At 41.9% G+C, this 1,153,433-nt stretch overlaps 2 protein-coding genes and 2 non-coding genes across 5 annotated transcripts; 2 read left to right on the top strand and 2 right to left on the bottom strand.

Annotated features, from left to right (window-relative positions):
• Positions 1 to 240,518: 240,518 nt before the first annotated feature.
• Positions 240,519 to 276,741, top strand: LOC126203291 (putative GATA zinc finger domain-containing protein 25). 2 transcript variants are annotated; one of them, XM_049937550.1, is made up of 3 exons: positions 240,519 to 240,707; positions 250,553 to 250,713; positions 276,107 to 276,741. In XM_049937550.1, the coding sequence occupies exons 1-3, from the start codon at positions 240,612 to 240,614 to the stop codon at positions 276,399 to 276,401; spliced, it is 552 nt and encodes a 183-aa protein (XP_049793507.1). In that variant the 5' UTR covers positions 240,519 to 240,611; the 3' UTR covers positions 276,402 to 276,741. The 2 variants fall into 2 exon arrangements, with proteins under 2 accessions (XP_049793507.1, XP_049793508.1); XM_049937551.1 differs by having other exon boundaries at positions 240,525 to 240,645.
• Positions 276,742 to 565,133: 288,392 nt separating this feature from the next.
• Positions 565,134 to 1,042,331, bottom strand: LOC126203838 (uncharacterized). The gene is made up of 4 exons (XM_049938213.1): positions 1,042,250 to 1,042,331; positions 585,354 to 585,503; positions 581,559 to 581,686; positions 565,134 to 566,783 (listed from the first exon to the last, which is right to left on the bottom strand). Exons 2-4 carry the CDS (start codon positions 585,501 to 585,503, stop codon positions 566,750 to 566,752), a joined length of 312 nt encoding a protein of 103 aa, XP_049794170.1. The 5' UTR covers positions 1,042,250 to 1,042,331; the 3' UTR covers positions 565,134 to 566,749.
• Trnav-cac (transfer RNA valine (anticodon CAC)) lies at positions 858,434 to 858,506 on the bottom strand. The gene has a single exon. It is a non-coding gene; the product is annotated as a tRNA-Val (tRNA).
• Positions 1,042,332 to 1,051,014: 8,683 nt separating the features above from the next.
• On the top strand, positions 1,051,015 to 1,051,089 carry Trnas-cga (transfer RNA serine (anticodon CGA)). Its single transcript has one exon. It is a non-coding gene; the product is annotated as a tRNA-Ser (tRNA).
• The last annotated feature ends 102,344 nt before the right edge of the window (positions 1,051,090 to 1,153,433 follow it).

Here is a 1,153,433-nt window from a genome sequence, read left to right as displayed (position 1 = left end):
AGCCCATATTTCATTTTCCAAACACACAAAAAATTCGTAAAAACGTCTGAAAAATGGCAGGTCCACGAATGACATACAAGCTGCGGACATCTGTACAATCTTTTTTATACTTATTAAAAACAAAATAATGATGAATTCTGTTTTTCATTCTTTCTAAACAAGAAAACATATACTGACTCATACCAGTTTCTGCTGAGAAAGTCATCTCGAACTTCACGAAACTTCGAAGTTCTTCCGGAGAAGTTTGTAACTGGTGCACTTCCAGGACTAAACAATTATTTTATATTTTCCCACATATATTCAGCCATCAGACCTCGGCCTTTCCCTCGGACTGAGTGTATTATTGCGGCATCAGTAACATTGAGATCTTTTCAAAAATTCTTAAGCATGAAATAGTTTTATATTTCCGATTGTATACGTCGCTCAGTCCAGCCCAGAAAACGGTTGTTGATTTATATTCCTCTGTCAGTGTTCGAATTTTTATCACGTGTGTGTAAATTAAGATAGACGCAAAATTTTTTTTCGAATAAGAGTCCGTCGACTCTTCGTATATCGGTTTTATAAGTCTTTATTTCCAAAACAGAGACAGTCAACGGAGCACCCATATGTATACCGGGTGATCAAAAAGTCAGTATAAATTTGAAAACTGAATAAATCACGGAATAATGTAGATAGAGAGGTACAAATTGACACACATGCTTGGAATGACATTGGGTTTTATTAGAACCACAAAAATACAAAAGTTCAAAAAAGTCCGACAGATGGCACTTCATCTGATCAGAATAGCAATAATTAGCGTAACAAAGTAAGACAAAGCAAAGATGATGTTCTTTACAGGAAATACTCAATATGTCCACCATCATTCTTCAACAATATTTGTAGTCGAGGAATAATGTTGTGAACAGCACTGTAAAGCACGTCCGGAGTTATGGTGAGGCATTGGCGTCGGATGTTGTCTTTCAGCATCCCTAGAGATGTCGGTCGATCATGATACACTTGCGACTTCAGGTAACCCCAAAGCCAATAATCGCACGGACTGAGGTCTGGGGACCTGGGAGGTCAAGCATGACGAAAGTGGTGGCTGAGCACAAGATCATCACCAAACGACGCGCGTCTAGCAATATGGGGTGGAGCGCCATCCTGCATTTTGGTTCTAATAAAACGCCATGTCATTCCAAGCATGTGTCTCAATTTTTACCTCTCTATCTACATTATTCCGTGGTTTATTATGTTTTCAAATTTATACTGACTTTTTGATCACCCGGTATATGGGGGTATGGGTACAGATATTGTGACAATTAGTACGGTAATGGTTACCTGACATACTCAGTCAGTGCTGGAGGCGATCTATAATTTTGTATTGTAATTTTCTTTTGAAAAGCAATTCATTTGCCAAGATCGCTATCTAAACACAATATTTGATTACTAGTTTCGGCAATATGTATTGCTGTCCTCAGATTCATAAAAATGAAATATTTCGAGTTTACAAGCTTACAGTCAAAAAATAAATGCAGTAGAGCATTCATAACAGCTCAAAGATAAAAATTACATACCCATAAAACTGGGCACTGGTAATTTCATCACACAATGCTGACGTCGGTCTGTCACATGAGGACTATACAACATGCTGTAAAATAACAATTCTCATAACATTCTGCTCCTATGGACGGATACATCCAAAGTCAACCTCTAATTAGTGAAAATGTTCAAATAAAAACATCCACAAAAGAGTAGATGCATTGCAATGACATGCTAGGTATTGTATCATAAAGTATGTACAATTGGAATATTTTTGGTTTACATTAGTATGGGGTATCTATCCCCCTTCTTTAAGCCTCAAGGTGAGGGGGGTATTTTATTTCCACCTCCCAAAAATGTTTAAATATAGTCCCTTACTTCACATTTTAAAATGTAGAAAAATATTTATTGTTTTTAATTAATTCCTCTGTCATGTTCTGTAAATGTTTCAAAATGTTCGCTTAAACTTGACGCAAAAATTTAAGTCTTAGGAGTAGATGTCACTTTTCCAGTGAACGTTGTATTCACTATTTTCAGGTCAAGGACCTTACTTACGCATCAGTATCTATTTAAATAGTATGTTGTGAGCAAAAGTTGACAACAGTTAACGAAATTTGCGTTTCTAACTTTTTTGCAGTGGGTATAAACTACCCCTTTTTGGAAGGGCACGTTACTGAAGATGCGTTAATATTGCTAAGAGTGTGGTAAAAGATGTTTTCAGAGTCTGGACCGTACTTACACGTGAGGGTGTCTTTCAAAAGTACCGGGTGATCAAAAAGTCAGTATAAATTTGAAAACTGAATAAATCACAGAATAATGTAGATAGAGAGGTACAAATTGACACACATGCTTGGAATGACATTAGGTTTTATTAGAACCAACAAAATACAAACGTTCAAAAAATGTCCGACAGATGGCGCTTCATCTGATCAGAATAGCATTAATTAACATAACAAAGTAAGACAAAGGAAAGATTATGTTCTTTACAGGAAATGCTCAATCTGTCCACCATCATTCCTCAACAATAGCTGTAGTCGAGGAATAATGTTGTGAACAGCACGGTAAAGCATGTCCGGAGTTACGGTGAGGCATTGGCGTCGGATGTTGTCTTTCAGCATCCCTAGAGATGTCGGTCGATCACGATACACTTGTGACTTCAGGTAACCCCAAAGCCAATAATCGCACGGACTGAGGTCTAGGGACCTGGGAGGCCAAGCATGACGAAAATGGCGGCTGAGCACACGATCATCACCAAACGACGCGCGCAAGAGATCTTTGACGCGTCTAGCAATATGGGGTGGAGCGCCATCCTGCATAAACATCGTACGTTCCAGCAGGTGTTTATCAGCCACGCTGGGGATGATGCGATTCCGTAACATATCGACGTACCTCTAACCCGTCACGGTAGCAGTTTTTCCGTCGGACATTTTGTGAACTTTGTCTTTTTTTTTGTTCTAATAAAACCGCATGTCATTCCAAGCATGTGTGTCAATTTTTACCTCTCTATCTACATTATTCTGTGGTTTATTAAGTTTTCAAATTTATACTGACTTCTTGATCATCCCGTATGTTGCTTATGTAAGTCAAGAACAAATAACAAATTTTGCTTTCATTGAAAATTTTTTTGAAGGTGGCCATAAAGCACCCCCCGCCCCTCCCCCCTGGTCATGCATATTATAGGATATGCGTTGTTAAAGGTAGGATTAAAAATGTTGCTTTTCACAATATATTTTACGCAGAGAAAAAAATATTATTAGGCAGCTTCTGAGATAGCCTGAAACAAGGATACGAAAATATACAAACGAGTTTACGCGTTACAAGTTTGCTTTTGGCGAAGCGATAAACGCTGGCCTTCCTTATTTATATCTCCCGCAGACGAACTCCAGGCTATACTGGGAGATGGGCACATTTGCTTAAGCACGCCTCGTTACCGCGTAATTAATAGCGCACGCTTTTGTTAACTGACGCCGGATGTGACAGACATCGGCCGGACTCGCGGCTCTCGGGCGCCTCTTTTTGTTGATTTTCGGCGCGTCTTCCTCCGGTGGGTGCAGCTGCCGGGCCGCATGTGGCGATGATGGCGGCAGATAGTGGCCTGCGGTTCCTTTTAACCGGCTCACTTTTTGCGGCTTAGCGGGGAGGGCGAGAGCGTGCGCGAAATTCTTCTAAAGTCGAATTTGTGGGCTGCTCCAGTATGCGGCCGCTTTTATTTTCTTCGTCCCGGCGGCGGCGCTCTTAAGATAGAACCCAAACGAACGAACAGCCTCGCAAAAAAAAAAAAAAAAAAAAAAAAAAAAAGAAAAAGAGGAATGAAGCTGTAAGAGAGCAGCAGAACAAAGGGATATCTTCGACATCGGACATGGCGAAACTTAAAACAGTAGTAGGGAAAAAACCTGGCTGGCGCCAGAGAGCGTTGCACCCTTATTTCATGTCAGAGGTACCAGTAGCGGAACTCGGTTCAAAATGGTTCAAATGGCTCTGAGCACTATGGGACTTAACATCTGTGGTCATCAGTCCCCTAGAACTTAGAACTACTTAAACCTAACTAACCTAAGGACATCACACACATCCATGCCCGAGGCAGGATTCGAACCCGCGACCGTAGCAGTCACGCGGATCCAGACTGAAGTGCCTAGAACCGCACGGCCACACCGGCCGGCAGCGGAACTCGGTTGCCGCTCTATTTCGAATGATGAACTGCCTTATGTTCGACGCACTGCTTCGCGGAATTATCATACGGTGGTGGTTTACTCGCACACTTCAGATAGGAAATGATAAACAGCTCGTTTGATGCATAACCAACACAAACCTGCTAAAAAGGATGTATACAACTTGACTGGAATTAAATCCATTTTAAAATATATTAAAGTCTGCCAGACGTTGCCGTACTGCCGAAACAAATTGTAGAACAACAAAAATTTTAGCAGGTTATATCAAAATGTGTTTTGTAGAAGGTTGTTGTGGTCTTCAGTCCCAAGACTGGTTTGACGCAGCTCACCACGCTACTCTATCATGTACAAGCCAGTTCATCTCCGAATAAGCACTGCAACCCACATCGATTTGAGCCTTTTTACTCAACTCGTCTCTTGGTTCAAATGGTTCAAATGGCTCTGAGCACTATGGGACTTAACATCTATGGTCATCAGTCCCCTAGAACTTAGAACTACTTAAACCTATCTAACCTAAGGACAGCACACAACACCCAGTCATCACGAGGCAGAGAAAATCCCTGACCCCGCCGGGAATCGAACCCGGGAACCCGGGCGTGGGAAGCGAGAACGCTACCGCACAACCACGAGCTGCGGACTCGTCTCTTGGTCAGCAATTTTTACCTCCCCCTTTTCACGCACACATTTCCATCTACTACTAAACTGACGATTCCTTGACGTCTCAAAACGTGTCCCATCAACAAATCCCTTCTTTTATTCAAGTTATACCACAAATTTCTTTGCTCCCCAATTTTACTCAACACCTCCTCATTAGTTAAGTGTATTACCCATCTAAACTTCAGCATTCTCCTTCAACATTCTTCTGCAGCACCACATTTCAAAAGCTTCTATTCTCTTATTGTCTGAATTGCTTATCTTCCATGTTTCACTTCCGTATTAGGCTACACACCAGATGAATGCTTTCATAAAAGTCATCCTGACACTTAAATCTCTACTCGATGTTAACAAATTTCTCATTTTCGGAAACGCTTTTCTTACCATTGGTAGTCTACATTTTATATCCTCTGTACTTCGGCCATCAACAGTTATTTTACTGACCAAGCAGCAAAACTCATCTACAACTTCTAGTGTCTTATATCTTAGTCTTTAATTCGACTACATTCCATTAGCCGTGTTTTTTCTTTGTTAATGTTCATCCTATATTTTCCTCTCAAAGTACTGTCCAGTCCTTTCAAATGCACTTCCAAGTCATTTGCTGTGTCTGTATATGAATTTCTGTAGCTAAAAATTAGCTTCTGAATCACTAGCAGGTTGTGAGGAATGAGATTGTTCGAACCTGGCTGTCAGACTTCCAAGAAGTTGGGAATTCCTTGTAGTGGCGTCATGTAAGTAGAGATAATTTAGAAATGCTGGGCATTTTTAAAAGGGCAATATGTTTGTCAACGAACTAGATGTATTAGCTATGTTCATGCAAAATTGCAGTTCAACCGTTTCAGTAGTTCACTCGTGTTTGATTCACACACACACACACACACACACACACACACACAAAAGTATGCATAAAAAACATACTTTTATATACTAGTGTAGATGTAAGTGCCCCTTACTGCTACTTTTGACAATTAGTTGCAAATGATTGTCACTGAAGGAAATTTCAGTAACTGATGCAGAGCATTCTACGTCTTTCATTACCATTTGAGAAATTTGGAATACATAAATTCAAAAACTATTGGCTTCATTTTGGTTTCCACAGAAACGTCGCACAAACATTGCAAAAATAATCGAGGTAATTTTGAAGTCATTGTAATGAAGACATTGTCCAAATTTGATGCTGGAAATCGCGCTGTTGAACTCTTTCTCTTAAAACAAAAACTGGACTCCATGATTGTGACTCCTACCGCCATAGCCCCTTTTGACAGCAGTATGGGAGGCCATATCTTTGCCGATCGTTAATGTTGTTCTTGGAAAGTGGAACAAACAGGAGTCACAGGAGTCGATCAGCGCCTAATGCCAGCTTTCCTATTAACTACTGTGTGTGAATGGTTGTCTATGGCGTAGGCGCGTGAAATGTCAGCAATGCCGCGTCGCACAAGTGGGATTAGACGAGACCGACTTACGATCAGTATGAAACACAGGTTCTAAGGCTACGAATTTGTCAGATAATGCCAGAGACGAGAACTCGTCTACAGGGCCGCAATGAAAAGCGTTCGTCTCTGGTATTAGTGTCTATCAGCTCGATGGCGAAGTGAGTATGCGTCACACGAATCTAATGGTGTTGGTCTATACCCAGTTTGTCGTAGGATTTTTTCTGTCATTTGTAGATTGTGTCACCTCTGGCAATGATTATTTTTGGCGTGGGAAATGCCTATTTGCCCCGTGGTTCTGAGTCTAAGTTACATTGTAGGTCCTCCTTTAACTGACTGTGAAAATCAGTTAAAAAGTAGGAGGAAGACGAGGACGTATTATCTCCAAGGAGACCAGTCCCAGTAAAGCAGTGTAGTAGTTAAACCAACCTTCGAGTTGAGGGCAGCTTTATTTTCATACTCAGCTGAGTCATAAGACATCACAAGCCACTGTTTTGGTCATGCGTTCAATTTATACGCGGATACAGATCTTTTAAAGAAATGCCCAGGTGATACCCTCACACCAATCTTTATCGTTCAGGTTTTCCACGAAGCAGCCATGTCCACACAGTATTTCAGATAAATTGCTTCCCTATTACAGACGACTCGAAAATAACAGTGAAATTTAGTCCGTTGACGTATATCTGCATTATTTGGTTATGAACAACACCTATGTGAATAAGGGTAACGAATAAATAACACAAATAATAAAAATAAAATATAATCACTCGTTGTAGCGCTCTTCTAACGATTTACCCTCCTGACATATTTAAGTCGCTGACTGCATGTTCTGGAACATACTTCTTTGGTCTTCTTGAGCATGGTTCTACAAGATAATCGTAGGTCAGCACCGCATGTTACTATTACCGAATGTTGCGCCGCATGTTATTATTACCGAATGTTTATGTGAAATTTAACGACATACTACTCCAGAATATAATCCCTTTGCAGATTATTGAGTGAAAATCAGCAAAGAGCGTTTACTGTTACTTTTCTCTAGGAGACTGCTGTTTATGATCCAACTTGTTTGAAAAGTACTATAACGTTTTCATCAGTTTAAAATATTATCTATATTTACATCCAAAATCTATGAAAATTAACCTCGATTATTAATATGCTCTAAACATACTAAATTTATCACAGTTGTTGCACGACTTAAGCAGCAGAACTGAAATAGCTGTGTTCCGTTTCTACTTGCAAAAATCGAGTCAGTAATTATTTTTAATGCGATTATTTAGACTTTCTTCTGTTGCTCAACGTCTGCTTATTTTGGGCTAATTCTAAATGCGTCGTCTGTAAAAAGAACCAAGTCCGTTTACCATATATTTACTACACGAGACACAGTGGTAGACCTTCGATTAGATTTTGTGAAACTCCAGTAATAATTTCTTCTCAGTCTGCAAAAGCTATCCTATCTACAGTCCTTTCGTAGTGGGGAAGAAGATCTGAAGTATCGTCCAAAGAACCGCGTAAATTCTGGATGATGTGAGAGTAGTAGTGATGAAAGAAAACGCAATGCTCGGTATTTTTCATTGCGTTACTTCTGTACCCTGTGACACAAAATTCAGATCAGGGTCGACGATATTTCTCTGTTAGACCCGAGCTGTTCTAGGCAGCAATATAGTCTGTGAGAGACGGCACGAGGTAGCACAGTCAGTCTGCTTGCAACAGCGGGAGCCGTTAATTCTTTTGTTTAGCCTCGGCTCTCACAGTAAACACTGCGATGTGGTGCAACCAAATGGATAGGGGACGAATTTCCGGTGGCGCTGCTGAATACTGGAATTCGGGCAAGCTCTGCAGTTTGTACAAAAGTGGAATATTACTCAGCAAATGAAAGTCAATGTTACAATTTATAGCTCTGAATGTACAAGTAAAACGGTGTTTACTTGATATATCATCCGATGGATGAGGAATTAGCTTTGTGACAGAGGAAAGAATTGACTAACGTTGTGCCAAGGAGTCTACTATTTGTTCTACTTTTTATTCCAACCATTACGTTCTAATTCACAAAATAACCGACATGAGGGTTTTTTATGTTGTTACTAAAAGATTATTTACCCAACGAGGCTAATAATAGATGGAAGTGAGCTACAACATCACAAATGAAACACAACAATTGACAGTCAACTAATGCCGAATGAAAGACATGTCGAATGGATTTATGTCAGGTCTCTCCGAACCAGGTCAACAGCTCTTCATAAGAGGCCACTCTGAACTTTTAATAGGTTCGGTACTAACTCGCATGAGAAGTGTTTGTTCGCTAAACATAGTACATTCACTTTCATTTTCAGATCTGAGTTTTGGTAGTTACCACGAATATCAATGAAGTAGTTTTTTGCTGTTGAAGCCGACATGGAGACAGATTAGTCTATTGACAACTTTGGCAAGTCCATACAATTCGAACAGAGTTTGTGTCGATTATGCCTAAGCCCAAATTGCTCTCCTCTCGGAACTAACAGCAGCTCTCATGATGTACGTACCACGTTAAAAAAAGAAAGGGCATAAGTAATCAGAATTGCATACCTCTGTGTTCTTTTCATCTCACCTTATTTGTTCTTTATTTGGCCTCACCAGGGCCAGGCTTTCAAAGCGCCTCTTATAAAGGGCCAGGTTTTTACGCATACTTCTTGCATCGCACGTTACTTAAAAAATAGTAACAATAGTAACAGTTGTTAAGAAGATTGATGCAACCTTGCTTCGGACATGCACGCAATTAAAATGTCTTCACCCGTACGGGAATTACATAATATACGTAAGGGTACAGGCTGTGACGTAGAAACGAAGACTTGTGGAAGTTTAGGTCTGGACGTGAGTCGTGCGAGGATACCCAAGAGGAGGCCGCTCGCGTAAAGCGAGAAATCCGGGTTCGAGTCCCAGTCCGGCACAAATTTTCGTTGTCATCATTTCATTATACAGCCGATGGTTCTTCGTATTCGCAAGTGTGAATGCGTTTCATGAATAATAACAGGAGTGAAAATATTATATGAAATAAGACTTGCATATCTTAAAGGACATAATATTCGACGTTGACTACAGATATTATTTATTTCACAATTGCGGTTTCGGCTTTTCGGCCCGTTTCAAGAGGTAGTGCAAAACATTTTGCCACAGCGCACGTCATATTTTAAAATCCTTTGACATGTTTACATGTACAGGATTTTAAAGTCTGACATGTGCTGAAACAAAATCTTTTGCAGCACCACTTGAAAATGGCCCAAAGGCCAAAACTACAATTGTGAAGTAAATAATTTCTACACTCCACGGTGAATACGACGTCCTTTAAGAAATGCTACATAACTGTGAACCTCGACCGTGAGAAGCTAAAGATATGCGTACGGCTCTGGTCGTTTGCAATAACGGTATTGATTGAGAACCAGTAGCATGAACTATATTAATAATACGTTGTGAATATTGTAGTAATTAGGCGATTTTCACTTAACAAATTGTTAAATAAATATTTATAAGGTCGTATGCTTCCATTTGATAATATGCCTACTCTTCAAAAACATTTGCATTTTTTATTACTCTTATTATTATTATTATTATTATTATTATTATTATTACTAGTAGTAGTAGTAGTAGTAGAAGAAGAAGAAGAAGAAGAAGAAGAAGAAGACAGAGTTTGGAATGTTGCTGTAGTTTTCAATCCGAAGACTGGTTTGATGCAATTTTTCACGTTAGCCTATACTTTCTGAGCCTCTTCAACTTAGAATAACTACTGCAACCTACATCTATTTGAACCTGCTTGCCGCATTCACAGCCTGGTTTCCCTCTACGGTTTTTACTTCAAATGGTTCAAATGGCTCTGAGCACTATGCGACTTAACTTCTGAGGTCATCAGTCGCCTAGAACTTAGAACTAATTAAACCTAACTAACCTAAGGACATCACACACATCCATGCCCGAGGCAGGATTCGAACCTGCGACCGTAGCGGTTGCTCGGTTCCAGACTGTAGCGCCTAGAGCCGCACGGCCACTCCGGCCGGCGGTTTTTACTTCTATTACCAAATTGAAGATTGCTTGACGCCTCTGAATGTGTCTTATCAATCGTTCGCTTCTTTTAGTCAAATTCTGCCATAAATTTCTTTTTCCTCAATGCAACTTTGAAATGTAATCTGTATGTGGCTAGGGCCTCCCGTCGGGTAGACCTGTCGCTTGGTGCAAGTCTTTTTAGTTGACACCACTTCGGCGACTACCGTGTCGAAGAGGATGAAATGAAGATGAAGACAAAACAACGCCCTGCCCCCGAGCAGAGAAAAACCTCCGACTCGGCCAGGAGTTGAACCCGTGCTCCTCGCGTGGCAGTCTGCTGCACTCACCACTCACTTCGGGAGTCGGACATTCGATTGAGTAACTTCTCATTAGTTACTCGATCCACCATAATAATCTTCAGCATTCTTCTATTGCACAATATTAAAAAAAAGTTTTTGTGTGATGTAACACTGCTCAGCAATGTGACGATATGTTGCATATATCACCGACATCTTTTATACCTTTTCATGGTGTTCAGATTGCATATAACTTGACGTTACATATCATGAAAAACTGTTTGTGGATTAATTATCACATCTGGAGATGGCAACAATTTGCCAGACCGGTAATATGAATATTGTGATAATTAAGCGATTTTGACCTAACAAATTCTCATATAAGTTCAAATGTATTCACGCGTTTACAAAAGTGTTATATGGTGATATAGCGAGTTCTGACAAGAAAGCGTCAACAGCTTGACCTCACGTTTTAAGGTGTGAGCCTCAGAAAACGATCTCACGAAAAACTTTGGGTCATAATTCTGATAGTATGCTGTTACGACCTTCTGGATGTAAGAGGTTTCTGAAATACTGTTTTGACATTCGTAACATGCTTTGTTTACTGCGTCAAAGTCCACGGCTTGTAGCTGGTGTCAGAGATCTCTTTACTTTTAACATTTAGTTGTTGCGGTTCTCAATAGCAGTTTAAATGAACGAAATGAATGAGTGTTTTATTAAGTAAGTAGCGAAGCGCTATTTCATTATTAACATCGCTGTTGTAGGTTATTTACTTTGGGCACTGTTAAAGTGAAATAGACCTACGTATGCAGAAGATGCGCTATTCTTCAGCGTCTTGCGTCGTTAAATCTAAAATCGATAATGTGCATAATAATTCTACAGTTGCTTATGTTTGTTCATTTTGATTTTGAGGAGTATAATAGTTAGAATATCAGTGCGAGAATATTGTTAAAATAATATTGAATGTATATGTGTGCGAGCCAACGCCCTTGCCGCAGTGGTAACACGGGTTCTCATCAGAGCACCGAAGTTAAGCGCTGTCGGGCTTGTTAGCATTTGCATGGATGACCACACGGGACTGCTAAACGCTGTTTTGCAAGCGGGATGCACTCAGCCCTTGTGAGGTCAACTAAGGAGCTACTAGACTGAGAAGTAGCGGCTCCGGTCACGAAAACTGGAGACCGGTGTGCTGACAAGATGCTGCTCCTTATTCGCATCCAGTGACGCCTATCGGCTGACAAGGGAAACTCCCCATCGCCCCCCCCCCCTCCCTCCTCACATTTAGTGGTAAGAGGTCCCAGTGGACAGCACGTCAAAAACTGAACACACATCAGGAGTGAAAGTAGGAAGAAGGTGTGCTGAAATTTGAAAAGAAAAACAAAATAGCCACAGCGAACTGCCCAAGAACAAAAAGTTCAACATAGAGGTGCATGAAAGAGCAACGGTGTTATAGTTACGCGGTCATTGTGTTGGCCTGCAAGCGGGCGAACCGTGTTTTAACCTCCATCACGCCATTTTCTTTTTTTTTTCGCTTTTCGCTGTATTCCAATTTGTGTCCGTGTCGTGGTGTAACGTCCGCTTGCAACAGCGCGGAGTAAGGTAGGGACCTAGAGTGACAGCTAATTCTGCGCAACTACTCTGTTGGCAGCCGAGAGGAAGTGGCTTTCGAATGGGAATCGCAAACGTTTGATGCCAAGGCGACAAGTCAACCCAATCCTCCACCGGAAAACACGTCTGGTGTGTCATGCACGGCATTCGTGACATTAAGTGTTTCATATGATAGGACTCTCCTACCGACGCACCAAATTTGTCCTGGTAAGTGAGTGAGATATGCCTCCTTGCCCGATTTAGGTGTTCCTATGAATGTGAATGTGATCACTCCCAAGGAAATGATGAAAACATAATAGTTTATCACATAAGCTGCAGCAAATGAACGCCGGAGTTTCACAAGCACACAGTTTCTCTGTGCTGTGTCAAAACATATGTTTTTAAAGTTTCCGTTTTGGAAAGCACGCTTGAATTCCTTTACTGTAACATAGTTCACATACGTTTATTGTTTTCATTTCTGTGAGATGTCTATGTGGCATTTCGCCTGCTCTCACTATTCATCAGATTGCTTGCGACAGTAACGTATTCTTACCACATGACTCGTATTCTACAACCAACGTACAGTATGACAACTGCCAAGGCTACAAAAAGAGAACAAAAATTTCAATGACCGGACGGACAGTGAATAATATTGTGTGAAAAAAAAGTGGCACGAGAGAGTTTTGAACAGTGCTCGTCCGGTTCAGAATCCATCACGTTGACCGCTTAACCACGACGTTACGGCTTGTCAGTTGCTCTCGATGTGGCACTTGTTACCCTTGGACCATTCCCTGTTTTTATTTTGCTTTTTTTTACTGTTTAGTACACTTTTTTCATGTTTTCATGCTTGATCTGTGTTCAGTTTTTCACAGGCTATCCACTGGGCCATCTTACCACTAAATCTGAGGGGAGTGCGATGGGGAGTTTCCCTTGTGAGGATGACACGGCGGTCGGTCAGTGCCGTTGGGCCTTCCGGACGTAGGTCTGTTCGAACGGAGTTTTTATATGCGCATGAGGCTGACATACGACGTAATTTTGCTTACCCCCACCTCCGCCTCTCTCTTCCCTCATCTTTAACATTCCACGAATTGGATGCCTCTGTTTGTCACTCCGCTGTACAGTTCTTCGCGCTCGAGCGTTAGACGGCTGCAGTGGGACGGAGCGAGTGATAACCAGCCGGTACGAGCGAAGTTTAAAAGCTGTACATTCAGAAGGTTATATACTATCAGAATTATGGCCCGAATTTTCGCGTAAGATTTATTGCTGGGGCCGATTTCTTGAAGGGCGGTTTTGTTCTCCTTAAAAAAAAAAAAAAAAGGTTCAAATGGCTCTGAGCACTATGGGACTTAACATCTGAGGTCATCAGTCCCCTAGAACTTAGAACTACTTAAACCTAACTAACCTAAGAACATCACACACATCCATACCCGAGGCAGGATTCGAACCTGCGACCGTAGCAGTCTTGCGGTTCCGGACTGAAGCGCCTAGAACCGCACGGGCACCGCGGCCGGCTCTCCTTAAAACATGAGATCGCTTTGGTGATTTTTCCTACTAAGAGAGAGAAATTAAGACGGGCCTTAAGCTAAGGACTTACGGTCATGAGAGAAGTCAGCGGGGTGGGGGTGGGGGTTAGGAGGGAGGGGGGAGAGGCGAGATAGGGTATTTAGTTGTACTCGTGTAGAGGGAGCATTCGCAAATAAGAACGGACATTATTGTTGTTTTAGTAGAAGAGTCATTAGCTGTCATGAGCCTAACGTAATTGTCCAACAGAACGCTAAGGCAGTGGAGTTCAGCCCAGCTCGCTGCCTCACACTTCTCATGAGATCCAGAGGAAGCACGGTGTCGCGTCCCTCTGTCTCTAGTTGAAGAGGAGACACAAAGAGCCCCCGTGCCGCCTGACTGGCTAGTGTTTACGCCTGGGAGCAGAGCGGCAACCCGAGATCACACACGCAGAAGCTGCCGGCGCAGCTAGCCGCCCACTGCTGACTACAGCGTTTCTGTCCCGTGGCTCTTTTGGCCTATCTGCGAAGAAGTGTAAACAAACACAATCACAGATCCGCTGTGTGTTAGTCAACCACAATATTATTGCACCTGGGAATGAGGCCGCCCCGATCGGCTTATCGTGAGTCAGCACGTGATCAGGGTTGCAGAGGGAACCAAGGACAGACTACAATTAATCAATGAAGGTTGCACTAACACTGGTGATTACAGTTATGAAGCGGATGTCCATCACACGAAGACTGGCCCCCTAGTTCTTCATCTTCCAAACCTGTTTCACTGGAATCCGTTCCAGTTTCATGGGCCGTTTCAGTTTCCATATCGCTGACGTCGTCATGCGCTGTATGCAAGTCGTCAATATCCAGACCAAGATTGATTATTATATTCTCTACTGCTTCTGCGCGAATATCCGTTTCCAGTCCTCTCTCTGTCTCTCTCTCTGCTGGATGTATTCCAATCTCCGTCTTCCTCTGCTCTTTTACCTTCTACAAAAAATGTTCAAATGTGTGTGAAATCTTATGGAACTTAACTGCTAAGGTCATCAGTCCCTAAGCTTACACACTACTGAACCTAAATGATCCTAAGGACAAACACACACACCCCGCCCTAGACCGCTCGGCTAATCCCGCGCGGCTTACCTTCTACAGCTCCATCTAGTACCATGGAAGTTATCATATGATGTCTTAACAGATGTCCTACCGTCTTGTCCCTTCTTCTTGTCAGTGGCCGGCCGCGGTTGCCCGGCGGTTCTAGGCAAGTTCAAATCCTGCCTCGGGCATGGATGTGTATGATGGCCTTAGGTTAGTTAGGTGTAGTTCCAAGTTCTAGGGGACTGATGACCTCAGAAGTTAAGTCCCATAGTGCTCAGAGCCATTTGAACCATTTCTTGTCAGTGTACTCCATATACACTCCTGGAAATGGAAAAAAGAACACATTGACACCGGTGTGTCAGACCCACCATACTTGCTCCGGACACTGCGAGAGGGCTGTACAAGCAATGATCACACGCACGGCACAGCGGACACACCAGGAACCGCGGTGTTGGCCGTCGAATGGCGCTAGCTGCGCAGCATTTGTGCACCGCCGCCGTCAGTGTCAGCCAGTTTGCCGTGGCATACGGAGCTCCATCGCAGTCTTTAACACTGGTAGCATGCCGCGACAGCGTGGACGTGAACCGTATGTGCAGTTGACGGACTTTGAGCGAGGGCGTATAGTGGGCATGCGGGAGGCCGGGTGGACGTACCGCCGAATTGCTCAACACGTGGGGCGTGAGGTCTCCACAGTACATCGATGTTGTCGCCAGTGGTCGGCGGAAGGTGCACGTGCCCGTCGACCTGGGACCGGACCGCAGCGACGCACGGATGCACGCCAAGACCGTAGGATCCTACGCAGTGCCGTAGGGGACCGCACCGCCACTTCCCAGCAAATTAGGGACACTGTTGCTCCTGGGGTATCGGCGAGGGCCATTCGCAACCGTCTCCATGAAGCTGGGCTACGGTCCCGCACACCGTTAGGCCGTCTTCCGCTCACGCCCCAACATCGTGCAGCCCGCCTCCAGTGGTGTCGCGACAGGCGTGAATGGAGGGACGAATGGAGACGTGTCGTCTTCAGCGATGAGAGTCGCTTCTGCCTCGGTGCCAATGATGGTCGTATGCGTGTTTGGCGCCGTGCAGGTGAGCGCCACAATCAGGACTGCATACGACCGAGGCACACAGGGCCAACACCCGGCATCATGGTGTGGGGAGCGATCTCCTACACTGGCCGTACACCACTGGTGATCGTCGAGGGGACACTGAATAGTGCACGGTACATCCAAACCGTCATCGAACCCATCGTTCTACCATTCCTAGACCGGCAAGGGAACTTGCTGTTCCAACAGGACAATGCACGTCCGCATGGATCCCGTGCCACCCAAAGTGCTCTAGAAGGTGTAAGTCAACTACCCTGGCCAGCAAGATCTCCGGATCTGTCCCCCATTGAGCATGTTTGGGACTGGATGAAGCGTCGTCTCACGCGGTCTGCACGTCCAGCACGAACGCTGGTCCAACTGAGGCGCCAGGTGGAAATGGCATGGCAAGCCGTTCCACAGGACTACATCCAGCATCTCTACGATCGTCTCCATGGGAGAATAGCAGCCTGCATTGCTGCGAAAGATGGATATACACTGTACTAGTGCCGACATTGTGCATGCTCTGTTGCCTGTGTCTATGTGCCTGTGGTTCTGTCAGTGTGATCATGTGATGTATCTGACCCCAGGAATGTGTCAATAAAGTTTCCCCTTCCTGGGACAATGAATTCACGGTGTTCTTATTTCAATTTCCAGGAGTGTATTCCTTCCCTTACCGATTCTGCGGAGAACCTCCTCACTGCATACTCTGACAGTCTACCTGATTTTCAACACTCTTCTGTAGCATCACGCCTCAAACCATTCCATACTTCTCCGTTCCAGTTTCCCCACAGTCCACGTTTCACAATGCCATGCTCCGAACTTACATTCACAGAAATTTCTTCCTCAAATTAAGGGCTATGTCTGATATTAGCAGACTTCTCTTGGCCAAGAATGCCTTTTTACCAGTGCCGGTCTGCTATTTATGTCCTTTCACATGTCACGAAATTTTAACCAGTCACGTTGGGTAATTTTAGATAAAAATTCTTTAATTCACAATGTCTTCCTCCTTAGCCGAGTGGTTCGGGTTCGATTCCCGGCCGGGTTGGAGATTGTCTCCCTTCAAGAGTTGGATGTTGTGGTGCCCTCATCATCATTCGATCATCATCGACACGCAAGTGGCCCAAGGTGGCATTAACTCGGCAGCCGAATGCCCCAGGTGGGGAGTCCTGGCCATCAACGCCATGCGATCATTACCGATATTTTTGTAGGGTAGCTAGATTAATGGACAAAACATTTTTATCTGCTATGTTTTGTTCATTGTTTTTCAGGTAATCTCCACAGGATTAAAATCGCAGCGGTATGGTGCGAACCTCAGAACAGTATTTTACGTACGCTTTAAAACTGCAGCCGGCCGCGGTGGTCTCGCGGTTCTAGTCGCTCAGTCCGGAACCGCGCGACTGCTACGGTCGCAGGTTCGAATCCTGTCTCGGGCATGGATGTATGTGATGTCCTTAGGTTAGTTAGGTTTAAGTAGTTCTAGTCCCATAGTGCTCAGAGCCATTTTTTTAAAAACTGCATCTGCTTCAAAAACAGGCTTTGGCTTAATATATATAGCGCATAACTTGCAAAAACGCATTTCTTGGTGAGCTCGGTTCAAAACTAATTTTGTTCAGCGCGAGGCTTTCATCTTCAGATCTGAAACTTTTTGTTGTAAAACATGTTCGTTTTACGCTGAACCTCACGCACAAGACGTCTTGTGCGTGGCGTTCAGCGTAAAATGAACATGTTTTACAACAAAAAGTTTCAGACCTGAAGATGACAGCGAAGTCTGTTGAAACCTGTTGTCTTTACTGAAGACAACCTTGCCTGTTGAATGGTTTTCAGCAATTAAAATAGATCGCCCTTCAGTACTCTCAAAACGAGAAAATTCTGATAACAATTCAGAGTAACTTTTCTTGGTAATCTTTATTAGTGTGTGACAACTGAAACACGGGCAGGTGGACTCTTGTGGCAGTACTGTAGTATACTGCATCTCCAGGCGCTACAGTGCAGACATGCTGGAGTTGAATGGCATGCTTGTGATGGCAGGCAACGAGCGCTGTGTATTCGTGGTTCCAGCCTGTTTTGTGGTCCAGACAGCAGCACTGACAAACTGACTCTCATCGCTTATACACTTGACCAAAATCTTGAGCGACATTCCATCAAAAGTAAAAATACCTCACATCAGGACTATCATCGAAATGTTCCACTATAGGAGTGTTCCGTATTTTGTTGCATCGTAAATCTTACAAGGCCATTACACTCGCTCATCCGTTGTGCATTACTGTTGTGGACCTGCTTGCCAACAAGTCTTGGGTCAGGTCCATCTGACAAGCAGCCACTTTGCCCTGTGGAATCTTGGCTACAGGTCGCTGTCTAGAGATAAGCTTTCCCCTGCCTTTAAGCCTGATTGCGTGTCCACGCACTACACTGCACCACAGGGAGCACAATTCATACTAAAAGCAACCAGTAATCTGTATCTGACGTATTCATTCTCCACAACTATTCTCGAGGGGGCGCTAGTAGAGCAGTATATGACAGAATTGTGCTTGGAAACGGTGCTACTGGAACACGTTAGTTTTTGGCCCTGCTGTGGGACAGAGTTCAGATAGCTTATTGATAAGATAACTGCTGCGAATTCCAAGGATATCGAAATACGGAGCACCTCTTTTTCGGCGTTTTTTCGTCGTCCGATGATAAGATTGAAGTAATGTGACACGAGGATCTCTAATAAGCCCTGTTATCTAATGTTCTCAAGCAAAGATCGTGTTTTACTGGCAGAACACTTCGTAGATGCAACAAGTCGCTAAAGAAATTCCCTATGCTGTTCGTTCTCTGCTAGAGTATTGCTGTGCGGAATGGGATCCTTACCATTTACTACTGACGGAAGACATCGAAAAAGTTCGAAGAAGGGTAATTCGTTTTCTACCATCGAGAAAAAGGAAAAGTGTCATGGATATGATACTCGAATTGGAGTGGCAATCATTAACACAAAGGCGTTTATCGTTGCGGCGGAATCTTTTCACAAAATTTCGATCTCCAGCATTCTCCTCCGAATGCGAAAATATTTTGTTGACATCGAACTAAATAGGGAGAAATGATCAACGAAATGAAATAAGAGAAATGAGAGCTCGGACTGAGAAACTGAAGAGTTCATTTCTTCCGCGCGCTGTTCTAGAGTGGAACTGTAGAAAAATTGCGTGAAAGTGGTTCGATGGACCATTCGCGAGCAGTAAAGTGTGAATTGCGGAGTAGTGATGTAGATCTGGCAGTAGATGGGCTATTCTTAAATCACGTAAACGAACAAAATTTTAACAGCAAGTGGACTGTTGTTTTTAGCGACCAAAAAGCGATGAAAAAATACGTGCCCTGTATTTATATAACGGTCGCAACTTAAACCCAAGAATAGTGTTTCGGGTGCTGCACAGCGCAAGTTTTGTTTGTTAGCCAGACTAATTACTGCTTAAAGATTTAATCTGCGTAGATCGTTTATTCTGAAACAGTTGACACACACACAAAGGATTAAAAAACATACCAATTATATTACTAATTACCACAGGGTCACTTTCGGAGGTTGTAGTTATTACTCTGAGACAATCTGAATTAGAAATGACGCTGTCATTAGAATCTCTCTGTGAGACTCGAAAGTGGCCCACTAAGGCGTGGCACTGAGTGATTCCACTACAGATACGAAAAGAGTCTGGTGCACTGGGTGACAAAGTCATAGGATAACGATATGCACATGTACAGACGGCAGCAGTGTCGCGTACACAAGATATGACAAACGGCAGTGCATTGGCGGAGCTGTCATTGTACTCAGGTGATTCGTGTAAAAGGTTTCCTACGTGATTATGGCCGCACGACGGTGAACGGGGAATGGTCGTTGGAGCTAGACGCATTTCGGAAGGAATTCAATATTCCAAGATCCATAGTGTCACCAAATGTCAGGCATTACCTCTCACCGCGGGCAACGCCTTCACCTAACGACCGACATCAACGCCGATTGCGTAGAGTTGTCAGTGCTAACAAACAAGGAACACTGCTTGAAATAATTGCAGAAATCAGTGTGGGACGTACGAAGAACTTATCTGTTAGGTCAGAGCGGCGAAATTTGGCGTTAATGGACTATGGCAGCAAACGACGGACGCGACTGCATTTGCTGACAGCACGACATCGCCTGTAGCGCGTCTCCTGGTCTCATGACCATATCGATTGGGCCCTGGATGGGTAGAAAACCGTACCCTGTCAGATGAGTCCAGAAGAGCTGATGGTCGGATGCGAGTGTGGCGGAGACTCCACGAAACCGTGGACATACATTATCAACAAGGGACAGTGCAAGCTACTGGTGGCTCCGTAATGATATGGGCTGTGTTTACATGGAATGTACTGGGTCCTCTGGTCCAGCTGAACCGATCATTGCCTGGAAATGGTTATGTTTGGCTACCTGGAGACCATTTGCACCCACTCGTGGACCTCGTTTACCAAACGACGATGGAGTCTTTACGGATGAAATGCGCCATGTCACAGGGCCACAACTGTCCGCTATTGGTTTGAAGAATACTCACGTAAATAATATGACCACCCAGATCGCCCGACATGAATCCCATCGAACATTTATGGGACATTATCGAGACGTCCGTTCGAACACAAACTCCTGCACCGGCAATACTTTCACAGTTATGGACGACTATAGAGGCAGTATAGCTCAATATTTCTGCAGGGGACTTCCGACATCTTGTTGAGTCCATGCCACGACGAGTTGCTGCACTAAGCCGAGCAAAAGCATGTCCGAGACGGTAGTAGGAGGTATCGCACGTGTTTTGTCACCTCAGTATATATTGAGACAACAGCTACAGAGTAATTATTGGTGTACACGTCAGTGTCCAAAGAGAAGAATACCTACGGAATTCACCAAAAAAGCCAGATAACCCTCCTTATCCAAAGAAGCACGCCGCCCTTAGCACGTATCACATCGTTGCACCGCACACGCGTTCCGTGCTCCCCAGAAGGGTGCTTACTTCCTGGAGAAATTGGGCGCCACGCAGCATTCTCGGGCGAGGAAGGAAAGCGGCCGATCAGGCAGGCGGGCAGACTTTCAGCTGGTGAAAGCAGGCCGGTCCGGGCGAGACCGCCGAGTTCTGCAAAATCGCACAGAGCGCCCCCTGTGAACTTGGTCCCATTCCAAGCTGCGCCGCGCCGCGAGCAGCCCGTATTTCACTGCACGGTGCCGACAGTTGGTAAACAAGCTTTCACTTGCGCAACTGCGCAGTTTTAAGAACTGTAAGTTCACTGCTCTGCACAGTGTCTCGCGGTCTCGCGAGTGGCGCGACGCACGAACAGTGTTTCACTCCCAATTGCAAAAGTCACCCTTTCAGAGTTCCTTACCTCTATCGGTAAAAACGGAACCCTTATTGGATCAATTTGTAGTACGTCCGTCTGTCTGTCTGTCCGACTACTTAACAAACCATTTTCTCACGAACGGCTGGACGCATCACGTTGAAATTTATATCATATACTAAGGTCTACGGTCCCTTGGCGATGTAATAAACGTAAACTTCTAAATCAACGCAATTAAAAATACGGCTATTTATATCACACATTCTGATAGTCGCAAACTCACGCATCAAAAAATTTGGCAAGAAGCAAGGTTTCACAGTGCGAGTAAAAGAAAACAAATCCGAAAATTGTTCATTGGTGATTATCCCACACGAAAAAAACAAAAAGAATTGTCATTTGTTATCCGACTGCCTCTCTGTCAAAAAAATGGCTCTGAACACTATGGGACTTAACTTCTGAGGTCATCAGTCCCCTATAACTTAGAACTACTTAAACCTAACTAACCTAAGGGCATCACACACATCCATGCCCGACGCAGGATTCGAATCTGCGACCGTAGCGGTCGTGCGGTTCCAGACTGTAGCACCTAGAAACGCTCGGGCACCCCGGCCGGCTGTCTCTCTGTCCGTCCACCTATTAGGACCCCTTTCTCTCAAGGATGGACAAACTATCGATTTGAAATTTTTATCACGTAGTAATGTCAATAGTCCCTTAGCGGTGTAAAAAACTTAAGTTTCTAATTCAATCGAGTCAAAAGATACCCCCATTTATATCACATATTTTAATATTGGGAACTCCCTTACCAAAACTATAAGGTACTTCGCTTTGACCTAGAATCATTAAATTTGGTAAGAATCTAAAAATCTAAAACTCTTGATTTGTAATTACGTCATAAGAAAAAGAATTGTTATTGTCATTTGTTATCCGACTGTGACCCTGTCCGTCCATCTGGTACGTCGTCTTTTATCACGAACTGGTTCGCGTGTCTGGTTGAAATTTATGTCACACACAAAGATCTATGGTCCCTTGGTTGAGTAAAAAACTTAATCTTCTAAGTCAATGCAGTGAAAAGATACGGTCTGTTATGTCACCTGTACTGACACTCGCAAACTCACTCATTAAAACCCTGTAGGGTACTTCCCACTGACCTACAATCATGAAATTTGGAAGAAGCAAGGTTTCACAGTGCAAGAAAAGGAAAAAATCGGAAAACCATTAATCTGTAATTACATCACCAGAAAAAATTTCTTTGTCATTTGTTATCCCACTTCAAACATAAAACTCAAAAAATTCTTGAATGGCATGTAACTCCCGGGAATGATATCTCGCCAGTATCAATGTCGATAACAGGTAAAAATCGTCCACATTCTCGATTCCCGTGACGGATGAACTGTCTATATACGGTATTAGGTTTGTACGAAGCCCTCAAGAGCGCGAGCCTACTCACATCTGGCCAATCTTTTCTGTTCTGAAATCACATTGCTGAGCTCAACCTTATTAGAGCATTAACAAGTAACAAGTAAAAGCATAAAATTCACTTGCGTAAGCAAATACATACACATACACATACCCACACACACACACTCACACACACACAGACAAACACATACACGAGAGGGAGGGAGGGGAGCATTCGTCCTAGGGTGTACTCTTTTACAGTTCTGGTACTAATCTTCTGATGCATATCGTTACTGTCAATAGCGTCCATCGAGCGAAGTGACACGGTGGGTAGCCCACAGGACTCTCACGCGGGAGGACACTGGCTGAAATCCTCGTCCACTCCCAAAAGTGATAATTCTTTAAAAAAATGTTTGAATCACCACCCGTTAAACCGTTTTTAGATATTTCTTAAATACGTTTTTAATTTCTCATTCCGTAGGCTCGCATTCGGGAGGAGCGGATTCAAATACCCGTCCAGCTTTTCGGATTTAGATTCTTCGTGGTCCCTTGCACCATGTCACGCAAAAACCAGCTCGTTTTCTTTGAATAGATTACTAAGGCTTTTCTTAGTAATTTACTGTAAACAGCTGCATATCTTATGCTTTCTGACATCTACTATGCATGAGACGAAGATCCCGATGGTCATAAAATCTTACATCTTTCACTAACTTTCCGTTCTACCTGCGTGAATATGTGTCTAAGAATACAACAGGCCCTCATCTCGTGGTCGTGCGGTAGCGTTCTCGCTTCCCACGCCCGGGTTCCCGGGTTCGATTCCCGGCGGGGTCAGGGATTTTCTCTGCCTCGTGATGGCTGGGTGTTGTGTGGTGTCCTTAGGTTAGTTAGGTTTAAGTAGTTCTAAGTTCTAGGGGACTGATGACCATAGATGTTAAGTCCCATAGTGCTCAGAGCCAATACAACACGGCCTAACACAATATCGTTTCCTATTCCCGTAACAGCCCGTAACACGCTTTTGTATTCCCTGTTGTACACTGCAGATGAAAGCTGAAGTCTTTCAGCTTTCGCATGGCGCTGAAGCGACCTCTATTTCCTGGGGCCTTCTCAGTAAGCAGTTACGACAAACATTGTGGACGAGTTTTCCTCTGCGTTACTATATATATTTCTGTCTACTAGACGCAGTCGCTTTGACCCCTAACATAGTATTGCTTTTCCAGGCCTAAAATCAAACACAACCTAAACTACAATCAACTAAATCATTGGTACCAGTACAAAATACGAAATTATGAGTAAACGCTGTGGACTCTTACATCACGGAATGTAAGCAACAGGTAGCTTTGTGGAATGCCAGTAGTAGAACTCCCTGTGTCACTAGCAACGAAGTACTGTGAATCAGTAATTGCCTTGTTCGGCAAAACTGCAAATAAATATTCATATTACGCAGACTCAGTCTATCATTACATCGCGAAAGACCTCCACATATTCATCCTTTTAAGCGTTATTGTTTTAAAATTGTTCGAATTACGAGTATATCCTCGAGTCTACTGGCGGGAAAGACAATCCTCTTAAGGAGCACTGGAAGAGTCGCTGGAAAGAACACATGGTGGGCCGTGCGGGGACGGGTCTGTTGGGCAGAGCAAGGCGAGCTGAGAACCATCTGTGCTGCAGCGAGCCCCGCAGTACGTCACCACACAGCCCCTGTCGCCTCGCATTAGGTGGAACATCGATTGTGCTCGGGGAATGGGGGAGGCGCAGACTTATGCAAGAGCCGGTGGAGTGATTGCATCTTGGCGGAGAACCCTTCCTCTCTTCCCTGCCCTCTGTGTGTGTGTGTGTGTATGTGTGTGTGTGTGTGTGTGTGTGTAAGGACCCGCGTTCGGCGCGCATGCGCCAATGCGTCGAGCCGGGGTCCATGACCGCTGCACAAAAGACTCAACAGGCGGGAAAGCGCATTCGTGGCGTGCTCCACACCCGGTATATGTGGATTAAAAAAGGCCGAGGGGTGCAACAGAGAGAGAGGGGGGAGACCGAAGCCTGTGACAGCAGTGCCAGGCAAATTTCTCGTGACGAGTTCTCGTATTGCACTGCGGGCTGCAAAAAAAAAAAAAAAAAAAAAATCTGGCGCTTTTGCAATACAAACAAAAGAGACAGCCATCGTCAAAGGCCCGACGTGGCTGTCTGCAGCAAATGAGACCTAAACGAGAACCAGAACCGGTCTTCTCTAGTATAATTATCCCTGCTATGAATATGAAAATATGGCAGGCTCTTTGGGGCTGCAGCTGATTTTAATGCTTTTCGTTAGAGGTAGTTTCTTTGGAGAATAGGGGGAGGGGGGGGCGGGAATGTCACGGAAAGTTAAAATTTCGTTAACAGCTGTGTTATTAGGGACCCAAAGATTGCTCTGTTAAGCATACGAGAACAAAACAGCTGCTACTTACGTCGTTCCTTGTGCGAACGACATTTTTACTTTGCGCCGGAAGATGCGTTGATTTGAAACTTCCTGGCGGATTAAAACTGTGTTCCGCATCAACGGTTTTTTTTCCAAGGACTCAGATTGAGAAGTGCTTCCTTCTGAACCAACTTTCTTAAAAACAGCTGAGAGCTTCTCATGCTCTTCAGGATCTCCATCATCTTTAACATCTCCTTCTTCCTTAGCATTCTGATAGGGATTTTCTCTAAACCTGGAAATGTTATCATCTCTGAATTCCTTGTTGTCTTTCCGCAATTTTTGGCGAAAAGATGTTAAACCTTCCACTTCAACAAGACAACGAGTAAAAGGTCGTAGCTTCTCGCCATTTTCTTCCTTATTTGTAACAAGAATAGCTTTTGTGAAGGCTTGCTGGAGATTTTCATAACTGACAGCAGCAAGCTGCTCATATCCTTCATTTCCTTGTAGTTCAAATGGTTCAAATGGCTCTGAGCACTATGGCACTCAACTTCTGAGGTCATCAGTACCCTAGAACTTAAAACTACTTAAACCTAACTAACCTAAGGACATCACACACATCCATGCCCGAGGCAGGATTCGAACCTGCGACCGTAGCGGTCTCGCGGTTCCAGACTGTAGCGCCTAGAACCGCACGGCCACTCCGGCCGGCCCTTGTAGTTCGTTATTTGCTTTATTATGTTGGTAAACTCTTCATATCTTTTTTCCTTTTCAGATCTGACAAAAGGCTTTGTATCTTCTTCTTTATCACTAAACGTAAACTCTGTGGTAGTTGGGAGCTGAATCTGCTCATAATCATATACAGTCTCCGTTTCATAATCGGAACCTCCGAACGCGAAAAACCGCCTCATTTTCAGCAAGTTTTCGAGACTTTACACCAAATTTATATCAACAAACTCAACACGTGCTAAATATCATGAAGACTTGAGTCCTGCCACCCTCCTGCTGCAACATGAACAGCTATCCAAGCGCGGCTCAAGACCTCTCCTCACAGATGTACTTCCGCTAGCACCTTATCTCGTACCTTTCAAAGTTCTGCGAAACTAGAGCTAGCACTGTTGGAAGATATGATACTGCCTAGACAAGGCTTACTTTGTTGTTTCGGAGCCGAAGGGCTTGCCAAAAGTGTTCAACTGCTCGCGCTTACTGTGATATCCCTTCCTCACACTCAAAGCAAATGTACATCGGTCAAAGCTATGTAATACGAACAGCGATTTCAGAAGAACATGGTACTGATTTATTCAACTGCAGGTAGGTAATACACTACAGTTTCCTCATTCTCGTCGCAAGCAGAAGGAGAATCTCTAAAAAGTTAAAACCAGGCTACAAGGCTACCAACAAAACGAGAAACCTGTTCAACTTAACACCCTGCACGCTTTGAGGGAATGTCTACAGCTATCATAAAGGACGAAAACACTACACGAGAAACTCAAAATTGTTCATTACTTTTCATTGCGGTTAGTTTTAACTTACTTAAACTATAAGTCTGAAAACTTATAATTTCATCAGATTTTGTAAGCGGGACCTATAAATATAATTTAAGTCTGTCGGACGAGAACCGGTATATTTTTTTTTTTTTTTGCCTTACACGTTCTTTAGAAAATTAGAGCTATTCCGCGATAGGGAACCAAAAACTTTGTTGTTTTTGCGTTAAAAAGGAGGGCCAAAAAGGCAGAAACGGGAAACAATAAGCAACATAAAACATCGCTACGTAAACTGCCTCCTACCCGCTGTAAAATTCCTCAGCGGGAAATCCGAATTGGATTGAGCAGTAGCACGGGACGAAAAACTGGAGCACGTCGCGGTACTGAAGAAAAGAAAGGAAAACACAAAAAATCACCGCCACAAAAAGTAAAACTGAAATATTAGGCAATAAGCTCGCCACGCTTCAAAAAAAACGAAAGTACCTGGCATATCATGCCGCAGAAAAATAGTTAAACACATTAGCAGGCGCCACTCCTCGTAATTTCTTCTAGATAACTACTCCTATTTCTATGACGAATTTGTATTTAAAATATGGTGGGCCATACAAAAAGTGTAGTTGAGAAATATTTTCATTAATGTTGAAATTAACGATATGAAAGCTGATCGTGTATTGTCCATATACAGGGTGTTACAAAAAGATACGGCCAAACTTTCAGGAAACATTCCTCACAGACAAATAAAGAAAAGATGTTATGTGGACATGTGTCCGGAAACGCTTAATTTCCATGTTAGAGCTCATTTTAGTTTCGTCAGTAAGTACTGTACTTCCTCGATTCACCGCCAGTTGGCCCAATTGAAGGAAGGTAATGTTGACTTCGGTGCTTGTGTTGCCATCGACTCATTGTTCTACAGTACTAGCATCAAGCACATCAGTACGTAGCATCAACAGGTTAGTGTTCATCACGAACGTGGTTTTGCAGTCAGTGCAATGTTTACAAATGCAAAGTCGGCAGATGCCCATTTGATGTATGGATTAGCACGGGGCAATAGCCGTGGCGCGGTACGTTTGTATCGAGACAGATTTACAGAACGAAGGTGTCCCGACAGGAAGACGTTCGAAGCAATTGATCGGCGTCTTAGGGAGCACGGAACATTCCAGCCTATGACTCGCGACTGGGGAAGACCTAGAACGACGAGGACACCTGCAATGGACTAGGCAATTCTTCGTGCAGTTGACGATAACCCTAATGTCAGCGTCAGAGAAGTTGCTGCTGTACAAGATAACGTTGACCACGTCACTGTATGGAGAGTGCTACGGGAGAACCAGTTGTTTCCGTACCATGTACAGCGTGTGCAGTCACTATCAGCAGCTGATTGGCCTCCACGGGTACACTTCTGCGAATGGTTCATCCAACAATGTGTCAATCCTCATATCAGTGCAAATGTTCTCTTTACGGATGATGCTTCATTCCAACGTGATCAAATCATAAATTTTCACAATCCACATGTGTGGGCTGACGAGAAACCGCACGCAATTGTGCAATCACGACATCAACACAGATTTTCTGTGAACGTTTGGGCAGGCATTGTTGGTGATGTCTTGATTGGGCCCCATGTTCTTCCACCTACGCTCAATGGAGCACGTTATCATGATTTCATACGGGATACTCTACCTGTGCTGCTAGAACATGCGCCTTTACAAGTACGACACAACATGTGGTTCATGCTCGATGGAGCTCCTGCACATTTCAGTTTAAGTGTTCGTATGCTTCTCAACAACAGATTCGATGACCGATGGATTGGTAGAGGCGGACCAATTCCATGGCCTCCACGCTCTCCTGACCTCAACCCTCTTGACTTTCATTTATGGGGGCATTTGAAAGCTCTTTTCTACGCAACCCTGGTACCAAATGTAGAGACTCTTCGTGCTCGTATTGTGGACGGCTGTGCTACAATACGCCATTCTCCAGGGCTGCATCAGCGCATCAGGGATTCCATGCGACGGGGGGTGGATGCATGTATCCTCGCTAACGGAGAACATTTTGAACATTTCCCGTAACAAAGTGTTTGAAGTCACGCTGGTACATTCTATTGCTGTGTGTTTCCATTCCATGATTAATGTGATTTGAAGAGAAGTAATAAAATGAGCTCTAACATGGAAAGTAAGCGTTTCCGGACACATGTCCACATAACATATTTTCTTTCTTTGTGTGTGAGGAATGTTTCATGAAAGTTTGGCCGTACCTTTTTGTAACACCCTGTATACTGTAAAGTGAATCGTTGCACATCATTTCGAAGCAAAATGGTTCAAATGATGTACGGAACACGTAACTAATGGACTATGTAGTAGGTAGGAGCCCCAGCAGGCATTCATTAGTCCCTCGGAGCCCAGAGCCGGCGGCCGGATAGCGTACGCCACTTAGTGGCGGCGGGTGTAATGGCCGGCTGTGATTGCGTGCCGGGCGCAGAGGTCGCGAGGCAACGCGGAAGCAGGTGGAGCGCTTGTGCTGGAAACGCGGGCGCGCGGGGGCGTCGCCGGGGCGCGCATGCACCTGCCCCAGCATTTGCATGCTAATGGCCGGCGCGGCGCCGCCTCCCGGGCGGCGTGACTCGACCACGCTCCCAGCAGCGCCCGAAAGGTCAGCCTCCCTGACTCTCCCTCTCTCCAGGCCACAGACTCGATCAGTGCAGTGTCTTCTAATCTAGTACTTTCCTGTGTAGAGTCCCTTAAGGGGGGTAGGACGTCAAACGGGCCGACTTGGAGCAGGAGAGGCACCACAGGACATTTTAATTTCCACTGTCTATAATTTTACAAGTAAATTCATAAAACTTTGTCAGCATGACCAGGAAGGATTCAGGATTCACACTTGTAGCAGCGGAAGTTCAAAAACATAACAAAATATTTATTTTTTTACACGTGAAATTTCACCATTTTTTCACTTACTATTGCCTGCATTTGTTAGTATAGGTACACTTTTCTTCATAAGTAAGAGAGACTATTCGATGAATTTTGCACAGCATACAAACCGTACTTACAGGTGTCTGAAACTCTAGAATCTATTTAATTTATGAAAAAATGAATGAGCTGTTACGTTTTAAACTTTATGTTTAGAAAAAAATCAAATTTTGTAGTTAATTATCTCAATTTTTACCACAGTTTTTAATAGATTTGGAAAATTCTAGAGTTTTATACACCTGTAAGTATGGTTTGTATGCTGTGCAAAATTCATCAAAGAATCTCTCTTACTTGTGAAGAAAAATGTACCTATAGCAACAAATGCAGCCAATAGTAAGCGAAAAAATGATGAAATTTCACATGTAAAAAAATTATTTTGTTACGTTTTTGAACTTCCACTGCTATGAGTGTGAATCACGAATCTTTCCTGGTCATGCTGACAAAGTTTTATGAATTTATTTGTAAAAGTATAGACAGTAGAAAATAAAATGTCCTGTGGTGCCTCTCCTGCTCCAAGTCGGCCCGTTTGACGTCCACCCCCCTTCCCCCCCCCCCCCCCCCCCCTTAAAATTGCAACCAGTCGTCTAGAGTACGGAGACATCTACACGGCATTTCACAAATTATTTCATTTATTTTATTTTATTTCATTTCATTTATTCATCAGGTTCCATGCGAGCCAAAGTTGCTTAGCAACGAAATGAGTCAGCACTTAATTTACGTAAGGCTGATTCGAAAATTGTCCGCCTCGGTAGCTGAATGATGCCGGCACGGTAGCTCAGCGTGTTCGGTAAGAAAAAACCTGAGTGAAAGTATCAACGAAGAACCTAAACGGGTATCATCGGAATTCCGCCCCGAACAAATTCAACGAACAATATAGAACAAAAAGAGTTCAGCCAAAAAAAAAGAAAAAAAATGTGGTCAGATCGGCAAAATGCTATGCAAAGGGGCCCGGGTTTCATTCCCGCCTGGGTCGGAGATTTTCTTCGCTCAGGGACTGGGCGTCGTGTTGTCTTCATCATCATATCATCCCCAGCGACCCGCAAGTCGCCGCAGTGGCGTCAACTAAATAGACTTACCCCAGGCGACCGGTCTACCCGACGGGAGGCCCTAGCCACACGACATTTCATTTTAATTCGAAAATTTATTATCAAGTTCACTGAAGCATTAGTGAAACACGCAGGAATTGTGAGCGAATTTACGAATAAATAATACATTACAGAGGTTTATTCCTAACTGTTACTACATCTGTACAGAAAACGAGGAAGGAAACCTTTCATCTTGCAGTTGAATACTGTGGGTTTATTACCCAATTTTTTTTTTTAGTTCTCCTGGAAGTATACTGAAAATGAAACCAGCTGAATAGCGCACACCTTGCTGTACGATACTTAAGGAATGTGTTGCTCGAGTGTACATCGTTTTGTCGTCTAGTATTCACTCAATGAATGTAGCAGTTGATGCCGAACGAATCAATATTATAGACAACAAATTCCATGAGGGAATATATGTTAGAATTCCGACACACGAAGTTCGCGAATTGACACCACAGATCAGTGTGATCACTGTCTTCTGGGCTACGAACATTCTTGGGGAGTGCACAAAGCTGTACCAAATACAACACACCACAGTTTCACCAAGTGCGACCATACCAAACATTTCTTTACTTTGATGAACTAGTTTCCGAACCTTTTCAGGTACCTGTCCAAATGGGCAAAGCAGGAGTTTACATATTCACACACCCCTAAATCGAAGATGAGCCTGGGAGGACTCGATAACTGCTTTACGAAAATAAACAAATATTTTGTAATCAGCTCGTCACAACCAACTATAGTCATATTTCATATTACATACAGTCGCGGGGTCCTAAGGCAATCACAATGGATAAGTACCAATATTAGTTCTACATCTATTCTCAGCAAGCTACATTAGAGTATATGGTAGAGTCTGTATTCTCTACCCGTTCCATTCCAACAAAAGGTGTGCGGCCATAACGACTAGAAAAATTCGGGCTTATGGAGGGGTTCTGGGATGAGCCAGGGGGAATATAAAATACATCCTATATAATACGTACGATTTTTCAGCCTTTCTGTAACGGTGCTACATGAAGCAATGAACCCTCAAAGCGCTTCTTTTTGTGTATACGTTGCACGTCCCTCGTATATCTCATACGATATAATTCCAGTCGCTGAGCGACGAAATGCAACGCAGTACCTCCGAGCCATCACAATTGGTGGGATCTTCCTGGATTGATTTCTCTTTTTTCATTTCATTATTATGAGCTACCGAGGTATTTGCACTTGGGCCACACGAGAAGAATCTCATTTGCGGCCGCGGAGAACAGCAAGCAGGGGTCCTGCCGAGGTGAGTCACGTGCGGAGACAAAAGAACAATGGTTGCAATGCAGTTTCGGCGAAATGCTGGCTCAGCCGCAGAAGCTTAATGGGAGCCCGGCAATTAAGGCTAGCGTGTCCTGTCAGCGTGATACGACTGTCTGAGTGTGCGTGTCAACGACTTCACCGTTTATAGAGCTATTTTCTGCACGTCACAACTCCGTTGATGCTTACTGCGTATTTTGAAATATTCCAGTATAAATATCTTAGAGGGGGGAACCAGGGAAGCAATACCAGCTCTAAAATCAAGTTATGGAGACTACTGGAATGGAATCTAACTGCATACAAAGGTTTCGCAGACATAGAAAAAGCCTTTTGTAATGTCAAATGCCGATCGGAGTGGCCGAGCGGTTCTAGGCGCTACAGTCTGGACCGCGCGATCGCTACGGTCGCAGGTTCGAATCCTGTCTCGGGCATGGATGTGTGCGATGTCCTTAGGTTAGTTAGGTTTAAGTTGTTCTAAGTTCTAGGGGACTGATGACCTCAGAAGTTAAGTCCCATAGTGCTCAGAACCATTTGAACCATTTAATGTCAAATGGGACGAAATGTCTGATGTGTTGAAGAAAAGCAGGAAAAGACAAAGATCGAAGAATGATACGGAAGGTTTTTGATTCCGGATCAGAGTAAGTCGGCTAAAAGAGTAACCTGCCAGTCTGCATAAGTAATGCGCATGCTACATCTCGGAACAATGCGTACAGATAATAATGTTAATAACCCGAATACTACCACACTAACGTTTTGTCGTACGATGTAGAATACATACTAATTGTAAACTTATACGGATACTCTTTTAGCCGACGTAGTCAGACCAATAAATAGTTCGGTGGATCCGAAAACGGCCACAACATTAGAATTATACGCAATACGCGGACGGCAAAATTTATGTAAAATTAATATAATTTGTTAATGAAGAGGTCCAAGAACCAACGCAAAAACTCTACGTGTAGAGATACACAAATCACGTGAGGAACTAGCGATAAGATAGCTTCAGTCGAAGGTTGCAGAGTGTTGCCCTGCGCTATAAATCAGGCATTTAATTCCGAAGTGCAAGTACTTGGATAAACCACACTGCTAACCCGATAATCAGTACGCAGCTGAAATATGCCAACACGGTAAATTCAAAGTTTTCTCTTGGCGCTTGCAATTGACGCACGACTACTTTTCAATAATCACTCTACCCGTTTTCAATTTAATTTTTCTATGGTTTCGTGCTGTACCGACGACTGCGTACATAAAAGTTTTTTTGTGGTCGCGTTGTCCGATAATGCCACTTGTTGCATTACGAAGGACAACACCGCTTACAAACCAGAGAGACGGCAAGTCTTCCGAAAAAGCACGTCGTGTAGCGTGCGGCTTTATAAAACAATACTAAAGACTAACAGGACAATCGTTCCCACAGGGACACGTCTGTCCGTCATAGCAGTTTCACTGTTACATTTAATTCTCTGCGGGAGCCGCAAAAATGCAAAATGATCTTCAACTGTTATATAAGGATCATCACTGCTATGCCAGTCCGCCAGAAACGCTTGTCCGTGGGAGCGCGTTCTTCATTGCATTTGGGAGAATATGATGGAATAGACACAAAACTGCAGAGTAATATACACTTTGTGATCAAAAGTATCCGGACACCTCCAAAAATATACGTTTTTCACATTAGATGCATTGTGCTGCCACATACTGCCAGGTACTTCATATAGCGACCTCAGTAGTCATTAGCAATGTGAGAGAGCAGAATGGGGCGCTCGGCGGAACTCACGGACTTCGAACGTGGTCAGGCGATTGGGTGTCACTTGTGTCATATGTCTCTCCACTAGATTTCTACACTCCTAAACATCCCTAGGTCCACTGTCTCCTATGTGATACTGTAGTGGAAACATGAAGGGTGACGTACGGCACAAAAGCGTACAGGCCGACCTCGTCTGTTGACTGACAGAGAGCCGGCCGGGGTGGCCGAGCGGTTCTAGGTGCTACAGTCTGGAACCACGCGACCGCTACGGTCGCAGGTTCGAATCCTGCCTCGAGCATGGATGTGTGTGATGTCCTTAGGTTAGTTAGGTTTAAGTAGTTCTAAGTTCTAGGGGACTGATGACCTTAGAAGTTAAGTCCCATAGTGCTCAGAGCCATTTTTTGACCGACAAAGACTGCCGACAGTTGAAGAGGGTCGTAAAGTGTAATAGGCAGACATCTATCCAGACCATCACACAGGAATTCCAAACTGCATCAGGATCCACTGCAAGTACTGTGACAGTTAGGCGGAAGGTGAGAAAACATGCCTTTCATGTTCGAGTGAATGCTCATAAGCTACACATCACGCCGGGAAATGCCAAACGAAGCCTCGCTTGGTGTAAGGAGCACAGACATTGGACGATTGAACAGTGGAAAAACGTTGCATGGAGTGATGAATCACGGTACACAATGTGGCGATCCGATGGCGGGGAGCGGGTATGGCGAATGCCCGGTAAACGTCATCTGCCAGCGTGTGTAGTGCCAACAGTAAAATTCGGAGGCAGTGGTGTTTTGGTGTGGTCGTGTTTTTCATGGACGGGGCTTGCACCTCTTGTTGTTTTGCGTGGCACTACCACAGCACAGGCCTACATTGATGTTTTAAGCACCTTCTTGCTTCCCACTGTTGAAGAGCGATTCGGGGATGGCGATTGCATCTTTAAACACGATCGAGAACGTTTTCATAATACACGGCCTGTGGCGGAGTGGTTACACGACAGTAACATCCCTGTAATGCAATGGCCTGCACAGAGTCCTGACCTGAATCCTATAGAAACCTTTGGGATGTTTTGGAACGCCGACTTCGTGCCAGGCCACACCGACCGACATCGATACCGCTCCTCAGTGCAGCACTCCGTGAAGAATAGGCTGCCATTCCCCAAGAAACCTTCCACAACCTCATTGAACGTATGTCTGCAAGAGTTGAAGCTGTCATCAAGGCTAAGGGTGGGCCAACATCGTACTGAATTCCAGCATTACCGATGGAGGGCGCCACGAACTTGTAAGTCATTTTCGGCCAGGTGTCCGGATACTTTTGATCACATAGTGTATGTGGGTTTACGTTCAGACTTGTGGTATATCTGCGTATTTTGTTGATTTATGCTTTGTATGCATTCCTATTTCCACATGTTGTTTACACAGTTATATGAACAAACACTGCTTTAAAAGATTATGCTAGTTTCAAAGAGCGCTACAAATTTCGAGACTGTTTCATTATATAAAGGTAATAAGTAAGTTATGTTATTCAACGCAAAATAATCTTTTAATAAACGCCACACGGAGTGGCCGCGCGGTTAAAGGCGGCATGTCACGGATTCCGCGGCCGCTTCCGCCGGAGGTTCGAGTCCTCCCTCGGGCATGGGTGTATGTGTTGCACTTAGCGTAAGTTAGTTTAAGTAGCGTATAAGTCTAGGGACCGTTGAACTCAGCAGTTTTATCCCTTAGGAATTCACACACACATTTTGTCCAAACAAATATTTTCAGTTACATATTCTACAGAACAAATACTGTCTATTATTATCAATATTTGAAATTACTACAGCTCTTCACGCTTACCTTCTATCAGGTACTCTTATTAAACAGTGTAGTCTTATAGATGGTTTTAGTGTTTACACGATATGCTTTCCTGTCAGAAAGGTCACAGTTCGTAGTAATAGAAGGAAAGTCATCGAGTAAAAGAGAAGTAATAACCGGCGTTCCCCAAGGAAGTGTTATAGGCCCTCTATTGTTCCTGGCCTATATTAACGACATAGGAGATATCTGAGTAGCCCTATTAGATTGTTTGCAGATGACGCTGTCGTTTACCGTCTTGTAAAGTCATCAGATGATTAAAACGAATTGCAAAATGATTTAGATAAGATATCTGTATGGTGCGAAAAGTGCCAACTGACCCTGAAAAAAGAAAAGTGTGAAGTTATTCACATGAGTACTGAAAGAAATCCGCTAAATTTGGATTACACGATAAGTAACACAAATCTTAAGGCTATAAATTCAACTAAATACTTAGGGATTACAATTGACGTAGGAAGAGTTATTGCTTAGAAAATTGCAGCGAAATGCAGAAAGATCTGCTGCGGATAGGCACTTGGTGCAGGGAGTGGCAACTGTCCCTTAACATAGACAAATGTAATGTATTGCGAATACATAGAAAGAAGGATCCTTTATTGTATGATTATATGATAGCGGAACAAACACTGGTAGCAGTTACTTCTGTAAAATATCTGGGAGTAGGCGTACGGAACGATTTGAAGTGGAGTGATCATATAAAATTAATTGTTGGTAAGGCGGGTGCCAGGTTGAGATTCATTGGGAGAGTCCTTAGAAAATGTAGTCCGTCAACAAACGAGGTGGCTTACAAAACACTCGTTCGACCTATACTTCAGTATTGCTCATCAGTGTGGGATCCGTACCAGGTCGGGTTGACGGAGGAGATAGAGAAGATACAAAGAAGAGCGGCGTGTTTCGTCACATGGTTATTTGGTAAGCGTGATAGCGCTACGGAGATGTTTAACAAACTCAAGTGGCAGACTCTGCAAGAGAGGCGCTCTACATCGCGGTGTAGCTTGCTGTCCAGGAGGTATCGAATATATTGCTTCCTCCTACTTATACCTCCCGAGGAGATCACGAACGTAAAATTAGAGAGATTCGAGCGCGCACGGAGGCTTTCCGGCAGTCGTTCTCCCCGCGAACGATACGCGACTGGAACAGAAAAGGGAGGTAATGACAGTGGCACGTAAAGTGGCCTCCGCCACACACCGTTGGGTGGCTTGCGGAGTATAAATGTAGATGTAGTGTATTTTGTCTTTAACGTGACGAAATGGCTCCTCAACGCGAAACAGCAGGAAGTGACATCACACAAATCCTAGCGGGCCACACGTCAGCGTTAGCTGACTCGTCCCGTGTGCCGATAGCCTTAGCAACGGAAGGGAAAGTGCTCCGGCAGCGGCCGCGGGGTGGTTGGGCGCGCTCCCCCTTAAGCCGGAGCTGGAGTAATTGGCGGGTGGCCGCGGGGGCAACGCACGCAGCCCGGCAGCGGGCCCGCAGCGCAGCTCCGCGCTACGCACGTGCGTGCGCCGCTTTGTGCTCCGGTCATGGACCTCGGCCGACACCAGCCGGCGACCGCCGACCCGAACCTTCTGCAGACGCGCCGCGCCGCGCCTCTCCACCCCCGCGCCACGCTGCAAGCAAATACGCATGCGCAGACGGGCGCGCCCGTACTTGCCGCGTAGCCAAACACACGCATACTACCTCCTATGTGCGAGACCACACACACACGAACTCTCTCTCTTCGAATTACGCTTCCTGTGTCCCAGTTCCCGGGGCTCCGAGTATCGGGTTCTGCGTAAAACTTGAGAAGTTTCAGCGAGCATCCTGCCCTCTGGCACACGCACGGCTTTCACGCAAGGGGAGAGAGTGTCGGCTTTACCTGAAACAGGACCGTCGTAGGAGAAGCAAAGTAAATGCAGCCATTTACTAACTTAAACCACTTTTACACGAGCTGCTTTCTTGCCTCAACCGACTACTAGTGGAAAGTGAGCCTACTGCGACACACCCGTGGCATACTAATGATGATCTGAATCTCCCCTTTAACGAGTGGTCGTTTTTGTCTACACGTCGGCGCCAAAATTGCATGTGTCTTGAGAGCTGTTTACTGTGCAGCTTTGCTTATGAACGGTGAGGAATGAAGGACTTTTTTTTTTTCATTAAACCAGGTGGGTGACCAGCCGCCTGTGGTTATATGGTTGGTCCTTTTTTTACCACAAAAAATACTTTTGTCATATACCCAACAAGGTTTTCTGGTCTCTTAGCCATCGTGAGTGGCCGCAAGTTTGTTAGCTTCCGGCCACCCTCCCTCGATGTTGCCCGTCCCTGCCACGTGGAGGCGGACCAGTTTCTGCGTTGTTCACCTTTATCTTTTATTGTTGAGTGATATCACATTTCTATGCACAAGCTTTAATAGTTTAGATACAATTTGGAATTCAATCTCGATATGTTTTACGAAAAATGTTTTAAAATAAAGGAAACAAATGAAGGATCATTCTTCTTATAAAAATTCGATAAATAGTACAAGAATTAAGGAACTAAACTCTAAACTAAACTAAACTAAACTCCCTCAGAAGATGCCTCAGAAGGCCCAATGGTGCCGACCGACCGCCGTGTCATCCTCAGTCGAAGGCGTCACTACATGCGGATACGGAGTGGGGTGTGGTGAGCAACCCGCTCTCGCAGTCGTTGTCAGCTTTCGTGATCGGAGCCGCTACGTCTCAGTCAAGTAGCTCTTCAACTGGCTCCACAAGGACTGAGTGCACCACACCCCCATTGTCAGCAGGGCTCGGCAGACCTGAACGGTCACCCATCCAAGTGCTAACCAAGCCCGACAGTGCTTAACTTCGATGATCTGACGGGACCCGGTGTTACCACTGCGGCAAGGCCGTAGGCTTAAGGATCTGCCAAGTTAATTTGACCAAAGCAAAATTTATAGTAGATCTACATATATACTCTGGAAACCACTGTGAAGTGCATGGCAGGGAGTACGTCTCATCGTACCAGTTGCTAGGGTTTCTTCCCATTCCATATACGTATGGAGCGCGGAAAGAATCATTATCTAAATGTCTCCGTGTCTGCTGTGATTAATCGAATCTTGTTCTCGCGTTTCCAATGGGACTTTGCAGACATGGTAGGCCTACGGTAGATTCTTCACACTGCTGGAAACTGAAAGAAAGGGAAGAGTGTCGCTGAAATATTTCTAAACGCCGACATTTATTTGCTCGAGAAATACATAGCCTTTTACTTTACCTTTGCGTCTTTTATTTTATTGCGTCAAAATAACATGACAAATTATTTTCACTTTGATAGATATGTCGAAACAATTTTCATTAAAAACGTTTGTCTATTCAAATTCTTATTTATGTACAGTGTATGCATTTCTTCGTCCACGTGCTGTAAAATCTACCCACTTCCTTCGGGTGTATTCGTCACCATATGCGTGTAGTATTTTGCTATGAGCTTAATTTGTTGCTGTAACGTGTAACTTGTTGATGGCTCTTGCCTTTTAGTCTTTTGTGTTAAAAGCAAAGTCGTATCCGTAGGAAATTTTATCTAATCCGATGCCTTATTTTCACTGCTATCGCTACTTCGGAAAGACGATTGGCACCGCGCTCTTCTCCAACACCACATTAAAAGTCAGTGTCTCCTCATCTTCCATTCCGCATATGAGCTTTCGGGAATGTGCACAGTTTGTTATTATACTGAGCTCCGTAGTGGCTACGAATTTTGTTGCCGGCCGAGGGTGGTCGAGCGGTTCTAGGCGCTGCAGTCTGGAACCGCGCGACCGCTACGGTCGCAGGTTCGAATCCCGCCTCGGGCATGGATGTGTGTGATGTCCTTAGGTTAGTTAGGTTTAAGTAGTTCTAATTTCTAGGGGACTGATGACCTCAGAAGTTAAGTCCCATAGTGCTCAGAGCTATTTGAACCATTTGAGCTTCTTTGTGTTGGAACATCATTGCCTTGAAGCATAGTTCATCACTTCACTGAGGCAGATTCTGAACTGCGAGTTGTGTCTCACTTCCGCAAGTTCTGCTTTGTTTTAATATAATAAAGTAAGTAAATTCGTATGGAATGACTAGAAGTCCATCAAGAGCAATGTTCAGTCGCCTTTTTGAGAGTTCTTCCATTTGGACCTCACTTCCGGGACCCGCGCACTCTAAACCAACTGGGGAAAGACGACTTACAGTTTAACGTGGAATCCGTAACACGTGTCATTCCTGGAATATCTTCACACCATTGAGAGGCGAAGGCTAGACAGAGCAAAGGCAGACTGAAAAAATCCCACGACCTTACTGTCTCCAGGAGCGCACTTTACCATTAAATCATCAAGCCCGACGCTAGTTTTACTCACACCAAACACGAGTTGTGTCTGAGAAGGACACCATCTGATAATTTTTGTAAGTTTTTATACCTACGGTACATTAAGTACAGGACTCAAGTATCAGTCACCCTAATCAAGTTCTCGAGAAAATCATTTCTGAAGTTTTCCGAGGAACTTGCATTCAACAAAATTGAGGAGTGATTCGCACGGTAGCGTTGGAGAATGGTAATCGTGTAATCAACAGAACGCTGGTTCGGATCTCGCTACCGTCTTTTTTCTCGTTTTATTTTTTCGTTCAGTTCGAATTCATACATCATTTAAATATAAAATTATTATAATATATTTAATGCATATTTAATCCATTTTATGACGTATGCACATCTTGCTTCTAATTATTATACGTATTGCATGCAAAACTCTAGATTGCGTTGCAGATATAAATTCTTAACTGTCGATATTTTTAAAACGATGGTTAGTCAATATGTAACTAATTTAAATTTAAACAATTATTATTAACAATCTGTTATAAAATGTCGATAATTAAGAATTTATATTTGCAACGCGTGTGATAATTAAAAACAAAAGACTTGCATTTTTCATAACAAAAGATAAAATATGGGTTAATTAGCAGATATCTGATGAATTTTATATTTACATGATGTATGTGTTTGAAACGAAAGAAAAAAATAAAACAAAAAAAAGACCATAGCAAGATTCGAATCAGCGATCCACTGACTACCAACGTTTTTGCTTTTCTGTCTTTCTTTCTTCGTAATTTTTTAACCGTTTTCTTTATCGTCCTTTGTCACTCTTTATTCGGGGAGAGCAGTTCTTTGGGGACGTCGCATGAAGATTCTAAGGGCGTATTACTGAAAACTTCACTCAGTTCTTTTTATCGCAGAAGGTTGTCAGCCCCCTAGCCGCACACGCTGAGCTACAGTGGCAGCGGTTGAGTCACCCAGCCCGCACTGAAAATGACCTTATTTTAGTAATCTTCAATGGCGATTTTATCCAGAATTTTTGAGAGTTGCATCTATCGGCTATGGTACATTGATGTTTCGGTTCTAAACCTCACGTATCACTACATAAAAAAATTACAAAAATCAGATCGACTCAGCTTTCCCCTTCCTCACGTGATATACTACGGACTATGGATGAATGGCAACAGGCAGATTCCATACTTCTTGATTTCCGAAAATCATTTGACACGGTGATGCAGTGCAGACTGTTAACGAAAGTACCAGTGTATGCAACAGGATCAGAGATATGTGGGAGGCTCGAAGATTTCGTCAGTGTCGCACCAGGGGAGTGTGATAGGACCGCTATTATTTTCTGTGTACATAAATAGTCTGGCGGTTAGGGTAGACAGCAATCTGAGGTTGTTTGCTGATGATATTGTGGTGGACGGGAAGGTGTTGAACTTTGAAGACTGTAGGGGGATACAAGATGAATTACAAAAAATTTCTGTTTGGTGTGATGAATGGCAATTGGCTCTAAATTTAGTAAAATATAAGTTAATGCGGATGACTTGGAGAAACAAATCCGTAATGTTCGCATACAGCGTTAGTGGTGTCCTGCTTGACGAAGTCATGTCATTAAATTTTTTTGTCGCAACGTTGCAAAGCGATATGAAATGGAACAGGCATGTGAGGATTGTGGCAGGGAAGGCGAGCGGTCGACTTCGGTTTATTTGGAGAATTTTCAGAAAGTGTGGATCATCTGTAAAGGAGATCGCATATAGGACGCTGGTACGACCCATTCTTGAGTACGGCTCGAGTGTTTGGGACCCGTACCAGGTCGGATTAAAGGAAGACGTCGAAGCAATTCGAAAGCGGAGTGCTAGATTTGTTACACGTAGGTTCGAACAACACGTAAGTGCTACGGAGATGCTTCGGGAACTCAAATGGGGATCCCTGGAGGGAAGGCGACGTTCCTTTCGAGGAACTGGCATTTGAAGCCGACTGCAGAACGATCCTACTGCTGCGAATGTACATTTCGCATAAGGACCACGAAGATAAGGCACAAGAAATTGGGGCTCATATGGAGGCATATATACAGTAGTTCTTCCACGACTCTATTTGCGAGTGGAGCAGGAAAGGAAATAACTGTTAGTGGTATATGGTACGCTACGCGAAGCATCGCACGATGGCTTGTGGAGTATGTAGATGTAGCCGGTCACCTTATCAGCTGGAGAAGGAGATGAGTCGCCGCTGACGTTGCGGCTCACTCGATGCTCCAGGCCAGCGGTTCCCAACAAACTTTTCTCGAGGACTCCCTCATCGAGCATGATTGGTACCTTGTCATATCACAGCATCAAGTACCTAAAAAAGCCAAATTAAGACTCTTTGTTATACGTTTTCTATTTTTGGTACTTAGAAAAAACATTGACATATTCATTATTGAGCCGTCCGTGGTGGCCGAGTGGTTCTGGGCGCTTCAGTCCAGAACCGCGCGACCGCTACGGGCGTAGGTTCGAATCCTGCTTCGGGCATGGATGTGTGTGATGTCCTTAGGTGAGTTAGGTTTAAGTAGTTCTAAGTTCTAGGGGACTGATGACCTCCGATGTTAAGACCCATAGTGCTTTGAGCCATTTGAACCATTTAAATTTTCATTATTGAAAAAATATTGAGCATATAACTTTTTCAATTTAGCCATCATTGTTATTGTTAAATTTTTTATTTTTGCTCAAAATCTTTGTCTTCAGATCTGGGTGTTTAGTATAACAAACTCCTTAAAAAAATAAAAATTGAGTATTTTTCAGTTCTTAATGAGATGAGTTCAGTCTAACCATTGAGTCCATTATTTCTGAAATATTGGGTTCCAAACTTGAAACTTTCACTCTGAAATGCGACCGCATTTCGAGTCGATTCCTACATTTGTTTTTCATGTAACACACGGAAGAAAATGCTTGCTCACATCGATGTGCCTTATCCCCAAGTTTCTTGTAGTCCTTGCGTGCTGATGCGCTGCTACGGTCGCAGGTTCGAATCCTGCCTCGGGCATGGATGTGTGTGATGTCCTTAGGTTAGTTAGGTTTAAGTAGTTCTAAGTTCTAGGGGACTGATGACCACAGAAGTTAAGTCCCATAGTGCTCAGAGCCATTTGAACCATTTTGCTGATGCGCTAGAGTGTGCTAGTGTCAGTTGGCTCTAGGAAGACGATAGACGCAGAAGTTAGCGTTCGCTAAAGCTCTGCTCATGCAGGAAGCGGCCAAAACTAAAAATTAATATAATACATAATATGTTTAATATATTTTTTATTCTAATAGCATCTTGCGGACCCCTCTGGCATATCTCGCGGACCCCTGGGGGTCCGCGCACCACCTGTTGGCGCAGTCCGGAACCGCGGGACTGCTACGGTCGCAAGTTCGAATCCTGCCTCGGGCATGGTTGTGTGTGATGTCCTTAGGTTAGTTAGGTTTAAGTAGTTCTACGTTCTAGGGGACTGATGACCACAGAAGTTAAGTCCCATAGTGCTCAGAGCCATTTGAACCATTTGAACCACTTGTTGGGAACCACTACTCCAGGCCCACATGTTTCCTAGCACGAAACTGAGCCGCGGCTCAAATACAGGGTGTTACAAAAAGGTACGGCCAAACTTTCAGGAAACATCCCTCACACACAAAGAAAGAAAATACACTCCTGGAAACTGAAATAAGAACACCGTGAATTCATTGTCCCAGGAAGGGGAAACTTTATTGACACATTCCTGGGGTCAGATACATCACATGATCACACTGACAGAACAACAGGCACATAGACACAGGCAACAGAGCATGCACAATGTCGGCACTAGTACGGTGTATATCCACATTTCGCAGCAATGCAGGCTGCTATTCTCCCACGGAGACGATCGTAGAGATGCTGGATGTAGTCCTGTGGAACGGCTTGCCATGCCATTTCCACCTGGCGCCTCAGTTGGACCAGCGTTCGTGCTGGACGTGCAGACCGCGTGAGACGACGCTTCATCCAGTCCCAAACATGCCCAATGGGGGACAGATCCGGAGATCTTGCTGGCCAGGGTAGTTGACTTACACCTTCTAGAGCACGTTGGGTGGTACGGGATACATGCGGACGTGCATTGTCCTGTTGGAACAGCAAGTTCCCTTGCCGGTCTAGGAATGGTAGAACGATGGGTTCGATGACGGTTTGGATGTACCGTGCACTATTCAGTGTCCCCTCGACGATCACCAGTGGTGTACGGCCAGTGTAGGAGATCGCTCCCCACACCATGATGCTGGGTGTTGGCCCTGTGTGCCTCGGTCGTATGCAATCCTGATTGTGGCGCTCACCTGCACGGCGCCAAACACGCATACGACCATCATTGGCACCAAGGCAGAAGCGACTCTCATCGCTGAAGACGACACGTCTCCATTCGTCCCTCCATTCACGCCTGTCGCGACACCACTGGAGGCGGGCTGCACGATGTTGGGGCGTGAGCGGAAGACGTCCTAACGGTGTGCGGGACCGTAGCCCAGCTTCATGGAGACGGTTGCGAATGGTCCTCGCCGATACCCCAGGAGCAACAGTGTCCCTAATTTGCTGGGAAGTGGCGGTGCGGTCCCCTACGGCACTGCGTAGGATCCTACGGTCTTGGCGTGCATCCGTGCGTCGCTGCGGTCCGGTCCCAGGTCGACGGGCACGTGCACCTTCCGCCGACCACTGGCGACAACATCGATGTACTGTGGAGACCTCACGCCCCACGTGTTGAGCAATTCGGCGGTACGTCCACCCGGCCTCCCGCATGCCCACTATACGCCCTCGCTCAAAGTCCGTCAACTGCACATACGGTTCACGTCCACGCAGTCGCGGCATGCTACCAGTGTTAAAGACTGCGATGGAGCTCCGTATGCCACGGCAAACTGGCTGACACTGACGGCGGCGGTGCACAAATGCTGCGCAGCTAGCGCCATTCGACGGCCAACACCGCGGTTCCTGGTGTGTCCACTGTGCCGTGCGTGTGATCATTGCTTGTACAGCCCTCTCGCAGTGTCCGGAGCAAGTATGGTGGGTCTGACACACCGGTGTCAATGTGTTCTTTTTTCCATTTCCAGGAGTGTATGTTATGTGGACATGTGTCCGGAAACGCTTACTTTCCATGTTAGAGCTCATTTTATTACTTCTCTTCAAATTACATTAATCCTGGAATGGAAACACACAGCAACAGAACGTACCAGCGTGACTTCAAGCACTTTGTTACAGGAAATGTTCAAAATGTCCTCCGTTGGCGAGGATACATGCATCCACCCTCCGTCGCATCGAATCCCTGATGCGCTGATGCAGCCCTGGAGAATGGCGTATTGTAGCACAGCCGTCCACAATACGAGCACGAAGAGTCTCTACATTTGGTACCGGGGTTGCGTAGACAAGAGCTTTCAAATGCCCCCATAAATGAAAGTCAAGAGGGTTGTGGTCAGGAGAGCGTGGAGGCCATGGAATTGGTCCGCCTCTACCAATCCATCGGTCACCGAATCTGTTGTTGAGAAGCGTACGAACACTTCGACTGAAATGTGCAGGAGCTTCATCGTGCATGAACCACATGTTGTGTCGTACTTGTAAAGGCACATGCTCTAGCAGCACAGGTAGAGTATCCCGTATGAAATCATGATAACGTGCTCCATTGAGCGTAGGTGGAAGAACATGGGGCCCAATCAAGACATCACCAACAATGCCTGCCCAAACGTTCACGCACTGAAATGAGGATTGACACATGGTTGAACCATTCGCAGAAGTGTACCCGTGGAGGCCAATCAGCTGCGAATAGTGCCTGCACACGCTGTACATGGTACGGAAACAATTGGTTCTCCCGTAGCACTCTCCATACAGTGACGTTACCTTCTGCAGCAGCAACTTCTCTGACGCTGACATTAGGGTTATCGTCAACTGCACGAAGAATTGCCTCGTCCATTGCAGGTGTCCTCGTCGTTCTAGGTCTTCCCCAGTTGCGAGTCATAGGCTGGAATGTTCCGTGCTCCCTAAGACGCCGTCGGGACACCTTCGTTCTGGAAATCTGTCTCGATACAAACGTACCGCACCACGGCTATTGCCCTGTGCTAATCCATACAGCAAATGGGCATCTGCCAACTCCGCATTTGTAAACATTGCACTGCCTGCAAAACCACGTTCGTGATGAACACTAACCTGTTGATGCTACGTACTGATGTGCTTGATGCTAGTACTGTAGAGCAATGAGTCGCATGTCAAGACAAGCACCGAAGCATTACCTTCCTTCAATTGGGCCAACTGGCGGTGAATCGAGGTAGTACAGTACATCCTGACGAAACTAAAATGAGCTCTAACATGGAAATTAAGCGTTTCCGGACACATGTCCACATAACACCTTTTCTTTATTTGTCTGTGAGGAATGTTTCCTGATATTTTGGCCGTACCTTTTTGTAACACCCTGTATATGCGAGTCCTAATACTGTGGATCACATTGATCGGTATTACGCGACGCCCGTGTTCCCTCTGACAGGGACACTGCTGGTAAGATCGGGCGGCAGCAGAGCGGGCGAGGGGCAGCGACCGTTAGGACTGGCGGCGGCCTTACGGTGCATTGAACTGAGTGAACTGCCAGCCTCATCAGCTGGGAGCGACCACCATCTCCATGTAGCGGCGGTCGCGCTGCCGCTTGCCGCTACCCGACCGACCGGCTGCGTCACGTGACCCGCGATCCACCACCCACAATTAACCTGCCTCGGCACACCCGCACGTTTGTGCAGTGGCCCCCGACTCGAATCCCGACCGGGGTACAAGATTTCGTCACTGCTGCTTGGCCCACAATGGCAGCAGGTATGTTAGGGTCTTGCTCACGATGACCACACATATGTATCTGCATTCCAGAAGCCAGCCACCTGGCGGTGTGTGGCGGAGGGTATTGCTGGTACCACTATCAGATCCTCCCTTCCCTGTTCCAATCGCGAATGACACGTGGGAAGAATGATTTTCGGCAAAATCTCGGGACGAGCTCTAATTTCTCGAATTTCCTCGTTGTAGTCATGTGAACGGAATGGACAGTGTCTTGAAAGGAGGGTATAAGATGAACATCAACAAAAGCTAAACGAGGATAATGGAATGTAGTCGAATTCAGTCGGGTGATGCTGAGGGAATTAGATTACAAAATGAGACACTTAAAGTAGTAAAGGAGTTTTGCTATTTGGGGAGCAAAATAACTGATGATGGTGGAAGTAGAGAGGATATAAAATGTAGACTGGCAACGGCAAGGAAAGCGTTTCTGAAGAAGAATAATTTGTTAACATTGAGTATAGATTTAAGTGTCAGGAAGTCGTTTTTGAAAGTGTTTGTATGGAGTGTAGCCATGCATGGAAGTGAAATGTGGACGATAAATAGTTTAGACAAGAAGAGAATAGAAGCTTTCGAAATGTGGTGCTACAGAAGAATGCTGAAGATTAGATGGGTAGATCACATAACTAATGAGGAGGTATTGAATAGGATTGGGGAGAAGAGGAGTTTGTGGCACAACTTTTGACTAGAAGAAGAGATCGGTTGGTAGGACATGTTCTGAGGCATCAAGGGATCACCAATGTAGTATTGGAGGGCAGCGTGGAGGGTAAAAATCGTAGAGGGAGACCAAGAGATGAATACACTAAGCACATTCAGAAGGATGTAGGTTGCAGTAGGTACTGGGAGATGAAGAAGCTTGCACAGGATAGGGTAGCATGGAGAGCTGCATCAAACCAGTCTCAGGACTGAAGACCACAACAACAGTCATTTTGCGAGACTTATGTGGGAGGAATGCACACTCTAGGAATTTCAGTAGTAAACCTGTCGGTGATGCACAGCGCCTCTCCTGCAGAGCGTGCCGCTGGAGTTTAATGAGCATCTTTGCATCGCTTCGCGCCGACTAAACGATACGGTAACGAAACGCGTCTCTCTTCTTTGGATTTTGTCTATCTCTTCTATTAATCCAACCTGAATAGCGTCCCAGACTGAAGAGCAACACTCAAAGATCGGTCGAACAAGTGTTCTGCAAGCCATCTCTTTCGTGGATTAATAATATTTGCTTAAGATTCTTCCTATGAATCTCGGTCTGGCATCTGCTTTTCTTATTATTTGTTTTATGTGGTTATTTCACGTAACGTAGCTCCGGATGATGACTCATATTTTATAGTAGTTACTCTTTCCCGCAATTTCTCAGTAATAGTGTAACAGTAGTGTACTCCTTCTCCTATGTAGGCGCAGTATGTACATTTATTGGCAATCCGACCCAACTGACAGTTGCTACTCCAGTCATCACCCGTCTTCCTGCAATTCACTACTGCTGCCGTTGCTGCTCTGTTACAGACAACCGCATCAACTGCGGACGGTCTTAAAGAGCATCCGACGCTTTCTATCATTCATATACATTGCAAATAATAACCGTCCTATCACAGTTCCTTCAAGAACTCCGGAAATTACCTTTACCTCTGTCATTTTTGTTCCCTTAAGAGCGACGTGTTGCGTTTTGTCTGTAAGGAAGTCTTGAATCCCGTCACAAACCTGTAGCCATACAGTCCGATAACGGGCTGAATTAAATGTCCGAACGTACTGGAAGTATATATTGGAGTGAAGACATTTCTACATCTACAGGTGAACCTAGTGAACCTAGCAAACCACCGTACGGTTTATGGCGGCAGGTACGTAGTGTAGCAGAATAATCTGTCGCTATTTCATTGACACTCGAGGAGTAGCAGATATGAGAACGGCGAGAAACTAAACATCAGAATTGGTTATCACGAAGTAGAAGAAGTAAAGGAATTCCGTTACCTAGGCAGCAAAATAACCAATGGCGGACGGAGCAAAGGTGAGATGACATGCAGACGAGCACTAGAAGAAAGGGTATTCCTGACCAAGAGAAGTCTAGTAGTACCAAACGTAGGCCTTAAACTTTGGAAGACATTTCTGAGAATACATGTTTGGAGCACAGCATTTGATGGAAGCGAAACATGGACTGGGCGAAACCCGGAACAGAAGATAATCGAAGCTTTTGAGATGTGGTGCTACGCACGAATGCTGAAAATTAAATGGACTGATAATGTAAGGAATGGGGAGGTTCTCCACAGGATAGGCGAGGAAAGCGATGTATGGAAAACACTGACAAGAAGACGGGAGGTGATGATAGGACATCTTTTAAGATAGTAGGGGATGAGTTCCACGGTACTACAGGGAGCTGTAGAGGGTAAAAAGCATAGAGGAAGACAGAGATTGGAGTACATTCAGCAAATAATTGAGCTTTTTGAGATGAAAAGGTTAGTGCAGGAGAGGAATTCCGTGGCGGGCCGCATCGAATCAGTCAGAAGACTGATTAGTCAAGGAACTCGAGAAGAAATACTCTCAATATACCACAGCATAGCCTCAAATTTCTCCTTTATTACCATCCTGGTCATTATGTAATATGTATGTTGGTGGAAGTAAGGTGTTTTGTGACTCATTTTTTAGAGTTGCCTTCTGTAAGTTTGTAAGACCTTCCACGACACACGATACCCTTTTCTTGTCGCGTCCCCTCGTGCAAAATTTCTTGAGAATTTCTAATGTCACACTCAGTTAGGTACCAAATGATTTCTTTTTAACTCTATGGCCCGTCCAATGATATTTGTTAAGTATAGCTCGGATCACAACGGCGGTTCAAATGTCCGGCCAGCTATCCTGATGTAGGTTTTCCGTTCCCTAAACCGCTAAAGGCGAATTCCGGGATGGTTCCCTTGAAAACGAGCGTCAATTTCTTTCCCCATCCTTCCCCAATCCACGCCTGCTCTCTGCGCTCTCGTCTCCGTGTCTTAAGACCTCGTTGTCGACAAGACGTTAAAACCTAATCTTCCTGCGCTCTTTCTTCTTCACGCAGCCGTCACGCTGCTGGATGGAACAGTGTGGTTTATCTTCACTGGGACTGATACTAAGGCTACTCCTCACCAGCAGTTGGCCGGCCGTGTGGCCGAGCGGTTCTAGGCGCTACAGTCTGGAACCGCGCGACCGCTACGGTCGCAGGTTCGGATCCTGCCTCGGGCATGGATGTGTGTGATGTCCTAGGTTAGTTAGGTTTAAGTAGTTCTAAGTTCTAGGGGACTGATGACCTCAGATGTTAAGTCCCATAGTACTCAGAGCCATTTCACCAGCAGTTGCCGTTGAATACGTGAATGATAGTGAACAAAAAGTCATAAAGATAATATTGAAAGCTACCTGCAAAAATCAAGGGCCCGACTTCAAGTTCCGATCAAACAAACAGTTTTAGGTTGCTAGAGTGGTGTGTACGTAAGCAGGCGAATAGTAGTGGACCGATGTGCTGTAGCAAGGGTTATTATACTGTACAACGAGACGTATCACAAAACGTCTTCATTCCCTCCGTAGCGTGCATTACCTTTACATATGTCGACTTTGTTCCGTTGAGAGTGAACTTTTGCCCTCAGAATATTTAGAGTTGGTTTCCGTGTTTGTGTAGCCACGGTAATGCTATTTAGCCATTTTGGTGTTTATTGCAGGTAATATTAATTAAATATGACATGTATTCGATTACAAGCGAGTGTATAAATTCACAAACAGCAAAGGACTTCGAAGACCCAGTGTAACGAAATGGGATAGAGTCTTGAAACGAGGCTGTAAGATGAACACCAACAAAACTAAAACAAGTGTAATAGAGCGTAGTCGAATTAAATAACGTGATGGTGAGAGAATTAGATTAGGAAGTGACACACTGGAAGCGGTAGACAAATTATGATGGTTGGGGAACAAAATAACTGACGAAAGCAGTAGTAAATGAATATGAAATGAAGACTTGCAGTAAAAAAGAAAGTTCAATAAAAGAGTGATGTAATAGCACCGAAAATAAATGTAAGTATTAATAAGGCTTTTACGAAAGTATTTGTCTGCATTGCACCATTGAACGGAAGCGAAACGTGAACGATAAAGAGTACAGACAATATGATTAAAGTATTGTTACAGAAGAATGCCGAAAATCAAATAGGTGAATCAGATAACAAATGAAGAGATGTCTGATTGAGGAGAAAAGAGTTTAATGAAACAATTTGACTAAAAGAAGTAGGTTGATAGTGAAACGTCCCCTTAGAAAAATTAATGACTTACTGTGCTGATAAACCTCTTACATTATTTGATTTTCAAACAGATGAGCAGAACTGAACGTACTCAGACATTTCGCTCTTTACCTATTCTGATCAACACTAAACTGACAGCCAATATTTTTCGCGCAACGCAATCTGACTTTCAATAATCCCTACAAGAGAATGGCCCTGACTAACATTAACCTATACGTTTCACAAATCACTTACCACACAAAAATCTTAGTTACTCAAACTACTGCAATACAGTGAGCGCCACTACTGCCAGCTAAATAAAAGATTCTAACTACTGATAGGCATAGTTAGCAAATGAAAGATTTTGATAAAGAACAAACAATGTATTTACCTTAATAGTGTTCAAAAGTCATTATATATATATATATATATATATATATATATATATATATATATATATATATCAGTCCATGATATCCAATATTACAAATTTACTGTTTCTGATGGACACACGTCCAGAGCGTCCGCTCTCAAAACTCCGCCATCTCTCTCCCCACATCCATCACTGCTGGCGGCTCACCTCCAATTGCGCAACGCTACGCGCTGTTAACAGCCAACTGCCCAACACTACAATAGCATATACTCCAACAATGCAAACCAACCACAGCCTTCACACACCACAGTCAGTGATTTTCATATAGAGCGCTACGTGGCGTTACCAACATAAAAACCTAAACATCGTACTTACAATAGGACAGATCCTGAGGCATCAAAGAAGAGCCAATATTCTTATGGAGGGAAGTGCCGGGAAAGGGGGGAGGGGGAAGCAAGGGAGCATTAGACCACGGTTTGATTACGACAAGAAGGCTGAAGTGGATGTAGATTGTAGTCTTTGTGCAGAGATAACGAGGCTTGAGTGGAATAGGCTACGGCGGAGATCTTCATCAAACCATTATTTTGACTGAAGAGGAGCAGAAGCAAGTGTTCTCATCATCTGGAACACACTTCAGCGTTGGCAGTTGCCAGCAAAGAACAGCTGGAGCGTCTGATGTGGAACAGAGACAGAGAGATAACTGGTGTCGAGGTCAAGTATCCCGTCTTTCTCCGCGTAGAAGGCATCGCGCACCCACCTCCTTACTTGCACACCACTCTAGGAAGGTTCAAACCAGCGCACTGTCCGCTGCGTAGCGGAAGATCCATTCTAGAGCACTGAGGATGATCAGCACTTTGGAAGTCTGTGACTCGTACATTCCGCGAGTTCGGTCCGCACAAAAAAGGTCGCCAGCATCCCTGCACCTGCTCGTTTGGCCGCGCGAGGAGTCATTTCCAGTGGCGGAGGGTATAATCAGAGAGGAGAAAGCTGGGGCGCACCCGCGCACCGCAGCGGACGTTCGCAGAAGCGGCTGCGTTCGCGGAATTCCTCCGGTCGCTGTGACCTCGCGCCGGCCCTGAACCCCGGCCGCGGAGCGTGGGCACTGCCCGGCCCGTATTACACCGAGTTCAGGGCACTTCGAGGTTAACCGGTCTCGGCCCGGTCCCTCTCCACTAACTTGGGCCGCGAGCGCCGTTTGTCTCTTCGCCAAACGGGCGGATGTGAGTCAGCCGGTGTCGCGCGAGGGGGCATCCACTGCTTGTCCAGTCTCCGCAGATGCGCCGTTCGGATTACGAAGCTCGCCCGTCGCCGTTCGGCGCTCGGAGCCACATTTAATGCAGAAAAGATGATAGTGCCACATAACAGAACATGCCGTTCATTCCCTGGACGTTGTCGAGGGTGAGGTCACCGTTGATCTCCCTTTTTCTAAACCAGTTTCACCTCGCCCGGAATGCCCGCTATTTCTTCCAGAATGGTTTCACTTTTCCTTTCTGTCGCCTGCTTCTTTTCTTTTCTTTTTTTACTCTTTTCTTTCGTCGCTTGGACGACAGCGAATTACTTATGACACGAAAAGGGTATTTACAGTTACTGCGCACGTCATGAATGTGAGATTAATTAACCCTTTCACTGCGATTTCTTTTTGGAGTTTAAGACATCGCTGTACAGTTATTTTAATTAATGTTATAGTCAGAAGTAACAACATGAAGAAACCTGGAATGAGATTTTCACTCTGCAGCGGAGTGTGCGCTGATATGAAACTTCCTAGCAGATTAAAACTGTGTGCCCGACCGAGACTCGAACTCGGGACCTTTGCCTTTCGCGGGCAAGTGCTCTACCATCTGAGCTACCGAAGCACGACTCACGTCCGCTCCTCACAGCTTTACTTCTGCCAGTACCTCGTCTCCTACATTCCAAACTTTGCAGAAGCTCTCCTGCGAACCTTGCAGAATTAGCACTCCTGAAAGAAAGGTTACTGCGGAGACATGGCTTAGCCACAGCCTGGGGGATGTTTCCAGAATGAGATTTTCACTCTGCAGCGGAGTGTGCACTGATATGAAAGGTTCGCAGGAGAGCTTCTGTAAAGTTTGGAAGGTAGGAGACGGGATACTGGCAGAAGTAAAGCTGTGAGGATCGGGCGTGAGTCGTGCTTCGGTAGCTCAGATGGTAGAGCACTTGCCCGCGAAAGGCAAAGGTCCCGAGTTCGAGTCTCGGTCGGGCACACAGTTTTAATCTGCCAGGAAGTTTCGTGAAAAAACCTGTTTGCCACTGTTTCATTTTCCAGTTACGGAGGGGTAGCATATACAGACAAAAAAAGTGTTTAATAAGCATAGCCTCTAAAACACACGCCTTAAGAGCTATGAGCATTTGTTCATCTCCGCTAGTGTGAAACACGTCTCTTCTACTGAAAAATCTCTTAAGCTCTGCATTTTACAGCCGATATTTGCTAAACATTTTTTTTCTTGTTTTGGTGTAAGCTTGTCGATGTTTCTTGGAGCACCCTGTATATTGTTATCCCAAGTAGCTCAGGGGCTTCAAAAGACGACTGTGCAGAAACAAGACACACAGGAAACAGAGAGACGTCAATGGAAAGAGCTTCTCTCCAAGCTCTTAACTTACACTACAGCTGCTCAGTATGAGCATGATTTGAGACGCGGCGAACGTCAAATATGTGCGAGCAGACCACCGACACGAATTGTCCGAGCAGGCGCCAAGCAGCCCGCGTTGCAAACCTGTCCATTCGGTTGCTTATCTGCAGGCGCGGACTAATTCGATGCGACAGAACAGATCAGAGGGTTAACAACGAAACTTGAAGACAGCGCAACGTCAGGCGAAAGTTGTAATTATAAGAATTCTGCAAACCGTTACTGGATTTTCCTTTCCCAGGGGCTTCAAAAATGGTTCAAATGGCTCTGAGCACTATGGGACTTACCATCTGTGGTCATCAGTCCCCTAGAACGTACAACTACTTAAACCTAACTAACCTAAGGACATCACACACATCCATGCCCGAGGCAGGATTAGAACCTGCGACCAGAGCAGTCACGCGGTTCCAGACTGAAGCGCCTAGAACCGCACGGCCACACCGGCCGTCTTTCCCAGGGGCGGGGGGGGGGCTCTGATAACGTAAAAACAACATGTAGAATATTCCCACTGGTTCTCGTGGGACGCGTGCATCCCAATGGTGATGAAAGGGTTAATTGGAACCAGGTTACGCCCTACTGCTTTCTAAAATTATGAAGTCCACATACCGTTTAACAATTTATGTATATTCATAACATTCCGTCCGCGAAGACTATGAAACTCCGGTCCCTCTTAACGTTACTAAATTTAAACGAAATTGCAATTAATCGATTCCACAGCATTCTACATTTAGCTTTATCTCTATAAAAGGGCCTTATAATTCAGTACACACAACGCGCCTTCAGAAACCAAGGGGTTCAAATGCTAACGCACGAATGCCCAGCGCGACTATGACTTTTCGTGTCAACGCGCTATCGCATATTAACTGCAATTTTGGTCGCCACTAACATTATTACAACAGCACCAAAGACAGGCCCAGTTTTAAACGTTATTCAGTCGAAATTATTCTAAACTACGCCTTAATGAAACCGTATAACGGCGATTCTTGAGTTACTGGAACCTCACAACCTCCCTTTCTAGCTCTTTTCCTGCCACGAGATGTTCAAATGGTTCAAATGACTCTGAGCACTATGGGACTTAACTTCTAAGGTCATCTGTCCCCTAGAACTTAGAACTACTTAAACCTAACTAACCTAAGGACATCACACACATCCATGCCCGAGGCAGGATTCGAGCCTGCGACCGTAGCGGTCGCGCGGTTCCAGACTGTAGCGCCTAGAACCGCTCGGCCACCACGGCCGGCCCACGAGATGCCACCGTCCTTGCCTCCACCATCAGTGCTCACTGCTACCGAACCAAGTGACACCGCCCATAGTCACTAGACACTTGTTCATTAGGAATGTGGTGTCGCCGCAATAACCTTTCTGTCTAGAGTACGTTTGGGGCATTATGGGCGGGGACAGCTCTCATTGGATTGATTACATTACACCATCAACAATAGACGCGATAAGTCTAGAATCCTCGTTGCCACTGTAGTATCTTGTACTGTAGGAAACAAGGGAGAGGATGTTATTATAGGTGACCGGTATCCTCTTTCTACAACACAAATTCATACGTGGATTAACACGGTTCTTTACTTACATGAACTGTAAGTTTTACTTAATTAGAATAGAGTCCATGTTCTGTGGTACAAGCTTATCAGTAATCGTCCTCCAGCAGACAATATCGGTAATCTGGCTAATTTCATAATTCTGGTCGCTATGCACTATCACAGTCGGGGATGTGAACTGACAGACGCCAACTGGAATATGAGTCCAGTCAAGGGCGGTGGCCCGAATACTTGCGGTCGAGAGGACGTTGGCGGCATGTTGCTTGCGAGTCTGTCTCTGGCCTCTCTCGTAATATGCGCGCTCGATCCATCGGCTGCTATCGATCTTCACGCTACATCTTTGCCGATCGGTGTGCTGGCGACAGTTTAACGAACTTCCAGCATGCTGGAGTAGCTTGGGTCAGCAACTTCTGTTAATCAATTGAACGAAAAACCAGTCCAAGTTGCAAATACTCAATTTTTCATTCGGCAACTAGTTCCGGGCCGAGACTCATTTTCAGATCAACATAACACAGTCGAAAATGGCATTTCCGAAAATGTCAAAAAATGTGTACTGTAGACTTTTTGATATGTTCTGAAATGCCGTTTTCCACTTTGTAGGAACTGTAAATGTACACTACACGTTTTTGTCATCTTCGGAAATGACATTTTCGACTTTGTTATGTTTATTTGAAAATGAGTCTCGGCCCGAAATAGTCGCGGAATGAAAAATAAAACATTTGCAACGTGGACTGGTTTTTCGTTCTATTGAGTTCGTTCATTGCTATAAGATGAATTCATTAATAACGACCAACCAACCGACCTGACGTTTCACCCACTGCGCTCCTTCTCTGCGATCGCGGAAGTGAAGGGCTGATAGGGCAGTGGGCGGCAGAAGCAGCGCGCTTTTTCGACAGTTTGGGTCCACCTGCCGCTGGCGCACCTCAGGCTGCGACATCACTCACGCCGACGGCTCGTTCCGCTTGGGGAAGGTCCGTCCGCGGACACAATGGGAAACTAGCCAGGCCCGCGGCGCGCAAGCTGGAGCACAAAACGCCGCCAGCCAATTTCCGGCAGGCTATGTGGGCGGCGCCGGCCACGCCGCTCTTCAGGGCCCTTCCATCAACGTCAGCAGCGCCACGCCAACACTCCCTGTGTGGGAGGTCCGCCGACGCCCTCGTACCTTGTTGCCACTTCGTAGCCCGGTGTCTGTCAGAGGGCTTTTTTTACCCACTGCTGAGTGCGGACTAGCAGTGGCCAAACTGCCACTCTTCAGACACAGTATTATAACATTTTATAATCAAATATATAAAAATTAATATTTCTCTGTTCGTCTTCTATGCGTTCCTGTATCATTCATCCGATCAGGATGAATTTTTGTGACTTATTGACCGCACGCCCTTGAAGATTTGTGTGGTCATAAGAACCGCCTACAACCACAGGGATCGCGCTGAAAAGGGAGTGACGTAGAAGATTAACTCAGGAACGTCTGGAGCAATTTCAACCAAATTTCGTATACAGGGTGTTACAAAAAGGTACGGCCAAACTTTCAGGAAACATTCCTCACACACAAAGAAAGAAAATATGTTATGTGGACATGTGTCCGGAAGCGCTTACTTTCCATGTTAGAGCTCATTTTATTACTTCTCTGCAAACCACATTAATCATGGAATGGAAACACACAGCAACAGAACGTACCAGCGTGACTTCAAACACTTTGTTACAGGAAATGTTCAAAATGTCCTCCGTTAGCGAGGATACATGCATCCACCCTCCGTCGCATGGAATTCCTGATGCGCTGATGCAGCCTTGGAGAATGGCGTATTGTATCACAGCCGTCCACAATACGAGCACGAAGAGTCTCTACATTTGGTACCGGGATTGCGTAGACACGAGCTTTCAAATACCCCCATAAATGAAAGTCAAGAGGGTTGAGGTCAGGTGAGCGTGGAGGTCATGGAATTGGTCCGCCTCTACCAATCCATCGGTCACCGAATCTGTTGTTGAGAAGCGTACGAACACTTCGACTGAAATGTGCAGGAGCTCCATCGTGCATGAACCACATGTTGTGTCGTACTTGTAAAGGCACATGTTCTAGCAGCACAGGTAGAGTATCCCGTATGAAATCATGATAACGTGCTCCATTGAGCGTAGGTGGAAGAACATGGGGCCCAATCAAGACATCACCAACAATGCCTGCCCAAACGTTCACAGAAAATCTGTGTTGATGACGTGATTGCACAATTGCGTGAGGATTCTCGTCAGCCCACACATGTTGATTGTGAAAATTTACAATTTGATCACGTTGGAGTACATACTGACGAAACTAAAATGAGCTCTAACATGGAAATTAAGCGTTTCCGGACACATGTCCACATAACATATTTCCTTTATTTGTGTGTGAGGAATGTTTCCTGAAAGTGTGGCCGTACCTTTTTGTAACACCCTGTATACATGACTCAATATTCGTATAAAAATACTGTAGGCGCAATACGGCTCAACTACCGCTAGGAGTGGATGTGCCAGTGAGGAGTGCTAACGTGCAGAAGCGTCCGAAAAGACCTTTTGGTATTTGCTTTCTGTAATTAGTTAACTTTTAGTACTTTAGAAGTATGAAGCGCAATTTGCCTCTTGTTCGCCTTGTTCAGTGTATAAACTACATCGCGAGAATGAGGACTGCAGCGAGCCAATAATTTCGCCCGCATGTTTCGGGACAAATATCGCAGATATTACACTTAGCGTACACTCCTGGGTCGCGTGGTGTGAAACAGCGGAGAACCAGACAGTTGGCAGCAGCTGTCCTTTTTCTCGAAACGACGATCACTTACTGGCCCATTTAAAAGTTTCCTCAAAATAATTCAAATGAAACTACATGGCGAAATTCACTAGAGACACGGATGAAATGTGTGTGAAATATGTTAAATGTACGTGAAACAACTGTGTAACATAATTATAATCTAATGTGTGTGTGTGCGTGTGTGTGAGTGCGCGCGCGTTTATTCCGTTTTATGCAACCCCAAATGACACAATAATGTGGTGCCAGTTCACTCTGGAGATGCGAAGCACATTGTCAGAATATCACACAATAACTGCTAAAGAATACGAAGATATCTTAGCCCTGTTGTACGGAATTTGTTTATCAAACTACTTTAGCACATTACATGACACTCCATATGTTAAGCAAAAGCTGGATTATACACTGAAGCGCCAAAAAAACTGGTATAGGTATGCGTATTCAAATACAGAGATATGTAAACAGCCAGAATACGGCGCTGCGGTCGTCAACACGTGTCTGGCGCAGTTGTTAGATCGGTTTCTGCTGCTACAGTGGCAGGTTATCAAGATTTAAGTGAGTTTCAACGTGGTGTTATAGTCGGCGCACGAGCGATGCGACACAGCATCTCCGAGGAAGCGAAGAAGTGCGGATTTTCCCGTACGACCATTTCACGAGTGCACCCGGAATATCAGGAATCCGGTAAAACATCGAATCTCCGACATCGCTGCGGTTGGGAACAGATCCTGCAAGAAAAGGACCAACGACGACTGAAGAGAATCGTTCAACTTGACAGAAATGCACCCCTTCCGCAAATTGCTGCAGATTTCAATGCCGGGCCATCAACAAGTGTCAGCGTACGACCCATTCAACGAAACTTCATCGATATAGGCTTTCGGAGACGAAGGCCCACTCGTGTACCCTTGATGACTGCACGACACAAAGCTTTACGCCTCGCCTGGGCCCGCCAACAGCGACATTGGACTGTTGACGATTGGAAATTTGTTGCTTTCTCGGACGAGTCTCGTTTAAAATTGTATCGAGCGGATGGACGTGTACGAGTATGGAGACAACGTCATGTCGATGGACCCTAGCATTCCAGAAAGGGACTGTTCAAACTGGTGGAGGCTCTGTAATAGTGTGCGGCGTGTGCAGTTGGAGTGATATGGGACCCCTAATACGTCTAGATTCGACTTTGACAGGTGAAACGTACGTAAGGACGCTGTCTGATCACCTGCGTCTATTCATGTCCATTGTGCATTCCGATGGACTTGGGCAATTCCAGCAGGACCCCACACATCCAGCATTGCTACAGACTGGCTCCAGGAACACCCTTCCGAGTTTACTTTCGCTGGCCACCAAACTTCCCAGACATGAACATTATTGAGCATATCTGGAATGCCTTGCAACTTGCTGCGCAGAAGAGATCTCCACCCCATCATACTCTTCCGGATTTATGGACAGCCCTGCAGGATTCATGGTCTCAATTCCCTCCAGCACTACTTCAGAAATTAGATCATATTAAGCAGGTGTATCACTTTCTTTGGCTTTTCTGTATATAACAGGGAGTTGTTACTTCCACGCTTCCAATTTTCTTATCTTCCGTTGACTTCGTTGTTTCCGATGGTGAAGCACACTATAGAAGGCAACGTTTACAAAAGATTAAGTGCTATAGCCGGTACAAACTTACCGTTGTATCCGTTGTTGAATCATAGTGTATAAGGCAACGTTTCTGAACCATTTAAAAAAGATTAAGTACTATAAACGGAATAAACTCAAAGACATCCAAAACCTGTATAACTGAACCGCTAATTTTACGAAGAAAGAGTGAAGACACTTGGATAAGAATGGCAGAATTAAGGTACATCTTAGTCCAAAAATACCGTGTAACTCATGGACAATCCTCACGTGTATTTGTTACAGTATGATTCCGTTTGCTAGCAGTCACCCAAAGCTCTGAGAGGGAATATATATCGATTATTCGACTATCGCCAGTCTGGATACCGTTCCTGATACAGAAGTACTGTGGGCGGCACAAAACGACAGCGGTACGTGCAGCTGATTGATTGGTTGGTTTGAGATTAAAGGGACTAAGCTACAAGGTTAACTGTCCCTTACGGGCAGCTGAATCACCCTGTATAAGAAAGTTTTGAAGGTAAAATAGGTGACGATGGTTTCGATAAGATGATGAAGATATCATTCACTTTATTACGTGTATGACATGATCGGATCGAGCTCCTTGTAAGTGTCGACAAGATTCGGTATGAATGAAGTACTGAGGAGGATATTAAATGGACAAGGATGTGAATAGTTTTGGTGGGAAGGCACTGGTAAGGTGGAACAGAAGAAGAGAGGGATTGCAGATGGGCTAGTGTGTGCTGGAACCATCATTTGGCGCGGTAAGAAAGGTTGTAGTAGGAAGCATAGATTTCAGAGATCAATTAATGGTCTTGGAGGGGAAGGCGATTGAAATTACGTTGGGAAAGGACATATTAGACGAAGGGAAGGCGTGATGTATTGACACATGCTCAACAGTTGGGTTCTGAAAGCCATGGGAGCCTATAGGGTGCTGGGACTGACGTTTACGGGTGATGACGGAAAGGTGAAGGTTTTCCAGGCGTTTGAGGGGTTGTGGGAACTTTATGAGCTGCTACAAGGTACGTGTGGGAGAAGGTAGTTGGGTATGGGAGGCGACGCGAAATGTATGCCGTTGCAGGGTTCGGAGGACGGCTGGTTAATAATCTATAGTGGGCTTTCTTTTGGGTAGTTTGTTGGTGAGGGTTTCGGGTTACTTTTTGATCAATTGTTAGTCTAAGAATTTTCTTGTGTAGGCTGCTTTTATTTTGAAATGATCATTTTATTTCATGATTTAGGTATTAGCTAACTTTGTCCCTTCAGGCATTTTCAAGCTACGTACAAAAAATTGTGATCATATAGCATCTTACACTCCACACATCTGTATGGAGGAAGCAACGTCTGGTGGCGCCCTTAATAACGTTTTCTTACAGCCATGGAAGTTACGGATACAACTAAGACGTGAAGTCTGTACGCAAAAAGAGAAAAATTTGGAAAAAAACCGAATTGCGTTGTTCAGACGGGTCCACTTCTGTGACATAAAGCAAGCGTCTCCAAATTTTTTAGTCCGCGGGCCACATTGACTCCTCCACGAAGTCATAAGGGCCAAGATCTGCCTAGTGGGATTAAAGCACTCCATGATCACCGTAATGTAAGGCTAAAGGAAAGATGAAATCGCAAAAATCTAAGGTTGTGGGAATAGCTAGCACTGAAACGAACTACGATTTTTATTTAATTATATAATTTTGATTGGTGGACGTACCTGACCGAAATTCTGGCGTATTTTATTCTGGCGAATTTCACCGACAAAAAAGTATGTCACTGCACATTCTTCACGAAAGCGTCCTGCAAATTAACGAAATCTCAAAATCATTGTTAGCAACACTATTATTGCATGACGTAACAGAGGTAGAGTATGTCGACGCATTGTTATTTCTTGTAGCGAGTAGCAGAGCCAGAGCATATATTTGATAGCTCTGTTGCGTGATTGTGTCTATGTTGCGAGTGTCTCACGAGTTTTTTAGTGTTTTATGCGCTGTACTAGTAGGTGAGACGACGAAGTGTGGGCCAATTCAAAGTTCGAATTCGAAGAGACAAGGAAAATCTGAAAATCGGAGAATGGTCTGTCTGTTTATTGTGGATAGCCACAAGTTTAACGATGACCTTCCGCTTAGTAAAGATAGAGCTCCGACAATGTAGCGGTGTATTGGCCGCGATAGGCCTCGAAACTCAATTGTTGGCAGTATAGGTACCACCTCGAATATTTGGCGGGCTGGATACCGGGGATGTCCGGCCAGCTAACGCGGGCCGGTTTGCCGGCTCTCGCGGGCCGGTTTCGGCCCGCGGGCCGTAGTTCGGAGACCCCTGACATAAAGTTTCAGGCTATTACGCGAATTCGCAATATCTTGCTCGTGCATCAGCTTCGGCAGTTTTGAGGCACCGTGCTAGCTAGGTGACTGAAGTGACTAGAGGCCTCCATCGTGCCCTCGCTAGCCGCGTCAGAGACTTAAAGCGCCCCCCTCCCCTCCCACACCTCTAGGCGGTGCGGAAGCACTTTGCGTGTGGCGACCCGCCACTCGGCGCCAGCCAGAGGCGGTTTGTTTACAGCTCGCAGTGCCCCCCAGCGCGGACCGCCGGCGCACGTGTTGCTGCCCACGTGGCCCGCATCGGTGTTGCCTCTGCACCACTTCCGACCTCCCACGCAGCCGCCGCCCTCCCCCTCTTTGTAGTTCACCGGCTCTGTGGGCGGTAGCCCGGAGGGTTAAAGGTTGACGCCCTCGCTGCCCAGGTACGCCTCAAGCGTTTTCATATCGGGTGTCACAACCGCAAATTTATTTAAAGAGATTTCTACTTTCCACCTTGGCTTTTCTACAGTCACTGTCGTTTATACCACGCGTTCAGCTGATTTCGGCTATGTCCCTTTTACAAGTGCTACTCCTATCGCTCCAATTTCACAGCGTCACCCTGTGTGAGTGTATACATCTTTGCGTCTGCCGCTGAACCCTTTCACTAACATTGCGACGTGTGTCCCACGATAGGTATCACAGAAGTGATGGGAGTTTGTTACGGGTTATTGCTATATATCAATGCTCCGCTGGTAAAAGGAAGCGTGCTTATGATTTGCAGAACTCCTATAACTACACGTTACACCTGTACGTGGATTTAAATCTTCCTCTTTCTTCTTCTGTATTACTTAAGGCCACTTTTGATTTCATTCTTAGCACCTTAAGTATCTGCTAAGGAGAATAGTCGTTGGCTTCAAAAACTCTCTTTAAGTGTAGCTCGTCCTGCAGACTGTTCTCGTCAGCAACGATGTGTGCGCTGTGAACCGAAGTTCTGAGAAGGATGATGGCAGCTCTTTGCACGTAAATATAAATGTTTGCATCGGTTTCCGATATGCTGTGTGTCCCACGGTGCCATCATCTTTGCACCGAACCAAAACATCCAAAAATGAAAGGCACCCCTCCTTTTCAACTTCGATTGTAAACTGGATTTGTGTATGGATCGAATTAGGATAGTTTAAAAATTCTTGTAATTTATCTTCACCGATACGCGCTACGAATGAAACCAAAGGTGGTCATAGCCAATAAAGAAGAAGCAACGGAAAGATTTAAATCCATAGCTTCCCTGTTAAATGTGTGAACCCTATCGGGACGCATCCTCAGCAAGCATAAAGTAAACGTGATTTTTTTTTGTCCTCCAATGAAAACAGCAGCACTCTTGGGTTCCGTCAAAGATGATTTGATGCTCCGTAAGGCTGGGATTTACAAGCTCTGCTATCAATGTGGCTTCTCATACATTGGGTTCGTACCGTCCATGAAAGACTAACGAACACCGCAGGTACATCCGCCTCTTACAGCAAAGTATATCAGCTGTAGCAGAACACTATTGATAATGGTCAATCTATGTTGTACGAAAACGTCGAAATTTTCTGGGGCGCGGTTGCGGAAGAGGTAATTGAAGTTTGGAAGGTAGGAAACGAGGTACTCGCGGAATTAAAGCTGTGAGGACGGGGCGTAAGTCGTGCTTGAGTAGCTCAGTCGGTAGAGCACTTGTCCGCGAACGGCAAAGGTCCCGAGTTCGAGTCTCGGACCGGCACACAGCTTTAATCTGCCAGGAAGTTTCATATCAGCGCACAGTCGCTGTAGAGTGAAAATTTCATTCTAGAAACAACCCCCAGGCTGTGGCTAGGCCATGTCTCCGCAATATCCTTTCTTTCAGGAGTGCTAGTTCTGCAAGGTTCGCAGGAGAGCTTCTGTAAAGTTTGGAAGGTAGGAGACGAGGTACTGGCGAACTGGTGGGAAAAGAGCTTTATGCCAAAACTTGTGTGAAAGAAGAAATAAGTTGATACATAAATTGGTTGGCACCAAGGAATAGTTTACTTGGTAACGGAGAGAATGTGGAGGTAGAAATTACAGGGGAAAAGCGAGCTTTGACTACGGTAAGCAGGTCAAATGAACGTATGTCGCTGTGGTTACGCGGAGGTGCAGAGACTTGCACGGGGTACAGCTTAGAGAGCTGTATCAAATCAGTCTCCAGACTGAAGGCCACAACAGCATCAGCAACAACAATGATACCTTGAAAGAGCAATGCGTGCGGCACGTCCTCTGTTAACTCTTTGTTTCACAGCGCTACCTCGAAAATCAGTACCTAAGCGACTGCGAGGCGCACACGATGGCGTTTATTACTACTTATACACATGACTCGTTAGAGCGTTCCTAGTTACGGGAACTTCCAGACAGGCATTTAACGTATGGTGGTGCAGCAGCAAATTGCAGTCGGAAATGCCTTAGGATGTACAGAGAAAAGTTTGGTTACATGTGTCATCCTAACGGAAGGAGATTAATCGCCGATGGGTAGACACCTACATACATTGGCACTAGAAGTCGTTACTATGAACTGATATGTGCTCAATTTATTCCTGTAGGCTGCAAGTTATTTATGTCAATGAGAACTAAATATTCATTTCTGACGATTATTTCCTTACTTCGAAGTACTACGACAAAATCCTCTGCCAGCTGTATGATTGGCACACTAAAGATGTGGGGAAGGCCCTGTGTATCACTCGCCAATTCATTACCCTCAACTGCGCACTGTAGACCATACGATTACGACGTAATAGTAAGGCTGTGATTCGAAAATGTAGGCTGTAAAGTAAGCCAAGTATAAGAAGCTGTGAGGAACGTCATCGAGACGCATTACAGCATAATCGCAGAATACCGAGACACAGACATATATTTCGCTTGCAGCAGAAATATAAAGAAAAAACAGTTATGGAAGGACTTAAACAAGTCTATGCACAATTGTTCATAGCAAGTATCAGGACTGAGTTCTGCGTAACGGACATGAAAATAAGAAAGAGGCAGGAAGGATGCAGAGAGTGGCACAGTGAATGCAGAACGAACGTCTTGTTTATGATGGTTCACCAGGTTTCCTGCCTTGGGCGGCGATTAATGACGAGGTGTTTCTTGTACTATCCTGCGACCTTCTGCTGTGCAAGTCATCTTAATGTGAATTGCTGGGGACAAGTATGCATGTCTTTTGTGCTTAACCCTCGCAATATCAAGGGGGAGGGGGGTACTTTGTGCCCACCTTTTGAAAACATTATAATCTAGTCAGTTACATTATATTTTAAAATTTTGAAAAAGTATTTATTGTTTTTAATGAATTCTTATACTAGGTTCCAAATACGTTTTAAGTTTTTCAGTTAAACTGAGCCCAAAATGTTAAGTCTCAGTAGTAGATGTCACTGTACCAATGAATGTCGTATTTGATATTTCGAGGTTCAGGGCCGTATTTACACATCAACGTCTCTTCAAAAAGTAGTTGAGAGTAAAAGTGAACAACGACGAATGAAATATACATTTTTTAAACTTTTTTGTGGTGGTCGTGGAGTCGGTAGCACACACACTATTGAAAGTGCGTTGATATTGCTAATACTGTGCTAAAAACGTATTTTCAGGTTTTGGACCCTACTCACATAACAGTATTTCTTTAAAAAGTATGTTGTTAGTATATTTCAACAACAATTAACGAATTTTGCTTCTTTTTTCCGGATGGGCATAAAGCAACCCCCCCTCGCCAATCCCCCTTGACAATGCGCGTTATGGAAAATGCCTTGGTATTGCATTAGTGTTAATATAGTACAAAAAAAATAAATTGGTGGTTATAATCGAGGGAAAAAAGTTCGTTAACTATGTAGTTAATCAGATCTTACAAATCAAATTACTTACGCCCTCTCACCATCAAAGTTAGTAATCTCAGCCAACTGTCAAAAGCAAATAGCAAAGTCCCTAATTCAATACATAAATATTGTTCACAGGGAGATTGCCTGTTTTTGTTCGATTTCATGACACTCTAACGTCTTACAAAATATATTCGCATTTCCAGCGCACCTTCTCACGTGGTATCAGTTTCTTCAGAGTTTCACCGCCGTTTCCTTGAGACCGAAAAACGAAACGAAAAGAATTCACGTTCCCTAGTTATTTATCTGCTCCCTTACCATGGCCATTAATTTCCTGCAGAAATTCTGGAACTAGCGACTCCAAGAAAGAAAACAAATAACGATCGCACAGCCAGATTGTGTCTGAATTGTTGAACGATCCGACTGTGGACAGAATGGTCAATGTAGCTGTCCGTTACACGCATGTTAGTAACGCGATGTATGTGGGCAGATATACACACGCATCCGGCGTTTATAGCCACACCGGTAGCATGGTAGGGCCATTACTCCTTCTGATTTACATAAACGATCTGGGAGATAATCGTGCCACCACCGAGACCCTCTTTCGGCGTAGCAGAGAAAAAATGAAATACAAGCAAGGGTTGATACTGGCGCGAGGATACAAGAACATCTCAGCTTCCTGTCTAATGCTGACATGTGATATACAAAACTACTTGCAAATAAATCTGCGGGGCCGGCCTCTGTGGTCGAGCGGTTCTAGGCGCTTCAGTCCGGAACCGCGCTGCTGCTACGGTCGCAAGTTCGACTCCTGCATCGATATCTGTGATGTCCTTAGGTTAGTTAGGTTTAGGTAGTTCTTAGTCTACGGGACTGATGACCTCAGACGTTAAGTCCCATAGTGCTTAGAGCCATTTTGTGAAATCTGCGGGAAAACATGTCGCCTAACTTGCCTCGCACGCCGAAAGTTGTCGAGCAGAATGACCTCAACCGACTCAACCAGCATATCAGAATACAAATCCTATATCTAGTTGAAGGTGGTGTTACGTGAACGAAGCCTGGCACTTGAATGTGATTTGCAGAGTATCCATGTAGATGTAGAAGCAGACTTGGCGTTGTTTAGTTGTAGATTAATAAATTCCATTCGTTCCCAAAGAAATATGAGTGTGGTGTTTTTGTGAGACTTTTTTTCTACTGGCTTTAAACTGTATTCTTGTTTTGTTTTTGAGATTATCGATGATACTGCCGCGAGCAAGATGGAGGCGGTGCATGAACTGCTAGCAATGTGCGTTGTTCCAGGCCAGAAGTCGGATGTCGGAATCTTTATGCAAGCAATCTGGTAGCTATAGAACATTCATTATTGATTTTGTAGTAAGTTCCCTTTTTCCGAGTGAATCTTCGTAGCGACATGTCACGTAATTTGCTTTGAACACCACAAGTGAGACCTTACTCGATGCCACGGAAGCTGCGAGAACGGGATAAAAGGGACGTGTGAAAAGTCTCACAGCTTCCGATACCGACCAACTAATGCCACGTGGAATCTGCGAACTACCAGACTTATCTTCGATTGCACCTCTCGCAGGTAGGATTCCGTTTCGGAGCCAGCTGTATTTCGTGAATGAGACATTTTCCAGATTTCACAACGGATGGCGATGAGTAGATGACTGTGTGTCGTTCCAGAACTAATAAGAAGATCTTGCCGAATGGTGCTCTTGTAGGATTTGAAAGTCAATGCCTAAACAACAACTTCATACAGCAGTATGGCGCAAATCTCGATAAAATCTAAAAATCGTCTTTTAGGGCTAGAATATTTCCGATCGCTGTTAAGTACAAAATATTGTTGGCTTATCAATACATTCGCCGGTAGCTAAATACATAGCGGGAAAGGAATTTAATAGCGAAGTCACTGGTTCCCATCTCGTTTGTAAAATATCTTATTTTTTTCATTTTTTCTTAAATTCCACATTTTTTAATAAATAGTAATGTTAATTAACAAATACTGATTCATAATTTTAATACAAATAACACATTTTTATATTTAATTACTGGTCATACGAAAATAGAACTAAAATTTCATACAGACATGCGAAACACTTTTTTGTTAAGCTGAAAAAAATATATACATCAATAATACTGTTCAGCCTCTAGAAATAAAAAAAAATATTTGATTTTCTATTCGGTATTTTGCATTCTTGTAGCAAATGTGTTCAAATGTGTGTGAAATCTTATGGGACTTAACTTCTAAGGTCATCAGTCCCTAAGCTTACACACTACTTAACCTAAATTATCCTAAGGACAAACACACACACCCATGCCCGAGGGAGGACTCGAACCTCCGCCGGGACCAGCTGCACAGCCCATGACCTTACACCGCTCGACTAATCCCGCGCCGCTCTTGTAGCAAGTTTTATTTATTGTAATGCTAGCGTTTTCATACCAGTAGTATTTAACAAAATATGTTATTTTTATTAGAAAAATATGATTAAATATTTGGTAAGTAACATTTTCATTTTTAATAAATATGGAACGTAATTAAAAGTAAAAGAAATATATCCTACTAGCGACATTCGAACCAACTACTTTACGACTAAAATCCTATTAAGCTGTGCATTTACCTACCGACGTGTGTATTAATGTGTCAGTAACGTTTCATGCTTAACAGCGCTCGGAAATATTCTCATCTTCAAATGCGATTCTTTTTAGTTTTATTGAAAACTGCGTTGTTTCGCTTTAGAAACTCGTTATCTGGGCACTAACCTTAAAATCTCATAAAGACGAAGAAAATAAACGAGGGTCAGTGCACACATTCAGATCTGCATCTACACTCCGGCAATCATATCACAGTGTGAGGCGGAGGGTACTTGATACACCACCGTCATTTTCCCCTTTTCCTATTCCAGTTGCGAACCATTGGCGTGAAGAACTATTGTCAGTAAGTCTCCAAGTGAGATCAAATCCATCCAATTTTAGCTTCATGGCCTTTCCGCGAAATTTACATCTAGGACGAAGCAATACATTGGTTGACTATTCTAGGCACTTGCACTCTCGGAACATTAACTGTAAGACGAAACCGTGATGCACAACGCCTGTCTCGCAGCGATTTCACTGCATCTCTGTGACACTTACTGAACGAACCTGTAACGAAAGGAGCATAAGGTCCCCACGTACGTCTTCCGACTTCTAACGAGTACCCGATCACTACTCGTTGCGTCCCTTCACCGTGCCCGCACTGTACGATTAAACATTGCTGGCAACAGAGAAATCCAGCAATCGTCTGCCACTTATCTCGTTAGTCTACTGCGCGGCATCTGCAGACGCTGCGCATATTAAGCAGTTGGCGGCAGCCTCCAGTAACGTTGCGTCCTCTCGTTCCAGCAGCAGCGGCGTGGACGTGGAGGCGTGCGGCAGTCTCCAGCTGTTGCAACTGGAGCTGGAACTGCGCTGCACCAGAGCCGGGGGCTGTTCCCGGGTGCCTCACCACACGCTGCATCACGGCACCAGCACAGGTACGACGCGTCACCATCCCTTCTTGCACCCTCGCACCTAGATCAACCATCGCACAGTACCAAACGTCCATTATTCTTCCCCTTCACGAGGTCTGAAACCGTATGCTACTGTCGTGTACATTATCTGATCAAAAGCATCCGGACACCATTACACACTGTGGACTCGAACTACTAGATATCACGGGAGGCGGGTTCCGCTAGTGTAAAAGGAGGCGGGAAGTATTGATTTGTCACTACAGAAGTGTACCAGCATTACAGTTCCAGTCACAAGCGCTGCAGAAGGCAGCACAGTCTACAGATACAACACCAACAGATGGCGTAAGAGTCTCTCATTCCCCAACATCCTTCCCGTACCCTGGTCTACCTCGAGGGGATGGGCAACTGCACTGGTCGAAATATCTTCGAGCCATCCGGCTGCCAGAGAGTGGTGCATCTTATTTTATCGTCTCGGCCGTGCCGCACCTCTTCTACCACTGCTTTCGTCCACAAGCGCCGTGGTTTGATGTCCTCCTTCAGTAGAACGACTTCAACTCTTGGCCTTCTTGAGGTGTATCCGTTCACGTCGTGGTAGCTTTTTAGCAGCTGGAGATACACTCCTGGAAATGGAAAAAAGAACACAATGACACCGGTGTGTCAGACCCACCATACTTGCTCCGGACACTGCGAGAGGGCTGTACAAGCAATGATCACACGCACGGCACAGCGGACACACCAGCAACCGCGGTGTTGGCCGTCGAATGGCGCTAGCTGCGCAGCATTTGTGCACCGCCGCCGTCAGTGTCAGCCAGTTTGCCGTGGCATACGGAGCTCCATCACAGTCTTTAACACTGGTAGCATGCCGCGACTGCGTGGACGTGAACCGTATGTGCAGTTGACGGACTTTGAGCGAGGGCGTATGGTGGGCATGCGGGAGGCCGGGTGGACGTACCGCCGAATTGCTCAACACGTGGGGCGTGAGGTCTCCACAGTACATCGATGTTGTCGCCAGTGGTCGGCGGAAGGTGCACGTGCCCGTCGACCTGGGACCGGACCGCAGCGACGCACGGATGCACGCCAAGACCGTAGGATCCTACGCAGTGCCGTAGGGGACCGCACCGCCACTTCCCAGCAAATTAGGGACACTGTTGCTCCTGGGGTATCGGCGAGGACCATTCGCAACCGTCTCCATGAAGCTGGGCTACGGTCCCGCACACCGTTAGGCCGTCTTCCGCTCACGCCCCAACATCGTGCAGCCCGCCTCCAGTGGTGTCGCGACAGGCGTGAATGGAGGGACGAATGGAGACGTGTCGTCTTCAGCGATGAGAGTCGCTTCTGCCTTGGTGCCAATGATGGTCGTATGCGTGTTTGGCGCCGTGCAGGTGAGCGCCACAATCAGGACTGCATACGACCGAGGCACACAGGGCCAACACCTGGCATCATGGTGTGGGGAGCGATCTCCTACACTGGCCGTACACCACTGGTGATCGTCGAGGGGACACTGAATAGTGCACGGTACATCCAAACCGTCATCGAACCCATCGTTCTACCATTCCTAGACCGGCAAGGGAACTTGCTGTTTCAACAGGACAATGCACGTCCGCATGTATCCCGTGCCACCCAACGTGCTCTAGAAGGTGTAAGTCAACTACCCTGGCCAGCAAGATCTCCGGATCTGTCCCCTATTGAGCATGTTTGGGACTGGATGAAGCGTCGTCTCACGCGGTCTGCACGTCTAGCACGAACGCTGGTCCAACTGAGGCGCCAGGTGGAAATGGCATGGCAAGCCGTTCCACAGGACTACATCCAGCATCTCTACGATCGTCTCCATGGGAGAATAGCAGCCTGCATTGCTGCGAAAGGTGGATATACACCGTACTAGTGCCGACATTGTGCATGCTCTGTTGCCCGTGTCTATGTGCCTGTGGTTCTGTCAGTGTGATCATGTGATGTATCTGACCCCAGGAATGTGTCAATAAAGTTTCCCCTTCCTGGGACAATGAATTCACGGTGTTCTTATTTCAATTTCCAGGAGTGTATTCATTTTTCCACCTACGCCTTCCTTTATCTTAACGGAACTCCTTGGCAAGATCCCTTCTAGTTGCCGGTTCTGTCCTACATGGAACAGTTACTATTTTGCCACCAGTTACGAAGTGAGCCGGCGTCAGTGCCATATCTCACCTTGAATGACGGCTCTTGAGTTGATTGCACCTTCTATTCCTGTCGCAATGATTTTTAGGCTCTCATCACCCAACTGAAATGTACATGCTGCAGGGGGTAGTTCAGTCTACAGTTTTGTATGCAACACCAATAGATGGCGTTTTTTTTTGGAGTGGGGGGAGGGGGGGAGTCGTCAGTCTTCTAACTGGATTGACGCGGCTCGCCACTAATTTCTCTCCTGTTCCAACCTCTTCATCTCAGAGTAGCACTTGCAACCTATGCCCTCAATTATTTGCTGGATGTATTCCAATATCTGTCTTCGTCTGCAGTTTTTGCCCTCTGCAGCTCCCTCAAATACCATGAAAGTTATTCGCTGATGTCTTCACAGATGTGTATCATCCTGTCCCTTTTCCACATCAGTGTTTTCCACATACTCCTTTCCTCTCCGACTCTGTGCAGAACCTCCTCATTCCTTACCCTATCAGTCCACCTAATTTTAAACGTTCGCCTGTAGCACCACATCTCAAATACTTTGATTCTCTTCTGTTCCGCCGGCCAGGGTGGCCGATCGGTTATAGGCGCTACAGTCTGGAACCGCCCGACCGCTACGGTCGCAGGTTCGAATCCTGCCTCGGGCATGGATGTGTGTGATGTGCTTAGGTTAGTTGGTTTAAGTAGTTCTAAGTTCTAGGGGACTGATGACCTTAGAAGTTAAGTCCCATAGTGCTCAGAGCCATCTGAACCATCTTCTGTTCCGGTTTTCCCACAGCCCATGTTCCACTACCACACAATGCTGCGCTCCAAACGTACATTCTCAGAAATTTTTTACTCAAGCACTATGTTTGATAATAGTAGACTTGTCTTGGCCATGAATGACCTTTTTGCCATTGCTAGTCTGCTTTTGGTGTCCTCCTTGCTCCGTCCGTCATTGGGTATTTTGCTGCCTAGGTACCAGAATTCCTTAACTTCATCTACTTCGTGGCCATCAAGCCTGATATTAAGTTTCTCGCTGTTCCCGTTTATGCTACTTCTCATTACCTTCGTCTTTCTTCGATTTTCTCTCAATCCATATTCTGTACTCATTATATTGTTCATTCCATTCAGCATATAATGCAATTCTTCTTCATTTCTTCACGTAAGAGTCTCTTATTCCCTAACACCCTTCAAGCCATCAGTCCACCTGTAGAAATGGCTCTCTCTGTACTGAAAACAAGCTAGCCTTGAAATTTCAATCGACATAACCCACAGGCATGTAACACTGGAATTCCAATTTGGTCCGTCTAAGTGTTTAAGGTGTATCACATTTATATCAGGGTAGAAGGCGGGCTGCATCTTTTAGATTGTGAGAAACACCTTCAATAAGTGCCAAACGAAGCTCCAAGAGTGGAATGTGGTGATAGTGGGAATACTAGACAAACTTCGCACGACGCCACGGGGACGCTGGTACCGGAGGGAAGGAAGGGCCGCTCCCGAAACTCGTGCACTCCGATGACCCGCGGCGTGTCCCCCCTGCCCCTCCCCCTCCTCCCACCTACCAGTGAGGCTGCGTGGCCACGCGCTGTATTTTTAAACAGCAGCCGGTCCAATCTCGGCCGGGTATTCGGGGAGATTAGTGAGGTGGCGACGGAAGATCTGGGAAGTCACCAGCAGGACGTTGAACTCGTGGCGCCGACCGCGGCGACTCCTTCCGTCGCCCTCCGCTTCCGGATCTAGCCGAGGCGACACTTGCATCACAGTCTGTGCAGCACTTCCCTGTACAGCACTTCCCCGAAGTACGAGCGCGCGCCCGCGTCACCGAGTGCGAGACGCAACTGACTACGCACTTCCGCTTCTCGTCGTTAGCTGCACAGAAAGAGAGAGAGAGAACGAAGTAAAATAATATCCTACAGTCTCCCATCTTCATGACGGGCGTCGTCTTGACGGTAGCCGTTCGGCAACGTCCCTACATCCTCCACTGGTAACAAAATCTCTATCTCACAGAATTTCTTTCAAGTACAGAATGGCCCAAACTTCATACTCCAAAATTTTACAGACTTCTTAGGGTCCAAATCTGAGTATCTTGAGATAATGAAGCAATAGTAGGGAATTAATTTTTCATGCGTTAGCAGGTCTTCAATGACTAACGCGTGCGATGCACGTGCTCCTTGGTATAAATGCCTTGAGGAAAAATACACAGGATGTTTCAAAAATACTTACTTACATGTCTGAAAGAACAGACGCTGTTTGACGATCCACAGCTGTGCGAAATACATTGATGAGCCAAAACATAATGACCACCTGCTTAATAGCTTGTCGGTCCGTCTTTGGAACGAAATACATCGCTGTTTCTGCGTATCACCGATCCGACAGTTTATTGGTAGATTTGTGAACGTATCTGACATTAGATGTCTACACACAGGTCATGTAATTCGCGTAAATAACGGGCCACTGATTTTCGTACGAGGTGATGGCGCCCGATAGCGACCCAGATGGGATCCACAGGTTTACATCACGCGAATCTGGTCGCCGAGTCATCAACTTGAGTTCACTATAATGCTCCTCAAACCATTGTAGCACAGTTCTGGCTCCGAGACACGAACAACTGTAATGCTGAAAGATGACATGGCCGTCGAGGAAGATCTCAAACATGAAGTGATGCAGATGGTTTGCAGCTGCCAACGTGTCTTCGAGTACTACCACAGGTCCATGCAAGCGCAGGAGAATGTCTCCCATAGCGTAATACTGTTCCCACCATCCTGCGTCCGTGACGCACTGCACGTTTCGAGCCGCCGTCCGTCTCGATGACGGTGTTTGTGGCGACCATCGACCAAGTGTAGCAAAAATGTGATTCACCCGAAGAGCTGACACGTTTCCTTTGATCGGCGGTCGAATCGCGATGGTCCCGTGCCCACTGCAGTAATAATTGACGATTTCGCAGGATCAACGTGTGAACGCATAGGGGTGGTCTGCAGCTGAGCTCCATGTTCAACAATGTACGACGAACGATGTGCTCTGAAACACTTGAGCGTGCACCAGCATTATGCTCTTTCGGCAGAGATGCCAAAGATAACCACACAAACCTCCGAAGCCCACATTCTGTGAAGAGTCGTGGACGTCCAACCACTTAGCGTCTAGCAGTAGTTTCGCTGTTCTCCTACCTCTTTCCGTAGATGCTCGAGACAGTAGCACGTGAACATTCGACCAGCTTCGCCGTTTGCCATACTTGTTCACACAGTATGCGTGTTAATAAACTGCCCTTTTTAAAAGTCTCTTTTCTCAGTGGATTCCTCATTTGCAGCCCGGGTCTTCACTAGGGTGATCCCCCAGTCGTATCTGCTCCTCTCACATACTGTTGTTACCGCGCAGGTGCCCGCAACACCACCAGCCGCCAACCAGCGTCGCTGTGGGCAGTGATCATAATGCTTTGGCTCGTCCGTGTATTTTCTAAATTAATTCTCTGACAGCGAATTCCTTGACGTCAGCTGTTTTAGCTATAGATCTACTACCCAATACATCATACGAAAATTTTTGACGGACCGTAGCAGATATATACTAAATACGGCCGATGTCAAGGAATTCGTCGTCTGTAGATTAATTTCGAAAATGTTTCGCACAGCACTGGATCGTCAAACAGTGCCTGCTCTTTCAGACATGCAAGTAAGTATTACAAGCCTAGGCGGTCACACAATGATAACAACACTGGTCTCATTCCCTCGTTGTCTCGTTCTCCCTACTGCGGTAATCCAAGTAATGCTGCCAGCATTAGGTGATAAATTTAGTGGGCTAAGATATAAGGATGTGGGCAGTGTAACATACAGAAGTTTCGGTCGGTCCGGGAAGCGTGCACGGATAGCCAAAATTGTTAAGGCTACCGCTCCCGATAAACACGAAATGCGGATTCGAGTCCCGGCGCGGCGCAAATGAGGTACTAGATACAGACCTAATGTCAAGGAATTCGCTGTCAGCGAATTAATTTCGAAGTGTTTCAAAAATATTCATCCGATTTCATGAAACTAAATCCTCTTCTTGCTTGAAGATAGAAATTTTGGATAAATTTTAACTTAAACAAAGGGCCACAATGTTTACTTTTAATTTTCAAAAGGTATACCTTTTACACGCATGGACGCACAACCTCGGTGTAGGTTTAGCAATTATGTTTTGGATCAAAGTTTTCACAAACCTTCAAACTTCCCTCCACCGGACGCACAAAAAACATCCAGGCGATAATTACATTCGTCACATATTTTTGCGAGCATATCTGGAATTACGACATTCACTGTGCTTGCCAATCGGCGTTGGAGTTCACCCGAAGCTACTGGAAGGGAGCGACATAGACGAAACCTTTCACAAAACCCCGCAAAAAAATCAGACACCGTGAGAATAGGCGACCTTAGTCCTCTGTGCTGTCATGTTGCAGTTCTGCAGCATACCATTCAAATCTATGCTGCGAGTATTCGTCATTGTTTTCCAAGGATGCATGTATCTGAAGTCAGCAGGTTTGGAAACGCGAAAAATCGGAAAGAAGTGTTATATATAACTGAACTCGCACTGTATTAAAGAGGTATACGTCCATTTTATACATTATCAAGACGGATGTACAAGGCTAAAGAGTGCGTACAGGGACAATGGCTCTGACCACTATGGGACTTAACAGCTGAGGTCATCAGTCCCCTAGAACTTAGCACTACTTAAACCTAACTAACCTAAGGACATCACACACATCCATGCCCGAGGCAGGATTCGAACCTGCGACGGTAGTGGTCGCGCGGTTCCAGGCGCTACAGCGGCCGGCACAGGGACAATGGTTATCCTTATTGTTGTTTTAGTAGATGTGTCATTACCTGTCTTCGAAAGCTGGAGATGTTATTTAGTTCATTAAAATAATGCGGGGGTTATTTCGCAGTCGGATTCCTCCTACTAAGAAGGACTTCGAGAAAGTGTCTGAACGATGGAGTGGGATAGTGCTATGATGGGAGCGGTTGTTGTTCAGACAAAAGCGTTAAAGTCGAGTCAGTAACCAGTACACTCCCGATTCTTTAAAGAATCAAACTCCCATGTATAAAACAGCTTCCAACTTATATTTTGCAAATGAGTTAATGTGGTAAAACATTTGACGGCAAGCACTTAAGTCAGAAAAAGTTTGAACTTATATGTCAACTTCGAGGAAGTTGCTGAGCGCTCTCGTTATTAAACAATGGATGAGTATAGTTCAAACACTTCCGCTGGCCAGTAAACTCCCCAGACATGAACATTATTGAGCATATCTGGGATGCCTTGCAACGTGCTGCTCAGAAGAGATCTCCAACCCCTCCTACTCTTACGGATTTATGGATAACCCTGCAGGATTCGTGGTATCAGTTCCCTCCAGCATTACTTCAGGCATTAGTTGAATCCATGTGGCTCTTCTGCGTACTCGCGGAGTCCCTACACGATATTTGGCAGGTGTACCAGTTTCCTTGGCTCTTCAGTGTACGTTACGTTAATATAGCTGTTTGTTTGTAATGTAATTGTAGCGATAAAAGTCCGATGTTTCTACCGTGAGGGGGCAGTGTGTGCAGTCTGTGGTAACCGTGTTGCAGTACTTGTGCTGTGTGTCATTACAAGAATTGTATTGCTTCCGTATGGTTCGGACAACATTAACGTACGATGAGAGGCTTCGTGGTGTCACTCTAATGGAGCAGGGAATGAGACAGATGGACGTCGCAGCGAATGTCGCTGTGAGTCAAAGTGACAGCGACAGCATCAGTTGAGAATCGTCACAGAAGTGGTCGAGGAAGAAAAACAGTAGGTGTGTGAGAATGATATCTGCGTATAACAGCAAGCAGAAACTCCCAACACAGTGCTACACGTCAACGGCGGCCGTTCCAAACAGCTACAGGAGCGCAATTGTCGACACAAATAGGCTCCATGAGTAGGGATTACGTGCCAAAAGACAAGGGTTCGTGTCGTACGGCCTCGACATCACTCTTTGTGGGCTACCAAGCAGTGCAACACAACCTTCTTTTCCGACGAGACGCATATCAGCCTAGACCCTGACAATACTAATATTTGTGAGCGGAGGCAAAAGGATAATGTTTACGCCCTAACTGTGTCGTAGACCACCATCCTTATCAAGGCGGTTCAGTCATGCTTTGGGGTGGAATCATGTATGGCCGCAGGGAGGATGACTAGTTTGAAGTATCGTGACGACATACTTGCACGAATGGGTCAAATGGCTCTGAGCACTATGGGACTTAACTGCTATGGTCATCAGTCCCCTAGAACTTAGAACTACTTAAACCTAACTAACCTAAGGACATCACACACATCCATGCCCGAGGCAGGATTCGAACCTGCGACCGTAGCGGTCGCGCGGTTCCAGACTGTAGCGCCTAGAACCGCTCGGCCAGACCGGTCGGCTACTTGCACGGATTGTGGTTCCAATTGGTGAACATACTGGAGTGGGATGCACGCTGTCGGATGAAAATGCACGGCCCCATCGTCACCTTCGTAGTGGGGCAGTTAGTCAGTCGGAAGGAATGGTCTACATATTTTCCAGGTCTCAACCGCATTGAGAACGCGTGGGCCTTGATAAAACGAGCAGTTTGCAATCGCCCAGTCCAACCAGATACCTTACAGGGCCACATAGAGGCCGCTGGGAAAGAGTGGGACAATATCCCACAGACTTACCTGGATAATTTGTTAAGGAATATGCCTAACCATATTCAAAAGTGTCACCATTTACGATGAAACCAAGCTGGTTCATAAACAATGTGTTTTGCAAGGTGACAGTGGGAAGAAACTGTAGCATTTACGGTGGAATCTTTTGTAAGGTTTTGTTTTTGTGTTTATGCACATTAGAAAAGATAAATATTCCCCTCTTGCAACTGAAAGGAGAAACTTTATAAGATAAAAAAAATTATTTGATAAAACAAGCATCTCTCTTTTGCCTCTTCTTCTGTCCCCAACCCCCTCCCCCAACGAGTACAATCGCAAGATATTTCATTAACATTCAGTGCTCCTCACCCCATAGTCAATCAAGATACCTAAAGAAGAGCACCAATATGTTCACAGTTTCTTGTAAAAGCAACTCAGTACAAACGTAACTTCCTCAGATTTACAAATAAGGTAAAGAAGCACGAATTCTGATGCTGCTGGACAATGAAGTTGTTTTTGTATGTCAATCCTTAAAACAGGTGGAAATTTAAGTTCAGGAGTACACCTTGCATGGGGGCTTAATTATAATAAAATGCAAATAATTTTAATTTTTTGTTTTAGTAGCTGTCTGTTCGATTACGAAGTCTCGTAAACGGTTGCCCCTGACTAGTATTATTACGCAATCTGACTGCATAGAACAACAACAAAGAATGAAATGGAAATTTTCATTAACACAATTAATTAATTAAGTCCCCAGCAACTATAAAACCTACGAAACCAAAGCACAAGTATAACTGTTCTGTGTGTGGAAGTATGACTCAACGTACGCATCTGGCACGGTTCTTCTTCAATAACACAAGAAATTTTAAATATCATTTATACTGAATTAATTAAAGAAAATAGAAATACCATAATTACGCAAGAAAACCAGAATTACACTCTAATCCAAGAACACAAGCCAGATGCTTTGTTGACTGAACCTGTAATGACGCATTATTTAAAACATGGAAATAATGAAAAAAAACTCGCAATATTTTACCTTCATATATATTGACGAAAAGCACTCTGATCATTACAGTATTTCCATTCGAACCATCTGCTGTCTTTCCCATCAAACAACTGCATAAAACATGGAACAAGCACTCCTTATTACAACATCTCGACAAGCACTGCCCTCTAGCACATCTCAACACGAACTGACTACTACGAGTCCTCGACAAGCACTGCCCACTACGACATCTCAATAATCACTGCCAGTGGAGGCGGCGGAACAATACTCTCTAGCGCGATCTCTGGCGCTGTGGCTCAGTGTAGCCACCTTTCATATGCCCTTCCTCCACGGGCTAGAATTTGATGGTATTTTTGCCAGCATTGGTGGTGAAAATACCACCAAATTCGTCAAAAAAATACAGACAAAAATAAAAGATAATATTAATACGTAAATATCATATAACTAGATAAAATTTTGGCTTTGCACTGACCTTTCAATAACCTAATATATAAAATACAGTAAGCAATACAAATTCTTTCATACATGTGACTTTACATAATAGTTTACACAAGTATTATGTGGTTAAACAGTTCAATCAATAGCGTCAGCAATGACGAATATGTGCAGGTAAGAGTCTCATAACTTTTCACAAACAGTAATACACAAAAAATCAGTTTATACAAATATTCACATAAACGCTTTCCATAGCCCAAGAAACAAGTAGTTGACAGTTCCAGCAGTAGCACCCAGCAATGGTCAACAGGTGCAAAAACCAACAAGTGACATTTTTTCAGTAGAAACAGTCCATCAGTGGCACCCAGTAATGTTGAATAGGTGCAGACACCAACAAGTAACATCATTTCGGTAGAAGCAGTCCATCAGTGGCACCCAGCAATGTTGAGCAGGTACACACGGCAACAAGTGACACCATTTCAGTATAAGCAGTCCATCAGTGGCACCCAGTAATGTTGAATAGGTGCAGACACCAACAAGTAACACCATTTCAGTATAAGCAGTTCCATTAGTGGCACCAGCAATGTTGAACGGGTGCAGATATCAACAGGTGACATCTTTTCAGTAGAAGCAGTCCATCAGTGGCACCCAGCAATGTTGAGCAGGTGCAGACATCAACAGGTGACATCTTTTCAGTAGAAGCAGTCCATCAGTGGCACCCAGCAATGTTGAGCAGGTGCAGACACCAACAAGTAACACCATTTCAGTATAAGCAGTTCCATTAGTGGCACCAGCAATGTTGCGCAGGTGCACACAGCAATAGGTGACATCTTTTCAGTAGAAGCAGTCCATCAGTGGCACCCAGCAATGTTGAGCAGGTGCCGACACCAACAAGTGACATCATTTCGGTAGAAGCAGTCCATCAGTGGCACCCAGCAATGTTGAGCAGGTGCTGACCGCAGTCCATAATATTCACTTTCACTAATCACACTGTTCATCAGCAGAAATTAAACATGTTCTAGTGGCACCAATCATGTAGAAAAAGTGCAAATAACAGTCTATAATATTCCCTATCACTAATCACACAGTTCATCAGCAGAAATTAAACATGTCCAGGTGGCATCCACCATGTTGAATAAGTGCAGGTAACAGTCCATAATATTCACTTTCCCTAATTAGACAGTTCATCATACAAATAATAATAAACACACAAATGATATCAGATAATTGTCATATTAAATATTACAATACACAAATAGCAGTAAACCTATAATATTTATGGGTGTCAGTGCAAGCCACAACAAACAAGTAAAATAAAATTTAGGAGATAGGTTGGGATCACTTCTCTGGGATTATAAAAGGAAAACACACAAAACACACTCACTCATCTTTCATCCACATTTAGTGCTACTGTGTAGTTGAATAGTGTCAACTGTGTAAATGCAATTCTGTCAAAATTTTATGTTCATCATGTGTATCAAGTAGTAGTGGCAGCAATGTATAACAGTCAATAATAGTTAGTCAACGTCATAGTCATCATGTCAAGACCAATGTTTGCCAAGCCAGATCAAAATGTACTGTTGCTGAACAACTGTCAGTGAGCCAAGATATGCAATTACTTCCTCTCTCCAAAAAAAAGTATATACTGCTTAGTGATTTAACAAAGTGTGTGTATAGACTATCTTCCTTCTACTTTAGTGTTCTAGTCTGCTATCTTCATCCTCCTTGTTCCATATAGACCAACAAAAAAAAATATGCTCCTCACTTACTTTACCTCTTATCCACCAAAACTCCAATAATCATCAGCATCACATAATCTCAATACTTCAATAATACATCTTCAATACGTCGATACATATAAACCTTATCATCAATATCATTTACCTTACCTCTTGTCCACGAAAACTCCAATAATCATCAACTTCACATAATCTCAATACCTCTATAGTACCTCTTCAATACGTTGATACGTCAGTACCTCAGCACCAATATCATTTCACTTCCATAACAACTCTTCCCTCTAGTCAGTCTCCTCGAACAAGTACAGACAAAATCCTAGTGCAAACTTCAATTCGGCATCCCATACAATCTGAAGACACAGTGTCCACACACAACCTCTGTATAATCCATCTGACTCAAATCTTCTACTCATTATAAATTATAAGATACATTTTGGTTCCTTGTCCATCATTAAATAAAAGAAATGCATACATGACCTCTAACAGACTTAGTTCGAATAACTTTCAGTAAGTAAGTACGATTACAAAGTGTTAATGATCATAATATTTCACAGTGTGTACACCACTTCAAGAATCATGGCAGAAACAAACATGTGGAGTATTTTTTGTGTCAAGTGTCACTTCCTATTTCAATTGCTCATGAAGAATGCAGTGTAATAATTGTTAATGGTCTAACCCTAGTGTTGGTATGTCATGTCGTTAGCTTCCTTCCTATTAGCATAAACTTATACAGCTTCCATAAAACCTCCAGCTCATGTGACTTCTACGACGTTTCTTGTACTCATGTCGTTCGTAGAATTATAGCAGTTCATTTTCTTATCTTAAAAATATAAGGCACTGAGCGTAAGCAAAACATCCAATGGCGAGTAAATATACCAGTAGAGAACAGAATGTCAACAAGTGAATGCAGCACAGTCCTTACAACGAGGCTCTGCCAAGCGAACAATCTATAATTAATACCATAGTGTGACCTAAACTCTATGTTCGTACACAGTATATCAGCATTTCTATACACCAAATTAAAGAGTAGTTATGACAACAAAAACAGAAATGTGTAAATATGCAATCCATACGCAAAGCAGCAAATACGTATCTTACATAATAAACAGGTCATTATCATCATATCAGCATAAGCAAATAAATGTTCATACGTAATCTTAATAAGTAAACATGAAGGCGCAAGCAGATAAATCACAAAGTATAGCCTACATACATAACCACAGTCAGCACAATTAATCAGGTGACAATTATAACTTAAATAAATAAGCACAACAGGCACATAATAAAAAAATATGACATCAGTGAAAAAGCATAGCAGCCAAGCGATGCATAATATACATAAGTAATAACACTGTTCATTAATCAATAATTGTCAAAATCAGCAAATGTACACAAGCACGTCGCTTCACAAGTAAATTCATAGAACATGAAATTAGCACAAAGTATGACTCACGTAATCGCGAGCAGCAAATTACGTCTAAAGTACGTACCTAAGTGGAAATATGTTACCTGAAAAATAAACTCAATTAATAGTTACCTTTTTTAGTTTATTACTTTTTTCTTTGAAATTACATTCTTCCTGAAATTTTCTCCATAGCAAGTCGTCTTAACGTCGGACACGCACAGAATTTACCTGAAGGTCTTAAATATTTCATACAACCATATCCTGAAAAATACTGAACGTTAATAACATAATTTATAAAGTCACCATAGCTTTATACAGAATTTAGTCGGAGAAATTAGACTGTGTATTTGTTTACGTCTGTCAGTGCATTCGAACTGAGGGCTCGATCAGCTGTAGACGCGTGACGTAGAAAGTGATTGTTTGCGGTCAACGACTGCCTTGTGCGGCGCGCAAACTGACTGTTGCTTTGAGTATGTGCCGCCGCCAAAACAGAGCGCGGTATCCTTGCATTCTTTGCATGTTTACATGTAGCTGTTGGTTTCTCAAAAGTATGTCATTCCACAAAAATTTTAACGTTTGATATATGATGTATTCCTTTAGAGCGTCGTGATTTAAGAGTTTCTACTTCAACAGTGTTATCATGAATGATTTTGCGAACTCTATATGGACCGTTATAAAGCAGAAAAAATTTGCGACACAAGCCTTTTCCTTTATGAGACAAACGATGAGACTTAATTAACACCTTTTGACCAACTGACAAAATTTTTAAACGACCAGGACGTTTAGCTGATTTCTCTCTTCTTGCAGCCGCAGACGCAATATTTCGTAGAGCCAGGTTGACAACTTCAGAATGCCGCAGTTTCCGTGAAGGCGGCAAAGGAACGATTTCAGAAATGCGATTTGTTGGTACTTTATTTTTTAATATCAATAGAGGCGGTAAAGAAGTTGAGTCATTAGGAAGTTCATTCAGAGTGTTTTGAAAAATATGAAGATACTGATCCCAAGTTCTGTGATTCTGATGACAATAAAGTCGACACAATTTATTGATTTCCTTCACCCATCTCTCTGAAGCATTAGATTGAGGGTGAAAAAGTGAAATAAAAATTGGTTTAATCTTACGACGCCGTAGAGTACGAAGCCAAATTTTAGAGCGAAACTGTGATCCATTATCTGATATAACCTTATCAACATGACCAACTTCTTTAAGAAAATGTTTGATGAAAGCGTTGGATACTGAACGAGCTGTTGCTTTGCGTAAAGGTGTAAAACACAGATATTTTGATGTCAATTCCACTGCTACGAAAATGTACGCAAAACCATTAGTAGAACGAACCACTGGACCGAACAAAGCGACTGCAGCCATCTCCTTTAATTTCGCTGGAATGATAGGAAACAACGGTGCTCTGTGAGAAATATTGGCGGCTTAGACTTTTAACATAATTTGCATTTGGCAAGAACAGATCGAATACGTTTTTCCATATTACTGAAGTAGCAATTTTCTCGTAATTTATGAAAGCATTTTCCGGGACCAAAGTGTGCATAAATGAAATGTGTAAACGAGGTGTGGCCAAATCATCCAATCTAACAAACGTCTAAGAAAATTACAGACACCAAGGAAACTACGAACATCACGTTTTGTGGTAGGAACAGCATAATTACGAATAGCGTCTAGTTTTTCTGGATCAGGAAGAATACCTTCTGTAGAAATAATGTGACCGAGAAATTTCACCTGTGAACGACCAAATTCAGATTTTTCCAAGTTCTCTGTAATGCCAACTCTTGCAAAAATACGTAATAATGAATCCAAACTTTTGTTGTGCTCACTCCAAGAACGTTTAGCAATAAGAATATCGTCAACATATGAAGTAATATTGTCACGAAGATAAACAGGTAAAATTTGATTTAAACTACGAATGAATGCTGCAGAAAATATAGTAAGTCCATACGGTAATTTCCAAAGTCACTTTTGGGTAAAACAGTCAAATCCGGTTATTCTTTCCCTACTGTCTAGATAGATGGATAGTAGAAGAATTGTTTTTTATAGATACAAAGAATAGTGAAAGAGTAGGCAGCGGTGCAGAAAACTAAAAGGGAAATAGCACCACTACAGCTCGGGGCCCTGTGATCGCTACGGCACATATTCACTTAGTGTAGTGAATCCCCTGAGGACATTAATAGCTGCACATAAATTTCAGTTTGTGACTCAGTGGCAAATCTGGCGGAAGTGCGCACGTAAATCGATCCAACCATGAACATGGACGTATGTCATTCTTAGAATTGCGGAAGATCTTAAATTTCCGAACAGTCAAAAAGTGTTTATAGTCAAAGTTTTCGCCTCGTGGCGACAAAGACCTACCGCGTCTGTCCCAGTCCCAATGTCGATTATTGTCAAGTTCACGCGCCTGGCGCTCTCTTGTTGCATCCCGTAAATGAAACAAATTACTTTCTTCAAACCCTTCTGCTATCTGTGATTCTAAATTTCTTCTACTGTATTTTCCTATAATTTCGCCTTCGATTTGTTTGACTTGCTTTCGTAATGCCTCAACTTCCCTTTTAACACGTTCATTAAATTTTCCCTGATTTTCAACATGTTTATTTATGTTCTGGTACTCTTCGGTTTCTGCATATGGTAATGGAGCTGTGTCATCTGAATCTCTATCCCCATTTAAACTAAGACTTATCAATTTATCTGAAATCTCCTCAACTCTTTCCGATAAGTCACCTATTTTTTCTTTCTGTTTATTTACGTCTTCCGTAAGTGTCGCGACTCGGGTTTCAGTATTGACACATTTGGTAGTTAACTGTTCATATTGTTGTGTTAGATTATTTCTTCTGTCATTTGGTACGGATTCCTCGATTCTCTCAAATAATTCTTCCTTATCGTGTGCACGTTGTAAATTTAACTCTGAAAATTTTTGTACTATCACGCGATCTCTTTCTTCCTGTTCTCTGTCCTGTTCCTCTTGTCTGATTTCTGTTGAAATTAAGCTATTATTGTGAGCCTTCAAAATCGGTTGTACTTCTTCTCTAATTTCTTTATTTGATTCGTCTTTCATGTATCTGAAACATGTCCCTGTTCGTGAGCCTAACTGTGTTTCCATTGTTCCCATATCAGTTTCTAATTCAGATCGTAACTGTGATCCCACTGTTTTTAATTCGGTTTTAATTGTTCTTCGTAGTGATTCTAACCCTCTTATCGCTGCTCTTAATTTAGATTCTCGTGAGTCTAACAGTGTTGCCAAAGTTCCCATCTCTGTTTTAAATTCAGATCTAAAATGTAATATTGCACTCATCAACTGCTGCATATCTTCTGTCGTTAAGCTCGTATTCTGTGAATTTTCTGATTGAGAAAAATTTTGAAATGGTTCCGGACTACTTTCCCGACTTCTTAAATTGTTTTCAACTTCATTATCCATCATACTGTTGTCCTGTGTTGGCGAGTTCGCCATGTCAACAATTTCGTCATTCTGACTGTCCATCATTTTTGCCTTTTTCATTGACCGCGTAATCATTTACAAAACATACAAAACTCGTCGCTATATGAAAATTACACACAATGACACTTTATCTCCAACAATACCATTCACACGAATGTTTCCCTCAAACACGATTAATCGAACAATTGAAATAATTGCACTAATTGTCAAACCCGTAGACAAGACAACAGAAATGAAATTTTGCAAAAAAAATACCATTAGAAGAATGACAATTACTAAATCTACACATGCAATATAGACTACAATTACTAAACTACAAATTACTACAACAATCCTACTGTCTACTATTTCTACAATCAGAAGAATTCCAAGGGACGATCCGAAGCAGCGGTCGCCACGTGCATGGGGGCTTAATTATAATAAAATGCAAATAATTTTAATTTTTTGTTTTAGTAGCTGTCTGTTCGATTACGAAGTCTCGTAAACGGTTGCCCCTGACTAGTATTATTACGCAATCTGACTGCATAGAACAACAACAAAGAATGAAATGGAAATTTTCATTAACACAATTAATTAATTAAGTCCCCAGCAACTATAAAACCTACGAAACCAAAGCACAAGTATAACTGTTCTGTGTGTGGAAGTATGACTCAACGTACGCATCTGGCACGGTTCTTCTTCAATAACACAAGAAATTTTAAATATCATTTATACTGAATTAATTAAAGAAAATAGAAATACCATAATTACGCAAGAAAACCAGAATTACACTCTAATCCAAGAACACAAGCCAGATGCTTTGTTGACTGAACCTGTAATGACGCATTATTTAAAACATGGAAATAATGAAAAAAAACTCGCAATATTTTACCTTCATATATATTGACGAAAAGCACTCTGATCATTACAGTATTTCCATTCGAACCATCTGCTGTCTTTCCCATCAAACAACTGCATAAAACATGGAACAAGCACTCCTTATTACAACATCTCGACAAGCACTGCCCTCTAGCACATCTCAACACGAACTGACTACTACGAGTCCTCGACAAGCACTGCCCACTACGACATCTCAATAATCAAATGGCTCTGAGCACTATGGGACTCAACTGCTGAGGTCATTAGTCCCCTAGAACTTAGAACTAGTTAAACCTAACTAACCTAAGGACATCACAAACATCCATGCCCGAGGCAGGATTCGAACCTGCGACCGTAGCGGCCTTGCGGTTCCAGACTGCAGCGCCTTTAACCGCACGGCCACTTCGGCCGGCTCTCAATAATCACTGCCAGTGGAGGCGGCGGAACAATACTCTCTAGCGCGATCTCTGGCGCTGTGGCTCAGTGTAGCCACCTTTCAACCTTTTGTTAAGAAGTGTAATGAATTGCACAATTAACTGATAGCAGAAATCTCTCAGAACAATGTGTGTTGGTCAACTACCGCCAATAGTTTCACATTTTCCTCTGTCAGAGAGGGAGACACCACCATTATGAGTATGCCTGCAACAGACCTGGCGTTCGCCGTGCCTAGCTGACGTGACGTCACGAACAAGCGCCGAGGCCTTCCTTTGAGTCGGTGTTGGTCTGACACGGCGGGCCGAGGTGAAGACCCCCTGCGGCCGGACCCCGGGAAGACGCCCCAGTTGGCCCACCTGTCTATTCTGGGTGTCGCGCGAGCGTCGACTCGGGAAGCGCCAGCTAGAGCCGCCGCTGCGCTGTGTGGTTCCCGTTGTCGGTGAAGGGAGTCCTCGTCCGCCACCGACCTCTTCTTTTTTCGCCGAAATACGTGGCTCGCTGCCACCAGCCGGCCCGCTGTTCCCGCGTCGTTTAACGTCTGGGTAAGGTCCAGAAAACTGCCGCCGAGCCGCCATTTCACGCGTCTTTGGGAGGTATGGACTGCGGAAGATTACTCACGTTGTTCTAGCAACTCGGCCCTCTGCGTAGCCCGGTAGTCACTGTGAAAATGTGTGCTTGACGGCGATTCTTTCTGCAGTCACATTGCCGTCTATCAAAATGGCTCTGAGGACTATGACACTTAACATCTGAGGTCATCAGTACCCTAGAACTTAGAACTACTTAAACCTAACTAACCTAAGGACATCACACACATCCATGCCCGAGGCAGGATTCGAACCTGCGACCGTAGCGGTCGTGCGGTTCCAGACTGAAGCGCCTAGAACCGCTCGGCCACACCGGCTGGCACCGTCTATCTCCCTTAGCCATTATATTTTGATAGAAACATGAAAGTCGCATCAACTCACTGTAACTGTGAAGAGATTAATTTGTTACCGTATCAGAAGCTAAGAGAAAAAGTCTATGGCATCAGTTCAAAAATATCGAGTAAAAATGTACCGATATCGAGATGAAAATACTCGATACCAAGAAGGGCCGGCCGTGTGGCCGTGCGGTTCTAGGCGCTTCAGTCACCGCGTGATCGCTACGGTCGCAGGTTCGAATCCTGCCTCGGGCATGGATGTGTGTGCTGTCCTTAGGTTAGTTAGGTTTAAGTAGTTCTAAGTTCTAGGGGACTGATGACCTCAGCTGTTAAGTCCCATAGTGCTCAGAGCCATTTGAACCATTTGATACCAAGAAGTATCGATTTTTTCCGTGCCCCTAGACGTCATGTCTGCACGCATTTTATCCTCTTCCCGACTATTGCTGCATACAGAAAATAAAAGACCGAGGTCACATCTGGTAAACAAATAAATACAGGGTGTGGCAGAAAATCGAGCCGATTTGGAGCTAGCGAAACAGGCCGAGGATTATACTGCAAACCAATAACGAAGCCCTTTCGTATTGCCATTTCACGCACTGCTCGTGTTTTGAAAATGATGTCTTGCAGATCACCACTGTTGCGTTGTGACTCAGACAATCTGTGATGTAAAATGTTCACGGCACGTTCAAGCATCTGCATAGGAATGATTCTGATTTCTGCACGAATGGTGTCTTTCAGTTCCGGAAGCGTCGCTTAGATCCGGACAAATTTCAATTTGAATTTCCCGCCATATCGTAGATCCGCCAAAGGTCGTGATTGGCGTTCTTGAAAGCCAAGGCATCTAGGAAACAGTCAGAACCTCAAAATGGTCGAGATGTTACGGACGTGTGCAGAGTACAACCGAAGAGCCGCGATTATGAAAGTGGCGTTCGCCCACTGAAATAGTTCGATTCTTCGGGTACTGGAGATCAACTTTTTATAGATATTGTGGCTAAGTGTAAAGCTTCGGAGAAGTCTAGGGAAGTTTCTGCTAACCCGGCGAGGAAACCTCATTCGAGGAAACGCGTATCACGAACTGCAGCAGTAATCGAAAAGGCTCAGGCGCTGATTTCCGAGGACCCGGCGCTATCGCTGAGGAAACTGGCGTCAGTATTGTGTGTCAGCGAGCGAACAATGCGTCGGATGGCATAGGGGGACGTCATTTGAGCCTTTTAGTGCAAAACCGGCTTTCAGATAACGTTGACATATTCCGGTCAAAGGAATTCTGGTCCCCCAGTAGCCCGGATTTGAACCCCGTCGACTACTATGCTTCGAGCGTCATTGAAAGCGTTACCAATTAGACGAGGTGCCCTAATGCCGCATCTCTGCGCACCGCTATCGTAGCAGCATTCGCGAATACGGACGGCGCTGTTTTAAAGTGTGCTTGCGAGCGCTTCAGGACAAGATTGGAGGAGGTCATTGCGGCTGACGGGGTCACCTCGAGTAATGTTACTCTTGAAAGATACCAGTACTTATTTGTAAAAGGATTTTCTTTTGTATTTTGTTTTAATAAATTTGGTTTAAAAACAAAGTTTCATCTGTCCGAATTTAAGCGCCGCACCCTCCTCAGGTCTCCCCAAAGAAAGTAATCACAATTAGATAAGACGGGAGATCTTGGAGGCCATAAAATGCCCCATTCCTTGAAATGATGTGAATACCAAGCACTCAGCGCACTGCTGCCATTGAAATTTGAGCCAATGAGCCGTAGCGCCATCTTGCTGAAATCAAAACCGGTCATCATTCGCAGGAAACTATTCAAGTTCAGGTGCGAAGAATGCGTCAACAATGGCAGCATACCGCTGAGACGTGATTGCGGTTGCTCTTCTACGTACATCCTCAAAAAAGAAAGGTCGATTATGCCCACTGAAGAGACAGCGCAACAAACTGTGGCTTTCTGATTATGTAAGGGGCGTTGATGGAGTTCGTGAGGATTATCGTCGCACCAAAAAAAAAAATGGTTCAAATGGCTCTGAGCACTATGGGACTCAACTGCTGTGGTCATTAGTCCCCTAGAACTTAGAACTACTTAAACCTAACTAACCTAAGGACAGCACACACATCCATGCCCGAGGCAGGATTCGAACCTGCGACCGTAGCAGTCGCACGGTTCCGGACTGCGCGCCTAGAACCGCGAGACCACCGCGGCCGGCTCGTCGCACCAGTAACAGCAGTTTTGTATGTTGGCATAACCACTGAGAAGTAAATGTGCCTCGTCTCTCCATAGCAAATTCAAGAAGCCTTCATTGTCTCTAATTTTAGTCAAGAGTTCAACAGAGAGAGGCATTGGTTTTTCATAATAACCTTCATTTCCACAACCTGTATCTTGTACGGTTGCAACTCAAAATCATCCAGTAAATTTTTGTGCACAGTACGGCTGAACGTACCCACTTCTGTTGTAATGTGTCTTACAGAACGCTGCGGGCTGTTGGTTACAACATTTTATATCTCGTTTATTCGTTCCTGTAAGCGACAACTCCTGGACCTTTCTAGAGATTTCAGCCTAAATGCACTTCCTGTTGCTTCATAGTTTCTCACCCATAACCTGACCGCACATGCCGATGGTACAGGATCACTCTGTCTAAGATTGAAATTCCCCATCTAGCAACAGCAACATAGTCACCGCTTTCGTAAAAGGCCTTCATAGCCACTTCTCGTTCAGGCCTGCTCCACTGCTCCATCTCAGCAAACGGAAAACCTATCTGAAACGTAAAAGACTTTCAGTGTTGCCACAAACACCATTCCGCTTTCAGAGACTAATCAAAACAGCCCATTTTTCTACCACGCCCTGTACAATCCTAACAATGAAATCTACTGGTAACGGAATTTTTTGACGGTCAATGGTAATCGAAGGAAACAAGAGGGAGGACTGCTTCGCCCCTCTTTTCAGAAGCCTACTGTATGTAACACCAATTTCCATAAAACGTTATTTCAGTATCTTGAACTGTTTTGCTGGCACACGCTGTACACGTTAAACAGCTGAGCTGCTCAAGTTTTTCCAACTGGTTCGTCAGATGTGGAACCAGTTACAAATGCGTCGACTGGGTACTAATCGGCCTTCCCGGTTCTTCGAACTCGTGCTTCCGCGACGACGACAGCTCCCGGCCTATCGGCGTTCCCACAAGCTCAGCTGTTGCTAGTCCTTCGCCGCGCGGCGTGGAGCCGAAGGGGAAGGAGGGCTGGTAGTGGGAGGGCATCGTCCTTCCACGGCGCCTGCGCGGTGTCCCTCCCCCCTCCATCGCACGTTTTTGTGTTACGCAAGCGCTGCGCAGTGTGGACGCGCTCGCCCATTACGTAAAGTGGGAAACCTATGCTCGCGTCGGGCACCCACTGCGTACTGTACGCTGCGTTAAACCGGAGAGTGCGGGTCAGCCTGTGACGGGAACCGCGGTCATCGACACGCGGCGCATCACGGAAAAAGCGACGCACTCCGTTCGGCCCTGCCCACACCGTTACGGTCCGGGTGGAATGCATCGCCGCGTGAAACAGAACAGGGCTGCTTCTGTCCGAATTCCTGAGCTCTTGTCAATGACTTGATTGACTGGCTGTTATTGCTAGGATTAAAGCTCCCTTTTATATTACACTAGCTCAATACCTGGCGCTGTCCGGGTATGTAGAGTATTTATTCCAGTCTTTTATTAGTTCATTCCTCCTTTCCCCTGTCTCTGCCCATCTCCTCCTCCCCCTTATCTTTGTCCATATCTTCCTTCCCTCTGTTTGTCCCTCCCCCCCCCCCCCCCTTCTCTCCATATTATCACCCTCATCGCAACAGGAGGTTGGTGTTTCTTACCTCCACAGCATTTCTTTTCAGACAGTAACTAATACACTATGTTATCGTAAGTATCCAGACACCTGGTTGAAAATGACTTACAAGTTCGTGGCGCCCTCCATCGGTAATGCTGGAATTCAGTACGATGTTGGCCCATTCTTAGCCTTGATGACAGCTTTCACTCACGCAGACATACGTTCAATCAGGTGCTGGAAGGTTTCTTGGGGAATGGCGGTTCATTCTTCACGGAGTGCTGCACTGACGAGAGGTATCGATGTCGGTCGGTGAGGCCTGGCACGAAGTCGGCGTTCCAAAACATCCCAGAGGTGTTCTGTAGGATTCAGGTCAGGACTGTGTGCAGCCAGTCCATTACAGGGATGTTATTGTCGTGTAACCACTCCGCCACAGGCCGTGCGTTATGAACAGGTGCTCGATCGTGTTGAAAGATGCAATCGCCATCGCCGAATTGCTCTTCAACAGTGGGAAGCAAGGTGCTTAAAACATCAATGTAGGCCTGTACTGTGATTAGTGCCACGCAAAATAACAAGGGGTGCAAGCCCCCTCCATGAAAAACACGACCACACCGTAACATCACCGCCTCCGAATTTTACTGTTTGCACTACACACGCTGGCAGATGACGTTCACCGTGTACTCGCCAAACCCACACCCCGCCATCGGATCGCCACATCGTGTACCGTGATTCGTCACCCCACACAACGTTTTTCCACTGTTCAATCTTCCAATGTTTGCGCTACTTACTCCAAGCGAGGCGTCGTTTGGCATTTGCCGGTGTGATGAGAGCTTATGAGCAGCCGCTCGACCATGATATCCAAGTTTTATCACCTCCTGTCTAACTGTCATGGTACTTGCAGTGGATCCTGATGCAGTTTGGAATTCCTGTGTGATGGTGTGGATAGATGTCTGCCTATTACACATTACGACCTCTTCAACTGTCGTCGGTCTCTGTCAGTCAACAGACGAGGTCGGCCTGTGCGCGTTTTTGCTGTACGTGTCCCTTCACGTTTCCACTTCATTATCACATCGTAAACAGTGGACCTAGGGGTATTTAGGAGTGTCGAAATCTCGCGTGCAGACGTATGACACAAGTGACACCCAATCACCTGACCACGTTCGAAGTCCGTGTGTTTCGCGGAGCGCCCCATTCTGCTCTCTCGCGATGCTAATGACTACTGAGGTCGCTGATATGGATTACCTGGCAATAGATGGTAGCACAATGCACCTAAAATGAAAAATGTATGTTTTTGGGGGTGTCCGGATACTTTTGATCAGATAGCACATGTGTACCAAATTTGATTGAAATCGTTTCATGGGTTTGGAATGAGCTTTTTACCCGTGGCTCTCCCACATATGCATTTGCGAAACATATTTCAGACGTTTAATATATTTCAAACGTATTTGTACACTTATTTGCCCCGTAGCTCTAGCGAATTTCACCCTGCAATTACAGCTTCACACAGCTCGATATTTATGACTTTGTATCTCCTGAAATATGTGTCATACAATAATATAATTTTGCAGTTATATTCTGTGGTATAAGAGTCTACTGTCTGCAAAATGTGTTGTAAATAGAGTCAGCAGTAAAGAAATCAGACGCCGCGCGGTGTGGCCGTGCGGTTAGAGGCGCCATGTCACGGACTGCGCGGCCCCTCCCGCCAGAGGTTCGAGCCCTCCCTCGGGCATGGGTGTTGTTCTTAGCATAAGTTAGTTTACGTAGTGTGTAAGTCTAGGGACCGATGACCTCAGCAGTTTGGTCCCTCAGGAATTCACGCACATCTGAACATTTTGAAAGAAATCGGAAAATAAAATGTCAAGTACGATGCCGCAGTTTTTCATGTATCTTAGTATCTGGCATCATATATCCTGAACTATGTGTCATACAGGGTGATTCAAAAAGAATACCACAACTTTAAAAATGTGTATTTAATGAAAGAAACATAACATAACCTTCTGTTATACATCATTACAAAGAGTATTTAAAAAGGTTTTTTTTTCACTCAAAAACAAGTTCAGAGATGTTCAATATGGCCCCCTCCAGACACACGAGCAATATCAACCCGATACTCCAACTCGTTCCACACTCTCTGTAGCATATCAGGCGTAACAGTTTGGATAGCTGCTGTTATTTCTCGTTTCAAATCATCAATGGTGGCTGGGAGAGGTGGCCAAAACACCATATCCTTAACATACCCCCATAAGAAAAAATCGCAGGGGGTAAGATCAGGGCTTCTTGGAGGCCAGTGATGAAGTGCTCTGTCACGGGCTGCCTGGCGGCCGATCCATCGCCTCGGGTAGTTGACGATAAGGTTTCATAACTAACCTTTTTCGTAGGACTCTCCATACAGTTGATTGTGGAATTTGCAGCTCTCTGCTAGCTCTGCGAGTCGATTTTCCTGGGCTGCGAACAAATGCTTGCTGGATGCGTGCTACATTTTCATCACTCGTTCTCGGCCGTCCAGAACTTTTCCCTTTGCACAAACACCCATTCTCTGTAAACTGTTTATACCAACGTGTAATACACCACCTATCAGGAGGTTTAACACCATACTTCTTTCGAAATGCACGCTGAACAACTGTCGTCGATTCACTTCTGCCGTACTCAATAACACAAAAAGCTTTCTGTTGAGCGGTCGCCATCTTAGCATCAACTGACGCTGACGCCTAGTCAACAGCGCCTCAAGCGAACAAATGTACAACTAAATGAAACTTTATAGCTCCCTTAATTCGCCGACAGATAGTGCTTAGCTCTGCCTTTTGTCGTTGCAGAGTTTTAAATTCCTAAAGTTGTGGTATTCTTTTTGAATCACCCTGTATAATGATGAATTTTTGTAGGTACATTCAGCAACATTTGTGGATATTGCTTGGTAAACGTGCTGTGAATAAAGCTAGAAGAAACAAAGTAATAAATTAGAACATCATGCATGATGCGACAGTTTTTCAAGCATCTAAGCATTTGATGTCATATTTCTTGCACTATGCGTCGCATTATGATAAATTTTTGTAGGCGCATTCAGCGGCGTATGTGGATACTGTGTGAGAAATGTGTTGCGAATAGAGTTAGTAGCAAAGAAGTAATAAATTCGAACGTCATGTATGAAGCGGCAGTTTTCCATGCGCGTCAGCGTTTATGACGGCTGTGGACCCCACTCTTTAACTTAAATCATGACACTCAGTTCTAAATAAAGGGAGGTGTTTCAGAGCAGCAGCAATGCGCCTACTTCCTATTCGAAAATTCCCTGTCTTAAATCCATTCCCCGTTGATAACTCTGAATGTCAATGTTTTACGTTAATTAGTTAAGTGAAGAAGAAGACAAACGCATAACTGTTCACTATTTCTTTGCACTTTCCAACGGTACGAACTACGATATTTTCTTCATTAGTTTTTCGAGTAATTCCAATATTTCATAAACATTTTTTTGTCTAAAGTACGGTATACAAAGAGGACAGTGTGGAGTTTTCTAAACTCGAGATCAATAAACGGTTAAATTCTGAGCCAACATACTACTACGTCACAAATCCATTTCTTATGGGTTTCATCTAAAAACAGTGAGGAATTACACAGGCTGCAATATTTCCCAGGTGTTTGATCCCAAGGTTTACTTGTATTGGCACTGTGTTCCATGTACCAAGAAACCAGTCAAAACATGTCTCTATATTATTACATTTACTACGTAATCACAGTTCACAAATACTGACACAAAATCAAGAGGAATCGGTCATGTTTTCCCAGTGATGCCAACCTAACTATGAAAGACAATTACAAAAAAACAGGTACTGTCCGTCAAAACGACATTAACAGAATTACCTGTGGTGTCTCTTAAAAATCTATATATAGACATGCTTCTCCCCACCAGTTTAAGGGATGTGAGATCGCAAAACCGAAGTATAAATATGTACTTCATAGCGGTGTTAAGCTGTCTGATGGCGAGCACTATTTTAATTTATATTACTTTTTACATAACAGAGTTTGTCCTTCGTATATTAAATTAATCGTAATGTATATTAATGCAGTAACAATAATATATGAGTCCACTATTCCCTTCACACTTTATTCTACCATCGTAGCAAAATAAAATAAAAATAACTTTTTACTAAATTTAAAACGACTGTAAAATGATGCGTAAGATGGCTCGCCTTAAAAGAATTTTTGTGGTATTTCCAAAACTGGTCTTAGATTTTTCGAATACGTAACATTTCCGTAGTTATGGATATATTAATGTTGTGGTTAATATTTGATTAATATTAATTCGCCTGATGCGTTTAGGTTACACTTGCATATGTGAAACATAATCTTTTGTTGTCTAGCATCTGTCTACTGAATGTCAATAGTCGAAGGCATTTCAGCCGTGACTCATGCGCATTTACAAAACTACATCATTTACTTATTATATTTTATATATTAAATAACCAATGACAGAAAACGGAACAATTATTAGCTGAAACGGGCAAATCGAAATTGGTAGCTAAATATACTTGTATAAAGAGACCGTTCAATACAAATGAAACATAGCTAGCTTTATTAAATGAAGAAGGCATTAACATTCACTAACACCTCTGCTGTCACTTACGGGTGCGCAGTTCTTCTGACCGGGCACTTCAATCTTGGGCGGGCTTGAGGTGGACTTCTGAGTCACTTCCGACGTTTTGATGGGCCAAGTTCCTCGATGTCACAGAAATGCCTTGATAGTAGAATAAGGGTAAGTGGACTGAGGGGGTCGCAGACCGACCTGTTCTTCCAACAGTGAGCCAGTTGACTCCACTACAGTTCTTGCAAATGAAAGAATATTTCAAACTGGGTTTTCTGCATACGCTCCGCCACAGCTCAACATATATGAGCACAAAACAACGTGAAGAACAAACTCAGGTGTTGGATCTTGGCTCATTACAACAGGTCTCGGACCGTGGCTACTGGGAGTCCAATCCTATTTCTCAGGACGTTTCCAGCTTCATTGGACTTGCTGGTAACTCCGTAATAAATGATGTCGTGAGGGCAACCTTACATAATTCAGTTTTCTTTGTGGTAGAGTTGGCAAATGATTGGTACAGCAGATTGTCTAGAGTCTGCGAACTACTGACACCTCTACTATACAATGCGATAATAAACTATTCTACAGCTGTTATTATTTCTTCACGGGATGTGTCTGGTTCCTTGAGTGCGCCAAGTGCAGAGTTTAGGTTTTCATGTTTCTTACTAATGATACAAAACCTCATTTTTCCTTGACCGGAAAAAGCAGATATTTTAGTACATCCACTAATGGCATGAGTGAATAGAGTATGTTCAATGACGAATTTGTAGGATGCAGTACAAAACCACTTGTCTTCTGCAATTCCTGGCTTTAGAAAGAATAAATTTTCGATGTCTTGGCCTAAATGAGTCACGAGCAAGGAGGTCGGCATCTTCTCAAACTATGACCGTACTTAAAAAGCTAGGTTAGGGTGACCAAACGTCCCGGAAAACCGGGACTGTACCGGTTTTCATCCCAGTGTTCCGGTGTCCCGAAAATTTGTTTCGGGCCGCTCAAAAGTCCCGGAATTCAGTTTTTAAATACATTTCGTGAAACTTTCTCAAATTTTTGGGATTTCGCTATATTAAAGGAAATACAACACAAGAAATTAATATATTTTAGCTTATTTGTCTAAAACCTCCATTGTCCCATACTAGTATTCACAGTACTCAGGCAATAATTTACTTTGAGTGGTACTTTGGCCAACAAGTAGTAAGTTGTATTAATGTAACAGAGCTATGAAACCGTCCGATTGTCGCGCCACTTACTCACACACTCATTGTCAGAACAGTGTAGTAGTTGATGTTTTGTCAGACAAACTGCAATAGCTTTTTCTCATATTAGTGGTATTATTGCTGCAGTACTGTGAAACGCAATGCCGAAACGTGCCTGCAAGTTCAGTGACTGTTATTCCAAGGATTGGAATTTCATTAAGAAAGGTCGTTTTGATTACGAAGCAGAGTGTTCCGTATGTAACTGTTTTATTAGTATAAGTCATGGTGGACGTTCCGACACAATTGATCACATCAGGTCAAAGAAACACATTAACAGATACAGTGCACTAAGCTGCAGTAAAACTCTACAAAATTATTTTGTGAAACATCAGTCAAGTGAAGAGACGAAAGTTCGAGCAGCCGAGCTTACACTAGCCTACCACACGGTAAAACATCACCAAACTTATAGATCTAGTGATTGTACTAATAAGCTTAACAGCATTATGTTTGATGATTCTTCCATTGCAAAAAGGTTTAGTTCAGCAAGAACTAAAGTGTCAGCCTTAGTGAAAGGAGTTATTGCTCCCCAGAGTGTAAAGGAAAGCCTTGAATACATCAAAAAGTCTTCTTTCTACGGGATATCCACTGATGCCAGCAATCATAAGGCCACTAAAATATTCCGTTTGTTGCTCAGTTTTTCGATATTAATCAGGGAATTCAGACCCAACTTTTGAAGGTGAGTTCCCTACCTAATGAAACATCTGACGAAATTTCAAGATTTTGTATGAATACTATCGAAATGTTTGATCTTGAGAAAAATAAATGTGTGGCATTTTGTGGAGACAACACCAACACAAACTTTGATGGTTTAAAAAGACAAGGCAAATGCAACGTATTTACCAAATTAAAGGCAACATTGCATGAAAACATTGAAGGCATATGGTGCCCTGCACATATTTACACAATAGCGTGCATACATCTGCTGACAGTTTAAGCTATGATGTTGAAACTATCGTCATGAAGGTGTACTCACACTTTTACATATATACTGTTAGAACAGAGAAGCTTAAGGAGTTGTGTGATTATGTGGGAACTGAATATATAAATGTATTGTGTCACTCGAAAACTCGCTGGTTATCACTGTTTCCAGCAGTTGAAAGAGTAATCCGCCTGTTTGAACCGTTAAAAGATTTTTCCTAAATGAAGACAAAGCCCCCAAAATATTGGTTCAGTTTTTCAGTAACCCTTTACGTGAAGCCTACTTATGGTTCATTCACAGTCAGCTTAGCACTTTGCACCATGGGATAAAGGAAATTGAGGGAATCACGAAAAGTGTAATAGAGGTAAATGATGTTTTGAAAAATACTCTGGAAACTGTTACTAAGAGGAGAGAACAGCAGTTCATTTCTTTTAATGTTAAATCTGTCCTTAAAAGAGCAGAAGTATCAGATGCAGCGGAAAGGAGTTTTAGAAAAGAATTTAATAAGTCTTATGACACTTGTGAGAATATCTCAGCAAGTGGAGCGCCTCATATTTACCCTCATCGCCGGTGTTTGATTGGATGTTACTGAAGAGAGTGCCAAAATGGGAAAGTGTTGAAGAGACAGTTTCTTATTTGAAGAGTAAAGAGATTGAAATCGATGATTCCATTCTCTTTGGCATACTGACAAATTTTGTCGTAGAAAGTCTTCACAAGTGGAATGATGAAAAAAAAAAAAAAAAACACCACTGGAATGTCATGAGAAGTTGGTGAGTTTTTTTAAAAGCTGTGACTGTCTTCAGCATTACTCTGAGTTGATAATAATTGCAAGGTATTTATTTGCAATCCCAGCCCATAATGCCAATGTGGAAAGAATATTTTCGTTCATGAATATCCAGTGGACTGATGAAAGAAACAGAATGGAGGTGGACTCTCTTGAAGCAATCCTGCAGATCCTGTACAACTACAAAATGGATTGTGCCGAATTTTTTCACTATGTCTCAAAGAACAAAGACATGATTAAGAAGGCTGGAGGCAGTGAAAAATACCCTTTTCTCCAAGGCCAGTCAATTCCATCTACAAGTGCTCAGTAATATTAAAGCTCATGTTAATGTTAATTGATTAAAAGTTGAATGGCTTTAAAATTTTGTAAAATCGTAATACATTTCTTTATTACTGTATACGTTTATTAAATGTCATTAATTATACAGATAATCTAGATTATATCAATCTTTTGTATCATCTTATTAGTTATAATAATCGGGTTAACAAAATGTATCACAAAACATTAATATTTAAAATTAAGAAACCTGGGTACATGTGGAATGAGGTGTCCATTGGCACCCGGGTGAATGTGTCCCGGTTTTCACCGAAAATAATTTGGTCACCCTAACCTAGGTGTTTTGCCATTTTGCACAAAGTTTGAAAAACTTGGGTGCAAAACAAGTTGTAGTAGCCAAATTTGTGGATAATTCTGTGCACTTTTAAAAAGGAAATAGACGCCAAAGCGATTGGAGCACAAGAAATTGAGATTTTTTGAAAAAAAAAAACAGAGAAGGTCCCAGATTTTCAAAGTTTTTTGGCTACAGACAGTTTAACCTACATAAATTTGTTGGCAAAACTTAGTTTTCGAACCTTCCCAATCATATGAACGCGTTAACTTCTACCCCGCCTTTTGCAAGGTATTGGCTTTTTCCTGACAGTCTGACTGGACTAAACGGCTTTGCTGGTATTATAATGGCCCGCAAGGACGCAATCCGCGCGCCGCTGCAGTGCATTCGCCTCGCGCGCTGGCAGCGCCGATGCCCCCGTTACAGCGACGTCAAGGTCAGACGTAACGGTGCTCCCCCGTCTTCTCGGCCAAACAGTTTACGCAGCGGGCGGGTACTCCGTTTGCGATCGCAGCGGAGAAACAAACACTGCAGTGTGGAGCCGCTCTTGTAAGCAAAGCCTCCGGTTACGTACCTGAGGCCGCATGGGCTAAACACGCGGGATTACATTACACAAGGTCAGCAGGCAACTGCTGCACTGGACTCATTCGATAAATTAACGAGAAGCTATATACGTAGTAAAGGAGTTTTGCTATTTGGGGAGCAAAATAACTGATGATGGTCGAAGTAGAGAGGATATAAAATGTAGACTGGCAATGGCAAGGAAAGCGTTTCTGAAGAAGAGAAATTTGTTAACATCGAGTATAGATTTAAGTGTCAGGAAGTCGTTTCTGAAAATATTTGTATGGAGTGTAGCCATGTACGGAAGTGAAACATCGACGATAAATAGTTTGGACAAGAAGAGAATAGAAGCTTTCGAAATGTGGTGCTACAGAAGAATGCTGAAGATTAGATGGGTAGATCACATAACTAATGAGGAGGTATTGAATAGAATCGGGGAGAAGAGGAGTTTGTGGCACAACTTGACAAGAAGAAGGGACCAGTTGGTAGGACATGTTCTGAGGCATCAGGGGATCACAAATTTAGCATTGGAGGGCAGTGTGGAGGGTAAAAATCGTAGAGGGAGACCAAGAGATGAATACACTAAGCAGATTCAGAAGGATGTAGGTTGCAGTAAGTACTGGGAGATGAAGAAGCTTGCACAGGATAGAGTAGCATGGAGAGCTGCATCAAACCAGTCTCAGGACTGAAGACCACAACAACACCAAATAACATATACGAGGGCTGTTAAAAATGTATCCGACTTTATTTTTCATTGTTGAAATCAACAATGGTACCAAGGTGCGCGCGCCCTTCTGTTTGTAGACACGTAGAGCACATGCCTGATTTTTTCACTACTGCGGAAACAACCAGTCGCTGGCTAGCCGTCGACTAGTAAAGACGTGTAAGTGGTAGTCGTCGGATTTTGTGTTATGGGAAAAACGACAAAAAATGCGGAACAACGTTAAATTTTTGTTTTAAGCTTCGCAAAGCTCAAGTTTAAACAATCCGCAAGATTTGAAAAGTGTTTGGAGACAAAGCAATGGGTACGACACAAATAAAAGAGTGGTACAACCACTTCAAAGACAGCCACTAATCAGCGAATAATGAAGCACGTTCATATAGGCCCTCAGCATTCCGCATATGAGGTTGCTGTTGATTACTTAAGGACCCTGGTGATACGGGATAGACGAATCACGATCGGAGAAGTTGCAGCAGAGGTTAAAATTAGTATTGGATCTATTCGTTACATTTTAACGGAACATTTGGACCTCTGAAGGATCTCAACAAAATTTCTGTCAAAGTTACTAACAACCGAGCAGAAGTAACTTCGTTCGGAGATCGCACAGGGCATTCTGTATACTGTGAACAGTAATTCCAACTTTCTTAACACAGTGCCCGCCGTTGTGGCCGAGCGGTTCTAGGCGCTTGAGTCCGGAACCGCGCTGCTGCTTCGGTCGCAGGTTCGAATCCTGCCTCGAGCATGGTTGTGTGTGATGTCCTTAGGTTAGTTAGGTTTAAGTAGTTCTAAGTTCTAGGGGACTGATGACCTCAGTTGTTAAGTCCCATAGTGCTTAGAGCCATTTGAACCATTTTTTTCTTAACGCAGTGATCAGTGGGGATGAGTCCTGCGTTTATGAGCACGGCCCAGAAATAAAGTTCCAGTCATCGCATTGGAAGCATCCCGATATCCAAAAAAGCGAGACAGATCCGCAGTAATGAGAAAGGCATGCTGACCGTCTTTTTGGGCTCCAGTGGAGTGTTCCACGACGAATACATCCCAGAAGGTACTAATGATAATAAGGAGTACAACCAAGATGTTCTGTGTCGCCTTCGTGAAGCAGTGAAACGCAAACGGCAGAACTTAGGGCAGCTGGCAGTTTGCACCTTTACCACGGAACAAACCTGCTCATCGTCGTCAATTAATTCAGAGATTTCTGGAAGAACACAACACGGCTGTGGTTTGGCAGCCTCCCTATTCCCCTGACGTAGCACCGAGTAACTTATGGCTTTTGCCTAAACTGAAAAAAGACTCTGAAAGTGACCAGATTTCAGGACAGGGAAGACATTATGCAGAATTAGGAGCAGCTGCACACCATATTAAAAGACGTTTCCAAGCGATGTTTCCAGAAGTGGCAGCAGAGTTGAGAGAGGTGTATAGAAGCTGAAGGACACTACTTTGGAGGCGAATAGTGTCAAACAGTTGCATCTGAGTATAGACTGATTTGATAAATAAAAGTCGGATACTTTTTGAACAGCCCTCGTAGAAAGGCAAAGGTCCCGAGTTCGAGTCTCGGTCGGTCACACAGTTTTAATCTGCCAGGAAGTTTCAGCCCTCGTAGAACTTCACACCAGAAACAGATTTATGTGTATGTAACACATAATTTTCTGACCACTCATATGTGTCAGCTTTGTTCGCTATTGCAGTCGTCTCGGTTTCCTCCCTCGTAAATGGGTGATGGTCGGAGCCAAAATGGCTGATTTTAACGACACGTCGTTTCCTTATGACAGACGGGGCTTTCCAACACCCGTGGCAGAGACTTTCCTAAAAGTACTGCCAGAATACAAAACCTTACAAAAACTCCATTAGCGGGGGAAGGAAATCGTCAATCAAAATGCCTACATTCTGCTCCTGATTCTGAGTGATAAGAAGGCCTAAATTTATATCTATAAAGAGCAGTCAAACGAAGACGAGACAGATGGAAAAAAAGCTAAGGAAACAGATAATTATTTCAAAAGTAATCGCCTAACTGTTAATACATGTGTCCTACTGTGAGACAAGATGTTCAGTGCCCTCATGGAACATATTCTTTTTTTAATAATTTATTACCTTTCGGAACGTCCCCGTACAGCCATCTCAACACAGGAAATGTTATATTACAGTTTGTCTTGACGATTCATGCTAGACATTAATTTAAATCGTACCCTGCTACAAAGTTACATAGGCTTAACAAAGGATTGTTTCGAAATGTTTGCCGTTGCCTGCGGAACCATGGTTGCACCTATTTGTCAGAAGCAAATCGACGGTCACGAAGGTAATTCTTCAGGGCTCCTAAAATATGGAAATCGTCTAGGGAGAGATTGGGACTGTATGGAGGATGTGTAAGGACTTTCCGGCGAACCTTCGGCAGCATGGTCGATACAGCCTTTGCAATATGTGGACGGGCATTATCCTGCAACACAATGATGCTATTTCGATTATGCTTCCACCGTACAGTCTCAATCTCTCCCCATGCGATTTCCAAATTTTGGAGCCTTGAAGAAAGACATACATGGCCGTAGATTTGGTTCGGACGAAGAGGTGCACGTCTGGATACAATCATGCATCCCTAGGCAACCACAAACACTTTTCCATGAAGGCATTGACCGTCTTGTCTCCAAGTGGGATATATGTATTAACTGTTATGGCGATTACTTTTGTAATAATAAATAGTTTACTTACTTTTCTTTCATCTGTCTCGCTTTCATTTGACTGCCCCTTACACGATATATTAGGAACATAAAGGATCCAAGACAGCGTGTTACGTCATACCAAGTTCAAATTTAGAACAACAGAATAACTACAATAAACATGAAAGAACCACTTAAACCATATTACGTTGAAATATTCGCGAAACCAGCTATTAAATACAGACAAAGAGCTTGATATGATGTCATGTGTAGACAAACCTGCGACAGCTGATTTATAATTCCAATATTTTTTATTAGGGTCTTTATACTGATCTTCATAAAACAAATGCGACAATACGCTGTGATAAAAATTACTAGAATTACAAATAGAGAGGCTGAATGGGTATGGGCACGTATGCCATAAGAGAGGCCAATAGATAGCGAAGGACGTAATTGCCTAAACTGTGACGAATTGCGAAATTTGAGCTATCAAAAAAGTATGTATTTGCGCCGAACTTCCAGATGCCAAAGTCTCAGCTTACACTAAATCGTAAAACATCGAGTCATCGACCGTAGAAATGTATCTTTATCGTCAGACTCGGAAGTTGATTGTTTATACTAGACATATGATGGCAGAACGTCAGCAAACGTCCGCTGCTACAAAACATTTTTTTAAGAAAGCTTCAATAGCTTTCGGCATTTTCATCACCTTCTGACTGTCTGCCCTTATATTATGTAGATCATTGTTCGTATTTTGAGATCTTCCTCTAGCTGTAAATGCAGCAGCTGGTCTGGTCAGAGGTTAATATTGCTCAACTTTCTCTGTTTCAGCAGATGATGACCAGGACCAAGATGCAGTGCTTCGGGAATGTGCTGCAGCCATCACTATCGAGGACTTCTTCAGGAAGCCAGACCACGACGACCTGTCCGCCATCAAAGCACAGGTACGTACACCAGCAGAGCTGCAAAGGGTTCTCTCTCCCAGAGCAACGGCATTCCCGGGTAAGCAAATAACATAAAAATAATTCTTTGTCGATACTCTTTGTCTGTGAACTTGCATGGTCAGAACCGCAGAACTGTCTGCCACAAGAAACAGGAAGCTGACCGTCGGTTAGAGTACTGCCACAGTCTAGTATAACAGTCGCGACACTTCGCCTCGATTTTGTTGCCTTCAGCGCCAGCAGCGCTCCAAGCGGCCGGTAGGTTGAACTGTGAGTTCGGCACGATCGCGAAAGCAAATAGTGATTGTTTATTTTGATTTATACAATGGTTTTTACCATCGGGAGCGTTTGTAGCGCAATATATTGCAGCAGCAATAGGAAGAAGACACCACACCTGTCTTTTTTAGGTTTCCTAAGGATCCTGAGAGGCATATACCATCATGTTATTAAACTGTATCGTCAGGATTCATTTGCAAATGTATGTGTATAAATCATGAATGTTTCGTTTTAGGAGCAAAAAAATCGCTAGTTAATAGCAGACGAGAAGATCTTATGAACAAAGACCCGGTTTACCTGTATAATAGTATTGGGTTTTGTTCGCTACATTTCGAACAAAACCAGTTCATGAACGCAGACAATAACAAACTCGTGTGGAATGCAGTACCCACACTGTTTGACATTCCAAATAAGCCACCTCAACTGACGATGAAGAAGAAACTGCCACAAAGATACGACAGTCAATCTAAAGCTGTAAAACAGTCCTATGACACAGAAGCAGCCAGTTCAACTCTCTATGTATTAGTGCCAGATTCGTGAGAATCATTAACACAAGACCTGCTTTGACGATGAAGTGGTTAGATTAAGTGCAGCTGTTCGTGTCTTACAAAAGCATGTGAAGTGTCAGAATTGCAGATCGCTAGACTTCGAGCGAAACTATTATGGGACAAGGAAAGTGAATACAGACAGATTGTTTGAAAATTATTCAAATATTTGGTTTTTCGTGAAATGTAATGTAATCAGTTCATTATAATGTTTTCAGCATATTTCTCCCACTGTTTGTCAGTTGCTTGTCCCACTTAGAATAATATAAAGATGAAGGTCATGGCAACAAGTGACAATGACAAACACAGCACGCCTACAGAACGATAAACGAACTGTCCATCGCTTTTGCATGTAGAGGTACATGTCTGTGCTTCTTACATGTGAATCTGTATGTTTATATTCTTTTGATATCAACGTGGTAAGCTGCAATTCTGTCCAATGTCACAAGTGTTTCTTCACGAATGTGTTGTAGTTTGCCACTCTATTCATGGTTTTTGTCCATACTTGCGCTTATTTTAGAATCATTTTTAGAAACATTTATGCCTTCTGATACTACAGAAACTCTTGGAGGCAAGAAATTAACTCGAATAATTCGGAAATTACGTACGAAATGGATGCAAACAAACATTATGCTTACGACGCGTCTGACGTTCACCCTACCTGCCGCTCTGAGCGCTAGTGTCGCTCCATCTGTCAAACGGCAACAACTTTTACAGCAGTGAGTGTCGCGACTGTTATGTTAGACTGTGGGACTGCTGTCTGTTTCTCTAACAGCTAAAGACATCGAATCACAGCAGTTACAAATAAGACACTCTCTTTGGAGAAACAGACTTTGTTGGAGAGCTGAACTGTCGTTACCAGCTTTGCTCTGAAACAGTCATCATATTTCTAAAAAATGGTTCAAATGGCTCTGAGCACTATGGGACTCAACTGCTGTGGTCATAAGTCCCCTAGAACTTAGAACTACTTAAACCTAACTAACCTAAGGACATCACACACATCCATGCCCGAGGCAGGATTCGAACCTGCGACCGTAGCAGTCGCACGGTTCCGGACTGCGCGCCTAGAACCGCGAGACCACCGCGGCCGGCATCGTATTTCTACAAACGATATTAGCGTTAAGTATATTATGTGTGGCCCAAAAATACTCGTTGTCTTCCAGGGTGCCCAGGTAAGCTAAAAGGCTGGTTACCTCTGCATTAAATGTTCTGACTTTCTCCAAACCGATATTGAACTTATAGCCTACGTCTGGAAGACTGAGTACGCCCTTGACAGCAGCAGTGGAAGTATTTTACCAAAAAAAGTATCCGATAGCTGAGCAGTATTTGTATCTTACGGATACGCGTGTTAACAATGTAAAAGTGATCAAAATTGTTATAGTTCATAAACAGCGAAATGTTTTTTTCTGTGTGAAGCACACTTTTTACTTACTAGTCTTGAAGATAAGCATACTGTCAACAATGTTGCTGGTTCTAACCACGACGCGTTTCACGAATACCATCTCCTCTTATTCAAATGGACAGCTGTACATGAATCACTAACAAAGACAACTGCGCGAATACATCTAACTCCGCAACGATAATCTTTCACACGCATCTGTTTACGTCATGAGCAAAGATCCAAAAGTTTTGCTAGCGGTTTTAATCGCAAGTCTTTCTACGAGAACATGCATATATTACAGTGTCTAATCACGTATAGCTATTAATTTGTTGTAGATGTGTAGGAATATATACACATACAGCAATAGTAATAGCAAACAGTAATTGTCGATTATTTTATTCGCAAAACCAGTTTCGGGCATGACTTCCACATTCACTAGCTTAAAATGTTCCTCCTACAATTTTAGGTATTTAAGAAATTCTAGAAACTCTCTGTAGCGGAATGTTTGCATGGTGATACCTTCAAAACAAATTTAAAAAGTTACTATATTGCTGCTATGAAACGTAATGTTAGGCAGTACTTACGCGAATACTGCCTGGTGGCTCATGCTTGAACTGCATTTTGCTTGCAACGCGCGCCACATATACCAGTAGCTACGCTGTAGCACGTTAACAAAATTCATCATTTACGTTTGAAGGGCAAAGATGATATGCATAAAAGCAAAGGTATAAAATGCGTAAACCTCGGCATTCAGTGTAGGCCGATACACTATTTCAGATTAAATGCGCTTTTGTGGTACAGATTTTGTACATAAAATACATTTTAATTTCATACATAAAAATATAAATAATCTTATCACTGCGATACGCTGCTTAACGTTTAATATATTTATTTATCATTGTCAGTCTACAGGAACTATGCATGGGTTAAAAAGCTTGGTCTTTCATTGATCTTTGATAGTCTGGAGTCATTAGATTTTCAACTGTCGCATGGATCACTTATTTAACAGTAGCTTTTTACTAGAATGAAGGTAATCGTATATTATACAGCGCTTAACCGTAAGTATTTCTAAAATTATGTTTCGTTGTGTTGTACTGAATCGAAGAGTATGGATAAAATGAGGGCAGAGGCTAAACTTCAGGCTGGTGTTATCCCGGAAGAAATGAAAGGTTGCAACGATAAACAAGGGCTGTGGTAGCGCCTCTTCCGGATAAGCTACGACCTACATACACTATGTGATGAAAAGTATCCGGACACCTGGCTGACAATGACTTACAAGTTCATGGAGCCCTCCATCGGTAATGCTGGACTTCAATATGGTGTTGGCCCACCTTTAGCCTTTATGACAGCTTCCACTTTCGCAGGCATACGTTCAATCAGCTGCTGGAAGGTTTCTTGGGGAATTGCAGCCCATTCTTCACGGAGTGCTGCACTGAGGAGACATATCGATGTCGGTCGGTGAGGCCTAGAATGACGTCGCCGTTCCAAAACATCCCAGAGGTGTTCTATAGGACTCTGTGCAGCCAGTCCCTTACAGGGATGTTATTGTCATGTAAGCACTCCGCCAAAGGCCGTGTATTATGAACAGGTACTCGATCGTGTTGAAAGATGCAATCGCCATCCCCCAATTGCTCTTCAACAGTGTGAAGGAAGAAGGTGCTTAAAACGTCAATGTAGGTCTGTGCTTTAATAGTGCCACGCAAAACAATAAGGGGTGCAGGACCTCTCCATGAAAAGCACGACCACACCAAAACACCACCGCCTCTGAATTTTACTGCTGACACTACAAACGCTGGCAGATGACGTTCACCGGGCATTTGCCATACCCACACCCTGCCATCGGACCGCTACATTGTGTACCGTGATTCGTCACTTCACACAACGTTTTTCCACTGTTCAATCGTCCAATGTTTACGCTCCTTCCACCATGCGAGGCGTCGTTTAGCATTTACCGGCGTGATGGGGACTTATGAGCAGCCGCTCGACCATGAAATCCATGTTTTCTCACCTCCTGCCTAACTGACACAGTACTTGCAGTGGATCCTGATGCAGTTTGGAATTTCTGTATGATGGTCTGGATAGATTCCTGCCTATTACACATATTACGACCTCTGTCAGTCAACAGTCGAGGTCGGCCTGTACGCTTTTGTGCTTCCTTCACGTTTCCACTTCACTATCGCATCGAAAACAGACCTAGGACGTTTAGGAGTGTGGAAATCTCTCGTACAGACATACGACACAATTGACACCCAACCACCTAAACACGTTCGAAGTCCGTGAATTCCGTGGAGCGCCCCATTCTGCTCTCTCACGATGTATAATGACTACTGAGGTCGCTGATATGGAGTACCTGGCAGTTGGTGGCAGCACAATGCACCTAATATGAAAAACTTATTTTGTGGGGGTGTTCGAATAGTTTTGATCACACAGTGTAGTTTCAGATGGCCTAAAATTTTGCGTATTTTATATGTATAAATTAAATGAGATTTGTTGTGCTATTACTGCGATAAAAATGCAATAATTCTGATTTACAGTGAGACGTTATGACATGGTGCATGGCATATGATTTTTTTTCGAAAGCTGTAGCGTTTTCCAAGATGGGCGTTAGGTTGGGACCTAAGAACACGGCTTAAACTTCTGTGAGTGAAACCAGCGGCAATGAATTGTCCAATCGTCACTTTCCCTCGCGCAAGGCCGGTTCTAAGAGACTGGGAGGAGGGAGGGATCGTGCCACAACCCAGGGCGGCATGTTTTTGAAGAAATAAATTAACCCAATCAAAGTTTTGCATAAATGAAGAATTGTGAAAATAAGTTGGAAATACGAAGAATTCATAAAAATCAAGTGCCTTACTGGAAATTATTTACGGTATTGTGAAACAGATGACAAATGAAGCGCTGCAGTTGCCACTTTGGACGCGTCTTTAAAAGTAGCAAAGCTTGCTAGTGGCTGTGTTGCCAACTTAGTTTCTACCATGCGCCTACACAACATTGAAAGTTACCTACACCAGCCTGAAAGGACCTACAGAAGTGGAAAACCTTACTGAAAAGAAATTAAGATAAATGTCAGCTTATGGTGGCCTCACAGTTCCTATACAGCAACCTTGACCACTATAGCAGCATATCTGAGAAAAATAGTTTATAGTTTATATAGCCACATTTCATAATCTTTTTAATCCAGACATTGTGATTAAGCTGCGTTTGGACTTGGGAAGATGCATGGAATCCTTCCCACACCACCCCCTTTCTTTTGGATCTGCCATTAATACCATTTATATTGCTCTTCGTCTTGCCACGCTTCTGCAAATTAGTTTTGTCTGCTTTGCCTGTAGCTTATTTTAAGTTTTTACTCATTAGTTTTTCTTTCTCGGTGCTCAATCCATAGTCGGTAGAAATTAATAGTAAGATCATACGGAAAAATACATTAAACCTTATTTAGGATCTGCAGCAACTAAACAGCTCTGAAGAACTGTTTACCCAGTTTCGTCGTATTTCACACTGTTTGCGTTCCAACAACTTCATTTAGAATTTAACTGTTACTTTTCCCTACATTAAAGAAAAGCTGCTTTCAAAAGTGCTTGTTTTGAGCCATAAGACGAGGTTGTGGCATACTGGAAAGGACGCCTTCTCGATGTCCAACCATGACCGTTTTTCGTTATATGCTACGGACATAATGAATAGGTACTGGCGATTTACACTCTTTTTTCAACAAATAAAACATTCATACGTAAATTTCTCGCTCTCCTATTACCTTCCACTATGTAGAGTAGAAGTGCAGGGTGACAATTATTGAGCTATGTGAAAAAAAATAAATTTATATTAGTTGCAAACTACGGCGTGCACACACTTTCTTCAACTTGTAAACGTCACTACAGATATTCGGATTTAGGTTATGACATGTTCGATATGGCTGCCGTCATTGGCGATGATGTGACGCAGACGAGTAGCGAAATTCTGCATGACCCGCTGAAGTGTCGCATCATCGATGCTGTCGATGACCTCCTGAGTAACTGTCTTCAGTTCAGCAACGGTGTTGGTGCTATTGCTGTCTTTGAAACAGCCCCACAAAAAGGAATCGCACGTGTTCAGATCCGGAGAATATGGCGGCCAATCGAGGCCCATGCCAGTGGCCCCTGGGTACCGCAGAGGCAGAATGCGGTCCCCGAAATGCTCCTCCAGGACATCAAACACTCTCCTGCTACAATGGTGTCGATCTCCGTCTTGCATGAACCACGTCTTGTCGAAATCAGGATCACTTTGGATGACGGGGATGAAATTATCTTCCAAAATCTTCACGTCCCATTCGGTAGTCACCGTGCCATCAAGGAATATCGCACCCGATTATTCCGAAATGCGGTTTCTCAGACCCCCAAATGCGCCAATTGTGCTTAATGACGAACCCATCCAAATGAAAGTGGACTTCGTTGCTAAACCAAACCATGATGCACATACCATTCCCGTCATGCCCCGCGGCCAAACGTGCAGTCTGAACGTCCCAACTCAAACAGTTCAGAAATGATGACAGTTTCATGTCATATCGTTCAATAATTGTCACTCTGAACCACCGATACCGCAGGCAACGCAGTACTCAGCTGTGCTGGTTGCTAGAGGCCTCGCGCCGCACACTCCGCTCCGCTCAGGGAACGACAATAACTGTTTACTTGTATAATCTGCGAGTGACATAATTTAATTTTAGTTGGCGTAATGAATTTTGGAGCTGTAGCTCAAAATGTACGACACTGAAAAATGTTTCATTGCTGCACTGACTGACGCCCATACCTGGCTCTGATTTTAAGGACGTATTCACGTCAAAAAGACGCACGAGTAAGTGTGATGTGTCTGAAATTGAGAGGATCGGGGGAGGGGGGGCGGGGTAGCAAAATTCCTGGAGCCGGCCCTGCGCCTCAGGTTTGACGTTTCTTTAATAGTAAGTCACGCTTTTCAGGTGTTGTTTAGATTGGATCTTAAGAACACAGTCAACATTTATTTTCACACGCCACTATCATGTAATATACACTCGTGTCTTTAAATCTGTTCCGGGCGTCTGCTTAAGTTGTATCGACGTTTTGTTAAAGTAAGGCAATCTCCTATTCTCCAAAATTTAGATTTTTAGCTAAAAACTGAAGAAAATATTTGTTTGTTTCAGAAGGGCGTGTCACTTCTGGGCAGAGCAGGAATTCAGGATGCCTACGATCGTCTCTATGACGCCCTTGTCGCAGGTACGTTTGCAACAATAACGTCTGTATAATACTTATTGGCTCCTATCACTGAATATTTGTCGTATGTTTCTGAGTGGTGTGCTGCTGTTCCTTTGTATACGACGTCAGAACGTAGTTTCTTCTTCATACTATTTCGCTTTCACACACAGTATGCGTGCAGTACTGCTTTCAATACAGTGATTAGAATAACAATTCTACAAGTTCCAAAGTCTTTTTTTGCGCACAGCCATCAATATTGTTCAAAAATTACGGAACAACTTTTTTATTAGAAGTACAACTTTTGAAGTGTTCCTACCATTACATTCAAAAGACCTGTGTCGCAAACGTAATTATAGCATCAACTGACTGATCCAGAAAGATACAGAAATGTTACTCTTCGCAGAAACATAGATTTATTATTGAACAACACATCGCTTAAAGAGGATTTCATCGCCACCGTCAGTTATTTGAAATTCATTGCTGAAGAAAGGTCTCTAGAATCTTCCAGATACACGTATCCATGTCGCTCCAGCGCGTTTTCTGTCGGTCTGGAATCTTATTGACTGTGAAGGGATTGTTTTCAGTGATGAGCCCCGCTTCGAACTCTGCCCCGATGACTAGCAATGAAATGTCTGGAGACATCTTGGTCAATGGTGGGATACCAACCGGTCTGTGGCAAGCCATACGGCCCGACAACCAAGGGTGATGGTCTTGGGTGTCTTTTCTTTCCATAGCAGCACCCCTTTGGCTGTTATTTGCGGCACCCTTACAGCACAGCGATACGTCGACGATATTCTACACCCCGTTTTCTTGCCTTTCATGGCAAGCGATCCTGAGCTTACATTTCAGCAAGTTAATGACCGCCCGCACACGGTAAAAGTTTCTACTGTTTGTGTTCGTGTTAGCCAAACACTAGTTTGGCCAGCAAGGTCGCCAGATTTCTCCCCAATTGGGAACGCTTGAAGCAGTATGGGCAGGGCCCTCCAACTATGTAACGCGCCAATTGGGCACAATACACCTCAGGGGGAATCCAACAACTGTCACAATCAGTGCCAAGCCGAATAACTTTTTTCATAAGGACCAGAGGTGGCGCACCGCGTTAGTGACTTTCTCAGTTCGTTTTTCTTTCCTTTTTTATAGATTGTGTTACAGCCCGTTTGAACCATGTTTTATGTCTTAACCATACTGAGGCCGTGGACGCCACCAGAACAAAATTCTATTTATTGAGAGTATGCCTCGTTATCATTTTCACTGTCTAACGCACGGCAAACTAGTGACTTGTCGCCCCGTACAGACGTACTCTTTGCCAACTTAACAATGTGTTGGCCGATCGGCTCCGCGCACCTGGGTCGGTAGAACTCGGAAAACTTCAGCTGGTAGACATTTGTTTTTGATTGCAGCCAACGCTACCTACAGCTTGTTCAAAACGTCCTTCCCTAGTTCTGGACCGGCTATAGCTGCTACAAGTCGGTCGACTTCAGGCTACAAGTGTTTTGTGTATGGCCGCTGCCAACAATGGCGATCTAACAATACGGTACCCATGTGTACCGGAGCCCTTACGAAGTGATCCTCGTGTTGAACCATAAGCACATGTGTAGTACCAAAACTATATGAGGGAAGCGAACTTTTTTCGCACCGCATCGCCACTCACCATCGGACTGTCCGTGTGTTGGGCTTCGGTGAGGGAGGGGGAGGGGGGGGGGGGCAGGTGAAGGGTTCTGTAGACGGAGCTTGCTGCCGTCACCCTCCGCAACCTGGTAAACTCGCATTAGGACGTAGTGAACAAACTACAACTGACTGTAGAGACGGGCAAAGAAGTTCTTCCACGGAACTATGCTTTTTGAGATAGTTCTAACTGAACTACTTCAAACGAAGCACGTAGCTTTTTCTTAAATGTTAAAAGTACCGTAGATAATCCCTTAAAGTAATAAATTAGAGAGCAAAATTTTATAATTTTATTGCCTACAAAAATGGAATGACCTTTAAGAACAAGTCAATGTTCTTATTTCTATGGTTTTTTTGCTTACAATCTTTTTGTCAGAACAGGCTGAGAGCTTTCAGTTTTATCCCAGGTCTTTTACTCGGGAACAGGGATAGTGGGAAGCACTTCTCATTGTCACCAAGAGCCTTTATCTGCTTCCTAATTCTTTTTCTTATCTGATAAGGCCAGAAAAAAAACTCGTTCTTGTTCCTAATAGTTCGCAGAAATTAATTCTTAAAATGGGAAAGCAGTACTTAGGTAGATACTGCGGACTGAACTTGCAGTTATTAACGATTCACACATGACAGTATTTTGCCTTACAAGAAAGTTCGATCGACGAGCAAATAGACGTTTACATGGCAAAAGAAAACAAAACAGAAAGGAAGTTGCCTTCTAAATATTGTCTGAGGTGTCTGTAAGTGCTGTATACGTTTTCTCGAGTAAATAAATGTAAATTTTCTTTCAGTTCACAGGAGTGAGGAAAATTTAACGTAGACCTCTATGAAGAACGTCCTCTAATAATGTTGCTGCAGGCGTTGATGAAATTCATTGTCTTTGTCCCTACGTTCTGTTACCACATTGCGGTTGTTCCGTAAAAGGATGGTCCCTCATAACTTTACTTTCACCGTTCAGATGCGAAACTGCACAGCAGGCAGCCGTTTCAACAAACGAAATTTTGGTGCTGACGTGTAAATGAAAGCGATCACTCGTGACAGACAAGACTAAATTGGAGCACCAGGAACGCTGCAGCAGAATCCGTTGGCACGAACAGTCGATTAAGACAAGCGCTTCGTCACTCATCAAGACCAACACAACACAGCACAACAGCCACTTCGCAATGGCTGCAGACACAAGGTTCTGTATTACTTAGCTGATTGGGGTTGGGATATCGGCCAGCGATATACTGAAATATCAGAGTCAGTTACGCGACGTTTTTCATCGATGTTGCTGCAGCCGATGTATTGCTAGCATCGATATAACCGAATATTATTATTATTATCATCATCATCCAACTTATAATAGACTCAACACTACTTTCTTTTTAATTTTGAAATATTTGCAACATAACATTACTTACAGTTTTATAGATTCTTCTGTTACTTTTGGTAGTACAGTTCCATATTTAAGATTGAGTAACAAGTACACTGTTTTTATTCTATTGATTTTTGTTTACTTCAAACTAGTTTCGGCTTTTGTACTCACATGGGCCCGCTGCGTTGCATATGTCATATAAGGACATTATATGCTATTCTATGAGACCAAGACGCTGCTATTCCATATCACTGTCTTAGTCGCTGTCGCTACTGTGTAAGATGTTGGTGGAGCAATAGTAGGGGCTAAACTTTAGCTAGAGCGATTATTTGTGAAGTTCTCGAATTATCAGCGTTTATTTCACAATGACATTACTTGACAGCTGTTATAACATCGCTAACTCAACTGTCAATACAGCTGCCAAATAACGTCATTATGAAAGAAACTCTCATAATTCGACAACTTCAGAAATAACTGGTCCAGCTAAAGTTTAACACCTACTATAGCCCCACTAACATCAAAGGAACAAACTAATACATTAGTGACAGCAACCAAGACAGCGATATTATATGGATATTAAAACCACCGGATATAACCTGAAGCTAGCAATCACGCCGAAATAGGCCGCATGTAATAAAAATATAATCGAACACAGCACGGTCTTGGTCCCACAGCATAATATAGGTTTCAGCTTATTGGGCCAATAAGCCGAAAACTAGTTTGAAATAAACAAAAATCAGTACAGACAAAACAGTGCACTTATTATTCAACACTCAACTCTAGCTTTCTAATTCGACATTTTAGAAAAATTTTGTCAAGTGTTTATTTTCGTAATCTCATCTCACTCAAAGGAAAGGTCGGTAAAAAATTTAAATCAATGTGGAAGCAAAAAAATAAAAAAATAAGTAAAAAATAAAAGCCCTCTCTACCACTAGGTATGGGCACCCTTGCGAGCAACTAGCGCTTAAGCGCACACTTATTTGTCAAATTGGCCGTCAATCAAAATTTCTCCCAAACATGTCAAAGACACTACATGTTTGACAAATAATAATAATAAGATTTTATTGTCGTTAAGCTTACAGAATCAATAGACAACGTCAAATTACAAAATATAAACAGAATTATATGCAGGAGTAGTTTTATAAATAGTCAATAGACAGGAGATACAATATATAAAGTGAGGTAGTACAACCAAATCAGTCGGAATGTACCAGTACAAAATACAGGAAACAGTCAGAATACAGAATACCAAGACAGGAAAACATATTATATACAAAGAAATATTACATCAGATTATAATACCTGCCCTTTGCAACTGTGCAGAGAAAAACAGATTAATGCTTATTACTAGCTACTAACAAACAGGTAACTAGAACTGCTAATGAAATAATTAATATAGTATATCGGGAGCAGCCAAAGTTTATATTATTTGTTTTTGACTGCAATCAAGAAATTCATCAAGGGAATAAAAAGGATGCTCGACCAGCCACTCATACAGTTTTGGCTTGATCTTTTCAATAGGACAATCGAAGTTACAAAGATAAAATTTATTGCAACATTTGGAACCTATTACATGATAGCTTTTTAAAGACTTAGTTAAACGTTGAAAAGGTACATCAATGTGTTTCCTGTTTCTCGTATTATACGAATGTATATTTTCTCTTAATTGCTGGTTTGGTAAATTGTTCATGGTATGTAGAACAACAGTATATATATAGAGATTAACAACAGTCATAACTTTAAGTTTCACAAACGATGGCTTGCAGCAACCTAGTCTACCAGAATCAGTGATAATTCTTACAACTTTTTTTTGCAGTAGAAGAATATCATGTACATGGCTCCAGTTTCCCCATAATAGTAAACCATAAGAAATAATGCTCTGAAAGAAGGCAAAATATGCTGATCTTATATACTGATCTGATACACAACCTTTTAACCTTCTCAGCAAATAGATTACTCTAGAAAGCCTAGCAGATATATAGTTAATATGGTAATTCCAGTTAAGTTCACTATATAAATATATACCAAGAAATTTAACATTATTTGAAACATTCAGAAATAAGGTATCTCTTAAGCTGAAAAAACATGAACTGTGTTTTATTTTCATTTAATAAAAAAACCGTTTGCTCTGAACCATTCTGATGCTTCACTGATGGTATTTTCTGTTATATTTTTTAACAGTTCAATGTCAGGGTCATTGTTGATAAAGGTTGTATCGTCAGCATATAAGATTGAATGGGAACTTACATTAGATGGTAAATCATTAATCGTAATCAGAAATAGCAGTGGGCCAAGCACCGAGCCCTGAGGCACACCACACAGGACATCGGCAACATTGGATCTGTCTTCATTAATACAAACAATCTGTTTACAGTGCTCCAAAAAAGACCTAAGAATACCCAAGCCATTGTTTTGAAAACCTAAAATCTCTAATTTATGCAGAAGTAACTTGTGGTTCACACAATCAAATGCTTTACTCAGATCACAAAAGGTGACCAGAGCAAACTCCTTATCTTCGAATACCTGGAGAACCTTTTTAACGAGCGAATCAGTAGCATGAGTGGTCGATCTAATTTTCCTAAAACCAAATTGCTTATTGGAAATAATAGAATTATTATCTAGAAAGTTACACATTTGGTTATACATAACAGTTTCTAATACTTTAGAAAAAACAGGAGTGAGGCATATGGGGCGGTAACTAGATGGACATTTTCCATCTCCATATAAATGATGACTAACTGCAACCTTTTTTTTTTTCCCCCTGTCTCCATTTTGTTCGTTGTTGAGCGTTGTGTTTCTTCGTTGCGGACGTCACATGACATCCGGTTAAGTTCGTTTGTTGATCGTTTCACTCAGTTTTTTTATTACAGAGGCCAACCAGCTCTCTGACCGAACACGCTGAGCTACCGTGCCGGCCGCAGCTGTCGACAGGTGTTGATATACCTCGATGTGGACAGCTGAAAATGTGTGGCCCGACCGGGACTTGAACCCGGGATCTCCTGCTTACATGGCAGACGCTCTATCCATCTGAGCCACCGAGGACACAGATGAATAGCGCGACTGTAGGGACTTATCCCTTGCACGCTTCCCGTGAGACTCACATTCCCAACTGTCCACAATTCTACATATGTACATATGTATACGCCATATGTATGTGTATATGCCAAAGCGTGCGCGAGTAATGAGTGAATGGGCAAATGTCAATAACGTACATTACATATGTAGAATTGTGGACAGTTGGGAATGTGAGTCTCATGGGAAGCGTGCAAGGGATAAGTCCCTGCAGTCGCGCTATTCATCTGTGTCCTCGGTGGCTGAGATGGATAGAGCGTCTGCCATGTAAGCAGGAGGTCCCGGGTTCGAGTCCCGGTCGGGGCACACATTTTCAGCTGTCCACATCGAGGTATATCAACAACACCTGTCGGCAGCTGAGGGTTGCAGTTAGTCATCATTTATTCCAGGGAAAAGCTGCACGGTCAACAACAGTAATCTGTTCTTTCGAGAAATGTTACTGTCTTCATATATATTCCATCTCCATTCTTATACACAGGAACAACTCTACATAACTTCAGTACGTTGGGGAAAATACGTTAAACACAGCAGCAAGTAGCCAAATAATTTGACAAACACGCAAAGTCTGTCAAATTGTCTGCAGAGGTCGTAACAAGTGAGCAGCAGAGGCAGGGCATTACAGGAGCTGTTCTGTGTTTTGCAGGGGAATCGTGCGCAGGCCAGCTGGCGCTGCAGCTGGCGGCGGTGGTGGGCGCCGGCGCCGGCGCCGGGGGCGGGTGCGGGGGCGGCGGGGGCGCGGCGCCGGCGGCGTGCGTGCCGCTGCTGGCGGCGGCGTGCCGGAGGCTGCTGCGGGACGCCGCGTTCCCGCTGGCGGCGGCCGTGGCGCGCGTCGCCGCCGCCGCCGTGTGCCGGCGCCCCTCTGAGGCGGCGCTGCTGCTGGCCGCCAGCGTCGCGCACCTCGACGACGCGGCCGACCTGACGCGCGAGCTGCTGCACGCCGGGGCGCCCGTCTGGGGTCAGTACACCTGCCGTGTCGCTCCGGCTAAACGGCCAGCTGACGGCCCGTTATGCCACGAGAAATAACGAGCCCCACAACGGACTCGTGACGTCGCACTAGACGCTTTGTCCGCCATACTTCGTGATCGTTCAGCTCACTGCAGGGCTCACAGGAAATCAGTATGTCAATGAAAAGCTCCCACTAAAGGTCTTAACTTTGTCGTGTGCTGTCGACAACTCGCACGCATTTCAATGTACAGTTAAGAATTATTAAACTCTTCTGCAACAGTTAGTCTCCCTGCCAGAGATTGCTGTGTGTTCTCGGAAGACCTGCAGTGTCACGTGCTGTGGTGTACAGCTCGTATTTACCGTGATCTTCACACGAGACCGTGTGACGACAAGTTGTGTGGGATCAGCTAACGCCTTCAAAACTGCCATTCCTGTCAATTTAAAGCAAGAGCAGTCAGGGAGAGGAAAAACATCTGTTATTGACACAACCATCTTGAGAAGTAAATTACTGAAAGCCCAAAATATACATTACTGGTAAATACAATGTTTGTGCTTATGCATTCGTGTTTGAAGGACATTGTAACGTGACGACACAGAAACAACATAAACCGTTCGTGCCTTGATGGGCTCAAATGTTGATAAAATATTTGTTTCTCCCTCTGCAAGAATCGCAAAATGTACGAGCGTAGTAGTTTTGGACTCCGTGACGTATGGAAGTTTGGTGGTCCTGGAGGCTCACGAGGGAACCTCCCCATCGCACCCCCTCAGATTTAGTTATAAGTTGGCGCAGTGGATAGGCCTTGAAAAACTGAACATAGATCAGTGGAGAAAACAGGAAGAAGTTGTATGGAACTATGAAAAAAATAAGCAAAATATACAACCTGAGTAGTCTACACTCAAGATAGGCAACATCAAGGATACTGTGAACTCAGGAGCGCTGTGGTCCCGTGGTTAGCGAGAGCAGCTGCGGAACGAGATGTCCTTGATTAAAGTCTACCCTCGAGTGAAAATTTTACTTTCTTTATTTTCGCAAAGTTATGATCTGTCTGTTCGTTCATAGACATCTCTGTTCACTGTAATAAGTTTAGTGTCTATGTTTTGCGACCGAACCACAAAACCGTGCGATTTGAAGATGAAAGGACGTGCCTCTCCAATGGGAACCGAAAACATTTGATTGCAAGGTCATTGGTCAACTGATTCCTCCACAGGAAAACACGTCTGATATATTCTATACAACACTGGCGACGGCATGTGCGTCACGACAGGAATCTGTTGTCAACCTACCTAACTTGTACACTTGGCAAATCGGTAAAAAGATTCTTCTACCTTCCCCGATATAGGTTTTCTTGTGGATGTGATAATCACTCCCAAAAAAGTGATGAAAACATAAGAGTTTGTCACATAAACTGCAACAAATGAATGCAACAGTTTTACAGTCGCACAGTTTTTCCTGTGCTCTGTCAAAAAATATGTTTTTAACGTTTTCAAATTTTTCCATGTGTAGACCGTCAAATCCTGCATATGTCCAAGCAAATCTGAATATGTCCTGGAATTTTGGAGAGTGAAGTTGATTATGTGTGAGTCCTGAACTTTGATAATTGTCTGAAAATAAACAATTAACCCAAGGACCTCTCATTCCGCAGCTACTCACGCTAACCACAGGACCACGGCGCTCCTGATCTGGCATTATCCTTGATGTTACCTATCTTGCGCATGGACTACTCAGTTTGTATATTTTGCTTATTTTTTCATAGTTCCACACAACGTCTTTCTGTTTTCTCGATTGATCTGTGTTCAGTTTTTCAAGGCCTATCCACGGTGCCAATTTATAACTAAATCTGAGGGGGGTGCAATGGGGAGGTTCCCTTGTCAGATAACTGAAGTGGTTAAAGTGACCACAAACAGTAAGTGGAAATTCGGGTTCGAGTCCAGGTACGGCACGGATTTTCATTTGTTGCAAACAGCAGATGTCAATACAGATTTGCAAAATGCAAATCCATTTCGTAATATGAAGAGCATTCAGTAAGCAATCCAACACATTTTTTGTCTCTGCCAATATCTGTTGAAAAAATTTGTTGTGGGACATTGTGGAGTATTCCCATTTCTGCCCCTATAGTTTAACAAAGTTCCAATAAGTAGCAGCAATTATACGTAGCCTTCAAAATGGCATCTCTAATGGGGGTACATTCTAAACTGAGAGCTTTCATTGAGTTTCTTTTGGCAGAAAACCAGAGCACCACAGATAGGCACTTGCAGAATGTCTTCGGGGGCCTGCAGTGAATAAAAGCACGGTGAGTCATCGGGCGAGGTATCCGTCACCTACCCGACAAGGTTGCACAAATGTATCCGATCTCCCATGTGTCAGCCAGCCACACACACGCACAGCTGTGGTTCCTACAATGTTGGAACATGTGGACAGTCTCATTAGAAGTGAGTTCTGTTGTCATAAAAATGCAAACCAACTTCTCATTCTCTGTGACAACACAAGGCCTCACACAAGTCTGTGCAACTCAGAGGAGCTCACAAAACTTCATTCGACTGTTCTTCTTCATCTGTGCTACAGCCCCATCTGTTTGGCCCAATGAAGGGCACACTCTGTGTGAAGGAGTACCTGGATGACAGGGAGGTTATTGATGCAGCAAGATATTGGTTCTGAGTTGACCATTGGAGTGGTACTATGTGGGCACACAGCCCCCCCCCCCCCCCTCCCCAGTAAGGTGCCTTAAGGCCATCACATTGAATGGAGATTACATTGAAAAATATGGTTTTGTAGCCAAAAGAGACTGGAGTAATATGATGTATTGGAACACCAAGTAAAACCAACCAGGTTTCAGAAAAAAATGTTGCATTACTTATTGAATGCCCATTGTAATTACCACAGCTGTAATCAAAAGAACAGCATCCATTTCTCCAGACATGCATGCATGTGTTTTTGGAGCCTGTGTGGATGTACTTTTTACATTTACATTTCATTTAATGTGAAGATGTCATACTGCTGCTGTGACAAACCAACTGTTATTGTACAGTTTGTTTACTCCAAGATGATGATGTTCTGCCCGTTGTCTATTTTGTTCAATTTGTGATCTGTTGTCCCTAATCCAGACTGTGACAGTCATTTAGGTAAATTTATGGTTTTATACTTTTTTATGCCTGTCAACTGAAATGCCTATGGTACCAGAAAACATTAGTAAACACAAAGATACCCAGGATGTGGCAAACATGGTGAATAATTTTCATAGTCTGCAATTTGGTGAACTGGTCACACATGAAGGAATTGCAATGCAGAGAAAATCCAACAAATGAAGGAATACTGGTTTCTAGTTTCCTCTGCATTACAATTCATTGATGCGTGACCAGTTCAGCAAATTGCAGACTATACAAATCAATAAAGTTGGCCACAGGTACTGGTAATCTTGGCACAGCAGTACTGTAACGTGTATAGAGCATAGTTCCTCCCTGTTGCTACTGCCCTCTAACCTGTCCAGTCAGCGTTTCAGCTGTGGTGCATAAACTGTGGAGCACTACAGAAATGCTCATTGTGTGGTGGTGGTGGTGGCACAGTATAGTGTCATCATTTTGTCAGGCAAGTTGAGCGTCTGCTGTATCGAGACAACTGGAACGTTGTCTGCCGATGATGTCATGGCAACTATTGATGGTGCCTCCAATGTAGCCTATATTTTATTGGACACTTTTGAAACTTGTTTGTTGTTTGATCTTCATGCAGTGCCAATGTTACTTGCACTTGCAACAGTAAACGCTGTTTCCAAATAAGCAACAATAAATTGTTCAAAACCACAATTGTGTCTACTACACTGTGTATAGTCCACCAAAATTCTGAAGGGTTTTCTCACCCCTTTTTTTGTCATTACAGCATTTTTGCTTAGTCTGGCAATTTGGTGTAGCAAGTAATTAATTCAGCTTTTATAATAAGATGACCTTGATGATGTGGCAGGTGCTCAGTAATATCCAACACAAATGGTGTTGCCAGCTGGTCTAAATTGCTGATTGCTAATGTAAATTGTTCATGATCATCAGTAATTTGTTGGTGCATGAAAATATTTTCCCTAACTGTGAACCAACTTTGTGGTTGGTTGGGCATACACAGCTAACAGGGTGTGATAAAACAGTTTGAACCAGCTGACAGGCGCTTCATTGCTCCTGAATGCAGTTGTGATGTAGATGAATACACCTGATTTCACCATTTCAAATCTGGCTTAACATTGCCTCAAAGCATGGCAGAAAGTTCATATACATGGCAGTATGTAGTTGTAATTTTTGTTTGTGTTCATTGTACTGAACAGGTATCAGGCACTGTTTTAGTATTTGGTTCTTTGCACACTTCTTTGCACACTTCTGTTGATCCCCATCATAATGTACTGAAATCAAACCTGAATAACAACAAGAATGGATACACTAAAAACCCAGAGTGCGTAAGTGAGATTTTTCATACATGTAATAGGATGCACAAAATAAGATTAGAAACAAAATCAAAATACAAAAACTAGAAGACTACTGGATCAATGTCTCTAAACAAAAAACTAGAAGATTACAGAAGAAATGGAAAGAGTAGTGTAGAATGTAACAGATTACCAAAAATACTTGACAAAAAGAGTAGAGAATATCAAACAGTGGAAACTCCAGACAGGAACATCAACAGTGTAGGAAAAGGCAGATTGCTTCTTACCGTAAAGAAGACACATCAAGTTGCAGACAGACATAATTTAAAGACACTCACATAAAGTTTTCAGCCACAGCCTCCATCAGTAAAAAAGACACACACACACACACACACACACACACACACACACAACCAAGTACGCCTCACACACACACAACGTCCAAGTCCAGCAACTCGGGCTGGAGAATAGGACAGACTTACATTACACTTCCACCTTTTGAATGCTTTTTGAAAATGTATAGTATGAAATCCACCTGTTAACTTGTGTTCGTAATTTATTCACTGAAGAGCAAAGAAACTGGTACACCTGCCTAATATCATGTAGGGTCACTGCACGCAAGCAGAAGTGTTGCATCACAATGTGGCATGGACTCGAATGATGTCTGAAGTAATGCTGGAGGAAATTGACACCATGAATCCTGCAGGGCTGTCCTTAAATTCATGAGTTCGAGGAGCTGGAGATCTCGCCTGAACAGCAAGTTGCAAGGCTTTCCAGCTGTGCTCAATAATGTTCATTTCAGGGGAGTTTGGTGGTCAGCAGAAGTGTGTAAACTGAGACGAGTGTTCCTGGAGCTACACTGTAGCAATTCTGGACATATGGGGTGTCACATTGAATTGCCCAGGTCTGTCGGAATGCACAAAGGACATGAGTGGATGCAGATAATCACATGGGATGCTTACACATGTGTCACCTGTCAGAGTTGTATCTAGACATATCAGGGGTCCCATATCACTCCAACAGCACATGCCCCACACCATTACAGAGCCTCCACCAGCTTGAACAGTCCGCTCCTGACATGCAGGATCCACAGATATAAGAGGTTGTCTCCATACCCGTAAACATCCGTCTGCTCGATGCAATTTGAAACAAGACTCGTCCAATCAGGCAACATATTTCCAGTCGTGAACAGTCCAATGTCAGTGTTGACAGGTGCAGGTGAGGTGTAAAGCATTGTGTCGTTCAGTCATCAAGAGTACACGAGTGGTCTTTGGCTCCAAAAGCCCATATCGATGATGTTTCATTGAATGGTTTGCGTACCAATACTTGTTGACTGTCACATTGAACGATTCTCTTCAGTTCTCATTGGTCTGTTCTTGTGGGTTCTTTTGCCGACCACAGCAATGTCAGAGATTTAATGTGTTACCAGATTCCTGATATTCACAGTACACTCGTGAAATGGTTGTACGTGAAAATCCCCCCTTCATCGCTACCTCAAGGATGCTGTGTCCCATCGCTCCTGCGCTAACTGTTACACCATGTCCAAACTCACTTAAATCTTGATAACCTGCCATTGTAGCAGCAGCAACTGATCTAACAACTGTTGCAGGCGCTTGTTGTCTTATATAGGTGTTGCCGACCGCAGCGCCATTTTCTGCCTGTTTACAAATCTCTGTATTTGAATAGGTATCCCTATACCAGTTTCTTTGGCGTTTCAGTGTATGATTGAGATTCTTAATTCCTTGTTGATCTTACATAAAAATTTTTTCACTCGGCAGGATATATCATTGTATTCAATCTCAAACTTCATTTTAAATTCTTGAGTAGATGTTAAAGATATTGTTACATAATCTTGTGAATCTATTGTTATAAATATCTCATATGCATGAATAACCTCACTGACTAACCATTGCCTAAGAATATAGCTATATATTTTTAAGTCATATTTTCTTGCCAACAGGTGGAGGTGGTCCAACAGAAGAGGATTCAGAGGATTCGACATTTGCAGCCTTTCTGCGTGCTGTGATGCGCCGCCGCCGTCTTGACAGTCGAGCACAGAATACACTGCACTTGCTCAGTGAGGCCATGGGGGAGCAGCCAGCGCGCATGCACCGCACTGTCATGCGTACGATGTTTCGGCATGCCAGATGTGTCAAGGTAACCTTACTACCTGTCCTCAGCAATCAGTTTATACTGAGGTTGCATCGCAACACACCAAGCTATGTGAAACTGAATGAGACGTAGGATTAATAAGGGGATAGGGATGATGTATGAGGCAGGCGAAATACCCTCAGACTTCAAGAAGAATATAATAATTTCAATCCCAAAGAAAGCAGGTGTTGACAGATGTGAAAATTACCAAACTATCAGTTTAATAAGTCACGGCTGCAAAATACTAAAGCAAATTCTTTACAGACGAATGGAAAAACTAGTAGAAGCTGACCTAGGGGAAGATCAGTTTGGATTCCGTAGAAATGTTGGAACATGTGAGGCAATACTGACCTTACGACTTATCTTAGAAGAAAGATTAAGGAAAGGCAAACCTACGTTTCTAGCATTTGTAGACTTAGAGAAAGCTTTTGACAATGTTGACTGGAATACTCTCTTTCAAATTCTGAAGGTGGCAGGGGTAAAATTCAGGGAGCGGAAGTCTATTTACAATTTGTATAGAAACCAAATGGCAGTTATAAGAGTTGAGGGGCATGAAAGGGAAGCAGTGGTTGGGAAGGGAGTGAGACAGGGTTGTAGCCTCTCCCCAATGTTATTCAATCTGTATATTGAGCAAGCAGTGAAGGAAACAAAAGAAAAATTCGGAGTAGGTATTAAAATCCATGGAGAAGAAATAAAAACTTTAAGATTCACTGATGACATTGTAATTCTGTCAGAGACAGCAAAGGACTTGGAAGAGCAGTTGAACGGAATGGATAGTGTCTTGAAAGGAGGATATAAGATGGACATCAACAAAAGCAAAACGAGGATAATGGAATGTAGTCGAATTAAGTCGGGTGATGCTGAGGGTATTAGATTAGGAAATGAGACTTAAAGTAGTAAAGGAGTTTTGCTATTTAGGGAGCAAAATAACTGATGATGGTCGAAGTAGGGAGGATATAAAATGTAGACTGGCAATGGCAAGGAAAGCGTTTCTGAAGAAGAGAAATTTGTTAACATCGAATATAGATTTAAGTGTCAGGAAGTCGTTTCTGAAAGTATTTGTATGGAGTGTAGCCATGTATGGAAGTGAAACATGGACGATAAATAGTTTAGACAAGAAGAGAATAGAAGCTTTCGAAATGTGGTGCTACAGAAGAATGCTGAAGATTAGATGGGTAGATCACATAACTAATGAGGAGGTATTGAATAGGATTGGGGAGAAGAGAAGTTTGTGGCACAACTTGACTAGAAGAAGGGATCGGTTGGTAGGACATGTTCTGAGGCATCAAGGGATCACCAATTCAGTATTGGAGGGCAGCGTAGAGGGTAAAAATCATAGTGGGAGACCAAGAGATGAATACACCAAGCAGATTCAGAAGGATGTAGGTTGCAGTAAGTACTGGGAGATGAAGAAGCTTGCACAGGATAGAGTAGCATGGAGAGCTGCATCAAACCAGTCTCAGGACTGAAGACCACAACAACAACAGGGATGAGATTCTTGTTTAATCGCAGGTCCATTTAGTAAGTGCACATATATCAAAGAGATAGTTATCAAATTCCAGTAGGAGATGCTACAAGAAATATCTTGTGCATCAGAGAGAAGTTTACTATTAAGATTCTGGCAGTGTGCATTCCAAGAATAATCAATCTCATAAAATGACCATGATAGGAAAAACAGAGAAATCAGAGGCTTATTTACACTCATTCTGCCCACAGACCTTTTGTGATTAGGGCAGCAGAGGGTGTTAATCACAGTACTTCCAGCAGTACCCTCAAGCTCAAACTAAAAGATGGCTTGTGAAGTATAGAGTAATTGTAGATAGCTGATCATGCATCAAGGCCACAGTCTAGTAAAAAGAGTGTGTTTACTATATATTGTACGTAACACACTCCAACACCCTAGATTATTAGTTATAGCATGACTGCAGTAATGGAAATGAAGTGAGATGAGGGAATGGAGTGAGGCACAGTACATGTACTGACACTTAGCAAGAACGCACACAATCAGTTAGCAGCATCTGTAAATGACAGTCTGATGACCATTGTCTTATGGTGTATAGGATGTCTGTAGCTAAGTCATTGTCTGAGTTACTGCATTAAACTTATGATAATGGTATCAGGTGGAATGCCAGGGGTGCTGGAAGTTATCATGGAAAGGAGGTGTATCTGCCAGGTTCACAGCTGAACACATCATCTACCAAGACTCAAGTGCAAATTGCACACCATACATGAGAGATTCCCATGCATCCAGACAAATGAAATCATAGTATTTATACAATATTTTGGTGATGTACTGTAGTGTCATCATTTGTTAACCTGGTGTTTGCAAAGATAATATGTTGTTGAGTACCCTACATCACATAACCCAGTTTGGCAATATGAAATCATTCACCAGGTTACCAAGTTACCAATAACAACACTAGTAATGCTCCCACACTAGCTGTCATCTGTCTCATCATCTATGGATGTGTCTTTTGGAATGACATTTGCCTTTTGGGCAGGAAAAAGGTGCATTTCAGTACATTATTCAACTAGTATTTAGTGATTCTGGTCATTAAATCTTACACAGTATGCCTTTTCATATATTCTTCTTACACCAGTCACTCCAGTGCACACACACAGAAGAATCATAAAAATTCTACAGATGGCATAGCAATCAAACCATGTGCTCATCAATGCACATTCTGCCTTTACATGAGTGTAAGGCATGAAGGATCAGTGAGACATTTATGTTTCGAGCGGACATTGACGTAAACATGGATAAATGTAAGAATGTGATTTGGCCACCGACTGTTTAGTTTATCTACAAGGAATAATGTAACACAGATGGCCACAAAATGTGATGTCAGAAATGTGGCTGGAAAAAGATCCTGTGTGAGAGGGGCATGAGATGCATTTCTTGGCTTGAGGATTAACATTGTTTCCCAACCCAACAAGAATTGCTGCAGGCAGTGAATGAAGATCTGTCCCCACCTGTTAGTGAGAGACAACTGCTATGGGAACTGCATACAATTAACATTTGGAGATGGTCACGCTCACAAGAGGCCATTGCTCACACGGGCACATATGGATAATGACAGCAAAGTTCATCAGGCTGGAAGGATATCTGACTGGTTTTATGAACACTTCCCCTCCCAATTACATCTCAACTGGCCTGCAAAATCACCCGATTTGGATCCCATAGAAAATCTGTGGGTCATGTCAGAACAGTGGTAAAATGCTGATATCAGCGTCCTCCCAGTTTGGTGGAACTGCACGTTCTATTCCGCAGCAAGTGGCTTAACCTGGATGCAACATACCTGCACAACCTTGTGGTTCAAAATGGCTCCAAGCACTATGAGACTTAACATCTGAGATCATTAGTCCCCTAGACTTAGAACTACTTAAACCTAACTAACCTAAGGACATCACACATATCCATGCCCGAGGCAGGATTCGAACCTGCGAATGTAGCAGCAGCGCGGTTCCGGACTGAAGCACCTAGAACTGCTCAGCCACAGTGGCTAGCCACCCTTGTGGTCTCACTTCCTAACTGAATCCACTGGTTATCAAGTCCAGAGGTGGAATTACACAGTATTAAATGATGCTTGTCACAGTTTCTCTAGGCTTGACTACTTTTTTGGCTGGTGTTCTTGTTTATATGAGTTCATTGATTCTGTTTGTGATTAACTGATATTGTAGTTATAGGATACTATATTTCTATGTTTCTTGAAGAGGAAAATTGTAGATTTCTGAGCATGAGTCCCAATGCACTTCCATAGGAAATGCCTGATACTTCCACATCTGTCAGACCATCCATCCAAAATAACATACTGCATCATTCTTAACAAGAATTCCTCAGTCCAGTCACCAATTTCACTTGATACCCCATGTAACAGTACATTCATTAATACATGTTTGTGGGGTGCTTTTGGAAAATCAGGAGATAATGCATGTACCTCATTGTCTTGATTCAGAGCTTTCAGGATGTCATGTAAAAAAATGCAACATGGGTTTCATGTGACCATAGTTTTCAGAATCCATGCTGGTTGCCATGAAGATGGTCATTTTATTGGAGATACTTCATTATGTTTCAGCTCAGAATACACTCCACTGTAATATGATAGGTGGATGTCAGTGATATTGGATTTTGTGGGTTACTTCTGCCACCATTCTTATAGATGTGTATGACCTGTGCTTTATTCCAACTATAGGGCAGAGTCTTTTGTCAGAAACATCTCTGGTACATTATGAATAAAAAAGGGGCTAACTTAGTCACAATTTCTGTATAGAATCTGACACGGATTCCACCAGACCTTGGAGCCTTGTGCATGATTTCGGCTTTTTCTCTGCACTGCTGACACTAGTATCTATATCACTAAAATTTGGTGTGGTATGAGAATTAAACTGGGGCAGCACTCCTTCATAAGGAAAGTTTTGAAGACAGTTCAGCACTTCTGCTTTTGCTTTCCTTTCTTCAGTTTCATTTCTTGTGTCATTCACAAGTGCCTGGACATTAACTTCTGAAAACTTTTACATACAACCAGAATTTCTTTAGGTTTTATAAGAAGTCTTTCTGTGAGATAATGATATGGTAGTCATTGCCCTTCTGACAGCCAGAGACATCTCTCTATGTACAGCCTTGCACTTTGTTTTACATCTATTGTGCAGGAGTCATTGCTTCCTTTAAGTTTCTCTACAAAGAATGGAAACCAGGAAGAATTCCTGCCATCTTGACCTATTTTACAAGGTAAATATCTAGCCAGCACTTGATCAATCACTTTTGTAAATTGAGCTACAGTACCTCTACATACTCAGGCCCAGAGCTAAAGGTTTCGAGCTCTTCCTTGAGAAATGGCAGTAGTACGTCCTTATATCCTTTACTGATCTTATATTTTGTCTGGTTGTTTTGTTTGGGCTTTACATTTTGGTAACCATTATTGCTGACTTATGATCACTGATGCTGTTCCTATGAACTTGTTCATAAGAAGGTCAGATATATGTGTTATCATTGTTCACCTCCATAGCTGTGCGATCAGCACAAAGGACCTGTGTTTGATTCCCAGTACTGGGAGGACTGATGGGAGCATTGGTACAAGGTGCACTGAGCTTTGTAAGGCTATGAGGCCAAGTGAGTAGGTACTTGACCAATTAGTAGTGGTTCCAAGGTCAAGAAACCTGAGAACAACCAGCAGAGTGGTGTGCTTACAACATGCCCCTCCATGTTACTTCCAGTGATGCCTTTGACAGAGGATGACATGGCAGTCAGTTTGACCTGATTGGCCCATCTATGGCCAGAATGTAAATTTTATTGTCCTGTATGTGTTGTATTTACATCTAACAAAGGAAACTCCAGGTTGGAATATCAACAATATAAAGAGAGGGAGAGATTGCTACTCACCATAAATATGAAATGTTGAGTCACAAACAGGAATAAGGAAAAGACTATTACACATTTAGCTCTTGGCCAAAGCCTTCTTCAGAAGAGGGAACACACATACATCCATTCACACAAGCAAGAACACCTCATGCACAAAGGGCCCTGTCTCCGGCAGTTCGGACAAGTCCAAGCTGCCAGAGATGGAGGCCATGCATGCATGAGGTGTGCTTGCTTGTGTGAATGAATGTGTGTGTATTTCCTTTTCTGAAAATGGCTTTGGCCAAAAGCTAAATGTATTATCGTCTTTTTGTTCTGCCTGTCTGGAACTTCGTGTGTCATCTTTATGGTAAGTGGTAATCTATCTTACATTTTTAACATTTAAATCTAACACATTTCTATTATGAGTGGGCTTCTAAATGCATCATCAAACTCTCCATCATTCCATCTTATCTGATGGGTCAGCGAACAAGGCTTCTCCACCAATTATGGTCCTTAAACTTCTCTCCCTCTTCGATGCCATCCCAGGTATGTCCTCTCTGCTTGAAGTCAGATTTTACTGTGTCCTTGTACCTGACAATTGTCTTTCTCTTGATCTTATGTTTCTGAATATCAAATCATACATTAGTCTTAGTAGCCTGTTTGCGTCCATGTGTTGTATGTGCCCACAGCACTCAGATACTGTCGGTTTATTTGTGTTGGAATCTTACAAACTGAGCCTGTTTCTGCATTTCTTCGTTCTGAATTCCACCCCTCCATGTCTTTCTGACCACATTACAAACAAACCTCATCTCCGGCAGATTAAAACTCTGTGCTGGACTGGGACTCAAACCTGGCCCCTCTGCCTTTAGCAAGCAGATGCTCTGCCAGATGCACTGAGCTATCCAAGCTCAACTCATGAGCCACCCTCTCAACTTTACTTCCATTAGTACCTCATCTCCTACATCTTCTACCTTCCAAATCTCATGTGGAGACACTGCTTAGCCACAATCTGGGCGATTGTTTCCAGAATGAATTTTCACTTTGCAGTAGAGTGTGCACCAATTTGAAACTTCCTGGTCGATTAAAAGTGTGGAAAGTAGGGGATGAGGTACTGGCAGAAGTAAAACTGTGAGAGTGGGTCATGAAAGCTCAGTCATGATAGGTCATGGATAGCTCAGACAGTTCAGCACTTGCTTGTGACAGGCAGAGGTCCCAGGTTTGAGTCCCTCTCTGGCACACAGTTTTAATCACCCATAAAGTTTCAAATCAGTGCACAGTACTCTGCAGAGTGGAAATTTATTCTAGAAACCTCATCTCAGCTTGCTGAATTCTGCTGATCTCTACTTATGATAGCCCATGTTTCATAACTATACGTCAGTATGGGCATGTAATAGGTTTCACAGATGACTCATTTATATTTTAGTGGTATTTTCTTGTTCCACATTAGGTCTATAACTGTTTGACCGAAGTTATTACCTGATTAAATTCTTAAGTGCTTTCTTTATCTATCGAACTATCACAGACAATACTGCCAAGATATTCAAAATTATGGTAATTACTAGTTGTTTCCCCCCATTTCAACATGTCCCATTAGTTGCCTATATCTTTTCATAACAATCATTTTACTTTTCTTCTGTCTGAAGATGAGACCATTTACTTCAGCAGCTTCTGCCCATGAGTTTATTTGGTGTCGAAGGTCTTGTTTAGAGTCCCCCACAGACAAGCATCATCAGCAAGCAAAATAGCTTTCATTTCTTCACCTCTAATGGATTGGTGTTCTTTTCTCTTCTAACTATCTATTTTAATAAGTTCTGATAAGTTTGTGCCAAATAAAACAATTTTCTGTCTTTAGAATCCATTACATTCCATACAGACTTTGTCTAGGACTCATTGTGGTGCAAAAGTATTGATTAAGCTCACATCAAACAAACCAAGAAATTGGGAACCCCAATCATTTCAAAAGAAAATTAATAACATATTTCATTAGGTACTATTCCTACAAATTAAATAAATTTCTAGATTCAAGGATTGAAAAGTTGTGTTAGCTACATGGAAAGCAGTGGTATTTGTTGCAAACCATCAGGACAAGTAGTAATGTATTGTAAACAGTGCTCTGTATTTACAGATGTAAAATACTAACATAATTAAGTAAATATTATGCTATCAATATTATACATAGTAGTTATTTAGCATAACTGAAGAAGCAGCAGCTTTCTAAGTGTACCAGCATTCTTTCTGACTTACTTGATTAAATTTAGCTTTGTTGTTGTTGTTGTGGTCTTCAGTCCAGAGACTGCAGCTCTCCATGCTACTCTATCCTGTGAAAGCTTCTTCATCTCCCAGTACCTACATCTTTCTGAATCTGCTTAGTGTATTCATCTCTTGGTCTCCCTCTACGATTTATGCCCTCCACGCTGCCTTCCAATACTAAATTGGTGATCGCTTGATGCCTCAGAACATGTCCTACCAACTGAACCCTTCTTCTAGTCAAAAAATTCAAAAAATTTAGCTGTCATAAGTGTTAATAGCTTTAAGCAGTATAGTGTTAATTTTACTGTTAATGCAGTATATAAATTCAGTTTCCGTGACTTGCTTGTCTTTTGTTAACATATACCTTGACTCATTCCACATCCCAGGAAATTCTCCCTTTTGATGAAATAATGAATGTGTTCTCTGTACTCTATAACAGGTGCTAGGCCCAGTCTTCCTACAGCTGAAGTCGCAAATGAAGCGTTACTGGACACAGCCCCTGGAATTGCGTTTCCTTTGCCGCAAAGCCATCAGAGGTGCAGTCGGACCTCAGCGTCTAGCACAAGGTGGTGCAGCCCAGCTGGGGCTACCACCACCCCTTCAGAAATATGTTTGTTTTGAGTTGCAATAGACCACGTGATCAGTGGAGCAGGAAATAATTCTTGGTACAACTCTTTGAAACTCCAACAGCTTGTGTTTATTATTTTGATGTGCACTTATTCATCTTGTGCTTCCAGCACTGATCATTCTAGAAAAGTGCACACAAATACTCCGAAGCAGAACTCATGAATTTGAATTTCATAGTTGAATGGCACATTTGCGACCATGCATTCAGTTATCCGTGTGACTATTGTAACACCCTTCTCTTGATCGTAGATGGAAATGTGCCAAAGGCTACAAATGCTGATGAATGTTAAGTGTCAGTATTATTAATGTATTGACTGAGCATAAATGTATAACAAACAAGTTAGCAAGTGAGTTTGTAACAGGTGTCTTATTCTTAGCATTGCACTCTTTTCATGTAGTGAAAACTAAATTGTGGAAAAGAAGAATATTTATGTCCATGTTACCTGTAACTGGTCACAATGTTTAAACAAATTGCTCAGGAACTTTCTAAACTTACACAGGTTTCTTTTTTTCATAATTAAAAGGTGGTATGATCACCTAACTCCACTGTTATTTGAATCAGTAGTTAATGTCAGTACAACAATCAGCACATATATTGGTTTGTAAGAATGCTTTGATGCCTGTTTTATTAACATTACAATTTGCTAAATGTTTGTAAAGATGACCTTCCTTTAAAGATGTTGTTTCATTTATATCAGTTACAAAATTGATATAATTTTATATCATTCTTGGTAGATAAAACCTTTACCAACACAGTAACCATATTAAGTGAAGGTAACAATTCATTTCCTGTTTAACCAAATTAATTATTTAAGCTTCACTGCAAAACACAATTTTACAGTCAGTTGTCTTTGCTCCCACAAATACAGTGTTCTAGTACAACAAAGGATTTAACAATGTCCCCATTGTATATACATCAGATGCTGCTGAAAAGTAACTATCCAGCAGCCTTCAGAAGTTATTATTCTAATACATTTAATATCCAGAGACTGCTACATTACTCTTTGAAAAAAAAAATTTCCTTCTGCTTCGTTATTCACTGTAGTAGTAAATGTATATATTTTCATATCTATCAACTCATTCATCACATATTGCTATGACATGATTTTAACTTCCTTTGATCAGGTAATGCACTGCTGCCTGTGCCTTGTAAGTTAAACACCATTAAGAATATCTGAACACCAATGTGTGAAAGCAATAACTTTTTTAATGTGAGTGCATCAGTTATTACAGCATTTTCACTTGTAAATGCATTTGTAAAAATTTTTGTAGGTATTGCCTTTAGATGACACAAGTGCCCTTCAATATTCAGAGACCACCAAAAAACATTACTTTAATACACTAACTTCTCACATTTTTAACTACACTTGTTCTTACAGAGCTACAGGAAGTTTGCATTTCAAACCTCTTGTTGTCTTTCATTAATAAAAAGCAAAGAAAACTGGATCTGCTAATATATTTTGAATTGCAGTAGTGCATTGTACTCCTACTTCCACATGATAACACACATATACATTAACATCAATTTTAAAATTGCTCTCCATATAAATTATAATCAGTGTGGCAAATACTGCTCATATCATTTTCAGTGGATTTTTATATGCACAGCTGTTCTAACAAATGTCATGGATAATTTAACAATGACAAGCCTTAATATCTTTATGCAGTCAGTTTACTGTTACAAGAATACAGTCCTTCAAGATTTAAGTGCCATTCTTATTCCTCTAATCACTTTGTTACATTTATATCTCAGGACATATAGTGATAATAACTAGTGACAATTGAACAAAAATACTCTCACCTGGATGTTATATGATGCCTCTGTTTACTCCATTCATTATAGAAGAATTTTTCCATATACATATTTTAAACAGAAAAATCACTCTAATGGTAAATCTTAAACAGGACCATTAAGCATCACTTTCTTTTACTGGTATCAGTTTAGTTCATTATTCTGCTACACAGATACCTCGCATTATATCATGCAGTATTTTGCAACAAATGGGTTTGTTGAAAAATACAGTGGTAACCATTTTCCTTAGAGATTATATATATTAAAGAAAAGGATGCTGGATTCTTCTTGTCATCCATAAACTTTTCATTTAAAATTTATTTTTATTATAATGAGCCCCATTCACATCTACTGAGATATTTCCTTAATACACATAAAAGCCATTGTCCATATAGCATAGCCTAGGACCTATTACTTTACAGCTGAATGTATGTGCAGTATTTGTGTGCACTTTTCTCCAGCACTGTCACACATATCAATTAATGATGTCTGCAACAATGCATTTGAACCAGTAAATTATTGGACAGACACTATTCATTTGTGTAACTGCACTACAGTTAAACACGTTTTTCAGCATGAAAATTGGTAATAAAATATACCAAAATTCTGTGATCTGTAGCCTGAGCTGTGGAGAGCTACGAGGATAATTTTTTATCCATGTAGAAACAATGCCTTCATACAGAACTGTGAAACAAAAGTGTAAACTAGAGATGTCTTGATAAACTGTGATGTTTATGTGTTTAGTACGTTATTCTAGTTGTATAGTTTGTAATATAAGCTAGAACAGTGTTTGATAAAGTGTGAACTGACTCTGAACAATTTTACAACTAGGACATTAATCACAGCTTATGTGATGTAGAAGAACAGTCGTTTTGTACCATAACCCCAAGATATATGAGTAAAAGTAGTGACAATTGTAAATATTAGAGTCTGATCACATGTGAAGAGGCTTTCATAAGTGTTAGTTTGCATCTATGCACAGTGTGTGTGTGTGTGTGTGTGTGTGTGTGTGTGTGTGTGTGTGTGTGTGAAGGGTATTTGAATGAGCCCAAGAGCAAATTACACGTCAAGTGTACTAGCTCTTGCAAGTGAGTATGTAGAGTCATGGGCACATGAATGACTCATAAATGGTTTTACTCTTGAAGTAGATATGGTTACACTGAGATAAGGAATACCATACACAGCTGATTTTTCAGTACAGTAAAACTACAATAATCCAAAATAACTGGGACCAAAGCCTCACCAGATGGCACAGTTTCCATCTCATTAACGTTTTGAGTTGGAAGTATTAGTGTATCTTTCAGTACCATATCTGTCAAGAAAGTACCAATATTTATCATTAATAATATGTTATTTCTTACTTTGTGTTCATCATTCACTTAAAATTAGTAATTACATTTTTCCATGGATTTAGATATTTTCTTTCATTCGGACAAGACATCTCAAATTTTGGATTAGTGATGTAATACTGTATTTACACTAAAACTATTTTCTTGTTTTGCTTAAGTGTATGAAACATATTTTATCAGTACTCACTGCCACAGTATTAGTTTTACAGAGAAATGTCTTATATATTTTTCCTGACAAGATTTCAGGGATATTGCTTTGTTTCTACCTGGCTATGTTACACTGCCAGCTTCCTGAAGATGTCACCACAGGTGTGTGAACAATTGGGAAGTGTTGAATTTTCTGCTTTAATACATAGATTGTAGAATACCGCATGTACAGATCTTATAACTGCGAACAATAAGTGTTCCTCATTGTTTAATACACCACAACATTTGACATGTATGGTGTATTAAAATATTAGCTGAGAAGTAAAACTGGATTCCTGTTTGATGCATATGATGCAAAACAGGACAGCACATTTGCCTTTAAATATTTCAATTTGTCTTATTTGTAAATTTTATACTAGCTGAATAATGAACTCAGATGAAAATAAGTATTGTGTTATTCATCATTTTGGCACAGTTATTACTTTTCAGTTTAAGTGCAGCACCATTATATGACACTGGCACATTATTTAAAATAACTACCTACTTATTTGGTCACTGAGTTACATGTGGCAGCACAGTCAACTGGTCTGAATACATATTCTGAATATATAGATAAAAAGTGACAGCCACATTACCTAAATACAGACCAAAATTTTACACGTGGTTTTATAGAAAAGAAGTCACTTCTTATGATTATTTTCTTGTCATAGATGAATAATATACAGAGCTTCCAGGTGAGGTTATTGCATGTTTTCCTAATAGAATATGCAACTGGTAGGAAGTAGAAAATTATTAATCAAAATTCTGACCTTAAAAGAAAGGCTGAAATAAGACAGTTGTGTAATCCTAATTAGTGTTGCTTCACTCATGTCTCTTTCTGAAGCTGCATTTTCTGAGTTTGTGGTGTTCAGATATTTGTATTAATAGTCAGTGTTTGTTGTAGGAGTATATTCTGTAAGCTCCAGATGCAAAGGCTGTGAAGTCAATTTTAAAATTAAAATGTGTTCATGAACTTCACTTATCTGCATTATTTCTTTAGACAACAATACATATAGTTGCTTGTTATACTGTTTTCTATGTTTTGAAAAAAGATGTATTAGCACTACAAAAAGAGCAAACAAATAAAAAGTTTGACCTGCCAGAATACTGTAATGAGACAAAGTTTTAGTGTAAATTTCCACTTGTAGTTTACAGATGTCTCATTTCTCCAAACAACAAATATACCTAAATACTCAGAAATTAATAGTATATTTGTATTCTAAGTTTACCAGGGTACTACTTTTAATAAGAGAATTGAACAATCATAAGAAGTAGTCATTATAACAGCTGTATTACTCCACAGTATGTAGGCTACAGCCATTGCCTTTTCATAATATTATACATTCCCTACTAGTGGCCTAAGAAATTGCAATCAGCATTATTCTATTTAGAAGATGCTCCCACTGCCAAGATGCCTAATCCTTAACTAGGATGTTGAAAGCAATTAAAAACTAGCTGAAAATATAGGAATTAATTTTGATGAAGTATTTTGTATCAATAATGTGACTGTGTTTATAGATGTACTCAATTAATTGTGTACTTCAGTGATATGTTCTATAATACCATTTTGCCTTTAAATATATTGTTGTAAAATACTCTTTCAGTCAACAATAATGTTTGTAGTGTAAAATATAATTGAGCTTCTGCTGATTTCCAAATTCAATTATAATTTTTTCAGAAGATTATTTCAAGCTAAAATAAGGCAATTGATTTATGTTTAACTATTTTGTACATTAGTGTAAAACAAAGTTAGTTTGACTGGGTGATAAGTGGTTTTCAGATTGTTTTTGATAAACACTGCCCCATATCCAGTCATTAGGCTCATGAAATGAGTGATAGATGATACAAATCACATATACACCCAACATGTTTTAATAACTTTCATAATGTTCCTAATACAGTGATACACTGCCACTTATTTTGGTTATGTCAGTAGCATGCTAGTTATTATTTCTTCCATTTATCTGTGTTACTTCTACAATTAATTTGTCTTAGAAATATAGCTGTCAGCATTTTACACGATTTAAAGGAATAAATCAGTACAAGTGCAAAAGTTAAGAATTTTTAACTAGTTTACTGTTTATATATAAATATAGTCATGACTTTTTCTGAGCCTTTTAAATGGCTACTAGATAAGCTACATTTTTCTTGCCAAATATTTGTAGAAAGAATTTGCTCTGATGAAAAAAATAAATGTAATTTACTAAAAATAATTTGTCACAGTTGGCATCTGTGTTCCCTCCTAATTCCCTATGCAATATTATTAATTTCTTTACTGCTGTGATTATGTAACCAGCTTTCTGATCTATGTCACAAGTACTGGTAGAACAAAATTTACTTTCATGAAAACACAAAAAAAGAATCTCCAGTGCAACAGCAACATTACCTGTGCACCATTGGCTGTTATGAGTCAACACTTTTGAGTACCATAATCACATTTCAGTTATGACATGATAATACTTTTTCCAGACAACTGTAAGGGTTACGATGTTCAATTTATTCCACACCTAATGTTGGAATGCAACTTGAAAATATATGCTGAAATTGATTGTGATGTAAGTTGGTAATCATTTTCTTTACAGTGACCTGGTAAAAATATTGTCATTTTATACTTATTGTTGTACGACAAAAGAAACAGTGTGGGTTATTATAAAAATGTTCTCCAGCTCATCCTTGGACATACAATGGACTGGTGGTAAGTCTCGGTTGTGCCGACATCCTGAAGCCACACATTTTGCTATGTATAGCAGCACTCATTTGCCAGGAAATGTTTGTTGGGGGACACAAATCAATGACTGACACTGCTACATAGGAAAACAACCTTAATAACAGTCATTAGCTTCACCTTGACCCATGAATCACTAATTCAGTGCCAATGACAAATAGCCTGTAGAAATCTTAACTAAATTCGGAAAGACTCCAAAATTTAAACGCAGAACTGGAAAATATGCATCACTAACAGTTTATGGTCACATCCAAGTGGTTTGCTGCAACTTCCTCACACATCTTTATTCACTATTGACGTTAATACAATGAAATAGGCTTCATTTCTCATATATAATACTGAGATATTTAATTACATACACAATTATGGATATTTAGCCACATATTTTAAATTTTAACATATGTTCACAATCAATAAATCAAAAAATTCTTTTATATTAGAAAATGGATTTTAAACCCACCAGCTATATGGTTTTCTTTGAAATAATTTACAAGACATGAGTTGTGCTGAGGGTGGTAATTTATTAAATAATTTTAGAGTGCTACCCATTGGGTTGTTGTTTTTGTGGTCTTCAGTCCTGAGACTGGTTTGATGCAGCTCTCCATGCTACCCTATCATGTGCAAGTTTCTTCATCCCCCAGTACCTACTGCAACCTACATCCTTCTGAATCTGCCTAGTGTATTCATCTCTTGGTCTCCCCCCACGATTTTTACCCTCCACGCTGCCCTCCAATACTAAATTGGTGATCCCTTGATGCCTCAGGACATGTCCTACCAACTGATCCCTTCTTCTAGTCAAGTTGTGCCACAAACTTCTCTTCTCCCCAATCCTATTCAATACCTCCTCATTAGTTACGTGATCTACCCACCTAATCTTCAACATTCTTCTGTAGCACCACATTTCGAAAGCTTCTATTCTCTTCTTGTCCAAACTATTTATTGTCCATGTTTCACTTCCATACATGGCTACACTCCATACAAATACTTTCAGAAACGACTTCCTGACACTTAAATCTATACTCGATGTTAACAAATTTCTCTTCTTCAGAAACGCTTTCCTTGCCATTGCCAGTCTACATTTTATATCCTCTCTACTTCAACCATCATCAATTATTTTGCTCCCCAAATAGCAAAACTCCTTTACTACTTTAAGTCTCATTTCCTAACCTAATTCCCTCAGCATCACCCGACTTAATGCGACTACATTCCATTATCCTCGTTTTGCTTTTGTTGATGTTCATCATATATCCTCCTTTAAAGACACTATCCATTCTGTTCAACTGCTCTTCCAAGTCCTTTGCTGTCTCTGACAGAACCTCAAAGTTTTTATTTCTTCTCCATGGATTTTAATATCTACTCCGAATTTTTCTTTTGTTTCCTTTACTGCTTGCTCAATACACAGATTGAATAACATCGGGGAGAGGCTACAACCCTGTCTCACTCCCTTCCGAACCACTGCTTCCCTTTCATGCCCCTCAACTCTTATAACTGCCATCTGGTTTCTGTACAAATTGTAAATAGCCTTTCGCTCCCTGTATTTTACCCCTGCCACCTTTAGAATTTGGAAGAGAGTATTCCAGTCAACATTGTCAAAAGCTTTCTCTAAGTCTACAAATGCTAGAAATGTAGGTTTGCCTTTCCTTAATCTTTCTTCTAAGATAAATCATAAGGTCAGTATTGCCTCACGTGCTCCAATATTTCTACGGAATCCAAACTGATCTTCCCCAATGTCGGCTTCTACCAGTTTTTCCATTCGTCTGTAAAGAATTAGCGCTAGTATTTTGCAGCTGTGACTTATTAAATTGATAGTTTGGTAATTTTCACATCTGTCAATACCTGCTTTCTTTGGGATTGAAATTATTATATTCTTCTTGAAGTCTGAGGGTACTTCACCTGTCTCATACATCTTCCTCACCAGATGGTAGAGTTTTGTCAGGACTGGCTCTCCCAAGGCCGTCAGTAGTTCTAATGGAATGTTGTCTACTCCCGGGGCCTTGTTTCGGCTCAGGTCTTTCAGTGCTCTGTCAAACTCTTCTCGCAGTATCGTATCTCCCATTTCATCCTCATCTACATTCTCTTCCATTTCTATAATATTGTCCTCAAGTACATCGCCCTTGTGTAGACCCTCTATATACTCCTTCCATCTTTCTGCTTTCCCTTCTTTGGTTAGAACTGGGTTTCCATCTGAGCTCTTGATATTCATACAAGTGGTTCTCTTTCCTCCAAAGGTCTCTTTAATTTTCCTGTAGGCAGTATCTATCTTACCCCTAGTGAGATAAGCCTCTACATCCTTACATTTGTCCTCTAGCCATCCCTGCTTAGCCATTTTGCACTTCCTGTCGATCTCATTTTTGAGAGGTTTGTATTCCTTTTTGCCTGCTTCAATTACTGAATTTTTATATTTTCTCCTTTCATCAATTAAATTCAATATTTCTTCTGTTACCCAAGGATTTCTACTAGCCCTCATCTTTTTACCTATTTGATCCTCTGCTGCCTTCACTATTTCATCCCTCAAAGCTACCCATTCTTCTTCTACTGTGTTTCTTTCCCCCATTCCTGTCAATTGTTCCCTTATGCTCTCCCTGAAACTCTGTACAACCTCTGGTTCTTTCAGTTTATCCAGGTCCCATCTCCTTAAATTCCCACCTTTTTGCAGTTTCTTCAATTTTAATCTGCAGTTCATAACCAGTAGATTGTGCTCAGAGTCCACATCTGCCCCTGGAAATGTCTTACAATTTAAAACCTGGTTCCTAAATCTCTGTCTTACCATTATATAATCTATCTGATACCTTTTAGTATCTCCGGGATTCTTCCATGTATACAACCTTCTTTTATGATTCTTGAACCAAGTGTTAGCTATGATTAAGTTATGCTCTGTGCAAAATTCTACCAGACGGCTTCCTCTTTCATTTCCTAGCCCCAATCCATATTCACCTACTATGTTTCCTTCTCTCCCTTTTCCTACTCTCGAATTCCAGTCACCCATGACTATTAAATTTTTGTCTCCCTTCACTATCTGAATAATTTCTTTTATCTTATCATACATTTCATCAATTTCTTCATCATCTGCAGAGCTAGTTGCCATATAAACTTGTACTACTGTAGCAGGCGTGGGCTTCGTGTCTATCTTGGCCACAATAATGTGTGCACTATGCTGTTTGTAGTAGCTTACCCGTAAGCCTATTTTTTTATTCATTATTAAGCCTACTCCTGCATTACCTCTATTTGATTTTGTATTTATAACCCTGTATTCACCTGACCAAAAGTCTTGTTCCTCCTGCCATCGAACTTCACTAATTCCCACTATATCTAACTTTAACCTATCCATTTCCCTTTTTAAATTTTCTAACCTACCTGCTCGATTAAGGGATCTGATATTCCACGCCAGTTTTCTTTCTCCTGATAACAACGTCCTCTTGAGTAGTCCCTGCCCGGAGATCCGAATGGGGGACTATTTTACCTCCAGAATATTTTACCCTAGAGGACGCCATCATCCTTTAACCATACAGTAAAGCTGCATGCCCTCGGGAAAAATTACGGCTGTAGTTTTCCCTTGCTTTCAGCCGTTCGCAGTACCAGCACAGCAAGGCCGTTTTGGGTATTGTTACAAGGCCAGATCAGTCAATCATCCAGACTGTTGCCCCTGCAACTACTGAAAAGGCTGCTGCCCCTCTTCAGGAACCACACTTTTGTCTGGCCTCTCAACAGATACCCCTCCGTTGTGGTTGTACCTACGGTACGTCCATCTGTATTGCTGAGGCACACAAGCCTCCCCACCAATGGCAAGGTCCATGGTTCATGGGGAGGTGGGTGGTGGGCCGCATTTACCAGTACATGTATTGGAATTTCCATTTCAATTTTTCCCATAGTACTGTGCTACCATATATCTCCTCTTATTTGAAATTCTTTTACAAAAAAATGGTTCAAATGGCTCTGAGCACTATGGGACTCAACTGCTGAGGTCATAAGTCCCCTAGAACTTAGAACTACTTAAACCTAACTAACCTAAGGACATCACACACATCCATGCCCGAGGCAGGATTCGAACCTGCGACCGTAGCGGTCGCGCGGTTCCAGACTGTAGCGCCAGAACCGCTCGGCCACCAGCGGCCGGCAAATTCTTTTACATTCAGTTTAATGTATAGTGATAAGACATATATGTACAGATTGACAATAGTAAGTGTATTACTTTCTACATCAATCAGTTCAGGCTAAAACTTCAAGCTTTCAACAATTGCCTCCATCATCTTCATCAGGTGTAACTGACTGTCTAAACCAAAGAAATAAGAAAATAAAGGAGATGCTATGACCTGTTAAGGAGAGTCTTGGCCTCAAGATCCCTGGGATTCAATCATCCCTTGTGAGAGCAGAAGCAATTTCGTTGATAAGTCCATTTGTATCATTTCTGACTGCAGTGCAGAACATTAGTGGCATACTAAAAATCAAGAACTGGAGACATCTGCAATTGCTGAGCACAGCCGCACAAACAAATATAAAATACTGTTTGATGAAATGAAGGTTTTGTCCCAGGCTATTCCATATTGGGATTGTGAAATTAAAGAACCTGTAGAAACAAAGATGTGTGAGAAGAACTTAAACTGTGACAGTGGATATATTCTCAGCAGAGCATGGAAGCAAGCTCTCAATGCAGAGCAGAGGCTAAGATATTTATTGCAGTTTTTATGCTACTATGGGACTGATGATGCCTCTAGCACAGATGCTGACACCATCTGTGACAGCACTGAGTAACTACCAACCAATCAGAAGCTATCTGTGGGCTACATAAGGCCACCATGGCAACAGTTCAGAAAGTCACTCGCTCCTGATGAAGTTAATGGAGGTAATCCTCAAAAGCTCAAGATAAGAAGTTCAAGAATGTTTCATGCAACAGTTCTATTGTGAAAGACTTCATTCTCAATAAGCAGATTATGTTTTTTCATCAGAGGCCAGCAGTATCTCTTGGTCTAGCCCTATACATTTCCTTATGACTTTCTTTGTATCTTCAATATATCATTTATATGTGTAGAGTGCCCCCATACCAGCAGTCCATAATATATGTGAGACTGGAACAGTCCAAAACAGGTCAATCTTAAATATTCTGAAGTAACTAAAACTCTCAGTTTCCACATAAAGTATGTTACCCTTATTATTTTGCATATATAACTGATGTGTTCTCCACAGGACAACTTGGAATACTAAAAGTTTAACCATGTTATTTTCTATATTGTAAGATAATCCTAACAGAAGATGATGAATCTTGTCAGGGTTGCAAAGAAGTTGTTAGAGGAGAACAATTTCAATGTAGTGTCTCAAGATTCCCGTGACATTTGTTGTAATACTGATGTGTCTTGATGAGTTGGAATTATCCTTGTGTCATCAGTGTATTGGCTCATGAATTGGGGAACATGATGTGGCAAATTGTTGATTGCAATTATGAAAGTAAGGTCCAAGAACTGATGCCTATGGTACCCATTTCAACAATTTTCATCAGAGAATGGGTGTTGTTCTCACTGAGACATACTGATTCCTGTTACTTAAGTTGGTTGGCTTGTTGGTTGATTTGGAGGAGTGGGCCAAACAGCAAGGCCATCAGCCCCTTCAGATCATGGAAGGATGGGGAAGGAAGTCAGTCGTACCCTTTCAAAGGAACCATCGTGGCATTTGCCTGAAGCGATTTAGGCAAATCATTGAAAACCTAAATCAAGATAGCCGGACATGGGTTTGAGCTGTCATTCTCCTGAATGTGAGTCCAGTATGCTAACCACTGTGCCACCTCACTCTTTAGTATGAAGCTATTAAAGTTATTAGTATATTATATATAATATGTACAAAGAAAAAACAAGGAATCAGTTTGATGCTGCATAGGTCAAAAGTCATATCAAAATGAGAACACTTCACATCGTCATGTGAAACGTAGCATGTTTAATTCTACTACTTAAAATGCTACAACCACTCACCATTATCTTGTTATCATAACTATAGAATCACTATTTTACCATAAGTGTACATGTGATTATCAACTGTTCCATTTTTAAAGGGTTCTATTTTCTTCTCAGTATAGAAGTAATTTCTCTAGCCCTGGACATTGTGGGACAATTGCTTTCATTTAAAGCTAATTAGATATCATTATTTGAAGATGCCATTAAGTCATTACTATTCAAAAATACATGCAACAATATTGAAGCTTAAGAGTCAAAAACCTAGTCAGTTTTGTAGACTGATCGTTCCTGATTCAGAGAAAGTAATTAAAATATCTTAAATTTCTGTCGTTAAAATATTATTTATTAACTAAAATATTATTTCAAATCACCACCCACATTTTATATCCTTTTGTGTTTCTAAAATATTTGTTGATAATATGGACTCAGAAAATTTTCTGAGCACATTGATGTTCTTAGATTTCCCATATTTTAGATTTTAAAGGAAATATTTTTATTAATTAATTACAAATGGTGGAATATTCGAACCCAGGAAATTGTTGCTAATGAAGCTAAATATCAAAAACGTAGTCTCTTGTGTTTTTGTAAAACACAAGGATGCAAGTCATTTGGTTCATGAAGTAACTGGTCTTAAAATCCCAGTTTTGTTACCTTTATAGCTTTCTGTATTTTGTATTGTTAATTCATGTGCCATTTTCTAATAACTGACAAAAAAACTGCGAAGTTACAATTTGCAGCAAAGTGTGAGACTACAAACAGTCAGGATTGGGAAAGTACAAAGCAGTCGGACAGTGTATTCAGGAGAGTATGGACTACATCAGTCTTAAGGGTGAAATTCTATGTAAACATTTAAAGTATATCATTTAAGGATACCATGAAAGTTATTGAGAACTGTGTTAATGTAAATACAATGATGGGTGAGCCATTATTTACTGAACCATCAGCAACGTATTTGTGTGTTACTGAGAAATATCATAATAATACAATTGTGAATGCCTCAGTGGCATGGTGCAAGTCTTTCAATTGGTGAAGAGTTGTATACGTATTCCAAGACTCTAGTTGTGAATCATATCTGACATCACCAATATTAGATGTTGTTCGAATAAACTGTCCATAAATAGCAATGTCATCTATATAAATGACCTGTGTGACAATTTGAGCAGTTCTCTTAGGTTGTTCGCAGATGATGCTGTAATTTACCGTCTAGTAAGGTCATCCGAAGACCAGTATCAGTTGCAAAGTGATTTAGAAAAGATTGCTGTATGGTGTGGCAGGTGGCAGTTGACGCTAAATAATGAAAAGTGTGAGGTGATCCACATGAGTTCCAAAAGAAATCTGTTGGAATTCGATTACTCGATAAATAGTATAATTCTCAAGGCTGTCAATTTAACTAAGTACCTGGCTGTTAAAATTACGAACAACTTCAGTTGGAAAGACCACATAGATAATATTGTGGGGAAGGTGAGCCAAAGGTTGCATTTCATTGGCAGGACACTTAGAAGATACAACAAGTCCACTAATGAGACAGCTTACACTACACTCGTTCGTCCTCTGTTAGAATATTGCTGCGCGGCGTGGGATCCTTACCAGGTGGGATTGACGGAGGACATCGAAAGGGTGCAAAAAAGGGCAGCTCGTTTTGTATTATCACGTAATAGGGGGGAGAGTGTGGCAGATATGATACGTGAGTTGGGATGGAAGTCATTAAAGCAAAGATGTTTTTCATCATGGCGAGATCTATTTACGAAATTTCAGTCACCAACTTTCTCTTCCGAATGCGAAAATATTTTGTTGAGCCCAACCTACATAGGTAGGAATGATCATCAAAATAAAATAAGAGAAATCAGAGCTCGAACAGAAAGGTTTAGGTGTTTGTTTTTCCTGCGCGCCGTTCAGGAGTGAAATGGTAGAGAGATAGTATGATTGTGGTTCAATGAACCCTCTGCCAAGCACTTAAATGTGAATTGCAGAGTAATCATGTAGATGTAGATGTAGATGTATCAGTGTTTTGAATTAACACACACACAGTTACATTTTCCAATGCACCAACACTGCTCAGATTTTAAATTCACAGTGATAAATGGATGGAGCAGCTTGACATTGTAAGAACTGAAATATTTCATATGGAAACAATTGTGGTTTATTAGCTTTAATTAAGCCTTGCATAGTATTTCTATTCTATCAAACACCACTGTCAGCTGGCTAATTTCTAACTGTTTCATATGCATCAGTTCCAACATGTGCAAGCGTAAAGCCACTACACAGGAAGGCATCTACAAATTCTTTTAGGCTTTTGCTACTGGCAGAAAAACACATGAAGACGTAATACAGAGAATTTCCAGAGACATTAAGAGGATGTGCCGAAGTCTTTATATTGGTTCAACCCAGTTCCTAACCAAAGAGAGAGAGAGAGAGAGTAAAATTAAATTAAAACAGCTGTTCCAATCACAGATTTGGGTTGCTTATGCAGTTATGAGTTCGGTGGTAGTAGGCACTGGGCTGCATACACTTTTATTAAAAAGTTGATCGATTTAATTTGCTTGGTCATGCATTAAAAGTAATTTTCTCAAGTACTCAATAACCACAGACAGCTTGCCTGAGCAAAACACCATCAAATGGCAGGAAAGAGAAATGTCTGGAATCACCTATTAGTTAATTCATAAATTCCACAAACTGGTGTAAAACTGCAGGAGATCCAGTGGCCATTGGTTGCAAAAAATCCAAGCTAAGGCAATGTTTGCACAAAGGGACCCTGGTCTCCCTGATTACCAGATGCCTGGTGCCACTCTGGTAACCCCAAGCTGTGCTAAGTGATTGTCAGCATTCCTGACCCTGCTCGATCGTGTGCCCTCAGAAGCATACAGTGTGTGAGGACCCAAAGTTACAAAACTACTGAGACACACCATCTCAATGGCAATAGAGAGTATTTTAAACCTCATTAAGGAACAAGAATGGCAGGAGGTTTATAGTGCCGATAACATAGATGAAAGGTATAATACTTTCCTTAGCACATTTCTCACGCTCTTTGAAAGTTGCTTTCCATTAGAACTTCCTAAACAGGGTACTAGCAGTAAAAGGAAGCCTAGGTGGCTGACTATTGGGATAAGGTATCATGTAGAGCAAAGTGGGAATTATATGAAAATGTTAGAAGTAGTCACAAACGAGCAACAGTAGCCCATGATAAACAGAACTGTAAGGTGCTTAAAAATGTTATTAGGAAGGCAAAGGGTATGTGGTACGCAAACAGGATAAAATTAAAACCATATGGTCAGTTGTTAAGGAAGTGTGTGGTTAGCTGCATGAGGTCAACAACTTAAAGTGAGTTCGTAGTAAAAATATTTCTGTAGTTATAAGTCAGAGATATGTACAATGTACAGGGTGATCAAAAAGTCAGTATAAATTTGAAAACTGAATAAAGCACGGAATAATGTAGATAGAGAGGTACAAATTGACACACATGCTTGGAATGACATGGGGTTTTATTAGAACCAAAAAAATACAAAGTTCAAAAAATGTCTGACAGATGGCACTTCATCTGATCAGAACAGCAATAATTAACATAACAAAATAAGACAAAGCAAAGATGATGTTCTTTACAGGAAATGCTCAATATCTCCACCATCATTCCTGAACAATAACTTTAGTCGAGGAATAATGTTGTGAACAGCACTGTAAAGAATGTCCAGTGTTATGGTGACAATTGGCATCAGATGTTGTCTTTCAGCATCCCTAGAGATGTAAGTCGATCACGATACATTTGCAACTTCAGGTAACCCCAAAGCCAATAATCGCACGGACTGAGGTCTGGGGACCTGGGAGACCAAACATGACGAAAGTGGCGGCTGAACACACGATCATCACCAAACGACACGCGTAAGAGATCTTTCATGCGTCTAGCAATACTTTGTTTTTTTTTTTTGGTTCTAATAAAACGCCATGTCATTCCAAGCATGTGTGTCAATTTTTACCTGTCTATCTACATTATTCCATGGTTTATTAAGTTTTCAAATTTATACTGACTTTTTGATCACACAATTACTTTCTGAACATAGCTGGTGAATTTAAAAAAAAGGCTTACTTTCTACAGGGAATCATATAACTCTCTTGGAAAATGCCTTTCTGAGACTGACGTCTGAAGTACTCCTCTGTGATTCTGACAAGAAGTTGGACCATTATGGAATATGGGGAGTAGCTCACAATTGGTTCACCTCTTACGTTAACAACAGACAGAAAAGGTCACTATCCACATTGTTGAGAATTGTTATGCTGTGGTGTGTGACTGGGGCACAGTCAAATGGGGTGTGCCTCAGGGATCTGTGCTCAGCACACTTCTGTTCCTTCTTTACATAAATGATAACCCTCTAGTATTACAGGTGATTCTAAAATATTTCTGTTTGCTGATGACTCTAGCTTGATAGAAAAGAATGTTGTGTGCAACATTGGCAGTGTTTCAAATACTGCAGTTCATGACATAAGTTCATGGCTTGTAGAAAATAAGCTGACACTAAACCACAGTAAAACTCAGTTTTTATAATTTCTGACACAAAATTCAACAAAACCTGACATTTTAATTTCACAGAATGGGCATATGATTAATGAAACTGAACAGTTCAAATTTCTAGGTGTTCAGACAGATAGTAATTGTGGAAAACCCACATTCATGATCTCGTTTGAAGATTTATTGCTGCCATTTTTACTATTCAAACAATATCTGAAGTAAGTGATAGTTCAACATGAAAAGTAGTCTACTTAGCTTATTTTCATATGCTTGTGATGTATGGTATTATATTTTGGGGTAACTCTTCCCACTCTCAAAGGATATTTTTGCCTCAGAAACAGGTGGTTCGGGGAATAAGTGGTGTAAGTTCACAAACCTCTTGTTGACCCCTGTTCACTATTCTGGCTATTCTGACGTTGGCCTTGAAATATGTATGTTCTTTCATGTTGTTTCTTGTTAACAATATTATTCCTAAGAATTAGCAGCTTTCATTCAGTTAATACTAGGCAGAAATCCAATCTGTATTTGGATCACACTTTCTTGACTCTTATGAAGAAAGGTGTGCAGTATACTGCTGCATCCATTTTCAATAAGCTACCACAAGAATTCAGAAATATTAGCAGTAATGCAGGCACTTTCAAATTGAAACTGTTTCCTCATGGGTCACGTCTTCTACTCTGTCAACAAGTCCCTTGAAAAATTAAGCTGTCCTATGTTATATTGTTGACTGTGTTTACGTTAACTTATGGCTTGTCTTTCCTGGCTTCATAAACATTTTAACTTTATCTTTTATTACTTTTATGTTGTAATTTCATGTACTGATGCATTCCATGACCTTGAAGATTTGCTCCTCAATTTGATTCTGTGGAACTAGATGTGTAACATAAAAAAAATAAACCTCAGTAATTGGTAGCCTTTAGTTCATGACCAGCAGTCACCTGGTACTAAGCACTGATTTACTATTCATGTGTTCATTTCCACCAACTTAAAAGCAACCATACACAGTTACTCGTAAGTTTTTATTGAGGCATTCACAGTAGAACACTCTTAGCAAAGTCAACTCTGTTTAAGATATGGATATTTGGTTTGCACAACAAGAAATCAGCTTCATGGTTATATAAATGTCAAATCAGTAGTCTTGGTTGTGCTGCACCACTCTGTGTACTCAGAAAGGGTTTCTACACATGCCTCTTTACCTTATTTTGTGATTGGGATCCTGGAGTTCATCTTAATTACGCTGTATCAAAGCTCTCTCTAGGGACTGGAATAATTATAATTATTTATTTTCATAGTTCATGCCTTTTCATGTGGCTTGGAACACATCAAGCCTGCAGATCACTTGTGTAGTCTAAAATTATAGACTGGCTACTTACCAGTTCTTTCTATTGAGACTGCCTCTCATGTCAGTGTGTTTACTTGAATGTATCCGCTTATCCTTTAACTGTCTGTTACTGGTCTGTAGGTTCTTCTAACGTGATGTTAGTAAGATGGTGACAGGCAGAATTCATTTAGCTCTTTCATTTCAGTCCCTCTGAAGCGAAAACAAGCAAGCTACAAAGACACACAACCAAACTATCTGGGCAATGTTTCTGTAAATTTCTTAAATACAGAAAGGTATAATTTTTGGTGCATTTTTTCACACTTCAGTGATCCACTGCTTTATTTTTCATTTGACTAATGGTTAAATATCATCTCATAGGGACTTTTGCTGAATATATTAGCTAATATCCGCAGCTCATGGTGTACTGCTTGGCACCATTGTCTCCAAATAGTGGGCAGGCTACTGGATTCGATACTTGGCTGGGATGGAGATTTTCTTCCTCAGGGCCTGGATATTTGTGTTGTCCTAAATATTTTATTTCATCTTCATTGTAAAGACAAGCAACTCACTGAAGTTGTGTCAAATAAAAAGATTTACTGCAGGCAGCTTAACAACCCCTACTGGGTCACCCAGCCAATAATGCTACATGATCATAACCATTTAAATTTCAACACAAAAAGGATAGCAAGTATTGAAAGTTTACTTATTGCACACATGCAGTATAGGAGGAAAAACACATGATTAAATTTGGAGATGTTTAAAGGCAGTACAAGGTGCACAATTTAGTAAAAGGAATTGATAGCTCTCGCAAAAACAATGGTTCTCACCTGGCTGGACATGAAGTTGAACAGAGCTTGAATGACAGACTGGATATGTCACTCCATGTTGATTCAACACTGTAACACTGTACAAGAGTCCGTCATTCACAGTGGCTGGCAAGTAGTGGCATACCAGCCTCTCAGTAACCTATGACCAGATCTTTCCAATGAGTCAGAGATCTGGAGAACCTGGCCAGCACAACAGTCGAACATCCTTGTAACCTAGCCATCTGTATTAATATTGCATTGATTTATCAAGTTATGTGAAAAGAAAAACACATGTCTCTACACAAAAGAACTCTCCACATCAGCAGTAGTTTGAGCTTCAGGTGACTGCAATCATGCTTTAATGTCAAACCATCAGCATGTTTCTGCAAGTCCACACATCTGCGATGCTAGAGCCTGAAAAACTCTCCTGCCACTCATTCACTGCACAAGTTCCCACATTGTGCCCTGCTGGTAGCATGTGTATGCAGTTTGAATTGAATTATAAGACAGGGAAGAGGTTAGCTGTGTTTGGTAAAAATCTATATTGTTTGGGCCCTGTGTTCTCCAGCATACATAAGTATCGTATTCAAAATCAAAGATATATACGTGTCACACCATAATTCAAGGAGCCTTCACAGGAGCTCCTAATACTGTGTAGTTATCTCCCCACTGTACACCCTACAAACTAGTGTCATTAGTGGAGGATAACTCAACAGCTGAGCATTAGAACCACACATTCAGTGATACCTGTACAAAATATGCTGCCACATGGGAATTTGTGTATAAAGCCATTTGCATTAAGTTACTCCATGACTATTAATATTCCCCACTCAATCGTGACCATAAGGCCATCTGCAATTATCTACCACAATACTGAGAATATACACAGCCCTACATACCAGTACAGCGGAGGGACATGACACAGTGAAACGACATAAGCTCTGTTCATGTGTGCTAACCATGTCTAACTTTGTAGTTATTGTAACCATTCAAAATAAAACTTTTGTGCACCAATCAGAGTCACTTCCTATATGACTGTATATGGTTTTACTTTGCAACATCAGATAAACTACCAATTCAGCTTAGTGCACCAGTGAGGCTGGACTGCCTTCACTCCCATCACAATCTTCCTCAAACAAGAGAACATTACTCATACTTTCTGTCTGTGATGGCAGATATGTCACTTTTCATAACATCCACATTAAAATACTTTTATTAGTACCATCGGCAACTAGCAACTCTTGTGAGAATTTTTATCTTATCTAAATAATATGTTTATTGATGGACTATTTTGCATCAATCCCTTGCTCCCTTTTAGGAGCAGGGAAAAGTGCATTCTGCTGTTGCCAAGAGTCTCTCTCCTTAAACTGCATACTGAAGTATTCCTATGCCAATTTTCTAGACCATTCAAGATGCCCCTTTTGCCTCTCTCTGGCACTTGGCTTCTGCCCACTTTTAGTGACCTAATTTCTCCTGCTGCCATACATTGTCTCCTCTCATAGCAATGGTCAAACATGACTGTCTCCCTCCTCCCTGAATTCTGTTGCTCTGCTTGATTAAAAATTCCATAATACTCAGACCAAATGTACAACTCAGATGCAGACTGTGTCAATAAATTGCAAAATTCCCATCATATATTCTATGACTTATTATACAATAAGTTATGTCTTCCCTCAACTTAATGGATTGCATAATATTCTGTCTAGAAATGGACATGGGAAGGCAAATGACAGGTCACTCCCACATCTCACCCTTTATATCAGGGTACGTTAGGACATACACTCTTGGGGTATATTGTTCAAAGGTAATCTCACAGAAACCTCAGTATATCAGACATGTAAAGCCAGCTATTCAGTTACCAGCTATACAAACCAGAATGACGGTGTTGTATAGCCACTGGCTATCCATATTATCACAACAGATGCTGGACCCATATCATCTTGATAACTGTAGTCTTAAAAATATTTATTCTTCACAGAACCTCCACATATACAGAGGGACCATCCTTTTTGTTGATGAATTCCATTTCCTGATGCAGTCATTCTACTTTGGAGTGGTCTGCACTATTATTCCTTGGTATTACAGGGCTACAGCTGTTCCCACCAATAGCGCAATTAAAGAGTAATGGAGCTTTTCACTTATTTATGTGAAATAATTACATTTACCTGCATCCAGTTCCTTGTACCAATCATCCATTCTCTTCAATTTGCTACAGCCTTTTGGCATTGCTATCTTCTAATAGACAACTGCAGCATCTGCAGCCAGCCTCAAAGAGCTCCCACATTTGGTGCTCTACCTCCAGTCCTCTATAGATAGAATGTAACCATCCTTTTTAAGCAAATCCAAATGTGAACAGATATTTATAAAAATTTATTCGTGTATTCTTTAATCATTTGACTACCAATTTTATTTCAAAAACATTAATTTATGATAATGTAACAGATGTCTCAGACAGAAGTAACAATATAAGGACTATTCATAAGTACTTCACAGGTTTCAGACGACAACTGCAGAAAAAATTCAAGACATTCTGAAAACAGACACACATCAGTGGACAGAGGATCTCTCCATGTTTGTAACTCACACTAAAGGTGCTCAATAGGGGCTTTATTTCAGGTGTCAATATGTGGGTGCAGGTCACTGACACAATGTGTTTGTGGAGGTGGAAAGGCAGCCCGCTTTGAAAATCTGCTACCCGCAGGTGTGAACTAATGCAATGTGACAGTACGGAGACAAGGGTCAACTATGAAACTTGAGGACATAAGAATTCTGCTAACCATTAGCAGACTTCCCCTTGACAGTGGAAAACTGATAAATAGTAATAACATGAAGTAAGTTCCAACTGGTTCTCTGAAAACCTATCATGGGACACATACATCCTGACATTAGTCACACTGTTAATATAGTAAATATCCATGAATCCACTGATTTATGTGAGTAATCCAATGTGTAGTCACATTCCACTGGTACTGTAAGTAATTGCCAGTACCTAGCATTGTCCATTCATCTCCAGATTTTTCCATACATTGTGTTTAAAGTAATAAGTGAGATTTGGTTGCACATCTGCAATAGCATGCTCTTTTCCCAGTAGCAGGTTATAGTTTTACATTATCACAGTTGTTTTCACCATTTACTCCAATTTCATTTTTAGACTTTTTTCTCTGTTGAAGTCCATTTGACACAATGCTCCTTTTTCCTAAGACCTGTGGAGTAATATTCTTTGTGGAAATGAATAATCTATATTTGATGGTATTGTAGACAATAATATCCTAAAGCTATACATACTGCAAACCTGCAGTCTATTTGTGACATTTGTGATGATTCCAATAGATGACCAGAGATCTGTGATCATGTGTGTGTATTACAACAATCAACCTGTGTCTATTTTGTTTGCAGTGCTACTCTACACCTCTAAAACACTTACTTAGTGAAGAAATTTAGCAGCAGATATTTATTAAAGTGTCAGCCTCAATGAATTTTTAATTTGAGATGTCATAAACAAAGATCATGTCTCACCCAGGCAACTGCCAATGTCATGAGCACCCCGCCCTGTGAAACACATGCTGTGAACGTGAATGGGGGACAATGTGCTGGGGGTAAGCTCTGATGTGCCCTCCCCTCCCCTCTGCTGTGCTCTCTTCTGCACTTAAGAGGTTAGTTAGCCACCTGATTCAGATTCAGATTCAGCTTCCCAGTTTGCTCAATTTGATGCATGTTATATAGTGTCAACCTACAATTGATAAGTGTGATTGGTGATTTAATTGCTTGGATCTTATGGGAGCTGGCATGCTGTGTGGAGATTTGGGGTCATAGATCAATGGTCTATTAGCACACATTTAAAATGTGTTCTGTAGTAATGTCTTTTCCACAGTAGATATAAGAAATGATGTAAACCATTTCTTATTTTATTATTTACAGAGGATTGCCACTCTGTCACTATTTCATTTGCTAATGAAAAGTAATAACTTCAGTTTTTAAAGAAAGATGTTGATACTAATTTATTTTTTTAAATCATGCATTTATCACTGCTTTGTACTCTTCATACAACATTCAGTGACACAATTATAATTTGCATTTGGTGTAATATACTACGACATATCCTTTAGCTTTTCAAACCTAGATTTTATTATCAGCAGAGTAACTTTCCACAATTTTGTTCCTTTGTGGAGACTTGTGGTATAAACGGTCAGAATTCTGTAACTGGGATTACTGTTAGAAATCTGTTATACATATCAATTTTGTCTCAAAAGTCCTTGATTTTAGTACAAAATTACTGATTTCAAGTCTGACTCATAAGAAATATTTTTGTTCTACACATTTTTCTGACATTTTAATAGTTGGCTGGCTGTCTTACCCTGTTATAGAATATAGAGGAAATTTTTTAATCTCATATGTTTATTACAGTTATGAATATGAGCTAGGTACACCGTAAAAAATACCACTTTTTACTATGAAAAAATCTAGCACAACAGTAGAGTTATAAATAGAAGTTCAATAACATATTCTTTAGTCCAGAAGATGTATATGACAGCATTTCTTAACATCAGTAAGACATGGAACATACATAAGTCTTTTGTACTCACAGTGCTACTCTACACCACAAAACACCAACTTAGGGATGAATTTTAATGACTTATACCTATTAAAGTATCATCCTGGGTGTCTTTTTAACACAAGATGTCACTCCTAAGCAAACATGATGTCTCACTCAGGCATCATTTTGAAGAAGTGAAGTGGAAAGCAAAGGAATGCCAGTCAGCTATAACATAAGTTATCCTAGCATGGCGATCACTACAAAATATGGATGGTATTCATATAGGTTTTAACTTAACTAAGGTGAGTTTTTTGATAAACTAATATGGACAGATTAGATGTGGAAATAATATTGAATACTCTGGTACAAACATCAAATGAATTTTTCATTTGTGATAAGAAATCTGTAAAATCTTACTTATGTCTTACCATGAGGAACCTGCTATGCCTAGCACCACCATATAATTATAAACTATGGCTTAAAGCCACACTCTTTAATCAGGAAGATATATAATATATATATATATCATGGAATTATGTAAGATGATCACCTAATTGTAACTCTCTATGTATGTCTCTTATCATATAAACTAATGTATATTGCCTGTACATCACAGTAGTACCATTGCATGTATACAGGCTGCTGTTGCCCCAGTAATGGCAATATGTGAGCACTGTGTATTTTTCTAATGCTACTGAACAGTTCAGTTACATATGTGTTTACACTTGATCTTAAATATGGAATGGTTTACATGCCTTTGACAGATTGGTTCTTTTTCTTAAGACCTGTAGAACAATATTGTTTGTATGAGCTGATCCTAATTTGGTAATATCTATATTTGATGTTGTTGAAGTGAACAGTGTGTTCGGAATTGTGGAAAATTTATTTGTCCTGCATTACTATAACATTTCTGTGTAATACTTATATCATCTTTATTGGATTCTGAAATAACAATCTGCATGTACCTTACAGCCAGTTAATTGAAACTATAGAGAGTAAGAAAATAGTTTATAATATCTTATTGTTGATTGTCTGGAATGTCTTACTTCCAATTTTTTCCAATATGCCTTTGGGAAATAGAGTAGTGGCAGTGTGATTGCAGAATAGTGACACAGCATGGAGGTATGATTTACACACTTTTTGTTGGTAAGCACAATATACATAACTCGTGTAGTCATTGTGAGCATACAAGCGTACTAATCCCCACTGCCTCAGGGGGAAGCAATCCTCCTTTCTCCCAGAGATGTTATGCTGCCACATGTCTCTTGTTCCCATACAGAAGAAATGGTAGTTTCAATCTTACATTGGGGTTATGAAAAAAAATTATGTACAATTATGTATGCCCAAAGCATGTACCTGTTTTTATTAAAGTTAGACACCACACATCAACATTCTATATAAAGACAGATAATTTTTAGACAGGCCAATTCTTGATGTAATAGCTGCAACTACACTGTGATCTTAACATATCCCCCCCCCCCCCAAAAAAAAAGTCAGCATTATGGAACCATGATGTTAGAGCCAAAATCTAGAACTGACAAACAAGACCACCATTTGTCAACACAGACCGTCTTCTAGAGGGTTAAAAAAACAACATTTTATTCGTTGCAGAGTGCAGAGTGCTATTTTAGAGACATTCAGGTCTCTATTACACAGATCTGTATCATATGTTAACAAGTGCATTGTGATGTGGAAACAGTACTCCATAAGCATCTTGTACACTTCTCTGGCCTAGTAATGACTTGAGGGTGGAAAGAATGTATACCATGGGGAATATCAGAATCTGCTAGGTAACAGTTATAACTCATATGTTAGAGTCCTTTATAATCCCCATTTCAGTGGTATTACCAATTTAATATATATGTTTAGGGAAAAACATTATTCGGTGGAAAAAATAATAAGAAATTGTGGCAGAAGCTGTGAGCACTAGATATAAGAGAGAGTTGACACCACATAGATATGTAATTTAATACGGAATAGATGATACATTCTAAAGACGTGATGCTAAGACAAAACTACACTTCTCCTGCATGGTGGCAAAAGGCATATTGGATAACAATTGGAAAGGATACACTGGAATCATTTTGAGAAAATATAATACCCTTTTGGTTATACCACATGAAATTGAATTGGTCGACATTAAAATTGATGTTATAATGCACCAGCTGCCTGGACTATTGCAATAGCTCCATATAGAAGACTATTTATGGTTGTGAAAATAAGATTTTGCTAGGTTTTTGAACAAAATAAAGAAGTGTGATTACCTAACATCAAACCACAACTACTGCATTCGAAAAGAAGACACCAGGAAATCAATAATGTTATTGTAAACAACGATAAGACCAATTAATGTGGAGCACCTGCAATCAAGGAGTAAAGATATATAACAAGTTTACATGTCAAATCACATGCCCTGGAGTAAATGAAGCTACCGGAAACCATTTTATCAATTTTATAAATTTGGTTATATGTATCTAGTAGAAATTTTTATAACTTTCCTGGCTACAAAACACTGTATTATACGACTACAAGCTACAATTTATAACCTTGGAATATACTGTGCAAGTTTTACAACTCAAAGGGCTGTCAATATGTATTAAATGCTAACAAACAATACTTTTTAAATATGTGCTTCGATATCCTCAGTGCCAATCACTTTCATGTGGTGTAAATTATCTGATAGTCCACAAAAGAGCAGCTGGGCTGTATTTAGCTAGATTAGATTAGTTTACGTTCCATAGATCCGTGCTGAGGAGATCCTCGTGGATGTGGAACATGTCAAAGTTTAATTTTTTTTTTTTTTAAAAAAAAGCTGAAATAACAATACTAATAGTATGAATATATACAATACATCACTTGTTTCTATTAAAAACTTCGTCAATGGAGTAGAAGGAGTTGGCCACTAGTAAGTCTTTCAGGATCCTTTTAAAATGATCTTTATTTGTAACTAAATTTTTTATGTTTACTGGCAAACTATTGAAGATGAGTGTTCCTGAGTAGTGGACCCCTTTTTGAACTAAAGTAAGTGCTTTTAAGTCCTTGTGCAGATCATTTTTGTTCCTGGTATTGTATGTATGAACTGAGCTGTTTGTTGGAAAAAGAGAAATATTATTTAGGACAAATTTCATTAATGAGTAAATATACTGAGAGGCAGTAGTTAGTATACCCAGTTCTTTGAAGAGGTTTCTACAGGACGTCCGTGAATTTACTCCACAAATAATAAGTATTACACGCTTTTGGACTCTGAAAACTTTTGTTTGACTTGAAGAGTTACCCCAAAATATTATACCATATGACATTATGGAATGAAAGTAGGCAAAGTATGCAAGCTTTTTCATTTTTATGTTGCCTATGGCTGCTAACACTCGAATTGCAAATACAGATTTGTTAAGGCGTTCCTCCAGTTCTGTGGTGTGCTCTTCCCAACTGAATTTATTATCAAGTTGTAATCCCAGGAATTTAAGACTGTCAACCTCTTCTATCTGCTCTTCTTCATATTTTATGCATATGCTGGGTGGAAACCTCTTACAGGTTCTAAATTGCATATAGTGAGTCTTTTCGAAGTTTAATGTCAGTGAGTTGGCTTTAAACCATTTATTAATATCCATGAAAATATCATTAGCAGATCTTTCTAGAACTACGCTTGACATACTATTTATTGCAATACTTGTGTCATCTGCAAACAAAACGAACTCTGCTTCTGGCAGTGTAACTGATGAGAGATCACAAGAAAAAGCAATGGCCCTAAGATGGATCCTTGTGGGACACCACATGTAATTTCTTCCCATTCTGATGATGACTGATGACTTAATTCACTAGTCCCTTCCACTGACATCCTTTGTTTCCTGTTAGTGAGGTATGACTTGAACCATTTTGCAGCACTGCCCGTGACACCATAGAATTCTAATTTACTTAAAAGGATGCTGTGGTTCATACAATCAAATGCCTTTGACAAATCACAGAAAATACCTGCTGCTTGTAATTTGTTACTTAATGAATTAAGTACATTTTCACTGTAGGTGTAAATAGCCTTCTCGATATCAGAACCCTTCAGAAATCCAAACTGTGTTCTTGATAATATGTTATTTGTGGTCAGATGGTTGAGCAGCTGCCTGTACATTACATTTTCTAAAATTTTTGAGAATGCTGGCAAAAGTGAAATCGGTCTGTAGTTTGATGGTATCTCTTTATCCCCTTTCTTGAATAGAGGCTTAACATCTGCATATTTTAGCCAGTCAGGAAATATCCCAGTTATAATTGACTGGTTACACAAGTAACTTAGAATTGTACTAAACTCACAAGAACATGCCTTAATTAACTTTGTTGATATTTCATCGTACCTACTAGAATGCTTTGTTTTTAAGGATTTTATTATGGACGTTATTTCTTTTGGTGAAGTGAGTGATATATTCATGTACTTGAAGCTATTTGTGAAGGCTAGTTTCAGATATTCAAGGGCATTATTTACTGATCCTGAAAGTCCCATTCTATCAGTAATGAATATAAAGTACTTGTTAAATAGATTTGCCACACTATGCCCATCAGTTACTAATGTGTCATCTACCCTTAGTGCTATTTGCTCCTGTTCCTTTCTGGTTCTACCAGTCTGCTCTTTCACTATATCCCATATTGTTTTTATTTTGTTCCCTGACATTGCTATCTTCTTCTTGTAGTGCATTTGTTTAGACATCTGAATTACTTTTTTTAATGTTTTACAGTATTCCTTGTATTTAGCTAAATCATCAGCATTGGAGCTATTCTTGGACGACAGATACATTTTCCTTTTTGTCTTACAGGAAATCTTTATTCTTTGTGTAATCCATGGTTTTATTATAGACTTCTGTTTAATTTGAGTAACTTTTAAAGGAAAACAGTTTTCAAACATGGTACTGACATTGTTCATGAATGTGTTATATTTTTCATTCATGTCATGAGCACTATAAACATCTTTCCAGTTCATATCTTTGAGCAGTTTTCTAAAACACTCAATTTTTGGTTGATTGACTACTCTCCTGTACTCAGATTTAGCAGTCTTGATAATCTGCTTAGAATTTACATCTAAAACAAGGAGCTGCGTGTCATGATCTGATAGTCCATTTATAACAGGTTTTATGATATGATTTTGTTCCTTTGATTTGTCTATAAAAATGTTATCAATAGCTGTCCTTGAGGATTTAGTGATCCTAGTTGGAAAGTTTACAGTGTGAGTTAGATGAAAGACAACATTACTAACTGCAGTGAATGTTTACTGGAAGATTGCATTAGAAAATCTGTATTAAAGTCACCAGCAATCAAAATTTCTTTCCAGAATGAGATTTTCACTCTGCAGCGGAGTGTGCGCTGATATGAAACTTCCTGGCAGATTAAAACTGTGTGCCCGACCTAGACTCGAACTCGGGACCTTTGCCTTTCGCGGGCAAGTGCTCTACCATCTGAGCTACCGAAGCACAACTCAAGACCGGTCCTCACAGCTTTACTTCTGCCAGTACCTCATCTCCTACCTTCCAAACTTTACAGAAGCTCTCCTGCGAACCATGCAGAACTAGCACTCCTGAAAGAAAGGATACTGCGGAGACACGGCTTAGCCACAGCCTGGGGGATGTTTCCAGAATGAGATTTTCACTCTGCAGCGGAGTGTGCGCTGATATGAAACTTCCTGGCAGATTAAAATCTGCCAGGAAGTTTCATATCAGCGCACATCAGATTAAAATCTGAGAGGAGAGGAGAGGAGAGGAGAGGAGAGGAGAGGGGAGGAGAGGGGAGGGGAGGGGAGGGGAGGGGAGGGGAGGGGTGGGGAGGGGAGGGGAGGGGAGGGGAGGGGAGGGGAGGGGAGGGGAGGGGAGGGGAGGGGAGGGGAGGGGTGGGGAGGGGAGGGGAGGGGAGGGGAGGGGAGGGGAGGGGAGGGGAGGGGAGGGGAGGGGAGGGGAGGGGAGGGGAGGGGAGGGGAGGGGAGGGGAGGGGAGGGGAGGGGAGGGGAGGGGAGGGGAGGGGAGGGGAGGGGAGGGGAGGGGAGGGGAGGGGAGGGGAGGGGAGGGGAGGGGAGGGGAGGGGAGGGGAGGGGAGGAGAGGAGAGGAGAGGAGAGGAGAGGAGAGGAGAGGAGAGGAGAGGAGAGGAGAGGAGAGGAGAGGAGAGGAGAGGAGAGGAGAGGAGAGGAGAGGAGAGGAGAGGAGAGGAGAGGAGAGGAGAGGAGAGGAGAGGAGAGGAGAGGAGAGGAGAGGAGAGGAGAGGAGAGGAGAGGAGAGGAGAGGAGAGGAGAGGAGAGGAGAGGAGAGGAGAGGAGAGGAGAGGAGAGGAGAGGAGAGGAGAGGAGAGGGGAGGAGAGGGGAGGGGAGGGGAGGGGAGGGGAGGGGAGGGAAGGGGAGGGGAGGGGAGGGGAGGGGAGGGGAGGGGAGTTACATCTCAAATTAAAAAGACACTGAGGCTGACACTTTAATAAATATATGCTGTTAAATTTTTTCACTAGGAAGGTGTTTTATAGGTGTAGAGTAGCACTGCAAACAAAATAGACACAGGTTGATTGTTGTAATACCCACACACGATCACAGATCTTCGGTCATCTATTGGAATCATCACAAATGTCATAAATAGAATGCAGGTTTGCAGTATGTTTAACTTTGGGGTATTATTGTCTACAATACCATCAAATACAGATTATTCATTTCCACAAAGAACATTACTCCACAGGTCTTAGGACAAAGGAGCACTGTGTCAAATGTACAAGTGTACCCTATTGAAAAAATTCTTCCTGTAAGTACAGTTAATGTGTTGTACCCATGCATAGGAAAACTGGAAATGGAACAGAGAACGAAGTCTAAAAATGAAAACTGAAGTATATGGTGAACACAGCTGCCATAACGTCAGACTATAAACTGCTACTGGAAAAGAGCATGCCATTGCAGATGTGCAACAAAGTCTCACTTATTACAAAAATCTGGAGATAACTGGGCAATACTAGGAATTGGCATTTACTGACAATACCGGTGGAATGTGGCTGTACATTGGATTACTCACAGAAATCAGTGGATTCATGGACGTGTACTATATTAACAGTTTGATCACCATCAGAATGTGTGTGTCCCATGATAGAGAACCAGTTGGAATTTGCTGCATGTTATTACTATTTATCAATTTTCCACAGGTAAAGGGAAACCTCCTAATGGATAAGAGGGTTCTTATAGCCTCTAGTTTCATGGTTAACCCTTGTCTCCATGTTGTCACATTGCATTAGTTCACACCTGCAGACAGGCAACCCAGTTAGCAGATTTTCAAAGCGGGCTGCCTTCGCACCTCCCCCGAACCCATTGTGTCAGTGACTTGCACCCACAAATTGATGCTTGAAATGAAACCCATAATGAGCACCCATAGTATGAGTTACAAACTTGGAGAAATGCTCTGTCCATTGATGTCTGTTTTCACAATGTCTTGCAGTTTTTATGCAGTCATCTTCTGAAACTCTTGAAGTACTTATGAATAATCCTGCATATTGGCACTTCCGACTAAGACATTAATTAAAATATCCACAAACTAATGTTTTTGAAATAAAATTGGTAGTCAAAGGACTAAAGAAAACATGAAAAGCATTTATTAACATTCATCAGACATTTTGATTTGCTTAATCCTCAAGCAGAATCATCATTTTTCATAACAGGAGCAGGCATATGGCGTTCTTTGTATGCATGTAAAGAACAGCTGTCTTTATGTTACCAAGGCAAACACATATTAGCAAAATCACAGTTTAATGTTAGATTAATTTAACAATGATAAAATACTCTTACATGATATGAGCAAAGCACTGTTTAATCAAACAATAGTACAATTAACTTTCATTTACCACATACAAGAGCTATGCCACAGAAAGGATCCCTTCAAAGTATTAAGCAGTTAAGTGCTTAATTATCTCATAGACAACTGCCTCATAATGGGATTGCACTGTTAGTTGGTAATCTGGATAATTTTCTTGCTTGGATCATAAATTTTTTCCTCACGTGGCTCACCGTTTATTTTATATTACTGCTGCTCTCTTTGATGTATGGCAACACAATTTCTCACTGTGTTGGCTGAAGCAATACTGGAGGAATAGGTATGGGATCACAATTGTAAAACAACAGTGGAACAGTAAAAGACAATGCTATTTGTGGTTGGTACAGTTTATACATAGGTGTGTCCACTTTGGGGTTTAAAAGGGATGGTTACATTATATCTAAAAGTTGTGAACTGGAGGTAGAGCACCTAAATGTGGGACCTCCTTGAGGCTGGTTGCAGGTGATGCAGTTATCTATTCGAAATAGAATGGCAGAAGGCTATAGCAAATTGCAGAGGACGGATGATTGATTTAGGGAAATGGATGCAGGTAAACTGATTTAGGGACCTGGATGCAGGTAAATGTAACTATTCCACATAAATAAGACAAAAGTTATATTACTGTTTAGTTATGCTATTAGTGGAAAAAGCAGTAACCATGTAATACCTAGGAGTAATACTCCAAACCAATCCAAGTAGAGCATCAGGAAACGTTATTCATCGACAAAAGATGAAGTGGCTTGCAAAACACTGCAACCACTGATTTATGATTGTTGATTGTCAGTCTGAAATCTGTGGCGCCGATGAGATCGACACTAGTATCGATCTGGGCATCATCTTTGAACTGAGCAAAACATTATCTTTGTGTAGTTCCGCCATCCAGTTCTGTGTAAGCCTTTCTTGTGTGAAGATGTGAATAAATGAACTCCTGATTATAAGGTGTTGTTCGGTGTATCTCACCCGAGCATCCACATCACTGGTGATGCCAAGTTGTAACGTCTTCTGTTTTCGCCGTTTTAATGTGTCCACGGCCTCTGCGTCAGTTATTTTCGCGTGTATTACATCAACACAACATTCGAACAATGGCTTCGGCCCAACGCCTAATGCTGGATTTTGTGATCGACATGCATTGTGTTGCGGGTGATGTACACCCGCCAGGACTGCAACACGACACCTCTCACTCGTCGATTACGCCGATTTCGCCGGACGTTTTCGTGCCTGCAACAATAAGTGAGGTTAGGAGTGTGTATGACTCCGGCTATCAAACGTCTTTGTTCCCGTCACATGTGCCCTCCCTCGTCGACGGTGCAGTTACTTCTTACACATCTCCGTCCATGCAGTACCACGCGGAATCCTGCCACGCTGCCAGAACTGCTTTGTTCACAGGTCAACCTCCTCAGCATCCGACCACGCCTGCGCCTGCCTCGGTTCAGCATCAGCACATGCCTTCCTGCTTCAATACCTCGGCCTGCAACAGGAACAATGGCTTGTTATCTGTGCTTGACCTCCATCTCCGTCCTACTGCTACGCCTCAACGTTTTGTGCCACAACATTCACCTCATCCGCACACTGTTTTGAGTGAGGTGTCTATGAACAGTGAACATTCACACATTCCGCCCAACGTTCGACATCATTTCTCTCACTGTGCTTTTGGACAGCCCGCACAACTGCAGCCTCCCTGCAACACAGTTGGCTCTGACTCTGATCGCACGGCGAGTTTTCTGCGGACTAGCACACGTTTTCGAACTTTGAACGTTTTCTCACCTGTCGCCCCCAAGCCGGCTCCAGTCGAGCTTCGGCTCCCATTCTCAGCACATCTCGGTGCCTCATCCACGTCAGTCTTATGTGACACGTCAATCCGGACACATCCGCAAAATGTCGAACTTCCGCAACCGCAATTGACACATTACAGTGTCTCACCCGTGTCGTGACGGATCGCGCTCAACCACAAAGCATTACCTTAACGCTGCCACCCGACCAGCTGTCATTGCCACATACCCTGGAGACACACTCTCCTGGAATACTGCAGCAACAGCAGCTCGCTTCAGGCAGTGCCCCGATGTATTCAACACACCCTGTTCTTCCGAACGTTCTACAATGCTTACCAACGCTGCCGCCGTTCAATCCCGACAGGGCAACAACCTGGTTCAAAATTGTGGACGAAGTGTTCGACCATTTCAAACTCGACGAATCAACCAGATTTCTGTGCCTTATCACCCACCTGCACGACCAGGAGGACTTGATTGCTGACCTGGTCGACGTCCTGGACTCAGCTACCTGGTACACTCTAGACAAAAAGACAGTTCTACTTCGGCTTGCGCGCTCAACAGCAATACAGTAAGTGCTCCATGTCGAGCAACTAGGCAACGACAAACCTTCACAACTTTGGAGATGGCTACGGGCCATGGTCAGTGACAATCTACTCCCTGACACAGCTCTCCTCGCTATCTGGACAGATAAACTACCTCCCCACATTCGCTTTGCTCCGGCTCAGAGGTCTCCCAAACCTGTCGAGCAACGAATGACAATTTCTGACAAACTACATGATGCATCACTGCTCTATTTCGCCAGCCACTGCCTACCTGGCAAGTCTCAGTTTCAGACTCCTCGTCCCGCGGCCGAACGCGGCCGGGGCCGCACTGTAGCGACTGTTCTGCTCGCTCCAGGACGCAGTAAACAAGCAGCTGGGACATCAACGGCTCCACCCTCGGTCACGCCCCCTCCTGCAACCGAACCGACTGAGGCCACTGAACCTCAGCCACCACCTCTGGCAACGAACTTTCCACAGGAAATGCAGCCACACTACCCATACTGCTACTTCCACACACGGTTTGGTGAGGCGGCACGGAACTGCAGACCACCCTGCTGCTTCCCAAACACAAATCGCAGGTAGGTCTGGGTGCCACCTCCTGTGCACAACATGACAGGCAGCTCCCAGTGCTCCATTCTGTCCGGGAACAATCGGATAATTACAGATGCTTTATATTAAAGACATTTCGTCGGGATACTTTTTCCTAGTGGACACAGGCGCTGATGTTTCCCTGCTGCCTACATCCTTAGTGTCGTCGAACATCTGCCCTCGTCATACTTCACTGCAAGCTGTGAATTCTACTAAACTACAATGTTCGGGTTCAACCTCCCACGTCGTCTCCCTCTCTGCAAACTGGAGTGGACTTTTTTAGTGTGCAATATTGAGAAACCTATACTAGGCATTGACTTCTTGCGACACCACAAACTTTCACCGGACCTAGTGCGAAACACCGTGTTTCATCACCCATCCAAAACTCACTTCCCCTGTGCTCCATTGAGCAAACCCCTCATGACACATCGGTCCGGGCTCACCCCAGCCGTACATGCTCGGCTCTGTCGACGATGTTACAAGAAACAATGCACAAGTGCCTTGTCGAGCTTGAAAACGTCGCTCGCCTAAGCAAGGAAAACTTAGAGTTCTCCCTCCGACTCCACGAAACTCAGCTCCAGCTATCCGACGCTGCACCAAGGACAGAGCAAGGTCAGTAAGTGTGGCGAATCTGCTTGTAGTCCCAGCAATCGGGCCTCCGTGTGCTGACCTCCCACTACCCCTCGCAACTGTGCTATCAAGACTACGATAACGTGTACTGACAGTTCCACAGGACTACACCCCCCAAACACGGCAGCATTTGACACTCTGCTGGACACGAGTGCGCATGCGCGACGAGCGTCACGTGTTCCTGTACTGACAGCTCCTACCCCTCCCCTCGCGGACAGCACCTCAAACTATGCAACTTCGTGCGACCGCCACTGACAACACAAACAGTGCACTCGCTCCTAGCGCTTCGCCAGCGACCGTGCTGCCACAGGCCGCGCCACAGACAATGGACTCACTAATGCTTCATGAGCTCTACCGAGCTCACCCAAACACGGTGCCACTTCGGACCGGCGGCCATCTTGTCACGTTGACTTCTGGGACACTTCGCCACCTCGGCTCCCATCGGATCCACCGAGTGGCTCCGAACACCATGAGTTCGCCTCGCCTGCCCTGCCCGCCTCACATTGTAAACAAACCGCTTCCCCTGCCGCCGGCAGCATTTCCATCGTCAACCAATGGCACGGTTCACAAGCATCGCCTCACGCCAGGCCCCCCGATCTCCAGTAAACCACGTCGACTTTGTCCCACGCACCTCTCCAACCTTAAAAATCAGATTTCTGAACTTCTAAGCTCCGGCATCATTGAACTCTCTGCCAGCAGCTGGTCTATGCCCATTCATATGACACCCAATAAAGATAGGTCCTGGCGCATGTGCAGAGACTACCGTCGACTAAACGCACGAACAATTATGGACACCTACCCCATACCCAACATTGCCGACTTTACCAGTTCCCTCGCAGGTGCGACCACGTTCTCTGTCATTGATTGCAAATGGGCCTACCACCAGATCCCCATGGCTCCTGAAGACATCGAGAAGACAGCAATCACCATCCCAATCGGGTTATTTCAATTTCGATTCATGCCCTTCGGTCTGAAAAACGCAACCCAGACCTGGCAACGCTTCATCAACGAAGTGCTATTTGGACTAAAATTCTGCTTTGCATATCTTGATGACATTCTTGTGTTCAGCTCCTCTGTCGAGGACAACATTCGACATGTGCAAACTGTTATGGACACTCTCTCAGCAGCAGGCATCAAGACCAACCAAGACAAATTGCAGCTACATCAACCCGCTGTCACTTTTCTTGGTTTTCGGATTTCTGCCGATGGCATTTCAGCGCCCCCTGGCAAAGTACAAACAATACTAAACCTACCCGGACATACGTCATTCAAAGAGCTCTGGCGCTTTCTGGGGACGGTTAATTATTATCGCCATCATCTATCTCGGGCTGCAGAGATTCAGGCTCCACTGACGGACGCCTTGGCTCCACTGACGGACGCCTTGGCAGGCACCAAGATTTCTGGATCTCGGCCTGTTCCATGGACCCCTACTATGACTGACTCTTTCACTGCCCTCAAAAATCTTCTTGGCAAGGCCTGCACCATCACGCATCGTCATCCCAATGTGCAGCTTTTCATCACCACAGTCATGAGCGATACTACCATCGGCGCTGTCCTCAGCCAGACAGTCGACGGCCAAACTTCGCCTCTGCAGTTCTTCTCGCACAAGCTCACCAATGCACAACGGGAATATTCCGCGTTTGACAGGGAGTTGCTCATGGTATACGAAGTGATCAAGCATTTTAAGACCGACATTGAGGGACGCCCTTTCTATGTTTTAACAGACCGCAAACCCCTGGCTGCGGCCATTTCAAACCCACCAGCTGACCCGCCTCATCGCCGTTTCAGATACATGGACTTCATATCTCAGTTCACCACCATCGTCAGACACATAAAGGGTACTGACAATATAGTTGCTGATATCCTTTCACGAGTCGACGCTGTTCATTTGCTGTTAGACCTCTCTGAACTGCCTAGCCTCCAACCCGCTGACAAGGACACACGAAACCTGAATTCAGACTCTACCCCTTCACTACACTTCGTCTGCACCACCTTCCCTGGCATTTCTGGTGAGATCTGGTGCGACGACAGTACAGGCACGTTACGCCCCCTCATCCCAACCACGCTCTGTCGAGCTGTCTTCAACGCACTGCATAATTTAGCCCACCCCGGTGTTCGTGCGTCCGCCTGCCTTGTAGCGGAGAGCTTTGTGTGGAGAAATAACAACAAGGACTTCCGGCAATGGGCACTCTCGTCTATTGACCGAACACCTCGCTGGGTCAAGGCTGTCCCCCTCCCCAATATCACAGCAGAAACTGTTGCTCGAGCTTTCGTCGAGTCATGGGTATAGCGTTTCGGATGTCCTGCTATCATCACAACTGACCAGGGCAGACAATTTGAGTTGGCCCTGTTCAACGAGATTTGTAACATTTGTGGCATCCGGCGCATCCATACCACAGCATATCACCCGCAAAGTAATGGGCTAGTTGAGTGCTGGCACCGCACTTTCAAGGCAGCTCTTCGATCCCACGACACTCTATGGACGGAGGCCCTTCCCCTTGTGCTACTTGGCATTTGTGCGACCTATAAGGAAGACCTGAAAGGCACAATAGCTGAGTTCGTATACAGCCAGAACATTGTTCTCTCTGGCGAACTTGTGAGCTCTTCCACTTCTCTCCCTCAGTCTGACTTACATTCCTTCGTGGACCGCGTCAAATTCCACTTCATCAACCTCCACATCCCTCCGCCCGCCAGCCATTCCCGCCCTAAGGTTCACGTCCCAAAATCTCTGAACAATTGCGAGTACGTCATGCTCCACGATGACACTGTCTGTGATCCCCTCCAACCCCCATATACCGGCCCATACTGAGTCCTCCGGCGCTCAGCCAACACCTATGACATCCAGATAAAAGATTCAGCTGTTACAGTCTCTCTCAACAGACTTAAACCTGCTCATGTCAAGCCTGTTTCTACCCCCCTTCAGGCCATGACAACGCCACTCACTGTCGTGGCTCACGATGCTCCGACCACTCCCTCCACATCAGACTTACTCACTCAGTCGAGTGACTTCCAGCTCCAATCGTCGATCTCTTCTCCAACCACGCCCTCTACTCCGGTCTCACACACTCTGTCGAGTGATCACATGCTCCCCATGTCGAGCTTACGTACGATCACGCCCTAGCCGCCGGGCCCTTCTCCGGTCCCTTCAACCTCTCCCCCTTCGCCCGCCTCACCCTGTCGAGGTTTCTCACGCCCTCCTATCTTGAACGTGCCCTCGCTCGAGGTGTTTGTGCCTGTCCCCCCCCGGACATAATCCACGACATCTCTATAATTCTACACGATGACACACTGTTCATCGTGTGTTTCCCCTCATCCGGTGCTCATGACACGACCTCCACCATTCCCTGCCACCTGGTGAAGTGTGTTCCCCTCTCGCCCGACGTTTACCTGGACATGCTCCGTGTATTCACCACTCCCACCGGAGACATCATCATCGTTGCTCCGTTCCTCCCGCAAACCGCCGCCTACCTGTCGCCGCACGACCAGCACGCCCAGTACAAGGCCCGGTGCGTTTCAACGACTTCCAGGTTTGGTGGCCGGACCTTCCTTCACGACATCTACCCACACAGCTCCCTGACAACGCTGCCGACGCCATAGTCACCCCCCCTCCCAACTCCATACTGTGGGGGGGGGGGGCTATGTGGCGCCGACGAGATCGACACCAGTATCGATCTGAGCATCATCTTTGAACTGAGCAAAACATTATCTTTGTGTAGTTCCGCCATCCAGTTCTGTGTAAGCCTTTCTTGTGTGAAGATGTGAATAAATGAACTCCTGATTATAAAGTGTTGTTTGGTGTATCTCACCCGAGCATCCACCTCAAATCCACACCAGATTTGATTAATAGAAAATCCAATGAAGGGCAGCATGTGTGTTATCGTTTAGTTGGTGTACTTCCTTTGGTAGAAGTTACGTACAAGAAAAGCACTGTGCATCACAGAGAGGTTTTACTGTTGCATATCTGAAAGAGGATGTTCTTGGCAACATATTACTTCCTCCCACATGTGCCTTGCAAAATGAGCACAGCAAGAAATTATACAACTCATCATGAAGTGGTACACAGGTATTACACGTCTTATTTTTCGTATAGGAACTAGAATCATTTCAGAAAGCTGTTATCTTTCTTCCATGAAATACCATTCAAGTTCACATGTAGGTTTTCTAGTGTGATTATATATCCCTGATCATTATGATAGTGTTAGCATTTTGGAACTTAAATGAGGGAGAGGCTAGTGCCCTATCACAGGTCACTAGCCTTATTGAAGGTACTGGAGCTAGTGTTGAGTGTGAAGAACTTTTGTAATATATGGCGCTTCTTCGCAGTCATGCAGCAGTCATTAGAACACACGAATTTTGTATTTGTGGGGGGAGTTTACCAGTACAGAAAAATAACTATGGATTAATACACCACTGGAAATTTTTCAAATTATAACATGACAATTACAGAAAGAAAAACACTGGCCTGGCATGGCGTGCAACCGACCGTGATCCGTAAATCATGAAAGTGGTTACTGTACAAGTCTATCTATGGAAAATTTGCAAGAGAAATGGAATCTAAGTTGACAGACGTTCGCAGACCTGCAGGTGGTGCAAAATCTTTACTGATCGGTTTAGTCTCGCGGCCACACACACCGGGCAACATGCCCAAATTGCAGTCGGTACGCCTGACCTGTGTCACCGCTACAAAAATGTCCGCCGCACTCAACGAACAATCCAACATTTAAGAAAACAAAAACAATGTGATAACCTAAATGTGAGGAGAGGCAGTATTCTAAGATACCCCCCTTTTTCCCTCCCTTCTCAACCACCATGCCTTCACGCTATAACTACATCGCTACGCGTTGTTACTCTGGTAACGAACGTGAAACATGTACAATATTGATTTTTCTCAGGAGTCCATTGACGAACGTAAATGTAATTATATTCCCACACCTCTCAGTAAGACTGTTATCGGAAAGGGGGAGGGGGAACTGTGGTGCACCTGAAAGTATTTGCAAAAGAATGTCAGTTATTTTGGATACAGTGGAAAGGCTTTGAGTTAAAAGGGGGCACCAAATCTCGATGAAAAAGCGACGAAACAGTGCCTGTATCTACACTGGAATACTCAGAACTCTCTTGAATATGCGTAAACAGGTCAGCCCCAAGGATTCAGGCAGGAAAAAGTGAAGAAATGTTCCAGAAATAATTAACAACAATCGGTGAATAAGCATTCCCTACCACTACAACAAAACAAGTAGAAGTTCAATCAGAGAAAGGGGTCGATAATCAATATGTAACAATGGAAGTTAAACTCGTACAGAAAGGGGCAAACTACGTAATCAAAAGTATCTGGATACCCCCTCAAAACACACGTTTTTCATATTAGGTGCATTGTGCTGCCGCCTACTTCCAGGTACTCCATATTAGCGATCTAAGTAGTCATTAGACATCGTGAGAGAGCAGAACGGGGCGCTCCGGGGATCTCACGAACTTCGAACGTGGTCAGGTGATTGGGTGTCGCTTGTGTCATACGTCTGTAAGCGAGATTTACACACTCCTAAAAATCCCTAATTCCACTGTTTCCAATGCGATAGTGAAGTGGAAACATGAAGGGACACATACAGCACAAAAGCATACAGGCCGACCTCATCTGTTGACTGACAGAGACCGCCAACAGTTCAATAGGATCGTAATGTGTAATAGGCAGACATCTATCCAGACCATCACACAGGCATTCCAAACTGCATCAGGATCCACTGCAAGTACTATCACAGTTAGGCGGGAGGTGAGAAAACTTGGATTTCATGGTCGAGCAGCTGCTCATAAGCCACACGTCACGCTGGTAGATGCCAAACGACGCCTTGCTTGGTGTAAAGAGCGTAAACATTGGAAGATTGAACAGTGGAAAAACTTTGAGTGGAGAGACAAAATCACGGTACACAATGTGTCGATCTGATGGCAGAGTGTGGGTATGGCAAATGCCCGGTGAATGTCATGTGGTAGCGTGTATAGCGCCAACAATACAATTCGGAGGCGGTGGTGCTATGGTGTGGTCGCATTTTTCGTGGAGGGGGCTTGCAGCCCTTGTAGTTTTGCGTGGCATTATCACAGCACAGCCTTCCATTGATGTTTTAAGCACCTTCTTGCTTCCCACTGTTGAAGTGTAATTCAGGGATGGCGATTGTATCTTTCTACACGATCGAGTCCCTGTTCATAATGCACGTCTTGTGGCGGAGTGCTTACACGGCAACAACATCCCTGTAATGTACTGGCCTGCACAGAGTCCTGACCTGAATCCTGAACACCTTTGGGACGTTTTGGAACACCGACTTCGTGTTAGGCCTCACCGACCGACATCGATACCTCTCCGCAGAGCAGTACTCCGTGAAGAATGGGCTGTCATTCCCCAAGAAACCTTCCAGCACCTGATTGAACTTATACCTGCGAGAGTGGAAGTTGTCATCAAGGCTAAGGGTGGGCCAACACCACATTAAATTCCAGCATCACCGATGGACTGCGTCACGGACTTGTAAGTCATTTTCAGCCAGGTGTCTTTATACTTTTGATCACACAGTGTACATATAACATTGTATCGAGAACTAAGATGGGATAATTCTTGTAAGTCGCAAGAAAAAAAGTGTTTGGACATATGCATTAGAGCTTGGTGTAGTATTGCAAGAAAATCTCTCCATAACCCACTGAAGCCAGTCCAGAAATTAGGCGTCATGACAGTGTACTCATATCATTCTTTTATTGGACAGCAAGACAAAGTCCACTGCTGTTACTTGTTCAGAAAAGTGAGACTATTTTTCGAAACATTATTATATAGCAAGTTGTTATGAAGTTCATAGTTTATGACACGCACTACATTCACATTTCAGTAGGAAAATTTTAATTAATTAAACTACGAGGGCAGTTCAATAAGTAATGCAACACATTTTTTTCTGAAACAGGGGTTGTTTTATTCAGCATTGAAATACACCAGGTTATTCCCCAATCTTTTAGCTACACAACACTATTTTTCAACGTAATCTCCATTCAATGCTACGGCCTTACGCCACCTTGAAATAAGGGCCTGTATGCCTGCACGGTACCATTCCACTGGTCGATGTCGGAGCCAACGTCGTACTGCATCAATAACTTCTTCATGATCCGCGTAGTGCCTCCCACGGATTGCGTCCTTCATTGGGCCAAACATATGGAAATCCGACGGTGCGAGATCGGGGCTGTAGGGTGCATGAGGAAGAACAGTCCACTGAAGTTTTGTGAGCTCCTCTCGGGTGCGAAGACTTGTGTGAGGTCTTGCGTTGTCATGAAGAAGGAGAAGTTCGTTCAGATTTTTGTGCCTACGAACATGCTGAAGTCGTTTCTTCAATTTCTGAAGAGTAGCACAATACACTTCAGAGTTGATCGTTTGACCATGGGGAAGGACATCGAACAGAATAACCCCTTCAGCGTCCCAGAAGACTGTAACCATGACTTTACCGGCTGAGGGTATGCCTTTAAACTTTTTCTTGGTAGGGGAGTGGGTGTGGCGCCACTCCATTGATTGCCGTTTTGTTTCAGGTTCGAAGTGATGAACCCATGTTTCATCGTCTGTAACAATCTTTGACAAGAAATTGTCACCCTCAGCCACATGACGAGCAAGCAATTCCGCACAGATGGTTCTCCTTTGCTCTTTATGGTGTTCGGTTAGACAACGAGGGACCCAGCGGGAACAAACCTTTGAATATCCCAACTGGTGAACAATTGTGACAGCACTACCAACAGAGATGTCAAGTTGAGCACTGAGTTGTTTGATGGTGATCTGTCGATCATCTCGAACGAGTGTGTTCGCACACTCCGCCATTGCAGGAGTCACAGCTGTTCACGGCCAGCCCGCACGCGGGAGATCAGACAGTCTTGCTTGACCTTGTGGCGATGATGACACACGCTTTGCCCAACGACTCACCGTGCTTTTGTCCACTGCCAGATCACCGTAGACATTCTGCAAGCGCCTATGAATATCTGAGATGCCCTGGTTTACCGCCAAAAGAAACTCGATCACTGCCCGTTGTTTGCAACGCGCATCCATTACAGACGCCATTTTAACAACTCCGTACAGCGCTGCCACCTGTCGGAAGTCAATGAAACTATATGAGACGAAGCGGGAATGTTTCAAAATATTCCACAAGAAATTTCCGGTTTTTTCAACCAAAATTGGCCGAGAAAAAAATGTGTTGCATTACTTATTGAACTGCCCTCGTAGTTAAAAATATCCCTCTTTTATGGTTCTTAGGAATACATAATACATTCATAATATGAAACATTCTTCTTTGTATAGGGACCACATTTCTCACAGTCAACCCTGCGATTGTAGTTAAACAATGCACTCAATCAGCCATGCCAGTTATTGCTTAGATAACGTATATCTTGCTAGAAATAGCCCTTAGTGTACTAAGTCTTGAAGTCTAGTACGCACTGATATATTATCCAGACTCATTATCGCTGTTCGTTATCCCTGACTCATTCGCGGTATTATTGTTGCGGAATGTTTGCGGAAAACTCTTTCTCACCCTGCAACACAAAAGAACGAAAGTGACAATCGAATTTTCAATCTCATGGATCATTATTTTATATAAATGAGGCCAAGCTACATCCTTTGCTGAAATTAATAGTTTTACTATTTGTGCACAAAAATTTAAAAAAATGCTGTTTTGGATTTGCGTGGGGTTTTCCTTTTCGCTATGCAACGTTTCTCATGTCAGTTCACAAAAAATTGATATATTATAGGCGGACATTCGTGCTTGGCATGGAGGTGGCTACCTTTTCGTTGTTAGTCATAGTTTTTACGATACTTATAAATTAAGTACCATAGTCCATTGAACGTAATTTGAAGAATTCGCAGTGAAGAATGACCTCACTGGCTATTTCACGTTGTGTGCACTTGTGGTCATGTATTGCAGCGTACCCAGTGAAGGTAACCTGCTGAATTAATTTTTTTGTCGTGATATGAAAGCTGTATCCTTTCAGTGACGAGTAAATGGATTGTACGTGTCGGTGCTACTCCGCACACCATGTAGAGTGCAGCGTGACAAGTCACTACTCATAAACAGTTCAAGATATTGAAACAAGATCTTCAGCAAATAATAATAAGTAAAATATAAGCAGTTCTCTGTACAATAAGTACTGATATGTTTTTATCAATCATTACGTGGAAGTGTATTAATGCCATTCGTTAGCTTATGAACGGAACAGACAGCGCTATAACGCAAGTCAATGTTTACAATAAAACTTATCGCAAAAAGGCACCAATTAAAAATATACAGTCGTTTCTGGCAAGAAGTTTTAATATACTGCGAGTGTGGCTTCATTCTTGCCCGTTATACTGCCAATGAGATAGGCATTTGTAGCCAGGAAATGAGATTTGAGTTCTCTGTATTTCATACCACTTTCATCACAAATGTTACATGTAACGGTACATAAACTGATTTAATAACGGAGGATTGAATGTCAAATAAACACAAAAACATTGTGCTTTACACGGCAGTTCATCACTGAACAAATATGGTAGTACACGTTATCTTTACAGCTGAAAATATTCTTTTTACCATGTGGGTTTCCTTCTAATAAATCATCAGTCGTAATCGATTTGACATGAACTGTACAAGTTTGTTTGTTATGTCTGATGTTAATGTTCTTAATGTACACTGCAGTATTTCTTTAATGTGTAATTTGCACATTCTTTGGTAATTCAGTATATTTATGTTCAATAATGTTTACAGTGATTGCACTTACTTGCGGCACATGCAGTTAGTGAGTTACAGTGTCATTTTTAAATTTCAGTGTCTAACTTTTCGTTCCCTTTTTATGTGTACATCGATCCATGGGGTCGTGGCTGAAACATAAGACTATTATTATTTTGTTGGTTTAGGTGCCGTACTGCATAATGTCAAAAAACTCTCGAAGGAATTTTTTGGAGGTGGTAGCAGCACTAAAAAATCTTAGATCGTTTGTATTAGCGTTACCCATGGCAGTGGCCAGTCTCAGTCTGACAATAGAAATGCTAGTCGAAGATACTTTCTTGTATACTGGTAAGCTAAGCATTTTATGGTCAAGTTTGAGTGTTTCTTCCTGTGCTTGTGCTATTATACTGTGTACTCACCATTAACATAATATGCTTGTTGAAAATTATTTTTATGTTAGTGTGATGTGTGCGAGGTACGTCATATTAAACGTTTTTATCTTTAACGATTTCAGGTAGAGACGATGGAGATTAAAGTTGTGATATAGGACTGTCAAAGCATGCAGACACCCCATTGTCACAAGAAAACACAATGGGCTCTCCTTCCACCCAGGAACGGAAGATTTTGTAAATTGGAGTGGTGTGTGACTTATATATGGCTACATTATGAAGATAAGAGTGACAGTATTATCTGCTATGACTGCATTCGGTCCATCCTCTTAGTGAACAACAGAAGACCACAGAAAGAGATGCCTTTCTTAAAGAAGGTTTCTGTAACTGGAAAAAAAGCTATGGAAAAGTTCAGGATACGCAAGAAGAATCTTTTTCATTGAAAGTTTCTGCAATTATTCAGCAATGTGAAAATACCACACCTTTCCCCAAGTCGCGCGACGTCTGCTGACTGATCAGGAGAAAGCTAGAACCTTTTTACTAGTAATTATCAGTTCACTCAGGTTTCTGGGTCAAACAGGAAACGCACTGGGAGATCGTGAAGCGGTCTCTGGGAACCTCATGACACTTTTCAATGAGAGGAAGTATGATACGCCAGAAATCAAGATGTGACTGAAACACCTTGACACCCCATTGGCGCCAGCGATACAAAACGAAGTACTGGAAATTATGGCTCACATGACCCAGTGAGAAAATGTGCAGCTAATACAAAAGTCCCCATTTTACGTAATTATGGCAGATTCAACGATGGATGTGGCTGGCCAGGAGCAGTTCTCTCTTTGTGTACATTGTGTTGACCCTGAAAGGCTGGAAATAAAAGAACTTTTCATGGGTTTATAATATAGTCCGCTGGACTCCAAGGTGCAAACGCTGGCAACTAGCATTAAAGACATCCAAGACTGCCATTAGAAATTGGGTTTCTATGCCCCCACTGTTTCGATGGTGCAGCTAATATGTCTGGACAGAACAAAGGCCTGAAGGAAATCCTTCTTCAAGACCAGCCAGAGTTGTTACATCCACTGCAGCAATCACTGATTGGACCTAGCACTACAGGAAGTTCCAAGAAGCTGTGATCCATTGCTTGATGTACTGGTAACTGGACGTCTCAGGTATAGTTCTAGACTCTGCAAAAAGGAAACAAGTGTATGCAGATGTTGTGCTACCATCTGGTGTCGATTAGATGAATCCAAACCTATAAGCTCAACGACTAATTCCAATATGTCAATCCCTATGAGCTGTAAGAGTAAAATCTTTGACACGTTTTAGGGTAAACTATGAGCGGGTCCAGAAAACAGTGACCGAAATATTGACTATACTGAACTCAGTTACGGATGAAAGGAGGTCAGTCCTGTGGGGCTATGCATAGCGGCAGGAAAAATTTGAAATTGATTTTTCTACAATAACAACTGAAATGTTTGGACTGTGTGAGAAACTGGCCAGATCCCTCAAAGAATTCAAATTTTAAAGCAGACAAAGTGAAACATTCTGTAAAGGTTCTAAATGTAGCTCTTGTAAATCTTAGGACTACGGAAGCATTTGATATGCTGTTAGAAAAATCCAAAGATTATTATAAAAACCCAAATATGAAAGAACTAAATATCTCAATGCCAAGAAAAATACCAGTGAAACTGCGACACACAGAAATGCCATCTGTTCCCAAATAATTGCCTCAAGAACGAAAATTTAGTAAATATTTGTTTGAAATTCTTGATCTCCTTCTGAATGAGATTGATCAGAGGTTCAACCAAGAGAATCTAAAGTAACCATCCCATCTTGAAGAGATACTTGTTGCGTACTCCCAAACACATCCTCCATCTACCTGATATTTCTTGGAGTACGTACAACAGATTTTAACCTGGAAAGGCTTCATGCATGGCCCAGAATGCTGCAAACCATTACGACTGATATACAGCCATGTAATGTATCCTCTATTGGCAGAAAACTTATTGCTGAACATGGTAGGGTAAAACAATTCTTTCAGGTAGTTATTCGCCTCATCATTATGATTCTGACAGTTCCTGAATCGTAATCATCCTCTGATAAGTCAATCAGCGCCTTGAGACGACATAAAACCTGTCTGAGATGAAAAATGACTTAGTCGAGACTCAGCCATCTACTCCCCATGATCATCAAGACAATGCTACAGAAATTACTCTTATTGATGTCAGAGAAGTATTTGTTTCCTGAACTATCGGCAGGAAAGCAGGAAATTGCACAAAAAATTTTTAGTCTAAATAAAAATAAAATAAATGTCTTCTTCCTTTTCAAGCAAATTATGTTTTTCTTTTTCTTCATTATGATGTGATGCACAGTGTTTGTAAAATACTAATAATAACAAAAGGTTTCTCTCTGGCTGATTGATATTCCAGTCTACAGTAAATATGAACTTCTTTTCGTAAATGGTCTCAAAAGAAACTAGGGCCAATGTCTTGCCAGAAAAATGATGTCTTCTTGAAAATTAAAGCAACAAAATTGTTTTCAAGAACGCAACCTATAAAACTGGTTCCATATTAGAATCAATGAGTTGTTTCTCTCTGTAGAATAACATAGTGCTGATTACCTAACACACCTTTCCCCACTATCGGTATGCATGTATTATTAACGGTTTTATGAAAGACGAAATCAGCAAACGCGTTTGCTTACCCCCCTCTAAAGAAATAGTTGGTATGCCACTGAGCACACCTCATGCACCCGTTGCCGACAACTCCAGTAGCACGGTGAATGTTGTGTCCTTCCCTGTTCCCCCCAAATGGTGTGGCTGACAGCTTATGTGTAAGTATCTTTTAACTGTGCTTGTCTGCAACTTAATGTATCATCTTTATGGTAAGTAGCAATCTATTTTTTCCTTCATTGTTGATATTCCTACCTGGAATTTCCACTGGGGCTTTGGTTTTGTTATTTTAGGCATGATGCTGCTAGCATAGTGTGCGAGTGACTGCTGGCCGATGCTGCATCTCCTCCCATCATTTTGAACTCTACACACTGAGTGCAGTGCAGTAGTGGCACTCATGGCAGTGACTGTCAACGTGATGGCTCCTATCATGAGACGTGTGCATGACTCAGGAGATGTTGACAAGCATAGCTTTTTCTGTAATATTTTTGTTTTAAGCAAAGATGTTGTACCTGTACTATCCTAACAGTATTGGTGTTAGCTGTGCAAATGTGGGAAATTGTTTAGATGTGGGATATTAGTGAAATTTAGCAATGTATTGTGTGTTATTTTTAACACAAATACATGCCTGTACCCCCCCCCCCCCCCCTCCCAAGAACCATGGACCTTGCCGTTTGTGGGGAGGCTTGCGTGCCTCAACAATACAGATAGCCGAACTGTAGGTACAACCACAATGGAGGGGTATCTGTTGAGAGGCCAGACAAACGTGTGGTTCCTGAAGAGGGGCAGCAGTCTTTTCAATAGATGCAGGGGCAACAGTCTGGATGATTGACTGATCTGGCCTTGTAACATTAACCAAAACGGCCTTGCTGTGCTGGTATTGCGAACGGCTGAAAGCAAGGGGAAACTACAGCCGTAATTTTTCACGAGGGCATGCAGCTTTACTGTAGCGTGGAGAGCTGCATCGAACCAGTCTCAGGATTGAAGACCACAAAAATAACAACAACAACTGTTCCTTTGGTACACTCCCGAAGATGCTTTGAGATTTGAGGCGGCAAAATGTGGTCTAGTGGCTAGCATTGCTGCCTCTGGATCACGAGGGTATGCAGCTTTACTGTATGGGTAAATGATGATGGCGTCCTCTTGGGTAAAATATTACGGAGGTAAAATAGTCCCCCATTCGGATCTCAGGGAGGGGACTACTCACGAGGACATCGTTATCAGGAGAAAGAAAACTGGCGTTCAATGGATCAGAGTGTGGAATGTCAGATCCCTTAATCGGGCAGGTAGGTTAGAAAATTTAAAAAGGGAAATGGATAGGATAAAGTTAGATATAGTGGGAATTAGTGAAGTTCGGTGGCAGGAGGAACAAGACTTTTGGTCAGGTGAATACAGGGTTATAAATACAAAATCAAATAGGGGTAATGCAGGAGTAGTTTTAATAACGAATAAAAAAATAGGAGTGTGGGTAAGCTACTACAAACAGCATAGTGAACGCATTATTGTGGCCAAGATAGACACAAAACCCACGGCTACTACAGTAGTACAAGTTTATATGCCAACTAGCTCTGCAGATGATGAAGAAATTGATGAAATCTATGATGAGATAAAAGAAATTATTCAGGTAGTGAAGGGAGACGAAAATTTAATAGTCATGGGTGAAAGGAATTCTACAGTAGGAAAAGGAAGAGAAGGAAATGTAGTAGATGAATATGGATTGAGGCTAAGAAATGCAAGAGGAAGTCGCCTGGTAAAATTTTGCACAGAGCATAACTTAATCATAGCTAACACTTGGTTCAAGAATCATAAAAGAAGGTTGTATACATGGAAGAACCCTGGAGATACTAGGAGGTTTCAGATATATTATATAATGGTAAGACAGAGATTTAGGAACCAGATGTTAAATTGTAAGACATTTCCAGGGGCAGATGTGGACTCTGACCACAATCTATTGGTAATGAACTGTAGATTAAAACTGAAGAAACTGAAAAAGGTGGGAATTTAATGAGATGGGGCCTGGATAAACTGAAAGAACCAGAGGTTGTACAGAGTTTCAGGGAGAGCATAAGGGGACAATTGACAGGAATGGGGGAAAGAAATATAGTAGAAGAAGAATGGGTAGCTTTGTGGAATGAAATAGTGAAGGCAGCAGAGGATCAAGTAGGTAAAAAGACGAGGGCTCGTAGAAATCCTTGGGTAACGGAAGAGATACTGAATTTAATTGATGAAAGGAGAAAATACAAAAATTCAGTAAGTGAAGCAGAGAAAAAAGAATACAAACGTCTCAAAAATGAGATCGACAGGAAGTGCAAACTGGCTAAGGATGTAGAGGCTTATCTCACAAGGGGTAAGACAGATACTGCCTACAGGAAAATTAAAGAGACCTTTGGAGACAACAGAACCACTTGCATGAATATCAAGAGCTCAGATGGAAACCCAGTTCTAAGCAAAGAAGGGAAAGCAAAAAGGTGTAAGGAGTATATAGAGGGTCTATACAGGGGCGATGTTCTTGAGGACAATTTTATGGAAATGGAAGAGGAGGCAGATGAAGATGAAATGGGAGATATGATACAGCGTGAAGAGTTTGACAGAGCACTGAAAGACCTAAGTCGAAACAAGGCCCCAGGAGTAGAGAACATTCCTTTAGAACTACTGACAGCCTTGGGAGAGCGAGTCCTGACACAACTCTACCATCTGGTGAGCAAGATGTATGAGAAGGGCGAAATTCCCTCAGATTTCAAGAAGAGTATAATAATCCCAATCCCAAAGAAAGCAAGTGTTGACAGATTTGAAAATTACCGAACTATCAGTTTAATAAGTCACAGCTGCAAAATACAACACGATTTTCTTTACAGACGAATGGAAAAACTGGTAGAAGCCGACCTCAGGGAAGATCAGTTTGAATTCCATAGAAATGTTGGAACACGTGAAGCAATACTGACCCTACGACTTATCTCAGAAGAAAGATTAAGGAAAGGCAAACCTACGTTTCTAGCATTTGTATACTTAGAGAAAGCTTTTGACAATGTTGACTGGAATACTCTCTTTCAAGTTCTGAAGGTGGTAGGGGTAAAATACAGGGAGCGAAAGGCTATTTAAAATTTATACAGAAACCAGATGGCAGTTATAAGAGTCGAGGGACATGAAAGGGAAGCAGTGGTTGGGAAGGGAGTGAGACAGGGTTGTAGCCTCTCCCCGATGCTATTCAATCTGTATATTGAGCAAGCAGTAAAGGAAACAAAAGAAAAGTTCGGAGTAGGTATTAAAATCCATGGAGAAGAAATAAAAACTTTGAGGTTCGCCGATGATATTGTAATTCTGTCAGAGACAGCAAAGGACTTGGAAGAGCAGTTGAACAGAATGGACAGTGTCTTGAAAGGAGGATATATGACGAACATCGACAAAAGCAAAACAAGGATAATGGAATGTAGTCGAATTAAGTTGGGTGATGCTGAGGGAATTAGATTAGGAAATGAGACACTTAAAGTAGTAAAGCAGTTTGCTATTTGGGGAGCAAAATAACTCATGGTGGTCGAAATAGAGAGGATATAAAACGTAGACTGGCAATGGCAAGGAAAGCGTTTCTGAAAAAGAGAAATTTGTTAACATCAAGTATAGATTTAAGTGTCAGGAAGTCGTTTCTGAAAGTATTTGCATGGAGTGTAGCCATGTATGGAAGTGAAACATAGACGATAAATAGTTTAGACAAGAAGAGAATAGAAGCTTTCGAAATGTGGTGCTACAGAAGAATGCTGAAGATTAGATGGGTAGATCACATAACTAATGAGGAGGAATTGAACAGAATTGGGGAGAAGAGGATTTTGTGGCACAACTTGAGCAGAAGAAGGGATCGGTTGGTAGGACATGTTCTGGGGCATAAAGGGATCACCAATTTAGTACTGGAGGGCAGTATGGAGGGTAAAAATCGTAGAGGAAGACCAAGAGATGAATACACTAAGCAGATTGAGAAGCAAGTAGGCTGCAGTAGGTACTGGGAGATGAAGAAGCTTGCACAGGATAGAGTAGCATGGAGAGCTACATCAAACCAGTCTCAGGACTGAAGACCACAACAACAACATGCCTGTTGAAGTATATACACTTGGATGTTTTAAATTTATCACCATTTTTTACTAGTCTTTAGTAGTGCCATATTGTCAGGCTCTCCTTAGGCTGCCATGTTTTGATAGTGTGCTCATAGCGCATTATTAATCTTATTAAAATTAAGATAAGGGTATATTGGAGCTGCAGCCTAGTGTAAACATGTCACTAAAATTCATCACACACCAACAATAATTAAATAGATTTCCATACAGTGCTGCAGTGTGTCTATGGAATTGTTTCTATGTATGTCTTAGAGAGAGGAGAAAACTAATGGCAGCCCTGACATTATATAGTCGGTCATAAATAATGGCATTTAAGATAAAGTGCGCTATAGTTTATTGTAATTAAGACAACTGGCTGCGCCATCCAAGTGGATGATGCTGTTTGAATTTCCTGACTTTTTCAAATATCCATTGTAATCTGCAAAGTGTTTGGGCTGGTCTAACGTCATTTTTTAGTCATCAGTTATAATAATTAAGACAGTCAGCCCAACTGGCAAATTATACATCACCCAAATGAACCAGAGAAGGAAAGAAGGGTGACTGGAAGGTGGATACTTTGGCTCACAAATTATAGTTATTGGATTGACATTTATAAGCATAACATAAGAGCAAAAGTCCACGGTTTGTTAGCATAAGGTCCCTATGCCTGTGGCTTATTTCATTACATAAGCAGAACAATGGGTCCATTAAGCTTATGTGCACTCAGGCCCCATATCTTATTACACTCTGACGAGTACTGAAAGTGTCCAGTCCCATCAAAGCTTTACAGGTCTTCATTTTCCTTGAACGAGAAGCTGCCAGTATCGATCTGTACCTCAGGACTGTAGTATGGCTTCGTATGAATGAGGCACAAGGTCTCTGTGTGCTTGTTTTCTTGATAAAGGACTCTGTATGTGAACATGGCAGACAGTGTAAATAGCGAGTATGTTAGCTCTGCAAATATAAACGTAAAGTGAGTGGAAAATGTATGACATACATAAAAATCGGCTGTTATTGTAAACTTAAATGCATCATGTGTAATATTATGACTCAAGTGTTGGGAAAGATGGTCTAGAAATTATGATCTACCAGTACATATGCGAACCCAAATGAAATGGCTCCTGACTATGATGTACACAATGTTCCACCAAATGGAAATACAGTCATTAAAAGTGAAAATATTCTATGTAGTGAATCAATTGATATTGAACATTTAACAGAATGCATCATAAATACGTAACCAGCGATTCATACTTTAAAGTGTGCTCCAACTAAATTTCGAAATGAAAATACTGAACTTTCAGGTTATCTGAAATCGAGTGTATCACTCACAACAAAAACTCAACAATGAGAAAGAGATGCAGAATGAAGGGATCAGAAGCAAAAATACTAAAGTGATAGACTCTAGTGTTCGCATTATTAAGTACCTTGATAAAAGCTACAGTGTTAATGCAAATACAAACTGTAGAAAAGCTATCGACCTGTACCCCAAAAAATGATACAGTGTGAAAACAAGACTTAGAACATATTAGTTCTTTCAAATAGTCATGAACGTCACTGTGGTAAAATTATTATCAATTTTCAAACCCCAAAACACTATGTCTCTTCTGTTATAAAACCTAACGTTCAGTTAAACTATGTTGATTGTAACATAGCTGGAATACGAAAGAATATACGAAAAAAGACAGTGTCAGCATTTGATGTGGGGCCAACGACATCACAAAGAAATTTGAGGATTTCAAATGCACCCTAACTGATTCTCTACAAAAGAAAGTCAACACAAAAGTAATCTTGTGCACAATACCATTCAGATACGATGTGTAAACAAGTTCTCAATGAGCACAGCGAAAAATTTCAAGCACATAATGCGATTATACAAATTTTGGACTTCACTTATGAATGAAAGGAAAAGATAAATTATGTAGACATTTAGAGCTAGCAGTAGAGACCAACCTGCAAATACTAGTTCTAATAAACACACTATGTGAAGGCCTCTCAGCAAATTTGGAATTGAAAGCACAAGAAAAATCCGCAGCAAAAACGGACTTATCCAACACGACAATGATGAAAGAAAAACGAGGATCCAGAAGAAAGAAACATACAACACCTTCATCACTCAAAGCAGACGCAAAAAACAAAACTATCAAAAACCAAACCAGGATGTGGAATCAGCGGCAGCATCTAGCCAAAAATTGCAAATCAGGCAAGTTCCACATCCAAAGATGTTCAAGATCCAACAATAAGAAATGTGCAACTACACTCTGGATCAGCATAACTGAAAGCTGTGACAAGATCTTTCACATGACAATGCAGACATTCAGCCTACAACCAAAATTTTCTGTGGCTAGGAACAGTAACAGCTCCCAGCTAGCAGCCCACCAAAATAAAAGTGCAGAAAGTAAACTCTGTAAATCTACATTAGAAGAGAACTTGGTGAGTGGTGCCCAAAACTTTTTGTACAATCTAAAGCACATTAAAAAACCATTAATCCCAATGGAAAGCAGACACTAGTACCTCTTAAAATATTACGCCATAAAATGCAGTCAATGCTTACTAAATTCTAAGAAATAGATCTATTCCTGAAAATTAATTTACAGTCATATGTTCTCTGTTTCATTGATCATTGCCTAACAAAAGATAAAACTGAAAAAAAAACAGTTGGAGAATGTAATCTAGCTAGTTCTTCTTGTCAAAATGAAATGTCTGTGTTAAAAAGAATGTAAACTAGAAAAGACTTTCTTTAATTGTCTTGAAAAACTCTAACATACCGATAACGAACATATATAGATCTCCCACGGGAAACATCTAGGCTTCAATCAGTACCTTGAAGCATTGCTAAATAAACCTTAAGCACTCAATAACATTTTGCTAATGTATGAGGGTTTTAATATCGACTTCTTTAAACCTGGAAAAAGCGAAGATGAATTGCTAAATATTACTAATTGATTCCATTTATCCCTCACTATTGAAATCCCAACTGGGATCACGGAAATTCAAAATCTGCTCTCGACCAGATCTTTATAAATATAGATAGACAAAACCACTCACTGAAACCATTAACACGGGTTACAGTGATCATGAAGCCCAGATGCTAAAAGTAAATTTAAACTGCAAAAAACAGTGTCCTATAAAAACTACAGTGCAAAGCCAGCTTAATGATGAGGCTTTTTAATTGTCTTCTGCAGATGGAGAACTGGTTAGAGATGTACAAAGAAAATGATGTGATTCTTGAGTTTCTCCCGGCGCATTTGATAATCAAAATATCCACGGGTGTGCTGCCGGTCTATAGTGTCCAATGGGCACAATATTTCGGCGATCATACATGTCGCCATCATCAGGTGAACTGACAGACTGAGCTCCTGTGAACGTGCCGGCACGGAGATCCGTACGCCATGGCTGCTCAGAGGGAATTGGGTTCGGTCGCGGCGGCGGCCGATTTAAATACCCTCCGCCCGCGGCGCGCTCCCTCCGCCGTCCGCGCCCCGCACCACGGTCGCGCGGTGGAACAGATTGCGACGGCGTCTGAGATGACGTCGGTGTGATGGCTCCGTCCGCCGTGGTCGTCACAACTATACATTTGCTCGATTTACTCTTGATTAACCCAATCGCTGGTTCCCAAGCCTTGCTAAGATTATAGCCACAGTCACGGTTTATGAGGTCGTCATTGGTGCGAATTTCGATGGCCTCTCTAACAACGCTGTCCCAGTATCTCGACGTCTGTACCAGAATCCTCGTGCGGTCATACTCCATGGCGTGATTTTCCGACAAACAATGTTCAGCGACCGCCGACTTGCTCGGATACATCAGTCGAGTGTGCCTCTGGTGTTCACGGCATCGATCCTCGACGGTACGCATCGTCTGACCAATATACGACTTGCCACATTGACAAGGAATATGGTACACGCCGGCCTTCCTCAAACCGAGGTCATCTATGGCGCTACCCACCAGTGCACGAGTTTTATTTGGAGGACAAAACACAGTTCCGACCCGGTGTTTCTTCAGAATGCGGGCGATTTTCCCCGAGAGTGCGCCTGTGTATGGAATAAATGCAGTGCCTACCTCCTCCCTCGTGACTTCATCCATCTCAACAGGTTGTGCTGCAGTGGTTGGGCGGAGAGCACGTTGAATCCGCCACTCTGAGTACCCATTTTTTCGAAATACAGTTCTCAGATGTTCCAATTCCTTGGGTAGACTCTCTGCGTCAGAAATAGTGCGCGCCCTATGTACTAGAGTTTTAAGTACCCCATTCCTCTGTGAAGGGTGGTGGCAGCTGTCTGCGTGCAAATACTGATCTGTATTTTGTCCTCCAAATAAAACTCGTGCACTGGTGGGGAGCGCCAAAGATGACCTCGGTTTGAGGAAGGCCGGCGTGTACCAGATTCCGTGTCAATGTGGCAAGTCGTATATTGGTCAGACGATGCGTACCGTTGAGGATCGATGCCGTGAACACCAGAGGCACACTCGACTGATGTATCCGAGCAAGTCGGCGGTCGCTGAACATTGTTTGTCGGAAAATCACGCCATGGAGTATGACCGCACGAGGATTCTGGTACAGACGTCGAGATACTGGGACAGTGTTGTTAGAGAGGCCATCGAAATTCGCACCAATGACGACCTCATAAACCGTGACTGTGGCTATAATCTTGGCAAGGCTTGGGAACCAGCGATCGGGTTAATCAAGAGTAAATCGAGCAAACGTAGTAGTTGTGACGACCACGGAGGACAGAGCCATCACACCGACGTCATCTCAGACGCCGTCGCAATCTGTTCCACCGCGCGACCGTGGCGCAAGGCGCGGACGGCGGAGGGAGCGCGCCGCGGGCGGAGAGTATTTAAATCGGCCGCCGCCGCGACCGAACCCAGTTCCCTCTGAGCAGCCATAGCGTACGGATCTCCGTGCCGGCACGTTCACAGGAGCTCAGTCCGTCAGTTCACCTGATGATGGCGACATGTATGATCGCCGAAATATTGTGCCCGTTGGACACTATAGACCGGCAGCACACCCGTGGATATTTTGATTAAAGAAAATGATGGTAATGGCATGTTTAATTCCTTTCATAAAACATTTCCTTACTATTTCAATGCTGGATTTCCATTAACGTCCAGGAGAATTGAAAACAAATGCACAAATTCTGGGATAACAAAATGACAAAAATCTGTTCCCAAGGCATCTGGAAAGTTGCAAAAAATGAAACTAACAACAAGCACCATGCTATAAATAAAACTTTTGAAAGTGAATAGTAATACATTCATGAGAGTTGTGGCACAAAGCATTTTTGAGTAAAAATTCCATGTTGCAAAACAAGAATTTTATTTCGCAATTCTTCCCAACCAAAAAATCTCATTTTCCTATATCGAAAAAGCCAACTTCTCATTTTCACATTAAAATTTTTTTTAAATCTAACAGATTTCATTATTTATAAATAACAACCAAAATATCTCAATTGCCTGTAGTGAAAAAACAAAATTATCGTTTTTCATTTAACAATTTACAAACCTAATAAATTTTATCCATTATAAACAAGAACCAAAAAATCTCATTTGCCTATATCGAAAAAATCAAATTCTCATTTTCTCATCAAAAAATTTTCAAATCTAATAATTTTTTTATAACTAAGAACCATCAAACCTATAATCTCGAAGGTACATTTTAGCCATAAACGATTTAATAAAATAAAAAATCGAATTTCATTCTATATAAATACAATGAAAACAAAAATGATCAACAAACCTGAACTATTCAAGAAGTAAGAAAACTATAGTAACTCAACGTAAGATTTGAGTTACAAAGATTTAAAAAATTTTGTTAAGAAAATGGTTCAAATATAACTAGAGAAAGTCTGTTGCAATTAATTGATAATTTTAGCAGGAGAGAACTGAATGAAGAAATAAAGAAGATAGAACTAAAAAATAAAACTTTAAGAGCAATTTGATCAACTGTTAAAACAGAAGATTTGAAGAATTATTCCAAACTTAATAAGGAAAAGTAATAAATCTTATTGTAAATCCTGTTATAGTTTTAATAACAATGATAATGATAATGAATTGAATAAAAAAATCTTTACAAGAACTGCATTGTACCTATAAAAGGAAAAAAGGAAAAAATATATCTAGAAAGCTTCAATTAATTGATGTTACCAATAAATCTGTATGCAAAGTCAATAACGATAACTAATTGAGTAAAAAATCTTTAAGTGAAAACCAAATTAATAATAATGATAATGAAAAATATTAATAATACCAATAAGGAGAAATATTTTCAAAAACGTTTAGTAGATAAATATCAAGAAATTAAAAAAAAATTATCAGAAAAGTATACCAGGATTCAATGTTCTATATGATGAATATTTTTCCAAATCAACTAAACAAATTCATAGAAAAGTTTTTGTTTTCAAATCAAGAATAATAAGTTATGGAAGTAATAACAATGTTAATGTTGTTGAACCACAATAATTATTTTAATCAAATTAAAGAAGAAATAATCACCAAATTACAGAACATTTTACTTCAATGGAGAGCAATGAAAATTAATAAGAAATTTTATTGTAAGTTTAAAAGACAGAAAAAAACACGAACTTAATTTTAAAACAAGTAGTCAAGTTTTACTAAGAACAACTGATTTAGAAGAATAACTGATATGGCAGAAATAAAAGCAAAAATCTACTTGATCTTAATTTTATATCAATAGTTTGGAATTTAATACTAATAAACACGAGCCAATTTTGGGTTCTTCTTATTCTAATTAACCAAAAGTAATTAAAGATATATCATATATACACAGATATATATTATAGACACAGATAAAAATTGCTTTCTGTCAGCTATAAAATCAGTATTATATTCTGTAAAATACAATGCAGAAAGAGTAAATATAAAAATATTGGATTAGAATTCGATAGAGTTTCTGAAAAAGTAAAAATTAATTTTCCTATTCACTTAACAGATATTCCATAATTTGAAAAGAATTCAAAATTTTCAATTAATGTTTATGCACATGAAAGCAATGATGAAGAAGAAAAAAATATTGTGTGTCCTCTTTACCATACCCAAAGTAAACAACAAAATCATGTCAACATTCTTTTGATTCGAAATGAGAATATTGATTGTTAAAAAATCATTCTAGAGTAATTAGTTCACAAACAAGCAAAGACAATGGAAAAATATATTTGTGTGATGGATGTGTAAAATATTTAGAACCACAAGAAAAATTAGACATTCATAAAAACGATTGTAAAGACTATAAAGAAGTAAAAATAGATATGCTTGTAAACGTTCAAAAAATTGGATTTAAAAACTATAAACATTCATTAAGGGTTCCTTTTGTAATACTCGAACTTGTCCACCAAATCATGAAAAATCTTATATTAACTAATACCAAAGACATTTGCCACTTTCATTCAGTTAATATGTTAAATATTCTACAGGAAATTATACAAATCCAGTTATTTATAAAGGTAATGATGCACCAAAAATATTGTTTCAATTTATGGCTTCAAGCATTGATAAATTAGCTTCTGATCTTACAAAAGAATAGTTTAGAGAAACAGGAGAATATTTTGAAGCTGAACAGTTACATTTAATAATTAAAAAAAACATTTGCCATTACGAATATATGGATTGTGAAGAAAAATTGCAAGAATCAAAATTATCAAAAAGGGTATTTTTCTTGAAACTTTATATGAAGATATTTCTGATGAAGATTGTAAATGAGCAAAAACAATTAAGAGAAAATTCAATATAAAAAATTAGATAAATGTACGAAATTATATAGAAAGTCTGATGTTTTAATTTTAGCAGATAGAGATACATATATTAATTCTTATAAACTTGGTCCTTCTGGGTATTTTACGATTCTAGGATCATCTTAGAATTATATGTTAAAAAATGACAGAAATTTAATTAGATTTATTATATGATTATGATATGATTTTATTTCTTGAAAAAGAATTCCAGTTGGAAGTTCTCAATATATTAAAACATGTGCTAAATCAGATAATAAATGTATGAAAATTTTGATCTAAAATAAGAAAATATATTGCTTATTGGGTTACAAAAAATTGCTATGGTTGGGAAATGTCTTAATCTTCCATTTAAAAAGTGCAGTTGTATTGCACTACAATGTTTTAATTCTGAAAAAATACATGCATTTCAGATGATTATAAATATGGTTTTATGTTAGAAGTTACTTTAGAATTTCCAAGGAAATTACCTGATTTACATAATGATTTACCTTTAGCACTTGAAGGAGGAAACAAATTACTAACAAATTTAAGTAACAGAGAGAAATATGTTTTACATTGTATAAATCCTAAATTTTGTTTAAATCTTCGATTAAAATTAAAGAAAATTTATACAAACTTATTATCTGAAAAATCTGAATAATTGAAGGAATATATTGATTTTAACACAGAAATATTTCTACAAGTTAATGATTAACTCAGTGTGTGGAGAAACAATGCAAAATATTAGAAATCATCAAAGTATGAAAATAATAATAGATCCAAGGAAATATACGAATTAAGTTCCAAAACCACATCGTGAACATATTACAGTATTCCAGAAAACTTTGTTGCAGTTCATATCAAGAAAATTTATATAATGTTGAATAAACCAATTTATAAACGAATAACTTCCAGACGTTTCGAAAATAAAAATGTATGATTTTGCACCACAATGTTAGGAAAACAAAATATGTTGGGAACATAGATTTTTCTTACATTATTACTGATTCTTTCACTTACAATATAAGAACTTAAGATTTTGATAAAGATATGAAAACAATGACAAACTATTTTGATAGAAATTATTATCTATAAGATAATTTTTCTAAAACTCGCAAGTTAATAAGAAATATTCAGGAAAAATGAAAGACAAAAATTGTGGAAAAATTATGTTAGAACATGTCAGTTTAAGATATATGCTTTAACCTTGGGAGGATGAAGAGGAAAATTCTAAAGAAGATTAGAAATAATATGTGAAAAATGTATATACTTTCGTTGATCATTAAAATGTGGAACTGACAAAATAAAACAATATAGAAAAATGAATTTGATTAGATCATTTAAACATGAATTATGTACAGTGGAAATTGTTTTAAGTTCTCATGGTGATAAACGTGTTGTATTACAAAGTGGAATTAATACATTACCATATGGACACTATAAATTAAATCCGAACAAAATAAAATGTGACAAAATGATTTTTGCGAGAGTTAAACAGCTACACAGAAGATTAAATAAGAAAATTAATCAATTGTTTAACAAACAAATTTATTGATAATCACATCTTCTTAACTTTTTGATATTTTAAGCTAATTTTTCACCTTTTGAATCACACAGTTATGAATATATTTAAAAGAACTTTTTAATTTCCTTTCCACTTTTTCACAAGTATTTGTTTTAATATGCCAATTATGAAGAAGCCCTTTTTGTTTCATTCATTTCCAATCTTTGCAACCTGATTTTAAAAGTATATTATGTCTTGTCATTTTAATTTCTTTACAAATTTGTTTTTCTTGATTGCACACTGGACAAATTATTTTATTTTCGCTTTCATTTATTTGGAAAAAAATTTAATGGAATAGAAAAATGAAAAATATATTAAATTTTTTATACAAATGTAGTCGCTTGTGGATTTAAACTATAGTAAACTTAACTGGAATAACGAACAAATTTTAATAATCATTGATTCAAAACATAAACCTAGCTAAAAATATTTCGTAAGTTTTGGGACATACGAATTGTAGAAAAGCTTTACATAATAAAGATAGAAGTAAATATATAAAAAGTACAAATTACTGAAGTGTACCAACAATTACACTTACATTCAGATACTAATTTTATTAATGAACCTGGTTTCTATTCTTTAGCTAGGAAAATGAAAATGTCTTATGGAGAAAATTTTCAAGATTGGATTTTTGCAGAAATTTTATCATCCATTAGAAAACATAGTGGATTTTAAAGAAAGAGTGAATAACTCTCTTGGAAAATTCCAATAAAATCAAAAATAAAAGTACTGAAGGTTTCAAAGAAATAATTCATTATGCAGTTGGAATTAAAAATGAAGGAAATGAAGACATAAATACATTATTGCAACATATTGATCCTAAATTAAGTGATCAAAAATTAAGACAAATTTTGGTATTTTAAGATTCCATGTTTTCAATTATGAATATTATAGTATTTGAACACAGTTAAAAATGTACATAATCAAATTGATATTATCAGAAATAGACATCTAAACTGTGAAGAATTTTTTAGCTTTAACTACGTACCAAATTCAGTAAATTACCACTTTGAATGAAAGAGACTTTAGGAATTATTTGCTACTGAAACTATTTCAGTGCTTTGGATGAATACTCACCAGATGAATTGTGTAAACATAGAAATAAACTAACAAAAGCTTTTTAGAATACATAACTAATTTTCCATGTACTTTTTTTATAATCAAATTTTAGAAACATTCATAAAATTTTTATATGCATCTATTACACAAAATTTTTTGAAACTATGTGATTCAGTCAACTCAAATTAAAAATCCACAAATGATTTTGACATTCGTCATTTCTGTTAACCTTTATTTGAATATCAATTTAAACTCTATCTTTTTTATAATCAATAAGAGTAATGAATATTATGTTCAACATCAAACTCGTTTAAAGATTCAAAACTAACTTCATTTATATAGAAAATTTTTATTAATAAAAAAATAAACCCTCCAATAAGGTGTTAATCAAAAATCATTATTATTTGGTATTGGAAAGCTTTAAAACTACATTCTTTTTATTTACCCAACTATTTTATGAACTATCAGAACATAACCATTGAACATAAACTTTATTACCTTGCTTATTTAATTTTTTTTCAGCCAGGTAAATATGAGGAAAATTCGTTTTCAGTGGTTCTTGTTCATTCAAATTTCCTTTTATTTGTTTATCATTTAAATCTTTCTATTTACATGTGATTGGATTCGAATAAATACACACAGCTTTACTGTATGATTAAATGATGATGGCGTCCTCTTGGGTAAAATATTCCGGAGGTAAAATAGTCCCCCATTCGGATCTCCGGGCGGGGACTACTCAAGAGGACGTCGTTATCAGGAGAAAGAAAACTGACATTCTACGGATCGGAGCGTGGAATGTCAGATCCCTTAATCGGGCAGGTAGGTTAGAAAATTTAAAAAGGGAAATGGATAGGTTAAAGTTAGATATAGTGGGAATTAGTGAAGTTCGGTGGCAGGAGGAACAAGACTTTTGGTCAGGTGATTACAGGGTTATAAATACAAAATCAAATAGGGGTAATGCAGGAGTAGGTTTAATAATGAATAAAAAAATAGGAGTGCGGGTTAGCTACTACAAACAGCATAGTGAACGCATTATTGTGGCCAAGATAGACACAAAGCCCATGCCTACTACAGTAGTACAAGTTTATATGCCAACTAGCTCTGCAGATGATGAAGAAATTGATGAAATGTATGACGAGATAAAAGAAATTATTCAGGTAGTGAAGGGAGACGAAAATTTAATAGTCATGGGTGACTGGAATTCGTCAGTAGGAAAAGGGAGAGAAGGAAACATAGTAGGTGAATATGGATTGGGGGGAAGAAATGAAAGAGGAAGCCGCCTTGTAGAATTTTGCACAGAGCATAACTTAATCATAGCTAACACTTGGTTCAAGAATCATAAAAGAAGGTTGTATACCTGGAAGAATCCTGGAGATACTAATAGGTATCAGATAGATTATATAATGGTAAGACAGAGATTTAGGAACCAGGTTTTAAATTTTAAGACATTTCCAGGGGCAGATGTGGATTCTGACCACAATCTACTGGTTATGAACTACAGATTGAAACTGAAGAAACTGCAAAAAGGTGGGAATTTAAGGAGATGGGACCTGGATAAACTGAAAGAACCAGAGGTTGTAGAGAGTTTCAGGGAGAGCATAAGGGAACAATTGACAGGAATGGGGGAAAGAAATACAGTAGAAGAAGAATGGGTAGCTCTGAGGGATGAAGTAGTGAAGGCAGCAGAGGATCAAGTAGGTAAAAAGACGACGGCTAATAGAAATCCTTGGGTAACAGAAGAAATATTGAATTTAATTGATGAAAGGAGAAAATATAAAAATGCAGTAAATGAAGCAGGCAAAAAGGAATACAAACGTCTCAAAAATGAGATCGACAGAAAGTGCAAAATGGCTAAGCAGGGATGGCTAGAGGACAAATGTAAGGATGTAGAGGCTTGTCTCACTAGGGGTAAGATAGATACTGCCTACAGGAAAATTAAAGAGACCTTTGGAGAGAAGAGAACCACTTGTATGAATATCAAGAGCTCAGATGGCAACCCAGTTCTAAGCAAAGAAGGGAAGGCAGAAAGGTGGAAGGAGTATATAGAGGGTTTATACAAGGGCGATATACTTGAGGACAATATTATGGAAATGGAAGAGGATGTAGATGAAGATGAAATGGGAGATAAGATACTGCGTGAAGAGTTTGACAAAGCACTGAAAGACCTGAGTCGAAACAAGGCCCCGGGAATAGACAACATTCCATTAGAACTACTGATGGCCTTGGGAGAGCCAGTCATGACAAAACTCTACCATCTGGTGAGCAAGATGTATGAGACAGGGGAAATACCCACAGACTTCAAGAAGAATATAATAATTCCAATACCAAAGAAAGCAGGTGTTGACAGATGTGAAAATTACCGAACTATCAGTTTAATAAGTCACAGCTGCAAAATACTAACGCGAATTCTTTACAGACGAATTGAAAAACTGGTAGAAGCGGACCTCGGGGAAGATCAGTTTGGATTCCGTAGAAATGTTGGAACACGTGAGGCAATACTAACCTTACGACTTATCTTAGAAGAAAGATTAAGAAAAGGCAAACCTACGTTTCTAGCATTTGTAGACTTAGAGAAAGCTTTTGACAACGTTAACTGGAATACTCTCTTTCAAATTCTGAAGGTGGCAGGGGTAAAATACAGGGAGCGAAAGGCTATTTACAATTTGTACAGAAACCAGATGGCAGTTATAAGAGTCGAGGGGCATGAAAGGGAAGCTGTGGTTGGGAAAGGAGTGAGACAGGGTTGTAGCCTCTCCCCGATGTTATTCAATCTGTATATTGAGCAAGCAGTAAAGGAAACAAAAGAAAAATTCGGAGTAGCTATTAAAATTCATGGAGAAGAAGTAAAAACTTTGAGGTTCGCCGATGACATTGTAATTCTGTCAGAGACAGCAAAGGACTTGGAAGAGTAGTTGAACGGAATGGACAGTGTCTTGAAAGGAGGATATAAGATGAACATCAACAAAAGCAAAACGAGGATAATGGAATGTAGTCTAATTAAATCGGGTGACGCTGAGGGGATTAGATTAGGAAGTGAGACACTTAAAGTAGTAAAGGAGTTTTGCTATTTAGGGAGTAAAATAACTGATGATGGTCGAAGTAGAGAGGATATAAAATGTAGACTGGCAATGGCAAGGAAATCGTTTCTGAAGAAGAGAAATTTGTTAACATCGAGTATAGATTTAAGTGTCAGGAAGTTGTTTCTGAAAGTATTTGTATGGAGTGTAGCCACGTATGGAAGTGAAACATGGACGATAACCAGTTTGGACAAGAAGAGAATAGAAGCTTTCGAAATGTGGTGCTACAGAAGAATGCTGAAGATAAGGTGGGTAGATCACGTAACTAATGAGGAGGTATTGAATAGGATTGGGGAGAATAGAAGTTTGTGGCACAACTTGACTAGAAGAAGGGATCGGTTGGTAGGACATGTTTTGAGGCATCAAGGGATCACAAATTTAGCATTGGAGGGCAGCGTGGAGGGTAAAAATCGTAGAGGGAGACCAAGAGATCAACACACTAAGCAGATTCAGAAGGATGTAGGTTGCAGTAGGTACTGGGAGATGAAGAAGCTTGCACAGGATAGAGTAGCATGGAGAGCTGCATCAAACCAGTCTCAGGACTGAAGACTACAACAACAACAACAAATACACACATCAAAGAAGTTTTGCATCGCCCTGAATCCCAGAACTCTTGAAGATAGAGACTGACTGTGGATATTGTATCAGAAACACAGTCCCTTTGACTGTTCAGAGATGTCACTAAACCCACCCAAAGATGTAAACAATCATGCATGAGCAGCGCCTATTAGATGGAGTTGGTCTGAGAACCAATCAGTTCCAGTCATTCCACCAGGCAGGAGGTACACGGCTTGTGTAGTCTGTAGTTCAACTGTGCCTAGAAAGTCAATACAACGGTTCGATTGTGACCACAGTGTTACTTTGTACCAGGAAGGACTCTCAACAAGGAAGTGTCCAGACATCTCAAAGTGAACCAAAGCGACTTTGTTCAGACATGGAGGAGATACAGCGAGACAGGAACTGTCAGGCCGCCCAAGGGCTACTGCTGAAGTTGATGACCACTGCCTATGGATTATGTCTTGGAGGAATCCTGACAGCAACGCCACCATGTTGAATAATGCTTTTTGTGCAGCCACAGGACGTTACGTTACGACTCAAACTGTGCAATAGGCTGCATGATCAGCAATTTCAATTCTGATGTGAATAGCGAGGTCCATCTTTCTGACCATGACACCATGCAGCACGGAACAGATAGGCCCAAAACCATACCGAATGGACTGCTAAGGACTGGCAACACCTTCTCTTCACCGATGAGTGTCGCATATCCCTTCAACCAGTCAGTCATCGGAGACGTGTTTTTGTGTTTGGAGACAAACCGGACAGGCTGAATGCCTTAGACACACTGTGCAGCGGGTTCAGCTGGTGGTTATGCAAGGTACCATAATGGCTTTACAATATATGAATGCCATCAGCCAACCAATGGTGTAATCATATCGGCAACATATTGGTGAGGCATTCGTCCTCATGGATAACTCTTCCCTTCTCCACCATGCACGTCTTGTGAATGACTTCCTATGGGATAATGACATGACTCGACTAGAGTGGCCAGCATGTTCTCCAGGCGTGAAACCTATCGAACATGCCTGCGATAGATTGAAAAGAACTCTTTATGAACAACCAACCACTTTGAGGGATCTAGTCCAAAATGCCGCTTAGGAGTGGGACAATCTGGACCAACACTGATTTGATGAATTTGTGGCTAGTACTCCATGTCGAACACAGGCATGCGTCAATGAAAGATGATGATGATGATGATAATATTTGGTGTGTGGGGTGCTCAATTGCGCGGTTATCAGCACCTGTACAAATTCCCAACCTTTGCTCATTCCAATCTAGCCACTCTCATGAATGATGATGAAATGATGAGGACAACACAAACACCCAGTCTTCTCAACTTCAATGCAAGAGTAGATTCTGGGTATTAGAGGTGTTGACTACCGCCTCTGAACGTCTCGCTGTATGGTTGTACAACATGGAATATGTGCTTTACGTGAGCACCAAAAAGGGCAGAAATGGTGTTTACATTGATCTCTATTCCAATTTTCTGTTCAGATTCTGAAACTCTCGGAACTGAGGTAATGCAAAACTTTTCTTGGTGTGTGTAATATCTACAATAGCAAAAATTTCTGTTGGCCAAACTGCCATATATAATTTTCGAAAAATTCCTTTAAGTTTACTTATTCTTTATACCCAATTTTATATTTAAGTTTACTATCTAGCAAATTTGTTACGTAATTATTTTCCAATAGGAGTTTTTCAAATTTCAATCTATGGGTCACGGTTTTATTGTTGAATGTTTTCTGTCTTGTATTCATCCTTTTAATTTTATAACTATGTCAAACTTTTTCATAATTTCCTTGAAGAGCCAATTTCTTTCTAATTTTTTTTCAGTACTCTACTAAATTGTCCAACAAAAGTTGTTTTTAAGTCACCAAAACTTTCAATTCCTTTTTAAAATATTCTTTACCATTATCACATACTTCATAATTAATTTATTTAAATGATTTAAATTGGAGCTAAATCTGATTTTGAGAAATAATCTGATATGATTTTAACAATGTCTTTCTTGGAATAATAATTTTGAAACATAGTTAACATATTTACATATTGTTGTTTAAGTTCTAAAAGTCTTGTTTCCAAATATCTGTTACTAACAGCATCCAAATCATTAAGCGATCGTTAAAAGTAACCATTCTTTTTAATTTTAAATTCAATATAATATTTAGATTTTATAAAAATTTTATTTAATTTTTTTTAAATTTTTTTCATTACATTAAAAATTTTTGAGCATACTGATGAATGAATGTGTTTGAGTTTGGAAATTTATTCATTGCATGTTTATGGTTTAAAATTGTTAAGTACTTTATTACAAAAATTGTCCATTTATTAAATTTAAAATCTTATTACACTTTTAATTCGTGCATAATAGTTTTAAAAGAAATAAACACAAGTGTCCTTGAGTTAATTTATTAATATTTTGTATGATTTCGATATTATAGTACAAATTAATTTCTCCCAAATCGTTAACTAGTTGTTTTAAAAAAGTTCCCCCATATGAATCAAATAGAATCTCATCAACCATAAAAAAGCCAGAAAGATCATTAATTTTTAGTTCTTTAACTAATTCTTTGTTGTCAGAGTTAGATAAGGGATTACTAAAAATTTTAATATTGCTTTGAAATTTTTTTTACACCTTTACATTTCTTTTCCATTTCAGGATTGGTCTTTTCTGTCCTTTTATTGTTTTTCAGCTTTTTTCTGCAGTTTCATCAGGAAGGGAACCAATTGTTCCTAGATAATCTAATGCAGATAATTATAATGGTAAAAACCACCTTCATGTTTTTTTCTTTATTGTTCATTAAATTTTCCACAAACTTTGTCACAACAGAAAGTTAGCGAAACAATTAAATTTCTACCATTTAATGTTTACTTTCAATGTTTGGGTTCACCATTTAAAAATACTTATCCTTACCTCTAAATTTACCTTCATTTATTTTTCTTTTCACATCTATCATAATAAACTCCAATTTATCTTTTTCCAGCATTTACTACAAATTTATGATAAATATGTTTAAATTTTTATAATCTTGTTTAAAAATATACATAAAATTAAAATATATGTAAATAACAGTTTCAATATAATTGAATATGTTTGTCTGAATTCAAAGTCTATTCCTCTTTATCTTCCTCTAGTAAAATATTATTTAACTATATTTCTATTTTAGAGTGAAATCATTAAAAACCATCATTGTTTTATCTTCACACACATCTTATGGAATAATTACATAATTTTTTTCTATAAAAATAACATTTTTTCATAAATTTCATCTTCAGTTTTTGCATGTTTTGATAAATTCTTGATATTTTCCTTGATCTAAACTTTTTGAATAAACATAAAATCATTAATTTTTTTTCAGTTTTACCTTCAATACTCTAAAATATTATTATCAATCATTTATGTTGTTTTTCCACATTCGCTTGGTCCTATCATTCCACATGGAACTGACTTCAGTGAAAATTTGCATGTTTGTTTTTTAATTTCTTCCCTAGAATTCTTATTTTCTGGTCAGTAATTGACATAATTTTTCTTAATGTTAAGTAGTACTGAATGGAAATTCTTGTATTCTGAAAAACTATCAATTATTCCACTAAGAGGACATAATAAAAATGTTTCATTAGTTGGTCTTTATTCAACTTTTTAACTCCAAACATTACATCAAATATAATAAACTATACTGTGATGGAGAAACAATAGAAATTCTTGTTGGTCAATAAAGTTTGAAAAATTTATAAATATTTAATCATCTGAAAAATCCAAATATTCACATTAAAGCAGATTAATTTTTAAATAGAATTGTTATCGAAAGTAATAGAGAATTACACATGGATACAAAAGAAAATATTTCAGGTGTGTCAGAATTTTAAAAAATCAAATTATTGGACCTAATAAAATACTGTTGCTAAAGATGTTCCTAAAATCATTGCAGTTGATTTAATTAATGGAAGTTTAAATGTAGCTGATGGATTGTTTGTTAAACACAATTATCGTTTTTGTAGAGAACTCTAGTATTATTTGTTGTTTCAAAGGTAATTCTGAATTTGGTGGTTCATAAAATTAACAACCAAATCATCCTATAAAAATTCCAGTGTTGGTAGTATTCAAAATTTAGAACTAACTATAACTGATGAAATGAATTATTTGACTGACTTCATTGGTTCTTATGTAACAGTTGCTTCAGAGATAAATTAATAAACTTTTTCCTTAATAAATCGTCAACCAGATTGAAAGTTAACAATTCTATTCATTTCCCATTAATGAGAATACAAAAAATAATTTAAATCTTCCTGAAAGGTAACAGAAATTAATATTAATATTCGTGATGGTTGGATTCACCATAATTTTTCTTAAGTTTATACGACTTTTAATGATAGTTATCCAGATGGAACTGTTTCTTCTGCATATGATGTTAAATCAAGTATTAAAGCTATTGCTAATTATGTTTAAAAAATGATTGATATTATTACAATTGAACATCATTTTATTTCTTCTTCTACTCTTATGCAGTTAACTTCTACCATTTTGAATTAATGAAAATCGAAGGAGATATTCTTCAATTGGAAAAACTAAAACTAAAAAATAACGTTCTTCATCCTTATGAATTATTTGGTGGACTTTAAAAAATTTAAAGATATTTTGTTTCGCCATGACATTACTCTAAATTTTACTTGGAGTTTGAGAAGAGATCAAGAATAATCAATTCTTAATTGGCCACACAGAATGATAATTCTACACTTCCAAAAGAAGGTAAAATCATTGCAAAAGTATGGATATTCTTTTTCCTGTTCTCAAATATGAACCAGAATATTCGCTTGAATTAGCACAAGAAAGATTGAAAAATCCAAAAATTCCAGATTCTTTCTCTGAACCACAAACAACTGATTTTGCTAGTTTGCAGGGAAATAGAAAATTTGAACTACATATTACTAATTATTATAATTCTGCCTTACTTTAGTTATGTTGTTCCCCAAATTAATCGAAAAAGTGATCAATTACCTAATTCTTCTTTATTGGATCATGTTAAATTAAAAAATACTGATGTTAAAAATATTAGAAATGAAATATTTCCTCAAGAATTATGGAATATTGAACCACCAAATAATTTCTTAAAAGGTTATGGGTCTTTTGGGGTTTTCTAATGAATAACTCCATTAAATACTGATGTAAATGTAAGACTGTTTAATATTATTCAAAATTATCCTATTAAATGATTATTATGTGTAGATGAATGGATGTTTTAACTTCTCAAAAAACAACAACGAAATTATGTGCACTCTTTAATAAATATTCCGAAGGACACAGTTGCTTATGTTGTTATCTATTGTCAAAATATTTATTACTGATGACTTACAATGCAGAATTCTTACAGAAAATTTTCTGAAATAAATAAATGAATGAAAAAATATTAAGGAACTTTAAATTTCAAGTTTTAACTTCCTTCTGATATATTTTCAGAAACCCAGAGAAATTAAAAAACTGAAACAGTTGGAAAACATTTAAATTTTACATTCCTTAATTTTTTTCTATAGAAATAAAAAGGAACATGCCTGGTAGCACTGAAAATCTATTAACTGAACTTATCAATTATAGAAAAGGTTGTTCAGAAGTGTTCAATAAATTTTCAGAACTTAAAAATCATAAGTCTTATGGTATTCCAAAAGCTGAAATTTTACCAACTAAAATTGATGATCAAATCTTACTACTTTTAGATGATAAATATAAAATTACTCTTCCAGATCGTTATACTTAAATCTTTAGAAATGATGATGATAGATTAGATGAAATTGTATGACTTTAATTTTTTTCTTGTGGTAAAAAATTAATAAATATCGTCCCATTCGTGTCATTGAGTTTGAATGATGAGTTGACATCAGAACCAGAACAAATCGTAAATAATTTTGATAACTATTTCAGTACAACAGCTGAAAACCTGATAAGAAAAAACTGCCACACCTAAAAATGTGGAATTCATAAAGATTTCAATGTTTCTCCACAGAGCCTCAAACACTGGAGTGCTCACAGTTATATAAAGACTAAAAATAAATGCTCCAGCGGCAGTGACAACATACTGGATTTTACTGTAAAGAATTCTTGGGAATGACTTGTAGATTGATTTACTCTTATAAATAATGCATCCTTTGGTAATGGACTTCTCACTAACCTTAACGTTGTTAAAGTTATCCCACTCCACAAGGAGAAAAAGCAAATGGTGTAGCTAAATATAGGCCAGTAGCACAACTCAGAATGTTTTCAAAAACATTTGAGAAATTGTGTTTCACTACATTAGAAACTTCTAGTAACAGATTCTCTTTAATATGTGACCACCAGCCTGGATTTAGAAAAACTAAAACAACAACCACAGCAGTTTATGAATATCTTAACATGTCTAAAGTTTTTGACATTATTTCCCACACCACTCTCCTTAGAAAGTTAGCTAATACAGGCTGAGAGGAACTGCAAACCACTGGAGAGAATTGTATCTGTCAAATAAAGTGCAAAAAGTTGAAATGGAATTTGAAAAAGAATACTAATGTTTATCAGTGTACAGTGCACTCTGCACTCCCATGAGAAAAGAGCTGTTAGATATGATGTGCCACATGGCTCAATCCTATGACCCATACTATTTCTGCTATATATTGGTAACATAAACACAAACCTTACTTCAAAGTATACTAAACTATTTGAAGATGACTCCAGTATTTTGGCAACAGGCATAGACAAAGCTGACCATTATCAAAAGATTAAACTACCTATGTCATCACTGAGCGAATTGTTCAATGAGAACAATCTTATCATAAATGTGTAAAAAAATATACATATGTTTCTGCCTCTCATGTCAAAAACGAGAAATCAGAGACTTGTTCCTAAACAACCAAGAGCTCTCCAGTGCAAGATCCATTATGTTTCTTAGTATATGGCTTGCAGAAAATCTTAAATGGAACACACATGTTAGTTACATCTGAAATAGGCTGTCAACTGTGTGTTACATTTTAAGGATACTCAGCAAAGCAGTCACCAAATTAGTCCTTACACAAGTATATTAGTCTTACTTTCACTCAATACCACAATATGGGATTATATTCTTGTGGAACTCACCATTCAGCAGAGAGGTCTTCAGAATGCGAAAAGAGGCAACATGTATAATATGTAATCTGAGATATAACAAGTTATGCAGGCAACATTTCAAGAAACTTGGCTATATGGCACTGCCATTTGTTTACATTTATAGTAATATGTCTTCTGTTAAAATCTACCTATTAAGCAAAGACAGCCCATTAATATTAAATGAACACATTCATAGCCATGATACAAGACAGCAGTGTGGCCTATATATGATTCAGTTCAGAACAACTTATTACCAAAAGAGTGTCCTACATGTTGGGCTATGGCCATATAATAACTTAGCAGCTGAAATTAAAAAAAAAACAGAAATACTGAGAGTTTTCACATATAAATTTAAAGAACTTCTTTTGGAGCAAAACTTTTACGCAATAAATGATTTTTTTGAAAAATGAAATAAAAGTTAACTATTTTCTTAACAATTGATCACTCAGGCTGATAGTGCATCTTTCCTTTGTGTATGAACAATGTGATGTCTATTACCTTCCTGTAGAATTGAACAAACTTTCATGAAGCAATTAAAATTCTTACTTGTAAAATGTATGGTGATTTCAAAAATGGTTCAAATGGCTCTGAGCACTATGGGACTCAACTGCTGAGGTCATTAGTCCCCTAGAACTTAGAACTAGTTAAACCTAACTAACCTAAGGACATCACAAACATCCATGCCCGAGGCAGGATTCGAACCTGCGACCGTAGCGGTCTTGCGGTTCCAGACTGCAGCGCCTTTAACCGCACGGCCACTTCGGCCGGCTGTATGGTGATTTGTCCAATATCAAACTGTACAATATTGTGATTACCTAGGTCAATAAAATAAAATACAAAGCAGCATAATACAATACAATAACCCTCGACTTCAACTGACAAATGGTACTATACTGCACATTGTAGCACTTAACTATCTTTTCTGATAGTCCACTTCCTACATTGACATAAAAATCCATACCAAGTTTCTCTCGCTGTATCTCACTGGTCAGTGCTTGGCGTTAGAGCAATTTGTCTTCTTCCTCCTGGGAGTCCAGGGTCTGTAATCTGTAAGAGAAGCTAACTGTCTTGCTTCTTAGGTCATGGTGATGAAGTGTTTCACATAGTCATCCTACGTATCACGTATCATTCAGCTTAAACAGAAATAGTGTACCCATTGTCATTTCTGTCTTGTGATCATGGAGCAGAAAGAATAGCATGAAGTCTGTAGTGTTTGTCTTCACTGTGCTGCATGCAAATTTCATAACGACCAGTATCCCATTCTCTTTGTTTGACATCAATGTACATCGAGAACAAATCTACCAATGTCTTATCAAAGCATTCTGGGAGACCATTTGTCTGTATGTGGCAAGCAGTTATTATCCTGTGGATGATGTCACAATTTGAAATTACCTCTGATACTATTGTCAACTTGAAAACATTTCCACAAACAGAGATCATCACAAGGTGTGCTTCAAAATGATGTCTTCTGCAAGAGACCTTGCAATTTCCAAAACTGTGGTAACAATGTAGCAGCAAGATACTGCAGAATACTATCCGTCAGTTCTCGTTTGTGCACTTATTGATCCACCCCAGGAGTTTATTCCAGTTTAGTGGAATGTTGTTGTTACTGATGCTATTGATTCAAGACGCCCTGGAGGTAACTGCAGCACATTGTTCCATCACTGGCGTTCATTACAGTGACTCACATAGTGTCTAGTGCATTGATGGAGATGTGGCTAGTGATACCTGTGTCTGATACTGTGTAGAGTCTCTGTGAGTCATAGAAGATCTTCAGGATAACCAGCCACAGATGAGCTTGGATGACAAGGAGCCATTTCCACCCCACTGGATTGTAGTTCTTCTTACAATGTTCCATTTATTAACAGGAATTTCCATTTGGTTGATTCCTCATTCTTCAAGGCTTCTATGGTTTTCATCAATGCTGGATGTTCCTTCTGTTCACTTTGCCAATGTAATGTCATGCAGCAAAGACTGCGATTTCTACCATCCTGCTGTGCTTCATCACATGTGTCCTTGAAAAGTAGTCAGTGTCCTTGTGTTTGTGTCCACTTTTGTGTACTACTATGGTACTGTATTCCTGAAACTCAGTGCCCATATCACCAGTCAACCCAACAATTCCTTCAGGCTAGTCAGCCAGCATAGAGAATTGTGGTTCACGACAAAGGTGAATGGTTTTCCATGGCCCAGCTGCAAGGAACTTTTTCTCAGTTCTCTTGGAGTTGAAGTGTACTCTGTAAGCATAAGCTATAAACTTTTCAATACCTTCCTGAATTTATACTAGAACTGCACCTACCCCTTTACCTGCTAGTATCGATGTGAAGTTCTATTTATGCATTCTTGTCATATAATACTAGGACTGGAGAAGATGTTAACACCTCCTTAAAAGCAAAAAGGGATCTTTCTTTCACCTTTTTCCAGGAAAATTTGGCATCTTGCTGCAGTAGTTCTTGCAAGGGAAGTGCCTTTATGAGTTGCTGACAGCATGAGCACATACTGAGAGAACGTCTCACATCATGAATGTGGTGGAGTCAGAAAATGTGTGACTGGATCGCCATTCACCAAATGCACAAAGACTTTAATTTATTGGATGATGAAGAGACACTTATTTGAATACAGAGGGAGGCATGTAGTCTGAATATATTTCAACATGGTTGTTAAGCAATTCAGCTTTTAACTCATAGAGGCCATCAAAAGTTATGGAAGTACTATTTTCCTGGTCAGCTCATCAACCTTGAGTTGCCAATAGTCTGCCTCCATGTCCATAGCTAAGAAATACTTCGTTCTTTTCAAGAAGACAAGTGTGTCAACAATGGACGGCAATGGATAAACATTGTTATTCATGATATTGCTCCATTGTCAGTAGCCGATGCAGAAACGCCATGTGTCATCCATCTACTACAAAACAACCACAAGAGAGGACCAAGAAGTCTCAGAAGGTTCAATGATGCCATCTTGCAGCTTCTTCTCCAGGTCTTCCAATATTATCTATTGTTTAGCCACTGACAATTCATACGAATGCTGGCTAATTTGTGGTTATCCACAGTGTTGATATGGTGTTTTACTGTGGGCTGCTTGGTCTTTTCTCCAATCCTGGTCTGAAAGCATCCGAAAACTGGCACTAAATGGCTAACAATCTCCAACGTTTTTCCTCAGTCAGGCTTGCATCTTCTGTAGTGGTAGAAGTGTACAATTCTTCACTATGGCATTAACCTCATTCAGCAGTCCCTAAACACATACCTTAAGGAATGAGTTATGGCTGCTCACAGGAAGTAGTGATCCAAGGTCCTCGTCAATCACCTGTGATATAACTTAAGTGGTTGACTGGAAATGGTCTTGTTGATGACAGCAGGATAGCAACATCTCCAACAGTGAATAACCAGCCAGAGAAATATTTATTATGTGTACCTGTTGACATAACTTTGTCAATTCGGAGCTCTGCTCTACCACAGTCTATGACTGCTTGTGATGACTGCAAGAACTCCCCCATCTGGGAATAACATTATGACCACATTCTAATAAATCAACAAATTCGAAGGGCTGTGTTCTCTCAGTAATATTTGTTCTTGCAATACGGTTTCCTATCAGGTGGAATTATTTCCCCATTTGTGACATTCAGCTCAGTCGGAATGTAGTCTTCTTTAGTTAGGTGCAATAAGCATCCAACATCACAGAAAGAGAAGTCACTGAGTTGACTAGTTCCTGGACATGTTGGCCATTGATGATGATCTCAGTCAGATTTCCTGACAACTTGGTGACTGCTGTCTTTGAAGAATTTTTTTCTTTGACTGCCTCACTTTCATAGATAGTCACCTCACATTGTTTTCCTGAATTCACTTGCTGGGTGAGAGGCTGGTACCTCCGTATGTCGCAGGAAATGGCTATTACAGCACGTTCGGAAGTGACCTCATCCAGGTACTTAGATGGGCTTCACTGCACAGGTCGCTATAAATTGTCTGAAATTGACTGGCGTGAATAGATTGGATGCGATCGTTGAGTCTGGCAATGTAGTAGTCTTCAGAAACTCTCATCTTCTTTCTCTGCAGCAGCGTACAGCATGTCCATGGTGTCCACTGTTGAAACATATTGGCGTTGTGGTTGTACATTTAGTGGTCAGGTGCTGGGCTCTCATTTGATGGCTGCAGCATTAGTTCGAGATGGCCAAGTCCTTTCTTCCAGGCAAATTCCACTGGTGGCAGAGATTGATGCTTGAGATCAATACACCTCTTCTTTAACATTCTCTATCACCTCAAAACATATGGGGACTTCATTTATGGCTGCTATCTCTTGCACACTCCATCTGACGATTTTGGTCACCATAAAATGCTGCATCTCTTCTCTTACTGTTTGGTGTATGAGAGAGGTGAGCACTTGGTGATCTTGTGCAACTACCATAGCTATCACAGTTGGGTATGTCGTAACTCTTTCGTATAACACTTTTATGTTGCATTTCCCTAATGTGTTGGCACCAATTTATGAGTTTTCCTATTGATGCGACATCCTTTATGAGAAGAGCTCGAGACATGTTTGCTGCAACTCCTTTCATCAAGCGTGAGACTTTGTCAGCTTTTTTCATGTTCAAATTCATCATGTGCCATAAGGCCAAAACATTCCATGTGTAGGACTGTGCCATTTCCTCATGACATTGGAGCCTGTTCAAATCAAATGTCTCTGAGCACTATGGGACTTAACATCTATGGTCATCAGTCCCCTAGAACTTAGAACTACTTAAACCTAACTAACCTAAGGACATCACACAACACCCAGTCATCACAAGGCAGAGAAAATGCCTGACCCCGGTGGGAATCGAACCTGGGAACCCGGGCGCGGGAAGCGAGAATTGGAGTCTGTCCTTTGGTCTTTCTTCTAAGTGAACTTGCTGCTGATTGCTGAAAAAAATTTTCTTCAGTTCAGCCTGGAATTTATCCCAGCTATGGAGCTTCTCTTCATCATTCTCGAACCACTGCTGGACTGTGCCATACAGGTAAAACTACACATTCGCCAAACACATCATGTCATCCTGCCTGTTGCATTTCCCAATTCATTAAATCCTTTCAGGGCCCAGTGTCTCTGGAAAACATTGTTGCGTGGCTGATGTACAATTGACTTACTGCTGTTTTAGAACCCTTTCGTCTCCACAGTAATGTAAATATTTTGAAGTACCCGCTTGTCTGCCAAGAAATCTCACATGGTAATCAGAATCAAGTCCAAATCTGTAAGCAGCGTCGCCAATGAAGTACAACATTAATACTGAAATACATTTATTATAAATGCCAACGTCCTGCCTTGATGAAGACTCCAGCTATATATACGAGGTGCATTCAGGTTCTAAGGCCTCCGATTTTTTTTCTAATTAACTACTCACCCGAAATCGATGAAACTGGCGTTACTTCTCGACGTACCGCCCTGCAGACGTACACTTTTTTCACAACGCTGACGCCATGATTCCATGGCAGCGGCGAAGGCTTCTTTAGGAGTCTGTTTTGATCACTGGAAAATCGCTGAGGCAATAGCAGCACGGCTGGTGAATGTGCGGCCACGGAGTGTCTTTCATTGTTGGAAAAAGCCAAAAGTCACTAGGAGCCAGGTCAGGTGAGTAGGGAGCATGAGGAATCACTTTAAAGTTGTTATCACGAAGAAACTGTTGCGTAACGTTAGCTCGATGTGCAGGTGCGTTGTCTTGGTGAAACAGCACACGCGCAGCCCTTCCTGGACGTTTTTGTTGCAGTGAAGGAAGGAATTTGTTCTTCAAAACATTTTCGTAGGATGCACCTGTTACCGTAGTGCCCTTTGGAACGCAATGGGTAAGGATTACGCCCTCGCTGTCCCAGAACATGGACACCATCATTTTTTCAGCACTGGCGGTTACCCGAAATTTTTTTGGTGGCGGTGAATCTGTGTGCTTCCATTGAGCTGACTGGCGCTTTGTTTCTGGATTGAAAAATGGCATCCACGTCTCATCCATTGTCACAACCGACGAAAAGAAAGTCCCATTCTTGCTGTCATTGCGCGTCAACATTGCTTGGCAACATGCCACACGGGCAGCCGTGTGGTCGTCCGTCGGCATTCGTGGCACCCACCTGGATGACACTTTTCGCATTTTCAGGTCGTCATGCAGGATTCTGTGCACAGAACCCACAGAAATGCCAACTCTGGAGGCAATCTGTTCAACAGTCATTCGGCGATCCCCCAAAACAACTTTCTCCACTTTCTCGATCATGTCGTCAGACCGGCTTGTGCAAGCCCTAGGTTGTTTCGGTTTGTTGTCACATGATGTTCTGCCTTCATTAAACTGTCGCCCCCAAGAACGCACTTTCGACACATCCATAACTCCATCACCACATGTCTCCTTCAACGGTCGATGAATTTCAATTGGTTTCACACCACACAAATTCAGAAAACGAATGATTGCACGCTGTTCAAGTAAGGAAAACGTCGCCATTTTAAGTATTTAAAACAGTTCTCATTCTCGCCGCTGGCGGTAAAATTCCATCTGCCGTACAGTGCTGCCGTCTCTGGGACGTATTGACAATGAATGTGGCCTCATTTTAAAACAATGCACATGTTTCTATCTCTTTCCTGTCCGGAGAAAAAAATCGGAGGCCTTAGAACTTGAATGCACCTCGTACACTTATCAGTCAGAACATGATGACCATTGACCTACTATGGGTATAAAATTGTACTGATAATAGCTGTGTCACCTGGCAAGAAATGATTGCAGTGCATGTAGCATCAGTGAGCATGCTGTTCAGGTGTAGAATGGGGAAGGCACACGACCTATGTGAGTTTAACCAAGGGTAGATTATGATGGCCTGGAGACATAGCACGAGCATTTCGGAAGTACGGCTTGTCAGGTGTTTTAGGAGTGTTGTGGTGAGTGTCTTCAACATGAGGCGAAACTGAGGTAAAATCATGTCCAGATGTCATTAGGTAGGGCAGCCACCCCGCATTACAGATATCAGGATGGACAGACTAGTAGAACAGGACAGGTGGAAAACTATGGTGGAACTGACATCAAACTTTAATTCTGGGCAGATTACAAGTGTGTCTGAACATACACAGTGCACCAAACACTCCTAAAGATGGCTCTCCAAGTCGACGATCCATGCATGTGCCAATGTTAGCGCCACGACATCTGCAACTACGACTGAAATGGGCATGTGCCCATCAGCAGTGGACCTTGGGGCAGTGGCAGAGCATTGCTTGGTGTGATGAATCATAATACCTTCAATGGGAGGGTAGGAATCTGCCATCTTCTAGGGGAGCAACTCCTTGACACCTGTACTATGGGATAGAAACAAGCTGGTGGCAGTCCATTACACTCTGGGAAATATTCACTTGGACACTATGAGTCCAGTGGAGTTTGTGCAAGACACCAAGACAACCAGCGAGTATCGTATACTGATTGCAGTCCACATACACCCGTTCATGACAATCATATTTCCCAACGACAGTGGCATTTTTCAACAAGATAATGAGCCATGTCTCAAGGCTATGAGTGTGATGGAGTGATTTGAGAAACGGAATGGTGAGTTCCAGCTGATGTGTAGGCCCCCTAACTCGCCACATCTGAAGCCGATCGAACACATCTGGATATGACTGAAGGTGACGTCAGAGCTCATCACCCTCCTCCCCAGAATTTATGGGAATTGGATGACTTGTATGTGTAGTTGTGGTGTCAACCTCTTCCTGCGACCTACCAAGGCCTCATTGCTTCCATGCTATGATGCGTCACCACTGTTATCAGTGCAAAAGGTGGATATACCAGCTGTTAGGAGGGTGGTCATAATGTTCTGCAGATCAGTATACAAACATAATATATTTCAAAATATAGAAACTTTACAAACGTAAGAACTTCCAAGAACCTTCTACACATGGTAAATCCTAAATAATCAAGGATTTTTGGTGGTTGGGTTTGAGATGAAAATGCACTGTACACCAACCAGCAATGCTAGCCAATGAAATACTCTGCATGTGGAACAGTTAATGCTAAAAAATAGAGAAGATTAAAATGCTATTGGCAAATGAAGAGAAGATGATGCCTAAGAAGATTCACAACATAAAGGTGTAAGATGGGAGAGGTTTACGTTCCAAACAGATCTTGCTAGTGGTAGGACACTAAAGAAGATAATGATAATAATGTTGTTGTTGATGATAGTGATGATAATTTCGAATAGCGACAAGGAGATGGTGAACCAAAGACTAATGCATTTTTGTACAACTTCGATATCTGCTGAGATAAAAACATCAAATATCTTTTGTTTTTAATGGAACATAAGATGTTTCCCCATCAAAACAGCAGATCTGAATGAGACAAATTCAGTGGTACACCTATTTTGCAAGTTAGGTAAGAAATTACAAAATAAAAATAAACTGAACAGTCTTACTTTGTATCTGTTTCAATGGTGCACTCCTGGTAAGTTTAGATTACTCTAAACAGAATCTAATACTGCCAAGGCAAATGATATGTGACATAAATGCAATACTTGATAGAGAGTGGTCCATAAAAAAAAAAGTTGATTCCTGTACCTTGGTGACTGGTGAAACAATAAAAGTGCAAGAATATATTAAAAAACATATTTAGAATAAAAAGAGATTAATGTTCCTTCCTCATATCCTCGTAAATGGAATGGTCCTTATGGATGTGGACTGAGTCAGAAAAGTATGTGACATAGTTGCCTTTAGAGAAGCTACTGAAACTTGTCATGAACATGAAGATGTACATACAATTGCGGCGACTATCGACCACAAACATTAACTCTGCTGTTTGACTACCATTCCCCTGGCTGATGTTTTTTGCTTTACTTCAATTCACGGGCTTTCACATATTTGTTCAGTGTGTTATTGTCTCTAGTAAATGCAAGTGTTTTATGAATAAACAAGCATTCGCGGATTCTGATACCCTCATCACACTTAAAGAATTATTTAACTATTGAGTCATGCAATCTCAAACAGAAACCCATTTTGCAACACTTAATTATACTGGTTACACTACTGCACTGAAATGTGCGTAAACAACATTTTACATAACACTCTCGTTATTTGGTGTTATTAGGATAACATACATCTACAACTACATCTACACAGATACTCTGCAATCCAGTGCATAGAGTGTGGCGGAAGATATCCTGTACCATTACTAGTCATTTCTTTTCCTGTTCCACTCACAGATAGAGTGATGGAAAAACGACTGTCTATATGCCTCCATATGAATCCTCATGTCTTGTATCTTATCTTCGTGGTCCTTATGTGCAACGTATGTTAGAGGCAGCTTCAAATGTCAGCTTCAAATGTGGGTTCTCTAAATTTTGTCAATAGTGTTCCTCGAAAAGAATGTCCCTTTCCCTTCAGGGATTCCCGTTTGAGTTACCAAAGCATCTCTGTAACACGCATTTTGCTCGAACCTACCAGTAACAAATCTAGCAGCCTCCCTCTGAATTGATTCAATATTTTCCTTCAATTCGAGCTGGTATGGATCCCAAACACTCGATCAGTATTTGAGAATAGGACGCACTAGCATCCTATACGTGGCCACCTGTAGATATGAACCACACTTTCCAAGAATTCTCCCAATAAACCAAAGTCAGCCATTCACCTTCCCTACCACAATCCTCACATACTTATTCCATTTCATATCGATTTGCAACGATATTCCCAGACATGTACACGATGTGGCTGTCAAGCAGGACGTTATTAATACTGTATCTGAATATTATGAGTTTGTTTTTCCTACTCATCCACATTATCTACATTTACAGCTAGCTGCCATTCATCATTCCAGCTAGAAATTTTGTCTAAGTAGTCTTATATCCTCTTATAGTCACTCAACTTAGAAATCTTACCGTTCACCACAGTGTCATCAGCAAACAACTGCAGATTTCTGCCCTCCCTGTCTGCCAAATAGTTTATGTATATAGTGAATAATAGTGGTTCTATCACACTTTCCTGGGGCACTCCTGACGATACGCTTGTGTCTAATGGACACTCACCATGGCATCATTTGGTTCTACAACCAAATTCATCGATGGAGTAGTGGAACTCGACCACAAACAAATTCTTTTAGCTCCTCATAAACTGAATATTATTAGTAACTCAATTTTGTATGGCTGCAGTGAAGTTATTGAAAATATGTGTTTGTGAATAAATTACAACTATCTGAAACAAAGTAATTGACTTTTAATTATTACAGACCCCATGAGCTGATATAATGGACTGAAAAAAGAGATATTTTATTGATGACAGATTTCATTAAGAAATAGTCTCAATGAGAAGCAGTAGTTAGTGTACCAATTTCACTGAACCCCCTTCTGCTGGACATTCCTGAGTACACACAACCTATAATTCATATTAGATGTTTTTGTACTCAGAAAAATTTTCCTTGGTTTGATGATCTCTTATGACATTATGGAACAAAAGAAAGTAATGTCTGCTAGCTTTTTTTTAAATTTTTGTCACCTGTATCTAACAACATCCTCAATGTAAGTAAAAAGTTGTTCTCTTCAGCACCTCTGGAACATGTACCTTTATACTGAATGTATTTTTAAGATGTTATCCCAAGAATTTAAAAACGTTGACCTCTTCTGTGTGCTTGTCATAACATTTTAGGCATGTGCTGAGAGGAAACCTCCTACAAGTTACGAACTATACAGCATGCCTCAGAAGCAACGATCAGTAGCCAGGGTTTGATAGGAACGCTAATTTGAAGCAGAAAACTTCATATGGACATATATTCCAAATGGTTTTCTAGATAGAACGCGTTTCACGTACATTCTTATTTATTATCAGTATATTTCAATACATTGTCACGTTTACATATGAGAAGCTGTTAGTAACATTACAAAAATTGAAATATAAGTATTTTAAGTATCGTATATGTCACATTACAGTTGTTGTACAGTTCAGCATATATGTTTGCACATCCCTATGTCAACTTCAATGCATCTGTGCCCTCTTGGAGATCAATTTGTGTTGTTTGTCTGAGTGCCTCTGTACATCCTCTGATGAGGACAGTAGCGTCAGTGATCCGACTAAGCAGTTCATCTCGGCTAGTCCCCTCTCGTTTCTACACCTCAGACTTCCACCAAGCTCAAAAACAAAAATCTAGTATCATAAAGTCTGACAATCTTCGTGGCCAGTTGATTGTACTACCAAGAAGAATCCAGTGATTAGGATAAATTAAGATGTTCACTCATATGTCTGGTAAAATATGGAGTGGCTCTGTCATTCTGGAACTACAGTGCAAAGTTTATGGCCAAAGGAACGTCAGCAAAGTCTTCAACAAACGAATGTTCCAAAAAATGTTAGTTATTCTGTCCTGTAATTCGCTCTTCTAAAATCACTGCCCCCAAAACAAATGTACATTAAATGTGTCCTGTCCCAGAAACCATCCAGAACGTGACATACACTCCTGGAAATGGAAAAAAGAACACATTGACACCGGTGTGTCAGACCCACCATACTTGCTCCGGACACTGCGAGAGGGCTGTACAAGCAATGATCACACGCACGGCACAGCGGACACACCAGGAACCGCGGTGTTGGCCGTCGAATGGCGCTAGCTGCGCAGCATTTGAACAACCAACGCCGTCAGTGTCAGCCAGTTTGCCGTGGCATACGGAGCTCCATCGCAGTCTTTAACACTGGTAGCATGCCGCGACAGCGTGGACGTGAACCGTATGTGCAGTTGACGGACTTTGAGCGAGGGCGTATAGTGGGCATGCGGGAGGCCGGGTGGACGTACCACCGAATTGCTCAACACGTGGGGCGTGAGGTCTCCACAGTACATCGATGTTGTCGCCAGTGGTCGGCGGAAGGTGCACGTTCCCGTCGACCTGGGACCGGACCGCAGCGACGCACGGATGCACGCCAAGACCGTAGGATCCTACGCAGTGCCGTAGGGGACCGCACCGCCACTTCCCAGCAAATTAGGGACACTGTTGCTCCTGGGGTATCGGCGAGGACCATTCGCAACCGTCTCCATGAAGCTGGGCTACGGTCCCGCACACCGTTAGGCCGTCACCCGCTCACGCCCCAACATCGTGCAGCCCGCCTCCAGTGGTGTCGCGACAGGCGTGAATGGAGGGACGAATGGAGACGTGTCGTCTTCAGCGATGAGAGTCGCTTCTGCCTTGGTGCCAATGATGGTCGTATGCGTGTTTGGCGCCGTGCAGGTGAGCGCCACAATCAGGACTGCATACGACCGAGGCACACAGGGCCAACACCCGGCATCATGGTGTGGGGAGCGATCTCCTACACTGGCCGTACACCACTGGTGATCGTCGAGGGGACACTGAATAGTGCACGGTACATCCAAACCGTCATCGAACCCATCGTTCTACCATTCCTAGACCGGCAAGGGAACTTGCTGTTCCAACAGGACAATGCACGTCCGCATGTATCCCGTGCCACCCAACGTGCTCTAGAAGGTGTAAGTCAACTACCCTGGCCAGCAAGATCTCCGGATCTGTCCCCCATTGAGCATGTTTGGGACTGGATGAAGCGTCGTCTCACGCGGTCTGCACGTCCAGCACGAACGCTGGTCCAACTGAGGCGCCAGGTGGAAATGGCATGGCAAGCCGTTCCACAGGACTACATCCAGCATCTCTACGATCGTCTCCATGGGAGAATAGCAGCCTGCATTGCTGCGAAAGGTGGATATACACTGTACTAGTGCCGACATTGTGCATGCTCTGTTGCCTGTGTCTATGTGCCTGTGGTTCTGTCAGTGTGATCATGTGATGTATCTGACCCCAGGAATGTGTCAATAAAGTTTCCCCTTCCTGGGACAATGAATTCACGGTGTTCTTATTTCAATTTCCAGGAGTGTATGTCCATATGAAGTTTTTTTTTGTTTCAAAAAGACATTTCTGTTATTTCTCTGAATATTGACCATTCCTCCTGAGACATCATGTATATAGTGCGACGTTTCTTCCATCAGTCTAACTGGCCTGTTGCAACCCTCTTCAACTCTGAGTACCGTTTGCAACCTATGTCCTCATCAATTTTTGGGTGTATTTCAATCTCTATTTTAACCTATTTGCCTCGCTCTGTTACCATGGAATTTATTCCCTGGCGTATTATTCTGCCCAGTCTTCATGTCAGTCTTTTCCATATGTCTCTTTCCTAACTGATTCTGTGGAGCATTTCACGATTCTTTACCAGTCCATCTAATTTTCAGCATCACTCTATAGCACCATGTCTCAAAAAATTTAATTCTCTTCTTTTCTAGCGTGCCCATAGTCCATAGTTCTCTATGTAATGTAACAAACAGAGAAAAGTCTATCAAACTAAGCAATACATTTGACCATTAAGCATGTTGACAAACAAAAATTTCGTGACAAATAAACACTTTGTGATCAAAAGTATCCGGACATTTGGCTAAAACTGAGTCACAAGTTCGTGACACCCTCCATCGGTAATGCTGGAATTCAATACGGTGTTGGCCCACCCTTAGCCATGATGACAGCTTCAACTATCGCAGGCATACATTCAATCAGGTACTGGAAGGTTTCTTGGGAAATAGCACCCCATTCTTCAAGGAGTGCTACACAGAGGAGAGATATTGGTGTCGGTTGGTGAGTCCTGGCACGACGTCGGCGTTCCAAAGCATCCCATAGGTGTTCTATGGGATTCAGGTCAGGACTCTGTGCAGCCAGTCCTTTACAGGGATGTAATTGTCGTGTAAGCACTCCGCAAAAAGGCCGTGCATTATGAACAGGTGCTTGATCGTGTTGAATTGCTCTTCAACAGTGGAATGCAAGACGGTGCTTAAAACATCAGTGTAGGCCTATGCTGAGTTCCACGCAAAACATCAACGGGTAGCAAGCCCTCTCCATAAAAAACACAACCACACCATAACACCACCACCTCCGAATTTTACTGTTGGCACTAGACACACTGGCAGATGATGTTCACCGGGCATTCGCCAAAGCCACACTCTGCCATCGGACCGCCACACTGTGTATCGTGATTCGTCACTTCACACAACGTTTTTCCACTTTTCAGTCGTCCAATGTTTACGCTCGTTACACCCAGCGAGGCGTAATTTGGCATTTACCGGCGTCATGTGTGGCTTATGAGCAGCTGCTCGACCATGAAATCCGTTTTCTCACCTCCCGCCTAACTATCATATACTTGCAGTGCATCCTAATGCAGTTTGGAATTTCTGTGTGATGCCTGGCTAGCTGTCTGCCTATTACACATTACGACCCTCTTCAACTGTCGGCAATCTTTGTCAGTCAACAGACGAGGTCGGCCTCTACGCTTTTGTGCTGTACATGTCTTCACGTTTCCACTTCAGTATCACATCGGAAACAGTGGACCTAGGATGTTTAGGAGTGTGGAAATCTCTCGTACAGACGTATGACACAAGTGACACCCAATCCCCTGAACATGTTCGAAGTCCATGAATTCCGTGGAGCGCCCCATTCTGCTCTCTCACGATGTCTAATGACTACTGAGTTCGCTGATATGGAATACTTGGCAGTGGACGCCAGCACAATGCACATAATATGAAAAACCTATGTTTTCAGGAGTGTCCAGATACTTTTGATTACATAGTGTATACGTTAGGTCATTTGCTTATCTTACAGTGATTATTACACAATGGCATGAAGAGTAATAACCAAACCTCAAAAGAAAGTAATTTGATACAATTTTTTTATTTTGTAAATGAGCCACTTAGGACTATGTAAAGTCCTTAGAGATGGGCATTTGTCTTCTTTTGTATTCATACTTGTTTCATCCTCTTCTTGTGGGCTCTCTAGCATAAAATCATGTTGTTCCAGTCTTCTTCTTTGGTTTTTCCTCTTGGTCAACTTGTTGTTTGTGAATTTTGTACCTGAAGATTTCACAGTTTTGGACATCTTCTGGAATAATTCTTGCCAAATTCAGATCAGTTGTTATCTCGCCAACCCGTTTCATCATGTCTCTTTTAGCTTTGCTCCTACTGTCAAAAAATCGACTATTTATTTTGTAAGTCTGTTTGCATTCATTCTTTTAACATTCCCATAGAATCTTAACCTGTGTATTCTAATGTCACTATGGATAGTTTAGTCATACAGTTTTATTACACAACTGTTTGTTTATAATGTAAACAATGTTCAGCTTAGTAGTCTACAGCATAGTTTGAACATTTTTTTGGTATAAAATGGTAATGCTTTAGCGTTAGAGACGCCACTGTTACAGGCAATTAAAATCAATTTATTTTTTATTAAAACTTACATATTTTAATATTAATTGTTAAAGGGATATGCTTTGCAAAATTTTACATGCCTTACATGCATGCAAAAAAATTTTACATGCATTAAAACAGTTAACTGAAATTATGTTTGCATTTTCTGCTACCATCTCACATGTGAAATTATGTGATTAATCTTCCTTTATTGTAGTTTATATAAAACATTAATTGCAGTAAATGTGAAAACACGAAATATTGTCACACACTTCTTGCAAAGTAGTGATAGTTGTAAGACAGTTTTGATAGAACTGTTGGGGCCAGACACAATTTTTTTGTAAATAAATGCAGAAAAATAAACGATCTTGTGTGTGAGATTTTCATTTCAAAAAGTAGGGAAAAATGTGAGACTTGGTAAAGAATGTAGCGAAATTAAAAGGTGGCAAAGTTAAGTCTTCTGCAGAAAAATATAGACAACACCAACAACCATCATTACATAAAATTAATAAAAAACAGTCTCAATCACACAGTCAATTATAAAAAATATGATTACTTTCAGCCTATAGTAGTAGGCTATCTGCAGATAATGCACTATCCGACTTATGATGATGTCACTTGGAAAGGTGTCAGAAGTGGTAAATCTGGGTTCAAGCCCTGGACCAGTACAAATTTTCTACTTTCGCCAAATGCCTTATGTGGATTTAAGTCACTAGCTTCTCACTCATCCTTTCTCTTCCCTTCTCATTCCTCTATTTCATACACCTTATCAAATATCACTTCAATACTCTGTCAAGATTATATAAAATGTGTTCGTATTATTCATAAATAACTTTCACATTTATCAATAATAATAGGCAGTTCTTGCCTTTGACCATATTGAAGAACATGCATAAGTGCAAAATACCAACAATAATTACAAATATTCTGTTATATTTGTATATGTGAACTGTACTTGCATCAAAAGTAATTGTTTTGGTTAGATAAACGTGTAGAAGTTAAATGATAAACTAACTTTTATTATTTATTTATTACAACATCCCTTTTGCAGGGTACAGTAAATCAAATCTGGTTTCGCTTCATTGTGTTTATTTCCATTGCTCCCTGACTTCCATATCATTCAAGAGTGTCATTCCTTTTTTTGATGGGTCCACTTTCTTCCTTTTGCAGCCTCTTTCTTTCCTGAAATCCTGCCTTTAGTGTTTCTTCTCTAGAAAGTATTCTGTTATCTATTATGGCCATTCTAATTCCTGTTTTTCATTTCTTTATCAATTTCAGTGAACTGTGTGGATTTGGATTTGTAGATCTTTAAGAAGTTGAAGATCTGATTGGTTAGTCTGTTATTATCCATTCGATATGTGTAGTCATAAAACTAGTCTATTTATTATCTACTTATAAAATGCAATTTTTTAAGGATATGAACACTCAGAGGCCTAATACTGAATGATATCCAGTTATAATTATGTGCAAAAGAAACAAAAAATTCAAAGATAAATAGTCGGATCTCAGTTTCTCTCTCACACATTCATTTATGTACCTTTCCCTACCAATGCTATCTATACTGCCACTAATCCTAATCCTACCATTTACTACATCATTTCTGTACTGTACTGAAACTTCCAAATCATACTTTTGATAGTGTGCAGCTCTAGTCTTACACAACACAGAGACCCTGGCGACTGACAGCTCTGTCCAACATTCTGGGACAGAAATGGTGCATTAAGGCTGACTTCTCAATCACAGAGATGGATCTCTCCACAGCATACAGTTTGTACTTTAATTTAGGGGAATAAGTTGGGCAGCAACACTGAGATGTGCCTGGAAGGCCATGTCTCTCCTTGTGATTGTTTAAATAAAGACACAAGTGAAGAGATCCAAATTTAGAGTGTGGTGAAGCAGTGGCCATACACCTCCAAATGAATAGTAGCTTGGGGGGGGGGCTGTCAAGTAGGTCAGCAGACAGGCCTGGACCTTATAACGAGTTACCCTCCTCTAACATTGCCTTCTTTTTAATAAAAATAACCGATACCATGTATACTATCGATTCTTGCATAGGGTAAAATTATGTCGGTTGTTTCACTAAAAGAATTCATATGAGTTTGTATACAATGCATTACATTTCAAGCTAAAATGCATAAAAATTAATGTCTTACAATCCGTATGTACTAACAGTTAAAATTACTTTTCTTTTAAGAATAAATGAAATTACAAAATTTCTGGCATACTTTAAATTCATATTATTAATTGTGCAATCTAACACTATTTATTAAATTTGTTCCTGGATTTATTTATGAAATAATGACATAATTTGGTAAAGATTCTTCTTCTGTCGAGAAAATTTGTAAACTATTTTGCTTTGTAAACTCTTTCAAAATTTTGAGTACCGCAGAATGTAAGTAGTGGTGGGCATGCCTCTCATGGAAGCAGACGTTTTTCTAAACTTGTCAACAATAAAGTAATTTTTGATGTGATAAAAGTGAAAATTTTAAAGTTGGTGTGATTTAGAAGAATGGGATAAAAATAAAAGAATATCATAGCAACAGGCAAACCTTCCTCTGATATTTCGTCTGCAGGAACCTGTTAAATCAAAATTTTCAGCAGCAAGAATGTATTCCTAGACACAACAAGATTTGGAGCCAGCAGCAGCGACAACAAGGGGACTATCAAGATAAGTAAAAAAAGTTCTTCTTTTATAATCTTTCTCCACTCAAAGTTTTCAAAATTTGTGCAAAGAATGAGAACTATAATGGTGATGCATGGGAGGGTAAGATTACAACCTGCACAAACATCCTTTTTCTGTGACATCATAGTGTCAGCATTCCAGAACTTGGCTTCTGAAGTCATAGATACAGTTCCAGTATGCTCAGAGCTACACTTGGATACTTGAATTCTACACTGTTGTAAATAGCCAAATGGGACTCAGTTGAATTGTGACATTATAGTAAGACTGACCTTGTATTCCAGCTCTGAAGCAGTACACTAGAATTCTACACTGCTCTAAACAGCCCAACAAATCTGAGCTGTAACTTTTGAAATTTCCCCAGCTTATTTCTTCTTCTAATAATTTTCGGCTGTGCAGCCGGATCCCATTGAATTCTGATATGATATTTCTGTCCAGAGCCGTCCAGCCAGCTTCAGGTGAGTAGACAACTGCTAAAGAGCCCATGTCGATTCACTGTATTTATGGCGAATCTCGCACATGCAAAATGTGCTGGCGTCTTTCGGCGCATGTGTCAGGTGGTGACGTGTGGGAGAGCCAAGTTATGTTTGCTGCCCTCAGTGGTGGAAGTGAGAGATGATCTGATCATTGAGTGTCGAATGATCCCATCGATTCCACTGTGACTCGATAATTTTAATTACAGGATTCCAATTTTTATCGCCAATTTTTGTTCTATTGTATTTCATCGAGTGTCCCGTGGAAATACAGTGTGTGCTACTCCTGATTTTAAGTGTTCTGAAGATGGGTGTATCTTTCGTGTTCTGTACAACACTCCTGGACAGTTTGTGTCGTGTGGTCTATATATGCAGCACCACACTCAAAGGGAATTTTGTAAAAGTCCACTTTTTTCAGTTGTTAAGTGGTCATTAATGGATCCAACCAGGACTAAGCCCACTAGCACAATGAATCTCCAGAATCTTGAGATAGGTAATGGCAAAGAAAGTTAAGCAAATAATCTCTGGCATGGCAACAGAATGCTGTGTTGCTTTTCCTCAGCACAACAGTTCACAAGAAAATAAATGATTTAGAAAGCACTGAGTTTGCAGTTACTTATTATGAAATACTAAATTTTTGAAAGTAAAATTAAATAACGTTACTGGTTAAATGAATGATTGGGTTAACTTACACTCCGTTATGCAAAAAATTCCTTTCAGTAACCTCAGTGTAATGCAATGTAACATTTAGAGAGTGGCAAACAATTTAAATTTGATTATTGAAAGACTGAACTGAATTTACTTTAAGAAAATGAGCAATTTATTTTACTTTTAAAATAACAACAATAAAATACATACCAAGCCAGCAGAAAAATAACAACAATAAAATACATACCAAGCCAGCAGAAGTCACTCGCTAAGTTAAACATAGAATAAATGAAATTGTGCACTCTTAATTTTTGCTGTAGCTTTAGTAATTAGTTTTGCCAGTGAAATTTTACTTTAAGTACTCTCTGATATGCAATACAAGAATGAGCAGTTACTTAGGCAGAAAGTTTAGACTGAAACTGGTCATTAGAAAAGACGTAAAACTGGCAGTAAATAGTTAACCAATTGTCATATTCTTATGACACTCGGTGATTGCATGGAAAGGAAAGGAACCCTACTTTGTAGTAATGTCTGAGGACATTGACAACACAGGTGCCCTACAAGATTTAACTATTGCAAGTTATTATTAAAGTTATTCATACTTTGTGAAAGAAATGTTGCTGAGCAATACCAACGTAAGTATATAATTTTTCACTTAACAGTCTTACAATGTTGTAGCTATGCAGATGATGAAAAATGTAGCTGATGACAATGCTGAGCTGCCAATACTGTTGCTGCTGCTGTCCGATGAGAACCACAAGTCGTCTCCAGAGCGACGTGTAATTATGGGGCAGGCAATAGCTGGAATTGCAGCTTCCTCTGTCTGTCCACTCCTACTGTGCACTCAATAATCACGGGTTAACAAATGAGGTGCATGTACATTGGCGTGAGCATAGCTGGACACTGCAGCTGCGGGAGCGCCCAACAAACACTTCCGCACTCTTTTATGACTCAAGCTGCTCTGCCTCCCCTCTGCTCGCAACATGACAGAGACTCTCCATAAGCAAAGATAAACAACAGCCAGCCACTACCATTTTGTCATTGCTCTTCGATATGTTTCGAAAAAGTTTCCTTGGCTATTACCGAGCAGTTCATAATATTTTCATTATAATTACAATGAATTATATACAGTCAAAAATAAATACACTATTACATCGATTACATATTAAATGCAGTTTCTGTAATACAGCTTACAGCTTCAGAATCAAAAGTACAGTGCAAGTTATCAACAGACATTAAATGCCAAAAATTTTGCATAATGCAGAAGATATTTTATCTGCATCTTTGGTGTTACATTGGTCTCACATTCCATGAGTTCCTTCGTGAAGGGAAACAAAATAAGAGAATGTCCGAAGATATACAAATGGTAATGCAGGTGTGCATTTGGTTTTGTGTACATAAATTTTGTTAATCACTCATTAAGCTTCTCATTAATTATGTGTGCCCATGTAATAGCATGACAACACTGACATAGCAACTCAAACCATCATAGTGTACCATAACATATTTTAAACAACAAAATTACATCTTGAAATGAAAATTTCATGTCAGTGCTGTAGAAGAAAACGTAAGTTACAAAACCAGAGGTATACAAAAAATGAGTAAAACGGTATGAAGCGAGATAAGAATTCACTAGTTACGATGTTTACTCTAGATATTTTTTGTCCTGATAATACTTGATATTCACAACAAAGCTTTATACTGCTTGTGCTGAAAAGATAAACGCCACATTCCACACGCTTATTTACAAAGGACGCCGCAGTGTCCTGATCCCACAATGGCTCAGTCTCGATATGGCATTGTTGTGCGTGCCATAGTGGCAAGCTTGTTCTCTCCATTTGTGCAGTGGAATTCCGTAACGTGCACCTGCCTTACATGCTTTGAAAACTCACTCCCAAGAAATCTTAAGGAGCCCTTAACTTTCTATCACAGTGGATAACTCAACACTGTCCATATTCACATGCATAGACGTTATTTACAAAACATTATTTACAAAATTACAAAGGATACCTATACCACAGTGACATTTATACTCATTAGTCATGGCTTGGATTTTCCTTTCATTTCAGTTGCTTTCAGAACATCTACTCTGTAAGCTAAATTTCTCGTTATACTTTCTGCAAATTCGTTGACGTCAGTCTGGTTAATAAAATACATTTGGAATAAATTTTGAAATTTATACCAGTAATTAAGTCTTCACTAGAAATTCCTTCTCAGATTAATCAGTTCTTGATTGATAAAACTTCAAGTCAACAATGTTACGAAAACCCAACAGCTTGCCAGAATTAGGAAACGCTAAACAGTAAGCGTTAGTGTGAGGTATACTGACATTATTAAATGGTCCATTATAAATGAATTATCAATTTCGTTTGATTGCAAATTTAGCAAACCGCGTTTTGGCGTCATGACGCCATATTCACGCCTCGGCTTTCTTTTTCATTACCTCTCGTAAACGTTCTGTCTTCACCTCAGTATCAATACTAATTCGCAGAGGGAAATCAGTTATCTCTTCCACCAAACTCTTAGACTTACGGTCTAAGAGTGAATACTGTAGACTCGTGCGTCAAAGCATTTATAATCTTTTCAAAAACGTTTATTTATTTGCCACATGCTCTGTGATTGTGGTGACAATACATTCAGCAAAGTCGCCACAGCTCGCACATGTACCGTTCTGCTGAATTTCCGGCTGGGCAATAGGCTGAGATGTGTATCACTTCAACCCCATTTCTTTCCATACCTTCATTCCATAACTTGGATTTAAAATGTGCTCCATTATCGGACAAAACCGTTTTTGGTTTGCCAGTGCGCAAAAAGTAATCATTTGCAAGTTTGTTATAAACTGCTTTAGCTGTAGATTTTCTTATCAGATATAGCTTAATGAACTTCGAAAATGCTTCCACCACTACTATTATGTAGGTGAAATTACCTAAGGTTTTTGTCAGACGGTCATACAGGTCCGTACACACTAACTCTAGTACATTGTCAGGTCTTATGCTCTGCATATGGTCATGATTTGTGCAGTTGGTCACTTTCACCCTGAGACACTTATCACAAGTCTTTATCCTATCTGTTATTCCCTTTAACACATTGTTAAAATTAACATCATCAGCCATTTTCTCTGTACATTTCTTTGGTCCGCAATGACCATAGGCTATGTGATAATAGTCTACTATTTCGATAATTTACTTGGAGGGCCAACACAACTACCATGTGTCGCTATTTTCATTCTTGTGTACAGGATATTGTTGTTCATTTTGTAATACTTTCTCAAATTTTCTCCATCTTTTTTCTTTTCATCATATTTGGTCTTCACAATTTTCAAGCATTTGTCCTTGCTTAGATGATGATGCATATTTTTATAAATACTCTCTATCTTCTTTCATCCTTCCATGTCTTGAAAGTAGCACATTTTCAGTACGTCTTCGGATTCGTTATCCTGTAACAGTCCTCATTCACATCAAGGACATTCCAGAAAATTTCATCTGGCTCTGACACCAAAAATGGTTCACCTGGTGCTTTTTTCATTTTCTGTTTTTCGACTTTCTTAATTTCCATCCGCCTGTTCTGTGGCTGTTGAAGCTGTTTTGATCCCAACACTGAAACCCTTTTATCAATTTTTTCGATTAACGAATCTTGTGAATAATTCGCTAACTGTCAAGTCTGGTAAATTGTCTTTGGAAAGATGGATGTCGTATTCCAAATTGCTTGGCGAAATGTGCTCTGTTTCTGCTTCTAATTCTTTTCCCGAGCTCAAGCAATGCATTCCATTCTAGTCTGATTGTATGACGCCAGCCTTAACCTCATAGATGTTGTAATCTACATGGCCATCAATTAGCCATACTCATTCATCTCATTGGCAAACTCGTCTTGCCCCTCTTCAGAACTTTCGGCTTGGTTTTCTTTAGGACCAGCGACATTGGGGTTCAACACTTCAGTTACTACAACATTTGGACAAGCCTGCCTCTTCGGTACAGAGCTTTCTATTTCTTCATAAACGCTAATTTAAAGCAGGTTGAGAAGCGTCAAATAACGCCCGTTCTCCCATTAGCACACATCCCATATGGTACTCTGTAATTCTTCAGTTCGTTGTATTTTCCGACCGAACTGACCTAGTCTTGCCCTGCGCGATATCTGAAGTTTTATCCAATATCAGCTTCTTTAATTCTGCAGGCGAATCGCAGTGAACTGGAGCCTGTGCCACCATTCTTATCTTAATACCAGTCGCCTCTTCCTCATTAACCGGTACTCTATTTTCATCGTTATTACAGACAGTGATCGCTTTGTCGACTGCTGTTTCACCCCCCCCCCCCCAGCTATTGTTACTGCAGGTGCGTTACTCACTCTGTCTTCTTGCACTTTCCCCCAAAGCCGATTTATCCATCCAAATATATCATAGCGACGTTACCTAGGCTTTTTTCTGGGCCGCAAAGGTCTTTGAATGCCCAGTGGGCCCCAAACCGGCTCGGTTAATGGTTTCCCTGATTAACTACTACAGGCCTGTTTCCACTCGGCTGTCGCAATTGCTGATTTTGTTTCTGCCTACAATCATTTTGCTGAAAACCACGTACCACATGCACATGATACTGGCGTCTGTCATTTCTACCATTGTTGTTCCCACTATGTTATTGTTATATTGATGTGAGTTATCATTATCATGGTGGTGGTTATCATTATTGCCATGGCTGACTATTGTTACTATAGTTGTTGCTGTTGTGGTAATTGTTGATATTATCGCGACTTAAAATTTTCGCCATTATTCCGCCAATTGTCCTCATCTTCGACCTTTTATAAGAGTACAGTAGTTGTTCTGTAACTACTGCCTATGTACCTCTCAGAATTGTCTGGAAGCTTCTTCCACAACTCCCAGAAAATCTTCAATTGAATTCATCGATCAAGAAAATATTCTAATTTGCGGGTCCAAATTTCACAAAATTCTTTCATTGAGCAGCGAGAGTTCGCGTCGTAGGGTTTTGACACTACGAAATCGCGCCATTCACCTTCCTGTTTATGCTCTGACCAATATTCTTTCAAAAACGCATTCTTAAACTCTTGAAAGCTCATGTTCACAATATGGAAGTTTAAGCTCCATCGCTTAGCCTCGTCCCCTAGCACGAAGATTACAGTGTTAATTTTTCTCTTACCAGTCAATGATTTTGGCAATATCCTTTCATAATTTTTAATAAAGTCGGTGGTGTGCAATCCATCCTGCTTTTTGACAGGATCGAAACGCTCCACCTTTGGTATGATTTCAGTGTTATGCACATGGCACGCACATAGTGCTGTTTTTCGTCTAACCTCTTTTCTAGTTCGGTTACTTTTGTAACTACTTGGCGAGTGGTCGTCGCTAACGTTCCCACTTCCCTTTTTTTTTCATCACAAGTATTCAGCCGGTTTTTCATTCTAGTATCCATGTCGATACTAAACTTAGCAAATTCATAACATTTTTCCTATCACCTTTTCGCACTAATTCTACCTTTTCAGTTACTTTATTTTAAAAAACGAAATCAACAGTTTGTTGCAGTTTCTGTTGAATCCTCTCTTCTTCCGTCTCAAAACAACTATTTATTTGGCTGTACCGCTGTAAGGACCTACTTAAGATTACCGATTTCCATAGTAATTACAATTATTTCTTTCATGATTTCATCTACGTCAGTGTTAACGACTCCAATATTATTGTTCACAATCTTAATTGATTCTGACTGATAAATTGATTCACACTGACTGTTAATTTTAGTTCTTAGTACCTTAATGCATTAGACGATGAAAACCTCCATGCAGAATTAGAACACATGGAGAACGTTTTTAAAGAGTGTGGTCACATTTCACACCAAAAAAGGAAGGCCATACACAGCTATAATACAAGAAGCAACACACTGAGGACACTGACGACGACTATACTAGTAAATCACCTGTTTTCTTCCATATGTGTCTTCTAAATTAGGTAGATTGCTAAGAAAAAATAAAATCAATGTTATGTTCCATCTTCAGATCTGCAATATACAAAGTATACAACTAGTGAGCAGTTTAACTTTCAAAAGAATACTGTATTTCATATCACGATATACTCTCATACAAGCTGGGAAATGTACAGATAAAATAAGGTAAAGCGTACCTGTTCTACACCATGTCCCAATGTGATAAAGCCATAATGGCATCTTCAAAACATAAATATGGTGTATAATAGGCCACATCGTCCACACCGGTGATAGTGTACAAAACATTCTGAAGTGCAGTAGCGACCAGAAATATGTTTGCCTATATGTTTCATGGATGTGGCGATAAGTGGATGGATAATCTTCTTTATTTTTTTATTTTTATTACTATTCTTTGTATTGAGTTAGATTTTTCAGTTCATGATGTTTGACCTTAAAAAAATAAAAATAAAAGAAGTTATTTCGTAACTACTTTGTTGAGTCTTTTTAGTGGACACAGATAAGCTGTAGTTGACTAAATATTCTTTGACTTGTCCTACATTGCAGTACAACCACTGTACACAATATAATTTAACAGGACCAAATAAAAATTCAATCAAATAAAATCACTAACAAATGCTTGCACAAGTCTCCCTAATCTTCATACACAGGCTCAAGCGGGAATATGCTTGGACAAGCATGCACAATAGAAATTAGATCAAGCATCAGGTAGCTTTTACAGTCCCAATGCTTCTACAAATGTATCCTAGAAATGCTCTTGCATGCTTGTCTAAGCATCCTTGGGTATGTGTTCTTGTCAAGCATGCAGTTACTTGTGTGGTCGCCTTAACGATAAGTGAAAACGGTACCACTTGAATTTTGACAGGAGCATGTGGAGGAAACAGCCCACAGCGCCACCCAGATAGCACAGTAAGCCGGTTTCAAACTTGTTTCCAGATGTAAAGTTCAAGTATATAAGCTTGATCAAAGCTGGAATATTCAGGCCTGTTAGTTGGATTCAAGCTTGAAACAAACATCAAAGTTGGCAGAGTTCAAGCTATATTTCAAGCTTGACTTATCAAGTTTGGCTCCAGCTGTATCTACACACGTGGAATACAGCCTGGTATTTACAGCCTGTTTTAAGCTACATAATTATTAATCTGAATTTATTGAATCTAATAAATTAAATAAATATCACAATGGAAATGGTGTGAAAAAAATTATCAAGACATGTATGTTTCATTTTTTTTATTTTCAAAGTGTTTAAAATTGTTTTATTTTAAAATTTAATTATTCTGAAGCCCCTCCGGCCCCAGCACACAGACCAGAGCAGGATCAAATATCGTTGACTTCTGCCGGTTTAATGATCCTGTAACAGGTAAAAGAAAATGTTAGCCATACCTAAACATAAAAAATGTAAACAGTTGAAACTGATCAACCTAAATATAATTTATGCCCCAGATTAGCAAAATAACTTCAAACTCACTGATGTAGTAAGAATCATTAACTAGTATAAACATCACTGAGTAAGCAGCTGCTTCTGGTGACTTCATTCCAAAAAGTTTTTAAAGTAATTTGAAATAACTTTTTGTTTGAAATTTTTAAAGTAAAGATGACATTTGCATAATTTTGCGATGACTTCGTGAAGAAGCCACACATCACTATTTCTAACAGTTTCAGGGCCATTTAATCTGAATTATTACTGTAAGCTTGTAAGGAAACTACCCTTTAGAAAAATGTAGACGTTTTATTCTATCCACAATTATTTTTTGGCGAGTAAAACTGAATCAAAATGAAATAAAAGATGAAATCGAAATGAATTTAAGAAATTACCAGTTCAGTGGAACTGAAATGTAAAAGAACAAAAAATGTTCTCCTTGTCATGTTTTAATATTGCCTTTTATTAGATTTCAGCCACATTACAAATAACAATAAAAGTAAGACATACCAGCAGGCCTTGCAGTATTATTTCACCTAGGGAACAACAAAATTAAGAGCAATTGAAGACCAGTAAAAGCTACGCAAATAAAAAAGACTGACACCTATGTAGTGACTGGTTCTTGATGCACTTTTTCCCGTTCACCATGTCATTACTATTTGTATTCGCAAAGAAACTTTTCACACTTCACGATTATTCATTCATGGTGAGACACACGCGAGTATTTACAAGTAAACAAATGTCATAGGGCGATATATATATATATATATATATATATATATATATATATATATATATATATATATATATATATAGAGAGAGAGAGAGAGAGAGAGAGAGAGAGCTAGCTTAAAATGACCTCTTTTTGCTGAACAACTTGTAATATGTTTTCTTAGCTGGTAATCCATTTCACTTTCTTTACGTTACGTAATAATATTTAACATTTGTAATATTAACGTACCACTAGAGAAAAATGCACCAGCGTACCTGTAATACACTATATATCTTCTTCAGAGACGGTGTAGCAGTAAGGCAGGGGACGCCACACACTTTCCGAACTATTTTCCTGTATAAATCAAATTTCACAACAGTCAACAATCATTAATGCACGTCACAAAAATAAAATGGCCGTAAACCTTGCAGAGTCAGTGCAAGGCTTATAAACGCTTGTGGCGCTTCCCGTGGACGTCTATGGAAGCTATGCTGCGCGCATCTGCTGTACAGCCTTCCAGGGAAATTACAGTTTATTTCAAGCTTGAGAAAATTATTTTAATTCAAGCTAAATTTTTACAGCTTGATGTAAACTGTGTAACAGGTTCATTTTTCAATCTTGAATTTTCAACTCAACCTAAACTCAATATCCACCTTGAAAAAAGCTGTGTAACAGGTTGATTTTTCAATCTTGAATTTTCAACTGAACCTAAACTCAATATCCACCTTGAAATAAGCTTGAGTGCTAGCTGGGCACTGTCATATTAAGTGACACTGTGTTAAATCATCGTTCTCTTGTCGTTCTCTGTTTACGCAAAGACGGTTCCTAAAATTCGGTTTCTGTCTTTCGAAAGACGTGTCACACACAGTCTAACATATACAGTCGCGACACGCGCTGGTGGGAAGATTGTTACTGTCTTAAAGTTGGTGCGACTCTAATGCTCAAAATGGCGAGGAAGCAGCTGTAAAATTTAAGTTTGTTTTTCATCATTTTTCTAGTTAATTAGCGAAATAGTTATTACAGTTTTTCGTTCAAAGCATTAATAAACTATCAAGAGACATAAATGATCACGAAATACATGCAAAAACAGCTGAATCTTCCTGATTCAGTAGCATAAGCTACAACTTCATGGTGAAGAAATACTTTCGAATATGTGTATAATTGCAGATTACTCCTCTGAAAGTAAGACAACGTAAACATATATTTATGTATGAGAAGACTATATTCCTTTTGTTGTCTGTTCTTATTATGACAGGGACTTTCATTGACACACAACTACTTTTTAGGGAGCCTAATGGTTCAAATGGCTCCGAGCACTATGGGACTTAACTCCTGAGGTCATCAGTCTCCTAGAACTTCGAACTACTTTAACCTAATTAACCTAAGGACAGCACACACACCCATGCCTGAGGCAGGATTCGAATCAGCGACTGTAGCGGTCGCGCGGTTCCAGACTGTAGCGCCTAAAACTGCTCGGCCACTAGGCTGGCCATGAAGCCTAATGTTTCACATAGTTTTAAACTTCACGCGACTTTCTAATACATAAATATTTTTGTAAATGTAATTACTTGTGTTTCGAAAGAGAATCTGTTGAAGTTCCTAGCCGTTTGTGGCTCAGATGCAGCAACAATTGAGGAACTGGTTTCTTCTGTCTTGGGAAAGTTTTATTGGTGGTAAGTTCCTGCAGGACCAAACTGCTGAAGTCATCGGTCCCTAGGCTTACACATTACTTAATCTAACTTAAACTAGCTTACGCTAAGGACAACATACACACCCATTCTCGAGGGACTTTGTGTGGTTTTTCCTTCTTCTACAGCTATTGTACTTGATTTGCTACGTTAAATAATGTAGGTACTGCGTTCCATACGTGTCTCCTACGTTTCACATTTTTCACATTCACTGATTTGACTGGAAGTGTAATGAAGAAAACTTCCCGTTTTTCATTAGATACACGACGCCTTTCTGCAAAAGTTCAGGTCCTCTTCAGTTTACTAGCATTTTTTTCTTTTTAGAGAACACCACATCTTTTAGTAAATATCTGTAGGGTACAAGAAAATCGTAAATAAACTGTTCTCTAATGCAACGATTCACACTTCCTAGGGTCGTTTCGAAACCTAAAAAAAGACGAAGGTGGTGTCTTGTTCTTGTTGTAGCTGCAGTTCATAGCGCTATATGCGCTCTCGTGTGTAAAAACATTCTGTATACCAATATAAACAATTACGATTCGCTTTCGCTTTCACAAGTTCTCGCCCAACTCAACAGTCAATTTGACGCCCGTTATTGATTTTCCTACTCGGGTGGTAAAGGATAGCAGCTCACTGATAGATAACTTCTTTATAGACCAAGATAAGTTTAACCAGATAAATGCTCAGCCTGTTGAGAATGGTCTTTCTGATCATGGTGCACAGCTAGTTACAATATATGACATAGCTCCATTCAGCAATACTAAACAGTCCTCCAAAGTAGTACGTCCAGTCAACGATTTAACAATTGTAAATTTCAGGGAAAGCCTACAGCAGTTAGACTGGGATGAGGTGTACCGTGAACATGATGCCAATTTAAAATATAATTTATTTCATGACATTTTTGTAAATGCATTTGAAAACTGCTTCCCCAAGAAAATAGTTAAATATACTCGTAAGAAACCCTGTAACAAACCATGGCTTACTAAGGGTATAAAAATATCTTGCAACCGGAAAAGGGAAATGTATCTGACAGCAAGAAAGAGTAGTGACCCAGAAACTATCAAAAATTATAAAAACTACTGTGTTATATTAAGAAAAGATATTAAAAAATCCAGGAGTATGTGTATCATGTCTGAAATCAGCAACTCTGATAATAAAATTAAAACAATTTGGAATATTATTAAAAGAGAAACAGGTCAACCAAGAGCAGAGGAAGACAGTATTACCAACAAATTGAATGAAAACTTTACGAACAAAAAGTCAGAAGTTGAAAATATTTTTAATAATCATTTTCTAAATGTTGTGGATATAGTACGATCCAGGTGTTCATTAGAAGATGCTAGGCTGTTAATGGAAGAGGCCATACCTATGCAATTTGATACAATTGAAATCTCACCCACTTCTCCCTCTGAAATTAGGAAAATAATAAACTTGCTTAAAAGCAAAAACTCACATGGAATTGATGGCATTTACAGCAAAATACTAAAAGCTTGTTCTCAACAGATAAGTAAGATTCTCAGCCACCTGTGTAATAGCTCTCTGGAACAGGGCATTTTCCCTGATAGACTGAAATATGCTATTGTTATACCTTTGCATAAAAAGGGGGATAGATCTGATGTCAACAATTACCGTCCAATCTCCCTTCTAACAGCTGTATCCAAAATTTTTGAGAAAGTAATGTATTCAAGAGTAGCTTCACATATCTGTAAAAATGAAGTACTAACAAAATGTCAGTTTGGTTTCCAGAAAGGTTTTTCAACAGCAAATGCCATATATGCTTTCACCAGTCAAATTTTGAATGATGTGAATAACTGACCACCACCCATTCGGATTTTTTGTGATCTCTCAAAGGCTTTTAATTGTGTAAATCATGAAATTCTGCTAGACAAGCTCAAGTATTGTGGCATGAGTGGGACAGTGCACAAATGGTTTAATTCGTACCTAACTGGAAGAGTGCAGAAAGTTGAAATAAGTAGTTCTCGTAACATGCAAAGATCAGCACATTCCTCAAACTGGGGAACTATCAAGAATGGGGTTCCACAAGGGTCAGTCTTGGGTCCTTTTTTGTTCTTATTATACACTCCTGGAAATGGAAAAAAGAACACATTGACACCGGTGTGTCAGACCCACCATACTTGCTCCGGACACTGCGAGAGGGCTGTACAAGCAATGATCACACGCGCGGCACAGCGGACACACCAGGAACCGCGGTGTTGGCTGTCGAATGGCGCTAGCTGCGCAGCATTTGTGCACCGCCGCCGTCAGTGTCAGCCAGTTTGCCGTGGCATACGGAGCTCCATCGCAGTCTTTAACACTGGTAGCACGCCGCGACAGCGTGGACGTGAACCGTATGTGCAGTTGACGGACTTTGAGCGAGGGCGTATAGTGGGCATGCGGGAGGCCGGGTGGACGTACCGCCGAATTGCTCAACACGTGGGGCGTGAGGTCTCCACAGTACATCGATGTTGTCGCCAGTGGTCGGCGGAAGGTGCACGTGCCCGTCGACCTGGGACCGGACCGCAGCGACGCACGGATGCACGCCAAGACCGTAGGATCCTACACAGTGCCGTAGGGGACCGCACCGCCACTTCCCAGCAAATTAGGGACACTGTTGCTCCTGGGGTATCGGCGAGGACCATTCGCAACCGTCTCCATGAAGCTGGGCTACGGTCCCGCACACCGTTAGGCCGTCACCCGCTCACGCCCCAACATCGTGCAGCCCGCCTCCAGTGGTGTCGCGACAGGCGTGAATGGAGGGACGAATGGAGACGTGTCGTCTTCAGCGATGAGAGTCGCTTCTGCCTTGGTGCCAATGATGGTCGTATGCGTGTTTGGCGCCGTGCAGGTGAGCGCCACAATCAGGACTGCATACGACCGAGGCACACAGGGCCAACACCCGGCATCATGGTGTGGGGAGCGATCTCCTACACTGGCCGTACACCACTGGTGATCGTCGAGGGGACACTGAATAGTGCACGGTACATCCAAACCGTCATCGAACCCATCGTTCTACCATTCCTAGACCGGCAAGGGAACTTGCTGTTCCAACAGGACAATGCACATCCGCATGTATCCCGTGCCAGCCAACGTGCTCTAGAAGGTGTAAGTCAACTACCCTGGCCAGCAAGATCTCCGGATCTGTCCCCCATTGAGCATGTTTGGGACTGGATGAAGCGTCGTCTCACGCGGTCTGCACGTCCAGCACGAACGCTGGTCCAACTGAGGCGCCAGGTGGAAATGGCATGGCAAGCCGTTCCACAGGACTACATCCAGCATCTCTACGATCGTCTCCATGGGAGAATAGCAGCCTGCATTGCTGCGAAAGGTGGATATACACTGTACTAGTGCCGACATTGTGCATGCTCTGTTGCCTGTGTCTATGTGCCTGTGGTTCTGTCAGTGTGATCATGTGATGTATCTGACCCCAGGAGTGTGTCAATAAAGTTTCCCCTTCCTGGGACAATGAATTCATGGTGTTCTTATTTCAATTTCCAGGAGTGTATATTAATGACTTGCCATTCTATATTCATGAAGAGGCAAAGTTAGTTCTCTTTGCTGATGATACAAGTATAGTAATCACACCTGTCAAACAAGAATTAACTGATGAAATAGTCAATATTGTCTTTCAGAAAATTACTAAGTGGTTCCTTGTAAACGGACTCTCACTGAATTTTGATAAGACACAGTACATACAGTTCTGTACAGTGAATGGTATGACGCCATTAATAAATATAGACCTTATTTAGAAGCATATAGCTAAGGTAGAATATTGCAAGTTTTTAGGTGTGTCCATTGATGAGAGATTAAATTGGAAGAAACACGTTGATGATCTGCTGAAACGTTTGAGTTCAGCTACTTATGCAATAAGGGTCATTGCAAATTTTGGTGATAAACATCTTAGTAAATTAGCTTACTACGCCTATTTTCACTCATTGCTTTCATGTGGCATCATATTTTGGGGTAATTCATCACTGAGGAATAAAGTATTTATTGCACAAAAGCGTGTAATCAGAATAATAGCTGGAGTCCACCCAAGATCATCCTGCAGACATTTATTTAAGGATCTAGGGATATTCACAGTAGCTTCTCAGTATATATACTCTCTTATGAAATTTGTTATTAACAACCAAACCCAATTCAAAAGTAATAGCAGTGTGCATAACTACAATACTAGGAGAAAGGATGATCTTCACTATTCAAGATTAAATCTAACTTTGGCACAGAAAGGGGTGAATTATACTGGCACTAAAGTCTTTGGTCACTTACCAAATAGTATCAAAAGTCTGACAGATAACCAACAAGTATTTAAGAAGAAATTAAAAGAATTTCTGAATGACAACTCCTTCTACTCCATAGAGGAATTTTTAGATATAAATTAAAAAAATATATATTAAAAAAATAAAAAAAATAAAAAAATAAAGAAAAACACAATAAAATAAAGTTGTTATATTAACTTAAGTATGTTGTTAAATTAACCTAATTATGTCATGTATTGGAAAATTCGACTCGTTCCACATCATTACGAAATTTCGTATTCATGATCCATGGAACTAGTATTAATCTAATCTAATCTAATCTAATCTAGTCGCTTCCTGGTCGCTTGGTTCGCTGCAATCGCAGTGCTGATCTACAGCATGAAGGCAAAATTACAATTCTAGCAACATTCGGATTTATCTTTGGAACCATATTACTTTCTCAGCTTAACGTTTCTGCCCAGAAGAATTATGTACAATCCATTGGCTTTTATAAAAATACGAAACACTTTAATTTCTCTCTGTTTCACGTTTCTATCCACATCATCTATGCATAATTAATCAGATTTTTTTTAAAATGACTAGACGCTATTTTTGATTTTCGTAATTGTTATGATTCCTTGGTTCAGACAGAAACACACAATAACATCGAAAATATTTGAGATTACAGCTTAATAAGAAATTCCGCTGGGATGAGCATACCACTCAGCTGCTGTCACTGCGTTTGTACACGTCTGTTTACATTTAGCTTTCACGTTACCCTGCAACCTCTGTACAACCACAGTATGTTAGACTGTGGTACAACTGCAAAGATCGGTAAAAGTACTCATGAAGTCGATTTAAGTTTAATCACGTCACGATCACGTACATTACGTCACTATGACGTAGGGCTCTCCTTACCTAGCTTGAACGTATTGTGCTAGCCCTAGTGTGTTCTTTGCCCGTAATATCTTTGATATGATTGTCTTTGATCGAAAGTGAAGTGCGTGCCCGCGAAATGTTTGTTGATATACAAGAGATACGAAATAATCATCGTAATGTCTGGGGAACAGAATGTCACTCAAAATGAAGGTAATGAAGACGATTGGTGTGTTGATTGTTCTGACGACGAAAAGTATGGAGTTAAACCTAACGTAAGTTATGTCAAATTTATAAATACATAATTCGTTGTTTCGGCAAGTACTATGTTCATATCGCTTTGATGTTGAGAACATTACACGACTGTAGCTCATTAATTTTTGACGTGAGATGCAGAATTTAGTTGTCCAGATTATGCATCGTTTAATGAAAGCTGTGTAACTGGTTGAAAGCATTCGTATTGATTGTTTACTTTGTTTACGATTTCGTGTGAAGTTTACTTGACTTTATAGAAGCAACAAGTGTATTTGTTTTTAATTTTTTGTGGAATTTATTTTACAGTCAACCAGACTCCAACTCCTCTGTAGGTCTAGGCTTCTCTGTCACTGTCGAAATATAGTGACTAGTCTTCTACACAATGAAATGAAGCGTACATGTTAGCACCAATTATTAAGTAAGCTGCATACTTTGCAAATCACTGAATTATGTGCAAGAGAGTGCTTAGCATTGTATTATATGTTAAGGGTTTTTCACTAGCCAATTGCGTATGCAGCGCGGGATGACTGACTACTTAAACGCGTCTGTGTGCCCTTTAATTGGTCTAATCTTGTCCCTCATCCTCGACGGGACCTCGACATATATTTCTTTATGTAGACTTTCGGGGAATGATATTCGTCTACCTTAAAGCGACTGCGAATTCACGTTTTTGAACATGTCACCTATAGCCGTACGTGCTGCCTTTCTTTGTTCGCGTTCAGTAGATCTAGTTAGGCCTAGCCCTGTTTGGTACGAGTGTCACACACTAGAGTGATATTTTAGGATTGGTCGCACGAACTTTTCATAAGTAATTTTTAAACTAATCGCATTTTCGTAATACCCAGTTAATGAATCGAAGACTAGGCTGTCTGCTTTCCGTACGAACGAGGCAAGTTGATCATTCCATTATCCTGAGCAGCTTTAGTGCTAACGTGAAAGCTTTGTAAAAGAACGTTTTAGTGATTGAAAACTCAGTACATGCATTTCAGTGACTACTCATATAGGAACACACAACAACTGGAGATATAACAGTAAAGACAAAGGAGTAAACAAAAAGCTATAAATCAATTTACATACTCAAAAGGCCCCCATTAATTGACATTGACATGCAGTGTGAAGTTCGAATGAACAGCTGTTCCCTGATTTACTTCACAGGGCCACAGTTTCTTGAAAGTGTTTTCGGTCTTGCTTTACATAAGGGTTTTGTGAAAGTATTTGTTCAGAAAGATGTTCAGTATTAATAACGTGTGATTCATTGTGCCTTCTTATAAAATATTTTATATTTGTTTGTGGTTCTAGAATTTGTCACTATATTTTTGACTAACTGAATGGCTCCTCTATCATCACAATGTATTTAAAGTGACTTTGTGCTACCAGCTGGATCTGACTGAGTCATAAGTTGACTTAACCCCAGTAAATCGTGAACAGTTGATTCCAAAGCCATTTATTCAGCTTCACCAGCAACTCTTGCAGTTTTTTTTCCTTTATTTTTTAAATATTAGACCACAAAATTGAATAATTTTGCAGTTTTATACATGATCCAGTTACAGAGGCCTGGTCATTTGATTTTCTTTCCCCAATCTACATGAGATCAGGCCTTTATTTTTCTGTTGCCAACTCCAGGAAATTCCAGTTAATAGCCCATGGTTCCCTTGAAACATCTAAAGACTCTGTTTACTGAAGACCAGTGGACACTTTTAAAACAGTGATTATATTTGCTAAGGAAAATCGCGTATCTCAGATCTGAATATTTGGTTGGGGTAGATATAGAACACTTCCTATTGCTTCCTGATAAGGTACATGTTGACATCAGCTGATTCGACTGACTGAGTTCAAGTGGTATTGATAATGGCTTAGCTTCACTCATTCCATATTTCTGCAGAACTATTCTTGCATTGTATTCTTGGGAGATCTAAATTTTTCCTTTTTCATAATTTTGTGTTATTTCCATTCATAGGCATTGGCGTATTGGTCCTAAGTCTTTTATCTCAAAAAATATCGCCAAAGAATTTTTTATGTGATTCAAAACCTGTCTGTCATTAGAGAATAATAGCATATCATCATCAAGCAACAATGACTAGTTTGGTGCCATCTCTATAAAAACAGATAGATGGATCAGTGTTTTGTCTGCCTCCACATTTTTCCAGGAGCTGCAAAATTTTCTGGTGGAATGATCTAAATTTCTTTTGAGCTGCCGTAGATACGAGACGTATAATGGACACTTGCTTGACCACCGGTGCAAAGGTTTCCTTAAAATTAACACATTCATCTTCAGTGCATCCTTTTACCATTATTCTTGTCTTAAATATTTCTGTTGTACTATCAGTTCTAGGCTTTATCAGTAATAGCCACTTAGTCTAGAGAAGTTTGTCTCTCCCAAATACCTCTGCCTCAAATGTCTCATTACAAACTGGAGATACGAATTCTTTGTTCATTGTTTTTTTTCCATTCTTCTTTATGTATTCCGTGCAAGATCTCTTTGGGCACCAGTGTCTTCATTTGGCAGTCCTTCTTGCAAGTTGTAAATAAAATGGTTAGGCCATTTTTTGGGGTTTGGTTCTTTACTTTATAGATGTAATCTTGTTCAACTCCAGGGTCCATTTTTTATAACTCTCATGTTGCACGTCTTCACTTTGTTTCCATTGGTTTAGTGTCAAATCTATAATAAAGATTTATCACTGCCTATCAATTTAATTTCTTCAGTACATGAAGTATTGATGCCATGAAGAACTGCTCCTTGTTCTATACCTAAGACTTTGGTGGTCCCAAGTTCCTGTACCTTTGAACATGGAAAATTCTCATCCTCCAGGAAATTTGCATCTCTGTTGACAGTTATCTGACAAGTCTATAAACTGATTAATCAATAGCCTCTGGTTGTCCGGCAGTAGCCTACAAATGTCAGCTTCTGTGAATTTTTTTCCCATTCCTTGCAATTGGATTTCTGAATGTGAATCATTGCACTGCAGCCAGAATTCCTCAAGTGTTTATCTTAAGGCTTTCTCTTGTATCAAAACTTGTATGACATATTATCTTCAAGTGTGGTAGATGAAGAATGAATAGATAGGTATAGAGCTGTAGACACAGCATCTTGCCCTATACTGCTTTGGTAAGTTGGCATCAGACATCATGGTACCTTTGAACTCTGAAATCTTTTTAGTTGATTGTTGGCATATTCCTTTCCATTGCAGCTTCTAGATATTTCTGCTTGTACACTTTTCTGCTATGACTTTGAAGTTTTTGAATGTCTGTGTGACCTCAGTTTGTTCAAAAACAGACTAAACTTGTTTCTTGAAAAATCATCAGTAAATGTGAGAGAATGAAGATATCCGCCAATAGACATTATGTCCATTAGTCTGTACAAATCAGAATTTACTAAATTCCAAATGTTTTTAGAATACATTTTACTGGTTTTGAATGGAAGACATGACTATTTTCCCATTGTGCACAACTCACAAACCACGTTATCCCCATATAAATATATACGCTGAAGAGTCAAAGGAACTGCTACACCTGCCTAATATCGTGTAAGGCCCCCGTGAGCAAGCAGAAGTGCCACAACATGAAGTGACATGTCCTCGACTAATGTCTGAGGTAGTGCTGAATCTAATTTACACCATGAATCATGCAAGGCTGTCCATAAATCTGTAAGAGTATGAGAGGGTGGGAATTTCTTCTCAACAGCACATTGCAAGGCATCCCAGGTATGCTCAATAATGTTCATGTCTAGGGAGTTCGGTGGCCAGCTGAAGTGTTTAAACTCAGAAGCTGTCGCATTGCCCTGCTGGTATTGCCCAAATGTGTTGTAATGCACAGTGGTCATGAATGGATGCAGGTGATCATACAGAATGCTATGTATGTGTCACCTGTCAGAGTCGTATCTAGACGTATCAGGGCTCCCATATCATTCCAACTGCACATTCCCCACGCCATTACAGAGCCTTCACCAGCTTGAACAGTCCCTGCTGACATGCAGGGTCCTTGGGTTCATGAGGTTGTCTCAATACCCATACACGTCCATCTGCTCGATACAATTTGAAATGAAACTCGTCGGACTGGGCAACATGTTTCCAATCATCAACAGTCCAATGTCTGTGTTGACAGGCCCAGGAGAGGCATAAAGCTTTGTGTCTTGCAGTCGTCAAGGGTACACAAGTGGTCCTTTGGCTCCAAAAGCCCATACAATGATGTTTCATTGAATGTTTCACACGCAGACACTTGTTGATGGGCCATTATTGAAACCTACAGCAATTTGCCGAAGGGTTGCACATTTGTTATGTTGAATGATTTTCTTCAGTCGTCGATGGTCCTGTTCTTGCAGGATCTTTTTCCAGTCACAGCGATGTTGGAGATTTGATGTTTTACTGGATTCCTGATATTCACAGTACACTTGTGAAATTGTGATATGGGAAAATCCCCTCTTCATTGCTATCTTGGAGATGCTGTGTCTCATCGCTCATGCGGCGACTATAACACGACGTTCAAACTCACTTAAATCTCGATAACCTGTCATTGTAGCAGCAGTAACCAATGTAACAACTGCACCAGATACTAGTCGTCTTACATAGGCGTTGCCAACCCCAATGCTGTATTCTGCCTGTTCACATATCACTGTATTTGAATACACATGCACAAACAGATGCCAGGTGCTTTCATTTTTGAACTCTTTACTGAGCAATTTAAGTAAATAGATGTCATCCTGTGTTGGATATCCCTTCTCAGCAGGAAAACAGTCAACCTAATGAATGGCAATGCCACAACATTTCGTTATTCAAAGTCTCACTCTTGTTGGTAAGTATTGGTGTGGTTTTCAGGCACTACTGGGTTGGAGAAATGTATCCTCCTCAGTTCTGTACTGTGGAGAAGTATACCATTGAAATTCTGAAATAGTACATTCCAGAAAGAAGCAGACAACATATTACTTTCTCCCACACATCACACAAAATGATGGCAGTGAGAAAATATGAGGGATTAGAGCTAATATGGAGATTTACTGACCATCATTCTTCCCTCGTGCCATTTGCACGGATCAGGGAAGGGGGATCATGTAGTGGAACTAGAAGAACCCTCTGCTTCTCACAATCAAATGGCTTATGGACTATACATGCTTCACACAAACAGGAAGAATACCGTAATGCCATCTACATTTGAAAGCTAATGTGAAGATAAATTTCGACATTTGTATATCAGTTTGCAGATGTAACCATTGGTCATCCCATTTAGACATATGTGTTGGACATTTCCTCAAACAAAAAAGTCGAGAAATATGTAAAATCTGGCATCTGTGCATTTTGTGTCATGTATTTCATTGCTGTGATGTGAAATTGCTCTCCAGTTCCCCTCCCCCTGCCATGATGTACCATTTTCTGCTTCTGCTATCCCAGAAACCTTCCTGAAAGTAACACTTAAAATTTTATAGCCACATTTTGAGTGAGCCCCCAAGTCATTCTTATGACAATCAGTATTAAGCAGAGAATTGTGACAGTGATGTACATGACAGACTGTTACCAGTTCCATAGACATAGTGTAATTAGAACAATGTCAGCACACAGCTTAGTACATCCTTCTAAATAACAATGATAAGTGGGTGTCATTCAGAAACATAGTAACACACTATACGGAGTGTGAAATAAAAGATTATTGTTTCAAGGGGTGGGGTGGGGTTGGGGGGGAGTCACCTACTACAGTTATCGTGATGTCTGTGTTTGATAGTGTGCCACAGAGGTCTTTCAATGCATAGGCTTGTGATGAACGTGAAGCCTGGAACACTTCTTCAGAAGCAGAAATGCATTGTGCTAAATGATTTATTTTGTGTCTCTGGAAGGCGCTGGGAATATTATCTTGAGTTCAACATCACATATGGATGATTTCTTTGTGAATTAAGTTTATTTGCTTCTATTGCTTGCTTTGGTAAAACAGCTCCACATATAAGGAGTGTGGGCTTCTGCTTATGTTCATTTCAACTCCACATAAAATTTCACTGGAAATACTGTACAGTTCAAATTGAAGAATGTTGTTTGAACCAAATATGATCTTTGATTGTTACAGTATGACCATTGAAAGATTGGACTCATTCATGTGTGACTTTACCAATTAGGCCACTCGAGTACACATCCCATACCAACTTACATTCTAATTTTCACATTTATTTGCATCCAATTTCTGTGATGGAATGCTTAGAAGTTCTCCGGTACCTAAGAATTAGCACACCCGAGGGAATGGTCGATTGGGTAAAGCTTAATGCTGCCACAGTTAACTGTACAGTTGAATTGAGGAAAGCAGTTCCTTAATGCTGAAGGAACCAGAAAATGTGAGGCACACACATGGCATTGAGTGGGTATGATATGGTGCACAGTTGGCCTAACTGGTGAAACCAATTGTTTGCGAAAATAGGAGGATCCCTTTCAAAATCCATGTCTAAAAATATTTTAAATTCTCAGATTGCAGTTTTGTTGCAAGTATTCAGTACCGTATTTGTAATGTACAGCATGTTCTTACAAATGATGATTAGATAAAAAAAAATCATTTGCTGTACTGTTGCAAAATGTCTGGGAAGATTATTCACCTTTTACAAATAATTAGGTTCTCCATTATAAAATATTTAGACCACTACCTATTGAGGTAGAGTATATACTGAAACTGGTGATGTTACCTAGATGATCTTACTCTTGTTTTCACTAAGTTCGAAGAGTAAGGCAACTACTGTTCCACGTTTTGCCCGCCGTTTCAGGGGCTGACTTCTACAGGTTGTCTCAAATTTCATTTCACACTGAAAAAGTGAAATGTGTCATTGTAAAAATATTAGAGAGAATAGAATATTTTGATACACTACATACGACCGTACTACACTGGTTGGGAAAGTACGATCTACTTTGTGCCTAGCCATGAAAGCTGAAAAACCTCACACAGTGACATTAGGAGAATGAGGATGCTGGCATTTCTCAACGGCTTAAAAATGAAAGCTTCATAACTTCACAGAAATATCTTGAAATGTGACTGATAAACATACTGTAAACTCCCACTGTGGCTGAATTTAAAATTATTGAAAGGAAAGTAAACGTGATTTTTTCACTTTGTTGCCTATGTCATTTGATGCAATAGTACACTCTTAACACAAAAGGTGCACCACGAAGGATGTATGCAAATTTATCATAAATTGATTTTCGTACAGGTATTGATGGAAAATGCAAAATTGTAAACTTTGTTGGCCGATGGATGAAGGTGTGACATTGCAGTGCAATTTCATCGCACAGCTGGCAAGAGTAGTAAACAGGGGACATGTCAGTACCAGGAAGTAAAGTCTTTGTGAATTTAATTCCGTGTGCTCAGTAACACAGTAACCATGCCTCACTGACACGTGCATGAACAGATGTCAGCGTTTGTTGTTGGGCTCAAAGAACATGTGCAACTGGTGCTTCATTGAGCACAAGGACCATTGATAGGTGGCTCACGGAAAGGGGCTGAGCTCATGGCACCCCTCGTGCCAGCTACCATTGGCCTCTATACATCGACAAGCCCGTTAGCAGTGGTGTGGGGCACATTCAACCTGGAATCTCATTGACTGGAGTAGAATTGTCATCAGTGATGAATCCCACTCTGAACTGAGCCTTGATGAGCAGCAAATTTTTGTCTGGAGACGCCCCAGACAGCAGTGGGATAGCAACCTGACTGTTGCCCTCCATATGACCTGACAATTGGAAGTGATGGTCTGGAGTGTCATTTCATTTTATAGCAGGACCCCTTTGATTGTTATCTGTGGTGCCCTTACAGCACAGCTGTACTTTGATGATGTTCTATGCCCCGTTTTGTTGCCTTTCGTGGCAAGTCACCCTGTGCTTACATTCCAGCAAGATAATGCCCACCCAGACATGGTGAGTTTTTCTGCTGCTTGTCTTCATGCCTGCCAGATGCTACCTCAGCCAACAAGGTCACTGGATCTCTCCCCCAATTGAGAACATTAGGAGCATTGTGGGCAGTGCCTTCCAAGCAGCTCAGCATTTTGATTCTCTACCATGCCAGTTGGATAGAATTTGGCACAATATCACTCAGGAGGACATCCAACAATTCTGTCAATCAATGCCAACCCGAAAACTGTTTGTGTAAGGGTCAGAAGTGGACCAGTGCATTATTGAATTGCTCTACTTGTGAAGCTCCTTCTCTTGAGTAAATTGTCCGGTTTTTCTGAAATTGGAATCATTTGTTTGTTCATGTGCACCACATGTACTAATATCCGTCCCATTCGGATAATTCCTTAGTGGTGCATCTTTTTTCCTCAAAGAGTATATGTTGGCAAACTATTTTAAGGGGACCTATGTTAACAGTGGAAAGTAAACATCACTAGTCTACTGTATTGTGGCACAAACTTGTAATAATGTACCACAGAGGAACAGAACGTGTAAATTAAACTGTTGCACCAATTTGTAATGTCTAACATGATGTTTAATGAAGTAGAATTGTGACAGTTGTATTCTTCAAACATTTGATAATACATCCAAGTTCATGTATTGCCTGTAGTGCTTTAAAAATACTGCACAATAATGTGTGGTTAACTTCTCCCATAAAACTGGTCAATATGTCGACACAAAGCAGTGAGGCACACAGCCTTTGCTCTGTAGGTCTATTCAATAAAATATTGCAAAATATCATAGGAAAAGCATTGGGTTTCTCATTTTAAAGTGGATAAAGCACACTTGATGATTTGTAAGTTGTGTACCAAATTGTAGACAAGATTAATGAATTTGAATTTCAATTTGACTGGAATTAATTGATTTTTAGGACATGTTTGACTCAGTTTAAACAAAATCACTACATAAAGCTTTTGAAAAAATTAAGTGTTGATTCAATATATGTTAGTTCGCTGAAGAATGTGATCTTCAGTGGTACAGCTTCTATTAGAATTCATCAGGATAGTGAACAATTTAGAATTGAAAGAAAAGTCAGGTAAGGTGATCCCATTTCACCAACTATATTCTCTGAAGATCTGGAGGGAGTTTCAGATCCTTAAAATGGGATAAAGATGAAGGCATATGTGCTCCTAAAAATACTTTTGAGCTGCTTTCAGTTGTGTGATGACATTGTTCTGTGTGTCTCTACTAGTACATGTAAATTTCAACAACTAATGGAATTAATAAAGCAATTTTGAAAGCTTATGTCTGTTTCCCCTTCCCAAGAAAATTGAAAAGTTGAGTTTATTTTTTAGGAAACTGTTTCTTATGTGAGGAAAATGCCAAAAACTTTCGAAACTGTTTCTTTTGGTATACCAAATTCTTGACTTGCTTGCTGCATCAGTTTTCATGCTTTGTGGTGTGATATTTCAATAACCTTGTTTTACACAACCTCGCCACTCTCAAAAAGTAGTATCAGTAGGAACTGAAGTGCTAAGAATTGATTCAAATTGTACTATACAGTGGTAACAGATTTATGTTTTTGATTCTGATTTCCTTTGTTGGCATGCCATCTTGGATTACACTGAATTGTTGTAGTCCTGCATACATTAAGAACATCTCCTACCTGTTCACTGCTGTAAGCTGTAGGCAAGAGTATTCAATTTTAGAATGTATAGTACTTTGAAATTGGATCGAGCTTTTAGGAACAACATGTATTTTAGTTTATGTAATTTGAAATATTTAACTGTAATCCAAACCAAGGACCTGTTCCTAATATTGGTGCTGCTAAAAGGTGAGAAAAGAAAATATTTATGTTTAGTATAACCTACACAGCCTTGCTTAATGGCAGCAATTAGTGGTGAAAAAGAAGCAACAGCTGCTGCCGTCTCTTAGTAAACTGTTCCACACTTTCTATAGGCTAAAAGTTTTTTTAGGCACATCATTGGATAAATGAACATGTTTTTCATTTGTAATTGTTTCAGGGTGACTGGTTTATACCACGAGAAGATGTAATACAAATGTTTGAAACACTGGATAAAGAAAAAATCCTGAAACTACAATGGGAGTGTCCAGGAAAGCGTGCATTGTCTCCTTCAGGAGACGAAATATACAAGGAAGGCGAAGAAGAAATGTTGGAATCCAAGTACGTTGTATGTTAATAATTTGAGTTGTCATGACCAGATACCTCTATTTTCTGATCTTTTTCTTGCCAGTCATTCCTATATCCTCCTAAGTGACTCATATCACTGTATCTCACTGCCCCTATTCATACAAGTTGTCCTATGCATAACTGCATGCCAGACATATTTTGTCAGGGAAAGGACAATATGTTATGGCATGTATGTGATCTTATCAGCTGATCTTGTAGGTTCAAATGGCTCTGAGCACTATGTGACTTAACTTCTGAGGTCATCAGTCCCCTAGAACTTAGAACTACTTAAACCTAAGTAACCTACGGACATCACACACATCCACGCCTGAGGCCGGATCCGAATCTGCGACTGTAGCGGTCGCACGGTTCCAGACTGTAGCGTCTAGAACCGCTCGGCCACTCCGGCTGGCGATCTTGTAGGTTCCATTCAGTATTGCACATTAGAGTGGTCACATCATGCTGTCTGTGAAAATGATAGATAATTGTCTTCACTGGCAACTTCACTAGCAAGTATCCTGTCGGTGAACATGAATGTTTTGCTTTAATTGGGTCCTCTCCCAGCATATGTACTTCTGAACACTTGAAAAGGAAACCAGTTCTGTAACACCTGGTGGGCACTCTGCCTGGTCTTGAGTGAAACTATTCTCATTGTTAATGGTTATTTGATCACAAACTAATTAAAATTTAAAGGTCATTAAATATGGCAAGATGGAATCGTTATTTACGAAAGTGCCACTCAGTGACGCTCTGGAGCACATCGGTTCCATTTTCCCGCTAGACATCAGAAAGCTCTTCCATGCATGTCTCACCACGAGCTATTTCACGTGGAATGGCGACTTCTACGAACAGCTGGAAGGCGTCGCCATGGGTAGTCCTCTCAGTCCAGTGGTGGCCAACTTCTTCATGGAACAATTCGAAGCACAGGCACTGGACTCGGCCACTTGCAAACCTAAGGTGTGGTACAGATACGTCGATGATACTTTCGTGGTGTGGAGCCATGGTGAAGAACAGCTCGGTGACTTCCTAAGACACTTGAACAGCCTCCATGCCAACATAACATTTACCATGGAAGTAGAAAAGGACAAGAAACTGCCATTTCTAGATGTGCTGGTCACAAGGGACGGCGAAAACCTGGGACACAGCGTGTATCGAAAACCGACTCACATGGACCGATACCTGCACAAACTGTCAAACCACCACCCGAGCCAGAAAAGGGGCATGATTAGTACGCTCGTAACGAGAGCAGGACGAATATGTGAGCCGCAACACCTCAAACGAGAAATGCAACACCTGGAAACAGTCCTGAGGAGCAATGGGTACTCCACAAATTATATTAGAAGTGTAACTGAGCCAAACACTCGGCGAAGTAAGGAACCAGAAAAAGAAATGTCGGGTACGGCCTTTCTGCCATACATTCCCAGAGTGACGGACAGAATTGGCCGTATATTGCGCAAACATGGCGTAAAGACGATCTTCAAACCGACAAGGAAGATCAAAGAGTGTCTTAGATCGGCGAAGGAGAAAAGAGACCCACTTTCAATGTCGGGAATATACCGCATACCATGCACATGCGGAAAAGTTTATGTCGGGATGACTGGACGATCCATTAACACCAGGATCAAGGAGCATAAGCGACATTGCAGGTTGGGGCAGGTGGAGAAATCGGCCGTGGCAGAACACGCACTGAATGAGACCGACCACGTAATAAAATTCGCCGACACGGAAGTTCTGGCTGTAGAGAACCACTATCACACGCGCTTGTTCAGAGAAGCTGTAGAAATACAAAAACACGCGAACAGTTTGAACAAGAAAGAGGAAAGCCTTAAGGTCAACGGATCCTGGCTTCCCGTACTGCAGCGAACGACCGTCGCAGGTAGCAAGAGGAGAACCGCACCGGAAATGACCGCGGAGAAGCCCTCGGACGTTGGTGCGCCAGGTACATATAGTCTGCGCCTGCGAGCTCGGCTCCAGTTCACCACCAGCAATGGAGGGTGAAGCTTTGACAATGCCAGCCACTCGTGCTGGCGAAACGTCAGAAAAATCATTAGATGAACGTCGGCCGAAGAACCCGAGACAGAAGCCAATAGGCAGTTTGTCAAGATGGAATCGTCAAGTTCCTGGGCATCCATATTTTCTACAGGTTAGCCTGCTCACGCCACATGCTTGACAGTTCAGTTCAGCACCCCTTGGCTTTCTTTGTAATAGCATCAACAGGTTATAAAGAACTGCCAAAGCAGCATGAGGCTAGACTGCCAGTCTGGCCCAGGTGGCCATTGACAGTGGTCTTGTGTGTGTGTGTGTGTGTGTGTGTGTGTGTGTGTGTGTGTGTGTGTATTTCAGAAGAAAGCCTTTTGGCCAAAAGCTTACTTGTTTAGCAGTCATTTTGGTGTGCCTGTCCGTGATTCTACATCTCCACTATATGGTGAGTAGCAGTTTATCCTTTTACTATATGATGAGTTGCAGTCTATCTTTCATACTACATCATTATTACAACCTGGATTTTCCATTGTTGGAAACTACAGTTGCTACACAAACTTTGGTCAAACACATTGGTACTTCTGAGAGAAGAATAATGTCCATGCCACAAATACTGACACATACCATATTGGTTTGTTGAGCATCTTGCAGAATTCCACTTGATACTGTGGCATTCAAATTTACCAGATACAAACTTTAGTGGACTCGAATGGGTTGTCACTAGATATTAGCTCGGAGATAACAAATGACCGTATTATGTGCTACAGAAATCATCACCTGTGTAACATCTGGTGACATGTTCTGTCAACAAACAAAGGACTGGCAAAACATGGCATTGATTTTGATTGTCAAAGATGAACCAGTGTGTTATTAAATGGTGATCATGATGCCAAACACAGAAATGTATGTGAGAGTTGACTCATGTTGTTATTTAGGAAAAGGAATATGACTTTCAATGAATTTAATATTCTTGTCTTGCCCTATGCCAGACAAGACACCTACATCTGTTACCGAGTGCTGTGCCTCACTTCTGTGGTGGTGCAGTGGTCATAATTGTCAGTGGTCGTAATTGCTGGTTAGTGACATGTCTATCAGTGATTAAGTTCATATCTCTTGCAATTACTTGTTGTTTAAGGCTAGTAAACAATATAAATCTCAGTCAATTCTTATTACCTAAGTACCAGCGAATACAAAAATGTCTGAGTCAGATGCACACGAGGCATCCAGCAACGTACTTGGGGAAGCTGGTCAGGATGCAATTAAATGGTCAAGGGATTTGACCATCTCATGATGTGTCTTGCCAATTTCTACCTTTACGTGAACCGTACAGCCCAGCAGTGGTTTGAGAATAGTGATGAAAGGAATTTCATGGAAAAAATGTCAGGTGAAAATTAGAAAGACATTTACTGACAACCAGCAACAGATCTGCTTAGCCAAAGAGCAACTGAAGAATGGAGCCCAAAATCAGGAGGCTGTTTCACAGAGTGGTGAAACTGCACAAGTGTGCAAGGAGTGCTTTGGGTCACCAATTACCACAAACAGCTCCAACTGATTGCTATAACCCGTGTCACACAGCAACTTCGCAAAAAATTTGCTAAACGCCATGCAATACTGTTGGCTAGCAAGCTGCAGGAAACTGTAAGCTTGCTTGCTTAAGCAGCCAGTTGTTTGTTGGCAAAATGTCCTTTAAACTGCAAATGTTAAAAACAAATGAACATTGTCAGTTATTTTTAGTGCTTAGTGAGGTAGAAGTGGATGCTAGTGAGCAAAGGGAAAGGACAAAAATGTGGTCTAAAACTTGGATGAAGAGGACAAGACAGTGGAAACAGTATACCCACTTTGTATCATGTAAAATTGAGGTTAATATTCAAATGAAACTTTTTAATTTGATTTGAAGTGTTAAGAAGTATCATCATTTCATTCCAAATTGGCATTGTAAGTATCTTAACAAAGCTTTTCTACATAAGATATTGTTTTAATATGCCTCATCCTTATCCAGTGTTATACGAATGGATGAATCTGTATTTGAAAATTTACTTCATATGGTTTTGCCTCCAATTCAGAAAGGGAAAAAAAAGAAATTGGTAACGTGTCGGACAATTTTACCTCGGGAAATCTCGGAGCAATATTTCTAAAAGTTATGCTTCTAATATACCCACCTATCTACAGACAAATATATAGCTGCAAAGTGCCACTAATTCAGAATGATTTTTAGTGGTACATAATTTTAAGACTAGGAATATACAGAACCTTGATATGTATATAGCTGGTGAAGTTGGCACATTGCCATATGTTTGTGAGAGATCCAAGTTGTTATTAGAAGTATGGAAATAAACATCATTCTCCATGTCACGAAAAATTGTATTCTCTCATTATCAGTTACAGCATGTAGGTTTCACAAAATTAAGCTGGTCGAAGTGTGAGACTGTTATAATGTCAACACATATGTTTCAAAGACGACACAATACATGTAAGTCACAGAGCAAGTAGACAAAGTGAGACATGTGTACATGGTAACAGTCAAATCAGCACTGAGTCCAAGTCTAGCGGCCACTGGCTGGCTGGCCGCTTATGTGGCGCGGCTACTGCATGGCTGGCAGACAGCGCCGCATGTAGAGCGCGCGCATAACTGTGCGCCGGCACTTTGAAAGATCGGCGAGTCACAACACTTTTCCCCCCTTTGAATTTTTTTTGCACTGGTCTTGATGGAGGTGGCCCGTACATTGCTAACGTCCATCGGTGTTGTTTGACTGGCCGTAAAGGGTCGAGGAGGAGGCTTCCCGTATGGACGGAAGTGTCCCCGATGATAACAGGTCGAGATGACAGGAGACGTAGGGGTCGAATCTGCTGGGGCCCCGTGCACCAATCTGCCTGTTGTGGCAAGTCCGGTTGTTATAACAGGAGACATGGGCGATGTGTCGGCGTCCGTAGGAGAAGGAGGCGAGTAGAGTTGCTCCAACAGATAATGGTCATCCGGTTCCTGCATGGGCACGTCTCCTGGTGGCGTCTGTTCTTGTGCTGGCACCGAGATGATGATGAGAGGGTTGCATTGTGAGTAATGAGAGATGCCAAGATCCCGAGTGTCAGGTAGGGCCGAAGGTGGTGTAGCGGCATTCGGAACAGGCGTTGCCGGCACACGAGGCCGAAGCTGTTCTGAATGACGCACTGCAACACCTGTGTCCGTCTGGATTTCATACAGGCGTCGGCCACGGTGTCGTAAGATGTGGCCAGGACTCTATTTTGGCCACCTGCCATATCCCCGTACCCATACAAGGTCACCGGCGGTGAACCGACCAAGCGAAGGCACCCGTGGCCATGAGGTGGAAGGCCGCAGAAGATGAAGTAGCGTGCGGGGCTGTCGGCCATGTAAGAGCTCAGCCGGGCTGTGGTCGCCCATGGGGGTGAAATGGTAAGAAGCCAGAAATTGGAGAAGCGCATCATCAGCAGCAGAACAAGTCAGGAGTTTCTTCACCTGAGCCTTAAATGTGTGGACCAGTCGTTCAGCCTCACCGTTTGATTGTGGATGGAACGGAGGGGCCGTGACATGCATGACGCCATGACGAGCACAAAAATCCGCAAATTCGGAAGAGGCAAATTGCGGACCATTATCAGTAACAAGAGTAGAGGGAAGGCCTTCCAAAGAGAAAATGCGAGTGAGAGCACTTGTGGTTACTGCGGTGGTAGGTGACGTGCATCGGACAAAAGGAAAGTTAGAGTAGGCGTCAATCGCGAGTAGCCAATAAGTATGTAAAAAAGGTCCTGCGAAGTCAGCATGAATACACTCCCAGGGCTTCTCAGGCGAAGGCCACGGTGACAAAGATGACTTCGGGGCGGCGGCCTGTGACACACAAGGGCCGCAGGCAGTGACCATGTGTGCGATTTCAGAGTCGATGCCAGGCCAGTACACATGACGGCGCACCAGAGATTTTGTGCGAGAGGCACCCTAGTGCCCTTGATGAAGGAGGCGCAAGACCGAAGCACGCAAAGACGCAGGTACCACAACACGCGGCGAAGCATTGTCGGTGGAAAGGAGGATAACACCATCGCTAGCTGTGAGGCGGTAATGCAAAGCGTAGTAGTTCCGCAACGGATCAGAAGTCTTAACGGACGGACGATCTGGCCAACCCTTTTGAATACAGCGTAAAACCTGGGAGAGGGTAGGATCAGAACCTGTAGCAGCCATCAGCCGGTCCCCGGTGATAGGGAACCCATCCACAACCCGCTGCTCGGCAACATCCAGGTGGAAACACAAAAGTTCGTCCCTATCGAATGCCAGATCAGGACCCATGGGAAAGTGCGACAGCGCATCAGCATTCGCATGTTGAGCCGTCGGCCGGAAATGAATCTCATAATTGAAACGAGACAAGTAAAGAGCCCAACGCTGGAGGCGGTGTGCAGCCTTGTCGGGAAGTGACGTTGATGGATGAAACAAGGAAACAAGTGGTTTGTGGTCCGCAACAAGATGAAATTTGGATCCATAAAGAAAAACACCAAACTTATGAAGAGCATAGATAATGGCCAAAGCTTCTTTTTCAGTTTGAGAATATTTGTGTTGGGCATCCGTGAGCGTTTTGGAGGCATAAGCAATGGGTTGTTCAGAAGCATCAGAAAAACGGTGGGCAAGGACTGCACCGACTCCATGTTGAGAGGCGTCCGTGGCAAGAACGAGATGTTGGCCAGGTCGATAAGTAGCCAGGCACAGGGACTGTTTCAGCATAGTCTTCAATTTCTGGAAAGCCGCATCGCATGACGCGGACCAGTGAAAAGGCACGTTTTGATGCAACGGCTGAGCCACCGAAGCAGCAGACGATAAAAACTTCTGATAGTATGCTATTTTCCCCAAGAAAGCCTGCAGTTCCTTAACAGATGTAGGGCGAGGAAGGGCAGCAATCGCAGGACAGTTTGCTGAAGCGGACGAATACCATCCCGAGAGAGTTGGAACCCCAAGTACATGATAGATGCATGAAAAAATTGTGATTTCTGAAGATTACACTTAAGACCGGCAGTCTGTAAGACATGAAAAAGTGTGCGGAGATTCTGAAGATGTTCTTCAGTGGTGGAGCCAGTGACATCAATGTCGTCCATGTAATTGATACACCCAGGGACAGGGAGCAATAATTGTTCCAAGAATCGCTGAAAGAGAGCAGGGGCGCTGGCAACTCCGAATGGCAACCGTTGGTATTGATAGAGGCCGAAAGGCGTGTTAAGGACCAGAAACTGCCGGGAAGCAGCGTCGAGAGGAAGTTGATGATAAGCTTCTGACAGGTCAATTTTAGAAAAATACTGGCCTCCAGCAAGTTTAGTGAACAATTCTTCAGGTCGGGGCATAGGGTAAGTGTTGATGAGGCATTGAGCATTTACAGTGGCTTTAAAATCGCCGCAGAGACGAATATCACCATTGGGCTTAGCAACGACAATGACAGGAGAGGACCACTCACTGGAAGTGACAGGAAGCAAGACCCCGGAAGTAGTGAGACGATCCAGCTCCCATTTTACCTGATCACGAAGGGCCACAGGAATGGGCTGAGCCCGAAAAAACTTAGGCCGAGCAGTGGGTTTGAGCATGATATGAGCTTCAAAGTCATTTGCACGGCCTAACCCAGGAGAAAACAGGGACAAAAATGTCGTCGACAAGGAATCCAATTGAGCATAAGGAATAGCATGAGAGACGATATTGACAGAGTCATCTATGGAGAACCCAAAAACGTGAAAGGCATCAAAACCAAAAAGATTCTCTGCGTTACTCTGGTCGACCACAAATATGGGAACAGTGGGAGCTATGGATTTGTAAGATACCTCAGCATTAAATTGTCCCAAGACAGAAATCTTCTGTTTATTGTACATCCGTAATTGCCGAGTGACAGGTGATAGGATTGGAGAACCCAACTGAAGGTACGTCTGAGAATTAATGATAGTGGCAGCAGAACCAGTATCCACCTGCATGCGAACATCCTGACCAAGGATTTGGACAGTGAGGAATAACTTCCCTGAAAGGGAAGAAGTATCATTGACAGACAACACAGAAGCAGAATCAGCGTCACATTCATGAACGTCAGGTATGCGGTCAGATTTGCAAACGGATGGCACATGACCCTTCTTTTTGCATTTGTAACACACGGCCCAACATTGTGGACAATCTTCTCGTGAATGTTGCATAAAACACCACGGACACGAAGGAAGTTGCCATGGGTTTTGCTGCAGTTTCTTAGAGGTTTGTTTACGGTTAGGCCGAGGCTGCGCTTGGTAGCGTACTGCGGCCACGTCGGCCAGCGGGGACACACCGCATGCGTCGTCAACAGCGCACAGAGGTTGTACTTCCCCGATGTCACCCCACGCCTCTATTTGCGCCCCAGCGGCACGAGAAATTTCAAAAGACTGAGCGATGGATAGGACTTCATCGAGAGTCGGATTTGCCAACTGAAGGGCACGTTGCCTAACTTCTTTGTCGGGTGCCGACCGGATAATAGCATCCCGTACCATAGAATCGGCGTAGGATTCTATGTGAACTTCAGTAACAAATTGACACTTTCTACTGAGGCCATGAAGTTCAGCAGCCCAAGCGCGATAGGACTGATGCGGTTGTTTTTCACAACGATAAAAGGCAACATGAGAGGCTACCACATGCGTTTGCTTTTGAAAATATATGGACAGAAGTGAGCACATTTTAGCAAAGGACAAAGATGCAGGACCTTTCAAAGGAGCCAATTGTGACAACAACAGATACATTTGAGGTGAAATCCATGAAAGGAACAGAGACTTACATGTTTGTTCATCCGTGATGTGAAATGCCAAGAAGTGCTGTCGAAGACGTTTTGTGTAATCAGACCAATCTTCCGCCGTCTCATCGTAAGGAGGAAAAGGAGGTATAGACGACGACGAGAGACGCCCCGCATTTGATGCCGCGAGGAAATCGCAAACCGCCAATGTGAGAAGCGTTTACTGTTCAGTGAGACCTTGCAATGGTTGTTCTAAAGTAGCCATGGAAACCTGTGGGTCAACGATGAAGAGAAAAAAATCTACTACCTCGTCGCCAATTGTTATAACGTCAAGTTGAACACACATATTTCAAAGACGACACAATACATGTAAGTCACAGAGCAAGTAGACAAAGTAAGACATGTGTACACGATAACAGTCAAATCAGCTCTGAGGCCAAGTCTAGCGGCCGCTGGCTGGCTGGCCGCTTAGGTGGCGCGGCTGCTGCATGGCTGGCAGACAGCGCCGCATGTAGAGGACGCGCGTAACAGCGCGGCGGCACTTTGAATGATCGGCGAGTCACAACAGAGACGTTATTGCTACTGACTGATGACTTCACAATGACCAATCAACAATCAAATCAGCTGCTGACTGTCTTGGTCTTGCACTGACCCTTATACAAACAAGTAACAACTAGAAATAAATTCTTCATTATTATAATTTTTACTTGTTTTTATTTACAACAAAGAACTAAAAAGTCATAAAGTTTTAAGTATGACAACATATTTTCCATATACAAATGACTCTTTTCAAATAATGATTTTTGCTAAACAGAAATTAGATTTAAACAGTTGTCTTCAAAATATGCTAATTCCGGCTATTATATTTAACTATTTTATTTACCAGCATTTATAGATATTTCAGTGCTACAGTTTTTGATTCATACGAAGAAATGTCTTCAAATCTGTGTTAAAGCTTGTTCATGTTCAAAATGTTTGCATTTTGGGTGTTTGACTATGATATTTTAAAATGTTTTTCAGAAACTTCTATTTAAAATTCTGTGTATCTTATTAACAGCGTGTATTATAAAAATTAATTTCTGTCTTCCTGAATTTGAAACAATCGAATTGAACAGAAGTGTGTATACATGAAGCTTCAGTTTGTACAGAATCATAACTTTGAATAAGAAATGATATGGTGAAGTTTTATCTGTTATAGGTCATTACAACACTTCAACTTCTGTAGCATTCATTGACTCAATATCAGCCTGTAACACCATATGGATAGATGGTCTGATTCTCAAACTGAAGAAAACTACTACGAGTTTCAAAATGACGCGTTTTCTGGAGAATATGCTGAAAAACTGCCACTTTAAATTAACGGTCAAAGGCACCAATATCCTTCACCATCAAAAACAGATTATCACAGGGATCAGTACTAGCCCCACTCCTTTGCAATCTGTATCCCAGTAATGTCACAGATGCAAACTGCAAAGAATTCTGTTATGCTGATGACATGGTGATAGCCACACTAAATTATTACGAGCAAGTTGAGTGAATACTCATTAAGGATCTAAATACCATAATTAAGTATCACAAAGAGTGGATGTTATGCCTGAACCCTCATAAATTGAAGTATGCTGTTTTCATGTGAGCAACCCCACATTAAGGACAAAACTAAACATATTCTTTTGTGGTAGAAATGTAAAACACAGTCAGTTCCCAAAATACCTTGGAGTATACCTAACTTACTCCATCACCTTTAAAAAGCACCATGAAACATCAGAACGAAAATAGAAAACCAGACGTAACTTGACCAGAAAATTTGCTGGAACAAGTTGGGGAGCACACACAGAGAGACTATGCATAGTGACACAAGTACTGATCTCTTCTGTTGATGATTATTGCACTCCTGTATGGAGTAGAGACAGTCATGTTAAAAAGATATGTGTACATCTTAATGATAAGTGTGGCTAATAATCTGGAACACTCAAATCCACATCTCTTCCATTCCGTAGCTACCTGTTGTGTCTTGAATATTTTCCTTCCTCACCTAGGTGACAACAACAAATGATTTGAGAGTGGGAAAACATCAGCCATATCTCACTCTCCAAAGATCTGCCAGTAAATAATATCATGAGCCTCTTATCCTAAGTAGGTTTAAATCTATATAACCTCTCTGGGGAACTACATTCCACCCACCAATGACTTGGAACAACAGTGGAGGTCAGAATGGGCATCCTTTCAGAACCACAGCTACATGGTCTACACAGATCTAACCAAATCACTCCCAGGAATGCATTTGCCTTGGAAATCAGGGGGTTGCCTGAACAGAATCAAGACACCACATGTCAGAATGCAAGCTATATTCTTTTAATACTAACACAAATTCCTTACAGACGAATGGAAAAAGTGGTAGAAGCCAACCTCGGGGAAGGTCAGTTTGGATTTCGTAGAAATATTGGAACATGTGAGGCAATACTGACCCTACGACTTATCTTAGAAGCTAGATTAAGAAAAGGCAAACCTACATTTCTAGCATCTGTAGACTTAGAAAAAGCTTTTGACAATGTTGACTGGAATACTCTCTTTCACATTCTAAAGGTGGCAGGGGTAAAATACAGGGAGCGAAAGGCTATTTACAATTTGTACAGAAACCAGATGGCAGTTATAAGAGTCGAGGGGCACGAAAGGGTAGCAGTGGTTGGGAAGGGAGTGAGACAGGGATGTAGCCTCTCCCCAATATTATTCAATCTGTATATTGAGCAAGCAGTAAAGGAAACAAAAGAAAAATTCGGAGTAGGTATTAAAATCCATGGAGAAGAAATAAAAACTTTGAGGTTCGCAGATGACATTGTAATTCTGTCAGAGACAGCAAAAGACTTGGAGGAGCAGTTGAACGGAATGGACAGTGTCTTGAAAGGAGGGTATAAGATGAACATCAACAAAAGCAAAACGAGGATAATGGAATGTAGTCGAGTTAACTCGGGTGATGCTGAGGGAATTAGATTAGGAAATGAGACGTTAAAGTAGTAAAGGAATTTTGCTATTTGGGGAGCAAAATAACTGATGATGGTCAAAGTAGAGAGGATATAAAATGTAGACTGGCAATGGCAAGGAAAACGTTTCTGAAGAAGAGAAATTTGTTAACATTGAGTACAGATTTAAGTGACAGTAAGTCGTTTCTGAAAGTATTTGTATGAAGTGTGGCCATGTATGGAAGTGAAACATGGACGATAAATAGTTTGGACAAGAAGAGAATAGAAGCTTTCGAAATGTGGTGCTACAGAAGAATGCTGAAGATTAGATGGGTCGATCACATAACTAATGAGGAGGTATTAAATTGGGGAGAAGAGGAGTTTGTGGCACAACTTGACTAGAAGAATGGATCAGTTGGTAGGACATATTATGAGGCATCAAGGGATCACCAATTTAGAATTGGAGGGTAAACATCGTAGAGGGAGACCAAGCGATGAATACACTAAGCAGATTCAGAAGGATGTAGGCTGCAGTAGGTACTGGGAGATGAAGAAGCTTGCACAGGATAGAGTAGCTTGGAGAGCTGCATTAAACCAGTCTCAGGACTGAAGACTACAACAACAACAGTCTTTTAAGTGGAAAAGGCTGAAAATCCTCGAAGTGACTGGTGCTCCAAACAAACAGTACAGTACATAGTAATGGAGTGTCCACACAGGAAATTCAAAGGGACTAGGGATGATGTGCTAACAGCAACAACAGGAGCAGTTGAATGGTGAACTCACTACACATTGCAATGTAGCAGACACACACAGAAAAATGAAGTTGTATATAAAAACTAAATCTTAATTAATATCTAAGTAAGTTAATCACTATTAAACATTTAGCATCTTGAAATTTCATTTATAATGTACACCTTCTTTGACAAAGCTTTATAATTCTTACTAAATGAAACTCCTGCCGAGAAGGTCATGAAGACCCAACAGTACAGACCAGCTGCCGTGTCAACCCTCAGCCCATTGGCATCACTGGATGTGGATATGCGTGTGGTCAGCACACTGCTCTCCCGGTCATATGTCAGTTTCTGAGACCGGAGCCGCTACTTCTCAATCAAGTAGCTCCCGGTGATACCACTGTGGCAAGGCCGTTGGCCGTATAATTCTTAGACCTATATAAATGTTTTTGTGTTTGTAAATACTTTAGGATTAAAGGAGACCACAAAAAAAAGTAAAAAACAGAAGCATTGATTCATTTATAGGCACTAACCAAAAAAGAAGGAAAACATGCTAGCTTTCAGACTGATCCATTGGATGAGCTAGAGTATACACTCACACACACACACACACACACACACACACACACACACACACTTGATTGTATGAAATTGATTACTGCTCTAGATGCCATATGATGCCTTTCGCGGGCAAGTGCTCTACCGACTGAGCTACCCAAGCACAACTCACAACCCATTCTCACAGCTTCAATTCTGCCAGAACCTTATCTCCTACCTTCCAGACTTCACAATTATTACTTAATTTGCAATTCATTTTAGTTTTACAAACCTTTGTATTCCCTTGAATAATTTGAGGCATATTTGATCTGTATCTATGGGCTTACTATCCCATCGCAGTTTCTAGCAATGGGAACTAGCTACTAACATTAAGCAAATTCCACATGGATAGCTCATAACATGCTTTGAATTACGATACCTGTGACTTTGACGGCTATAGCAAGTATGTTAAAAGCAAATGTCATTCAGTTAACAGTCCAATATGAATGAAGATAAGTTTTTTGCTTTGAGTTTTTTCCTGTGTGGTATGAGTGTGAAATGAAATCTGCTGTGCAGTGTGTGATGTTCACTTGATTTACTTCTTCGTTGATTGTCCTTCATGTCAATGTACTGCATTACTACACTGGCTCAAAAATAGGGGGTTGAAGTTCAACCCTGACTACTTTAAATGATGTAACCGACAGCTGCACATTTGCGTTCCACAGTGATTTACTTTCACTGTTCACAACCCCCCAATAATACACAGTTATATATCCAGTGCACTATTGTTTAACTTTTGATAAGTCTCATTAATAGGTTGAAGGCAAACATCAACATACTGCTACAATAGTTTACTGTTGAACATCTACGAGCAGTAAAAATCCAGCCACACAGTTCTTGCCGCATAATACAGTATGTATTGAACAGACACTGTCACTGTTTTAACACATGCCCTATTACACTTATTTCACACCTTGTCTGAAACTCGGCCATGGACTGTGACTATCTTGGGACCAAAAATCGGGCCCTTAAATATGAGGGTTGTCCACAAAGTAAGTTCTGTTTCTCTTTCTATCCGCGTCAGCACTGCGATTGCAGTTCTGAGCATGCACGGCAGTTACTATGACTCAAGAAGAAGATATGACACCATTTTCAGATCGCTGATGTTGACATGTGCTTTGTAGTGATTCTTTATAATCTCAGCCATAATTGAAAATGCCACTGGGTGTGATTCGTTTTCTAAATGCAAAGAAAGTTAAACCAAAGGAAATTCATCGGCAAATCTGCAAGGTTTACAGACAAAATGCTATGAGTGATTCAGTGGTTAGAAGATGGGTCAGACTGTTCAGTGAAGGACTTGGTCAAGTGGCCAATGGATGTGACCAAACAACTCCAATGGGAATTTCACTGGGACACGTTTGATCATCCTCCGTACGGCCTAGACCTCTCTCCTAGCGACTTTCATATCTTCTTACACCTAAAATCTGTCCTTGGTTGTCAACACTTCAATGATGATGACAAACTGAAAGAACATGTTACCACATGCTTGAATACACAGGCGGCAACCTACTATGAAGAAGGCATACAAAAACTTGTGCCATGCTATGATGAGTGCTTACAAAATTTTGGAAGCGATGTAGAAAAGTAATTCAACAGTTGTAGATTTTTGTACAATAAATATTTTTTCTGTATCTGTACACATTTGTTTTATATAACCAAATGGAACTTTCTTTGTGGACACACCTTGTATCATCACAATAATAGGCGCAGAAACTACACATTGTTTGATGTTAAATTTACAGAAATTACAATTGAAACTTAACTCATTCAATTAACTGCTCTTATTAAAAAAGTGGCTCTTTTTAACAGTTTCTTCTACCATGAGAATTAGTCCGAATTATTTGTTTAAACGATAAAATTAACATATACAGTTGTACAATCAATACTTTTGACAAAACTGGTAATTACTTTGGAATTAATTAAGGACTGGCTTTGCTAACATGTTCTCGAATAGAGCCAAATAGATCCTTTAAGAATACTATTAGTTGTTCCTCCAAATGTTTATAATTAGTACAGAATTTATGTTTGTTTATAAGTTAACAATAGAATTTAAGTTATGGAACAATTACAGATTTCACTCTATAATGAAAGTATTAACTAAGAATAGTTCAAATAAATTAGAAAAACAATTACGCACATAAAACTAAGCACAAAATTAGATCTGGTGCTATATTCTTTAAAACTGAGGGCCAACCTTTCTCTTTAATGAAAATGCAGATTATACTCAAGTTTGTTAATGTAATTCGTCAGACATGAAAAAATTAATTTTAAGGAGGCAGATGGCAAAACAAGAGGGGAAGTAAAAATATCCCAGCTTGCTTTGTCACATCACCCTCTCATCCTATTGACCAGATAGATATTGCAAATAGCTAACTGGACAGTTCAGTGACCACAAGTGACCCCAGACAGTGGGTTAAAAATCTACACACAAAAAAATATTACATAAGAAATCTTATCAGAACTGCAGTACATGACTTGGCCATATGAAAATCCCGATACAAAATATTTACATACAGTGTATTGTACAATGGCACAAAATATGCAGAAGTTATATTTTTAATAGAAATTAGGCATCTTCATCCTAAGTGATGTCCTTTTTGGGTAAAAGAAGATCACATTTTAATATACATATCACGTTGTACAAGTCCTGTCTTGCTTAAAAAAATAAATCCTCATGTGTTACAAAAAGTTAAATTATGCTGTGCATTGCAGCTCATTTTTTAGACAGAAATGCTCAATGTTTAGTGTTTTTCACAAGCACTTTCACACTTTTAGTGAGCTTTTACACATTTTCTCACCAAAGTGGTCCAAGTGGAGTAAGGAAATGCACTGCTATCAGTTCCCTTGGAAGTGGTTCTCCTCTGCCACAGTACATGAAAAAATTAGACAAAATACCCTTCTTTAATATACTTACTTTAACTTCTAACTTAAATGTAAGTAAAAAAAGTTTCACACTAAAATGGTAGCTTTACTTCATAAATAGATAGATTACACAGTTCTCATAACATCACAGTAATTAGCACTAAAATTGACTATAGTACAAAATGTGTGGACCAGAATTTTTTAAAAATAAAGTGGACATTACACTACAAAACATTACCCTAAGTCATAACTGTCTGAAACTGGTTAAATTTGAAAGACTTTTGTTTCTGTCACATTTGTAAAACAGCAAAACTCAAGATGTGCAGTAGCATAGATTTACTAATCGTTATATTATTAAAAAAATTGTCACCATCACATAACTATTCAAATCAAAATTAAGGCGATGGAAGCTGTACCATATCATTGCCCCACTTCTCTGCTCAACTGTGAACACTGCTCTCTTTCAACCAGAGAATTAAATCCTCACACCACAAAAAGTTACCAAATAATTGACCTGTCAGAATATTCACATCAGTCCAGCACCACAATTATCAGTTAATCAGCAAAATTACTTTTCTTCATTCCAAATGTTAACTGTGATAGGTATACCCCTCTTGGCCCTGTTTTAAATTAACAGAACAACATTGTAAGGAAAGTTACCATTCAGAAGCTAATGTAGATTACTATACCACTCTCTTGTTTTTGTAAGTCCGTGTAGATTTCTTTATAATGAATAAGCAGATGTATTCAGTTGACATTGTGTTACACGCATTTGTCACGTACAGCCAGTCCTTGATACCTTATGCAGCACTTTGATCAACTGTATTACTAACTTTATCTGAATAAAGATATACACACACATGGATTTGTTAGAAAACAACTTTGATGCTTGTGCTGATTTCTAGGCTGAGGACTCGAAAGAAATATTAGTTTTGGTGGCTAGTTTGAGTACAGACTTCATTCCGTGTTACATACTCATCTTGGAGAATGGTCACCAACAGTCAGTTGTCTCAACCAACACTTCAGAAAATCTAATACAGTTTCTTACAATCGAAACTATTTTCAGTCAGCAACATTACAGTACTAGAAGAACAATTCCAAGTTAATTAGTGCTAGTTATTTGTAGAGATGTTACATGATTTGTCTGCTAAAACGGGGTTCATGAAATCCGTTTCGTATATTTATATGGCTGATTCACTTAATGCTGTTAAATGAAATTGGTCGAAGTATTGTGGACGTTTCTCTTGAAGGCAAAAATGCTTTAAGTATATCTTTATTTATTGTAAATTTGCTACATTGTTTGAGTATTTTCATTGATGTATAACAAAGTGACTGATATGTAGCTCAACAGATTATATTTGCAATGTAGCATCATTATACAGTTGTAGTTGAGGATGGTGCCTTGTCAAATGGCGTAATTTTGACACGAAGTCTGACAGTGCCAGAATTTGTTATAACTTCAAAATGCAAATTGAACATTTTCAGAATATGATGTAAAATGCGCTTCTCACTGATATAAATTAGTCTTGAACTCCTCTTTTCCAATTATTTAATACTTCAGTTGTATTTTGATGAATTTTGTGCTATAGGTACCACTTATTATTTGTAATGTACAACTGATTTGTGACCATCTTTTCTTACTATCAACTATCACTGAAAACGGGAAAATACTTTTCCTTTCCGAATCAAGTCCACGTATACCGTACCATTACAGTGCTTTTCCTAGCCCCTTTTCTGCGGGAGAAGTGTGTTACAGTTATATATAGAAATATGTACATCAAAGAAATAAAGATGAGAACATGTGAAATATTCACAGCTTCTATTCTACCAGAGTGAACATGGGGTGAGGTACTGTCGTCTTGAACTTCTGATTCCAAAAGGACCATGTATGTTTCCTTGCTACTTGGCTATTTTTGAAAGTGAAATTGTTCCTTTTTGCAATTTGATGCTAATGTTCTACTTGAGAGGGTTTAGTGGTAATTACAGGGTAAGGAAAACAGTTAATACATCATCCAGTTCATTTGTGTATAGTTTTCCACAAACCAGTGAACACTGCATGGTGGTAACCAATCATTTGTGTTGCACTGTCATTGGCAGTGAATTCAGCATAAAATATCATGTCTTGTAAAGAGAGACTAATATTCAATTCAAATAGAAGAGTACAAAGAGCATTTATACTAGTTTTTAGAACGTACACTGGGAGGTCAGAAATATGGAAATATGAAAAACACAACATGTTACTGTGCCTAATAGGGTGTAGAAATTGTCAAGGGAATCTTTTACCATACTCCTAGCAAAATAGTGGCGAGTTCAGATAATGATGATGGATGTGGATGCTTATCACACACCTTTCTCCCCAAAGTAGATAGCAGAGGCTCAATAATAATGTGATCTGGTGATGGTGGTTGCCAGGGAAGATGCGACACTTCATCCTCGTACTTACAAAACGAGTCCTGGATGATGCGAGCCATGTGAACAAGTGCCCTGTTGTCTTGGAACTCAGCATCACTGCTAGAGAACAAACATTATACTATGGGATGGACCTGATCAGCGAGATTGGTCACATAATCTTTGCTAGTAATGCCACTTTGCAGAGTAACCATGGTGCCCGTGGAATACCACAGTATGGCTGCACATATAATCACCAGATCCCTATGAAGTTTCACTCATGGGATGTAAACTCAGCCTTCATCTCTCTATTAAACTCAAAGTGAACAACATGTCACAAATGTGACAAATTCCACATGTGACTCTATTTTACAACACTTACACAACTTTCATAAATTTCAAACATGCAAAATCCAGTATATAACTGCAAGATAAGTACCAGAACTTCAAACAAGAAACTGACAGTTGATAAATAAATTTACAGCACCATGCCACGGTCATGTGGTCAGACGGCACTTGATGTCTGGTGGCTGCAGTAGGATGAGGAAACTCCTGAGTGTGTACTGTTCTGATCTTGCTGTAGCTAAGAGCTGGAGGTTTTTGCTGTTACTGATGGGTTTGAAAGTGAAGTGAATTATCTTTGAGGCTCCATCAGACTGATAACTTTAGAAGACAGCCAAAATGCGGCTTAAAAAATAAGGAAGTATATGGACTCAAACTCGGAACTTTGTCTACATTATGCAATGTTTACCACTAGACCACTATCACATACATTGTGATAATAGCTTAAGGGGACAACACTTCCTCTAGCCACATCCGAATTCTACCTTATTGCCAAATTGTGCACATGGCAGGCCTCAGAATTCTGAGTGGGTGTCCGGTTTCGTTGGCAGTCTTAAGTGAACAATTCAGACTTAATTGATGTGGCAGCTGGCCAGCAGCCAGAAGACTGTACTTCCAACTAGCTTTTCACACATATTAAAAATTAGACTCGACACTACTTAGTGCTGTTTGTAGAACTTCCTAGTCATTAATTTTAGAAATCTATATAATAAAAGTTAACCATCACCTTTCCACATTAGAAATTGTTTTAAAAGTGTGGAATGTGTGTATATGAAATTCCAAACTATTGTAATTTTGCAAACGAAGTAGCACAACTAACTTGTCATTTACAGGATGTATAATTATTCCAAATACTGTTAGCTAAAGATTAATTACTGTGAAATTCACAATCACAAATGGAGATATAAGGCTGTACAATAAAAGACTAAATATGTTGTTCTGTGATGATTAATAATGAGATGTATCTATACTATAAGTGAGTGTGGGTCCGTTACGTTATAACATGAAGATATACTGAGGTTTTTTTCATGATGTTCCGATATCAGGATACATTTATTTGCAAAGACCTTTGATAACATCAGAAACAAGTATCATTTGTCAGGCCTCTATCTATCTGTCAGATACATAATCCAACGTAGAGAATGACAACAATGGAAACACATGCCGGAGTTACCTGCAGGACATCTGCTACCAATTCCACTTGTAGCTGCTCCATTTAACCAAATTGTAGTTGACCTCTTGGAAGACTTCCGAAGCCGATGAATAGGAATAAGTGATTAATGGTCTGCACTAATTACTTTACCCACTACACTGTTAGAAAGGTTGTATCAAGTGCCGAAGCTATCGAAAATGCCAGGTTTCTTGTAGAATGCATAATTTTGAAGCAGGAGGCACCACCTGTAATTAATGCCGGTTGCAGAAAAGTGTTTGCCAAGACTGGTATCGGAAATAATTACACAATGCAACACTGCTCAAAGGATGACATCTGCCTAACACTTCCAGACAAGTGGCATCACAGAACATTTTAATAAGACTTTGGTCATTGTGCTCTTTGCATAGGTTGATGCTGAACAGAGAGACTGGAATACAGTACTGTCTGTCATGATCTCTGCGTACGAGATTGCAAAGAAAGCACTACAGGTTTCATGGCATTTTTCCTAATCCAAGGTCGAGAGACTAAAATAATAATGGATACTTTGTTTCTGTTGTTCCCCGTGATGCTACGAATGACGATTTCAAACACTTTGTCACCAAAATTGAAAAGAAAAACCCCTGGAACCCATATGGTCCTTGGATTCCCAGCATAAGGAGCAGGAACCTTATAACGACAAATACTGGTCTGTAAGTCACAGTTTATGTTCAGTGTATTAATGTTCCTTTCATAATGCAGGATTTGCCATTGCAGTGCTCCTTTTTGGATTTATTTGAGTTACTGGAGATTAAATACTATTCTGCTTTTCTTTTTCTTTAGTTGACCATAGTCTTATGTGCAGCAACCTAGGACACTCTCTCTCTCTCTCTCTCTCTCTCTCTCTCTCTCTCTCTCTCTCTCTGTTTCTCCCCATCCCCCCTCCCTCCCTCCCCTCAGCCCCCTGCCCCCACTTGCATGCTTTGTGTGAGAAGGAAATGTTACAATTCTTAATTTCTTTGGTAATATATGTATATCAAAAACATTTACAGCGTCCATCAGATAACAAAAGAGTTTAGTGATCACATCTAACACAGAAACACTACATAAAAGTTCAGAATTATAGATCAGTTCATTTGTTTCAATGTTAATACAGCCATTGTCATGTTTTCCTTCACTTATTCTGGGGATGACATGCTTTTCGGCAGCCAGCAATTCACAGAGCCTCTACATCATGCCCGTGCAGGTACTTCCTCTTTCGAAATTACTGCGATTGCCACCCCATCTTGAAGGCACATATTGTCCTGTGCCCTGGTTCTTCACATGCACGTAAGCAAATAAATCCACACAATAGTTGTGTGATCTCCTGTACACTAATTTGATTTATTGTTCTTTCATTCGTGAGCATCATTTGCTAGTAAAGAAGGCGTAGGGATACGCATCAATCTTCTGGATTGATATTCAACACCACACCATTCTTTCTTCATTTTTATTAATGTTTATTATTTTATTTTTTTAATAAATATAACGTAAATACATTTATATTTATGTTTCTTTCTTTCTTTCTTTATTCCCTCTTGATGCATTATTCCATAGTATTAAATGTTGTCACTTTAAAGTTCCAACGAATTCACAGTTCTCATCTTGAGCCATTTCTTACATTATCTATGAATGTATCTTGTTAAAAAGACTCAGAGAAAAATCTTATGATCTATGCATCTTTTGTTATCCTCTCCCACTGCATATTGTTAATCATGTATGTGATTCTTATGCAGACGACTCTGTGATGGATTATGTAGTTCTTGAAAATTTCTTCACCTCTTCTACTACCCCAGCTTGGTAAGGAGCCCTGAGCAATGAATAATACACTTGCTGACGAAGTTGATTCTTTAGCATAACATTGTAATGCTCGGTTTTTTAGGTAGCAAGTTTGAATCCTGATGAAAGAAAATTTTATTAGCTTATTTTGACTATGGAGGGGGTGACAGAGGGCACACTACAGTTCATGATAATTGTGTTTGAAGTAGTTTCAATTATCTGTGCTGTGTTTTAGTAAGAGAAAATGTTCAGTCCATTGATAATAATTTAATTATTGTCAGATGTAGTCAGATGGATTCACATCTGACAGCACTAAGTGTCAAATTCCCACTGGGACAAAAATTTCAGGCAGTGTGTGTAGGTATTCCAGGAGAATGGGGGAGGGTGCGTGGGAGGCATTCACATGGTTCAGAATTAAAATATGTTTAAAAGATTACTGTAATACTCAAAGCTGACACTTTATGTTGCACAAAAATTTTTTCTTGACGATAATGTTGATCAGTCATTTGCTTCTTAAAATGTGCTTCGCTATAAAAACTGACACTCTGAAGTAGACAATTTGAGGACCTACCGTGTAAAAACTCATTAGATTTTGAATGTGGTAAAAGGCATGCTAGAATAAATGTATTTTAAGTGGTTCAGCATCAAAGAGTAAAAATTGTCTGGAGTGCTGTTGTTAAACTAAACAGGGTTTTCAGAATTAAACTTTCAATATGCCTAGAAAGGAAAGTTTTTACATTTATTGTGTATTATCTCGTTTGACATACAGCAATGAGACATGAACTTTTAATGCAGAAACCATTCAAAGACTAAGGACTGGTCTGAGAGCGATGGAGGAAAACACATTGGGAATTCCAAGAACAGACGGTAAAATAAGCAAATAGATTAGGCTGGAGCGAGAGTCATAATTATGACCACCATGTTTAAAGTTGTAGAAAAGTTCTTGTAGAATTTAAATACTTTTGGGTTAAATGAGACCACTCAAGGAAAAGTAGAAATGTTGAGTCGTACATAGGCACACACAAAAAGAAAGAAAACTTGCTAACTTTTGGAATAATCCATTTTTGAATGAGAGCAAAACACACACACACACACACACACACACACACACACACACACACACTTGCATGTGCACCTATGCCCCAACATGGTGCTGGCTGGGTAGACATTGCCAGTGCTGCATTTTGGCAGGTAGATTTGTTGTGGTGGGTGAGGTGGATAGAAGGAGAGAGGCAGAGGGGAGAGTTTGGGGCTGAGTGGTGAGCCGCTCGGAGGGAGCAGTTGGTTTGCTGGCTAGGACTGCAGGTCGGAGGGATGGCAGGTATGCGGGCTAGGCATGTAAGTTGAGGTTGTCAGAGCCAGTGGGGAGCGACACATGCTGAAGGTGATATGAGAATGTGAATTGGGAGTGGGTAACAAGATTGGGGAAGGTGAAAACTGTTGAGTGGAGGGTGAGGGGTAGTGAGTTACTGGAGATCGAGGCCAGGATGATTATGTGAGTGGAGGATGTGTTTTAAGGATAAATCCCATCTACATAGTTTACAGAAGCTGGTGGTTTAGGGAAAGATCCAGATGGCTTTGGTTTTGAAGCAGCTGTTGATATTGAGCATAGTGTGCTTAGCTGCATGTTGTGCTTCCAAGTGGTCAATTTTTGTTCTTGGCAACAGTTTGGCAGTGGTGGTTCATCCCGGTGGACATTTGGTTGGTAGTCATACCAACACAAGAAAGAAAAAAAACTGTGCAGTGTTTGCAACAGAGTTGGTGTATGACACAGCTGCTTTCACAGGTGGCCCGGCCTGTGATGGGATATGATAAGCCTGTGACTGGATTGGAGTAGGAAGTGCTGGGAGGGTGGATCTGGCATGTCTACAGGGATATGGTCCGTGTGGCAATGGGTTATGACTGTTAGTGAGTGGCATAGGGATGGACTAGGATGTTGCGTGGGTGACAGAACACTAGGGGGGGGGGGGGGCGGGCATTGCAAAGGATTTTGGGTAGGATGTCTCTCATTTCAGGGCATGATGAGAGATATCAAAGCCCTGATGAAGGAGACGGTTCAGAACTGATCTGTCCCACTCCCACTCCTATCCCTTTGCCACTGGGATTATATTCCAGTGGTTGACCAAGGTGAAAGAGATGCCCAATCCACCCACCCACCTCCCAGCACAACATGCAGCTGAGCACAACATACTCAGTTTCAATGGCTGCTCCACAACGCATGTCATGTGAATACTTCCCTCCACCACAAGCTTCTTTAAACTACACAGATGGGAGTTATCCTTACTTCCCATCCTTCACTCCTGTAATTGTCCTGGCCTCTATCTCCACAATTGTCGTGGCCTCCTCTACCAGTAACCTATTGTCCCCACACCCTCCACCCAACAGTTTCACCTTCCTCTGTCCTGTCACCCCCTCCCAATTCACGTCCCCACATCACCATCGGTGTGTGCCGCTCCCTACTGACTCCTACAGCTGTGCATCACGTGCCTAGGCCATATATCTGTCACCCCTCTCTCCCACATTCCTTGCTGGCAAACAGCTGCCTGCCTCCCTCCAAGGCACTAGCAACCTGACCACAATCCTTCTTCTGCCTCCTGCCTCTCTCCCTCTTTACCCACCCCACATGCCCCCCCCCCCCCCCCCACCATAACCCATTGAACTGCTGAAAACCAGCACTGGCATTGTTTGTCCAACCAGGACACTCTCTCTCTCTCTCTCTCTCTCTCTCTCTCTCTCTCTCTCTCTCTCTCTGTGTGTGTGTGTGTGTGTGTGTGTGTGTGTGTGTGTGTGTGTGTGTGTGTGTGTGTGTGTGTGTCTTTTACTGTAGCTCGGGAGTCATGTGTCACCTGGCATACATGTATTTTTACTGTTTGGACAAGTTATCCAATGTGACGATGTATGCATATTTTATGTTTTACGATTGACTTCAAGTACAGTGTACATGGCAAATCTCTACTTGCAGTTACTGACTGTGTCGTAAATAATTACATGGATGCTTCAGTTTATTGATAAAAAGTATGACACCGTACAGGTTTTTTGTTTCAGTTGGTGTCATAGATAACCTGGCTGTACCTAACACATTTTACCTGGAAATTTAAAATGAGAGTGTTATGGACGATACAGATTTTGTACACTGCAACTGCAACTACATGTGAACTTAAGATGGGAGTTAAACTACAGGAAATGATCATCACTTTGTAAATAATTTTTAATGTTAAACAGAACAGAGACAATATATAGAAAAAAATTGAAAATCTTAAAAAAAATTATAGAAAGTTTTGAAATTTTTTATAATTTTACAATTGAAAATTGACATTAAAAAAATTGTCCAAATATAATATTCAGCAGCCATTTCAGTTATATTCCTTTCTATAAATACTTTCCCACTGCTGTTACACAATTCACAGATAAATGCAAATGCCATATACTACGCGTTATTTTACAGTGTAGTAAAAATTTGAACCTTGAATATATTATTAAAAGCAAACAATCGGACATACTTCTATAAATAGCACTTGTTTTGCTGTCCATTTGTCTATCTGACTATACAAGTTCATTCTAAATTTAATTTGGATCCAATATTTATTGTGATTTTTGTCAGTTTCCTGCTCAACTGTGCATGTACCAAATGCAAAGCAATTAGGTTTCTGACATCATGTCTATTTCTCACATGCTCTTCTTGTTTCCTGTCATTGTTTAGTTTACTTATAATGAATGTCAAGAATGTCCTTGCTCTGTGAACACAAACAAAGAAGAGGTTTCTGTCAAATTTGTGGATTGAAATTGTAGGTTTCTCTTTAGCCACTACTTTTTAGTGACACAATAATTACAAGCAGTCTTTTGAGTATGAATTACTGTATTTTACAGGCCTGAAGAGAAATCTGACTTTGACTTCAGTGATGAAATGCCGACGGTTAACCCAGGCCCACTACCAACTCGTGGTGCACAACCAATTGGTAGTGCCAAAAAGAAAACTACGAGTCTGGATGGTATACTATCAAATATGCGCAGGCACCGACAGATAGCAGAAATGGAGAAACAAACAAGAACTCCTACCAATCCCTCCCTGACAGATCAGCAACAAAACCAGCAGCAGCAACAGCAACAGCAGCAGCAGCAGCAACAACAACAACAACAACAGCTACAACAACAACAGCCGTAGCAATGTCAGTGACATTTGTAATTTTTTGGGCATTCAAGTAAGCAGAATTAAGCAATTAGATGATTGTGACTAGAGTAAATATGGTATTGTCAGGTGCAAGCCATGTTGGTTCACTTTTGAAGAACAGTGCTCTCAGCAAATCTTCAGTTTGTGGTTTTATGTTAGATTACTTGTTTAATTTATAGGATGTTTCATAAAATTAAAATATATGGTCATCGGACATTAAATTTTAGTAATATAACTTTTGGAATTAGTTACTACATGTATAAAATTTAAGGTGCATCATGTGTCCAGTTTTGCTGTCTCAGAATTACATTCTGAATCATTCAAAACAATTGAATTATTCTGATGATATTCATTCAGTTAATAAGCCATCTTCTTGGCTACCCTATATGGTATCCATATCTTCTTAGAACGCTTTGCAACTCTTCAGACACTGAAAGTACATTAGTCAGGAGCATTCTGTATATGCTCAATGTGAGTAATGAGTTGTACGCTTTAACTTTGAAGTTGTTAAATGTATGGACTGAACAGAAGATGGAAGTTGATTTCGGGGGAGGAAGGGAGTAGCTGTTTATCACTTTGGCAGTCTACATTTTTGTTTTGTCATTTTTTACTTTGTGTGTGGTTTTGTGTTGGTAGATATTAGCTCTGCTGTTTCTTTTAATATGCATTTAGAAATTAATGACCAAGAGAAGAAAATAGTTTTTCTTGGAAAATATCCAGGGTTGCAGCAAGAATGTCTCCATAGCAGCAGGCCACAAAAAGATATGGAAGTGGAAGAACACTATGCAGTTTTATTTCCCTGCTGGTTTAGTTTGTAATTTACTTTCAGTTTAGTTGTGTGTCAATATTTATTCTTAAAAGCTGTATCAATTTACTTTTTTGTCTTTGTTTACTTCTAGCAGAAGGTGTATTTAAAAGAGGATTACAGAGAATTTTATTTGATGTGGGCTAGTTTTTTAGCACAGTAAATTTTTACATTTCGAAGTGCATCTCTGTAGGGTCATGGTGTGCAGTAAGTAGAGTCTTATAATCCCCGTAGCAGATAATTGAGGTGCTACATAACTGAACAAATCATTTAGTGCAGCTATGTCAAAAAATGGTCTAAGAATGCCTTCCACAGCTTCCTTCACAGCAGTGTGTTTTTAACCGAGAAGAACTGCCTCCTATTACTTAGTAATGAATCAGTTGTAGCTAAGGGTGAGGTATTTTTACCACAAAATTTAAGTTTTGCAACCATTTGTCAAAGGTAACACAATTTAGAGTTTCTCTTAAACCATGCAACTCCATGGATTCTCATTTTCAAATACAGGCACTGCTTAGCCAGCAGTTAAAAGGCAGCAGAGGAAGTACTTTTTTGTGTCCAAACAGACTGACTACCGGAGAAATGATCTTGCTTTTCAAAATAATTGTGTAGTGTATTGTACCTCAGGAATTCAAATATTTTTAGACACTTTTTTTTTGACAACTGAAAAAGATCAGTAGTGTTGTGGCACGTGAGTGGCCAGTTTTTAAAAAACATTAGATGCCACCGGCAGTTTAATGTCCACTTTTGGTGCAGGAACTGCAGACTATTAGCTTGGATTGCTTCAGTGTTGTAGAGTTCGGTTGTGCACCAGCACTCTGAAACACATGCGTTTACTTAAGAACTTACCCTTAGACCATTAAAATTTAGTAGGGCGTTTACCAAAAAATTCATGAATAAATAAATTACATGGATAAATCTCTCTGGATTTATATTGTTGTCAAAACATAATAATTGCTGTTTAAATTCAGTAAATGCTTATTACAAATTATTCATACATTTGTGAGTGGTGGCCTTACACAAATGAAAACAAAAATAATAATTATTAATGAAGTGAGACAGAGCAACAGAATTGGAACTTGTGGTTGCAAAGTTTGTTTCCCAATCCATTAATCACAAAATTCAAAAGCACTCTCTCAAAGTCTGAAAGCACACTTTCTCACTCTTAATTGTGACATCAAACTGCCCTAAATAATCACTGTGAAAACATGCAAACAAGTCCGTCACACCAAAGTCTCAGTATTGAGTGCAGCTACATAGATGAAGTTCTCAGCCGCCTCAAGTCCCAAAAATAAATTCAGAAGTTCATGTCGACTCTCAAACTCAATCACTGAAACCAAAGTCAAATGTACTAAGTCCAGTGAAAAGTTAACCAGAGTTCTGCAAAATTATTCTAAATGCAACTATTGGCATCCAAACAAAATGAAAAGTTTTTACCTAGTGGAGCCGCTTCTCTACACAATCTCTCAACTGCCATCGTCAATACAACCTCCAGTGATGAAAACCCAAAATACCAAACACGAAACACCGTGTGTGCATGCCATTAAATATATCTGTGATGTCACCCGCCACTGAATTGAAACAATTACCACCATTCAAAACTTAATATTATTTGCACATGCACATACATAGTATTAAAATAATCTCATCATTATTACAGTCATTTTGTGACCTCTCATTATGAAAACAGTGCAGTATTACACAAGTTATTAGCAAAATTCATAAACATGCTTACATCTGATGCTACAGTAAGGAAGAGTTACATTTACAAAGCCCATATAGTAAAGAGCCTCCTTCTGTCCTCTAGATACATATCCTTACTTTTTATTATTCTCACTTCCTTAGCATTTTAATATAACTGTTATTGATGGTCTGCATAAATAATCACTTAAGGTAAATGTTATAGTTAACTGTAGGTAATCATTGTCTGGGATGATTAGGTGAGAAACTAGGCAATTCATGCATGCTGCCTTCCTACTGTGTGTAACTCTTCACGATTTATGGCTGTGGCAGATTTGCATATCTGTCTCTTATGAAACCGTTGGCATTTGAAATGTAACCTGTTGTTGTATTTGCTGATGATGTCAGCTCTTGTTTGATACTTAATGCGATATGATTGCTCCAGTGGCTTAATTATTATTAATCAATACTGTCTAGCATAGCATTCATAATTGAAAATTCAGTGGCGGGTGACATCACAGAAAGTATTTAATGGCATGCACTCATGGTGTTTCGTATTTGGTATTTTGGGTTTTCATCAATGTAGGTTGTATTGAGCTCATCTCAAAGCTGCGATTTTTATCATGTTTTTGATTTTATTTTGCCATGTTTGTAAAATAGTTCACATGAAAATGCAGTATCCATATTATGTTTCATTCATCATAGTGAGTGTTGTCTTCTCCGACCACCTCAAACATGTCTGCATGGATCAGCTAGGGAAATACTGAATCCAGTGCCACTGCTTGCTTGGGCCAGCACTGCTCAGCCTCCACACTGACAATTAACATCCCCTTCTACCAGCAAAACACAAAATACAGAAAAATACATAGAAATTATAGTAATAGTATCTAGTAATAGGTTTTTCAGAAGGAGAAGAGTAGACCAGACTCATGGTTGTATGTCCAAGTCCCTCAGCCAGCCAGAAGCATCTCCCTCCAGGAGGTGCAGCTCCTGCATTGTGCCAGGGAATCTCCTCGTAGGGCAGTCCATTGTGATATGATGTAGAGTTTGTGGATTCCCACAGTCGCAGTTGGGTGAGTCAGTCTGTCCCCATTTGTGCTTCCAGTAATTACATCTACCATAGCCTGTTCGGATACGATTTAAAGTTGTCCAAGATTTTCTGGGAAGACCGAAGCCCTCGGGCCGTACGGTTGGGTCCGAGACTAAGTTAAGGTGATCAGGGTTAGACATATCCCATTCCCGACGCCAAGCTTCGTCGATATCATAATTGTCCTCGATCAGCTGTTGCCCTAATCTCCATGATGGCTTACGGGACTTGAGCCTGTGGCTGGGATTCTTGCAGTCTTCGTGTAAGGGTAGGTCACGGTTGTTAGCGCACTTTTGCCATTCCCTTTTCAGTGCAGATCTTCGCCTTAGATGAGGTGGGGCTATGTTAGCCAGTACCGGGAGCCATTGATGGGGCGTCGGTTTAATAGTGCCTGAGATGAGCCTCATGGTGTCATTTAGCTGGGTGTCCACCGTTGCTGTATGAGTGCTGTTTAGCCAGACCGGAGTGCAGTATTCAGCCACCGAATATACTAGTGCAAGAGCAGATGTTCTGAGAACTGTGGCACTTGCTCCCCAGCTACTTCCAGTGAGTTTGTGTAGGACATTATTTCTGGTTTTGATTTTTGCTGCGCATTTGTATAAGTGCTCCTTGTACGTCAGAGATCGGTCCAATGTAATTCCCAGATACTTTGGGAGGGGATTGTAGTTAAGCAGCTGGCCTCTGAACTCTACGTGGGGTGCATAGTTTGCCTGTCCGTTGTTGAGGTGGAAACAGGAGACTTGGGTTTTAGAAGTATTAGGTCTGAGCCTCCATGTTTTGAAATATTCATCCATTTTGATAAGGTCTTCCTCAATGATTCTTTCGGAATTGTGGAAGTCTTGATGTTGATATGTGAGAGCAATATAGTCTGCATAGATAAACTTCTTAGAATATGTCTCTGGTAGGTGTGATGTATATATATTAAAAAGTAATGGAGCTAGCACGGATCCTTGGGGCAGGCCATCATTTAACCTATATTTCTTGCTTATCTCTCCATCTAGGTGTACTTCAAAAAATCTATTTGAAAGCATATTGTTGATTAAGGTAGCCGTTTTCTTGCGAGGAATAATGCGTTGGAGTTTAAGAATCATTGCCTCCCTCCACACTGTGTCATATGCTGACGATAGATCTATGAACACGGCGACTGTCTTTTTCTTCCTTTGAAATCCACTCTCAGTATGTGTGGTAAGAGATAATACTTGATCACAGCAGCTCCGACTGGGTCTAAATCCGGCTTGTTCAATAGGAATGAAATTCTCAGCAATGGGTTTTATTCTGTTGAGAATAAGTCTCTCCAATAGTTTGTAGCATACACTTAGAAGAGCTATAGGTCTATAGTCCTCTGGGAGCTTTCCATCTTTGCCAGGCTTAAGAATGGTGACGATCTTGGTTTGTTTAAATAGTGGTGGTAGTGTTTCCGATCGTTGCATGTCATTGTAAAACTGAGTTAGCCACAGTAGAGCTCGAGGTCCTAGGTGCCGTAAGAACTCGGGGTAGACCTCATCTAAACCAGCCGCTTTACCCATTTTCATTTCTTTCAGTGCTTCTGTGATCTCTAGGATGGTAAAGGTTTTTGAGAAATTGTTGTCGGGTGTGGATTGTCGGAGCTTGGTTCTCAGTTCTTTCTTTACTTTCATAGTCTTATCCTTGTTGCTGCGTGGTGTTTTTCTCGTAAGGTTAACTATTCTGTTTGCTACCTCTTTGGGGTGTATGTTGCCACCCATACAAGTTTTAATGGAGCTTTCACCTAGGTTTTTAAGAAGGCACCAGGCTTTCTTGCTGGAGTGCTTGAAGTCCATATTTTTCATGAGAGTGTGCCACTTTTCTCGTCTTGCTGAGTCCAGGCATTGGAGAAGCTCGTCCGCAATTTCAGGATCGTTGTTTTGCGAATATGCATTATATAGGTCTATGCATTCTTGGCTCCAGCCAGGAATATAAGTTTTCCTGTAGCCTCTGGGAATGTGTTTTTTGGCAATGGCTAGGAGTAATCCCACAAAGCGGTTGTAGTTCTTCGATGCGGGTGGGATCCATTGGATGTTGTGGTCCATTTCGGCGGTAAAGGCTTCCCAGTTGGCTTTGCCAAAATTCCATCGAGATTTAGGTGTAGATCTCACTATTGGAATCTGTATACCGACATGTAGCAGGATGGGCCTGTGCTGGCTACGAGGAAAATCAGGCAAGATCTGTTTATTGCAGCGTAATGGTAGCTTTTTGGCGTCTCTGGAAACAAAGCACAGATCGGGGTTGTAGTCTCTTTTCCATCTAGCCGAGTGGAAAGTCCCTTTATCCTTTAGATCATGGATCAAGAAGACGTCTTCTATGTCCGCCCATTTCATTACTCCCTCCCCATCCTCATTGGTGTTGTTATATCCCCACTGGGTACTGTGGCTGTTGAAATCACCCATTATCACTGTAGGATGTTGTATGTTGGAGATAGCAGAGTCATTCCATGACTGAGTTGGGGGTTTGTAGAGGTTGATGACTTCAATATCAGCAATTTTTGTTCTTATGACGTAGGCGCTTGGGTCAGTGTGTGTTTTTATATCGTGGACCTGGTCAGTGTTGTTTTTAAAGTAGGTGGCAGTGCCATAGTTAAAAAGCGTGGTAAGTTGCTGCAGCAAGGGAATAGCCTGGAAGTTTGCATCTATTTTTCAACTGCTTTTCGTCGGCGCAATCTGTTTCCTGGAGCAAGACAGCATCCGCTGAATTGTTGTCCAGGACTTTAATTAGGTAGTCAGATTTAGCTCTACTCATTCCTTCTACGTTGAGTTGTAGGATTTTAAGGACATCTCCAATGTCCTTGGTCAACGGGTTCTGAGAGGAACCGTTGTTTCGGGTATTCGCATTCATGTCTGTGCTGATTCTGTAAAGCTGGGAAATCCTCACAGGTCCAGCAGCCAGATTTGTAGACTATTTAGCCGTGATAAAAAATCACGTTGCCCAGGGTGCACCACGGGGAGGCTAGTCTACATTGCACCCCAGCTCTCTCCCAATTGGGAGCTCTCTCCCAATGAAGTGATTACTCAAAATGTCACAAAACTTTTAAAAGTTTTCAGTATCTTTAGGATGTTTGTGTATTGTTAACACACATGGCGTGTTGCAGTGCCTGGTTTGCAAATTATTTTCTAAAATAGTGTGGTGAAGTAGCAAGTAACAGTCCATACTTTTGAGTTTGACATTTTAAAAACAACTTTTACAACACCTATGGTGGTGATGACATCCCATAAGCTTTTTTCCCCTTTCCTTCCTTTTCTGAGGGGAGATGGTGGATGTACGGAGAATTTAGTACTCTTTGATGCCTTCAGTCAACTTACTTCATGTATGTCATATATGGGATTGTGTTTATTCTTAATTCCGACATGTTTCATCTTCAGTTTCCTGTTCGTTATTTCTCTTAGTTGCTGTCTTCGATAGCAGAGTTAGTAAATGAATCTGTATTTCTTGCTTTCTTAGTGGGATGTGTCTCGACTGTAGCATTTACACTAGTATTCAAGGAAACCTCTGTAAAACCCCACCAAAAATTGCCTTAATCAACCTCATTAGAAATCTTAATAAATAAGGCACGGAAAGTTCTGGCAGAATGTAAATAATTTAGGAGTAAGGGTAACATTTCAACAGATAGTGGAGGCTTGACTTATATGGAGGCACACAAACAAGACTGTATAGTTCACTAGCTTTCGGACAAATCCTTTTTCGAGCAAGCAGGACCGCGCGCGCACACACACACACACACACACACACACACACACACACACACACACACACACACACACACACACACACATATATATGTACATATATATGTACATATATATGTACAGCATTATGGTGGCTGAAACTGCAATACTGGGACTCCACTTTGGTCAGTAGAGTGGTGTGAGGGGTGGTGGTGGGTGGAGTTGATGAGAGGTGAAAGGAGGTGGGGAGAGGGTAAGAAGCTTGGGGAAGGGTGTCTGATGGTTTGGAAGGAGACAGCAGGTGTACGAGACAAGAATATGGGTGGGAGAGGCAGCAGGTTGATGGGGTAGGAAGGCAATGCATTGGCACTTTGACGTAGAGGAGTGGATTGAGGGGAGGTTACGGAAAAGAGTGCGTGGTTGCAGGGGGTTAGTGGTGATTGGGCCAGAAACAATGATGTGTTGCAAGGATAACACTCATCTACATATTTCAGAAAATTTGATGTTTGGGGGAAGGATCTAGGTGGCATGGATTGTGAAGCAGCTATCAAAACTGAGCAGGTTGTGCTCAGCAGTCTCTCTGACTTCAGCTACTATTCTCAGAGCTTTCTTCTGTAACACATAGACTCTGTTCATGTGTATAAATTGTTCCTCCTCATAATGTAGTACTAAATAATGCTAAAAAGGTACACAAGTCCAAAATATGTGAGATTTATAACTTTCCCGGCATACAGTTTGATCCATAAAATTTTGGGGGAACTGCTGGATGGATGTCTGCAACGTGCTGCCATGGTATTTTGGCGCAGTCTTGTGGCGGTCTGTAGGTGAATACTGACAGGAAAGGCACTGAGCTCACGTATTTAAGATGCCACATACCGCATGCATGGTGTGTCCAGTTGGCATTGCACATGTGTTGTTTGTCTGCAAGTCTATCTCCAAGTTCGTTCCACAAGTCCTGGATGCAATGGCAGAGGTTTTAAAACCAGATGTACAGGCAAATTTATTTATTTTCAAAAAGTCTGTCAGGAACAATATCCAAATACAATTGCTCTTTTTTTTCGAAATTACATTTTTACAGCAAGCAAGAGGAATGCAAAAAAAAGAAGGGGAAAAAAAACTGAAATTAAGGTTTGTGATAACTGGGCTGAAGGTGTCATTGAAAATAGTCGACATTTGGCGTATGTGCTCGAGTTGCATCATTTGAGGGAGAGGATAGAATGTACACAGGAATATTCTCACTGCATTCTTTTTCTTTTAACTCGAAAAGTTTGGCATCCATAATTGATTTCTGGATTTCAAACTGGAGTTTAATTGCGAAATGCTGCAAAAGTTGCCTCAATTCCACTGCTACACATTTTCCAAACTGGTCAAATGTGTCTTCGTTTTAACCCTTGTCAACAATATTACTGAACTTCTGTAATGATTCATCAAATGATAGTGATTTTATTTTCAGTGTTTGGTATTGCTGGAGCTTCATTTTTTCTGGTGATCTCTTACTTGAGGTAGTTGCTGCTTCAAGAGACGTTTCCCATTGCGAATCATTACTACAACGTTCATATTCATCGTATTCCAGGGAATCCCATGTCAATTGATTCATTTCCTGAAACAAATTATTATTATTATTATTTATTATTATTATTATTATTATCATGATTGTTGTTGTTATTATTTCTGGGTTCCAAGCAAAACAGATGAATGGATTCAAATTTCAAATAGTTTCCAGCATTGGTGGAACTTCCCATGATGCTGTGGAACAAGTGGTGGGAAACAAGTCCAAATAACGTGTCCACTGTGTAGTTGTTCTATATCTTTCAGCTATAAGGGAACATTTTTTGTTATTTTATTTGCATTGGTAATGGAGATTACTGTTTCCAATATTTAGATGTGGGTGGAAATGGGCATGCTAGTGACAATGCCATTTTCCATGACTGCACTCAGTATAGCCATGCCAAATAGTCTGCTTGAAATACCAGAAAAATCTGTGATTCTAGGTGATGACCCCTTTCCTTTGCGGCGATGATGATGCCTTTCCCTTGCGAAAAATTCTTACAGCAGAACTGGGTTATCAAGTGCAGAAAAAGTATTTCATTACAGACCATAAAGAGCTAGATGTGTAGTGGAGAATGCTTTTAGCATACTTTTATGATGGTTTAAAATATTTCTTAGGCCAATTGGACTTGAACTTTCTACAATTGATAGAGCGATGGGGCTGTGACTACATAGGTTTTCCCAGCGTATTAACAGATCAAATTCTTGTCACATCTTTAGCCGGATCAAACTGTCATCTTCACACAATATTTCTGCGGTCCACCTGGCCACCATCATCAGGTGAGAAAAGCTTACCTGTTCTTGCTGATAACTGATATGAAACATTGCTGCTGTTCCAAATGAGCCTACCCTGGCTCGTGTTGGTGCAAGTTAAATGTGGAATGCTATTCCTGCCATTCCTATGTTGTTGGTATGGTGCCCTAATGTTTGGAATCAGTCTGATGGGATGCTGTTGGTGGCAATCTGACTCTGTTACTGGTTGTTAGTTCCACAACAGGTCATGCCAGTGTGTGGTTGGCCTGTGGTGGATTTGATGGCCCAGATCCCTGATGAGCTGGTTGTGGGATCGTTCGGTCCTCGCGTAGGACAGCCAGGCAGACTATTGAAATCTATCCCATAGTAACGGAATGCTGGACTGCTCATGAAGGCAAGTGTAGAGTATAGCCACAACATGTGCAGACCAAGCTTCAGTGCCCAGTTCTGCACCCTCTGCAACACACTGACATGGGTGTCAGCCCCAGACCACAGTTGTATACTCCAGCACTGGGTGGACCAGTGCCAAGTAAAGGGCAATGCCGTGGCGGGGAGGCAATGCTGACAACGAGTTGAGCAGAGGGTACAGGGCACATAGGTTCCCTATCACTCTTCTCCTGACATCCTGGACATGCGGCCACCAAATGAGCCTTTCATCGAGGGTGATTTCGAGATATCTGCCAGTTTTACTCCAGGGAATGGGGCCTCCCATTTTGGTGACTGGCGGCAGATCAGGTGGCAGTAGTCTCCATGTGAAGACTATTGCCTGGCTTTTTGCAGCATTTTGTTTGAGCCGCTACTTGGTTGGCCATGTGCTCAGGGCCTCACAGCCACACTGGAGAAGTCATCTCATCTCCACCACTTTCATGCTTCACACAAAGAGCGCAGTGTCATCTGCATAGAGAGCCAGTTTCACCGCCCTTGGTGAAGAGGGAGTACAGCAGAGGGCCAAGGCACTCCAGCATGTATCAGACAGTGTGTCGATGAGCTATCATCCAGCCAGACATGGAATGTCCTGTCTGTCAGGTAGAAGCGGAGGAGGACTCTGTGCGAAATCAGGACCCCATGCACAAAGAGTTTGTAAATGAGGCTGTCATGTCACAAGGAGTCAGGGGCACTGGAGACGTCTAGGAACAATGCCTAGAGGAATTACGAAGTCTCCAGAGCACACATGCCCTCTTCCACCAGCCACATGTGGTGGTGGAAGGTGGAATGACCACCCCTAAATCTGAACTGCTCATCCGGGATGGTGCCCTCAACCTTCACATGACATAGCAGCTGCTTGGCATACAGATGCTCAAACACCTTGGAGAGTGAAGGGAGTAACTGGCAGCATGGCATGGGTTCATGTACATCTTTGGAATATCCACCACCTCCACAAGTTTCCACTGGGAGGGGTAGACCCCAGTGTGAAGGACGTAGTTGAAGATGACAGCCAGGAGTGGGTGTGCCCCTGTCGGCAGGTTCTTCAGTAGATGGTTGGTGATGCCCTCAGTGCCTCCAGCCCTCTTGGTGTCAAGTGCCTGCAACTGCGCAGCCACCTCATCTTCGGAGAGGGGATCAATCTCAACCCCATCAGCCCTGGCAGCCAGGAACACATTCTTCGCAATCCTCATGAGCGTGAATTAATTCCTCTTCAGTTACTGTTTTTTCACCCAAAAGCTCCAGTGTATTATTATAAAGTTCTCCGGCCAATAACATAGCATTGCGGGAGATTTCTTCCGAGGATGTCGATGCAATTAATTTATTTTCCGACAACAGCTTTTCATAATACACCACTGCATCCTTCAGTCGTAATTTTGATAGATCACTATGAATGGATTCTTCAGGAATTTCTTCTCCTATTCCAGATGAGCCAGCAACTTCTTCAGTCGACATGTATAACCTTGGATCGGAATAACACGTTGAAATTTGAAACAGGCACGTCTGTTCACGACGAAATCGAAAAACAAACTGCCGTTTACTTCTCACGGCTCGCGCACATTCCTATGTGCAGATGACCGTTATAATCCCAAGGGGACCCTTACAAAGCCCCTTTAAACCTTGAAACCCCATAAAAAGAAATAGAACAATGAACACGAATATTTTTCAGTGAATGAAAAACTTTACATTATTGAGCTAAAATAATGTTTTAAAAATAATGTAGGTTTTGAATAATTGGTGGAATAACAAAAGAAAATGAAACAGAAGGAAAAAAAGTGCCGGAGGAGGAATCGAACCTGAGACCTCTGGCGTAGAGTCCGAGCCCTAACCATCTAGGCCAGATGGCGGCTAGGCACTGGACTAACATAAGGCACCTAAGAAACTTTGGATTGATTTTTCTCGGGATTTTTCGAGTAGTGTGTCCTAATATTTTAACCACGTCAGGTGTCAGGGGTCCTCATCTCATCACCACACAAAATTTCAGACAAATCCCCGACCTCATGTCTCCTTGTTAGATACAACTGAAGGTCATCAGCATACATGTGATAATTGCAATAGGTCAGAACCAATGACACATCATTGACATATGGAGAGAAGAGTATAGGACATAATTCTGAGCCTTGGGGAATGCCTAACACTACCTGCCGCTATTGTGATTTTATATTCCCAGACAAGACACGTTGCTGACAAGACGTCATATATGAGCGAAACCATTGCACTGCACTTGGTGAGAAATTTAGACCGCTAAGTTTGGCAAGTAAGATGTCGAAGTCGACAGTATCAAATACTTGCTGAAATCTAAGAAGGAAATGATAGTCACTTCTTTTCTGTCCATGGCAAGTTTTAGGTCATCTGTCACCTTTATCAATGCAGATGTTGTGCTTCGATGTTTAAGGAAACTTGATTGGTATTCGTCTAGTAGGTTGTTAGTAGTTAGGTAGTTGGTGAGCTGGTCATGGACTACATATTCTACGGCTTTTGATAGTGCAGGAAGAATGCTGATGGGACGACAGTCAGAGGGTGCTGTGGCAATCTCCTTTTTAGGCAGTGGCTTAATTTGTCCCAGTTTCCAGGCCCCAGGGAAAACACTTGTGATTAAGGAATCATTGAAAATGTCTGTTAAGAGGACAGTAGTGGATCAATAATAAGTTTTACCATCTGGATAGTGATGCCATCATGTCCAGTAGATGCTGATCTGATCCATATGATGGCTTTCTTGACAGTATTGTAAGTGACATGCTGTAGATAGAATTTTTTTTTGCTACAGTCGTTTATCCCAATGATGTAATCAGAGATTCCCTCTTTTTTTTTTTTCTTTCACCCACAGGATAGTCAGTCTACATCTATTGTCAGTTAATGTACAGGCATGCCTGAGCTTAGTGTTTCTCACCGCTTGACTGACTATGTTCCGTTTCTGCTTGTATACAGTATAATTTTCAGGTGTAGGGTGTATCTCGTATGCTCGATGTGTCTCTGAGATTCATAAGCTGTTTTAGTTCATCAGCCAGCCAAGGTGCAGGTTTCCTTTCTTACTTTTCTGCTGTTTAATGGAGCATATTTGTCATATAGTTGAGTAATTTTGTTAGTGAATCCCAAGTTCTTGTTGCTATGTTTTCCCTTTCCTTAGGTTTTACTTTCTTGTGCAGCATTTTCCTCCTTTTCCTGCTTTCTTTGAGTGAGTGCTTCAGTTTTATTAGGTCTGTCCACATTCGTTCCTTTTAATGTGTGTCAGGGCGCTGATGACCTCGATGTTGAGCGCACATAAGCCCCAACACACCGTCCCTCAATTTTTTTGTTTATGTCCATGAGGGGAGTAGAGTTCATCCTCCAAACTAATTCTTGTGCCTCAGTTTTGAGTTCAGGCAAATTTATGCGTTTGAAGTCTCGTTATGTAGACAGTTATTGTTTTTTCCTAGGACATTGTAGTGAATATTTCATGAAAATAATGTCATGGGCAGATATTTGAAAGGTGTGGATTATTCTGTTTGGAGATTTATTTGCGAATATATCTATGAAAGTGTGATGTAGTCGTGTGATGAGTAGGTGCCAGCTGAAGTTGCGTCATATTTGAGGAAGAAAGCATCCTCTTAAATTTCCCACTGGAAGGACTATTGCTCAGAAAATTAATGTTAGTGTCATCTGCTATAATTACATGTTCATATGATGATTCGAGACTTGAGAGGGCACCTTTGAAGCTTGTGAACCCACCTACTTTAAGCGGTTTTTAAAGGACACACATTAAGCACTTTCTGTTAAGGGATTTGATCTCTATGAGCATGTATTCCTCTTGTTTATCTACATTATTGTCGGATGTATGTAGCGCAGTAGGTGATAAATCAGAGCATATGTACACCCCTACTCCACCCCCTCATCTGTTACATCTGTCATGCCTGAGAAAGATATAGCCATCTAGGTTACGGAAGTTGTGGGAATACTTGGTTTGAGCCAAGTCTCTGACGAAAGTATTATGTGTATATCAGTAGTTTGAAATATATATTTGAACTCGTCGAAGTGAGCTGGCAGAGACTGGACATTTGCATGTGCAATATGCAGCTTGGTGCGTTCGGGTGTTGATTGCCCAAGGAGGCTGCTGATGGATGGTTGCGGGTCATGGTTAGTGCTGGCAAGGGTGTCTGGCATGAGGAATGCGGAAGGCGTGAGGAGGAGGGGGGGGGGGTGGAGATTTCTCCCAGTTCTCTGCAGGAATAGCAGCCGGGAATGCGGGGGGGGGGGGCGCTAGGTCCCCGGGAAGGCGATGGGACCTGTGGCCACGGTGAGCGAGGTTTGCAATGGTCCTGAAAGTAGCCATGTGCTGGCAAGGGAAAGAATCACGCTAAACACAACAGGCATAATCTGCATGTAACGGTTTTCAAGACAAGGACAGAGTGTGATATTAATGGCACTTGTGAGGATAACAGCTAAAATATGATAGTGGGTTGCTAATAAAAGTGAAAGAAAGACTATATTACATAATAATTAACAAGATTACATGAGAAAGCAATTAGAGATAAAAACAGTTATGTAGAGAAACGAAAGTTGATAATACAAATAATAACAAAATTACATGAGAAAACAATTAGAGATAAAAATAGTTATGTAGGGAAACGAAAAAGTTGATACTACATTAGTTAAGTTATGGTTGACAATGGAAACAGTGTAAACACACAGATTAGTGGCAGCAAGATTTGGCATGATTTAGCTTCTAAAGCACAGGCTTTCGAGTTCAATAACACTGCAAATTGTTCTCTTTCCATTTTGGTGTTAACAATTATCCTGCAATTATTTGTCCATAGGTTCTGTAGCCCAGATTTCGAAATCTCGCTGTTCAAAATGTTTAGTCTTTCAGAGGTTAGATCATCACATACTGTTAGACCCGACTTCACGAGATTCTTATTTGCTCTGAAGATTTCAAATATTTTCGTATAGGACACAAATTTCACTATAATAGGTCTTGGTTTTGTAGAAACTGGCAACCTACGAGCCACTCTATGACTTCTGTTAATGTCACTGAGAGTCACCTGCATGCCTAGCTTTTCTTGGGCAAGGTTTATCACTTGTTCATCTGTGTTCTCTCTGCTGCTCTCTGGAATGTTGAACAGTCTGAGATTATTGCATCTCTGATATTGTTCGAGCTCGTCCGACTTCTCAATCAAGATTTATATTAGGATCTCCACATAGCAGGATGTTACTTTTAATGTTTGATGCCTGATCTAGACTCTGTATTAGTTTTGTGCAGAATTTGTCAAAATCACCACTAGGAGGACAATATACACATAATATGATAAGTATTTTGGAAACATTTTGAGATGATAGCTCTATTGCTGACACGTCAAAGTGTTTTTCCTCACCAAGAGAGATAATGTTACTTCTTACCTTATATTGGAGTTCATTCTTAATATAAATACATGACCCTCACCCTTTAATTTAAACTCTACAATAAAAAGATGCTGGTGTATATGAGGATAAAGTTACATAGGCAATTTCACTTTGCTTGCACCAGTGCTCAGCGATGCATATAACAGAGCTATTTATGGTTTGCAAATCGACTTCAAGCTGCTGCACTTTGTTTTTGATACACTGAATGCTTTGGTGGAACACTGTTAAACACTTAATTGAGTCGGTTATTATGAAAAGGTCGTAAGTCCATAAAACATGATTTTGAGATATTCAAAGAAAACTGTTTTATGCTTCAATGGTAGAAGATATGAAGGTTTTGGATTTTTATACTCTGGTGTACCTGGAAACCATTAAATCTAAATCTTCAAATCATCAATTTTTATTTTCATATTATTGAAATTATTTTTTTATCTTTGACTCATGACCTTTTCAAACCAAATTAAAATAAATAATAGTACAACTACAGAATTTTGAAGAAATTTGTTGATAAAGACAAATTACAAATAGTATTTTAATGTAATCATCAATACAGATAAGCATTGTTGCAACATTTTCTGTAGGTTTCATGATTTTTCATCTTCTTCAGCTGTTGTAGGCCAAGTGAATAAATCAATATAAAAGTTTTTGTGCTCCTCTGGGATGTACTGTTCCAATTTTTTTATATCGTTTATCTTAACTTTGTTTATAGTACATTTCTCTCCATGTGCTAAGGTTCTTGGGAGTCTGTTATTGCTAGGGGTTTTAAAAGTCTGAAAGAGTTTTGAGTCAGTCCATCAATGAATGATCGGGGTACTAATACCCCCGGGTTGTGGTTGTCATACTCACACATATTGTACTGTGAAACACTGAAGCTGGCTTTCATTGAACTGTCTTTTCCCATTGCTCATGCAACAGAATATTTACTGCACATTTGGTCAACTGTGTCAACCCCTCCTTTTGTCATGTTGTAGTCTGTGATAATGTGTGGTTTACTAGTATTCTCATCAACTGTGCCTTCAAAATGCATGGTGCTAAGCAAAACAATGCATTTGTTTCTTTTGGGCACATATGACACCAGTGTGATATCTTTCTGGTATCCAAACAGTGAAGACCCAATGTTCCTGGAGGTAGAATTCCAGAGGGATTTTCGTTTTATTTTTCCTCAGAGTTCCAATGCATGTGATGTTTCTCTGGTAAAGTGAGACTGCCAATGGATAACTACTGTACTAATTATCAAAAGTAATATTCCGATTTGATCCCAGCAAAGGTTCTGCCAGATGATGCACAATATCGTATGGTTTATTTGACAGGGCCATCTGGTTGTGTTCCACAGCACAGCTCAACAGAGGCTGTAAAGAATGTTCTGGCATCGCAGATAGTAAAGAATTTCAAGTCGTACTTTGCTCGTTTATTCGGTATGTACTGAAGAAATGAACATTTCCCTCTAAAAGGTGTCAGCATCTCATCTATGGTTACAAACTCTCCCAAACTATAGCATTCCTTACAATTGGTGACAAATTTATCTAAATATGACCTGATTGCTGTTAATTTGTCTCTCTTGTGTCATTGTGTTCTTTTCAATTTGTTGTCAAATCTCACGCTTCTGAGGAGAAATAAGAACCGCCTGTATGACATGCAAGCTCTAAGGATCTTCATACCAGTGCCATCTTTACCCCAAAGTTCTTCAACAGTTGTTTTACTTCCACCCTTCAAGCCAATCAATGTAAGGATCCCAGTGAGAACATATATCTCTTCACTAGAAGTTTCTTCATATCTCTCTCTCTAGAATAGATGTAATTTTGTAATATATTTGCGCGAAACATGTAATTACATGCATAGCAATTGGTAGTACAATACAACAGTATACAATCTAAATTTAATTTATAATAGGAACTTAAGAATGTAGTCCAAATTATTTGACATAATAATACTTTAGATTTTAGTTTCTACAGTAGGCTATAGAAGCACTGCTCATAGAGCCACGGTTTTAGATGTTTTTTGAATGTCTCTCCAGTTATTACCTTCAGTTCATTTGGCAGTGCATTGAAATATTTTGCTCCGTTAATATATGGACTGTTTGCTGTTTTTTTTTCCGTCTTCTGTTTATCATATGGAAATTTTGTACTTGTCTAGTATTGTGATCATGAATTTCTGCATTATGGCATGTTTATTTCTTATCTTCTGTAGTTAATACTATTGTTTCAAACATGTACATAGAATAGATAGTCAGAATTTTAAAATCTATAAACAATCCCTTACATGATGTTCTAGCATCTTTTTTGCCTAATATTCTCAAGGCTCTTTTCTGGAGTTTAAATACTTGATCTACGTGAGTTTTGGAAGCCCCACCCCACAGTGTAAGGCCATATGCTAGAAATGGATGTATTAAACCAAAATACATCATCCTCATTGTTTGGGTATTGATGTATGGAGCTATTCTTCTTAAAACATACAGGCTAGATCAGGGATAGGCAACCACAAAGCCTTCACAGTGTACTATTCCATGCCAACATATCAAACTGATCTAATTTTAAAAATTCAATTGCTACATTTTTAATTTTTGGATACCGTTACTGTAAAACAACTATTTAAAATAAAAGTTTTAAATCTTCACTATTTACTGGATACATAATAATTTTATTTCGTAATATTCTCAAGTATATTCTTACATTAATAACACAGGAATTATTTTACATTTAATGTGAAATCTGAGTAGCTGTTTTGTCAACAATGTCCTTCATATTTGGTGTATAACTTGTTACACTTAGTTGAATACACAAGTACAGATGTTCATCAGTCAACCTTGTTCTGTGTTTATTTTTAATAAGGTTCATATTTGAAAATGGTGATTCACACAGGTAGGTAGAAGCAAACAAGGCCTTTATTCTAAGAGCAACATTATATAAGATAGAGTATTTCTCCTGAGGAATTAAGAGGCCAACAGGTTTTGGGTTCTGCAACACTTTTTGAGAAACAAATCATTTTTAATGATATTATTTCAAGTTCAAGAGCAGCCCTAGCTATGTCAAAAACTTTTGCAATGGAAGAAGATATATTCAATAGTTTAATGTTAGCCCAAGGGAAAGATACAAACTGGGTTACCACTTAAATATTATTGAAGTCTGAAAACCGATCACTGAAATCATTCTTCAAATTGGAGATCATTATTGCATGACATTCACTATTGTAAGGTATCTCACTTTCTTGTATTTGTGTCTTCAGAGTTGGAAACTGTCTTAATTCACCCCTCTTAAAGGCAGCACTCCCACAAAAATAATTTTTCAGTAAAAGAATTTACTTAAGGTATATCAGCAATATCTTTGTCATTGCCTTGAAATTTCAAATTCAGCTCATCAATCTTTTCTGTTAGGTCAATTAAGAACGCAAAATTCATAAGCCAGAGATGATCTTCAATACAAGCTGACAGACTATTCTCATCTTGTTCTTGCCAGAACAGTTTGATTGCTGGTAAAAGCTTGTGGAAACATTGCAGCACTTTTCCCTTGCTGAGCCAACGCAGTTCAGTGTGAAGCTATAAATCTCCATACTGTAGTTCTAGTTGACTTGCCAAATCTTTGAAAAGTCTTCTTCTTTGAAGAGAGTGAGACCTAATTTTGTTGACTATCTTTTCTCAACAGTATTCATAGTTTCATTCAAATTTAAAAACTTTCCACACAGAGACTGCTGATGTAAAATACTGTGATAAGTTAAAAACGGTGTAAAACTTTCATCTCTTTGGCACAGAGCAATAAGACCACTTTTAGAACCTCTCAAGGCTGGGGCTCCATCTGTGGTAATGCTTACAAGCTTGTGGATAGGTATTTTCTCCGATAGAATGAGTTGCTTCATGGCAAAAATATATCTTCTCCTTTTGTATGGCCTTTCAAAGAAATTACTTTCGAAAGCTCTTCCTTGACAGTAAAGTTATTAAAAACCATCCTTACAAAAACTGGCAACTGAGCAGTACCTGCTGCATCAGTGGACTCATCTACTTGCATTGAAAAATAACAACACTCATCCAAATCTGTTTTCAGTCTAGAGAAAAATCGTTAGACATATTTACAACTCTCCTTGTGACCGATCTTGATGAAAGTTGAAGGGATTCGATGGAAGCAACTATTTCAGACTTGTTCTTGAAATTATGAAACAACTCGGCTGCAGCTTATCGAACTGCTTCTTTTATGAATTCACCATCTTTGAAGGATTTCTTCCTTTTCGCCAATACTTCAAAACACCATAAGAAGCAAAAGTGGCAGGTACCACTTTTGTCTACTGGTTCCATAAACATGTTTTGTTGAACACTTAATTGATTTTTAAGTTTCTTGATTTTCTCTTTTCTCAGTTCGGAGTTTACAGGAAACTCGGTGTTAACAGGTGAGTGCACAGTTTTGAAATGTCTCTCGACATTTGTCTTTTTCACAAATGCAGTCTTAGTGTTGCACAATAAACAAATGCATGTGCCATTTCTTTCTGTTACGAAAAACAAATGCAATCTTAACGTCACACAGTAAACAAATGCACGTGCCATTTCTTTCTGTTACGAAAAATTCATGTTCCCATTTGGAATGAAAATTATAAATTTTACGTTTTTTGATACTCAACTCATTATGTGTGAAGTCGCTGCACTACTCGTACGTTACCGAAAAGTGTCTACAAGGTATGCAACTACACATGCTCAGTGCTGAGTACTGACAGTACAAAAAAGTTCTACCTATGTCGTTTCCACACTCTATTGTATCGCAGAAGTTGGTAGTACATGGCACAAAACTCACCGCCTTCTCCTGACACGTATCGAACACATTTCACAAAGATGAGTGAAACAGTGCAGCAACGAGTGGCGCGCAGGTGGCAGCTGATTTAACTAATGTGGCAAAAAGTTTTAGAGGTTCAAGGTAAATGTTGGTACCAGTTCTACGCTGTTATTAACAAACAAAACAACTTGTGTCGAACGAGCACGCATTTTTACTGCTGCGGAAAACAACTGACAATTTTATTCAACAATTTTTCTTTTGCGCTCTCAGTACTCACGCGATCTACCAAATAAGCACTCGCGATCTACCAGTAGATCGCGATTGGCATGCTGCCGACCCCTTAGCTAGATGATAGCCTTGCACATACATTGTCAATTTGTTGTGTCCATAGTAGTTTGCTATCTATGCATATACCTAGGAATTTACACTCACTGCAGATTTTTCCCTAAAGTATTACTATCTTGAGAATCAATACAAGTTTGCAAATCACCAACATTGAAGGGGATTACTTTTTTTTAAGTTGACTTTTAGATTGTCATTTTCAAAGTTTTCCTTTGCAGTATCCATAATTTTTTTTACCTCTATGCTGAGATTAAGAATATCGTTTCCCCAACAAAGGCCTGAAGTGTCATCTGCATACATTGTAATGAAGGTATTTTTTACTATCTTTGGGAACTCATTAACGTAACATATAAAAAGGAAGGAACTAGTTATCGATCCCTGAGGTGCACCAAATTTAATATTCCTGACCCTTGATGTATAACTTTTTAATGTTTCTCCATTATTGTGTGAGATTGAGGTACACTGTCTTCTGTTTCTTAAATCCCCGAGGTGCACCAAATTTAATATTCCTGACCCTTGATGTATAATTTTTTAATGCTTCTCCATTATTGTGTGAGATTGAGGTACACTGTCTTCTGTTTTTAAATATGATGTGATGAGGCGCAATAGGTTTCCACTTATGCCATGTCTGGTCAGTTTTGATGGAAGTACCTTATGATCAACCCTATTGAAAGCCTCTGATAAGTCTAGGAAAACTCCAGCTACTTGCATGCCTTTATCAGTTTGTCAAGAGCTTTCAGCATAAACTGAGGTGTTGCAGTCAAGGTGCTACGACCACTTCTGAAGCCATGCTAAAAATCTCCCAGGCTGTTGTGCTTATTATAATGCTGTAACATTACTTACTTTACTTTACTTTACTTTACACGTGGCTAAGGCCTTATCGACCATACACCTGCTCTACGAGCCTCTTCCAATTATTTCTATCCAGGGAAATTGTTGTCCAATCAGAGTTGATGCCCATCCTAGCTGCATCTTCCCGGATATTCTCCATCCACCTAATTCGAGGTCTTCCTCTTCTTCTCTTTCCTTCTAATTTCTTAGTGGATGCTATTTTGGGTAGTCTGTTCTCCGGCATCCTTGCTACATGACCAGCCCAGTTCAGTCTTCTTTTCTTTAACATATCCACAATGGTACTATGTTTGTACAGCTCCCGTAGTTCTTCATTTTTCCTTATCCTCCACTCCATGACATTTTCATCGAAGATTGGTCCAAATATTTTTCTTAGTATTTTTCTTTCAAATATCAACAGTTTTTCTTCATCTTTTTTCCTGAATGTAATAGCTTCACATCCATATAATGCTACTGGTACAATAGTTGACTGATAAAAACGGATTTTGAATTCAGTACTAAGTGATCTCATCCTTAAAATTTTGATACAGCTGTAAAAAGTTCTATTAGCTGCTGCTAGACGGGCGTCTATTTCTATTTCTGCTCTATTGTCTCTGCTAAAAAGACTCCCTAAGTACTTGAAGTGGTCAACTGCCTTGAAAGTGAGACCATTTACGGTCAGTGGTGTATTCTTTTGGAGTTTTTTACTTATGACTAGATATTCTGTCTTTTCTTCATTCACATGAAGTCCAGCTTTCTCAGCTATTTTGTAATAATTTTGCATCATCCTGATTAATTCAGCTTTTGAAGTGCTTATTAAGGCTACATCATCTGCATAAGCAAGTCTAGTAATGTTCTGTCCCTGCAGTTGGATCCCTTGTGGATTAGTTTTGGTGAATTCTCTATCAATCTTTTCTAAGATAATATTAAATAGAATAGGTGAGATGGCATCCCCTTGTCTCAGTCCAGTGTACACCTTAAAATTTTCAGTCTCTCCTGCAGGTGTCTTAACTTTGCATATGGTTTCTTCCAAACACATTTTAACTAATTTGATTAATTTTAATGGTATTTCAAATTCTTTCATGGTGTTTAAGAGTGTCTGTCGGTGTATGCTATCATAGGCCTTCTTGAAGTCTATAAATAGAATATGGATATCTACATTAAATTCCCATGCCTTCTCATTTATTTGTCTCAATGTGAATAAGTGATCCAAAGTGGATCTGTTAGCTGTAACATATATTTCAGAATTATTTTTTCAATTAACTTGCTGCAAACGGAAGTTTAAGTGAGTGGTCTGTAATTTTCTACTAGTTGTTTATCATCTTTTTTTTTGTAGAGAGGTTTAACAATGGCTAATTTTAGTATGTCAGGGAACACTCCTTCTTTTAAGACACTATTTATTAGATGCACCAAAGGATATGCTAGATTATTTTAGCAAAATGTAAGTAAAAATAGAGAAATTTCATCCTGCCCAGTGGATTTTTTGTTTTTACATTCTCTGATGAGGTGCAAAATATCCTTGATTTCAAGTTCATGGGGTTGATTAGGTTCAGAATTGTCCTCAGCAAGACTTCTAACAGGTACTTTATCTGTAGATTATTCTGCTGATTACAAGCCATGAAGACCTGTATAAGTTTCTTGCTGATAAGATTATGTTTCTAGTTTCACTGACAATTTCTTCCTCGGTGGTGCTGTGTAGTGAATTTGTTCCTACATGAATGTAAACACCTTTGCAGATTCTTGTGGCTTTGCCTGAAGATCCCTGATTTGAATTTCAAATATTGATTAAGTGATTATTTAATTGATGGATCCTGATACTAGGACGAACGTCAAGTCTCGAATTTGGCACATCAACATTTTTTAGTAGTGAGTCACATATAATGAGAAAGTCTTCTTGATTTTCCTTTTCAGTACTGTGTCGAATATTTCGTTTTTTTCTGTATGTGACGTTGTTCCAGTGATACAGTGAAACCTCTATATAATGTTTTTCAAGGGACCACAAATTCTGAACACTGTATAGAGGAAAAAACTGTAAAGAGGAAGGCTTCCAAATAATAATTGCAGGGCATTACTGAAGATCGCGATACAACTAATCAGCTTTGACAAATGGTGCCATAGATGACATTTTAAATTTTCACAACACTGTAATATGATATTCATTGCAAATGATCTATATATCAAATGATTAGTTTTTTGTAATTAAAACATGGTGCCCGGTAGGTGGATGGGTGAAAGTAAATGGATCAGTTGGTACTGTAAAAAGTTATGACAGATTCTTAAGATATGACATCATTGTCCAAAGCTGGCAGGAGGTATCCCGTTCTTCAGTTGACCCAATTATAGAATATGAACCAAATTTTGATTATGATATACTGAACATATTACATAGAAACACAGTAAATGGTACAGATTAAAAAAGAATTAGTTACAAAAAAATTCCTTTAATAATTAAATTATGAAACGGAAGTTACATTTGCACAATACTCTAGGAATCTATGCAATCTGAAAAGCACATACCGTCATTTGAGGTTACTTTGCTCCTCTTTTTACACATTTTTTAAGAAAATAGTTTAAAAACAGGGGTTCCTTAATGTTTTTGTTTGTCAAAATGATTTGATTAGTTACAACAGTCTTTTACAAAGTAATCTATATTTATATCTCTTAAAATAACCTTTTATTTCTATTTTTTATTGTTTTTTAAAAAAGGGGTGCAAAGTTTCCTTGCCCTGGGGTACCTCGCACTGGATGTCTAAATTTTGTTAAAAATGATGATTACAGAGGTCTGGAGTTATGTTTGACCATAGGAATGAAAAGGAATAAAGCAATTACTAACAAAATAAGGACTACAGAGTACTGGAGCAATGATTGACTACCAGAATTAAGAAAAAATAACAATCTCTTTAGCAGAAACAAATTTTATTACCAAAATAGTTTAACAAATTAAAGATTTAACACAAAATGTAGCCTATATTGTGAGTTAATAAGTCCAATATCCTTCAAGCTGTGGTATGCAGAATAAGCCATGTTTGCTTATCTGTTGTGAAGGCTGAATGATGCAAATTATTTCATCAAAGTCATACTTCATTTCATCTTTCGGCATTGGCCACTTCCATGATTTCTTAGACTTTTGCATTGAACTTATTGTAGCTCCGTCAGCGCTTACATCAGTAATTAATCCAGGAAAATATTCCCCCTCATATTTGAAGCTCACATACTGGCCCACAGTGTGCACAACTTCATCAAATTCTGGACTTTTCTTCTTCGGCTGGGTTAGTAACTGGGTTTCATCCACTTCAAACTCTACAGGTGATGGTGACCTGACTTGAGATCTCAGATAATCCTCATCTTCAGAAGAATCTCTGAGAGAGATGGCATCAGAATCTTCTCCTGAACTACTATCTTGATTTTTGTGACTTCTTCTGTATTTCTTCAAAACCTTTTTCTGCATTACTGTCACACTTTTACCAGGTGTGACTGAAAGCTCCTTTCTTCCTCTGTTACTGGCAACACCAGTAGTCCATTCACAAGGGCTTCAATGAAAGAGTCTTGTACCGCATCTTTGTCACAAGTTCATGATGGAAGACGGCAAAGAATTTCATCAACATTGATTGGATAAATGCTGCACTTTTGGAAACATGCCATTAGGTTCTTTGCTGAGTTCTTGCCATCTATATCCATTAATCTCTTTAACAGAAATGGGAAATGCTGCTTCTGCAAGACAGTGTCTTTGAAACCTTTTCCACTCAGTAAGGTCCTGTCTCCAGGCCACTTTCATGGGCCCAAAGAAAGAAGCGTCCAAAGGCTGTGTAATGTGAGTACTGTTTGCTGGTAGACAGATGAACGAAATGTTATTCTCACCACAGAGCTGTAGAACATAAGTTGTCAAATGTGAGGACAAATTGTCACAGATTACCAATTTCTTTCCTTCAAGCTTTTTCAGTCTTGGTAGCATCAACTTGGTGAACCACTCGCTACATGTATTACTGTCAAACCATCCACTAGGACTATGTGAGTAAAGGCAGCCAGTGGGTCCATTTTCTGTCCATGTAGACCATAGATGTGCTGATTTGTAAGCAACAAATGGAAGCAAAACTTCTCCCTCAGCATTGCCAGCAAACATTACAGATATGCTGCTCTTGGAGGAATTACAGATGTTTTCTGAATATTTTGAACCTCTTTTTGTGAGTACTTTCTTTTTCCCTGGATTGTCGGTTAGGTTGGTTTCATCAAAATTCCATATATTACTAGCTGGCACATCTTTCAGTTCAACTTGTAAATGTTCAACATATTCTCTGAGAACACGCTCATCAACTGCAGCTCTACTCCTTTTAATGTTGGTTGCAAAACGTACAGAAAGGTCAGGGTGGTGTTTGATGAAGCCCAAGAGCCATTCATACCCTGGACAATTGTCTTTGAATCTAGGAACTTTACGTCCCTGTCTGGCAAGGTATGACTTCACAATCATTCGGAGTTCCACTGAAGTAACAGGGTACCCATATTTAGGACTACTCAACTGCAAAACACATTTTACAAACTCTGATTCTTCTTCATTAGTAAAAATCTGTGGGAATCTTGGACGTGAATTACTTCCTTCCTTTGACTTCAGTTTATTAATTATGGTTCTTCTTCGGATATTAAAAAGTTTTTCAGCTTTCCTTTGTGATATCTCCTTCCTCCTAATGGCTTGTAGGCATTTCTCCAGAGTTTCTGGGCTGTAATCACAGTATCACCTATTTCCGATCTTTCTCTTATACTTCCGTGGCATTTTCACCAGTCTGAAAGAGATTACAAACATTGTTCACTGCCAGCAGCACACTACGGAGGTAAAATAAGTCAGAAATGTTCGTAGATGTGGACAAAATGCACCCAGGGGATACTTTGCACCACTTTTGTTGTGGTGCAATGTTTCCCCAAAGTAAGAAATTTCGTAACCTACAACACTAAATTGACAATGACACAAACAATAGTCCATCAAACAAAAACCTACGGTACTTTTCAGCAGCTAGACATTCTGAGTAATTAAAATAATGGTGACCAGTTGACCCTGTGAAAAACACTGATTTTTCCACCTTAATTTTATACACACTTATGAGTGTCTTTACTAAGATGCTTGTGAAAAATTCAAAATGACTCACAACTGAACATGGAAGCAAGGGTGCCAACCTGTAAGTGCTACCTTTCATAGAAACAGTGTGCATAGATATAAAGCAAGTAGTGTAGCATCTATGAACCAAAGAAACTTTTTTTTCAAATGGAGAAAAGTTTGACCCTATCATGGAGGTATAAGGAGGGGAGATGGCACTATGACCGTCTGCTGTACATCTGTTTGAAGGTGGTGGGCATGGTCAGCCGCCCTGTTTGATTGGTCAAAACAGTGACAGGGCTCTTGTGAGAATTGCGTTATGTCTGCGAAATAATTTCAGATGATGTTGAGTGTTACAATGTTTACATGCTTAACACAACGTCAGAATAGCATTTTCAGGCATTTTCGTTTTGTTTTTAATGCATTTTTGCCCCAGCAGTACAACTGATTTGGTCTCGTTAACTTAAGTGTTTCATGTGGATACGAACTTCGAATGATGAGAAAGAATAGTGTACAAAGCTCTTTTCAAACTCAAATCACCTTTTACTGTATTTGTGTCGATGTAAGCTGAAAGCAGAACCCAAAAGCTATGATTGTTTACATACCGGATGATATTTCTTACTCGTTTACACACTTATACAAAATTTCATTTGTGAATACAAACATTGTTTGTGCTTTGTCAAGAAAAATAAGCATATGATAGTGCTTTTGTGAATGTCAACACAGCAAACTTGTGCAAGTACACACAATGGGATTTTCAGTACCATTGTAGTTTAAACATCTGAACACTATGAAATCACAACTGTTGCTCTGTGTGTGATTATTAATAGCACAATAGGCCTACATGTCAGATGATAATTAGGAAACCGCCCTTTAGTGTATAAGTCAATACCTGTCATTAAAGTGGTTTTGATACTAATCATGAACTGTTAAACAAATCTCAATTACACAAATTTGTGTAAAGGACAACACTGGTATTAAAATCACCAATAGTTAAATTAGGATGCCCTGCAAACATGCATGCTCAAATTTCAACCTGCAAGTCAAACTAAACACTTGCTTATGATAGGTTCTTATGTGCAATGGTCTGAAATTTCACTGGAATGGGAAAGAGTGAGGCACCTTGACTGATTTAACCTACCTCTTTTTTTATTTGCTTCAATGTTGGATAAAGCAAAATATCTTAAACCAGTGCTACACTTGGAATCATTTCTTGCACATAGCATTTAAATTAGCATTACATTTACACAATATTGTTTAAATCACTCACCTTTTTCAATTACTGTAACATACTGCAAACTTCCATGGGGTAAAGTTGCAAAAGTAAAGGATAAAATAGGGGAGAAACAGTAAATGGCATACTATGATGTTTTGTACATTTCAACTGACTACAACACATTTTAAAGTACAAATTATCAAGCTGTGTTCTTGCATTATCAAATTGTCAGTGTTTCAATCTCATTATAGCTTATCCACTAACATTCCATATAATCTTACATGTGAAATGTGGGACTAACAAAATTTTTGGGAAAGTTATAAATAATGTAGTTTTGAGAAACTACATTTTCAGAACACATACAAATGTCCACAACATCGTCAGATGGTGAAATCAAACCACCTCTACTCTTTCTGTGTATAAGAGAATAGGCAGTATGACTCCCTTCCCCTCGCAACATCGACAAGCATGTTTCACACTGTAAAGTTCTCTCTAAGTGACAAACCACAAATCCTGAAATATAAACAACAATATGGGTTGCCACTTCAGAGAGAATCATTTCAGCTTCAACGTAATCATGATCATGGCTCACCTAATGGGTTTCCATGTCTAATAATTGCCTATGTTCAGTGGTGAAATTGATTTGTTGTTCTATAGTCTGACCACTGTATGTCAAAATAGGGATCTCTTTCACGGCTATACAATTGCCTTTGTCTGATTCACGAATTTCATTGTGAATCAGGAGTCTCTTATAGGCAGATATGAGCTGTTGGATTGTTATTTCACCCATCACGACTACGAATTGCTCTAAAAACATCTCCAAAAGATCTTGGGAGCACTTATAAATGGGGAGGAACTTCAACAAAGGTGCAGAGGATTGTGGCCCAAGCTTTGCACAGAGGTGCAAGACACTAGAAATACACACTAGGAAGCCAATGAAACCTGTTTTCCTGTTACTGTCCACAACTCTTTGTCCCTGACACACAGTAAGTGTTTTGATGTATGTCTGAGCTTCCATTAAAAATTCTTTAACAACCTTGAAATTATGAACATTCAAAGGCTGTTTCCACTTATTCTCCAGAAGGCTTCTGGAATTTAATATATCAAACAGGCAGTTGAATATCCTTATAAATTATTGTAGCAGAAGCATCTTCAAAGCCTGGTATCTTCATATTGCAGCAGTACTGCATTGCGTCTGTCACGGAAGTGCTGAGCAGCTGGGCTGCTAACCTAACTTTCATTTTGTTATTCACAAAATTGATGTGGCTACTCGTAATGCTGTTGCCTAAGTGGAGACCTTCTTTCACTTGTAACTTATGCAGTAATTCAAATAGGTACCATGAAATTACATTACCTTGCCCATCCCAAAAATGTTTTCTCTCCCCTAATGCATTTCTTACAAGTTTTAGCATATGGGGTGGATCTAACAGAAATGCAACTTCAAAATTGTTACCCTGAACAAAAAAGGTGATCTTTAATCCATCAATGTCAGTATTGCACCCCAAGCATTTGGCCATAGACATATTGGAGGCACAACCATCACGCGAGAGACACACTACTTGAATGCCACTGGCACTGGCAAGGCTAATGCATTGTTTAATCAAATGAGCTTTCTGCTCCCCAGTCAATTCACATGTCAAAAAATACCCTACTGGTAGCTTCCATGACCCATTAATTGCAACTAACATTAATACAAAGGCCTCTTTAGCTACAGGTAACTATCCATAGCAACAGAGGACCCCATATCTATGTATCCATAATACTGTGTTCCATCAAATTCTATGTGTTGCCTGATTGCAATTTCATCCAGTAACAAACTGCATAGAATTTTATTAGTCTGTCCCTGATGAGAAGCTTTTGCTTTAATAATGGCAAATGCCTCCATGGTAAATCCAGGAGCACCATCCACACACTGGTACCACCTTGCTAATGTTCTCGGATGTGGCAGACACGTGTCGTAGCAGCATCTAAAATATTTATATGCTTGTGGGGACTAAAAGTTAAATGTAAGAGCAAACGAACGTAGCTCAAGCCTGTAAGTTCTAGGTACAGTGTTACAGTTTGCCTTTGCTGCCTGTCGTTGCAACAGCTGCTTGTGCATTCCAGGTATGCTTGCAATAACACTGTCTTCGTCCACAAAATGTTTTCTTCTCAGTTCTTCCATCACTGTACTCAAACATGCCACTTATTTTATTAAACGGCACTTGGATTGCTGAAGAACTTTGACTTTCTTCCTATAATTTTCATTTTTTGTCAGCAGCACAGACACATCCCTCTTAAGGTTCCTCACTGTTGGTGTTTCTTCAGGATTTACATTCAATGGTGTGGTGGGATTAGCAGGATGAGAAGCTTGAGCCTGAAAGCCACTGGTAGTGGCTTCATCTTGAGTTCTGCATGTAGCAGTTAAATTAACTGTACATTTTGATGTCTGCTGCCTTTGTGTTGGTGGTCGTCTTTGCTTCTGTTCCTACAGAAAACAAAGATTGAAAACAAATAAAAACTGTTCCATTACACCTTACAGCCTACTTATAATTATTTGCATTCCATAATGCATGTACAATATTTGTAGATTCTGATTGGACTTGTTATTATTTGCACTACAATGACAGTACAGAAACACCTGTGGATGTGAGGGGGTAAGAAACCTGCCTTTATGAAAAGCTGCATTGGGGGGGGGGGGGGTCGATGTACTCTCAGTGCAGTAAGAAATTGCCAATTGGGTGGTTTTGGATCCACTGTATGTTTTGAAATAGTAGCAATATACACTTGAACATATGATACATTAGACAAACTATCTTACACAATTAAGCATTTTTTTCCAATATGATAATTTGTCGCTGCTCATAACAAGAGTAAATGGAATGCTGTTACTGGGGCATTTAACTAGTGTTCTTTCACTACAGACATCAATGCTTACAGGTGTGCAGCTATTATCAAAGAATACTGATTCAACTTGTTGAATTTTCCAAAATGTATGATTAAGTAATTAAAGACAGAAAGAAGTGAAATAAAATATGATAAAGAGGAAGAGCAGATTATGACAGTTATAACTTGACTTAATGCCTGAAGTCTTATTACACGGAAATAACATTACACAAAACACACAAACTCTCATGAAAAAATAGAAATTTATGCCCGAAAATGTGATAAAACTATGAAACTATTGTTACATGGATTAACTCCACTGTAATCCGCACGTTATTGGTTATAGATAAAAACACAACTGAAATTAGAGGCCTAATTAAAACATTCATACTTTCTGGCATTGTACATTTATTTCCTAGTTTTACAGGGATTCAGAATCAATATGCTGATTTCGCGTAGACTACCTTTTGTAAGTGAGGTGGAAAGGCAGGAAAAATTGATGTTACTGCATTTTTCCTGATTCGAACACTCGAAACTGAAGTTTGGTCAATATCTTCTTCTCGAAAATGCTGGGAACATATTTTGCTCCATTTGTTAGGTATCCAGTCTTTCCTTCTTACCATATGACCCCACAGAGCTCTACGAGCTTCATTGATCGGAAATCGGAAATAAAATAAGAAGAAAACAGTTTCACGAAACGTAAACAAGGCCGCACATCTCACGACAATATTTTACGAACGGGGCCACTTATGCATGGAACGTGATTCCTTTTAACTTGGTAGCACTATTCCAACGGTTAGTACAACCGTAAACAATGCAAACTGGCATTATAAAATGAAAAAAACTTCCGCAGCTCTACACAGTAGCACAAATCGGAAATGAGTCTTCTGACCAAACTGCAATGGCGATGCTCGGTTTCTGTCGGCTTCAAGTTTGTAACGTCATGGCATCTCCCCTCCTTATACCTCCATTGACCATATGGAGCAAAGTAACCTCAAATGACGGTACCTATGATTTTTTAAAATATTCAAGCAAGCATGTTTGTTTTCTATTTCTTGCTCCAAATGAGTAAGTTGAACTACTGTTCTTTCCTCAAGTCTATGGGTGATCATATATCTCGTGAATGTTTCAAAGTCTTCAGTTGCCTTAGTATATGAGGGCACCAGGTCATCTTCCTTGTCACTGTCACTTTCACTACCACTATTATTCTCCAAGCTTCTCTCTGCAGTCAGCTCCTCAATACTTTGTACTCCTGTGGTTTCCACATTGTCACCACAGCCACAAAGTCCTCATAAGTGGCAGAATCACTGGCTATTAATTCCCGAAACTCTTGCAAATCACTTGCAACATCTTCCACAGGAGCTGCCATCTCATTCTCACAGAATCCCGCTTTTGTGAAACAGTTTTTAATAGTTTCAGCACTGACTTCCCTCCATGAGTATATAATTAAATTCATCGCCTGTAAAATATTCAGCTCCAGTTGTGAGCTCTGCTGGCTTCCCGGGTTTCTTTGGTCCATCAAATTCAAGGCCTTTTTTACAAGGGCTGTCCTATATTTAACCTTAAGGGCGTGTGTTATTCCCAAGTCCAAAGGTTGCAGATGGCTGGTGCAGTTGGGTGGCAGGAAAATTACTTTCACATTTCTCAGAAAGGACACATGTGGTGGATGTGCCACACATCTATCCACAAACAGCAGCACTTTTCTTGCAACACTCACCATTTTGGCATCAAATTCTCTGAGAAAATGTAAAAATATATCACTCGTCATCCGTGCCTTGGCTTTGTTTGTATATCTGCACGGAAACGTGGAAATGTTTTTGATGCACCTCGGATTTTTTGGCTTCCTGATAACCAAAGGTTTCAGTTTTTCACTGCCATCGGCATTTGTATACAACAAAACAGCAAGACGTTCCTTGCTCTTCTTACCGCCATGGCAATTTTCCCCACGAAAAGCAAATTGAAGCGGGAACGTGTGGTATCTCTGCTTACAGTCACTCACGTGCAGTGAACTGGCTTTATCGCCGCGCCCACGCACCATGCTCAAGGGAGAGGCTTGGTGACAAAAAACGGCTAAAGCAGTTTCTGGTCAGGACACATTTATTCTTCCTAGCGTTACAATAAATGACAAATACCATTCGTCGCTAATGTCAGTCCGTATAAGTGCGTTGCACTGGCGGCACGGCTCGATCACCGATCCTGGAGGGTATACACTCCAGTGACGAGCCGTGGTGCGACCGTGTGGACCGAGCGAGGCAAAAGGCCGCGTCACTGAATGTTCTGCTCCTGGCGTGACCGCAGGCGCATTTACGTCCGCGAAGGAGTGAAAGACACTTTAACAGTACGGTGCACACTGCGGAACGGCGACTGCGTTTACGACCGCGCGTATGCATTTACGGCGGAGTCACATTGACTCGACGCACGTGGTCCGCGGCGGGAGAACTGAGAGACGTGTGTCGCGTCGCGTCGCGTCGACTAGCTCGCACTGTCCACCTGCTTTGTTCCCGTGCGGTCCGGTGTGCGACGTACCGTTGCCGAAATTCGGCGTAACGGTACAGCTGCCCCTACTTGTGTCTGCAGTGCCGTAGTTCAGCCCTTCGTGTGTTTGATGGTGCTGCCGCCACACATATCCCCCCTTGGAGAGCGGAGCTCCGTAGCTGCGAAAACGCGGCGATCGTTCGGTGGCGCGTGTGTGTTTAAAGTTCGCGCGCTGCGTGATGGTAGTGCGATAGCGTTGATGGGGGTGGGTCGGCATTGGAAGGGCAGCGGCCCGTAACGTCAGCGCGCCGGACCGGCGAGCGTGCGGTGGGCGTGTCCTCGCACTGTCGGCTAGTGACAGCAGCAGCAGGCACTGGCTGCAACTGTCCGTAGCAATGCGTGTGAAGGCGTGCGTTGCAGGTCATTGGTGGTGACGTCTCGAAGGCACTTGCGCGAGTGCGGTACCGTTGGGACTTGAACGCGGGTCCGGGAGCTACTACGGACAAGCCGGGCGGTGTGGAGCGCGATGTCCGGAACTCGACGGCGAAGCAAATGCGGTAAACTGGCGCGGATGCCGATCCGGCCTCAATGCCCGACACGGTGGAGGCAAAGCGACGCGAATGCAGGTCCAGGAGCTGTGACGAACGCAGGAGATGGTGTCCGGGGCTCGACTGGAGTTACCGGCCGAAGGCACTTGCAGCTGGAGGCAGAGTCTCTACAGCGGACGGCAGCTTGTGGGTGCTGGATTCTGACGGCGTTCGGCGGCTTGGCCGCGTGACTTCCGGTTTGGGTGTAGTGGCGCACTGGCGATGCAGCACGGCCGTTTGAATTGGACGTGGCGGCCGGCACGCGTGACGTAGTCCGTTGGCAGCTGTGGTGGGGGCGACCGGTGCGCCTGTGGTGGACTCGGTCCGTGCGGCCGTGCCAGATGACTGGGCGTGGTGGTGGGAGGCGCACATGGCAGCGCGATGACAGAGGGCTGCAGCTGTGCATCACCGGCGGGTACGGGTGCAGATTCCGTCTGACCGCTGGCAGAGGGAGTGTCATCTGTGATCAGATCTTCTGCCGGGTTGAAGAAATGCGTGGCTGATGGAGCGGGCAAGACGTAGGCTGGTTTGACGCGGTCCACTGACACTGTCGACGGCTTCCCGTTGCACTCGATGACTAGTGTTTTGTCTCCTTGGGCGATTACGCGGTGCGGTCCACTGTAGGGTGGTCAGAGAAGTGGCTGTACTGCGCCAGTACGCAACATGACGTGCGTGCAGCGCTTCAGGTTGGCGTGGACGAATATCTTCCCGGTGCCGTGCCGCGTCGGTGCGTGCGCTCGGAGGCCGGCCATGTGAGTGCGCAGACGTTCTGCCAGAGTGGGCGGCACGACATCGCGTGGGAGTCTTACATCTTTGACAAAATTGCCCGGGATTGTCAGAGATTGCCCATAAACGAGGTCGGCAGGTGACGCGCCGATCTCCTCCTTCGGCGTTACTGGCAGGCCGAGCAGCACCAGTGGGAGTGCCTCTGGCCATGAGGTGTCGTGGCAGGTTAGAGTGGCTTTCAGAGTCCTGTGGAACCGTTCGACTGTGCCATTTGACGCTGGATGATAGCTGGTTGTCCTGTGTAACCGGGTGCCACACAGTCTGGCGGCGTACGTAAACAACACGCAGACAAACTGGCGGCCGCAGTCAGTTGTCACGTGACTGGGACATCCGAAGCGTTCCACCCAGGTGTCGACGAATGCAGTGGTAACGGTCTCGGCTGTGATGTCCGCGACGGGCGTTGCTTCCGGCCAGCGAGTGAAGCGGTCCACCATAGTTAGGAGGTACCGCTTGCCTTGTGAGAGAGGGAGCAGGCCGACGAGGTCCACGTGAACGTGCGCAAATTGGCGTGTTGCGTCCGGGAAGGTGCCCACGGGTGAGTGGGTGTGCCTCCCGACTTTGGCGTGCTGACATGCGGTGCAAGTGCACGCCCATTCGTGACAGTCCTTCCGAAGCCCAGGCCAGACGAAATGCGCAGCCACGAACGTCGCAGTGGTGTTGGTGCCGGGGTGTGACAGTCCATGGGCACGGTCGAAGGCACTGCACCGGAATTTCTCCGGGAGGAACGGTCGGTGCGTGCCGGTTGAGATGTCACACCAAATCTTCCGTGCGGAGCCGAGGACAGGCAGCAGCTCCAGTTGCAGGCCGCTGGAAGTGTCGTGACGGAAGCGGTGCAGTTCTTCATCACTCTCCTGTACTTGGACCACATCCTCGAAAGTTCACAGGGGGTGAAATAATAGCACACGCTAGGGACAAACAATCGGCGACGATATTGTCTATCCCTGAAATGTGTCGGATGTCTGTCGTGAATTGCGACACATACTCTAACTGCTGGAGTTGGCGCGGTGAACACTTAGTGCGGTTGTTCCGAACGCGTCTGTAATGGGTTTGTGGTCGGTGAAAATGACGAATTGTCGGGCTTCTATGGACGGTCGAAAGTATTTCACCCCCGCATGCACCGCAAGCAACTCTCGGTCATAAGCGCTCCAAGCACGTTGCGATTCGAAAAGCTTTTTAGAGAAAAAACGTAGAGGCTGCCAACTCCCACTGACGCGCTGTTGTAACGCCGCACCGATGGCGGCCTGGCTGGCGTCCACGACTACAGCTAAGTCCGCGTCATGCACCGGGTGCGCGAGCATCGTTGCTTCCGCGAGTTTCCTTTTTGAGCCCGTGAAGCTCTGCTCCATTGCTTCTGTCCAATTCACGGGGGTCTTTCCTTTTGAGGTAGGACCTTGCAACGCCTTAGTCAGCGGCTCTTCAACGGCTGTGGCGTTGGGCAGGTGTCGACGATAAAAGTTCAACATGCCGAGGTAATGTGTAAGTCTTTGTGCGTCTGCGGTCGCAGCATGTTCAGTATTGCTTTCACTTTCTCCGGTGGGCGTAATTAAATGGCCGAGGAACTCGATTTCCGTCACACCGAACTCGCATTTAGTGGGATTAATAACGATGTCGGCTTCACTCAGGCGCTGAAAGACGGTCTTTAAGTGGCGGCGGTGGAGTTCGAGCGACTTGGAATACACCAGGATGTCGTCGAGGTACGCGAAACAAAATGGCAAGCCTAGCGAGACGCCGTCCAGGAACCGCTGCCAAGTCTGGGCAGCATTCCGAAGACCGAAAGTCATAAACAGGCTTTCGAAAAGCCCAAAGGGCATTACGATGGCTGTTTTTTCAATGTCTTCGGGTGCCACTGGAATTTGGGTGTACACCTTTGCGCAATCTATCTTGCTGAACACCGCACAGCCCGCCAAGGCATAATTGAAGTCTTGAAGGTGTGGGACTGGGTATTGGTCCGGCACTGTTTGCGAATTAAGGGCACGATAGTCCCCACACGGGCGCCACAAATTGTCTTTTTTGGGCACTAAATGGAACGCTGATGACCATGGGCTGCTTCATGGTTGCACAATGCCTTGCCGCAGCATGGCCTCGAACTCTGCCTTTGCTGCTATAAGTCTGTCAGGCGCGAGTCGACGTGGGCGACACGATGTGGGGGGTCCGGGTGTAGTTAATATGTGGTGCAACGTCGAATGTTTGATGTCTCTCGGTGCACCGGCTGGGCGGGTGATGTCGGGGAATTGTTCAAGGATGTCAGCGTACGGTCGGGGGCACTCCACGGGTTTAACACTGTAGTATGCAGCCTGCCGGCGCTGTCCCGCTATCTTTAAATTCGTTGTCGCGTCAATGAGCTGGCTGTTTGTGATGTCGGCTAGCAGCCCATGTTGTTGTTGTTGTTGTGGTCTTCAGTCCTGAGACTTGTTTGATGCAGCTCTCCATACTACTCTATCCTGTACGAGCTTCTTCATCTCCACGTACCTACTGCAACCTACATCCTTCTCAATCTGCTTGGTGTATTCATCTCTTGGTCTCCCTCTACGATTTTTACCCTCCACGCTGCCCTCCAATACTAAATTGGTGATCCCTTGATGCATCAGAACATGTCCTACCAACCGATCCCTTCTTCTAGACAAGTTGTGCCACAAACTTCTCTTCTCCCCAATCCTATTCAACACCTCCTCATTAGTTATGTGATCTACCCATCTAATCTTCAGCATTCTTCTGTAGCACCACATTTCGAAAGCTTCTATTCTCTTCTTGTCTAAACTATTTATCGTCCATGTTTCACTTCCATACATGGCTACACTCCATACAAATACTTTCAGAAACGACTTCCTGACACTTAAATCTATACTCGATGTTAACAAATTTCTCTTCTTCAGAAACGCTTTCCTTGCCATTGCCAGTCTACATTTTATATCCTCTCTACTTCGACCATCATCAGTTATTTTGCTCCCCAAATAGCAAAACTCCTTTACTACTTTAAGTGTCTCATTTCCTAATCTAATTCCCTCAGCATCACCCGACTTAATTCGACTACATTCCATTATCCTCGTTTTGCTTTTGTTGATGTTCATCTTATATCCTACCTTCAAGACTGTGCATTCCGTTCAACTGCTTTTCCAAGTCCTTTGCTGTCTCTGACATAATTACAATGTCATCGTCGAACCTCAAAGTTTTTATGCATTTTAATACCTACTCCGAATTTTTCTTTTGTTTCCTTCACTGCTTGCTCAATATACAGATTGAATAACATCGGGGAGAGGCTACACACTCCCTTCCCAACCAGTGCTTCCCTTTCATGCCCCTCAACTCTTATAACTGCCACTTGGTTTCTATACAAATTGTAAATAGCCTTTTGCTCCCTATATTTTACCCCTGCCACCTTCAGAATTTGTAAGAAAGTATTCCAGTTAACATTGTCAAAAGCTTTCTCTAAGTCTACAAATGCTAGAATCGTAAGTTTGCCTTTCCTTAATCTAGCTTCTAAGATAAGTCGTAGGCTCAGTATTGCTTCACGTGTTCCAATATTTCTACGGAATCCAAACTGATCTTCCCCAAGGTTGGCTTCTACTAGTTTTTCCATCATCTGTAAAGAATTCGCGTTAGTATTTTGCAGCTGTGGCTTATTAAACTGATTGTTCGGTAATTTTCACATCTGTCAACACCTGCTTTCTTTGGGATTGGAATTATTATATTCTTCTTGAAGTCTGAAGGTATTTCGCCTGTCTCGTACATCTTGCTCACCTGATGGTAGAGTTTTGTCAGGACTGGCTCTCCCAAGGCTGTCAGTAGTTCTAATGGAATGTTGTCTACTCCTGGGCCCTTGTTTCGACTCAGGTCTTTCAGTGCTCTGTCAAACTCTTCACGCAGTATTGTATCTCCCATGTCGGCTTCATCTACATTCTCTTCCATTTCCAGAATATTGTCCTCAAGTACGTCGCCCTTGTATAGACCCTCTATATACTCCTTCCACATTTCTGCTTTCCCTTCTTTGCTTAGAACTGGGTTTCCATATGAGCTCTTGATATTCATACAAGTGGTTCTCTTTTCTCCAAAGGTCTCTTTAATTTTCCTGTAGGCAGTATCTATCTTACCCCTAGTGAGATAAGCCTCTACATCCTTACATTTGTCCTCTAGCCATGCCTGCTTAGCCATTTTGCACTTCCTGTCGATCTCATTTTTGGGACGTTTGTATTCCTTTTTGCCTGCTTCATTTACTGCATTTTTATATTTTCTCCTTTCATCAATTAAATTCAATATTTCTTCTGTTACCCAAGGATTTCTACTAGCCCTCATCTTTTTACCTACTTGATCCTCTGCTGCCTTCACTACTTCATCCCTCAAAGCTACCCATTCTTCTTCTACTGTATTTCTTTCCCCCATTCCTGCCATTTTTTCCCTTACACTCAATTTTTCCCCTATACTCTCCCTGGAACTCTCTACAATCTCTGGTTCTTTCGGTTTATCCAGGTCCCATCTCCTTAAATTTCCACCTTTTTGCAGTTTCTTCAGTTTTAATCTACAGTTCATAACCAATAGATTGTGGTCAGAGTCCACATCTGCCCCTGGAAATGTCTTACAATTTAAAATCTGGTTCCTAAATCTCTGTCTTACCATTATATAATCTATCTGATACCTTCTAGTATCTTCAGGATTCTTCCATGTATACAACCTTCTTTTACGATTCTTGAACCAAGTGTTAGCTATGATTAAGTGGTGCTCTGTGCAAAATTCTCCCAGGCGGCTTCCTCTTTCATTTCTTAGCCTCAATGCATATTCGCCTACTATGTTTCCTTCTCTCCCTTTTCCTACTACCGAATTCCAGTCACCCATGACTATTAAATTTTCGTCTCCCTTCACTACCTGAATAATTTCTTTTATTTCATCATACATTTCTTCAATTTCTTCGTCATCTGCAGAGCTAGTTGGCATATAAACTTGTACTACTGTAGTAGGCGTGGGCCTCGTGTCTATCTTGGCCACAATAATGCGTTCACTATGCTGTTTGTAGTAGCTTACCAAACAGTAGCTTACCCTAATTCCTATTTTTTTATTCATGATTAAACTTACTCCTGCATTACCCCTATTAGCCTTTGTATTTATAACCCTGTATTCGCCTGACCAAAAGTCTTGTTCCTCCTGCCACCGAACTTCACTAATTCCCACTATATCTAACTTTAACCTATCCATTACCCTTTTTAAATTTTCTAACCTACCTGCCCGATTAAGGGATCTGACATTCCACGCTCCAATCCGTAGAACGCCAGTTTTCTTTCTCCTGATAACGACGTCCTCAGCCATAGTGACCGAGAAAGTCTGCACCCAGGATCGGCTCATTGACGTCGGCCACAGTAAAAGTCCACGAGAACATGCGACGTAGACCTAGATCTATATTGCGGCTATGTGTGCCGTAAGTTTTAATAGCGGAATTGTTCGCCGCAGTAAGGTAGAGTGATTCGGCCCGCATGCGGTCTCGTAACATAGAACGGGGCAATATCGAGAGTTCCGAACCCATGTCGACGAGGTACCTCACGCCCGCCCCTGTTCTGCAACAAATAGACGCTTTGATATCGCACTGGCGTTTGGGTGCGAGCAAGGAGCGCGGCACCTGGTTGCTTCGTTGCTGAAGCGGTCATGGTACCAGCAGTAGCCGCTTTGTGTGTGCTCTGATGTTGCGGGGTACCGTTGGAGCGGCTGTTGCTGCGTTGCCGGCTGCGCGAGCCACGCTGCCTGTCGCCCGGTCTGCTGCCGCTGCGGCGCGTGCTGCCCACTTGCTGCAAGCGCGCCAACCGGTCGACTTGCGTGGAGAGAGCTGCCACCTGTGCGGTAATGTTTTGCACCAGCTGGTGCAGGTCGGCATCGAATCCGGGTGCGGGAGGTGCGTGCCGCCACGGAGGTGGGGGGACGGAGTCGTAAGCTGCCACAGCCGTGGTGCTAGGCGCCGTTGTCAGCGCGTCGTGCGCCCTGTCGGCAAAGTTAGCGACGGCGTCCAGCTGCATCTCCGTCTGTGTGGCTATCACTGCCTGCACCTGAGCTGGGAGGCTGCGCACCCAGATAGTGCGTAACAGCGAATCTGGCACCATATCGGACTGTGCGAGGCTCCGCAAATGGCGCAGGAACTGCGAGGGCCTCCGGTCGCCGCATTCCTCTTGCCGCAGCAGTTGGTGCACTCTTTGTTCCTCGGACGACTAAATCCGCCGGATCAACTCTTCCTTGAGCCGTTTGTAACTTGACTGCGTCGGCAGGGCGGTGATTATATCCCGCACATCGGCCGTGTAGTTCTGGTCCAGTTGGCTCACTACATGCCCAAATTTCGCCAGGTCGCAGGTCACGTGGTTGCTCATAAATACGCTGAACCACATTACAGGGTCGCGCTGCCAAAAGGGAAGCAGTCTGATCAATACCCGTCCAGCGCTTGTCGGCGTTCTGGCGGTCATAGGAGGCGTCGGTGTGGCGGGGATTTGCGCGCCAACATTGTCCTGCGCTGTCTGTGGCTGCGCGGCGTCCGCGCGTGTAGTCCGTACTTGTCGCTCACTCTCTAGCCTCGTGTTGCGTGCCAGCAGTTCTTCAACGGTCTTTTGCAACTCCTCTAATGTCACCATCTTAGTTCGGAGTCGAATCCTCGCACAAGAGGAAAGTACACAGTGAAAATAACACGACAAGGGAAACACACGAAAAAATAATAACACTAAGCAGTTCGCGATTGAAACATACGTGCACAAAAACAATACAAAAAAAGAATTAGTTCAAAAAAAATTTTTTCACTACGGAGCACTGTTCGGCGCGGGTGTGTACGCGCAAGCCTACTCGCGGTTCCACGTCTCTCATACCGACAAACGTTTGTCACCACGTGTTTTTTTTTAGCCTCAGATCACGTCGGGGTCACCAGTGAAGCGGGAACGTGTGGTATCTCCGCTTACAGTCACTCACGTGCAGTGAATTGGCTTTATCGCCGCGTCCACGCACTATGCTCAAGGAGGGGGGTTGGTGGCAAAAAACGACTAAAGCAGTTTCGGGTCAGGACACATTTATTCTTCCTAGCGTTACAATAAATGACAAATACCATTCGTCGCTAATGTCCATCCATATAAGTGCGTTGCACTGGCGGCATGGCTCGATCACCAATCCCGGAGGGTGTACACTCCAGTGACGAGCCGTGGCGCGACCGCGTGGACCGAGCGAGGCAAAAGGCCGCGTCACTGAATGTTCTGCTCCTGGCGCCGTAACGTCCGCGAAGGAGCGAAAGACACTTTAACAGTATGGTGCACACTGCGGAATGGCGACTGCGTTTACGACCGCGCGTACGCATTTACGGCGGAGTCACGTTGACTCGACGCACATGGTCCGCGGTGGGAGAACTGAGAGACGTGTGTCGCATCGCATCGACTAGCTCGCACTGTCCACCTGCTTTGGTCCCGTGCGGTCCGGTGTGCAACGCACCGTTGCCGAAATTCGGTGTAACGGTACAGCTGCCCCTACTTGTGTCGGCAGTGCCGTAGTTCAGCCCTTCGTGTGTTGGACGGTGCTGCCACCACAAAATGTCTTATCTGTCATTAAATTGAAAAACATGCCGGTTTCATCAGCGTTATAAATGTCACGCAGTTTGTAGCCATGTATCAGATTAGGGAGAGTCTGCATCACTGAGCTACAGTTGGTTCGTCCACACTTTTACTTTCTCCACATTCCGCTTTGTATACAACACCATGATGCTGTCAAAATTTATCAATCCATCCATTGGACGCCTTAAAATTTTCCATTCCTAACTGCAGTGATATTTGAAGCGCCTTCTCCTTCAAAATAGTCCTGTTTATAGGAATGTTTGCAGCACGTGCTTGCTGAAACCAAGTTAATAAAACTTCCTCCATTTCATGGTAAGTCGATGGTTTCAAACACATACGTTTCAAATTTCCACAATTATCAAACCCTTCCATTATCGACGATCTGTTTTTCATAATAGTGTTGAGTGTTGAGGGAGCCAGTTCAAATTGCTTTGCTAGCTTCATGCGACTCACACCAGGAGATGCCTCTACTTTTTTAATAGCGGAAACATTCTCTTCCAGAAAAATGTTCTCCGCTTTTCACTCTAATGTCCACTGAAGGAATCTTAAAAAAAAGTTTATCTCGAAGACACACTCTCACTAGACACACAAACTGTTTGTTGCTCAGCTCACACAACACGCTACAAATACAAAAGCATTGACTGAAATGGTGCCAAATAGATCGCAAGCAGATTGTGCGTCACATGTCATGTGACCGGGTTCTGCCGCTGACATATGAAATACGCTGAGCGCGGGCTTTCTGAGCCGGTGCAAACTGTGAATCCACAGAATGATTGATTGATTGATTGATTTTTATTGCCCAAAAACAAAACATTTACAGGGATGTAAAGCTTGTATAAGCAACGTCAATAAATGTGCAAACAACAATGACACTCAATACACAAATATTTAATCTATGTTAGAAATTATGCTCACAGAAAGAAATCTTCCATTGTATAATTGAATTAATAAAGTTCTTACAAATATGTTAAATTTTTTTCAGCTCCATACTCTTAACAGACTCTGGTAGTTTATTAAATAGCTTTACAGATGTGTGTTTGAAGCTGTTTAGAGTTTTGGTATATGAGCATTAGTCTTTTCTTACATCATTACAGTCTCGTTTGTTATAACTGTGTGCATCAGAATTCAGATCAAAAGTAGACAAGTTCTTTTTAATGTGCAAGAGACATTTAAATATGTATATGCATGGCAAGGTCATAATACTAAGTTTAATAAATAATTCTCTACAGTGAGTTCTAGGTGGTACTTTACATATCAGTCTGACAGCTTTTTTCTGGGCTGTAAATAAGCATTTTGAGTAGCAATTATTTCCCCACAAGATTGTCCCATACATCAAATGAGAGTGAATATAACTATAATAGACAGAAAGCAAAATTTTCTCATCTACTGTCACTTGTAATTTTCTGAGCATAAATATTCCTTTAGAAATTTTTGGAGTTACGTAATTCTCATGTGCCTGCCAGCCTAAATTATTTTGCAAAACAATGCCAAGAAACTTTACAGGAACTGTCTCTAAGGTGATTCTATTGTTATAAGAAATGTTTAATTCCTGCATTTTATTTATGTTCATAGACAGGCTATTGACATTGCACCAGTCAGAAAGTATATCTACCTTGAGCGAGGTAGAGGTACTTATGTTATTGTTCGTAGGCACTGTAACACTTAAACTGATATCATCTGCATACAAGTAACAGTTTGTAGTATCATCTATCACATTGCTAGGTAGGTCATTCATATATAATATGAACAAGAGAGGGCCCAAGATTGACCCTTGAGGAACACCATGGTTAGTGGGTAAGAAACTAGAATATTGGTTATTGAAGTAAACAGTTTGAGATCTATTAGATAAGTATGACTGAATAATTTTAACAGCAGAGACTGAGAAACCCACAGTTTTTAATTTCAGCAGCAGAGTGTTGTGGTACACAGTGTCAAACACTTTTGATAAATAAAAAAACTTTGTACTTACAATAAATTTTTCTTCTTTTGCTTCAAGACAGTTGCATATGTACCTCATAACAGCATCACATGTTGATAGACTGTTCCTAAACCCAAACTGGCTATTGGAAAGTAATTGATAAGAATCTAGAAAATTGATTATTGAATACTCATTAGTTTCTCAATGACCTTGGATAAAAGTGGTACAAGAGAAACTGGCCTATAATTTCTAGGCAAATTATTGTCACCTTTTTTGTGGACTTGGGTTACTTTAGCTGCTTTTAATTTTTCAGGGAAACAACTATCATCAAAGCACTAGTTTATAATGTTACAGAGAACCCCTGCTATATTATGACTACTAAGTTTCAATATTTTAGAGCTGATATTATAAATATCCAGTGAATCACTTTTGCTAAGAGAAAGAATGACAGAGTGTACATCTTCTACACAAATGTGTTCGAAATAAAACACATTTTCCATAGCATTTTGGTTTTTATAGGCAACATCCAAATAGTAGCTAGGTTCATGTTTACTATCAGGTATCTTAGTAAGTACACTATCTACACTGTTTACAAAATACTTATTAAAACTATAAGCACTAATTTTGGATCTAGATACAAATTCTTTACTACCTGATGCTAGATTCTCATTAATGATTTTCCACATTTCTTTTGGTTTATTAATAGCGTGTGCAACCAATTTGCAATTATGTTGTAGTTTAGCTTTGGTTTATTAATAGCTTGTGCAACCAATTTGCAATTCTATTTTAATTTAGCTTTATCAATACCTATTCTGTACTGATATTTGCATTCTTTATATCTTACTTTGGCATGCAGACAAGATGAATTCTTTGCTAGGTAGTAGAAATTGTTGCATTGATCTTTAAGTTTTCATAGTTCCTGTGTGTACCACTTATTTTTATTGATCGTCAATACCCTGCTCATTTTAACACATTTGTTCTTTAGTGGCAGGCCAATGTTAACTGCCCACATGAATAATTCAAGAAAGTTGTTGAACTGGTTTTCTGCTCCAGTGTTACCATACACACACAACCAATTAATTTCTCTGAGACGTTTTAGAAAAACAGATATATTACAGTCACTAATTGTACGTTGTGTCTTATAAATCACAGAAGGCTTGGTGACATTAAAAATCATTGCATCCATGTTTACATGAATAATAATTCCGTGATGATCAGAAAGAAGAGTGTCAATCACATTTGTATCATATTTTGAAGAATGAAAAGTTGTAACAATATTGTTTATACAAGTACCCATGTTAACACTACCAGGTCTGGTGATTACATTCTTCAGCATGATATTCATCCCATAGCTTTTAACTAAGCTATTTATTTCCAAGTTGTCAGAAGTACTGGAGTTGAAATTAATATTAAAATCAGCTATTAGAATTACATTAACTTTCATTAAAAACAATGTGTTTAATAAGATGTCCAACCTTTCAAAAAATTCTCTCTTATTTTCCAATACTGGGTTTCTGTAAATACAGATAAAGGCTGTTCCATAAGTCACAATGTAACAGGCAGATATTTCAAAAGTTTCCTCCACAGATAAATTTGTTACACTAGGTAGTGGCTCAAAAACAAGGTGGTTCTTAATTAAAATGGCAGAGCCACCTCGTTTCTTATCTTTACGGCAAAAGTAAGAGGCTGCTTTAAAATCTGGAATGCCTGTTAAGTTGATGCCATCAGGGTTCATCCAGTGTTCAACTAAACCAAAGACTTCTATTTGCTTTTCCTCAATCAGAACATGCAATGCATCTGTTTTATCTAATAAGCCCTGTATGTTAAGAAACATAATCTTAGCAGTATAGTTAGGTATAATGTTATTAGATTTGGAGATACTGCCTTCTGAACTATTTATTTGCTGTTTTTTTTAGTGTGGGTTAGGCCCTGGTCAACAGGAAGTGACCAAGCGAGGTCTGGACTTGGCTTGGTCAGTGACTCACGTTTCCCTAGTTCCTTAAACCTGCTTTCATTTTACTATATTGGATTGATGTAGAACTACTCTCACTTAATTTAGTGCCAAAGTCTAATACTACTTTTTTTGGAAAACAATGTGTCTACATCCAGTCACTTAAATGTTACAAAGAGGTAAATAATTGACCAGGGTTCCAAAAATATGAGTGTTACATGGAGGAAATTGTAATGTAGAGGAAACGCAGTAAAGAGGAAAATTTAACATTGTTTATATGGGCTCTTAGTCCGGACTGAAAAAAAACGGACATAACATAAAGGAAAACATTATACGGAGGAACATTATAAAGAGGTTTCACTGTATTTGTTTCTTGAGTATGTGTTTTCACTTTGCACTTCTTCACAAACAGTGGATATTACAGGTTCAGAAAAATGGGTATTGTCACTTTGCAAGTTTTCACTGTTGCGATTGCTTACAATGCCTTTCCTGCTTTTAATAGAAGAGTTTTCAGTTTCAATATGACCATCACAAACCGTGGAACTTAATGATTCAGTAAACTGGATTTCATCACTTTGCAAGTTTTCACCGTTAAGTTTGCGTACCACACTATTTCTGCATTGGAAGGAGGTTTTTTTTTTAGTTTCACTTTCATCTTCTACACATATATCCCAGTTAGAAGATTCCGTAAACTGGGTGTAGTCTATTTGTGAGTTCTCACTGTTAAATTTGTTTACAAATCTGTTACAGCTTTTGAGATGGTGTTTTTCATTTTCACAATTACTTTTTTCATGTCTCATCAGCTCACTATTTACTTGTTCCAGTAGTGCTGTTTCCGATTTTATATTGCCTGTTTCAGTTTTCAGAGATTTAATAACTCGTTCTTTTCTGTTCGCTGGTGGTGAAGTGTATTCATGTACAGAAGAAGGCATTATTGTTTCATAAGTAGATACATCATTAACTGTTTTTTGAAGCCGGACATGTTTTTAAGTTCTCTAATATAATGAGGGAGGTTATTCCAGAGTCAGGTTCCTGCTTCTGTAAAGGACTTCGAGAAGGTAACTGAGCAATGTTGTGGAACAGAGAGGATTTTATTATGATGGGCATGTGTGTTTCTGTCATGTTGTTCATACATGAGCATTAAGGACGAGGAGAGATATGAGGCACAGTGTACATTTATAAGACAGTAGATGAGACAGAGTGTATGGAAATCTGCGTTTGTCTGCATGCAGCAGGACAGTTGAGCGAATGCTGGTGAAATGTGAAATGTGAGTCGAACATCACAGATATATCGGATGCAGGCATTTATGACCAGTTCCAGTCATCGAATTTTCCTGAGAGAGACCTTGTAGGATAATATCACTGTAGTCAATGATTGGGAGTATAAGCGTTTGGGCTAATTTCTTTTTCAGATTGAAAGGGTAGAGTTTTTTATATTTTTGTAGGGCATGAAGGGATGCTAATGCTTTTTTGCACATTGCAGTTACGTGCTCTGTCCAATTTATATTTTCATCTATTATTACTCCCAAACTCTTTGCTGAGGGAGAGAAGTTGATATTTGTTCCATTTAGGATTAGAGATGGTACGTATTCCCGATGTTTGGGCTAATGAGCTTAGAGTGACCAAAAAGTACCGCTTCGATTTTAGATGGGTTGAGTTTTAGTCCTATGTTCTGTGCCCATTTTGATAGTGCATTGAGATCATTGTTGAAATTTTCAGTAGCTTTCTTAAGATTGATTGGTTTTGCACTTAGATACAACTGAAGGTCATCAGCATACATGTGATATTTGCAATAGGTCAGAACCGATGACATATCATTGACATACAGAGAGAAGAGTATAGGACCTAATACTGAGCCTTGGGGAATGCCTGACACTACCTGCCGCCATTATGATTTTATATTCCCAGACATGCTAAGTTTGGCAAGTAAAATGTTGAAGTCGACAGTATCAGATACTTTGCTGAAATCTAAGAAGCAAATGATGGTCGCTTCTTGTCTATCCATGGCAAGTCCTAGGTCATCTGTAACCTTCATCAGTGCGGATGTTGTGCTTCGATGTTTATGGAAACCTGTTTGGTACTCGTCTAGTAGGTTGTTAGTAGTTACGTATTTGGTGAGCTGGTCATGGACTATATATTCTATGGCTTTTGATAGTATGGGAAGAATGCAGATGGGTCAGTAATCAGAGGGTGCTGTTTCTTATTTTGACCCAGTTTACATGACTCGGGGGAAACACTTGTGATCGAGGAATTGTTGCAAATGTCTGTTATAGAGGACAGTAGTGGATCAATACTAAGTTTCACCATCTGGATAGTGATGCCATCATGTCCAGTAGATGCTGATCTAATCTGCATGATGACTTTCTTGACAATATTGCAAGTGAAGTGCTGTATATAGAATTGCCTTAATCCTACTCCCAACATCACCACTGCTGAAGCCCAGGCTATCCGTGATCTGAAGGCTGACCGATCCATTGTCATTCTTCCGGCGGACAAGGGTTCCACAATCGTGGTACTTGATCGTCGGGAGTATGTGGCTGAGGGGCTGCGTCAGCTTTCAGACAACACCACATACAAAGTTTGCCAAGGTAATCCCATTCCTGATGTCCAGGCGGAGCTTCAAGGAATCCTCAGAACCTTAGGCCCCCTACAAAACCTTTCACCTGACTCCATCAACCTCCTGACCCCCACCGACACCCCGTGCCCCTACCTTCTACCTTCTCCCTAAAATTCACAAACACAATCATCCTGGCCGCCCCATTGTAGCTGGTTACCAAGCCCCCACAGAACGTATCTCTGCCTACGTAGATCAACACCTTCAACCCATTACATGCAGTCTCCCATCCTTCATCAAAGACACCAACCACTTTCTCGAACGCCTGGAATCCTTACCCAATCTGTTACCCCCGGAAACCATCCTTGTAACCATTGATGCCACTTCCTTATACACAAATATCCCGCACGTCCAGGGCCTCGCTGCGATGGAGCACTTCCTTTCACGCCGATCACCTGCCACCCTACCTAAAACCTCTTTCCTCATTACCTTAGCCAGCTTCATCCTGACCCACAACTTCTTCACTTTTGAAGGCCAGACATACCAACAATTAAAGGGAACAGCCCTCGTACGCCAATCTATTCATGGGTCGCTTAGAGGAAGCCTTCTTGATTACCCAGGCCTGCCAACCCAAAGTTTGGTACAGATTTATTGATGACATCTTCATGATCTGGACTCACAGTAAAGAAGAACTCCAGAATTTCCTCTCCAACCTCAACTCCTTTGGTTCCATCAGATTCACCTGGTCCTACTCCAAATCCCATGCCACTTTCCTTGACGTTGACCTCCACCTGTCCAATGGCCAGCTTCACACATCCGTCCGCATCAAACCCACCAACAAGCAACAGTACCTCCATTATGACAGCTGCCACCGATTCCACATCAAACGGTCCCTTCCCTACAGCCTAGGTCTTCGTGGCAAACGAATCTGCTCCAGTCCGGAATCCCTGAACCATTACACCAACAACCTGACAACAGCTTTCGCATCCCGCAACTACCCTCCTGACCTGGTACAGAAGCAAATAACCAGAGCCACTTCCTCATCCTCTCAAACCCAGAGACTCCCACAGAAGAACCACAAAAGTGCCCCACTTGTGACAGGATACTTTCCGGGACTGGATCAGACTCTGAATGTGGCTCTCCAGCAGGGATACGACTTCCTCAAATCCTGCCCTGAAATGAGATCCATCCTTCATGAAATCCTCCCCACTCCACCAAGAGTGTCTTTCCGCCGTCCACCTAACCTTCGTAACCTCTTAGTTCATCCCTATGAAATCCCCAAACCTTCTTCCCTACCCTCTGGCTCCTACCCTTGTAACCGCCCCCAGTGTGAAACCTGTCCCATGCACCCTCCCACCACCACCTACTCCAGTCCTGTTACATGGAAGGTGTACACGATCAAATGCAGAGCCACGTGTGAAAGCACCCACGTGATTTACCAACTGACCTGCCTACACTGTGATGCATTCAATGTGGGAATGACCAGCAACAAACTGTCCATTCGCATGAATGGACACAGGCAGACAGTGTTTGTTGGCAATGAGGATCACCCTGTGGCTAAACATGCCTTGGTGCACGGCCAGCACATCTTGGCACAGTGTTACACCGTTCGGGTTATCTGGATACTTCCCACTAACACCAACCTATCCGAACTCCGGAGATGGGAACTTGCTCTTCAATATATCCTCTCTTCCCGTTATCCTCCAGGCCTCAATCTCCGCTAATTTCAAGTTGCCGCCACTCATACCTCACCTGTCATTCAACATCATCTTTGCCTCTTCACTTCCGCTTCGACTGACATCTCTGCCCAAACTCTTTGTCTTTAAATATGTCTGTTTGTGTCTGTATATGTGTGGATGGATATGTGTGTGTGCGAGTGTATACCTGTCCTTTTTTTCCCCGTAAGGTAAGTCTTCCCACTCCCGGGATTGGAATGACTCCTTACCCTCTCCTTTAAAACCCACATCCTTTCGTCTTTCCCTCTCCTTCACTCTTTCCTGACGAAGCAACCGTTGGTTGCGAAAGCTAGAATATTGTGTGTGTATTTGTATTTGTTTGTGTGTCTATCGACGTGCCAGCACTTTCGTTTGGTAAGTCACATCATCTTTGTTTTTAGATGTATATAGAATTCTGTAGATAGAAATTTTCTTTGCTACAGTCGATCATCCCCATGAAGTAATCAATAATTCACTGTTTCTTTTTTTCCAATTCAATTGTGGTTGTAGGTAATGTAAAGAATCGGTTTAGTTCTTCAGCTAGGACCAAGGGATTTTCTTCAACTTTTATTTTGCCTAAACCGAGATAGCTGGTCTACATCTATTGTCAGTTAATGTACAGGCATGCCTGAGATTGGCGTTTCTCACTGCTTGACTGACTATGTTTCGTATCTACTTGTATACAGTATAATTTTGAGGTGCAGGGTGTATCTCATATGCTCGATGTGCAGCATCTCTGAGATTCATGAGCTGTTTTAGTTCATCAGTCAGCCGAGGTGCAGGTTTCCTTTTCATTTTTCTGGCCTTTATTGGAGCATATTTATCGTATAGTTGAGAAATGTTCTTAATGAATACTGATGCTTTTCATTTGTGTCCATGAGAGGAGTAGAGTTCAACCCCCAAACTAGTTCTTGTGCCTCAGTTTTTAGTTGAGGCAATTTATGCGTTTGAAGTCTCGCTATGTAGACAGTTTTTGTTTCTTTCTAGGACATTCTAGTGAATACGTCATGAAAATAATGTCATGGGCAGATATGCCAGGCACGGATATTTGAGAAGTGCAGATTATTCTGTTTGGAGATTTCATTGTGAATGTATCTATGAAAGTGTGACGTAGTTGTGTGATGAGTAGGTGCCAGCTGAAGTTGCGTCATATTTGAGGAAAAAAGCATCCTCTTAAATTTCCCACTGGAAGGACTATTGCACAGAAAATTAATGTTAGTGTCACCTGCTATAATTACATGTTCATATGATGATTCGAGACTTGAGAGGGCAGTTTCAAAGCAGGCGAACCCACCTACTTTAGGAGGTTTTTAAAGGACACATATTAAGCACTTTCTGTTAAGGGATTTGATCTCTATGAACATATAGTCCTCTTGTTTTTCTACATTATTGTCGGGTGTGTGTAGCACAATAGGTGTTAAATCTATGTACGCCCTTACTCCACCCCCTTGTGTGTTGCATCTGTCGTGCCTGAGAAAGATATAGCCACCTAGGTTTACAGAAGTTGTGGGAATACTTGATTTGAGCCAAGTCTCTGATAAAAGTATTATGTGTATATCAGTAGTTTGAAATATATATTTGAACTCATTGAAGTGAGCTGGCAGGGATTGGACATTTGCATGTGCAATATGCAGCTTGGTGCGTTCAGGTGTTGATTGTCATAGGAGGCTGCCGATGGATGGTTGCGGGTCATGGTTAGTGCTGGCAAGGGGGTCTGGCATGAGGAATGCGGAAGGCGTGAGGAGGAGTGAGTGTTCTCTCGGTTCTCTGCAGGGAAAGCGGTCGGGAGGGGTTTGTAGGTCCACGGGAAGGCAATGGGACCTGTGGCCATGGTGAGCGAGGTTTGCAACGGTCCTGAAAGTAGCTGTGTGCTGGCAAGGGGAAGAATCTCTCTAAACACAACGGGCGTAATCTGCATGTAACGGTTTTCAAGACAAGGACAGAGTGTGATATTAATGGCAATTTTGAGGATAACAACTAAAATATGATAGTGGGTTGCTAATTAAAGTGGAAGTAAGACTGTATTATGTAATAAATAACAAAATTACATGAGAAAACAATTAGAGATAAAAATAGTTATGTAGAGAAATGAAAAAGTTGATAATACATTAGTTAAGTTATGGTTGGCAATGGAAACAGTGTAAACATACAGGTTAGCGGCAGCAAGATGTGGCATGATTTAGCTTCTAAAGCACAGGCTTTCGAGTTCAATAACACTGCAAATTGTTCTCTTTCCATTTTGGTCTTAACCATTATCGTACCATTATTTGTCCATAGGTTCTGTAGCCCAGATTTCGAAATCGCGCTGTTCAAAATGTTAAGTCTTTCAGAGATCAGATCATTGCGTACTGTCAGACCCAAGTTCGCGAGATACTTATTTGCTCTAAAGATTTCAAATATTTTCGTATAGGACACAAATTTCACTATAATAGGTCTTGGTCTTGTAGAAACTGGCAACCTACGAACCACTCTATGACTTCTGTTAATGTCACTCAGTCACCTGCACGCCTAGCTTTTCTTGGGCAAAGTTTATCACAAGTTCATCTGTGTTCTCTCTGCTGCTCTCTGGAATGCCGAACAGTCTGAGATTATTGCATCTCTGATATTGTTCAAGCCTGTCTGACTTCTCGATAAATTTCTGTTAGAGCATTCGTGCTCTCTCCTCACTTGCTTTTACAATGTGTCCAGTGCATGGATCTTGCTCACATTCGCCTCTCGAGTTTTCTGTAATTTGTCCATCACTGCTGCAGTGACAGCTTCAGTGATGGTTTGAGCAGTGAGCCCGAGCGTCTCCTTAGCCTGCAGCGGGGCACTCACCTCAGTCTTCACAAGTGTGGCGATGTCAGCAATGCCGAGCAGTGCAGCCGCAACTCCCGGTGTAGACTCCATCCCTTCGCTGTCGCCAGCCTGGCCGTTGGCTGCACTGCCCGTTGTTCGGTGATTTTCCATTTTAATTGCGATTCCGTGCAATTGGTAATCAGTATGTGATGCAAAATACGGCACTTGGCACTAGATATATGACTTTATTATATGTAGACTAGCCTAACTGCTTAAAAACACCTCCAGATATCATGTAAACTTCCAAGCCAAGCTAACGCGTGGCACTCATTTGCCGCCATATTGAATATAGGGTTCAGTATTAAAATAAATCTTCTAGAGCTTTAAACAACAGTGTACTTACCAAGAGAATTCATTAACAGAGCAGAAGGGCTTTATTTGACAATGTTAATATACCACTGATACCCAATTACAAACCCACTACATTTCAAACAAACTTAAGTTCCTTCCCTTGCACACAGATTAGATGGCAGTCAAAATGTAAGAAATTACAACAATTCTCACACTGTCATCTTTCACAAAGATAATAAAAACTATTTAAAAAACAGGCTTATGAATCACTTACAGCAGACTTCTCGGTAAAGAACTATTTGACTTCAGAATTATAAAATGTACAACATATGTGGTGGCACCATTTACAGTAGCAGTTCTTTAACGTGTTAGATGAAGAAAACATATAACAGGCATCTTTCTAGACCCAACTAACACCTTTGACCCCATGGACCAAGGAATTTTGTTAAAGAAACTTGACATGCTTAAAATTTTGAGGATAGTGAGGAAATGGTTTCTACTGTACCTAGAAAACAGAATGGAATTGATTACTGAAACAATTAACTAGATTAGTAAGCATCTCTCGGCACGAGAGTATGTAAACACAGAGGTTACTATGCATTGGGTATAATACTATTCCAAGTTTACATTAATGATTACACATAATGTACCACACTGGCAGAAAAAATACTTTTCACAGATGACAGCAACTTTTTATCTACTGCTCAGTCATCAGAAATACTGAAGTAATAATTGTACCTATGGTAGCACAAACATAGGCAATAAATAATAGAGCTACATAGATAAACTGAAAACAATGGACTTCAGCATAACAAAAAAAAACTAACCTTGTAAATCTGAACATAAATTATCTGAGTCCCAAACATTAAATTCTTTGCTGTGTATGTTGATGAGCAACTCATATAGGGTGAGCACATCAAATACCTTGAAAATATAATGTATGTGTTACAGTGAAGCACCGAAATCTGGAGAATGTCGACTTTCACCGGTGAATGTCAACATTCACATAGTCGCTTAGTGTATGTCCAAAATGTTTGCTAAATTCCCTTATTTCTGACTTACACCAGTAAATGTTGACATTCATCATGCACTAATGGTGAATGTTGAACATGTTGGAGATTTATATTTTCTTCGCCATAATTCAGTCACTATAAAACGTCACAAGGGTGACGTAACTTTTTCGCCTCTCTTTCTGAAAGGACTGACCAAGAATTTAAAATGCACAGTACATTCTACATGAGAAAAGAAAATAGTAGACGACTGGCCATTAAAATTGCTACACCAAGAAGAAATGCAGATGACAAATGGGTAGTCATTGGACAAATATATTATACTAGAACTGACATGTGATTACATTTTCACGCAGTTTGGGTGCATAGATCCTGAGAAATCAGTACCCAGAAAAACCACCTCTGGCCGTAATAACGGCCTTGATACGCCTGAACATTGAGTCAAACAGAGCTTGTATGGCGTGTACGGGTACAGCTGCCCATGCAGCTTCAACACGATACCACAGTTCATCAAAGGTAGTGACTGGCGTATTGTGATGAGCCGTTGCTTGGCTACCATTGACCAGACGTTTTCAGTTGGTGAGAGATCTGGAGAATGTGCTGGCCAGGGCAGCAGTCGAACATTTTCTGTATCCAGAAAGGCCCCTACAGGACCTGCAGTCATGCCTTATCCTGCTGAAATGTAGGGTTTTGCAGGGATCAAATGAAGGGTAGAGCCACGAGTTGTAACACATCTGAAATGTAACGTCCACTGTTCAAAGTGCCGTCAATGCGAACAAGAGGTGACCAAGACGTGTAACCAATGGTACCCAATACCATCACGCCGGGTGATATGCCAATATGGCGATTTTGAATACACGCTTCCAATGTGCATTCACCGCGATGTCGCCAAACACGGATGCGACCATCATGATGCTGTAAACAGAACCTGGATTCATCCGAAAAAATGACGTTTTGCCATTCGTGCACCCAGATTTGTCGTTGAGTACACTATCGCAGGCGCTCCTGTCTGTGATGCAGCGTCAATGGTAACTGCAGCCATCGTCTCCGAGCTGATAGTCCATGCTGCTGCAAACGTCGTCGAACCTTTCGTGGAGATGGTTGTTGTCTTGCAAACGTCCCCATCTGTTGACTCAGGGATCGAGACGTGGCTGCACGATCTGTTACAGCCATGCGGATAAGATGCCTGTCGTCTCGACTTCTAGTGATACGAGGCCGTTGGGATCCAGCAAGGGTTCCGTATTACCCTCCTGAACCCAACGATTCCATATTCTGCTAACAGTCATTGGTTCTCGACCAACGCGAGCAGCAATGTCGCGATACGATAATCCGCAATCGCGGTAGGCTACAATCCGACCTTTATCAAAGTTGGAAACATGATGGTACACATTTCTCCTCCTTACACGAGGCATCACAACAACGTTTCACCAGGCAACGCTGGTCAACTGCTGTTTGTGTATGAGAAATCGGATGGAAACTTTCTTCATGTCAGCACGTTGTATGTGTCACCACCGGCGCCAACCTTGTGTGAATGCTCTGAAAAGCTAATCATTTGCATATCACAGCATCTTCTTCCTGTTGGTTAAATTTTGCGTCTGTAGCGTGTCATCTTTGTGGTGTAGCAATTTTAAAGGCCAGCAGTGTAGTTATAAAAAAATTATTTACTTACGTGATTCAAATCTTATTTATTGCAACAACTTAAACTATTATGACACTTTGAATTGTACAAGAGTCCTTTGCTTTTACAATTGCATTTATTTGTGGAACACTTCCTTCACTTCCTTTTGCAATGACAGCTTGTATAGCCTTGTCCCCCGCTTCTCGAATTAGCTGTAGCTGCTTCTCTCAGCGACATTTCTTGAAAAGAAATCTCATCTATGGAAAGTAACTTTTCTTTACAAATTACGTACTGATTACATGTATAAAGTTGCTTGAGGGTACCATTTTTATTTGCCAGTTTATAGAAGTCGGAGTCTTCTATTCCAACAACAACAACCGCTAACACATTTCGGCTATCTGTATGACCACAGTCGACATCAGGGACTTGTATTTGTACATTATCACCAATTTGAGCAGGAGAAAATTATTTTTGTGAGGTTCTCAACATCTTTGTTGCTTACAGTAGAAGATTTTCTTTCGCGGCCGCTCTTTTTGTAGAAATCGACTCATGTTTTTCAGACAGAATTTGATTTGAAGATGTTGTAGGTTGTAGGTCCTCTTCAATATTTTTCTTTGGAATATAGTTTTCAGTATGACCACCGCTCAAATTTTTTTTTATAAGCATTAACAGTTTCTTCAAGCTGTTCTTCGGTTTCGGAAGTATTGGCAATTTCTTCAAGTTATTCTACAGTTTCAATATTTGCGATTTGTTCGCCAGGCAAAAAAGATGATGGTATGCCTCTCTTTGCTGTAACGCCAAACATGGCTTCATAAGGACTTTGACGTATTCCTTTGTGGTATGTAGTGTTCTTGGCAAATTGAACAAAGGATAAACCATCTGACCATTTATTTGTATTGGTATCGTTCATCCATGCAGTTAGCATATTCTGTATATCCTGATTGGCCCTTTCAACTGAGCCTTGTGTTTGACTGTGACAAGGCTTTCCATGAACTATTTTAACATCTTTCCACATAGCGCATATTTTGGATATGACTTGATTACTAAATTCTCTACCATTATCTGATTGCAATATTGCTGGTGCACCAAATGTTAGAAATATTGAAAGAACGTGATGTGCTACTTCTTCATCTGTTTTAGTTCTCAAAGGTCGTAGCTGGACAAACTTAGTTAAAAGATCTTGATACACCATTATGAACTTATATTCGCCATCTCTGTTTGACTGCAGATCTATCAGATCAACTTGACATCTTGAGTTTAATTCAGAACTAACCATTGGCTTCACAACAATACCTTTCTTAGGTGCACTGTGTTTCATTTGACACTGTTTGCATAAATTTAAATACAACATTACAACTTCATATGTAATATTTTTGTATTTAACTTGCAACTCTTTAAGCATACGTGTTCTTCCTCCATGGCCTATTCTGATGTGTGTTTCATGTAGTATACTGTACAATTCTTCATTGGTAACATAACCCTGTCTGTTCATTTCCCCTGGTTTTAATGGTACAATTAACTTCTCTTCATCATTAATTTTTAAAACATCAAAACATTTTAATCGTCTGTAATCCAGAGGTGTGTTGCATTTAATTTTAACAGAAACCACTTCAGAAAGTGTTTTGGAATACTTTTCTTGAGAAAAATAAAAACAATTGACTTCTCGTTTACCCGCAATTAATGCATTTAACATTTCACGAAAAAGATCACGATTTACTGCATTATCCATTTAGTATAAATTAGGGTATCGGAAAAAAAATTAAGAAAATGTTGCTCGCGTTATCAAAGCCTGCATAAGACTGACAAAGCTGATTGACTCTGAGCAGAACAAAGGATTTGCCGGGAGAGAGCCAGTCACTTGTTTTTTGACTCTTCTGTTTCGGACCTCCACCAGAGCATATCCACGATTGTTGACACACGCCGGAGAGGGTCCGAATGTACAACAATGTAATGAAATATTCGATCTTTCACCGACGTATTTGGTATCTGTTGACATTCACCGGTGAAAGTCAACATTCTGCAATTTCGGTCATTCACAGTAACATATGCACTCCAAATACTGAAACATCTATCTAACTCTTCATGGTTAAATACATTTTACTTGTTAGGCGGAAACAGTGTTATCATTCTGAGATCTGATGGGACATGAAACTTGCACTGTTGATTAAATACAACTGAAACACAGTCCTTCAGACCAGAAAAGTTTCAGAGCTGAAGCACAAAAAATAATTTCTTATAACTGCCACATAATACAGGTCAGATTCACTACAAATACCTAACATTTTGAGCCAGTGCATACATAGCAGAGGTTTTGCTGGCCATAGCATGGCCAAATTTCAAGCACATAGTCTTCTTCATTTTCAGACAGAATATCTTCAGGCAAAATCTGACAAATTGTTTCACCAATTTCAGCTTAATATTGTGGCAATCGGGAAACTGAACTCCTTGGATTTGATCATCACTATGAAATTTATCAATGACAAACTGAAAACTGTTCAAGTTCTGTGAGTTTTCAAGTGTAGAAGCAAAATTCCTAAAAATCACTTCCATTAAAAAAAAAGGAAAAAAAATTCCTCTGAGGCATAGATAAGGCTGTCTTTTTCCTGTCTGAACTATTTCAAATTCACAAAAGTGCAATAATCTTTGGTTTGTCAGGTATATGAAGCTACTACATTCAGGCACTTCTGACATAGCTTGTCAAATTTCATTGCCCTCCGTATAACTTACCCTGTAATATGAAATAACGCATTTCTTTCAGCGTTACTTAAGTCATCCTCAAAACTGATTTCATGCTCTTTCCAACCTTTTGGAAGCTTAAATTCAGGCTGACTTACAGATGACATGGGGCGTGTAATGGAATGTTGGTCAAGAAAATTTGGAAGGTAGGCAGAATCACTCTTGTCATGTGATTCTTTCCCTACATCTGTGAAATACTGAGCAACACAAATGGTTTTCAAATTGTTTTTGAACTGCAGTGATGTGGCACCTTCTGAATACTTCTAACACAGGAGAACAAATTTTATAGGCAATCTTGTGTTAATCTAGCTGTCAGGAAAAATTTGTAATTATTCTTGTGCAAAAAGATTTCCTGCAGAACAAGTACACTTTTTGTGGACAGTCTCACACCAATAACTGGTTTCCAGTGACCAAATTTTCCAATTTCAATCTGCTCAAATATCATCATAACCTCATTCAGCAACTTGGTAGCCTCCTTGTATCTTTCTTGATTGAAGGTGCTGAGGGCTGTAATTGAATGACTAGAAGTCATTGTTGAAAACCACATGTCAACTATCTCAACAAACCATGCAGTCATTCTATATTCAGCGGTACCAGTTTCAGAGGACATAAATTTCAGACCACAATTGGTTTTGTGACTGAGAAAAGTATGTGCCCCAAAAACTTTTATTTTGCTGATTTTATTTGGTTCTATTAAATCTGTTGTTAGCATGGGAACAAGTTTCAAATCATTATCATGATCACAATAATGTAGTTCCTTAACATGATTACAGTCAGCATCTGTGGATGGCAACTTTTACTTGTCCCTTATCCTCTCAGGAATGTTTATAACAGTGTTGGACTGTAAAAATTGTCTAATGTTTTTTAAAAGGTGTGGCACATCTATAATAAAGTATATTCTTGTGCTGGATCTTCAGGATTTAAGATGTAATTCTGAATGACAGGGTTTTTTTCCAGAAACAATTCCAAAATGTCTTCACATACTTTGATTTCCAGTGCCCATATCTGATATCACAAACAGTACATGTAGTCCTATATGTTCACTGCATTTAATTATTTGTAAAACAATGTCACATAAAACTTTGCCACTTACTCTACTTCCAGTAAAATGATATGCCATTACTTGTTTTCATCTGGAAGAGACACTGCCCAAAAGAAAAAGACAAGCATGTGTGGCAACACCTGCATGGCTTGGAAGGGTAACAGGGCCAGTAAACTCACCTGTTCCCACATCAGATTCCCTGCTTTGAGTAACTGACATTTCATCAAGCAGTAGAATGCAGTCACATTCTTTTTCACTCATACTTTCAACCTTTTCATTGAGAAGTGTGAAGACGGTCTAGAATACCAGAACTGAAGTTCAAATCTTGAAGTCTCCTCCTTAGTGTACGCTGTGATGGCAGTGGGAAACGTGAACTAATTAAAAAATCAAACCTTTGCTACCATATGCAAATTTCAACTGAAGAGCTTTTTTTCACACTACTCGCTGTCCATTTCACTTGTTTCTAATTTAAACTCTCCAGTTGATTGTCATTAAACAGTTTTTTTAGTTTATGTGGAACTGAGTGACACATACTGTGAAGTTTCTTTTTTAGTCATGTATTCCTCAAAGTAAGACAACTGATCTCCTTCTTGAGTGCTGAATTCTGTCTCTTTTGAACATGAATGTAACCTTCTAGTTTATGTAATTTTTTCTGTGAGTTCACATTCTACTGGTTCACTTATATCACTGCCTTGCACACTACACATGGGATCTTCATCACACTGCTGCTGGATTTCTACAACAGTCTCTGATGTTGGACTACTGCTTTCATTTTCTTGAGTTGGATGCTGATGGTGTAGTTTGATTTTCCTTCTTTTAACTTTTGGTACTACGTGAGAAAAAACTGTTGGTATGGCGTTGGATTTGAGATACCTCTTGCCATCGACCCTCACTTTCTCCCACTGGTCATCAGTGAGATGTTTCTATAGTAAAGAAGCAAAAAAAGGAGCTGTGGTAAATTGATATCTGAAAAACTCATGTTTACACAGATATAAAAGAGAGAAAAAAAGAGAGACAACCTCTGAAAAAAAGCCTGTGAAGCTTCCTGCCCAAACATAAGTACTGGTAAATCAATAAACAAATAGTCTAGTCATCTGGAATGACAAAAATCTGTTGACATTTGCTACATAACTACATTTTAATTCTTTGCTTATAAGAATTATGTGTACTAGAAAAAATTGCACACAGTCAATACCCTGGCCAAATGTCACATCTCACAATAACATCTAGCTTTCAATTTTATTTTATTTTCTTTAAGATACATATTCCATAGATCCAATATGGCATGATTATGTATAGATGTGGAATGAGTCAAAGCAGATACAGTATAGATATACAATACAATACATACTGGTATATTACATATGATAGATGAAGAATTCAAAACTGGTACAATACAATAATATAATAGAGAAAATAAACAATACAATACAAAAATAAAGTAGTGATAAAAAACAATACAGATACAATGACAAAGGAAATAATCTGAATTACTACTCAAAGTATTTATCTTTGCTGAAGAATTCATCTAAAGAGTAGAAACATTTTTCCAGTAGGAATTCGTTTCCGTTTTCTTTGAATAGCATTTTCTTTTCTTTTAGACACTTTTATATTTCTTGTGTTCAAGATTTTTGTACTTGTGTACTTTGCCCCTTTTTGTACCAGAGACAGATTTTTACGTTCACAGTGCATATCACCTTTCTGTATGCCTCATTTGTTTCATATTCAGAGGAATTGAGAAGTGTGAAAGCCATGAATGAGAGGGGATATTGTGAGGTAGTGGTTAATATATTTAACTGTTTAAAAAGATTGCGACATGAGGTTCTTGGAGGAACACTACATATAATTCGGACTACTTTTTTCTGGCTTACAAAAAATTCTTTTGAAAGTGGTGAGTTGCCCCAAAAGATTATTCCATAGCACATCACTGAATGAATGTAGTCAAAAGATGCAAACTTTGATATGTTGATGTCTCCAATTTTGGAGATTATTCGGGTGGCAAATGTTGCTGAGCTAAGCTTTTTTAGTGTTTGCTGTATGTGGAATTCCCAGTTGTGCCGGTTATCTATGTGAACGCCTAGGAACTTTGTGCACTGAACGCTCTGTAGCTGTTTACTCTCGTGTGCAATGTTAATCTCTTCTGGGCTTATGTAACTGGATTGAAACTGCATGTAATTTGTTTTACTGAGGTTTATTGCTAGAGAATTTGCTGTGAACCAGTTCAGAACATTTGAAAGTGCTTGGTTGGCATTTAACACTATGTCAGTGGAGGTTTTGCAGGCTGTCACTATACTTGTGTCATCTGCAAACATTGTGATATTGCTAGCACTGTTTGAGGACAGGGGTAGGTCATTAATATATATAATAAATAGGAGGGGACCAAGGACTGACCCTTGTGGAACTCCATAATGTACTGTTCCCCAGTCAGACTCTACCTCTCCTACTTGTAGATTGTTAACACCTAATACTATTTTTTGTTGTCTGTCTTCTAGATATGATCTTAGCCAGTTACTCATTTGTCCACAGATTCCATATTGGGCTGCTTTTCCTAAAAGTATTCTGTGATCGACACAGTCGAAAGCCTTAGTCAGATCACAGACTTTGCCAACGGGTAATTTTTTCTTGTCGGGGCATTCTAAAACGTTATTTGTAAGTGTGTAAATTACTTCGGCTGTAGATATACCTGATCTTAAACAAAATGTTGTTTAGTAATTAGTGCAAATTTTTCAAGGTGATTGACAATCCTGATGTAAATTAAGTTTTCAAAGACTTTAGAAAATGCTGTTACAAGAGAGGTAGGACGATAGCTGGAAACATCTGTGGGATCATCTATTTTGTAGAGGGGCTTCACAGTAACTTACTTCATTCTGTCAGGGAAGATACCTTGAATTAGAGGGGCATTGAATGTATGAGCTAGAACTTTAGAGAGTTGATTACAGCTGGCTTTTAGCAGTTTGCTGGAAATATTCTCTACACCCAATGAATTTTTACTTTTTAGAGAAACTATGGTTTTTCTTACTTCTTGCACAGCTATCATGTCTATAGAGTTAAGGAAAAGTTCTTTCAGAGTTTTTATTGCCTTTTCTGAAGAGCCTTTACTTGCTGTTTTCTCAGCAACAGTTAAAAAGTGCTCAGATTTTAGCTACAATATCTTGATTTTGAACTAGCTTACCTTCATTGTTAAGAGCAATATTTTGGATCTTGTTGGGGTAATTTGCACCAGTCTCATTTCATGTCACTTTCCATATAGTTTTGATTTTATTAGTGGAGTTATTAATTTTTGAGCACAGATACATACTTTTTGATTTCTGAATGACTTTGTTCAATATTTTACAGTATTTTTATAATTATTTGAAAGGTTAGGGTCATCTGATTTTTTTGAGGCAATGTACAACTCCCTCTTTCTTTTGCACGAAATGCTAATTCCAGTGGTAATCCAAGGCTTGTTGGTGGATTTTTTAGCATGGGTTTTATATATTCTTTTTGGGAAGGTATTTTCAAATATTAGAGCCACTTCATTACTGAAAAGGTTGTATTTGGAATTGGCTTTTTCTACATTATATACTGGAGCCCAGTCTACATTTTGGAGACGTGATTTAAAGATCTCAGTAGTTTCTTCAGTAGATTTCCTAGTAATTTTCCAGTTGGGACCACTATTAATCTCACAAATACTTGAATTGTTAATGGTGAGTCTTTGTCCATCATGGTCAGAGAGACCATTCAGGACTTACCTGACAGCTATATCATCAATCTTGGTTATGTCAATAAATACATTATCAATTAATCATTTTGTCCGTGAAGTTATTCTGGTGGGGAAATTTAAAGCAGAAGCAAGATTATATGAGGACATCAAGTTCTCAAGGTCTATTCTGTCTCTAGAGTTCATTGGGAAATTTGCATTGAAGTCTCCATCTATGACATCTCTACCAAGTTTAAGTATGTGTATTAAGAGAGCGTCTAACTATTTCAAAAAAAATGCTGAAGTTACCTGAAGGTGCCCTGTATAAAGTTACTACTGCTATATAAGAATTATTTAAAGCCATCTCTGTGGCACACACTTCAAACTGTTGATCTATACAAAAATTCTGCACATTAATTGCACTACATGTGATGCTGTTTCTGACATAGGTCACTACTCCACCTTTTTCTATGAATTTTCTACAGTAAGATGTTGCTTAGCAGTAATTATCTATAGCAAGTTTTTCGATATCTGACATAACATGGTGCTCACTAAAGCACAGAACATGTGGCTCCTGGATATGAATCAAGAGTTCATTAATCTTGTTGCTCAGGCTACATATGTTTTGATGGCAAATAGTCTTGATTTCCAGAACCACTTACACATTTATCCCTAAAAAAGAAATATCAGTTGACAGAGTGGGTTTGGTATTTTTCACTATACATTTATTCAAGTTGGTCTGTTTCCATGTACTGGGAGACTGGGAAGAATCAGCTTTACCTGTTGTTTTCAGCTGCCATTTTTCCAATGTTGTCTGTCTATACCCATTCCTGCAGTATCCTTGTGTTGTGGAGCACTCATTCTTCGAATGTGTGTGTTTTGGGTATAAGTTGTTCCTAGAATTTACGACGACTTTTTCCGTGCCGATTAAGGTGAAGGCCATGTGTGGTGTAAAGTTCTCTACTAAAATTTTGCACGTTAACCATTTGTACATTTGCAATAGTTGCAAATTTTTGCATATTGACTGTTTGTATATGCTACTGCCCTGTTAACACACAAGAATTGAGGCAAGTCATACCTGTGTGGAATATCGAGAACAATGATGTTTGGGTCATTTAGGTGGCTTAGAGCAGATATTAAGGCATTAACAGCGTGCAAACCATCGTTGTGTTTTAACTGCAACAGCCCACTGCTTTCTTCTTTCCCCATTCCACAGAAATACAAGCATACGAAATCCACCTTCGCCTCTGTTGATACATCCAAAAGCAGCACAACTTGGCATTGTTTCTGAATGTCTGTAGAATGAATTAAAGGTGGTCAACTACATATGGAACCACTGCTATCATGCTTACTTCAAAGCAGTACTGATTTCATTACAAAATCCTTTCTTATTTGATCTCATATTTAAGCTTGCATGTGTAAATTTTGTGCAAAAAGCTGTCCAAGTAAAGTGTAAACACGTACAGAGTGCATAACAAATCTGTAAATAACTCAAATTACTTTCTAATTGTTTACCAAAGTCTTCAAAACAGTAATCTAACTCTGAAAAGCACTGCGAACATAGTACTCAAGAGAGACCTGTGGAATAAACATGGTGTCACAGCGGCTCAGTCAATCATGTGCGGTTTCACCTATCGCCACTCTCTCCCTGTATATAGGCTCTCAAGGGCAGGGGAGAGGGGGTGACTTGTGAAGAGCGAGGCACTTGCGCACATTTTCTTGCAGTACACCACACCTAAAGAACACTTTAACCCTTAACTTGCAAGGTGACTTTTCTGTAATGTATACCATGATGTGGGGTCTCTGGGACCCCTACACGTAAACTGAGATTTAAGCAAAAATTGCCGGCCGGGGTGGCCGAGCGGTTCTAAGCGCTACAGTCTGGAACCGCGCGACCACTACGGTCGCAGGTTCAAATCCTGCCTCGGGCATGGATGTGTGTGATGTCCTTAGGTTAGTTAGGTTTAAGTAGTTCTAAGTTGATGGCTCCATTGCATACCGTCTTTCCCAAAATACAAGTCAAATTTTTCGATAGAATCACTTTCGTCCAGCGACTGTTCACTATCTGAATAGTGATCACTTTCGAATATTGACTCCAGATCACTACATTCTTCATTACCAAGCTCTTCGTCCAATCACTGCAAAACCTGATCGTCATCCACCATTCTTCTGAAAAAAAGGTGTGAAACTTATTTCACTAATCAGTGTTGGTCAATGAAAAGGCTCATAATTGTATGACAGTTTGGATAATAAATAAATAAAAAAAGTTTCTAAACATAACTGTCTATGTTTTGTAATATTATAAAGGAAGAAACCTCCTTACCTGCAATACATCATAAAAGAACTGATGTTAGAACTGCGCCACACGAATGCACACACGCGGACTGACACTCCGCACCTCACAAGACTGCTGCTTCTGGCAATAATGACTAACTTCAATTGTTGCCAATAATTCGTTACGGAAGGAGGGGAAGGTAGAAAGAGCCGCTAATGGAAATCTTGAATTTATAAGTGATTGTTGATGAAAAGATAAAACTGCGGTCGATTCACCGCGGATATCCGCATCTGCGCAGACCTCTAACTATTGTTACTTTTAGCTAATCTATTTTTTAGATTCTCCAGTTCTTAGGTGTACCACAATTTACCCTTTCTTGTTTTATGATATTTCTTTTGAACAAGATGGGCTTTTAAAGTACCTATTAAGTAATTGTGGAATGTTTCATAAACTGTGTGGGCACTGGAATCACAGTTTTGAAATAATTTGTCCCAGTTAGTTATGCTCAGCTGGTGTGTTAGTTTTCTGAGAGTGTGTTTTGTTAATATTAAGGTATTAGATTTTGTTAACTTTCGTGCAGCCTTGCTCTCATCCCCTTTTATAAAATGTCTTAACTCCTGTTAACATGGAGTGGTCTGAGAGAGCAAAGTCCTTTACCTTGGTGGAGTAAATATCATGAGCACAGTTGACAAAAGCATTATCCAAGCATGCTTTTAGTCTTGTTGCTTTTGAATTTACATGATGGAAGTTGTGCTGCCTTAGCATATTCAGTAACTTATTTACACTGGGTTTGTTACATGTTACATCAAAGCTTGAATTAAAGTCTCCCCCAATTACAGTTACATATTGTTTCCATTTATGTAGCAGAGTACACTGTCTAAATCATCTAAAAAAGTTAATGGTAGATACATACTATGATAAGTTTTATTATATCACATATGATCCCGGTAATTTCAAAGTGTTTCTCTACACATGCCCAACTAAGATCTAGTGCTCTACACTCTATTGAATTTGAAACATAGATAACAGTACCATCATTACGGTACTGAGATCTGAAAAACTGTTTCCATGATTATAATCTTCTGGTACAAAAATGGTTCAAATGGCTCTGAGCACTATGGGACTTAACATCTGCGGTCATCAGTCCCCTAGAACTTAGAACTACTTAAACCTAACTAACCTAAGGACATCACACACAACCATGCCCGAGGCAGGATTCGAACCTGCGACCGTAGCAGTCGCATGGTTTTAGACTGAAGCACCTAGAACCGCTCGGCCACCACGGCCGGCCTTCTGGTACATAGTATTGTATTTGTTCTGGTTTAACCTAATGTTCAGATAGACATTTTGTTACTATTAAGCTTTTTCCAAGTACATTTAGATAAGAACCGTGTGTTGTGTGAAATCTTTCCCCTAAATTGAAAATATTTTGTATCTCTTTATTTGCAGTTTCAATTTCTTTATTTACGCAGGACCATTCTATCAAGTCGTAACAGTGTGGCATTGAAAAAGCAATAACATTTGTTCCTCTCAGCTCATACAGTGTTCTTTTTAGCGAGATTAAGAGATCGTTTTTTTCATTCCTAGCGACATCATTTGATCCCGCCAGGAAGATGGAAAAGTCATTTTTGCTCGGTGGAAGATTTTTTGTGAGTACTTTCGCATATGATCTGTTACTTAACTGCTGCTGAAATATTCCATGTTTTACCTCATTCACAAAGTCGTTTGGTTTTCCACATGGTACACTCGAACTGTTAACAACACTGTCACAATCAGTAGTTGAAAGAGCTTGAAATTAATTTTCGTTCACTACATTTAGGGGAGAGTTGGGCAAAATGTGATACTTAATATAAATTTTCATATGTTATTGTTACGTAAAAGTCCATATTTTATGTGCAGCTTAAATTGAGACTTAACAATAGTTCCCATGAAAATAATTTGCAGAAAGTGATGCTTTATTGAACCTGACAACAATTTTCCGTAAAAAGTGGTTAAGTGTCCTGTTTCGTCAGACTAGTAGGGTAAAACAGGATACCTGTCAAATTTTTGTGATTTGTCTTTCAAAGTAATTTATTTCATCAGGAATAACAGAAATTCAACTCATTATTAGATAGACATATTACACAGCATGTTGTTGTTGTTGTTGTTGTTGTTGTGGTCTTCAGTCCTGAGACTGGTTTGATGCAGCTCTCCATGCTACTCTATCCTGTGCAAGCTTCTTCATCTCCCAGTACCTACTGCAACCTACATCCTTCTGAATCTGCTTAGTGTATTGATCTCTTGGTCTCCCTCTACGATTTTTACTCTCCACGCTGCCCTCCAATGCTAAATTTGTGATCCCTTGATGCCTCAAAACATGTCCTACCAACCGATCCCTTCTTCTAGTCAAGTTGTGCCACAAACTTCTCTTCTCCCCAATCCTATTCAATACCTCCTCATTAGTTACGTGATCTACCCATCTAATCTTCAGCATTCTTCTGTAGCACCACATTTCGAAAGCTTCTATTCTCTTCTTGTCCAAACTGGTTATCGTCCATGTTTCACTTCCATACATGGCTACACTCCATACAAATACTTTCAGAAACGACTTCCTGACACTTAAATCTATACTTGATGTTAACAAATTTCTCTTCTTCAGAAATGATTTCCTTGCCATTGCCAGTCTACATTTTATATCCTCTCTACTTCGACCATCATCAGTTATTTTACTCCCTAAATAGCAAAACTCCTTTTCTACTTTAAGTGTCTCATTTCCTAATCTAATTCCCTCAGCATCACCCGATTTAATTTGACCACATTCCATTATCCTCGTTTTGCTTTTGTTGATGTTCATCTTATATCCTCCTTTCAAGACACTGTCAATTCCGTTCAACTGCTCTTCCAAGTCCTTTGCTGCCTCTGACAGAATTACAATGTCATCGGCGAACCTCAAAGTTTTTAATTCTTCTCCATGAATTTTAATACCTACTCCGAATTTTTCTTTTGTTTCCTTTACTGCTTGCTCAATATACAGATTGAATAACATCGGGGAGAGGCTACAACCCTGTCTCACTCCTTTCCCAATCACTGCTTCCCTTTCATGCCCCTCGACTCTTATAACTGCCATCTGGTTTCTGTACAAATTGTAAATAGCCTTTTGCTCCCTGTATTTTACCCCTGCCACCTTCAGAATTTGAAAGAGAGTATTCCAGTTAACGTTGTCAAAAGCTTTCTCTAAGTCTACAAATGCTAGAAAAGTAGGTTTGCCTTTTCTTAATCTTTCTTCTAAGATAAGTCGTAAGGTTAGTATTGCCTCACGTGTTCCAACATTTCTACGGAATCCAAACTGATCTTCCCGGAGGTCCGCTTCTACCAGTTTTTCCATTCGTCTGTAAAGAATTCGCGTTAGTATTTTGCAGCTGTGACTTATTAAACTGATAGTTCGGTAATTTTCACATCTGTCAACACCTGCCTTCTTTGGTATTGGAATTATTATATTCTTCTTGAAGTCTGTGGGTATTTCGCCTGTCTCATACATCTTGCTCACCAGATGGTAGAGTTTTGTCATGACCGGCTCTCCCAAGGCCATCAGTAGTTCTAATGAAATGTTGTCTACTCCCGGGGCCTTGTTTCGACTCAGGTCTTTAAGTGCTCTGTCAAACTCTTCACGCAGTATCTTATCTCCCATTTCATCTTCATCTACATCCTCTTCCATTTCCATAATACTGTCCTCAAGTACATCGTCCTTGTATAAACCCTCTATATACTCCTTCCACCTTTCTGCCTTCCCTTCTTTGCTTAGAACTGGGTTTCCATCTGAGCTCTTGATATTCATACAAGTGGTTCTCTTCTCTCCAAAGGTCTCTTTAATTTTCCTGTAGGCAGTATCTATCTTACCCCTAGTGAGACAAGCCTCTACATCCTTACATTTGTCCTCTAGCCATGCCTGCTTAGCCATTTTGCACTTTCTGTCGATCTCATTTTTGAGACGTTTGTATTCCCTTTTGCCTGCTTCATTTACTGCATTTTTATATTTTCTCCTTTCATCAATTAAATTCAATATTTCTTCTGTTACCCAAGGATTTCTATTAGCCCTCGTCTTTTTACCTACTTGATCCTCTGCTGCCTTCACTACTTCATCCCTCAGAGCTACCCATTCTTCTTCTACTGTATTTCTTTCCCCCATTCCTGTCAATTGTTCCCTTATTCTCTCCCTGAAACTCTCTACAACCTCTGGTTCTTTCAGTTTATCCAGGTCCCATCTCCTTAAATTCCCACCTTTTTGCAGTTTCTTCAGTTTCAATCTGCAGTTCATAACCAATAGATTGTGGTCAGAATCCACATCTGCCCCTGGAAATGTCTTACAATTTAAAACCTGGTTCCTAAATCTCTGTCTTACCATTATATAATCTATCTGATACCTATTAGTATCTCCAGGATTCTTCCAGGTATACAACCTTCTTTTATGATTCTTGAACCAAGTGTTAGCTATGATTAAGTTATGCTCTGTGCAAAATTCTCCCAGGCGGCTTCCTCTTTCATTTCTTCCCCCCAATCCATATTCACCTACTATGTTTCTTTCTCTCCCTTTTCCTACTGACGAATTCCAGTCACCCATGACTATTAAATTTTCGTCTCCCTTCACTACCTGAATAATTTCTTTTATCTCGTCATACATTTCATCAATTTCTTCATCATCTGCAGAGCTAGTTGGCATATAAACTTGTACTACTGTAGTAGGCATGGGCTTTGTGTCTATCTTGGCCACAATAATGCGTTCACTATGATGTTTGTAGTGGCTAACCCGCACTCCTATTTTTTTATTCATTATTAAACCTACTCCTGCATTACCCCTATTTGATTTTGTATTTATAACCCTGTAATCACCTGACCAAAAGTCTTGTTCCTCCTGCCACCGAACTTCACTAATTCCCACTATATCTAACTTTAACCTATCCATTTCCCTTTTTAAATTTTCTAACCTACCTGCCCGATTAAGGGATCTGACATTTCACGCTCCGATCCGTAGAATGCCAGTTTTCTTTCTCCTGATAACGACGTCCTCTTGAGTAGTCCCCGCCCGGAGATCCGAATGGGGGAGAGTTGGGCAAAATGTGATACTTAACATAAATTTTCATATGTTATTGTTACGTAAAAGTCCATATTTTATGTGCAGCTTAAATTGATACTTAACAATAGTTCCCATAAAAATAATTTGCAGAAAGTGATGCTTTATTGAACCTGACAACAATTTTCCGTAAAAAGTGGTTAAGTGTCCTGTTTCGTCAGACTAGTAGGGTAAAACAGGATACCTGTCAAATTTTTGTGATTTGTCTTTCAAAGTAATTTATTTCATCAGGAATAACAGAAATTCAACTCATTATTAGATAGACATATTACACAGCATAGAAATATGATACATGAAACAATACACAAATGAATAATTAATAGTTATTTACAAAAATCACACTCAAATTTTTCACAGTCATCTGGTTCAACAGCACTGCAAGCTTCATGAGCTCAGCCTTCACACTTCGAGCACTTGATCCACCCTTCCAGAGACCTTGAATTTGAGAACAAATCATTGCAGTAGATACACGATGTATCTCGATTATTCTCCTCCTCCTCTGAACTGCTGTCAACTTGAGCAGAATGTTTTGATTTGTGTGTCTTTGCCTTTTTCTCACTTTTGTCCAGTGACTTTTTTGTGTTTCCTAGTTTTGGAGACTTTCTGAAGTTTTTTTATCTAGCTGTTACTGCATCAGTCAGTTGTTGCTTATATGGAGAAGAGGTCAGTATTGCTGATGTGCCCCGTCTTTTGTCATTTTGGTTACGCCTACATTTCCTCCCAGCTCGGGGAATCTTCTGAATGTCTTTTGGAGACACACTGAAAGTTGACGTTGAGGCGCTTGGCCTAAGCATTTCAGCAGAATCTATTGAAACATGTGTGGCTACAGTCATAGTGTTTGAGTCTGTCAGTAGAGAATTGGTGTCATCAGGTATGGCAACAGGTAGCACTATTTCTGCTGTTTGCTGTTCTGGTACGTCTTGAGTAACATCCTCTTCTGGTCTGTTTGTAGTATCAGCTGGAGCAAACATCCAGTCAGGAAAGATATCTGGGTTGAAAGGGAAAATTCCTGTGGTACGGAACCCATTTATGGCTGTTGAAGAGTGGCAGACTTAATGAATGCTCCACCATACAATTTCCCTACTTGACTAATTGTGACAGTCCGGCCTGGATGATTAAGAAGCCAATTTTTGACCTCAATAGAATAGTATGAGCTTAAAGGCACCATGAAACTGACATCCAATGGTTGTAAGCGATGTGTTGTGTGTGGCAGAAAGCACAGAAGAATGACATTGTTCTTCCGAGCCAAATCAATTACTAATAGACTCTTTTTATGAGTGGCGTGACCGTCCAGTAAGAGAAGAATAGGTTTCTCTTTTGATGGTTGGGCAAAATCAATGAATAACTGGAATCATCTAACAAAAATGTCCTGTTACATCCTCCCAGATGAATGGTATGCAGCAGTACTTCCAGGTGGTGCGTCATCCAAGAGTTCTGGCTTTGCTCTTTCTCTAGAGAAAACAAACATTGGTGGCATGAAAGCTCCAGCAGCTCTCATGCAAGTGTCTGCAGTGACCAGAACCCCTCTTTCAACTGAGGAAATACATCCAACTTGCCTCTTTCCTCTAAGTGCCAAGCATTTGGATGTTTTCTTAGGCATCTTTCATCTGCATTGTAGATCCTGTCTGGAGTTAGGTCATTCTCATCATAAATTTGCCATAACAGTGAAAAAAACTTCAGCACAGCTGGCTAATTGAAACTCATGGCACGAGCGATAGACGTGGGTTCCGGAGCACGCAAGCTCAGATGTGGATGGCGTTTCAGAAAAGCATAAAGCCATGCTTTGCCAGCCATTTGTTTGTGTTTGCTGAAAGAGTGAGCAAGGCCATTTCTCTCAGCTAATTCATAGGATAGTCTGTGGAGTTCATTAAGAGTTAGGCCAAACAATCTACTTTCCATTGTAATCACATGTTCAACTAGTTCTTCCTCTTGCTGAAGAGAGAATGTTGGCTTAAATCACCCCAAACCTTTATCTGCACATCTTTGCACAGATAGCAGCCCCTTGTTCACTTTTGACACTCTTGCTTGTAGTGTACTACGTGGAACTATATATTCTTTGGATGCCTTCAGGTAGCCCATCTTCCCTTCTAAAACGTCCCTTATGGCACGATTCATACTTTCTGCACTCCATGACTGACGGTCAGTGGTTCTCGTATATTTTCCCATCGTAACAATCAACCTGAATGAAAAAATAAATAAAAAGCATTAGGCCTATTTTCGTTGTGTATGACTAATCTGAATTAAGATAAATTATTAGTTGGTTAGGTGGGTCAAAACCTACATTTTCTTATTCTTTTCCATATCAATGTGAATAGCAAATATGATAACATAACATTCGTGGCCTGAGAGTTAATAATAAAATGCACTTTCATATTTTTCCCTTGAATTTAATTTTTTTAAGCAAAAGAAGCTGATTTTAAATTAATTTAAATAATTATAAACTTCATTCCTTAGTAAAACAAAAGAAAATAAGAATACCTTCCAATCAAATTAAAAATTAATAAAATCATAACTCTCCTTTGTATAAATAATAATTATATGTTTTACCATTTTCATACCCCAAATGGAACAAAAGAAATAATAAAATACTTTACTTGTAAGTCGAGCAAATTATGGAGTTAAGTTGGCTAAAACAGGACACTATCCGGTTTTGCCCAACTACCTATTATCCTGTTTTGGCACACTCTGCATTGAAAAGTAAATATTCCCACCAATGCTGACTATTCCAAGATTATGAAACTTTTACTTCATATTACAAAAGGCTGACAGTAGTGTATTAATAACATCAACTTACTTTTTCCTGTTCTTTGTTGTAAGTAGGTGAAAACGGCACTTAAACTGGAGGAAAATATGTTAGCAAAACTCACTATTCATTAATTTCGAAGCACAGATGTCATTACATGAAGCACAACGAAGTTCTGCACACTCGAAGTTGCCGTTGTCTAAGGGACGAAGCAGTACCATGCAAAAACCAGCAGATGGCAGCACCTACTGGGGACTTATGCAGGGTATCCTGTTTTATCAGACTAGCCTGTTTTAGCGAACTCTCCGCTATGTTTCTTTCACTGTTTTCTGTATCTTGTATTATCTGTTTGCGTCTTTTGTACTTCAGTTCCATCCAGTTCTCCAACGTATTCGTACTTTCGTGGCACGATTTTGTCATGTTCCGTTCACTTTTTTCTTCTTTAAGTTTCTTGATATCCATCTTCAAGGAACTGATGATAAATTGTAAACTAGACATATATGTTCACTGAGCTTTGTAATTTCATCCTTACAACTGTCACAATTTTTCTTTTTCACAGCAAAATTCACACTTTTTCTCGGAGATACACATCGAATTTTTACACTAGCCACCATCTTAGCAACAAGGAATCCTTGGTTGACAGTTTCATTCGAAGATTGGGTGATTGCAACTCGGTCATTAATTTGGTATGTTAGCTTTTTGCACTGCTTCCGGTTTGTCAAGTAGTTGGTTAGCAGTAGTATTGCTGAATCTTTTAACCCATATGCCTGAAGTTTCTGTATTAATAGGTCATGTTTAACTGAATCAAATGCCTTGGTAAGATCAAGGAATATGGCTGTTGCCAAATTTCCTTCATCTAGTGCACTATGTACATTATGTACAAATTCAGAGATTGCTGTGATGGTGCTGTGGTTTTTTCTGAAACCATGTTGTGTTTCAGTGAGTAGGTTATTTGTTGTGAAGTAGTCACCGAGTTGTGAAAGCAAAACATATTCAAAGATTTTGCTTAATATGGGGATTAATGATATTGGCCTAAAGTTTTCAACCTGTTTTTTTTTATAGCCTTTCTTACGTACTGGTTTTATTACACTCATTTTTAATGATTATGGGTAACTGTTTTCCCTAATACAGCAGTTAATGAGATGGTTAATAGGTTTAACTAGGGCACTAGATATCTCATCCCATCCAGCTGAGTGCTTGTTCTTTAATGTGCAGATTATTTGACTTATTTCATGTTCAGTCACAGTTCTGAATTCAAAGTTTGTACATTGGGGGGAGCAAATATTTATCTTGCTGTTTTGGTCAACAAATTGAGTTGGAATGCTACATGGAGTGATGAAATATTTATGAAAAATGTCACAGATTGTTCTCGGATCTTCTATTAATTTTCTCTCATGCAATATGCGTATTTCTTTCGTATTCACATTTGATGGTGCTTTCCTGTATTGATTGATGAGCTTCCAAGATGCTTTACTCACATTGTCAGATTTAATGACTGTATCACTGTGCACCTTTTTTTCCTGAAATTAAAAAGCTCTGCCTTAAACATTTTCTTTGCTTTACAATACTTTTCCTTAAGGATGATATCCTCTTTTGATTTATAAAGAAAGAAGAGGTCATGAACATTCTGCTTGAGTTTAATCAAACTACTTGGTAGTTTCAGCTTTGGTTTCTTTCTATGTATCAGAGTCCTTTTCACATCTTTAACTGGGCTACAATGATTAAAATGTCTCAAAATTGTTTCATAGAATTGATCCCATTTCTTGTTGAGCCTTTTACTTTATAAACACAGTTCCATTCCTCCTGGGCTAGTTTATGTTTAAGGCGATTTGTATTGTGATTGTTCAAGATTCATTTCTGTTCAGTAACATTTTTTGCTTCTGCTGTGTTTACACCCATGTACTCAACAGACTGACAGTAGTGGTCAGAGTAGTGAAATTCTATAGTTCTGTGACTAACACTGTTAGTAGCAAGTTTACTGATTATCACATAATCTATCCTGCTGGAGGTGTAGTTTGTCTCTTACATCAGTGTCTATTATGTTTAAAAGGTTATATGAATTCAGTATGTCTGTCAGCCTCAAACTAGGCATGTTATGTGAGTTTGCATTAATATTCAAATCCCCGAGTATAGTAAGATTACTAGGGCCACTTAAACTAATTACTGATTTGAAACTATTAAAAAAGTGAGACACATCTGCATTTGGTGGGTGATAAATTCCTATTACTTTGTGCTTTGTATAATCACTACCCTCTCCCTTCAATTTAAGAGTAATTCCAGTAATTTATAGATTTCTTTCACTACTATGTTTATCCAGGAATGACATTTTAGTAGTACCACAGAATGGGGTGAGATTGACCTTGGTGGGTGAGATAGATCACTTTTCAACTCTCTATTTGAAAATAAATTTCAAGGCAACAAGTACAGCTATTTTACTTTCTCAGTTTGGCAGTATTTGTATTGTATTGTATATTTATTGGTCCTGTGACTCATACACTGTACAGGGGTGCATAATGATATAGGACAAGTCAAATAATTTGCAATAAAGTTTATCAGAAAAACTGTTGTATAGTTTTCAGTATATAGCAATATAACTCTAACATATGGGAATAACATTTCACAAATACACAAATAAATTTTACATGCACACATTTCATACATTCGGCCTTGTTTATACAGACACACACATATATGTAATAGACCACATATAATACACAGATAAATCTACATGTACACATTTCTTATTTTGGCCTTAATTGTATAAGCTATTTAAATTTTTCACATATTTACATTGTAGATAAAAATTAATCAACACTATAGTAGCAATTCTGTAAAAATTTGTCACCCACTGCAGTTTTGAATTTTTTTAGGTAGTTTGTTATATAGTTTTTTTCCTGCTTGCAAGGGTCCTTTTTGTTTTAGTGTTGTATGTGAAAACTGCGTATGTAAATCTTGATTATTCCTTGTGTGGTATGAATGGATATTTTGGTTTTTTGGAGCAATCTCGCTATTTTCATCTATGATTTTCCTTACAAACATTATTGTTTCTAGGATATACAGGCATGGTAATGGAAGAATATGAAGCTTTTTAAATGAGAGTTTGCATGAAGATCAAGGTGCTGAGCCTTCCATGGCTCTTATAATTCTTTTTTGTGCAATAAAACAGCTTTTGCTGGGTGGTGAATTTCCACGGCAAATTAAACCATATCTTAGTAGTGATTCTGCTTGGGCATAGTACACATTTTTTATGGCTTGCATTGATGTGCATCCAGCAAGAATTTTTATACTATAACAAATGGTATTTAATTTACTACATAGGTGTTGTGTGTGTTTCTGCCATCTTAGGTCATCTTGGATCCAAACTCCCAAAAATTTGGTGCTATTTACAATTTCCAGTCTTTCGCCTAACAGTTCTGTGGTTGCAGTTAAAGGCTGTTTATTCTTCACTGTGTGTAGATGCATAGTGTTTGTTTTATGTGTGTTTATTATTAGCCCTCCGCTACACGCACAATTTTTTTACCTCCGCTAAACGCGTGTGGACTGAAAGTCCGCATTGCATTTTATACCATTTTAATGAACAATTCTGACAGTACAGTTGGCAAATATAATATATTCGAGTCTGGATAACATAAATAAAACAATGAATTCATAAACATAATGTATTTCAGCATCAGTAGTGAACATAAAATATTTTAACTCATAATTTACGCGTAAACCAATAAGAACATTTATTGTACTCGCTGAAATTTACATTCATTCTGTTTTTTTCACTGTTTTTCCAAATGAATATTAACCAACACTTATCTTAGGTAAATTAGTTCAGAAACTTTTTCAGAAAACTATAGTTTACAGCCTCACTGTCAATTCGAGTAAATCACTCGTGGTGGTTGCCAGTTTCACTGCACTCACTGCACAGATATGCACTGACGTGTTCCAGGCATACAAATTTATTGCTCACATTGCAGGAAAATCTCGTCGGTCTGTTTTTTTTTTTTTCCTATCACAGAAGTTGCATCTTCCTCGAGCTGTTGTTTGTGAAGGTCTAGGAAGAGCTTCAGCTGTTGGTAATCCCAAAATTTCCTTGATACGTTTCTTGATGTTCACCAGTGTACTTAGATGATTGACCTTCATTGTCATATAATCATGCAACAATTCTTTGGCAAGAACTTTTAGATAGTCTTTTCTGGGAATTGTTGAATCTGAATGGCTCTTGTAAATGATGTATCCATTGATTCCAGCAATATTTAGAAGAGAGGAAAAAATTATAAATGGCAATCTTCTGGTAATTCTTGTCACAGAGTATGTACATTACATCTCATCAACTTTATCCACACCAGATTTAGTCTCGTTGTAAAATGTCCTTATTTCCGGCTTGAATCACTGTCATCATCATGTAAAGTAGACAGTTCCAGAACAACCTTGTCTTTCTTAGGTTTATATGAAACCAGTGTCATATTCTTCCTAAATGCAAAAATGCTGGATTCCACGGGACGATCTTTTGCTACTGTCATAAATGGAGGAATTTTACGTTTATTTTTTCGAATTGTTCCAACCATTGTCAGTTTGTCATTTTCCAACAAGTCAGCTGCAAGTGGAATTGATGTGAACCAATTATCACATGTTACATTTCTGCCAGATTTGGATATGCATTTCACCATTATTTTGACAATAGCATGAGGTGTGTTATCACAGAGATAAGGCCCATCCACTTGCTTTCCACAGTATATTTCTAAGTGGCTGGTATAGAACATCCTTGCATCTGTAAGTGCAAACATTTTTATACCATATTTTGCCAGTTTTGATGGAATGTATTGTATAAATCCACATCTGCCCCTGAATGCATCCAGCATTTCATCTACTGTAACTAGTTCTGATAAACTATGATGTTTCTTGCAGTTTTCATTGGACTGAGCTATCAAGAATCGGACAGCAGCTAATTTGTCTGTTTCCTTCTGATGAGCTCTGTTTCTGACTTCATCAAATCTCAGACATGTCAGCAAGAAACGAAAACGGTTTATGCCCATTGAAAGTCTGAAGTACTCCTCTCCAGTACCATCTGCAGCCCAGAGATAGGCCGGCCACGGTGGTCTCGCGGTTCTAGGCGCTCAGTCCGGAACTGCGCGACTGCTACGGTCGCAGGTTCGAATCCTGCCTCGGGCATGGATGTGTGTGATGTCGTTAGATTAGTTAGGTTTAAGTAGTTCTAAGTTCTAGGGGACTGATGACCATAGCTGTTAAGTCCCATAGTGCTCAGAACCATTTGAACCATTTTTGAGCCCAGAGATATAGTAAATTTTTGTGTGATGTTCGTAGCACACCTGCCAAGAAAGGGAGTCCTAAACAAGCTTTGATTTCTGTAATGTTAGTGTCTGCACCATCTCTTTCTCTGGAATATTTAGAATGGCTGGTAGCAATGTAAATATTAGTGCAGCGAACAATTTCTTCTAAAATGTCATCTGTGAAGAAAAGTTGTAAACAATCAATTGGACGCTTGGCATTTTTTGCTTCGCCTATGACACCCGATAAATGCTTGACAATATTATGTTGAGGTCTTCTTACTCTTCTGTTTTGGATTAGAGGTCGATGGCTCCATTGCATACTGTCTTTCCCAAAATGCAAGTCAAATTTTTCGATAGAATCACTTTCGTCCAGCGACTGTTCACTATCTGAATAGTGATCACTTTCGAATATTGACTCCAGATCACTACATTCTTCAGGTTGAGATTCATAGGAAGAATTCTAAGAAAATGTGACTCATCGACGAAAGAAGTAGCTTACAAAACGCTTGTTCGTCCGATTCTTGAGTATTGCTCATCAGTATGGGACGCTTACCAGGTTGGATTAATAGAAGAGATAGACATGATCCAGCGAAAAGCAGCGCGATTCGTCATGGGGACATTTAGTCAGCGCGAGAGCGTTACGGAGATGCTGAACAAGCTCCAGTGGCGGACACTTCAAGAAAGGCGTTACGCAATACGGAGAGGTTTATTATCGAAATTACGAGAGAGCACATTCCGGGAAGAGATGGGCAACATATTACTACCGCCCACATATATCTCGCGTAATGATCACAACGAAAAGATCCGAGAAATTAGAGCAAATACGGAGACTTACAAGCAGTCGTTCTTCCCACGCACAATTCGTGAATGGAACAGGGAAGGGGGGATCAGATAGTGGTACAATAAGTACCCTCCGCCACACACCGTAAGGTGGCTCGCGGAGTATAGATGTAGATGTAGATGTAGATTACCAAGCTCTTCGTCCAATCACTGCAAAACCTGATCGTCATCCACCATTCTTCTGAAAAAAAGGTGTAAAACTTATTTCACTAATCGGTGTTGGTCAATGAAAAGGCTCATAATTGTATGACAGTTTGGATAATAAATAAATAAAAAAAGTTTCTAAACATAACTGTCTATGTTTTGTAATATTATAAAGGAAGAAACCTCCTTACCTGCAATACATCATAAAAGAACTGATGTTAGAACTGCGCCACACGAATGCACACACGCGGACTGACACTCCGCACCTCACAAGACTGCTGCTTCTGGCAATAATGACTAACTTCAATTGTTGCCAATAATTCGCTACGGAAGGAGGGGAAGGTAGAAAAAGCCGCTAACGGAAATCTTGAATTTATAAGTGATTGTTGATGGAAAGATAAAACTGCAGACTCACAGTCCGCGGTGCGTGTAACGGATGGTTAAGTTTTTCATTGCGAACCATTGTGATACATGTGAAGTGCTAATTTTTATTTCATTTTGGAGCTCTTCTGGCGTCTTTCCTTTGATAAGTAAATTCGTATCATCGGCATATTTAATGTACTTATAGTTAGGGCTGGATGGTTCCAGGTCATTTACAAACAGCAAGAACAAGATTGGTCCCAGTACGGAACCCTGCGGCACACCATATTTAACACACTGTTTTTCTGATTGATAGGAAGTTAAATTTTTTCCTCCTTTGTACAAGACTTCAACTATTTGGTGTCTGTTTTGTAGATATGACTTCACTCACTCATTGGCTGGGTCTCTGACACCAGCATTTTCTAGCTTTCTAATCAATAGACCATAGTTAATGATGTCAAATGCTTTTGAAATATGTAGGAATATTGCTGCTATGTGTTCTTTTTTATCTAATGCAATTAAAACTTCGTTTAAGAAATTGATAATAGCTGTCTCTGTGGATTTACTTTTTCGGAAACCATGCTGTGTAGCCGAGAAAAGTTTATTTTTTTCAATGAAATCTATGAGTCTTTTATAAAAGAGTTTTTCAATTGTTTTAGAAAAAACAGATAGTAGAGGAGTGTCCTATAATTTGTTATATCTGTTTTTTCCCTCTTTTTGTACAATGGCTTCACTTTAGCTATTTTTAACCTTTCTGGGAAGATTCCCCGAGAAAGTGAACTATTGCATATGTCTACCATGGGCCTAACTACTAAGGGTGCACATTTTTTAATGATATGGTCTGGTATGTTGTCAGTACCAGAGGAAAATTTTGATTTTAGCTCCCCTATTGTTTTTAGCATTTCCTGTTCATCTGTTGGGTATAGGAAGAGAGGACTTATTACTAGGGATAGTTTTCATCTGATTTGCAGTGACAGCACATTGAAAGTTTTGCTTCACCAGAATCTCAGCTGCCTCAGAGAAATATGAGTTAAAATTATTTGCTATCTGCTGGGGATCAGATATTACAGAAGTGTTTTCGTTCAGTTTGATATTATGGTATTTTCTCCATTTTACTCATGTTTCATGCCTTACAATGTCCCATTATGGCTTTCATTTTATTTTGTGCATTTGCTATGAAGGAACTGTTTGCCATTCTTTTTGCTTCTTTTATGACTTTAGTTAAAATCTTTTTGTAATTCTTAAAATAAGAATCAAATTCTGGGGATGTGGTGTGCTGTCTAGATATTTCGTGAAGTAATCTCTTTTTCTTCACAGATATTTGTATCCTTGTTGTGACCCATTTTATTTTCAGGTCCTTTTTTGTGATTGTCTTTTTATGGAGTGGAAAGCAAAGTTCAAAATAATTTATGAATTTGTTGAACTTATCATTTGTACTTTTACATTCATAGATGTCTTCCCAAGTTTCTTTACACAGGTATTTAAGGAAATGTTGTATATTCTGGTCATTATACTTCCTAGATGTAGTAGTTAGACATTCAGTTGAACTAAACGGTTTTCCTAATCTTATACTAATTTCTTGGGCTGTGTGGTCCCCAAAGCCTGTATTGTGGGTTTGTGTTGTATGTTTCAAGGGCACATTTGTAAATATTTGCTCAAGGATTGTGGGTGAGGTTTTTGTGATGTGTGTTGGCATTTCTATAGTAGGCTTTAAATTGAAAGTTGCTAAGAGGTTCAGTAAAGAAGTTTTTTTGATTGGACTCACTTGCAAAGTCAATGTTGAAATCCCCACATATAATTAGTTTTCTATTTTTTTGTGTAGTCTTGTGTAAGATATTTTCAAGGTTCTTTAACATGATGTTAATATTGCCGGTTGGCACCCTGTATAGACAAATTATAGCAATTTTTTTTGTCCATGATTTCAATTCCATTTACCTCAATATCTTTCTCTATTGGTAATTTTTCTACATACGGCATACATTTAAAATTTATGGGATTTTTTTTAACATAAATGCAACTACCACAATGTTTATACAATTTCTGACAAAAATAACTACCCAATACAAAATTTGGAATGCATAGCATATGAAGTTTCTCTTTGTCAAGCCAGTGTTCAGTAAAACATAATACAGAGGTGTTTTTCATGTCATTTTCTAACAAAATTTGAAATTCGTTTACTTTGTTGGATAGCGATTGTACATTTTGATAAAATACTGTCAGGTTTGGAGTTAAACACGAGTTCTGAAACTTACTATCCTCAGTACTTATTTTTATATTGGAATTTCTGCCTGGAAGATAGTTTTTATTTTCAATTTTCACTTTTGAATTTTTACCCCCTCCACACGGTATCAGTTTCCCTTGTTCTTAATGATTTTACAGATGTCTGTAACCATTTTACTTAAATTCATTGAGCCTAGTCTGTTTAAATGCACACCATCTTTTCCCAAACATTTGTCATTTAAAAATTTGTTGGGGTCAACGAATATTCTGCCGAGTTCGTCGCACTGTTCCCTGATAGCACTGTTTATGTTGCTTATATAAGAACTGCTTACTGACCTTCTGTGCAGAATTCCACTTATAACCAGTCTTGAGTTTGTGTACAATGCTTTGGCTGAAAGAATGATGTTTCTAGTCTCACTTATAATTTCTTCCTGACTGCTGCTTCGTATTGAATTCGTCCCAGAATGAATAAAAACACCTTCGTAATTGCTCTTTGGATTGTTTCCATTTTTAGTTGTAGACTGTTTTGCACTTAAGAGAGTTTTAAAGTGTTTGTTGAGCTGGTGAGGTCGGATACCAGTGCGAATATCGATTTCACAGTTTGGTGAAACTACATTTTTTTAGTATAGAATCGCCAATAACAAAGAATTCATTTTCGTTACTCTGCTTTTGTGAAGTAATTTCACGTTTCACCCTTTTATTATATGTCACTGTGTTCCAGCAGTATTTACTTACAGATTTTCCACAGTTTAAAAACCATGCGTCTTTTTCAATTGTATTTTGCCCATGATAATTTTCACTGTTCCTTTCCACACTAGGCACATGATTCGTAGATTTCACACTAGAATTTTCACAGTTTTTTTCCGTGTTTGGTAGTGGATTCCCACAAATACCGGGTGCCAAATCACTTTGTAACTTCACATTTGCTTCCTTAAGAGACACAATTTCACTTCTAAGCGATTTAATATCACTTTGCAGCAGTCTGATTATTTCGTCCTTTGATTTGATCGTATTTTCTAGGTAGTTTGTTGCACTTTGTAAACATCCTGGGCACATCCACGGAGAATCGTCGTTTATGAGTTTTAGACTTACTTTTGCGCACTTTTCGTGCAGCCAGAAATTGCACTCTACGCATAACACACCTTTCATTACTCGCTTGTTGCACTGTTTACACAAAGCACTGATAGTTTTTTCCTTTTTGTAACAGAGCGATGTGTCGTTACACTTTGTACCGGGTGCCATGTTCTAAACATCTTTGAAAGTGGTGGCCATCTTAGATATCAAGTGAAGCTTACAGTTTGGAGGGAAGCACATGTTGAAGTTCAGTGATTTTTTTGTGTTTTTCCATTGACCTATTTACGAATGCATGTAAGTTAAATTTGATTTAGGTGTACTGCTCTTTAAATACAGTCAGAGGTAACTTTGAACCATTTTTTTCCATTTTTTGAAACTACTGTATAAAAAAATAAATTACACATCAGAACAGATATTGTAACATTTTGCATATATAGTCATTGAGCGCTTGGGAAAATAGAAATATATAATAATTATGTCCTATTACAGAGAAATTTCAATTTTAATACTGGTACAAAGTTACACTGTCATTCAGGTTAACTATAGACCAGTCTTTAAAAAAAATCAATCTTTTCCTATATCTAATGCTCTTTGTAACTTTAGACCATGCCTTAAGGAAAACAGGTGTTAATAAGACATAAGAACAAGCAGTGTTAATTCACTATAGAGTGTTTATTTTGAAATATCAATATATTTGTATCCACCTGGCATTTACAGTTCTCAAATTAAGTGAAAATAAATGTAGAAAAAACATATTTGTCACAGTGAATGGTTGTAATACATATTACAAATAATAGTGTACACATGTGTATCTTGAAGTTTTCCCGGTGTGTTGGTTGGTCCATCATATTTCGGGCTTGCAGCCGGATCACGTTGACATCTTGGCATGATATTTCGGCTAACAAACATGCAGCCATCTTCAGGTGAGTACGAGACTGAAGATTACTGGTGCGCGTCGTTCTATATATACCGAAAATTGGCGCGGCGGCGCCTGCGCAGTGGAGAAGGCTAATACCGTGCCCCCTGTCTAATTTGGCGCACTCTGCAGCAGAAGTGGGCCGTGCATGTGTAGTGGTGTACCTACATTTGCACTATCTGTCGTAAAGCGCCTTCGCGCAGCTGATGCGCGGAAGTCGAAAGTATAAAATCAATTTTCGTCAGCCGTCGCACTAGATGCAGACCAATGTCTCTGTGAAGCGATTAAAGAAATTACAGGATCCCATGCTTTATCCATCTGAAAGCCGCCGTCTCGATTAATAAGATCTTCTGCCAATCATATCTCCATAGACTCCTTGATAATGGACTCCCAAAAAGATCTAGTTGTTGCTAAAATTTTTGTTCCACAATAATCCATGGAGTGTCCTGTCGAAATACAGTGTTCTGCTATGGCTGATTTGTTGGGCTGTAGTAGACGTGTGTGGCGCTCATGCTCCACACATCTTTTCCATACTGTGCGAGTAGTTTGGCCAATGTAGGATTTGCCACATTGACAAGGGATCTTATAAATACCCGCCTTCCTCAGACCCAGATCGTCCTTCACAGAGCCAAGCAAAGCCGATATTTTCGTAGGTGGTCGGAAGATCACTTTAACACAATGCTTCTTTAAAATCCTTCCTATCTTAGAGGAGAGGTTACCCACATACGGAAGGAGCGCCCTGGACCTGACCATCTCTTTGTCTTCTTCTTCTTCTTGTTTCTCTTTACATTTCTTCTTTGTTACAGCTGTGCGGATTTGGCGTGTGGAATATCCATTCTCCCTGAAGACGGATTGCAAATGTTCTAATTCTTTAGGAAGGCTGTCCTTATCAGATACCACATGTGCCCGGTGCACCAGAGTACGCAGCAAACCCATGGTTTGTGCAGGGTGGTGGCAGCTTGTCGCCTGCAAATACAGATCTGTGTGTGTGGGCTTCCGGTAGACGGAGTGCCCCAAAGATCCATCGATTCTACGATTGACAAGGACATCCAGAAACGGCAGACATCTATCTTTTTCGACCTCCATGGTAAACTGAATATTCTTGTGAATGGAATTCAGATGTTTTAAGAATCCTGCCAGTTTTTCTTCTCCATGGGGCCAAACTACAAATGTATCATCCACGTAATGCCAGAAGACTTTCGGTTTAAATTCAGTGGTTAATTTCACGGATAGAGTTTTGGACAATGCGACGCTGTCTCCCTATATTTGTGATTGTCTCCTCCTTCCATTGTTTCTACTTTGCTCCCTATTCTCATAAAATGCCCTAACATCTTCTGTAGACACACTCTTCCCTGGTTCTATGGGCAACTTGTACTTTTTGACACACTTCACATTGAGATCTGATTGTCTTATTGTCTCCAAATATTTTTTAAATTCAGCTCCCACACTTCCCATCACAGAAGACTCATTTCTTGCATAATCAGGGAGACATTGTAAGACTCTATCATAGTTTACAGGACACAGTCCACATTTCTCAAATCCTTTCACTAAATTTGAAGATGCTATCTGTTCACCTAACTGCAAAGTCTTCACCAGTAGGCCAATAATAATAATAATAATAATAATAATAATAATTGAAAAATACACCCAACTGGCTGAGGAAGTCAAGGACATGTGGCATCAGGATAAAGTTAACATTATACCAATTATACTATCAACTACAGTAGTCATACCACACAATATCCACCAGTACATCAACGCAATACAGCTACATCTAAAGTTATATATACAACTACAGAAATCTGTAATTATTGACACATGTTCAATTACCCGAAAGTTCCTAAATGCAATGTAACATATACCGTACAGTTAAAAGGAAGTCACACTTGATCGAGGTCCGCGTCACTTTCCATTTTCAACCAGACATAATAATAATAATAATAATAATAATAATAATAATAAGACTTCCAGTCTGCCTCAGAACGTATATCAGCGCTCTCCGTCAAATCGGCCAACAAAGCATATACCTTGATCAACGCACACGCACCCACAAATAACTATAACAAGAAGAACCGCCAGAAAGTGGATGACTTCTGGAATGACCTTGAAGAGATGACAAACAAAATTGCCAAACACCATGTAATAATCTTGTTAGGTGACTTTAACGCACAATTAGGCAAAGAGAAAAAATACCGGAAAATCACCGGAATCCATACAGCTCACAAGAGAACTAACAAGAATGGGGAAAGATTGATAAGCTTTTGCGAAAATTTCGGCCTCGTAATTATGTCAACACAATTCAAAAAACCCAACAAGAAACTGTATACTTGGAAGTCGCCCAACAAAATGTTGGGTGAATTCCAGATAGACCATGTGGCCATCTCCAAGAGTAACACAGCAGAAATTCTGAATGTGAAAACGAGAAGAGGATTTTTTGACTCAGACCACCATATTCTACAGATGACCAGATTACAACCCAATAGAAAAAAGCCAAAACTAAACAAAGTGCTGAGACCAGACCCTGAATACGTAAAACTCAACAAGGAAAACATCTTACAGGAAATTAGCCAGACAAACACCACAAACTGGACAGAACTTGTGGACGTCCTCAAATCCACGATGAAATTGGGTCAACCCTCGAGAAGGAGAAAACACAGGTGGTGGAATATAATATGTAACCAAGCAATAGAAGAAAGGACCAATGCCTGGAAAAACTTCAATAGTCACAAAACATCAGAAAAATGGCAACAATTTCTAGTAATCCGAAAACAAACATCGGAAACTATTCGGAGGGAAAAAAGAAATTATGACAAACGGCGACTAGATGAGATAGAACAAGACTTTAAGAAGAACAACACCAGGAATTTCTATAAGACGTTTAAAGAACATATTGCAGGATACCAGCCACCCAATCTTTGCTTCAAGAAACCGGATGGTTCACTAGAAACTAACACGAAGAATAACTGCCAAATCCTCGCAGACTATTTCAACAAACTTCTCAACTGCGAAAGACCTACAGAGGATATTCACTACGAGACGTCTACACCAAATCCTGACGCTAAACCGCCAACCATCAATGAAATAGTAGAAATTATCAAGACATTGAAAAACAATAGAGCCCCAGGAGAAGATGGAATTATTGCAGAACTATGGAAACTAAATGATGAAAGATTAACAGGAAAAATTCACAAAATCATATTAAACATTTGGGAAACAGAACAGATCCCTTCTGAATGGAAATGCGCACTCATCCATCCACTCCACAAGAAAGGGGACAAAACTGAACCAAAAAATTACAGGGGTACCTCACTCGTACTGGTCACATATAAAATCCTATCAAAAGTTCTCATGAATAGATTAGAAGAACAAGCTGACCCACAAGTAGGAGAATACCAGGCTGGTTTTCGCAAGGGACGATCATGCATAGAGCAGATCTGGAATCTGAAAATGATTCTCCAGATGAGAAACACCCGAAACAGAGTGGTCACTTTTGTAGATTTTAAAAAGGCCTACGACTTAATAGACAGAGTAGCGCTCTGCAAGACGCTGGAAGAATTCACCATTGACAGAAAGACAAGAGCAATCATTCGAGAAACATTAACTGACACAGTCTCCAAGGTTAAATTTATGTGGGATATCTCGGAACCATTTGAAATCCAAACTGGAGTGCGACAGGGTGACGGACTTTCACCATTACTCTTTAATATCATTCTTGAAAAAATTATCAGGACATGGGAAAAATAAGTCAAAGGAATCCAAATTGGCATCTGAAACAACACAAATAGGTGGGCAAACTAAAATCAAAGAAATAGAGAAACAAGAAAGGAACTGCATTCTTCTTTTCCATATTGTATCCGTAATCTTGTCTGTGTATTTATATAATTCTGATGTTGGTCTCTTCTTCCAGATTCCTTGCTCTTGTATTCCTTTAAATATTTACTGTAAATTTGTGAGAAAGTTCAGAACTATGCCTCTCTAAAAAGGCCTTTCCCCATTCCCACCCAGGCATATTATCTGCAAAGCAGCTTACTTTTCTGTTACAGATGTTAAGATAAGAATTAACTATGCATCTCAAGTCAAAGATTGATATTGGAACACCCGTGTCACTGACAGTGATAAAACTGAGCGAGGTGGCGCAGTGGTTAGACACTGGACTCGCATTCGGGAGGACGACGGTTCAATCCCGTGTCCGGCCATCCTGATTTAGGTTTTCCGTGATTTCCCTAAATCGCTCCAGGCAAATGCCGGGATGGTTCCTTTCAAAGGGTACGGCCGACTTCCTTCCCCATCCTCCCCTAATCCGATGAGACCGATGACCTCGTTGTCTGGTCTCCTTCCCCAAACCAACCAACCAACCAACCAACTGACAGTGATACAATGTTGTACAAAAGATCTTTCTTCAATCTCGGTAAACACAGCGGGTCTTCCAACTTTACAGCTGTGCTTGTTTTTTAATTTGTTCACAATGGTTTGTCTTGGAATGTTATATTTCCTTGCAGCTTCCCTCTGGCCAATTCTTCCAGTAGTAGTTTCTTCTAATATTTTCTGCAGGGTGTCATTCGAGTAACGGGTTTTTGTGCCGTATTTCCTAGTACCTGGTTTTAAAGGTTTCTGCCGTCCCATGGTGTGTAGAAGAAAAATATAGTACGCTTATTTAACTTCATGACTGAGTGGATTCTTAGGATGAATATTTTAGTTTATTATTGAGCCTACAGTATTTTTTTAATATTTTGCAAACGAGTGACATAAGAACTTGTTTAATAGTCTACCACAAGTTTCTTTAATTATTGTGATGCGAATTTCTGATTTTTTTATTCACATAAATGCTAGTATTGGTATGTTCAAGCATCAAAGTCACGTAATTTGTGATATACCAAGTAATTTTCTGAGTTTTAATGTTATAATATCTAGATTTATTAGTCTGCTTTCAATTTGGTAAACATTATACCACAATCCTGGTAACTGTGTACTGGTACAATGTTACCCTAAACTGGGCTAGAATATGCAACTAGCTATATAACAGTTATTATCTCTATAAAGTGGAGAATAATTTCAATTCAAATTGCATCATTGTAAACTCAAAGAATTATTTAAATATTTGCAAATGAAACATTACAGCGAAGCACATTATTTGTACTTACAATCACAAATTGAAAACACCGTTGTCAGAAGTTCTCTTCGCAGCCAACCCATTCAAAGAATAACAAGAAGCCAAAGAGCTTATAGGAAAGTGGAAAGACAGTTGAAATATGAACTAGAAATCTCAGAGGTAAAAACAGTGCTAATTTTGGTGTATAAGAACGCCAGTAGATGGCACACCAAGCATTTGAAACAAAAGTAGGAAGTGGTACAAAGATACCCTGACTGGTAAAAAGTTACCCTGATTGACTGTATTACCTTTAGAATTGTTATTCCTTGGTCATTTAGCACTGTTTATTAATATTTTTGTGATAAGTCAGTTTTCTGACCATAACCTCTAAATCTGCGTGGGATGAGATTGATCATGGCACTACGAAAATTCTCTTCTGGATAAATATATATAATATTGGGAACCTTTAAATATCTGGCAAATACAGAATGTTTACACTTCCTTGCTAGTTTTTTTTTCAGTGATTTAAAATGGGAAGAACATATAAATGTTCCCTGGATTGTAGAGTGTATGGTAATTAGTCAGAATCCCAAGTTGAAGCAACTTTAAAAGAAGTGATTGACAACAATATGTCACTGAGGAAAGCAGCTACAAAGCACAAATTAGCATATGGTACTTTATATAACAAATACCATGGACTTAGAATTTAAAAAAAAAAACTGGTGCTCAGGTAGTGTTTACCCATGATGAAGAAATAGTATTTCTGACAGCTCTTGGTAATTGTGCCTCCTGGGGATTCCCATTGACTTCGTTAGATTTAAGAATGTTTGTTAAATCTTTCCTGGATGAACAAGGCAGAGTGTGCACTAAATTCAGATAATCTTCCAGGTAAAGATTGGGTTCGTGGTGTCTTACAGCGACATAAACATTTTGCAGGGCTGCGTCTAGCAACTAATATTACAGTGTCCCGTGCCAGTGTCTCACCTGAAATTGTCATTGCATATTTTGGCAATCTGAAAGAGACTATTGTGAACGTGCCTCCAGCTAACATATTCAATTATGATGAAACCAATGTCAGTGATGACCCTGGGAAGTCTTTAGTGATCTACAGATGTGGAACCAAGCACCCTGAAAAAGTCTGCAGTCACTCCAAATCATCAACAACCATTATGATGTGTGGCTCAGCAGCTGGTGATTTGCTCCCTCCTTATATCATCTACAGAAGCCAGCATCTCCAGAAGTTGCGGTTAGAGAATGGCCCTAGAGGCCATCCTTGCTGCACCAGTCCATGCTGTGCTTCTGGGGCTTGCTGCAATCGAACATCACATGGATGGATTGACATGGTGACATTTACCAACTGGTTTGAAATCATCATTTTTGCCACATGCCAGGCGTTTGGATGGTGTTAAAGATCTTCTTGGGGACAACTTGGCATCCCACTTCAGAGTTTCAGAAGAAAAGGCATTATTGTGATGAAATGTCTGGTTCCGTGTCCTGGCGTCGCAGAAAAAAATTGATGGTTGAGCCTGGTAAGGGTGTCACTGTAGAGAACAGTGATGAAGAACCTGAAGTATCTGTTACTGAGGTGATGATCAGATGGCAGATGATGATCAGATGGCAGCTGAAAGTGAAGAAGAACAAGTACTGGAACAGGACTGTGAGTTACCAGATGGAAATTCCAGTACTGGTAATGTGAAGGGGGGTTCATTTGTGTCAGTGAAATTCTTAGGGGGCAGTAAGAAAAAAAAAAACAGAGTTTAGATTTGTTTGTACTTTTCAGGAAGTGTTGGATGAAGGGGAAGTAAAAGTGCTGGGAATGAGAAAAACTCGTGATTCCCGGGTGTTCTGAGTGGAAGAAGATGACACATCTGTAGTGGCGATGAAGGACATTTTACTGGTTCTACCAGTTCCTTCTACTGCAGGTGGTGATCGTCTCAAATATGCCTTTACAACCAACATTAATGTTAAAGAATGTTGGAAGGAACTTAATTTGTGTAGGCTAAATTCGTTTCAGTTAATATAACCCTCTAATTTATAAAAATTTTAATTCCTCAGCTTTAAGACCATGTTCAGTAATCACAATGACTTGGGGGGCATGTTCTGTCACAAAAACTTGTAAAACGTCTAGTTAATTTCTGAGGTACTGAATATTTATGTGCGCTAGTTTCAGGGCTTGTTTTGTATCTGCTGCAGTACTGTATTGTTCTGACCAGCTTGGCTCTCGCGAAAAACCTTGTCTTCAGTAGCAAGCCCATTATTCCTTTCGTTCCATACTAGTTCTTTGGCTGGGGTGTGAGAGTGAGCACTAATTTGTTAATTTACTAGGTGTGCTAATTTGGACCTTCCCTTGTTGTTCATGTGCAGACCATGGGTTGTAAAACATGACCTATCAAACATGCTTACATCAACTAATTTAACATTTGAGAACTTTGTACAAAATCTTGTAAACTTATTATTAATTTTATCAATCTCTTTGTTCACACATGACCACTTAGGTAAATGGTGTCTCTTGCTATAACTAATTACAATAACGTTTGTGCTGACTAGAAGAAGTAATAGTCTTAGATAATTCTTTAACATTGTGACTGCATTATTACAGTATATGCCATTAGATCCAGCACAAGTCACAACTGAATCATTTCTAACGTGTTTCTTACTTACGACAGGTCCAGTAATGTCCTTGAAATTTGCACCAGGATTTACAATGCCCATTACGTTGTGTGTCGGATTTATTTTCAGTAATTCTTGGGCTAGCCCCTTACTGTGGCTATCATCAAAGATTTCTGTTTTACCTTCTGTTCACTTTATTTAACTTACAATCACTAATTACACTAGGCACTTCACTTACATTTCTGAAATGAGAATGTGCATTTGGCTTGGGAGCAATTTGGTTATTTGCATAGTGAGTTTGTTTGCCATTTTGGACTTTGTTATTATATAGGTTGGCAAATTTGTTTTGTGCACTGGTATTGAGGAGGAAGCACCAGTTTTCACATCTTTGCACATTGTCTTACCTCGCCATTTCTGCGCAGACTATTGAGGATTACCGGTATTGTTAGAGACGACTAAATTTGCAGCTTGCACAATACGAGAATAATGGGTGTCTGACTTACACGGATGTATTTCATATTTCACGTGCAGTTTTTTCACTTCATCCAGCAAGAGTTCAATAATTGTAATATACAAAATGTTTTTCTTTTTGATACCGTCGATTGTCCTTGCTGCCTCACAAGTACACGTTTCTTGACCATTAACAGACACTGCTTTTTGTTTACAGTTGTTACGGGACTAGTTGTATTTACTCAATTGCAACATAAAAACACACTGTAACGTATACGACTCCTTTACTAGAAAATTAAATAACAGAACAGCATAAAAACAAATGAGGAAACATAAGTCAGAGACTGTGCCAGAGATAATAATTAAAAATGACAATCACTCGCACACAGCATTACACTGCACGTAATGCTGCACTTCACCACTCCCACCTTAGTGTCAATGGTACTTTCTGTTGAAACGGACATGTCGTACGGACCGGGTTACAATGGGTCGTGCACAGGCTGCTGATGGTGCATTAGAGATAGCCTCAGACGTCCTTTGAGGCTGACCTGTGATGTGCAGTGGAGTGGCTGGAGCTTCAGTTATGTCCGTAGTGTGTGTAGATGCGTCTGTACCAGTGTAGGGAGTGTGGAAAGCTGATTTGAGCCTGTCGACAGAGACGGTGGTTGGTGTGCCCATCACATTGACATTGACTGTCTTGTCCTCCCTACTGATGACACGATAAGGTCCATTGTAGGGTGGCTGCAGCAGCTTGCGTATTGCATCATGCCGTAAGAAGACAGATTGGCATTCCTGTAACTCGTCAAACACAGATGGGCGACGGGTCTGCTGATTCCTTGGAGCAACAGGGCGTAGTTGCCGGATTTGCGTATGCAACTTTTGTACAAAATCTGAAGTGTCAGTACCGTTGTCTGTCACATTAGCAAAGAACTCAATAGGAAGTCGTATCAGCTGGCCACAAACAAGTTGTGCAGTTGTGGCGTTCAGGTCTTCTTTCAGCTACACATGGAGACCCAGGAGGACAATGGGCAACGTATCTGTCCACCGCTGTGAGTCGTAACATTGAAGCGACACTTTCAGTTGGCGGTGCATGCGTTCAATTAAACCATTTGTTGACTGGTGGTAAGCTGTTGTTCTAATGCGCCTTGTACCCAGTAGGATAGAGAGTGCTTTGAACAAATACGACTCAAACTGTCTTCCTTGGTCTGTTGTGATTCGTAATGGCACTTCGAAACGGGTGATCCATCCCCTGAAGAATGCAGTTGCGACAGTTTCAGTGGTGAAGTCGGCGATAGGGAACACCTTGGGCCAGCGTGTAAAATGATTGATGGCTGTAAGGCAGTAGGTGTACCCTTCCGATGGTGGGAGAGGTCCTACTAGGTCTAGGTGGACATGATCAAATCTCTGATTTGGAGGAAGAAATGTGCCAAGAGGTGACCTAACGTGCTGGCTAAGTTTATTCCATTGCCGGGCCAGACATTGTCGCACATATTGCTTGCAATCTTTGTCCATGTGTGGCCAGACAAAAGCTTGCTTCACCATGTTGGTAGTGGCTCGTATTCCAGGGTGCGACAAGTTATGTAAAGAGGCAATTGCCTATTGGCGAAAGTCAATAGTCACAAAAGGTCTCGGTTTGTTGGTGGTGACATCACAATATAGCAGCACAGTTAACAGTGGCAGTGTAATATGGTAGAGTTGTAGGTCCGATGGTTGCGCCAACAAATCTCGGAGCTCACTATTAGAATGTAGTGCTATGGCGAGAGCTTCAAAATCAACTGCTTCAGTGATTGCTTCAATCCTGGAGAGTGCATCAGCTGGCACATTTAGTTCTCCTTCGACATGGACAATATTGGTGGTGAACTGTCTGATAAAGTCAAGGTGTCGCAGCTGATGTGGCGATGCCTTCTCAGGCTGCTGGAGGAAAGCATATGTTAGTGGCTTATGGTCTGTGATGAGAGTGAGCTGCTGTCCTTCCAACATGTGATGAAATTTCTTGTTAGCAGCATATGCAGCATACAGTTCATGATCATATGTGGACCAATCCTGTTGAGATGGCGATGGCTTTTTACTGAAAAAGGCTAAGGGCTGCCAGTGCCCGTCTATTTGCAGTTGCAGTGCAGCACCGATTGCAGTTGCAGATGCGTTGACAATCAGGGCGAGAGGCGCCTGTGGAACTGGGTGCACTAACAATGTAGCTTCTGCGATGGCAGTCTTCAGCTTGTTAAATGCCAACTCAGCCTCACTGTCCCTTTGGAGTTTGTCTTTCGACTTTGGTGAACCGTGCAAGAACTTATTCAGTGGCGTAGGTAGGAAGGCATGATTGCGAGCTAATCTATGGTAAAATTAGTTATGCCAAGAAATCTATGTAAGTCTTTAACCGTTGTCGGCTGGGGAAAATTCAGTAAAGTGTCTACTTTCTCCTGTGGTGGCTGTATTCCTTGAGCATTGATAGTGTAGCCTAGGAACTGTACTTCAGCTACTCCAAAAATGCATTTCAATGGGTTGATGAGCAGGCCATGTGCACGTAAATGAGTGAAGATCTGTCATAAGTGTGATAGGTGTTCTGCCTCTGAATCTGATGTGACGAAAACGTTGCCAATACACACATACCAGAAGTCTGTCACGTGTCACTTCATCCATGAACCGTTGAAACATTTGGGCAGCATTACAAAGTCCAAAAGGCATTCGGGTAAATACAAAGAGTCCGAATGGCATACAGCCGGCAGTCTTAGCAACGTCATCAGGTGCCACAGGATCTGGTAAAATGCATGAACTAAGTCCAATGTAGAAAAGATTCACTTACCGTGGGCACTGAAAGTAAAATCTTCGATATGCGGGACTGGATAATGATCTGGAATGGTTCTGGCATTGAGCTGTCTGTAGTTGCTGCATGGATGCCATTTGTTATTCTTCTTTGGTACCATGTGCAGAGGAGATGGCCAACTACTGCTCCATCTGCGGCAGATTCCTTGTGCTAGCCTGTACGAGAATTCCTGCTTAACTATCTTCAGTTTCTGCGGTGTCAAGCGGCGTGGTCGAGCATGTAGTGGTGGCCCAGGTGTAGTCAAAATATAGTGCACTGTCGAGTGCTGCACAGGTGCTAGTGTGGGAGTATGGCATGTGATCTCTGGGAACTGTCGGAGGAGCTCTATAAATGGAGAATTGCCATTAACCACTCGTACAGCTGTGTCTTCCACACAACGCACTCGACCTTGGCTTGCTAGGTTGGTAGTAGTGTCAAGAAGGCGTCGGTGATGGAGGTCAGGCAGGAGTCCATAAAATGATAAAAAATATGCTCCATGTATGAGGTGCGTCACATTTGCTACGAAAATTGCCATTCAAATTTGCGCCACAGGCCCAAGTTCAAAACTAATGTGACACGACCATACATTGTTATTGTGGAACCATTGGCCGCAAAAAGGTGGTAGTCATTACATTTGTGACCTGGCAGACAGGCAGATGGATAGACTTACATGTCAGCATTCATGTCTACCAAATACTGTAACTTTGTGCTATGTTGCGTTACAAGCAGTCTACGGCTGCCGTCTGGAGAGCCATTGGCTATCATCACTGACTTTCTGCTGAATTTCCCTGTTCACACAGCAGTTTACACTTGTGTGCCTCGGAACCGTACCGTCGGTGATACCAACAGATTCTTGTTGATGAAGGTGAGCGGCTGCGCTTACCTGGTGAGTGGTGGCGATGAGATCGGCGGCTGGTAGTCTGGGTCCTTAATGCAGCTACTTGCGCGGTGAGCTCGGCAATCTGTGCTTGTAGTGCGGCGAGAGTGTTATCTGCCTGAGGCTGTGAGCAAACTGTTGCAGTGCATGCGGATGGATATATCTCCGTTATGCGATCCGCGGTTTGCGTGAGTGCATCCAGATCGGTGGCACACACTGTGAATATTTTCTGCGAGTCGGGTTGCAGGCGCGATAGCCAAATATTCTGCAAAATGTCATCACTGACCACGTTGCCCGGTAATGTACGAAGTCGGCGTAGTAGCTGCAATGGCGTGCGATCACCTTGCTCCTCTGTGTGGAGTATGAAATATGCTCACTATTTTTATATACTTGAATTTAGCATATTTCGTGACAGTACTCATTTTTCCGTGGATGTTTATAAGATGATATTTGACTTTTTTGTGTTGCCTTCAGTTGTCTAGTGAAAGTATGATTCCATAATGCTGTTTCGTCGGCTGCGGAAATGTCCTGGTTCAATGCGTTTGCCTCATTTTTGGTGGTTCAAATACCATTTTTCCGAATGTGCTTCCTTCTTATTTTCCAAGCAGTTTTGCATTTATTAGTGGAATTATGTATGCTGTTGGCATTGTAGGTTTTTTTTGGCTTGCAGGATGGCTTTTTTGTATTCGTTCCTGCATTACACATAGGCTGATTTGGCATTGTCAGACTTCATACTATTGTATATGTTGTACAGTAACAAAACCTTTTTTTTTTTAAGGATATCTGTCAGCTGTTTAGTGTACCACATACTTTGTCTATTTTGAAATCTGGATTTGTGGCTGCTGTCCATTATTTTGGTTTTCTTTATGGGAATACTATGGTTAAATAGGGTCAGAATGCGTTAAAAAATCTATCAAATATTATTTTGGCTGGCAGGTCATTACTTGATGTGTAATGTCCATCGACACTACAATGGCCAAACCAGTCTCTGTCAGCAAGGGAATTATGAAATGTGTTAATTTTATCCTCAGTTGCGGATCTGGTAACCACAACTGTTGGGACAGGTCTGTTTGTATTGCTCTGTTTGTATTGCTCCTATTGAGGGGAATTTTACTTGCATAATTTAGAGATACAGAGTCATTGTCTGAGAATGGGAACACTACAACTTTGCATGTTTTTTCAGTGGTCTTGAAGTTTACAAAGATATTACCTAAAAATGCTTTGTTTTACGGGGTATAAGTAGGTACTATAATACCAAATAATACATCCATTACTAAAAACACTGATTTATTGTACTTGATGGCACAATGTGTACAGCACAAAGACAAAGAAAAGGGCGCCATGATGTGGGTGTCTGCTTGACGCTCCGAAGAACATGGCAAAGAGAAATGAAACCTTCATAGCTGGTGACGGTCAATGTTTAACTACTTCTGTGAACATCGCCACATAGCCCCCCACTTGCAGTATGGAGTACTCGTCGGTGGGCGGGGGCAGCGGGCCAACAAGCAGATGCGTGATGGGTAACTCCTCGGCGTCGTCAGGGATCGGCAGCGATGGCTGTGCTCGCAGCTCAAGGGGGGGCACTGGACGGTGTAGTCACCGAATCTCTGAGGGTGGCGAAGGCATCGGCCGGCCCTGGAGTGTCGGTGTGCTGAGGAGATCTGTGACGCACACGGTACATGCAGGAACATGAACCCGTTAGGGCACACAAATGTTCTGATAGCATCGACGGGTGTGGAGGGCAGTAGTTGGAATTGTCGCGCTGCTGACGCGGCTGGTGTGGAAGTAGGGGGCGACGCACTCGGTTTTACCAACAGTATGTAAGCAGAATCACCTCGCATGGTGATAGAGAGGTTCATGATGTCCTCCCTGGAAATGTCCACCCGCAGTTCAATCATGTGGGTCTCTGGTGGAAGGACCTGGTCAGTTCTGGGTAGGGGTGCTGAGAAACCTCGGATTGGGGAGCCGGGAGGGGTCAGGGGTTTGTGCTGACCAGGCGAGGGGAGTACGGGAGTGTGGGGATAATATGTGCTTTGTTAGGAGTACCTTGATGTTCCTGGCGTGGGGGGAGAGGTCTGAGAGGGGAGGGGGGGGGTAAAGAGCTTGACGGAGAGCTGTTGGTGTCACTGGACTAGGCTTGGGACGAATTGGACAGAGAAGGTTGGGGTGAGAAACCTCGGAAGGGTGAACTGGGAGTGCTGCAAGTTGCAGGGGGCCTAGAAGTGGGAGTGGCTGGGGGCGAAATAAGGGAGCTCAATTGTGAGCTGTGAAATTGATTAGAGGAATTTGCATCCTTGACAGGAGGGGGCGGGGACGTCGGCTCCACGTACGCTGGTTTTACCCGGTCAAGTGATACAGTGACTGGGTTGCCTTTGACCTCGATGTGTAAGGTCTGGTCTGTGCGTTTAATAATTTTATGTGGGCCAGTATAGGGAGGCTTTAGGGGAGTCCGCAGTGTGCGGTCGTGGAGCATTATGTGTGTGCAGGTTTCCAATGTTCGCGGGGTGTAAGTGTGCGAGGGAGTGTGGCTGGGTGGAGTGCGGGGTGGTAGGAGTTTAGAGCAATGCATTTTGACGGGTTTGAGTAAGGTGGGTAGCTAAGAGAGGATGGGTTCAGGTGAGGGATTGACCAGTTAACCAGGTAAGATGAGTGTCTGTCCGTACACGAACTCAGCAGTTGTGCCCTTCAAGTCTTCCTTGTAGGTGGGGTGGAGGCCAAGCAGTACGAATGGCAGTGCCTCTGTCCATAGCTTTCCATGGCATCGAATCGCAGTCTTTAGCGTCCTGTGCCATTGCTTAACTAATCCATTGGATTGGGGTTGGTAGGCTGTGGTGTGAACACGGGCAATGCTGCAAAGAGCGCAGAGTGAGTTGAAGAATGTGGACTCGAACTGGCGACCTTGGTCGGTGGTGACGGTGGCAAGGGAACCAAAACAAGCGATCCACACGGAGAAGAATTCTCGTGCTACAGTCTCTGCGGTAATGTATGGCGGAGGCGCTGCTTACACCCACCGTGTCAATTACTGAAAGGATGTACCTGTAGCCCTCGGAGGGGGGGAAGGAGCCCACTAAGTCTATGTGGACATGTTGAAACCGGCTTGTGGGTGTAGGGAAACTATGCATTGGGGGTATGGTGTGGCGTGATATTTTGTTCTGTTGGCATGGTGTACAGTTGCAAGCCCACTCTTGGCAGTTACGCTTCATGTTGTGCCAAACAAAATGTTCCGTCACGAGTCTTGTGGATGCGTGGATGCCAGGGTGCTCTAAATTGTGGAGCTTGAGAAACACTTCACGCTGTAAGGTGTGTGGGATGAACGGTCGTAGGGTCTCGGTGGATTCGTCACACCAAATCTCGCCAACTACGCCCGAGTAAGTAGTGCGTATTGGTTTGAGTGTCGAGTTTTGGTCGGAAATCAGTGTCAAGAGTTCCTCATCCACTGCTTGCAAGGTAGCGAGGTTTGGTATACTGAGAATTGCCGTCACCATGTCCACTCGCGGTAGGAAGTCTGTGATGACGTTGTCGGCACGCCTGCTATACCGCACATCAGTGGTAAACTGTGATATGAAGTCGAAATATCGAAAATGGTGTGGGGGCAGCCCTTTCGGGGGGTTCTGTATGGCAGCAGCTAACGGTTTGTAGTCCGTGAGTACATAGAGTCCTCGGCCCTTGATCTCTGGACAAAAATGTTTGATGGTCTCGTAGACCACTAATAGTTCACGATCGAAGGCGGAGTACATCTTCTGCGCTTTGTTCAATTTCTTCGAGAAGAAACTCAGTGGGTAGGTAGAATCGCCGACCGTTTGGCTCAGGACGGCACCTTCTGCGTTTTCGCTAGCGTCTGTAGTTATGAATAGTTCTCCCTCCGGGTGAGGGTGTGCTATGGTAACTGCTGAGGCTAAAAGTTTTTTTAATTTCTCGAAAGCGGAGTTCATTTCTTTTGTCCAAGGGACAGGTTGTGTGCCTGAAGTCAACTGTCCTGCAAGAACATGGACTTCTGCCGCAGCAGGTAGGTGCTTCCTGTAATAGTTTATTGTTCCTAAGAAATGGCGCAATTCCTTGTAAGTAGTCGGGCGTTGCATCTCTAACACTGGCTGCACTTCAGTTGGCGGGGGTGGGGGTGGGGGGGGAGGTGGGGGTAATGCACTAGGAAGTCGACGGAGGTCCGGTGTAACTGCAGCTTCTTATTGTTTGTTTGGGTACTTGCTGCCTGCAAGGTATCGAGTACAGTTTGTACGTGGGTCTTGTTGTCTGTAATGATGGGCTGAACACGAGGATGTCATCTAAATAGGCGAAATATAAATCGAGGTGAAAGAGAACCTCATTTATGAATCGCTGCCAAATCTGGGCTGCGTTATGAAGATCGAAAGGCATGTAACGGTATGCAAAAGGTGTGGAAGTGGCCATCTTTTCAACGTCTTCGGGTGCCATAGGTGTCTGATGATATGCATGTTTGCAGTCGATGGCCAAAAAATAACTACAGCCGGACAGTGCATGTGTAAAATCGGCTATGTTGGGTACAGGGTATTTGTCAAGAATAGTGCGGGCATTGAGTAGTCTGTAGTCTCCGCACATTCTCTTGCTACCGTCTTTCTTATCTACGAAATATACCGGCATAGACCACGCACTGGAGGGGGGCTCCAGGACTTTGGCTTGCAAAAGCTCAGTAATTTGCTCCTTCGCGGTCTGCACGAGTTCAGGTTTTAAGCGTCTAGTTGTACAAGAGATTGGAGGTCTGTCGGTTAGGCACAGTTTATGGACAGTGCCATTTGTAATGACCGAGGCTGTTGGGTTGATGCGTGCGGCCGCGTACTTGTGAGCACTCGTGTGTTGTGCAGCAGCCTGTTGGAGTGTCGCAAGGTCAACGCGCCCGGTGTGGTTTGGCAGGTCCGAAGTATTCCGAGGATGCTGTTCGGTTGTCTTCTGGTCAGCTGTTTGTGTCCTTGCTGACGTAGTGTGCTGTGTGGCCGTAATCTGAGTTGGTGGTGCGACGGGCGTTTCTAGGGAAGATGTCTGCCGCGCAGGGGAGAAAAACGCTTCCGGAGTCGGTGAAAAAAGTGCGTTACGCTTGTGTCTAATGGCGGCCTTGTCTTTAGTTAGCGGGTCCGGCACAGGAGGCGTCGCTGGCAGTGAATACGAGCCTCAACCGCGGTGTTAGAAACTGGCGCTAGTGGCGGCGTGACGTCACTGTTTGTGCTCGCAGTTGTCATGGTAATGGCTGAATGTTTACAAATACCCGTATCTATGGGTTGCAGTTGTGCGGAGTCTGCTGAGGGAAGATTAGCATTGTGTGTGAATGGAGAAACACTGTTCGCACACTGAATCGAGGCACTGGTGCTCTGTGATGCTGTAGCGTCTCGATGTGGTGTCTGGCGGCCGTAAGCTCGAGCGAAACATTTTGCGTGCAACGTTTGACCTCGTGCTGTTCCTGTTGTAAACGTGTCCTCTCGTCTATCTCGGCGAACAGTTTGTCACTAGTTTGTTGTAAAGTGGTTGAGAGTGAGTCACACAAACTTATTAGATGGGAGTACGCACACTCAGTGGCGCACTGGAAATGTTCACTTGAGGGTTCGTGAAAAACAGTATCGCGCCCTATGTTAGGTGAAAGTACATGGTGTTTAAGAAAGTCAATGCCTAGAATTGGTTCCGGAATGTCTGCCGCTAGAAAAGTCCACTTAAGCATGCACTTGGGGGAAAGGTGTACGGAAAATGACGTCGAGCCTACGCACTTTAGATGAGTAGCGTTGACCGCTCGTAATTGTGTACGGTGTGGTCGGATGTTTGCTGGCTTCATCTACAGTGGTAGCAAAGACACGTTTGCACCTGTGTCGATGAGGAAACGAATGCCTGTTACACAGTCTTTGATGTACATGCGGGTGCACTTAGGGAGTGGCTCCTCTACTGAGTGGAGGGACGGTTGGCGCCTGGCTTTTTCGGTGCAGGTGGCAGCGCCTAGACTGACCTGCGCGGTACGTTTGGGTGGTAGCAAGGAGGGCTGCATCTTGTAGCGCTCGATCCGAACTTGGTATGCTAGTAGCAGAATGGGTAGTGTTATGGGTGTTATTGGGGCTCTGGATCATCGGAAGTGTTGAGGCTAGGGGGAAGGGGCGGAGGTGGTGTAGTCGCTGCTGTTTGTGCGGCTTGTAGCTGGTTCGGCTGGCCCGGTGAGTTGTGCCCGGCATCTAAGTTGTGGTGTCGTCTGCGGTGTGCCGCTGGGGGGGGGGGGGAGGTTGCAGCGCGGGGGGGGGGGGGGGGGGGCGTGGGCTTGCTCTGCGTGGAGTTCGTGCTGGAGAGCGGAGTGCGCTCGGTCAGCGGCGCGGGTGCGTTCGTCAGTTGATTTATCTTCATAGCTGACGATGGCAGTTTGGACATAGAGAGGCAGTTTCCCAATCCATATTGACATGAGTGTGTCATTGGGCAGGGCCCGTTTGTTCACGAGGAGTCGTAAGCATCGCCACAGCTGTGACGGAGTTTTGTCACCAAGGTGCTCCTTGTAGATGAGGTTCTGAACCTTTTCTGTTGACGTCTGGGTGACGCGTTCCAATATTATCTCCTTGGCAGTTGTGTATTTGTCTACCTGTGGGGGTACGCTTACTAAATCATGGATCAGGTCTACACGGTCGTGGAGGTTGGTCAGCAGACAGATGAATCTTGAGTCATCATTGAGCGAATAGTATTGAAAAGTTTGTTCTGCGAGAGCGAACCAGAATTTGGGGTGCTCTAGTGTGAACGCTGGTAGTTTCGGTAGCCTCTCGGGTGGTGGCAGTTTGGAAGCGGCCGATAGGTTAGGTGTGCGTGCAGATGTCAGGTCCCATGCTGGAGGGTTGCTGTGACTTCAAGTCTCTGCGGCTCAGCCGGCGTGCTCGGTGGCAAGGTAAAAACGGGCGGTTCGGTGGTAGGGTAGCTCGGCGCAACGAAGCAGTGAACCGATGCGGCTGGCACAACACGTGTTGTGGTACATGGCTGAGCATTAGGCCAGTGTTCACAATTGACATTACTTGGTCCCCTGGTGGAATAGTTCACTGTGCTCTACTGGAGCAGTGCGACCTACGTGACCACGGTTCGTTGTTTACAATGTTCACATGGCGCATATAAAAAGAGGTTCCATGAACTGGCACGAAAAATTCCTCAGGTACGTTCACTGGCGAAGGTATGGTAGCACTCGCATTATTAGAGTAACTGCCTGACCAGTTGACAGGGGCGTTCGTGAACTGTGCAACTTGTTGCTGTGCCACGTTCGCGGAAGGATACTGTTGAAGTCTATACGGGACAGAAACAGGAATTAACGCTGTCTGCTTGCACACTGTAATTAATGTTTCATTGGACTGCTGTAGATGTAGGAGATGCGAAGGGGCTGTTCTGCTGGTGGGATTCATATTTCGGCGTAACGTGGGGGAAGCATGATGTCACAAAACCAGAGTCACTCGGATTGTTCTCTAGGTTATGTACTCGAAGTGGCGTGGAAGGAGGTTCCGGCGATGTAGCATGAGCTGATTTCACCGTAGCAGGGTGTTGGAAATCCAGTGGGTTAAACACGCTTTCTTCATTGTGCTGGTCGACACTGAACTCCGGGTGTGTGTTGGTCGACACTGAACTCCGGGTGTGTGTTGCCCATGGTCATGGTCTCCATGATGTGGTTGAGTTGATGGATGTAAGTAGCGTTTTCCACGACACGGTAGTCCTGAACACTTAACTCGTGCGAAACAATGGAATGACAAACTCGAGGTCAACAATATGGGGTATAAGTAGGTACTATAATACCGAATAATTCACCCATTACTAAAAACACTGATTTATTGTACTTGATGGCACAATGTATACAGCACAAAGACAAAGAAAAGGGCGCCAAGACGTGGGTCTCTGCTTGACGCTCCAAAGAACATGGCAAAGAGAAATCAAACCTTCGTAGCTGGTGACGGTCGATGTTTAACTACTTCTGTGAACATCGCCACAGTTTCTTGTGGGGCTGTTGTTGACATGATGTAAATTGTATTGTCTTAGTAAGTTTTCCATTTCTGCAACACTACCCTTACATTTAGTAACATCAAAATCAGCATTCAAATCACCTCCTATTGCAATATCATATTGTAGCCATTTAATATTACTTAATTCACTCAGTAGCTTGTCCATTTTTTCTAAAAATATGGTAATGCTTCCCTTTCGTGATCTGCACATGGATACTACTATTTATTTATTTCATGTTCCGTAGATCCAGTTAGTGAGTCAATCGAAAGGATATGGAACGTGTCAAATTGTACAGGTTTCTATTTAATCTTACAATAAATACAAGGGTAATTCAATGCCAAATTGTACATAGTTTAAGTAAGACATACTATAAATACAGTACTAGATACAATGTCAGCTAGATAACATAACAACCATTTAACAGAAAAAGGAGTTTCAAATAAAGGTTATAAATAATAGTACAAAGTTAAATCAGATATTAGACCTACAAGAGTAAATACAGGTACAGCCAATCTGTTGTTACAAAAAGTGTGATAATGCTCAAATGCTCAATAAAATCAATTGAACTAGTTCTAGACACAATAAGTTTAGTGATGGTATACATTTTCTTTCAAATATTTATCCACAGTATAAAAAGATTTCTCTGTCAGGTAATCTTTAAGAACTTGTTTAAATTTTGGCAGTTCTGTATGAACACATTTGATATGCAGTGGGAGAGCACTGACCAGCTTAATGCTGGAGTAGTAAACTCCATTTTGTACCAGAGTGAGACATTTCATTTCAACATGTATATTGTTTTTGTTTCTGGTATAAAGCCATGGAATTTACTATTGTCTTGGCAGATAGAATAATTTTTGCACACAAAGGTCAGCAAGGAAAAAATTTACTGTGAGGCAGTTGTTAGGATACCCATCTTTCGAAACAAGTGCCTGCAAGAGTTTCTTTGATGGACCCCACACATTATTCTGATTGCTTTTTTTTTTACGGTGAAAACTTTTTTTGCAAGTGGTTGGTTCCCCTAGAATATGATAGCATATGACATTAATGAGTGGAAGTAGCCAAAGCAGGCAACCTTAATGGCGTCAACTTCAACCACTGAAGAAATTACCCATAATGCAAATGTTTCCGAGCTAAGCTTTTTTACATAGATGAAGAATGTGAACTGACCAATTACATTTGCTGTCTATATAAGCACCCAGGAATTTTGTATCTTCAACTTTCTGTATTGGTTGTTCTCTACATTTTATATTAATTTCATCGAGATTACTTTGTGATGTATGGAACCTCATATAATGAGTTTTATTTGAATTGAGTGAGAGACCATTTGAGGAGAACCAATTTAAGATGTCATTAAAAACAGTATTTGTAGTTTGTTCAAGATTGTGATCTATCAAATCATCAATTAGAATTGTGGTATCATCAGCGAACAGGGTAAATTTGCTGTTTGTCTCAGAACAAAGAGGAAGATCATTAATGAAGATGAGGAATAGTAGTGGGCCTAAAACGGAGCCTTGAGGCACACCACATGGTATCGTGTCCCACTCAGACGAGGCAGGTTCTCCAGAAGAACCATTTAACATTACAGTTTGCTTACGATCCTTTAGATGTGATTGTAGCCACAAGCCAACAGTCCCACCTAAACCACAGTATTCTGCCTTTTTCAAAAGAATTTGGTGGTTTACACAGGCAAAAGCTTTTGTAAGATCACAAAAAATACCCACTGGAGACATTTTTTTGTTAATGGCTTCCAAAACTTGGTTGCTAAAAGAGAATACTGCCTGTTCAGTACAAAGACCAGCACGAAAACCAAACTGATTTTTGCTTAAGATACTGTGGAAGTTGAGATGATCTACAATCCTCCTGTGCATGAGTTTTTCAAGAATTTTCGAGAATGTAGTTAATAGGGATATTGGGCGATAGTTAAATTTATAACAGTGTTTCAGTATTTTACTAGAAATATTGTCCACACCAGCAGAAGTTTTATTTTTTAATGGTCTAATTACTCTTATGACTTCACTTAACAATAACTGGAGGTAAAGATAACTGTGGGATTCTGTTGCTAATAGTTTTCTGTAGGAGGGACAGTGATTCTTCCATAGAACCATTACAGCCTGTCTTCTCTGCTGCTCTCAAAAAGTGGTTATTAAATATTTCTGCAACCAACTCAGGCTTCTTTACGATACTGTCCCCTGTTTTAATCTCTACCTGAGACATGTTCCCTGTTTTCCTGCCAGTTCTCTCTTTATTACATTCCATATAGTTTTAATTTTATTTTCTAAGCTTTCAATTTCTGATTTTATGCACATACTTTCAGATTTATTTATATCCTTCTTGAGAGTGCTACAGTAAAGTTTGGAGTGTTGTCATTTCTTTGGATAATTACAAGTCCTGAGGGAATTGTATAACATCGTCCTTGTTCTACAAGATGTTATTATCCCTGTAGTGATCCAAGACTTCTTGGCATTGCCTATATGACTATTTGTAACTACTGTTTTGGGAAAAATGGATTCAAATAAAGACATGAATTCATTTAAAAATAAATTGTACTTTTTGTTTACATCTGTTTCCCTATAAACTGGGCTCCAATCTATCGCTTTTAGGCTGTCATTGAATTTTTTAAGGCCCTCTTCATTTATTATCCTAAAAGATTTCCAAGAATGCTCAGGACTGTTGCATACACTGATGTAATTGAGCCTAAGCAATTGACCACCATGATGAGAAAGGCCAAGGATTGGATGTACAGTGATCTCATTGCATTTAGACTTATCTATAAATATATTATCTATCAAACTTTTACTGTTATCAGTAACCCTAGTTGGGAAATCTACTATTGCCATCAGATTATAATACTCCATTAAATGTACTAAATCAGCTTTACTATTGCTCTCATTTAGGAAATCAACATTAAAGTCACCAGTAATTATCAAGTTCTTGGGCTTTGAGTACAGTTTGGATAATAAAGAAACTAAGTGCTTAAGAAATACATTCAAATTCCCTGAGGGAGATCTATACAGTGCTAACACTAGAACCGTGAAGTCATTTACAGTAATATCAACGCCACATACTTCAATTTGTTGTTCTATACAGTGGCTCTTTAAATCTAATGCATTGTAAGATATGTTGATCTTTACATAAATTACCACTCCACCTTTTTCCATGATGGTTTTAGAGTAATGCGCTGCCTGACAGTAACCACTTAGCTGCAACCTTTCAATAACTTTCACATGATGTTCACTAAAACATAATATATCAGTATCTTTTATTCCTTGTGGTTCCCCTAACAGAACAGTAATGTCATTACTTTATTACCAAGTCCTCCCATATTTTGGTGTAAAATTGTCATTGCTTTGGAATTAGATGAAGATGTAAACTTTTGCCTAAAAAATTATCTGAAGCTACAGAAGCATTATGTTCATTACTAACAATTTCCTGAAATATTTGAGTTTGAAATTGAGTCTGACTTGATGGCTGGAGCCATTTAATTGCGATTGGTTCCAACTTTGGGGTACATTTGTGGACTTCTTCCAATATTTTTGTTTTTAAAAGGTACCTAATGCTTTTTTTCCTGATCTGTTCAGATGCATACCATGTCTTGTAAATAATACTCGTCCAAAACTGCTTATATCTACAACACAAGTATTGTTAAAATGCTTACACAACCTTGCTAACTTAGGGTTCATTTGTGAGATTGCCCCATTTACACAGGACTGTGGGATTAAGTCATGTCTCTTTGGAATGTTCGCAACAAATACCTTAGACTGATGAAGTGCCGATATTTTCTTCCTGAGCGACTGTATGACATCATTCCCTTTGTTGCAGGCAACATTGTTTGAGACACCTATTAATATCACACACTCGTTTTTTACTTTTTCAGGATCACACCCCGTTACAACTTCTTGAAGTTTAGCACCTGGTTTCACGATTCCACAAACATCAGCACCATTAAAACTGCTTTTCACTATATCAGCCATGCCTCTACCATGACTAGGAACGAAAACCTGAAGACGATTTGTTGATGTTTCACTCACAACAGACTGGACCATGCCACTGCCTCTTTCACTGCTATTAACTGAACATTGTGGCTTTGGAAGATCAAACCTAACTTTTTTCCGATAGTTTACCGGTACACTCTTCTTACGGCTGTTGATATACTTTCCGGGATGTGAGGTCGTGGTCCAAGAATTTTTCTGCTCCTTACGTTTCGTTCAGGACTGCGCTGGACTTTCTCAGAGGCGCTGTTCTGCTGAGTCTTGCCAACTGACTGGTCGGGTGTCTGAGAGCGACTTATATATTGTGAGAAAGGGGGGGGGCGTGGTTCAGGTGACACGTGATGAGCAATGATAATCCATAGCAAAGATAAGGTTGACTATCGATTACCACCTTGTCAAAGATAAAAATTGTTAGCAATTTTGTAGAGCCACTGTCCATATATCGCTAAGTTTCATAGCCTCCTCTTTCCTATTAAAATTATCGTGATGTTTATAAATTTCAATAGCTTCTCTATATAGCCGTGGATTGTAATTTAACGTTGTAGATAAAACTTCGGTATCCGAAAACTTCACTTGGTGGTTGCCTGGTTGAAGAGCATGTTCCGCTACAGCTGATTTTTCTATTTTTCCAAGTCGACAAAGACTTTTATGCTCTTTCAGTCGCGTGTTTACGCTTCTTTTGGTAGTACCAATATAAACTTTACCACAGGTACATGGAATTTTATACACACCACATGTCAACAGGGGAGGGCGTTTATCCTTCACAGATCGTAGTACTTGACTTATTTTCTTTGTTGGTTTAAAGACCGGTTTTATGTCATGTTTCCGTAAAATCTTACCGATCCGATCTGTTACTTTTTTAATAAAAGGGAGAACTACTGTATTTTTCTGTCGTTGTGGTTCATTCTTATCTTTTGGTCTTTTGTTCCTTGGATGCAAAATTCTATTTATCTCTTTTCTTGAGTAGCCGTTTTTTTCTAAAGCCTGCTTCAGATGTTTCACTTCAGCATCCAAATGTTCAGGTGTACATATCCGTTCTGCTCGATCGACAAGACTTTTTATGACACCCCTTTTTTTTTGTGGATGATGATTAGAATTTTTATGTAAATATCTGTCCGTATGTGTTGCCTTCCAAGAAACTTTATATTCCAAGCTTCTATCGGACCGTCTCATAACTAAGACATCCAAGAAAGATATTCTGTTACCCTTTTCTATTTCCATGGTAAACTGTATTTTTGGGTGAATTTCATTTAGATAATCAAAGAAATCGTCCAAGGCCTTTCTGCCATGGGACCAAACCACAAATGTGTCATCTACATATCGATACCAACGAGATGGTTTGTTATTAGCTTTGTCTAGGGCTGATTGTTCAAATTTCTCCATGTAAAGATTGGCAATCGCAGGGCCTAATGGATTACCCATTGCTACTCCATCAAGTTGCTCATAATATTCATTATCCCACTGGAAATGACTTGATGTAAGACAATGTCTGAAAAGAACAGTCAAATCTTCTGGAAAAATATCCGCTATGAAAATCATAACTTCGTTAACAGGAATCATTGTGAATAAGGACACAATGTCAAAACTTACAAGAATATCTTCAGGGGCCAAAGTTAGTCCCTCTAGTTTTTCAATAAAATGACGCGAGTCTTTTATATATGAGTCAGTTTCTCCAATGAATGGTTGTAAACAAGTTGTTAAATATCTTGCTATTTCATAAGTGGGAGAATTGATGGCACTGACTATGGGTCTTAAAGGAAAATCTATTTTATGAATTTTAGGTACACCATACAATCGAGGATACATAGCTTCACTTTTCAACAAAGTTCTTTTATCTTCATTTCGGACAGAGGTAGATGACTTAATCAAATTATTTGTTTTCCTAAGTACACTGGCTGTAGGATCCCTCGCAAGTTTTTTATACTGTCCTGACGTTAAAAGGTTCAAAATTTTCCTTCGGTAATCTTCTGTATTCATAACAACAGTAGTGTTCCCTTTATCTGCAGGAAGAACCACTATTTCTTCATGTGCATTCAAATCCATAAGAGCCTTCCTCTCACCTTTTGTTAAATTACTTTCTAGAGGTCTGCTGTGGCTTAAAACTCTAGTAGTTTCAATTCGAATTGCATTCGCGGTTGCCTTAGGGATATTTCGTATACCTGCTTCTATATTCGCGATAATATCTTCAAGTGGTACTTTCACAGGTGTTATAGCGTAATTTCCTCCTTTTGCAAGGACAGAAATCTCGTCTTGAGATAACACTTTCTTTGACTTGTTTATAACAGTATCAGTCATCATCGTATTACTTGTAGTTGTTACATTAGCTTGTAACTTTCCGAACTTTTTCTTATGTCTACTAGTAGTCATTTCTATCATAGCTTCCATAGTTGTAAACGTAAGATAATCAATTTTATTCCACAGGTCTATCTGTATCTTACAGGCTAAGAATAAATGAAGCTTCAGTAACTCACAGTCAACAGAATCCATTTCTCATCTTGTGTAACGTATCCTTTCTCGAAGTAATGCTCTTTCTGTATAATCATTAATCCGATGTACACGAGCTGTCCGGAACATCATCTTCAGCTTTAAAAAGTTCGGTATAGAAGACGAGTCTCTACAACGTAACAAAAAAGTTAAAGTACAAATTAAATGTGCTCTCTTCTTACGTAAAAATTCCATGCGTCTAACTGATTTTGAGAAATCCTCCCCGTAGAGTCTTCTGATTGTAGAATGAACACCTGTGAAAGTACCACTTGAAGATATTATTGCGAATATAGAAGGAGGTATACGAAATATCCCTAAGGCAACTGTGAATGCAATTCGAATTGAAACCACTAGAGTTTTAAGCCACAGCAGACCTCTAGAAAGTAATTTAACAAAAGGTGAGAGGAAGGCTCTTATGGATTTGAATGCACATGAAGAAATAGTGGTTCTTCCTGCAGATAAAGGGAACACTACTGTTGTTATGAATACAGAAGATTACCGAAGGAAAATTTTGAACCTTTTAACGTCAGGACAGTATAAAAAACTTGCGAGGGATCCTACAGCCAGTGTACTTAGGAAAACAAATAATTTGATTAAGTCATCTACCTCTGTCCGAAATGAAGATAAAAGAACTTTGTTGAAAAGTGAAGCTATGTATCCTCGATTGTATGGTGTACCTAAAATTCATAAAATAGATTTTCCTTTAAGACCCATAGTCAGTGCCATCAATTCTCCCACTTATGAAATAGCAAGATATTTAACAACTTGTTTACAACCATTCATTGGAGAAACTGACTCATATATAAAAGACTCGCGTCATTTTATTGAAAAACTAGAGGGACTAACTCTGGCCCCTGAAGATATTCTTGTAAGTTTTGACATTGTGTCCTTATTCACAATGATTCCTGTTAACGAAGTTATGATTTTCATAGCGGATATTTTTCCAGAAGATTTGACTGTTCTTTTCAGACATTGTCTTACATCAAGTCATTTCCAGTGGGATAATGAATATTATGAGCAACTTGATGGAGTAGCAATGGGTAATCCATTAGGCCCTGCGATTGCCAATCTTTACATGGAGAAATTTGAACAATCAGCCCTAGACAAAGCTAATAACAAACCATCTCGTTGGTATCGATATGTAGATGACACATTTGTGGTTTGGTCCCATGGCAGAAAGGCCTTGGACGATTTCTTTGATTATCTAAATGAAATTCACCCAAAAATACAGTTTACCATGGAAATAGAAAAGGGTAACAGAATATCTTTCTTGGATGTCTTAGTTATGAGACGGTTCGATAGAAGCTTGGAATATAAAGTTTTTCGGAAGGCAACACATACGGACAGATATTTACATAAAAATTCTAATCATCATCCACAAAAAAAAAGGGGTGTCATAAAAAGTCTTGTCGATCGAGCGGAAGGGATATGTACACCTGAACATTTGGATGCTGAAGTGAAACATCTGAAGCAGGCTTTAGAAAAAAACGGCTACTCAAGAAAAGAGATAAATAGAATTTTACATCCAAGGAACAAAAGACCAAAAGATAAGAATGAACCACAATGACAGAAAAATACAGTAGTTCTCCCTTTTATTAAAAAAGTAACAGATCGGATCGGTAAGATTTTACGGAAACATGACATAAAACCGGTCTTTAAACCAACAAAGAAAATAAGTCAAGTACTACGATCTGTGAAGGATAAACGCCCTCCCCTGTCGACATGTGGTGTGTATAAAATTCCATGTACCTGTGGTAAAGTTTATATTGGTACTACCAAAAGAAGCGTAAACACGCGACTGAAAGAGCATAAAAGTCTTTGTCGACTTGGAAAAATAGAAAAATCAGCTGTAGCGGAACATGCTCTTCAACCAGGCAACCACCAAGTGAAGTTTTCGGATACCGAAGTTTTATCTACAACGTTAAATTACAATCCACGGCTATATAGAGAAGCTATTGAAATTTGTAAACATCATGATAATTTTAATAGGAAAGAGGAGGCTATGAAACTTAGCGATATATGGACAGTGGCTCTACAAAATTGCTAACAATTTTTATCTTTGACAAGGTGGTAATCGATAGTCAACCTTATCTTTGCTATGGATTATCATTGCTCATCACGTGTCATCTGAACTACGCCCCCCTTTCTCACAATATACAAGTCGCTCTCAGACACCCGACCAGTCAGTCGGCAAGACTCAGCGGAGCAGCGCCTCTGAGGAAGTCCAGCGCAGTCCTGAATGAAATGTAAGGAGCAGAAAAGTTCTTGGACCACGACCTCACATCCCCGAAAGTATATCAACAGCCATGTCACCCGGTCGTGAAAGCCTTCATTCTACACTCTTCTTACGATTGTTTTCACTTTCTGTGAGACTATGACTAGAACTAAGTAGGGGAGAGTGGGGCACATTGAACCATGAAAAATATTTCTCCGTGTTACTCATCCAATAATTTTATTACAGAGTTGTGATTTACAGGTGTTACAGTTTAATCACACAAGTATCAAATGGCATTATATGATTGCATTGTCATTAATTGCCTTTTAGCTGCACGCCTTTGAAGAAAATTTGGTAAATGGTTCATTGTGTCCCACATGTGGGGTACAATGAACTACTTCAGACAGGTTCATTGAAAAAACCTATTTAGCGTACAAAGTAAGTGTAAATGTGCTTTAAACATAATGTTTACATATATTCGACGTGTGAATCATATAATTAAATCCATAGGCACACAATCGTGTAACTTATTTTGGAATTACCAAACATCAATGGACTCGAAGATGATTCCAAATTTGAAATATGATTTTTGTCTCTTTGTCACACCATCAGTAGTAGGTCGTGGGAGCACGTAAAGTATGTTGCAAGCTGGAACAAAAGCTTCAGCCTTTACCTGAGGAAAATGAAACTTCCCTCCCATTTTTTCACTTTTTCTCAAAAATGATAACTGATAGTCTCCTGCGTCATCCTTCTGTTTCAAAATCTTCCTCACATAGTGAACTGGTGTTTTGGTCAAAACGAAATCATCTGTTTCTGGTAATTTGTCCAGGTCTTCACAGTTGTACTCAAACACATCCACATTGGCATTGCTCTCTTCATAATGCACCTCACCAATGTCATCATCTGATTCCTGCTCATAAAGCGTCTGGTTGACCTTTTTATTGGGATGTTTTGTGGTTTGCAACAAATCTTTCTCCAGTGTATCACTTCCAATTAAACTTCGCCCTCTCTTACGTTTATTGCTCTTCTTTCTGTTCTTTCTGTTCTCGTCGAATTATTTCAGGAGAAACTCCATTAGGAAAAGCTGTTTGGGTGTTCAGCACTGAAAATGGTCCTGCTTGCTGCAGATCTTGTGACTGGCTGACATCAACTGAGGCTTGTCCTGCAGATTGTGCGTCCTTGATATGATGGAGAGAATTAACGTCTGAAGTTGTTCTGTTTGCCTCCATGACCCTGTCTGTTACTTCGCTGACCATAAAGTCTTCATCAGTGAAGATGTCTTCATCAAATGGAAATATTCCACATTTCTCGAAAGCCGAACATATGTTAGTGGGTGTCATTGATCTGTCATGAGCAATTTTGATACATGCAGCTACGTCATAAATAGTGAGAGGAATGCCTTTCCTGTGTAGGAGTTTTGAATTTAATGCTGAGTAATAATTTCCCTTGAATGAAGCGAACACTCTCACAACTAGAGGCTGTAGTTTGTTTTGAGGTATGTGGAGTTATAGTTAGCATAACCACCCCATTGGCTTTTGCTACATCTATTATCTCAACCGACAGATTGCATCAGCATCGAAGCATACTAGTGTTGAGTTTGTATCTGTTCTTGGGCGCCATGACCGACCTCATTTGAACTCTTCTGTCAAGAGAGTTAATTTGGAGCTGGAACGGCTGCTCATGTCGGGTGCGGGGTCACACATTGGTGTGGTTCCTGTTGATTCTCTCAGTAGGTGGGATTATACTAGGCATGGCCTTCACCTCAACAGGAAGGGGAAGGGTAAATTGGCTGGGGAAATAGCAGGAAAGTTAAAGGGGGGAGGCACTGTCATGAGTGGTAAAATACCAGTGGTTATAGGATTCAGAAAAGACCCTTTTTTAGGGTAGAGAGGACAGAAAGAAAGCAAATTTTAAGAGAGATTAGATCTGAGACAAATCTTCAGTTTGAGAAAGAAATCAAAAAACATAATTCCAGCTTATTACATCAGCATAAACAGCCATTGGTTAAGAATTTTCAACTGTCAGCAGATATTTTAACTCCACCCAATTTTAACTCAGTCAATGAGAAATGTCAGCTATCTTTATTGCATCAAAATATTCGAGGACTGAGAAATAAAGTTAATGAATTAACTATCTGCATAGATGAATTAGAGTCTTCAAACCCAGCTGACATAATCTGCCTCTCTGAACATCATGTGACCACTGGTATAGAACTTTTAAGTGTTACAGGGTTTAGGTTAGCATCTCACTTTTGTAGATCAGAAATGGAGAAAGGAGGAGTTGCCACATTCATCAGGAACTGTCATAAATTTAAGAACATAGACATTCATAAATTTTGCCTAGAATAGCATATGGAAGCATGTGCAATAGAATTAGAATTTCACAAAAAATCCTTCATAATATTAAGTGTATATCGAGCACCTGCAGGTAACTTTAATCTGTTTGTCAACCACCTTGAAGCTGTACTGGCCCATTTAACAACCAAAAACAAAGAAATAGTGGTTGCTGGTGATTTCAATGTAGATTTCCTTAAAGACTCTCCCAATAAGAACTTGTTTGAGTTAGTAACACTATCATTCAACTTAATTCCCACAGTAAAGTTCCCCACTAGGATAGCCACTTGCTCACAAACAGCCATTGATAATATCTTTATAGAAAAGTCCAATGAACAAAATTATATTACAAAACCAATAGTCAATGGCCTCTCAGACCATGACATGCAGTTCCTTCTGTTAAATGTTAATACTGAACAGGATATAAAATCTGTTAAATCTGAGCTCAAAAGGGTAATCAGTAAGCCAAAAATTGATTATTTTAGGACACTCCTCAGAGACATTCACTGGACTGATGTTTACAGCGTTCATGGCATGAATGAAAAATATAACATTTTTGCTAATAAAGTGCTTACCTTATTCGAACACTGCTTTCCCCCAAAACTTACCAAGGTTAGAGCAAAGTCTACAAAGAAGCCATGGATTACTCGAGGAATAGGGGTATCTTGTAAAACAAAAAGAAAACTGTATCTGTCACTCCGAAACATTTCCAATGTTGATGCTATAGCACATTATAAGAAATACTGCAAAATATTAAAGACTGTAATACGGATGTCAAAGCAAATATATTACAAGGAAAAGATAGTCATATCAGATAACAAAATAAAGACAATATGGGATATAGTGAAGGAGGAGACCGGTAGAACCAGACATGAAGAGGAACAAATAGCATTAAGAGTAAATGATACATTGGTGACAGATGTGTATAGTGTTGCAGAACTTTTTAACAAACATTTTATAACTGTTACTGAAAAGATGGGGTTGTCAGGTTCGGTAAATGCTGCTATGGATTACCTTAGACCAGACATTTCAAGTAACTTCCTTAATATGAATTTGACCCTCACTACCCCAACAGAAATAATGTCCATCATAAAATCTTTAAAATCAAAAACATCTAGTGGGTATGATGAAATATCAACAAAGTTAATTAAAGAATCTGATTCTGAGCTAAGTAACATATTAAGCTATCTGTGTAACCAGTCGTTTATTAGTGGAATATTTCCTGAATGGCTGAAATATGCTGAAGTTAAGCCACTGTTTAAGAAGGGAGATAAAGAAATAGCATCAAATTTCCGTCCAATTTCACTGTTGCCAGCATTCTCAAAAATTTTCGAAAAAGTAATGTACAGTCGTCTTTATAACCATCTTATCTCAAATAACATACTGTCAAAGTCACAGTTTGGATTTCTAAAAGGTTCTGATATTGAGAAGGCTATCTACACTTACAGTGAAAATGTGCTTAATTCATTAGACAAAAAATTGCAGGCAACTGGTATATTTTGTGATCTGTCAAAGGCATTTGACTGTGTAAATCACAATATCCTTTTAAGTAAACTAGAATATTATAGTATAACAGGAAATGCTGCAAAATGATTCAAATCTTATATCTCTGGCAGGAAACAAAGGGTGTTATTAGGAAAGAGACATGTATCAAGCTATCAGGCCTCATCCAACTGGGAACTAATTACATGTGGGGTCCCACAAGGTTCCATTTTGGGGCCCTTACTTTTTCTTGTGTATATCAATGACCTTTCATCAGTAACATTACCAGATGCCAAGTTTGTTTTGTTTGCCGATGATACAAACATTGCAATAAATAGCAAGTCAAATGTAGTGTTAGAAAGATCAGCCAATAAAATATTTGTGGACATTAATCACTGGTTCCTAGCCAATTCTTTGTCACTAAACTTTGAAAAAACACACTACATGCAGTTCAGAACTTGTAAGGGGTGTCCCAAGAGTATATGTCTAACATACGATGACAGGAAGATAGAAGAAGTGGACAGTGTTAAATTCTTGGGATTACAGCTTGATAATAAATTCAACTGGGAGGAGCACACCACAGAACTTCTGAAGCGTCTTAACAAATCTCTGTTTGCAATGCGAATTTTGTCAGACATAGGGGATATAAAAATGAAAAAGCTGGCATACTATGCTTACTTTCATTCCATAATGTCATATGGGATTATTTTTTGGGGTAATTCATCAAGCCAAGCTAAAGTTTTCCGGGCACAAAAACGTGCAGTGAGAGTTATATGTGGTGTGAACTCAAGAACATCCTGCAGAAGCCTGTTTAGGGAACTAGGGATACTAACTACTGCTTCCCAATATATTTATTCCTTAATGAAATTTGTCATTAAAAATATATCACTTTTTCAAACCAACAGCTCAATTCATGGAATCAATACTAGAAATAAGAATAATCTTCACAAGGATTTAAAGTCACTTAGTCTTGTACAAAAAGGTGTGCATTATTCAGGAACACACATTTTCAATAACTTGCCAGCAGCCATAAAAAGCTTAACAATCAATGAAATTCAGTTTAAGAGAAGCCTAAAGGATTTATTGGTGGCCAACTCCTTCTACTCCATTGATGAATTTCTTAGTAAAACCAACTGATTTGTATATAAGTACAACATAACTTCTGCACAATTTCAGTGCAGTAATGTGTTCATTGAAAATTTGTGTGTGTGTGTGTTAGTATAATCTAACTTCTGCACCATTTCAGTGCAGTAATGTGTTCATTGTAAATAAGTATTACAGTAGTTGTATTACCTTATAAATAAATAAAAAACTTTTTTATTTTAAATTCAGTGCATTAGTATTTGTAAAATGACTCTTAGTGTTCATTAAAAAATGACGATCATTCCACTTGGGACCTGTGGAATGGTACATTAGCTTATTTGTTTTAGTTGTAAATATTTGTCATGTATTGTTGTTTTTCTGACATGTTCCACATCCTGGAGGACCTCCTCACTACGGATCAATTGGAATGAAAGTAAATCTAATCTAATCTAATCTTTCATGATTGTCTAAAATCAGAAGCGCAGAATTGTCTTTGCTACTAATGGATTTGTGGATGAAATGTTTCACGACATCCACAAAATTTCGCTATTCATCCAGCCAGTATTTGTTGCTAACCCCAGGGTGCCTGTTGTTGCATTACTTATCATATGTTGTTTAAAATGTACTCAAGGAAATTGCTGGGGGCAGGAAAGTACCACCTGCACTGCTTATGCAACAGGCGGTCACTAAGACACCACGTTCTCCACTACTAGCTTGAGAAATCTGTTTACTTCCCTTTTGCGCCACTACCTTTGGAAGCCTATCTGGTACAGCTGAGGTACTGGTTTCATCCAGATTGAAAACCCTTGTACCATCAGCGAAAGTAGGGTATCTCCGGTAAAGGTCTTTCAAGTTTTTGAAGGAATTCGAAACAGTATACCGACTAAAGGACGTTGCTCTGGATAAGCTGCAGCCCTCTGGGGTTCGGATACTTAAACTGGGATATCGTTTCATGAACCCATAGAACCAGTCTACACCAGTCATTCCCTCCATCCAGTTCTCAGGACATTTCGGACCATTTTTCAAAGCCAGCTCACTTGCTAAGTGCCTGCATGTTTTAGTGTCAACACCAAAGCATATTCTAGAAGAATGCAACAAATACTCCACTAATTCTTTCTCCTGCTCCACAGAAAATACCTTACGATTGTCATAGTTTAGTGTCAATCTTTCACTGGAACCACATTTAATGTTTTGAACATATTGTCGAAGAGTAGGGTAAGGTATTGAATGAGATTTAACTGCTTGGCGAACTGCCATGCCCTTATTAAGAACATCCTGTGCAGCTTCTTACATAACATCATGGTCAGTTTTACCTCTGTCCGTCTTCCTGCGGTATGAATGAACGATCTTCAAATCTGATAATATAAAACAGGACTGCTGAATGTCTGTAATTTAAAAGCCTTAAATACCTACACATATGTTTTTACCCATGCTGAGGAAACAAAGTACAGAGTGCTTGTATTGGACAATTGAAAGATTCGTGGGGCACAATGGACTACCCTGGGATACAATGAACCATGGCTCATTGTGCCCCAGGAGAGCTTGGTTCAATGTGCCCCAACAGTACATGTTTCAAACAAAGCTCATGTGAGGTTATGTATGAACATTGTTAATATTTGAAGATCTGTATCATTAAAATACAGTATTGTATTGTTACAATGACTTACTTTCTCTAAAATTTCGTGACAAAGGATTGAACAAAATTCAATCTATCTATGTCTCCAAAAATTACTTCACTGTCGCGAAACTAACATATCACCAATATAACACTAATGGCGGGAAGTAGATCCTGCAGAAAACAAATGGCAGTCAGTGGAGCAGTACTGACAACATATGCACAGAGGAAAAAATAATTTACCACTTTATACTGAAATTATGGTACCTGATTCATTGTGCCCCATGGTTCAGAGTGCCCCACTCTCCCCTACATAAAAATTGTTTACATTATCGAACCTCAAAACATTTGTTGTAGACGACGTTTTAGCACTGAATGTTTGACGCTTGTTGTGTACTACCTTCCATTTTGATGATTTATCAGCGTCATTTTGTGGCAATGTATCCATGTTCTGGTGAGAGTTTTTGTTCTTCTGTCTGTCTTGAGCAATGGCTCCATGTTTTGCTTCGACTTCAGCTCCATATTTTCGGACTTCAGGCTGTCGATTTCTACTCTTAGACTGCTGATTACACATTGTAAACTAGCAATACGTTCACTATACTTTAAGAATTCACTTTTGAACTGTACACAGTGAATTTTTAATGGCTTCACCATAACTTATTTTTAGAGTAAAATAGCGGATATCTACACACACTGCTATCTTGAGCCATTATGAACTACTATTAGCTTATGACTGTTAATGATATACCTGGAACTTCAAAGTGCTGTTCATCACTCAATGAATTTAGGTCAAGTTTGGTTATTGTGCAATTGAGTGACTGGTTGGTATAAATTGCTACACCACCCCTAATGTGCTCTTTCCTACAGTAGCTATTTACTATACTAAAGTTGTGAAAGTTGGTAACTGCAAGTTCATTGTCATTAGCCCAGTGTTCACTCAGACAAAAAAAAAAATATCAAATTGGTTATCAAGACCAAACTCATTTATGATAAGTTCATTATCTTTCAGTCCTTGAACGTTAAGGTAACATATTTTAAGATCTACACTCTTTGCTTACACACTGAACACTGTGGTGATTTGTTTTCAAACCTTTTACAAGGCTTGTCTTTTGGATTTCTGCCTCTTGTTACCTTTTACTAAAAAATTGTTCACTTGGAGTGGTAGCACATCTTCTGTTGTGTGCCTACTCTTCCCTCCTTGTGATGATATTGTAGGTGAGGCTGCTATTACAGGAATTGATGGAACTGCTGTTATGGTGTGTGGAGGCACTGTTGTGGCATCTGGTGACAGTGGAGATGTGGATGTTGCTTCATCTTCTGCTGCTGTTGAATCCTGTAGATGAAGTGTGGTAGGTACTGCTGCTGCAGCATTTGTTACGTGTGTATGTACAATTGCTACTTCCACCTCTACTGCTGCTTTAGAAGTAACCATTTCTTCAGGCTCTGCTTGCATCAAGGAAGGAACCGGAAGAACAGCAATTACTTCTTAATTGTCAGATGCTTTCAGTATCATGCTGATATTTTGGCACAGAATCTTCTTGCCTCTGTTATTAAGGTGTGTTGGAACTACTTATTTCTGAGATAACAAATAATATATCGAATGTGATGAACTTGGATATTTATTTCATGCACAGTTACACAGACAACATACTGGGAACAATGGATATGTACAATAACAATACAAAGATACTGGACTGCAAAGAAAATACACACAGAAAAAAGTTGTGAGAACCAAATAAAATAAATCACTGAGATTCTAACATAAATATAACAAATAAATTTGTCCTTCTTTCACGCATTTTCACCGCCCCCACTTAAAGAGGACTCAAATTCATTATTAAGTGTTTTAAGAGTTTCTCATGAATATCCTGAATGCTTCGGATCTTCAGCATCTTCATCTTCATCTGCATCTGAAGTGTCACCTTTGGTAATGGCTTGGTTTGTAAATCAGCCTGCTGGTTCTTGGATGGAATATGCTCTAGCACAAACTCATTCTCCTTGTACTTATTGTGCACAAAGTGATAACGTACATCAATATGCATACTTCTTTGATGAAACTCTGGGTTTTCAGTAAGTTTCACTGCACTTAAACTGTCAATGTTCAAAGTTGTTTTTATTTTGCTGAACAAAGCCAAGTCATTGAGCAAACTTTTCACCCAAACAATTTCTCTCACTGTCTGACTGGCTGCAATGTATTCAGCCTCAGTTGTAGAAAGTGCTACCACTTTCTGCTTTGTTGAGGCCCAAGTAATAGTGGATTCACTGAGCTTTAACAACTTACCAGTTGTGGATCTCCTAGTTTCTGCATCACCAGCATAGTCTGTATCACTGTAGGCATGAAGGTAATTCTCCTGCTTTGAAAGAAAATAAAGCCCATAGTCCATAGTGCCTTTAACATATTTCAGGATCCTTTTCACAGCACTACAATGTATTTTCATTGGTTTCTCGAGATGCTGACTGGCACTGTTGACTGCGAAAGTGATGTCTGGGCATGTTCCTATTGACAAATACATCGGACTACCCACAGCTTTCCTATATGGAACATTGGACATGCTCTTCTGTCCCACTTTATGCAGGTCAGCACACATCTGATGATGATGGTTTGCAGGTGCTGTTGCAGGGTTAGCATCCTCCATCCTGAAGCAGGGTAAAACCTTTATGGCATAAGCCTCTTGATGCAGAAAAATAGAGCCATCTGCTAAGCGTTCTACCTGCAGGCCCAAGTATGTATCCAATATTCTGAATGTAATGTCAAATTCTCTTTGTAGATCACCAAGCAAAAGGTTAATGGTAGAAAGATCTTCAGCAGCTATCAGACCATCATCCACATGTACTGCCTAGATTAATGGATTATTTATGTCCTGATTGGTGAACACACATGGATCTACATTTGTTGGCTGAGGTCCAAACTTGCATAAAACTGTTGTGAAATGTTGGTTCCAGCACCTGGAAGCTTGTTTCATACCATACAAGCTTCGATTTAGTTCACAGACACAGTCATTCCCATCTTAGAAACCTTTTGGTTGATTCATATAAATGTTCTCTGCTCAATTTCCATAAAGAAAAGCATTTCGGACATCAAATTGTTCAAGACACATGTTTCTGTATGCTGCAATGGATAATACTATATGAATTGAGTCAAATCTAGTCACTGGACTATACCTGCAACTTGCTTGAAACCTCTAGCCACAAATCTAGCCTTGAAATGTGGAGCATCATCACTGTTAGAATACTTGATTTTGTACACCCAACGGTTATCAATGACTTGGTGATGTGCAGGTAGATCCACTAATGTCCAGGTTTGGTTAGCTTCCAAGGAATTAATTCCATCATTCATAGCATTTTTCCACTTTTCTGCCTCATCACACGTAACTGCTTTGTCATATGTTTCTGGTTCACCAATATCTAAAACAGGTACGTGATTCTCGTATCTTGCTGGCAATCTTAATGATCTGCGATCTCTTAATCGATATTTCCTATCAGACTGAACAGCTTCATCAGCTACTGCTTCCCGTTCACTGATATCATCAGAATGCGCATCATTGTCTCTTTCTTCACATGCTTCTGTAGAATCCCGCACCACAGGAATAGTTTCAAGGTTGGCTTCTACAGATGATAAACTGTTTTCAGGTAAGAAAAAGTTCACTGTTCTTGGTGTTGATGTTTCATGTTTGCTGCAGTTGTCCTTAAACAGTTTCCCTGTAAAAGTAACATCTCTGTGGACTTTTACTTGTCGCAGGTATGGAAACAACACACACGATAACCTTTCATGTTTTGGTCATAGCCAACAAAATACCCCTTTTTAGCCTTTTCATCCCGACATAAATTTCTTCACCAAAAGTTCTGAGGATTTTTAAGCTTGGTTTCTTCCCTAGTCACAGCTCACATGGCACAACTCCCCTTTCTTTACTTGTTCCAATCCAGTTGAGTGTGAATACTGCATAATTCACAGCTTCTGCCCACATTTCAGTTGGCAGTCCACCTGCATGCATACAAGTCCTGGCTAACTCACCAACAGTTCTGTTTTCCCTTTCAATGATTCCATTCTGTTGTGGACTGTACGACACTGCTTTCTGATGCAAGATGCCATGCTGTTTAATCAAATTGGCAACCACTTCATTACAAAATTCTAATCAATAATCTGTTCTTAATGTCTTTATGCCTCTGCACAATTGTTTTTCACTCACTTTGGAAAATTTCTTTAAACATTCAGCCGTGTCCAATTTATTCGTGATATAGTACACGATTCTCCAGTGATCATAGTCATTTTTCAACATCAAGAAATATTTTGCACCACCCAGAGAGTCTTCTTGCATTTTACCACGCAAATCTGCATGTACAAGCTTATCTATTTGTTTTGATTTTGTATTACTGGATGGAAATGGCAGTTTGCACATTTTACCAATCATGCAGTCTTCACACTGAAACTTCTAATCTTGGAAATTTATGTTACCACTTGACAAAACTTGCTTAACTTGCACGATATTCTGAGGTGCCATCCTCTTGTGCCACAGAAAAAGAGATTCACATGCAGCAACATTTGCACAATACTCACAATTTGTTACAACCTTAAATTTCATTTTAAACAGCTTGTCATGTCTCTCTCCCACAGCAACAACACTTTTGTTCTTTAAAAATTTACAGATTCTATTGTCAGATTGATGTGTCATACCTTTATCAAGGGCAGCACCCAAAGAGAATAGATTGTAGGTCAACTCTCGAACATACAAAACCTTGCTAATGTGCTTCTCCTTCCATTGCTTACCAGTGTAGGCCAGAATATTAATGTTTCCAGATCCAAGAGCAGGTCTATATTTTCCATCACCAATTCGAACAGGTCTTGCCTCTGGAAATTCTTCATAGTTGGTGAACCAAGAACATTGATTGGACGTGTGGTCAGTTGCTGCTGAATCCATATACCATGCTTCTCCAGTTGTATCTGAATCACTTGCACTAAATATTGCTTTTCCAATGGGAGCTTCTCCATTGGGTGAGGACTGGTTTGAAATTGTGGCTTTTCTCTTTTTGCAGTCACGGATCCAGTGCCCTGGCTTATGACAGTAGTGACAAGTGCCTGATTTTCCAAAATGGTGGTGTTTTTTTACCACCTTTTTTTATGAGAGCTGTTGTTTGCTGCCTATGCTGCGCTTTCACTGTGATCACTTACATTTATTCTATTTTCCTCAATGGCAAGTCTGGAGATCAGATTACTAAGTGTTCATTCACTTGCCTACACAGATTCCCATGCACTCATAAAATATTTGTATGCTGCTAGTAGAGTCATCAAAATTTTTGTAACAACCATTTGCTCTGGTATTTGCTCACCAACAATCTGCAAACAATGTGCAAGATCTTCAGTTCTAGCAATATGAGTCACTATATCATCTGTTGGTTTCTTTTGCAAGCTATACCACTGTTGCAGTAGCATGTACACACTGGTTCCAGATTTTTTTTCGTAAACAGACACTAGGTTGTCCCACATTTCTTTTGATGTGTTGCAGTTCATAATATGCAACATTGTTTCTTCTCCAACTGACGTGGCAATAATTCGTTGAGCTGTTTTCTCACACTTCGTCCAGGCTGAAACCAACTTGTTGTATGCAGCATTATTGAATGTTTCTTGAGGCAAATTATACGAACCATCGACAACAGTCAAAGCATTGTGTGATTTCAACACTATGCACACTTGAAACTTCCAGGCAGTCCAATTTTTGATACCTCTGAGCTTGTTTATGCAGATGATATCACATACCATCTTGAGGTTAAGTTATTTTTCTCTCTGCTCATGGCCGGAAAACTAACCTCACGTGGCACGATCATATTTAAATTATTATTTCGTGTCCGATACCAACTTTTTACAAAATATTATCTGTCTTGCATTCCTGGGCCCATAAACTGCTGGAACTACTTATTTCTGAGATAAAAAATAATATATCGAATGTGACTGAACTTGGATGTTTATTTGATGCACAGTTATACAGACTGGGAAGAATGGATACGTACAATAACAATACAAAGATACTGGACTGCAAAGAAAATGCACACAGCAAAACGTTGTGAGAACCAAAGAAAATAAATCACTGAGATTCTAACATAAATATAACAAATGAATTTGTCCTTCTTTCACGCATTTTCAACAAGGTGCATGCCATGTCTTGTGTAACAGTCTCTTTGCAAGGAGTCCAAACTTATAAAATATGCATTTTGGTAGGCCCTGCAAATCTTTGAGTATTTCCTGTTTGCTTTTAGGATTTCCACGTTCACATATGACCATTCCAAAAGGTGATGCATATGTGGAATTCTGACTACAAAAACTGATTTCTCTTCTGTTGAATTTAGTATTGCCTTAAGGTTTCATGTTGCACTGTGGAGATTGTTTTTATAGACATTATTGGCTCCATCTATGATGACAATATGACGATAATTTTCAGTTGCTATGTTTATAATGAATTCTTGAATGGGTGCACCTGGTTTGACAATACTAGTTGCTTGTATACAATATTACACGCCTTTTTCAGTTCGGCATTTTCCTTTTCTAAATGTGCAGTGTCCCACCTTAGTACATCTACAATTAATCGCAGACATGATACATGTTCATTTAGCTTCACTATGTCACTATTATAATTTATGCATGTTCCATTTTTCACTGCACAAATATGCGATAAGCATGAGATCTGAACTCGCACAATCCTTCAGTTTCCTTAAGAGGTATAAAACTCTTGCCAGTGTATAACAGTGCGTGTTGGTGTGGGTGTTCCAGCATAATTGACCATAAAGTTAGATGTCTTAACAACTGTACCAAGTGATTTTATCCATTATTAGTATTTCTAAAGAAAACAGGATATGCTCACTTTTACTATTATTTAATGTTAGACCATTTTCCTGGAACCACTAACCTGCCTTTTCCAACAATGAGTTGTTCATTCGTTTGACAGCATCCACATCATTATGTGATGTGGGAAAAGTTGTCATCAGCAGACATCAAAGATTTATAGGGTGGTAAGTTAGGAATGTCATTCAGATAGACTATAAATAAGAAAGTTTCCAGCATCAATCCTTGCAGGATACCATCTTTTACTTTCAGAAAGTCAGATGTATTATTTGAATTTACAACAACCATTTGGTTTCTATTTGCCAAATATTATTTCAGTAATGCTAGTTCTGTTTTAGTTATTCCATATGTTTCAAGTTTCTTAATCAAAATGCTACGTGAGACAGTGTCAAATGCCTTGATGAGATAGACTAGAGTGGCATAGGTATGCTGCCTATTTTCAAATCCATGTATTACGGGTAATACAACTTCATGTGCTGCCTTAATTGTTGATGGCCCACTTCGGAACCCATATTGGGCCTTGTTGAGTAGGTTGTTATCCTCAAAGCATCATTTAATTGGTCTTTCATTAATATTTCAGTAATGTTCAAAATTATTGGCACTGTTGCACAGGATTTGTAATTCTGAGATGAATTTCTGTCACCTTAATGTTATCTTGAAATTCTTCCATTGGTCCGTGTTTGCATACAAAAACAACAATATGGTGTTGTGGGTCTGCCTTGATGCAAACACTTTAGTTATTTATTTATTCCCAAACTAGTTACAATGACAAAGATCGTTATCATCAGTGGGCTCTTTGATTCTAAAAGATGCAGAAAGGGCATACTTATAAAACATTGTAAAAGATTATTACATATGCACTGCTTGGCTCCAAATATTGTTTTTGTGAGTAATTTAATAATATCATATTTACTATATGTCACAGCAAGGTTTTATGATTCTTGTTGTTGTTTCCAGCACATTTTCTGTGTTTTCTGTTGCCATTTTTCTCGGCGTACACCATGTCATCTGCAACTGTTTGAGTGGCTGTTAGTAAACAAATACAAAACGTAAACTTATCTATGTCAGCGTTATACAATATGAATTGTGGTAGTGTTGTGGATACAGCTTGAAGCAACAGAATGGTATTCATTAAATATACTTGTAACGATGTGCAAGAAATAATCAAAAGTGTTGTGTTCAGTGAGTCAGTCTTCATCAGTTGTTAAAAATCTTTGAGTGGGATTTAAAACATTTGGTGGTTTTAACTGTTTCACAGGTCTAGGTTGTATTTGTTCAACATGTTTTTCTGTGGATCCCATTACTTTTAGGAATATTCCATCATGTTCAGACAACATAAGTTTAACAACATTAAAAGTACATCATCTCTGCAAATGTTTGATGTAACATTATCTATGCAAGCATTCTGCCTTGTAGGCTTATATTTATTTATTTATTTTATTTATTTATTTATTACTTGTCATTAGCCAACATTTGTTGAAATAGACAGTTTTGACATTACATTTGATAGTGAATATGAAATTGGGAAACTGTGCATTCAGATTACATTACATGAGGATAAAGAGTTATTCTCTACATTATAATTCCTTAACATTATAGTTACTCTGTACTACATTCCAATTCCTTTACATCATAGTTACTCTCACTCTCTACTACATTCCAATTCCTTTACATCATAGATACACTTATCAGCTAACAATTTGTGCAGCTGCTTCTTGAAGGCACCACCTTGTAGGTCTTTCAGTGATAGTGGTAACTTGTTATATAATTTTAATCCTGTGTTGCTTGAGACTTTCCCGACGGACATGTTGTATATATGGTTCTCGGGCGAGACGTCGGATGTCATAGTGAAAACTCCACAATATTTCGTCATCGCAACTGGCCGACATCTTCAGGTGTGACGAACACACTACTAAGGCAGGACCAGGGCCCCCTATTTATGCCAGTCTTAGGCAGGAAGTGCGCATGCGTGGAGTCGCCAAATTCAATGGCCAATAGCGACGATATCAACCGATAGCTGGAAGGACAGTAACGCCACCTACAGGATGAATAACCAAAGACTTCGGCGCATGCGCGGAGGCTGCTGCCGCTGCTCTGCGCTGCCATCGGCCGCCCCAGCGACCTCTGTCGGAAGCCGCAAGTGCGGAGGCTGCCGCTGTTACTCTGCGCTGTCATCGCCCGCCCCAGCGACCTCTGTCGGAAGCCGCAAGCAAAAATGCGCGTCCACGTAGGCGCCTTGATTATCCTCCCGTTGTCAACAGAATATTTATGTTGGTGGCGAATCATCGTCCGTCTTATGACCAATAGTACTCCTCTCTGCTCGAAGTGACTTCAATATGGCCAGTGCTGGATCCCAAGCTGTACTAAGCTGAAAGCCCGTGTCTCTGTTTACAAGACTCGTCGAGCTACGTATTTCCACTGCTTCCTTAATAACACTGTCCCAGTACGAACTCGTCGATGCGAGAATTTTTGTATGTTGATAATTCATAGAATGGCCTGTACTGAGACAATGCTCGGCCACTGCAGACTTTTCTGGTTGCTCCAGACGAGTGTAGCATCGGTGTTCAGTGCATCTCTCTTCTACAGTGCACTTCCTACCTAAGACTGGTATAAATAGCGGGCCCTGGTCGTGCCTTAGCAGTGTGTTCGTCTCACTTGAAGATGTCGGCCAGTTGCCCTGACGAAATATTGTGAAGTTTTCACTATGACATCCGACCATATATACCATTTTAATCCTGTCTGTTTAAAGCTGCTTTGGACCTTAGACAGCCTAGTAAAGTCTACATCAAGATTGCTTTTATATCTGGTATCATGTGAGTGAACGTCTGTTCTGGAAGGTAAGGTATGTATTTGTTTTTTTATGGAAAGAAGACACGTTTTTATATACAGAGAAGGTAATGTTAAGATGTTAAGTTCCTTAAAGTGCTTTCGACATGATTCTTGGCTTTTAATACCTGTAATTGCTTTCTTCTGCCACATGAACACTGTCTGAGCACCAGATGAGTTACCCCATAATTTTATTCCATACTGTAAGTGAGATTCAAAGAAGGCATGATAAGAAGATAAAAGTTGTTTTCTGCTAACTAATGTTTTTAGTTTCCTTAACAAAAAGACTACTTTAGATAGTCTGGTACATAACAGTTCCGTGTGGGTGTTCCATGGGTCCAGGTGGATTACTAGAAGTCTTACAGAGTCAGACTCATTTAATTTTTCCTTTTAGATTGTGCAAGAAGAAATACATAGTTTCAGTCTTGCTACTGTTGAGTATCAGCTTGTTACTGTGGAGCCATATGGCAGACTTTTCAAGCATTACTTTTGTTTGTTTCTACACTTCCTCCAATTTGTTATCTGAGGTAATCAGGGTTGTGTCGTCAGCATATATTATATTGACTTGTGAAGCATGAAAGTAGGCAAGTCATTCATGTATGCCAAGAAGAGAAAAGGTCCAAGCACCGAGCCTTGTGGCACGCCTCTTACAACTGGTAGGGCATTTGATTGCTGGCTATTTACTATAACTACCTGAGTTCTGTTTGTCAGGTATGATCTGATTAGTGCCAGTTCATTATTTTTGACACCATAGCACTTTAGTTTATTTATTAGTAATTCATGGGATACAGTATCAAATGCTTTACTCAGATCTAGTAGTACAGCACAAGTGATGGAATTGGTTCTCGAAGCCATCAAGTATGTCTGTCACAAGAGTTTCTACTGCATTTATTGTAGACAATCCTGGCATAAAACCAAAGAGCGAGGGGGAAAAAAAGTTTTGTTCAGCAAAGTAGTTGCAAAGTTGTGTTTTAATGCAGCATTCTGTTATCTTGGATAATATAGGTATGAGGGATATTGGACGGTAACTTTCAGGCTTGTTTTTTTTTTCCTCCTTTTTTTATAGATTGGGATAACAATAGTAGCCTTCAAGACCTCAGGAAATTTTCCAGCTGTAAAAGTACTATTGATCAGAAAGATAAGAGGGGCAACAACAATGTCAATTATTTGTTTCAAGATGGTGTTGGAGATGCCATAGAGATCTTCACTGTATGAGCCATGTAGGTTTGTGACGACTTTGTATACAGTTTGGCAGGTCACCTATTTCCATTTAAAGGATAAGTTATCTTTAGGTCAGGAATGTTGTAGGTAAAACTTTCAGAAGTTGCATCATCTGTTGCAGAGGTAGCAGTAGCTTCGAACTTAGTACTGTTAACAAAAAATTCATTTAATTTTTTCTGGCACTATTGGAATTTCTTGTCTGTTTTTATGCTTCCCTGCTATTTTGTTTATTACCTGCCAGGCTGCTTTGCATTTGTTGCAGGAGTTTTCAATGAAAGCATCATTGGCTCTCTGCTTTGCTGTCTGTATTTCAGTTCTATAATTCTTCCTGGCTTCTTTATACCTCTGCTTCGATTCTTGGTTGCCAGTTTTAGCCATTTTATGTAGGGCAATAAGTGTGTTTCTCAGGTCATGCAGTTCAGGAGTGAACCAGTTGTGCTTTTTTCTATTTGATGCACCATCTATTTTCATCTTTTTGATTATTTGTGGGCAACAGTTTTGAACTAAGCTCGTTAGCATGTTCATGAATAAGTTAAAAGCATTATCATTGTTATTACAATTATATACTCTGTCCCACTCAAGTTCTGATAATTTTTGCCTTAACTTTGTAATGTTGTCAGGATATAATAATCTGATCCTCTTAACGTGTTCAGGTTGCTGAGTAGGATAGTTTTCACAGTTGACCATTAGCCATAGGCTGTCATGGTCGGATAATACTGGATTTATCACTCCATACTGACACTCCCTCCCCCCATGAACCATGGACCTTGCCGTTGGTGGGGAGGCTTGCGTGCCTCAGCGATACAGATGGCCATACCGTAGGTGCAACCACAACGGAGGGGCATCTGTTGAGAGGCCAGACAAACATGTGGTTCCTGAAGAGGGGCAGCAGCCTTTTCAGTAGTTGCAGGGGCAACAGTCTGGATGATTGACTGATCTGGCCTTGTAACATTAACCAAAACGGCCTTGCTGTGCTGGTACTGCGAACGGCTGAAAGCAAGGGGAAACTACAGCCGTAATTTTTCCCGAGGACATGCAGCTCTACTGTATGATTAAATGATGATGGCGTCCTCTTGGGTAAAATATTCCGGAGGTAAAATAGTCCCCCATTCGGATCTCCGGGTGGGGACTACTCAAGAGGACGTTGTTATCAGGAGAAAGAAAACTGGCGTTCTACGGATCGGAGCGTGGAATGTCAGATCACTTAATCGGGCAGGTAGGTTAGAAAATTTAAAAAGGGAAATGGATAGGTTAAAGTTAGATATAGTGGGAATTAGTGAAGTTCGGTGGCAGGAGGAACAAGACTTTTGGTCAGGTGATTACAGGGTTATAAATACAAAATCAAATAGGGGTAATGCAGGAGTAGGTTTAATAATGAATAAAAAAATAGGAGTGCGGGTTAGCTACTACAAACAGCATAGTGAACGCATTATTGTGGCCAAGATAGACACGAAGCCCATGCCTACTACGGTAGTACAAGTTTATATGCCAACTAGCTCTGCAGATGATGAAGAAATAGATGAAATGTATGACGAGATAAAAGAAATTATTCAGGTAGTGAAGGGAGACGAAAATTTAATAGTCATGGGCGACTGGAATTCGTCAGTAGGAAAAGGGAGAGAAGGAAACATAGTAGGTGAATATGGATTGGGGGGAAGGAATGAAAGAGGAAGCCGCCTTGTAGAATTTTGCACAGAGCATAACTTAATCATAGCTAACACTTGGTTCAAGAATCATGAAAGGAGGCTGTATACATGGAAGAAGCCTGGAGATACTGACAGGTTTCAGATAGATTATATAATGGTAAGACAGAGATTTAGGAACCAGGTTTTAAATTGTAAGACATTTCCAGGGGCAGATGTGGATTCTGACCACAATCTATTGGTTATGAACTGCAGATTGAAACTGAAGAAACTGCAAAAAGGTGGGAATTTAAGGAGATGGGATCTGGATAAACTGAAAGAACCAGAGGTTGTAGAGAGTTTCAGGGAGAGCATAAGGGGACAATTGACAGGAATGGGGGAAAGAAATACAGTAGAAGAAGAATGGGTAGCTCTGAGGGATGAAGTGGTGAAGGCAGCAGACGATCAAGTAGGTAAAAAGACGAGGGCTAATAGAAATCCTTGGGTAACAGAAGAAATATTGAATTTAATTGATGAAAGGAGAAAACATAAAAATGCAGTAAATGAAGCAGGCAAAAAGGAATACAAACGTCTCAAAAATGAAATCGACAGGAAGTGCAAAATGGCTAAGCAGGGATGGCTAGAGGACAAATGTAAGGATGTAGAGGCTTGTCTCACTAGGGGTAAGATAGATACTGCCTACAGGAAAATTAAAGAGACCTTTGGAGAGAAGAGAACCACTTGTATGAATATCAAGAGCTCAGATGGAAACCCAGTTCTAAGCAAAGAAGGGAAGGCAGAAAGGTGGAAGGAGTATATAGAGGGTTTATACAAGGGAGATGTACTTGAGGAAAATATTATGGAAATGGAAGAGGATGTAAATGAAGATGAAATGGGAGATAAGATACTGCGTGAAGAGTTTGACAGAGCACTGAAAGACCTGAGTCGAAACAAGGCCCCGGGAGTAGACAACATTCCATTAGAACTACTGATGGCCTCGGGAGAGCCAGTCCTGACAAAACTCTACCATCTGGTGAGCAAGATGTATGAGACAGGCGAAATACCCTCAGACTTCAAGAAGAATATAATAATTCCAATCCCAAAGAAAGCAGGTGTTGACAGATGTGAAAATTACCGAACTATCAGTTTAATAAGTCACAGCTGCAAAATACTAACGCGAATTCTTTACAGACGAATGGAAAAACTGGTAGAAGCCGACCTCGGGGATGATCAGTTTGGATTCCGTAGAAATGTTGGAACACGCGAGGCAATACTGACCTTACGACTTATCTTGGAAGAAAGATTAAGAAAAGGCAAACCTACGTTTCTGGCATTTGTAGACTTAGAGAAAGCTTTCGACAATGTTGACTGGAATACTCTCTTTCAAATTCTGAAGGTGGCAGGGGTAAAATACAGGGAACGAAAGGCTATTTACAATTTGTACAGAAACCAGATGGCAGTTATTAGAGTCGAGGGGCATGAAAGGGAAGCAGTGGTTGGGAAGGGAGTGAGACAGGGTTGTAGCCTCTCCCCGATGTTATTCAATCTGTATATTGAGCAAGCAGTAAAGGAAACAAAAGAAAAATTCGGAGTAGGTATTAAAATTCATGGAGAAGAAGTAAAAACTTTGAGGTTCGCCGATGACATTGTAATTCTGTCAGAGACAGCAAAGGACTTGGAAGATCAGTTGAACGGAATGGACAGTGTCTTGAAAGGAGGATATAAGATGAACATCAACAAAAGCAAAACGAGGATAATGGAATGTAGTCAAATTAAGTCGGGTGATGCTGAGGGAATTAGATTAGGAAACGAGACACTTAAAGTAGTAAAGGAGTTTTGCTATTTAGGGAGTAAAATAACCGATGATGGTCGAAGTAGAGAGGATATAAAATGTAGACTGGCAATGGCAAGGAAAGCGTTTCTGAAGAAGAGAAATTTGTTAACATCGAGTATAGATTTAGGTGTCAGGAAGTCGTTTCTGAAAGTATTTGTATGGAGTGTAGCCATGTATGGAAGTGAAACATGGACGATAACCAGTTTGGACAAGAATCGAATAGAAGCTTTCGAAATGTGGTGCTACAGAAGAATGCTGAAGATAAGGTGGGTAGATCACGTAACTAATGAGGAGGTATTGAATAGGATTGGGGAGAAGAGAAGTTTGTGGCACAACTTGACTAGAAGAAGGGATCGGTTGGTAGGACATGTTTTGAGGCATCAAGGGATCACAAATTTAGCATTGGAGGGCAGCGTGGAGGGTAAAAATCGTAGAGGGAGACCAAGAGATCAATACACTAAGCAGATTCAGAAGGATGTAGGTTGCAGTAGGTACTGGGAGATGAAGAAGCTTGCACAGGATAGAGTAGCATGGAGAGCTGCATCAAACCAGTCTCAGGACTGAAGACCACAACAACAACAACAACAACACTGACACTCAGCTTTTGTCAAATTGGAGATTATTTTATCTAGGCAGGCATCTAATCTGGTTGGCTTGTTATTCATACAGTACAAGTTGTTAGACCTTAACATGTTTTGAAAGTGGGTGACAGTTGGTGTTTTTAATCGTATGTCTATATTAATGTCACCAATGTATGCTATCTTGTCGTGTCTGTATTTTACCAGCAGGTACTTATTTAAAGTCTCCATTTGGTCAATAAACTGATTAATATCAGAACTAGGAGTGCGATAAATAGAGATGATCGCTAATTTAAGTTTGGGAAGCAATAATGCAGCAGTTTCAAAAAGTTGCTCTTTGCAAAAATGATCGACTTTTTGTGCTACATATTCAATGTTTGAGTTTCTCTTTATAAAAATAGCGACTCCTCCAGGACTACTTTTGGTTCTACAATATGAGCTTGCTAATTCAAATCCTTTTGTGGTATACAGAGCAATTTCAGCTGGTGTGAGCCAGTGTTCATTTACACAGAAAACATGGCATGGGTTTGAACTTAGAAATACATCAACTTCATCTATTTTGTTTTTGATTGATTGTACATTTAGGTGCATAATTAAAGTTCTGTTTTCGAGAAGGATAGGCAAAGAATTAGATGCTTCTATCTTTACAGTTTTTGTGGCACTGGCTGGGGGATGGTAGTCCATAAAAAATCTTCACTGCAGCTACTCACATTCTAACTGCTGATAGATAAGCAAGTGGCAGCTCTATCGTTCCTCGTGGCTGTTGATGTGGCTGTATTCGCAGTTCTAGCTGGCGCACTACTGTTGTCCTCTGTTGAAGGGGCTGCTTTTGATGTTCTTACTCAAGGTTCATACTACCCTAGTTCTCTGACTGTCTTTCGGGACTTACTTTTAATTAGTTCACTTGTCAGTTTTCCTAGTTTGCACTTTCCTTTATGATTCAAGTGAAGTCCATGTCTCATGAAGCATGTTCTGTCAAGTGAGCTGGCATCTATTAGTTCCACATTACTGAACATCTTAAACGTGCTCTTGAGTTTATCATTTATTCTACGAATTTCTTTGTTTATGGGTGAGTATTCAGGCAGGTCGTGTCTGTGGCTGAAGTTCACGAGTATGATATTTGTGTTTGTTAGGAGTAATAGAAGTCTCACAAGCTGTTTAAACATGTACATAGCTTTTTTTTGTATATGCCATTAGCTCCAGCACAGATAATTACACTGTCTTGTACAGTATAGTTATTTTTCACGATGTTTTTCGTCACTTCCTTGAAATTGGCGCCTGGATTGATCATACCTGTTACTGCCAATGACTTACTAATGCTTTTAAGTTCTTGAGAGAGTCCCTTGGCGTGGCTGTCCCCATATACATCGATTTTTGATTCGCACTTTTTCACAGTGCGTTCTTCATTTTTGTTTACACTTGAAGGAGTAGGATATAGTTGTAGGTAAACAACTAGAATTCTCTCAGATACAGATTTATTAGCACTTCGCTTCTACACAGATACAAGTCCGGAGGCTAACTGCCGTTAGCGGCCAACATCCTCCCAAAGCCCCCTCCTCAAAGATAGCACACTTATACACTGAACAAATATCGATATTTATGGCGCTCTACGCCACATAGCCCCCCCCACCCCCCGTGCAGTATGGAGTACGTCCCTGTGAATGGAGGGGGGGGGGGGGTGAGAAGCTAGGAAGGTAACGTACAATTCTTCCGCGTCAGGTGGAAGCAGTCGACTGGTGGGAGACCGGGGGGGTGAAACCTGGTACGTCACCGGCGAAGTCAGCAAGCGACGCAGGCGGCTGAAGACAACGTCCCGTCCTGGAGTGGAGGTGTAGCACATCGTCAGCAGGCAGGCAAAGAATCACCTTGCCAGAAGGCCTAACAAAGTCACATAAATTGCCACATGCAGCACTTGTGCTCAATTTAAAGCGGCACACCACACGAGTTTCTGCACTTCCTCCCTCGACATTGTCACACGTGAGTACCACACACACCGTATCGCCATCTACGACAACAGATAATTTATGTATGTCTTCAGGGTGTACATGCAGAGGGGGCTGGCAGGTGCACTGGACTGCGCATGCGACAACCTCGGGCAATCAGCTGACAGACGAGGGAGTGTGACCGAAGGCAACGAGGAGCCAGCGTGGATTGAACGGCGTGACAAAGAGCTATCACAAGAAAATGGTAACACAATGGTAGAGTCCGAGTCGTTGGCAGTTCGACTGCGAGGGCTGTGAGGAGTGAAACCTCAAAAAGATTGGCCACTTGAATTAGATGAACGCGGAGAAGAAGCAGTGCTCGGCAGAGAAGCACGCTGTGGAGAATCAATACCCGAATGTATTGTATGAGAAGATGGATGGCCGCTCGAAGCAGGAGTGGGAGAAATAGGGGCAGAATCAGGGAGGTTCACTTGAGGCTCAATGAAAGCTGGTTTCACTCGGTTGAGTGAGACTGTGGTTACAGAGTCTTTTATGAGGAGATCCATGTTATTCTCAGAGCGTTTGACGACCTTGTAAGGACCTGTGTAGGGCGACTGAAGCGGGGCTTTGATTGAGTCGTCTCTGAGAAACACGTACTCACAAGAGTCTAGCGTGCGTGGTATGTACACGCGCGGAGGTGTATGAGAAGCCGGAGGTGGCGGCTGAATGTTGCTGCAGTGCAAGCACACTCGCTCGAGAAGTGAAGGGAGTTCAGCGGACTGTGGAAGTGGGGTGGGAGTGACTAATTCTCCAGGCAAAACCAGAGGTTGGCCATACACAAACTCGGCTATGGAACCCTTGAGGTCTTCATTGAAAGTCGCACGAAGGCCAAGAAGCACGAAGGGCAGTGCTTCTGTCCATAGTGAGTCTTGGCAATGCAAGGCAGACTTTAAGGTGCGATGCCATCACTCGACAAGCCCATTGCTTTGGGGGTGGTATGCGGAAGTATGAATTTTGACAATTCCACACATTTACATAAGTCAGAGAAAACTGAAGACTCGAATTGTCGTCCCTGGTCAGTGGTGAGGTAAACAGGTGAGCCAAATCTAGAGATCCACGAATCTAAGAATGCTCGACTTACTGTCTCAGAGGTAACGTTCGGAATAGGCACAGCCTCAGCCCACCGAGTCATCCTGTCAATAGCTGTAAACAAGTAATGGAAACCCTCGGAGGGGGGCAACGGGCCTACGAGGTCCACATGAACATGGTGAAACTGGCCTGGCGGTTGGGCAAAACTGCCGAGGGATGGGGAAGTGTGCCTGGAAACTTGGTTCTGTTGACACAACACGCATGCCCTGGCCCAAGTCTGACAGTCGCGGCGCATGTCTCTCCAGACAAACCGTTCAGCTACCAGACGGGTGGAAGCTTTGACACCGGGGTGTGCTAATGTGTGTAATTTGTCAAAGACCTGGTGTTGAAGGGGCTTAGGAATGAATGGCCGCAACGTACCAGTCGATTCATCACACCACACTAAGTTAGATATGCCAGGGAAAGTAGAGTGTACCGGTTGGAGAGAGGAGCTGTGGTCCGAAATTAACTGCAGGGTATCGGGGTCTGCCGATTGCAACAGAGGTAGGTCCGTTAAGTTAATTAAGGTTGTGACAGCACCAACGCGTGAGAGAAAATCGGCAACCACATTGTCTGCTCCTCGGATGTAGCGAATGTCATTTGTAAATTGCAAGGTGTAATCGATGTGATGAAAGCGTCGTGGGGGTGGCTCAGCCACAGGACTTTTTATGGCAGGAACCAATGGCTTGTGATCAGTGAGCACATAGAAATATCGTCCCTCAACATCAGTTCTGAAGTGTCTTATGGCCTCGTAAACTGCAAGTAATTCTCTGTCGAATGCTGAGTATTTCTTCTGCGCGTTGTTTAGCTTTTTTGAGAAAAAGTGCAGGGGGGTCATAACATCATTGTATGTCTGACACAGTACTGCGCCGACAGCATTGTCACTAGCGTCTATAGTGATAAACATTGTGGTGCCTGCACGTGGGTGAGCGATAGTGGCAGCGGAGGCTAACAGCTGTTTGAGTTCGTTAAATGCCTTGTCCATGTCTGGTGTCCATGGGACCTGGCAGGTGCCAGAAGTTTGTGGGCCTGCGAGAGCATCTGTGAGAGGAGCCTGCACCACAGAAGTGGCTGGCAAATGTTTAGGGTAATAATTAACTGTTCCGATGAACATGCATAATTCCTTATAGGTCTGGGGACGAGGCATCTCGAGAACAGGCTTGATCTTGTCCTGTGGTGGTGTCAGACCGTCTGACGACACATCATAACTTAGGAATGTGATGGATGACTGGTGCAATTGAGTCTTTTTATTGCTCAGTTCAATACCAGTGGCTGCTAAAATATCTGTCACGACTTGAACACGCTCCTCACTCTGGTCCAAAGTAGAAGCAAAAACCAATATGTTGTCCATGTATATGAAACAAAAGTCTAGATGGGATAAAGTTTGACTGATGAAACGCTGCCACGTTTGGGGGGCATTTCTCAACCCAAACGGCATAAATTTGTATTGAAACAGCATGAAGGGAGTGGTTATGGCACTCTTTTCAATATTCTCTAGAGCCATAGGAATCCGATGAAATGTGTGCTTACAGTCCAAAACAAAGAAGTACTTTGCACCTGCGAGCGCATGATTGAAGTCCGCAATGTGTGGAACCGGGTATGTATCAATGATGGTGCGGGCATTTAAACGCCTATAGTCTCTGACCATACGCCAAGTACCGTCTTTCTTTTGGTCAAACAGGATAGGACTAGCCCAGCAACCGGAAGAAGGTTCAATTATTCCCTTTTGTAATAGATCATCTAATTGTTCTTTTGCAATTTTCATAAATTCCGGCTTGAGGCGGCCTGGGCGTTGCGATATGGGCGGCCCATCGGTTAGACGTAACCGATGAACTGTGCCATTAGTGACTACTGCAATACGTGGCACGGCACGACAGTCAGATGTCCGTGAAGCGGAGCAGGCAGTGGCGGACGGGCAAAGCTGTGGCGCTGAGGGCACGGAAGTACAGGTGTGCCAACCGCTCGTAGGCTGCGTAAAGGCCGCACGCGTGTTAACATGGGCAAGGTTGGTACACTGGTTCTTGGTAGCAGGCCGTGCCGCTATGAGCGCTGTAGGCATGAGTGGGTGTGGCTGAACAGCAGATGGCCGTAGTTCATTGCGATGAGCTTGGGAAGTTAATTGTCCATTCGGAACACAAGGAACGTGAGCAGTCGGGCATACACTGTCATTACAAGAGGTGGTGCTGACACAGTTTACAGAGTTCACAACATTGTCGTTAATGTGCGCGGGCACGGGAACACCAGATTGGCATGGACTGACCTCGTCTGTAGCCGACGAGTTGTCTGCTTGTAGTGTCGCGAGGCGTTGTTGTGTGGAGGCCAACTCGTGGTTTATGTTGCAGAGATGCAGCAGCATTTCCATACATTCCATCCGCAACTTCGAAGACTTGGCGCACTCCACTTGTTTGTCCAAGATTGCAGCTCCAAGGATAGGTTTAAACACTTCTTAGCACAGCACACGTTTCGTGTTAGCCGAACTGTCACTCGATGGAGTGAAAGGAATATGTTTGTTTAGTGGGGGGTAAAACACAATATTTTGCACAAAATCTAGTAACAACTGATAGTGCTTGCGGAAATCAATTCCGAGAATAGGTTCTTAAATTGTTGACACTAAAAACGTCCACTCCAGCTTGCACTGGTGCGAAAGTTTCACTGTATAGAGAGTAGAACCCAAACACTGTAGGGTAGACAAGTTCACTGCACGAAGTACTGTTTTGTGTGGTTGCACTTTATTGGTTGCTAGGCGAATCGGTTGCAAAGAGACGTCTGCGCCAGTGTCTATCAGAAAACATACACCTGATTGTAAATCGCGAACATAGACTCGACCACACTCACTGTTGTTGTCCGAAACGGAGTGCAACATTGGATGGTGCCCGTTGTTTACATCGCAGGAGGTGGCACCACAGCCTGCCTGCGATGGAGTTAGGGTAAGAACACGGTGACTGGCATTTGCGAGCTTGCTCCCCGAATATTGCGTGGAAGAAGGAAGAAACAGTAAGGTTGGGCGGGCCTGTGCTCCTGTGGGTAGTTGCTAGGTGACGGAGTATGTGACCCAGAGTCTTCGACAGAGGCCGATGCACTGTCATTGCGGAGAGTTGAAGGTGCAGGCAGGGCGGCTAGTTTAACAAACTTGTTATTAGCAGCACCAGACAAGGGCGTGGCGTCAGAAAGCGTCTTAGTGCGGTCACGTCCGGAACACAGTGCATGGAGCTCACATTGCCTGGCGGGGTATGCTCTGTCGGCGGTACGTAAACGTTCATTTACTGGCCTATCTTCATACACAGAGATTGCAGTCTGGACAGGCAAAGGCAGCTTTTCTGTCCAGATTTCTGTGAGTGTGTCATCAGGCATAACTTGCTCATCGACGAGAAGACGGATGCAGCGCCACAGCTGGGACGGAGACCTGTCGCCGAGACGCTCTTCGTAGATGAGCTGTCGCACATTTTCTCTCCTGGTTTTCGAGACGCGCTCTAGTATCGTCTGTTTTGCCACAGCATACTTCCCTGCTAGGGGGGGTGCTTTGACCAGATCATAAACTAAATGGACGCGGTCGTGAAGATGGTTCATAAGGCTGGCGAAGCGTGCGTCGGCGCCGAAAGCACAGACATTGAATGTTTGCTCGACCAGGTTAAACCAGAACTGTGGGTGAGCGGGTTTGAAGTCTGGTAGTTTTGGCAGATTCGGCACTGCAATCACTGCGGAGGTGCGCCTATTTCTTCGGACGGAAGTAGAGCATGCAGAAGATAGCGAGTCCGAATTAATGGCGTCCCGTAATGCGGGTATCACGAAATTCACTTGACGCCGGGGGGGCCGGCTGAGAAGTGATGGACGCTTGAACGGTGTGAGGATCGTAGTCAAAATGTGCATTTTCATTGACGTGGTAGCTCAGAGAGAAGCCACAAGTATTTAAGTACGCCGGTGAATGTCCGTTATGCACACTGTATTCACTCGACTGTGAGTGGTGGGGCTGGTTGTAGATGTCCGGGTAATTACTGTCCAGCACAGAATTGTTGACTTGATTAGAAGCAACACAAGGATCCCACAGATGTCCACTAGGATGCACACTAGGTGTGATATTTGCTGTTTGGCGAGCATTGAGCACCTGTTGACTAGCCGGTGTGGAAGGATACAGTAGTGGCGGGAACTGTTTCGAGTTTGAATTTACTACTGGATTTTCCAAAGTAGCAAAACTTCGCTCGACGCCATGAACTGTATTGAATAGTGCGTTCGACACAGGAGTAGGAATTTTCCGAACAACACTCTGTGGAGAACATGTGGAAAGGTCTAGGCTAACAAAGCCAGAGTCCGCGACCGTTGGCGGTTGGAAGAAACTGGCGGCACTCGATGAATTCCACTGCATGTTCGGGCTGAAGGATTTCGAAGAGTCTTGCGGCATGTCCACTGTGACGGCAGGAGTGCTGGAGAGATGTTGCTGAAATCCTAGCGGCGGTGAGTGCTGAAAGGCCATTGTCTGAAGCTGAACAACGGCCCTCACGATCACGAAGAAACCCGACGAGGTAGGCGCATAAATAACCTTTGGGCGGTAACTCGGACGCGTATTACACAAAAAACGGGGTTGCCCCTGAGGGAATAGGATATAGTTGTGGGTAAACAACTAGAACTCTCTCAGATACAGATTTATTAGCACTTCGCTTCTACACAGATACAAGTCTGGAGGCTAACTGCCGTTAGCGGCCAACATCCTCCCAAAGCCCCCTCCTCAAAGATAGCACACTTATACACTGAAAAAATATCGATATTTATGGCGCTCTATGCCACACACTTTTTAAGGGTCTTTTTGGGTCATCATATAGTGAAGACAAGAGAAATTGTATGGATTGAGGGTGTCCAGCAGAAGGTTACGTTTAGAATTTTTAATCAATAAATCAGTATCGGTGTCACAAAAAAATATAAAAATTTATAGCTCTTGTATTTAAGTAGGTACAATAGTAGATTATCTGTATGTTGGCAAAAATTTTTGTACTATTTTTTGGGGCACAGTATACAGATAGTACCACAGTTTTGCTGTCAGGTGAGTGAATGGCTGCAATTTCAATTTCTCCTTCACATACTAAATGCGTGAGATCCATTAACCTAATTGTATAGTTAAGGTCACTTTTCAGTAGTACTGATACCCCACCTTTTTATATATTTGATCTAAAGCAGCCAGTTCAGAATTTATAGACAGCTGGAATATCCTTTTTTTATTTGTGTTCCTTCAGCCAGTGCTTATTTAGTCACAATACATAGTACAAGTTCTGGAACTTTATTTCTCATTGATTGTTAAGTTTAAATGGAAGAAAGACAGAGACCCACAGAGTCTTTACCTGTTAATCATTGCATGTATTTATTATTACATGACTGTGTAGTTAATGATGACTGTAATTTCACTGACCGAGACTTGTGTGGACATGGCTTGGTTATCACTGCAAGTTTCCCTGGGGCAGACAGTCATGTTCAATACTGTGGGTGGTGTACATAGATTTTAAGTTGTCACTTAAAGCTTTTTCAGTTACTTCGCATGAGGCTAGTTTCCCATTCTAGTTTAAGTGTAATGGACTCTCTTAGAAGAGCATGTGTCAATTGGTGACACATTATTGAAATGGTCACAGACTTCTTTGTTCCCACAAGAGGTTTGCATCGAGTCATGTCGATGTGGCATGTTCGCTAGTATGGTATCTGTGTGTGTGAAGCTCGCTTGGTATTTACTGAAATCATTTGATTCTTCCACTGTTACGATAAAATCTTTAATTGCTCATTCACAGAAATCATTTTTGCCCACAAGAGTAATCAGACAGGCTCCATGTTTCATCAACCCATCTACTTCATACTTGGCTGAGCCATTCAGCACTGAACTCAATATATCAGACATACTGCAACCATAGCCATCTGAAGGGATCCTTATTTCATGTTTCCTTACACATTTTGCCACACAGCTTTTCAGTTTGTTGTGAATGTTCTTTACCTTGGAACAAAGTCCCAACACCTAACATCATTGCACTGTTGAACAACTGTTTGAGATCTGTTGTTACAAGTACCAGTACATTTGTTAGACATGATATTGTAGTCAGCTGCACTAGGCTGTTTCTTCAGTTTCTCATTCTCAAACTGAGACACATCCATTCAGTATTTTCGTCTGTTAGATTATTTTCTGACACCTGAGGGCAGCAAAAATGACTCGATTTATCGCAGGAGTCAGACAGAATCCCGTTATGAACTATTTTGTTGCGCTTAACACATTGTATATCGAGTAAAATACGATTTTGTCCTCTACTTCTGCTACTTCACTACCTGGTGCATCTTGATACATGTTAAATAAATTTAACACAACATCAGCAGAACTATGCTTATGAGAAAGCAGGCACATAAACAATATCAAAACAGTATTTAACTTAGTAGTAGACAGATGGGTCAACTACTAAAAATAAAGAGCTTGTTGGCTGCAGTATTTGACACCTAATTCCTGCCCATAGTGTAACCTAATCATACTAACATTTCACAAATTTACTTAGTTTGTTTAATATTGGATCCATCTCAAACAATATACATAAAGAATAGCAAAAATCTTCCCTCATTATGGATTTCAAGAACAAAAATAGAGAAATGCAAACACATTGTCACAAACTCAAGTGTCCAATTCAAAATCAATGCTGAAAAAAATGTGGTAGTTGCCAAATTACACTGTAGATGGCACCACCATACAAAATCAGTCAAAACTTTTAACACCCAATAGTAGTAGTAGTAGTAGTAGTAGTAGTCATTTATTCATCCAGTGACAATGTACATTGTATGGATTTCGTCAAAGAACATAGTATAACAAAAATAAGATAAGGGTGTACAGTTTCCTTCATAATGCAGTGGTTCATTGTACCCATCACAATATTTTTAGGCAATACAACTTTGATTACTGTAATAATATAAAAGTATAAGAAGGATCTTTTACATGAAATACATTACAAGTAAATAATTGATTTAACACTTTTGTTCGGGGCCTTTTACATGAAATACAATACAAGTAAATAAATGATTTAAACTTTTGTTCAGAAAAATTAACATTGAGGCTGTGGCAAGCATTTGATTTATGGCACTATTAACATATAGTAAACGAATGTAGTTACTTGCTACAAGGTTACTGCAGATATTCATTTATACTATAATAGCAGTTGGTGTCATTAAGAATTTAGATATTGCTTCCTTGAATGTAGACAATGTTTTTATCTCTTTTAGCTGAGTTGGAAGTTTGTTGTACAAAATAGTACCCTGAATGTTGGTTTGTTTTTGTGTTAAAGCCTTGTTTACTCTTTTTACATGGATGTCATTGCACATTCTTGTAGTGCAGGAATGAAGATCTGAGTTGGTTTTAAAAATATCAATGTGCATTTTTATATTAACAACACTCTTTTACATAGAAGCATGGTAAGGGTAGAATATTTAGGTGTTGAAATAGCTGTTTGGAAGGTGTTATCCTTGCACTGTTTGAAATTATTGTAACAGCTTGTTTTTGTAAGGTGAAGTTGGTTTTCACGTTTGCCTTATTATGACCCCAGAGGGTTAGGCCATAGGTGATACCAGAATAGATATAAGTGAAGGAGACAGTTCTGCTTCACTCTCTACCACGCACAGTCCTAATTATGCGTAATGCAAAGCAAGCAGAGTTTAACTTGTTAGTGAGGTAGAGAATGTGGGCCTTCCAGTCTAAATTTTCATTAATTTGCACACCTAAGAATTTTGTGGCAGCTACCCTTTCAATTTGTCTATTTTAAATTTTGAGGTTCACATCATGATGAGACTTTGTTTTCCTGTAATGTATATAATAAATAATTAATGGAAAATCTGACATAAAGATGTGAAACAAATACTAACAAAGAAATAGAGGGGCTGGCCAGTACTTACCTCAGCTCATTACAGCTGATAGAGACACAAAACAGAACAGAAAAATTACGTTCCTAGCTTTCGGAAGTTTGTTCCTTCATCAGGGGGGAGAGAGAGGAAAGAAAGGGAAGAAGGGAAAGTGAATTCAGTTACTCACAACGCAGGTTATGAAGCAACAGGGAAAGGTAAACAGGGAGGGTAGCAAGGATGAAGGCATGGTTGTCAGAGGGAAGCCAAAGATATTCTACTGAAAGTACTGTGCCAGCTTCAAACTAAAGAGGATGCATACAGAAGTAAAGAGGTATATAGTATAAAGGTAAACAAAACTATGTATGATGGTTAAAGAGGAAAGGGAAAGAGGAGAAGACTGAAGAGTAAATGGGAGTGAGGTTGGTTAACGTAGGTTCAGTCCAGGGGGATGGCAGGATGAAAGGATGTGTTGGAGTGCAAGTTCCCATCTTCGCAGTTCCGAGGGACTGGTATTGGGTGGGAGAAGCCAAATGGCACGTACGGTGTAGCAGGTTCCTAGGTCCCTAGAATTATGCTGGAAGGCATGCGCCGCTACTAGGTATTGGACATCTCCTAGACAGACAGTTTGTGTCCGTTCATGCGCTCAGCCAGTTTAGTTGTTGTCATACTGATGTAAAAGGCTGTGCAGTGCAGGCATGTCAGCTGATAAATGACGTGTTGTTTCACATGTGGCCCTGCCTTGAATTGTGTATGTTGTACCAGTAGCAGGGCTGGAGTAGGTGGTTGTGGGGGGATGCATGGGGCAGGTTTTGCAGCGGGGTCGGTTACAGGGGTAGGAACCGCTGGGTAGAGAAGGTGGTCTGGGAATATTGTAGGGTTTGACAAGGATGTTATGGAGGTTAGGGGGGTGACGAAAGGCATCTCTGGGTGGTGTGGGGAGAATTTTGTCTCATTTCAGGGCTTGACTTGAGAAAGTCATATCCCTGGCAGAGTAATTTGTTGATGTATTCGAGGCCAGGATAATACTGGGTGACAAGGGGGATGCTTCTGTGTGGTCTGGGGGTAGGAACATTGTTGTTGGACGGGGAGGAATGTATTGCTCGGGAGATCTGTTTGTGGACATGGTCTGCAGGGTAGTTGCGGGAGAGGAAAGCACTGGTCAGGTTATTGGTGTAATTGTTGAGGGATTCGTCACTGGAGCAGATACTCTCTCTTCCTTTTCTTTGTTTGGTGCCATAAAAAATCATCAGTAAGTGAAGCAGTTGTACCTAGCCTTTGGCTCCTCCTCAGACCGTGTTGATCAGCTGCTACTGTTGTTGGAAGTTCAGTGGCTGCTGCTGTTGGTGCTGTCGATGACATGGTTTATCGTGCAGTGACTGTGTTTGCTTTTTTTTACTGGCAATGTTAAGACCAGAGGTGGGGCTGCTACTGTAACTGATGTTGGTTTTTTCTCAGCTACTGATGCTTCTTCTGCTGTTGATGTAGGTTTAGTTATTATTGCTGTTTCTGCTGGAGGTGGGGCTGCTGCTGTAAATGTTGTTGGTTCGTCCTCAGCTACTGATGGTTCTTCTGCTGTTGATGTAGGTTTAGTTGTTATTGCTTTCGTCGTCGTCGTCATTGTTTTTGTTGTTGTTGTAGTTGGTGGTGGTCATGGGGATGGTACTGCTGCTGCTGTTATTTATGTTGTACTTTCTACAACTGGCTTTGGTGATTTTACTGATACTGCTGTTTGTGTTGCAGATATTAGCAGGTGCCTCTTGATGTTTTTCCAATAATTTGTGGGTCACGATTTCATTCCCTAGACTGTTCAAGTGAAGGCCATGTGATGTGTGAAACCTGCGCCCAATGTTGCTAATATCAATGACATCAGTGTTTTTGAATTGCTTGCATATATCAGAAAGAAGGTCGTTGGCAGCTCCGATCTCCTTGTTTACACAAGACCAATGTGGTAAATCGTAGCGGTGGGGAGTGGTCACAAAGAGAATGTTTGTGTGCGACATATGAACCAGTTGTTTCCTTAATTCTGAGCAAGTTGTGGGTGTTTCATTTCTGTATATATCGTTTGAGCCGCCAAACAGAGCTATAAAGTTGCCTCAAGATAACTCCATCATTTCTTTATAATGGATAGTATTCATTATTTGAGAGGTGCGCTCCTGGCTTGACAGAGCTCGTGGTTTTCGCAACAGCTGTCTCATTAACTCGTAAGGCAATTCTGTGTCCATGTTTATCAGATAGAATGTAAAGTTTCATCAAGCGATCACGAATTTTTTGCTGCGACATAGGTACATGTTGTCGTAGTTTGCGAGTCTTCAGGGGTGCAGAAATGGCTGGTTTAGGTATCTGAATGTTTGCAGTACCATTTTATGATACAGAGTCATCACTTACTGTACTTTGGACGGCATATCAGTTTTTTAGAGGAATTGGTGAATTAGGTAACTCTCTGCTGTTACCGGTATCACATTTCCACTCCGATATTGTGTTTTTGGCTGTTTTTGTGACGTACTGAGTTTTTTGTACCATAAATTGAGCTCTCTTTTGCATACAATGCATATGACTCCACTTTTTCCACCCTCTTGTAGTTTTTACACACACTATAACTTGTTTTAGTGTTGATACAAGTTCTTGTATCAGAGTGAAATTTATCAGACGATTTACTTACATTCTGTTGCGTGCCTTTGTTACAGTCATGTTTTAAAACCTTTATCTCCTCCAATAACACTGAGATAATTTTGTTTGAACAGTGAACTAAGTCATCTTTGGGACAATATGAGCAGAACCATATCTTACGTTTTGGATCTGTATTTACACATTTATAATGGAACACAGTTTTACATTCTGTGCACATTACATCTTTTGCTGCACGTTTCTCACAGATGCAGGTGTCCGAACGTATTATTTCACTTGATTTGTCGTATGACGATGTGGACGCTCCATGTGTGAAGTTTTCTTCATACCTTCTTCTGGCTTAATTGTTATTTTCCGTTACTTTTCTGATGATGTAGCATGAAAAACACAAATACTCACAATGTACATCGATACTAGTACACTTTGTACACTTTTCCTTGTTCTTTTTGTACTTTTATTTGGACCTAGCATTCTGCCAATCTACATTCGGCGCCATGTTACAATGAAATGATTTTCTTATTTTCAGGTGTTTTATTTGAAAATGTCAGCTATCAATGTTTTGTCAACAAGTGTTGCCTCTACCCTACCTGTATGCTTTCACTTATGTATTTTTCGGAAGCATTCTTCTGCTTACACAATGCCATTGTAGGTGTAATTACACCACATGAAAGATGCTTGCATGGATTTTATACTGGGGAAAATCACTTTTATTATACCGCATGAACACAGTACAAACATACGTTAACGTGGGAAATGGAACACTGTCGTTTTCCCCAAAGAACCTTATTCGCAAAGAGAGTGTTTCAGTGTCCTGTCGACTTGTCACTCCCACACAGACCTCCCCCCTTAAGTGCGGAGCACCAGGTATGGTGGGGTACTTAAACCTCACCTCTCGGCCTGCCCAAGTGCAGATAGTGCAGGTGTGGGTGCTGCTCGATGATTCCGCTGATGAATTAGGTCCCATGGCGTGGAGCTCCAGTTTGTCACAGCTGCCTGGCTCTGTGAAGGGTGTAGGTTTGTTGCGAGGTGTGTCTGACATTGTCTGTGAAATTTTGCAGCCAGTGCTGTCATTGTCCAAGTGGGTTTTACCCACACAATGGAAACCTTGGTCGGCTTTCCCTGGAAGAGGATATCCATTGTGTGTGTGCCCTGTCCTAGCACTTGGAATGGTCCAGTGTACGGTGGCTATAAAGCATGACGTACCAGGTCTGTGCGCAGCATGATGTGAGAACAAGTATCGAGGGACTTGTGTATGAACACTGGGTGCATGCCATGCTGAGACGTCGGGGCTGCACATAGCATCTCTGCCTGTTTCCTCATTTGTTGCAAGAGGTGGGGTAGTTGTGTCTCATCTGGGAGAGGAACTGGTGCAAGGAATTCCACTGGAACATGTAGTGGTTCTGCACATACCAACTCTGCTGAGGAACAACTGATGTCTGTTTTTAATGCGGTCCATAATCCCAGCAAAACCAATGGCAATGCTTGAGTCCACGAGTCCTTGTGGCACATCAGGGCAGCCTTTAAAGTTCGGTGCCACTGTTGCTGGCCAGGTGGTAGCTAGTTGTCTGGTTTCGTTGGCAGCCGCAGAGCTTCAACTTTTGTTGGAACAGTGTCGACTCAAATTGGTGTCCTTGGTCTGTGGTAACGAAAAATGGACACCCGAAGTGAGCTACCCAAGTTTCCAAGAATGCCTGTGCAGTAGTCTCTACAGAAATGTCCCTGATTGGTGTAGCCTCTGCCCACCGTGTGCAACGATCCACTGCTGTAAACAAGTACCTGTAGCCTTCTGAAGGAGGAAGAGGTCTGACCAAGTCAGTGTGTACATGCCCAAAATGTGCTGTTGGAGTTGGGAATTGTTCTACTGGAGTGTGAACATGCCATCCCACTTTGCTACATTGACACTGATAGCAGCTGCCGGCCCACTCTTGTGTATCTTTCTTGATTGAAGGCCACACAAAACGGTCCATCACTAACTTCACTGAGGCATTGGTTCCTGGGTGTGCCAGGATGTGAATGCCGTTGAATACCTTTCAGCAGAACTGGGGAGTGATGTATGGGCGTGGTCTAATCATAGAGGTGTCGCACTATACCTTAACTGGGCTGCTGGGGGCGTCCACAAGTTGTAAACATAGGCCAGTGGATGAGTCCAGCAACAAGGACTTCAGCTGTGCTTCTGAAGCCTGTGCCCTTGCCAATTCAGAATAATCTAACATTGAACTTATCCCGTGTTAATGCGCGAGAAGTAGTCTGTCACAATGTTGTCGGCCCCATGGATGTGACGCCTGTCTGTCGAAAATTGGCATATAAACTCGATATGGCGGGCCTGGCAGGAGGAAGATGAACCGCTGATTTTGTAGAAAGGTGCCACGAGAGGTTTATGGTCAGTGAATATGGTGAACGGCCTGCCCTCAATGAAAGGGCGGAAGTGCCTGACACTTTCATACATTGCAAGGCGTTCCCAGTCGTATGCACTCCAACAAGTTTGATCCATCTGTAGTTTTTGTGAGAAAAAACTTAGTTGCTGCTAATGACCTTTCACTCTCCTGTGCAGTGTTGCAACGATTGCAACTTGGCTTGCGTCGACTACTAGGGCTAACTGAGCTCCTGGTGCAGGGTGTGCAAGCCCCACTTCGTTGTGAAGGCCATTTTTGCAGTGCCTTGAAAGCAGAGTCCATCTGGGTGTCCATGGGAGTGGGCGCTTGCCAATTTTGTTGTGTCTGGTCAAGGCATTGTTCAGTGGCGTCTGGATAGCTGCTGTTCCAGGGAGGTGGCAACGATAAAAATTTATCATTCCTAGGAACTGCCAGAGATTGTGGTAGTTTTGAGGCCGTGGTAGGGTACACAACAACTCCAGCTTCTCTGGCAGTGGGAAATTCCCTGAGCTGACACTTTATAACCCAGGAAGGTCACCACGGGTTCCCCAAACACGCACTTGTCCTTGTTATGTGTTATCCCATAAGCACTAAGCCTGCTTGACACCTTATTTACGTGTTTCTGATGGTGAGAAATGTTCTCAGAAAACACCAGAATATTGTCTAGATAAGCAAAACAATATGGTAGTCCTCTTAGCATGCTGTCCAGAAACCATTGCCATGTTTGCAGCCCAAATGGCATCACCAAAAACTCAAACAGCCCGAGTGGGGTTGTCAATGCAGTATTTGGTATGTCCTGCTCTGCCATTGGGATCTGATTATAAGCCTTACGGTAATCTTAAACACTGAATATGGTTGCCCCAGCCAGTGAATGGGTGAAATCCTGTTTATGTGGCACAGGGCATCTGTCCGGAACAGTTCGGGCATTTAAAGCTCGATAAGCACCGCACGGGCGCCATGACCCATTCTTTTTACGGGCAAGGTGCAGAGGGGAGGACGATGGACTGTCAGATGGCCATATAGTTCCTTCTTGTAGCATCTAATTGAAAATGGTCTCAGTTTCCCGCAAGCGATCAGGTACAAGCCTGCGAACGCGTGAGGAGACCGGTGGGCCTGAAGTTGTACGGATGTGGTGCACTCTCTCATGCTTCACCCTGTTCTTTCTTGTTCCATGTTGTGGCTTGGGTGTTGCCTTTGCGGTTGAAACAGCGGGAGCCTGTTGTTGGGCTGTCAACTGTTTTGATGTCATTTGGGCCTTCTGCAGGTCAGACTCCTTGGTCGCTATGGTGTCCTCCAGGTGGGTGTGCTGAGGTTGTCTACTCTTGGACATGCATGAGAGGTCAGACGTCTTTGTATTCCCTGGATAACCCATCCATTGGCAGAATGGACGAGGTGTGACTTGTGTAAATCCACAGACAATGCATGTGTTGCCATGAAATCATCACTTAGTATAGGTTGGTCAATATCAACCACAAAGAAGGTCCAGTTGCATTTTTGTGGTAGCCCAGTGTCCACTGCCAGTGTTTTCTGTCCATATGTGGTCTGTTCAGCACGCTTGTCTGAAGGAAAGAAACTTAAAGGCAGAGTGCTGACATGTGAGCCGGCATAAACCAAAAACATCCATCCCTTAGAGTGATCAGGAACAAAAAGTTTTTGTGAAGCTGCGTACCGGAAAGCTGTGGGAGAAGTCAATCCGCATAATGTAGGCTCGCGCTGAAATGGGAGTGTCCTCCTCTCATGCGTCTGTGAGTTTAGACACAGTTGCTTGTTGTCACAGTTGGCTGCATCTAAGGCAGGCTGTGGGATGCTATTTGGCTGCTGCGAGCATGATGCCTTACACTTCGTAGCTTGCTTGCCGAAACGCTGGTGGAACCAGCAATAACCGGAGCCGTTGTTTACGTGATGCGGCGGGCGCGTCGGCTGGCAAGGACACATGTGAGTGTCATCCGCCACAATGTCACGTTGCTCTAACCACTGAAACTTGGCAGTCAGTTGATCGATGCCAGCATGGAGAGAACGTAAATCTTTGGTCGCGACCGGCACTCGTCGTGTGGTCGTGGCAGCACAAGCTGGAGGCGCCGCGTCAGTCGGCTCCTGCTGTGCTCGGCTGGTGTCGTTGGCCGAGGTGGTTGCGGCGGCAGCCACTGTGGCGTGCGGGTCGAGCAGGGAGTGCGCTCTATCGGCGACTTGCAGCAACTCGCTTAATGGCCAGCCCTCGTAAGCAATTAAGGTTAAGCGCACCTGCGGAGGTAACTGTTGCTGCCAGATGTGCACAAGTAATGTGTCTGAGAACACGGAAGGGTCCACCATAGCACGTAAATGCCATTAAAAGTCTGAAGGCGACCTGTCACCGCATTTCTCGTGGTACAGGAGCTGTGTTATCCGCTGGTCCACAGGTTTTGTGCAATGCAAAATTAACACCGTCTTGAGGGTTGCGTAGGCTTGTTGTGGTGGGGGATGCATAATTATATCTGATACCACTGATGATGCACCTTGGTCCAGGTTGCATATCACTAGTGTGACCTGTTCAAAATCATCGACTATTTGTTGCTGCACGAAAATGTTCTCCATAATAGTGAACCAAATTTCTGGACGTTCGGGAACGAAAGGTAGGGGCTGAATTTGTAACCACGACACGGGTGGGCCACGAGAGCCTGCGAACGGATAGTTTGAAACTCGTGGGTGTGGCACCGACGCGGGTGATGAAAACGCGAGCTCATTTGGTCTGATATCGGCGTGTCCCGCGGGCTAGTTGTGTGGTACACGCGGCGCGGTTGGAAACGTAACGTCGTGGACGAAGTCGGTCTGAGATGTAGGAATCCGTGGCACTGTGAACTGAGGGGTTTGCTGCATCCTGTTGAGCTCCTTCTTGATATTCTGGATGACACCATCGATGTTGCGGAAGAGGTTCTGTGCAGACGACATGTCAATACAAGACGGTGCGGAAAATATCTAAAGAAACTTTTCTACTGTCACAACACTTATTTGCGGGTTCACCACTTATGTAGGGGTAATTTCACTACATAAAAGAAAACGCTTGCGTGGATTTTATACTGGAATAATCACTTTTATTGTACCGCACAAACACAATACATACATAAGTAAACATGGGAAACTAACACTGCTGTTTCCTCCGAAGAACCTCACTCGCAAAGAGAATGTTTCAGTGTCCTGTCGACTATCGACTTGTCACTCCCACAAACGTTTTCAATACTGCAAAACTGTTCTAATTGTAATACTTTGTTCCTAATGCAACGAATGTTCGTTTGCATCACAGTAACAGATTTATGTTTATTGTCTGTGAACACTCTCAAATTCGAATGTTGCTTTTAGCACCTAGTTCAAGTACAGGAGGTTTATTACCCGCCGATCCACTGACTTTTATACTAAAAAATGACGTACATTCCAGGTGTTACTCAAACTGCTACTTTTGTAGATTTGTTTTATTCCATGTGAGTCTTTCTTTAATTATTTTGTTGGCATGTTCGCACACAAACTTTTTCCCTTCATAGTTTAGGTGGTGCCCATGCCTGGTGTGAAGGTTACGCTGCAGTTTACTTATATCGACCACAGCACAATTTGCGTATTCAGAGCACAGTTTCTTTATTTTAATATTTGTTCTTCAAATTTCTTTATTAACGCACAAACTATAGATTAGATCGTACCTATGAGGCACTGTAGCAATAACTGTATTCCTTGATTTATTTTTTTCTAGAAAGTTCTGAAGCACTTTTATGCAGACATCTGCTTCATTTTTCGCAACATCATTTGATCCCGTTTTGCATACGACAAAGTCATTTTCTTGCGTGAATTTTGTTTGTGTCGGGCTCAGCTAAACTGGTGGCTGCCTGACCTTTGCTTAACGTGATTCTGAAGAATAAAGACCTACAGTTCAGCAACTATAACTTTATTGCGAATGCGTATTTGATGATGCCTGGCATGCATGGACTGATTGGAGTTACAAAATTTGCTTCCGGCCTCTACAGAAGGATCCTTAATCCTGGGAAAACTTCCGTAGTTATTGGAGAGCAAACAGTACTTGTCCATACAAGCCAGGAGGCACAGAACTACCAATTAACTCAAAAAACAAGGAATAATAATGTTAACAGAACGTATATAAAAGCTAGAAAACACAGTGCCTCTAGAGGTTGGGCGTGGAACTACACAGACGTCGTGTACAGTAATTACGACTGCACAGCACTGCACTGAAACACACACACACACACACACACACACACACACACACACACACACACACACACACACACACACACCGGCGAGCTTGAATTAGCGCCCGGCAGCGTCGCTACATCAGGCCCCCAAGTGGAAGCGGAGCATCGGCGTTGAGATGCCGTGTCAGAAAGTGCACCCGACGTCCAGAACGGGTCGTCCGTGTCGGAGGAGGAGGAACAGTGTCAGGAGGCTGATGTTGTGCTGTATTGGACGGCGGATGTTGAAGATTCGGCGCCGGAGATGTGGCATCAGTGTCTGGAACAGCGGTAGGTGGATGCCTACTACGAGGTGCCACTAGTGGGGTGTTAGGAAAAACATACACAGGTTTAACCCAATTCAACACAACAGTCGTGGTTTTGTCGTTCACTAAGATATCCATCGTGTGGGCACTGCGCCGTAGCACTTCATATGGACCAGAATAAGGAGCTTGTAGAGGCAGTTTAACGCCCTCAGTGCGGAGCATGACGTGACGACATTGTTCCAGGTCCTGGTGCCCGAAAGTGGGCGGCTTGCCATGACGTGTGGCTTTCGGAGAGCGAATCTTTGATATATGGTCCCTCAAGCATTGCAAGAAATCCTGCTGGCCAGTAGCAACTGTCTCTATGGCACCAGCGTCTACAAAGTCACCAGGAAGGCACAGTGTTTCTCCATAATCCAGCTCTGCCTCTGACGACCCCAGGTCTGGTTTGAAAGTTGTCCGTAAGCCTAACAAGACCACTGGTAATGCGGTTGTCCAGGTTTCTTTGTGGCATATCAGCGCGGCCTTCAAGCAACGGTGCCAGCGTTCGATCATTCCGTTGCTTGCTGGGTGATAACTTGTGGTCTTATGGTGGGTATAACCACAGAACTTGGCCAACTGTGAGAACAGGTCTGATTCAAATTGCCGTCCGCGGTCAGTGGTAATATGTAGTGGGCACCCAAATCTTGCCAACCAAGTCATTGCAAAAGCGGAAGCTAATGTGTCTGCTGTGATATTATCCACCGGCACTGCCTCCGGCCAACGTGTAAAACGGTCGATCACTGTAAACAGATATCTTTGTCCGTTTGAAGGCGGAAGTGGTCCGACTACATCCAAATGAATGTGGGCAAAGCGGGCGGTGGTATCAGGAAAATTGCCGATCGGTGAGTGTACATGGCGGTTAATCTTGCAGCGTTGGCACTGAAGACAAGATCGGACCCACTCGTGTCAGTCTTTTTGTATGCCCAGCCACACGAAACGTTGCGATACTAGGAGGAATGTCGGGCGTACCCCTGGATGGCACAATCCATGTACTGTATCAAAGGCTGGTCTTCTAAAAGCCGGTATCAGAAAGGGACGAGGTCGGCCGCGAGAAATGTTGCAGTATAGCTGTGTATCTGCCCCCGGAACATCAACGAGTTTCAGTTGCAATGCGGAAGCCGTGTCTTTAACATAGGCAAGGAGTTCTTCGTCGTCTCTCTGTGCCTGTGCCAGTGCAGGAAAGTCTATGGTACTGGAAACACTGCTGATCCATGATAGGCAATCCGCAACAATGTTGTCGATCACAGAAATATGTCTAATGTCGGTAGTAAACTGGGCCATGAACTCAAGGTGATGAAATTGACGGGGGGAGCAGTTGACCCTATTCTGACGGAAGGTGAACGTGAGTGGCTTGTGGTCTGTATGTATATCATGAAAGTTCGCGCTTCCACTTGGGGGCGGAAATATTTCACTGCTTGGTATACCGCCAGGAGCTCACGGTCATATGTGCTCCATTTTCTCTGTGCAGGTGAAAACTTAACCGAGTCTATAAACGCCAGTGGCTGCCGTGTGTTGTCCGACCATTGTTGTAACGCAGCTCCAATCGCCGTCTGGCTCGTGTCTACGACAATTGCTAATGGCGCGTCGAGCCGTGTGTGTGTGTGCGAGAAGCGCCGCGTCGGCCATGCTCTTCTTTGTTGCCTCGAATGCAGAACACATGTCCTCTGTATCAGAGACTTGCTATTTACTTTAGGGCCTGATAATGCCGCCGTCAAAGGTTCCTGCAGCTCCGCAGTGTGGGGAAGGTGTCGTCGATAAAAATTGAGCATCCCCAAAAAACGACATAATTCTTTGATCGTAGTTGGTCTGGGTAGCTGCAAGATAGCATCCACCTTCTCGGACAGAGGAAGAGAGCTTTCAGCAGAAAGCTTATGGCCAAGATCACCTCTGACTGCCCAAAAACACACTTGTCCACGTTCAAGACGACACCATAACGCTCCAATCGCTCGAAAATCTCTTGCAGATGTTGTCGGTGTTGTTCGTGGTCAGCAGAGAACACTAACACATCGTCCAGGTAGGCGAAACAAAACGGCAGCCCCTGGAGGACCAAGTCTATAAACCTTTGCTAGGTCTGAGTGGCATTGTGTAAACTGAAAGTCATAAATTTGCTTTCAAATAAACTGAAAGGCGTTATTATTGCAGTCTTTGGAATGTCGTCATTGTCCACCGGAATCTATGTATACGCTTTAGCGCAGTCCATAACTGTGAACACCGTGGCACCATGTAAAGCGTGATTATAATCCCTCAGTAACGGAATGGGATATCTGTCCGGCACTGTTCGCGCGTTAAGCGCACGGTAGTCACCGCATGGGCGCCAAGCTCCACCCTTCTTCGGAACAAGATGTAATGCGGAGGACCACGGGCTCTTAGATGGCCGCATTATACCCTCGCGAATCATGGCATCAAATTGTGCCTTCGCTATCGACAATCGGTCCGGAGCGAGACGCCTAGGTCGGCATGCTACTGGGGGACCATCAGTCGTTTGAATGTGATGCACCGTGTCATGTGGTATGAACCTGGGGGCGCCGGCCTGGTCTAATTCGGATAGTTAAGCAGTAATTCAGTGTACTCACCCTCCGTAGCATGGACCAACTTGGCACTGTGCGTTGCGGTGTTGCGACGGAAACCCTTGACTGCTAAGCCAGTGATGCTGTCTACCAAGCGTGCATTCGCGCCGTCTGGCAGCAGGTGGTAGTGCGCCAGGAGGTCAGCCCCGACGATCGCTTCTGTGACATCAGCCACTGTAAAATTCCACTGCACTGACACACAGTTAACTTTCTTGTATGTCATTAATATTTGCTGCCTTTATAAGTTACTTCAACACTTAGATACCTGTCACACACGTATGCTTTTCCACGGACACCATAGTAATACAGCTTCTCCAGCAATACTTCATAGTTAACATGGTCAAATACCATGGATAGATCTAAAAATATTCCACAGTTTAACTCATCATTATCTACTGCAATTAAAATCTGTTCTAGCAAGTGATGCATAGTTGTTTTAGTAGACCTGGTTTTCCTGAAACCATTTTGTATTTTGTGCAGTGAATTTAACATTTGTTCAGGAAATTCAACAGTCTCCCATACATTATCCTCTCAATAACTTTAGCAAAACCTGATAGTTGAAAAGAGTCTGTAGTTTTGTACTTTATATGTGCAGTCTTTTTTATAAAGTGACTGTATTATTGATTTTTTAAAGTGCAGAAGTGAATTCACCAGTTTGAATTGATATATTAATAATATCAGTTAGTTCAGTCATTATTTTGCCTGAATTATGTTTTTGTGAATTGTGGTTTATTAGTCTCATAACATACATAAGCAAAATCTTTTGATTCAGGTACAAGAGACACGTCAAAAGTTTGGTAAAATTTACCATAAAAATACAAAGCTGATGTTTACATACAGCATATAATAATAATAATACAATTTTGTTTTATAGACACAAAAGGCAGAGTTAATAATAATAACAATAATAAAAATAGTATCTAAAAATCTAATACTAAATTACCCTAGCTCAAAATATCATGTCATCCTCTAAAAATTCTTCTACTGAATAGTAGCATTTCTCCCCCAGTATCTGATGTAGCCTTATTTTTAGGATCTCTGGCTTAACATTAAATATATTTTTGCCCATTAATTTGTTATATATTGTCGTCCCCACATACTGTGGAGCTCGTTCATATAATTTCAATTTGTGCGTGGGAAGCATCAAATTATTTTTATTTCTTGTGTTGTATGTGTGGTTAAAATGATTTTCCTCAAATAATTTTTGCCTGCTGTTTAGGAAGATGATCATTTCATAAGTATATATGGACGGTACATGGAAATGATAAGATAAGATAATTTTATTGTCATTAGGCTGTTACAGCAATAGAGAAATTTTTGTACAATAGACAAGTTTTTTGTACAGCAGAGTCATTACATTAGTAAGCAGAATAATAAGGCATTGTTGACTTATAATTCAATGCCACAGTCAAAGAACTCTTTTAATTCATAAAAGGGGTTGGCAACAAGCCACATATTTAATATTTTCTTAAATTCACAATCTGGAAGGTCTTGTACTATCTGCGGAAGCTTATTAAATAGTTTGTGGTCCACAGTCTCATAGCTATTGACTCTCTTTGCTAGTCTATGGTATGATGTATATATAGACTTGTTTCTCCTTGTGTTGTGACCATGGATATTATTTCTACATTTTACTTCATGTAGGTTCTTTTTTGTGTAGATTAACACTTGGTATATGTATATGGGAATGGGATACGATTATTGGTTGAATGCAACTATCCCCATTAAATTCCACATAGAGATATATTTCGTAGTTAGTCATAAATGTGTACACAACTTGAGATACGGAACAGAACTAAAAACTAACATGGAGGCTCGGCAGAGCAATAAGAGTCCAAAGAAGGTGTTAATCATGGTCGATACAACCTATCGACGCCACACAAGGCCCCCCCCCTCCGCGGCCCCCGCTGTACGGAGTACCACCTGTGAGGCTTGAGTGGAGGTCATGTGGGCGTCAGTGTTGGTAGTAGTCATGCGAGGCAGCAGGCGCGTGACTGGGATTTCCGTCTCGGTCGAGGCGGAGTGATTGGTGGCAAGTCCACCTTGTAGTCAGTCAACCAGCGGGAGCGGATGATGTGTCGGCCAGCCCGAGAGCAGGCATGTGGTGTGGTGCAGGCGTGCCCACCCCAAATGCAGCTCGAGCCATCCGAGGAGATGAATGCACAAATTTCTGACAGGTCGCACTCGCAGGGAGTGCAGGCTATGCACTACACTGACATTTAACTGTCCGTTGGAGGGTGAGGCCGCTGTGTCTGTTAGGAGCACGAGCACACAGTCATCGAAGGTGATGATAGACACATCGTCCACGCATTGTGGTGGCACGTTGCAGCACAGGTTGAATGTGGGAGAGCGAGTCACCGCAGTCACTGAAGTGGTGGCGAAACCCGCACATGGGATGGATGGCAACATGCAGAACAATAAGAGTCTAAAGATGGTGTTAATTGTGATCGATATGACCCATCGACGCTGCATGTATAAATTTATAACAGTCATTATTTGGCTCTCAGCTAACAAGGGCTTACAATGTGCTTTGTGTTAGGAACATGTAATGACTCTGATTGGTTTCTTCTGCAGAAGTAATATATTTTGAACATGGCTCAAGTTTCCCCAGAGAATAAGTCCATATGACATAATACTTAGGAAGAATGCTAAGTAAGAAGTCTTAACATAGGCTGCTAGTATATATTTCGTAAGACATCTTAATAAATAAATTACTCTAGACAGGTCCACACTAATATATTTTATATGTTGTTCCCAGGACAATCTGTCATCTAAGTATATCCCCAAGAACTTTACATAGATGGGATCATTAATAGGGCTTGTGTCCCTTAGATTAAATAACATTTTTTGTGTTTTGTTCTCATTCAGGAGAAAAGTAGTGTAGTGAACAATTTAAGAAGGTTCCTTCTTTATTTAACTCTATCTGACTTATGACTTTTTCTAGGCAAAGGTTGAATAGCAATGAGGAGATATTGCCACCCTGTCTAAGTCCCTTCTTCACTTCCGCTTCTCTGGAGATTTCGCCCTGTATTTTTACTTTACGGTTGGTTTCACTGAGGATCATCATAGAAAGTTTAATGAGCTTCTTAGGTATTCAAGCCTCTTCCATTACATTCCACAATACCACTCTTGAGATGCTATCATAGGCTTGTTTAAAGTCGATATAAAGCTGGTGTGTGTTAATTTTATGTTTGTAACATTTTCCAAGTAGTAAGCGCAAGGTGAATATCTGGTCAATTGTTGACTTATTTCTTTTAAAGCCACTCTGATAGTCTCCAACTCTCTCTTCCACATATGGAGTAAGGCTGCTGATTAGAATCTTGGAGAAAACTTTATATGTAGTATTTACTAGGGAAATTCCTCAATAGTTATGGCAGTTTTATTTATCTCATTTTTTATGTATGGGGCACATTATAGCTGTTTTCCACTCTTTTTGCATGCTCTCGTCTTGCCAGATATTCAGTATTATTTTGTGAATTGTTTTCCACAGCTTTTCCCCACCATATTCAGAAACTCGGCCCTGATCTGATCTCCAGGCGCCTTATTGTTTTTTAAGGTCTTAATGGCTTGCATCACTTCCCCCAGTGTAGGTTCTGGTGTTAAAACCTCTGGTCCATAGTAAGTTAGTTCCACCAGTGCTTCTCGTTCTAACCCTTCCACTTCTGGGTTTAGTAACTCTTGGAAGTATTCTGCCCACCTGTCAAGTATTTTATTACTCTCCCCTATCAAATCCCCTTTTTTGTTCCTACACAGAATTATTTGGCTTGGAACCTGGTCTTTCCTTCTTTAATCTTTTGGTACATTTTACGACTTTGCTTCTCTTCTCCTAGCTGTTCAGTTTCTTCCAGTTTTTTCTTTTATAGTGCTCTTTTCTTCTGTCTGCAAATCCTCTGTGCTACACGGCACTTTCCATTATATTCATTCAGATTTGCTCGAGTTCTTCTCTGAAATAATTATTTTCCTGCTATATTACGTTCCTCAATTCTTCTCATACATTCTTCGTCAAACCAATCTTTCTTCCTTTGAGCCCATGCATGTCGTAAAACCTCTCCAGCTGCCTCGAGGATTGCAGTCTTACATCGTTTCCACATTAGTTCTATATGTTCATTTGATGCGTCAGTCTCATTCTTAATCCTCTCATCTATTTTCGTTTGATGTGCTCTCCATATTTCTTCTAACTTCAGTTTCTTAATGTCAAACCTCTTTTGTTAGTGGCCTTTTTGTCTACTCAATAGTGAGATCCTTTGTCTATATTTAATTCTCACTAGATGGTGGTCTGAATTGCAGTCAGCTCTAGGTTGCCTCTTAACATACATTATGTCCGATCCGTGTCTCTGATCAATCAATATATGGTCTATCTGATTTCTGGTTTGTCCATCTGGTGAAATCCATGTTTCTTTGTGTATTTTTTTGTGTGGGAAACACGTACTGCTGACAGTCTTGTTTTTGGTTATAGCAAAATCTACAGCCCTAAGCCCATTGTCATTTGAGATTTCATGGATGCTATGTCTTCCTATTTTTTTCCTATTTTTGCATTCAGATCTCCTATTAATATCTTGACATCATGTTTGGGAGCATGATCATACAGTTGTTCTACCTTGCTATAAAACTCATCCTTTTGTTGTTCATCTGCCTCCTCCATGGCTGCATGTACATTTATCATTGTAATGTTGAAAACTTTTCCCCTTAATCTTAATATGGACATCCGTTCATTGATTGGTTGGAAGCACAGCACTGCATGTTTCAGTTCTTTAGTGGCCACAAAACCTGTTCCAAAGGTATTCATCCTCCCGCCACTATAGAAGATCGTGAAATTTCCTGCGTCCATTATGTCACTCCCCTTCCACCTAATTTCCTGGAGAGCCAATATTTTTATACTGTAGTTGTTTACTTGCATTAGCAGCTGATGTAGGACTCCAGCTTGGTAAATACTCTGCACATTCCATGTTCCTATGTACATATCTCTTATCCTTGTTTTGTTTGCTGGGGTCGCCATTGAAATATCTGTTCGGCTTATTCCTTTGCTAGCATTCGCAACAATTGATGTTTTACAGGGGGAGATTGTTAATCTTCCGCCCAACCATTTGGGGGATTGCCCCTTACAGCTCGCAGGGTAGCTGGCTCCATGTTCAGGGGAGCATCCTTAGCCTTTGTGGATCCCTCTACTAACTGCAAGGCAGCAGGTGATTTGTATCAGGTTTACTCCCTTAGGGATACTGGCTTCACCAAGCCTCTAGAGCCCTCCTTACCCTATGTTGTAGGATGTTAAGAATAATAAGGAAGAGGGATAGTCTTAGGGTAGGATCGGACAGGAGACAGGTCGTTATGGGACACCCTTTGTCTGGCTCCTTCACATTGGCCTGTCTGGCATGGGTGGGCCTGCTGGTAGCTACGCTACTGCCGGCATAGCCCTCTGGATCCAGAGTACGCAAACCTCCTCGCCTGCACGGACAGTGCTATGTTAAGGTGGTGGCCCCTGAGAAGGAGACTTGAGCCACTACTTTTCCTTTTAGTGTATGTTACCGATTTCCACTTGTATTAATGTGATGGATTGTGGGTTAATGACGTTATTGGTAAATCATTGTGCACAGCTGCTATATTAGGCCTAAAATTTTGATCATTAGTACTGCTTATACAGGCTTGTGAGTTTTCAGGGTACTGATTTGTTGCAGTTTTAGGGTTTTCACACACACTGGACTGTACTTCTCTCACTAATCTATTATTGTCTTCATCTGGAGTCACCGTTTTGATGTTTATCGGTCCACTGCTAGTATTTATTTATTTTATTTATCCATCCGTTGACAATAAATATTGTATGGATGTTGTCAAGGGTACATGTAAGCCATTTCAAAGAAATGGGACACAAACAATATATACGTAAAAAAGTGCAAAACAAAATAATGCAATGAAGTTAATAATAATACAATGAAATTGATATAGCCTATATACATCCCTGCTTGTTATTTTAAATGCATAGTCTGATTTTCATAAGGCTTTAGTTTTGTCCTCCCTAAACGGCAAGTCCTTGTATACACAACACTGCTTAAGTATATATTTACATCACACAACAGCTGTCCTTTTGTATGTAAATGTAATGAATGATTAGGTAATGAATGATCAGGTACAGATAGAGTATTTTCCATTTTGCCTTTATAAATATCATTAGAAAAAATTTATTGACCTACATAGTCATTTACAGAATAAAAACCTTGTTCTACTAGAAATTTTATAAATTCTGTTTTAAATTTATCATCTTCTAACTGCCTGATGTTGACTGGCAGTGTGTTGTACAGTTTTGCATCGATATGGCTCACATGCCTTTGTGTATTCGTTCTTTTTGTTCGCTGAGTATGGAGTGCTGCGCTATTACGGGTATTGTAGTTATGAAAGTCGGCATTTGTCTGAAAATGTGCAATGTGGGTCCCGACATACAATACATGTTTGTATATGTATAATGATGGTATAGTAAGTATTCTAAGCTTTTTGAATATGGGTTTGCAGTGCGTCTGTGGATGACTGTGAGTTATTATTCGGATGGCCCTCTTTTGCAACAAAAAAATTTGTTTTAGGCGCCCTGTTGTGGAACCCCAAAATATTATTCCGTATGTGGCAAGAGATTGAAAGTAGCTGAAATATGCCATTCTGGCACCCTCTGAGGTACAAACATTTGCAATAATTCTGAGGGCAAAACAGGCTCAATTAAGTTTCTGTGCAAGTTTTATTACGTGGTCATTAAAATTTAAGTTTTCATCCACATGAATCCCCAGCAATTTTGTGGATGTCACTCTGTCTAACGCTTTGTCACCCCACACCAGATCGAGATTTACATTTTGACATATTTTCCCAAACTGCATATAATTTGTTTTATTTACATTCAATGTCAACCTGTTTGCATTGAACCAAGAGTGGATGTAATTTAGTACTTTATCAGCAGTTGTTGGTAGCAATTGCTTTGGTGCACTTATTATCACACTAGTATCATCTGCAAATATTATTCCTTTGGCTGCATCGTCTGAGGTGTGAAAATCCATTTATATAGACAAGAAACAATATGGGCCCTAGTATGCTGCTTGTGGTACTCCTATTTCTACATTTTTTTGCCTCTGATACTGAATTTATTTTGTGGTTGGAGTAAGTTGATGTCAGTCCTACAACCTGTGTTCTGTTTTTTAGGTATGATTCAAACCATTTTTTTCCTATCCCATGTATACCCAACACTTCCAATTTTTCTAAAAGAATGTCCTGGTTCACAGTGTCAAAAGCTTTGGAGAGGTCTAAATTTACTCCTACTACACTATAATCTTTTTCTAGATTTTTGATTATTTGTTCAGTGTAGCATATTGCTGCTGTTTCGGTATTTTTACGTGCTTGGAAGCCATGCTGATTTCTGTTTAGTAAATTATGGTCATTTATATATTTGTTGATTTGGTGCTTCATCAGTTTTTCTAATATTTTTGAAAATGCTGGGAGGAGAGATATTGGGCGATAGTTTTTTACCTTATACCTGTCGCCGTTTTTAAATAATGGCTTCACTTTTGAAATTTTCAGCCTTTCTGGAAAAGCTCCTTCACTAAATGATAAATTGGCTATGTGTGCAAAGGGCTTTGCGGTTTGTGGTGCTGTCCTTGTTATGATTGACACAGGCACCTCATCTATGCCAGCCGACATTTTGGGTTTCAAGCTTTGTATCACTTTCAACACTTCACCCTCATTTGTTGGCTCTACCCTCATCCTACAAGCTCTTTTTGGATATTCAGGTTTTTCTTCGTTTGTAAATTTTAAGCTTAATGAAGTTGTTGCACTTATGAAATAATTGTTAATATAATTTGGCAAATCTTGTTTTTTTTTTTTTTTTTTTTTTTTTTTTTTTTTTTTTTTTTTACGACCCTATTGGATCACTTTAGTTCAAATCTTGTAGTCGTCCTTAGCCGTTTCATTTGTTTGGCTGTTTCTTCTTTCTTTTTAGCCCATATTTTTTTGAGCCGTTCCGATCTTCGTTTTCTTTCCTCCTCTGAATACACCACATTTCGTCTCTGCCTTGGTTTGTGCGTGAGTGTTATTGTGTTTGTTTTTACCCATTCGCTGTATTTCTGTGATTTTGTTACAAGATCCTCCTTCGAGATTCCTAGTTCTTCCATGTCCTTCTGCACTTCTCTCACCCAGTTTGACTTGATTTTTTTATTCCAATAAAAGTCGATCAGTCGTTTAGCTAGTCTAGTGTCTTCCGTTCTCAGTATGTGTCCCAGGAATGATATCCTTTTCCTTCTGAAGAATTCTGTTAGTGGAGTGATTGTTTTGTAGACGGTTTCGTTTGGGATTATTCTCCATTGGCCTTCCACTAGGTTCTTCTTGTTTATACACTTTCTTACTATCCTTCTTTCTATTTTTTCTATTGCTTCTATCTCTCCTATTTTATACGGTCCGGAGATTGTCTCGCATGCGTATTGTATTTCCGGGAGAATCACCGTCTGGTAATGTCTGATTTTGGTTTTTGTTGATAGGCATCTCTTATTGTATATGTTCTGAGTTGTGAATAGAGACTTCTTCAGTTTGTCAGTTCTTTCTTTCCAGTTTATTTTCTCGTTATTGTTGTGTGTTATTGTTTCCCCTAGATACTTGAATTTTTTCACCAGTTCTACTTTAGTGTTGAAAATTGATATGTGATCAACGCAGAGAGGATCCCTGACCATGATTTTGGTCTTTTGGAACGAGATTTTTAGTCCAATTTTCCCAGCTATCTCTTCTAGTGTCTCAATTTGCGTTCTTGCCTCTTTTATGTTGTTTGCTAATAGCGCTAAGTCGTCCGCAAAACCTAAACAGTTTACTTTGATTTTTGTTCCTACTTTTATTAGTTCTGGATTAATCTTCCTCCATTCTCTCATCAGATATTCCAGTGCACAGTTAAACAGAATTGGGGACAGCCCGTCCCCCTGTCTTAATCCTGTTTTAATTTCGAACGCGTCTGAGGTTGCTCCTCTGAATTTGACTTTAGAGGTTGTGTTCTCCAGTGTAAGCCCAATCATTTTGATCAGTTTGGGGTGTAAGCCTAAATTTCTCAGTATCTTCTTCAAAGATTCTCTATGTATGCTGTCGTAGGCTTTTTGGAAATCGATGAAAGAGATCACTAGTTGTTTGTTTCTTGATTTGTAGTAGTCGATGATTAGCTTTAGGTTTAATATTTGTTCTGGGCAGCTTCTTCCCGGTCTAAATCCCGCCTGATACTCTCCCAGTTCTTTTTCTAGTTGGTCTCTGACCCTGTTATAAATTATTTTGGAGAGAATCTTGTACGTACAGTCCAGTAGGGAGATCCCTCTATAATTGCCTGGGTCTGTCTTACTCCCTTTTTTGTGGATGGGACATATTATCGCTGTTGTCCATCTTGTCGGTAATTTCTCCTCTTTCCAGATCTTTTGAATGTTCTTGTGGAGGCTGGCCACTGCGTTTTCTCCGGCGTACTTCCATAGCTCTGCCGTTAGTTGGTCTTCTCCGCTAGCTTTGTTGTTTTTTAATTGTTTAATTGCTATTTCCACTTCTGATATTGATGGTGCTTGTATGTTCTCTTCCGGTGTCCTGACTTCTGTGTTAGTATTTATGTCGAGTATATTGATCGGGTCTTCGCAGTTCAGAAGATTTCGGAAGCTTTCCGCCATAATATTGGCATTTTCTTCATCGTTGTGTGCCGTTACTCCTTCTTTGTTTTTGAGCATGAGGGTTGGTGGTGTAAAGGTTTTGGTTTTTTCCCTAAATGTTCTATAGTATTGCCGTGAGTTGTTTTTGGCAAAGCTATCTTCTATTTGGTCCAGCAGTCCGTGATGATACTTTCTTTTGCTATTTCTTAACGTTCTTTGAGTTATTTTCCTCTGTTGGGTCAGCGTTGCAAAATTTTCGTCAGTTTTGTTATTTTGGAATTTCTTCCACGCTTCATGTCTCTTGTCGACTGCCTCCTCACACACTCTGTCCCACCACTGGTGTTTTTTTCTCTTTTCGGGTTGTGCTATTTCTGCGGCTATTGTTTTCAACTTCTCTGTCAGTTCTTCCAGTTCCGTGTCTGATTGGACTGTGTTTGTTTTCATTGCGTATTGTGTGTTGTTTTGTATTTTTGCTTGGTCGTGGGTTCGTCTCAACCGGTTGGTTCTTTTTTTCTTTTTTCCAGCCGGTGTTATCTTGATTTTTATTTTGGACAGGTAGTGATCAGAGCCCAGGTCCTTTCCCCTCAGAACTTTAACGTTGTAGATTTCTCTGTGATGGTCTTTGTCCATACAGACATGGTCAAGTTGGTATTCGCCCTTTTTCCAATCAGTGTGTTTCCACGTTTTCTTCTTGTGTGGTCTTCTTTTGAATCTGGTCGATTTAATCACCATTCTGTGTTCTCTGCAAATTTCTATCAATCTTCTGCCATTCGTGCTAGTTTTCTTTTGTGCCGGCCAGTCCCCAACAATGTTCCTGAACCTTTTCTCTCTTCCTATCTGCGCATTGAAGTCTCCCATTACGATTTTAGTGTGGTTTGATGGAACATTAGTGAGGACTTGGTCTAGCAGATTCCAGAATCCCTCTACATGTTTCGGGTCAGTTCTATTCTTCTCGTTTGTGGGTGCGTGCACGTTGACTAACGTGTACGTCTTGTTTGCGGACCTGATGGTCAGAGTTGCTATTCTATCCGTGTAGGCCTTGAACTCCTTGACAGAATTTATTATTGTGTTTTTCACTATGAAACCTGTTCCGAATTGTGGTACATTTTTCATTACTCTCTTTCCAGGGATTCCTTGGTAGATTCTGAATCCCTGTGATTCGTATGGTTCCCGCATTGTGTTTCTCATCTCCTGTATGGCGAGTATTGTTATCCTTTGCTCTATGGCAGTGTCCAGTAGAGTTTTGAGTTTTCCAACCTTAGCTAGTGAGTTTATGTTTATCGTGGCGAAGTTTGTAAAGGTGTTGGTTCTCAGTGTTTGCTTCGGTGTATTCAGATGCTCCGATTCATCCGTAAGTTCCTTTGGTTGATTGCCCCCCGGATCCGATGGCAATCTTTCCTGTCTTATTTTGGCAGGCGGGGAATTTTGACTAAAAGAACTTTCCATGTTTTGAACTTTCAAGGATGTATCTTTCCTGTGTGGAGACAAGTCTCCGAGATTACAACTACAAATGTGATTTGTAGAGGAAGGTGATTCAGCCGCACAATCTGTGAACAGACGCTGACCGCCAAGCCGCTTGATCCAAGGCAGTCGCTTGGTGGATTTTGGCTGTCCTGGAAGTCGCCCATTCTGGGAACTGTCGCTCCTGGACTTGTTTTGCTACTTTTGGTCCGCCCTGAGTATTTTATTTCCTCAGTGCCCATCATATCTGATGAGCGTTCCCCTATCCGCCACCTGGGGAGGCGCCCGGTATGAGAGTAGCAACTCACTCGGGAAATCTTGTTTATTAATATTTACATTTTTAAAATTTTTGAGGCTAATGTCCTGGTTTTCACAACTCTTCCCCGTTTCAGTCTTCACAATACCCCATATGGCTTTTGATTTGTTTTCAGACGGTCTTATAAAACTATCATTACTCATGAATTTTGCTTTAGCAATTACTTTTCTATATACCCTCTTGTAATTCCTGACATATTCTATGAATTGTGGATGTTTTCGTTTTAGAAATTAGTCTCTTTAGAGTTCCACAGGAAGTTTTGATGCCAGCTGTGATCCAAGAACTTGGCTTTGTATTGCCATGTGACCTGATTTTTGACAGCTTTTTTGGAAAACACATTTCAGAATATCCCATGAAAATGGAAGAAAATGTGTTATATGCATCATTTGTATTTGTTAGGGATAGTACTTCTGCCCAAGCCTCATTAGTTAGCATATTTATGAATTCTACACAGTTTTCTGTAGAAAAATTTCTTTTATACATGAAGTGTGTTTTTTTCTCTTTCAGTGGCCTTGAAGGAATTTTGAGGACAAGAGCATTGTGGTCTGATAATCCCAAATGAGCACTATCACTAAACACTGCACTTCCACAATCTGTTGTGGAAAGTATATGAAATAAGTTGTCGTACACGAAGCTTACATTTATTTCACAATTCTCTTGATCTTGTACTTTTTGTTTGCGGCCGCTGCACTTCACCTTTGTCCACTTTTCGGAAACTGTCAAACTATCTTGCAGAAAACGAGGCGTGTTCACTTCAGTTTTTCTTTCTTGGATTTTAGTAATATCTATTTTCAGGGCATTGATTACAAACTGTAGACTACTAATTCGTTCATTTAGCTTCGTAACTTCGGCCTTGCAGTTTTCACATGATTTCTTTTTTGTCGCAAAATTTACGTTTTTGTGGAGAGACACATTTCGAACTTTTACCTTCGATGCGACCTTAATATGCACACGAATTGTCACAATGTTGTTTTGTTTTTGTTTCACAGTTTTCGGACACACTGATTTCTTTTTCTCATAATAATTTATCGTTTTATTGCTTTAAAGTCAAGACTTCACTTTTCAACACCTCAATAGGCCTATCACCTTGTAATATCTTGATAATTTCGCTTTTTCTTTTCACTACTTTTTCAAGTTTGGATGTTTCGAAATGTAAACAGCCGAGACATGTCCATAAATAATCATCACTGATGTATTTTAAGTTTATTTTACAGTTAGGATTTGCCGTTGTCAAAATAATGGGTGACAAGATTCTGTTTTCTGTGCGGTACACGTGTATCTGATAATTTTTTTCTGAATTTTCAGTATACGAGATACTCTGCTTGAACTTCTCCAGAAAATTATACCATACCTAATGACAGATTCAAAATAACTATTGTATTCTATTTTTCGTGTACTCATGTTGGTAGAATTTGCATTCCTATCGGGAATGACATCACATCCACAAGACATTTTATTTTTCAGCTTGCATTTCTTACTTCTGGATGTGTATATGGGCACAAAAATATTATTCTTACATTTGTGGGAACTTGTATATTTGTTGCTTTTGAATTTCCCAAGAAATTGATAAGATTTTGAGCAGTATTAATGTAGTAGTCGTTAAATATATTAGCAACATTTTGAGGATCTTTAACAACTCTTCTTTCCTTTTTTTATAACGGAATTTTTGTTTGTCACTTTGGATTTACCTATGTTACAGTTTATGACCTTCCAAATGGATCTGGTTTTATTGCCAATTTTCTGATAATTTAGCCAGTGTTCAGCTTTTTTACTACATGTATACCTCTTCTACAGACTTTTCTGTAGCATCTAAGATGTGACTTAGTGCTGCATTACAGTTTGTAAGACTGTTAAGATATCTAAGAGTGTCTGCCAATTTCTTAATTCCCGCGGTTAGCCGTGACTTAGGTTTGAGGGTAATTTTTATTTATCGAAGGTGGAAGGCAGCATCAGAGCAGTATTTATATTCTTTGAGAATGAATCATACTTAGTATCTACATTTTTATTTGCATCTATGTCCCATTTAACTCTCTACAACAGGTTATGAAAAATCATAAGGCTACTTTCTTTAATACATCTTATTTCTGTATGTTTTACACAGGCATGTTTTTTTTCTAATCACATCCACCTGGTTGCCTCTACTATAATGCACTGCTAAATGCAGTCTGGCTCCAGCTGCCAGAGACTGTGGGCACGTGCTTGTGAGCTGCGTTCAAAGTAATAGCAGAAGATGTTACTGAAAGCTTCAGACTTTTCATTTGTGCCTGCAATGTTGTAAACCTGATCTCATTTTTCTTTGGTTAGCAAATACAGAAAGGAATTTATATTTTGTTCACTGTAGCTCCTAACAACAGCTGATATAGACTGTTTCAAAAGTTGACAAAGATTTTTTAGTTCTACAGAAATTATTTGTGCATTGTGATCCCCAAAGCCTGTATTGAAAGTCTGTATATTGTGTTTACATGGCGTATTCGTAAATATTTGGTCAGTGATTGGGACTGATGTTGCTGCCTCTATTTTAGGCTTTAAATTATAAGTTAAAAGGAGGTTCAAAAGATCAGTTTTTTGTTTTGATTCTTTGAGGAAGTTAATATTAAAATAGCCACATACAATGAGATTTTTGTACCTTTTGTTAAGGTGTGAAGGTATGATTCCAAACTTGTTAACAGGCAAGTATATTGCCTATTGGAGCCCTATACAAGCAAATAATAGCTACATTTTCAGCTACTAATTTAACTCCGGATATCTCTAAAACTCTTTCTTTAGGTATATCTTTTGGGAAATGAGTAGGTGCAAATTTTATACTTATTTTTAGATATATACAGCTTCCTCCACATATCTGTATAGTTCTACAGAAATAGCTACCTAACACAAAATTTTGCAGACTCACCATTTTTAGTTTATCTTCTTATAGTCGGTGTTCTGTTATCCAAAGCATAGTAACAAATTTTAGTTCAGTCCCTAGAAGAACATGAAGTTCACTCACTTTATATGCCAGTGACTGCACATTTTGGTGAAGCACTGAGAAGTATGCAAATAACTTTGGAATTCGAAACTTGTTACATAGTGTGGTGGTTTAGGTTCTATGTTGTTCCTTTTCAAGTTATAGGAGGTGCCATGACCATTTATCTAGTGTGCTTCCCCTTCTGTCTGCCTCTGACTAAAAAGTCATTCAAATGGGCAGGCGGCACTATTTTTCTCCTGTGCATAGTATTAGCCCTGTTTCTTCTGTTCTGAATGTCTTCTCTCATTTTGCTGGTGTTGCTGTTGTTGAAACAGTAGATTTTGTAGTTATTGTTGGCGTCTGCCCTGATGTTCCTGATGGTGATGGCATCTCAGCTGTTACTGTTGAGACTGAGGCAGATGTTTCTTCTGTTATTACAGTTTTTGTAGGCTGCATCGTTTCATTTATAACTACTGCTTGTGCTGTTTTTGTTTCTGAGGTCACTTCACCTGAGATTGTGTTTTCCATACCACTGTTTTTTGGGTACCTCACTGGGATGGCAGGTCTGTACAGACTATTTTCTTGACAACTGAATTGTTCTAACGCTTCAGCGATTTTTTTGCTGAGTAATTTTCTGTTCAGATGAATTCCATGTGTTGTATAATTGCACCTTTGAAGAAAGTCTACACTAAGAAAATAGGGATTGGTGTACATTTCACAGGTCTTGTGAAGTTGCCTGTTTGCCTTATTAATTTCAGAATTTACACGGGAAGTAGGTGCGAGATCATGTCTGTGCGGTATTTGTGCTACAATAACGATTTTCTTTCTTGAACAGTGAAGAAATTGCCTTAGATTGTGCATTACAGTTGCCATTTCGTTTCTGTAAATATCATTTGCATCCCAAATCAACACACTACTTCCAGTTTTGCTATCTGAACTCTCCTGCTCGATGTTTTTGGTAACTTCATGAATGGGTGCGCCAGGTTCAACACATCCACGTGCTTTCACTTTGAAATCATTTCCTAAGATTTCTGCAAGATTGCGTCTGTGACTGTCAGAATGAACAGCTATTTCTGTATTTTTCTCATATTGTTTTGACTTCTTACCTGTGTCTACAATTTTCTGTTGAGCTGAATTCTTCACTTCAGGCCTTGCCATAGTTTTTGTGTTTACACCTGGTTCAGTTGAATTGGGCACAATACTATCACACTTGATTTAGAACGAACCGTAAAGTAATGTTCATGCACTACATTAATCTTCCTTTCACAGTTTTCTAGATTTTCTACTTTCTGTTTGCATCTTTTTAACGTTACTTCTGTCCAATTCTCTGACAGAGTCAAACTATCATGGGGCGATTGTGAAGAGTTCAGTTCACTATTTTCTTTTTGAAGTTTTGTGGTGTCCACGTTCAGTGTGCTGATAACAAAACTGTAAGCTGGACACATGTTTGTTCAGCTTTGCAATTTGCACATGTTTTCTTTTTAACAATAAAATTTACATTTCTTCGTGGAGTCACATGCTGAATTTTCATGCTATCTGCCATCTAGATGTTCTGAAGTTGATGTTGGAATCACCCGGCAGAACTGTGCATTTTGACCTTTTTTTTCTAATCATTCATTAGATCCTCTATATCTTTTAAAAATAAGGGAATATTTCCGGAGGGTGGTCTTTATGAACAGACAGCTATAAGTTCAAGGTCAGTCAGTTCATGGGCACAGTATTCAAATTCTTTTTGTATACACTTAACATTTCTTAGCTTCACTTGTATAGAGTTAAGATTTTCTCTGACATAAGTAGCACAGCTTTTAAAACTGGAGGGATTGCTGTATGTATTTTAGAGTCTTGTAACCAATATTCATTGATGCACATAACAGATATTTGGCTTGGACTGTCACTTAACAAGACTTCTAGTTCACCTTGCTTATTATGTGAACCCTGTACATTTTGATATAAGACTGTTAATTGATTATGAGTGGACATGTTAGATAAGCTATTACTTAAGACTGTTTTTCTGAGGCTGTTTGTCACTAAAAACTCTTTGGGGTAATTTTTGGTTGCCTTGCTCTTCTTCTAATTGGTAATGCTAAAATTATAAGAACAACTATAGTTTCATATATGTTCTCGAAAGAACAGATACCATTGATGACCATGCAGCTTCTCTAGAATTAATTATCATTTAACTATAATTTGCTCAGCTGTTTGCAGTCTCTGTAGAAGTAGCAGTAGTAGATGTAGAAGTTTATTGTCTCATAACATACAATTTCAAGCCATTGACTTAAAAGTACAGGAGACTCATCAAAACACAAAAACTGGTTTACAATTTTCCTTATAATATTCAGTACTGAATAATTACTTAATTAAGCAGTTAATAATTTTTCTTCAAAAGTAACAAACTTTTAAGATTGACAGTCCTAAGTACTTCTCTATCCTGCTCAAATTATCAGGTTGTCATTTATGAATTCTTCTACTGAACAGTAACATTTCTGCACTAGTTTCTCATATAAGGATTTTCTCAGTGTTTCTAAATTTATGCTGAGCAAGTCTCTTCCTTTCACTTTGTTATAAATTTTCATATCCATATAATGTGGAGTTTGAGCATAAAGTTTTAAACGGTGGGATGGCAGCATAAAATTATTTTGATTTCTGGTGTTGTAATCATGTTGAAAATGATTTGCCACAAATAAATCAGAGTTACTATGTACAAAGATAATCAGCTCATGTATGTATAGTGAGGGAACACTTAGTATACTCAGATTTTTTAGGAGTGGGTGACATGATTTTCTTCGTCCTACATTGATTTATTGATCCATTTTTAAGCATTTTTCATGCAATTGATGTCGTCATTTTACGTATATTATATAATTACAAAATAAGTCGTACATTTTAACATTCTGAATGAGTAAATATGTTTTATACTGCACATGTTTAGTAGTCATTAAACATAAATGTGTCGTGCAGAATGACAAAAGGAGATACTGTATGTGTAACACAATACACACGCTAAGAAAAACATTTTAACAAATATAAATGAACAGGCTTAATACATGTTAACCACTGGGAAAATGCATAATGTAAATAAAGCACAACAGCATGGTACAATAACATTTTCAGAAGAACTTGTGTAATAGGGTGGTCATGTCGTACAGCAGTTAACTATTGAGTATGTAAATAAAGCACAACCTCATGATACAATAACATTTTCAGAAGTGCTCATGTAATATGGTGGTCATGTCATACAGCAATTTTAATAGATTATATCATTTTTATTACATACTTAAAATTCTTCTATTGTATAGAATGCTTTTTGTCCAAGCCACCTTTTTGTAATATTTTTGAAGACATTCAGTGATACACTGTATGCTGTAGGTGGTAGCATGTTAAATAATTGTCTCCCTGTGTATGTGTAACTGTTTTGGTTTTTTTTTAAGCCTAGTAACTGGGATGTCCATCATCTGCCTTTGGCGTGTGTCGTGACTATGTACAGACTCGCGCAGTTTATAGCTTTCTTGGTTTTCCTTTATGTGCACTAAGCAACTGAGAATAAACAGTGATGTAAGTGTCAGTATTTTTAACTCTTTGAAATAGTCTCTACATGATACATGGTTTCTCACTCCAGCAAAACACCTAATGGCCTTTTTCTGCCAAAGAAAAATTCTTTTTGCCCCAGAGGCTTTGTTGCCCCATAACAGCACTGCATGCGTGAGGTGGCTATGAAAAAAGGCATAATGGCATTTAGCAGTAGCTCGTCTGTCACACAGGTCCTGAGCTTAGTTAGCAGGTAGGTGACTCGGGATAACTTTTTGCATACATAATTGGTGTGTGTTTCCCAGGTTAATTTTGGGTCCAGATGAATGCTAAGAAGCTTAACTGAGGAACTACAGTTGTCATTATTACATAGGCTGAATAGAATTTTACAGTTTTAGAGTGGTTAATTTGTAATTCATTTGCTCTGAACCATACACTAGATATTCTGAGTTGTTCTGCACTTTTGTGCTTGAGTATGTCCAAGTCCCTATCTACTGTAAGAAAGGTGGTGTCGTCTGCATATAGTATGGACTTACAAGGCATCATATTGGACAAATCATTTACATAAATTATGAAAAGCAAGGGTCCAAGCACGGACTCTTGTGGCCAACCTCGTGTTATACCCAGTGTGTTTGATTTGTTTCTGTTAAAATGTACTATTTGTTTTTTCTCACTCAGATAAGACGTAATCAGAGATAGTACTTTGCCTTCAAAACCATACGAGCAGAGCTTATTTAATAGAATTCTGTGGTTGACAGAATCGAAAGCTTTACTTAGCTCTACAAGTGTGGCATTTACAGAAAGTTTGGATTCGAATGCAGAAAAAGTGAAGGAAATAATATTTTCCACTGCCTTCACAGTTGATAACATAGGTCTGAATCCATATTGAGAATCACTAAGGAGGTTGTTGGCAGATAGATGCATATGGATTTGGAGTTGCATGCAATGCTCTATTATTTTCGATAGAATGGGTATAAGAGAAATTGGTCGATAATTACTTGGACATGACTTGTCTCCTTGTTTGTGTAGTGGTGTGACCACTGTCATTTTTAAACATGTTGGGAAACAACCACTAGTAAACCTCCAATTTACAAGTACACAGAGTGTGAATGCTATTATATCTCCTATTTTATTTAATTGCAAAATTAGAAAGACCATAAATGTCTTCTGCTCTTGAACTTCTTAATTTTGCAATTGATCTCATGATGTCACGTAACTGGACCTCTTTCCATTCACATGTAGGAGAAATGTGTTCCAAATGTTGCGGGAAAGATACAGCTTCATTTAGGTCCTGTTGACGTTTATTATTTGACTCAGCTGCAGCAGAGGAACGTATGTCACAAGCATTAATGAAATAGGCATTGAATTCATCTGGTGTGATATTCACATTACAGTCATCACTTTTACAGTTATTACTTCTCCCCAGTTCAGTCTTTACAACATTCCATGCAGCTTTACATTTGTTGTCAGAATTATTAATGTAATTGTCATTTGCCTCACACTTTGCTAACCTGATTTCTGATCTGTGTTTACTCTTTAACTTAATATAACTAGCTTTGTCTGCATCATGATTTTTTATATTTATCATAATAAATCATAACCAATGCTCTAAGCCTCTACAGAGTGGGTGTGAACCACTTGGGTGTAGTGTCATGTTTTCTGGTTGTTGCCGTATTTCTTTTCAGAACGTTTGGACAACAGGTCTTAAAAATGTCCGCGAGTATATTGATAAAAACTGTAAATGCATCCTCGACACTTTCACTATCAAGTAGGATGTCATTCCATCTAACAACCCTAGCTCATACAGATCTTTTTCAACATTGGTGATAACATTATCAAGACAGGATAACTGCCTTGTTGGATTGCTATTAATGCAATATAGATCATGTGCTCTTAACATATTGTGCATATTTCTAATGATGGTTTTCTGAAGTTTTAGTATTTGACACATGGTTTGAGGTACCCCTAAACACAATTCCATACCTCAGTACTGACTCTAAGTAGCTATGATATACTACTTTTCTTATGCCCATACTGGTAGCATTGTACAATATTCTCATTGCATATGCTAGGCTATTTAATTTATTTGCAAGGTACTGTATGTGTGACCCCCATGATAAATTTTTATCTATTTGTATTCCTAGGAATTTCCTGCAAATCCTGGTTTCTGTGACTGACCTGAATGTCATTTAATTTTGTGTGTTTTGTTTTATATTGCATTAACTGAGTCTTTTCCATGTTTAATTTTAACTGATTTAAATCAAACCAGGTATCTAAGTTTTCTAAAGTATTTAATACAGTTTGTGGAATTTGATCTGCAATGTTACTTTCAATGATTAAAGATGTGTCATCTGCAAATAAAACTGAGTGAAACTCAATATTAAGTGGCAGATCCTTCATGTAAAACAAAAAACAGAGTGGGGCCTAAGACAGAACCTTGGGGTACTCCTTGTGTATGGTTTTCCATTTTGAAGTATAAGTTCCTGTCTCTGATGTTATAACCACTCTGTGTCTTCAGTTGGTTAGATAGGATTTAAACCATTCTAATACTGCGCCCCTAATTTAACATTTTTCCAGTTTACAGAGTAACAAGGAGTGATTCGCACTATCAAAGGCCTTTGATAGGTCACAAAAAAATTCCTGTGGTATGCAGTGAGTTGTCTAGAGGTGCTAATTTTATCAACAATATTATTTATAGCAGATATTGTGGTTTTGCCTTTTTGAAATCCATACTGATTTTTTGAGATTATTTTAAATTTTGCTATGAAATTTTGAATTTGTATGATGACAACCTTCTCAAATATTTTTGACAGTGATGGAAGAAGAGAGACTGGATGATAGTTTCCCATGTGCTCTTTTGTGCCTTTTCTGAATAGTGGCTTAACTACTTCAGTGTTCCTGGAAAATAACCTTCTTGAAATGACTGGTTAACTATTGTTGTTAGTGGCTGCACAGTTATTTTAGAGACTGTTTTTAACACTTTTCTTGGCATCCCATCCCATCATGCTGATGTTTTACTTTTTAGTGACAGTATCACAATTTATATATCTTTTACTGTAGTTTTTGTAAATTTACTAAAAAATTAACTGTCAGGTTGCTCACCGTTGAAGAAATTTACCGTGTCTGGATACTCTGCTACATTGACATTAGATTTGTTTACATTTATAAAGAATTAATTCATTAAACAATTCGAAAATTTTACCCTCTATCTTGATTTCAGAAATATTGTGGCCTCTACCTGTGGCATCTGTTTCAGCTTTGATCACTGACCATAATGCCTTTGATTTGTTTTCACTATCCAATATACATCTATTATTTGCCATTTCGTTGGCTGCCTTCACAACGTTTTTAAAAATATTTTTGTAATCTTTTACACAGGTAACAAAATCAGGACTTTTATTATGTTTTAGTTCCCTATGTAGCCATCTTTTTCTTGCACTCGAGATTTTTATCCCTTCAGTAATCCTCTTTACTTTTTTTCCTTCTTTTTTGTAATGTACAGTAAGGGGGAAAGCTTCATTAAAAACGAGCAGAAATTTTTCCAAGAAAGTAGCAAAATTTTCAAAGCATGAAATATTATGATCTATAGACCACTCCACCTTATTTAATCTATGATAGAATAAGTTTATATTTTCTTTGCTGAACTGGTGTTTGGTGTAGGTTTGTTATGAGCAAGGTTCTTTTGTTTTTGGTAACTTCATAAACAGAGCACAATGATCAGAAAGTCCGAAATCTAGACAAAACTCATTTGCCTCATTATAGGTGTAATTGCTTAAAATATTATTTATTTGTCCAAGTAAATCTCTTTTTCAGTACATATATTGTACACAGGATATTGGACAGAAAACCTTTTTAGCTATTGGTTTTTCAAACATCAAACATACATGATTAAAATTTTAATGACAAATTGGATCTATACAGTTAATAATTACAAATTTTTGAAATACTACATATTTATAACTTATTTCCTACAATTAAATATATAAATTGCATTTTTTCTTGCATAAGATAATGTGAGATTGAATAGTAGCAGTTTTTCCTAAGGTAGGCTGTCACAGACTTTTTAAAGCTTTGTAGTTCAGCAAGAGATTTTATATGTCTTGGTAATCTGTGTTAAGTTTTGTTCCTGCATGATATACACGCTTTTGGCATAATGTGGTGTTACAATAATTAACATGTATGTCACTGTCTGTCCTGGTACTGTTATCAAGGACACTTTTGTTTTGAGGAGAAAGGTTTTCTTTTCTCACTATGCTTTTTTTGACATGCATGACCACTTCCAGTATATAAATGCAGGGAAGAGTAGGATCTTTGGATCTTTAAAGAAAGGTGTTACAATAATTAACATGTATGTCACTGTCTGTCCTGGTACTGTTATCAAGGACACTTTTGTTTTGAGGAGAAAGGTTTTCTTTTCTCACTATGCTTTTTTTGACATGCATGACCACTTCCAGTATATAAATGCAGGGAAGAGTAGGATCTTTGGATCTTTAAAGAAAGGTCTGCATGGTTTTCTGCTGCTCACTTGTTTCATTATTCTTATAATTGCCTTTTGTTTCCTGAAAACTGTTATGGCCTGGTGTACATTTCCCCAGAAAATGATACCGTACTTCAGTATTGAATGTACACGAGCTAAGTATACAGCCCTAACTGTTTCTGCACTGGTGAGGGACGGGAAAAACCCACCGTGGTTCAACAACAAAGTTAGGAAACTACTACGAAAGCAAAGAGACCTTCACTGCAAGTTTAAACGCAGCCAAAACCTCTCAGACAAACAGAAGCTAAACGATGTCAAAGTTAGCGTAAGGAGGGCTATGCGTGAAGCGTTCAGTGGATTCGAAAGTAAAATTCTATGTACCGACTTGACAGAAAATCCTAGGAAGTTCTGGTCTTACGTTAAATCAGTAAGTGGCTCGAAACAGCATATCCAGACACTCCGGGATGATGGTGGCATTGAAACAGAGGATGACACGCTTAAAGCTGAAATACTAAACACCTTTTCCCAAAGCCGTTTCACAGAGGAAGACCACACTGCAGTTCCTTTTCTAAATCCTCGCACAAACGAAAAAATGGCTGACATCGAAATAAGTGTCCAAGGAATAGAAAAGCAACTGGAATCACTCAACAGAGGAAAGTCCACTGGACCTGACGGTATACCAATTCGATTCTACACAGAGTACGCAAAAGAACTTGCCCCCCTTCTAACAGCAGTGTACCGCAAGTCTCTAGAGGAGCAGAAGGTTCCAAATGATTGGAAAAGAGCACAGGTAGTTCCAGTCTTCAAGAAGGGTCGTCGAGCAGATGCGCAAAACTATAGACCTATATCTCTGACATTGTAGAATTGTAGAACATGTTTTTTGCTCAAGTATCATGTCGTTTTTGGATACCCAGAATCTACTCTGTAGGAATCAACATGGATTCCGGAAACAGCGATCGTGTGAGACCCAACTCGCTTTATTTGTTCATGAGACCCAGAAAATATTAGATACAGGCTCCCAGGTAGATGCTATTTTCCTTGACTTCCGGAAGGCGTTCGATACAGTTCCGCACTGTCGCCTGATGAACAAAGAAAGAGCCTATGGAGTATCAGACCAGCTGTGTGGCTGGATTGAAGAATTTTTAGCACACAGAACACAGCATGTTGTTATCAATGGAGAGACATCTACAGACGTTAAAGTAACCTCTGGCGTGCAACAAGGGGGTGTTATGGGACCATTACTTTTCACAATATATATAAATGACCTAGTAGATAGTGTCGGAAGTTCCATGCGGCTTTTTGCGGATGATGCTGTAGTATACAGAGAAGTTGCAGCATTAGAAAATTGTAGCGAAATGCAGGAAGATCTGCAGCGGATAGGCACTTGGTGCAGGGAGTGGCAACTGACCCTTAACATAGACAAATGTAATGTATTGTGAATACATAGAAAGAAGTATCCTTTATTGTATGATTACATATAGCGGAACAAACACAGGTAGCAGTTACTTCTGTAAAATATCTGGGAGTATGTGTGCGGAACGATTTGAAGTGGAATGATCATATAAAATTAATTGTTGGTAAGGCGGGTACCAGGTTGAGATTCATTGGGAGAGTCCTTAGAAAATGTAGTCCATCAACAAAGGAGGTGGCTTACAAAACACTCGTTCGACCTATACTTGAGTATTGCTCATCAGTGTGGGATCCATACCAGATCGGGTTGACGGAAGAGATAGAGGAGATCCAAAGAAGAGCGGCGCATTTCGTCACAGAGTTATTTGGTAACCGTGATAGCGTTATGGAGATGTTTAGCAAACTCAAGTGGCAGACTCTGCAAGAGAGGCGCTCTGCATCACGGTGTAGCTTGCTCGCCTGGTTTTTAGAGGGTGCGTTTCTGGATGAGGTATCGAATATATTGCTTCCCCCTACTTATACCACCTGAGGAGATCACGAATGTAAAATTAGAGAGATTCGAGCGCACACGGAGGCTTTCAGACAGTCGTTCTTTCCGCGAACCATACGCGACTGGAACAGAAAAGGGAGGTAATGACAGTGGCACGTAAAGTGCCCTCCGCCACACACCGGTGGGTGTCTTGCGGAGTATAAATGTAGATGTAGTATTGTTGCAAAGAATTCTTACTACATAGCTCATTTTTGCTAGTTTTGAATTTAGGGATGTGATATGAGTTCTCCATTTAAGATTTTCCTGGATATGAATCCCAAGAAATTTAGTTTCATTGACAGCACTAATGTTTTGGTTATCTATGCATATTACAAGTTGTGCCGGATTTTTATTTGATCAATGTGGTAATTCATGAGTACCGTTTTTTGGGGATTAACAATTAGCCTGTTTCTGGTAAACCATTCAGACACTCCTTTTGTAATATCTTTTGCAGATGTGGTAAGATTTTCTTCTTTATTCCCTTCAGCCAATAGACTGGTGTCACCAGCAAACAGTACTGGTTCAGAATCCCTAATGTGTGATGGGAAATCATTAACGTAGACCAAAAAAGAAAGCGACCTAAAATGGAGCCTGTAGAACACCATGACTTAGTCCACATAGTTCTGAAAGGTGTACCTGGAGTTTATTTCGTTCCATGTACTTAATTTCAGTTAGCTTAGAGCGATATTCCAAATATGATTTAATCCACTGATTTCACACACCTCTTACACCACACCATTCAAGCTTCCTCAGGAGTATAGAATGATCACTCACATCAACAGCTTTTGTTAGGTCAAAGAATAAACCTGAGATATTTCTGTGGTTGTCCACTGCATTTGAGACATGGTTTATCAGACAGAAAGTGGGTGTTTCAATTGATCGCTGTGGTCTAAAGCCATGTTGACACCCAGAAATAATATTATTCTTGTCGAAGAATGTAATTAGTTTTGAAAGGAACACTTTTTCAATAATTTTCGAAAACCCTGACAGTAGAGACTCAGGCCTATAGTTACCCATACATTGATGATCACCTTTTTTATATAGTGGTATTACTTTTGCCATTTTCAGTTGCTGAGGGAAGACACCGCATGATAAGGATGAATTGCATATATCCAATAAAGGCAAAAGTATTTGTCTTGCTGTTATTTTTACAATATAATCTGGAATATCATCAATACCAGTTGAATACTTACTCTTCAGTGAATTAATGGTATGTAGGAGCTCTGTTGGACTTATTGGCCTGAGGAACACGGATATATTATTTATTTCAATAGATGAAAGTTCTTACCATGTTGTTTAGATGGATTTCCAAATTTTTCCTTTACTAATTTTCCAGCAACAGTTGCATAATAAGAATTGAAACTGTTTGCAACTGCCTTAGGGTCAGTGACATTCTTGCCATCATGTAATATCACAATATTTTTGTGAGTTGTCTTCTTCCCCGTAAGATCCTGCACAGATTTCCACATGGACTTAGTTTTATTGGATGACTTCATAATATATTTGTCATTTTCCCTAATTTTTGCCTCTTTTATGACACCTTTCAAAACTAGCTTGTATTTTTTGAAATAATTAATAAATTCTGGACTGCTGTGAGGTTTTGATTGCAGAAAAAGTTCCCACTTCCTTTTACAAGATACTCTAATGCCTGATGTAATCCAGTTTTTGAATCTATCTGTGCTTTTGAAAATCACTTACGTTTGTGGAAAAGCTATGTCAAAGTTATACTTGAAAATGTTCAAACAAATTTCCTTCTTTTCATTGGTAACAGAAGTATCATATACTTCTCTCCAAGATTGTTCGCTGATTAGAAACTGGAAGTATTCGATATTTTTCCTACTATAAGTCCTTTTATGGATAACATTTTCTATACTGGTCGAAATGTGATTTACAGGTATGGTCAGTAATTTCGAAACGTGGTCACTATAGTCGGTATCAAAGTTTTCTGATGTACACTTGTCCATGTTTACACATACCTGATCAAGAAGAGTGACACTACTTTTCGTTACATGTGTTGGAGAGCTAACAGTCAGGCAAAGATTGTAGGCTTTTATAATATTTAAAAATGTTTCCCTGTGATGGCTATGGCTCAGAAAGTCAATATTAAAATCACCACATAGTACCACTGTTTTTTTCAGTTGTCCTAAGTCTGCCTAAAGCAAGGTCAAATTTTTTGAAAAAACATTTATGTTGCTAAAAGGAGATCTATACACACATAAAATAATAGTTTTTTCAGACATTAACTCAACAGCTGAGATTTCAAAGTCTCTTTCACAACCAAGTTTGCAAACAGATACTATAGTCTTATAATCTACATTTTCTATTACATATATACAAGTTCCCGCAAGTTTTGATTCCATTCTACAAAAGCAGTTTGCAAGGTTAAAATGCAATCTTTTTAGTACTGAAAATACTCATTTTGTAACCAATCCTCACAAAAACATAACACTGAAACATCTTTCCATTCACTATTGAGGAGTATATTTATTTCATCAACTTTGTTTGTTAATGATTGTACATTCTGGTGTACAATCTTCCGTGTGTATTTGCAATTTAATTCTGCATCACATTTTTTTGTGATACAGTCTACTTCCGTATAAAATGTCTTTCGCCCTTTTTATGAGACATTGCATCTTTCTTTATGACCCATTTGTCAAAAATACTTTGGACTGCTTCTATATTATGCCTATTGTGTCTCAAATTTGCTAGACGACAGATTTCTTCAACCAAAAATTGTTTCCCATTGTGATTTAAATGAAGGCCATGGCTGTTGTGCGTGGACGTGCCTGAAGTGCTTACATTTATTGGCACTTATCGAGTTTAGGGGGACACCCATGAAATCTTTGATTTTTTTACCGATTATCGTCAATTTGACAATGCTGATCACGAATATGACATTTTTTCATAAGTTTTGAAACAGTAAAACAACATATTGTCATTTAATCAAAATGTAACAACACAACAACGTAACAATGTGATTGAAACAATAAAACTACATATTCTCATGTATTCGAAATATAACAATGCGTAAAGATCATTCAAGTTAAATTGCAGCATTCAGATAAATGCGCCTGATGTGATCAATCAAATTGTGAAATGGGTTTGATCCAAAGTGTTGCCGCCATAGAAACTTGGCCAAATAGTTGGACAGCATATTGCGATGAATAGCAAACATGTGCTTGTTTTTCTGTTTTGCTTTCTGCCATACGCTTTCAACATGATTAGTAGTTGCGTGAGTAATTGGATCAACGAAATGCATGGAATGATTAACAGTCAAATGCTGATAACCTAGATTCTGGACTGTGTTATACACTCCCCACAAATTGGAAACAATAGTGGTCCCAGGCCGCACATATTGTTGTAGAATCGGCAGCAAAGTTGCAGCATCTCTTCGAACTATAGGAACGAGGAAGCTTTCTCTGATCTTAGTGTCATATTCGCCGAATACCCATTGTTCCTTAACCTTGTGGCCTCGATTGTATTTTCGACGGACAAAACAGCTTTCGACGCTCTCAACTGTACACCCTTGACCGCCTAAAACAATCAGCTCTTGCACGATATACTCGTGGCAAATGTGTCTGCAGAACTGTTTCCAAGCCACAGCCGCATTAGCCAAGATTTGCAGTTCACACATCAAAAATTCCTGTTTATCGAGTTCGAAGCTCCAGAAGTAAGCTATTTTGATAATGCATTCGATAGACAGATAACTACCCGTAAAAAAAGAATCTTTGTGAATTGAAATCTTCTTCCTGCAAATGCGTCTTACAGAGCAGCGCCAAATACTACCATCGGCAAATTGCTTGCGTTCTAAGAACATTTTATTCCCAACTCCACGGCATTGTCCATCTTCACAGAATCTCTCACGTTTCTGCAAACCATGACCGAAAGCCCATTCAATAGCTGAATCAATTTCATGGTAAATGTCGAACAAATTTACCATATGAAATTAGGTCAAATTGTAGTCATTGCTAGTGCTCAGATTTATATGCACTGAAAAGTATCAATATATGCATGCATCTATGCATTAAAAATCTGATAAATATGCTCTAAAAACTTTAAAATGGGCATAGTAAATAAAATTCATTATTTCAACTTTCTCACATCTTTTAATCCTCCTAAAGTAACTGATTATACAATTATTCCTAAAACATTAATTAACAAAGTTAATATTTACTATAGTCTGTTTGTCTCTTTCTCTTAGTCTATTTTAGCATCAGTTGCATTTATTGCAATAAACAACTAAATATTTTTCATAGTTTCCTGGAAGAAATGATTTCCTTCTGTCACTTAAAATGTTTTTATACGAAGAGTAAGATCTCTCTACATCACACGAAGTCACAGGACAGTACCAAAAAGAGGCTGTGTCACTTACAGAAAAACCATTAAGTTGTTTTTCAGGTTCTGCTTGCAACAACTTATTCACATCCTGAAGAAACATTAAACCTGGATTCCTTGCTTCAGTTTTCTCAATTCTGTTGCGAAGACAATTTACTATTTCTCCTGATATGTCTCCGACGACAGCTGTTTCGTAGACCTCAAGGGCAGAAAATAGAGGCATTGCTTTTTCTTCCTAACGTGTGATTGTGGCTGGGAGTTTACTGAAATAGGTCCTAATAAACACTAATTTACTCTGGAGAATCTCCTCTTTGCAAGCACTGATTGCAGCTGGGATACTTGCTGCTTCGTTTCTGTCCATCACATCCAGCACCTTTTTCACGACTTCTAAATGCTCACTGTAATACACAGCTGCTTCTATCCATGTTCCCCACCTTGTGATGATGATGATAATAATAATAATAATAATAATAATATTTATTCAAAATCAAATAATCAAATATAATCCCTAGAAATAATAGAGTTTCAGGACATCATACAGATTATTCTTCTGAATACGCCAGTTTATAAATTACAAACTAAAGATTTGTTTGTATTAATAAATTTTACATTTTGATGCATTTTACATTTGGTAGTATACAATCACAATATTACAAATATTGTTGTTATCAACATTATATTAGTTGTAGGTTACTTAAAACTAAGAGCTTGACCAACTTATGAAGCACTTTTCATACAGATATAGTATTCGTCTAGGGAATAAAAAGGGTTTTCAATTAGAATTCTTTTTAGCTGATCTTTTAGTTTGTTAATGGGAAGGGTTGTGAGACATTTTGGTAGGGCATTGGCTAGCTTCAGCCCAGCATGAAGTGCAATTTTTTTCATATAAAGCTGTTCTGTGGCCATTTACATGGTATCTGAACTTTTGCCTTGTATCATACTGGTGCAGGTCACAGTTGAAATTTGGATTTATTGTTTTCGCAAGCAATATAACTTCCAATATGTATACACCTATAAAGGTAAGCACACCTAATTTTGGGAACAGATTCCAACAGGATTCTCGAGGTTTGGCACCACAAATAATTCTGGTAACTTTTTTTCTGTAGTATTAATAATGTACTTAGGTTGGCTTGAGCTGGTGGACCCCATATTTCTACAGCATAGTTTAAATTTGATGAGAATAGTGCATCATAAGCAGTTTTTAGTACACACATGTCCTTACAATATTTGCTAATCATATTTATAGCAAACACATTCTTCGACAGCTTACATGCTAAGGAATTGATATGCTTGTCCCATTTGAGGCTGTCCTGGATTGTAATTCCCAAGAACTTTGTCCATTTTTCCTCTTTTACAATGTCACTTCCTAAGGATAATTTCATGTCAAATTCTATTTGTTTTCTTGTGTTAAATTCCATCATTGCAGTCTTTGAAGCACTTACATTTAGACATTTAGATGACTTTCATTAAAATACTTTACTATTTCGTTAGTTACACTGTTACACAGCACCTCCTGACTCTCATAGTCTTTGTGTTTACACACTATTGATGTGTCATCTGCATACAATATTTTTGTACAGTTAGGAGAACAATACTGTATATCATTAACATAAATCAAGAAAATAAGGGGTCCAAAGGCAAGACAAAACTTTGAGGCAATCCATATTTGATATCAGTAATTTTAGATTTGCAAGACCCACTGCTTGTTTTAAGCAAGAAAAATTGTTTTCTATTGCTCATATACGATTTATTAGCTCATAGCCAGTTCCTCTGATACCCAGGTTTCACAGCTTGTTAAGTAATGTGGTGATGTTGACACAATCAAAAGCTTTTTCTAGATCAAGGAACACTCCAATTACATACTCCTTGTTCTCTATGGCTGTTATTATTTTGTCTATTAATTGTGCTGCTGCTACTGAAGTTGACTTGTTTTTCATAAAGCCATTCTGATTTTCAAATATTAAATTTTACTGACTCAGGAATGTCATTAGTCTAGTATAAATAACTTTCTCAACTACCTTAGAAAATGCAGGTAAGATTGAGATGGGGCGGTAGTTTTCAATTTTAGATTTATCACCTTTCTTGTAAATCGGGGTTACTTGTGCTATCGGATGTGGGGGTAAATGAATACCTGGCATCATTTCAGTGAATAATTTTACTCTTGATGGCGCCTTCACAAACAGTTTTCTCACAGTGGAAATTAAGGCATTTACTTCTGGAAAATACGCTCGAGTTTCTTCAGCCAGTCAGTGAAGAGCATGTGCTAAACAAGTTACGTGAACTGCCTTGGGATAAAATACCTGCAAAGCTTTAGCAGCCTTAATCATATATGCTGCTGCATCTGTAACTATCACCGGGAGTTTTTCCTCATTTTTTTTTAGTGGGCCACAAAACGCGTAATGCATCACAAACAACCCTAGCGACAGTAGAATGGTTTGTTTTTTCCAGTACTCTGGAGACAATGAGATGAGGTGTTCCTGGTTCAGATTCAGCCATTTTTCTGACGACAACATTGGCAATAAAATCTCCATCTTTAAGCATTTACATGCAATCGATGTCGTCATGAGTAATGTACAATTTACATATTAAGAAATATAACTATTGTGAGGTATCACACAAAGCTAAAGTATATATTTTAAAAGAACATACATAATAAAGGAATACATTTGATACATAAAGATATCCCACATAACTAAAGTGTGCATTTTAAAGAATGTGCATAATAAAAGAATACATGTCATACATAAGGATTTCTCCACATTTTTAAAAGTTAAATGTGGAACTACAGAGACCAAAATATCTTAGGAAGAGGTTAAAACAGAGTTGCAAGTTGTTTCATAAGTCAGGTCTATTTTTGAAGAGTTTTCAAATTCTTTAACACTGTAAAAAACTTTGTCTTTCAGCCATTTTTTAGTCTTATTAAGAGAGACACAATGTGCCTGCACAGGTAATGTGTTGAAAAGCCTTATTCCCATGTATTCATAACTGTCTTGTGTTTTCTTGATTCGTTGTTGGTATGTCTATCTTAAATGTTTGACGAGTGTTATGATTATGAACGGACTGCCTAAGGTTGTAACTGTTAAAGTTTTCTTTTATGTACAAAAGGCAGCTGTATATAAAAAGAAAAGGGACTGTCATTATCTTTAATTCTTTGAAGTATGACCTACATGATATGTTATTTTTGGTAATCCCAGAGATGCTCCTGATGGCTTTCTTCTGCCAAATAAAAATTTTCCTGCACCATGGAGAATTACCCCATAGAAGAATACCATAGCTAATATGGCAATGAAAGAATGCATAATAGGAATTAATCAGCAAGCTTTCAGAAACACAGGTGCGTAATTTTTTCAGTAGATAGATAACTTGCGAAAGCTTTCGTGATATGCTGTCTATGTGACTCTGCCACGTTAATTTCATATCTAAGTATATGCCAAGAAGTTTGGTAGAAGTGTACTCAATATCAGCATTGGATAAGCTGAAGGATATATTTACAGTCTTTTCATAGTTAATAGCTAACTCATTGGCTTCGAACCACATATTGGATAATCTGAGAAAATCTTTACTTTGCTCCTTCAGTTTATTTATTTCCTTCCCTGAATTGATGGAAGTTGTATCATCTGCGTAAAGCACAGATTTGCGTGGCATATTTCTGGGCAGTTCATTTATAAATATTATAAACAGCAATGGCCCAAGCACTGATCCTTGGGGAACACCTCTAGTGACATTCAGTAACTGTGACTTTTGACCGTTGTAGCTTACAGTTTGCTTTCTGTTACTGAGGTATGATTTAATGAGGGAGAGTTCTAGATCCCTAATGCCATAACACCATAGTTTTTCCAGCAGTATTGTGTGGTTTACAGAATCAAATGCTTTGCTGAAACCCACTAGTGTGGCTTCAGCAGATAATTTTGATTCAGAAGAAGATTGCACAATAGAAACAACATTTTCAACAGCATTAATTGTTGATAACTGGGCCCTAAAACCATATTGAGACTTAGTATATTGTTTTTTGACAAATGCATGTTAATTTGCTTTTGTATACAATATTCGATTATTTTTGAAAAAATAGTTATCAGAGAAATAGGTATAATGATGTCCTGATCTTGTCAATAAACTTGTTAATTGCATCAGTAGTACTTTTGCCATGCTGGAAACCAAATTGGTTTTCCATAAGAATATCATATTTCTCCATAAAATTTCGAATCTGCATAGCAGCAGCATTTTCAAAGATTTTTGATAGGACTGGAAGGAGGGAGATTGGACGATAATTCCCCATATCCTCTCTTGACCCTTTTTTGAGCAACGGTTTTACTTCTGCATACTTCAGCACCTCTGGGAAGCTTCCTTGTTCAAAGGATTGGTTTATTATTTTAGATAGTGGGTATCCTATTATTTTACACACAAATTTAAGGACTTTTGCTGGTATTACATCCCAACCTGCAGAATTTTTGTTTTTTAGTTTTAATATAATTTTTTCTACATCTATTGTTGAAACTGTTTTGAATTTTGTGAGGCATTCAGAATTATGATTTAGTCCAAAGAGACATACATTGTTCTCATAATCTGCAGCATTAACCTCTGGTTTCACTACATTAATGAAGAACTCATTGAAGCATTCTGAAATTTGAGCCGGATTTACAATGATCTCATCTTGAAGCTTAATTGTACTAATTCCATGTCTAGAGGCTTTGATACCTAATTCGTGTTTTACAACTGACCACACTGCCTTTGATTTATTCTCATGTTTTAAGATTAATTTATTATTTGTCATTTGTTTTGCTGCTTTGACAACTTTCTTAAATGTACTTTTGTATCGTTTAACATATTCAGTAAATTCAATTTTTTTATCCTGTCTTAGTTCATTATGTGCTGCCTTTGCTTAGCACTGGAAATTTTTATATTTTTAGTGATTCATTTTAATTTTGTCATTTATTATTATTATTGTTGGCGGATTTTCCCTAAAAGGAAATCGTTAAGCTTATGACTTTGAAGGCTTGTTCTTCTTGTCCTTCCAGTACTCCTTCATTCTCTTGGAGAGGGCCTCTTTTCTCTCCTCAGACCATTCTTGTTTGGTCCGCTGTTTTAGCGTTCTGACTTTACTTCCCAATTGTCTATGTGTTTTCGGAAGGTGCTTCTGTCTGTGGTGTTTGTGGTGCCAATTGCTTGTAGGTCTTTTCGGACTCCTTCCATCCAGGGTGTCGAGACTTTAAGTGTCTTGATGTGTTCTAGAATTTTCTTGGTGAGTCTTGTTTCAGGGAGTCTATCTAAATGTCCGTAGAATTTAAGGCGCCTTTTTCTCATATCGTTCTCGATGTTCGAATATGCTTCTACTGTTGAGTTCTTTTCTAGTCTGTAGCCATCTGGTGTGGGTCTTCCTCCTAAAATTTTCCTCATGATTTTGCGTTCTTCTTTTTTGATTTCTTCAATTTTGATTTTCCTGTTGAGTGCTAGTGTTTCGCTGGCATACAGTACGGCGGGTTTGATCACTGTGTTATAGTGTCTGATCTTGGTGTTTCTGGAAATGCATTGTTTGTTGTAGACGTTTCGTACCATGCCTAGTGATTTCCATGTCTTCTGTTGTCTGTCTTCGTAAGCCAGTTTCTCTGTTCCGGTTCAATGATTTCGCCTAGGTATCTGAAGTGTGTGACCCCTTTAATTTTGCCGTACTTGGTTGTGATGTCGTCGCCTTCTCTTGTTAGGACTTGCGTTTTTTCAAAAGAGATTTGTAGGCTGACTTTCTCGGCGCATTCTTTCAGGATTTCGATCTGTGTTTTTGCTGATGTTGGGTCATAGGTCAGTATCGCTAGGTCGTCCGCGAATGGTAGGTAAGGGATTTCCAGTCTTTTCCTTCCTAATGTGACTGGTCTCCAGGTGTTTTGTCTCCTGACTTCAGCTTCCCATTCGCTCATTACTTTGTCCAGGACGATGTTGAACAATAGCGGGGATAGTCCATCTCCTTGTCTTAGGCCAGTGTGTATTTCAAAGGGGTCCGAGATTTCGCCCATGAATTTGACTTTGGATTTTGTATTGGTTAGTGTCTGTTCGATTAGTCTTCGGGTCTTTTGGTCTAGGCCTTTTTCTCTGAGGATTTGGATGAGGGACTTTCTGTCGATCGAGTCGTAAGCCTTTTTGAAGTCGACGAAAGTGCAGATGATTTTTTTGGGGCTTGTCATGTGGGATTTTATGATTGATTTCAGGTTGAAGATTTGTTCGGGGCAGGCTCTGTTGGGTCTGAAACCCGCTTGGTATTCCGAGATGGCGGGTTCCAGTTGTCCTTGCGTTCTGGTGAGAAGGCAGGTTGATAGAATTTTGTAGATGACCGGTAGCAGGGAAATTCCTCTATAATTGTTTGTGTCTGTCCTGTCACCTTTCTTGTGTAGCGGGTGAATGAGTGCGGTCTTCCAGTCGTCAGGTATGATTTCGGTTGTCCAGGTGTTCTGTATGATTTGTGTGATTTCGTTTAGCGAGTTTGGTCCTAGGTTCTTCAGCAGTTCTGCCGTTATTCCGTCTTCACCGGCTGCCTTGTTGTTTTTCAGTTCCTTTATGCAGTGGAGGATTTCTTCTTTTGTTGGTGATGGTGAGTCTTCCGGTGCGTTGGCCGGTTCTCGGGGTTCGAAGGTTGAGTTAGGTTCCGGGCAATTTATTAATTTTGAAAAGTACTTCGCGATTTCTTCACAGTTTTCTTTGTTGGTAAGTGCCAGTTTTCCGTCTTCTTTTCTGAAGCAGAGGTTCTGTGGTGAGTATCCTTTGACTTGGTTGGCGAACGTCCTGTAGAAATCCCGTGTGTTGAAATTTCTGAAGTCTTCTTCGATGGAGTTTAGCTGATCGTTTATGTATTTGCGTTTCTCTTGTCTTATTGTTTTCGATGTTTGTCTTCGAATTTCATAGAAGTTGTCCTGTGTTTCTTGTGTTTTGTTGCTGTTGTAGTTTGTGAAAGCTGTTCTTCGATTTTGTAGGGCGATTTCGCAGGTAGTGTTCCACCAAGGGTGCCTGGGTTTTCTAGTCAGCGGGATCAGTTCTTTGGCTGTGTTCACAATTTTTTGTTTAAAGCTGGTCCAATCTTTCGCCTCTTGTTTTTCCCAGTGTTCTGTGATGTTCGATTCTCTGATCTTTCTTGTATCAAATTTCGGTGAGGTCAATTTCTTTTTGTGTTGTCTTCTTGGTGTGAGTTTGATTTTGATTCTTGTTAGGTAGTGGTCCGAATCTATGTTGGCGCCTTTTCTCACTTGGACGTCGTGGATTTCTTTCTGGTATTCATAGGAGATTGCCACGTGATCTATCTGGAATTCGCCTAGTGAGTGGACTGGTGATCGCCACGTCTTTTGTTTCTTGGGCTTTTTCATCAGGGAGGTTGACATGATTTTGAGGTTGTTTTGCTGGCAGAGTTCGATCAGTCTGGTGCCGTTTTTGTTGGTGAATTTGTGTGCAGGGAAATTTCCTACTGTTTTTCTGTAGGTAGCGTTTTTCTCTGCCGATTTGTGCGTTGAAATCGCCTAGTAGAATTTTCGCGTTGTCTTGGGGTATTTTTGCCAGGGTGGTTTCGAGTTTGTCCCAGAATTTGTGTTTCTTCCGGTTTGTCCTTGTTGTCTGCGTTCGTGGGGGCATGTACGTTGATGAGGGTGTAGTTCTTGTTGGCGTGTTTGATTCGCATGGTCATGAGCCTGTTGTTGATCGCGTTGACTTCTTTTACTGAGTCTAGGATGTTTTTGTTTACTGCGAAGGCCATGCCGAGGAGTGCTCCTCCTTTGCCGATTTTCCTGTTGGTTCCACTCTTGAAGAATCTGTAGTTTCCGTAGTCTATTGTGTCTGAATCCGTGTATCTTGTAGCGCTAGGATCGAGATCTTTTGACTGGTGAGTTCCGTTGTTAGATTGTGTAATTTTCCCGTTTGTATTAGTGTCTGTATGTTGAAGGTGCCAAAGTATGTGTGTGTTTTCTTGGGTAGTTTGCCAGAGCGCTCCGACTCGCCCTTTAGTACATCTCCAGGTCCCCCAGAATCCGAGTGCCTGGTTGCCGTCTTGCGACGGGTGGATCGTCCACCTGGGGTAATGTTGTTTTTAGGTGTACTTGCCATTATGCTTGTAATTCGTCTGGCTTGCGCCAGTTTGGTAGAACCAGGGATTTTCAGTTCCTGGAGCTCGTATCAGCCGCACCATTGGTGACAGACGCTGGCCAGAGTACCGGTGGTTACCACACAGACGTGTCTGGGCTTTTGCGTTAGTTTTCTTCGTTTCGCCGGTTTTTACTCCGGGTACTTATCCTCGAGGATGTGATAGTTTTGGTCCGCCCCGAGTATTTGATTTCCTCGGTGCCACCCATATCTGGGAGGCTTTCCCCTATCCGCCACCTGGGGAGGCGCCCGATGGAGGATCTATCAACCTCACACGGGAATTTTGTCATTTTATTATAATAAGTTTTTTATGGAAACATTTAATTGAAAACACTTAGAAAATCCCTTTGAAATGCTTCAAAATTTGCCGTGTCTCCTTGAGCTTATCATGGAATAGAGTCAAAGTTTCTTGGTTGAAGATCCTTTTTACATAAGCTTTTTTTTACATGGAACTTCTCTACCTGCTCTGGGTAGCTCAATGAATAATGCTGAGTGTTCAGAAATTCCTAGATCTAGACAAAATTTATATCCATCTTCAAATACGTAATTTGTTAAAATATTGTCAATACATGTAGCTAACTCAGCATTTTCTCTTGTAGATTCAGAAAAATTTAATTTCAAGCCATATTTTTTATTAAGTCTGTAAATTTTGATACTTCACATATTTCATTCCAACACATTGATGTTGAAATCAGCAGCAACCACAATTTTTTCCTCTTTTCTTTAGTGAGGTATTGTAACAAACTCTGAAATGCTCAGTTGTCACCTTCCCTGGGATTCTATAAATTGATATTATAACAACATTTAAGTCCTTTAACTCAACACAGCAAGTTTCAAAAATACACTCTTCATTAAAACAATTGAAGTCACATGTTACATGGTAATCTAAATCAGAATGGATGAGTATGCGTGAATCTCCTCGTGACTTATTTATCCTACAAAAGTTGGTAGCTACCTTGAAGTTTTCAATTTTATTTAAGATTTTTGTGGTATCACTACTAAGCCAGTGTTCATTTCAACAAATTACTTTAACATTTAGAAATTCAGATAAAAAAAAACTTGTAGCTCATCTAACTTAGAGCTTCTGTCACATGAGTATTCAGCACTTAAACCATTTATATTACAATGCATTATATAGTTACTACTAAGATCATCAATTTTATTTTGTAAAGACCTAATATTTAATAATGAGCCATCCTCACAAAAGGGTAGGTCTGGATTCTTCTGTAGCAGCCCATCAGCTTGCTCACTTGGCTTGTACATTTCTTTGTCACTTTGATATTGTGTACTTACATCCATAGTTAGCTTTCCTTTTTCTGGAAGACACACGTACAGCAACTTGTTTGTCTTCCAGTATTTTTGGAGCTTGCAAAATTTGTGCTTCATTTCTTTTTGGCTGGAACCATTTCGTAATTTGAGTTTGTTTCCCAGCTTGAATGTTACTTTCTGGCCTATTGGTTTTAAACCATTTTGTGATTTGACACTGATTGATGGCTATATTGTTCGCTGCATGAAAAGAACGCTTTGTTACTTGCGATCGATTTCCACTTGTCCTGGGTAATTCATTGCACCGCGAAATAGGAGTAAAAATTTTTTCCGTAAGTACCTCCTTCCTAATGCATTCAAATGAGGACCGTGAACTGTATGGAGCCTTCGCTCCAAACTGTTTATGTCAATAACATCTGTATTTACGAAGTGAGTACATATTTCACTGAAACTCTTGTTTGCGGCATGAATTTCACTGTTTACACACGACCACCTCGGTAAATCGTGACGATGCGGGATATTTACAACGAGTACATTCGTGTGAGATAAATTATTGAAGCATTTTCTCAGTTCTGTGCTAGCCTTGAACGACTCATTTCCATATACGTCATTTGATCTTCCCAGCAATATAACAAAGTCATCCTTACACAAACTAGTTACTTCACGTAATTTTGTAAGGTTTTTCAGTTCACTTAATGGAGCCCCAGGCTTCACGGAACCGTTTGCCCTGTAATTGTATTTTTCCGTTTGCACTGCGGCAATTCCACGGCCGTGGAATATTTTTCTGTGTTTTACACTGTTAGCAGTCGGAAGTTCGCCGTGCAACGGTTTGTTTACTTTTTATGGTTCATTTCGCAACTTTTCGACTTCGGCTGGCGTGTTCATTGAATCTTCAGTAGTGAATAGTGGTGGGTAGGAAATCGCGTATGTTAGAAATCACAGTGACTGAGAAGTCACAGATATCACAGTAACAACTTTACAGAATCTAACTGCGATTTCAGTCACAGTTAGTAGTCGCAAGTGGTATTTCTCATTCAAAGACGTGCGCCATCTATTGGTCGAATTTAGCACTGCTTTCTGCGATTTCAGTGACAAGTCGCAACTAAGAGTCGCAAGTAGCAACTAAAAAGCGCAGTTAGCACTGCCATCTGTTGAGCAAAGTTCATACTACGCTATTCGCTACCGAGTCAAACTGCGATTTCTGTGACAAATCGCAACTAATAGTCGCAAGTAGCAACTAAAAAGCGCAGTTAACATACTTTTCCTAGTGTCATCTGTTGACCGACGTACGTACTTCGTTATGAGAGCCTTGTGCCTCACGAGATCGATGTGCTGTGTGTGCATATGAAGGGCTTATTTCAATAGTGGTACAAGTCCATTTTTGTTCATTTTGAGATACAGAGTCGTAAAGTTAAATGAGCGCTGAAAAATCTGCAGTTGAGGTACCAGAAATATTCAAGCATATGGCTTCTTGCTAGAGATGAACCTTTATTTATGTTTGTTTGGATGACTAATTTCAGAAGCATTATAGACAGAAAAGTGGAGGTAATGGACTTGTACCACTATTGAAATAAGCCCTTCATATTATATGACGACATGCACATTCAGCATCAGTTATGGTTGGTCAAATACTGCTGTGACTCAATGTATTATATTAATAAGAAGCAACATTGCCTTTTTCTCCTGAAAACATCAAGTTACGTAACAAATGTGTTTGATTCTGCTTCCAATATGACAGTTTTGGTTAATACTCCACATGCCTACAGGACTTTGCAATGTTAACACAGAGGAACTCAGACATCTGTATAAGTGTAGTGAAATGAAAACAGTATTATTGGGTCATATGAATGCCTCACTTTTGTTCAGACACAGTTCAAGACTCGGGATAAAAGTTTTACACCTGGTGTTCTACATGGCAACTTCACACACAAGAACTTTTTGCCGACACTACCACCACCTACATAAGTAAGCTTTTCCTGTGTTACTTTCAAGTAATACACTTAACCTATTCCTGATTTAAATGGAAGATCTGTACTTCCCACTTTCATATCAACAGCCTCAAAATGCATATTGTAGACTTGGGGATATGTTACAGGTCAGTGTCACACCCAAGATGTGGACACGGGGAGGGGGGGCATGTCACTCTCCAACTAGTGTTTACCAGTAAATAAGTGGCGGAAAATTACGGGTGGGACGGCTTAAACATGTGGAAAATGAGATTTTCATTATTCACTCACTGTATTTAACATTTATTATTCTTTTAAAATCGCACAACTACTTCAATAAAACACAGTTTAATCACTCATCTGCACACTTATTTCACAATTATGTCACTTTTAAACTGCAAAATCTTCTAAGAGCTGTCTTGAATCTTCACGAGTCTCTCTCAACAGCTTTGATGTGGATAGATACGTACAGCAACCAGTAATCAGAGTCAGAACTGTGTCTGCAAAATCACAAGGATTATTAAACAATTTTTGCTGTCACTAATTACAAGTAATATAATTGACAGAGTAGATTGCTAAAATTTGTTCTAATGAAAGCCACTCAATGGGGTATATTTCACATTTGCAAGAACGATCTCACTGAAGTAATTAAGTCCATCGAAACACTTAGAAACTAACCTCTCATCTGACGAAAACGGTCTAAAGATGCAGTGGCAATTTCTCCAGATCTGTTGACAATGATATTTTGAGTTATCACTTTACTGAGTGACTAAAATGTAGTTCGCATACCTGTGAACATAACGGTTTGGTAGAACTCATTTTATAAACACGAACTATTACGCTACTGTATGGCTACTTACATATTAATTACACTATTAATATTTTCACAGTTGTTTCTTCAATACAAGATTAAAGCCAACGGAAGAACAAACGTAAAACATACTTACCAATGACAGGTTTGTTGAGATGCAATTTTCTGTGTGGACAGATGTAACTTTTTCATACGGTGGTAAATCGCAGGAGTCACAGAAATCGCAGGAGTCACAGAAATCGCAGAAGTAGCAGAAGTCACAGAAGTAGCAGAAGTCGCAGAAGTAGCAGAAATCACAGAAGTCGCAGAAATCGCGGAAGTAGCAGAAATCGCAGAAATAGCAGTGGCGGAGGGATACACGACCTAGGTTCCTTAACTGCGACAAATCACAGTTAAGAATAACAGATACTGAAAAGTAGCATTCACAGAAATCACTGATATCGGAAAATCGCAGTTTAGCCCATCACTAGTAGTGAATACTCCCACAAGGTCGTTATACGTGCATTTATATACACTATAATGCAAATATGCAAAAATCCTAGCTCTAGTCATTATGAGTTAGTAGAACAAATGCACAGAACAAACACCGAGCTAACACTTGACTACACTGTTATTTGACTTTAGTGTAAACTGAACGAGGCGATTTTATCAAAGTGCTTTGATGTGCTACGATTTAGCTTGAATGATTATCCGAGTGCTAGCTTGAATGATTTTGTTCCCCTAAACTCGATAAGTTATTAAGTTCACATACAGAAACTACTCGTATTTGCATACAGCAGCTGTCTCTTTCTTTACTCTTTCTATTAATTTAGTAACACATGACCAAGGAGGTAGGTCGTATCTGTGTGGTTGATTTACAACAGCTACATTTGTGTTGCCTAATTTGGGTAGCATACTTTCAAGAACAGTGATGAGTTCACTATCTTTATCTCTGGCAACATCATTTGCACCTGCACAAAATTCGACACAGTCTTTTGGGTTAAGGTTTTCACACGATTTTACCACTGTTCTTGTCACATCTGCAATGCCTGCACCTGGTTACTTTATTATTACTTTACTTTATTACCATATCTTCGTCATTTATCAGCCATGGCTGGACAGACTGTGTCACAAATACAATGTTTATCAACTAATTCAATTAAATTTATTAGCGTCCTTGTAGTACATCATCAAAATGACATAGGACTTGTCAATAAACATTAAAATTTAAAATACATGTACATGAAAATTTATAATTGAATTTACTTGTCACTTAGACATTACAATTTAAATAGAACTGTAAGAACATTAACATAAAAATATACAAGTAGGATAACAACGTACAAGAAAAGCAAGTATTTAAATGTGAGCAATTACACATATTTATTATGTCAGGGAAATATTAACTGTGCTTTTATTGTCAGTGATTCATAAACTCTTCAATACTGTAAAAACTATTGCTCAATAACATGTTTTTAAATTATCTTTTAAATATGTGCAGTTTTGGTATTATTGTTAGTTCTTTGAGGAGAGCACTGTAGAGGATTTTGGGTTGGTATAGTACACTTTTGTGATAGATGGCGGTTTTATGAATTTTGGTACCACTCTGATTGGTCTGAAGCTGGACACCTCACATGGATCCCCCTTATATATTGGTACTGTGCGTGCCAGTTTAAGGAAGTATGGGAAGTCACCAGAAGATAGACATTTGTATATTGCTATGGCTAGTGGCTGAGCTAATTGTGCAATAATTTTCTTTAGCAGTGTGCAGGACATGCCATAGATGTCTACACTTTCTAAGTGTTTGTAGGAGTTCACAATTTTTATCGTGTCCTCAGGGTGTACTTACTTCCAGTTTTGAATACTGCAACTGTCTGCATTTCTTATGTTTGCAGTCGGATCTAGGTCAGAGTGTGGAATTTCACTCACTGTCTTTTCCACTATTCTGACAAAATATTCATGGAAGTCATCAGGGCTACATGAATTTAAGCAGGAGGTAGTCTTCTTTCTGTTCTCATTTACAAGAATCCAGGCACCTTTACAAGGATTTTGGGCCTCTTTAATGTATGTATCATTAAATTTCTTTTTTGCTTCCTCTACTGCCTTCCTATAAGTTTTTTTGGCCTTTAGGTAGTTGTGGTGATGTAATTCTTTAGCTGGTATGTCTAAAGCTGATTTCATTCGGTCCTTGCACATTGTTACAATACACTTCAATTTATTGAGCTCGGGTGTGTGCCATTGTTTCACATTGATAACTTTCTGCCTGCCTTGTGATTTGTCCACAGGATTCTTCCCTGGTCTTACCGGAAACATGTCATCAAAAATTGCTTTTAAGGTTTGGAAAAGACATAAGAAAGAATCACTGCCTACTAACTCTGCAATTTTCTGCTGCCAGTTTACACAAGACAGAGCTGCTTTGAGATCATTTAGTCTCTCTTCTTTAACAAATCTTCTTTTGAATGTGTAGTTTGAATGCCATGTGCTTATCTGCAGTTTGCTCCTCATACTGGTTTCCATTACTAGAGCACAGTGATCTGCTACCATAGGTTCAACTGCACTGAGTTTATAATCCCAGATGTTGAGGTTGGTGATTATGGTGACCAGGCATGCACCACCCCTTGTTGGGAGCTTCTTTGCAATAAACAACCCATAACTGGTAATTAATCTATAAAGACCCTTTCGCTGGCATCTCGATTACGTATGTGTATGTGTATGTTGAAATCTCCACACAGTGCGATTTTTGAATTTGGGCGTGTTAGGTAATACAAACAGTTCTCCATATGTCCAATAAAGTTCTCAAAGTTACCATCTGGTGAATGGTACACAGCAACAACAACTAAATCAATATTTGTTAATAACAGTGCAGCTAATTCAAGATCAAAATCCATACAAAAACTGCTTAAATCAATTTCCTTGATACTATGATCTCTGTTGGCATACACAGAGACCCCACCGTGGGTTGCAGTTCTTCGAAACCAAGCACTGGCCATGTCTAAGTATTCAACAGATTTATAGAAATCACCTTCTGCTTCAGCTAGCCAGTGTTCACAAATACATAAAACATCTGGTTTAATTTCTTCTATAAAAAATAATAGGAGATCCATTTGGGTTCTTATGCACTGCACATTTACACTTGCAGTGATTATAGGCATATTGTTTTCAGTACTAGCAACATTCTCGTACAGTGATCCTTGTTTTTAACTTCGTAATCTATTTTATTGGCATAATGGTTGGTCTCAGGAACAAAAAACGCTTAATTACAACATTTTTGGGTCATACAGCAGTGTCCATTAGCTTGTCTTTTAGATGAAAGTCTACACCAATCTTAAAACTACTATTTACACACTTAGATTCAAATTTTTCTATGTGAAAGTTGCTATGACCTGGTAGGATTTTCTTCAAAAAGTTAGTTACGTTTTCTGCTGTCGTTCCACTTTTCATCTTTCCTAAATGAAACCATACAGCATTCCTTGGTCATCACCAGTGCCTATTATTATATTTTTCCTGTCACTAACACTTGAATTTCCTACTACTGAGATGGCATTGATTGGAGGAGTTGATCTCATACTCACTGTCTGTGGCAGTTTGCATGTGATAGCTGTATTTAGCGTTGTGTTATTTGTTTGTTGTTCTGCAGAAGTTGTTGGGGTTTTCTTGTCCCTATGGCGAACACTTCTTTTCCTAGAACTTACCACACGCCACTCTGTATTGGGTGAGAGTTTATTTTCTGAGGAATCTGCAGAGTTGTAAAGACTATTTTCGTATTTGTTAACGCCAGATCCTGTTTTTTTGACCGATACATTGTTTACATAAAAACACTCGATTCATTCCATGATATCAGTTTGATTACAATTTACGGTTGGAGTTTTTTCGTCTGGAATGATGTTTTCCTTGTTGTAGAAAGGGATTTGAACAGTTTCTGTCACTACATTAATACAGCACTCATCAGCGCCGTTTTCTCGATCACCGACAGTTGTTTTCGATGTGTGAGTCGGGTTGCACAGCACATTAACCACAATATGGTGTTTATCTGCCGCCAAATCCGTTTGTTTACCGTTTGCAGCACCAATGTTTTCCTGTACAAATTCACTTACTTTGCTATAACCACTTTCCAAGGAGTCAGCACCGTTTACAAGTGGTTTTTCACATATGTTTACGTTATATTTTGGAGACGGCAATTCTTCAATCTTAGAATCAGCACTGATAATTGTATCCAGCTTTTTATTCATTGATAGGTTATCTTCCGATATTTTATTTGTTAACTTACGTATATTTTGCAAGTATTCTAATAAGTTTACGTCACCGTTCACTTCAATATTACTTTTGTGTTTCTGCACTTCGGGTTCATGTAAATTTTCGCTACTTAACTTCGCTACTTAACTTTGGCACACAGTGAAACTTAGTTCGGTCTTCAGAACACGCTACTGTACGAGCTTCACTGTTACTAACGCCTCCACACTCGTTGTGAAAGGATTTATTACACCATAATCCGCAAACTAGTACTATATCTGTCGTTTTAATAACTTTTTTGCACGCTTCACATGATTGAACAACATCACTTGTCACCATCTTCAAGGACACTTGCGTTAGTTTGTGTATCTGCTACCTTTTCTGCTATCTTACGTCCATGATTATCGGCAAAAGTTAACACTTTTTGTTCTTTTTTGCACACTTGAAGCCAGTCGACAGATTTTTTTTAATCACATTATTTGTTTTGTATGCGATACGTGCGAAAAATTTACAGTGCACGGCTGTTGTTGTTTGTAATTATTATCTGGACTCATATGTTTCTTAATGACATTGTTTGTGGAATCACGTTTGTCATTGTAACTATTTGATGCATTTACTTCATTATTTCCAAGTTTGGTGCTGGTTTGCACAGTCGTTCTTTCTTTGATTACATCACTGGTAGCCGATATTTCTTCCAGGTTCAGACGATGCTCTGTTTGTTGATTTTTACAGCCAAGATATTTCTCCAATAAGGCTACAGTCCTTTTAAGTTAACTGATTTCACTGTTTTTTGCAGTTAAAATGAGACGAAAATCATCGCAATGTTTACAAATCGATGTACTGAATTTGCATTTGCCACGCTTTTTTCACTAGATTTTGATCTTGTAATGATTTCGTTTGCTTTTTTTGCTTTAACTTCGCAGCAGTAACATTTTCCAGGTCGAACCACGATACCTTTTTGTACTGAATACATAAAGACTCATTCTTTTTTACGTTTTTCGCGGAACTTGATTTTCCTGAACCTTTTCATTCCACTAGTATGCATGATCCTCCTCGAGTTAAATTACTTCTACAAAAGCTGCTGGCAACATAAAAATTATCAAGGTTATTTAAGATTTTGATACTATCCTTTGTAAGCTAGTGTTCATTCAAGTATACAGTCTTGATATTTGGTATTTCTGACAAAATGATTTGCAAGTCGTTAAGTTTTGTCTCTCTGCCATTTGTGTAATTTGAACTTAACCCATTTATGTTCAAGTGCATTACGAACGTATTGTTACGTTTTTGAATATGGCATCTGGTTTGAAACGCTGTTTATGTATTTTTGTTTTAACTTCGTTATCAATTTTTACACCCCCATCTTTGCATACTAGTTTCTCTTATACATGTCACTACACATATTGCTGAATGTTGCCGAACCAAGCCTGTTCAGATGCAGTCCATCTTTTCCTAGACATTTATCACTAACAATTTTATTCGAATCCACGAAAACTGCACCAAGTATGCTGCACTGCTCTCTGATGCGATTGTTTTTCCTATGTATTTATCACTTACCGATCTTCTGTGCAGGATACTACTAATAGCCGGCCCGATGGCCGAGCAGTTCTAGGCGCTTCAGTCCAGAACCGCGCGACTGCTACGACCGCAGGTTAGAATTCTGCCTCGGGCGTGTATGTGTGTGAAGTCCTTAGGTTAGTTAGGTTCAAGCAGTTCTAAGTTCTAGGGGACTGATGGCCTCAGATGTGAAGTCCCGTAGTGCTCAGAGCCATTTGAACCATTTTGATACTACTAATAATTAACTTTGATGCTGGATACACGTTTTTCGTTGGTTCAAATGGCTCTGAGCACTATGCGACTTAACTTCTGGGTCATCAGTCGCCTAGAACTTAGAACTAATTAAACCTACATAACCTAAGGACATCACGCACATCTATGACCGAGGCAGGATTCGAACCTGCGACCGTAGCGGTCACGCAGTTCCAGACTGAAGCGTCTAGAACCGCACGGCCACAACGCCCGGCCACGTTTTCCGTCGTACGGATTAGATTTCTTGTTTCGTTTACCATCTCTTCTTCACTGCTGTTTCGCAACGACTTTGTCCCCACGTGGATGAATACACGTTTGCATTTTGTATCTTTCATTGCGATGTACCGGCGGGAATGCATTTTGTTTCGTTGTCTGCATGTTCTTGAGGTGACTGATTGATGTATAGCTATCCGTGGGCAGACATCGGTTTTAGTATTCGATACTGCAACGTTTTTAATTAATGAATCACCTTATGGGTTTAGCGTACTAGGGTTGCCGAATTCAATGATGCACGCTACACCACATGTAATAAACACTGTTTTTATTTTTCGTAAGCACACATATACAGTTGTTTACATTCTGAATTCTCGGTACACGTCCGTACACTTTCGCGCGCGACCACAGACTAAGCAAAGAGCTTGCCAAAAACAAAGATATTAACCGCGACTTGGTTGATAGTCGCCACATTAGCCCCCCCCTAGAGTGTGGAGCACAAACATAAATATTGGGGCATACATGTAAAGGGAACACCCAGGGGGGAGGGAGAGGGTGTTTAATCAGAAACCATACTTTACATTACATTACATTAGTAATTGAAGTCTTCGCGCCAGCGAGGGGGGCGGATGGTCCTGCCTGACCGGGTGAATCCTCGTACATCAGTTGAGGGATCTGGGGAGGGGATGGTGGGTTGTGAGGGGCCAGGATAGCGGATCTGAATGGCTGTGGCGGTACGTAGGACTTTGACCGTTGATGGGTCAGTACCAACAGGCAAGGGGACAGACTGGAGGAGAGGAATGTGAGTTAAGTTGTCCCTGGGGAAGCTGGCTTGTTCGTAGAAGATGTACACATTACCCGGCTGTATAACAAAAAAACACATTAGAGCTGCAAATAAGATCAGTGTTGACATTCACTACCACTTCCTGATACGGGTTGACAGAATCTCCACACGAGTCGTCATCGGTGACATCACACGCTCTGGGGCTGGTCCCTGATACATCACTGAATCCTAACAGGGGAGAGGCGAGGGGCTGCCTGTAGGAGGGTAAGTCATCACACGCATCACTCTGCATAGGAATGTCACACGCACCTGTAGCACTGTCACACGACTGGGAGTGGGGAACGTCACATGTGTGGGAATGGGCGTCGCTCATCCATGGACTGTCGGTAGATGCCTCATGCGAGGTGGGTGCAGCAGGGGATGGGGTCTGACTGGGTGGGGTATCGGGCAGTTCTCCCAGAGTCCATGCAGGTTTGAGGCGGCAGACGGATACCGTTTGAGGCGTGCTGTTAATGAGCACTTCGAACGTGTTGGTACGCCGTGATATGACTCTGTGCGGGCCCGTATATGGAGGTCTGAGTGCCGGTCGGATGGTGTCATCTCGCACCATGACATGAGTGCACGACGCCAAGTCCTTATGCAGAAATACGGGAGGGGGCGTGTGTGGTCGAGGAGGCGGCACGCGGATGTTAGCAATTAGCTCCTTGACCTGCCCGACGAATGTCGAGTCGCAGATTTGATCTGGAGGAAGTGAAGGCTCGACTAACTCTGCTGGGAGTGTGAGGGGTTCTCCATACAGTACCTCTGCCAGGGATGCGCCAAGGTCCTCTTTGTACGCGGCCCAAACGCCTAACATTACCCATCGGCCCACTCACCTCCGTGGCACATCAGGGAAGCTTTAAGCGTTCGGTGCCAGCGTTCCACAAGCCCATTGCTCTGGGGGTGGTATGCTGTAGTCCTAAATCGTTTCACCCCACACAGTTCACAAAGCTGTCGGAAGAGGGCAGACTCGAACTGGCGGCCCTGGTCGGTGGTGACAGAGACTGGGCAGCCGAAGCGCGAGATCCACATTAACAGCAGGGCTCGGGCCACTGCATCGGCTGTGATATTAGTGAGAGGAATTACCTCTACCCAGCGGGTAAACCTGTCAATTGCGGACAGTATGTAACGGAATGGGCCTGAGGGGGGTAAGGGCCCGACGATATCGATGTGTATGTGCTGGAATCTTCTTTTTGCCACATCGAACGTACCCATGGGGGGCTGTGCATGACGTCCTACTTTTGCGCGCTGACAAGCCACACATGCTCGTGCCCAACTGCGACACTGTTTTATCACCCCGGGCCAAACAAAACGTTCAGATACCAGACGTGCGGAGGCGCGAATGCCAGGGTGTGCCAAGTCGTGGATACTATTAAATATGTCCCGGCGGAGAGGTGCAGGAATCACCGGGCGTATGCGTCCTGTTGAAATGTCGCACCAGATGGGTGATGAAAACCCAGGAAGTGTCCGTAACTCTAGTTTGAGTCCTGTTTTGATATCGGAACGCAATGCTGCGAGTTCAGTATCCTCTGTCTGCAATTTAGGGAGCTCACTGAGGTCCAGTTGTGAAGATAAAACCGACACCCGAGACAGAAAATCAGCGACGACATTGTCTGCGCCTCTGACGTAACGTATGTCATTCATAAACTGACATATAAGGTCCATATGCCTAAAACGTCTCGGGGATGAGTCCTTACCTGTGTTACGGAAAGCGTAAACCAATGGCTCGTGGTCGGTAAATACCACGAGATGGCGACCTTCGATATCGTCTTGGAAATATTTGATAGCAGCGTAAATAGCAAACGGTTCCCGGTCGAAGGTCGACCATTTACGTTGGGAAGCGGTCAGTTTGTGGGAGAAAAATCTGAGCGGCTGTACAACAGAACCCATGGATTGCTGAAGTACTGCCCCCACTGCTGTATCACTTGCGTCTGTAGTAAGCGAGATGGGAGCATCAGGAATGGGGTGAGCAAGCGTAACAGCTGTCTGTAAGGCTGACTTTAGATTATCGAATGCGCGACGCATATCTGGAGTCCACGTGACCGCCCGAGACCCTGATGTGTTTTTTCCTGCGAGGGCATCCGTCAGTGGGGCTTGTATGTCGGCGGCGCGGGGAATATGTTTGCGGTAGTAATTTACCGTTCCAAGGAAGCGGCGGAGGCCCTGAAAATCTTTGGGCAAAGGCACCGTACTAATGGCCTCCACCGGTTCAGTTAGGGGGCGGATGCCGTCGCCAGAAACTCTGTGGCCCAGAAAAGTGACACTGGTGCGGCGGAGTTGTGACTTAGTATTGTTCACTGCGATACCGTTTGCTTTTAATAGTTGGAGCACTGTATTTAAATGTTGTTCATGTTCCTCGAGGGAGGAAGAAAAAATTAACAAGTCGTCCAGGTACGCATATGCAAAGTCCAGTTTTCCAACCAGCGAGTCGATGAACCGTTGCCACGTCTGTGCAGCATTTTTAAGGCCGAATGGCATAAACAAATACTCGAACAACCCGAACGGGGTGATGATAGCGGTCTTTTCAACGTCCTCAGGTGCCATTGGCAGTTGGTGGTACGCCTTATGACAATCGACTACACTGAAAATTTGTGCCCCATGCAGCTGGGAAGCAAAGTCTTGAATATTTGGGATGGGATAATTATCTAAAATTGTTCTGGCGTTAAGCGCCCGATAGTCACCGCACAGGCGGAAAGTGTCATCTTTCTTAGGCACCAAATGAATGGGTGACGACCAACAACTAGAAGAAGGGCGGATAGTCTTATTATCTAAAAGTTCCTGAACAATAGCTGTAGCGTGTTTAAGTTTTTCCAGATTTAAACGCCTAGCCTTTGCACGTACCGGTGGGCCTTCTGTGGTATTTATTCTGTGGACAGTACCGTTATTGATCGCGAACACCGATGGGGATGCTGGACCAGCACCCGTTGCACTGTGACTAACCTGTAATGCACACGTGTGTGTGTCCAAGGCCGGCAGTTCAGCAGCGGGTGATCCACTGGTAGTCCTTGTCGAAGAGCTCGGTGGGGTACCTGGTAGCGTCGCGGGTACAGCTTCCGTCCGGCAGTAGAAATGTCACGCGGCGTCGGCTGCCGGTGCGAGGAGCGTGGAGCGAGTCGTGCGCACTCTGTACTGCAGGATGGGAACTTCCGCGCAGGTGTGCCAACCCCTGAGGCCTGAGGGCACCCTGGGAGGGTATGCGGGGGGGGGGGGGGCAGAATGTTGTAAACTTGGTCTGCGATCTTCAGTTTGGCATCTAGTGGGGCCGAAGTTACATGTAGAAGGTGAAGTTGAACTTGCTGGGGAAGTTTCAGCAACCAGATGGTCCAAAGCGTAATGTCCGGCATGTGATGCGTGTCAATCATAGCGCGGAGATGACGCCAGAGTTGCGACGGGGACCTGGATCCCAGCGATTCCTGACTGATGAGGCGGATAGCTTCCTCTGGCGATGTGGATAGTCGCTCGAGGATGGTGCGTCGGGCGAACGCATATTTGTCCGTAGCGGGGGGCGAAGCCACAATGTCGCAGATCAGATCCAGTTCGTCATGGAGGTGACACAGTAAGCATAGGAACTTCGAATTGTCGTCGGCGACGCCGTGTAGCTGCAGGACGTGGTCGACCAAGGCAAACCATGTGCGTGGGTGATCCTTGCGAAGGGGTGGTAGCTTCGGCCAACGGGTGGGAAAGTCTTGACGTAAATGTTTATCAGAAACTGTCTCTCCCTGTCCATAGTTCTGCAACATAATTGTCTCGGGTGCAGTAGCGGTGCACCAGCTTCCGCCACTGTCAGTGGCACGCGGCACGGTAGGCGTGGCTGGCTCGACCTTGGTCGAGAAATCAACGAATCGGGCGGTCGACGGAGTAACGCCGACGGGCGTAGAATGGACCGGCGCGGTAGAATCGACCGTAGTCGACCGATGTGCGGTGAACGACGGAATACAGTTTCCGGGCCCCTCCCCTACAGGTGCATTAAAATAGTTAAAATCACCTAATGTTTGTGGAACACACGCGGCAGGAACGGCGTGTGCCGTCGGAAACACTCGTAAAGCGGACGCTGGTGGTGTAGGGGGGGTTGGTGCAAAATCCGGAGTTCCGGCAGAAATATGAACTCTCCAGTCTTGAGCGTCCGGCTCGATTTGTACAGTCACTGATTCGGGTGGAAAATTCACACTTGCACTTGGGAAACCTGTAAACATAGTCACTGGGGTTTGAGCACATTGTGTCGGCTGTTGAGCACTCGGAACACGTGGCTGTGGAATTGTATAAACACTGTCCTGTTGAGTACAGCTAGTAGAACTATTGCGGACGCCCGGTGGATAGTTGTAAAACCATGCCGAAGCGTCCGTTGGAACACTTAGTTGGCACGTGGTCGGTGTAGCAGGCGGCAAGCGCTCCATTGTGTATTGTTCGACGGTCTAAGGTTTCGTTGTAGCACTCGCGAACAAAATTCGGGGTCACCAGTATGGGTTTAGCGTACTAGGGTTGCCGAATTCAATGATGCACGCTACACCACATGTAATAAACACTGTTTTTATTTTTCGTAAGCACACATATACAGTTGTTTACATTCTGAATTCTCGGTACACGTCCGTACACTTTCGCGCGCGACCACAGACTAAGCAAAGAGCTTGCCAAAAACAAAGATATTAACCGCGACTTGGTCGATAGTCGCCACAACCTATTATTAAGAAGTCATTTCCGATGCTTTGTTTGCCACGTTCTTTTATTTATTTATATCCCATAAATCCAATACTGCGAGGCATTCACATGGATGTAGGACGTGTCAGAATTATTACAAATAATACAAAAGGAATACATAAAAGTACCTCTTACAAGAGGATATCTGGTATGAGACAAAATACTCATTAATAGGTATAGAAAAAATTATATTAAAAATATGGTAGATCTTAATAGCTAAATGACAGACACAGTAATGTTAACGGTGATTGTGAGTATCGTAATGCACAATAGCACATCAAATTAGTAAATGAAAAAATCAATTACAGTTCACTCTGCTGAAATATTCTTCTACCGAATAGAAGGAATTATCTAATAAATACTGTTTGAGCTGTTGGTTAAATTTATGGAGCTCGTGGATAAGAAATTTCAGTGATGGTGGGAGAGCATTGAACACCTTGCAGGTCATGAAACGGACTCCTTTTTGTACAATAGTAAGGTTTTTTTATTCATAATGGAGGTCCATCTTCCTTCTGGTATTGTGGGTACGGTATGAATCATTGGTTTTGTATGATTTTTACCAATGAAACATAACAGGGAGTAGATATATTGGCATGCAGTTTTCAGTATCCCTAATTTTCTGAAAAGGTTCCTACAAGAATGTCTAGGCTGGACTCCGCTCATTATCCTAATAACTCTCTTTTGGGCAGTGAATATTTTTTTGGATAGTGGCTGAAAACTATGCCATACAGCAATAATGCATGGAAATAACTAAAATAAGCAGTTTTTGTCGTGTCTCGGTCACATACAGTGGAAATAATACAAACAACGAATGTTGCCGAGCTGAGTTTTTTGTGGAGGTGCAAAATATGTTCAGACCATTTTAGACTGTTGTCAATGTGTACACCCAGAAACTTGGTTGACTCAACTTGTAGTAACTCACTACCATTCAATGTAATACTTAATTGATCTTCAACTTTTTTCCTTACTTGGAAATGCACAAACTGGGTCTTATTAACATTTAGTGATAACCCATTATTTACAAACCAATTACATACTTCACTGAAGACAATATTGGCCGATTTCTTAAGTTTGATGTTGGGAGTTTTGTTGATGAGGATAGAGGTGTCATCAGCAAAAAGATTAAAGTGAGTTTTAAAGCTAGTATGCAAGGGAAGGTCATTGATAAAGATGAGGAAGAGAAGGGAGCAAAGTACAGAGCCCTGAGGAACACCACAGCCAATAGAGTGCCAGCTAGATGACACAGAGTACCCCTCAGAGTCGTTCAACATGACCTTCTGCTTTCTTCCAGCTGGGTAGGATTTAATCCATGAGCCAACTGAGCCGCTTATACCATAATATTCAGCCTTTGCTAAGAGGACTTCATGATTAAATCCGAACTGGCTACTGTTTAATACCTTATAATGCATGAGGTGTTCAGTAAGTCTTTTCTGAACCAATTTCTCAAGAATTTTAGAAAAGGTTGTTAAAAGGGAGATAGGCCGATAGTTGGTAATGTCGGCTGTATCGCCTTTTTTAAAGAGAAGTTTGACAATAGCATACTTTAGTCTCTCAGGAACAATCCTGTGCTGGATGGATTCATTGAATATGTGGCACAGTATTATGCTCATCGGCTTATAGCACTCCTTCAGTAATCTTGAAGAGATACCATTTATGCTAACAGAATTGTAGCTCTTTATCTCTCTAATTATATTCTCAATTTCATGTACTGTGACAGGAGACACTTTAATCTGCTTGGTTTTTTTATTAATAGCTTTTTGAAGGGATAACATGGCTTAATTAACAGAACATGTTTTTCCAGTTTGTACTGCTGATGCCAGAAAGTGGTTGTTAAAAATGTCAATGATTATTTCAACATTGTCATGAATGGTATCATTTGTTTTAATTTCTATTGTGTTTTCTGCAGTAGGGATTTTACCTGTTTCCCTTTTTATTATGCCCCATATGGTTTTAATTTTGTTATTAGGGACATCAATTTCTTATTTTATAGAAATACTCTTTGCCCTTCTTAGAACTTTTTTAAGGATAGAGCAGTATAGTTTGTAATGTTTTTCCTTTCCTACACTTTAACTGGATTTGAGTGAGGCATACATATTCCTTTTCCTTCTGCAAGGCATTTTAATGCCCAGAGTTAGCCAGTTTTTATTAGAGTAGGTCTCACATTTGGATTTGACAGTCCTTTTAGGAAAGGCCGCTTCGAATAGGGCTGAATAATTCATTTAGAAAAGCATTGTACTTATCATTAACATTGTCAAAGAGCTCCATCTGGTACCAGTCTACTTCTTGTAGGGAATTACAGAAGCTATTGATAGAATGTGTGTTAATTACTCTGAAAGTTTTACGGCAGGAATTGTTCTTACAAAGAGGGCTAACAGTGTCAGTTGAAAGTAGTTGACCATCATGGCCGGAGAGCCCATTCAATATACATTTTACAGTTATGTTTAGAATTCTACAGCTGTCTAAGAAGATGTTGTCAATTCGACTTGTAGAATTAGCTGTGACTCTAGTGGGAAAATCCACCAGTGCTGTCAAGTTAAGAGAGTTCATTAAATGTGATAAATCATTTCTTTCCATGTTATGTGTAAGAAAGTCAACATTAAAATCACCTACAATTATAATATCTTTTGTTTTTGCAAATAGATGAGTTAACAGAGATTCTAACTGTTTTAGAAAAATACAGATTTTGCCTACAGGAACCCTATAAAATGAAAGAACAGTAATTTAAGAGAAATCAGTACAGATTACAACTCCACAAACCTTACAATGTTGATCAGTACAGTATTCACTCAAGTCTAAAGATCTATAAGCTATTTTGTTCTTAACGTAAATCACCACTCCGCCCTTATCTAAAGAATGTCTACAGTAAAGAGCTGCTAAGTTATAGTTATTCAGTTGCAATGTGTCACAACCAAGTTTCATAAAGTGTTCACTAAAACAGATTACATTAGCATTATTAATAAAGTCCTTATCTAAAATGTTAATGGATAGATCGTCTAGTTTACTTAATAAGCCTTGAATGTTCTAATGGTAAACAGCAAATTTGTTAGCACTGGCTGGAGATTTGAGGTGGCTGATTGGTCTAGTCTCTCTTAAAGTATTAACATTAGGCTTACTGGGAGGTGTAGTTACGACACAATTTTCCTTTCCTTGTGATGATACCATAAAAAATTCTCACTACGAACTGCAGCTTTTTTGGACCCCTGGCTCCTCCTCCTTGCAGGTCAAGTGAAGAATCCTTGTCTGTTAGCTGCTCTGATAGTTCTGCAACAGCTGCAAATGATACTCTGGGTGCTGGTGATGCTTCATCTTTTGGCTCTGGAACTATTCTTGATGCCAGTATATCGTCCTGAGGTGATGCTGGGAAAGCCTCTTCTGCTTGTGGGAGTGATGATATCCCCTGATCTTCTTCTGAAATTGTCGGTAGGTCTATTCTGGATTCTGAAGTGGTTTCTTGAATGACCATTGGAGCAACATTATTTGTTGATGCTAGTACTACTGTTGCAACCACTTCTGATGAGGGTGATTTTCCTTCAGTTGATTCAGGTTATGCTGCCCTTGGTGAAGTCTCTGTTGTGTCAGCAATTGATCCTGGTAATGCTGCCACAGGTGTTGGCTCTTGAATTCGCTGATGATGGTGAATTTGCTTCTGCTATTAATAGTGGGTCCACTGTTGGGAGTTGAGTTGTTTCAGTAATTTTGGGAAGTTGAGCTGCTGCATATGGTGGTGTTTGCTGAGGTACTGAAGGTTGAACTGTTCTAGACGAGTAATTTACTTTTTTGCTACGTACAGGCAGCATTTCCACAATTTTTCTGTAGAGAAGTTTCTTGCCCTTTCTGTTAAGGTGCAACCCATGTCTCATGAAGGTGTCTCTAAGTAGGAAGTCGTCAGACAGAAACTATTTAGATACAGTTTACATATATTTTTGAACTGTTCAATAGCTTTGGTTATTTCTTTGTTTACGCACGATTCAAATGTAAGATCATGTCTATGTGGAATTCCCATGACTATCATTGCTTTACTATTATTAGAATCAAGTATCCTCTTCAAGTATTGGACAGCACTCGACAATTCATTTTTATAAATGTCATTGCTCTCTCCACTATTGCTGCATATTCATTTATATTTGTTGGAGACCCGTCTTTTATGTTTTTTCCGATTTCATACAAGGGTGCTCCTGGTTTCACGTAACTGCAAACTTCAACATCATGAACTTCACGTAAGATTTTTGCCAATCCACGACCGTGACTATCCGAGTGGATGTTTACCTTAACGGATTTCTTCCCTGACACAATTTTATTTGACAATACAGTAGCAATAGAGTATTCACTATTTCTGTTCTCGTCAAGAACACTGAAACGATTATTTAATGGCACTTGGATGACAGATTGTTTGGTTTTCGACGAGTGAACTTTTTAGGCCTATTAAACTCAGCACAACTTTTATTTGGCGATGTATTAACACTGTTCAGTGAATGAAGATATATCAAGTCCTGTTTTAGCTTTACTATGACATCACACAGGATGTCAATGATTTTTTCTTTTGTTGGTAATTCACACAGCATGTCGTCCAAATTTTGTTGCAAAGGTCTGTGTTTGATTAGATTAGATTAGTTTTTCGTTCCACAGATCCGTGCTGAGGAGATCCTCGTGGATGTGGAACATGTCATTTTTTTTTTTAAGCTGAAATAACAATACTAATAGTATGAATATATACAATACATCATTTGTTTCTATTAAAAAATTCGTCAATGGAGTAGGAGGAGTTGGCCACTAGTAAGTCTTTCAGGCTCCTTTTAAACTGATCTTTATTTGTAACTAAATTTTTTATGTTTACTGGCAAATTATTGAAGATGAGTGTTCCAGAGTAGTGGACCCGTTTTTGAACTAAAGTAAGGGCTTTTAAGTCCTTGTGCAGATCATTTTTGTTCCTGGTATTGTATGTATGAACTGAGCTGTTTGTTGGAAAAAGAGATATATTATTTAGGACACATTTCATTAATGAGTAAATATACTGAGAGGCAGTAGTTAGTATACACAGTTCTTTGAAGAGGTTTCTACAGGACGTCTGTGAATTTACTCCACAAATAATACGTATTACACGCTTTTGGACTCTGAAAACTTTTTGAAGAGTTACCCCAAAATATTATACCATATGACATTATGGAATGAAAGTAGGCAAAGTATGCAAGCTTTTTCATTTTTATGTCGCCTATGTCTGCTAACACTCGAATTGCAAATACAGATTTTTAAGGTGTTTCTGCAGTTCTGTGGTGTGCTCTTCCCAACTGAATTTATTATCAAGTTGTAATCCCAGGAATTTAAGACTGTCAACCTCTTCTATCTGCTCTTCTTCATATTTTATGCGTATGCTGGGTGGAAACCTCTTACAGGTTCTGAATTGCATATAGTGAGTCTTATCGAAGTTTAATGTCAGTGAGTTGGCGTTAACCATTTATTAATATCCATGAAAATATCATTAGCAGATCTTTCTAGAACTACACTTGTCATACTATTTGTTGCAATACTTGTGTCATCTGCAAACAAAATGAACTGTGCTTCTGGCAGTGTAACTGATGAGAGATCATTAATGTACACAAGAAAAAGCAATGGCCCTAAGATGGATCCTTGTGGGACACCACATGTAATTTCTTCCCATTCTGATGATGACTGATGACTTAATTCACTAGTCCCTTGCACTGACACCCTTTGTTTCCTGTTAGTGAGGTATGACTTGAACCATTTTGCAGCACTGCCCGTGACACCATAGAATTCTAATTTACTTAAAAGGACGTTGTGGTTCACACAATCAAATCATAATCATCATCTTGGACAGTTTCCAGCCACTGGCTGGGTCTGTCGGGAACACAAGCCTCTCCATCGTGTTCTGTCTTTCCACCATTCCCCCTCTTCCATCTTCGTCCAGTTCTCTCCTCTTCTCGTCACACATTCCTTCACTCCCTTCACCCATCTATCTCTTGGTCTTCCTCTGGGCCTCTTCCCCTCCAGTTGCAGATCAAACATCCTCTTTGGAATTCTTCCCTCATCCATTCTCTTCATGTGTCCATACCACTGCAGTCTTGATTTTTCTATCCTGTCCTGTACTGGTTCCTCCTTTAGTCTTTCCCTCACATACACATTTCGCAGTCTGTCTCGTCTTGTTACACTCAACCTGCTCCTCTGGAACTTCATTTCACTAGCCTGTATTCTACTTTTGTCGCTTTTGTGCATTACCCATGTCTCACTTCCGTATGCCAATATGGGGACAAAGTAGGTTCGGTATATAATTCCCTTGGATTTCCGTGGCACCTCCTTGCTCCAAATAAGCCCCCTAATGCATTTGTAGAACTGCCCTGCTTTTCTGCACCTTTCATTTATGTCCATTGCGTTTCCCCCCTTACTTTCAATCATGCTTCCCAGGTACTTGAAGTTCTCTACCACTTGTAGTTTTTCCCCTCCACAAGTTATATCCACATTTGGCCTATTCTTCTTCCTTGTTGTGACAATTATTTCACTTTTCTTTGCAGAGAAATGCATTCCATATTGTGCTGCCGTTGCCTCCCATACATCTAACTGCTCTTGCACCTCCTTCTCGCAATTTCCCCATAACATCAGGTCATCGGCAAAAAGCACTGCTTTCATTTTATCATCTCCAGTTGCATCTGATACTTGCTGTAGGATTTCATCCATAACAATAATAAACAATAAAGGCGAAAGTGCACTTCCCTGTCGCAGCCCATTTTCCAGCTTGAACCATGCAGTACGTTCCCTCCCCACTTTCACACAACTCTCACTTCCCTCATACATTTTTCTCACTTTTCGTGTTATCTCTTCATCTATCCCTTTTGCGTTCAGCACATCCCAGAGCTTGTCCCTACAGATACTGTCATACGCCTTCTCAATATCTAAAAAGGCCATGATTAAGTCCTTCCCGTACTCATAGTGCCTTTCCTGCAGTTGCCTTACCGCAAATATGAGGTCCGTTGTTGATCTTCCCGGTCTGAAACCATACTGCTCCTCTTGCAGTCTACTTTCAATACTGCTTCTTATTCTCTTCTCCAGGATCTTTTCATAGATTTTTCCACAGTGGCATAGCAGGGTGATTCCTCTGTAGTTCTCACATCTCCTTTTATCCCCTTTCTTGAAGATCGGGACTATAATTCCTTTCTTCCAATCCTCAGGAATTGTGTTCTCCTTCCACACCACCCTCAGCACTCTGTACAGCCTCTGGGTTCCTACTTCTCCTGCTGCTCGTATCATATCCACTGTTACTTCGTCCCAACCTGGTGCCTTGCCCCCTTTCATCCTCTTTATGGCTTCTTCCACTTCATTCCAAGTTAGATCATCAATTTCCCCACTATTATAATCGTCTGCTGCCTTAGGCTCTCCATCGCTGTTAGTTACCCGCTTGGCGGCATTCAACAGATCTTCAAAGTACTCCTTCCAAATCTTTTTGAGCTCATGCATTTCCTCCACAACTCTTCCATTATTATCCATGATCCTCAGGCACTCGCTTCTGTCGTTCCTCTTATTTCTTACCATGGTGTAAAGTACTTTTTTGTTCCCTTCACTGTCCTCTTCTAACATTCTTGTCCATTTTTCCATCCACTTCTTCTTCTCCGCCCTTACTATGGTCTGTGCCGCTTTCTTGCTTTCCTTATATTTTACCCTAGCTTCCTCTGTTCGGGTCTGGAACCATTCTCTGAAGGCTTTGTTCTTTCGAAGTACTGCCTCTTTACATATGTTGTTCCACCATGGGGTTTCCTTACTTCTCCTCTTTGTGCTAGTTCTTCCGCACACAGTCTCAGCTGCCTCAACTAGAACCCTCTTAAAATCTCCCCATTCTTCTTCCACTGTTCTCTGATCTTCCTTTGGCAGCTTCTTCCTGATCAGTGTCTGGTACTGGGTCCTCCGTTCATCCTCTTTCAGCATCCATGTCTTCAACCTTTTCTCCTGTATATCTGTTGCCCTCCTATCTTTTTTCTCTCTCAGGGTGGCTACCAACAGCCGATGGTCACTGTCTAAGGCCTCAGATGGAATGACCTTAACATCTGTGAGGCTGCTCATCATCTGCCTATCCACTAGTACATAGTCTACTACTGAAGTTTGGGACCAGTCTCCACTGTACCAAGTTATTTTGTGGCTACTTCTCTTCTTGTACCAGGAATTTGCGATCGCCAGCCCATTCCTCTTGCAGAATTCCAGCAACAATTTTCCTTCTCTATTTCGGTTCCCCCAGCCCTCTGGTCCCATTATCTCCTCGAATCCTTTCCTGTCTGTGCCAACATGTGCATTGAGGTCCCCTATTATAATCTGATTACCTCCATTTAGCTGCTTTTGCATGTCATCTTCAAATTCCTCCTTCTCCTTTTTTGTACACCCCACCTGTGGGGCATATGCTTGGATGATTTCAATGCTTTTTCCTTTCACTCGTACTCTGGCTTTTATCATTCGATCATTGATACCTTCCACCTCCTCCTGCAGACCCTCTCTGACCACTATTGCCACTCCATTTCTTCCCCTCTCATTCCCTATCCAGTACAGTTTACATCCCTTACTTAGTGGTTTTTCACCAACTCCTCTCCACCTAGTCTCAGCAAGTCCCAAGATGTCCAATTTCCTCCTTTCCATCATTTCTACAATTTCTTCTAACTTCCCAGTTAGAGACCTTATGTTTAAGGTGCCCAGTCGTAAACCATCTCGTAATCCTTTTCCATTGCTTGGTCAGTTTCCTTTAAATCCGTTCCGTGATCCGAGGCATGTTCCCTTTTTAAAAGCAGTTGATTTATCCACTACTGGCTTGCTAGGCCTATCGCAGCTTCACCAGAGCCCCGTTAGCCGTCACGTTTCAGGGTTCCCATAGGGCCTTCCCAGCTACCGTAGCGGTCCTGGGGCACACGAAGTCCCCGCTGTACATCGCCCCTATAGGCAGTCCCCTACTTTGTGCCGTTGCCCATCTCCCACGACTTGGACGAGGGGTTGGACTTATGGGAGACGGTTCACACAATCAAATGCCTTTGACAAATCACAGAAAATACCTGCTGCTTGTAATTTGTTATTTAATGAATTAAGTACATTTTCACTGTAGGTGTAAATAGCCTTCTCGATATCAGAACCCTTCAGAAATCCAAACTGTGTTCTTGATAATATATTATTTGTGGTCAGATGGTTGAGCAGCTGCCTGTACATTACTTTTTCTAAAATTTTTGAGAATGCTGGCAAAAGTGAAATCGGTCTGTAGTTTGATGGTATCTCTTTATCCCCTTTCTTGAATAGAGGCTTAACATCTGCATATTTTAGCCAGTCAGGAAATGTCCCAGTTATAATTGACTGGTTACACAAGTAACTTAGAATTGTACTAAACTCACAAGAACATGCCTTAATTAACTTTGTTGATATTTCATCGTACCCACTAGAATGCTTTGTTTTTAAAGATTTTATTATGGAAGTTATTTCTTTTAGTGAAGTGAGTGATATATTCAAGTACTTGAAGCTATTTGTGAAGGTTAGTTTCAGATATTCAAGGGCATTATTTACTGATCCTGAAAGTCCCATTCTATGAGTAACTGATATAAAGTACTTGTTAAATAGATTTGCCACACTATGCCCATCAGTTACTAATGTGTCATCTACCCTTAGTGCTATTTGCTCCTGTTCCTTTCTGGTTCTACCTGTCTGCTCTTTCAGTATATCCCATATTGTTTTTATTTTGTTCCCTGATATTGCTATCTTCTTCTCGTAGTGCATTTGTTTAGACATCTGAATTACTTTTTTTAATGTTTTACAGTATTCCTTGTATTTAGCTAAATCATCAGCATTGGAGCTATTCTTGGTCGACAGATACATTTTCCTTTTTGTCTTACAGGAAATCTTTATTCCTTGTGTAATCCATGGTTTTATTATAGACTTCTGTTTAATTTGAGTAACTTTTAGAGGAAAACAGTTTTCAGACATGGTACATACATTGTTCATGAATGTGTTATATTTTTCATTCATGTCATGAGCACTATAAACATCTTTCCAGTTCATATCTTTGAGCAGTTTTCTAAAACACTCAATTTTAGGTTGATTGACTACTCTCCTGTACTCAGATTTAGCAGTCTTGATAATCTGCTTAGAATTTACATCTAAAACAAGGAGCTGCATGTCATGATCTGATAGTCCATTTATAACAGGTTTTATGATATGATTTTGTTCCTTTGATTTGTCTATAAAAATGTTATTAATGGCTGTCCTTGAGGATTTAGTGATCCTCGTTGGAAAGTTTACAGTGTGAGTTAGATTGGAAGACAACATTACTAACTGCAGTAAATGTTTACTGGAAGATTGCATTAGAATATCTGTATTAAAGTCACCAGCAATCAAAATTTCTTTGTTTCTTCCTGTTAAATAACCCAAAAGAGCTTCTAGATGATCTAAGAATAGATTATAATTTCCTGCAGGTGCTTGGTAAATAGTTATTATTATATAGGATCTGTTATGGAACTCTACTTCTGTTGCACATGCTTCTAGATGCTGCTCTAAACAGAATTTATTAATGTCAATGTTCTTGAATTTATGGCAGTTTTTGATAAATGTGGCAACTCCTCCTCCATCCATATCTACTCTGCAGAAGTAGGAAGCTAGCTTAAATCCTGAAATGTCTAACATATCTATATCAGTGGTCACTTGATGTTCAGAGAGGCAGATTATGTCAATTTGGTTAGATGAATTCATTTCATCAATACAAATGAGTAGTTCATCAACTTTATTTCTAAGTCCTGGAATGTTCTGGTGTAATAAAGATAACTGATACTGCATACTAATGGGATTGTAACTGCTTTGGCGAAGATGAACTGGCAGTTTCTGATTACTTTCTGTTAAACACTGTTTAAATGGAGGCTGTATGATAAAATCTGACTCCTGTTCATCTGTTTTCTCAAACTGAGTGTGTCTGCCAATCTCTCATGAAACTCGTTTTCTTTCCCCCTTCCCTATCCTAAAAAAGGCATCCCTCTGACACCTGTGACCACTGGTATTTTACCACTTTTGCCAGTGTCCCCCCTTAAGTTTTCTGCAATCAACCCAGACAGTTTCCCCTTCCCTTTCCTATTGAGGTGAAGGCCATGCCTAGTGTAATCCCACCTATTGATAGCATCCACAGGAATCAAACCAATATGGGACCCTATATCCGTCCTAAGCAGCCACTCCAACTCCAAGTTCACCCTCCCTACGCAAGAGTTCAAATGAGGCCGATCATGGCGACTCAACACAGACTCAAATCCCACACTCGTATGCTTCGTTGCTGATGCTATCTTCACCAGGTCACTCTCTATGGAATATTCAGAGTCTCTGTCAATGCTATTTCCCGGACCACCCACCATAACCACGGCATCCTCCTTTGTGAAGTCCTTGCATAAAGCACCTACATCCTCTGTTACCTGACCCAGATCTGCACTAGGCTTGAAAAGGTTTGTGACCTGGTACTCTGGACCTAGATTTTCCTGCAGTAGTTGGCCAACACCTCTACCATGGGAACTACCTAACAACAGAACTTTCTTTCTCTTTACAAATTTCCCTACCTTTTTCAAGTCCTTGAAAGCTTGTTGTGCCCTTTCTACAGCTTCAGCTACATGAGGCTCATCCGATTCTGACTGAGGCAACATGTCAAATCTATTTTCAAGATTTATGACAAAGCTGTCTGATGCTCTCCTTTGCCTGTTCCCCCTATTACCTGTTGCCACTTCCCACCTCTGTTCACCTTTCTCCCTCTTTAACCTGTCCAGATCCTCCCCTGCCTTGTCTAGGTCAGCTTGAAGAGCTGCAATTTTCCCTTCCTGTTCGAGTATTTTCCTATCTCTACTGCAGATCCTACAATACCACTGGCGAGCCTCATTTATCTCCCCATTTCCCACGCCACTACATTCGCCCCAATGAAAGAAACTACAGCACCCATCACACCATCCCCCGGAACTAACGATCCTACGGCATGTGACACACTTCTCACTCATGGTAAAAACAGAAATCGTATAAGCTGATTTAAGTAGTGACTAAAACGTAAACAAAGGACCCTAGAAACTATTCAGGCAGATATAAATAAATTGAAAGAGTACTGAATAAAAAAAACTGGTGATTACATATAACACACTGTTTACTTACGATACGCGCGTGAAATTAAGCCTAAAATCCGTGCTATAGGCGCGAGAAGGAAAATAAACTTCTTACCCCGTTTAATCTTCTTTAACACTTCACTAACACTTGCACTAATGTAGCAACACTTATATTGTATTTATACCAACTGGAAACGTTTATCTGTAAGTTTAATTCACTGCTTACTTACGATTCGCGCGCGTGAAATTAGGTCTAGGATTCGTGCTACGGGCGCGAGAAGAAAAATACGCTTCTTACCCCGTTTAATCTTATTTTATACTTCACTAACACTTCCACTAATTCAACAACACTTATATTTATAACACCTGTACACGTTTAAAAATAGCTTAATAACAACGATTTTTATAATTACTTAGTTCAGCAAATACTCGAAGAGTCCGCGTCGGCGCAGTGTTACTGGGCTGATCACTAACGCTTGTTTATACACGAGAGTTTACATGTTCTTTTTTTCCCAGTGTTTTTGATTAAGGTGTGGCACGGCACGCACAAATTATCACACACCGCGTTGTATTTCTCGCACAGAGAACACTTAAACACGCGATTTTTACTACTAAAATCGGAACTCACCAAATGTGTATCTTCTTCGGCCGTCATCTTAAATTTTGATGCTTCCTTCCTTTGTTTTTGTACCTCACTGCTTCCTTCCTTTGTTTTTGTACCTCACTGCAACCCACTTATATTTATTTCTAGGTTCGACATATTTTGTCTTTCTTTCTACACGATTTTCGTCATTATCACATTTTTCCGTTTGCATATCGCACTTTTAAGTCTCACTGTGTTTTTGGCCATTTTCCCTCGCTGATTCACTGTTTCCACGGATCCATAAACGTTTTTCATTTAATTGTTCCGCGTTTTCTTGCTTCATGATTACAATTTCTTTTCGGAGAGTCTCAATGTCACTATTCAGTAACTTGATGATTTCGTCTTTTGAATTTATCGTGTTAAGGAAGTCTTCACGTTGATCACTAACACAGTTACGACATGACCACCTAATACCGTCATTAACGAACTTGAGATTCACATTCGCACATTTTTCGTGTAACCAGAAGTTACAGTTCACACACAGGATGCCTTTAATCACACGTATTCTGCGTTCTCTACACCCAGAACTGTTACGAAACTACTTTTTAGCTGAGACTGAAGCGTCGCTGCACTGTTCTACCGGCGCCATGTTTATTCATTCATGTTTCGAAACGGCTATGTATTAACTATCATTATAAAATTATAATAATTATTATAAAACAACTAGAGTAAAGTGTCACAATATGGGATAGCTTTTGATTTATTGTATTGTATTTTATTGCAATCATAGTATTGTACAGTTGTACATATGATATTAGACAGGTCAAGATAGCATATTTACAAGTAATTTTTACAAATTGATTTTTACATTATTTTATATCGAGGAAATTATCTGTCTTAAACAGTCAATACAGTCAATACAAATCGTAGAATTGTACGGTTGTACATATGATACTGGACAGGTCAAGAGAACATGTTTGCAAGTAGTTTTTAATAAATTGATTTTATATTATGAGATTTTCACTCTGCAGCTAAGTGTGCACTGATATGAAACTTCCTGGCAGATTAAAACTGTGTGGCGGACCGAGACTCAAACTCAGGAGCTTTGCCTTTCGCGGGCAAGTGCTCTACCAACTGAGCTACCCAAGCACGACTCATGCCCTGTCCTCGCAGCTTTACATCTGCCATTACCTCGTCTCCTACCTTCCAAACTTTACAGAAGCTCTCCTGCGAACCTTGCAGAAACAAGCACTCCTGAAAGAAAGGATATTGCGGAGACATGGCTTAGCCACAGCCTGGGGGATGTTTCCAGAATGAGATTTTCACTCTGCAGTGGAGTGTGCGCTGATATGAAACTTCCTGGCAGATTTATACAGTGTGCCGGACCGAGTCTCGAATTGGGACCTCTGCCTTTCGTGGGCAAGTGCTCTACCAGCTGAGCTACCCAAGCATGACTCACGCCCCGTCCTTGCAGAAACAAGGTTCGCAGGAGAGCTTCTGTTGGAAGGTAGGAGACGAGGTACTGGCAGAAGTGAAGCTGTGAGGACGGGGCGTGGGTCATGCTTGGGTAGCTCAGTTGGTGGAGCACTTGCCCGCGTAACGCAAAGGTCCCGAGTTCGAGTCTCGGTCCGGCACACAGTTTTAATCTGCCAGGCAGTTTCAATGGTTTTACATTATTTTGTAATGAGGAAATTATCTGTCTTCAACAAAACAGTAAATACAAATGTTGTATAGTAAAATACAAACAGCCAATACAAATGTAATAGTAAAATAATCCAGTATATTTCATAGACATGCACAGTATATAATAATCCAGTATATTTCATAGACATGCACAGTATATAATTTTCAGACCTAATTGAACATTTATTATAAAATTGTTTACAATTTTAGCCCCTTTCAAAAAAATAATCAAACTTCCTGGCAGATTAAAACTGTGTGCCAGACCGAGACTCGAACTCGGGACCTCTGCCTTTCGTGGGCAGGTGCTCTACGAGCTGAGCTACCCAAGCATGACTCACGCCCCGTCCTTGCAGAAACAAGGTTCGCAGGAGAGCTTCTGTTGGAAGGTAGGAGACGAGGTACTGGCAGAAGTGAAGCTGTGAGGACGGGGCGTGGGTCATGCTTGGGTAGCTCAGTTAGTAGAGCACTTGCCCGCGAAAGGCAAAGGTCCCGAGTTCGAGTCTCGGTCTGGCACACAGTTTTAATCTGCCAGGAAGTTTCATATCAGCGCACACTCCGCTACAGAGTGAAAATCTCATTCTGGAAACATCCCCCAGTCTGTGGCTAAGCCATGTCTCCGCAATATCCTTTCTTTCAGGAGTGCTAGTTCTGCAAGGTTTGCAGGAGAGCTTCTGTAAAGTTTGGAAGGTAGGAGACAAGGTACTGGCAGAAGTAAAGCTGCGAGGACGGGGCGTGAGTTGTGCTTGGGTAGCTCAGATGGTAGAGCACTTGCCGCATTTCTTGTTTTTGGCATGAGAGTCTGAAGTTGATGTACGTTGTTTTCTGTATATTTATAATCAGTTTATTCTCGTTGAACCATTTGCTGAGTGACGACATAAGTGGTTTAATTTTTGGGTTGTGGTCCTCTGTATCAGGACCTGTTATTAGTATACTTGTGTCATTGGCAAATAGTGTGGTATGTCCTGTTGCAAGCTTCGTGCTCATGTCATCAATGTGTAGCAGAAACAGTATGGGTCCCAGGATTGAGCCTTGTGGCACACCATATCTAATGGGCATTGTGTCAGAGGAGTGGACAGTACATTGATGGGAGGTTGTTCTCTTGATTCGACAACATGGCGAACACTCCAATAAACAATTTTTCAAGGAAGTTAGTTCAAAGATGAGTCGGTCAATTGCTTGCGGTCGATAACTGCCACATAGTCATTAAAACCATTTACTATTTTGTGGGGATCTGATGTGACTTCATCATTTAGGTTTAGTTTTAATGTTTTGTTTATAACATGCTGCATACTGTTTATTTCATTGTTTACAACTGTCAACAAACCTTTAATTTTATTGTTAGATTCCTTCACAAATTTATCATTGTATAATTTTTTTGCTTGTTGGATTACTTTTCTGTAGATTGCAAAATAGGTCTTACAATATGAGCTAAACTGATCATCGACTTCATGGTGTTTCATGTGATTTTTTAAGTCACACTTTTTTTGGCTGGAGATCCTTATCCCTTTTGTTACCCATGGGTTTGTGTGTTTGTTTCTGATTTTCCTGGATTTAAGTGGAAATGCAGTATTGAAGTGGTGGAGAAATGTTTCATGGGAGGAATTATATATGTAGTTTACATCATTTTCTTCATAGACCTCTGCCCAGTTTTCAGCCCTTAACAGCCTTAAAAAGCCTTATATTATCATCATTAAATTGCCTTTGCATTATAGTTTTTGTGGGATATTGTCTTATGTAATTTAAATTTGCCGTTAGTATTTGGGCTTCATGGTCACTGTAACCTGTGCTGATGACTTCGACTGAGTGCTGTGGTTTGTCTGCATTTATGAAAATCAGATCTAGAGCTGATTTGAATTTTTTGTGATCCTAGTTGGTGTGTTCACAGTTGGGGATAGGTTGAATGAATTTGTAATATTCAACAATTCATCTTTGTTTTTTCCAGGTGTGAGGAAGTCAATATTAAAATCTCCACTTATTAATAGATTTTTGTTTAGTGAGTGAATTTTTGTGAGTAGTGCTTCGAGGGAGTGATTGAAGGTTTGGATTTTCCCATCAGGGGCTCTGTTTACATTCAGTATCAATGGGTTATAGTCTGTTAAGATAATTAAGGAGAATTCAAAGTCTGTTTCTATTTGAATATTATTGTACTGTGTGAGGTTTTTGTAGCTTAAATTTTTTTTTGACATAGATTGCTGTACCACCTCCCTTACTTTTGTTCCAATAAGAATAACCAGCTAGAGTAAATTCACCAAGTGACGTTTTTTTTAATTTTGTCTTCTGTTAACCAGTGTTCAGTAATACAGAGAACATGTATGTGTGACTTTGTTTTTTGGAAGAGATCTATTTCTAGTAACTTATTAAACATTGACTGCACATTGTTGTTTAATATTTTAAAGGATAATAGTGACTGTTTTCCAATGGTTTTCTTGTAGTTTTGGTTCATGAAGATTTTGCTCTGCATCTGTTTTCCTTTGGTTTGCTGCCAGCAGGGAGCTACAAAATCCTGGCTGTAGGCTGGAGGTCTGCGTTTTCATGTTGAAGATCTTGTCACAATTTCCAGTGATACTGATTTGGAGTGTGGCTGCACATTTTTTGCTGTTTCCGCTTGGATGTCGTGGGCTGACTGATTTGTGTCACTTGACGAGATTTTTGCACAGGATGTTGGTGGTCACTTGGTGCTGACTGTGGATATCTTATTCTTTTCTAACACTGTTTCTGATGTTTTCCTTGATGATCCTGACTGCATATTCACTTTTGTTGTTGTTACTGATGGCTCTTCAGCTCCTGGTGTTGTTGTTGGTTCAGCTGCAGTATTGCTCATTCTTCTGAGATTGTCCACCAAATTAGCTTCATTGGACCACAAGTATGTAGGATAGCCCGGTGTAACACATTTTATGGCACTTCTTGTTACCAGTGGACTTTTGTGGCATTCAGCAGATTAACACACAGTTTCTTTTTCCCATTTTTATCTAAGTGAAGCCCATGCCTAGTGAAGACTTTCCATTGGAGAAAGCTGTTTACATCTAAAACTCTGTTGTGTTCACTGTAAGATGCCTTCTGCAGCAAGTAACTGTTCATTTAATAGATTTTGCAGTTTTCATTTGGCATGTCATATCTATGCGGTATTGTGCATAGAACTAGGTGTGCCTAGTTTTTGCAATGGTTTCATATAGTGATGTCATAAAACCATGTTTTGATCCATTAATATCGTTTGCACCAGCTAAGATGACAACATAATCATTTTGTCCTAGACTAGATGTTTTGTTTTGTATATTGCATGTTGCTTCTTTCAATGTAGCATTTGGCTTTATCGAAGATGTAAATTTATAGCTGGTTGTTTAAATTTCATTCAATACTTTTGCACAGTTCCTACTGTGTTTATATGAAAGTAACAGTACCTGTTTTTTTATTATTTGTAAGCTGACTCATGTTCGTGTTTGTTTTTGACGTACTGCAGTCATTTTTCTTAACCGTTTTTAAGTTACATGAGAGGTGTTCAGAAGCACTTTGTAGGTTACCTTTGTTTACTGTTTCACATTTTTCATGTTCACTCTTCTTCAATGGAGCGTCATTTCTTTTGAAACTTCCTGGCAGATTAAAACTGTGTGCCGGACCGAGACACGAACTCGGGACCTTTGCCTTTCGGGGGCAAGTGCTCTACCATCTGAGCTACTCAAGCACGACTCATGCCCCATTGTGACGGGGTGTGAGTCGTGCTTGGGTAGCTCAGATGGTAGAGCACTTGCCTGTGAAAGGCAAAGGTCCCGAGTTTGAGTCTCGGCCCGGCATACAGTTTTAAACTGCCAGGAAGTTTCATATCAGCGCACACTCTGCTGCATGAACAGCTTTCGTTGTGAAGAGGAGTTCCCCTACTATTTGTAAATATGGCACTTAATAATTACAGATATCTGTAAGTATTTTGGACTGTTTCATGTATAAATATTTTGTCAATTAGTATGTGGTTATTCCTGATACATGAAGACAACTTTATTATGCGTGAATATTTACAAAGACATACACAGTCGGCGGCACAAAACAGAATGAAAAGCAATATGGTGGCGCACAACAGGTCCGCATGGGTCAGAGAGCCTGCTATGGCAAAGATATATCACCCGTAGAGTCGATAGTCGCCACAGAGGGCCAACCCCCCCCTTGCAGTGCGGAGCACGGTGGTGCGTCAAGTCCTGTGCCAGCCCGGTGGGGGTGGAACACTTGATGATCACAAAAGCATTTGTCCATGGTGAAATCACACGCACAACACTTGGGAGTAGGTGTAGCAAGCTCAACTGACGCTAGGACATAATCACTGTGCCAACGGGGTGGAAACACCGGTCGTCCGGCCCGTGATGTAGGATGACACGGGGGAGAGAGGGGGGGAGAGGTGATAGGCCTGTCGAAATCATGGTAGGATTCCTGGAAAGGAGAGCAGGTGTCGTGTACGTCAGGGTCACTTGCAGAGTGCTCTTGTAAGGTCCATGCAGGTTTCACCCGGTGGAGTGAAACAGTTACTGGTTTGCCGTTGTTAAGTATCGACAATGTAGAAGGACCTCGGGACAGGACTTTAAACAGACCGGTGTAGGGAGGCTGCAGGTTCATCCATACTGTGTCGTCACGTAACATGATAAATTTGCATGTGGCCAGTTCCTTATGCATGAACACATGAGGCCTACGGAAGAGCTCGGTAGCAGCATATCCTCGACAAATTCGGCTGGTAAAACCAGGGGCTCCCCGTAAAGGATCTCGGCGAGGGAGGCTTGCAAGTCCTCTTTGTATGCAGTGTGGAGGCCTAGCAAAACCCAGGGGAGAGTGTCAGACCACTGGCCACCGTGGCACATAAGTGCGGCTTTAAGTGTGCGGTGCCAGTGCTCCCCACAAGTCCATTGGCCTGGGGGTGATAAGCGGTTGTGTGAAACTTTGCGACGCCACAGTACGAACACAGGGAGGCGAACAGCTGTGATTCAAACTGCCTACCTTGGTCAGTGTTCAATGAGGTAGGGCTTCCGAATTGAGAAATCCAAGTGGCAATAAGGGCACGAGCTACAGACTCAGCCAAAATTTCTTCCAAAGGGACTGCCTCAACCCATCTAGCGACCCTATCAATAATGGAGATGATATATCGAAAGCCCTTGGAGGGAGGGAGGGGACCTACAATATCAATATGGGCATGTTGTAGATGTCTTTTAGGTATGTCGAAAGTGCCTGGCGGAGGAAGTGCATGGTGGCCCACTTAAGCTCTCTGACACGGTACGCAGGTGCGAGCCCACATCCTGCAATCATGTTTAACACCGGGCCACACATGCCTTTCTGTGACCAATCTGGTGGAGGCTTTGATGCCTGGGTGAGCTAGGTTGTGGAATACATCAAAACAGAGCGGCGGAGAGCTGCTGGTATGAGAGGGCGGGGGCTACCAGTGGAAACATCGCACCAGACCGGTTATTTGGTGCTGGGGAATGCACGTGTTCCACTTGGAGGGAAGAGGTTGTGTCTTGTTGCAAGGCATGAATATCAGGGTCTTCGGTTTGCCGATGGGCCACGTCGGTAAGGTTAAGTGAGGTAGTGATGATGTTGACGCGAGACAGGTAGTCAGCACCTCGGATATTTTGTGCATCAGTAGAATATTGGGATATGAAATCCGTATGGCGGAAGCATCGTGGGGGGAGATCACGTGAGGGGTTACGGATTGCATCTGCCAAGGGTTTGTGATCTGTATAAATTGTGAACGGGTGACCCTCGACATCGGCTCTGAAATATTTGACCGCCTCGTACAGGGCGAGGAGTTCACGGTCAAAGGCGGACCATTTGGTCTGGGATTTGGTTAATTTCTTGGAGAAGAAACAGAGAGGTTGGGGGGTATCCAATACATCTCGCTGAAGGACCGCGCCAATTGCAGTGTCGCTTGCATTAGCTGTAATAGAAATGGGTGCATCAGGAGCAGGGTGAGCGAGTGTGACAGCTTTAGAGAGGGCGGTTTTGAGGTTTTTGAATGAATTGGCCATCTCTAGTGTCCAAACGAGTTTGTGTGTGCCTTTAGTATCCTTACCCGCCAGAGTGTCGGTCAGAGGGATCTGGATAGACACAGTATGGGGCGGGTGGCGTCTGTAGAAGTTCACCATGCTTAGAAAATGGCGAAGTTCAGCGAAGTCCTCTGGGGAGGGAGGCTACCTATGAGTTCAACCTGAGGGGAAGTAGGGCGGACGCCCTCGGCCGTGACTGTGTGACCTAAGAAGGTGACCTCAGAACTGCTAAGCTGAGACTTCTCGTGGTTGATCTCCAACCTTTAGTAGCGAGCAGTGCAAGCACTCTGGAAAGATGGAGAGTGTGTTCCTCAGGTGAGGGAGAGAAAATTGGTATATCATCTAAGTAGGCATAGGCGGAAGGGAAGTCAAACAACAGTGAGTCGATGAAGCGTTGCCATGTCTGTGTGGCATTTTTGAGATCATATGGCATGGAACAGTACTTGAAGAGACAAAATGGAGTGATTATGGCTGTCTTGGGGATATCATTGGGGAACATGGGAATCTGATGATATGCTTTGCTACAATCGAGAATGGAGAAGATCTGGGAACCATGCAACATCTGAGTGAAATCTTGAATATGGGGGATAGGGTAGTTATCGATGTTAGTGCATGCGTTGAGAGCACGGTAGTCATCACAGAGGCGGAAAGTACCGTCCTTCTTCTGCACGAGATGGATTGGTGATCACCAGTTACTATCAGATTGACGGAGAATGTTGGAATCCAAAAGATCTTTAACAATGTCTTTAGCACAGCAAAGTTTCTGCGCGTTTAGGCCTTATGCTGCACAGGGGGTCCTCCAGTCTTGTTTATTCTGTGGCACGTGCCATTGGCATGTGGCAGAACAATTTCCAGGCTGAGGAGGCATGTCCACGATTGCAAGAGTGGGTGTGCAGAGTTGCAGAAGCTGCTCTTGTTTCTGCAACAGTTGTGCATAGACTTCGTCAATGCGAACACGCAGGTCAACATTCTGAGTGCGCAACTGATTGACGTCTGAATGCTCGCGCAAGAAAGCTGAGAGAGCAGAGGAAAGGTTTGCAGCAAATGACATACACTCTGAAAGGGCAGAGTGAGCAGTCAGTAGAAACGTCGAGCTGGGGGGTGGGGGGAATAATGGTGTGACGCACCATGAACACTCAAACCGGAGATGGGAGTCAGACAGCCGGCTTGCAGATTAGGGGAGACGGCATAGTGATGAAGAAACTCTAGGCCCAGTACAGGTGTATCAACTTCTGCAGCGTAAAATGTCCAGGGGAAAACCTGATCTGGGGCAAATTCGAGCAGGAGATGTGAGGAACCTAGCACCGGAATCGGGGAATTGTTAGCAGCTATTAGTGGCGGTGCAGATAAGGGATCTATGTTAGGACCGAGGGAGGGTGGGATAACACTAATGACGGCTCCAGTGTCCACTAGAAAACGAAGTTTGGTGTTGGTGCCCTCGATGAAGAGGCGCGAAGCAGATGACAGTGCAGCAGGCGTCGGATGAGATGCCGGTAGGCGTCATGAGGCAGTGCGGTGGGATGTGGCGCCTAGACGTGCCTGCTATAAGCGTTTGGGAAAGCGCACAGGGGTTTGCAGTTGCGAGCCGCGTCACCAAAGTTAGCGTGGAACCAGCAATAAGGAAAGCCAGCTTGTGGTGCAGGAGCATGGCTGGGTGGTGAGACGGCCAGCTGCGTGGCCGGAGTGTACTCAGGTGCTCGCTCGGCCGTATTCCGGTGACCTTTGGAGCGGCAACGTAAAAGTAGGTAGTGCAATCGGGCGACCACAGGGTGGTGGGGCCGTTGCTTGCGCTAACAGCGAGGTGCATGTCTTGCCACAGCTGTGGGTAGGCGTGGCTTCTGTTACTGCATAACGCGTGGGGGCGGCATATGCTGGACTCGAATGCTGGAGGTACCAGTGTCGAATGATACTATAGGCACGGTCGGCGATGTGCAGGTGTGCTTCGAGGGGCTCAGAGACATGGGACAATAGCTGCAGTTGTAGCTCAGAAGAAAGTTTAAGTAGCCAAATTGTCCAAAGTGCAACGTCTGGTAGAAAGTCTGTGTCTACAAGGGCGCGGAAGTGGCGCCACAGCTGTGACGGGGTACGGTCATCGATGTGTTTCTCATGGATAATGCGTTGGATTGACTCAGCAGGAGGACGGGATAGGCGTTCAACGATACAAGCTTTAGCAAATTCGTACTTATTCTGAACGGGAGGCGAAAGCAGCAGGTCACTAATAAGATCCATGTGATCGTGCAGGTGACTAATAAGGCACACAAATTGGGCTCCGTCGTCTAGGATGCCGTGAATGTCCAACATTTTATCCACTAATGCAAACCATGTCTTAGGGTTCTCGGTTTTTAGGGCTGCCAGTTGTGGGAATCTGCTAGGCGCAAGGTACTGAGTAACGGTCGGTGCAGCGAACACACTACTCGGAGGTGCGGGCGATGTGGCAGTGTAGAGTGGTGCCATATCAGGATTGTAGGCACCAGGAGACTGGCACACAGTAGCTGTACTAATCTGGTTAATAGGGACAAAACCACACGATTTACAAGCAGCAGGAGTGCAAGAAGAGAGTTCAGTCTTGACATGTGAGTTCAGTTGCATAGTGTAGGCAGGTACAGCTGCTGGGGCCCCGGCTGGTGGGGGCACGGTTGGGTGCGGAAGACTCTCCAATACCATGGAAACAGGTGCAGTTTGGACTGGTGAGCACACGACCGGTGTTTGCCAAGCGAAAGAACCCGGCGCGGAAGTCGATGAAACATTGTGGACCGGTGCGGGTGGGGCGGCCGGTGCCGCCACGGGAACAGACGATAGGCATGCGGGAGCTTGTAACAAGGGGTGCAGGAGTGTAGCGGACGTGGTTGAAACCAACACGGCAGAGACGGACGAAACCGTCGGGAAAACGTGCGGAAGACGAACAGGAGCCGGGATGGGGCGCAGCGCGGGAGGCCCGGCTGCATCATACCTGAGGGGTTGTAAGATGTCCGTGGAGAGTTGCGTAGTCTGCGGCTGTAGAGCAGGCGTCATGTGTGCGTGCAGCAGATGAGCAGGAACGGTAGGCGCTGGCAGTGCTGGGGCGTCGATAAGCAGAATGCAGTCCGACAGTCGTGAGGCAGCCGTAGGCATGGGAACGTGCTACACCGGCCAAGCGGGAACTGTTGAGGTTATCTCTGCGCAGCGTAGGTTAGAATCCGGTTGACAGCGAAGTTCACTTTGGCACTGAAACTGCGGCGTCATATCCGGTATGGGTTCATTTTCCACTTTGAAAAACTTCGGCTGTAAAGTCAGATCACAGGGACTGAACAGTTGTTGAAACATTGTTCGTAGCACAATACAAATCACTATTAATAGCACTCGCGAATTGAATGAAAGCAGATCGGGGTCACCAGTGTGGTTATTCCTGATACGCGGAGTGGCGGCGATCATTAAATAACACACCAAAATACATGAAGACAACTTTATTATCCGTGAATATTTACAAAGACATACACAGTTGGCGGCACAAAACAGAATGAAAAGCAATATGGCGGCGCACAACAGGTCCACATAGGTCAGAGAGCCTGCTATGGCAAAGATATATCACTCGTAGAGTCGATAGTCGCCACAAGTACTGTAGAACATACAGTTATTCTAGTGGGGAAATGAACTAAAAAAGCAAGATTACATGTGGACATCACAGTACATACAGAATTTATCAAATTTCTTGCATTTTTAAATACAGATTCTTGACGAGGTTCTAGATGTTTCAGAAAGAAGTCAAAATTGTCTGAAAATGTCCAATATTCTGTTACAACTGTGAATAAGAATTATTTTTTGGCACTTCTGTGGGAGACACTGTGAAATGTCATTGCAGACAAAAACTGTTCACATAAATTGGCATAAAGGTTTTTTTAAATATTCCTTAGATCCTGTAATGTGTGTAAGAAGCTAGGATTTGGAATGACTTAAAGAAAATACAAATATATTTTTGTACAACATAGTAGTTACTTTACAAAAACAGACATAGAACATAATAGTTATTTTACAGAAACCGTAGCAAGGAAAGTGCATAGTATAATACCACAACAGAAAAAATAAGCATAGTGAGAAAAGACAAGGATTACCATATGTTGTTTAAAAACTGACAAAAATGTGGTGAATGTATATATCCAAATTTAATGCTTCTCTCTTGAACAATGTATCTAATGAATAGAAGGCTCTTTCAAGTAAATATATCTTTAATTTATTTTTAAACAATGCTTTATTACTACATAGGCATTTGATGGAGAATGGTAGTGAATAAAAATTTTTAACATTGTTGTACTGTACACCTTTCTGCACCTGAGTTAGACTTTTTAGTTCACAATAGAGGTCAGTCACCCTCATGTTATGATAATGGTACATTTCATTGGCTTTATAGTGGGCAGGATTGTCAACCATCAAACTTATAATTGAGTAAATATCTTGGGACATTGTAGTAAGTACCCCAAGCTTCTTGAACATATTAAGCATGAGGTTCCTGGGTGCACTCTGCACATTATATGAACCATCTATTTTATTTTGCTGCAAGAAGATTTTCTTTGATGATGGTGACTTGCCCCAGAAGATAATTCCTTAGCACATGATGGTAGTACCTGAAATAAGTAGATTTTGTGACACTGATGTCTCCAATTCGTGAGATTGTCCTAATGGCAAAAGTAGCAGAGGATAAACATTTTGTGGTTTGGAGGATATTTTTTGTATTTGCTGACTGTCATGTAAAATTGGAATCTCTTGCGGGACTTTGTGATCGTAGCTGAAGTGGATGTAAGGTTTTGTTCAGGTTTACTGTTGGTGAGTTTGCGCTGAACTAGGTTAAGAGTTATGAAAGTAATTTGTTGGCTGCAGCTTCTATGTTAGTGGACTGTTTGCTGTTTATCACAGTGCTAGTATCATCACCAAACATAGTAAACTTGCATGTTTTGTATGACAAAGATAGGTCATTTATGTAAATCGGAAACAGCAGTGAACTGAGAACTGATCCCTGGGACTCCGTGGAGTACAGTGCCCCAGTCAGACTCTACTTCCTCCCCTGCCGTGCTGCTCTGATCAAGAACTACCTTCTGCTTCCTATTGCTTAGATAAGATTGTTGCCAGCTGTCTGTACTTTATTTCTGGTTGAGAAAATGGTGTTGCTGTATGTCCATGTCACTGTCTAAAGAGCCATTGCAACTGTCTAAAGAGCCATTGCGATCTGTTTGCACAGTGGCACCTATGAAGTGGTCTTTGAAGGTTTTTGCAACTCTCTCTTGATTGCTTATATGTTTATCATCAATATTTAAAACAAATTCTACATGTTTATTAGCTCTGTTGACACCTGTCTCACTCCTGATTATGTCCCAGATTGTATTGATTTTATTACAGGATTGGTTGATTTTGGTGTTAGTATGTGTACTTTTTTGAGTGTTTAATTACTTTGCTTAAGATTTTACAGTGCTTTTTATAATGATTTATTTGGGCAGGATTTCGTGAATATTTTGTGTTTGCAGGATATCCTTGCTCCCTTGGTGATCCATGATTTCCTTGTGATTTCTTTGGTTCAATTCTTGTAAACCTATTTTGAGAAGGAAACTTCAAATAATGATGAAATTTCAGTGTTACACAAATTGTATTTGGAATAGACATGTGTTTCATAGTATGTGTGATTCCAATTTCTTTTGATACAAGCTTTTCTTGCCTCATGTTTATCACTTTTTGGCAGTGAGACAAACAAGGCTGAGTGATCAAAAAGTCCTAAGTCTAGACAGAATTTATGTACATTATCAAAATAGTAATTTGTTACAATATTATCAGTGCATGTTGCTGAGTGAATATTTTCCCTAGTGAACTCTCAAAAATTACTTTGAAACCAGACTTTTTAAATGAATCAATAAATTTTGTGGGTAGGAATGGTGCGACTAATACTATTTCTGGAATTCTATAAATCGAAATGACAAACATGTTAAGATTTTTAAGCTCTATGCAACAGCTTTCGAATATGCAATCTTCATTTAAACAATTAAAATTTGTTTTCTCATCATAGTTTATAAAAGAATCCAGTAGTATGCAGCAACCTCTGTGAGATTTTTCTCCCCTGCAATATCAATTTGCAACATTGAAATTTGGGACATAATTCCCTGGGAGACTTCAATTTCACAGGTTGGCATTAAGACATTTTTGGACATGGAATCATCAAGTATGTGAAATTCATTTTTATCTTCACTTTTGATGCTATGACATCTATCTCTTTTGTTCTTGAACTTTTAACTTGTCCATTTATATGTAGTATTTATGCCTACTGCATGTTTTAATTCATGTGAAGCGAAATGCTCGTTTCACAGGGAGCTCGTATCATAGAGGGCATTCAGTATTTTACTAATGATGATACTGCCCAGCTTCCCTTGGTCTGCAAGTACGTTGCCAATCACGGTGCTTGAATTAGAATTCTTTAGTGGGAAAATTGACCACTGGAACAAGGTTGTAGGTGTACATAAAATTTTCCAGATCTAACTTCCCACTGTCTGTTAGGAAATTGATCTGAAATCTCCAAGTATTTTTAGGAGTAGATAGATGAAGTAAGAGTGAGTCAAGCTGTTTCAAAAAGAGGTCACAATTGCTTGATATATATAAGTATTGTTACAATTAAGAGGGTAGAATTACTTACAGAATACTCAATGGCATATGCTTCAAAATGTTACTCGAAATAAAAATCGTGTAATCAGTTGCTGTACAGTGGACACAATTCTTTACGAAAATAGCAACTCTGTGCAAGTATTAAGAGTCTTTCCATTCATGAACAGACGTAATGCTCAGTGAAGTGTGCTACTTCCATTGTCTTGCACACTGACTGAGAATTCATTTAGTTTATTACACAAGCCTGTGATATTATGGTGGAAGATTGTGAGTTGATGCTTTTCAGTGATAGTTAAAAAAATTTCTCTAAAAAAGAATTCTGAGTCGGTGAATTCAGGGATGTGTGGGTTTTCTAGCTGTAGCTACTGACCGCATACAGAAAACTCTTACTGATTATAATTGGGCACTTTATTACAGCCTGTATATTTACACCAGACACAGGAAAACCATTACAGATAATAACAACCCAAATGTCTACACCAGATTCCAAAGCACACAAACCAAAGAACCCCGAGTCCAAAAACCCACCCCCACCCCCACCCTTGCCCTCCAGGAGTGCGGAGCACTGTTCTGTGTAATGGTGTTGTAGGATGCTTGCCGGTTGATGGAGGCATGTGCAAAGAATCCATGCTGTCTGTGCAGGGTGGACCAGCGATGGTATAGTCCGCCATCCAGTTGGGAGGACGGACTGGACGAACTGCACACTTGTACTGGACTGGCAAGGAAGATGTTGGCGTTGAATTACAGGCGGAGAGAGGGTGTGAATCTTGGGTGTCCCATTGGTACTGAACGTTGCAGCTATGCCAACTGTATCCACCCTGTTTGGGATAGGGACTGTGCGCAGAATGGTGATATGTGACATGCCTGTGGACTTGTGGAAGCGTCCCCTACACGGAGGACGAAGATGAATCCCACATGGAGCTGTAAGGATAGCTTGTCACTTGGTCACCTAGAGGCATTGATAGAGATGCAAATTTCGTCGACAGTGGCATAGGGGGTACTATGGGGGACGGGGGATGGGGGGCAATAATGTGGTTCATGAGAAGCGCTAGAACACTCAGTGGGGGCATTGGGTGCCAACACTGGTGACCGGGTAACATCACAAGCAACATGTGATTAGACCTGGGGTAGGATATCGTCACACACAACTGAGCTGCTCAAATGTGTAGGCTTGGTGCATTATGATCAGGGTGGGGCGCAAGGGCATGGGCGGTATGTGTGAGATCGGGGCCGTCACATGACAGAGGAGCACTCTACTTGAGAGATTGTGGTACAGATTTGTTGATCGTCCAGGCCGGTTTCACATGTTGAAGAGAAACTGTCTGCCGATGGCCATTGATGAGAATGACAATAGTATTGTCCATGTGAGCCAATACTCTGTGCTGGCCAGAGCAAGACTGCTGTAATGCCGGTTTGACTGTGTCGTCCCATAATATAACGAATTTGTAAGAGTCCAGGGCCGAATGCAGAAGAATCCGAGGGATGGGTGTGTGGTCGTGGAGGGGGCATGCTGATCGTGGCTAAGTGTGACTCGACATGCTCGACTAGAGCGGGGAGGTCCGATAGGCTCAGTGTTTGCTTCATCATTGACGAATTCTGTGGGGAGAACTAGGATCTTGCCATACAGGAGCTTCGCAAATGAAGCTTGGAGGTCTGTCTTAAGCTGTGCGTATTTCTAACATTAACCAGTGAAGGGCATCAGACTGCTCACCACCGTGGCACATTAGGGCTGCTTTCAGAGTCCTGTGCCAATGCTTTACCAGTCCATTGCTCTGTGGGAGGTAACCCAGAGTGTGGAATCTGTCCACCCTACAGACCATACAGAGTGTTAAGTGTTAAACAGCAGGGATTCAAACTGCATACCCTTGTTAGTGGTGATGGCTGTAGGGCAGCCGATCGAGCCATCCAGGAGGATAAAAATGCTACTACTACAGAATCTGCTGTAATGTCCGGCAGGGGTATTGCCTCCACCTAGCGTGTATCATGGTCGATGACACACAGGATATACCTGAAACCATCAGACATGGGTAATGATCCTATGGGGTTCAGATGCACATGTCGGAAGTGGTCTTTCGGGATGTCGAATTTACCTAGAGTAAGTTGTGTGACCCTGCCGACTTCGCTGCGCTGGCACTGTATACAAGCACAAGCCCAAGTACGACAATCCCTCTTCATACCTGGCCATGCAAAGCATTCTGTAACAAGGTGTGTAATAGCCTTAGCACCAGGTTGTGAAACATTATGTTACATACTGAATACTTGTCGACGCAGTGTGGACAGAACAATAGGCCGGGTGGTGCCCATATACATATCGCACCATGGTGGCCTGAACTGAGCCCAAAAGGTTGCAGGAAACGACCTGGAGGGAAGTAGAGGGGTCCTGTCAGAGGTTGTGCAGTTCGGTATCATTGTCCTGTAAGTGGCCCAGTTTGTCGAAATCAATGGGGAATGAAATTGCATTGATACATGATATGTAGTCAGCCATCACATTTTCTGAACCTCAGATGTAATCTATGTCTGTCGTGCATTTGCAAATTAAACCCATCTGCCGAAACCTGCGTGGAGAAAGATCGTCAGCAGGATTAAGGATAGCATCCATGAGGCGGCAATGACCTGTGAAAATTGTTATGTTCCTTGCTTCGATGTCTGCACAGAAATATTTTAAAGCTTCGTACATTGTAAGCAGTTCTCTGTCAAATGCTGACCATTTACATTGAGCTGTAGCTAGCTTTTTGGAAAAAAACTGAAGTGGCTGAGTCATGTTACCAATGTGCTGTTGGAGTACTGAACTGTTTGCGAAATCGCTCGCATCAGCCGTAATAGAGATGCAGGCATCTGGTAAAGGGTGGGCGAGAGTGACAGCAGGTGCTAATGTTGATTTAAGATCTTCGAAAGCTCTCACCTTAGGGTCGGACTAATGTACCCAGCGACTGCCAGAGGTTTCTGTACCGGCCAATGCATCTGTCAAAGGTGCTTGAGTGGCTGTCACCATTGGTAGGTTACGATGGCAGAAACTGATATTTCCTAAAAACCAGTGTAATTCGTGAAACTATACTAGGAGAGGTAGATCACGAATGCAGTCAACCCACCCCCGAGGAGGGCGTATACCTTTGGAGGAGACATTTGTACCCCAAAAAGTGACAGCGGTGCGTTGAAGTTGTGACTTGTTGTTATTGATCTTGACTCTGTTGTGTGTCAGTAGGTCCCGTATCATGGCCAGGTGGAGTTTGTGTTCTCTGTCAGAGGAGGAAAAAATGAGTATATTGTCAAGGATTCATAACAATATGAGCAGATAAACAGAAGTGAGCCAATAAAATGTTGCCAAGTTTGGGCCACATTTTTCAGACCATAAGGCATGTAACAAAATTCGTACACCAAAGGGTGTGCTCAACACTGTCTTTGGTATGTCACTCTGTTCAGTAGGTATCTGTAAATATGCTTTGCAGCACTCCAAGACGCTGAAGATGTGTGCTCCATTAAGGATTTGCACGAAGTCCTGTGTATGAGGTGTAGGGTAATTCTCTAATATGGTCCGCACATTGATGCAGCGATAGTTGCCACAGAGGCACACTGTGCCATCCTTTTTGGAAACTAAATGTATGGGCGAAGACCCGTTACTGTCTGATGGACGGAAAATACCTGCCCGCAGAAGTTCCTGCACTGCGGCCTTAGCAAGGCGTACTTTATGTGGTGGTAATCGGCATGCTTTATGAGGCGCTGGGCTGATGAACTCGCTTGGGAGCCTTCGCAAATGGGAATCGGCAGCACACAACTAGTCACTAACCTTATGTGCCAGCAGAGCTGCCCGCGGTGGTGGCTTCTAAGTTCCACGAGCTATGTTGGAGGGGGCGGGGAGGGGGGGGCGGGGGCTTGACAGGCGTTGTACGAGGCATTGTACCACAGTGAGGGCTTGCATAGCCAGTGATATGGCGCGGTTCAGTTTGGCATTGCAAGCGCGGAGATCGTCGACAGCAGAACGCTCGGATTGAAGCTGGGTAATGGAAGTTGTGAAGCTGTTTGGCAGAGAAGAGCACTCAATGAGAGCCGTGTCTAAATCGTTGGGAATCTGAGGGGGAGGGGGAGCTGAGGAGGCAACTGAACGCACAATATGAGTAGATGAGGCATGTTGCAGTAATTCGGCTGACTGTAGACCTGTAGACAGACTAAAGTGAAAAAGGAAGTCAATGCCTAATACTGGGTCTTCTACATCAGCCACGTAGAAGGACCAAGTGAAACACTTACCAGGTATGAGTTCAATAGCTAACTCGGCAAAACTGTTGACACAAAGTTGTGGTTTATTTGCTGCTCGAAGAAACAGTTTGGCTGGTGTGGTATCCATTACAGTAAATGGGAGAGGTATGATGCTAATATCTGCTCTGGTGTCGGCGAAAAAGTACCGGTGCAAAACTAAATCCAAGGCGTACAGGTGAACTCGTGAGGTGGGGGGTCTGACAGAATGCGTCTGAGGACGCCCTTCCATTCACCTGTGAACCTTGGTGCCTACTGCGGCCCCACGTGTGCTATTTGGGAATATGCAGGGTGGGCGGCAGTTGTGAGGGGCGTACCTGTAAGTGGAGTAGAACGAGCCTATGTGTGAGTCAGCTGTACTTGTTCCGCCAGCCGAAGCGACAGGCGAGGGGAAGTTGGGGCGGGCAGGCGCTAGCCCATATGAGGTAGGGAGAGGCTGGCAGTGAACTACTGTTAATTTTCAGTCTTGGCCACTAGGTGCTGCTGTCTAGTTTCAGTCTTGGCCACTAGGTGGCTGCTGTTCTGTGTGCTGTCCACAACATGCAAGCGCGTGGCGTCTACCGTGCAATGGTGGAAGTATAGTAACAGTATTACCAGCCTTGGTAGTTTTAGGTGCTGTGCTATGTGAAGGGATGTGGCGGTGCAGAATAATGGTCTGCCAGCTGAAGTTTATCCTCGAGTGATGCTGCAGTATGGGGAAGCAAATGTAATTGTAGTTCTTGCAGCAGATTCAGCAACCACAATGACCAGAGTGCTAAGTTCAGCAAGATCTCAGTAGTGACCTGTGCATGCAAGTGCCACCACAGCTGGAAGGGGGGTTGTGTCACCTAAAGTCTCGTCATAAATAATGTTGTGAGTAGTATCAGCTGGTGGACAAGAAAGGCATTCAATGAGTAGTGTGCACACACACAGGCGTATTTGTTGCTCTTGGGTGGGTACAGTAACAAGTCACTGATAAGATCAAGTTGGTCATGCAGGTGACTCACTAAACACACCAAACGAGTGCTGTCGTCCACAATGCTGTGTGCGTCCAACATGTTGTCCACCAAGGTGAAGCACATCACAGGCTTGCCTGGTTGTAACTGTGGCAGCAGCTTCAGAAAACGGCCTGGGGCCAGTGCTTGCGGCGTTGTAGGAAAGACACGAATCGTTCGAGGATTCTGCACAGTGGTCACTGACATGAACTGTGCCTCGGTGATGGGCGATTTAGTGGGTTGAACGCCTGGTAACTGTGCTCGCAGGACACGGTGTCCAGTCCTTGTAAGCAGGAAATCTGTACGGCTACACAATGAGCACGGCACAGCAGGTATGGAAGGATGCAGACAAAACGTCAAGCAGAGGGGCAAAATCGGAATTGCATGCCGAGTGACAGGGCAGAACCATGGCAGGTGTGTGCCTGAGTTGTGTATGGGGCAGCAGGACGGATAGGTGTTTACGTGACCAAGCATGGTTGATGCAAGTGTTCCTTCAACCAATGCAAGGGGGGAGGGGGAGGACGATGAGAAAATAAATGATGAACCTCTCTGAGGAGACAGCAGCCATGTATGTGGACCCCGAAACCAGACAGCTGCGTGGTCCGTGTGAATCTTGTGCTGGAGAAACATCCTGTTGAGATTAGAATGCTGCAGAAGACATCCACACTGATGTGTACAGTGCCTGGTCTGGTGTGCTGGCGGAGGTTATGGTCGTCTGGCCTGTTGAAGCAAACACTGGGGACTCAAACTTTCCCACTGTATTAGTAGCACACATGGTAAAGCATTGCACTTCACAGTCAAAGGTCTATTCTGTTGTCTCGGCACCCTGTAATGCCAGAAAAACTGGAGGTTGCGACATTGTCTATTGGTGCAAAACCGGTGATACACAGCAAGAAAATGCAACAAATTTTCCCGCCTCAGGATCACCAGTGTTGGTTTAGTAGCTGTAGCGACTGACCATGCACAGAAAACTCCAGCTGATTACGATCAAGCACTTTATTATGGCTTGCATAATTACACTAGACACAGAAAAAAGATTACAGACAATAACAACTCAAACATCTATATCAAAGTCCAACACACATGAAAGAAGTCCAAAGACAATCTACTCTGCACTTAGCAGGTGGCATTTACTGGTGGTCGATGGTCATCACAGGTTCTTTCTTGACCTGTGATTTCAGAAACCATTTGTTTAATGTGTTCTATGTGTATGCACTGCCTTTTGTAGAGTCGAGGTCTTTCGAAATTTCTGCATTTAGAAGGGCACCTAATACTTTTTTCATGACCTGTTTAGGTGTAATCCATGGGTAATAAACAACTCTCTACTAAAATTGCTTATGTCTACAACAGGAGTATTGCTGAAAATTTGCAAGTCTTTGCTAACTTAAAGTTCATTTGTGAGACGGATTCATTTAAACAGGACTATAGGATTAAGTCATGTCTCTTGGGGATGTTTATAAACAAAATCTTGGATCGATGAAGTGCCCAGAATTTCTCTTCCAACATTTGTATTACATCATAACCTTCATTGCAGGCTACTACCAGTTATTATCACATGTTCATTTTTTACATTTTCGGGATTACAACCTGCAACGTACTTACTGGATTTTAGCACCAGTTTCACTATTCCACATACCTCGATGCTTCTGAGATTACTTTTTATAATTTTGGCCATACCTCTTCCATAAATGCCCACAAAAATGTGTATTATTTGCGCAAACTAGGTTGACACTCAGCAGTGTGGCTGACCGGAGTGACTGTAAATGGAAAATGCATTTACAGTCTCTTACATCAGCCACTGCACCGATTTTCAACTTGATTTGCACAATTAGTACTCGTTTTGCGGCAGATTTCCTGTTATAGTTGAATACTTATGTTTTGCCTTATCATAATTATTTTTTCCGGTGGCTTATATTTTTTGACACTTTAACACATGACTTACGCTTAGGTTCTGAGCCACACATTGGTACACTGCTATGCGTAAGAATGTCAAATTTGTTTTACACTTACAAACTTTGAATCACTTGTTGCAGATGATGTTTTTAACTCTTAATGTTCTGCGTTTGTTGCTTACTTGCTCCCATTCTGACGAATTATCTCCTCTGTTGTGTGACAGTTCCAGTATTTTCTCCTCCCCCCCCCTCCCCCCTTTAAACAATCAATCACATATTGCAAACTTAATGCCTTCATTAAATTTGGTAAATTCACTCTTGCATTTGTCACATGGTATATTTTTGACTGCATCACTGTAATTCTTTTATCAGTTAAATCGTGCTCTGCTATACTGACTGAAGTGACTCTGTTTTTAATATGGGCAAGATAGCAATACAATCTATTTTTCTGTGTTTTTAATGCAAAATACTGTTGCTAATTTGTAATTTACCACAGGCTTTTTGAAACAGAAGTATAATGCTCTTTAAAATACAGAATATGACTACAATCTATAATCCTGATGTTTTGTACAAAGCTATGTTGGACATCTTCAGAGGTGCTCCTGGTTGTGCTGAGTCTTGCCAACTTTTAAGTCGGCAAGACTCAGTACAGCCACGAGCACCTCCGAAGATGTCCAACATAGTTTTGGACAAAATGCTCCTGGTTGTGCTGAGTCTTGCCAACTTTTAAGTCGGCAAGACTCAGTACAGCCACGAGCACCTCCGAAGATGTCCAACATAGTTTTGGACAAAACATCAGGGATAGAAGAGTTCCATGGACCACGCCCATACAACCGAGAAGAATTCTTGGCAGCTGAAACATCCAGTCATGAAAGTCTTCATTGTATGTTGTAACTTTACCACCCTCTCTTTAATAGTAATATCCAAAAGTCAAGCTGACACAGTCTAAGCATTTCTATTGTAATAAACACAGTTTGTAACACTCTGAGCAGTATCGAGGTGAGATGAAGTTACACTAAACTGATACATAACCTATTGTTTTTGTTGCTGCCTCCACCTTGTTGAATTCTTCTTTCGAAATTTGCCTGGTTCTGTATTTGCATGTGGAAACTATGTAAATAAAGACTTAGGTATATTTTCAAATTTTATAGTCGTTTATTTGTTCTCCACTTGATATAAATAGCATCACCAGAAGACCGAATGTCCAAAGCACATCAAGACAAAACACAGAGACAGTAAAATGAGAATGAGATGAAAATCTGAGACAAAAAACTTAGAGATGGCAGCAGTGCTGTGTTTCTTTGAGCAGAATTTTAACAATGAATTTCAAAATAACCTGTTATTAATTTGGTACAATTTCGATGTTATAATTATACAAAACGTAAAGAAACTGATGATACAGCCGAATATGGTATAAAATACAAAAAATACAAAATTGAATGACATAAATGACATCTGTGATTTTAAATATGAGAATCAATCTGAACTTTAATTACAATAATGTGTTTCATATTATTTTAGTTTTGTAATTACTTACAGTATGGATTTTGTTACTAACAGGTATTGACAGTACAGAACTCTTTATCTGATTACATATGAAAAACTCACAAATATAGCTTCAGATTCCAGAAATTGGAAAGGTGGGTCTTGTAAACAATGAACAGTTAATTAGAAATGTAATACATAGAATATTAATTACAAAACAGGACATAAAAATAAATAACAAAGGAAAATACATCGCTTGATGATAACTTTTAAGCTGTTTAACAAAAGTAATGAGGTTTTCTGTTATCAGATTTTTAAATTACCATTTTGTTAATTACATCTACATCCATGCTCCGCAAGCCATCTGACGGTGTGTGGTGGAGGGCACCTTGAGTGCCTCTATCGGTTCTCCCTTCTATTCCAGTCTCGTATTGTTCGTGGAAAGAAGGATTGTCGGTATGCCTCTGTGTGGGCTCTAGTCTCTCTGATTTTATCCTCATGGTCTCCTCTCGAAATATATGTAGCAGGGAGCAATACACTGCTTGACTCCTCGGTGAAGGTATGTTCTCGAAACTTCAATAAAAGCCCGTACCGAGCTACTAAGTGTCTCTCTTGTAGAGTCTTCCACTGGAGTTTATCTATCATCTCTGTAACGCTTTCGCGATTACTAAATGATCCTGTAACGAAGCGTGCTGCTCTCCGTTGGATCTTCTCTATCTCTCCTATCAACCCTACCTGGTACGGATCCCACACTGCTGAGCAGTATCCAAGCAGTGGGCGAACAAGTGTACTGTAACCTACTTCCTTTGTTTTGGATTGCATTTCCTTGCATTGATTTTTCATGCCAACATTTGTGCACACTCTAATTATTTACTGTTACAGAATGATCACTACAGTTACAAAATGATGACTAATTTGGCATAGGCACAGGTTCTGATTAATGGTGACATTCTATTAACAATTAAGAATGTTCTTGGTGATGAATGTAGAATGTCACATTTACTTAAATAGACTTTAGGCATATAGAACTGTACGATACCCACTTAACTATACAGATAGTATATGATATTGGACTGGTATCATAATGTTGACTTGAAATTTTGTGTGCCTCTGTTGAAATATCAGTATTGTCGAAGATGTCAGCAGTCTGCATTTCCATAATGTTAACTGAACATTTTATATGCGGGGAGAAACTTGGGTGTTACAGGTACATAGTTGTTTCAAAATAAGAAATTGCTGGGATTGTTCCTTTACTTGCCTGGCTCCTGTATGGTGGTGTATCTACAAATTCCTGATAAACTTCACTTTGTTTACTACTTGACCAAAGTTCTTCCTCAAATTTATGCAAAAATTCCTCCAAAGTTTCACATTCTTTTGTAGTCTTAACTGACCAGTTACTAGCATCACCACTGAGTCTATTTTCTGATGAAAAATATTATTAAAAGGCAAGAAAACATTTTATTAGCTTTGTAATTACACCCTGGATACGAAAAAAAACATTTACTGTAAGAAAATACACAGAAGTTACACACAAGCCAAGAATAAAGATATTGACAGCAGAGTCATGGAGCAGCACATAAATATAGACATCAAGGAATTTTTTCTTTTCTTTTAACACTTCCTCCAAAAGAAAAAATCATGAAATTATTGCTTTGTCTCTTGCATGCCAATTTCTGAACATAGAAAATTAAATCGAACTCGTTCAAGAGGTTTCGTCAAAATATCTGCCAACTGGTTGTGTCCATCAATGTGTTCCAAGAAAATCTCACCGTTCAGATATCTTTCACGAACATAGAAATGTCGGACCTCTATATGTTTAGAACGTCGATGATATTCTGGATTTTTTGCCAACTTCAATGCACTAGCATTGTCAATGTAAAGAACTGGAGGCTGCCCCGACATTTCCACTAATTCTGATAGCAGACGACGTAACCAAACTAATTCTTTTGCTCCTTCACTAGCTGCAATTATTTCCGCCTCGGTTGTGGATGTGGCCACTACTTTCTGCAACTGACTTGTCCATGACACTGCACCACCTGAGTACTTTGCAAGAATTCCAGTTGTTGAGCGCCTTGTCCGGTTATCACCTGCGAAATCTGCATCAGCGTAAATCTTTAACTCTTCTTTTTTATTATATACAATTCCAAAATTTAAGGTCCCTTTCAAATACCGGAAAATGCGCTTTACTCTATTCCAGTCTTCAGTGGTTGGTTTCTCCATAGCTCGAGCAGCTTTATTGACTGCAAAAGTGATGTCTGGACGAGTTATGTTGAAAGGTACATGAGACAACCAATTGCTTCACGGTAGGGTACAGATGACGAAACTTCTTCGTTTTGATTATTGTCCTCACGTCCAATAGGAGTTGAGATTGTATTGCATTCTGCCATTCGAAATCTTTGCAGAATTTCTTCTGTGTATTTCTCTTGACTTATCATTATTGCTCCATCTTCATATTGCTTTATTTTTATGCCAAGAAAATTGTCAAGACTGCCAGTTGTTATTTCGAATTCATGTTGTAAAACATCCATAAAAACAGCAATTTCTTTCTTGTTACTGCCGACAATCAGGCCATCATCAACGTAGATTGCCACATAAAGGCTATTTCCATTTTGTCTACGATAAAATAGGCATGGGTCTGCATCACTGTTTGAAAAACCAGCTTTCTTCATGAACTCAACAAAACGTTTGTTCCAGCAACGTGGCGCTTGCTTCAACCCATAAAGACCTTTTTTTAAGAAACATACTCGGCCTGTACCATCTTCGAAACCTTCTGGCTGTTCCATATATACTTCATCTTCAAGTATTCCATTCAAAAAAGCTGTCTTTACATCGAATTGTTCTAGCAGCATTTTCTTTGAAGCAGCTACAGCCAACAGAGTTCGTATGGTGTCATAACGTGCCACAGGGCTAAAGGCGTCGTCATAATCAATTCCTGCTTTCTGAATACAGCCTTTTGCAACCAATCTGGCTTTAAAGCGAGTACCTCCATTGACTGCGACCTTTCGCCGTAGAACCCAGCGGTTTTGCAATACTTTGGCATTCTTCGGACGGTCAACCAGCACCCAGGTATTGTTTTCCTTAAGTGATTGAAGTTCTTCACTAATAGCTTGCATCCAGTCTTCCTTCTCGTTTGACTGCAATATTTCTGAAAAACAGTTTGGATCTTTGTATCCTAGTGCATCAACTTTTGTTGCCATACAAAATTCACCACTTTCCATCCAGGTTGGTTTTCTTCGTTGTCTTTTATTCTTCTTTTTCTCTTCATTAGAAGATTCAGCAGCTTCTGCTTTTAGAAATTCTGTTAATTCTTTATTTTCTTCAGATTCACTCGACTCTTGACTTTCTCTAGAATCGAGAGTGCCAATTTTTTCTTGAGTTTGGCTTCCTCCAGAAGTGTACAGCCTAGGAGATTTACATTGGTCATCTTTAGATGAATTCGGATCATTAAATTCTTCCCGAGGGACTTCAAATTCAACATGATCACTATGTAAATCACAAACAATTTCTGGCTTAAATTTTACATCGTGACTCAACACCACTTTTCTTTTAGATGGAATCCAAACTCTGAACCCATCTTTGTCATTAACATATCCAACAAGTCGTCCAAACACTGCCTTATCATCAAACTTGGAACGGAATTGTTTGTTAATGTGAACATAGCAGCCTGTACCAAAAATTCTGAGATGATCAAGTCGTCCTACTGGTCGATTAAACCATAGTTCATAAGGGGTTTTATTTTCAACTGAAGATTTTCCAGTACGATTTATTAGGTAGACTGCTGTGTTACATGCCTCTGCCCACAACCCTTTAGGTAATTTACTCGGATTTAGCATTGACCGGGCAGCTTCAACAATGGTCCTATTTTCCCGTTCAGCCACACCATTTTGTTCACGAGTGTAAGGAGGAGGAATCAGTAGCTCTATTCCCCTGTCTGCAAGCAGTTCACTGACATTCTTATTGTTAAATTCTTTGCCACCATCACATCTAAATTGTTTGACAACATGTCCATTAGTTCGTGCTTCATTTAAAAACTGCTTAAGCACAGTACACACTTCACTTTTGTGTCTTAAAAAGAAAATTCGACGAAATTTACTAAAATCGTCTTTGAAACATACATAATAATGCTTGCCTCCAAAAGATTTCGTGCTCATTGGTCCATTTACATCCGCGTGGATTAATTCACCAGTACTGGTAGCGCGTATTGTTCGTGTTTTGAATGGCAGCCTATGCATCTTTCCAACCGCACAGCCGTCACAAAATTCACTCTTGGCATCTTCCACATTAATGTTCATTCGTTTTAAAATATTCTTCACATGTTGTTTATTCTGATGACCAAACCTTTCATGGTACACTTGCAATGTTTCGGATGAAGTCATCAAGCTCATACGATTCATTTTTGCATTTCTAACAACACGCATGTTCAACACATAAAGTCCATTTTTCACATAACCTGTCATAACAATATTGCCACTGATTTGTTTTCGAACACAGACATTATTATAACTAAAATTAGTACTGTAGCCTCTGCATGCAATGGCTCTCACAGAGAACAGATTAGCACTTGCATCAGGGACGTATAAAACATTGTCCATTCTAGCATTGTACCATTTATTGTTTCTTCGGATTTGGATGTAAACTGTTCCTTGACCGTATGCACACATTTTCACATCTTGTTTTCCCAATGAAATTACTTGAGGAACATCAAATTCACTATACGAAACAAAATACTGTTTGTTGGGAGTGATATGATTTGTAGCGCCACTGTCGCAATACCATTTATTTGGGTCACTGTGATTACTGGTACACACACCCATAGCGTATGAAGTAAATGCAGCGTGTTCACTGTCTCGCTTCTTCTCTTTCCTTTTATTGCTGTCACGAGTGTTCTGTGGACACTCTGCTGCCCAGTGACCTAATTGTTTGCATTTATTACACGGAAACTTCTGTTTTAATTGTGACTTCGTCATCTTTACTCGCTGATTACTTGTTTGCAGTTTTCTTGTTTTAGAAACGACAAAAGCTGCACTTCCATTAACGTCTTGTTCACGCAGTTCAATAGTACAGAGTTTTTCAATCAATAAATTCAAGCTTTGCTGTTCTGTCGGTATCGTATCCCAGAGATCCTTAAAATTGTCGTAGTCTTTTCCCAGTGTAGACAAAATTCGACCATTTAAGATTCTTTCAGATAGCGTATTTTCTTCATGTTTTGATAATTCATCGTTCAGGTCCACAAATAACTTTTGCAGTTTGGCCACATGTGCACTAATATCTTCCGATTCATCACGTTTAACACGGAAAAATGTTTCAATCAACATATTCAAACGCTGAGTACTGCTACGTTCAAATCGGGCGCGTAATTTGTCCCAGATTTCTTTAGCATTCTTGCACGTTAAGACGAGTTCTGCAACAGGTTTACTTAGCGCACTTGCTATAAGACTTGCTGCCTTTGCGTCGTCCTTGAGCCATTCCACATACGCTTCTTTTTGTTTACTTGTCGCATCTTGCGGCAACTCTACACGTTCACGTGTACCGTTAATAATATCTTCTAGTCCATATGAACGTAACACCATAGAAATATGCCATTTCCATTTGGCCCAGTCGTCAGGTCCTTCAAGCTTGACAATGCTGACCTTATGATCGCCGCTAGCAGTCATGTTTCTTTACAGACATACGTTCATTTCAAATATTGTTTTAATTAAACTGTGTTGTTTGCCTTTACACGTGTACTGGGCCCATAACCTGATGAAAAATATTATTTAAAGGCAATAAAACATTTTATTAGCTTTGTAATTACACCCTGGATACGAAAAAAAAAAAACATTTACTGTAAGAAAATACACAGAAGTTACACACAAGCCAAGAATAAAGATATTGACAGCAGAGTCATGGAGCAGCACATAAATATAGACATCAAGGAATTTTTTCTTTTCTTTTAACTATTATTACTCTCTGTTTTTCTGGGAGTTCTTTAGGGGTCAACTTCCTACAGGACTTCATAAATGTCACTGGATAAATTTTACCTTTTGGGTCAACCTTTTTCATTTCAGTTCTTAACTGATTGTGGCTTGTCCCTCCAAATGTAATATAAAATGCTAACATACTTCTATTCTCTAAAACTTTAACCTTTTCTACTAATGATTTATTTTTATTATCTACTTTAGTATTTGTTTTGGTAACAGTTTCATGTAATCTCTCAGCTGCAGATTCTCTGAAGCCCTGAATTTTACTATCGGCTTTAGTATGTATTTTCTGGACAGTAGTTTCTACATTGCCTAGCCTTTCCTCACAACTATCTGTCCTTTCATTAAGTACCTTCATGTTCTGTTATGTCTTCATTTACTTTCTGGTCTACAAACTCAGTTACCTCTTCCTCCAATTCCTCTTTTAATTACTTATACATTAAACCTGCCTTTTTGTCTAACTTCTTATCCAGTTGTGTAACCTTATCTGTTAGTGTTTGTATGGCCTGTTGGTGTTTAGGTTCCAAACACCTCTATTGCCTGCTTTATATAAGTTGTCCATGACTGTTGAATTGATTTATCTTTCACATGGTTTGGTTTTGTTTAGTATCCAATATCTATATTAACTGGCTTTGGTGACTAAATTTCTCATCTATGGCTTGCATAGTTTGATTTTGCTTTTGTACTGTCTGAAAATTTGTGTCTGCATTTTGTGATGACATTGCCTGCAACATGCCCAGTATTGGATTATCCTTATCCATTGTGTTCAGACCTACTCCCATTTTCACTGTTCCTACTTCAATAGGATATATAACTGCCTTGTCTACCTCATTTTGATCCAAATCTATTTTTTCCTGCTTCATATTCAAAAGCGGATACAAATTCAATTCTCTGAATTTCCTGGTCGACGTCTATCAGCTCTTGCTTCACTGTTATAAAGTCTATGCCATCTGTACTAAATGGACTGTCTTCTTCACTGTTAATGTTTGCATTCCCACCAACAACATCCGTTTTGTCTACATCTCCTAGTAGTGTGTGCTCCTCTCCTAGTGACTGCTCCTCTGTCATCTTGAAAAACTTTCTAATATTACTTAGCCAAAATAAGCAATTAATTTTTTTAAATGTTTGTACTCACATTTACTAACTTCAAATTAATGTGTGAACATTTCCTACCTAAAACCTCTTTAAAATGTTGAAAATGGTTCCCAATTTTGTTTCCTAACTTTCGAAAAATCTTAGCATGTTCGCTATACGCGATCTCCATGTAAAAAGGTCATGTCACCAGGAAGCCACGTGTGATGCCCCGTCCAATTCTATATGTATCAGTTTTCCCCTGTAAATGACCGTGGTTGGCGATTGGACTCGTAATTATAATGCGAGGACACTCACGTGCTGTAAGAATAAGAATCTTTATTAGCTGTTCAGTATTTTCTTATACAATGGGCTTCGTCCATAAGTACAATTACAGTATAAAGATGGTTATATTCTCATAACAATGTATATATAAATCATATGAATGTTAGTGTAGTACAATAGCAAACATTTGGAATTTTATATAGTGTTAATTTCACAATAAAAAAGAAAACATTATTCAAATTTATATTAAGCAGCGAGTATTCATGTTAATGACACTACCTATGTCAGTATCATATTGATACAAATATAAAGCACTTGAAATAGGTCTATGCCTATATGCTAGGTATTGTTTTTTCCAAATTTAGGTCCTACTACAGGCAGAGGTACCTTTCTTGTGTTAAAACAGCAAATCTGCCATATTACAATCTTTATATTCATCAAATGAGTAAAATGCTTTACCTTTGAGCCATTGACCCAATGTTGTCTTAAATTTATTTTTAGATACTGTTTGCACAATTTTAGGGAGCATATTAAACAGTTTGAGGGCTACATATTTATAACTATTATATATCTTGGACAATCTAGAGTATGGCAGACCAATTGTGTGGTTTCGTCTTGTATTATGGGTGTGGACAGATGGCCTAAGGGGATATTGAGCTCTGTTTTCTTTTACGTGTAATAAGCAATAATAGATGTACAAACAAGGAACTGTCATGATGTTAAGTTTTTTGAAATGTTCCCTGCATATATCCCTAGCAGGTAAACCCACTGTACATCGAAGAGCTTTTTTGCCATCTAAAAATTGATACTGAATTGGGAGAATGTCCCCAGAGCAGAATACCATATGAAAGAAGGGGGTTGATATAAGCAAAATATGAATGCAGCAGTAAGTTTTGGCTGACATTATTCCTAAGCTTATAAAGTAGGAACATAGCACATGCAAGTTTAGAACAGACGTATATGATATGTTTACCCCAGCTAAGTTTCTGCTCAATCATCATTCCTAACAGTTTAACAGACTAATTTTCTTTGCATGATACCTTCCAATTAAAGAATATTTCCTCAGTTTTTGTTTCATTTATGTATAGGGAGTTTGCACTAAACCAATGAACCAATTTTTCGAATATTATATTATTTTTTTCTCGTACTGATTCAAGAGTCTGTCCTGAATTGATAAAAGCTGTATCATCCGCATAGAGGAATGTTTTACAGGGTAAATACTGTGGCATATCATTAACATACACTACAAACAGGAAGGGCCCAAGTATGGAGCCCTGTGGCACACCTCTTTTTATTGTTTTCGGGTTTGACAGCTACCCATTTACACTAAAATTTGTACTCTGTTGCCTAAGTAGGTTTCTAATAATTTCAGGGTGTCCTCTTCCAGATTCAGATTCTTTATTGGTCGTTCGGCATTATTATATGCAATAGGCTTCATCAGTTCACTTAACCTATTAATTTTACAAAATAAATTTTTACATATTTAAGTTGATATTGGGCATTTCTAAAAATTCTTCTAATGAATAGAATGGATTAGTTAACAAGAAGCTATGTTCATTTTCTTTAAATAATTTGTTGGGCTTGATTGACACATTTTTAGACAATTTGTTATATATTTTAATTGCCATATACTTATGACTATTGTTAGTTTTAGCTAATCTATTTTGTGGCAACAGCAGAGAAGTACAAGTTCTTCTATAGTAGTCATGCCTTTGATTTGAATTAGGTAGTTCAGCAAGTATGTAGTTAATGCTGTCAAGAATATATAAATTAATAACTGTTAAAATTCTATATTTAATGAACAATGGTTTAGAATGTGTTCTATTATCTACCTTAGCCATTAGTCTGATTGTTTTCTTCTGGATCACCATAATTTCATTTATTTTTCTGCTGTTTCCCTAGAATATTAACCCATACCTTAGAACAGATTGAAAAAAGGCAAAGTACTCTGTCCTTACGTACTCAAATGTCACACAACACATCAGTCTCTTCAACAAATATATAACTCTTGACAACCTAACCACTATGTGATCAACATGAGAGTTCCATGTTAGACTGTTGTCAAGTATGATACCTTAAAACTTTGCCTTTTGTTTTTCTATTTTTGTAGTCTTTTATAGACTGAACTTCATATTCTGGGTCTTTTCCTCATTTAATAGTAGACCATTTGCATTAAACCATGAAGTTGCATTTTGTTTTGCCAATTTCATATCACTTACAAGGTTATCAAGTACAAAATTTCCTGGTAAGTCATTTATGTGTACAAGGAAAAGAAGTGGTCCCAATTTAGATCCCTGTGGAACTCAGTGTCGAACCTCGAGTGTGTTTGACAGATGACTTCCTGAACTCACCATCTGTTTCCTTTTATTGAGGTATAATTTGATGAGTTTTAAACTTTTATCACACATTCCATAGTACTCAAGTTTAGAGAGCAAAAGTGAGTGGTCACACAGTCAAAAGCTTTGCTCAGATCACATAAGATTACCTGTGTGTGAACATGGTCCTCAAATGCTGCTAAAATGTCTCTGACTAAGAGCTCTATGGGATGTATAACTGACCTTCCTTTTCCATAATCAAACTGTGATGAACTTATCTGCTGATATATTATGCCTTCAAAGACTTTTCCTAGTACTGGAATTAGTGAAATTGGTCTGTAGTTTGCAGGATCTGATTTGATACTCTTCTTAAAGACTGGAGTTACCTTGGATTGTTTGAGAGGATCCGGAAAAACCCCTTCTATGAGACACAGGTTTATAGAATATGTTAATGGCGTTGCAATGTAATGTATGATTTCTTTCAGTATATTGTTTGACATATTAAAAATATATGTAGTGCATGAATTTTTCATTTCTTTGACAATTTTAAGAACTTCATGTTGGCGTACCTCTTTAAAATGTTTCAATCATGATCTGGCCATATTATGATTTAGGTTTGCACTCCTACGATAATCTATACATGTTCCATTGAGTTTACTGATCAACTTTTTGATATCATCAGCACAGCTTACAAAATATTTGTTGAATGTATCTACTGGTATTGGGACTGTCTTGTCAAAGTTTCTGACTTTACCTTTAACAGTATTAATTACTGACCAGGCTATTTTGCATTGGATTTTACTATTTTTCATGAGATTTGTGTTGTATCTTTGTTTCGCCAATTGTAAATCTTTCTTATACAGTTTCATAGTGATTTTTTCGAGATCCTTAATTTCATGCCGTAGTGTCTTAATTTCATGATCAAAGTACTATGAGATACAGTGTCAAATTCTTTACTCAGATCTAGGAGAGTAGTGCAAGAGATTAATTTGTTTTCAAAGCCATCATATATATCACTAACAATATTTTCAAACGCTTTCACTGTGGATAGTTTAGACCTGAATCCATATTGTGAGTTACTTTACAGGTTATTCCTCTCAAAATAGAGAGTCATTTGTTGGTGAACACAGTCTTCGATTATTTTAGATATTATTGGGATTAATGCACCCATAGGGCGATAGTCACTTGGATTTGATTTATCTCCTTTCTTAAATATGGGAATAGTTACTGCAATTTGCAAACAGTCGGGGAAAATCCTTTGCTGTAATATACGGTTAATGAGAGTGGTTACAGGGGACAGAAGATCGCTTGATATCTTCTTTATGACAAAGTTTGACAGACCATAGAAGTCCTCTGCTCTGGAACTACTTAGATTGTGTATTGCTTTGCTAACATCATTTTCAATTTCTGTTGCCCAGCAGAATTTTTGAACTACATTCTTATTTAAACCTAAAAGATTTTTAAACCTCAGTGTTGATTTCACTCTAAGCACTGCAGAGCTAAGCTCTTACCTCTCAATCTTTAATTTTGAGTAATGGGAACTGATATAGTAACTTGGCAAGCAAACAAGGGGGAGGAGAGCACACAATTTAAGTCATAACAACTTTGAAGTATCAACATACATTGCATATGGACAATATGGATCCTACACATGTATTACTTTTGTTACCACAGCAAAAGACACTTGCATCAGACATTTATCATATACAATGATATAGGAGTTGTCATGTTACATTATATGAGTTTGTAATTATACACTAAATTAATAACATAGGCCTACGGTGGTAAAACATGTACAGATATATATCTCGTGCAGTGAACAGTAGAGAATAACAAAACAAACAATAATTAATTAATTATAGTGCATACTGTTTTTCATACATTTGTTTTTCAGATATGACTTATCATTGTCATTGACCACTATAGTAGAGAATACCAGAACAGACAATAATTAATTAATTATAGTGTGTACAAGCAGACTTTTTACATACATTTGTTCAAATATGAATTATCATTATCATTGACCACTATGTCACTATGGTCTGAAAATCCATCTACTCTGTAACACTGTAAAAACAATTCATTTCAATTCAGTTTATTAGCGTCCTTGTAGTACATCATCAAAATGACATAGGACTTGTCAATAAACATTACAATTTAAAATACATGTACATGAAAATTTATAATTGAATTTACTTGTCACTTAGACACTACAATTTTAATAGAACTATAAGAACATTAACATAAAAATATACAAGTAGGATAACAACATACAAAAAAAAGCTAGTGATTCTCATATCAAAGATTATTTCCATTCTTACATTAACACTGTTTCACACTTTCATAGAAACAGCAAGTATTTAAATGTGAGCAATTACACATATTTATTATGTCAGGGAGATATTAACTGCACTTTTATTGTCAATGATTCATAAACTCTTCAATACTGTAAAAACTATTGCTCAATAACATGTTTTTTAATTCTCTTTTGAATATGTGCAGTTTTGGTATTATTTTTAGTTCTTTGGGGAGATCACTGTAGAGGATTTTGGGTTGGTATAGTAAACATTTGTGATACATAGCTGTTTTATGAATTTCTCTGTGGAAATCATTCCTATTCCCCATTTCGTAGTTGTGAAATTCTCTGTTTAATGTAGAAAATTCCTCGTGATCTTTTAAGAAACATATTCTTTCATATATGTATAAGGATGCTAGTGTCATGATTTTTAATTTTTTGTAAGCATGCCTACAAGAGTCTCTATATCCTATACCTTTTATTATTGTGACTGCCTTCTTTTGTAGTCTAAATGAATGTTTTGTTAGATGTTGTTCCCCCAAAACTGTACACCGTATCTTAATAAACTGTGCATGGATGAGAAATAAACACATAACACTGTTTTAATATTACATGAACTTTTAAGCATTCTAAGTATATAACATGTTTGACTTAATTTTTTGTTCAGTGATATTACATGCTTTTCCCATCTTAAGTGTTCATCAAACCATACTCCCATGAATTTAGCGAATGATACTTGTTCAATCTTACACTTACCCAGTTCTACTGTAAGGTCAGTTTTTACTTTATTTGTAATATGTCTGAAGTTGATCCACGTTGTTTTTTTGGCATTCACAATGAGTCTGTTTTCATTAAACCATCTGTCTGCTTCATCTGTTGCTAATGTGACTTTTTCCTGTAAGTAAGCTTCACTATTTGCTTTAACAAACAAACTTGTATCATCAGCAAACAGTACTGCCTCTGCTTCAGATAGTTCACTTGGTACGTCATTGATAAATATTAAAAACAGTAATGGCCCTAATACAGATCCCTAGGGTACTCCATACAAAACTCTCTCAAATCTTGATGAATATGTCCTATCTGCATGGCTTATCTCCACCTTCTGATACCTGTCCGACAGATACGATTCAAACCATTTGTGGGCAACTCCACGTATCCCATAGGCATATAACTTCCTCAGCAGTAACTTATGGTCGATGACATCAAAGGCCTTTGATAAATCTAAAACAATCCACAATTTACTTCCTTTCTATTTATGGAATTTAGAACAATTTACAAAAAGTTGAAGATAGCTGTTTCAGTTGATTTATTTTTACGGAAACCATTTTGCGCATTAACCAATATTCTATTCTTAATAAGAAATAATTATAGTCTATGATACATTACCCTTTCTATAATTTTTGAGAAACCTGACAACATTGATAAAGGCCTAAAGTTACTAACATCATATTTATCACCGTTCCTGTAAAGTGGCTTTATAGTTGAGATTTTAAGTTTTGATGGAAACGCCCCTGTCTTAAAAGGTTCATTTATAATTTCAGTGAGATGTGAGGCCATGTTTCTTGCACTTTGCTTGATGATTTTGTCAGGAATCCCATCACACCCACATGACATTTTATTTTTTAACTTATTTATAGCATTTAGTACCTCTGATTCAGTTACTGGATAAAGGAACATTGTCATGTCATTCATGGGGATTTTTACCTTGCTATTGGAATTGCATTTAGTTTTAATTAAATTTATGCCTATATTTGTGAAATGTTTGTTAAATATGTTGGCAATCTGAAGTGGGTCCGTAACAGTTTTACCCCCACTTTTAATGACAAAGCTGTTATCTTTTCTTTTGTGTCTACCTATATTTTTATTTATTACCTCCCAAGTTGACTTCATTTTGTTGTCACCTTTCTCAATATACGAATCATTATCAAGCTTCTTAGCTGCAATTATTACTTTCTTGTACAGGCTTCTATAACATTTCACATGTGCTTTCAGTGCTACATTCTTCCTGGCTGATTTATTTAACTTTCTGAGAGTGTCTGATGGCTTTATAAGCCCTTGTGTAACCCATATTTTGGTTTTATGTTTAGTTTGGACTCTTTTTATAGGAAAGGCAACATCGAAGCAGTGTTTGTAGCTTTCAAGGAATGAGTCAAACTTTGTGTTAACATCACCACTTGATTCACTACCTCAGTTATTATTTTCCAGAATGTAATTGAAAATTCTTATGCTGTCATCACTTATAAATCTCCTTTGTCTGTAATTGTTATTGATAACAGGGTCCTTGTAAGATGTGACATTTAAACTCAATTTGATACCCTTGTGATTCGAGAAACCAGTGTCAATTACTTCAGTGTTATATTCACACTTGTCCTTGTTTATAAATACTTGATCTATTATATTTTCAGACATATTTCCGCATCTGGTAACTTCATTTACAGTTGCCATCATATTATGACACAAAAACAGATTGCACAGTTGCTGTTGTTTACTACAATAATTTTTAAAGTTAACGTTAAAATCACCAAGAACAATTACATTATGTTTAAGTTCATTCAGTAGTCCCTCAAGGTTTTCCATAAAAATGGCAAAGTTGCCCAATGGTGATCGGTACAAACACACAATAGTAATTTTTAATTGGTTAGCTCACATATACTGTATTCAAAATCTTTTTCTATGCATTTTAGTTTACATTTAATTTCTTTTGATTCTACCCCTGTCCTAACATAAATACATGTCCCACCCCCTTTATGGTTGATTCTACAAAATTTGCTACCCAGGGCTCACTTATGCATAGTATGTTAATGTCTTTTAGATAGTCAGTTAATAGAACTTCTATTTCAGCTAATTTACTTTCTAGTCCCTGCACATTTTGGTATACAACTGTTAAAGTTTCATGTAGTGGATTTGCTGCACTATTTACCTTTGTAATTTCTTGTTGCTGACACTGTAAAGATTCTGTCTTTTCTTCTTCTTCGAATTGCGAAGATCCCATAAAAAATAGTCACTACGCACAGCAGCTCTTCTTATCCTGAGGCTCTTCCTTTGGGATGTCTGCAGAGCAGCTGATGGGTTTCTGTATCTAGTAGAATGGTTCTTGGCTGTTAGTGTGGTTGCAGTTCTAGTTACAGGTGAGCATGAGGCATTAAGTGTGTCGAATGTGCTGACAGCTTCATCCTTGGAGGTTTCAGGTGCACATGAGTTTGCACTAGGTTTGTAGGCTTTCTCATCTGAAGAAATTGTTTCCTCTTCAACTCTGCTGGATGTTCCTAACATTTCTGCTGGTACCCCATATTCTACCACTCTTTCAGATACTGGTACCAGTATGTTAGGTATCTCTCTCATCTTAGGCGTTTCCTTGCAAATTTCCATTTGCTCAGTTACTGCTATGGTGAGGATACCAGGCAGTTTGTGTTGATCATTGAGATTATTTATCGTTTTCATAATTTGAGCACAGAAATACAGTTGTCCTGCTCTATTTAGGAGATCTCCACTGTTTATGAAATGTTGTTTTCTGAAATCTAGCTGGACAAATGTTGAATTTACGTAACACTTTGTTATTTTGTGAAGCAGTCTGTTAGTTTTTTTATTTCTTCGTTAACACAAGATTTGTTAAAAAAATCATATGGAATGCTGGTTACCATCACATGTAAATTTTTGAGCTTTTCGAGTGTCTCTCTTAGCACTCATCTTGCTGATAATACATCTTTGCAGCGGACGTGTACTCCGCCCCCTAGGATTAGAACACAGTCATTTTTCTTTATCTTGATACTCAGATTTTTGGTGTTATTGATGATCTCTTTCAGTGGAGCATCAGGTTTTATTATCCTGGGTTATATAGGATTTCTGCCAGTCTTTTTCCGAGACTGTCGGCAAGTATATATACAGTAAAAGCATTATTTGTTGTGCTCAAGTCTTCCGAAGTTTCGCAGTCTATTATATGATCTTCTTTCTTTTCACAGTATCTGTGTATTATATTATTAACAGATTTTAACGTTTTGAGCACATTATGGCTGAGTTGTGAAGTTTTCGCTCGAGGTTTTTGTTAACAGTTGCTTGTATGTTAGGTGTGACCAACTTTTTGGAGGCTTGTTTACTTTCAGTTCTCATGACACTTACTACTTCCACTTTCTCGCCACAAGATTTTATTTCGTCACATATTTCCAGAGCATTGTATCTGCTTTGTACAGCGATCTTTTTAGTTGCTTTTGGTTCATATTTTTTAAAATTTACACTCGTTTTAGGAAGAGTAGATGTGCTGTAGATTTCGGAGTTTGTGTTAAGTGATGATACTCCATTCAATTCACATTCATGAAGCTTTGCTTTTAGGACTTTTATTGTTTTTTTAGCACTTTGCAATTCATACAACACACTTTGTAACACATTAATTTCTCGTCCAGTAACATAAGCGACTAACATAGCATTAAATCCGTTACAACTTCCCTGATCACATTCACATGAAAACACAGTTTTTGCAGTAATGTATCTCACACACACAGAATGTAAACATAATTGTGATTCTAAGCAAAGTCTGAAACCATTTTGCACATTTGAATTACAGATTACACACATGATTACTTTAGAATTACTGTTTTCTTGAGAGAAACTATCACACACTGCTGTTACTGATGCCATCTTATCTTGAAGGAGTGTATTATCTGTAGCAATAACATTTTTTTAAGCCCATTTTTAAAAATGTAAAACTTTTCTGTCTTTTTGATGCTTAAGGGAAGAGCACTAAAAAGGATTTTGGGGTGATGTATTGCACTTTTGTGATATTGGGCTGTTTTGTGTGTTTCTCTGTGGAAATCATTCCTGTGTCTTGTTGGGTAGTCATGGCACTCCCTATTTAAAGAAGAAAATTGGGGATGAGATTTGAAAAAGGAGATACTTTCATAGATATATAAAGATGGAAGCAACATTATTTGAAATTCTTTGAAAATTTCCCTGCAGGGTTCTTTTGGTGCAGCCCCTTTCATGATTCTTAATGCTCGTTTTTGAATAATGAATGACCGGTTTGCCAGACTCGAATTGCCCCAAAATAAGACACCATACTGCAATAGATTATGCATAAGAGCATAATAAGCACATATTACTGTTTTTTCACTGCAGTGGTTTTTCAGCATTCTGAGTATATAGTAGCATTTACTTAGCTTTTTATTGAGCATTTCAATATGTTTATCCCACTTTAGATGCTCATCTTTATTTATTTATTTATTTATTTCTTACACCATGGATCCAACTGTGACAATTTCACATGGATGTAGTGTGTGTCAATTTTTACATTGTCAATGACAAGTACTTGTACACTATGTTTACAGGTAAAGAATATAAAGTTACTTAACCACTACAATGATCCATAACACAATATAATGGAATGAGAATCCTTAGACCTACAGATTACAGGTATAAAACAAAGTAAATTAAACCTGAAAAGGTCATATAACCCAGACTGTTAAATATAAGCAGTTAACACTAAAAGAGTTACATATGTGACAAGAATGTTCAGCTTAATGTTCAATTTATATGATAATACATCTTATTTTAAGGCCGTTTCTCACTGTGTTTCATAAACTCTTCCAAACTGTAAAATGACATGGCTAAAAGAAATTGCCTCAGAAGCTCTTTAAATGTAGATTTGTTGGCAATTTCACATTTGATTTCTGGAGGAAGAGCATTAAATATCTTTATACCAGAGGACTGTACACCCTTCTGCACAATCTTCAAATTTTTACCTTCAGTGTGGAAATCATGTTTCCTCCTTGTGTTATACTGATGGTATTCACTGTTACATTTGTATAAATCAGTGTTTTTACTTATGAAACACATAAGTGAGTATATATATTGAGAAGTAGTTGTAAGAATTCCCAGATTCCGGAATAGGCTTCTGCAGCTGCATCTAGGATCTACACCAGACATCACTCTTACAACACGCTTCTGAGCAATGAATATTTTCTTTGCAAGAGGTTGATTTCCCCAGAAAATAATTCCATATGCCATCAAAGAATGGAAGTAACCATAGTATGCAGCTTTTTTAATGCTTAAGTTTGCACTGACAGAGATGATTCGCATTGCAAAAACTGAAGAGCTGAGTCTCTTGTAAAGATCTAAAATGTGATGGGACCAGTTTACTCTACAGTCAATCTTCACGCCTAGAAACTTTGTTACTTCCACTCTTTCTATGACCTGTGTGGCATATTTAACAGTCATTTCTTCCTCAGTTTTGGCAGTTGGGGTGAACTGAATATAATTAGTCTTACTCAGGTTAAGTGAAAGACCATTTGCAGTAAACCATTTCATTAAATCTATAAGAATAGTATTAACAGACTCTTGAACATTTTCACATTTAAGACCATTAACCATTATGTTAGTATCATCTGCAAAGATGGTAAAGTTGCACTGAATCATTGAAGAATAAGGTAAATCATTTATAAATAACAGGAACAGTAAAGGACCAAGAATAGAGCCCTGTGGAACTCCACAATTTATGTCTCTCCATTCCGATGAAATCATTCCACCACACAAATTGTCTGACTTATCTAAGACTACTTTCTGTTTCCTCTCTGTCAGGTATGACTGAAGCCAGTTGTTTGCTACACCACTTATTCCTAGATGGTCTGCCTTCAGTAACAGTATTTGGTGGTTGACAGTGTCAAAGGCTTTACATAAATCACAAAATAACCCTGTTGTCACCATTTTCTCATTTAGAGATTCCAAAACCTTATCTATAAAAGCATATATTGCTTGTTCAGTTGACAGACCTTTCCGGAAACCAAACTGATGTTTGCTGAGAATATTGAATTTATGTAGGTGTTCTAAAATTCTAGAATACATGAGCTTTTCTAGTACCTTTGAAAACACAGACAGGAGAGATATTGGTCTGAAATTTTTAACATCAGTTTTCTCCCCTTTCTTAAAGAGAGGCTTCACGATAGCATACTTTAGTCTATCAGGAACAATTCCTTGCTGCAAAGAGGCATTGAAAATATGACACAGTATATTGCTTACAGAAGTACAACACTGCTTTAACAATTTGCTAGAAATATTGTCTACTCCACAGGAGTTCTTGGTTTTCATGGAGGCAATTGTTCTTTCAATTTCTGATACTGTAACAGGTCTAATATGCATTTGGATGATTTTGTTAGGGAAAGCATTTCGCAAAAAGGTCAGGGCATCATTCACAGAACCCTTGCAGCCTATTTGCTCAGACACTGACAGGAAGTGTTTATTAAAGATTTCAGCTATGATCTCAGGATTTTGCACAAGATTCCCTTCATGTTTGATTATGAAGTTTTCTACAGCTCTTTTTTTATTGTTCCCTGTCTCCTTGTTAACTATTTGCCAGACAGTCTTCATTTTATTATTGGAGTTATCAATTTCTTTTACATAATACAGTGCTTTTGATGTCTGAATAACTTTCTTTAGGATTTTACAATACATGTTATAATGGCTGATTAATTCTCTGTCCCTTGACCCTCTGGTTGCAACATAAAGTTCTCTCTTATATTTACATGACACTCGAATACCCTTTGTGATCCATGGCTTCTTTAAGGACGAGGAAATATTGTTCCTAACAAACTTTTTAGGAAAAGCTTCTTCAAAGTGGGATAGGAATTCATTTATGAATATGTTGAACTTTGTATCAGCATCATCTACTCTGCGAACTGAATTCCAATCTTCATGCTGCAGCTTATGGTTAAAAAATTCCAGGGTCTCTTTGTTCATAAGTCTGATTGCCTTCCAGGATGGGACTGCTTTCTTGACAGGTCTGTAGTCATGTAGAGTGAGGAGCTGTCCATCATGGTCTGATATGCCATTTACTATTGCAGTGACAGTGAAGTTCTGGTATAAATTTACATCTAAAAATATATTGTCTATCAGAGATTGACAGTCAGGTGTGATCCTAGTAGGAAAGTCAACCACTGATGTAAGATTGTAGGAACTCAGCAAATTCTGGAGCTCTACTTTGTTGTTGCATTCCATTGCGAAGTTGACATTAAAGTCCCCAAGTAAGATAATGTCATTATTTTTAGAAAATAAGGTTGATAGTAACAATTCTAACTGAACCATAAAGACTGTGAAATTGGTTCCTGGTGCCCTGTACACTGTAACTACTATTAATTTGGAACTGTTTAATGTCACTTCTATTGCACACACTTCAAACTGTTGGTCACTGCAATATTTCCTCACATCTACAGATCTAAAAGTTAAATTATTCTTAATGAAAATTACTACTCCACCTTTTCTCATGCTATCTCTACAGTAGTAGGTGGCAAGGCTATAACTGTCTATATGTAACATTTCAATTCCTTCTGTAATATGGTGTTCTGAGAAACATAAGATCTGAGCATTGTTCATAAAGTTTTTGTTATTTATGTTAACTTCTAATTGATCTAGTTTGCTTCTTATTCCCCTTATGTTTTGATGAAAAATGGAGAAGTTGTTTGGATTATTACCTATTTTGGTGGTTTCTTCTTTCTCGTGCCTGTGGTTAAAAAATCCTTCAGATGAGGAGGACACACAACTTTACGTTTACCTCCTGTTCTCTGTGATGATGTCGATTTTTCTTCAGTAGATGCTTCCTTCTTTACTGAAGATGATGAAACTGATGACTTGCTTGTTGATTTACCTTGAGCTGATGCTGTCAATTCCCTTGGAGATGATGAAGCTATTGACTTGCTTGCAGGTGGGGATAAGATTGCTGTTGCTGTAGGCTCCAGGGGTTGTACTGCTGTTGCAGCTGGTGTCTCTGCTGGCAGTGATATTTTTGACGAACTGTATGTAGGCAGGTGCACAAGTGGTGTTGCTGTAGGTTCACAGAGTGGAAATGCTGCCTTTTCTTCTTCTGCAGTACATGTAACCATTGAGTTATCTCTGTTTGGTGAAGAAACAGAATCATCTGAGCATCTAGGTACTGAAACTTCTGATCCATTCATTTTCTTCGTTTTTGTTACTAAGCATACTGGCAGAGGGATTACAGCACGACCTTCCACTGTGTTGCAGTTAATAGAATTTAACAATTGTTTGCACATAGCTTCCTTTCCCTGTGTGTTCCTGTGCATACCATGCTTTGTAAAGTGAGCTCTCTCCATGCTGTTTGCGTCAATAAAGGTAGCCTGTGGGAAACTGCAGCAGAGTTTTCTTATTTTCCTGTTGACTTTGTTAATTTCTAGGTTAACACACGAGCTACTTATTAAGTCATGCCTATGTGGAACACTAAGCACGAAAACTTTTATATGTGAGAGTTTTTCCAAAGTTTCTTTGAGTGCTCTTGTTGCATGATGGCTTTCATTACGATAAACATCGTTTGCACCACCTATTATAACACAGACAGAGGAATTTTTTGTTAGCTTTTCACAGTTTTTCACAATCTCGCCAAGAGGTGCACCTGATTTCACAACACTAGTAATTTTGTAGCGAGATTGCATAGCTATCATTATACTGGCTACTCCTTTGGCATGGCTATCTCCTAATATACATATTTCACTTTTATTTGGCACTGGATTGACATTAAGTTTCTTCCCTGTAGATTTACAAGTTAAACTCATTGGCAGACTTAAACATCACACTCGCAGTATTTAATTGTTCAGTAGGCCTGTATAATAACAGCTTGCTGCACTTGTTAGTATTTGCCGAGAATAATGTTAACATAGGTTCATGATGTTTTGAATGGATCGTTTCTATAGGATTAGGGAAACGATTACACATAACACTTTCTTCCGAGTTTCTTCTTTTTTCAAAAGAACTTACCACTTTTTCAATGTCGAGGACGTATTTTCTTGCATTCTGTAAATCCTGTTTCAAACAATCTTCAACGGATTCATTGTGACCATTTAAAAATTTCGTGAGAGCAGTTACTTGTGGATCACACTGCGCCTGGCCACAACAACATGAGTGATCTGTCGTATTTATTTTACACAAACACAATGAGTGAATCCACTTATTAATCACTGGACACAATCTGATACCTTCTATAACCTCTTCATTGCACAATACGCAATTTATATCAATAATACTACTAAATTTCACGGAGCAGTTTACTATAACGTCTATACTCGCCGCCATCTTAGCTAGATGATACCTAAAAATTTTGTGTTTGAAGTTGTAAAATCTTCTGTTCACCAAGTTTCAAAACCATATTGGGCTTTGCTTTATTCGATACGTGGCTGAAATTCATCCATTCTGTTTGTTTCTCATTTACAAATAAACAGTTATCTCTAAACCATTTTCCTGCTGCTTCTTTTGTTATTTCTACTTTGTGTTGCAAGGATCACTTATAGTTTTGTCCTCACTTTTAATAGCAAAGCTGCTGTCTCTCACTTTACTTCTGCCTACAGTTGTATTTATCACATTCAAACTGATTTCATTTTCTTGTTACCCTTGCTTCTACTGATGTATGAGTCATTATGTAACTTTTTTCTGCATTAATGACTTTCCTGTACAATTTTCTGTAATAGGTGACATACTGTTTCAGAGCTGGATTTAGCCTGGCTGATTTACTTAGCTTTCTAAGTCACTATCCAGATTTATGTATCCCCTGTTTTTCTTAAGAGGGAATGCAATTTCATAGTTATGTTTATAACAAGATAAAAATGACTCAAATTTCATATCCACGGTGTCGAGTTTGTCTAAATCCCAGTCTGTTTTTTAATAAATAATTAAAAACCCTAATATTATCCTCATTGATACATGTTCTGTAGATATATTTCTCATGTATTCTAGAATTTGTGTCCAGTACATTATTTATATAGAGTTTTATTGCTTTGTGGTCCGAGAACCCTGTGTCAGTTACTTCAATAAAATGATCTAGCTTTTGCAAGTCAAAAAATATTTGGTCTATTATTGTTTCAGTGTGTTTTCAATATCTGGTGCATTCATGGACAGATGGTGCTAAATTTTGTGAATATAACAAATTGGTTAGTTTTGATACTTTTTTGATAGTTCATTTTAAAGTTGACATTGAAATCACCTAGTACAATAATGCTCTGTGTAAAATGTCTTAATTCACTAAAAAGTCTTTCAAAACTCTCTAAAAAGTCATAAAGTTCCCTGATGGGAAACAATATATGCACACAATAATTATTTTGGGTTCTATAAGTTTGCACATACTGTATTCAAACTCTTTTTCAATGTGTTTTATCTTACTGAGTTTAATTTCTTTACATTCAATTACTTGCTTCACACATATACATGTTCCTCCCCCTTTAAAATTCTCTCTACAAGAGCTACTGATAATTTTGAATCCTGTTATTCTGGCTGTACAAGCTTGGTTTTCTTTTAGCCAGTGCTCACTTATACATAAAACTGAAATATCCTTTAATTAGACCCTGGACATTTTGATATAATATAGTTAATGATATGTTGTCTTTCGAATCCCTCACACTGCTCACCTCGTTGTTTAGTTGCTGCCTGTCTTGAATAAAAAATCCTTCAGATGGCCTGGTGGAAACAAATCTTCTTTTACACAAGGGGCGGGTGGTTTCTAAAGCTTCTGGGGGTGTAGTAGATACTGTCGTTGCTGATACCGCTGGTATTGCCTGTTCCATTTCTGATGACAATTTTTGTGTTGCAGAAGATACTGCAGACTGGTCTATCAGAGGCAGAACAGCAAAAGGTTCACTGTTCATGCATCTGTTAAATGAGTGAAGTAAGTTTTGAATTTTCTGTCCTAGTAGCGTTTTTCCCTTGCTGTTAAGATGTAGACCGTGCTGTGTGAAATGTTCTCTCTCCAGAGAATCTGTAGACAGGAAATGTGAATTCTGGAATGCTTTGCAGATCTTCCCAAACTGTCGATTGGCCTTAGTGATATCTTTATTCATTGTATAAACATTCATAAGGTCGTGCCTATGTGGAATTCCAACAACAATAATTGCTGTATTATTCTTGCAGCGCTCAAAGTTTTTTTTTTTTTTTTTTTTTTTTTTTTTTTTTTTTTTTTTAGTGGCTTTGGATAACTCGTTCATGTGCACATCATTAGTGCCCCCAATTATGACTGCGTATTGACTCGAACTGGAGAATTTTTCATCATTTATGTTCCGTGTGATTTCCACCATGGGTGCCCTTGGTTTTATAATGGAAGAAGCATTTACACAACAATTATCACGTAAGATTTCAGCAAGGCCACGTCCATGGCTATCAGAGTGTATTGTCACATTATGTCTGGGAGCTTGCAAAGTTATTTGAACCTGAATGAGATGGTAGAGCACTTGCCCGCGAAAGGCAAAGGTCCCGAGTTCGAGTCTCGGTCGGGCACACAGTTTTAATCTGCCAGGAAGTTTAATCTGCCAGGAAGTTTCTTATTTGAACCTGTTTATGTACACAGTTCACAGTACCTTTAGGTGTTATTGTCTTCTTCACATTCTGCGTACTTAACATTGTGGCCACTTGTGCATGTATGTTTGTACTGCTTTCAGTATATGTTTCACGCTTCCGTGCACTTATTTCTGTTTCACATGCACCAAGATTGTTTCACGTGCACTGAGATGACTGTTTACTACTGTATGGAATGTGTTTTCACACTGTTTACAATGCATAACATAGTCACAGTTGTTGGTGTTGTTTGTATTAACATATTCATAGTTGTTATTGTCTCTCATATTGTCGTAATTACTATGAAGGGTTTTCATCATATTTTTTAATATATCTGAATACCGTTCACACATTTCCATATCACGTTGCAGAGAAGTCCAAATACTTTCATTTTGTCCCTTGGTAAACATTTTGACTGCCGTCTGACGACCATTGCACGACAACACACCACACTTGCAAATAGAGTTATTAATGGTACTAATGCCAAAACATTCTGTATGGTACCATTTTTGGAATGTAGAACAAATTCTGATCCCTTTACAAACAATGCCGCTGCACAATATACACTTTACAGATGCACTGAATTTACTTTTCACTGAGCGGTTCATAAGTACTTCTATATGAGACGCCATCTTGATAAACTTTGCACGTTTATGTAAAATAACACTGAAATGTTGAGTGAAAAGATCCTGATAAGCATTGAAGGTACATAGCTACTGTGGAGGTGATATTTGTAATTTTTGTAACTAATAATCATCTTTCTTTAACATTGTCTTTACGCAGGATTGACCACTGACTGAAAATGAATGTTTACACTGATGTTTCCTCATAATTTTCAACAGGAAGAATTTTTGAAATGAATAATACTTCAATGCAATGTAACAAAAACGCTTTCCTGCACTTTTGTTGAAACATAAATTTAGTTTGTCACACGCCATGACTCAGTGAAATTGTATGTTCTGAACACCACAGTATTAATCTTTTTTAAATTTGCACAACACCTTTTGTTGTCTTCTTCTGCAATTGCTTTTATTATGTATGTCAATTTAGTAAAATAGCTGGTGATTTGTACACAATCTGGTGCTTTGCTTAATATGGCAATAATAATTTTAAACACTTTGTACAGGCCTACGTATAACCAGCTTATGATCTGAAAATGTTGCTGATTAAATATCACAGTATGTGAAAAGAACATACTAAACATCTAGTGAAATAACAACATTGTGATAAAGGTTGATGATTTTAAACACTTAACTTTTACTAGAGGACAATGAATCATGACTTTTACAACATGTCCGTCACTATGAAAAATAGAATATACTGAACTTCACCATTAGAAATAAATACTTCAGTGCTTTTGTGGTGTTGAGCAACTTATTGCAGCTTTTGACAAGATTTTTTTAACAATGAAAGGTTTAACAGCTTTTACACAGTTTCTTCCAAGCCGTAATTCCCATCGTAATATTTGGCCAGTGCAGTGATGTTGCAATGTAACGTCTGCCTCCTGCACAGCAAATGGCAAGTTCCCAATGGCCCTTGTAATAACATTGCCACTTCTGCTTGATTGACAAATAGCTGCTGAATACTGTAGAATTATGTGTACATAGCAATAATTTCCCAGCCATCTGTAGCCATTTAACAGTGATTGTGCTCATTTTAATCACCACACAATACAGTACAGCACACGCTACTTCACAACCATTCTGATTCACCAAGAGCACTGTTCTGGAACTTTCTGTCGCAACATTTCTCCCGCCTTACCCTTCTGCAGGGACACCCCTTTAGATTTTAACTTAATCCTAAAGCCATGAGTTGTTACAGCTTTAATTACAAAGTTTCATAATACTTTCGAAACTAAGATCTAATAGACAATATATAGAGATTAATACAAAAAACATTATTTACACCTATACATTTAAAACGCAGTTATAGATTATTGGTTGCGTACTTCACTGGCTAATGACAGCACGTTGCAGTGACAAGCTGCTTTACTGCACACTGCTGCCATTAGATGGCATATGCGCCCTCAGTGCTCTGTCATCTCATTGCCTGCTAGGTTCTTACAGCTGCCCTGCAACTGATCATATTTTTTAAGTTACGACAGAAAAATCTACATCTACATCTGTGTGATTAGCCTACTATTCATAATAAAGTACCTGGCAGCAGGTTAAATAATGAAATAACTTCTATGAAATGAAATGGAACAATTCCTACGCTGTGTGACATATACCTGTGTCGTTACACTGTATAAAAACATGAGATACAGAAAGTAACAATAGATCAGAGCATGTACCTAGTTGCAAATAACATAAAGTACTTAATTTTTATGACATTTTTATCCCTTGAGCAGTACTTCAAATGTGACTGCACATGAAAAATGTATCTTGTTTCTCCTGCCTTCTTGTGAAATTTTTAATACAGCTGCTGTCCTTGACAATTAGTTGCTCGTACTTGCTTTTGGTGTGAACGTACAGATTTCATAATCATTGCATCAGCTTTGTTCGAGCACTTATTTGATGTGTTCGCTAATACTTTTTTTGCACTAAGATGTAAGTTTAAGAATTTGTTATTGTATATGGTGTCTTACATGCACTGGGATATATCTTACGAGCAGCATTTCCAGATGCCCTCTTATTTGTAAGGTTGTCTTTGGATGCCGCATTCACGTTTTTTACAGGTGACTGTTGGTTCTGATTTGTTGGCTGTTGCTTTGTTATGTCCATTTTCATAGTTTTTTGAGCCCTACACACACCACTAATTCATCAGCTGACCAGTCTACAAATTGTACATGTTTGAGCTTGTTGAGTGACTGATTTTTCATGTTGGGTGGTAGGTTAGCTGACCACCCCCACCATCACTTCACCCAACAAGTTTTGTAGTGTGTAGTGCTGTTATGCCAACAGCCTGAAACAATTTGTCTTCTGTCAGTGCATGCAGGATTAAATGCTGTTCAAATATGGATAACATGAAAGAGTTTGTAGCAGACAAAACTTTGATGATAGAGTTTCTGGAGAAATTTAAAGATTGTAAATGTTTGTGGCACACATCATGAGAGAAGTATAGCAATAGAGATGCAAGAAATGAGGCATTTGTTTCATTTTTTAGGGAATCTATAATGGATTCATCTGTCATGCAGACAGTGAAAGATATATATTTTATGAATAAAAGTCTGTTGACTGTATTTCGGTTTTAAGTTTTATTTTTGATACTTATTGGAAATGAAATTTAAAAACCCTTAATAAAGACAGTTAGATTTTGTATTTATTGGAAATGAAATCTAAAAGCCGAAATACAGCCAGAGTATATTTTAGATTTCATTTTCAACCGAAAAACTGAAACATACTTCTAGTCATAAAATTTACATGCTTCATTGTTAGAAGCGTTTAAAAAATCCAGCCTATCCTTCTCCTAGAGCAAAATATAGGACTTTTATTTTACAGTTCTAATGGTTGCTAAATTCTTCATTTCTTAGGTATAGTATCTGCAGCTGTATATGTTTCATGACGTGCAACCCTCTCCCCCACAAACACACACACCATTTGTAGTCTTTCTTCTTCTAAATTTAAATGAGTTATTTAAACTTTTAGTGGATATCTTTTATGCTATATATCTAAATAAATTAATAAAGTTGACATGAACATCATTTGTTTTGCTTTGCCATATGCATTTCCTCAGTGAACAATAAATCATGTTGCAGATTTCAGGAATCACTTCAGATAATAATTTTGGGTATACGACTACACCCAGTTTGGGGTCCTCATAACGTCTGTCAATGGCTAAGAACCACAATGCAGCTATCAGCCTCTCCTCACAGCTTATAGCTTCTCTCCTTACTATATTATTTTTCATCGTATACACTTTGACAACATTAAGCTTGTTTCATCAATTCTTAAAAGCATGTTTCATCTGTTCTTACATAATTGTTAAAATCGTTGGTTCCTGGCTCCTTTTAAGTTATGGGTATTGTGTTGTAAGATTACAGGATAATGATGTACATTTTTTGTGTTATGCCCTTGAAGAGTGCATTTAGACTAAACTTCATGCCCATTTCCCTGTTGTTTTCTCTGTACGTTCTGCTCAAACTTCCCTCATTTGTGTGCTGTGTTTCTGCTTCCATTCTTCAGTCCACTTTAGGTCCTGTGTTCTCTTTGGCTTCTCTTTTTTTCCCTGTTCGCCCAGTGTTCCTTCATCCTCTGGCTGTTTTCTTGTCACCTGTGTTCCGTCCATTGTGTTTGTTGTGTTGTGTCTCTTGTAGCTTGTTTCTGCTGATCAGATTCCTGAGGAGTATTTTGTTCTGTATTGTTTCCTTGTGTGATATTGAGTTGTTCCATGTCGTTTCTTACTTCATTCATCCATTTGTTGTTTTTCCTTGTGCTAACCCAGTCCCAGATCTGTCTCATTATCCTATATGGTGCCATTCTTTTGAGGTGTCCACAAAACTGTAGTCTTCGTTTCATGATTTGGTCTGTTATTTTATCTGTGTGTTCATACAGCTCTTCAGCTGGCCTCATTATGCAAAGCCAGTCTTTTTGCGTCGCCCCGAATATTTTCCTGAGTATTTTTCGTTCCGTCTTCTCTATCTGATTGATTCGTGTATGTCCGTGTACCACTGTGGTCTCAGCTACATATAGTGCTTCTGGTAGTACCACCGTCTCGTAGTTTCATAGCTTGGCCTTTTGTGAGATAACTTTCTTATTGTAGTGATCCCAAGTCAGTTTGTAGGCCTTCTCTAGTTTCACTCTTTTCTCTTCATTGGATACTGTATTTCTTTCTGTAACCTGTATTGTTTCTCCTAGGTACTTAAAATTTTCTTTACTGCATATTGCCCCATAGACTGTGTTTTCCCATAAGATATCTGTAGTCCGGTCTTGGTTGCGATTTCGTGTAGTTCCTCTATGACTCTTATTGTTTTTGTTTGTCTCACTGTTAGGATGGCTAAATTGCCTACAAATGCTAGGCACTTGACTCTTACTTTTCCTAACAGGACTCCTTTCTGTGTCTTTTCCCATTCCTTCACTATTTTGTCCATTACTACAATTACATTATTACAATGGCGAGAGGCTGTCGCCCTGCCTGACTCCTGTTCTGATTTCGAATTGTTCTGAGAGCTCTCCACAGAACTTCACTTTAGATGTCATGTTTGTTAGTGTTTGCTGAATTATTGTTAGTGTCTTCCTATCTACTCTGTATTCTTTCAAGATTTTAAAATCTTTCTCTGTCTATTGAGTCGTACGCCTTCTTGAAGTCAACGAAGGTGATGGTTATATTCTGTCCGTGTTGCAGTATCATCTTAAGGTTCCATATATCTGTTCAGCGCACAACCTGTGTTTACGAAACTCAGCCTGGTATTCATCAATCAGGTGGTTTGTTTGCATCTCTAATCTCTTTAGCAGTGCTTTCGGAAGTAACTTATATGTGACAGGTAACAGTGAGATGTCTCTGTAGTTGTTTGGGTCCGACTTAACCCCTTCCTTCTGTAGAGGGAGTATCAGCGCTGTGCACCATTTTTTCAGTGTGTCTTCTGTTTCCCATATCTGTTTCATGATGTTGTGTATGTGTTCTGCGAGATCTGGGTCTTGTACCTTCCAGAATTCCACGATGACTCCATCCTCTCCTGGTGCTCCATTGTTCTTGAGATTCTTGATGATTTCTCTTACTTCTTTTATCAATGGCGGTTCACTATCTGGGTTTGGTGTGGATTCCTCTGTGTCCATTTTGTCTGTTGGTGATCCTGTGTTTAGGAGTTTTTCGAAGTAATTCACTAGGAGATTACAGTTATTCTTAGTTTTGGTCTCTAGTGTGCCGTCCGGTCTCCTAAAGCAAAGATTCGGTGCTTGGTATTTCATCATGTTTCCTTTGAATGTCCTGTAGAAATTCCTCATGTTGTTCCTCATGAAGTCTGCTTCTCTCTCTTCTAGTTTCTGTTTGTCATAGTTTTGTTTTTCTTTACGGATAATTTTACTTGTCTGTTGCTGTGTTTTGAGAAATTCTTGCCAGTTTTCTGATATCTTGTTGCTACTGAACTTCTTCCAGGTGTTGATTCATTTTTCGATTGGTAGATCACATGTGTGGTTCCACCAGCAGTGTTTCCTGGTTGTCAGTGCTGCTGTTAATTTCATGGCTTCCTGAAGCTTTCTTGATATCTGTTCACCGTTTTGCATTGTTCGTATCTCAATTCTCTCCCGTATTTTCTCTTGGTTGAGTGTTAGATGTTCTGGGTCTGGTCTAACGATCTTAGCTTTCTGTTGTTGTGGTGATCCAAGTCAAAGAAGCCCTTTCGTGTGTTGATGTGGGTTTCTTGAAGTTCGTTGACATGACTTCGAGGTCATGGGTCTCGCAGAATTCTGTCAGGTGTCTCCCATTTAGATTTTGGTCATGGTGTGGTGTGTATCATCCTGTAATGTGTCTATATTTTTGTTCTTTTCCTAGTTTTCCGTTGAAGTCTCCTAGAATAATTTTAGTTCATTGTGTAGGTATTTTCTTGATTGTCTCCTCCATAACTGTCCAAAAGTCCTCAATAGCATCTGGGTCCTTCCTGCTGTGGTCATTTGTTGCTGCATGTGCATTTATGATTGTGTATTCCCTGTTTGCCGACTTAATTGTCAGTATGCTGATTCTTTCATTAGGCGATGTGAAGTCCATTACTGCATCTGTCAGCCAATAAATTTCTACATCTACATCTGTATCTACACTCTACTGTGAGGTGCAAGGCAGAGGGTATGTCTCATTGTACCAGTTATTAGTGTTTCTTCGTGTTCCATTTGTAGATGGAGCACAGGAAGAATGATAGTTTTAATGGCTCTGTGCATGCAGTAATTATCCTAATGTAATCTTTACAATCCATATGTGATCAATATGTGGGGGGTTGTTATATATTCCTAGAGCAATCATTTAAAGCTGGTTCGTGAAACTTTGTTAATGGACTTTCTTGGGATAGATTATGTCTGTTTTCAAGAGTCTTCCAGTTCAGTTCCTTCAGCATCTCTGTGACACTCTCCCACAGATTAAACAAACATGTGACCATCATGCTGCCCTTCTCTGTATATGTTTGATATCCCCTGTTAGGTCTGTTTGGTGTAGGGCCCACACCCTTGAGCAGTATTCTAGAACTGGTCACACAAGTGATTTGTAAGCAACCTCTTTTGTAGATTGATTGCACCTCCTCAGTATTCCACCAATAAACCGAAGTCTACCACCTGCTTTACCCATGACTTAACCTATGTGATCATTCCATTTCATATCCGTACAAAGTGTTACCCCCAGGTATTTGTATGGTTGATGGATTAATTGATTGAGTGATTTTTTATTGGTCCAGTTTTATCATATAGCACAAATTGTACAATTGATATTGGACAGGTCAAAGATAAGTTACAATAATACATAGTATTAGCAATTAAAATTAGGTACCTATTACAATTAATTTTGTTACTTATTCAGAAATTCTCTGACAGAATAGAAACAGTGCTTTATTAGAAATGCCTTTAGTTTAGCTTTAAATATTGGATGAGTAGTATTTTTTATTTCCCCTGGTATCTTATTGTGTAGTATTACACCAATGTTAATTATGCTCCTCTGATAGGTGGTTGTTCTGTGATATTTTTGATGTATATTTGATTCCCTTCTGGTACTATAGTTGTGTACATTTTTGTTCTGTAGCAGTTTGCCTGTTTTCAGGAGGTAGTCGCTAGTGAACAAGATAGTTTCATAAATGAATAAACTTGGAACATTTAGAACACCAAGCTCAGTAAAATGGGATTTACAGGACTCCATCTTTTTAAGGCCACAAATTATTTTTAAAGACCTTTTTTGCATTCTAAAAACCTTTAAACTGTGAGTTGAGTATCCCCAGAAAGTGATTCCATATCGGATCAGTGAGTGGAACTGTGCATAGTATGCCTGCAGTACTGTTGTTTTGCTTGTTGTAGCCTTTGAAATTCTTAGGACATAGCACACAGATGATAATTTTCTACACAAGTTATTTATATGTGTGTCCCACTTTAAGTCTTGCTGAACCCAAAGGCCCAAGAATTTTGTGACACTTAGATTTTCTAGGGGATCATTTTTTAATTGGGCTTGAATAGACATTTGATTAGTTGGAGGAATTAAATGAAAATCGACACACACAGTTTTTTCAGTATTTATAATGAGTTTCTTTTTTGTGAACCAGTCAGAAAGTCTTTTCATAGAACTTTCTGCTGTGGACCGCAAAGTTTCTGGACTGGATCCAGTGAGCAATATGCTGGTGTCATCGGCAAACAGGATAGTTTTTGTGGGACTTATGGCGAGTGTTATACTTATAACACAGAAAACACCATTTACTTTCACGATGTAATATTTTTATTGGCACAAGATAAATCAAAACACAAAGAAATAGTTTTCGACAATCACGGTAACAGTCATGACAAATGTCTCACACCAACTAGTCAACAATCAAAGTAAGTAAAACGAAGTACAAAAAAGCAAAGATATTAATATTTTCTGGCAGTTCTGCCACAGAGCCCCCCCCACCCCGAGGAGCACGGAGTGCATAGGAGGAGTGATAAGGAGTAAGTGATAAAGGGAAGGTAAACATTTAAGGCATGACGTAATCTTGAAGTCTGAGAGGTGGCCGTACGGTGTGGCCAGCACGGGTGATAGCAATAGGGGTAGGAGGATTCAGGGAAGACGAAGGAGAAGGGGGGTTACTCTTATAAATAAAAAATTATTGGAGTCTACATAGGCTGAAATGTCATTTTGTGAAGTACCCGGAGCCACATTGAAGCACTGTAATGTCTTTCTGGTCAGATGGCACAGAATTGTTTTGAATTTCAAATAAAAAAAGAAAAGTGTCCACAAGTTGTATTTTTGTAGAGCCCACAACATAGTCACTCAAGTTCACTTGAAACACTAGTTCATTACTGCTGGCACTCGGAGGCGTGAAGTATAGAAGAGGGGGGGCCTTGACTTGCAGAGAGTGTTTGATTAGCTTGTGGAGAAGGGAGAGGACAGACCTCTGAAGTTTCCTGCAAAACAAATTCATTATCATGTATGTCTGTGTCGTTAAGGATCCATGCTAGTTTCAAGCACTCAACGGACACGACAGATGGTTTGTTCTTAAAGAGGATCGTATAAGTATTTTCAGAGCGTGACAGGACCCGGTATGGGCCAGTGTAGGGTGGAGCAAGGGGTGGATGCACGGCATCTTCTCTAAGCATCACACAGTTACAAGAACTGAGGTGTTGGTGAATGAAAACCGGAAGGGTAGCATGTGATCGAGGTTGCGGAAAACGTAACTTGGTGATATGCTGTCGAACCTGTCGTACCAACTCGGGAAGTTGATCCTCGGGAAGTAGAGGAGGATCATCAAGAAAATCCGCCGGAAGTGCGTGATTTTCTCCGTATACCATCTCAGCAACTGACGCTTTAAGGTCTTCTTTGAAAACTGTCCTCAAACCTAAAAGGACCCAGGGGAGTGCCTCTGTCCAAGAGGAAGAATGACACATGAGAGCGACCTTCAGGGTACGGTGCCATCGTTCTATTAGGCCATTAGATTGCGGGTGATAGGCTGTAGTTCTGAATTTGTTGATACCACACAGTTGACAGAGGTGATTAAACAGATTAGATTCAAACTGCCTCCCCTGGTCTGTGGTAAGTGAAGTAGGGCACCCAAAATGAGAAAGCCAATGGTGGACAAAAGCATTAGCTACAGTGTCAGCCGTAATGTCCGCGATGGGGATAGCCTCGACCCAACGTGTGGCACAATCTATCATGGTCAGTAAGTAACGGAAGTTGTTAGATATCGGTAACGGACCGACGATGTCCAAATGGACATAACGGAATCTACCTGATGGCACAGTAAATTTGCCTAATGGGGGCTTGGTATGTTTGTGTATTTTGGCTCTCTGGCAAGGTATGCATGCTCTCACCCACCAATTACAATCTCTTTTTACATTAGGCCAAACGTATCTCTCTCTAATGAGGCGCGTAGTCGCGTGAGTGCTCGGGTGAGCGAGATTGTGGATTGTGTCGAAAACATCTTTCCTAAGAGCATTAGGGACTATAGGACGAGGATGACCTGTTTTAATGTCACAATACAAAGAGCAATCATCATTAGGGAAGGGAAGTAGAGCAATTTGTAAGGAAGTATCAGAGTCAGCGAGAAGGTGCTGTATCTCTGGGTCGGATAGCTGGAGCTCGTGTTAAGCGGTGAGGATCAATAGCTGTCTTCAGGGAGGACAGGCGTGACAGGTAGTCTGCTGCAACATTGTCATTACCCCTGATATATTGAAAGTCTGAAACATATTGTAATACCAAATCCATATGGCGAAACCTTCTGGGTAGTACATCTAATGCTGGTTTGCAGAGAGCCTCAACAAGGGGCTTGTGATCTGTGTAAACTGTCATAAGTCGGGCTTCAATATCTGTACAAAAGTACTTTATGGCCTCATAAATGGCGTAAAGTTCACGATCAAGTGCGGACCTCTTTCTTTGCGTTTCGGTGAGCTTTTTTGAAAACAAACACCGGGGTGTAGTACCTGTTGGTAGGGTCTGTTGCAAAACTGCGCCAATGGCATTATCGCTAGCGTCTGTGGTTATTGTCAGGGAGGCGTCAGGGTGAGGGTGAGACAGGGTAATAGCGTTCACCAAGGCATACTTAAGCGAGTCAAAGGCTCGCTGCATGGTCTGATCCCATTCTGTGTGTCTGTCACCTGTGGTATTCTTTCCCTTTAAGGCCTCAGTGAGAGGGGCTTGAAGAGATGCCGCATGTGGAATGTGGAGTCTAAAAAAATTTACCATTTCGAGGTATCTATGTAACTCTTTATAGGTTTGAGGGAGGGGAAGGTCAAGTATTTGTTGTAATCTATCTGAGGTGGGACGAATGCCCTCATTATTGCCCAAATGTCCCAGGAAAATAACCTCTGGCTTCTACAGTTGGGATTTGTCATGATTAATGTCAACTCCGTGTCGTGCCAATCTATCAAAAACCTGTTGGAGGTGTTTTTTGTGTTCCTCGGCAGTGGTGGAGAAAATAATAATGTCGTCTAGGTAGGCATAGCAAAAATTAAGGCCACGTAGAATGGTGTCAATGAATCTTTGCCAAGTCTGGGCGGCATTCTTCAATCCATAAGGCATAAACAAATATTCATATAGTCCAAATGGGGTGATGATAGCGGTTTTGGGGATATCGTATGGGTGCATCGGAATCTGATGGTATGCCTTTTTGCAGTCTAATACAGAGAAAAAATTGGCACCGAACATGGATTGTGAAAAATCGTGGAGGTGTGGGACAGGGTAGTTACCAAGTATTGTTCTGGCGTTCAAACGCCTACCGTCTCCACAGAGTCGAAAGGAATTGACCTATTTGGGAACGACATGTATTGGGGAAGACCACGAACAGTCCGAGGGGCGGACTATACCCAAGCGTAAAAGTTCATTAATACATTCTTTGGCAGCGGTATGTTTTTTTGCATTGAGGCGTCGGGGGCGAGAACGGACAGGCGGTCCCTCAGTTGTGTTAAGCCTGTGACAGGCACCCGTAGTAATGGCCTTGATTTTGTGAATAGATGTGGCCGAAATACGTGGAGGGACGCATGTAGGAGCGACGTTATCATGGGTGTGCGGTAAGTATGAAAGGGAACTAACCTGAAATACGTTATCATTGAACGGTAATTCAGTGAAAGCTGCAGTGTTGTCCGCGGAACTGCGCTGTGCGACAGTCGGCGGGGTTTCATTGACTATGGTGTTACTGTACGAAGGAATCGTTGCGCGCGCATGTGCGGCGTCGCCTGTAACAGCTGTCGCCTCTGTGTTTTGATGAAAGGCGGACGGTCGAAGCGGAGGGTGGGGGGTTGCTGGGCGGGTTGCCGTCTTCGCTGTCCGGGTCGTGGCAGGCGCTGCTGTGGTTGCGTATAAACAGCGGTCCGGTATGCAGGTCCCGTGTAGTTTCGTGCGTGTTATTACTTTTAATCTTGATCTCCTCTCTAAACCCGCGCAATTCATCAGTCAGGACATCACAACGTTGAAGTAGCTTTGCATTGTCTTCGGACAGTTGGTCGATTTCAAGGCGTTGCGTAACTAAGTTCACAACGACAGCTTTGACCTCCTCAGATAGAATAGAAACTGTCTCTTTGTCTTGTTGACAGGACGTGTTCGAGCTGCATTCTGTCGGCGTGGATGGGGAAAATCTCGCCGAAAATTTTTGTTTAAAATCCACCGAGCAGAGGGCAGGTGTAATTAAGTCCAAAGAAAAGCTATGAGCAGTTAAGAAGTCCAAATCTAATACTGGGTCCGCAGCTCGTGGTCGTGCGGTAGCGTTCTCACTTCCCGCATCCGGGTTCGATTCCCGGCGGGGTCAGGGATTTTCTCTGCCTCGTGATGACTGGGTGTTGAGTGCTGTCCTTAGGTTAGTTAGGTTTAAGTAGTTCTAAGTTCTAGGGGACTGGTGACCATAGATGTTAAGTCCCATGGTGCTCAGAGCCATCTTAAACCTAATACTGGCTCGTCGATTTCTAGTACCGAAAATGTCCATTCATAATTATGTGTATCATCGAAGTAAATGCGAAGTTGCGTTACACCATAAACCTTTAATGAGGAATTGTTGGCTGCTCTGATTTGGTGAGGCGAATGCGTGATTGTAGAAGTGACCATTGAAAATGGAATGACGCTCACATTGGCACCAGTGCCCACTAAAAACCATTTCTGAGAAGCTAATCCTGGATATACAAACGTCTGAGAGAATAATTCGGAAGTACTAGCCTGTGATCTGTTAGGCGACTTGACGTCACAGTGCAGACCGGTGCGCATATAGCGGCCCGCCGTGTGTGTTTGGGCGCATTGCACAGGGTGAACGGCAATTCCTGGCTGTATTACCGTAAACGGAGTGATGCCAGCAGAGAGGATAAACTTGCTGATCCTGTGTTGTTACCGGGTGAAGGACGTCACTTGAAGCTGTGGTATGGGATGGCGAAGGACGGTGTGGAATCTGGTGCTCAGCCAGTGTACTCTGTCTGTTGTTTTGGAAAGATCGGCCTCTGCCACGCGGGGGAGGCGTAATATCGTGGGGGGCATACGTAGATATCTTTCTTCTGTTGATTATCTTATATGCGGCGTCGGCCAGCAATAATTTCGCTTGTAGAGGTTCCTGGTCGTGTGATAGGAGCTGCAATTGGATAGCTTGCGGCAGCTTTGCAACCCAGAAAGAGAGTAAAGCTTCATCTGGCATAGTTTTGCTATCAAAGACTGCTCCGATACGTCGTCACAGTTGTGAAGGAGTCGAGTCTTTGAGATGTACATCTTGCAGTATGTATAAAACAGACTCTTGCGTAGTCTTCGCTATAGTCCGTGAGACGAGTGATTGGTACTGACAGTTCCGGCGGGCAGACGGCGCTGTTGCCGAACGTGGCTCACAGCATGCGGCGCCCTGTCTGCTACACGCATTCTCTAGCAGCAGAAATAAAAGCGAGACAAAATACAAGTCGTATTGGTACGCGTGAATTTATTTAAAGTTGATGCTTGAAATATATTAACTCGAAAACTGATAAGAGCTATTTAGTACAAGTATCTAAGATGCTGAAACATAATAAAGTTATTTGTTAAACTTCACAACTGAAATGAAAACTATTTTCGCAAGTTGTTGAATATTAGCGGTTTTGGTTTCCATTGTTAAGTATTAGCATTATTAATTTGTTTTACTACAAGCTACAGAATAATTGGTCAGTGTATTAAGAGTTATAATCTGAAGAAAGTACTCACAATATGATGATCTGGTTGTAGATCGATAGCAAACTCCCTCCTTACATTCCTGAATACGTTGTAGTTACTGTAATGGAAAAACACCACTCACATCACTGTCAGAATCTGATTTGACATTGTCTTCCTCAGCACTACTCGAACTATCGCTGCTCTCTCCCAGATGTATAATTAAATTTTCGATGCATTCTTCCACAACCCCTTCGGTTTTGGCCGCCTCTCTGATGGCACTTGCAGTGCTGTTTACAATTTTAGCCCACGTCTCGCTTGTCACTTTATTGATAGCTGCTGGAAGGAGAGTTTCCACTTCAGAGATCGTGAATTTTTTATTGTTTGCAGCAATGTAATTTTTTATCTGCGTCCACACTCCTTCAATTGCATTGAAGTGACAGTGGTATGGAGGAAGCCGAACGATTTTATGCCTGTGCCTTTTAGCAATCTCGTCAATTACATATGTTGGAAATTGGGGTTTCTTTTGTGCCACAATTTCGAGCAGTTCCGCCTTCCTTAAATCTTCTCTGACTCTACTTTTCGCCGTTTCAACCACTGAATGATATCGTTTTTTTTTTTTGTTGACAAGGTTGGTGCCTTATCGTGAACAACGGAATGATAAGGCGCATTGTCCATAACAATCACTGATGGACTTGTCAGATTCGTCATAAGCGATGTCTCGAACCATTCTTGAAATACTACACTGTTCATTTCTTCATGGTAATCTCCCGTCTTTTTTGACCGAAACATTTTCAAGCAGTTTGGCACAAAACCTTTCGATGTTCCTGCATGTAAGACAATAATACGCCCTCCTTTGCCAACAGGCACTGCCATTGTCCCCTCGGGCGTTCCATCATTCCAGCCTGTACGTAAAGAATGGCTGGCATTGACCCAAGTTTCATCTAACCACACTATACTTTCGAATTCCACACCCATGATCCTGCGCAGAAATCTGCGCCGCCATGCAACTACATCTGTCCTTTCCATTAATATTTTGCGTCCGTTAAACAGTGAATAGCTGAAGCCTATGTCTTTCAACACTGTACTATATGAAAATTTGCTCCCTTTAAAAAGATCGTCTTTCTGAAGCGACAACCAGTAACTTAGATAGAGTGGGATGTTCCCTTCTCTTATAATAGCTGTATATATGACGACGAATAGCGTCTTTCTGAAAATCGTCCAAAGCTGTCACCTGCTTATTTCTCGGTCGCTTCTTTCCTGGTGTGTGCAGCTTTGTTGTGTCACTCTCGTCACAATCTACACTATACTGTTCTTTCCCTATCTTTACAACAGTGTTCTTACTTATTTTCAATGCTGCTGCAGTTCTCTTCACAACCTGAACAACAAGAATTAAGGGCCCACCTTTGTCCTTTTCTTTCTCAAAGTAATCCCTCACAGAGCACACGAATTCACGGGCCTGGGTGTGTAGCACACTTTTCTTCCTCCGTTTCACTTCTTGTGTTGGGCTGGTACTACCCGCCGCACTAGACATTGTTTACAACGAAACATAAACAAAGAAACACTAAAAACAACAAAAACGAAATAAACTGCGAATTCAACTTCAGACAAACGACGAACGACCGCACCGCCTGCACGCGAGACCCTGGTAAGTTTCATAAGCGCGAGCGACCGGGTTTCAGAGCGGCAACGTGGCCCTTGCTACCCGCTCAGTCAGGCCGTCATTGGCTGCCTGCCTGCGGTCGCTAGGCAACGGAAAGACGCTACCGAGCTGTCAATACCAAAGACTCGTCTCCCAGACTATAGACGCTCGCAGATCTGTTGTTTTGCCAGTGCGTAACGATTTGCGGGGGCCGCCGACAGCACTAAGTCCTGTACCCACTCAGCGTGGTCCTCTAGGGCATTAATAAGCGCAATAAATTTAGCACCGTATGAATCAATGTTTGGAATAAATTTAGCACTGTCTGAATCAATGTTTAGGGCGGTGAATATAGTCTCTGCCAAAATAAACCACGTATGCGGATTGTCCATCGTGAATCTTGGTAATTTAGAAATTTTCTCACTCTTGTGTTGTGGATGTAACAGATTTGATAGCACAGCAGACGGGAGTGGCGGAGTGTTTATGAAGCTCACTCGCGGCGTTCGCGGCGGCAGGTTTAAACACGGCTGGCGCGGCAGGCGCAGCCGGGGCTGCGGAAATAATCGGGGCGGGACGACTGTCCAACCAATAATTGTTGTCACTGTTTTTGTAGTGGGTCTTGTAGTGGGTGGGGAGAGAACGCGTCCAAAACCGATTTATCAGCAATATATGTGGAGCTCCAAGTGATCTGTAGGCTCGAAAAGCCTGTGAGGTTCGTAGTGTTGGGGCACTTGTTGCACACTACATGTCACAGGAGGTTGTACATTCGACGCACTGTGAGTCACAAATTTAGGCACAGCACTCATGAATGGTTTGTTATAGACGAATGTAGAAAAAGATTTCATAGCAGGTGACATCACTGACGATGTTGAAAGAGTCCACAACGGCATTATTGATGACGGAGAAAACTCCACGGCGTTGTACTTATCATCCAATTTAATCCTAGTTGTTGGTGGCGTTGTGCGTAGGAAACAGTGGAAAGGCAGTATAGAGGCACCATTAGTATCATGTTGTAGTCCGACAGGAGCGGAAGGTGAGCGATGTGGAGATGTCGAAGTGTAAACGGCCACATTGTGGAATCGGACTATGTTGCGTGTCGGAGGTCACCAGTATGGCGAGTGTTATACTTATAACACAGAAAACACCATTTACTTTCACTATGTAATATTTTTATGGGCACAAGATAAATCAAAACACAAAGAAATAGTTTTCGACAATCACGGTAACAGTCATGACGAATGTCTCACACCAACTAGTCAACAACCAAAGTAAGTAAAACGAAATACAAAAAAGCAAAGATATTAATATTTTCTGGCAGTTCTGCCACAGACTTATATATTCAACTAAGTTGTCCACATAAATCAAGAAGAGTAGTGGACCTAGGATTGAGCCCTGTGGTACACCATATTTTATTGGTAATTCCCTAGAAAGAAAGGAGTTGTTTCTTGTTTTATTCATTTGGTTGAATTCATACTGAAGTGATACTTTCTGCCTGCGGTTTTTTAGGTACGAATTCAACCAGCTATGTGCTACACCTCTTACTCCTCGTCTTTCTAATTTTGCGAGCACAATGTTATGGTCCAGGACGTCGAAGGCCTGTGATAGATCTAGAAAAATACCTGCAGCTAATTAATGTTGATCAAGGGATTTTAAAATGCTGTCTAAGAATTCTAAAATTGCTGTCTGTGTAGATTTAGACTTTCTAAAACCATGTTGTTGTACTGTAAGAGGTGCATATTTATTTATGAAACTTAAAAGCCTGTCATAGAAGAGTTTTTGTAGAGTTTTTGAGAAAGAACTTAACTGTGAGATGGGTCGGTAGTTTGATATTTTTTCATAAGAACCTTTTTTTAGCAGTGGTGAAACTTTTGCTATTTTAAAAATATCTGGAAATACACCAGTTTTTAAAGAGAGGTTGAACATTTTTGCCAATGGGTTTGCTATTTGGTGATCACATGCTTTTAATATGAAATCAGGTACTTCATCAAGACCACATGACATTTTATTGCTTAATGATTTAATTTTACTTATAATTTTATTGGGGATTGTTTCATACACATACATAGAAGCAGTCGAGATCACTGACTTGCTGGAGAAACTTGGGACTGGTCCTTGACAGTGTACTTGAATGAGGTCTTAAGCTAGTGAGGTGAAGTATTCACTGAATTTTTCCACAACTGAATTTGTGTCTGTGACTTTTGAGCCTTCTAGTGTTAATTATACATTCTTTTTCTTTGGCACTGAACTACAAGTTCTCCACGTGGATCACATTTTGTTAGATGAGTTTCTTATCAAATTGTCATTCCACATAATTTTTGCCTCTTTGACTACTCTACCATAGATTCTTTTGTAGGCTTTTGAATAATCTGTGAATTCTTGGGTTATTCTATATTTCTTACAAGAGTACTGCAGAAATCTGTTTCTCTCACTGGAAATTTGTATGCCCTTAGTTACCCATTGCTTATTACTGTTACGTTTTACTGTGTTTACTGCTTTTGGAAATGCTACATTAAAATAGTGAAGAAAGATGTTCTGAAAACTCATGTACATGCTATCAACATTGTTCTGAGTGGCGATGCTTTCCCAGTTTTCCTTCGCCATTAAGAGATTAAAAATTCTGATGTTATCTTCAGAAAAGGTTCTTTTTTCAACTACTTTTCCGGAACTGCTACTACTTGTTGGCATTTCTATACACAGCAGCTGTGCCTCATGATCACTATAACCCATGTTCAGTACTCTGCTAGTGAATCTGTAAGTTGTTTCTGAGATGAATATTTGCTCAATAATGGAATTTGTGCATTCTGTTAATCTTGTTGGACTTTGTATTGTGAGGATCGTATTGAATGTGTTGGTCATATTTATTTAAGTATCTCTGGTGCTGCTGTCTTTTGAAAAATCAATATTGAAATACCCACAAAGCACTATCTTCATATTTAGTGTACTGATCCTGTTCAGCAGAACCTCTAGTTTATTCATGAAGACTGACAGGTTTCCACTTGGTGCTCTATATATGTTAATAACTATGAAATTAAGCTCTGGCTGTTTGGTAATGGAAAGTTCAAAGCCTTTTTCAATTGAGTCAATATCACTTTTACTGGTATCACAGAACTTTATTTATGAGTTGTCCAATTCTAGCAGTGACTCATTGATATTATAGTCATAGGATACTACATTTTTTCATTTTATGAAGGGCAAAATTTTACATTTCTGAATGTGTGTATGGCCCTTTACAACGCTGACAACTTTATACAACAGTTTGATAGCTTCAAAGTATATTGTAGATGTTTATTGTGTTCAGACGCATGTATTTTTTGCCCTTACATAGTATGTGAAACTAAAATGGTGTGAATTTTAAAATAGGTATTAGATTTAAAATAGTTGCTAATCAAACCATCAGACTTACAAGTCTAAATACATTATATAGCCTGTAACCAATGTATGCTGTATTATTATGTTTGATGATAGTGTCTCCTTATTTATCAGAAATTCCTTTTCTTGACATATTTGTGTACTCATATATCATTGTCACATGCAGAGATATGTTCATTAGTTCTGCTTTTGTGTTAGTCTTGTTTTGATATGCCACCATGACAAAAAAATTGTGCTGGATGTTGGTAGAGTATGCAGTTTTAAGTCATTGTGTACTACTCCTTTGTATATACTATTAAAATACTGTAATCCTGAATACTGAATTCTTTTTGCTGAAATTGTCTTATTTTCAGATGTTAATAAAGGAATTTTGCCTTTTAATTGGCATGATAAATAGTGTGTGTGTGTGTGTGTGTGTGTGTGTGTGTGTGTGTGTGTGTGTGGCGGGATTCTGATGGTGGTGATAAGATGTTCATTGCTTTTATACAATATTAAATCAGACATTTGCTTCCATATGAAATTTTCTCCTTTTTGTATACCATATTGTATACTTCTTTAGAAAGTGTTTTGTTTATATCATTCTACAAAATTATCAGAGAATGAACAAATGATGATAATTATAATAATAGTAAAATATTATTATTATTATTACAAGCTTGTACATATTTAAAATTCCTGTGAAATAATTTATTTTATTCAGCTTTTTGGAAATGTTTGCACTTTATATTGAATTAATACTTGCAGAAAAACTTATGATACATGTTCGGCTGTATATTAAAGAAATAATAAACGAGGTGGGGTAAAGATCTTTATTCCAAAATGAAGCTAACCCACAGAAATCATGACATGTACATATATTTTATTGACATTTAGCTTATAATACAATGTAAATTGACATTTTATTAGAATAAATTGGTGCATCTATAGATTTCTGGCAATGGTGGAAATATATCAGGTAGAACCTAGCTCTGAGATATAAATGTGAAATATGAATTTATTATTTTTAATGTCAATTAGTATATTGGTTAAGGAGGACTAAATAAAACATGTGATTTTATGATTTTGTATCTTTAATAACTAACACAGACCCACATGATCAAAGTAATTGACAAATATGACAAGAAAAGCTATAAACCATTGTAGCAAGAACTGAGGACTCATAGCAGCTGTAAATACTTGCACTTGCACAGTGAAAATTAACATCACTTCTGTGAAGATAACACAATGTTATGAATTATCCATCATTGTCAACTAGGTCTGTAATTTTCTATGATGTGTGATAATGGTCTTTTAAAATACTGTTTTTTTGTAAGTTTATTGTGAAACATTCTTTTTTAAAATGTATTTTTGTAAATGACTTCATATTTTGTTTATTTTAAAGTTATTTGTGACTGCCTATGAACAGTGCAATTTGTAAATATTTTTGTGTTTTAGAGAATAAAACAGACTGTTAGCTGGATTGAGGCAATTGAGCTTTCCCACCCACTGAAAAATAACTTCTGGGTGAAACTCGGCAGTCTTAAGTAATTTATTTATGTTTGTGGGTTGGATTGTATTTGAATAAAAATGTTTGTTGGTATTTTTGTAAGGAAAATTGACTTAAAAATGTTGTCTTATATAATAAAATCATTTACTGAAATTATAATGGTTAGGAAACTGATTAGATGCAAGATACGATGACTGAACAAAATATCTTGAGGACAGAGCACACAGAGGAAGTATTGAGAAGTGGGCAAGCATATTAGAGTGGTGATTAACACTGTTCAAATGTAAAACTTCTTTTCTTCGTCATAATGTGCACTTGCCCAGACTTAATTTTTGAGTTTCAGTCAAGTCCGGGTGGGGTAGCACATGCTGCAGTGGAGTAGCAGTCACTTAATGTGCCTGCCCAACACTTCGTCTCTGCAGTAAGCATTTTCTAACTTTCATTTGGGATTTTCCTTAATGGTATAAGAAAAGAAATATGACTACATACTGACAGTGCCACACATGACACATACATTTTTTCACCCATAACATTCATGCAATAATATCACAAATACACTTAGAATCAAAACTTGCTTACTTACTAAAATTTTGTTCTGAACAGGAAATGGAACTGAGCTGCTCTCCTTTAAACACTACCAACTGAGTCATTCAAATTAAAAGCTTTGATCTGTCAGTACCTCTTTCCTACTTTCCAAGTACATTCCGGACATATAGAATGAATTATAGGCAGCGCATGAAAGTTTCATACTGATAGTGAATTACTTATTCTTATCAGATAGTGAAAACGAGTAATTAGAAGATGCAGTGAAATGTTGATTCTCTGCTGATTTTATGGTTTATTCTTCTTCTGGTCGGAAAAGGTACTGGTCCCTGAAAATAGATAAATTAAATAGTAGTGTAACATCTAAAATATCTCTGTGGTATCAGTAGACAGTTAGCGTTTAAAAAGATGTTGCATGTTTACTGACATAATTTTGGCAAGATTCTTCTTAGGAACAGGATGAAAGCATGTTTTGCTGTTCTCTATGGGATCATAGATATTTGTTCAGTGATAATGACAAAGATGTTAGCATTCCTTGGTGTTTAAAGAGTAGTTCCTATTGTATTTTTCAGAAACTGCAAAAACATGTCTAGTATCATCTTTTCAAAAGTCCTCATTACTGAATGACTTCTTTCTTAGTCTGTTACTTTGGCTTCCCATTAACTTCTGCCAGGGAAACTCACTTTCTTGAACATCTAACATTTGTTATTGTCAGATACTTCACGTTCCCTTTCAATTTTTAACCAAGATGAATTTAAAAATTTGCTAAATTTATGCGAAATTGCATGAAATTTTTAATCAGCAGTACTGTTGACGAGTGTGACTCTCTTATTGGTTTTGTTCAATCTTTGAGAGAGTCGCAATATATAATTGTTTATTGGCAGCTACCTTACTTGCATATCTTGTAAAAATTGGTAAGAAGAGGAATTGTGCAGTGATGAAATATTTTTATTTCAAAACAAAGAGCACTGTGCAAATACGAAGAGAGTCAATTTCATAGGTGTTTCACAGTGGCATTTTTTACAGTTTTGGTCATGCAAGCACTATTGTTTCAAAAGGTTCTAGCTGCTCTACTGATTCTGATATTCTGAAGAAATGATCAATAAAATTTTATCGTGATAAGAAACCATCACATTAAGAGTCCTGATATTGTTGAACTGGTGGATATCTCCTGTGAATGGGTACATATAATTGAGAATAAGCATCTGCATATGAAAAATATGAGTTTGTGATGGGCACTGTGTTTGTTATTAGCAGAGCATGTTTGGAAAAGTTGTATTATGTTATTACATACGAGACACAAAACCACAGTCAGAGTCAAAGACTGGTTAAGCAGAAAGTGTTCCATAGAAGTAAACTGATAACCTTTTAAATAGTGAGAAAAGTGATGAAGATTCCATTGTGAGAGTCACCTTATACCAACATGCTTGACAGTTTTGATAAGGGTAAATCTGTGACTGGTTGCACAGTAGTACATGACCATTTATGTATTTAGTTGAATCGGAAGTGAGTGATGAAAGCAGTGAGCAAAAAAATAGTTCACATCTATTCATGTATCAGCCTTTAAGATGACAAACATGACAAACTGGGCTTCAAAACAGTTTTATTGGAACAAAGACGTTACCTGTGCTGTAAATGTGTATTATGAAGAGTTAAAACAAATTTTATCTCAAGAAATGATAAATTTTAAATCTTGCTGATTCAGTGATCAAACACAGTGGAAATTATGGTGAAAATTAAATTTTTCTATTCACAGAAACTCCTTTTTGCTTTTTAGTATCCATATCATTGCTCCGGGTGTATGCATTTGTCTGCCTGTGTGACTGTGCATATACTGAAGCTGGATAGTGTAATATCTCAAAAGTTGGTATGGGCATGTATACACAGAGTGTGATGACTCGAAAGTTGGTGACATCTCTGTGCTGTTTATGTTTGTGTCACATGTGCCAATCAACTACAGGAAATCCCCCAGGGGGGTCAACACTCTTTGGCGGGTTTTTGCTTGGTTACTGGAGGGTACTTTGCAGCATCTTTTCCCTTCCATGCTGCATGTACATCCTCTTGCTATTCTTTTTCCCCTCCCTTGGGGAATATGTCTGAGGCGTTATTGGGAATGCTCCACATTGTCTGTCACTGACGTAAGAACAGTCTCACCACTGTTTTTTGCTCCCTTTTCCTTTCTTTGTTTCCCTTCTCCTCTTGTTCCTCTGCTTTGGTGTTTGAGGTTCCTCTCTTTCTTCTTCCTCCCTGTGTGCTCCTGAAGGCTGACCCCTGTGTTTGATCCATAACAGGTGACTGGGTAATGCGTAATACCCAACCCCGGGTTGACAGATAGGGTTTGCACGTACCCCCCTGGTACAAGTCAGGCCCAGGGAGGGGCGATTGCCTGAGCTGCAACCCTCCTAAATTGCCGATTTGTTCCTCTGTCGGGTGTTCGGGATGTGTGGCTTGAGGTGTGAACAATCACCTAAGGCAGGTGCGCACCCTTGTGAAGGGAGTCCCCAGTTGGTAGGAGCACCATTGGAGACACTGGCAATCATGGGGGATTTTCTCACAATGAGCCAATCATCTTCACAATCAATGCCTACGAAACAAACGTAATGAGGCTTCCCGCTGCACCGTGGTTCCTTCTAGTCTCACGTATTGGAGGGGGGGGATAATGAAATGACCATATGGCAGTGCTGGCTGGAAGGCCCCATTCAGGGGAGATCAGCTGCCATATTGCAAGTCCTTTATAGCTTACGCCACATTGGTGACTTGCAAGTCAGTGATGATGAAGGTTACACAACACCCACTCCCCTGCCAGGAATCGAACCCAGGCCTCCTGCGTCCTAGGTGGTAGCACTACAGAGGCATACACACATACTGAAGATGGTCAGTCCTTCGCCATGGTAAATCCATTTATTATTCAGAAAGGTGTTAATGCAATTGCTGACCCTGTGAAATCCTGCTCTCGTTTACGGAATGGCACTTTGCTTTTGGGGACTATTTCTGATTCTCAGGGACAACAACTGCTTGCTGCCTCGCTTCTCCATGGCTACCCTGTTCGTGTCAAGGCCCATAGAACTTTGCATTATTCCCATGGTGCTATTTACACTAGGCTGTTCGATGGTCCAACAAAGGCTGAAGTTCAATCTTACCTCTCTGCTCAGGGTGTCATTGCCATCCATCGGGTGATGAAAAAGGTAGATTCCTCCTTAGTGCCCACCCACACTCTTTTTCTCACCTTTGATAGGAAGGTGCTTCTGTTTAAGATCAAAGCAGGCTATGAAATTATCACAGTCCGACCACAAATTCTGAACCCAATGCACAGTATCATCATATCAACCACACTAGAACGTCTTGTCAACACCCAGCTAAATGGGTAACCTGTGGTAGGGATGTGCATGAGGGTGATTGTCTGCCTCCTTCTCCCAGCTGTATCAACTGCAGTGGCGGCCATGCTGCTGCCTCTCGGGATTTTCCCATGTATCTTGATGAGCGGGCTGTCCAAGAGATCCAGGTAAGGGAAACAGTGCCTTACCCAGTAGCTCACAAGTTACTGGCTAGTCGCAAACCCTGCGTTTTCCCATCTGTCACTTACAGTTCTGTTCTTGTGACCCCACGCTCCATGAAGGACGTGGCCACATAGACATGTGACCTCAAATTCAGCTCAGGTTGTGAAATCGCCCAGTGTCAAGGTATCATCGCCACCCCCTCACCCAGGTGTGCAACAAGCCATCAAACTCTCATCTCAAGAGGCAAAGCCATCAGCTACACAACCAGTAGGCCGGCAAGGACAGAAGGAATAAAGGAATACTCAAGTGACATCCCTCCAGCCAAACAACACCCGAACCTTCCTCTAACCAGAAAGGATCGAAGAAGTGCACCAAAGGCAAACGGTCTTCTCCTTCGCTGAGTTGAAGATCCTCTTCGACAGTGTTGTCACGTGATACCTTAGGCCGGCTGGCCTCTGTGTCGCCGGTGCACACCGCAACTGTTTTTCAGCATTGGATTCCACAGACTCACAGCACAAGTAAGCCGATGCTTCTGTGGACCCCATGGAGCAGGATCCTCCGCCTTCTGTGCTCTGTACAAGCGACTCTTCACAGGCTGTCACTCGGCAGCCACCGAGATGACACGCCTACATCTCTTCCTCATAGTGACTCTCCTCCAATGGAACATTCTCTGCCTTTGGTCCTACAAAGAGGATTTATGGCTGCTTTTAGCATCGCAGAATCCCCTTGCACTCTGCCTTCATGAAACGAAATTTTGATTTCACGACTGCTTTGAGTTTTCACATTTCTTCACAGTTCATTTTGACCTTCCCCCTGAGGTCGGCATTCCATCTCATGGGGGCGTCATACTGCCGATATGGAATGACATTCATAGTCACCCCATCTCCCTGACTACCCATCTTCAAACTGTACTATTTTCCCTCTGTAATATTTATGTCCCTCCGTCATTCGATGTCACCAGGGCAGACTTCCTTCAGCTTCTTGGGCAGCTACTTCCCCCTTTTCTGCTACTCAGTGACTTTAATGTGCATAATCCCCTTTGGTTTCTCCCAGAAGCTGTCGGAGAGGTGCCCTCTTGGCTGATCTTCTTAATCAACTCAACCTTTTCTGCCTTAACACCGGAGCACCCACTTTCCTTTCCAACTCCTCACACACCTGTTCCCATTTGGACCTAGCCTCCTGCACTGCCCAGCTTGCCCATTGTCTTGAGTGGTCCGTTCTTTCTGACACTTATTCGTGTGACCGTTTCCCATGTGCTGTCCGTTTGCTGACTCCTACCCCACCCGCGTGCACACCCAAATGGCAGCTTACGAAGGATGACTGGTGGCTTTACTCCTCCATAGCGACCTTTGAAGAACAAGATTTCCCCAGTCATGATGACCAGGTGGAATATCTCACAAACATTATCCTTACTACTGCAGAACGTTCCTTTCGTCACACTTCCTCTATACCGCATTGTGTCCCCGTCCCTTAGTGGACTGAGGCATGCTGCGATGCAATTCGTGCTCATAGACATGCTCTCCGCATTTTTAACCATCATCCTACGATGGCAAACTGTATTCATTGTAAACAGATGCATGCAAAGTATCTTCGTGTTCTTCGGGACAGCAAAAAAGCTAGCTGGATTTCATTTACTAGTTCTTTTAACAGTTCTACGCCTTCCTCTGTCATATGGGCCAACTTCCAATGTCTCTCTGGGACTAAGATCCATACACCAATTTCCGGCCTGACAGTAGCAAACAGTGTTATTGTGGACCCTATTGCTATCTCCAACACCTTGAGCTGCCATTTTGGGGAAGTTTCGAGCTATCACCCTGCCTTCCTCCATCAGAAATGAGCAGAGGAGGCTCAGTCGATATCCTTGTCTTCTTAGAATCCTGAGTGCTACAATGCCTTTACTATGAGGGAGCTCGATCATGCTCTCAGTTTATCCCGATCCTCTGCTCTAGGGCCACTGTCCATGTTTAGATGTTGCAGCACCTTTCTCTTGCAGGCAAGCACTTTCTGCTTAACACATACAACCACATCTGGGCAGAGGATACAGTTCCCAGACTTTGGTGTGAAGCCACTGTCATTCCCATACCTAAGACCGATAAGGACAAAAATCTTCCTTCTAGCTACTGCCCCATCTCTCTCACCAGCTCCATCTGCAAGGTGATGGAACATATAATTCATGCCCGGCTGTTATGATGGTTCAAGTCTCACAATTACTAACAAATGCACAATCTCCGGCTCCCTTTTTGTTGAAGATTTTGCCACCTATTGCACTTCTCCATGGACCTGTCTCACTGAGCGGCGTCTTCAGCGGTGTCTTGATTATCTTTACTCCTGGAGCATCGACAGTGGCTTTCGTTTTTCCACTGATAAAACCATCTGTATGAATTTCTGGCAGTGCAAATAGTTTTTCCCACCATCTTTACATCTTGGACCTGTTGCCCTTCCATTCATTGAAACTACGAATTACTGGGGCTCATGCTTGATAGGCAGCTCTCTTGGTCTTCCCGTGTGTCTTACCTGGTAGCCTGTTGTACGCACCATCCTCCATTTGTACCGGACCCTTGTCCATTTGAAACTTGACTGTGGGTGTTTTGTTTATACCTTTGCACGTCCATCCCTCTTACGCCATCTACCATCATGCCCGGCTGAGAGTCTGTATGCTGAAGCTGCTGAACTACCACTGCCCTACTGCCGTGACTTTCTCCTGAGCAGGTATGCATGCCGTTTGTCTGCCATACATGGCCACCCATCCTATGCCTCCTTCTTTGGTTATTCCTTTCATTGCCAGTATGGGGCCCGCCCCTCTTCTCTTTTACATCCTGGAGTCCGCTTTTGGCACTTGCTACGGCAGCTTAACTTCACCCTACCTGCAACTTTCCTGGTGGTTGTGAACCCTTTACCACCTTGGTGTCACGAAGTGGTCCATGTTAACCTTGGCTTTCATTTTCTTCCCATGGACCCTACTCCAGCTTCACTCTGTCGCCTTCAGTTTCACAACCTTTGCATGGAACTTTGCGATAATACCTTTGTGTACACTGATGGCTCTCTGACTGATTGTGGGGTCGGGTGTGCCTTCGCCATTGGTACCAGTGTCTTTCAATATCGGCTTCTGGCACACTGCTCAGTATTCATGGCTGAGCTCTTCGCCCTGTATTAGGCTATGGAGTACATCCGGTGACACAGATTTTTCAATTGTGCCTTCTGTTCAGACTCACTCAGCACTCTTCAAAGTCTATGTGCGCTGTACACCACCCATCCCTCTCTGCAACAAGTCCAGGAAAACTGTCACTTGCTCACTCTTTGTGGAACCACTGTGATATTATGTGGGTTCCTGGTCATGTTGGTCTGCCAGTAAACGAGGCTGCTGATGCTGCTGCCAAGGCTGCAGTCCTCGTACCTCAGCCTGCTAGTTCCTGTATTCCCTCTGATGATCTCTATGTTGCCATCTGTCAGGAGGTGGTGTTCCTTTGACATCACCAGTGGTCCTCCCATCACGGGAATAAGCTCTGGCTTATTAAGCCTCTCCCAGAGACTCGGATGACCACCTCTCGGCCCTCCCGCTGGGAAGAGGGCATTTTAACTAGGCTGTGTATTGGACACTGCCTTTTAGCCATCATTTAATAAGTGGTGCTACCCCACCATTTTGCACACAATGTGCCCAAGTTTTAACTGTCCGCCACTTCCTTACGGAATGCCCATTTTTTAACTGTTTACGTTTCCGCTTGGGTTTGCCGTCTGAGTTAATGGTCGTTTTAGCAAATGACGTGCAGGCTGTTCACCATGTTTTACTTTTTATCCGCTAAAGCAATATGGTGAAGGTCATTTAATTTTTAGTTTTGTAGCTCCGTTTCTGTATGGTGTCTTTTTTTTTTTTTTTTAGCCCTTTCTCCACGTCCCTGTTTTTAGTTGTCTTCTCTTATGTCAATTGGGACTGATGTATAGTCGTTCTTTAACTCATCCCTGTCTTTGTGTACTATAATTTTGTCTTGGTTGCGTATGACACCAGTTATTTTTGTGCCCTACAGCAAAACAAAACAAACAAACCACAAACTACAGGAAAAAGGTAGCCTTTCCTCACAGGTGTTTACTGTTATATACAGGAATTGAGTTGTTGTATGTAATATTAAATGTAGTATAAATGCTCAGTTTCAGTAAGGTAGACTGGGATGAATCAAAACAACGCTTACCCAATCTTGCCATCTGTTTTTGTTCCTGAAGCGATTTAAGGAGTCTGTACCTTTCTGTTTCATGGTTACTGATTTAAATTGTGCTTCTCCCATATCTAATTACCTCAATGTCAACAGGCTAAGCCCTAAACTTCCTTCCTTCCTGGCCTTCTGATGAGTATGCGTTTGTTGTTTTACCATCTGCCTTTGTTTTCTAGTGTTATTGATTCTTTTCCAAGCTTTTGCTGTCTCAGTAGCAGGAAGGATATGATTTTCAGTTATTGGTATATGATTTACAGTTTCATCATCTATTTTCTTATGGCGTAAAAACCTCAAATGAGTCATGAAATGAAGAATTCCACATATCAGTTATGAATCAGAACAGCAATTATGAGGTTCTCCATCTAGATAGTGTAATAGATGACAAACGTTTCTATTGATAATTGATGTCAAGCAATTCTTATACACAGTACAGTATCTTTTGTAGAAAAATACTTGATGTATTGAAACTTCCTGGCAGATTAAAACTGTGTGCCAGACTGAGACTCGAACTCGGGACCTTTGCCTTTCGCGGGCTAGTGCTCTACCAACTGAGCTACCCAAGACTAGCACTCCGGGAAGAAAGGATATTGCGGAGACATGGCTTAGCCACAGCCTGGGGGATGTTTCTAGAATGAAATTTTCACTCTACAGCAGAGTGTGCACTGATATGAAGCTTCCTGGCAGAGTAAAACTGTGTGCAGGACCGAGACTCGAACTCGGAACCTTTGCCTTTCGCGAGTAAGTGCTCTACCAACTGAGCTACTCAAGCACGACTCGCGCCCCGTCCTCACAGCTTTAATTCCGCCAGTACCTCGCCTCCTACCTTTGTACCCATGAAGTATATTAATATAGCCATATTATACACAGGAATGGAAGGAAGTCAGTTATCATAGAACTTTCAGTGAGGCATTTATCATAAATAGCAATGCAGTTTCATTCCGTGTTTGGCAGAGATTTAAAATTGATGGTTTGAACACCAATAAGGTTAGTGTTGATTCAGGACCATTGGCTCAGAAACATTAAGGTGTAATTAGTATTTCGATACATTCTGCATACAGGATCAGTGGATTTCATATGTCAGTGCATGCTATGCTTTTTATGAATAAACTCCTATGAAAGAAAATGCCATTCATGTACTGAAATCTCTTGTCAATGTTTCTTAATATAGTTATCATTATATTTACTAACAAACATAGCTGCAACAAGTGACTCTTACTTGACAAAGCAAACATTACATCCAGCTTTTCGGGAGGGGGACTAACTACGTCACATGAGGACTGCCATGTTCCAGTACAAACTAGTGTGTGTTGTTACCTCTTACTGTAAGCATGGAAAGTAATCACAGTAAATGTCCTTTTAGGTTCGCACAAATTAATATTAAGAAAAGGAAAGAGTAATTGTTCTGGTGCAGAAGGTGATGTAATGTGCAAGGAAAAAGTCAAATTTGAAAAAGTCAAAGGTAAGTAATTTATGAAAAGATTAACATAATTCGCAGGTTCGAATCCTGCCTCGGGCATGGATGTGTGTGATGTCCTTAGGTTAGTTAGGTTTAAGTTGTTCTAAGTTCTAGGGGACTGATAACCACAGAAGTTAAGTCCCATAGTGCTCAGAGCCATTTAACATAATTTATGAAAGGAAGAACACAATGCTAACCAAAGTGGGAGTCAGGCATCTTCGTCAAAGCAGCAGCAGCAGGAGTAGAAGGAGAAGAGGAAAAAGAAGAAGAAGAAAAAACAACAAATTGCACACAATAAGTGTTCCATTGATGATGTGGGTGAATGTGTTACAATGCACCAGTATCTGTGAATACCTAACAGCTTTTATTGCAGAGAATGGGAATTGTAGGCTAACATGGAAAATCTGAAAAAAAATTTGCTGTGTATGGGATTTTATGTGAACAGCTGGAGAATAAACAAGTCACCATATGCAAATGAGAGAATATAAATGATAAAATCTTTTTTATGAAAAAATGAAAATAAATTCATTCAAATTATGTAATGAATAAATACTAGCCAAGTGAAGAGTGTTGTCAGACAATAGTGCCGATCAACAGTTAATTTTGTACTTGACGGTGGTGATAGGTTTTGTTCCAGGTTCACTTTTCATATACGATTCAAAAAGCAAACCAGAACTGTCATTTGGAAAAGAATAGAAAAAATTTACAGTTTTACCTCATAGAAGCATATTTATTTTTTATGATGCTCCATATCACAACAATTAGGAGAATAAACCATTCTTTTTTAAATTTTTTACAATGTAAAACAGAGTCTTGGCTGGCCATTAATCACATACTATAAACCCTACTTAAGGAGAGTGAAACTTTTAACAATTTTCAAGAAGCACCAAGTTTCTCCTGGTTAATCTATTGACAAAATTTTGTGAGAAGACAGATTTTCCTCTCCAACTGCATCCATAACATTCAGGCCTAAACCCCTTAGAACTGATTTGGAATATTGCAAAGGGTAAAATCCACAGTTTTAATATGCTATGCACCTCACTCCATTGAGGAGAGAGCCATCACTACTATATGCCCGTGAAACGGCAGATGACAAACAGATAGACACAGGTGGGGAAGGTAGTTCTATAGATACTGCCGGCACAGCTGTATTACAAGCTCAAGATAATATAAAAATATATGTACCTCCTGTACTTGTACTTCTTCTAAAGTGCTATTTAATTCAATTGCATGTATAGTAGGCTCTTCCACAGTGCTGGCCTTGTGATGTTGGCTGTGCTTCATACAGTGCTTCTGCTTTGGCATTGTTGTAGGGTGGGGCAGATATGTACACATGCATCTATCTGGTAAGTGAGCAGAGGACATTTTGTAATGGTAGAAATCCACAAAAGTCCAGGACTGTCTGATTTTTGCCGTGTCCTCACACAAACCTCAAGAGGGATGCATATGATGCAGTAGTTGTGGGTGTACCTAGTGAACACTGCAGGGAAGTGGTAAGTGACTTCTGCTGAGGTTTAGCACTATTCACTATTTCTCCAACCCTTCAAGCCCTGACAAGCTAGTCTGTCATGGCTAGCATTGCTGAAGACCCATCTGCCATATCAAAGTTCCAGAGACATCAACACTCTGGCCTGGTTAAAAGTATATTTGGAGTAATGATCTCAGCAAACAGCCAATGGGCACACTTAGTTGCCTAAATGTCTGCTCCCTGCTGCATAAAGTTTGGCTAAATAGATAAAAGCAAGAATTTTAGACACCAATACTTTCTCCTATTTTTATTTAAGAGAAACATATAACAGAACTCTAGAATTTGAAGTCAGGCTAGTTGAGCTGAAAGTGAGGTTACATAGAATCAAGTGAGGAGACATAAGGGTTACCAGGAGTGTTGAAAGATAAACAAAGGCCAAATTGAATTAAAATCGGGATGTGTTTTTTATTATGGAGGAACAAAAGGAGGACATTCATGTGCAGGCTTCATTGTAAACAAGAAAATTCAAAACTGTATCACAATTATTCAAGGGAGCTCTCACAGAATAACATGATCCATGTGAAACATAAGCAAAAAAAGTGTCCTGTGGAAATCATTCAAATGTATGCACCAATGTGCTTAAATTCCAGTGAGGCAAAACAAACACCTCCACAGATACGTACATAAATTGATAAGTGACAGCAAATTCTACAACAAGATGATGATAAGGCATAATGGGAAAGTAGGACAAAATGTAAAGAGCAATTGTTTTGTGAGAACCTTGGGGTATGATACGAAGACAGAGTGTTTACAGTAGTAGAATTTGCCAAGACTAACAACTTGATTGCCCTTAACACGTTCTTTAAGAAGAAAACAAATAGAGAATGGATTTGGCAAGGACCAAATGCAAATAAAAATGATATTGACTATACTTTATCAAACAGTAAATAAGTTGTACAGGATATGATGTTGCTAACCACTTCCACGCTGCAAATTATCACAGACTTGAAAGAAGCAGGGTAACAGTACATGCAAAGCTAGAAGAAAATGCTTATTGAATAATATGAGCAATAGTATAGATGATTAGAAATTTTAGGAATATAAATTTTTATGTATTAAATTATTCAACAAAAGGGTAATTATTTAACAAAGATACTTATATAAACACAAGAGCATGTAGAAGCTACGAAAGAAAACAAAGGGAACAAAGCAGCAATAAAAAAGAATGGGCCAGTTTCTAACTAACAATAACTTGATAAACTGTGTTGAATTAAGCAAAACTCGTTTGATATTACTGCAGGTTGTTGTGAGAAGTTACACTGAAAATTTAATGGGATAAACAAAGTATGAAGAAAAAATATTAGTTTATATGTAGTAAACAATAAATTTTATCTGTAAGCTTGCAGAGTGCTTAGTAACAAGAGAAAATTGTACAGTTATTCCAACATTTCCTTCAACATTCATTTAGTGTAGTTCATGAGATGAATGAGAGAGAGAGAGATTCGTAACAGTGGAATTCCTGAAATAATGTCAGGTGTGATGTATAAAGCCACTAAAGGTGTGAAGAAAGGTCGATACCTTGATATGTTAGCATTTCAATAGAAATGGTTAAAGTTGGAGGAAAAGTAGTACAAGAGAAACTTGCAACTAATCTGTTGTATGTGTGCTGCGAGCTAATCAGCCTCTTCCCCATAATGTATGAGATATTCAATAAAATCAGCATCCAATTACATATGAAATACTGTAGAAAATACAAAATATTGTGCTTTGAATTTGTAATTATGAAGATGTTTTATGAAGAAGTGATAGAAGGCTCAAGTAACATCAGTAGCACCTACATATAGAAGACATTGGATTTTAATCTAGGAAAGGAACAAGCTGACTGTAGGAAGTAATGGTGATGGAGAGAAGTGTGCATGATAAACCCTGTAGGGGGAAACTGAAGCTCAAATGCAGTAACCAGGTTTGTGACGAAGCAAACTGGGATATTTTAATTCCCCTCTTGTTTTTCCATTTGCCTCCTTAAATTCATTTTTTCATTTTTAACAGTTTACCATTAACATACGTGAACATAATCTGCATTTTCATAAAAGAGAAATGTTGGCCCCCAGTTTTAAAGAATTTAACCAGATCTAATTTTGTGCTCAGTTTTGTGTATGTAATTGATTTCCCAATTTATTTTGACTATTCCTAGTTAGTATCTTTCATTATAGGGTGAAATCAGTAATTGTTTGATAACTTAAATTCTATAGTTGACTTATAAACAAATATAAATTCTGTATTAATTGTAAACATTTGGAAGAGGAAATGCTAGTAATCTTAAAGTATCTATTTGGCTATAGTCAGAAACATGTTAGCAAAGCCAGCCCGTAATTAATTCCAAAATAATTAACAGTTTTGTCAAAAGTACTGTTTGTGTAACTATATATGTTAATGTAATAGAGGGAAACATTCCATGTGAGAAAAATATATATAAAAAACAAAGATGCTGTAACTTACCAAACGAGAAAGTGCTGGTATGTGATAGACACAATAACACACACACACACACACACACACAAATATTCAAGCTTTTGCAACCACATCCTTTCGTCTTTCCCTCTCCTTCCCTCTTTCCTGATGAAGCAACCTTGGGTTGCAAAAGCTTGAATATTTGTGTGTGTGTTTGTGTGTTTTTTATTGTCTCTATCACATACCAGGACTTTCTCGTTTGGTAAGTTACAGCATCTTTGTTTTTTATATATATATAACAGAGGGAAACATTCCACGAGGGAAAAATATATCTAAAAACAAAGATGATGTGACTTACCAAACAAAAGCGCTGGCATGTCGATAGACACACAAACAAACACAAACATACACACAAAATTCAAGCTTTCGCAACCAACGGTTGCTTCGTCAGGAAAGAGGGAAGGAGAGGGAAAGACGAAAGGATGTGGGTTTTAAGGGAGAGGGTAAGGAGTCATTCCAATCCCGGGAGCGGAGAGACTTACCTTAGGGGGAAAAAAGGACAGGTACACACTCGGACACACACACATATCCACCCGCACATACACCTATGTGAATTGTGAAACTGGTACAAGTCAACTATAATATAATGCAAATATATTGAGATTAACCAACTTTAAAACTCATTCCATGTCCAGGTTACATCATTTGGATCTCTCATACCTGACATCAATTCTCAGTATGTCATTTCAGTTCGATGAAACATAGGACTTAAAGATTCTTCAAAACCAAACGCAACATAATACCAGGTAAATGGAATATTTGAAGTGGGAGTCATTAAAATCATATTTATGTGAAATTTGAAATTCACATTTCACATAATTATGATTTTAATGAGAAAGAACAAACATTTTGCCTAGACCATGAAGGGCAGAAGAGGAGATGAAAATTAAATGAGTGATCAATTGATTATATATTCATCTATCTTCACAGATGCTTGTACTTATAAATAACTTTTCTTATAACAATGGAAGATGCTTTGTCTTTGTCATTTTGATGCAACTGAGAAAACTAATTGGCTATTGCAGAGAATTCAGTTGTCTGGTTTCATAATTACATCTGTGCATGAAATTATGAAGATATTTCCAGGCAGCATGTCATGGACAATAAGTTATTGATATTATTCCCTTTGTGTGTATTTGTGTTTTGAATCCTGAATTGATGTACTACTTTCTACACTGTCTGTGTGTCTTTAGGTTAGCTTTTCTCGCTTGTTTCTGAAAGAGATGAGTTAAAACCATCCTAGTGCCATGACCTCAAGACCAAATGATCTGCAAATGTTGATCATATTTTTCAGTAGTGTTATTGTTCACAACTTCTTAATACCTGTGTGTAGAACAGTAAATAAAGTATTCTGTCATGAAGTGTTTAATCACTAGCTTGCTTGGATACACCAGATTCCTCAGACTCCTTCACCTCTCATGTTTTTCCCCTGCTGCAGTGCAACAAGCCCCTCCCCCAGCTGTTTAGCAGCAAGTAATCACCAGTTTCTTACCAAAAACCTAATTTCAATATCACCTGATCCACCTTATTCGTAATAACTTCCTGTTACTAGAAATGAAAATGTTTCTGGACAGTTAAAGATTCAGTTTGTTAGGTGAGATACAGAAAGGTGACAGAGAAAATAAAAACGGTGTTGGTAGAACACTTCCTTGGACTGATGAAGTGAGAAATGTATCAAATTTTTACTAAATAAACAGTTTAAACTCTTAAGTATTTGACTGTAAATTTGTTTATTGCTTTTGTCCTGTGACTTTTGTAGTACATTGTGCATGTATCCAAACTTTGGAATCATCGTGTGTTATGTCCATAAATATAATGATTTTATCTGTTGATGTGCAATGTGAACTTTGATTTGTGAATGTTTCTTTTCCTATGTAACTGAATTTTTATCTGCAACTGTGCTCACTTGACTTCTTAATATTTTTAACTGCACATTCTATTGATTTATGAATTATTCTTTTACTCACTGTAATGGAACACAGTGTCCCATTAAACATGCTCCTGTTCCACAGCAGGGTAGCCTCATTCCCCAGTAACTGCAACGTCTTCCAGTTGTCACACATTCAGTTGCGACCTGTGGCTCTTCTATGTCAGCCTAACAACAGATAAAAACTTCCATGACTCAGGTATATTAAATTATACAGGTTAAAACCTCAAAAATAATTAAATGTAGGTACAACAGCAATAATAATAATAATAATAATAATAATAATAATCAGTATTAATAGCCAAAACAATGTGTCAGAATTTAGGGCAGCAATGTTTATTAACATCTACACCTACATCTACATTTATACTCCGCAAGCCACCCAACGGTGTTTGGCGGAGGGCACTTTACGTGCCACTGTCATTACCTCCCTTTCCTGTTCCAGTCACGTATGGTTCGCGGGAAGAACGACCGCCGGAAAGCCGCCGTGCGCACTCAAATCTCTCTCTAATTTTACATTCATGATCTTCTCAGGAGGTATAAGTAGGGGGAAGCAATATATTCGATACCTCATCCAGAAATGCACCCTCTCGAAACCTGGACAGCAAGCTACACTGCTATGCACAGCGCCTCTCTTGCAGAGTCTGCCACTTTAAGTTTGCTAAACATCTCTGTAACGCTATCACGCTTACCAAATGACCCTGTGACAAAACGCGCCACTCTTCTTTGGATCTTCTCTATCTCCTCTATCAACCCGACCTGGTATGGATCCCATACTGATGAGCAATATTCAAGTATAGGTCGAACGAGTGTTTTGTAAGCCACCTCCTTTGTTGACGGACTACATTTTCTAAGGTCTCTCCCAATGAGTCTCAACCTGACACCCACTTTACCAACAATTAATTTTATAAGATCACTCCACTTCAAATCGTTCCGTACGTATACTGCCAGATATTTTACAGAAGTAACTGCTACCAGTGTTTGTTCCGCTATCATATAATCATACAATAAAGGATCCTTCTTTCTATGTATTCGCAATATTTGTCTATGTTAAGGGTCAGTTGCCACTCCCTGCACCAAGTGCCTATCCGCTGCAGATCTTCCTGCATTTCGCTACAATTTTCTAATGCTGCAACTTCTCTGTATACTACAGCATCATCCGCGAAAAGCCACATGGGACTTCCGACACTATCTGCTAGGTCATTTATATATATTGTGAAAAGCAATGGACCCATAACACTCCCCTGTGACATGCCAGAGATTAGTTTAACATCTGTAGACGTCTCTCCATTGAGAACAACATGCTGTGTTATGTTTGCTAAAAACTCTTCAATCCAGCCACACAGCTGGTCTGATATTCAGTAGGCTCTTTCTTTGTTTATCAGGTGACAGTGCGGAACTGTATCGAATGCCTTCCAGAAGTCATGAAAAATAGCATCTACCTGGGAGCCTGTATCTAATATTTTCTGGGTCTCATGAACAAATAAAGCGAGTTGGGTCTCACACGATCGCTGTTTCCGGAATCCATGTTGATTCCTACATAGTAGATTCTGGGTTTCCAAAAACGACATGATACTCCAAAAAACATGTTCTAAAACTCTACAACAGTCGACGTCAGAGATATAGGTCTATAGTTTTGCGCATCTGCTCGACGACCCTTCTTGAAGACTGGGACTACCTGTGCTCTTTTCCAATCATTTGGAATCCTCCGTTCCTCTAGAGACTTGCGGTACACGGCTATTAGAAGGGGAGCAAGTTCTTTCGCGTACTCTGTGTAGAATCGAATTGGTATCCCGTCATGTCCAGTGGACTTTCCTCTGTTGAGTGATTCCAGTTGCTTTTCTATTCCTTGGACACTTATTTCGATGTCAGCCATTTGTCCGTTTGTGCGAGGATTTAGAGAAGGAACTGCAGTGCGGTCTTCCTCTGTGAAACAGCTTTGGAAAAAGGTGTTTAGTATTTCAGGTTTACATGTGTCATCCTCTGTTTCAATGCCATTATCATCCCAGAGTGTCTGGATATGCTGTTTCGATCCACTTACTGATTTAACGTATGACCAGAACTTTCTAGGATTTTCTTTCAAGTTGGTACATAGAATTTTACTTTCGAATTCACTGAACGCTTCGTGCATAGCCCTCCTTCCGCTAACTTTGACATCGTTTAGCTTCTGTTTGTCTGAGAGGTTTCGGCTGCGTTTAAATTTGCAGTGAAGGTCTCTTTGCTTTCGCAGTAGTTTCCTAACTTTGTTATTGAACCACGGTGGGTTTTTCCCATCCATCACAGTTTTACTCAGCATGTACCTGGCTAAAAAGGGTTTTACAATTGCCTTGAACTTTTTCCATAAACACTCAACATTGTCAGTGTCGGAACAGAAATTTTCGTTTTGATCTGTTAGGTAGTCTGAAATTTGCCTCCTATTACTGTTGCTAACAGATAAACCTTCCTCCCTTTTTTTATATTCCTATTTACTTCCATATTCAGGGATGCTGCAACGGCCTTATGATCACTGATTCCCTGTTCTGCACTTACAGAGTCGAAAAGTTCAGGTCTGTTTGTTATCAGTAGGCCCAAGATGTTATCTCTGTTTAATTGCTCGAGGTAATTTTCGGATAGTGCATTCATTATAATTTCACTAAATGCTCTGTCACTACCACACATCCTAAACATCTGAGTGTCCCAGTCTATATCTGGTAAATTGAAATCTCCACCTAAGACTATAACATGCTGAGGAAACTTATGTGAAATGTATTCCAGATTTTCTCTCAGTTGTTCTGCCACTAATGCTGCTGAGTCGGGAGGTTGGTAAAATGAGCCAATTATTAACCTAACTTGGTTGTTGAGTATAGCCTCCACCCATAATAATTCACAGGAACTATCCACTTCTATTTCACTACAGGATAAACTACTACTAACAGCGACAAACACGCCACCACCAGTTGCATGCAATCTGTCATTTATGCCTTTGTAAAATTTTTGGCATATCTCTGGCTTCAACCAGCTTTCTGTACCTATAAAGATTTCAGCTTCGGTGCTTTCTATCAGCGCTTGAAGTTCTGGTACTTTACCAACCCAGCTTCGACAGTTTACAATTACAACACCGATTGCTGCTTGCTCCCCACATGTCCTGACTTTGCCCCACACCCTTTGATGCTGTTGCCGTTTCTGTACTTGCCCAAGGCCATCTAACCTAAAAAACCGCCCAGCCCACGCCACACAACCCCTGCTACCCGTATAGCTGCCTGCTGTATGTAGTGGACTCCTGACCTATCCAGCGGAACCCGAAACCCCACCACCCTATGGCGCAAGTCGAAGAATCTGTCTCACTATCATAGAAAATAAGTTTCTGAATAAACTGGAACAACAGCAAAGCAGGTGATGAAACAGTTCACTTCAGCTAAATTGATAAAGCAATTATCACCTAAGCTTAACATATTGCCCTCTCCAAACCACCTGTAATGAAAAGTTGGCAGGACTTAACTTTCAAATGTAGGCTAAAAGTTTCAGCAGGCTCCTTATGGCCACGACACTACTTGCAGAAATAACTGAAAATAAAGCTAGAATGAATGTATCTCATCATGCCATATAAAAGGTCTCCTTCTTCTGTGTCTGTTGTTTTAGTAATCACTACTCAGAACATAATTAAGTTTCAATCCATAATATTACTGATTCGTTATGCTGTATCAAAAAATTTTAGCTTGAATATGGCCACACATATGGAAGTTCTCTTCATTTGTTGTTCTGTTACAGGTCTAGTTTTATTATTGTTTGGAAACACAGTTCTGTAATATAAGTAATCAACTCTACAGGTAAACTTGAATCCTTCTACAGTACTCACCCTTTTAATCATGCTGGCTGTTCGGAAGTACCTGTTGAACCACAGTGGACTCCACTTGTAGATTGGCCTGTCGTCGTTGTAAGGTGAGACAGTGCCTAACAGCACAAGCAGCAGCACAGTGGAGATGAGAATGCTAAGAGATGGCTTCATCTGAGAACAAAATGTGAACTTAATTATTATTAATGATAACAATAAGAAAATGATTTAAATTAATGATTTTTACAAGTCATAGCTCGAAAATTGAGAATTTTAAAAACAAGTTTGCAAGCCATTATGACAGAAGTGTTTACAACTTGGTACCCATTTTCGAAAAAAAAAGTGCACTTTCAACAGAAATATATTTGTAAAATATTAAATCTTTAATCATATGTCCATTGGAAGAAAGTTTTTATTCAGTAGCAGACAGAAACATGGTGTAAAAGGAGCAACAGTCTTTCACCATTTGCATTGCAAATAATTGCCAATTATGGGCATAGCATCCTATTTCCTAATATAATTTAGTGTCCTTTCTGTGAACCTCATTTTCAGGCAATAGAAGCTGGAATGGTGCTTAACATGTTATTCAGTCAATAACTCACTGATTCAATTCATTCCTAGCTCCCTTTACTAGGGAGAATTTCCATTAATGTGCAGTGAGCAACATTATTTATTAACAAGGAGCAATATCTGTCATAAATCACTTCCTGAGTGGTATTAAAAATTAACTATTGTTATAAGGAACCAAGGATGTTGATGTTTATTGAAACAAAATGCAACATTTAACATACAACCTACACACCAGCTGTATTTTGATTACTCAGATATCCAGGGCCCAGTCTTACAAGGAAATTGAAAGAACACATCTAAGCGAGAATACATTCATTACTGACTAAAGTATGGTATAACTGTCTGGGGAAATGTACACCGGACGGGAACAGTTTTCGGGAAACAAAAGGCAAGGCAGTTATAAGAATCAAGCAAGCCACAGGAAACTATGTAAACATTTTTTCAGAGATCAAAAAATCATAGCCCTCCTCTATATTTATATAACAGAGGAAACTATGGATGTTAAAAAATACATATTGAGGAAAGTTTTTTACTCAAAATTGTCCATGTTTACAGTAACAGGTCAAACAGTGACATACATATTAATCATTGGACAATGACATTGTCCCAAATATGTGTATATCATGCAGGAACAGCACCATTTGACAGATTACCCAGACATAAAATCTTTCTCTGAACCACATATGTTTTAAAAAATCTGTGACTTCCTACATACTGCAAAAACTGCTTTTATTCATTGCTGTGTATGAAAAAATGTAATTCATCCTTTCAGTTGTAGAAATAATCTGTACATGTACAGTGTGCACTCACACTTGTAAATATTTATGGTATGGATCCAGTTTGTTGTAAAACCAAAAGGTAAACGGATTTTTTGTCCAGTGGCTTGCCTTCAGTTTATGCAATGAAAAAGAGAGTTATATGAACAAATAAATAAATAAATAAATAAAAGAAGCCCTTCTTATTATTGGTTGTTAAAGATTGAGACTGGAATATTCAACAAGGTGTAAATTTCTTCTTACAAAATATCTTCAACAATAAGCTGACAATTTGAAAGTGGGGAGAACTGTATTGTCATTATGGGGTACATGTGATACTGTCTTACATTTCTGTCATGTATGTCTCAATGAGTAACTCATTCAGTTATGCCAGTGCTCTCATTCTCTCCTGCCAACTGTAGCAATGTTAGGTTTCCAGCTTCCACACACTAAGAACAATGTAGATAAGGCTTTCGCTATCGGTGTCTATTGAAGTTTTACTGTGTAGCACAGAAATGTGGAATGTACCATGAATTTGTGCTCTCTCGAGATATCTATACTTTATGACACAATGCATTTCACTATTTAAAGTAGGTGGTAATAATTTATAACCAATTTCATGACAATTTGCACATGCCAATGCCTGGTAAAGAGGGCAATTGCTAGTTCTGTTCACCTGTACTTCTTGTGATGGTAGAACTCTGGAACAGTTGCTACCTTATTCCTCCCATTTAGTGAAAGTAAGAATAGTGGCATCCTGTTCACTTGGTCAGTTTCACTACGTATATATCTGCTGTAACAGTCCAAAAATTGTATTGCAGTTTTTTAAATTCATAGCCTTATTATTCATAAACAGTGGTTTCCCCTGTCAGTGGAGCTGATAAGAATCAGCTGAGACAGGTAATTTTGGTTTCTTGTAACATGTAGATTATTTTCTCAGATGATGACTACAAAATCAAAATACGTAGCATTTTCTGATGTCTAAATTAGTGAAATAAAATTCTGTTAGATGTTACCTTCAGGTGTTAAATGGAATTAGAATAATAAGTTTAAATTTTTTTCGGTATATTGCTGGTTAGGGACTCCATGGTTCATCAGTGCTATGGACCCTGTGTGGTGATAACCTGCATTGAGGAGGTAGTGGCAGGCTGCCTTTAGTCCTTGCAATAGACAGTGATAATGCAGCAACTGTCAGGAATATAATGCTTATTGAGGGGTTGCCTTCGAGAATAGAGAGAGTCAAATATTTTGACAAATTGAGCATATTTTTACCAGATTTTTATGCATGATAATCATTCTTGTTTTCTACTTAATGTCAATTGTCATAAAAATGACGTGAAGCTTTGTTCAACAATAACTCTACACAGTGTCCATATATACCACAGGATATACCTGCAAAATTATATTATTGTACTACTCATAGTTGAGGAGATGTGACATCATAAACATTAAGCTGCATGAAAACAAAACTGCAAGGCAACATTTTCTAGAGATGTGCATTAAATATGTGGAATATATGTGACGTGCATATGCGGACAAAGTTGTGGGTAAAGAGCTCCTTCAAGATCATTGGGGCATTTTCAGCCAAACTTGGTAGACATACACTCCTGGAAAATGAAAAAAGAACACCATGAATTCGTCGACCTAGCAGAGGGAAATTTTATTGACACACTCTTGGGGATGTATACAACACATGTTCACAAAGACAGATGGCGCAAGATGACGTTTCATCTGTTCCCAAACATGCTGAATGGGGCAGATCTGGGGATCGTGCTGGGCAGGGTAGTTGGCATACACCTTGAAGAGCACACTGGGTGGCATGCGAAACATGTGGACATGCATTGTCCTGTTGGAAAAGCATGTCGCCCTGTTGGTGTACGAGGGGTTGCAAGACCGGTTGAATGATGGTTTCAATGTGCCGTTCACTGTTCAATGTTCCATCTATTATGACCAGTTGAGAATGGCCAGTGTAGGATGTGGCACCCCACACCATGATTCTGGGTGTTGGTCCTGTGTGCCTCTGTTGTACACACTCCAGATTTTGGCGCTGCCATGCACGACGTCACACACGCGTTCGACCATCATTGGCACCGAGGCAGAAGTGACTCTCATCACTGAAGACGACACGTCTCCATTCGCCCTTCCATAAACGCCTGTTGTGACACCACTGGAGGTGGGCTGAGCGATGTTGGGGCACGAGCAGAAGATGCCCTAACGACACATGGGACAGTAGCCCTGCTTCACGGAGACGGTTGCGAATGGTTCTTGATGATATCCCCGGAGCAACAGTGTCCCTAATTTGTTGTGAAGTGACGATGCGGTCCTTAGGGCACTTCATAAGGTGCCATGGTCTTGGTGTGCATCTGTGCATTGCTGTTGTCTGGACCCAGGTTGACAGGCATGTGCACCTTCTGCTGACCACTGGCGACAACATCGATGCACTGTGGAGACCTCTCGCCTGACGTGTTGCGCGATTTTGCGGTATGTCCATCCAGCCTCCCTCGCTCAAACTCCATCAGTTGCACAAACGGTTCACGTACAAGCTGCTGTGGCATGCTGACAGTGTTGAAGACACACAGGGAGCTCCGTATACCATGGCAAACTGGCTGCTACCGGCTCTGGTGGTGAACAACAGCTGAGCAGCTTGCAACATTCCACAGCTGATAACGCAGTTCCTGGTGCGTCCACAGTGTGGCGCATTTTATCGTCACATGCACTGCCCTCTCGTAGTGTCCCGTGCAATTATAACAGATCTTATTCACTTGTGCCGATGTGTTCTTTTTCATTTTCCTGGAGTGTATTACAGGAAAGAAATACTGTGGGGGTAAGACACAGCAACCTCCTATTGGGGTGGGGTTGATAACGTTGAGAGAGCAGGGTGGAGGAGAGATGGACAGGCAGGGAGGGGTAGGGGGAAAAGGATAGAGAAAGGGGAGATGAGGAGGTGGACAGAGAAAGGGAAGAGGAGATGGTCAACGAAAGTGAAGAAGAACAGATGAACAGATGAACAGTGAGACGGGGTAAGAAGGAGATATATGGGGCAGGAGCAGATGGACAGAGGGAGGAGGAGCCATAGATGGACCGAGGGAGGTGCAGCAAGGGATGGACAGGAGTTGAGAGGTTGGAGAAGGTGAACAGTAGAGGTGGTGGGGGAGGAGAGACAGATAGAACAGGAACAAATACTTACCTGAACAACGCCAGTACTCAGCTAATACAGTTAATAATAATCAAATGTGGTAGCTAATTTTAGTGTTGACTAATGATTTCAGGATTGATCAGATAATTGTTAACACATTGTAGTATATAGCATCTGTTAGTGCTACAAATTGCGAAAGTAGCTTTTTTTATGATTCCTTCAGATATTACATGAAATTGAATCAATATGTTTAAAAAGAAATCACACTGAGTAGAAAACTACTCACCCTCAAGAGACACCACGCTAGTACCATGTAACACAACCCTGTCCTTGCACGTATTATATGGAAATAAAAAAAATATGTTTAAAACGAAAGTAAACCGGATAAAGAACTGGTCACCCACAGGAGACATCACACTAATACCATGTAACGCCACCTACGTCCTTGATAATGGTGTCAATCGACGAGGAAAAGATTCCTCCAAGTTTCGTCAGGCGCGCCACATCCATCTGAAACCACTCATTGACGATCAGATCATCCAGATTTGTTTGCCTCCGACTGGCTTGAGGCGGCCTTGTCTACCACTTCTTGCGAAAACAAATACAGTATCGTCTTTGGACAATTTAAACATGTGTCGAGTCTGTACACACACGGGTTTATCAACAAAAAATGTGCCACAAGTCTCCGTGTGCATTACAGCTTCAGCGTGAGGTACCATAAATGTCCCACATGCGATTACATCTCGAGGAGGAAAATTCTCCAACTCATAGCTAATGAACGTAGAACAGGATCACCATGGAGAGATGGAGTCATGCTTGACCAGCCAAATTGACCACCACGAAATACACTTTGCCCAAGCAGAACATAATAATTTTCGACTATCATCCTTCACATTAAAACAGTCTTATAAATTGTAGGATGCCATCTGTATATACGGTCTTTTACAACGTGGAAACATGTTGACGAATACATACACTGCACAAAAGTATTAAAGGATCACTTTTTCGAAACTCCGTAATTCCCACCTGCTGCGACGCTTAATTTTGAAATGTGCCTCACAGGTGCGTACGTCCTTCCTCTGTAATGGTGCAAAAGCGTGGCACCCTGCGACGTTACCCTCGTGCTCGACGTCGCTCCATACAGGAACGTGTCGATACATTAAAAATGGAGGCCATAACTCTGCAGTTCATGTGGCGTGTAACAGGGGTTAGTGATGTCACATTGGTACCAAATTTCACGATAATTTTACCCACTGCCACCGTGAACTTGTCACCCAATTTGGAGGTCGTCACACCCCCTTTCATCCATATTTCCCCCCTTTCTTTTGAGGCCTCTGTGATGCAGGTCAGAGCCACGGCGTCACCTTTTAAATCACGGTGTTTCCTTCAGGTGGCCGAGGAAAACATTCCAGACACATCGCAGCTCACAATCAGCACGAAAAGGCCGCAGGGGGTGGCCTAAAGGGCGACAATGAAACCACCCTATTCCCTAGGGCGTTGATTCCCACACATTTAGCGGTCGAAAACGACAGTTCGCAGTGCTATAGGCAACAAGAAGACGTTCTTCACGGCCTTTGACACTGGTGAACCCCTGAGGCACTTCAACCCTTTCGTCATAGTGGGACTGTATCCCCATTGAACGTGATAGCACCTGCAGCGAGACTGCAATTTTGGACTACTAGAGACTGTTCAAAACTGTACGACCAAATCTGAATGTGATCTGGGTGTTTATGCTTTTTCAGCAATCCTATTTTGTGTCCTCATGTGGCATGTTCACGGGGGGAATGCAACACAGACACACGCAAAACCTGTCCAGGTTTACTAGAATTTTAAAAATGCATCTGTATGGAAGAACCTTTGATGATGTCCTAGGCGCTTGCAGATTGGAAACCCTATTGACCGACTACAATCCAGGATGACCTACTATCAGGCACAAGAGCAGCAGTGTAGCCTGCCTGCAGGCGCCTGGTAATCTCGCCATGGGTTCTGTCCGGACAAGGACATTTTTAAAATTGTCAATAAATGTTGGCAGGTGGCACCAAGGGTTTTCCCAAACTGGGGAGTCTCTGAGCGACTATCTGGCGTTTTATTCACGCATGTGTCAATGTCACACCCCTGGTGATAACGCCACAAGAGGACACAATATAGGAGCACTGAAAAAGCCACAAGCACCCTTAGCTGCTTTGTGTCACGTTGAAATTTCGTCGAGTGGGTTTGAACGGTCGCTAGTGGTTAGAACCTGTACAGAAGAGCAAAAATTGCGGTCGCACTGTGAGTGCGAGCACTGTGAACCGTTGTTTTTGACCGCGAAATGTGTGGGAATCAACGCCCCAGGGAAAGGGGTAGATGGTTTTGTAGGCGACTGGCCTACAACAAATAATTGCGTAGCCGTCCGGTGTATGTGTTAACGAAAAAATATTTATTCGCAAGAACTCACAATGAGAAGAAACTAAAAAAAAAACAACAACAGAGAAGTAACAAAAACTAGGAGACTCTATAGTCTTACGTCAAAGATAAAAAAACAACACATGACCAGAAAAAAACTCACCCCTTAAAGTGCGGAGCCCCAGGGATATCTTGATACTTGAATTTTATTCGACGTCGAGCTCTGGTGTGCGTCGGGTGTCTCGGGGGCGGTGACGTTATGGTTTGTGGTGGCGATTCACCTGTCTCGGACGATGTACTGAGCTGTGTTTCGGTATGCTCTGCGCCCATCATGTGTTGATGCACAGGCGTGGTGTCAGAGGTCGGAGAGGGTAAAACCCGTGCTGGTTTGACACGCTCAGTCGATACCTTTGTCGGAACACCATTGTACATTATGTCCACGGTATGCTAATTTCTACTCAGCACCTGAAATGGGCCGGTATATGGTGGTTGTAAAGGCGATTTGACTGAGTCTGTTCGCAACATTACGTGAGAGCAATCGTATAAGTCTTTGTGTACAAACATCTTACGGTTGACATGGCGAGAAGGTGGCGGGCAACGTATATTTGTGCAGTGACGTTTTAGCTGCTGCACCCAGTGTGTGAGGCCCTCTGATCCAGGTAGTGAGGTTGGTACTAAATAATCTGCAGGAACCCGTAGCGGCTCGCCGTAAACCATCTCGGCAACTGATGCACCAATATCGGGTTTGTGAGCTATCCGCAGGCCTAACAACACTAATGGTAATGCTTCCGTCCATCTCTCTTGATGATACATCAATGCTGCTTTGAGTGTTCTGTGCCATTGTTCGACCATACCATTACTGGCAGGGTGATAGGTAGTCGTGTGGTGGCGTTGGAAACCGCACATTTTGGATAGTGGTGGTGGTGGTTAGTGTTTAACGTCCCGTCGACAACGAGGTCATTAGAGACGGAGCGCAAGCTCGGGTTAGGGAAGGATTGGGAAGGAAGTCGGCCGTGCCCTTTCAAAGGAACCATCCCGGCATTTGCCTGAAACGATTTAGGGAAATCACGGAAAACCTAAATCAGGATGGCTGGAGACGGGATTGAACCGTCGTCCTCCCGAATGCGAGTCCAGTGTGCTAACCACTGCGCCACCTCGCTCGGTATTTTGGATAGCTCGAGGAACAACGTAGATTCGAACTGACGTCCTTGGTCAGTTGTGACATGAAGGGGGCATCCAAAACGGGCAACCCACGTACACAGAAACGTCTTCGCAGTAGTTTCGGCTGAAATATCGACTATTGGAGTTGCTTCTGCCCATCTTGTGCACCTATCTAGGGCCGTAAACAAATATCTGTAACCCTCTGACTGTGGGAGAGGTCCAACCAGATCCACGTGAACGTGTGCGAATCTAGCAGAGGTACCTCGAAAATCTCCAATGTCAGCACGCACATGTCGTCTTACTTTACTTTGTTGACAAGGAATGCAGGAACGTACCCAAAGGCGCGCGTCTCTTTTCATAGAAGGCCACACACAGCGGTCTTCAGCAGCTCGATTGTAGCGTTGGCTCCTGGGTGCGATAGTGTGTGGACAATGTCGAATGCCGTCTTGCTCAATATTTCTGAAATGAATGGTCTCGGCCTGCTTTGAGAAAAGTGGCACCACTGCTTCAGCTTGGAGTTAGGCACCAGAATTTGCTCGAACTTCAGACCTGTAGACGGGTCGTTTAACAGCTGTCGTAGCTCAGCATCCTTGGTCTGTTCCACTGCAAGTTTATTATAGTCTATAATTTCTGAAATCCCGCAAATACGTGAAAAATATCACTGCCACAGTTTCATTGACGGTCTTTATGCCGCCCCCTGCGACCTTTTCGTGGCGATTCTGAGCCGCGGTGTGTCTTTTCCTCGACCCATTCATAAGAAAACCCGTATGATTTCAACCGTGGTGTCTCAGAGGCGTCAAAACAAGGGAGGAAATGTAAGAGGGGGTGTGACGACCTCTCGATCGTGTGACCCGTCCACGGTGGTTTTGGGCAGAATTATGGTGAAATTTGGTGCCAATGTGGCAACTTTAATCTACCTTGTACCCCTGAGCTGCGGCCTCGTTTTTTTCGCAAGTGTCGACACACTGAGAGTTTGAAGGGATGGGCGACGTCACAGGGCACCACAATTTTTCACCCTTACAGAGGATGGTTGTAGCACCTTTGAGCCAAATTCCGAACTTAAGCGTCGCAATGGGGCGGGAATTACGGGTCCTTTAATTCTGTTGCGCAGTGTATATTAAGTTTACCTTCTCTTCCACGGATCAGTGTGGGTATTTTCTTCTTATATGATGTCGCAAGTTTGTTGTGCCGCCTCCCGTTTGTAATCTTTTGAAGCAAATGTAGTACAGTACTTCATTGCTACCGGACTTGGTAAAATACTTCCAGACTAAGGATGGTGCCACTCTTCAATACAACCGACGTTCGGCGACGACAGCAAGAAATCACCGTATGGAGCATGTAGGAGCAAGCACTGCACGTGCGTGAGCATCGTCTAATAAGTTATGCCACACGACAACAGACACGTCATTGTCTCAGCAATGCTGTACAGTTTCTTATGTCAAGTGTTTGCTGCCCGATGGTAACTGACAACACTGCTATTGGAATACCAGTGATTACTTTTCCCGTTTTCTATAATAACCCAATGTTTCAAAACAACGGAAATTTTGTGAACATACAGTATACGTTTTTTGAGAAAAGTTTTATTTAAGAAACACATAGTTACGCACTACTACTATCGAAAATTGATATACCGGCTTCTTTACCCAGTTACTGTATTAGTAAAAAATAGAAATAACCTGTTATAGCTGAGATCAAACAAATACCGAAAAATACCAGTTATTGAGACAGAAATACACGGAAGAGCCGAAGAAACTGGTACGCCTGCATAATATCGTGTAGGGCCCCCGCGAGCATGCAGAAGTGCCGCAACACGACGTGGCATGGACTCGACTAATGTCTGAAGTAGTGTTGGAGCGAACTCACAACATGAACCCTGCAGGGCAGTCCATAAATCCGCAAGAGTACGAGAGGTTGGAGGTCTGTTCTGAACAGCGCGTTGTGAGGTATCCGAGATATGCTCAATAATGTTCGTGACTAGGGAGTCTGCTGGCCAGCGAAAGTGTTTAAACTCAGAAAATTGTTCCTGGAGCCACTCTGTAGCAATTCTGGACGTGTGGGGTATCGCATTGTCCTGCTGGAAGTGCCCAAGTCCGTCGGAATATAAATGAACATGAGTGGATGCAAGTGATAAGACAAGATGTTTACGTATGTGTCATCTGTCAGGGTCGTATCTAGACGTATCAGAGATCCCATATCACTCCAAATGCACACGCCCCACGCCATTACAGGACCTCCACCAGCTTGAACAGTCCTCTGCTGATATGCGTGGTCCATGGATTCATAAGATTGTTTTCATACCTGTGCACGTCCATCCTCTATATACAATTTGAAAAGAGACTCGTTTGACCAGGCAACATGTTTCCAGTCATCAACAATCAACGTCAAGTTGATGGGCCCAGGCGAGGCGTAAAGCTTGGTGTCGTGCAGTCATCAAGGGTATACGTGTGGGCCTTCGGCTCCGAAAGTCCCTATAGATGACATTTCGTTGAATGGATCAGACATTTCGTTGAATGGATCGCACGCTGACACTTCTTGATGCCCGAGCACTGAAATCTGCAGCAGTTTGCGGAAGGGTTGCACTTCTGTCACGTAGAACTATTCTCTTCAGTCGTCGTTGGCCCCGTTCTTGCAGGATCTTTTTCCGCACGCAGCAATGTCGGAGACTTGATGTTTCACCGGATTCCTGATATTCACTGTACACTCGTGAAATGGTCGTACTGGAAAATACCCATTTCATCGCTACCTCAGAGATGCTGTGTCCCATCGCTCGTGCGCCGACTGTAACATTGTAGCAACAGTAACTGATCTAACAACTGCGCCAAACATTTGTTGTCTTACATAGGCCTTGCCTATCGCAGCGTCGTATTATTCTGTCTGTGGACATCTGTATTTGAATACGCATCCCTATTCCAGTTTCTTTGGGGCTTAAGTGTATATCGGTTTTAACAGGTCAGTTTTTCCCGCTCCCTTCTATTGCCTACATTGGTGATCCGGTCAAAGACTTCAAAAACACTGGACATGTCGATAATATCGGATTATTTTCCGGATGGTACAGTCAGGCGACGATGTGTTCGTCGATTGCCACTGTGACTCTTGGTGACAACTTGCAATGGAAACTGTTTGTCGAACAAATTGTGCAGACTACTTTCAGTATATGGTTTCGTCTTTTTTTTTAACGCTGGGAATTTCGTCTGAAAAGCGCTATTTTTAGCTTAGAGGGTCTCGGGAAAACACAAGAAGAGCTTCAGTCACAAAGGGTGCAGACAGAACACAGGAAGAACGTAGAGACAGGAACCACTGGTATAACAGTTGTAAATTGTCGCAGCTGTGTTGGGAAAGTACCAGAGCTCCAAGCGCTAATAGAAAGCACTGATGCTGAAATCATTATAGGCACTGAAAGCTGGCTAAAGGCGGATATAAGCTCAGCCGAAATTTTTGCGAAGAACCAACGGTGTTCCGAAAGGATAGGCTAAACACGGTTGGCGGTGGCGTGTTTTTTGCTGTTAGAAGTAGTTTAACTTGTCGAGAAATTGAAGTAGATACTTCCTGTGAGCTAGTATGGGAAGAGGTCATTGTTGGCAACCCGAATAAAATAACAAAGGGATTCTTTTCCGACCTCCCAATTCTGATGATACAGTTGCTGAAAGGTTCAAAGAAAACTTGAGTTTGGTTTCAAACACGTACCCGACTCATACGATAATAGATGGTGGTGACTTTAATTTACACTCGATACGTTGGCGAAAATACATGTTTAATTCCGGAGGTAAGCGTAAAATATCATCCGAAATTGGGCTAAACACATTTTCTGAAAATTATTTCGAGCAGTTAATTCATGAGCCCATGCGAATAGTAAATCGTTGTGAAAACACACTTGACCTCTTAGCAACAAATAATCCTGAGTTAATAACGAGCATCAAAACCGATACAAGGGCTAGTGAACACAGGGTTGTCGTAGCGACACTGAATATTGTAATCCCCAAAACCTCCAAAAATAAGAGAAAAATATACTTATTCAAAAAAGCAGATAAAAATTCACTTAACGCCTTCCTTAGAGACAATCTCCACTCATTCCAAATAAATAATATACGAGTAAGTGTAGACCAGATGTGGCTTGAATTCAAAGAAATAGTATCGGCAGCAATTGAGAGATTTATACCAAATAAATTAACAAACGACGGAACTGATCCTCCTTGGTACGTAAAACGAGTTAGAACACTATTGCAGAAACAACAAAACAAACATGCCAAATTTAAAGAGACGGAAAATCCCCAAGATTGGCGATCTTTTACAGAAGCTCGAAATTTAGCGCGGAAGTCAATGCGAGATGCTTATAACAGTTTCCACAACGAAATTTTGTCTCGAAACCTGGCAGAAAATCCAAAGAGATTCTGGTCATATGTGAGGTATGTTAGCGGTATAACTTCTCTGCGCGATAGCAATGGAGATACCATCGAAGACAGTGCTGCCAAAGTAGAGTTACTTAACACAGCCTTCCTAAATGCCTTCACAAAAGAAGATGAAGTAAATATTCGAGAATTCGAATCGAGAACAGCTGCCAACATGAGTAACGTAGAAGTGAATATCCTCAGAGTAGTGTAACAACTTAAATCACTTAATAAAAGCAAGTCTTCTGGTCCAGGCTGTATACCAATTAGGTTCCTTTCGGAGTATGCTGATGCATTAGCTCCATACTTAACAATCATATACAACCGTTCGCTCGACGAAAGAACCGTACCCAAAGACTGGAAAGTTGCACAGGTCACACCAATATTCAAGAAAGGTATTAGGAGTAATCCACTAAATTTCAGGCCCATATCGTTAACGTCGATATGCAGCAGGATTTTGGAACATATATTGTGATCAAACATTATGAATACCTCGAAGAGAACTGTCTATTGACACACAGTCAACATGGGTTTAGAAAACATCGTTCCTGTGAAACACAACTCTTTATTCACATGAAGTGCTGAGTGCTATTGACAAGGGATTTCAGATCGATTTCGTATTTCTGGATTTCCGAAAGGTTTTTGGCACTGTACCACACAAGCGGCTTGTAGTGAAATTGCGTGCATATGAAACTTAGTCTCAGTTATGTGACTGGATTTGTGATTTCCTCTCAGAGAGGTGACAGTTCGTATTAAATGACGGAAAGTCATCGAGTAAAAGAGAAGTGATTCCTGGCGTTCCCCAAGGTAGTGTTATAGGCCCTTTGCTGTTCCTTATCTATATAAACGATTTGGGAGACAATCTGAGCAGCCGTATTAGGTTGTTTGCAGATGACGCTGTCGTTTATCGACTAATAAAGTCATCAGAAGATCAAAACAAATTGCAAAACGATTTAGAAAAGATATCTAAATGGTGCGAAAATTGGCAGTTGACCCCAAATAACGAAAAAAAAAAAAGGTTCAAATGGCTCTGAGCACTATGGGACTCAACTTCTGAGGTCATCAGTCCCCTAGAACTTAGAACTACTTAAACCTAACTAACCTAAGGACATCACACACATCCATGCCCGAGGCAGGATTCGAACCTGCGACCGTAGCGGTCTCGCGGTTCCAGACTGTAGGCTTAGAACCGCACGGCCAATCCGGCCGGCAATAACGAAAAGTGAGGGTCATCCACATGAGTGATCAAAGGTATTCGTTAAACTTCGGCTACACGATAAATCAGTCCAATCTAAAAGCCGTAAATACCTAGGTATTACAATTACGAACAACTTAAATTGGAAGGAACACATAGAAAGTGTTGTGAGGAAGGCTAACCAAAGACTGCGTTTTATTGGCAGGACACGTAGAAAATGTAACAGATCTACTAAGGAGACTGCCTACACTACGCTTGTCCGTCCTTTTAGAATACTGCTGCGCAGTGTGGGATCCTTACCAGGTAGGATTGACGGAGTACATCGAAAAAGTTCAAAGAAGGACAGCACCTTTTTACTATCGCGGGAGAGAGTGTCACAGAAATGATACAGGATTTGGGCTGGACATCATTAAAAGAAAGGCGTTTTTCGTTGCGATGGAATCTTCTCACGAAATTCCAATCACCAACTTTCTCCTCAGAACGCGAAAATATTTTGTTGATACCGATTTACATTGGGAGAAACGGTCACCACGATAAAATAAGGGAAATCGAAAAAATAAGGGAGCTCGTACGGAAAGATATAGGTGTTCGTTCTTTCCGCAAACTATACGAGATTGGAATAATAGAGAATTGTGAAGGTGGTTCGTTGAACCCTCTGCCAGGCACTTAAATGTGATTTGCAGAGTATCCATGTAGGTGTAGATATGCGTTTACGCTTTGGCATTTTGCATCTGGGAACAAGAATAGACTGTTGTTATTGGGGTTTTGGGGCGCTTAAAAGCGTGATTATTAGCACGAGTACAATTAATAGGAGTAGGTAAGAGGTGCAAATGAAACCTCGACGAGTTAAATCTCGACATATAACAATTATATAAACTTACGTTACAAGGTGTACTCCAGTATCGAGTCGTATGGTTGGCTTTTCTGTGCAGAAGTGTCTGGCGGGCGGGCATATACAGGGTAGTCCATTGATCGTGACCGGGCCAAATATCTCACGAAATAAGCGTCAAACGAAAAAACTACAAAGAACGAACTTGTCTAGCTTGAAGGGGGAAACCAGATGGCGCTGTGGTTGGCCCGCTAAATGGCGCTGCCATAGGCCAAACGGAAATCAACTGCGTTTTTTAAAATACGAACCCCCATTTTTAATTACGTATTCGTGTAGTACGTAAAGAAACATGAATGTTTTAGTTGGACCTCTTTTTTCGCTTTGTGATAGATGGCGCTGTAAGAGTCACAAACATATGGCTCACAATTTTTGACGAACACTTGGTAACAAGTAGGTTTTTTAAATTAAAATACAGAACGTAGGTACGTTTGAACATTTTATTTCGGTTGTTCCAATATGATAAATGTACGTTTGTGCACTTATCATTTCCGAGAACGCAAGCTGTTACAACGTGATTACCTGTAAATACCACATTAATGCAATAAATGCTCAAAATGATGTCTGTCAACCTCAATGCATTTGGCAATACGTGTAACGACATTCCTCTCAACAACGAGTAGTTCGCCTTCGGTAATGTTCGCACGTGCATTGACAATGCGCTGACGCATGTTGTCAGGCGTTGTCGGTGGATCACGATAGCAAATATCCTTCAACTTTCCCCGCAGAAAGAAATCCGGGGACTTCAGATCCGGTGAACGTGCGGGCCATGGTATGGTGCTTCGACGACCAATATACCTGTCATGAAATATGCTATTCAATACTGCTTCAACTGCACGCGAGCTATGTGCTGGACATCCATCATGTTGGAAGTACATCGCCATTCTGTCATGTAGTGAAACATCTTGTAGTAACATCGGTAGAACATTACGTAGGAAATCAGCATATATTGCACCATTTAGATTGCCATCGATAAAATGGGGTCCAATTATCCTTCCTCCCATAATGCCGCACCATACATTAACCCGCCAAGATCGCTGATGTTCCACTTGCCGGTTTACGTTACCGCTGTTGGTGAATGATGCTTCGTCGCTAAATAGAACGCGTGCAAAAAATCTGTCATCGTCCCGTAATTTCTCTTATGCCCAGTGGCAGAACTGTACACGACGTTGAAAGTCGTCGCCATACAATTCCTGGTGCATAGAAATATGGTACGGGTGCAATCGATGTTGATGTAGCATACTCAACACCGAAGTTTTTGAAGTTCCCGATTCTCGCGCAATGTGTCTGCTACTGATGTGAGGATTAGCCGCGACAGCAACTAAAATACCTACTTGGGCATCATCATTTGTTGCAGGTCGCGGTTGACGTTTCACATGTGGCTGAATACTTCCTGTTTCCTTAAATAACGTAACTATCCGGCGAACGGTCCGGACACGTGGATGATGTCGTCCAGGATACCGAGCAGCATACATAGCACACGCCCGTTGGGCATTTTGATCACAATAGCCATGCATCAACACGATATCGACCATTAACGCATTTGGTAAACGGTCCATTTTAACACGGGTAATGTATCACGAAGCAAATACCGTCCGCACTTGCGGGATGTTACGTGATACCACGTACTTATACGTTTGCGACTATTAGAGCGTCATCTATCACAAGACGAAAAAAGTGGTCCAACTAAAACATCCATATTTCTTTATGTACTACACGAATACGTAATAAAAAATGGGGGTTCCTATTTAAAAAAACGCAGTTGATATCCGTTTGACCTATGGCAGCGCCATCTAGCAGGCCAACCATAGCGCCATCTGGTTTCCCCCTTCAACTAGACGAGTTTCGTCCTTTGTAGTTTTTTCGTTTGATCCTTATTTCGTGAGGTATTTGACCCGGTCACTATCAATGGACCGCCCTATATATATATATATATATATATATATATATATATACTCAAAATTAGAGGATCACTTATTCGAAACTCCCTAATTGTTTACGGTTCTGACGGGTAAGTTTAACCCAGTAATTATCTCCGGTCCTGACGCCTAAGTTTGAAATTTGGCTCAAAGGTACGTGCGGGCTTCCTCTGCAAAGGTGCAAAAGCGAAACGCCCTGAGACGTCACTCGCGGACTCGGCGATACTTCAAACGTCAAGGTGTCGAGACGTGGGGAAAAAAAAAAATACCACAGCTCAGAAGTGAGGTGTGAGATGAGTTAATGATGTCTCATTGGCACCACGTTTTGCCCAACGCCACCATGCACGTGTCACGCGATAGGAATGTCGTCACAACCCATCGTACCCACATTACACGCCCTCTTTTGACGCCTCAGCGGAGAGGGTGAGAGCTGTGACAACCAGCGTCGAAATCACGGTTTTTAATGGGTGGCCGAGGTAAACATTTTAGACGCTCAGCCGCACAGAATCGACACGGAAACGCCTTAGGGGGTGGCCTAAAGGGTGTCAATGAAACCACCCCTTCCCTTGGGGCTTAGATTCCCACACATTTCGCGGTCGAAAACAACGGTTCGCAGTGCAATGAGAAACAGGTCGACCGTCTTCACAACGTTCGACGCTGCTGCCAGCCTCTGGGCGTTCCAAGTCTCCTCTAAGGACATCGTGGTGCTGTAACGCCACTGATCCCTTTGGAGTGTAACGCGAGCGCAATTTTTGCTCTACGGTACAGCTTGGAATCACTAGGTACTGTTACAAACCATTCGACGAAATCTGAACGTGATCCGAAGCAGTAAAGGGTTCGTACACTTTTTCATCTCTCCTTTTTCGCGTCTTCCTATGGCTTGATCTCAGGGTTTGTAACATTAAGACGTGCGTGAAAAAGACAGGAAAGGGTCTCCCTTAGACCCTCCAGTACAACAGCCCTTTCGGTACCATCCGTGCACCTTAGTTGATCACGTTGCATATGTACCTGTCACAAACTTGGACACACATTTTGTCTTGCTGCTGCTCTAGCGCCTGAGGGCGGGAAAAATCACTTCACGGTTCATCGAAACGGTTGCCCAATCCTAAGGCGCTAGAGTAGCCACGAGGCTACGAGGCTGAAGTTTCTGACAGGTATCTATCCACATCTACATCTACATACATACTCCGCAATCCACCATTCGTTGCGTGTCGGAGGGTACCTCGTACCATAACTAGCATCGTCTCTCCGTGTTCCACTCCCATACAGAACGAGGGAAAATGACTGCCTATATGCCTATGTACGAGCTCTAATCTCTCTTATCTTATGTTTGTGGTCTTTCCGCGAAATATAAGTTGGCGGCAGTAAAATTGTAATGCAGTCAGCCTCAAAGGCTGGTTCTCTAAATTTCCTCAGTAGCGATTCAAGAAAAGAACGCCTCCTTTCCTCAAGAGACACCCACCCGAGTTCCTGAAGCATTTCCGTAACACTCGCGTGATGATCAAACCTACCAGTAACAAATCTAGCAGCCCGCCTCTGAATTGCTTCTATGTCCTCCCTCAATCCGACCTGATAGGGATCCCAAACGCTCGAGCAGTGCTCAAGAATAGGTCGTATTAGTGTTTTATAAGCGGTCTCCTTTACAGATGAACCACATCTTCGCAAAACTCTACCAATGATCCGAAGACGACTATCCGCCTTCCCCACAACTGCCATTACATGCTTGTCCCACTTCATATCGCTCTGCAATGTTACGCCCAAATATTTAATCGACGTGACTGTGTCAAGCGCTACACTACTAATGGAGTATTCAAACATTACGGGATTCTTTTTCCTATTCATCTGCATTAATTTACATTTATCTATATTTAGAGTTAGCTGTCATTTTTTACACCAATCACAAATCCTGTCCAAGTCATCTTGTATCCTCTTACAGTCACTCAACGACGACACCTTCCCGTACACCACAGCATCATCAGCCAACAGCCGCACATTGCTATCCACCCTGTCCAAAAGATCATATATGTAGATGATGTAGGTACGTTTGTAACGTGTTCATTTAAGGTGTGTGGGTGGTACCGAGGGTGTTGCCGAGCTAGGGGGGCGGGGGGGGGGAGCGTGTTATAGAGACCCTTTGCCGTTAGTTGGACGGAGAGTAAAATTGTGTGCTCTATTGTCTTCTGTGATGAAAGAATGAGAGTATGTTCTGTCTGTATGCGAGTGATGGACGGACATGCGTTTGGCGTAGTCCTGGTGACTTGCCTATTCCAGACTGCATACGCTCACGATACACAAGTCCCATTACTGGATTCAAGGTGTGTGAGGCCACCAGCTACAACTCGAGATCATATTTGGCGTTTCTGCAGGATAAATTGACTACTGCGTAATACATTGCGCGGGATGTTATGTCTGTGCTCGTGTAATTTCTGCGACACTAAGGTTATGTGCATTTACAGCAGGACAATACATGTCCACTTACTGCTGCTGCAACTCAACGTACCCTTCGTGCTGCACAACTGCCCTGTCCCGCAAGCTTACTAGCTCCATCGCCAGTTAAACACGGACGGGACACGATGAAGCGGGAACTCAATCGCTTTCCAGGGCCTACAAAAACCACTGCCGAACTGCAACAAAAGTCGCAAGGTGCATGGGACAATCTATCGCAGGATGCCATTCAGCGTCTTTATGATCGTTTTCATGCGAGAATACGTGCCTGTGTTGCCACCACAGGAGGATACACTGTGTATTTATACGACTGTCCGTGCACCCTTTGCAGGAACAACGTGTGTCATTTGGTCCGAATTTGTTGTATATTTACAATGATGAGCTGCCTGTCACCTCACTTGTGAGGTTGCATATTTCTCCGATACTTTACTTAAATATATGGGCGAGAAATTCAGAATAAGAATCAGCGTTGCGCACAGCAACCATCTGGTAGAATTCAAAGAAATAATAAAGAATAGAATAACAGAAGTACCTTTTACTCCGTGTGACTGGAAACAAAGCACTTATAATTATATCAGCATCGTAACCTTACTACGATATAGTATTTATTATCGACATTACAGTACATGTTTTCGTGCCTTTATTGCACTGAAATTCTCAATAACGACATCGAAATATATTTCGTTTCAAACTTTTCTTTCAGTTGATAAAATGGGCAGATTGGCTAGTCGTTCTTGATTCAATCTGGAATGAAGATATTTTTTTATTAGTTTCAGTTTAGAAAAATTTCTTTAGCATGGTATGACTGACACAAATGGCCAAGAAGTATTAGATTATAAGTGAAGTGCAGGGTAACGGTTCACTGAAGTCCCATTTAATTATAAATTATAGGATTTCTTGGGCTGTCCGCCTAGCAACGACGTGCACACTCGTGTCGGTTGCATGCAGATGTCTACGAGGCCATTTTATTTATTCCAGCTCCTGCTCTTTATCAAACTCACCGTAATTTTCTACCAGATTCTTCAATGATACAGCCAGGGCGTCATCGGAAGATCCAAGCATAAATATTGTTTCAACAATTCAGAAAATTGGCCGCGTATCGTTGTTAAGCTTCTTACGTAAACTGGTCTACGCATTCAAACACTCATTCACAGACTACTTCTTGAATTGATAAAGCAGCGTTGTGAGCTAGTTCATCTGGCATTGTTTGTTTTATTTAGTCTCCTTTTGTCAATGTTCGTATCACTGGATTTTTTAGTATCAAAAGTAACATCAATGTCTGTAATTGTAGTTCGCTCCGTCACTAAAAGCTCATTCAGGGTTTTTAACTTGGCGAGTCCTTTATTCAAAGTCATTTTTTGACGCTGTTGATATTGTTGAACTAAATTTACTTCCTCTAGTATCGTGTGCCAAAAGTTGACGGAGGTCAAACAGGTATAATTACATACAGCTGGAAGGAGGATGCTTGTTGCAGATCTAGTATCAGAATTTGCCTCGAATGGATCTTGCATATCTCCCAAAGTGCTCACATTTGTTTCCACGTTTTTTTTGTGACTGTAGCTGAATTTTAATGAGCACTTCAGCGAGTATCACCCAGTCATTTCAGATTTTTTCCTATTTTTTCCCATCTGTATGAAGAAGACGAGAATGAATTAATATAACTGTTATACAAGAATATATAACTTTCCTACAGTTCCAAAACATACGACGCTAGAGGGAATGCATGAGAATTCATGAACTCCACACTGAATTAAGGAATGATTAGCTCAGGGGCTGAAAAGAGATTTTGGACTGAACTTCTCGAATTTTTCCTTGTACTGCTCCATGTAGACCTGACACTGACGGGGCATTGTCAGAGTCTTGAGCCCTGCACAACGTAATATGCAGGTGCATCTTTTTCCAGCTATTGTTGAATATATTTTGTGTGTCCTCTGCAGTCTTTCCCGTCATTTAATTTGCACAATATTTTGCATACGTATGGGGCCTCGAATTCCAAATCGCCCGCTATTTACTGTACATAGTTTGGCCTTTTCTGAGATTTGGTTAAAAACTGTCTGGTCCTAGGGGGCTTCCAGATTTCGATACCCTCCAGGACCAGAGACCGGGACGTGCCGCCCAATCTGCGTCCCCCTTAGTCCGTCACTAAGAATTATTTAATTTTTTTCATTTCCAATCAACCGAATTTCCCCTCGTAGAAAAAAAAGTCCAGGTCCACCCCAGATCACGGATAAAAAGTCACCGGAACACGTGTCTCTGCCAGACCCATTTCGCGCCGCGTGTTGAATACATCCCACATCAGCCACGGCATCGTCGAGAAAGAGTCCACTGGTGTAGGAGCATGTTGACTGGGGTCAGCAACAGTGGTCCAAAGTGACGTTCTTCGTCGAGTCTCGCTGCACTGTGGCTAAAGATCCTGGTCACGAGTTACTGCGGGGAGAGAAGGGAACACTGAATGCATCCCACATCAGCCACGGCATCGTCGAGAAAGAGTCCACTGGTGTAGGAGCATGTTGACTGGGGTCAGCAACAGTGGTCCAAAGTGACGTTCTTCGTCGAGTCTCGCTGCACTGTGGCTAAAGATCCTGGTCACGAGTTACTGCGGGGAGAGAAGGGAACACTGAATGCATCCCACATCAGCCACGGCATCGTCGAGAAAGAGTCCACTGGTGTAGGAGCATGTTGACTGGGGTCAGCAACAGTGGTCCAAAGTGACGTTCTTCGTCGAGTCTCGCTGCACTGTGGCTAAAGATCCTGGTCACGAGTTACTGCGGGGAGAGAAGGGAACACTGAATGCATCCCACATCAGCCACGGCATCGTCGAGAAAGAGTCCACTGGTGTAGGAGCATGTTGACTGGGGTCAGCAACAGTGGTCCAAAGTGACGTTCTTCGTCGAGTCTCGCTGCACTGTGGCTAAAGATCCTGGTCACGAGTTACTGCGGGGAGAGAAGGGAACACTGAATGCATCCCACATCAGCCACGGCATCGTCGAGAAAGAGTCCACTGGTGTAGGAGCATGTTGACTGGGGTCAGCAACAGTGGTCCAAAGTGACGTTCTTCGTCGAGTCTCGCTGCACTGTGGCTAAAGATCCTGGTCACGAGTTACTGCGGGGAGAGAAGGGAACACTGAATGCATCCCACATCAGCCACGGCATCGTCGAGAAAGAGTCCACTGGTGTAGGAGCATGTTGACTGGGGTCAGCAACAGTGGTCCAAAGTGACGTTCTTCGTCGAGTCTCGCTGCACTGTGGCTAAAGATCCTGGTCACGAGTTACTGCGGGGAGAGAAGGGAACACTGAATGCATCCCACATCAGCCACGGCATCGTCGAGAAAGAGTCCACTGGTGTAGGAGCATGTTGACTGGGGTCAGCAACAGTGGTCCAAAGTGACGTTCTTCGTCGAGTCTCGCTGCACTGTGGCTAAAGATCCTGGTCACGAGTTACTGCGGGGAGAGAAGGGAACACTGAATGCATCCCACATCAGCCACGGCATCGTCGAGAAAGAGTCCACTGGTGTAGGAGCATGTTGACTGGGGTCAGCAACAGTGGTCCAAAGTGACGTTCTTCGTCGAGTCTCGCTGCACTGTGGCTAAAGATCCTGGTCACGAGTTACTGCGGGGAGAGAAGGGAACACTGAATGCATCCCACATCAGCCACGGCATCGTCGAGAAAGAGTCCACTGGTGTAGGAGCATGTTGACTGGGGTCAGCAACAGTGGTCCAAAGTGACGTTCTTCGTCGAGTCTCGCTGCACTGTGGCTAAAGATCCTGGTCACGAGTTACTGCGGGGAGAGAAGGGAACACTGAATGCATCCCACATCAGCCACGGCATCGTCGAGAAAGAGTCCACTGGTGTAGGAGCATGTTGACTGGGGTCAGCAACAGTGGTCCAAAGTGACGTTCTTCGTCGAGTCTCGCTGCACTGTGGCTAAAGATCCTGGTCACGAGTTACTGCGGGGAGAGAAGGGAACACTGAATGCATCCCACATCAGCCACGGCATCGTCGAGAAAGAGTCCACTGGTGTAGGAGCATGTTGACTGGGGTCAGCAACAGTGGTCCAAAGTGACGTTCTTCGTCGAGTCTCGCTGCACTGTGGCTAAAGATCCTGGTCACGAGTTACTGCGGGGAGAGAAGGGAACACTGAATGCATCCCACATCAGCCACGGCATCGTCGAGAAAGAGTCCACTGGTGTAGGAGCATGTTGACTGGGGTCAGCAACAGTGGTCCAAAGTGACGTTCTTCGTCGAGTCTCGGTGCACTGTGGCTAAAGATCCTGGTCACGAGTTACTGCGGGGAGAGAGGGGAACACGTTACGCCCCACAGAATGTTCATAAACGACATCGGTGTGTCCCAGGCGTTATGGTGTGGGCAGGAATTGCGCATAATGTCCGAACACCACGGCACGTCTTTGCGCAATGTACCGTTACAGCATTGAGATATTGTCCGCGGCTCGTGGTCTTGCGGTAGCGTTCTCGCTTCCCGCGCAAGGGGTCCCGGGTTCGATTCCCGGCGGGGTCAGGGATTTTCTCTGCCTCGAGACGACTGGGTGTTGTGTGTTTTTCATCATCATCTCATCCTCATTCACTCGCAAGTCGCCGTAGTGGCGTTAAAGAACCAAGGAACACAAGAGGGCCAAACAACGCTCCAAGTTCCGCGAGACCTTCCAGAACTTCCTGCAGGTCCCGCTGGACGCCGCCTTCAACACGCAGTGACCGACGCCCTCCCACACCCCAGTCGCTGAGGACGACGCCCACCGATCCCTGCAAAGCCCCGACGTCAAGAGTAGTGTAGTGCGGAAAGCGTTTGCGAAAATGTGCGCGAAGTGAAAGCGTGTACGTGTAGCAGTGCCAAAGTGAGAGTGACGAGTGCCAATTATAGCCATGCAGTGTCCAGCCAAATAAAGCAGGCAAAAAGGAAATAATCAGCCATTAATTTAGTGCAAATGATACAAAGAAGTGTTCCAAGATAACAACGAAATGTAAAACAGTGTATTTCATGTAATTAATGTGCTCTCTCACTCTCTCCATTCAAGGTACGTTTTTTTCTTATATTTCTGCTCATCATGTGCCTCTTTGTGACTTCTAATAATTTTAACATTAGACATTCTTTGCCCCAAAATATCTGTGCAAACTGTTGCGTCCACCCATATGTAGTACATTAATAACCTCCTTTATTCATTAATTTATTCACATAGATGTTCTGGCCTTTATTCCCCTTTCGACTTTGGCAGACATATAGCGAACATGCCAAAATAGCTGCAATTCTAATACCATAGAGAATAAAAATTTTCAAATTTACAATACAAAAAAAAAACAAAAAAAACGAAGTAACGCAAGTCTGTAATAAAAAAAAAAGACATAAACACACGACAGGAAAAATTATCTGAAGGACACTCAGAAATTAAAAGTGTTGTAACTTAACCAAAAGACTACTCAAACAACAATCAGAACAGAAACGAGAAAAAGTACATCACCGTTTAATAATCAAGCACACCATTTCATGTAAAGACCTGTAATTGTTAAAAAATGTAAATAAAAGTTTATACACGTTACAAAAAAATGCCATACGCTCATTATTCATTATTATTATAGAGATATTGCAGGGAGATTATTCTGGATCATGCCCGTCTGTTTAAGGGTGCGGTAGGTCCCGACTTCCTATTTATGGACGACAATACCCATTCACACAGGACCGCTGAGATGTCGACACATTGGAAAGTGGAGATATTGAATGTATGGAATGGCCTCCCGCACGTTAAGTCCCACAGAGCATGCCTGGTATGCTGTTGGCAAACGTGTTTCTCAACGACGCATTCCCGAAGCGTGCAAGAACTGAAAACCGCCCTGAGAGAGGAGGTGGATTGTATCTCCCAAGGACCTGAAACAGTCTGCTAGCCAGCACGAATAACAGGTGCAAAGTGATCGTTAATACCTGAGGAAGGCATATTCCTTTAGCCGAGCGGTCTGGGGCGCTGCAGTCATGGACTGTGCGGCTGGTCCCGGCGGAGGTTCGAGTCCTCCCTCGGGCATGGGTGTGTGTGTTTGTCATTAGGATAATTTAGGTTAAGTAGTGTGTAAGCTTAGGAACTGATGACCTTAGCAGTTAAGTCCCATAAGATTTCACACACATTTGAACATTTTTCGCATATTCCAAACAGAGACTCCGACATCCACCTTTATGATCTGTGTCTGATATGCGTCAAACACGAACGTTATTTATTTCCGTTATCCTACTTTCCCATCTGGTGAAATATTTGCCATTTCTTGTTATAAATGTACCACTCTACCTGCATTATGTACGTACTGTGTTTCACGTCATCCATCGTTGGCTGTGATTATTCGTGTCCCACAATAGCTCTGCTTCTTAGCGATTATCAAGCAGAGAATAATATCCGCATACTCATCATTCGTAAAACCGAGCGGTATATTTAAACGATACCGAAAATTAGTCAACAAGTCACAGTCGCAATCACAGCTGAAAAGTTCAGTTGAGTAAACTCAAGCTCAATTTCAAAACAAAAATAGTAACCGTTAAATAGAACTATAGCAACTGGAATACCAATACATCTCTTTAACCAATAAAAATGGAAAACATTTTGTATGGAATGTTTCATTCGAATAATTCTACACCACCACTGCTAAGAAACTCGCTACTCCCCCCCAAACACCATGTGTAGGTCACAGCTTAAACAGAAAACCCACAGTGTAGAATTAAAGAAGTGCCTTATGGTTCAAATGGCTCTGAGCACTATGCGACTCAACTTCTGAGGTCATCAGTCGCCTAGAACTTAGAACTAATTAAACCTAACTAACCTAAGGACATCACACACATCCATGCCCGAGGCAGGATTCGAACCTGCGACCGTAGCGGTCACGCGGTTCCAGACTGAAGCGCCTTTAACCGCACGGCCACACCGGCCGGCGAAGTGCCTTAGTTTAGATACATTTGCAGAACTAGTGATTAGAGGTATAGGTTATTTAGAAATGTTTCTGCATATTTCCACTCACTGATTAGTTACGGAATCATATTTTGAGAAAACTCAATTTAAGGAATATTTTTTTCAGACTGCAGAAGAATTACAACTGCTGTTAGTTTTGGAACTTCATGTAGATATATCTTCTAAAAACTTGGTATTTTCACAACTGTGCCACAATACATATACTCACCAGAGTCCTTTGCCGTTAATAATACGAGCTATGTTCAGAAAGTAAGTGTACTAGACATTTATATCTTTTTAGAAAAGTGAATTAAAAAAAATACAGGGTATTTTTAATAGACTGACTGACTATTTTTCCACATAATCGCCGTGCTGTTCAGTGCATGTGGTGAGCTGTGGTAGAAGCTTATGTCCTCCTCGAAGGACTCTCCCAGTAGCTGCTTCCTCCAATTCAGAACAACTTTCTGCACCTGCTCGTCGGCTGAAAATTTAATTCCAATCAGGGAGGTGAACATGTGACCATCTAAGGGCTCCAAGTCGATTGAATACGATGGGTTGTTCTAAGCATCTCAACCAAATGAGTCCAAGAACGCCTTGGTGGCTTAGGCTGTGATAGGATGGACGTAGTCGTGCAACAAGCATATTCCTTTCGGCAGCATTCCCCCTTCCTTCGTTTTGAGTTTTTTAGGGTCTCACAATATCGTTGTGCATTGATAGCCTCCATCTGAGGCAGAAATTCAACTAAAATGATGTCTCTTCGGTCCCAAAACAGTGAGGCTATATTTTTTTTTGCCCGAAATTGTAGTTTTGAATTCTTTTTTGCAGATTCGGGAATGGTGCGACGCCACTGGGACGACTTTCTTTTGTCTCAGGCTTGTAATGAGTCACGTTTTATCTCCAGTCACAACGGAGCACAAAAAAATCCTCAGCCTCCAATTCACATTGCTCAAGAAACTCACGGGTGCTACTGACCCGATTTTTCTTCTGCTGTTCTGTCAGCTGTTTTGGGATCCATCTCGCGCAGTTTCCGGTCACCGTTTCTGTCAGTGTCTCGTATGAGAAAGTTCTGGAGTTGTAGAAACATCGCAGAAATTTCTTCCACTATCAATCGGCGGTCTTCACGAACAGTTTCCTCGACTTTTTGTACCAACTCATCATTAAAAATAGATCTTCCACGCCTCTATTCGTCATCAACATTCGTCCCGCCTCCACTAAACTCCCTAAACTTAAACACTCTCGTTCTGTTCATAAGAACCTTCGCCGTGAACCGTTTTGATTCGCGAAAACAATTAGATAGGTGTTACGTTAGTGGCTTCCGTGAGTAGGAAGCGGATCACAACATGTGGTTCACACTTGGCGAGATGTCTTATACACATCTTTCAAGCAGCTGGAAACTACGTGAGTTTACGGACTAGCATGCTGCTGCGATCCTCACTCTCGTCAGAGGATCCTCCCCTACCACCCAAAAACCTCAAAGAACAAAAGCACCACAGCCTATTGTGATAACACTTCACATACTTTCTGAACATGCCTCGTACTTCTCTTTTCTTAAAAACTTGTGCAAAGCCTGAATATAATATTAGGACCAAAAACATCTACGTAGACTTCAAGGGCTTAAGGTTATAATACAACACGGAGCCTAGTACACAGGTTGTTGTTGTTGTGGTCTTCAGTCCTGAGACTGGTTTGATGCAGCTCTCCATGCTACTCTATCCTGTGCAAGCTTCTTCATCTCCCAGTACCTACTGCAACCTACATCCTTCTGAATCTGCTTAGTGTATTCATCTCTTGGTCTCCCCCTACGATTTTTACCCTCCACAATGCCCTCCAATACTAAATTGGTGATCCCTTGATGCCTCAAAACATGTCCTACCAACCGATCCCTTCTTCTGGTCAAGTTGTGCCACAAACTTCTCTTCTCCCCAATCCTATTCAATACTTCCTCATTAGTTATGTGATCTACCCATCTAATCTTCAGCATTCTTCTGTAGCACCACATTTCGAAAGCTTCTATTCTCTTCTTGTCCAAACTATTTATTGTCCATGTTTCACTTCCATACATGGCTACACTCCATACAAAAACTTTCAGAAATGACTTCCTGACACTTAAATCTATACTCGATGTTAACAAATTTCTCTTCTTCAGAAACGCTTTCCTTGCCATTGCCAGTCTACATTTTATATCCTCTCTACTTCGACCATCATCAGTTATTTTGCTCCCCAAATAGCAAAACTCCTTTACTACTTTAAGTGTCTCATTTCCTAATCTAATACCCTCAACATCACCCGACTTAATTCGACTACATTCCATTATCCTCGTTTTGCTTTTGTTGATGTTCATCTTATATCCTCCTTTCAAGACACTGTCCATTCCGTTCAACTGCTCTTCCAAGTCCTTTGCTGTCTCTGACAGAATTACAATGTCATCGGCGAACCTCAAAGTTTTTATTTCTTCTCCATGGATTTTAATACCTACTCCGAATTTTTCTTTTGTTTCCTTTACTGCTTGCTCAATATACAGATTGAATAACAACGGGGAGAGGCTACAACCCTGTTCACTCCTTTCCCAACCACCGCTTCCCTTTCATGCCCCTCGACTCTTATAACTGCCATCTGGTTTCTGTACAAATTGTAAATAGCCTTTCGCTCCCTGTATTTTACCCCTGCTACCTTTAGAATTTGAAAGAGAGTATTCCAGTTAACATTGTTAGTACACAGGTACACATGTACAAACAACCCGCAAGAGCATATTAAATGTCTGATGGATAGCATGGTGGACTTTTCAACGGCCTTAAAGACCTTCTTTCTAATTAATTGAAATTAAAGTTTCAGTTTACTTTGTTATAAATATTAGCACTGTAAAACAAAAATATTTGATTCTGAAATGTTCACCCTTGACTTCTTTCCACAATCCAGAAAAACTTCTGCGGAAGGTCCACGGAATACAAATAATGTACTGTGGTGATAAGAACACACACACTGTTTACTTTTCGTAAATGAATATGATATGTTATTGTTTGCTAGATAAAATTTCTCGTTTTTCACAATTCAATGATGTCAAAACATTATTTAATAATGTAATTGCTGGGACATCAAAACAATTTTCATAGTTTACGAAACAATGTTGCTGCTTCACATTGTGTAATATCTCGTGCAGTAAAATTCCTCTTATTATGGAAATGCTGAATGTGTAATTAACCGAACAATGGTTACCTGCCTGCAGCAGCTAACGCCCATTTAATGAACACAACCGGCTGAAGTTCGCACGCACGTTTGCTAATTACATTAACGCGTTCCCAATTATGGAGCTCCCTCATGGACCACGAGGCACACGCTGAATTCTGCAAGTGGCCTCCAACAAGGGATGGCTACCGTATTATACCCTCCAACACCTCCGATTAAGAAATCTGAAACGCGCCTATGGCACAGGAGGCCTATTATATGCTAAATGCGCATCATTTTCTGGCTTGTGTTTTTTCTGTATGTTCCTCTCTTAATTACCGTGGATTGTTTAGTTGTATTAATACTCTTTTAAATATTCGTTTTTCTAATGTATAAAATATTTGAAATAGACACAGGATTACGACAAGGGGATGTACTGTCCCCAGTACTCTTCAATGGTGCTCTTGAAAAATTTGTTGGAGAATGGAGAAAAGCCGGCGCACCATCACACAGACAGGGACCAAGACGTAAGGGCATAGAATTAGACTGTTTAGCATTTGCTGATGACATAGCACTGATCGCACAAGGCATTACCGATGCACAGAAACAGCTAGAATTATTACAAGAGCAGGCAGCAAAAATAGGATTACAAATTTCATTTGAAAAAACAAAATTTATGACTGACATCAAAGATGCACCTTCTGATCTCAAAATTGGTAATAACTACATCTCTAGAGTAAAAGAATTTAAATATTTAGGTGAACGGATTGCAGGAAATTGTAATGAAAATAAATCTGTCGGATCAAGAGTCCAGAAAATGGAGACGGCGTTCCAGTTAACAAAAAACATTTACAACAAAAAGAGTCTCTCGTGGAACTGCAAAATACGACACTACACAACAGTAATTAAACCCGAAGCTCTCTACGCATCTGAGACACTAAACCTTCAACACAGAACACTAAAAGGGGAATTAGAAATGAAAGAACGTAAAATAATGAGGAAAATCCTAGGACCAAAAACTAAAGATGGTGTGCATTATCCAAAACCCAATGCAGAAATATATAAAAATATCTCCAAAATAACAGACACAATGCGCATAAGAAGAATCCAATTCAGGGGGCATTTAGAAAGAATAGACTCAAACAGGTTAACACACAAAATCCATACATCTTTAAAGAACAAAACTACAAGACTGAACTCGTACAAACAGACGGAAAAAGACATGAATTATGGTCTACAGAAATGAAATCAGAAAAATCACGAACACACGGGATTTTGAGGAAGAAGAGAGAAAAACTAACCGACATACGTGGTCTACGCAACGAAAGCTAGCCCATTCGTTGCTTATGAAGGAATACTGGGCGAAAAGGAAGGCCAACAAATGTTGATTACGCGTGGTCCTAAGTGATCCATCCGCGAAGAAGAAGAAGAAAAATATTTTATCGAACTATAGGCCTAATAACTGGCATATCGCGTTTTAATTATTCCCAACAGCAATGCAAATAAAATTATACGCCATGATATTTTGCTTCTTCCCCTTCTTTTCGGAAAAATACTTCAGGTCCCGCAATTATTCGGCGAGGCTTTGCTTGTCTGACAGTGTACACTGTTGTGATAAAAGTCATGTTATCGCGTAGTATCTCCTTTTTCCGGGCATAGTGCAGCAGCTCGACGTACACTGCTGGCCACCGTAAATGCAACACCCTGAAGGAAGCATCCGAATCAAGTGAAATTTACACCATGGGTTTGCAGCGATGAGATATGCAACTGATTAGAATTTCAGCGCAGACGCACATCACGCGCGCCTGTGGCGCCACCTCATAGCGCCATTTAAGGCTTGGCGATTTCGACGAGTGTACGTTCGGCACGTGTGTTTACCTTGCGGTTGTTTCACAAGACGATCAGTTATGCCTCGTAGACAACAGCGAACATCTTTTAATCAAGTATCCGAGTTCTACAGAGGAAGGATAGTGGCTTACCGAGATTTTGGATTATCATACAGAGAAATCGCTAGTCGTGTTGGACGAAACCAAACAACTGTAATGCGGATATGTGACCGTTGGATGCAGGAGGGTACCACGGACCGACGTGATCGATCGCATTCACCTCGGTGCATCACTGCACGTGCTGATAGGCAAATCGTGCGCATGGCAGTGACGGATCGCTCAGTAACATCCCGAACCATAGTACAGCACATTGCGTCTGTAACGCATCATCCAGTGTCTGCGCGTACCATTCGACGCCGTTTACAGCAGAGTGGTCTGTCCGCAAGACGTCCATTGCTTCGTCTACCACTGACGCAGAACCACAGACGTCTCCGTCGCCAATGGTGTGATGACAGACGGATGTGGACGGCAGAATGGAATGACGTTGTCTTTACTGACGAGGCACGCTTCTGTCTGCAGCACCACGATGGTCGGATTCGAGTGTGGAGACACCGTGGAGAGAGGATGCTGTACAGCTGCATTATGCACCGCCACACTGGTCTTGCACCGGGTATTATGGTATGGGGCGGTATTGGATATTACTCTCGCACGCCTCTAGTACGCATTGCCGGTACTTTAAATAGCCGGCGCTACATATACGAGGTGCTGGAGCCAGTTGTCCTTCCTTACCTTCAGGGCTCGGCCACAGCCATATTTCAACAGGATAATGCGCGACCACGCGTGGCACGCATTGTCCAAAGGTTCTTCGTCAATAACCAGATTGAATTGCTTCCCTGGCCGGCTCGCTCTCCGGATCTTTCGCCGATAGAAAACATGTGGTCGATGGTTGCTCAACGAGTGACCCAGATTACATCCCCAGCTGCCACACCAGATGATCTTTGGCAACGTGTGGAAGCTGCTTAGGCTGCTGTGCCCCAGGAACACATCCAACGTCTCTTTGACTCAATGCCGAGACGTGTGGCAGCGGTGATCTCCATCAATGGCGGCTACTCTGGCTACTGATTCTGTCAGGAACCACATGTCACAGACGTCTGTAAACGTAATCATTTGATACTTGGTCAACATGTTATCTACAAAATAAATTTTGTTGTGCTACCTCTTGTCTTTCTTGGTGTTGCATTTACGGTGGCCAGCAGTGTAACAGGGACTCAACAAGTCGTTGGAAGTCCCCTGAAGGAATATTGAGCCATGCTGCCTCCATAACCACCCATGACTGCTAAAGTGTTGCCGGCGCAGGATTTTGAGCACGGACTGACCTCTCAATTATGTACCATAAATGTTCGATCGGATTCATGTCGGGCGATCTGGGCGGTCAAATTACTCGCTCGAATTGCCTAGAATGTTTTTTGGAAATTTGTGGTAAGATCGTATGGGACCAAACTGCTGAGGTCATCGGTCCCTCGGCTTACGCACTACTTAATCTAACTTAAACTTAATTACGCTAAGGGCAACACACACACCCATGCCCGAGGTAGGACTCGAACCTCCGACAGGTGGAGTCGCGCGGACCGTGACAATCAAGAACGTTCTTCAAACCAATCGCGAACATTTGTGGCCTGGCGACATGGCGCATTGTCATCCGTAAAAATTCCATCGTTGCTTGGGAATATGAAATACATGAATGGCTGCATATGGTCTCCACGTAGCCGAACATAACCGTTTCTAGTCAATCTTCGATTCAAGTGGAACAGAGGTCCCAGTCCATTCCATGTAAACGCAGCCCATACCACTATGGAGCCACCACCAGCTTGCACAGTGCCTTGTCGACAACTTGGGTCCATGGTCTAGTGGGGTCTGCACCACACTCCAACCCCATCATCAGCTCTCACCAACTGATATCGAGACTCATCTGACCAGGCCACAGTTTCCCAGTCGTCTAGCGTCCAACTGAAATGGTCACGATCTCAGTAGAGGCGCTGCAGGCGATGATTATTTATTTTTTATTTACACATCAAGTTCCGCAGGACCAAGTTGAGGAGCAAATCTCCAAGGTCATGGAACGTGTCAGTACTTGAAATTACAGCATAAAAGTAACAACAGATCAAAATCAAATGTTTATGAACCCGAAAAAAGTCAGTCCATAAGTTTAAGTGAACGCAGTCATCAATACAAGAAGAATCATCTTAATTTTTCAAGGAACTCCTCAACAGGATAGAAGGAGTGACTCATGAGGAAACTCTTCAGTTTCGATTTGAAAGCGCGTGGATTACTGCAAATATTTTGGAATTCGAGTGGTAGCTTATTGAAAATGAATGCAGCAGTATACTGCACACCTTTTTGCACAAGAGTTAAGAAGTCGATCCAAATGCAGGTTTTATTTCTGCCAAGTATTAACCGAGTGAAAGCTGCTTATTCTTGGGAATAAGCTAATATTGTTAACAAAAAATGACAGTATATATTCAGGGGCCAATGTCAAAATACCCAGTCTCGTGAACAGGGGTCGAAAAGAGGTCCGTGAACTTACACCACTTTTTGCCCGAACCGCCCGTTTCTGAGCCAAAAATACCGTTTTAGAACGAGAAGAGTTACCCCAAAATATAATACCATAGGACATAAGCGAATGAAAATAAGCAAAATAGACTAATTTTCGTGTCGAACGATCACTCACTTCTGATGCCGTTCCAATAGTAAAAATGGCAGTATTAAGTCTTTGAACAAGATCCTGAACGTGGGCTTTCCACGACAGCTTACTATCTATCTGAACACCGAGGAATTTGAACTGTTCAGTTTCACTAATCATATACACGTTCTGTGAAATTAAAACGTCAGGTTTTGTTGAATTGTGTGTTAGAAACTGTGAAAACTGAGTCTTACTGTGATTTAGCTTTAGTTTATTTTCTACAAGCCATGAACTTAGGTAATGTACTATTTGAAACCGAGCCAATGTTGCACACTACATCGTTACTACCAAGCTAGTGTCCTGAGCAAACAGAAATATTTTAGAGTTACCCGTAACACCAGAGGGCATATCATTTATATAAATAAGGGACAGGAGTGGCCCCAACACTGATCCCTGGGGCACCTCCCCCCCCCCCCCCACTTGACAGTACCCCACTCAGACCCCACATCACAGCCGTTAACAACATTGTGAATAATGACCGTTTGCTGCCTGTTGCTAAAGTAAGAGATGAACCAGTTGTGAGCTACTCGCCGTATTTCGTAATAGTCCAACTTTTGGAACAATATTTTGTGATCAACACAATCAAATGCCTTAGTTAAATCAAAAGTTTGCCAAGTGTTCGAAACCTTTTGTTTAGCCCATCCAGCACCTCACAGAGAAAAGAGAATATAGCATTTTCAGTTGTTAAACGACTTCTAAAGCCGAACTGTACATTTGATACCAAATCGTGTGATATAAAATGATTAATTATCCTTACATATACAGCCTTTTGCAAACACTGATGGCATTGAAATAGGTCTAAAATTATCTCATGCTCTTTGCAAAGACAGTATCGTCGCTTGTCTGCTGTCATAGCCCATCGCCGTTAAATTTCGCTCCCGTGTCCTAACGGAAACGTTCGTCGTACATCTACATCTACATCTACATCTATACTCCGCAAGCCATCCAACGGTGTGTGGCGGAGGGCACTTAACGTGCCACTGTCATTACCACCCTTTCCTGTTCCAGTCGCGTATGGTTCGCGGGAAGAACGACTGTCCGAAAGCCTCCGTGCGCGCTCTAATCTCTCTAATTTTACATTCGTGATCTCCTCGGGAGGTATAAGTAGGGGGAAGCAATATATTCGATACCTCATCCAGAAACGCACCCTCTCGAAACCTGGCGAGCAAGCTACACCGCGATGCAGAGCGCCTCTATCTCCTCCGTCAACCCGATCTGGTACGGATCCCACACTGATGAGCAATACTCAAGTATAGGTCGAACGAGTACCTATACGTCCCACATTGATTTCTTCTGTTATTTGCGCAACGTTGCTTGTCTGTTAGCACTGACAACTTCACACAAACGCCACTGCTCTCCATCGCTAAGTGAAGGCCGTCGGCCACTGCGTTGTCCGTAGTGGAAGGTAATGCCTTAAATTTGATATTTTCGGCACACTTGACATTGTGGATCTCGGAATACCGAATTCCATAATGATTTCCGTAACGGAATGTCACGTGGGTCTATCTCCAACTACCGTTCCGCGTTCAAAGTCTGTTAATTTCTCGACGTGCGGACATAATCGCGTCGGAAACCTTTTCATGTGAGTGAGAATGGCAGATCTGGCAATGCACTGCCCTTTTACAGCTTGTGTACGCTACACTACCGCCATCTATATATGCGCATCTTCGGTTATTTCACGCAACGTTGCTTGTCTGTTAGTACTGACAACCTTCACGCAAACACCTCGGTGTACATGTTCTGCGGACCAGTACTCTAAATTCAGAACAGGTGCGATGACTGATAATGGCTCGTGTCATTACGACAGAGATCAGTATAGATGGACGACCTGTATATACTGTCACCTAGGGATCCATCCGCCCCTTCTCTTAACCAAACACCGAGAAAAGGTAGCTGTCCCTATGCTTGGCTAGATCGGGTGAAGCTCCTGTAGGAACTGTTGTTAAGTCTGTCCACCCCACACTGCCACACTACGGATGTGTCAACATACCGACAAGAAAATGATGGCTTGTGCTTGTCAGATTCTAGTACTCTGGCGTCGAAATGATTCGTACAGGAGGGTAGCCATCAAGTTCAATTTTTGTTGTCATCACTCTTCTGACTGGTGCGATGCGCCCCGCCTCAAATTCATCTCAGAGTAGCACTTACACCCAACGTTTCCAATTATTCGTCGGATATACCCTAATCTCTGCCTTCCTCTACAGTTTTCATCCTCTACAGCTCCCTCTAGTACCACAGAAGTTATCCCTTCGTTATTCTTGCCCATATTTCCCAAAATTTCGTATCCTCGGCGATTCTGCGGAGAACCGCGTCATTTCTTGTCTGATCAGTTCCCGTAAATGTCAATATCTTTCTACAGCATCACATCTCAAAAACCTCTCTTCTTAGTCGTTTTCCCACGGTCCATGAATGCCTCCCACACAATGCTTTGCTCTTAAATTACGAGGGCTTGCTGAAAAGTAATGCCTCCCAATTTTTATGTGATAATTCTTAAGGCTGTTTAAATAAAATAAATGTTTTTAATATTCTGCGACCTTATTCTTCAGGTCTACATATTTGTTTCTCAACATAGTTACCCTGACGACGAACGCATGTCCCCCAACGAGAGAGCCGGCCGCGGTGGTCTAGCTGTTCTAGGCGCTCAGTCCGGAACCGCGCGACTGCTACGGTCGCAGGTTCGAATCCTGCCTCGGGCATGGATGCGTGTGATGTCCTTAGGTTAGTTAGGTTTAACTAGTTCTAAGTTCTGGGGGACTGATGACCTCAGAGGTTGAGTCCCATAGTGCTCAGAGCCATTTGAACCATTTTGAACCCAACGAGAGAGCAGTTTGTTGATACCGCTACTAATGTTTGTTGACAAACTCACCTCTGCTTCATCACTATGAAGGTGTTCTTCAAGTTTTGGAAACAGATGATAATCTGATGGGGCCAAGTCGGGACTGTATGGAGGATGATCGATGACAGTGGACGAATGGCGTCGGATTGTTGTACATGTCGTAGCGCTCGTCTGCGGTCTGGGATTGTCATGCTGAAGCAGAGAATGCTCCACGTGTAGACGAACCCTTCGAATTCGAAACACTATCACAGCACGCTGTTTCTCACGCACCGACTTATTTACGTTACATATTGTCATGTTACACTTTACAGTTCGCAGTCCACTAGCGGCATAGGGCTGCAAATACGTAGACATGAAGAAGAAAGTAGAATGTTTGTAACGTTTTTTTTAAAGTTTTAAGAGTTTTCACAAAAAAATTCAGAAGCCTTACTTTTCAGCACGGCCTCGCACATTTTCAGAGATTTCTTCTTCAAATTAAGGCAGCTATTTGGTACTAGTAAACTTATCTTTGCCTGGGATTGCTCATTATGTCCTCCTTGCTTCGACCGTCTTATGTTGGTTTGCTTCCATGGAAAAAGAATTCCTTCACTTCGTGGTACTTCATGGTGCCCAATTTTGTAGTTAAGTGTATTGCTGATCTCATTTCTATACTCCTCATTACTTCCGTGTTTTTTTCTGCTTACTCACAATCCACACCGTGTGCTCATCATAATCTTCATTCTGTTCAACAAATCCTGCAACTATTCCTTACTTCCATCAGGGATTGCAATGTCGCCATTCAATCTGACCAATGATATCCTTTCACCCTGAATTTTAATCCCATTCTTGAACCTTTCTTTTATTTTCGTAATTGCTTCTTCAATGCATAGGTTGCACAGTATGAGCGCGAGACTACCAATTATAAATCAACTATTTCGCTCTTGCTCTTCCATTCTTATTTTTCCATTTTGGTCCTTGTGCATACTGTATGGCATCCACCTTTCTCGTAGCTTACACTTTCTTTCCGAGAATTTCGAGTACTTTGCACCATTTAACATTGTCAAATATTTTTCCTTGGTGGATGAATCCAATGAACAAGTCTTGATTTTTCTTAAGTCTTGCTTCAATAATTATGCGCAATCAAAACTGCCTCTCCGGGGCCTTTAACTTTCCTAAAGTTATACTGATCGTCTCCTAGCAGATCCTAAATTTTCTGAACCATTCTTCTGTACATTGTTCTTGTGAGTACTTTGTATGCATGAGCTGTTAAGCTGATTGTGCGATGGTACTCGCGTTTATGTGCCATTCCATCTCCGGGATTGTGTGAAAGACACTTTCGGGAAGTCTGATGGTTTGTCTCCAGAGTCGTAGATTTTAAAATCCAGCTTGAATAGTTAAAAACCATTCAACAGACAAGATCGCATAAAGCGTTTCTTTATTTAAGACAACCGGTTTCAACAGACTTTGCTGTTATCTTCAGGTCTTAAAAATCTTTTTTGTAGAACGAGTGCTGAAACCACGCGCCAAGACGTCCAGTGGGTAAAAATCAGCATATCATAAAACGTAAAGTGGTGATTTTATCCACTTGGCATCTTGGCGTGAGGTTTGAGCGTAAAATGAACACATTTTATAACAAAAAGATTTTTAAGCCCTGAAGATGACGGCAAAGTCTGTTGAAACCGGTTGTCTTAAATAAAGTAACATTTTATGTGATCTTGGCTGTTGAATGGCTTTTAATGATTAAAACAGATCGGATTGAGGTTCTCAATGCAGTCAAACTTGAATAGTAGTTGGTTGCCTTTTCCCACATCCACATCTGCATCTATGTCTACATCCTTATGGATACTCTGCAAATCACATTTAAGTGCCTGGCAGAGGGTTCATCGAAACACCTTCACAATTCTCTATTTTCCAATCTCGTACAGCGCGCGGGAAAACGAACACCTATATCTTGCCGTGAGAGCTCTGATATATCTCATTTTATTATGGTGATCTTTTCTCCCGATGTAGGTCAGTGTTAACCAAATATTTTGGCATTCGTAGGAGAAAGCTCGTGATTAAAGTTTCGTGAGAAGATTCCGCTGCAACGAAAAACGCCTTTGTTTTAATAATGTCCACCCCATATAATTTCAGTGACACTCTTCCCCTATTTCGCGATAATACAAAACGTGCTGCCCTTCTTGGAACTTTCGATGTACTCCGTCAATCCTATCTGGTAAGGATCCCACATCGCACAGCAGTATTCTAGAAGGGAACGGACAAGTGTAGTGTAGGCACTCTTATTTGTGTCCTGCCAATAAAACTCAGTCTTCAGTTAGCCATCCCCACAACATTTTCTATCTGTTCTTTTCAATTTAAGTTGTTCGTAATTGTAATACCTAGGTATTTAGCTGAATTTACGGTCTTTAGATTTGACTGATTTATCGTGTAACCAAAGTTTAGCGGATTCCTTTTAGCACTCATGTGGATGACCTCACACTTTTCGTTATTTAGAATCCACTGCCAATTTTCGCACCATTCGGATATCTTTTCTAAATCGTTCAATTGGATGTAGATTGCAGTTGTACTGCAGAGATGAAGAGATCTGTGGAGGATACTCTAGCGTTGGGAATGGCATCAAACCATTCTTTCCACTAAGACCACAACAACAACAAAATTGTCTCGGTTGTTGTCGCATTGGTGGAAGAGACCGAAATGTTAGGTGCACTTTTTCGTGGAGCCTCGCGTTGGGGTAATTAACGCTGTTCATTGTTATACACTATGTAATCAAAAGTATCCGGACACCCCCAAAACATTCGTTTTTCGTATTAAGTTCCTTGTGCCGCCACCTACTGCCAGGTACTCCGTATCAGCGATCTCAGTAGCCATTAGACATGGTGAAAGAACAGAGTGGGGCATTCCGCGGAACTCACGGACTTTGAAGGTGGTCAGGTGATTGGGTGTCACTTGTGTCATACGTCTGTACGCGAGATTTCCACACTCCTAAACATCCCTACGTCCACTGTTTCCGATGTGATAGTAAAGTGAAAACGTGAAGGGACACGTACAGTACAAAAGCGTACAGGCCGACCTCGTCTGTTGACTGACAGAGACCGCCGACAGTTGAAGAGGGTCGAATGTGTAATAGGCAGACATCTATCCAGACTATCACACAGGAACTCCAAGCTGCGTCAGGATCCACTGCAAATACTATGACAGATAGGCGGGAGGTGAGAAAACTGGGGTTTCATGGTCGAGGAGCTGCTAATAAGCCACACATCACGCCGGTAAATGCCAAACGACGACTCGCTTCGTGTAAAGAGCGTAAACATTGGACGACTGAACAGTGGGAAAACGTTGTGTGGAGTGACGAATCACCGTACACAATGTGGCGATATGATGAGAGGGTGTGGGTATGGCTAATGCCCGATTAACGTCATCTGCCAGCGTCTGTAGCGCCAACAGTCAAATTCGGAGGTGGTGGTGTTATGGTGTGGTCGTATTTTTCATGGAGGGGGCTTGCACTCGTTGTTTTGCGTGCTATTTTCACAGCACAGGCCTACATTGATGTTCCAAACTCCTTCTTGCGTCTCACTGTTGAAGAGCAATTCGGGGATGGCGATTGCATCTTTCAACACGATCGCGCACCTGGTCGTAATGCACGGCCTGTGGCTGAGTGGTTACACGACAATAACATCCCTGTAATGGACTGGCCTGTACAGAGACCTGACCTGAATCCTAAAGAACACCTCTGGGATGTTTTGGAACGCCGACTTCGTGCGAGGCCTCAGTGACCGACATCGATACCTCTCCTCAGTGCAGCAATCCGAGAAGAATGGGCTGCCATCCCCCAAGAAACCTTCCAGCACCTGATTGAACTTGTGCCTGCGAGAGTGGAAGCTGTCAGCAAGGCTATGGTTGGCCCACACCATACTGAATTCCAGCATTATCGATGGAGGGCGAAGCGAACATTTTCAGCCAGGTGTCCAGATACTTTTGATCACATAGTGTCTGCTTGGACTGGTTACAGTACCAGTGACGTACGCAAAAACAAGTAATTTTAGACGGAAGATCGTTTACATATACACTGATGAGCCAAAACATTAGGACCATCTACTTAATGGATTGTTTGTCAGTCTTTGGAACGAAGTACATCACTGATTCTGCGTATCAGGGATCCGACATTTTGTTGGTAGGTTTGCAGAGGTACGTGGCATTAGATGCGCACAGACCATGTAATTCGCGTAAATAATGGGCCACAGATTTGCGTACGCGGTGGTGGGGCCAAATGGCGACCCAGTTTGGTTCCACAGGATTTACCTCAGTCGAATTTGATGGCCGAGACGTTAACGTGAGTTTACTATATTGCTCCTGAAGCCACTGTAGCACGGTTCTGTCTCCGAGACACGGACAATTATAGTGTTGAAAGATGACATCGGCGTAGGGGAGGACATCAATCATGATGGAATGCAGGTCGTTGGCATCTGTCACCGTATCTTCGATTACAACCACATGTCCCATGCAAACGCAGGAGAATGTCTTGCATAGCATAACACTGCTCCCACCAGCTTGTGCCTGTGGCACAGTGCACGTTCCGAGCCGCCGTTCACCTTGATGACAGCGTTTGTGGAGACGACCATCGACCTAGTGTAGCAAAAATGTGATTCTTTTTTATTTATTTATTTATTTATTTATTGTTCCGTGGGACCACATTTAGGAGAAGTCTCCATGGTCATGGAACGAGTCAATACATGAAATTATAACACGATTGTAGAAACAGATAAAATGAAATATAAGAAACATATTCAGGCGACAAGTCGTTAGTTTAAATAAAGAAAATCAAAAATGTAACACTGGAATTTGCTTAATTTTTTAGCTCTTCCAGGAGCTCCTCGACAGAATAGAAGGAGTGAGCCATGAGGAAACTCTTCAGTTTAGACTTAAAAGTGTTTGGACTACTGCTAAGATTTTTGAGTTCTTGTGGTAGCTTATTGAAAATGGATGCAGCAGAATACTGCACTCCTTTCTGCACAAGAGTCAAGGAAGTGCATTCCACATGCAGATTTGATTTCTGCCTAGTATTAACTGAGTGAAAGCTGCTAACTCTTGGGAATAAGCTAATATTGCTAACAACAAACGACATTAAAGAAAATACATACTGTGAGGGCAATGTCAAAATTCCCAGACTATTGAATAGGGGTCGACAAGAGGTTTTCGAACTTACACCATACATAGCTCGAACAGCCCGTTTTTGAGCCAAAAATACCCTTTTTGAATCAGAAGAATTACCCCAAAAAATAATACCATATGACATAAGCGTATGAAAATATGCGAAGTATACTACTTTTCGTGTTGAAATGTCACTTATTTCAGATACTGTTCTAATGGTAAATAAAGCGGCATTTAGTTTCTGAACAAGATCCCGAACATGGGCTTTCCACAACAGCTTACTATCTATCCGTACGCCTAGGAACTTGAACTGTTCCGTCTCGCTTATAACATACCCATTCTGTCTGATTAAAATGTCAGTTCTTGTTGAATTGTGAGTTAGAAACTGTAAAAACTGAGTCTTACTGTGATTTAGCATCAAATTATTTTCCACAAGCCACGAACTTATATCATGAACTACATTATTTGATAATGTTTCAATATTACACACAAGATCCTTCACTACCAAGGTGGTGTCATCAGCAAACAGAAATATTTTTGAATCACCTGTAATACTAGAAGGCATATCATTTATATAAATAAGAAACAGCAGTGGCCCCAGCACCGACCCTTGGGGAACGCCCCATTTAACAGTGCCCCATTGGGACTGAACATCATTACCACTCTCAATATTGCGGAGGATTACCTTCTGCTTTCTGTTCTTAAAGTAGGAGGCGAACCAATTGTAAGCTACTCCCCTTACTCCATAATGTTCCAACTTCTGCAGTAATATTTTGTGGTCAACACAGTCAAAAGCCTTCGTTAAATCAAAGAAAACACCTAACGTTCGCAACCTTTTATTTAATCCGTCCAAAACCTCACAGAGAAAAGAGACTATAGCATTTTCAGTTGTTAAACCATTTCTAAAACCAAACTGTACATTTGACAGCAAATTATGTGAATTTAAATGCTGCAGTAACCTTGTATATGCAACCCTCTCGATAACTTTAGCAAACACCGATGGCATAGAAATAGGTCTATAATTGTCAACATTATCCCTGTCTCCCTTTTTATAAAGTGGCTTCACTACCGAGTACTTTAATCGGTCAGGAAACCGACCACTCCTAAAGGAAAAGTTACAGATATGGCTAAGTACTGAGCTAACATACGTGGAACAATATTTCAGTATTCTGCTAGATACCCCGTCATATCCATGAGAGTTCTTGGTCTTTAGTGATTTAATTATTAACTCAATCTCCCTCTTGTCAGTATCATGGAGGAGCATTTCAGGTAACAGTCTCGGAACACTTTTTTCTAAGAGCGCTATATGATTCCCTGTTGGGACTAGGTTTCTATTTAGTTCACCTGCTATATTCAGAAAGTGATTATTAAATACTGTACATATATGCGACTTATCAGTAACACGGACATCCCCACTACGCACTGATTCTATATTCTCGACCTGTCTCTGCAGACCAGCCACTTCCTTTACGACTGACCATATGGTTTTAATTTTATCCTGAGACTTAGCTATTCTATCTGCATACCACATACTTTTTGCCATCCTAATAACTTTTTTAAGCACCTTACAATACTGTTTGTAATGGGCTGCTGCATTTAGATTTTGACTGTTTCTAACGTTTTGATATAATTGCCACTTTGTTCTACAAGATATTCTTATCCCTCTAGTCATCCACCCAGTCTGCCTGTTTGTGCTAGTACCCTGTTTTGAACGTTCTAACGGAAAGCAACTTTCAAAGAGCACGAGAAAAGTCTTGAGGAAAGCATTATATTTATCGTCTACTGTATCAGCACTATAAACATCTTGCCACTCTTGTTCCTTGATAAGGTTTACAAAAGTCTGTACAGCAACTGGATCAGCTTTCCTAAAAAGTTGGTAACTATATTTAACATGTGTTGCAGCACAAAAATCTCCCGAAGAGCCGATACCTTTCCGTTGATCGACGGTCGAATCCCGATGGTCCCGTACCCACTGCAATCGTAATTGACGATGTCGTTGGGTCAACATGTTATCACGTAGGGGTGGCCTGCTGCAGAGCTCCATGTTCGGCAATGTACGATGAACGTTGTGCTCCGAAACACCTGTGCGTGCACCAGCTTTGTGCTCTTTCGACGGAGATGCCACAAATCACAATCTATCCTCCTTTACAGAGCAGACAAACCACGTTCTGTGAAGAGTCGTGGAATTCCAACCATTTAGCGCCTAGTGGTAATTTCACTGTTTCTCCAGCTCTTTCCTTAGATGCTCACGATAGTAGCACGTGAAAATTTGACAAGCTTCGTCGTTTTCGAGATACTCGTTCACAGGCTCTGCGTGATAGTAATCTGTCCTTTGTCAAAGTCGCTTATTTCAATGGATTTCCACATTTGCAGCCCATATCTTTGCTGGGTGATCCCCCATCCGGGTTTGCACCGCTCACGTACTTTTGTTACCGCGTCACGTTCCCGCAACGCCACCAGGTGGCATCCAATTTCGCAGTGGCCAGTGGTCGTAATATTTGGCTGGTCAATGTATGAGGAACAATAATTGATTCTGAAAACGCGTTGACGGTTTCAAATGTTTTCTCATATCGTCTTTGGCTTTAATATGACGTCACATCTACATCTACATTTATACTCCGCAAGCCACCCAACGGTGTGTGGCGGAGGGCATTTTACGTGCCACTGTCATTACCTCCCTTTCCTGTTCCAGTCGCATATGGTTGGCGGGAAGAACGACTGCCGGGAAGCCTCCGTGCGCGCTCGAATCTCTCTAATTTTACATTCGTGATCTCCTCGGGAGGTATAAGTAGGGGGAAGCAATATATTCGATACCTCATCCAGAAACGCACCCTCTCGAAACCTGGACAGCAAGCTACACCGCGATGCAGAGCGCCTCTCTTGCAGAGTCTGCTACTTGAGCTTGCTAAACATCTCCGTAACGCTATCACGCTTACCAAATACCCCTGTGACGAAATGCGCCGCTCTTCTTTGGATCTTCTCTATATCCACTGTCAACCCGACCTGGTACGGATCCCACACTGATGAGGAATACTGAAGTATAGGTCGAACGAGTGTTTTGTAAGCCACCTCCTTCGTTGATGGACAACACTTCCCAAGGACTCTCCCAATGAATCTCGACGTGGCACCCGCCTTACCAACAATTAATTTTATATGATCATTCCACTTCAAATCGTTCCGCACGCATACTCCCAGATATTTTACAGAAGTAACTGCTACCAGTGTTTGTTCCGCTATCATATAATCATACAATAAAGGATCCTTCTTTCTACGTATTCGCAATACATGACATTTGTCTATGTTAAGGGTCAGTTGGCACTCCCTGCACCAAGTGCCTATCCGCTGCAGATCTTCCTGCATTTCGCTGCAATTTTCTAATGCTGAAACTTCTCTGTATACTACAGCATCACTCGTCAAAGCCGATTGGTTTATCTCATTCTTTAGTATTCCCAAGAATTTTAATGGTAGCGCCATAGTATAGTTTAATCATATGAATGAAGAGCATATAACACGATTAGTTTTGCTCAAATATACCAACGTAGAACAAAGCATCATCGGCCTCTCTGGTTATCTCGACGCGATTGATTAATGGTGTACTTTCGGAAAGAACAACTCGGCTGAACACCCGAATGTAGACCGTTATGCAGCAAAGATAATAACGTCATCCAATTCAATACACCTTATCGTCCCCACCCTTTTGACTACAAAACCCTATTTTTCAACATACTCTCCATTAGATGTGACAGCCTTGCTGGAAGGGCCTCTATGCCGTATGGTACTACTACACTGGTCGACTTCGGGGCCAACGTCTTGTTGCGTCAATAACCTCCCCATCATCCAGATATTGCTTTCCACGGAGGGCATCACGCATTGGGCCAAACAGATGAAGTCGAGAGGTGCAGTAAAGTTTTGTGAGCTCCTCTCGGGTACGTAGACTTGTGCGAGGCCTCGCGATTACATGGAAAAGGAGAATTTCACAACGTGTAGGCTTTCACGACCGGCGTTTTCATTAGTTAAAACTTCCGAGCTGAGAGGCCGTGGTCGATCTGTAAAACTTCTTCCTGACGTTTCGTTGTCAATCGCGGGCAATGTCAACGACTCACCTTGGAAGATGTTGCCCGCAGTTGGCAACGAAACGTCAGGAAGAAGAAGTTTCACAGATCGACCACGGCCTCTCAGCTCGGAAGTTTTAACTAATGAAGGAGAATTTCGTTTGCATTTTTGTGGCGACTAACAAGCTGAAGTCGTTCCTTCAGTATCCTGACGGTGGCACAGTGCACTTTGTAGTTGACCGATGCACCATGAGGGAGAGACTGAAACAGAAAAATGCCTTCATGGACCCGGAAGACCGTCGCCATGACTTTACCAGCTGATGGTGCGGCTGTGAACTTTTTCCCGGGAGGAGAGGTGTCGTGGCGCCACTACATGGGTTGGCGTTCTTTTCCCGCTCGAAGTGATGAACGCACAATTCATCACCTGTGACGATATCGATAAAAATTTTTCACCATCAGCCTCGTAGCGCTCAAGCGATTCCGCAGTGATGGTCCTTTGTTGCTCATTATGGTATCCTGTTAGCTGGCGAGGAATCCAGCGGGCATACACCGTCGAGTCCCCCAACTGGTAGACAGTTGTGTCAGTACTACCAACAGAGACGTCCAGTTGGGCAGCGAGGTGTTTGAACCGGCCATCACCTCTAGTGAGAGTGTCCGCACGTTCCAACATTGCAGAAGACATAACTGCTTGCCGCCAGACGGCACGCGGGAGGTCGGACAGGCTTGTGTGACCTTGTTGCGTTGCTGACAGACGCTTCGCCCTACGACTCACCGTGCTTTTTTCCACTGCCAGGGGTTCCCAACAAAATTTTCTCAAGGACCCCCTCATTGAGCATGATTGGTACCTTGTCATATCACAGTATCAAGTACCTAAAAAAGCCAAATTAAGAGTCTTTTTATACGTTTTCTATTTTTGCTACTTAGAAAAAACATTGACATATTCATTATTGAAAAAATATTGAGCTTAAAACTTTTTCAATTTAGTCATCATTGTTATTGTTAAATTTTTGATTATTGCTCAAAATCTTTGTCTTCATATCTAGCTGTTTAGTATAACAAACTCCCTAAAAAAATAAAAATTAAGTGTGAACTGAAAATGACAAGAAAAAATTAAAACAGAGTATTGGTCTCTCAAGTGTACTACACTTGAGATTGCATTGAGTAGACATGTGCGAAAAATAAGAAAACACTAATTTCAAACAAGGTATTATTTATTTGAAAAAAAAAATACAGTTACAACAGAGTACTCCATCAGTATACAGTTAGTTTTAATTTTCAGTTCTTAGATGAGTTCAATCTTACCTTTGAGTCCATTATTTCTGAAATATTAGGTTCAAAACTTGAAACTTTCACTCTGAAATACGACCGCATGTCGAGCCGATTCCTATATTTGTTTTTCATGAAACACATGGCAGAAAATGCTTGCTCCCACCGATATGTGGTTGCAAATGGAAGGATATTTTTCATTGCCTTATCACCAAGTTTCTTGTAGTGATTGCGTGCTGATGCCAAGACGTCTGTAATTTTATCACCGATGAAAATGTTTATCATCATACCACAGCTGGACAGACCCACAAGTTGATCTTGCTCTTCTTCAGTGAGGCCTCGGAATTTGTCTATTTCTTCACAGCTGAAGGGATTTCGAATCCATCTGTTGTCATGGTCAGGTTCAGAGAAATACTCTCTAGAAGTGGTGGCTAGGCTGCGTAGATGCTCGGCTACATTGATCTCGATCTGGTCAAGCAAACTCTCCTCTGATGACTCTAAGAATTGTTTTAAAGTAGAAAAGTTAGTTAGTTACTCGTTTTCTATCCTTGACGTCCAGATCTGATACTTTATGACCATAGCACTAATCTTATCCTCAACTTTGAACACGTCTACATTTTTTCCTTGTAAACTCAAGTTTAACACATTCAAGTGTTCAAACACATCAGATAAGTACGCAACTAAGCAAAGCCAAGAGAAGTTACTGAGAAAATCCGCGAACTTTGTGTCAAGAAGGAAGACGCGAACCTCGTCTCTAAGTTCAAAAAATATTGACAAGATCCTACCTCGAGAAAGCCATCTTACTTCCGTATGAATAAGAAGTTGCTCATGCTCACTGCCGATCTCTTTACACTCTAGAAAGACGCTAGACGTAGGAGTTAGCGTTCGTTAAGGCTCTGCTCATGCAGGAAGCGCCCAAAACAAAAAAATCTGCTATCATACGAAATATATTTAATATATTTTTTATTCTAATAGCATCTTGCGGACCCCTCTTTTGCCATAGACATTCTGCAAGCGCCTATGAATATCTGCGATGCTCTGATTTTATGCTAAAAGAAACTCAGTGACAGCTCTCGGCTCTGAACGCACCTCTGTTACAGATGCCTTTTTTGAAGGCTACGTATAGCGCCGTCAGCTAGAAGATCTTCATGAGATTATAGGAGCTGAAGCAGGAGTAGTCCTCGACTGGCCGAGAAAGAAAGTGTCGCATTACTTATTGAATGCCCCTCGTATATAACTGATCGAGCGAGAATCCCTCCGCATATGTAGAAGAAGCAGCAGATCTGTCTAGTGGTGAACACGATTTCAACGCTTACGCAGCAAAGACGTCATTATGTTCCAATAATTTCATCGATCGGAGTGATCGCGAGGTAAAACGACACCGCAGATATTCGAAGCGAGGTGTTACGGCTGTGTTGTCGTGATTGCTTGTGGATCGGCGGCGCCACGGAAACGCCCCGGCTGTTATTTCGGCGAGGCGCCTGCCTGTGACGTAGCATGCGGGAAACAATATCTGACGTCGGAGAGAGCGCCGGTAGAGGGACCGCCGATATTGCTGCCCGTAACGGCGGCCTATCAGCGGCAAACGGCAGCGCCACAGAGCTGCGGCCGGAAATCGCTCCAGCGACGGGGGAGGGGGGAGGGGGGGGGGGGAACCTCCCGTCGTCGCATCGCCACAGACGTCACCTTCTTTTCATCTGAAGCGTTTCGCACTGAGGGCGAGTCGTACACAAATGCAGCCATAAAAGATGCGTTGACAAAATACGGCGCTTGTCACTACTGCCCTTGTCTGGTTGAATATATTTACAAATCGAAGTATACAGTACTGGCCATTAAAATTGCTACACCAAGAGGAAATGCAGATGATAAATGGGTATTCATTGGACAAATATATTATACTAGAACTGACATGTGATTACATTTTCAGGCAATTTGGGTGCATAGATCCTGAGAAATCAGTACCCAGAACAACCACCTCTGGCCGTAATAACGGCCTTGATACGCCTGGGCATTGAGTCAAACAGAACTTGAATCGCGTGTACATGTACAGCTGCCCATGCAGCTTCAACACGATACCACAGTTCATCAAGAGTAGTGACTGGCATATTGCGGCGACCCAGTTGCTCGGCTACCATTGACTAGATGTTTTTAATTGGTAAGAGATCTGGAGAATGTGCTGGCCAGGGCAGCAGTCGAACATTTTCTATATCCAGAAAGGCCCGTACAGGACCTGAAACGTGCGGTCGTGCATTATCCTGCTGAAATGTAGGGTTTCGCAGGGATCGAATGAAGGGTAGAGCCACGGGTCGTAACACATCTGAAATGTAACGTCCACTGTTCAAACTGCCGTCAATACGAACAAGAGGTGACCGAGACGTGTAACCAATGGCACTCCATACCATCACGCCGGGTGATACGCCAGTATGGCGATGACGAATACACGCTTCCAATGTGCGTTCACCGCGATGTCGCCAAACACGGATGCGACCATCATGATGCTGTAAACATAACCTGGATTCATCCGAAAAAATGATGTTTTGGCATTCGTGCACCCAGGTCGCCAGTATGGCGATGACGAATACACCCTTCCAATGTGCGTCTCCGCGATGTCGCAATACACGGATGCGACCATCATGATGCTGTAAACACAACCTGGATTCATCCGAAAAAATGACGTTTTGCCATTCGTGCACCCAGGTTCGTCATTGAGTACACCATCGCAGGCGCTCCTGACTGTGACGCAGGGTCAAGGGTAACCGCAGCCATGGTCTCCGAGCTGATAGTCCGTGCTGCTGCAAACGTCGTCGAACTGTTCGTGCAGATGGTTGTTGTCTTGCAAACGTCCCCATCTGTTAACTCAGGGATCGAGACGTGGCTGCACGATCCGTTACAGCCATGAAGATAAGATGCCTGTCATCTCGACTGCTAGTGATACGAGGCCGTTGGGATCCAGCAAGGCGTTCCGTACTACCCTCCTGAACCCACTGATTCCTTATTCTGCTAACAGTCATTAGATCTCGACCAACGCGAGCAGCAATGTCGCGATACGATAAATCGCAATCGCGATAGGCTATAATCCGACCTTTATCAAAGTCGGAAACGTTATGGTACGCATTTCTCCTCCTTACTCGAGGCATCACAACAACGTTTCACCAGGCGACGCCGGTCAACTGCTGTTTGTGTATGAGAAATCGGTTAGAAAATTTCCTCGCGTCAGCACGTTGTAGGTGTTGCCACCGGCGCCAACCTTGTGTGAATGCACTGAAAAGCTAATCATTTGCATATCACAGCATCTTCTTTCTGTCGGTTAGATTTCGCGTCTCTAGCACGTCATCTTCGTGGTGTAGCAATTTTAATGGCCATTAGTGTACTTCCTGAAAAAAAGGGTTAAGCACGAAGAAGGGTCGGTGGAAACGAAATTAAACTTAAAAGAGTGAGAGAAGGTATGCGATGTTTTTTTCAATGATTACAATGTTCAGTGAAATTTACAAAGAACTTGTCAGTATAAATCGAGTTATCGGTATGACGGTACCTCCCGTCCTCCACTAACACCCTTCCTCTCAGGCCTAGATACAAGCGCTGATTCTGGAGGGAAGGGTGTCATAAAGCCGGTGTATCCTACGCTGAGCAAACTGCCTTAGAACTGCTTTAAGTTGTCCTTGATATCCAGGCCTCTGGTACTGGGACGGAGTTGATGTCTGAGGTGGTCCCACACATATTCTGTCTGGGGATGATCTAGGCCACAGGAGTATCTCAACAGCTCACACACATTTCTTAGAGCTATGCCATGTGTGGATGAGCATTGTCCTGTTGAAAAATAGCACTATTATACTGTTGCATGAGTGGTAACACATGACGATGCAGGACACCTTAGTCGCACAACTGTCGCGTCAGAGTTCTCTCAATCACTATCAGACATGACCTGAAGTCATACGCGATGTGTCCTCACACCATGATGCCAGTTGTGTGGTATCATCATAGCAGTGGAAGTGCAAGTTCTCGTCTAGTACCAAATGGGTCACGTGGTATCTGGCAGAACCAATGAAGTATGCCCACTGAGCCACACCTACAGCAGCTTCTCCTGCCACCATATAGGATGGCCTGCGGCAGCTGCTCAGCTCACCCGCTCTTGGAGCTACTTTGCTATAAGACGCTCTCTCAGCCCACTTGCTCTTGGAGCTACTTTGCTATAAGACGCTCTCTCAGCTCACTCGCTCTTGGAGCTACTTTGCTATAAGACGCTCTCTCAGCTCACTCGCTCTTGGAGCTACTTTGCTATAAGACACTCTCTCAGCTCACTCGCTCTTGGAGCTACTTTGCTATAAGACGCTCTCTCAGCTCACTCGCTCTTGGAGCTACTTTGCTATAAGACACTCTCTCAGCTCACTCGCTCTTGGAGCTACTTTGCTATAAGACGCTCTCTCAGCTCACTCGCTCTTGGAGCTACTTTGCTATAAGACACTCTCTCAGCTCACTCGCTCTTGGAGCTACTTTGCTATAAGACGCTCTCTCAGCTCACTCGCTCTTGGAGCTACTTTGCTATAAGACGCTCTCTCAGCTCACTCGCTCTTGGAGCTACTTTGCTATAAGACGCTCTCTCAGCTCACTCGCTCTTGGAGCTACTTCGCTACAGGATGCTCTGACTCCATTGCTCATGCCTTACTAAGGCGAGCCTCATCCTAGTTGACACTGAGGTAGCTGGACTTTGTTTGTTGCTACCACATTTGTAATGAGTCTTTCTACATTTAGAGAAATACAAGGTAAGTAAATCTCCTGTTTGTTCACTAATCATTTCTGATCCTGTTCAACTTTCCTACAAGGACAGTTGCGCACCACTCTGTAACCCACCTCTCCTGACCACAGTGTACAAAGTCTTACACAACAAGGAATAATACCGCTGTGCTTATCCAGGACACTGGGATAACCGAGCGAGGTGGCGCAGTGGTTGGACACTGGACTCGCATTCGGGAGGACGACGGTTCAATCCCGCGTCCGGCCATCCTGATTTAGGTTTTCCGTGATTTCCCTAAATCGCTCCAGGCAAATGCCGGGATGGTTCCTTTGAAAGGGCACGGCCGACTTCCTTCCCCGTCCTTCCCTAATCCGATGAGACCGATGACCTCGCTGTCTGGTCTCCTTCCCCGAAACAACCAACCAACAAACACTGGGATAGTGGGACATCTCCCCAAATTGCTGGTACGCTCGCTGACGATGGTCATCCTGGCTGGTACAGAACTGTGGTTCATCGCTGAACACAATGCGACGTCATCATCATCAGTCCATGCTTTCCAGTCATGGAAACTCTCTAATGCAGCTGTTTGTGTTGTGGTGTTAACGACAGCCTAGTTCCGTTGCTGATAGTCTCCAACCAATGGTGCAGATGACCTAGAAATTCGCAGTGAGTCTATTATTTGTTCTCGGCTCTGAGCACTATGCGATTTAACATCTGAGGTCATCAGTCACCTAGAACTTAGAACTACTTAAAAGTAATTAACCTAAGGATATCACACACATCCGTGCCCGAGGCAGGATTCGAACCTGCGACCCTAGCAGTCGCGCGGTTCCGAACTGAAGCGCCTAGAACCGCTCGGTCGCAAGGGCCGGCGCTTGTGGTGGTCAGACCCAGTCCACCGGAAGTTTGCCCTGTCGTTCCCATACAGTCCAGCATCAGCCCACTGTGACACACCAAAGCCGCACAAACCTGGGTGTTGCACGATCCGACCACTCATCCAACTGGAGGCCCACAATGAGGTCCCTTTGAGAATCTGTATGGTGCTAATAACTCTGTTCCAAACGAGTACGCCACATCTCCGTGTCCTTCACAGCGATGGCTCAATATCTGATACTGTTCACGCCTCTTAGATATCGTACCAGGCCTGGTAACAACACTAGGCACAAACAACAGTAATGCCCTCTGATGGCTGTTCCATCTGTCACACAGAACTGCAGGTCTAACAAATGGTCCAAATGGCTCTGAGCAGTATGGGACTTAACTTCTGAGGTCATCAGTCCCCTAGAACTTAGAACTACTTACACCTAACTAACCTAAGGACATCACACACGTCCATGCCCGAGGCAGGATTCGAACCTGCGACCATAGTGGTGCAGGTCCAACAGTTTACGCACCTGCCAATGGTGTATACATGTACTAAGTTATACTGGCATACGACCATGTCTACTGGGTGCTTCACTCTTTTTTTATAGGCAGTGTGTAATAACCTACCTGGAAGAAAATAACTGTCGCAGAGACACTGTGGATGATTAGTAAAAATATTGACCAAGTGATCGCCGGAAATTCCAAACGTGTCATGGTACGTGGATGGATTAATACGCTGGATTCATGTTTCTCATATTTTTTGAAACTTTTACTTCGACACCATGTCAATGTCTACTGAAGAAAACATTTTCTTGCATACTAAATTAACCATTTCGTGGGCAAAATTATTGAGCAGTTCTTTTTTAATGAATGGAGATCAGATAGTAGTTAACAGATAGGTATATTTATCATACAGAATATCAAATTTGCTCCAACGGTGGAAGTGAGGTCACACAACAAGGTGGGAAGTATTCTTCCCACTGCCCTTCCTTGGAATTAAATGACAAAAACAACTTTTTCAATATATGTCATATTTATTTGATAAATTTACTTCTTTCGTTACAATGATTGTTCACAATTACTTGCCATGAAATTTTATGAAACATGGGTCTATGCAAAGTGGTATTTGACAATATGTACAAACACAGCGAGTGCTCTTTTCCGCAGCTTTGGTACTACAATGACGGCACGTCCAGTAGGTTTCTCCTAAAATGGGTTGATGCTCCCCTACAGCCACATGACGAAAATCTTCAGGTACTTTACCCCTTTTTACCAGAAAGACAGGTTTCTGTCCACGCCTTTTTTGGGATGAGAAGCCAGCGATCAGTTGCCTGGCTAGATGGATCCTGTATGTGAGCTGATCATGCTGTCCACTTTCTCTTTTACTTATTTTCCACAGGATAAAACTGTTCACTGCAGCAACGTCCACCAGGAAATAAGATATTCTGTGCCAACATTTTACAGAACGTCTGCCAATAGCATACCTTTCTCGTAATTGATCAAACTTATCGACACCAAACATTATTTTTTTGTATTCTGCCACAACTTCAGGACAAGAAATCTCTGTACTAGTACCATCCTTGTTTTTCCTTTTCACTGTGGCTGTTTCTCATGGGTCATGAATTGAGGACAGGAAAGTGACTGAATGCTTATCCATCCATTTTACTGCAGAAATGGCTCCTTTTATTTCAAACTGGAATTCTCCTCGTTCCAATTTTACGTGCTCCTTCATAAATTTGGGTAAATCAAAAGTATTTACCTTATACTATAGCTTCGACGAAAAAATCACAAAATGTCACGCGAACAGGACTGAAAGGCTCCTCTACAGCGCAACACTCTGCTATACAATGCCTCTGCGCGAAGGTACAGCAAAAACGGCGGGAACTTCCGATTGGAAGTAGTATCCTATACTGTTCACTAGGTGGTAGCACCGTACAGAGGTGGGAACTGTGAATCCCACGGGACTAGGAGCAAGTTCATTGTAGTGGGAAGCATGTTTCCCACGGCTCACGAAAAGGTTGATTTTTGGGACGTCCAGGTTACTACTTGTCGCCGATTTTATATAATTTAAGCACAGACGACGGCATTCGATAGTGGAAAAGAAAAATTCTACAGCTAGATTTTGTCTACCGACGATCGCTCATTAAAGAGGCAACGGACAACGGTTTGCAACTGAGCCCCGCATGGGATGTGGTGTTGGGAAAGTACGACAGGAACGCCCTGATGTGAAAGCTGCAGACACAGCAGGCGGAATAGACAGGCGTGAGAATCAGGACTCGACCTCCGGTTCCTCCTCCAACCCCCTGGGCGTGACGGGTGGCAGGGGGTGGGGGGGGGGGGGGAGCCTCAACCACTAGCTACGTCACGACTTCCGGAAATACGCACTTTGGCCTACCTGTTGGGTCCTCGACCGAGGAGTCTGTGGTCCAGCGGCTGTAAAGGAATGAACTGGACTTAAATGGTTCAGATGGTTTTGAGCACTATGGGACTTAACATCTGAGGTAATCAGTCCCCTAGGACTTAGAACTACTTAAACCTAACTAACCTAAGGACATCACACACATCCATGCCCGAGGCAGGATTCGAACCTGCGACCGTAGCATTCGCGCAGTTCGGGACTGAAGCGCCTAGAACCGCTCGGCCACCACGGCCGGAGAACTGGACTTAAATCCGACATTTCACCTGCAGATGACGTGTAGAAAATTCGTCGAAACGTTGCGACAACAAGACGGCACAACTCAGCTCATGACCGGAAAGATTTCATCAATGAAATCCACCGAGAAAATCTGCTTTCCGCGTCATGTTACCGTTTAAAATTTTTAAGATGTGCTCTGACGAGATCTACTTGAATTGAATAAAGTAATGGAACAGCACAATTTTGAAATTTTGCTGCATAAAATATAATCCGTGGCATTTTGTGGCTCTTAACTTAACTGAAGGTGGTTGTTAATAAAATAATCAGTTAAACGGGTCAGCCAGTTTACTTTCCTTGGTTGCACACTGTCACCTTTGAAGAACTTGATAATGGAAAGACAATGTCACCTGCAAGTTGACTTTTTACAACAAAGCCATTAAGCAGATCATCCAATTTAGTGTCCTTCGTTGGACAATGTTACCTTTTGAAGAACGATATATTGGAAAAGAAATCGAAAAGTTTAACATATTGTATGGTACAATCAATAAAAGACCAAGAAACAATATAAGGAAGGAAACATTGTTGATGTTCTACAAGACTTCGGTGGTACCAGCAAGTTTATAAGATAATCAAGCGTTGGCCTAAGAAGCAGTCACTACTTTTGTCATATTCCAGGCCGCCGAAATACGATATCTCTGATCAGAGGACGAAGTGACAAAGCAGGGCAGACAGAGTGGTGAAGACCTACGGCAGGCACTCAACAATTACAGCTGAAAATGAAAAAAAAAAATTAGAATATTATCAAAACTGAAGGTATCATACCGAACGGATGAGCAATGAATGTTCGTAAAATCTGTGTACATGTATGGGGCTAGAGGGTTCCACAGAGCGAGCAGACAAAGGAAAGGTGAAAAGATTGAGTTTGAAGTTTGCAACAGGTCGAAGAAGATGCCTGAAGATGACGATGATGACGACGACAGGGTATAGTCTGTCTGCAAACTGAAAAGCGAACAGGCCAATACCCACACTTTCTGCTAAACTACGCCACAAGAAGTCCCTACAGGCTGTTTGATAAGGTGATACTAGTCTTCAGCAGCACATCTTTAAAATCAGTGGCGACTCACACTGCTGACACATCCGCGGAGTGTTAAGTTTTCACTAAACGTGTCAATATTCAACAGAATACTGAAATTAGCGATTGATATAAATAATCCGAGAAAAGCAAACGTACAGATGCTACGTAAATCACCTATCGCTCCACTAGGCTGCTAGGAAACTGCTTGTTAGTGTTGCTATACAGCAACTGTAACGTTCTCCTGGAAAGATCAACTTCCCCCACCACGAACGCTGCTTGTTCTTCAGTTTACAAAGAGTTCCAATGTTTTGCGAACTTTTTGACAGATCGTACACAATACTTTATTCTGCACTGTGGTCAACCTTCGGTCCTATCAGCAGTTTTAAATGATTCCCGCGTGCCAGACTGCTGAAGAGAAAACACGAGCGACGCAGTTTAAAAAATTTAGAAACAACTCAGTAACCCTCCCATCCAGATTGTGTGGAGACTTGTACTCACTTGTATAAAATAGCTGCAAAAGTGTGAGTACTGTTCAAATGAGTTAACATTCTAAATATTTGACGTTAAGCCTGTAAAAATCTAGCTTTTCATACATCTCAGTGCTTATGACATTATATGTGCTAAACTACACTACTGACCATTAAAATTGCTACTCCACGAAGATGATGTGCTACAGACGCGAAATTTAACCGACAGGAAGAAGATGCTGTGATATGCAAATGATTACCTTTTCAGAGCATTCACACAAGGTTGGCGCCGGTGGCGACACCTACAACGTGCTGACATGAGGAAAGTTTCCAACCGATTTCTCATACACTACCAGCAGATGACCGGCGTTACCTGGTGAAACGTTGTTGTGATGCTTCGTGTAAGGAGGAGAAATACGTACCATAACGTTTCCGACTTTGATAAAGGTCGGATTGTAGCCTATCGCGATTGCGGTTTATCGGGTCGCGACATTGCTGCTCGCGTTGGTCGAGATCCAATGACTGTTAGGAGAATATGGAATCGGTGGGTTCAGGAGGGTAATACGGAACGCCGTGCTGGGTTCCAACGGCCTCATATCACTAGCAGTCGAGATGACAGGCATCTTATCCGCATGGCTGTAACGGATCATGCATCCACGTCTCGATCCGTGAGTCAACAGATGGGGAAGTTTGCAAGACAATAACCACATGCACCAACAGTTCGACGACGTTTGCAGCAGCATGGACTATCAGCTCGGAGACTGTGGCTGCGGTTACCCTTGATGCTGCATCACAGACAGGAGCGCCTGCGATGGTGTACTCAACGACGAACCTGGGTGCACGAATGGCAAAACGTCATTTTTTCGGATGAATCAAGGTTCTGTTTACAGCATCAGGATGGTTGCATCCGTGGTTGGCGACATCGCGGTGAACACACATTGGAAGCGTGTATTCGTCATCGCCATACTGGCGCATCACCCGGCGTGATGGTATGGGGTGCCATTGGTTACACGTCTCGGTCACCTCTTGTTCGCATTGACGGCACTTTGAACAGTGGACTTTACATTTCAGATGTGTTACGACCCATGTCTCTACCCTTCATTCGATCCCTGCGAAACCCTACATTTCAGCAGGATAATGCACGACCGCATGTTGCAGGTCTTGTACGGGCCTTTCTGGATACAGAAAATGTTCGACTGCTGCCCTGGCGAGCACATTCTCCAGATCTCTCACCAATTGAAAGTGTTTGTTCAATGGTGGCCGAGCAACTGGCTCGTCACAATATGCCAGGCACTACTCTTGATGAACTGTGGTATCGTGTTGAAGCTGCATATGTAGCTGTACCTGTGCAAGCCATCCAAGCTCTGTTTCAAAGGGCTCGGAGCACTATGGGACTTAACATCTATGGTCATCAGTCCCCTAGAACTTGGAACTACTTAAACCTAACTAACCTAAGGACATCACACAACACCCAGTCATCACGAGGCAGAGGAAGTCCCTGACCCCGCCAAGCGCTGTTTGACTCAATGGCCAGTCGTATCAAGGCCGTTATTACGGCCAGAGGTGATTGTTCTGGGCACTGATTTCTCAGGATCTATGCACCCAAATTGCGTGACAATGTAATCACATGTTAGTTCTAGTATAATATATTTGTCCAATGCATACCCGTTTATCATCTGCGTTTATTCTTGGTGTAGCAATTTTAATGGCCAGTAGTGTAGTAAACGACAAACTTTTTTCATTTCATTAATTTCTTCGATGTGTCATAAACAGTAAGTTTCGTACAAGTTTGAAATTATGTGTGAAGTTTGCTGGAAATCGCTAAGTGCTCTCATCCTCAAACACTGGGTGAATATAGTCTGGATAATTTGCACACTGTGTGTTACTTTCCCTCAAGACATACGCCGTAATACCTGCCTTAATGTGTCAAACCTTCAACATAAGATTATTCCTCTTAATGAGTAGATTCGGACAATGTTTTAAATTTTTAAATTCGGTGAACCATTACACGAAATGCTGAAAATAAACAAGAAATATTTGTGGCATTCAACCGTATTTCTGTCTTATACACAGCTCATAAACGTGTTTCGAGAGATAATGCTCTCACATCAAGCTGCAAAGACTTAACTCATTAATTTCTCGTGAGCTAAATTTTTACAACCTGATGATGAGAGCATTGTGTTCCGAAACGCCTTGTTGAGCTGTAGGTAGGATAGAAGCACGGTTGGATGCTACCACTTACTACCGTAAAAGCATAACAACCGTTACCTCACATCCGTATTGGACAATATTAATCTGAAAATAAAATTTTTGTGTCCCGGGAAAATAAGCATCAAGCAACTGGGAAAGTATGACCATTTTAGCCGTTTGATAACATAGACTAAAATATCAACGCACAGAATATGAGTTATGCCTTTAAAAGAGCACAGTGGTCGCTTTGAACGTGTAATGATCGTAGCAGGCAGCCACGTGACAATCTACCGCTGACGTCATAAGTCATGGCGGTGACGTGGTGTGTATGGCATCAGTGAAATAAGATGGGCCGATGTGGGCGACCTCCACAATATTCGTCGCTGATAGAAGCACGAAGACAACGAAATTCTCTAAACGAATTATAAATAGTCTTTTATGTGGCGACAGATTATCAAAAGTCGAGCGAAATGATTCTCGTACTCCGTATAGAACATTTACCTTCAATTATGGAACGAAATGATATTCTGTTGGGTACCAGGAAGTTTGTATGGCAACTAGCTCTGCAGATGACGATGAAATTGATGAACTGTATGATGATATAAAAGAAATTATTCAGGTAGTGAAGGGAGACGAAAATTTAATAGTCATGGGTGACTGGAATTCCAGAGTAGGAAAAGGGAGAGAAGGAAACATAGTAGGTGAATATGGATTGGGGCTAAGAAATGAAAGAGGAAGCCGCCTGGTAGAATTTTACGCAGAGCATAACTTAATCATAGCTAACACTTGGTTCAAGAATCATCAAAGAAGGTTGTATACATGGAAGAACCCTGGAGATACTAAAAGGTATCAAATAGATTATATAATGGTAAGACAGAGATTTAGGAACCAGGTTTTAAATTGTAAGACATTTCCAGGGGCAGATGTGGACTCTGACCACAATCTATTGGTTATGAACTGTAGATTAAAACTGAAGAAACTGCAAAAAGGTGGGAATTTAAGGAGATGGGACCTGGATAAACTGAAAGAACCGGAGGTTGTACAGAGTTTCAGGGAGAGCATAAGGGAACAATTGACAGGAATGGGGGAAAGAAATACAGTAGAAGAAGAATAGGTAGCTTTGAGGGATGAAATAGTGAAGGCAGCAGAGGATCAAATAGGTAAAAAGACGAGGGCTAGTAGAAACCCTTGGGTAACAGAAGAAATATTGAATTTAATTGATGAAAGGAGAAAATATAAAAATGCGGTAAATGAAGCAGGCAAAAAGGAATACAAACGTCTCAAAAATGATATCGACAGGAAGTGCAAAGGGGCTAAGCATGGATGGCTAGAGGACAAATGTAAGGATGTAGAGGCTTATCTCGCTAGGGGTAAGATAGATACTGCCTACAGGAAAATTAAAGAGACCTTTGGAGAAAAGACAACCAGTTGCATGAATATCAAGAGCTTTGATGGAAACCCAGTTCTAAGCAAAGAAGGGAAAGCAGAAAAGTGGAAGGAGTATATAGAGGGTCTATACAAGGGCGATGTACTTGAGGTCAATATTATGGAAATGGAAGAGGATGTAGTTGAAGATGAAATGGGAGATATGATACTGCGTGAAGAGTTTGACAGAGCACTGAAAGACCTAATTCGAAACAAGGCCCCGGGAGTAGACAACATTCCATTAGAACTACTGACAGCCTTGGGAGAGCCAGTCCTGACAAAACTCTACCATCTGGTGAGCAAGATGTATGAGACAGGCGAAATTCCCTCAGACTTCAAGAAGAATAAAATATTCCAATCCCAAAGAAAGCAGGTGTTGACAGATGTGAAAATTACCGAACTATCAGTTTAATAAGTCACAGCTGCAAAATACTGACACGAATTCTTTACAGACGAATGGAAAAACTGATAGAAGCCGACCTCGGGGAAGATCAATTTGGATTCCGTAGAAATGTTAGAACACGTGAGGCAGTACTAACCCTACGACTTATCTTAGAAGAAAGATTAAGGAAAGGCAAACCTACGTTTCTAGAATTTGTAGACTTAGAGAAAGCTTTTGACAATGTTGATTGGAATACTCTCTTTCAAATTCTGAAGGTGGTAGGGGTAAAATACAGGGACCGACAGGCTATTTACAATTTGTACGGAAACCAGATGGCAGTTATAAGAGTCGAGGGGCATGAAAGAGAAGCAGTGGTTGCGAAGGGAGTGAGACAGGGGTGTAGCCTCTCCCCGATGTCATACAATCTGCATATTGAGCAAGCAGTAAAGGAAACAAAAGAAAAGTTCGGAGTAGGTATTAAAATCCATGGAGAAGAAATAAAAACTTTGAGGTTTGCCGATGACATTGTAATTCTGTCAGAGACAGCAAAGGAGTTGGAAGAGCAGTTGAACGGAATGGACAGTGTCTTGAAAGGAGGGTATAAGATGAACATCAACAAAAGCAAAACGAGGATAATGGAATGTAGTCGCATTAAGTCGGGAGATGCTGAGGGAATTAGATTAGGAAATGAGATACTTAAAGTAGTAAAGGAGTTTTGCTATTTGGGGAGCAAAATAACTGATGATGGTCGAAGTAGGGAGGATATAAAATGTAGACTGGCAATGGCAAGGAAAGCGTTTCTGAAGAAGAAAAATTTGTTAACATCGAGTATAGATTTAAATGTCAGGAAGTCGTTTCTGAAAGTATTTGTATGGAGTGTAGCCATGTATGGAAGTGAAACGTGGACGATGAATAGTTTGGACAGGAAGAGAATAGAAGCTTTTGAAATTTGGTGCTACAGAAGAATGCTGAAGATTAGATGGGTAGATCACATAACAAATGAGGAGGTATTGAATAGAATTGGGGGGTAGAGGAGCTTGTGGCACAACTTGACTAGAAGAAGGGATCGGTTGGTAGGACATGTTCTGAGACATCGAGGGATCACCAATTTAGTATTGGAGGGCAGCGTGGAGGGTAAAAATCGTAGAGGGAGACCAAGAGATGAATACACTAAGCAGATTCAGAAGGATGTAGGCTGCAGTAGGTACTGGGAGATGAAGAATCTTGCACAGGATAGAGTAGCATGGAGAGCTGCATCAAACTGAAGACCACAACAACAACAACAACAAGGAAACTGACTCCCCCCCCCCCTTCCCTCACTAACTAACACTGAACTTTGTAGAGGTTGGGTGAACAGCGTGTTGCACCCGCAAAGGAGGGGTATCTGTAGAGATGTTGGACTATCATATAGTTTTTGAAACGGAGCAGCCTTTTCATTAGTTGCTGGGGTAACAGTGTGGGTGACTGATCATAAGCCAACATTGCTTTGCTGTGCTTGTACTACGAACGGCTGAAAGCAAGGTGGGACTACAACCGTCATATGTTCCGAAGGCATGCAGCTCTATTGTATGGCTTAGGTGTGATTGCATCTTCCTGAGTAAATTATCGCGGAGGTAAAACGTTCCCCAAACGGATCTCGAGGCCGACACTACTCAAGAGGATGTTTTCTTCAGGGAAGACGAAACTCGTGTGCAGTGACTTGGAACAAGGAGTGTTAGATCCCTTAATCGGGTGTGTAGGTTACAGAATTTAAGAAGAGAAATTGTTAGGTTGAAGTTAGATATAATGAAAATTGGTGGCAGGGAGAATAGGACTTCTGGCCAGTTGATTACAAGGTTATCAACACAACATTAAATAAGGGCAATTCAGGAGTAGTTCTAACAATGAATACGAAAGTACGATAAATTACTATGAACAGCACAGCGAACCCGTTATCGTAGCAATGATAGATACAAAGACAACAACAGCCACAATAAAATGTTTGTATGACAACTAGCTCCGCGGATGGTGAAGAAATTGAAAGAACGTGTGATGAGATAAAAGAAATTATTCACATAGTTAAGAAGATGAACATTTAAGTGTCTTCGGGGGCTGGAATTCGATGGTAGGAAAATTAAGAGAAAGATTAATAGTGGAATATTCAATAGGGGAAAGAAATGAAAGAGGATACCAGCTGGTAGATATTTGCAAAGAGTACAGTTGAGTCATTGCAGACACATGATGGAAGAATGTTGTCCACGTCTAAGAGACGTGGAAGCACTGGAAGGCTCCAATGAAATTATATATTGGTACGACAGAGATATCCTTGGAAGAATATTCCACGACAGAACTATTCTACCTAGTACGCAAGAGACAAGTGAAATACTCTTACATTTCAAGGAGGACGTACTTCAGTTTGAAAGAAGGCAGTTACTGAAAGATGTGACTATTACCGAATCATCAGTTTCAAAATACGGACACGCATTATTTAAGGAGTAACAGAAAAATTTACTTGCGTATCTGAAAAAAATAGACTTTACCGACGATCGATAGCCACATGAAATTAGTTCGAAACAAATTCGCTTAGTGCGAATATCTTGGCATCGACTGTAAAGCTGCGAAGATCAAGTCATGACTCTAGGCGATTATGGTACAAGGCTGTAGACAGAGTGACATATGGAAATTTGGGTCAGTCCTGGAAGCGTGCACGGGTAGCCGATGTGGTTAAGGCGACTGCTCGTGACAAATCGAGTTTCGGACCAGCACAAATATTCGTATGCCACTAGAGTTCTAAAAATACTGTAGGCTACCGTACACCATCATAAGTAAGCCTAGACTACGGTACCTTTCCCGGTAGCCTTGGTCAGTTAAGATCGTACTCGTGTTAGCTGTACGTTAGGTGTGTTGCATATCTACCACTTTGCGTGTGCGATCAGTGTCATACTAGACTCGCCTAGAAAACAGGAACGGTGAAGTGTCTAGAAACTAAGTGAGGATATTTAAAGGTCCCGTAACATAAGGAACATTTTTGGTCTACATAGTTATAATAGTTATTCTTCAAGAAGAATATAATAATTCCAATCCCAAAGAAAGCAGGTGTTGACAGATGTGAAAATTACCGAACTATCAGTTTAATAAGTCACAGCTGCAAAATACTAACGCGAATTCTTTACAGACGAATGGAAAAACTGGTAGAAGCGGACCTCGGGGATGATCAGTTTGGATTCCGTAGAAATGTTGGAACACGTGAGGCAATACTAACCTTACGACTTATCTTAGAAGAAAGATTAAGAAAAGGCAAACCTACGTTTCTAGCATTTGTAGACTTAGAGAAAGCTTTTGACAACGTTAACTGGAATACTCTCTTCCAAATTCTGAAGGTGGCAGGGGTAAAATACAGAGAGCGAAAGGCTATTTACAATTTGTACAGAAACCAGATGGCAGAGTCGAGGGGCATGAAAGGGAAGCAGTGGTTGGGAAGGGAGTGAGACAGGGTTGTAGCCTCTCCCCGATGTTATTCAATCTGTATATTGAGCAAGCAGTAAAGGAAACAAAAGAAAAATTCGGAGTAGGTATTAAAATTCATGGAGAAGAAGTAAAAACTTTGAGGTTCGCCGATGACATTGTAATTCTGTCAGAGACAGCAAAGGACTTGGAGGAGCAGTTGAACGGAATGGACAGTGTCTTGAAAGGAGGATATAAGATGAACATCAACAAAAGCAAAACGAGGATAATGGAATGTAGTCAAATTAAATCGGGTGATGCTGAGGGGATTAGATTAGGAAATGAGACACTTAAAGTAGTAAAGGAATTTTGCTATTTAGGGAGCAAAATAACTGATGATGGTCGAAGTAGAGAGGATATAAAATGTAGACTGGCAATGGCAAGGAAATCGTTTCTGAAGAAGAAAAATTTGTTAACATCGAGTATTGATTTAAGTGTCAGGAAGTCGTTTCTGAAAGTTTGTGGCACAACTTGACTAGAAGAAGGGATCGGTTGGTAGGACATGTTTTAAGGCATCAAGGGATCACAAATTTAGCTTTGGAGGGCAGCGTGGAGGGTAAAAATCGTAGAGGGAGACCAAGAGATCAATACACTAAGAAGATTCAGAAGGATGTAGGTTGCAGTAGGTACTGGGAGATGAAGAAGCTTGCACAGGATAGAGTAGCAAGGAGAGCTGCATCAAACCAGTCTCACAACTGAAGACCACAACAACAACAATAGTTATAATCCTGGCTATTACTTAAAAATAAACAGTTTTTATAGCCAAATCGAAATTGTCAATGTTTAATTCAGGTTTTATTCGAAAATTGTTGATTTATATTGTGGAACAGAGGGGTGTTGTAGCAAAAATTAGAAAAAAAAGCAATACAGATTTATCATTTAGCGCTAGGAAACATAATTTCTCTCGCCCAAAAAAAAAAAAAGGTAAAATTAAAAGAAGACCAAAAGAAAAACATATCAAACATCGCTTCAATAATTCGTTGAGCTTATATAAAACATGTTTTATGTTATTCACAAACAATTGTCGTACTTATTAACAATAACAGGAAAGTTTTGTCTTTGATCATGACGAAGACAGTTCCACCGAGTACAAAATAACAATAACTACATAGATTTTGTTGTGTTTGTCCATGTAAAACATACTTGCATGAGAAGTAATTGCTTTGGTTGCATAAAAGAGCAGACGTTACGTGATGAACTAACTTTTATTACTCATAAAATGCCATTTACATTTTGTAAGGATATAAAGTACGCAATGGACGATGCAATTAACGGTCTAAGGCGCAGCAGTCCTGGACTGAGCGGCTGGTCCCGGCGGAGGTTCGAGTCATCCCCCGGGCATGGATGTGTGTGTTTGTCCTTAGGATAATTTAGGTTAAGTAGTGTGTAAGCTTAGGGACTGATGACCTTAGCAGTTAAGTCACATAAGATTTCACACACATTTGAACATTTTTTTGATGCAATTAACGATGTACGGTTTTATTTACGTGCAAAAAAATAAAAATAAAAATGCCATCGGCTCCCATGCAATCATTCAATCATTTATCTTTCTTTCCCTGTTAATTCTACCAATACTATCGCGACATCCTACAGTTACTACGTTATTTATGTAACGTGCCAAAACTACTAAACCGTAGTTTTGCTAGAGCGCAACTATGTATGTCTTTAATAGGTATTATACCTATATCTAATATAGCCGGTGCCAAGATATCCGTACTCAGCGAATATATTTCGAACGACAGAGAAACGTGTAAATCCGGCCTTGAAAAAGGTCAGTTTTGGTTCCGGAGAAATTAAGGAACACGTGGGGTAATACTGAATCTATGGCCCATCATAGAAGGTATGTTGAAGAAACGGAAGACCTACGTTTAGAGTATTTTCCACCATGACGTCACCTCAGGGCATTCTGCACAGGCCCCGGTCACACATGCTGCTTCTCCGGGCTGTCAAATAACGCCTCATCTCCATACAGTCACCTCACACTGCGCCCGGTGTGCTTTTCCTCTTCCCTCGGATGAAACAACCATCACGTGGCAGACACTTTCATTACAGTGGCGAGGTGATTTTCGAGATAGAACGTCTCCTGAACAACCAAAATGGAGACATTTAAAACAAAAATCTCCTCCATGTCTTCCACTGCTGGGAAAAATAACACACATGGAAGAATTTATGTATAGAGAAGGAATAACACCATCACCAATTTCTATGGTTGCAGAAACATTTTTATGAGGTCACAATTAAAACTTGATGACTATACTTCGTACCCTATTACATTAGGGCTGCGGTGCTGTCATATAATGGGGTACAGTTGTCACACCCAACACGTCAAAGCTTCATTAGAGCTTGATTCAATAGCGGGGGAGGGGGGGGGGGTTGATTATAGGCAAACCGCCCATCAGCGCTTTTGTCGGCTCGTAGCAACGCCTCGTAATTAGCGGAGCGTCGGACTCACTTGTCGACAGCAACACGAGCGCAATGTATTTTACTCTCCCTTTGCTTATTTTTTCAGTCATTACAAACATTCTCCTTCTGAACCTCTGCTCAGTTTCCACGCCTTACCTTTCTATCTCTTATTTGGTCTTGCTATGTGTATTCTTCTGTTTGGTTTATAATTTAACTCGAGATTGTAATACTTTATCTTGTACATCCGCTGTATTCGAACACTACAGTAATGTATTCCTACTCACACACATTAAATTACATTTTCAAACATTTAGAGTAAGCTGCTGTTCATCACACCAACTAGAAATGATGTATAAGTCACCTTGCACCATCCTACAGTCACTCAACGACAGAACCTTCCTCTGCACCACAGCGTCATCAGAAAACAGCCACAGATTTGCTCCCTACCGACAGATCATTTATGTGTATAGAAAATAGTAGCGGTACTGTTACACTTCCCTGGGGCACTCCTGACGATATTCTTGTCTCTGACGAACACTCTCCGTCGAGAACAACATACTGGATTCTATAACCTAAGAATTCTTCGAGCCACTCACATACCTGTGAACCTATTCTATATGCTCGTACCTTCTTTAACAACCTGTAATGGGGCACCGTGTCAAACGCTTTCCGGAAATCTAGGAATATGGAACCTGCCTGTTGCCCTGCATCCACGGTTCGCAGGATATCTTGTGGGAGAGGGGCAAGCCGAGTTTCACGCGAGCGGTGTTTTCTAAAACAATGTTGAGTTGTGGACAGAAGCTCTCCCATCTCAAGGAAATTTATTATATTCGAAGTGAGAATGAGTTCAAGAATGCTGCAGCAAACCCATGTTAATGATATTACTATGTAATTATAGGAGTCCGTTCTTTTGTCTTTCTTATAGACAAGTCATTTGCGCTTTTTTCCAGTCGCTTGGGATTTTGGGCTGCGCGGGAGAATCGCGAAAAATGCTAGCTAAGTAAAGGGCCAGTGCCTTAGAACACTCGCTGTAAACCTGAACTGGGATTCCATTCGGATTTATTGTGAACTAATGCAGTTGCTTCTCTATGGCAGGGATGCCTATTACTATGTCCCCATACGAAGTCTATACGGCAGTCAGATGATGCTATTTTTATTACAATTCCCCTGCGTGAATGATTTCTTAGACGAAAGATTTAAAACTTGGGCTTTCCTTTTGTTGTCTTCTATTGCCACGCCAGACTGGTCAACGAGTGACTGGATAGATGCCTTCGACCTGCTTCGAGATTTTACGTTGGACCAGAATTTTCTCGGATTATCGGCAAGATCTTTTACTAAGACATGTCGGTGTTAGTAGCTGTATGCTTCACGCATCGATCTTTTTACTGACGCAGGAACTGGTTAAAAAATGGTGGGTTTTTTTCGTCCTTAACCACCTTACTCGACACGTACTTCTCCAGGGCACGATTTACACTCTGTTTAAACTTTGCCCATAATTCCTCTATGTCCATCATACTGGAACTAAATTATGTCCATTTATTTTCTAAGCGTGTTGCTAACAACTGCGTATCTGCTCTTTCTAACAGAAACACTCTCGTTGCTTAAATCATTGATTTATTGACTTAATTAACCATAGCAGATATTGAAAATGCAGCTTCAGTTGTAAATTACTTTATTTTCACACGACCGGTTTAGGACTCTGTCACCGGTCGTGTGAAAATAAAGTAATTTACAACTGAAGCGGAATTTTCAACCTCTGCTATAATGCTCAGTTGCGGATGTTCTTCCAACAGGATTGTTTGTAATTAACCATAGTCGTTATGATGACACACGATCACTATTCGCTGTCTCTATGCGACACGTTCGATAAGGTCAGGCCTGTTTGAAGCTAGAAGGTCTACAATATTTCCATTACGTCTGGGCTGCCGACCTAGCTGCTCCAGACAGTTTCCGAAAACGTGTTCAGGAGTACTTGATAATACTGCCTGTCTGTACCAACTGTAGTCAATCCATAGATGTCCCAGTCTACAATGGTAGGTTAAAGCCGCGTATTGCATAGCATGAGTATTTCTACGCTACTGAGCGCACATTTTCCTTGACTGATTCTAAAACTATCAGGTGGCTGGTAAAAACATCCTATAATTTACTTGAGTTCACCTAAACCCGACAACTTCAGTCACACTCAGTTTCGACCTCGTCAGACACAATACTTTGTCAACTCCAATAAAAAAAAACCCTCTTAAGGCGTCTAATCTGTCTTTTCGGTATACGTTCCATGCCTCGTTAAATATTCCAAAACTTTCTACTTCTGTTGTATTATTCTCATCATAACCTGATACGCCGTTAAGTACTACAATACAGTTTTCACTAATAGATATATATTAAGCCTGATATCGGTTCTTACAATAACTTGAAAGCGACAATTTCCCTTCTTTCTTTCAAAGAAGACAGGTGCTGACTGTTATGAGCGTTACAGAACGATCATTTTAGTGAGTCATCCTTGCAAAATATTACGATGAATTATTTACAGAAGAATGCAAAGAGTGGAAGAAGCCGTTCTTGAGGAAGATCGACATGGTCCTTCGTAATATTCCATCCAGTTCACTGATTCTATGGATAATGCGATAATGCGCCATATCACAGCAGAAAATTCGACAGAACATCTAATAAATGTGATTTCAAGATTACGATGTTAGAGTGGTTGCTAGATGGACTGATAAACTGTAACGACTCAATGAGGAAGGGTGAACAGTTATCTACAATAAAGGAAAACAAACCAGCCGCGAAAGTGCACGTCGTGTATAAAATCGCTGAGAGCAGAGGCCGCAATGTAGAGGGTTTACAGCCCTATAACTGAGAACTAAATCAGACAGAATTGGCATAGGCCAAAATAGAACACAATTTCAGGGAGAACAAAGTATCGGTTGGCATGTCGAAGATAAGAGTGCAGAATCTTGTTAATGCTACTCTCCTTTCAGTTACTGTACAAGACTGGCAGGCTTACTGCAGGAAGGTGCTGCAACTGGGGCAAGAGTACTGGACACGAGATGGAACAGTGGAAATGGCCGTTGAAGAAGCTGTCATTAGTACTACGCCCTCAAGAGATGACGATAATGATAATGATGATCTTGAAACAAGCATAAATGACAGCCATTTTTTAGAGAACATGATTTTGACAGTTCTTTCAGGCACAATTAATTGCTCTTTGTAAACATGAAATGAAATGTGCAAATAGATTCCAAAAAATCGTTGTTAAACTTTCTGTTCCCGGCGTGGAGAGTCGCATATTCATTTTTTAATGTTTTCGATGTATAAAGAATACATAAATTATAGAGTCTAGAGGACAAATGTCAGGATGTAGAGGCTTATCTCACTAGGGGTAAGATAGATACTGCCTACAGGAAAATTAAAGAGACCTTTGGAGAAAAGAGAACCACTTGTATGAATATCAAGTGCTCAGATGGAAACCCAGTTCCAAGCAAGGGAAAGCAGAAAGGTGGGAGGAGTATATAGAGGGTCTATACAAGGGCGATGTACTTGAGGACAATATTATGGAAAAGGAAGAGACTGTAGATGAAGATGAAATGGGAGATACGATACTGCGTGAAGAGTTTGAAAGAGCGCTGAAAGACCTGAGTCGAAACAAGGCCCTGGGAGTAGACAACACTCCATTAGAACTACTGACGGCCTTGGGAGAGCCAATCCTGACAAAACTCTACCATCTGGTGAGCAAGATGTATGAGACAGGCGAAATACCCTCACACTTCAAGAAAAATATAATAATTGTAATCCAAAAGAAAGCAGTTATTGACAGATGTGAAAATTACCGAACTATCAGTATAATAAGTCACAGATGCAAAATACTAACTCGAGTTCTTTACAGACGAATGGAAAAACTGGTAGAAGCCGACCTCGGGGAAGATCAGTTTGCATTCCGTAGCAATATTGGAACACATGAGAAAATACTGACCTTACGACTTATCTTAGGAGAAAGATTAAGGAAAGGCAAACCTACGTTTCTAGCATTTGTAGACTTAGAGAAAGCTTTTGACAATGTTGACTGGAATACTCTTTTTCAAATTCTAAAGGTGGGAGGGGTAAAATACAGGGAGCGAAAGGCTATTTACAATTTGTACAGAAACTAGATGGTTGTTATAAAAGTCGAGGGGCATGAAAGGGAAGCAGTGGTTGCGAAGGGAGTGAGACAGGGTTGTAGCCTCTCCCCGATGTCATTCAATCTGCATATTGAGAGAGCAGTAAAGGAAACAAAAGAAAAGTTCGGAGTAGGTATTAAAATCCATGGAGAAGAAATAAAAACTTTGAGGTTTGCCGATGACATTGTAATTCTGTCAGAGACAGCAAAGGAGTTGGAAGAGCAGTTGAACGGAATGGACAGTGTCTTGAAAGGAGGGTATAAGATGAACATCAACAAAAGCAAAACGAGGATAATGGAATGTAGTCGAATTAAGTCGGGTGATGCTGAGGGAATTAGATTAGGAAATGAGACACTGAAGTAGTACAGGACTTTTGCTATTTGGGGAGCAAAATAACTGATGATGGTCGCAGTAGAGAGGATATAAAATGTAGACTGGCAATGGCAAGGAAAGCGTTTCTGAAACACAGAAATTTGTTAACATCGGGTATAGATTTAGGTGTCAGGAAGTCGTTTCTGAAAGTATTTGTATGACGTGTAGCCATGTATGGAAGTGAAACATGGACGATAAATATTTTAGACAAGAAGAGAATAGAAGCTTTCGAAATGTGGTGCTACAGAAGAATGCTGAAGAATAGATGGGTAGATCACATAACTAATGAGGAGGTATTGAATAGAATTGGGGAGAAGAGGAGTTTGTGGCACAACTTGACAAGAAGAAGGGATCGGTCGGTGGGACATGTTCTGAGGCATCAAGGGATCACAAATTTAGCATTGGAGGTCAGCGTGGAGGGTAAAAATCGTAGAGGAAGACCAAGAGATGAATACACTAAGCAGATTCAGAAGGATGTAGGTTGCAGTGATTACTGGGGGATGCAGAAGCTTGCACAGGATAGGGTAGCATGGAGAGCTGCATCAAACCAGTCTCAGGACTGAATACCATAACAACAACAACAAGTTATAGGTAAAACTCTCGACATGAATATGCCAACAAATTAGGTGATTTCCGAAAAAAATGGTTCAAATGGCTCTGAGCACTATGGGACTTAACTTCTGAGGTCATCAGTCCCCTAGAACTTAGAAGTACTTAAACCTAACTAACCTAAGGACATCACACACATCCATGCCCGAGGCAGGATTCGAACCTGGGACCGTAGCGGTCGCGCGTTTCCACACTGTGGCGCCTAGAACCGCTCGACCACCCCGGCCGGCAGGTGATTTCCGATCTGACGGAAGTGTCACTTAGTGGGCAATACTTCCGCGAGTGCCGCCGGTGGTTTCGTGTTAAGCGCGAAACAGGCAGTGGTGCCACAGCTGGTGCTAGGAGCCGCCGCTGCCTTCCCCTCGCCGTCCCTCTCCCCTCGGCAGCCGTAATGCGGGGGTACGGCCATTCCAGACAGCCACCGCGCCAATCGTCAACTTATCGTGAACAAACAGTACATGCTGAGAAGAGCGTCTCTTTTCGCCGGTCCTCTGGTTACCTCGCAGGGCAACTTAAGCCTATTGGTTCATTTATGAGTAATCTATGTGGAATCTTCAAAAAGTAAATTCCACATATCGCCCCACACGCTTTCTTCCCTAAGGCCACTGTTCAACAAGAGTGGCACTTTGTCAGAAGAGAGTACGTATTCTGGCTTTCCTGTAGACGCGGTTCTGCTGCGTTTTGGATAACAGGTGCACTACAGTAATGGGAGTGCAGTAACGTGACAATTGGAAACGTACTGTAGAGCTTAAGTATGCGGGGCAGTACGATTCTTATTGGCAAAACGTCTAGCCTGAATACAGATTCACAGAGGAATTCAGTAGCATGTGGACCAAATGCAATGTGGCGTACAGCCACAGTGAAATAGTGCCAATAATATGACCAGCTCCGCACAGACGTGAGTGATTCTGGCTGGAAAGGAAGACTGCCGACATCGACCACAGATGATTACGTCCAGACAGTCGAGGAACTCGGCCGCCATAATCATGTGTAACTTACTTCTTGAAGTGCCCTCATAATTACCAGGTGTAGAAGTATGAAACCGGAATTTCCCTATAGATGGCACTAGCCGTCAGTGTAGGGCCTGTGAGTCCGCGTCTGCAGCGCCATTTGCTTCCTGTAACGGCTAGCGACGATTGTCAACACACAGTAACCCCAAGTTCCATACGTCGGTATCTGTTTCAAATCCTTAAACATGTCGAGTTTTGTGGCTACGAACTACAATTTGCGGACAGCACTGGTTTTCTGTTATCATTTGAAGAAAACTGCTGCAGAATGCTTGTAGAAGCTTTTGAGAAACATGCTCTTGGGAAAACACGGTGTTTCGATTGGTTCAAAAAAATTCAAAAGTGGTGATTTTGAAGTGAGATACGACGAGCGCTGGAATCCATCGAAAAAGTCCGAAGACAACGAATTGCAGGCCTTACTGGATGAAGTTGATAATCAAACTCAACAGGAACTGGCGGAACAATTGAACGTCACGCAGAAAGCCGTTTCTCTTCCGTTGAAAGCTATGGGAAAGGTGGAGAAAGTGGGAAAATGGGCTCCGCATGAAGAAGCAAATCGAAAGACCACTTGTGAAATGTATCGCCAGATACAAAAGATAGTCGTTTCTCCATTGAATAGGACCGGTGATGAAAAATGGATATGTTTTGAGAATCCTAAGCGTCGTAAATCATGGGTGAATCCAGGCAAGCCATTGACATCCACTGCAAGGCCAAATCGCTCTGGAAAGAAGACAATGCTCTGTTTGGTGGGATCAGAGGGGGGTCATCGTTATGAGCTGCTAAAACCTGGTGAAACCGTTACCACTGACCGCTACCGACAGCGGATGATCGATTTAAATTGAGCTTGATGTGAAAAACGACCGGAATATGGAAAAAGGCAACTCCATGATAACGCCCCATCAAACACAGCAAAACGGGTCAGGGGAACGATCGACGCGTTCAGTTGGTAAATACTAGCTTATGCGGCTTTTTCTCCAAACTTGGCTCCGTCCGATTATCATCTATTTCCATCATTGGGACACGCTCTCGCTGAATTCAATTCGTATCAAAATCTACCAAAATGGCTCGCTGACTGGTTCACTTCAAAAGAAGAACAGTTTTTTTGGAGTGGCATTCATAGCCTGCCGGAGAGGTAGGAGAAATTTATAAATAGCAATGGAGATTATTTTGAATAAAATATTGTTTATCAGTTTCAAACAACAGACGTGGAATTATTGCAACCAATTTGCGGTTTCATACTTCTACACCTGGTATACAGTATGCCCACTCACGCCATTTATTACAAGGAAAACATATTTAACCAAAGGGAATAAAAACTTTACATGGCGTATTCATAATGAGCATCTTTGGATGCTACCGAAAGAACTTATTAATCAACCCTAAGTATAAGTAACGCCACAGCAGGAAGAAAGATTTTCAGTGGTGTTGATGCCCGCCATTGCTTGAACTTATTTTGTCTCTTCGAAAAAATACGTACCATTACAAAATAACAATGCCGTAAATGCAACCAAGAAATTTTGACAAAGATCAATGGACAAGGAAACTTTATAGCAGCACAACTACTCGTATCAACTACTTAAAACTGCTTCAATTTTTAAAATGATCTGTACCTCGACTACCAGGCTGATGTGAGAGCCAAGGAGGTGGCGATTTGGAAGTATATGACGCACGACGAGGCGCCATCTGATCGCTTCGCAGTTTACTCATCACCTGGTAGATGGCACACACTACCCGTGCCCCTGAACTAGAAACCACCTTCTCCGTTTTTGTAGTCACCTGTTAGCAGTAACATACCTGAGAAACTGGTGTCCGACTGAGAACCGCAACAAAAGCTTTTTTTTCTAACTATGACTGTTATTGGGTATGTAATTACATAATTTGAAAAGAAAATATTTGATCTTGTTTATATCATTTGCTGCTGCCAGTCACGATATTTATTGATTTCAATTATACTGCCCATGACTACTTTAGAAAAATGATTCCCACTGACATGTTCGTTTCTTTAAAATTCAATAAATGCGATGCTTCCCATATGCGAAGCTCCAGCAACGTTCTAGAAGCTTCATGAATTTCGACTGTTCTGTAAAGCAGGAGTTTACAGATGCTAATACACTCCTGGAAATTTAAATAAGAACACCGTGAATTCATTGTCCCAGGAAGGGGAAACTTTATTGACACATTCCTGGGGTCAGATACATCACATGATCACACTGACAGAACCACAGGCACATTGACACAGGCAACAGAGCATGCACAATGTCGGCACTAGTACAGTGTATATCCACCTTTCGCAGCAATGCAGGCTGCTATTCTCCCATGGAGACGATCGTAGAGATGCTGGATGTAGTCCTGTGGAACGGCTTGCCATGCCATTTCCACCTGGCGCCTCAGTTGGACCAGCGTTCGTGCTGGACGTGCAGACCGCGTGAGACGACGCTTCATCCAGTCCCAAACTTGCTCAATGGGGGACAGATCCGGAGATCTTGCTGGCCAGGGTAGTTGACTTACACCTTCTAGAGCACGTTGGGTGGCACGGGATACATGCGGACGTGCATTGTCCTGTTGGAACAGCAAGTTCCCTTGCCGGTCTAGGAATGGTAGAACGATGGGTTCGATGACGGTTTGGATGTACCGTGCACTATTCAGTGTCCCCTCGACGATCACCAGTGGTGTACGGCCAGTGTAGGAGATCGCTCCCCACACCATGATGCCGGGTGTTGGCCCTGTGTGCCTCGGTCGTATGCAGTCCTGATTGTGGCGCTCACCTGCACGGCGCCAAACACGCATACGACCATCATTGGCACCAAGGCAGAAGCGACTCTCATCGCTGAAGACGACACGTCTCCATTCGTCCCTCCATTCACGCCTGTCGCGACACCACTGGAGGCGGGCTGCACGATGTTGGGGCGTGAGCGGAAGACGGCCTAACGGTGTGCGGGACCGTAGCCCAGCTTCATGGAGACGGTTGCGAATGGTCCTCGCCGATACCCCAGGAGCAACAGTGTCCCTAATTTGCTGGGAAGTGGCGGTGCGGTCCCCTACGGCACTGCGTAGGATCCTACGGTCTTGGCGTGCATCCGTGCGTCGCTGCGGTCCGGTCCCAGGTCGACGGGCACGTGCACCTTCCGCCGACCACTGGCGACAACATCGATGTACTGTGGAGACCTCACGCCCCACGTGTTGAGCAATTCGGCGGTACGTCACCCGGCGCCCCGCATGCCCACTATACGCCCTCGCTCAAAGTCCGTCAACTGCACATACGGTTCACGTCCACGCTGTCGCGGCATGCTACCAGTGTTAAAGACTGCGATGGAGCTCCGTATGCCACGGCAAACTGGCTGACACTGACGGCGGCGGTGCACAAATGCTGCGCAGCTAGCGCCATTCGACGGCCAACACCGCGGTTCCTGGTGTGTCCGCTGTACCGTGCGTGTGATCATTGCTTGTACAGCCCTCTCGCAGTGTCCGGAGCAAGTATGGTGGGTCTGACACACCGGTGTCAATGTGTTCTTTTTTCCATTTCCAGGAGTGTATTTGCAAGAGTTAGCTACACTTTAACAGATACTTCTCTACATAGTCGCCGCTCCGACTTAGACATTTGTCGGAGCGTTATACCAAATTTCCAACACCATCGTCATAGAAAGCAGCCGCCTGTGCTTTCCGATAGTTCTCTACGCTGGTCTATGGCGTGATGCCTGCGCCCAAGTGTTGTCTTCGTATCCAGCGTTTCATGTGAACAGAGATGATACTCAGGACGAGCCAATTAGGGTTGCGTTGTGGGTAATCGAACACTTCCCATCGAAAAGGCTGCAGGAGCGTCTTCACTGCCCCTGCAGAGTGCGGCTGACAGTTGCCATGAAGAAGGAAGTGCGTGGCAGTTGTGTTAGGTGGGCTGCATTCATTAAGGCGAAGCCTCTCAGCGGGACTTCGTACTTGGCGGGAGACATCGTTGTTCTAGGCAGCTTTACTCGCTCACAGTGCGCTCACAACTGAAAAGAACGTCTTGATGCGATCGACAGTCATATTAGGGACACTGCCCAACACATCTGTGCAAAGCTTCATTGGGTTTTCACTGAGGTGTCCATTTCGCGACCGATCGGAACTTACTTTCTGGACAACCCTCGTAATCAGCAGTTATACATTCAGCTGACTGGGTCGCAATGGTAAAAGTGAAAAGTCGGGTAATAAATGACATTATGTCTCATATGACGTATTTGACTTTTACCATTTCAACCCAGTCAGCCTCAATGCAGAACTGCATATTGTTTTAATTTCAAGTTTGACGACAGATAACAAATGGGAAAAGAAACATTTTTTTTCGTGGGATATAATTAAAAATTAAGTTTTCGGATTTTTTCCTTCAGTTGTACTGTGATACCTTGCCAAATTTAATGATTCTAGGCCAACGGAAAGTACCCTATATGTTTTGATGAGTGACTTTGTAAGCGTCAAACAAAAAACTACAAAGAACGAAACTCGTCTAACTTGAAGGGGGAAACCAGATGGCGCTATGGTTGGCCCGCTAGATGGCACTGCCATAGGTCAAACGGATATCAACTGTGTTTTTTTAAATAGGAACCCCAATTTCTTATTACATATTCGTGTAGTACGTAAAGAAATATGAATGTTTTAGTTGGACCACTTTTTTCGGTTTGTGATAGATGGCGCTGTAAGAGCCACAAACATATGGCTCACAATTTTAGACGAACAGTTGGTAACAGGTAGGTTTTTTTTTAAATTAAAATACCGAACGTAGGTACGTTTGAACATTTTATTTCGTTTGTTCGAATGTGATACATGTACCTTTGTGAACTTATCATTTCTGAGAACGCATGCTGTTGCAGCGTGATTACCTGTAAGTACCACATGAATGCAATAAATGCTGAAAATGATGTTCGTCAACCTCAATGCGTTTGGCAATACGTATAACGACATTCCTCTCAACAGCGAGTAGTTCGCCATCCGTAATGTTCGCACGTGCATTGACAATGCGCTGACGCGTGTTGTCAGGCGTTGTCGGTGGACCACGATAGCAAATATCCTTCAACTTTCCCCACAGAAAGAAATCCGGGGACGTCAGATCCGGTGAACGTGCGTGCTTCGACGACCAATCCACCTGTCATGAAATATGCTATCCAATACCGCTTGAACCGCACGCGAGCTATGTGCCGGACATCCATCATGTTGGAAGTACATCGCCATTCTGTCATGCAGTGAAACGTTGTAACATCGGTAAAACATTACGTAGGAAATCAGCATACATTGCACCATTTAGACTGCCATCGATGAAATGGGGGCCAGTTATCGTTCCTCCCATAATGCCGCACCATACATTAACTCGCCAAGGTCGCTGATGTTCCACTTTTCGCAGCCATCGTACATTTTCCGTTGCCCAATAGTGCATATTATGCCGGTTTACGTTACCGCTGTTGGTGAATGACGCTTCGTCGCTAAATAGAATACGTGCCAAAAATCTGTCATCGTCCCATAATTCCTCTTGTGCCCAGTGGCAGAACTGTACACGACGTTCAAAGTCGTCGCCATGCAATTCCTGGTGCATAGAAATATGGTACAGGTGCAATCAATGTTGATGTAGCATTCTCAACACCGACGTTTTTGAGATTCCCGATTCTCGCGCAGTTTGTCTGCTACTGATGTGCGGATTAGCCGCGACAGCAGCTAAAACACCTACTTGAGGATCATAATTTGTTGCAGGTCGTGGTTGACGTTTCACATGTGACTGAACACTTCCAGTTTCCTTAAATAACGTAACTATCCGGCGAACGGTCCGGACACTTGGATGATGTCGTCCAGAATACCGAGCAGCATACATAGCACACGCCCGTTGGGCATTTTGATCACAATAGCCATGCATCAACACGATATCGACCATTACCGCATTTGGTAAACGGTCCATTTTAACACGGGTAATGTATCACGAAGCAAATACCGTCCGCACTGGCGGGATGTTGCGTGATACCACGTACTTATACGTTTGCGACTATTAGAGCGCCATCTATCACCAGACGAAAAAAGTGGTCCAACTAAAACATTCATATTTCTTTACGTAGTACACGAATATGTAATAAAAATGGGGGTTCCTATTTAAAAAAACGCAGTTGATATCCGTTTGACCTATGGCAGCGCCATCTAGCGGGCCAACCATAGCGCCATCTGGTTTCCCCCTTCAAGCTAGAGGAGTTTCGTTCTTTGTAGCTTTTTCGTTTGACGCTTATTTCGTGAGATATTTGGCCCGGTCACTATCAATGGACCACACTGTATAATTATAAATTTTCCGTTAGAGGATTTTTTTCCTTTGGTTGTACTGTGAAACCTTCCTTTTTGAGAAATTTCGTGATTCTAGGCCAATTTAAAAAAAAAAAAACGCAGTTGATATCCGTTTGACCTATGGCAGCGCCATCTAGCGGGCCAACCACAGCGCCATCTGGTTTCCCCCTTCAAGCTAGAGGAGTTTCGTTCTTTGTAGCTTTTTCGTTTGACGCTTATTTCGTGAGATATTTGGCCCGGTCACTATCAATGGACCACCCTGTATAATTATAAATTTACCGTTAGAGGATTTTTTTTTCCTTTGGTTGTACAGTGAAACCTTCCTTTTTGAGAAATTTCGTGATTCTAGGCCAGTGGAAAGTACCCTACAGGTTTTGATGAGTGAGTTTGCGAGTGTTAAAATATGCTATAAATGGCGGAAGTTTTCGATTACATGGACTTTGAACCTTCAATTTTTTACAACGCCAAGGGACCATAGACCTCAGTATGAGACATAAATTTCAACTTGAGACGTCTACCCCTCCTGAGAAAAAGGGTTTTTGACAGTTCTACAGACAGACGGACAACATAGCGATTCTACACTCAAGCGCAAAGGAAACTGGTATCGGCATGCGTATTCAAATACAGAGATATGTAAACAGGCAGAATAAGGCGCTGCGGTAGGCAACGCCTATATAAGACAATTATCTTGCGCAGTTGTCAGATCGGTTACTGCTGCTACAATGGCGGGTTATCAAGATTTAAGTGAGTTTGAACGTGCTGTTATAGTCGGTGCACGAGCGACGGCCACAGCATTTCCGAGGTAGCGATGAAGTGGGGATTTTTCCCTACGACCATATCACGAAAGTACCGTGAATATCAGGAATCTCCGACATTGCTGTGGCCGGGAAAAGATCCTGCAAGAACGGGATCAGCGACGACTGAGGAGAAACGTTCAGCGTGTCAAAAAGTGCAACCCTTCCGAAAATTGCTGCAGGTTTCAGTGCTGGCCATCAACAAGTGTCAGCATGCGTACCATTCAATGAAACATCATAAGTATGGGCTTTCTGACCCGCAGGCCCACTCGTGTACCCTTGATAACTGCGTGACACAAAGCCTTACGCCTCGGTTGGGCCCATCAACACCGACACTGGCCTGTTGACGACCGGAAACATGTTGCCTGGTCGGACGAGTCTCATTCAAATTGTATCGAGTGGATGGACGTGTACGGGTATTGAGATAACCTCATGAATCCATGTACCCTGAATGTCAGCAGGGGACTGTTCAAGCTAGCAGAGACTCTGTAGTGGTGTGGGGCGTGTGCAGTTGGTGTGATATGGGACCCCTGATACGTCCAGATACGACTCTGACAGGTGACACGTACGAAGGCATCCTATCTTACCGCCTGTATCCATTCATGTCCACTGTGCATTCTGACGGACTTCAGCAATGCGACACTTCACACGTCCAGAGTTGCTACAGAGTGGCTCCAGGAACACTCTTCTAATGTAAACACTTCCCCTGGCCACCAAAGTCCCCAGAAATGAACATTATTGAGCATATCTATGATGCCTTGCAACGTGCTGTTCAGAAGAGATCTCCACCTCCTCGTACTCTTTCGTGTATATGGACAGCCCTGCAGGATTCATGGTGTCAGCTCCCTCCAGCACTATTTCAGACATTAGTCGAGTCCATGCCAAGTCGTGTTGCGGCACTTCTGCGTGCTCGCGGGGGCCCTACACGATATCAGACAGGTGTACCAGTTTCTTTGACTCTTCAGTGTATAATGGTTCCATTTCTTACCAATTGAGGCACGGAAACATAAAAATGAAGTAGTTACTGTGAAAGGAAAGTGGGGCATCCACGATAGCAGCCATCAGCGCTCAGCACTAGGCCATAAAGGCGGCCTTTGCGTTTAGCAACAAATAAGAATCGTCACTAGCAGAAGGAAATATTTACTTGAATAAAATCGAAACTACGATTTCACAATCATTTTGTTATTTTGGCCTTCTGTCTGAAAACTGGATTCATGTAGCTCTTTACGCTAATCTTTCCGAGGACAAACCTTTTAATATCTGAACAACTACTGCACGTTATAGCCATTTTAACCTGCTTACTGTATATCCCTTTACAATGTGTATTCCCCACACTTCCCTCCAGTACTAAATTCAAGATTCGTTGATTCCCAAGGATGAGGTCTATCAATCGGTCCCTTCTTTTAGTCAAGTTCGGCCACAGATTACTTTTTTTCTCATTAAGAGCCAGTATCTTCTCATTAGTTATTCGATGCTGCCGTCTTATCTCCAGCTTCGTAATGAATTAAATAAAACATTTTTGTTTGCTGTTACCACTATTATTAAAATTCTATTACTTCCAATGTACTCAGAAGTGCTAAAAAATTGCAAAGGTATACAAATTTTGACAGAGGATAAGGACCTGTTTATAAACTCTCAATCTGTTTCAACTGTAATCTCTGAAAAAACTAAGTCTCTTGTCATGAAATCTGACAGATGAACTATCGGAAAAGCATAATATCAGTTACAAAGCATTTTTGTTTATTAGTCCTTTGATCATTCTGGACAAGATAATGGAACACGGTAGGACCCTACAGAACTATTTGCATTTGTGTGTCACACACGCATGCACTAAATTAATATGCAATAAACAAAATTCACCCACAGTAACATTTGCAGCTACTTTACGATATTATTCTATACGACCAGATCCCTTATGACAAATAAATGGGAAAACAGACATGCAATATAAGGTCTACACTGATTTTTGAGAGAGCTAGGCGCCCTGAAAGACACCGACTTCAAAACTGTTATTCAACAACAAGTGGAAAACCGCATGCGAAAGAACGAAAATTGGAATACAGGCAATCAGGGGTTCGCACTCTGAAACTGCTTTGAGCTTTACAATCACGTACTTCGAACAAGTTTACATTACATCTTTTAAAGCAACGTTCAAAAACCGACAAAAATTGGAACCTCGCTTTTAACACGCAAATCACATTTTCATATTTTTTTACTTTGGAGTGAAGCAGCACACACTATCGAGGTTCACGTCGCGTCAACTGTTCTAAGCCCGTTGCATTCCCATACAGACCTTCTTAGCCTGGATACCAGTCCACACGACGTGCATGTGAGTACTGTGGGCTGCCTATCTGATAGGCAACCGCTTACTCAGTTTCCACCTACAACGGTTTCAGAATTCTAAGCAATTTCAGGATACGAACCATTGTTTATTGTAGTCATGAGTGTATAGGTAAAGCTATGTTGTGCGGTATGTGTCTTCTAAATGATTTCTTGTACGCTCTAATACAAGCGGTTTCCGATTCATTGTTAAGTAATTCTTTTCGAGTCAGTCTCTTTCGAAGCACTTAATTCCCTGAAAACTCACTGTAGACCGCATAGAGTCCATCTGTTTACTGTATTTTTTGGGTTCAAATGGCTCTGAGCACTATGGGACTTAACATCTGAGGTCATCAGTCCCCTAGAACTTAGAACTACTTAAACCTAACTAACCTAAGGACAACACACACATCCATGCCCGAGGCAGGATTCGAACCTACGACCGTAGAGGTCGCGCGGTTCCAACTGGAGCACCTAGAACCGCTCAGCCACTGCGGCCGGCTATATTTATTTTTTTTTTGGTCCCAAGGGATCTGTTCAGGGCCGTAATTATACAGCGAAACCGATTTAAGCTGGAAAAATTTGTTTCAGTTTTGGCCAGCAGATGCAAATCTGGTGCCGTACAGCATCTAGTGGACCTCTCCGGTTTTCATGTTGAACTAATTGTGTAAGCGGTGGTTAATAATAAAATCAATATAATACCTTTGTCACTTATTATTTGTCCTTTTCTCTCCGAATCAATTTCTATACGTCTTTCTTGTATTCATAGCGCAAGATTTGCACCTGGTGGCCAAAACTGAAACCATTTCTTTTTCAGCGAAAATCGGTTTTGTATTAATACATTATAATTCCTACTAAGCTTCGTTGCCATATGATAATTACAGCACACACTGGACCTATGTGAGTAGCTGCACTTTAATATAATAAGCTACCGTTATATGCAGGGCGAGGTAGCTAAGAGAGACCGAGGTCTGGTTATCATTAAGCTATGGCGAACAGCGTTCCGAATTTTTTGGCATGAGAAAGTAATCTTTAAATTCTATAGCTGCCGATTTATGACATCGATTTAAAAAAATTTCTTTCTGCGTCATTAAGAAGAAACTTCGAAGAGAACTTCAACGTGCAATTTGATAAAATAATAAAACATTTTAAAATTTTGTCAATAATATTGTTCTTCAAATTTTTGTTACCGCTGGAAGCCATTAGACAGGGAACCTGATACTGGGAATGGGTTACCATATTAGCCATTTACTAACATAGATGGCCGATCAGGAATTTGAGTAGCTACTGTCTTGCCATTGATTTGAGTCAAATACATCAACTGCTACACTGCGAAGAATTCAGATAGCAGATAACGGTTACACAAGCGCATCGCCGATTAGGCTGCACCTCTTCACGAACAGAGGGAGAAAGTTCTGTTGCCGCTTTAATTTACACTGGTGTGCAAAGCGTAGAGACGAAAGTAATTTTGTTCCAGAGTGCATTACGTGTCCTCAGTCCTCACCTCTCGCTATATGAGGCTACGTCTGGCATTGTTGAACATGATTGTTTTGATGGTCCAGGTGGTATAATGTTGCATGGACGTAATGACCTGCTACAGTGTAAGTGGAGGAGGTCTTGGGGCAACAGTATATTCAACGAATGGACTGGTCTGCGTGTTTCCTCAGATGAGCACATGTGTTGGGAGACGCATTACAACACGTGCAATGCACCAACGGCTATCCAGCTGTTGTCAACCGCAATGGTTGGAGGAATGGAAAGCTCTATCACAAGGACTCCTTATAACTTTGTGGGCAGCATGGGAGCACTCTACAGAGCATGCATTGCCGCGCGTGGTGATCACACACTCTACTGAGAACAACGTCGCACCTTCTGTAATGTCCAGGGAGCGCCATGGATTGCTGTAACCAAGAGGGGTGGAGCAGTGGTTAGCACACTGGACTCGCATTCGGGAGGACGACTGTTAAAAACGGCGTCTGGCCATCCAGATTTGGGTCTTCTGTGGTTTCCCTAATGCCGGGATGGTTCCTTTGAAAAGAGCACGGCCGAATTCGTTACCCGTCCTTGAAACATTCCGAGCACGTGCACCGCCCCTAACGACATCGATGTCTAGGGAACGTTAAACCCTAATCTTCCTTCCTCTTTTTTTAATCGCTGTGACATCAGTGTATGTACTGTATTGCTTTTGAATAAAATGTCATTTCTGCTTATGTGTTCAGATACCTTCCGTCCTATACTGTAGCAGTTCTTCCTATTTAAGCCTAGTTTACACGACGACATTGGGTTGCGCCACTCGTTCCGTGGAATGAGTTGCACCCAAGTGGTTTCATATTTGTCTGTAGACACGGCGACACCAGTATACACTTCAGTTCCGTCGTTTCGTCGGTCCCTGAGTCGCGTCTGAAATGAAAATTTTGGCAGCTGCAAGTCGCACGAGTTATGATGGAGTTAAAGCTTGTTGCGTGGAATCGCTGCACAAGAAAAAAAATAATGAACGTGTTTTGATTCGTGACTGGATGAAGAAAAGACGTCAGCGCGGTTGCTCAGCATCCTTGCTCAAATAGTTTATAACGGAAAATCCAAGAAGTTCTTTTAATTATCTTAGAATGTCACCAGAACTGTTCACGTTTCTTCTAAATAGAGTTAATTATGCAATAAGGAATAAAAGGTACTGTAATGCATCAAGTACTGTGCATTACAATCGAGAACACTCGGCATGCTATAAGATACGGTTTTAGTTGGTGATGACGCTACTTCATTAACACCAATAATTATTAACATTAATAGTGATAATAATTAACATTAGCAGCAATAATTGTTCGAAGCAGGCAGCATTAAGAAGAGAATGGTTTGCAGACTTCTCTCTTGAAGATAGATCTGTACAGTGACAATATTTCAAAATTCTAACATATGTGAATGGGGAGCACTGCAGCGACGTTTTAAATAGATGAATATTGAATAAAGAATGCAGCTTCTTGAATTTGTATAGCCTTCCCTCCTGCCAACAATATTCCTTAACAAAGAGTTGGCCAACTGAAACGAAGGGATTTTAGTGTTGTAGACGAGAGCATTGCCGCAGCTAGGATTACACTTGCTCGTATTTTTCTTAATTCAGTTGTATATGTGCTCTAAACTCAATAAATTTTGCCCTGCAGCTCAGATATTGCGAAACCATCTATGTTACGATCGAACATGACTGTCTCAGCGGCAGCAATATGTTGTTTATTTTTGTAATCAGTATCACTGAAATGCCACAAACACCTATGCAAAGCATAGATATCCAAAAAGCGAACATTATTTCAGTTCCCCACTACGTATTTCAGTTTGTCTACATTCTGCGAACACACATAAACCTCAAAACTCATGCAACTAGTGTCGCCAAAGTTGGAACACGCCGAAAGTGTTTAGTTTCACCAACGAGTTGCGCAAGCGCGCGGCGCTCATCCGCAGTGGCTGGTAGCACAGTTGCCTGCAACCTAGTGTCGTCGTGTAAACTAGGATTTATGGTCCAAGTTTCATCGAGCTATGTAACTTCAAAGTGACACATCATGGGAAAGGTACCTTCGTGCTTAAGTTCTGCATACTAGTGTATTTTCCAGATTTATCGATTCATTATTCTCAAAGATGGTGTTTGTTTATTTCCATGTAGATGGGACAAGGGGAGGGGGTAATTGCTTCCTCTTCTGATAAGGGGTACATGAGGTGACTACAAGATTAGTTCTATTTTTCCTAAAAGAGATTTCTGACTGGCGCTTGGACTATGATACTTTCTGAGATCAAGGCGCCCCGTGACATCTGTAATGTGATGAGAATCGATCATCGAACGGTGGGAGGGGGAGGGGGACGGGGAAGCCGACGGTAGCTGTTGTTGCTTTGTCTCGTCTTTTGTTTCTCACCAGAATTCTACACTGTCGTAATGAACCGGTGAGAGTTGGCACGCCTTCGATTAGGTGTTGTGTTCAGCCAGAGGAAGAATTATTGCCAGTTCATTAAAGCGTCCGTAATTAATTCATTACTTAATTAGCGTGGCGAGCCATTACACGCGAGCACGGCGGTAGCTGTGGACGAACACGTGCGGCACGCGGACCATCCACTGAAGCTCCGCTGCCCTTAAAAATAACGCCCTAAGCTGACCGAGCGTCCAAATTGTTTTGTTATAACTGTTCTTGGGTTGTCTCAGATACATATATTTTGCTCTGTTACTGCTTTCTGAAAGTAACGGACGTCCTTTTCGATATTTCTGTTGCCGATTATCCATTTCCATTCTACACTACTGGTCATTAAAATTGCTACACCACGAAGATGACGTGCTACAGACGCGAAATTTAACCGACAGGAAGAAGATGCTGTGATATGCAAATGATTAGCTTTTCAGAGCATTCACACAAGGTTGGCGCCGGTGGCGACACCTAAAACGTGCTGATATGAGGAAAGTTTCCAACCGATTTCTCACACACAAACAGCAGTTGACCAGCTTTGCCTGGTGAAACTTTTTGTGATGCCTCGTGTAAGGAGGAGAAATGCGTACCATCACGTTTCCGACTTTGATAAAGGTCGGGTTGTAGCCTATCGCGATTGCGGTTTATCGTATCGCGACATTGCTGCTCGCGTTGGTCGAGATCCAATGACTGTTAGCAGAATGTGGAATCAGCGGGTTCAGGAGGGCAATACGGAACGCCGTGCTGGATTCCAACGGCCTCGTATCACTAGCAGTCGAGATGACAGGTACCTTATCCACATGGCTGCAACGGATCGTGCAGCCAGGTCTCGATCCCTGAGTCAACAGATGGGGACGTTTGCAAGACAACAACCATCTGCACGAATAGTTCGCCGACGTTTGCAGCAGCATGTACTATCAGCTCGGAGACCATGGCTGCGGTTACCCTTGACGTTGCATCACAGACAGGAGCGCCTGCGATGGTGTACTCAACGATGAACGTGGGTGCACGAATGGCAAAACGTCATTTTTTTCCGATGAATCCAGGTTCTGTTTACAGCACCATGATGGACGCATCCGTGTTTGGCGACATCGCGGTGTACGCACATTGGAAGCGTGTATTCGTCATCGCCATACTGGCGTATCACTCGGCGTGATGGTATGGGGTGCCATTGGTTACACGTCTCGGTCACCTCTTGTTCGCATTGACGGCATTTTGAACAGTGGACGTTACTTTTCAGATGTGTTACGACCCGTGGCTCTACCCTTCATTCAATCCCCGCGAAACCCTACATTTCGCAGGATAATGTACGACCGCATGTTGCAGGTTCTGTATGGGCCTTTCTGGATACAGAAAATGTTCGACTGCTGCCCTGGCCAGCACATTCTCCAGATCTCTCACCAATTGAAAACGTCTGTTCAATGGTGGCCGAGCAATTGGCTTGTCCGAATACGCCAGTCACTACTCTCGGTGAACTGTGGTATCGTGCTAAAGCTGCATGGGCAGCTGTACCTGTACACGCCATCCAAGCTCTGTTTGACTCAGCGCCCAGGCGTATCAAGGCCGTTATTAGGGCCAGAGGTGGTTGTTCTGGGTACTGATTTCTCAGGATCTAAGCACCCAAACTGCGTGAAAATGTTATCACATGTCAGTTCTAGTATAATATATTCGTCCAATGAATACCCGTTTATCATCTGCATTTCTTCTTGGTGTGGAATTTTACTGGCCAGTAGTGTAATTATGCCAGTACAGTTGTCACGCTGTATCTGCTACCTGTCGTTGCCATGCTTTCAAATAGATCATCTACAAAACGTTGACCATGTCAGTTTACATACTAATATTGTTGAACTATATCTAAATTACTAAAAAGCCTTTTTTCTATCTTATTATTTCATTTTTTCACTTTTCAAGTCGAGGATATCCGGCAAGACAGACTTTCTCTCTCTTCCTTTCTCTGTCGTATCTAACGAATGAAAAGCACCTGCCGTGAGAACCATGTGCAGTGTTTCGGTAACAGACCTCACTGTTATCATCAGTGACATTAATCGACTCTTGGCGATTGCTCTTAGCACGTTTTTATGTCTTCCTTGAGAAGTTTGAGGGCAAACTACGCCCTCTTTTCAACCATTAGGATTCAAATTTTTCCGTTCTGTTTATTACATTTGAAAGTGCTAGATATTTACACCCTGCAGACCGATTATAGAGGAATAAGTTGCGGTGCAGCTTCTCTGAACGCCAGGAAAACATGATGCAGCGATGGAATAAACAACCAACTGCTGAAGAATCTCCCACCAGGATCACACCAGCTTTTAGCTGAAGTGTTCAACGAGATACTTCGCACAGGCAGCTACTCGGCAGCGTGGATGCACGCTGAAGATGTGGCCATCCCGAGGACAGGAACAGATCCAAGCCAGGTCTGCAGCTATCGACCCATCGACTTGCTCCTGCCCCTCTCGCAAGCTTTCGTGAATTTGTAAGCGGAAAGGCCGAAGGAACACGTCACCCTGGAGAGGGTTATTCGAGATGAGCAGTTTGGTTTCCGTAGCGGTCATACTACCTCTCATCAGCTTTTGAGACTGGTAGAGCCGGCGATGAGAGCAGTGGAAACAAGAGAATACCTTGGGGCTCGACATGTCCAGAGCGTTTGATTGCGCCCGGCAAGACGGTCTCGTGTACAAACACCTTCGACTCGGAATGCCGTCATCACGCAGTCCTCCCGAGATCCTACCTAGCAGAGCGAACGTTCCACGTCGGGGCAAACGATGGTACGTCCACAGACCGACAGATACGTGCTGGGGTGCCGCAGGGGTCAATGCTCGGCCCCTTGCTGTACCCACCGTGCACTGTCGAGATATCGCGGGTGGCGCGCGTCGAATTGGCTCTCTACGCCGATGACAGAGTTCTGCACACCTGCAGCATGAACGCGCGCACCATGCAACGGCGTCTCCAACTCGGGTGCGCCGCCCTGGGTTTGTGGTCAACGAAATGGCGGCTGAAATTCAACGCAGCTAAGAGCCAGGCGGTGACCTTCACTCGAAGAATGCTGCCGCCAGATTTCCCGACCGTCGAAATCCTGGAAGCACTATCCCATGGAGCAAGGCGGCGAAGTGCCTAGGTGTTAACCTAGACGGAAGACTCTCCTGGGCGCCTCATATCCGTGACGTCAGAAGCAGAGACACAGTGCACCTCCGCGCTCTTTACCTGCCGCTGAACCCGCAGTCGACACTGCCGCCTCTAACAACCCTATCACAACAAGGGTCAAAATTTAATAATGATTGTGGTGTTGCTCACGCTGCTAAATACTGCATTTTCGGGCAACAACAAAATTATTATGTGGCAGGTGTCATTAGAGCACAGTTAATAAAGTCATTTCATGTAATAATGAATAAACTAGGCATTCATCTTTTTGGTGGTGGTTAGTGTTTAACGTCCCGTCGACAACGAGGTCATTAGAGACGGAGCGCAAGCTCGGTTTAGGGAAGGATTGGGAAGGAAATCGGCCGTGCCCTTTCAAAGGAACCATCCGGGCATTTGCCTGAAACGATTTAGGGAAATCACGGAAAGCCTAAATCAGGATGGCTGGAGACGGGATTGAACCGTCGTCATCTTTTTGTGTTTCCCACGCTGGTCTCGTTGTAAAATCATGGCTCAATCGTCGAAAATCTAGGTGGTGATGATTCCAAGCTCGGATGCAAAGAGGCCTAGGTTTTATTCTGCGATATTCAAAAGTTTTGTTGATGCGCTTCACAAACCATTCTTGAAGATTACACTTTTTCAGGACAATGGTGATGTAAAAAAGTAATCAGCACTCCGAATTTAAGTTACTCTTCTTTTTATTACTTTTGCTGCAATATCACGTAACAAACAAAACATCACTTCACAATACAAAACATACTTGAAAATATTTTCCTCACATTTTATAAGCTAACTACAATATGTGTCTTTCCAACACGACGTCCAAGACTTGACTTTTCACGGTCCGACTCTCTAACTAACTAACTAATAATCGCTTACGCGCCCAAAAGGAAATAGAAACAGATGGGATGACAGAAACAGGGGAGAACAAAATTGGAGATCAAACAGAGAAAACAGGCAGGAAAACTCCGGACCGCCTCAATGAGGGTCCGCAGTTTTGGGGCGAGAAAATTTAATCACAATAGGACCTACAATAGTAACTGGGGATTTACAGACAGAGGAAGAAGGAGAAATGTAACTTATTATTATAATAAAACCACTGAAAGACAAAACAAGTACACACCACAAATAACAGACACTCATGTTCAACACCAAATTAATACTTTAAATTTTCATCAGAAATTTTGGGATACATTAAGAGAGAATAATGATGTTGAAAGTAATAAGGTAACTACTTCTGAGAACAAGCCAGATGAGCAATTGTGCCAGAATTTTATAATTGGGTAGTGAATGATAATCTATGTAATTCTGAAGTATCTGACAAACATTACAGCTCTGATTTGAATAAGTTAATTAATGAAAATGAAAAGTTATGTGAAGAGAGAGAGACGGAACTTAATGTAACTGTGGATAGGATGCATGATGAGGAAAGGTTTGATTTTGATGAAAATATGGAAGCTAATGATGTCGTTGAGAGTTGCACGGTGGTAAGTAATGGAGAGAGTAATGCTGTCGGTGAGTATCAAGTATTCGACGAGATTATTTCAAGTGAAGTAGTGAAGCTATGTGATAATGAAGTTGATAATTGTGAGCATTATGATGAGGTAAGTGTGGTTAGTAATGAGGAAGAGGACACTCATGCATCTGAAGAACAGCGAAGTTAAGTCAGTGTAACCAATTTAATGTAGCAGAGGACTGTAATGTTGTGCCAGCTAATAGTTGTTGTTGTTGTTGTTGTTGTTGTGGTCTTCAGTCCTGAGACTGGTTTGATGCAGCTCTCCATGCTACTCTATCCTGTGCAAGCTTCTTCATCTCCCAGTACCTACTGCAACTTACATCCTTCTGAATCTGCTTAGTGTATTGATCTCTTGGTCTCCCTCTACGATTTTTACCCTCCACGCTGCCCTCCAATGCTAAATTTGTGATCCCTTGATGCCTCAGAACATGTCCTACCAACCGATCCCTTCTTCTAGTCAAGTTGTGCCACAAACTTCTCTTCTCCCCAATCCTATTCAATACCTCCTCATTAGTTACGTGATCTACCCACCTTATCTTCAGCATTCTTCTGTAGCACCACACTTCGAAAGCTTCTATTCTCTTCTTGTCCAAACTGGTTATCGTCCATGTTTCACTTCCATACATGGCTACGCTCCATACAAATACTTTCAGAAACGACTTCCTGACACTTAAATCTATACTCGATGTTAACAAATTTCTCTTCTTCAGAAACGATTTCCTTGCCATTGCTAGTCTACATTCTATATCCTCTCTACTTCGACCATCATCAGTTATTTTACTCCCTAAATAGCAAAACTCCTTTACTACTTTAAGTGTCTCATTTCCTAATCTAATCCCCTCAGCATCACCCGATTCCGTTCAACTGCTCTTCCAAGTCCTTTGCTGTCTCTGACAGAATTACAATGTCATCGGCGAACCTCAAAGTTTTTACTTCTTCTCCATGAATTTTAATACCTACTCCGAATTTTTCTTTTGTTTCCTTTACTGCTTGCTCAATATACAGATTGAATAACATCGGGGAGAGGCTACAACCCTGTCTCACTCCTTTCCCAACCACTGCTTCCCTTTCATGCCCCTCGACTCTTATAACTGCCATCTGGTTTCTGTACAAATTGTAAATAGCCTTTCGCTCCCTGTATTTTACCCCTGCCACCTTCAGAATTTGAAAGAGAGTATTCCAGTTGACGTTGTCAAAAGCTTTCTCTAAGTCTACAAATGCTAGAAACGTAGGTTTGCCTTTTCTTAATCTTTCTTCTAAGATAAGTCGTAAGGTTAGTATTGCCTCACGTGTTCCAACATTTCTACGAAATCGAAACTGATCTTCCCCGAGGTCCACTTCTACCAGTTTTTCCATTCGTCTGTAAAGAATTCGCGTTAGTATTTTGCAGCTGTGACTTATTAAACTGATAGTTCGGTAATTTTCACATCTGTCAACACCTGCTTTCTTTGGTATTGGAATTATTATATTCTTCTTGAAGTCTGAGGGAATTTCGCCTGTCTCATACATCTTGCTCACCAGATGGTAGAGTTTTGTCATGACTGGCTCTCCCAAGGCCATCAGTAGTTCTAATGGAATGTTGTCTACTCCCGGGGCCTTGTTTCGACTTAGGTCTTTCAGTGCTCTGTCAAACTCTTCACGCAGTATCATATCTCCCATTTCATCTTCATCTACATCCTCTTCCATTTCCATAATATTGTCCTCAAGTACATCGCCCTTGTATAATAGTGTGAAGTATTTAAACCTACATACAAGTTCTGAAGGAAAAGGTGAAAAAATTTTAAAAATATTATGGAACAGTTGCAATTACAAACCAGATAGGGAAGAGTTGTGGAACTATTTAGCTAAAATTTTTAGGTTATATCCTCACTAGTGGAAAAGTGTAAAATGTAATGAATATCTTTGTATTATCAACCTGTTGTATCCATAGATGATTTTAATAAAAGTGTCAATGTGTGTGTGAAGGTATTAAAAACTGATCAGGAAAATAATGAGGGTACTTTACAGAAACGCAGTAGAATATTGCTGGTGTCGAGAGGTTGAGTTGAGGTGCCGTAATGGTTACGTAATTCAAGTACCATTACACGCCACAACACGCCATCATGCTGTACCTAACACTGGTCCGACAGCTATGGTGTGGAGAAAGACCGCAGATTCGCTCATCGCAACGAATCGAGCTGGCACCCCTCTCCTGAAGGACAGATTCAGGACCGTCTCGAGATCCTTCTATGAGAAGGCGAGGCTATCTCGTAACCGGCTCGTCCGTGCCCTGGGTCACCAACCATATCACAGGTCAACAACACGTTGGCCTCACCTGCTGCGACAATGATTTTCTCGCAGCACTCACAGGCTATCACCACGCCACCCAAGGACAACTCGTAGAGGTAAGGTTTTCTTTTCTTTTCATCCCCACAGGAAAAGCAGGAACAGCATTTTTATGCTTGCACTGCCCAACATCCAGAGCAAGGAATGCTCTCCAATGCAGCGGCAGCGACAGCGGCAACGGAGCTATTATTTGCATTCAGGCCATTCATATGAAAAGGTTTCCGTCGTGGATATGGCCGCTGGACAGGAATCGACAGACTTTGAACGCCGAATGGTAGATGGAGCTAGGCGCATGAGACATTCCATTTCGAAAATCGATAGGCAATTCAGTATTCCGAAATCCACAGTATCAAGAGTATGCCGAGAATACCAAATTTCCAGCATTACCTCTCATCACGGATAATGCAGTAGTCGACGGTTTCACTTAACGACCGAGAGCAACGGCGTCTGAACGGAGTTGTCAGTGCTAACAGACAAGCAACACTGGGTGAAGTAACCTCTGAAATCAAGAAGAGACGTATGACGAACGTATCCGTAACAGTGAGGTGAAATTTCGCGTTAATGGGCTGTGACAGCAGACGACCAACGCGACTGCGTTTGTTAACTGTACGACTTCGCTGTAGAGCCTCTCTTAAGGCCCGTCCACACGCAACGATCTGTCTGCGCAAATGTCTGCGCACATCACATCTGCGCAGACAGATCGTTGCGTGTGGACAGAAGATTTGCACCAACCTGAGGTGTGTGCAAACCTGGAAGTTGGAGTTGGAGGTTTGAGCGAAACCTCTCAAATCTGTGGGTTCAAGCCACGTCTGCGCAGACAAGTTGGAGCGTGTGGACAGGAGATCGCCGCAAATCTGGCGCGAAACAGCTGTTTTCTCAGTCTAGTGTTTGTATTTGTACGCACAGGGCATTAAAATGGCTGATACTCGTCAGTGTTCTCGAGAGTTTGTAAGTGAATTCATTGAAATATGTAGAAACCACCCATGTTTGAGGAAGATTAAAAGTAAAGAATATAATAGTGACCGAGACAAAAAGACAGCAGCATACAATGCTCTAGTTGAAAAATTGCGGGCAGTTGACGCCTCGGCAAACAGAGAAACAGTAATAAAAAAAATCGTTGCGAACTGGCGAAATTATTTGCGGATGGATGTCGAAACTTATAATTATCTCTTAAAGCTTGTAACCCCTCACATTACGAGAAAAAATACTTGTATGAGAAGGGCAATTTCTCCGCATGAACGGCTGGCGGTAACATTAAGATTCCTAGCAACAGGAAGGAGCTACAAGGATTTGGAATTTTCAACTGCAATATCGAAACAAGCGTTGAGTGAAATAATACCCAACACATGTGAAGCTATTTACGCTGTCCTGAAGGATGAGTTCATGAAAGCAAGTCAAGTAAATTAAGTCTGTCAGCGAACTGTTTACCGAAAAGAATTATCCAAGGTTCAGAAATCTAGAAGATCTGGTGTAGGAGTAGATCAAGTATACCAGCCAACGTTATGGTATTTTGATCTGATTGGCTTACTTAGTGATAGAGAAACGCCAAGACCAAGCAGGAGTACAATTGAAGATGAAATTGGAGTGTCAATGTGCGAGGAAATGGAACACGAGGTAATGTAAAACAAAACAGGTGCGCCCTGCAACTCTCGCAGTAAATTTACGTGAGAAAACTGCTTTCGCTTTAGCAGCCAATGTCTACAACATTTTGACCGCTTTCTCTGTTTCCTGCGGTTGGTCTGAATGTTTTTTGCAACACAAGTTGCGAACACAGACCACAACAGAACTTCCTCCATTTCTATATTTCAAAATAACTGAATTAAATTTTTGAGGTTTACGGGGATCGTAGTCGCTTGTCACTGAAATTTCTTTTCTACACCGACAGATGGCGGGCGAGTAGTAGATTGGGGTTTGTGTCGTGTGAACACACCACATCTGCAGCGATCTTTTGCATGTACAGACATCTGCGCCGATGTCTGCGCAGACAGATCGTTGCGTGTGGACTGGGCTTTAGGCTCGTGGCCATATCGGTTGGACGCTGGACGGCTGGAAACTGTGGTCTGGTCACGTGAGTCCAGTTGTCAGTTGTTAAGAGCTGAATGTGGTGCGTTCGTGCACTGTGCAAGTTGGTGGTGGCTCCACGATGCTGCGAACTGTGTTTACATGGAATGGACTGGGTCCTTTGGTCCAGCTGAACCTGTCATTGACTGAATGGTTATGTTCGGCTACTTGGAGACCATTTTCAGCCACTCGTAGTCTTCCTGTTCCCAAACAACGATGGAACTTTTATGAATGACATTGCGCCATATCACTGGGCCAAAATTGTTCGTGATTTGTTTGAATAATATGGACAGCTCGAGCAAATAATTTGGCCGCCACCCACTGAACATTTATGGGACATAATAGTGAGGTCAGTTCGTGAACAAAAGCCTGCACCGGCAACACGGACGGCTATAGAGGCAGCATGGCTCAGTATTTCTGCAGAGGACTTCCAACGACTTGTTGAGTCCCTACCGCCGACCGGGGTGGCCGAGCGGTTCTAGGCATTACAGTCTGGAACCGAGCGTCCGCTACGGTCGCAGGTTCGAATCCTGCTTCGGGCATGGATGTGTGTGATGTCCGTAGATTAGTTAGGTTTAAGTAGTTCTGTTCTAGGGGACTGATGACCTCAGAAGTTAAGTTCAATAGTGCTCAGAGCCATTTGAGCCATTTTGAGTCCATACCATGCCGAGTTGCTGCACTAAGACAGGCAATAGAAGGTGCCACACGATATTAGGAGGTATTACACGACTTTCGTCACCTCATTGTAAGTCATGTATTTTCAATCAGTTGGGCCGTACCTGACACCTGTATTGTGGGGGTGACAGCAGAAGTTTCCGTGACAGAAACTCACCCTTACCATTAAGGTCAGATACCCGCAGAAATGAAACAATTTGGAGAAAACGTTTGACATTATTGGCTGGAATATGCCTTTTGAAATTCTGATGCTTCAGTAAAATAAAGGGAGTTACAAGTTGTCTTTAACTTTTGCAGGCTGTGGTTATAGGAGTAGAAGTACATGATAGGGAAGCAGCACCTGAGAAGGGAATGAGAGAGGGTTGTTGCATCTCCCCGGTTATTTCATTTGTACATTGAGCAAACAGTAAAAAGACCCAAGGAGAAATTTGGAAAGGGAATTATAATTCAATAAAAAACGTTGCAGTTTGCCAACGACATTCCAATTCTGTCAGAGACGGCGAAAGAATTGCAACAGCAATTTAAGAGAATGTATGGCGCTTTGAAAGAAAGTTGTAAGACTAATGTCAACAAAAGTAAAACAAGGGTAATGGGACGAGGTCGAATTAAATCATGTTATGCTGACAAAATTAGACAAGGAAATGAGAAACTAAAAGTTAGTCGACCAAGATGAGTTTTGCAACTTGGGCAGCAAAGAAGTTACGATGGCTAAAGTTTCAAGATATAAGATGCAGATAGGCAACAGCTGGAAAGCATTTCTGTAATGAGGTATTTGTTAACTTCGAATATAAATTTAGATATTAGGAATCTTTGTATGAAGGTAATTCTCTGGAGTGTAACCTTGTGTGGAAGTGAAACGTGGTAGATAAGGATTTCAGACAAGAAGAGAATAGAAGCTTTTGAGACGTGGCGCTATAGAAGAATATTGAAAATTAGGTGAATAGAGCGAATAAAAAATGAGGAATAGAAATGGGGAGAAAAGAAATTTGTGTCACAGCTCGCAGAAGAGATCGGTTGACAGGGCACAATCTGAGACGTCAACGAATTGTCAGTTTGGTAATGGAAGGTAACGAAGGGTAAAAAAATTGAAGGAGGAGGCAAATGCTTGAAAACAGTGAGCAAATTCAAGTGGATGTAAGTTACGGTAACGTAAAATCCGTCCACAAACCGTGTCGGGCCCATCGGCACCGACCGACCGCCATGTCACCCTCCATCAGTAGCGCCATTAGATGCGGTATGGTGGAGTGTGGGGTCAGCACACCCCCCTCCTGGCAGTAATCAGTTTCGTGTCCTTCTCAACCAAGTAGCTCCTCAGTTGGCATCATAAGGCTGAGTGCACCCCATTCTAGACCTCCCACCAACAACAAATCCCTGGCAGTATCGGGAGTCGAACCCAGGTCGCCTCAGGGCAATCAATCGCGCTGAGCGCTCAGCTACAAGGCGAATGTAAGCTACAGTACTTATGCAGATATGAAGAGGCCTGCACATCATAGAGTAGCGGTGAGAGCTCCGTCAAACCTGTATTCAGACTGAGGATCACAACAATAACATTGTTTGTCGCATGTCCAGTCCTTAAACCGTGATATTCTGAGACAGATGGTGGATTGAGGGGAGGGGGGGAAGGGGGAGAGAGTACAGTACTAGCGGTCTATCTTCACTCATGTTTCTTCCTGCCCTTCTTCCTTCGCAATACGTGCCTCGCTTTATGTTCAGAGGTGTGGTCTGACAGATCGGAATCAGGAGTAAATAAGTGCGTGTTGTGTGTTGCGCCCTTCACTAGGAAGTCCAAGAAATTTTGTTGCACGCTTTGGTGCACTGATATCCAGAGCTAGTTCACGGCTGCAGCTGCAGCTAAACCACCCCTTATGCATCACATTCATATGATGAACCCTTTTGCGCGTTCGTATTGCTGGCGTGATGAGAGTCAGATATGTTCAGGATCGGCCCAAGGCACTGCCTCTGCTTTAAAGATCCCAAACACTCCAGCATTACTCAAGGATGGGTCGTTAGCCATCTTGTATGCAGTCTTTTTTTGCACCTGCCCTTCGCCTAATAAATCACAGTCGTCCATTTGACCTTCCTACAACCAATGTCATATTTTTCATCCATTTTATACCAGTACCTTATGTGTTTTATTACTCGGAAAAAATCGATCCAACTGATATTTGCGAAGCTACTGCATTTGTTACTACCTTCGACAGAATTGCATAGCGTGTGCTGTGGGATCCAACGTCCAAATAAGCCATCCAGCTGTTCGCAGACAGGTCTGCCCGTTAACTAGGAGGCACTGTTAGGCGGAAGGGTGCCGAAATGTTGATGGGAGATAGCGTTAATGGCTTCGCTCCCGAGGACAATACACCACGGTAAACGCTGCAGTGGGCGGGGGTCCGCCAACCTGCAAACATCCGGCCACGCCCTCAGGGGAAGTGTGGCTCACGTTAAGCGGGCTTGCTGCCTCCCAGGGGCCAAATGGTAATCTGGCTCCGAGTGCGGTAATTCTATTGCGACGCTGCGTGGACTCAATCTGACACCATTAAAATAGTAAATAAGTTTCTGTATCTCACTGCGGACACCAATGGAACAATCAAATATCACTTATCTACTTTCAGTTACTCGTTCAAGTGTTTTGTTTCTGCCGTCCCCACACGTTCCAACTTTGGATCAAAGCATGTCATGCTCTTAATCATATATATGTTAAAAGCGTGACGTGGCTATATAAAGAGTGAATCACCTAAAACCTGCATCACAACTAATGCGGAAACTGAAAGTGCTGTTTTTGTGCTGTTTTCACAGAATGCTTTGGTAGTCAGGGGCTCTTACTGTTAGCGAATGAACAGATTGTAATAGTACTTAGAAAGTGTATATTTTGTACAAACATACACTTTTGTACATGGAACAATTTTTATTGACGTTAACAAACTAAAAGCAGGATAAATTACGTAAAATGTCAGTGGTGTTTGTTGCAGGAGTCTAATGCGAGTCGCTTACGAGATATCTTGTTTTGAGAAGTCATCCAACCTGCGTAGTTGCTAGGTACGTTGTTCTTATGTTTGGTTACAGTGTGCTTTTGTGTAACTTGAGTGCACTGCGACTTGATAGTAAGTTAGTGCGTGTAGCAGTCCAATGCAGTCCATAGCAGAAAAAGCCGACATGCTTGTGGTGTATGGAGAGTATAGGAAAAATGCGGTTCGTTGTTGTACGGAGTATGCAGCAAGATATCTCAAATGACGTCAACCACCTTGGCAGTTATTTATCAACCTCTTCAATCGGTTAATTGAATGTTGAAGTGTAACACCTTGTCGACGTAACAGAAGGGAACAAGTTACGACAGAAGTGGGGATAGGGGAGGGGGGAGGGAATTAAAGTTCCTGCTGCTGTTAGCTCCCGTGCAATAGCAAGAGGAAGTGGCATGTCAGGCAATTGTCCTACACATTCTTCATTGACATAGGTTCCATCCCTATCACATCTCTCTCCATTAAGAGCTGCATGAAAACGATTATGAAAATCGTGTTAACTTCTGCACGTGGGCATTAAGACGGGATGTTATAGAAGTATCATGTATCTCGTTTAGAGATGAAACCAAATCTACCAATCATGACCAGGTAAACCGCCGAAACATGCACTACTGGTCTGCTGACAATCCCCGTTGTCTTCGTCAGGTGGAACGTCAGCGTCCTTGGAGTGTAAACGTGTGGTGCGAAATAGTGAACCATCAGCTCAAAGGCCCGTTTTTCATAGACGGAAAACTGAACGCCCACAAGTATTGCAGACTCCCAAGACCATCTTCCACGGATACGAGAAGACGTTCCTCTGCAGACCAGGGGGGGGGGGGGGGGGACCTGTGGTACCAACATGATGGCTGTGCAGGCCATACTACACGAAGTGCTACAGAATGTCTTCACGAATTTTTTCCAAATCGTTGGATGGGATGCAGAGGACCTGTAATTTGGCTGGCCTGTTGCCCGAATTTGACTCCTGTAGACCTTTATCTGTGAAGAAATCTGAAATACCGCTGTTTACAAGAACACACCAACTACACCTGATGATATACAACGACGTATTACTGCAACCTACTCGGAGATCTTCGCTGAAATGCTATCACGTGTGCAGCAGTCTTTCCATATCAAATTGGAAGCCTGTTTTGCACTGCCGGCGGTCAGTTTGAACACAATCTGTGCTGGTAAATTGGCTCGTTACTAGTCAGAATCCATATAACTGGTATATGCACTTGCATTGCTCTTTAGTGTGTGCTGTTCCAAGTATCGTACAAGTCTCGATGTTGGAACTTTTCAAAATGCGATATCTCGTAAGCGACTCGCACTAGAATCCTACAACAAACACCACCGACATTCGAAATCATCCTGCTTTTAGTTCTTTAAGGGGGTAGGACGTCAAACGGACCGACTTGGAGCAGGAGAGGCACCACAGGACATTTTAATTTCCAATGTCTATACTTTTACAAATAAATTCATAAAACTTTGTCACCATGACCAGGAAGGATTCAGGATTCACTCTCATAGCAGTGGAAGTTCAAAAACATAACAAAATAATTTTTTTTACACGAGAAATTTAATCATTTTTTCACTTACTACTGGCTGCATTTGTTGCTGTAGGTACACTCTTCTTCGTAAGTAAAAGAGATTCTTGTATCAATTTTGCACAGCATCCAAACCATACTCACAGGTGTATGAAACTCTAGAATTTTCCAGATCTATTAAAAACTGTGGTAAAAATTGAGATAAATGACTATAAAATTTGAGTTTTTTCTAAACGTGGAGTTTAAAATGTAACACCTCATTCATTTTTTCATCAATTAAATAACTTCTACAGTTTCAGACACCTGTAAGTATGGTTTGGATGCTGTGCTAAATTCATCGAAGAATCTCTCTTATGAAGAAAAGTGTACCTACAGCAACAAATGCAGCCAATAGTTAGTGAAAAAATGATGAAATTTCTCACGTAAAAAAAAAAAAATTATTTTGCGGTGTTTCTGAACTTCCACTGCTATGAGAGTCAATCCTGAATCCTTCCTGGTCATAATGACAAAGTTTTATGAATTTATTTATAAAATTGTAGACAGTGGAAATAAAAATGTCCTGTGGTGCCTCTCCTGCTCCAAGTCGGCCCGTTTGACGTCCTACCCCCTTTAATGTCAACAGACATAGTTCCATTTGAAATGTGTATGTTTGCACAAAAAATACGCTTTCTAACTATTATTACACTTTGTTTATTGGCCAATAATACTAGCCCATGACTATCAATCCAATCTGTAAAACCGCACATTAATAGCATCAGCCACCTTCGCAATATTTGTGGTGTAAGTTCCAAGTGATTCGCCATGTATATTAGAGTTCTGCATCTGACGTTTATGCTCGCTTGAATTGCCCAGTTCATGCAGGCCGTCAGAAGCCAATACAGCCGCTTTGGACGCGTGGAGCAACTGCACTCGACTACCTTGACATCAGTCCGAGCACCTCATGGTTGCCTAACTTCTATAATCATCGGAGCGCCCTTCAGTCGCCTGCAGTAGGATCACGGCACAGGAACGTGAGATGAGGAGAGTGTGAAAGCGAAACCTGATTCGAAAGAATATACTCTGAGTGCGAAAGATGGTGGTCGTAACAATATTTGGGAGAGATTTTCATTAGTGGCTAACCAAGATGTCGGCTACATGTACCGTTTCAAGCGCTCTTCTGTCCTCTGTTATAGATCCGCCATCACACATCTGAAGCCATATGCCTGCGGAAAAGGACAAAGTGTAAGTTCTGTAAAATTACAAGTTACAGTGAAAGCTACGGTAGGTAAAAAGGTGCACCGAAATGTGTACCACGGATCTTCGTCCATTTACACTAATGTCAGGAGCGATTTCAAGCTTTACGTCAGGGGCTTGTAAATTTCGGTTCATAATTGGGACTTGTAGATGTTTCCAAGACTTTGGCCTCATCCTACGACGGTAGCACGAAACACTGAAAGATGGGCCGATGAAATATAGGCGCTTATGATGCCCAGCATTATCCAGCCCGTATGTCTGAATGAATGTGGATCTAAAGCGGACATGATTCGATACATTTTGGATACTGTGTTACCCTTATATTCTGCAAATTACGGTTATCGTGACTAGCCACTATGGAATATGGTATCGGTAGCAACTCACTTTTCTGAGAACAAAAAGTCTGGGAAATTATTAAAGAACTACGTTGAGAAAACTTTATTTAACTTCGGAGCAAATCCGCAGCATTTTAATAAGATTTCGTTTGTCACTGATTGAGGTGCTGGTATATGCAAGGCAGTGCAATCCTTCCAGCATTACGCACGTCTTACGCAAGTTTTGATCACAGTCCTGCCACACACTTCCGATGACAATTATTTGAAAAATGACGTTGTAGTGGTTTATTCCACGACTCAAGCTGTGTCAATTTCATGAAGAAAAATCTGGTGACGCAGATTCGATACAGATGAGCTTGAAGCACGAGGGTTATTCAGAAAGTAGGGAACGTTTCCGTCTGACGCCGCTAGGCGCGCGCCGATCGCGTATATTTTGGTATGTGCGTGCTCGGCAGCTCAGTCAGCATCCATCTCTGACACCAGGAACGTCTCTGAGCGTCTGGTTATTTCGATATTCGAATTTGAAATGTGCGCTACAATCGAAAATCCTGCCAGTTGTGGGGTGCGGTCTGTGATACGGTTCTTGTTGGCAAAAAACCTAAATCCTATAGAAATTTATCGTGAACTGTGCGAAGTGTACAGAAACAACGTAAAGAGTGAATGTTCCGTCCGGAAATGGTGCATTCGGTTTAAAAATGACCGAACCAAAGTTCATGATGAAGAGAAGAGTGGACACCCGAGCATTGTGACTGACGATCTTGTCGCTAAAGTTGATGAAACGATTCGTGAAAACCGTCGCTTCACAATAACGGAGCTTTCGCTTTCTTTTCCACAAGTTTCACGGACGTTGTTGTTTGAAACTGTCACTCAAAAGCTAGGGTACCACAAATTTTGTGCACGATGGGTGTCCAAAATGTTTACAGAGCACCATAAAGAACAGCTAATGGGGGCAACGTTGACATTTCTGGAGGCCTACCACTAATATGGTGATTCATTACTGGATCGAATCGTAACCGGTGACGAGATTTGGGTGAAAGACGTCAATTGCGAGACAAAATTACAGTCCATGGAGTGGGGGCACACAGGGTCCCCCCAAAAACCAAGAAAATGTTTGCTAACCTTGTCAGCAAATAAGTTGATGGCGATAGTGTTTTGGGATAGGCAAGGTGTGCTTCTTATTGATTTTCTCGAACGTGGAGAAACCATAAATTCTGCCCAGAACTGTCAAACTTTGCACAGCCTTAGAAGAGCAGTGCAAAACAAACGCCGAGGAAAGCCGACGTCCAAAATTTTGTTTTTGTACAACAATGTCCGACCTCAAACGGCAAACCGCGTTAAAGAACTCCTTAATTCATTCAAGTGGGAAATTTTCCCTCATCCGCCCTACAGCCACGATCTTGCACCAAGCGACTTCCACTTGTTTCACAAGATGAAGAACTGGCTTGCAACGCAGCGCTTTGATGACGACGTGGAAGTCCAGGCGGGCGTGACTCACTGGCTGAAGTCTCACGCGGCATAATTTTACGACGAAGGTCTTTCAAAGCTTGTCCACCGCCATGATAAGTGCCTCAATGTGTTTGGTGACTATGTGGGAAAGTAGTTTGTCAGTCGCTCTTTCAAATGTATGTAAAAAATGTATTCCTTGTACTGAGTGTTTTATTAACACCAAAACGTTCCCTACATTCTGAATAGTCCTTGTACGCCATGGAGACTCTGGTCAAGATGGCGTAAGTTGATCTATGACAGCTCGCAGGGCTCTGGAAGAAAGGAAGGAGGACTGGGTTTAAAGTTCTGTCGATATCGAGGTTACTAGAGATGGAGCTCAAGTGTGGATTGGGGCAAGCGTGGGAAGGGAAATCGGTTGTGCCCTTTTAAATGAACCATCTCGGCATTTGCCTGGAGCGATTTAGGAAAATCACGGAAAACCTAAATCCGGATGGCCGGATGCGTGTTTGAACCGGTCGTTCTCCCGCATGCGAATCCAGGGTGCTAATCATTGCGCTGCCTCGCTCGCTCGTAGCGCTGTTGCCAGCTTTCAGTTTCGAAGCGCTAACGCCTGCAGGCGAAAACTGTAGCCTTCTACAGAGCTGTGACAACACTGAGGCGTTGCTATAGAGCCTTACACAAAATCTGGTTGGGTTGTTGGTTGAGATGGACCCGCGAAGCTGCCGTGAACAGCCCACTGCGACTGTCAGTGATCACCTAGAGGTAGAACAGCTCGTTTAGAATGCACACTTCTGTAGTTACACAGTGTGATAACATCACGGAAATGCTTCCGAGGAGAGGCGTCTGCAGAATTCTTAATGTTTACAACAACACTACAAAAGAACTCGTGAAGTTTTAGTTCAAATGGCTCTGAGCACTATGGGAGTTAACATCTATGGTCATCAGTCCCCTAGAACTACTTAAACCTAACTAACCTAAGGACAGCACACAACACCCAGCCATCACGAGGCAGAGAAAATCCCTGACGCCGCCGGGAATCGAACCCGGGAACCCGGGCGTGGGAAGCGAGAACGCTACCGCACGACCACGAGATGCGGGCGTGAAGTTTTAGAACCAGTCAAAGGTGCAGTAGAAGTTCTGGAACGCCAGAAGTTCCCAACAATTCAGTTCGTTCTTTTATGGACGCACAAACTCAAAAGTCACTGTAATACAGGGCCCGAACATAGAGAGGTACTTTTAAATTACTGTAGACACATTTTTCTTGTTTATTACACGCTGCGTGTCCAGAAAACGAAAATTGAACTAAATTACAAAACGCTAGTTTCAGTGTAACCGGTATTTTAGCAAGACAGTACAGCTATCATATTATCGTTTGAACGTTTCTCTCTGAAATTTATGTTACAAGAGTAAGGTCTGGGACATAACTATTATGAAAACTTTTCCCAGTACGTCACGGAAATAAAAATACTGATTATTGCGCAATCCCGTGATGAGTGAGAGAAACATTCAAAGACGACAAACCTGAGCAAAAAGAATAGATAAATGAGATTAACGATTAATGTCACCAGATGTAAATCACGTATTAGAAGTAATTATGAGTTTACCGTTTATTAATATCATGAAGCACGATATATCAAGCCACTGAAGCGACTGCCAGAGTCATTGTTTGAAGGCCGGCCGGTGTGGCCGTGCGGTTCTAGGCGCTTCAGTCGGGAACCGCGTGACCGCTACGGTCGCAGGTTCGAATCCTGCCTCGGGCATGGATGTGTGTGATGTCCTTAGGTTAGTTAGGTTTAAGTAGTTCTAAGTTCTAGGGGACTGATGACCTCAGATGTTAAGTCCCATAGTGCTCAGAGCTATTTGAACCATTGTTTGAACGTAAGGACCGATCAACCTAACGTGATTATTACGTAAAAAGTATACATAAGGAATGAAAAGAACTGACAGGCGACTCGCTCGGGGTGGTCTGCTTAGCGATGTCGACTAGGTAACGAAAGAACACGCAACATGTTCGGTCGTTCTATCCTCGAACAAATCGTCGCCAATCCTTTCTTTATGACCTCTGAAAAGCAAGATGGAAATATTCATACAAAATGTTCAAATGTCTGTAAAATCTTATGGGACTTAACTGCTAAGGTCATCAGTCCCTAAGCTCACACACTACTTAACCTGAATTATCCTAAGGACAAACACACGCACCCATGGCCGAGGAAGGACTCGAACCTCCGGCGGGACCAGCCGCACAGTCCATGACTGCAGCGCCTCATATTCATACAAATTTACGGTTATTATGATGGGATATTACCAGGTTTGGTACTATAAATTGCACATACACATTTAAAATATATTATATTTTACTTAAAGACAAGGTACACAGATACGTGTGCTTACTCTGTAACATCTAGATAAGAAGAGACGCCACAGAATGTCGGGAGGAAATGAAATGCTAAATCATTTGTTTTACAGGAAAAGATATACAGATTTCGTTTCCGTTTGGCCTTTTTGCAAAAAGTCTCTAACCATACGATGTTATTATGATTTTAATAACAAAAAAGTATTTTTGTATAGAAAAGAAACAGAAATTCACAATATACCAGAGTATTAAAATATGTTTCTGTTGGTATTTTTCAGCTCATTCTGTTCACGGTCAATGAAGTGGTATGGGGGAAACGCATATATGGACGAGGGTTGTCCAGAAAGTAATGCACTGCATTTTTTTCTTCAACAATTCTGAATGAAACATAGTGAGAATTACACACACGAAAGAATGGTGTTTTATTTATAGACCCTATTTTTCCAAGTAATCTCCATCCCGTTCTATGGCCTCCCTCCAGCGCGAACAAGGGTATGTATATGCTGTCGTACCAATCATTGTCCTGGTGGCGGAGAGAGTGCTGCACTGTGTGAATCACCTCCTCATCGTCCTCGAAATGTCTTCCGCGAATGACATCCTTTAATGCGTTTGTCCTCGCGAGTGACAACATAATCTCGCAGCAACATGTCATGTGAGAGCCGTGGATGGTCTCCCCTACCGCTGCAAATCGTGGAGCTCCGCAGAACCGCCTTCTGATGACCTCACCCTCCGTGCGCAGCGACTAACTGTACTTCTGTCGACAGTAGATGCTGCATAGGCTTTGCACAAGTGTTTGTGAATATTCCCCACAGTTTCATTCTCTGCAGTGAGAAATTCAATGACGGCACGTAGCTCGTAGCGTACATCACCCACAGGCGCCATTTTGAAACTGTCCTGCTGCTAGGCTATCCGACGGAAGTGACGAAAACTTGGCGCTATTACTCAGAAGACTTCAAATAATACATACGTAGCATTGTTTTCGATTGAGAAAGAAAAATGCGTTGCATTACTTTCTGGGCAATTCTCGTATTTCATGGGTAGCATGTATAGCGTTATATCGTCTGTTAACTGTAGACTACACTGCTGGCCACCGTAAATGCAACACCCTGAAGGAAGCATCCGAATCAAGTGAAATTTACACCATGAGTTTGCAGCGATGAGATATGCAACTGATTAGAATTTCAGCGCAGACGCATATCACGCGCGCCTGTGGCGCCACCTCATAGCGCCATTTAAGGCTTGGCGATTTCGACGAGTGTACGTTCGGCACGTGTGTTTACCTTGTGGTTGTTTCACAAGACGATCAGTTATGCCTCGTAGACAACAGCGAACATCTTTTGATCAAGTATCCGAGTTCGACAGAGGAAGGAGAGTGGCTTACCGAGATTGTGGATTATCATACAGAGAAATCGCTAGTCGTGTTGGACGAAACCAAACAACTGTAATGCGGATATGTGACCGTTGGATGCAGGAGGGTACCACGGACCGACGTGGTCGATCGCATTCACCTCGGTGCACCACTGCACGTGCACTGATAGGCAAATTGTGCGCATGGCAGTGACGGATCGCTCAGTGACATCCCGAACCATAGCACAGCACATTGCATCTGTAACGCATCATCCAGTGTCTGCGCGTACCATTCGACGCCGTTTACAGCAGAGTGGTCTGTCCGCAAGACGTCCATTGCTTCGTCTACCATTGACGCAGAACCACAGACGTCTCCGTCGCCAATGGTGTGATGACAGATGGATGTGGACGGCAGAATGGAATGACGTTGTCTTTACTGACGAGGCACGCTTCTGTCTGCAGCACCACGATGGTCGGATTCGAGTGTGGAGACACCGTGGAGAGAGGATGCTGGACAGCTGCATTATGCACCGCCACACTGGTCTTGCACCGGGTATTATGGTATGGGGCGGTATTGGAAATTACCCTCGCACGCCTCTAGTACGCATTGCCGGTACTTTAAATAGCCGGCGCTACATATCCGAGGTGCTGGAGCCAGCTGTCCTTCCTTACCTTCAGAGCTCGGCCACAGCCAAATTTCAACAGGATAATACGCGACCACACGTCGCACGCATTGTCCAAAGGTTCTTCGTCAATAACCAGATTGAATTGCTTCCCTGGCCGGCTCGCTTTCCGGATCTTTTGCCGATAGAAAACATGTGGTCCATTGTTGCTCAACGAGTGACCCAGATTACATCCCCAGCTGCCACACCAGATGATCTTTGGCAACGTGTGGAAGCTGCTTGGGCTGCTGTACCCCAGGAACACATCCAACTTCTCTTTGACTCAATGCCGAGACGTGTGGCAGCGGTGAACTCCAACAATGGCGGCTACTCTGGCTACTGATTCTGGCAGGAACCACATGTCACAGACGTCTGTAAACGTAATCATTTGATACTTGGTCAACATGTTATCTACAAAATAAATTTTGTTGTGCTACCTCTTGTCTTTCTTGGTGTTGCATTTACGGTGGCGAGCAGTGTATATGTGCGCTGAAACTGCACAGTCTCCTCATAGAGGGAAAAGTCGAAATTAGGACGTTGCAGAGAATAGCAACATTTCTTTGGTCGCCCTACGGATTATTGGAAGTGATGTCTGTGTCTTGCAGAGAAGAGACGTTAAATACAGTGCATACTATGTGTTATGACGTATCAGTCCCTGATAACCTAGAACAAAATTATAAAGTGACAGTAATGTCTTACTCTGTTTTTGTGATAACTGTAAACATTTATTTCGGACGGCCGAGAGAGTGTCAGCCAAGTTCAGCAGCCAAATAATACATACGTAGCATTGTTTTCGATTGAGAAAGAAAAATGCGTTGCATTACTTTCTGGGCAACTCTCGTATTTCATGGGTAGCATGTATAGCGTTATATCGTCTGTTAACTGTAGAGTATATGTGCGTTGAAACTGCACAGTCTCCTCATAGAGGGAAAAGTCGAAATCAGGACGTTGCAGAGAATAGCAACATTTCTTTGGTCGCCCTACGGATTATTGGAAGTGATGTCTGTGTCTTGCAGAGAAGAGACGTTAAATACAGTGCATACTATGTGTTATGACATATCAGTCCCTGATAACCTAGAACAAAATTATAAAGTGACAGTAATGTCTTACTCTGTTTTTGTGATAACTGTAAACATTTATTTCGGACGGCCGAGAGAGTGTCAGCCAAGTTCAGCAGCCAAATAATACATACGTAGCATTGTTTTCGATTGAGAAAGAAAAATGCGTTGCATTACTTTCTGGGCAACTCTCGTATTTCATGGGTAGCATGTATAGCGTTATATCGTCTGTTAACTGTAGAGTATATGTGCGTTGAAACTGCACAGTCTCCTCATAGAGGGAAAAGTCGAAATCAGGACGTTGCAGAGAATAGCAACATTTCTTTGGTCGCCCTACGGATTATTGGAAGTGATGTCTGTGTCTTGCAGAGAAGAGACGTTAAATACAGTGCATACTATGTGTTACGACATATCAGTCCCTGATAACCTAGAACAAAATTATAAAGTGACAGTAATGTCTTACTCTGTTTTTGTGATAACTGTAAACATTTATTTCGGACGGCCGAGAGAGTGTCAGCCAAGTTCAGCAGCCAAAGAGTGAAGTCTCCGATTTCGGAGTGACCAGACTGTGCGCCACGTCATACTCAATCTACCGATGAGGCTGACTTGTGTTTAACCCGAGTGGCTAGTGGTGACGACGGTCACCCTCTTCAGAGGCGAAAGTGTAAGAGTAGCTGTCTAATATATCCAGAAAAATATTTTACGTTCCAGCGTCAAATGTGACTAGCGAATGAAATTTCAATGCGGCAGGGAACCTTATCTCGGACGGACGAAGCAGATTTGATGCGAAGCGTGTCGATTAATTGTATTACGCTAACAGAGAATAATCTCGAGACAATTTTCGTCTCAGTTTCCTTCTTGTGCGGAGCCAGAGCCACTAACAATTTTTTGTAAAGGAACACATGGTCTGTAGTTGATTAATATTCTTTATCAATTGTGCGATCGACCGATTTCTATATTTATGCCATTTTCAAGCACAAATAGGTAAATCATATGACGGTAATTTTCATGTACTTGAAGATCACATAAACGTCGAAATCAACCGATCGCACAATTATTACTAAAGGTCATACTTCTTAAAATTTTGTTCTTGTTAGAGTTCTAATTTCTTAGGTGGACAAATCCAAGTATATAAATTTGTATTAATAAAGCAGATGAAGTTATAAAAAAAACAGAAATGTGAGTTTTCATTACGAGACTGAGCTTCATTACAAAACTTGGAACTTATATAGTTTCCCAGTTACAGTGTCCCCATGGGTACTTTGGACAACTAAATGTAGAATATACAAACATTATGGATTTTTCTTAAAAGTGAAATTTTGTTCTGGTACTAAAAATAGAGGTGAAATCTGTAATTATGTACTTTAGTAAATATTTCGTTTATGATTGCTAAAGACTATGACAAGGATGTGTATAGGATCCAACGTGTAATCGCTGGATGCTATCATGTAATATACGAGGTGTGGCTAGAAAAAAACCGGACTAGTACTGGTGAAACGATAAAACGAATGCAATAAGGCTGAAAGTCGCGTGGCCTGTCACGTGACTCTCGTTCCGCCTACTGCTCGAGTTTCATCTGCCTCCTGAACTCAGTCTGCCCGTGGCGTCTGTTTTAAGTAGTTGACGTTTTGTCTGTGCGTCGGAAAATGTTGAGTGTACAGAAAGAACAGCGTGTTAACATCAAATTTTGTTTCAAACTAGGAAAATCTGCAAGTGAAACGTTTGTAATGTTACAACAAGTGTACGGCGATGATTGTTTATCGCGAACACAAGTGTTTGAGTGGTTTAAACGATTTAAAGATGGCCGCGAAGACACCAGTGATGACACTCGCACTGGCAGACCATTGTCAGCAAAAACTGATGCAAACATTGAAAAAATCGGTAAACTTGTTCGACAAGATCGCCGTTTAACAATCAGAGCAGTGTCTGAGTTGACAGGAGTTGACAAGGAAAGTGTTAGGCAGATTCTTCATGAAAGTTTCAACATGAACAAAGTGTGTTCAAAAATGGTTCCAAAGTGTCTCACAATTGAACAGAAGGAACGCCGAAGAATGATTTGTTCTGACATCCTGGAAAACATTGAAAGTGATCCCACCTTCTTACAAAATGTTATTACTTGCGATGAATCGTGGTTTTTTACTTACGATCCCGAAACTAAACGCCAATCGATGCATTGGAAAACTCCTGGTTCTCCACGACAAAAAAAAGCACGAATGTCAAAATCGAAATTCAAGGCAATGATGATTGTTTTTTTTTTGACATCAAAGGGATTGTGCACATTGATTGGGTACCAGAGGGACAAACAGTGAATCAGCATTACTACATTAGCGTCCTGGCTACCCTACGTGAGCGAGTACGGAGAAAACGGAACGATTTGTGGAGAAAAAAGTCATGGATCCTTCACCAAGACAATGCCCCAGCTCACAGTGCGTTGTCAGTGAAGACGTTTTTGGCAAAACACAACATTCCCATCTTAGATCATCCACCCTACTCACCTGATTTGGCCCCCTGTGACTTTTTTCTTTTCCCTAAAGTCAAGTCAGCTTTGAAAGGAACTAGATTTGAGACTGTTGAAGCAGTAAAAGAAAAAGCGACGGAAGTAATGTATGGACTTACCGAAAATGATCTGCAGCATTGCTATGAACAGTGGAAAATTCGTATGAAGTGGTGTAGAGACCGAGGAGGAGAGTACATTGAAGGAGATAACATGAAATTGTAAATAATTGTAAATAAATGTTTTTTCCAGCATCAGTCCGGTTTTTTTCTAGCCGCACCTCGTATATCATCGAGTGGTAAAATTATCGCTGGGGGTTCTATTCGTTTCCCTCTCTCGCACTGTTGTCTTGTCGCCTCGTTCGCTTGATATTGATATGATGGCTCAAATGGCTCTAAGCTAGGGTGTCCATTCGTCCCGTTTTTCCCGGGACAGTCCCGTTTCTTACCAAAATGTCCCGCTGTCCCGAAAGTTTTGTTGGGGACGCTCAAATGTCCCGTTTTTTTTATGATTCCGCTTGGCTAGAGTATTTTACGCTACTGGTTTTTGACTTGCTATTAACTACGCAATTATTTACGCTAGGAAGCGTCTGATGACTTTCAACATACCCCAAACATGTACCGAACTGTCAAAAATTGCAAGTAATTTTAAACGCACTATGGGTTACGAATAACAACGAAGATTCGTCTCTTCTAAATCGATCCACTGAATCCGTCCTTTCGGTCCGGAGATACTGTACACCACTGATACTTGCTCTCTGGCTTTCGTCACCACTGTTAATGTTTTGCACTGTGCAATCACTGTTTCATTATGTCGAAACGAAAGTGTAATTTTAACAGCAATATAAAAAGCGAGTTCCCTTTCATCACTGGTAGTGGAGAAACTGTAGAATGTACGTTGTGCAGATCAAAATTTGCTATTGGTCATGGTGGAAGATCTGACATTGTGAATCACATTAAGACGAAGAAACATCGCATGAGTGATCAAACGAAAAGAGCGAATAAATGCGTGAGTGACTACTATGTAAACTTAAGATCAGTAACAGAAATGGATAGGCAGTTGGCAGCACAAGAAGCTACGTTTGCATACCGCAGTGCAATGCATAACCATAGCTTTAAGTCAATCGACCGTACTACAGCAGTTGTTAAAAAAACTTTTCAATCCTAAATTCACATGCGGACACACAAAATGTAATGCAATCATTTCAAATGTTATTGCACCGTATGCAGCTCAGCAGGTTTTCAGTGAACTGAAAAGTGCTCGATTCATTTCTGCAATGATTGATACATCGAATCATCTGGATTAGAAATTGGTTCCTTTCCTTATCAGGTATTTTCACCCTGAAAATGGCATCACGGTGTAAGTGCTCGAATTGGTTAATTTAGCTGGAGAAACCTCAGATTTACTTCAGAATTATGTGCTGGAGGTTTTAAAGAAATATGATCTTGAGGGAAAGGTGACTGCAGTTTCTGCAGACAACACTAACACCAATTTTGGTGGTAAGCAGAGGAAAGGAAAAAACAATTTGTTCTATAAACTGCAACAGAACACAGTGAATAATATAGTAGTCGTTGGCTGTCGAGCACATGTGGTGCACAATTCCTTACAAACTGGCTCAGATTGCCTACCCATCGACTGCCAATTAATTGTAAGCAAAATCTAGGACCATTTCCACATATATAAAGGGTTAAATCTCTGAAGTCATTCTGTAAGTTTACTGAAACTGAATACAAAACTGTACTTGGACACAGCAAGACAAGGTGGCTATCTCTGCTACAAGCATTGGAAAGAATTGTAGAGATATTTCCTGCTTTGAAATCATATTTAATTTCCCTTGATAAGTGTCCTGTTATCCTTAAACAATTCTTTGATAACCCTATGTCTATTGTTCTTCTACAGTTTCTTGTTAGCCAGCTAAAACCTTTCTCCACAACAATTAAAGGTATTGAGAAACAAGAAATCACAATAGTGGAAGTTTATCAAGAAATAAACAAATTATTGGGCAAATTACAATGTAGAAAATCTGAAAGATTTCTCACATCCTTTGTACATGAGACTAAGAAAGCTGGAAGAAGAGGGTGAAATTACTGTGGAACGATTTCATATTTATGCTGACATCTTCTATGACTCTTGCATTGAGTATATTAAAGAATGGAGTTTACAATTTCTCACACCTTTTAAAGCATTTGACTGGGTTGATACTGAAAAGGAGCAGCTACAGTGGAAGGATATTCAGGACTGTTGTGTTTTTGTTAAAAGTGCTGTACCAAATATTCCTGTTGATGAAGAAAACTGTTCGATGATTTTTCATGTGCACAGAACTTCATAAAAAGTGAAGAAGGAGACAAAGAAAGTGTTAGTGCAACGTGGTGTAAAATACACTCCTGGAAATGGAAAAAAGAACACATTGACACCGGTGTGTCAGACCCACCATACTTGCTCCGGACACTGCGAGAGGGCTGTACAAGCAATGATCACACGCACGGCACAGCGGACACACCAGGAACCGCGGTGTTGGCCGTCGAATGGCGCTAGCTGCGCAGCATTTGTGCACCGCCGCCGTCAGTGTCAGCCAGTTTGCCGTGGCATACGGAGCTCCATCGCAGTCTTTAACACTGGTAGCATGCCGCGACAGCGTGGACGTGAACCGTATGTGCAGTGGACGGACTTTGAGCGAGGGCGTATAGTGGGCATGCGGGAGGCCGGGTGGACGTACCGCCGAATTGCTCAACACGTGGGGCGTGAGGTCTCCACAGTACATCGATGTTGTCGCCAGTGGTCGGCGGAAGGTGCACGTGCCCGTCGACCTGGGACCGGACCGCAGCGACGCACGGATGCACGCCAAGACCGTAGGATCCTACGCAGTGCCGTAGGGGACCGCACCGCCACTTCCCAGCAAATTAGGGACACTGTTGCTCCTGGGGTATCGGCGAGGACCATTCGCAACCGTCTCCATGAAGCTGGGCTACGGTCCCGCACACCGTTAGGCCGTCTTCCGCTCACGCCCCAACATCGTGCAGCCCGCCTCCAGTGGTGTCGCGACAGGCGTGAATGGAGGGACGAATGGAGACGTGTCGTCTTCAGCGATGAGAGTCGCTTCTGCCTTGGTGCCAATGATGGTCGTATGCGTGTTTGGCGCCGTGCAGGTGAGCGCCACAATCAGGACTGCATACGACCGAGGCACACAGGGCCAACACCCGGCATCATGGTGTGGGGAGCGATCTCCTACACTGGCCGTACACCACTGGTGATCGTCGAGGGGGACACTGAATAGTGCACGGTACATCCAAACCGTCATCGAACCCATCGTTCTACCATTCCTAGACCGGCAAGGGAACTTGCTGTTCCAACAGGACAATGCACGTCCGCATGTATCCCGTGACACCCAACGTGCTCTAGAAGGTGTAAGTCAACTACCCTGGCCAGCAAGATCTCCGGATCTGTCCCCCATTGAGCATGTTTGGGACTGGATGAAGCGTCGTCTCACGCGGTCTGCACGTCCAGCACGAACGCTGGTCCAACTGAGGCGCCAGGTGGAAATGGCATGGCAAGCCGTTCCACAGGACTACATCCAGCATCTCTACGATCGTCTCCATGGGAGAATAGCAGCCTGCATTGCTGCGAAAGGTGGATATACACTGTACTAGTGCCGACATTGTGCATGCTCTGTTGCCTGTGTCTATGTGCCTGTGGTTCTGTCAGTGTGATCATGTGATGTATCTGACCCCAGGAATGTGTCAATAAAGTTTCCCCTTCCTGGGACAATGAATTCACGGTGTTCGTATTTCAATTTCCAGGAGTGTATTTGCTTATTTCAAAACTAAAAACTTTAACATGAAAAACATGATTCATTTGGTGGAGTTTTGTCTGGCAATTCCTGGGTCAGATGCTGCTGTGGAATGTGTGTTTTCGTTAGTGAACTCTTTGTGGTCAGATGAAAAAAACAGAATCAAAGTTGAAACAGTGAGGGCCTTGCTCATTGTCAAAACACACTTTAATGGTGTATCGTGTACTGACTTTTATGATACAATTTCAAACGAAAATGCACTTTTTGATAAAGTACATAAAAGTGAAAAGTACGGTGATAGTGAGGCAGAATAATTGTAAAAAGTGATTTGGGAGCATCTGAGTGCACGTTGTAAAGGTAAACTTGTGTGTGTATTAAATTTAGTCAATACAATTTTATGCCCCGTTTTTTCTTCATTGTCCCAGGTTTTTCTCTAATTTATTTTAAATGTCCCCTTTTTGAATGAAAATGAAATGGACACCCTACTCTAAGCACTATGGGACTCAACATCTGAGGTTATCAGTCCCCTAGACTACTTAAACCTAACTAACCTAAGGACATTACACACATCCATGCCGAGGCAGGATTCGAACCTGTGACCGTAGCAGCAGCGCGGTTCCGGACAGAAGCGCCTAGAACCGCTCGGCCACAGCGGCCGGTTATTCTGTTAAATTTGATTTATTCCGAAATAGAGACGTCGCAGTAAATGTGATTTCTTGTTTCCTTTAATAGAAATGTAATTCCGATTTTCCGCATTCTTGAATTTTCAGCATTTTTAACACACGCTGCTGCGGAGACGAACGTAATTATCGCTGGTCTCCGCCATTACACGTAAATGTTAATTTTCTGTAATTATTTATGAAATAGAGCCACCTAAAGCGCACACAGAGTTGTATTATTACTGCACAAGAGTTCTGAGATCTGACCATCATAAGTATTTTTCTAGAAAAGGAAAGAACTGATGTAAGTAAAAAGTCTAGAATCGATAACGGGTTGTCTCAAGGCTTAACGTAAAATAATTAATTCTCAGTTTATGCTAGTGTAAAAGTGAATGATATTGAACCTTAAAACATAACTGATTTATGGAGGATATTTTGCAGTGTGTTTTTGTGATGTCTACTTCATACTTTATGCGCACATAGGTACAGACGCTAAACTTCGCAAGATTGCTTTTCTTGCACAGACACACTAAATTTTCACTGGTACCGGAATACTTTTAAAGACTTGAGCTCCAATTACTTTGAATGTATATAAAGTATTGAGTAAAAAAGTGGAGAGATATTATTTCTGTGGCCTAGGCGCAATGCATAAAGGGTACTAACAAGAACCCACACGAGACTCGAACTGGAGACTTTTGCCTTTCGCACGCAAGTGCTCTACCGCCTGAGCTACCCAAGCACGACTTCAGCCCGTCCTGACAGCTTTACTTCCGTCAGTACCTCGTCTCCTACCTTCTCCTACCGGTCCAGCACACAGTTTTACTCTCCCAGGAAGTTTCATATCGGCGCGCGTTCCGGTGCAGAATGAAAATTTTATTCTGAAGAATCCACGCAATTACTGTCACGTTATAGACGAAGTATTAAACTTTCGGTCTACCCGACGGGAGGCCCTAGCCACACGACATTTTATTTCCCTCCGATCTTAAAGAGTGTACGACCATTAAACATTTATAACGTACACCTCTTGTAAAAACATTTTGTGTCCATAACAATAAAGACTTCAGCTAACGAACTGACAAAAAAATAGTAACATTTTCCACTAAGGCACCACACAGTGAAACTCCAAACTGCTACAAAACTTCCGTTACTGCATAAAGCAAGTTATGGATCACAGCGATGTAGCGATTCGACACTACCACCCAGGAATGTGCTCTATAGCGCGACTAAATTGGTCTGAACGTAGCTGGTGGGAATGTCAGTAGCGGCGCCGGCCTGCAGACACGCAGGGCTGCCACTACAACGGTTGCAACAGCAGCGCGGTGAGCGCGCCCAGACCGGGCGGCCTCTGCTTTCTGGTCTCCTTCAACCACAGGCTGCCGTCTCCGAGCATTCGCACTCGGACAAACCACACACCAGCGTGGCGCGAGACGCGGAATACAGGCGAGCAAAACGCCCAGTTTGCTGGCCTCTAATTTGTATTTTTTCCTTTATTGTTATTTTAACACCTTATACAAAAGGTGGGCCGGCAGCGGCAATATTACACCACTCTTCGGCCACAGACAGTACAAAGAGAAACAAGGAAGACACAGAAAAACAAAACATAATGGGGGACATAAAACAGTAGACACATGAGTAAAAAAACACGAAGCCGTTCACAGGTGTAGTAAAATAAAAAACGGTCAGCACTGTACACGAACACTGATGACTGAGATGACACACGTGAACGATGGAGCATGGGCGGTGAAAACACTGAAGCACTAACACGACGGCACACACACAGAACTGATGGCGATGATCTCCGGCGCGCGAATGTTCACTTGACGTGTGCGAGTCCAGGGACCTGCCAAAAGGTAGAGGACCTGCCAGAAGGTGGAGGAGGGAGAGGGGAGAGTAGATGCCAGTGGCAGAGGAGATGGGAGAGGGAGGAAAGATGGTACGGGGGGGGGGGGGGTTAGGGGAAGCCCAGGGGGAGGAGGGAGAGAGGCTGCCCTAAGGAAAAAACACAGGGTGTGGAAGGGGAGGATCAAAGTTGGGCGGAGGGGTAGATGGAGGGGATGAGGGCATCATCAGGCAGGGGGAGTTGGTGGAAGCCACCTTGGGCGAGGGTATGGAGAATGGAGAGATGGAGAGCAGGTGGGATGTGGGAATACAGGCACGGCAGCGGATGGGGGTGGGAGAGGATGGGAGATACAAGCGGGTGAGGTGTAGAGGATCCATATCGGTTTGAGGAAGAGGAGGAGGCGTGGGAACGGAATAAGGTCATACAGGATCCATGGAGGGGAGACGGATGCGATAGGTGAGGCAGAGAGCATGGCGTTCTAGGATTTGAAGGGATTTGTAAAAGGTAGGAGGGGCGGAGATCCAGGCAGGGTGGACGTAGCAGAGGATAGGGCGGATGAGGGATTTATAGGTGTGGAGGATGGTGGAGGGGTCCAGACCCCACATACGGCTGGAAAGGAGCTTGAGGAGACGGAGTCGGGAGTGTGCCTTGGCTTGGATTGTCCGGAGATGGGGGGTCCAGGAGAGGTGACGGTCAAGGGTGACGCCAAGGTATTTGAGGGTGGGGGAGAGAGCGATAGGACGGCCGTAAATGGTGATATAGAAATCGAAGAGACGGAAGGAAGGGGTTGTTTTGCCTACAATGATCGCCTGGGTCTTAGAAAGATTGGCCTTGAGCAACCACTGGTTGCACCAAGTGGTGAACCGGTCAAGATGGGATTGGAGAAGGTGTTAGGAGCGTTGCAGGGTGGGGGCGAGTGCAAGAAAGGCGGTGTCATTGGCGTACTGGAGAAGGTGGAGGGGGGGTGAAGGCGGCGGCATGTCCGCCGTATACAGAAGGTAGGGAAGAGGGGAGAGGACAGAACCTTGGGGCACACTGGCGGAGAGGTAGAAGGTGTAGTAATCCATGTTATGGAACGCGACGTAGGAAGGACGTTGGGAAAGAAAGGGCTCGATCAGACGGACGTAGTTGATAGGAAGGGCGAAGGTTTGGAGCCTGAAGAGGAGACTGGAATGCCATACATGGTCGTAAGCACGCTCAAGGTCGAGGGAGAAGAAGCTGGCGGATCGACGGGAGTTGAGCTGTTCAGAGAGGAGATGATTGACGTGAAGGAGAAGGTCATCGGCAGAGAAGGATGGTCGAAAGCCACACTGTGTAGTGGGAAGGAGGCAGTGCTGACGGAGATTCTGGTGGATGCGTCGGGTAAGGACGGATTCCAGGACCTTGCTGAAGACCGAGGTAAGGTTGATGGGACAGTAGGAGGAGACAGCGGAGGGCAGTTTGTTGGGTTTAATCTAAGTTGTACAGGGTGTAACGGATACAACTGCAGATATTTCTAGTCGTGACTGAGAACGATATACTGAACAACATTACATCAATATGTATGTCATTTGTAGACTAGTAATTGTAGCTATTACGAGTCATATGTTTTTAGGTTAGGCAGTACTTTGCCTCCAAGCACATGTGGCAATAGCAAGCCGTTAGTGCTTGTTTTCCCTCCGGGCAACAGGTCAGGCGTTGAAGTACGGAAGCGTGGACGCAAAACTGTTAGTCTATACTGTCAGGCATAGTCCACTTACGAGGAAAACACGGCAAGCGCCATCACGGGATTTCCCAGGAACTTAGCTCAGTAGAAGGGGAGTCAAAATGAGCGGTCTCAGCTTAACTGTTGATTCTTGACCATTTCTGAAAAAAACGACGATCAAAGTTTTCGAGGTACAGGTGTAGGCAAAATAATGTGAAAACCGGTACCTTCTTGGGAACCGTTTATTAATAATTTTTCCCGTAATACAGCTGGTCCGCAGTTCGCGGTCTTGCGGTAGCGTTCTCGCTTCCCGCGCACGGGGTCCCGGTTTCGATTCCCGGCGGTGTCAGGGATTTTCCCTGCCTCGAGGTGACTGGGTGTTGTTGTCTTCATCATCGTCAGTCATCCCGTTACGGTCAGAGGAAGGCAATGGCAAACCACCTCCGCTACGACCTTGCCTAGTCGGCGGTGCGGGTCTCCCACATCGTTCCCTAAGCTCCTTGGAGTATGGGACTCCAGCATCTTCATCAATACAGCTGCATTTCTTCTTGGAATAGTGGCATATAGTGGAATATTATGACACTCTTCGATCAGACACTCTCGTAACTCTGTAGTGACGAGGGAGGCGGAAATCTATTCCGGAGTCTGCGCTCCAGTATCACCCACAAGAGATCGATAATGTTCAAGTCCGGGGACTGTGCTGGCCAATTGCAGTTCACTTGAATGCTCCTTGGATCCTTTATTGTATGATTATATGATAGCGAAACAAGCACTGGTAGCAGTTACTTCTGTAAAATATCTGGGAGTATGCTTGTGGATCGATTTGAAGTGGAATGATCATATAAAATTAATTGTTGGTAAGGCGGGTACCAGGCTGAAATTCATTGGGAGAGCCCTTAGAAAATGTAGTCCAACAACAAAGGAGGTGGCTTACAAAACACTCGTTCGAGCTATACTTGAGTATTGCTCATCAGTGTGGGATCCGTACCAGGTCGGGTTGACAGAGGAGATAGAGAAGATCCAAAGAAGAGCAGCGCGTTTCGTCACAGGGTTATTTGGTAAGTGTGACAGCGTTACGGAGATGTTTAGCAAACTCAAGTGGCAGACTCTGCAAGAGAGGCGCTCTGCATCGCGGTGTAGCTTGCTGTCCAAGTTTCGAGAGGGTGCGTTTCTGGATAAAGTATCGAATATATTGCTTCCCCCTACTTATACCTCCCGAGGAGATCATGAATGTAAAATTAGAGAGATTCGGGCGTGCACGGAGGCTTTCCGGCAGTCGTTCTTCCCGCGAACCATACGCGACTGGAACAGAAAAGGGAGGTAATGACAGTGACACGTAAAGTGCCCTCCGCCACACACCGTTGGGTGGCTTGCGGAGTGTAAATGTAGATGTAGATACAACGACTGTACTGTCCTGGCAGTGTGATAATTGAGGGTCACTGTAGACCATTTTTGATAGTTTTCTCTTTATGAAACTTAACTTAAATCTAGATTATAGATGTGATATGGCATAGGTCATCCTTCGATCCATTGTAGAACTTGGAAACCCATTCAGGGAATATTCGTTGACATTTTTGTTGAACACAGTTGGTTTTTATCATCCTGTATTAAAATATTTCCTTTTATCAATAGTGCAATTTATAAACAATGTTTTGTGAGTAGAATAAAAATTCCAGTGGTAAACTTAACTAATTTTTCGACGTTTTTTTACCAGCTAACTAAAAATAGGAAAGCCTTGAACCCCTTCCACCAAATTTAGTTAGTATTAAGATTCTTTTGCAGGGAGTGCAGTGGAGCTGACGCAGAAATCATTGAGTGTTTATGGAAAAAGTTCAAGGCAATCGTAAAATGCGTTTTAGACAGGTACGTGCCGAGTAAAACTGTGAGGGACGGGAAAAACCCACCGTGGTACAACAACAAAGTTAGGAAACTACTGCGAAAGCAAAGAGAGCTTCACTCCAAGTTTAAACGCAGCTAAAACCTCTCAGACAAACAGAAGCTAAACGATGTCAAAGTTAGCGTAAGGAGGGCTATGCGTGAAGCGTTCAGTGGATTCGAAAGTAAAATTCTATGTACCGACTTGACAGAAAATCCTAGGAAGTTCTGGTCTTACGTTAAATCAGTAAGTGGCTCGAAACAGCTTATCCAGACACTCCGGGATGATGATGGCATTGAAACAGAGGATGACACGCGTAAAGCTGAAATACTAAACACCTTTTTCGAAAGCTGTTTCACAGAGGAAGACCGCACTGCAGTTCCTTCTCTAAATTCTCGCACAAACGAAAAAATGGCTGACATCGAAATAAGTGTCCAAGGAATAGAAAAGCAACTGGAATCACTCAACAGAGGAAAGTCCACTGGACATGACGGGATACCAATTCGATTCTACACAGAGTACGCGAAAGAACTTGCTCCCCTTCTAACAGCCGTGTACCGCAAGTCTCTAGAGGAACGGAGGATTCCAAATGATTGGAAAAGAGCACAGGTAGTCCCAGTCTTCAAGAAGGGTCGTCGAGCAGATGCGCAAAACTATAGACCTATATCTCTGACGTCGACTGTTGTAGAATGTTAGAACATGTTTTTTGCTCGAGTATCATGTCGTTTTTGGAAAACCAGAATCTACTATGTAGGAATCAACATGGATTCCGGAAACAGCGATCGTGTGAGACCCAACTCGCTTTATTTGTTCATGAGACCCAGAAAATATTAGATACAGGCTCCCAGGTAGATGCTATTTTTCTTGACTTCCGGAAGGCGTTCGATACAGTTCCGCACTGTCGCCTGATAAACAAAGTAAGAGCCTACGGAATATCAGACCAGCTGTGTGGCTGGATTGAAGAGTTTTTAGCAAACAGAACACAGCTTGTTGTTATCAATGGAGAGACGTCTACAGACGTTAAAGTAACCTCTGGCGTGCCACAGGGGAGTGTTATTGGACCATTGATTTTCACAATATATGTAAATGACCTAGTAGATAGTGTCGGAAGTTCCATGCGGCTTTTCGCGGAGGATGCTGTAGTATACAGAGAAGTTGCAGCATTAGAAAATTGTAGCGAAATGCAGGCAGATCTACAGTGGATAGGCACTTGGTGCAGGGAGTGGCAACTGTCCCTTAACATAGACAAATGTAATGTATTGCGAATACATAGAAAGAAGGATCCTTTATTGTATGATTATATGATAGCGGAACAAACACTGGTAGCAGTTACTTCTGTAAAATATCTGGGAGTATGCGTGCGGAACGATTTGAAATGGAATGCTCATATAAAATTAATTGTTGGTAAGGCGGGTACCAGGTTGAGATTCATTGGGAGAGTCCTTAGAAAATGTAGTCCATCAACAAAGGAGGTGGCTTACAAAACACTCGTTCGACCTATACTCGAGTATTGCTCATCAGTGTGGGATCCGTACCAGATCGGGTTGACGGAGGAGATAGAGAAGATCCAAAGAAGAGCAGCGCGTTTCGTCACAGGGTTATTTGGTAAGTGTGACAGCGTTACGGAGATGTTTAATAAACTCAAGTGGCAGACTCTGCAAGAGAGGCGCTCTGCATCGCAGTGTAGCTTGCTCGCCAGGTTTCGAGAGGGTGCGCTTCTGGATGAGGCATCGAATATATTGCTTCCCCCTACTTATACCTCCCGAGGAGATCACGAATGTAAAATTAGAGAGATTAGAGCGCGCACGGAGGCTTTCAGACAGTCGTTCTTCCCGCGAACCATACGCGACTGGAACAGGAAAGGAAGGTAATGACAGTGGCACGTAAAGTGCCCTCCGCCACACACCGTTGGGTGGCTTGTGGAGTATAAATGTAGATGTAGAAGTATTTGATTATATCATCGCTAGACTCACAGAACTCTTCTGAACTCTACATGTCATGTGTGGTCCTGCGTCTCCTTACCAGCAACAGGTCCCAGGTTCAAACTAGTCAATTCCCTAAAAACACGCTCAGAGCGTCGTTGCGCGACAGTGGTAGGGAGACACGACTCAGAACAAATAGAGACCACGCAGAATGTTAGAGTGTAACCACTGATCAGTCGTCCAGGAGTTATGCTCCCGACTCCATGTTTTACGCTTCTTCGTGTTGATTGTCGTTATAATGGTTTCTGTATAGCAGCTCATCCATGAATATTCGCTTTATGGAGTTCTCGGCGGATAGTGAAGATAGATACGGGGTCTCGAAGATGTGTATTGAACTCTGCAGTCACATTAGACCCCGTAGTTTTGCGTTGTTTTGACACAGTTCGTGTTAGCGTGCGACGATCTCTGTCATTTAGTTTTGGTTTGCGCCCACTATTACGTTTACACGATGATGTCTTTCCATGTTTTGTGTAGGCTGTCATGACTGTTGAAACAGTTGCTCTTGAAACATTCAATAAGTTGTCTTTATTGGATATTGATGCTCCAGCTAATCGGGCCACCACAATCTGCCCTCCATGGCACTCTGTTACGTCATTCATTGCACGTCGACCTCGGCCTCTGAATGCAAATACAAAGTGTGCACTACTCATGAACAACCTGCACTGATGCCTAGTCCGCACTGAACATGCACAGTCCAGAGCGACACGTGCCTTACCTGCACTGTTGGCTGTCAAACACAACCCCACCATTACTACCACTGTTCACATTATTTTGCCTATCTCTGTATCTTCGGAGCACTTTATGTGCCTTTTATCGCTCAGTATCCGCAGAGGAAATGATGGCTCAGTAGTTAGCATCACGGCTTCTTACTTCTGCGCCCTCTGTTCGAAACCCGATTATTGTTTCAAATGTTTTCATTTATCTGTCCATGTCTATAGGAGGTTACTACACGAATGTTTCTTAGCAAATTAGGGGATACACGTGCGTTATATGAATTTTAAAATTACATCTGGATTTCACAGTGTCACACATCTATTATGTAATATACAGTATGTGTGTATTGTGTATTAAGGGATTACAGTCTTTCTCCTGTTCTGATACTTCATTCTCACATCAATTCTTGTATTGATTCTTGTATTTTGTTCATATGTTTATTCTTCAGGACGATTTGGTGCAATTACTTGGATGATACCGATCGTAGAAACATTCGAAACACAGATTTTCCGAACACCACGGGAATAGTGAAAAGGCAGGTTTGCCATAATGACGTTTCTTCGTAAATCTCACTGGGAAAAGAAACCTCGTCAACATTGGTGAAGATTTTGCACGTTGGCAATCATTTCATGACAAACCGTAGATAACAGATCACTTTTCCGAAAATTGGCACTTGCAGTTGGTTATGAATAAAGATTTATATCAGGAATTTCACCGAAAACAATTTCAAGTAATTTTCCCATCCATTTATTTTTTTATTTTTTTAAATTCATTCACCAGACATATAGTCACCAGGCGAATGAGGACAACGCTATATGAATATACGCTGGAAAACTTTCGTGTAGTAATCTTTCACGCATATGGTTATATAAATGAGAAACAAAAACGAAAGTAATAATCGGATTTCGAATGCGAGGTGCAAAATTAGAAAAAAGCCACGACGCTAAACACTGTAACACCATTTAGTCTCAGAATACCACGCGGAAAAAGACACATGTAGTACCTGGACTGTTTCAAAAACAGTCGAGTATCTATGGATGAGACACGTGTCCGCTTATTTTGACCCCTCTTCCACTGAAGGAAGTTTCTGGGAAATTGGGTTATGGTACTTGCCGTGTTCTCCTCGTTAATAGTGGAGTTACGATCGCGCATAAAACAATAGGGCATTAAGTTTTTAGCGTGTTTGTGGGAAGACTGTTCGATGCATGTGTGTACATATTAAGGTACCACATACAAAAATATCTGCACTTGTATCTGTCACATCCTGTACATCTGGTGTCCCCCTTAAGAGCCATCAGTCGCATTTTCTCTTATGTTGCGGCAGATATTTCCAATTTCGTTTTACAGTGCCCGTCTGGAATCACACCAAACAATTGCTGCTCATCACGCCATGCGAGTCTAAGGCGCTGCAGTCATGGACTGCGTGGCTGGCCCCGGCGGAGGTTCGAGTCCTCCCTCGGACATGGGTGTGTGTGTTCGTCCTTAGGATAATTTAAGTTAAGTAGTGTGTAAGCTTAGGGACTGATGACCTTAGCAGTTAAGTCCCATAGGATTTCACACACATTTGAACATTTTTTTGAACGCCACGCGACATGTGACGCCCAGTGACGACGGAATGCGTCAGTTTGTTTCCCGTAACAAACAAAACAATTTTTAAAGCGGAATTTCACGTGCCCATTAGATACAGCGATCCCAAATTAGTCTAGTGGAATATTCATTTGATAGATACGAATCGACACCGAAAATAAAACAGAAAGGACAGCCGGTACTCCAGGAGCAATTGAGCAGCGCTGCTGCATGGAGGTAGCAGTCAGCCTGGACCAGGGCGGTACCAACTTTGGAACGAGTCTGATGTGTGGATGGCAGCAACGAAAGATTTGAACGAGTAACTGAAAACAGATAACAAATATATTCGATTATTGCACTGCTGTCTGGAATGAGATACAGGTCACGAAATTTTCGTAAATTACAGGCTGGTGGTCTGTGAGCAAGGAGCTGTCGCGAGATAACATCCCAGATGAGTCCCATCGGGTTCATTCCATTCCCTGTTCCAGTCGCAAACCGAGCGATTAGCTACGTGCTTCTGTATGACTCCACATTTTTCTTATCTTCTCTTCGTGGTTCTTACATGAGATGTATGTTGAAGACATTAGAATTGTTCTGCAGTCTGTCGCAAATACTGGACCTCTAAACTCTCTCAGTAGTTGAGATTAGGAATAAATTTGCCTTTGACTGAAAAAATTATCCTCAGTTTCTTTTTATAGTATCATGATCAATTTCTGGGCTATCAGCCCCAACCTCAGATGCATCTAGTATGTGCGCCTGGATTACCAAAACGATTGTGTTCTACAGTGTGTGACGTCCCACCGGTTAGTGAGTAGTTAAAATGGTTTAAATACCTGTGAATATCTTGCCTTCGGTGTACCTCGATGACTGCATACATAAGCTAAAATATGCTTGTTCAATAAATACAGGATACCATAATGGATTTCACTAGAATGATGTAGGCCACAACTGAAGTAAAGTAAGTACGTAGATTTATTCACTTCAAAACCTGTATCTTATGAGCTCATGATCAATCTTCGGTGTAATAAGCGTCGTTGTTACTACTACAGCTAACCGATGGTAGCATATACTACACTGCCGATATTAAATAGTCCAGATGCAGTAATTTGATAGAAATGCGTGTGTGAGGTCCATTGCATTGTTCAACACTAATAATCAACAAAGTACGAATATAAAGTCACATATCAATCTGCCTCTTGCGATATTAAATCAAACTGTTTAACACTCCGGAATAATCCGTCACTGCACTGTTCTAATATGCTGTTTTGGACAATGTCCACCACACAAGTTGCTCTATTGCAAATCCGAACCTGAATCATGCACCAAGAACTTATGTCAGATGTACGCACAGATCTGTCCTCTAGTGGGTCAAACACTCATCTGCCCTAACAATACTCGAGGTCGAGTATTTATACTCTTCCTGCAATGTACTACTGGTTATAATAAGCAAAACATAATTTATAATGTGAAATAGTTTAACAACATTATCAAACACTCTATAATATTCCCTACTTTGCTAAAAATCACATTAATATTGAAATTGCAGAAATAAGCAGTCTAACAATGCTAAACGATCAATTATCTATATTTTGTTGATTAGGCTCGAGATTTAATTCCTACCATTTACAGATGATGATAACGAAATAGTAAATTATTATTTTATCCAAACATTTTCCATATATTAATTTCCTGAATCTGATTTTAATTGTTTATGGTACAAAGGGTATTGTAACTATTATTGTTTGGTATTGCTATTCTTCTTCTCAAAGTCTTATTCCTATTATCTAAAAGTAATTGAATTTAATTGTAGCTGGAGATATAAGAGTATTGATCCAGTAATACATAATGCAGGGACAAACAATCCTGTTGGAAGAACATCCGCAACTGAGGATTATAGCAGAGGTTGAGAATACCGTTTCCATTGTAAATTACTTTATTTTCACACGTCCGGTTTCGGACTGTTATAAGCCCATCCTCAGGTGTCGTAGCTGTGCTGTGGTCCCCGAGCGCCTCGTGTACCAAGCGCGGTGTGCTGCTTATGAGCGCAGAACATGGAGGGGTGGTAACCATAAGCCTGGAATGTTCGAGAGTGCTGGACGTGTCCTCGTAACGCGAGCAACACGTAGTGCACCAAGCAACACTGTCTAGCATGATCGTGTTGTCAGTCCGCAGCTCGTGGTCTAGTTCCGCTGGCACGGTAGCTCAGCGTGTTCGATCGGGGATTAGCTGCCCTTTGTAATAAAAAACACTGAGAGAACGGATCAACGAAGAACTTTAACAGGTGTCATGGGATGTCCGTCCCAATCATATCCAACGAACAAAATGAGACAAAAAAAAGAAAAAGAAATTTAGCGCTGCTGCCTCTGCATAATAGGGTTCTGGGACCGATTCCCGACAGCGTTGGGGATTGATTCTGGCCGTGGACCGGGTGTTTGTGTGTCTTTATCATCATTCGAGAAAATGGCGAGAATGAACTGGGTAAAGATTGGGAATTAGTACAGGTGCTGATAACAGCGTCGGTGAGCGCTCCAAAAACCAATCATCATCATCATCATCATCATCATCATCGTTTTGGTGCTCCAGTAGCCACGGTGTGAGGAGGCTTAATGCTGTATGGACGTACTGATCTCCGTATCTTTGAACGCTGCACACTGACTGGCCACCGTTATTCAAAAAATGGTTCAAATGGCTGCCGGCCGAAGTGGCCGTGCGGTTAAAGGCGCTGCAGTCTGGAACCGCAAGACCGCTACGGTCGCAGGTTCGAATCCTGCCTTGGGCATGGATGTTTGTGATGTCCTTAGGTTAGTTAGGTTTAACTAGTTCTAAGTTCTAGGGGACTACTGACCTCAGCAGTTGAGTCCCATAGTGCTCAGAACCATTTGAACCATTTTTTTTTTTTTTTCAAATGGCTCTGAGCACTATGGGACTTAACAGCTATGGTCATCAGTCCCCTAGAACTTAGAACTACTTAAACCTAACTAACCTAAGGACATCACACAACACCCAGTCATCACGAGGCAGAGAAAATCCCTGACCCCGCCGGGAATCGAAGCCGGGAACCCGGGCGCGGGAAGCGAGAACGCTACCGCACGACCACGAGCTGCGGACAACCGTTATTCTGACACTGTACTTCTTCCCCATGTAAGTCTTTTCAGGGGTGCTCTCGAGCCTGTTTTCATTTTTATGGATAACAGTGCGCGACCGGATCAAACAGCGGAAATGGACGAGCTCTTAGAACGAGAGGATATTCAGTGAAAGGTCTGTCAGACTTACATCCCGTCGAATACGTGCGGGTTCCGCTGGGGAGAACGTGTGGGATGCGTTGGGTTCAAATGGTTCAAATGGCTCTAAGTACTATGGGACTTAACATCTGGCCGGCCGCTGGTGGCCGAGCGGTTCTGGCGCTACAGTCTGGAACCGCGCGGCGCTACGGTCGCAGGTTCGAATCCTGCCTCGGGCATGGATGTGTGTGTTGTCCTTAGGTTAGTTAGGTTTAAGTAGTTCTAAGTTCTAGGGGACTTATGACCTCAGCAGTTGAGTCTCATAGTGCTCAGAGCCATTTGAACCATTTGAACTTAACATCTGAGGTCATCAGTCCCCTAGAACTTAGAACTACTTAAACCTTACTAACCTAAGGACATCACACACATCCATGCCCGAGGCAGGACTCGAAACTGCGACCGCAGAGCAGCGCGGTTCCGGACTGAAGCACCTAGAACCCCTCGGCCACAGCGGCCGGCGATGCGTTGGGGAGACTTACTGCAGTACATCACGTGCAGCAACGACCATCTAGCCAGCTGTCAATCGCAGTCCGTGACGATAACACACCCTGTTAAGAACCATGTCACACCATTTGTAATGTCCAGGGGACCATGATAAATCTCACTTCAGAGTAATTATTTCCTTTCAATAAAAGTGTCATTTATTTCAGTAACGTTCTCTACTATACTGTCGCATTTCTTTCCATGTATGGTCCAACTTCCGTCGAGCTACGATATCTGCCGGTGACACATTATGTGGAATTTATTTTCGTCCTTTAGTTCAGTACACTGATCGTGAAAGGATATCAGTAACAAGATTTGCAGATGACATTGCTATCATTTGTGGAAGTGAGGAGGAATTACGGGATATGGTGAGTAGGATGAACGATCTGCTTAGCACAGACTATGGACTGAGAGTAAACTAAAGAAAGACAAAAGAATTTCTGAATAGCGGAAGTGACATTAACTACAAATTAGACATCGGAATTGGAGACCATGTAGTAGACGAAGTGAAAGATTTCGGCTACATAGCACATGACAGACGAAGTAAGGAAGATAAGAGAAGCAGACTAGCAAAGGCAAAGAGGACGCTCCTAGCCAAAAGAATTCTACTAATATCAAACAGAGGCCGTAATCTGAGGAGGAAATTCCTGAGAATGTGCGTCTGCAGCACGGCGTTGCATGGAAGTGATAATTGACGCCGGCAAAATAAGAAATTAAGATTCGAGGCGTTTGTGATGTGATAATACAGAACGTTACTGAAAGTTAATGAGATACTCCCCAAAAGAGAGGAATATGTAAACACGCTTATTAGAAGCCGGGACATTACGGTAGGGTGTGTTAAGACAGTAAGAAATGTTCAAATGTGTGTGAATTCCTAAGGTACCAAACTGCTGAGGTCATCGGTCCCTAGACTTACACACTACTTAAACTGGCCTAAACTAACTTATGCTAAGAACAACACACACACCTATACCCGAGGGAGGACTCGAACCTCCGGCGGGAGGGGCCGCGCAATCCGTGGTGTGGTGCTTCAAACCGCGCGGCCACTCCGCGCGGCCTTAAAACAGTAAGTTACGTAGTTCTATGGGGAATTGTAGGGGAAGACATATTAGGGTATATAAACAAAAATAATTGAGGGCGATGAATGTAAGTTCTGCTCCCAGGTAAACAGATTGGCACAGAAGAGACAATCGGTTTGTTCAAAAATGGTTCAAATGGCTCTGAGCACTATGGGACTTAACATCTGAGGTCATCAGTCCCCTAGACTTGGAACTACTTAAACCTAACTAACCTAAGGACATCACACACATCCATGCCCGAGGCAGGATTCGAACCTGCGACCGTAGCAGTCGCGCGGTTCCGGACTGGAGCGCCTAGAACCGCTCGGCCACCGCGGCCAGCAAAATCAGTTTGTATCACGTCAGTCAGAAGATCGATGAGAAAAGAAAGCGAGAGGGAAAATAGAGTTTGTAGACACGCAGATTACCTCCAGAAAGTCGTGTTGTGGAACTGGATGAACGACTCTGGCTGTATCACTGTTATATCACACATTTTGAACTCCTACTAACGAGCAAATAACAGCCGTCGGAATACGTGTGACTTACTTGTTCCTCCATAAACATTACATTGAGGTTCGAAATCACGCTAAGCATTTCAGAAGCTTAAAATTCCCGCCTATACTTCGTGTCTCTTCCTGCTTATGAAACATCAGAAACCGTTTACAGCAAATAAGGAAATACATTTCTTCAGGATCTTGAGAAGAGGCAATAGAATATTAAGATTTTCCGCATTTTCAGGCGACGACAGTAATTGTCTCATTGGAAATTACTGAGCTCTTCAGATGTTTTCGAATTATGTTTTATAACAGTGCAGCTTGATTGAAGTAATTTAATGTGCACCTATTGTATCAACCTATTCACAAGTGAAATAAAACAATAGTCAGAAAGTTAGGTAAGCTTATTGGTACTCTGTCTAGCGTGGCTGCCGGCCGAAGTGGCCGTGCGGTTAAAGGCGCTGCAGTCTGGAACCGCAAGACCGCTACGGTCGCAGATTCGAATCCTGCCTCGGGCATGGATGTTTGTGATGTCCTTAGGTTAGTTAGGTTTAACTAGTTCTAAGTTCTAGGGGACTAATGATCTCAGCAGTTGAGTCCCATAGTGCTCAGAGCCATTTTCTAGCGTGGCTGATAATGAATATACTTGGAGCTCAGAGAGCCGACAGGAGAAGGCTCGCTTCAGAGTTGACAGGATTTCTCTCCTCTCTAATTAGGCGCTGTCGCCTCTGTCTGAGCTTTTGTTTGCTTTCAGTACACCTTGGCGTATCATACTTAGAATTTATATCGCCTTTGATCATTCTTCTCGTCTATAGTCAGACACACAATCGTTCTCATTTTGCTACTTCTTGCCATTACGTGTCTGTTCCACATCGAGTGTTTTGTATTGACTACCCACCAGTTTCCTCTTTCTCCCGTCATTTTAGGGGAAATAGAGCTTAACGTGCTTCACACATAAAAACTTAAATCGAATCAGTTCTTCTACACTTTAAAAAAGATCACTACCTAGAAAATCGAACAGTAATAACACTTAGTAAAACACTAACAGCTCACAACTGCGTTGAAGGAAATAGTTGTTCGTTCAAAACTACTTTTGGACCAAAGCCCACCTCCAGGGACTGGCGCGTATGTACATATTCTCCACGTCTTACTAACACATCGAGGGGCTTAATAAAGTAGAAGATATTGCAGGGCCTGTGTTGTTAAGAAAACGATGCAATGTTCCTTCGGAAATGGATGTATGTCTAAAGGAACAGGGACTGCGACGAATACAGCCGTTATGAAATACATGAATGTATTCTCGGTTGCGATTACGAACAACCACCAGCTGTATAATACAATGACGACAACGAGAATTTGTGCCCGGCTAGGACTCGAACCCGGATTTCTGTGCACGACCCACGGCTACATCCAATCTTCCATATCTCGTCGTTCCAGTGTCACAAGCTGTACTTTATTTATTTATTTATTTATTTATTGTTCCGTGGGACCAAATTAAGGAGAAGTCTCCATGGTCATGGAACGAGTCAATACATGAAATTATAACACGATATTAGAAACAGATAAAATGAAATATAAAAAAAAAACATATTCAGGTGACAAGTCGTAAGTTTAAATAAAGAAAATCAACAATGTAAAACTGGAATTTGCTTAATTTTTTAGCTTTTCAAGGAGCTCCTCGACAGAATAGAAGGAGTGAGCCATGAGGAAACTCTTCAGTTTAGACTTAAAAGAGTTTGGGCTACTGCTAAGATTTTTTAGTTCTTGTGGTAGCTTATTGAAAATGGATGCAGCAGAATACTGCACTCCTTTCTGCACAAGAGTCAAGGAAGTGCATTCCACATGCAGATTGGATTTCTGCCTAGTATTAACTGAGTGAGAGCTGCTAACTCTTGGGAATAGGCTAATATTGCTAACAACAAACGACGTTAAAGAAAATATATACTGTGAGGGCAATGTCAGAATTCCCAGACTATTGAATAGGGGTCGACAAGAGGTTCTCGAACTTACACCACATATAGCTCGAACAGCCCGTTTTTGAGCCAAAAATACCCTTTTTGAATCAGAAGAATTACCCCAAAAAATAATACCATACGATATAAGCGTATGAAAACATGCGAAGTAGACTACTTTTCGTGTTGAAGTGTCACTTATTTCAGCTACTGTACTAATGGTAAATATACCAGCATTTAGTTTCTGAACAAGATCCTGGACATGGGCTTTCCACAACAGCTTACTATCTATCCGAACGCCTAGGAACTTGAACTGTTCCGTCTCGCTTATAATATGCCCATTCTGTCTGATCAAAATATCGGTTCTTGTTGAATTGTGAGTTAGAAACTGTAAAAACTGAGTCTTACTGTGATTTAGCATCAAATTATTTTCCACAAGCCATGAACTTATTTCATGAACTACATTATTTGATACTGTTTCAATATTACACACAAGATCCTTCACTATGAAGCTGGTGTCATCAGCAAACAGAAATAATTTTGAATCACCTGTAACACTAGAAGGCATATCATTTATATAAATAAGAAACAGCAGTGGCCCCAGCACCGACCCTTGGGGAACGCCCCACTTAACAGTGCCCCATTGGGACTGAACATCACTACCACTCTCAATATTGCGGAGAATTACCTTCTGCTTTCTATTCTTAAAGTAAGAGGCGAACCAATTGTAAGCTACTCCCCTAACTCCATAATGGTCCAACTTCTGCAGTAATATTTTGTGGTCAACACAGTCAAAAGCCTTCGTTAAATCAAAGAAAACAACTAGCGTTCGCAACCTTTTATTTAATCCGTCCAAAACCTCACAGAGAAAAGAGAATATAGCATTTTCAGTTGTTAAACCATTTCTAAAACCAAACTGAACATTTGACAGCAAATTATGTGAATTTAAATGCTCCAGTAACCTCGTATATACAACCTTCTCGATAACTTTAGCAAACACCGATGGCATAGAAATAGGTCTATAATTGTCAACATTATCCCTGTCTCCCTTTTTATAAAGTGGTATCACTACCGAGTACTTTAATCGGTCAGGAAACCGACCACTCCTAAAGGAAAAGTTACAGATATGGCTAAGTACTGGGCTAACATACATAGAACAATACTTCAGTATTCTGCTAGATACCCCGTCATATCCATGAGAGTTCTTGGTCTTTAGTGATTTAATTATTAACTCAATCTCCCTCTTGTCAGTATCATGGAGGAGCATTTCAGTTAACAATCTCGGAACACTTTTTTCTACGAGCGCTATATGATTCCCTGTTGGGACTAGGTTTCTATTTAGTTCACCTGCTATATTCAGAAAGTGATTATTAAATACTGTACATATATGCGACTTATCAGTAACACGGACATTCCCACTACGCACTGATTCTATATCCTCGACCTGTCTCTGCAGACCAGCCACTTCCTTTACGACTGACCATATGGTTTTAATTTTATCCTGAGACTTAGCTATTCTATATGCATACCACATACTTTTTTCTTTCCTAATAACATTTTTAAGCACCTTACAATACTGTTTGTAATGGGCTGCTGCATTTAGATTTTGACTGTTTCTAACGTTTTGATATAATTGCCACTTTGTTCTACAAGATATTCATATCCCTCCAGGCTGCCTGTTTGTGCTAGTACCCCGTTTTGAACGTTCTAACGGAATGCAACTTTCAAAGAGCACGGGAAAAGTCTTGAGAAAAGCATTATATTTATCGTCTACTGTATCAGCGCTATAAACATCTTGCCACTCTTGTTCCTTGATAAGATTTACAAAGGTCTCTACAGCAACTGGATTAGCTTTCCTAAACAGCTGATGAATATATTTAACACGTGTTGCAACACAAAACCTTTTAGAGTTAAAATTTGTGCATCATGATCTGAAAGGCCATTCACCTTTTTGCTAACAGAATGCCCTTCTAGTAATGAGGAATGAACAAAAATGTTATCTATGGTTGTTCCACTGTTCCCTTGCACTCTCGTTGGAAAGAATACGGTTTGCATAAGATTATATGAATTAAGGAGGTCTACCAGCATCCACTTCCTTGCACAATCACTTATACGATTAATATTGAAGTCACCACATATAACTAACTTTTTGTATTTCCTATAAAGTGAACCAAGAACCTCCTCTAGCTTTAGCAAAAATGTTGTGAAATCGGAGTCTGGGGATCTATAAATAACAACAGTTAGAAGTTTAGCTCCGTTAAATTTAACCACACCTGCACAACATTCAAACACCTTTTCAGGGCAGTACTTTGAAACATCAATTAACTCAAAGGGATGCCGTTTTTCACATACATGGCTACTCCCCCGCACCGCAAAGAGCTCCTCGAAAAGCTGCCAGCCAACCTGTATCCTGGTAAAGGAAGCCTCTGAATTATCTCCTTATTTAAGAAGTGTTCAGATATACCAATAATTTCAGAGTCAACATCTATAAGCAGTTCACTAACTTTATCTCTAATACCTTGTATATTTTGATGAAATATACTAATTCCCTCATTACTCGGATACCTAAGCTTTGTCGAAAGTGGTTCCCTTGTTAGAGAGACTTCCCTTAAGCAGGAATACCTATCAGCTGACTTCAATCTAATAAAGGTGCAGCTCTAACACCCACTACTGCAGGAATTTTCCCATGAGTGATCCCACCCGCCCCACCTATGCTGTCACCTATAAGCTTTGCCAACCTCCCCTTCCCATACCTGTTGAGGTGCAGGCCATGTCTAGTGAAACCCGTCCTGCTGATAGACTCCACCGACACCACTGAAATGTGACCCATGCTTTCTGTCATCAGCGCACCCCGAAGTCTCATGTTATTACGCCTGACGGCTGTATTAAGATGAGGCCGATCGTGACGCTGAAACAGTTCCATGAAATGCACATTCATGTTGCCAGTCTGAGTGGCTATCTTTTCCAGGTCACCATCTATGTCATACTCCCCATCCCTATCAATACTATTACCAGCCCCACCCACAATCACTACCTGATCCTCTTTAGTAAAATCCCTACATAACCCCCCTATGTTAACAGTCACCTGAGCCAATCCTGCATTAGGCTTCACAATGCTGGTGACCTGGTACTCACTCCCCAGCTCTTCCTGCAACTGCTGGCCTACACCTCTGCCATGAGAACTACCTAACAGCAGAACCTTCTTCTTCCTCTTCGACTTTGCAACTGTTCTAGCCACCGTAACTACTGAGGTCTGCTGCATACTTCCTACATCTACAGCTACTAGACTCTGACAGTTGGTCATATCTATTGTAAACACCAATAGTAAAACTATCTGAAAATCTTCTTCTCCTAGCAGATCTCTTGCCAACAGCCAGCTCCCATTCCCCAACCCCCTTCTCCCTCCTCATCCTATCTAGCTCCTCCTGTGCGTTTTTCAACTGCACCTGAAGGGCAATCTTACGCTCCTGCTCCTCTATCAACTTACTCTTGCTACATGTACTCGTACATGCATTGTGTAATTCCCGTGGCCGGCCGCTGTGGCCGAGCGGTTCTAGGCGCTTCAGTCTGGAACCGCGCGACCGCTGCGGTCGCAGGTTCGAATCCTGCCTCGGGCATGGATGTGTGTGCTGTCCTTCGGTTAGTTGGGTTTAAGTGGTTCTAAGTTCTAGGGGACTGATGACCTCAGATGTTAAGTCCCATAGTGCTCAGAGCCATTTGAACCATTTTTGTAATTCCCGTTCAGGGGAGGTCATTTTAATTGAAAGTCGCTGCGTGGTATGGGCAGATGATTGCGATATTGCAGTGCCTGCACGTGCGAAGGACCGTTGCATCGTTTTTCTCAACAACACAGCCACTGTACTGTAGTATCATATTTATTCCTCGATATCAGGCGGTGACTTTCACTTAAAATGTCGTCCCCTGTGCGGGTATTTCATAATGTGTGTACGAGTACAGGTTGTGACGCAGAAACGGCGACATATCGGAGTTTGGGCATGGCCGTGGGACGTGTGCGGATGCCTAAGCGGTTGCGGCGAACGTTCGGTTAAAGCGGGAAATCCGAATTCGAATCGCAGTCCGGCACAAATTTCCATTGTCGTCATTCCCTTTCACAGCTGATCGTTGTACGTAACTGCAACCGCGAATACATTTCATGCTTCATAACATAGCTAAGTATAACTTAAATTTATCGAAAGGTTATGGTACCAGAAAGTGGGAAAATATTTTCTGTGTTGGTATGAAAAATTAATGCTTTCTGGGTAACATTCTGGCTCGTGAGTAGTAATGAGGAGAAGATGGAGGATACTTAAGATCGTATAGTCCTTCCAAGCGAGCGCCTACAATAAGTACGAAAAACTTTGCAAGCAGTTGGAGTGGAATATGTTACTAACTCTTTTCTTGGCCATTATTAGAGTGAAAAATAGGTTCGATAGAAGTTGAAAGGATGTTACAGTATGAGAATTAGCGGTCTCAGTACTGGCCACAGTAAACAGTTTACCTGAGTACATGTGCAAAAGAGACTCTCTGGATTCCAAAGTTTATGCTGTTGCCCATTAGTTAGTCCATGTGAGCAGAGAGACTTCGGTGACGACCGTCGGCTGAAGCAGACGTGTGTGCTGTTGTCACGGGGCCCTGGTTTCGGAATGCTGTTGCTGCAGGTTGGTATATGTTAAAGAAGTTGCTGCGTACGTTAGTCTTGCGGAAAGTGGGATGTGCTGCTCAAAGAACCTTTTTCGTTTTGATTTGTAAATTTCATAACTTGCACTGTTTGACTATAGTTCTTTCAAAACGTCGTAAATGCATATACACAGAAAAGAATCACATCACTCTTTATCTCTCTTCATTTTTAAATACTGAATGTGAATTTTGTTTAAAGTATTAATTTTCATGAAAATTTTTGTTGCGTAAAGAGTGAACTTTGTAAACTTACTGTTTATTTCCAAATTTCAACTATTTGTTAATAACAATGTCGAAACATGTAGGTATGTTCGCCGGCCGGCGTGGCCGAGCGGTTCTAGGTGCTATCGTCTGGAACCGCGCGACCGCTACGGTCGCAGGTTCGAATCCTGCCTCGGGCATGGATGTGTGTGATGTCCTTAGGTTAGTTAGGTTTAAGTAGTTCTAAGTTTTAGGGGACTGATGACCTCAGAAATTAAGTCCCATAGTGCTCAGAGCCATTTGAACCATTTTTTGTAGGTGTGTTCATGTCTTCTAACTTCCGCTAGAGAAGTGCAATTAGTTTTCAAATTATTCGACATTGAGCTTCCGCAGCCTGCTTACTGTTCCAAAGCTTTTAAAAGAAAAATGATTCGGAGTCAGATTGCAGATTCGACTGTTAACTGTGTATTATGTAGCGCCGTTGCATTGCTCATGCCAAGTTTTATTTAAGTAACCGCACAACACTGTGATTTATTTCAGCTTTTAGTAGTGGAATACAACAGTTTAGCAGCAGCCTGATTATCCATTGTCACACAGATAAGTCATATGATTAGTATGGCCAGAATCAAACATTGCCTTCTGCACTTAGAGAACAATGATTATCTATTTAGATTACATTCAGTGAGACAATAACTGGTTTGATATACATTCTGGTGTTATTTAGCTAAGTGGCTGCATAAGTGTTTTGCACTACAAGTACGTAATCTTAATGATTACGTACAAAATGTATACATCAACATAACAATCACATGTTTGAGGTCAGACGCATTGTGCTCATAAGGATTGCATGTAATGTACGTAATAATCCACGTAGGTACTTTCAACACAGAAGTTTCATTTTCAGCACAAGTAATGGTTACATACAGCTACTATCGAGCATATACAGGGTGAGTCACCTAACGTTACCGCTGGATATATTTCGTAAACCACATCAAATACTGACGAACCGATTCCACAGACCGAACGTGAGGAGAGGGGCTAGTGTAATTGTTTAATACAAACCATACAAAACTGCACGGAAGTAAGTTTTTTAAAACAAAACTACGTTTTTTTAAATGGAACCCAGTTAGTTTTGTTAGCACATCTGAACATATAAACAAATACGTAATCAGTGCCGTTTGTTGCATTGTAAAGTGTTAATTACATCCGGAGATATTGTAACCTAAAGTTGACGCTTGAGTACCACTCCTCCACTGTTCGATCGTGTGTATCGGAGAGCACTGCAACATACATCGCGTTTCTACAGAATGAACTGCCAACGTTGCTGGAAAATGTCCCACTGGAAACGCGTCGACGTATGTGGTATCAGCATGATGGTGCACCTGCACATTCCGCAATTAACACTAGGATGACCCTTGACATGATGTTCGACGGGCGTTTCATAGGACGTGGAGGACGCATAAATTGGCCAGCCCGTTCTCCTGATCTTACACCTCTGGACTTCTTTCTGTGGGGTACGTTAAAGGAGAATGTGTACCGTGATGTGCCTACAACCCCAGAGGATATCAAACAACGTATTGTGGCAGCCTGCGGGACATTACACTAGATGTACTGCGGCGTGTACGACATTCATTACGCCAGAGATTGCAATTGTGTGCAGCAAATGATGGCCACCACATTGAACATCTATTGGGCTGACATGTCGGGACACATTCTATTCCACTCCGTAATTGAAAACGGAAACTACGTGTGTACGTGTACCTCACCCCTCATGGTGATGTACATGTGCGTCAGTGAAAAAGACCAATAAAAAGGTGTTAGCATGTGGACGTAATGTGTTGTTCCAGTCTCTTTTGTACCTAAGGTCCATCACCGTTCCATTTGGATCCCTACGTAATTCGGTGCTCTCCGATACACACGATCGAACATCGGAGGAGTGGTACTCAAGCGTCAACTTTAGGTTACAATATCTCCGGACGTAATTAACATTTTACAATGTAACAAACGGTACTGATTACGTATTTGTTTATATGTTCAGATGTGCTAACAAAACTAACGGGATTCCATTTTAAAAAAACGTAGGTTTGTGTTAAAAAACATACTTCCGTGCATTTTTGTATGGTTTGTATTAAACAATTACATTAGCCCCTCTCCTCACGTTCGGTCTGTGGAATCGGTTCGTCAGTATTTGATGTGGTTTACGAAATATATCCAGCGGTAACGTTAGGTCACTCACCCTGTATACTATGTACACAGTCAAGCTAAAGACTAAAGGTTTCACTGAGTTGCAAAAGTAAAAACTCTCTTTTGAAAAGTTTTGTCAAATAACTACCGGTTTTGGTGTCAAGTATCGTTGTCAGGCCATCCTACTATTAAAACCATTTCCTGTGTGCATTGAGATGTCTTTGATCGTAGACTGGCTTCATGATGGCACTTATTACCAGAACTGGTAATCTTTTGACACAGTAAAAGTATGATTGTATAGCAAAAGAAATAAAAATTTCCCTGTTTTATGTTTATTTTTCATCGACAGATTTAGAACTGACTACGAATATGATTTTTGTGGTGTGTGTGTGTGTGTGTGTGTGTGTGTGTGTGTGAGAGAGAGAGAGAGAGAGACAGGGGGGGACAGATGGATTTTACGAAGTTACTATACTTTAATTGTTGTTTAATACACTGCACTAAAGAATTACGGGGTTCACGTTTTTGAAGTCTTGTCATTTTGCTACACTCCGATGCATAAGTCTGAAATTTGGCTCAAAGGTGCCTACAGCCTTCCTCTGTAGTGGGGCAAAGCAGAGTGCCCTGCGACGTCACTCTCAGGTTCGACAACCTTCAAGTAGCAAAGTGTTGATACATGAAAAAGAAAGGCAAAGCTCAAAAGTTATAAGGTGTGTTAATGATGTCACGTTGACATCAAATTTCTCTGCTCAACACCACTGTGGATATACTACACAGTGGGAAGGTCGTCACTCCCTATCCCCTGCCCCCCGTGACCCCGCCCTCAATCCCTGTGATCACGCCACAGTAGGGCACAAAACAAGAGGATTGAAAAAGCAGAAACACCGTTTGCTGCTTCGGATCGCCTTCAAATTTCGTCGAATGGTTTTGAATGGTCCTTAGTGATCCACCCTATGTGCCAGAGCAAAATTTGCGGTCCCGCTGCACTACAAAGGGATCAGATGACATTCGATGGGCTTGCAGCTCCACAGTGCCCATACAGAAGTTTTTAATTGTCCACAGGGTGCCAGCAATGGCAAGTATTGTCAAGAATACCATTGTGTTGCACATCGCACTGCAAATTGCCGTTTTCGATCGCGAAATGTGTGCAAATGAAAACCCCCAACGGAAGGAGTGATTTCATTGATCACCTTGATGCCTCCTCCTGAGGACTTTCACATCGATGTGCCTGAAATGTTTTCCTTGGCCACACGTAAGAAAATCGCGTGATTTCAAAACTGGCTGTCGCGGTTCTGACCTTCATTGCAGAGGCGTCAAGAGAAGGGGTGGGTTGTTGATACGTGGGAGTCTGACGAACTTCCCATCGTGTAACACGCTCAAGGAGGCGTTGGGCAGAATTGTGGTGAAATTTGGTGCCAATATGGCCTCGACCTCATTAATCCACATTGCAGCTCATATGAACTTCAGAGCTCTGGCTGTTTTTTTTTTTTTCCAAGCGTCGACACGTTGCTGTTTCAAGCGTCGCCGATCCCGGGGGTGTCCACCAACACAGAGGAACATTGTAGGCGCCTTTGAGCCAAATTTCAAACCTGCGTCGCAATGGGGAAAATGATGTAGTATAAAAAAGTCACCCTTTTACTCTTCTGCGTAGCGTATTAATAGTTGCATCTTTAAGCACCCTCGTCTTATAAACATTTCAGTTTGGGTGCTAAAGACCTAGCTGTCGTGGGCTCGTGCATCATCGTCATGAGCGTCATCATCCAATGTTCGACAACGTCGACAGTTAGCCCTTTTCACTCGTCAGCAGATAAACCGACCGGGAGTTCGTCATACTAGAAGTAGATGTCGCTATGGACAGCGAGCTATACTGATTCTAGTATTCCATATGAGTGGATTAGGAGAAATAGTGGGATGCAAGCTGTTCCAGTTAAGTGGATACACAACTTACAGCTGATTATCATCCACCCCAATAAAAATGTCAACGGGAAACTTCTTTTAGTGAGATCCAAGAGCAATCCTCTGTTGGCTGTCACAGTCCCAGACGTCAGTGTTCTCTCTGTTAAAATAACTGGTACAGCTAGAACTCTGACCTGTTCAACTCCCCCTCCTCTTACAATAACATCCAATCAGTTATTTTAAAGGATCTTTAATTTTTTTATTTAATAATTTATTTCACCTGACAAGATTTGGACCATCATACTTCCAGCTTTGTCTCGCCAATCCTAAGAGAGTTAACATTGCAGTGTGTACAGAACATGGTTCAAAATGGTTCAAATGGCTCTGAGCACTATGGGACTTAACATCTGTGGTCATCAGTCCCCTAGAGCGTAGAACTACTTAAACCTAACTAACCTAAGGACATCACACACATCCATGCCCGAGGCAGGATTCGAACCTGCGACCGTAGCAGTTGCGCGGTTCCGGACTGAGCGCCTAGAACCGCGAGACCACCGCGGCCGGCACAGAACATGAACTGTACATAATACACACATCAAAAAAAGTTTTGCAACACCCATGTTCCCAGAACTCCTGAAGACAGACGTTGACTGTGGATATTGTATTACAGACACAGTCCGTTTGACTATTCAGAGATGTCATTAAACCCGCCCAAAGATGTAAACAACCATGCATTATCAGCGCCTATTAGACGGAGGGGGTCCAACAGCCGAACAGTTCCAGTCATTCCACCAGGAAGGAGAAACCTGGCTCGTGTTGTCTGTAGTTCAACCATGTCTAGACGGTCAATACCGCGGTTCAATAGCGTCCGCTTTGTTACTTTGTGCCAGGAAGGGCCCTCAACAAAGGAAGCGTCCAGGCGTCTCGGAGTGAACCAAAGCGATGTTGTTCGTACATGGAGGAGATACAGAGGGACAGGAATTGTCGATGACATGCCTCGCTCAGGCTGCCCAAGGGCTACTACTGCAGTGGATGACCGCTACCTACGGATTATGGCTCGGAGGAACCCTGACAGCAACGCCACCATGTTGAATAATGCTTTTAGTGCCGTCACAGGACATCGTGTTACCACTCAGACTGTGCACAACAGGCTGCATGATGTACAACTTCACTCCCGATGTCCATAGTGAGGTCCAACTTTGCAACCACACCATGTACCGCGGTACAGATGGGCCCAACAACATGCCGAATGGACCGCTCAGGATTGGCATCACGTTCTCTTCACCGATGAGTGTCGCATGTGCCTTCAACCAGAAAATCGTCGGAGGCAACCCGGTCAGGCTGAGTGCCTTAGACACACTGTCCAGCGATTGCAGCAAGGTGGAGGTTCCCTACTGTTTTAGGGTGGCATTAAGTGGGGCCGACGTACACCGCTGGTGATCATGGAAGGCGCCGTAACGGCTTTACGATACGTTAGTGCCATCCTCTGACCGATAGTGCAACCATGTTGGCAGCATATTGGAGAGGCATTCGTCTTCATGGACGACAATTCGCGCCCCCATCGTGCACATACACTCCTGGAAATTGAAATAAGAACACCGTGAATTCATTGTCCCAGGAAGGGGAAACTTTATTGACACATTCCTGGGGTCAGATACATCACATGATCACACTGGCAGAACCACAGGCACATAGACACAGGCAACAGAGCATGCACAATGTCGGCACTAGTACGGTGTATATCCACCTTTCGCAGCAATGCAGGCTGCTATTCTCCCATGGAGACGATCGTAGAGATGCTGGATGTAGTCCTGTGGAACGGCTTGCCATGCCATTTCCACCTGGCGCCTCAGTTGGACCAGCGTTCGTGCTGGACGTGCAGACCGCGTGAGACGACGCTTCATCCAGTCCCAAACATGCTCAATGGGGGACAGATCCGGAGATCTTGCTGGCCAGGGTAGTTGACTTACACCTTCTAGAGCACGTTGGGTGGCACGGGATACATGCGGACGTGCATTGTCCTGTTGGAACAGCAAGTTCCCTTGCCGGTCTAGGAATGGTAGAACGATGGGTTCGATGACGGTTTGGATGTACCGTGCACTATTCAGTGTCCCCTCGACGATCACCAGTGGTGTACGGCCAGTGTAGGAGATCGCTCCCCACACCATGATGCCGGGTGTTGGCCCTGTGTGCCTCGGTCGTATGCAGTCCTGATTGTGGCGCTCACCTGCACGGCGCCAAACACGCATACGACCATCATTGGCACCAAGGCAGAAGCGACTCTCATCGCTGAAGACGACACGTCTCCATTCGTCCCTCCATTCACGCCTGTCGCGACACCACTGGAGGCGGGCTGCACGATGTTGGGGCGTGAGCGGAAGACGGCCTAACGGTGTGCGGGACCGTAGCCCAGCTTCATGGAGACGGTTGCGAATGGTCCTCGCCGATACCCCAGGAGCAACAGTGTCCCTAATTTGCTGGGAAGTGGCGGTGCGGTCCCCTACGGCACTGCGTAGGATCCTACGGTCTTGGCGTGCATCCGTGCGTCGCTGCGGTCCGGTCCCAGGTCGACGGGCACGTGCACCTTCCGCCGACCACTGGCGACAACATCGATGTACTGTGGAGACCTCACGCCCCACGTGTTGAGCAATTCGGCGGTACGTCCACCCGGCCTCCCGCATGCCCACTATACGCCCTCGCTCAAAGTCCGTCAACTGCACATACGGTTCACGTCCACGCTGTCGCGGCATGCTACCGGTGTTAAAGACTGCGATGGAGCTCCGTATGCCACGGCAAACTCGCTGACACTGTCGGCGGCGGTGCACAAATGCTGCGCAGCTAGCGCCATTCGACGGCCAACACCGCGGTTCCTGGTGTGTCCGCTGTGCCGTGCGTGTGATCATTGCTTGTACAGCCCTCTCGCAGTGTCCGGAGCAAGTATGGTGGGTCTGACACACCGGTGTCAATGTGTTCTTTTTTCCATATCCAGGAGTGTATTGTGGGTGACTTCCTTCAGGATAACGACATGGCTCGACTAGAGTGGCCAGCATATTCTCCAGGCGTGAACCCTATCGAACATGTCTGGGATAGATTGAAAAGGGCTGTTTTTGGACGACGTGACCCGCAGACCACTCTGACGGATACGTGCCGAATCGCCGTTGAAGAGTGGGACAATCTAGACCAACAGTGCCTTTATGAACTTGTGGATCGTATGTCACGACGAATACAGGCATGCATCAATGCAAGAGGACGTGCTACTGGGTATTGGAGGTACCGGTGTGTACAGCAATCTGGACCACCATCTCTGAAGGTCTCGCTGTTTGGTGGTACAACATGCAATGTGTGGTTTTCATGAGCAATAAAAAGGGCGGAAACGATGTTTATGTTGATCTCTATTCCAATTTTCTGTGCAGGTTCCGAAACTCTCGGAACCGTGGTGATAATAATAATGGCCGTATGGCATTGGTGGCCGGGAGACTCCTTGCGGCGCGGTTCGGTCGCCGCTCCACAAGTCCTTTAACGCCACTACGGCGACTTGTAAGTGAATGAGGATGAAATGATGATGAAAGGCACACAACACCCATACATCTCAAGGCAGAGAAAATCCCTGACCCCGCGGGGAATCGAACCCGGGACCCCGAGCGCGGGAAGCGGGTATGCTGCCACAAGACCACGAACCGCGTGCACCGTGGTGATGAGAAACGTTTTTTGATGTATGTAATAACAACAATAATAATAGTAAGAATGAATAATAATAATAATAATAATATTAGCTAAATAACAAATACCCGATGTACAGTAGTGTTCTTAACATTATGTTAATGAACTTCCTCATTACGTAGCGTAACTGTCGGTTGGCAGTAATGACGTAGAGTAAGAAGGAATGAAATCTGAAGAATGAGTTGAATGGTCCGGAAAACACCGAGAAATAATTAGGTAAGTCAGCAAATAAGGCAAAGTGAAAAAGGGAAAACAGACAGCGATATTGTTGACAATAAAGCGGAGATACCGTTTTGCTGTTGGGCAAAAGAAGGACAGGTATATGTACCAAGAGGGTTATTACGTCAATGATAACAGATAAAACTTTAATCTCCGATTGAAAGCAGAGAGGTTTTGAATAAGACGAAGCTTACTGGCTAGATTGTCCTGTACCTGAGTGGATGACCTTGTAAGGACAAGAGCGGCTAGACTTGCGTTGGTTTGACAGATGAAGCGGCGTGAGTCCCGCACAGAGGAGCATAGCTCGCGAGGCGGTACCGGCTGTCTGTCTGATCTGCAGAAGACACATCAGCCTCGGCTGTTGGCGGAATACACAAGTTACGACGCAAGCCAGCTGTCAGATGAGCAGCAGGCTACTGGCACTGGTTTCCACTAGGTGAGTGGTCGTTGCAGGTACACGCTTGGCGTGACGGTGCCACCGTGCCGGAAACTCAAAGACTGCAAATTATTTCTCAGACGGCGTATATGTAAAATCCATACCAATAAAGATACAGTAGGGGCAACGGCATCACATGAAACAGGGAAATCTGACGAGAAAGCACATGTAAAAGTCGACCCAATGTACTGGGTGATCAAAAAGTCAGTATAAATTTGAAAACTTAATAAACCACGGAATAATGCAGATAAAGAGGTAAAAATTGACACACCTGCTTGGAATGACATGGGGTTTTATTAGAACAAAAAAAAAATAAAAACGAAGTTCTCAAAATGTCCGACAGATGGCGCTGGACAGCAAAATGTCAGTGACTGCGCATGAGAATCGTTTATAAAAGGAACTGTAATGAGAGAGAGAATCTCCTCTCCAGCCATCCCTCCTATGTTACCATCCATAATGCCAATTCCCACACCTTCTACCCCTCTGCAGGTGTGCCCCAGGGCTCTGTCCTCTCCCCTCTCCTCTACCTCCTGTACACGACAGATATGCCCCAACCCCCCCCCCCCCCCCCTCCAGTACACCTCTTGCAATATGCCAATGACACCGCATTCCTCGCCCTCGCTCCTACCCTCCAACGGTCCCAACGCCTTCTCCAGAATCACCTTGACCTTTTTGCTGCATGGTGTAACCAGTGGCTCCTGAAAATCAATCCTTCCAAGACCCAGGCAGTCATCGTAGGTCGTACCACTCGCTCCTTCCGGCTCCTGGATTTCTCCCTTAGTGTCTGCGCCCATCCTGTCTGCCTCACCCCCACCCTCACCTACCTTGGCCTCACCATTGACCGTCACCTCACCTGGATCCCTCATCTCCGCTCCATCTAAGCCAAAGCCCACAACCACCTCTGATTCCCCAAACTCCTCTCTGGCCGGACATGGGGGTTGCACCCCTCTACCATCCTCTACACCTACAAATCCTTAATGCGTCCCATCCTCTGTTATGCCAGTCCCGCCTGGATATCTGCCCCCCCCCCCCCCAAATTCTATGTCCCTCCAGATCCTTGAGCGTCATGCACTCCGCCTCGCCTTCTGTATATGCCTCCCGTCCCCCACGCAGATCCTCTATGACCTCATTCCTTTCCCCCATCTACTCCTATTCCTCGAACATATCTGCATCCTCTACACCTCCCGCCGCCTTGATCCCCCTCACCCCCTGGTTACTCTTCTCCTCTCCCATCCCCGCTCCCTGCCACGTCTTCACTGTTGTATCCCCCTACCCTCCATCTCTACACCCTTCATCTCCTTTCCCAAGGTGGCTTCCATCAGCTCCCCCTCCCGGATGATGCCCTCTCTCCCTCCATTTATCCCTCCAATCAACTCTGATCCTCACTCCCCCTCCTTTCCTCTGTCCTTTTCCTGGGCTACCTCTCCCCCCCTTCCATCCTCTTTTTTTCCCCACCTCCCCTCTCTCTGCCCCCTTCTCTCCCTCAAGTCCTTTTGCATTTCCCTCCTCTGCCTCTTCTCATTCCCTCTCGCGTCTGCCCTGCCCCTCTCCCCCCTTATGAGTCCTCTCCCTCCCTGGTTCCCCCCTTTTCGTTTTTTCCTCACCTCCCTCCTTGTTTTTCCCCCTCCTCCAGGCCCCCCCCACCCATCTGTCTTTTGCTCGGGAGTGTCATCTTTGTGCCGCCATTTTCGTACAGTATTTTACAGTGAGTGTTTTTACACTGAGTGTTCCGTGTGTGTCTTTTGGGAAGTGTTGCGAACGGCCATCATACTGTCGCTGGGTGTGATTTTTTTATCTCTTGCGAACAGACACTAGACTGTCACCATTTTTTTTAATTGTGTATCTACTATGTTACTTGTCTGATTCCTGTGTATTTTATTAACATTGCCAACCCTTTTTGCTTTCTGTTTTAACTTTCCGTATTTTTCCACCATTTTACACTTTAAGTCACCATTTTATCACCTGTTTTTCTTGTTTCTTTTCTTCTCCCGTTTTTTTAAAAAAAGTCTATAGGCTGTAGGGCAGCGTACTAAGCTGCTGCCAGCCCGCTCCCTTCGGGGGAATTGAAAATCAATAAAGGAAAAAAAAAAAAGAGAGAGAGAATCAGATGCGCCAGCAGTCGCAGCATGTTGACGTTACCTGAAAAGGCGCTTTTCGCTTTTAGTGAAGCTGTATTATCAGAATGGGGAAAGTGCTACTTCAGCGTTACGATCCTACCGCCATAGGCGTGACAGCGCAAAGCATAGTTTGAACCTAAAGTCAACTGGCAATATTGGCAGTGATATACGCGATGAATACGCCCTCAGACGTAGTAGCTGGCATCTGACAATTCTGAATGTTGAATTCGTTGATGATGAGACGAAGGATGCAGTGGTGGTGAATTCTGATTGTCAGATCTACTTGGCACAGTCAGTATGGGTGGTGTCCAACAGTGAACTTTTACTGAGACCACAGCTACCTTAAAAAATAATTAAAGTATTTTCAAAACCTTATTTTTACCTCTCTCATAATTACTCCACATTAATTAAATGTATGTTTCAAACAAATTAAATAATTAAAAACATTTTTTTAGTTTCACTTTCCTAAAGAAGATTTACAAGCTCGGGTAATGGAAGGGTGAGGGAGGAAGTAGATCAAGGAACCATCTCTGTGCGGTATCGTCCTAAGATCGCGGTGCAACGCCAAAGGCCGATACCACAGACATTAGTGAAGTCTGCACCGACTAATGAGAGGCGCTCCTTGAAGACACGCCCTCTCTCTCAGCACCAAACCGCGGACACTCAGAGGTCAGAATATAGAGCGGAACATGGACCCACTCCCCCCCCCCCCCCCCCCCCCCCCGTTCGTGACCTCTGATGGAGCAGTCGACTTCATTTAGTTTGGACATCTGTGCTACTCAGGTGTCACATGGAACTGTATTTTTATTTTTGTAAACGTTGAGCTTGTTAGAGAAGAGCTTTTGTGCATCAAGTGGTGCTTTCCTGTTCAAAGCCAGTTATGAATATTCGGCTCATTCTTGTGGCAGTGTATTGTATAAAGTTAAGTGCATCTTTCTGTCGTTCTTGTAATAAAGTGAACTAATGTTTCATATGTTCAGCCATCTCCCAGAGCAATCGTAGTACCCACAGTTATGACCGGACGATTGCAGTTTTGTCAAGTCATAATTTCCTTTTACCGATTTAGGGAAACCACGGTTGCATCAAAACATCGCTTTCAGAATCTCCTGCAGACATTGTCTGCTCGTGTCTTCGCTGCCGAAGTAATATGCACTGCCATCGGCAGTTAGGCTTGAATGGTAATGCCTGCTGACCTAGGTAATTATTAACTTCAGTGTAAACACAGACAATATATTTAGCCCAGGAAATTTCGGCCAGAACGATCTGCGATGGAAGTCCGTAAACTTCGTAAGGACCGTTGTTGAAGTGTCTCGGAATTCCAGCTCTACCACCCCTGTACGTAAGGTTCTGCGTGGGATTTGCGGTTAATAAAATGTGTGCATTAATTATGGACTATAGTAGTCGCCACTTTACTCTTCTATCTTCACGGTCACGTTCGGTTTTAATTTAGTCAATATATTCCAAGTCAGAATGGAACCACGCCGTCAGGTTAGTGGATGGACTTATAACAATCAATTTATTGACAAGTAGCAATCATAAGACACAGTTTTCCCATTCTGACAGTTGGTGAAATACTGTATATCCTGAATATTGTGCCTCTGATACACGCAACGAGTGTATAGACGCACATACGTTGTAAGACACGAAAGGCTGCTCGCCAGCCACTACTGAGGCTTAAACAACACAACCCGCAGCCGCTACTGCTGCATATTATTACGTCAGTCCAACCAGCCTCATATCACTCAATGAGCACTAGACTCTTTGAATGTGGAATACACGCCCATAGGCATTGCACAAAAATGTGTGCACTAACCTCAAAGCTCTGTTTCTAATAACCTTTCATCAGAAATGAAGGTTACAAGTGACAAATAACAGATTCTCAAGAATAAGTTAAAAACTTTTTTATTCTGTACAGGGTTCCCTTATAGTAATTTAGAACCTTTCCACATAATCTATCGTTTTTGTAGCCACTATGATAAATCATCAGTTCTTTGTGTGTTTTCAAAGCAGAGTTCTGTAAATTATACAAATAATGACTCTTTTCAAGATGAAATAAATTTGTCTCTGGTGGCTTCAAGGGTCATGAAAAGCCAAATAAATCAAGAAATAAAAGTTAAAAAGAAAACAAAATAGAAGCAACCAAACGATATTTAACTAGCTTTTCACTTACAGCAACTTTTTAAGCTCATTATTTACAAAATAAGAGTATAAAAAATTTCGCCCACCATACTCCTGCCCTTTATAAAATACCACTAGAATAAGGCACCGGAAACCTTTTGGTAGAAGGGTCGGTAAAGTTATAGCAGGGCTAATATTGGAACTGTTTGTGTGTATTTGTGAAGGACGAGGCGAGCCCACAACAATCTTTAAACAGTGCAATGTGTTTTTCGCCCATATTTGAAAATCCTCGAGAGTGTAAACAGGATTGTTAATGGTTTCGGTGCCTGCTCTACTCAGTGCCTTAAACATGAATGCAATGGTAATCGAGAGACTGGCACCGCTAGTTTTTCTTTTATTGTTTTGTAGGCAGCGAGTAGTCGAGTAGCTAATCGGGTAGGAAGTGCTCTATTGATGGGTTCTGGATACATCTTGCTTCGTTAGATTTAATACGTGGTAGTTCCTTTAGTAGCCCCACACAGCAAGCCATAGAATGAAGCAACTTTTAAGAATGAAGATTAATTTTGTGTCACTGGAAATGAAGAGATGAACAAATGAAAGAACGTTGGTAACATTTACTGACTCCAGCTTAAATATACTTCATATTTCAAGAAATAAAATCATGGAGATGTAGACAAGTTTCATAATTGATACAGAAATCGTACAAATTAATATCAAAAGCATTGCATATATTATGTGGATACCTCCGAAAAACTAAAACTCCATGTTTATACATAACTGACTGATGCAAAACTGAAATTTGTACTATTTTTCGTAAGAAACATTTCTTGAGAGAAACTGGTTTAAGGGTTAATCGCTTCGTAGTTGTTTATCCAATACACATCATAATTTTTTTACTCGCCAAATATTACCTGTTCTAAATAACAAAATATCAACACTTGAGATTTTTGTGGTTTGTCCAAAGCATTGAAACGTGTAGGTCGTAATATTATCTGGTAAAAGCTTAGGTTTTGTGGTATTAATGGGATTAAAAAATCTAGTTTGATTCATTCTCAGTAAAAATGAGGCAGAAGTTGTGATGAATTATACAAAAAACACTGGAAGGAGAGTAAATTTCAGCGAATCGTTAGAAATTACGAAAGGAGTACCAGAGGTCTCCATTATTTTGGGTCTATTCCTGTACCTTATATATCTGAGCGACTCAACATTTAAAATACATAAAAAGACTTTTGTACCGTTTCCAGAAGACACAAAGTTGCAAATATTCCTGTCAGACAGCCACGGGAGAATTTGTCAATAAGGTTTTCCATAGAATTTTTAAGCAGTTTTCTACAAATGGATGTTCCTCTAATTTTAAAAAAAGAGCGGAATACCGTATTCACTATAGCACAACAAACAGAATAACTAACACAGTCGGCTGTCTCAATTGCGCACGCAGTGGGCTGTGTACGAGAGGGCTGAGCTGAGTTACCGCAGACCGTTCAGCTGGCAGCGCCTTCGCGTCCCCGTGCTGCTACCAGCGCAGCACACGGCCGTGTTCCGCTGACCTGTGCTGGCCATATCAGGACTTCCTGATGGGGCGTCGGCACTTCATGGCGCGCGCTTACCCTGTCCACCGACCAGCGCTCTGAGACACTTTATCGCTCTGTAATCTCAAACTGAGAAGTAAATGTTATTGCACAAACCACTGTACACTCGAAATTCGCTGTAATTTACTCTCCTTCCAGTGTTTTTTGTATTATTCAGCATAACTTTTGCATTATTTTTACTGAGAATTAATCAAACTAGATTTTTTAATCCCATTAATACCATACAACCTAAGCTTTCCCCAAAGAATATTACGCTCTTGCCGTATCTTCTTCCACCCAATCTTGAAATTTTTGCTCGAGGACTTGTTGGAGGCTTTCTTTGTTTCCTTCAAGATTTATGAAATTAACAGTATTCCTCTTCGGTCTCAGAAATTGATACCTTTCTTTCCTTGCATTTGACTCAGTCCTTGCTCTCATTAGTAGATGGCCACTGCCAGAGTTGAATTTGTTTAAAACATAGATATCTTTAACAATATGAGAAGAATTCGACAGTATAAAGTGTATCTCATTTTTTGTATTGGACCTGGAGCTTCTCCATGTCCATTTCCAGTAAGGATGCTTTTTGAAAAACGCGTTCGTTATAGGAATTTTAGTAAATATGGCAAACTGCACTACTCGCTCACTCGCCGAATCATACTTTCCAACTACCTTCTGACCCTATTTGTGTGTTCCTACCTACACCAACATCGAATTTAAAGAGGTAATCCCTTTTTTACGTGTTTCGATAACGTTCCGTAGAACGATTCAACCTGTTCCTCTGTGTGAATTGAAGTGGGAGCATACACCTGCACAATATGAATTTTGCACTTCGACGAAATGCTTAAAACCAATCGAGCTGTTCTGCCTGACGTCCCTTCTGATATCGATACCTTATCAACAATGTTGTGTTAATTATGAACCCGACTCCATTTTTCCCCACCGGCTTCATCACACTAAGAGAACATATTTCCACATCTCAGAAGGAAACAGTCCGCCGCGCGACCGCTACGGTCGCAGGTTCAAATCCTGCCTCGGGCATGGATGTGTGTGATGTCCTTAGGTTAATTAGGTTTAAGTAGTTCTAAGTTCTAGGGGACTAATGACCACAGATGTTAAGTCCCATAGTGCTCAGAGCCATTTGAACCATTTGAAACAGTCCTTTTTTTTTGCGTCGCTCTTCTCTTAAAGCGACGATACTCCAGATGATCTTTTACAGTTCAACCCCAGTTTCTTCTGATCTGTCACTGACTAACAGGTAACGGCAGTTATAAGTGCAGACCTGTGTGCTCTTAATCTTCTCATTCATACATTTTTCTCTTGTAGACGCAGACATCAAAGTTGCTCCCTTCTGGAGAGCAGATCATGAGGTATTTCTGGAACATATAGCCACGATGTACTTTGAGCTTGAGGGTAATGAAGCTTAATCGCCACGCCTGCTTCTTTAACGGATTGGTGACAAAGAGTCTGAAAAGTAAACACACCTTTAGGCCTTCAGACCCATTACCCTTCTGGTTGAAAAAAGCAATTGTTGGCAAAGGGTGGCCAATAGGTAAATAGGTAGATGGAGTTTGGCAGAAGTAAGTGGGAGCACTGCGTGCTCAGCTCGGGCCCCACCGTCGCCATCTGTGTACCCTCGAGATGGGAGACCATTGAGGCGCAGACGAAAGGAGCTGATAGAGAACAACGAAGCAAGCAAATGATCCTAATGAACATAAGCCTGGAGACCACTAGTTTTCTCGATATGACATATACGCATGTGAATATGCCTATTTTGCAACACTGTCCATGTCTATGGCTACGTCTGTTTCGAAACACCGCGAGTGCGGCGCAAATTACAAAGTGATAAACTGCAATCGTTTGATTTTATCATCATTTTGGATACCTAAGTACTTGTAAATAGTATATTGACAAAAATTGTATCGGTCATGGATCACCAGTACTACAACCTCCCAGGACTCCCAACTTGAACCCTTGGATTTCTTCTGTAGGGATATTTAAAAATCTTTGGTGTGTTCCAACTTTGTTGATAGTGTCAATAAATTCCGGGACCGAATGTTTTCAAAGCATTCGAAATAAGGCTGAGGGTTTTGGATGTGCATGGTCATTTATGACGACAGGTACTGAAGCCTTCCTTCCTATGAACAGTGGCCACGAGCAGCACTTATGCTGTGTTTGTACTCAACCGCATATATGCAGTTGGGATCCTCAGGGCCTCTTTTATATGGTGTTTATGTACTCAGTCGTATCGCGCCGTACCAGGTAAACCAGTGGCTTCCGAACCTATGCTTGTTAGAATCGTTCCACAGAGAATTGCTGCTGTAATGCATCCCATAGATGGTCGTAATCATGTAGCTGACGGCAAAAAATCGCAACACCGGTAACGAGTTGTGCGACATAAAGCAAAATTGGAAGGCATGTTTCCACATCTGAAAGATGAGGTTTATTCAAATTTCACGCCAAACGAAGAAGAGTGGCGCAAGTAGCTCCACTATGAGAATGCGAATTATGTTTCCTTTAAATACACGCCGTAACGGCCACGAGCGTTAGTTACCTTTGACGTTTGGCGTGGTGAGTCAATGTTGGTCAAGAATGCATTTAATGTGACGGAGTAGCCATTACCCACACCTCACTAAGCTTGAACGAGATCGTGTAATAGGGCTACGAGAAACTGGATGCTCCTTCTGCAGTACTGCAGAAAGACTTGGCAACAATGTAAGCACTGTACCTTATTGCAGGCAGCGGTGCTCGTTGAGAACGACCTGGCCCCGGACAAGGACGACCACTTGGAGATTTTTTACACACAAAAAACAAAAAAAATCCATGATAATATACTCTTTTCCGTTCGTAAATGCATAATAAACAGAAAAACAAAAATTACGTCTTGCTGTTTGCAGATGACAAGTTGTAGATTGTGTAGCAGACTAGCTACCGACATAAATACCGAATAGCTTCATGTAAGGTATGTAAACTAATGCAGACGTCCACTCTTTTTGCCAATCAAGCTATAACTAGAACTTTAGATATAATGTAATAAACAACATAAGGTGCTTTAGGTCGTTAATTCACACCTCAAATGTGAACTGTAAAGAAATGATGTATAATATTTTACAACAACTGTTCATTCACAATTGTAAATATCTTGAACCAAAAGTTTCTCTAAATATTAATATGTAACAACAGTTTTATAGTAAGAAAATAAAGCAACCCACTGAAAATAGCACAAAAAATGCTGAAACATGGCTGGGTAAAACGAAACCGAAAATGTGTCTTACTTAAGGCGTATTCCTTGTCCTATTGTCATTTACGAGGGCCACTCCAAAAGAAATGCACACCATTTTTGTAAAAATACAGTTTTAATTCTGCATGTGTGAAAGTTTTACCATGTATAGATACATCCTTCCTGCTTGTTTTCAAACTTAGTTCAACCTGTTCCCGCGAGTGGCGCCGTCACAGCATGTCTTCAGGATGGCTGCTACACTGGACGGTCGTCAGAAGCAACGCGCTGTCATAGAATTCCTGTGCTGTGAAAACGAGACAGTGGGAAACATCAACAAGATGTTGAAAAAGGTGTATGGAGATCCTGCTGTCGATCGCAGTACAGTTAGTCGGTGGGAAAGCAGGTTACGTGATGAAAGTAGGCACGGCAATATTGAGGATTGTCCTCGCAGCGGGAGGCCTCGTACTGCACACACTGCAGACACTGTGCAGAGCGTTAACGAATTGGTGACTACTGACAGACGCAGCACAGTGAACGAATTGTCACGCTACGTTGGGATAGGGGAAGGAAGTTTTTGTAGAATACTGAAAGTGTTGGCATTAAAAAACGTTTGTGCCAAGTCGGTTGCCAAGATGTTGACAGTGGCTCACAAAGAAACAAGAAAAACGGTATGCAGTGAACTTTTGGAACAGTACTGTCATCTCTTTGGGAAGATGAAGACTCCCTTGTGCACGCTGCCAAACAGTGGCTCCAACAGGTTGGTCCAGAATTTTACCGTGTGGGTATACAGGCGCTGGCTCCAAGATGGCGTAAGGCAGTTGAGAGGGATGGAAATTATGCGGACAAATGAAAATATTGTTCCTAAAGGATGTATCTACGCACTGTAAAACTTTCAAACATGTAGAATAAAAGATGGACTGTAAAAAAATAGTGTGCATTTCTTTTGGAGTGACCCTCGTAATTTCGTGTGATCTAATTCGGTGTCTATGGCATGACATTAGATCCAGCAAAGTCCAATGTCTAGCAAATCAATTATAAAAATTCTACTTTGATAATAATAATAGACTAGAACGACCTTTGCTATCATTAGTTACGTGTGGTATTACTGTGTATTCTAGGTAGTAAAAGTTTTGTCCGCCTCTCTAGCTGAGTGGTCAGCGCAGCAGACTGCCATGTACAGGACCCGGTTCGAGACCCGGTACTGCCAGGGATTTTTCCTTGGTGGGAGGACTTGTAAGAAACGCACTTAGCCTCGCCACCTCCTCAGGACAACTGGAGAGCTGCTCGACCGATTAGTGGCGGATCCAAGGTCAAGAAACCCGACAAGGACTGGGCAAGCGGTGTGTTCACCACGTGCCCCTCCTACCGCAAACGGTGACACCATAGGCAGAGGATGACACGGCGGTCGGTCGGGTCTGTTTGGCCCGTCCAGGGTCGGAACGTGGAAATTCACTTTTTTTTTTTACTATAGGTTTTATTAGCCGTTTATTAGCACACCACGCAGAAAATTAAAGTGGCCTTAGAGTACTATGCCGTTATCGAGAGCATCAGAAGACCGAATTTATGGTGAGCCGAGAAATAAGAGTGTTGTAAAATGCCAGGATTCAGACGCACGCCATCCGCGATTAGATCCATACCAGCGGTTGAAGTACTTTTGTGCGCCTGGTCGTGCTCTGCTTTATGCGAATCACTTAACAGCGAGACATTCACTGCCGCCGGTGTGTGTGTTGCGCGCACGAGAGCAAGTTCCCGAGGCCTATTAAATGCGACGAAACTTGCTCTGATCTCCAGCCGGATAATGTCGATCGATGTGGCCAATGGCAACGAATGCCTGCCCTTCGCCATCTGGAAGCTATTTTCAAGTTGGCTGAGCTCTACACCCGCTACCATCCTACGATACGCTGAGTGGCGGCAGATACATCGGCCGAGCGCGGCAGCTACTTTTGCCAAGGAAATACGGAATACCTCGAGTTAAAAAAACAAATATGGAGTGTGAAAACACTGAGCTATTCTAAAATAACAAGTTGCAAACCCACTCATTCTCGCCTAACCACTATAAAAAATATTTCAGTGTGACAGTAAAATGGTGTTTAGCATAGTCCCCAAAACAATGGAGAATTTTCGGATTCAGGTACAACATGTTGATCAGATATTTCAAAATAATCGGTTTTGAACAAATACATTCTGTTTTGATCCTGTGAATACATTTTTTCCAGCCAGTCTTCAAGCAGTCTTAGATACAACTCTCCCTTAACACATCTTTTCGACAAATAATCACGTGTTATGTAACACGACTCTGTACAATGATGTCTTTTCGTTGGTGAATAAAGATATAATACATTAGAAAGCAGGTGTTGACAGATGTGAAAATTACCGAACTATCAGTTTAATAAGTCACAGCTGCAAAATACTAACACGAATTCTTTACAGACGAATGGAAAAACTAGTAGAAGCCGACCTCGGGGAAGGTCAGTTAGGATTCCGTAGAAATGTTGGAACACGTGAGGCAATACGGACCCTACGACTTATTTTAGAAGAAAGATTAAGGAAAGGCAAACCTACGTTTCTAGCATTTGTAGACTTAGAGAAAGCTTTTGAAAATGTTGACTGGAATACTCTCTTTCAAATTATGAAGGTGGCAGGGGTAAAATAGAGGGAGCGAAAGGCTATTTACAATTTGTACAGAAACCAGATGGCAGTTATAAGAGTCGAGGGACGTGAAGGGGAAGCAGTGGTTGGGAAGGGAGTGAGGCAGGGTTGTAGCCTATCCCCGATGTTATTCAAACTGTATACTGAGCAAGCAGTAAAGGAAACAAAAGAAAAATTTGGAGTAGGTATAAAATCCATGGAGAAAAAATAAAAACTTTGAGGTTCGCCGATGACATTGTAATTCTATCAGAGACAGCAAAGGACTTGGAAGAGCAGTTGAACGGAATGGACAGTGTCTTGAAAGGAGGATATAAGATGAACATCAACAAAAGCAAAACGAGGATGATGGAGTGTAGTCGAATTAAGTCGGGTGATGCTGAGGGAATTAAATTAGGAAATGAGACACTTAAAGTAGTAAAGGAGTTTTGCTATTTGGGGAAAAAAATAACTGATGATGGTCGAAGCAGAGAGGATATAAAATGTAGACTGGCAATGGCAAGGAAAGCGTTTCTGAACAAGAGAAATTTGTTAACATCGAGTATAGATTTAAGTGTAAGGAAGTCGTTTCTGAAAGTATTTGTATGGAGTGTAGCCATGTATGGAAGTGAAACATGGACGATAAATAGTTTGGACAAGAAGAGAATAGAAGCTTTCGAAATGTGGTGCTACAGAAGAATGCTGAAGATTAGATGGGTAGATCACCTAACTCATGATGAAGTATTGAACAGAATTGGAGAGAAGAAGAGTTTGTGGCGCAACTTGAGAAAAGGAAGGGACCGGTTAGTAGAACATCTTCTGAGGCATCAAGGGATCACAAATTTAGCATTGGAGGGCAGCGTGGAGGGTAAAAATCGTAGAGGGAGACCAAGAGATGAATACACTAAGCAGATTCAGAAGGATGTAGGTTGCAGTAAGTACTGGGAGATGGAGAAGCTTGCACAGGATAGGGTAGCATGGAGAGCTGCATCAAACCAGTCTCAGGACTGAAGACCACAACAACAACAACAACAACATTTGTCAACATCTGCTTCCTTTGGGATTGGAATTATTATATTCTTCTTGAAGTCTGAGGGTATTTTGCCTGTCTCATACATCTTGCTCACCAGATGGTAGAGTTTTGTCAGGACTGGCTCTCCCAAGGCTGTCAGTAGTTCTAATGGAATGTTGTCTACTCCCGGGGCCTTGTTTCGACTCAGGTCTTTCAGTGCTCTGTCAAACTCTTCACGCAGTATCATATCTCCCATTTCATCTTCATCTACATCCTATCCTATTTCGATGATATTGTCCTCAAGTACATCGCCCTTGTATAGACCCTCTATATACTCCTTCCACCTTTCTGCTTTCCCTTCTTTGCTTAGAACTTTGTTTCCATCTGAGCTCTTGATATTCATACAAGTGGTTCTCTTTTCTCCAAAGGTCTCTTTAATTTTCCTGTAGGTAGTATCTATCTTACCCCTAGTGAGATAAGCCTCTACTGTTGAGTGGTACTTAAGTAAATAAAGTAGTGAAATCAAAGTGAAGTAGAAATTAGAATATAAATGAAAAACTTCGTTTAGTTTAGAAGAATTACACACTGGCAAACAGCGGGCAGAACAGTAGAGCAGAAGAGAGAATGACCATGAAGTCGGCAAGTTCCACATAAGCGGACGCTGTCGATTCAGCCGTCAGGGCATCGTCCGACCGGCTCACGTGTTTCTCAGTTGTCACATGTGATCAAAGGCCCTCGCCTACATTCCAAGAGCCAACGACCGACGTTAAGAAGATTCTTCGAGAAGCTTTTCAACGTGACAGAAGAGGCAATGACCGTGAAGTCGTTCACCTCCAGTAAAATGAAGTGAATAAATACGCGAGACGCAGTGAGGTTGACAGACGAAGGAAGAAGAGAAGAGTAGCAGTAGTTTTCGGTCAATTTCGGTGCTGAAGACTGTCATGCAAGTAGAGACTACATCATGCACAGACGCACCAAGTCCGCCGCTGTAATGGTATAGCAAGCAGCAGCCTCGGCGCCAGAAGACAGAAGTTAAAAGGTATTTGAGGTCTGATTTTTATGTACCCGGGTGACTCGTGAAGACGGGAAGGAGACGGCCTCACATCAGCAGTCACCTGCGAGCTGGGATGAAGATCTGACAGCCGAAGACTGGCAAGCGGGAGTCCGTTGTTCGAGTCCGGGACACTGGCCTTCCCCAGCGCGCCGCTCCGCTGGCCGACGCACAACACACGCGGCCGCTTAGAGAAGAGAAACACTGGGACGCCACATCCAAGGTATCACCATCCGATGCACGACTTCGCTCGCAGTAATTAAACGGGCCACCTCGCGCTGCGCGTCTCTAGTCAGCTGGGCGAGACGGCGACACGAGATACACACTGCCACGCGTAATCAGACGCCGCCGCTGCCGCAGCAGAAGGCTTCGCAAACGACACAGCTGCCGCTCTCCGATCCAGAACATCGAGTAAGGAAGCAGTTGTACATAACTTCAATAAAAGTTATCTTATGTAAAAATGCTGTTTCATTCTACCTCATATCCGAGCTAAGGAAGAACCCACCCTGCCACATGTTCTTAAGAGAGAAAAATTAATTTATTTAGTATTTTCACACTGACATAATGCTTTAGAATGCTCATCCTGACAATTGACTAGCATCAAAAGAGAAAATCCAGTTACATTTAGTATCAGAACTGTTACACTACATCCTTACATTTATCTTCTAGCCATCCCTGCTTAGCCATTTTGCTCTTCCTATCGATCTCATTTTTGAGACGTTTGTATTCCTTTTTGCCCGCTTCATTTACTGCATTTTTGTATTTTCTCCTTTCATCAATTAAATTCGATATATCTTCTGTTACCCAAGGATTTCTACTAGTCCGCCTCTTTTTACCTACTTGATCCTCTGCTGCCTTCACTACTTCATCCCTCAAAGCTACCCATTCTTCTTCTATTGTATTTCTTTCCCCCATTCTTGTCAATTGTTCCCTTATGCTCTGCCTGAAACTCTGTACAACCTCTGGGTTAGTCAGTTTATCCAGGTCCCATCTCCTTAAATTCCTACCAGTTTTTTCAGTTTTAGTCTACAGTTCATAACCAATAGATTGTGGTCAGAGTCCACATCTGCCCTTGAAAATGTCCTACAATTTAAAACCTGGTTCCTAAATCTCTGTCTTACCATTATATAATCTATCTGAAACCTGTCAGTATCTCCAGGCTTCTTCCATGTATACAGCCTTCTTTTATGATTCTTGAACCAAGTGTTAGCTATAGTTAAGTTGTGCTCTGTGCTAAATTCTACCAGGCGGCTTCCTCTTTCATTTCTTAGCCCCAGTCCATATTCACCTACTATGTTTCCTTCTCTCCCTTTTCCTACTACCGAATTCCAGTCAACCATGACTATTAAATTTTCGTCTCCCTTCACTATCTGAATAATTTCTTTGATTTCATCATACATTTCTTCAATTTCTTCGTCATCTGCAGAGCTAGTTGGCATATAAACTTGTACTACTGTAGTAGGCGTTGGCTCCGTGTCTATCTTGGCCACAATAATGAGTTCACTATGCTGTTGGTATTAGCTTACCCGCACTCCTATTTTTTATTCATTATTAAACCTACTCCTGCATTATCCCTATTTGATTTTGTATTTATAACCCTGTATTCACCTGACCAAAAGTGTTGTTCCTCCTGCCACCGAACTTCACTAATTCCCACTATATCTAACTTTAACCAATCCATTTCCCTTTTTAAATTTTCTAACCTACCTGCCCGGTTAAGGGATCTGACATTCCACACTCCGATCCATAGAACGCCAGTTTTCTTTCTCCTGATAATGACGTCCTCTTGAGTAGTCCCCGCCCGGAGATCCGAATGGGGGACTATTTTACCTCCGGAATATTTTACCCAAGAGAGCGCCATCATCATTTAACCATACAGTAAAGCTGCATGTCCTCGGGAAAAATTACGGCTGTAGTTTCCCCTTGCTGTCAGCCGTTCGCAGTACCAGCACAGCAAGGCCGTTTTGGTTACTGTACAAGGCCAGATCAGTCAATCATCCAGACTGTTGCCCCTGCAACTACTGAAAAGGCTGCTGCCCCTCTTCAGGGACCACGCGTTTGTCTGGCCTCTCAGCAGATACCCCTCCGTTGTGGTTGCACGTACGGTACGGCTATCTGTATCGCTGAGGCACGCAAGCCTCCCCACCAACGGCAAGGTCCATGGTTCACGGGGGGAGGAACATATTAGATATGTTTAAGAAATATAAATTCTTGGTGCGTAGCATAAATGATTTATAAAAGTATTTGGAATTTTATGAAGAGCGATCAAAAAGTTTCCATTCTAAGGCTGCACAGTTCGTAATCGGCGTGCCAAACTGGCAAAATCGCCGTGAGAATTGAGGCAATCATCTCACAGACACACCAGGCTGAAGATACTCGCTTGGTAAAACACAGCTCTCTGCTGTGTGTAGAAGTCGCTAGCTGCCTGCTTCATATCCTCTTAAGACAAAAGTCGTCGTCACTTAATGTGATAATCGCATGGGAGAGCTCAGGACTGTGTGGCGGGTACTCGACTGTCTCCGATCTGAACTGACGTAACCCCTGCATTAAGAGATTTACGATATCAGGGCGTGCAGCAGCACCCCAGCACATGCGTGGTTTTCGACAGACATGCTGCCCCATAAACATTCTTCAGTCTCTGATTGATGTCTGCCCGCGTTTGTCCTCCGACAGCCAAGATAAGAATAAGAGCCGGCCGGTGTGGCCGAGCGGTTCTAGGCGCTTCAGTATGGAACTGTGAGACCGCTACGGTCGCAGGTTCGAATCCTGCCTCGGGCATGGATGTGGGTGATTTCCTTAGGTTAGTTAGGTTTAAGTAGTTCTAAGTTATAGGGGACTGATGACCTCAGATGTTAAGTCCCATAGTGCTCAGAGCCATTGGTCCTGTTCGGACGCATTTGGTAACGACGTCGCCGTAGTTCAGGTTTGCGCATTTACCGCACGCGCATCGGAAAGACACGAACACCACACCAATCGTATGCCTACGTGTCGGTGCTTACTTACCCACAGGGAGTCGCACTATACGCTGCAGCTACGCCCCCAAACGGGAACTTGATAGTCCATTTTAATATGTATGTTATTAAATGTTACAACGTTAGAAATCAAATAAAAATTATCGTAAAATTATAAAAAAATTAACTTGGAAGAAACGGAACCATACACAGTTATAAATCTTGCAATATTTTCCTTTAGAAAATGGCTTCAAATGGCTCTGAGCACTATGGGACTTAACATCTGTCGTCATCAGTCCCCTAGAACTTAGAACTACTTAAACCTAACTAACCTAAGGACATCACACACATCCATGCCCGAGGCAGGATTCGAACCTGCGACCGTAGCAGTCGCGCGGTTCCGGACTGAGCGCCTAGAACCGCTAGACCACCGCGGCCGGCCTTTAGAAAATGTATGTGAGGAAACTGATACCATACCGCACGAAAATTAGCAAATTTACAGGGCTATACCGCGTCGTGCAAATGAGTAATGACAACTACACAAAACGTAGCTATGTAGTGGACACACTGTTAACATTGTAAAGTTTACTGCTTTTCAAAGTAATTTCGAATAACTAAACTCTCTGCCATAACCTCCAATCATAAGATGAAAATCCATTTGCCTAATTTCTTGCATATGTGGCTCGTTGCGAGTACAGTTACCTGACACGATGTGACGACACTAAACGGTTGTCGACCGGGGACCGAAGTTAGTGTCGCGTTATCTGACATGAGATAGCGTTCTGCACAATTACGGGATGCCATGTAGTGAGTAAGCAAGAGAGGAGAATTACGTATTCATGTTCCGTCGACAAAGCGTGGCAAACAGTCGTTAACCTCCTGTTATTTGCTAGCAAGTCAGAGCGACCTTAGCCGTGCCTACGGTGCACTTCAGGTGCCGTATCCCTTCAGCAAGACAACGACCTTGCTCTATGGCCACCTTCACTCGTTGCTTAAAACTTCACGCGACAACTGCAAGACTTACAGGAAAATGACGCACATCAGTGGATACAGCACCTCTGCGAGTTTCGATTGGTAATACCCGTTGTGGCGTAGTTGCACTATCGTACAGGCACGTCAGAACATGTAAACAAATGTGACGGTACGTCATATAAATGGTCATTTGGAGAAAGGGAAAGGAAGTTTCTGGTATGAGACGTGTGAATTATAAATTATTTGAAGACTGTACGTGTGCGCGATGTATAACAAATAGTAAAAAACGTAAGTTATTATTATAAAAACACAGATATCGATGTAATTAACAAAACACAGTTTTTTTGTATAATCTCTGTGTGACATAGGACATGAAGATCAGAGACAATGCTTTGATTGAACTATCTCTCCTGTTTTGTTTCGTCTAGCGGTAGGCCGCCATTTAGTGCCGTCTGATAATGAACGTAAGTTTTATCTGTATTTTGAAATATATAATAGAAATTATTAGAAAGTGTGTATTATTGACTTAGTTGTCACCTCTCATGATCTCAACCATTAATTACAATTAACAAAGTTTTTACAGAACTTCGTAATGCAGGGAGCTCATCTCCCCTAGCAGGATTTAGTCGGCCATTACGCTGACGATTCATGTTATTAGATGTAAATGCGAGAGACTTATCAATTTTGATCTTTCATTAATTTTAAAGTTAAAGACAGTAGCGATAAATTAAATTTACTAAAATTCACAGCACTGAATGAGTTCAGTATGTTTCATTTTGGCCGCCTAACGGCAGATGAGATTCTCTCTAGTTTTGACTTGCAAATAACGAACAAGACATATTGAAAATCATTACATTTCGCAATATCTCAGTTAATCTTCATGTAGTTTGGTGCATAAATAACCAGTAGCCCCTGAGACCCATATTAATAATTACAGTTTGCGTAAGAATACGCATATTTTCTTTTCTAAATAGCAGCGCTCACGCAAACTATTTATTAGAAGGCGGTGAGTCACGCGTTGTGTTTGAAAAATACACTCCTGGAAATGGAAAAAAGAACACATTGACACCGGTGTGTCAGACCCACCATACTTGCTCCGGACACTGCGACAGTGCTGTACAAGCAACGATCACACGCACGGCACAGCGGACACACCAGGAACCGCGGTGTTGGCCGTCGAATGGCGCTAGCTGCGCAGCATTTGTGCACCGCCGCCGTCAGTGTCAGCCAGTTTGCCGTGGCATACGGAGCTCCATCGCAGTCTTTAACACTGGTAGCATGCCGCGACAGCGTGGACGTGAACCGTATGTGCAGTTGACGGACTTTGAGCGAGGGCGTATAGTGGGCATGCGGGAGGCCGGGTGGACGTACCGCCGAATTGCTCAACACGTGGGGCAGAGGTCTCCACATACATCGATGTTGTCGTCAGTGGTCGGCGGAAGGTGCACGTGCCCGTCGACCTGGGACCGGACCGCAGCGACGCACGGATGCACGCCAAGACCGTAGGATCCTACGCAGTGCCGTAGGGGACCGCACCGCCACTTCCCAGCAAATTAGGGACACTGTTGCTCCTGGGGTATCGGCGAGGACCATTCGCAACCGTCTCCATGAAGCTGGGCTACGGTCCCGCACACCGTTAGGCCGTCTTCCGCTCACGCCCCAACATCGTGCAGCCCGCCTCCAGTGGTGTCGCGACAGGCGTGAATGGAGGGACGAATGGAGACGTGTCGTCGTCAGCGATGAGAGTCGCTTCTGCCTTGGTGCCAATGATGGTCGTCGTATGCGTGTTTGGCGCCGTGCAGGTGAGCGCCACAATCAGGACTGCATACGACCGAGGCACACAGGGCCAACACCCGGCATCATGGTGTGGAGAGCGATCTCCTACACTGGCCGTACACCACTGGTGATCGTCGAGGGGACACTGAATAGTGCACGGTACATCCAAACCGTCATCGAACACATCGTTCTACAATTCCTAGACCGGCAAGGGAACTTGCTGTTCCAACAGGACAATGCACGTCCGCATGTATCCCGTGCCACCCAACGTGCTCTAGAAGGTGTAAGTCAACTACCCTGGCCAGCAAGATCTCCGGATCTGTCCCCCATTGAGCATGTTTGGGACTGGATGAAGCGTCGTCTCACGCGGTCTGCACGACCAGCACGAACGCTGGTCCAACTGAGGCGCCAGGTGGAAATGGAATGGCAAGCCGTTCCACAGGACTACATCCAGCATCTCTACGATCGTCTCCATGGGAGAATAGCAGCCTGCATTGCTGCGAAAGGTGGATATACACTGTACTAGTGCCGACATTGTGCATGCTCTGTTGCCTGTGTCTATGTGCCTGTGGTTCTGTCAGTGTGATCATGTGATGTATCTGACCCCAGGAATGTGTCAATAAAGTTTCCCCTTCCTGGGACAATGAATTCACGGTGTTCTTATTTCAATTTCCAGGAGTGTATTAAACCGTACGTACTTCGGGGCAGCCGATGTCCGTACGAGTTTTTTCGCGGTATAAGTTAATTAAAAGTCTCATGCTAGCCCACAATATTTAAAGCCATCCCAACCCAAATCATAAAATATAATTGCAAAAATAAGAAGATATAATTATCCCGTGATAAAATGCACCCAGACACACACACATCCACATATACACTTATACCGTGATACAAACCCTCTGCTCCGTACATTCGCGTGGAGTTAGCCTGTGCTTGCAGATAGGCAACCCAATGAACAGGTTATCAAAACGAGCTGGTGTCACACCTTCCTGGACAATTCACAGCGACCTCAGTTAATTACATACATGTATTGATGTTTGCTGCGTTATATGAGTTAAAAACTTAGAAAGATCCACTGTCCACTTGCGTTTACCTTGTAGTTTTCTCGCAATCGTCTTCTGAAACCTCAGAAGTATTTGTAGTCGGAAGAAGAGTATGTGTTTACCAGGGAGTTAAGCAACCTACATTGCTCTCTTGTTGGAGGTGTGTAAGAAAAGTTATGACACTGAGAACACTGCGAGAGATCTGGTAACGCTGTGTTGTTCTACTTGTCTACGCTGGTGTGTTCGTCCCTTCCCGACGCTCAGAGTTTCAGCTCGAAACAGCCATCACGTGATTTTTGACACCACCGTTTGTGAAACCGTGCTTTTTGTTGTGTGTTGCGAAGATGGAACAGCGGGATTTAGGACAAAGTTATGCTTTCAAGTTTTGTGTTAAACTAAGGGAATCTGCGACTGTGACCTTTGATAAGTTGAAACAGGCCTTGGGGGATAATCCTTATAAAGAACACAAGTTTTTCGCTGGAAAAAGTCATTTCTGGAAAGCTGAGAAGACGTTGAAGATGTCTCTCGCTCAGGCAGACCTTCAACTTCAAAAACCGACGAAAATGTTGAACGTGTGCATGCGTTTGTGAGATCAGGAAAAATCGACGTTTAACGATAAGGATGATGGGTGACCTGTTAAACACTTACCTCGTACATCAAAGTTTGACCAAAGTTTTGCACATGCGAAAGGGTTGTGCCAAAATGGTGACGAAAAGCATTACAAATGAGCAGAAGGACAATCGAAGAAACGTGTGCATTGATATTGTTGAGAGGACTGCCAATGACCACGAATGGTAGCATAATCTTCCTAGAATACACGTCGTCTGAATTTATCCAGCAGAGGATTACGTCGTCTTCATTACAAGCATTTCGATTTAACTTTACCGAGAATTTCTTATACAGAGTTGTGCACAGAAAACCGGCCCCAAGCGGACTGCGAACGCACGTGAATAGCAGTACTAGCTTGCCAGTTTCTTTGCCACCTTCCAACAGCCGTAGCGTGTGAGTAGTTCATACGGAAAGTAGTCGTTATAAAACGTGTACTTCATTGTCATGCCTTACTCCACTGAAGAACGTTTGTTCATTGTTGAAGAATATGTCCGATCTGAATCCATTAAAGTTGTTCGTGACACTTTTCATGAAAAGTTTCCTGAAAGTAATATTCCTGCAAAATCAACGATTCAGGATCTATTGAGAAAGTGGTGTTCGACAAGCAGTGTTGTTAATTCAAAGAGAAATAAGGCACCGACTGTACGTACACCTGAAGTTGTGGCAAACTTGGCGGCACACATTGAAAGAAGTCCCTACAAGTCAAAACGATGATTATCACAGCAATGTGGAATATCTCGCAGGTCATGTCAACGCATCCTTCGTGGCTTAAAAATGAAACTTTACCGCGTGAGTGTTGTTCAGGGAATAAAAGAAGCGGACAAGGGTAAGCGTACACATTACTGTAATTGGTTGCTGGAAAATGTCGCTGTGGGACATCTTGATCCGTTACTCCTATTTTCGACGGATGAACCTTGGTTTCATCTGTCAGGTTACGTTAATTCACAAAACACAAGACACTGGGCTACAGTGAATCCCCATGGCATACTGCAAAAGCCGTTACACGATTTAAAAATTGGTGTATGGTGTGCTGTATCTGGCAACAGAATTATCGGGCCATTGTACTTCAACGAAACTGTCAACACACATGTTTACTTGCAACTCTACAAAGAATTTTAGCCTCTGTTAAATCCAATCGAAAAATTTTTGTACATATTTCCAGCAGATGGTGCAACTTCTTATACATCGAATTTGTCCGTAGTTCGAATACGTACTGATTTTACAGAAGAGAGGACTATTCGTAAGGGCTTGTGGCCACCCCGCTCTCCCGACTTGTCACCATGTGACTTTTACCTCTGGGGATTTCTAAAGGCTAGAGTCTACTGCAACAATCCCAGAACTCTTGACACATTAAAAAACAACATATGTGAAGAAATTTCGAACATTCCTCAAAGAGTACTGAAAACTGTTTTCCTTAACATGCTTCGACGTGCACACCTTTCTTGGACTTTGGTAAAGAACATTTTGAACACAGACTTTAAATTCCTTTATAAAATATGCTTATGATACTAATAAAGTAAATCTGTTACTTAAACGGTTAATTACATAGTTAATAATGAAAATGTATAATAAAAATGTAAGAAAGCGATGCTGTACGTTGATTTTCTTCATTCATATTCCTTTCAGCGCAGGGGCCGATTTTATGTACGTCATTCTGCAGTTTCATACTCTCTACATCGATCTGCTATGATCTCATCAACGTGACTTTGAAATCGTGCGATGTTGTTGTCATGCCTACATGGTAAAGTCTCCAACGCTAGAACACTAGAATGTGTCGCACTAGTGTGGTCGTACGTAAAGCACACAAGCGGCAAGGCGCAGTCAATACCTTCGCTGCGCAGTGCCGATGGTACTGTTACCGACGACTGTGCCGCTAAAGCGGAGTTATTGAACGCAGTTTTCCGAAATTCCTTCACCAAGGAAGACGAATGGAATATTCCAGAATTTGAAACACGAACAGCTGCTAGCATGAGTTTCTTAGAAGTAGATACCTTAGGGGTTGCGAAACAACTCAAATCGCTTGATACGGGCAAGTCTTCAGGTCCAGATTGTATACCGACTAGGTTCCTTTCAGGTTACGCTGATACAATAGCTCCCTACTTAGCAATCATATACAACCGCTCGCTCACCGATAGATCTGTACCTACAGATTGGATAATTTCGCAGGTCGCACCAGTGTTTAAGAAGGGTAGTAGGAGTAATCCATCGAACTACAGACCTATATCATTGACGTCGGTTTGCAGTAGGGTTTTGGAGCATATACTGTATTCAAATATTATGAATCACCTCGAAGGGAACGATCTATTGATACGTAATCAGCATGGTTTCAGAAAACATCGTTCTTGTGCAACGCAGCTAGCTCTTTATTCGCACGAGGTAATGGCCGCTATCGACAGGGGATCTCAAGTTGATTCCGTATTTCTAGATTTCCGGAAAGCTTTTGACACCGTTCCTCACAAGCGACTTCTAATCAAGCTGCGGGCCTATGGGGTATCGTCTCAGTTGTGAGACTGGATTCGTGATTTCCTGTCAGGAAGGCCGCAGTTCGTAGTAATAGACGGCAAATCATCGAGTAACACTGAAGTGATATCAGGTGTTCCCCAGGGAAGCGTCCTGGGACCTCTGCTGTTCCTGATCTATATAAATGACCTGGGTGACAATCTGAGCAGTTCTCTTAGGTTGTTCGCAGATGATGCTGTAATTTACCGTCTGAAGACCAGTTTCAGTTGCAAAGCGATTTAGGAAAGATTGCTGTATGGTGTGGCAAGTGGCAGTTGACGCTAAATAACGAAAAGTGTGAGGTGATCCACATGAGTTCCAAAAGAAATCCGTTGGAATTCTATTACGCGATAAATAGTACAATTCTCAAGACTGTCAATTCAACTAAGTAGCTGGGTGTAAAAATTACGAACAACTTCAGTTGGAAAGACCACATAGATAATATTGTGGGGAAGGCGGGCCAAAGGTTGCGTTTCATTGGTAGGACACTTAGAAGATGCAACAAGTCCACTAAAGAGACAGCTTACACTACACTCGTTCGTCCTCTGTTAGAATATTGCTGCGCGGTGTGGGATCCTTACCAAGTTGGATTGACGGAGGACATCGAAAGGGTGCAAAAAAGGGCAGCTCGTTTTGTATTATCGCGTAATAGGGGAGAGAGTGTGGCAGATATGATACGCGAGTTGGGATGGAAGTCATTAAAGCAAAGACGTGATTTACGGAATTTAAATCACTAACTTTCTCTTCCGAATGCGAAATATTTTGTTGAGCCCAACCTACATAGGTAGGAATGATCATCAAAATAAATTAAGAGAAATCAGAGCTCGAACAGAAAGGTTTAGGTGTTCGTTTTTCCCGCGCGCTGTTCGGGAGCGGAATGGTAGAGAGATAGTATGATTGTGGTTCGATGAACCCTCTGCTAAGCACTTAAATGTGAACTGCAGAGTAATCATGTAGATGTAGATGAAGATGTAGTGTCTTATATGCAATTTTCTTTACAGATGCACTGCAAATTCCCAGAAGCATTTTATTAAATTCAAATCTCCCATTTGCCTTCCTTAACAACTTCCTAGTGTTGTCCCCAAATATACTGGCGTGCTAAACTTACTGACGTAAGTGACTTTCGCAAGATATGTCACTGCCAAGTAAACTATCCTGATGAAATTTGGACCATTCGTAAAAAGAACTGCTGCAGTATAGCACAGAAGGTAATTGAAGGAAATACGATAAGAGAAGAAACAGAAATGACACTTTTAATTCAAAGCCAATAATTACTGACGGCCGGAGTCGCCAAGCGGTTCTAGGCGCTACAGTCTGGGACCGCGCGACTGCTACGGTCGCAGGTTCGAATCCTGCCTCGGGCATGGATGTGTGTGATGTCCTTAGGTTAGTTAGGTTTAAGTAGTTCCAAGTTCTAGGGGACTGATGACCTTAGCAGTTAAGTCCCATAGTGCTCAGAGCTATTTGAACCATTTGAAGCAATAATTACTCTGAAGTCACTGTGTTTTGTGATGGTCCCACGGCCATTACAAAAGACGGGACACGGTTGTTAAGAAGGTATGTGATCACCACGGGCGGCAGTGCATTATCTTAAACGTGTTCCCATGTTGGTCACGAGGTTGTCGGTAAGGAGTCCTCGTTACAGGACGCTCCATTCCACCACCAGCGCGGTTGACAGCTTCTGCATTGTCGCTGGGGTGCACGTGGACGTGCTGAAATGCGTCTCCTAACCGCATCAGACATGTGTACGATGAGGTTTAACTCGTGGGAACGGGCAGGCCAGTGCATTCGGCGAAAATCCTCTCGTTCCACGAGGTCCTCCACCCGCGTTGTTCGATGCGGTCACGCATTGGCATCCATACAGATGAAGTAGAAGTCGAACGCACATCTGAATAGACGCCCGTGGTAAAGGAAAATAGTGTTGCAATAGCATTGACAGGTGAGTGTAAGACGTTCAAAGGTTTAAAGGTCAGTTCACCCATACAACATTATACCTCCCCACACCTTAACACCTGGACTATCAAAAAGATCATGTTCCACAACGTTCCTGTGAGCATTGTGTGTTCCAGCATCTCTTAAGGCCATATGCAGAATCAAAACTCATACTGAATCTGCTCTCATCCGAGAAGAGGAAGTGGACCAGTCCCTATGTTCTTGGCACCATCGCAAACGGTACCACCGATGCGCAGGTGCCAGCGGCACACAACGTATTGGCCATCGGGGAAAGAAACCACCCCCTTGCAATCGCCGTGCCACTGCGGAGCGTGAAATTGCATATGCCTTACAGTCCTATTAAACGTGGTTGCAGCTGCACCTACTGTTTAACGTGGGTTGTAACGCCGGAAATGCATATCCTCCTATTTCCATCTATTGTACTATAAATTTTTTTCCTTATTTTGTTACCTGAAGATATGACATTTCTGTGTCTCTATATACTGTAATTGTTCTACTACTTGTATATATATATATATATATATATATATATATGCATTTATGTCGATGTATAATTGGTTTGTTTTGTAAATATTATTTGTATTTTTACGCTGGGTCAGGCCTAGGGAAAACTATGCTATCGAACGATTACATCGATAGGTCGTGTGGAGAACCAAAGTGTTTAGGGTCTTTGTTAGTGCTAACTCTGCCGCATGGAGCGCGGGCAGAGGGAGTCTGACGGGAGTAGGGCGGTGGAGCAGGTGTGTTGTGTGACGCTCCCGCGAGTTGCCGCGCTTTCGGGGTTTGGCAGCATGTAATTGCGCTCGACTTGCTATGATAGTTTCTGACACGGTGTCGCGGGCGGGAAGCATTAGCTGGCGCACATCAAGAGCCCGTTTCGCCTGGTGACAGCGTCGAGAAGAAGGCGCGCCAACATCCAGCTTCTGCAACAGCGACGGCCGACAAAGAGTGACTGTCGCCACCCCCTCGACCGACGACTCCAAACCTTCAATCAACCAACAAGGAAGACTGGAAGCACGTAAAGTTTTAGAACTGTATGGCAGACCTCAGCTTTACAAACTGTTCAATTTGCCTCGAAAATTACAGCAACGTAGCATGAACCTATGTTGCTCATTGTCCCAATTGCAGTACCAAGTAGGGTTCCTTCCTTTTCCGGAATGAACCTGAGTGTCGTTGAAATTCAAACGCCAGCATTAAAGTAATATCGTTCCATTTCACTGCTTTAATTTCGAAGTTCAGTTAAAGTATTCATAGCTGGCTACAATATTTAGATTACACAAGCACAAATTAAGAGTGCGAGTTTTGTTACCATATTTTAGCTTACCTGTGACTGCAGCTCAGCTTGGTACGTACAAAATTTTACTATTGTTAATTGTTCAGAATCATTTAATTTAAGTTCAAAGTTAAATCTCCTATTTCTAAATTGCGTAGATTCAAGTAGCTTTTGAAATGATTGTTGAGGTGGCCCAAGACCAACCTTATTTTATTGAATTTCGTAGTGCTTCAGAAACAAAGTTCACTATTAATTTCAGTCGCTAAATTAACTTTCAATTTTCCGGTTTTATTAATTCTTTTGCTAAATTAAGTCAGAGTGTAGCGAAATTTATTACTTCTGACAAACATTCAGTTTTCACACAACACGTGTGTCAACCTTCAGTTGCCACGCTTTTAGTGCTAATTATATGTGCATTAATCTTTCATTTTCAGTTATTATAGTAGTTGTCCATAGGACTGGCGACCGTAATTTTCCCCAAATCTCAAAATCTAATTAACGCCAATTAATTGTTAACGTAACGACCGCACATTTACTTTCTTTATTAACTTTACCCCTTTTCAAAATTAATTTCCACCAATTTCATTTGCATTTTCCCTTTCATTTATATGTAACCCTTTCCTGCCTCTTTATCGACAGATTAACTTCGGTGATGATTGCTTTTCCCAAATTTCCATTAGGTGCACGCGGTTTAATTTTGCACTGTCATTAAGGTAGATAAGTGAGGGGGAGGTTACAGAGTCCCTTCTTGCGTGTTGTACAGTGCGGCGTTCCTCTGCTGTTGCAATTGAACGTGGTCGACCGTCTCCTCTCCTCCAGACAGCAGTGCCTGTGGTTCGGAACGCTCCCCATGCACGTGAAACAATACCTGAGCGACACCAGTCTCCTGGCTTACACTTTTTCTTTCTTCCAATTTTCCAATGCTTCTTTCCCGTGTGAAGACATTCCGATGTCTTCGGCCCATCTTGGGACAAAGAACACCACCACAGTACACCGTGACTGCTCACAGACTGACACACTTCCTTAAGTTCCTTGTGTTGTGGGGCCAGACCCATTTGGTGCTTGAGTTACGTTGGCGTCACGCCATGTCCACCTTTCTGTGGACGGATTGGAGATCGCTGGCAACACGCTCCTGCACTTCCATTCACTTTCACCGAGTAGTTAATGTGGTATGGTATTTTATTTGTCTCGTCCTTAAGTATTGCACAGAGTGTATTTATATACTGAAGAGTCAAATAAACAGGTACATCTGAGTAATATCGCGTAGGGCCCCCGCGAACGCGCAGAGGTGCCGCAACACGATGTGGCATGGACTCGACTAATGTCTGAAGTAGTGCTGGAGGGAACTGACATCATGAATCCTGCAGAACTGTCCATAAATCCGTAAGAGTACGAGAGGGTGGAGATCTCTTCTGAACGTTGCAAAACATCCCACATATGCTCAATAATGTTCATGTCTGGGGACTTTGGTGTGTTCCTGGAGCCACTCTTTACCAATTATGGACGTGCGGGTGTCGCATTGTCCTACTGGAATTGCCCAAATCCGTCGGAATGCACAATGGACATGAATCGATGCAGGTGATCATATAGGATGCTTACTTGTTCCATGTCAGAATCGAATCTAGACGTATCAGGGGTCCCATATCACTCCAACTGCACACGCCCCACACCATTATAGAGCCTCCACCAGCTTGAACAGTCCCCTGCTGACACGGAGGCTCCATGGATTCATAAGGTTGTCTACATTCCCGTACACGTCCATCCGCTCGATACAATTTGACACGAGACTCGTCCGACCAGGCAACATGTTTCCAGTCATCAACAGTCCAATGTCGATGTTGACGGGCCCAGGCGAGGCGTAAAGCTTTGTGTCGTGCAATCATCAAGGGTACAAGAGCGGGCCTTCGGCTCCGAAAGCCCATATGGATGACGTTTCATTGAATGATTCGCTCTCTGACACTTGTAGGCCCAGCATTAAGATCTGCAGAAATTTGCGGAAGTGTTGCACTTCTGTCAGGTTGAACGATTCTCTTCAGTCGTCGTTGGTCCCGCTCTTGCAGGAACTTTTTCCGGCCGCTGCAATGTCGGAGATTTGATGTTTTACCGGATTCCTGATATTCGTGGCGCAGTGGATAGCACACTGGACTCACATTCGGGTGGACGACGGTTCAATCCCACGTCCGGCCATCCTGATTTAGGTTTTCCGTGATTTCCCTAAATCACTGCAGGCAAATGCCGATATGGTTCCTTTCAAAGGGCACGGCCGACTTCCTTTCCTAATCCGATGAGACCGTTGATGTCGCTGCCTGGTCTCCTAAAAAAAAAAAAAAAAAAAAAAAAAAAAAATCCTGATATTCACCATCATATGGGAAATAGTTGTACGAGAAAAAAATCCCCACTCCATCGTTACCTCAGAGATGCTGTGTCCTATCGCTCGAGCGCTGACTATTACACCTCGTTCAAACTCACTTAAATCTTGATAACCTGCCATTGTAGCAGCAGTAACCCATCTAACGACTGCACCAGACACTTGATGCCGATCGCAGTGCCGTATTCTCGCTGTTTACATATCTCTGTATTTGAATACGAAAGTCTATACCACTTTTTTTTTTTTTGGCGCTTCAGTGTATGATGTAACGTGCTCTTTTGACCGTGTGCTATCGGTTTCTTCCCTATAATAACGAAACACTTACTTTCTGAAGCTGTCAGAGTATACCTCCATATGCTCCCTACTCTGATTCATTTGTCTGGCTAAATGGATCGTACCGTACGGAAGAGCCAGACTGGCAGCGGTACGATAAGAGTCAACTGCACTGCCGGTGAGAGTGAGAAGATAACGAGGTAACCACCCTGTGCTAGCGGGGAAATGGATCGCGAAACGTTATTGGAAATCTGTAGCAGACACTGATAGCTGTGGCTAGCAGTCTCTCATAACCCTGCGCGCTGGCTCTTAACAGCCCCGCTCTACGGCCACAACGCAGCACGGGGATCAACAGCGTACTTGCTAACAATGGCAGCGTAACCCCAGCTTCACACCGCCAACATATTAGACGCCTACAAAGGATCCACGCTGGTGTCCTCAGACTGTGTCTGCCGATACAGGCCCTATAACAAGTTGAACCTGAGGAAACAGTCGGTTGCATGTAGCCAGTCAAGAAGATTTTGCTGCCGTGGGGATCCACAGCCTATAAATGTTTAATAAAAGAATACAGTGTCCGTTGTAGGCTGTACCTATTAAAATCGCGCTATCAGCTAATTTCGGCAGTGAGCGTTTATCAAGCACTTCTGCTGTGCCATGCATTTTGTTAATCAATCAGTTGGTCGCTGCTCTTACTAACCACGGTTTTTCTACTGATTTCACAATAATACAATCATTTTACATATTACACAATCATCACTATTGTTTACATCATATGTTTACAATATTGTCACTCCTTCACTCGACAGTTCTGTTTTCCTCTATAAATATCATGTACTAATCAAGGATTGTGGCTGAACAGGGAGGACCGAATCGCATTTACATCACAGAGGAGAGTCTAAATTTGGCTCGGTAACTGAAATATAATGTGTACCAAGGTTTTACATTTCCTTATGCAAACATATACTTTCCAAAAAACATAAGTTATATACTGTCTTTTGCGACTGCAATAAAGGTCTTTCACTTAGCAAACTATTGGATAGAAGTTCGCTGTTTCTCTCTCAGTTCAGTCGCTGGGACATGGTTTATTATAACTGTGAAGCGTATCACTTCTGATTCATCCTGCGTAAACCAAAGTCTGCTTTGCTTGGAACAGCTTCCTTCATTGTTATGAAGTTGCAACACTGCTATGCTGCAACAGCCATTCCAGTAAGGCTTTCAACTGTTTATTTTCCGTAGTTGTGGTTTTGGTTTTGTGTATCTGTACGCTAACGAGCCCAAACCACACGCCAACACAATTTTAGTTAGCTTTGTTGTATGTTTTAATTCAGTCTAATAATACATTTTCATGGGATATTGAAGCGAGTTTTGAAATTTTAGTTCAGTGCAAATAAGAGTTCCTTAATCAACACTGATTGACTCTTCAAGCTTTCCCGGCGGATGTGTTGTAAATAGTCTTCTCAGCTTTACCAACGGATCACGTGCAAATTCGACAATATTTCCTCGGAGCAACTGTCCAACAGCTTCAGGTGGTTCAGCCATGCTCGTGGCTAGGTTGCTCCGAGGAAATATTGTGAAATTTGCACAACGTGATCCGGCGGCAAACCCGTGAAGACTATTTACAACATCGATTTTAATATTTCTGTTTTCAAGGAAAAAAGCTAGAAAACAAGCCACATGATTTTGAAAAAAGGAATACTTTCGGACCCCATATAAAATACTCATTTTCCAGTTAAATGATATTAAAAAGAAACCAGACTTAGCTCTAAAAAGCCGATTTGGCAACACTGATCTGTAGTCTCCGCTCTAAGGACCGCCTCGCTGGCGCGCGAGCAAATCAAACAATCAAAAATGGTTCAAATGGCTCTGAGCACTATGGAACTTAACATCTGTGGTCATCAGTCCCCTAGAACTTAGAACTACTTAAACCTAACTAACCTAAGGACATCACACACATCCATGCCCGAAGCAGGATTCGAACATGCGACCGTAGCGGTCGCGCGGTTCCGGACTGAGCGCCTAGAACCGCTAGACCACCGCGGCCGGCCAAATCAGACAATCGCGAAAGTCATTGTTGTATCGAGACACGCTTAACCGCACACTGTCGCACCTCACAGAGGTTGTTTCGTTCTCGTATAGATCGAGATGCGGCAACGGTGACCTTACACGCATCGCTTCCTTGTGCAGCTAGGAGCACCTGACAAGTAATCGAATTTAATGGCATTTCCTTCTGCAATACGGCACGACATACCATATATTGATTTACAGAGCCCGAAGGGCGCTGGGTACTAACGTCACTCCGATCCAGATTGCTCACCAACTGGTACTGAATGTCAAGGCAAAACACAATAGGAGGAGAGAGCGAATCCCTAGAAGTTCCATTGTCAACTGAAGAACTGGGAAGAGCGTTGCGAGAACTGAAAGAAAGTAAAGCAGCAGGTCCTGATGACGTGCGTACTGACCAGATAAAGCAGTCTGGTCCAAAAACGAATAAATGGCTAGTGAATATGATGAATAGCTGTTTGGAAATATTTCAAATTCCGAAGCTGTGGAGGAAAGCACAGGTAGTAGCATTACTAAAACCTGGCCAAGAGCCAACTGAGTCAGAAAACTGCCGTGTTAGTTCCTTAACCTGCCACGTACATAAGTTATTTGAAAGAATGATTCTGTCAAGAACAGGAAGCAAAAGCGATGCAAAACTTATCTTTGAACAACCTGGATTCAGACCAGGGAAAGCATGTTTTAGTCAAATAATAAATCCGACTCAACACATCGAAGACTGTTCTGGAACGAATTTAATAACTGCGGTTGTCTTTGTTGACCCTTCTGCTGCATAAGAACAGTAAACCACCAGCGACTCCTCACGAAAGGCTATGAAATAACAAGGGACATCCGACTACCTACATATTAAGAGGCAGGTTGCAGAATCGTAGATTCTACGTAACCATCCAAGAGAAGAAACGTAAATGAAGAAACGAAAAATCGGATTACCAAATGTGTTTTTTACCCTGTTTTTCACAAATATGTACACAAATGACCAGCCACAGCATCCGGAAATATAGAGATTCATATATGGAGACGATACTGCCATTACTGCTCAAGAAACAACAGGTTGGAAGAAAACTGACAGAGTCTTTGCATACCTTGGAGAACTACTAGGAAGAAAATCACCTGCGAGCTAACCCAGAAAAAAGGCAAGTTTTCACATTCCACCTGCTTAATAGAGAAGCCTCAAGACAGTTTCAAATAGATGGAAGAAGAGCTAGAATACAACATTGCTCCAAACCAAAATACTTGGAACTCAGCCTAGAACGTACACTGTCATTTAAAAAAACACTGTCCTGATCTCGAAGCAAAAATACGTGCAAGAAACAATGTTATATGTCAACTGACTGGTTTATATGGGGAGAGTAACCTGATGTTCTTCGATCATCAGCAGTGGGACTGCTATGCGCACCAGTACAGGATGCGTCTTCGCACGCCAAACAAGTAGACGTTGCTTTGAATGTCACCTAATGTCTGAGGCCCATATCTGGCCACGAAATTTGCCCAATTGCGGCCATAGCACCACCAAACGTCAGATGCAAAGCAGCTACTGTTATAGGAAAAAACAACAACCCGACCGACGGCATTTAATGTATAACCACCAAACAGTTGCAACTCGTCTGAAGTCGAAAAAAGCTCTTTCAAACTGACAGTAGCTCTAGAAGGCATACCGAGACCCGCCGCCTATCTTTGTGGTCGCACTCTCTGCAAAATACAAAGGAAATCACACAAGGGCAGCGACTACAGTGTAGTACATGGAGAGCACTGAATAGATTAAGGATGGGAGTCGCGAAATGCAAAGTAAGCGTGGTTGAGTGCGACTATTCTGAAGATGGCCACTGTGAAAGTGGGGAAACACCAACGATTGTTCATTTGTTCATACGCCTACGGTTGGAGTTTGTTTGCACTGCGGAAGATCTATTCTTATGCAACGACAAGGTCATTAAAGCTTGTAGAGTTTTCGGAAAAGAGAGTTTAGACGTTCTCGCCGGGACACGGAAAGTTAAGTAAGTACAGCATGCTTGCCTTAAAGCCTTAGGTTTACTAAGTTCCTTCTGACTGTCACTTGAGATTTGTGTTTAGTAGTGTTGTATGTATGTATTGTATGTTAATCGGGACCTAGAAACGACGAAGAGGCCCCGTCCCCGCCGCAGCCGCAGTGGTTCACAGCCCCATGACGACTACCGCAGTCCACTTCACCCCTCCGCCGCCCCACACCGAACCCAGGATTACTGTGCGGTTCGACCCCCGGTGGACCCCCCAGGGAACGTCTCACACCAGACGAGTGTAACTCCTATGTTTGCATGGTAGAGTTACGGTGGTGTACGCGTACGTGTAGAACTTGTTTGCGCAGCAATCGCCGACATAGTGTAACTGAGGAGGAATAAGGGGAACCAGCCCGCATTCGCCGAGGCAGATGGAAAACCGCCTAAAATCCATCCACAGACTGGCCGGTTCACCGGACCTCGACACAAATCCGCCGGGCGGATTCGTGCCGGGGACCAGGCGCTCCTTCCCACCCGGAAAGCCGTGCGTTAGACCGCACGGCCAACCGAGCGGGCTGTTTAGTACTGTTACTATTAGTTGTCAACTTATGACGCTATTGCATAGCACGCGGTAGAAATCTGGTAATGCATAAAGAATTGCTGGAGGCTGCTGACAACTTCACCCACCTGTTGCCGACTTCCAAGTGCGTAACTGGTAAGCAGGAGGCTGTGCAATATTAGGAATGGCCATCTTTGACTTGTCGTTCGCACTCACAAATCGAAGTGGCAACTCGTGCAACACTTAGCGAAAAGCCCCAGATTAACAACAGCTCGGCGTCGGCCTCTTAAGACGGGTGGAAGAGCTCTGCGGGGAAGCGGATTTCGTTGTATCGACAGAGGGAGGGTGGAGACGTGCTGCCGAAAACTTTTCTCTCCAGTATCCGAACGAAGCGTGCAAGAATCACTGCGATACAGACCACACTGGTGACGTGGAAGGATGGAGAATATCGCTTTTGCTTAATGCAAGCTTCATAATGAATAGCAACGAAGCGAGTTGGTGCAGAGGTTGACTAAGTGGACCCTCTTTCGGCTGGAAGGAGGTTTGTATCTGTTTGGCCATCCAGACACAGGTTTCTCGTGATTAAGCTAAGTCGGTAAGGTGAATGACGGGATGGTTTCCATGAAAAAGGGACGGTCGATTTCCTTCGTCAGTCTTAACCTACACGAGCTCATGGTCTATTCGTTGATTGTCGACTGGGCGCTAAATCCCTGACTTCCTTTCAGTTTTTGCTTCGGTTTCAGATGAACGAGTGAGACACGATATTTTTGAAAGTTTTCTTATATCGCGCGAATAATCGCATCCACTCCTCCTTTAAAACATTTTTGTTAATTTTCTTAGTAAAAACTTGTTCAACACGGTTACAATACAGTACACTAGGTAATCTTCTCTTATCTACCGGGATCAGTCACTGATATTTTCATACTGTTTATTTTAAAATAGGACCATGTTTCATGGAATTGGTTGAGGGCTGTGAGTATACAGTGACTTAAAAAAATAACACTTTTTCAGCGTCACTACCGTTTTCATTCCAATATTTGTTGGTAGGATACGTTAGAGTAACATGCTGCCTAGCTGTTATTTACACGTCAGTTGGTGAATTAAAACATTCCTTCTCTCTTTATGTGTAGCTGGGTTATGCTCCGAAATGTTGTTATGTCCAGAAAGATAAATATATCCTAGTGTACCTCATTCTATGTGTTTATTTAAATAATATATGTCACAGATATTTTCACTTAAAATGGTGTTAATATATGCCTCCCTGACACACAGAGCGCAAGAACAAACACCACACTGTCACTTCACACTTTCTTCCTTGTTTGCTGTGTAATTGATAAACCAAGCTAGAGATTATAACAACAGCTAAGAAAATATGTACACTATGGTCAAGGAATTATATTTGTCCAAGTATATTTGCATCAGGCACATTCTCATACAATAAGATATTTATTTACTAAGAAGATTTTTTTTATTGGCTCGGCAACCTAGTGGTAAAATGTCATATAATGTATCCAAGTGCATATTAACAAACATTTGCTGCACTATAAATGTTTTATTTGCCAAAACTGGCATCTGATACAGAGAAACAAAAAAGTGTTTGTGCATCGATTTTTACAAAATGATAACTGTACGTATACAGCAATCTACTTACATTATGCACGTCTATAGCAATGACATGCTTGTCAGTAAATACAACGGGATCTTAAATAAATCCTATAATGCAGTAAATAGTTTCTCATCTACATTACTGCTATAAAATTTTAGGAATTGAAAATTCCTAATAATATTTGACATAACTGTCTTGTAGGGTGAACATGAAACCATAGACGTAAAAAAAAAGAAGGGAACGGCCATTATATCACAAACTTGAAGCCGACGTCCGCCATCTTATATAGCCCAAAACATTAGGTTCACCGCATTTATACTTCGATGGTTCAGTGCGGTGGTACTTACCCCTCAAGTCACTCTGATGTTCCCATGCCCTGTTTCGACCGTTGGGGATATCTGTCGTCTTTGTGGTCATACCCCAAACAGCATCTGGTGTTTTGATTGTGTGCAGACATTGTTGTTTTATCAAAAATTCCAACTTGCGTCGTTTACTGATGTACTAATCCATCCGATCTTAACCTAAAGTTTAAAGAAGCGACATTTCATTCATAACTGGAGCCATTCAAGCGATATTTTCTTTTGTTTACATGAATTATGTTTCCGATATTTGCTTTTGTTGTAGTACCTGAGTGACTGTAGGAGGATACAAGGTGACTTGGACAGGATTTGTGATTGGTGTAAAGAATGGCAGCTAACTCTAAATATAGATAAATGTAAATTAATGCAGATAAATAGGAAAAAGAATCCCGTAATGTTTGAATACTCCATTAGTAGTGCAGCGTCTGACGCAGTCACGTCGGTTAAATATTTGGGCGTAACATTGCAGAGCGATATGAAGTGGGACAATCATGTAATGGCAGTTGTGGGGAAGGTGGATAGTCGTCTTCGGTTCATTGGTAGAATTTTGGGAAGATGTGGTTCATCTGTAAAGAAGGCCGCTTATAAAACACTAATGCGACCTATTCTTGAGTACTGCTCGAGCGTTTGGGATCCCTATCAGGTCGGACTCAGGGAGGACATAGAAGCAATTCAGAGGCGGGCTGCTAGATTTGTTACTGGTAGGTTTTATCATCACGCGAGTGTTACGGAAATGCTTCAGGAACTCGGGTGGGAGTCTCTAGAGGAAAGGAGGCGTTCTTTTCGTGAATCGCTACTGAAGTAATTTAGAGAACCAGCATTTGAGGCTGAGTGCAGTACAATTTTACTGCCGCCAACTTACATTTCGCGGAAAGACCACAAAGATAAGATAAGAGAGATTAGGGCTCGTACAGAGGCATATATGCAGTCATTTTTCCATCGTTCTGTTTGGGAGTGGAACAGGGAGAGAAGATGCTAGTTGTTGTACGAGGTACCCTCCGCCACGCACCGTATGGTGGATTGAAGAGTATGTATGTAGATGTAGATGTACCTTTTCTACCCCGGTAGTTGCTATTACTGAATGACGAATCATAGATAAGATTTCAGAGTGAGAAGCCGTGTAAACTACAGTGAGACTAATGCACTGACAATCTAATAAAACAATGGAAGTATATCTCTATGCAGTTCTGTTTCTTTGACTTTTCAACAATCGTTAACTTTGTTGACATGAACAAGGTACAATAGCAAGCCTTGCTTCTTTCTTCATTATACACGTTTATGGGCCAGCAAAGAAAATATACTAAGTTTTTCCAGACGTGACCCTTAAAAAGGTGTTGCATACGAGGTGAAAAATGAAAATGTAAAGAACAGTAAGCAGCACCAGCAAGCAAACAATCTTTGGTTTCAGAGTTCCAGCTTAATTTGATATCGATAGAGATACAGTAAAAGTGGGATTAAATGGATTACGAAAGTATCCTTTTCACATCAATCTTACTCTTCTTGGTTATCCGAAATGCGACAAAAAACAAGACAAATAAACGAGGCCAACTGCGTCGTATTACTGAAGAAAACATGCGTTCAAGAACAGAAAAAGTTCGAAATTGACTTTCTGACATTACGTGATTCATGTAAGTATTGTAATTTTTTAGTATTTAAAACAGCTGTTGCGCGCACAGGACAGAAATAACGAACAAGATGCAATCGTAAACAGTAGTCTGCTAATATTTTGGCTGTTTAATATGGCGGCAGACCCCTTCACTCTGGCTTCAAAACAAAATGCAGCGTAAGTCTACAACGTCATCTCCCTTCTTTTACCTCCATGCATGTAACTGACAAGGAGTCTACATTACCTGTCTTTTCTTATTTCTGAGATAGGATTTATATATTTCTGTCACATGCATTCATATAATTATGTAAGTTACAATTTTTGACAATTGGCATGTAAAGGCACAGTATACAAAATGAAGAAGATTGCAATACATCACGTCAAACTAGATAATTTTTACGTGCAGTATGCAGACTCCTATTCGGTTAAAACACTGTTGAAATTTTATATATACATCTCATATTGTAACTTTGTTTGTTCAGTAAGTGTGTTTTCGGCTGTTTTGTCGTATGTGTTTGTATTTAAGTTTCTTCTAGAATATTTAATAACCTGCCTTTTTCTGCTTTGTGGAGAATGGTGGTGTTTTTGTTAATGTAATTAGCAGAATGCTTGTATTCTCTTAAATGAGCAAAATGAGCAATGAATGCTGAGGGAATGGCTCCACTATCATTAATTTGTTCACTGCGTCTCCTTCTGAAGTCTCTCCATGTTTGCGCAATAAAATTTATTTTTTTCAATACATGTTACTTTATACACACGTGACATATTAAAGATTTGGCTCTTATCGATGCTGTGTACGTGATCTTACATTGTTCTCTGTACTGAAGCCAATCTGCAGTCTAGTTTCTCTAAACAAATGATTTACTTTGTTAGAAATGTAATCCCAGTATGGTAAGGTTATAAACTTATCTTTACCTACTTGCTTGCTTTTCTCATATGTAATCTAGTTTCTACTCTTACTATATTCTTTCTGTGTTCAATCTTGTAAATGGTTTTGGATGATAGCAATTGTGAGATGCTACCATCTCCAGTATATGTAATTCAGCGTTAATACTCGCCTCGTTTAAAGGATATTTGATTAACCCGCCGATTGTCGAGTGGGAATATGCCTCTTAATGGGATGGTGGATGGCAAGAACTGCTGTGAATTAAGCAGTCCCGTAATATGTTGAAAATGTGGGTACCTCTTTCTCTTTTAACTGTCAGGTCCATAAAGTTAATACTCCCATTTTCTTCATGTTCTATGGTGAAGATGATGTTCTTATGTAACCGATTAAATCGTTGATAACATGTATTGACTTCATCAAGTGCGCCATCGAAAAAACAAGTGTATCATCTACATAATGGCGACAGTATATAACTTTCTTGGATAATAGAAAATTTAAAAAAAATTGTTTTCGATGTAATATAAAAATATATTTGCAAGTGTTCCTGAAAGGCAGTTCCTCATACCTAGGCCTCCTTTTTGTTCATCTAGTTCGCCATTGAAGGTAAAACAGTCCTATGAGAGAACTAATTCAATACGGTAACCTGATTTATGAATTTTTGTTTGACTCATTTTATTGAATTTCAATAAGTTGGTTTCGATAATGGATATAGTTTCAGCTATCGGGTTGTTGGTGTACATATTAGTGACATCTAAGGAGAAGAATCTGCCTTAGCTGCGGTGTGAACGTCTTTGGGCTGATTTATCAGGTCTATTGAGGTTTTAATTGTGAAAATTTTCTCAAAATATAATTTTGGTTAATGATAACAATAAAATTTTTGCTTAATAAATATATTGTACTGTTTATACAATTAACAGTGGCCTGATAGAGGCGTTTTGTTTGTGAATCTTGGGTTGGGATCGCAGTTTGGGAGACTGAGGGTTGATCATTATACATTGGCCTTTTTCTCTATTAGTAAGCAGAACTCTACACCTGGTTAGAGCTTTCTGTCTTCAAGCTTGATATTTATTAGTGGGCTTCCTATAAATGCATATAATGTTATTTGTATTCAAGAAATCTATGTTTTTTGGCCATATTACTCATTTTTATAAGAACAACTATATTACCCTTATATGCCTCTAACGCCAGAGTATTATGGCTAGTTAATTTTCTGTTAATATTACGTAAACTACACATTTCTTCATAACATTTCCTTCGTTCTTATGTATATTTTTTTTTGCTGTATGTATCAATGATGTCGGCTGCTTTACTTGTAATATTATTCTGTTCAACAATGGGAATTATTGCGGTAACTTATGATATTTTAATATGGCCAATCATGAATACAATATTACTGGGTTTTGATTCCTCAGCTAATTTAGAGCTGAATCCTTTGCGAAGTAAGTTACGTTCTTTTGCACTAGAGAGGTTGAAAAGTATGTCATGAAACTTAAAATTACTATAGCTATTCTTTTCTTCTTCGACGTTATAGTTAGATAAAAGTACTTGAAATTTCAGGATCCAAATGCCTTGGGTTCGATTCCCAGTTGGTCCTAGAATTTTTATCTGTCGCTTCTCGCTCTGGCAATGTTTCTTAATGTAAATGCCGAGTTTCACAGTTGCTCAGTGTCCACATTAAATCATATGTCTCCTTATAGCTAGCGACGTAGGAGAGTTCTAAGGTCAGAGGAAGGCAGTGTCACACTACTTCCAAATAGGATGGTTGTGGTCTTCAAACCATCCTTCATGCGGGTGATAATTTTACTTCATTGTTTACTATCACTGGACCAACGGTACCTAAATCTTTTTACTATTATAGGGACAAGCATTCAACAATAGAAATTTTTTGAAGAAACTTGCATTGTTACATTGTGCCCGCTATTGAGCTACTTGCTTCCATGTATTACGTCACTGACAAAAATGTCAAGTTGTTCATACTAATTCGTTTCATATCCATTGCACATTTCATATAATATATGAAAATCATTTGTAATGTAACGGAATTGTTGCCCATTGTCTTTAATGTCAGTGACACTTGGCTGTTCATGATCTTCTCAAGTTTTTGAGAAACTGAAGTCATAGCTAATAATTCCTTTCCGGTAATGACTCTTCCACAGTTAGAGAATTTTTTATTTATTTGGTCTCTACTAGTTCTGGAGCTGTCGACCAATTTTGAAACGCTCATGTCCATTGACGCCAGCCAAGATCCCTGGCTTCCTGGCATCACCCCAGTGATGACAACCAATTAATAAACAACTTCATAAATAATTGAGTAGGTGTAGAAGAGTTCATTCTAGGAAAATCTATTTTCTTATATATTTTTCTCTCTTCCACCCAAAATGCAGCAAGATGCAGTGACTTCATGTGCTAGCATTCTACTCCATTAGATAACTGGTTTTTCTCTTTCTATTAATTCCACTATACACATAATGTATTTACAACATGCACACAAGATTGACAAGTTCTATTTTGGAAATATTTCATTCAGTCTTATTATTTGCGTTATAGCTTACTAACTGCTAACTCTCATGGCATAGTTAGTATTTCATAAAACACCTTTATTTAAAATAAATCTCTAACGGAGATTGTTGCACTGGCATGTGATCTTAAAATATGTCAGGAACTAATCAGTATATTTGGGGAGACTGACACACTCTTCACATAACGCGGTTTAACTTCTCCAGAAAATTATTAACTGGGAGAATATTTGTAATCAAAATTCGGACACATTCTAAAATACTTTCGTCATTCGAGCCCTTAAGCTTGTTTATTTATTACGTGAGACACGACACTTTTATTGCCAATATTTTCCTAAACCGGATCAAAATAAGCCACTAATTATGAAATTGCTTGAACTAGATAAATTATAAAGCTGGAAATTTCACATGAAATACGTACTCCACCGAGTTGGTGTGCAGTGTATTAACCAAATAGTACATCGAAATTTAATACCTTTAATCCTCTCACATTCTCTTAAACAAGATTATTGTTGGGCTAAAATGTTGTAACTAATGCTGAATCTAGTGCTTACAGTATTATAAAGTAAAATATAATTACTGATATCACAAAATATCCCTATACCTATCTTTATATGGCCCTTCCGGATAATGAACAGGAAGTTCTTTGGTATAAGTCACTCTGCAGTCGGCTGTCAACCGGTCAGTACATCAATGTTAAATTCTGCCTCGATTATTTTATTAATTTAGCTGTGTCGACAACGTGAACATTTGCGTTATTATCAGAACATCTATTGTGTCTGTCTAATCAAAACTAACTTTGTCATTTTCGTTTATTAGAATGCGCTTGTAAAAGTGCACTCTAATAATCTTACCCCTGTCAGAACATTCCGTAGATTCTTGGAAATAACTACCTGTAAATAATATTCAATATGACACTTTATGGTCTAACTGGTCATCGGGTTACCATGAGTGACAATAAATGTGAACATCAGTCAGATGTGCTAAGCAATGTGTTGCGTTCGCCATTTAAAAACTCATTATAAAAGCAGATTCCAGAAAGACGACGGACGTTCACCAGTTCGCCACCGTGGGCAATAAAAAAATTGCATGTAAGTCTCGTCCTACACCAGAAGGAATATCGTCACATTGCTGAGACCTCTGTTGCGGAATGCATGTAATATATGTATCGAGTGACGTAAAACGTAAAACATACACTCCTGGAAATGGAAAAAAGAACACATTGACACCGGTGTGTCAGACCCACCATACTTGCTCCGGACACTGCGAGAGGGCTGTACAAGCAATGATCACACGCACGGCACAGCGGACACACCAGGAACCGCGGTGTTGGCCGTCGAATGGCGCTAGCTGCGCAGCATTTGTGCACCGCCGCCGTCAGTGTCAGCCAGTTTGCCGTGGCATACGGAGCTCCATCGCAGTCTTTAACACTGGTAGCATGCCGCGACAGCGTGGACGTGAACCGTATGTGCAGTTGACGGACTTTGAGCGAGGGCGTATAGTGGGCATGCGGGAGGCCGGGTGGACGTACCGCCGAATTGCTCAACACGTGGGGCGTGAGGTCTCCACAGTACATCGATGTTGTCGCCAGTGGTCGGCGGAAGGTGCATGTGCCCGTCGTCCTGGGACCGGACCGCAGCGACGCACGGATGCACGCCAAGACCGTAGGATCCTACGCAGTGCCGTAGGGGACCGCACCGCCACTTCCCAGCAAATTAGGGACACTGTTGCTCCTGGGGTATCGGCGAGGACCATTCGCAACCGTCTCCATGAAGCTGGGCTACGGTCCCGCACACCGTTAGGCCGTCTTCCGCTCACGCCCCAACATCGTGCAGCCCGCCTCCAGTGGTGTCGCGACAGGCGTGAATGGAGGGACGAATGGAGACGTGTCGTCTTCAGCGATGAGAGTCGCTTCTGCCTTGGTGCCAATGATGGTCGTATGCGTGTTTGGCGCCGTGCAGGTGAGCGCCACAATCAGGACTGCATACGACCGAGGCACACAGGGCCAACACCCGGCATCATGGTGTGGGGAGCGATCTCCTACACTGGCCGTACACCACTGGTGATCGTCGAGGGGACACTGAATAGTGCACGGTACATCCAAACCGTCATCGAACCATCGTTCTACCATTCCTAGACCGGCAAGGGAACTTGCTGTTCCAACAGGACAATGCACGTCCGCATGTATCCCGTGCCACCCAACGTGCTCTAGAAGGTGTAAGTCAACTACCCTGGCCAGCAAGATCTCCGGATCTGTCCCCCATTGAGCATGTTTGGGACTGGATGAAGCGTCGTCTCACGCGGTCTGCACGTCCAGCACGAACGCTGGTCCAACTGAGGCGCCAGGTGGAAATGGCATGGCAAGCCGTTCCACAGGACTACATCCAGCTTCTCTACGATCGTCTCCATGAGAGAATAGCAGCCTGCATTGCTGCGAAAGGTGGATATACACTGTACTAGTGCCGACATTGTGCATGCTCTGTTGCCTGTGTCTATGTGCCTGTGGTTCTGTCAGTGTGATCATGTGATGTATCTGACCCCAGGAATGTGTCAATAAAGTTTCCCCTTCCTGGGACAATGAATTCACGGTGTTCTTATTTCAATTTCCAGGAGTGTAATATGCATTGGCGAGTGCTACTGATTCTCATGCGCCATCTCGCTATGGCAGCGGTTTTTTTTTGCCACTGTTCTCTGTCTGCCCTGTACATTATGTGCGTATGCGTAAGGGTATTCGTTCTCCTCACGTGAAGGTAGACGGATTTGGTCTGCCTCAGTCTTATTTCCGCTGAAAGCTTATGAGTTTTCTTCTGTTATGATTAATAACATCTAACAGGGAAGTTCTTCTTGTAAGGGGATTTGTTTACAATGAGATCTTTGACGCCATATTTGGATGGTAGTTTACGCCTCCCTTAGCTACTTCTATGGAAAAGGGGATGGATTTTCAGAGAGGCTGTTTGGATTGAGCAGTAAGGAAAAGATCTACCGCAGCTTACAAGTTGTCGCTGCTCACCTCGTCTATAATATAGCCCTACAAAAAGGAGTCGCATGTGTTCAGATCCGGAGAATGTGGCGACCAATCGAGACCCATGTCAGTGGCCTCTGGGTACCATAAAGCCAGAATGCGTTCCCAAAAGTGTTCCTCGAGGGCATCAAACACTCCTGCTTCAATGGGGTCGAACTCCGTCTTGCATGAACCACATCTTGTCGAAATCAGGTTTACTTTGGATAATGGGAATGAAATCATCTTCCGTTCGGTGATCTCCGTGCCATCACGGAATATCACACCGATTGTTCCGTAACTGGACATTGCACACCACACAGTCACCCATTGAGGGTGAAGAGATTCCTCGATCGCGAAATGCGGATTATCAGTCCCCCAAAATGCGCCAATTTTGCTAATTAACGAACCCATCCAAATGAAAATGGGCTTCATCGCTAAACCAAATCAAACAATGAGCATACTAATTCCCATCATGCCTTGTGGCTAACCGTGCAGTTTGAACGTCCTAACGCAAACCGTTCAGAAGTTATGACCATTTTATTTCATATAGTTCAATAACTGTCACCCTGTATGTGGATACTGTCCGCTAAATGCGTTGCGAATAGAGTTTGTGGCAAAGAAGCAATAAATGTAAACGTCATGACGTCATGCCCAATGAGCCTGTTTTACTGCATGAACAGCAAAAATGTAGTAAGCGATAAACTTTTTTCCTTTCGTCGTTTTTTGGGGGCCGTCAGCGAGAAAAACATTCGTAAGGGTTTGAAATCATGTGTAAAATTAGTTGCAAGTTACTAAGTGTTCTCGTTCCCCCTACATTGCACGTTAGGGATTTTTTTTTACTCCCGAGTATGTTGGCTATCCTTAGAATGCAACGGTCTTTATTCTTTTGTTTCTGCTGTTTGTAAACAACACGCTTTCAAACACGCGGTTAGTTTTAATCAAGTGTGATTGTGAGTAGTTGTTATAGAAAACCTGCAGGTATACTATGGGCAGGCAATTAGGAGAAATAAAGAAAATCTGTAGGCAATGAAGAGAGATGTATGGGCCATATTCTTCCACAAGTCCTCTAGTGATGATAAGCCATGTCATGGATTGTGCCCATCAGGAGAAAATTCGTGGTGCAAATACAATAGGGCTCAGGCAACTAGAGAATCTTATTCTCACCAGCATTCTCTTCCTGCTGCTGTTATTACAGCAATTAAACCTATTTTCAGAGACTTGGCTCACCTGACCTTCTAAGAAAATGTCTGCAAGGGCAGACACAGAACCCAAATGAATGTTTCAACAGCATAATTTGGAACCGCCATCCTAAAACTGTATTTGTAGACATGCATGTAATGAAACTAGAAGATCATGATTATGTTATCACATTCAACTGTGGTAAAATTGGAAAGTGTTGGGTACTGAAAACGCTGGGAATTAATCCTGGTGAAAATATGATCACTGGGCTAAAACACTGCGATAAAATGAGGATAGCCGTTGCAGACAGGTCTGCATCTAATACGGCCAAGAAAGCAAGAGAAACATCCAGGAAGGTGAAAAAGAAGCTGGAAGACCCGCTAGAGGCCAAAGAAGGGCCATCACATGCAGCAGGACAGTTTTAATCAACTGTAAGTCACAAATTTAAAAAGCTTTTTCTTTAAAGTCAAATTCCCGCTAACTAAAATTTTCGGTACATATGCCCCATTATATCAGAAACTATCATAGATAAATGAACGAAATTTTCAGAGGCTCTGCATAACTTGAAAAGCCACCTCTGGTACTACATTCATTAATATTCCCCCCTTAGGGAGTTCACAAAAAATATTTTCTGCAGAAAAAACTTAATATTTTTTGTTAATAAATTTAAAAGAGTATTTCCTAAAAACTATAAAATGGATAATGTAGAATTTTAGTACAGTTGACTCTATTTGCATCATGTAACATAAAGTAAAAATATTAAGGTTCTGCATCAAATAGTTTTTTCAGAAATGGGTCAAATACTTGCCTACATTAACATGGGTTAGGTAGGCACGGTGTGGTCCCCTAATGCCCGCAGTCACTCTTTCTCGACAGTGAGTGATACGTGTACCAACTTTGATTGAAATCGGTCGAGTGGTTTCGGAGAAGTGTGATACATACTTACACATATTTTGTAAATTGTATTAGTATCTTTTTCCGTGATCCGATTTTGATGAAACATAGCCTATAAAGTTTCCCTAGCTACGCTGAAGTTACCAGTGAAAATCCCATAAAGTCCGTTTAGTAGTTTTCGAGATTTACGTGTTAAAATAGATAGACAAGAAAGTTCCAGTACAACTTTAAATCACGATATCTTTTTCTGCGTTACCCGGTTCCGATGAATTAAAACCTATACAGTGCCCAAAACTATGCTCAAGTTAAATGCGTAAACGCTGTTAAAAATCCGTCTATTAGTTTTTGAGGTTAGCGTGTTCCAAGGCAGACAGACAGACACGACACTTTTGCAGATTTCTTATCTCTCCGTATGAAAGGCAACGTCCTGACTGATTCGTCAGCGGTCAGCCCAAACCGCTAAGGACAGAAACTTGTAATTTGGAGAATTACACTTTAGGAGTCATTTAAGAAGAAATTTTTCGAAAATCAAACCTTAAGGGGATGAAATACAGATGAAGGGTTTTTTGAAAAACGTCGCTATCGAGGCAGTTATGTGAAAATTAGTATTTCGTGTCTCGGTCAGAAACAAAGAAATAATTATTTCAGCAGTTTTGGAAATTTAACCGCGTGGGAGAAAGAGTGGGATTTTTAAAGCTACATCTACGAGCTTTGGCATTTCACGTAGTCAAGTCTTTTTGAAAATTGAACCCTCTAAGGGGGGTGAAATAGGGGATGAAACGTATTATGAAAATATTTAATTTGAAAACATTTTTAAAGCTAAATCTGAAAACTGAAGTTTGGCTTCTCAGTTAGAGATGAAAAAAATACTTGTTTCACCGTTTTTGTAAGTTAGGGTCAGACTGATTCATTGATTCATCGTTGCCCAGCTCAAACTGCTAAGGTAGAAACTTAAAGTTTGGAGGAGTTGTGGATCTTAAATTGAATTCATTATTTAAGAAGGGATTTCCCGAAATTCCACTCCTAAGGGGTTGAAATAGGGGATGAAAGGCTTTTTGAAAGATGTCGCTATTAAGGAATTTTGAAGCTAGAACTACGAAAACCTTTATTTGGTTTCTCAGTCATCATCATCATCACAAACTAAAGGCTATGCCTTGTCGATTTAGCCACGTCCTTCTCTCCATTGTCATCCTCTTCAATTCTTCATACGATTTTATCCCAATATCTTCTTTGATGTTATTAAAATACGTTGTTCTTGGCCTGCCTCTTGGTTTTTCCCCTAAAACTTTTACTTCAAATACATTCTTTAGGAACTGGTTGTGTCTCATTATGTGCCCTATCATTTTTGATTTTCTTCTTCCTATATAATTTAGCAGCGTTCTGTTCTCATTCACTTCTCTTAAGACTTGTTCATTACTTTTTCTGTCTACCCAGCTTGTTTTCGTCATTCTTCTCCATATCCACATTTCCATTGCTTCCGGTCTCTTTTTCTCCGCCTTTCCCAGAGCTCACGCTTCACATCAGTATGTTAAATCAGTCAGAAAATAAAAACACGTGTTTCAGCATTTTTGGAAATTCAACCCGTAAGGGGATAAAATAGTGGGCGAATTCTTTTAAAGTAAATTATTACTAAGGAACTACTAAAGGATTTTTAAGGCTACGTCTGTGACAACTGGTATATGATTTCTCGCTTAGAAATTAAAAAAAAAATACGTGTTTCAGTGTTTCTGGAAATTCAGCTCCTAAGGCAGTGCAGTAGGAGATGAAAATTTTTAAGAAAATATTACGTTACGTTAGTAAAAATTTTAAAGCTAAATTTATGAAAATTGGTAGTTTACTTGTCGGTTAGGTATAAAGAAATACTTGTTAGGGAATGGAAGTTGCTGTGGAAATATCACCGCAAGTACGCAGAGGGCACGATTAACAAAAACTTTGGACTCCAGCTACCGGAATCGCCTCTTGTTAGAAGTACATTCGGAAAAGACCATGCTTATTTGGCCTTAATTAACATGAACAGTTTAGAAGGTGTTGCACTTTGTGAACAACATAAAAATTTCGGTAGATGAAAACAAAAATGTCTGCAGGCCGTACAGTCTACATGAGCGAAGCAGCGGGTGCTAAGCTAGTTGGTGTATAATTGGAGAAGAATTTGCTGAAATAAACGTTAAGAGTGAAAAGAACATTACAATGTTAGACTCATTAATATCAGAACACAATATAAACGGTCAAGTAACAAGGTTTAAATTAATGTTATATTTAAGAGTAGGCCTGAAAAATCAAATACAATAAGCTCCACCCCAGTGAAAGAAAATAGTGCAAATTAACGATGCAGTCATACACTAATGGCCATTAAAATTGCTACACCAAGAAAAAATGCAGATCATAAACGGGTATTCATTGGACAAATATATTATACTGGAACTGACATGTGATGACATTTTCACGCAATTTGGATGCTTAGATCCTGAGAAATCAGTACCCAGAACAACCACCTCTGGCCGTAATAACGGCCTTGATATACCTGGGCATTCAGTCAAACAGAGCTTCGACGGCGTGTACAGGCACAGCTGCCCATGCAGCTTCAACACGATACCACAGTTCGCCAAGAGTAGTGACTGGCGTATAGTGACGTGCCAGTTGCTCGCCCACCATTGACCAGACATTTTTAATTGATGAGAGATCTGGAGAATGTGCTGGTCAGGGCAGCAGTCGAACATTTTCTGTATCCAAAAAAGACCTGTGCAGGACCTGGAACATGCGGTCGTGCATTATCCTGAGGATTTCGCAGGGATCGAATGAAGGGTAGAGCCACTGGTCGTACCACATCTGAAATGTAACATCCACTGTTCAAATAGCCGTCAATGCGAAAAAGAGGTGACCGAGACATGTAACCAATGGCACCCCATACCATCACGCCGGGTGATGACGAATACACGCTTCCAATGTGCGTTTACCACGATGTCGCCAAACATGGCTGCGACCATCATGATGCTGTAAACAGAACCTGGATTCATCCGAAAAAAATGACGTTTTGCCATTCGTGCACCCAGGTTCGTCGTTGAGTACACCATCGCAGGCGCTCCTGTTTGTGATGCAGCGTCAAGGGTAACCGCAGCCATGGTCTCCGAGCTGATAGTCCATGTTGCTGCAAACGTCGTCGAACTGTTCGTGCAGATGGTTGTTATCTTGCAAACGTCCCCATCTGCTGACTCAGGGATCGAGACGTGGCTGCACGATCCGTTACAGCCATACGGATAAGATGCCTCTCATCTCGACTGCTAGTGATACGAGGCCGTTGGGGTCCAGCACGGCGTTCCGTATTACCCTCCCGAACCCACTGATTCCATATTCTGCTAACAGTTATTGGATCTCGACCAACACGAGCAGCAAAATCGCGATACGATAAACCGCAGTGCCGATAGGCTACATCCGACCTTTATCAAAGTCGGAAACGTGATGGTACGCATTTCTCCTCCTTACACGAGGCATCACAACAACGTTTCAGCAGGCAACGCCGGTCAACTGCTGTTTGTGTATGAGAAATCGGTTGGAAACTTTCCTCATGTCAGCACGTTGTAGGTGTCGCCACCGGCGCCAACCTTGTGTGAATGCTCTGAAAAGCTAATCATTTGCATCTCACAGCATCTTCTTCCTGTCGGTTGAAACGCGTATGTATTCAGTACCAGCGATGGCGAGGCATGACAGAATCTCTGACCAGAGAGTTGTTTATCGTTGCTAGTCTGCGCTTGACTGCGCGAGAGTTCAGTTGCGAGTTGTACTCAGTCGGAAGTTGTGTGTGAGGAGTCGGCTGGCGTCGACATGGGTCTCTGATCAAGGTTCGGTTCGAGGTATATTGTTAAATAAGGTAATGAAGCAGCATTGCGCACATCTGATAATGTAATGTATGTTATTTGTAATTAATTTGTTCAAGAAATGCCCCAATAATAATTTTGTTTTCAAAGCAATCTTTTTTAAGAAAAGAATCATTCCAATTGAAACAATATTTCCTATGCTTTTCCTCCCAGAATCAATTTATCAGGTTAATTATTGCACAGGGCCTAAGGTCAGTGCAGCTGCCCTTATAAAATTTATCAGGTTCACCTTAACGTTAATTTTGTGGGGACTTAACATTTTTGCACATTTTTATTATCATTGAGTTTTATTACTGTGGGAAGCTAACATTTGGCATTATTTGCAATTCTATTCAATTCTTTTCACTTTCATATTTTCACGGGGAGGTTACACTTGCCGACATCCGGTCCAGGATCGTATTTCTTTGTGAATCTTCTGAGAAGTGGTCAATATCTTTTCTTATTTACTTAAATAATTAGGATTTGGCGTAACGCTTTTACTAATTTTGTCACTTTCTTTCACAGGTCATCGGCAATTCGTTGCTCTTTGTTGTACTTGTATTTGTTGAATTTTGCATTGTCTTTGTTTCCTTTGTGAATAAGTGTGATTTGTGTAAAAATGCCGCGAAACACTATTAATAGTACATCGCGAGGTGTAATGAATGAAATTACTGATTTAAATAATTTCACCGATAGTGCTCGTGACACACAGTGCAATGATGACAATTCTCCGTTTACTGACAATCAGCACGTACCGACCACTAATAATGATTTTTATCTTAATGATGAACAAACGAACTCAATTGTGTCCTCTGTTAATTTGACGACAATTGATGACGCGGGGCGTTCTGTTGCAATGAGCGCTGCCCAGCTTAACACAACCGGTTTGCTAAATTCATGTGACGAACAGACGAATTTTTCTAATGAAAATGGACAGTGTACTGAAAGTACGACGGATTTATTTAATTCCGAAATAGTGACTGACAGTGTACATACGACTGGCAAACCTTTTTGTAAATTACAGAATGACCAAATGGTCACACAAAACGCGACAATTGCAAATACACCATCAAACAGTACAGAGAATGGAGTAGGTAATATTGGGTTGGATCAAATTATGGCATTTTTTAAACAACTTGATAAAAAACTAGACAATAATAAAGAAGATCTCAAACAACAATTTAGTGAAGATTTCAAACAACTTAGTGAAAAACAAGACAACAATTCCGGACAGTTAAATGAAAAATTAGACAACAATTCCAGACAGTTAAATGAAAAATTATACAACAATTCCAGACAGTTAAATGAAAAATTAGACAACAATTCCAGACAGCTTAGTGAACAGATTAAAGCCGTTGCCGCACAATGTCATGATACTAAGGAACAGTTACGCGAGGAAATTGAGGCTTGTTCAAGAAAAAGTAGCGAAGAAATTAGATCTGTTGCTCAAGAATTAAGGGATGTGCAAACAGCTACAACAGAAACACTTAGAGAGGAAATTAGTGCAGTCGGTAAACAATGCTCTGAAATCCACACAATTACGCGACGAGTTTAAACTAATGACAGCAGAACTTTCACGCACAATGGATGCGAAGATAGACGCGAAATTCGACCAACAGAACACTCAGATTGACGAACGTTTTAATCACCACATACAAAACAGTGATACGCGTTTCCGCAAATTTATACAGGATCAAAATAAAGTAAAACGTCAAGTCATGAAAACAATCACTGCACAGAGACAGGAAGACAAACGTAAATTGTTCGCGAAAGCAAAAACATACGTAGACAACAATATTGCTACAGTGTCCGACGAAATTAAAACCATCAAACAGTCGAACACAGAATTAAGTGACGAAATTTCCGATCTTAAATCGAAAACAGACACATACACAACAGACTTTCAGACAGTGACAGACAGACTCGAACAATTAGAACTAACACATGATTCTGATGTCATCAAAGCAGACGTTAAAAATTGAACGAAACCACACGTAAAATGCAAAAACAGATTAATGCCTCTGACACTAAAACCGATGATCAGGTGAAAATACTGACTGAAAAATGTGTTGAATTGGCCAGTCATATTGATATTATTGAAAGTAATAATGACAGCAAATCAGACGATACTGCACCGATTTTGTTTAAGCAAACACCTGAATTCCAAAATTTACAGGAGACAATCAATGAGATCGATTCGTCCAATAACACATTGCGTAGAAAATTGTCAAGTTTACAGCAAGAGGTAACAGAGATAAAAAATATTTCAGTTAATAACACATCACAGCAGACGCCACTTTACGAACATTTTTCAGACTCACGCAGCGCGTATGATTTGGGTAATCTACAGAGAGTACGGGACTTAGATTCCGAGCAGACACAGACAAATAGATTCTCTTTCAATACTGAACCTGTTCCGTCATACAGAGACGATAATTTCGATTACAAACATTTTCTATCAGTGAGAAAATTTAAAGTATTTAAAAATGACAGAACTCAGATTCACCCACTGGATTGGATACAACAATTTAGCTTTGCTTTTCCACCGACTTGGCCCGTAACACACAAACTTGAATTTATTTGCAGTTTTTTGGAAGGCGAACCGGCAACTCGAATGAGACCGATCGCGAGACAATGTTACTCGGTAGAAGAGTTTCAGAATGCTTTTCTGTCAGCGTATTGGTCGAAAACGACACAGCGCGGAATTAAGGATCAACTAATTAGTTTGCCAAATTATGAGAACTCAAATTTTCCCAGTGTGACGCAATATTTTGAGTACATGGTCCAACAAAACCAGTACTTAAGTGAACCATATAGTGAATCTGCACTCATACAATTATGCATTTCTAAATTACCACGGTCATTAAGAGTGTCACTTCTAACGGGTCAGCAAAAAGAAAACATTTCGGCATTCAGAGATCTGTTACAGCTTTTGGAAGTACAGCAATCTGATTATTCCTTTGTAAACAAAAATTTTTCATATAACAACCAAGGCCAACAAATTTACAGTAATTACGATCAACCACGCAATTTCAATAGCAAAGCTAATAGACGCTTTAGGAACGACAACAACCAGAACTTTAATAGCAGACAAAATTTTGATTATAAGTATCGACAAAATTATCAGCAGGAACAACCATATTTTAGTAACAATAGAGGTTTTTCACAACAACAGCAACAAAACCAGCCGGTTAGCATACCTAACCAACAATGTAATGCACAAGGTCAACCAAACTTTAATGTTTCGCCGCGTGGACGCTTAGTCCCTGGTACAACAAATAGTAACGCACAGCAGCAAGGAAGTAACTACGTGCAGAAAACACAGTACTTCAATTCCTATCGCAATGCACCATATAGGAATGACTATCACGACAGACGTAAAAATAATGAGCAAAATTTTCAGCGTACATATAATAACAGTCGGTCTTACCAACAGTAAAATCATCCGCAAGAACATATTCTCATGAATGAACCCGACAGTAGATATCATCCAGAACGTAATACGTCTGGAAGAAATAACAGAACAGTTCAAATAGTCGAAATGCCACAACATCCTACAGAAAATAATAACACGTCAAATAGAATCTGACTAGATACTGTACAGGTCGCATCCTCCAATAACACAAGCACTACTTTTGCACGCAGAATGTTGTTCACGAAAATGTTATTACTTTTGACGACATCAGAGACACTCTTTTACAGGAAAGACCAGTTGTTCAAAAAACTATTTCACACCCTGTCATCGAAATTAAAATTGGTTCATCGAAATTTTCAGCAGTAATCGATTCCGGATCACCTATGTCAGTAATAAATGAAGAAACTTTCAACGAGTGTAACAAAGAGAATACCTATCCTACATTACCATTAGGCAAAACGAAAGTGAAAGGAGCAGTATCGAGTAAAGGAGTAGATGTTAAATTACAGACGCATTTATCCTTTTGTATTGCAGGTCATACTTTTCACTCAAATTTTTGGATTGTTCATTTATTGACAACAGACGTTATTTTAGGTACGAATTTTCTGGTACAACACGACGCAGTTATTGATTTTCAAAATTCCTATTTAATGTTGAAGGATGAAAATGTACAATTGGCTTTGGAATTTCAGCACTCATTATCTGCGGAAGAACAGACAATTAATCGCACAGAGGTCATTTCCGTATCACGTAGCATAGACTGTGATTCCACATTGTTCACAGATACGTACGTACATAACTATAATACTCCAGACGAAGCAGACTACGATGTAATGCAGATGATTTCTGATAAAGTTAAGCAGAGCAGTGCAAATACAGACGACGAACGGACGCAACTACACAAAATTCTTTTACAGCAAGCTCCAGTTTTTGACAATGTACCTGGTACTACACTCCTGGAAATTGAAATAAGAACACCGTGAATTCATTGTCCCAGGAAGGGGAAACTTTATTGACACATTCCTGAGGTCAGATACATCACATGATCACACTGACAGAACCACAGGCACATAGACACAGGCAACAGAGCATGCACAATGTCGGCACTAGTACAGTGTATATCCACCTTTCGCAGCAATGCAGGCTGCTATTCTCCCATGGAGACGATCGTAGAGATGCTGGATGTAGTCCTGTGGAACGGCTTGCCATGCCATTTCCACCTGGCGCCTCAGTTGGACCAGCGTTCGTGCTGGACGTGCAGACCGCGTGAGACGACGCTTCATCCAGTCCCAAACATGCTCAATGGGGGACAGATCCGGAGATCTTGCTGCCCAGGGTAGTTGACTTACACCTTCTAGAGCACGTTGGGTGGCACGGGATACATGCGGACGTGCATTGTCCTGTTGGAACAGCAAGTTCCCTTGCCGGTCTAGGAATGGTAGAACGATGGGTTCGATGACGGTTTGGATGTACCGTGCACTATTCAGTGTCCCCTCGACGATCACCAGTGGTGTACGGCCAGTGTAGGAGATCGCTCCCCACACAATGATGGCGGGTGTTGGCCCTGTGTGCCTCGGTCGTATGCAGTCCTGATTGTGGCGCTCACCTGCACGGCGCCAAACACGCATACGACCATCATTGGCACCAAGGCAGAAGCGACTCTCATCGCTGAAGACGACACGTCTCCATTCGTCCCTCCATTCACGCCTGTCGCGACACCACTGGAGGCGGGCTGCACGATGTTGGGGCGTGAGCGGAAGACGGCCTAACGGTGTGCGGGACCGTAGCCCAGCTTCATGGAGACGGTTGCGAATGGTCCTCGCCGATACCCCAGGAGCAACAGTGTCCCTAATTTGCTGGGAAGTGGCGGTGCGGTCCCCTACGGCACTGCGTAGGATCCTACGGTCTTGGCGTGCATCCGTGCGTCGCTGCGGTCCGGTCCCAGGTCGACGGGCACGTGCACCTTCCGCCGACCACTGGCGACAACATCGATGTACTGTGGAGACCTCACGCCCCACGTGTTGGCCGGCCGAAGTGGCCGTGCGGTTAAAGGCGCTGCAGTCTGGAACCGCAGGACCGCTACGGTCGCAGGTTCGAATCCTGCCTCGGGCATGGATGTTTGTGATGTCCTTAGGTTAGTTAGGTTTAACTAGTTCTAAGTTCTAGGGGACTAATGACCTCAGCAGTTGAGTCCCATAGTGCTCAGAGCCATTTGAACCCACGTGTTGAGCAATTCGGCGGTACGTCCACCCGGCCTCCCGCATGCCCACTATACGCCCTCGCTCAAAGTCCGTCAACTGCACATACGGTTCACGTCCACGCTGTCGCGGCATGCTACCAGTGTTAAAGACTGCGATGGAGCTCCGTATGCCACGGCAAACTGGCTGACACTGACGGCGGCGGTGCACAAATGCTGCGCAGCTAGCGCCATTCGACGGCCAACACCGCGGTTCCTGGTGTGTCCGCTGTGCCGTGCGTGTGATCATTGCTTGTACAGCCCTCTCGCAGTGTCCGGAGCAAGTATGGTGGGTCTGACACACCGGTGTCAATGTGTTCTTTTTTCCATTTCCAGGAGTGTATGTCCGGTTTTATGTATGAATTTCAAGTCAAACAGCACGACACATTTAAAGCAAAGCATTATCCCATTCCATATATCCACAGAGAACAAGTTAAAAAAGAATTACAAGATATGCTCGACCAAGGAATTATTGAACCGGCAGATAGTCCGTACATAAACCCGCTACATATTGTTAAGAAAAAATATGGCTCACTTCGCCTCGTACTTGATTCACGTCACATCAGTGACATAATTATTAATGAAACAGATCGACCACAGACATTAGAGGAACTTCTACAGAAATTTCACGGTACTGCTATTTATTCTACATTAGATCTGAAACCGGGATTTTGGCAAATTCAGTTCCATCTGAACTGCAGAAAGTACACAGCTTTTCTCTGTTTTGGTGACTGTTATCAATTTTGTAAATTACCATTCGGTTTAACTATCTCTTCTGCAGCTTTTATTCGCGGTTTGAACACAATACTTCCGACAGAACTTAAAGACAGAATCACGACGTACGTAGACGACATTCTTATTGCAGAAGCTAACTGGTCTGAACACAATGTGATTTTAGAACGACTGTTGCAAACTTTTCGTGCACAAGGACTCACAGTTAACCTCAGTAAATCGCATTTTGGCAAAACTTCTATAAAATTTCTTGGACATGTGATTTCAGCAGAAGGCATTGCGCCTGACCCGGAAAAACTTCAAGCTTTACGTGACATTACTGTTCCTACAACAAAAAAACAATTACGCAGATTTTTGGGTTTAATTAACTTTTTTCGTAAATTTATTCATCACTCTGCTTTAGACACACCTAGATTATGCCAATTGACAGGTAAAAACACTATTTGGTCCTGGGATAAGCAAGCACATTCTGAATTTATGAACCTGAAACATGCTCTGTTGAATGCACCACTTTTATCGCACCCAGATCTTACCAGAAATTTTTCCATTGCCACCGACAGATCCAACACCGCTTTAGGCGTACATATTTTTCAGGAAATTGAAGAAGATGGTTCTACAGTAATTAAAAACATCGCATTTGCAAGTCGCATCCTGTCACCTGCTGAACGAAATTATTCCGGTACAGAACTGGAAACATTATGTGTTGTATGGGCTTTTACGAGATTTAGGCACTTTCTTTATGGCAGAGATACCACCGTATACACAGATCACAGAGCGATACAATTTTTACTTTCACCTAAATTTTCACACGACAGATTAAGCAGATGGAAGCTTTATTTACAGGAATTTAATTTCACAATTGTTCACATTCCCGGCACACAAAATGTTGTAGCAGACGCACTATCTCGTTCTCTCAGCAACAATCAGCAAGACATCGCAACCAACTTCTGCAAAGCAAATTTCAGCGTCATGTACATTCAACAAATTGCATTCGAAAATTTTATTTCGTCATCATTACAGGACATAGCAAAAGAGCAGAGTAAAGACAACGTATGGAAAGAGATTAAACACCTCTGGCAAGATAGGAATAATGTTACGATTAGAAATCATTCACTGTACGCAATGACATTCTGTTTCGCCGCTCTCATCCTGACAGCAACAGTTGGTTATTATGCATTCCTGACGAGCTTGTTAACAAATTAATCTGGTATACTCATTTAAGTTACGCACATTACGGAGCTAGAAAATGTTTTCTTATACTGAGACAGAACAGTTATTTTGCCAACATGGAGAAACGTATACGACGAGTTTTAGCGTCATGTAAAATCTGCCAGAAAGCTAAGTCAGACACAACTTCACATATTTCTCCATTATATCCCATTGTACCTGTTAAATTAAGACATATGGCCGCTGTAGACATTTTTGGTCCGATTCCCAGAACTAATAGAGGTTTTTGCTGCATCTTTGTCGCTGTTGAACTCACTTCAAAATTTGTTACCTTCACTCCGTTACGCAAAGCTACTGCTAAAAGTGTTTCGAAAGCATTTGTAAAACATTTTCTATTTCATGTAGGGCATGTGTTGAAAGTAATTTCCGGTAATGGATCACAATTTCGTTCTGCTATATGGACACGTATGTTACGAGCTAGAAACATTTCTCCGATATATATATCCAGGTACCATGCTTCTTCGAACCCTTGTGAACGATTAATGAAAGAACTTGGTAAACTGTGTAGAATATACTGCCACAAAAGACATATTGATTGGGACACACACATACTCTCATTCCAAGATGTAATTAATTCCATTCCAAATGAATCCACTATGCTATCTCCGTCTGTTATACTGAAAAATGTTGAACCACCAAACAAAATTACAGAATTAGTAAATTTTCCTACATCTCGTCGATTACGACACCACGAAATAATCGACATTGCGCTGAACAACATCAAACGTGCCGCAGAGCGCCGGAGAAGACAGCAAAAACAGGTTTGTACACGCCGTGACTTTCACATTGGACAGAAAATATTAGTACGTACACACTATTTATCCAACAAAGGAAAAGGTAGGTGCAGTAAATTTGAACTTCTATACGCAGGTCCATATCGGATTCGCAGCATTCCTCACCCCAATGTGGTACACTTCGAAACTTTGAGAACCAGAAAATCCAAAGGCAACCACCATTTGTCAAACATCAAACCTTTTATTTAATGAAGACACTTTATGATTTAACATGCTATAATGCCATTTTGCTAGTTTTATGATCACTTATGCAATTATATTCACATGACTAATTCCTGATGATTATCGTATTTTTTCTTGGCAAGTGCCCGGCAAGGTAAGGTTAGCAGGTCGCTCTTCTTGTCGTTACACATCAGACCGTGCATATTTTTCCAGATGAAGTTACACATTTTATGACTATTTCTGCAATTGTATTCACACGACTACTTATTGATGATTATCGTATTTTTTCTTGGCAAGTGCCCGGCAAGGTAAGGTTAGCAGGTCGCTCTTCTTGTCGTTACATATCAGACTGTGCACATTTTTTCCAGAGCAACTTACATATCTTATGAATAATTATGCAATGTTATCTAGTGACATATTAATTTTATTAAATTTTCTCTCCATTAAAGTCTTCAATTCTCACCTCTATTAACTACACAACATACAAGCTGAACACAAAGAAGGTCACATTTCTTGTCATCATTTTTTTTTATGTTTGTACGATTGTTTTCATATTTTGTTTGTATGCACTATGAAATAGTTAAAATATAGCAAACACCAGTTGACTTTGACATTTTGCCTTATGATATCTCAACATCGTGACTACTTTACTGCTACATTGTGATACACTGGGTACATTTTTGCCTCTGAACACTATCTATGTTTTTTCACATATTACGTTTTTTGTCATGTTATGCTGTATGCTTAATTATGTTACCATAAACCAGTCATTATTTAGTGAGTATATGATGTAAATGCAAGATATTAATCTTTGTTCATCAATTTCAGAAAGAAATGATGCGTGAAAGAAATAAATTAAACAAAATGGGAATTTCACCTTCGGAATGAACGAAAGAGAATGCAATACTTCGTGATGAAGAGTAAATGGATCAGAATTAACAAGCATTAACAAGAATATACTATACACATCGTAGAATAGCAGTCTTAACTAATTTTTTCTTTCAGAATACGAGGCGATTGATGCAGGCTGTCAGACAGAACTACAAATCTTAGTTTTAGTGATGAAATATGATAGAAATAAGGAATAGTTGTATAATGAGTAATGAAGTGATTTTTTGCAGATGATAATGAATGCTGATGAATAATGATGAAGAATATGCTACTATGGATAATGAAGTTTCCCTTTACAGGTGATGATAATAATGGAGTTATGATAATATAGATAATGAAGTGATGGATAATGAAGTTTTTCTTTACAGATGAGGATAATGTGGAAGTTATGTATTCATGCTAAGTAGTTATTTAAGTATTTTTTGCAGTTCGCTTTGACAGCATGTGTTATATTGCATAGTATAATGACTGAAGGTTTTGGAAAGGACAGCTATGGAACACATTTTTATACACATTTCACTACCTGTTAATTCGAAGTTCACTACTTTTCAGCATAAAATGCGTTTCTTCTTTCAGCTTAATAATCCATTTTTTTGCAGGAGAAATTATTTATGAAATTAATGTGCTATAAGCAGTAGTTCATTAAATCTATGTCATTTATGAATGTGATTAGATATACTCTACTTGTTTCATAACCTTGCTACAGCTGACTCATGACGAATGACGTTACACATTTTCATTTACAGGAACAACCCAGAAGCAAATTTTTTTTTCTTTTCTTGCTTTCCCCTATAATTACCCAAAGCAATGCATTGCTAACAAAAAAATGTATTACCAGTCCCAAATAATGATACCAGTTTAAGAGAGTTCTGAGTAATTCTGATTAGCTCTGAATAGTATGTCACTTGAATAATGAATGCATAAATACTATGCGCATAATTTCATTACTCTATTGAGATGACCAATGATTAATTAATAATGCTTTGTAACTGGGAAATGAATGCTACTAATTACTGTATTAGATGACCAATGATTAATTAATAATGCTTTGTAACTGGGAAATGAATGCTACTGATTACTGTATTGAGATGACCAATGATTAATTAATAATGCTTTGTAACTGGGAAATGAATGCTACTAATTACTGTATTGAGATGACCAATGATTAATTAATAATGCTTTGTAACTGGGAAATGAATGCTACTGATTACTGTATTGGGATGACCAATGATTAATTAATAATGCTTTGTAACTGGGAAATGAATGCTACTGATTACTGTATTGAGATGACCAATGATTAATTAATAATGCTTTGTAACTGGGAAATGAATGCTACTGATTACTGTATTGGGATGACCAATGATTAATTAATAATGCTTTGTAACTGGGAAATGAATGCTACTGATTACTGTATTGGGATGACCAATGATTAATTATCAAAATTATTCTGTAATACTATGTTATTGACTACTTCCTGTTTTAAGTAATGACTTCTGATGATTTGTAATTAGGGAATGAATGCCAATGTTCTCTGTAAAATGTTCTCTGTAAAACGAATGACTTCTATGATTTGTAATTAGAGAATGAGTGCCAATGTTCTCTGTAAAACAATTAATGAACATTTTTCTGTAATACTACATACATGGTACAGAAATGTTCAATAACTGGGCTATGACTGCCGCAAACTACTAATGTAATTCCCAATGAAGACTAGTATGTGACTTAATGTCCTTCACCTTCTGACCTAACTACCTTGAATTACTGCAATATCCATTTGTCCTGTATATCCTCTTGATCATGGAGCACTATATTTGGTTTTTGCACTAATTCTACGTTGGTGTGCCTTGTAAGAGCGTGGTGTTGACACGACATGCTGTCCACCCCCGTGAGCGATGGAGACGTTATTATGGTCCCACTGTTTGGTGTACCTGATGTACTGCCAAAATGATAACATGGAATATTAATACGACATTTCAGTGTTTTGGCTACGCTGATAAACACTTCTGGGAAAAGAACTTCAGATTGTCTCACTTGGTGTTGTACTTCTGTGGAAAGATATGGACTTTCAGTGCAGCTGCGTGCAATCTAAAGTGCTACAACCATGATGCAATCCTTCCCTTTCCTATCCTAATTCTTGTAACATAGTGAAAATCATTTTTTTTGCTAACATCATTTGTATTCATGGCCTATACATTTTTTTCGATATATTCTGAATTACAGTGCGTGTGCACTTTTGTCATTTTTCTACCATGATTTCTACTTATTGTATATACATTTTGTGATTTGCTGATATATTCTGAATTTCAGTGCGTGTGCACTTTTCTCATTTTCTAACATGATCACTACTCATTGTATGTACATTTTGATTTGCTGATATATTCTGAACTACAGTGCATGTGCACTTATGTCACTTGTCAACATGATTTTTTGCCATTATGTTTATTTGTTGTGAAAATGCTAAAGAGTTTTTCAGCGTGTGTGCACTTATGTCATTTGTTAATATGTTTTGTACTCACATTTTGTTATTGTCTAATATGTTTTGTACTCGGTGCATGTGCACCACATTTACTTCATGTTCTATATCTGTATATTCTGTGACTGTAAAGTTAATTAGTCAAGAAAAAATTTGTTGCTCATGGCAAGTCCAAATGACTCACCATCGCTGCCAAATTTTTGCCCCCCCCCCCCCCAGTGCAGGGTTATGAAACGCGTATGTATTCAGTACCAGCGATGGCGAGGCATGACAGAATCTCTGACCAGAGAGTTGTTTATCGTTGCTAGTCTGCGCGAGAGTTCAGTTGCGAGTTGTACTCAGTCAGAAGTTGTGTGTGAGGAGTCGGCGGGCGTCGACATGGGTCTCTGATCAAGGTTCGGGACAATGTATGTTGTTAAATAAGGTAATGAAGCAGCATTGCGCACATCTGATAATGTAATGTATGTTAATTGTAATTAATTTATTCAAGAAATGCCCCAATAATAATTTTGTTTTCAAAGCAATCTTTTTTAAGAAAAGAATCATTCCAATTGAAACAATATTTCCTATGCTTTTCCTCCCAGAATCAATTTATCAGGTTAATTACTGCACAGGGCCTAAGGTCAGCGTAGCTGCCCTTATAAAATTTATCAGGTTCACCTTAACGTTAATTTTGTGGGGACTTAACATTTTTGCACATTTTTATTATCATTGAGTTTTATTACTGTGGGAAGCTAACATTTGGCATTATTTGCAATTCTATTCAATTCTTTTCACTTTCATATTTTCACGGGGAGGTTACACGGTTGAATTTAGGGTCTGTAGCACGTCATCTTCGTGGTGTAGCAATTTTAATGGCCAGTAGTGTAAAAGACGATGACGAGTTTTTCGATTTAGGGCAGTTGAAAAGAACGACCAGATGGACAGCAAAACGGAAAAGTGAGAATGGTCTCTGTAGCGTTTGGTAAACTAAACAGAGTTTTGCAAATGGCGATTCAGATGTGTCTGGAACAGAAATGTCGCGACCCGCCTCTGTCGCCAGTGAGCTTCTAGCTGCAGCATTGACCACCATCAGCGGTGACACTAATCTGCTTGTGACGTAACGCTACATGACACGCCGGTAGAGTACCGGGCCGTGTACGTGTCAGTGCGCCATCGGCAATCAGAAACAGCTGAAATGGGGAACTAATTAATGCTTTAGCGATCAGGCAGCCATACTATACCAGTCGATCTCTTTTTATGGTGTGCCTATTACGTCACTGGACGGCTGTTTGGCGGAACATGAGGCTGCAGCAGGGCCACCCGAGGTGTTGGTCAGGTTTAGCAAACCAGAATCGTAGCTCCTCCGTCAAGCACCTCTTCAGTCACCTACACTAGGCAGACTGGACACGGTTTCGCTTCTGGCATCATACAAAAAGTCGTTCGCTAAATACACGAATTTCATGACACACATAATACCACACTGAATGTAACATTGACTATTTCATCAAAAGTATCCGGACGTTTATTAGTGTGCAGTAAAATGGGCTTCAACTCCACTGAAGGTACTGTTTTTTTTTTACTTTATTGGCTTTCGCGAGGCGTCCACTGAGCCAGCTGGAATGTCAATTATGATGATACGAACGTAAGTACAACGCAACACCCAGTCCCCGAGCGAAGAAAATCTCCGACCCGACCTGGAATCGAATCTGAGCTCATTCGCTTGACAATCCGCCTTGCTGACTGCGCGGCTACCGAGGACACAAGACACCTTCCACGGGATGTTCGAGTGTCCGTTCAAGAATGACAGATTATTCTTCCTTAAGAGCCAAAACCAGAGATTGTAGTAATGTTGGACGCTGGGGCACACCTGCCAACTATTTCGGACTGTACGTATTTTTTCGGAGTTACGCGAAGGAAAAGACATTTTGTTCTTATAAAAATCGGAAAAGGTACATGTTTGCATTTCGCTAGTCGTATGTTACTGAAATGTTTTTTAGAGTGTAATGATCTGCTTCCTCAGAGCGTGGAAAAACTGCCTACGAATGATTTTGCGCTGTTTACTGCAGCTAATTGTTCGTTTTGTTCGTTTTCACGAATCAGCTTGAGGATAGGAATGAAACAGCTTCCGAGTCAAGTGACGTCATAAGGTTGAAGACATTTGTCCGTGAGCTCGTGCGGTTTTTCTATCCAGGTGACGTCACAAGGTGCGTAGTTCACCTCTTTACCCGTACTTAGTAACACTGGCGCTATTATAGTAATGGCAGTCTCCTTCATATTTTTTAATTGTAGCGGATGTAATTTATTGAAAATTAATAAAGTTTTAGGTAATTTTGTGACATTAGCTGTGTTCAGTGGTTTTATTCGTTTTTTTTATAATGAAGAAAACACTTTGTATATAGCGTTGACTGCTAAGGATTTGTAAATTGTTTTGTCGAAAATGCAAGGAATTCCATGTTTTATTTTTATTTGCATTAACAATCTGTGAGATATATGTGTAATGATTTTGCAGTATTTTAGAATCATAGAAATGTTTCCAAAACACCCTTGATCGTTACCATACTAATTTTTAGTCTTTACCACTTAACCTCACTTTTTCCTCTTAGCTGAATCTTCCGTCGGTTCTTAGTACAACAACATTATAATAAATGAAAAGCACTAGTTTGCTTTTGTTCTACAGTATTCTAAAGTATACTGTAGAACAAAAGCAAACTAGTCCTGACATTTTCATTTACAATTGTTTTTATTCTTGGTAAATCTTCTTCATTTGGATTTGGAAAGTGTCTGAAATATAGCGTTTAAACGCCTAAATCAGGCTTCTAATATTTAAAAATTTCCGGGGAAGGCCCCTGAACTCCCCTCCATATTTCCCATGTTTCTTATGAATGATGCTCTGGATCGAAGTCGACGTTCTAACTTATCTCAAAGAAGTGTTCCATCGAGTTCACGGCGGTACTCTCGACTAGCCAGTCCATTTCGATACTGTTATTGTGCATAAAACAATGCGTCACAGATGCTGCTTTATGAGAGGTTGCATTGTCATACTGATACTATCTTCGTCTCCGAAACGTTCATCTGCTATACCTAATACACAAAGGAGAGAAATGTGTTCACATCCTTCCTATTTTAACGTTTTCTTAAGCGCAATAAGGGACCACACACTAACCACTAAAAACATCCCGATACTTTAAGAGAAGTTAGAAATTAGAAAGGACAAAAAAAATTTTTTCACATTTTCGGCTTTTTATCTCATTACAGAATTTGAATATATATATCACTTATAAAGTAACATGGGGAATATTTTACTTTATTTTTTTAAATATAATCTACACCGGTTGAAAATGTTAAAATTTTTACGTGCATTACTTCAAGATCTGATAAAATCGGTTATTTTTTTTTTATAGAAGGCTGTGGATTGCTATGTTATAAAGGTTAACAGTGTTGATCATGTCCAGAAGAGGATGGGCACCAGGTTGGGGAAGTTGAAACAAAGTTTGAGAGACAAGAAACTTTCTGATGGTAAAACCATAAGAGGCTGGCTGACAGACGAAATGATTGATGAACTACAGCAGTATTATGGGACGGCCATTAGAAATAGTACTGAGGATTTGTTTAAAATGAAGCAGGCAGTGTGGGCTACCTTCTTCCACAGACTGTCAACTGATGAAAGACCAGTACACCGCCTTTGTCCTTCTGGATCTTATTCATGGTGCAATTACCGCAGTGCCCAGTACTCAAACAGTTAATACAGCCATAAACATTCCACCCCAGCAGCAGTCGTGGATATCATAAAATTTATTTACGGAGACCTGACAAAACCTGAATTACTGAAGAAGTGTCTGTATGGTTAGACTCAAAGTCCCAATGAGTCGTTCAATAATCTTGTATGGACTCGCTTACCAAAAAATGTTTTTGTTGGAATGAAGACTCTTAAAGTGGAGGGTCAGTGATGCTGTTATTGCTTTTAATGATGGCGGCATTGGTAGGGTGAAAGTGATACAGCATACGGGAATTAATCCTGGAGCAAACCGCATCAGAGAACTTAAACGGATGGACAAGGTTCGCACTGATAAAGCAGTGTATGCAGCACAGTTGGCCACTAAGGTGTCTAGGAAGAAGAAAAAAACATGGAAAAAGATCAAGAGGATGATATACAGTATGGTGCAAGGTGCTTTTGAGGGACTAAAAATGAAAAAAATAAACATAAATTGAGTTACAGTCTTTTGAAACTTTAGAAGCAAACTTTATAAGCATTTCCTGTTGCATTTTTCCGTAAATCTCAGAAACCACTTTGAGCAGAGTATTGAAATTTCCAGAGAGAAATAACATACATTAAGCAAAGAAGGGAAAGCAGAAAGGTGGAAGGAGTATATAGAGCGTCTGTACAAGGGCGATGTACTTGAGGACAATATTATGGAAATGGACGAGGATGTAGATGAAGATGAAATGGGAGATACGATACTGCGTGAAGAGTTTGACAGAGCAATGAAAGACCTAAGTCGAAACAAGGCCCCGGGAGTAGACAACATTCCATTAGAACTACTGACTGCCTTGGGAGAGCCAGTCCTGATAAAACTCTAATGTCACCAGAATATAATAATTCCAGTCCCAAAGAAAACAGGTGTTGACAGATGTGAAAATTACCGAACTATCAGTTTAATAAGTCACAGCTGCAAAATACTAACGCAAATTCTTTACAGACGAATGGAAAAACCGGTAGAAGCCGATCTCGGGGAAGATCAGTTTGGATTCCGTAAAAATGTTGGAACACGCGAGGCAATACTGACCCTACCACTTATCTTAGAAGAAAGATTAAGGAAAGGCAAACCTACGTTTCTAGAATTTGTAGACTTAGAGAAAGCTTTTGACAAAGTTGACTGGAATACTCTCTTTCAAATTCTAAAAGTGGCGGGCGTAAAATACAGGGAGCGAAAGGCTATTTACAGTTTGTACAGAAACCAGATGGCAGTTATAAGAGTCGAGGGGCATAAAAGGGAAGTAGTGGTCGGGAAGGGAGTGAGACAGGGTTGTAGCCTCTCCCCGATGTTATTCAATCTGTATATTGAGCAAGCAGTAAAGGAAACAAAAGAAAAATTTGGAGTAGGTATTAAAATCCATGGAGAAGAAATAAAAACGATAAGGTTCGCAGATGACATTGTAATTCTGTCAGAGACAGCAAAGGACTTGGAAGAGCAGTTGAACGGAATGGACAGTGTCTTGAAAGGGGGATATAAGATGAACGTCAACAAAAGCAAAACGAGGATAATGGAATGTAGTCGAATTAAGGCGGGTGATATTGAGGGAATTAGATGAGGAAATGAGACACTTAAAGTAGTAAAGGAATTTTGCTATTTGGGGAGCAAAATAACTGATGATGGTCGAAGTAAAGAAGATATAAAATGTAGACTGGCAATGGCAAGGAAAACGTTTCTGAAGAAGAGAAATTTGTTAACATCGAGTATAGATTTAAGTGTCAGGAAGTCGTTTCTGAAAGTATTTGTATGGAGTGTAGCCATGTATGGAAGTGAAACATGGACGATAACTAGTTTCGACAAGAAGAGAATAGAAGCTTTCGAAATGTGGTGCTACAGAAGAATGCTGAAGATTAGATGAGTAGATCACATAACTAATGAGGAAGTATTGAATAGGATTGGGATGAAGAGGAGTTTGTGGCACAACTTGACAAAAAGAAGGGACCGGTTAGTAGGACATGTTCTGAGGCATCAAGGGATCACAAATTTAGCATTGGAGGGCAACGTGGAGGGTAAAAATCGTAGAGGGAGACCAAGAGATGAATACACTAAGCAGATTCAGAAGGATGTAGGTTGCTGTAAGTACTGGGAGAATAAGAAGCTTGGACAGGATAGGGTAGCATGGAGTGCTGCATCAAACCAGTCTCAGGACTGAAGACCACAACAGCAACAACAACAATAACATACGTATCCAGAGTTAACTGAACTAAAAGAAGAACATAATGTTATGTATAATTAAAATTATTTAGGATAATGCACAAAAAAGTGCACAAAATTTTGACAGTATAATTAAAAAAATGTATTTCCGAAAGCAGTGGCTGAAATGCAAGTATTGTAGTACAGTAGACTCAGAACATACAGTTTAATGTCCTGTAAAAATTTCATGTCAGTGGCTCCCGAAATATAGGGAAGCCAAGTTACTAAATTTAACATTGTCGGGATAGGGCGTACCAACTCCCCTTAGTATCACCTCCTCCACGCCTCACTGTTGGTACTGCACATGATGGCAGGTAACGTTTTCCAGTTATTTACCAAACCCGGACCCTTCCCTCGGATTGTCGCAAGGTATAGTGTGATCCATCACACCAAGTCACTGCTTGCCAGTGACCCACTGTGCAGTGCCGTCGCTTTTTACACCACCTCATGAGTTGCTTAGCACTGACTACTAATATGTATGGCTTATGAGAAGCACCTAGAGCATTGCGCCGCGTTCTTTTTAACTGCTTATGCACAGTGGAAGATCCCCTCGCTTCTAAACTGACACTACAGTCGCAGGTTCCAATCCTGCCTCGGGCATGGATGTGTGTGGTGTCCTTAGGTTAGTTAGGTTTAAGTAGTTCTAAGTTCTAGGGGAATGATGACCTCAGATGTTAAGTCCCATAGTGCTCAGAGCCATTTGAAGCATTTTTGAACATTCTAAACTGATACTGTTATTACTCAGCTTAGCTGCGAGTCCATAGAGCGTGGTTTATGTGACGTAAATCATAACTGGTCAGCATTTCCACCCGGAATCTACGAGTGTAAGTCGGACCTTCCTTGATCCGCCTTGGTGGGTCGTGTCGTCGGATTTCCTCCTACCTGTGCGCGGTGCAGCTCTCGTAAATGTAGTCCCGTGCAGATTCTTCATTGACGCACTGAATGTCTCTGTTGGTGGAAGCTAATTATCTGAAATTGCTGTCGATCAACTTTGGGGTATCTATTTACTCGAAATTAACATTCAGAATGCCGTAATATCACTTGTATTCCTATTAGATCCATAATGAAACACTAATGTCACAAACTACTCGTAACCGAGAGTATGGCTACCATCGAACAAGACAGGAAGAGCTCTTAACGCCGACTGCCGACTTTGGTGCGCAGTCCGTATCTCTTACTAGTTTCGTCACGGTTCGTGGATTTCCGATCAAGTTCGTACTTACTAAGATATGCATTTGTTAATGAACGGGAGTGAATTTTAACGAGGCGAAATTATGATAAATAGTTTTAAACATCCAGAGGCTCCTCCTAGTATTCATGTTGTCATAAATGATTTTAATTATTAAATATAAATAAACAAACTCGGTGACTTTGGCTCCAAGATGGCGGTACTTCCCGTCATTTATATTTCCCAGACTGACGCTTGTTGCTACGGTCCAGCGCCGAGTCCCACCCTACTACGCGCGACATATGGTCGCTTCGTCACCTAGCCAGCCAGCGTGGGAAATGCTCTCCGATTCATGGCCGGCTACGGACTACAGGACTTCCTATCGTGAATACATCAATGAGAGACAATAATTTATTAAAACTGGTAAAAATTTCTTCCTCACGTAAGAGGCACCTTACAACAGTCATCGAGTTAGCTAGACTGCTGGTCGTAACAGTGAAAGATTGTTTCGGACTGGGACACGAATCCGGGTCAATACCGCATTACGTAGGGGTCTCTTGGTACTTCTGTTCAGATAGTGTACATAGATGAAAATGGAAATGTCGTGTGGCTAGGGCCTCCCGTCGGGTAGACCTGTCGCCTGGTGCAAGTCTTTTTTGAGTTGACGCCATTTCGGCGACTTGCTTGTCGATGGGGATGAGATGATGGTGATAGAGACAACACAACACCCAGTCCCTGAGCGGAGAAAATCTCCGACCCAGCCGGGATTCGAACTCAGGTCCCTTGGCTTGACAATTCGTCAAGCTGACCACTCAGCTATCGGGCCGGACTTGTACATAGATCACAGTCGAGGAACAAGGTACAATCCTAGGACATGGTAATTAAAAAGTTTTAAAACGCTTTGATTAGGCATCAGAAATGGCTCAGGACATAGAATACATTGACGCAAAACTTAAAAACAAACGGATACAGCCTTAATGGCAGAGGCAGGTGATATACTATATTTGTGTTATCAGGTCATAACAGACTTTTCTTCGTTTCTAATCTCATTATGAGTGGAATCTGCAGTTTTACACCTGATTGAATTTCAGGCCGGGGAATTTCGAGTTCTACTTTCAGTTTACGTCATATATGTACTCCTCAAGCCACAATGCGGTGTATGGTGGAGGTTACGTTATGTACCAGCGTCATTTTCATTACTTCCTATTCCAGTAGCAGACGGTATATGACTGAGTTTCTCTGATGGTCATTACACGCCGTTATGGTACAGTTTTTCCCAAAAGCACTCTGCAGCTTAATTAATAACCCACTATTCAAATGAATTACTAAATCAATTCAAATCACTAATGACACATGAAAGTAACAATGTAAATGCACCAATGATTGCGACTTTAATAAGGACCTCTTCATTTCATTTCTATACGGTGAAGAATATCTCTTTTTTTCTGTAAGCTGAGTCCGCTGGCTGAGTGTGGGAGCACCAGAACAGGAGGGGGTAAACCGCAAGCGAGTTGTAGAACTCATCCTCCTTGAAAGGCAGGGTAAGGCCAGATACACACTGCATGGACGGGCGTTGTCAGAAACGGTGTCCGAAGATCCGATAACGGCTTCGCAGAGGGCAGGAGGCGGTATTCGGCAGGTTGAAAACTTCCGTTGTGAGAAGTAGAGTGAAGAATGCTTTCTAAAAACATAGAGGGGCTGCAAGGTGATGGGAAAACACGAGGCAATCAGAGCAAAAAGAATATGTTGGACCCAAAGGAGGTCAATAGTAATTGATGTCGAAATTTTGTAAGGGAGCTTTGGACTGGTTCACCAAAATTATTTTTGTAGCCCGAATGAAGAAACTGTGCTTACGTGCAGATACTGCTGTTGGCTGAAATGTGAAACCACCCTCAAAGTGGGAGAGAATTTCTGATTTCTATCCCGCATTAATAGAAGAAAATTGTATTACTAGCTAATCACGGCTGATTCTTTAGGAAATTGGAGATTGTTGCTATTTTTATGAATTTTTCATTGGAAATAGGAAGGTCTACAGTAGGGCTGTTAACAAAATATCAATATTTCTTCCAAAAAAGTTGATATTTTTGGCGATGTTTCTTCCCTGATATATCGATGTCAAAACGGTAATATCGAGTGCCGATATTTTTATTTCATATTATATTGTTTCCACAATTTTCGGTAAATATTTGAAGTTGTTCTTTTGAAATTATAGTAAAACATAATTTTACTTTCACTGTGTGAAGGAGTCTTACTACTTTTTGAGCTTTCATCACGTCTAGTCTTTCTCTTTGAATCTTTTAAGCAAGTGTAGGAGGCACAATAGAAAAAGTCCGATTACACTGGGGGGCGTGGGGAGGGCGGGGGGGGTGTGTGGGGGTGTGTGTGTGTGTGTGGCAACAATGTGAATTGAATAATAAAATTTCCGATGTGTAGTAACAGCACACCAGTTGCGTTGAAAAACGATTTTTAACGCAACTGGTGTGCTATTTCTTCACATCTGCATTCTTCAAAAACGTTGCCGAAAACGACGAACAGAGATGTGAATGACTAGATTGGTCCTTGTGGTGGACGGAGGAGTGTGAGGGGAAACGCTGACGAAATCGGCGCTCCCCGCTGCCAACAAAAACTGTAACGTCTAACTTCACCACGCAATGTTGAGAATACAGCTGCTAGATCTCTGGCGTTAACAGAAATGAAAAAAAAAGAAAAGAAATAGGGAAGTTGACATGAAGTGTTGAGGACGAATCAGATATGTGACGAAACCGAATGACGAACGCATCGGACACCTTTTATTGTGCCACTTACACGCAGTTACCAATGTTAGCAAAGTGGTTATCGCCAAGTATGAACGTGCACCGTTTTCCTTTCAGTTCTTGCTCTAAGGGGGACAGGCAGGCTGCTACCTTGTTGACGTACAGAATACTTAGTAATAAATCATTAATCATAACGTGTAGGCTTTCACGGCCAGCGTATTAATTAGTTAAAACTTTCGGGCTTAGAGGCCTTGATCGATCTGCAAAAGCTTCTTCTTCCTGACGTTTCGTTGCCAACTGCAGGCAACATCTTCCGAGGTGAGTCAACTACTGGCTGCTAGGCTGTGGAGGTCCCGTTTACATAGAGAGCATAGAGGGCACCACCATACGTCACATGGGGCCGACTGTAAGTCTATCTCTGACTAACGTCATTATTCTCGATTGAAGATAATCGAGAATAAAGACGTTACTGAGAAGAGATAGACTTACAGTCGGCGCCACGTAACGTGCGGTGGTGCCCTCTGTGCGCCCTATATAAAAGGAACATCCACGGCCTGGCATCCAGTCCATCCTTATCCGATGCATGCACCAGCATCTCCGCTAGCACCGCCTCCTCCCCGCTACCCAATGTGGCTTTCGACCATCCTCCATCCTTCTCTGCTGATAACCTTCTCCTTCACCTCACTCCTCTCCGAACAGCTCAACTCCTGTCGCTTCGCCATCTTCCTCTCCTTCGACATTGAGCGTGCTAACGACAGTGTATGGCATCCCGGTCTCCTCTTCAAGCTCCAAACCTTTGCCCTTCCTATCAACTACGTCCGTCTGATCGGGTCCTTTCTTTCCCAACGTCCTTCCTATGTCACCATCCATAACACGGATTCCTACACCTTCTACCCCTCCGCCGGTGTGCCCCAAGGTTCCGTCCTCTTCCCTCTGCTGTACCTTCTGTATACGGCTTACATGCCGCCGCTTTCACCCCCCGTCCACCTTCTCCAGTACGCCGATGACACCGCCTTTCTTGCCCTCGTCCCCACCCTGGAACGCTCCCAACACCTTCTCGAATCCCATATTGACCGGTTCACCACTTGGTGCAACCAGTGGTTGCTAAAGGTCAATCCTTCCAAGACCCAGGCGATGATTTAGGCAAAACCACCCCTTCCTTCCGCCTCCTCGACTTCTACATCACCATTTATGGCCGTCCTATCACTCTCACCCCCACCCTCAAGTACCTTGGTGTCGCCCTTGACCGTCGCCTCTCCTGGACCCCCATCTCTGGACAATCCAAGCCAAGGCACGCTCCCGACTCCGTATCCTCAAGCTCCTTTCTGGCTGCACATGGAGTCTGGGACCCTCCACCATCCTCCACACCTATAAATCCCTCATCCGCCGTATCCTCCGCTATGCCCACCTTGCTTGGATCTCTGCCCCTCCTACCTTTTACAAATCCCTTCAAATCCAAGAACGCCATGCGCTCCGCCTCGCCTAGCACATCCATCTCCCCTCCCCCACGCGAATCCTGTATGACCTCATTCTGCTCCCGGACCTCCTCCTTTTCGTCGAATGGATACGGATCCTCTACACACCTGTAAACTTGATCCCCCTCACCTGCTTGTCTCTCCAATCCTCTCCCACCTCCATCCCCTGTACTCCCACATCCCACCTGCTCTCCATCTCTCCACTCTCCATACCCTCGCCAAAGGTGGCTTCCACCCACTCCCACTCCCTGATGGTGCCCTCATCCCCTCCATCTACCCCTCTTACCAACTTTGATCCTCCCCTTCCACCCCCTGTGTTTTTCCCAAGGGCACACTCTCTCCCTTCTCTCCCTCCTCCCTTCCTCCCTCCCTCCTCCCACTGGGCTTCCCTAACCCCCTACCTTCTTTCCTCCCCCTCCCATCTCCTCTACCACTGGCATCTACATCCTCCCCTCTCCCTCCACCCCCACCTTTTCCCCTTTTGGCAGGTCCCCGGACTCGTACACGTACAGTGAACATTCACGCGCTAGAGATCGTCGCCAGTGTTTTGTATGTGCCATCGTATTAGTGATTGTATTATCTGTAGCCGAAGAGCGGCGTCGTTCTGCCGCTGCCGGCCTACCTTGTATGAGGTTTCAAAATGACGATAAAGAAAAAAAACCTGTCAGCCAGTCGTTAACTCCCCTCGGAAGACGTTGCCCGCCGTTGTCAACGAAACGTCAGGAAGAAGTAGTTTTACATATCGACCACGGCCTCTCAGCCTGAAAGTTTTAACTAATGAATAAATCATTACTTAAACCATTACTAAAACCGGGAGTAGATTTACAATGAGCAGCCGGTATTTTTATATGTCAGTACATCGAAATATTTTCTGTCGATATATCGATACTTTTCATCGATATATCGAGAGCTGGTAATGACCTTTTTTTTAAATACTGGATTCCTGATATTTTCCAAAATAGCAGCAAACCCAGTCTACAGCGATTGGCTAACGACAATCGGGTGTTGTCAGAACCAGCAAGGTTCTTGGTTCGTGTGAGTTAGAGATGTCATCGCCTTAGAACTGCAGAGAGGGAGGACTTCGTCCTAGAGCGGCTCACAGATGCTAGTGCTGAACTCATAACTCTCAGCTGTCACTGCCGACATCCTCTGCATCCGAGTTTTAGAACGATGGTAACCATGAGCCACGTTTTCGTACGTCGTGACAGGGATACCAAAAAGTGGTTTGCCTCGATTTACGGTTTTGCTTTTCTGAATCGATTCACATTGTCAGCTAGTTGACCTGAACGTGTGCTTAGGCAAGGGGGGTTATGTCGCTGTACCTAACTACAATATTTCAATTCCGTCAACCTGTACCTAGGTATTATCAACTATGTTCAATAATACATATGAACATTTATACACTTTACAATTATTTGTACTGCCTGTTAAGTAATTAGTATAAAGTCCATGCTGCTCAATAATAAACAAGATTTAATTGTGATCTTTACTTTCAGTCCATAGTTTAATGAACCCTTTTTCGATATATGTATGTAAGCTATGGTACCTGCATTTCGTGATTAATTCTGTCACCCCTGTTTAAATTCAGATTTTTAATAGTTTGCATAGTTCGACCTCGTCTTAACATTTGGCATGATTTGGTGGGGGAGCCATATGTTCAATGTAAATGTCACCGGCTTCAGATTTTGTTATCACCTCAGGAATATGCCAAACGCTCAATTGGAGTATCGCAATGAGATGTAGGTCATTTTACACCGTGGGGATTTCGAAATTTAGTATGTAAGACTTTTCGCGATCCAAAGAGTATTTCTTGTAACGTTCCTCATTACAGCTCGTTGAGCAGTTGTGACGGTCTTACGCTAACTAAAGAAGCCCGTGAGGAATCGTGCTGTTCTTTCCGTTTCCTTCATTAATCAAACAGGGTGAGAGTTCTAAGCCGACCCAAGAAATGGTCAAATAAGGGTTCTGTAAGCGACCTCGTTCCCGTTCTGCCTTCAGTTTCTATTTTGAGGTACCTCATTGGTTTTGCTTCTTTTTCATTTACATGAAGGATTAAACAAATTAAAAATGAGTCAGGACTGGTTTGTAAAAATCTCTGGAATAAGCACAAAACATCATTTAACTGTTCAGTATTTTGTCTCAATATTGGAAAGACTCATATTGAATAAGAAAAATTCTGTGAAGTTGTCATTATACTGGAATGAGACTTTCACTCTGCAGCGGAGTGTGAGCTGATATGAAACTTCCTGACAGATTAAAACTGTGTGGCAGACAGAGAGTCGAACTCGGGACCTTTGCCTTTCGTGGGCAACATTATTATTTTTTTTTTTTGTGTGTTTGGTCGTTGCGAACGTTGCATGGGGGCTTAATATTTTAAAATGCAAATAAATTTAATTTTTTGATTTAATAGCTGTCTGTCCGATTACGAAGTCTCGTAAACGGTTGGCCCTGACTAGTATTATTACGCAATCTGACTGCATAGAACAACAACAAAGAATGAAATGGAAAATTTTCATTAACACAATTAATTAATTAAGTCCCCAGCAACTATAAAACCTACGAAACCAAAGCACAAGTGTAACTGTTCTGTGTGTGGAAGTATGACTCAACGTACGCATCTGGCACGGTTCTTCTTCAACAACACAAGAAATTTTAAATATCATTTATACTGAATTAATTAAAGGAAATAGAAATACCATAATTACTCAAGAAAACCAGAATTACACTCTAATACAAGAACACAAGCCAGATGCTTTGTTAACTGAACCTGTAATGACGCATTATTTAAGACACTGAAATAATGGAAAAAAACACAGAATATTTTACCTTCATATATATTGACGAAAAGCACTCTGATCATTACAGTATTTCCATTCGAACCATCTGCTGTCTAGCCCATCAAACAACTGCATAAAACATGGAACAACATCTCGGCAAACACTGCCCACTAGCACATCTCAACACACACTGACTACTACGAGTCCTCGACAAGCACTGCCCACTACGACATCTCAATAATCACTGCCAGTGGAGGCGGCGGAACAATACTCTCGAGCGCGATCTCTGGCTCTGTGGCTCAGTGTAGCCACCTTTCAACGTCACATGGCTCTGAGCAATATGGGACTTAACTTCTGAGGTCATCAGTCCTCTAGAACTTAGAAATACTTAAACCTAACTAACCTAAGGACATCACACACAGACATGCCCAAGGCAGGATTCGAACCTGCGACTTCAGCGGTCGCACGGTTCCAGGCTGTAGCGTCTAGAACCGCTCGGCCACTCGGCCGGCCTCACAGCTTCAATTCTGCCAGTACCTCCTCTCCTGCCTTCCAAACCTCACATAACCTCTTATAAAATAAATAAATAAAATAAAATATTATATTAATTATGTATAATAGTGATAGTGATTGGTTGTAATAAACGTTGCCTTATCTGGAGCGTGGACTTTTAATTATTCGGTATCAGACGCTTGACAATGGCTATTTGGAAAAGGCAATGTAACTCGTAGATGACCGTGAAAGGAAACTAAAATAATCGGACTTCGTAATTAAATCGTTTCCAAAGACTGCTGCGGTAGGTACGGACTCATGATCTAATCTCAATATTACAATGATTTGCCAGCCATGCCAATACGTCGTACAGAGGTGATTGTCTACTAAACATAAAAAAGTTACACAGTTAGTTAAATCAGATATATTCAATGAAATAGCCTACAGTTCATAATCCTACTTACTTTTATAAATATAAATTCATTACAGAATCGAGTGCCTAGTGTGGTTGCAACTCGCAGTATTCTTCTATAACATGAAAATATGGCGGTGTGCCAGACAATAAAATAAAATACGTGCTTCTCGCACCACTTCTACCTGAGCTCTCTCTTTCTCTTAATCAAACATAAGAGTAACGTAATTATTCTTTTGTCTTTATCAGCGACACAGCGCTGCAGTTGTGTGCCATAGGCTTTATTTATTAGTCACTGATTATTTATTTAATTAATACTTCGCGCCTCCGCGGAAACCCACGCTCGGCATGCAAATGTGCCTTTATACTCTTCTGCGAATCTTGCAGAATTAGCACTCCTGGAAGCTTGGGTAGCTCAGATGGAAGAACACTTTCCCGCGTAAGACAAGGGTCTCGGCTTCGAGTCTCGGTCCGGCACACAGTTTTAATCTGCCAGGAAGTTTCATATCAGCGCACACTTCGCTGCAGAGTGAAAATCTCATTCTGGAAACATCCCCCAGGCAGTGGCTAAGCCATGTCTCCGCAGTATCTTTTCTTCCAGGAGTGATAGTTCTGCAAGGTTCGCAGAAGTTTGGAAGGTAGGAGACGAGGTACTGGCAGAATTGAAGCTGTGGGCACGGGTCGTGAGTTGTGCTTGGGTAGCTCAGATGGGCCGGCACGGTAGCTCAGCGTACTCGGTCAGAGAGTTAGCTGCCCTCTGTAATAAAAAAAAAAAAAAGACACTGAGTGAACGGATCAACGTTGAACTTCAACGGACGTCATAGGACACCCGCCCCGAACATATAGAACAAACTATAACGAACAAAATGAGATCAACAACAAAAAAAGAACAAGATGATAGAGCACTTGCCCGCGAAGGTAAAGGTCCCGAGTTCGAGTCTCGGTCTAGCACACAGTTTTAATCTGCCAGGAAGTTTCATGTCAGTATACTCTCTATTTGGTTGCACTTTCTGGTGTTGCGTTGTCAGATATTGCAGGTAATCTAAGATACTGACTTCAGTTTCCTTGTTAGTCGAAAACTATGTACAGTTCGATAGCAGCCCGTAAATACGCGTATTTTTAACTTCTTGATAAAAGGTCAGGTTTGGAAATAAAATATCTTCTAGACTGTAGTAGTTTGGCGACGTTCTCTCTATGACCACTAGTTTCTGTCGCTGCAAAATTTTCAGTTCGTCACGGCGCAACTACAGGTATTGCATGGCATCTCCCTTGTTACAAGGAGCATACATTGATGAGGAGTAAAGTACTGTTTCACGTACTCGTACTTCACTCTTTGTAATACTCTTCCTATGACTCCGAGAGATCGTTCGTTTAATCTAATTAGTGGTCTGTGGATATTTTGTCGTGTTTATTCCTTTTCCACTAGTTTCTTGTTTATAATTGACTAGTTTTTCGTTGTTAAATTTAAAATTTTTTGTGAAACAACCATCGCCACAGGGAATAATTACACTACGTTCCGTTGGCAACATAACGGAGAAGAATTTGGACGATGCGACGCAGTCTGTTTTTGGTAAAGGACTCAGCTTTGCGCCTACACCAAATGATGAGTTTTGTGAGTGGTGTCGAAGAAGCTGTTCGACGCCTTCCTGAGCATCCTGCCGAAGAAATAAGAAGGGTAACTTACTGAGCTCTTTTGAAACCTCCTCCTCAACGCCGTAATACACTCCTGGAAATTGAAATAAGAACACCGTGAATTCATTGTCCCAGGAAGGGGAAACTTTATTGACACATTCCTGGGGTCAGATACATCACATGATCACACTGACAGAACCACAGGCACATAGACACAGGCAACAGAGCATGCACAATGTCGGCACTAGTACAGTGTATATCCACCTTTCGCAGCAATGCAGGCTGCTATTCTCCCATGGAGACGATCGTAGAGATGCTGCATGTAGTCCTGTGGAACGGCTTGCCATGCCATTTCCACCTGGCGCCTCAGTTGGACCAGCGTTCGTGCTGGACGTGCAGACCGCGTGAGACGACGCTTCATCCAGTCCCAAACATGCTCAATGGGGGACAGATCCGGAGATCTTGCTGGCCAGGGTAGTTGACTTACACCTTCTAGAGCACGTTGGGTGGCACGGGATACATGCGGACGTGCATTGTCCTGTTGGAACAGCAAGTTCCCTTGCCGGTCTAGGAATGGTAGAACGATGGGTTCGATGACGGTTTGGATGTACCGTGCACTATTCAGTGTCCCCTCGACGATCACCAGTGGTGTACGGCCAGTGTAGGAGATCGCTCCCCACACCATGATGCCGGGTGTTGGCCCTGTGTGCCTCGGTCGTATGCAGTCCTGATTGTGGCGCTCACCTGCACGGCGCCAAACATGCATACGACCATCATTGGCACCAAGGCAGAAGCGACTCTCATCGCTGAAGACGACACGTCTCCATTCGTCCCTCCATTCACGCCTGTCGCGACACCACTGGAGGCGGGCTGCACGATGTTGGGGCGTGAGCGGAAGACGGCCTAACGGTGTGCGGGACCGTAGCCCAGCTTCATGGAGACGGTTGCGAATGGTCCTCGCCGATACCCCAGGAGCAACAGTGTCCCTAATTTGCTGGGAAGTGGCGGTGCGGTCCCCTACGGCACTGCGTAGGATCTTACGGTCTTGGCGTGCATCCGTGCGTCGCTGTGGTCCGGTCCCAGGTCGACGGGCACGTGCACCTTCCGCCGACCACTGGCGACAACATCGATGTACTGTGGAGACCTCACGCCCCACGTGTTGAGCAATTCGGCGGTACGTCCACCCGGCCTCCCGCATGCCCACTATACGCCCTCGCTCAAAGTCCGTCAACTGCACATACGGTTCACGTCCACCAGTGGTGTACGGCCAGTGTAGGAGATCGCTCCCCACACCATGCGGCATGCTACCAGTGTTAAAGACTGCGATGGAGCTCCGTATGCCACGGCAAACTGGCTGACACTGACGGCGGCGGTGCACAAATGCTGCGCAGCTAGCGCCATTCGACGGCCAACACCGCGGTTGCTGGTGTGTCCGCTGTGCCGTGCGTGTGATCATTGCTTGTACAGCCCTCTCGCAGTGTCCGGAGCAAGTATGGTGGGTCTGACACACCGGTGTCAATGTGTTCTTTTTTCCATTTCCAGGAGTGTAGAACCTCTGAAGAAAGGGCTGGACTACGAAATCTCCGAAAGGATCGGAACATAGTGATAATGAGGGCTGATGGAGGTAACACAACTGTTTTGTTATCCCGGAGGTTGTATTTGGAGAAGATGCATGGCCTGCGTAGAGATGTACAGGAAGACTGATCGCGCCCCAACAGCACGTGTGCAATGGAAGACGTGTACATTCTTGAATTCTTCCTCGTTACCTCCAGAGACCATCAGAAGGGATACCAATTCGATTCTACACAGAGTACGCGAAAGAACTTACCGTGTACCGCAAGTCTCCAGAGGATCGGAAGATTCCAAATGATTGGAAAAAGAGCTCAGGTAGTTCCAGTTTTCAATAAGGGTCGCCGAGCAGATGGGCAAAACTATAGGTCTATATCTCTGACATCGATCTGTTGTAGAATTTTAGAACATGTTTTTTGTTTCGTATCATGTCATTTCTGGAAACCCAGAATCTACTCTGTAGGAATCAACATGGATTCTGGAAACAGCGATCATGTGACACCCAACTCGCTTTATTTGTTCAGGAGACCCAGAAAATATTAGATACAGGCTCCCAGGTAGATGCAATTTTCCTTGACTTCCGGAAGGCGTTCGATACATTTCCGCACTGTCGCCTGATAAACAAAGTAAGAGCCTACGGAATATCAGACCAGCTGTGTGGCTGGATTGAAGAGTTTTTAGCAAACAGAACACAGCATGTTGTTCTCAATGGAGAGACGTCTACAGACGTTAAAGTAACATCTGGCGTACCACAGGGGAGTGTTATGGGACCATTGCTTTTCACACTATATATAAATGACCTAGTAGATAGTATCAGAAGTTTCATGCGGCTTTTCGCGGATGATGCTGTACTATACAGACAAGTTGCAGCATTAGAAAATAGCAGCGAAATGCAGAAGGATCTGCAGCGGATAGGCACTTGGTGCAGGGAGTGGAAGCTGACTCTTAACATAGACAAATGTAATGTATTGCGAATACATAGAAAGAAGGATCCTTTATTGTATGATTATATGATAGCGGAACAAACACTGGTAGCAGTTACTTGTGTAAAATATCTGGGAGTATGCGTACGGAACGATTTGAAGTGGAATGACCATATAAAATTAATTGTTGGTAAGGCGGGTACCAGGTTGAGATTCATTGGGAGAGTCCTTAGAAAATGTAGTCCATCAACAAAGCAGGTGGCTTACAAAACACTCGTTCGACCTATACTTGAGTATTGCTCATGAGTGTTGGATCGGTACCAGGGCGGGTTGATGGAGGAGATAGAGAAGATCCAAAGAAGAGAGGCGCGTTTCGTCACAGGGTTATTTGGTAAGCGTGACAGCGTTACGGAAATGTTTTGCAAACTCAAGTGGCAGACTCTGCAAAGGAGGCGCTCTGCATCGCGGTGTAGCTTGCTGTCCAGGTTTCGAGAGGGTGCATTTCTGGATGGGGTACCGAATATATTGCTTCCACGTACTTATACCTCCCGAGGAGATCACGAATGTAAAATTAGAGAGATTCGAGCGCGCACGGAGGCTCTCCGGCAGTCTTTCTTCCCGCGAGCCATACGCGACTGGAACAGGAAAGGGAGGTAATGACAGTGGCACGTAAAGTGCCCTCCGCCACACACCGGTGGGTGGCTTGCGGAGTATAAATGTAGATGTAGATATAGATGGGTAAGACCAGAGGGCAGCGTACCATCAAGTCCCTATGGTCTTCCTAAGGTGCACAAAGAAGGTCTTCCTATAGTGGCTAATACTCAAGCCTCCACGTATGATTTAGCCAAAGATCTTGCTTTCTTGCTGAGACCACTGGTTGGCAAATGTCCACATTATATTCGGAACTCAGCCGATTTTATCGACAGACTGGGGGGCTCTCCACCTAAGTTGTCTGGATATTTTAGTGAGTTTTGGTGTAGTATCTCTTTTTACAAAGGTACCTCTTGCTGATTTCTTGGCACTAGTTGGTAAGTAGTTTAAGGCGGGCATCAATGCTTTGTTTCGGCACGCTCTTTCCTCAACCTACTTGATATTTAAGCAAGAATATTTTGAACAGACTGACAGTATCGCCATGGGCAGCCCCGCTTGTATTCCCTGGTGGTTAACTTTATTATCGAGGACCCTTAGGAAAGAGCACTTGAATCAACGGTTCTTAAACCAACTGTGGTTTGGAGGTATGTAAATGATACTTTCTCAGTGTGGTCTCACAGAAAAGATAATGGAGTTTTTACATCATCTACGAGACCTTTCGATTTACTATGGAATTAGAAAAAGATGGTTGTCACCCTTTCCTGGATGTTTTGGTTAGAAGGAAGAGTGACGGCTCTCTGGGACATTCTGTTTACTGTAAGCCCACTCACCATGATTTGTACTTGCACTCTTGAAGTTGCCATCAGCCATCCCAAACCATGTGTGTGCTTAGAACGCCTGTACATATAGTGTCAGCTGCAGATAGTTTGCCTAAACAGCTGTCAGATTAAAAGACAGTGTTCGGAGACAATGGATACTCTACCCAGCAGATTAACAGGACAATCTCAGCTAAAACCAAGAACCATGAAGTGGATAAAGAGGAGAACGCGCCAGGAATGTCCCTAGCTTTTCTTCCCTTCGTTGGTAGTATTTCCTTCAAAATACTTGGACAAATCAAAAAGTCTTTATCGCTTTTTTGTATTACCCGAAGTAAGGTACGTGCAGGCAGTGATAGATACACATCCTGTTCTACGTACCTTACATTATTTTGCCATGTAGTCCCCACATTGGTTCACACATTTGTCCTATTGCGGCACTAAATTTGATTTGCCCCTGCCGTAGAAGTCGTACAGCTGACTATGGAACCACTGTCGGACTGCTGTCTCGGCTAAGTCGTTACTTCTGAATCGATGTCCGGCCAGGAACTTCTTCAGCGGTAAGAAAAGGTGGAAATCACTAGGGGCGCAGTCTGGACCGTATGGTGGGTAGTCCAGAATATCCGAGTGATATTCCCGGAACTTTTCGGCAGTTCTGATTACCACATGTGGTCTCGCATTATCCTGGGGCAGAATCCCGTTGTCCACATTGAGAGTCCCTCGGCGCTTTCGCCTGATGGCAGCCCTCAGACATGATAGCGTGGAAGAATAACTCTCAGAATTGATGGGTGCACTGAGTGGCACGAAATCCAGTAGGAGCAGTCCACGGCTATCCCAGAAGGCCGTTAACATCACTTTTCCGACAAAGGGGGCTGAGCGGAATTTTTTTATCACAGTTGAACCGAAATGTTTCCTCATCGTGATCTCCTGCTTAGATTCCGGCCTGAAATGCAGTATCCACATACGACGCTCACTCCAAAAGAAATGCGCACCATTTTTGTAAAAATACACTTTTCATTCTGCATGTGTGAAAGTTTTACAGTGTGTAGATACATCCTTCCCGCTAGTTTTCAAACTTAGTTCAACCTGTTCCCGCGAGTGGCGCCGTCACAGCATGTCTTCAGGATGGCTGCTACACTGGACGGTCGTCAGAAGCAACGCGCTGTCGTAGAATTCCTGTGCTGTGAAAACGAGACAGTGGGAAACATCCACAAGAGGTTGAAAAAGGTGTATGGAGATGCTGCTGTTTCGAGGCTTGAGTATTAGCCACTATAGGAAGACCTTCTTTGTGCACCTTAGGAAGACCATAGGGACTTGATGGTACGCTGCCCTCTGGTCTTACCCATCTATATCTACATCTACATTTATACTCCGCAAGCCACCCACCGGTGTGTGGCGGAGGGCACTTTACGTGCCACTGTCATTACCTCCCTTTCCTGTTCCAGTCGATGGGCAAGCAGGTTACGTGATGAAAGCGGGCACGGCAATATTGAGGATTGTCCTCGCAGTGGCACGTCTTGTACTGCACACCCTCCAGACAGTGTGCAGAGATTTAACGAATTGGTGACTGCTGACAGACGCATCACAGTGAACGAATTGTCACGCTACGTTGGGATAGGGGAAGGAAGTGTTTGCGGAATACTGAATGTGTTGGCGTTAAAAAAAGGTTTGTGCCCGGTGGGTTCCTAGGATACTGACAGTGACTCACAAAGAAACAAGAAAAACAGTGTGCAGAGAACTTTTGGAACAGTACGAGAATGGTGGAGATGAATATCTTGGATGAATTGTGACAGGTGATGAAACATGGTTCCATCATTTTTCACCAGAGACCAAGAGGCAATCAATGGAGTGGATCATGCAAATTCACCCAAGAAAAAAAAAAAAAAATTCAAAACCACACCTTCTGCTGGAAAAGTTATGGTTACGGTGTTTTTCGATTCCGAAGGACTCTTGCTTGTGGATATCATGCCAAGTGGAACCACCATAGATTCTGATGCATATGTGACGACACTGAAGAAACCTCAAGGTCGAATGAGTCGTGTTCGACCACATCGGCAAAAGCAGGATGTTTTGATGTTGCACGACAATGCTTGGCCACATGTCAGTCAAAAAAACCATGGAAGCGATCACAAAACTCGGATGGACAACACTGAAACACCCGCATTACAGTCCTGACCTGGCTCTATGTGACTATCATCTGTTTGGGAAACTGAAAGACTCTCTTCGTGGAACAAGGTTTGAAGAAGATGACTCCCTTGTGCACGCTGCCAAACAGTGGATCCAACAAGTTGGTCCAGAATTTTACCGTGCTGGTATACAGGCGCTGGATCCAACATGGCGTAAGCCAGTTGAGAGGGATGGAAATTATGTGGAGAAATGAGAATATTGTGTACAACTTTCAAACATGTAGAATAAAAGAGGGATTTAAAAAAAATAGTGTGCATTTCTTTTGGAGTGACACTCGTATTATTGCCAGTAACAATAAGGTCCATGAAACCTTTACCCTCCTTGGAGTACCGTTCCAGATGATTCAGTGAAGACATCATTCGCTTGCCTTTCATCATGTCCTTCAGCTGCTTAGGCACCCACCGACATGAAAGCTTCTGGTGCTCTAGGGACGTGTGAAAGATGTCGCAAGCATTCTCTTTCGATATGCCAAGCTCTCGGGAAATGGCCGTGATGTGCACACGCCGATCTAGTTTCACCATTGCATCCACGCGGGAAACGTTGTCTTCAATCAGCGATCAACGCGACCTATCCCGACCATTCACTGTCATGCAAGATTTCACGGCCTTTGTCGAGCTCAGAAAACCACCACCTCACAGTTCTAAAAAAAAAAATGTTCAAATGTGTGTGAAATTTTATGGGACTTAACTGCTAAGGTCATCAGTCCCTAAACGTACCCACTACTTAACCTAAATTATCCTAAGGACAAACACACACACACCCATGCCCGAGGGAGGACTCGAACCTCCGCCGAGACCAGCCGCACAGTCCATGACTGCAGCGCCTTACACCGCTCGGCTAATCCCGCGCGGCTCACAGTTCTCAGAGCGAGACAGTTTTCCCCATATGTGGGCTACATTTCCCTGTAGATCTCGACGGGCGTTCGTCCCTTGTTCCATAGTAAATGAATCACACTTCGTTGCTCTAATTCCGTGGACGTGTAAACCACAACCGCCATCTTTAACAACCGGCGGCAGCACCGTGCGGTTGAGCTACCGGCAAATAAGGCCGGCACGGACCAGTAAAGGTCCAACGCTGGAAATTGATATGTTCACTTTACATTTAGAGCCGTAATTTGGCTCAAAAAAGAAAAAAAGGTGCAAATACTTTGATTTGCCCTCGTACCAAGAATCCTTCCAAGGGAACCTCCCCATCGCACCCCCCTCAGATTTAGTTATAAGTTGGCACAGTGGATAGGCCTTGAAAACATGAACACAGATCAATTGAGAAAACAGGAAGAAGTTGTGTGGAACTGTGAAAAAATAAGCAAAATATACAAACTGAGTTGTTCACGGGCAGATAGGCAACATCAAGGACAATCGGAACGCAGGAGCGCCGTGGTCTCGTGGTAACGTGAGCAGCTGCGGAACGAAAGGTCCTTGGTTCAAATCTTCCATCGAGTAAAAAGTTTAATTTTTTATTTTCAGTTTATGTGACAAACTCTTATGTTTTCATCACTTTTTTTAGAGTGATTATCACATCCACAAGAAAACCTAAATCGGGCAAGGTAGAAGAATCTTTTCACCCATTTGCCAAGTGTACAAGTTAGGTGGGTCGACAACATATTCCTGTCATGTGACGCACATGCCGTCACCAGTGTCGTATGGCAGATGTGTTTTCCTGTGGAGGAATCGGTTGACCTATGACCTTGCGATCAAATGTTTTCGGTTCCCATTGGAGAGGCACGTCCTTTCGTCTACTAATCGCACGGTTTTGCGATGCGGTCGCAAAACACAGACACTAAACTTATTACAGTGAACAGAGACGTCAATGAACGAACGGACAGATAATAACTATGCAAAAATAAAGAAAGTAAAATTTTCACTGCAGGGAAGACTCAAACCAATGACCTCTCGGTCTGGAGCTGCTCACGCTACCACGGGACCACGGCGCTCCTGAGTTCATATGGTCCATGATGTTGCCTATGTGGCCCATGGACTACTCAGTTTGTATATTTTGCTTATTTTTTCACAGTTCCACACAACTTCTTCCTGTTTACTCAATTGATCTGTGTTCAGTTTATCAAGGCCTATCCACTGTGCCAACTTATAACTAAATCTGAGGGGGGTGCGATGGGGAGGTTCCCTTGTTAGTAATTTTCAGGTGAAAGTGATTTTCTGCCCACCATCAAAGATTTCAGACCTGCTGGGATCAGTGAAGGATAATCTGTTATTGCGTAAGGTTGGAATTTACAGAATATCTTGCCAGTGTGATATGACCTATACACGACAAACAACACACACGCAACGGAAGAACGCTGTGCAGAATACAAACGTTGCACTCGCCTTCTGCAAACCAACAAGTCTGCAATTGCAGAACATTGTATCTCCGACGGATATTGAATGGAAGCTGACGAAACATTAATTTTGACCGCAGTAACACCTTTTTGGGACTCGATTATAAAAGAACCCGTTGAAATACGCATTGAGGAAAATTTCGTCAACCGTGACAGCGCTTACCAGCTGGGTAATGTGTGGAATCCCGTCATCTCTGAGGTTTGTTCCAGACGAAGACGCCACAATACTTATATGTATTCCGATGACTGCGGCTAGCGGCAACGCCGAAGACAACTGACCTTTGCTGTTCCACCAGCGAGGGCGCTGCCGCCGGACGGTGTGGTCCTTCCGTCAACGTGACTGTTCCTAAGGGGCCGGGTTCGATTCACGGTTGGGTCGGAGATTTTCTCCGCTCAGGGTCTGGGTGTTGTGTTGTCCTAATCATCATTATTTTACCCCCATCGACGCGCAAGTCGCCGAAGTGGCGTCAAATCGAAATACTTGGACCCGGCGAACGGTCTACCCGACGGGAGGCCCTGGTCGCACGACATTTACATTTAGCATGACTGTTCACCGACGCATGCGCGGCAATACTCTCAGCACGCTGGGTGAGGCGGAGCCGAGAACGTCTTCATCAGTCTTCGATGGCTAACTTGAAGATGACTAGCGGGTCTCCAGTCGAAATACCGTGGAGTGAAGTTTATGACGACCGCCTGCCATCCCGAAATCTCTTCGAACATAATTCTTCGTTGTCTTGCTCTGTAATGAACTGAATGCATACCTGACGGTTGCATTCTGATCTACTTTTTTTTTTTGTAACTATGCAAAGAGTTTGCGGACGTGGCGAAGATGAGAACTGGATACTTGGCTGCTAGAGATCTTCGTGAAGTCGGCAACCACTTCCTCTGTCATTTCTTGCAGCAGTAGCACGTTTCCATTGTCATCACTTCCGTTTTCTTGAATGTAATTTAAGACGTTATCTGTTTTGTTTCGGTCAGTCGATTTTTCATTGTACAGTTTCGATAAATGTTTCCCCATAGTCAGTAGTTTATCTTATTTTCCAATAATTCCCAAATTAGCCGAATTTCAGAGGTTGATTTCCTCTAGACATTGCGCTTTTTTGGACCCAGTGACAGATTGATGAAATTCTTGCTGGTACCGTTGATTCATCCGAAGTTTGTGTCTTGTTAATTTCAGTATTTCTGCTTTTATTTTTTTATTCCCTCTGTCACTGCGCTACAACGCTTAAAGATGTCATTAACTTCCGCAACTTTCTTTTTACGAAATATTATGTCATTGTAAATATTTCTTAACAATTTTTTACCTGACGCTTACATTATGGTTATCGGCAATCGTGTGACAATCGTGTGAGGTAGTATACAGCTGGCGGTTGGGAGTCCTCTTTCTTGATCACATATCTCTTTGGATACCTTTTTTATAGTTCGGGGAGTGCAAAAATATACTCGATAACCAAGACATTTTATTTTACTTCTTGGAAAATAGCACTCACGAACAGATTAAGTTCCAAGAAGACTCGGATAATATCGTTCTTCTCGCAAATGACATGGGCAATTCTTTGAATCCGTGTCTACTGAATATACTAACTTCGACACACTATGGCTGCCCGTCTACTTCAATCCCTTGCTTTCGATTCTAACAATTTACAACTGCACAAAATTATACAATGCATTCATTTTCAACTGTATCATCCTTTTATGGCTTGTAACGCCGGAAATGCATATCCTCCAACTTCCATCTGTTGTACTGTAAGTTTTTTCCTTAATTTGTTACCTGAATATATGACATTTCTGTGCCTTTATATATTGTAATTGTTTTACTATTTGTATATATATATGTATGCATTTATGTCGGTGTATAATTGGTTTGTTTCGTAAATATTATTTGTATTTTTACGCTGGGTCTTGCCTAGGGAAAACTGCTATCGAACGATTACATCGATAGGTCGTGTGAAGAATCAAAGTGTGTAGGATCTTTGGTAGTGTTAACTCTGCCGCGTGGAGCGCGGGCAGAGCAGTTGGGGTCTGGCTGGAGTAGCGAGTGGAGCAGGTGTGTGGTGTGACGCTCCCGCGAGTTGCCGCGCTTTCGGGGTTTAGCAGCATGTAATTGCGCTCGACTTGCTATGTTAGTTTCTGGCACGGTGTCGCGGACGGGAAGCATTAGCCGGCGCACATCAAGAGCCCGTTTCGTTTGGTGACCGTGTCGAGAAGAAGGCGCGCCAACATCCAGCTTCTGCAACAGCGACGGCCGACAATGAGTGACCGTCGCCACCTCCTCGATCGACGGCTTCAAACCTTCAGTCAACCAACAAGGAAGACTAAAAGCACGTAAAGTTTCAGAACTGTATGGCAGACCTCAGCTTTTCAAATTGTTCCATTTGCCTCGCAAAATTACAGCAACTCAGCATGAACCTTTGTTGCTCATTGTCCCAATTGCATTACCAAGCAGGGTCCCTTCCTTTTCCGAAATGAAACCGAATGTCGTTGAAATTCAGACGCCAGCATTAAAGTACTATCATTGCATTTCATTACTTTAGTTTCCAAGTGCAGTTAAAGCATAGCTGGCTACAATAGTTAGATTACACAAGCACAAATTAAGAGTGCGAGTTTTGTTAGCATATTTTAGCTTACCTGTGACTGCAGCTCAGCTTGGTACGTACTAAATTTTATTATTGTTAATTATTCAGAATCATTTAATTCAAGTTCAAAGTTAAATCTCTCGTTTCTAAATTGCGTAGAGTCAAGTTGCTTTTGAAATGATTGTTGAGGTAGTCCAAGGCTAACCGTATTCTGCTGGATTTCGATGTGCTTCAGAAAGAAAGCTCACTATTAACTTCAGTCACTAAATTAACTTTCGATTTTCCGGATTTATTAATTCTTTTGCTAAATTAAGTCAGAGTGTAGCGAAATTTATTACTTCTGACAAACTTTCAGTTTTCACACTACACGTGTCAACCTTCAGTTGCCACGCTTCAAGTGCTAATTATATGTGTAATAACCTTTCTTTTTCAGTTACTATAGTAATTGTCCTTAGGACTGGCGACCGTGATTTCCCCCAAATCTCAAATATCTAATTACCGCTAGTTAATTGTTGACGTAACGGCCGCACATTTACTTTCTTTATTAACTTTACCCCTGTTCAAAATTAATTTCCACCAGTTTCATTTGCATTTTTCCTTTCATTTAGATGTAACCCTTTCCTCCCTCTTTACCGACAGATTAACTTCGGTGACGATTGCTTTCCCAAATTTCCCATTAGGTACACGCGGTTTAATTTTTCACTGTCATTAAGGTCGATAAGTGAGGGGCAGGTTACAGGCTTCCCAGTAGCTCTTCATTATTTCATCTTGCTTCTTCCACCTCACATTCGTCCAGCAGACTCCTCGATGTATTTCTAATCGAAATATTGTTTTGTTTACTCTTATTTCTGTCATGCCCTACTTTACTCCTAATATCCCTTGACCCTTTTTTGTGTAATCGAGACTGAAAAGTCATTTGGTAAGTGTACGTTTCGCCATTATCATTACGTGGCGAAGAACCTACTCACATTTTTCTAGTAGTATCGTTCATCTTTTCAGCTTCTTCATTCTTTTGGAGTCTGCGTTTCTTCAATGTTAAACTCGCTTTCGGCGTTCTTACTGGCACCATTTACTATCTATTTCGCTTTATGTAACTGAGGACAAACATTCTGCACTGTGGAAGTTTGTTTGAACTGCGTACTGTACTGCCAAATTTTGGTGTCGTAGAGAGATTATTTTTGTTGAAACTGCCTGACATATTGAAATTATGTGCCGCCTGGGACGCTAACGTGGGCAGATTAAAACTGTGTGCCGGACCGAGACTCGAACCTTTACTTTTCATGGAAAATACTCCACCCCGGTTGAGCTATTGAAGCACGCTTCACAACCCGCCATCATACCAGTACTCTTTTTTCCCTTCTGTTTCCCCAGAACCTCCTCTCCTGCATTCCAAACTTCATAGAATTTCTCCAACGTACATTGCGGGACTAACACTATCGGAAGAATAGTCACAGCCTTAGGAGACTGTTTCCAGTATGACTTTTCACTCCGTAGAGGAGTGTACGCTGATTTAAAACTTACTCGCAGATAAAAAGTTCGATAGTGTAGTCAGTGGAGTACTTGTCTGCGAAAGGCAGAGGATCTCGGTTCGAGACCTCGAGTTTTAATTTGTCAGGAAGTTTCAAATCAGTGCACATTCGGCTGCAGGATGAAAATTCATTTTGGTTTATTGTTGTTGTTGGTAACGTTAGTCAGTTGATGTACCAGTTCCCAACTCGGCTCTCTGTCTTTCATGGCGCCGGCCGGTGTGGCCGTGCGGTTAAAGGCGCTTCAGTCTGGAACCGCGTGACCACTACGGTCGCAGGTTCGAATCCTGCCTCGGGCATGGATGTGTGTGATGTCCTTAGGTTAGTTAGGTTTAATTAGTTCTCAGTTCTAGGCGACTGATAACCTCAGAAGTTAAGTCGCATAGTGCTCACAGCCATTTGAACCATTTTTTTGTCTTTCATGGCCTCTGTGCTTAATGCCAGGATGTCAATAATTTCCCTATTTTATCAGTACCGTTACTCGATGTGCAATTTCTCTTTACTTTTTTGCAGGGTTTCGTTTGTTCTGTGCTATAGGTACATTATCAACAAATTTATGAAGCCCCCCCCCCACTGCTTTCTTGAATTATGACACATCATAAATCCCCCTTTCCTCCAGGTTTCTCTTCCTGTACTGTCATTAACTTCTTCACGAAACGTAGTTGCGTTCTGTTTCTGCTATAAATCAGGTATTTTTTATGTCTGAAACTGCTAAACTGAGGGGTAACAGGCTGCACATGTAAATATTTGCCAGCGACTAAACTTGTCAGTGTACCCTTAGGTTCCCGAATTGGACGCTGCATTTATCTGCGCGACGGCGCACGAATGACGCTCTCATGTAATATTCAGGGCTGTGGCGACCTCCAGCGTGGTGTAACATGCAATGTCAGCAGCACCAGAAGCGGCTGAAAAATGCTCGGGTCGATAACTCAGCCTGAGTCCATAAACATCCAGACTTTTTTTACCGTTACAAATGGCAGGATGGCCGAAGTGAGGACAATATCGAGAGTACAAATGAAGTAACCTTTCTTCTTGTATTTCTCTACATTTGTTACAGTTGCGAACAATACGATTCAATGCCTGGTATAAACATTTATGAAATCTTTGTTTAGGTATTGCATTTTTAATACACACATTGATTTGTCTAATGACTTTTAGTACCATTTAATACTATGGGGCCGACTGCGAGTTTTGATAGCTTGATACTGTAGCCCTGCTGAGATATTCCAACCAATAGCAAATATTAAAACTAAATGCGCGAGCCATCGAGGGCAGAGGTAGGCACAGTCTGTACAAACTACGGCGGACAACGGTTACCGCTACGGTAAACTTCTGCACTGCCGCCTCATGAACAAAATACGAAATGCGGAGTATCAGACGAACTGTGTGACTGGATGGAAGAGCTTTTAGCAAACAGAACGCAGCACATCATTCTCAACGGAGATAAGTCTTCAGACGTAAATTAATTCGGACGGACTTGAAGAGAGAATTATATGACCAACGCTTTTCATTAGGCTTTTTGCATATGAAGTATTAAATGCAGAGAAGCTGCAACGCTAGAAACGATCCGCGAGAATCGACACTTAGTGCAGGGAGTGGAAACTGACACACAACATAAAAAAAACGTAACGCATTGCGGATACACAGACTTCTTGTATGGTTACACGATTGCAGAACAATAGCTGGAAGCAGTTACCTCCATAAAATATCTAGAAGTATGCATACGGACCGTTTTACATCTACATCTACATCTACATTTATACTCCGCAAGCCACCCAACGGTGTGTGGCGGAGGGCACTTTACGTGCCACTGTCATTACCTCCCTTTCCTGTTCCAGTCGTGTATGGTTCGCGGGAAGAACGACTGCCGGAAAGCCTCCGTGCGCGCTCGAATCTCTCTAATTTTACGTTCGTGATCTCCTCGGGAGGTATAAGCAGGGGGAAGCAACATATTCGGTTCCTCATCCAGAAACGCACCCTCTCGAAACCTGGACAGCAAGCTACTCCGCGATGCAAAGCGCTTCTCTTGCAGAGTCTGCCACTTGAGTTTGCTAAACATCTCCGTAACGCTATCACGCTTACCAAATAACCCTGTGACGAAACGTGCCGCTCGTCTTTGGATCTTCTCTATCTCCTCTGTCAACCCGACCTGGTACGGATCCCACACTGATGAGCAATACTCAAGTATAGGCCGAACGAGTGTTTTGCAAGCCACCTCCTTTGTTGATGGACTACATTTTCTAAGGACTCTCCCAATGAATCTCAGCCTGGCATCCGCCTTACCAACAATTAATTTTATTAGATCATTCCACTTCAAATCGCTCCGTACGCATACTCCCAGATATTTTACAGAAGTAACTGCTACCAGTTTTTGTTCCGCTATCCGCTATCGCATAATCATAAAGTAAAGGATCCTTCTTTCTATGTATTCGCAATACATAACATTTGTCTGTGTTAAGGGTCAGTTGCCATTCCCTGCACCAAGTGCCTATCCGCTACAGATCTTCCTGCGTTTCGCTGCAATGTACTAATGCTGCAACTTCTCTGTATACTACAGCATCATCCGCAAAAATCCGCATGGAACTTCCGACACTATCTACTAGGTCATTTATATATATTGTGAAAAGCTATGGTCCCATAATACTCCCCTGTGGCACGCCAGAGGTTACTTTAACGTCTGTAGACGTCTCTCCATTGAGAACAACATGCTGTGTTCTGTTTGCTAAAAACTCTTCAATCCAACCATACAGCTGGTCTGATACTCCGTAAGCTCTTACTTCGTTAATCAGGCGACTGTGCGGAACTGTATCGAACGCCTTCCGGAGGTCAAGGAAAATGGCATCTACCTGGGAGCCTGTATCTAATATTTTCTTGGTCCCATGAAAAAATAAAGCGAGTTGGGTCTCACACGACCGCTGTTTCCGGACCCAAGTGGAACGGTCACATAAAACTAACCGCAGGTAAGGCAGACGCCAGAACGAGATACATTGGAAGAATCCTCAGGCAATACAGTCCATCAACGAAGAAGTTAGCGTACTAAACCCACGTTCGACCAATACTTGTTATATTAAAGAAACTTCCTGGCAGATTAAAACTGTGTGCCCGACCGAGACTCGAACTCGGGACCTTTGCCTTTCGCGGGCAAGTGCTCTACCAACTGAGCTACCGAAGCACGACTCACGCCCGGTACTCACAGCTTTACTTCTGCCAGTACCTCGTCTCCTACCTTCCAAACTTTACAGAAGCTCTCCTGCGAAACTTGCAGATCTAGCACTCCTGAAAGAAAGGATATTGCGGAGACATGGCTTAGCCACAGCCTGGGGGATGTTTCCAGAATGAGATTTTCACTCTGCAGCGGAGTGTGCGCTGATATGAAACTTCCTGGCAGATTAAAACTGTGTGCCCGACCGAGACTCGAACTCGGGACCTTTGCCTTTCGCGGGCAAGTGCTCTACCAACTGAGCTACCGAAGCACGACTCACGCCCGGTACTCACAGCTTTACTTCTGCCAGTACCTCGTCTCCTACCTTCCAAACTTTACAGAAGCTCTCCTGCGAAACTTGCAGATCTAGCACTCCTGAAAGAAAGGATATTGCGGAGACATGGCTTAGCCACAGCCTGGGGGATGTTTCCAGAATGAGATTTTCACTCTGCAGCGGAGTGTGCGCTGATATGAAACTTCCTGGCAGATTAAAACTGTGTGCCCGACCGAGACTCGAACTTGTTATATTGCTCGCCAGTCTCGGATCCGCGCCGGATGGGGTAGAGAAGATCCAAAGAAGAACAGAGAGTTTCATTACAGGCTCAGTTAATAAGCACGGAAGTGTCACGAAAATGCTCAGCTGACACAAGGGGCACCCGCTGCGAGGGAGGCGAATTGTATCGCCTTGCGGTTTACACTTGAAGTTCCGAGACCGTGCTTCCCAGAAGAGCAACCAATATATTGCTTCTTCCTTCTCCAGATTGTCGCACAGATGACAGAATGGTAGATATCGAAATAGATGACAGAGGGACGGAAAAACAATTAAATCGCTCAAAAGAGGAAAGGCCGCTGGACCTGATGGGATGACAGTTCGATTTTACACAGAGTACGCAAAGGAACTTGCCCCCCTCCTTGCAGCGGTGTACCGCAGGTCTCTAGAAGAGCGTAGCGTTCCGAAGGATTGGAAAAGGGCACAGGACATCCCCGTATTCAAGAAGGGACGTCGAACAGATGTGCAGATGTGCAGAACTCTAACGTCGATCAGTTATAGAATTTTGGAACACGTATTATGTTCAAGTATAATGACTTTTCTGGAGACTAGAAATCTACTCTGTAGGAATCAGCATATGTTTCGAAAAAGACGATCGTGTGAAACACAGGTCGCGCTATTCGTCCACGAGACTCAGAGGGCCATAGACACGGGTTCCCAGGTAGATGCCGTGTTTCTTGACATCCTCAAGGCGTTTGATGCAGTTTCCCATAGTCGTTTAATGAACAAAGTAAGAGCATATGGACTATCAGACCAATTGTGTGATTAGATTGAAGAGTTCCTAGATAACAGAACGCAGCATGTCATTCTCAATGGAGAGAAGTCTTCCGAAGTAAGAGTGATTTCAGGTGTGCCGCAGGGGAGTGTCGTAGGACCGTTGCTATTCACAATATACATAAATGACTTTGTGGATAACATCGGAAGTTCACTGAGGCTTTTTGCAGATGATGCTGTAGTATATTGAGAGGTTGCAACAACGGAAAATTGTACTGAAATGCAGGAGGATCTGCAACGAATTGACGCATGGTGCAGGGAAAGGCAATTGAATCTCAATGTAGACAAATGCAATGTGCTGCGAATACATAGAAAGAAAGATCCTTTATCATTTAGCTACAATATAGCAGGTCAGCAACCGGAAGCAGTTAATTACACAAATTATCTGGGAGTAGGCATTAGGAGTGATTTAAAATGGAATGGCCATATAAAATTAATCGTTGGTAAAGCAGATGCCAGACTGAGATTCGTTGGAAGAATCCTAAGGAAATGCAGCCCGAAAACAAAGGAAGTAGGTTACAGTACGCTTGTTCGCCCACTGCTTGAATACTGCTCAGCGGTGTGGAATCCGTACCAGATAGGGTTGATAGAAGAGATAGAGAAGATCCAACGGAGAGCAGCGCGCTTCGTTACAGAATCATTTAGTAATCGCGAAAGCGTTACGGAGATGATAGATAAACTCCAGTAGAAGACTCTGCGGGAGAAACGCTCTACTAGCTCGGTACGGGCTTTTGTTGAAGTTTCGAGAACATACCTTCACCGAGAAGTCAAGCAGTGTATTGCTCCCTCCTACGTACGTCTCGCGGAGAGACCATGATGATAAAATCAGAGAGATTAGGCCCACACAGAGGCATACCGAAAATCTTTCTTTCCACGGACAATACGAGACCGGAACAGAAGGAGAACCGATAGAGGTACTCAAAGTACCCTCCGCCACACACCGTGAGGTGGCTTGCGGAGCATGGATGTAGATGTAGATGTATATTGCTTCATTCTACGTATATCTACGAAAAAAATTGTGAAGATAAAATCAGAGAGATTCGAGCCCACTTGGAGGCTTATCAGCTTTCGTTCTCACCAGCGTACCGTTCGCCACTGGAACAACAAAAAGGAGGAAAGAGGCGATGGTGCACAAAGTTCCCTCCGCCACACACCGCAAGGTGGCTTGCGGAGTATACACGTAGATACAGCATTGCAGATTGTTTGTAGTATTTTTTCTTTTAACTAAGGGAGACACACCCAAAGCAATCGCCGCCGCAGGTGATACTATCTCAAAGTCAAAAGTTGGAGACAGTGTTTGTAAATTCTACAAAGACAGGAAGCTTTTTCGATGTGCACCGTAACTTATTTCCGGTTGTTGCTGTAAGACTTACTCCTAATATCCCGGACAGATTAATGTTATATCTTTCAGTGGTTTCTACCACATAGTTCAAGATAACCGAACTTCCACCCTTGCTCTCCACAAAAAAAAATGTACGCTGCAGTGAGAAATATCATGGGGTACCTCCAGTATCGTGTCGACTTCCTTTTGCCCGATGTAGTGTAGTAGCACGACGTGGCTTGGATTCAACAAGTCGCTGGAAGACGCTAGCAAAAATACTGACCCATGCTCTATAGCCGTCCATGATTGTGAAAGCGGAGGATTTTGTGCACGAACTGACGTCTTGTTTACGTCCCATATCGGGCGATTTGGGTGGCCAAAACATTCGCTCGAATCGTCTAGAAAATTCTTCAAACAATCAACCAACAACTGTGGCCCCATGACATGGCGCATTATTCACTGGGAACATGAAGTCCATAAACAGCTGCAAATGACCTCCAAGTAGCCAGACGTAACCATTTACAGTCAACGACTGGTTCAGTAGGACCAGAGGACCCAGTCCTTTCCATGTAAAAACAGCGAACACTATTGTAGAACCAGATTGCACAGCGTCTTGTTGACAACTTGGATCCATAGATTCGTGCGTTCCGAGCCACACTCGAACCCTACCATCAACTCTTATCAGCTGAAAATGGGATTCGTTTGACCAGGCCACGGTTTTCCATTAGTCTAGGGTCCAGTCGTTATAGTCACGGGCCCAGGAGAAGTGACGTAGGCGACGTTGTGCAGTTTGCAAAAGTCACTCTTGTCAGTTGTTCGCTTCCATAGGCCATTAACGCCAAATTTCGCCACACTTTCCTAACGGATGCGTTAGTCATACGTCCCAAAATTGATTTCTGCGGTTATTTCATGCAGTATTGCTCCTCTGGGTCGATCAGTGAATGACGTCGCCCACTGCGTTGTCCGTGGTGAGAGGTTATGCGTGAAATCTGGTATTCCCAGCAAACTCTTGACACTGTGGATGTCGGAATATTGAATTCCCTAACGTTTTCCGCAATTGAATGTCTCATGCTTCCAACTCCAGCTACCATTCCGCTTTCAAAGCCTTTCCATAATCAACTCAGAAACCTTTTCACATGAATCACCCGAGTACAAATGACAGCTCCGCCAATGCAGTGCTCTTTTATACCTTGTGTGCGCGATACCACCTCCATCTGTATGGACGCATATCGATGTCCCGTAAGTTCTGTCACGTCAGTCTGTTGTCATATTAAGAGAACTCTATACCCTCGTTTCAAATAACTTCCGGGAATTCAGCCAGGTAACACTTTCAGCGACCGCCGATATTTCGGCGGGAGAACACCCCGCCATCTTCAAGGCAAACTGCAACGGACAGGCGGCGTACATGCAAATTTAGTACCTCGGTTCTCCGACAGAAGCAGGAAAGATAACACAGACACACACACACTGAACACTAGTGCCACCAAAGATGACCAAAGTCAGAGCAATCGATAGTGAGACTATGAATTCGCAGGTGAGGCAGCTTGACTCCGTTCCTCTGTTTTTTGACAAGGGAGAGAGCCGGATTACTCTTGGGTAATGTAACAGCAGCAGAGAGGTCTGCTTTACGCTCTCTCAAAGTTGATCCCAGTATTGTTATTTTACCTGCTGACAAGGGCAATGCCACCGTTGTTTTATATAAACATGATTATGTACAAAAGATGCAACGTTTACTATCTGATTCAGCGTATCGCAGAATCGATGCTGACCCCACGAAAAGTGTGAGAGAAAGACCAACAGCCTCCTGATTAAAAGTGGTTTGTCGCAGGACACAATCAAGAGGCTTAACACCTATAGTGCCGTTCCCCCTAGGTTATATGGCCTTCCAAAGGTTCATAAGGAAGGGGTTCCTTTCCGTCCTATAGTGAGTAACATCGGCTCTCCGACATATCGTGTATCCAAGCATCTTGCTTCTCTGTTGAGTCCACAAGTAGGACGGTGTGAACATCATATCAGGAACTCAGCTGATTTTTTACGTCGTTTGGAGGGACTGAGGCTGAATGACTCTGATATTTTAGTGAGTTTCGATGTGGTCTCTCTCTTCACTCGTGTTCCTCTGTCTGATTCGTTGCGGTTAATTGAAGCCAGGTTTGGTGCTGGTTTAGCTAATCTCTTTAGGCATGTGTTGACATCCACTTACTTTTTATTTAATGACCAGTATTACGAGCAAACAGATGGAGTTGCGATGGGTAGTCCGTTGTCTCCTGTGATCGCAAATTTATTTATGGAAGACTTCGAGGAACGTGCATTGGAGTCGGCGCCTTTAAAACCCGCCTGTTTCTTTAGATACGTTGACGATACCTTCGTTGTTTGGCCTCACGGTAGGGAGAATTTGAATGTCTTTCTAGAACATCTGAACTCGATCCACCCGAACATTCGTTTTACGATGGAGGTGGAAGAGGATGGTTGGCTTCCCTTTCTCGACGTGTTGGTTAGGAGGAAGGATGATGGATCATTGGGACATACAGTCTACAGGAAACGTACTCACACCGACTTGTACTTACAAGCTAATAGTTGTCACCATTCGGCTCAGCGTGAAGGGGTACTTCGTACCTTGGTACACAGGGCACATGTCGTTTCTGACGCTGAGACTTTGCCAGCAGAGCTGTCCCATCTTGAAGTTACATTTCGTCAAAATGGTTATAGTGATAGATTGAACGTGCGTTGCGCTATCGACTAACTGTACATCGGGTGATTGATGATAATTCTGAGTCAACACCTAAGTCTACTGCCTTTTTGCCTTACGTAGGAAACACGTCCAATAAGATCGGTCGCATTTTACGGAAATACGATGTGAAATGTGTTTTCCGACCTCCATCTAAAATTAGAGCACTTTTGAGTTCCGTTAAGGATGATCTTGGACTGCGTAAGGCGGGTGTATATCGTATTCCTTGTAGCTGCGGCATGGCATATATTGGTCAAACCATCAGGACCGTGGAGGACAGATGTACTGAGCATAAACGGCACACACGATTACAGCAGCCAAATAGATCTGCTATTGCCGAACATTGCTTGGATACTGGTCACCCCATGTTATATAATAACACCGAGATATTGGCATGCACGTCCAGCTATTGGGACAGTGTCATTAGGGAGGCAGTTGAGATTAAATTAGCGAGCAACCTCGTTAACAGGGATGGAGGTTTCTGTTTAAACTCTGTTTGGAATCCGGCTCTCTCCCTTGTCAAAAAACAGAGGAACAGAGTCAATGCTGCCTCACCTGCGAATTCATAGTCTCACTATCGATAGCTCTGACTTTGGTCATCTTTGGTGGCACTAGTGTTCAGTGTGTGTGTGTCTGTGTGTGTGTGTGTTATCTTTCCTGCTTCTGTCGGAGAACCGAGGTATTAAATTTGCATGTACGCCGCCTGTCCGTTGCAGTTTGCCTTGAAAATGGCGGGGTGTTCTCCCGCCGAAATATCGGCGGTCGCTGAAAGTGTTACCTGGCTGAATTCCCGGAAGTTATTTGAAAGTTGTATACGCCAGGAGAAACTCAGGTCTCACTCTATACCCTCGTGTCCGAAAATGTTACCGAGGTAGTCTGCTAGAAATAAACCTAAGTGTGAACACTGTGCATAGATTTTAAGTAGATAAGAGATTTCCAGAATGAAATGTTCACTCTGCAGCGGAGTGTGCGCTGATATGAAACTTCCCGGCAGATTAAAACTGTGTGCCGGGCCGAGACTCGAACTCGCGACCTTTGCCTTTCGCGGGCAAGTGCTCTACCAACTGAGCTACCCAAGCACGACTCACGCCCCTTCCTCACAGCTTTAATTCCGCCAGTACCTCGTCTCTTACCTTCCAAACTTCAAAGAAAATGGAAAATCTCATTCTTGGAACTTCCCCCAGGCTGTGGCTAAGTCATGTCTCCGCAATATTCTTTCTTTCAGGAGTGCTAGTTCTGCAAGGTTCGCAGGAGAGCTTCTGTAAAGTTTGGAAGGTAGGAGACGAGGTACTGGCGGAATTAAAGCTGTGAGGACAGGGCATGAGTCGTGCTTGGGTAGCTCAGTTGGTAGAGCACTTGCCTGCGAAAGGAAAAAGTCCCGAATTCGAGTCTCGGTCAGGCACACAGTTTTAATCTGCCAGGAAGTTTCAGATAAGAGGTTTCCTATTCTACGATTACTTCTGTTGTACTACTGCTGCCTAAATTGAATCGAACTGATTTGAAACACAGTTAAACAGAAAATTACAGCAAGAAATCTTCCCTTGACAACTTTGAAAGGATTGACGTAACCCATTGTACCACATATTAAGGTTTTCTCCCACTGCATTCGCATATGGAGCGCGGGAAGAATGACCGCTTAAATAAGGCCGTGCGTGCTGTAGTCGATCTAATCTTGTCTTCGCGCTCCATATGGTAGCGGTATACAGTGGGCTGTAGCATATTCTCTGATTGCTCACTTAAACTTATTCCTTAATTTGCAAGTAGGCTTTTTTCAATCGTTTGCCTCCCTCCCACATTTCCACGACGATTTTCCGTGAGACACACAAAAATGCGACTATTTTCGCTGTCCCTGCTCACATATGTCTAAAAGCCCCTGCCAGTCCTATCTGGTACAGGTCCCATGCATTTGGCCAACATTTCACCTCGCTTTTAGTCTACGTCCCACCAAAGAACCGAAGTCTGTCACCACACACATACAGTTAAGCCTACGTGATCATCCCATTTCATATCCACATAGACAGTTACACCCAGGTATTACTACGAGTTGGCTGTGCGTAATTATGGTTCAAATGGTTCAAATGGTTCTGAGCGCTATGGGACTTAACATCTGAGGTCATCAGTCCCCTAGAACTTAGACCTACTTAAACCTAACTAACCTAAGTACATCACACACATCCATGCCCGAGGCAGGATTCGAACCTGCGACCGTAGCGGTCGCGCGGTTCCAGACAAAAGCGCTTACAACCGCTCGGCCACACCGGCCGGCGACTAATTATGGCCTACTGATATTCTAGTACCTGAAATAGCTACAGAAGACCCGAAGAAAATGTGTGCTGCGTACGCTAAAATACTGAGATGAGTCACTGGCATAGTGATTACTCTGTGGAGCTTGAAAAGGTTGTAAAACAAACATGGAAATAGTGACGAAGGAAGAGACTACGAGACTGGCGTTGTTTCTTCCATGTGATCGGACGGGAGTTCTACCGATACGGAAAATAAGTCGGTTAAAGTACAGATCAAAAACGCGACAGGTGTTGCACAGCTAACATGGCATTTACTGCATACCTTATGAAAGTGCATGCTACGCAATTACAGTCGTCTCTAGTATCTGATACCTTAGTTCTCGGGCCCCACAATCATGCAATATGCGCGCCTACATTTCTCCCGCACCAGTTATGTTCATACGTGGAATTCCTCCTCTCAAAGCAATGTCACGATTTCTGTGCCAACAGATACCAGCATCCTCTCTGCGTTTCGGTAGCATTGTGTTAGACAATACGACTAGTTGAGTGTACGGCAACAAGCACACACTAATTTTTGTACCAAGGGCTTCCCGTTGTCGAAGTGAGATACCAGACTGACTGAACATCCTGAATGACCCAAGTGATTTAAACAAAATCTATTATTCGTGACGCCGTTCTCATATTGTACTGTATCAATGAACGGGATGTCAGGTCCAGCTGCGTAACATAGCGTTTTGTTTTAAGCAGAACAAGTATTTCAGCGACAAGTAAGGCAATTATCTGTCATTCAGACAGTCTGTAGTGCTAATCCGATTATGGGCTTTTATATGGTAGGTAAGATACTGGACTCAAAGCCCCATCCAGACATCCACATTTAAGTTTTCTGTGATTTCACTGTATCATTTAAGTCAAAATGGCGTATGGCTTCTTTGATAAAGCACGGTCGATTTACTTCCTTATGCTTCTACCCATTAGAGCTTGTACTCCGTCTCCGACGACGTTATTGCCGAAGGACCATATAACGCTAATTTCGTTTTTAATTTTAGCTACTAGCTAGTGTGACAGTTGCCCCCCCCCCCCTCCTACAGACGCAGCTGTATTAAAACTTACCCTGAAATCCAATTTGCTTTGGAGAATTCATGAAGGAATATGGTAGTTTCAAAATTATTTATGGAGTCTTCCGTTACTTCTTTGTAGAACAATTGCATGTTTAAGGTTAAATATCAAGTACACTGTTACTGTTCTACTGATTTTTGTTTATTTCGAACTAGGTTTCGGCTTATTAGTCCATCTTCAGGAAACGAATGACTAGCTTCTGAAAGGGACACTGGTTCTTAGGTAATCAAACGTAGGCAAAGATACAATACTTGCTCAAAGTGTTGTGCATCAAGCTTGTTTGTTAACGTTGAAATTTCACTTTACACAATGGACAATATTAAGCACAATAAATACTTAAATTACACAATATTACAGGTTTGATGGTTGTGTGGTTTAATTATTTTTTATGGTTAACATAGCCCATTGTGTAAAGTGTAATTTCAACATTAAGGAGCAAGTTCGATGCACAACATTCCATGCAAGTGATTGTATCTTTGCCTGTAATGTTCGGTTACCTAAGAACCAGTGTCCCTTCCATACCCTAGTCAGTTGCTTCCAGAAGATGGCCTAATAAGGCGAAAAATACTTCTAAATAAACAAAAATCAACAGAACAAAAACTGTGACTAGTTATTAACTTTAAATAATTTGTAATAGTTTCTTTTTTTCTGAGCAGACATGCATTTCATGGCTCATTTTGTGTCGTTCTCAGAATCATAGAAAGAACGAAACCAAGACACACAACAGAAAAAAAAATTGTTACTGAATTAAGGCAACGCCCTCCGCAGCAAATTATGAAAATCTGCAGCCTAATGGGAACGCGTGTGGTAACGTAAACAGCAGCGTAGAGGCTGCGTACACAAAGCGCGCAGCACATTCACCCAGATTTAGTGCCCTCCGTCCGTGTTGCACTGTTATTGCTTTTGCGGCTAAAAAGCGAGAATTTGCGAGCACGCGCGGACCAACACGGCACGCATAACACCTCCAATAGAGCCCCAGCGCACCAAAAAACAAAAATTTGTGTGTTAGCGCTCTGAAAACATATCGTGTCGTAGGCATGTCAAAACAAGCGCTCTGCTGTGCTTTTCCCCCAACAGTCGGCATCTTCGCCTAAAGATGACGAGCGTATAAGTCATCGAAACATAAAGCGCCTGAGGATATCAGTAAGATGCCAAAGTAGTTTTGAACTTTCAGTAAGTAGTAAATTTGCAAACTGTATTCTGTGCAGGCCATCTGCTTGTTATTACACCATGCAAAAGGCCTCTATGAGGAGGAGCAGCCAACACAGGACAAAAGAACACGAAGTAAATATTCCAGAATTCGAATCGAGAACAGCTGCCAACATGAGTAACGTAGAAGTAAATATCCTCGGAGTAGTGAAGCAACTCAAATCACTTAATAAAAGCAAGTCTTCTGGTCCAGACTGTATACCAATTAGGTTCCTTTCAGAGTATGCTGTTGCATTATCTCCATACTTAACAATCATATACAACCGTTCGCTCGACGAAAGATCCGTACCCAAACACTGGAAAGTTCCACAGGTCACACCAATGTTCAAGAAAGGTAGTATGAGTAATCCACTAAGTTACATGCCCATATCGTTAACGTTGGTATGTAGCAGGATTTAAGAACATATATTGTTTTCGAATTACCTCGAAGGAAACGGTCTATTGACACACAGTCAACATGGGTTTAGAAAACATCGTTCCTGTGAAACACAACTAGCTCTTTATTCACATGAAGTGCTGAGTGCTATTGACAAGGGATTTCAGATCGATTTCGCATTCCTGGATTTCCGGAAGGCTTTTGACTCTGTACCACACAAACAGCTCGTAGTAAAATTGCGTGCTTATGGAATATCGTCTCCGTTATGTGACTGGATTTTCGATTTCCTGTCAGAGAGGTCACAGTTCGTAGTAATTGACGGAAAGTCATCGAGTAAAACAGAAGTGATTTCTGGCGTTCCCCAAGGTAGTGTTATAGGCCCTTTGCTGTTCCTTATCTGTATAAACGATTTAGGAGACAATCTGAGCAGTCGTCTTCGGTTGTTTGCAGATGACGCTGTCGTTTATAGACTAATAAAGTCATCAGAAGATCAAAACAAACAGCAAAACGATTTACAAAAGATATCTGAATGGTGTGAAAAGTGGCGGTTGACCCTAAATAACGAAAAGTGTGAAGTCGTCCACATGAGTACTAAAAGGAACTCGTTAAACTTCGGTTACACGATAAATCAGTCTAATCTAAAAGCCGTAAATTCAACTAAATACCTAGGTATTACAATTACGAACAATTTAAATTGAAAAGAAAACATAGAAAATCTTGTGGGGAAGGCTAACCAAAGCCTGCGTTTTATTGGCAGGACGCTTAGAAAATGTAACAGACCTACTAAGGAGACTGCCTACACTACGCTTGTCCGTCCTCTTTTAGAATACTGCTGCGCGGTGTGGGATCCTTACCAGGTAGGACTGACGGAGTATATCGAAAAAGTTCAAAGAAAGGCAGCACGTTTTGTATTATGGCGAAATATGGGAGAGAGTGTCACAGAAATGATACGGGACTTGGGCTGGAAATCATTAGAAGAAAGGTGTTTTTCGTTGCAACGGAATCTTCTCGCGAAATTCCAATCACCAACTTTCTCCTCCGAATGCGAAAATATTTTGTTGACACCGACCTACATAGGGCGGAACGATCACCACGATAAAAATAAGGGAAATCTGAGCTCGTACGGAAAGATATAGGTGTTCATTCTTTCCGCTCGCTATACGAGATTGGAATAATAGAGAACTGTGAAGGTGGTTCGATGAACCCTCTGCCAGGCACTTAAATGTGATTTACAGAGTATCCATGTAGATGTAGATGTAGATCACAGTGAGAACTCGAGAAATTAGAGCTAAAACGGAGGTTTACCAACCATCATTCCTCCCACGCTACATTCGAGAATATAACAAGGAAAGGGGGATTAGATAGGGATATGAGATTTTTCCCAAGCTACATTAGCGAATGTAACAGGGAAGGGGAATCAGATTGTGGTATGAGAAATACCCTCCTCCACATACCGTTAGGTGGCTTATGAAGTACACGTGTACATGCAGACAATGTGGCTAATTTACTGACGAGCACAAACAAATTTTTAGGATTCAGGAGTGAAAAACAGAACCTTTATAGGATCACTGTGGTGTCCATCTGTTCGTCTGTTCGTCTTTTAAAACTCCTTTTTCTGAGGAACGGGTAGACATATCAAGCTGAAACTTACCTCAAATACAATCATTGGTCCCTTGGCGGAGTAAAACATTTAAACTTATAAGTCAACGCAATGAAAGGATAGGTCGCAAAGTCGCTCATCATAATCTACTGTGCATTACTCATTGACTGAGAGTCATAAAATTTGGCAAGAAGCAAGCTTGAACTCCACAAGTAGAGGGAAAATCAGAAAATTGTTGACTTGCAATAATACCACATTAAAGAATACTACTTTATTTCCGTTTGTTGTCCGCCAGTCTGTCTCTCCGTCTGTCTTTTAAGACCCTTTTCTCTCTGGAAGTGGTGGAGGTATCATGTTGAAATTTATATCAAATACGAAGGTTTATGTTACATATTTTGATACTCACCAACTCAATCATCGAAACCTATACAAAGGCTGTCTATTTGTAGATAAATAATTGACTTTTTACGGAACCTGCAACATGCAGTCGTGAATTATACTGCTGAAATGTAGGGTTTCGCAGGGATTGAATGAAGGGTAGAGCCACGGGTCGCAACAATTTGAAATGTAACGTCCACTGTTCAAAATGCCGTCAATGAGAACAAGAGGTGACCCAGACGTGTAACCAATGGCACCCCATACCATCACGCCGGGTGATACGCCAGTATGGCGATGACGAATACACGCTTCCAATGTGCGTTCACCGCGATGTCGCCAAAGACGGATGCGACCATCATGACGCTGTAAACAGAACCTGGATTCATCCGAAAAAATGAAGTTTTTCCATTCGTGCACCCAGGTTCGTCGTTGAGTACACCACCGCAGGCGCTCCTGTCTGTGATGCAGCGTCAAGGGTAACTGCGGCCATGGTCTCCGAGCTGATAAACCATGCTGGTGCACACGTCGTCGAACTGTTCGTGCAGATGGTTGTTGTCTTGCAAACGCCACCACCTGTTGACTGAGGGATCGAGACGTGGCTGCACGATCCGTTACAGCCACGAGGATAAGATCTCTGTCGTCTCGGCTGCTAGTGATATGAGGCCGTTGGGTTCCAGCACGGCGTTCCGTATTACCCTCCTGAACCCACCGATTCCATATTCTGCTAACAGTCATTGGATCTCGACCAACGCGAGCAGGAATGTTGCGATACGATACACCACAATCGCGATAGGCTACAATCCGACCTTTATCAAAGTCGGAAACGTGATGGTACGCATTTCTCCTCCATACGCGAGGCATCACAACAACGTTTTACCAGTCAATGCCGGTCAACTGCTGTTTGTGTATGAGAAATCGGTTGGAAGCTTTCCTGATGTCAGCACGTTGTAGGTGTCACCACCGGCGCCAACGTTGTGTGAATGCTCTGAAAAGCTAACCATTTGCATATCAGAGCATCTTCTTCCTGTCGGTTAAATTTCGCGTCTGTAGCACGTCGTCTTCGTGGTGCAGCAGTTTTAATGGCTTGTAGTGAATATATGAAGATGGCGTCTTCATATATATATATATATATATATATATATATATATATATATATATATATATATATATATATATAGGCTCGCCGGCCATTTGACAATCTTATGTGTGGATGCACACACTACTCGAGCTCTTACGGGAAATTTAGTGCAATGGGCAGGGGCACTACGAATATAGTGTGGGACAATAAGTAGGAAATGCTGGTCTCACGGGAGGCGTGCCAGAGATAAGTCCCTGCAGTTGCGCTAGCTTCTGTGTCCTCGGTGGCTAGATGGATTACCACACAGGGGGCCCGGGTTCGATTTCCGGCAGGGGATTGTGTGTTGTGTGTCCTTCATCATCATTTTAAGCCGGCACGGTAGCTCAGCGTGTTCAGCCAGAGGTTTAGCTGCCCTCTGTAATAAAAAAAAAGAGTTAACCGATCAACGACGAACTTAAACGGGTGTCTTACGACGTCCGCCCCGAGCAGATGCAACGAACGAAAGCGAACAAAATGAGATAAAAAAATTGGATAGAGCGTCTGCCATGTAAGCAGGAGATCCCGGGTTCGAGTCCCGGTCGGGGCACACATTTTCAGTTGTCCCCGTTGACATATATCAACGCCTGGATGCAGCTAAGGGTATTCACTTAATTGTATTGATTTAATTGTAACGGTAAATTCTGTTCGCGATTTTCCGGTTTTTAGCTTTTGTAGCTGGCGAATTGTGACATCGACTTTGCTTTATAACGGAACTATGTGGGATAGTCAGAGACTGTCTGAAAAGCTTGTAAGTTTCAAATGGTTCAAATGGCTCTGAGCACTATGGGACTTAACATCTGAGGTCATCAGTCCCGTAGAACTTAGAACTACTTAAACCTAACTGACCTATGTACATCACACACATCCATGCCCGAGGCAGGATTCGAACCTGCGACCGTAGCGGTCGCGCGGTTCCAGACTGTAGCGCCTAGAACCACTCGGTCACAACCGGCTGGCAGCTTAAAAGTGCGTTGCAGTGTAGGCTGCTCTGCGAAATAACAGCTAAGGAAAAATTCGTTAGACTGAACCGTTTTTGAGTTAATTAGCATTGAAGTTAGTCATTTAGGCCGTAGCGCGTGCAAATTCAAACGGCCCGAGGGATACAATTAATTAGTGTCAATTGTTCTCATAGCATAGGGGATAGCGTAAGAGACTGGTCAGCTCGGGTTCGATCCTTACTAGTGTCCCATGTCTGATTTTTGTATCGCTCTCTTGTTCATTTTTAGGAAACAAAATGAAGAACACGTCAGGCGACATCGTCTCAGGGTGGCCGTTTGAATATGCGCTCGGAGCAGCCTGACTGGCTAACTTCAATGTTAATTACCTCGGAAACGGAGCAACACATCGAATTTTTTCCTTAACAATTATTTCGCAGCACAATCAACCCCGGGACAGTCTTATAAGATTTTTCAGACTGTTCCTGAACAACCTGTATGCAATATCACAGATGCATACGTAATTCATTGTAAAACTTCGTCTGCTAAACACAGTAATCGGGAAAAAGTCTCAGTATATAGAGGAAGACGCTTTTCGCCTTCAAAAAGAAGGAGAGTTCCTCTAATGTGACGCCCTGTTATCCAGGCAGTATTAAGTTCAGCAATTCAAAAATGGTTCAAATGGCTCTGAGCACTATGGGACTCAACTGCTGTGGTTATCAGTCCCCTAGAACTTAGAACTACTTAAACCTAACTAACCTAAGGACATCACACACATCCATGCCCGAGGCAGGATTCGAACCTGCGACCGTAGCAGTCGCACGGTTCCGGACTGCGCGCCTAGAACCGCAAGACCACCGCGGCCGGCAGTTCAGCAATTAGCAAAAAATAGTACGATTGAGGAATTACAAAGACAGCATTCCTGCGTAGATTCGCTGCTGGTATCACTTCTTGTAAGGTAGGTGATTCCAGACAAGAGTTTTCTGTGATACAACGAACACTAAATCTCAACGTAACGTATAAGGTGGTCCGGCGACTCTAGTCCTACTCGTATACTTCCTCATGTTACGGAGAAAGTTTATGTGTGTTGGCCGCGAAAGAAAATGTACAACCTGAACTGCATATTTTCAAATTTAAAGCTTGGTCAAGATTCTGTATGTGGGTGGACATCCAGTGTTTTTGGTCACTGAATGTAATGGTAGGTGGTAAGGTCTACGAAATTTCTTTAGGTGGTCGTATATTTCATAGCGCAGTGTTCATGTTCAACCACGTATTGCATTATCGATAACCAAAATCCTCCTTCCGCACGCTAGAACCCTTCCGCATTGGCTTCGATTGACACGAGGGTGAAGTAATTCTCTCCGCTGACCCAATCAGTAGTTGAGTTCGAATACTACCTCACCATTGTGGTCTAGTTTTGACATCTTTTGCCGACGGATGTTTCACGTTCTGGCTCAGTCCCAACGATTGGAGAAACGGTCCTTGTTTTTAAGCCGTTTAAAACTTGTAAAGGTTTTAAATATTGCTTCATTTTGGGTTAATTAACAACTTATCTCAAACTGATCACAGCTGAAATCCGTTTCCAGATTTCGGTTTTTCAGCATTTCGGGAATAATTAAAATGAGGTAACTTTTCTCTCGAAATTTTGATTAAAGGGATACACCACAACTGAAAAATATGCAAGGAACTCGAAATAAAATTAATATAAAAATGAGTCGGCTTACAACAATGAGTTGCTCATTATCAAAAGGTCCTGAATCTGTAATGAGATTTCATATATTTTTTTGTTATTACTATTTCGTGTCTTTGACTGAGGACGTTACCCATGGCGTGGGTTTTGGGAGAGAGGAATTAGAGTTTTACAAATGTTGACACGAATATTGATTTTTTCCGCAGATTCGGATAAGTTTTGCTTGTTTTGTGATCAACATTTGTAAAACTCTAATTCCTCTCTCTCAAACCCCACCCTATCGGGAGAGAGGGAGAGTTTTAGTTTCAGCGAATCAAAATTTACGAAGTAAATAAGTATTTTTTATTTATCTATAACCATTTTACACGAAAAAATGAGAACATGGATTATCTTGAATTACAGCGCCAACTACCAAGAATCAAGCCGGCGGGGTGGCCGAGCGGTTCTACGCGCTACAGTCTGGAACCGCGCGACCACTGCGGTCGCAGGTTCGAATCCTGCCTCGGGCATGGATGTGTGTGATGTCCTTAGGTTGATTAGGTGTAATTAGTTCTAAGTTCTAGGGGACTGATGACCTCAGAAGTTAAGTCCCATAGTGCTCAGAGTCATTTTTTGAACCAAGAATCAAAACAGATGTACGTTGTTTTTTATGTAGAATCTGATTCTGCAATAAAAAAATGGTGGTTCCCATTTGGAATTTTAAAGTTGCCTCCCGCACCACCCCCAGGGGGCTGGGGTGGCGAGGTAATTTTAGCACCAGCAGATGTCCCCCTCGAAAATAATCAACTTTGGATTTTACACATTTTTTCGTGTGAAGCTTATTTTTCGAGTTATTCTGGATTGTCAACTTAAAATTTACACCATGTATAAGGCTACTGGAAACCAGTTGTTCCGGTTTGGGTTTAGTCAGCACAATGACTGTTTCGCTTCAATTAAATATCTCACTCTAATATTTCTACTTTTCGTTCACTGTATAGAAAGTGATACGGTCCAGTCGACAGAAAATTTTTGAAAGCTGGTCGTGTCATTAGAACCCAAGCACGATTCGGAAACGGTTGTCCGTTTACATGGGAGCGAAAATCGATTGTAGAAGAAGAAATCCGGCAGCTAGAACCGCATTTCCGGAACCGATACTGGTGCATGACGCACATGAGTGACGTACGCCAATCATATCTTTGCGCACGAAGCTGTTTGACGAAAAAATCATTCAGAGGATGCACAACGTCCGAACTACTATGGAAACCAGAAATCTGCGAATAGGGGGTTAATGAAAGGGGGTTGATGCTGTGCGCCGAGCGGTAAGTCGGCAACATGGATCTGAAGGGAGTGGCGATGGCGTTAATGCAACACTTCTAGAGAAGCGGAGCATCCAGGTTCGATTCCCGGACACGGAATTCAAGAGCCTCTCATGGAACGTCAACAAAATGAGCTCCACAGTTATTCTGGACACAATTTCAGACTTCTTGCAGAGCAGAACAACAGACGTAGCTCTGCTACAAGTGGTAGTAACGCCACAAATAGAATGGGTTCCGGGATACACCATTTTCAGAAACGTAGACGCTGAAAAACGACGGGGTACAACAATTGTGGTCAGGGAAGGCATCAAAACATAGGAAGCAAACTTAATAGTTGACGGGCATGGATTAACATTTAAAATAGAAGGGATACTAGAATGAGATTTTCACTCTGCAGCGGAGTGTGCGCTGATACGAATCTTCCTGGCAGATTAATACTGTGTGCCGGACCGAGACTCGAAGTCGGAGCCTTTGCCTTTAGCGGCCAAGGGGTCTACCACCGAGCTACTCAAGCACGACACGACCCTTCCTCACAGCTTCAGTTCTACCAGTACCTCGTTTGCTACCTTCCAAACTTCACTGAAGCTCTTCTGCGAGCCAATGAGTAGTTCATTATCAGAGGTTCCTGAATCTGTAATCAGATTTCATAATGTTGTTGTTATTTCTATTTTCTTTCTTTGAGAGCTGGTTTCCAGTAGCCTTATGCATTAAACAACTGACGATCGGGAAACCAAAATTTAATCGGTCCGGCAAAACTGCTTCAGGTACGCAGGAGAGCTTCTGTGAAGTTTGGAAGGTAGGAGACGAGGTACTGGGAGAACTGAAGCTGTGAGGACGGATCAAGAGCCGTTCTTGGGTAGCTCGGTGATAGAGCACTAGCCCGCGAAAGGCAAAGGTCGCGAGTTCTAGTCTCCGTCCGGCACCAGTTTTAATCTGCCAAGAAGTTTTAGTGTTTATCAGCATACATTGAAGGAAAAAAAAAACCTGCAACACCAAAAGATAATTAACGTAGAGTAACGGAACTTCGGGACTACATTTGTCTACGTAACATATTTAAGTGATAAACGTTGCAAAATCACAGGTTAATGTAAGCGAGAGTAAGCCATTGCAAATGTGAAATAATGGCACATTAGTAACCAGTGTAGCCACCAGACTGTTGAATGCAAGCATGTAAACGTGCATGCACTGTATTGTACAGGTGACGGATGTCAGCTTCTGGGATGGAGTTCCATGCGTGTTGCACTTGGTCGGTCAATACAGGGACAGTAATGCTGTTCGTGTACTTCGCTGGAATTGTTGAATTATCGTCCGAAGACGTCCCATGTGTGCTCGACTGGAGACGGATCGGGTGATTGAGCAGGTAGAGGCAACACGTCGACACTCTGTGAAACATGTTGGGTTCCAAAAGCAGTATGTGACGCGCGTTATCCTGTTGGAAAACACCCTAAGAAACACTGTTCATGAATGGCAGCACAACAGGTCGAATCACCAGACTGAAATACACTACTGGTCATTAAAATTGCTACACCAGGAAGAAATACAGATGATAAACTGGTATTCATTGGACAAATAGATTATACTAGAACTGACATGTGATTACATTTTCACGCAATTTGGGTGCATAGGTCCTGAGAAATCGGTACCCAGGACAACCACCTCTGGCCGTAATACCGGCCTTGATACGTCTGGACATTGACTCAAACAGAGGTTGGATGGCGTGTACAGGTACAGCTGCCCATGCAGCTTCAACACGATACGACAGTTCATCAAGAGTAATGACTGGCGTATTGTGACGAGCCAGTTGCTCGTCCTCCATTGACCAGACGTTTTCAATTGGCGAGAGAACTAGAGAATGTGCTGGCCAGGGCAGCAGTCGAACATTTTCTGTATCCAGAAAGGCCCGTACGGGACCTGCAACATGCGGTCGTGCATTATCCTGATGAAATGTAGGGTTTTGCAGGGATCGAATGAAGGGTAGAGCCACGGGTCGTAACACATCTGAAATGTAACGTCCATTGTTCAAAGTGCCGTCAATGCGAACAAGAGGTGACCGAGACGTGTAACCAATGACACCGCATACCATCACGCCGGGTGATACGCCAGTATGGCGATGACGAATACACGCTTCCAGTGTGCGTTCACCGCGATGTCGCCAAACACGGATGCGGCCATCGTGATGCTGTAAACAGAACCTGTCTGTGATGCAGCGTCAAGGTAACCGCAGCCATAGTCCATGCTGCTGCAAACGTCGTCGAACTGTTCGTGCAGATGGTTGTTGTCTTGGAAACGTCCCCAACTGTTGACTCAGGGATGGAGTCGTGGCTGCACGATCCGTTACAGCCATGCGGATAAGATGCCTGTCATCTCGACTGCTAGTGATACGAGGCCGCTGGGATCCAGCACAGCGTTCCGTATTACCCTCCTGAACCCACCGATTCCATATCCTGCTAACAGTCATTGGATCTCGACCAACGCGAGCAGCAATGTCGCGATACGATAAACCGCAATCGCGATAGGCTACAATCCGACCTTTATCAAAGTCGGAAACGTGATGGTACGCATTTCTCCTCCTTACACGAGGCATCACTACAACGTTTCACCAGGCAACGCCGGTCAACTGCTGTTTGTGTATGAGAAATCGGTTGGAAACTTTCGTCATGTCAGCACGTTGTAGGTGTCGCCACCGTCGCCAACGTTGTGTTAATGCTCTGAATAGCTAATCATTTGCATATCACAGCATCTTCTTCCTGTCGGTTAAATTGCGCGTCTGTTGCACGTCATCTTGGTGGTGTGGCAATTTCGATGGCCAGTAGTGTACAAATTTGAAGTATGGTGCGTGGGATAACGTCCACAGTGCTCCTCCTGTCATACGAAATCGCATCCTAGACCACAACTTCAAGAGTGGATCCAGTGTTTCCAGAAACCAGACAGTTTAGTTGCAGGCTTTGTAGTGGCCTCCTCCTAACCACCACACGGCCATCGCTGGCACCGACAAAGAACCAGCTTTCCTCAGAAAACACAACAGACCTCCAGCCTGCCGTTCAGTGAGCTCTCGCTTGACACTAATGAAGTCGCAAACGGCGGCGGTTTAGGTTCAGTGGAATGCACGCTACAGGAGGTCTGGTTCAGAGTTGTCCTTGAAGTAACCTGATTCTTATTTTGGGTATTTATTATTTAATAATTGATTATACACTCCTGGAAATGGAAAAAAGAACACATTGACACCGGTGTGTCAGACCCACCATACTTGCTCCGGACACTGCGAGAGGGCTGTACAAGCAATGATCACACGCACGGCACAGCGGACACACCAGGAACCGCGGTGTTGGCCGTCGAATGGCGCTAGCTGCGCAGCATTTGTGCACCGCCGCCGTCAGTGTCAGCCAGTTTGCCGTGGCATACGGAGCTCCATCGCAGTCTTTAACACTGGTAGCACGCCGCGACAGCGTGGACGTGAACCGTATGTGCAGTTGACGGACTTTGAGCGAGGGCGTATAGTGGGCATGCGGGAGGCCGGGTGGACGTACCGCCGAATTGCTCAACACGTGGGGCGTGAGGTCTCCACAGTACATCGATGTTGTCGCCAGTGGTCGGCGGAAGGTGCACGTGCCCGTCGACCTGGGACCGGACCGCAGTGACGCACGGATGCACGCCAAGACCGTAGGATCCTACGCAGTGCCGTAGGGGACCGCACCGCCACTTCCCAGCAAATTAGGGACACTGTTGCTCCTGGGGTATCGGCGAGGACCATTCGCAACCGTCTCCATGAAGCTGGGCTACGGTCCCGCACACCGTTAGGCCGTCTTCCGCTCACGCCCCAACATCGTGCAGCCCGCCTCCAGTGGTGTCGCGACAGGCGTGAATGGAGGGACGAATGGAGACGTGTCGTCTTCAGCGATGAGAGTCGCTTCTGCCTTGGTGCCAATGATGGTCGTATGCGTGTTTGGCGCCGTGCAGGTGAGCGCCACAATCAGGACTGCATACGACCGAGGCACACAGGGCCAACACCCGGCATCATGGTGTGGGGAGCGATCTCCTACACTGGCCGTACACCACTGGTGATCGTCGAGGGGACACTGAATAGTGCACGGTACATCCAAACCGTCATCGAACCCATTGTTCTACCATTCCTAGACCGGCAAGGGAACTTGCTGTTCCAACAGGACAATGCACGTCCGCATGTATCCCGTGCCACCCAACGTGCTCTAGAAGGTGTAAGTCAACTACCCTGGCCAGCAAGATCTCCGGATCTGTCCCCCATTGAGCATGTTTGGGACTGGATGAAGCGTCGTCTCACGCGGTCTGCACGTCCAGCACGAACGCTGGTCCAACTGAGGCGCCAGGTGGAAATGGCATGGCAAGCCGTTCCACAGGACTACATCCAGCATCTCTACGATCGTCTCCATGGGAGAATAGCAGCCTGCATTGCTGCGAAAGGTGGACATACACTGTACTAGTGCCGACATTGTGCATGCTCTGTTGCCTGTGTCTATGTGCCTGTGGTTCTGTCAGTGTGATCATGTGATGTATCTGACCCCAGGAATGTGTCAATAAAGTTTCCCCTTCCTGGGACAATGAATTCACGGCGTTCTTATTTCAATTTCCAGGAGTGTAGAATTTTTGTTGAGTGAGAACTTTTTAATTTAAATGATTTGTAACAGTTCTTTGTGTCCCCGTGGTGCCAAATGCTGCTCAGATTGCTGCTGCAATGCAGTAGGATGCGACAGAGCCACACACTGAACACGGTAGTCTGTCCTCTCGGTAATACAACTTGGCTGCCTGAAGCTCTGTCATCCTGTGACCGTACATTCCAGTGAGCACCGCTGCCAGGCGTCATTTATATTCCTGCCAAGTCTTTATGCAGTATCGCAGAAGGAACATCCAACTTGTCATAGCCGGCCGCGGTGGCCGTGCGGTTCTAGGCACTTCAGTCCGGAACCGCGTGACTGCTACGGTCGCAGGTTCGAATCCTGCCTCGGGCATGGATGTGTGTGATGTCCTTAGGTTAGTTAGGGGACTGATGACCTCAGATGTTGAGTCCCATAGTGCTCAGAGCCATTTGAACCATTGAGCCAACTTGTCATAGCCCTGTTACACAATGTCGTTCAAACTCAGTGAGGTGCTGATAACGGCATTTTTTATTAAATAACGTTACAGCATTACAGCGTCGCAAATCTGATTTGCATCCTCATAGTAACGCTACTACCGTCACTCTCACGTGGCCCTCGACAAATTTGAATATGCATCATCTTTCTGATGCAGAAACACTGCTACAAACTTTCGTTTATTTGGCACAACTCCTTCGTGGTGTTGTGATTTTTCCCCGTCAGTGTACATACGCACCGCCAGGAGCCGAAAAGAAGAGCAAGTTTTTCCGTGAAGATATTTGCAAACTCCTCTTGCATATAAAACCATCATACTAGGAGGAGACTTTAATTCGTATATGTTCATAACTGCAAGAACTGATAAGGGGTCTAAAGCTAGACGTCCCAGGGCGTTAGCTCAACAAGGAGTATACGGAGGTCACCTTCCACTGCAATAGGGGAAAAAGCAGGTTGGACATGGTGCATGTGACCATAGAATTTCTGATCTCTGTACCTCACGTAGAAGTCTGCCCAGTGATCTTCTCTGATCACTCTGCTTACGAAAAGACTGCTGGCATCAGGGGAAGGTGGAAGCTCAAAACAGAGAACTTCACAGATGATAGATTACGCGCTGAAGTAACTGAGACAATAGGAAAATGCCCAGAGAGGCGAGGTTTCTACAACTTCATCAAGGCGTGGTGGGTGGAGCAAGCCAGGCCGGCGATTCGGAGAACCTTAATTAGATACAGCTCTGGAAAAACATTCTGGAGAGAAAGCACGGCAGACTCTCTAAGCACCCTGTCTAAAAGACGCCCTGAACGCCGCTTCAGACGACCGCCCGCACTTGTCTCGCGCGTGAGAGGATTAAAAGCACGACTACTGAGCTTCAAGAGGCAGCAGATGAGAGCGGTCGTAAACAGAAGCCGGCCCATCGACGTCATAGAAGGCGATCCTGCCACACTACACCAACTGCACAAAGAGAGACAAAGGGCCGAGAATAAAACAGTTGCGGCGAAAAACTGTCAACGAAACAAGACGGCATGAGCCACACTGAAAGACATTTGGCTGGCCTTTCCAGTTGCGAGGATGTAGAGGACGCAGAAACCGCGAGAATTCTCCATCAAACGCAGCGAGCTCTAACAAACCCAGACAGAGTCCTGCTGACAAAACGAGTTTCAGAGGATGCGGTGAGGGCCGTCCTAAAAACTTGCGGAAGCGGTAGAACGACAGGCGCCGATGGCATCCCTAATGAATTCTATCTTCAGTTGTGCAATGTACACTGACGAAAAAAAAGAATTCGCAACTCCAAGAAGGAGTTGTGCGACGTTGACTAAAGTTGGTAAGAGTGTTTCTACATCGTAAAGAAGGTGTCCATTCAAATTTCGCGCCAGTCGCATAAGAGTGGAACTAGCAGCGCCACTATGAGGATGCAAATCAGGTTTGCTTTAAATATACACTGTAACGGTCGTGAGCGTTAGTTACCTTCGAGACTTCACGTGGTCAGTTGATGTTAGTCAAGAGTGCGTGTTAGGTGACAAAGTCGCCATTATCAACACCTCACTGATTTGAACGAGGTCGCGTAAACATTCGGCCTGTTGTGCTGGCACTCATGAACGGCATTCTAGGAAGTGTTTTCCAACAGGATAACGCTTACCCACATGCCGCTGTTGTAACCCAACATACTGTACCGAGTGTCGGTAAATTGTCTTGGCCTGCTCGATCAGCAGATACGTCTCCAATCGAGCACACATGGGACATCGTCGGACAACTCCAACGTCATCCGCAACCAGCATTAACTGTCCCTGTATTAACCGACCTCGTGCAACAGCCATGGTACTCCATCGCACAAGTTGACATCCGGCACCAGTACAACACTTTGTATGCACGTTTGTATGCTTGCATTCAACATCCTGCCGCTTACATCGGTTTTTAGTGTAGCAGCGTTTCACATTTGCAACGGCTTGCCTCGAGCTTATATTAACCTGTGATCTTGCAATGTTAATCACTTGAATTTATTACCTGGACAAATGTATTCCCAAAATTTCATTGCTCTACATTAATTATTTTTTTGGTGCTGCGATGATTCTTCCGTCAGTGTAATAGGCGCCACTCTAACGACAAAGGTCAGTGAGATTTAAGTGGGGCAGATGTACCACCGCCTTCCTAGATCGGATGATATTTCTGATTCGAAAACGCAAGCACCACAAAGCGTCGAAGAATTCACGTCAATAACGTTACTAAATATTGATTACAAATTAGAAGCAACAGAAACAAAGAGCCTCGCAGAAAATTTGAAAGTAGCAATGAAGAAAACCATCAGCTCATGGCAGACTTGTGCGATGCATTGCAGGAGGACGACGCTGTCAACACGTACAAATATGTAGTTGGACACGTCACATCCACCAAAGCTACGGCAGTAATAATATCCATCGACTTTCAGAAGGCTTTCGACGGGATGAATCGAGGTTGCCTAATGAAGACACTCCCCGACTTGGTTTTTTGCCAAAAATCAAAGATATTATGAAGAATATTCTCACAAACGTGATTTCGAAAATGACACTCAACATGTCGACCTCCAAGAATGTAAAAATGAGGAAATCAGTCAGACAAGGATGTCCACTATCCATGGCTTTATTGGCAGTTGCACTCGGCGCACTTCTACGCAAATTGGAATTCAGCATCAAATGCTTTAACATAGGAAGAACCACTGTTGCATGCATGGCATATGCAGACGATACATGTCTTGACCTTTGACGAAGAAGACGTAGGCGAAATACAAGTCACGATCTCATTTGAAAAAGCGTCAGTCCCAACCCCATAAAAAAACAGTGCTGCTCCAAATACGAAATGGATGGTTTAATACTGCTATTTCAGTGTACCAAGCAACGGACGACCACAAGGCACTCGGTGTGAGAATTCAGAAGTGTCCACTGAAAATTGTTGCAGACAACTGGCGTAGTATCACACACGCCACTAGAAAGCTCGCCAGAACGAACGCGAACGGAAATCTATCTCTGAGCTAGAGATTAATTAAACAACGTGGCGATCCTGTCGAAAGCCCGTTATATGACGCTAATTCTATGAATACCAGTATAGATAGCGTCGGCAATGACAGGAAAACTACTCTATTTACTGTGGAGACGAGAAATCCTTAAGGTTCCACAGGCAACGTGGGCGCAACCAAAAGAAGAAGGCGTGTTAGGTTTGGTGGATGCAAAAGCAAACTGCGCGACCGTGCTGAACACTGAAGACAGACGAAAAAAATTTTGACAGCGTTTCGACCAGTTTCATCAATATATACCGACCGCAGTCTAAGGAAGCGCCAGTCTACAGCGGTCACATATCTTTCAAGCCGAGGCACATTCACTGAAGTGACAAAAGTTACGAGATAGCAACATACACATATACAGATGGCGGTGGTATCGCATACACAAGGTACGAAACGGCAGTGCATTGGCGAAGCTGTCATTTGCTCTAAGCTGATTCATGTGAAACGGTTTCCGACATGATTATGGTCACACGACGTAATTTTTTTTTTATAGAAGGCATTTTAACCATCAGCTGATAGCTGGAATGCATTACGTCTGTTGAACCTCGCCTTATGAACATATTGTGAATTACACTGCTGGCCACCGTAAATGCAACACCCTGAAGGAAGCATCCGAATCAAGTGAAATTTACACCATGAGTTTGCAGCGATGAGATATGCAACTGATTAGAATTTCAGCGCAGACGCACATCACGCGCGCCTGTGGCGCCACCTCATAGCGCCATTTAAGGCTTGGCGATTTCGACGAGTGTACGTTCGGCACGTGTGTTTACCTTGTGGTTGTTTCACAAGACGATCAGTTATGCCTCGTAGACAACAGCGAACATCGTTTGATCAAGTATCCGAGTTCGACAGAGGAAGGAAAGTGGCTTACCGAGATTGTGGATTATCATACAGAGAAATCGCTAGTCGTGTTGGACGAAACCAAACAACTGTAATGCGGATATGTGACCGTTGGATGCAGGAGGGTACCACGGACCGACGTGGTCGATCGCATTCACCTCGGTGCACCACTGCACGTGCTGATAGGCAAATTGTGCGCATGGCAGTGACGGATCGCTCAGTGACATCCCGAACCATAGCACAGCACATTGCGTCTGTAACGCATCATCCAGTGTCTGCGCGTACCATTCGATGCCGTTTACAGCAGAGTGGTCTGTCCGCAAGACGTCCATTGCTTCGTCTACCATTGACGCAGAACCACAGACGTCTCCGTCGCCAATGGTGTGATGACAGATGGATGTGGACGGCAGAATGGAATGACGTTGTCTTTACTGACGAGGCACGCTTCTGTCTGCAGTACCACGATGATCGGATTCGAGTGTGGAGACACCGTGGAGAGAGGATGCTGGACAGCTGCATTATGCACCGCCACACTGGTCTTGCACCGGGTATTATGGTATGGGGCGGTATTGGATATTACTCTCGCACGCCTCTATTACGCATTGCCGGTACTTTAAATAGCCGGCGCTAAATATCCGAGGTGCTGGAGCCAGTTGTCCTTCCTTACCTTCAGGGCTCGGCCACAGCCATATTTCAACAGGATAATGCGCGACCACACGTGGCACGCATTGTCCAAAGGTTCTTCGTCAATAACCAGATTGAATTGCTTCCCTGGCCGGCTCGCTCTCCGGATCTTTCGCCGATAGAAAACATGTGGTCCATGGTTGCTCAACGAGTGACCCAGATTACATCCCCAGCTGCCACACCAGATGATCTTTGGCAACGTGTGGAAGCTGCTTGGGCTGCTGTACCCCAGGAACACATCCAACGTCTCTTTGACTCAATGCCGAGACGTGTGGCAGCGGTGATTGCCAACAATGGCGGCTACTCTGGCTACTGATTCTGGCAGGAACCACATGTCACAGACGTCTGTAAACGTAATCATTTGATACTTGGTCAACATGTTATCTACAAAATAAATTTTGTTGTGCTACGTCTTGTCTTTCTTGGTGTTGCATTTACGGTGGCCAGCAGTGTAATAGCCTTTGAATGCGGAATGGACGTTGGAACTAGACGCTTCGGACATTCCATTTCGGAAATCGTCAGGGAATTCAAAGTTTCGAGATCTACAGTGTAGAGTGTGCCGAGAATACCAAATTTCAGGCATTACCTCTCATCATGGACAACGCAGTGGCCGACGGCATTTACTTCACGACCCAGAGCAGCGGGGTTTGCCTAGAGTTGTGAGCGCTAACAGACAAGGAAAACTGCGTGAAATAACCGCAGAAATCAGTGTGGGATGTACGACGTACGTAACCGTTAGGACAGTGCGGCGAAATTGTCGTTAATTGGCTGTGGCAGCGGATGACCGACGCGAGATCTTTTGCTTGCAGTACGACATCGCCTGCAGTGCCTCTCATGAGCTCGTGACCATACATACGGTTGGGCTGTAGACCAGTGGAAAACCGTGGCCTGGTGACTCCCGATTTCTGTTGATAAGAGCTGATAGTAGGGTTCGGGCGTGGCGCAGATCCAATGGAGCCATGCACTCAGGATGTCAACAATGCACTGTGCAAGCTGGTGGTGGCTCCATAATGGGTTGCCCTGTGTTTGCATGGAATGGACTGCATCCTCTGGTCCACCTGAACCAGTCACTGACTGGAAACGGTTATGTTCGACTACTTCGAAATCAATAATTTTATCTTGGAACTCTTTCACTTGGTCCCTGTTCGCATAGAAAAAACAATATCAGAAATTGAGTCCGCCTTGATGCAATTCGGCGACAAATATCACCATCATCATTGGATTTTTTACTCTTATTTATTGTATGTTACAGCATGTTTTAAGAATTATTGTCGCTGTTTGCGACATATTTTCTGTGCGTTTTTTTGACCAAACACCACGTCATGTTCGTTGGATGGATGGTATGTAGCTGCTTTTATACACAGAGAAACGAAGTGTGAGAGTTTTGTTTTTTTGTGTATAAAAGCAGCTACATACCATCCAACGAATATGACATGCTGGTCGCTCAGTAAAAAAAAACGGCTACAGAAAAAAGAGAAAAAAGCGCACAGAAAAAATGTCGCAAACAGCAAAATTAATTCTTAAAACATGCTGTAACATACACTCCTGGAAATTGAAATAAGAACACCGTGAATTCATTGTCCCAGGAAGGGGAAACTTTATTGACACATTCCTGGGGTCAGATACATCACATGATCACACTGACAGAACCACAGGCACATAGACACAGGCAACAGAGCATGCACAATGTCGGCACTAGTACAGTGTATATCCACCTTTCGCAGCAATGCAGGCTGCTATTCTCCCATGGAGACGATCGTAGAGATGCTGGATGTAGTCCTGTGGAACGGCTTGCCATGCCATTTCCACCTGGCGCCTCAGTTGGACCAGCGTTCGTGCCGGACGTGCAGACCGCGTGAGACGACACTTCATCCAGTCCCAAACATGTTCAATGGGGGACAGATCCGGAGATCTTGCTGGCCAGGGTAGTTGACTTACACCTTCTAGAGCACGTTGGGTGGCACGGGATACATGCGGACGTGCATTGTCCTGTTGGAACAGCAAGTTCCCTTGCCGGTCTAGGAATGGTAGAACAATGGGTTCGATGACGGTTTGGATGTACCGTGCACTATTCAGTGTCCCCTCGATGATCACCAGTGGTGTACGGCCAGTGTAGGAGATCGCTCCCCACACCATGATGCCGGGTGTTGGCCCTGTGTGCCTCGGTCGCATGCAGTCCTGATTGTGGCGCTCACCTGCACGGCGCCAAACACGCATACGACCATCATTGGCACCAAGGCAGAAGCGACTCTCATCGCTGAAGACGACACGTCTCCATTCGTCCCTCCATTCACGCCTGTCGCGACACCACTGGAGGCGGGCTTCACGATGTTGGGGCGTGAGCGGAAGACGGCCTAACGGTGTGCGGGACCGTAGCCCAGCTTCATGGAGACGGTTGCGAATGGTCCTCGCCGATACCCCAGGAGCAACAGTGTCCCTAATTTGCTGGGAAGTGGCGGTGCGGTCCCCTACGGCACTGCGTAGGATCCTACGGTCTTGGCGTGCATCCGTGCGTCGCTGCGGTCCGGTCCCAGGTCGACGGGCACGTGCACCTTCCGCCGACCACTGGCGACAAGATCGATGTACTGTGGAGACCTCACGCCCCACGTGTTGAGCAATTCGGCGGTACGTCCATCCGGCCTCCCGCATGCCCACTATACGCCCTCGCTCAAAGTCCGTCAACTGCACATACGGTTCACGTCCACGCTGTCGCGGCATGCTACCAGTGTTAAAGACTGCGATGGAGCTCCGTATGCCACGGCAAACTGGCTGACACTGACGGCGGCGGTGCACAAATGCTGCGCAGCTAGCGCCATTCGACGGCCAACACCGCGGTTCCTGGTGTGTCCGCTGTGCCGTGCGTGTGATCATTGCTTGTACAGCCCTCTCGCAGTGTCCGGAGCAAGTATGGTGGGTCTGACACAGCGGTGTCAATGTGTTCTTTTTTCCATTTCCAGGAGTGTATGTTACGTCTGCCACAGACGGCCCCTGCCCGGCAGACTACACTCAAGACACCTCTGTGTACCACATACATACACAAGCACTTGCAGGCGCAACCAAGAGGAAAAAAATTCTTCAAAACAAACAGAGCTTGTTAGAGACTAATGCGAACCTTTTTCTGCAGAGGTCGCCTCACAGATACAGGGAAAGTTGAAGTACTCCGCCGACCTCCGCCGGCCTTATAAGGCCAGCGCAGCAGCAGTACAGCCAGTTCCTCGCCGAGCTAGGACCAGCTCCGACGGACCTCACCGACGCTCTTGATGATGGTCGTCTACAAGTTATTTGTTTTTGTGTGTATATAGTGATTGTTCGAGAAGTGTAGTTCAGTTTCAGTAAACGACATTATACTGAGTGTTCTACAGTACTGAGTATTCTCCAACATACAACAAATGAGATTTAAAAAACCCAATGATGATGGTGATATTTGTCGCCGAAACTAGTTCGGGAGAGTAAAGAAATAAACGAATAACAAGGTGTTTTGGATCAAGGTGGACTCAATTTCTGATATTATTGTTTGACTTGGAAATCATTTTGAGCCATTCATGGCCTTCGTGTTCCCAAACAACGATCTCATGTCACCGGACCACAATTGTTCGCGACTGGTTTCGAGAACATTCTGGGCAATTCTAGAGAATGATTTGGCCATCCAGATTGCCCGAAGTGCATCCTATCGAACATTTGTGGGACATAAGGGAGAGATCAGTTCGTGCACGACATCCTGTACCGGCAACACTTTCGTAGTTATGGACGGCTACAGAGGCATCAAGGTTCATTATTTCTACAGGGGACTTCCAACGACTCGTTGAGTCCACGACACGTCGAGTTGCTGCACTACGCCGATCAAAAGGAGCTGCGACACGATTTTATGAGGTATCCTATGATTTTTTTCACCTCAGTGTAAAGCAGATAATAACAGACAAAAGCTATGCGCTGTCCACTGTGTCCAACCTAATAAAGAGGACTGCTCAGGGGGACGCCGTAAAATGCAAAATCGGTGTAAGTCTTCTGGACCATGACTGTCCACGGGAGAATATCTCGGAACGTGTCGTGACAACCTACTCCAAAGATTCATGCTACAGGGCTGCACACAAAGTTATACCCACGAACGAAAAACTGGCGCGAATCTGCGTACTGGCCGGCCGCGGTGGCCGTGCGGTTCTAGGCGCTGCAGTCCGGAACCGCGGGACTGCTACGGTCGCAGGTTCGAATCCTGCATCGGGCATGGATGTGTGTGATGTCTTTAGGTTAGTTAGGTTTAAGTAGTTCTAAGTTCTAGGCGACTGATGACCTAAGATAATAAGTACCATAGTGCTCAGAGCCATTTGAACCATCTGCGTGCTGCCTGGCACAGATAAAACAGAAACATTCGGTAAAGAACGCACGGTAGAACACAGATTCTCCTGGAGGCAGAGCAGCGAAATACGGGTAGCCCGTAAAAGAATGGTGGCCCATATCAACAGGACCGACGCTAGAACCATCTGAGCCACGGCACCCACCATTCCTGACGGTAAAAGCTTTCCGAGGCCCAAGCGCGTAGCAACTCTGTAGATTCTCAGAATGACAAAACATGCAGTCATTACAAAACGCCAGACGCATAAATTGAGCTTCCTCGTGGACTTGTGGGAAGAGCACAACAGGTCTATACAGCGGAAAAAGTACCGAGAAATGTTCCAGAACTACCTGACATCGCGATGGACGCAGCCTTCAGGGTCGCAGACCACAAAACGTGACGTGGCTATCACCTCACCCCTTCCTCCCCCCCCCCCCTTTTTCCTTTTCCCGACATGCCCCAGTCGTCACTGTCACTGCTCCGTGTCGTTCCCGAATGCAACTAAAAGTACGAAATCAAAGATGATCTGTTAATCATTACGAATATCAATGTAAATTTTGTGTCTTATTGTGCTATGTTTTAAATGCATAATAAAATAATATTTCTATTTATTTGTTTTTTAAATTGTTGTGTGCAATCAAAGTGTACAAAAAAATAAGAGACTCCCATTATAGAGAAGCAGCAGATATAAATTCTGCGTCACCTTACTCCATATAAATTAAACAATATTTCTATATACAAATGTTCTATATCTCTCCCCTTCTCTGTCTATCTGTCTCTGCCTCTCACTCTCCGCCCTTCGTCTTTCTTAAACAAAATTTTAATTTATTATAATGCACTGTGTCCGTCCTTTATGTTCATTGACCTCTGATCATATATCGTGAGTCTAAATGTAAGTCGCTTATTATCTTTTTATTATTGTTCACGTGTAAGTCCCTATTATTTCATGTATGCCACCATCTGTCTTTTGCTCACTGACCAATAGATCGTGTGCTTAATTGCAATTTTCTTATATTTTACTATTCATATGTATGTTTTATTTTCGTGTATGCCATTACGTTTAAAAAATGCACCACAAAGCATGTCACTCCATTTAAAATCAATTAAGAGTGATAAAAGAGAAAACTGCAACATGTAAAAGCATAAATACTTCCGCTTTCACAAAAATTGAACCAAAAAAGCAACCATATCACAAAAAATACAATAAAACATAAGGGCGTTTAAAGGACAACTAACAAATTAAGACCCTGAAAATAAACAAACCATGCAATCTATCAATCGAAATCATATGTCTTTATTTGAAACATAAAAGAAGTAATTTTTCTGTAAGCAAATGTAGCTGTTATAATTTGTAAGAATAAGTTTTCATACGTTAGAAAAGGGGCTCAGCACGAATTTTCGACTCTCGCCGTTTCATTGTCGCAGCGCCCTGTGCTGTTGAAAGCCATTACTTCCTTCCTATTTCTTTGTCATCCCGTTTCCTGTCCACTCCTTTCATCCCAATTACTCATAGACACTGCAGTCCTTACGTGACCAATCAAAATCGGTATAGGGAAATCGGTTTATGAAATCTGGTTTTGGGAGGTCTATGTAAAGGCAGTGACAAAGATTTAGGTTAACATCCGATAAACAATAAAATTTTTTGGAAGGCTGTTTTAATATCAAGGTTGCTACACTAACCATTAAAACCTTTATTCTGCTAGCTCAAAGCGTCTTTTCAGGTACGACTCTACTTCGTACGTCTACACTGTTCTTAATAACACGAAACTATACTTTAAAATAATGTTTCCGCCCGGGATCGAACCGGGGACCTTGCGCGTGTGAGGCACACGTGATAACCACTACACTACGGAAACGAACGTGATCTGCTTTCCGAGGACAAGACAGAACTGGTCTGAATTCAGCGCTACTCTCTCCCTCCCCTCCCTCCTACTGCGGAATGAACCAGTTTTAGCTGTCTGTGGTGGGGCCAGCGTGATACGTCAGGTCAGAAATCAGGGCACGGTTTGCCTGGGGCACCATAACAGACAGGAACTAGCGCAACATCACCACTACTGTGGACGCCCTATAAAGTTCCAAGAAGTCCCAGTTATTGCAAGACAGCCGTGGATGCGCCCGCACATAATAAGAGAGGCAACAGGAACCTGGAAGCAGCCTAATAACATCACTCGAGATGACGGCTGCAGGCTCCTGTCGCCATGGTTACAGGCGATCCCGGTGTCAGGGACCGAGCGTATTCGCGGCCTACGGGTAAGAGACAACACACACATAACTTGCGAGGGTTTTCCTCCACCGGCAGGTGGAAAAGAATGGCCCCAAAAATTAGTCGTTGATCCGCTGTGGGCTACCAATACCAGCAAATCGCCTAACCTATGGATAGTCTCCCGTCGGAGCATATCCCCTCTCCTTCTAACCCACTCTTTCGTTAAGGGGTCGATAGGATATTCAAAATTTTCCAGCAGACCTCAGTGGCGAACATTGGTGAAGTCTGCATAGATCTGAATAACTTAGAGCGCAAAACAGTTGTGAATCAGCGTCGTGAGGTATAATAATTCACAAAACCTGTAAAGTTGTTTATTACTAATCTTTGTCACTTCTTTGTAGTTTTCACGGTCGGCACAATGTGTCAAGAAGTATACTTCTTCTTTGATGAGGATAACATGACCGTGATATTATCACCACTTTTAGAAACGATTAGTTACAAAAAATTTTCCTCGTGATTATTTCCCTCTTTTAATACTTTTTTCGAGGAACACAGCATAACACACAAAACCTTGAATTAAAAAACTTTTCTAAAAATGCGCGCATGAACACCAAAAGGGCTCACAACACATTCTTCTCAAATCGACTTCTGAGAACGCGTCAAAAAGGCAGAGAGATCAGCGCTGTATTCAGCGATAAAAAGATGTTGTTTGAAGTTAATTTATACAGTCAAACACAATTTCATGTGTAATTCACGTGGAGGTAAAAAAAAGAAGGAAGTTGCCATTACGTCACGAACAGAGCCCAAAGCATTAGGATGACTGCGTTTATACCACTACAGTTCACAGCAGTGATACCTTCCCGTGTCACATTGATTTGACAGTGGTCTCGACCGTTGTGTATATCTATCGACTTTTGTGGTCGTATCCTGAATAGCGTCAGGTGCTTTCATTGCGTGGAGATGTAATCGCTTCATCAAAAATGTCAGCCTGAGTCGTTTACGGGCCTACCTATCCATCCAATCCTCATCTAAAGTTTCACGGAATCACATTTCATTCATAAATGGAGCCACTGTTGAAGCAATATTCTTTTTGTACACATGATTCATGATTGCGCTGTTTACTTTTATTCTTTCCTGCGTTTTTCATTGCCTTCCAAACCGCAAACGCTCCGATATCCAAGCCACTAGACTTGGCCACTGTTTCTATCTTTCGATACAGTGTATCGATACGTGGACCTGTTTCTGTGTTTCTGAACGGCTACGGTTCACTGTTTCGAAACACTGGTGTTTCATTCCGCCCCTGTCTCGGATAACTGGACCAGATTCGATCTCGAGCCAGACACAGAAACTGTACCATTGTTTCAAAATAAGGCTGTTTCAGTCCACCTGTGCTTGGAACGGACTAATTGTATCGAAACAGTGATGTTTCAGTCCCCTCTGTGTCGGACGAGATTCGAGCTCGGCACAGGTACTGAAACACATTTAACATACCACTTCATGAAACACTTTCAAGAGTGTCGAAATCTTTTTGACAAGCAATAGCATGAACTTAAGATATCCGAAAATAAAGCTTCGTTTCTAGCTGTCATATTCCGAAATGGCGTAACATCTGCTTTATAAACACTAACCAAACAATAAAACAACGCATACTATTCACATTCAAAATAATAAATATGTGAAAATCATTCAGTTAAATTACACTTTTTGATAACATACACTTCTCTGTTCATGTACAGTAATCATATTAAGAAACGCAAGTAAGCCTACAACATTTTGAATAAAAAAAGGCGTAGAGTGACAGTTATTAGACATATACATAAATTTGATGTAGGTATAATTGCAAGCAATCTGTTTGACATATCATTGATAGTGTAATGGTGAACGGGAAGGACTAAGAAGCATGGTGAATTTATAGTAACGGTTCGAAACACCTTGAAAGACAAAATTTTTTTCTGTTATATTTTATTATTTATTCGAATTATTTGGCGTTATTTGTGAGTCTATAGTCACTGTGCCTATTATCCTTAATGATTCCCTTTGTATGCATGGAAATTAGCAGGATGAGTATATTACCCATACTAACGGAATGTGCGAATCCCAGTAGCGTATCTGTTGTTTCTGCAGTTTGATCCCACCTCCAGTTCCGTTCGTGGTGGCTCTTCTGTCTTCAGCTATGGCTGTCATCAGCCAATTGAAAAGTATGAAAATCACACGGCACGAAAGCAGCGCATTTGCTGCAAGAAATACGAAACTGCCAAGACGCCTAAGTGATAATTTCATACTTTCCGCGATATATTTAGCGCTCTCGCACCCCATTTGTGTGTATGTGGACATACTTATACAGTAGACAGTCAAGACGATAAAATGTGTAGGTTTATTAGATTACAAAACACAAACTGTTTCACTGTTTCGAAACAGCGTATCGAAACATTGCATTGTACTGTTTCATTTGTTTCGAAACAGTTACGTGTTTCAGTTTGCCCGTCTCTACAAGCCACACTGTATCAACGGCCTCCTCACAACACACGGCTACGTGGTAGTGCTCATTGTTGGTGTAGCATCTCGTGCCCGACATTGTTCCCGCCGATTATTATTCGTTATTCATATTTCCGCCCTCTTTAAAAAAGATTCTGGCTAGAACAGCCTGAGACAATGGTCGTGTGTGTGAGTTTTGCGTGTGTGATTGTATCAATGTGTGTGTATGCCTTGCTTCCTTTCTGCTTGGCGTGTGAGTAGCAATCTATCCGTTTCACAATGTATTTATTCCTTAATGAAGTTTGTTGTGAATAATCCACTGAACTTCATCAGGAACAATACCTACATAATTATCATACCAAGAGAAAAACTGACATTCGTTACGCCACGTTAAGTTCGTCTGTAGCACAAACAGGAGTTCACAATACGGAAACTAAAAATTTTGATGACTTACCCAGTGACATCAAATGCCTGACATACAGCATACTAAAGTTGGAAACTAACCTGAAAATGTTTCTCTTTGACAACGCCTCCTGTTCCGTAATGGCTAATGTGTAAATGGTAATGGGTAGGAATTGCTGACTAACGTCTATCTGTCTTCAACCAAAACAAAAAGCTAATAAGTGGTCAACAAGGAGGCATGTTTAAAAAGAAAATGATGTTAATACAAAATGACTCGTTTCACATCAGTACGATCTATCGTGCATATGATACATGGAAACTGGTATATCACAAAGCATGGCATACACTTATAACTTTAAAGAAAATGAAATTCAAAAGTAAACTGGAGCACATGATCAATTAGACGTACATTCCAGTTGTGACACGTTTGGTTATTCCAAAAAAAAAACTGGCGAGAAATATTCCGGGAAAAGAAGCAAATAGGCTACTGTTGGAAAGATAGGATTACGCGTTTTTTCACACAAGTCAGGCTATCATTATTTAAAAATTGAGTTACAGACACGTTAAAAAATATCCTTTTTACGGGGTCTAAGCGTTTGAGACCATTCCCTTAATGACATTTATAGTATTATACAATGCGGGAACATGTTTAAGCAAATTATATTGTTTATTTATACCCTATAAATTGCTATTACTGGTTACACACTGAATGAGGCATGACAGGTAAGATTTCAGAGTGAGAAGACACGTAAGCTGCAGTGAAAGTATGCACTGACAATCTAATAAAACAAGAACTCTATTCTGCATGGACCTATAGGCCCTACCTCTACGCAGTTCTGTTTCTCTGACATTTCAATAATGGTTCACTTTGATGACATGCACAAAATACGATAGACTGTCTTGCTTCTTTCCTCACTGCACGTGTTAAAGGGCTAACAAAGAACACGTAGATCAGTTTTTGGCAAATGTGAACATTAATAATGCTGTGCATATAAGTTGAAAGCTGAAAATGTAACGAACAAGAAGCAATACCGGCACCACTAAGAAAACAAGCATTGGTTTCGGAGTTCCAGCTTCATTCGTTACCGATACAAATATAAAAAAAGTATAATTAAATGAATTACGAAAGCATGCTTTTTACCTTACTTCCTTCTCTTTTTGGTTATTCGAAACACATCAACAAAAAAACAAGTTACATTAACGAGGCCAAATGCGTCGTATCACTAGCGCAAAAATTCATTCAGGAGCAGAAAAACGTTTGAAATTATCCAACCTATGTTATTCATGTAAGCACTGCAATTTTTAGTATTTAAAACAGTTGTTGTATACACACGACAGAAATTCTGAACAAGAAGCAATGTTAAACAATAGCCTTCTAATATTTTGGGCTATTTGTGTTAGGGGCAGGCCCCATCCACCCTGGCTTCAAAAAACTTACAGTGTCTATAGTGCTATCTCCCTTCTTTTTTTTCACCTCCAGTAATGTATAATTTTGATAATTGACGTTATAAATGTGATAAGTGATCATAACAACTGTAGGGATATAATGCTAATCGTTTCAGATGCTTTTCAAAATTATAAACTATGTTTGACAGCTTATTTAACATTACAATCCTTTATGTGGAACAATATTTTTATTACACATGTGTTACATTTACATGTAAAAGAATTACACTTTACCATCTGTTTGAACTTAAATAAAACTCAAAAATTATTGTTGTCTGCAAATGCCATTGGATTCGGTGATTGTACGTATCATAATGTATACCAAAAATAAAAGTGTACCACTGGCCAGTTCTATTATATCCTTTCCACCATCGACCAGTGGTATTTCATGGCCAATGAAATTTTAAGAAATCAGCATCGGTGATTTTATAATACCATTAGAAACGTAATGTATTGAAGCAATCCCAGCTCCTTTCTTTGTCCAACCAAATCAGACTCTCTCCTACGGAAGACGCATCTGAAACGTCGACTATTTTAGTATTGAAGCATTTTAAGTATTTTGTAGGATAACGTGGCAGTACAACCAGTCAGATACGAATGATACTGACGGTGAACGCGAAAACCTACGTATCTATATTCGTGTCAGCATGTCTGACGTAATGATTTGTCTCAAATCAATCTCGGTATTCAAATCAAGTTCAAAACTGTGGGTCTTACCACAAAAGACATTTGAATAATCACCAACTCAAGGTCCAAGTGAGGAACTTTCGTAATGCGAAGACACAAAACAGCAATATGGTAGAACCAAAACCACACATAATTTCAATGTCGTGACTTGTTGCTACAGTTCCCTCTGCCTAAAGTAACCCTGTCTGTTGAACAGACTTTTTCCACCGGCTTGAGATTGTTGCACGGCTACTCAGTCATCACACTGCAGGTGTGGGATTTCAGTGAAGTGGTCAAAGCAAAGAGGATCATGTGAAACAACGGAATAGGCTGACTCTTAATGAAAAAAGTCATTATTCCCAGCCAAGTGAACCGTTGGATACCACTTCGCGATGTATACACATTGTAGCGTATGTTGGTGAGCTTGGTGAGCACATGTCATAATCATTCCATGTAGGCTTTCACGGCCGGCGTCTTCATCAATAAACACTTCCGGGCTAAGTTGCCGTGGTCGATCTGTAAAACTTCTTCTCCCTGACGTTTAGTTCTCAACTACGGAGAGTCAATGACTCACCTCCGAAGATGTTCTCCGTAGTTGAGAACGAAACGTCAGGGAGAAGAAGTTTTACAGATCGACCACGGAAACTTAGCCCAGAAGTGTTTATTGATGGAGATGTCGTAATGTTATTAATTGGCTAAATTTATGAAATTATGATGAGTTATGATAAATTATAATGAAAGTGTCATGAAATACAATTTTTATTCAAAGATTTACTCAATGAATGTGAACAAATAGAAAAAAACACATTTATAAAATACTTGCAGTAAAGCCTACCTGTTACTACCGTTCAGTTTAATGAAAAGTCCCTGGAATCATGTTAATAATAAAGTCTATTCTGTAATTACAGAGTTATTTAGTTTTTTAAATTACGAATTTCGGCACATTAATGATACTCTTGCAACTTCTTAATTATTCTGGAATATTAGTAACGATTTATACATCTAAATTCGGTAACTCACCCTCTAAAACTGTACAACTTTTAACTGAAACCATCAAATGGCCAATATTAAAGAATGTAATTAGGTTCCGACTGCTAGTATCTATATAAACCTCTGCGCCAACAACCGGAGTCCGGCAGTTTTAGTTATGACTTTGTGCAGGCTGCTTTTGAATAGGTTTCGAAACAGTCTTGTATCAACTTTTGTAGTGCGTGTGTGAAGTCATCTTGTGGTGCAATAAAAGTGTTGTAAACAGGTTTACATGTTTCGGCTACATCATTTAGTAAGGAAGATATAAACAGCCTGACAATACGCCAAACTGTTGCGAACAGATACACCTCATCTACAGACAACGAGAATGAAAGCTGAGTGTTTCGAGTTAGGTTCGTAGGAATGAAACGCTTACGTAGCGAACAGAACGATAGGCACATCTGACTAGGGCCACGTTTTTTTCTTTCCATATCACTTCTGCATTCAAGCATCCAGTATCAAACTCCCCGCTGCTTACATTTCCAAACGGTGGTTTTGATATGCCAATTGCAAGCCAGCTTTTTTTCAGGCATATTGTAACAGAGGTTTGTACTTCGGTGCAGAAATTTGATAGTGCAGCACAAAGTGTAGTCTGATGACGAAAGGACGATCGTGTAACTTTACTTGCGGCTTTTCACGTTGTAGTCTTACAAAATCAACAAGCCATCTCATGTAGCATTCATATTGCTTAAAGGAGCACACATCAAAAGAGCAGAAACATTTTGTTGTCTTCGGTATATCTTTGCTCCTAATATATCGATATCTTGTTTCTTCGCGGTACCAAAGTTCCTCTCTTTCACCTTGAATGTCTCTCGCGGTAATATGCACAGTTTTTCATGCGAATGTTTGATGTAATCGTTTATAGAATGAGTTATTTATATTCTAAGCCTATTTTCGTGTAAGGTCATGCACTTCCCTTCTAATACTGACTAAGCCAAGTCATCAACAGTTGTATTCTACATGCGGATTAACACGGACGGCATACGGGAACAATCCTGAGATGCAACGATAAATTCAGCTAAGTCAATGTTTTATATTACAAAATATACAAAAAAGTTCTGTCAAGCTATGCACATGCGAAGAGACAGCGTCTGAAACGTGCTTACAGCGAAAGTTTTCTAGATGCGGCGCGGCACGAAATTGTGAGTTTTCGTTCTGAACAGTTCTTCATCGGAGGCAGACCAGGACAACACAAGGATTTCGCCGCACATCATGCCGAAAAGCTCCATAGAGGCCCGTGTAGTAGCGCTTAAGTAATCTCTCTGGAAAAAATTATTGCTTACTTCCGCCATTGTGGGATGATTTTCTCCCATTCGGAATGGTAGCTGCCTACATTGTCCACTATAACAGCGAACAAAAAACTTCTACTAATTCTATAAAATTACAGGAAGATACCTAATTAGAATCTAGCTAGTGTGGAAATTTGTTCTATATAATCTGTCTTCTCGCAGTGAAGGTGGGGAAAGCTCATCATTCTCATTTCAGTGGAAAACAAGAAATATTTTTGGAAATGAGCCTCTTTAACATACAAGGTAGCTTGAGAAAATCATTACTCGCGCTGCCTGGGGTTTTGACTTTATAAAGCTACACTTTTGTGTATCATATTAAAGGATATTTTCTATGAAGTACAGAAGAAATGGAATTTGTGTTTTTAATGTTGCTAGTTATTAACCTACTGAGATTTGGACTGAATGAAGAGGAGTTGTGAAGCTGAATATCTTTAAAAATAATCAAAATATTTAAATTTCAGGTTGTGTTGTATACATACGAGAGTTGTCGAATAAGTATTACAACACCTTTTTCCTGGAATTTTAATTCAGGATTTCCATAAAGCATATTATTCCCCATTATTTCGGCTACAAAACCCTATATTCCAACAAAATCCCCGTTCGACTAGCTTGCGATGCCTTACCGGGATGGCCTTTTCGCCCGCATGGTACCGCCCTAAAAGTCATTGTTGCACCAGCAACTTCTCCATCATCCATGTACTGCTTCTCGCGGAGTGCATCCTTCACTGGGCCAAATAGGTGGAAGGTGTGAGACCCGGGCTGTAGGGTGGATGCGAAGAACAGTCCAAGAAAATTTTGTGATCTCCTCTCCCGCGCGCAGACTTGCGAGGACTAGCGTTGTCATGGATAAGAAGAAGTTCCTCTGCATTTTTGTGAGGTGAACACGCTGAGACCCTTTTTTTTCAGCTTTATGCGGATAGCACAGTACACTTCAGAGTTGGTCGTTGCAGCCCAGTGAAGGACATCAAACAGAATAACCCCTTTAGAGTCCCAGAGGACGTCGCCATGACTTTGCCTGCTGACGATGCGACTTTGGATTTTTCTTCGGAGGAGAGACGGTGTGTGGCCAATCTGTGGATTGCCGTTTTGTTTCCGATGCGAAGGGAACAATCTATGTTTCATCGCCTGTGACGATGTTCGACAGCAAAATTGTCACGATCGGCGTCGTAACGCGCTACAAATTCCGCAAAGATAGTCCTTGTCGCTGTTTATGGTCTTGTGTTCGACGGAGAAGAAACCAGCGGACACAAACCTTTGAATATCCCAAGCTGTGGACGTGTGTGTCAGCACTATCAAGAGAGATGTCTGGTTGAGCAGAGAGGTGTTTGATTATGATCCATCGATCACCTCGAATGAGGGAGTACACACTTGTAAGTAGGCTGTTTAGGTTTTTATATTGGTAACCCCACGCAGCGCTCTGTATGAAAATCACTGACTGTGCTGTGTGCAGTCTGTGGCTGGTTTTCATTGGTGGAATATTAGCTATTGTAGTATTGGGCAGTTGGATGTGAACAGCACGTAGAGTTGCGCAGTTTGAGGTGAGCCACCAGCAGTGGTGGATGTGGGGAGAGAGATGGCAGAATTTTGAGAGCGGACGATCTGGACGTGTGTCCTTCAGAAAGAATAAATTTGTAAGACTGGATGTCATGAACTGATGTATATATTATGACTTTTGATCACTATTAAGGTAAATACATTGTTCTCTATCAAAATCTTTCATTTGCTAAGTATGCCTGTCAGTAGTTAGTGCCTTCAGTAGTTAGAATCTTTTATTTAACTGGCAGTACTGGCGCTCGCTGTATTGCAGTAGGTCGAGTAACGAAGATTTTTGTGAGGTAAGTGATTCATGAAAGGTATAGGTTATTGTTAAATGGTTCAAATGGCTCCGAGCACTATGGGACTTAACATCTATGGTCATCAGTCCCCTAGAACCTAGAACTACTTAAACCTAACTAACCTAAGGACAGCACATAACACACAGTCATCGCGAGGCAGAGAAAATTCCTGACCCCGCCGGGAATCGAACCCGGGAACCCGGGCGTGGGAAGCGACAACGCTACCGCACGACCACGTGCTGCGGACTAGGTTATTGTTAGTCAGGGCCTTCTTTTGTAGGGATTACTGAAAGTGAGATTGCGTTGCGCTAAAAATATTGTGTGTCAGTTTAGCGTTGATCAGAATAAGTAAAGAGAGAAGTGTCTGAGTACGTTCAGTTCTGCTCAGCTGTTTGAAAATCAAATAACGTAAGAGGTTTATCAGCACAGTAAGTCATTAAATTTTCTAAGGGGACGTTTCACACTTTCCAAATTCCAGGGGCACAGTTACGTGCGACTGGCCGGCACTAGGGAGATGGGAGAGGTTTGCGTGACCTTGTTGCAATGATGACAGACGCCTCACCTAACGACTCACCGTGCTTTTTGTTCACCGCTAGGTCTCCGTAGACATTTTGCAAGCGTCTATGTATATTTCCGATGCTCAGGTTTTCCGCCAAAAGAAACTCAGCTCTCAGCTTAGAACGCACCTCCGCTGTGGACACCATTTTGAAAGTTACATATAGCGGCGCCATCCATTGGAACTTCATGAAACGAAAAGGGTTGAAGCGGAAATATTCCACGATGTCCCACAACAGATTCTGCATTTATATTACGTAATCTGAGATTTATGACATTTATATCACACTATTTTAAATGGTATGAAAAATAATATGTTGTCGTACAACACTGAGCTTGCTTGTTGTTGTTGTTGTGGTCTTCAGTCCTGAGACTGGTTTGATGCAGCTCTCCATGCTAATCTATCTTGTGCAAGATTCTTCATCTCCCAGTACCTACTGCAACCTACATCCTTCTGAATCTGCTTAGTGTATTCATCTCTTGGTCTCCCTCTACGATTTTTACCCTCCACACTGCCCTCCAATGCTAAATTTGTGATCCCTTGATGCCTCAGTACATGTCCTACCAACTGATTCCTTCTTCTAGTCAAGTTGTGCCACAAACTTCTCTTCTCCCCAATCCTATTCAATACCTCCTCATTAGTTACGTGATCTACCCACCTAATCTTCAACATTCTTCTGTAGCACCACATTTCGAAAGCTTCTATTCTCTTCTTGTCCAAACTATTTATTTTCCATGTTTCACTTCCATACATGGCTACACTCCATACAAATACTTTCAGAAACGACTTCCTGACACTTAAACCTATACTCGATGTTAACAAATTCCTATTCTTCAGAAACGCTTTTCTTTCCATTGCCAGTCTACATTTTATATCCTCTCTACTTCGACCATCATCAGTTATTTTGCTTCCCAAATAGCAAAACTCCTTTACTACTTTAAGTGTCTCATTTCCTGATCAAATTCCCTCAGCATCACCCGATTTAATTCGACTACATTCTATTATCCTCGTTTTGCTTTTGTTGATGTTCATCTTATATCCTCATTTCAAGACACTGTCCATTCCATTCAACTGCTCTTCCAAGTCCTTTGCTGTCTCTGACAGAATTACAATGTCATCGGCGAACCTCGAAGTTTTTATTTCTTCTCCCTGGATTTTAATACCTACTCCAAATTTTTCTTTTGTTTCCTTTACTGCTTGCTCAATATACAGATTGAATAACATCGGGGAGAGGCTACAACCCTGTCTCACTCCCTTCCCAACCACTGCTTCCCCTTCATGTCCCTCGACTCTTATAACTGCCATCTGGTTTCTGTACAAATCCTAAATAGCCTTTCGCTCACTGTATTTTACCCCTGCCACCTTTAGAATTTGAAAGAGAGTATTCCAGTCAACATTGTCAAAAGCTTTCTCTAAGTCTACAAATGCTAGAAACGTAGGTTTGCCTTTCCTTAATCTTTCTTCTAAGATAAGTCGTAAGGTCAGTATTGCCTCACGTGTTCCAACATTTCTACGGAATCCGAACTGATCTTCCCCGAGGTCGGCTTCTACCAGTTTTTCCATTCGTCTGTAAATAATTCGTGTTAGTATTTTGCCGCTGTGACTTATTAAACTGATAGTTCGGTAATTTTCACATCTATCAACACCTGCTTTCTTTGGGGTTGGAACTATTATATTCTTCTTGAAGTCTGTGGGTATTTCGCCTGTCTCGTACTTCTTGCTCACCAGACGGTAGAGTTTTGTCAGGACTGGGTCTCCCAAGGCCGTCAGTAGTTCTAATGGAATGTTGTCTACTCCCGGGGCCTTGTTTCGAATCAGGTCTTTCAGTGCTCTGTCAAACTCTTCACGCAGTATCGTATCTCCCATTTCATCTTCATCTACATCCTCTTCCATTTCCAGAATATTGTCCTCAAGTACATCGCCTTTGTGTAGACCCTCTATATACTCCTTCCACCTTTCTGCTTTCCCTTCTTTGCTTAGAACTGGGTTTCCATCTGAGCTCTTGATATTCATACAAGTGGTTCTCTTTTCTCCAAAGGTCTCTTTAATTTTCCTGTAGGCAGTATCTATCTTACCCCTAGTGAGATAAGCCTCTACATCCTTACATTTGACCTCTAGCCATCCCTGCTTAGCCATTTTGCACTTCCTGTCGATCTCATTTTTGAGACGTTTGTATTCCTTTTTGTGTGTTTCATTTACTGCATTTTTATATTTTCTCCTTTCATCAATTAAATTCAATATTTCGTCTGTTATCCAAGGATTTCTACTAGCCCTCGTCTTTTTACCTACTTGATCCTCTGCTGCCTTCACTACTTCATCCCTCAGAGCTACCGATTCTTCTTCTACTGTATTTCTTTCCCCCATTTGTGACAATTTTCCCTTATGCTCTCCCTGAAACTCTGTACAACCTCTGGTTTAATCAGTTTGTCCAGGTCCCATCTCCTTAAATTCCCACCTTTCTGCAGTTTCTTCAGTTTTAATCTACAGTTCATAATCAATAGATTGTGGTCAGAGTCCACATCTGCCCCTGGAAATGTCTTACAATTAATACCTGGTTCCTAAATCTCTGTCTTACTATTATATAATCTATCTGATACCTTTTAATGTCTCCAGCTTGTTTAATGTGGCATTTATACGCTTAGTGCTCTGCGGCGCTGCGGAAAGACATCACCCTGGAAACGGTTCGCTACCGTTACAGCCTTCCCTAAGGCAACTAGATAGCCCGCCCGGTTGGCCGTGCGTCTAACGCACGGCTTTCCGGGCGGGAAGGAGCGCCTGGTCCCCGGCACGAAACCGCCCGGCGGATTTGTGTCGAGGTCCGGTGAACCGGCCAGACTGTGGATGGTTTTTAGGCGGTTTTCCATCTGCCTCGGCGAATGCGGGCTGATTTCCCTTATTCCGCCTCAGTTACACTATGTCGGCGATTGCTGCGCAAACAAGTTCTCCACGTACGCGTACACCACTATTACTCTACCACGCAAACATAGAGTTTACACTCGTCTGGTGTGAGACGTTCCCTGGGGAGTCCACCGGGGACCGAAGCGCACAATAACCCTGGGTTCGGCGTGGGGCGGCGCAGGGGTGAAGTAGACTACGGTAGTCGTCATGGGGTTGTGGACCACTGCGGCTGCGGCGGGGACGGAGCCTCTCCGTCGTTTCTAGGTCCCCGGTTAACATACAAGGCAACTGCATACACTGAAGAAACGCGCCACGAAGGACAAGATAAACAAATCATTACAATTTCAGAAAAAAATGGATTATATGTTCAAGAGAAAGATTTGCAGAAATTCAGCAAGTCAATAACCTGACGGTCCACCTCTGGCCTTACGCTAGCAGTTATTCGGCTTGGAATTGGTTGACAGTGTTGTTGGATGTCGTCTTGAGGGCTATCGTGCCAAATTCTGTACAAAGGTAGTTGCGGAGCCTTGCCCACAAGGCTCCAAACGTCCTCAATTGGTTAGAAATCCGGGGACCTTATTGGGCAAGGTATAGTTTGGCAAGCACGAAGACGAGCACTAAGAACTCTAGCTGTGTGCGGGCGGACGTTATCTTACTGAACTGCAAGCCCAGAATAGCTTCCCATGAAGGGCAACAACATGAGCTGTGCAATGCTCTCGACGTACCGCTGTGCCGTAGAGGCGCCGCGGATGACAACAAAAGGGGATCCTTGTATGAAAAGAAATGGCCCGTCAGACCAACAGTCGTGGCGGTCGGTCTGTATGGCGAGCGACAGACAGCTAGGTATCCCACCGCTGTCGGGGGCATCCCCGGACAAGTTTTCGCTGGTCATCGGTTCGAAGGGAGACTCACCACTGAAGACAGTTCCACTCCAGTCAGTGAGATTTCAGGCCGAAGATGTGTCTGCAGGTGCCCAAGACAGCCGTGACACACTCAATATCGCCCGCCATACGTCCAGGCAACCAGCAGTGGTGTTCTGAGGTGACATTTCTTTCCGCATACGGAGAGAGTTTCCACTGCTTGTGTCCATGCTTGCCAAACCCTACTTTGGCCATCAAGGCTGCCGGAACTCTCCACAAATGAGAATACATGGAGCACAATGGGCAGGACCCTCCAATTATCTCCGAATTTTGACGATCTAACGCGCCAATTGCACAGAATTTGGAGCGATATCCCTCTGGAGGGAGGCCTAGCCGGATAATTGCTTCCGTGAGGGTGAGAGGTGGACCAACACTAACTGAATTGCTCAGTTTTTGAAGTTCTTTCTCTTAAATAAATCATCTAGTATTTTTTAAACTGTAATCATTTGTTTTTCTGTACATGTAAATGACATCCACCGATATCCGTCCCATTCGTTACACTCCATCGTGGTTTCTTAGATTTTATAAATGTGTTCAAATGTGTGTGAAATCTTATGGGACTTAACTGCTAAGGTCACCAGTCCCTAAGCTTACACACTACTTAACCTAAATGAGCGTACGGACAAACACACACACACCCATGCCCGAGGGAGGACTCGAACTTCCGCCGGGACGAGCCGCACAGTCCATGACTGCAGCGCCTTAGACCGCACAGATTTTATATGAGCAAAAATGAACTGACTGAAGAATTAAAAAGTCCGGAGCAGAGATGCTTCTTACTGAAAGTGCTATCAAACTCTGAAATGGAAACGCTAGATTTGGGTTCGCGAAAGATGAACTGGCCCTCGCGACACTCTTCAGCTCAAGTCCTTGTAAGCTCATGCTTCCCTGAGCTGTAAGGTACTTTACCATTCCTCGAGTCAGGCGTGAAATTAAATTCTCTCTGCAGGTGTTGTTGTAAGGTCGCCTGTTATTAAAGGACGTAGAACGTCTGGGAGGAGTGAAGCGGGAAGAAATTAAAAAGGCTGGTTTTGATCTCCACAAGTGGTACGCGAGGCGCGTAATATGATCCCCCAAAACGCCTCGTTCCGAAATTTATGTTATGAAAGCTGGAACACGGGCGGAGCGAATATCCCGATACGAGTACTTCTCGTTGGCAACGAAGAGACATTAAACTCCAGTTAATCAACGGTACATGCGGCGGCTACTTCATCTAAAAGAATGACCCTCATTCACATTTTCCATGTTCCATTGTCTTTCTGACACCATGCTTATTGAGAATGCTATCTGGGGTACTAAAAAGTACGCCGTCCATTGGCTATCGATACTTGGCTGTGTTCCACCACCTCACTTACGCAAACAGCATGCATTAGAGATTACAAATAAGTACAAAACAACTTCCAGCTCCTCATTCGTTCTTTCTTGGAAGATGTGAACCTCAACAGACTTCGGTCAAGAAATCCTCCAATTGTTACTGCTGTAAACCTTCAACGAGATAAATTCGACATGATAGAATGTTGTGGTAGAGAGTGTGAAATGGCTTTATTGACACATCTCATAGAGATCCAGTGCTTATCTTGAGACCGGGCTAAATTGGATAAGAACGAACCGCGGAAGACGTGTCGACTCCATGTATAAACGGCACGTGGTTACTTCTTTTGAGTGTGACTGCGGTGACATCGTCAAGGAATGCCCTGTTAGGAAGAACCACGGCCAGATTGCTCGTTTCCTGAATGCAACCTAAGAGGCTATTGATTACGTTAGCAATATGCACATATGTTTGTGATGCGCGTTTATTTTATTGTACACTAAGACTTGTGTGAGTTTATATGTCTATTTATGTCTTTATTCATACTTATGTTCGAGTATAATGACTTTTCCGGAGACTAGAAATCTACTCTGTACGAATCAGCATGGGTTTCGAAAAAGACGGTCGTGTGAAACCCAGCTCGCGCTATTCGTCCACGAGACTCAGAGGGCCATAAACACGGGTTCCCACGTAGATGCCGTGTTTCTTGACTTCCGCAAGGCGTTCGATACAGTTCCCCACAGTCGTTTAATGAACAAAGTAAGAGCATATTGACTATCAGACCAATTGTGTAATTGGATTGAAGAGTTCCTAGATAACAGAACGCAACATGTCATTCTCAATGGAGAGAAGTCTTCCGAAGTAAGAGTGATTTCAGGTGTGCCGCAGGGGAGTGTCGTAGGATCGTTGCTATTCATAATATACATAAATGACCTTGTGGGTAACATCGGAAGTTCACTGAGGCTTTTTGCGGATGATGCTGTAGTACATCGAGAGGTTGTAACAATGGAAAATTGTACTGAAATGCAGGAGGATCTGCAACGAATTGACGCATGGTGCAGGGAATGGCAATTGAATCTCAATGTAGACAAGTGTAATGTGCTGCGAATACGTAGAAAGGAATATCATTTATCATTTAGCTACAATATAGCAGGTCAGCAACTGCAAGCAGTCAATTCCATAAATTCTCTGGGAGTATTCATTAGGAGTGATTTAAAATGGAATGATCATATAAATATGATCGTTGGTAAAGCAGATGCCAGACTGAGATTCATTGGAAGAATCCTAAGGAAATGCAATCCGAAAACAAAGGAAGTAGGTTATAGTACACTTGTTCGCCCACTGCTTGAATATTGCTCACCAGTGTGGGATCCGTACCAGGTAGGGTTGATAGAAGAGATAGAGAAGATCCAACGGAGAGCAGCGCGCTTCGTTACAGGATCATTTAGTAATCGCGAAAGCGTTACAGAGATGATAGATAAACTCCAGTGGAAGACTCTGCAGGAGAGACGCTCAGTAGCTCGGTACGGGCTTTTGTTGAAGTTTCGAGAACATACCTTCACCGAGGAGTCACGCAGTATATTGCTCCCTCCTACGTATATCTGGCGAAGAGACCATGAGGATGAAATCAGAGAGATTAGAGCCCACACAGAGGCATACCGACAATATTTCTTTCCACGAACAATACGAGACTGGAATAGAAGGGAGAACCGATAGAGGTACTCAAAGTACCCTCCGCCACACACCGTTAGGTGGCTTGCGGAGTATGGATGTAGATGTAGATGTTTCTATTTTTCTTTGCATGTTTGCGATCTGTCCGTAAATTTTATTTTTATTCTTCTTGCGAATTTACGAATTTATGTATTTTTCTCGTGTTCTTTACAGATTGTGATTTGTGCCATAGCTAAATAAAATAAAATATTTCACAAACAGAAATTCCGTAGCAAATAGGGGAGAGCGATTAAGTAGATGGATAAAGGGACCAGTGCAAGCGGAAGACCATCCCCGGTAGCAATAAACATTCTGTGTCTACATGAACAAATTCAGTCCAACGTCTTAGAATCTAATGCACAAGCACGTCGGGTTGAGCTATTGAACTTACATCAGCAATCAGGTTTTTGAAAAGAAACCAGGAGTGATAAGAGGATACGCGTGGCACTTGGATATAGCACCAAATCGTACTATATGCTATCACAGTCTCTATTCTATCCTGTGAGCTAGGATATCTGCTGCGAATAAAGACATTAAATGGTTGCTCCAGTGGGATATAACTGCACCGTCCAAGGAACAGGATGTGGCTACTACGCTGGTGTCCAAAATTAAAGCAACAAACCGCTATTTCCCCGTCCTGTGTTTAATTCACGATATAATCATACAAACTGTCAACAGATGTACGTACGATTGTGTTCTGCACGGTAGATGGCATTCCGGTCAACGGGCAACCACGCCAACGATGGCATCAGGCCACTTCTCAAATGGGCTAATGTTTACCGGGTATTCCCACATCCACAATCGCAGTGTACACAACCACAGACGATACAGCATGGCACAGAAAAGACGCCTACTAGACTCTGCGGTGGACGGCCATGGGAAGAATGCAAGCAGGTCAGCCGCAAACTGATGTGGCCCGATGGCTTAATGTGGATCGGTCTGTAGTTTTGGCACTTGGCGACAGTTTATAGAGACCGGAACTGTATCCGAAAGAACAGGGAGTGCCGACCATGTATGATATCGGAAAGGAATGACCGTTTTTGGCTGTAAGGTCACGACGGTATCGCCTTAGTACTGCACGGCAATTTGCATCTGACTTCGCAGCATCCACTGCACGTGTTGTATTGACGTAAACGGCGTACAGAGGTCTTCGGCAAAGTGGTGTTTACTGTCGGAGGCCTGCTGTATGTGTACCTGTGAAGCATCTTCACACAGGGGATCGTCTAGAGCGAAGTCGTCAACCTGCCACCTGGATAGTCGAACAGTGAGCCAATGTTGTTTTCACAGATGAGTCCCGATTTGGTACGGAGAGTGATTCTCGACGGATTCGCATCTGGAGGGAATGTGGAACACGACTGAGGGACCCAAACATTGTGGAAAGAGAACGGTATCGGGGGATATCCCTAATGGTGTGGGCAGCGATTATGTTGACTAATCGAACACCTCTTCATGATACTGTACGGGTGAATCAGCAAGGTTTAACTTCTGTGAGGTATCGTGATGAGATCTTGGGGCTCCATGTGCGGCGTTGCGAGGAGCTGTGGGCCCAGACTGCGTACTGATGGACGATTATACTCGACCTCACAGGGAACAGGTAGCTGATGTTTCCTTGGAAACGGAAGATAATGCACACACACCATGGCCTCACGTAACATCGGTTAGAAGTGGGTTTACGAGGTGTGATAATAAAGTAATGACACTGATGTGAAAAAAAATGTTGATTACCGTTTTAGTCAAGTTTAGTGTTGTCTCCTTCAAAGTAGTTCCCTTCTGATTGCATACAATTTTCCAGCGCTTCTGCCATTGATGGTAACATTTCTGGAACTCTGTAATATCCTCCAAGACCCTCGTCACAGATTTTTGGACATTTTGTATTGTTTGAAAATGGTGTCCCTTGACCGCTGTTTTGACTCTTGGAAATAGAAAAAAGTCGAACGGAGCGATATCTGGTGAATAAGATGGCTTTGGTAGTGCTGAAATTTGTTTTGAGGTTAAAAATTGCTGTACTGACAGAGCAGTATGGGACGGCGCATTATCGTGATGCAGATCTTCAATTTCTCGATTGATGTTCAGTTCTTCTGCAATCATTTTCACGGATAATCTACAATCAGATCGTACGAGTTCATGCATCCTGGCCAAGTTGACATCCGTCCATGAGGTTGATGGTCGTTCACTGCGGTCTTCATCTTTAACATTCGTTCTGCTTTCACTAAACATTTTATGCCAACGAAAAACTTGAGCTCTTGACATAACCTTCTCTCCAAAAGCCTTCTGAAGCTTACCGTAAGTTGTTGTCGCGTTTTCACCCAATTTAATGCAAAAATAAGTTGCATACGCTTGCGCAATATTATGTGGTTCTATTTCCATGATGAGAGACACAAACACATGTTAACTTATTACAGCGCAACTCATGACTGAGCAGTTGCATCGATGTGCCGCTTGGTCTAGAAGCAGCTTATAGACCAAGGTCAAAGATATTGTGCCTACACAAGCCTGCAGGGTTGCCACATCTTGCAAACAAAATCAGTCTCATTACTTTATTGCCGCACCTCGTATATTATGTAAATGTGTACCTGCAATTATGGAGTGTGTATTCTGATTTATTTAAACTCCTTGATATGTGCCAAGGAAATTAGAGTTTGGTGATGTATATATGAAAAAAGCAAAAGGATATGCCAAAATGATAAATTGTTACAATATGTGTATGTTAATAAAAAGAAAATGTTTATTGAAAGCTGGTTCATGCTTGGGCACTTGTATTTGTAACATGTAAAAGCTGTAGGGAGGTCCTCCCTCAACGGAAGTGGCCTGGTGCGATGTAAAAGGTGGTTTTGGCGGTCGAACTGAGCGGTTCCTTGGTGAACGGTACGGTGGCTCGTCATAGCACGGTACACTTCGACGGTGCTAAGACAAGCAACTGGAAGCTGCTTCATAAAGGATTTGTCTCGGATGTGGATCTGGCTACTATTTGGAATTTTTGGCTTAAAGGAATGGCTCTAAAATGTTGAAAATCCGACGCCAAGAAGAGGTTTCATAGAGCATTCGAACATCAAGAGCCTTGAGTACAGTCAGCCGCCATGTCGCTAGCCACCAGTCTTCGCCGCTGCCTCACTAACTTCATACATTCAGGAATGTATATGGGCATGGACCAGTCAATTTGTGAATTGTTTTAATAATTATCACAACATTATAAATCCGTGTCCAGAACCATATTTTCTATCTTGATCATGAACCTAAGCAGGGGCCTCACCTAAGTGCTACTAAAACCGAGTATCCTGATTTAAATGATCAATTCTTGCATTCGAGTGTTTAAAAGCGATTTTTTGTCTAATAAAAGGAGTAGTAAAAGTTAAAGTTAAAACAACAAAAGTGAAGTTGGATAGGCTTTCGCGAAAGTATCCTTAGTTTACTACAAAATATACTTTTGTGAGATTACAGTGCAAGATTGTGTAAATATTATTGTCTAGAAACCTGCTTCACAGGTGATAGAAAAAGGCAACTAAGTTAAGCTCATTTTAAAAACAGTGTGGTTGTGATTTCTATCATGAACGGTTCCTTTTTTGAAGCTAATTAAACCCAGTGTTGTATTTTACTGTCTTGCAATGTAAATTATGAACTACTCCAAGTGAAGGGAATGATTAGCTTTTTGAATTAGACTTTTCTACTGTAATAATCAAAGAGCTTTGACTAGTGAAATTATACTAGTTTATGGGTCCCCATCATATTCTCCACCTATTAGAAAGAAATTGAACTATTACTGTTGCTAAGGAAAACTGATATATGTAGAGGAGTTTAAACAATGTATTTGTGATATTATTCATCTTTATTTGTTTTTTTTTATATCAGTTAACATCAAAGCCCCTCGTGTCCAAGTTTAGTTCTGCACTTCATGCAGTAACATTACAGTATTTGACTGAGTAATGCTTTTGAGTGTAGCTGTCTTTAGTATGAGCTTGGTGCAAATCTACTCCCTATAATTTACTGGTGTGTGCGTTAATGGTAACTACTGCTACACACAGTTCAGAGTGCACTGCGTAAGTTTGTATCCTTTTTGCCATTCAAAGGGAAATCTCAACGAAAGTGACTTCAGTAACCAATATTCAATTTTCATAAACATATATTTCCAAATTAATGTGCCTAATTGGGCTGGCGACCGTTCATTTTTTTTCATTCACTTATGATTTTACCACTTTAAGTAGCTCCCAAGGTTAAAGTCCGCTTAGTTTCCCTGTTAATTTCACCGTATTCAAAATTATAGTCCGATACCTGTGTCCATCAGACACACGCGCGGTCAGAATTCGAAATCCTGTCAGAGAGTAACATTAGAGTGTTTCACGGCACGTTAGTGTTATATGTGGCTTTTCCCGTGACAGGTCTAAAGTTTCGGTTGTTAGGGTAGAGGGACATAAACACGCTACTGTTATACTCCTCACTCTCCCGATTAGAATCCCATGGAGCATGTCTGGGATCCACTAGGGAGACGTGTTGCATCCACCAACCAATCTCCAAGACTTGCGAGCAGCTTTGCAGAAAGAATGGGCGTTATTGCCTCAACATGAGATTGATGACATCATTCAAAGCAGGTGCCTCGGTGTCAGACTGCCAGAGTTGGTCACACCCCATACTGAGCACATCAACCGGCTGTCGGAATGTGCGTGCAAATCCGACAAGTTGGAAAAAACGAAGAACATTTTTGTCTACCATTGTGAATGTTGCAGTTGTTTACGTTCTGTATTCTTTACATGGTTTGTACTTTACTATCATCTAAGAATTTTTAGCCTATTGCAGCCCCGTCAGCAACTGTGATAGACTAATATTTTGAAGAATCAGCCTCAGTTGCGCAAATTTTCTGATCTTTACCAGGTTTCGGCTAAATTAATCTAGCCTTCTTCAGAAGCATAAAATTACTGTAGCATGCCAGAGTAAGGCACAGTCAACATTAAAATTAAAACCTATAGTACCGTGGCATCATGTCGAATTTAAACTACTTAACTGAAGTCCAGCCCCGGCATCTCTTCACCAATAAACAACATAATGTTTCCGCTAGTACGATGTACTGTTTTCCCCTGTTGACATCAACAACCTAGCAGTTGTAGCATGGTAGCTGCCCGATATGCACGTGTTACTGCAAATGTACCTCTGCAACATTTAAACATAAACGTCCGTCGAATGTCACTAAACGAAACGTTGTTCTTTCCTGTGTTTCCTGATTGGCACGTGGGTTAGAAGTAGGTATCAGTGTGACAGACAGAGTAAAACTTTTCCTCTGTGTATATGTACACTTCGTTTCATCTCTCTTAACGGCGACGTAAACATATAATTTTTTTGTCCACATCTATGGTAAAAGTGCCTTTCGAGATATACAAATTTTATTGATCGTCATGTATAATAAATAATAAAAATCAGTACTTCAGTTTTGATGTTCAAGTGCTCCGCAGCCGTTCCTAACCATTACAGATTATTGTACCACCTGCGTTATTCAGACCTGCAGGCTTCGCCCGAGTTTTCCCTGGTTTTCCTTGAACTACGTCCAAATGGAGAAACAAATTAATAATCTATGGGCAAAAAACAATTCGAGCTCTGAGCAACGTAACTGTACATAGGGAAAGCATTGTAGTTAATACTCTGGCATGTTGCATAGAATCAACATCAAATAATTTAAGATGAATGTGCATTAAACTTTGGTGTGCTTGCACAAAATGCTAGCTTCAACATTTGCTAATTCAGAGGTATCTGCGCCCATGAACGGCTGTACAGTGTACCACCTTTTAGTTCGTAAGTTTCCAGCAAGCAGAGTTATTAGTGTTGGAGATGAATTCCGCCTCATGCAAGACACCTTTGTAGTTTTGTTTTCAATCAGACATGTTTCAGCACTTTTTGTGCTAACTTCAGTGGATTTATTTGTTCAGTTTTTCCTGCAAACCTGTTGTTACATTTTATCTTTAAAGAAACTTTTTGTAAAAACATTTACGTTTGTACAATGAACGATTATTATCAAAAATTTTACATTGGTTAGCATACAATACAAAGCTGAGACGTACATAACTGTGTTGAAGCATATTAATCACTCATTTTACAAATGTAAATATTTTTACCAAAAGTTTCTCTGAAGATAACGTGTGACAAAAATTTTGCAGAACAAAAAATAAACCCACTGAAAATACCACAAAAAGTGCTGAAACATGTCTGGGTGAAAACAAAACTACAAAGGTGTCTTGCCTGAGGCGGAAATCCTCTCCAATTTTCTTAGCAAGCACGGAAATAAGAAAAAAGCATTGTTGTTAATACTCTGAGAAGATAACTATCGGTTTTGGTACGGTAGCGATCTGAAGCACTCCATGGAATTATTCATGTGGCTATCATCACTGATTCATATTAGATTATCATGAATAAATAGAACAAATATAAGACTGGTGGTGAGCTCCATAAAAAATGAACGCAGCGTTGAGATGTGCAGAATGATTCTGGCTTGAGTATGCCATCTTGCCAATTGTGATTGATTACGTATGAATACATTATAGAAGAGGAATAAACGGCTCACTTGACACACATGATTCTTCTGAAGAATTCATTGAAGGGGACTGTAATTACTAAAATAATTACGAAAAAAATAGTATTACTGTCCGATTTCTTTAGTATGCTGACTCGAGTTTAAGCTTTAATTACTAGCGAACCAATAGGCCTGTCGTAAAATCAATCACACCAATAATTTTATAGTTTAATTTGCGTTATGCTAATATGGAGCAGTTTGGTTTTAAAGTTCAATACATATTTTTTTTTTTTTAGATTGTAACAAGGATTGTCCGGTTTTCGGCGTTTTTGCTTGAAATGTACGTCCGATGTTAATGAAATTTTAGTAGGTATGGACACATACATCGATCAGCCAGAACATTATGGTCACCTACCTAATAGCCGCTAAGTCCACCTTTGGCACGGATAAAAGCGGCCACGTGTCGTGGAATAGGAGCAATGAGGCCTTGGTAGGTCGCTGGAGGGAGCTTCCACCACATCTGTATACACAACTTACTTCATTCCCTTAAATTCCGGGGCGTGGAGGGGGGGCGGGGGGGGGGGGAGGGGGAATCAGCTCTGACGTCACGTTCAATCACATCTCAGATGTGTTCGATCGGGTTCATATCTGGCCAGTTGTGGGACCAGCACAGCGATTGCAACTCGCCACTGTGTCCCCCAAACCACTCAGTCACACTCCTGGCCTTGTGACATGGCGCAGCATCTTGTTGAAAAAAGCCACTGCCGTCAGGAAACATGATCATCACGAAGGAGTGTACGTGGTCTGCAACCGGTGTACGATACTCCTTGGCATTCATGGTGCCTTGTATGAGCTCAATTGGATCTATGGATGCCCACGTGAATGTTCCCCAGAGCATAACGTAGCCGCCGCCTGCTTGTCTCCATCCCGACTACAAGTGTCAAGGAGCTGTTCCCATGGAAGACGATGGATTTGCGCCCTCCCATCGGCACGACGAAGAAGGTATCGGGATTCATCAGACCATGCAAGGCTCTGCACTGCGCCAACTTCCTGTGCCGATGGCCACGTGCCGATTTCACCCATAGTTGCCGATGTCGTGGTGTTAACATTGGCACGTGCATGGGCCGTTGGCTGCGAAGGCCCATTGTTAGGAGTGTTCGGTGCACTGCTCAGCATTAAAGTCTTGGATAACGGTACTTTGGGGTAGAACCTGCTTTGTCCCAATACTAGCAACAAAATTTGCTAATTCAGAGGTATCTGCTCCCATAAACGGCTGTACAGTATACCACGTTTTGGTTTGTAAGTTTCCAGCAAGCAAGTTCCACCACAGCTCGCCGCTTGTCCTGTTTTACCAGTCTGTCCAGGCTACAACGACCGACATCAGTAATGAGATGTGGCCACCCAATCCCTAGATCGTCTGGGAGTGGTTTCACCTTCGTTTCGCCACGTGTTGAAGAAACTCACCACAGCACTCCTCAAACAATGCTATTACAGAGCCTCCTGGCCATGACAACCGGTCCTCGTCCAAACTCAGATAGATCGCGCACCTTCCCCATTCTACACACGGACCGCACGCTTACTGACGCTACATGCACCGTGCGTGCGTCTGACTAGTAGTCATTTCTCGCCAGGTGAGGCTGCTATGGCCTGGATGGGTTTATATCGACACTAGGTCGGTAGTCATAATGTTCCGGCTTATCAGTGTACATTGGTAGTGGATATCTCCAGTTACAGAATTTTTCAATCACCCAAAAAAATGTTCTTACGATTTTTCTAACGTAACTTTATCTCAGCCCAGGGTAAACACGTAACAGAAAACGTGGGTTTGTTTTGAAGGTTTGTTTTGTATTTGCAAGACGTGATTTGGATTTTATAAAGACTGATATATAAGACCAGTTCTATGCCTGCTGAACGTTTAGTGCTACGTTGGCAGTCACAGGGAAACCGTTTTCCAACAGCCCAGAGGTTCGCGGCAACGACGCATTTAGTTTCGCTGCCGTGCACGCTGTTAATCGCGAGGTCCAGGACGACAGAATCAGTCTTAAATATCACTTTTTATAAAATCCTTATCACACTGTACAGTCACAATGGTTATAGCTTCTTACAACCACAAAAGAGACTTTCTAAACTAACCCACACTTTCTGATATACAGGGTGGTCAGAAATTCACGTTACAAACTTCTAGGACATGTAGAGTTTAGTGAGTACAGAACATTTTGAATAGGAACCCATGTCCGGAATCGTATCGATTCCGTTCTACGACTGTTTCAATTCAGATGTGTACCTCGTCAACGTCTGCTTATGGAAAGAGAAACGTCTCAGAGTTCCCTGTCCTGGTATGCAACAGGGTAGACACGATGACGTGTACTACGTCAAACAATCCCCAGATGTCACTTATTGTCCGCTTTGCTGTGAGACCGATGCTGGCCGGGGTGGCCGAGCGGTTCTAGGCGCTACAGTCTGGAACCGCGCGACCGCTACGGTCGCAGGTTCGAATCCTGCCTCGGGCATGGATGTGTGTGATGTCCTTAGGTTAGTTAGGTTTAAGTAGTTCTACGTTCTTGGGGACTGATGACCTCAGAAGTTAAGTCCCGTAATGCTCGGAGCCATTTGAACCATTTTTGTGAGACCGAGTCAATACCTATGCATCATCGATAGAGGAAACATGGTGCAGTACACGTTTGCGGAATACATTCCTTGTGTATGGCGAAGCTGCTAGTCGGCTGTATTACGAACGTTTTCCACACCGTCACACTCCATCGGACAAACTGCTTGCCCAAGTTACACAACGGCTACGAGAAACGGGTACCTTCACCGTGAGGAGGCTGGACTGTGGTGCTCCACGGCGACGCCGCACTCCCTAATTTGAAGAAAGTGTACAGCGTCGCACTGAAGACAGCCCGTCAACGAGTTCGCGAACAATTGCGCATGCAATCGTTGTTAGTCACAGTACCGCCTTGGACGTCTTGCGTGAGCAACAATTACATTCGTACCACATAACAAAGGGGACACGGTCTGGGTCCAGCAGACTTCCCACAACGCGTCGCCTTCTGCACACGGTTACTTCACCGTTGCATCAACGCGCCCCTGTTTCCACGTCGATTTTTCTTCACAGATGAATGTAGGTTCACAAGGGGTTGTGTTGTCCGCGGCTCGTGGTCTTGCGGTAGTGTTCTCAGTTCCCGCGCACGAAGTCCCGGGTTCGATTCCCGGCCGGGTCAGGGATTTTCTCTGTTTCGAGATGACTAGGTGTTGTGTGTCTTCCATCATCATTTCATCCTCATTCACTCGCAAGTCGCCGTAGTGGCGTTAAAGAACTTGTGCAGTGGGTGCCGAACCGCTCCGCGAGGGATCTCCCGGCCACCAATGCCATACGCTCATTATTATTATTATTAGGGATTGTGTTCTGAATGCTCGAAATAGCCATGTCTGGGCGGGCGAAAACCGTCATGCCACGCATGTTCAGGGATTTCAAGACAGGTTTGGAATTAACCTGTGGGTAGGTATTCTGGACGGTATTGTGATTGGACCATACCTCCTTCCATCCAACCTTACGGGTACCGCATACTACGACACGTAATGGACCCGTTTTTGGAAGCTGTGCCATTGAATGTCCGTCAGGAAATGTGGTTTCAGCATGATGGAGCACTACCTCACTTTTCACTGGCTGTCCGGAGACATCTCAACAGACGGCATGGTGAAAGATGGATAGGCCGTGGTGGTCCAACCGCGTGGCCGCCACGATCGCCGGATTTAACCCCTATGGACTACTTCTTGTGGGGTCGTACGAAGAGCCTAATTTATGAGACACCTGTAGAGACGGAGGAAGATCTGCGGGCACGAGTTCTGGCCGCTGCACAAGACACTGAAGAGACACCAGGTGGGATGGAGAGAGTGTACCAGAACGTGCTTCGGAGGTGGTCGCCACACCGAGCCGCTGTTGTAATGCATCGGTACGTTGCGGCTGGTGCCGTAGATGCTGGGTTCTTGTTGTTGTCGACTAATGTAAACCATAACGTGTAAGTTGTAATGCAAATGCGTAAGTAATAACGGAACGAGTCAGTATTCTTTTCAAATGGATTGCAACGATTGTACTGGGTCACGCCTAAGTACATTCCTCACCTGGGTGTGGATGAGATAATCATCTGCATTGAAACTGTCTTAGAACGGAGACGATATGTTTCAGGACATGGGTTCCTCTTCAATGTCTTATGTACTCAGTACCCTCTACGTGTCCTAGAAGTTTGTAACGGGAATTTCCGACCACCCTACATATTTATCCAGGACTGAGAAAATGTTACTTTAGAAAAACCATAAGAACTTTTTATGGGCGACTGAAAAACTCAGGAAGTTGAGATTTCCATTACCAACTTACGTGCCTAACACCTATTAAAATTTCGTTAATATCGGACAATTACATTTCAAGCTACGTAGTTTTGAAACGAGCAGTTGGTAGCGAAGAAACCGAAAACCGAACAGTCCTTACTACAGTATAAAATACAAGATGTCCGTTGAACTTAAAAACGAATTGCTCCTTATGGCCTAATGCAGAGTGAAACAAGAAATACTGGGTGATCAAAAATTCAGTATAAATTTGAAAACTTAATAAACCACTGACTAATGTAGATAGAGAGGTAAAAATTGACACACATGCTTGGAATGACATGGGGTTTTATTAGAACAAAAAAAAAAGAAGAAAGTTCACAAAATGTCCGACAGATGGCGCTGGACAGCAAAACGTAACTGCTACCGTGACGGGTGAGAGGTACGCCGATATGTTACAGAATCGCATCATCTCCAGCCTGGCTGATAAACACCTGCTGGAACGTACGATGTTTATGCAGGATGGCGCTCCACCCCATATTTCTAGACGCGTGAAAGATCTCTTGCGCGCGTCGTTTGGTGATGATCGTGTGCTCAGCCGCCACTTTCGTCATGCTTGGCCTCCCAGGTCCCCAGACCTCAGTCTGTGCGATTATTGGCTTTGGGGTTACCTGAAGTCGCCAGTGTATCGTGATCGACCGACATCTCTAGGGATGCTGAAAGACAACATCCATCGCCAATGCCTCACCATAACTCCGGACATGTTTTACAGTGCTGTTCACAACATTATTCCTTGACTACGGCTATTGTTGACGAATGATGGTGGACATATTGAGCATTTCCTGTAAAGAACATCATCTTTGCTTTGTCTTACTTTGTTATGCTAATTATTGCTATTTTGATCAGATGAAGCGCCATCTGTCGGACATTGTTTGAACTTTCGTATTTTTTTGGTTCTAATAAAACCCCATATCATTCCAAGCATATGTGTCAATTTGTCCCTCTGTATCTACATTATTTCGTGATTTATTCAGTTTTCAAATTTACACTGACTTTTTGATCACCCGATATATTTGTATAACTACTTTTGCCACAGGCTTATTGGTTTCCTTGCAACTGAACATTAAACCCGAGCCTCCATAGTAAAAAATCCTGTAGTAGATTGTGAAATTATAATATCAGTGGTCATTCACGATGCTGACTAATCACCTGACGCACTGCATCCTCATTACATATCCTCACAGACTTATTGTGACTGCCAGGTGATGGCCACACTTACGCATTCTGGGGGCCATTCTAGCCGCCACAGATCACTGCAGATCTAATCATGTACGCAGTCGCTGATAGTTTGTACTTCCTTTGAGGTGCCTACTTTAGATTTTTCGTCAGTGAGTGTTGTTATTTCATGACCTTAGTCTGTATCAGGGAGAATGAATTTGAACTCTCCCGTTAAATACGTTTTTATTACCGCATAAGCGCTGCTGTGCTTATTTAGGGGCACTCTGAATCCGAGAAGGTCGCACATCAGACGTGGTCGCCGATGGCACTTGTTTGGGGAGGCGCGGTGGCGGCTATAGCATTGAGCACGGACGAGCGACGTGGCAGCTGGGACAAAGGCGCCGCCGTGTGGCGCGAGACGGCGCTGGGCTGCGGGCAGATTGCAGGTGGGGCAACAATGCGAGCAGCAGTCCAAACAAAGCGGGATTGGCGAGCCGCGGCGCATTGCGTGCGGAAATTGGTTGGCGACGGCTCGCGGCACAAGGCGGGTCGCGAGGGCGTGGCCCACACGCCTCGCCTCACCGTGTACATGGAAGTACAGGGCCTGGCGCACTGCTCTCCAGGTTCCAGCAGGGACCCGTTTATAAGCAAAAACACGCTATATTCAATTCTATACCACAAATACAGCCATACCAACGTAGACCTTCGACTTTTCTGTGATATACACTCCTGGAAATTGAAATAAGAACACCGTGAATTCATTGTCCCAGGAATGGGAAACTTTATTGACACATTCCTAGGGTCAGATACATCACATGATCACACTGACAGAACCACAGGCACATAGACACAGGCAACAGAGCATGCACAATGTCGGCACTAGTACAGTGTATATCCACCTTTCGCAGCAATGCAGGCTGCTATTCTCCCATGGAGACGATCGTAGAGATGCTGGATGTAGTCCTGTGGAACGGCTTGCCATGCCATTTCCACCTGGCGCCTCAGTTGGACCAGCGTTCGTGCTGGACGTGCAGACCGCGTGAGACGACGCTTCATCCAGTCCCAAACATGCTCAATGGGGGACAGATCCGGAGATCTTGCTGGCCAGGGTAGTTGACTTACACCTTCTAGAGCACGTTGGGTGGCACGGGATACATGCGGACGTGCATTGTCCTGTTGGAACAGCAAGTTCCCTTGCCGGTCTAGGAATGGTAGAACGATGGGTTCGATGACGGTTTGGATGTACCGTGCACTATTCAGTGTCCCCTCGACGATCACCAGTGGTGTACGGCCAGTGTAGGAGATCGCTCCCCACACCATGATGCCGGGTGTTGGCCCTGTGTGCCTCGGTCGTATGCAGTCCTGATTGTGGCGCTCACCTGCACGGCGCCAAACACGCATACGACCATCATTGGCACCAAGGCAGAAGCGACTCTCATCGCTGAAGACGACACGTCTCCATTCGTCCCTCCATTCACGCCTGTCGCGACACCACTGGAGGCGGGCTGCACGATGTTGGGGCGTGAGCGGAAGACGGCCTAACGGTGTGCGGGACCGTAGCCCAGCTTCATGGAGACGGTTGCGAATGGTCCTCGCCGATACCCCAGGAGCAACAGTGTCCCTAATTTGCTGGGAAGTGGCGGTGCGGTCCCCTACGGCACTGCGTAGGATCCTACGGTCTTGGCGTGCATCCGTGCGTCGCTGCGTTCCGGTCCCAGGTCGACGGGCACGTGCACCTTCCGCCGACCACTGGCGACAACATCGATGTACTGTGGAGACCTCACGCCCCACGTGTTGAGCAATTCGGCGGTACGTCCACCCGGCCTCCCGCATGCCCACTATACGCCCTCGCTCAAAGTCCGTCAACTGCACATACGGTTCACGTCCACGCTGTCGCGGCATGCTACCAGTGTTAAAGACTGCGATGGAGCTCCGTATGCCACGGCAAACTGGCTGACACTGACGGCGGCGGTGCACAAATGCTGCGCAGCTAGCGCCATTCGACGGCCAACACCGCGGTTCCTGGTGTGTCCGCTGTGCCGTGCGTGTGATCATTGCTTGTACAGCCCTCTCGCAGTGTCCGGAGCAAGTATGGTGGGTCTGACACACCGGTGTCAATGTGTTCTTTTTTCCATTTCCAGGAGTGTATAACACACGTGGAGAACCCCCCGCAGCTGTGCAGTCCAGTCCTATACAGAGAAAGAGTGTTTAATCTGGTAATAATCATCTTTACAGTGATCGATTAATGGAGTACGCAGGTGTGTGGAATCTGAAGAAAATTTCAAACGCGAAGATGGTTAGTGAAGCATGTATTAAATAATCGGTATTGGCAAGACTACGTTGGCATCTTCAGATCTTTCGCTTTACAACATCACATCATCGTTTTCATCAGCATTGCATACATACATAAATACAGGGTGAATCACCTACAATTTGCACCACAGATGTTGCGGATATGGAAAGCACTATTGATGAGCGATTTTCACAGAATGGATTTGTAGTCATTGGCTTTTATTTTTAACCAATAAATAGATTGTAATAATACTTAGAAAGAGTATTATTTGTGGAGACATGCATTTTTAAATGAAACAATACCCACTGACATTAACAAACTAAAAGTAGGATAAATTATAAAGTCAGTGGTGCTTGTTGCAGGAGCCTAGTACTATTAGGCATAGTTTCAACACCTAACTCAGGATGGGCGGACGCGGGATTGAACCGACGTCCTCCTGAATGCGAGTCCAATGTGCTAACCACTGCGCCACCTCGCTCGGTGGTGAAGTGGGTTTTGTGGAAGAGTTTTTGCACAGAAAGTGCCATGGAAAAGAGAGCCCCAAACCATGCTGTCAGAAACGCAAAGAGAAATGTGAACAACGAGAGAGGAAAAAGAGTATCCAGTTAAATCTAGAAGAACCGCTAGATCTTAGGACGAAAAGCTGAGTGAATAGGATATCGAGACTGGTAGAGGTCAATGGTGCAGGTATACACTATGTGATCATCCGAATACCAGGCTGAAAATGACTTACAAGTTCGTGGCGCCCTCCATCGGTAATGCTGGAATTCAGTGTGGTGTTGACCCATCCGTAGCCTTGATGACAGCTTCCACTCTCGCTGGCATACGTTCAATCAGCTGCTGGAAGGCTTCTTAGGGAATGGCAGTGCATTCTTCACGGAGGTACCGAAGTCGGTCTGTCGGTGAAGCCTGGCACGAAGTCGGCGTTCCAAAACATCCCTATCCGCCACAGGCCGTGCATTATGAGCAGGTTCTCGATCGTTTTGAAAGATGCAATCGCCATCCCCGATTTGCTCTTCAACAGTGGGAAGCAAAAAGGTGCTTAAAATATCAATATAGGCCTGTGCTGTGATAGTGGCACGCAAAACAACAAGGAGCGCAAGACCCTCGCTGAGAAACACGACCACACCATAATACCACACCGCCTCCGAATTTTACTGTTGGCACTACACACGCTAGCAGATGATGTCCACCGGGCATTCGCAGTATCCACACCCTGCCATCGGATCGCCGTGATTCGTTACTCCACACAACGTTTCTCCACTGTTCAATCGTCCAATGTTTACGCTCCTTACTCTAAGCGAGGCGTCGTTTGGCATTTACCGGCGCGATGTGTGGCTTATGAGCAGCTGCTTGACCATGAAACCAAAGTTTTCTCACCTCCCGCCTAACTGTCATAGTACTTGTAGTGGATGCTGATGCAGTTTGGAATTCCTTATTATGGTCTGGATATATATCTGCCTATTACACACTAGGACCCACTTCAGCTGTTGGCGGTCTCTGTCAGTCAACAGACGAGGTCGGCTTGCACGCTTTTGTGCTGTACGTGTCCCTACACGTTTCCACGTCTCTATCGCATTGGACAAAGTGGACCTAGGGATGTTGAGGTGAGTAGAAATCTCGAGTACAGGTGTATGACACGAGTAACACCCAGTCACCTGATCTCGCGTAGCGCCCCATTCGGCTCTCTCACGATGTATAATGACTACTGAAGTCGCTGATACGGAGTACCTGGCAGTAGGTGGCAGCGCAATGCACCTAATATGAAAAATGTATGTTTTTGGGAATGTCTGGCTACTTTTGATCACATAGTGTACTTCTAGAGGGTATTTTTGTTCTGTCATTTCACTTTGACTTGCGCCTGTGTCCCGCAATGATCGCAGGGTCAGAGTGGTTACAACGTATTTGGCAAGGTTGTAAGTAGGCTGTTTAGGTTTTTTTATTGGTAACGCCACCTCTGTATGAAAATCACTGGCTGTGCTGTTTGCAGTCTGTGGCTGCTTTGCATTGTTGTAATACTCGCCATTGTAGTGTTAGGCAGCTGGCTGTGAACAGCGCATAGCGTTGCGCAGTTGGAGGTGAGCCGCCAGCAGTGGTGGATGTGGGGAGAGAGATGGCGGAGTTTTGTAATTTGTCATGAACTGCTATATATATGATGATATCAAGGTAAATACATTCTTTGTTCTCTATTAATATCTTTCATTTGCTAACTATCCCTATCAGTAGTTAGTGCCTTCCATAGTTTGAATCTTTTATTTAGCTGGCAGTAGTGGCGCTGGCTGTATTGCAGTAGCTTGAGCAGCAAAGATTTTTGTGAGGTAAGTGATTTGTGAAAGGTATAGTTTAATGTTAGTCAGGGCCATTCTTTTGTTGGGAATTTTGAAAGTCAGATTGCGTTGCGCTAACAAAATATTGTGTGTCAGTTTAAGCACAGTCTTGTATAAATGTTCAAAGGGGAAGTTTCATATGTCGACCCTTAGCCTAGGATACCTCACTGGAATCTTCTGATTTTTTCTTGTAGTTTGTGTAATTAGTGTAGATTTTGTTTATTGCTAGCACGTAATTGTAGAGAGAATCTCCTTTGTAGTTGCAGTCTTTCATTGTTGTACAGTAAAACAGGTGTGGCACGCATGTAGATTTGCACCAAGTATTTCGCAGCTGCAATTAACTAGATATTATTTTCAGTGTTATGTTAATGTGTTTTCTTATTTTTTCTCTTCAAATTGTGTTTTTCTGTGTTGTCGTGTGAAATACTGTGACAATAATGGCGTGTGAAAAACGTAATACTAGGCTCCAAACTAAATTGAGAAATGACAGTGAAGACGAAAGCAGTGTGTTAGCGCCGCAGAGTAATGAATTAACTTATGTTCAAAGTAGTAATTTGGTAATTGCGCATAGGGAAATGGAACGGGCGGCAAACAATGGTGTAGACAGTGAAACAATTAGAGAACATGGAAGCATTATCGATCGATCGGTCGGCAACAGCTCGCCTCAGGAATCTGAAATGACAGGAAACAATCTCGCAAATTGTAGACTCAGGTTTTGGATCCTCACCGTTTTCTCAAATGAGTCAAGACACATTTTCTGCTTGTCAGAATGTGAATGTTGCCGGTGCAACTTCACTGCCGAATAGCACTGAGGAACATGTTTCAGACACCAGTGCACTGTTATTACAATTAATGCAACAAATGGGACAAAAGCTTCAAAAGTTAGACATAATGGAACAAAATCTTCAAAAGTTAGACACAGTGGAACAAAATCTTAAAAAGTTAGACACAACACTTGAACAAAATCAGAAACAAATAGGACAAAATCTTCAAAAGTTAGACGCAATGGAACAAAATCTTCAAAAGTTAGACTAATTGGAGCAAACTCTTGAACAAACACGCGAGGATTTAACTACTGAGTTACATCACATTGAATCGAAATGTCAAAAAGTCTGTAGTGACGTAAAAACACAAATTTGTGAGCATTTCCAACCTATTTTTTCGCGTCATGAAAATGCACTACAGAATCACGAAGCAGCCATAAAAGAACTGCAAACTACTCTTCATGAAAATCATGAGACCTTGCAAGCTAAATTTGACTCAGTTGCATCTACCGATTCGGTTACGCAACTTGCAAAAACTCAGGAAAACTTGAAGGACACAGTAGATTCGATTTCAACACAAATGGACACTCTGAAACTTGGTTCAGAAAAACACACTGAGGAAATGTGTTCACTATCGGAGAAAGTAGCCGAACTTTCGGATCAGGTCACTAACTTATCTACAAAGGTAGATGATGATCTGAATGACACAAGACCTGTAGCCTTCACTGACACAAAAGAGTATGAACAAATTAGGAAATTCAAACAAAATCAGAATCAAATTAATACGCAACACCAAAGAGAAATCCGGGAAGTACAAGATCAGCTGACTCAGGTAATACAAGAATTACGTATTTCAGAGGCCACTCGCGCTCCAATACGGGAAGAGGGACTTAGAAATACGGAACAACCACAAAATAATAACACAGGACACTTCGTAAATTATGATAGAAATTGGCAAGGCACACCGAATTTTGAGATGGAACCGCCGAAACGACGTAATAATGACCGACATGCGACTCGCCGACATGATGACTTTGACTATAAGCTGTTCATTACTACACGTAAATTCAAAACGTTTAAAAATTCTGCCAACGACATTCATCCACAAGCGTGGCTCCATCAATTCTCTCATTGTTTTCCTCCCAACTGGTCATTGGAACACAGATTAGAATTTATGTGTGGCTATTTAGAGAATGAACCAGCTGTAAGAATGCGATCGGTCATTCACGATTGCCACAGTGAAGGAGAATTTTACCATGCCTTCCTCTCAGCATATTGGTCTCAAGCCACACAAGACCGAGTAAAACATAGCATCATAATGATGAAACGTTTCGAACAATCTGAATTTTCCAGTATTATGAAATATTTTGAAGACATGTTACACAAGAATCAGTATCTTTCAAACCCATACAGCCCCCCAGAACTCATCCGCATTTGCTTAATCAAACTGCCTGAACATTTGCGACATATTATTTTAGCAGGACGTTTCAAAGACGACATTGAAGCTTTTCAGGGACTGTTACAAGAACTGGAAATTGACACTGACAATCGCGGAACGCGAGAACAGGAGCACAACAATTACAGGTCACATCTGTCACAATTCCGCGATGACAGAAATAATACACGACAAGGCTATTCTTATAACGTAAATCGTGACCAAAACAGACACCACCCGTATGACAACCGTTGGCAGAGTAGTAATAATTACAGGGAAAGATCACCTCTCCGCGGTAATGACTATTACAGAGACAATCAGAGAAACAGACACTATGGGAACCAAAATAATTATTATTACGGGAGACAGAATAACTTAAGACGCAACGGTCCAGCGCGCAGTTACGATTCAGGGAGAAATTCTCCACCACTTAACTGACAAGAAAGAAACTACAGGAACTACCAACATGACGACAGACGATGTGATCGTAACGACAGACCTGAATTGCATCAGAACTGGCGGGATTTAAACAGGGCAGGGCCCTCTCGTCACGGTGAATTTGTAGAAGCTAGGTCTCCTAATCCCAATAACGACGCGCGCCAACAAAGGAACAGACAATGACTCGCACTGCAGGCAGCTGCGTGCGCCGGCTGGCTCAGAGAAAAATAACACAGACGCTAACCTTGAGAAAAGATTTAGTATTCTTTACCGACGTATACCGCATGACAATTGCATTCAAGTTCAAACTCTGAGTACTATGAAGAGTAAAGTATTTCACCACACTTCACATATAAAACCGTTTATTGAGAGATGATCTGCTTTTTAACTTAGTCTTTGCCATACAATTTTTCACTTCACGTTACTAGTATGCTTTGTCAGATTTAGAATCTGTTAACATGCAACAATGTTTGAAGTTAAATATCCAGTCAAGAACCAAGAGAACTTATTGAAACAGAAATTACGAATACATTGTTATAGTGAACAGAGCGGCGTCACAGTGTTATTGTGTGTGTACATTCTTGCTTGTTAGTTCCACTATCACGTAACGACTATAAGGATCACATACTTAGAACATATACCGGCAACGCTAATGAGATTTTCATGCAACATTTTGGTTTACTTAAAAAAAAAAAACTGGATTTAAAGTACTTTCTGTGAAATACCAGAGAACACAGTGGTTAGTTTATGTGACAGCTACACGATGTTATCACGACGCTACTAATGAGTGACAATTTACAATGTTGCTTTTGCAGTGTATCTGTTTTACATCTGCACAATTTTTCTCAATTCTTCTGGAAAGTGAAACATGTTTTAGTAGTAACTCTTGTGGTATAGTAACAATGAGACAGCCTTTTTCGTGGCACAACAATACGTTACAGTACAGTACTTTCTTCATCACAACAATAAGCGTAATAACTACGATATCTATACACAAAGCATTTCACTTTTGTTTATCATGAGGTAAGTACATTGACTTCTGCAGAACTTAGCTTTCGGAGGACGATAACTACGAGACTTCCACAGAGATTATGTTGCGACATGACACACAGTTTAGCGCTACAGGACACGTATTTGAGTGATTAATTTTGTACATAAAACATTTATTTTTAAAGATTTTTAAATTGCAAAGAAAGTTTTCCGTGATACATTTCATTCCATTGCTGTAATCTGTAACACCTGAGGGTATAATTACATTAATCCTCAGGGGGGTACACGCTTACTTTGTGTACCATGTGTGTGGCAACCAAAAGGAACCCTAGCTAATATGGTATTTGCTTATACAACTTTACACATCGGTACCATATTTCTCCAACACATAAATTACACAGCTATCTGATTATTTGACAGAGAAATAAACATTCTTTTTACTACGTCAGTGACAGATGTTTACGTAATTACACAGTTGAATAACTTCACACGTATGAAATTGCATTTTGTCAGTACTTTGTGAACTGTTCATATTTTTTTGGAACCATTGTGATACTATGAGAACTTTGAATGATGTATTTGGTATGGGATCATGATTTTTGAAGTGCGTTTGAGGCGGATGACACGTTTGACATGAGCAGAGAATTTTTTTAGGTTTTGAAATTATTGGAGGAAGCTACGACGATTTTGAGAGTTGACTGAGGTATGATGTTATTTTTACGACGACGATGTGTATTATGCTGTTGAGGTATGTTTATGATGAACAATTTGATGCTATATGGGGAATTTGATTATGCTATGTATTTATTACGATGAAATAGTGAAGTGTCGTCGCAAGATTGACGTGTCGACGAATATGTATATGTGTAATAAGGTAAGGAGTAATGAAAAGTGATTAGGGACTCTGACTTGTGGAAAAGGTTGTTGGAAACCAAGAATCGTACTTCAAGGTTATGAAATATATGTAAATGTGTGACTGTATCACAATGCTGACGAATATTTTTTTGGGACACTTATATTTATAGGATTTTGTTTCTACAGATTTGCAATGCTAATTCTTGACCTGTGAAATATTTTTATATAAGACTGCCACTGTAGCGGAAACTGCTGTCGTAAATATTTCCGTAAGAAAGTTAAGTGACCACCTGCACGTAATACGTCGTGGGCACCCAGATGGGCGACAGCCGCCCGAGAAAAAAAGCCATTAGCGTGTGCCTTCCAGCAGCACAGGTAGAAAAAAGAAAAAAGAGGCCATTAACCTCGCTTCTGACATTCCTTTGTAGAAAGCATCGCAAAAACGACACGGTCGAACTTGAAAACATATGATACTGTGGAGCTCTTAATTTATGATATTTACTGAGATGCCTAATGAAATGACGAGAAATATTTTTATGTCTATACACCTGATTATGACTACTGTCTCTCTAGTTGAGAGATTTTTCTACTAACTTATGAAATGCCTCATGACTACTGAATGATATTTTTATGCTTTACTTTGTACATAGTTGCTCATTTTGTTTAATATCTAGTTTCTAGCTGCACTGCAGCACTGGTTAAAATAAAATTTTATAGATGTACTAATATAAATATTTTCTGTCTCCAGATCCAGTAAATAATAGTTTTGTGATATATTTCCAAAAAATGAGGGAGCATAAAAAGACATTTCCCTTCACAGGAATTGCATAAACAATTTCTTTACGATTTGGCAACTTATCTGCTAGTGTAAGTTCTCGTGATGCATCACTCTAGTGTTAAGATGTGACATAGGTATTAGACATGGCCATTTTTAGTGTAATATTTTTTCTGCTTGAGCTATGTCATGTTTAGGTATAAGTTGCTGCTGTTTGCCAGGCATAGTGTTATTGAATTTGACTTTGTATTATTCTGTTAAGCCAGTTTTACTAATGATTTATTTTTATTGTTTGCTGCACATTGCCTTAGATTAGTTGTAATATTACAATTGCTTTGCTAATTTCTTAATGCTGCTTGCTTCGCAAATCTGCGTTTTTTTTCATTGCTGTTTATATTAATTGTTTTATGTGATGCTGCATTGCCTCGTCCCTTGGTATATATATCTGAGCTCAGTAGATTTAAGTTAGCTTAAGAGGGGGTAGACTATATAAGAAACTAACTATGATGAATTTATAAGAAATGCATTGAGAAGCTATCAGAAAATGGTTTGGCAAAAAAAAAGGATACTGTACAGTGGAGAAAAACTATTTTTGACAGAGGATGTGAACAGAATACAGAAAACAGGCTTAGATAGGACTTTTGGGAATAATGATGAACGAAGGGAGATCTCCATGCAAAATACTGCAGTAAAACAAACCCTGTCCTTTCCTTTTGTGTTATCCCACTATGTGTTTGTGTACCCTTGTGTATTTGTTTTCTTCCTGTCTCTGTGTAGTTTCATAGAATTTTTTCTTCTTCTAATACTAAGCTACATTCACTATGATGAGGAATACTGTTATCCTCAAATATCATTTGCATTAATAATATGTTATTTTCTTTGTAAAGATGTTTAGACATTATTTATTCTGTTTTGTTTTAATGCTCATGTGTGAAGTTGATGTTTCAAAATTTATTCTGATCTTTATGTATGTACTTATGTCATTATTTTTGTAACACTGACGTATATGTCTATTTCTATTCTTTTGTAAAGCCCCTATTACCACAACTGTTATCTGAATTGTTATGTTCTTTACTGATGTGTTTTGTGCCTTTGTTATTGTGTTCTTATGTTATAAAATTGTAATTAACACCAGTTCATCAAATTAAGTAACTTGTAAGTTACATTTCACTGCACACGTTTTTGTTGGTCATAGTATATGGACAATATGTGAGAAGTAGGGACTGATAGTGTTTGCACGTGTGTTAATAATTCAGCAAGGGACTGGATAACAGCATTGCTGGTTCTAAGGACAATTCCAAAAACTTTGTGAGTGCACAAGTGGTGGTTATGGACTTGCTATATTATCCGCAAGACTCTTCAATGATGATTGTGCACCTGCACAGTCACAACAGATGGCTGCTGGCCATCTCTACAAGGACTACAGTGGGTCTGCACCTCTGGTGGCCCACCAGTACCGTAATCTCTACAAGGACTACAGTGGGTCTGCGTCTTTGCTGACTCACCAGTACCATTATTTCTACAAGGACTGCAGTGGGTCTGCGCCTCTGGTGGCCCACCAATACCGTAATCTCTACCAGGACTACAGTGCGTCTGCTCTGTGATGACCTACCTACCAATATTCTTCAAAACTTTGACTGTCTCAGCTGTGGGTTTGCTCTGTTGTGGCCCATTACCTGCTGGCATGTCAAGCGTCAGCACTGTCTTTCCGTTGGAAGGACAACACTACTTCTTCAAGACTGCATGGAAATCCACTACTTCCGTGTGCATTTTCTTTTACTGCTCAGACTTTGAGAAAAAGACTGATATTTTACTGTGATGAACGATTAGGACTGTCTTTATGGACTGTGAGAAAATTTTAGCTTTTGACCAACATTGTATCAATAAGTGTGTGCATTTGATTTCTTTGTTATTGTAATTATGAAAAATTTTTTTCAAATCTGTATTGGCCACTGCCCAAACCAATTTGTAAAATTTTTTGTGGGGAGCATGGGGGCTATGTAAGTAGGCTGTTTAGGTTTCTTTATTGGTAACGCCACCTCTGTATAAAAATCACTGGCTGTGCTGTGTGCAGTCTGTGGCTGCTTTGCATTGTTGTAATACTCGGCATTGTAGTGTTAGGCAGCTGGCTGTGAACAGCGCGTAACGTTGCGCAGTTGGAGGTGAGCCGCCAGCAGTGGTGGATGTGGGGAGAGAGATGGCGGAGTTTTGTAATTTGTCATGAACTGCTATATATATATGATGATATCAAGGTAAATACATTCTTTGTTCTCTATTAATATCTTTTATTTGCTAACTATCCCTATCAGTAGTTAGTGCCTTCCATAGTTTGAATCTTTTATTTAGCTGGCAGTAGTGGCGCTGGCTGTATTGCAGTAGCTTGAGCAGCGAAGATTTTTGTGAGGTAAGTGATTTGTGAAATGTATAGTTTAATGTTAGTCAGGGCCATTCTTTTGTAGGGAATTTTGAAAGTCAGATTGTGTTGCGCTAACAAAATATTGTGTGTCAGTTTAAGCACAGTCTTGTATAAATGTTCAAAGGGGAAGTTTCAAGGATAATTTAAAGGGGTGGCCGGATGCCCTTCCTGCCGCCACCACGTACTCCCCATTACAGAATCAGAGTACCCCAGCTGTCTGCGTCCAGTGGAAACCATGAAATACTGTGGAAGTGTTACATATGTCTGCATGTCGTGTAACTGAGGCGGGATGTGTGGACCAGCCCGGTATTGTCCTAGCGGGATGTGGAAAACCGCCTAAAAACCACATCCAGGCTGGCCGACACACCGGCCTACGTCGTTAATCCGCCTGGCGGATGCGATCCGGGGCCGGCGCGCTTACCCGAGTCCAGGAAGCAGCGCATTAGCGCTCTCGGCTAACCTGGTGGGTCTATTTTTGTTCTGTCACTGCAACTACAAAAATGCATGGTTTTTTCACCAGATGCTTTTCGCTTTATTGAGATAAAGCATCATCAGTGGTCTGTAATTAAATTATTTACATTTTGATTTGATTTTATATCGAAAAACAGTTCGTTAAGAGTATGTTGATTTGTACTTACGTTGATTTTCGCTTGATTTCTCTCTTACATCGGGGAATACCGTCCGCTAGCACATCATTGCTTTTCTGCGCTAGACACTGATAATTTTGATCTAATATTGGATGATGCGTTTTAAGTTACTGGGGTTTTGTAAATTGCTTCAGTGTTTAATGCGCTGTTATTTAGGACGTTCAATGCATTTTCTTTTGTTTGCTTCGTTGTGCACTAAATCGCCAAGCTGCCTTCTTTAGTTGTTTGGACGCCGCTTGCTTATGTGTCTTACGGAGGCAAATCTTGCTGTGCGTATTTTGCCGTTTACATAGGCGGGGTTCATCAGCCAACCACTCGCGTCTTCCTTCCATCTATGCTTTCCATCCCACGTGACTCTTAAGTATTTACCGTTTCCGCCTTGTGGGGTGATTTGAAGCTGAATATCGGTTGGCCACTGAACTTCTTCACTAGCAGGTGTAAGTATGGGTGGTTGTCTTGGCCAGTTACCTTACTAACTTTCAGCAACTTTTCACAACTCCTTTGTCCGCTATGTCAGCGTGTAATCCGATGGCTTATTTTTTAATTGGTTTACTTAAAAACTGATTCTCTGTTCATCAGACTATCAGCGTGGCTTGCGGCACGTTCCCTTTCGTTGCTTAGGACGTTAAGAGTGTGGTAGCAGCGTATCGAGCTGCCCTAAGTAATTTTGCGTACGTTCTTTCGGATCACATTTCCCGGTGCACGGTGGTTTCACACCGAGCATCTTTAATTGTTTTTGGTTTCTTTTAATTAACTCCTTTTAGGTGAACCTCAGTTATTTGTTGTATTTTAGTCAAACACATACAAGAAATGTTTGTAGTCTACTTGAAGACTGTTTTCTCGGAACATTATTATGTAACTTCAACTGGTTAAATATTATCTTGCTTCTCTTATTAAAACTTGTAAATATTTCAACAACAGTAACCAGTGGAACACAAGATATTGAAACGTCCTCTTTTAAATAATTTATACACGACTGTGCTTAAACTGACACACAATATTTTTAGCGCAACGCAATCTGACTTTCAATAATCTCTACAAGAGAATGGCCCTGACTAACATTAACCTGTACTTTTCACAAATCACTTACCTCACAAAAATCTTGGTTACTCCCACTACTGCAATACAGCCAGCGCCACTACTGCCAGCTAAATAAAAGATTCAAACTATGGAAGGCACTAACTACTGATAGGGATAGTTAGCAAATGAAAGATATTAATAGAGAACAAACAATGTATTTACCTTGATATCATCATATATAAATATAGCAGTTCATGACAAATTTCAAAACTCCGCCATCTCTCTCCCCACATCCACCACTGCTGGCGGCTCACCTCCAACTGCGCAACGTTACACGCTGTTCACAGCCAGCTGCCTAACACTACAATGGCGAGTATTACAACAATGCAAAGCAGCCACAGACTGCACACAGCACAGCCAGTGATTTTTATACAGAGGTGGCGTTACCAATAAAGAAACCTAAACAGCCTACTTACATAGCCCCCATGCTCCCCACAAAAAATTTTACAAATTGGTTTGGGCAGTGGCCAATACAGATTTGAAAAAAATTTTCATAATTACAATAACAAAGAAATCAAATGCACACACTTATTGATACAATGTTGGTCAAAAGCTAAAATTTTCTCACAGTCCATAAAGACAGTCCTGATCATTCATCACATTGTAGTGTTTTTCTCAAAGTCTGAGCAGTAAAAGAAAATGCACACGGAAGTAGTGGATTTCCATGCAGTCTTGAAGAAGTAGCGTTGTCCTTCCAACGGAAAGACAGTGCTGATTCTCGACATGCAGACAGGTCATGGGCCACAACAGAGCAAACCCACAGCAGAGTCAGTCGAAGTTTTGAAGAGTATTGGTAGGTAGGTCATCACAGAGCAGACCCACTGTAGTCCTGGTAGAGATTACGGTACTGGTGGGCCACCAGAGGTGCAGACCCACTGCAGTCCTTGTAGAAATAATGGTACTGGTGAGTCAGCAAAGACGCAGACCCACTGTAGTCCTTGTAGAAATAATGGTATTGGTGGGTCATCAAAGATGCAGACCCACTGTAGTTCATGTAGAGACGGCCAGCAGCCATCTGTTGCGACTGTGAAGGTGCACAATCACCATCGAAGAGTCTTGCGGAGAATATAGCAAGTCCATAAACCACCACTTGTCCACTCACGAAATTTTTGGAATTGTCCTTAGAACCAGCAATGCTGTTATCCAGTCCCTTGCTGAATCATTAACACACGTGCAAACACTATCAGTCCCTACTTCTCATATATTGTCCATATACCATGACCAACAGAAACGTGTGCAGTGAAATGGAACTTACAAGTTACTTAATTTGATGACCTGGTGTCAATTACAATTTTATAACATAGGAATACAATAGCAAAGGTACAAAATACATCATTAAAGAACATAACAATACAGATAACATTTGTAGTACAGGCTTTACAAAAGAATCGAAATAACATATACATCAGTGTTACAAAAATAATGACATAAGTACATACATAAAGATCAGAATAACTTTCGAAACATCAACTTCACACATGAGCATTAAAACAAAACAGAATAAATAATGTCTAAACATATTTAAGAGGTAAATAACATGGTATTTGAAAAATTCTACAACATAACAACATCAGCTAAACACACAAAGACAGGAAAAACACAAATACACAAGGGAACACAAACACATAGTGGGATAACACAAGGAAAGGACAGGGTTTCTTTTACTGCAGTATTTTGCAAAAAAAACTTTCTTTACTTCTCGGAGATCTCCCTTCGTTCCTCATTATTTCCAAAAAGTCCTATCAATACCTGCTTTCTCTACTCTGTTCATATTTCTTTCAAAATAATTATTTCTTAGTGCACAATACTCATTTTTGCCAAATCTGTTTCTTATATACTCTACCCCTCTTAAGCTAACTTAAATCTACTGAGCTCAGATGCTAAACTAAGGGACGAGGCAATGCAGCAGCACAAAACAATTAACACAAACAGCAATGATAAAAAATACAAATGGCTAAACAAGCATAAATTACAACTAATATAAGGCAATGAGCAGCAAACAAGAAAAATAAATCAGTAGTAAAACTGGCTTAACAGAGTAACACAAATTAAAATTCAGTAGCACTATGCCTGGCAAACAGCATAACTTATACCTAAACATGACAAAGTTCAAGCAGAAAAAGTATCACACTAAAAATGGCAATGTCTAATACCCAGGTCACATCTTAACACTAGAGTGATGCATCACGATAACTTACTCTACCAAAAAAATTACCAAGTAGTTGAAAAGAAAATTATGTATGCAGTTCCTGTTACTAGTCCCTTCTTATTGTTCTTTCCACTCCAAGAGCTCCTTTTTCGAAGAATGTGGATCATAAAGTAATTATTTAATAGATCTGTTGACAGAAAGTGTTCACATTAGCAAATGCATTTAATTTTATTTTATGAAACCAATGCTGCAAGACAGCTGGAAACCAGATATCAAATGAAATAAGCAATTACGCAAACCAAAGCATAAAAATATCATTCAATAGTCATGTGACATTTCATAAGTTAATAGAAATTCTCTCAACTCTCGTAGAAAGATGCTTGTCAGCATCAGGCGTGCAGATGTAAAAATATTTCTCGTCATTTCATTAGGCATTTCTGTAAATATCATAAATTAAGAGCTCCACAGTGTCAACATATGTTTTCAAGTTCGACCGTGTCGTTTTTGCGATGCTCTCTACAAAGGAACGTCAATAGCGAGGATAATGGCCTCCCCTTTTTTTTCTACCACCTAATGGCTTTTTCTCAAGGCGGCTGGCACACCTGGCCGCTCAGCTGGGTGCCCACGACGCATTACATGCAGGTGGTCACTGAACTTTCTTACCGAAATATTTACGACACCAGTTTCCGTTACAATGACAGTCTCATATAAATATATTTCACAGGTCAAGAATTTGGGTTACAAATCTGTAGAAACAAAATCCTATAAATATAAGTGTCCAAAAAAAATATTCGTCAGCATTGTGATACAGTCACACATTTACACAAATTTCATAACTCTTAAAGTACGATTCTTGGTTTCCAACATACTTCTTCACAAGTCAGAGGCCCTAACCGCTACTCATTACTCCTTACCTTATTATACATATACATATTCGTCGACACTTCTTCAGTATTTCATCATAATAAATGGATATCATAATAAACATTCCTCATATAGCATCAGCTTATTGATCATAAACATACCTCAACAGCATAATACACATCTTCATCGTAAAAATAACATCATAACACCTCAGTCAACTCTCAAAATCGTCGTAGCTTTCTGCAATAATTTCAATCCTAAAAAAATATTCTCTGCTCATTTCAATAGTGTCATCTACCTCAAACATACTTTAAAATCATGCTCCCTTACCAAATACATCATTCATAGCTCTCATAGTATCACAATGGTTCCAAAAAAATATGAACATTTCACAAAGTACAGACAAAATACAATTTCATAAGTGTGAAGTTACCCAACTGTGAAATTGCGTAAACATGTGTCACTGATGTAGTAAAAAAAATGTTTATCTCTCAGTTAAATGACCAGATAGCTGTGTAATTTGTGTGTCAGAGAAATATGGTACCGATGTGTAAAGTTGTATAAGCAAATACCATATTAGCTAGGGCTCCTTGTGCTTGCCAAACACATGGTACACAAAGTAAGCGTGTACCCCCCTGAGGATTAATGTAATTATACCATCAGGTGTTACAGATTACAGCAACGGAATGAAATGTATCACCGAAAACCTTTGTATCATTGTACTTCAAATATCTTAAAAAAATAAATGTTTTAAGTACAAAATTAATCACTCAAATACGTGTACTGTAGCGCTAAACTGTGCGTCACATTGTAAGATAATCTCTGTGGAAGTCTCGTATTTATCGTCCTCCGAAAGCTAAGTTCTGCAGAAGTCAATGTACTTACCTCATGATAAACAAAAGTAAAATGCTTTGCGTATAGATATCGTAGTTATTATGCTTATTGGCGTGATGAAGAAAGTACTGTACTGTAACGTATTGTTGTGACACGAAAAAGGCTGTCTCATTGTTGCTATACCACAAGAGTTACTACTAAAACATGTTTTTCTTTCCAGAAGAATTCAGAAAGCTGTGCAGATATAAAACAGATACACCGCAAAAGCAACATTGTAAATTGTCACACATTAGTAGCGTCGTGATAAAACCGTGTAGTTGTCACATAAACTAACCACTGTGTCGTCTGGTATCTCACAGAAAGCACTTTAATTTCAGAATGTATTTTCAAATAAACCAAAATGTTGCATTAAAATATTAACAGTACTGGTAAATGTTCTAAGTATGTGAGCCTTATAGTCGTTACGTAATCGTGCAACAAACAAGCAAGAATGTACAAATACAACACTGTGTCGTCTGTTCACTATAACAATGCATTCGTAATTTCTGTTTAAAAATGTTCTCTTGGTTCTTGATTGGATATTTAACTTCAAACATTGTTGTATGTTAACAGATTCTAAGTCTGACAAAGCTTACTAGCAATGTAAAGTGAAAAGTTATATGGCAAAGACAAAGTTAAAAAGCAGATTATCCTTCAATAAACGGTTTTACATTTGAAATGTGGTACAATCTTTCACTCTTCAAAGTACTCAGAGTTTCAGCTTTAACGCAATTATCATGCAGTATACGTCGGTAAAGAACACTGGAATTTTTCTTAAGGTTAGCTTCTATGCTATTTTTCTCTGAGCCACCCGGCGCACGTGGCTGCCTACGTTGCGAGTCATTGTCTGTTCCTTTGTTGGCGCGCGTCGTTATTGGCATTAGGAGACCTAACTTCTACAAATTCGCCTTGCCGAGAGGGCCCAGCTCTGTTAGAATCCCGCCAGTTCTGATGAAATTCACGTCTGTCGTTATGATTATCTCTTCTGTCGTCATGTCGGTAGATTTCATAATTTCTTTCTTGTCGGTCATGTGGTGGAGAATTTCTTCCTGAATCGTACCTGCAGGCTGGACCGTTGCGTCTGAAATTATTCTGTCTCCCTTGATAATAATGGTTCTGGTTACCATATTGTCTGTTTCTGTGGTTGTCTCTGTCACATTCATTACTACGAAAATGCGATCTTTCTCTGTAACTATTACTCTGCCAGTGGTTGTCATATAGGTGGTGTCTGTTTTGGTCACGATTTACGTTGTAAGAATAGCCTTGTCGTGTCCAGTTATTATTTCTTTCATCGCGGAATTGCGACGGATGTAATCTGTAATTGTTGTGCTCGTGCGTTCCGCGATTGTCAGTGTCAATTTCCAGTTCTTGTAAGAGTCCTTGAAAAGCTTCAATGTCGTCTTTGCAACGTCCTGCCAAAATAATATGTCGTAAATGTTCAGGTAATTTGATTAAGCAAATGCGGATGAGTTCTGAGGGGCTGTATGGGTTTGACAGATACTGACTCTTATGCAACATGTCTTCAAAATATTTCATAATACTGGAAAATTCAGATTGTTCGAAACGTTTCATCATTATGATGCTATGTTTTACTCGGTCTTGTGTGGCTTGAGACCAATATGCTGAGAGGAAGGCATGGTAAAATTCTCCTTCACTGTGACAATCGTGAATGACCGATCGCATTCTTACAGCTGGTTCATTCTCTAAATAGCCACACATAAATTCTAATCTGTGCTCTAATAACCAGTTGGGAGGAAAACAATGAGAGAATTGATGGAGCCATGCTTGTGGATGAATGTCGTTGCCAGAATTCTTAAACGTTTTGAATTTACGTGTAGTAATGAACAGCTTATAGTCAAAATCATCGTGTCGGCGAGTCGCATATCGGTCATTGTTACGTCGTGTCGGCGGTTCCATCTCAAAATCCAATGCGCCTTGCCAATTTCTTTCATAATTTCCGAAGTGTCCTGTGTTATTATTTTGTGGTTGTTCCGTATTTCTATGTCCCTCTTCCCGTGTTGGAGCGCGAGTGTCATCTGAAATACGTAATTCTTGTATTACCTGTGTCAGCTGATCTTGTACTTCCCGGATTTCTACTTGGTGTTGCGTATTAATTTGATTCAGATTTTGTTTCAGTTTCCTAATTTGATCGCTCTCTTCTGTGTCATTAAAGATTACCGGTTTTGTGTCATTGAGATTATCATCTACCTTCGTAGATAAATTATTTAGCTGATCCGAAAGTTCAACTACTTTCTCTGATAATGTACTAATTTCCTCCATGTGTCTTTCTACTGTGTCCTTTAAGTTTTCCTGGGTTTTTGCAAGTTGCGTAACCGAATCGGTAGATGCAACTGAGTCAATTTTAGCTTGCAAGGTCTCATGATTTTCATGAACAATAATTTGCAGTTCTTTTATGGCTGCTTCGTGATTCTGTAATGCATTTTCATGCCGCGAAAAAATAGGTTGAAAATGCTCACAAATTTGTGTTTTTACATCATTACAGACTTTTTGACATTTCGATTCAATGTTATGTAACTCGGTAGTTAAATCTTCACGTGTTTGTTCAAGCTTATTTTCCACTGAGTCTAACTTTTGAAGCTTTTGTTCCAATGTGTCTAATTTTTGAAGTTTTTGCTGTGTTTGTCTCTGATTTTGTTCCATTGTGTCTAATTTTTCAAGATTTTGCTGTGTTTGTCTCTGATTTTGTTCCATTTGTTGCATTAATTGCAATAATAATGTATTAGTGTCCGGAATCTGTTTCTCTATACTTTTTGGCAGTGCATTTTCACCGGCGACATTCACATTTTGACAAGCAGAAAATGTGTCTTGACTCATTTGAGAAAACGGTGAGGACCCAAAACCTAAGTCTACAGTATTTGCAATATTGTCTTCTGTCATTCCCGATTCCTGAGGCGAGCTGTTGCCGACCGATCGATCGATAATGCTTCCCTCTTCACTAATTGTTTCCCTGTCCACGCCATTGTTTGCCGCACGCTCCATTTCCCTATGCACAGTTACCAAATTACTAATTTGAACATCAGTTAACTCATTACTCGGTGGCGCTAACACACTGCTTTCATTTTCACAGTCATTTCTCAGTTTACTTTGGAGCCTAGTATTACGTTTTTCACACGCCATTGTTGTCACAGTATTTCACACGACAACACAGAAAAACACAATTTGAAGAGCAAAAATAGGGGAACACATTAACATAGCACTGAAAATAATATCTAGTTAATTGCAGCTGCGAAATACTTGGTGCAAATCTACATGCATACCACAACTGTTTTACTGTACAACAATGAAAGACTGCAACTACAAAGGAGATTTTCTCTACAATTACGCGCTAGCAATAAACAAAAGCTACACTAATTACACAAACTACAAGAAAAAATCAGAAGATTCCAGTGAGGTATCCTCGGCTAAGGGTCGCCATATGAAACGTCCCCTTTGAACAATTTATACACGACTGTGCTTAAACTGACACACAATATTTTTAGCGCAACGCAGTCTGACTTTCAATAATCTCTACAAGAGAATGGCCCTGACTAACATTAACCTGTACTTTTCACAAATCACTTACCTCACAAAAATCTTGGTTACTCCCACTACTGCAATACAGCCAGCGCCACTACTGCCAGCTAAATAAAAGATTCAAACTATGGAAGGCACTAACTACTGATAGGGATAGTTAGCAAATGAAAGATATTAATAGAGAACAAAGAATGTATTTACCTTGATATCATCATATATATAGCAGTTCATGACAAATTACAAAACTCCGCCATCTCTCTCCCCACATCCACCACTGCTGGCGGCTCACCTCCAACTGCGCAACGTTACACGCTGTTCGCAGCCAGCTGCCTAACACTACAATGGCGAGTATTACAACAATGCAAACTGGCCACAGGCTGCACACAGCACAGCCAGTGATTTTTATACAGAGGTGGCGTTACCAATAAAAAAACCTAAACAGCCTACTTACAATATGTATATATTTTTGGAAAGAGAATAATATTTATTGGTAATTTAAATTTTCATACTTCATGTTGCCATGAATGACTTTTTAAGAGTTAAGAGGAAGCATCTGAATTAATGCTGAAACCTCTTGTCATTTGATTTCACTGAAATTATTGATAGACTGTTGATCGAGTATCAGTATTAATGTCTCATGGTTCTGCTGGCCTTGTTAACAATCATTTTTCTGGCAAGTGTCAATAAAAGTCTTCATACCAATGACGTTCAACCTTTATTTGGGTCCGTCCTTCCACTCCCAGGCAACCATACCCAGGTAGTGTCTAACACCACTCTTCCAACTGTGACCGATTGATATTTCACCGAAGTAGCTACAATAAGACAAATTCTAAACGATAAAACAAATATGCCAACTATAAGAAAACAGTCACACCATTGTTAAGCCGGCCGGAGTGGCCGAGCGGTTCTAAGCGCTACACTCCGGAACCACGCGACCGCTATGGTCGCAGGTTCGATTCCTGCCTCGGGCATGGATGTGTGTGATGTCCTTAGGTTAGTTAGGTTTAAGTAGTTCTAAGTTCTATTGGACTGATGACCTCAGCAGTTAAGTCCCATAGTGCTCAGAGCCATATGAACCATTTGAACCATTATTAAACATTCGTAATATTTACGACAACCGCTGGAGTCAGGCAATAAATAATTCAGCCATTGTTCAAGACAATGTTTGCCATGAGGCTATTTAATAGCAAGTGTCCCTCATGTGTCCAGATTGGCGGGTACCACGAAGAGATACCAAGTGCAATCGTAAATTTTACAGGGGTTTAATAATCTGGGGTTAAATTGCACATCAGTTGTTTAGAGTTGTTAGCTCAAGCTGTCACAGCAGTTATTGCGCTAATGTCATTAGTAGGCCAGGAATAAAATGACTCTGAAGGTTTTCGACGGACGGTGTAGGTATCAGTTTTAATGACAATGAGGAACACTGAGTCAGCTAAAATTTAATAAAACCCAAGTACCCCATGGTTGCAAGAAAGCAGAGGTCACACCCGTGTACAAGAAGTGTAGCAGAAGTGATTCACAAAAGTACTGTCCAGTATACAGGTTTATTCATAAGAACCTCACTTCTGGCGTTTCATAAGAGGACTGCGTAAAAACTACCAGACATACAGAAAAATGAGACGTTCCAGTGGATAGAATACCTCTCCATGCTTCCAGTCGTAATATGCGCTGTGACAGACGCATCGGAACATTCGCCCCTTATTGTCACATGGAATAGGTTCACACCTGTAGTTAGGCAGCCCCGCAAAGAGGTTTCAAAACGGAGCTGCTGTTAAGCCTTTCCGGGCAGTTCGAGTCAACGAGTTCAATTAATTTCATGCACGTATTGACGTTTGTTGCTCATAATGAGTACCTGCTAGTTGAGTTAAAAATCTTTTCTGACGTCAGACGTAATGAAGAACCTAGAAAACAATGACCTCTATGAGAACTAACACTAAATCTGTAATATCACCGAGCGGTCTTAGGCGCTGCAGTCACGGACTGTGCGGCTGGTCCCGGCGGAGGTTCGAGTCCTCCCTCGGGCATGAGTGTGTGTGTTTGTCCACAGGATAATTTAGGTCAAGTAGTGTGTAAGCTTAGGGACTGATGACCTTAGCAGTTAAGTTCCATAAGATTTCACACACATTTGAACATTTTTTTGTCACATCAGTCTCGCGAAACTCAACCAAAGGCCAAGTAATCAGCTGGATGCAGTATTTCTTGAATTCCCAGAGACACTGCACTAAGTACCTTACTAACGCTCATTATGGTAATTACGGTCATATTGAGTAATAAACGAAATTTGCGACTGGATTTCTTGATACGGAAGACATAGCCCGTTATTGGATAAAGTGTCATCGACAGAAGTAGAAATAACTTCTGGTGTGCCTCAGAGAAATGTTTTGAGAGCCTTGTTAATGTATTTTATATTAATGACCTACCAGTAATTAATAGTAACTCTGGAGATTTTTGCAGATGATGCTTTCATCTATAATGAAATACTCTCTGAAAAAAGATGCACCAACAGTCAGTCAAATCTTGACAGCGTTTCAAACTGGTGAAAGGATTGGCAAGTTACTTTAAATATACATAAATAGACAACAACTCCGCTGTACCGGTCCCAAGCCCGGGGCCTCATTATGCAAGTGATGAGGAAGGAGGAGGGGGAGGAGTAACAACCTCGTTTAAAAAACCAGAGTTCACCTGGCCCGGGTGATAGTACTCTGTCAGGGCCCCTTGCTAGGGTTACAGCGAAGACCTCAACGGTAGTGAAGGCGGAGAGAACGAATCTCGGTACGGTGGAACTAGCGGAAGAGGCACATAATACAATAAATCCACCTTGCGTCTGACTTGTAACAAGCGGCACTGTGGTCGGCGTCTGTTCACCAGAGGTGCGGCCGTAATACAAATTCTGGAACTAACCACTCCAGTCTTAACCACTGAGCTTTTCTGAGCTCAACCCTTTGATTCTAAGTACTATTATGGAGCGTTTGAGTAATTACAAAATTACCCCAGGTGGTAACAAATCCTCCGCCATCAGTGGCGCAACTAGTCTATCGGATTCTGGGGAGACTAGGCTGAAACGCTATATCCCAAACTAGAGGAAATCGAAGTCTTTTGACCGACTCATGCCCAAGGTCGAAACATTTTTTGGCACTATCAATATTAACTCTCTCTTGACACCAGGAAAACTCTATAAATTAGGAGACACACTAAAAGAACAAAATATCAAAATTTTAGCCCTGCAAGAAACAAGGTTGCCTGATGAGAATACCATGGATTTTGGAAACTACCGATTGTTTAAAAGTAAAACAGACAAAAGAATTCTTAAAAACACTCCGCATCTGGGTGTTGCATTCGCAATTTCGCAAGACATTCTTGGCTCCGTAATCGAAGTAAATCCAGTAAACAACAGACTAATGACAATTTCCATGAAATGTGCAAATAAAATGTACTGTTTAATTAACGCACACATGCCTATCAACCAGGAGAATAAAACAAATCCAGAAAAAGTAAATAAGTCATGGGAAGTGTTAGAGAATACAGTCTCCAAAATTCCTCAAAATTATGTAAAGATTTTAATGGGTGATTTTAATGCGCAGTTAGGGAAAGAGAGAAAATTTAGAAAAACGGTCGGTGAATTCTCTGCACATAAATGGACCAATCAAAATGGAAAGAGGCTGGTAGAATTTTGCAGAAATTTCAATCTCAAAATTATGTCAAGTCATTTTAAGAAAAAACCTTCAAAACAAAAGACATGGCGATCACCTAACAAGGACATAGGTGAATTCCAAATTGACCATATTGCAATCTCGTATCCATGTCACAAAGAAATTTTAAATGTTCAAGTTCGTAAAGGCGCCAATATTGACTCAGACCATTACTTAACCCGTGTGAAACTAAAGCTAAAACCCCAAAATTTCAACAAAAGGACACCATTAATCCCCAAATTTGACACCAGTAAAATCCAACCATCATTATTAGCAGACGAATTTGACAAAACAAGTGCACAAAATTGGGAACAACTCAAACACAAGATTATCAAAACAGCTCAAGATCAAATTCCTTTACGAAAACACAAGAAACATGCTTGGTGGAATGAAAACTGTGATCATGCAATTAAAGCCAGACAAGAGGCATTTAAAGCATGGAATAGCAACAAGACAGAAGACACATATGATACATTCATGGCAACTAGAAAAGACACTTCAAAACTAATTAGACAAACAAAAAGACAATATGAGAATAGTCAACTCTTAGAAATTGAAGAAGATTTTCAGAAATACAATACCAGAAATTTTTATAAAACTTTTAAAACCAAAATAAAGGGGTACCAACCCCAGAATCTTTGCTTCAAGAAGGAAAATGGACAGTTGGCTCTTAACAACCAAGAAAATTGCAAAGAACTTTCTAAATATTTTAAGAATCTTCTAAATTGCCCCGAGCCCACAGAAAGATTTCCACCAAAAATTCCCCAACAATGCAATCCAGTTTCACTTGCACCAAATGAAGAGGAAATCATTAAAGAAATTCATAGGTTGAAAAACAACAAAGCATCTGGTGAAGATGGAATTGTTGCAGAACTTTTAAAGGCAGCTGGTCCAAAAACCGTTAAAGAAATTACTTCAATCATGCAAAACATTTGGCAAACTGAAAAAATTCCTGATGAATGGAAAACCGCCTTGATTCACCCACTTCATAAGAAGGGAGACAAAACTGATGTTAATAATTACAGAGGAATTTCTCTTCTTCCAGTCACATACAAAATCCTCTCTCAATGTCTTCTGAACCGAGCACAACAGCAACTTGAATGGAAAATTGGCGAATATCAAGCAGGTTTCAGGCCAAATAGATCTTGCCCAGAACAGATTTTAGTCCTCAAACTAATTCTCAGACATCAAAAAATTTACAATAAAAAACTAGTTTGTACCTTTGTAGATTTTAGAAAGGCTTATGACTCAGTGGATCGTGAATCTCTTTTCCAAATTGTGAAAGAACAAGGCCTGGATCCTAAAACCACGGCAATTATCAGAGACACGCTAACTGGTACAAAATCAAAAGTAAAGTTCAGAGGAGAAATTTCAGAATCCTTTGAAATAAAAACAGGCGTGAGGCAAGGTGATGGACTCTCTCCGTTGCTATTTAACTGCGTTCTAGAAAAAGTAATACAAGAGTGGCGCGAACGAAAATTGGAGTTCAAAATTGACCAACCAGTGAAATTAGGACGAACAAATAATCGAATAGACTGTTTGGCCTTTGCAGACGACTTGGTTATTCTAACGCAGGACATCCAAATTGCTCAGAAACAAATAGAAATCCTTAAAGAAACAGCAGAAAGAGTAGGTCTCCAAATCTCATTTGAAAAAACACAGTATATGACTAGCAACAAACTGGCACCCAAACTTTTGGAAACTAAGTATGGAAAAATCAAAAGAGTTTCGCAATTCAAACATTTAGGTGAAACAATCTCAGAGACTGGTCTAGAAAAAATTGGAAATGAAATTCGTTGTCAAAAGATGGAGACAGCTTTTAGACTTACAAAAGACATCTACAACAAAAAATGTCTCTCGAGGTACTCTAAATTGAGACATTACAACACGGTCATAAAACCAGAGTGCCTTTATGGGGATGAAACGCTAATTTTAAACAGAAAAAAGGACATTCAAGAAATCCAAAAAAGAGAAAGAAAAATAATCAGAAAAATTCTAGGTCCAAAATATACTGAAGAAGGAACATACAGGCTAAGAGCAAATAGTGAAATTCAACAATACACCAGCATATATTCAGATATGAAAAAACGCAGATTAAAATTTTATGGGCATATTAAAAGAATGGATGCCACCAGACTAACTAAACAAGTAGTGGAATTCTACGAAAATCGAAGTAAAGCTAAATTTGAGACAATAAAATGGATTGCTGCTATAAAAGAGGACATGAAAGAGGCAGATATAAAACAAGATGAAATTCAAGACAGAAAATTATTTAGGCAAAAAATTCATGAGTGGGTAGTTGGTCAAGCTGAAAAACCAAAGAAAACTGGAACCACATGGTCTGATGAAAGGAAAAGAGCTCATTCCGAGAGAATGAAAACAATTTGGGCAGAGAGAAAGTCTAAAAGAAAATAACTGAATGCCCCGTGATTGTACTTCGCGTGGTCCAGTAGGGCCCAAACGTGAATAATAAATAAATAGACAACTTGCAGCTTACAAAACACAAAAGCGTAGTATCATATGGCTACAGTAACAGTGAGTCAGCACTGGAATCAGTCAACTCATACACACAGTGTCTCAGGAAGAATGGTCAATTTTCAAGGGCGTGACAGGAACAAGCATTCTAAGGGAAAAAGCGTAATAAAAATGCACGTATTGACGTTTGCTGCCCACTTCATTTCGATACTGTGAAGACAATCTCTTCTACTGCAAGCTCTTACAAGGAACCCTTTGAGTGGAAGGTCGCAAAAGGCCGATGATTACGGCATTCGAAGCCCCCAATATTGTCTACCGTGTAATCACAATATTGGCTGCTAATGGCAACAGGAGACGGGACTGGCGAGGGCAGCGTGAGGCGGAGCGTAGTTGACCTGCTTAGACAACGAGTAACTTACAACAGTGCTACAGTGCTAGTGGTAATGGCAACGATAAAAAAAGCAAACATTGCATTACATCTGTAACAATAGTTGTCGAAATTAAAATTCGTCAAAAATGAACCCAAGGAATTTCGCAGAGTGAGAAAGAAGAGGTAAATGAAATATTAGTGTTTCTGCAAGGTGAGTCAGTGGAATGTGTGGTGTCGTGTACTCTCGAATGTGCGATCAACGTACGTGAAGAGTACATAGGTGACGACACGTGCTTGACAAGTGAAAGTGAAACTGAATGAGATGTTGAGTCACATAGTTCATCATCCTTGTCGAACATGAAGCAACAAATCCCGTCTCCAGTGAAACGTGTTAAAGGACAATCGTTGGCCAGGGAACGGGTACTAAACATAATTACGGATACGGAAGATGATTCATAGCACAGTAAAAAAAATTATGAACAGATTTAGAATAAGTCCCCAGCAATATGACCGTGTAGTGCATGAGAAAAACTACGAATGTTCAAGGGAGGACAAAGGGTACTTCTTACAAAAACTGGTGTCTCTGCGTTTCAAGGGTGCTGGATACAATTCATAGGATGTGCATGATAGTGACCTACTAAGTTATATACATTAAACTGCTAGTGACATAGACTATACTGATTTCAAGGAAAGCAGTGGATGATTGCATAACTTCAAACAGTGCTACAGAATTGTGAGACGTAAGATATCGAAATTTCAAACAAAGCGTCAACTTGACAGTGCACAGCAAACTGCGGAATCGGCATGAAATTTTTCAGGCGAGATAAACAAACTTATCCCACCGTTCAGTAAGGTATTTGTATTTAACTCCGACTATTCGGGATTTGAAGAGGAAATGCTTACGAAAGGAACGATGAAGATTAGAGGTACCAAGAGAGTTGTATCAAGATCAACTAACATCAATGCCTTAATGCATTCGTGTACAAATATGCTGACTGTTAATCTTGGTAGTAAATTGCCTGTAAATTTCTAAATTGCCTGTAAATTTATTTATTGTGCTGCGCGAAGTTTGATGTGCTCTGCCCTCTTCGATTCTTTCTCGTCTGCGTGATCTTGAAAGGGCGATAGGAAATATTTACGTCACAGGAAGCAAGAGTGGGAAAATGGGCGCAAGACGACTCCAACTGTGGTTTGAGCACTACATTTGGTCAATGTCTGGTCAAAATAACTTGCTTTTGCCAGATTCCTGGCCTGCATATACAAATCATACTCCCTTAGAGTAAACTATTCCTCTTAAAAGTATGTGACACTGCAATTCATACCACCTGGAACCACTGGGCAAATTCAGCTTCTGGATGTTTGTTTTTTCCGTGCCTATAAAACACGTAATCGCACTAATTGCAACTAAGCTTTAAAGTATCATCAAAAACACCGCGAAAGACTGTGTCGCATTCGGTTGCATGGCGTCACATTCCATCAGTTCTCGTCACGCCGTTGCACAAATACGAATTTATATGCATTCTGTAGGAGTGGATACCTAGCTGAAAGTGGGGTATCGATAGCTACGATGCCACGGCCTAACTTCAAGTTCGTAGGTTGGCACTACGACACCGACACAGACGACAGCGCCCCCTAGCCGGTGCTGTGCAGCTCTAGGAGCGCCGCTCCGGATTCAGCCCAACTGATTCCGAGCAGACGACCAAGCAGCATTGTTTCTATTTCATAGTGGGCGAGCCACTACAGATTTTGCCTGTGTAACTTGTTAGCGTTGATGCCTGTACGGTTTGGCACCTACGTGCCCATCGTCAGTGCAAAGTTACGTATGTCATTGACTACTATTCTCTATTAAATGTTCTGTAATGTTAAACGCAGTACCGAAGAATTTCACCTTTTCCTGCTCCTACTCACTTCCTACATTCGGCCTACCCTTCAGTTTACAGGAGCAGACCCATGCGCCGCCTATCCAGGCGGGATACAAAAGAAAGTTCTGCATGGTTTGTAACTTCCTTCGATCTTGATGGTGCGAACCTTTGTCATCACTGTGGCGTGCCATTTTTCATTCGATGTTCATGGCGTAAGTTACTGGTTTGTTTTTAACATTTGTTGAATGTCGACGATGTCGATTTTCTGAAGTGTAATACATGAATACAGTATCATAGAAGGTTGACCCCCGCACCACCCGGAAACCCATTTTCTGTCGCCCTCCTGATGCACACGGTCAGTCATTAGTAGCTAGTATTCTTCCTGTCAAATTTTATTCACCGGTTTCGCTCTATAATATTACATTGGCATTATCAGTACCTCTAGAATTTACAGCTTAAAGTACAGTAGGCGGGCCGGTCAGTGTGGCCGAGCGGTTCTAGGCGCTTCAGTCTGGAAACGCTCGTCCGCTACGAACGCAGATTCGAATCCTGCCTCGGGCATGAATGTGTGTGATGTCCTTAGGTTCGTTAGGTTTAAGTAGTTCTAAGCTCTAGGGGACTGATGACCTCAGATGTTAAGTCCCATAGTGCTCAGAGCCATTTGAACCATTTTTTCATCAAGAAAACAGTTTTGTATCAATCTTCATGTATTTAATTTGCACTTTAACCAAACACAAAACTTGACAGTTCTTTTACAAAGCGAAATAACAACATAACTTCTGCAAAGTGAAACAAAGACTTGAACCAATTTTTTTTTTTTTTTTTTTTTTTTTTTTTTTTTTTTATACAGTAGGCGGTGCTGGCAATGTAATCAACAGAATACTGTACTTTAAGTTGTAAACTTCAGAGATTCTGTTGATGCTCTTGTAATATTCTAGAGCGAAACAGGTCAATTAAAACCTGTGTGGTTGATTACATTGCCGATGCCGGCTGCTGTACTTTAAGCTGCAAATTACAGAGAGTCTGGTGATGCCCTTTTAATATTATAGAGCGAAATCGGTCAATAAAATCTACTGAGTGCGACTTCTAGCCATCATGAAAAACTTAATTTCAATAAAGGATTTTTAACCCTGCAAAAAGTGCCTGATGTCATTGGAGATATTTAAATTTAACTTGATAAACGCTTGCAGGACCGTTTATCTAGATGCGACCATTTCAGTAAGTATATTTTGTTTATGTATCTCCATTCAAGAGATTTTGGTGTTATGTGGGTAGATGTCAGACTACACATCCAAATGTCTTGTTTTTTCGTTCACTTATCGTTTTTTTCGCTTCTGGTGTATGTAAATGTTGTCAAGTTGCGCGGGCTTTTTCAGAATCCTCGTTAAAATGTACGTTCCTCTATAACTTGTTGAACGAGACATTTCCCTACCTACAACACGACGATTCGCAGTAAAGTATTGTGCTGTTCAAACGAATCTTAGGGTTGAGGTCAGCTCTAATTATGAACATATAACTTGCTTTCCATATTTCAATGTCACATGTTATGTACAAAGGTACAAAAACATTATAAATGAAGAATGGTTCAGCCTTGACGTCTGCATGTTTGAGTTGGTTCCTAAATATAGGAATACTGTGTGTATTTAAAAGGGCCAATATGAATACATGTAAAACAAACGTCATATGGTTTGACATATAACTTTGCATTAAATCGTCGGTAACATCGGCCTCGTCAGGTGCTAGACACGTATGATGATGACGAGCACAGTCTGAAACGCTATTTCGCCGATGTTGCTTCGGCACACTGATAACTCGATCGTGATCGCAGACTGAACCGAGCCTCGCCTGCAGAGACGACGCGCCACCACTCTGGTGAACAGTGCTGTCACTGGGCGCAACACTGCCGGCCAGCTTCTCTCTGCAGCCACGTTAAGGGGAGCTGCGACAGTGGTCACCGCCGTGACTGTCGTGTGGGTCCTTTGAGAACTTTCGTGGCGTTGGATATGGTCCTATTGAAGCCACAGATTCCATAGTCACGTGACAGTCCTTTCATGCCGACCAATCCGTACAGCAGTATCGCAGAACCGAAAAACCGCAGAGTTTGTGGGCTATCAATCTACTGCTGTTGAGTTCCGACACATGTTGGTAGACGTTCGTTCTTTTTACGCTACAAAGTCATAACACGATTTTCTCACAAATAAACATGTGATTTCTGAATGATAACCCCAGCCCAGCGAGCAAACTTTCCTTATGTAGAGCACTAGCTGAGAAAACCGCAATTACCCGGTATTACTTTATTCCAATCTTCTATTAGACCATCTCTTCCTCCACCTTCTTTCACTCTCTCCTCCCCTATGTCCATATCCTCTTGCCCCCTCTCTCTGTCCATCTCCTTCTTCCCCCTCTCTCTATCCACTTCCTCGCTCCCCCCTCTCTCTACCCGTCCCCTCTCTTTTCATACATCTCTCTTCCCTCCTCTTTCTATCCATCCCCCTGTCCCTATTCATCACCTCAATCCTCCCTCTCCCCACTCCACCACCCCTGTCTCCGTCCACCTCTTCTCTCTCCCTCACTCTATGCATCTCCTTCTGTCCCTCTCTCCGTCCATCTCCTCCTCCTCTTATCCGTATCTATCTCCTCCTTCGTCCTCATCCTCCCTTCTCTCTCCACATTATCACGTTCACCCAATGGGAGACTGGTAGTTCTTACCCCTACAGTATTTCTTTCCAGACTGCAACTAATATGTGTGCCAAATTTGACTGAAGTCGTTCCAGTGATTTAGGATGACCATTTTATCCATGGCTTTTCTCGCCTACAGAAATGCCAAATATCCAGTGTGTTCGAAAATTCCCGTTATAAACTTCTAGCATTTGTAGAGGGGATTGAGTAGATAATGAATAGGAACTCATGTCCGGGAAACCCTCTCCGTGCTACAGCCGTTTGGAAATATGTTTGTTAGGTATATAAGCAAAGAGGTATTCCTGTTGGGGAAGGGGGGGACGGGGGTTGATGCCCTTTGACATCTGGTTCGTGTCGCATTCATGTGTTTATGAGTATTAGAGCAACATAATTGAGTACGCTTCTTACATCGACACGATCCTTGAGGCTCACGGAAGAGCTGCACGTCGCCTTTTATCCCATTCTAAGTATTATGTATTCCCGCCCATCTACACGTCCTAGAAGTTTGTAGCTGGAATTTCCGAACACGCCGCACTTCACACGTTTTTAACATATTTCACGCGTATTTGTACCTATTTTTCACCTCTATGTGTAACAAATTTCGCCCTGCAGTTTCATTTTTACGCAGCTTAAGTTTTATCACTTCGGATTTCCTGAACTACTATGGTGTCCAAAATTTAAAAAAAAAAACAAACGGAAATTTTTCAACGTTGCGTTTATTTTGCCACAGAACGGTATAAACAGGTGATAGTAAAGAAGAAACAGTGTAAAGAATACGGAAATTAATCAGCTGCAACATGCATAACGTTAGACAAAGATGTTCTTAGTTTTTTTCCAGCTTAACGGATTTGCACATACATTCTGAGAACTGGTTAATATGCTCAGTATGGGGTGTGACCGCCTCTGGCACCAATACAGGCCTGACAACGACGGGACATACTGTGAATGATGTAATCAATCGCCGGCCGGGGTGGCCAAGCGATTCTAGGCACTACAGCATGGAACCGCGCAACCGCTACGGTCGCAGGTTGGAATCCTGCCTCGGGCATGGTGTGTGTGATGTCCTTAGGCTAGTTAGGTTTAAGTAGTTCTAAGCTCTAGGGGACTGATGACTTCAGAAGTCCCATAGTGCTCAGAGCCATTTGAACCATTTCTTTTTTTTAATCAGTCTCATGATGAGGCAATAACACCCATCCTTCTTGTAGAGCTGTTCACAAGTCTTAGATAGTTGTTTGGTGGAGTATGACGTGACTCAGCCCGTCTCCCTAGTGCATCCTAGACATGCCCTATGTGTTTCAAATCAAGAGAGCGAGCAGACCACACCATGTTTGCAGTATCTACCGTTTCCAAAATAACATCAACCACCTGTGCCCTATGACGTCGAGCATTATCGTCCATCAATACAAAGTCTGGGCACCGAGCAACTTGCAACAACACGCATCAGATCCTAAGATCCCCTCACCGTACCTGACAGCTGTTAAATCTTGCTGTTTCATCTATACGATTTCATGAAGTGGTGTTCGAGTGGTATAATAATCCCTGCCCACACCATTAGGAATCCTCCTCTTCGGTGGGTCGCAAAATGGTGTTCCACGTGCCCTCCAGATGCGAAGCCGTCGAGAATCTCACCGGACGAACTCGGGACTCATCTGTGAAAAGAACATTGGCCTATCTTTCGACTGTCCAGGTGAGATGTTGACGGCTCCATTCTAGACGTTCCCTTCCGTGAAGACACACCTGAGGTAAAGACACAGCAGGTCTCCAACAATAAAGGCCGCTCTACTGAAGCCTTCTGTACTCCGTTTGCCTCGATGCAACATGTGCAGGGTATGCTACGAGGTCAGATACCTGTTGCAATACAGTAGTAAGGCGGTACCGTCGTGCACTTACAGCCAAATAACGGCCAACTCTTTCTGATCTCACACGTGGTCAGCCCTGTCCTGGTCTCTAGGATACAGTTTCGGTCTCTATAAACTGCCGCCTCGTCCGAGAAACAACAGAACGATTCATATTAAACGATCGGAACACATCGAGTCTCTTGCTGCCACTCTTCCTACAGTGATTACGAATGTGGGACTACCCTCTTGATAGGTGCCCTGACGTCATTGAATACAGCTTCTAACAATACCACCACTTGCAAAGTAATAATGTTGCTCAAGCAGCATATCTTCGCTTTATCGGGCAACAACAAAGTTATTGGCTGTGGTTGGTATCGTCAGAATGGAAATAATGAAGTCACTGTAAAAAAGTCTTTAATTTTGGCACTTATCTTGAACGGATTCCCACGTAGATTTCGTCTAAGTTGTTATGGCTCATCTTGTTGATTCTAGGGTGATTCCACTTTGACTGCTAGAAGGTCCAGATCTGCATTTTAGCAATTATTTGAAAGACCTAACAAATGCGTTTTTCAGGAAATTCTTAATGGTCAAACAATCCCAGATCAGAACAATGGTATGGTAGAAATAATTTTTGACTTGGTGTTCACGATCTACATTTTTATTAAACTTCTTGTAAATTCACATATACTTCTTCCTAATTGTCACATCATCAAGAAAGTCAGCCGCTGGTGGCCGAGCGGTTCTTGTCGCTTCAGTCTGGAACCGCGCTACCGCTACGGTCGCAGGTTCGAATTCTGCCTCGGGCATGGATGTGTGTGATGTCCTTAGGTTAGTTAGGTTTAAGTAGTTCTAAGTTCTAGGGGACTGATGACCTGAGATGTTAAGTCCCATAGTGCTCAGAGCCATTTGAACCATTTTTAATCAAGAAAACAGTTTTGTATCAATCTTCATGTATTTAATTTGCACTTTAACCAAACACAAAACTTGACAGTTCTTTTACAAAGCGAAATAACAACATAACTGCTGCAAAATGAAAGAAAGACTGCTCTGTGCGCATTCGCGCCAAAACGGTTACAAGTAAGTCAAAGTTACGGTGGCTAGGACAGTTGCAAAGTCTAAGAGAAAGAAGAAGGTTCTGCTGTTAGGTAGTTCTCATGGTAGAGGTGTAGGCCAGCAGTTGCAGGAAGTTTTGGGGAGTGAGTACCAGGTCACCAGCATTGTGAAGCCTAATGCAGGATTGGCTCAGGTGACTTTTAACATAGGGGGGTTATGTAGGGATTTTACTAAAGAGGATCAGGTAGTGATTGTGGGTGGGGCTGGTAATAGTATTGATAGGGATGGGGAGTATGACATAGATGGTGACCTGGAAAAGATAGCCACTCAGACTGGCAACACGAATGTGCATTTCGTGGAACTGTTTCAGCGTCACGATCGGCCTCATCTTAATACAGCCGTCAGGCGTAATAACATGAGACTTGGGGGTGCGCTGATGACAGAAGGCATGAGTCACATTTCAGTGGTGTCGGTGGAGTCTATCAGCAGGACGGGTTTCACTAGATATGGCCTGCACCTCAACAGGTATGGGAAGGGGAGGTTGGCAAAACTTATAGGTGACAGCATAGGTGGGGGTGGTGGGATCACTCATGGGAAAATTCCGGTAGTTGTGGGTGTTAGAGCTGTACCTTTTTTAGATTGAAGTCAGCTGATAGGTATTCCTGTTTAAGGGAAGTCTCTCTAACAAAGAAACCACTTTCTGCAAAGCTTGGGTATCCGATTAATGAGGGAATTAGTATATTTCATCAAAATATACAAGGTATTAGAGATAAAGTTAGTGAACTGCTTATAGATGTTGACTCTGAAATTATTGGTATATCTGAACACTTCTTAAATAAGGAGATAATTCAGAGGCTTCCTTTACCAGGATACAGGTTGGCTGGCAGCTTTTCTAGGAGCTCTTTGCGGTGTGGGGGAGTAGCCATGTATGTGAAAAACGGTATCCCATTTGAGTCAATTGATGTTTCAAAGTACTGCACTGAAAAGGTGTTTGAATGTTGTGCAGGTGTGGTTAAATTTAGTGGAGCTAAACTTCTTACTGTTGTTATTTATAGATCCCCAGACTCCGATTTCACAACATTTTTGCTAAAGCTAGAGGAGGTTCTTGGTTCACTTTATAGGAAATACAAAAAGTTAGTTATATGTGGTGACTTCAATATTAATTGTATAAGTGATTGTGCAAGGAAAAGGATGCTGGCAGACCTCCTTAATTCATATAATCTTATGCAAACCGTATTCTTCCCAACGAGAGTGCAAGGGAACAGTAGAACAACCATAGACAATATTTTTGTTCATTCGTCATTATTAGAAGGGCATTCTGTTAGCAAAAAGGTGAATGGCCTTTCAGATCATGATGCACAAATTTTAAGTCTAAAAGATTTTTGTGCTGCAACACATGTTAAATATAGTTACCAACTTTCTAGGAAAGCTGATCCAGTTACTGTACAGACTTTTGTAAACCTTATCAAGGAACAAGAGTGGCAAGATGTTTATAGTGCTGATACAGTAGACGATAAATATAATGCTTTCCTCAAGACTTTTCTCGTGCTCTTTGAAAGTTGCTTTCCGTTGGAACGTTCAAAACAGGGTACTAGCACAAACAGGCAGCCTGGGTGGCTGACTAATGGGATGAGAATATCTTGTAGAACAAAGTGGCAATTATATCAAAACGTTAGAAACAGTCAAAATCTAAATGCAGCAGCCCATTACAAACAGTATTGTAAGGTGCTTAAAAAACTTATTAGGAAGGCAAAAAGTATGTGGTATGCAGATAGAATAGCTAAGTCTCAGGATAAAATTAAAACCATATGGTCAGTCAAAGGAAGTGGCTGGTCTGCAGAGACAGGTCGAGAATATAGAATCAGTGCGTAGTGGGGATGTCCGTGTTACTGATAAGTCGCATATATGTACAGTATTTAATAATCACTTTCTGAATATAGCAGGTGAACTAAATAGAAACCTAGTCCCAACGGGGAATCATATAGCGCTCTTAGAAAAAAGTGTTCTGAGACTGTTACCTGAAATGCTCCTCCATGATACTGACAAGAGGGAGATTGGGTTAATAATTAAATCACTAAAGACCAAGAACTCTCATGGATATGACGGGGTATCTAGCAGAATACTGAAGTATTGTTCCACGTATGTTAGCTCAGTACTTAGCCATATCTGTAACTTTTCCTTTAGGAGTGGTCGGTTTCCTGACCGATTAAAGTACTCGGTAGTGAAGCCACTTTATAAAAAGGGAGACAGGGATAATGTTGACAATTATAGACCTATTTCTATGCCATCGGTGTTTGCTAAAGTTATCGAGAGGGTTGTATATACAAGGTTACTGCAGCATTTAAATTCACATAATTTGCTGTCAAATGTACAGTTTGGTTTTAGAAATGGCTGAACAACTGAAAATGCTATAGTCTCTTTTCTCTGTGAGGTTTTGGACGGATTAAATAAAAGGTTGCGAACGATAGGTGTTTTCTTTGATTTAACGAAGGCTTTTGACTGTGTTGACCACAAAATATTACTGCAGAAGTTGGAACATTATGGAGTAAGGGGAGTAGCTTACAATTGGTTCGCCTCCTACTTTAAGAACTGAAAGCAGAAGGTAATCCTCCGCAATATTGAGAGTGGTAATGATGTTCAGTCCCAATGGGGCACTGTTAAATGGGGCGTTCCCCAGGGGTCGGTGCTGGGGCCACTGCTGTTTCTTATTTATATAAATGATATGCCTTCTAGTATTACAGGTGATTCAAAAATATTTCTGTTTGCTGATGACACCACCTTGGTAGTGAAGGATCTTGTGTGTAATATTGAAACATTATCAAATAATGTAGTTCATGATATAAGTTCGTGGCTTGTGGAAAATAATTTGATGCTAAATCACAGTAAGACTCAGTTTTTACAGTTTCTAACTCACAATTCAACAAGAACTGACATTTTAATCAGACAGAATGGGCATGTTATAAGCGAGACAGAACAGTTCAAGTTCCTAGGCGTACGGATAGATAGTAAGCTGTTGTGGAAAGCCCATGTTCAGGATCTTGTTCAGAAACTAAATGCCGCTTTATTTACCATTAGAACAGTATCTGAAATAAGTGACATTTCAACACGAAAAGTAGTATACTTCGCATATTTTCATACGCTTATGTCATATGGTATTATTTTTTGGGATAATTCTTCTAATTCAAAAAGGGTATTTTTGGCTCAAAAACGGGCTGTTCGAGCTATGTATGGTGTAAGTTCGAAAACCTCTTGTCGACCCCTATTCAATAGTCTGGGAATTTTGACATTGCCCTCACAGTATGTATTTTCTTTAATGTCGTTTGTTGTTAGCAATATTAGCTTATTCCCAAGAGTTAGCAGCTTTCACTCAGTTAATACTAGGCAGAAATCAAATCTGCATGTGGAATGCACTTCCTTGACTCTTGTGCAGAAAGGAGTGCAGTATTCTGCTGCATCCATTTTCAATAAGCTACCACAAGAACTCAAAAATCTTAGCAGTAGCCCAAACACTTTTAAGTCTAAACTGAAGAGTTTCCTCATGGCTCACTCCTTCTATTCTGTCGAGAAGCTCCTGGAAGTGCTAAAAAATTAAGCAAATTCCAGTGTTACATTCTTGATTTTCTTTATTTAAACTAACGACTTGTCGCCTGAATATGTTTCTTATATTTCATTTTATCTGTTTCTACAATCGTGTTATAATTTCATGTATTGACTCGTTCCATGACCATGGAGACTTCTCCTAAATGTGGTCCCACGGAACAATAAATAAATAAATAAAATAAAATAAAATAAAAGATTATGACAGTCTCACAGAAACGAATACACACAAGAACCGTATCACTGTAATACATCGATACATCGGAGTACCTATACATTAATAAAACCAAATGTGAATATTGTCACAAAAATACACTCCTGGAAATTGAAATAAGAACACCGTGAATTCATTGTCCCAGGAAGGGGAAACTTTATTGACACATTCCTGGGGTCAGATACATCACATGATCAAACTGACAGAACCACAGGCACATAGACACAGGCAACAGAGCATGCACAATGTCGGCACTAGTACAGTGTATATCCACCTTTCGCAGCAATGCAGGCTGCTATTCTCCCATGGAGACGATCGTAGAGATGCTGGATGTAGTCCTGTGGAACGGCTTGTCATGCTATTTCCACCTGGCGCCTCAGCTGGACCAGCGTTCGTGCTGGACGTGCAGACCGCGTGAGACGACGCTTCATCCAGTCCCAAACATGCTCAATGGGGGACAGATCCGGAGATCTTGCTGGCCAGGGTAGTTGACTTACACCTTCTAGAGCACGTTGGGTGGCACGGGATACATGCGGACGTGCATTGTCCTGTTGGAACAGCAAGTTCCCTTGCCGGTCTAGGAATGGTAGAACGATGGGTTCGATGACGGTTTGGATGTACCGTGCACTATTCAGTGTCCCCTCGACGATCACCAGTGGTGTACGGCCAGTGTAGGAGATCGCTCCCCACACCATGATGCCGGGTGTTGGCCCTGTGTGCCTCGGTCGTATGCAGTCCTGATTGTGGCGCTCACCTGCACGGCGCCAAACACGCATACGACCATCATTGGCACCAAGGCAGAAGCGACTCTCATCGCTGAAGACGACACGTCTCCATTCGTCCCTCCATTCACGCCTGTCGCGACACCACTGGAGGCGGGCTGCACGATGTTGGGGCGTGAGCGGAAGACGGCCTAACGGTGTGTGGGACCGTAGCCCAGCTTCATGGAGACGGTTGCGAATGGTCCTCGCCGATACCCCAGGAGCAACAGTGTCCCTAATTTGCTGGGAAGTGGCGGTGCAGTCCCCTACGGCACTGCGTAGGATCCTACAGTCTTGGCGTGCATCCGTGCGTCGCTGCGGTCCGGTCCCAGGTCGACGGGCACGTGCACCTTCCGCCGACCACTGGCGACAACATCGATGTACTGTGGAGACCTCACGCCCCACGTGTTGAGCAATTCGGCGGTACGTCCACCCGGCCTCCCGCATGCCCACTATACGCCCTCGCTCAAAGTCCGTCAACTGCACATACGGTTCACGTCCACGCTGTCGCGGCATGCTACCAATGTTAAAGACTGCGATGGAGCTCCGTATGCCACGGCAAACTGGCTGACACTGACGGCGGCGGTGCACAAATGCTGCGCAGCTAGCGCCATTCGACGGCCAACACCGCGGTTCCTGGTGTGTCCGCTGTGCCGTGCGTGTGATCATTGCTTGTACAGCCCTCTCGCAGTGTCCGGAGCAAGTATGGTGGGTCTGACACACCGGTGTCAATATGTTCTTTTTTCCATTTCCAGGAGTGTATGTCTGTTACTTCGCAGAAAAGTAGTACGATGTTACTGGTATCGAGAACTGGGGTCGGAGTGCCGTAATGGTCACGTAAATAAAGAACCATTACGTGCTGTTGACAGTTTGTGTGATTAAATTGTGAATTAGACTCAGGACTGGGATATAGCAGTTTGTTGCTTTGATTTTGGACACCAGTGTAGCTGAAGAGAACCCGTCAACAAGTACACGAGAAATTTCTTTGGCTATTAATAAAAACAAGTGATGTACTGGGTAACGCCTAATCACTTACTTGTAAAAGTAGTCGCATTACAACAGTTTTCAAATGGCTGTCGCACGGAAACGGTACGTTTCTGGACATGGATTCCTATTTAAAATATTGTGTATTCATTCCTCTCTGTATTTCCCAGAAGTTTGTAGCGGAAATTTTCGAACACGCTGTATTTCACACGTGTTCAAAATATTTCACGCATATTTGTACCCATATTTCGCCTCTGTAATTTACGCACCTTAATCTTGTTGACGTCGGATCTCCTGAACCATGAGCTACACAATGATATAATTGTGTAGGTACATTCAGTGGTATATGTGCCTACTATCTGCAATACGTACTGTGAATAAAGTAGTAAATAACCTAAAAATGAAAACGTCATGCACGATACGGCAGTTTCTCACGCATTTCAGTGTATATGAAGTTACGTCTCCTGAAGTATGTCTCGTAGAATGATACATTTTTGTAGGTACTATGAAACCTCCCCTTAGAAAAATTTCTGAATTACTGTGCTGGTAAACCCCTTACGTTATTTGATTTTCAAACAACTGAGCAAAACTGAACGTACTCAGACATTTCTCTCTTTACTTATTCTGATCATCACTAAACTGACACACAATATTTTAAGCGCAACGCAATCGGACTTTCAATAATCACTACAAAAGAATGGCCCTGACTAACAATAACCTATAACTTTCATGAATCACTTACCTCACAAAAATCTTCGTTACTCGAACTACTGCAATACAACGAGCGCCAATACTGCCAGTTAAAAAAAGATTCTAACTGCTGAAGGCACTAACTACTGATCGGCATAGTCAACAAATTAAAGATTTTGATAGAGAACAAACAATGTATTTACCTTAATAATGTTCCAAAGTCATCATTCATATATATATATATATATATATATATATATATATATATATATATATATATATATATATACACTCCTGGAAATTGAAATAAGAACACCGTGAATTCATTGTCCCAGGAAGGGGAAACTTTATTGACACATTCCTGGGGTCAGATACATCACATGATCACACTGACAGAACCACAGGCACATAGACACAGGCAACAGAGCATGCACAATGTCGGCACTAGTACAGTGTATATCCACCTTTCGCAGCAATGCAGGCTGCTATTCTCCCATGGAGACGATCGTAGAGATGCTGGATGTAGTCCTGTGGAACGGCTTGCCATGCCATTTCCACCTGGCGCCTCAGTTGGACCAGCGTTCGTGCTGGACGTGCAGACCGCGTGAGACGACGCTTCATCCAGTCCCAAACATGCTCAATGGGGGACAGATCCGGAGATCTTGCTGGCCAGGGTAGTTGACTTACACCTTCTAGAGCACGTTGGGTGGCACGGGATACATGCGGACGTGCATTGTCCTGTTGGAACAGCAAGTTCCCTTGCCGGTCTAGGAATGGTAGAACGATGGGTTCGATGACGGTTTGGATGTACCGTGCACTATTCAGTGTCCCCTCGACGATCACCAGTGGTGTACGGCCAGTGTAGGAGATCGCTCCCCACACCATGATGCCGGGTGTTGGCCCTGTGTGCCTCGGTCGTATGCAGTCCTGATTGTGGCGCTCACCTGCACGGCGCCAAACACGCATACGACCATCATTGGCACCAAGGCAGAAGCGACTCTCATCGCTGAAGACGACACGTCTCCATTCGTCCCTCCATTCACGCCTGTCGCGACACCACTGGAGGCGGGCTGCAAGATGTTGGGGCGTGAGCGGAAGACGGCCTAACGGTGTGCGGGACCGTAGCCCAGCTTCATGGAGACGGTTGCGAATGGTCCTCGCCGATACCCCAGGAGCAACAGTGTCCCTAATTTGCTGGGAAGTGGCGGTGCGGTCCCCTACGGCACTGCGTAGGATCCTACGGTCTTGGCGTGCATCCGTGCGTCGCTGCGGTCCGGTCCCAGGTCGACGGGCACGTGCACCTTCCGCCGACCACTGGCGACAACATCGATGTACTGTGGAGACCTCACGCCCCACGTGTTGAGCAATTCGGCGGTACGTCCACCCGGCCTCCCGCATGCCCACTATACGCCCTCGCTCAAAGTCCGTCAACTGCACATACGGTTCACGTCCACGCTGTCGCGGCATGCTACCAGTGTTAAAGACTGCGATGGAGCTCCGTATGCCACGGCAAACTGGCTGACACTGACGGCGGCAGTGCACAAATGCTGCGCAGCTAGCGCCATTCGACGGCCAACACCGCGGTTCCTGGTGTGTCCGCTGTGCCGTGCGTGTGATCATTGCTTGTACAGCCCTCTCGCAGTGTCCGGAGCAAGTATGGTGGGTCTGACACACCGGTGTCAATGTGTTCTTTTTTCCATTTCCAGGAGTGTATATATATATATATATATATATATCAGTTCATAATATCCAATATTACAAATTTACTCTTTCTGATGGACACACGTCCAGATCGTCCGCTCTCAAAATTCTTCCATTTCTCTCCCAACATCCACCACTGCTGGCGACTCATCTCCAACTGCGCAACGCTACGCGCTGTTCACATCCAGCTCCCCAACACTACAATAGCAAACAACAATGCAAACCAGCCACAGACTGCACACAGCACAGCCAGTGATTTCCATACAGAGCGCTACATGGCGGTACCAACATAAAAACTTAAACAGCCTACTTACAACTGTGGCGGGGCGCGGTCGGTCGTGTGCGTTTTTGTTAACGCTATCGTTCATTTCACCTACCTCGATAGGATTTTTGCCGATGTCACTTCACTCTGCGGTAACAGATACGTGTCAGGCAGTGTAAAGCAACGTTGATGAAACCACTACCTAATACCTACCACACAGAGGCCGCGTAACTCTGGCTGAAAGTCAGTTCCTGAAAGTTCGTGATTAAAGAATCGTGCGTCCGGGATCTTCAGTCTACTTGCAGAAAAGCGTTTAAAATCAGATTAACTCTGCTTTTTATTCATATTGAAACACATGAAATGGCTATCAAGTCTGTATTTAATATGGTAAAACGTTATCATTCAAAGTTCACTGCCTGTATAGCAAATATTCACTCGAAAAGCAACCAGAATTTTAGTAAGTCCGAAATGACTAATTTTCACGTTCTACAAGTCACAGACCCACAATTATTCGTGAGTTAAACATTCATTTGTTTCAGTGATCTTATTCGAAAGAGGTGCTCGCCAAAATATTCTGTACCGACCACGAAACACGCCACGCAGAGTTGTTACTATGAGCAGAAAGTTCACACGCTCATATCTCTCAAACTATTTAGTTCAGAAACATCAAACTTTCATTAAAATGTTCGTAACTCCAGTCGCTTCTGCCACGATATGTTCGAACCGAAATTAGCTCACTATTTCCTCTTTGGAATGGCTTCAACTGATAATGAAAGTCAATCTGTATTTGTTCCTAACTTGGTTTTTAAAAAACAAGCGTAATTTTTAGGACTTTTAGGTAATTCTCTTTATCTCCAGAACTATAATAAATAAAAATCTGAAATTTTGACAGCATCATTTCATTAATAACAAAAGGCTGTGTACCAACTTTGAAAAAAATCGGATCATAACTAATATGGATTATTTAGATTCGTAGAGGGTATGAATCTTCGTATCGACTGAATGCTATGCCGTACTAAACGGCTGCGTTACAGTACGTTCAGCGGCAAATGTGGATACTGCCTGCTAAAACTGTTGCGAATAGAGTTAGTAGCAACAAAGTAACAAATTTGAACGTCTTGCATGATGCGGTAGTTTTTCGCGCATTCAGTGTTTATGACGTCGTAACTCCTGCATTAAATGAGGTACAACGATATAAATTTTCTGGTACATTCAGTGGCATTTGCGAAAACTGCCTGAAAAATGTGTCACGAACACAGTAGTGAAGAGGTCATAAATGAAAACCTCACGCTCATGTGGCAGTTCACCAACTGCAAAAATGCAGTAAGCAACAAACTTTTTTTCTCCTTTCATTATTTTGTGGGGTCGGCAGCAAGAAAAAGTTTCGTAAAAGTTTGAAATTATGTATAAAGTTAGTTGCAAGTCTCTAAGAGTTCCCATTCTCAAATACTGGATACCTAAAGTATGGGCAGTTTCGCGTCGTTTGGTAAATTGCTTTTTCACTCTCAACCCTCACCCCTTTGTTAGGTGGGTAGTTCCTAGCCCCACAGTGATACTTTCCAGATGGTGTATGATGTATGTACCAAGTTTGGTTGAAATGGGTCCAGTGGCTTGAAAAAAGATGTGGAACATACATACATGCGTAGATATACTACTGGCCATTAAAATTGCTACACCAAGAAGAAATGCAGATGAAAACGGGTATTCATTGGACAAATATATCATACTAGAATTGACATGTAATTACATTTTCACGCAAGTTGGGTGCAGAGATCCTGAGAAATCAGTACCCAGAACGAACATCTGTGGCCGTCATAACGGCCTTCATACGCCTGGGCATTGAGTCAAACAAAGCTTGGGTGGCGTGTACAGGTACAGCTGTCCGTGTAGCTTCAACACGATACCACTTGGTGAGAGATCTGGAGAATGTGCTAGCCAGGGCAGCAGTCGAACATTTTCTGTATCCAGAAAGGCCCGTACAGGACCTGCAACATGCGGTCGTGCATTACCCTGCTGAAATGTAGGGTTTCGCAGGGATCGAATGAAGGGTAGAGCCACGGGTCGTAACACATCTGAAATGTAACGTCCACTGTTCAAAGTGCCGTCAATGCTAACAAGAGGTGACCGAGACGTGTAACCAGTGGCAACCCATACCATCACACCGGGTGATACGCCAGTATGGCGAAGAAGAATACACGCCTCCAAGGTGCGTTCACTGCGATGTCGCCAAACACGCATGCGACCATCATGATGCTGTAAACAGAACCTGGATTCATCCGAGAAGATGACGTTTTGCCATTCGTGCACCCAGGTTCGTCGTTGAGAACACCATCGCAGGCGCTCCTGTCTGTGATGCAGCGTCAAGGGTAACGACAGCAGTGGTCTCCGAGCTGATAGTCCATGCTGCTGCAAACGTCGTCGAACTGTTCGTGCAGATGGTTGTTGTCTTGCAAACGTCCCCATCTGTTGGCTGAGGGATCGAGACGTGGCGGCACGATCCGTCACAGCCATGCGGATAAGATGCCTGTCATCTCCACTGCTAGTGATACGAGGCCGCTGGGATCCAGCACGGCGTTCCGTATTTCCCTCCTGAACCCACCGATTCCATATTCTGCTAACAGTCATTGGATCTCCACCAACGCGAGCAGCAATGTCGCGTTACGATAAACCGCAATCGCGATAGGCTATAATCCGACCTTTATCAAAGTCAGACTCGTGATGGTACGCATTTCTCCTCCTTACACGAGGCATCACAACAACGTTTCACCAGGCAACGCCGGTCAGATGCGGGTTGTGTATGAGAAATCGGTTGGAGACTTTCCTCATGTCAGCATGTTGTAGGTGTCGCCACCGGCGCCAACCTTGTGTGAATGCTCTGAAAAGCTAATCATTTGCATATCACAGCATCTTCTTCCTGTCGGTTAAATTTCGCGTCTGTAGCACGTCATCTTCGTGGTGTAGCAATATTAATTTGTTTATGGATGTAGATGGCATAACTCCTATCTAATTTGAGCGATTGCATTGTAATTCGTGTCGCCTGCATGATGTTGCAATTTTAATGGCCTTGAATAATATCAAATAAAAAGACATAACCTGTTGTAGTAGGACCCCACTCCCTAAAGAAGGTCGCTAAAACGGGGTAGTTCGATGTCGTTCTACCTCGACGTAGTATAAGACGGATCGCATAGCCAAAGCAACAGAGATAAGATGTTGCGAGAAAGCGCCAGAAAACATAATTACGTATCTTAAGTGTGTAATAGCGTTACATTAAATAAGTGCGTAGCGTTCATCGATGGGAATGAAAGTATCCATCCGGTCATACGAAATAAAATGATTTCCACAAATGAAACAGTGACTGGTGGCTGAAAATCTTCTCAGGGCGTCAAGCAAATTCATTATGGAGAAAGTTATGTTAATCCTTCCGTTTGAATCATTTCTGTGGAAAGAAGTGATACAATACAAGCAGATGAGATGGTTTGGTTTCAAACGAGTGTGTACCTGCTCAGTTAGTATGGATTCCTGACTGCAAAGTCTGGAATATGCCTCTTATGCTCGCACGAAGACAAAGTTGCACAGGACTTTCATCTTGTGTCAGCACTGAGGCGAGACTAAAACTTTCCGCCCATAACTTTCTTGCGCCACTTGCGCCACTAACAAGATTACGAAGAGAATATTGCGGGCGCCCTGGCGGTTTTGTCGGCCACTGTTAGTGTGGGCAATGTAGAAACTAATTTGTTGGCGTCACTCGCTTTTTTATGAGAGGATTCGATTGAGTACCGTCGCTTTGAAGCCCATGCATTTAATACTGAATTAATCCTCAAGCCCTTTTTAGGAAGTAGACAATGAATAATATAAAATTATGTCAAATGACTGGATAAATTCTGTTGGATTAATTACTTTCACAAAATCAGAAATTCATACAACAAACCAAATAAATGTTTATTTATATAATGCACATCCATACGTGAGTGGTGGTCTCATATGAATTGCGGACTAAAAATATAAACAATAGTTAATGTAAGTTATGTGAGCAGAGCTTAGGCAATGTAACCAGAGGTTGTACGCAATTCATTTGCAGGCCTCTGGTCCTGCATTAGTATACTACGAGTGTGTAAAATTACAATAAACGTGTCTATAATTCTAATACACATGCATGATTTGAAAAGTAGGCTGTTCTGTTTATCGATGTCGTCAGGTTTCATGTGGCATATGATCAAACTGCTCTAGTAGTTTTGTTGTTATTATGTTTATAATCTATTGTAGTTGAAAACAGAGCACTGAAGTACCTAAGTAGAACTAAGACCCCAGGAGTAGGCGACATACCTTCAGAACTACTGATATCCTTGGGAGAGCCAGCCCTGACAAAAGTTTCCCATCAGGTGTGCAAGGTGTATGATACAGGCGAAATACCCTCAGACTTTAAGGCGTATATAATAATTCCAATTCCAAAGAAAGCGTGTTTTGACAGGTATGAATATTATCGAGCTATTCCATTAACAAGTCGTGGTTGCTAGATACAAACACGAATTCTTTACAGAAAAAAATCCTTTATATAAATATGGAAAAATTGGTAGGAGCCGACATCGGGGAAGATCAGTTTGGATTCCGAAGATACTTATAAACGTGCGAGGCAATTCTAACCCAACGACTTTTCTTAGAAGATAGGTTAAGGGAAGACAATCCTACGTTTACAGCGTTTGTAGACTTGGGAAAACTTTTGGCAATGTTGACTGGAAGACTCACTTTGAAATTCTGAAAGTAGCGGGAGTAAAATATGGGGAGCTAAAGACTGTTTAGAAGTTGTAGAGAAACAAGTCGGTAGTTATAAGAGTCGATGGGCGTGAAAGGGAGGCACTGGTTGAGAAGGACGTGAGACAGGGTTGTAGCCTACCCCCAATTTTATTCAATCCGTACATTGAGCAAGCAGTAAAGGAAACCAAAGAAAAATTTGGATTAGGAATTAAAGTCCAATGAGAAGAAATAAAAACTTTGAGGTTTGCCGATGATATTGTAATTCTGTCAGAGACAGTCAAGTATTTGAAAGAGCGGTTGAACTGGGGAGAAAATAATTTGTGGCGTAACTTATCTAAAAGAAGGGATTTGTTGATAGGACACATTGTGAGAAATCAAGGGATCACCAGTTTAATATTGGTGGGGAGGGGGAACAATAGGAATCGTAGAGGGGGATCAAGAGGTGAATACAGTTAAGGAGTTCAAATGGATGTGAGTTGCAATAGATATTCGGAGATGAAGAGCCTTGCACAGGATAGAGCAGCATGAAGAGCTGCTTCATACTAGTTTTCGGACTGAATACCCCAACAACAACAATTAAAAACAAACTCAAATTGCTTAACACTAATCCTAGAACCATGCCCAAAGCTGCAATGAGTTCCTCTCATCGCCGCGATTGTCTCGTGTACTTGGTTATTCTGTATCGTTTTTGTGGGGACACTAATACACACATCAAGAAAAGTTTTGCGACACCTCGGTTCCGAAAGTTCCGGAATATGTACAGAAAATTGGAACAGAGACCAACATAAACATCATTTCCGCCCTTTTTATAGCTCATGAAAACCACACATTGCATGTTGTACCACCACACAGCGGGACCTTCAGAGCTAGTGGTCCTGATTGCTGTTCACAGCGGTACCTCCAATACCCAGTAGCACGTCCTCTTGCATTGATGTATGCCTTTATTCGTCCTGGCATACTATCCACAAATTCATCAAGGCACTGTTGGTCCAGATTGTCCCCAATCATCAACAGCGTTACGGCATAGATCCCTCAGACTGACTGGTGGGTCACGTCGTCCATAAACAGCCCTTTACAATCTATCCCAGACATGTTCGATAGGATTCATGTCTGCAGAACATGCTGGCCACTTTAGTCGAGCGATATCGTTATCCTGGAGATGTGCTCGATGGGGACTCGAATTGTCGTCCATGAAGATGAATGCCTCGCCAATACGCTGCCGATATGGTTGAACTATCGGACGGAGGATGGCATTCACGTATCGTATAGCCGTTACGGCGCCTTCCAGGTCCACCAGCGGCGTACGTCGGCCCCACATGATGCCACTCCACAACAGCAGGGAACCTCCACCTTGCTGCACTCGCTGGACAATGTGTCTAAGGCGTTCAGCATGACCGGGTTGAAATCAAACACGTCTCCGACGATTGTCTGGTTGAAAGCATATGCGACATTCGTTGGTGAAGAGGACGTGATGCCAATCCTGAGTGGACCATTCGGCATGTTGTTGGGCACTTCTGTACCGCGCTTCACGGTGTCGTGGTTGCAAAGATAGACCTGTCCTTGGACGTCGGGAGTGAGTTGCGCATCATGCAGCCTATTGCGCTCAGTGAGTCGTAACATGATGTCCTGTGGCTGCACGAAAAGCATTATTCAACACGGTGCTGTCAGGGTTCCTCCGAGCCATAATCTGTAGGTAGCGGTCATCCACTGCAGTAGTAGCCCTTGGGTGGCCTGAGCAGTTCATGTCTCTCTGTATCTCCTCCATGTCCGTACTACATCGCTTTGGTTTACTCCGAGACGCCTGGTCACTTCCCTTGTCGAGAGCCCTTGCTGGCACAAAGTAACAAAGCGGACGCTATCGAACTGCGGTATTGACCGTCTAGGCATGGTTGAACTACAGACAACACGAGCTGCGTACCTCCTTCCTGGTAGAATGTTTGTAACTGATCGACTGTCGGATTCCCTCCGTCTGATAGGCGTTGCTCATGCATGATTGTTTACATGTTTTGGGCGGGCTTAGTGACTTCTCTGAAAAGTCAAAGGAACTGTGTCTGTGATACGATATACACAGTCAACGTCCATTTGCAGGAGTTCTGGGAACTGGGGTGGTGCAAAACTTTTTTGATGTGTGTATAATTTCACTGAAAATATGTGATTCATCTTGCATTTCGACCTTCTTAGACGCCATTGTGTCGTGTCTTCTGCCCAGCACACATGCTGTCCGTCCTTTGGAAAATTCCGCATCCGGCACGCAGGTCTGAGCTTTCCTCGCATGCCTCGCTCGTCTGGTTAGCTGCTGAGCTGTCAAAACGTGAACGCTAACCACTGCCTCTCGCTCTACAAGCCAGGCTCACGTAATTGCACTGGCTCTTAAGCTTAATTTCAAAGATAAGAATTTTTAGCCTTAATTGTTTCTGCCAAATTTGCAGTGTCATAATTTATAAATTCTTGTGAAGCCACCATACCACTAGAATGGAACTGCTTTCGTTATTTGGAACAAAGAAAGCATTACTGGGAACATAAAGCCGACCTCCTAGCAAATGGTGCAACATGACCAAAATAAACATCGACTCTACTGTACAAGCCTGAACTCTATCCAGCTATAGGCATAGCAAATAGCTCTTTTTTGATGCATTGTCTGCAGTTCAGAAGCGAGTATTACATATAGGAGTAAGACTTCAGTTCATTGTTATAAGACGAAACCCTGTGAGACCTTTAAATAGTACAATTCTTCCTTTTATGTCATTATCCATTCTGTTGTCTGGTCTGACGCTGTCCTTCACCCTTTCTTGTCTGCTGCTAATCTTTTCATCTCAACATAACAATTAAGCCCATTTTGTGAACGAAAGTGTGTAGATCACGTCTTTAATTGTTATTCTCTAATTTGCCATCTTCAGATGTAAAACTAAATTATAAGAGGACTGTTTCTACCTTCGGCGTCAGATAGTTTATGTACGTTGTTATAAATTTTTTGTTTATTTATGGACACAATCACATGTTTATGAGACAGTCATAATCGGTTTCGGCCATAAAATGACCATCTTCAGATTCTAAAGGCGGCATACACTGAACACAGGTTCATGCGTTGTCAAAGTTAGACAACGCATGAATCTGTGTTCAGTGTATGCCGCCTTTAGAATCTGAAGATGGTCATTTTATGGCCGAAACCGGTTATGACTGTGTCATAAACATGTGATTGTGTCCATAAATAAACAAAAAAGTTTACAAAAGAATCAATCACGCACTCCATAGACAAAACGTCGTTTTTCCAAAATCGTTATAAATACCATTATACCTATAGTCTTCTATAATCTGTATTATGTATTCTGTTCTTGATTTACCCTTACACATTTTGTCTCTTTGCTACTTCGAATGACTAGTTAACTAACTAACACTGTGCCTTAGCAGATGTCCCATTACATGTCCCTTCTTCTGATTGGTGTATCTTCACCTGATAGCGGGGTAATATTTTGTGGCGCTGTTTATATTGTTACTGTTTGATCCAGTTTGACATATTTGACGTAACTGGAGTCCTCTCCCGAATGCTACAGAAAAAGGAATATTGATGAGCCAAAACATTACGACCACCTACTTAATAATTTGTTTGTCCATCTTTGGAACGAACTACATTACTGACTCTACATACCGGAGATCCGACAGTTTGTTGGTAGTTTTGTGGAGATATATGGTGTTAGATATAACGGGCCGCAGATTTGCGTACGCGGTGTTGGCACCCGACAGCGACCGAGATGGGTTCCATAGAATTTACATCAGGCGAATTTGGTCCGCTAAATATCAACGTCAGTTCATTACAATGCTGCTTAAACCACTGTAGCATTATTCTGGGTCCGAGACACGAACAAGATGACATCGCCATCGGGGAAGTCATCAAGCATGAGCGACGCAAGTGGTTCGCAGCTGTCAGCATGTCTTCGATCGCTATCACAGGTCCCATGGAAGCGCAGGAAAATGTCTCCCATAGCATAATACTGCTCCCACCAGCCTGCGGCCGCGGCGCGCTGCACGTTTCGAGCCGCCGTTCATCTCGATGAAGGCGTTCGTGAAGACAACCATCGACCTAGTGTACAAGAGCCTACACGTTTCCATTTATTGACGGTCTAATCCCGATGGTCCCGTGCCCATTGCAGTCGTAATTGACGAAGTCGTTGTGTCAAAATGAGAACACATAGGGGTTTTCTGCTGTGGAGCTCCATGTTCAAAAATGCGTGATGAACATTGTGCTCCGAAACACTTCTGCCTGTGCTGTTTCGGCAGAGATGCCACAGATCACCATCTACCTTACTTTAAAGAGCAGACAAACCCACGAACCCCACGTTCTGTGGAGAGTCGTTGTCGTCCAATCATTTAGCGCCTAGCGGTAGTTTCACTGTCCTTCTACCTCTTTCCGTAGATGCTCACGACAGTAGCACGTGAACATTCGACCAGCTTCGCCGTTTTCGAGATACTCGTTCACACGCTCTACGTAATAATAATCTGCCCTTTGTCAACGTGGCTTATCTCAATGGATTTCCCAATTTGCAACCCATATCTCCGCTAGGGTGATCCCCAGTCCGCCTCTGCTGTGCTTACATACTTCTGTTATCGCTTCACATACCCACAAAGTCACCCTGCGGCACCCACCGTTGCGTTGTGCAGTTGTCATAATGTTTTGGCTTATCAGTATACACAGTACCATTACAATTAGTCGGTGTCGTAAGGCCCTAATTGAGGCGAGGTCCCTATTCCCAATAGGACCCAGCAGCCTCCATCCAGTTCACTTACATTGAATAATGGCGTTGTGAATGTTGGAATTTTGGCAGTATCGAACACATACTAATCATTGCACTTAATGCGTGCCATTTATATGTGACTTTCTCTCGAACACCTCAGTAAAATACTTGCCAAGGGATGCAACCTATGTGAAAGTTAATTGATACGAAGTCCCAACAAGATCATTCAAAGCACTTAGTGTGGTGAATGGCAGTAATGCGATTTTATGTGGATAGCACATGCGTTGTATGTCAAACCTTTTTTGTCAAATTCAAATCCTGCACTGAATACTTTGATATTAAGAATTTATGATAAGGAATTAATATACGTATTCTTATTGAAAAAATGTACAGTTAACAACAACAGCTCAAGTACATAACAGCTGTTCAAAGTGATTACTGGCAGTCGCAGTGAATGCATTACGATGTTGTAGACTGACAGAACAGAACTCTTGATTGAAAATAGTATTGTGCCAACGCTTGCATGTTTTTATACAAGGTTATTCAATTCCCCCTGCCGATGGATTTTATGCAAAACCGCAACACCACGAAAACCACATGCAAGATTTTTATATTCTTTTACTCCCTATGTGCAAAATATTAGTCGTACAGAAAAAACGAACAGGACCTTTCTGTAGGAAATTTAATGTAGTTAAATTTTGTCCTGATATAAGTTTTCGCTGATGCCACAGTTTACGAGGTTATTCTAATAAACACGTTTGAAAGTCAGTTTTGTACATTTTTCTTGAATAGCATTGTACTGGGATACGTTTCCACTGGAGGCTACGGTTTTCGAGTTATTCAAGAAAAACATACAAAAGTGACATTGAAACGCATTTTTTTTTTTTTTTGAAAAGCTCGAAAACGGTTTCCTCAAGCGAAAACACATCCCAGTATAAGATTTAACTACATTAAGTTTCCTACAAAACGGTCCTGTTTATTTTTTCTGTAGGACTAGTAGTTTCCGCGTAGTGAGCGAGAGAATATGAAAATTTTATGCTTGGTTTTTGAAGGTGTTGCTGGTTGCAGGAGACCCATCAGTAGGGGCAGCTGTATTAGTCAGTGACAAACCCGACATTGTTCAGGTATTCATTTTTCTAATTTTCTATTACAAACGAAAACAAAAAATGAACTGTGTCTATACTGATATACCGCAAAAATTTCATTGCCATGTATTCGTGAAAACACCTTTGATATTATGAAACAGCCGTAGAGAGAAGTATCCATTATGTACAAATGTTTAAATACAGTATCCCGGACAGTTCCTGTACGTTGGGTGTAGCTGATTCGCGTGTCGACAACGCGATTATGTCTCTATGGCAACACCATTTCATAGTTCTATAGACAGCTATAGTTTTCTCCTACAGTCGTTTGCGCTTCGCTATTGAAAGCTGTCAAAAAACCAGCCAGGTTTTGGGGGTTTCCTTAAGTTGATTCGACTGTAGGAGCGTCTTACTAGTAAAGAAGAAAATGTATCAAAACTTCTCACATAAAGGCGCATCTCGGTGTTTATGTCACCATATCTCTTGAAATATGTTTCCTACGGTGATACAAAGCGGCATATGTGGATACTGTCTGCGAAATATGCTATGAACAGAGTTACTAGCAGAGAAGTAATACATTTAAACGTAATGTACGATGCGGCAGTTTTTCACGCATTCGGTGTTTATGACGTCATATTTCCCGAAATATGATAGCTAGGTTGTTCTTACCCACCACAGCGATTGTTGCCTGACAGTAAGGTATATATGTATCCGATTTGGTTGAAATCGGTTTTGGAAGATATTTGGAACACACACACACACACACACACAGCAATTTTTATTATCTATATAGATTTACCATATAGTACCCTTCAGTGAGTGCCTTTCACGGAAAGTGTTCCACGCAATCCAACACCATCTTCTCGAATTATGCTATGTGAACCATCTCTGATTGACAATGTCGCTCAGCTCTCTGTGGCTCTGACTACACGGCTACTCTCAAGTTTCTATTCGCAGCGACAAATTTCTTCTATTTAGAATTATCAGCGTTGTGATATTTTTCTCTGTACATTCGTCCGCCTTTCCGGGCATTACTTCCTGCTGTACCACAAAATGCATCGAAAGTCGTTTGCTGTTAGACACGTCCAAGCCATTTATGCACGCATGCATCGATAATCACTAGTTTGTCTCAAAGAGCCTTAGTCATCCACCTGACGGAGTAGCTTATAACACAATTCTTTACTATCACTAATCCTTACGCGTTTTGAAAACTTGTGTCTTGACCACGATTCTTTACTATCTATCATTAATCTTTACGCGTTTTGGCATTGAGATAATTTCAAACGATCAAAATGCTACTGATACAAAGTATCACATCGAAGTTAATTTTACGAATCATATGTGCAAAATAAAAAAGAATTGTGGTTCAAATGGATCAAATGGCTCTGAGCACTATGGGACTCAACTGCTGAGGTCATTAGTCCCCTAGAACTTAGAACTAGTTAAACCTAACTAACCTAAGGACATCACACACATCCATGCCCGAGGCAGGATTCGAACCTGCGACCGTAGCGGTCTCGCGGTTCCAGACTGCAGCGCCAGAACCGCGCGGCCACTTCGGCCGGCAAAAAGAATTGTGGTCACGACACTAAGTGCAGTATATGACCGCCCCATCTCACAAAGTTTTTACGAAATATGTATCTTAGAGCAGCCTATCTTTGGATGGAAAATGCAAGGGATGACTTAAACAAGTAGCCTAAAATCTAAGGTGAGCCAGCCAATTGCAGCGCTTGGCGGGTAGAATCGGTTAGCGAGGACCGATTAGTCAGTGACAAAAGGACGAACACTGTTCTTCCAGTTTCTGCTACGGGCACGAGCCGATATGTTTGGTATGGATTCTTAATCTTGTGATAGAGAAATGGACACGAAGAGGCAACACCATTCTCGATTATGGTGAGATGGTTAATATTTATTTTACGATACAGTCTCCCATATATTCTTTCGTTGCCGGTTTCAGCCACATTAGTCGACGATGTTCATGTCTAAAGATGTAAAGGATGTCATACGCAATAAATATTGTATTATTGAACAAAAAACTCTTAGACTCGCTAAGGGTTACGGAATTTGATTACTTAAGAAGGTGCTGAGATAGGATTTCCACAGAAGAGAAGAGCGCTATCTGGTTATGGTTACAAAATTATAAATACCGTACTTCGTCGAATTTTTATTTTTGGATCTGCTTTTCAATCCATTACCTTAAACTGATATGAGAATATTTTTATTTCGTAATACTATGAGGAGAAGACAAATGAAACCGAGAGTGGAAATAAAGTAAGTAAACTGTTTATTATTTGAAAGTAAATGCCGTAATTGTTGATACATTTATCCGACTGCGAGACAATACAGTCATAACCTTCATGGAAAAATGTTTGCTGCTGCCGGCGGAACCATGATTGTACCCAGGCGTGTAACTCTTCGTCCGAAACAAACCGACGGCGACGAATGTATTTCTTCAGGGTTACAAAAATATCGCATGCGGAGAGACCCGGACTGTGTGGAGGTTTTGTAAGGGCTTCGTAACGGGCCCTCACGTTGCAAGGTTGTTTCGAGTACGGTGCACAAGGTTCGCTGGTAAGCCCTTGCCCATCCTCACTACAGTTTCGATCTCTCGCTCTGGAATGTCCATTATTTTGGAGTTCTGGCCATCGATTTGTTTCGGATAAAAAGGTCCACGCCTGGGTACAATCGTGGTTCTGCACGAAGCCGCAGACATTTGTCCGCGAAGGTACTGACCGTGTTACGTCACACTGGGGTAAATGTGTTACCAGTTGCGGTGATTACTTTTGAGATGATAAACAGTTTAATTACTTTTTCTCCATTTGTATATTTTTCATTTAGCTGCCCCTTACATTTTACACGTTGTCTGTAATACTGCATAAAAAATTTTATCTATATTTTTAATTTTTAGATTTGTATATGACTCTTTGGTATGGCTGAAACTGTCACTGTAACAACATAAATGTGATTATTTCCAAAGAGTTTCCGCTGGTGCTTGGTTATAGGTGCAGGGACAAAATTAATACGTTTGAAATATAAGCAGGAAATGTCTCGCGCTCTCGTCTTCAATGATGGACTATGACGTCACTGTCTCGTCTTCTAGTAGCGCCTTTACGCACGCTGCTAGGCGGTCCGTTTGCAGCATGGTGTGCGCTCCGTCGGCTGCGCTTCGATGCCGCGGAGGAGAAGAGCAATGTGCGTCGGAAACGTTTGCCTTTTCTTCCGGCTCACTGAAAATCTGCAGCCCAGCTCGGAGAACCAGAATGTGTCCCGCGCGCCGAAAACCGTTTTTGTAGTCTTCCACCCGCTGCTAGTGGAAAGTCGTCCTTTTGTATACTTCTCTCCGATTTCGGTTGCAAAAAAAATCCTAAGGTCAGAGTTTATTCTGTAGCTTTCAGTTTTTTCTGGAACCAAACTGATCTTAAGTCACCTTTTATTTCTCTTCTTCTGTGTACTGGTGAGAAGCGTCTGAGAGCATGGGTGTGTGTGTCGTCCTAAGCGTAAGTTACTTTAAGTTAGACTAAGTAGTGTGTAAGCTTAGGGATCGATGACCTGAGCAGTTTGGTCCCATAAGACCTTACCACAAATTTCCAGAAGTGTCTGGGTTGAGAAACCAGACTGTGGAAAGGGTTGGGGGTGGGAGGGGGAGGGAGGGATATCAGGCCATCGTCCCACTGGACGAAATGTCAGCGTGTGACAAGAGCGCCCTCTTTCGCTAGCAAGCGATACAGACTCGTGCTGTTAAGAAGCACCAGGTCTCCTCAAGCTGTTCTTGACTTACTGAAATAAATGTGTACTACATGAAATGGATTCGGCAAACTTATTTTCCGTGATGAAAGCATCCAGTGATTCACAAAAATGGGGAAAAGAAAGAAACAAGTCCTGTAGACCACAAACAAACACACACACACATTATATATATATATATATATATATATATATATATATATATATATATATATATATATATATATATATTTTGTAACGAAATTACTTGACAGTTACTTGCTTATCTGAAAGAACAGGTATTGCTGACAAGCCATAGCTGTACAAAATAATTCGAAATTAATTCACTGCATGCAGAATCCATGACATCACCTGCATTACGTGTAGATTTACTACCAAATAGTGATGTATCAAACTTCGTGGAGTGGACTACGATGTAAGGATGTACACAGTGTGACATATGGAGATTTGGGTCGCTCCAGGGAGCGTGCATGGATAGAAGAAGTGGTTAAGGCGACCCCTCGCGGTAATGGGGAAATCTGGGTCCGAGTCCTTCGACAGCATAGATTTTCATGTGTCACTTTTGGGTACTAGATCTATACTTAAAACAACTGATGTTAAGGAATTCGCTTATGGTGAATTAATTTCGAATTAAATGACTTCCAGCTTTACATAAGTGCCAGAACTAGTCAATGCTGTCATTATCCAGATGAATGATGATCATCTTCAGTATACAGAATATCACAATACGAGTGAGTTATATTAAATAGGACGAAGAGCCAAGTAATTTTTTTGGCTAATCAGAAATTAATTTGTTCTATATTCCATGAACAACTGCCTCCTGTTCTTCTCAATGGTATTATTACCAGTTTGGGACCAAAAGTTGCTCTAACCTCCTCCCACCTCTGTTGTTCGCAAGGTTAGGATCACCCCCTCCCTCTACCCCTCCCATCTCCACTGTCCTTGAACAAAGAGCATTGTTCTCAAGGTCATCAGCAGCCACTGTGCCAGTTCTAGAACAAAGATCACCACCACCCTCCTCTCCACTACCCCTATATTGGTTGTGGGACAAAGTGTGTTGTCTCCCAAGGTTAGGCAGCCTCCCCCTGTGGGGGGTCCTGGGACCAAGGGTACTGTCTCCTAAAGTCATACCTCCCCCTCCATAAACCCTCTGATATAGGAGAATTGGCCTATGTATAATGTGGCAGAAAATTCAAAACTGTCGGGAAATTCAAAAAATGGTACAAAAAAATGGTGAAAATTTAAAAATAGATCGATCGTGTTACAGTGTTTCCCGTCACTCCTGTGATATTGCTGTAGAGGTAAGATAGTTTTCCTACGAGCAAACTGGTAGAAAATTAAAAGAAAAATCCTGATGGCGTTTTGTCCTGCATGTGTGAAACTAAAAATAAACACTGTGGGGGACCTGAAGACATGAGCACAGACTTCATGGCTACCCGATCACTTGCACAAAGTATAGAAATGGTCCTAATTTTAAAATCTACATCTACATCTACATATATACTCCGCTAGCTACCAAGCAGTGTGTGGTGGAGGGCACATTTCGCGCCAAAGTCATATTTCCCCCCTCTGTTCCACTCGCGGATCACGTGAGCGAAAAACCACTGTCTGAACGCCTCAGTACGACTTCTTATTTCCCTTATCTTTGAATGATGATCATTACGCGATTTGAAAGTTGGTGGTAATAATACATGCTCTACATCATCGGCGAAGTTTGGATTTCGGAATTTAGTGAGCAGCCCCTTCTGTTTAGCGTGCCGCCTATCTGCAAGTGTGTCCCACTTCAAACTTTCTATGAGATTCGTAACGCTCTCGCAATGGCTAAATGTACCAGTCACGAATCTTGCCACTATTCTTTGGTCCTTCTCAATCCCTTGAATCAGACAGAACTGGTAAGGGTCCCATACAGACGAACAGTACTCTAAGACTGGACGAACTAACGTATTGTAAGCAATTTCCTTTGTTGACGGACTGCATCGCTTCAGGATTCTACCAATAAACCGCAATCTCGAGTTCGCCTTACCCGTTACTTCTGTAATCTGATCATTCCATTTGAGATCATTTCGAATAGTCACACCCAGATACTTGAGGGATGTTACCGCTTCCAAAGACTGCGCATTTATTTTGTACTCGTACATTAACGGGGATTTTCACCTTGTTATACGCAGTAGGTTATACTTACTAATATTGAGAGATAACTGCAGGTCATTAAAATGGTTCAAATGGCTCTGAGCACTATGGGACTCAACTTCTGAGGTCATTAGTCCCCTAGAACTTAGAACTACTTAAACCTAACTAACCTACGGACATCACAAACATCCATGCCCGAGGCAGGATTCGAACCTGCGACCGTAGCGGTCTTGCGGTTCCAGACTGCAGCGCCTTTAACCGCACGGCCACTTCGGCCGGCTGCAGGTCATTACACCAAGCATTTATTTTCTGCAAATCCTCAATGATTTGTTCACAACTTTCGTGTGATACTACGTTCCTGTAGACTACAGCATCATCGGCAAACAGTCTAAGGCTGCTGTCAGTACCATCAACCACATCGTTTACGTAAATCGTAAAAAGCAGAGGACCTATTACGCTGCCCTGGGGCACACCTGAAGTTACTCTTATTTCTGTTGAAGTCAGCCCGTTCAGGATGACATACTGCTCCCTGTCTGTTAGAAAACTTTCTGTCCAACCGCATATGTCATTGGATAGCCCGTAAGCGCGCACTTTTTGTAGCAAGCGAAAGTGCGGAACTGAGTCGAACACCTTTCGAAAGTCGAGAAATATGGTATAAACCTGGGAGTCGGTGTCTAGAGCCTGTTGTATATCATGCACAAAGAGGGCCAGCTGTGTCTCGCGTGACCGCTGTTTCCTAAAACCGTGCTGGTTTCTGCAGATGAGCTTCTCAGAGTCTCGAAAGGTCATTATGTCTGAACACAAAATATGTTCCATGATTCTAGAACAAATCGATGTCAGTGAAATGTGCATCCGATTTTCTACCCTTTTTATAGATTGCTATGACCAGGGCCTTCTTCCAGTCCCGTTCCAATGATCTCTGATAGATGACAGATAAGAATGGTGCTATATTTGTAGCATAGTCAACACAAAATCTTACTTAGTGCTGTATTTAGCAGTATCCTCCCATGCTTCTCATGTCACAATCCAAACATTTCCTTGTACCTCAGTTACCATAAGTTTAAATGGATGGACACTCAAAAAAATTCACAAGTCCTATGTTAAAAACGGTTTGAAAGTAAAAAATCTAAGCCTAAAATGATGGGAAGTCCGGTGACTGTCAGAACTAGAGTACATATACTCACTTTAAAGTTACATAGCTTGAAGCTGCAACCTGTGTGCGGTCAAATAGTTTCTACTGTCGTGAGTGGTAGGATAGTATGGGATGGGGAGCATCGTTTCATTATATCAACATATTCTGCAGTCGAGAATGCCTCCCCGCTGCTGCTGAAGCGATCGCACTTGCCAGTCAACAGGCATTCGGCGCTCCACCAACATCCCAGTGCCGTGAGACCAGCTGGCCGCCGACAATGCCTCCCCTCCAGATGCATGTTCAGGGAGACAACAGTGTGGGTTGAAATTATAATGAATGTAGCAACCAGTCGCGGAAAAACAATTTACTTATCTTGTTGCAGATCGATTTCGACTGTAGAATTCGAAATCGATTTGCAACAAGATAAATAAATTATGTCTCCGCGACTGGTTGCTACATTCTTTTTAATTTTGTATTCCTCGGTCGCTGCACGGAAGGGGAACCCCTATGGAGCCCAACATTCAGATGTGGGTTGACTCTTACACAGAAGATTACAGCACTCAGCCACATTTTACAATGCTGTTTATTTATTTAAATAGCGCCGTTACCGGTTTCGAACCGACAGGTTCATCTTGAGACGGCCAGTTCATGTTTTACATTAGATTTCGCCTTTTGTTTCCCCACCTGACGAAATTTCCTTGGCGTAGTGGTGCCCTACATCCAAAACAAGATGCGAGACGTCTTTTTAACTGTAACTGTGCCTCATGACGATTTTAAGTGATGTAATCAAATTGTTATTATTAAAGGGAAGATATTTCGGTTGCTTATGATGAAGAATCCGCGTCATTATGTTCCACTGCAGGTTACTCATCATCTTGCAGCAGCGAAAACTGTATAATGCATTTTTTTGTCAACTAAAGACATAAAGTCTGAAAATGAGTCCGGTCATAGTGAAATGTAAAAAAGAAAAAAATAAAAAAAATAAAAAAAATATCAATACGGACCTACAAAATAAAACACTTCTTATATATATACACTCCTGGAAATGGAAAAAAGAACACATTGACACCGGTGTGTCAGACCCACCATACTTGCTCCGGACACTGCGAGAGGGCTGTACAAGCAATGATCACACGCACGGCACAGCGGACACACCAGGAACCGCGGTGTTGGCCGTCGAATGGCGCTAGCTGCGCAGCATTTGTGCACCGCCGCCGTCAGTGTCAGCCAGTTTGCCGTGGCATACGGAGCTCCATCGCAGTCTTTAACACTGGTAGCATGCCGCGACAGCGTGGACGTGAACCGTATGTGCAGTTGACGGACTTTGAGCGAGGGCGTATAGTGGGCATGCGGGAGGCCGGGTGGACGTACCGCCGAATTGCTCAACACGTGGGGCGTGAGGTCTCCACAGTACATCGATGTTGTCGCCAGTGGTCGGCGGAAGGTGCACGTGCCCGTCGACCTGGGACCGGACCGCAGCGACGCACGGATGCACGCCAAGACCGTAGGATCCTACGCAGTGCCGTAGGGGACCGCACCGCCACTTCCCAGCAAATTAGGGACACTGTTGCTCCTGGGGTATCGGCGACGACCATTCGCAACCGTCTCCATGAAGCTGGGCTACGGTCCCGCACACCGTTAGGCCGTCTTCCGCTCACGCCCCAACATCGTGCAGCCCGCCTCCAGTGGTGTTGCGACAGGCGTGAATGGAGGGACGAATGGAGACGTGTCGTCTTCAGCGATGAGAGTCGCTTCTGCCTTGGTGCCAATGATGGTCGTATGCGTGTTTGGCGCCGTGCAGGTGAGCGCCACAATCAGGACTGCATACGACCGAGGCACACAGGGCCAACACCCGGCATCATGGTGTGGGGAGCGATCTCCTACACTGGCCGTACACCACTGGTGATCGTCGAGGGGACACTGAATAGTGCACGGTACATCCAAACCGTCATCGAACCCATCGTTCTACCATTCCTAGACCGGCAAGGGAACTTGCTGTTCCAACAGGACAATGCACGTCCGCATGTATCCCGTGCCACCCAACGTGCTCTAGAAGGTGTAAGTCAACTACCCTGGCCAGCAAGATCTCCGGATCTGTCCCCCATTGAGCATGTTTGGGACTGGATGAAGCGTCGTCTCACGCGGTCTGCACGTCCAGCACGAACGCTGGTCCAACTGAGGTGCCAGGTGGAAATGGCATGGCAAGCCGTTCCACAGGACTACATCCAGCATCTCTACGATCGTCTCCATGGGAGAATAGCAGCCTGCATTGCTGCGAAAGGTGGATATACACTGTACTAGTGCCGACATTGTGCATGCTCTGTTGCCTGTGTCTATGTGCCTGTGGTTCTGTCAGTGTGATCATGTGATGTATCTGACCCCAGGAATGTGTCAATAAAGTTTCCCCTTCCTGGGACAATGAATTCACGGTGTTCTTATTTCAATTTCGAGGAGTATATATATATATATATATATATATATATATATATATATATATATATATGTGTGTGTGTGTGTGTGTGTGTGTGTGTGTGTGTGTGTGTGTGTGTGTGTGTGTGTGGTGGTTCACGGATCGTAACCGGGCCAAATATCTCACGAAATAAGTGTCAAACGAAAAAACTACAAAGTACGAAACTTGTCTAGCTTGAATGGGGAAACCAGATGGCGCTATGGTTGTCCCGCTAGATCGCGCTGCCATAGGTCAAACGGATATCATCTGCGTTCTTTAAATAGGAACCCCCATTTTTTATTACATATTCGTGTAGTACATAAAGAAATATGAATGTTTTAGTTGGACCACGTTTTTCGCTTTGTGACAGATAGCGTTGTAATAGTCACAAACATATGGCTCACAATTTTAGACGAACACTTGGTAACAGGTAGATTTTTTAAATAAAAATACAGAACGTAGGTATGTTTGAACATTTGATTTCGGTTGTTCCAATGTGATACATGTACCTTTGACAACTTATCATTTCTGATAACACATGCTGTTACAGCGTGATTACCTGTAAATACTACATTAACGCAATAAATGCTCAAAATTATGTCTGTCAACCTCAATGCATTTGGCAATACGTGTAAAGAAATTACTCTCAACAGCGAGTAATTCGCCTTCCGTAATGCTCGCACATGCATTGACAATGCGCTGACGCATGTTGTCAGGCGTTGTCGGTGGATCACGATAGCAAATATCCTTCAACTTTCCCCACAGATAGAAATCCGGTGAACGTGCGGGCCATGGTATGGTGCTTCGACGACCAATCCACCTGTCATGAAATATGCTATTCAATACCGCTTCAAACACACGCGAGCTATGTGCCGGACATCATCATGTTGGAAGTACATCGCCATTCTGTCATGCAGTGAAACATCTTGTAGTAACATCGGTAGAACATTACGTAGCAAATCAGCAGGCACTGCACCATTTAGATTGCCATTGATAAAATGGGGGCAAATTATCCTTCCTCTCGTAATGCCGCACCATACATTAACCCGCCAAGGTCGCTGATGTTCCACTTGTCGCAGCCATCGTGGATTTTCCGTTGCCCAGTAGTGCATATTATGCCGGTTTACGTTACCGCTGTTGGTGAATGACCCTTTGTCGCTAAATAGAACCCGTGCAAAAAATCTGTCATCATCCCATAATTTCTCTTGTGCCCAGTGGCAGAACTGTACACAACGTTCAAAGTCGTCGCCATGCAATTCTTGGTGCATAGAAATATGGTACGGGTGTAATCGATGCTGATGAAGCATTCTCAACACCGACGTTTTTGAGATTCCCGATTCTCGCGCAATTTGTTTGCTACCGATGTGCGGATTAGCCGCGACAGCAGCTAAAACACCTACTTGGGCATCATCATTTGTTGCAGGTCGTGGTTGACGTTTCACATGTGGCTGAACACTTCCTGTTTCCTTAAATAACGTAACTATCCGGCGAACGGTCCGGACACTTGGATGATGTCGTCTAGGATACCGAGCAGCATACATAGCACACGCCCGTTGGGCATTTTGATCACAATAGCCATACATCAACACGATATTGACCTTTTCCGCAATTGGTAAACGGTCCATTTTAACACGGGTAATGTATCACGAAGCATTGGTTAGCACACTGGACTCGCATTCGGGAGGACGACGGTTCAATCCTGTGTCCGGCCATCCTGATTTGGGTTTTCCGTGATTTCCCTAAATCACTCCAGGCAAATGCCGGGATGGTTCCTTTGAAAGGGCACGGCCGATTTCCTTCCCCGTCCTTCCCTACTCTGATGAAACCGATGACCTCGCTGTTTGGTCTCTTCCCCCAAAACAATCCAATCCTAATGTATCACGAAGTAAATACCGTTCGCACTGGTGGAATGTTACGTGATACCACGTACTTATACGATTTTGACTATTACAGCGCCATCTATCACAAAGCGAGAAAAGTGGTCCAACTAAAACATTCATATTTCTTTACGTACTACAGGAATATGTAATAAAAATGGTGGTTCCTATTTTTAAAAAACGCAGTTGATATACGTTTGACCTATGGCAGCGCCATCTAGCGGGCAAGGCATAGCGCCATCTGGTTTCCCCCTTCAAGCTAGACGAGTTTCGTTCTTTGTAGTTTTTTCGTTTGACGCTTATTTCGTGAGATATTTGGCCCGGTCACGATCAATGGACCACCCTGTATGTATGCACATAATGTAAGGCACCACTCATACACTAAGAAGTTTCATCATACTGAGGTACATATACGAAGAATGCGTACAATCATAACAATGCCAAAGACTTCCACTCTGAGGGATATTTCATTATGTACATGTATGTGACAGTAGAAATTAACAAATTGCTAATGTTACATTACTTACTATTTACATTGAAAGAGAAATGATTAAAATTAAGGTAAACAAATAAAGCAGTCAGTTATAAAGTGTTACTGCAATGATATTACGTAAATATTATGGTATACATTGGAACAAAAGTAAATGATAAGGGCAAGATGTACATAAATAAATATTACACATTATGGCATACATGAAAGCACAGTAAATGGGTTGGGATGGATGTGAATGCATAAATATTACAACAGTGGGCAATTTTTTTTACTTTAAATTGGAAAGCGGGTGAATGAAATTTTGAGGAAAGGCTGCATTGGCTGTTCATCACGGAGTGTTTTACTATTGAATTTCCGAGAGAGTACGCTCCTGGAAGAGTCGGACAACAAATTGTTTCCTCCCTCATACGTACCGCGAAATGGACACAACGAGATAATGCGAGAAATTAGAGGTAATACGGAGATTTACCGAGAATCATTCTTCCCACGCGCAGTTTGCGAATGGAGCAGGGAAAGGAGGATGAGGTAGCTGAACCAGATATACCACACACCGTCAGGTGGCTTTTGGAGTGTAGATGTAGATGTAAGGAAAATGTTGGGGCTGGTAATCCCCTGAAATTTCTTCTCAATTGGGACTCCTTGCTGCTCCGCTAATAGCTGGATTGGCATTTGCTGGAAAGAACCGAGGATCTAAATTGGGACGGGTCTACCACCCCACTCTAAATAATGAAACAAACAAACCTGTCGTATCCTGGTCAAAGTAGACATGAATTATGCAATTTATTCTTAAACTTTAATATCCCGAAATCCTTGACAAAGTGACCAAGGATGAATAAAACAGGTACTAACACTTCCAGACCGCATCTATGTGACTGGAGTTCACAGTAGTTAGCCTGTTAGTCACGTGTTCCATAGATGATTTGAACGAATCTTTTATAGAAAGAATTTGGAACGAGTCAGTTTTTTAGGTTATTTATACATGTTTATACATGTTTAGTGTTAGCATTAATGAACACACTATTTTTTAGCCCCACTAATGCCTAAAAACTAGGTTTTTAAACATAAATACTTACTTCAAGTTATATGTAAAACTTGCTTTGCTTCCTGTCTTACATTTTATGTTATTGGACATATGATCAAAAATGTCTGTTGCGGCATATTGAACTCCGTTGTGAGCCACTGACTACTTTAATAGTGGCCAGTAAGGGTTATTTTTCCCCCTACTGTTGTGGGTTTGAACTCACTCTTCTTCTCAAATTGTGATGAATTATTTATGATGAATTTCACTAGCGAATATACACTGAAAGACAAAATAGGACGATGCACCACCAAGAAATTATCCGAATGGGACGGAAATCCGTAGATGTGTTGTACATGTACAGACAAGCAAACGATAATAATTTGAGAAAGAATGACATGATTTATTCAAAAGAAGGAATTCCACAAATACAACAAGGTAGTAACGCGTTCGTCCACCTCTGGTCCTCATCGAAGCAGTTATTCGCCTTGGCACTGATTAATGGAGTTGTTGGATGACATTCTGAGGGATTCGTGCCAAAGTCTGCCCAATTGGCGGGTGAAATAATCAAAATCGTGAACTGGTTGCAGGGATCCGCTCGTAATGCTGCAAAAGTTATCAGTCGGGGAGAGAGAGATCCGGTGACCTTACTGGCTAAGGTAGAGTTTGACGAGTTCGTAGACAAACAGTAGAAACTCTCGGCGTGTGCTGGTGGGCATTATCTTGCTGAAATGTAAGCCCAGTTTGGCTTACCATGAATGGCAACAAACCGAGGGGCAGAATATCGTCGACATGCCGCTGTGACATAAGGATGCTGCCAATGACAACCCAATGGGGCCTGCTGTGAAAATTAAATGGCACGCCAAGTCATCACTCCTGGCTGTCGGTCTGTATGACGTGCGACAGTCAGGTTAGTATGCCACCACCACCCTGGGCGTTTCCAGACACGTCTTCGATGGTCATCGAGGCTCAACCTGAAGCCGGAACTCATCACTGAAGACAAGCCGAATAAGTGTCTGGAGGTACCGGGACTGCAGTAGCATACCAACCTGACTGTCGCCTGCCCAACAGCCATAAGTGACGATCGGGAGTACTATTTCTTTTTATCTTTTTATCGGTTGTCATCCTTTGCATCCTTATAGCACAGAGGCACGTCGACGATATTCTATTCTCATTTTTTTTCCCCTTCGTGTCAAGCACTCATAAGCGAGTGGCTGCGTGTGAGATCGCTCTCTAAGTTTTCATATATTTTTAGGTTCCAGATACATATTTTAACGGTTTTTGTGATAATATTTACTATATAAGTGACGTATTAGTGGTTTCTTCATTCAGCTCTGCCTTTCTTCTGTTGTGACGTGATATTTGTGAGTGTTTCGTATCGAGCAACTTAACCTCTTGCCTGTGTTTACATTCCGCGCTGACCAGTTGCAGCTGTAGCGGCGCATCGAAAGCTAAGTACTAATTAATTGTTTGTGCATAGTGATTTATTTAGGAACTTTAGTAGTCTTCAACCGGTGTTCGTGGTGTTTTCTGGTGAAATAATTTCAGAAGAACCTTTTGGGAACTGTTTACAGCTCGTTACTGTGTGATTAGACGTTTGATTCTCTTTCTGTATTAGTCTTTTGTTATATTCACATTTGTTGTTTATTAATACTGTTAATAATAGTAGTTACTTCCCTTGTAGAGTAAGTTTGTGATTATTGTAGTCAGGTTTTTAGCATCTTCTTATTGTAGTAGCGGAACTTAGAAAAAGTAAAATTTTACCATGAGTGAGAAGTGTGGGCTTTGCCGTAGGTTCGTGAGTAGTGGATTGCGGTGTGACACTTGTTCGAAGTATTTTCACTGGGGGGAATGCAGTGTGGAAGCCAGTGGGCATTCTGGTGAGATCCTCTCCTGGAACTGCAGGTTATGTAGCAAGAGTAAACTGATAGAGGAGCAGGAGCGTAAGATCTGTGCCCTTCAGGTGCAGTTGAAAAACGCACAGGAGGAGCTAGATAGGATGAGGAGGGAGAAGGGGGTTGGGGAATGGGAGCTGGCTGTTGGCAAGAGATCTGCTAGGAGAAGAAGATTTTCAGATAGTTTTACTATTGGTGTTTACAATAGATATGACCAACTGTCAGAGTCTAGTGGAGAGGAATCTCTAGTAGCTGTAGATGTAGGAAGTATGCAGCAGACCTCAGTAGTTACTGTGCCTAGAACAGTTGCAAAGTCGAAGAGGAAGAAGAAGGTTCTGCTGTTAGGTAGTTCACATGGCAGAGGTGTAGGCCAGCAGTTGCAGGAAGTGCTGGGAAGTGAGTACCAGGTCACCAGCATTGTGAAGCCTAATGCAGGGTTGGCTCAGGTGACTGTTAACATAGGGGGGTTATGTAGGGATTTTACTAAAGAGGATCAGGTAGTGATTGTGGGTGGGGCTGGTAATAGTATTGGTAGGGATGGGGAGTATAACATAGATGGTGACCTGGAAAAGATAGCCACTCAGACTGGCAACACGAATGTGCATTTCGTGGAACTGTTTCAGCGTCACGATCAGCCTCATCTTAATACAGCCGTCAGGCGTAATAACATGAGACTTGGGGGTGCGCTGATGACAGAAAGCATGGGTCACATTTCAGTGGTGTCGGTGGAGTCTATCAGCAGGACGGGTTTCACTAGACACGGCCTGCACCTCAACAGGTATGGGAAGGGGAGGTTGGCAAAGCTTATAGGTGACAGCATAGGTGGGGTTGGTGGGATCACTCATGGGAAAATTCCTGCAGTAGTGTGTGTTAGAGCTGCACCTTTTTTAGATTGAAGTCAGCTGATAGGTATTCCTGCTTAAGGGAAGTCTCTCTAACAAGGGAATCACTTTTGACAAAGCTTAGGTATCCGAGTAATGAGGGAATTAGTATATTTCATCAAAATATACAAGGTATTAGGGATAAAGTTAGTGAACTGCTTATAGATGTTGACTCTGAAATTATTGGTGTATCTGAACACTTCTTAAATAAGGAGATAATTCAGAGGCTTCCTTTACCAGGATACAGGTTGGCTGGCTGCTTTTCGAGGAGCTCTTTGCGGTGTGGGGGAGTAGCCATGTATGTGAAAAACGGCATCGCATTTGAGTCAATTGATGTTTCAAAGTACTGCACTGAAAAGGTGTTTGAATGTTGTGCAGGTGTGGTTAAATTTAACGGAGTTAAACTTGTAACTGTTGTTATTTATAGATCCCCAGACTCCGATTTCACAGCATTTTTGCTAAAGCTAGAGGAGGTTCTTGGTTCACTTTATAGGAAATACAAAAAGTTAGTTATATGTGGTGACTTCAATATTAATTGTATAAGTGATTGTGCAAGGAAGAGGATGCTGGTAGACCTCTTTAATTCATATAATCTTATGCAAACCGTATTCTTTCCAACGAGAGTGCAAGGGAACAGTAGAACAACCATAGACAACATTTTTGTTCATTCCTCATTACTAGAAGGGCATTCTGTTAGAAAAAAGGTGAATGGCCTTTCAGATCATGATGCGCAAATTTTAACTTTAAAAGATTTTTATGCTGCAACTCGTGTTAAATATAGTCATCAGCTGTTCAGGAAAGCTGATCCGGTTGCTGTAGAGACCTTTGTAAACCTTATAAAGGAACAAGAGTGGCAAGATGTTTATAGCGCTGAGACAGTAAACGATAAATATAATGCTTTTCTAAAGACCTTTCTCATGCTCTTTGAAAGTTGCTTTCCGTTACAACGTTTAAAACAGGGTACTAGCACAAACAGGCAGCCTGGGTGGCTGACTAGAGGGATAAGAATATCTTGTAGAACAAAGTGGCAATTATATCAAAACGTTAGAAACAGTCAAAATCTAAATGCAGCAGCCCATTACAAACAGTATTGTAAGGTGCTTAAAAATGTTATTAGGAAGGCAAAAAGTATGTGGTATGCAGATAGAATAGCTAAGTCTCAGGATAAAATTAAAACCATATGGTCAGTCGTAAAGGAAGTTGCTGGTCTGCAGAGACAGGTCGAGGATATACACTCCTGGAAATGGAAAAAAGAACACATTGACACCGGTGTGTCAGACCCACCATACTTGATCCGGACACTGCGAGAGGGCTGTACAAGCAATGATCACACGCACGGCACAGCGTTCACACCAGGAACCGCGGTGTTGGCCGTCGAATGGCGCTAGCTGCGCAGCATTTGTGCACCGCCGCCGTCAGTGTCAGCCAGTTTGCCGTGGCATACGGAGCTCCATCGCAGTCTTTAACACTGGTAGCATGCCGCGACAGCGTGGACGTGAACCGTATGTGCAGTTGACGGACTTTGAGCGAGGGCGTATAGTGGGCATGCGGGAGGCCGGGTGGACGTACCGCCGAATTGCTCAACACGTGGGGCGTGAGGTCTCCACAGTACATCGATGTTGTCGCCAGTGGTCGGCGGAAGGTGCACGTGCCCGTCGACCTGGGACCGGACCGCAGCGACGCACGGATGCACGCCAAGACCGTAGGATCCTACGCAGTGCCGTAGGGGACCGCACCGCCACTTCCCAGCAAATTAGGGACACTGTTGCTCCTGGGGTATCGGCGAGGACCATTCGCAACCGTCTCCATGAAGCTGGGCTACGGTCCCACACACCGTTAGGCCGTCTTCCGCTCACGCCCCAACATCGTGCAGCCCGCCTCCAGTGGTGTCGCGACAGGCGTGAATGGAGGGACGAATGGAGACGTGTCGTCTTCAGCGATGAGAGTCGCTTCTGCCTTGGTGCCAATGATGGTCGTATGCGTGTTTGGCGCCGTGCAGGTGAGCGCCACAATCAGGACTGCATACGACCGAGGCACACAGGGCCAACACCCGGCATCATGGTGTGGGGAGCGATCTCCTACACTGGCCGTCCACCACTGGTGATCGTCGAGGGGACACTGAATAGTGCACGGTACATCCAAACCGTCATCGAACCCATCGTTCTACCATTCCTAGACCGGCAAGGGAACTTGCTGTTTCAACAGGACAATGCACGTCCGCATGTATCCCGTGCCACCCAACGTGCTCTAGAAGGTGTAAGTCAACTACCCTGGCCAGCAAGATCTCCGGATCTGTCCCCCATTGAGCATGTTTGGGACTGGATGAAGCGTCGTCTCACGCGGTCTGCACGTCCAGCACGAACGCTGGTCCAACTGAGGCGCCAGGTGGAAATGGCATGGCAAGCCGTTCCACAGGACTACATCCAGCATCTCTACGATCGTCTCCATGGGAGAATAGCAGCCTGCATTGCTGCGAAAGGTGGATATACACTGTACTAGTGCCGACATTGTGCATGCTCTGTTGCCTGTGTCTATGTGCCTGTGGTTCTGTCAGTGTGATCATGTGATGTATCTGACCCCAGGAATGTGTCAATAAAGTTTCCCCTTCCTGGGACAACGACTTCACGGTGTTCTTATTTCAATTTCCAGGAGTGTAGAATCAGTGCGTAGTGGGAATGTCCGTGTTACTGATAAGTCGCATATATGTACAGTATTTAATAATCACTTTCTGAATATAGCAGGTGAACTAAATAGAAACCTAATTCCAACAGGGAATCATATAGCGCTCTTAGAAAAAAGTGTTCCGAGACTGTTACCTGAAATGCTCCTCCATGATACTGACAAGAGGGAGATTGAGTTAATAATTAAATCTCTAAAGACCAAGAACTCTCATGGATATGACGGGGTATCTAGCAGAATACTGAAGTATTGTTCTATGTATGTTAGCCCAGTACTTAGCCATATCTGTAACTTTTCCTTTAGGAGTGGTCGGTTTCCTGATCGATTAAAATACTCGGTAGTGAAGCCACTTTATAAAAAGGGAGACATTGATAATGTTGACAATTTTAGACCTATTTCTATGCCATCGGTGTTTGCTAAAGGTATCGAGAAGGTTGTATATACAAGGTTACTGGAGCATTTAAATTCACATAATTTGCTGTCAAATGTTCAGTTTGGTTTTAGAAATGGTTTAACAACTGAAAATGCTATATTCTCTTTTCTCTGTGAGGTTTTCGACGGATTAAATAAAAGGTTGCGAACGCTAGGTGTTTTCTTTGATTTAACGAAGGCTTTTGACTGTGTTGACCACAAAATATTACTGCAGAAGTTGGACCATTATGGAGTAAGGGGAGTAGCTTACAATTGGTTCGCCTCTTACTTTAAGAACAGAAAGCAGAGGGTAATTATCCGCAATATTGAGAGTGGTAGTGATGTTCAGTCCCAATGGGGCACTGTTAAGTGGGGCGTTCCCCAAGGGTCGGTGCTGGGGCCACTGCTGTTTCTTATTTATATAAATGATATGCCTTCTAGTATTACAGGTGATTCAAAAATATTTCTGTTTGCTGATGACACCAGCTTGATAGTGAAGGATCTTGTGTGTAATATTGAAACAGTAACAAATAATTTAGTTCATGAAATAAGTTCGTGGCTTGTGGAAAATAATTTGATGCTAAATCACAGTAAGACTCAGTTTTTACAGTTTCTAACTCACAATTCAACAAGAACTGACATTTTAATCAGACAGAATGGGCATGTTATAAGCGAGACGGAACAGTTCAAGTTCCTAGGCGTACGGATAGATAGTAAGCTGTTGTGGAAAGCCCATGTTCAGGATCTTGTTCAGAAACTAAATGCTGCTTTATTTACCATTAGAACAGTATCTGAAATAAGTGACACTTCAACACGAAAAGTAGTCTACTTCGCATATTTTCATACGCTTATGTCGTATGGTATTATTTTTTGGGGTAATTCTTCTGATTCAAAAAGGGTATTTTTGGCTCAAAAACGGGCTGTTCGAGCTATATGTGGTGTAAGTTCGAGAACCTCTTGTCGACCCCTATTCAAAAATCTGGGAATTCTGACATTGCCCTCACAGTATATATTTTCTTTAATGTCGTTTGTTGTTAGCAATATTAGCCTATTCCCAAGAGTTAGCAGCTTTCACTCAGTTAATACTAGGCAGAAATCAAATCTGCATGTAGAATGCAGTTCCTTGACTCTTGTGCAGAAAGGAGTGCAGTATTCTGCTGCATCCATTTTCAATAAGCTACCACAAGAACTCAAAAATCTTAGCAGTAGCCCAAACTCTTTTAAGTCTAAACTGAAGAGTTTCCTCATGGCTCACTCCTTCTATTCTGTCGAGGAGCTCCTGGAAGAGCTAAAAAATTAAGCAAATTCCAGTGTTACATTGTTGATTGTCTTCATTTAAACTTATGACTTGTCACCTGAATATGTTTTTTTTTCTATATTTCATTTTATCTGTTTCTAATATCGTGTTATAATTTCATGTATTGACTCGTTCCATGACCATGGAAATTTCTCCTTAATTTGGTCCCACGGAACAATAAATAAATAAATAAATAAATAAAAATAAACTCCTGGGCTTACATTTCAGCCAGATAATGCCCGCCTGCACATGGCCAGAGTTTCCGTTGCTCTTCTTCGTGCTTGCCACGTGCTTACCAAACCGCACCTTGGCCAGTCAGGTCACCAGATTTACCCCCCATTGAGAAACGTTACAGCATTATGGGCAGAGCACTCCCCCAATTTATCTGAAACTGTATGGTTTGTCTGTACTTGTAAATCACATCTACAGATTTATGCCCCATTCGGATAATTCCTTCGTGGTGGGTCGTTTTTCTGTCTGCGAGTGTGTATACTGTAATGGTACAGTTAAAATGCCTAACCCCTTGAAGACGTACCTAACTGACGACCGCGAAAGAACACGACATTTTACTCTTAGCGCATGCTTTTGTGCAGTCAATGCTTTCTTTCTGTTGATGGGTTATCCCATAAAATTATTCAGTAAAACATTACTGAGTGGAAATAGGCAGAATATGCCAGGAGGTCTCTTTGTTTGCTTCCAAGACCAGTTCTTATACGAAGAGCAAAAGTAGCTTCTCGGAGTTCAAGTTTTCATCTACATGTACACCCAAAAATTAGGAGCCCTCTATCCCATATATAGATTTCCTTTCACTATTTGTTGGTATGACTGTTTTTTTGCACAGAACTGAATATAGTGTGTTTTCCCAAAACTAACGGAATGTCCATTTTCAGAGCACCACTTACTAATTGTTTGAAAAACATTATTAACTGTCTCTTACGTTGTTTTCTGACTAATTATATGTAGTACAACACTAGTCTGCACAAAGTAGCTCGTGAATATTAAGTGAAAGTCAGTCTCATATGTAAGGAATAGGTGTAGACACGAAATTGAATCCTGTGTGAGTCCCTTTGTGATTTCTCCCAAGTCACTAAAATTTTCTACCTTTCCACTATTATTGCGGTTATTCAAAACAACTTTATACATTTTGTTTAGTGTAATTCAAATCAGTTGTATGTAATGCCATCAGTTCCATAAAACTTGAGTTTTCCTAAGAGTGTACAGAAGATATAATGAAACAACAATAGCGTTCAGGAGGAAAATATTCCGTTTCATCTTGGAGTACTAGCTCGTGTTTCCGTCGGAGGACGAAGTGGTCGCTTATCCCGCCTGTCGCCAACATTATGGTGAGCGGTAGCGCTACCGTCTTTTGAGCCGCCGCCCTCGCCGACCATTAAGGCAGCTCTGCTCCTGACACCTCCCTCCTAACAGCCAGCAGCCGATCAGCGACTCGAGTACGTCTTCCATCTGGCCTCTCTTTGAGGCATCATTACTGCCCTCCTATCGGCGAACGCAGCGTTCCCTCCCACCATTAAGAGTGCAGCCATTATCTTGCACTCTTCTATCACTCGAGCCCAGCTCTGTAGCAGGAAACGCCATTCGCTGCAATGCTCTCCCTGAATAATTGCTGCTTGGAAACGAGCACCCACTACCCTATTCCCGGACCTGGCCGAGCTTAAAGGATAGAATTCGCTTCCTGCTACTGGCGTAATCCGACTTTGTCGTCACGATCACAGTGGTGTAAACCTGGGTTGATATCGATGACGGAAGGGGATAGCACAGCTCTATTTATATAAATATCGAACACAGACTGAATAAAATATCTTGATAAAGACCCACAAATAAAGGATGAGTGCGGGATGACGTTAAAAACTTTCGAGGATGATGGAGAAGGGTAAGTGTATCAGTCTGGGGGAACGTACCCTGGTCCGCAAACGGCCGAGTCGAAAGTTATAAGCGAAAATCATTCTGTACCGGTACTATTGTTTGCCGGCCGAAGTGGCCGTGCGGTTAAAGGCGCTGCAGTCTGGAACCGCAAGACCGCTACGGTCGCAGGTTCGAATCCTGCCTCGGGCATGGATGTTTGTGATGTCCTTAGGTTAGTTAGGTTTAACTAGTTCTAAGTTCTAGGGGACTAATGACCTCAGCAGTTGAGTCCCATAGTGCTCAGAGCCATTTGAACCATTTTTGGTACTATTGTTTCTAGGATCGTATACCGGTACTGTTGTTGCCAAGACTGCAGGGTGGGCAATTTCAGATGTGGTAGTATGGACCAAAACAAGAAAAAATGTCTACTCGACGTGGGCTCTATACCGCATACCTAAGACCTTGAGCACTTCTTCTTCTTCTTCTTCTTCTAGCGTTACGGCCTCTGTAGGACCACGGGTAGCCCCTTCTTGGACTGCATTTTCCTCTTCTTCTCCCAAAACCTCTTCATTCTGTCTCTTCTTCTCTCCCGCTCTTCTTCCGAGACCTTCAGTGTCCATTTCTCCTGTCGGCTCCACTGGTGACACTGTAAACTTTTCCTATATTCTTCTCTGTCATTGATCTCCGGCATATTTGTCGGTGTATATTTGTTCCTCCAATTTTCCTTTCCTTCGACCTTGATTCCCAATTCCAACCAGTCCTTCCGAAGTTCAACAACCCACTTGGTTCCTGTCTTTCCCCTGGACCTCCCTGTTGTTTCCCACACTCTCTTCGTCATTCTGTCCATACTCATCCTAACTACATGTCCAGCAAACCTTTCCCTTTTGAGTCTGATTTGCCCAGATATTGTTCTCATGCTCCGGTACAATTATTCCTTAGGTATTCGCATCCACCTATCTCCACCTCTTTTGGGACGTAGTATTTTCCTCAGTATTTTTCTCTCTTCTTTTTCTAGTTGTTCTGCCCCATTTCTTCCTAGTTCATCGTCTCAGCAGCATATAATACTGCATTCGTCACTGTTGCCTTCTAGTGGCTTACCTTTGCCTCTGTGGATATAGGTTTCTTCATCTTCGATACTGTGAAACAAATCTCTTCTACTGCAAGCTATTTGTGAGCCGTGCTGCGGCTCACATTGGTGGTGTTTGTAGGTCTCCGCTCTCTGCTCGAGGCCAGACGGTATCGTTTAGTTGGCATAGTTGTGGTTGTGAGACTTCCTGGCAGATTAAAACTGTGCGCCCGACCGAGACTCGAACTCGGGACCTTTGCCTTTCGCGGGCAAGTGCTCTACCATCTGAGCTACCGAAGCACGACTCACGCCCGGTCCTCACACCTTTACTTCTGCCAGTATCTCGTTTCCTACCTTCCAAACTTTACAGAAGCTCTCCTGCGAACCTTACAGGACTAGCAGTCCTGAAAGAAAGGATACTGTGGAGACATGGCTTAGCCACAGCGTGAGGGATGTTTCCAGAATGAGATTTTCACTCTGCAGCGGAGTGTGCGCTGATATGAAACTTCCTGGCAGATTAAAACTGTGTGCCCGACCGAGACTCGAACTCGGGACCTTTACCTTTCGCGGAAAAGTGCTCTACCATCTGAGCTACCAGAGCACTTGCCCGCGAAAGGTAAAGGTCCCGAGTTCGAGTCTCAGTCGGGCACACAGTTTTAATCTGCCAGGAAGTTTCATATCAGCGCACACTCCGCTGCAGAGTGAAAATCTCATTCTGGATGGTTGTGGTTGTTTGTCTTCTTCTCGTGTTGACTGGCGCCACTCGGTTTCGCAAGCGTTGCCTGTCTGCTAGTGGCAGCAGTGGTGGTTATCGGTATGTAGTAACTGTTGCCCTATCTTTGGGGCGACGTCGTTGTTTTTCCGGGTTCGTGTGAGTGTGCCACTTCGGTTGGGGACTCAGGAAGAGCCAGGTCCGCACAGTGCGAGAACACGCCTGGACGGCTGGCGGTGCGCATGGACTGCTGGATGGAAGGGCTGCGGTCACAGGGGTGCACGACCTCGTCGTAAACAGGATTCAGCAAGCTTTAAGATGAATGCATTTCAGTCCAAGTAGAGAAACCTCCACCATTGTGATATTTCGCGATTCTCCAGTGAGTTGCGATCGTGTTGCTGCTCGTGGTGCCGCCAAGGCGAAGAGTAGCGAGTGGAGTGCTTGGAGAAAGCAGATCTGATTAGCTTTCCTCGACTTGTTATTACTATTTACTACATTCAGCTTGTTACAATTTGTTAAGATCAACCAGAGGTATTTTTCCTGCCTGGTGGCTGCTAACGCCCCAGTTACCTGGCCTGGGGGTTAGTGTATGTAACAGCAGTGTACGTTTCCTCGCCTTGCCGCTGCTGTCCGGTAAGGCGTGTAGTTTTGACAGCTTTCTTGATTGTAGGCCGGTTGGTGATTCTTCCACTCTGGCGGTAGTGATTCCTTTCTCGTTCTGGACACTATAAGCACAGTATTCTGGGAGCGTAGTGCAGTCTGCCAGTTCCGGCTTTGGCATGTTGTTCCATTCTTGCATGTGGTCTATTGGACGTCAGGTAGCTTCAGCAAGATTATCATTAGTCATTCGTTAGACTGCCACTAGTCTGAGTTACCATCTTGTGAAGTGTATGCAACTCTTGGCTGCCTAGCTCAGCTCGTGAAAGTGTTTGTTGCCAGACCTTCTCAGATGTCGATTCCTGGAGTACCATATGTGACTGGTCCTTGTGTTTTATTATTGTATTATTTATTACCATACCTTGTAATGCCTACATTAAAGGTTATGTATGTCTAGTTAATAGTTCCGGTCGTCTTCTGGAAGAAATCTAGCAGTGTAAGGGTTGTATTACAAGATTACCATCATCTTATTTCACCTGTTTGGTGGTTAGTTGCTTGTTTCTTTTAATTAACCTTCGCTTGTATTTGCTGTTTTACAGCAGGTTTCTTAATTTTTTATATAATTGCCGTTCCTGGTGAAGGCTTTTAGCCGTGATTGTGGTCATTTGCTTTGAAAAAATAATTCGGTGTTTGTATTTTAGCAGTAAGCCTTCCAGGCGTTGATACCTTTCGCTGTGTTTGTGGCCACTTTTAATATTTCAATACCTGTAAGTTGTAATTGCAGCGAGTTCTTAAACATTCTTAATTTATTGCCATTCTTGGCGTGTAAGGCTTTCAGCCGTGATCACAGTAGCTTTTTTTTTTTTTTAATTATCTGTATCTGTATTTTATGGTGATTTGCTAAATTGTAATGCTCTGAAAACACTACTATTTACACAGATGTTTATTCCTTCATTAATAATGTGTGGTATTTTTTTTTAAATTTATTGTTGAGTCTGGAATTACTGTTTTGAAAATAAATGTGTGTAACTGTAAAAGGCAACTAATAGTAACTTATTATGGCCTCGTCCACAATCGTAGCCGAATCCTACCTTCCATTGCCTGTCAGGTCACAATTTGGTTTACATATCTTTGGTGGAGGTAATATGGGCCACATAAAAAAAGTTCAGTACATATGCAATCTAAAATGAATACCTTATTAGGTATGGGCATTAGTTCTCTAGAGGAGACGTGTTTCACATTATCGAAGATGAAAAAATGCTCATAGGTCCTGAGGTATGCATTTTAGAGTCCATGGTAACTAGACATTATTTTCTTATTTTCGTCCATACTACCACCTCCGAAAGTTCCCTATCGAACAATATTAGAAACAACAGTGGCGGTACATATATTCTCTGTCAGAGGTTTCAGAACCATTTTAGCTTACAACGTTCCACTCGGCTGTATCCGGACGTGGGTCCTCTTTCTCATACTGGTACATTTCCCCATATCCATCATCCTTGAAATTTAGTAAAATCATCACGAAATAACACTGTGTGTTACCAATGGGGCTCGCACGATTGAGCAGATAAAAAAGCACCGCAGAAGGTAGCAAAAGTACCTGGATACAAGGTGGTTGTTACTGAAGTGGGAGACAAGAAAACCTCACACATAAGTAACCAGAGGACACTTACAAAACGAAAGAAAGAAAACAAATAATTGAGTGTAAGCAAGAAGGTACATGATTACAGAACGTGACAGGTTGCCATAGAAGCAGCATGGAGGTGTCGGTGGACTTGATGCTATCGTAATGGTGGTAGCGCAGATTCCGAAAAGATCGATCATGTGAAAACAAATCCCGCTTTTAACACATGACATCCTGAAAGCTTTGCGTCAAGGCAGTCAGTTGAATGTAGTGAGTCTCTATTTCCGAAAAGCATTTGACTCAGTCCTGCATCTACGCTCAGCATCAAAAGTACGATCATATGAGGCATCAAGCGAAATTTGTGACTGGATTGCGAATTTTTTGGCAGGGAGTATTATCTTGGATGGAGAGTGATCGACAAATGTAGAGGTGTCGGGTGTGCGCCCGACAAATGTTTTGAGACCCTTGCTGTTCATGTTATATAATAATATCCTTGCGGAGGATATTAATAACCATCTCAGACTTTCTTCAGGTGACGCAGTTAACTGTAAAAAAGTACTCTTTGATTAAAAAAAACTGCATAAATATTCAGCCAGACCTTGATAAGATCTCAAAGCGGTGCAAAGGTTGAAAACTTGCTTTTCATGATCAGAAATGTAAACTCGTGCATACGCAAAACGTTGTATCCTTTGAGTATAATATCAGTGCGACACAGTTGGAATTGGCTCACTCGTACAAATACTTGTGTGTAACACTTTGTGGAATGGAACCACCACATAGGCTCAGTCGTGGGTAATGTAGGTGGTAGACATCGGATTGTTGCCAGAATACTAGGGAAGCGCAATCAGTCTGCAAAGGAGGTAGCGCACAAATCCGTCTTGCGATCCCTCCTAGAATACTGCTCAAGTGTGAGAAGCCCATACAAACAGGACTAACAGGGGGTATTTGGGGGAGTGTGAGATGTTGAAGAAACCGCACTGGCTGACTCTTGAACACAGACGTAAACTATCACTAGAAAACCTACTTAAAAAGTTTCAAAAATCGGCTTTAAATGATGACTCCAGAAATTTACTACAACCCCTTATGTAGCGCTTCTGTAATGATCGCAAGGACATGGTAACATTATTTACAGCGTGCACAGAGGAGTTAAACAATCATTCCTTCCGCACTTCATACATAAATGGAATGGGAAAAATCCCTAGTAACTGATACAGTTGGACGTACCCTCTGCCATGCACTTAAGAGTTGTTTGCAGAATATAGATGTAGATGCACAAATTACCCGCCAGGGTAGCCATGAGTGCCAACGCGCTGCTTCCTGGACTCGGGTAGGCCCACCGGCCCCGGATCGAATCCGACCGGCGGATTTACGACGAGGGCCGGTATGCCGGTCAGCATGGATCTAGTTTTTCGGTGGTTTTCCACATCCCGCTAGGTGAATACCAGGCTGGTGCCCACGTTCCGCCTCAGTTACACGACTCACAGACATTTGAAACACGTTCGCAATATTTCATGACTTACACTAGGCACAGACATCTGGGGCACACTTCTTCCGTCCTGGGGGGTTCGGGGTGGCGCCAAGAAGGGTACTCTGCCACTAACATTGCCAAATCCGTCATAACACGGCCGACCCTGCGTTCCTGCGGGATAAAGGCCTACAGGAAAAGAAAAAGAAGAAGATGTAGATGCATAAATTACGAATTACCATCGTAATTCCGGATGATCTGAATATCTCAATTTGCAAGAAACAGGATCACTTACTGTTCCTCTGACTAACTGGCAGTCTTTTATGGATCTTCAAGTGCCTGTTGCCTGCAGTTAAACTGTCTCAACATGACACCTAAACTGTATCACCATATCGTCTGGAGACTGACTGTACCAGCCACAGAAACATGTCTTGATGGTGGAACAACTCAGGTCCCAGAGAGGCAGAGCACTCGCCGTCGGCATTATTTAAATCATCAGGTTTCGAAGAATAAGGCATACTGTGTAGAGCACTCTGCTTTTCATAATCAACACGACTGTGCTGCTTTACAGTTTGGGGCAGGTTGCTTGGCAGCACTAGATACTGCCTCCTTCTGACAGCCGTAGCCGTTTCTCTAGTGCCTCTGGTATATTCAGTGGGAAGGACAGTTCAAACATCCCACAATGGGCGCTTTTACAACTGAAGACGCTGTCTGGGCGAAACTTACTGGATTCTACATTAAATTTAATTACAACCAGCAAACATTATTGATGACACCTCTGACCAGTGTCACATTATCGATTACGCTAAGATCGAGCCGTCATTCGGTTGTTATAGAAGACATGAGCTATATGGTGCGAATATACTGAAAAGCCAAAGAAATTGATACACCTGCCTAATATCATGTAGTGCCCCCGCGAGCATGCAGTGCTGTGATACCATGTGGCATGGTCTCGATTAATGTCTGAAGTAGTGCTACATCTTATATGTACATACTACAGCTTGTATATACCTGAATTTATGCCTATATGTCGATGATCAGATTTTTTTTCTTTATTGTGATTTATTCCCCCGCCCCATATGGGCAGGGGAGGGCTGTCAGCGGCACAATCCGCCGCTCTTCAGCCGAGTGACATGACAACTAATACAAGAGTAAAATGTTACATATAAGGCGAGAAAAAAGGGGATATAAAACAGAGTACGGGATGATAATGGAGGTAAAAAGACACAGACATAGAGTCGTTCATTGGGGGACAATTAAGAAAGTCGACATAAAGTTTAAAAAAAAAAAATTGGCGAGTTATAGAACACAAAAAAAGACACTGAAGTCACATTCACAGGTTAAAAATTGGCCACAGTAAACACACTTTAAACCCACTTGGAGCACACACGATTAAGAATAAAACTGCCAGATGGGACCTGCCGAGGGAGAGGCCGGAGAGGATAAAAAGGAGGGGAGAGCAAGGTGGAGCAGGGGAGAGAGCCGGATGGAAAGAGTAGGGGCGTCAGTGGCTGCACCAAGAGGCAGGAGACGGGTGGGGTGGGAGATGAAGAGGGAAGACAAGGCAGGAGGGAGCGCAGAGACACTGAAGGGGAGCACAAGAGAGGGAGGGGGATAGGAGGGGGAAGCCCCTCAGGAGGACGGAGGGGGAGGAGAGGGAGCCCTGAGGAGGAGGCAGGAGGAAGATGGGGTTAGAGTTGGTAGGAAGGGTAAATGTCAAGGCGAAGCTCATCATCTGGGAGGGGTAGATGGTGGAAGTTGCGTTGGGAAAGGAGGAGGAGGATGTGGAGATGGAGAGAGGGAGGGACACAACGGTAAAGGCACGGCAATGGGCTGAGGGTGGAGAGGAAGGGAGACACCAGGGGGTGAGGGGGATAATGAGTCTGTGTGCTTAAGATATGTGTAAAGTTGGCAGAATGTCACGCCAACTGTATTTTAATCGAACGATGTAAAACCTTCACGTATCTTAACTACGAAGTTTTTAAAAAAACTTATGGGGAAATAAATTATGTCCTATTCCTACACCCATCTAACACTAAGAGTAGGTTTTGTAAGAAATTATAGTATGTTCCATAATTGTAAAACGAGTGCATAACTCAGTGCTTGCTAGTACAGTCGCTGGACTGCAATGACGCTGTACCCAGAACAAAAATAATATCTGTAATCCGTTTACGCGTCAAAACGGCTCCCAGTAGCCTCTAAACAGTAGTTCGCTGCTGTGGCTGAGTGCAAAAGTTACTAGTAATGGTGGAACGAACATATGTATATATAGACTGTGTTGTTTTACGATATATGAATATGTGTGCTCCCACTACTTAGCAGCGTTACGAATAACAGCAAATGACAACGGCATATAAATGTGTCAGCTTGTATAAAAATGGTTCAAATGGCTCTGAGCACTATGGGACTTAAAAGCTGAGGTCATCAGTCCCCTAGAACGTAGAACTACTTAAACCTAACTAACCTAAGGACATCACACACATCCATGCCCGAGGCAGGATTCGAACCTGCGACTGTAGCGGTCGCGCGGTTCCAGACTGAAGTGCCTAGAACCGCTCGGCCACTCCGGCCGGCCAGCTTGTATAAGGTAGACATGGCTTAAAGCCAAAACATGTAAGTAAACATGGTTACATAGTTACATTTTTCATTTTGTGTAATCGGCCGAATGTCAAAATACACAACGATTTTTGTAAAATATTTTATAAACATTTTGTAAGTCAGCTGCACTTGATAACGGCCTAAGGCCAAAATTGCAATAGTGGAAATAAAAAGTTTAACAATCACTGGCGTAAACATGATGTCTTTCAAGATGTTTAAACTCAAAAGAGTGTTCCTGGAGCCACTCTTTAGTAATTCTGGACACTTGGGGGTGTCGCAGTGTTCTGCTGGAATTGCCCAAGTCCATCGGAATGCACAATTGATGCGGGTGATCAAACAGGATGCTTACGTGTGTGTCACCTGTCAGACTCGTATCCACACATATCAGGGGTCCACGTATCACTCCAACTGCACACGCCGCACACCATGACTGAGCCTCCATCAGCTTGAACAGTCCCCTGCTGACATGCAGGGTCCACGGATTCATGAGGTTGTCTCCAGACCCGCACACGTCCATCCGCTCGATGCAATTTGAAACGAGACTCCTCCGACGTGGCAACATGTTTCCAGTCATCAACAGTCCAATATCGGTGTTGACGGGGCCCTGGCGAGGCGAGAAGCTTTGTGTCGTGCAGTCATCAAGGGTACACGAAGGGACCTTCGGCTCCGAAAGCCCATATCGATGATGTTTCGTTGAGTGGTTCGCACGCTGAGCTTGTTGATGACCCAGCATTGAAATCTGCAGCAATCTGCGGAAGTGTTGCATTTCTATCACGTTGAACCATTCTCTTCAGCCGTCGTTGGTACCCTTCTTGCTGGATCTTTTTCCGGCCGCAGCGATGTCGGAGATTTGATGCTTTGCAGGATTCCTGGTGTTCACGATAAACTAGCGAAATGGTCATACGGGAAAATCCCCACTTCATCGCTACCTAGGAGATGCTGTGTCCCATCGGTCGTGCGCCACGTTCAAACTCACTTAAATCATGATAACCTTCCATTGTAGCAGCAGTAACCCTTATAACAATTGCGCCAGACACTTGTTATCTTGTATAGGTGTTGCCGACCACAGCGCCGTATTCTTCCTGTTTACATATCTCTGTATTTGAATACGCATGACTATACCGTTTCTCTGGCGCTTCAATGTATAATTGCTGGACAATGTAAGAGTGAGAGAGTGAGATGGAGACAAGTAGTGAGTAAGAAGTGAAGTTCTAGAAATAGGTCCCCAACAGAGAGCGTGCCATTGTGAGGCTGGCTGTACCCCTATGTGCACACAGACAGAGGACGGTGTGTGGACTACGCGCCTGGAGACAGGGCAGCCAGCACTGGGACGGGACCCTTGTCCGTTGGAGAACCGGCCACAGACTATGGGTTTGGAATGCATCCACCACGAACATTGTTCCGAGAATCGACTACGCTGCATAACTGAAAGCTACATTAACCTATGGAATATTCAAAAGGCATTGTGAAGATTTGAGGCAAGGGTACTGATGTTAAGACACATCAGTGGTAAGTGTTAATGTTCGAGAACTTAGCTGAACAGTATCTCGGACGTGTTTTTGTACAAGTCTAACATATCCGCTAAACAATTGATGCTACAGATGGCCGAACAGGGACACGTCCACATGAAGTCAGTATAGCTGTTGGGAACCTGTTAAGCGTCTTCGAAGCTAGTAAAACTTTATTAGAGTTCAAGGATTTATACTCAATGTCTACAAGTCGTTGCTCTTTCGCACCAGCCTTGACTGATGTTTGTTCAGCTGTGTGTTGGATTCCAGCTGACGTTAGTCCACTCACCTTATAACACTAACGCTTCACAGTTAAGCCTCAAGTATTACACCGGCATGCAGTTTGCCCAGTGATAACATTCTCAATTCTGTCACCAGGAGCCACGTATAACACTATAACTGGCTGATAATTGCCACATAAGGCCTAAACCTTCAGTAAGTGTTACCCTATGAGAGGATTTTTGCATTGACCGTACATTAACCTAACGGACAGAGGGAATCGAACCTGAATTTCGTAATTATGGCTGTTGGTAGAAATTAAAAGGACTTTAATTCTTGTAAGAATTTACAGTAACAGATTTATCGTAAATGAAATAATAAACGGTCACCAGCCTAATTAGGCATAATAATGTGGAAACATTATTTTTAATGAATCTATTTTTACTCTTGCAAAAGTAACTTTCGTAAATCCTTTCTTAATCAAGGGCAACGAACACCTACCATAACCAGACGAACTACACGGTGGGTAGCAATAGTTATCAACAGCATAATTAAGCAATCACAGAAATGGAAAAGAGACTTTGTTCCTGTTAATCACAATATTCACTTCTACATTTCACTAATTTGGCACATGAATTGTTCCATAGGGCATACACAAGACTAAGTAGCATCTGGTAAGAATTAAAGTTTGACTAACACTCATATGTTGTTGTTGTGGTCTTCAGTCCTGAGACTGGTTTGATGCAGCTCTCCATGCTACTCTATCCTGTGCAAGCTTCTTCATCTCCCAGTACCTACTGCAACCTACATCCTTCTGAATCTGCTTAGTGTATTCATCTCTTGGTCTCCCCCTACGATTTTTACCCTCCACGATGCCCTCCAATACTAAATTGGTGATCCCTTGATGCCTCAGAACATGTCCTACCAACCGATCCCTTCTTCTAGTCAAGTTGTGCCACAAACTCCTCTTCTCCCCAATCCTATTCAGTACCTCCTCATTAGTTATGTGATCTACCCATCTAATCTTCAGCATTCTTCTGTAGCACCACATTTCGAAAGCTTCTATTCTCTTCTTGTCCAAACTATTTACCGTCCATGTTTCACTTCCATACATGGCTACACTCCATACAAATACTTTCAGAAATGACTTCCTGACACTTAAATCTATACTCGATGTTAACAAATTTCTCTTCTTCAGAAACGCTTTCCTTGCCATTGCCAGTCTACATTTTATATCCTCTCTACTTCGACCATCATCGGTTATTTTGCTCCCCAAATAGCAAAACTCCTTTACTACTTTAAGTGTCTCATTTCCTAATCTAATACCCTCAACATAACCCGATTTAATTCGACTACATTCCATTATCCTCGTTTTGCTTTTGTTGATGTTCATCTTATATCCTCCCTTCAAGACACCATCCATTCCGTTCAACTGCTCTTCCAAGTCCTTTGCTGTCTCTGACAGAATTACAATGTCATCGGCGAACCTCGAAGTTTTTATTTCTTCTCCATGGATTTTAATACCTACTCCGAATTTTTCTTTTGTTTCCTTTACTGCTTGCTCAATATAGAGATTGAATAACATCGGGGAGAGGCTACAAACCTGTCTTACTCCCTTCCCAACCGCTGCTTCCCTTTCATGTCCCTCGACTCTTATAACTGCAACACTCATATACACATCACAAATGCAATAAGATAATACTGTACACATACCTTTTATATATACTCTTTTAAATAATCATTTCCGGTTGCTTTAGCTAAAAAATAACTATTCAGTTTGGTCTTTTCCTGATATAACAGATTGGAAAAGGGGGGGGGGCACAAACTATCCCTTCTTTATATATGCAAACTATGCATACTTTTCATAAATATTTATGATGAAAGCTGATTTACCTCCCCACTTAAGATCATTTATCTTGCAAAGTTTTAACATTATTTCCACTGACAATACTCTCTACAACTCCAGAAATGACTTCAAGTAAAAGTTCAACTTCAGATAGCTTCAAAATCAAATGCTTTATAACACCACTTGTGAAGCAAGTGATTTTCACTGACAACTTTTATGCTGCTAAACATTAACACTGACACTTGTAAAATAGAAGCAAACCAAAACACATTGGAAATTTATATAAAATCATGAATAAGTGCGTCCTTTGATTTTCATGAAACAAAAAATCTGACATTCCACATTTATATATTTTTGCATTCAGACTTAGGCACAATTAAATGAAACAGATTATTAGCAGTGTTTCACACACAGGATACTCAGTCTGTAGTATTTTGAGGAGAGGACCCTGTTAGGTACCATGAAAGGAATAAATTCATGGTTCGAACACAAAGTTTAGTAATATTTGAATTATTATTGCAAATTAACACTCACACAAACACTCTGGTTCATACTGTTGTACAGTTCTAACCTCTTGGATCTGGTGAAGTAGTGGCGCAATACTGGCGGCGAGCACGTGGCGACTACCTGGTCTCTCCTTTCGCGGTAATACTCTCCATTTAGTTCTTCTTGGTGACGTGAATATCATTTTTAGAGCCATTTCCAATGCGAGAGCACCATTTTACACATGAGGCCATTCCCTCTCAAATTAGGTGCTGGATGCCTCGCTCGCCACCTGCGCTGTTGACTGGTCGGCTGCTGGCCACTGACTGCCTATTTTGTGCTCTCTTGCTTCCCCCTCAGCCTGACCGCCACTTCAACCTTTTCTTTGCGCGCCAATCCACTTCCGTAGCGGGGGGGAATCACTATGTCTTTTATACAGGGTGATTCAAAAAGAATACCACAACTTTAAAAATGTGTATTTAATGAAAGAAACATAATATAACCTTCTGTTATACATAATTACAAAGAGTGTTTAAAAAGGTTTTTTTCACTCAAAAACAAGTTCAGTGATGTTCAATATGGCCCCCTCCAGACACTCGAGCAATATCAACCCGATACTCCAACTCGTTCCACACTCTCTGTAGCATATCAGGCGTAACAGTTTGGATAGCTGCTGTTATTTCTCGTTTCAAATCATCAGTGGTGGCTGGGAGAGGTGGCCGAAACACCATATCCTTAACATACCCCCATAAGAAAAAATCGCAGGGGGTAAGATCAGGGCTTCTTGGAGGCCAGTGATGAAGTGCTCTGTCACGGGCTGCCTGGCAGCCGATCCATCGCCTCTGGTAGTTGACGTTCAGGTAGTTACGGACAGATAAGTGCCAATGTGGTGGCGCTCTATCCTGCTGAAATATGAATTGTTGTGCTTCTTGTTCGAGCTGAGGGAACAGCCAATTCTCTAACATCTCCAGATACTGTAGTCCAGTTACAGTAGCACCTTCGAAGAAAAAGGGACCAAAAACTTTATTGGCTGAAATGGCACAGAAAACGTTCACCTTACGCGAGTCACGTTCATACTGAGTTGTTTCCCGCGGATTCTCAGTGCCCCATTGTGACGGTTGACTTTCCCGTTAGTGTGGAAAGCTGCTTCATCACTAAATACAATCTTTGAAACGAAAGATTCATCTGTTTCCATTTGAGCAACGATAAAATCACAGAAATCGATTCTTTTAATCTTATCAGCTGCAGACAGTGCTTGAACCAATTTCAGACGATAAGGTTTTATAACTAACCTTTTTCATAGGACTCTCCATAGGAATTTGCAGCTCTCTGCTAGCTCTGGGCTGCGAACAAATGCTTGCTGGATGCGTGTTACATTTTCATCACTCGTTCTCGGCCATCCAGAACTTTCCCTTTGCACAAACACCCATCCTCTGTAAACTGTTTATACCAACGTTTAATACACCACCTATCAGGAGGTTTAACACCATACTTCATTCGAAATGCACGCTGAACAACTGTCGTCGATTCACTTCTGCCGTACTCAATAACACAAAAAGCTTTCTGTTGAGCGGTCGCCATCTTAGCATCAACTGACGCTGACGCCTAGTCAACAGCGCCTCAAGCGAACAAATGTACAACTAAATGAAACTTTATAGCTCCCTTAATTCGCCGACAGATAGTGCTTAGCTCTGCCTTTTGTCGTTGCAGAGTTTTAAATTCCTAAAGTTGTGGTATTCTTTTTGAATCACCCTGTATTATACAATACAAAATCCCTAACTACAGGGTGGTGCACGAAATGTGTTACCAATTGTTACTTTCACAATTTATGGCGCACATTAGATATCCCGCTGGGATCTCTACAGCAGTACCAGCAGAGCTTGGAAAAACAAATGAGTTACGAAATGACGTGTAATTCACGATACTGCCGCTAGGAGACTAGTAAGCAGCAATGGCTGACAATGAAAAACTGACGACACAGCAACGATCGCCAATTGTGTTACTTTTTCATGAAACGAAAAGCCTTGTTGTGACTCAGAGGCGTTTTCGACAACAGTTTAACACACGATGGGTCCCTTGCAAGAAGATCATCGACAGGTTGTACGATAAATTTGTACAGGAAGGCACAGTATTGGTAGCGAAGCGACCTCGGCCTAAGCCTGTTTGTTCGCCGGAGAATATTGATGCGGTACGAGTTACTGTACCGAGAAGTCCCGGGAAATCGTGTAGAAAGGCAGCAGTGCAACTGGGAATATCCAGACGCTCCGTTCAACGCATTCTTAAAAGTGACCTCCATATGTACTCATACAAGATGACCTGCGCACAGAAGCTCACTGAAGAATACAAGCAGCAGAGACTACTGATTGCTCAGTGGGTGGAGGATTGGGAAGAAACTCTAAACAACGTTTGGTTTTCACACGAGGCGCATTTTCATTTAGACGGTGTGGTTAACAAACAAAATGTACGCTTTTGGGCCACTGAAAACCCACAAGTGCTTCATGAACGACATTATGCTCCGAGGATTACAGCGTGGGCAGCAATTTCCAGTCACAGACTTATTGGACCCTTTTTCTTTGAAGAAACTGTGAACAGCGATCGTTTTTTGAGCTTATTTCGCAATAGCTTCATTCCACAGCTTCTTACTACTGCCTTGCCCTTCAACAAGCAGTGGTTCATGCAAGATGGAGCAAGGCCACATACTGCAAACACTGTGTTGGAGTTTTTACACGAGCATTTCGACATGCGGATCATTTCACTCAGGTTTCCAGATCGCTTCAGTGACGTATAAAATTGGCCCCAATAGTCCAGACCTCAATCCATGTGACTTTTTTCTTTGGGGGTATCTGAAGGAAAAAATTTTCCCGAAACGTCCACGTGATTTAATGGAGCTCGGAAGACTTACTCTTCAAGCTTTGCAATGAAATTACGGAAGACATGTGCCGTAGGGTAATCACCAACTTCAGTGTTCGTTTGAAGGAAGTTAGGAAACGAAATGGTGGACATATTGAGCATGTGCTGAGTTAGAACAAATCTCCATGGACGGCTCTTCATTGTAGTATATGTTCCTTTAAGATTGTATTGACAACAAAGTTTATATTCAAAAACAAAATGGTAACACATTTCGTGCACCATCCTGTATGAACCAGTTTTTACATTGGAGTTTCTCATACATAAACAAACATATTTAATAAAATTCCATTATTTAAGCACACTATTACGTTTTTTTCCTTTCCCTGTTGCTTCATAACCTGGGTTGTGAGTAACTGAATCCACTTTCCCTTCTTCCCTTTCTTTCCCCTCTCTCCTCCCTGATGAAGGAACAAAGTTCCGAAAGCTAGGAACGTAAATTTTCGGTTCTGTTTTTTGTGTATCTATCGGCTGTACTGAGCTGAGGTAAGTACTGGCCAGCCCCTCTATCTCTTTGTTAGTATTTGCTTCACACTATTACGTTAAACAATTTATACATCATAAAGTACCACCTCCCTCCAATGCCCCAAAGAACTTAACTAGTAACGAGTGAACACTTCTTAAAAAAGTTGCACTGTACCGATTGCTCACAATCGATTACAACCTCAACGGCTGCACGCCCAGGACAAGATGTCAGCGACCCTGGCGGCACATCAGATTACTGGCGAGCAGACGCGACCAATGCCTAGAGCATTCTCATGCACCGAATTCTACGGTGAACCTTGATCGCTCATCTGCGACATACCCGCTGTCGTTAGTCGTGTGGTCGGTTGATCTACTCCCTAACCTACGTAGGTTTGAGCACTAAAAGGCATCTGAGTGTTGAACAGGTACGTGAACCCCGACGTATCCTGTTGCTGGCTTCCACGTTGACGTTTTGTAGTGGCAGCACTCTGCGATATGGTGTTGTTGGAAGACAATCAGTTTCTCCATCAGTAGATGCTAGATGGCAAGCAGCTCGCAGTTCGTCAGGCGAACGTCCATCATCTTGCGTACATCTTCAGCTAGTTCATAGACTATAGTACCATCAGGCGAACGTCCATCATTTTGCGTACATCTTCAGCTAGTTCATAGACTATAGTAGCATAATCGTGGGATCAAGTCCTATTACTCTGAATGACATCGATCCCAATGATCAACTCATGAGGAGAGCTGGAGAGACGGGTATTGAAAAGGAGCTGCTGTAAGGCTACGAACAAGGCTGGGTTTATAATCTACATCTACATCTACATATATACTCAGCTAGCCACCAAGCGGCGTGTGGCGGAGGGCACAATTAGCGCCGAAGTCATATTTCCTCCCCTCTGTTCCACTCGCGGATCGCGCCAGGGAAAAACGACTGTCTGGACGCCTCAGTATGGGCTCTACTTTCCCTCATCTTTGAATGGTGATCACTGCGAGATTTGAAAGTTGGTGGTAATAATATATGCTCTACATCCTCGGTGAAGATTGGGTTTCGTAATTTAGTGAGCAGCCCCATCCGTTTAGCGCGCCGTCTATCTGCAAGTGCGCCCCACTTCAAACTTTCTATGAGGTTTTTAAGGCTCTCGCGATGGCTAAATGTACCAGTCACGAATCTTGCCGCTCTTCTTTGGACCTTCTCAATCTCTTGAATCAGACGCAACTGGTAAGGGTACCATATAGACGAACAATAGTCTAAGACTGGACGAACTAACGTATTGTAAGCTATTTCCTTTGTTGAAGGACTGCATCGCTTCAGGATTCTACCAATAAACCGCAATCTAGAGTTTGCCTTACCCGTTACTTGTGTAATCTGATCATTTCATTTGACATCATTTCGAATAATCACACTCAGATACGTGACAGATGTTACCGCTTCCACAGGCTGGGCATTTATTTTGTACTCCTACATTAATGGCGATTTTCGCCTTGTTATACCACATGTGTCCTCCTTATTCTGCTATATTCACTTAACAGGCTGTTAAGTACCGCGTCAGTTACTCACTGCATTCTCTCGTGACAGAAACAGAGTTTCCTGCAACATACACTCCTGGAAATGGAAAAAAGAACACATTGACACCGGTGTGTCAGACCCACCATACTTGCTCCGGACACTGCGAGAGGGCTGTACAAGCAATGATCACACGCACGGCACAGCGGACACACCAGGAACCGCGGTGTTGGCCGTCGAATGGCGCTAGCTGCGCAGCATTTGTGCACCGCCGCCGTCAGTGTCAGCCACTTTGCCGTGGCATACGGAGCTCCATCGCAGTCTTTAACACTGGTAGCATGCCGCGACAGCGTGGACGTGAACCGTATGTGCAGTTGACGGACTTTGAGTGAGGGCGTATAGTGGGCATGCGGGAGGCCGGGTGGACGTACCGCCGAATTGCTCAACACGTGGGGCGTGAGGTCTCCACAGTACATCGATGTTGTCGCCAGTGGTCGGCGGAAGGTGCACGTGCCCGTCGACCTGGGACCGGACCGCAGCGACGCACGGATGCACGCCAAGACCGTAGGATCCTACGCAGTGCCGTAGGGGACCGCACCGCCACTTCCCAGCAAATTAGGGACACTGTTGCTCCTGGGGTATCGGCGAGGACCATTCGCAACCGTCTCCATGAAGCTGGGCTACGGTCCCGCACACCGTTAGGCCATCTTCCGCTCACGCCCCAACATCGTGCAGCCCGCCTCCAGTGGTGTCGCGACAGGCGTGAATGGAGGGACGAATGGAGACGTGTCGTCTTCAGCGATGAGAGTCGCTTCTGCCTTGGTGCCAATGATGGTCGTATGCGTGTTTGGCGCCGTGCAGGTGAGCGCCACAATCAGGACTGCATACGACCGAGGCACACAGGGCCAACACCCGGCATCATGGTGTGGGGAGCGATCTCCTACACTGGCCGTACACCACTGGTGATCGTCGAGGGGACACTGAATAGTGCACGGTACATCCAAACCGTCATCGAACCCATCTTTCTACCATTCCTAGACCGGCAAGGGAACTTGCTGTTCCAACAGGACAATGCACGTCCGCATGTATCCCGTGCCACCCAACGTGCTCTAGAAGGTGTAAGTCAACTACCCTGGCCAGCAAGATCTCCGGATCTGTCCCCCATTGAGCATGTTTGGGACTGGATGAAGCGTCGTCTCACGCGGTCTGCACGTCCAGCACGAACGCTGGTCCAACTGAGGCGCCAGGTGGAAATGGCATGACAAGCCGTTCCACAGGACTACATCCAGCATCTCTACGATCGTCTCCATGGGAGAATAGCAGCCTGCATTGCTGCGAAAGGTGGATATACACTGTACTAGTGGCGACATTGTGCATGCTCTGTTGCCTGTGTCTATGTGCCTGTGGTTCTGTCAGTGTGATCATGTGATGTATCTGACCCCAGGAATGTGTCAATAAAGTTTCCCCTTCCTGGGACAATGAATTCACGGTGTTCTTATTTCAATTTCCAGGAGTGTATCTTACGAGATAACGAGCATGATTGTCTCGCTTCTTTTGGTTTTCTGTGGCGGTCTCCTTTCTGCTGAATGCGTGTCCTCACTCACTAGACGGTGTGTAATATTTCTGGCTTTACAGTCATCACATTCAGGAGCAAGAAGCTCTTCTTAGAGCGGATGAGAAGGCAGCAGTGGCAAGATGACGTAACGTGGTGTGAGGTACCGATGACAGGTGGATTGTTCGGTACGGTTATCGTGAGAAAGACCCCCTAAACTATGGTTCTTCTCCGCGACTGGCTGCTACGTTCGGAAGTAGTGCGGCAAAATGGCAATGTTCTGTTATTAATATTAGAAAAACTAAAAAGTGTATTTACTTGTATTTCAAATTAAAGCATCTCTCAATATCGTGGTACCATTTCATTGGTTTACAGGTATTAATAACGAGCAGAATAATAAAGAACTGCTAAAAGAAGAGGCAGACGAAGCACTTCGTGACCGGGTGGCGTCTATCTTGGATGGCGGGCGTGGTTCGGCTGTAAGATCGGAGCTGGTTCGGCAGTTTCGCAGGTCAGACATGTTGTCTGCCGCGGTCGGTGTCAGTTAAGACTTTGTTAGCAATTTCTGGTTATTTAGACATGTAGTTGAGAGCAGTGTGACAGTAATTACGGAAATACGCAGTTCACTATTTTGTTGAAGAATGGAAATTATTGTGACTGTTCAAAATGGTTCAAATGGCAATAGACATGATCCAGCGAAAAGCAGCGCGATTCGTCATGGGGACATTTAGTCAGCGCGAGAGCGTTACGGAGATGCTGAACAAGCTCCAGTGGCGGACACTTCAAGAAAGGCGTTACGCAATACGGAGAGGTTTATTATCGAAATTACGAGAGAGCACATTCCGGGAAGAGATGGGCAACATATTACTACCGCCCACATATATCTCGCGTAATGATCACAACGAAAAGATCCGAGAAATTAGAGCAAATACGGAGACTTACAAGCAGTCGTTCTTCCCACGCACAATTCGTGAATGGAACAGGGAAGGGGGGATCAGATAATGGTACAATAAGTACCCTCCGCCACACACCGTAAGGTGGCTCGCGGAGTATAGATGAAGATGTAGATGTAGATGTAAGCACTATGAGACTTAACATCGTAGGTCATCAGTCCCCTAAACTTAGAACTACTTAAACCTAACTAACCTAAGGACATCACACACATCAATGCCTGAGGCAGGATTCGAACCTGCGACCGTAGCAGCAGCGCGGTTCCGGACTGAAGCGCCTAGAACCGCTCGGCCACAGCGGCCGTCTATTGTGACTGTAAAGTGGAATGTAATTGTGTAGTTTCTCGTTTTCTGTTAACAAAAAGCTAGTGACTTCCCGTATAAACAAACTAATTTGAAATATTTGTTCCTCGCTAAGAGTTAATTACAGCCTCAAGATAACGGATTCAGGACCTACGTGCTGTTCTCTGCGCAGGGGATAAGAACTATAGAAGACTGCAGGTTGGTGAACATTTATTTGAACTTAATGCATTCTACTCAGGGCGGTGGCAGCAAATAGGCACCTCGCGTGTACTGCAATCTTAGTACAAATGAGATCAGTGACACGTCATCTGTGGTAACACAGAGGAGGTATGAAGGAGAGAAATTTTAGAGGCAATGGGTTTACCACACGTTCCCTCTCTCCCTGTCTCTTTTTTTACTTGCCGTAGGTGTAATGTGTCAACGACCTGGCCCCACTTGCGACATACTGTATGGCTTCCTGCTTCCACCTCTGTCTCTGACATAACTTGATTTTTCATGTGGCAGTTTGAATGAGTATTAATAAAATTTTTCTAATTTCTACCCCTTACTATCCTGTTCAGTAACACTCAGCTCGGTCTAATAATACTTTAAACTGGTAGTAAGATGAGCTGCTCTAAACTCTCGATCTTATTCATTAATACATCTCGTTAATGTTAAGACCAGAGTGACGGTACTAAAAGTGTAGGGAACCTGACCGGTCAAAAAGGGAAGGTAGGTATTAAGAGGTCAGTTTAATTTTTTATTGTAAAGGCAGTATGTATATGTACTTGAAAACTGTCATTAGGCATAAACCTGTTAACAACAAGAGTCCTCACTGAGCATTCTGCAGTACAATAACACAATTTTTTTTTATGATTTGAACTCATTTGTTTAAAGATAATTTCACTTGTATTTTTAAAGTTTTTTATGCTTAGTTTGATAGTTTACCGAGACTGCATTTGTGTACGCACAAATAAAATGATACAATCTGCGTGGTCAAATGTCAGTGCACTTTGTAAGGTATCAAATTAAAATCATTAAAAGTTATGGGCACTGACAGTGAAATGGTAGAGCGCTGGTTAACTGTCCAGTAATGTTGTTTTTATATCGGGCTGTTTAATTTCAAATCTACATCTACATGTCTACATCTACATCATTACTCTGCAATTCACATTTAAGTGCTTGGCAGAGGGTTCATCGCTACCATTCCACTCCCGAACAGCGCGCAGGAAAAAACAACACCTAAACCTTTCTGTTCGAGCTGTGATTTCTCTTATTTTATTTTGATGGACATTCCTGCCTATGTAGGGTGGGCTCAACAAAATATTTTCGCATTCGGAAGAGAAAGTTGATGACTGAAATTTCGTAAATAGATCTCGTCGCTACGAAAAACGTCTTTGCTTTAATGACTTCCATCCCAACTCGCGTATCATATCAGCCACACTCTCTCCCCTATCACGTGATAATACAAAACGAGCTACCCTTTTTTGCACCCTTTCGATGTCCTCCGTCAATCCCACCTGGTAAGGATCCCACACCGCGCAGCAATATTCTAACAGAGGACGAACGAGTGTAGTGTAAGCTGTCTCTTTAGTGGACTTGTTGCATCTTCTAAGTGTCCTGCCAGTGAAACGCAACCTTTGGCTCGCCTTCCCCACAATGTTATCTATGTGGTCTTTCAAACTGATGTTGTTCGTAATTTGAACACCCAGGTACTTCATTGAATTGACAGCCTTGAGAATTGTACTATTCATCGAGTAATCGAATTCCAACGGATTTTTTTTGGAACTCATGTGGATTACCTCACACTTTTCGTTATTTGGCGTCAACTGCCACCTGCCACACCATACAGCAATCTTTTCTAAATCGCTTTGCAACTGATACTGGTCTTCGGATGACTTTACTTGCCGGTAAATTACAGCATCATCTGCGAACAACCTACGAGAACTGCAGATTGTCACCCAAGTCATTTATATAGATCAGAAACAGCAGAGGTCCCAGGACGCTTCCCTGGGGAACACCTGATATCACTTCAGTTTTACTCGATGATTTGTCGTCTATTACTACGAACTGCGACCTTCCTGACACGAAATCACGAGTCCAGTCGCACAACTGAGACGATACCCCACAGGCCCGCAGCTTGATTAGAAGTCGCTTGTGAGGAACGGTGTCAAAAGCTTTCCGGAAATCTAGAAATACGGAATCAACTTGAGATCGCCTGTCGATAGCGGACATTACTTCGTGCGAATAAAGAGCTAGCTGCGTTGCACAAGAACGATGTTTTCTGAAACCATGCTGATTACGTATCAATATATTGTTCCCTTCGAGGTGATTCATAATGTTTGAATACAGTATATGCTCCAAAACCCTACTGCAAACCGACGTCAATGATGTAGGTCTGTAGTTCGATGGATTACTCCTACTACCCTTCTTAAACACTGTTGCGATCTGCGCAATTTTCCAGTCTGTAGGTACAGATCTATCGGTGAGCGAGCGGTTGTATATGATTGCTAAGTAGGTAGCTATTGTATCAGCGTAATCTGAAAGGAACCTAATCGGTATACAATCTGGACCTGAAGACTTGCCCGTATCAAGCGATTTGAGTTGCTTCGCAACCCCTAAGGTATCTACTTCTAAGAAACTCATGCTAGCAGCTGTTCGTGTTTCAAATTCTGGAATATTCCATTCGTCTTCCCTGGTGAAGGAATTTCGGAAAACTGCGTTCAATAACTCCGCTTTAGCGGCACAGTCGTCGGTAACAGTACCATCGGCACTGCGCAGCGAAGGTATTGACTGCGTCTTGCCGCTTGTGTACTTTACATACGACCAGAATTTCTTCGGATTTTCTACCAAATTTCGAGACAATGTTTCGTTGTGGAACCTATTAAAGGCATCTCGCATTGAAGTCCGTGCCAAATTTCGCGCGTCTGTAAATTTTAGCCAATCTTCGGAATTTCGCGTTCTTCTGAACTTCGCATGCTTTTTCCGTTGCCTCTGCAACAGCGTTCGGACCTGTTTTGTGTACCATGGGGGATCAGTTCCATCTCTTACCAATTTATGAGGTATGAATCTCTCAATTGCTGTTGCTACTATATCTTTGAATTTGAGCCACATCTCGTCTACATTTGCATAGTCAGTTCGGAAGGAATGGAGATTGTCTCTTAGGAAGGCTTCTAGTGACACTTTTTTAAATAAAATTATTTTGCGTTTGTTTCTGGTGGATTTGGAAGAAACGGTATTGAGCCTAGCTACAACGACCTTGTGATCACCAATCCCTGTATCAGTGATGATGCTCTCTATTAGCTCTGGATAGTTTGTGGCTAAGAGGTCAAGTGTGTTTTCGCAACCATTTACAATTCGCGTGGGTTCGTGGACTAACTGCTCGAAATAGTTTTCGGAGAAAGCATTTAGGACAATTTCGGAAGATGTTTTCTGCCTACCACCGGTTTTGAACAAGTATTTTTGCCAACATATCGAGGGAAGGTTGAAGTCCCCACCAACTATAACCGTATGAATGGGGTATTTATTTGTTACGAGACTCAAATTATCTCTGAACTGTTCAGCAACTATATCATCGGAGTCTGGGGGTCGGTAGAAGGAGCCAATTATCAACTTAGTTCGGCTGTTAAGTATAACTTCCACCCATACCAATTCGCACGGAGTATCTACTTCGACTTCACTACAAGATAAACCACTACTGACAGACACAAACACTCCACCACCAATTCTGCCTAATCTATCTTTTCTCAACACCGTCTGAGACTTCGTAAAAATTTCTGCAGAACGTATTTCAGGCTTTAGCCAGCTTTCTGTACCTATAACGATTTCAGCTTCTGTGCTTTCTATTAGCGCTTGAAGCACAGGGACTTTCCCAGCACAACTACAACAATTTACAACTACAATTCCGACTGTTCCTTGATCCAAGCATGTCCTGTATTTGCCATGCACCCTTTGAGATTGCAGCCCACCCCGTACTTTCCCGAGGCCTGCTAGCCTAAAAAACCGTCCAGTCCACGCCAAACTGCCTCCGCTACCCGTGTAACAACCAACTGAGTGTAGTGAACTCCTGAACTATTCAGCGGAACCCGAAACCCCACCACCCTATGGCGCAAGTCAAGTAATCTGCAGCCAACACGGTCGCAAAACCGTCTGGGCCTCTGATTCAGACCCTCCACCCGGCTCTGCACCGAAGGTCCGCAGTCGGTTCTGTCAACGATGCTGCAGATGGTGAGCTCTGCCTTCATCTCGTAAGCAAGGCCGGCAGCCTTCACCAAATCAGATAGCCGCTGAAATCCAGAGAGAATTTCCTCAGATCCAAAGCGACACACGTCATTAGTGCCGACATGAGACACCACCTGCAGCTAGCTGCACCCTGTGCTCTTCATGGCATCCGGAAGGACCCTTTCCACATCAGGAATGACTCCACCCGGAATACACACGGAGTGCACACTGGATTTCTTCCCCTCCTTAGCCGCCATATCCCTAAGGGGCCCCAATATACGCGCCTAACATTGGAGCTCCAAACTACCAATAAGCCCACCCTCTGCAATTGCCCGGACCTTGAAGGCTGAGAATCATCCTCTGAAACAGGGCAGGCAGCTGCATCTGGCTCAGCCAGAGACAGTACCTGAAACCTGTTTGTCAGACGCACCGGGGAGGCTTTCTGATCAGCCTCGGGGGACGTCTTTCGCTGCCTGCCACGCCTTGGAACGACCTCCCAACCAACCACAGACGAGGGCTCAGCCCCACTTGCGGGCAGCAACCGGGGCAACCACAGCAGCAGACCGATCTGGGGACAGACGGGACGAGGTTGACGTCCCTGTGATACCCAAGTCCGGCTCCCCACAGTGGTGCCCATTGGCAACAGCCTCAAGCTGCGCGACCGAAGTCAGCACTGCCTGCAGCTGTGAGTGAAGGGATGCCAACTCAGCCCTCATCTGAACACAGTAATCACAGTCCCTGTCCATTCTAATCGATGTTGAACAATAGTTACGGAAACACGAGTACGTGCCTAGATAACGCAAGGGAAACAGGCAAAGAGTGTATAAACTAACCTGTACAAATGCCTAACGACTGCGCTACAATCTGCCTGAATTTACAATTACAGTAACTAAAACTCGAAATTACTATGTAACAAATAAGTGAGCTAGGAGTATACGACTTGCTGCTGGCAGCTGCTTATCCAACGGCGGCAGGGAGCACACTGGCTGTGACCAACCGACACTGGACGTTCAAAACAAAACCAGAAGACAAACGACTACGCGAATTTACACTATTCAGGTACTATAACGCGATGCTACACCTCTCAAATACTATAATACGCCCGAAATTTATGAATTAAACAATGCAAGTACCCAAAAACACGCAAAGAAATTAAGAATTAACTATGTAACGAGTAAGTGAGCTAGTAGTATACGACTTGCTGCTGGCAGCTGCTTATCCAACGGCGGCAGGGAGCACAAAGTTTAAAAGTATTTCTTTTACAGCCAGTAATGTTCGAGTATGTTCCATTTCCCAAAATCCGTCTCTCTGTCCAAGTCAGCCTCTATACCGAGGCAACATTATTGTATCTCTCATCTGTCCTCGCAACACACGTAAAATCACGCATCAAACTGAAAGTCAAAATTAATTATTTCATTCTAAGTCTCAAAGGCTTGTTAATCTCTAATTAACCTAATTACGATCCAATGATTATATTTTCTCACCTCTGGATAGCGGTGGATTATACATTTTTTTTTATTTTCACTCATTATTTTCCTTACAAGAGGCTTATGCAGGTCGTATTTCACAATTTAGGTTGCTATATTTGCTTAACGTGAATACCTAGCTTTTTATCGGTGCGATATTTTAAACTGCAGGAACAACTGTGAATACCTAGCTTTTTATCGGTGCGATATTTTAAACTGCAGGAATAACTGTGAATATCTAGCTTTTTATCGATGTGATATTTTAAACTGTAGGAACAACTGTTCCTACTATTATTTTTCGTACACACAGAGTAAAACGATATTTAAAAATGACAGGTGTGTGAATGAAAGAGAGATAACGAATGAGCCACTCCTATTAACAACTATGGCAAGAACGTATGAGAACATAGGTCGCGATAGAAGCTGACGACCAGGTGGTTGTCTTCCTCATACATACATACAGAACATTTCCTATCAACACGCAAATAACAGGAATCTTAATGAAATTCCAGAAGCAATTATGTGTGAGGTGTAAGCTATAGCACCATTCAAAGTGTCGAAAAAAGAAGGACGTCTAAAGACCAGACTACAGAATATTATTGACTACAGATGGAGGCAGAGTAACACAAGTAGAACGCTGCAGCTGTCAGTGTTTTTATGGACCTCTTCTCGCGTATCTCCGCCCTCTTCTTTCCCACCCCACCTCTTTCTCGCAACATTAGTTGCTTCGACAAAGTGAGGAGTTCCGCTGGAAAACTGCAACATCTCTGGTTGAAACTTAGGGCGGTGTGGCTCGAGGTAATTTTGCGAGTGAAGATCTACTTTTTATGTCACTGAACGTTGCGTCTTGCGGAATTCCGTACAGATGGCATTGCGCCCTTGTGGACACGGATCATAATTTAAACTAGACAAAGAACTGGTTTAAGAATAATGAAAGAAGGGTATTTACGTGGAAGAGATTAAGTGACACTGTGAGGTTTCATATTGTTTATATAACTGTAAAATTTCAAAACCAGATTTTAACCTGTAAGACGTTTCCGGGGGCAGATGTGAACTCTGACCATAAGTTTTAGGTTGCGAATGCAGATTAAAATGAAGAATTTGCAAAATGTAGGAAATTAGGGAAATGAGACATGGATGAGTTAAAAGAACAAGGTGTTACTGAAGGTTGCAGATGAAGCTATAGGAAACTTTGGACTGAAGATATTTAATTTAATTGACGAAAAGAGAAAACATAATAATGCAGAGAAAGGGAATGCATACTTCTAAAACTAACATTGGTAGAAAGTGCAAAATGCCTAAGTGCGAACGATTACAGAACAAATTCAACAATTTGGAAGCATGTATAGCTAGAGGAAAAACAGACGCTGCCTATAGGAAAATTAAAGAGGCGTTTGGAGTAAAGACAAGAAGCTCAATGAATACAAGAGCTCAAATGACAAGTGAGTACTACGCAAAGAAGGAAAAGCTGAAGAATGGAAGAAACTGTCGCCTGATAAACAAAGTAAGAGCCTACGGAATATCAGACCAGCTGTGTGGCTGGATTGAAGAGTTTTTAGCAAACAGAACACAGCATGTTGTTATCAATGGAGAGACGTCTACAGACATTAAAGTAACCTCTGGCGTGCCAAAGGGAGTGTTATGGGACCATTGCTTTTCACAATATATGTAAACGACCTAGTAGATAGTGTCGGAAGTTCCATGCGGCTTTTCGCGGATGATGCTGTAGTATACAGAGAAGTTGCAGCATTAGAAAATTGTAGCGAAATGCAGAAAGATCTACAGCGGATAGGCACTTGGTGCAGGGAGTGGCAACTGTCCCTTAACATAGACAAATGTAATGTATTGCGAATACATAGAAAGAAGGATCCTTTATTGTATGATTATATGATAGCGGAACAAACACTGGTAGCAGTTACTTCTGTAAAATATCTGGGAGTATGCGTGCGGAACGATTTGAAGTGGAATGATCATATAAAATTAATTGTTGGTAAGGCGGGTACCAGGTTGAGATTCATTGGGAGAGTGCTTAGAAAATGTAGTCCATCAACAGAGGAGGTGGCTTACAAAACACTCGTTCGACCTATACTTGAGTATTGCTCATCAGTGTGGGATCCGTACCAGATCGGGTTGACGGAGGAGATAGAGAAGATCCAAAGAAGAGCGGCGCGTTTCGTCACAGGGTTATTTGGTAACCGTGACAGCGTTACGGAGATGTTTAACAAACTCAAGTGGCAGACTCTGCAAGAGAGGCGCTCTGAATCGCGGTGTAGCTTGCTCGCCAGCTTTCGAGAGGGTGCGTTTCTGGATGAGATATCGAATATATTGCTTCCCCCTATTTATACCGCCCGAGGAGATCACGAATGTAAAATTAGAGAGATTAGAGCGCGCACGGAGGCTTTCAGACAGTCGTTCTTCCCGCGAACCATACGCGACTGTAACAGGAAAGGGAGGTAATGACAGTGGCACGTAAAGTGCCCTCCGCCATACACTGTTGGGTGGCTTGCGGAGTATAAATGTAGATGTAGATGTAGACTATACAAAGAAAGTAACGTTGAGGGCAATATTATAGAAAGGGAAGAGGAAGTAGATTCAGATGAGATGGGATAGATGATACTGCGAGAAGAATTTGACAGGGCTCTCTGGGCCCTGGAAAATACATTTCCCCAAAACTTTCAGATCTTTGAGAGAACATTGTGATTCTTTCAGAGAGAGCGAAGGACATGTAAAAGCAATTGAACGGAATGGATAGTATCTCGAAAACAGTATTGTAAGATAAATATCAACAAATGTAAAACAAGGAAAAAGGATAGTAGTAGAATTAAATCAGGCGATGTTAGTGGGACTAGATTACGAAATTAGACACTGAAATGGTAGATGAAGTTTGATATTTGGTCAGAAAAATAGCTGAGTTTGGCCGGATCAGAGAAAATATGAAATGCAGACAGTCTGCAGTACATTAAGCATATCTGACAAGGGAACATCCCCATCGCACCCCCCTCAGATTTAGTTATAAGTTGGCACAGTGGATAGGCCTTGAAAAACTGAACACAGATCGATCGAGAAAACAGGAAGAAGTTGTGTGGAACTATGAAAAAATAAGCAAAATATACAAACTGGGTCGTCCATGTGTAATATAGGCAATATTAAGGGCAGTATCAGACGAGGAGCGCCGTGGTCCCGTGGTTAGTGTGAACAGCTGCAGAACGAGAGGTCTTAAGTTCAAATCTTCCCTCGACCGAAATTTTTAACTTTTTATTTTCAGTTTATGTGAAGAACTCTTATGTTTTCATCACTTTTTTTGGAGTGATTATTACATCCACAAGAAAACCTAAATCGGGCAAGGTAGAAGAATCTTTTCACCCATTCGCCAAGTGTATTAGTTAGGTGGGTCGACAACATATTCCTGTCATGTGACGCACATGCTGTCACCAGTGTCGTATACAAAATATCAGACGTGTTTTCCTGTGGAGGAATCGGTTGACCTATGACCTTGCGATCAAATGTTTTCGGTTCCCATTGGAGAGGCACGTCCTTTCGTCAACTAATCACACGGTTTTGCGGTGCGGTCGCAAAACACAGACACTAAACTTATTACAGTGAACAGAGACGTCAATGAACGAACGGACAGGTCATAACTTTGCGAAAATAAAGAAAGCAAAATTTTCAGTCGAGGGCAGATTTGAACCAAGGACCTCTCGTTCTCTCGTTCCGCAGCTGTTCACGCTAACCACGGGACCACGGCGCTCCTCGCGCCGCATTGCCCTTAATGTTGCCTATCTTACGCATGGCCGACCCAGTTTGTATATTTTGCTTATTTTTTCATAGTTCCACACAACTTCTTCCTGTTTTCTCGATTGATCTGTGTTCAGTTTTTCAAGGCCTATCCACTGTGCCAACTTTTAACTAAATCTGAGGGGGGTGCGATGGGGATGTTCCCTTGTGAGAAAGATGAATTTGTAAATGTTAGGCGTCTTTTCTGAAGCTATTTATCTGGATTGTAGCTTTGTACGGAAGTGAAACGTGGACAATAAGTAGTTCAGACAAGAATGGAATAATACTTTTTGAAATGTGATGCTACAGGAGAATGCGGATTGGTAGGTGGAGTATACTTAGGGGACAGAAGTCATGGGATCGCGATATGGACATATACAGATGGCGACAGTATCACGTACAAAATGTGTAACAGGGCAGTGCATTGGCGGAGCTGTCGTTTACACTCAGGTGAGTCATATGAAAAGGTTTCCGGCATGATTGTGGCCGCACGACGGCAATTAACAGACTTTGAATGCGGAGTGGTAGTTGGACCTAGACACATGGGACATTTCGTTTCGGAAATCGTTAGGGAAAACAATATTCCGAGATACACAGCGTCAGAACTATGGCGAAAATAACGCATTTCAGGCATTCCCTCTCACCACGTACAACACAGTGACCCATGGCATTCACGTAACGACCGAGAGCAGCGGCGTGCGCGTAGAGGTGTCAGTGCTAACAGACAAGCAACGCTGCTTGAAATAACCGCAAGAAATGAATATGGGACGTACGAGGAACGTATCCGTCGGGACAGTGCGGCGAAATTTGGCGTTAATGGGCTACGACAGCAGATGATCGACGCGGGTGACTTCGCTAACAGCACACATCGCCTGCAGCACCTCCTCTGGCTCATGACAATTTCGTTTGGACCCTAGACAAATGGAAAACCGCGGACTGGTCAGATGAGTCCCGATTTCAGTTAAAGTGCGCGTCAATTACGACGGCGGCCGAGTTTAGGTTCGTTCTGCGCATCTGACGTCACAAAACACAGTCAGCCAGTTGTAAGTAGGCTGTTTAGGTTTATATGTTGGTAACGTCACCTAACGCTCTGTATGGAAATCACTGGCTTTGCTGTGTGCAGTCTGTGGCTGGTGGGCATTTTTGAAATAGTCGCTATTGTAGTGCTGGGCAGTTGGCTGAGAACAGCGCGTAGCGTTGCGCAGTTGTAGCTGAGCCGCCAGCAGTGGTGGATGTGGGGAGAGAGATGGCGGAGTTTTGAGAGCGGATGATCTGGACGTGTGTCCATCACAGACAGCAAATTTGTAAGACTGGATGTCATAATGACTTTTGAACACTATTAAGGTAAATACATTGTTTGTTCTCTATCAAAATCTTTCATTTGCTAACTATGCCTATCAGTAGTTAGTGCCTTCAGTAGTTAGAATCTTTCTTTAGCTGGCAGTATTGGCGCTCGCTGTATTGCAGTAGTTCTAATAACGAAGATTTTTGTGAGGTAAGTGATTCATGAAAGATATAGGTTATTGTTAGTCAGGGTCATTCTTTTGTAGGGATTATTGAAAGTCAGATTGCGTTGCGCTAAAAAAATTGTGTGTCAGTTTAGTGATGATCAGAATAAGTAAAGAGAGAAATGTCTGAGTACGTTCAGTTTTGCTCAGCTGTTTGAAAATGAAATAACGTAAGGGGTTTACCAGCACAGTAATTCATTAATTTTTCTAAGGGGACGTTTCACAGTGAACAGAGAACGACGTTGCCAGAGCTCGACTGCAGTGCAGAGCACGGACGAGTGTCTTCAGTTTTAGAAACGTTCCGTCGTAAATAAAGTAACTGAACAAAAGCAGTGTCTTGATAGCAGACTTTCTATAAAACAAAGTTTGGAAAAAGCATTCTTTACACCAACTGCTCCATATTCTATTAATTAATTAAACCAAACAAGCAATAAGCCACTTAATTCAGGCGATAGCAAGGAAATTCATTCTCACTAACCGCTTTTTCGCAATAACGAACAGCGGTAATCGTTTATTTCCTATTGCACTTCGACGAAACGTAATTCATAGTCATACCAACAATGTTTGTCGGTATTTTGCGTGATTCTGTAAAGTACTCCAAGAAAGGTGTTATAGGACGAGCTGCGTTAGGGTAATGTTTAAGGTGTTTGGCTGGTAAACTGAAGGTTCCGAATTCAAATCTTGTTCGCTGCTTAATATTTTCTATATTTAAAAACAATAGCGAAGTGTTTACTTCATGAATTTTATTCGTTTGCATGTAATTTTTTGAAATTTCTAGTGGCAACTAAAATTGACCATACGGAAAGTATATGCTGTGGACTTTTACCTCTGAAAACTCTTCAAAATTTCGTGCAATGGTTTACTACATTTAATGCTATACAATAACTGCGTTGAACATCGAAACAAGATTAGGTCATTTATGGGGCGGGGGGGGGGGGGGAAGGTATCAGTCAAGAAAATGTGTAAAAATCAAATTTTTGGGCCAAATAGTTTTTGTGAAATCGAATGATAAGTGTGTCGAAGCAGTCGGAACACCATGTGTCTGCCAGGCGAGCAGTACAGTGATGACAAAATCGCGCACAGCGCGGAATGCGGGGAGCACGTCTCTGTAGCAGCGAAAGGGTTAATGCGGCCGTGGTGGCTTTACTTCATAAACTGCGCGCTCCCCCCTAAACGTAAGTTTGCGAACTATACTACACTAGAGCGCTGCTTCTCTCGGCGCGTGCAACTGGCAACGCAGCAATCTCCCGCGTCTGGGCGGGCATGCGCGAGCCGCCAAGATAAAAGAATTGAACTATAGTAGGAGCTGACGGCAAGTTTCGAGTGTGGCGCAGACCCCTCGAATTCATGGACTCGGGTTGTCAATAAGGCACTGTGTAAGCTGGTGGTGTCGCCATATTATGTGTATGGGCTGTGTTTACATGGAATGGACTGGTTCTTCTGGTGCAGCAGAAATGATCATTGATCGGAAATGTTTATGTTCGGCTACTTGGAGCGCATTTCCAACCATTCATGGCGTTCGTGTTTTCAAACATGCCATCGGGCAACAATTGTTCACGGCTGGTGTGAAGAACATTCTGGACTATTGATTTGGCCAGCCGGGTGGCCCGACATGAATCCCACCGAACTTCTATGGCACATAGTCGAGAGTTCAGCACGTCCACAAAATCCTGCACTGGCAACAGATTCGCTATTTTGGAAGCTATAGAGGTAGCATAGCGCAATATTTCTGCAGGGGACTTCCAACGACTTGTTGGACCCAGGCTACGCTGCCATGCTGCACTACCCCGAGTAGAAGGAGGAGCGACACTTTTGTCTCCTCAGTGTACGTAATGAGGAGGTACTGAATCGAATAGGGGGGAAAATTATGGCATAACGTAATTAGAAGAAGAGATGAAGAGATCGGTCGGTGGGACACAGCCTGAAAAAATAATGAGTTTCGTAATGGAGGCAAGTCTGGGACGTATAAACTGTAAAGGGAGACCAAGAAATGAATACATTAAGGAGGTTCAAAGGGATACAGGTTGCAGCAGCTATTCGGATATAAAGGCAATTGCACAGGATGGAGAGATGCACCAAATCGGTCTTCTGACTGACGACCACAACAACAGCTCCCTTGGCGGAATGACATTGTGGTTTGAGCGATTAAACCAAGCGAACGAAACCGACATCCAGTGAGATGACATGCTACATGCAGCCGAGATTCTATAAATTGTTTGCAAGTTTCAGCTATCCGTGATGTTGAAACTTCCTGGCAGATTAAAACTGTGTGCCGGACCGAGATTCGAAGTCGGGACCTTTGCCTTTCACGAGCAAGTGCTCTATATCTGAGCTACCTAAGCACGACTCACGCCCCGTCCTCACAGCTTTACTTCTGCCAGTACCTCGTCTCCTGCCTTCCAAACTTAACAGAAGCTCTCCTGCGACCCTTGCATACAGTTTTAATCTGCCAGGAAGTTTCATATCAGCGTACACTCAGCTGCAGAGTGAAATCTCATTTTGGAAACATCCCCCAGGCTTTGGCTAAGCCATGTCTCCGCAATATCCTTTCTTTCAGACATGCTAGTTCTGCATAGTTCGCAGGAGAGCTTCTGTTAAGTTTGGAAGGTAGGAGACGAGGTACTGGCAGAAGTAAAGCTGTGAGGACGGGTCGTGAGTCGTGCTTGGGTAGCTCAGATGGTAGAGCACTTGCCCGGGAAAGGCAAAGGTCCCGAGTTCGAGTCTCGGTCGGGCACACAGTTTTAATCTGCAAGGAAATTTCATATCAGTGCACACACCGCTGCAGAGTGAAATTTCATTCTGGATTCGTAGTGTTGTTTAGAATAACATTGCAAAGTACTTGTCTTGTTGCAGCCTTACATTTCTACCATGTTTCGTACCTAAACATTACGAACTACAGAAGGGCTTTGGAATGCACGTGTCGACCAAAGTATAAATATCCTTTGTCGAGGTGCAGGTGATGCTGTCAGCGAGTTGAAAAGTAATATGAAGATAAGCTCTGAATGTGAACGTTGATACCCAGGTGTCCATATTTCTTCGTGTAACATCTGCAGAAAACCCCCCGGTTTAAACCGTATCTTGACTTCCATGAATGAAGTAGATGTTACGTCGCTGGCGAATGCGTGGTTGACGATTTTCATCTTCTCCCGCTCCGAACAGAAGCGACCCAGCCCTCATGCATGCCAAACGACGTACTGTTCCTGAATTGTTTCCCTGTGCTCGCAGTCTTCTAACTGCTGTGTCTGTTCTCCGCTGGGACAATATGCAGTAATAAAAAGCATTTTAACTGAATTCCAGAAACTGCATAGTTAAGTCTTGTGCTTGCTAATGGTACTGAAGAGTGAAGAAAAATGGATGCTACGTTACATGACAATTACAAAAGCTGATCTTGTACATAACACGATAGAAGATGAAGACTCAAAAATACTTGCTGGGCAGAGGTTGACTGAATTGCGCCCAAAAGGCAGTTTCGAACATAAAAGTGTCCGTAATGAAATCGGTCTTTCATTCGCTGGTGTTGATAACTAGACAATTCCCAATTCATTTAAATTGCGAATAAAGTTTCAATTTTCCATATAAATAACATGGCTTTAAGATCTTTTCAGACAACAGTAAAAACTATCAGAATGGTAAACTTCTAGATGTACTGGTATCCTAATATGGTCTGCTGCGCAAGTGAAAGTAAAAAAATTAGTTGAAGATGCTGATGCTCCCTTAATTTAAAGTATCCCTTGGAATTTAGTATCATATATTTACAAATATCCATCTAAGCCAAGCGAAAAGGCGGCCGCGAACAATGAAGTGTTAAATTACTTCCGAGTGAAGCAAAAACAATAACCATTGAGAGAAAATGTGATTTGCTCATTAATGGTGACGGTACTTGCAGGATGAGTCACATTGTAAGGGCACTTGCAAATATGTCCTCCTAGGAGAGTATTTAAAAGTCCTTAGTCCGACTAATTCTTGACTGTTGGTCGTCTGTACGGATCCCTCAACAAGCTACACTAATGTAGAAGAAAATTCGAAACTTAGCACCCCTTTTTAGTTAGCGCTAAAGCATCACAGCTGTTTTTGCTATGTCTCCATCCGAAAACTAGTTCTCCGCGCTAGTCTATCCTGTTCAAAACTCTTCATCTTTGCACAACTACTGCACCCTATTCCCGTTTAAACTTGCTTACTGCATTCATCCCTTGGTCTCTTCCTGTTATTATCGATACGCCCCACACTTTACTCCACTACCAAACTGATTATTTCTTCAAACTTGAGAAAGTTTCCTATCAAACCATCTCTTTTGTTATAAGACCTCCCCAACACAATTTTCAGCATTTTTCTGTAGCACCACATTTCAGAAGCTTTCATTCTCTTTCGGTATGAACTGCTTATCATCCACGTTTCGCTTCCGAACAAGGCTGCGCTCCGAACAAATATCTTCATAAGAGGTTTCCTAAACATTAACTTTACATTGGATATTAACAGATTCCTGATTTTCAAAAATTCATTTCTTTGTATAGTCAGTCCGTATATCTTCTCTCCTTCGGCCGTGATCAGTCTCTTTGCCGTCCGAATACGAAAACTCTTCTATCATTTTTAGTGTGTCATTTCGTAATATATGTAATTATCTCGGAATAATCTGATTTAATTGTACTACGTTACATTACTACTGTTTTACTTTTGTGAATGGTCACCTTGTAATAGCTTTTCTAGACACAATTCATTCCGTTTAAGTTCAAATGTTTAAATGAGTGTGAAATATTATGGGACTTAACTGCTAAGGTCATCAGTCCCTAAGCTTACACACTACTTAACCTAAATTATCCTAAGGACAAACACACACACCCATGCCCCAGGGAGGACTCGAACCTCCGCCGGGACCAGCCACACAATCCATGACTGCTGCGCCTGAGACCGCTCGGCTAATCCCGCGCGGCTTCGTTTAAGTAATTTTCCACGTTCTTTATCGTGTCTGATATATTTACGAGGTCATCTTCAAATCTCAAAGATTTTGTTCCTTCTCCCTGAACTATAATAATTCCTTTTCCAAATTTGTGCTAGATTTCAATTGCTGCTGCTCAGTTTATGTATTGAATAACTTTGGCCGGCCGGAGTGGCCGAGCGGTTCTAGGCGCTTCACTCTGGAACCGCGCGACCGCTACGGTCGCAGGTTCGAATCCTGTCTCCCGCATGGATGTGTGTGTTGTCCTTATGTTAGTTAGGTTTAAGTAGTTCTACGTTCTAGGGGACTGATGACCTCAGAAGTTAAGTCCCATAGTGCTCAGAGCCATTTGAACCACTTGAATAACTTTGGAAATAGGCTACAAGCCTGTCTCATTCGCGTTTCTACTATGACTTCTGTTTCAAGTTACTCGATACTTATAACTGCAGCTTGGATTATTGTTAAAGTTATTACCATACTTTCTGAAACTGCGAAGGAATTAAAGCACCTCCAGAATGACATTTCACTCTGCAGTGGAGTGTGCAATGGTCTGACACGTACTGGCAGTGTGAAAGTGCAGGGCCGAGTCTCGAATATGGGACCATTGCTCCGCCGAGTGAATTGTCCAAGTATGACTCATGACCCACCCTCACTGCTTTGTTTCCAGTAATACCTCTGCGTTAACACTCAATTTCTGGTTGTGGTTTCAATATTCTCTAAATGTAACGTGGTAAACGTTACGAATGAGAAGTTCCAATAGCGAGTACCAAATGAAAAATGTTACTCGTGTTCGACCACTTTCCGACGTTTGAATTTATGAAAACCTACACAGCTTTAGACTAAGTGAGTACTTAACGCGTTTCGGTTTCTTCTTTACATCACATGAGAGCCGCCATACATTTTAATACCATGAACCAATACACACGTGCACAGCAAAATGAACATATGCAATAATTACCAGAATTTCAACAAAATAAAAAGCAAAATTACAATTGTCAGCTCAGTTACTTTTAGCTACTTTCGGAGTAACAGTAATCACTGTTAATAACAAGGAAAAAGTTGAACAGTGGGGCGGGGGACGGGGGTAAAGCTAGACGTCGGTAGAACAGTAAGAGAGATGTACTCATAGATGGGCAAATGGAACTGTAAATTAACTTCTTAGAAAAAAGAAACTAATGGAGAACTTAAAGGTCCTTCTTCTCGTGTTACAAATCCCGTTAAGTACAAGATCAGATTGGTACCCAGGGAATAGAGCAAGTCACTATATCAGCAGAGGCAAACCGCTGGAGTAGATCGTGTGGATGGCCATCTTGCTTATGAGTGGAACAAACTGCAGTCCATGTCAGCAAGTGTCTGGCTGTGATGCGCCGAGCGAATTCTCACAAAAGAGGTCTTAAATAGGGGAAACCTACAGGCCGGCCCCACGTCGTCTGTCAAGACACAGAGGGCATGCAACAGAACACTACACCTAGTCCACAGGTCTGGTCATCGTGCCTTCCGAGAGTTAGTCAGTCCCAATGTCCCTTTCTGGTGTATTATTCGGAGACGTTAGTATGCTACGCGACACAATTACGGAGTCGTTTTTCTAAATCCCGTAATTGTCTCCCATTCCAACACAGAAGTTTTAAAGTCGGCTCAAAGGTTCATCCAACCTACCTGTTGCAAAACACGCCCGAGACGTCACTTGTGAGATCGCCGACACTTCAAACAACAAGTTGTCTACAAAGGCGAAAAAAAAAAAGGCCTGTGCTCAGAAGCTCATGTGAGGTGAAAGGTGGGATAATGACGACAAACTGGCACAAAATTTCACCACGATTCTGTCCAACGCCAACTTCGACGAGCCACACGATTGGAATGTCTCCCCATCCTTTTGTATCCAAAGTTCACAACTTTCGTTGACGTCTCTGCGATGGAGGTCAGAATCGCGATGCCCAGCGTTGTAATCACGTGGCTTTGCTGAAGACTGAACGCGGAAAACATTGGATGCAAACCGCGCTCAGAATCCACACGAAAAGTCTTTAGTGGATGGGATGAAGGACGTCAATGAAACCATTCCTTCCCGTGGAGCGTTGATTCCCACACATTTCGCTGTTGAAAACGACAGCCCTGAGAGCGATGTGCAACAGGACGGTATTCTTAACCACCTATCCCAAGGGCAAATCAGCCCTTTCCTAAGGACACCAAGGGGCAGCAATGCTACTGACCGTCATCGCGCCCCTCTAGAGTGTAGTGGAATTGAAAATTTTGCTCTGGTGTACAGAGTGGAACCACTAGAGGCCGTTCAAAATCATACGACGATATTTGAAAGTGATCCTAAGCAGCAAAGGGTGTTCATACTTTTTCAGCTCTCTTGTATCGCGCCGTCCTGTGGCGTAATCAATAGGGGGGGGGGGGGGGAGGGAGGGGAGTGGGTGCGACATTGACACATGCGTGAATAAAACGGCAAAGCATCCCTCTAAGACCCTCCCCCGCCCCCCCAGTTCGCAACACCCTCGCTGCACTCACGCACCTTCGTTGGGCACTGGAAAAATATCCCTGCACAATGCGATCAGCTGAGTGGCGCTCCGTCGCTAAACAAGCGCCTACGGGACACCTGCAAAATATAAGTGGTTTCGATAGCGATGCCTCTCATATCATACCGGCACCTAGGAATCAGTGAATCGCTCTCCTGTACAGGAATTTTTTTGAAGTGCACAACAAGGGTGCATGGGAGGCACCGAAGAGTGTATATGACAAACTACATAAGAATCTAGTGCACGCCAAAAATATATCCACAACACTACCGAAATCCCAACAGTATAACGCTGGCGTACAGAAGTTCACCTTATCATATTTGTTTACTAACAGCTACTCATACAGTTGCAGAAGACATGATGTGTGCCGGCCGTGGTGGCCGACCGGTTCTAGGCGCGTCAGTCCGGAACCGCGCGACTGCTACGGTCGCAGGTTCGAATCGTGCCTCGGGCATGGATGTGTGTGATGTCCTTAGGTTAGTTAGGTTTAAGTAGTTCTAAGTTCTAGGGACTGATGGCCTCAGCAGTTAAGTCCCATAGTGTTTAGAGCCATTTGAACATGATGTGTGCCGAAGAAACGGCAACAAAAAAAGAACACAAAAAATATTCTGGAAACTGTGACAATAAACATAAAAACCTTACTGTCACTTGAAGTAAATAAGGTATTATGAAACTATTCACAAAACATAAGATTTTGGAGCCACATAGTACCCAAATAATAATATTTTGCAATGTTTATCAGTGTGCTATTTGTTGCATGTCTTGGGATTAAAGAATTCACTCTAGATCTTCAAGGGTACTCTGCTAATCACATTTAAGCGCCTGGCAGAGGGTTTATCGAACCATCTTCACAATTCTCTATTCCTCAAATCTCGCGTAACGCGCGGGAAGAACGAACATCTGTAACTGTCCGTGCGAGCACTGATATCCCTTATTTTATCATGGCGATCGTTTCTCCCTATGTTGGTCGGCTCCAAAAAAATATTCTCGCATTCGGAGAAGAAAGTTGGTGATTGGAATTTCGTGAGAAGATTCTGCCGCAGCGCTAACTGTGGCGATATTGTTGCTGAGACTACACTACTGGCCATTGAAATTGCTACACCAAGAAGAAATGCAGATAATAAACGGGTATTCATCGGGCAAATATATTATACTAGAACTGATATGTGATTACATTTTCACGCAATTTAGCTGCATAGATCCTGAGAAATCAGTACCCAGAACAACCACCTCTGGCCGCAATAACAACCTTGATACGCCTGGGCATTGAGTCAGAGCTTCGATGGCGTGTACAGGGACAGCTGCCCATGCAGCTTCAACACGATATCACAGTTCATCAAGAGTAGTGACTGGCGTATTGTGACGAGCCAGTTGCTCGGTCACCATTGACCAGATGTTTTCAATTGTTTAGAGATCTGGAGAGTGTGCTGGCCAGGGCAGCAGTCGAACATTTTCTGTATCCAGAAAGGCCCGTACAGGACCTGCAACATGCGGTCGTGCATCGTTGTTGTTGTGGTCTTCAGTCCTGAGACTGGTTTGATGCAGCTCTCCATGCTACTCTATCCTGTGCAAGCTTCTTCATCTCCAAGTACCTACTGCAGCCTACATCCTTCTGAATCTGCTTAGTGTATTCATCTCTTGGTCTCCCTCTACGATTTTTACCCTCCACGCTGCCCTCCAGTACTAAATTGGTGATCCCTTGATGCCTCAGAACATGTCCTACCAACCGATCCCTTCTTCTAGTCAAGTTGTGCCACCAACTCCTCTTCTCCCCAATTCTATTCAATACCTCCTCCTTAGTTATGTGATCTACCCATCTAATCTTCAGCATTCTTCTGTAGCACCACATTTCGAAAGCTTCTATTCTCTTCTTGTCTGCCGGCCGAAGTGGCCGCGCGGTTCTGGCGCTGCAGTCTGGAACCGCGAGACCGCTACGGTCGCAGGTTCGAATCCTGCTTCGGGCATGGATGTGTGTGATGTCCTTAGGTTAGTTAGGTTTAACTAGTTCTAAGTTCTAGGGGACTAATGACCTCAGCAGTTGAGTCCCATAGTGCTCAGAGCCATTTGAACCATCTTCTTGTCTAAACTATTTATCGTCCATGTTTCACTTCCATACATGGCTACACTCCAAACAAATACTTTCAGAAACGACTTCCTGACACTCAAATCAATACTCGATGTTAACAAATTTCTCTTCTTCAGAAACGCTTTCCTTGCCATTGCCAGTCTACATTTTATATCCTCTCTACTTCGACCATCATCAGCTATTTTGCTACCGAAATAGCAAAACTCCTTTACTACTTTAAGTGTCTCATTTCCTAATCTAATTCCCTCAGCATCACCCGATTTAATTCGACTACATTCCATTATCCTCGTTTTGCTTTTGTTCATGTTCATCTTATACCCTCCTTTCAAGACACTGTCCATTCCGTTCAACTGCTCTTCCAAGTCCTTTACTGTCACTAATTCCCACTATATCTAACTTTAAGCTATCCATTTCCCTTTTTAAATTTTCTAACCTACCTGCCCGACTAAGGGATCTGACATTCCACGCTCCGATCCGTAGAACGCCAGTTTTCTTTCTCCTGATAACGACGTTCTCTTGAGTAGTCCCCGCCCGCAGATCCGAATGGGGGACTATTTTACCTCCGGAATATTTTACCCAAGAGGACGCCATCATCATTTAATCATACAGTAAAGCTGCATGCCCTCGGGAAAAATTACGGCCGTAGTTTCCTCTTGCTTTCAGCCGTTCGCAGTACCACAACAGCAAAGCCGTTTTGGTTAGTGTTACAGGGCCAGATCAGTCAATCATCCAGACTGTGCATTATCCTGCTGAAATGTAGGGTTTCGCAGGGATCGAATGAAGGATAGAGCCACGGGTCGTAACACATCTGAAATCTAACGTCCACTATTCAAAGTGCCGTCAATGTAAACAAGAGGTGACCGAGACATGTAACCAATGGCACCGTACTCCATCACGCGGGTGATACGCCAGTATGGCGATGACGAATACACGCTTCCAAAGTGCGTTCACCGCGATGTCGCCAAACACGGATGCGACCATCATGATGCTATAAACAGAACCTGGATTCATCATGCAGCGTCAAGAGAACCGCAGCCGTGGTCTCCGAGCTGATAGTCCATGCTGCTGCAAACGTCGTCGAACTGTTCGTGCCGATGGTTGTTGTCTTGCAAACGTCCCCATCTGTTGACTCAGGGATCGAGACGTGGCTGCACGATCCGTTACAGCCATGCGGATAAGATGCCTGTCATCTCGACTGCTAATGATACGAGGCCGTTGGGATCCAGCACGGCGTTCCGTATTACCCTCCTAAACCCACCGATTCCATGTTCTGCTAACAGTCATTGGATCTCGACCAACGCGAGCAGCAATGTCGCGATACGATAAACCGGAATCGCGATAGGCTACAATCCGACCTTTATCAAAGTCGGAAACGTGATGGTACGCATTTCTCTTCCTTACACGAGGCATCACAACAACGCTTCACCGGGCAACGCCGGTCAACTGCTGTTTGTGTATGAGAAATCGGTTGGAAACTTTCCTCATGTCAGCACGTTGTAGGTGTCGCCACCGGCGCCAACCTTGTGTGAATGCTCTGAAAAGCTAATCATTTGAATATCACAGCATCTTCTTGCTGTCGGTTAAATTTCGCGCCTGTAGCACGTCATCTTCGTGGTGTAGCAATTTTAATGGCCAGTAGTGTAGTTTGATGATAAATAAATTAAAAATAAAAGTATTTCGCATCAAGTCATGTCAACAATCTCATGCTGTTGTTTTTATGCGAACACGGACCTATGGAAGAGTTTAAAGATAAAATGATTGAACACATGTGCCAACGTGGCCACCCTCCCACTACCTCCCCACGATTACGCCACAGGATGGTGCGAACAATTAGGGCTTGAAAGCATTAGCACCCTTTGCTGCTTCGGGTCCCTCTCAAATTTCGTCGAATGGTTTTGAACGGTCCCTAGTGATTCTACCCTGCACAGTAGAGCAAAATTTGCTGTCGCGCTGGACTCTAAAGGGCTGCGCTCACGTTCATTGGGGTTGCCGGCTCATCATATTCTCGGGGAATGGTTGAATCATCCGGGAGGTGTGGGTGAGGTGTCATCAGTGACAAAGGTTGTCAAGAATTTCGTTCTGTTGCTTATCACACTTCGAACTGACGGTTTCGTCCGCGAAATGTGAGAGAATCAACGCCACAAGGAAGGAGACGGCTTCATTGACGACCTTCAAGCCATCCCCAGAGGTTTTTGCGTGTCAATTCTGAGAAGTGGTATGTCCGAAACCTTTCCCTCGGCCAGCCATAAACAACCCTCGGGATTTCAATGCTGGGCGTCGCAGTACTGACATCTATCGCGGAGGTGTCGAAAGAAGGCGTGAAACGTCGGTGAGAGGGGACTGCGACCATCTTCCCGTCGCGTGATACGTCCACAGTATCGTTTGGCAGAATTGTGGTGAAATTTGGTGCCAATGTGACATCATTAACCCTCCTTTCACCTCACATGAACTCCTGAGCTCTGGCCTTTTTTTTCACCTGTGTCGATACCTCGATGTTTCAAACTTCACCGATCCCGAAGGTTAGGCAGCAATGCGCCAAGGTTTTGAAACATTATAGAGGAAGCTTCTAGGCACCCTTTAGCCAAATTTTAAACTTGTGCGTTGCAATGGAAGACAATTACGGGGTTTCGAAAAATTGACCCTGTATTGTTGTACACAGCGTATTTCAAATCACACAGGATTCAGCTGCTATGAGCCCTTCATGATAGTTCTGTGAAATCATTCTGGATGTAGTAATATACCGACCTGCTGAGTGCATTGTCAGTTGTTGTGACAAACAACACTTGTGAATTTCACTTTGTGTCACACTCTCTAGCCTCTTATTTTTTAGATATCTGTGCTTACTTCCAGAAAAGTAAGGATTTCCTCTCCTTTCGCGCTTGGTATTCAGTGATGAGGTTATATTCTATTTAAATGGAAAAGTGAACCCCCAGTACGTAAATATATGGGGACATCGCAGCCGCCGGCCGGTGTGGCCGAGCGGTTCTAGGCGCTACAGTCTGGAACCGCGCGACCGCTACCGTTGCAGGTTCGAATCCTGCCTCGGGCATGGATGTGTGTGATGTCGTTAGGTTAGTTAGGTTTAAGTAGTTCTAAGTTCTAGGGGACTGATGACCTCAGATGTTAAGTCCCATAGTGCTCAGAGCCATTTGAACCATTTGAACATCGCAGCCACATACGGTAATCGAGCACAAGAGACTTACCAAAGCTTCATATGATTTCATCGTTTCCCGAGAAAACAAATGTACAGCCTGTTTTTTCAGAAATTATGGTTACATTAATCATGTATCTAATTGTGTTGGAGATCGGGTTTTTTCCACACCTGCGTGTACATATAGAAAATTATTAATATTATTTTTTCAACAGGACATAGCATTAGCGCTCTGGTAGCTGCGTGTAAGAACATTTCTTAACGCTGAGATGCTCCTGTCATGCATGGATGGGCTATAAGGGGTGGAGGGCACATTCAACATTCGTGAAAGGTAAATTAAAACTCTGATCCTAAACGTAACTGTAAAAGCTACCCCAATACCGTAACTGCATGCACATAAGAGATAAACCCTTACAAAACAGAAAATAAAAACTTTAGGTCCTTTGTGTAAGTTAAAATTCGCTGCAAGTTTTTGTCTTCATTCATGTAGACTATGCAATCTTGTCAAACCGGGTGAATCTATTTGAAACACTATACTATACATGGAGCTAGATTCTGTGGTTCTAAAATGACAGCAACAGTTCGTATCGTATTTCCTCACGTCTGCCCTCTGTATAAGCTATTTTCTGACGAATCTGCGTCATCTCACATTTATTCATTCATTAGGAAAGAAAATAACATTTCTATACACAATAAAAAAATGAATGGAACTACTCGAAATCAGATTTTTTTGAATACTGAGTTTGTTTGTAAAATAATTTTTCAGGTAGCAGTCACGATTTTTTTAAATTTTTGTTTTACACGACGATTCCCATTTCCAAAGGTGTTTTCACACCGGGGAAAAAAATTATATGATACATGAAAAACGCACTTGAGAATGTGTATCGTTTCCCGAAACGCAACGTGCAAAAGATAAATAAAAATAAAATTCTGACTTTGAACAAAAAGTTATTTTATAAACAAACCCATTGTTTTTACAGTCGCAGGCTTTCAGCAAACACTTTTTTAAGGATAAAATAAAAAAAATTTTGAATATTCGTAATGAAAGTTGTGGAGACACGTTTCAAACTTAATATCTGAGATAAAGCACGAAAAAATATCATATTGTATTCTGACGTCTCCTGGAAAGAGCTAAAAAGATTAAACTAAAGCTATACCAGACGTGTAAATGTGAAGCGTGTGTATTTCTGTCGATAAAAACCATAACTAATACGACAATAATTATAAAATCTAAAACTCGTTAACATATATTTTTGTGTTAAAAATATTAATAAAATATGTATTTTAGTATCAAGCAATAACTATAAACGCAAAGACATTCTTTGTAACCATGGAAATCCTACCTCATTTATGTTAAAAAGACTTGGTTAAAAGATCTAATCCTGTTTTTGTCTCTGCTGGTGAAGGATTAAGTCGCTTAACTGTTCTGACGCACCGCGTGACTGCTACGGTCGCAGGTTCGAATCCTGCCTCGGGCATGGATGTGTGTGATGTCCTTAGGTTGGTTAGGTTTAATTAGTTCTAAGTTCTAGGGGACTGATGACCTAAGATGTTAAGTCCCATAGTGCTCAGAGCCATTTGAACCATTTTTTTTGTTCTGACGCACTAAGTATTTGATGCATGTATTTTCTTTTACAATATATGGTAAAAAGTGAAATTCTCCTGTTCTTATTCAACACCTCTCCCTCCCTGTGGAAATATTTAAGTGAAAATAGTTATTTATAGTGAGTTCTGTAGAACACTAACCATCTGGCTTTCTTTCGTCGTAATGGCGCACAGGCGGCCATAATGTGGAACTTAATTAAAATATTAAATATTGGGCTTTACCTTCAAGTTAACATAATAAAGACTTTGAATATTGCTAATCATTTCCAAACATTAATATTTGCAAAGTTCACTTTATCAGAATTTTTACGGAAATGCATAGATAAATTTAACTGCAGTAGGCAACAAGGCTTAGATTTGCTTCACAATATGTTTGAGTTTGCATTAAAATTTATTTCTGTCAAGTAAATGCTTAACCAAACTGAAGCCAGTGTGAAATAAATAAAATTATTTATCGTGAGTACAAATCCTTAAGCTACGTAGGTGGTTATGTCGCCTCTCTTTTCGCAACAATTAATTTATCGGGCAATAAAAGTAATTGTTTCATGCTACTTCTGATTTTTTGGGTAACGTAATTGAATCATTACAAGCAAAACTGTGTCCATTTTTACTAATATTTATGCTTTCGTAGTAACTTTGATTATCGTCGGCGTATTTGTTAGCTGCTTTTACGAGCGTGAAGAGAATACGTGGTTCCAACAGTGTGTTAAATACCGTTTAGCTTTTTCCAAACAATCCTGACCACCTCTTACATTAAAATCAAAACCCTTTAATACCGAAGAAGAGAGAGACGATATGGCATACGCACAATATAACTTCGCACTTCTCGCCGAAGGATGCTGGGAGCGGGGATGTCGGCAGCAGTCGGCCAGTGTTGGGTAATTTCCGGTCAGTGCCGACAGAAGCAAATAATACTGTTCACAGTAACATTGTGTTTTGTTTGCGGGAGGGAGGTTTCGCTTATATCCGCTCCCAGCACCCCTTTCCCCTCCTGCCCCTCCTCCCCCTCCCCATCCACACTCCTTCATGCACTCAGTCCTTAGCGGAAAATGTTACGTTGCAGTGTGCTTATGGCTAGTTGCTCTGGCATAAGCCATTGAAACGTTTCAGAATCCATATCTCATCATCATCATTATCATTTAAGACTGATTATGCCTTTCAGCGTTCAGTCTGGAGCATAGTCCCCCTTATAAAATTCCTCCATGATCCCCTATTCAGTGCTAACATTGGTGCCTCTTCTGATGTTAAGCCTATTACTAAAAATCATTCTTAACCGAATCCAGGTACCTTCTCCTTGGTCTGCCCCGACTCCTCCTACCCTCTACTGCTGAACCCATGAGTCTCTTGGGTAACCTTGCTTCTCCCATGCGTGTAACATGACCCCACCATCTAAGCCTGTTCGCCCTGACTGCTGCATCTATAGAGTTCATTCCAAGTTTTGCTTTGATCTCCTCATTGTGGACACCCTCCTGCCATTGTTCCCATCTACTGGTACCTGCAATCATCCTAGCTACTTTCATATCCGTAACCTCAACCTTGTTGATAAGGTAACCTGAATCCACCCAGCTTTCGCTCCCATACAACAAAGTTGGTCGAAAGATTGAACGGTGCACAGATAACTTAGTCTTGGTACTGACTTCTTTCTTGCAGAAGAGAGTAGATCGTAGCTGAGCGCTCACTGCATTAGCTTTGCTACACCTCGCTTCCAGTTCTTTCACTAAGTTGCCATCCTGTGAGAATATGCATCCTAAGTACTTGAAACCATCCATCTGTTCTAGCTTTGTTCCTCCTATTTGGCACTCAATCCGTTTATATCTCTTTCCCACTGCCATTACTTTCTTTTTGGAGATGCTAATCTTCATACCATAGTCCTTACATTTCTGATCTAGCTCTGAAATATTACTTTGAAAACATTCAATCGAATCTGCCATCACAACTAAGTCATCCGCATATGCAAGACTGCAACATATGATCCATAAATAATATGAACAACAGTGGAGACAGGTTGCAGCCTTGTCTTACCCCTGAAACTACTCTGAACCATGAACTCAATTTACCGTCAACTCTAACTGCTGCCTGACTATCCATGTAAAGACCTTTAATTGCTTGCAAAAGTTTGCCTCCTATTCCATAATCTCGTAGAACAGACAATAACTTCCTCCTAGGAACCCGGTGATATGCCTTTTCTAGATCTATAAAGCATAGATACAGTTCCTTGTTCCACTCATAGCACTTGTCCATTATTTGCCGTAAGCTAAATATCTGGTCCTGACAACCTCTAAGAGGCCTAAACCCACACTGATTTTCATCCAATTGGTCCTCAACTAATACTCGCACTTTCCTTTCAACAATACCTGAGAAGATTTTACCCACAACGCTGATTAAAGAAATCCCTCTGTAGTTGTTACAATCTTTTCTGTTTCCATGTTTAAAGATTGGTGTGATTACTGCTTTTGTCCAGTCTGATGGAACCTGTCCCGACTCCCAGGCCATTTCAATTATCCTGTGTAGCCATTTAAGACCTGAAATTCCACTGTATTTGATGAGTTCCGACTTAATTTCATCCACCCCAGCTGCTTTATTGCACTGCAATCTATTGACCATTTTCTCCACTTCCTCAAATTTGATCCTATTTCCATCATCATTCCTATCCCATTGTACCTCGAAATCTGAAACATTACTGATCGCATTTTCACCTACATTGAGCAACTCTTCAAAATATTCCCTCCATCTGGCCAAGCAATCCACAGGATTCACCAGCAGTTTTCCTGACCTGTCCAAAATACTTGTCATTTCCTTCTTACCTCCCTTTCGAAGACTGCTAATTACACTCCAGAATGGTTTTCCAGCAGCTTGACCCAAAGTCTCCAACCTGTTTCCAAAGTCTTCCCAAGATTTCTTCTTAGATGCTGCAATTATCTGTTTGGCTTTGTTTCTTTCTTCAACATAACTTTCTCTGTCTACCTGAGTTCTATTATGTAGCCATTTTTGATACGCCTTCTTTTTCCTTTTACAGGCTGCCTTGACTGTGTCATTCCACCAAGCTGTTTGCTTCATCCTACCTTTACACACTACTGTTCCAAGACATTCTTTAGCCACTTTTAGTACTGTGTCCCTGTACCTTGTCCATTCCTTTTCCAATGACTAATTGACTACATTCAACTAACTGGTACATTTCTGAGATCATTGTTATGTACTTGTGCCTGATTTCCTTATCCTGAAGTTTCTCCACTCTTATCCTCCTACATATGGACCTGACCTCCTGCACTTTCGGCCTCACAATCCCTATTTCACTGCAGATTAAATAATGATCAGTGTCATCAAAGAATCCCCTGAATACACGTGTGCCCCTCACAGCCTTCCTGAATTCCTGATCTGTTATTATATAGTCAATGACAGATCTGGTTCCCCTGCTTTCCCAAGTATACCGATGAATGTTCTTATGTTTAAAAAAGGAGTTTGTGATTACTAAGCCCATACTGGCACAGAAATCCAAGAGTTGTTTCCCGTTCCTGTTGGCCTCCATATCCTCTCCAAATTTACCCATAACCTTTTCATAGCCTTCTGTTCGACTTCCAATCCTGGCATTAAAATCACCCATGAGCAGAACACTGTCTTTGTCCTTTACTCTAACAACTACATCACTGAGTGCCTCATAAAAACTTTCCATCTTATCTTGATCTGTCCCTTCACAGTGCGAATATGCTGACACAATCCTAATTTTCTTGCTAGACACTGTCAAATCTATCCACATCAGTCGTTCGTTTACATACCTTATTGCAACTACGCTGGGTTCTATTTCTTTCCTTATGTAAAGCCCTACACCCCATTGTGCTATTCCTGCTTTGACTCCTGACAGGTAGACCTTGTATACTCCCACTTCCTCTTCTTTCTCACCCCTTACCCGAATGTCACTAACATCTAAAACGCCCAGCCCCATCTTACTTGCAGCCTCTGCCAGCTCTACCTTCTTCCCAGAGTAGCCCCCATTGATATTAATAGCTCCCCATCTCATTACCATTTGTTTGCCAAGTCCTATCTTAGGAGTCCCTGGTTTGTCAGTTAGAGGTGGGACTCCGTCACCTCCAAAGGTCCGAGGCATTTTGCTCTGATTGTTGCCAGCATCATATTTAAAGTACCAGGAAAGCAGGTTGCTAGCCTTACTTGCCCCGAGTCCCATTGAGTTTTACCCCTAACGGTTGAGGGACTAACCGGTGGATTTGGTAGTCTTTGCCGTATGAGCCTCAGAATATCTCCGAGATGCCCAGCCTTATTCCAAAGTAACTGGTATCCCGACTGTCGGGACCACTTCCTTGACTACTCATACGTTGCCCGTGGTTCATGAACTAGGACATGACTACAGGAACCCACACCATGAACCATATTTTTAACGGAAAATTGGCTCTGTTGGCGAAGTTCAAAGGATCACGTCATTTCAGGAAACAATTTTCAGATTCAACTGGTAAGATGACAGTCATTGTTTTCACACAAGTTTACCTTTCAGAGGAAGATAACAGTCGTTACAGTTGGTTTCAGCATGTTGCTCCAGCAGGTGATTGGTGAGTCTCTACTACAATCTTCTATTCAGTCGCAAAATTTAGAGGAATGAAATATCTGACAACAGTTTGACCATCGAATTTAACCACCTGATAGTGTCGTACAGTTACTGGGTCATCGGGTGTATAATTTGTTTCATACGAGGTGTTGGTTGGTTGGTTTGGGGAAGGAGACCAGACAGCGAGGTCATCGGTCTCATCGGATTAGGGAAGGACGGGGAAGGAAGTCGGCCGTGCCCTTTGAAAGGAACCATCCCGGCATTCATACGAGGTGTATCACCATTAATAGCGAAAACTGACATAGGGGAAGGCATAAGATAGCTCGTAGGACCAAAAACGTTCCATGTAAACGCTTGTCCACAAATGGGTTGTTTGCGAGATAACTGTGGGGTTACGAGTCGCCACCGATTTCAGTATCAAATACTGTCCCAGTTATTATAGTACAAATGTATTTTAACTGCAAGTTTTTCGATAGTCCACTGAGCCCAAATTTCATTCATGGTCTACCTCCAAAAGAAATACAATATTACCTCAGCACATTGTATGTACACTAAAACATGTTAAAGGAAGTAGTTAAGTAAAGGAAAGCAAGGAGAAACTTGAATCAAAATTAAGGGAAAAGAAATAACAACGTTGCAGTTTGCCGATGACGTTACAATTCAGTCGGAGATGGCAAAGAACTTGGAATAGCAATAGAACTGAATGAATATTTTTTTGAAAAGAGGTTCTAAATGAACAAAAACAAATGTAAGAGAAGACTAATGTCATGTAGCAGATATAAATCAGGTGATACTGAGGGAATTAGAGTAGGAGATACGACACTGAAAGTAATAAATGATTTTTTTATTTGAATAGCAAAATAGCTGATACTGATCGAAGTAGAGAGGTTATAAAATGCAGACCGGCAAGAACAAGAAAAGCATTTCCGAAAAACACTGAATGTAGTTTTATATGTCAAGGAGTCTTTCTGAAGGTATTTGTCTGGAGTGTAGTCTTGTACGATAGTGAAACGTGGACGATAAGCATTTCACACCAGAAAGGATGGAAGCTTTTGAAAAGAGTTGCTGTAGAAGTATGTCGAAGATTAGTTGAGTAGACTGAACTAATGAGATACTGAATGGAAATGGGGAATAAATAAATTTATGTCAAAACATGGCTAAAAGAAGAGTGGTCTGAAAGGAGAGATACGTCATCAAGAAACAACACATTTGGTAATGAAGGAAAATGTGAGGGTAATGGGGGTGAGAGTAAAAATTGTAGAGGGAGACCTAGGCATGAATACAGCAAGCAGCTTCAGTCGGAGCAGTATTTATTCAGAGATGAAGAGGCCTGCATAAGATAGAGTAACGTGAAGAGCCGCACCAGACCAGTCTTCGGACTGAAGACCACAACAATTTGTTAAAGGAGGTGCTGCATGTGTCGTCCTCGCATTTACAAGCAGTACTGCAGTCGTCTCTGTAGTGAGTTGCGAATTCTTTCAAATAGCCGCCGACCATCAGTCATATCTTGATAAGACTGTACAACTAACTACTCTAGCTCTTCAAGTGTACTGTGGACAGGCCGAGCGTCCTATCACCCAGCAACCGCACTCACACCTCTGGTATGCGAGTGGCCTAAACCAACAGGAGTTACCCCAGCAGAAGACAAGTCAATGGTCGCTCACACTCAACAAGCGGCAGTGTGAGGGCCACCAGAGGCCACAGGCTCCATGGACCTTCTTACATCCTTCCGCGGGTCACGTCGCCATAAAGAGCTTCTTCTGTATCTTGGTCCTGCCAGAATATTTAGACCGGAGCAGAGCCTCTCCATAGAATTTTCCTCCAGTCCTTTGGGCCAGGAGTCGACTCTACCCACAGTCCATCGTCATTCAGAGCTCTCGTAGGGAGTCTTTGGAACCTTCGAATGGATGTGTGTGATGTCCTTAGGTTAGTTAGGTTTAAGTAGTTCTAAGTTCTAGGGGACTGATGACCTCAGAAGTTAAGTCCCATAGTGCTCAGAGCCATTTGAACCTTCGAAGTCGTCCCGTCTGAAAGTCAGTCGACCATAGGAGCTTCCAGTGACCATCTCAGACAGGCTGTTCCAGCTCGTCGGCTCCGTTGTGAGCCGCGGAGCGCTCCCTGCTCCAGGGAGCCGTGTCGCTCGCTGTGACCATTCAAGTGGGCCGGCACGCCGGCGCGTGGCACGGCTGGCTGAGGCAGGCGGCAAGGCAAGCGTTTTGAGGTGCCGGCTGCGTCTTACAAGATCGACAACCTCATACTCTTAGCTGCTAAGACGTGGTGACATGCTACATCAAGAAATACCATGTTCAGGAAATAAATAAGAAACACTGTTTTACAATGAGTTGCATACTAAATTTATTGGGCCCCAGTAGCTTGACATTTTCTTTTCATTACAAGATCGGAAATATCAGGCGTCAAAGTGTTCGCAGCGTTAATGCGGAGGATGGTCTTCATTCTTGCATCCTGAAGAAACGATCGTTCCTTACTTTTTACTCGTTTCATTGCTGAGAAAAGCTGCTCACAACAATACATAGATACAAACATGCACATAATTTGAGCGGCATTGTTGTGACGCTTGGAAAATGTTTTTTGCTGTAATGAACGATACCATCGTGACAAATCCAACGTGTTGTAGTACCTGTCTTTCAACAAAGTTGAATTTTGCAAATCAATAATCTCCAATTGAAGTGACGATGACAAGTCATTGGGGGAAACTGAAAAAGGAGTGCTGAACACCTTAAGTTCCATTTCCAAACTAGTGACGTCTCGGAATCGTGTTTCAAACGAAGTGATGAGCTGCTTTAACTTTGCTTGGTAATCGCCGAAAGTAGTACCTTCAGGTAGTTTTAAAGAAGCAAGACAATTGAAGAACGTTAAATGTCTATTACTCATCTGCCTCTCAAATAAACGTAACTTTTCCATGAACGCTTTGATTTGGTCGTGCACGTCAACGATTAGCTGCCCTTTGCCCTGCAATGACAGATGCATAGTTATGTCAGCTAGGAACGCCAGGTCTGATATCCATTTTATATCTTTCAGGCAACGCATTTCTTCCCCTTTCATTTCGAGAAAAAGGGATATTTCCTCACGAATGGCAAATAAAACATCAAGAACTTTTCCCCGACTCAGCCAACGAACTGTACTGTGATAAGGTATATCCCCATACTCCGCTTTCATATCTTTCAGGAATCCTTTGAACTGGCGGTGATTCATACCGTGACGCCGCAGAAAATCCACACACTTCACGACATCTTTCATTAGGCCACCTAGCTCCACTGTTTCAGCACACAGTGCCTCTTGGTGAATAAAACAACGAAGAGTCAAAATGTCTTTCCCGAATTCGTCCCTGAGTGTATTTTTCAAACGAGAAGCAAAACCTTGGTGACGCCCGATCATTTGTGGTGCACCGTCTGTCGCTACAGAATGGAGCTTATCCCACGGCAAATTCATATTGTCCACTGATCCACAAACAGCTTCAAAAATGTCACGTCCTGTTGCGGTGTAATCGAGTGGTACCACATCCAAGAGTTCTTCAGTTACTTGCTGCTCCATGTCGACACATCGCACAAAGACTGCAACCTGAGCACAGTCCGATATATCGGTGCTTTCGTCAAGCGCTAGCGAAAATCCAACAAAGCTCTCCGCCTTTTTCCTGAGCTGTGTCTCTAAATCCGCTGCCATGTCCAGGATTCGACGACACATTGTTTGCTTCGACAGGCAGACCCCTTCAATTGCCTGCACCTCCCTTGGAAACAAACATTCTGCAACTGCTACCATGCACGATTTTACGAGTGGTCCCACCGAAAACGGCTTGCCACTCGTTGCAATGATGTAAGCGACCCTGTAGCTAGCTCGAATTGCAGATTCAATAGTGTTTTCTCTGGTGTCATTCACCTGAAAATTATAAACGCGTTACAGAACACGAACTATGTTGCACGTTCGTAGTGCACTGCGTGAAGACGTGTATAATGTCGTTGTATATTGTACCTCTTCGCAGAATTAAATACTTTATGACATACAAGACACTGCGGACGACCATCCCTCTCAATGAATAGAAAGGTATCCTCCAATAGAGGTACAGGGCTCCCGCGGCTAGTCATAGCTGTCATAGAACACGGATTATTACGTCAGTTGCGGCTGCATGCGGCCAGGGGGCAGTGAGTTGGCTTTCCCCCTCCACGCGGGCTCAGAGCTGCCGCATTGAGCGCTCCGGAGCGCTCCGGCTCCCTGGAGCTCGATTGGAACAGCCTGATCTCAGACGTCGCCACGATGTGGCCTTTACCCTGGAGACCCTCAGAGACCCTCAAAGGACTTTTTGTATTGGACGTCAACCTTATCTTTCGTTGCACTGTCTTACTTTCAGTGTGGATCTAAGACTCTTGACTTTGACATTGGGCCATCTGCTCACCTACGAACATGTGTAAATTTGGCGAATTACCTGAACTATTGCAAACAATCCTTGCAATTGGCTTTTTCCAAGGAGGAGCTCTAGTTCATGAAATTTATAGTAAATCTCTTCTACCTTGCTTACTTGGGCTGTCTTCTCATTGCACCTTGATCGGTGTGCGATGTCAGAAAATGTATCAGCGACAGTGCTGTGTACTTTAGTTTTGAGATGATCCCGGATAGGAAAATCCGTAGGATTGAAAATTATATTAGAAGCCAAACACACTTGATGTGAAATGATTTACTTCATGACCAGTTTCGACAGTAATCGTCATCCTCAGATTCTAAGATCTTCCAGAAATATAACTACACACCAGCCTTGTCGACGTGAGAACATTCTCCAGTCATATTGATACAGCTCCATACTGGCTAATATATAAAACTTGCTAAATGGAACATCCATAGCACCAGAAGGATTGAGGTCGGGTGATCTTGGAGGCCAAGTTACAGGCCCTATTCGATATGTCAATCTTCGACCGTATTGGCTCATGAGATGTCTTCGGTGTTCTAAATGTGCCGGTGTCCCACCATCCATGTATCACATTCCCCAACGATACATCATGGGGGGAAATTTCAGCCCAGTTAGATGGGGACTTAATCGAAAATTTCATATTTAAAATACGTTTGTGCTATCTAGGACGACAGTTTGGTTGCGATACGTAACCACTCATTCGCAGATATCTCGCGAACGTCTATTTTGCTGATAATTGTTTACTGGAAAGATTCTGCTTCTATTGTCGGATACTTTCATCCACTCAGTCTCCGCTGTTAATTATCATACTCTCTGGACGTTCACTTTAGAAAGATTCTATTCAGTATCGCAGTGTTTTATTTTGAACGTGTCTTACCAGGTCTTTCATATTAGTGAGCATATTACGTCAATAGGGGCTCCCTAACTCACACTGCCCTTTGCAAATTTTACAGCCGAGGTCATCCAAGTTCCCTCATACACACACGCATTCTTGTTATTATTAACACTGATTATATGGAGGAGGCACAAGTAATTTCTGTGACTCTATAGCTTCGAGAGGATATATTTTGTTGTTACAAGTTACAGAAGCCAGTGTTGGTTTTCTCACGTCCACTCAAAGAACAGCCAGAGATTTCAGTGTTCCTGCTATCTCTTTATCTTAAGCTATACATTGTTGAATCTATGAAGGATGTAATCCCAACTTTAAAACATTTCAACAATCAATTCTCACTAAAAAATTGCTGAACTTCCCATGTAATTTGCCTTTACACACAGTGTGTTAAATAGTGTTTATGTGCGTAGCACCTACACACTAGCGCACACATTCTATCTTCTGGCCTATGCGGGAATCGATTTTACAATGCAGCATGACAATTGTGAGATAAAGATTTACTCGAGACTGTGTACGAATGATCCATACAACACTGCAGGGGAAACTGCTACACTGTGGAAACAATGGCAGTTTCTTTTATTCCTCAAAGACGTTGATTTTCACCATAAATGTGTAATTCACGAACATTCCAATCTTTGCTGTTTTATGTACACTCCTGGAAATTGAAATAACAACACCGTGAATTCATTGTCCCAGGAAGGGGAAACTTTATTGACACATTCCTGGGGTCAGATACATCACATGATCACACTGACAGAACCACAGGCACATAGACACAGGCAACAGAGCATGCACAATGTCGGCACTAGTACAGTGTATATCCACCTTTCGCAGCAATGCAGGCTGCTATTCTCCCATGGAGACGATCGTAGAGATGCTGGATGTAGTCCTGTGGAACGGCTTGCCATGCCATTTCCACCTGGCGCCTCAGTTGGACCAGCGTTCGTGCTGGACGTGCAGACCGCGTGAGACGACGCTTCATCCAGTCCCAAACATGCTCAATGGGGGACAGATCCGGAGATCTTGCTGGCCAGGGTAGTTGACTTACACCTTCTAGAGCACGTTGGGTGGCACGGGATACATGCGGACGTGCATTGTCCTGTTGGAACAGCAAGTTCCCTTGCCGGTCTAGGAATGGTAGAACGATGGGTTCGATGACGGTTTGGATGTACCGTGCACTATTCAGTGTCCCCTCGACGATCTCCAGTGGTGTACGGCCAGTGTAGGAGATCGCTCCCCACACCATGATGCCGGGTGTTGGCCCTGTGTGCCTCGGTCGTATGCAGACCTGATTGTGGCGCTCACCTGCACGGCGCCAAACACGCATACGACCATCATTGGCACCAAGGCAGAAGCGACTCTCATCGCTGAAGACGACACGTCTCCATTCGTCCCTCCATTCACGCCTGTCGCGACACCACTGGAGGCGGGCTGCACGATGTTGGGGCGTGAGCGGAAGACGGCCTAACGGTGTGTGGGACCGTAGCCCAGCTTCATGGAGACGGTTGCGAATGGTCCTCGCCGATACCCCAGGAGCAACAGTGTCCCTAATTTGCTGGGAAGTGGCGGTGCGGTCCCCTACGGCACTGCGTAGGATCCTACGGTCTTGGCGTGCATCCGTGCGTCGCTGCGGTCCGGTCCCAGGTCGACGGGCACGTGCACCTTCCGCCGACCACTGGCGACAACATCGATGTACTGTGGAGACCTCACGCCCCACGTGTTGAGCAATTCGGCGGTACGTCCACCTGGCCTCCCGCATGCCCACTATACGCCCTCGCTCAAAGTCCGTCAACTGCACATACGGTTCACGTCCACGCTGTCGCGGCATGCTACCAGTGTTAAAGACTGCGATGGAGCTCCGTATGCCACGGCAAACTGGCTGACACTGACGGCGGCGGTGCACAAATGCAGCGCAGCTAGCGCCATTCGACGGCCAACACCGCGGTTCCTGGTGTGTCCGCTGTGCCGTGCGTGTGATCATTGCTTGTACAGCCCTCTCGCAGTGTCCGGAGCAAGTATGGTGGGTCTGACACACCGGTGTCAATGTGTTCTTTTTTCCATTTCCAGGAGTGTATTATAGGTGTCTGCAGCTTTGTTAACAAATTACAATGATCTGAGTATTTTGGAGAAAACGTTATTGTACTTCTGTGTAGTTATTAGGCTATTAGAATTTTGTGCACTTACATTACTCTTGGAAATGGCCAGGTGATACGGGAAGATTTCAGTTAGATTATATGAAGGTCAGGTAGAGATGCGGAAATCAGATACCGGATTATAAGGCGTATCCAGGGGCAGATATAGAATCAGATTACAATCTTGTAGTGATGAAGAGTAGGCTAAAGTTTAAGAGATTAGTTAGGAAGAATCAATACGAAAAGAAGTAGGATATGGAAGTACTAAGAAATGACGAAATACGTTTGAAGTTCTCCTAGGCTATAGACACGGCAATGTGGAATAACTCAGTAGGCACCACAATCGAAGAGGAATGGACATTTCTAAAAAGGGCAGTCGCAAAAAAACATGGGTACGAAGAAGGTAACTGCGAAGAAACTGTGGGTAATAGGAGAAATACTTTAGTTGACCAATGAAAGAAGAAAGTACAAAAATGCTCAGGGAAATTCAGGAAAACAGAAACACATGTCGCTGAGGAATGAAATAAATAGGAAATGCAGAGAAGTTAAGAAGAAATGGCTGCATGAAAAATGTGAAGAAATCGAAAAAGAAATGATTGTCGGAAGAACTGATTTAGCGTATAGGAAAGTCAAAACAACCTTCGGTGAAATTAAAAGCAAGAGCGGTAACATAAAGAGTGCAACGGGAATTCCACCGTTAAATGCAGAGGAGCGTGCGAATAGGTGGAAGGAGTACACTGAAGGCATCTATGAAGGGGAAGATTTGTCTAATGTGATAGAAGAAGAAACAGGAGTTGATTTAGAAGAGATAGGGGATCCAGTACTAGAATCAGAATTTAAAAGAGTTTTGGAGGACTTAAGATCAAATAAGCAGAAGAGATAGACAACTTTCCATCAGATTTTTCTAAAACCAGTGGGGGAAGTGGCAGGAAAACGGCTATTCAAGTTGGTGTGTAGAATGTATGAGTCTGGCGACATATCACATGACTTTCGGAAAAATATCATCCACACAATTCTGAAGACTGTAAGAGCTGACAAGTGCGAGAATTATCGCACAATCTGCTTAACAGCTTATGCATCCAAGTTGCTGAGAAGAATATATACAGAAAAACGGAGAAGAAATTGAGGAAGTGTTAGATGACGATCAGTTTGGCTTTGGGAAAGGTAAAGTCAGCAGAGAAGCAATTCTGACGCTGCGGTTGATAATGGAAGCAAGACTAAAGAAAAACCAAGACACGTTCGTAGGATTTGTCAACTGGAAAAAGCGTTCGACAATGTAAAATGGTGCAAGATGTTCGAAATTCTGAGAAAAATAGGGATCAGCTACAGAGAGAGACGGGCAATATGTAACATGAAGAGGAGCCAAGAGGGAATAATGACAGTGGACGACCAAGAACGAAGTTCTCGGATTAAAAAGAGAGGGATGTAGTCTTTCTCTCCTACTGCTCAATCTGTACATCGAAGGAACCACGATGCAAATAAGACAGATTCAGGAGTGGAATTGAAAGTCAAGGTGAACGGATATCAATGAGAAGATTAGCTGATGATATTGCTATCCTGAGTGAAAGTGAAGAAGAATTATAGGATCTGCTGAATGGAATGAACAGTCAGTGAGTACTGAATGTGGATTGAGAGTAAATCGAAGAAAGTAATGAGAATTAGACGAAAGTAATGAGAATTGGTCGAAATTTCTGAGAATATGCGTTTGGAGCACAGTATTGTATGGACGTGAAACATGGACTGTGGGAAAACCAGGACAGAAGAGAATCGAAGAATTTGAGATGTGGTGCTACAGACGAATGTTGGAAGTTAGGTAGACTGGTAAGGTAAGGAATGAAAAGGTTCTTCACAGAATCAGAGAGGAAAGAATATGTTACGAGGAGAAGGGACAGGATGATAGGACATCTGTCAAGAGATCAGGGAATAACTTCCATGGTACTAGGGTGAGTTGTTGAAGGTAAAAACTGTAGAGGAAGACAGACTGGAATACATCCAGCAAGTAATTGAGGAGGTAGGTTGCAAGTGCTACTCTGAGATGAAGCGGTTGGCACAGGAGAGAAATTCGTGACGGACCGTATCGAACGAATCAGAAGACTGACGACTCAAAAACAAAATGAAACATTACTCTATTTCTGCTGGTAACTGTACCAGCATTACCGTCACTAATCAACTATGCCGTCGGACAAGTACCCATAACCCCAGGTAAATGTTCGCTTCTGTGCTCACGTTCTACGAGTAGTAAGCAAATTGTCGGGGATAATATAAATGGCTTATAAGACTCATTTTCGCGAGTAATACGAAACGCAACTTACACCTAGGCATAAAGGGACAGTGTATGTTAACATTCCCCATTTTCAGAAATGCTTTTCTTGCTGAAACCTCTTCACTTCCAATGTCCTAAATAGCTTTGCTGTTCAAACAGCAGAACTCCTCTGATCGTTTCAGCTGCTTATTTTCTAATTTAATTCTCCCTCCATCCACTCACTGCTGTTGTTATGTATATTCTCGCCTCTTTGACGAAAACCGCTCGATTCTCACTTTCTCGATGTATGAAACACTTCGTCCTTTGTTTGCTTGTGCGTCGACCTTCTTCATGAACCTTTAGTACTCAATTTTTCGTTCTTCGGTTCTTCCGTCTTCCTCTTCATACGACTCTTCTCCGATGTTTCATCTTAAAATTTAATGACTCGTTACAGCAATGACACGGTGATGACTCTCTGGACGATTGTTAATTACCTTTTTTGTCGGTCTTCAGATAACTGTGTCAGATTAATTGTTTCTTCAAATGATCCCTACTTCTTGTTGTGCTATACACCTCACTGCTGCCTTTCTTTTTCTTTTGACATGAAATTCATTTTTGTTTCAATAATAAGTGAAAACTCCCTCGACCACAAGACGAGACAAAAATGTATTTCATCCCTCTCAGAGTTCTAACTTTCAACTACCTGCATATTACTTTTTTAATTACACAGATATAACTTTACCGTGCCTGCTCATGGCAGTTTCTACTTACGGGTTAGATCTCACAGAATTTACATTTGATCGTACATATACCGCGACAAACATACGTACAGGGTGACAATTATATGAAATAAAATCGTCCGAACTTCTGAACGGTTTGCGTTAGAACGTTCAAACTGCACGTTGGCCACGGGGCGTGATGGGAATTAGTATGGGCTGTATGGTTTGGTTTAGCGACGAACCCCACTTCCATCTGGATGTGTTCGTCAATAAGCAAAATTGGCGCATCTGGGAGACTGAGAAACCGCATTTCACGATCGAGAGGTCTCGTCACTCTCAACGGATTACTGTATGGTGTGCAATATCCAGTCACGGAATAATCGGTGCGATGTTTATTGATGGCACGGGGACAACCGAACGGTTTGTGAAGGTTTTGGAAGATAGTTTCATCCCCATTATCGAAAGTGGCTCTGATTTCGACAAGATGTGGTTCATGCAAGACGCAACTCGACCCCATCGAAGCAGGAGAGTGTTTGATGTCCTGGAGGAGCACTCTGAGAACCGCATTCAGGCTTTGGGTTGCCTTGATTGGCCGCCATATTCTCCGAATCCGAACACATGTGACCCCATTTTGTGGGGCTTTAGTAAAGTCAAGATGTATAGCAACAAGCTCAAAACCATTTCTGAGCTGAAAACAGTCATTCAGGAGGTCATCGACGGCATTGATGTTGAATAAAGTGCGTGCACGCCGTAGTCTGTAACTAATTTACGTTTTTTCCCATACAGTTCAGTCATTATCATCATGTATATACACAGCATTTGATACCAAAAATTAATTAAAACACAAATTATATTTGAACTTGTATCAAAATCTTGAATCGTAGGTAAAAGATACTGCGCTAATTAGAATGGAGAAGATTTCCTTCACAGCATCATTTGACAACTGACCTATGGCGACTGTGTTCAAATTCTTAATACTGACTAGCATATGTAGACTTAGAGAACGCTTTTGACAATGTAGATTGGAATACTCTCTTTCGAATTCTGAAGGTGGCAGGGGTAAAATACAGAGAGCGAAAGGCTATTTTCAATTTGTACAGAAAGCAGATGGCAGTTATAAGAGTCGAGGGACATGAAAGGGAAGCAGTGGTTGGGAAGGGAGTGAGACAGGGTTGTAGCCTATCCCCGATGTTATTCTATCTGTATATTGAGCAAGCAATAAAAGAAACAAAAGAAAAGTTCGGAGTAGGTATTAAAATCGATGGAGAAGAAATAAAAACTTCGAGGTTCGCCGATGACATTGTAATTCTGTCAGAGACAGCAAAGGACTTGGAAGAGCAGTTGAACGGAATGGACAGTGTCTTGAAAGGAGGGTATAAGATGAACATCAACAAAAGCAAAACGAGAATAATGGAGTGTAGTCGAATTAAGTCGGGTGATGCTGAGGAAATTAGATTAGGAAATGAGACACTTAAAGTAGTAAAGGAGTTTTGCTATTTGGGGAGCAAAATAACTGATGATGGTCGAAGTAGAGAGGTTATAAAATGTAGACTGGCAATGGCAAGGTAAGCGTTTCTGAAGAAGAGAAATTTGTTAACATCGAGTATAGATTTATGTCAGGAAGTCGTTTCTGAAAGTATTTGTATGGAGTGTGGCCGTGTATGGAAGTGAAACGTGGACTATAAATAGTTTAGACAAGAAGAGAATAGAAGCTTTCGAAATGTGGTGTTACAGAAGAATGCTGAAGATTAGATGGGTAGATCACATAACTAATGAGGAGGTATTGAATAGAATTGGGGAGAAGAGGAGCTTGTGGCACAACTTGACCAGAAGAAGGGATCGGTTGGTAGGACATATTCTGAGGCATGAAGGGATCACCAATTTAGTATTTGAGGGCAGCGTGGAGGGTAAAAATCGTAGGGGGAGACCAAGAGATGAATACACTAAGCAGATTCAAAAGGATGTAGGTTGCAGTAGGTACTGGGAGATGAAGAAGCTTGCACAGGATAGAGTAGCATGGAGAGCTGCATCAAACCAGTCTCAGGACTGAAGACCACAACAACAACAACAAGTTTTAGAGTGCGGCGGGACCACGATTTTCACCTTCAACACAGTCATTTTCCTTCCGCCCCATTCACGAGTGACACAATAAAGGAACATAGCAAACAATGGCCAACCACTACACACTCGTTTGCGGAGAATTTATGATCCTGTAAAGAAAATTTGTGGGACCTCAGGAGAAATACTGGCAACGCTAGTAGGTTGGCATTTCTCCGGCGATAAGTCAGCTCAGGGTGAGAGGCGTAAAAGAAACGCTCGCCAGAGCTCTGGGACTAATGGCTGGGTCGCCTTATGTGGCGGTAGCCGCCGCCTGAGAGCCATCTCGGGGAAGGAGTGGCGGCTGGAGGTGGTGGCGAGGTGCTTCCGGGTGTTCGTCGCGCCCGCGCAGGAAAAGCCGACGGCGCGGCTGCTTTCCAAAGAGGACCTCTCACGCTCCCCTATTGACAAAATTGTCGCGTAGTTTTAGACGCATAGTTATTTTGCTTTTAATTTCATTTTGTGGAGCGACATATACGAAGCCGTTTAAATAAAAAAAGAACCAGTCATTCTCAAGGATGGTACAAAAACTTTGTGATCTGATCTCTTGACTCTCGTAGCCGTTTGTAGTTAAAGACGAAAAAGCTGACACCCAAACCTCTGGGTGTCAGACACTCAGATCGGTACCAAACATTGTGTGCAGACAGAGTGAGAACCAAAACTCCGATTTAGTCCGTGCTCTGTGCTGTCGTCCTGCAGGACGGTCGTAAAGATCAATTAAAAGTAACATTGAACCGTGACTTTACTTTCAAAATCTTTTCTTAAAGAATTTACTTTATTTACTAGCGATTCATCAAGAACATTAACACATTTAATCACACTATGTGAGCGTGGAAGTAGTTGCCAGGGAGTAACTGATGAAAATGAAATTACCTTTAATAAATGGGAATTTTATTCATAAAAGCCTTTTCAAAAACAGATTTAATATTTATAAGCAGAAAAGCACCCTCGAAATATCAAGTTACAATTTTATTTAGAGGCAGAAAGAACAAGATTGACAGTATGAGCCTTCGGGCTGACAAGCTTGCCGCTCCCTTTCAACACGGCCGTAGTCACGACCGCTCACAACAACCTCTGAAAGACTACACTGGTCCAAATCTGCAACACACCAGATTACTTTAAACTAAAGATTTTAACAACTCACACAAACATATTAACTATGCACCCCATAAGAGGGATGGAAATGGTACAAACACTCACACTAAGAAATTATTTGCCACCGAAAGTGCAATTTGTTTTTTTAAAGGGATTCTTAACGGTGGAAGGGTGCCAACTTTCTAAAAATGACTATTTAAGTAAAACCCATGAAATTCAGACTTACATAAAATGTACAACATGCTCTACATTACACATATACCGCTTCGCAAGATGATAGGCAAGATAAAAACATATTTCAGGAATTCGGCCTTTACATCTTAATTCTATAAATTCGTTAACACCGAATCCGATAAACATGACAGAGGCAGCTATTAACGTATGGCCGATTGACAGGGGGATTACTGAACAACCCGAACCGCAGATTGCTCTAACCCTCCCCAACTCCACAAGGGAAAAACGGACCACCCAATTCACAAATAACCACCTTCCCGCGGGTGGGCCAACGGAGAAGAATGGTGGGACGACCCCAAAACAAAGCGGCTGGTGACCTCACCAAGAAAACAAGTAGAATTTAACAAGTAAATGAAACAACATATCTCCAATCACTTAACTTCTAACAAACTGCGGTTTCTGGCGAAGACCTGGCGCAGCACCCCCAACGCTCACCCGAACCGTCCGCTGCCAGCCGCTTCAACGGACGCAGGAAGGCGCGCCGATCTCCCGTCTCACGGCGTCGCAGCTCGCCCTGGCCAGCCCGATGTCGTGGGTTGACTCCTGTTACTCTCGTGTGAACCGCGAAGCCACTACCCCTTTGTATACGGCGCGGCCCACTGGACTCACGTGGGGACCTCACATGCGCCGACGCTCAAGGCGGACAAGTCACCTTGTGTCTCAGTACGCGACCGACCAACCAACCGACCGATCCAACCGCCAATGACCTTTGCCCGAGCAACTCGAGCAGACTGGCGGCCTAACACGCAGACTCAGATGCAGGAACTCAGCCCCGACCGGGCGACCACTAGCTGAGTTCTGTTACTGGCGGAGTGGCAATACTCTCATTTTCTGGCTTAAAATTTGATCCAAACGGCAGACATACTCGCACTGCGACGACAGACAGACACTAACTGCCGCACCAATGCGAACGGGAGACAAACCAGCAACTGGTGACGCGAGACTGACCTAGCGTCACCCGGACTGACCAACTGCCGAGCTGATAGCGCCCCTTAAATGCACGTGAACAGGCAACCTTTCCGCTTTCCCACCAGAGGGAGACACCAAAGCTGCGATGGCCACAGCGGCGCTACCGCCGGAAACGGAGGGCGACTGCTTCACATAACGGGCTGCGGCGCGCTCTTCAAACAGCAATTTCTTTTTCTTTTTTTTTTTTCACTGCCCAAACGTTAGAACCATGGAGCACAGGAAAAGTATAACTGTGAATAACTAATTAGTACAGTTTCCGTGGGGAGGATGGCAGAGGGTTAGATCGTCGTACCAAGGCTCCTAGGTGCATATCCAATGATGAAATTTTTTATACTGCATTATATGTGAAATTGTTATATGGGACTATTAATACATCCGCTCGTGTGATGCAATTGTTTCATTAATCTACTGTTCCGATTGTTTATATTTATTCTGTGAAACTGCAAACACGCTAGTTGCTTCATCACGATTGGTGTCTGTTCTGACGCTCATGTCCGACGGAACACCACTCCTATCTATACAAATATACTCTATAGGTTTGCTACTTTCAACTAAAGAAGCGAAAGCAGACCGCCAAAAGAACGTTGCTACAAAATCCGAAATATCCCATATAACAGTTTCAATCGCAGTCAGTTAAACAAACTGTCATCCGTGGGGTTTGAACGCGGGACCTTTCACACAACAACGTCACGCTATATTTTTTTTTTCATTTTTTCTTTTTCTTTTTTTTAACATGTCAATTTGGTATATTTGTCACCACAGCGTACGAACTAATGCCACGTATTACACAACTTTCAGTAGTGCAAAACATACATACAAGCTGTATTGTGCAGAATACAACTAATTACAGTATTAATATTGAGCCAGTCATAAATTACTCATTTTGTGTCTATGAATAATGATAATCGTCTCATGGCGCGTCAAGGCTTCGAGCTTCTCGTTGCGTTGACCGTCGTCCAGGCGAAGATTCAGTACGAGGAAGGAGAATTCCCGTTCCGCGCGAACAACAGTCGTTAGTTTGTGTATCAACTGTTCTGCCGAGGTACAGCTATAAATACGTTTCCTTCGGGCTGGATTCGAACCGGTGACCTATCGATTTCTGCTTACAGAACTTCTACAGTCCACCTAAATTCTTTATTAACCCACCCACGAGAGATCTGTGTGTGTGTGTGTGTGTGTGTGTGTGTGTGTGTGTGTCTGTGTCTTGTGTGTGAATTCCTAAGGAACCAAACTGCTGAGGTCATCGGTCCCTAGACTTACATTGTACTTAAACTACGTGAAACTAACTTACACAAACAAGGGAACCTCCCCATCGCACCCCCCCCCCCCCCCTCAGATTTAGTTATAAGTTGGCACAGTGGATAGACCTTGAAAAACTGAACACAGATCAATCGAGAAAACAGGAAGAAGTTGTGTGGAACTATGAAAAAAATTAGTAAAATATACAAACTGAGTAGTCCATGCGAAGATAGGCGACATCAAGGACACACGGAGGCTGTGTGCGCAGTGGTCCCGTGGTTTGCGAGAGCAGCTATGGAACGAGAGGTCCTAGGTTCAATTCTTCCCTGGAGTGAAAATTTTAATTGTTTATTTTCGGTTTATTTGACAAAATCTTATGTTTTCATCACTATTTTGGGAGTGAGTATCACATCTACAAGAAAACCTAAATCGCGCAAGGTAGAAGAATCTTTTTACCCATTCGCTAAGTGTACAAGTTAGGTGGGTCGACAACATATTCCTGTCATGTGACGCACATGCCGTCACCAGTGTCGTATAGAATATATCAGACGTGTTTTCCCGTGGAGGAATCGGTTGACCTATGATCTTGCGATCAAATGTTTTCGGTTCCCATTGGAGAGGCACGTCCTTTCGTCTACTAATCGCACGGTTTTGCGGTGGGGTCGCAAAACACACACACTAAACTTATTGCAGTGAACAGAAACGTCAATGAACGAACGGACAGATCATAAGTTTGCGAAAATAAAGAAAGTAAAATTTTCAGTCGAGGGAACATTTGAACCAAGGACCTCTCGTCCCGCAGCTACTCACGCTAACCACGGGACCACGGCGCTGCTGAACTTGCACTGTCCTTCATGCTGCCTATCTTGCATACGGACTACTCAGTTTGTATATTTTACTACTTTTTTTCACGGTTCCACACAACTTCTTCCTGTTTTCTCGATCGATCTGTGTTCAGTTTTTCAAGGCCTATCCACTGTGCCAACTTATAACTAAATCTGAGGGGGGTGCGATGGGGAGGTTCCCTTGTAAGAACAACGCACACACACACCCATGCACGAGGGAGGAATCGTACCTCCAGCGGGAGGGGCCGCGCAATGCGTGACATAGAGCCTCAAACCGCGAGAGTTATGTAAAACTATCACTCACACATACTTTTTTTCTGTATTCCGTAGTTCTGGTGTTACTTTTAATTACCGTCTAAGCGTGTTCTACTGGACGACAGCACATAACACTAACTAAATCGCTGTTTTGGTTCATACTCTATCGACATGCAACGTTTGATACCGATCTGAGTGTCTGATACCTGGAGGTTTCGGTGTAAATGGGCGCAGTCAAATGTAGCCAGAAGTGCTGACCGTATCAGTATACGATTTTCAGTAAGTTATAGACGAATTTTGATAACGTGCCCAAATAATTGCTTAACGTTTAAAACTGCTGAGTTATGATACCGTTATTGTTTTTAATGGACCTACACTGCCGGAAAAGAAAGTGTCTCACTTTCAAGGACTATTTCCAGTAACACCAGAGTGTAACATGTGGAAATTGAGGGGCTGTAGCGATTCATTTATCACGGTCATTGCCGTCTGAGGCGCTTTGTCACGGTACGTGCGGTTCCTCCTTCGGGTATATGTGTATATGTGTGTGTGTGTGTGTGTGTGTGTGTGTGTGTGTGTGTGTGTGTGTGTGTGTGTTCATAGCGTAAGTTAGTTTAAGTTAGATTAGGCAGTGTGTAGGCTTACGGACCGATGACCTCAGCAGTTTTATCCCATGAGACCTTACCACAAATTTCCAATTTCCATTAGCTGTCTCGTCGTATATAACTGACAACGTACCGCGTAGGGTTACTTTATCCGTTATTACAGCACTTAATACTTTCCACAATCTTTCCAATAGTGTCCGGTACGCTAAATATGGATTTTGTCCACCTAGTGCAGGAGTATAATGAATAGTTATTGGCGGGTTCTGGGGAGAGGGGGAGGGGAAACGACACCAGTTAACCCTGCTGAATATCAGCGGGCATTAAAGCATACCGGTCGAGCAAACCCTCTTTATTTACAATGAACCACGACGCAATGAACAATGCGTATCAGGGAGCAACTTTGTCATACTGGCAGATTAAATATACGATAAAAACTGTTTTATAAGCACGCTAGAGTCTAAATTGTTTCCGTAAACATCTGCGTTTATTTCACTTCTCCTAAAGTTACAAGAAAACACCAACTCTTCAAAAATGAGACTCACAAGCGGAGATACACGACAGTAACGAATCTCACTCGTAATCAGCGTTCTACATTTGACAGTACCTGAATGCGGAAAAAATCTATACTAGAATCTTAATAATGAAGTTACGTTTTAAAATGGAGATCGCGCATGAAAATTAAGCCATGGAATATCTTCAACATTAGTAAACACGTACAAAACATGTGCGTTTATGCGACGGATTCGTAAGTCTGCGCCTGTTGCAAAGTTTCGAGTAAACAGGCCGTAATCAGTACTTTTAGAATATCAAAATGTTGGCTTTAGTCCTCGTACATTACATACAAAAATACTACTTGACACACAAAAGCCGGCCGCTGTGGCCGAGCGATTCTAGGCGCTTCAGTCCGGAACCGCGCTGCTGCTACTGTCGCAGATTCGAATCCTGCCTCGGGCATGGATGTGTGTGATGTCCTTAGGTTAGTTGGGTTTAAGTAGTTCCAAGTCTAGGGGACTGACGACCTCAGATGTCAAGTCCCATAGTACTTAGAGCCATTTGACACACAAAAGCTTGAGTGCCTTAAACTTATATCACTGCTTAACTTCACAATGGGCATTGCAGTTGCCACTCATTTACATACTTATCAACCATACCCCTAATATGTATTAGGGAGGCAACAGCACCAATCGCAAACTATCTATGATAGTTATAAATAAGAGTCAAGCCATGTTACTGATAAGAGGAACGTATATTGATTACAGTTCCATAAGAATCAATCATGAAAATTGGTGTTCTTACCAAAAAAAAAATAAGGTTATTGGTTCAAATGGCTCTGAGCACTATGGGACTTAATTTATGCGGTCATCAGTTCCCTAGAACTTATAACTACTTAAACCTAACTAACCTAAGGACATCACATACATCAATGCCCGAGGCAGGATTCGAACCTACGACCGTATCGCTCGCCCGGTTCCAGACTGTAGCACCTAGAACCGCTCGGGCACTCCGGCCGGAAAATAAGGTTATTGATAGCAATTTTCGAGAACATTTTTCGAGGAGAAAGAATGGTCTGGATAGAAGTACTTAAAAAAAGGATTACAAACAGTCTCGACGGCAATAAAACATTTATTTCAATGATTAGCAATTAGCAGTTGACGTTCGTGGAGTCACAACACTTGCTCCATTCACAGCCACTGCCTAGCCTCAGGGTATAAGCGTCTGAGGATGTTCACATACTGACCGAAAGCGGTTATCATCAAAATAAAGTTTTTAATGAGGTTGAGGGTGCTTTTAATCCATTTTTAAAGGTTCGCGATCTTTCCGCGTATGACTGAAGTGTACTCGTACTATTGTACGAGAGCTACGACCTCTGTTCAACAGCCTTTTAGAACAGCAGTTTAATAATTCTATTAGTACGTGTTTGACGTCGTATATCGTATTTTTCTTCGTAAATTGTATTCAATTCGAATACTGTATATCCGTTACTAATGACATTCTCAACTTCAACATTCTTCCACGGACCCATCTCCTCGAGCAGTTTCCTGCAGTACAATGCTTTAGCTAAAACCTTAATCTCCATGGAACGAAATATTTTTATATGAGAATACAAATTCTGAGTCCGATTCATCTTCAGGTCACGCCACGAGTGGGAGATCGTTGAAACCCTGGCTTCAAGACACACTGTCATTCGCATAGCAACCGCAGAAGATTTCATTAGTAAATCACTTCTGTTGACCGACTACGGTATACACTACAGTGGTTGGAGTAATCTCGCGAATTTGTGTGCGTTCCTCTCTTACGTAAAATATTTTACGTACTGGACAGGGAAAGCTGGATTAACTTTTTGGGCCGCATCACACTGTCTCGCGTATGGGTAGAAACAATGATGTAATTTGGTAATGGCTTGCAATGGAGAAGCCGCGTACTCCCACTGCCCCAAAGACCACGACCATAACGGTGGGAGGCTTTTTTTTTTTTTTTTGTTTGTTCATTTTTGCACCAATGCTTCGATCGAGCACAAAACAGTCTCAGCTGGTGACGAATACACCGCCTCAACAGCGCGTATGCCCCGCCCCGCAAACACAAGCACTTAGACTAAAACTTTGTAAAGGGCCGAAAAAGAATATTCGAGCAAGATAATGTCTTGTGCTAACCACCGCACCACGTCGCTCGTTAACATCCAAGTAGAATGTAGTTCATTAAAAAGCAAGTGCAACAAGTGGGGGCGAAGAATCCTGGCAAGGTACCTGCCTTTGTTATCGGTCGGTATGATATATCATCCAACGAAACTTGCTATGACAGTGCGAGAGAGAGACAAAGATATTGTTTATTACTCTGTGGCGGTCAGCGCTCACATAATTATTCTTAGAATATAGAGCTTTAGTTCTTGTTAAGAGTAATTTTACAAGAAGAGAGCCATTCTTGAGATGTCAAAATCGACGCCATTGCGAAATTTTGATTCACATTGTAAAATATATGTGTATATGGAAGGAAATCAGTTAATAGAACAATAAAATATTGTTCATTTCAAGAAGGTACGTGTTATTCTACAACCAGCGTATACTTCTTATGTGATTTAATAATAAATATCAGCTTGAGAACAGTACCGACGGGAGCGTTCAGTTCTAGTGAAATAGTTCGATGCTTTCTTCGGAAAAGAAGTCACTTCATGGATCATTCAAATCCACAATTGTACCTGGACATTTCTCAGAACTGAAAGCAATCTGATTGCTATGCAACAGAGACCCGAAGAATATTTCTCCGTACTTTGGTTACCACTTTCAGCTCAACACGGTATCTGCAGCAGCTGGAGCAGATTTCTACAACAGTGGAAGCGTGTAATCGCTATCAGTTTCACACATCGCCCTGTGTACGCTGAATGTATTTACCCACAACAGTGAACATACAGTTACTCACACACATAGAAAGACAATACAAGGTGGTGTGGGAAACATTTCAGTATAAAGGTCCTGTAGAGCTAAACAGTAATTAGCCTAGTAGTAGTAGTAAACAATGTTTTTTTTCAAAGGAGCCTTTATATCGGGATACACGATTAGAACTCATTCATATGTGTTCACGCAATACGCGTCTTACTTCATTATTCTGAAATTGACTATCAGTGTTTCTTACATCATATATGTACAAGGAACCGTTTTTTATGAGTGTTTGTACAGTTTCCATGACTGTAGACGTGGTATTGCTCTGATCTGGAACATGTACGTTATTTGTACAACCACAGTTGAATTTTTATGATTTGAAAATCAAGCTACCGTTATGCAGATAAACATATTTAGTAACTGCGTAGTGGAACGTCTTTCTTACACAGACGATGAGTTAGTCTATAATTTTTGTGCCGTCGTCGTAAGGTTATGTGAGCGTGAAATGTTATATTACACGCTAATCCGAGTGGTACAGGCACACAGAATTTCAAATAATCGGTTTACAGGACATTTAAAATACTGATTAAAATTTTTCAACGACGAAGGCACACTTTCAAACACGTTAAGATAATATAAACTCGTTAGAAATCAAGAGGAGGAGAGGAGGGGGTGGTAGGAGAGATTTAATATCAGGTCCAAGCAGGTGAAAGTAGAAGAAATTTGAGAGCATCTGACAGTTCCGTTTTTATTCTGGGAATCAGTACAAGGTTTATGAGGGATGGTATTTTTCATTATGTCGCTCTCTAAAGAAGTGGTACTTAGAGGGTTAAAGAGTATTTGTAGATTCTGGAATGACTCTTCATCTTTTCTACGAAGGTCAAAAGCTAGATGTCTGACAGATTTTTCACAACCTTCGTTTAAATATACCTGACTTTAATCTGTCTTTATTGTGCTACTTTTCTTGGGCTAATACACATTGTGTTTTTTCCTACTGTAACTACAACTACGTGCCACTATTTATGTTATTTTCTTTCTGAGCGTTCTATCCTTATTAAACTTAACGCTTTTGAACAACTTTTCTTGCAGAAAAAGCCGCTGAATTGCAAAATTAAGTGCTAATTCAGATATGTGGATGATGCGCTGTGTTTGTAGAATGATACCAGTAGACAAATAGATACATTACTACAACATTTACACTCGCAACATCAGGAAATTTAGTTTACAATGGAGCTGGGAGAATCTTCTATAAATTTCTTGGACCTTACTACAGATATTAGTAGAAGAAGACATACATTTAGCATTAAAGAAAAAGACAGCTGCAGATACGATAATCATTGCTAGCTCTCAGCATCCACACAGCCAGAAACATGCAGCTTTCCGTCACATTTGTTCCATGGTCTGAATCAGCCTTTGAAACAGAACTGCAGACCATCAAACATATCGCTTCCAGCAATAGCTATAACTATTCTCTGACTGATGATAGACTACGAAAAAGGAAACTGCGTAAAATTACACCACTTCTGTATTCTAGCCAACAGTAATGGGTCAGTAGTTACAAATTCTGGTGTGCAAAGCCCATATTCTGGCAACATTTCAGACAACCTTGCAAAGAAGTTACAGTCTCGCAACTACATGTCTGCATCTTATAATACCAAAAGCATGTCAAAATGTTGATTCAATAGTAGAGAAAAACTGCAATCCTTGGCACAGATTAGTGTGTGTAAGATCACATGCAAGCAGTATGCCGAAGTATATACTGGTCCGTCAGGCAGAGTTGTGGCATGAGAAAAGCTGCGACGAAGGAACAGTCAACCTCTGCTGATCATTTTTTAACAAAACCAGTCATGTGATGTAGACTGTGAAGTTTTACATTCTGTTCAGAAAAGTAGAAAGATGACCCTACTCGAAATACTGGAAAAGAACAAACACATGCCACAGAACGCAACTTATTATGTCATCAGATTCAATTTCCTTTTCCCCCTTTACTTTCGTTACAAATACTACATTTAGACTGTAAATTAACCTTATTTACCTACAGTTGTTAAACGTATCTGTACACAAAAACTTTGTTTCTCCCCTTTTTCAGTTATTGTAATTATTTTCAAGTGACAAAAAATGTAATGTTTTCCTATGTAAAAATATGTCAGTCTCCTGTATAAATAATGTGGTGTCACCGCCAGACACCACACTTGCTAGGTGGTAGCTTAAATCGGCCGCGGTCCATTAGTACATGTCGGACCCGCGTGTCGCCACTGTCAGTGATCAGACCGAGCGCCACCACACGGCAGGTCTCGAGAGACGTACTAGCACTCGCCCCAGTTGTACGACGACTTTGCTAGCGACTACACTGACGAAGCCTTTCTCACATTTGCCGAGAGACAGTTAGAATAGCCTTCAGCTAAGTCCATGGCTACGACCTAGCAAGGCGCCATTAACCATTTCAAGATAGAGTCTCACTTGTATCATCAAGAATGCTGTATACAAATGATGGAATAAAGTTAAGTATTCTAGCAGCTACGTACTTTTCTTTATAGCATTCATTACGAATCCTGTTTCAGACCTAAACAAGCCTGCGTGAGTTGACGCGTGCCCTTTCGGCTTCCTCGCCTTGTGTCTCGACTGTCTTGTCTAGACACAACAAATAATATATGTGTAATTCGCACATAATGTTTACCTGTGGTCGGGATATTCAGCTGTCACCTGAAGATGGCCTAAGAAGCCGAAAGCCCGTTCGTGACCAAATAAAGGTAATTTTACAGAACACTAGGAAGCATTTTCCCTCTCAATTTTGTTATTCCGTTCTGCCAAGCACCAAAGGAAACTTCAGTTAATGTTAAGTCTTGTTATTTTTGCCGTTGTGAAGATAATGTAAAATACGCGGAAAGTCAGGTTGCTCGTAAGGCAGGGCCTGATGACCCTAGCCTTGTCAAGATAAATAAATACATTCGATATAAACTGTAGCAATTTTTCGTTAGACAAGGCAAAATATCCGTCTGATACGAAGACTTGCAACTAGCTCTTTATGTAGGGAAATTTGAAGTAACCCATTCATAGAAAAACATGAGGCAGCAATGACTACGCGGCTTCTGACACACAATTTGAGTCAATTACATACGAGAAAGACCTTTGAGTAACTATAAGTGGGGACATGAAGTTGAGCGATAGTATAGACAAGCTGAAGGTAAAGTTAATGTCAGGCATCGAATCATTCTTGGCGTATTGGATAACTGTTCGGGGTAAAGTCCGAAATAGGTGGTTCAGAAAACAGTTGTACAGTCGAAATTTGAGTACTGATCGGTCACGAGGGATCCATTCCAGATCAGACCAGTATGTAAAACATTACAGCCTGTAAAAGTTGCCTTAGGTAAATAACTGGAATGTAGCTGGTGTCGGTAGGGATCGTACTTCTGGGGTGGGAGGAAGAGCTTGCTAACATACCTGTATGCAGGATGTGAGGATTGTGTGACCAGCAGTGACAAAGGACGGTACGTGTGTCAGATGGGTGCAGATTAGCAGCAAGTGTTCTAAAACCTCTTTATAAGATCCAGTGTTAGAAATAGCTCTTACTTACGATGTTAATCAGACTCGAGTGCCTATTCTTGCATAATGGCTACACCAATTTGAGGACTTTGATCCATATTCCAACCAACCACCGATGAATTAAAACCTATTTCGGAGTGTGCAATAAACATTATTTTGTCTTTTCCTAATCTCGGAAATTTCTGTTCACTTCTTTTTCGGGCAGCGCGTACATCGTGAAAGTCTAACTACCTCCACGAACACCTTGTCCGAAGGGTGCAGCAGCAGAGCACGGACTGATGGGCTTCAAGCGCACATGTGAACACACGAACCGTACTTGAGCCATGTATTTGCTTACATTTGGTAGATTAGAGCAGACGTTTCGATGGGTTGGCTGCCAAGGAGTGTAAGCCAAAACTTTCTCAGTAAGGCAAATTTAAAGTTAATAGCTCATAATTATATATTTCTTGAGTAAATTAGGACATGGCCATAACTTGTAAATGTAAAATTTCTATCACAGAAGTATAAATATATTGTTGAAAGATTTTAAATGCCTCAAAATTAAAAAATTCAGAATCATTATCTTAAAAAGTTATTTGGGAAGGGCAATGAGCTCAAGTGAAAAGCGACAACCTACTCAAACAGCAGAACCGTTCTTTATTTTCAGCAGATGCTAAGAGAAACTTCTACCGTTTCGTAACTGAGCCGGTTTGTAACCATGTCACCTATGTTCTGAGACAGACGAGGATAACTGATAACGCTGTGGAACTTTATCTCAGGATTCGTGCTAACTCCTACGCAGCGGGATGCTTGTGTATGGAATGTACAGTGTGTACAAATAAGAAGGTCTCGTACTGCAAACAAATATTGGTACCAGAATTAGCGATCAATTGGCATACGCTGGATGCTGCTTCAAGTGCGGGATCCTCCGTACACAGTTGGATAATAAACTGAGGTGTCGCCAGAACGTTTAAGTTCACCGAAAAACTCTGTTGTGTTGCTTTGCACTCAGAAATCCCTCTCGTGCTGTTGACCTACAGGGATCTAGGGAATCACTTATATGCCTCTGCTGATACTCCCTAATGTTATCTGTGGTTAATAAAAAAAACTAAACACTGCTAATACATCCTAATGGTATTTGTGGTTAACAAGAAAAGCTGATTAATTCACAAGCACTATAGGGGAACTCAGGCCGGAAAGAGATACTTACTCTTTAAAAAATTTTATAAAATAAAGGAACACAAAAAAACACTTCTTAAACGTGTAAAATATCACTTTGCATTACAACCTAACGTACCTTAGTTAAAAATCACTTAAACCTGTATGTTATGTGCTTTTACATTTTCAAAGAAATGCCTGCATATTTCCCGTTCTGCCTCACCCTTGGAAAGAGCGGTATAAGACAATTTTTTGTGACATTATTGCGTAAACGCTGAAATTATTAGGAATGTCATCTTAAAACTAAGACAAAATTGTTTAATGAACAATTTAGACTAAGTAATTGAGAATTTTCAACAAAATCGGTACTGGTAACATCAAGAGAATATTTTGAAGTCCTACACACTGCAGACAAAGGAATAAAAGTTGATCTCCTGGAACTGTTAGAAATTTTCGCTCATAAGAATAAGTCTCCAGAATGAAATTTTTACTCTGCAGCGGAGTGCGCGCTGATATTAAACTTCCTGGCAGATTAAAACTGTGTGCCGGACCGAGACTCGAACTCTGGACCTTTCCCTTTTGTGGGCAAAGACAAAAGTCAAAGGTCCCGAGTTCGAGTCTCGCCCCGGCACACAGTTTTAATGTGCCAGGAAGTTTCAAGAATAAGTCTCCCAACACCAACTTAAATGAACAAATAAATTTAGCAAATAACCCATTCTTCTAAAATTTCAAAGAATCATTACTCTTGAAAAATCAAATAACTCACAAAAAATGTCTCCCTCCGACCCACTCTCTCTCTCTTCCCCCCCCCCCTCCCCCCCGTCTCACCCGTAATGGCACACCTACTCAACAATCTCTTTCTCCTTCTAGTATACACACACCCACACACAAACACACATACACACACTCACACACACACATACATACATATATACATACACTCCTCCTCCCACATATCACCCAGCTTAAAAGTTCATTATTTAAATTTTAAAAAAATCTGTGATGTTTATTGTTAATTTCATAAGTGTTGATCAGTATTAATTAACCAATGACAAATGAAGTGTGTATCGCAAATGCAGTGCCAATATTGTAGTTGTATTAGCTTCCGAACTCATTGTTTCATAGATTTTATAAATAGCACACGTCAATTTTGCCATATTACTACATGTTATTTTACAATAAACAAATAGAAACATACTGACTGACACCAGTGTTTATTACAAGACGTGAAGAAAGAGCTCTGCGCTAACACAATCTCTTTGACATAGCTTTAGCCATACTCTATGGTTTATTTACGTCTTGTAAAGCATGTGGAACGCGCTACCTAAGTAAAGCAACAAAATCTATCTCATAATGTGAATAAGTCTCGCCACACTTAGTGCTCACATGTTTCGTTTATACATCTTGCGACAGCTGCACGACTCTCACACTGCTGCAGACAATTAATAAATATGTAAAATCTGTTGATGAATCGCTAGGCGGTTCGAATCCTGAAATGTAATAACGACAAACTGAAGAACAAAACAAAAGGCGGCTGTTGCAGTAATCTCAAGAAACCTTTATTTTAAAGTCATTTAAAAAATTTTAGAATTCTTTTTAATGCTTAATGCCTAGTTGCTGTTACTGTTATTTTGTTGGATACGATCGCTCGTGTACCAAATGCATTTTATGGTTAGCGAACAGCTCCTGTAGGTCGCTTATTGATAATTCCTATAACCCAGTCGTGCGTTTCTTTGACTAGTCTATGTGGTAAGTTATTTCTTTCTGCTACTTTTATAGGTTAAAGATCGGACAATGAGGTGTTTCATCGTTGGATTAAAGAGCCTGCTCTCCAATTACTTTAGATGTGCCACCAACTTGTCTTTTTGTTCTGCAGAACACATTTTTAATTTTCCCATTTGATTTGTCAGCTCTATAGTTGGGATTATTCCTAGCTTTACGAAAGTATCTTCCCGACGTTGCTTTGGGACTTTAAACTCTTTAAATGTATGGCCGCTAGTATTGCAGCTGAGTGAATAAGCATTTAGTTTCGTAAGTGCGAGTAGTCTGGATCGAATCTCGCTGCTGGTACCTTTTTTTTATTCCCACGTAATTCTAACGACGTAAAACAATTTTACACTGCACAGCAAGGTGTCATTTTATCCATAATATTACTTCGTCTGCTTGCAAGAGACCACTGGCTCATTTGGACGAAGAGCGACAAAATCAGTTTCTGAGCACGCACGCAAATACAAGTGTTACGATAGCGCCTTGTAAGTCCGGCAGACTTACGACAGCAGTATAGAAGAATTTTCTAACCGATGTCTTGAGCCATGAGTGAGGAAACAAGAATTTCTTTCGCTCTTCGGTTCATGTGGAGAGTAAAGGAATCCAGGTTTGCACGACGAAGCTTTTCAAGATGGTGAACGTCTGCCCAGGATGCAGCATTAAAGTAATTCTCACAAAATGTACTCACCTGTTGCAGCCTTGCACCGCTCTTTTTTCTTTTTACAGGCAGGTGTAGAACCTCATAGAACAGCTAGAAAATTGCGCGTACATTATCGAACAGAACGGAGAGCTTGTAGAGAAGTTAACATTAAAATTCAATAAACCGTACACTGTCTGTTGTCTGCACCAATATTCGATGATAAGCTTCGATATGCGTAGTACGCTGCGAAATTACGGATGCCCGAGAACTGTTTATGAATGAAGACCAAGTTTGTTTTTCAGTACACGCATTGCAAAAACCACTCACATTCAAAACTTTGGCGTCCATTCCATGTGTTGTGTTTCGCAATAGTTATTGCTTTCTGCATTTCCACGATATTTCTCATCCTGACAAGTGCAGTACTCCGTAGATTACACATTATGCGTGCCACAGATATAGGTACAATAATTTAAATAAACAAATGACGGTCCTGATTTGAGTGAAAGTGCTGGTATATCTTTCATGACTTACCGTCTCCTTATGAAAGAAATTTTTTCTTCATTTTTCAAGATAAAGGTTATTAAAGTAATAAATGAATCATTAAATATTGATAACTTTCACCGTCATAATGAATCTGTTCTTTGAATTACGTTGGAATGAAAAGAAAATCGACAGCGAGTTTCGATTCAGAGGCCTCGGACTTTGAACCTAAGCCATTCCTCGCGCAGCTACGGATTCCTTAAATACAAGCGACCATCCAAAGCATTTAAGCACGCGTAAAATTTTCAAACTCGCTTTTCTCGAAAACGGTTGAGAGATACGTCTCCTTGTTTACAAAGGTCGAAGCCCTAGTCGTACCCAGCACCCCCTGTCAATATGAATCGAATCGGTGAAAGTAAGTTCGTATGGTCGGTCCCCTCGTGAGCAGCGGACGTATATTAAAGCGTGAGAAATTGACGTGCAGACAGGGGAAGACAGCGCGCTTCTTACCGTGCCAGGCGTCCTCTGCGAGATCGGCGGGGGCGGACGCTGTGGGGTGGCGTCGGTGAGTGTGGGGCGGCGTCGGTCCGGCGCTGGGCGCTCCTCTGGGCTTCGGCAGCGTCGCGACGCCGTTTATAGCTTCCGCCACGCCGGGCGCCGGGGCGCCGCGCATGCGCGCTGACGTGGGTCGCCCACTTTTGCGCACGCCTCCGCCTACGCGTCGACACCTACACGCGCGGAGATCCCTCGCTACCCCCTGTTAGCGGAACCATCAATCCGCCAGCCCACGTACGCGGTCAGCTATAGCCGAGTACTTCCTCTTCGTATAGTGCATCACCCACTGGTCAAGTGCCCCGTTCGTAGCCAACAAGTAGAAAATTAAAGTTATATATACTAAGATGGTATCTGTTCTTTCGGACGTGTCCGAAAGAACAGATACCATCTTAGTATATATATATATATATATATATATATATATATATATATATATATATATATATATATATATATAAGGCTCACCAGCCTCTTGACCATCTTCTTCTTCTGTGCGTATGCACAAACAGTGCCCGAACTCTTACGGGAATCGGCAACGCGCCGCGAGTAATGACTATAATGGGCGGGGGCACTACGAATGTACTGCGGGACAATACGTTGGAAAAGTGGGAGGCGTGCCAGAGATAAATCCCTGCAGTCGCGCTATCCTCTGTGTCCTCGGTGTCTCAGATGGATAGAGCGTCTGCCATGTAAGCAGGAGATCCCGGGTTCGAGTCCCGGTCGGGGCACACATTTTCATCTGTCCCCGTTGACGTATGTCAACGCCTGTAAGTAGCTAAGGGTGTTCATTTCATCGTAAAATTAAAGTTGCAAAAATGTCAACATCTACATCTACGTCTTACTCCGCAAACCACGTTAGGGAGTGTTGCGGAGAGTACTGTCCCAGTCGCGTACGATTTGAGGGAAAAAAGATTGCTGGTAAACCTCCGTGATGGAGCGGGGGGGGGGGGGGGGGAGAGATAGATGTACATTTCTGCCCATCAAAATGCTACACCAAGAAGATGACGTGCTAAAGACGCGAAATTTAACCGATAGGAAGAAGACGCTCTGATATGCAAATCATTAGCTTTTCAGAGCATTCACACAAAGTTGGCGCCGGTGGCGACACCCACAACGTGCTGACATGAGGAAAGTTTCCAACCGATTTACCGAGCGAGGTGGCGCAGTGGTTAGCATACTGGACTCGCATTCGGGAGGACGACGGTTCAATCCCGTCTCCGGCCATCCTGATTTAGGTTTTCCGTGATTTCCCTAAATCGCTTCAGGCAAATGCCGGGATGGTTCCTTTGAAAGGGCACGGCCGATTTCCTTCCCCATCCTTCCCTCACCCGAGCTTGCGCTCCGTCTCTAATGACCTCGTTGTCGACGGGACGTTAAACACTCATATCCTCCTCCTCCAACCGATTTCTCATACACAAACAGCAGTTGACCGGCGTTGCCTGGTGAAACGTTGTTGTGATGTCTCGCGTAAGGAGGAGAAATGCGTACCATCACGTTTCCCACGTTGATAAAGGTCGGATTGTAGCATATCGCGATTGCGGTTTATCGTATCGCGACACTGGTCGAGATACAATGACTGTTAGCAGAATATGGAATCGTATCACTAGCAGTCGAGATGACAGGCATCTTATCCGAATGGCTGTAACGGATCGTGCAGCCACGTCTCGATGCCTGTGTCAACAGATGGGGACGTTTGCAAGACAACAACCATCTGCACGAACAGTTGGGGGACGTTTGCGGCAGCATGGACTATCAGCTCGGAGACAACGGCTGCGGTTACCCTTGACGCTGCATCACAGACAGGAGCGCCTGCGATGGTGTACTCAACGACGAACCTGGGTGCACGAATGGCAAAACGTCATTTTTTCTGATGAATCCAGGTTCTGTTTACAGCATCATGATGGTCGCATCCGTGTTTGGCTACATCGCGGTGAACGCACATTGGAAGCGTGTATTCGTCATCGCCCAACTGGCTAACACCCGGCGTGATGGTATGGGGTGCCATTGGTTACAGGTCTCGGTCACCTCTTGTTCGCATTGACGGTGCTTTGAACAGTGGACGTTACATTTCAGATGCGTTACGACCCGTGGCTCTACCCTTCATTCGATCCCTGTGAAACCCTACATTTCAGCAGGATAATGCACGACCGCATGTTGCAGGTCTTGTACGGGCCTTTCTGGATACAGAAAATGTTCGACTGCTGCACTGGCCATCACATTCTCCAGATCTCTCACCAACTGAAATCGTCTGGTCAATGGTGGCCGAGCAACTGGCTCGTCACAATACGCCAGTCACTACTCTTGATGAACTGTGGCATCGTGTGGAAGCTGCTTTGGCAGCTGTACCTGTACACGCCATCCAAGCTCTGTTTGACTCAATGCCCAGGCGTATCAAGGCCGTTATTACGGCCAGAGGTGGTTGTTCTGGGTACTGATTTCTCAGGATCTATGCACCCAAATTTCATGAAAATGTAATCACGTGTCAGTTCTAGAATAATATATTTGTCCAATGAATACCCGTTTTTCATCTGCACTTCTCGGTGTAGCAATTTTAATGGCCAGTAGTATACATAGGAAGGAGCAGTCATGGGATGCCTCATAATATCGTATCGTGCCCACTTTTACCCGGCGTACTGCAGCAACTCGACGCAGCGTAGACTCAACAAGTCATTGGAAGTCCCCTGCAGAAATACGGAGACATGCCTACCTCTATAAGCCGTCCTTTAATGCGAAAGTGTTGTCATAGCAGGATTTTATGCACGAACTGATTTCTCGATTATATCCCGTAAAAGTTCAATGGGATAAATGTAGGACGATATAGTTGGCAAAATCATTCGCTCGAATTGTACAGAATGAACTTCAAACCAATCTCGGACCGTTGTGGGCCACTGAGATGGCGCACTGTCATCCACAAAAATTTCATCATTGTTTAGGAACAACCAAGTCCATAAATGGCTGCAAATGTTCTCCAAGTAGCCGAACACAACCATTTACAGTCAATGATCGGTTCATTTGGCCAAAGTACCCAGTCCATTCCATGTAAACACAGACCACATGATTTTAGATTAGATTAGATTAGATTAATACTTGTTCCGTAGATCATGAATACGACACTTCGTAATGATGTGGAACGTGTCAGGTTAATAAAAGATGTCTGTACAAGATATTACATTACACAAAATATTGCATGACACTAATGTTTAAGTTGTTGCTTTTTTTCCCTTAATTTATATCTAAAAATTCAGCCAATGAGTAGAAGGAGTTGTCATCTAGAAATTCTTTTAATTTATTTTTAAATGTTAATTGGCTATCTGTCAGGCTTTTGATGCTGTTTCGTAGATGACCAAAGACTTTTGTGGCAGCATAATTTACGCCTTTCTGTGCCCAAGTCAGTTTTAACCCTGCATAGTGAAGATCATCCTTTCTCCTGGTGTTATAGCTATGCACACTACTATTAATTTTAAACTGGGTTGGATTATTAACAACAAATTTCATAAGTGAATATATATACTGTGAGGTTACTGTGAGGATCCCTAGATCCTTAAATAGATGTCTGCAGGATGACCGTGGGTGGGCTCCAGAAATTATTCTGATTACACGTTTTTGAGCAATGAATACTTTTTTACTCAACGATGAATTACCCCAGAATATGATGCCATACGAAAGCAGTGAATGAAAGTAGGCATAGTAAGCTTATTTACTGAGATTCTTTTCACCAAAATTTTCAATAACCCTAATAGCATGCGTAGCTGAACTCAGACGTTTCAGCAGATCATCAATGTGTTGCTTCCAGTTTAACCTCTCATCAATGGACACATCTAAAATTTTGAAAATTCTACCTTAGCTACAGACTTCTGTTCAAATTCTATACTTATTACTGGAGTTGTGCCATTTACTGTACGGAACTGTACATACTGTGTTTTATCAAAATTTGAAGAGAGTCCGTTTGCTGAGAACCACTTAATAATTTTGTGAAAAATTTTGTGAATTATTACTATACTTGTATCATCACCAAAAAGAACTAACTTTGCACCTTCATCAATGTGGAATGGTAAGTCATTAATGTATATCAAGAACAGTAAAGGACCTAAGACCGAACCTTGTGGGACCCCGTACTTGATAGCCCCCCCAGTTTGAGGAATCAGCTTTTGTTTTAACATTACATGAACCACTTATTTCAACTTTCTGCATTCTTCCAGTTAAGTATGAATTAAACCATTTATGCGCTGCCCCCCTCACACCATAATGATTTAGCTTATCTAAAAGAATTCCATGATTTACACAATCAAAAGCCTTCGAGAGATCACAAAAAATGCCAATGGGCGATGTCCGGTTATTCAGAGCATTTAATATTTGATCAGTAAAAGCGTATATAGCATTTTCTGTTGAAAAGCCTTTCTGAAAACCAAACTGACATTTTGTTAGTACTTTATTTTTACAAATATGGGAGGCTACTCTTGAATACATTACTTTCTCAAAAATTTTTGATAGAGCTGGAACCCCCACCATCTTGCACAGCGTCTTGTTGACAACTGGCTCCATGGCTCCTTATGGTTTGCGCTACACTCGATCCCTGCCATCAGCTTTTACGTACTGAAATCGGGACACATCCGACAGGCCACGGTTTTCCAGTAGCTCCGGGTCCAACCGATATGGTCACCAGTCCAGAAGAGGCGCTGCAGGCCGCGTCCTCCCGTTAGCAGAGGCACTCCTGCCGGTCATATGCTGCCGTGGTACGTTAACTACAAATTTCGCCGCACTGTTGTTACGGATTCGTCGTACGTCCCACATTGGTTTCTGCGGTTATTTCACGCAGTGTTGCTTGTCTGTTAGCACTTACAACTGGTCTCGGTCCTTAAGTTGTCCGAAGTGAGCGGTAAAGCTTGAAATGTGGTATTCTCGGCAAACTCTTGACACTATGGATCTCGGAAAATTGAATGCCCTAACGGTTTCCGGTTTCCCATACGTCAAGCTACAACTATCACTCCTCGTACAATATCTGTTAATTCGCGTCGTGTGGCCACAATCACGTCGGAAACTTTTTTACACGACTTGAGCGCAAAGGACAGCTCCGCCAACGCACTGTCCTTTTACACCTTATGTATGCGATACTAATGGAAATTGTATGCGTGCATATCGCTATCCCACGACTTTTGACTGTCCTAGGAAAATACACTTTTGGAACTCTAACAGTAGAACTTACCGTGATGCAGAACGGCTTTCTTGAAGTGCCTGCCACGGGAGTTGGCTGAGCATCTTCGTAACGTTTTCGCCCTTATTAAGTGAATCTGTAACGAAACGTGTTACTCTTCTTTGGATCTTCTCTATTTCCTGTATCAGTCCTATTTGGTACGGATCCCATACTGACGAGCATCGAGTATTTTGCTAGCTACTTCCTTGATAGATGGACCATATTTCATTTCATTTCTTCCAATGCATCTCAGTCTAGCACCTCCTTACTCACGATGAATTTTATGAAGTCGTTCAACTTCAAACCGCTCTCCACGCATACTCATAAATATTTCATGGAAGTAACTGCTTCCAGTGATTGTTGTGCAATTCTGTATAATTACAGTAAAGAGTTTTTCTGTGTATGTATTCGCAATACGTTACATTTACGTTAAGAGTCAACTGCCGCTCCCTGCACCAAGAGTCAGTCTTCGGCAGGTCTTCCTGCATTTCGCTACAATTTTCTACCTTCGCGACTGCTCTGTGTACCATAGCATCATGCGCGAAAGGCCTCATGCAACATCCGACCTTGTCTACTGGGTCATCTATAAATACGGTGGTGGTGGTGGTGGTTAGTGTTTAACGTCCCGTCGACAACGAGGTCATTAGAGACGGAGCGCAAGCTCGGGTGAGGGAAGGATGGGGAAGGAAATCGGCCGTGCCCTTTCAAAGGAACCATCCCGGCATTTGCCTGAAGCGATTTAGGAAAATCACGGAAAACCTAAATCAGGATGGCCGGAGACGGGATTGAACCGTCGTCCTCCCAAATGCGAGTCCAGTGTGCTAACCACTGCGCCGCAGGATGGGGCCCCTCCACGCCCACACCAACGTGGTGACCAAACCAAAAGTTCTACTGTCACCTCCGTATACATGTTAGTTTTTGAATCAGGCGTCACAGGATGTGGGCTGTGATATTGTCCATGCGTCTGGGTAAGATTACTCATTAACATGGTCCATCAGGAGATAGAAGTGGTCGAAAACGATTGAAGGGTAGCGGTTGTAAGGGCAGAGGAAAAAAAGTGCCAAGGCAAGAGCCAAGGGAAAAAAACCTCTGCGACAGTAGGACGGGTAGTAAGGGCAGTAGCGGCTTGCTATCTGCGACAGTGCATGCAAGGTGTGGTTATGTTAGTTCGAGGTATCGTGCATCGTTACCTTTGTCGTTGTTGGAGCCTGTTGCGGCGCTTGCTGCAGTTGCTGCGTCCCTGCAACAGTTCAAGGTCGTTGTGGATTAGTGGGCGATCGGTCATAGATCGACTCACGGACGGTGTATGGGGTGTGTGTGGCTGGTTTGCGTGCTGTGTACAGTACGGTTTCCCTGCGTTTGCCTGTTTTCGGCTAGTTGCACATCTGGGTTTCCAGTAATAACTGTGTTGCAGGGGCTCGCCAGTACTGTCGTGTTAGCGTTCTATAGACCATAGATGTTCAGTTCCTAGCCAGTAATGTCTTTGGTCTGTTATGCTTCCATCTATGGTTGTGGTCGTAGTTACCCAGAGAAAGGATAAACGGGTTGCGCGAGTGTCTCGTGTTATTGTACAGTCGTGTGGAGAGTTTTTGGAATACCTGCAAGATAGTATCTAGCCGGTATTCCCGGTGAAGGTCCGCGATGCGTGTGTAGCGCGGAGCGTTGCTTATGATTTTGAGTACTTTGTTCTGTATGAGCTGCAGACGGCGCAGGCGAGTTGGCGCAGCGTATCCCCAGACAGGGGCTGCGTACGTCATCAGGGGTCTAATAAGTGTCATGTACATGGACCTAGACACCCTCCTGTTCAGTGTGCTACGCCTGTTAAGCATAGGGTAGAGTTGTCTGAGCCTCGCGTTAGCTTTGTTGGTCACGTGTTGAATGTGGTCCCCCCAGAGTAGTTTCCTGTCCAGCCAGACACCGAGGTATTTGACCTTCTCGCGGAAACGTATTGGGCGTGTGTGTAGTGTTATTGGGTTGCAGTGCTGATGTTTGCGCAGTTCCTTCGGTCTTCTAGTGAACAGAACGGCCTCGCAGTTGTCAACGTTTACTCTAAGACGCCATTTCACCAGCCAAGGCTCCGCCGTTCTGAGTGCGGTCTGTAGTCGTGAGTTAATGTTAGACGGCTTCCAATCTTGCGCAAGGATGGCAGTGTCATCCGCGTAGATTGCTACCGTCGTGTTATGTGTAGCTGGGAGGTCGTTAATGTAGAGGTTAAACAGTAAGGGCCCTAGGATACTTCCTTGGGGTACTCCTGCCTGTATACCATGTCGTGTCGATTGTTTGCCCTGCACGTCAGTGTTGAAACTCCTGTCCGTGAGATATGAGCGTATGAGACGTACGAGCCCGTCGGGGAACCCTGCGTCACTAAGTTTGCGTATTAGGCCGTTGTGCCATAGACGATCGAAAGCCTTTTCGATGTCCAGGAACACCGCCCCAGTTGCCTTGCTTGTGTTGTATCCGTGTGTTATGTATTCAACGACGCGGAGGAGTTGTTGTGTTGTTGAGTGGTGATTCCTGAAACCGAATTGCTCCGGTCTCAGGGTGTCGTTTGTGATGCAGTGCCTGGTGAGTCGTTTTAATATTACCTTCTCAACGATCTTGCTGAGCGCGCTCAGTAGACTGATGGGTCGGTAAACCACTGCGCCACCTCGCTCGGTCTATAAATACGGAGAAAAGTAATGGCCGTATCCCTGGAGCACGCCAGAAGTTATTTTTACGTATGAAGACTTCTCTCCGTACAGAATGGTATGCTGTGTTCTGTTTGCTACAAACTCTTCAATCCAATCAGACAGCTTGTCTGAAGTTCCGTACGCTGGTATTGCGTTCATTAGGCGGCCATGCGGAACTGTATCGAACGCGTTTCGCAAGTTAAGGGACACGGCATCTAGCTGGGCGCCCGTATCTGTTGCTTCCTGGGTCTCATGGACGAACAGAGCGGGCTGGATTTCACACGATCGTTGTTTTCGAACTTGCGTTGATTTCCACAGAGAAAATTTTCGGTCTCCAGAAATGTCATTACGTTCGAGCATATAACGTGTTCCAAAGTTCTACAACTGAGTGACGTGGGAGGCCTACAGTTTAGTGCGCCTGTTCGACGACGACGTTTGTTGAAAACGTGAATGACCTGCCCTTTCTTCAATTATTAGGAACCCTTCGTTCCTATAAAGACCTATGGTACACCATTGGCAGAAAAGAGGGAAGTTTCCAGAATGAGATTTTCACTCTTCTTCTAGGCCCCTCTCATGACATTGAGACACTTCCTGGCAGATTAAAACTGTGTGCCGGACCGGGACTCGAACTCTGGACCTTTGCCTCTGCCAGAAAGTTTCATATCAGCGCACACCCCGCTACAGAGTGAAAATCTCATTCTGGAAACATCCCGCAGGCTGTGGCTAAGCAATGTCTCCGTAATATACTTTCTTTCAGGAGTGCTAGTTCTGCAAGGTTCGCAGGAGAGCTTCTGTAAAGTTTGTAAGGTAGGAGACGAGGTACTGGCAGAAGTAAAGCTGAGAGGAGGGGGCGTGTATCGTGCTTGGGTAGCTCAGTTGGTAGAGCACTTGCCCGCGAAAGGCAAAGGTCCCGAGTTCGAGTCTCGGTCCGGCAGAGTTTTAATCTGCCAGGAAGTTTCAAGAGGGAAGTTCTTTCGCACACAGTGCGTAAAATCGAACTGGTATCCCGTCAGGTCCATTGACCTTTCCTCTGCTTATGGATTTCAGTTGCTATTCTGTCGCATGGTCACTGATAGCTTAGATAGCTGTCATTTTATCGTTAGTGTGATGATTTAAAGGAGTGGCGCAGGACGCGAACCTTCAGTGTTCAAAAAATGTTCAAATGTGTGTGAAATCTTATGGGACTTAACTGCTAAGTTCATCAGTCCCTAAGCTTACACACTACTTAACCTAAATCATCATAAGGACAAACACACACACCCATGCCCGAGGGAGGAATCGAACCTCCGCCGGGACCAGCCGTACAGTCCATGACTGCAGCGCCTTAGTCCGCTCGGCTAATCCCGCGCGGCAACCTTCAGTGGAAGAAGAAGAGATGCCGAGTTTGTAATGTTACATATGAATATTGATACAGAGTGTATAAAAACATGCGTTTTGAAATTTCAAGGATTTGCTCCTGATATGAGATGAAATGTGCGTAGGACATATTTTGGCCAGGCGTCCCCTTCGGGGAGTTCCACCGCTTGGTGCAAGTCTCTTTACTTGGCCCCACTTCGGTGACTTGCGCTTCGATGATGACGAAATGAAGATGAAGGTGTCAAATGAAACTCTTTTCAGCCGTCTAGTTTCAAACCGTATTTTATTTGGCAACCAGTATCAGCGTTTTACTACGCCATCTTCAGACCCCTGACCGACGTGTAGGAAGACTCTCCCTTGGTTGCGATTAAAACAGGGGCCAGCAATACTAGTATTTTTAGATTTTTGCTATAGCGATCACTTCTATCATCGTCTGGCAAACAGATGGGCAGATGATGGTTGAAGTGACCGTTAAAGCAAAAATCTACTAATACCGGTATTACGAGCCCCTGTTTTAATCACAACCAAGGGAGAGTCTTCCTACATCGGTCAGGGGCCTGAAGATGGCGTAGTAAAACGCTGAAACTGGTTGCCAAATAAAATAAATTTGAAACTAGACGGCTGCAAGGCGTTTCATTTGACATCCTGTATCGAACAGCCGAGTCCCGCAATCATCTCGAAAAACATGGACCTACAGAGAAATGAAGATGAGAACAACAGTACATCCAGTCCTCGCGTGGAGAAAATCTTCGAGCAGGCGGGGAAACGAGCCTAGGCCCCTCTCATGACATTGAGACACGCTAACCACTCAGCAAAAGGAGGTGGACATTCCTGATATTAAAACAAAACAAAAAATCCTTCGTTACGGAGGTATGAAAGGATTTATTATTCATGGCACAAAAACGACACAGTTGCCAAACACATTTACGTTTAAGAAACTTGCTCAGTTAACCACCTCCTGGTTCCACGCATCCCCTGAGCCTGCGTTCCATACTTTGCCGTAGGTTAGAGAAAACTCCTGGTGCGTTCCGTATTTGATCAGATAGGTTCTGGATACGCTCCCTATGAACATCAACATTTGGTATGGGAGTTGAATACACCAACGATTTTAAATGTCCCCAAAGGAAAAAAAATTCCATGTGGTCCAAATTTGGCGAGCGGGTGGGCCATGCAATGGGTCCCCCTCCACCTATCCACCTGTTCGGGAAATGTTTATCGAGACACTGGCGAACTATCCGTGTAAACTGACGTGGAGCACAATCGTGCATAATCCGCATTTGTTGGATGACATCTAGAGCTTCAGCTTCAAGTAAACGAAGTAACTCATGTCTGAGAAATCGTAGCTATGTGAGCCCAGCACGACCTTGTGGTAAAAAGTAACGGCCAATGAAATCACAGGAACGATTCCATCTTAATTTCTGTTAATACTTCCCTTGTTGCACTTCATGAGGGTTTTCGTGAGCCCAGACGTGATCTTCATCACGTGAAAAGGCAGCATCATTAGTGATTAAGGTGCATGCTAAGAACTACAGATACACAGCACACTGCCTAACAACCGTTGAGTGAAAGCTATTCTCGGCTGAAAGTCCGGCTGATTTAAACTTTGCACGCGTCGAAGGTGTACGGGTGTAAAAGATTTTCATACAGAATGTTCCAGATCGTCATGTGATTAACGGTCTCCTTAGCGCAATCCTCCTTGTACTGGTTGGCGGAGATTCATCCACAGCACAAGGAACTTGTTCTTCAAGCTCAGGCGTTCATATCCCGCGTGGTCTCCCACCAACTGCAACTCTTCTCAGATGAGCCTCTCTCTCGCAAGTATTTGTGAAGTCGTACAAACGTTGTTGCACAAGGCAATTGACTCCCCGGGTTCCGTTCAGGATAAAGCTGACGTGCTGCGACCCCATTCCCATCTGATAGGCCGTACGTGTTCTGCATATCCTTCATTTCGAACACTGAACAGATGGTTGTAACTGAAGTTACTCTAAAACACAGAAACTATAATCACACAAAAAGAAACAAATACAATGACCAAATGTAAGCACGAAGGTGAGTAAAAGTGCACATTTAAGATAAGTTACACCATCAGCACTCACTGCAGGGAATTCCCTCGATATCTCTGCAAAGAGGGATTTTTGTTCCTATGTTCATACCAACTGTTTGTAATGTTTGATGTCAAGAATAAATCTCTAAAGATTCTGGATAAAGTTAAGTTGTACAAATCTTTGAAATCATCATTTGGGTTACTGAATATTTGTTACCATTTTTGTGCAGTGGATAATTCTGCAAAAGCTCCAGAAATATTTATTTCATCATATGATGTGTTTAATAATGCAATATCCTCATAAAGATCATCCACATTTAATTTGCGATTTTGCAGCTTCAAATTCTCAACTACGTTAACAAAATGGCAAAATTCAAGGTTGCTTTTTAAATAAATATTGCTTAGGATAAATAATCAGTTTTGTGTTATTAAAATCATATCATTTATTTAGGTACTCTAAAGTTGTATCTACAAATGATAAAAAAATTCTGTGAATTTTGCTGGTCAGTTCAGACGAACAACACAGTTTAATTTTTCTATCTGCTTCATGTCGGAGAGAGCTGTTTCTTCTTTGTTAGTCCGTTTCTAAGATTATCCATCATATTATACACGTTCAGCATTGTCATGCACTTGCTTTCGAAGCATTTTACAGTTTTACTAAACCAGTTTTAAATACGTCTTTAAAAATGCAAGTAAATTTCAATCAAGTCATTGTCAGTGTTAACTATCAATAAGTTTTCCAGAATCATTGGACAGCTTTTTGCTAAATTTACAAAATAATCTGGTACCTTTCGAAAGTAATAATTGGGAACGTAAGGTGCATATGCTACTCCCATCTGGGAGGACGACGGTTCAAATCCGCGTCCAGCTATCCTGATTTCGGCTTTCCGTCATTTCCCTTAGTCGCCTAAGGCAAATGCAGGGATGGTTCCTTCGAAAGGGCACAGCCGATTTCCATCCTTCCAAAATCCGAGCTTGTGCTCCGTCTCTAACGATCTCAATGTCGACGGGGCATGACACACTAATCTTCGCCTCCTCCTCCATCTGCTACTCTGAGACGAAGAGGTTGGCACAAGAGAGGAATTCGTGCCAGGCCGCGATTAGAAATTATGCATTCTGTACGTCATTTATTTCATCGGTAGTGTCTGTACAAATCGCACGTCAGTTTGTCTGTGGTTGCAACATCCCATTATCACCAGACGATGGCCAGACACACAGAAAATAGGGTCGTGGTCAAATAGATATTTGTAAAAACCAGGAAAGTGTTTCCTTTTTAATATTAGCGTCAATTCCTCCGTCGGCGCTCGAAAGAATTCATTTAATGTTACTGTAAACTTTGCTGGTTTCGATTCCAGTGAGCCGCGCGGGGTTAGCCGAGCGGTCTAGGGCTCTTCAGTCATGGACTGTGCGGCTGGTCCCGGCGGAGGTTCGAGTCCTCCCTCCGGCATGGGTGTGTGTGTTTGTCCTTAGGATAATTTAGGTTAAGTAGTGTGTAGGCTTAGGGACTGGTGACCTTAGCAGTTAAGTCCCATAAGATTTCACACACATTTGAACATTTTTGATTCCAGTGAGTTTGCGAAATGGCATGAAGTTTTAATGAGCCAAATTAGTAGTGGGACAAACAGTATTCTAACACATTTTGTTAGTGCAGGTTGCCCATATCCTTGACAAACTTGATTGATTTATGACCTTACTCTGTTGTTTGACTAAGTGGTTTAGGATCACTTGTGGGTGGATTTATAACCCCTGGGGACAATCCATCCTCCTGAGAAACCACCACCTTCCCCACTCCTCAGGAAACCTCCAACACTCCCCCTCTCCTTGCTGATACAAGCACATCTTTGATATCAACTTAATTGACTTTAATTAAATTGATAAATTACATACCTCCTCCCCATCTTGAGAAATCCCCCCAACCCTCCTCTCCCAACCCCAGACCTTCCTCCTCTCCCGCATCTGGAAATTGGTGAGCCTTTGCTGGAGAGGAAGGAATCTCGTCAGAGGACATTTAATTACATAGCAATAGATATACTGTATTTATTTATGAAATTCAACTTTCAGGCCTTGAATCTCTTTGTTTACCAGGAAAACCTCACATCCAGCAACTACAATTACGTAATTACACTGCTACAGATTGGAGGTGTTGTCCTGTTGGAAAAAAACGTTCGTGTCTTTACTCATCTTGACATGCAGGGATCAAATACTGTAGTGCACAATGCCACCACCAGGTGACTCGCCAACCCACCTCTCATCCCTCCCTCTCCATCCCTACCACAAGAAACTAGTGGGAAAAAGGCTAACTCTGTCCTGGAGGTCAATAAGATACTGATGCATATTCTTTATTTAAACAGTTTACGAGAGAAAGGGCTCCACCACTTGAAGAGAACTCATGTCTGCCCCCCCCTCCCACACACACACACACACACACACACACACACACACACAGACACACACACTCCGCCTCCCATAACATAATAACTCTAAGCACCGAGGAATGATAGAATGAAGTGCAGTATAGTAGCAATTGTTTGGGGTGTCCCTCATGTATGTCTGTCGTCAGGGAGCCGCCATGACGTTCAGAAACCGCCAATGTATTAATTACAGACCACAATACAAAATACTGCCGACCATGGACCGGATAGTGGCCTACTTTGACCTCACGCCCCTCAAACAAAGCATAAAGTGGTAGCTTCCTGCACTGCCCCAAACAAAGCATCAAATTGATCGGGAAATTTCAGACTCACTTCCTGTCTCTGTCTCTCCCAAGAGGCCACTTGCTGTTTGTCTGTGTGAACCAGCGTCTCCAATCACACAGACAGAGGTTTTCATCTCTCCTCAGAATACTGCTTTCCTATTGGATAATGCTGGGGGCAAAGAGAGAGCTGACGCAATTTTGATGTCACAAATAGAGGTAAAAAGTCCATTTGCACTAACCTATCAAACTAATTCTCTAACAATTTACAGGAGTCGAATAGATCGCTTAAAAGAATTATCACCAACCTTATGATGATCCTTCTTCGTAATAAAAGCACATTTTCAATGTTTGAGTATCACGCACAAACATATTCAAATCAAGTAATGAAATTTCCGCGACAGACAGATCATAGCGCTAAATATATCCGAGTTCTTGTACTTGCACCAACGTTTGAGAACACAAACACCCTTCTCCACCGCAACGTTTCTGCTAAATATATCTGGTGAAAAAAATCCTACCGATCGCACAAACTCGTGACTGTGAAGCGTGCACCGTCTGCCAACTGCAGCATAGACAGTTCCGCGCTGGCCAGCAGAGACCTGCACACACGCCAGCCATGCTGGCAGCTGCACGCCCATCCCCTGGCATCCACACAACCACCGTACCGAATGCTCAGAGGTCGGAGCTACCGTCACCAAGCAGTCAACAGATACGTTTACATGGGGGAAATAATTTCCTGAGAGTAGCACAATGCACTTCAGAGCCAATCATTGCACGAGGGAGGACGTCAGTCAGCATAACCCCTTCAGATTCCAGAGGAGAGGTGGTGTGCTGCCACTCAATGGGTTGCCGCTTTGTTTGTGGTTCAAAGGGATGAACCGATGTTTCATCGCCTGTGACGATGTTGGACAAAAAATTGTCACGATCAGCCTCGTAACACGCAAGCAATGCCGCACAAATAGTCCGTACGTCTTGTGTTAGGCGGCGAGGAAGACAGAGGGCACACACCTTTGAGTACCGCAACTGCTGAACGAGTCTGTCAGTACTATCAGCAGCCAGTTGTGCAGCGAGGTGGTTGACTATGATCAGTCGATCACTTCGAATGAGAACGTCTGCAAGAGACTATTAATGTCTACGGTGTTCTGGTTTTCTGCTCAAAGAAATTCAATTATATCTTTCCGCTTGGAATGCACCTCTATTACAGACTCCATTTTGAAGCTCACTATAGTATGTCCACCTTTCGGAACTTCACTAAACTATAGCGGCTGAAGCAGGAATATTCCACAATATCCCACAGCTAATTCCGCATTTTTTCAACCGAACTGGTCGAGAAAAATGTGTTGCATTACTTATTGAATGGCCCTCGTACATCCTAACTGCAAAACCGAAATCACTACAGAAGTTTGGCGAAGGTGAAATTATACCGAAAAAAATCGAAACCTGTTCTGCTGCAACTTTATTTCCATTCTTTGGCATCAGTGGTTAGCTATACGGAAAAACTTCAGCGTGACATCACTGGATCGTCTACAGACTGCTGTCAAGCTGAAAGAACTAGTATTTAGCTTGGAAAACTGTGGTTTTTCTAATAACATTGAATCTGCACATATCGATTGAAATTAAAGTTTACTGTTTCCAGTCACAGTGTCTTTTATTTCCACTACGCGTTAAACTTCACTTAGGTTTAAGTGAATTAAAATGACTGCTTTGTTTGTCGCGTTAGATCGCACACAACACGCACTCTGTAGACTGTGATGCCCACAAAGTGGCGAAGTGTTGCTGCTGAAGCCCGTCTCGCTCTTCATCAACGGCCCTCCTGAGGTTCTCCAGTTTCTGACGACGACAAACAACAAATTTCGACACTCCAAGCATTCTCAGAAGGGTTCATGTTAGCAGTTATTGCAGACCATTCCACTCTGTTAATACCTGCCTCGGGAGAAAGCCCGAGTTGGGAGCGGTGTGCTCGTTCATTATTGTCTTTACAAATATGGGCCACAATGTTGACTGTATGGCTGGACAGTCGGTTGGCGTATTCGATCCCAAAACTCCCGTACCCTCAGATTACCTTCGATCGGGAAGAGAGAAGACCTTCATATGTATTTAATGAAAAAAGGTAAACCAAAGGTAAAGTCTGTGACACACTAAATCTAAGTAGAGTGTGTGGCACCAGGAGAGGCAGGATGTCAGACCCATCAGCCTGGAAGACTTTTACCTCCAGGAAAGATCCCCAGTACTCATATGATAGCACATTGATTGGGCCTGGAGCCATCCTGGAGGGTCTGGAATGAGGAAAAATCCCCACCTCTATCTGGGATTCAAGCAACGATCTCCATGGCCACATATGTACATGACACTAGATCAAAAGATGGCTGACCCAACTTACTGCTGGACCCGTTGGACTGAGTGCCTGATACTTGCGTTGGTACTTGGTCGCCTCCATTCTATTCTACAGCGAATATCAGGTGTCCGACATATCCTGCTCTCATCGCTGAAGAAAACCTGGCATCACTGATCCAGGTTCAATTCAAGACATTCCCTTGCCCACATTGCTGTTGTTTGGGCTTCGTACTGTTGCTCGTGATGGACGCCTACTGCTGTTGACTGCGGGCGATCACTATGAGGTAGATTTTAAATGTTTTTTAACTCACGATAGTGGCTAAGTAAATGTTGGCATGACATCCCAATTGTGTACGCCAACACAGCGGGCGCTCTCTACGAAACTCCACTAGGAATAAAGGTCTGCTTTAAACCAGGCGTGGAAAGTTAGCGGAAATACAGATTACATGAGAAACACAGTGACTCATCCAGAAGGGGAGAAGCAAACAAAAAGCAATTTCATGGGTTGAGAGAATAGTGAAATTGTTTCAGTGTTTGCAGTAAGTATAGCCACAAACAGCTTGGCAGTATGAGACCATTTGTCAGTATTATGTTGCACTCCCTTCGGCATAGATACATGTATTGATTCGTTTGGGAACTGTATCAAAAGAGCTATTGTATCCCTTCATGAGGCAAGGTTGGCCACAACTGCTGTAACTGGTCCTAGATATCCTGGATACTTGCACTGGGATGAAGTTGACGCCCGAGCCAGTCTCACACATGTTCAGTTGCGGACAGATATGGGGATCTTGTTGGCCACAGGAGTACCTCAACGCCACACAGGCAGGTCATACGTGCCACGTGTAGACAAGCATTGTCCTGTTGAAAAATGGGACCACTATGCTATCACATGACAAGAATTACGTGAGAATTCAACAGAAACAAGCGTAACATCAGGTGTGCCCCAGGGCAGCGTAATAGATCCACTACGTTTCACTATTTACATAAACGATCTGGTTGATGGTACTGATAGAGGCATTAGACTGTTTGCCGATTATGCTGTGGTCTACAGGAAAGTAGTATCACTCGAAAGTTGTGAACAAATCAATGAGGATTTGCAGAAAATAAATGAGTGGTGTAATGACTGGCAGTTATCTCTCAATTTTACTAAGTGTAACCTACTGCGTACAACAAAGCGAAAATCCCCATTAATGTACGAGTGCAAAATAAATGCCCAGTCTTTGGAAGCGGTAACATCCCTCATGTATCTGGGTGTGGCTATTCGAAATGATCTCAAGTGGAACGATCAGATTGCGCAAGTAACGGGTAAGGCGAATTCTATATTGCTGTTTATTAGTAGACTCCTGAAGCGATGAAGTTCTTCAACAAACGGAGTCAAGGATTTTCTCTGCCTCGTGATGACTGGGTGTTGTGTGATGTTTTTAGGTTAGTTAGGTTTAAGTAGTTCTAGGTTCTAGGGGACTGATGACCATAGATGTTAAGTCCCATAGTGCTCAGAGCCATTTGAACCATTTGAACCTTCAACAAAGGAAATTGCTTACAATACTTAAGTTCATCCAGTGCACAATGCGGTGATCCTAATTTGTGGTGATCAGACGTTGTCGACTGGAACCTTACAACCAGTATTGTTCGTCTGTATGGGACCCTTAGCAGTTGGACTGATTGAGAAGGTCCAAAGAAGAGCGGCAAGATTCGTGACTTGTACATTTAGCCATCGCGAGAGCTAGCAAATCTCATAGGAAGCCTGAAGTGGGACACACTTGCAGATAGACGACGCGCTAAACGGAAAAGGCTGCTCACTAAATTCCAAAATCCGATCTTCGCCGAGGATGTAGAGCATATATTACTACCACCAACTTTCATATCGCGCAATGATCACCATTCAAAGATAAGGGAAATTAGAGCTCGTACTGAGGCGTTCAGACAGTCGATTTTCCCTCGCACGATCCGTGAGTGGAACAAAGGGGGAGGGGGGAGGTTTCGAATTATTTCAGAATAAAAACAGTCTTGGTTGCGAAACTATTAAATATAAATGACGCGTTTCACCCTTTTGCGACATCATCAGGTTGTGTTAAAGTAGCTATATATCAAACACATCTGTCATAAAGCCATATAAAATGTTACTGTTGCGTCCATTTTACATTTTATATGGCTCTATGGCGGGTGGATTTTATATCCAGCTACTTTTACACAACCTGATGATGCCAAAAAAGGGTGAAACGTATCATTGATAGTCAATAATTTCGCAACCCAGACGGTTTTTATTCTGGTCTATTCATTTATATACCAGCCGATGTTGATTATACGAGGGCAGTTCAATGAGTAATGCAACACATTTTTTTTCTTGGCCAATTTTGGTTGAAAAAACCGAAAATTTCTTGTGGAATATTTTCAAACATTCCCGCTTCGTCTCGTACAGTTTCATTGACTTCCGACAGGTGGCAGCGCTGTACGGAGCTGTTAAAATGGCGTCTGTAACGGATGTGCGTTGCAAACAACGGGCAGTGATCGAGTTTCTTTTGGCGGAAAACCAGGGCATCTCAGATATTCATAGGCGCTTGCAGAATGTCTACGGTGATCTGGCAGTGGACAAAAGCACGGTGAGTCGTTGGGCAAAGCGTGTGTCATCATCGCCGCAAGGTCAAGCAAGACTGTCTGATTTCCCGCGTGCGGGCCGGCCGTGCACAGCTGCAATGGCGGAGCGTGCGAACACACTCGTTCGAGATGATCGACGGATCACCATCAAACAACTCAGTGCTCAACTTGACATCTCTGTTGGTAGTGCTGTCACAATTGTTCACCAGTTGGGATATTCAAAGGTTTGTTCCCGCTGGGTCCCTCGTTGTCTAACCGAACACCATAAAGAGCAAAGGAGAACCATCTGTGCGGAATTGCTTGCTCGTCATGTGGCTGAGGGTGACAATTTCTTGTCAAAGATTGTTACAGGCGATGAAACATGGGTTCATCACTTCGAACCTGAAACAAAACGGCAATCAATGGAGTGGCGCCACACTCACTCCCCTACCAAGAAAAAGTTTAAAGCCATACCCTCAGCCGGTAAAGTCGTGGTTACAGTCTTCTGGGACGCTGAAGGGGTTATTCTGTTCGATGTCCTTCCCCATGGTCAAACGATCAACTCTGAAGTGTATTGTGCTACTCTTCAGAAATTGAAGAAACGACTTCAGCGTGATCGTAGGCACAAAAATCAGAACGAACTTCTCCTTCTTCATGACAACGCAAGACCTCACACAAGTCTTCGCACCCGAGAGGAGCTCACAAAACTTCAGTGGACTGTTCTTCCTCATGCACCCTACAGCCCCGATCTCGCACCGTCGGATTTCCATATGTTTGGCCCAATGAAGGACGCAATCCGTGGGACGCACTACGCGGATGATGAAGAAGTTATTGATGCAGTACGACGTTGGCTCCGACATCGACCAGTGGAATGGTACCGTGCAGGCATACAGGCCCTCATTTCAAGGTGGCGTAAGGCCGTAGCATTGAATGGAGATTACGTTGAAAAATAGTGTTGTGTAGCTAAAAGATTGGGGAATAACCTGGTGTATTTCAATGCTGAATAAAACAACCCCTGTTTCAGAAAAAAAATGTGTTGCATTACTTATTGAACTGCCCTCGTATGTACGAAGCTACGTGCACATCCGACCATCTCTTCTGGGTTCTTCACTTTTTTTGTTACGCAGCGGTCATTAGACTCCCACGAGGGTGGAGTGTCGACAGCGTCAAGCAGAAACATTTGTTGCAACGACGTACAAAGTGAATCCAACTTCTAACTCACGTCGACAGAACTAACTAGCTGTGCTGGACTTAAATTACTGAACTTGTGTTCGTAGCTGTTTCCGTTTTAAACACATCGATCGTAGCCATTCAAAGACAGCCTAAATTCGTTAGTACAGAAATACCCTGGTCATAAGGTAGTAGCAGGAGTCGGCGTTTAGTTTTCCAAGTATCGACCGAGAAAAGTTCTGATGTATCAGAGGCGGTTACGACAGTATCGTGAAGTAATTCGGTACCTGTTATCAGGCGACTGTCGTACAGCTCACACGCTACAGAAATATTTTTAACTTTTGGAGAGACTGGGATTATTTATCATAATGATGTTACAGCGACTACGTTCACGAGAGGCAAAAATAGGCTAAGAAACTAGAAGAGTGTTTATGGGTGGTTGAGATGATAGCCAGGAGCAACCTGCCCAAAAGGGAAGTGCGACTGCTAAGATCAAATATGAATGATGCGTAAATGTGAAAGTGTAAACACGCTCTTGACAAATACGTGCCACATATGGTAAACAGCAAAGCTTCAGGGGTTGTAAGTGGCTTGCGATGTATCTGTGTAAATACAGAGCGTTTCTTTTGTGTTAGCAGAAGAGCCAACAACCGTGTTACGAGTGGAGGCCGAAATGCACGCGTTTTAGCTCACGCAGGATGGCGTGAAGAGGAAAGAACTATACTGACGTGAGGTCTGGAACATGACAAGGAATGAGAATTCAGAAAGCGTACGTAATTAGTTTGATACTTAACTTTAATCCATTAACGATGAACGTCGCTCTTGGCGGTACATGACTCACAATATTATCTGTTCAGAATACATTCTTGAAGATATTTCTAATAGTAACGGAATATGGCGCGTTGCTAGGTCGTAGCAAATGACGTAGCTGAAGGCTATGCTAAACTGTCGTCTCTGCAAATGAGAGCGTATGTAGACAGTGAACCATCGCTAGCAAAGTCGGCTGTACAGCTGGGGCGAGCGCTAGGGAGTCTCTCTAGACTAGACCTGCCCTGTGGCGGCGCTCGGTCTGCAAACATTGATAGTGGCTACACGCGGGTCCGACGTATACTAATGGACCGCGGCCGATTTAAAGGCTACCACCTAGCAAGTGTGGTGTCTGGCGGTGACACCACAGTTTGCATAATAGTTGTTTACAACCTACTAACGTCCTTTTTTGGTTGTCATTTTCCGGGCTATTATTACACCACCGGCTTACTCGTGCACTTAAAACTTGCAAAACTGACGCTTGTGTAAATTTGTAACTCATACGTTTGTGAATTTTAGCTGCATAAAATTAACAATTAAGTCGATTTGTTTGTCTGGTCTTGTTCCTACTACTGTTATTATATACGGTGAGATCGTATTGTAAACATAATTAATTTATGCATAACTTTTACAAAAGTCATTTTTCTTTTCAATACACTTAAGGGAAAGGTTTAATTAATATTATTAACGAAATAGCTCTCCAAGCTGGTGGCGTAATAGCCCTGTCAATGATGACAGAAAAAGGTCGAATACAGAAAAAGGTCGAATATGAGAAATAATTTGTGTAGTCGCAAGTTTTTGTACAGTGATAGGACGGAGTGTCATGAAGAACTTGCTAAATTTTCTGACCTGTGCGAGGGGGGAGGAGGCGGAGGCTGGCGGTGGGGAGAGTGAGAGCCGGCCGTTGTGGCCGAGCGGTTCTAGGCGCTTCAGTCCGGAACCGTGCGACTGCTACGGTCGCAGGTTCGAATTCTGCCTCGGGCAGGGATGTGTGTGATGTCCTTAGGTTCGTTATGTTTAAGTAGTTCTAAGTTCTAGGGGACTGATGACCTCAGATGTTAAGTCCCATAGTGCTCAGAGCCATTTGAACCATTTTTTGGGGGAGAGTGGGGGGTGGGAGTGCGCTTGAAAGGCAGCTATGTACGCACGTTGTTCTTGAATAACTTGAAAACCTCTCCCACTTCCCAATGAAACTACATTAAATTTCCTACAAAAAAGATCATATTCATTTTTTCTTTAGGATCTGTAGTTTGCACGCAGAAAGCGGGAGAATATTGAAAATCTCGCGCACCGCGCATGTTCTGTAGCTTAGATGATACCTGTAGGCCACATTGGCGTAGTTTAAGTCAGTAAATATTTGTCTGGCATCTGCACAGAGGCTTTAAGGGGTGTGTACTTTTTATATACATAAATATCTCTAGCAATACGTAAATGTGTCGTAAATCTGGCGTTTGAACTGGTTCGTCTTTATGCGTATTCGTTATAGCTAACATACTTAGAATGCAAGAGATACAGGAGGGATATAGCGCTTAACGTCACAGAAACAGAGAAAGAGCAGAAAGAACTACTGAATAAGATGTAATTTGTAGAAGCACAATTGTAATCACGAACAAATATATTGTGCCTTTGAGGGTGGAACAGTGAAAAAAATCAGTTTTGTTCCAAAATTGATCGCTAGTGAGTTATACACTGAAGAGCCGAGAGAAACTGTTACACCCGCCTAATATCGTGAAGAGCCCCCGCGAGGACGTAGAAATCCCGCAGCACGACGTGGCATGGACGCGACTAATGTCTGAAGTACTGCTGGAGGGAATTGACACCTTCAATCCTGCACGGCTGTCCATAAATCTGCAAGAGTAGGAGGCTGTGGAGATCTCTTCTGAACAGCACGTTGGAAGGCATCCTAGATATGCTCAATAATGTTAATGTCTAATGGCCAGCGGAAGTGTTTAAACTCATAAGAGTATCTCTGGAGCCACTCTGTAGCAATTATAGACGTATGGGGTGTCGCATTGTCCTGCTGGAATTGCCCAAGTCCGTAGGAATGAATAGTGGACATGAATGGATGCAGATGACCAGACAGGATGCTTCTGTACCTGTCACCAGTCAGTCCTGTCTAGAGTACCAGGGGGCCCATATCACTCCAAGGGCACACGCCCCGCCAATTACAGAGCCTCCACCAGCTTCGACAGTCCCCTACTGACATGCAGCGTCCATGGATTCATGAAGTTGTCTCCATACGCGTACACGTCCGACCGCTCGATACAATTTGAAACGAGACTCTTTCGACCAGGCAACATGTTTCCAATCATCAACAAACCAATGTCGGTGTTGACGGGCCCAGGCGAGGCGTAAAGCTTTGTGTCGTGCAGTCATCAAGGGAACAGGGGTGGGTCTTCGGCTCTGAAAGCCCATATCGTTGATGTTTCATTGAATGGTTCATAAGCAGGCACTTGCTGATGGCCCAGCATTGAAATCTGCAGCAATTTGCTATGGTGTTGCACTTCTGTCACGTTCAACGATTCTCTTCACTTGTCATTGGTCCCTTTCTCGAAGGATCTTTTTCCGTCCGTAACGATGTCGGAGATTTGATGTTTTATCTGATTCCTGATATTCACAGTACATTCATGAAATGGTCGTACGGGAAAATCCCCACTTCATCTCTACCTCAAGGATGCTGTGTCCCATCGCTCGTGCGCCGACTGTAAAACCACGTTAAACTCACTGAAATCTTGATAATCCGCCATTGTAGCAGCAGTAACCGCTCTAACTACTGCGCCAGACACTTGTTGACTTATATAGGCGTTGCCGACCGCAGCACCGTATTCTGCCCGTTTACATATCTCTGTATTTGAATACGCATGCCTATACTAGTTTCTTTGAGGCTTCAGTGCATTTGGTCTGTGATGAACATTTTCTGTATTTATTGTTAACGTATTTGGGTAGTCTTCTGTGCGTTCCAACGGGAAACACTAAAGAAAGGTAAAAGCTGTTTGAAATCTTTACATATATGGGAACTTGCCCTCTTATGAGTAATTTGTGATTGATATTTTGACAATTAAAAGGTCATTGAGCCAAGATTCCCGTTCCCCAACGACTTCAATCTAGCTAGTTCTTTAACACAATGCACGACTATGTGGCTATCGGGCTGCACATTGAATATTACAGCCACTGCACCACACACAGAACAAGCCGTACTTGCTATAACCCATTGTCTGACTACCGGCCTGTGACACAGTAGCGATCTTGCACAAATAGACACTGTGCAATACAGTTAAATCATGACTCTACGAAATGCCGTAGTTGTCTCCCATTAGGACGTAGAAGTTTGGAATTTGGCTCTGCTCAGTGTATTCATCTCTTGGTCTCCCTCTACGATTTTTCCCCTCCACGCTGCCTTCCAATGCTAAATTTGTGATCCCTTGATGCCTCAAAACATGTCCTACCAACCGGTCCCTTCTTCTTGTCAAGTTGTGCCACAAACTCCTCTTCTCCCCAATTCTATTCAATATCTCCTCATTAGTTATGTGATCTACCCATCTAATCTTCAGCATTCTTCTGTAGCACCACATTTCGAAAGCTTCTATTCTCTTCTTGTTCAAACTATTTATCGTCCATGTTTCACTTCCAATACATGCGAAAAAATGGCAAGCGTTCAGAAGTTCATCTGAGGTGCAAGGTGTGCTAATGACGTCATACTGGCACCAAATTTCACTACAACTGTTCCCAACAGCACCGAGCACGTCCCACACAATGGGAAGGTCGTTGCGCGTCGTCTAGGCCTCATTTCAGCACTTCTTTTGACGCATCTGGTTGGAGGTCAGGACCGCACGCCCGGCGTTGAAATCACACGGTTTCTTACGGGTGGCTGATGAAAACATTTCAGACACACAGTTGCTCAGAATCTACACGAAAAGGCCGTGGATGGTGGCACGATGGGCGTAAATGAAACGACCCTTCCCATTTAGAATTGATACCCACACACTTCGCGTTCGAAAACGACAGTTCCAAGTGCGATGAGCAACAAGATCACGCTCTGACAATCTTTGACACTATTAACCACTTCCTGGACGATTCAGTCTTTCTCTAAGGACACTGTGGGCGGCAGCAGCACTGAACGGGATCGCGCCCCTTTGGCGTGCAGTGAAACCACAGCTTTTGCTCTGGTGTACAGGGTGGAACCACGACGGACCGTTCGAAACCATCGGACGAAATCTGAACCCGATGTGAAGCAGCTAAGTATTCTTACACCTTTTCAGCGTTCGTGTTTCACGCCCTCCTGTAGCGCGACCACGGATAAATGCAACACTGACACATGCATGAATAAAACGCCAAAGGAAACCTCTGAGACCCTCCCTCCACCCTCCCCACCCCCAATTCGGCAACACCCTCGGCGCCTTTGTTGAACACATAAGAAATGTACCTGTGCAGAGACAATCTGTGACTAGATTCCTAGTAGCCTACAGGCGAGTTACGCTCACGGCCGACCGTAGACTGTATGGCCTGCAGAGTTTTTTTATTTTATTTAATCCAGTTTTCATGTCGTTCACAAATTGCGACATCTTTTGCCCTTTTCACGTTAACGCCATATAAGAAAGGTCTTTTCTGAACGAACTTCTGACCGAAAACCTACTCTGGTAGCTGGAACCCAAAGTTTTTGTTAATCATCCCTTTCGCGTTCTTGTGGGGATATTTCCATAGCAACTTCCATCCCCTAATAAATATTTCTTTATATCTATTCGAAAAGTGAAATGTCAATTTACATAAATTTAACTTTAATTTTTTTAATACAAAGAAATATTCTCTTAAAAATTTTCATCCTCTGTTGCACTCTCTTAGGCGTGAATTTCCAGCAACATAGAAACACGTATTTTTTTATATCTAACCTAGAAGTCAAATACCAAATTGTCATGGATGAAACCTTAAAAATCCTTTAATAGTTGTTTAGTAATTATTTATTTTCAAGAAAATTTCACCAACTATTTGACCACCTTAGTGGTTGAATTTCCAAAATTCTGAAACACGTATTTTTTTATTTTTTATTTTCTGACTGAGAAATCAAGTACCAGTTGACTTTGTCCTAGCTTCAAAATTCCCTTAACAGCGACATACTGTTACAAATCTTTTAATCCCCTATTTCACCCCCTTAGGTGTGGAATTTCGGCCAATTCTTTCTTAAACGATAAGTATAAGATCCACACCCTCTCCAAACTTCAAGTTTCTCTCCTTAGCAGTCTGGGCCGGGGGATCATGAGTCAGTGAATCGGTCTGAACCTGTTTCACCCCCACGGGGGTTGAATTTCCTAAAACAGTGAAACCCGTATTTTTGTATTTCTAACTGAGAAGCCAAATTTAAATTTTCGTAGTTTGGGGTTTAAAAATGCTTTTGATAAAAAAAATCTCAACTCTTATTTCACTCTTTAGCGATTGAATTTCAAAAAACATGAAACACGATTTTTTACTTGTAACCAATTTTTTATTTGTAAGCAGTGTTCGTTCATAGATGTAGCTTTAAAAATACTTTAGTAGTTCTTTAATAACGATACATTTTCAAAAAAGGCTTACACACACTATTTCACCCTCAGAGGATTAAATTTCCACATGCTGAAACACGTATTTCTTTATTTCTGACCGAGAAATCAAATATCAATTTTCGTAGGTCTACCTTCCAAATAGGAACATTTTTCAAAAAAAAAAACTTCATTTCCTATTTCACCTACCTTGGGGTGGAACTTAGAAAAAAAAATTTCTTAAATGACGCCTACAGTATAAGATCCAAACCTTCTCCGAATTTCGAGTATCTGTCCTTGGCGGTGTGGGCTGGGCTGTGATGAGTTCGACTGTCAGGACATTGCCTTTTATATATATACATCAAGCACCTAACAGCCGAATCCAAACACGTCAACTAACGTTAAGAGAATCTTAAGTATGTATTTTTTTTACTCAGTAAGAAACAAAAATACTTACGGAGAGGATATTACTTTAAGATCTGTTTAATTTTAATTTTAGCCCTGAGATAAGTGCAGTTTGCCGCATATGTCAGGGTCAGAGTGGGAGGTAGCGCGGCGACTGCAGGGTTAGTACACAGAAGTGAGAGTGGGAATATTTTATTTTTTCTATGGCTGACAACTCAAGAATGTGCGCAACTGGCAATGACCAGCTGATACAGTATAAATGTTAAACGGAAGTAGCAGGGATTCGTGGATGTGCCTTATAGAGACGGTAATCTTCAAATGCGGTACACCTTTGTACCAAGTGATATGCAGTAAAATTAGTGGTGCTATAATGCAACGCCGTGAGTAATAAGATAACGACATTCAAAACATTCAGCATGTGTCTTATTTCAATTACTGTTATTAATTCATATAACATAATTTATGTAGATTACCAGTTAATAGAAAGGTGTGTAGGGAAAGTGTTGTAAACTGGGCGAGGACCTTCTGTACCAGCGTCCACACATGAAACGCTGTTCCACATGTGTTAGTGTCCGGGAGGGACACTGTGGGCCGAGGCAGCCTAATAGCGTGCAACCTGTGTCGCGTCACGTGGTTCTGCTTGACCACATGGTACGACGTTGCTCGTACCTGTGTAGGGAGGAAGAAGTGCTGGGCTGCTCTCCACACCGCAGGCCATAGTGTCGACCGGACTTCTACTCTCAATCACATTGCGAGGGATGGATTTCAGAATCAGACAATAAATTTCTCAGGCCTTCAGAGTTATAGTGGTGGGCAGATCAGGGTGCACGTAACTGAAACTTCGAGATACGGGTTGGGATAGGAAAGAATCACATGGAAGTGTGGATCCACAATTCTTGCATCATTTGTCCTTTGCACACTTATTTACAATGCGAATGATAGCATAAAATAAATTGCAATAATCACCCAATATCTCTGAACTTAAGAGGTTATTAAATGAACATAAGCCTTTTTAAATTTTAACCACAGATTGGCATGATTAAACTTTCACTACTTGCTACACAAAGTAATCAGTGTCAGCAACAAACAAACAAAAATAAAACCTACTAAAATTTCTCTTAAGCAGTTGTTGTTGTTGTTGTGGTCTTCAGTCCTGAGACTGGTTTGATGCAGCTCTCCATGCTACTCTATCCTGTGCAAGCTTCTTCATCTCCCAGTACCTACTGCAACCTACATCCTTCTGAATCTGCTTGCTGTATTCATCTCTTGGACTCCCTCTACGATTTTCACCCTCCACGCTACCCTCCAATACTAAATTGGTGATCCCTTGATGCCTCAACACATGTCCTACCAACCGGTCCCTTCTTCTAGTCAAGTTGTGCCACAAACTTCTCTTCACCCCAATCCTATTCAATACTTCCTCATTAGTTATGTGATCTACTCATCTAATCTTCAGCATTATTCTGTAGCACCACATTTCGAAAGCTTCTATTCTCTTCTTGTCCAAACTATGTATCGTCCATGTTTCACTTCCATACATGGCTACACTCCATACAAATACTTTCAGAAACGACTTCCTGACACTTAAATCTATACTCGATGTTAACAAATTTCTCTTCTTCAGAAACGATTTCCTTGCCATTGCCAGTCTACATTTTATATCCTCTCTACCTCGACCATCATCAGTTATTTTGCTCCCCAAATAGCAAAATTCCTTTACTACTTTAAGTGTCTCATGTCCTAATCTAATTCCCTCAGCATTACCCGATTTAATTCGGCTACATTCCATTATCCTTGTTTTGCTTTTGTTGATGTTCATCTTATACCCTCCTTTCAACACACTATCCATTCCATTCAACTGCTCTTCCAAGTCCTTTGATGTCTCTGACAGAATTACAATGTCATCGGCGAACCTCAAAGTTTTTATTTTTTCTCCATGAATTTTAATACCTACTCCGAATTTTTCTTTTGTTTCCTTTACTGCTTGCTCAATATACATATTGAATAACATCGGGGAGAGGCTACAACCCTGTCTCACTCCTTTCCCAACCACTGCTTCCATTTCATGGCCCTCGACTCTTACAACTGCCATCTGGTTTCTGTACAAATTGTAAATAGCCTTTCGCTTCCTGTATTTTACCCCTGCCACCTTCAGAATTTGAATGAGAGTATTCCAGTCAACATTGTCAAAGGCTATCTCTAAGTCTACAAATGCTAGAAACGTAGGTTTGCCTTTCCTTAATGTTTCTTCTAAGATAAGTCGTAGGGTCAGTATTGCCTCACGTGTTCCAGTATTTCTACGGAATCCAAACTGATCTTCCCCGAGGCCAGCTTCTACTAGTTTTTCCATTCGTCTGTAAAGAATCCGCGTTAGTATTTTGCTGCTGTGACTTATTAAACTGATAGTTAGGTAATTTTCACATCTGTCAACACCTGCTCTCTTTGGGATTGGAATTATTATATTCTTCTTGAAGTCTGAATGTACACTCCTGGAAATTGAAATAAGAACACCGTGAATTCATTGTCCCAGGAAGGGGAAACTTTATTGACACATTCCTGGGGTCAGATACATCACATGATCACACTGACAGAGCCACAGGCACATAGACACAGGCAACAGAGCATGCACAATGTCGGCACTAGTACAGTGTATATCCACCTTTCGCAGCAATGCAGGCTGCTATTCTCCCATGGGGACGATCGTAGAGATGCTGGATGTAGTCCTGTGGAACGGCTTGCCATGGCATTTCCACCTGGCGCCTCAGTTGGACCAGCGTTCGTGCTGGACGTGCAGACCGCGTGAGACGACGCTTCATCCAGTCCCAAACATGCTCAATGGGGGACAGATCCGGAGATCTTGCTGGCCAGGGTAGTTGACTTACACCTTCTAGAGCACGTTGGGTGGCACGGGATACATGCGGACGTGCATTGTCCTGTTGGAACAGCAAGTTCCCTTGCCGGTCTAGGAATGGTAGAACGATGGGTTCGATGACGGTTTGGATGTACCGTGCACTATTCAGTGTCCCCTCGACGATCACCAGCGGTGTACGGCCAGTGTAGGAGATCGCTCCCCACACCATGATGCCGGGTGTTGGCCCTGTGTGCCTCGGTCGTATGCAGTCCTGATTGTGGCGCTCACCTGCACGGCGCCAAACACGCATACGACCATCATTGGCACCAAGGCAGAAGCGACTCTCATCGCTGAAGGCGACACGTCTCCATTCGTCCCTCCATTCACGCCTGTCGCGACACCACTGGAGGCGGGCTGCACGATGTTGGGGCGTGAGCGGAAGACGGCCTAACGGTGTGCGGGACCGTAGCCCAGCTTCATGGAGACGGTTGCGAATGGTCCTCGCCGATACCCCAGGAGCAACAGTGTCCCTAATTTGCTGGGAAGTGGCGGTGCGGTCCCCTACGGCACTGCGTAGGATCCTACGGTCTTGGCGTGCATCCGTGCGTCGCTGCGGTCCGGTCCCAGGTCGACGGGCACGTGCACCTTCCGCCGACCACTGGCGACAACATCGATGTACTGTGGAGACCTCACGCCCCACGTGTTGAGCAATTCGGCGGTACGTCCACCCGGCCTCCCGCATGCCCACTATACGCCCTCGCTCAAAGTCCGTCAACTGCACATACGGTTCACGTCCACGCTGTCGCGGCATGCTACCAGTGTTAAAGACTGCGATGGAGCTCCGTATACCACGGCAAACTGGCTGACACTGACGGCGGCGGTGCACAAATGCTGCGCAGCTAGCGCCATTCGACGGCCAACACCGCGGTTCCTGGTGTGTCCGCTGTGCCGTGCGTGTGATCATTGCTTGTACAGCCCTCTCGCAGTGTCCGGAGCAAGTATGGTGGGTCTGACACACCGGTGTCAATGTGTTCTTTTTTCCATTTCCAGGAGTGTATTTTGATTCAGCCCGACTAGACCGCTGACGCGTCCTTCAGAACAACAAATAGCAAAGTACGGAAACAGCTCACAGCGGTCCCACCCAAAACGGCCATTGTGAAGTGATCGAGTAATAGTTATTATTTAAAACTTGTTTTTTTGGGGTGAGTGGCGGATATAATATGGTACGCCTAGGGGCGCAAAATTTTTAAATCCGCCATTGAGCGTAGGTGGCATTGTATTATCAAAGGTGTCTGATTCCGTTAAAGAAGATTTATAATGTAGTTTCGTGAGGTAGAATACTTTTGCTGTGTATAGATTAACAGTGTACAGTATATTCCACAAAACGATGACTGTGACTTCTGAAGGACAAGGCCTCCCTTATTTTAATGTAGCTCTTCTGTGGGAGTCAGTGTAACTTATTATAGCTGTATGCAGATGGATTGTAGTTAATGGTCTACCTGTACTCTAGTAGACGAACTGCAAGAGGGGATTCCGACCCAATGCTAGCTGAAGTGACGGAGTCACAACGCACTGGACTGATGTGTGCCGTTGATGTTAAACTGAACGAAAGATATTATCCATCTGAGACTGCACATCAAGTCAGCGGTGACGGAACACAAGAATGAGTGCGGCAAGCTGATAATATTTCGACGAACCAGCGTAATGGAAAAAAGCCATTTTTTCTTGAATAGGACGGTTAGAGGGGCAACAGAAATACCTAAGTGTCAAGAGTTTGTCGAGAAGACCAAATTTCAGGTGTTACCTCTCATCAAGGACAACGCAGTGGCCGATGATCTTTATTTAACGCCCGAGAACAGCGGTGTTCGAGTAGTGTTGTGATTGCTAACAGACAAGCAAGACTGTGTGAAATAACCTAAGAAATCAATGTCGGACGTACGATCAACGTGTCCGTTACGACAGTCCGGAGAAATTGATGTTATTGGGCTATGGCATCCAGTCACTCACTGGTCCCGAGCGACTGGAAAAAAGCGCAGGTGACGCCTGTATATAAGAAGGGGAGAAGGAAGGATACTCAGAATTACAGACCAATATCCTTAACATCGGTTTGTTGCAGGATTGTCGAACATATTCTCAGTTCGAATATAATGAATTTCCTTGAGACAGAGAAGTTGCTGTCCATGCATCAGCACGGCTTTAGAAAGCATCGCTCCTGCGTAACGCAACTCACCCATTTTTCACACGATATCTTGCGAACTATTGATGAAGGGTATCATTCCTTATGCCACGGCAAACTGGCTGACACTGACGGCGGCGGTGCACAAATGCTGCGCAGCTAGCGCCATTCGACGGCCAACACCGCGGTTCCTGGTGTGTCCGCTGTGCCGTGCGTGTGATCATTGCTTGTACAGCCCTCTCGCAGTGTCCGGAGCAAGTATGGTGGGTCTGACACACCGGTGTCAATGTGTTCTTTTTTCCATTTCTAGGAGTGTATTTTGCCTGTGTCATACATCTTGCTCACCAGATGGTAGAGTTTTGTCAGGACTAGCTCTCCCAAGGCCATCAGTAGTGGCAATGGAATGTTGTCTACTCCCGGGGACTTGTTTCGACTCAGGTCTTTCAGTGCTCTGTCAAACTCTTCACGCAGTATCGTATCTCCCATTTCATCTTCATCTACATCCTCTTCCATTTCCATAATATTGTCCTCTAGTACATCGCCCTTGTATAGAGCCTCTATATACTCTTTACACCTTTCTGCTTTCCCTTCTTTGCTTAGAACTGGGTTTCCATCTGAGCTTTTGATATTCTTAAGCAGTAAGTGAAGATAACTCTTCGTAACCTTCTTAAACAGTCACAGTTATTAAGTTAGAACTGATAATTTGGAATACACACCCAAGCATGGCAGATCTGACACATTTTCTCACATCCATAGAACGGATACAATAACAAATTAAGCTAGAGAAAAGAATAGCGTGTTATAATTAGAAATACAAATCAAAGGAGATGGTAATGAGAATCGAAATTACATTACAATTTTCCTCAGCACAACAAGTACAGTATATAAGGAAATACTTGAACAAGCAAAGGAACTACCTCAAAATTTAATTACGGTGTCGCCCATATACAGGCCTTTAGGCAGAATATTTAAGCAAGTACATCAGACGAAGCTTAAAGAAGACAAACCGCCAATGTGAACAGTTCCAGTATAGCAACAGCGGACACGCCTCAAACACAGCTGGGAGGCACGTTCAGGGGCACAACAAGAACAGGCCATATAATATGTCTGCCTATACAGCCATGATATTCAGGTACAAAAGCTCTTTTCAGAGCAGCTGAGAACGCAGCAGTAACAAGATGAGGCAATGTGGTGTGAGGTACCGACGATAGTTTGCTCGGTACGGGTGTCGTGAGAAAGGCTGCCTAAATTGTGGTCCTTCTCCGCGATTGACTCCTGCATTCGGAAGTTGCGGAACAAAATGATAATCTTCTGTTAATAAACAGTGTATTTACTTGCATTTCAAATTAAAGCATCTCTCAATAGCGTACTACAATTTCATTATTTCACAAGTATTAATAACCAGCAGAAAAATAAACAACTGCGAAACGAAAAGGCAGTCGAAGAACTCCGGTGACCTACGGATCGCGCCTAATTTGGATGACGGGCGAAGTGGTTCGGCTGTAAGATCAGAGATGGCTCGACAGTATCGGAATACAGACATGTTGTCTGCCGCGGGCGGTATCATTTAAGACTCATTTAGTAATGTCTAGTCTCTAAATGTAATAGCTGGTTTGGCAGGCTCGGAGGACAAACATGTCTGTCGCAGTCAGTGTTAAGACTTTATTAGCAATGTAGTCTTATTTGGACATTTAGTTGAGAACAGATGACGGTAAAAAACCTGCTGGCAGATTAAAGCTGTGTGCCGGACCGAGACTCGAACTCGGGACCTTTGCCTTTCGCGAGCAAGTGCTCTACCATCTTTTTTTTTTCCAATTCTCGTTTTGTTGGTTGTCGTTCGTTGTATGCGCTCGGGGCGGACGTCGTAAGACATCCGTTTAAGTTCGTCTTTGATCGGTAAACTCAGTTTTTTTTATTACACAGGGCTGCTAACTCTCTGACCGAACACGCTGAGCTACCGTGCCGGCACCATCTGAGCTACCTAAGCACGACTCACGCCCCGTCCTCACAGCTTTACTTCTGCCAGTACCTCGTCTCCTACCTTCCAAACTTTACAGAACCTCTCCTGCGAACCTTGCAGAACTAGCACTCCTGAAAGAAAGGATATTGCGCAGACATGCCTTAGCCACAGCCTCGGGGATGTTTCCAGAATGAGATTTTCACTGCAGCGGAGTGTGCGCTGATATGAAACTTCCTGGCAGATTGAAACTGTGCCGGCCGCGGTGGTCTCGTGGTTCTAGGCGCGCAGTCCGGAACCGTGCGACTGCTACGGTCGCAGGTTCGAGTCCTGCCTCGGGCATGGATGTGTGTGATGTCCTTAGGTTAGTTAGGTTTAAGTAGTTCTAAGTTCTAGGGGACTTATGACCACAGCAGTTGAGTCCCATAGTGCTCAGAGCCATTTGAACCATTTTTAGATTGAAACTGTGTGCCGGACCGAGACTCATTCTGGAGTATGATAGTAGTTACCGAAATAAGCGCTTCATTATTTCGTTGAAAGAACACCATCATAATATCAGGCAACGTGACAACCTCGCAAGAAGTTACACAGACAAACGGAGTGTTACAAGGAGACCCCAGAAGTCCCTTCTGTTCGACGTAGACACACACACGACGTGGTGCTCGCAATAAGAACTTCGGTCCCGTCCCTCAAGATCTATATATATGCAGACGACATGGTGGTGTGATCACATGATACAAATGAACTACAGAAAGAAATAAATGCTCTTGGAACATGGGCCGAACACAACGAACTGCAGGCCGAACTGGCCGTGCGGTTCTAGGCGCTGCAGTCTGGAACCGCGAGACTGCTACTGTCGCAGGTTCGAATCCTGCCTCGGGCATGGATGTGTGTGATGTCCTTAGGTTAGTTAGGTTTAACTAGTTCTAAGTTCTAGGGGACTAATGACCTCAGAAGTTGAGTCCCATAGTGCTCAGAGCCACAACGAACTGCAGAGGACTGCAGATAAACGCAGAAAAGACTGTACACATGGTCTTCAGGAAAGGAGGACGCCTATCCACGAAGGACAAAATATACCTCAAACAAGAACCACTACAAACTACGAACAGCTTCAAATATCTGGGCGTAACGGCTCAGACAACAGAACACTCATACAGAATCCACGCAACACAACGAGCAGCAGCCGCAACCAAAGCCATCTGCGATGTCAACTATCCCTGGATACAGCCATGTCCGTCTTCGAAGCCAAAATCGTTCCTATTCTAACATACAGAATAGAGATAACATGGGAAAAGCTAAGCTATGGAGACCTACTAATAATGGAACAAGTGAAAGCCAGATTCCTGAAGGCATCCCTCGGAATTTCCAAGTACACCAAGTCAAGACTAGCGTACGAACTCGCGAGAGAAACATTTCTAGTAGAGGATCTGAGATGTAAATTGAAATTGCCCTACACAGACAACTGGAAGAAACTGCGGCTAGACAGGGAGAAGGAAGAGAAGGACATATGACCAGAGTTCCACTCTTTAGAGGCCATGATGAACAGAGCATGGACCGGCACAAACCAGGAGCTGAGACACCTCGTAAATTCCATGGCGGTCCAAGGCTACCATCACATAATCTGCAGGACGAAGACGTACAACGATCCGGACACGATATGCAAATGTGAACTCTGTGAAAAACATTGTGACCGATACCACGGACTAACGTGTAAAAGCCGTGTGAAATCAATCATAGACCTCTGTGTTAAATAATGTGTCTTAGTATGCACAACTTGTGCGCAATAAATTTTATGTATATTATTTCGTTGAAGAATGGAAATTGTTTGTGCAGTTTCTCGTGTTCTGCTAATAAAAAGCGAGTGGCATCCCGTATAAGAAAACTGATTAGAAATTTAATTATTTTTAAAATAACAGTTCCTCGAGAAGATTTTCTTACAGCCTCAAGGTTACGGATTCACGACCTACGTGCTGTTTTCTGCGCAGGGGACAACACCTATAAAAGACTGCAGGTTGGTAAACATTTATTAGAACTTAATGCATTCCAGTCAGGGCGGTAGAAGCAAATAGGCACCTCGCGTGTACTGCAATCTTAGTGCAAATGAGATCAGTGACACGTCATCTGTGGTAACACTGAGGAGGTATGAAGGAGAGAAAGTGTCGAGGGAAAGGGTTTATCACACGCACGTATACATCACCCTCTCTCTCTCTCTCTCTCTCTCCCCCTCTCTCTCGCTTTTTCAACTTGCCGTAGCCCCAGCGGCCGGCAGCCGCCGAAATGTCGGGTTCGCACTTCACAAGGCCAAGAGGCGCTGCTGCCAAATACGAAGTAGGCGAGATATAAGCTGCAGAAATACAAATTAGATGAACAGCAATCGCCACCTTTTTAAGAGATCACGGCTATAAGTCCATAAAGACCATGACAAGGCAAGGTAGTAAATATTACTTGCAAAAAACTACGTAAAGGAAAAGGATCTTAAACAACTGGTAAGAGAGTGTAAAAAATATAATAGTTAACGTCTCCTCAAACAAGTTATGTAAACTTTATACTAAAACTGCACGGCCAGGTACTTATTCGACTCAAACAGATGGAACGAATGAATGGTTAGGCTTACACATCCAAGGGAATACTTGGTGACTCGGCATTACAAACACTGTTTCCTTGAATCAGTCCACTGGCTTGACAACTACCTAGAACCTAGTCTCAAAACAAACATATTAATGCAGGAAATTCCCGTTAAAGTGATTAAAAGGTAAAATTAGAAACGTTACAAAACGTAACAAAACTCAGACTCAGTGAACAGGAATTATGCCACACTGCTCATAACCCAATTAATAAACCTGAGTACATAACTTCGTTAAACACTAAAGCTTAAACACCAAACTGCCATATACATGAGGAGAAAGTTAAGTTTCACTAGTAAAACCACTGAATTTGAATGTGCTGCACGGCGTAAGGCCTCGATAACCCACAGAAAGTTAAGGTCTCAGTGGCACACTTTATCGACAGCTCAGGGACAGTCACTAATTTACACCCTCAGTTTCCGCCTATGGAGTAAATGCAAAGGTACAACACGGTTCCGGTCAATATTAATCACAATAAATTAAAATGTGTCAGTGATCCATACGGCGCCATCAGGAGAGGCACAGATATCAGCAATAGTGACCGCAAATTTTCGAGTAATGCTCCCTGCATACACGGAAAACATGAAGGCAAAACTACACGTGTCCAGACTGAATAAACAGGAAAGTGCAAGTCCATTGAACTCCGTAGGAGGGCACCGTCGATACAGCAGTACGATTGATACTACCCAAACGAGTGACAAATCGATATCGGCACAAACAGAACTAACTGCTGAAAGAGCCGTTGCGCGCGAAAATACACGCGTGATACCATCCCGCTGCGCTCCTCCTGTCCGTTCTGACTTCACAACCCACTTTCAGCCTATTTCAAACTCTCTGAGCCAGCGATCATCTACGAAAACAGCAAGCTAAATTCGCGCCGCCTACCAGGGCACCAGCGAAAGAACGCACTGGGAAGACAGGGTAAAATGAAATTGAACAGCCACGGCTCAGTAACTACATTCAAGTGTAAACGTCGGGATGTGGAAAAGAGAATGAGAGATGTGCGCAATCGTAACAGGTGGCAGGCTGGGCGCCAGTATCGGTTTCCCCTACAGACTGCCTGTAAGTGAAGTATCTTGGCGAGTCCGCAGTTTCGACATTGTGCACAAACATAAGGCTGCAGTCCGGCCGCCTCGGCCACCCGAGCGCACTCCCCATCCGACCCTAAATCCAGCCTGTTTCATGCTACCAGCGAAGCGTCACATACCCAAGAATCCCTCACTCGCCATTTCTGATTACCGCAAGTGACAGGCCTTGATTTACATCTGCACTGATGGAATGGATTGTTGGTTGACGCATCTTCGGCGAGTGAGGGGTTAATGCGTAGATTGTGATAAGTTGGGAGTTTGTAATAAGCTGGGAGTTTGGTTCAGATCAGAGGCGTTAAGTCATGGCCGAGAAAGTTAAAACAATTGCTCGCGTAAAGCTGGAGATCCGGGTTCGAGTCGCGGTCGAGCACAATTTTTCATCTGTTACTATCGTTTCATTTAGATGCTGTAATATTATTGGATTTCAGATACTTTGCATATGAGATATTTGTCATAAAAGAAAGGGACAGCCAACGAGCTGTAGTTCGTAAAAATGCAAAGCATCACAGCGCGAGAGTAAAGACACGAAATATTTTTTTTTTAATGTGCGCCTATACCAAGACGCGCGTCCAGCGTTTTAATACTCTAAATAGACACTATGATAGCAAGAATCTGCGAAACAGAAGAAAGAACAATCTATCTTTTGTTAAGAAATACTCTAGAGACTTCATTATCCTTTGTACTTTCGGTCGCCGACATGTTAAGACGTACTACATAGCACTGCTACAAGTTGTATTTTTATTTTCTGTAAAAACTATGTGAAAGGCGGAACAAACGTTTCGGTAAGTCGGATGATGATATAATGTACTTACGCAAACACAAGGACAATTAATTTTTAAGAAGGAACGGACTGACAAAGCAGCGATTAGTGGACTGCGCCATGCACAAAAGAAATATAGATGTAAGTCATGTATTTCTTGTGTATTTGTCAATGTCTAGAAGTTTAAAGCCAATTTGTTCACAATATATTAATATCTTACGATGCAGTAATGTTCTTCTTATTCTTTTCTTTCACTAACCAAAAATGATGTTCAAATTGTATATGAGCTTTGTTACAGGTTCGCTCTTTATCGCGGTGTCTCGATTGTGTTTGGGATGTAAGTAGGCTGTTTAGGTTTTTTATTGGTAACGCCACCTCTGTATGAAAATCACTGGCTGTGCTGTGTGCAGTCTGTGGCTGCTTTGCATTGTTGTAATACTCGCCATTGTAGTGTTAGGCAGCTGGCTGTGAACAGCGCGTAGCGTTGCGCAGTTGGAGGTGAGCCGCCAGCAGAGGTGGATGTGGGGAGAGAGATGGCGGAGTTTTGAAATTTGTCATGAACTGCTATATTTATATATGATGATATCAAGGTAAATACATTGTTTGTTCTCTATTAATATCTTTCATTTGCTAACTATCCCTGTCAGTAGTTAGTGTCTTCCATAGTTTGAATCTTTTATTTAGCTGGCAGTAGTGGCGCTCGCTGTATTGCAGTAGCTTGAGTAGCGAAGATTTTTGTGAGGTAAGTGATTTGTGAAAGGTATAGTTTAATGTTAGTCAGGGCCATTCTTTTGTAGGGAATTTTGAAAGTCAGATTGCGTTGCGCTAAAAAATATTGTGTATCAGGTTAAGCACAGTCTTGTATAATTGTTTAAAGGGGAAGTTTCAGGGAGACCACTAATGTGTTCAACTTCCGATCTATTAATCTTTCTCTTACGAAATTCCACTAATTTGCTTTCATTTCTCTATTTATATTCAAATAGGTCCCTTAGATATTTTCATCAAAGATTCTGATTGCGTGAAGGCAATCCGGGTCGAAAGGCCAATTAAGAAAAACCCTTCGCGTAATCAATCCGTACGTCTCCTGAACACAATCGAGAACCGACGCATCGGTGATCAGTTAATAATCTCTCTCTCTTTTAAAGTCGTACTGAAAAACGGACACACAGTACAGCCGTAAGTACGCAATCCAGCGTTAGGTTGCATTTTGTCAGTAAATATCACCAACAAACAGTGACAGCATCACTGTTATTATTTACTAATATTTCTTATACAGAATAAGCAAGTTCCTAACGCCAGATGTGCCCAAACGCGGCTATTGTCACTAAAACCATTTAAACCGTATTTGTATAGCCGTTAGACCACGTAGGGGTTGGTATTGCTAGCCAAACAAGAGATTGTAATAATACTTAAAAAGTGTATTTTTTTGCAAACATACGCTTTTTTTTAATAGAACATCGCCTATTGACGTTATCGGACTAAATGTAGGGTAAATCAGAATGTCAGTGGTGTTTGTTGCAGGATTGTAGTGCGAGTCATTTACAAGATAACGCATTTTGAAAAGTCCGCACAACGACACTTGTAAAACATCTGTGGTAGCACACACTAAAGAACAACATAAGTGCATACATTTGTTATGTGGATTCTGAGCAGTAATGAGACAATTGACCATCACAGGTTGTGTTCAGAATGACCACCGGCAGCGGCAGTGTACGCTTCCAGTCTGGTATGGAACGACTGCTGCACTCGCGCCAGCACTTCAGAACAGATGTCCGAGCAGGCTACAGTAATAAGTCAAAAAAATGGTTCAAATGGCTCTGAGCACTGGGGGAATTAACATCTGAGGTCATCAATCCCCTAGAATTTAGAACAACGTAAACCTAACTAACCTAAGGACATCACACACATCCATGCCCGAGGCAGGATTCGAACCTGCGATCGTAGCTGTCGCGCAGTATTAAGTCGTTGCATATCATTGGATGTAGTTGGTATCTCCTTGTAGACAGCGTCTTTCAGATTTACTCACAGGAAAAAAGTCTACAGGCGTCAAATCCGGGGAACGCGCCAGATAAGGTAAAGGTCCTCTGTGTCCAGTCCATCGATTTGGAAACAATTCATGAAGGTATACTGTAGTACTTCGTGCACTGTGTGCTGGACAGCCACCATGTTGGTACCATTGGTTGCTCCTACTCTGCAGAGGAACGTCTTGTAGCATCTGTGGAAGATGGTCTCTTAGGAGGCTGAGATACTTGTGCGCGTTCAGTGTTCCGTCTATGAAAACTGGACCTGTGAACTGACGGTTCACTAACCCTCGCCACACGTTTACACTCTATGGACGCTGACGTTCCACATGTCGAAGCCAAAGGCGATTGTCAACAGACCAGTAGTTCATGCTTCGGCGATTTACCTGCCAATGATTGGTAAATGTGGCTTCATCACTAAACAAGATACATGATACATCTGCAGTATCCTGTGTTAAATGCCCATGTACAGAAGTTCACACGATTCTCATAATCGTTTCCATGCAGCTCTTGATGCAGAGAGATGTGATAGGAATGGAACACCAAATACTTGGACTGTCATACATTAACTGAGCAGCATGTCGTATTCCACTCAGGGAACACAGAAGCATACTGTAAGCAAACGTAACATCTTACCTAGCAACCACGCAGGTTGAATGGCACAAACAAGTGTTAGTGTAGAAACTTTTCAAAATAGGATATCTCGTAAACGACTCGCACTAGATACTGCAACAAAAGCCACTGATGTTCTAATTTACCATACTTTTAGCTTACTAATGTCAGTCGGCATTGTTCCATGTAAAAACTGTATGCTGTTAAGTATTATGACAATCTGTTTATTGGCTGACAATACGCCACCCTGAGTACCAATCCATTCTGTGAAAACCGCACATCAATAGCGCTTTCCGTTCCGCACTATACGACGCCCAACGTTGCGAACAAGCAGGTCGATCGTGTTGAACAGAAGAAGCAGGGAAGGGGTGGTGTGTAAATTTTTCCACCGTGGCCGTGTTAGTGTGGAGTGTGTCGGCCGGACATGCTGGCCGCCCAGGATCTCCGTTTCCGAAGGCCTACTAGAACAAGGGTACATGGGACTGACGACCTCGCTATTTGGTTCCTTCCCCCATCTCAACCACCAACGTAGGTACCAGTTGCTGTATGAGTCGACTCTAGGTATTTCAATCCAAGAATGTGACGCCCAGCAGTATGAGAAATTCAAACGCTTCAACTATCTTGAGACCTTCTTCGAAAGAATGATCTTAAACTGTAACGCATTTTATAATGCGAACTGTTTAGCCACAGTGTGGCGTCTCAGGCTACTTGAATAACACGTGACGGGCCGGTGCTTAGCATTCTGCTCAACCCTGAAGGATGGCGAGGTGCTGGTGCGATTAAGGTGGTAACCATGGGCGTGAAATTCGTCAAGATCGTCATGATGGTCTGAACTACCGCCATGAATGTCAAGCCACACTGTACTTACCCTCAGCTCAGCAGGTGTGTTTCTCCCCCAACCCTCCAGTCTACTGGTGCTCCACTACTACCAAAGTCACTAGGACACCCCAGCCACTGCTCAGCCAACCTAGTCTGCAGACTAGTTCCCCCATCGACTGCTTCTCTGTGCCACCAGGGTCAAGTGTGGCGTCTGCGGTTCAGTCTTCGTTTATAGTAGGGTGTCCATTCGTCCCGTTTTTCCCGGGACAGTCTCGTTTTTTACCAAAATGTCCCGCTGTCCCGAAAGGTTTCTTGGGGACGCTCAAATGTCCCGTTTTTTTTATGATTCCGCTTGGCTAAAGTATTTAGAAACAAGAAATCACAATAGTGGAAGTTTATTAAGAAATAAACAAATTATTGGGCAAGTTACAATATAGAAAATCTGAAAGATTTCTCACATCCTTTGTACATGAGACTCTAAGAAAGCTGGAAGAAGAGGGTGAAATTACTGTAGAACAATTTCATATTTATGCTGACATTTCTATTACTCTTGCATTGAGTGTATTAAAGAATGGTGTTTACCATTTCTCACACCTTTTAAAGCATTTGACTGGGTTAATACTGAAAAGGAGCAGCTACAGTGGAAGGATATTCAGGACTGTTGTGTTTTTGTTAAAAGTATTGTACCAAATTTTCCTGTTGATGAAGACGAACTGTTCGCTGAATTTTCATGTACACAGAACTTCATAAAAAGTGAAGAAGGAGACAAAGAAAGTGTTAGTGCAACGTGGTGTAAAATATTTGCTTATTTCAAAAGTAAAGACAATAACATGAAAAACATGATTCATTTGGTGGAGTTTTGTCTGGCAATTCGTGGGTCAAATGCTGCTGTGGAACGTGTGTTTTCGTTAGTGAATTCTTTGTGGTCAGATGAAAAAAAAAAAAGAATGGAAGTTGAAACAGTGAGGGCCTCGCTCATTGTCAAAATACACTTTAATGGTGCATCGTGTACTGACTGTTATGTTACAATTTCAAACGAAAATGCACTTCTTGATAAAGTACATAAAAGTTAAAAGTACGGTGATAGTGTGGCAGAATAATTGTAGAGGGCTATCCACAAAGTACATTACGTTTTGGAATTAAAAATAAATAAAGTATTGGAATTTTTTTATTATATACAGATGAAAGCCACATTTAAATACTACTTTTCTACATATAATTGCCATTTAAATTAAGGCACTTATCGTAGCGATGGACGTGCTTGGAAATTCCTTCGTCGTAAAATTCGGCCGCCTGCGCCTTCAACCACGTAACGGCTGTCTTTTGGGACAGAAAAGGTGTGATTTTTGTGGATTTCCTGGAAAGAGGCACTACAATAAACTCTCAAAGGTATTGCCAAACTCTGCACAACCTCAGAAGAGCAATACAAAACAAGCGCAGGGGAAAGTTGGGCTCAAAGATCTTGCTGATTCACTACAACACCCGGGCCCACACGGCAAATGCCACTCGTGAAGTTCTCGAATCTTTTTGGTGGGAGTTGTTTCCTCATCCGCCGTACAATCCCAACCTGGCACCGAGCGACTTCCACTTATTCCCAGCAATGAAGAAGTGGTTGGCTATGCAGCGTTTTGATGACGCACAGCTTCAAGAAGACGTAACCACGTGGTTGAAGGCGCAGGCGGCCGAATTTTACGACGAAGGAATTTCCAAGCTCGTCCATCGCTACGATAAGTGCCTTAATTTAAATGGCAACTATGTAGAAAAGTAGTATTTATGTGTGGCTTTCATCTGTATATAATAAAAAAATTTCCAATACTTTATTTATTTTTAATTCCAAAACGTAATGTACTTTGTGGATAGCCCTCGTAAACAGTGATTTTGGATTATCTGAGTGCACGTTGTAAAGGTTAACTTGTATGTGTATTAAATTTAGTCAATAAAATATTTATGTCCCGTTTTTTTTTCTTCATTGTCCCAGGTTTTTCTCTAATTTATTTTAAATTTCCCCTTTTTCAACGAAAATAAAATGGACACCCTAGTTTATAGTCATTACTTGGACATTGTCTGTCAGTTTTCTGCTTATACTTGGGACCTCGTGGCCGATCCCGGAACAAGACACGGTTTAGTGTAACAGGTCATGTGCAATGCGCACGTTGTCATAGTCTGCATGATCATCACGGTGGCTGCTACCCCGTCGCCTGTTACGTGCGTTTGGGGCGTCGCCACAACTGGGCATAAGACACATGGGTCTCACATCATCCTACAGCTGCTGCCGTACATTATTCTGTCTACCATAATGACTGTGCAAGAACTCGACTCTTTCTAGGACCGTACGTTATTATCGTAATTATTACGCTGCACTGCAACTAGTTCTCTGCCAATAAAGAATAGTAACATACATTCTACAACCGCGGCAAACGGCTCCATAGTCATGTCTGTGTCAAAATACTTAATTCGTTTCTACCAGCACTTCCTCTAATCCTTTCACTGTCCTGGAGTCTGGTTGATACTACTACTCCAAAAACCTGCGAATAATTCTCGCTGAAGTTCTGCAAATGAATACTTTTTTTGAAAAAAATGGCAGTTCAACTCCTGTAAATCATTACAATCTTAAGCTACATAATTGGCCCACATAATGGCGTCATGTCTGAAATGTCCAGCCACAAGAGAAATTTGTTCTTGCGCTTACCAGAATATCGTTAACAAGACCATAAATTCCTGTACGAATAGTTTCAGTTGCACATTTCCATACAGATCTAAATAACTAAATTCTGCTGCTCAAGTATATGTTTTGGTGAAAGTGCAATATTGCACATTAAATAATTCAAAGTAGTGTTATGACTTTGCCAGTTAATTGTTCATTATAGACGTCCTACTGGGGCAATTTACGCAGGCCAATTTATATTGCTAATATGAAGAAAACATCTAACATATAGTATCTAAGAGGTTCATAGTTTGAATTCATTACTGGAACAAATTAAAGTGTTCGTCACTTGGTGTAAGTTCGTACTACAAAAACCCTTCTGATGTTTAGTTCATCAATATTGGAGTTCATGTTCAACGAAATGTTCACGATGACGTTGGACGGTGCGTGCGGTGGAGTGAGGACATGTTGTGTCCTGGAGCGTCGGCTGGAACACGATGTCTCAGTGACCATCGGGATCGACGTCGCGTTCTCGCAGAATCAGCGACGGTGCGGCGGTTGGTGGCGCCTACGCAGTCGCGAGCTGAGCCGGACTGTTCCGCTGTCGTGGCGTACGGCAGATGTTTCGCCCGCGATCAGCTGACCTGAGGCTGCACTGCACTCCCTTGTTGCTCCTCCGCACGGATATCCGTCAAAATACATGTAACAGACATTCCACCACAGTATATTATCTTTAAGGATACACATTAAAAGCCGTGGGAATAGAATGCAATTGGATTAATCAGCCGTTATTGTCCAGTAAGCCGTCGTTTCGCTGGTTTGCCCAGAATGTTTTGGTGTGATAACGGTTTTCATGGCCTGGCAACTGAATTGCACCGTAACACTGCTATTAAGAGTTTATCACGCGTAAGTTGCGCTATACACTTTTACTTCGTTTTCACGGGCGATGCGCTGTCAGAGCGTCTCTCAACACGCGAAATCATTTCTGTTCACACACACTAATTGTTTCCATCGAGCGATGTTTATTGTTATCGTCTCTGAACGGATTACTACCTGTTCCTTACACACGGTAAGTTTGTTATAGTTTGAGCACTGCGTTATAACAGTTTATAACTCAGCATTCGATTCACTTCGACGCATATATTGGTGCAGTTCTAACAGTCACGCTCTGTCCCTTCTACACACAATATTCCGTCTGTCTGCAAGGTTGCATGTGTATACACAGTCTATCTGGTAGGCATGTTGTCCCTTCTTTACACAATTATTTTCACTCATGGTGAGTCCGTTGCATTTACAGTGTCCATTGCACTTTTCTTAGCATTATTACAATGCATAAATGACTTTTTTGCAATTACATGAAAAAATGGTTCAAATGGCTCTGAGCACTATGGGACTTAACTTCTGAGGTCATCAGTCCCTTAGAACTTAGAACTACTTAAGCCTAACTAACCTAAGGACATCACACACATCCATGCCCGAGGCAGGATTCGAACCTGCGACCGTAGCGGTCGCGCGGGTCCAGACTGTAGCGCCTAGAACCGCTCGGCCACACCGGTCGGCAATTACATGAAGGTGTGTGAGTTTGTGCATTAGTTTTTTCTGTGTAGCTTGCCAAGTTATCACACCTCTAGTAAACACATCTTATCATGTGCATATCAGCTGGACTTGAGCATATTGTTCAATAAATACTTTATTTTTTGGTGGCAAAATTTGCTTGAATAATCTGTCCTACGGGACTACAGTGTAGTTTCCGCACAGAAGGAGTCAATTCGCATAATGCGCAGTCAATGTTCAAAGACGTGTACGAAATATACTGGCTTCAATTGAAGCACTGGTACGTACAAAGTGTACGTCATATAAAATTGGTTCGGTTTAGACTGAATTTATTCAAGTGTCACTCTCATATCATTATTGGTGGTAATACTGTGTACCTAATCATCCAACGACTCAAAGTTACTTTCATTTAAATAAATATCCTCTCAAGGCAGTACATTAACCTAACACAATTAAATCTATTGTGTTACTACATGCGAATTAATCAACAATTCTCTATACACATAGTAGTGAAAAATGACTCCAGAAATTGTTTAATGTTTTTTACATCAGAAATTGTTCACTACTTGGTGAGCATGAATTTTGTTTTTGTTTTTTAACACTCATCTGACTGTAAGCAAGTCTTTATCTAGTGCATTATTACACTTTCTTGTGAGCCTTGCTCACACCATAAATATTCTTTACTGTCTTGATATTCAGAACTGAATATACATAAATTCATACTTAAAACTAAACGCACTTACACTCTAAGACACAAATATGAAATTTCCTTACGGCTACTATTTACAATCTTTCGCCACTGCTTCCCTCCTGGACCACGGGATGGGGTAAGACGCTCGACAATAAGTTTTGTGGGTCGTCACCTCTAAATGATAGTTGTAACCCTTAATTACTCCTGGTTGTTCAGAAAATACCCTTGTATATTCTGACAGCAGCTGCGTTAGCTGTTGTTTTCGTATATTATTTAAACTTTCAGATTCTTGGACTTTATTCTGGACTGCATCTACGTTTACTACAAAATCATTTTCTTTCTTTATTGGGACAGTAAAGATCTGTCGTTGTTGAACTGTTTTCTAAGTGCAGTACACACGGGTTCCTACCCCTGATATTTACTCTGTTACAACATGGCACAAGTACCTCTTTCGATGGCATAATTGACAATTGAACTCTTCTGCCTTTATTAAATCTGCTTAGTTTTCCTGCAGAGAGGTCGATCATTGCGCCCCTTTCACGGAGAAAATCTCCTCCCAGGATGCAGGCCACCCTTAACAACGGGGAACGAGCTCACAATGGCTACGCCCTCTTTACAAATTTCTACCTGCACTTGGCGCTTCATTAACTGGCTCTGTGCGCTTATGGCTCCAGACACCTTGCAGTTATTCACTGGGAAAGTCGGTACATTTCGTCCGCCGAGGCACTTGTGTCAATGATTATGTTTACAGCAATATCGTAGATTTTTGCTTCTAGGATTGCTTGTATGTTTTCGTTATTATTCTTTGCACAATCGTGCGGTTCTGTTAGGAGGTCGTGCTCCATACTAACTCCGTCATTATAAAGCAGCATTTTGATTCCAGGTATACTATCATTTGTGATGCTCTCACTCCACAGCACAGCCAGCGACGGAGAGCATATCGTGGACGATTCTACACTCCTGGAAATTGAAATAAGAACACCGTGAATTCATTGTCCCAGGAAGGGGAAACTTTATTGACACATTGCTGGGGTCAGATACATCACGTGATCACACTGACAGAACCACAGGCACATAGACACAGGCAACAGAGCATGCACAATGTCGGCACTAGTACAGTGTATATCCACCTTTCGCAGCAATGCAGGCTGCTATTCTCCCACGGAGACGATCGTAGAGATGCTGGATGTTGTCCTGTGGAACGGCTTGCCATGCCATTTCCACCTGGCGCCTCAGTTGGACCAGCGTTCGTGCTGGACGTGCAGACCGCGTGAGACGACGCTTCATCCAGTCCCAAACATGCTCAATGGGGGACAGATCCGGAGATCTTGCTGGCCAGGGTAGTTGACTTACACCTTCTAGAGCACGTTGGGTGGCACGGGATACATGCGGACGTGCATTGTCCTGTTGGAACAGCAAGTTCCCTTGCCGGTCTAGGAATGGTAGAACGATGGGTTCGATGACGGTTTGGATGTACCGTGCACTATTCAGTGTCCCCTCGACGATCACCAGTGGTGTACGGCCAGTGTAGGAGATCGCTCTCCACACCATGATGCCGGGTGTTGGCCCTGTGTGCCTCGGTCGTATGCAGTCCCGATTGTGGCGTTCACCTGCACGGCGCCAAACACGCATACGACCATCATTGGCACCAAGGCAGAAGCGACTCTCATCGCTGAAGACGACACGTCTCCATTCGTCCCTCCATTCACGCCTGTCGCGACACCACTGGAGGCGGGCTGCACGATGTTGGGGCGTGAGCGGAAGACGGCCTAACGGTGTGCGGGACCGTAGCCCAGCTTCATGGAGACGGTTGCGAATGGTCCTCGCCGATACCCCAGGAGCAACAGTGTCCCTAATTTGCTGGGAAGTGGCGGTGCGGTCCCCTACGGCACTGCGTAGGATCCTACGGTCTTGGCGTGCATCCGTGCGTCGCTGCGGTCCGGTCCCAGGTCGACGGGCACGTGCACCTTCCGCCGACCACTGGCGACAACATCGATGTACTGTGGAGACCTCACGCCCCACGTGTTGAGGAATTCGGCGGTACGTCCACCCGGCCTCCCGCATGCCCACTATACGCCCTCGCTCAAAGTCCGTCAACTGCACATACGGTTCACGTCCACGCTGTCGCGGCATGCTACCAGTGTTAAAAGACTGCGATGGAGCTCCGTATGCCACGGCAAACTGGCTGACACTGACGGCAGCGGTGCACAAATGCTGCGCAGCTAGCGCCATTCGACGGCCAACACCGCGGTTCCTGGTGTGTCCGCTGTGCCGTGCGTGTGATCATTGCTTGTACAGCCCTCTCGCAGTGTCCGGAGCAAGTATGGTGGGTCTGACACACCGGTGTCAATGTGTTCTTTTTTCCATTTCCAGGAGTGTAGTTTGTTGAACTATTTTCATGCGAGGTGCTTGGACGGTTGTTGTCCGTGACCTCTATAATATGCACATCTTGTTTTGCAGGCTGCCACGGCTGCGCGATAGGCACGTTTTGCTGCGGTGGTCTGTTGTTATCGCACCTCTCGTTATTTTGTCGGTCTTGGTTCGGTCGGTGATTATGATTCCAGTTACGATTGTTTTCATTGTATTTGTCGTGCCATTGACCTCGCGCATTTTTCCAGCGGTTGGCCCCGGCTTCTCCGGAATCATATCGATCGTCAGATCTACGTTTTTTATTATTTGACGGGTGACCATAACCATTTTGATTTCGGTTGTTACTACTACTGCCTTTTACCACTGCCCCCACAATTTCCATGGTTGTGGTTCGGTGCATTACCGTTTCTACCATCTGTGCATCCTGAGCCATTATTTCTTGCGTGTTTGCACGCTGACTTCACGTCTTCCTGTATTACGTCAATCGAATCTAGTACTGACTGGAAATGTTCCATGTCGTTTTCGGGAACGTGTATTAGCTTTTCCTTAATGTGGGTAGGTAAATGAGATTTAAGTAGGCTAATAATGTTTCTCGACGATATAGGCTCGCCCGAGTAGTTAATGTATTATTCAAAATATCGCCTCAGATTTCCAAGACGAGTTATTAATGTTCAGGATTATAGACATCTTTCCTAAGCCGCTCTTGGATGCAAGGCGACCAATATTTTGCTAAAAATGCTTTCTCAAATTGCGCATATCTCATGCTTCTGTCCGCTACTTCAGTAGCCCATAATGCTGCGTCACCCTGAATATAGGACATCACATATTGTATTTTCTGCGCTTCATTCCATGCGCTTGGCAAGATGTTTCTGAAACTTTTAATAAACACTACCGGATGTGCCGACTGTCGTTCGGTAGTGAAAGTCTGGTATTGTCTATTCTTAATTAGACTTTCTTGGACCAATATTTTTGAATTGTACGCATTTGCGCTTGGTGCATACGCTGCCTGCTCTGATGTGGAGCTGCGGCTATTGGCATTGTCGCACGAAGATTTCTCATTATTGCGTCGCGCATACGTCTGTGCGTTACCAAATACACTGGTTACTGGCGACACACCTTCATTTTCGGCACGTTTGCTACTATCGGCTAAACCTTTTTCCAAGTCTGTTATCCGCTTAGCTATATTCATCTGCCAATGCGGAATATCATCACTTAGTATTTGTTTGATAGTCTGAATATCACTCTGTGCCTGGCTGTTTATTACAGCGCTAAAAGATTCAGAGTCCTTATCGTCAAAAGCTGCTTTTACCTTTGAATCAATCTTTTTCTCGATTACATTGTCTTTCGAGTCTAACCAGGAATTAAACTCAGCCTCAATTTTAGTCGCTTCTTCGTTCAGTTTGTGTTCGACAAACTGTGAGAATCTATTTCTAATTTTTCGATTCGGTTAGCTAAAATGCTCATTTCATCTTCAGTGGCAGTATACGCTAACTGCAGATTTACCTGCGCAGTTAACTCCTGTACAGCTTTAGGTATTGACTCATAGGTTTGTTTCATGTTCACTATCTCCTTTTGAACGGATTCTAAGAACTGTACTACTTGTTGGTCGCGCTCAGCTTGCTGTGCAAGAAAACTTTCGAGTTTTTCATCCTTTACTGCTTGATGGCAGTCCCTCTTCGCTTGCTGTTGCGCTAACTTCGCCTGATAATTTAGCATGCGCTCTAACATAGCCTGAATCGAATATCCACCAGGCAGATTACCAATATCTGGTTCCTGCTCTGCTGGTGGTTGTACTACTTCTTTTCTACGTCTGCTTGGACACTGGTGGACGGTGGCAACACTTCCTGTGCCCCCCCCCTCCCCCTCCCCCCCCCCCCCACACACACACACACAGTTTCACGGGGTATTTCCTCAAACATATTGCTTGTGCTGTCTAAAGCACTCGCTTCTAGATTTACTGCACTGGTTAATTGATGTTCCTCAGTATCCATGTTGACTGTGCGTTGCCTACGCATTTTGACCATATTTATCACTTCGAAATTGGATACAATATCTATCGTCTTATCTGTTGCACAAAAAAACGTATGAACTGGTACACAATACACTACACAGCGAAAAATTCTATCTACATTCAAACTCTGTCCTGTCACAAAGAACTGTGTTTAGACTACACACACACCACTAATGACATGAGATGACTTCACTGAAATTCATACTCTACTGACAGGATAACTACGCTGTAGTCTTACCGTTAATTTGCATGGTTCTGATTTCAGCTGCTCCAGGCTATGTTGTTACAATTTCTCTGTAGCATCAGTTCTTACTCGTTCATTTTGCACGTAGTGGTGTAGTTTTCATGAAAGAATTATACATGCATTAATACATAGCACTTGATACAAAATATATACGTACATTTATCAGTATATATATATATATATATATATATATATATATATATATATATATATATATATATATATATATATATATCCACTAACTATTCTGAAAGAAAAAACATAAAATTGTTAATACATTTTTTTTTTCTTTCGTGGCCCGTGCTCATTCGGGCCCCGCGCTTCTGGGCGCCAAATTGTCGCGTAATCCCCATCGCACACCCTTTTTACTTTATATGCTGTTTATATGGCATAAAATTTTAATTAATCTTATATTGCTTATTGTTGCGAGCACGTCAGATAAAATACGATTCTCACTATTAGCTTCTGCAGCTGAAAATATTTTAACTTTATGCACTTTGACCTATTATGTAGGGATACGCACAACACTGAAAGAATTTCTGCTATGGACGTACGATCTTTAACTTGCATGCTATTTTTATATAACACTGATCCGGCTTGTGAGATATGGAACATGGTATCACTACTGTAAATAATTATGGAATAAAAAAATGCCCTTCACTACTTTCATCTCTTGAATGCACTGAAAATTACACTTATTACCTGTACGGAAGTTACAGTATGTTATGTTCGCTAAACCTAAAAGCTGCAGTGGATTTTTTTTAAATATATGAACACTATTAACTGCCACGACTAACATGAGGGGATGAAACTAAAAAAAGTGTAATTTGATTTTTATGTTATTAGCCAGAGCATGTTTTGCACAGCAGTCTTTGATCACACACAAGTAAAATTTTATCACTCATAGATTATTTACGTAACTGATAACATAATAGCAGCTGCCCATGTCCACCTGAAAATGGCATAATAAAATCTACAATTTCCCTCTGAAGTCTCCAGGAAGCTGAAAGAGATAATTTTAATGTACCGTTACCTGCACGCTATATTGCGGGAAAACTGTTTTCATTCAATTTAATTTGAATTTGCGTGATATCTGCACGGCTCTGCGTCATGAAAAATTCCTAATATGCTGAATACGGCTAAGAATGTGGAATGAAATATTGGGCAAGCTAGCAATAAATTTTTACAGGTAATAATCTTCACAATTTCTATATTCAAAAAATCAACATAAATTGAAAGTACACATCTTTTACAAATATCAGCCTCCAATGGCGTCTTTCTCGATCAGAGGATAAACGAAGGCTACCTAAACATTCAAGCGCTCGCGTCCGTCGGCCGTCGTAATTTAATAAAAATGGTTCAAATGGCTCTGAGCACTATGCGACTTAACTTCTGAGGTCATTAGTCGCCTACAACTTAGAACTAATTAAACCTAACTAACATAAGGACGTCACACACATCCATGCCCGAGGCAGGATTCGAACCTGCGACCGTAGCGGTCGCTCGGCTCCAGACTGTAAGGCCTAGAACCGCACGGCCACTCCGGCCGTCGTAATTTAAGATATTGTTTATTGGTAACGTTAATTGTTGCCGACTTACGTGGTGGGCCTTAATGAAACTGATATTTCATTTAATTTTGATTTGCAATTAAATGCTTTTGCGAAGTTCTCCTTTTTTAACAATTTAATCTTCAGTATAAATTATTTTTTACGTTAATGAACGTTAGACTCACTGAATCTTAAAGCATGAAGATAAAAGTTGAACAATGGAATAAACTTTTCATATTAATTTCCTCGGCTAGTCAGTTCACTTTAAAGCAAAAAGTCTTTAGTTATTAATTATAATTGCGGCCCACACATGCGTGAGAGTATTTTTTTCTTACCTCCGTTAACCATTACATTGTAGTCGGAGTCCTGGCTCTGGCTCTCGGCTGTTGTACAGAAAATAAGAATCTTAAAGCTACGTATTTTCTGGAGCGTCGGGCGGCTGTGGAGAAAAATGTATATTATGTTAATAGCGGGCGAGTTTTTCGCTTCCGCTAAATTTTATAAGTTAATATTGCCACGTAATGGCGTCGTTGGCTGCATCGGCCGCTGCGGTTGTTGAACTGTAAATTACTCGAATGCAGGTTAATTCAAAGGAAGGCGGACATGAAATTGGGATCACCTCTTACAAATTAAAAGTGAACAATGATAAAAAAAATGGTTCAAATGGCTCTGAGCACTATGGGACTCAACTGCTGTGGTTATCAGTCCCCTAGAACTTAGAACTACTTAAACCTAACTAACCTAAGGACATCACACACATCCATGCCCGAGGCAGGATTCGAACCTGCGACCGTAGCAGTCCCACGGTTCCGGACTGCGCGCCTGGAACCGCGAGACCACCGCGGCCGGCAACAATGATATTAAATCAATATATTATCTACTTAATTAGTACAAATATGCTTACATTTGCCAGCACTCGCAAGATGTCCGTCTACACGCAACCAAGACAAGTGAAGCAGTGAAGACGACTAAAGAATTAACAAAAGAGAGTATCTTATCGTCTCTTTAGATCATTTTGTTATATTTCTTTGCCCTCGAAACTTACACAGAGAAATTATTACGGTACGGATACATGTGAAAAATGCATATTATTCAGTTTTTAAATGTCTCTTCTTTATAAATGCTGTTTTTTAAGTCTTTTCGTATTATTTCACTGGGGACGCTATACGGGTGCCACAGATTCTTACAAACTTAACGGCTACAAGAAGACAGAGACAGTAATGTTTTAACCTCCACTATGTATAGGCGATTTAATATCATCTTTGTAAATATTTTTAATTATCATTGTTTGCTTCGATACATGCATTCGCCGACCACAGACGTTATTTGTGAAATATACACTCCTGGAAATTGAAATAAGAACACCGTGAATTCATTGTCCCAGGAAGGGGAAACTTTATTGACACATTCCTGGGGTCAGATACATCACATGATCACACTGACAGAACCACAGGCACATAGACACAGGCAACAGAGCATGCACAATGTCGGCACTAGTACAGTGTATATCCACCTTTCGCAGCAATGCAGGCTGCTATTCTCCCATGGAGACGATCGTAGAGATGCTGGATGTAGTCCTGTGGAACGGCTTGCCATGCCATTTCCACCTGGCGCCTCAGTTGGACCAGCGTTCGTGCTGGACGTGCAGACCGCGTGAGACGACGCTTCATCCAGTCCCAAACATGCTCAATGGGGGACAGATCCGGAGATCTTGCTGGCCAGGGTAGTTGACTTACACCTTCTAGAGCACGTTGGGTGGCACGGGATACATGCGGACGTGCATTGTCCTGTTGGAACAGCAAGTTCCCTTGCCGGTCTAGGAATGGTAGAACGATGGGTTCGATGACGGTTTGGATGTACCGTGCACTATTCAGTGTCCCCTCGACGATCACCAGTGGTGTACAGCCAGTGTAGGAGATCGCTCCCCACACCATGATGCCGGGTGTTGGCCCTGTGTGCCTCGGTCGTATGCAGTCCTGATTGTGGCGCTCACCTGCACGGCGCCAAACACGCATACGACCATCATTGGCACCAAGGCAGAAGCGACTCTCATCGCTGAAGACGACACGTCTCCATTCATCCCTCCATTCACGCCTGTCGCGATACCACTGGAGGCGGGCTGCACGATGTTGGGGCGTGAGCGGAAGACGGCCTAACGGTGTGCGGGACCGTAGCCCAGCTTCATGGAGACGGTTGCGAATGGTCCTCGCCGATACCCCAGGAGCAACAGTGTCCCTAATTTGCTGGGAAGTGGCGGTGCGGTCCCCTACGGCACTGCGTAGGATCCTACGGTCTTGGCGTGCATCCGTGCGTCGCTGCGGTCCGGTCCCAGGTCGACGGGCACGTGCACCTTCCGCCGACCACTGGCGACAACATCGATGTACTGTGGAGACCTCACGCCCCACGTGTTGAGCAATTCGGCGGTACGTCCACCCGGCCTCCCGCATGCCCACTATACGCCCTCGCTCAAAGTCCGTCAACTGCACATACGGTTCACGTCCACGCTGTCGCGGCATGCTACCAGTGTTAAAGACTGCGATGGAGCTCCGTATGCCACGGCAAACTGGCTGACACTGACGGCGGCGGTGCACAAATGCTGCGCAGCTAGCGCCATTCGACGGCCAACACCGCGGTTCCTGGTGTGTCCGCTGTGCCGTGCGTGTGATCATTGCTTGTACAGCCCTCTCGCAGTGTCCGGAGCAAGTATGGTGGGTCTGACACACCGGTGTCAATGTGTTCTTTTTTCCATTTCCAGGAGTGTAGATACATAAATATTGCACAAACGTAAAAATGAAAAATTGTTATTTCCTTTTATACATAATCTACATCCATTCATACACTAATGAAATAATAATATTGTAATAATAATAATAATAATAATATAGATAAATGTTTATTTTTATTATTTTTTATATATTATAATGATTTTGTAAATGTCTTGCCAGGAGACGTCACTAGCTGCCTAGAGCAACGCTTTCTTACTTCCATTGCTTGGTACCTTATTCAACTTTTTGTCCGTAGAGCCACTCTTTCTGTCCTCGAGTTATGTCTACGGCAATTTTATATTAAGCTGTATCGATCTAGCTGCATCTCCTCAATGCTGTATTTAGCCTAGCACATCTGTGGAAGTACGAGGGCTATTCGAGAAGTAAGATCCGGTCGATCGTGCAATCGAAACCGCAGTCAAATCCACCAATGTTTTATTTGAAACGGTGTGCTACATCTTCCAGCTATTTCTCTACATACTCACCACTCTGACTTAGACATCTGTCGTAATGTTGTACCAGCCTTCCAATACCCTCCACATTGAAAGAAATTTCTTGCGCTTTCCGGCACTTCTCCACGCCGGTTTGCAGTTCGCTGTCTGTGCCAAAACATTGTCTTCATAGCCAGCGGTTCATGTGAGCAGAGATAAACATTAGGGGAAGGACAGGTCTGGGCTGTATGGTAGGTCATCTCTTCCCATCGAAAAGGCTGCAGGGACGTCCTCATTGCCCTTGTAGTATACGGCTGAGAACTGTTATGAAGAAGGAAGTGCGTGGTAGGTACACCATGTGGGGGTTGCATGAAATCAGGCGAAATCTCTTAGCGGGCACCCATAGTTAACGGGAGATATAATTATTCTAGGCATCTTTACGTGCTCACTGTGTGCTCAGAACTGAAAAGAGCGACGCGACGTGGTCGAGAGGTGTACTAGAAACGCTGCCCAGCACATCTGTGCAAAGCTTCATCGGATTTTCACTGCTGTTTCCATTTGGCGACCTATCGGACCTTAATTTCCGAGTAGCCCTCGTTACTTTTGATTTTCAATTTCTTCTTGCGATACCAGTAGATCCTCCTCAACGGGAATGTGTTGCTGAAAATGTCCGAATGTTTAATGATTTGCCCTTTCCAAGCCTCCTCTTGTAGCTCATTTGCTTACTTCCTGCCACGGCATCTATAGTTAGGTGGCAGCTCTTTCTTTACCATACATTAATCCTTGGTGAATTATTGGAAATCTCTGGGATTAACAGCCAAAACTCTCACAGAGACTACTTCTGCAAAGTAGTAACGCAGATAATCTCATAAAGTAAACATTCAGATGTTGGCAATGTCTCATAGTGAGACTACGTGTGGGGCAATGTATAAGTTACGTCCACACGTGATAGGCACAATCGACTAATGGAATCCTAAAGCTCCACTGCTTCTTATATCACTCACCTCATTGCAATGTGCATTATCAGTGATGTACCTGATATCATCCCTAAGTGAGGAATTGCAGTTATGTTCTGAAAAGTTACCTGTACCCACAACAATGATAGATGTTCTTTTGTATGAAGATCCTTCCCCAGAGATCTTATATCAGAGGTGATATACTGAGCCCTAGGCGTGACTTGTAAACAGTAGGCAGTAGGTGTTGACTGCGTTAATTTGGACATCTCCCTACCATGCTCCGTACCTAGCAAAAGTTACCCTCTTAGTCATTCATTCTTATGACTCTTAGTCATGATTTGAACTTTTTCCTTGACCTTTCCGAATGTGTATGACACAGTCAAAATGGTTCAAATGGCTCTGAGCACTATGGGACTCAACTGCTGAGGTCATAAGTCCCCTAGAACTTAGAACTACTTAAACCTAACTAACCTAAGGACAACACACACATCCATGCCCGAGGCAGGATTCGAACCTGCGACCGTAGCGGTCGCGCGGTTCCAGACTGTAACGCCAGAACCGCTCGGCCACCAGCGGCCGGCTATGACACAGTCTTCAAATCTCTGAAGAGATTATTGATATACAGACTACATCTAGATGACATACAGTATCTGTCATTAACCGTAATAAAGTTAACTGCGGCATCAACCCCTACAATTTCTTCCAAGTAGATTGCTTCATAGGTCCCCAAGCGAGGAGAAACAAATGCTGTCTTCACACTTAAGACAATTTCTCAGTGCCAGACTTCTTCACTGTGATTTATTTTGTCTAGACATAATTATTTTAAGTAATCAGTGTAATAAAAACACGACTAAGCAAGTTTTTAAAGTGTTTTATTTTAATCAAACCAGACTGGCTTGCGACAGTCCGCTCACAGCGAGGTTACAAGAAGCTGTGGCGTTAACGGAATAATTGGCGGGTTATAAGGGTCAAAGTGCTCACAATGAAGAAAGTATTCACGCAGAGTTGAATCTATGCCTGTGGGCAGCTGTCTCGCGTCCGTATTCTTCTTCAGATGCAGAAATCTTCTCAGTGCCTCTCGAGCAGGCGCGAATCTCCTCTTCATTCGACTGACGAACCCAGGTCGCTCTGGTAATCCATGGTTCCGCCGGTAATCTCTCTTGTTTCGACACACGTCGACTAACCTCTCCACTAAACGTCCAATCCATGTTGTACGTGGCGGGTTCTCCTGCGAATGATAAAAATAATTACTTTTTTATTATGCTGCTTGTGTGAACGGTGCTACGTTGTCTAGTTATACTACCTCACCCTAGAAGCAGGGTATAACAATGGGGTGACTAAGACTTTTGCATGTATTGAGAAAGAAGAGAGACATAACACGAAAACTGATTTAACAGAATACTGAGATTCGCAATATTAGCACCGCACATACATTTTATTCTAATAAATTCGAACAAATTCACTATAAATAAATGCCATGTACTCTATTTACAACAAATATTTTTTAGTAAAAGTAAATGGCTTTCTAGGAGATGACCCAAAAATGTGGACTTTATGGTTGTTTAACGGTTAAGTGAACATTACAGATATGTTCTGGTGTTGTGGTGACATCTTTTTCAACAGAGATGCTTGTCATACAATATATAATTACAAACTAAGAGATGTGGTGTAGAAGTTGATTACCACGCGCAGAAATAAAAACAAATAGTACAAATAAAAATGGTAAATGGAAGGTATATCAAACGTACTATACAGACATTTCTGTTTCAGACATACAGCGCAGTACCTCAAACGCATTCTACCTAAGATGCCATTAAAGAAAGAGATTCTTACACACCGCACCATGGGAACTACTCTCCACCTGGCACGTCATAGAGAATGGTAGAGTTTGGGGTGTAGATGTAGTTTGGGGTGCAGATGTAGATGTGGTTCTCTTTTCTTGATGGATTGAGTGGGAAACTATGGGTGAACCAATGAATAAATGAATCCTACATTCATATATACTGGGTGATCAAAAAGTCAGTATCAATTTGAGAACTTAATAAACCACGGAATAATGTAGATAGAGAGGTAGAAATTGACACACGTGCTTGGAATGACATGGGGTTTTATTAGAACAAAAAAAAAAAACAAAGTTCACAAAATGTCCGACAGATGCGTGAAAGATATCTTGCAAGCGTCGTTTGGTGATGATCGTGTGCTCAGCGGCCACTTTCGTCATGCGTGGCCTCCCAGGTCCCCAGGCCTCAGTCCGTGCGATTATTGGCTTTGGGGTTACCTGAAGTCGCAAGGGTATCGTGATCGACCGACATCTCTAGCGATGCTGAAAGACAACATCCGACGCCAATGCCTCACCATAACTCCTGACATGCTTTACAGTGCTGTTCACATTATTCCTCGACTACAGCTATTGTTGAGGAATGATGGTGGACATATTGAGCATTTCCTCTAAAGAACATCATATTTGCTTTGTCTTACTTTGTTATGCCAATTATTGCTATTCTGATCAGATGAAGCGCCATCTGTCGGACATTTTTTGAACTTTTGTATTTTTTTGTTTCTAATAAAACCCCATGTCATTCCAAGCATGTGTGTCAATTTGTACCTCTCTATCTACATTATTCCGTGATTTATTCAGTTTTCAAATTTATACTGACTTTTTGATCACCCGGTAAAAAACGATTATTTCTAATATGATGCTGTACTTGTAACAGCTACAGGGGCAACATACCACTGCTTGTATCTCTGCTCGTAGTTTTGCCATCGCAATCTGCACTTCAGGCGCCGGTGGCTCCCGGATGATTTTCCGTCTGCGTCGTCTGTTGGCAAAAATCTGCAGACGACTGGGTGGAACTGGAACTCCAGGCGGATAGTAAGAGCCAGAGACTACCTCCTCTTCATCTTCGACATCAGACAGGTCAAAATGCACAATTCTTGGTCTCGGACCAAACTGTAAGAAAAAATTTACCATGTCAATAATCGCAACTGCTAAACATCATTAGAATTCATTTCTGTTTTTGCTCTTGGAACACTCTGGCAGTATTTATTCTCTGATGTTCTAGAGAGGGGGCTTTGGTGCTTACATGAATTGGTTGAAGCTTTGGTTTGTCAGTAGCGGCCTCTTCGCTTTCATTGATGGTGGATTCCGCCTTCTTCTCGTTAGCTTTTGGTCGAGGTGGCCGAAGGCGGCGTAGAGGCGCAGGTGTTGGCGGCAGATCTGTCAGCCTGGGTCCCCCCTGACTGGCAGGCGGAGAACTGAACCGCGACTTGATTCGCGAAAACATCTGCAAATGTAGATCAAGAAGTATTTAGTAAGTGCAGCTTTGGTGCAGCGAAAATAATCACATGAAGGCCGTTTTATTGACAAGGGGATCTACTTAAACCAATGGTTCATTCTTGTATCGTACTTTACGCCATATGTGACACACTCAAGTACTTGTCAAGAACCATGACAGAATTAATCATTAAGGATTTCTATGTTACAAAACAGAAACTATGTTAAACTAACCTCAACAGTGACTAACAATTAATAAACAAAATACTGGCAACAAGGAAGCAATTGTTGAGAATAAAAGACAGGATAAAGACAGACTAAAACGTAAATGATACCTACTGCCGGCCGAATTGGCCGTGCGGTTCAAGGCGCTGCAGTCTGGAACCGCAAGACCGCTACGGTCGCAGGTTCGAATCCTGCCTCGGGCATGGATGTTTGTGATGTCCTTAGGTTAGTTAGGTTTAACTAGTTCTAAGTTCTAGGGGACTAATGACCTCAGCAGTTGAGTCCCATAGTGCTCAGAGCCATTTGAACCATTTTGAACCTACTACGCACTGGACATTTAATCTATCAAGCTGAATTAATAGAACTTGCAAAAATTGGGAAGAGACCTACAAAGAGACCTTCACTGCAAATTTAAATACAGCCAAAGACTCACAAAAAAAAGACTGTACCAAGACAAGGACTATTAGCGGCACATTCAACGAATTCTAAAGTAAATTTCTATTAACCGATTTGACAGCAGTTCCTAAGAAATTTCGATCTAATGTTAAATGAGTGAACCAATCTAAGCCAACCATACAGACATCCTGTGACCGAAATGGCACCGAAACTAAATATGACAAAGATAAGGCCAAAATACTAAAAATCTTTTCCCCAAACAGTTTCGATCGCACAGTAGTATCTCGTTTGAATCGTCGCAAGAACGTTAGAATGACAGGTGTCGAAATAATTCGTTGGATAGAAAATGAACTGTTATCGCTCAACAGAGGAAATGTCACTGAACCTGACAGGACATTTACACGATTCTACATAGAGCATACGAAAGAACTTCCCCTCTTCCAGTATCAGTATTCTGCATGTCGCTGGAGGAGCGAAGTGTCGGCCGTTGTGGCCGAGGGGTTCTAGGCGCTGCAGTCTGGAACCGCGCGACCGCTACTGTCGCAGGTTCGAATCCTGCCACGGGCATGGATGTGTCTGATGTCCTTAGGTTAGTTAGGTTTAAGTAGTTCCAAGTTCTAAGGGACTCATGACCTCAGATGTTAAGTCCCATAGAGCTCATAGACATTTGAAACATTTGAGGAGCGAAGTCTTCATAATAATCTGAAAAAAAAAGCGCAGGTCACGTCCGTTTTGAAGAAAGATCGACGAACAGACGCACGAAACAATAACCCTATATCTCTAACTGCGGCCAGCTGTCGATTTTTGGAACATTTTTTTTATTCTCGTGTATTATGACACTACTCGAAACCGAAAACCTATTCGGCAGCAATTCCGAAAATACCGATCGCGGAAGACCATGCTCGCGCTGTTCGTCCACGAGATCGAGAAAGCAGCAGATATAGACATTCAGACTGAAGCTGTGTTCATTGAATTCCGGAAGTGCTTCGATGTAATACTTCACTGCTGCCTTATGAACAACACTAGAGCGTACGGAATATCAGACGAGTTGTGTGATTGGATTGAAAAGTTTCTGACACAGTGAACACGACATGTCATTATCAAAGGAGGAAAAACCTTCAGACGCAAAAGTAACTTCAAGAGTACCCCAAGTTCGTGTTATAGTAGGACCAATAGTTTTACAAAATATATAAATGACGAAGTGGGTAGCGTCGAAAGTCCCAAGAGGCTTTTGAGGGTAATTCTGTAGTATACAGAGAAGTCGCAACACTAATACATTGTGGTGAAATGCAGAGGATCGACACTTTGTGCAGGGAGTGGCAATTGAACCTCGACATATACAGATATAACGCGTTGCACATAATGTGATGTTACAAAATAAAAGTGACGTTGTTATTCAATGGAAAGTTGGAAATTGAGATTTAGCTTACTGTTTTATCAATCACAATTGGCGTAAGCATCATGGATTGACCATTGTCATAAAATATTGCATTATGAGATGTGAATAGTTTTTACTTGCAGTTTCGCGTCTCTTTTCTTTTCCTTTCTCTCGATAATTAAACTGCGTTATTGTCCAGCATATTTTCCGTCATTCTCACAGAGATGATGTGTACATGAAACGACAGAACATTTATTAACACAAGCACATAGAAAATTTTCCAAGAATTTGAACTAATTTTTGGTCGAGTCCCACGTCGGGCGCCAAGTGTGATGTTAAAAAATAAAAGTGATGTTGTTATTCAATGGAAAGTTGGAAATTGAGATTTAGCTTACTGTTTTATCAATCACAATTGGCGTAAGAATCATGGATTGACCATTGTCATAAAATATTGCATTATGAGATGTGAATAGTTTTTTTACTTGCTGTTTCGCGTGGCTTGAGGCAGTCACAACTAGCGTGCTATTGATTAAGTAATTGCGTTACGTCTTTTTAATTACTTCATGATCGTAGATACGATCATACCCGGTTGTGAAGTTATTGTTATGACAAAACAATTTCCTAAGGGACCAGAAAGTTCTTAAGGGCGCAAAAACAACTGTAACATCACACAAAAGGGAAATTCAATATTAAAGCTGATGCAAGAAGACGATAAAACAGTTTTCTTTTTATCAATGTAACACGCACATTGGACTGCTGATCTTGGTGTCTGTAATATTAGCAAAATGCATAATTAAAATGAAAATAATACTGAGGAGATAATAGGAATGAGCACTGCTAAATGATTCAGTATTCCCAGAACAAATATTTATTATAACTAAAACATATATCGTACCTTAAGCTTAGTACTACAACGACGGTAGATTTTTATGTCCGTATCATGTCCATTGAGCGCTCTTTTATATAGCCATTGTCTTCTTTGAGTCGCTCGTGCTTCGTCACGGTAAGTTATAACAGTTCTTTACACTTCACTCAAACTTAGACATAACACGTTTTTATACATTTAGTAAAAATTAGATCAGACTGCCACAAACCTGCGTCCGTCTTACTTGAGAGAAACAGTACAAGTCTTTTAGCGCCCAAGGCTTCATTTGTTCTCCAGCGAACAAAATAGTGAAGGATCGTATATCTATCCGTATTTTTCTGTTTTTATTGCCGCCCAAAGACGACGAATTAAATCATTAGAAAATTCCACCGTCGCTATGCGACGCCTTATTATACATTAATCATTATTTATAAACAAGTATTTGCCTTCTGGCTGAAAGTATTAACTACTCGTATTTGCTGTCTTAATGAAGTCAAAAATAGCGAATATCACAATAACCAGGCAGAAACAACTATTATTGCGTTATTACACGACGGGAAATTGTGTGTCAGTTACTTATGTATGTGCACGGAGCGGTTTTAAGTGGAGCGGACAAACAAAAGTAATTGCTGGTAAGACAGATGTCTAAGATAAATTGGAAAAATATTCATAAAGTGGGTCAACCCACAAAGGAAGTACATCCCAAAACCCTTGATCGACCAATATTTCAATATTGCTCGTCAGTATGGGACCCGTATCGGACAGCAATGATAGAAAAGATCCAAAGAAGAGCAGCGTCTTTCGTTACAGGTTCATTTAGTAAGCACGAAATCGTCATGGAGATGCTCAGCCAACTACAGTGGCACAAGCTACACGAGAGGCGTTCTGCATCACGGCGCGCTTTAATGTTAAAGTTACGAGTGCGTGCGTTTCTACAAGAGTCAGCCAATGCATTTCTTGCTCCGGCGTACATCTCGCGAAAAGATAACGGAGGTAAAACTAGAGAGATTCAAACCCACACGGAGACTTACCAGAAATCGTTCTTCCCTCGAAATATTCGCGGCTAGAACAGGAAAAAGAGGGACGTGAGGGTAGTACACAAAGTATTCTCCGCCACATCGTAAGATGTCTTGCGGACTATAGATTTATATGTAGATTTAATACTTGAAATAGGTGTGCGATGCTGGAATCTAGTAGGAACTCAATGTGCTGTAGTGAACAGTGACCAGTCTTTCGGAATTACTTCCCTCACTGTATCTGCTCATACAATCCATCAAAGAAAACCATACAATGCAAACATCCATATACCAGAACATTAAATTACTAAGTACAAAGCTCACAAACGGAAAAAACGAATATCAGCAAAAAAGCGCCAGGTTCAGATAATGCTTTAGATATACTAGGTATGCGAGAAAAGTACTGAGACTGAATTTTATCAACTAAAGTTTTTATTTTTTTTACAAACAATAGTATTGTCCGATTCAAAGTGGTTCCCTTCAGCAACTACGCACTCGTAGTTCACGATCTTGGTAGCTGCTCTGAAATGCTTCAGCTTGTCGGCCAAATTCTTTTGAATGTTCTCCAGAGTCCCAAAATGACGTCCTTTATAAGACTTTCCGGGAAAAGTAAAAAGTCACAAGCACTCTCATCAGGTGAACAAGGGGACTGTGGAACAACAGGAACGCCTTTTGAGGTCAAAAATTCCGTGACGGAAGTGGCCGTGTGACATTAGGCGTTGTCATGATCAGGGGTTGGATCCAAGGGGGGGGGGGGGGGGGGAGCAAAGGGGGCAATTGCCGCCCCCCCCCCCCCCCACCGGTGCGTGACCGATCTTTTCTTATTGTTAATTGTTAATATTTACATTCATGAGGAAAACAGCTTATTATGAGCATAAAATGACGTAATTGACAATATAAGATGATTTCATGAACACAGTCAAATACTCTATTATAACTTTTCGCAGTCGTATCGTCATTGCTGCGTATAAACACATGCGCGAATTCGATGGCAACATTCTGTCAAATGAAAGCAACTGGTGAACTAATTTCGAAGATTTAAGAATGGAAACAAATGAACATTAGCATTTTTATAGATTATTTTACATTAGCAGACAATCACAGAGTTTTTCAAGTGCACGTGTCGTATTTGAAGAATATTTTTTATGTAATGCAGTAAGTTATTTCATTAAACACATTTAACACATAGCGATACACAATTAAACTAAAAACAGCATATATATATATATATATATATATATATATATAGGGTGAGTCACCTAACATTACCGCTGGATATATTTCGTAAACCACATCAAATACTGACGAATCGATTCCGCAGACCGAACGTGAGGAGAGGGGCTTGTGTAATTGGTTAATATAAACCATAAAAAAATGCACGGAAGCATGTTTTTTAACACAAACTTACGTTTTTTTTAAATGGAACCCCGTTAGTTTTGTTAGCACATCTAAACATATAAACAAATACGTAATCAGTGCCGTTTGTTGCATTGTAAAATGTTAATTACATCCGGAGATATTGTAACCTAAAGTTGACGCTCGAGTACCACTCCTCCGCTGTTCGATCGTGTGTATCGGAGAGCACCGAATTACGTAGGGATCCAAAGGGAACGGTGATGGACCTTAGGTACAGAAGAGACTGGAACAGCACATTACGTCCACATGCTAACACCTTTTTATTTGTCTTTTTCACTGACGCACATGTACATTACCTTACAGTACATCAATCGCAGCTCCTTTAAGCCCTGGTTGTATTCCATTTCGCATAAAGTTTTTGATTTCTGGCAACCAGAGTTTGCAGATAGTCTTCATGTAACAAAGATTTATCTTTTCGTGACAGTAAACATTGAGGTGACAAAGGTCGTGGGAAACCGATATGCACATATACAGATGGCGGTAGGGTCAAGCCCACGAGGTACAAAAGGGCAGTGTACCGGGAAAGCTGTCACTTGTACTCAGGTCATTCACGTGAAAATAGAATTATATATTAATACCTTCAGCTGCTGACGGGCGTTGATGTATATCAACGAGAACAGGTGAAAAATCTGTGCTCCGGCCGGGACTCGAACCCGGGATATCCTGCTTACATGGCAGACGCTCTATCCAGTTGAGCCACCGAGGGCACAGAGGATAGTGCGACTGCAGGGACTATCTCGTGCACGCCTCCCGTGAGACCCACATTCTGACCTTACATGTCCAACACTACATTCGTAGTCTCCTTACCCAACACACTCATTACTCGTGGAAGACATTCTTACCAAGTCCCGTAAGAGTTCGGGTAATATGAGCGCATCCGCACGGAAGAGGAAGGGCACGGCCGGTATTGCCAGAACTGTATACTTATATGGATATGGTGTCTTTTCTTTCGGACACGTCCGAAAGAACAGACACCATATCCATATAAGTATAAAGTTTATGAGAAAAGGTTTCCGACGTGATTATGGCCCACGATGGAAACTAAAAGACTTTGATTGCGGAATGTTACTTGGAGCTGGACGCGTAGGACATTACATTTCGGAAATCGTTAGCGAATTCATTATTCTGAGATCCACAGTGTCAAGAGTGTGTCGAGAATACCAAATTTCAGGCAATACCTCTCATCACACACAACGCAGATAAGCGGCACTGGCGCAGATTTGCCAGTGCCAACAGACAAGCAGTACTGCGTGAAATATTCGCAGAAATGTACGTGGCATGTCCGACGAACGCACCCGTTAGGACAGTGCGGCGAAATTTGGCTTTAATTGACTGTGGCAGCAGACAGCCGATCGCGTTGGACCCTACACGACTTGAAAACCCTGGCCGGGTCGGAAGAGTCCCAATTTCAGTTGGTAAAAGTGTGACACAGACCCCAGGGAGCCGGGTACGCAAGTTGATGACAAGGCGTTGTGTTGCTTGTGGTGGTCCCATAATCGTGTGGGTTGTTCTACATGGAATGGACAGGGTTCAAATGGTTCAAATGGCTCTGAGCACTATGGGACTCAACATCTTAGGTCATAAGTCCCCTAGAACTTAGAACTACTTAAACCTAACTAACCTAAGGACATCACACACACCCATGCCCGAGGCAGGATTCGAACCTGCGACCGTAGCAGTCCCGCGGCTCCGGACTGCAGCGCCAGAACCGCTAGACCACCGCGGCCGGCATGGACAGGGTCCTCTGGTCCAACTGAACCTATCATTGCCTGGAAATGGTTATGTTCGGCTACTGGGAGACAATTTGCAGCCATTCATGGACTTCATGTTCGCAAAGAAGGACAGAATTTTTATAGATGACAATGCGCCATGTCACCGAGCCACAATTGCTCGTGATAGGTTTGTGGAATAGCCTGGACAGATAGAGCCACTGATTTGGCCACCCAGATCGCCCGGCATGAATGCCATCTAACATTTATGGGACACAACTGAACGGTCAATGCGTGCGCAAAATCCTGCACCGGCAACATTTTCGCAATTATGAACGGCTATAGAGGCACCGTGGCTCAGTATTTCTGTAGGGGACTTTGAACGAGTAGCCGACTCCATGCTATGTCGAGTTGCTACCCTCCGCCGGGTAAAAGGAGGTCCGACACGATATTAATGTATGCCACGACATTCATCACCTCGGTGTAAACTGTGTTATTGGCGTCAACACCAAAGGCAGACGTCAGTTTTATCTGAATCTCTATTTACTAATCGTACACGGGAGAATTTTTTAACAAAATGAACAATTTTGTTTTCCTATTTTGCTTGTTTGCCGAGATAGATTAATTACTACCTGACTGCTTTACACGTTCTTAACTACTTATCTTTGATAGTATTTGAAATAATGACACGCCATCCGAAAGTGAGACAGTCTTTCTGTGATAATTGATTATAGTGGGACTAAAATATTACTAAACGAGACGGAAAATAAGTTAAAAGTCTGACTTTTCATTTGTGGGTACATATACTTTTGAAACAGATTAATTAGTTTCACGTAAATGAACACAACGACACTGACTTTTCTGAAAACAATTGGTAAATAGTAGTGACTGCTACGCCGTGGGTTCATTCACACACTGGACATTGAAAACTAGTAGCACTTAACTTGATGTGGAGCGTTTGTGGTGGTCATAATTACAATTAGAATAATTTTTTCTCGTCATCAGGTGCAACAGAAGAAAACGTGTGTTTGGGTAAATAGGACCTAACTTCGAATGGGACAGACGCTTCCACGATCCAGAAGACGACAAATGGTAACTACAGTTACGTAGCAAGTGCTTCGAAAAATGAAGATGACGTTCTCTTGCTCTCGACTTCCATCGTTATATTACTTGGCTAGTCTGCACAAAAGACTAGTCTCTGTTCTGGAGTCTGCTACTATAGAACAATGTAAAACTCGATGACCACCTACCTCCTCACTTCTTCTCACGGCCCGAAGGATGCGAAATAGACTTCCTAGAAAGCGCACTTCGAAATCGACTCTTTCTTCGAAAGGTTTGTCAATGAGACTGATGCTACGCAACGACTCGGTTGGTTTTGTGCCCGAATGCATTGTTGAAAGTGACGTCACTGAAAAATGTGTGTATCATTTTCTTTGACATACGCAATCTGTATGAAGTGGAACGAAGAGAGCTATCATGATCAGGAGCCATTCCGTGATGGAAACATTCGGAAGCGATTAGAAGGGAGAGGCTGATAGGGTTTAAGATAGTCTCCGTAGAGTCGCATATACTCGACTTGTTTCACATCCTTTACGAACAAACCGTTTTATATCTGTAGAATAACGGTTGAATCTAACCATGTCTGTTCTTGTTTCAAACACGTATTCTATTTATTTCTTTTTCTGGAAATTTTCAAATCTACAAAGGCATCATATCTTCCAGTTTATGGAACGAAAATTGAATCTATTCCACCAGATCCCGATGGAAAGAAACAGATCGCCGATGGAGGGAAATTTCAGAAAAATGATCGTCGGCTATACATCTGTACCTACATCTGCATTTATACTCTGCTAACCACTGCGTAGTTCATTACGAAGGTTATTTACCATTCCACCAGTTGTTAGGGCTTTTTCCCGTTCCAATCAAACATGGAGTGCGCTCTATAATCAGTGTATACCTGCTTTTGCTGTCCCTGTGGAAGTGATACGTAGGGAGTTGTAGTTTGTTCCTAGAATCCTCACTAAAAGTTGTTCCAGAAATTTTCCAAGTAAGTTTTCAAAGGGTGAACTGCCTCAAGGTTCTGCCAGTTCATTCTTTCAGCATCTCTGGGGCATCCTCTCAAGAGCCAGAAAACCCTGCGAATATTCGTGCGGTCCCTCTTTGAAAACATTCAGTATCCACCGCATGTCCTATCTGATACGGCTCTCACACACTTGAACGATGTTCTAGGACTGGTCGCACAAGTGTTTTGTATGGAATTTCCTTTGTAAACTGATTGCATTTCCCTAGCACTCTATAAGAAAACAGCTATCTGCCACCCGATACATCTAAGACTGAGCGCATGTGATCGTTCCAGTTCATACCCGTCCAAACTGTTACACCCAATTACTTGTATGAGTTGACCTATTCAAAATGTGACTCAGTGGCGTTGCAGTCATAGAATATTAAGTTTTTTTCCGCTGGAAAATTTTAATTTCTGAACATTTGAAGCATGTAGAGAGCCTTAGCACGACTCTGAAATCTCATCAAGGTCTAACAACATTTTCTGCAGCTTTTTTTTCAGGCAGTGGTTCCTTAGAGAAACCGCATAATCTGCTTAAATTCTTAGGATACTATTAATACTGTCTGCACGGTCATTAATCTACAATACGAAGACCGAGGGTTCCAACACACATCCTTCGGGAACACTTCGAGCTAGTTCCACGTCTGTCGATAAGCGTCCGTCCAAGATAAAATGCTGTCACCCCTCCACGAAGCAATCTCCTGTAAAGTCACGAATCTCGCTTGATACCTCTTACGATCGTACTTTCGATAATAATCGAATGTGTGGTACTGAATAAAATACCTTTCGGAAGTCAAGAAACGCTGTATCTTCCTTACTACATGCTTCCATGACTTTCAGGATGTCGTACGAGAAAAGGTCGATTTGGGTTTCACATGCCATTGATAACATTTTTATAGACAAATCAAAGGAACAAAAATCATATCATAAAACCTGTAATAAATGGACTATCAGATCATGTCATGCAGCTCCTTGTTTTAGATGTAAATTCTAAGCGGATTATGAAGACTGCTAAATCTGAGTACAGGAGAGTAGTCAATCAACCAAAAATTGAGTGTTTTAGAAAACTGCTCAAAGATATGAACTAGAAAGATGTTTATAGTACTCATGACATTAATGAAAAATACAACACATTCATGAACAATGTAAGTACCATGTTTGAAAACCGTTTTCCTCTAAAAGTTACTCAAATTAAACAGAAGTCTATAATAAAACCATGGATTACACAAGGAATAAAGATTTCCTGTAAGACAGAAAGGAAAATGTATCTGTCGACCAAGAATAGTTCCAATGCTATAATTTAGCTAAATGCAAGGAATACTGCAAAATATTAAAAAAAGTAATTCAGACATCTAAACAAATGTACTACGAGAAGAAGATAGCAATGTCAGGGAACAAAATAAAAACAATATGGGATATAGTGAATGAGGAGACTGGTAGAACCAGAAAGGAACAGGAGCAAATAGCATTAAGGGTAGATGACATATTAGTAACCGATGGGCATAGTGTGGCAAATCTATTTAACAAGTACTTTATATTCGTTACTGATAGAATGGGATTGTCAGGATCAGTAAATAATGCCCTTGAATATCTGAAACTAGCCTTTACAAATAGCTTCAGGTATATGAATATGTCACTCACTTCACCAAAAGAAATAACTTCCATAATAAAATCTTTAAAACCAAAGCATTCTAGTGGTTACGATGAAATATCAACAAAGTTAATTAAGGCATGTTCTTGTGAGTTTAATACAATTCTAAGTTACTTGTGTAACCAGTCAATTATAACTCAGACATTTCCTGACTGGCTAAAATACACAGATGTTAAGCCTCTATTCAAGAAAGGCGATAAAGAGATACCATCAAACTACAGACCGATTTCACTTTTGCCAGCATTTTCAAAATTTTAGAAAAAGTATTGTACAGGCAGCTTCTCAACCATCTGACCACAAATAACATATTATCAAGAACAGAATCTGGATTTCTGAAGGGTTCTGATATCGAGAAGGCTATTTACACCTACAATGAAAATGTCCTTAATTCATTAAATAACAAATTTCAAGCAGCAGGTATTTTCTGTGATTTGTCAAAGGCATTTGACTGTGTGAACCACAACACCCTTTTAAATAAATTAGAATTCTATGGTGTCATGGGCAGTGCTGCAAAATGGTTCAAGTCATACCTCACTAACAGGAAGGAGAGGGTGTCATTGCAAGGGACTAGTGAATTAAGTCATCAGTCATCATCAGAATGGGAAGAAATTACATGTGGTGTCCCACAGGGATCTTTCTTAGGGCCATTGCTTTTTCTTGTGTACATTAATGATCTCTCATCAGTTACACTGCCAGAAGCAGAGTCCGTTTTGTTTGCAGATGACACAAGTATTGCAATAAATAGTATGTCGAGCGTAGTTCTAGAAAGATCTGCTATGATATCTTCATGGATATAATAAATGGTTTAAAGCCAACTCACTGGCATTAAACTTCAAAATGACTCACAATATGCAATTCAGAACCTGTAAGAGGTTTCCACACAGCATATGCATAAAGTATGAAGAAGAGAAGATAGAAGAGGTTGACAGTCTTAAATTCCTGGGATTACAACTTGATAATAAATTCAGTTGGGTGGAGGACACCACAGAACTGCAGAAACGCCTTAACAAATCTGCATTTGCAATTCGAGTGTTAGCAGACATATGCGACATAAAAATGAAAAATCTTGCATACTTTGCCTTCTTTCATTCCATAATGTCATATGGTATAATATTTTGGGGTAACTCTTCAAGTCAAACAAAAGTTTTCAGACTCCAAAAGCGTGTAGTACGTACTATTTGTCGAGTAAATTTACGGACGTCCTGTAGAAACCTCTTCAAAGAACTGGGTACACTAACTACTGCCTCTCAGTATATTTACTCCTTAATGAAATTCGTCCTAAATAATATTTCTCTTTTTCCAACAAACAGCTCAGTTCATACATACAATACCAGGAACAAAAATGATCTGCACAAGAACTTAAAAGCACTTACTTTAGTTCAAAAAGGGTCCACTACTCAGGAACACTCATCTTTAATAATTTGCCAAAGATAATTTGCCATAGATAAAAAATTTAGTTACAAATAGGGATCAGTTTAAAAGGAGCCTGAAAGACTTGCTAGTGGCCAACTCCTTCTACTCCACTGACGAATTTTTTAATAGAAACAAATGATGTATTGTATATACTCATACTATTAGTATTGTTATTTTAGCTTAAAATTTTTTTAAAAAATTGATATGTTCTACATCCACGAGGATCTCCTCAGCACGGATCTATGGAATGAAAAACTAATCTAATCTAATCTAATCTAATGTGTACTTCCAAAATCGATGCTGGTTAGAATGGAGGAAATATCCTATTAAATTTGATCTCTGTATTTGTTCCAACGTCCCCCTGACACTCTCCACTTTTTGGACTAGTCTGTCACTGGATCCAGATGTGGGAACAGCTTCCATCAGTTCCAATCCCGATGTATGGGTATTTGAGGTCTCATCTATACTTGACATACATATTTGGTGTTGCTGATGGAGTTTCCGTATTTCGATAAATAATAAAGATGTGGAGATACTATAAGTGACACCATTTTCGCATTTTGATAAATAATTCATATCCTTTGGATGCTTTTGACCATGATGCCAATTAATGCAATTCAGGTGAAGCTTATATATTTTTGATAAACAATACAGATGTGGAAATACTACAGCATTGTCACTATGTTTTCATATTTATGATAAATAACGCACGTCATTCGGATACACCTTGATTGTGTCGTCACAGGCGTTACAATGTATAATTGGGCTAGTTCCCCCATCTTGGTTTTTTCCGGCATTTTAAATGTAGGTCAGTTTGGCTTGTTCTGACACCCTGAATTTTTAAAATTCTATCCACCCGCATTTTACATAATTTTGAATTTCCCACCATTACCATCTTAGATTTAGGCTAAAAGATGCCAGTGATGTAGTTTTATCAAGTTCTAGAATGCCTGTCTTTTTTCTCATATTTGTACCATTCCAGGCGGGAGGAGGGGGGGGGGGGGAGTGGGAGATCACTCTAGGAACCGAACTGACCGATTTTTATTAAGTGTGATATTCTGCACACCACGTAATTTTTACTACGTTTCCTCTTCATAGATGATCGCTAATTTGTATGAATGTTGGTGTAATTGCAATAGCATGCACGTCAGTAATTCAGAAGGACTTTGTCGGTTCAGTTTTGTAGCAGGGCTTGGGAATGGCAATGAATATAATTTTTCGATGTTGCCTTGGAGCGCCAGATTGGTGGGTCGATAATGTGGTTGGCATTTTTTAACGCAAGACTTGTGACTGTTTCCTTCAGATTCACGCGCTAGGCAACCACTTGTTCACATTTTAGGCGTTTAACCGATGGAAAATATTGAGCAAAGGGATCAGGTGTTGTCTCTCTTACTAACTGGTACAACTGAAGAATTCACCTTGTCGAATGGTGAATTCACCCGCTCCATTTTTTTTTTTTTTCTGTCTTTGTGCACGGAGGCGAGGTAAGTTGGATTTTGTGCAGAGTAAGGCACTTGGTGTACTGTTGCCTGGTGAGTATGATGTGCCGCTTACGCGCGAATTTGGTAAGTGATTTTGGATGGTGTTAGTTAAGTTTTTCATGTTAGGAACTTTCAAAACTTTTAAATCTGTCAGAAGCATTGTTGATTTCTCGAGTCATAATGTCGCTGACGTTTAACTAGATTCAGAGGGGGCTAACTTTGTTGTTTCTTCGGCCACAATTCATCTCATACAACGTGATCTCAGATTAAGTTTCGCGCTTCTTCTCGCTGTGAGTCAAGAAGCACTTTTCATAGGACAGTCTTCACTAGGAAACAGTGAATTTTCCACTCCGTCTTGCTGTGGATGTTTGAATCTTTGTGTGTGAATACAAGAGCGTCCATGTTGCGTTCCTAGTCAGCCTAATCCTCGCTGAATAGTGAGAATTAATGTGAAGATAGATATGTTTCCCCTACGGAACCATAGAGGCAGGATTTTGCACGTGTTAAATGATTATTGAAGTTGAAGAGTACTCTCCACTTTGTTAGTTAAAATATTCCCAATGTGCATAGCAGCACACGGTCCCACCACCTGTGGTCATTAAGCTAATTTACCTCGCAAGAGAAAGATACTAGGAAACATTTTTTTACTTATTTATTTGTTAATTGCTTATTTAGCCTGACCATACTGGGGCCTTAAGAACCTCTTTTCTATCTGACCAGGAACAACATAAACCAAAAGAATATTACATAAGAATTAGAAGAAGAATAATTGCATTATCAATAAAAATAAGGGGTGGCACTAATAATAATAATAATAATAACACTAGTGTTAATAAAAATAAACGCATTAAAATGATAATGTTTAAATGAAACAACAAGTTTAATATTTGGCATTTAATGATAATGTTTAGTTAAGAATAATACTGATTAGTTTAACAATGTAAAGCCTTGTTTGGTATTATAAGAAGTGGAAGGGATAATTGAAGAGGAAAAGATTGAAATAAAAATGACAATGACTGTTAGGAAATAAACTAATTAATGACTGGCAAAAATAATAATAAAAGTAACATTAGTGTTAGTAATGAAATAGTAGAGGCATTAAAAATGATATTGATTAGCTAAGAACGATATTGATTAGCTCACACTTGTGAAGCCTCGTTTATTATTACAAGAAATGGAAGGGATAATGTAAGAGGATAAGACTGAAATGAAAGTGACAATGGCTGATGCAGAAACTGATTTAGAGAACGTGGAATTATTGTGCAGTGGTGCAGAGAGGATTTTACTTTGTTCAGAATGCGTATTTCTGCTGTGCTGTTCAGACAGTAGTGTAAGAGTTGTTGATAAATAAGAGGGAGTGCAATGATTGAGAGAACGATAGAGCAAATGCAGGATATGATAATTTCTGCCCTTGCCGGAATGTAGCCGTGATAATTGTTCGTAGGCAGGAGTGCTGTGGTCAAAACAGCGTACATCACAAACGTATCCCACTCAAGAATTCGTCATCAGTTCCAGCTGGTGTGAGTTCTCATACGAGAGACCTAAGACTCTAGGACTGCCACAGTAAAATTTGTCTAAACATAACTCAGTTGTGTCACTTTCGGTATTCAGGAGCTGCTTCAGGTTATGTGGATAGCCCCCTTACCACTGTATCAATTTCATTGAGTGATTAATTAATTAATTAATTAAATCGATATCTCTGTTTTCCTTTAACCCTTTCCCCTTACTGAAAATATTGATTGATCGAATGCATTGTATGGAATGTTGTTTAAACAATTTATACAATGTGTGGATATTGTTTATTTAAAAAAATTAACAGGGTACAAGGTGGTATTTGGAGTATAATGTATTTAATGAATCTGTAAAGGAATCGATCGCTGTGTGTGGAATATTTAAGCAATTGCGGCATTTTTTCATTCCGATCGCTTAAGGAAACACATAACTATGCTGTCACAGACAGCTTAAACATATCTGAAAAACCTTCTCACGCCTCGCCGCCTGCGCAGGCTGCCTAGAGTCGTGGCGCTCCGGAGGGACTTACACTCCTGGAAATGGAAAAAAGAACACATTGACACCGGTGTGTCAGACCCACCATACTTGCTCCGGACACTGCGAGAGGGCTGTACAAGCAATGATCACACGCACGGCACAGCGGACACACCAGGAACCGCGGTGTTGGCCGTCGAATGGCGCTAGCTGCGCAGCATTTGTGCACCGCCGCCGTCAGTGTCAGCCAGTTTGCCGTGGCATACGGAGCTCCATCGCAGTCTTTAACACTGGTAGCATGCCGCGACAGCGTGGACGTGAACCGTATGTGCAGTTGACGGACTTTGAGCGAGGGCGTATAGTGGGCATGCGGGAGGCCGGGTGGACGTACCGCCGAATTGCTCAACACGTGGGGCGTGAGGTCTCCACAGTACATCCATGTTGTCGCCAGTGGTCGGCGGAAGGTGCACGTGCCCGTCGGCCTGGGACCGGACCGCAGCGACGCACGGATGCACGCCAAGACCGTAGGATACTACGCAGTGCCGTAGGGGACCGCACCGCCACTTCCCAGCAAATTAGGGACACTGTTGCTCCTGGGGTATCGGCGAGGACCATTCGCAACCGTCTCCATGAAGCTGGGCTACGGTCCCGCACACCGTTAGGCCGTCTTCCGCTCACGCCCCAACATCGTGCAGCCCGCCTCCAGTGGTGTCGCGACAGGCGTGAATGGAGGGACGAATGGAGACGTGTCGTCTTCAGCGATGAGAGTCGCTTCTGCCTTGGTGCCAATGATGGTCGTATGCGTGTTTGGCGCCGTGCAGGTGAGCGCCACAATCAGGACTGCATACGACCGAGGCACACAGGGCCAACACCCGGCATCATGGTGTGGGGAGAGATCTCCTACACTGGCCGTACACCACTGGTGATCGTCGAGGGGACACTGAATAGTGCACGGTACATCCAAACCGTCATCGAACCCATCGTTCTACCATTCCTAGACCGGCAAGGGAACTTGCTGTTCCAACAGGACAATGCACGTCCGCATGTATCCCGTGCCACCCAACGTGCTCTAGAACGTGTAAGTCAACTACCCTGGCCAGCAAGATCTCCGGATCTGTCCCCCATTGAGCATGTTTGGGACTGGATGAAGCGACGTCTCACGCGGTCTGCACGTCCAGCACGAACGCTGGTCCAACTGAGGCGCCAGGTGGAAATGGCATGGCAAGCCGTTCCACAGGACTACATCCAGCATCTCTACGATCGTCTCCATGGGAGAATAGCAGCCTGCATTGCTGCGAAAGGTGCATATACACTGTACTAGTGCCGACATTGTGCATGCTCTGTTGCCTGTGTCTATGTGCCTGTGGTTCTGTCAGTGTGATCATGTGATGTATCTGACCCCAGGAATGTGTCAATAAAGTTTCCCCTTCCTGGGACAATGAATTCACGGTGTTCTTATTTCAATTTCCAGGAGTGTAGAAGCAGCAGCAGGCTCGCCGCACTGCTGTTGGTTTTTGCAGCTCCACAGTTACGTGAAGTACAGCGCTAATCCCTGAACAAAAAAGTCACGTGGGGCAGCTCTTTGTTACTGATACCCGTGAAGTTCCTGTCGCTGCCTGTCGCCATTTCAAGTGGTCTGTACGCGTGAACCAACCTCTTGGCCACGAAAGGACACAAGAGACACCTTCCTTCCAAAGCAAATGCTTGACAGGGAATCGACCCAGAAATACTGCTGCAGTTAATAAATAATTATTTCCAGTCACATGATCGTGGTGTACAGGATATAAGGAAGATGGGGTAACTATTTCACACACACACAAATTGGCAATGTTATAAAACTAGTAGCAGGTTGATTCGAAATACACTTTAAAAAAAGATCGTTTCATACAAATACAGAGAGAGAGAGAATGGCTCAAATGGCTCTAAGCACTATGGGACTTAACATCTGAGGTCATCAGTCCCCTAGACATAGTACTACCTGAACCTAACTAACCTAAGGACATTACACATATGCATGCCCGAGGCAGAATTCGAACCTGCGACCGTAGCAGCAGCGCGGTTCCAGACTGAAGCACCTAATACCGCTCGGCCACAGCGTCCGGCTGAGAGGCAGAAAGAGCTGTAGTTTTCTTTGCAGATGACATAGGAACTAGGATGGGATATTTCATTCCACCACGGGCTTTAAACTGTCCCAGCCTTCCTGGCGCACTTCCTTGTGGTGCACCTCCACGAACTGCTTTAGGAGCTATTAAACTGGTGCGGAATATCACATCTTGAAGATGTTACAAACGTTGCTTCAGAAGAAATATTAATGAAATCGTTAATATAGCGCTTAAACAATTTGCTTCACGCCAAAACTACTTGGAATAAAAAAAGGTCGACACTGCACAGTAGTTTGCGGCATGAACAACAGTGTTATGTTAAATAACCCAAATGTATTAAATTAAATAATCCAAATATTTGACGTCACGACTGGAATCGGTGAGGTATGAACCATGGACCTTGCCGTTGGTGGGGAGGCTTGCGTGCCTCAGCGATACAGATGGCCGTACCGTAGGTGCAACCACAACGGAGGGGTATCTGTTGAGAGGCCAGACAAACATGTGGTTCCTGAAGAGGGGCAGCAGCCTTTTCAGTAGTTGCAGGGGCAACAGTCTGGATGATTGACTGACCTGACCTTGTAACATTAACCAAAACGGCCTTGCTGTGCTGGTACTGCGAACGGCTGAAAGCAAGGGGAAACTACAGCCGTAATTTTTCCCGAGGACATGCAGCTTTACTGTATGATTAAATGATGATGGCGTCCTCTTGGGTAAAATATTCCGGAGGTAAAATAGTCCCCCATTCGGATCTCCGGGCGGGGACTACTCAAGAGGACGTCGTTATCAGGAGAAAGAAAACTGGCATTCTACGGATCGGAGCGTGGAATGTCAGATCCCTTAATCGGGCAGGTAGGTTAGAAAATTTAAAAAGGGAAATGGATAGGTTAAAGTTAGATATAGTGGGAATTAGTGAAGTTCGGTGGCAGGAGGAACAAGACTTTTGGTCAGGTGATTACAGGGTTATAAATACAAAATCAAATAGGGGTAATGCAGGAGTAGGTTTAATAATGAATAAAAAAATAGGAGTGCGGGTTAGCTACTACAAACAGCATAGTGAACGCATTATTGTGGCCAAGATAGACACAAAGCCCATGCCTACTACAGTAGTACAAGTTTATATGCCAACTAGCTCTGCAGATGATGAAGAAATTGATGAAATGTATGACGAGATAAAAGAAATTATTCAGGTAGTGAAGGGAGACGAAAATTTAATAGTCATGGGTGACTGGAATTCGTCAGTAGGAAAAGGGAGAGAAGGAAACATAGTAGGTGAATATGGATTGGGGGGGAAGAAATGAAAGAGGAAGCCGCCTTGTAGAATTTTGCACAGAGCATAACTTAATCATAGCTAACACTTGGTTCAAGAATCATAAAAGAAGGTTGTATACCTGGAAGAATCCTGGAGATACTAATAGGTATCAGATAGATTATATAATGGTAAGACAGAGATTTAGGAACCAGGTTTTAAATTGTAAGACATTTCCAGGGGCAGATGTGGATTCTGACCACAATCTATTGGTTATGAACTGCTGATTGAAACTGAAGAAACTGCAAAAAGGTGGGAATTTAAGGAGATGGGACCTGGATAAACTGAAAGAACCAGAGGTTGTAGAGAGTTTCAGGGAGAGCATAAGGGAACAATTGACAGGAATGGGGGAAAGAAACACAGTAGAAGAAGAATGGGTAGCTCTGAGGGATGAAGTAGTGAAGGCAGCAGAGGATCAAGTAGGTAAAAAGACGAGGGCTAGTAGAAATCCTTGGGTAACAGAAGAAATATTGAATTTAATTGATGAAAGGAGAAAATATAAAAATGCAGTAAATGAAGCAGGCAAAAGGGAATACAAACGTCTCAAAAATGAGATCGACAGAAAGTGCAAAATGGCTAAGCAGGGATGGCTAGAGGACAAATGTAAGGATGTAGAGGCTTGTCTCACTAGGGGTAAGATAGATACTGCCTACAGGAAAATTAAAGAGACCTTTGGAGAGAAGAGAACCACTTGTATGAATATCAAGAGCTCAGATGGCTACCCAGTTCTAAGCAAAGAAGGGAAGGCAGAAAGGTGGAAGGAGTATATAGAGGGTTTATACAAGGGCGATGTACTTCAGGACAATATTATGGAAATGGAAGAAGATGTAGATGAAATGGGAGATAAGATACTGCGTGAAGAGTTTGACAGAGCACTGAAAGACCTGAGTCAAAACAAGGCCCCGGGAGTAGACAACATTCCATCAGAACTACTGATGGCCTTGGGAGAGCCAGTCATGACAAAACTCTATCATCTGGTGAGCAAGATGTATGAGACAGGCGAAATACCCACAGACTTCAAGAAGAATATAATAATTCCAATCCCAAAGAAAGCAGGTGTTGACAGATGTGAAAATTACCGAACTATCAGTTTAATAAGTCACAGCTGCAAAATACTAACGCGAATTCTTTACAGACGAATGGAAAAACTGGTAGAAGCGGACCTCGGGGAAGATCAGTTTGGATTCCGTAGAAATGTTAGAACACGTGAGGCAATACTAACCTTACGACTTATCTTAGAAGCTAGATTAAGAAAAGGCAAACCTACGTTTCTAGCATTTGTAGACTTAGAGAAAGCTTTTGACAACGTTAACTGGAACACTCTCTTTCAAATTCTGAAGGTGGCAGGGGTAAAATACAGGGAGCGAAAGGCTATTTACAATTTGTACAGAAACCAGATGGCAGTTATAAGAGTCGAGGGGTATGAAAGGGAAGCAGTGGTTGGGAAGGGAGTGAGACAGGGTTGTAGCCTCTCCCCGCTGTTATTCAATCTGTATATAGAGCAAGCAGTAAAGGAAACAAAAGAAAAATTCGGAGTAGGTATTAAAATTCATGGAGAAGAAGTAAAAACTTTGAGGTTCGCCGATGACATTGTAATTCTGTCAGAGACAGCAAAGGACTTGGAAGAGCAGTTGAACGGAATGGACAGTGTCTTGAAAAGAGGATATAAGATGAACATCAACAAAAGCAAAACGAGGATAATGGAATGTAGTCAAATTAAATCGGGTGATGCTGAGGGGATTAGATTAGGAAATGAGACACTTAAAGTAGTAAAGGAGTTTTGCTATTTAGGGAGTAAAATAACTGATGATGGTCGAAGTAGAGAGGATATAAAATGTAGACTGGCAATGGCAAGGAAATCGTTTCTGAAGTAGAGAAATTTGTTAACATCGAGTATAGATTTAAGTGTCAGGAAGTCGTTTCTGAAAGTATTTGTATGGAGTGTAGCCATGTATGGAAGTGAAACATGGACGATAACTAGTTTGGACAAGAAGAGAATAGAAGCTTTCGAAATGTGGTGCTACAGAAGAATGCTGAAGATAAGGTGGGTAGATCACGTAACTAATGAGGAGGTATTGAATAGGATTGGGGAGAAGAGAAGTTTGTGGCACAACTTGACTAGAAGAAGGGATCGGTTGGTAGGACATGTTTTGAGGCATCAAGGGATCACAAATTTAGCATTGGAGGGCAGCGTGGAGGGTAAAAATCGTAGAGGGAGACCAAGAGATCAATACACTAAGCAGATTCAGAAGGATGTAGGTTGCAGTAGGTACTGGGAGATGAAGATGCTTGCACAGGATAGAGTAGCATGGAGAGCTGCATCAAACCAGTCTCAGGACTGAAGACCACAACAACAACAACATGAAATGAAAGTTGGAATTTCAGATTTCGACGTGAATTTATGCCGACACGGTAACAGAGTTCCCGACAACTACAAATCTGCCAAGTGCATTTTCTTTTTTTTTTTTTTAAAGTACTAGAGAATTCCAAAGTTGACTGGTTTCCTCAATTACACCAGGACGAAGAAGGAGGGAGGAAAGAGTCTGCTGCGCGACAGAGTAGTAACCGCTGAGACGTATTGAGAAACATGATCCATTCGTGGCTTGATGCGTGGGATCGTTTGAAACATTCTTACATCCCATGTACTCGTCTTCCGGACGCCCAAGTGCGCCTTGCCGGAGTACAGTGCCGACGCTCAGAGACCAGAGGGAACTACCACGGTAAACACGGCCCATGGCCACAGCTGCGGAAGTGCGTGTCAGCGAGAGAGATGACTGCCGGGTCCCCGCCCCCCCCCCCCCCCCCCCCCGCAGGAGAGCATGAATGGTAGAAGTTCGAATTCTATCAGTATTCCCAGCGCAACCACTTGTCACACTGAATCCTCTCACATTTCCACAGAGTAAACATGCGACACACGGTGTCCTGAAGGCGACTCAACACAAACTGGGTATTAGTTCCCTATTCACTCATCCAGGAGTAGCTGCGAGCAGAAGCGCCAAAAGCAGCGGCAGACCGGAAGCTTTCTCTGACTCTCCAAACTGGTATACAAAGGATGCACAAGCCCCATCCCGGAACAAAGGCGTCCGCTGAGACACTGTTTCCAGCTCCGACCTGCTTGCTTGCTGCTAGGCTATTTCTACGGCCATCTGCAGACTCACAAGAATATTGCGAACCGGGCAATACTCATCAGTGTAACTACAATTAAATATTACGATTGCTGCTGCAGTGTGACACCGAGCGATGTACTGGAAATGTCTGCTCTAGACAGCTGTGGTTCTGGAACGAATCTCACGTTGAAGTTTCAATATCTATAGCGCACGTAATTTTCCATGTCAAACCTCTCTCATCTACATCTACATCTCCATGGTTACTCTGCAATTCACAGTTAAGTGCCTGGCAGAGGGTTCATCAAACTATTTTCATACTACTTCTCTGCCATTCGACTCTTCTTTCCGTTCGAGCTCTGATTTCTCTTATTTTATTATGATGATCATTTTTCCCTATGTAGGTGGGTGTCAACAAAATATTTACACATTCGGAAGAGAAAGTTGGTGATTGAAATTTCGTAAATAGATCCCGCCGCAAAGAAAACCGCCTTTGTTTCAGTGACTTCCACCCCAACTCGCTTATCATATCATTGACACTCTCACCCTCATTGCGCGATAACACGAAACGAGCTGCCCTTCTTTGCACTCTCTCGATGTCCTCCGTCAATCCTACCTGTTAAGGATCCCGCACCGCGCAGCAGTATTCCAGCAGAGGACGGACAAGTGAAATGTAGGCTGTCTCTTTAGTGGGTTTGTCGCATCTTCTAAGTGTTCTACCAACAAAGCGCAGTCTTTCTTCGAATTCCCCACAATATTATCTATGTGGTCTTTCCAATTTAAGTTGCGCATAATTGTAATTCCTAGGTATTTAGTCGAATTGACACCCTTAGATTTGTGTGATTTATCGTAGACCCAAAATTTATCGGATTTCCTTTAGTACCCATGTGGATGACCTCGCACTTTTCTTTGTTTAGTGCCAATTGCCACTTTTCGCACCATACAGAAATTCTCTCTAGATCATTTTGTAATTGGAATTGATCGTCTGATGATTTTACTAGACGGTAAATTACAGCGTCATCTGCAAACAATCTATGCGGGTTGCTCAGATTATCACCTAGATGATTAATGTAAATGAGGAACATCAGAGGGCCTATGACACTACCTGGCGGAACGCCAGATATCACTTCTGTTCTACTCGATGATTTGCCATCTATCACTACGAACTGTGACCTCTCTGAAAGGAAATAACGAATCCAGTCACACAACTGAGACGATACTCCATATGCACGCAATTTGATTAATAGTGGCTTGTGAGGAACGGTATCAAAAGCCTCCTGGAAATCTAGGAATATGAAATCGATCTGAGATCCCTTGTCGACAGTACTCATTACTTCATGGGAATAAAGAGCTAGCTGCGTTGCACAAGAACGATATTTTCTGAATCCGTGTTGGTTATGTATCAATAATTCATTTTCTTCAAGGTGATTCATAATGTTTGAGTACAGTATATGCCCCAAAATCCTACTGCAAATTGAGGTCAGTGATGTGGGTCTGTAATTCAATGGGTTACTCCTATTTCCTTTCTTGAATATTGCTGTGACCTGTGCTACTTTCCAGTCCTTAGGAACAGACCTTTCGTCAAGTGGGCGGTTATATATGATTGCTAAGAAAGGCGCTATTGTGTCTGCATGCTCCGAAAGGAACCTGATTGATATGCCATCTAGCCCGGAAGACTTGTCTTTCTTAAGTGATTTGAGTTGTTTCGCAACACCTAAGATAACTACTTTTATGTCACTCATGCTAACAGCTGTTCTGCTTTCGAATTCTGGAATATTTACTTTGTCTTCTTTCGTGAAGGAGTCACGGAAAACTGTATTTTGCAACTCCGCTTTTGTGACACACCATCATCGGTAACATTTCCATCGCTATCGCGCAGTGACGGTATTGACTGTTTTTTGCCACTGGTGTACTTTACATACGACATACCCTTGAGGCTATCGGTGTGCTGAATTTATACCTCCCTCACGATAGTACAAACAGTCCTTTTCTCTGCACATTCCGGAACATAAGCCACATTACACATTTCAGACAAGCAGCGCAGTTATCGTTTATATGAGTACAGCGCCAGAAAAAAATTATGGTAAGCCAACACGTCATAGTTGCTACGTGCCTCGATTCTCCTCAGTTCTAGGAAATTATTTGACGTTTAAGTCTTCCAGTCAGCGCTTCCGGAAAGTGCTGAATCTCTCAAACAACTGTTTTAAAGCACAGGCGTCCGGCACTCTGTGATGATCAACAACGCTCCCGCGGAGGAAGGGACTGGAAAGACATCACCGATACTGGGTGTACTGTAATCTACATCGGAGTCGATAGTGCAACAAGGAAAACGTGAGGATATCCTTAGGGGAGCCGATGAGGTGACGTTCTGTGTATCCATTTTGTTACAGACGTATTGCCCGTTCTGTTTGTACACTATAGCAAATCCAGTTGAACCCTCGCATTGCTATATTGTGCAGCTGGTTACGAAATGTCTACATCACCCCTTACGTTGGGATACACTCCTCAATGCGTTGAAATCACAGCTCACCAAGTCAAATCTATCCTTCCCTTACGACTTGACATTCGCAATTTTTTTTACATGAATAGCAGTCATTACTTCCCAAAAACGTCTGGTGATGTATCGGAACATAAGCCACAGTATCTTTATGTTCAAGCAGCATAACATTTCTGACTATAGTGTATAAAAAAATTATGATACATCGACACTGGCGCCAGCTGGGTGTCATTTTCGCACAGCGCACTATCAAAAAAACCTCTCGCCATCACATATTTGTCGATGAATAAATGATTTAATTACAGTTTAAAAAAGCCCTAGCGTCTATTGTTATTTTATCGATTTCACCACTTCCGCGAAACCTTTTATTACTTTTGGTACTTGTAAATCCAGCCAACACTCAGTGGCATCTTACATATATATTCAGATCGACAAGTCGGGCTTTGTGTCAGTGCTTTCCATGCACCTAACTAAGAAATCATTGCGAGTGCATTCTACAGGGTGGTCCATTCATAGTGACCGGGCCAAATATCTCACGAAATAAGAATCAAACGAAAAAACTACGAAGAACGAAACTCGTCTAGCTTGAAGGGGGAAACCAGAAGGCGCTATGGTTGGCCCGCTAGATGGCGCTGCCATAGGTCAAATGGATATCAAGCGCGTTTTTTTTTAAATAGGAACCTCCATTGTTTATTACATATTCGTGTAGTACGTAAATAAATATGAATGTTTTAGTTGGACCTCTTTTTTCGCTTTGTGATAGATGGCGCTGTAATAGTCACAAACGTATAAGTACGGGGTATCACGTAACATTCCGCCAGTGCAGACGGTATTTGCTTCGTGATACATTACCCGTGTTAAAATGGACCGTTTACCAACTGCGAAAAAGGTCGATATCGTGTTGATGTATGGCTATTGTAATGAAAATGCCCAACGGGCTTGCGCTATGTATGCTGCTCGGTATCCTGGACGACATCATCCAAGTGTCCGGACCGTTCGCCGGAGAGTTACGTTATTTAAGGAAACAGAAAGTGTTCAGCCACATGCGAAACGTCAACCACGACCTGCAACAAATGATGATGCCCAAGTAGGTGTTTTAGCTGCTGTCGCGGCTAATCCGCACATCAGTAGCAGATAAATTGTGTTAGAATCGGGAACCTCAAAAACGTCGGTGTTGAGAATGCTACACCAACATCGACTGCGTCCGTACGATATTTCTGTGCGCCAGGAATTGCATGGCGACGACTTTGAACGTCGTGTACAGTTCTGCCACTGGGCACAAGAGAAATTACGGGACGATGACAGATTTTTTGCAAGCATTCTATTTAGCGAGGAAGCGTCATTCACCAACAGCGGTAACGTAAACCGGCATAATATGCACTATTGGGCAACGTAAAATCCACGATGGCTGCGACAAGTGGAACATCAGCGATCTTGGCGGGTTAATGTATGATGCGGCTTTATGGGAGGAAGGGTAATTGGCCCTCATTTTATCGATGGCATTCTAAATGGTGTAATGTGTGGTGATTTCCTACGTAATGTTCTACCTATGTTACTACAAGATTTTCACTGCATGACAGAATGGCGATGTACTTCCAACATGATGGATGTCCGGCACATAGCTCGCATGCGGTTCAAGCGGTACTGAATAGCATATTTCATGACAGGTGGATTGGTCATCGAAGCACCATACCGTGGTCCGCACGTTCACCGGATTGACGTCCCTGGATTTCTTTCTGTGGGGAAAGTTGAAGGATATTTGCTATCGTGATCAACCGACAACGCCTGACAAAACGCGTCAGCGCATTGTCAATGCATGTACGAACATTACGGAAGGCGAACTACTCGCTGTTGAGAGGAATGTCGTTACACATATTGCCAAATGCATTGAGGTTGACGGACATCATTTTGAGCATTTATTGCATTAATGTGGTATTTACAGGTAATCACGCTGTAACAGCATGCGTTCTCAGAAATGATAAGTACACAAAGGTACACTTGACAGCAAAAAAAGTGGGTCACTGCCGAATACAACCAACATAACGTAGCTGTGTTGCAGGTCCTCTAAACACCAAAACCCCGTGGGGTACAGTCGTTTGACTACACACAATGGGTACCGCAAGAGACTACTAAGAGACCAAAGGTCTTTATGGCAGTCAGTCTAAGCGTCAACTAGTATCGTCATACAAAACATACTATAAAACACGTTCTTAGCGGTGAGAAACCCCATAACACGCATAAACTAACCTTAATTACAACAAGTGACATTCCAAAAGTTCTGAGAAAACGGATTATTTTACATATATCGTACTGTAATCCTTAGTCAAAATTAAATACTAGAGACAATAAATGGAGTTACAAAGCTGTACGGCAATTGGAAAAAAGTTTTTCGCTCTCTAAAAGGTTTTCCATCCACGTGCTGAAGGTCGCTCAACGTCGAGTGGCCCTGGAAACCGGATATTGGACGAACCAGTAGAAAAACGCGATTAATGGAAACAAGCACTCTAAGAAAATCTCAACATTAACAGCGAATCGCCAGTAATATCATTGTCCTTGTAACACATCAACAGCTAAGTGTACATAAATTTGAACTTTAAATGACATTACCAATGTCGTGATTCCGGACCTGGATTCAAACCCAGCACCTATAGCCATTGCTAACTAAGCTAAGCTTTGTTTGTGCCTTATTGAGACCGGATCACTACATACACTCCTGGAAATTGAAATACTATACGCCCTCGCTCAAAGTCCGTCAACTGCACATACGGTTCACGTCCACGCTGTCGCGGCATGCTACCAGTGTTAAAGACTGCGATGGAGCTCCGTATGCCACGGCAAACTGGCTGACACTGACGGCGGCGGTGCACAAATGCTGCGCAGCTAGCGCCATTCGACGGCCAACACCGCGGTTCCTGGTGTGTCCGCTGTGCCGTGCGTGTGATCATTGCTTGTACATCCCTCTCGCAGTGTCCGGAGCAAGTATGGTGGGTCTGACACACCGGTGTCAATGTGTTCTTTTTTCCATTTCCAGGAGTGTATATTGTAATGATTAGAGTGATTTTGGTCAATATATGAAGGTAACGAAACTTGATTTATTTTTCATTATTTAATGTCGTAAATAATGCTTCATTACAGGTTCAGTCAACAAAGCATCTGGCTTGTGTTCTGGGATTAGAGTGTAATTCTGGTTCTCTTGAGTAATTATGGTATTTTTATTTTCTTTAATTAATTCAGTATAAATGATATTTAAAATTTCTTGTGTTATTGAAGAAGAACCGTGCCAGATGCGTACGTTGAGTCATACTTCCACACACAGAACAGTTATACTTGTGCTTTGGTTTCGTAGGTTTTATAGTTGCTGGGGACTGAATTAATTAATTGTGTTAATGAAAATTTCCATTTCATACTTTGTTGTTGTTCTATGCAGTCAGATTGCGTAATAATACTAGTCAGGGCCAACCGTTTACGAGACTTCGTAATCGGACAGACAGCTACTAAAGCAAAAAATAAAAATTATTTGCATTCTATTTTAATTAAGCCCCCATGCACGTGGCGACCGCTGCTTCGGATCGTCCCTTGGAATTCTTCTGATTGTAGAAATAGTAGACAGTAGTATTGTTGTAGTAATTTGTAATTTAGTAATTGTAGTCTATATTGCATGTGTAGATTTGGTAATTGGCATTTTTCTAATGGCATTTTTTAAAATTTAATTTTTGTTGTCTTGTCTATGGGTTTGACAATTTAGTGCAATTATTTCAATTGTTCGATGATCGTGATTGAGGGAAGCATTTCGTGTGAATGATATTGTTGGAGGTAAAGTGTCATTGTGTGTAATTTTCATATAGTGACGAGTTTTGTATGTTTTGTAAATGATTACGCGATCGATGAAAAAGGCAAAAATGATGGATAGTGAGAGTGATGAAATTGTTAACATGGCGAACTCGCCAACAGAGGAAAACAGTATCATGAATAATGAAGTGGAAAACAATTTAATAAGTCGGGAAAATAGTCCGGAACCATTTCAAAATTTTTCTCAATCAGAAAATTCACAGAATACGAGATTAACGATAGAAGATTCTGAAATAGTATCGAACACAGATAGCTTTACAGCTATGACGAAAGAAGTTGGTTTCGCGGGAAATGTTAGGGGCGAAAAGAATTTCGAACCGGCTATTATGGAGCAGTTGATGGGTGCAATATTAAATTTGGGATCTCGGTTAGAATCACAATAGGAACAATTAAAACAGAGATGGGAACTTTGGCAACACGATTAGACTCACAAGGATCTGAATTAAAAACAGAAATAGGAACAATTACAACTGGTATGGGAACAATGGAAACACGGTTAGACTCACTGGGATCACAAATAGGAACAATCAAAACCGAGATGGGAACTTTGGGATCTGAATTAAAAACTGATATGGGAACACTGGAAACACGGTTAGATTCACGAATAGGGACATGTTTCAAAAACATGAAAGATGAATTAAAGAAAGAAATTAGAGAAGAAGTACAGCCGATTTTGAATTCTCACAATAATAGATTAATTGCAGTAGAGATTAGACAAAGGGAAAAAGATAGAGAACAGGAAGAAAGAGATCGCGTGATAGTACAAAAATTTTCAGAGTTAAATTTACAATGTGCACACGATAAGGAAGAAATATTTGAGAGAATCGAGGAATCCGTACCAAATGACAGAATAAATAATCTAACACAACAATATGAACAGTTAACTACCAAATGTGTCAACACTGAAACCCGAGTCGCGACACTTACGGAAGACGTAGGTAAACAGAAAGAAAAAATAGGTGACTTATCGGAAAGAGTTGAGGAGATTTCAGATAAATTGACAAGTCTTAGTTTACATGGGGACAGAGATTCAGATGATACAGCCCCATTGCTATTTTCAGAAACCGAAGAGTACCAGAACATAAATAAGCATGTTGAAAATCAGGGAAAATTTAATGAACGCGTCAAAAGGGAAGTTGAGGCATTACAAAAGCAAGTCAAACAAATTGAAGGCGAAACCGTAGGAAAAGACAGAAAAAGAAATTTAGAATCACAGATAGCAGAGGAGTTTGAAGAAAGTAATTTGTTTCATTTACGGGATGCAACAAGAGAGCGCCAGGCGCGCGAACTTGACAATAATCGACATTGGGACTGGAACAGACGCGGTAGGTCTTTGTCGCCGCGAGGCGGAAGCTTTGACTGTAAACACTTCTTGACTGTTCGGAAATTTAAGATCTTTTGCAATTCTAGGAATGACATACGTCCATGTTCATGGTTGGATCAATTTACGTACGTACTTCCGCCAAATTTGCCATTAATTCACAAACTGAAAACTATGTGCAGCTATTAATGTCCTCAGGGGATTCACTATACTAAGTGAATATGTGCCGTAGCGTTCACAGGGCCCTGAGCTGAAGTGGTGCTATTTCCCTTTTAGTTTTCTGCACCGCTGCCTACTCTTTCACTATTCTTTGTATCTATAAAAACAACTCTTCTACTATCCATCTATCTAGACAGTAGGTAAAGAATAACCGGATTTGACTGTTTTACCCAAAAGACACTTTGGAAATTACCGTTTGGACTTACTATATTTTCTGCAGCATTCATTCGTAATTTAAACGAAATTTTACCTGTTTATCTTCGTGACAATATTACTTTATATGTTGACGACATTCTTATTGCTAAACGTTCCTGGAGTGAGCATAACAAAATTTTGGATTCATTATTACGTATTTTTGCAAGAGTTGGCATTACTGTGAACTTGGAAAAATCTGAATTTGGTCGATCTCAGGTGAAATTTCTCGGTCACATTATTTCTACGGAAGGTATTCTTCCTGATCCAGAAAAGCTAGACGCAATTCGCAATTATCCTGTTCCTTCTACAAAACGTGATGTTCGTAGTTTCCTTGGTGTCTGTAATTTTCTTAGACGCTTTGTTAGATTGAATGATTTGGCCACACCTCGTTTATACATTTCAGTTATGCACACTTTGGTCCCAGAAAATGCTTTTATAAATTACGAGAAAATTGCTACTTCAGTAATATGGAAAAACGTATTCGATCTGTTCTTGCCAAATGCAAATTATGTCAAAAGGCTAAGCCGCCAACTGTTTCTCACAGAGCACCGTTGTTTCCTATCATTCCAGCGAAATTAAAAGACATGGCTGCAGTCGATTTGTTCGGTCCAGTGGTTCGTTCTACTAATGGTTTTGCGTACATTTTCGTAGCAGTGGAATTGACATCAAAATATGTGTGTTTTACATCTTTACGCAAAGCAACATCTCGTTCAGTATCTAATGCTTTCATCAAACATTTTCTTAAAGAAGTTGGTCATGTTGATAAGGTTATATCAGATAATGGATCACAGTTTCGCTCTAAAATTTGGCTTCGTACGCTACGGCGTCGTAAGATAAAACCAATTTTTATTTCACTTTTTCACCCTCAATCTAATGCTTCAGAGAGATGGATGAAGGAAATCAATAAATTGTGCCGTCTTTATTGTCATCAGAATCACAGAACTTGGGATCAGTATCTTCATATTTTTCAAAACATTCTGAATGAACTTCCTAATGACTCAACTTCTTTACCGCCTATACTGATATTAAAAAAATAAAGTACCGACAAATCGCATTTCTGAAATCGTTCCTTTTCCGCCTTCACGGAAACTGCGGCATTCTGAAGTTGTCAACCTGGCTCTACGAAATATTGCGTCTGCGGCTGCAAGAAGAGAGAAATCAGCGAAACGTCCTGGTCGTTTAAAAATTTTGTCAGTTGGTCAAAAGGTGTTAATTAAGTCTCATCGTTTGTCTCATAAAGGAAAAGGCTTGTGTCGCAAATTTTTTCTGCTTTATAACGGTCCATATAGGATTCGCAAAATTATACATGATAATACTGTTGAAGTAGAAACTCTTAAATCTCGGCGCTCTAAGGGAATACATCATATATCGAACGTAAAAATTTTTGTGGAATGACATACTTTTGAGAAACCAACAGTTATACGTAAACAGGTGGAGAATGCAAGGATACCGCGCCGTGTTCCGGCAGCGGCAGATACTCAAAGCAACAGTGAAGTCTGCGCGCCGCAAAAGGCAGTCGTTGACCGCAAACAATTACTTCATACGTCACGCGTACCTACAGCTGATCGAGCGCACAGTGTGAATGCACTGACAGCCGTAAAGAAATACACAGTCTAATTTTTCCGACTAAATTGTGTATAAAGCTATGGTGACTTTATAAATTATGTTATTAACGTTCAGTATTTTTCAGGATACGGTTGTGTAAAATATTTAAGACCTTCAGGTAAATTCTGTGCGTGTCCGACGTTAAGACGACTTGCTATGGAGAAAATTTCAGGAAGAATGTAATTTCGAAGAAAAAAGTAATAAACTAAAAAGGGTAACTATTAATTGAGTTTATTTTTCAGGTAACATATTTCCACTTAGGTACGTACTTTAGACGTAATTTGCTGCTTGCGATTACGTGACTCATACTTTGTGCTAAATTTCGTGTTCTATGAATTTACTTATGAAGCGACGTGCTTGTGTACATTTGCTGATTTTGACAATTATTGATTAATGAACAGTGTTATTACTTGTGTATATTATGCATCGCTTGGCTGCTATACCTTTTCACTGATGTCATTTTTTTTATTATGTGCCTGCTGTGCTTATTTATTTAAATTGTAATTGTCAACTGATTAATTGTGCTGACTGTGGTTATGTATGTAAGTTATACTTTGTGATTTATCTGCTTGCGCCTTCATGTTTACTTATTAAGATTACGTATGAACATTTATTTGCTTATGCTGATATGATGATAATGGCCTGTTTATTATGTAAGATACATATTTGCTGCTTTGCGTATGGATTGTATATTAACACATTTCCTTTTGTTGTCATAACTACTCTTCAATTTAGAATATAGCAATGCTGATGTACAGTGTACAAACATGAAGATTAGGTTACACTATTGTATTAATTGTAGATTGTTCGCTTGGCAGAGCCTCGTTATAGGGATTGTGCTGCATCCACTTGTTAACATTCTGTTCGCTACTGGTATATTGTCGCGATATTGCATGTATTGCTTACGCTCAGTGCCTTATATTTTTAAGATAAGAAAATGAACTGCTATAATTCGACGAACGACATTAGTACGAGAAACTTCATAGAAGTCACATGAGCTGGAGGTTTTATGGAAGCTGTATAAATTTATGCTAATAGGAAGGAAGTTAACGACATGACATACCAACACTAGGTTAGACCATTGACAGTTATTACACTGTATTCTTCGTGAGCAATTGAAATAGGAAGTGACACTTGACACAAGAAATACTCCACATGTTTACTTCTGTTTGCCATAATTTTTGAAGTGGTGTACACACTGAAATATCACGATCATTAACACTTCGTAATCGTACTTAATTACTGAGAGTTATTCGAACTAAGTCTGTTAGAGGTCATGTATGCATTTCTTTTATTTAATGATGGACAAGGAACCAAAATGTATCTTATAATTTATAATGAGTAGTAGATGGATTACACGAGAGGTTGTGTGTTGACATTGTGTCTTCGGATTGTATGAGATGATGAATTGAGGATTGCATTAGGATTTTATCTGTATTTGTTCGAGGAGACTGACTAGAGGAAAGAGTTGTTATGGAAGTGAAACGATATTGGTGCTAAGGTTTATATGTTTCGACGTATTGAAGAGGTATTATTGAGATTATGTGAAGTTGATGATTATTGGAGTTTTCGTGGACAAGAGGTAAGGTAAATGATATTGATGATAAGGTTTATATGTATCGACGTATGGAAGAGGTATTAGTGAAGTATTGAGATTATGTGATGCTGATGATTATTGGAGTTTTGGTGGATAAGAGGTAAAGTAAGTGAGGAGCATATTTTTTTTTTGTTGGTCCATATGGAACAAGGAGGATGAAGATGGCAGACTAGAACACTCAAGTAGAAGGAAGATTGTCTACACACACACTTTGTTAAATCACTAAGCAGTATATGCTTTTTTTTTTTTGGAGAGAGGAAGCATTTGCATATCTTGGCACACTGACAGTTGTTCAGCAACCGTACATTTGATTTGGCTTGGTAAACATTGGTCTTGACATGATGACTATGACGTTGACTAACTATTATTGACTGTTATACATTGCTGCCACTACTACTTGATACACATGATGAACATAAAATTTTGACAGAATTGCATTTACACAGTTAACACTATTCAATTACACAGTAGCACTAATGTGGATGAAAGATGAGTGAGTGTGTTTTGTGTGTTTTCCCTTTATAATCCCAGAGAAGTGATCCCAACCTATCTCCTAAATATTATTTTACTTGTTTGTTGTGGCTTGCACTGACACCCATAAATATTATAGGCTTACTGGTATTTGTGTATTGTAATAGTTAATAGGACAATTATCTGATATCATTTGTGTGTTTGTTATGATTTGTATGTTTAGTGTAAAAGCATTGTATGTGTATTCAAACTATTGTTCATGCCTGAACTGTCTGATTAGTGATGGTGCTGCACTTATCAACATGATGTGTGACATTTAGTCATGTTTAATTTCTGCTGATGAACTGTGTGATTAGTGATAGGGAATATTATGGACTGTTATTTGCACTTTTTCTACATGATTGGTGCCACTAGAACATGTTTAATTTCTGCTGATGAACAGTGTGAGTAGTGAAAGTGAATACTATGGACTGCGGTCTGCACCTATTCAACATTGCTAGTGCCACTAATGGAACTGCTTATACTGAAATGGTGTTACTTGTTGGTGTCTGCACCTATTCAACATTACTGGGTGCCACTGATGGACTGCTTCTACTGAAATGTTGTCACTTGTTGATATCTGCACCTGTTCAACATTGCTGGGTGCCACTGATGGACTGCTTCTACCGAAATGATGTCACTTGTTGGTGTCGGCACCCGCTCAACATTGCTGGGTGCCACTGATGGACTGCTTCTACTGAAAAGATGTCACCTGTTGTTGTGTGCACCTGCTCAACATTGCTGGTGCCACTAATGGAACTGCTTATACTGAAATGGTGTTACTTGTTGGTGTCTGCACCTATTCAACATTACTGGGTGCCACTGATGGACTGTTTCTACTGAAAAAAATGTCGCTTGTTGGTTTTTGCACCTGTTGACCATTGCTGGGTGCTACTGCTGGAACTGTCAACTACTTGTTTCTTGGGCTATGGAAAGCGTTTATGTGAATATTTGTATAAACTGATTTTTTGTGTATTACTGTTTGTGAAAAGTTAAGAGACTCTTACCTGCACATATTCGTCATTGCTGACGCTATTGGTTGAACTGTTTAACCACATAATACTTGTGTAAACTATTATGTAAAGTCACATGTATGAAAGTATTTGTATTGCTTACTGTATTCTATATATTAGCTTATTGAAAAGTCAGTGCAAAGCCAAAATATTATCTAGTTATATGATATTTACGCATTAATATTATCTTTTATTTTTGTCTGTATTTTTTTGACGAATTTGGTGGTATTTTCACCACCAATGCTGGCAAAAATACCATCAAATTCTAGCCCGTGGAGGAAGGGCATATGAAAGGTGGCTACACTGAGCCACAGCGCCAGAGATCGCGCTAGAGAGTATTGTTCCGCCGCCTCCACTGGCAGTGATTATTGAGATGTCGTAGTGGGCAGTGCTTGGGCAGAGCTCGTGGTAGTCAGTGCTTGTTAAGAACTCGTAGCAGAGAGTGTTTGTTGAGATGTGCTAGTAGGGAGTGCTTGCTGAGATGTGATACTGAAAAGTTCTTGTTGAGATGTGGTAATAGCGAGTCGGTGTGAAGATATATTGTAATGATTAGAGTGATTTTGGTCAATATATGAAGGTAACGAAACTTGATTTATTTTTCATTATTTAATGTCGTAAATAATGCTTCATTACAGGTTCAGTCAACAAAGCATCTGGCTTGTGTTCTGGGATTAGAGTGTAATTCTGGTTCTCTTGAGTAATTATGGTATTTTTATTTTCTTTAATTAATTCAGTATAAATGATATTTAAAATTTCTTGTGTTATTGAAGAAGAACCGTGCCAGATGCGTACGTTGAGTCATACTTCCACACACAGAACAGTTATACTTGTGCTTTGGTTTCGTAGGTTTTATAGTTGCTGGGGACTTAATTAATTAATTGTGTTAATGAAAATTTCCATTTCATTCTTTGTTGTTGTTCTATTCAGTCAGATTGCGTAATAATACTAGTCAGGGCCAACCGTTTACGAGACTTCGTAATCGGACAGACAGCTACTAAAGCAAAAAATAAAAATTATTTGCATTCTGTGACTGTTGCTGCATAAGACGATTTAAGAAGAAACTAAATTCCTTCACCTACGCCTATGTTTAAAGAAATCGTGTTAACGGCACTAAATCGTGGTTTGTAAATCGTTTACCAGCCGTACTCTGCCACATTTCGCTGGTTCGAAGGCAAAAAGCTTACTGATAAATATCACAGAAGGAAAAGGGGAATGAAATGTCTCCCACTCGAAGGTCATGTTGTTTTACGTAAATGATTACAAAATCGGGTGAAACGAACAATGAGGTTGTCAGTATAAGCACATTACTGTTGTCAATATGATGTTGCACCACCCAGCCGGCCGCGGTGGTCTAGCGGTTCTGGCGCTGCAGTCCGCAACCGCGGGACTGCTACAGTCGCAGGATCGAATCCTGCCTCGGGCATGGGTGTGTGTGGTGTCCTTAGGTTAGTTAGGTTTAAGTAGTTCTAAGTTCTAGGGGACTTATGACCTAAGATGTTGAGTCCCATAGTGCTCAGAGCCATTTTTTGCACCACCCAGGGCCTGTAATGATAAAGGGCTCGTTTAGGTCAGGCATATTGTACACAGAACTGGAAGAGAGAGCACCACTAAATTCTACAATCCGTATGCATTGCATACACACAGAAATTACTGTTACAGTGTACTTATGGAGCCCAATGAGTGAATTGCATATTTTCCGGTGAGAAAGAGCGCTGGCAAACAGTCTTCGCTACATTAGGTTACTTAAACTGGCGTCACTTTGAGCTAGAATTTATGGCCAGCGACTAAGTGTAATGACAGTGAGTCGGATGCGGGTTTTCAAACTGTGAAATACTTTCCTTACATTATGGAAGCGAATATTAAATTTGAACTAATATTGCGAAAATTTTGGACTTGAAAATCTTTCTGTTTATTGCAAAGGAAAACAATTGATTTTCTAAAACATTCTGTGTCATACACAACTTGAAACAGGTCACGTCGACCAAATCATATGGAAGAACCGACAGCGACGTATATTGGAAGGCAGTAAGATCCCTTGGCTTTTGGTTTTGCAGTATTCGACAGCCATTTCTAGGCGCAAGTAAATGAAGAAAGGCAGCGCGTTTTCGTTTTCAAGTAACGTCTTCCTCAATTACTTTAGTTTTAATGTGATCTACGACTAATTGCTGATGTTTGATATTAACATGAAAAGGAGTCCGTAGACAGGGAAAGAACTTGTTCTTGGGCAACTACTTCTATAATGACCAAAAGGATTTAAATGATCTTCAAGCACATGTGTTCCAGCAGCGGTATGAAGAAAATGATAGTAATAATAACGGTGATAATCGAATTATCCGGTAACTTCACACTTCACAGTGGATTTTCTTGAACTAAGAAATTTCCTGAATTAGTGAAAATTTCAAAATGGCTTCAAATCGAGGCTATGACGCCTAGAAGAGTCTTTACTTCCTGCTGACATGAGGATAGCATAATCTCCACGTCAGAAACCTTCTTCTACTTAACCATTTAATAGACTCGCGTTTTTTTTTCGCCGTGACTAGTTTAGTAAGCTAAGCAAATCATCCATTACAGCACACTTCTGGGGCTGGAAAATGTGGCCACAATGGTCTGGTAGAACGAACTATCACAAGTGCAATGCGTGGGTTCAGGCATTTACTTTTAAGAGGCACAAACAGATTTACTTTACCTCTGGTAACCTCAAGAGGAAGCTGTTATAATCCAGAATCCGCATTAAACATCACGTTCCTTCATGCCAAACTGGGCAGAGCTGGTTTACGTTGGAAAATGACGTAGGTGGAGGTCAGGGTAAACATAAATACTGTCACCAGTAAACTTACTTACATTAGAAAATTTTATTTTATTTGATGAACTGATAGCCGTCTAAAAGAACAAGGCTCTTATTTTACTTGTACTTGATTGAACTAGAGACATTGAAAAATTTGGTGCTGGACTGTGATTCGAATTCGTATCTCCTCTTTCGAGGATTTGAATCTCTCGGAAAAGTATAGTTCAATCATTTCATTCCTTTTCCCAAGACTGCAGTCTTCTCTAGGTCTCCTCCAAAGGTAAATACGAGGTGCATTCAAGTTCTAAGGCCTCCGATTTTTTTCTCCGGACTGGAAAGAGATAGAAACATGCGCATAGTTTTAAAATGAGGCCGCGTTCATTGTCAATACGTCCCAAATATGGCAGCGCCGTACGGCAGATGGAATTTTACCGCCAGCGGCGAGAATGAGAACTGTTTTAAATACTTAAAATGGCGACGTTTTCCTTACTTGGACAGCGTGCAATCATTCGTTTTCTGAATTTGTGTGGTGTGAAAGCAATTGAAATTCATCGACAGTTGAAGGAGACATGTGGTGATGGAGTTATGGATGTGTCGAAAGTGCGTTCGTGGGTGCAACAGATTAATGAAGGCAGGACATCGTGTGACAACAAACCGAAACAACCTCGGGCTCACACAAGCCGGTCTGACGACATGATCGAGAAAGTGGAGAGAATTGTTTTGGGGGATCGCCGAATGACTGTTGAACAGATCGCCTCCAGAGTTGGCATTTCTGTGGGTTCTGTGCACACAATCCTGCATGACGACCTGAAAATGCGAAAAGTGTCATCCAGGTGGGTGCCACGAATGCTGACGGACGACCACACGGCTGCCCGTGTGGCATGTTGCCAAGCAATGTTGACGCACAACGACAGCATGAATGGGACTTTCTTTTCATCGGTTGTGACAATGGATGAGACGTGGATGCCATTTTTCAATCCAGAAACAAAGCGCCAGTCAGCTCAATGGAAGCACACAGATTCACCGCCACCAAAAAATTTCGGATAACCGCCAGTGCTGAAAAGAGGATGGTGTCCATGTTCTGGGACAGCGAGGGCGTAATCCTTACCCATTGCGTTTCAAAGGGCACTACGGTAACAGGTGCATCCTACGAAAATGTTTTGAAGAACAAATTCCTTCCTGCACTGCAACAAAAACGTCCGGGAAGGGTTGCGCGTGTGCTGTTTCAACAAGACAACGCACCCGCACATCGAGCTAACGTTACGCAAAAGTTTCTTCGTGATAACAACTTTTAAGTGATTCCTGATGCTCCCTACTCACCTGACCTGGCTCCTAGTGACTTTTGGCTTTTTCCAACAATGAAAGACACTCTCCGTAGCCGCACATTCACCAGCTGTGCTGCTATTGCCTCAGCGATTTTCCAGTGGTCAAAACAGACTCCTAAAGAAGCCTTCGCCGCTGCCATGGAATCATGGCGTCAGCGTTGTGAAAAATGTGTACGTCTGCAGGGCGATTACGTCGAGAAGTAACGCCAGTTTCATCGATTTCGGGTGAGTAGTTAATTGGAAAAAAAATCGGAGGCCTTAGAACTTGAATGCACCTCGTATGTGGGTCCGAATCCTGATCCACTACAAAAATATCCATAAGTTCATTTCAAGCCCTATCACGTGCACACCGGCTTGCTAGTAAAAATTAACGTTGCATTTTTAATGTCTGTTCATATTGCCAACAATTTCTGGACAAACACACACACATCTTACTGTTGGTGAATAAGCAGTTGATACTTAAGCAATATTCGTGGACTATAAAGAAGAACGATAAGAGTGCGGTTCGATTGTCTCTCAGGCACAAAAATTTGTATCCTTATTTTAGATTAAACACCTAGCAGCTGGCAGGAAAAACCGATACGTAACATTTGATTTTACTCAGTTAACAATCCGATTACATCTTGGGTTCGTATCTCCGTCGCAGAACTTCACATCATGCGCTTCATCTTTAAATTCATACACACCTCGTTACTTCTGAATTGAGGTATATCAGACATCTTTCATGGTTAGTTAACAGGGATGAAAGGGTCTTGATAGGAGTCCCGGTTTATTACAAAAACTGTCGTCTTTTATTTTCAATTTTAGATTTGGTTACTGATATAGGCGAATATTTCGGTACTTCATGACTCTTCATGGGTAGTCTGCAATATGATATGATTAGATTAGATTAGATTAATACTTGTTCCATAGATCATGAATACGACGTTTCGTAATGATGTGGAACGAGTCATTTTAATGAAAGATTTCTTTACATACCAGTATTCAATTTCTTTACAACAATTTTTTACCCCCCCCCCCTCTCTCTCTCTCCCTCTCTCTCTCTCTCTCTCTCTCTCTCTCTCTCTCACACACACACACACACACACACACACACACACACTCACACACACACACACACATTCTCTTTTTATTTTTATTTGTTTGCACGAAAACGTCCGTGAATGAGTTTCTTAGTTTTGAGTACAGTTACGAAAGAAATATAAAAACAACTATGAGAGTTACTGATTTATGATGCTTAGTAGCAGTCAGTTCCGAGTATTTTTAGTAACTAAGCTCCAGTGCCTAAACCTAGTTACAGAAATGCGAATCAGACGCATTACGTATTCCAGGCCGTAGCAACCGCGTCTTTGAGGCGCCAGCTATGGTCACTTCCCAGCCTGCTGTAGGATCACATCGGTTCGTCTTCTTCCTGCTGGTAATGTAACTAAGATTTGGCAACAACGCAAGGTATGTTTGGCAACTCTGTGATCGATGAGTTACTTCCTGGTGTGCACGGAATTAAGCCACAAAGTTCACTTGATTTCTCGTGTCATTTCCATTGATTAACCTGAGTTGTTATCGCTTGAGGTGTAACAGAAGATAGTAAATTTTCGGCCCAGCAAAATCATTGAACGTGGCAATCGCAACTAATCTCGTCCTGTAAATAGCGGTTTACGAGTTCTAGCCACTATTAGCCTCGTAAGAGGAAGACGCAAACCATATCTATCCGCTAGCTCTGTGTTGACGTGCTGACCTCTGGAAACGCGACGGTCATGGTTCGCGGTTACAGCCTCGCTGAATGTAACGTTTCTATCCCTTCTATGTAAGAGCTGCAAGCAGTCAGATCAAACATCGATAAACAAATCGTAATAAAATACTTTCAGCTCATAGTGCAATGGTGAAAACTTACAATGCTGCACAACAGGTAACGCCTCTTTCCGCTGGTGACAAGCAAATTTTGGGTTTCTAGGAATACGTAACTTTATTTGTGAAATGCCACGTTTGCCTTCCTGTTGACTATGACACAGCATACCATTTAAACCCAGACCCAATCGAAATCTAAGTGAGTAGTGTATTACTAATTCGTGCAGACAGAGGCACGCTTCTGTACAGATAGTCAGTTTTGTTAAATCTTGTGTGCCGCAACGGTGTTATAATAGAGAAATGAGTCGTAGAGAAGAGGGTTTGGTGGTCTGTTGGACTGGTGATAGTTTTATATGATTCGATTCCAACTTCTGCCGATGTTTTTTGATAGGGAGAGGCAGATTCTATTCTCTTCTGGCTACGCCAACTGAAGAAGGTATAATGGCATTGTGGTCTGAAAATCACATTAAACATGATGTTCCTCCTCTACCAAGTAGACGTTAGGTGGAACCACAATAAAGTAGGGAGTGGCTACATGTAGAAACTCTATCACCAGTAACCTTTCTTATACTAGTTATTTATTTCTAGTGACGAAACAAACCCTGTGTATGGTCACAGGACACTGATTCCATCTTTTATTTGAGTTTCTGTATGTCGATAAAATTGGTTCTGAACTGGGAATGCAACTCAGACCGCCCTTAACGCGGAATTTGATCCCTTCGTGGCAATACAGCTCGACTACAACTTGTTGTTTGTCCAAAACTGCAGATTCCTCAACATCTCCACATATTGCGCATGAATGGGTTGGATTCCTGGCCCAGCACTAAACTTTTCACTATGTATTATCAAGCTCTAGCATGAGAACACCTATCTGCTGGTGGATAATAATTTTTATTTTTAATGCATTTTCATTCGTTGTCAACACTAACGATATCTGACTTTTTTGACTCCCGGTGAGACACAGAACTATTTGCGAGATCACTGTAAGTTCAAGGATGTTATTCCGAGCTGCTGGTGGAGAAAAATTCGGTAGCTGACGTCTCTTTGTGTGCAGTCAACAACGATATGTGTGGGGTTCGATTCCTAGTCAGCACTGAACTGTTTGTCATATTATTTCTAGTTCAAACATGCTCACATGTCGCTGCTGGTGTAACAAACCCATACTTAACGTTCCTTTTCTCTAGAATATAACAGCGATATGTGCCGGGTTGGAGTCCTGGGAAGGAAAAAATTAATGTTTCGTCGCGTCATTTCAGTTAATACATCTAGCTACTGCCGAGAAAATCCGATATGTCAAAGTTGATTGTGCTACGATAACAATCCGATTAGGTTCTGGGTTCGAATCCCTGTCCAACACAAAGCTTTACCTCACTGCATTTCAAGTAAGTTACTTGTGAAGCAGCAGTATTTAACATCTCTCGTAGTTCGTTAACAGGGACAATAGATGCTGGGTAGGAATTCGCGACCGTTAAAAATGTTAACGTTATGTAATTTAAAGCTGATATTTGTTAACTGATACTGTCTAAAATCGAGGTATATCACTCTCTTTATGCCTAATCAGGAATGACTGATAATTTCCGTCAGTCACGAAATCTTAGTTTGCATGACCTGGGTTTGAATCCATATGCAGAACGAGGCGGTTCGTCGTGTAATTTGAAGTACATACATGTTCTCAACTAGCTGCTCGTGAATAACGTAAATTTTTAATGCCATTTGTGTTAAATAACAAGTATGGTATGTTACTTTGAAGAGGAAATCATGAATACGACGAACTTACTACGTGCATTACCTATCTGACGTAATAATGAGAGTGCTAACATTTCAGGTATATCAGTTATTGTAATAAATGCGAGCTTACATGCCTTGTCTTATCTGTGGTGAGGTGTTCCCTGATATTTTTAGTATCGTGGTATTACTTTACATCCTGAGTTATTGCGATACAGAGCAGTGTTTTCTAGTGGTGACTTGTTGGAGCCATTTTCAATAGTCAAACGACTGTATCAAGGAGCGATTAGAGGACCTGCTAGACAGCTGCGGTATGTGGGTTGCATGGGAATCAGGCAAAATGCAATGAAGGCCGTTCGGATACTTTTGAGCACGACTGTACATAATATCAGAAGTTAAATATCAAATGTTTTCACCAATAGCGAAATGCTGGAACCTTAATTGACGATAGAATTGTTTTTGCTTGACTGGGATTCGACCCCTGCATCTAGCACCGTCGTTTTCTAGCCAGGAACAGACGATATATAGCTATTGTTGGTTCACCAGCAGCGAGATGGGCGCGTGTTTAGCTAGACATCAGGCGACGAAAAGTCCTGTGCTGAATGGAATTCAAACCCCGCACACGTGGTCATGAAGAAACTTTAACTATCAAATTTTTTTTCCAATAATAGCTAGGAATGGCTTGTTTGTACTTTCAATGATGTGATGGAAAATACTCTGCTGGCTAGAAGTTGAATCCACAACATGTCGTCGTTGGTGATCACAACGAACACAACGTCAAACCCAAATCCGTTTTCACCAGTAGGTTGGAGAGGAATGTTTGAACTTGAAAAGATGTAAGGAAACGTTTGATCTTGTAATGTTGTGATAAAAAGCTCATCATGTGTCTGTGAGTTGAAACGAACACGTTGCAGCTGACAACGCAAGAAGAGACGTTGAAAACGCAACTATTTTTCACCAGTAGTTCGGAGTGCACATGCTAGGGCTTGAAATGGAATAATGAATATTTTTTGCTGAACAGGATTCGAAACCAGATAGGTGCCTTTCGAGGACGCCTAGAAGAGTTTGCAATCTTCGGGAACACAGTGAAATCGAATTCTAATCCCAGTCCAGCACCACAATTTTCAACGTCTCAGTTTCAAATAAAGTAAGAGCCTTGTGAACTTACATGGCCATTGGTTCATTAAATGAAATACGTTTTCTAGTTTACGACGGCTTGCTGGTGACAGAGTCTTTGCCTTACGGGGTTTCTCCATCTGTCACAGCTCAAACGAATGCCCAGTCGGCAGCTAATGGATGTTACCTTTACTGCGGATATTGAACTATGAAGCTTATTGGCGTTCTGCACTTGGCGTTACTAGGGGTGAAGGAGAGCTACTTGTTTGTGTTAAAAATCTACGCCTTACGTGAGATGTGAACCTACACGTTTTACACATCAATACAAGATTAATCCACCAGACCACAGAACCCCTTGCCAAGCACATAATTATGAATTGCAGAGTATCCATTTAGATGTAGATGCAGATATCAAGGGACGCGTAACAGGAAGGAGGGCGGGATCTGGGAATGGATAGAAGTGCAGAAGGGCAAAATACAACGTGAAATGCTTGCAAAGTATTGCTTACTTAGATGTGTGCCACAGTTCGTTTTATCTTAGGACCGAGAGATAAGGAAGGACCGTTCTCAGAACGAAGAATGGGTTATAGGGAATGGGAGATCAAAGAATACGGTTTCATACGTGGTGAGAGGAATGATAGAGAGTAAAGCAGCAGCAATTAAAAGAGAAAATGTAGCGTCATTGGAAACCGCTAGATTTGTTTACAAAGTTTTGGGGGAGTGTAATAGAAGGGCACTTGCGGCAATAGTGTCAGAGAGAGAGAGTGTGAGAGAGAATAGAAGAGATGTTAACAACGAGTAAACATAAATGTTCAAATTTGTGTGAAATCTTATGAGACTTAACTGCTAAGGTCATCAGTCCCTAATCTTACAAAGTACTTAACCTAAATTATCCTAAGGACAAACATACACACCCATGCCCGAGGGAGGTCTCGAACCTCCGCCGGGACCAGCCTCACAGTCCATGACTGCCGCCCTAGACCGCTCGGCTAATCCCGCGCGGCGAGTAACATAATATGAAATCGTTGGCGTATTGTGTGGAGGACGGAGGGTGTATTCATGGATGGAGGGGAAGAGAGAGACATATTTGAAATAACAAAAACTACTGTGACAGAGTCCATCTACGCTGTTTAGTTTGTAAGTATGTAGACAGGGTATAAATGAAATCAAAACAGAATGCTTAACAAACTGTATATTCAAAAGAAACCCACTTGAATTAAAAGGGCAACTCAAAGGAAAGCTAACCCATATTGTATCTTTTCTGTTGCCACACGATCTTCCACTAGCTCCCAATGAGGAAAAATGACGAAAAAGAAGACATAACAAAACATTTTAAGAACTCTAATATTTTATCCAGAACCCTTCATTATTTTGTACTTCTATCACGAGTCTTGGCATAGAATGTATAAGCCGTCGGACGTAACAGCCTGAAGAAGCAACTTCCTCCCAGGCTTCCAGGACGCAGTCCCAAAGAGCGTCCTCAGTAGTTGGTTGATTTCGTGGCCAGATCTCTGTTAATGTTCTGGCGACCTCAGCCCACATGTTTTCCATGGAGTTCATATCAGCCGCCCGTGGCGGCCAGTCCATGACGTTGACGCCAATCGTGGAGAGCCGCTGCTGAACAAATGCAGACTTGTGAATGGGAGAATGATCCTCTTCCAATGTGACGTCCCCTTCTGCGTACAGCATTCGCACTAACGGAAGCATCACATTTTCCAATATGTGGGCATACTGCGCGCTGTCCAGAGTTCCTTCTACCCTGTGAAGAATTCCCACTCCTCTCGCAGAATTCCAACCCCAGCAGGTAACAGATAGCCGGCCACTTCTTCTCGTCGTGGTTACATATTCGCGTCGATGGCGAGTCCCTTGCGGCCTGTAAACGATTCGTGGACCGTAGTTATTCGTGGAAAACACCTTCTCATCAGTGAAAATGACGTTGTCCCACGACGCCCTCAGATGGAGCTCCGCAAATGCTAGCCGGTACAAAACGTTGTCTTGGCTGAGCTCTTGTTTCACGGCGGATCGTCGTGCATGCAGTCCAGCTTCCCTCAGCCTTCGGCGAATCGTGTCACTGGAGCCGGGGAAGTTGGTCTCCCGCCGCAACTGCTTCGCGTTCAGAAAGGGATTTTCTCTGCTCCTAGACACTAGGTCCCTTTCTTCCTGCTGTGAGATCACTCTCTTCCTGCCTGAGCCTGGAGCCCTGTTGGTGGTGCCTCTTGCAAGGCAGATCCTCCACCATCTCGTTGCAGTGGTATCTGGTACGCCATACCGTCTGCCAGCTTCTCTGATGGAACATCCTCCTTCCTCAATGAGAGCGACGACTCTACCTCGGCCGGCCGGAGTGGCCGAGCGGTTCTAGACGCTTCAGTCTGGAGCCGTGCGACCGCTACGTTCGCAGGTTCGAATCCTGCCTCTGGCATTGATGTGTGTGATGTCCTTAGATTAGTTAGGTTTAAGTAGTTCTAAGTTCTAGGGGACTGATGACCTCAGATGTTAAGTCCCATAGTGCTCAGAGTCATTCGAACCATTTTTTGACTCTACCTCGAATAGATCTCTCCCAGTGAGCAATTACGGCAGACAGCCTGATGTGTATTTCTGCTTGCCGCTCTTATACTGATTCCCGGAGAGGAGGTAAACATATTTACGTCAAACGGAGCGGCAGAGACAGAGGCATGCGGCGCAGCCGTGCTGGCTCGTCCCGAGTTGTTGGCCCACCGACGCCACCGGCAACTCGCTCACTTGCGGCTCGCCTCGGCCAGCCTGGCTGGCCCGTAGCTCGCGAGCCGCGGCTAGTACAGACCCGGGCCGCATGGCCACGATCACCCCTTGAAGGATCAAAATTTACACCTAACCTACCCAAGTCTGTAGTACAAACTAACGCAGCTACAGCCATTATGCTATAACATGTGCAGGCACACCTACAGTCGACGATTTATTCAAATATTTGACGAACAATACTTTCAAAAATACATTCATTTTAAACATAGCTACCACAAAATATTTCACCGAGTTAGCAATAGCATGACGCAGGAAACTATACTTCCTGTGCATTAGATGTAGCCTTAAGAAAACCTGTATTCAACCACGACAACTAAGCGGAATGTAAAAGTAAACAGATTTGGCGGCAGCTTCTCCAAATAATAGTATATACTTAGTATATAATACACGTTTTGTGCACTTGTAACATGTACTCAGTGTCTCTGAAACAATACGTACTGTACGACGGAAACTACTTTCTGCTGAGGCACTTCATTTACATCTCAATGATACACGACTACTAGAGAACATTGCTCTTTACGGCAGTCAATCCACTTGTAAATTAACATCATGATATCGTAGATATTAGGCAACACGTTACTAGGGATGAGTAAGGCCTTAAGGTTTGCAACTAAACATGCTACTCCGCGCTACTACTGAATATGAAGTTGATTATTAACGTGTCTTCATAACCATGTGTGCGGCGTTCGACTCTCAGTCAGCATAGACGTTTTCGTCACCTTATTTCTAGTTAAACGTGTGCACATCTCGCTGATGGTGGACCAACATTGGACATTTCTCGTCTGTTCCTGGTTAGACAACGACGGCGGTAGACGCCGGGTTCGAATCCCGGTCAGGCAATACAACTTCAGTCGTCATTTAAGGTTCCAACCCCACTACTGGTGACAAACTGTGATATCTACATTCTGATTTTACGTACTTATTCAACAATCCGATTAGGTGCTGGGTTTGCATCCTTGTCCCCAGCATTACATGATGTCATTTGGATTTTAAACATGTGCATCCTTTATTCCTTGACAATGCAACACTGTACAACGTCTTTCGAGGTTAATTACCAAGAAGGTAATTGTCATGTTAGGGTTCCTGCTTTCGTACAAACATTATCGTCAAGTTGAGAATTGATAACTGATACTGGTGCAAACGTCAATATTTGACGTCTCTTTCTGCCTAGTGATCGAGTCTCGATAAGTCACAAAGCTTTGCTTGGTTAACAATGGCTTTACGTTCTGGGTTTGCATCCGGATCCAGAACGAAGACGTTGGTCATGTCATTTAAAGTACAACTTCGTGTACAAGTAACTGTTGATGAGCAATGTGAACAATGATATTACTTGTGATTCGCTGTTAATGCTGGGATTTCCGTAGAATGGTTGCCGCCGTTAATAATGTTTTCTTTTAACTGCTTAGTATTACATAAAAAAATGGTTCAAATGGCTCTGAGCACTATGGGACTCAACTGCTGAGGTTATTAGTCCCCTAGAACTTAGAACTAGTTAAACCTAACTAACCTAAGGACATCACAAACATCCATGCCCGAGGCAGGATTCGAACCTGCGACCGCAGCGGTCTTGCGGTTCCAGACTGCAGCGCCTTTAACCGCACGGCCACTTCGGCCGGCTAGTATTACATAAAGTTGATGGAAAACCACTCCCCGTTGAACGTTGAACGACGTTCAGCATGTGTTGGGTAAACCTTTTAGACAGCAAAGAACTTGTTTCCAATTGCCATACAACTTTATAAATCCATATACGGTCTCAAATATTTAATTGTGCCTAAGGATTACTGAACGATTTATGTGACAAAACTAGTTGTCCCATAACATTTGTAATGTCACTTATTGTAATTAAGTTTAGTTTACAAACGTTAAGGACTGTCTGATCTCTTCTGTACTATCATGGTGTTACTTTACATCTGGACGGACTGTCATAAAGACCGGTGTTCTCTAGTAGTCTCTAGCGGTACCCATTATGTATCTTACAATGACTGTACTGTGGAGGGTTGCGACTATGTGCAACACAGATATGCTATGTTAGTTGCATACATTCAGGTGCAGCCTACACGTTGGAATTCAGGGGTGGCCCACTTTTTTTGCTGTCGAGTGTACATGTATCACATTGGAACAACCGAAATAAAATGTTCAAACGTACCTACTTTCTGTATTTTAATTCAAAAACTTTACCTGTACTAACTGTTCGTCTAAAATTGTGAGCCGTATGTTTGTGACTATTACAGCGCCATCTATCACAAAGCGAAAAAAGTGGTCGAACAAAAACATTGATATTTCCTTACGTACTACACGAATATGTAATAACAAATGGGGGTTCCTATTTTTAAAAAAACGCAGCTGATATGAATTTGACCTATGGCAGCGCCATCTAGTGGGCCAACCATAGCGCCATCTGGTTTCCCCCATCAAGCTAGGCAAGTTTCGTACTTTGTGGTTTTTTCAAAAAAATGGTTCAAATGGCTCTGAGCACTATGGAACTTAACTTCTGAGGTCATCAGTCCCCTAGAACTTAGAACTACTTAAACCTAACTAACCTAAGGACATCACACACATCCATGCCCGAGGCAGGATTCGAACCTGCGACTGTAGCGGTCGCGCGATTCCAGACTGTAGGGCCTAGAACCCCTCGGCCACCCCGGCTGGCGTGATTTTTTCGTTTGACGCTTATTTCGTGAGATATTTGGCCCGGTCACTATCAATGGACCACCCTGTATACTGAAGTACCTCCATTAGGAATTAATTTTCACGGCCAAGCAAATAGGTTGAGAAACTGTTCTAATCTAGGCACATTTTTAAGTTGCTGTTGCTAAGCACTGTACCTCTTAAAAACACTGGAGCAGGAGGAAGATCACTGCGAGACGGGTCTGTTGCTGCAGCTACCAAAATTTTGTTACGAAAAAATAAAAGAGCCTGTTAGAGACTCATACAAAGATTTTGTTTGTTACATGTGCGATAAACGGCGACTTATTGATACATACCTATTTAGATTCTAGAACATGTATGTGCTAGAGCTGAATTTTAAAAAAGGAATACCATGATATGTAGAAACCTCCTATAGGCTTGAATGCAAAGACTGCTTTATTTCAAGCGTAAAATAGACTTCTGTTTGTCCCTTTCAGAGCACCAGCTGTATGTAACTGAATAAGCACCATGAATCCATCGTTATACAGTTATGCAGCCTCGAGGGTATGCGGGTTGTCTGTGAATAAGGTAATGCCGTAATTCTAATAGTGAATTTGACGAGCGGAAGAGAGTGTATTGTGCAAAGTATGGTCATGCTTTAGTTATCGCAATTAAAGGGGGGTGGTGACTGCGCAACAGAGCTGTAGCCGTACATTAGAAAAAATATTCTAGAGCTCTTATTTCGTCAATATGTCATGACAGTTAGGCTTAAGGACTACAGTTAATCTGAGAAAAGAGAATGGTACTGCTTACGACGTGTTTGAGCGGATGAAACGAAGAAGTGTGTGTAATATGCTCTCGGATATTTATATGAAACTGATTAAGAGTCGGCGAGACATGAATGCTTTTGATTGCTACATGTTCCCCACACAACTTGTTCGATTACTATGTGGTATATATCACACATGTTTTATTTGCTACTAGACGTGTTTGAAATGGATGAGCTCATTTCAGAGTATGAGCCCTGTCTTACGCACTATGATTCGATGCGCGATGCCGATTGATGGATCACCATCAACGTCCCTTATCTCTCTTTAGTTTAAGCTTTGCATGCAATGACGGGGCAACCGAACACAGAAATTGAAATATAGTTGCCAAGTCATGAAGACGGCGGACACTCTACGACGGGACAGACGCTAAGAATGTGTGTGCGTGTGTGTGTGTGTGTGTGTGTGTGTGTGTGAGAGAGAGAGAGAGAGAGAGAGAGAGAGAGAGAGAGGGGTAGGAGGGGGGAGAGTGAGAGAGAGAGATTTATGCCACACGTCCCATCGACAAGTCTTCAAAGGAGACTAGTCTTCCCGTGACCTTTGGTCCCACAGTTTGTAACACAAGATGATGCCGGATTTTCTTCCCCTTCCATTTGTACTCGTACTTCTGCTCTAATAAACTCGTCACCGATAGGACATTAGACTCTAATCTTTCTCTGTCTCTGTAATATACGAGGATATTGCTCTTTTAGTCTAGCGCTAGAATTTTGGTTTGAAGCAGCTTTCCAAGATAGTTTAACGTGGACAATTTTCATCTGTTAATAACGATGCAGCCTACATCTCTTAGTACCTGTATTTTATTAAAATTAATACTGAGATATTGACACGACGTCACAGGGAACGAGTTTCGTTATACGTTTGTCGTACATTTCCTGAGCAGTAGCCTCTTTCTACCAGGGATTTCACAGGGGAGCTGGGATTTCGGCAGAATATCTTGTAAGAGGTCCATGAGTAAGGAATTTATTGCTAGCGCACTCGAGCAGATGTAACTTCGATGGATTGCTCACGCGCTGCCTGCGATATGTAAGCTACAATAGAATCGCA

This window comes from Schistocerca nitens, chromosome 9 (assembly GCF_023898315.1).
Source record: "Schistocerca nitens isolate TAMUIC-IGC-003100 chromosome 9, iqSchNite1.1, whole genome shotgun sequence".
Lineage (NCBI taxonomy): Eukaryota > Metazoa > Arthropoda > Insecta > Orthoptera > Acrididae > Schistocerca > Schistocerca nitens.
This window is presented reverse-complemented; position numbering and strand designations above follow the sequence as displayed.

Bases quoted from the DNA above. Each gene is read 5' to 3' on its own strand.
- LOC126203291 (XM_049937550.1), top strand. From the start codon at position 240,612: ATGTCTGGGGAACAGAATGTCACTCAAAATGAAGGTAATGAAGACGAT. The intron at 240,708-250,552 runs GTAAGTTATGTC...TAATTGTTTCAG, and splicing joins AGTATGGAGTTAAACCTAAC to GGTGACTGGTTTATACCACG. The intron at 250,714-276,106 runs GTACGTTGTATG...TGTATTTTACAG, and splicing joins GAAGAAATGTTGGAATCCAA to GCCTGAAGAGAAATCTGACT.
- LOC126203838 (XM_049938213.1), bottom strand. From the start codon at position 585,503: ATGAAGCCATCTCTTAGCATTCTCATCTCCACTGTGCTGCTGCTTGTG. The intron at 581,687-585,353 runs GTGAGTACTGTA...ATCTGTTGTTAG, and splicing joins CAGCCAGCATGATTAAAAGG to GCTGACATAGAAGAGCCACA. The intron at 566,784-581,558 runs GTGAGTAAAAGA...ATCTATTTTCAG, and splicing joins GGACACTGTGTTCCATTACA to GGACCAGTACCTTTTCCGAC.